At 41.9% G+C, this 1,153,433-nt stretch overlaps 5 protein-coding genes and 1 long non-coding RNA gene across 75 annotated transcripts; 2 read left to right on the forward strand and 4 right to left on the reverse strand.

The window, feature by feature from the left end:
* Positions 1-42,846: 42,846 nt before the first annotated feature.
* Positions 42,847-168,754, reverse strand: ORC5 (origin recognition complex subunit 5). 17 transcript variants are annotated; one of them, XR_011539390.1, is made up of 16 exons: positions 168,579-168,754; positions 166,258-166,350; positions 163,371-163,571; positions 154,356-154,430; positions 151,856-151,967; positions 146,541-146,671; positions 138,185-138,233; positions 138,007-138,097; positions 132,028-132,080; positions 130,243-130,355; positions 129,307-129,354; positions 122,718-122,828; positions 110,977-111,093; positions 98,550-98,662; positions 44,797-44,914; positions 42,847-43,421 (listed from the first exon to the last, which is right to left on the reverse strand). XR_011539390.1 is itself a non-coding variant. In XM_008526783.2 (15 exons), exons 1-15 carry the CDS (start codon positions 168,648-168,650, stop codon positions 43,361-43,363), a joined length of 1,440 nt encoding a protein of 479 aa, XP_008525005.1. In that variant the 5' UTR covers positions 168,651-168,754; the 3' UTR covers positions 42,847-43,360. The 17 variants fall into 17 exon arrangements, 12 of the variants coding, with proteins under 12 accessions (XP_008525005.1, XP_008525009.1, XP_008525006.2 ...); XR_011539391.1 differs by lacking the exons at positions 42,847-43,421; positions 44,797-44,914 and adding exons at positions 89,104-89,652; positions 92,414-94,794; XR_011539393.1 differs by lacking the exon at positions 110,977-111,093.
* Positions 168,755-243,408: 74,654 nt separating this feature from the next.
* Positions 243,409-252,309, reverse strand: LOC139082975 (uncharacterized). The gene is made up of 4 exons (XR_011539395.1): positions 251,528-252,309; positions 248,385-248,533; positions 248,132-248,255; positions 243,409-247,916 (listed from the first exon to the last, which is right to left on the reverse strand). It is a non-coding gene; the product is annotated as an uncharacterized lncRNA (long non-coding RNA).
* A 207-nt stretch (positions 252,310-252,516) lies between these two features.
* Positions 252,517-739,035, forward strand: LHFPL3 (LHFPL tetraspan subfamily member 3). 3 transcript variants are annotated; one of them, XM_070617070.1, is made up of 4 exons: positions 252,517-253,200; positions 589,461-589,697; positions 691,293-691,320; positions 736,724-739,035. In XM_070617070.1, exons 1-3 carry the CDS (start codon positions 252,759-252,761, stop codon positions 691,307-691,309), a joined length of 696 nt encoding a protein of 231 aa, XP_070473171.1. In that variant the 5' UTR covers positions 252,517-252,758; the 3' UTR covers positions 691,310-691,320; positions 736,724-739,035. The 3 variants fall into 3 exon arrangements, with proteins under 3 accessions (XP_070473171.1, XP_070473170.1, XP_070473169.1); XM_070617069.1 differs by having other exon boundaries at positions 252,518-253,200; positions 691,293-691,340; XM_070617068.1 differs by lacking the exon at positions 691,293-691,320 and having other exon boundaries at positions 252,523-253,200.
* Positions 739,036-796,845: 57,810 nt separating this feature from the next.
* On the reverse strand, positions 796,846-821,260 carry LOC139083041 (uncharacterized). Its single transcript, XM_070617564.1, has 3 exons — positions 821,164-821,260; positions 797,781-798,721; positions 796,846-797,609 (listed from the first exon to the last, which is right to left on the reverse strand). Exons 1-2 carry the CDS (start codon positions 821,258-821,260, stop codon positions 797,787-797,789), a joined length of 1,032 nt encoding a protein of 343 aa, XP_070473665.1. The 3' UTR covers positions 796,846-797,609; positions 797,781-797,786.
* Positions 821,261-821,978: 718 nt separating this feature from the next.
* KMT2E (lysine methyltransferase 2E (inactive)) lies at positions 821,979-918,053 on the forward strand. 5 transcript variants are annotated; one of them, XM_070617075.1, is made up of 28 exons: positions 822,550-822,687; positions 845,542-845,614; positions 848,415-848,599; positions 873,708-873,822; positions 874,826-875,055; positions 875,527-875,614; positions 877,914-877,994; positions 883,722-883,780; positions 884,718-884,890; positions 888,419-888,457; positions 891,706-891,936; positions 892,053-892,183; positions 893,205-893,322; positions 894,259-894,368; positions 895,578-895,842; positions 896,783-896,881; positions 906,176-906,340; positions 906,686-906,994; positions 909,727-909,981; positions 910,144-910,288; positions 910,797-911,047; positions 911,431-911,487; positions 911,635-912,195; positions 913,236-913,525; positions 914,364-914,452; positions 914,551-914,676; positions 914,854-914,951; positions 915,802-918,053. In XM_070617075.1, the coding sequence occupies exons 7-28, from the start codon at positions 877,936-877,938 to the stop codon at positions 917,305-917,307; spliced, it is 5,136 nt and encodes a 1,711-aa protein (XP_070473176.1). In that variant the 5' UTR covers positions 822,550-822,687; positions 845,542-845,614; positions 848,415-848,599; positions 873,708-873,822; positions 874,826-875,055; positions 875,527-875,614; positions 877,914-877,935; the 3' UTR covers positions 917,308-918,053. The 5 variants fall into 5 exon arrangements, with proteins under 5 accessions (XP_070473172.1, XP_070473174.1, XP_070473173.1 ...); XM_070617072.1 differs by lacking the exon at positions 875,527-875,614 and having other exon boundaries at positions 822,281-822,687; XM_070617074.1 differs by lacking the exon at positions 845,542-845,614 and having other exon boundaries at positions 822,549-822,687.
* A 2,452-nt stretch (positions 918,054-920,505) lies between these two features.
* On the reverse strand, positions 920,506-1,149,366 carry SRPK2 (SRSF protein kinase 2). 48 transcript variants are annotated; one of them, XM_070617079.1, is made up of 19 exons: positions 1,149,098-1,149,334; positions 1,144,491-1,144,601; positions 1,143,533-1,143,587; positions 1,053,386-1,053,449; positions 992,133-992,284; positions 965,010-965,118; positions 964,245-964,332; positions 963,693-963,780; positions 959,973-960,079; positions 948,735-948,900; positions 947,654-947,679; positions 945,981-946,227; positions 944,207-944,689; positions 937,840-937,940; positions 937,622-937,729; positions 933,085-933,154; positions 932,390-932,482; positions 931,926-932,018; positions 920,506-922,091 (listed from the first exon to the last, which is right to left on the reverse strand). In XM_070617079.1, the coding sequence occupies exons 2-19, from the start codon at positions 1,144,497-1,144,499 to the stop codon at positions 921,907-921,909; spliced, it is 2,244 nt and encodes a 747-aa protein (XP_070473180.1). In that variant the 5' UTR covers positions 1,144,500-1,144,601; positions 1,149,098-1,149,334; the 3' UTR covers positions 920,506-921,906. The 48 variants fall into 48 exon arrangements, with proteins under 48 accessions (XP_070473180.1, XP_070473191.1, XP_070473187.1 ...); XM_070617090.1 differs by lacking the exon at positions 931,926-932,018; XM_070617086.1 differs by lacking the exon at positions 1,144,491-1,144,601 and having other exon boundaries at positions 1,149,098-1,149,330.
* Between the last annotated feature and the right edge of the window lie 4,067 nt (positions 1,149,367-1,153,433).

Here is a 1,153,433-nt window from a genome sequence, read left to right on the forward strand (position 1 = left end):
TACAAAAGTATCTGTCTGTGATGGATTGCAAAGAGAGAGTTTGTGAAGCACTGTGATAGGAAACCCAGGCATAAAGCTATGACCCCCTCAAGTAGCTGGACCCTCGATGGAAAGGCGAACTAGAAAAAAAATTCCTCATTTGTTTCAATCTTGGCATAGGGTAGTGATGGCAGGGGAATTCTCTCCCCAGTGTTTGAAACCACAATCTGGCTCTCAAGAGTTTGTGGCACAAATTCATACTTCTGTTTGATTAGAAAACTCTTGAGCCAAGAATTAATTTTAAAGTGAAATTGGGTTGAAAGTACTCCCAGGCACCTGGCAGAAACAAATTCAAATCATCTCTTAGAAGGAGGAGAAAAAAAAAAAAAGCTCCTTTAAGTCAGGCTTCAAAGAATTATAACAGATAAAGGTGCATTGAACACATGTTCACAACCGAAAATCACTACCACTGTGAGAAAGCAAAACCCATGAGTCAATAGAAACAGTAGATAACCAGAATCAGACCCACCCAGACTTCAGATATTGAAATTATCAGCCACAGAATATGACATGTATATATTTAATAAATTTAGAAAAATGAAATAATTTCAAAAATATAACCAAGAATAAGGAACCAATAAGAATGACCAGGCGTTCTCAAAGCAAAAAATATAAGCAAAATTTAGAACTCTGAGGACAGAGATTCCTGCTTCTGATAGCACAGCATATTAGACGTTCTGTAAAACGACTAGATCCAGCATGAAACATAATTTTCATATGTTCCTGGGCTTATAGAAAGTAAAGGAAATCACTAAGAGACCAGGGAATTTAAAAAGGAGCCAGCCGTGAACCACCCACCGGAACCATGTACAGCGAGCACGTATGAACGTGGGTTCCCAATTACACACAAACTCAACACACAGCAGCCAGCACTGCAGATTCAAAGGGAAAAAATGGACTTTTCAATAAATGTGCTGAGGCAATTGGTTATCCATGTGGAAAATAATGAAATTGGACCTCCACCCCCAACCAGGGCCACAGGCTTTAAATACAGGGCCTTTCATTTGCCTGAGCATCTTCCAGGCCCTGAGGAGAGACTAGAAATGGGTTCATGTGGTCATATGTTTTTATAAAATTTGAAAAGGGAGGAGAAAAATAAGCTCAGGGTCTTTACAAGTCTGGGATTAGCTTGAGGTGAACGAGGCATTACTCTTTGAAATTTGCCCCTCAACAGATTCTGCCGTGTCTTACCTTCTGGAACTCTGTTCAAACATAAACTACACTTTCTCACTCACTTTTCCATATCTTTTAACCTCTCTGTTATATTTTCTGTCTGTTTCTCTGTGCTGCATTTGAGAGAATTTCTTCAAATCTGTTTTCCAGTTCATTAATTCTCTTTCACTAAGCTGCCATTAACTTATACATTGGATTTTCATTTTTATTGTGTAATATTTGATATGCATTGAAGGAAGGTGTAAGACACAGAAACAACACTATATTGTACATTCATTTAAAATTTTGCTGAGAGGGTAGATCTTATGTTAAATGTTCTTACCACAAAAATAATAGATAATGAGGGCAGGAAGAAACTTTTAGAGGTGATGGATACATTCATCGTATGGATTGTGGTGATGGTTTCATGGGTGTATACTTATCTCTAAACTCATCCAGTTGTATATATTAAACATGTACAACTTTGTGCATGTCAATTATACCTTAATAAAGTGGCTTTTTAACAAAAACTGTGAGCAGACTAATGGTAATAATAATGAATAATAATAGTAATGAATAAATGTACATATCAGAAATTTAAAATTTAAGTTGTGAGATATCTGTATCTGTGTATATAATTTAATTTAATTTGAGGCCGGTGTATTCAGAGTTAGCGTATTCAGGAGGAGCTTACTGCCTAACTTCAATCTTTATTAACAAAGTTTAGTTAAACATCACGGTCAATATGTATGGGTGTGCAGGGCTTACAGTGACGAAGAACGACGTCTTAGTGGGCAGGAGAGGAAGATGAAGTCAGCCCATGTACCACTTGCAAAACCCAAGCAAGACAATATGAGAATGGAAGATTATGGACCAATCTCAATCACTCATGTACAAAGATACACAAATTCTAAACAACCCTCCAGTAAGTGGAATCCAGCAAAAGATAAAAAAGATACTACAGGATGACTAAAAGAATAATTTAATATTAGAAAAGCTCTTCACTCTATTAACAATTAAAGAAGAAAAAGAATTACTTCAATAGATATAGGAAATTCAGCATCTTTTTATGATGAACTCATAGCAAAATGAAAATTAAAAGGAAATACCTTTATCTGATGAAGGATATTTACAAAAAAACCTACAAGAAACATTATTCTTGTTCGTGAAACATTAAAGGCATTCCCTTTAAGATCAAGAATGAGACAAACATGCCTTCCATCACCATTTTTATTTAACATTGTATTGGCTGTCCTAGTCAGTGAAATAAAAACAGGGGGGAAGAAAAAGAAATATATAAGAACTGGAAAGGAACAAACTGAATTCTTAGTTGGCAGTTAATTTCTTTCAGCATGTTGAAGATGTTGTTACACTGTCTCTTGGCATCATCACTGATACTGAGAAGTCAACTGGCATCTTAACTGCTACTTATTTGAAGATAATCTGTATCTGTGTGTGGCTCTTTTAAGAATTTTGCTTTGGTATACTTCAGTTTATGATTAAAAAAACTGCACAAAATCTCAATTAACTTTTGTAACTTACATGTTCATTCTAATAGTTTGTATATTCACAAGTGATTTGATTACCTACATGGAAAACAGGGAAGAAATATAAGACGATACTACTCAGAGAAGTACAACAACATGACAAGAACAAAATATGCCCTCTAGGAAGAAATCAAAACAAAAATGTGAAGTTATAAATGGATAAAATTATAAAATAATTTTCCCAGGTTACTTAATTCCTAGGAAGTGGCAGAACCACAAATTAAGCATAGATAGAATGTTTCTAAGCACCCAAACGCTACACACGCTATCCTGCCTTGTCACAGAAGAGGAAACACCCATATCTTATACCAGATGAAAAAATGTTGCAAAGCAAATTAAAACAAGATACCATTTCATACCTATTAGATTGCCAAAAGTTAAAAGTCTGACAATAGCAAGTATTGGTGAGGCTACGGATGGACAGGCACTCTTACACGTTGCTGCTGGAATATAAATTGTTCTATCCATCTGGAAAGCAATGTTTCAATATCTAGTAAAGCTGAAGCAATGTAGTAATTTTGCCTCTAGACATACACCATAGAGACATGCCCAGTGGGTGCAGAAAGAGACGTGCAAGAATGCTCATAGCAATATTGCTATTAATAGCAAAAACAAAAATGGAAACCACCTAAATATCATTAATAGAAGAATAAATAAATGATCTGGTCATACAAGGAAGGAAAAGTTCTTGCTTTTTAAACAGCTTCATTGAGGTTTAACTTAAACAGCATACATTTCACCCATTTTAAGTGTACAATTCAGTGGTTTCCAGTAAATCTACAGAGCTATGCAACATGACCACAATCCAATTTTAGAACATTTCCATTACCCAAAGAAAGATCCCTTATGCCCATTTGCAGTTAATCCCATTTTCCTCATCCCCAGCCCCAAGCAACCACTAATTTACTTTCTATATATAGATTTGCCTGTTCTGGATATTTCACATAAATGAAATCTTGAAATGTGTGGTCTTCCGTATCTGGCTTCTTTCACTTAGCGTGATGTTTTCAAAGTTCATCCATGTTGCTGCATGTATCAGCAGTTAGTTCTTAGTATTCTAATATGTGACTAGATCATTCACTTTTTGGCTATTATGAATAATACTGCTATGAAAATTCACATTCCAGCCTTTGCATGGATGCACATTTTCAGTGCCCTTGGACAGATACCTAGGAATGGAATTGCTTGGGAGCAAAGGTTCTTAACCTTGTTTGTGCCAAGGGCCTCTTCAGCAGTCTGATGAAACCCATGGACCCCTTCCCAGGATGATGATTAAAAAAATCGTAATGCCTTTAAATAAAATATGTAGGATTACAAAGAAATTATATGGAAATACGATTATTGTCAGCATACTAAAAAAGTTATAATATGGTAACTTTTGTGTTTTTTATTAACCCATTAAATAACTATATATAGTAGCAAGATTAGCAACTAACAATTTCAAAGTAATTAATGAGCGTAGTCCATATTTTGAGATCTCTGTATCAACCATAATGTGCTATGGAAATATCTGTGATTTCTATTGGTGATAAAGTCTTAAGTTACTATGGCTGTTGCCTACTCTATAACTGAAGGCAATGCTGCATTTCAGTTAAAGGTCAGTGAAAATTCTATTTCATTGATTTCGCCCACCCAGTGCTGGGTTCTCAACCTATTAAGAATTTGAAATATAATATAATACTGGAGTAAAAGTGAACAAAGAAGAGCTACTCATTTCAACATAAATGAAGCTCACAAACATAGTGATTAACTTAAAAAGCAAGTTGCAGAAGAAAATATAGACTATTACGCCACTTATGTACGTAAAGCTTCATTACCTACTAAATAACACTGTTGTTTAGCCATTCATACAAATGTGGTAAAATATGAAGAAATGCTTGGGAATGATAAACAACACATTCCGAATGTAATTATCTGCAGGAGGGAGAGAGAGGGATCCACTCAAGGAGAGGAGGGGGGAGCTTCCATTTCACTTTTAATGGTATAGTTCTTAGACTAATAAGTACCTAGATGTTGGTTATGTTATTTCCTATGTTATTTTGTATGTTTATATTTTATGTTCCCAATGTATTCCTATGTGTATAAATATTTCATAATAAATTTTTGAAAGAATGTGTTAACCTTTTTAAAAGCAGGAATTAAATAAAAATCATAGCCTCTACTTAAATATTATGACATTCAAAATATTAATGCCTAAAATATGACTAAAATACTATGCTATATTCAAAATTGTAAAAGTAAAAAATGGAAAGTGAGAATACAATAACTTCTTTTCTCATGCATCATTCCCAGTTAAGGACTTGTCTAATTTTTGAAACTAGCTTCAAAATGCTTTCAGAGATGTTTCATATTCACTCCCTTTATATTTTCTTTTACTTTTCTTCTACTTGAACTCTTCTGACTTTTTCCAGATAACTTTATAGTTTTATTACAGCATTATTTGTCAATTGGCATTGATAGAACCCTTTGGTTGTAAGAAATGGAGACCCCAACTCAAATTAGTTCAATCCAAAAAAGCTATTTATTGGTTGAGATAACTGAAACATTTTAAGGAAGTTCTAGCTGTGGGCATAGCTTAAATAATGCTTCCAGAACTCCATTCGCGCTCTCTCCGTCTCTTGGCTCTGCTCTTTTCTGCAGTAGTATCACTCTCAGGCAGGTTCTTCCAACATGGTAGCCCTTGGCAAGTCCAGCACACTTTATCATTACAGGGTTGAGTCTCATTGGATTGCCTGTCATGTGCCAAGCTCTGAACCAGTCACTATGATAGAAACGCTGATCACCCCAGTCTGGAACACGTCTCCTAGAGCCTAGGATTAGTAAGTATAGAGTCAGGCCCACTGAAAACACATGGATGATGAGGCAGGAAGGGGTGGATCTCCAAAAGAAAATATGCCAAAAAAAAAGAAAGTGAATGCTAAGCAGAACAAACCAATACCCACTGCATCAACTGAGGATTGAAATTTCCTTCCGTTGTCTAGCAGTGGAAGTGCATCCTGGTGTCATGTAGCTCGCTAGTAACTGCTGGATATCTGACAACATGTCTGAATACATTCTTCTGCTTATGACAAGTGCTGGTTTTCAGAAAGTAAATTGTAACTTAGTCAAGAAAGTCTGGACTATTGTAAAATAGAGGCCAGGACTTTCACATTCTATGAAACTTAATATTAATAGTGTCTCCAATTCGGGTCCTCAGTTTGCTACTTCCATGATAAAGTCCTACATGAATAATATATAATTCTGTAAATCTTTCCAGTAAATTTAAATAAAGAAGAAGGATTTGTTTAATACTGTTGAATTCAAAGCTGTGCACTGATGTAATGGGAAAATTATTCAGGAACATTTCATTCTTGAGAAAATACTGCCCACATTATCAATGCTTTGACACACCTGGGCTTATGAAAAACCACAGTCCATACTTTCTGAGCATATGAGCTTGTTGGCAACTTTTCACCACAAAAAAATTTATCTTGGAATTCAACAGCTATTAGTGGTGCCTGAAAAGTAAGTTTTCGTTAACAGACAAGGATGCAATTGTAGATGATATCTACCCACTTTCTTTTTCATAGTATTCAAGCAAATTTTCTGAGCAGCTTCTCTACTTATAAACATGGCTGCCATTGGAATAGGTAGTCGGAATTTTGCTTATCATGGATTAACTAAGGGAGATTAATAAATAATGATTTATTAAGTATTGCTCACCTACCACATGCCAAGCACCATGCTAAGCCCTGGGGATATAAGAGTGAAGACAGATGAAGCTCTCAAAGAGCTTATAGTTTAATGGAGGAAATGAACAGATGAGTAATTATAATGTAGTGTGTTAAATACTCTGATAAAATGAATGATGCGCATTGTGGCACTTAGAATTGAGAGTCAGCAAGAAAAATGATGGAATGGGATGGTGGAGGTGTTGGGAATGCTTCCATGGGGAAGAAATGTCTTAGGGGAGGCTTGGGCTAAGTCTTAAGTACAAGTAAGAACCATCCAGGTACAAGAGGAAGGGTGGCGATGAAAAGGCAATCCAAGCAGAGGACACAGAAATGAACAAACATTCTGGGTTCAGCTAAATAAAAATAGGCTTAGGTGAAGCCCGCACATAACTGAAGATGTAGGCATCCCCTAGCGAGCCTTGAGAAGGGTACCTACCGAAAAATATCCGTCAAGCACCCGTTCAGATTTTTTTTTCACGTAATTGCAACTAATTTTGTCTTAAAAGCATTTTTAATAGGTTAACATTCTAGGGGGTGGTTATGGGAGAGATATTAGTCATCCACGTCTTAGTGTCAATTAGTTTAATCAGTTTGCTGCCCTAACATTTGGTTTAGACCAGGGGTCAGCACACTTTTCATGTCAAGGGCTAGATGGTAAATATTTCTGGCTTTTTGAGCCATCATTTCTGTTGCAACTGCTCAAGTCTACAGTTGCATGATGAAAGAAGCCACAGGCAGTATGTGAGCAAATGGATGCGGCTGTGTTCCAAAAAGAACTGGATTTACAAAAACGGGCAACTTCTCCAAGGTCTCTACTAAGTAATAGAGCTGTGAATTCAACCAAGGTCCTTGGATTCCATAAATAGTGCCCCTTCCTAGCCATGCTGACCCCAAGAAAAAACCTTCCAACTTTGGATATCTGTCTGGACAGACAGCGCCTCCCCTTATCTTTCTCTTCAGTGTCCTCTCCCTAAAGGCCTTATAAGAAGCTGTTTCTCCCTTTGGAAAATGGTGCTGAGGAGAGAAGGGAAACTGTGCCCATCCCTCCTTGATCCATCCCCTGTTCTGGAGAGGCAGGAGGTAGGAATCCGCTACAGCTGAGTGGCTTCTCTTGTTCCAGGGGTAAACCTCCCTTTCAGGTTCATAGTGTAAAGCATCAGACTTCCTCCTCTGTTTGTCAGCCTGGCCTGTGCACAGCACACAGGTGAGCATGGCAGTAATTTTGGCTATGTGCATGCTATAGGGAACATTGCAATCCAATTCCGAGTTCATTTCCCTCCCTTCACACTCTGCCCCAAACACAGTACATCATACTTAGGGTTTAAGCCTTGGCATAAAAGCTTATTTAACACGCAACATAGCTGAAATATAGCACGATTCCACTGCTGAAAGTTCTGGCATGTTTAGTAAACGTGTGGGTCTTGAACCATGAGTCTGACTCTGAAAGGCATAAAAGTATTTAAAAAGTAGGAAGCCCAGGCCTTTTGGGTGGGGGAAAAAGAATAAAACTGGCTACCTTTAATAATTTATTTCTCTCATTCTTTATGCTCATTTGAATTTGAGAAAGTCTTTAAGGCTTAGAGGGGACTCGTTCATGCCAAAAAATTTATCACTATGAATTCCTTTTTTGTGCACTTCACATGTCAGAGACACACAATAATGCCACCAGTACTTGCCAGTTGCGTGAACTTTGATCTCAAATGGGTCATGGGTCAATTTCAAACAAAGCACTAAATGTGAAATGATAAGCAACTTCCATGCCTATGATATTACGAGATTTTTGTTTTTCACATAGTGGACACAATGGCATATTTTTGTCTTTATTTTTCAGTTAATGACTGTAATGTGAATATTGCTCAAAGTCAGGGACAGGTCTAACAATTTTGTTGAAGACATAAACTTCTCAGCATTACACAATCCAGTAGAATATATCTTATTTCCTAATAGTTGTAATGAACATTTCATTTTTCATCAATAGCAAAGGATTTAATAAGAGAAAGGTCATTGACAAAATTTGCCTTATAATTGAAAATCTAACACAGTAAACGTTATAAAACTGGTCAGTGTTAAGATACGGTTTCACAAAGTTGCTGCTCAAACTGAAGGTACTAATGCACAAAGCAATAATCATAATTTTAAAAGCCTCAACTTAGCCAAATTCTCTATCATTTATATAATTCATACGGAAGTGTTAAATATCAGGAGTTTCTCATTAAAATGTGAGGCAAGGTGTTTATAACAAGACCAGTGCTATAGCTTCAGATTTTGCAGAAACCCCTCCAGTGGGCAAGCTAGGGTTCTTCCAAGAATCATTCAAAGGGCTGGAGAGAGGATTTTCTTTAAGAATGGGCTGTTCACAGGCTCCAAGTGAGGTGAGGTCAGAAATGCTTCCCAGTCAGAAGGCCCAGGCACCCAGGCGCCCCACAGAGAAGACAACACGCCCCTCCGTCCTTAAGGGATCCACGCTCTCCGAGCTGGTGAACAAGCTGTTGCATACACAGGGTGACAGAGGCTGCTGAGTTATTGGGATCAAGCAGCTTTGCTTGCTGATACTAAAACCCTCAACTTTGTATGTCAAGAAGCAGCACTTTCTGGGAACCAGTAATGGGCTCCCACCACAGCCGTTCTCCCCGCCTTGGTTAATCATTGAGCTCTCTTTTTCTGAATTTGAAAATGAGTCATGGCTTTAACTCTAAGGCAGCCTGATAAAGGTCCAGCCTCAATGGGCTGCCCTGGGATTTCCAGGTCAAAGGAAAAGGAAAAAAGAGGGGAAAAAGACAACCACTGCCAGCTTAAGGGAGGCCTGTGACAAGTGTTAGTGTTGAAAAAGAATGTTGACCTCAAATTGACCTTCAGTACAACGGTGTCCCCTGATCATGGATAACTGAGCCTGGACTAAGATATAACATCTGAAAGTAGGTTGGAGCTTCTTTTACCCATATTTTGAGTTTTGCTAACACTTGGTGTAAATGGCTAATCATGACTGGACAACTGATGGGTACATAGAGCAACCGGGTCACTGAGGTTTAAAGCGTGTGACTGACCCGCTAAGAGAGAAGATCGTATGTAAACCCACAAAGATTTTGAAAGCCCTGGCTTAGTGATTGCATCACCCAATACTTACTTCTGGGCACGGTTTTGCTGCCTTATTTTGTTATAGTCATATTAGGCATCCGATTGCTAGTATTCTTTGGTAGTTTGAAGCCAAAATGATGAAGGCTTTTTCTTAGTCAAATTAGATGCAAACAAGGAAGTCTGAACTTGGAGGGGAGAAGAAAATCGCATTTCAAAGGTTCAATAATCAGAATAAGTTTCCTAATTATCCTGCCAGGTAAAATTTTAAGAGCTCAAATGAGAGCAGAACATCTTAAATTAGGTCAAGGTGTGGCTTTATGGTCAAATACATTGTTTGACCTAATTACTAAATTTAAAAAATATATACAAGATGAAGTTCAGGGACTGAGGAAGCCCTGAGGTCATCCTACCAGGTACCAGGCAAACCCTAGATGCTGCCCGAATTCCAGTGAGCGGTCCATTGCTGCTGAAATTTATTGGCCAAATTGCTTATTATTGAATAATAAACTATTACACAAGAGTCAGGGAAATAAAGACTCAGTAAGTGTTCAGTAGATGACTTAGTTGTCCAACAGTCTCATTTTTGTATAATTTCAGGCTATAAATTTTACATTTTCATAGGATTCTATACTTGAGAAAACATTTGCATGCACTAGCATTCATTTTATTTAATCTTCAAAGTAAACCCATGTGTTACTGTTCCATCCTGTAGATGCAAATAGTGAGGCTCAGTGCGTTTAAGAGCATTCAGTAGAGATCACCATCGGTTCACCAGCTATTGGTTGAGTGCCCACAACATGCCCAGCACAGCTAGTAAATAAACTCGGACTCAAATCTAGTAACTAAATCTATTGTCACAAACGTGGTTTCAGTATCTTCCTCAACATGAAGAAGCAGGCAGCAGCTTCCAATCTATTCCAGTTGCCACTTTAGTCGAAATCTCTTTGTCATCCCAGTGCTGTGCCAAGCTACCTCTGAAACCTGAAAGCTGGAAAGCAATGGCTTTATCTAACCCCTGAAGTACTAACTATGGACAAAATTATGAGACAGCGCTGAGAGCCAGCTGTCCGCTTCCCACTGCAGGGCCTTCCCCTGGGCTTGCTCTCCTCTCTGCCTGTGTCCCACCTTTTCCACTTCAATTAACTCGTATTCAAAAATCAATCTGAAAAACAGTAGGTTCTTTAAGAAAAAAAAAAAGATAAGCCTGATTAAGAAAAAAGAAGGCAAAGCATACATGTTTTAAAAAGAGAGATTTAACCACAGATATGAAAGAGATTATAGAAATTGTGGGAAAACTCTGTGTAACCCTATAGCAATAAATTGAAAACCTAGAAGGAAGAGGTAATTTTCCAGCAAACCATAAATTAGCAATATTAGCCTAGGAAAAGGATGAAAACCTAAAGAAACCAAAAGTCATAGATGATAACTGAAGATATACCTTTAGTAAAAGCTATAGGCCCAGGTGGCTTTACAGATATATTTAATCTTGAAAAACCAATGATTCATGTCATTTAATGTACTCTAGCTCATAGAAAAATGAATTAATCTTCATTTTATGCAATTAGCAATACCTTATTAACAAAACCCAATAGATAGTACAAACAAGAAACTTACAAATCAGTTTTGCTTATGAACATAGATGCAAAATTTTAAGTAAAATATTATCAATCTAATCCAGCAATAAATGTAGAGAGCAACAATTTGAGTTTATTCTAGGCATGCAAGGATAGTTCAATATTAAATAATCTTTCAAGATAATTCATTACACAACAAATTGAGTGCGAAAATGAATATTGTTATGAATATAACAATAGTATACTAAAATGGGATTTATCAAAATTCATCATGCATTCTTAATTTTAAAAGCGTCCAAATAGAAGAAAAGTAGAAGGAAAATATGCTAGAGACTATTTGCTGCAAACCAAGTGCCAGCATCAAACTAAACAGTAAAATGCTGAAGCCTTTTCTATTAAAAACAGGAGCAAGGCAGAATGTGTTTCATCAGCATTCTTATTCAACATCATTTTAGAGTTAATGCATTCTACAAGAAAATAAAGTAATTAAAAGCATCTGAGAATAGCCAAGAAGACTCTGAAAAAGAGAATTTTTGATATGAGACTTACTTTGTCAGATATTAAATGTAATATAATGCTACTATAAGAAAAATAGTAGAAATGGATAATAAAAATAGTGGGATAAAATAGAGAGTGAAGGAAAAATCACCCACTATAGATAATAAATGACAAAGGTAGCATTCTATTTTATAGGAGAAAGTAGACCTCATTTAGTGTATAGTGCAAATATAGTAGCCTAGTCATCTAGGGAAAAAACTCAAGGTTAATTCTCTATCTCACTACATATACAGAAATAAATTATATAGAGATTTAAAGTTTAAATGAGAAAAATAAAATAGGAAACTCAGGAACCATCAAGTAAACTAATAAACATAGATCCTATATAACGATTTAAAAGGCTTTTAGGGCAAAATAGACCATAAAAATAATATTAGCAAACAAAATAACATTGGCTTACTGTGAACTGGGTGCTAGTCTACGTTTTACATTTATTAATTCATTTAATCCTCATCTCATCCTATGAACTAGGTACTATTATCTTCCCCATATTTCAGATGATGGATTTATAGCCCCAGGTCACACAACCAGTAAATAATAATACCCAGAATTTGAACTCAGTCTGGCTCCAGAAAATGGGCACTAAGTTGCCCTTCACATCATTGACTAGGAATATATATTTACAAATATATTACCACCAACTATAGCACCAATATACAATGAAGTCTGCAAAATAATAGTAATAATAACAGACAAGCATCCTAATAGAAACACTGACAAAGGATATGAATGGTTAATTCACAAAAGAGTAAATTCAATTGGCTGATAATCATAAAATACATTAAACCTACTGGGCAAACACAAATGAAAACAGTAGGCAAATTACAAAGAATGATAACATCCAGTGTTGTCAAGGATGTGGGAAAACAGTCACATGTAGAGACAGGGGTTTCAGAATGAATTGCCACCCTTTTGAAATCTGGCCAAATCACTGATAACGTGATATTTTACCCACAAATTTCACTTTTGGGAATCCATCTTATTAAAGTAAAAACGTGAGAATGTAAGACTACTGTATAAGGATATTTATTATAACATTATCGTAGTGGCAATTAGTTATGGTATAGCCATTCCTAGGAATATTGTATAGCTGTTAAAAAGAAAAAAGTAAGATTTTTATCTATTACTTTTTAGTGATGTCCATGTATTGTTAAGTGAGAAAATAATTGCCAAATAACGTGCTGAGTATCGTCCCATTTTTAAAAATCAGGTATTATTTGCTTTTATCTGGGCACTGAGAAAGAGTGTTAATATTGGTTTCCCCCAGGAGTGAAATACAGGAAAAGGCTACTATCTTTTGAATATACGGATTATCCCACTTGAAAAAAATTTAATCCGAAACTAATACTTACATATGCAAAGAAAATTTCTGGAAGATACTCAAGAGAGGAGTGGAATTTGAGTAGGGGTAAGGAAAAGAAACTTTTCTCTTTATACCCTTTTGTACTGTCTGAATTTGCTTTTTGAACAAGGAAGATGTATTCATTTTTAAAGATCTGATAAACTAATTCCAGTGATTGAAAGCAGCTTAAGGTCACCCTTCAAGGAATATTTAAATTTTAATGAACGACTCTGAACTTTTCATCTAGGAAGAATGAGTCTGTTTCAAACAGATGGTGAGGGCCAACAGGAGAGGAACTCCTCAAAACACACCATACAGACCCATTAATTTGGTCTAGCTACTCACAACTCTTTTCAAATATTTCCTGTCTCAAGTATAGAACTTCAGTTCTTAAACTTAAAAGCGTTGCTGTCAGGGTTCCAAGGAAGCTGGGAGGGACGCTTTTAGCATTGGGATAATAATCCATGAAATGTGGGGGAAAGAGGTTGGTAAACACTTTGCATACATATTAACGCTATTCACATCACCCCACCACATCTTGTTTTTGGATCAGGCTAATTCACAGAACAGAAAGAAGCAGAAACCTCTAGTTGTCAAAATTATTTGTTGTGTACATGTCTCAAGGAAACCTAAAGCTGGTGACTGCATTTCACAAGGACACTGTGAAAAGCCGTTGGTAGCTATCTAACTTTATGTTACCAGCAGAAGGTAGACATTGATCACACAAAGAACAGATGGCAATACCGAGAGAATAAATACTCTGCTGTTACTCCTATAGGCAAGTCCAGCGGGCAGAAATTACACTAATTTATAAAAGAAGAAATCATCTATTTATATAAGTCATGCTATAATATCTGAACTGGTTGGATGTGGGGAAGTGTAAAAAAACACTTAAAAGTTATTTATTATTTGGAAGTCCTCAAGTTCAGGTTTTCTCTTTACAACGTCTTAATAAATCACACACCAAATAAATACTGTTGAAGGAACAAAATTAAATGAAATGAGAGTCGAACGTCAGGTGGAGTAGGGAATTTTAATTGGAGAATAATCGTCCTTATGGATATGATGATGCTTTTAAGAGAAGGTATCACTTCCTTTCCCATCTCAGTCCCCAACACAAAGTGATAATTGCTTTAAAAGCAAACTGGCTCTGGATACACTGATAGGTTTTTTTTTTTCCCAGGGACTATAAGTAGCAAATTTCAACACCTGATGAATCACGTTATTTCTCATCTCACTTAACAAATTCTAACAGGCAGCTACAAATCTCTTGCAGGGCATTCATTTATCTCAGTACAAAAGGTTTGAGGTTGAAATCTGGCCCAGAAAATGGAGCAGAAAATCAGGAAAGGGAAATTCTATAACTGTCATCACGAATAATATTCTGTTCTTCTGGGCCTGAATCGTAGCATTTTCACTATAAACACCAATATTCCCTTCTCAAGAAAAATAAAGAAATCATCAAAAATTTAGAAATCTAAACAAAACATAGACAAACATTGAACCTCCTAAATGAACTCGTTGTGAGAGAGTTAAAAAATAACACGAAAAAAATACCACATAAGGGTTTTTTACAGAAAGGGAACAAACACGTGCAACCTTCACAGAACAGACAGAAGATAATTGTGGTCAATTACATTATACTCTTACTCCTGAGAAAATATCTCACCGTCCAGGAAATGAGTTCTGAGATCCTTCCTGTATGTGGTAATATGTCCCCGTGAGCCTTATTGTCCATTAAATGTCCTACTGTCACACGGTCTAAGAGTGGATATGCACTTTATTGATTTTTATGTGTCACACTTTCTATTCCAAAGCAGACTTAAGACAGCTTAAAAAGACATATAAGGTGCAACAAGACCTCATAAATTAAAAGTATGAGTAAAGAAAAAAGGAAAATATGGATGGGAGCATAAATGGAGCCAAAAATAAGGGCAAAGACGACATATTATAATAATCTCCCTCTTGCTATTGGTGGGCCAAAGATTTGGTGCTGAGCTTTCCAGCAGTGACTGAGAAAAGGGACATTCAAACTCTAGGATATCCGTGTAAAATTAAAAAGCCCTAATGACTCCTCATGGTTGGCTTAGATTACTTCATTTGTAATAGTAGTAAATATATACTACTAGGTAGAGTTGTGCTAACTCATAGAGCGCTTGCTATAATTTCAGGTACTCTTCTGAGTACATTACACATGTTAAATCATTTAAGCCTCACAAAATCTGATGAAGTAGATACAGATCAGGAAAGTGAGGAATGAAGAGTTTATGTAACTTGCCCAAGATCGTGCCCCTAGGAAGGGATAGAGTGAGACGGTACTAAGAGAGCAGTCAGATGAACTAGCTGTAAACTCCATGTGCTTTCAGCTTTTATATATTCACCTACAAGAAACAAATTTGATGAAATATGAACAAAGCCACAAAAACAAGCCAGCTAACAACTTTAATTTTATATGCTAAATGGTGTTGTTTGAAACTAAATCCTGCTCGCAACATTAATACGGAATTGAGCGCTAAGATGAAAGTTCACTTAAGTCTGGCGTGCTGCAATTGGATATCTCACTTCCCCCTACCTTTTTCTCCAGTTAGACCACTGAGAAACCGAGTTGGTACGGCCTGTTGTTATACCAGTTGGTCTTCCCCTGGTGAGAAGACATCCTCGATGCATCAGGAACACTGGTGTTCTTTTCTCATTACCTGGCAATAACCCAAAAAGTATCACCTGGCGTCAACTCTATTAGAAGCACAAACAGGAACTCAGGCAGTGAAACTGTGGAGCAGTTTTCAACGGTAATATATAAATGATCCAAAATATGCTTATATTAATTTGTTGTCTAGAATATCATTTAAATAAAAACACAAGGTTTAGGTATTCTTGTAAATAACTCTCAAGTCCCCCTCTTTTGGGAAACACATTTTTTTTGTAAAAACATACTTGACAATGTTCTTAATTTTAAAAATAAATAAATTGCTCAGGTATTACTAATCTTCATACTAGAAACCAGTTATTTCTCATGGGAGGGAGGAAATATAGAAAGGACAGTATGCAATTAAATTAATAATGAATTTGGCACTTCTACAAAGAAAAAAAGGATCTTGAAAATATAGTGATGACATCACGCCAAGGGGCAACTCAGTAAAAATAACTATGATGATCTGGTTTGATTTGAGGGTATATTTTTAAGTAGAGGGAAGCCAAGCTTTGGGGAAAGAAGTTTGTGCAATGAACTCAGAGATGTCAAATACCTGAATTCAGCAATCGTATGTTGCTGGTTGAACATGGACTCATGGTCTTCAACATCCAGGAGCCCTTGTATAGAAAGCCAAAGAGCCCAATAAGAAGTTGGACCGGATAGACACATTCCATTTCTATCTGCAGGAGGGCTCAGAGGATATTCCTTAGAGGTGTGCCATCCAACAGTGTATATTTATATAATGTTCTTAATCTTGGAAATCAACAAGACCTTAAAGATTCATTATTATTTCATTTGTTTTCAGTAGTGTTCACAGGATGCTTTCAAACTGACTTAAGCAACAACAAAATGTACTATCTCATATAATAAAAGGTCCAACGTGGGTTGGGCTTCAGGTTTGGCTGACTTAGCAGCTCAAAGTCCAGGCCCCATGTCTTTCCACCTCACTACTTTGCCTTCCACGGTGTGGACTTCTTCCTACAAAGTTTCCCCCAGCGATCAGAGCAGGATTGCCAGGACAAATAAGGATACATGATGTATATGCATGTATATACCTCAGAGAGTGATTGAGAGTTTCTGCCTCAATTATGATATAAGATTCTTTCCTTTCAGTCTGACTCACCCAGCATAAGTCCCATTACCAACAGAATGCCATGTACTGATTCCTTAAGCCAAGTTACTTAACCAATCCAGGTAAGAGACGGAGATCACCACCGTTGCTTTAGACTCGTTAAGGCCCCAGGGACTGGTGCTGGGGTCACCTTTCCCTAAGTCATATGGGCTGCATCTTGTGGATGCCTGCATAAAATCAGAGATCCACTGTGAAGGGGGAAGTGGGGACAAGATGCTAGGTAGACAATCACCAGATCCTCTGGCAATAAAGCCTTTTCTTGAGCACGTTAAGGCAAAATATTTTGTAGTGTGCCCTGATATGTCTTGGATGGGCTGTAGGGGGCAGTAGTGGCCCGGCACTCAGTGAATTGCTGCCCTGTAGTGAAGGACACTTCTCTGGGGAGGTATTTTTCTTTAAGGGTCAAATATCACTTGCTATCAGTAAATCATAACTGGTGCTTTTCATCAATTAAAATCACAGCTGCTTGCAGTTGAACACATAGAAATAATGACTTGTTTCCTTTTATCAGTATCTCATTAGAGGGTCTTTCGGAACCTTTGACTTCACTCACAGAATGATTTGAGTTTGCAAGAACAGTTTATACACTTGATTAACATATTTTCCCTACCAACTACTCGCCTGCTATGTGCCATAGAATGGGGTGAACCGGCAAAAGATACTTGCATGTCTTTATTTCGTGTTCTAAGTATTTATTCCACACAAAGCAGCATGGTTAACACTAAACTCAGTAGAAAGATAAGCTAATAAACAGGCCAATTGCTGATTTCATCAGGGAGATTTCTTGGATGAGTTGGACTCTCAGCTGGAGAGGAATGAAAGGGCAAGCTAGAGACGGAAGTTACTCCAGATAAGCAGGCTCCAGCGGACAAAGACAGAAGGCTAAGCAGAGAGGTGATCTTCTGGAAAGATAGTAGTGGCTGGGAGGATCGAAGAAAGGACCACAGGACTAGTTCACCGATAACTCAGGCTGGATTCCGAATTCCTGGGTAATGAGAAACCTAATGAAGAAGATAGGAATAAAACTAACATTTGCTGGTTGTCTAAAGTGTAGCAGATCCTGTGTTGGAAACTTAATATATTTATTCTATTTAATCCTCACAAGAACCTAGGAAGATTAGGTTTTATCAGTATCACCCTCTTCCTATGGGCGAGAAGACTGAGGATCAAAGACGTTAAGTAAATTGTCCAAATCACACAGCTAGTAAGTCGCAGAAGATTTTTAATCCAAATGTGTTTACTCCAAATCCTGAACTTTCCTCACTGCCTGATGTTGTCTCCTGTTAGAGGAGAGAATGATGGAACAAGAATGTTGTCATTCGGAATGGACTGCGGGTTGTTGGAGGAAAACCTGAGAGGGCACTCCACTGGTGTAAGCGGGGGTGGCTAGCAGACAAGGCTGGCATGAAATGCTTGATTGTGGAGACACAGACGAGAAATTACACGGGTTACTCACAACCAATTAAATATGTGAGGCAAAGGATTCTAAAGTAACTCCAGGTTCTATGCTTAGTTAACTGCTTCCAACCAAAACACAGAAGATAAAATGTCAGGAGTCGATCATCATTGCTACCAAGACAGTTATTAGGCCAAGTAACATTTGAAAGATATTTTCAAAAGTAGCCCTGTGGGTAATATTCCACAGACCTCTCACTTAGGAATGGAGCTAAATTTCAAATTGTCTTAAAATGTCCTCAGTACCCAACCCACTTGAAATTTGTTCTAATTTGGGAAAGGACCGAGTTAAATTTCCCTTTTTCTTTTATAGATTAATGATATAAGAAAGATATTTAAAAACCTAAATTATCTTAGGGTAAAGTTGAGTCTACATAAACCAAGTATTGTTTAAGGCCAGTTGACAAAGTAGAGAGTGAATATTCACATTACAATGTAATTCATGGTGGTACTCCATGAAATAGCAAGTTCTCCTTGTCAACTTTAAATACATATTCAGCTCACGTTCTAAAGCCCTATCTTCTTTGATTGCATTTCTTACAATTGAGGTTGGTTTATGGGTCTGTTTTCCTCCATGGGGAATTTGAGGGCAGAGATCCTGTTACCTAGCTCTTAAGAAATCTTCTTTAGTGATTTAATTTAAAAGGGGTATGGAAAATGCTTGGTGAATAACAGCATGTTCATTAAACGCAAATTTAACATTTTATACAAGTCCTGGCTCCTCTGCTTTTTTGTTGCGTGACTTCAAACAAGTTCTTCAACCTCCTGAGCGTTATCAGCGATGCCTACTGTACAGGATTGCTGTGAAGACAAACACAGCATTGTATGCAAAAACACCATATAAATATTATTTATTTTAGTAAATAAATTAAGTTACGACTGTGCAAATATTTTAGACAGCATGCTGTTGAGCACCTTAGTCATGTCAATGAGGCAAACCTTGATAATTTATCCTGAGGATTTGATAGTAAGTAAAAGACCTTCTCTCCTGACATATTCTATAATCCGACTGTCTTATAAATTCAGACTGGCAACCCTCAAAAGATTTCTTCTTTCCACTGAAATGAAGTTTAATAACAATAAAAAATGAAAAAAGACCCGAGAAACAAATACATGCGTTCTAGAATATCAGAGCTGTTTTCCCCCCTTTCCTTTGTCTGTTGACATTCCCTTGAGCAAAGAAGCTGACTATTTCTTTAGACTTCTGCAGCACATCCACTTGTCCAACTCGAGTGAATGATCATGTAACTCCCAAATGACTTAAGTAAGTTTTGCACTAAAAACAAATGTCAATGTTAAGAGTATAAGATATAAAAAAGGACTCCGTTGGGGGAAGAGCCCAAGGACACAAAGAAAAAGAATGACGGGGATAGCTCATAACTATGGTTTCAGTCCCAGCTTGGAGGTTTGGAAGGTAGGGCAGAACAGAAAAAATCAGAAAGGCCATGGTTCTAGAACATCCAGCAACAGACCCTAGATCGAATTCTAAAAATATGACCCCCTCAGACATAAATGCTTCTTCAAACCTCCATTCCTTTCAGGTGCAATGCAAGAAAGTGTTTTTTTGATATTGTCTAGAAGAGCTAGTATGGTGCTGGGGAACAAAGAATAAACACAGAATTAGCTCAAAGGTCAACGTTGTATGCGTGTGGGGCTAGGCCGTACTACAAGATCTCTACTCGTGGCCTTGCCCTGAATCCAATGGACACAGCAGAAAAGAAAAAAGGGAGGAGGGAGAATCAGCGACCTTTGGCTGCCATGGCCCTGAAACTGGTATGTTTCCAATCATCCACAAAGAAAAGGCAACAAATTAAACTAGACATTAAAAAAATCCAGTTTAATGCAAGCAAGATTTTTAATAAAATCTAATGATTTTATTAAATATTAGAATAGTTCTTGCAAGACTATTATTGGCCTTTAAAGCTTTACTGAGGGACCCCCTCCCCGCTTTCCCTCCACCCCGAGGGGGGGTTATTCTGCCTCTTGGTTTCTCTGGGTAGCTGTTCAGAGCTCAAGTTCTGGAGCCATACACACGATCGTAGGATTGAACCCGATGCAACTTATGTGCCAGCTGCGTGGTTTTCAGGAAGTTACTCAACCTCTTCATGCCTCTGTTTCCTCATGTGTAAGATTAATAATAGTCCCCGCCTCATAGAATTGTTGTCAGTGTTGTTGAGTTCAGTACGTGACATGTAAAGATTTAATAAACGTGACCCATTAGTATTAAACATATCCCTTGTTAACAGAGTAGGAAATTAAGAGGGCTGCTAGTTTAGAAAAACATGTGTTGCCTTGAAAGGATGCACCAGCACATGCGGCACAAAGGGAAGGTGGAGGGGTAGCCCCCACCAGGAGTGACTGGATGGTGTGGCTCTGTTATGAGAGGTGGACGGAGGGAGTGACAGCCCCGCCATGTCCTGAGAAGGGCAGAGAGGACACCGTCTGCCCAGGGCTGCGCCTCCTTGAACGGACATTTGTGTGAGCAACCGATTAAGTTTAAAGTTTTTGCTTTGAACTTTCAAAGCTCTTCAAGGACTGCTTTCCAGTGAGCTTTCCGAACTCTGGGCTGGCCCTTGCCTTCAGGGCCTTCGGGGCGTGTGAGGGAATGCAGCTTTGGACTTTGGGCCTTAGCGAAACATTAAAAGGATTGGACATCCCTCTCCTTCTGCAGCCTCCAGGCAGGGAGGATCAGCTCTCATTTTAAAAAGCCTTCCTTTTTCAGGGCCCCTTGGCACCTCAGATTCATTTTGTGTCTGAGTTTTATAGATGTTATTTATTTATTTTTTTCGGTAGTCGACATTTATCTTTTTTATGCTTTCCTTTTGCTTTCTCTTTTTGGGTCTTGTTTTTTTGGGAAAGCACTTTGGGTTAGAACCCAGCCAATACACACTAATGACAAGAATGTCCACTGTGAGTTTTGAAATTGATGGATAATAGATCAGCAGACTACTTTTAACAGTCTTTTAAAAGACTACTTTAAGAACTATTTTCCAATGTCAAGGGGACTGCTCTGCAACATGTACTTTAGTCATTTATTTGAACACACGTAATTTAAGAAATGGCAACACGTGGGATGTTTTAAAAGCCTTTTATCTGAGGCTCTCTGGATAAGCTTTCATTGTGGTGAGCCCGGGGTTCAATTTGTTATGTCGAAAACTGAGTTTCTAAGAGGCTGGCAGAGTGACCCAAGATCAGTTAATACGTTGTAGCCAATGTGGACACGGGGTCCAGGGCTCCAGTCCATGGAGACCAGTGCAGGGTCCTGCATGTGCATCAGAATGACCAGAAGCTTTCCAGACGTGGAGGTTTTCCCACCACCACACCGTGAGAGTCCACTTCAGGAACGTGGGAAGGGGCCCAGGAACATTCATTTTTATCCATGTTATTTCTAATAATCCTGGTGGTCCATAGACCACGCTTCAAAAAACCACATCTTTAAATCCAGTTCAGAACTCTAAACAGTGATTCTCAACCTTTTTGTTTTCAGGAACCGTTTAAACTTTTCAACAACATTGAGAATCCCAAAAAGCTCTTGTTTTTGTAGGTCGTATCTAGGAATACGTATTTTACTAGAAATTTAAAATGAAATGTTTTAAAAATAGCTATGTATAAATTCATTTAAAAAATAATAAATCCATTACATGAAATAATTCATTGGTTATGAAAAATTTTAAAAAAATTCAGTGGGAAAAGTGGCATAGTTTTACATTTTTGCAAATCTCTTTAATGTCTGGCTTAACAGAAGACAGCTGGACTCTCACACCTGCTTCTACATTCCATCTGTTGCTTTGGGGTGAAGCATACGAAGAAAACCTGGCCTCACTTAAGTGTTCAGTTGGAAAAGGAAGGACTATTTTAATAATCTTTTATATAATTGTGGATATTCTTTTATACTACAGCAAAACTCAACAAGTAGAAGTTTCTCAAAGGTTGGTTAAAATGTGGAATCTGAAACCATATTAATGAACTTTTCATACTCTCATTAAAACCCATTGGTCTCACTTGTATTTTGAATGTCCCTTTTACCCATTCCTGATTTTGTCACACCAGACATTAGTCATTTGGAAAACACCGTTTCACTGAGTTATGAAGATCTTCCAAATTTTGGCATATTTCACTATACAATATTTAAAAGCAATCACTCATTAATATCACCGCCAGTATTATCAGAAAAGTCTGTAAGTATTGAGAAGTTATCAAGCTCATGGCGGCAAGTGTGAACTTTCCAAAAATCCTAATTTTCACCTGAAAGCTCGAATTTTTTCATTGACAACAAATATCTGTAGCTAGAACCAAGGCTTACTTGGTTCATTTTTGCAAAGTCCAAAAGGCATATTTTATATGTCAATTGTTCTTCCAAATGAAAATGTGTTCCATGAAAAAAGTGGCTAGTTTAGCTCATGATTCAATCAAATCCAAAAGCTCCATGGGTTTCCCTTGATACAACCGTTGGACTTTGGTACTTTATGAGCTCTTCCTATTTTGTCATACAGATGGAAAAAACATGTTCCCCAAGATTGAGATTTCATAAAATTATTAATTTTGACTGTTTCATCAGGGACATTCTTAGTTGAAGCTAGAGTCTGTTTGTTTAACTGCAAGTGCTAGCGCAGTTTGGTGCCATTGCCCTGATTTGGGTGAAGGTGCCACAACTTGCTTTTGCATTATCAAGGCAAATGTCAACTCTGCAAAAAAGACAAGCGACATCTCAGTGCTTTTACAAAACTAATTTTGACCTTGCAGACCTTCTGGAAAGGTCTTCCAGGACTCCTAGGGTCTGTGGACTACACTTTGAAAACAATTGCTCTAAAAAACCAGCTTGCTATTATTTAATATAATCCAGCCTAGAAAATAAAAACAAAAATTTAGCAGGCTGTCCTCATTTTAATTGGCTCATCTTCCTCAAAAGATGCAACACAATGAGTAAAATCAGTTAAGCCATCAGTCCCTTTAAATCATCTAAAAAAATAAGTTGTTCTTGTAGAGAAAGCTGGGAAGTATGCAAATTGAGATAAAAATTTGTTGCCATTTATAGAGTGGATGATAACCCAAGTGTCGCAAGATGGTTCCAATGTATGGAGGGTCCATATCCTATGGTTTTACTCTTGGCCCAGTGCAAAATCAGGGACTACAAAGAATTTGGGGGAAGTTCAGGTCACAGTGGCTCATGAGGCTGTTTCATCACAAAGGAAACCACATTCCTTAGGCAGGCATGCATTGTACACCATAAGCAATACAGAGAAAAGCATCACCCATGGGCATAAGTGTTCTCAGTGTTGCGGGTTGAGGGAATTGCTATTGAAAAGATAACAATGTGATGGGGGAGATAAAAGTAAATTTCTCTTTGCCCCGTAGGCGTTCATCCCTGGTACTGGATGTTACCCTTGTATGCCTTTCTCCCTTCAGGCAGAAAGACGGAAAGGTGCTTCAAACTCAGAGTAAAGATTGAATAGGCTAGACATCTGCCTTCTGGCTATGACTTTCTACAGAGCCAAACTGCTAAGAGCCTTCGAGTCCCTTCCATCTGACACAATTTACCATAACTGGGAAACTTGAGTACGTCTTTTAGAAATTGAGAGACACTTAATGACTTTGCTATTAGTTTTCAGTTGCTGCCTTCAGTCTGGGCGCCAGTGCCTTCTCATCTCCCCATTAACTAGCTGTGTGACCCCGAGCGGACCTCAGGTCTCCCAGCTTTTATGTATAATCAGGGGGCCTAGACTCTAGAATGCACAAAACCCTGGAGATGGAAGGTCTTCAGAGAATATCATCTACTTTAATCCCCCTTTGTTAGAACAAAAATAACCATTGCTAATTTACCATTTACTATAGCCAAGTGTTATCCTAAGTGTTTTGTACATATTAACTCAATCATTAGCCTTATGAAAGACACAGCTATTGGTATTATAGTCAGTTCTGCTGTAACATGATATATGCGTTCCTAAAAATCACCATTTTATGAAAAGTCATGCAATAAAACACAGGTCTTGTGGGGAAATGTGGTATGATACTCAAAAAATTTTCAGTGGATTATTTTTAAAAAGATAAAAAGTGAATAAAATGGTAGCACTGTTTTGTAGATGTGAAATAGCTAAGAAATACGTAATTACTACAATAAACACAGCACTTTCCCTTGAAAAAGACTTGAAGCTTGCTTGTAGCGGGTGGGTGCCTGCACTCCCATTGGCCTGCCCACCTGCTCCCAGCTGCCACCTCGCATACAGATAACAAACACAGGAGGCTTTTGAGTTTGACATAGTCCCATTTGTTTATTTTTTCTATTGTTTGCCTGGCATGGTCTGACATGGTATTTGAAAATATGCTGTTAAGACTGATGTCCAAGAGCGTACTGCCCATGTTTTCTTCTAGAAGTTTTATGGTTTCAGGTATTACATTTAAGTCTTTAATCCATTTTGAGTGAATTTTTGTGTATGATGTAAGATAATGTACTTTCATTCTTTTGCATGTGGCTGTCCAGTTTTCCCAACACTGTTTATTGAAGAGAATTTCCTTTCTCCAAAAACCAATGGGACTACATAAAACTAAAAAGCTTCTGTACAGCAAAGGAAACCATCAAGAAAACAAAAAGGCAATCTAATGATTGGGAGAAGATATTTTCAAAACATATATCTGGTAAGGGGTTAATATCCAAAGCATATAAAGAATTCATACATCTCGACAACGAAAAAACTAACAACCCAATTAGAAAACAGGCAAAAGATCTGAAAAGACATTTTTCCAAAGAACATATACAGATGGCCAACAGGCACATGAAAATATATCCAACATCACTTATTATTAGGGAAATTCAAATCAAAAGTACAATGAGATATCGCCTCATGCCCATCAGAATGACTATAATTAACAAGACAAGAAATAAGTGTTAGAGAGGACGTGGAGAAAAAGGAACTCTCATACACTGCTGGTGGGAGTGCAAACTGGTGCAGCCACTACGGAAGACAGTATGGAGATTCCTCAAAAAATTGAGAGAACTACCACACGATTCAGCTATTCCACTGCTGAGTATTTATCCAAAGAACATGAAAACATGAATGTGTAAAAATATATGCACCCCTATATTCATTGCAACATTATTCACAATAGCTAGGACTTGGAAACAACCTAAGTGTCTGTCAAGGAACAAGTGGATAAAGAAGATATGATATATATACAAGATGGAATACTACTCAGCCATGAAAAAGATGAAATCCTTGCCATTTGTGACAACATGGATAGACCTTGATGGTATTATGCTAAGTGAAATAAGTCAGAGAAAGTCAAATACCGTATGATCTCACTCATAAGTAGAAGATAAAAACAACAACAAACACATAGATACAGAGATTAGATTGGTAGTTACCAGAGGGAAAGGGGGCGGAGGGAGAAAGGGGGACTGGGCACACGTATATGGTGATGGACGGCAATTAGTCTTTGTGTGGTGAACTGATGTAATCTACACAGAAATCGAAATATAATGATGTACACCTGAAATTTATATAATGTTATAAACCAATGTTACTGCAGTAAAAAAAAACAAAAAAGAAGAAAGACAGACAGGAAAAGAGTGAGAGAAAAGATAAAGAGAGAAAAAGAAGAGAGAAAAATTATAAAATAGGCTGAGAAGAAAGAAGGAAAATTAAAGAGGGGAGGGTGTCAGGCTGCGAGACCAAGGGTGGCTGTTAGTGAGCTATGGTGAAGTAGTGGAAGAAGGATTATCAGAAATCGGAGGGGAACTTACAAGACCAGATGTGCATGGGTGTGGCCCTTGTCCTCGCCAGGTGTGTGCACGTGTATGTTTGGATATTCCACTGAGGCTCGGGTCAGCCATGTGCAGTTTTCTGGATTCATCTAGTGTCTTGCTACCAAACAGGGCATTGTAACAAATTCGTGTTTTCCGAAGAGGCAACATAGCAGGGCTGGCTGTATCTGCATCTTGTGTAGGAGGAATCAAAGGAATAGAAAGGCAAAGTACCTGTTCAAGATTAGGCAGCCAAACAGGTTAAAACCGGTGCTTGAACTTGGGCTACTACCTCCAAAGGCTACGCCCTCACACGCTGTGCTGCAGTGGCCTCCTAAACTCAAGGAGGACACGGCTGGACCTACAGCCAATGCAATTCGGTTCCCAGATCTGGAGATCTCAAAGCAGGAAAGGAAACAAAAAAGAAAAGAGATGGAAGCTGATCGATGGTTCAGAAAGAGAACCAAACTTTGGTCACTATTTGTCCACCAGATTGGGAGTATATTTATTCCCAATATTCTACTCAGAGATCAACCCTGGGAAGCTAAGGTCGCCATGTTTCATCTTCCCAAATGCATTTTCCAAAAGATTCTTATTCTCCCTTAGCCCCCAACTAAAAAAATCGTGTTGTGCCCCTTAAAATTTTGGAAGAACAAAGGGAGGACAAGCATTTCCTGTATTCTGATTTGTAGCATCTGCCAGTTTCATGGAGTAAATACTCCCAACATGGCCAATTTCAAGCTAACCAACTTGCGAAGTCCTGAATATTTAAAATTCAGCTCTTCCAAGCAGGTAAGGGCAGGCTCCAGCACAAGCCTGGAAGCTCCCTGACTCCCAGTGTTCATGGAAACTAGGAGCAAGGCCTGACCCCATGACAATCCAGAAGCCAACAGCTCCGGTTACAGTCACACCATAAAAACAAAAGGATCGATCCCAACTTCAATTTATAGACAGGTTATTTACAGAGAGGCCCACAGAGGTTATTTGATATCCCATGACCGCACAGTAAGATGATTAGACCTCTGAGTTTGCACTCTTATTTCATTTAATAATCTAAGGCAGTGGTTTTCAAATGTTGACGTGCATTAGAATCACCTGGAAGACTTGTCAAACCACACATCACCAATCCCCACTCCCAGAGTTTCTGATTCAGTAGATGTGTGGTGGAGCCCCAGAATTTGCATTTCTAGTCTATAGATGTGGCAGACAGAATTCTGAGATGCCCCTAAAGATTGCCACTCCCTTATGTGCACACCCCGTGTCATCTTCCTTTGAGTATGGGGGGACTATGGATATAATGGGATTTCACTCCTCTAATTAAGCTATGTTACAAGACAAAAGTGAAGGATTTTGCAGATGTAATTAAAGTCCCTAAGCAGTTGACTTTGAGTTAATAGAAAGGGATATTATTCTGAGTGGGCCTGATCTTATCAGTGTGCTCATTAAAAGAGAGAGGAATGGAAAGGAGGGCAATGCCTTTCTCTAGGAAGAACTGGGAAGGTTTCTTGGAGGAGGGATTTGACCGGTCCTTCAAGGTGAGGGAAGTCTCTAACAAGGGGCTCCAGGGCAGAGAGAATGTATTGAATGAAGGCCAGAAAATAGGAAGGTGCAGGGGAATTTGGGAAATAAAAAACAGGCAACCGAGCTGGCCTGGTGGCATAGCGGTTGGGTTTGCACACTCTGCTTCAGTGGCCCAGGGTTTGCTGCTTTGGATCCTGGGCACGGATCTAGCACCGCTTATCAAGCCATGCTGTGGCAGTCGTCCCACGTATAAAGTAGAGGAAGATGGGCAAAGATGTTAGCTCAGGGCCAGTCTTCCTCAGCAAAAATAGAAGGATTGGTGGCTGAAGTTAGCTCAGGGCTAATCTTCCTTAAAAAAAAGAAAAGAAAAGAAAAAAAGCAGGCAAGAACAATAGATTGGATGTTGTATTTTGGCATCCTAAGTTTGAGGCTTCCAGCAGTGCTAGCTTATGGAGAAAGGTGGGAGGTCAGGGAGGGAGATATGAATATCAGAGAGAGCTGTGCAGAAACCATAGTGGAAACCGTGAACACTGGTGAGATTATCAAGTAAGAGAAGAAAAAAGCCAAAGAAGAACCTTGAAGAACAACCACATTAAGGGCCCAGGTGGCCTTTTCTTAGAAGTAGATTAAAAACAGCATCAAAACAACAATCAATGAATCACAACAAAAATTGGTATAAATTCCATACTGATTTGTTGAAAGGAAAGAAAGATCTGAACATATGTCCTAGCTATGATGGGCTTTATTCACTTCTCAGTATTCAAAGTATTAAAAACTAAACTTGAGTGTTTAGAAGGTTGTACTAGAATAGCTGTCGCCGGACAAGGACCATGAGTATCACCCAGAAAGTCTTAGAAATGCAAGTTCTTGGGCCCCACTCCAGACCTAAAGTTTTCCAGCAATCTGTTTTAACAAGCCTTCCAGGAGATTTTGTGCCAGCCTAAAGTCTGAAGACCACTGGATTAGGAAAAGGATAAAAATGAGATGTAAACAAGGACAGGGGTTTTATAAAATAGAAAGAACTGAGATAGAGTCTACTATCTTTACTGAAATTATTTTCTTCAAACTGCAGATTCCTGGGCTCTTCCCTGGACCTACTGAATCAAAAACTCTGGGAGTGGGGCCCGGTCATAATACTTAGGCAGACTCTCAATACTGGCTGCAAAGAGTGAAAGAAGGATTGTCCAATCTAAGGAATGTTGGCTCTCAGGTTAGCCGAAAAAAAATCAATTTAAATGTAAGGTTGAACACAGATCATGTTGATAAAATGTTCTCAGAACTGAGACAGATTACCTGCCTGAAAATGGGTTGGTTGTTTGATAACCTACAATCAACGCTGGTGTTTATATGAACATTAGAAAGCAATGAGAGTAAAAAAAGACCAAAGGGATGATTGAAAATCATTAGGTGGTCTTTGTTTTCTAGAGTTCTATAGCCAGACAACTTCAGCTTTATTATAATATGGCAAAAGTAGACATAAACCAGACCTTATGGATCATAATATTTTCCCACCTCATCCTCCAGCACATCCAGCTGATATAGAAAGCCCAAGACATTCTAAAAACCAGCTTGCCATACATAAGCTTGGAATATGGCAACTTTAGATGGATTACAAGAACGAGGTTGTCTCCTTTATGAATACTTGGACTACATCGTTTACTCACAGAACCTCTTGAACATTTGTCATAGAGAAATATAAAACCTCATCAGTCGCCCTCATATGTTGCTGCTGATTATTATTATTGTAAATGTTTTGTTGCTAATGTCCATTAAGTAAAAGGAACTTTATATATAACTGCGCAGCATACCTAAGAAATCTAGAAGATATATTTAGGAGAAAAAGACCCGAAAGACAGTGAAGTAGCATAAATAGTTTTTATTCGTAAGACTTAACCAAGAAATGTTTCATGTTATTTCATACTATGTTCCATAATAAATTTTTGTGTAATTCTTACGAAACAGGCTGATAGAAGAGGTTTCTGCACCTGACCCAACGGCTTATTGATCACCATGCGTAAATTATTTCATCTCACTAAATTAAGGAAAATATTTTCCCAACTAGGAAAGCGCACTCAGACAAAACAAAACAAAAAAGAGATTGATTTTGCCTGCAAGTGAGAGAAAACTCCAACTTGAACGGCTTAAGCAGTAGGAAAATTTTAGTAGGAGCTCAGAGGCAGGGCAGCTCCAGGCTCAGCGCCTCAGGAGTTCAGCTCCCCCGCCCCTCCTTGAGGATTGGCTCCATCCGCTGGCTGGCAGCAAGATGGCTCCAGCTGTTCTCATTATCACATCCAGGCATGACAATGTCCAAAGGAAGAAGAGGGACCAGCTCTTTCTTGCTGTTCCTTCTGGAGCAAGAAAATCTTTCCAGAAACTCCCCAGCTGACTTCCCCTCTTGTCTTATTGCCTAGAAGTGGGTGACATGCCAGCTGTGGGTCTTGTTCACACAATTCCCACTAGCCGGCTACAGCCAATCTCTGGAGATTTATTCTGTTAGGAGGAAAGGACCTCGCCAGATTCATGGATGCCTAGCTTTCTAGATTCCCCTGGGATGTCTATCAAGTAGAGTTGGCATTTAGTCATTTTATAAAAGTATTGAATAATTCCCCTTTTCCTATTGATAAAGACACAATCAGTCACTGTAAGGGTAAGTGTGTCACCATGACTAGCTCTGACCAACCCTATGGGGTGGAATCCATGTTGGAAAGTCAACCACCATTGTCACTACAGATAATCTTCACTAACATTTCCTGTAGGTATTTTCTACAGTGCCAGGGACTGTGCCAACACTTTACATGTATTATATCACTTAAAAATAAATCCAGAAGATATGTAATTTTATGAATTTCACGTTTCACGTGAGGAAACTCAGGCTGAGATCTGTGAATCACTTCAAATCACGCACCCCGTCAATGCTGAGCCAGGACCCGGGGCTAGCGGCACGCCAAAGCTCAGCTCCAAAGACCACTCAGCCGTGTGGCAAGAACACGTGTAAAATTACTGTGTAAATTTAAATGAAGTCTTCAAATTTAGGACTATTGCATAAACCTCAGCAAAAAGGGAATGCAAAGACAGGAGAGCAGAGGAGACACCACGTAAGTCTGCACTTTGTTGCTTTAAGTGCATCCACCCTTTGAAGCGCGTAACAATTTTATCCAAAAACATGGAAAGAATCTGTGTATGTGACTTTTGTGATGTCATGGAGAAGGAAAAACGCACCAGAAAACTGGTGAAAAGCAAATGCCTGAATTTTCAAGGAGCGAGAAAGAGTAGATTGTGAACCGAATAAGAACAGCTGACGTTTATGGAGTGCTTCCTCTATGCCCGGGATTGTTCCAACAGTTTTGAGACGGAGAATTATTATTCTCTGCATGTCATAGATGAAATACTGACCTCATGGGGTTTCTAAAAGGATTAAATAAGTGGTTAAATAAGTAAAGTATTTAGAATAATTCCTGGCACATAGTTAAACCCTCCATACATGTAGCCTATTATTGTTATGGAGAAATCAAAGATTTCCTCTTTATGCCTACAGTGTGCCATCTTTATTTAATTTATTTAATTTACATTTATGTAACTTATAGCTGTCATTTGCTTTTCTAATTATTTTTCATTAGCCATATTTTATAGCAATATTGTGTATCAAAGGAGAGCACAACGTTAGCAGATTCATTTTGCAGGTAAAGAAAGAGGCAAACAGGTTAAGGATTGGTGTGAGAGTCTGTCATTTGGCAATGGAAGCAGGGTTAACAACACAGTAGGACAGGAAAAAGCTCCTCTCTGACTCGCCAGTGCCCACTGCATGGAAGTGCAGCCTCATCAGCAGTTTGGGGCCTGGGAGCAGAATTCCTCAGCCGAACTTAAATGGCTGATCTGTTATTTACTGAGCTATTCTCTTTTTCTTCCCTCTGTGCTTCTGGCCTTTGTCTGCAAGCAGTCATGAAAGTTTCATATAATGACAGGTAAGGGACTAGGAGGAGATGCAGGCGTATGAAGTCTGACACTCCAAAGATGAATCTGTCCTGCAATATCCTTCAAACAAAGCATTTTTCTGGGCATTAAAACAACACAGCGAAAGAACCCCAGGCCCTGCCAATGCTAAATTATTTTGGCAGAAGAGTCATTTTGCCTTTCCTCACAAAAACAGTTGTGTTTTGTTCTTAGATGCACTTTAATCCTTGGAATGTCTGACTAGTTCGAGAAAGAAAATTTTTGCAGATTCTGAGGAGTGAGGGCGGTGGTTTTATGTATTTATTTAATTTTTAAGTTTTTTTTGTTTAGGCAGGAATTTAGATCTCTTTCACTGTGGGTCTTACTAGCACACAATTCCCGCTAGATGGCTGCAGCAAATCTCTGGAGATTTATTAGGAGGAGTGGACCATGCCAGATTCACGGACCCCTAGCCTTCTAGGCTTCCCTGGGATGTTTACCAAGTAGAGGTGGCATTTAGTCATTTTTATAGAACTACTGAATATTTTTCCTTTTTCTATCAGTTAAGGTATTAATTCTGAATTCCTTTTTTTCCCCTGATTTGAAATCACTATCATTGTCACCCCAAATGTATTTGTTTACTAATGTCATCAGGGATTTCCTCATAAAGCAGCCTGTACAGCTGATCCCCTAATATGTGGAAACTGAGCGTGTGTGTGTGTGTGTGTAACCATGATCTGAATAATATAAAATCGAAAGAGGAAAATTTAATTTTCATCCTTGACATGAATTTACATTATTGAAACCAAGAAAGTAGGCCCTTTATCAGGGAAGAGAAAGTTGGTTGGTGCACTCGTGGCTCTCGTCACTTGCCCACCCTCAGACTGGAAACATCAAAGAGCTTGCTGGTAATTTTGGAGTGATGGTAAGTGTGACCTATCTGTTCCTTCAACCAATCAGAAACAGGCCAAAATCCCATTGAATATTATCAGTTATTAGACCAGAATTAAGTCATATAGTATTCCAACCCACTCAGGGCCACAGGGGTGGCAAAGATTTGCAACTGACTCTATTCATCTATTTGGCTCATCTCTGATTTCTACTTTTAGATGCAGGTCCTTCCTCCTAGATTCTTGCGTAGCCCGGTGACCTCAATTATCAGAGAGTATTCCCCTTGGGCATCTCTCTGTGTCATCTCTTGTCTCCCTCAAAAGTACCTCAGGCTCTAACCATTTCTCTACCCACCCTCAAGGAATCCTGTGTCCTGTTTCTGATGGTGACTGTAGTCATTCTATGTACCATCCAGTTCCTCTAACACAACGGGGGAGTAGAAGAGCTTCAAATCCTGTGACTGAATAGGAAGAAGGAAGAGGCCATCAAAGAGATCTAGCCTGAGAGTGGAAAAGTGTAGCAACCATTCCAACACTTCACATGGCCAAACTTAATTCCCTCAGGATACCCCTACATCCAGCGTGATACATTAGCATATGTCTCCTTCCCTTCACTTACATTAGAAAGAGCTCCTTTGCATTCCCTCCTATTCACTCTCCAAGCACCAGGAAGAACCAGGTTCTGTGAGGGGATGGATGGGGGAATGGAGAGTGGGAAGAGATAGTCTTTCCCACAATATTATATCACTTTAGGAATCCCTACCTTAACGTGCATCATTCACTACAAAACAGTTGGCTCTATTACAAAATTAAATGTCTGTTGTTTCATATTCCTACCCACACAAACACATGTGAGAGAGGACAAAGTTTTTACGTGGGAGTGTAAGCAGATTTCCTTCTTCCCTCAGTCCACCAAAAACATCCTGTCACTTCCAGGCTATTCCCTGCCCCTCTTCAGTCTTGTGAAGAAGAAGAGCTCTTGCTAGCTGTGGGAGATGCTAAGCTTATTTGCACAAGGAAGAACTCAGAGAGAAGTGAAGTGGTAAGAGAAAGTAAGAACAAATGTTTTTTGAAAAGTTCAAGGAAAAAGTGACAGTGGATGTAGAGAGAGGGCAATGGATAGAGAATTATATATTTGGATTTCTTTGTAAGAGGCAAGTAAGGAATGGAATTCTTTATAAAGTATTTTTGGCTGTTAAACGTGCTTCTTCATTCATAACTTTTAAAACAGCTTTATTGAAATATAATTCATGTCAGGCATTTTACCATTTGTGGTTTTTAGTATATTCACAGATTTGCGCAATATCACCATTATTTATTTTCAGAATATTTTCATCACCCAAAAAGCAATCCCGTACCCGCTAACAGTGACTCCTCATTTACTCCTCCTCCAGCATTTGCAACCATAATATACTTCTTATTTCTATGGATTTACCTATTCTGGACATTTTACATAAAGGAACCATACAATATGTGGCCTTTAATTGCTGGCTTCTTTCCATTAGCATAATGATTTCAAGTTTCATCCATGTGGTAGCATGGATCAATAATTCATTCCTTTTTATGACTGAATAATGTTTAATTGTATGGCTATATCATATTTTGTTTATCCATTCATCCACTGATGGACATTTGTCTCTACTTTGTGACTCTTATGAACACTGCTGATATGAACATTCATGTACAGGACATATGTTTCAACTCTCTTGGGTATATACTTAGGAGCAGAAATGCTGGGTCATACATTCACTCTATGCTTGATATTTTGAGAAACTGCCAAACTTCTGCACTATTTTGCAATCTCACCAGCAATATTGAGGGTTCTAATTTTACCAGATCTTTGCTAAAACTTGTTATTGTCCATATTTTAGACCACAGGCATTCTAACGGGTGTGAAGTGATGCTGCATTGTGGTTTTGATGTGCATTTCCATAATGTCTAATGATATTGAGCATCATTTCATGTGTTTGTTAGCCATTTGTGTATTTTCTTAGGGGAAATGTCTATTTATCTCTTTTGCCCATTTTTAAATTGGGTTATTTGTCTTTATATGTTCTAAATACAAGTCGAATCTCAGATACATGATTTACAAATATTTTCTCCCATTATGTGGCCTGTGGAAAGCTTTCAGTCTTTCACCATGAAGCATGATGTTAGCTGTGGGTTTTTTGTAGACACCCTTTATCAGGTTGAAGAAGTTCCCTTCTACTCCTAATGTGTGTGTGTGTGTGTGTGTGTGTGTGTACGTTTATCATGAAAAAGTGTTGGAATTTGTCAAACCACAGATCACCAATCCCCACTCCCAGAGTTTCTGATTCAGTAGATGTGTGGTGGGGCCCCAGAATTTGCATTTCTAGTCTATAGATGTGGCAGACAGAATTCTGAGATGCCCCTAAAGATTGCCACTCCCTTATGTGCACACCCCGTGTCATCTTCCTTTGAGTATGGGGGGACTATGGATATAATGGGATTTCACTCCTGTAATTAAGCTATGTTACAAGACAAAAGTGAAGGATTTTACACTATTTTAGACAAAGAGAACATTTAAGATCACAATATGAAGGTGGTTATCCTCTTGGTTACACTGTTGTTCATTTATTCATTCATTCAATAAACATTTATTGAATGCCTGCTATATGCCATATGCCATGCATACTTCCATGCTCTAGAAATAAGGGGTGAACAAAAGAGACAACATCTTGCCGTTACGGAGCATACATTCTCTCATAACAGAGGTGGACAAGAACTAAACATTAAAGCTATATAGTACATAATGCAACATCAGGAAGAGTTTTAATTATTGAGCACAGTTTAATAGATGACAGCTTATCAAACCATTGGACATTATACTCTAATCATAATAAGCTAATAAACGAACATAATATGCTGATAGGAGAACTATCAAGTTAAACAGATTCTCATAATGAATTTCCATTCATGCATATTTAAATATTTGGTTTTGGGGGAATGAGGAGAAAGAGAAGGCAAAATATATCTATCTGATTTAGTGGGTTTCAACATTGACTGCACATTAGGATCATCTGGGGAGGTTATTACAATATCCAATTCCCGGCTTTCCCCTAGAAGTTCTGATTAGGTCCAGGGTGAAGCCCAGGCAAGAGCTGGTTTAAGAGTTACTCTGTGATTGAGATGTGAAGCCAGTGCTGAGCATGAAATATCTAACATCTACGATGTCTCAAACCAAGGCAAGTTGCTTCATATATTATCTCATTTTATTCCTCCAATACCAGTGTGAATTGTATTTTATTACCATAGACGTGAGAAAAATTTAAGTTCAGTGAGATCAAGTCGTTTTCAGGAGGCTGCACTGCATCTGCTCCATCCCTGGCTCTATAAATGGAGCCAGCCTATTTGTGCAGTCCGTCAAAGGGAGCTGAAAAACACTCGAGTAAGGCTCCTCCTCCTTATTTTCCCTGATTGCCTTTTTATGCCTGCTCACGGGCATTTTTTCTTTCTCATTCTCCTCCTGTGTCTTTACCACCCTATCTTGATTCTTACTCAACACCTTGGCTTCACACTCTTTATTCGCCACCTACTTTGAGGACTTATTTGGATCCTTTTGTCGAATTTACTGACCTCAGCTTGGTCTGCTCAACTCTCGACTTTGCTTCCACCTTACTTTTAATGCGACAGCTAAGATTATGAGTGTGAGATGCTGATATAGATAATTTTACACAGTGCAGTTAAATTTTATATTTTTACCATGGTTCCCACATTATCCAAAGTGACTTGTGGCTGCTTCACCTTTTAATTCTGAAGCACTCCAAATACTAAATAATGTCCATATTGTGTGTGTATTTTATAATAAGGAAAGTTCTGTTTGCATGTCTTTTGTAACATTAACAGCCAGGCTAGTGGTCTACATCACTGGTCAATAGGAACAAAGGTCATGGGTCAGTTGGCTACTTGGTCCTTCAATAAAATGATATCATTTGAAGATAAACTCATATAATGAAGAAAAGTGCATATGTATTTTTTGTGGGTATGTGAGTAAGATTGGCCCTGAGCTAACATCTATGCCAATCTTCCTCTATTTTGCATGTGGGATGCTGCCACAGCATGGCTTGATGAGCAGTGTGTAGGTCTGCGCCTGGGATCTGAACCTGTGAACCCCGGGCCGTTGAAGCAGAGTGCATGAATTTAACTACTGTGCCACTGGGCCAGCCCCCGGAGATATGTATTTTATTTTAAAAATTTAGGCGTGTCCACAAAGATATTAATTGGTCACTTCAGATAACTCATGGAGGAAACGGATAAATCAAGTCAAAACGCTGTCTTCTTAAGTGGCTAATTGTTTTGGTGGCACTTAATCCCATCATAAAGCTTATGTTAAGCAGTTTGTCAGTGCTCTCATTTCAATTTAATCAAAATGATCCGCCCCACACAGAGAGCCTGACTGAATGGAAGGCCACCTACCTGATAGACTGTACATACTGTACAGCTGAGCAGGCCATTTGTATTGTTCGTAATGTGTCACAATGGTCTACGGTTCAGAGCTCATCTCAGGACCTTGGACAGCACCTGCTAATGCTCTCTGAAGCGCAAAAATGTTAACTTTCATCGCTAAATTATGCTAAATTCTCTATGAACACCATCTCATTATCCATCATAATGACACTGTAAGGTAGATAACATTATTTTCCTTTCTTTATAGATTAAGAAACTGAGGCTCGGAGACATAAAGTCACACAGCTAGTAGGTAGGCCGAGATGGAATTTGAACCCAGGAAATTTGATTCCAAGCAGATATGTTTTACCACTGTATTATTCTGCCTCCCTTATAAGCAACAGATTATACATGTAAAAAACTTACTTTTTCAGTTACATGTGGCTAACCTCACCTCTCTCAAGTGACACTCATTAATGAAGAAATTAGCACATGAAACTTACAAAAAAAATGAAGTTTCTGTCCACAAAGCTATTAATTGATCAATTAAGAAAGATCATTGATTGGGGAGGGAGAACAAATTAAAACAGCTGTCTTCTATCTAAACCATTTCTTCCTAAACACCCACACATCCTTTTCCTTGTACCCATCATCTGCGGCGGCATTTCATAGACTTCCTGAGAAGACATGTTATCCTAGAACTTGTGATGAACTAGAGTAATCCTGAAAGTAATGGACAAAGCTCAAACACATTAGCAATTCCTAGGCCTGCAGACAATCTATGTGAATTTAATGGTACCCTAACTCTCTTCAACTACCACAGTATGAAACCATCAGCTTTTCTCCATTAAAACATGTAATAAAAAGATTTAAAATACTGTATTTAATCATCCCAAAATAACAGAAAACAACACTCAGTACAAATCCACCTTCAGATACTACTGACAAGCAAATGAGTACAGCCTCACACATGAAAACAAATTGAACAACCTGATGTCAGGCTGCTTCTTGGGATTCCTATGCTGAGAGGCTTGCTTCTATCTTAAAGCAAATCCAACATCGTGTTTTGGTCAAGTGTATGGTGCTTCCATTGCCTGTGTAACTCAAAACTACAACAACAGGGGAACTCAGTTCTCTGGCTGCACCGTCACGAGCACATCTGATGAGCTTGCGGGAGAATGTTCGCAAGCACCATCGGTCGTTGTCTGGAGATTTATGATCCGCGTGTAAGATCAACAGTCTGGGGCGCACTGATTATTTTACTGCTGAGCCGCACCATCTGTCTCCACCCAGGAATCTTAAAGATTTCTTAGATAATGTCGCAGGATCATCTTTTTTTTTTTTTTTTTAAGATTTTTTTATTTTTCCTTTTTCTCCCCAAAGCCCCCCGGTACATAGTTGTATATTCTTCGTTGTGGGTCCTTCTAGTTGTGGCATGTGGGATGCTGCCTCAGCGTGGTCTGATGAGCAGTGCCATGTCCGTGCCCAGGATTCGAACCAATGAAACACTGGGCCGCCTGCAGCGGAGCGCACGAACTTAACCACTCGGCCACGGGGCCAGCCCCATGCAGGATCATCTTTTAAGAGGCATTATCAATGGCCCTCCAATCCCCTTTGACTAAAGCAAAATTGATACGAGGGTGCTAGCCAATGAGTCTCAGAAATTAAAGAACTTATTACAAATAAATATCCTATCTGCGAAAATAAGCTTTTACTAACAGGTTTAGCAAAGGGCAAAACAAGCGTATGCTCCATTATATCTAAAGATTAAATTAGACATGCCAATACCTACTCTACTTATAGATTTAAGGATATAAAATGTAGATTCTGAATGCAGTAGGACTGTCTTGCTAAAATAAACCACCATTGATTTGTAAGATGGTCTGCGAGCTGTGCTCAGCTACAGTGACAGACACAATGCTTATCAAAAGCCACGTACCCCCTCTATGGTAGTGCCTTTAAAACTTATGCTGGGTTTAGTGTTCTTTAGGTACTTCTCTCTAAAGAGCAGCCTACACCTTTATTATGTATTTCCCAGTCTCTCCCACAGTTAGGTTAGAGCCAAATAACTAGATTGACTAACGGGCTCTGAATGTGTCCCTTCCAGGCTGAGGCCAGTGGAACTTGTATGGCTTCTCCATCACTCTCTTCCCCAGCGAAGGCAACCTTGGAGAGCACGCACATATGTGCATAAAGTTGGAGCTCTGCCTGGCCAACATTGCGCTGTGATAAGAGTGAGAAATAAACTTTTATTGTGTTACACCCCTGAGATTTCAAGGTTGTCTGTTGCAATTAATTACTCTGAAAAACAAGGCCGCAAATATCAGATGGCATTGAGATTTCTCATCAACTAAGAACAAATCTCATTTTCACTACCAAATTGGGCATAAATCAGAAAAGAAGTTTTTCTCTTATCAGAGGAGATAGAGTTCTGTAGCTATTTGAGTTCTATGGTATTGTCTCTACAAATTGTGGTGATCATAAGGTTCTTTGGGTACTTCTTTCTAAAGATTAGCCTACACTTGAATTATGTTGGGGATATGCAAAATAAAGAGCTCTACCCAGTTATAGTTATTCCAGTCTTAAGAGTAGGTTGGAAGAACAACATCTAATTCCAGGACTCTGGGCTACTTGTCCCAGTGGCCTCCAAACTGTGGTAAGCCACTTCCCATGCAAGAGCTTTAATGTCAAATACTCCCGTTATCCATCCTTTCAGGCAAGGCACATCATATTAATTACTTGGACTCAAATGCAGTATGAATGAGGTGGCCGGGAGAAAAGGGTGGAGGAACCCAAGCTTTTAACAAGTTGTTATCATGAGCTATCTGCCCGTGAAGAATGACTTATATGGGGAAATCTCACTGTTATTCCAAAAGGCATCTGTCATATTATCTTAGCAACAATAGGTGAAGCACAATGAAGCAATTGTTTGCAAGAAGGCCTTGGCCATAAGCTACCTTTGGTGACCCAGAATTGATTACAGTACTGTAAGGGTTGTAAAAAACTGTGATGTACATAAGAATACTGCCTGTAATCCAACAAAGGAAATCATCTTCTGTAGGATGTGAGTAAGAAGGCTTGGTCAGGAATATATGTCAACTTCCTATACCTACTCTAGATGGGAAATCTCTACTTTAAAAGATATCTCAAAGTGTTTTCCCATTATTGGCGTAATTTTTGTGTGTCTACTTTTTTCCATAATGGGAGCCCTACTGCTGCATTAGGGTAGACAAAAGGGGATCCCTGTTTCTATGCACACGGAAGACACAATGAATAGGGAATCAGCAATTGTGCCAGGCTCCAGAGGGACTATGTGGGACTAAGTATTTCTCCCGCTGTAGGTTTTCGTCCTTGTGGAGGGACATCCATTGCCTTACACTCCTGGACTCTCTCAGGCCTTCTTCGTCCCCAGGAAAGGAGGAATTTCTTATCTCCTGAGTGACTTTAAGAGTAGGGCCTGTGACTAGGTTACTTCTGTGTACCTCCTGTGACTAACCACTGTTCCCCTCTTTCCTCTTTGGGATTTGTCTGGTTGCAGAGAAAACGTGCCACAAGGTAAACTGGTAAAGGCTCCGCCCTTCATGGCGAGGTCACAGTTTTCCTGTGCTACCCGTGATGGGTGGGCAGGTTGGTCAAATTTTGAGATTCAGCATCAGGAAATTCTCTCTTGTCACACACCTAAGTTACATCTTCCAATTCAACAATAATCAGTAATAAACCTGATTCTTTTATCTTCACTTGCCTGTCTCCGTTATCTTATGGTTCAAAACTTGGTATAGGGAGGAGGATGCACCAATCTAGGCCAGAAATCCACCATCCGAACTAGGGGAATTTATCTAAATGACAATTTGAAAAGTCCAAGTGGGCCATAAAGTATTCAGATTTTTTGTATTAGTCAACTGAAACCAAATCAAGCTAGAGAGAGAGAGAGAGAGAAACAGAAAATAGAGTTTCACGTGAAGCTACGGTGATGTTTCATTGAACTCGGGGCAAAAAAGCTGTTGGACCTCAGGAGGGAATCGGAACCAGGAAATGCGAGCCCAGCTGGATTCTCTCCATGTCTTACCTTAACATCCCTGTGTACTTGCTTTGTTCTTCTCTTTCTCTCAGACAGGTTTTCTCTGCTTCTCCAGACCACATGGGGTTTTATGTGTATGTGTGTTGGGGCAGGCATGTCCACACTGATCCAATCAATTGTAGTCACAAGTAGAAGAATCATATAGAACAATGTGTCTACTATATCAATAAATCAATAATGTGGGTTATCAGCTAAGTGTGACGAATGGGAAACAGCCATATGAGGTTTGGGGACTAAGAGGACAGAGTAAAATAGTTGGATGGGAGAGAGGGATTGGAACGTAAGTACAGTCGCACTGGCAGTCTGTGCTGAGGGCACCTGTGCGACCTGCAGTCCCGCTCTCAGAGAGTGGTCATCCCGGCCGCAGTGGTCTCCCCAGGCATGAACGGCTGCTGACGTGCAGACACAGCATAGCAGAGAGTTGAGTTCACCCCGCATTGCTTTATCGTCAGGTGAGTAAATCAGAGGAAGAGACGATGTTGAGAGTATTTTGTCTGAGACAAGTAAAGCTAGCCCTGCTCTCTTTCGGCTTCCACTTAAATACGTTCTTATAGGAGCCCTTGACTTACTTTCTCATTTGGGCCACTCGCTTTCCAGGCCCGTTGCAGAACCGTTCTCCTGGGATTTCTCTTTAGCGTGTACCTGTATTAGCGCCACCATTCCTAGCATGTGACAACTCCTTTTGTATTATTTTTTACATTTCGTCAGAAGAAAATTCTTTAGAAGGAATATTTTCCATTAAATTTTCTGAGACTTTGCATAAATAATGCTTTTGTGTTAAAACCTCTGTTGACTGATAATTTGACTGACTGTAGATTACTACCTGGAAAATTGTTTTCCTCAGAATTTTGAAGGTGTTGCTTCATGCCAGTCTGATTCCTACTCCTTTATATGGTGACTTCTTTTCCTTTCATGAAAGTATTTAGGATCTTTTCTCTATCCTTGAAATTCTGAAATGTCACAATGATATGTCTATCTGTAGGTCTTTTTTCATTCACTCCTCTCAGAATTTTGTGTGTAAATTCAACCTTAATTTAAAATAATCTAGTTTAGATTAACATCAACAATTTCAATAATATATAGAAACTTTTCCTCAATATGTATCCATCCCTTCCTCCTTTCTTGGACTATTATTGTCATACAAATTACATCTTTACATGTTGTAAGTCCATCAACATAGTTTTATGCAGTTTTCTTTTAAAATAGAAGAGAAGAATTATGAAAAACGTAATTTCAATCTAAAGATTCATGTCTCTTTAACTCTGAGGAATTTTCTTCTATTATTTCTTTGACAATGTCTCCTTTTTTCCCTTCTCTTTTCCTTTCACGAAGCTCATACTAGTGAGATTTGCTGTCTCTTTGCATATTTGCTCTGTTATCCCTACTTTTCTATTATTTCAGCAATAATATTTTTACTATCCAAGAGTTCCTTCTTGTTCTCTGCTTGTTCCTTTTCTATAGTACTTTGCTCTTAATTTATGGATATATTTTATTAATTTGTTAATTTAAATAGTAACACATGCTCCTGAAACAAAACTTCATAGATAAAGAAAAAATGTATAGTGTCAAGTACACTCTTTTACCCAAGTCCCAGCCCTAGAGACAATGTTGTTATTAATGTCTTAGGAATCCTTTAGAGATATTTCATGAATTTTAAAGACATACATACACTTAAAAATACATCCTTGAATCTCTTTGGAAATATAGTTTCAGTGTTGCTTTTCCTTTTCTAGTCTCTTCTCTTTCCTAAATTATCTCCTATTTATTGGGGATCAGATATTCTCTCTATCTTGAACTTTCCATTTTATGATTCTGGTTTTCTTCAGGTGTTTCTTCGTCCATTCACATGTGAAAATGGACTAGCTTACTCTTTCTGGGTAGCAGATATGGATTTTCTCCTGTTGCAAACGTTAGTATATTTTCTTGCTCCTTCTCACCCCTAAGTAGAAAAGCAGCTCCAGAGCTATGTTTATGTGTGGTAACGGCGGTAGAGCGAAGGTGGAGAGAGTCAACACAGAGGATTTATTTTAGGATATGGCGTGGAGAGTTGGTCTATACGTTGGGCAAATGAATGAGTAGAGAGGCCAGAACTCACCTACTCGTCCTATTTCTCTTCAGGCAGTTTGTTCTTTGTGTTTCCACACACTTCCAATTAATGACGTGTTTTCCAACTCCGTTCTCATTCCCACATTCCATCCCTACCAACCCCAAGTCCACAGTCCCTCTGGGTTCTGCCTCGCAGCTCAGCTCTCTCCACACCATTGTCCTTCTTTGCATTTACACGGAACTCTTTAGGACTATAACTTCCACCCATTCGTGGTAGTCATTAAGGTCTTCCACCAGATGAAATCTCTCATCTGCTAGTGGTTCCCTCCAGAGCATTGTCCTTGGAAGAAGATCTGGGCGTGGGTAAATAATCCAGTTCAAATACTCCAGACTGGCCTGTTAGGACATTTGTTTAGCAACATGACAGGACAGCCCACGGTGGAGGCGGGTACTTCTACAGAAGGATATTTTTTAATGTGAAGACATTGTCAATCTGTTTTTGTGGGTTTGGAGACATGTTTTGGGGGGACCCCTAAAAGAGAGGAGAGAGAAAAAATGTTATTTTTATTATCTTGCTCCTACATCTTCCTCTAACCCCTGTCTGGAAGAATGGTATCTTCCTGAGAGACATCTGGCAGCCCTGTCTGTTCTAGGGTTTCTCATTAGTTTAAATAACAAGGGAAATGCACTGTTGTCATTATTTCTTCATTACAAATACAGCATCTTGCAGTGGTCACAGGACTTTGGACATTATCACAGCTGCATCTCCCTGGGATAATATTTCTCATTTCCTATTTTGAGGTACATTGATCTCTTCTTCTGATAGAGGGACCTTCACTCATCTAGGCTTCTAGCAACACTATAAAATTAGAAAGAAAAATCTTCAGAAGTTGCAAAACAGATGATTAACAGTAGTGCTGTGGCCTATTAAGTTTAGGATCTCACGCTGTTTGCCCATTCACACATGCTTATTGATTTAATGTTTTGTAAATTTAGCTCTCTTCAGTCTCAGCTGATGTGTGGGTGCATATACCAACCAGACTGAAACTTATGCCATAAGTGAGAAACAACTTGATAATTTATGAGTGGTGAAACCCAAAGTCGAACAGGTTTTCCCTCAGGACAGGAAAAAAAAACATATGCTGCACATTTTAGACAACTCTCTTCTTCAGCTCTCTCATTTTAAGAAAGTACACATTTTCTGGCGGGGTGGTCGAGAAAGAATTATGCAATTCAGTCAGCCCACGTTTTCTTCTATGAAGCATCTCCAAGAGAACTATGCCTGAGTGACGGATTTTTTTCTTGCTTTTTCTCTGAATCTGTGCAGAGGCTGGGCCTATGCTAATGAGGACGTCCTGGGAGTTCAGTGGCCACATTTGGGATGTCCGGGGGTCATTACTAAGTGACTGGCCCATGGAGATGCCATGCTGAGGGAACAGCTAGTAAAACATCCTATGCAGTGTCTGACATGAGCACCTCCCTTCCTTGTACGCCCCTATGTTAGACAAAAGATCTCTCTGTTTTTTTCTTTTAAACCAGGGAAATGGATTTGGTTACAAAGAGACAAAGAAAGCTCTTCCATTGGAAAGAAGGGGACATTTCAGTTGGGTGAGGAGAGGTTAGGGGAGAGTTGCTTGAAGATACCCTTGGGATGATACCCAGACACACACATGCACATAACATATACGCATGCCTACACAAGCTTGCACAGGGATTCATGCTCAAACATGTGTATTTAATCATGAGAAGGATGTGGAATACTGAAGCAAAAAAGGAGGAGCCAGCTGGTTAGTTCTCTCTCCCACAGCCTTGCTCTCCTTTTGCTTGGAAAAGTCTGTGGCAGCCCAAGGGCACCTGAGCTGGAAAACTGACCTAAAGCACAAAAGCTAGTGTCGAAAGTTTCTTACCCTCACAGCGAGACCGTGGGTTTCAATGCAAGACATTAGCTGCTTTGGCTTAGTTTTGCCACTGGCCATCATGGAGGAGAGAGAATTGGAAGTCAGGAAGTTGATTCAAAGGTTGAAGCTGGAAAAAATTAATTTTTTGATGAAATCCCAGTACTGCCCCTTAGTTCTTGGTTCTCAGTTCAAGCTGACAGTGCTTTCACTAGGACAATTCTCTTAAATATTCAATGGGTTCTCCATGAATCATACTAAGTTTCGGTCCTTTTGAGAAAGGCACAACCTCAAATCTTTTCAAGATAAGCTCTCTTCTGCCTTGGAGTCCTTATGAAGCTGCTATGTAACAATCCTTCAAGATTCTAAGAAGTCCTATTACTTAACAGAGAGTCTGCGAGGCATGCTCTAAGATCGTTAGAAGGATTTTTGTCTATTTGAAAGAGTCTATGAGGTGCCATCTTAAATTTTTCTGAGGTTTTACAAAAGGATCTTTCAGGCTCATCCTAGATTTGATTTTTGCCTGGAAGCCATTTCTTAATTTGAGAATAGTTTGCCATTTTAAGAGATTAAGAAAAGGTATACTTTTATTTTCAAATCTAAAAAGTCCTGGCTTCTTTATATTTCTTTAAATTTTGCTTGAAAATTGAGCAATTGCTGTATTCATTTTTTTATTTCTAGGGAACAAATTATCACAAACTTAGAAGCTTAAAGCAACACAACTTTATCATCTCAGTTTCTCTGGATCAGGAGTGCAGCATATTTCAGCTGGGGTCTCTACTCAGGTCTCACAAGGCTGAAATTAAGCTGTCAGCCATCTGCGTCTTCATCCGGAGGCTCAAGTGGGGAAAGATCCAAGCTCTCTCAGTTGACGGCAGAATTCATTTCCTTGGACTGTATTACTGATGTCCCTGTTTCTTGCTGCTGTTAGCTCTTAGAGGACACTCTCAGGTCCAGGCCATGTTGCCTTCCACAGCCCTCCCACACTTGAGATCTCTTCATAGAAAGGGATCAGTCCCTTTTAAGGGCTCATCTGATTAGGTCAAGCCCACCTGGGACAATCTTCTTTTGCTTAACCCAAAGTTAACTGATTAGGGACTTGAATTACGTCTGTGAAATTTCTTCTGCCATATAATGTAATCTAATCACGGGTACAGGAGGTAGAGATCCTAGAGGCCATCTTAGAATTCTGCCTGCCACAATTCCTTTTTGGTTCACCTCTCTTCTCCCATTTTACCACAGGCAGCTACAAAAACTCAAGCAGAACCATTGGTGCTCTCCATGGAAACATCCTCAGCTAGATCATCAAGTTTATTATTACATTTTACATTTTTCACATTCTGCTACTACATGAGAAGGGCCCCCTTTCTCCAGCTTCCAATAATATTTTCCTCTCTTTCCTGTAGGCCCTTTCTGGAAGCTTCCTTGGGGGCTTTTAGACTTCTGCTAACATTCTTCTCAAAGCCCTTTAGGTTTTCACTAACATTCTCCTGGTATCCATTCCAGCTTCCGCCAACCACGTGGTGCCAAAGCCAGTGATATGTTTTGGGTTTTTCTTATGGCAGCAGTACCAAAAGCAGGCACAAGCGCCAAAATCTGCATCAGTTATCCATGGATGTATAGCAAACCACTCTAAAACTTAGTGACTGAAAACAACAACAATCCTTTTTTAATGTGCCAGGAGAATTCCAGATGTAGGTCTGCGTTTACTGAACCAATTAACACATAAGATGAGATGAGATTGCTCTGTTAGCTTAAAATTCTCTGGGCTAGGCGTTCTACCTTTTAACCATCAAAAATTAGTTGTTTGGACCAAACTCCCCACTGAGAACTAGAAAAGTTGGGACACACACACATGGACAGTTAAGATGTGTGGGGAAAATATCTTAGGGAGAGAAAAGAAGCCCAAAGACGTGAGTGTGGCATTTGGTGCCACTATTCTTTCAAGAGAAATGGCATTCTTACAAGCAGTAAATGAGAAGCTGAGCAGAACTTTTAGACACAGGTCTATGGGGCAAGGACTAAAGTTCAAAGCTTGCCAAAGAGGAGCAATCTATGTCTAGAGGTGAGTTGGGACCCCAAGGGGACATAGGCTAGGAGTACAAGTAAGCTTGAAATAGACCAGTATCTCCAGATATTGACATCCTACTTCAAATCATTTTAACTTCTGATTATAAGGTGATCTGGAGGCCACAGCTCACGGCTGACTTCCCCAAGTAAAAGAAAATTCTCTCGGAAGAAAGATGACATTATTGAGAGCTTCCATTTCTTCTCCATTTTTCATATACAGTGTCTGATACCCAATCAAAAACCTTTGGGTATTTGAGAAGATAAGACTTAACTGAAAGTCAACAAAATAAAACATATGATAGGTGTCTATTATTTTATCTGATGAAGTTATCAGATATGAACTTTAAAATAATATGTTCAAGGAGCTAAAAGAAAAATAGAGAATTTTAGTGGAGAAATGGAAACTAAAGGGAAGAACGAAATAGACATTCTAGCTGGTAAATTCTAATATTAATAATAACTGATATTAAGAACTTGATGATTAGCACTCTTGACTTCACTGTCATGTGTAGAGCAGTGCACCCAAAAACTGCAGAACCATTATCACAATTAAATATATGCTAGTTCATCAGCTGCTCTAACAAATTTCATAAGGTTAAAATTAGAGAGTATATTCTCTGACCACAGTGGAATTAATATAGATAACAATACCACCACCACCAAAAACTAGAAAATTCCCATATGTTTGGAACATAACCAATATACTTCTAAATAACCCATGTGACCCAGAAGAAACCATAATAGAAGTCAGAAAACATGTGAGCTGAATAGTAACGAAAATCAGGCGTAATAAAGTTTGCTTGCTGAAAAAAAGTAGTTCTTAAGGAAAAATATAAATGTCAACATAGATACTAGAAAAGCAAAGGGGCTTAAAGCCAGTGATTTAAGTATCTATCCCAAGAAGCTGCAAAAATAAAAGCAAATGAAACCCAAAGTAAGTAGAAGTAGGGAAGTACAAGAACATAAATTATTTTAGAAGGAAAGAAACGTAAAAGGAAGAAGACTAACAAAGCCAAAGTTGATTCTGTGAAAAGACTACGAGAAGTGATAAAACCTTGGTATGAGTGATCAACAAAAAAAAGAGAGAAGGTACAAATAACCAAAAACAGACATGAAGAAGAGATATTAACACAGGTCCTTCTGACAATAAAAAAAGACAATATGAGGATACTAGGATTATGATGAGAGATTTGAAAGTTTAGGTAAAATGAAAAAATTCCCAGAACACATTTACTACAACTGACACCGAAAGGTAGAAATTGATCAACTGATTCTAAAATTTATGCAGATATACAAAGGGCGAATAATAACTGAGACGATCTTAAAGAAAAAGAACAGAGTTGGAGGAGCCACACTGCTGAATGTCAAGATGTGTTATAAAGCTATGCAACTGAGACTGCAGTATTGGCACAAGGATAGACTAATAGAAACAAAGAACACAATAGAATCCAGCAAAAGACCCACCCACATATGGATGCTTGATTTATGTGAAAGGTGGCATAGCAGAGAAGAGAGAAAATGATCTTCCAAAAATTAGTGTTTGGTCAATTAGATATCCATATGAAAAAGAAAACTGGAAATAAAATTCAGCTATTTTTTGACTGCTCCCACCGTCAAAGTAGGAAAAAATTCTAGAAAAAAAATAGGAGAATATCTTCATGAAGTGAGGTGGCAAAGCTTTCTTAAATGGGACCCAAAAGCACTAACCACAAAAGAAATGATGAATAAATTAGAGTAAATTAAATTTAGGAACTCCTATTCCTAAATCAAAAGACACCAATAAGAGAGTGAAAGGCAAACCACAGAGTGGGAGAAGATATTGGAAAAATATATAACAGACAAAGGGCTTGTATGCAGAATATGTAAAAATAATTTTTATAAATCTGTAAGAAAAATATAAATAATCGTATAGAAGGATATTCAAATGATCAATAAACATATGAAAAGATGCTCAATATTATTACCAATCAGGAAAACACGCAAACTAAAACCACAATAAGATACCACTACACCCCCAACAAAATGGCTCAAATTAAAAAGACTGTCTATATCAAGTGTTGGTGAGACTATGGAACAACCAGAACTCTCATACACTGTTGGTGGGAGTGAAATTGGTGCAACCATTCTGGAAAAAATGTACATTACATGTAAATGTATCTTACAACCCAGCTAGTCTCCTTCTAGGTTGATGTTGAAGAAAAATGCTTACATATGTGAAGCAAAAGACATACACGAGAATATTCATAGCATCATTATTTGTAATAGTAAAAATAATAACCAATGCTGCCTCAACCATCAAATGACAAATACTGTATGGTTTAATCATAAAATAAAAGAACATTAGCAATGACAATCAAAATGCTACTGCCACACAACACGGATCAACCTCACCAACGTAACGTCAAGCCAAAAAGGCAACCCGCACAAAATACATATATAATATAACTCCATTTATATAAAGTTCAAAAACAGGCAAAAATAATCTTGAGGTGTTTTCTTTGGGGAGGATGAAGGAAGCGGAGATTGGAGGGTGGGTCTTTCCCCAGGCTCACTGAGTTTCAGCTCACGTGTGCATAGATCAGTACTTAGTCAGAAACTCAAGAACCCTCTGCTAATCTCCAGAGCTTTTTCTGTGCAAATTCCTCTTCTCTGGCACTCTGATCCACAAATTCTAGCCACCTTAGCCTCCCAGAACCCCATAGCAAGCCCTCAGGTGCTGTTTGGGTTCCCCCTTCCTGAGCTGAGGCCTGGAAACAGCCTCCAGGCAGGAAGCTGGAGCAATTGAAGGACTTACCTCATTTGTTGGCCTCCTTCCGTGGGTCGAAGTCTTGCACAGCCTGCTATCCAATGTCTAAAAACCATGCTATCATATATTCTCCCCCAGTTTTCCAACTGTTTATGGCAGGACCATGGTGTTAAAAGTGTGAGTATTTGGATCCCATTCCTGGAAATTCTCATTCACTAAGTCCAGGGTGAGGCCCAGGCACCCGCGTTTTGAAAAAATATGTGAAAATGATTCTTCAATTCAGTTCCCCAGTTGTCTATGATGAAAAAAGAGGCCATTGACACTAACTGACAGGCCTGTGGTTCCCTATTTGAAATATTGATGGTCACATTTACACACAAACACACACATACACACTATGTGTATATTTGATTAGCATATATTATCATTTCAATTAGTATGTATTCATATACACATTATTTTAACTATACTGGGCATTGTGAACCTATGAATTTGAATTCTAAAGTGAAAATATATTCACCATTTTAAAGTACAAAGTCAAGCCGGTTTGGCGTGCATGCCTAATTTTTAAAAATCATGTTGGATATTCCTGAACAAATGACATCTCTGCTCAAGGAGTTGTAAGATTTATTGATCTTTTAAGAAAATTGCTGAGCCCACTTACATCTGGATCCTGTAAGCTGTAGCAGTTTTTAGATTATATTAACACTCACACATCATAACTTGCATACACATATGTGTTTTTCAATATTATAATATCGTTAACAGCTAATATTTACTGAGCACTTATATGCCAGGCACTGAACTAAATTCTTTATATTGATTGCATCTTTTGAAACTCAAAAGCACCATAAAACATAGATCATGTCATTGTCTGCTCTTATGAGGCTGGTGTCTTGCCCAGCGTTAGGCAATGAGAAATTATAGAGTCACAAATCAGCTCAAGCACTTGTGAGTCCAAACTCTGTGCTTGTGGTAACTACGCTGCAAAATTGGAAAAAGTCCTCCCAATGTTTTGAAATAAGAAAGCGAAACAGTGAAGGAATTTGCGCCAAACTTTGTTTTCTCACATTGATGATTTTGAAATAAAACTCTTTTCTGGAAAGGAGCACGAAAGTTGCAAATGGGAATTTTTCTAGCGATAACCCTTTTCCCCCAAGTAAGTAGTAACCTTTCAAGTCAATATTTACTGTTATTGATTGAAATCTAAACATACAGTAAGTTCAATTGAAAAAGGAAGTTTTGCCATATCAAAGGACTTTGATGCAGATAAAGAAGAAAATGATTAATCTTGGGGGAATCAGAACTTTGATCCCATGTTTACGCTCGGGTGAATGGCAGCAGACACTTTACCAGAGAAGAGTTGTTACAACGAGTCTGTGACTTCCGGAATCCCTTGGATCGATATGCAGCCCTTGCCATGTTTGTAAAATCCCGTTTGGATGGGTTCTGTTGAGACATCTCACAATACCACACATTCTCCTCTCATTAAAGCTGCAAAGGCTGGAGTCAAGAGAGTTGAGCCATCAGGTAGGGTATTGTCTCATTTCCAAAATAAATGACTCTTTTATTAACTTGCGCTGAAAACACGAAGGCAGTCTGTGCATATGTGCTTCAGAGACCACCATAAAAGGAAAGAGCAGGGAATATTTTCCTATTGCTTCTGCTTTTGTTTTTTATTCTGAAGATATACCACTTTCCTCTCCTTCACCTTTCCACACCCAGAAATATTTGTCTGCTTCATAAAGCTCAGTTTAAAGAAACTTGGGTTAACGAACTCCACATGAATAGAAATGATGTCCAGGTTTCCGTGGCGAACATTTAGGGTTGCCCGTCTTCTCCACTTCATACAGCAATTGCAAAGTGAGAGTTACACCAGCCTGCAGGCCTAATGAGCACCTGCTTCATTTACTCATGATGTAACCGGAGCTGCTGCAAAATTGCTTTTGCAGAAGAGATGAGAAATGATAAACAAGCTCCTCTTCCCAGAGGCATCGTAGCTTATCCATAACTATCACTTCATAAACAGATTCAATCCAGTTCTCATATTTGGGTGTCTCAAAGGAAAACAGTACCTGCCTTGAAAACAGGGTAGGAAAACATGTGCTCTGGCTCCAACTGCTTAGATTTGGATCTCAACACAACCACCTGCTGGTTGTGTTATCCTGGACAAGTCACAACCATCCTGCGCCTTACTTCCTTATCCAGAAAGTGGGAAGATAATGGTACCCATCTCATAGGGTAGTTGTGAGGATGAGTAAGCATTTGGTGGGGGGGATAAAATTCAGCTATTATTCGACAGCTCCCATGCTCATTGCAGGGATGAACTCTCCCAAATACATATCAATCTTGTTTGAAATAAGATAGACAGTATCTGATAGACTTAAGAAATCCCTAGATCAACCATATTTGCAATATATGCTAGCTAATTTCATCCAGCCTCAAGACACTTTACAAATCCCTCCCATATACAGAATCTACCATGACTAGCCTTGAGCAAAAGGACATCATGCCTGTTCCTCCAAATTCCCAAATTACTGTAACTGCTGTCTGGCTCATCCTTGTGGTTTATCACATATTATCTTGTATTCTCAATTATATTTCTTTTTATTTATGAATTGTCTTCCTAACAAGACTGTGGGCTCCTCAAAGGTGGGAACTTTGCTTAATTGTTGCTTGAGTTCTCCCTTACATTTATCATCATCATCATCATCATCATATCTCCTCTTATCTCTTCAGCTAAGGCAATCCCTGAAAAGGGCTGACAGCTGAAGACTATCTGCCGGCAGCACTCCCAACAGCTGGGGTAAAAAATCCTTCATTCCTGAAGGGGGACCTGGATGGTACCTCAGAACGTCTACTATAATATTCAAGATAGTGGTAGGTGTAATAACCACAGAAGGTAGAGCCAGACCTTTCAGCACTTGAGCAGAGATTTGCTCTCTGTCCCTTTGTGATAGTGTTGGGTGCAGATTTTCCTGGGAGGATAGGCTGGATGACCTCTGAAGGTTGACCTTGTCTACCATTGGCCCATGAGTCAATGGCAGTTGAGGGGCTTCCTTCGGCAAAAAATTATTGCCCTAGTGAATCAGAACATCAATGCTAACAAAACATAGATGTCTGAGCAATTACAGGTTCAATTGCAGGTCCAAGAAATTCCACTGATGATTCGTTTCCCCAAGCCCAACCCAAGAGAAGCTGAAGAAGAGCTAGAGATGGCTCTGCAACTTAAAAACAAAAGAAAACAAAACAAAAACAATAAAAAACTCTTTGAGGAATAGAAGGTGGTTGGGTCTGGGGCGGGTAGGTGATGAGGCATGATCTATAGCCCCAAATGGGGATAGGCTGGCAGGGAATTTCTAGTTGTGTTCTTTTCTCTCCCCAGCATTGCCGTGAGCAGATCATTGCCATCTCTGCCACAACCACAGGGCCAGTAAGATGGTATCTTGGAAGCTCTGGAAGCTGCGGGTAAAAAATAGACAGCGTAAATGCAGATGAGCTGGCAACCTGCTCCTCCTCAAACCACGCCTCAGTTTGAGCACTTGCAACATCCTTGGATAAAAGGAGTTCCTGAGAAGAGGGACTGAGGGAAATATGCTGAATAAAACAACGACAAGATAATTTTTTTGCCCATTAGAGTGGAAAACCTTAGAAAGAGCATTAAGTGCTGGCAATGGTGTTGGGGAAGAGGAATCCTCAGCCACAGCTGATCAGATGATTCTGGAAAACAATATGGAAGTGTGGAAGCACTTATTGAGACTTAACATGTGTATAGTCTGCATCCTGGCAAGCCCACTTCCGCTATATAATCTAGAGAATTTCTTGCAAGACCCACAAGGAGCTATACATTGAGCATGTTCTTTGCATCATTGTTTGTGGTAGCAAAGAGTTTCAGGAAAACTAGGGGCTCCATCTCTTGGGAAATGGATAAGATATGGCATAGTCTATATAATGGAATTCTATCTGTCATAAGTCACAAACTAGGCTGCATATAGCATCACAGGCTGACCTCAGAAACAGAATATTGAGAGAAAAAGAAGAAACAATGAGATATAGAACATGTTATGGACTGAAATCTGTTCCCCCCTCCCCACACTCATATGTTGAAGGGCTCACCTCCAGTACTTGAGGATGTATTTGGAGATAAAGTCTTCGAAGAGGTGATTAAGTTAAAATGAAGCCAATAGGGTAAGGCCCTAAGCTAATCTCACTGTTGTCCTTGTAAGAGGAAGAGATCAAGACACACAGAGACACAAAGACATACATGCACCGAGGAAAGGCCAGGAGAGGACACAGCAAGAAGGCAGCCACGTGCAGGTTAAGGAGAGAGGCCTCAGAGAAACCCAGCCTGCTCACACCTTGAGCTTGGACTTCTGTCCTCTAGACGGTGAGAAAATAAATTTCTGTTGTTCAAGCCACTGGTCTGTGGTATTTTGTTCTGGCAGCCCGAGCAGACCCATCCAGAGCACAATTCCATTTATTGCCTTTAAGAAGCTATGCACCAAAGCTATACACAGTATACGTAGAAGTACTGTTTTTCAGTAAAGCACATGTATCTACATAAATTAAGAATGGTTTGGAAGAGCATACATATATGTACCCAGTCAGGATGTTTATAGGGAGGAATGGGTGTGAGGAAAGTGGATGAAGGCAGAAAAACGAACAGAGGGAAGAAAGCAAAAGATGGCCTTGCACAGACTGATCATGCGATGAAACTGAAGAGCACGATCCCCTCAGTTCTGTACCTCTGAGTCCATCTCCCACCCACCAGCCCACCAAAGGAGGAAAAAGTTCTATACCCAAAATAGTGAGAGGAAGGGCAAAATGAGAATGAGCTATAATGAAGCACAAAGGAGGGGGCATTGTCAGGTTGTCAATCGCTCTATTCATAATACATGGAACAGCACAGCCTTAGCCAGACAGAGTCCTCCGTGAGTTGCAGAAAGGAGATACTCCTGCGTCAGGGACGAGAGCTTCCCCAGAAGGAGACTGGGAGCACTGATTGATTCATTCACTCACCTGGGGGGACACTGGCGAACGTTAGTAAGCCAGAGGTCAGCCCTCAAGACTGCTAATAGATGTGCAGAGAACTGAAACACTGGAAGGTGGTGCTGTAAGGCTGGGACTCCAGCTGATGAGACACTGGGGTTACAAGCAAGGGTAGAGCTGGATCAGAGCAACTCTACCCTGACACCAAGGTCGTGCATATAAAGCAATATTATTTGAAAGAAATTAACGTAGGAAGTTTCCATGTTATTGTGATTAAACAACTGTTCTGAGACACGGGTTTCTTTTAAAAAGCAGTGTCTCATATAGAAACTTTCAGGAACTATTCATGACATTAGGTACTTCTAACCTATGATTTCAGTTCCCTGTCTTTAAATACTTCTATCTATTACCTGAATCCGAATTAACTTTTATAGTGGCCTCGGTTATTAACAGATGATTGATAACATTATTTTGGCTTATACAGTCACAGAACTGCATAGCGTCCATCTCTCTGTTACGCTCCCAAAGAAAGAAATGTTCATATTCTGCTGTTTTTAATATCAGGAGAGTCAGTAAGTGATCTACACAGGGCTCACACTAGAGCCATAGAGTTTGATAGAATATGATCACATCATCTGAAATGCATGAAGGGTCTGCTATTGCAGCTGTAAATCAAAAAGACAACACTTGTGCTGCCTGGTTCTCCTTGTAAGAACATCTCTAAATTCATGCTCAGCTTATAAGCTGCCTTCTCGAGATGATTAGAAAATCGGATTCTGGTGAATCCCAGTGCTTACCCAATTTATCCCCAGCAAAGGTTGGAAAATTGCACATTAAGCTTTTCCTCTCCTTCCTCTCAGCCTTTCCTGCTGCAGGAGTGTCAACTTTTTGTTAAAGGAAGCACTCAAGGGAGAGAGGCTTTTCTCTGGACTATTCCGTCCCCTGGGTCTGATTTCTTACCAAGTGCTAATGATTGGTAGAGACTTGTTAGATGGAGTTTGTGTATTGGGCATCTTTGAACAAGGGACAGGAAATGAAATTATCACTTCATTTCACATAAATATCAAGTTGTCACCAAGAAGACAACAACGAGAGCCAACTTCAGATATGAAGTGGTGACCCCCAGGGAGCACGCTGGCTTTAGATGTGAGTTAACTAGGGCGCTGAAGTAGATGGGTGAGGAGACTAAGCTGGCCAGAAAATACTTTCTCCTCTTGCAGGATTATATGTGAAATTCCATGGTTTGAGTTTCACTCCTTAGTTTAAGATTTGCTGGGTTATTGAACTGTAATTAACCTATAATCCTATAGGATCTGGGTTTCAGATCCTAGCCTGTGAGTATGTTTTAGGAATGGAAAGAAAAAGGAATAAGAACACATCCCAGGAAGGACAGATGAGAGGCGGAAGCTTAGAGCAAAGCTATTGTCATCCAAGTCCTGCTTTGTAGTGCCAGCTCTGACTGGTCATTGTCTCACTGGGTCACTTAGTCACTGAACCAAAGGGAAATCAGAGAGGCTGTCCACCCTGTGGGAGGAAGCGGAAGAATTCTTTCATAAGGAGGAAATCACAGTAGGCCTCAAGTCAAGAGAGAAGGGAAAGGAAGACCCACAACTGCGTTGTGGTTGGTGACAATCAGTTAGGTTATAAGTCAACACGTTTGATCAACCATAATGAAGGAACTGCCTTGGGCAAAGTTCTATTTGAAGGTGTTTGTGAAGGAAGAAGAACGAACTAAAACAGAAGTGGAAGAACGAGCTGCGTTCATCCTTTGACAATCCAGTGAGAAAAATCATATAGACACACAAAACAAGTAACAGCAATTCAAAGCAACGACTGTCAGCACAAATTAGCAAAACAAAGGCAGAGAATGGAAGCGGAAGTTGAATCTGAGGACTGATCAGAGAACACTTCCTGCAGAAGAGATCTGAGCCCCACCAGGAGGTGTTATCAGACACTAGTCAGCAGGGAACAGGCCATTTCCAGGGTTTTTTGGTTTTGTTTTTTAATAACTGCCAAATATGTACAAATGAGTGTAGACCTTGGTAACCCAGGCCTCTGGGTTTCAGTTAACCTACCAGAATGGAGGCAATTCTTCGGTGAAACAAGCCACCCCTACTGTCACTAAAAGTACTAATGGAAAGTCTTCCTGAGTCTACCCACCCTCTGTGATCTCAAAACACCAACACACAACCCTTTCATTGTACTTGCAATATTATAATAATCTGTTTATGGCTGTTTTTCCCAAGAGTTTGAAAGTCCCTCAAGTGCTAGATCATGTCTTATTCATCCTAGTAACCCCAATACCCAACATAGGGCATGGTACATAGTTGGCCCTCAATAATACTCATTTATTCAACCCATATTAATTGAGCAGCTACTACATGCCGGTGGCACAGAGTGGTGAACAAGATCGATGGGATTCTTGCTCTCATGGCTTACATGCACTGCCTGCCAGTGAGTGGGTAAACGGATGGAGTGAATGGAGGTATGCTTGTGCATTCGGATGCTGTAGATGTTGCCAGGACATTACTGGGTCTATAAGGCCCTTCTTACTTCTTGAAGGGTAAGATCCTTTGGTTGAAAATTTGTCTTTGTCTTACTGATAAGGGTGTGCACAGAGGTCCAAAGCTTCCCGCTATGGCAGAAAGCTTTGTGGTTGGATGGGTCAGGAGGAGGCTGTCAGGTAGATGGTCTGGCAGGGCGACAGGGTTATGCCGAACCTCAAGGGCCTGAGCACCAGGAGGGCTGCTTCATGAGCTTTAAACGAGGTTTGTCTATACGATATTTTCCCTAAGCTCTCCCTATTCTTCCTAGTTCCTGATCCCGTCAGCTCATCAATCCTATTTACAAGATATCTATATCCATGTATGTTCCTCTCAAGAAGCCCACAATGTGAGTTTCTAGGTAAGTCCAACATTTCTGTTTTTACTTTCCGAAGATGGCCCTGATACACTTTTTTTCTCCCCCAACTTGGAAAATGAAGTTAGCTATCAGAATAACCAGTGCCAACTATTCATCACCTACCCTAAGTGGTCCAGAAATTTTTTTCTAAAAAGGGTTTGAATAGAAAAGTAAAGCATGCCTTAAATTTATAAAATAAAAGGATGAGGGTAGAAAACAGTCATCATAAAATAATGGTTTTACATCTGTCACAATTCGTTGGTGATGGACACTCCAATATCTAAAAATGCAGAGTTTTAAACAGAAACCAGTAAAATCTGTGTATCATTTTACAAATTATCGCTTGAGTTTCACAACCAACCCATAAAGGAGACAAAATGGTAATTACCATGTGACAAATGATGAAACTTTAGGGGACTTCTTTTCTTTTTTCCTTTTCCCCACTTTATTTTATGAAAATTTTCAAATAAAGTTGAAAGAAAAGTACAGTGGACACTCAGGTGGGACCACTGGTAATATTTTGCTAACTTTGCTTTATTTATATATGTATAAAAATATTTCTCTTTTGCTAAGTCACTTGAAAGCAAATGCAAACATCTTAAACTTTATCCCTAAATATTTCAAAATTTGTCAATTAAAAATAATGTTCTTCTTTTATAGCCATAATATCATTTTTACCCTAAGAAAATTATAAATTATTCTGTAATATTGTCTAACATTTAGGCTATGTCCAAAGTTCCTCAATTGTCTCCTAAAAGGTCTTTGTTTTTGTTTTTATTGAGATAAAATTCACATACCACAAAATTTGTCTTTTCAAAGTGTACAATTTAGTGGTATTATTATACACCATCCTGACTATCTAATTCCAAAATATTTTCATCCTCTCAAGGAAATCCCCTACTCATCAGCAGTCACTCTTCATTCCCTCCTCCCTCCAGCCTCTGCGAACCATTAATCTACTTTCTGTCTCTGTGGATTTGCCTGATCTGGACATTTCATACAAATGGATCCTACGAGATGCGGGCTTGATGTACGGCTCCTTTCACTTAGCACAATGGTTTCAGGGTTGATTCATGTTGTAGAATGCATCAGCATTGCATCACTCTTCATAGCTGAAAAATGTTCTGTTGTATGAATATACAGCATTTTGTTTATCCATTCACCAGTTGATGGACATTTGGGTTGATTCTACTTTTTGGCTTTTATGAATAATATTGCTATGACCATCAATGTGCAAATTTTTGTGTGGACATATGTTTTCAACTCCCTTGAGTCTACACCTAGGAGTATAATTGCTGGAACATATGGTAACTCTACGTTTTATATTTTGAGGAACTTCCAAACTCTTTTCAAAGCATCTGGACCATCTTACATTCCCACCAGCAACATAGGACAGTTCCAGTTTCTCCACATCTTCACCAGCACTTGTGATTGTCCATCTTTTTGATCATAGCCACCCTAACGTGTGAAGTGGTATCTCATCGTGGTTTTGACGTGCATTTACCTAACGAAAAAAAGGTTAAAAAGGTTTTTGTGTACTTACTGACCATTTATATATCTTCTTTGGAGAACTATCTATTCAAATCCTTCGCTCATTTTAAAATTAGGCTGTCTTTTATTGTTGAGTTGTAAGCGTTCTTTACATATTCTGAATATCAAACCCTTATCAGATATATGATCTGCAAATATTTTCTCCCATTCTGTGTGTTGTATTTTCACTTTCTTGACACTATCCTTCAAAGCACAAAAGTTTTCAATTTTGATGACATTCAATCAATTTATTTTTTCTTTTGTTCTTTGTTCTTTTGGTGTCATAGCTGAGAAACGATTACCTAAATCAAGGTCACAAAGATTTCCCTCCTGTTCTAAGAATTTCATAGTTTTTGCTCTTACATTTAGGTCTTCGAGGAATTTTGTATTAATTTTTGTATATGGGGTGACACAGGGGTCCGACTTTATTTTTTTGCACAAGGCTATCCAGTTGTGCCAGCATCATTTGTTGAAAAGGCTATTCTTTACCACTGAATTCTCTTAGCACCGTTGAAAAAATCGGTTGATTATAAATGTATGGGTTTGTTTCTGGATCTCAATTCTATTCCATTGATCTATATGTCAACACACAAGCTAATACGCTAGTCTTGATTATTGTAGCTTTGCGCTAAGTTTGAAATTGTTAAGTGTGTGTCCTCCAGCTCTGCTCTTCTTTTTCAAGATTGTGTTGGCTTTTCTGTATTTCTGTATTTTCCCTGTATTTCTATATGAATTTTAATGTCAGCTTGTCAATTTCTGCAAAAAAGACAGATAGGGTTTGGATAGAGGTTGTGTTTAATATTTTTAAGACATACAAAGAGCAACTTTTAGGTGAGAGCCAATAAGCTTTTCTATGCAACAAGGTTTTTCAAGGACAATCACTTTTAAATATTTTAATTGTTTCAAAGGACTAAATGTGGGGTATTTATTCTTGGTTTTAAACAACTTCATTCATTTTGAACAAAAAATTGCATTAAATACATGCAAAACTGAATTTCAAAAGGTGTTCATGAATAAAGATGTGTGCTGCCAAGAAATCTACGGCACTCTTACCAAGAGCTAGTGCTCGTTAATCAGCAACTTTTTTTTTAAAGATAATTTTGCAAGGGAGTTTTTTTCCTTTTGAAGAAATCTGATTGCTAACTATTAAAGAGAAGACTACATAGCTCCAACACCCAAGTGAGGAACAGACTGAAAGATGAATTTTCAGCAAATACCAATTCAAAAAGCAACAACCACACTTCAATCTTTTGGTGCAAGCTCTCAAAACGCTGCTTTACAGAAGTCAGATTGCCTAGGATTGCAGCAATACTGCCGAAGAACGAGACTTAAAAATGCTTCCGCTCATGGGCTTGGGGCCAAATCCTTGCAACTGAGCTTTTTCACTGCTCTTTCTCTCTTCCTCAGTGCCTCCTCATCGCTTACCCCCATCTCCTCTTCACTGAGTGCTTTCTTTCGGGGGGAATTTCAAGTATAGATGTTTTAAAGTATCTTAAAATAAAGTTAAAATACACTAGTACTTAGATGAATGATTTCCTTACACCCAGGTCACTGCTGACCCATTCTACACCAAGCTCTTGGGTTAACTCCTCAGAAAGCGGCAGAGGCCTGGCTGGGGACTGCATGGATCAATCCAGGTGAGTGTGTGCATGAATATCAAAATATGAGGCTATCCACATCCTGCAGACTCTACAAGACAGACTCAGGCGTAAAGCTTCCCAATAATAAAAACACTTTGGTACTTCTGAGACAAATTCATCTTCAACAGGACTCAAGACTGACTAGACAAATGAAATCTTTCTTTATGGCAGATACCATGCAATAGAAGAAATAATACTCAAAGATACATGTCATAATGTGAATTTTTCCAGCTGCAAAATCTCTTGTAAATGGCTTCTTCACAGATTATACGAGGCAAATTTTAATCTCAGAGTGGCGACTTCCAATCATTCGCTTTGCTTATGAGTCACCACCTTCCTCCACCGTCAGAGAAGGAAACTCATTTTAACGCAACTAGATAGGAAATGTAAACAGTGAAGTAAATCTAGTAAGAAACCTCAAGTAGCATATTCCAAAACAAATACAAACGATATCTTTCTTATCTAGTATTTTGAATTCTCTGATCCGGTAGCCTCTCCTGTATTATCCTAAATTAGCAAAAGTTGAACGTACGTAGATTTTACGTGTCTGGGATCCAAAAGTCAACACGTGTTGAGTCAGCTACCCACCCCCACACACAGCTGCTCACCTTCACTCATTTACCGAGAGGTCCGACCTGCCAATGAGCGCAGTTTCTGAGAATGTCCCGTCTACTCTGGTTTGAAACAACTCAAGTCTGTTGCTGCAAAATTCTTGTGGAAAATTCTTATAAAGTCTACTTTTCCAAAGACCTGAGATTTTAATGCCACCATATTTTTTATCTTGTCACTTGGTATTATTAAAGAACGTTCTCTATGACAATAGCTTTGAAATTTCTTTTTGACTCTGACCCACATAAAAAATACATTTTACATTGCAAGTCAGTACACACACTCCTGCGTTTTATGAAACCTTACTTACCCTTACTACACGCAGTGCATTCTGATACTTTCTGTTCGATTTCCCTAATCTTGTAAAAATGCTGAGTAGTCCACCCAACTGATTTCACAACTCAGGAATAGTTCCCAACCTGCAGCTTGATCAACACTGTTCAGAGAAGGATGGAATTAGCACATCAGAGCAACACAAGCACGGGACCTGTTTGTCCCCTGAGAACCCCGGCTTTGACTCAGCTGCTGCTCCACTTTGAGCGAGTGAGCTTCCATCCTTTGCTGTTGTCTTTCTTCTGCAATAGTCTCAGATGCCAGGTACTGCAATCTCATAGCATCACTCACAGGCTTTTGAAAAATCCCTCATCTTAAACATAACAATCTATAAAACTGGTGATTATGGAACCAGCAATCAAGAGAAGGGCCGATACTGAAGGAGAAACAGTCCCACAAAAGCAAAACACATATAGCGCTACGTTCTGCAGTCTGCGTCTCTCCAGGCTCATTTTTATCCTCTGTCCTCCCTAATGTGAAATTTTTTGCTCAGTGGGGAGAATATGGTTCCCTTCTTTGCTCTAACGTCTGCTTTCTTTCCCAGAAAGTTGCTTTTCTCTTAGACCCATGGCAGCCTTCCATGGCAGTCTCTCGCCATCCTTCTCTAGCGCTCTCTGCATAATGGAAGCTCTTTTATTCAATCCAGGGCACTAGCTCTCACTTGACTCCTCACCCGCTAATCAATCACTCTTGCCCAAGGATTCCCAGTAAACTCTGGCTCCCCTTCCTCCTCTGCCAGAGCATCTTTTCAGCTTTCATCAGACAAAGGCACGTGGTTACACAGCCAACCTAGGTAAGAATAACAAAAAACAAAAGAGGGGTTTAAAAATTTTTTTATTTCCTTACAGACAACATCCTAGTCTATTGGGTAGATAGTAGTCACTGCATCCACCCAGGGTAAGATAAAGATTTTAGTTGACTTACCCAGGGATTAGGTGAAATTAATTGAGCCATAGGGAATTCCCTGCCCTGGGTCTGGACAAGAGGAAAACTCCCTTTAACGAGCTTGGCCTCTCTGTTTAACTGTACCCATCACCCTGCTAGTGAGGCTGTGTCACTTTTAATCTTCCATCTCATCACTTGCGGTTTTTGTTAATTACTTTTCCTTTTCCTACAACGAATCGTTCTTTGCTTGTTATTCAGGTGACCAAACTAAATATGAGCTAAATTGGTAACCTAGAGTGGAGTGGTCCAGCACCTGCCATAGCATCTTTTGGGAAGTCATATTTTATTCAATCATTTCATCTAAAAAAGAAGGGCTTGATAATATTTAATACCAGGTGACAATGCTCCATAGAGAAATAAGCTACTTGGCTCTTCTTACTTTATTGTTTTTTCCCTGATTTTCACTAATAGATATCCATATCCAATTATTTCCGATATCACATAAAGGTATAAAGATAAAGGGAAACTCAACCATCATTCTACCACCTAGAAATCACCACCAACAACACTTTGATACGTGCATCCAGAGGCATGCTGCTCATATATGTGTCACACACAAACACACTAATACAGTATTTTAGAAAAATCTCAAAGGAACTGCCTTTGGGTGGTCAGACTGGGATAATTTTATTTCTACTTCTTTACATCTTTCTCTGCTTTTCACATTTTTCATAATGTCCGTGCATTGGTTGCAAGTCAATGCAAGAAAGTCAAACTGTGAAGACTAACAAGGAGTGGTGGTAGGCACTGTGGGGTAGGCAGAGGGCGCAGCCTTGGGAAAGGGGTGCAGGTGGGGTTGGGGAAGGGTCCATAGAGGAAGAAAGTTCCAGCTCAGCACCCCTAACTCTCTGTCCCAGCTGTCAGAACTTTCACACTTGAACACCTTCGCAGTCACTTTCAAATATTTCAAATATTTTCCAGGACTTCACTCAGAGCCGATAAAATGAAAATTACCTAGCTCTTTTGCCACTGTCAAGAAGTGAGGAATAATTTATAAGTATTTCCTTAACTTCTGAGGGTTGGCTCGCTATGAACAGCCCGGCTGGTAGATAGGACGTAGCTGGCAGGAAAGATATGATGGTTATCTGTGCTCCCTCACTCAGGCCAGGAGAGCAGGCAGTGCGCACATCTTTGCAGGGCTGGGGCTGACTCCCCACGGGCCACTATTTCAGTCCAACTCTGTTAAATCACGCTCCTTCGCCAATCCCAGGAAAATCCCTCTTTCCCTAATGAAGCATTTATCACCCTCTCCACACGGAAGCTCCAGCCCGCACCTCCCTCTCCCGCACCTTCATATCTCAGCCCCATCCATCTCTCCCCTTTGTTTTACTTTAGGAGCGAGGCTTGTTATGTATTACTTGTATAATGCTTTAATCATGGATTATGGGTTGCTTTACAGCTCCCTGAATGCCTTGGCAAGGTCTCTATATAAATAAAATTATTATTATTAAAGTCAGTTAATCAGAGGCACAATTCACTTTTCAGTGTCTGACATCCTGAAAGCCTTACGGAGGCAGAAAAGTCTTTTTGTTCATCTCCAGTGTAACAGCACTTTGGCAAATCGATAATACAGAACATGGTACTATAGAGGACCTTAATTAGATTGTAATTTGTACATACATCTGGGTGCATTTCCTTTTGTTGACCTGTTAAGGATCAGTGATTGATCAGCAGTGAAATAAGATTCGCTACTGAGTAATTATGTTTAGGAAGTGCTGGTGGGGCTTGTCATATAATTTGCAAGTTACTTTAATTCAGACTCTGCAAAGAAAGAAGGGAGAAGCAGCTCCTGGTATAATCAGAACCTCTCAACCACCTCAGTTTCTTTGGATAGGTTCTCTATCCAGAGTAGCTGATTATTTGATTTTTCTTTCTTCTTTTAGTAAACTTTTTATTGAAGCACACATAACATACAAACAGAAAAGAGCACAAATCGTTAACGGTACAGCTCAATAATTCTCACAAAGGCAACACAAAAGATAGCACCCAGATCAAGTAATACAACATCACACTCCTCAGAGGCCCCCTCCTGCCACCTTCCATTTATTACTGCTACTCAAAGGTAATCCTGACTCCTGTCCCTAGATTAGTTTTGCCTGTTCTGGAAATTTCTATACATGCAGTCACATAGGATGTATTCTTCTGTGTCTGCCCAATGATGTGGCTTTTATGGTACTTGGATTTTTCATTTATTACTTATTAAGCACCTGCCATGAGGCAGCAATCATATTAAAGACCTATTAGAGATAGTCACCGCCCTTGATTGTTTTTCAGTCCGCAGGGGGACACAGACATGCACACAGATGGGGCAGGTACCTGCGAGAGGTTCTGTGAAGGAAGACAGTGGGGTTCCATGCAGACGGGGTTCAGTCCCACCAGGGCTCAGTAGAGAGGTTAAAAAGACTGCCCAGATGTCTATCTTGATTCCTACTACAAATTTTAGGGGGCCAGTGCCGTGGCCGAGTGATTAAGTTTGTGTGCTCCATTTCGGCAGCCCAGGATTTCCACCTGTTCAGATCCTGGGGTGCACCTAGCACTGCTCATCAAGCCATGCTGAGGCGGCGTCCCACATGGCACAACCAGAAGGACCTACAACTAGAATATACAATTATGTACTGGTGTGTTTTTGGGAGAAGAGGGGAAAAAAAAGAAGATTGGCAACAGGTGTTAGCTAGATGCCAATCTTTAAAAAAAATTCTTTTTTTAATTCTCCAAGGACTTGAAGAAACAGTAGGAAGGCATAATAGTGTTTTCGACTACTTCCTGTGGAGGGCCTCCTGGGTTGTTGCTACGGCCCTTCCCTTTCAGCTCATTCCTTTCCTCCTCCCTTTTCTACTTTCTCCCCCCTGTCCCCTTCTACTTTCCTTTCCTCTCAACTCTCTTTCTCCCCTGCCCTCTTCCTTGGCCTCCCTCCCATCAGAATTGGCAGGTTCTCCCCCCACATTTGCTCTGGATCCTTCTCTCCTGCCTGACCTTTCCTTCCAGGGTAAGAGGAGACAAAAGATCTGAAGTCTCTGTGTTCACAGTGCCCGCATGTTCTGCCCGCTCGCCTTCCGCCTTCCGGGTGGGCCTCCTCAGGGATAACAGGCTCACAGCGCCCCCGGTGGCGGAGGGCTGAGCAGGTGGAGAGGACGGAGGAAGGGAAGGGTGGATGCGGGTGGGGGATGAACAGAAGGGATGCGCAGAACCATTTCAGTCAATTCTTTTTGGTTTCCCACTTTGAGTCCTGTGGTCAACTGAATTGAGTTTGGCTGATTTAATATTTCTTGTGCTCCTTGTACCGTCGCCAAGCACTATTCAATTTCGGGTGTTGAGGTGGAGTGGATAGACTTTTGTTTTGTTTTGGCTCCAGCAAATCCATCCTTCTCTCCAAAAACCCAAAACGCTTTTTGTGGCCATTGCTCGTCCACTGAGGAGATGCTGCTCTTGCGTCCCGCCAGGGGGATGCTCCCTGTTCAGTGTCAATGGGAGACCATTTAAAACACCAGCAAGGGACCTGGACCTCCTGCTTCATCCTTATGCCAAGAATCCCCAGCCTGCATTTCTTTTTCATCTGATTCCGGCTGGGTGGTTTTTGTATTCTACCCACTGGCTGCTTAAATTGGAGACTTGGCTGAAAATGAACTGGCTGAAGTTCAGTCCAGACAAGATGAATGCCCAGGGTTGGTAAACTATAGAAATTGGAAGAGACACCCTCATCCCTCTTTACAGGGGACTTTCCACAAGGGGAGGCTAGAGTTTCACAGGGCAGAATGTGACCATCAATTGGCAAGCATTATGTTAAAAGGCAGAATCGTGAGATGGTGAATATCAAAGGGCTTTGGATCAAACCATTTGAGTTTGAATCCTGGCTGCATCAACCAGCTGGGTGATCTTAGGCAAGCTGCTTAAACTCGACGCCTGTTCACCAGCCCATCACTTGGGATGGTTATAGCCTCACAGTGGCGGGCTGCAGTCAGGGAGATTATGCGTGTGAAGGGTCCCGTGCGGGGTCTGGCACAGCTCCCCCATTGAGTTGCGTCTTTATCCCTTCCGGATGGCATTCTGTTTTTAAAACCAGAGGGTGCTCTGGTGCTAAATGCAGAACTTTGCTGATGTCAGGGCCCTATGATAAAGGGGAGGTTTTTGAAGGGGCCAGATTTCAGGTCCAGTTGGAGGGTTGATTTCAGAAGGGGTGTGGTTGAAACTCTACAAATGTGGCTCTTCGGTTGCACGTCTGAAGAACAGATCTGACGAAATGCCAAAGGCCTACTGGTCCCGTCACCTCTCCCACAGATAGTACACATGTGAGGAACTTCTGGTGTCAGAGAGCCATCACCAGGGTCCAGACCCTGAAGGATAGACGGTCTGCCCTAAGGAAGCATCTCCTTGTGCTTCTTTGAGCTGGAAATTCCAATAAAAATTGGAAATAATAACCAATATAGCATCTTAAACTGCTTAAACTCTCATTGGCAGGTAAAAGCCATTGACTAAGAATCAATATCATATATACACTGATACAGATATTTAACGGATGGTAAGGGAGGATGGGGTGCTGGGGTTACTTGCTGATTATTGTCTCAAAGGGTGTATGGGAGAATTGCATGCATGTATCTTGTGTGTAAATGAAAGTACAATATCCTTTTTGTGCCATAAAACATTTATTTCGAGCCTGTATTGTCCCTGGAATCACGTCTTATGCTGGAGTTAGAGATGGGAGCAGCTGCAGCCCCGTCTTGATAGAGGCCACAATCCAGTGTTTGAACACAGGGCTCCTCACGGTGGTTTTCACACATGATAGGAGAAAAGTTTCTCTGAGGAAGCACACCTCTGAAGTTATAATGGGAGCAAATAAAATTTGAGACCAAAACAATTGATTCCTTTTTTCTCTTATACGCTACATCCCCCATGTCTGGAAATCCTGTTGGCTCTGCCATAAACGTACAAGAATCTACCCACTTCTTACCGCCTCTCCTGCTGCCATCCTAGACCAGGCCATTGTCATCTCTCACTTGGAAGAGACTCCTAACTCGTTGCCCATCACACTCTATTCTAAACACGGCAGACTGAGTGGCCCTTTTAAAGCAAGCCACCCCTATACTCAAGGCCCTCTGCTCTCTGGTTTCCTGTGACACTCAGAGTAAAAGCCAAAGTCTTTACAGTGGGCCTAAGAGATCCGGGCTCCCGTCTCTTCTCTGACCTCATCTCCTATCACCTCCCCTTGACCACTCTGCTGTGGTACACTGGGCTTCTTGCTGCTCCCTCATCCATCCTCCCAGCTACCCTACCCCAGGGTCTTTGCACTAGCTCTTCCCTCAGCCTGGCCCATTCTTCCCCCATAAAGCAACATGACTAACTCCTCATGATCTTCAAACTTTTACTCAAATGTCACCTTCTCAAAGAGGCTCACCCTTACCGCAATATTTTAAATCATCACACACACACACAAACTCTGGTAACTCTGGTATACCAAACTTACATTTCTATCATAGACTTATTGTGACATACTCTACATTTGTGTAATTTTCTTGCTCATCATGCTTATGGTTTATTTTTTGTCTCCTTCCACTAGAATGTTAACTCCATTTTTGCTTTTTTATTCACTAGTGTATTCTAAGCACATGAAACATTTAACGATACGTATTTGTTAAATGAGTGAACTAAGCACATAACCAGGGTAGGAAGACACTGTAGAAGTAATCTGACCTCCAGCTGATAGGTCAGACTTTTCAGGATGCGTTTAATGTACAAGCCGGGAACAGTCTGCACGTCTCCGCTCTGCATTCAGTTCTGCTAAGAGCTCACTCCTCGGCAAAGGATTTATTTACGTAGTTCAATTTGATTTCAGCCAGTGCTTCTGAAACTATCTATGCCGAAGGACGTTTCGTATTTAAAAAAAATTCCAATCCATGGTGGACCAATACTTTTAAACCTTACAATAAAAATTAACGACTGGAAAAGTAAAATTAAAAGTAGACATATAAGAATGATAGTTAAATTAATAATAAAATATAATGTATTATTATTAGGTTCAATGGAAATATAATAACTGTCAAACTGCCATAAAAACTCTTGAACGCTTACTCTTAATGTCAACCTTATGTCATGGCGGGTGAGTGAGGACAGCCTCGGAGAAATGCCCTTTGAGGCGCGGGGTCCAGACTCCGTTTCACAGTTCAGTCTCCTCTCCGGCCCCCAGGCTCCCAGCAGGTCCACCCCCTCATGCCCTCAGGTTAACAGGGTCGGGTCGGCCTCTGTGTTTTGCTAACTCCGTCCACAACTTCTTTCCGGGGAAGGCCTGCAGAGGCCTCCTATGGAATCCTTGCAGATTCCAGTTTAACAGAAGCCTCTTAAGCTGAACTTCGGACCGCGGGGATAAAGTCTTATCTTTCCAAAGTCATTTATTCTGTTGAGGAACAGCACACCTCTGTGTTTTGGTTTACTCTGTATTTCATTATGCTCACTGTTATTAAAAACATATTTCTTAAAATGCAACATACTTAATACAGGCTGCATATGTGGTACCTGGGAACATCCAGAAATAAATCTAAAACTTTATCCATATGTATGAATGCAGAGGACAATTATTTCTCTTACTTCACAGACACAAGTCTATTGCCTAGATATGGTAATAATAAGGATTGTATCCATAAAAAAGATGTGACCATTTAAAAACTGCCGAATATGTTTTGGGGGAAGAAGTTGAAATATAATTTTAAAAAGGTAGTAAACTCATATTTCTCTAGACATTTAAAAAACATGATACATGCAACTGAGTTCGCATTTCAGTGTGCTACCATTTCTCCTTTAACTGTACCCTGATCGGGCTTTTGTCAAGTTACCAGGCATTTGTTTGCAGTTTATGTACAGGGTTTCTCCATGGAGACACGTCCATGCCATGAAGTCATCCGATATAGAAAATGACATGCGAAGCCTTTATTCTTCCAGTTTAATTAATGCTGTGACAAGCACTTGGCAGGGGCTGCGGTGGGGAGGAGGCCTCTGTGGGGAACTGCGGGTTATAAGCAGTAAGGAAACTGTCAGACTCTTCCTGGGATCCGACATAGCAAAACCCGAAGCTTTCTTTGCAGCATCACTGGAGATCAATTCCAAGGGGAACAAGCAACTTGAAAAATAGGGTCGTTTAGTCTAACAAAGAAGAAAGTTGATAATGATAGAAGCCAAAATTTCTTACACATTTCATGTTTCTAGAAAACGTTTTCCCACCTTAAAAGAAAAATTCCTAATACCCTTTAGAGCTATGTAAGTTCTCAAGGCCTGGAGTACTTTGCCTGAGGAACTCAAGTTTCTTCTATTCCTTCAAGGTGACTTACTGAGCCCCAACACGGTGCTGGGAACAGTGGTCCATCTGACAAAGTCCCTGCTGCCGTGAGTGAGCTGGGGGGACAGACAGGGAACGAGTCCTCAGATAGAGCATAGATGGGTGATGAGTGAGGTGGAGGTGCCCTTGCAGATGAGGCATGAGGGACTGAGGCCACTGGGCCACTGGGTAAAGAGCACTTCAGGCCAGGTGGAGAAAGAATGCACAGGGTGGAGGCGGGGGCCTGTCTGCTGGGCTTGAGAGCGAGCAGGCGGCCAGTGTGGTGGCAGCAAGATGGGAAGTGATCGGAGATGAAGCAAGAGTGAGCCAGGGGCCCATCACATGTCGGCCCCAGGAAGGTTCTTGAGTCCACAAAACACAAAAGCCCCTTTTACACAACGAATGTTTTCCAATGGCCCCTTCACTCTCTTATAATAAAATCTGTAGATAATATAACCTTCACTCACGATTTTAAAAAATTAATATAATGCCCTAACTCCAGGAAGAGGCAGAAGGCGTACAATAAAATAAGTATCTCGCAGGCATACCAGAAATTATAATGAATTGTAGGATCGCTTGCCCCTGTACATACAATCACTGGGAAAGTCACAGTGGACCAGTGTGATGGCCACTCAACAGCCTGATGTTGCCGTCAGGATGGGGATTTTCTGAAATGAGGACTGGCTCTTGAAGACTTCTCAACAAAATGAAGCACAAACATCCCGTGAGGGAGGCAGCAGTTACCTTCTCGGCTAACGAGGTATGTGGTAAAAACCATAACCATGAGGTTGTGTCTGTGTGCAAAATGGAGTTAGGGTGTGGGCTCAAGGCATAACGAATAGATTTCAGGACGACTTTCAAAAGTCTTGCTGGACACAGGACAATTCTGCATTGTGTGAAACTATACCAAGCCTTGTACAATGTCTGGCTTTCCTGGTCTCCACTCCCTAAATGCCAGCAGCACCTCCACCGATTTCCCACAAGCCCCCCAGCGGACAGTACCATCTCATTGGAAGCTGATGTGATGAGCTGTGACAGAGACTTCGGGTTTTATGAGAAGGTGTCGGGGTTTTGAGCATTGCCCTGGCCCAGCGCTGTCCCACGGAACTTTATGCAATGATGAAAATGTTCTATATCTTCCCTGTCCAATAACGGAGCTGCTGGCCACAGGTAACATGGACTGCTTGAAATGTGCCCAGGGCAACTGAAGAACTGAATTTCTAATTTCATTTCATTTTAATTTATTTAAATTTAAACAGGCACATGTGGCTAGTGGCTGCCATGTCAGACAGAACAGCTAGAGACTATCAATGTAGATTCCTAACAACCAGTTTTTTCTTTTGTGTTTATCCCTCCCCCGTCTTACTTTCATGATCATCTCTTTTTGATGCTACTGATTTACCCACATTTGAACAAGTAACTCCTTGGGAAAGCCGGACTTGGCACTCTGCACCATCAATTACTTAGAGCTGACCAAGTGATAAATGCAGGTATCTTCCCTGGACTCCCACGTCTGTCCACAGCTGTGGGTGAGCCCTTCTCATGCCCTGGTCCCCAGGGCCTCTCACCAGATGTCGGACCGGCAGTGAGCTGGGCCTTCCCCAGCACAGACTGTCTGAAGACAGAAGTGCGTCTCACCTGCAGGCAGCATCTCCTGAGGGACTGGAGTGTTCTAGGAACTTCAGGTTTAGAAGACAAAGTCGTAGCACAGTGAGGACTGAGAATGGGAGAGGAACTCACAGGGAAAATGAAGACAGTGAGCCAGCCGAGAGAGGGAGCAGAAGAACCCGGAGAACAGCTTCACCTGGGGCAGAGCGGGGAGCCTTGAAGGACGGGCGGGTACAGTGTGCTCAGACAGGGACAAAGTTCCCGCGCTGCAGTTGCTGTGTGCGATCCCCCTTGGGTGAGGCTCCCCTTCCTGAGCAGGACAGCCTTCCTTGTCTCCTGGCTTTGCTCACCTGGTTCCTCCTTTTAAAATCTTACCAGCACCCAGGATGCATGCCACCGCCTCCCTGGCATGCTGTCCCCACACAATGAACTGTCTCTCTTTCGTCCAGTTGGACGAATTGCCTTCCCACTGCTCTGCCCTGTGTGCCTCTATCACAGCACTTAACCCAGCCAGGTGAAAGGAGGCCTCCTCTGACCCCCCAAGTGCACGTGATCTTCCCCACTCCTGAACCCGCTCCCCGACGCCTGCACTTTCTCGATCATGACATAACATGGAGTGTGCATCCTGGTCCCAACCCCCTCACTAGATGAAGCTCCACGCAGGCAAGGATGGTGTCCCACTTGCCTGCATGTCCCCTGCACAGTGCCTGGCAAGGTGGGTGCTTGAGGAACATGTGTGTGTGGAAATCTAGATACTTTTCTCCTCAACGAAGAAGAGTCCTCATGCGGTAGGCATAATAATGCCTCCCCCTCAAAGATGTCCATATCCTTTCACCAAACCTGTGAATATGCTGCCTTACATGACAAAAGGGACTTTGCAGATATGATTGACTTAAGGATCCTGAGATGGGGAGATTATCCGGCTGGGCCCAATGTAATCACAAGTGTCCTTGTAAGGGAAAGGGAGAGGCAGGAGAGGCAAAGAAGAAGTGACAACAGAAGAGGAGGTCAGAGCTGGAGAGAGAGCAGAGGATGCGATGCTGCTGGCTCAGATGATGGGAGGTGCCAAAGCAAGGGATGCAGGCAGCTTCTAGACACTGGAAAAGGCAAAGAAACAGATTCTCCCCCCAGAGTCTCGAGAAGGAACTCAGGCCTGCCAACAGGCGACTTTAGCCCAGTGGAACCCATTTCAGACCTCTTCCCTCTAGAACTGTAAGACAATAGATTTGTGTCATCTTAAGCCTCTAGGTTTGGGGTTACTTGTCACAGCAGCGATAGGAAGCTCATACATGCCACCTGCTCCTCAGCTGTCAGAGGCCTCTCTCCGGGGCATGTGAGCCCCAGGGCAGCCTCAGGGAACACTGCTTTTAACCCCCACAGTACCCTTTAGCAACTAGTCATGCCCACTGCTTGCACAGCCTTCCAGGTCCTTTTAAATATCTGCACAGGGGGCAGAGGCCATTTCCCAGCCCCCCACCACCAAGATCAGAGCTTTGCTCAAAGGAGGAAGGCACCAGTCAAAGAAAGCTTACACCTGAGAATGAATAGTGTTTGTTGAATACATTGATAAACCTGGAAATGTTTCCACATTGTGTGCCCTGAGTCAGGGCAGAGGTGGGACCTCCCTTGCAAAGCCTGTGGAGGTGCCAGGGAGCAGGCAGCTTCCTGCAGAGGAGCTGGGACCCCCTCAGCACTGCCTGTGGGGCAAGAAGGCTCTCAAGACTCGATGTGCGCCCAGTATTCCATGACCCCCATCACAGTTTATTGGTACTGCCTGTCCAGTGGTCCCCCTTCCTGCTGGAGGGCATGCCTGTGGGCAGGGTCTGAGTCTGTCTTGTCTGCTGCTGCATCTCCAGGCCCAGAGCGGTGCCTGGCTCAGCAGGAACTGTACACCTGCGTGGAACGAATGAAGCCATCACCAGGAGTATTGGCTGGAGGGAAAGAACTATCCAGAACCAGCATTCATGAGCACCTCAGGAAGGCACACCCATGGGGTCCCTTATCTGGGATTCATTCTTCAAGTCATTGCAATCTGCCTTTACCCTTTTTCAATCTTTGTGATTTGACGGTTTATATTCTTCCCAGCTGACATTCTCTTCTTTGACATCCATGACCCAAACTTCTCTGCTGTCTACCTTGGCCTTCCTTTCTTTTTACTATTCCTCTCTGTGGAATTTCACCCGTGGTCAGGACTTCAGCTGCCACCCCTAAATGGGTGAGTCCCAAATTTATGTCTAGCTCAGAATTTTCCCAGAGATGCTCAGCATCTTAAAGATGACTGACTGTTGCAGAAACAAGCCTAACATAGGCAGAATAATTTTGAGCAGTACACAGTAGTAGATGATGAGGCCCTAAATCATTTGATAAAGTCAGATGGTTTCCGGCCTCGTCACCTAACAAGGATAGACACATCACCTTGATCTGTCAAACTAGTCCTCACTTGAAATAGGCCACTGTAATTCTATATCTCATCTAGGCTTCTGTGGATATAAACAACAATAAGTAAGTATCCTCATTTCAAAAATCCTTCATCAAACCATGAGCCGGAAATAGAGTCAACTCTTCACCTGACGTGAGAACAGGTAGAGGAAAATTCTGAAGAAATGGAATTGACTGGAATAATTACATGTCTTCCATACAAAGCCCGACACCCCTGCCCCAAGCATAACCTTCTGGGCAGCTACTGTGCCCTGTAAGATGGTAAGGTCAATTCCCTGTGCCCCATCACCTATGTTGGCATGACATTTTCCTGGGGCCTCTTGCATTTGACAAATATTCAGTAGAACTTGGTTATAAGGATCCTGTCTGTAAGTGACATCCTTGAATTCATCAAGGACATGGCTGGGTGATCCTGAAAGTGAGTGAGTCTGTCAGATGGAGAAACACTCTGTGATGGGCGCCCCCGTCTTTGCTTTTCTTTTAAATGCTCATGATGCCTGTTACTTGTTTATATCGGTTATTCCCCACCTACATACATTCTTCTCTCCTGTCCATTTATAACTTAATGTTACTGCTGCTGACACTGATTTGCAACCAGAATAATTATGAAATGTCATTAATGCACTGTTTATTCTGTAGAGCACATTTACAAAGCTGGTGCACACACAAGTCCTAACCTAAGCCCCAGCCCCCCGTGGGACTCTGCAACCCTCAGTGTGTTGCTACTCAACTGCCCTTTTATGGGTTTAATACTTTAATCAACACACTTTCAGAGGTATTAATTGACAAAAACTAGTTTGGGAAAGAAAGGCTTTTTTTCAAATACCTTTATTTTAATATAGACATTTAACAACTCTTCCTGCTCATCAAGTTTGTGAATCTACACATACAAGGCTAGGATATTTAGGGAAATATTCTCAAACCCTTGCTGTGTTCTTAATAAGTTCATCACATTGTCTCAGCATCACAAGTCATAGGTTTTTAAAGCAGCATCTTATACTCAATGCATTTTGTCCTCTCACTGCCAGCGTTTAAAACAGATTCCCATGACAACTGAACCCCCACGGGGTCCCCACTGGCTGCTCGTGACTTGCTGGAACCCTGAAAACCCCGCCGAGATTGCGGGGTCACGAGCTTCCAGCAGCCCCTCACCGTGACCCAAGAGCATCTCCAGCGGGGAGGAGACACGCCTGGCTTGAACCTGTCAGCAACGCCCGCGCCTTCTCCGTGGTCAACTTGTCCTCCCTCTCTGGGCTAACAGAGGGCAAGGTTTCAAACGAGAAACAGACCAGCTCCTCACCACAAACATTTTGGGGCCCCTCAGAATACAATGTAATGCAAATACCCTGACTCCGTATTTGGCAAAGGTAAACTAAAAGCGTGATATTGACTCTTGCGGTGTCTGCATTCCCATCGACTAGGGTTCCAAGGTTTATCTCAAGGACTTGGCCTGTGACGTCTGCAGTTTCTAGAGAACAACAGTATAGAAAATACACTGATCAACCAGCCTCACCAAACTGTAGCCATGATATAATGGGGTACCGTCTGGCTTGGGGGTGAACCTGGCCCTGCATCTTACTTAGCCGTGCCCTAGAAATATCGCTTAACCCCTCCAAAGCTAGTAATAGGAACAAAAGGAATAGCAGTATCTCCTTTGCAGGGTTGTCAAAAATGTCACAGCATTAAATGGGAAATTTAAACCTGTTTTTCTTTTCCCCTCTTTTTTTGGTAAAGATTGGCCCTGAGCTAACATCTGTTGCCAATCTTTTTATTTTCTTCTTCTTCTTCTCCCCCAAACCCCCCAGTGCATAGTTGTATATTCTACTTGCAGGTCCTTCTGGTTGTGCTATGTGGGATGCCGCCTCAGCATGGTCTGATGAGCAGTGCCATGTCTGCACCCAGGATCTGAATCAGTGAAACCCTGGCCCGCCTAAGCAGCGCATGTGAACTTAACCACTTGGCCACGGGGTGGCCCCTTTTCTCCTCTTTTTGACTTTTTCCTTTTCTTTGTTTTGTTATTATGGTTAGAGCCACTATAAACATTCAAGTACAGTTGTGGTTTTTCTTTGTTGGCTTTTGTTTTTGTGGTGGATAATGGTTTTCATTTCCCTCGAACAAAACCTTAAGAGTAGAATTGCTGGGTTGTGTGGTAAGAGTATGTTTGACTTTTTAAGAAACTGGTAAACTGTTTTCCTCAGTGGCTGCACCATTTGGCATTCCCACCAACATCAATAACATAAGAGAGTTCCGGTTGCCCTGCGTCCTTGTCAGCACTTGATATTTTGTTTGTTGTTGTTGCTTGTTCACTATCTTTAGGTAATCTGTGTGCAGTGGTATCTCCCTGTGGTTTTAATTTGCCTTTTCCTACTGATTAATGATGTTGAATATCTTTCATGTGTTTTCTGCAATCTCTCTTTTTTGATAAGGTGTCTGTTGAAATCTTTTGTCAAATTTTTAATGGGTTGTTTATTTTACTGTTATTGAGCTGTGTGAGTTCTTTATATATTCTGGATACCAGTGCTATGGGTTTTGCCAATATGATCTCCCAGTCGCCTGTCTTTTCATTTTCTTACAGTGCTTTTTGGAGAAGAAAATTTTTAATTTTGATGAAGAATGACATTTTTTTCCTTATATGGTTTTGTAATTTGTGTGTCTTAATAATCTTTGCCTAACTCAAGATCACAAGGATTTTCTCTTTATGTTTCTGTTGCGAGTTTTATAGTTTTAGGTTTTAAATTTGGATTTATAATACATTTTGAGATATTTTTTATATATAACTCAAGTTATGTGTTGGTGTTCTATGTTTTTTGCACATGGATGTCCAATTGTTCCAGCATCATTAATTGAAAAGACTCTTCTTCCTCCACTGAATTATCTTGGCACCTTTGTCAAACATCAGTTATCTATCTACCTACCTACCTATCTATGATCAATTGATGTTTGACAAAGGTGCCAAGATAATTCAGTGGAGATATACATATATGTATTTACATTTATTATATATAATTACACGTATAATTATATATAATGATAATTATATAAATACACAATATATATAATGTCTATTTTGGAGTCTCTATTATGTTTCACTGATCTACGTGTATATATTTTCAATAATACCTCATTACCTTAATCACTGTAGCTTTATGTTTAGTCTTGAAATCTCTTAGTGTAAATCCTCCAACTTTTTTCTCCTTTTTTGACAAATTGTTTTGGCTATTCTACCTTTACCCAAAAAAATCCTGCTGGGATTTTGAATGTTATTGCACTGAATTTATACATAAATTTGAGGAGAAGTCACATTTTAACAATGTTGAGTCTTTTGATTCATGAACACAGCATGTATCTCTATTTATTTAGGTCCTCTTTGATTTCTCTCATCTACATTATTTTGTAGATTTCAACACACACACCTTGTATATATTTTTTTATAGCTAAGAATGTATTTCATGCTTTTTAGTACGACTGCACTATTTTTTCATTTTAATTTCTAATTGCTCATTTCTAATATAAAGAAATACAATTGATTTTGTATATTGACCTTATATTCTGCAGTCTTGCTAAATTCACTTATGAGCTCTACAAGCTTTTTTGTAGATGCTTTAGGATTTCCTACATACTAAATTGGGTCTCTGCAAATAGCGACAGTTTTATTTCTTGTTTTCCGATCTGAATGATTTTCATTTCCTTTTCCTCTGCTATTGCTTGGGCTAGAACCTCCAGTATATTTAATTTAATATATTTGTCAGGAATATATTTGTGAGATTACATTTTATAGGAGTGGTAAGGGTAGACATCTTCACCACATTCCTGATTTAGGAGAAAGTATTAGATCTTTCAACATTAAGTGTGATGTTAGCTGTCAATTTTTCACAGATGCCTGTTATCAAGCAGAGAAAGTTCTCTTTAATTCTTCATTTGCATAGAGTTTTTTTAAAATCATGAATGGATATTGGATTTTGTCGATGATTTTCTGCATCTATTAAAGTAACATTGTGGTTTTCCTCTTCAGTCTATTGACATGGTGAATTATATTGACCGATTTTTTTTTCAAGATATCTGCTGCCAATCTTCTTTTTTCTTCTTCTTCTCCTTCTCCCCAAAGCCCCCCAGTACATAGTTGTATATTCTAGCTGCAGGTCCTTCTGGTTCTGCTATGTGGGAGGCCACCTCAGCACGGCCTGATGATGGGTGCTAGGTCCATGCCCAGGATCTGAACTGGCAAAACCCTGGGCTGCTGAAGCAGAACGTGCGAGCTTAACCACTCAGCCACGAGGCCAGCCCCTGATTGATTTTTGAGTGTTAAATCAGTCTTGCATTCCTGGGAAAATTCCACTTGGTCATGATGTATCATTATTTTTATATATTTGCTAGCTTTCATTCATTAATATTTTGCTAAGGATTTTTGTGTATATCTTAATGAGGGATATTGGTCTGAAAATTTTCTTGTTATATCTTTGGTTTTGGTATCAGGGTTATGCTGGCTCATAAAATGATTTAAGCAGTGTTCCCATCTCTTCTATTTTCTGAAAGTTTGTAGAATAGGTATTATTTCTCCCTTAAATAATCTCCCCCTTAAATAATAATGTTAGAATGCTCCAGTGAAGGGTACAGCTACTCATATTATTTATTCCCTCTTGAGCAAGTTTTGGTAGTCTGTGCTTTACAAGGAATTTCATTTAAATAATGAAATTTATGGGCATAGAACTATTCATAATATTCTCTTTTATCCTTTCAACGTCTGTGGGACCAGTGGTTATATCTTTTCTATCTTACAGTAATTTGCGTCTTCTTTTTTCTTGGTTAGCTTGACTAGAGGTTTATCAACTTTGCTGATCTTCCCCAGCAGTAGACAGATTTTTTTCTGTTCCTTTCTCCCAGCCGCAATTTGCCCCCAAAGATGATTGAATTTGCTGCTTTTCCCTCAGTGGTTTATGGCTTTCTTTCATAGGGAGATAGGAGAGAGACATGAGTGGGGCTTCGTGCCCTTCCACAGCAGCTGTTCCTCCCCTCCCCTAAGCCCAATGAAGGCCGATTTCTTCAGTCTGTGGCCCTGTCCCGAGTCTTTCTTGTGAACATGTGCAGAAGACCCTGCGAAGACATGCAGATTCTCCTTGTGTCTGCATTTCCCAGGAATTCTCTTTGTGTCTGCATCTCCCAGGAATTCTCCTTGCGTCTGCATCTCCCAGGAATTCCATATTCTCATACCAGCCCACACTCAGTCTTTAGCAGTTTGTTAAAAATTTTAGCTGAATTCTTCCTACCAGCTTGTATGACACCCAGCACCTGACCCAGTGGGGAAACGCTCATGTCCTGTTTTTCTCTGATTTCGAGTCACCCTGCTTTCCTCAGATTTCAAGCGAGTCAGCTGCTCTGCCACCTCAGCTTTCTGATGGGTTCAAGAAAAGTGATGATTTTGTAGGCTATCTTTTTCTTGTTGTAAGGTTGGTGATGCCCCTTCTGACTTTCTGCATTCTAAATAGAAGCTAGAAGTCCCAATACCCAGCTTTTGATGTAGCAAATGCATCTTATCAATACCCACCAGGAAGGAGAATCGTGTGCTTTTCTCATTCACATAGGATGGACAGCTATTTGTATTCACGGTCTTACTCCAGGGTCACACTAATTCTCCCTCTCTGTTACAACATAGCCAAAGGGACTGGAACCATCCAGATATTACATAAAACATCATACCGGGCCACTGAGTTGATGACATGGCATTAATTGGGACTACTGAGCAAGAACTTGCAAGGCATCGGGATGCCTTGGTGCGACAACACGTGCTGGGAGGCAGACAAGCCTCATGAGGACTCAGAGGCCCTCCACCTTGGTGAAGTTTGGGGGGTCTGGGATACGATGTGGCATTCCTTCCAAAATAAAGGTAAAGTTATTGCACTTGCATCTCCTATTGCTAACAAAGAAACACAAAGCTGCATAGGCTTCTTCAGGTTCCGGGGGCAACATATACTACCACTCCTACCCATTTATCAGTGACAGGAAGGGCTGCTGTTTTTGAGTGGGCAGCAGAGCAGGAAAGACGTCCACAGTGGATCTAGGCTGTAGTACAAGCAACCCTGCCTCTTGGGCCATACAACCCTGCAGAACCCACGGTAATAGAGACCTGTGGGAGAGAAGGCTGCTGGGTGGAGCCTCTGGCAAGTTCTAATAGCGGAGGTGTAGCAGTCCCCTCCAGGGCTGAAGCAAACAGCTCTTGGCATGCTACAGTGCCTTGGCAGAAGCTGAGCATCTAACCATGGGACATCAAGTGTCACATGGCCAGAATTACCCATTATGATGAACCGGGTACTCTCAGACCCACCAATTCACCAGCAGTTACCTATTTTAAAATGGAAGTGATACATCAGGGACCAATCTCAAATGGATGCAGAGAGCACAGGAAAGCTATAGAAACAGGTGACCCAGATCCACTGTTGCCCCAGTGCCTCTCCCTCAGCTCCCACCTGTGGCTTCATGGAGGGCTTTCCCCATGGTCAACTGGTGAAGGAGGAAAAAGGCTGGATTTCTTTCATGGATGGGTGAGCTCTGTATGTTGGTCCAAGTTGAAAATGGACTGTGGTTGCACTAGAGCCCTACTCCGTGGAAGTGAATGACATTGGTGAGTGGAAATCCTCCCAGTGGACAGAGTTGAGTGGTCATCCACTTTCCATGGAGAGAGAAGTAGCCCCAGGTAAGGTTACAGTCAGACTCAGGGACAGTGAAGAGCTTGGCTGGTTGATTAGAAGCCTATAAGGAACAAGCCTGGAAAATCAGGGACAAGGAGGTCTGCGGAAGGAGGCACGTGGGTAGACCCATGAGAGTGGGCACAGGCTGTGAGAATTTTCTGCATCCGCTACAGAGGATGCACTAAATCACCGAGTGGAAAGACAGACTGGGTCAGAAGATGTCAGCCAGCTTCTGTCCTCAGCTCTTCCACTGCTTGCACAATAGGCTCATGAATAGCACAGATTCTATGGGTCTAACAATATGGGCGGAGGCAGAGGAAAAGCACCCTGGAACTGAGTTTAAACTAGAAGAGGCTGAGTTAATCTTGAATTGACCGGTTAGTTTCTACCATCAACAGAAGTGGGGGCTCAAAAGCTAAATGAATTTCAGTTAGAAGAAAGAAAGCAGGTGATGCTTTTCACTCGAGTTTGTCACACCCGAGATGTGTCTGCATTCCTTGTTTGGAGGGTGTGGTTTGAATCTTACATTCTCACAGTCACTTCCAACTAGTTTCTTACTTCAGCTCACTCTGCGGTTTCCAGTTGGTATCTTGCAGGTTTTAAAAGAAATTTACTCTAGCGCCAACCCCTATGTAGGAAACAGCCTCTTTTTGATGACCTCCCCATAAACATGGCTGCTGCATGTAGCAGACCGTTATAGAAAATTTAAGGGTTCCAAAAAAAGGGTCACATCTTGAATTGTAAAGCAATAACTAAAACTTCTCTTTGGCTGTCTCACCCACACAGTGACCCAGCTTACAAGCCCCTTTTTTGTGTGTGTGCTCTAGGTCTCATCCTCAGGAGCAAAAGCAAATTCTTATTTATTAGGGTCTCATCTTCTGCCCTTTCTGCGTCTTCTTTCTCATCTTCTGCTCCTAGTTGCTCATCGAGGTATTTTCTTCCCTAAGAGGCTTCCAGGGTTAGCAGTTGAGTGAATACATTTTTTTCATCCAAACTCTACAAGCATAGCGATAATGTATGTGAATTGTCTATTACGGTGCCAGGAACATAAATGTTCAGTTGGTAGTTAACAATATTGCAATCACGTAGTTTCAACAGTGAAAAGTAACAGAGGAAAAGAAAAATCAATTTCCATCGCAAACAACACTATGTGGCCAGTAATCTCTCAAGCTTTTGTCCTCATCTTCCTTACTCAGGTAGCTCTTACTTATTGTATGGTAACAATGAAACCATTTTACAGTTTTAGTCATTACATAAATGCCCATCAGTTTCACTTTATTCTGCCTCCTACAACCGTCTTCTAATGAGTGCCATGGGTCACAAAGGAGATGAAGAGAAAATCCGTGCAAACCAACCCAACATCTGGAGCCACAGCTCCAAGCATGTCCTTGACTGAGTGTGATTCAGTGGTGGATTTATCATGATTAGGGTAAAAAATACAATGAAAGATAGACGGATATTTCCGGGGAAAAAAGGGAGTTAGGTACTACTAATCAAATATTCCATGCTTAGATCTATTTAGGAAGAATTTTTATATTTAATGGAGAAATTCAGCATATAATCTTTATTATTTCTGAAATGGAGAGAAAGTAAATGTAGAGTAGTAAGAACAGCTTTAAAACATTGGGCTTTGGGAATTTAATTGGCATATTTAATCTGCAAGCTCAGTATTTAGAGGCCGTTTTGTCTGGGCTGGGCATGGTGTACATTTATATCTCATGACCCACTCGCTCCTTTCCTGTCATTTTTCTTTCTAATACTGCAAGAACCATTTGAAATTTTAGTATTAAAATTTGGTACTTGAGATTTCAATATTTAAATTACAGAAACTGCAACTGTACCATGAATCCCATCTTCCCATAGAAAAGAGTGACTGAAGGTTCCTCAGTTAGCAGCAACGCCCAGGGAGGAGGTCACCTTCTGGAGGGGCTCTCCATGCTCCTGGGCAGGAGCTCAGCCGTGAACAGGAAGAATGCTCCGACCCAGAAGAGCTGACCATATTTCCTTTATATACACATTTCCCTTCTATATTTCCATTTAGATACTGACAAGCTCTGCATTTGTATCGCCAGCCTGGGCTTCTACCCTGAACTCCAGACCCATCTGTCTGTCTACCTCCTGGACCTCACCACTTAGACACCTACTAGAAATCTCCACTTAGCACGTCCACACCTGAACCCCCATCTTTTCTCTCCTCCACTCTTCCAGATGTTCGGGTCAAAAACCCTGGAGTCATCCTTGGCTCTTTCTTTCACAATCAATATCCAATTAATTAGCAAGTCCTGCAGACATTTCTTTCCAATTATATCCAGAATCTGACAACTTCTCACCAGCTCCACTAACACCCTTATCTGAGCCATTATTCTCTCTCACTTGGATTATTTTAATATCCTCTGCTTCCTGTTTCCACCTCCATCCCTCCTATAGCCTATTAGTGTAGCATCCAGTGATCCATTTCAAAATCTAAGCCAGATTTCGTGACTCTTCTGCTCAAAACTCTCCCCATCTCGCACAGACTAAGAACTAAGGTCCTTCAATGCCCTGCACACTTGGCCCGGCCCCCATCACCTCTCTGATCCCCTCCTACTACTGCTGCCTTTGCTTCCTGGCCTCCAACCACATTGGCCTCCTTGCAGCCAGGGCTCCTGTGCTTTGAAAGAAGGGAGGAGAGACACTTGGTGGGGCGACAATCAGCAGTGTCTGCCACACCAATTCAAATTTTGAAAAGACACAAAATATACCCCATCTGCATTCTATAATAATATTTTCAGTGTATTGTGTTCTGTGTGGTGATTTAAAGCATATTGGAAAATTCTTTGACACCCCTTCTATCAAGAGGTGGGTCTAATTCCCTTCCCTTTCACTATAAGCAGGCCTTAATCACAATGCTGCAAAGTGATGCTATGTAACTTCTGAGGTCAGACAGAAATGGCCATGCAGCATTTGCTGGTTTCTCCTGGGATGCTGTCTTTCGGAGCCTAGTCACCATCCCCTGAGGAAGAGGGGAGGGCACATGGAGAGACCAAGTGTGGATGTTCCAGGTGAGAGCCGGCCAGCACCAGCCTGCAGATGTGAGGGAGCCTGCCTTCATGCCATTCCAACTCTTGTCTCAAGTTGCCCCAGGGACATCGCAAGGAGCCAAGCCCTGCCCAAACTGCAGATTCATGAGCAAAACAAATTGTTGTTTCTAGGCCATTAAGTTTGGGGTAGGTTGTTATCCAGCAGCAGATAACTGGAACATCCTGTTTCTGTGCCGTCTTTGACTCCTATTTCCGCAGGTGAGCATCTACGTCACTGCCCTCCTCGTTCCATACTTCGCTTCAGTTTTTTTCTCTCTTCACTCACTTTAGTGTTTCTTTTGTTCTCTCATTTTATTATCATGATAAGCATTTTCAATAAGCAATTCTATTAAAAGAGACATACCGGCCACACATATTTCAGAATTGGCTTTTGATGTAATGTCTTTGAGATATTGCTTTTCATTATGTTGATTGGTTTCACATCTCCATTACTTGTATATAAATGATTTTTTAAAAAACTTATCACTGTAAGCATTTTTGGTAAAACTCCAATCTTAAGTCCTACCGATCATATTTCACAGGCTGCTACGATAGGCATTAGTCTCCACCTGACCTGTCCTTTCTTTCTCACTATAAAAGACACAATTAGACTTTCTACTTCAATTACAAGAACAGTATAGCAACTAGAGGTAAACATATCAAAACTCTCACTTACAAAGCCTCTCTCTGAATGTTGCTAACTGGTGATTTTTACTTTTTCGTGACTGCCCCCAGCTTCCACAGTAAACAGGAGGTCCTTTTATAATAAAGACAGATGCTTGAAGTATGTATGATAGCATTAGGAAGAACATGTTCTATAGTGTTTTCCCTTTGGGACGGGCGTCTTTTCATATTCTCTCCCTCTTGTTTCTTTTCAGTTTAACTCAGACCTTTTATCAGAAAAGAAATTCGGGCAGCCAGCCCCTGTTGCACGGAGCTGTGGAAGCGTCCTCTTCTGCTCACCAGTTCCAAAGTTTTATTCCTACCTAGGCTGGGGAGTCCGCTCATAGCCCTCTGATTCTCGTAATCTAAGACAATTTTTTATTGATACATGTTTTATTTCTCCCATATAACTTTGAGTTATAAGATCACAATGAAAAATTCAATTATTTAGATCTACTTATTCCTTTCTCTGTAGGTCACTTCGGCTTCCTTACTAGGTTTCCACATTCAGAGGCGCTCACAGCAGCTGCCTGTTTTATCCCTCCTTGAGCCACGGGGCTCTCTCCCAGGTCTTTTCATCCTTTCGACGACTAGGCTTCAGTTAGTCAACGTTTTCAATTAAAAAGAGAAAAACTGATGGAGAAAAAGGCAGAGGTTTCTCTCAGCATCCTTTCTCACGGATGTCCACGGGGGTGGCGTATTTCAGGTCCTCTGAGGCCCTCTTCAGTTCCAGCTGGATGGGTCCCACGAGCTGGGCTGGCTGAATGTCCCTTCCCAGAGGAAGTGAACCTGAAGAGGGCTCAGAAATTCCAGGGCACACCTGAGCCAGAGCAATGCCTCTGTTGTTATGAAAGTCAGCCAACAGTGATGAAATCATGTTTGGACCTAACATTGTCCTCAGAATTAAGAATCTAAGTGGGTTTGATTTTTCCCTCTGGGATGAGATACTGAATGGGACTTAGCCCATGTCTCTCACTGTCGCTTCATATCCGGGGGGGTATGGGGTTCATATGAATAGCGGAGAACTGTTATTTGAAAAAATTAACTTGCAGTTCTGTGGTGAGCCGAAGAGCAGAAGTTAGGACTACCTTCTACATATTTTCTTTAATTCGTTTCAAGATGGTTTCTCCCTCACCACGTCATGGACACTACTTTAAGAACTGAGAGCTCTAACTCACTAAATAACCTCCTCTACTCTGATGACTCCTACATTCATAGCTGGCAGTAACTCTGGTCTCTAACCTCGATCCAGTTACCTACTTCACATTTCCACTTGGATCGGCACCTCATCGGCAACATGTCCAGAACTGAACTCACTATCTTCTTCACCCCACAGACCCAGTCCTTTCCCAGGATTTCCTTTCTCACGGAATGGCTCTACAAACGTTGACGGCCCCTCTTGTCCAGGCCAGAAATCTGTCTCCTTTGTCCACTGCTCTATCTCCTACGCCCAACACAATACCTGGCACACAGCTGGCACTCAGTATTTGTTGAATGAATACTGAAAACTTCTATGGAAACTGCCATTAAATCACACTCTCAGCTCCTTCAAAGACCAATGGACTGGATTATGGTTTATCCAAAACCCAAGCCAATCTTTACTGCCTCTAAAATCCAGGCCTTTTCCATCATGCCAAAGCTACCACTATTTACTCCAACAGTTGAATGCCTTCTAAAATTCCCATCATTACTGTGCATCAACATGAAGTTAAATGAATGAATTGATTATAATTTTCTCTGCTCTCCAAAATTTCTGCTTCTCATACTGTGCTTCATGAATGTGTCACTGCTGGAAAATGAACACTAACTGTATTCAGGGCATTTAACAGCAAATTTGAGTGAAACGTTGATATCTTGATAGGAAAGATTTCTTTGAGCTCTACTAAGCATTTCTTAAAGCAAACTGTGTCAGCAGACTGAAATTACATGCAAAATTATCTAAACTATTCACATATGATAGGCAGTCAGACTTTGTAGCAGATGAAGCTTTCAAAATGTAGGGGATGAAGCTGAATATCAATCTCTGGTCTAATTACCTCCAATCTAAGTCTCTGCTCATGGCTAACGGCATAAAATGCGAACAATTATGGTACACGATAGTGTGCGACCTCAGGTAGCAACGGAGGACAGTATCACAGCCCTGACTGCACACATGGGACAGCTGCTGCATTTCATCTACTATTTCAGAGGCTCACTGAGAACTTAATGTGATAAGGGATGCATTATTCCTGGACTTGGCCCATTACTTTACTTTGCATGATAAAAGCAGAGGGGTGCACACTCTGGAGGGACAAAGGAGAGGCTGATTCTTATTGCCCGAGCTTTCCATGCTGCAGACCACATTAACTACATCAAACAGTTGTCGGTTAACTGACTCTACTGGAGGTATACCACTACTTCTTCAGCCATCACACCTTGAGGGAAAATAACGTAATTCTTCAGTCACCTGCTCTCTGATTTGATCATTCTCAGCTCACGCTTTTGACTATTCAACAAGATCCTGAAAAATAAGCAATGACATCTGCATGTGGATTAGAACGCAGTAGATAATCATCAACTCTAAAAATAAAAATCCAAGGTATTGTGACCATTTGGATAATTCCAAAATTCTAAATAAGAACTAATTATCCTCCATGTGCTTAGGTAAGAGTACCTCTTCTCTTTTTAGTTGGAATGTTGCCCCATTCCCTCACTTACCTCCTTTCTAGGCCACAAATAATATTTCATGAAAATAACAACAGCTAGCATTCACTGAGCACTTGCTGTGTGCCAGGTACTTTACCAAGCTCAGGGTTTCTCAGCCTTGGCAATATTGACATTTTGGACCTGATAATTGTGCTGTGTGAGTCAAGCTTTTAGGATGTTTAGCAGCATCCCAGGCCTCTGCCTTTCCCACCCCACCCCTAGTTGTGACAACCAAAATGTCTCCAGAAATTGTTAAATGTCTCCTACTGGGCAAAACTGCCCCCAGTTGAGAACTACTGACGCAGATATATCAATTTATTTAATCCTCAAAACAGTTCCATGAGGGAAGCTCTGTTCTCCACTGTACAGCTGAGAAAGCAGAGGCACAGAGAGACTCAGTGACTTGCCTAAGGTCACACACCTCATAGAGATACAGATGGTATTTGATCCAAGTTAGCCTGACTCCAGAGCCTGAGTCTTCACCGCTGACCTAGAGACTTGACCCCTTTCTGACTTTAGAGCTTAGTGAGAAGAGGCTTGTGGGATCAGAATCCCTTCCAGAGTTACTGAAAAAAACACTGCAGCAATGAAGACTGACTCAAGGATTGAAAACGACTTGAAAGTAAGAAGGAAGAGGGAGAAAGGTCTCCCCTCAAGTGTGTACACCTGGGTCATGGTCACTGAAACAAAGCATTTCTAAAATGGAGGAGTGTCCATGCTTGAAAAATCTAAAAACCCGCAGCTTGGTAACTTTCTTCTTGTACCACCTAAATCATTTTTAGATCTAGGTGGAATAGACGCTGAAGATAATTTAAGCGCCTCCTCTCTTAATGGAAGTATCTGGCCCACCAGCCAGAGCAATTCTCATCATTAGATTCCCTCCCGTAATTGGAGATTTATATCTTCCAATTAGAGGATTCATTTGCGGATGACCCTTGTTAAAATGCTAATATCCATATTAAGCTGTTAGTCTTCATTTAAATAAATTAATCAAATTAGTGAGTGAGTCATTTAGCAAGCCATTAGAAAGGGAATTACAACACAGGAAAGACCTGATGCCCAGTCAGGGGCAGGGAAAACCCGGCTACAAGGCACTCTGCAGGGGAGCCACCGTGGGGGGGAAGCTCCTTGTAGGGAGTGCAGGACAGGCGACCAGCAGTGAGGAGAGGCATGCAAAGTCACTTACAGGAAAGTCGGCCTCCTTTCCGTCCTCCCCAGAACCCGAGGACAGTCTCTTTCTCCAAGATGCAGACTGGCCCCAGCCTATCCAAGAGGGCTGCACAGCAGACCTGCCACTCACAGCCAGCTATGAGGGGCGGAACCCCCCCAAGGGGCAGTGCTCTTCCTGGCATCGGCTACCCATACCCAAACTGCTTCCTACTTTAATGGCACATGGATTTCTATGTGCGGGAAACCCAAGCCTTCACGGTGCACATGCCTTTTCCCTGGTCCTGGCTCCTCCAAACATCTTGTGGAATGCCACATTTCACCGTCTCCCGTGGGACAAGGGACTTACGGAAGGGTGCTCTATCGCTCATGGTGCATGTCATCCTCTGGGCTAGGAAGTCTTCCCTCGCTGTCCTACGTAGGGAGGCAACAAGGAACTCAGTCTTCGCCCCCTGCCCATCACCGCTAAAGGCAAGTAGACGACTACTTGTTTTCTTTGATCCACAAAGTGTCAGACAATCACTACATTGAAAGGCTTCCTATCCGGGAGTGCCTATGGTGAGCATTTTTCTTCAAAAAAGGAATCAAAGAATAAAATGCCAGTGAAATTTAAAGTAGGCTCTGTAATGAAGCACTTTCAATCCGCTCAACACCATTTTCAAGCATTCAAATGCTAACGGAAAGCTTCTTCAAAAATACGGAGAGACAAGAAAATCAGACCCAAGGTTCCTAACTGGTTTAACGGGAAAATGTTTTATCGTGCAACTCTTAAACAGCAAAGAAAACCATCACGCGGGTCAAAAAGCTAGGGTGGGTGGTTAATGGCAGGAGTGACCAGGTAAACCTCACGAAGCAGTCTCTAGTTATCAAGGAGGCTTACCTCTGATCAAATTACCTTGCCTTTTGAGAAAATTGGGTGAAAGATAAGCATATACAAATATCTTCTAAAAGATACATTTTTTAAAACTTCTATTTATTATATTTTGCAACTACGATCTTTTAAAACGGTGGCCTTAGGAAAATCTGCTCTGGCGAGCCACTGCAGAGGCTCCTGTGGGGAGGAAGTGAAGAGACGGGGCTCACATACAAGGGCTGCTGGCACATTCAAAGCGCAGGGGAGAGTTCACAGGGCAAAATGTAGTCCTAAGTAATGGGTTTCAGGCAATTTCAGTGTTAAGATAACATCATTAAGAGCAGAACAGATTGTGCTCAAACCCTGCTGTTTATAATTAACACGTTGCGTCCAAATACTCCAGGGTCCCTGGTAAATAGTCTTCTGCTCACATCCACCCAGACCAATCAGAGGATTTTCATCCGATTCCACGCTGGGCCGGCACCTGTCTGGACAAATCCAATAGAGCCAAAGACCTCCTCTCCCTGGCCAGCTAAGGAGGTGGATGAACACAGCTTGGCTTAGTCATCGTCACAGTGTCCATATGGCTTTGAAGCTTGTTTTCACAAGAAATCATACAAGTATTTTATTATGTCAAAGTTCACCGTCCTATAAACAAGAACAGACAGTATGTTAGCATCCTCCCCCCAGACTCCTCAGCTCTGCGTGTATGATTCCGGGAAGCACATGCAAAATAATTCACAGCTCATGCTCAACAGTCCAATGGTGCTACCAAAAGCACCAGGATGGGACTGACGCTGATTTTTAAAAATGTCCCTAGAAACAGAGTTTCTTTAAAAAGTTTCTTTCCCCTCCCATGCATAAAGTTTGCTTTTCTAAAAAAAGAAAACATTAGAACGATTCAACTTCCGTATTTCAATTATACAACAGAAAGTTTAGATTTCATCTGAGAGCTATTTGCTTTTTGTCTAATAACCAGAATAAAGTAATTAGGGATGCAGAAGTATTTAAATCTTCTTTGCTTTTGAACACTGTTTATCTTCCAAAACACCTGTTTTATCATTACATAACGCATAGCTCATCTGTCCTCATTTGTAGTTTTCATTCTTTTCAGTCTTTTAACACTGGCTGACCTGTATGTGTATTGCAACTAAATCTGTATGATCCAAGAATATGAGACAACAAACAGACGATGTGAATGTATATTTTTGTACTCTGATGGCAGGCAGAATAAAATAGCAGGCAGACAGAGACATATAATTATTTTCTTTTCTCCAAACTCATTCTTCACTATAAATATTCAGACTTGGAGGTTTATTATTTGAATAAATGGTCAAAATAATTAGATATAATGATCTAGCAATAAGTACAAAATTAAAGCCTTAAAATATTCAATTCCGCAAAAATAATCATCCATGTGAGAACAGCCTTTTGAAGATTCACTAATTGCACACTCTTATTTATTAAACCACCATCAATTAATGTTTTTGTCTATCACTTGGTACTACACTTTCTAAAAAAGTTCCTAAGCAAATGACTGACATATCAAATATTTTTAAAAAGTTGGAATGGGGAACTATAGATACTGCTTATGAAAACACACTTAAAAATAGCTCAAATTAGATGCTATGGCTATTGTGGTAACTAATGTTGGACTGAAGAATATTTTGTTTCATTACAATAGTGCTTCTCTGAAAAATATGAAATCTTTCCAAATGGTATAAAAACACTGCCGAAACAATCCTGTTATCATTAGCAGTAATAAAACCATGAAAAATGGTGACCAAAAATAAAAAAATCTTATCTCAGGCATAAAGACACAAAAGGTATGGTTATTATATCCTAAAGCTATTTTATTTTATGTGTTTTTCTTTCATTCAATTCTAGAACTCCCCAAATTTACTGGTAACAAGGTACCATTAACAAATCTTTTTTTTTTTTTTTAAATCATGATACTGGCTGAAAAGATCTTTTCTGGAGGATCTCAGAAGGAAACAGACATAGGAGGCTATTTCTAACCACAGGCAAAAAGGGAAATGGACTTTGTACATCTCTCAGACACATTTCCCCACAATGACTTTGGGTCTTAAGGTTATAAACCTAAAGTGACACAGTAAAGTGGACTTAATGTTAAGTTTTACTGGTATTTTTGTTTGTTTGTTTCTGGCATTGGGTGAAAAAAAGTTGAGAAGAAGCTAAGACTGAAACAATTTAAATTCCAACACTATGGGGTTGGAAGGCATTATTTGATAGAATATTACATACCCATACAAAATGATCAACATGAAGACATACCTACAACATTAAGAGGAGAAAGGAGCACAGAGAATTGCAACTGTATTGTGATGAGTAAGGAGCAGAGTACGTATAATGGACTGACACTAGATGAGAACACAAACAAACGGAAATACTATGATTTCTCAGTGGTAGGGCTCCTATTTTGTTCAGTAATCTGTTTATGGAACTATAGCAGAGCTTGTGCAATAAAATTCTTTTTACTAGAATGAATGGACTGACTTAAAAACACCAACCAATTTAAATGCATTCATTTATAAAAGCTTGACTATATTCCATTTCTCTGCTTTGCCACTGGGAAGTACTTAACTGAATCATACAGTTAAGATTTCTGGACTTTTTTAAAATACTAAATTAATCAGGAACTGAATATGTAAGATCATTCCTTTAACTTTTACTGCCCAAGATGTACGACCATCTTTCTCTCTCATCCGTCCATCCCTCAGTATAAACAGGTGACTTGCCAATGAATCCCCACGTATATTATTCTAAAACAGGGCAGAATTTGATACAATAAACACAAAGGCAACATCAAAAATTATGTCACACATTCCAAAGATAACTCTGTGCCTTCCAGGACTTGGAGACAAACAGTCCACTTTAAAGAAAGCTTTAACTTACAAAGATAGTTGTGTACTTTGCATGCACTTTCTCTGGCTTTTCACAGCTTCAGATACATATTAGATTCACATAAATACAATTTTAAGATTTTGGATAGTTTTTAAATACTACAAGAGATTGTCTCTCACAGAGAACACAAATGAATTATTTTCTGAAGTAAACATCTATAAAGAAATAGGATAAACACAAACAGTGCGGTAGCCATGTGCCTAGGAGTACTTCCTCAGTCAGAATTCAGAATGCTTTAACAGAAGTCAATCACATGGCATATATCTCAGGGTTTAATTTTGCCCTTATCCTTTTATTCCACTTTGTTGACTCTTTTACTACACTGAAGCACTTCTTTCTCACGGGATGCCATTTTATTTCCTTTTCCTTTTCTAGGCAGTTTGAGCTCTTTCTCAGTTTGCTTCTGACAACCTGCAGCTGTACTTTAAGTTGCAGTCTTAAGTCACCCTGTAGGGTCTGCCCACTGACTGCGGAAGACACAAACCTGGAAACATCCAGGAACAGCGTTCCATAAGCGTCTGGTCACCCGTCATGTGTCCTCTCCACATTCCGGCTCCCGCTCTGGAACCAGCCTCCTACTGCGTCTGTGACCAAACCTTCCACGGCTCCTTGGTCAGTCATGTGTCCTCTCCACATTCCGGCTCCCGCTCTGGAACCAGCCTCCTGCTGCGTCTGTGGCCAAACCTTCCACGGCTCCTTGGTCAGTCAAGTGTCCTCTCCGCATTCCGCTCCCGCTCTGGAACCAGCCTCCTACTGCGTGTGTGGCCAAACCTTTCCACGGCTCCTTGGTCAGTCAAGTTCTGCACATCCTCTACCTCTTCCGGGAGTGGCTTTCTCTCTTCTGGGCTGAACTGAGAGGTGGCTCTCCTTGAAGGACTCTTCAGCTCTTTCCCATGAGGTCAGAGTCCCTTCCGTACCCCAGGCAGTCCTGTCGGGGGGGTTGGTGTCCTTGCGCACACAGTTCTGCTCCTCTGAGACTCGGAACAACCCCTTCCCACCCTTATCCCTCTGTCCCCATCACTCACTCACTGAGTAACGCAGCACCCAGTCAGTCTTCCTCTCCATCTGAAGACCTGCCTCCAGCCTTTGTGACCTCACTGCACACTTGTCTTTCTCACCTCCAACGGCCTTTTCTACTCTTATGATCACACTCAGAAATGTTCTACCTCTAAAAACATAAATTCAGACATTCTTCCCTCTGATCCCCATCTCTTCCTTTAAGCTATCTGGAACACCTTCAGACAACCAGCCCACAGATCCCTTCACATTCTCCTGATCTCCAAACACATACTGAGCACTATGTGCCGGGCACTGAACTATCAGCTCTCTAATGGCTTTACTTCCTTCCTTCGCTTCCTAGCTTAGCCTCCACGGTCCGTCACTTTATGCGCTCACTTGTTAGCATCCACTGAATTCAGCTGGCAAAACCCCAATCCTATGTGATTTCAATTATATCCCTTTGCTGTCCCAGTACCTAGCATATGGAATGCTGCTGGAGAAGATCACAAGTTTCACAGATTGGTGCCACTGTAAATTCAAGGTCAGGAACCTCAAGTGGGCCCACAACACTCCCAGCAAGCTGCTTTCTTTGTCAGCACTTCCTTCCACTCCCCATGGCAGCTATTTCAAATATCCACATTCCTCTCAAACAGCTACTACCTCTGTCCTTAGTCTCAATTTTGGCTCCTCCTTCACAGGTAAAACAGAAGACATCAAATCAGAACTTCCTTAACTTCTTGCCACCAAACCTCCAAACTCAGCTCTGCCTGAATCCACCCTGTCCTCTCGTTATAATGCAAAAGGATTCCCCTTCTCTCATCCAGGGCTATTTCTTTCAACTCATGTTTCTAAATCCCATGCTTACCTACCATTTCAAGGACTTTGTGCTTTAAATTAATCTCTCTCTCTTTTGTATCATCAGCTCTCCTTCTGTATCAGTTCTTGCCATCAGCATTTAAATATGCTCAAATCTTTAAAAATAATGACCCTCTCATAACCCCACAATCCCTTTAGTAGGTAAGAATCCTCTCTTTTTCATGGCAATAAAATTCTAGAATATGGGCTCATAAGGATAGGTTACGGGTCTGTTACACTTGTTGCCACATCCCCAAAGCCTCGCACAGTGATTATAATGGACAACACAGTAAACGTTCAATGAATAAATGAATGGAAAGCATTCTGTTCGCTGCATCAACTGTCTGAACTACGACTTAGATGCACTATAATCTGACTTCTACCCCCACTACATCCCTGAAAGCTTTCCTGATAAAGTTACAAATGACTGCTTTATCCTTAGATCGGATGGACTCGGCTTGATTTCTTGGAAGCAATTGACAATTTTGACCATTACTCCCTTCCCTTAGGTTTTCCCACTTTTCTTGTATATACAACTTTATATATAACTGCTTTATCCCTTAAACTCATAACAAGAGTATTTCCCCATGCTGTTATCCTTCAAAGTATGATTTTTAATAACTATAGAGTTTTTCATAAAAATGTACAATAAATCACGGACCCATTCCCCTATTTTGGACATTTACGTGTGTCCTGTGATCTAACTGCTCATTCCCTGCCACAGGTCTGGAATTCAGCCTACCTACTTCTTCAGGGGTAACCATCCTCGGGATCTCCTCTCCCTACCAAGCCTCGATTTGGAATGAGTGTGTGTCTCCTTAGCTGCCGTTATCTTGCTGCCCCAAAAGACAAGCCCACAGTGGTTCCCTTTCAGCTGAAGTTTTACTGCTAACCACTGCAGGAAAACACACAATATTTATAAGTTCAGCATATACTAGGTTTAAGCATTGTGCTGGGTTTGAGGTAAGAGAGTGATTGTGCAGTCTGTGCTTTGCGCTTCATGGTCTTACACTGTAGAAGGAAAGATGAATTAATTAAAACTATGATACGAATCACGAGAAGACAATGCGACCTGTAACACTGTGTGTGGAGGGCTGGCGGTGGTGACGGTGTATCCGAGAAGGCTTCTTCAGGAACACACATTTAAACTGAAATCTAAAGGTGGCGCTGCAGTTAGCTGGATAAAGGAGAGGAGGAGCTGGAGAGTGCCGCACAGGCAAAGGGGGGAAGCAGGGTGGTGAATGAGAAGAACTGAAAGAAGCCAGAGCGGTAAGCGCAAACCCCAGGGAGAAGACGTGTGCCAGATGGGGCCGGGCACAGGCTCTGCCCAAGGGGGCCTCGTAGGCTATTTTCAAGATTCTGGGTTTTTACCCCAAGAGTTAGGGGAAACTACTGAAGACTTAAGTAGGAGGGTGACATGAAACTTGTAGACAATCGTTCTGGCTGTGGTGTGGACAGCAAATCCCACGGGCATGAGAGCAGAGAGAAGATCACTGAGGAGGCTGCTAGCGGAGAGACGCTGGAGCTTGGTCTGGAGGGGCAATGGCACAGACGACAGAAATGGATGAGTCCGCGACGCACAGGAGGACCTTGGTGGGGTCAACAGGACTGATGCTTGTACGCTGGGAGTGTGGGAGAGACACGTCAGGAATGACTCCCAGGCTTCAGGCCTGGGCTACACGGCGGACTGCAGTGCTGACTGCTGAGAGGGAACACTGGAGGGAAGCTGGGTCCTCCCTTCTTTGCTGGCAGACAGGAGCAGAACTTAGAACTCCTGAGTTCAGTTTTGGAAATGAATTGATGTAGCTGGGAAACATCCAATAAAGGTCAAGAAACTCAGAATAAGGGTCCAGCCTTTAAAAACTGGGGAGGGCCTGGCCCCACGGCCGAGTGGTTAAACTTCCATGTGCTCCACTTTGGCAGCCTGGGTTCACAGGTTCAGATCCTGGGTGTGGACCTACTCCACTCACTAGCCATGCTGTGGCAAGGATGCTAGCTCAGGGCTCAACTTCCTCAAGCAAAAAAAAAAAAAAAAAGGAAGAGGATTGACAATGGATGTTAGCTCAGGGCAAATATTCCTCAGCAAAAAAAAATAATAAAAAAAATTGGGGAGTCATTAATATGTAGATGGTTGTTGAAGACATGGGTACAGGTAAAATTGCCTAGGAAAAAAGTATAATATGAAAAGAGAAAAGAGCCAAGCCTCAAGGACCAGCTACATGTAAAGGTCAGGTAGAGAGGATAAGCTGGCAAACGAGCCTTAGAAAAATCAGCCAAAGAATAAAGACGAAAACCAGAAGACTGGGTTTCTGGGCTCCTCATGGGCTCTAAGGGAAGGAGTTTTAAGAAACAGAGAGCAGCCAACAGTGCTGGGTGTCACTGAGAGGACAAACAGCCTAAGGACTAAAAAAGGTTCTGGGGAAATGGAGGAGATGCAATTAAACAGGAAGAGGGATCCCACCCTACTGAAAAAGGAAAGAAAGAAGATGGGTACCATGAAGGGAGCTGAAGGAGTTCTCAACTGATGGTTTCAATCTTGTTCTGTGAAAGACCGAATGCTGAACAGAGTGAGTACAGGAGAGATGTTCCGATCTGTGGTTTCATTAAGAATCTAGGCTGAAAAGAAGCCTGTGAACCACATGCTCTATTCTTCAACGCAGGAGGTGGAATGGCTGGGAGGCTAGTAGAAGATAATCAATCATAAGGAGAATAGGGAAACAGAGTCAGATTGCAGAAGCCCCAAAGAAGCCCACATTTTTACAAGCAGCTGGGGGCAGCAGCAATCTGGAAGTGGTAACAAGAAGAGAGGATGGCACTTAAAGAGTGTTTAACTCCGAGGGATTGGGGTTTGAGAAAATAAGTAGTTACCACTAGAGACAACTCCAGGGGAAGTAGTATCCCCAAGGAAGTATCCCCAGGGAAGAATCAGGCTTCCACTAAGGAACAAGGAAGAACATTAGGAAAGAGAGAAGGAGACGGGAGGCAGGGAAAGAACGGGAGGGAAATCAGCAGAAAAGGACAAACCACCACAGGGATGAGAGCGGAATAGGGTGATGTGGGAAGAAGGAGGCAGTCATTCTCTGGACACTGTGCATGGAAAGCAAGGAGGCGTAGAGAAAAAAAAAGGAACAAAGCACATGCTGGAGTGCTCAAGTCCTATGGCAAAACCAGCTCTACAACTCCTGCCCCCTCCTGAGGCGGGAAGTGGAAGGGCATTTCTCTGGGTGTGCTTAACGACTTCACTGATGCTGCAGATTAAGTAACACCCAATTCAGTTTGGTTCACTGAATTCAACATATTAGGCACTCACAAACCTCCGTCTTGACCATGATTATGTTGGGGCACAACCCCACACATTCTGAGTAATGACAACATCCCTAAAATAAACATGCTTCACTCCAAAGGTACGCCTTTGACACAGGCTCTTAGCACAGAGTTTTTAATATTACTGTTTAGAAAAAGAAAGTTATTGCTTCATGGTCATACTGATTACATTCAAAAAAAGTTTCTGCTCAATTTCTTCTATGTAAAAGTTTGTGCAATTTTATCATAACAACACATTTCGAAACTCTCATCTCAGGTTTTAGAGTCCACACGCCATCAAAATGTCTCAAATACTTGCATCATAATATTAGAGAACTTTTAATTCAGAAGAGACTTCAAGGCAGAGGCTTTGGCCAAGCTGTGGACTTCAGAACTTCAAGAAGCTGAAACATTTATGAGAGGAGACCTGCAAATCCATGTCAAGCACTGTCTTCAGTCTGAATAACGTTTCATGCCTGTGTATTACTAATTTTGAAATATATGTAAATATCTGCATAATTAGTTTTAAAAGGCTATTAAAATGGACTCTTCATATTCAAAAAGGTTTGGGAGGCACTACCTCACGGATTATCTTGCTCCTCCGACCGGTCTACACACACTTCTTCTCCTACAAGTCCGGACAGACTGGGATCCAGCTGCCACCATGAGATGAGGTCACCTATTCACCTAAATGGCTGGAGCATTCTGGGTAACTGTCAGCACACCTCTTTGTGAGGAAAGCTGTCACATTTTTAGACAGCTCTCATTTGGACAGACACACTTTCTTCCCTAGAACTTCCAACGCTCTAGAATTGCTCAGCATTAGTTTCATCCATTTTGCGCACGATGGACCTGAAATACTTGACGCAGTTACCATCTCCTTCCCAAGGCTACTCTCTCACACCTCTTCCCTCGGTCAGGGATGTGACAGGGTTCTTCATTCTACTGCCCCCTCAGCATGTACCCCCTGGTCAATGCCCCTCTTAAAACTGCAAACACAGCACGGCACACCAGATTTGACTTGCCTATGGCAACATAGAGTAGACCTATGACACCCCTTGAAAGAGACACCAGGATTTTTAAAATCTTGTAGTCAGCCAAAATATTCAGGACTTAAGCCAGGTCTCTCCCATTTTCTTTTAGTACATATGAATTTTTTGTAGTCAACAGTCCATTAAATCCTACCTTGCTACTATGAGACCATTATTCCAGTCTGCTAAGGTCTTTGAGAATCTTGATTTTTGCCATCTAACACATTAGTTAATTCTCCCAATTTTATGTCATTTGTAAATTTGATGAGAGGGTTCATTCTACAGTGAAACTTATTCACTTGTGGCACTTAAATGATCTTTTCTTGCTGAAACGACTAATGACATTACATCAGGAAGAACATTAATCTTTATATTTAGTATGTCATCTACATAATTCAAGACATTTTAAATTGGCGATTATTCTATGCTTACCTAGCAATAGCTCTGATGAAGTCTAGGGACACTGTGCATTTGTATTTTGGTCCATCAAGCTGATCGTCATGGCCAACCAGGGTTAATAGCTGAAGGGTCACTAGAGAGGTAATCTAAAAACAAGAAAGCATTTTTATGAGAAAACGTTTTAAGGAGATTACATCATGCCCTTGTTTCTGAAAGACTTTATAGTTCCTTTGATAAAAATATATAACTGAATTCACAAGAATATCTGCAGAGAATGACTACTTTTAAATTTGAAGACACAAATGTGCATATTTGCTTGAAGTCCTAGTTAATCAAACTAACACTCGTCTTTAAGGATTCCACTAGAGACAGCTTTGTTTCATTAATGACTCACACATGACTGCTAACCATTAAAAACTACAAGTAAAGCAAATTCCTTCTCTACATAAGAATTTTATGGAGTTTCTACCTAAATACCTCCGAATATCAAAACTACATTCTCTTGAGAATCAAGCAGTTGAAACGAGAAGGCGAGTCTCTTTCAGAGTTGGGCAGCTGGTCAGACAAAGGACAAAAGATCCATCCTTCAGACCTGGGCTGCATGCTGCTTCAGAACAGACCACCAATTAGGGAGTCAGGAAAACCCCAGAAGGATTATTATTGGCAAAAGCAAAAGTGTACTGCGACAAGTCAAAATAAAATACAAAATAACTTCACGTTCATAAGGGCCAACGAAAGTATTAAGTGCTCTGAAAACCAAGAAGGCAAGCTGATCCAAGAGCTGAAATGCTTTGAGCGGCCCATCCCTCTTAGCCCAATTTCTTATTCTCATTCCTGCAGGCCAACAAGAAAAGAGGCCAGCAAGGGCAAGAAGGAAAGATTTGGAGACTTGGTGATCTGTAACTGCTCTGTGGCAAAATAAGGGCTAAGAGTTATAATATCCGTAATACCTAATCATGTCTTAGGAATTAAAGATGCTCACGTGAGACTAATACTTTGCAGATGCTCAGGAAACATTCTTTGAGTAATAAAGACAATAAGAGCAGAAGTGATTTGCTTGGTACCAAGTACTCTATACAGAGTATCTCATTTATTTCTCATGACCCTACAAGGTGGACATTCTTACATTCATTTTATAGATGAGTCTTAAAGATCTTAAGTAACTTTCCCCAGATCCCAGAACTGGTAAGTGACTTAGCAAGAATTCACGCCTGGAGTCCACACTCAGCCTATTACACTACACAGACTCCACTAGGTTTCCTTTTACAATTTGTTTTTTCAAGATTGGCACCATAGCTAACAACTGTCACCGATCTTTTTTTTCTCTTCTTCTTCTCCCCAAAGCCTCCCAGGATATAGTTGTATATTCTCGTTGTAGGTCCCTCTGGTTCTCCTACGTGGGACAACGCCTCAGCACGGCTTGATAAGCGGTGCTAGGTCTGCGCCCAGGATCTGAACCAGTGAAACTCTGGGCCACCGAAGTGGAGCGCGAACTTAACCACTTGGCCACAGGGCTGGCCCTCCTGTGACAATTTTAACAAGAGAACTGTTATGTAGTGCTCAGCCAGCTGTCACTACTTTATTAACAAATTAAAAAATGAACAGATTGTAGATACCACAGTGTGTTATACACAGAAGATTCTATATTTAGCAAATATGAAGATTTTTTTCAATTAGGAAAATGTTTTGTATTAATACATCACATAAGAAGCTCTGCATTCAAAAGGCTAAGACTTTAATTTCTAACTCAGTATCACAAATTGGGTTAGACCTTGCAACATTTTTTATAGATGTTCCGTGTATGTTGAAGAGTATGTACTTTGCACCTGTTGTACACTCTGTTCTATTGATGTCTATTAGATCAAGCTTATTTGTGTTGTTGAAATCTTATATACACCATTTTTCATCTACTAAATTTATCAAAACTGAGAGAGGTATTAAAATTGTCCCATTATGATACAGAGTTTGTCCTTTCCTTAACTGTTAGTTTTTGCTTTATATTTTTGAGGCTATGTTATTAAGTGCATACTCTTAAAATTACCATGTTTCCCTGGCAAATTAAACCTTTTCATTATTATCTACTGGTCCTTTTCTTCAGTAATGCCTTTGCCGTACAGAGTATTTTTTCTAATACTAATATAACTATATCAGTATTCCTTTAGGTGCTCATGTTTTTTCCCAGGTTACCTTTCATCCTTTTACTTCCAAGTGCTGTATTTTCCTAACTTCAGACAATTCTCAAGTAAACAACACATAGTGGGATTTTCTCTTTGTAGTCAGTCTGACAACCTTTACCTTTCACTGGACTATATACTCCACGTGCTTTTACTGTTATGAGAGTCTAAAATTTTATTTTTACCATTATGGCAAGCTTCCCATTTGTCCTTCATCTCTGTGTCTTTCTCATTCCTCTCTTGCCTTTCATTGAACTGAATTATAATATTGTTTCATTCTGTTGTTTTACCCTACTACCTTGGAAGTAGTTATACACTGTAATTTAGTACTAATTTCCATTTTGATTTCTTCTTTGGCCCCCAAGCTATTTCAGAATTCTTCTTTAATTCCCCACTCATGGAGTTTTTCTAGTATTTTTTGTTTTGTTTCCTTTGGGGGGCGGGGGGAATCACAGGATGTGGTCTGTACACTGCAATCCTTTGAAATTTGTTGAGACGGCTGGGTTCTCTGGGAGAGAAGAGGGCACAGGAACCTGAATGTCACTCTGATGAAGAGTGACACCGACCACAGTGGCCACCCTGTCTGTCCTGCCTGCTAGGGCCCTTCCCTCCTTCTCCCCTGAATGTCTCCAGCTGATGGCAACTGAGCACAAAACAAGCCCACAAAATAGCGTGACCCATGCCAGGCATACACGGTTGAGTGAGACAGTTTTCTCTCTTGCTCATACAAGTACCTGTATAATATCCTCCATTGTGCCTCTTGTCCTGCAAAGCCTAAAATATTTACTATGTGGCCCTTTGAAAAAGCTTGCCAACTCCTGCATTCAGATGATTAATTTAACCAATGTGGAAAATGAGATGTTCAGTGACTTTCCCAAAAAGATAATGGCTGGATGGTCATGACTTGACTAGGCATTAGGTCTCCTAATCTCAACTCCAAAACTTCTGAAATGCATGATTATACTGCGATCACAGCTAAGAGAGCTAATATCTAATAAGTTGTATTATACTCTTGCCTGAAAAAAGAATGTGTTAAAAGAATGGCGATGATGCGTACAAAAGAGAATGTTCAAGAGAAGAGACCCAGCAGCGTGCTTCCAGCAGCAAGACTAAGGGCTCCCTGGCCATTAACTTGGAAATCTGGTACGTGCTACAAGTATGTGCTCACCATAGACGCGGAGTTGTCCAGCTGTCACTCAAGGTATTAAGATCATCCTATTATCTCCTTCCCGCTCCCACACCGACCCCATTCTGTTTCCATGCTTAATCTTCTGATTTCAGAAGAGAGAAGGCAGTTTAGGAGAAAGAACATGCAAAGTCAGGAAGACCTACCTTCTGCCACTTACTAGCAACGGAATTCAGATTAGTCACATAAACAATCTGAGCCTCAATTTTCAAAACCAAAAATCAAAATAATAATACATCAACCATGCAGGTATGTTCTAAGTATTTATGAGATAACTAAAAATAAGCATAAGTCAAGGTCCTATTTCAATGCCTGGCAAAGGGCAACTGCTCAATAAATTATACTTATTTTGTTAGGCATAAATTTATTCCAATTTCAGAAATCAAACTTTTAATTTTGAGTTGATTGAGCTGATCAGCAAACTCAAATGTCCTATCTGCCTAATAATTTTTCAACATTTACTCTGCTTAACAATATTTATCAATAAACTGGCATTCTGGCTTAAACATTTGTCTCTTGAGATTTGACTGGTATCATTAATTCTAACCATATCCCTGAGATATTGATTACCTCCAGGAAAACCTACAAAACCAAAAACCTACAAAAAATCTTAAAAGCTAAGGGCCAGTTGCTGAACCCCAGTTGCCCACGCAAGCCACTGCTCTAGAGTCCTGCCTCTCCAGGTGTGCCAGCCACCTCTCCAGGTGTGCCAGCCACCTCTCCAGTGCTGCCCCTCGTCCCACTGAGCTGCCGCTCACTTCAACTTTCCAAACAGCAACACGAAAATTTTAAACTTGTTTTTAGTACCTGCAAACTAGAGATGTTCTAGATGTGACAATGGTGTGTTTGATTCAGTCTGAAGAACACAGACTCTGAAGGGAAATCAAGTCCTTTATTCAAATAATTATACAAAGGATTATAGGTGATAGGAAAGGTATAAAAAACAGCCAAAATTAATGAATTGGTAACACTTGCTTTGTTGTCGTTAGTGCCATGCAACCCTGTCCAGCCTTTCTGCGCCCTCCTCTCACCCTTTCGGTGCTGTATCAGACAATGCTGTGCTGCTATTCCAAAGGACGGACACTCTTTTTTGCAAGTGGGTGGTCAGGTCCTTCTTCCTACTTTGCCTAGTCTGGAAACTCTGCTGAAATCTCTCCAGCGTGGGTGACCCTGCTGGTATTTGAAATATTGGTTGAACAGCTTTCACCATCACAGCAACACACAGTGGCCACAGTATGACAACTGACAGATGAGTGGTGCGGTTCCCTGACTGGGAAATGACCCCAGGCCACAGCGGTGATAGCACAAATCTTAACCACTAGACCACCAGGGCTGGCAACGCTTGCTACCTATATGGAAATTCAGTCACTAGACATAGATTTTCTGCGGGGATAAAAATCCCTAGAAGGCAACTTTACTGTTTGTCAACAAATTTCCATTTATACCTTAGAAAGCCTTTATTAGAGTGGACATGAGAAAAGAACCAAACTTAAGGCACATTCTACGATTACTCTAAGAACGAACCATCAGACAGTCAATGAAGTGAACAGATGAAAGCTTCTTTCAATATGCAGTACAGAATTAAATGCTTCTGTATACCGCCATAAGTTTTAAAACTTTCGCTAGATTCACTGACTTCACCAATAGAAGTACTTCTGTTTTATTACTTTCTCAGTTTCTTATGCCATACTCCAGAAACAAGATTTCATTTAAGGTATCAAAGGGCCCCACTACTGTCCATATGAAGTAAGTAACATCTAGACTTTTACTAGAAACTAATCATATATCTCCTCTCAAAGCAAGCTAAAAATGAGTAGTAACTCTATTTTATGACCTACTGAATATAACATTTGTTAATTCATTAGACAACTATTTATTGCCTACCTTCTATGGATCAACCAATTTGGCATATGTAGTGGGCATCCCCCATTCCATAAAATTACAAAAGGTACGCTCCTTCCTTTCCTAGAGTTTACCCTCAAATACTATAACACTATTCACAAAAATCAAAACTGGTACATATTACAAAAAAGATGCAAAAAGAATATTTTTAATCATTGCCTTTAACTTCTATTTTTAGTTTCAGTTTTAAAACAGGTACTGGTAGATGAAAAGTGAAAGACCTTGTTTCCTTGACTAATTTTGAATTAACAGGATCAAAATGAAAAGGTCAAATAGGTGATTAAATTAAACCCATTTCAATCCCATAAGAGTTCTCCACATTTTAACTGGAAATGTGAGGAGGATAAGGAAATGATAGGAAGGGGAATCGAAGTGATATAAATAAAGTCAAAGAACCCAGAGTACCCTACACCTGGCACAGATCTTGGTATTTTCTAACTGAAATTATTTCTGTTGTATTTATCTCTCATCCAACGATGACAGAAGGAAGAGTAAAATTGACTCAAGGAGAAAATGATTTCATAAGCTAGTAAAATGCGTTTCTTACAACATTTTATAAGCACATGTGAGTAAAGTTAATGAAAACATTAAAAAAGTCAAATTATTCAACATTTTTACAAAAGTTGAGTTCCCATTTACCTAGTTTATAAGTTAAATGAAAAAAATGGTTAAAATTAAGTTAGCTGTTAAAAATGTGTGAAATAGTGATGTGCATAATAAATGAGGTCATCTGTGAAATATTCAGCACAGTGCCTAGGACATAGTATTCAGTAATGAGATATTATTTATATTATTACTACCTATTAGCACTATTTTCCAATTTCAAATTTAATGAGATTTCTAATAGCCTATTAATTTACTTAAAACTCATTATTATTATATTTGAAAACACTGTTGAATTTCCTATAGCTTTCTGAATAAAGTACCAAGCTTAATTTGTTTAGAAAATACAAAACTTAAAACTATCTGAAGACTAAAAATAACTATATGAAAAATATAACAAATTAAAAATTATATGGCAGGTTGGACCCAGATGTAGAGAAAAATTAAGGAATGCGAGGATAGTTTTGAAGAAATTATCCAGAATGAAGACTAAAGAGATAAAAAGAGGGAACATATGAAAGAGGTTAAAAACTAGAGAAGAGGAAGTGAGAAGCTCCAACATACTTCTAATCAAAGATCTAGAAGGAAAATAGAGATGAACAAAATGGAGGAGAAGCAATATCTGAAGAGATAACAGACGAAAATTCATTAGAGGAGATGAAAAATACCAACCCACAGAATTGAAGAGCCAAACAAATCCAAAGAAGGAAAAATCAAAAAATATCCACACCTACAAACATCTTAGTGAAAGTGCAGAACAATGAAGATGAAGAAAAGTTATTCACAGTAGCTGGGGGAGAAAACACAGATTACCTTCAAAGGAGTGGCAACTGGACCGACAGCTGTCTTATGATTAACAATGAAAGCCACAAAATTGTGGAAAGATAGCTTCAATATATTGAAGAAAACAACTGTTAACTCAGAACTATACACGCAGAAAAAAACAATCTTTTAAGATTGAGAATGAAACAAACACATTTCCAAATTAAGAACAACCAAAGGTTTGATCCCCAAAGATCCCCACACGCTGAAGGGAATTCCTAAAATGTTTCTCCAGGGGAAGGTAGAGGGATCGCAGTTAGGAGGTCTGAAACGCAAGGAGGAATGAGGAATGAAGAAAGTAGCAAACATGCCAGTAAATCTAAGTGAATTTTCCCATATGGATGATAACAATAATGTATTACAGGCTCAAAAATAGGATTAAAGTGCACAATACCAGTAACATATAAACCAGGAGTGGAGAAAATGAAGTTAGAATGCTCTAAGATCCTGTGATGTCTGAGAGAAAAGTAAAAGTATTCATTAAATTTCGACTCTGATAAGTATGAACATTATAATTTTTAAAGTAACAACTAAAAGAATAGAAACAAGAGTATGTACTTCTAAACTAGTAGAGAGGGAAAACTGAATTATAAAAATAGTTGATCCAAAAGAAAATAAGAAAAAGAAACAAAAACAGATAAGCTAAATAGAAGGTATAAAACAAGATATAAACAAAATAACATTAGTAATTATATTAAAAGGAAACTAAACGCTGCAAATAAAAGACAAAGATTGACTGACTGAAAAAAATAAATCCAACTTTATACTGTTTAGAAGAGATATATTTAAAACAGAAGAATATGGGAAGGTCAAAGGATAGAAGAAGATACATAAAATACTAACTAAAAAGAAAAATGAAGGTATATTAACACAGACAAAACATTTAAAAAGAGATTGAGAGAAAGGCTCACTTAATTATGACAAAATGCAGGCCCTGAGCTCAAACCTCTTACAAGACGAGCTACTCGAGACCTTTACTGTGAAGGGTTGAGACACAGAAGAGGACGGGCAGCCAAGGAACCACGGGGTCTTTGGGGAAGGGCATTGTTTAAAGTCAAGACAAACGCATTATCCTTCCCAGTTTGGAAACAGGTAGGAATCACAACGAGAAAGTAGGCCTGAAATTGTAACAAATGGGAGGATATACAGAAAAGAGTTAATATGGTCTCCTCTGGCAAAATACATTCAGTAACTTCAATCCTTTCTATTTTTCCATAAGGAATTCATTTGTGAAAGTAAGTTGATAATAGTCATTTGAAACTCGCACATTAATCTCCCTTTATTATTAAAGGCAGGTTTCTTCAGTATTTTTCTTTTAACACAGAGGAAAACATTAATCACCTTTTACTTTGCCACTAGCATTTCCTTATAATATTTCTTGTAACTTCTACTTTCCTGTGATTCAAACACTCTGAAATATTTAATTCAATTCTTTAACCCAAATTGTTCTAAATTACTCTTCTTCCATTTTCCCACAGGGAAACAAAATCTGTCTTTAATCTAGTTAAGTTAGAATTTCAAGAATATTTTCAGCTACCTTACAGTTTTATTACTTTTACTATATTAGTTATGACAAATTTCCAAAGGCAATCAGTTGGACCAGATAGTGCCTTGAAGTCGCTTTCAGCTCTACCAGGATTCCACGGACAAATTCAATCATTCAAATTGTACAAAGGATACAGTATCACTTCAAGATGCAGCAGTCCAAAGGCATCTCCAAAATACAAATAAGATGATTTGGGCAGGGTGGGGGTAGGGGTGCTGATTCAGCAAAAGCTAATACACAAAAAAAATCTAAACCAAAATGAAATAATTAAATTAGGATGTGATTTTTCACATTAAAAAACACTGATTTGAGGTCTTTCATTCCTTGATTTTACCATATGAACAGAAACAACTTACAAATACATAGTTTAGGGGAACACCACATAAAGCAGTGTACAAATGACCCAAAATTTAAAAGTACTTTACCAGTTTATCAAAATACTGATAGAGCAAAATTGAAAAGAATCAAGTACAAAGATTAATTTATAGGGCCAACATTTTGAACCTCAAATGTATTAATTTATACCTAAATGAAGACTTCCGGAAAAAATATATGAAACTTTTGGAAAATTATTTCTTACATGCATCAGTACAAGAATATCCACCTCCCCCTTCATTATCAGATCCTTAAAATGATCTAATTTTTATTTCCAACTACATATCCATAAAACTCTTGAGGACTTGCTCTAGGTACTGTTCATTCAAAGATGAACAGGATCACAGAAAATACTGACTTACTTCCTTGCCCAACTTTAAATGTTCATGACAATATGATGAAGTCGTATCTCCAGGCTGGCATTAATATCTAAAGAACTTGACATGGTCAATGGGAACATGGCAGAAGTCTCTAGACAGTGAAGGCACTCAGGACGACTCACGGTGGGATCTCAGTTTTGTGTGTTTGCATGCGCATGCATATGTAGAGGTGGGACCAGAGTCTCTCCCACCCACCGCAGCCCCGGAGTCTTCAGTGACAAATGTATCACTCAAAGAAAAGAGCCACACAAGAGTCATTCCGGTTATTAAGGCTCTAAATGCAGGAAGTGATTTAGAGTAAGGTTCTAGTTTCAGCAAAGAAGAATAAATTGAAATATTTTGCAGCCAGTAAAATTAATGTCTTAAAAGGGTTTAAACTTTGTCAGGAAAAAGCTCTCAATAATAACGATAAAATATATTCTGAAATATTTTTTAGCGCTGTCTAGTTTACAGAAGGCTTCTCATGCAATTGAGCTTTGAATGACCCTGGAACACATTTCGTAAACAAATACTAACAAAGAGCCTAGACAGAAGGGTTAGAAAGAAGAAAATATCTTTTAAAAAAATAATACTTTTGGTCCGGTCAAGATGGCATAGATTCATACTTACTGTTCTTCCATGTTAAGGACCACTATAAACCCTGGAAATAACATAAAAGACAACCAAAAAAGGACTCTGAAAGGTGCAAAGAGCAAGGTCCACTGCTTAGGGGCCCAGGACGAGAGCAACAACGCAGACGCAGGGAAGGGGTCTTCTGACTCCCCACCCAACAGCACGAGGTGACCAGGCCCAGCGTGCCCTAGTCCCCAGGCCAGAACAGAAAGCTACCCAGGTGGGCTTATTTCTCCCCTGAACGGAACAAGAGTCCTGCCCAAAAACCTGGCCATTGTGAATCCTACATCTGACAAATCTATCCTCATGAATGAAGTAGAAGTAAAGACATTCTCCAATGAGGAAAAACTAAAGAATTTGTCCTTTAAAGCACACCTTTAAAGCATGGCTGAAGAAGTTCTTCAGAGAAAAAGGAAATGATAGAAGAAGGAACCTTGAGCATCAAAAAGGGAGAAAGAACAACAGAAAGAGTGGAAAAATGAATAAAATAGACTATCTCCTCATGAGTTTTCTAAACCATATTTGATTAAAAACTAACACCATTTGATCCTCAAGACAATGGTATTCAAAAAGTGGAAGCAAGGTTACCATACTTCACTGGAAGAGTAAAACATCGACACCACTTATAAAACTAAACCTGCAATTACCACATTGCCCAGCAACTGCACCACTGGACATTCACCCCAGAGAACGGCCTGTTCACACCAAAACCTGTACATGAATCTTCGCAGTAGCTTTATCTGTAACAGCCAAAAAAGGGAAAGAGCCCAGATGTCCTTCAGTCAGTGAATGGTTAAACAAACTGTGGCACATCCATATTACGGAATACTACTCAGCAATAAAAAAGAATGAACTATTGACACATGCAACAATTTGGATGAATCTCCAAGGAATTAACTATGCTGAGTGAAAAAAGCCAATCTCAAAGTTACATACTGCATAATTCTGTTTATACAAATCCTTAGAACGCCAAAATGTTAGAGGTGGAGACTAGTGGTTGCCAGGGGCTGGGGGAGTGGGTGGGAGGGAGCTGGGTGTGGTTATAAGAGGAGGGGTCCTTGTGATAATGGAGCTGGTCTGTATCTTGACTTTGGTGGTGAATAAATAAATCTACACTAGATAAAATTTCACATAACCAAATATGCACAGACATACACAAAAATGAATACATGTGAAAGTGGGAAATTTGATTAAGATCAATGGAGTGCATCAATGTCGATCTCCTGGTTGTGATACGGTACTAGTTTTGCAACTGGAAACTGGGTAAAGGGTACACAGGAAGAAAGAGTCCTTATTACTTCTCACAACTGCACGTGAATCTATAATTACCTCAAAAAAAGGTTTAATTAAAAAATAAACAGACTGACGAAATACACAAAATATAGAGGGCTTTGAGAAAGAACTTATAAACTGCCAGAATAAATTGTCCCTCAAAATACTTAAGGACCTATAGAGCAGGTACTTAAGTCTACTCGTAGAAATGAAAATACTTTTTCTACCCTTATTACAGGGATTTTAAAGAAATTACCTGATAAAACACTGTTCAAAGTGGGTAAATTTGAGAATGTTAATTATTTCAATATTGATAGGCCACTGAAGTGAGGCTATACAGGTTTTAAAAAGTTTATAGATTGTGGATTTTCCTGCTGAAAGCCAGATAATTAGTTGTGGCTTGTGGTTCAGCTGCGAGGATTTGCAGCTGCTGATTTCACGCTGCGAGCCCATCGAGGGCTCACAAAGTTGCTCCACACCTGTGGCCAGTACAACTTATGACCCCCTCCAGCGCACAGGAGGATTACAGCAAAACTGCTATCACATAAATCCCAACCCGAGGGCTCTCCACGTTCCCAAATTCCACCTCTTACTTCTAGGTTTAAAAACAGTGAAAGTTTTGTTTTGTGTGGGGGCTATAAAAACCAACTGCACTTCCAACTTATTAAAAGCTGACATGTTTCCATGTAAAAATTACTACAAAATAAAATTCTGAGCTAGCCCACCAGGACTGGAAAACTTGGAGATCAATGCCTCACTTTACGCACGAGAAAACCCACATCATAAAGGATGACGGGCATTATCAGAGCCCCGGCAGTCACCCCACACAAACTACTACGTTGGGGCACTTTAGCAGATGTTCCCAATTATTTAATACAAAAGTCCAAACGAAAAAGAGCACAGCAAATGTACCATGCTAGAGATCGACTAGAAACATTTTAGAGTTGTAACAACAAATTTTAAATTAAAGACAATCTTAAGAATATTTAACATTTTAAAAATGTTTAGCCAAAATGATGCCTCATTTTTGGATACTGACGAATAGGAGAAGGTGGTTTGCCAAGACTATCACTGCTGCAATAAGGAGCCCAGTCGGTGCTTTTATCTCTTCTACTGCGCTTCAAAATTCCTGAGGAGGACACACATGTAACCCGGTATGCACGCCTTCCCACAGGATCTAGTAGAGCATGGGGACAAAACCTGACAGGGGAAAAAAGAGCTTTGGGATCTAGTTAACATCAGTGACCACGGGTAATTAGTGGTATAGGAACTGGAGCTTGTTATTGAGTCCAGGCTCTATAGACGAGATCTAGACATTGACAGATCTGTAACTACCACTGTACTAGGCACTTCAGTTTCTTCAGTCCTCACAACGACCCAGCCACGAGTTAGGTTCCACAAATAACCCTTATTTTCCAGATAAGGAAACAACTTCAGAGAGCTTAGGAAATCTTCAAGGTCACTGAGCTAAGAGTGGTAAGAGCAACACTGGATTTGAACCCCATCTGAATCCAAAGCCCACATTGCTTACACTACCCCAAAAGGGGGCTGCAGAATACAGAGAAGAGATCACTGGACTGAGACAGACCAAGGGAAGCTCCAAGAAGGCAGTGGGAAGGAAAGTACGACGACAACTCAGAAAGCATTCCGCACTGCAAGGGGCACCGTGAGGACGCTGGAGGTCAGAAACCCAGCAGCGGAGGCACTGCAGAAAGAACAGAGAGAAACACTTCAATGCGACTGCAGCAAAAAGAATCAAGAAGTTATCTCAACAGGCAAACGGCCTGCCCCAGGGCCACAGGGTAACAGCCTGGAGAAGGAACCGTCAAGAATCCCGCGAACAAAAGGACCAGGTGTGAGCGGTGTGACGCCACCAAAGTAAACTTAACGTGGAATTTATTAACCTAATGACATGTTAGCTTTTTATAAATCAGACTGCATATTATATTAGACATAAAATCACTATTTTTAAGGTTTTTGAAAAGATAACTTAAGGTGGGGGGAAAAGCACGATTTCTTAAAATCTGAAATTATTAGACAACATTGAAAATGGTATCTCAAAGTAAAATTTCTTACACATTTGTGGATTAAAGATCATTTACAAAAAAATTCACGACCATAAATCACACAAAATATATAATAAATTAAAAGTTAGGGTAAACAATACAATTTTAAAAAGCAAAGGTAATGAAAAGATCTTTCCTAAAATATTGAAATCATTTTCAGAAAAGAAATATTTTAAGTAAGTAAATTTAAATTTCTGTGGGGAAATTATTACTCCCCTTCTTGGTTTCTATTACTTATGAAGACATATTTTTTTGCCAATAATTTTCAGATTTTTTGGAAGTATATACTGTTTTCTACAGCTGCTTTTCTTATCTCTTGTGTCAAGTTCAAATTCAAACAAATGAAATTCAATTGAATAAAAAAGTAGTCTAGGGGACGAATTTTCTTTTTCAAAGTGAGGATTTAGATTCTGTGCTAGGAAATACACAATAAAGTTGTTTTTTTAAAAAAGCTGTACTAAAAGTCAGCCACTTTAATTTTTACTCATACGTTTCCATTGATCCTTTTCTTCAAAATAATAATTCTGGTTTTAGTCCTTGGTTTAAAAATAAACAGAACTGCTAAAAATCTAAAGCATCTTGCTATCAAAGAGAACAATATTTCCCTAGCTTTCATGTATTAGCAGCATATTGACACTAATTAAAGGATTTTATTTTACTTTAGCTTAAAATAATCAAACTACCTAATTCAAAAGCCAAAGTATATATTTTTTTCCCTCTGATTAGCTCCTGTGTCATCACTGAGGCATTCACAAAGAAAAATAAAAAATGCAAACCTACTTATACATACATAGAACCTTTTAAAATTTACCTCTTTAGTGGGGCCATACACTATTTGCTTAGTTAATCTTTGCTCTGTGTACTGTTAGGGTCTTTGTTCTCATCCACGTAGGGGATGAGCGGATCACTTATGTCCTAACAATGGGAGCTCATGTACCACAGGGAGGATTTTTTTTTCTTAATCTGAGAGGCAGTCACTAACAAGCTTCAGCTGGAAGTGCTTGATGTTAAAACAGTGTGAACCTGTTCCTAGGCTAATAAACTAGGTTCTTTCTGCCAACAAAAGGAAATCAATTTACAACTGTAATTAATTTTTAACACGCTCATTATTTTTATACTTTCATAGGTTGGTATATATGTCAATTGATTTGTGAAACACCCTATGCTGCTTGTCCTGCAAGAGCTTTACAACCTGAAACATATTAAATTATTTAAATAAAGAACTTAACGTGTGATACGTCGGTGTATGAGGGCCACACAACCCAACAAGCCCCACATTTGATCTGATTTCAGGCGACGTGATAATTCACGAGCATGTGGCACTGACCAAGAGACTTCAACCATCATTTCTACAGACACAAGGTAGTGGTGATGCACGCAGCAATGGAAGAGAGAGGCAAACGCTGTCAAAGGTGTGCATCTTAAAATCATCGCCATGAATTTATATTTCCAAAAAAAGGGCAGGTAGTGGATTGCTAGTCTTCAACTATTCTCAGATAAACAAAAAGTGGCAAGTGTTTATACACAGAGGAACTAAGCGTCTCTAATATCTCGAACTTTTTAGCAGACAAATGACTGCGCGTTTTTTGTATCCAGGAAGACCTTAACTGCACACCTGGGAGAATGGGGAGTCATTCACTCATTGGGTGAACCCCACATTCAAGGCACTGTGCAAGAGAGACAAAAACGAAGACAAGGTCTATGCCCTCAAGGTATTCAAGGCAGCGGGGGAGACAAACATATAATAAAATGATAATGGCACAACATGACTGCTATGCCAGTGGTACATATAAATGCAATTCCCTGATTTTAGAGAAGGAAATGACTAATTAGGGAGGGAGGCAAAAAGCTGGGTTTACTGAGAAATGGCATTTGAGGGCGGTGGGCCACGAGGTATAAAAGAGAGCTCAGCAGTGGTAGGGGGACAGCACAGGAAACAGTACCACAGGAAAAACCGGAGTGCTTCCAGGGAGGAAACAGCTTCTCATCAACGGGGTCCAGGGTGAACGAAGGAAGGGACAGAAAATGGAGCTGGTCTGTGAGGGGCCTTTTAAGAAATGCTACGGAATGCAATGCAGACTTGGTTCTGCAAACGATGTAACTCACTAAACAAGTGTAAGCAGGAAAATAAGACCATGTTTATTTTTTAAGATTTATGCTGACGACGGCATGGAGGGTGAACTCAGAAGTGGTAAAGGAAGGCCACTTAGGATGCTGGGCAATGGTCTAAGAAATAACAAAGCTATGGACTGACAACAGTGGCAGCAGGGGTGGGAAGAAAGGAATAAGTTCAAGAGACTCTCGTATTTAGAGAGAAAAACAGACTGGACTTGTTGACCAACTAAATGGAATAAAAACAAAAGAGAGGGTTCAGAGAATATTTCTCCATGTAACTAAAAACTAGAAACTGTCTATTATCTGTCTTTGTTTTCCTAGCACCTAACACTGCGCATGCCACGAAGTATGTGCTTAGTAAAGGATGAATGAATGAATGATGAGTTCTGAAATCCAGGTAAGGCAGAAATAGCACAGGAAAAGGTTTAGGAAATAGCTTGGTTTTGGATATATCAGTGCGTGATGGAGACGGCACATTCAGGTATGACTGATCAGCTGGCAATCTGTGCCCAGAGCTGGAGGATAAGGGCAAAAATACAGAATTCAAAAGTCATCGATGTATGCATAGCATTTGAAGCCAGGGGAGTAGATAAGACAGTTCTGGGTAAACCTGTTCCCTTTCTTATTCCTAACTCTGGACGCATGATTACTTCCTATTAAGAATTCAACTCTCTCCCACCATTCAGAGTGCCCAAGGTGAGGGGGCAGTGAGGTTCTAGAGGCAACTTGGGACTGAAGACGCTAAGTTCTCATCCAGGGGAAAGGACAGGACTTTTCTGTCACACCAGCTAATGAAATGTCTACGTACAGGCAGGTGAGGCCAATCTCCTCCAAAGGACTCCAATTAGTTGTTGGCTGATAAAGACAATCTCTCATTGGAAACCCCCTTAAGCATCAACACTTCTTCTTTTTTTTTTTTTTGGAGGAAGATTAGCCCTGAGCTAACTACTGCCAATCCTCCTCTTTTTGCTGAGGAAGACTGGCCCTGAGCTAACATCCGTGCCCATCTTCCTCTACTTTATATGTGGGACGCCTACCACAGCATGGCGTGCCAAGTGGTGCCATGTCCGCACCCGGGATCCAAATCAGTGAACCCCGGGCCACTGAAGCAGAACGTGCGAACTTAACCGCTGCGTCACGGGGCCGGCCCCTCATCAACATTGCTTTTAACCATCTTTGCATAGAGTATTTTAAAGGGTAGCACACATTTCCATACTGTAAACTTTTCCTAATCATTTACTTCCTAACCTGTTCTTCTTAAAACTCCTGTTCTCGTTAAGGCAGCCTAGTCCCACAGGTCCACCTAAGGTCTGCATTTACCACACAGTCACTCTATTAACAGCACAGATTTTCTTCACCGGGCATGTGCAAGCACAGATCCATACAAACTTTATTTGTGTGCTTTCAGCACAAAACGTGCCAAATCAAATCAAATTTATTGCTGTTGAATATATTTCCCCCAAAAATGTAAATGAAGGGTATATATTTGGTATATTTATTAGAAGCAAGGCTAGGCTCTGAGAAAGGTAGTTATAAAATATTGTCTACAAAAATAAGGCGGCAACGTATTCTTTTACTCAAAACTTGAAAGCATAATTTATGCAGTTTTTTTATCCCTTAGGCAGTATTTTACACATCATCCTTGAGCAATGGTTCCATTTTTCCAGAGTTCAGTAAAAATGCCTACTGCTGGGCTGATACGTCCACAAAGGCAAAGTGGTTACACCGAAGAAATTTAAAACCAGATGTAGGGAAGAGAGGAGAAGAGGAGGGGTGAACAACATTCTTTTACAAATGGAAACAAGGAAGACAACCTTTCACCCCTGGGCAAGAGAGTGACATATACCACGCTTTTTATTCTCCTCGGCCATGATTAGTAACAGTATTCCCTGGAACAACAGCGCAGGTGGTGAAAACCACAGATCAGCTTCACTCTTTTCAAATGTGAAGCATCCTAAAACAGTTTTTAAAAAATCTCCTGAACGAGGCACGCGCTGCAGGGCAGTCTGATGGCAGAACAGTCATACGCCTCCCCCCAGGGCAGCAGAAGAGCTGAGAACCTAATTTACGGCACCAGCGGGCACCGAGCGGCATGGCACTAAGACTCTCCCCGGAGAGGGCAGGGCCCGCCCGGGTCACACAGCACCCTGCCAACCTATTCATCAGAGAGCAGGCAGCAAGTAAGGCTCCTTTACCATCTTTGGGACGGAATGCCTCACTGTCTCAGTTGTGGTTTAAAAAAAAATTAAGGTTATTAGAAAATGTTAGCATTCAAGATGTCTTCTGTGATTTACATAATTTACCTTACCAGCACCAAGTACGCCAGTTGTATGTCACAGAGACACCGGAACGCGGGCACAAGTCAAATGAAGCAGAGAGAAGCTACAAAGGAGCTTTTCACATTTTCTAACACTCTAGTACTCAGGGAATTTGTTTTTAGGAAAACTGTCCCTTTTCGTTCACCAGCTTCAATATCTATATAAATAATCCTCATACCCGAATCACTTAATATAAATATCTTATTTTAGGAAGTTATACTTTAGGTTTAAAAGGTTCAAATTCTCCCCTAATCCATATTTGCATTGGACAGTACTCCACCAACTATGATTTCTGAGGTTGTGACTAGCATTCAATAAAATTACTGTTTTTAAGAAATATAAATCAAACAACCACAATATTATGCAATATGCAAACTAATTTTTTAAGGTAAAGAGGTTTTATAAGTCTATAAAATTATTATATTTGGTTAAAGTGCTTTGGTTAGAAATCCATAAAAGTAGTTTAAAATAGTATATATAGAAGAATGACACAATAACTTTTAATCATAAAGTATTTGAAATACAGTCATGCAACATTTTTAAGAAAAGTCACTTAGTTTACAATAGGCCACGCAGAATACACTATTTATTTGTCCACAACTTAACAAGTTCCAAGTCTTAACTGAGACTGTTCCATATCAATGTCATAACGAAATTTAATCAGGTTATTAAATTTACTAAAATGTCCATAACTAAACTAAATTTAGTCATGACATAGGTATCAAACAATCACGCTCCACAGCGCTAAGTTCAAGGCATGTCAGGAGGAAGCACCCAACAAACAGCTTTGTTATTTTGCCTGGAAGAAGACACTTAAATACCTACATTACCAAATATCAGGGACTACTGAAGTGAAAAACCCTGTTTTTACATAGTCACTTTAAGTATTAGTTTCCACATTTAAGTATATAAGTAGTAAATACTTGGTAGTGGTGCCTTCAGCATGTCTGTCCTCCCAGTAAAAACACACACATGCACCATTAACTCCACTCCAGGACCAGCTCGAATCTGGCACCCGCCCCAAGCACAGGTGACGGGCAGTGGAAGCCACAGACTGGCCATAAGGTCTGAGGGCAGCAACTGCATTTGCTCGACTTCTGCATTCTCTTTATCCGACACAGTGCCTAGAACACAGCAGGCCCCAAATAAATATCTGTTAAATGAAATTTTAAGCAAAGAAAGAAAAATTTAATTCCAATCAATACTGACTTTGAATTGGAAGCTTGAATTAGATTCAAATACTTTTATTCTTAAGCATTTGTTAATATGAATAAAATCCCTTCTTCACATTAGAAAACTGAAAATTATATAAATTTTCTATACATCTACCTCTAGTTGAAGAAAAATGCCAAAACTCTGTTGTTGGTTGAACAAAATGTTAGCTGCCCTGACAGCTGAGCAAAAATATCTTCCTGCAGCAATGATAAATTAGAGACAAAGCATCTGCTTCAAAAAACTCTCAGATAAAATAACTAAATTATTCTGCTTTCTGACCGATGATAAATTCATTTGGAAAATATACAAATGATTAGTTTAAACATATCCTGTATAGCTCATAAACCAACAACTAAATGAGTAGAAAGCTAAGGTTACCTAAACGCTACTAGTTAATGCAACTCTTGTGGAAAAAGACCAAGCTGATTCATGAGAACAAATCTAAGTCCGAATATATTCCAGTATATAGTATCATCATGTGCTCAAAAGCTGAGAAAACAGAAATGAAAATGGCTATTTTTGAAAAAATATATTTGTATGTTACTCTTTACTCCCAAATGCTCTTTATTTATACGCTTATAAATGAAAATAAATTTACAAGGACATTCTAATTTAAATTGTTTTCTTATTAAATTATGCACAACTAAATATGAAACCATTCAGAAATTAGGTATTAATTACTGAAAAAATGCAACTCGTCAATATGGCACATAGAACTATTTTTTAAAAGAACTATGCTCCTTATCTTTTAGCTCTTTCTTGATATTAATTCTGAGTACATTGTTTCTTATAATTACTAAGAAAATAACTATATTATTTTAAACCTTCTAAATTTAGAATTACAGTGAACTATCTTCAAAAATAATTTTTCAAAATGCTAACTTATAAGATCAATGATAATAGGTGATATAAATGCATATGTGTAACTGAATATTAATTTTTAAAGATAATTTTCCTTTCAAAAGTCACTTTAGAAACCTGTCCCAATAATTTTAGAAATAATCTCTTCAGCAATTTTGTCCTCTGGGAAAAGTTAAAGCAACATGGCTTAACATTTTAAAGTGGGTGACACAGCTGACAATCTTAAACAACTGGACTCCTACTGCCTTCCCACAACTAGGAGAGGATGGAGGGGACGGGCAAGGACAAGGAGAAGACAGAGAAACACCAACGACGAGATCGTTCAAGGCTCTGTAGACAGATTGGCATTTTCTTCAAGACAAAAAAAAGATGAAATGAAAAAGGATAAGCTGGTTTTAATAGACTTCTGAACAAAAGACAATTCAACAGTATTTCTTTTAAAGATAAATGGTGTTCAAAAGCATAACTGATTAAATTTTGAAGATAATATCTATGAACTTTACCATTTCTTGCATATCAATGGTTTAGTTTATTCATTCTCTCCATGCTGAGAGGAGAAGAGAATGAAAACACCAGAATTACTGCTTAGTCATTCATAAAGTTCAGGTCACATTTATTTTGTTTCAATGAAATTTTTTAAATGACCCATGATTGTGACTGCAAAGTTATACTAAAATTGGATAAGGATAAAATTATCTTAAAAATCTAAGAAAAACTTAAAAGCCATATTTCAGTTCAATAAATCTAAGCATAACCTAATGTAAAATGTTAAAGGTGTTATTATTCTTTTTAATTTTTTATGAGACTAAAAAGTTAATAAGAATTTTATCTAAAATTTAATAAAGAATAACAAAATTCAGGAGAATACCAAATACAATATATTACTATTACTCATACTATTATGAATTTATTAGTCTCAATTGGAATTTTAATAACTTTAAAGATTCCTTAAGCTACTAATTTTTTCTTTTTGCTTTTTGCTGAGGAAGATTGGCCCTAAGCTAAGCTCTGTTGCCAATCTTCTTCTTCTTTTTTTCTTTTCCTCCCCAAAGCTCCAGTACATAGTTGTATATCCTAGTTGTAGGTCATTCTAGTTCTTCTACGTGAGAAGACGCCACAGTATGGCTTGATGAGCAGCGCATGGGTCCACCAAAGCTGAGCATGCGAACTTAACCACTTGGCCATGGGGCCGGTCCCCTTAAGCTACTATTTTTACAACTTTACTATAGAACAGATTTAAATAGACTTAAATGAATGTGATGGAAATAAACTTTTGCTTCAAGAGAATTCTGAATGTATATACCACATTAGATCGATTTATATGTGAAAAATTACAGAGAATTAGGTAACTGGTAAATCAAGCTATAAAAATAACACATTACTATAAAATAAATCCTAAAACAGTTGCATGTAGACTAAATGAATAGAAAAATAATACATTATCATCTCACATGGACATATTACAACCAATAAAAAGCAATTTCGTTCCAGGTGGAAAATACTTATGCAACACAATTCCTCACCAATTTTATTTACATTTTCATGAAAGTGTACACAGGCGTGCACACTCACACACATATCATTACGTATCTTCAGGCAATTTTATTTGTATTCAAATAAACCAACGTGTTAAACTAACAAACAGCTTTCTCTAAATACCAAAGACAACACTAACAAGGAAAAGCTGTTTTCCTAGTTCATTTTAAAGCTGGAATGCAACGATACTGCCATCTAGTGTTCATATCAAATTAGCACTTTCAATACAAAGGTCATATTTTTGTTTTGCACTTAAAAAACTGAGTGTGCACAGGTTAAATACAAATTGTCATTCCTATTGGTAAGAGTATAGTTTCGATGGATGAAGAAAAGGGGAAAAATAGAAAAAGTCACTGGGAGGTAATGGGAAGAAAAAACATACAAGGCACGTGGGAGAAACATCGTTCTTTCAGGTGCGATTTCTGCCACATTTTGTTCTTAAACATTGTATATACATTACTGATTTTCTTGGATACTTTACTGACCTAGCAAACAGAAAGATCCATTCTTTAGGGCTGGATGCATCTCCCTTTGTACCCCCCATCCTTTGTATCCCAAATGGGAATCAATGATTTCACATCAAATGAACATAAATTCATTTACAGCAATGTTTTAAATATACAAAATTTATCATTTTGATTATTGCTCATGAGAAGAGATAAATAAAAAGACTGAGGTTGTTAAGGTTGACAAGAATTTAACTTCATTAAGAAATAAAGAGGGGCCAGCCCATGGTGTAGTGGTTGAGTTCATGTGCTCCACTTTGGCAGCCCAGGGTTTGTGGGTTTGGATCCTGGGCGTGGACCTCCACACTGCTCATCAAGCCATGCTGTGGCGGCATCCCACACACAAAACAGAGGAAGACTGGAACAGATGTTAGCTCAGGGACAATCTTCCTCAAGCAAAAATAGAAAGAAAGAAAGAGGAAGATTGGCAATGGAGGTTAGCTTGGGCCAATCTTCCTCACCAAAAAAAAAAAAAAGAAAGAAAAGAGGCTACATTTTGGGCCAAATTGTTTCTTAATCACATTATAGATATTGTTGAAGGCATAAAGACTGGTGTCACTGTTCGTTCATCTATCATCAGAGCAGCTGGTAGATCCCTAAATCAGCAGCCTCTCGTTGTTCTTGGTCTATTCCTATAAACCCAGACTCCCTGCTGGGGAATGCTCCACCAACGTAAGCCAGGAGACGTAGGAACCAAGAGCAAGGTGTCAGGGGTGGTGGTGGCAGTACTCCCACCACATCACAACTCCAACGACTGCCGCCACTGCACCCTAACCTCAACTTTCAACTAAGCCGGGGTGACAGTTCACAACTGTATCTTGCTTTCTCCTGGTCCCAGACCTTTGGTCATATTATCATCCCTTCCTAAATCTCTAACCTAACTAAATTCTGTCCACTGGAAATAAGATCTCAGCTAATTTGACCTATTATTTTCCCTTTTTTATTTACCCATTTTCTCACTTTTGTATAAGGGAAATGCGTGCTATGTAAATCAGAAATATTCAAAGGAAAAGACTCCCACTCTTTCTCCACAGCCCGGCCCACTTTCCACGTCCCCTGTGACGCCTCCTCTCCTCCTGCCCACCCAGAGGTCGCCTCTGCTCTACACTTCCCAGCAGCACTCTCTGGCGTTCCTTTACAGCCTCACCATATTACGTCCATGTATATGTTTTATCTCCCAGAATAAATCAGAAGCCCTCTCAAAGAAAAAAAAGACATCTATGACCCTTTGTGTTGTCGCCCACAAAAGTAACTCCGGGGCACCTGAGAAGTCCAATCACGTGTGACGCAAACGCTGTGTGCTCTGTGCAGAAGCACCGTCTGCTTCACTGCCCCAGGCTTTACTCTCCAGACTCACTCGTGTCACACGAGAAAGTCACTTAACCTCTCTGAGGCTCCTTCCTTCCAAGAGAGACCCTAACACCTGCTGTCTACTTCACAGTTACTGCCACAGCAAAAGCAAAACAGAAAGCACATGCATTATACGGAGACAGCTATTAACAAAACATATAGTTCGATTAAAAACTACTTTAATTTCAGGACAATACATTTAAAAAATATATATATGGAAAAAACACCCCCGTACTACAAATTAAAACTGAATTAGATTTTTAAAATTATCAGCATTAAGGCTACCAATCTACCTATCCATCCAGCCAGTTATTTATATAACCTAACGAGTGACTAGACCAGCTTTCTTCCAGAACACAATGAATAGGTACAATTTTCTATAAATGCTGACTTTATACAAATCATCTAACTTCAACGTTGAGAACACTGAGAGCACAGCTAGTTTGGTTCTCAAAGACTTCTTTAAATGAAGAGTTAAGTTACCACCACACATTAGATTACAAAGTCATCCATTCAGGGACCAAATTCATTTGCAGTGAATTAAAATGAAAATGCTATCACTTAAATATTTCTCAACCTAAAAACATACACATAAAACAAAACGCTCATTGCAACATCTGTGGTGACTTTGCTTTTCAAGAAATACTAGTGACATTATTTGCTTTTTCTTCTATCCCTTCATACCATGTGCTGAGTATTGTTTTTATGGACCATTTAAGAAACCTACTGTGACTACATTTTTAATAAATAGGTTTTTCTTAAAATGTCAACTAAAAAAAAGAACCTTAACTACTTTATTAAGGAAAAGTCATGTTTCCTATTTTTATGCTACTGCTGCCATCTAGTGAAAATTTTGAGAACTTAATCATTCTGGAAAATAGAGGGTATGCTTTTTAAAAAATCAAAGTATACACACCAAAGTATTTAAACCTGCAAAGTATACATACAAGGAAAAAGGATGTTATAGATTACTTTCTTACAAATAATTTAAAAAAAATTTTTTCATTAAATTATATTTCACTATTGTAATTCATCAATTCAATCATGAAGCCACTTTTTAATTTAACCTGTGAAATAACTGATTTAATTTAAAAATTCCTTTATTGAAAAACAAAAAATAATCCAGAAACATCAGGTTGTTTTTGTCATGAAATTATAGCTGTAAATATATTCAAATTCAGTGACTCTCGAAGATTCTATACCTGGAATTTCAATTCCTTACCAAGAACATTTTTATTATAATAGTTAAAATAGTAATATGTGCTGACCAAAAATCTAAACGCCTGGAACTCTAGGAACCATACTGTCTGAGGAATGCCACAAAGACAAAGGTGATATATAATCACCCAGCATTAAGTTTACCTGGGAAAAGATATTTGCTGTCGCAGCAACTCTGCTGTCCACGATACTATATAATATTGCTAATAATCTGTCCAGCGGAAATGGTTTTGGTCCAAGGAGATGATTGCTTGTCTGCAAGAAAAAAGAAGATAGATTTTCTTCTCATAGCTGAACACTCACTTCCTGTATGACAAACTCCCAATAACAATATATCTACACTGTACACAGTTCCCCAAAGATGCCAAGACATCTAACTTGCGGTCTCTACGTTAAAACTTGAACTGATATGATCACGATTTATCTTTTAACACTTTCTTCAAGATGTTCTGACCTGGCATTAACAAATATTAATTAAAGAAAAGAACTCACAAGTCACCAGCCTAGTCCTGAACACCACCCATTTCGCTGTTGTAACAGGATGACTTAGCCAAGTCATTTGCCAAGACGGTGCACAGCCCAAAGCAGGGTGCAGGTCCTAACTCCGTTACCAGAACTCACTCCTCACTGGTCACCATTCCTCTTTGTGCCCCTGCCTGGAAAATGTATTGTTCAACCTTAATCATTCTAAAAAGATCCGTTATAGCAAAAACTAGCTTAGAAAACTCGGAGAACGTTTTATCATTTGTGAATAAGCTGTCAGCCTGAAACAATACAAAATTTATTTAAAAAATTAAAAAATTGTAAAATTTCCATAGCTATATGAAGTCACACAGTACAATTACTTGCCATTAGAAAACTGCAGTGCTCCAAGTCCATTCTACTAGATAATTTTAGTAGCAAAGTACGATTTTAAGGACTCTATAATAGCAAAGGCAAATAAAATGGGAAACTATTTCTTAAAATGAGTGAATGTAAAGAAAAACACCTACTCAGAGTTACAAAATGAAGTATTTACTTCAGCTACTTATGTCTAAAAGATAGTTTAGAAATCATTTTCCAGGTCTTAAATTTTATTTGCTTTTGTCATTAAACACTTTACACATTTAGAAAAGTATAGAGTTTAATGTAATAAATATCAGTGTACCCACCACCCAATTTTATCAAGCCCAACATTATGCAGTATGTGCAGACACAAAACATTAGACCACATTACAGGTAAGTGGAGGCTCCCCGCACCCCTCTCACATTCCACTCCCCCTTTTCCTCCCTTGAGGGAACTGCCACCCAGAATTTGGTGTTTTTTCATGAAAAGGTTTTTTATTTTATTTTTTGGTGAGGAAGATTGGCCCTGAGCAAACATCTGCTGCCAGTCTTCCTCTTTTCGCTTGAGGAGGACTGTCGCTGAGCTAACATCTATGCCAATCTTCGTCCATGTTATGTGGGATGCCACTAGTAAAAACTAGCTTAGAAAAACTCAGAGGATGTTTTATAATTTGTGAATAAGCTGTGGCCTGATGAATAGTGCTGGGTCTGCACCCGGGATCCAAACCTGCAAACCCTGGGCCGCTGAAGCAGAGCAAGCAAACCCAACCACTACACCACCGGGCCAGCCCCTCATGATAGGTTTTCTACTAATACTACATATGTATCCATAAGCAATAAACAGCATTGTCTGCACGATCTAAAATCTCATACAAATAACATCATCTTGGACATATCACTCTACCAAATTGCTCTTCTCCTTCAACAGGTTTCTGAAATTCATCCAGATTGATACATGTAGCTCCCACCCATTTTTAAATACAGAACTCCATTTCATGACAAACCACTATCTGCTTTTAAAAATTCATGACCAATGATACTTTGAAGGCCAATCCCGTACACTTCTTCTCGGGCACGTGTGTGAGTTCCTCTCAGTGGGATGCGAAGCCAAAGTACAAGGCAGGGACAATGCCAAGTGTCTGCCAACACTGTTTCTTCTCGGGCGCACAGGAAGACCACATTTCTCAGTCTCCCCAGCGGGCACCTGGAGGCCATACGACCGAGTTCCAGCCGTGGACCATGGATGAAGTGATGTGAGCTACTTCCAAGCCCGACCTTTCAAACCACTGGGTTCTTTAGTCATCTTTCCCTTTAGTGGCAACTTTGGAGGCCACCATGTTTCACTCGACATCATTACAAGATGACGGAAGGCCACTCAACCCACATTCCATTGTGTCGTGAGCGATATAATAAGCCTTTGGTGTGTAAAGCCACAGAGGGTTGGGGGTTTGTTTTATGCTATAGCACAGCCCAGCGTGTCCTGACCAATCAAAGCACATACACATATGCATTGACTTCATTAGATAGCGCCAAAATGCAGAACACACAGGCTCCTACTCCTCCACATCATCACCCACAGCGAGAATCATCAGAGATTTCAGTTCTGCCAACCCGAGAACGTGAAATGATATCTCACTCACTGTTGTTTAAAGCTGCATTTCTCTCATTAGTGAACGAGGCTGATAATCATGTCACATTTGTTAGACACTGAAGCTCCTTTGCATATCATTTAGCCATTAATCTATTGGATTTTTGCCTTTTCTTACTGGTTTGTATGAGTCACTAAAAATTACAGACACTCATCATTTGTCAGTTGTACGAGTTCAAGAACAGCAATCAAGATCACGGTAGCTTTGGAGTCAGAAAGTCCTGGAAGTAGACACTGGTTCTACCATATTAACTATGCAACCTTGGGCAAGTTACTGAATTTCTCTTTAATACTCAGTTTCCTCATCTAGAAAGTGAGGATAACGATAGTCACCCACATTCATCAGGTCACTGTGAAAATTAAATAAGATGATAAACAGAACTTAACAGGGCTTGGCTTGCAGATGCCCAGCAGCTTGTACTGTCATCATCATGATACACTTGTTTATGCGTTTTTTCTTTTCTAGATAAATGCCTTGAAAACAGGAAATGTTTTATTTACCTTCTTATCCCTAGCACTTGGGATGGTTAGTTAAATAAATGAATGGATGAACAGATAGCGAATGAATGAAATGTTATTAGAGGGAAGAAAGAAAAAAAATAAAGGTAAATGTTAAGATATCTAAATGGAGTTGGTGTCCCTGTCCTCATTAACAGTGAGAAGTGACTTGACGTTAGGAAAATTACGTACATTCCTGAAGTGTTGGGAATAACGTGGGAGGCAATTCAGGTTGAGAGTCCCATTGTGAAAGTTGCTGATTCTTTTCTGATTTTCACTTTTGTTTTTATTGAAAGTGTTCTAGTGGCATGGAGGGCATACGCTATTTACCTTCTTCACTGACCTGGCCTCGTGTGCTACAGATGCAAACTGTTCTCACCTAGAAACGACGGCAAAGTCTGGGAAATCCCTCACTAGATTCACTGGAGCTCATCAGAGAGAGCGAAGGCCTGAGAGAACGGAGAAAGAATCGAAAAAGGGAGCCAAACAAAATACATTTTTGAGGAGATGAAAGAGAATCACAACTGATCTCAAGTTAAATCAAGAAAAATAGAGACAGGAACAGAAACCTAAGAGTTATGGGTATCTAGACCAGAAAAACTAAAACAAACATTTAAAAGAAGTTTCCTGTGGGAAATGGGACTATGGGTGAGGAGGAAAAAGACTGTTGCTTTCCCACATACACTAATTGGCAGGTAATCTCCAACCCCACACATGCATTAGCTTAAGTAAAAAGTAAAATCTCAAAAAATCAGTGTCGGGGCCGGCCCAGTGGGCATAGCAGTTAAGTTTGTGCACTCCCCTTCGGCAGCCCAGGGTTCACTGGTTCGGATCCCGGGCGCAGACCTACACACCGCTCATCAAGCCATGCTGTGGCAGGCGTCCCACATACAAAGTAGAGGAAGATGAGCACAGATGTTAGCTCAGGGCCAGTCTTCCTCAGCAAAAAGAGGAGGATTGGCAGCAGATGTTAGCTCAGGGCTAATCTTCCTCAAAAAAAAAACAAAAAATCAGTGTCAATTGAGGATACACAGAGAAAAAATTATACACTTGAAGACATATAACAGATTTAAAACAACTGTTATGATAATTATTTGTGGGGTCTGCTTCTCAATGTTTGATTCCCTGATCAAATTGAGAGCTTCATGAGGGCAGAGACCACAGCTATTTTGTTCTCCACTACACCCATGGCATCTAGCAGAGGGCTTGGCATAAGGTAAACATTCAGTCAAGATTTCAGGAAGAGAGGGAACAAAAACATAAAAAAACAAGTAAGTGTTCACAGGGGGCCTTCAGTTAAGCTCAGATTTTAAAACGATATGAACCGAAGAAAAAAGAGACTACTACAAAAGTCAAATCTGTGAGGACAACGTCAGAGGAACTAGAGTTCATCCAGACTTGAGACATCTTCGTGACGTCTGCTCACGCGGTTCCCTCCGTCAAGACTGCCCTTCTCCTAGACTCGGACAAACCCACTCACTCCACAAGGACCGTCTAAAGTGCCAGCTCGTTCACAGTTTCACCCATCAGCACTCACGCATCTCCCTCCTCAAAATTCTTCAATGACTTTCTCTGTCTAAAGAGTAACACCTAAAATTCTTAGCTTTATGTTCCTTCTTTAACTTTCTTCATCCATTCATTCAATGAATTCATCTGTTCAAAAAACACCCACGAAATACCACCAAGTGCTGAGGTACAGAGGTGAAAAGATGGGCTTCCTTCCCTTAAGGAACTGGTGAGTTAGACAATTTGGCCTCAAGTGACTTCTCTCTGAAACTCCCCATATACTCCAGTCAACTATATTTCATTATTTCTTTTATATACCCTACAATTCCTCACCTCTGCTTCTTAGCATACCTCATTTCCTCAACTGGGACATCCTCCTCTCCCATCTCTGCATGCCCAACCCTTACCACTCCTGAGTGCCCACTGAGATGCAAGCCCTACCACAAATCATCCCCTGACCACCCCAGCGAGGAGTACTCTCTCCCATTTATCCTTTAGGACCCAAAGCAGCCACACATATAGAAATAGGGTACACAATCGATGGCCTGCCTATGGTGGAGAGCCTAATCAGAGACGTCCCAGTGGAGGGGCATACTAAAAAACCTTCCCATGCCAAGCAAATGGACTTGGTAAGGAAAATTCCCTGCTAAACTCTGGCTCTGTGTGAAGGGAGGAAAAAGCCTTCGCTGAGAATTTTAACTAGAAGCTGGGGCTAATGCTAACGCAGGGGCATAATCCACAATATCTTAGTGGTATGGAAACCCCCAGGCTGAGAACTGAATTTCAAATGGTCCCAGGTTACTGGTGTTCCTAAGTGCCCACACAGAAGTAAACGTAAAAGCTTTCTAAAGGAACACCCTCAGGCCTCAAAAACTCCAGAGACTAAGTTCAGCCAACAATCAAAAATAACAAAATGTTCAGGAAACAAGGCATCATGTGCATGAGTCAGCAAAAACAGAAATGTGGGATTAGCCTGACAAGGACTTCTGATACTGGGATATAAGGTGCAGAATATAAAATAGGTTTTTTTATGTTAAAGAGAAATATGACTAGGAAAAATATTAAAGTGACCAGACAGACCTGAAATGAACCAGCAAAACTTCTAAAGATTACTGAAATTACAAAGTTGATACAAAGAGCAGAACAGATAAAGCTGAAGAGAAAACTGGAACACAGAACTGAAGAAATCACCAGAACACAGCACACAAAGGGAACGAAGAATGTGAAAGACTCTGAGACAGGGTGGAGAAGGTCTGTCATACGTCTGATCAGTGTCTCAGGAGGACGAACTGGAAAGGCCAACAACCGAGAATTTGCCAGACGTGAATACAGGCATCATTATTCAAATTCAGGAAGCAAAACTAATCCCAAGTAAAAGGAAACTCAATCCCAGATACACCCCAGTGATACTGTACAAACACCAAAGGGAAAGAAGAGAACCTGAAAGCAGCCACAGGAAACACAGACAGAAGAACAGACCAACGGGCAGATTTCCCAGGAGCCACAATAAAGCCAGAAGACAGTAAAGAACGTCTTCAAAGTCCTGAGAACACTCTCAATTTAGAAGTTTAGCCAGTGCAAAACCGTTTTTAGGAAGGAGAGCGAGAAACAAACCACGGCTTCTAGAGCGCAAAGTCGACGGGTCAAACGTCTCCCTCTTCTGAGAAGCAGGGCGGTTCAGACGTACAAGCGGACAGGTGATTCAACAGCCTAAACGCTCGTCTCCCCAACTTCAGCCTCGCCCACAGCCCTCCCTTCCAAGGTACTTAGAGCCTCTAACCCCTAAGCTTGTCCAGACTCCTCAGCTCACATCAGCTTGCTTCGGGGGTTAGGTTTCAGCCTTCCCTGTCTGCTTGGGCACCTGCCTAGCCACTATGCAAGTCCAAAATTTGCAGGTCTCTCATCTGCCTAGTCCTTAACAGTTTACCTTTTTAATTTCTCCAATGTCATTTTTGTGGGTGTTTCAAAGGGGAAAAGAGGAAAATCACCTGTGTTTAATTAAAAAATTCCAGGGTGATCTTTTTCATCTATTAATTCACTAAAAAAAAAACTGTGTCAACTCACTTTCATCTCTATTACCAGCTCACTGCAACTGAATTCTATCACTGCATTCAAAATAACAAATACAACCACGACATTATAATGACACCATATCAATACAAATAACTACCTATATACAAATGACTAATTATGCATTTATCCACTGCCTGTAGTATCCTAAATTCGTAAGCTTTTCCCATTAGAAAATGTAAATACCTTTTCATGTTTCTTCAGAAAGTTGGTTTTCTTGATTTTCCCATGATGCTGCAATTAAGGAAAATAATTTAAGATTAAAAAAAGATAGTATTCCACAAAAACAGAAAACATTATTTGTCTAAATATAGCACACACAATACTAACTTATTTTAGTATTATATTTTAGGCTGATTTGATTTAGATTTTGATTGTATACAAGATTACTTTTGCATGTAAAGAAAGAGGTTTTAAAATAAAATAGTGGTACTTCCTAAAAGAACTTGTTACGTGATTTATGACAGCATATTTATTTCTATGCAAACAAAATTTCCAAAAATAAATAGGTTTTTATTCATCCCTTAAGGCAGGCTGTCAATTCACAAAGAAAACACTGAGAGCATTTAGTTAAGCACTTGAGATCAGCAGTGGGGAAAAAAACCAGATGTAGTCCTTGCCCTTATGAAACTAAAGACCAGTGGGATAGGGAGGCAAAAAAAAAAAAAAGTTTATTATAAATACTTTTAAGAATAAATCAAATTTCGTATTTTTTTCCCAAAAAGAAAACAATTCTAAAATGGGATTTCTCCCGCTGACGTACATGCAAAGAGGCTCCTGAATGTTCTGGATAATAATGTATGAAGTACATGACACCACAGTGTGCGCTTTAGAACAATAAAGGCATTACCATCCTTAAATTATTTCCATCTCTCATACCTTATTTACGTATTTTTTAAACCTAGAATTGTTACTTAAGGTACACGTGAACTCTTCTGTGAAACTACCCATGTCTCCCTGTCAGGCTGCGATCTTAATTTACAGCCGTTAGAGAATGAGTCCTAAATACATATTTAGCCATCTCTTATTCTAATCTCTGCCTCTTAGAAATTTAGAGATGTTGAGAAATTTCAAAATATTCCTGGGATCTTCAAAAATGAAGCGAAAAGAAGCAATAAGTACCTTAAGGAAGAACCTCTTGTCAGTTCTTGCTGGATTGTATGAAGCGAGGTACGCAGCAATCAGAATAAACTTAGAGTAATACGGAAGCTCCACGTGAGTATATGCCGAGAGACCTATGCAACAACATGCTTTTATGAAGGCATTTAGTAGCCTACCATTAGATTTTCAGTATCTTTTATCTTTTCTCACTTGTCTTTACACTTCTATACAGTGCTCTCTAGTCAAAGTGACCTGCTCCCTGAGCTTCAAGTGTCATGATAATGATGGCAGCGGCGAACGTTATTATTAATGAGAAGCTCTGCTTGCTCTACTGTTTTTGTTTGGCTCCTCCTATCCTGAGGTCTAAATCCTACCCACCCTGCCCCTCAATGCCACACCCTCCGTTAACCCTTCCCCAGCGTGCCCCTACCAAACCAAAATAGAGAAGTCGGTCTACCATGAATTCCGACTTTGTGTATTTTACTTATGGCTCATCTAACTTAGATCTTACGTTAACAGTTAATTATACATAAATATTTCTTAGAAAGCTATAGTGTTTGCTGAAGGAGTCATATCTAATCTATTTTTTGCATCCCCACAGTACCTTGCACAAAGGAAATAATTCAATAAATGGATCAATGAAACAAGAGAGGCAGTCAAGCAGCGTGCATTCTTACCAGAAGGGGAGAAGGAACCTGGTAATTGCTGAACATCTAGTATGTGTAAGACACTGTGCTGGCCTCACTTAAGCATCTCCGAATCTTTGCAGTAACTTAAATCTAGAAATTCTCCCCATTTTAGATCAAGACTCTGAATTGGGCTCCAGGTCACACAGTTAGGGAGTAGTGCAGACCAATTATTAAAGTTTTTCTAACTCCAGCATCTACTTCTTTCCATTCTAACACGGAACTAAACATCACTTGTATAGCATCTCAAGCACTTAGAAACCAAGAGACAAAAAAAATCTCAACACCACTTCATTTCATACCACTTTCCCAACCACCAGCCACTGATCTATTTTCAAACTAAGAATATTTTAGATACTCACTTATTTTTTTAAAAAAGTAAATGTAGTTCTATTGGGGTAAATCCAAAATAATAATTTCTTTAAAGCAAACAAAAGGGGCCAGGCCAGTGGCGTAGTGGTTAAGTTCACACACTCCGATTCAGCGGCCCGGGATTTGTGGGTTCAGATCCTGGGCACGGACCTACACACCGCTCAACAAGCCATGCCAAGGTGGCATCCCACACACAAAACAGAGGAAGATTGGCACAGATTCAGGGACAATGTTCCTCAAGCAAAAAGAGGAAGACTGGCAACAGACGTTAAGTTCAGGGCCAATCTTCCTTACCAATGAAAAATAAATGAATGAATGAATGAACAAATAAAAAATAAACAGAGGCATAAAGCTTTCAAAATATAACCAATTTAAATGCATACCCCAAACTACCTTAACATAAAATTGAATTTTATTTCATAAAACTCATGAAATACACAGATAATGAGACAAAATTATGTATATAATTGATTGTTTTAACGAAAGCATTTAAAAAAACATAAACTGCTTCGTTTTCACATGACATAATCCAACATTTAGAAAATGAAAAACTGGTATTCAAACTTTATTTTCTCCCACTAAATTGGAGCTTCCCTTAAAAGAAAATCATTAAAATACCATTGTATTGTAAATTCTCTTTTATAACCCTACTGACTGACACTATCTTTAGTACTAACTTTAGTCTCCTGACTATTAGGGATCAATTAAAGAATTGTCTCTGGTAACTGTTCAATATTTCCTTTGATACCTTTCAGCTGTCCTGGATCTGTGTCATCTTTCTGTATCTTCTCCCACTGTGAACTGAAAGAAAATAGAAGAGCAAAAAAGGATTGAAAATATGATTTTCAAATTGAAATTGATATGAAATCAATATACTATACTTAAAACAGAGTCCTAGAAAAGCTAAAATTTTCTGATTTATTGACAAAATAGATTTAATTTCCCTATAAACAAGACAAGCAATATATACACAAAATATACACGTTTGTAGTCTCTACAAACTCATTTAGTGTATAACAATATAAAACTCATATATCAATACTCAGATGTTAATTTCTTAAAAAATCTCTTTTCCTCTGATGATAATTGTAAACTATCAAAAAGCACCAACAAATAAATAACATCACCTACCAGTCAATAAAATTCCCAATGCTCCAATTATCATATTAAATACAACTGTTATACACTATTTCTAAACTCCCTAACAATCTCTTAACATAACTACTTTTGGGTCAGAAACCTGGGGCCCACATACGATGCCCAAGGTCACCCAGGCAGGCGGCAGTGGAGCTAAGAGCTCACTCCTTGGAGAACGCCTGCAGAGTTCATGCTGTTCCCGCCGCCCCACTCTGGTCTTTCTTGTAATTAAAACTATTAGACAGCCCTAAATATCAATAAGATTATGAAGTGATTTTGATACGGCAAATCAAATTCATAAGAAAACACACCACAGTGTAGTGAAAAAACTACCCTAGGAGGCAGAAGTTTTGGCTATATGACCCTGAATAAATCAATGACTGATCAAAAAATAAGGCAGTTAGATACAATGATCTTTATGGACCCCCTCCAACTCTAAAACGCTCTTACATGGCTCTTAAAATACTAATTTAAAACTAAATGTCAGATCAGAACAATTAAATATCTAAAATCAAACTGTACATATTTTTTCAAATCTGCAAGCATAGCTGAATATTCTGGAATATAGCAATATGGGAAATTTTGATAGGCTACTAGTAACCTATGCGGAGAGCAGACCTAGCAGAACGAGCTGACTTTCAAAATAGCCCGCTTCCTCCACCTTATGGCTGCACAGCACTTCACAGGTTATAGTGCATTTTCACATTCATTACTCCTTATAAATGCAAATGAAAATATGTTATATCAAAGTTTTAACCCAGACTTCAAGACAGTTTAAGTGGCTAAGATTTTCTTATATTGCAATTACTCATTTAACGTGTTATTTAAACTCTCAAAGGACAACCAGGAGAAAACTAAGCGTCTTAAAGGAGAAGGGAGGAGACCAACATTTACTAATTGTCTATTATGAACTCAACTCTTAACATACCTCATATTTAATCCTCATAAATTTTTTTGAGATATATAGTATCATGTCTTTTTTTCTTTACAAATGACAAACTGAGAGAGAACTTAACTAAGTTGACTAAGGTTGCAAAGCTTCTAAGTGGTAGAACTGCATTTCAATTAAGATCTGTCTGACTAAAAAGTTCCTCCACGTTCCAAAGTAAGACATATGAACCATCAGTTTCCAGCGTTGATTCGCTGTCACAGTAGTTGGATTAACTGTGGCTGAATAGACTATAATTTCAAGATGAACCAGGGAACAAGGTTGGAGTCTTTTTCATAATTTGTCCAAATCCCTCATAAAAGCCATAAACCAACATATATTCCCAATAACACCTCAATGAGTCAGGATCTAGCCTTCTATAACCGGATTCTCCTTTTCCTTTATTCTGCTAACCCCAATTATTTAGCCTCAATTCAGAAATATGAAATGTGATGATTATTATTTTTAACTTAGTGAAAATTTTATTACACATGGCTGCAGGGGGGGGCTAGGGGGTAGAGGGGAGAATGGATAAGTCACTTCACCATGAAGGAATTTCAGTGGACCAGTAGGTATCACCAGGCTTAGAATGCTAGTTCTCTACTACACTACTGGAGAGTCCCACTGGTCCTTGATGCCGGCAGTGTGAGGAGAAAAGGGACCAAGGGCATCATATACGATGACTACAAGGTAACCAGCTGGAACAAAAATGCAAACTATCCTAAATACCAAAAGAAATTTTTCAAAAAGACAAAGAATATAACCACGTAGAGAAACTTCAGCAAATTATCATGACAAAGCTAATATAAAACATATATACTTTATTTCAACAAATATAAACAGGTGTAACTCACCAATTAAAGAAAAGGTTTTCAGAACGCCTCAGCGAGGCAGGTCAGATTAGCAATGCTTATTTCTGTGCTCTGTACTTTTTTGTGAAAGAAACATAGTACAGATTATATATTAATTGCAAGAGGAAGATGTCTTTGCATATATAAAGATATATGTGAATATTCACATATTTTTGAAAAAAGATGCAGAAGCCAAACCAGAAATTATCCATGTGGTTAGGAAAGGAGTAAAAGGGGAAAGGACAGCTGTGAGACTTCTCTGAGTACAAGAGAGTTTTAGCTCATGAATCACTCTTTGACACCCACCTCTCACCAGCACAGCAATCAATGACTTTGTTCTACTTGGACCTTTCTCTTTCTCTTCCTTCCCTAATTTTTAACTTTGTAACTGTGTTATTCCTACCCTGTCAGAACATATAATATTTACATAGGATTCTCCTACCCTTGTTCCCACTTTTAGTTTTGAGCTAAAATGAATCAAATTCAGTGCTCATCATCAGTCCTTTGGCTCAAGTTTCCCAGTCATTTCCGTTGCACCAACGTCGTCACTAGCTCTTCAGAAAGGGTTTATGAGCACAGCGTTCCCTGAGTTCTCACGTTTAAAACTGTTCTTCCATAGCCCTGATGCCTGAATGGCAGGTTGGCTGGATATCCTTTCTCCCTGAGTTTCTTGAAAATGCTGCTCCACTTACTGTCTTGCTTTATTACAGATTCGCTTTCCTTTGTAAGTGACTTATCTTTTTGTCTGGAAGCTCAGAGATGGTTTTCCTTTAATTTTTATTTCTGAAGTCTAAAAGCATTACAAGCAAGTCCTTGTAGTAGGCTGAATAATGGTCCCTGAAAGCTGTCGATGTCCAAATCGCTGGAACCTGTGAATGGGACCTTAACGTGGTGAAGGGGACTCTGCGGAGTGAGTGAGTTGAGGATCTTGATATGGGGAGGTTATTCTGGATTATCCGGGTAGGCCCGATGTAATCGCAAGGGTTCTTCTAAGAGGAAGACAGGAGGTCAGAAAGCAGAAAAATGATACGCCGCTGGCTTTGAAGATGGAGGAAGGAGCCATAAGCCAAGGGATGCAGGTAGCCTGTAGACGCTGGAAAAGCGAAAGGAACAGATTCTTCCCCAAAACCCTCAGAAGGAAGGCAGCCCTGTGCACCCATTTCAGACTTCTGACATCTGGAACTGTAAAATAACAAATGTGTATTGTTTTAAGCTACTAATTTGTGGGCATTTGTTACAGTGTAATAAACTAAGACAGTTTCAGAACTGGCCACTCTGGATCAATGCAAAGATGAACCCTTTGCCACTTCTGGCAAGTTTTCTTGGACTATAGTTTAAGATCTTAATTCTACTCCAATGCTTAGTTTTCTTTCTTCAGGGGCTCCCATTACACATATGTTGACTCTTCTTTGCCTATCACATTTATCGCACCTTCTACTTGATTATTTTTACCTATTAGTTCTGTCCTCTTGGTTGTGTCCACTCCTCTGCTCAACATCCTTTATTATATTCTCGATCTACCCCCCCTTGGATATTTTAAAATTTCATTTCCTTTCTGAGATGATTATTTTTGCTTGAATCTTGTTCCTGAGTTCGGCCAATGTTTGCTTCACATCCGCCTGTTCTTTGTCCACTTATTCTGAGCTGCTGAATTTCTAACTTAAGGTACTTTTCATATCTAAAAATGCTTGTGTAAAAGAATTAAATCAGGTTGGAGGATTGTGTTACAGTGTTCCTCTGCCTTATTTTGAGTGGGACAGGGGAAATTTTCATCAGCTAAAATGTTGTCATTCACATTTTCTGTTTCTTCTTAGAACACTTTTATATGGCTTTCTGTCTTGTCTGCTCTTCATTCTGAAATGCCTAACTAACGTTTTCTTGGATCAGCAGTAAGAGATGACCCTATGAATGCAGGGCTGAGGGCCTGTGGGGGCTTCGCAGATTTCTTCGTTCTAAAGTGGCTTCTTCTGTACGAATAATGCAGTGTGGCTTCTTTGACACAGAGGGCCATTTTGAGGCAGGGGCTGGCTTACCTTCTGATTCTGTCACTCTTTTTGTTTGATGGGGGGTAATGTCATCCGTGCCTCGCTTCTCTCTTCACTACAAGCCTCCAGACGACACCACAAAATCACATCCCTGTCTCCCCTCAGACACAGTACGGTTCCACACTGCCATGCTATTCTTGTCCTACACACTCTTAAAACACCTCCCATGATTCTCCAGTGGCCAGTGCTCTGATCCTTCGGGTCCCAGACTTGTTCTCAGTATCCTCCCTCTGGGAACTGGACTCCCTTCTGGAGGTGATTTCACCACTACTGGTCAACCCCACCCCCGCCCCCACTGTCCTCTCTTCTCTTCCCTGACGTCCTGGCTTAACTTTTCACTCGAGCATGAGCTCCAGAGCTGGCTCGGCTGCCTCCAGTTGCTTATTTCACTATTTACATACAGATTGAAGTCTGTCCACTCTACAGACTCCTAGTTAGACTGCAGGCAAGGGTTACGAGTGATTTTATTTGCTCTCCTTATTGATCTTGTGGACAGAACTGGATTTAGGTGGCCATCATTATCCTACGGGAAACTATAACTCCTTTCATCATTACGTAAGATTCATTTTAACCAGCATCCAAATTTTTATACCTTTAAAAGAGCAGATGACAAGCTTTTTTATTCTCTGACTTCCGGAAGTCCTCATCAAATGCCTTTCATTATTGAAAAGTGGAATAATAGTATCTTTGTAATGTTTCTACTTATTCAGAAACTATTAAATTTTGACCTGAATTACAGTCTAATCAGCTAACTTAATCAAAAGCAAAGTTAGTAATGAAAGGAGTTAACAGAATAAGGTTATTTATGGGAGAAAAATGATAAAACTGACAATAAAGTGACAAAAGCAGATAACGGTGATGTTTACAAATTTCCTATATTGCTTTGTAACCTAGGCTTAACCTAACGCCTAAAGGTGCTTGATATTCACAAAACATTTTCACATATAACATTTAAGTCCTCTAAAGACTGTGAGAAGAAGAAGCCAAGACCTAGAGGTTTTAGGTGATCGGCCAAGACCACAAGGCAGAAAATGCCTGAGCCAGAAATCAAAACCCTCTTCTTCCCACTACATTACGTGCCACCATCTCCCCTGAGTGGTTTCATGACTACGAAATTCTAACAATAGACAAATATTGATTTATAATGATTTATACATTTCTTTAATAATCAAATTTTCATTATACCAAATACCTAACGTAAATATAAAAAACAAAGACAAAACTGATTTTCCTGCAGCTTTCCAGATTAAAAAAAATAGTAACTGTCGGATTTTACTGCGCTTCACTTTATTGCACTTTGCAGATACTGCATTTTTTACAAGACCGCCCATCAACAAAAAGATTACGACTCACTGAGGGCTCAGATGATGGTTAGCATTTTTTAGCAAAAAAGTACTTTTTACTTAAGGTGTGTACATTGTAGGCATAATGCTATCGCACACTTAACAGACTACAGTGTAGTGTAAACATAACTTTTATACACACTGGGAAACTAAAAAAGTCCCTGTGACTCGCTTTATTGTGATATCCACTTTACTGTGGTCTGAAACTGAACCCACATTATCTCTGAGATAGGCCTGTATGCCTTGTTTCAAATTGTGTATCATATTGGTTAAAAACTGTTTACCCTTCCCAAAATAATAAGAAATGGTTCAAACCTCAAGAGCTTTTTCCCAATGTGAAGAAGGAAAATGAAAACATGGACATTTCAGTAAATACCCCAAATAAAGATACAGAAATAATACACTTACTAAAGAGAAAATTACCTTGATATTTCCCTGAGATAAACAGTCTGCATGGCTTTCTTCAAATGAGGTTCAACATTTCTCCAGAGTTTGCGAGTATCACGTTCACTGGCTACCGCAAAGGGGAGACAATTTCAGTAATTCAGATCTTGTAGAAATTTTTTCAAAAGAAATATTAATAAGTTACACCCATAGTTACCTTCTCCTTTAACCACAGGTTCACAATATTTAGGAAAATTAAGCACTGCCTGTAAATAAAGGAAGCAAAAAAAGAGAGAAAAAGCACTTATTACCATAATTAGAAATTATTTTTCAAGTAAAATTTTATTAGAATTCAATCATTTTATTTCAATACAATTGCTCAAGTAAACTGTTATTGTAGCTTATAACTACAGTAATAAAACAGCAAATATCAATGATAGTAAAACAACATGCAAACTATTCCTTAATTGGCTAACTCCTGCCTAATGTACTAGCCTCTAGATATAAAGTAATACAACAAAGCATAATTTGTAGTTTTAGGTCATAATTATGTCACAAAAACCATAAAATATACAATAAAATACTTCTAGCCCAAAGAATTAGTGTGTTATTTCCCAGGTTTGGACATTCTCACACGTCAAACAGCATCTAGTTCGGTACAACTCCAATTCCATGAGCGGCAGCCCCGCCTGCGAGTGTGGTGAATCCAGCTCCCGGCAGCGCCCGGCACCCTGGACCAGAATCCCTGAGGATGGGGTGCAGGAGCCTGGTAACCTCTCTAGGTAGCCCATGTATTCAACAGTTTGAGAAGCGCTAACTAATCAGGATCACTCAGAAGCCTTCCAGGACGCAGCGCTGGAACTACGGAAAGGCAGTTTAGGAAACTGATAAAGACATGCTGCTGCCACTCATTAACGTTAACTTGCTCGCACGTGTTTCATGCTGAAGTGATTCAATAACGAAGCCTAGAGGGAAGACGCTCATAATGTGTGATCACACAACCTCAAACTAAGAAGATAACAGACGCCTAAAAAACAAATCCCTGAGACGGTTTTTCCTATTTTATTTCATAAACCGCAACCGTTTAGGCCAGCAAAATCTTCCAAATTCTGCTAACATTAAGCGTAGTTCGAAGCCAACTTTCTTACCTTGGTTTCAGGCCAGTAACACCAAGATGTCATAATGTTACTATCGACTGGTAAACAACTTGGCTAAATAAAAATATCCTGCTTTTTTTCTTGGTTGAAACATTAAATATGTTTAATCATTTACAAATAGTGGTAAAAGGGCAGTAAAGATAATTTTAGGAGACTATTTTCCAGTTTCACTTTAATAAATTAGTATTTTCCCCACGTCATCCCACAAGAACTTACTGAGTCTATAAAACTATGAGGCTATAATGAGTACATTTAATTGTCCAAATACGATCTTTATATTTAAGTAAATCTAGAAAGCCTAGCCCTTACTAACAACTGGAAGTTTACAAAGTATCTGTTCAAATACAAAACACTTTTCACAACTTTGGCTATTAACATTCAAGTGTGCTCTCCAATATTATGCTCATTTCTTCTACATTAATCCTCAAATATAAACAAATTCTCACTTCCCTGCATTGGGATTATTTACAACAAAATCTAAATTCCAGCCCACTGGTATTTTAACCTGTCTCCCAACTACCCAGAGAATGAAAATTAAAAGGTTACTAACCTTTTAATAATTCAAAAGCCCAAGCAGAAATAATTTTTAGATGGTTTTCTGATATTATAAATTCCACTACCACTATACCTTCCCCCATATACGTCCCCATTATTCCTTGGGTATATAGTTTACTCTTAACTAGTCGCAATAATGAAAGTGGGAAGGGGACAGAGAAGAACTTTACTAAGAAATGATCATGTGCTCCGCAAACGCTCAGGATAGTAACAGAAGCATAATTACCAAGAGTTAATTATGGCCACCTGTTACCTCATTTATCCCTGACAACTGCACTTTTACTATGCCCATTTGTCAGCCAAGGGAACAGAAGCAAAGTATAACCTGCCTTCAGGCACACAGAGATTCCATTGCCTGAACTGATGATCGTGGATTTGTGAGATGTTCCAGGAATTTATTTCTAAAGCAATAAGGACGCCATGTTACCAAAGCCTGACTCAAGTGAAACAAAGAGAACATTTCCTTTATATTGCAAAGAAAAACTTGCATTTCTTTAGGAGGCAAAACAATCTATTATGAATACTGACTAGGTTGCCACAAGATAGGACAGGCAATTTACGAAGCTTTTCCAACTCTTCCTCAGCGAGATTTTCAACAAGATTTCATCATTGTATTTGAAATTATTTGTTAGAAAACAATCTGATACACGTATGTTACAGTAAGCAGAATTTTAAGATAGCCCCCAAGACTCCCAGCCCCTGCTGTACATAAACCTTCTCTCAGTTATTCAATCAAACACTGATTTAGGTACTGCTATGAAGGGATTTGGCAGATGCAATTAAAGTCCCAAAGATTATACTACTTCTGGGAGAACCAAAATAAAGAGATATAAGAGGAGTCTGACCTAATCACATGAGCCCTTTAAAAGCAGGAAGTGTTCTCCGGCTGGTCAGAGATGAAGCGTAGAGAAGGATTCACGGCGTCTTGGCTGGTTTGTAGACAGCGAGGGCCCCGTGGCAGAGAAGGCAGGTGGTCTCGAGGAGGCCTGAGAGAGACAGGCTGATAGCCTGCAGGGCAGCTTTGGACCTCATTCTCACAACCAAAAGAACTGAATTCTGTCAAGAATCTGAATGAGCTGGGAAGCGATTTTCCCCAGAGCCTCAAGATGAGAATCCAGTTCAGCCAAAACTTTAATTTTAGCCCGTGATACCTCATCACAGAAGCCGGCAACACAGTGCCTGGATTTCCAACCTACAGAACTGTGAGCTAATAAACAGGTATGGTCTTAAGCCAATAAATTTGTGGCAATTTGCTATGCAGCAATAAAAAACTAATACACATACTGAAGCATGGATGTAAAAGCATATTCCAAGGCCAAGTAGAAATAATTTCTGAACTGCTCTGCCTTTTTAAGAATACCTACATCCTATTTCTGAAACAATGGAGGAACAAAAATCAGAACTGAGAACATGGCATTAATGTTAATTTACAGTTTTCATCAAACAATGAGGCCCATGTGCCAGGTCTTACTATTCTAAGTGTTCTACATGCTTTACTCATTAAATCCTCTAAATGATCCATCAGGGAGACATTATTACTATCGCTCCCATTTTACAGAGAAGTTAAATTATGCTCTGAGTCTCTGACTTCCCCTTCTTTGATCAGCCACAGAAAACTCTCTGCTTCTAAAGGGCTGTGTGATCAGCTAAGACCCACCCTGATAATCACCCTGTCTTAGAATATCCTGAAGCCAGATGGATATGAAAAAAGGATTAAGTTGAAATTCTGATGAAGAGCAAGACCTTTACAAGGTTTCAAAGTTGCTCCCCACAAAATACATATTACAAAGTTAAAAAAAAAAAAAAAAGACCGTCTTAATCAAGTGATCAAAGTAAACATTATCAGGGGATAAAAATGAAATCCTCCAACACCGGAGAGGATTCACGGAGAGCACAGCATCATTTCTGTGACACTCCTGTCAGATACAACCTGAATCTAATCACGAGGAAACACTGGACGAATCCAAACTGAAGGAGATTCCACAAAACAGCTGGTCTGTAATCTTCAAAGGTCTCAAGGGCATGACGTTGAAGACTGAGGAATTGCTCCAGAAGCAAGTTCGAGGTACATGACAACTACACGCAACACGTGATCCTGAACTGGACTCTTCCTCTGAAGTACGTTACTGGGACAGCTGGTAAATCCTGAACAGGGTCTGAGGATTAGAGTACAGCAATGAACCCACTTTCTGATTTTGATGGTTGTACTGCAGTTATGTGGGAGCGTGTGTAGGAAATACAAACTAAAGTATTCAGGGGTGATGGGGCCTGAGGTCATAAACTTAATCCCAAACAATTTGGGGAAAAAGAGAGGAAGTTCTTTCTACTGTACTTGCAATTTTCCTGTAAATTAGAAATGCTTCCAAATTTTTAAAATAAATTTTAAAAACATCCAATATTTTTATTATCTAGTAAATACTATATCTGATTATCTAGTAAATACTACATCTGATAAAAATTATTAGAGCCAACTATTAACATGTCAGTACCACTGAATGTGGCTGTGATACAAAAAGGATTCTTAATGATTTAAGGCCATAAATAAAGGCACCCTGCAGAGGCACCACTGGGGAAGCTGGCTTACAGACCACTTCCTGTGGCCTCCACATCTAACGAAGACCACGTGGCTGCTCAGAATGTGTTATAGCTTCACCCACTATGGAGGAATATCTCAAAGTGTTGAGCAAAAGGAGACAGATAAAAAGAAGAATACATGCTGTATGCTTCCATTTACATAATGTTTGAAAACAAACAAAGCTCACGTTTCATGTTAGAAGTAAGAATAGTGATCATCTCTAGGGAGGAAAGGTGGAGATTGAAAGGAAGCATGAATGGGCTCCCGGGGTGCTGGTAATCTTCTACTTTGTGGTAATTCATTGAGATACATACTTATGGTTTCTGTGCTTTTCTATATGTATGTTATACTTTAATCAAAAAGTTAAGAAAAAAGAAAAGAAAAACAAATCCAACTAGACTATTTCTCCTAATTAAAGACTCTGCCTCTCCCTTAAGGACCCTTAACCAAAGAATCGCTCTTCCCTAAGTGGAAAAGACACCCTCATCCATAAACCAACCAGCGTGAGGATATGAAAGAGTGGTGCAGGACACCCACCCACGCAGCCAAGGGTCAGATCAGATCTGGCACTCAGCGAATGACAGCTCTTCTGCCAGACGACCCCTCAGACTCCCTATGACTTTAATATACGACACGAACCTACAGCAGGTGTTAGCAGTCTCCACACGTGGGCTCTGGGTTATGTTCCTGGAGACAGTAAGATCTCACCACATTTTCAAGCCCGTGAACTCCTGCTCAGCAGAGGAAGGAACTAAAATTAACTGACCCCCAACAGCGATCAGGCATTTTACACGTGTTCCCTCTTTTTGCTTCACAAAATTCCTTTAAGGCAGGTATTATACCTACTTAACAGAGGAGAAAACTGAAGTTCAAAAAGGTTAAGTAACCTGCCCAAGATCAAACAGCTGGTAAATTACAGAACTTGTGTTTCTTCACGTGTAAAATAAGGGTCCATGATAGCCCCTTCCTTCATGGGGCTGCTGTGAGAAGTGAGTTAGTGCCAGTGAGAGGCTTGCTGGATGCGTGCCCAGCACACAGTTAAGTTCTCAATAAAGCTGGCTACTATGTAAGAGGAAGTGCAGTACAGTGCTATGAAAACATGCTTGGAAGACAGACCCTGTGACTCTTCATCCACAAAATCTTGTAACCATATTCATCTTAGTTCTCAGGGACCATTTTTCCCTAGTATACAATCATATAGTAAACAAGCAAAAATAATACGTATAGAAACACCTTACTGTACACTGTCTTTATGAACCCACAGATAGTTAGAGGACAGGTTTGCAACCACTTTAGAATTGTGCCAATCTCTTCCTCATCAAAAAAAAAAAAATTGTTTAAAACACATGCTAAAGAATTTGAGATCTGAGCATGTCATGATACCTTCTGAAGAGAGGTGACCTTGGTGGTCAGCTGCACGTGACATAGCTGAGTTACGTGTGAGGCCGCGGAAGACGACCTGCACTTGGAGCAGCTTTTCGGGGCCACCCCCTTCACTGTCCTGCTGCCCAGCACCCCTGCTCCACTCTTCAAACATCCATGGGGCCACCCACCCAGCCCAAGCTCAAAAATAAGACCAGAACTTCTATTCCCTGGGAATAGAAGAACCAGAGAAACAGAAGGATAGAAGCTGGGTCCTGGCCACATGAAAAACAGCTATATTACTTAATTAAAATAATTCACAAAAAGACAATGATCCTCCCAGAAATTATTTGTATTTTAAAAGGAGAATATTTATTCAAATGACTTAGTGTTATCAGTAATATCACCTAACATCTTTACGGATATTTATTGTTTACAAGCACTTTAATACACAGTATTTCATTTTATGCTCATCTGAGGTATATATCCTTGGTCCCACCTTAGAAATGAGGGAACTGAAGTACGGAAAATTAAGTACCATACTCAACACAACACAGCCGGTAAGCAGCAGCGCTAAGGTATTTTAATATTAAGTTCTCTACTCATTCTACCATATATACTTTAATTATTTGGCACCCTCTTCTTAGTCATATGTCACTAGCTGCCGCCACTAGCCACAGGGCCAAACAAAACAAAACAGTAACAAAAAAAAAACAGGCATCAGAAACTCAGAAAATCAGAATTGCACTCTAAAAGATTACTAAGCTCTGGCTAAGCAATTCACCTTTTTGAGTAATTTATAAGAAAATTATGATAACTGAGGGGAAAAAAGTTTGAAATACAATAAATTTAGCCTGTGACAGATGTTTTAAAAAAGATGATGCAAAACTAAAGTTTATTTTAGAAAATGAACTATTCTGTGTTTGGCATTTATATAAGTATAAAAATAACTTCTTCAATCGACCCTTTCAAAAATTATAATTACCATTTTTTTAGGAATATCATCAGGATGGTCAGAGAAGACAAAGCTAAATGCATACTCAAAGCAGTCCTTTTCTTTCTCCCGTCTTGTGCTGTCCACAGAGCTAGGCTCCAAAAAATAGCTACAGACATAGCAATTCCTAAAGCAAATTTGAAAGCACATACACAGAAAAGAATCCTTTGCAGGTAAACTTTGAAACAAATAATCGTATCCATTTGAAGGAAAAAGGGAAAATACTTCTTTATTATCCTATGTTCTACATATGCAGAAAAATAAGACCACTATGCTATGTTTTCTGCAATGTGTAAGGATTATTTCTTACACTTACTAGTATTACTAGCAGCAGGAGAAGCTTAAACCACACTTCAAGCTTCAAGTTTATGAATATAAGGCAACAATAAAAAAAGCTATAACCTTAAAATAAAAAAAGCTATTAAAAAAGCTATTAAAATTAAAAAAGCTATATCCTTTAATAAATTCATTCCTCAGTGAAATGCAAAGGACTCTATAAAATACCATATTTAAATACAGATTTTTCTCCTTTTCCATTTTCTTTTCCAAAGTAGCTTCCCTAAATAACTCTTCCTTCTCGTACTTTATAATCTACTCTGAAATGGCTGCCAGCACTGATTCCCACAGGACGCAAGGAGACTGGTGCTAAGGAGCAGTAACTCCAAGTCATTTCCCAGGAAGGACAGTGGACGAGTATCTGCGCTGACTCTCTCCCCCTCTGTAAGCCCCTCTGCTGTCCTTCCTCCTGGACACCAGGGATCCCAGACGTTCAACTTCTGGAGAGGTTTTGGTGATGACCTTGAAGCAGAACAACCCGCCTTTTGTTTTCTGCCTATTCAGAAGATGCTTGAAATTTACATCTGTATCAGAAGAGGTCTAAAATCCAAAACTTCCCAAAACGTACTAAATGTGAACGCGATTTTAAATGGTCATCTTCTCCTAGGTTCTGTCTCAAACACACACTGTATCTGTCTAAAACTTTTCAGAGCAAAGAAAAGAATAGAGCAAAGTGAAGAAAATGTGCTAAGAAATATAGAAACTGTTGCTTTGGAAGTTACTGTTTTCCAGCCTTACATATATTACTGTTTTCTGTGACATGGAGATAAGATCTTAAGTATTAATGGAAGGTTTCTAAAAGGGAAACCAGACATTCTTGCCTCCTTGCTTTCACATCCCCATAATTAAAGTAGAGAGAGGTCAAAGAAAAATGAAAGTAAATATGATCATTTTCCAAACCGCCTGTGAAATACAAACAGCTGCTCTAAGGTTTTAAATTTTTTTAAGTAATCTTTTATATAAATATTAAAAGTAATCCTTTATATAAAGATTACTAACTCAAGGTCAGTGGCTAATGAAAGACCTGTAATTAAAGGTTCTGACCATACTCTAGTTCACCTGGATTCCAGACCACTATCACTACATATATAAAACTTGAAAGAAATTCATTACAAAAAAACTTGTTACAAAAAATTAACAAAGAAAGGTAAAATTGCTTAAGTTTTTACACCTCCTTTCTGTGACCCTTCATTGTGATTTTAACAGAGTTCTACATTTTCTACAATTAGAGAAGAGAGAAAGAAAGAAAGAAAGAAAAACACTGCTTTGCAACGTATACAAATGTCAAATCATTTTGTTGTGCACCTGAAACTAACATAATCATGTTGTAGGTCAACTACACTTCAGCTAAAAAAAGAAAAAAACACTCCTAAAGAAGAATGAAAAGACATAACTAAAGATGAATAAACGTTTTCTGACCGGGTCAAAGTTTGTACTAACCCACAGACTTCACTTTCTTGTGCTATACTAGCCTCAAAAGGTCATATCCAAAACTTGAAGAATAAATTTTCGGCTTCTAGCCTATCTCACACCATTTCTACATGAAAAAATATTAAAAGATGTACATTTTTTTTAAAGCAAAATGCTCACTCACCAGATGTCTGAGCTCTTTCAAATCTCGACAGACGGTGTAGAAAACCCCAAGAAGAATATTAATGTAGGCAGCATAGAAATCAGCCGAATACTCTGGAGGATGGTCATGGGACAGGATCTTCTGAAGGTTCCCTGTTCACAGGACACAAATGAACACAGATGATTAACACAGCACCATGGTTATACCTTCCAGCATTTTACAACAAAGATTTAAAACAATGAATACACAAGTCCAGCAATTATTAAGGAATAATAAAACGGTTACAAGATTAGAATAGAAAAGTGATACAAATTTTGAAACTAAGGTAGAAGCAGTATGAATCTAATATTCTAAAAAAATTACTAACTGTTGCTTAAGACAAATATTAAACAGTGACATCTAAAGAAAATCTCAAGAACCTCATTACAGGCAAAATCAATATCAAAGGTGAAAAATAACATGGATTCTAGTTTATTTTTCTGCCAATTAAGTAAATTAACTACAAAAAAAACAGGGGCACTGCATAAACTACCACCAAACTGGAAAACGCTCTTCATTTTTAATAAAATGAAAAGAATTCATGACTTTTTTTTTTTTGGAGTAAGATTAGCCCTGAGCTAACATCTGCTGCCAATCCTCCTCTTTTTTGCTGAGGAAGACTGGCCCTGAGCTAACATCCGTGCCCATCTTCCTCTACTTTATATGTGGGATGCCTGTCACGGCATGGCTTGACCAGCAGTGGGTAGGTCCACACCCAGGATCTGAACCGGCAAACCCCAGGCCGCCAAAGCAGAATGTGGGAACTTAACCACGGCGTCACTGGGCTGGCCCCAAGTATTCATGAATTTTTTGATGAATCATCTTTATTTTGTCATTCATCCTTCTATAAAACATGTTTTCTTCCTACAGCTCTGGTGTCTTTCTCTTCTACCTCGAACTCTTTATATAATATCACGTGGTTAGACATAGTTTATCTTGCTAGAAATATTCTATCTTAGAAGCAGAGTTATTGCTTAAGGAAAACAACTACCTATTATTAAAAATTTCCCTGTGATAGTGCATGAATCAGTTAGTCACTCATTCCTTACTGCACTTCCCTCTGACTTCTTGGTGCAATAGTCTCTTTAGACTTCTCAGTTACGAGCACTTTGAACATAACTAGTACTTTAAACTTAGTTCCACAGAGTTCAAGACTTCTGCAGTATTTACAAGTAAAATCTCTTATAGGATGTTCTGATCATGTCAATTTCCTCTTGTCTAAGGTTCCCATTAGGTGAGCCTTTTTACCAAGGATACTGTGGCATTTACCATCAGCCCTTGATTCTAGCCACTCAGATGCCTCACAATCGGATACAGGTGCAAGAGCAAACAACATACATGGACTATCAGTGGATGTTCATAAAAATTCATAAACAGAAACTTAGAAATAGCTATATTAAGAGATTTTACACAGGGCAGCTGACCAAAAAAAAAAAAAATCAAAGCCCAGGTTCATGCTTAGAATATCATCCTGAAGGGAGTCCAGCTGGGAGACCATTACCAGATCTGTATTTTTATATCATAACCAGTGAAAAAAATACTCACAGCCAAAACTTTACTTTGGAGTCTATGGATTTTTACATGCTAAAAGTGAATTTTAAATCTAATGTCACTAAGCTTTTTTAAATAACGCATGGGAAAATATTTGATACACTGAAAATTTCCAAAAGGCACCTTAAAACTTGGAGATAAAGATATTTATATACAAAAAAAATAAATAACTGGATAGACGGAAGGAGGGACAGAGAGAAACGGGGAAGGGATGGACGGTCAGAGAGACAGACAGACATAGGCAAAAAAGATAGTCTCTAAGTGCATGGACAAGGAAATCTGGCAAACAGTTAGGTCTCCAGCTCAGACTGCACTCCTGAGCTCCTCCTGAACATCTCTACCCAGCGATCCCTTCTGGGTGCCTCTCAGTCTCACACGAAAGCTGATTAGATATACTTCAGTCCTGATAAAAAAGCCTTTTAAGAATTAGAACTCTCACCGTGTTGCTGTAAAGTAAACCAGCTGCTCAGTTACAGACCACATACAAAATCGCAGAGTACAACTCTACAGTAAGGGAGCCATGCCAGCTCTAATAGTCTAGGACTATTCAAACTGAGGAAAATCTCATCTCTAACAGAAAGCTGAAGATAGCGTACTAAGAGGTAGTAAATAAAGGGAAGGAGAAACCGTCTGATTGGTCTCCTGCCCTCATAAACTTTCACTGTCAAAGTATGGTCAAACACACAAAGAACAATCACTTCTAACTCGGAGAGGGACTTCTGCTTCCAGTCATGAGGGAGTAAGACGGTCCAGAAATACCCTCCTATAACTAACAACTAAAACTGGACAAAATACAGAAAATAACTATCTTCAGACCTCAAACAAGAGGCAATAAAGGACTGTGGAACCTGAGAAAAGAGAAAGAAATGAGCGAGTCCTACCACCTGCCAGGCTTCCTAACTAGAGGTAACTTAGGAACTGTGGTACAAGGAGAGTCCCAAAAGGAGCCCACTCATCTCAACGAGTTGAGGAGACAGACATCAAAGCAGAGAGAGCCAAGGCAGCTAGAATTTGCAGGGTGCAGGCAGCTATGCAGAGAAAGAGCTCCAGAAATCTACACAGGGGTTTCCTTTCAGTCTCGCCTGAATACCAATCCGTACATGCACAGAGTAAAACCCTAAGGCCAAGCAGAAACTACTTCTGGGGAAAGATAATTATTGGAAAGCTGTAAGTCAAACAATGCCCAGAGCTCACACAGCTGTGAATCACTCACGTGACCACTAGTCAGAATGGAGAAACTGGGCTGAACACAGGGGGCACTCAGCACAGAGCCCAGGAGGGCAACGGCTTAGAAGTGGGGCTCAAATGAGCCCTGGGATATAGGCTACTCTAGATCCTCCCTCCAGAAAAGCTTAAAAAGAGCCTTAAGAGGGTCAAATCTATCTTCAAGTAATTTAAATGCTTACCAGAATAAAGTCCAACACGCAACAACAAACACCACAACATCGATCATTCAATCAAAAATTACTAAACACATAAAGACGCACAGTGAATACTCATAACAAAGAAGAATTAGTCAACAGAAACAAACCCAAAGTGAAAGAGGTAATGGAATTAGTAGACAAGGACATTAAAACAACTATTGTAAATATGCTCAAGGATATAAGAAAAATAAAGCATGATGAGATCTGTAATGAAAATTCCACTGGATAGTAGCAACTGCAGGTTAGACACGTGTAGAAAAGAAGGTCAGTGAACTTAGAGACACAGAACCAAAAACTACCCCAAATAAAACACAGGGAAAAAAAGATTTAAAATTTAAATAGATAAACAGAGATTCAGTGCGACAATATCAAGTCATCTAACATAAATACAATGTGGTCCCAGAAAAAGGGTGGTGGAGGACAGGTAAAATATTCGAAGAAATAATGGCTGAAACTTTTCCAAAGTTGATGAAACTATACACTCAAATATCCAAGAAGCTCCATATATCTCAAGCAGGATAAATAATAAAAGACACTTTCTTTCTTGCCTTTTTCTTTCTTTCAAGCCCAAATAATAATAATGTATTATGGAATTTATAATAAATGTAGAAGTAAAACGTAGGAACAACAGCACAAAGGTTGGGAGGCGGGAAACCGTAAGTCACCGAGATTCTCGGATTGTTTATTGACTGACGCAGCAACAAAACCCGAAACCCGATCAAGAGCACTACAATCCAAATGAAGAAGAAAAAAAAAAGCTTTACCAAAAGATGAGAAGGTTGCATGTGGCAGAGAGCAGAAAACAAGAACTCCAAATAGGGCCCCGGGTGATCATTGCTAAGACGAGTGTTCTAAACATCAGACGCCACGTTCCCGAAGGTGACGTGTGAGTCATAACTAGATGACATTAGCCACCAAGACCATCCCGTTGCCAGTCTGGCTCCACGCTTACTTAACTCTGACTATAATCTGCGTATCAATTAATGTTTCCTTTTTGAATGCCTTTTTGTATGATTATGACGTCTTGCTTTAAAAAAAAAAAACAATATGTAAAAGCCCCTAAAATTTAATAATCAGATTAAACTTGGTTCCATTATTATGTACTTCACAAAAATCTATTAGAACATACTCTTAAAAAGTGGCAATATCACTTTATTTAATTATATCCTCAAACTTTATCTATGCCACTTTGTATCTTTACTTTTTAAAATTTTTAATAAAATTCTACAATTCATTACACCATACTTTAATTCAACTTCAATAAGATGCAGAAAATCAGCATTTTAAAAAATTTTATTAAATTCTAAATAACTTCTCAGTGCTTAAGCCTAACACGTGCCACAAAAAAATTTAATTTCAAACAATGATGACATAGGTACAAAGGAATTTTCTTTTAATGAAATCCTTTGCTTTATTCCTTTTCTTTCTACCTTTTTCTCTTCTCCTTATTTTGTGACTTTCATGGAAGAGAAGCTATTGAAAATAAGAGCTCCCTTCATCTATTTTGGGCTCCTTTTTTCTATCTCAGTTAATTAGCTAAGGCAGGAAGTCTTATTTGACTGCTGTTCTTGAGAAAACAGGCAAAAATGTTGATCTTAACAACGAATGTTTACAGTTTGTTCACAGGGACAGCATTAATGAGGCCAAGGTCAAGAAATATTACTTTTTTACGGTTAACCACCTTATGCTTCAGTTATAAACTTTGCCTCAGAAGTATCATGTCTGCATAGCAACAGTACAATATTAACCTACAAAGCTTTTCAGCAATACAAAAAGTTACTGCGTTCTTCCAAAGACAAAAATAATTAAGATCTATGAAATGTAACATTAAATACAAACCAAAAAAGAAACACAAGGGCTAGTGGTTGGTATATAAGAGGTTACAGTAATGAGAAATGAGATTTACAAAATCAAAAGATGCATTCCACATAGTACTTACCAACTGTATGGTAAATAAAGATTTCCATACAACTTTAATGTGCTCTGCCAACCTAGTCTGCTTCTTATTTGTATGGGTGTTATAATGGAATATATACATCTTAATGTACTGACTAAAAAATGTCAAAATACACAATTAGCACAAATATCTGAGAACTGCTCATGCAAAAAATTTTAATAATTATATGAGAATAACCCCTCACACTTCCAAAATAAAACCTCTGTAAGTGTAGACATATAAGCCACATTTTATGTGAGATTGGCAGCAAACCTGAACAAATTAAGACTTCAAAGTATTCTCATCTGAACAAGCTAGCTTACTCTTTCAAACAACAAAAACTATTTTACTGAATTTCATTTGTCAAGAAAAGTTTTAAAATTTACCTATGCTATAATCAGGGAAATACAAGACAAATGGTTCAAAGCAGCCAGTATTTGGACGAAACTTTTCCCAAACAATTTCACTGAGAAGGATAACAGTCACATTTCTGTCGGTCTGTAAAAGAAAGAGAAACAAAAGCAACTGTGCATTTAAAAATTGTAGAGCAGTAATTCCCTTTGAATTTTTCTTTCAAATAAATCCAGCAAAGTTCCCACATCTAACAAATTATTTGCATGTTAATAAGCCATATTTAGAAAACCTAATCAAGGAGCTCATCCACTTGCAAATTTTCATACATAACTACTTGGAATTTCCATGAAACTCTTAAGTTACTTGACATTTCAGTTAGCCATGAACGTTAAGACAGTCACACAAGTACTTTTTTATGGAAATTAAGAAACACGTTTGCTTAAATAATTAAGATAAGACCTTTTTATGGGAATTTTCAAAGAAATCATTAGCTTTTAATCAATAAACAAAAAAAGGCAAAACTTAACATCTCTCATCATTAAAATGGCTATAGCAACCCAGAGAAAAGGAAACATGACTCGAAGAAAAACAGATATGCCACATTACATAACCACCTGATATTATTAGGAAAATTTAAGGTTTTTTTAAAGGTTATTTTCACACAAATTACTGAGTAATGTTTTACTCAGTATGATATTTATTAGTCTGAAAGGATTTTAAGTTGGTAATGTTCTCATCTGATCATCTGAAAGTACTTTCAATGTACACCATCTATCATAATTTAAGCTTCATTTTACTCAGATAAATATTTAAGATAAAAAAATGGGAAATGCTTTTGCTATATTTCCCAAATGAGACAAATTTTTAAAAATCAAGCATGTTTTTGCTGCGGTTGGCATCCCACATATAAAGTGGAGGAAGATGGACACAGATGTTAGCTCAAGGCCAGTCTTCCTCAGCAAAAAGAGGAGGATTGGCAGCAGATGTTAGCTCAGGGCTAATCTTCCTTAAAAAAAAAAAAAAAGAAAGAAAGAAAAATCAAGCATGTTTTCAGGAATGTCAAAACAACAATTCTCTTTTCTGGCAGAGTCAAGATTTCTGTGAATCTTCACATTTTCCTCAGTTTCCACAATTAAAACTAAAAGAAATGTGAACGGCCTAACTCGTGTGAAGGGATGCACCATCACCAGTACTGGGCACGAGGGGAAAAAATGAAGTAAGCTTGACTGGAAGGGCAACAGGACAGCAAGAGCGGACTCTGGATGCCAGACAGGGAGTCCTAGAGCAGAGCAACGGGAAAGAGCAGACGAAGGTACACAAAAAAACACAAACACAACACAACAACAATAATAAAAAGAAAGGGAGGAGGTGACAGCTATTCAAAGAGAATGGGTCCCTGGTCTCGGCAGTAAAATGTCAAGAGTTAATCAAACTGGGAAAGGCTGGACGGAGTGAGGAAACGCCCAGGAGAGGCCACCACAGCCACGTCACTCCCCCGTCTTCTTCACACTCCCCAGGACTGTGACTAACGTGAAAGCCAGAAGCCCGCCTCAGGCACGCGACGGTTTCAGCCGCACCTGGAAAGCCTGAGCTTCTAGCAGTTTCCCAAATTTTCAAAGGTGGAGATGCTGGAAACGCTGCCTCCTCAAATATTTACTTAATTTTTATTATAATGTTACTTAATACTTAATACAGACACAAAACTATTTATGCTCAAAGCACTTATAAAATTATGAAACCAAAAAGAATTTACAAGTTAAATACAAAGCTACCAAACCAATAAAATTTAAACGAACATTAATTGAATATAACTAACAGTACTGTTTTGCTCAAACTAAACCTCTGCTCACTTCGTGAGTATGGCATTAAGAGGAAACAGCCACAGTGCTTTTGGGTTTAGCGTTCCTCTATCAACTGGTGTTGGTGAGCACTGAATTCTCTTACCAGTTTTCCTTATTCAAACTACTGCAAAACTCTGTTTAGGCCATAATATTATTATTTGGCTTTCATCTGACACATATGCAAATTAAGTCTATCTGGGCTTTTTTCTTATAAGGTCATGACAATTAAAGCAATATTATTACTATCTGGTGCCAACACAGTTGTACACTGAAATACAAAGGTGGTTCTGACACCGAGTGGTCATGAGAGAGAACTCCCGATGATCCATCATAGACATACCATTCATTTTTTAGATTTCTGAAACGAAAGAAACTTTGAGAATCCCTGCATAAAGTTCAAAGTCTGGCCTCCCCCCATTTACTCTAGCAAATACCTAAAACTTTTTAATAGAAAGCAGTGTGAGTCGCTTCACAATTAGAACAAAAACCTAAAACAACTGAAGAATAAATGTTATCAAGTCACAAACTGCTTTAACTTTGAAAAATGCTCAACTTTACTCACTGAGAGAAATGCAAATTAAAATTATATTAAGATATCATTTCTCATCTATCAGATTGGCAAAATGAAAAAATCTGACAACACAATCTATTCATTAGGGCAAAGGGGAAAAAAGACTCATACATTACTTACCAATTCTTGTAACCTGAGAAATCCAGGCAAAAGATTTGCTTCCATATCTCTTAGATACTCTGCTTTATCTAGAACCTTACAGAAAAAAACGCAGCGTCAAAATCAATTGACAAAGCCCTTTACAAAACATTTACATAATATAATGCACAATTCAAGAACTGAACTTTCCATAAAAATTGTAACTTATGAATTGACTTTTAAATGCTATTTACATTTGCGGAAAACATTTCAAATAGGTCAAATTAGTTAAAAAACAGAGTACTTATAACATATTTTAACCCAAATTTCTAAATAGAGAATGAGGCATAGCTACATTAAAAAGGACTGTTTTACAGGTATACTATCAGAAAGACAATGACATAAGATGTTTTAAGGACATTTTCTTAGGTTTACAAGAAATACAACCTTGTGTAATTTTTATTCCATTTGGTAAAAAATATCTACCATGAACCAAAAATTACAGCTCTTTCTGATCCGAGAGAGAGAAGAAAATTCTGAATTTCATCATAAAACTCTTCTTGCCTGAACTTTGCAAATGTATGTTAAACCCCACTTAACTGGATAACAGATCATGTTAAAAAAGATTAAACTTTTGTTCAGTATTATAATAATGCTACTGGGATTATATTTTTTTAAGGTACTTATCTTTTAGAGATATACAGTATATACATATATACAGTATACAGAGAGATATACTATATATATTTATGAATGACATATGATATACATATATGGTAGATACAGTACATAGATATATATTTATGGATGACAGGATACGATGCAGGGAACAATGAATGGGGTACAGATGACACAAGTCTGGCCACCTATTAATAATTTTTGAAGTTGGGTGATGGGTTCATTGGGATACATTACACCATTCTTTTTACATGTTTAAAACTTCCATAATAAAAAATGTTAAAATTTTTTTAAAATTCTGTTTCAAGAGGTCATCGATCAGTCCATAAAAAAATCAAGGTCTTAAGAGCACTATTTAAAACATTCAGTCTAACTTTTGTCTTTACTTTTTGCTATGGAAATTTAAAAATATACACAAAAGTAGGGAGATTAGTACCATGTACTCCCATATATATTTCACCCAGCTTCAACAAAAATCAACATACAGCCAATCTTATTTCTTCTGTCCACCTCCCAACTTTTGCCCTCCACCCTCTTGCTGGATTATTTTAAAGCAAATCCTAGACATACCATTCCATCAGGGAATACGTCAGTATGAAACTATAAGAAATGAGAACTCTTTTAAAAAAAAAAAAATCACAGTATCATCATGCTTAAAAACTTAACAATATTTCTTAATATCATCTAATAACCAGTATGCAAATTTCCCTACTTGTTCCATAAATGTCCTCAGAGTTAGCTTATTTGAGTCAGGATCCAAAGAGGTCCATACATTGCATCTTATTATATTTGGTTTATTAGTCTTCTAAGCCTGTTTTAAATTATAACAGTTTCACTGAACCTTCTTTTTTCCCTCGTTATTTATTTTTTAGAGAAACCAGGTCATCTGTCATGCAGAATTTCCCATATTCTGGATTGGGTGATTGCATCTTTGTAGTGTCATTTAAGGTGTTCCTCTATGCCCTATATTTACTGTAAAATAGTCGACACATCCAGAGGGTTGATCAGATTCAGGTTCAAGTTTGGGGCAAGAATATTTCACAAGTAGTGCTCTTTTACTGAATTACATCCACAGGCATACAATATCCGGTTGTCTTTTTTTTGTGTGATAAAGACTGACTGACAGGTTCAGGTGTTGTCAGTCTGACCCATTCATGATAAAGTTCGCCAGCAGCCTTTCACCTAATGCATTCAGTATCAATTGATGATCATTGCCTATATTCATTATTTCATTAGGAACTGCAAAACTATAGTATTCTATGATTGTTTCTGCATTTACTGGAGGACATTTTCCTAGAAAGATCTTTCCCTCATCCACTATTTAGCTACCCAGAAATAAAGTTCACACAGGACAAGAATAATAAATGCCTCTTTCCCTTAATGTACCAATTTTCAGAACAATGAGTTTGTGTCTGTATTAGCTTTCTGCACTTGCTGTGACACATTACTACACATTTGGTGGCTTAAAACAAACTAAAAATTTATTCCCTCTCAGTTCTAGAAGCCCAAAGTCTGAAACCAGTTTCACTGGCCCGAAGTCAAGGTGTTGGCAGGGCCACACTCCCTCCAGCAGCTCTACGGTTGAATCCACTCCTTGCCTCTCCCAGCTTCCGGTGACTGCCTAGCATTCTTTGGCTCATGGCTGCAACACTCAAATTTTTAAGGCCAGCATCTTCAAGTTCCTCACTTACTCTGCTTGCCTCTGCTTCCATTATCTGGCCATCTCCTCTTTGTACGTGGTATAGTCAAATCTTCTCTGCCGTATGGACATTTGTGACTGCATTTCAGGCCCACCAAGATAATCCAGGTAAATCTCCCCATCTCAAGATGCTTAACTTAATCACATCTGCAAAGACTCTTTTTCCAAATGAGGTAATATTTACAAGTTTCAGAGATTAGGACCTGCTATCTTCAGGGGCCATCATTCAGCCTACTGTGGCACCCTAGTAAATTAAACTCCCACAGTAACCCATGAGATGAGGTTTTGTGTTCTTTATGTATTTGCTTAGTAACATTATGAATTCATGGATTTTATCATATATAATGTGCTTCCATCCACTGAATCATTATTCTTTTCGATGGTCAAATTGTCCCATCTTTGGCCAGTTGAAGTCCTTTCAAATTGGCTTGGGTCTTTTGTTCCCCCAGCTTTAGTGAGATATAAATGACATACAACATTGCATAAGGTTAAGGTGTATGTGTTGATGCCATACACTTATTTATTGCAAATTGATTCCTGCCAAAGCATTAGCTAACACTTCTATCACCTCACATAATTACCATTTCTTTTTTGTGGTGAGAACACTGAAGATGTACTCTACTCTCTTAGCAGCTTTCAAGTATATAATACAGTATTATTAACTAAAATCACCATGTTTACATCAGATTCCTCAGAACTTATTCATCTTATAACCGGAAGTTGTACTCTTTGACCAGCATCTCTCTATTTCTTCTACCCTTCAGCCACCAGTAACTACTACTTTAGGCTCCGTTTCTGTGAGTTTGGCTTTTTCAGATTCCACATATAAGTGAGATCACACAGTATTCTGTCTTTCTCCATTTGACTTATCTCACTTAGCAGAATGCCCTAAAGGTCTATTCATTTTGTCACAAAACACAGAACTTCCTTCTTTCTCATGACTGAATACTCCATTGTGCGTGTGTGTATACCACATCTTCTTTATCCATTCATTCAGTGACGGACATTTAGGTTGTTTCCATATCTTGGCTATTGTGAATAACGCTGTAATGAACATGGGAGTACATACAGATACCTCTTCGAGATCCTGATTTCCATTTCTTCTGGATGTATACCTATAAGTGAAATTGCAGGATCATACGGCAGTTCTATTTTTAATTTCTGAGGAACCTCCATACTGTTTTTCACAGTGACTACACCAATTTACATTCCTATCAACAGTGGACAAGGGTACCCTTTTCTACACATCCTTACCAACACCTGTTATCTCTTGCCGTTTTGATAACAGCCATTCTAATAGGTGTGAGGTAATATCTCATTGTAGTTTTGGATTGCAAGTCCCGATGATTAGTGATGTCGCGCTAATGGACTTGTTGGCCATTTCTATGTCTTCTTTGGAAAAACGTCTATTCAGGTCCTCTGCCACTTTTTAATTGCTTAGTTTTTTTGCTATTGAGTTGCATGAGTTCTTTACACATTTTAGATATTAATCTCTTATTACATATGTGATTTGCAAGTATTTTCTCCCATTCCATTGGCTGACTTTTCATTTGGTTGATTGTTTCTTTTGCTGTGCAAAAGCTTTTTAGCTTGACGTAGTCTCACTCACCAACTTTTGCTTTTGTTGCTTGTGTTTTTGGTGTCATATGCAAAAAGCTGTCACCAAGCCAATGTCAAAGAGCTTCTTCTCTGTTTTGTTCCAGGAATTTTACAGTTTCAGTTCTTATATCTAAGTCTTTCATCCATTTCAAGTTAATTTTTGTAAATGGTATAAGACAGGGGTCTAATTTTATTCTTCTGCATGTGGCTGTCCAGTTTTCCCAGCACCACTTATTGAAGAGACTATCCTTTCTCCATTGAGTATGCTTGGCCACCTTGTCAAATATTAGTTGACCATATATGCAAGAGTTTACTCCTGGGCTCTCAATTCTGTTCCATTGGTCTGTGTGTCTATTTTTATGACAGCACTATACTGTTTTGATAACTGTAGCATTATAGTACAGTTTGAAATCAGGAAATGTGCTATGTCCAGCTTTGTTCTGTCCCAGAATGGCTTTGGCTATTCGGGGTCTTTTGTGGTAACATGCACATTTTAGGACTGTTTTTCCTATTTCTGTGAAAAACATCATTGGAATTTTATCAGGGATTGCACTGAATCTACAGATGGCTTTGGACAGTAAGGACATTTTAACCATACTAATTTTTTCAATCCATAAGATTCTTTGTCTTTTTTAAATGACCCTAGCAGTAGCTGATATCTTCCTAGCTTTCTATTACGGCAAGATGGTCTAGGTTTATCTCGTACATTTTCTTCCCAGAACTGAAATCGCTCTTTCTCCAAAGAAAGCAGTTTTTTAAAAAAACATTTACATTTTATTAATAAATCTTATTGCAAATTATAATCACTTAAATTAGGAATAAAATTAAAATGCAGGGAATATTGTTTCCCTGAATAGTCCAAATTGTTTTTGTATCTGTTTTACTTATTAATAGATAGCTTGAAACAATGTATGAGAGTAACCAACTTATTTCATTCCTAATTAGACAAAATAAAGCTAAAATTATTTACTGCTAAAAAGATATAAATTAGTTTCTCTACTATGCATTCTCATTACACAATTTTCCCATCAATCTCCATTTAAATAACTCTCTAATCCAGGACACAGATTAATTCAAATAAATTGGTCCATTTTTATGCCCATTTTAATGCCTAAACACAAAGCTGTAGCAGTAAATTAACAGTTCATTCTTCCAATTTGATAGAGTTAACTCACTATAATTAATCATTTTATGGTATTCTAATAAATGATCCTTCTTCAAAAGCAATTATCAGATAACTAATATTCAGAGAAGTACAAATTTTAATTCAGATCCAAATATTTTTCTTAATAATTTACATGAAGGAGTTCTCATAGACTCAATTTGCAAGCCAGTTTACTGACAAGAAAACATTCTCAGCCATCTTTCTGTATTATTTCCCAACTATTGAGGCTTACCAACTCATATATTAGATAGCTGAACAGTCTACAGACTTCCTCTAAAAAATGTTCTACACTAAACATCTGCAAACTTTTCCACTCTTAACATTCAGTCAACTAACAAATCCTTATTGAATGTCTACTTACATCCACTGGGCCTGAAAAATGAGTAGGACTCTACTCACTCCTCATGGCTGTTTCTAGAATATGGATTCTCCCCTCTTCCTAAAGGGACTCAGCTTTGAAATTCTACTTGTTGGAGTCATCCACATATTCTGGGGTCATTCCTCCTCATTTGTTAAATATTACAGTTTCTGACTATCTCTTCTCTAATACAACTCCTATTGTTTTTAGATATTTCAAACCCACATAAATGACCCCCTTCTGACACGGCAGACTCAGTTCCTTAAATAGCTCTCCAACAATGATCTTATCTCCCACTCTACCTCAGTGAAAGACCAACTTACTTCCTAGATGACTGGTTTTTGAAGTGTGGTCTGTGGCCCCCGGGGCAGGGACTGGCAGCAGCATCCCTGATACCCTTTCAGGAGGCTGGCAAGGTCAAAACAATTTTCATAAGAATACTAAAAGAGGATTTGCCTTTTTTAACATGTTGACATTTACAGTGACGGTGCAAAAGCAATGGTGGGCTAAACTAGAGCCACCTTAGCATAAACGAAAGCAACAAAGCCAAACTGTACAAGCAGTCGCTGTATTCTTCACGACGCACTTGCATTCCAAAAAAATTAGACTGCCACTGCTGAGCAGAGGGAGCAGCTGCACCGTTTCCTATTCCTCCTGCTAAGTAAAACTAAGAATCTTAAATATCCATAAAACAAACAGGGCTCTGAAAGGTGGAGAGAAGAGAGCAGACCAATTAGGAACCTTGGGGCCAGAAGAATGGCAACTGGCCTCAGAGTGAGCTGCCTGAGTTGTCTTCTGCCTCACACATCCCAGGCGTGGAGCTGAAGAAGCCAGGCACACAGAGGCTGACAAGCACAAACCGAAAAAGTCGCAACAAAAGCCCGCTATCTCCAGCCACAGGAGGGCAGCCTCGCAAAGACTCCCAGGACACGGCACTCTCCAAGTTTTCTTCGTAAGTCATGATTCCTTCTGTCTCCTCATTTGTTCTTTCCCATCTCCTCATTCCCAAACACCAGACTGCCACAGCACTCAGTCACTGGACTCACTGCTTTTCCACCTCACTCACTCTCTTGGTGACCTAATCCAGTCTCACAGCTTTAAGTACTTACATGCTCACGCCTCCAAAATGGTATCTCCACGTTGGACCTCTCTTGACCTCAGACTCAAGTGTCCAAGTGCCAATTCAATGTCTCTAATTGGACTCAACCCAAAACCCAACTCCTAATCACTCCTTCCCCTACAGCAAGACTCCATCTGCTACAGCTCTGTCGACTCAGATAATGAGAACTCCGTTCTTTCAGGTGCAAACAAACTTTTGAGTCATCCTTGACTTCTTTCTTTCTCTCCTCCTCCACACTCAATCTATCAGAAAATTCTGTCAACCCTACCTCCAAAATGTATCCAGACCACTTCCTATCACCTCCACTGCCACTACCCTGGTCTAAACCAACATGATGTTCTGCTCAGATTATTAGGAATGTCTCATAACTAACTGCGTTAGCTTCCTAGGGCCACCTAAACAAAGCACCACAAACAGGGCGCCTTAAGCAACAAATTTACTATCTCACAGTTCTGGATGCTAGAAGTCAAGATCAAGTTGTTGGCAGGACCACGGTTCCTCTGAAGGTGTTGGAGAAAAGTCTGCTCCAGGCCTCTCTCCCAGCTTCTGGAAGTCCCCTGGCTTGTGGCAGCATATCTCCAATCTTCACACAGCTTTCTCCCTGTGCACACGTCTGTCTCCAAATTTCCTCCGTGTACAAGGACACCAGTCATACTGGATTAGGGGCCTACTAACACTAGTACGAACTCATCTTATGACCTCATCTTAATGAATTAGACCTGCAATGAACTGATCTCCAAATAAGTTCACATTCTGAAGTACTAGAGGTTGGAACGTCAATGTACGAATTGTTGAGAGAAACATTATAAGCCATAACACTAGTCTGCATGCTTCTATCATTGCACCCCTCAGCTGAGCCTCAATTACCACGCTCCTCCTCACTTACACTATTCCAGTCACAATGGCCTTCTTGGTATTCCCTGAACAGACAAGGCATGCTCCAGTCTCCTTCGCACTCTTATGGAGACGTCCTTGCTTGAATACTCTTCTTTCAGATGTCTTCATGGCTTGCACCTCACTTCCTTCAGGTTTCAGCTCATTTATCATGAACTCAGTGAGATCTTCCCTGCCTTCTCTATTGAGAAAAATAACTAGTCTCTCCCACCTGCTTGATCCTCCCTTACTCTGCTCCATTAACCTATCACATCTGACATATTGCATATTAACTTGCTTATCATCAATCTTCCTCAAGTAGACAGTAAGGTGCCAGTGGGCAGACTCTGCTTTGTTCCCTGTTCTATCTCCAGTGTCCACAATAGTGTATGGCAGACAGGAAGTGCTCAATAAATATTTGTCAAATAAATGAATGAATGAAATTAAAACATGGAAGGAACTGTTTTATCCATTTACGGAGATGCAAGAATACATAAGATTTGGTCCCTGCAGTGAGTTTTTAACTAAGGTGTTATAATAAGGCATTATATTAAAATTCAATTTCAATTCCAATTCCAGAGATGATAATTTTTTTAAAAGGTTGAAGTATTATAAAAAATTCACTAATATAAAACATATTACATATTTTCAGTTGTTTGCTAGTCATTTTCACATAGATGTAACAGCTAGACTTCAAACATAGCCCACCTAAAATCAAACAATTCATCTTTCCCCCCAAATCTACTCCATACACAAATGATTCACCTGTGCCCACAAACCTAGCCCAAACACAGCTGACAAGTTTGACCTTTGCTGCCTCTTCCTCTTAATCTTTTCTGCATCTTCTGCCCCAACTCTGGTCTAGGCCCGCATTTCCTCTAATGTAAACAGCTACAAGAGCCTCAAAACCATTCTTCTGGCCTTCAGTCTTTCACCCCCTCCAATCCAGCTACTCAAGCTGCCTTCAGAGTTATCTTCCCACAGCATGTCTGTTGTTCTAAGATCTTCACTACCTCCTCTCACTGCCTAGGAAATGAACTAGAGTGCTTTAGTATAGTTCTCAAGACAGTCCATGTCCATGACCTGCCACCGCCTACCTTTCTAGTCTTCTTTTTCTCCCTTCATACTTTACAACTCTCTACGACTAGACTATCTGGCATTCTCTGGCCTCCATTCCCATCTGCGTGCCTTTGCTTACATAATTCCCTCCATCTGAAATTCCTCTCCTTCAGCTTCTTCCTGAAACACCCTAATCATTCTTTTAAGTCTATCTCAAATGCTATCACCTCCTGAAGCTGTACCAGATGTGCCTAAGTCAGTACTTGCATCTCAAGGTTATCACTTACCACATTCTGCTTAGTCACATGCTGAGTATGTGTCACAACTCTTGTATTAAACTGAAGCTCCCTTTGGATAAGAAAGACATCTAAAACATTTTTGTATCCCAAAAGCACCTTGCACGGTGCACTGTACATAATGAGACTCAAAACAAATATATGGAAACTGAGCTAATAAACAAATCAGTCTTCAAACAAGACATGATATAATGAAATGAAATGACTTACAATATATACAGTCTGATCCTTGAGACTTTCAGCTTTGGTGACTTGTTTAAACAAGCGAACAAAGTCATTAAATGTTTCACAGGTTATGTGAGTAGGACATGCATCCTCTGAAGAACTGAGATGATTCAACTTGTTTAAAATTTGTTCCAAGAGCAGCCTCAAGGTAAAGCATTCAACGCAATTCACGAAGACATGTGGGAGCTGAAAACAAAAAACAAAGAGTGTAAAGAGAAAACACACATATATAGCAATGGCTCTGCTGGATATTCCCCCATCTGCCCTTCTAAATCTATACCCCACCGTTCCCCAACCTGCTCTGTGCCCCAGGAGGCTGACCACTACAGGCTACACTGCCCAGACTTATTTTCCGGCTCTGGTTGGATTCAGCCAATGGAAAGCACCAGCAGGAGACTGGAGGAGAGCAGAGAGAGAGAAGTTGAATATTTATTCCCTTGCCTCCCACTCCCACCCCTCAGCGGCCCACAGTTTGACAGGGGCTACGTCCTTCTACCAGAGGCCACCGCTCCAGCTGGGCAGCCCCTCATCAAAGGCTACAGCTCTTACTGAGGTGTGGTAACAACTCCTTCCTGTGGCCCGTGCAGGGCTGAGGGAGGTAAAGGCTCTTGGTGCTTCACCATCCCTTAATGGTTCCCTCAACATTTTTTCAACCTTTAAGTCCCTTCACTAAACTCACTTCAATTATTTGATCGCCACTTGTTTCCTGTAGGGATTCAAAGCAAACTTATATTCTCCCCTAAAGATTTTTACAGAGACTCCCAAGTACATGTGAATGTTAAAATTCTTAGTGAGAATTCCACACTTATAATTTTAAGATAATATTCTTAATGATGAGCACACCTAGACTGAAACAAAAATTTAAGGGTTAGAAAGCACAGTAATCCCTCTATGAGGACTGAGAACTAGCTCTCATTTACAGAACTACCAAAATGGAGGTAGTTCCAGAAGTAACAAGGAAATAAAAGACTCGTTCACAAATATAGTCTGTTCAGAAAATGCAATCACAAAAGCAGTATTACCACTCAGAAGACGATAACCCACAGCATGTGGCACAAACAATGGAACCTATAACTATTTTTAATAACAGTCTACAAATCTCACCCAATAAGGAGGCTTTTCTTTCTCTCTCAGAGAAACGGTGTAACCAAAGCTACATTATACTTACTTAGGCAGTTTCACAAGCATTCACTGACCTCCTCTATCCCCATTCCTTTATGAACCAGAGTCCACAACATCTCTGTCATGAATAAGTGTCTTGCTTACTGCTATCCGGTGCTATGCATGACCTATAAGGGCAGCATACTCCATGTGTCTCTTTCTGTACCTGTACCAGAGGCACTGATAATCATCATTTATTACAATGATTAAGTAGCAGCAAAAACTATAATGTATTAAAAAAAGGAATAGAGTCCTTAAATATGGAACTTCCTCATTCAGTTTTCATGCTTTGATTCAACATATATATATTTGTGGACACTTCATAAGGGGCTTCTCAAATGCAAATGCCCGATCCAGGATCCTGTTCACTCAGATTCTGAAGTCCGATATGAAGCCCAGGTATTTGCATTTTTAAAACATATGGGTGATCTTCGGAATCAAAGGCTAAAATCCACAAATTGATACGTGCCAAGCACTGCACTTGGTGCTGGGGATTATCTGAGGAAATTCAGATTCTCCAGCCAGGGAAACACAAACACAATCCCACAGCTGAAAGGACTACATTTTACGACAGAATTAAGCACAGCATGCCGAAGGTGCACCTCAGAGGGGCCTCTAACAACAGCCGAGGGAGTCAGGAAAGGCTTCCAGAGTGTGGGTAGAAGAAAAACTTAGCAAAGTAAGCATTTGCCAAGCAATAGGGCAGTAGAGGCCGAGCGAGTGAGTCCAACAAAGCCATTCCAAGCAGAGGGAGCAGTACGTGCTAAGGCTTGAAAGTCAGAGAGAACAGGAACTGTAAGTACTTCGGTATCCGTATAAGACACGCATGCTCTGGGCTAGAGCTTAGCACTGGGGTTAGCAAACTACGGGCTGGCCATCTGTTTTTATATATAAAGTTTTATTAGAACTCAGACATGCCCATTCAGACAGATGCTGTCCAAGGCTGCTTTCACACTAACGCAGAGTTGAGTAGTTCTGATAGAAACTGTATGGCCCACAGCTTAAAATATTTACTGTCTGGCCCTTAAGAAAAAGTTTGTCCATGCCTGGCTTAGGATATGAAGGAGGTGTGGCAATAATCATTAATAACAGCAGCTAACCTTTATGGGGAGCTTACCATATACTAAGTACTGTCATAAGCACTTTTCATGTATTAGCTCATTTAATCCTCACAACAATCCCAAATGTTGTCACTATTAGGTCTACTTTTCTGATGGGAAAAGCATTAAGTGGTGAATCCAGAAGAAGAACATGAGTCTGCCAGACTTTACAGCCCAAACTCTTCACCATTATACTAAGAAAATAAACTGAATTCAGCTCAGCACCTTCTTATATATATATCAGGCAAGGGGCAGCTGAACATTTTCCTGAACATCATTATCCATATTATAAATGTAACAATGGGAAAGAAACAGATTTTAATGTTTTTTAAAGAATTTACTATTATGTGTGTTTTTCCCCAAATATTATCAGCCAATGAAAATTAGAAATAAAAAATAACTTTCTAACATCAAGGCTCAAGGTATCTAACAATGCCTTCTGAAGCTCACAGTGTTTGAAGATATTCAAACAAAAGAAGGTCAGAAATGTTTTATGTAGAAGATACTCCTTCAGAGAAAGGTAAACTGGAATAAATAATCTCCCAGATTCCCTCCATTTTCAGGAGTCTATGAGTAAAAATCAATTAATATTGATTTGTGGTTATTCTTACCTCTAAAGTTTTCAACAAAGTTTGTGTTACATAGGTCTTTCCACTGGCAGTATGTCCATAAATGAAAATCGATGGAAAGCTGAAATGATGTCTCTACGGGAGAAAAGAGAAATATCAGTCTGCACAGACAAAAAAGAAAATAAACATTTATCAACTCGTGAGAAAGTTTTATGCGGTAAAGCAAAATATTCAATCCAAATTATTTCAACAGTGGACTCATCATGACACTTTGAACTTGCTTGAATACAGTGCATTAAGAGTCAGATGCCTAGCAAAAAGCAAAAGTTGTCAAAAGCCCCTCTATTGGTCTAGTCGATACTAGAAATATGTTTCGTTCATTCAACGATCATTTAGTATACACCTACCAAATGCTGAAAACCATGATACACTGAAGAGACGAATATCAGGTAAGGACAAATCTGCTCTGGAGGAGTTCAAAGTCTAGTGGAAAGACATATATTTTCAAAATAATTACAAGAAAATTGGATGATGCAATTTGCATGAGAAAGTGGAGTCTCTATGATCATCATCTACCACTACAACAGTGGTCACAAACATTTACTACATCCTAGCCACTAAGTTACACATTTCCTTTTGCTAGACAAATCAGGAACTCAGATTTACACAAGGCAAAGACTTTTTAAACGCCATATGCCTATGGCAAAAGCAGCCCAAATGCTAAAAATAGACTAAAAATGGATGTTTTAATACATGAATCCTTTCTTAAAGTTTCTACATAACGATCTTGTAAACTAGATTAAAAATCCTGTCCCAAGAATTAAATGCATGCTTGCTGACCATCTCTGCTACCCAAATACTATGTTTCACCTTCAAAAAGAAGCTCAAGACATCCTTCAAGAAATTGTTCCAAGCCACACTAGAACTCTCTTTTTCTGGAATCCTGCCACACTTGTCTGCACCCATTATTTGGTGCTTAATAACATCCCAGCTTATAACATCTTTTCTGTTGTTATCTAGAATGGTATTGAACTCTTGCACTGTTATTTAACCTTTCACCTTCACAAACCTCCCTAACGTAAACTGTAATAAGCCAGGATCTGGCACAGTGCCCGACGCTCATTAATATTTATCTGTTGAATAAACGAATCTTAGAAATATGAACCAGTTTTTTATAGTTCTTTGCATCTCCCACAATGCACACCACCTTGCAGAAAAGCAATTTATCAGTATTGTTAAACATGATTTGCACTCAAAACCCTTTTCGTGATCCACACCAAATCCATACTACTCATGTCTACTTGCCAATACTCTCTCTGAGGAGGAGCACTTCCGGTTGGAGTGATCTGGGTTGATCAACTCCAAGAAGGAACACAGAGCACAAACAAGAAAACGTCTCAGTGATAACATGAGTAACTCTAACCACAAGCACTCTAACTGGAATACTGAGGATGCAGTCATTGACCTCTTACTTCCCTAACTAATGTGCCTGTTTAGGACGGTGGTATTTTGTCACTAACACTTCACTGCCCACCTCAGACTACCATCCAACATTTCCAGTTGGAGAAAGTACTTAAGACAAACCAGAAGATGGGGGGAGGAAGGTGATGATGAGTATGACCCTAAACTTTCATTTACTCGCCTTACAGATAAGATCCAAGTCTGATTAATTCCAAGTCTAATGAATGAGCCCGCAGCAAAGGCTCACCAAAGGCCACCACAACATCATAAAAATTAGGTGAAGTTTTGAATGGGTGACTGCTACAGCCTGCCTATGGAAAGGACTCGCCTGGCTGCGTTCATCCAGGGAAGACAGTAACTACCCTTTTCTTTCGGGCACCATCTGAATTGCTGGCAGGAAGCCTACACTAGACTTCTTCAGGCTTTTCCAATTGTGGAAAAGCCGCTGGAGTTTTAAACCCAAAAGCACTGCTCTGGCCCTCACCGGTCTATCCAGATCTGATTGACACCAACTACCTCACTGAAACGGGCCCACTTAAGTGGACATAAAGAACCTCTGCAGACACACCTGTCGTGTAACATCCGGTTCGGCCGGGGTATGAGAATGAGTGGCTACTTCGGGCTGACAGCATCTCAAAAGCGCGCGTAGGGGAAGGAACGCGTCCCGGGCCAGCGTCCCGCCGTGCAGGCCGGTCCCTCCCGTGCACTTCTCCTTCGGGGACTAACCAGGAGTTACTCTGGGGGAAGGAGTCGGGGCGACCTACAGCATCCCCCACCCCAACGTGAAAGATGCTCTATTGCCCCTCATCCAAACCCGAAAACAGAAACCTGCAACGTGCCGCCAGCCCACGGAGATGCCTGCCTCCAGGATCTGGAAGAGACAAGATAACTGAGCACCATACCTCTCCGAACAGGGACTGTAAGGTGGACACCTGGGACTCGCGGCAAAGCACCAGGTTCTCCAAGTGAGCCATCCCGGCGGTGACCGGAGCACAGCACACCCGCCAACGCCCCGCGCCCGCGGCTCTGCGCTCCCGCCGGAAACCAGACGCGCGGGGGGGTGGGAGGGGCCGGCGTGCCGTGCGTCGGCGTGACGTCAGCGCGCGCGGAGCGTGGCCCCGCCCTAGGGGCCGGCGGCGGAGATGCGGACTTTCTCTGCTTCTCCGCGGTGGGCTCTGCGGTGCTGATGCTGGGAGGGGGTTGCCGGGGTGCGGCCTTTGTCAGCCAGAGGCCGGGAGGACGACGCGGGGGTGGGCAGACAGAGAAGGGCGGACAGGAGCCAAGCGGCGAGCTCCAGTGACCGGCGTGCCCGTGGCTTCGGTGTTCCCGCCTCGAGGACCCGGGAGTTCGGTCCCGGAGCCCCTCGGGGGCAGGCGTGGAGGGGAGCCTGGCCGGCGGGCGGGGCCAGGGCCGCCCTCAGTAGACTCAGATGACCTGTATCTTCAAAAGATGGGGCGTCTTCCCTAAGGACGGGGGAGAGGTTAGTATCGTTCGCTGGAAAGCGTGTAATGAGCTTGAGCATACAACTTGGAATCGCTAGTCTCCATGCAAGCCTGAAACCAGATACGGACGTGCCCCTCCGCCCTGAGGGAGGGAGTTCTAGTGTATGTCGGTGAGGGCGACAGGAGTCAAAATGATGCTACGGTTAGCATGAGGCCTTCACGTGTATTCGTTCATGGAACACCATTAGAACCAGACACTAGAAGATTTGGGGGAGGGGGGGGAAGATATAGAAGTAGACAGAAATGTGTGGTGAAAAGACGACTTGGAGTCCTGAAATCTCTGGATCGGTGCCACTGACTCAGCTACTTCCGGAAAGAGAGACCTTGGAAGAACGGTTGAACCATTCATTTAGAATCTCAACTTCCTTATCTATAAAAATAGGGATAATAACAGCCGGGTTATTGCTAGGAGTAAGAGATGGTCTCCTTAGAGCCGGTACACATACATCTAAATTGCGGACATCGTGATCAGATTCTTGTGTTTGTGATGGCCAAAAGTATCTTCTCGATAATCATGGTCTCCTTTATTAGCCAGTAGAAATACTTTTAGAGCAACAATTCAGATGCAGTTGCCTAAGTACTTTCAAAGAGAATTATAGAGGGTACGGTGGGACCGTCTATCAAATCTTTCAGTGTATCTTCCTAAGGGAAGCTGGGCCTTGCCACCCTCCAAAGACTGGGTTACACGTTCTGCTAACACTACATCTCTACAGCATTCAACACAAGTATAAATAATTATTTATATGTTAGTCTCCTTCTGGATGCTCTCTGAGGACAGGAAGCCCTGTCTTCCTAGCTCCATGTTCAGCATTTACCATAGTGCTTGGTCCATACATAATAAGCAGTCAATAAATAATTGTTGACCAGAGAGGAAGTGCCTGCCTGCCTGGACAGATTTAGGAATGTTTCCCAGAGGAGAAACCAAGAAACTTGGTCTAAAGAATAAGGATTCACCTGTGAGACCAACAAATTCTGAGCAACAGAACAAAAGACAAGATAAAGACAGAAAGAGGCAAATGGGCAATCCCGTGCCAGGGACTAGCAAGTCGTTTTTAAGAGTAAACCTGCTGAGTGGCAGGAAGTCAGGTTGGGGACAATTTATGTTATGGTAAGAGGATTGAACCTTATGTAGGCCACATGGAGCCAATGAAGAATTTTAGGCAGAGAAGCAAATGATAAGACTTGACTTTTGGGAAGATCCGTTTGGCTACAGCACGGAAAATGGAATCAGTTTGACCTGTTAAAAAGACTATTTCAATGTTTCAAGCAGTAAATGATAATGGCTTAAACTAAGGGAATGGAATAGAGGTAAGAAGGAATGACAATTAAAGTTCATTAAACATAATGTGGCAGGCACTGTGATAGATATATTATCTCATTTAAACTTTAACAATATTATAATAGAGATATTATTCTTGTTTTACAAATGGAAAAACAAGGCAAGGTTAAGTAATTTATCCGAAGTCTCACAATTAATATATATAGTTGAACCTAGGTCTGGCTGATTGAAAGCCCTTCATCTTTCCACTACACCATACTGGGAAGGGCTGAATCAGAGAGAAGTTTAGAAGTGCATTTCATAGACTCAGTAGCTGCTTGAATGAGATGGAGGGGTGAGTCATTGAGAATAGCATTTAGGGTTGTGACTTAGGTGATTTTAGATTTTGCCAGTAATGAAATAAAAAATAAAGAAGGAGCAGGTTTGTTGATTTAGTTTTATCTTTATGGGATAAGTTTAATTTTATCTTTATAACCGGAGTGAGTTTGTCATATTAAATTTCAAGTGTCTACAGGATAACCAGGTAAAGAATTCCGGTAAAAATAAGATCTGGAGCTACAGAGAGAGTGATATAGGGAGGGAGACACAGGAGTCATCGCCGGAGAGGTAGTTGAGCCAGAGCTGGTTTAGATTACTCACTGAGCGTATGAGTTTGTTACACATTAAGCCTGCAAATAACTCTTAAAAAAATAAAGGGGCCGACCCCATGGCATAGTGGTTAAGTTCACGTGCTCCACTTTGGCAGCCCAGGGTTCATGGGTTCAGATCCTGGGCTTGGATCTACACACCGCTCATCAAGCCATGCTGTGGTGGCCTCCCACATACAAAATAGAGGAAGATTGGCATAGATGTTAGCTCAGGGCCAGTCTTCCTCACCAATAATAATAATAAAAATAATAATAATAAATGAAATAAAATTTTAAAATGTAGTAGTAGTAGATGAAATAGTTAATTTGGTCCTCAAGTACTATAAGTTATTTTTCCACGGAAAGAAAATATTTTCAAGAAACATCCTGATAGCAGGAAGCTCACTCTCTACGTCATATTTAACAGCTGTAGTTTGGGACCTGCTGCATTAAAACTCAAATTTTAGTTGAAGGACAAATCGAGAGTACCTACAGTCACAAATAGGTTATTTCAGTAGCTTTTCTACTTATCAGAATTAGTTTTGTAAACCAAAACTGTGGTAATACATCTGACGCTGGTTTAAAGAATGTAAGAACAATAATGTGGCATGGTTTCCTGTAGAAAAAGTGAACACATCACAAGCCGTGGAGCACCGATAGTTATTATACACGAGGGATGTTTTCAAGAGTCCTGAAAATTGCCAGATCTATCAGTATGTAAACGTAAGGAGCAAATAAGTACAGTATCTATGTGTTTAAAGGGTCTTAACCACAATTTTGATCTTTTAAAGCTAAAACATTAAATAAATAATATGAAACAACAGGAAATTTTACTTTTCAAAACAAAGCTCAAATTATTTCCTTATAATAGTGTTTAAGAGCCAAGAAAAGGAAAGAAATGAAACAAATTTTACTATCTTTACTTTTAATGCTATCAACAATACCCTGTGCTCTTTTAATCTTTGATTATTTATCCTATAGTTTTTAACTTAATGATTTGTTTACTAAACAAACATAGAAGGGTTAGTCCTAAACTATTGGGTGATTCAGGCTAATTGTTTTTCAATGCCATTTTGAAAATCAGATATACGTTGTGATGTACTGGCATCCCAGGACTAATAAAATATAAATTAATTGTTTAAAAAGTAGTCAGGAGGAATGGAAATCTCAGATAATGGTTGTGGAACTTCATCCTGGCATCGGATAAACTAGAGGTAAGCCCAAATGTAGATGGAAAACTTCAAGAAGATTTTATTTGAGCAAGTTAATGATCTAATTTTAGGAAAGCAATTCCATTGTCATCCATCTGCTCAAATCCTTCTCGTTTCTCTCCACTGCCCACAGCCAGGTCCTCACAATGTACGCGGCCCTGTGGAACCTGCTTCCCACCTCACGCCGTACCTCGCTCCCCTCATCTTCTGCTTCTCTTCCTCAAGCTCAGTCCCCTCAGCCACACTAGCCTCCTTGCTTTCTCTGGAACATGCCAGGTTAGCTCCAGCTTCTTGTGACTCTGCGCTTGCTCCTCCTCCTGGAATCCTTTCCTCGGCTTTTTTCATATGGCTCACTTCTCCACTCCTTCCAATCTCTGCTCAAACGTCACTTGATTAAAGGGGTCTTCTTTGAGCAGGGTGTTTTCCTTTTATGCTTCTCCCACCTGTAGTTTCTTCGCTCCACACGTACCCTGAAGTGGGTGCTGCCCGTCTCCCAAGACTGAGTTAAGACTTTGTCTTATATAGAACAGGGTCCAGCAAGGCCTTGGTCACCTCCCACGGGACACGTGGCCACTTCCCTTCCTCCAGACCTGCTCCTCTGCAGGAGGCCGTCTCCTGCTCTGCCCTCGGACTTCCTTGTGAGCATCCACAGGAGGGCCACGGAGACGAGCCTGTGGGTGAATGTGGGCTCCCTCTGTGACTGTAGCTCTGTATCACCCACAGTCGGAATTTATCAAATTATTCAAATTGTTAGCTGAATATTTTTACCTGCTTGTATGGCGCCTGTCTTTTCCCCCACCTCCTATTTTGCCACAGGTGAGTCAGTGCTCTAATCTCTCCTTGGAAAAGGCCATCTTTCCTTAGATTTCAGGCTGCTTGGTTTTCCTGTGATCTCAGCTCTATGATGGGTTAAGGAAAAATGTTTAATTTTTTGTTGATTCAGCTTTTCTTGCTGTTAGGGTGGGAGCGATGCTCCTTCCAGATTTTTGCTTAGTGGTGGAACTCAATTGGTTATTGTTTAAATCCAAGCTTACATATGTTCTCTTGTCTCATTTCTCTTTTTACTCACTCTTTCTGCCCTTGGTTTGAACCCTCCCTCTGAAAGCACTTTCGTCATTGACTCAGGCAGTATTTTCCAGGAAACCAAACCTAAGACCTCTTAAGGTTATCTTAAGTCCAAACTCCAATGCTATGAAACTCCCTCGATTTTGTCAACAAAATCTTCCAGTGTCTCAAGTCTCGTAGGATTTATTATTTACACTTGTTATAGCACCTGAAACTCTTGACCTTGTATTATGGATATTTGTGCTTATGGTTTTTTGGGCACCAACCAGATTAAAATACTGAGATTCATTTATTAATTCCTTTGTTCATTAATCTAGCATTTATCGAGGACCTATCATGCCAGACGGCTGGGGATGCAGTGTCACTAAGAGAGACGTGGTCCCATCCTTGTGAAACTTACAATCTAGCAGGGAAGACACACAATGAAGATGTAATGAGAAGCTCACTGAGTGCTACACATGCCAACTCCCAGTAAATAATAATAATTAATATAAACACCTATAGAATGAATAAGTGAATGGTTGAGTAACTGTGTGAATAATAACCCCTTCTCCACAATTTTTCCCCCTCTCTGCTTTATATTACATTTAGCCTAAAATATAACGTTTTTTATGGTCCCTATCACATTACTTGAGAATTTCACTGTATATAGCCCCAGGAAATGTTTTTCACAAAAATTTTCTTTGATAAATGATCAAAAATTAGCCCAAGTGTCAGATTTTCATTAGAGGACCACAGCTTTCAGTGCTTCAGGCTCTCTGAGAGATGCTAACATATATTAGAAATCTTTTTTAATATTACATTGAATAGGACAAATATTTTGAAATTCACCTCAGGTCAAATTTATTTCAACGAGATGATTTTTTAAATTATACCACAAAAGAAAAAAGAAGTAATAAGGATATGTAATAAAACTATACTGAAAGTAATTTATGTAGTGAAATATAAGAAAATCCAATATCAGAGTGAAATTAAATCAATATTAAATTGAAAAAGCAATTCAGTTAAATTCTCCACTGCAACAACCACATCCATTATTATTATTATTATTATTATTATGTTTGCTGAGGAAGATTTGCCCTGAGCTAACATCCATGCCAATCTTCCTCTGTTTTGTATGTGGGTTGCCACCACAGCATGGCCACCAACGAATGGTGTAGGTCTCACCCGGGATCCAAACCCAGGCCACCAAAGTGGAGCACACCGTAGTTAACCACTGGGCCACAGGGCCAGCCCCCAGATCCATTACTTTTACATTACTTCTTTTTAAATTTTCAATATTGCATCTCTAAGGAAAATTTATTGGCCAGGCTAATTTAACACTTCTTAAAAGACATTATATTCATCTTTTACTAGTGAATATTCGTGAATACTCCTTATTCAAAAGATAAATAAGAAAGCTTATGCTCTGAGAGTTAGACTTGAATTAGAACCTTCACTCCGGTCCTTGTTAACTGTGACCCTAGGCATATTCGTTTTTCTAAGCCTTGGTTTCGTCATCTGTAAAGTGAGGGAAATAAAGATAATACCTACCTCACAAAGTCGACACCTCTGTATATCCAGGAAGAGGTTATTTCCACCCACATGGAGCTTCCTCAGCAGCCCGACTTTTCTTCATTAGAGTGCAAGAACCACAACACAAGGCAGGGATTTTGCCAGCTTTGTTCAATACTGTGTCTCCAGCTCCTAGAATAGTGACTAGCACATACAAGGTGCTCAGTTAATATTTGTTGAGTGAATGTATGTGATGTGTTTAACACAGTGCTCAGCACATGGCAAATACCCAATAAATATCATTATGATTGTCATTTTTTGTTGATTAATTAGCCTGACCGAAATCAAACTTGTAATTCTTGCCCTGCTGCTCCCAGTTGTCCCATCTCAGTAAATTGGCACTATATTTTTGCTATTGCTTAGCCAACAATTTTGAAGTCATATTTCCCTTTTTTCTTAATAACTCACGAATCCAGTATAAATTCTGGTTCTATCTTTAAAATATTGTTGTAAGACACTTCTCCATGGGTCCATCACATTTCTGCACATTTTGTGAGCAACGCACTGACTGCCCTTTTTTCAAGACTCTCTCTTCCAGGATGTGTATCTAGTAAACAGCTTTGGAAGACGGACATAGTGTCTCTGAAGTAAAGGGGCAGGCAAGCTTTCTGTCCAGCGTAAGAAAGAGACTTGTCTCCTTCAGGAGCAAAGAGCAGGCACGTTCCTGCCTGTTATGAAAGAGTCAGGTTCCCCAAGCTCAGAGTTCCCTCTCATGTAACAAAATCCACTGTACACACAGGTGTTATCCAGTCTTTGTTGTGTTGCCCTGTGGAAATGGGGCTTGGGCAACTCACACAAAAATGCTGATACTGGGACATGGAATCAAGAGCACATGTTATAGGGGCTGGCCCTATGGCCGAGTGGTTAAGTTTGCGTGCTCCGCTTTGGCGGCCCAGGGTTTTGCTGGTTCGGATCCTGGGCGCGGACATGGCATGGCTCGTCACGCCATGCTGAGGTGGCATCCCACATGCCACAACTGGAAGCACCCACAACTAAAATATACAACTGTGCACCAGGGGGCTTTGGGGGGAAAAAGGAAAAATAAAATCTCAAAAAAAAAAAAAAGCACATGTTATAGGAGACTTCTCAGAGAAAATTATGTCTGACATGAATGTTGAAATATAAGTAGGAATTAAGTGAATAAGAAGAATGTGTAAAGGTCCAGTGCTAAAAAGAGCGTGAAAACATTAGAAAAGCTGCAGATATTTCAGCAGAGCCAGAGTGCTGGGTACAAGAGAGACGGAAATGGAGGAAGAAGGCTGGGGGAGAACGTGAAAAAAATCTGGACAAGTATGAGTGTCCTGGGCATGCAAGGTCAGGTATGCCATAATGTGGAGGTTACACGTTATCTTGAAGACTACGGGGAGCCACTGAAGCATTTTAAGCATGGATATTTGCATCTGAAGGTCACGGTGGCAACAGTATCAAGAACGTTGAATCAGGCAGAATAGGAAACAGAGACCTCTGATTTAGCAAACTGGTTTAGAATTTTTCAGGAATTCAAATAGGGAATGGCCTCAGCAGGGTCAGATTTAAGACTCAAATCTGGCAAAGATTTTGATGTTTTCAAGTTTTCCCTCATGTATATTTCAAATAAAAACTACATTAAGCCATAAAAATAGTAAGAAAATTCAATAATGATCTATTTTCTTATGTTGAATATAATCTTTTTTTGACGTATTAAACTCTTTTTCCAATTTTTTCCTGGGTTTTTTTTTTTTTTTTTGATTGCTGGTATTTTAGAGAGATTGTTGGTCAAAGATCAGGGGAGAATTCTTCCTGCTTGTCAGGGTGTGAATTAATTACCTGGTTTGAAAGACTCAGAACATTAAGCGAGAAAAATCATCAGTCAAAGGGTTTTTACACAAAGTCTTTTTCATTTCTCCTTAGCATTTTTATTAAAAATCAGATTTTATCTACACATTGGTTTCTCACTTCTGTACTGGTGAGACTTCTTTCTTAGAACCACCCCGTAATTCTAATAGTGCATGCCTCTCTTGTCTCAAGGATAGCTAATAAAATGATGCCTATTTACAGTTAAACTCTGTGGATGTGATCCAGTCACTGCATCCCTGAGGGGCTGGGTACAAATTAAGTGCCTTTCTCTTTTACGTCTGAGACTGAGATGGAGTTAGCGTCAGAGACTCCGTTTCTAAATCTGCCCCCAACACACATCTTATTTCCACAGTGTGCTTTGGAGAAACGCTTAGAACTGTATGTAGGCAAACTAATCAGTTACCAGTAGAAAGAATGACTTGTTAGCAGAAAATTTAAGTCCTCTGCCCAGACTGTTCCTTCTCTCTCTGATAAGAAAATAGCTAATGTTTTCTTAGTTTCCTCAGGAACGTTGCCTTCAGCAGATCTGAAACTATGGAGAGGCGCCCAACGGTCTGCAGAAATCCGTCACCTGACACTCCTGAGCCCCCTCCCCAACCCTATCTGCCTTATATAAGTTATTAGCAAATCAGTTCCCCTTTAAGATGGTTTATTTTTTGGACAATAGTCTGCCATCGTCTGATCAGCAGGCTCATTGCTGAATAAAGTTTCCTCTCTCCACCACCTTGCCTTGTGATGGATTGGCTCTTGTCTTGTGCTGAGCAGATCAAGCCCTTGCTCGGTATCAAGATGACTGACAGTGAGAATGTCTAAGTACAACTTTTCCTTTCTTATTTGGGGCAATTAGAGGTGGGCTTCCTTTACCATTTATCAAAAATATTACAAAGTAACAAGTACACGAAAAGTCCCATGACCAACCAGGATAAGAAGATTTTGAAGAACTGATGTTTTAATGTCTTCCCCTTGTAGTAACGTATCAATTATTTCTTGGGAACAGGACAGGACAGATCTTGGTCTTCTGGTGCCCATTTATCAAGTTCATCTTACATGACAAATAGCCAAGAGTCTTGGCCAGTGAGGTAGGAGTTTCTGAGAGCCTGTTGGATCCCATATTCTGCTAGTGCTCTAATCACGTGATGAAGTTATCTATTAGATAATCCAACACCAAGAAGAGGAAATGAAGAGAAACAAACAAATTCAAGAGCTGTTCAGGTGGCAAAATTGACAGACTTGTTTGATTAAAGAGAGAAGATAAGAATGACTGCCAGGATACTGAGTGGCGCTAGTGGCCATCACTGAGATGAGCAATACTGGGTGGAGCGGATTGGGAGGAGAGGGAAGATGAGATCTGTTCCGGGCAGGCAGAGTTTGAGGAGCCTGGAAGACATCCAAATGGTAATGCCCAGTTGGCTTAATGGCTCTGGAGTTTAGGAAAAATCATGTGAGCTAAACGCTCAGATTGAAGAGTCATTATCACTGAAATGGTTGTTAAATTCATGTGATAAGTGAAGTCATTCAAGGAGAGAGGATAAAATGAGAAGATAAAAGAAGTGGAAAATGGAACTCTGAAAAACATCATCAGAAGTGGGCACCAGAATAGATGAACAGATTGAGAAGGCAGGCGGAGAGAATGCAGGAAAACTGGGAGGAAAAGGTGTCAAGAAACGAAGAAAAGTTCAAGAGAGAGCAAATGATTAGCAGTGTCAGATGCTGCAGAGGTCAAATGAAATACCTATTGGGATTATATTATATATGCTGTTCTGTAGACTGGTTTTTTTCTTACAAGATATTGCAAACATTTTTCATTTCAGTAACCATAGATCTGCATTGTTATTTTAAATAGCTATAATGTAACCACTACATAGGATTCAATTGTACGGGGGTACCGTAATTTATTTAACCAGTCACCACTGAACCTTAAAATTAGTCCCAATTTTTGCTTTTATAAAAATTTCTATGAATATCTTTGTATATAGACCTTGACATGTGTTCAAACATTTCCTTAGATTAAAATCCTAGAATTGGAATTATGTCAAAACATCTATAGATTTTGAAGACTTGATGTAGTTACCAAACTGCCTTCCAGTAATTTGCTCCAATTAGCGAAAGCTGGGACTTCTGGATTAAACCAGGGAGACTGGAAGAGGGGTGTGTGGTCACAATCCAGTCATACCACCTGATTCTGGGCAGAAGGGAATTGACGTCCTATATAGATTAAGATCTGCCAATCCAAGGGCCTGCTATTGCAAGATAAACTCCTGAACTGACCAGAGAGGAGCGGGCAGGTTGCCCTCTGCAGTCTTGAACAGAATGGGTTAAGCAGAGCAGCATTCTCGGAGCCCGAGGCTGCACCATCTGAAGACAGCACGCCGAATTAGGAAAATCCCTGAAATGAGCAGCAGGATTGTCTAGGAGAGCGATGTGTTTCTGGCTCTGGGCCTAATTCCTTGGGTTTTGCAGGCAGCTGCAGTTATAGGCTAGAGAAAGAGAAAGCCAGAGAACTGATTTAAAAAAAAAAAAAAAAACCCTGACCAGATCCACAAAAGTTGCCAGGGCTGGGTAAATGGGAAAGAGAAAAGCTAGAGCAGTTTTTAAAGAAAACCTCTTGTAAGGTCAACGAGGTGGGAAGAAAATCATGAGGAAGGCTAGGAGGCCCTGGGGGTGGGGGAATTCTTCTCCCTTTAGAGGTCAGTGCCTTTGTCCTTGCCCTCCAAACCCACAGCCTCCCAGTCCCAGAAGATGATGGTGACCCACCCACGTGTCTCCCCACCCAGGTCAGGGCCGGGCCGCAAACCTGGCCAGTCTGAAGCCAGAGGATCCTACCTTGGTTGGGTCTGTTGGGACTAGAGGAGGACAGGGGTGGGGTTTGGTCATCCATGCCATCCCACCCCGACCCCTGGGGTTGCAGATGCTCACAGCGGGAAGAACTCCACCTACCAGGCTTGGTTTTGGATCTTTTGGCTAAACCAGGGGAGCTCATCATGTCTCCTTGCTGATGGCTTTAGAATGGAAGTATAAGTGTAACCAGAATGCAGTCCAAAATGGGCAGGAGGGGGTCAGACATCAAAGGAGCAGTCTTGGCCCTCTCCTCTGGCAGGAGCACCTGTCACCGGGCAAAGAGGACCTCAGCGGATGGCTGGAAGGACCAATGGCTTCAGGTAGTTCTGCAGCTACTCTTCTCTGCCTCTAGATGTCGCCCTTGGAGTCAGAATAACAACTTCTGGGTCTCTGAGAGCGCGTCACTGGAAGAAAAGTACTGCACATCTACCTTGCCCCTTCCTTAGGGGGAATGACCGACCATAATCGGCTGAACTTAGGTGTCTACATCCGATCCCCAAACTGAAGGGCTTCAAGAGTGAGAGTGTCAGATATTCCTCTGTCGGATACGTGAGGAGACCAGAGGTTAGGGGCTGGAACTGTGGTACACAATGGAATTATCTGAAGGAGACTCCAGGAGTCTCTCTGTTGCCTGGGCAATGAACCAGTTTGGGCTGGTAGCTACCTTGTAACCCCAACAGGAGGGGCTGTAACTTCTCACTGGCCCCAGACCACCAAGGTGCTGGGCAGCTGGGGGTCCCAGAAAGCTCTTTATAAAGAGCGAACATCTGAATCAGCATTTCCTGGAAACCAGGCAATCTGCAGTTGCCCCACTGAGAGTATTCTCACGCTTGCCCACTGAAAAAGGAAAGGGGAGGAAGAGGGCATCTCTTCACTGCAACCTGCTGGTGTGGCCGACAGTGGCTTAGAGCTCTGTGGGGTGGAGGAAGAATTGGGACGCCTGGGCCTTGCTTGCTGCCCTTGGCTTGTGCGTGTCCCTCAGATCAAGCCTATTCCTTACCCATGCCATGTGACATTGCAAAACCCACCTTTATCCACCTCACCACACTGCAGAAAAGCCAAAACAAGCAGAACATCATAAAAACAGCCCAAGAGAAGAGTCAGATACCTAACAAGAGACCACAAGTCGAGTGACAGCCGACTTCCTCCTCAACGGTGAAGACCAAGAGCTGAGAGGAAAATCTCTCTCACATTGTGGGCCCAGCAAACTTCTTCCAAGAATGAGAGCAAAATGAGTAAGTTTATTTTGATAAATAGAAGCTTAGAGAGTTTGTCACCAACAGATCTACACTAAAGTTATGTGTAGAAGTTGTACTTTTGAAAAGAAGGGAAATTCTGTTAGAAGAAGGGTCTGAAATGCAAGTAGCAATGATGAGGAAAGAAAATGATAAATGTAGATAAATCTAAAACATTGTCTACAGAAAAAATGATGATGATAATAATAGTAATAATGTCTAATTTGGGGAGATTGAAAAAGGACAGAACCAAGACATGGGGCAAGAAGGTCATGCCAGGTGGCAGGGAGGAGATAGGAATCTAAGCATCCCAAAGTCCTTTTTCAGAGGGGAGTAGAGTTAAGATATTAACTTTAGACTTTGACACACATTTTTCTTTACATATATTGCTCTGTAGGCAATGTCATGTCTTGACTAAATTTCTTTCAGAAGGGAAAAATAAAATGTAAATCTGAAAGCTTCAGAAATGTATAAATGAAAATCTTTCTTTAATTCTGTCATTTTTATTCCCTAGGTGGAATTTTTTGTTTACACAAGCACGCACACACGCACAGAAGCATAGTCAATTTTTTCAAAACAAAAAGATGACTCTCCAACTTGCTTTTCCACTTAGGAATAATCATGAGTATTGTTGCAATTCAGTACATATGTATCTACTCATTCTGTATAATAGCTGCATAATATTTATTGTCTGAAGGTACTATAATTTAAAAAATTCCATTGATTTATAGTTTAGTAGTTTTGTTGTCGCTACTATTATTGCAAACAATGTTGCAGTAGATACTCTGATATCTATGACAATTTGTGTGACTATTTCTCTAGGATAGATTCTTAGAAACGGATCAAAGGCCTTAATTTTGATAGAGTCAAATTACCCTCCAAACCACAGCCCATCAATGTCTGAGGATGTCTGTTTCCCTACGCCCTCTTCAATACTGGAAATTATAAATCTTTTGGATTTTTGCAATCTGATAAACTAAAATGATTTTTTAAATTTATTGTTTTAAATTCCATTGCCTTGATTACTAATGAAGATATCTTATCATTTATTGGCTATTTACCTTCTTTTGTGCATTGGCTATACATTTCCTTTATTTGTTTTTATTGACTGTTAGTCTTGCCAAGTTGATTTTTTATGCTTTTTTTCCTGAGGCATAATAGTCACAATAAATTGTACATATTTAAAGTTATCTAAAGGGACAATTTGATAAATTTTGACATAGTATGTACTTGTGAAACCATCACCACAATCAAAATAATAAACATTTCCATCACCCCAAAAAGTTTCTTCATACTTCTTTATAATTTTGCCCTTTGGCACTTCCACCCCACTCCAGCCCCCAGCAACCATTGATCTGCTTCCTGTCACTGTAGATTTGTTTACACTTTCTAGAGTTGTATAGAAATGGAATCATGCAGTGTGAAGTCTCTTTTTTGTCTGGCTTTTTTCATTTAGCATAATTCTTTTGAGATTTATCCATGCTGGTGTTCATAGGGCTCTTTCTAAATTATAAATATTAGTCCCTTGTTATATATAATGCAAAGATGTTCTTAGAGTTCTGTCTACATATTATTGAGGATTTTGTAATCTTTTTCATTGTAAGAAATTTACACATTTGTTCTAGTAATCTCTATTAACACTCTGTTTTATGACCTGACTCTTAGGTTTGGATTCATAATTAAAAGGCCTTCCCCATTTCACAATTATAAAAACATTCTAGAATTTCCTGGTATTTTTTAAAATTGGAATTACATTAAATTTATAGATTAACTTGGGAGAGAATTGATACCTTCAAAATGTTGACTCTGCTTTTCCAGGAAGATGTTTCTCCGTTTATCCATGTCTTCCTTTACATCTTTCAATAAAGTTTGTTTTTAAATATAACCTTTGCCCATTCTTTTTTGAGCTTATTCATAAGAATTATAACTTAGGAGTAGTTATTGTGAATAATATTTTTTCCGTATTTTTCTCTTATCAGTTTTCTAATCAGATTACAATGTACATACTGATTGTTGCACTGGCCTTTCTAGGTGTAAGTAATTTTATATCAATTCAGGACAATCAGTCCTCACTTTGTGCAGTTCCAATATGCACAAATTTCAGTTACCATGATTTGGTTAAATAACACCAGTGTCTCAACAGCATGATTCCTGTCTCAGTTACCATGGCATGTTGGCTGTGAGTAACTGCATAGAGAACACACTCCACAAATCAGTGCATAAAGAACAGGTGAGCATCTTGATCAGTGACCAATCACATCACTTCTTTCAAAGTCTGCCTGTGATTGGTCATTGTGCGTTTGTTATTAAGTTCAAACACAGACAGCAAAGCATGTGGCTGTGCTGTGTCCTTGTCTCCCAGTGTTAATCCCACATGACATTTTACAAAAGTGAATACTCAAGAGGGAATTGCCACCAAAAATGAAAGTGCAGCAAAGAAGTGACAAGTGATAGCGTTGGAAGAGAAATTTGAATCACTCATGAATGGAATTAAAGAATGAATAGCTGACTGTGGGTATGTTGACATTGTCACCATTCAAGAAACTCTAGACATACAACCAGAGGAATTTTGTGAAGGTAAACTTATTGACATAATAAAAATAAATAAAGTGGTTGTAATGAAAAATATGAAGATGTCCCAGAGGGAATGACAACAGCAAAAATCTTAACCTTAAAGGAATGCTCAGAAATATTTCACAACATTGAAAGCACAAAGGGTGAAAGTCAATAACATTTTTACACATCAGTAATAAACAGTATAAAAATGGAATCAAAAAATTATTTGCCAAAACAACAATAACAATAAGTTCCTAGCAATAAGTCTAAAAATATAAGCAGGACTTGTAAGAAATCATGAGCTTATCATTCTAAAAATGTATACATGGATGAGCTCTTTGGTGCTACCCGCAGTCAGTCGGGAGCAACACCTGGAAAATCCTCAGGGCCGCTTGCCGGAGGCCCCTGGGGGATGGGGAAGCAGAATGCAAGAAGGCCTAACATGAAGCTGGACGTTTGTCCAATCAGGGGAGGCCTCTACCACATATTGTTAGTCTTTCACAATACCTCCCAGCCAGACCACTGTGGACCATTCAAGATGTAGAATAATATCTGAATAGCATACTGGTGGCTTCGTAAGGAACATACAATGACATCTTGATAAGCCCTTCTTAGTCCCTGAAGACCCTTGAGATACAATTACTGAGGTTTGTCCTTCACCCTTTTGTTCTCAAAGACATGACACTACCTGAGTGGTCAGTCGTGGGGTACTGTTGGAGTTATAGAGGACTTTGTTCAAGGCACTTTACACATACTTACACTGCGATTTGCTGTCAGCCCAGAAGCAAAGAGCACAGATCTACTAAGCGCCCAAGGCCTCCCCACCCCAACACCTAGCCCAAGCCAGAGCCTCACCCAGGAGAGGACACAGATGGGTCAAGCGTCTCAGGCAGAAACAAATGTAGTTTAACTGTTTGTTTGTTTCATGTCATATGAAGTCACACTCGGGCTCTCAAATGTCCTATTTCTACTCTTGTCCTCCTGGGTCATCCCAAAATTTTCTGAGAAGAGATTGTTCCTCATCAAGAAAAGAGGAGAATAAAATGGAGGGGTAAGGAAGAAATGTGAAGAAGCGAAAACATGTAAAATATTAAGAATAAAAAATGCAAATCAAACTGTAGCTACCAGAAATAGGATGGCAATATATTTTAAAAAGCAGCCAAGAGATAAGAAAGGTCAGAGAGAAAGAAGGATGTTGGAAAATTGGTGACAGCAAATAGGAATCCACTCACTCAGATGTACCTCGTTTTATTTTTTTAAATCTGATTTAATATGACTTTGGTCCTAATTCCTGTGACGAGGTTGACAGAAAGTTCAATCTCAATCATATGGGAACCCGTTGCCTGCCACCCCAATCCTTTGAAGAACTCCAGGGAACTTAAAAAATGTTATGGGTGGCACCTCCCAGTTCGGCCCACCCTGGTTACTGTTAATATTCCCGTTGTCCTTGCTGGACCTTTGAAGGGCTCCTACTTCTTTGGACATGTGAATTTTTCAATGCTACATGACTGTCTTAGCTCGGGCTGCTGTAAGAAAATACCATGAACTTGGTGGCTTAAAGAACAGAAATTTATTTCTTACAGTTCTAGAGGCTGGAAAGCCCAAGGTCAAGCTTGGAAGATTTGGTTCCTGGTGAGAACCCTCCTCGTGTCTTGCAGATAGCTACCTTCTTGCTGTGTCCTCACATGGCAGAGAGAGAGAGCGCTCTGGTTTCTCTTCTTCTTCTTAGAAAGACATTAATCTCATCATGAGGCCTCACTCTTATGGTCGCATCTAAACCTGATTACCTCCCAAAGGCTCTACCTCCGAAAACTATCACATTGAGGATGAGGGCGTCAACATATGAGATTACAGGGGGGACACAAATGTTCAATCCATGACAGTGACCATGCAGCCAGCCTCCCGCCCAATTCTGGCGCCTTTCCCAATCCAGCCGCAGGTCCCCACTTCCTGTGGGGACTGCTATCTTCCAAACTATTCCAAGTCTTTAAAAAATCCACTGTCTCTCCTTCTGTCTCTCACTCCTCAAAATTATCCACTTCTCTCCATTTCTTCCTAATAGAATTCCTTCGAGAATTTCAGGCTTTTGGGAAATGAATGCCAGGGAAAGAGATTGCCTATCCAGAGGGAAAGGAACATAGAGGACCTGGATACCCTCTTGGAACTGGGGGGTTGGGAAAAATACTGAGAAAAAACATAAATCAATATCTCAACAAATTAACTGTTCATGTTACAGTTTTAAAAAACCTTGTAGAAACTCAGCCAGGGTCAGCACTTTGATTAGGCAACAAACCAATCACACGGGAATGGGTCCTTGCACTTCCCAGACTCAAGAACAGAGCAGTTATGAGTGTAGACCTCTGATCAAAGACCCCTGATCCACAGTGCTAGCGTGCAACAACCTCGGCAGGTCACCAGACAATTCTGGATGAAGAACCAAGCACTGCAATCGGCACCCAATCCAGCATTAGCTATCGTCTGTAATACGTGTCTAAAGGCTAGAAAGCCTTGAAAACTTAAAATTTTTGCTAATTGTTTCAAAGTAATATCAGCCTGATCTGACTCGAAACTATTCATAGTCTTTATTTCATGTGAGTTGTCACATGTTTTGCTGGAGAGATATTAATGTGTTTGATAATACGGTTTTGCCTCAGACTTTCGAGGGAGTCATTAAATAATATATGACCCATGCACCATATTTTCTTCATAAAATTGGAAAAATTCTGAATTCCAAAAGGTTAAACCACAAGGGTTTTAGAAAAATAATTGTGGAACTTGTGTACTTTGATCTTACTGGCTCGTGCACAGAATGGTTCCAAAATAGATTCCTCAAGTCACTCATGTCCAACCACAGGAAATATAACATCAGAGCAGATGTGCAGGGTGCTCACACCTTAGGTTGGTTAACCTGAAGGCCTGATCTCTCCTGAGGGCAGACAAGGAGCAGTGAACGGGGAGGAGAGGCAGCATGTGGCCAGGGCTCCCTGGCTCTCTGTGTGGTGTGTAAGTCTGCTGGCCAAGGAAGCGATAAATCCAGGATAGCAGTGACTCCCTCCCATTTGGCTGGGCTTTATTCACACGCTGGGAACCAAAGGGGAAGCCACAGCTGTATTCTATGTCCTTGAGATGGAGGTGAAGGACAGGAGGAGAGGGGAGTGGGCAGTCACTGTAATGACACCTGAAGCTTGTTCACAGAAAGGGGTCTTTTGGGGAAAAACCAATCCAGGTCTTGCAACTTACCAAGAGATTTTGCCAGGAAGAGACTACATGCTTATTAGATCTCAGTTTTAGATGAAAAAGAAAATGTCGTTGGGGGAAAAAAACAGTAAAGAAAATGAAGTCACTTTAGGCACTTTAGGAAGACACTTTAACAGTAAATGGTTTATTTCTTTACTTGAGAAGACCAGAGCTAATAGACAAAGAGGACATTCTCTAAGAGGTGAAGATGCAGGCAGGGATCCGAAAAACTCAACAGGAAAGGTACTGACATTTGTGTGCCTCCTTGCAGCTAGTTCTCAGTGTGAAAAGACATCTGGGGGTTATTTTCACAGCTGGAGGAAGCATCCACAATGTGAAGGCTTTATTGTATAAGAAAACATAAATATGAGTTGGTTCAAGTACTTTGATGAGCAAAAGAGGTGTGAATAAGTAAATAAACAAGTATAATTTAAAGTTATCTGCTACAACGTATAGGGAACATACTTATCTTGGAGATGTTCAGTGTGTTTCTTAAATAATACCATTACTCTGAACTTTCAGGAGCTCACCACAGGATTTGACTGGCTTAGAATCTTTCATTACCATTTGATAATTGGCAATCTATCTGTCCCTTAGAGATCCTTGTTAACCATAAGTATTAGTGTTTATTCCATAATGCACATTCTCATGAAGAGGCTGAGGAGGGGGTGTCATACTCACAGGCTGATTTATTCAACAGATGAGGGTAAGATTTAGGCAAGGTCCTCATTTTCCTATCCAGGTTGTGGATGTGGCAGGGAGGTCTTCCACCTTCCGTCTCACTGGGGGACCACTGGCAGGTTTCCAGCACAAGCTGTAGAAAGGGCCTTTGACCTACTTTCCCATGCTGTTGGTTCTCATCTGACATTACCTCCAGCATCTTGCTAATTGTCTTTACTCTCAGCTTCTGACCATTTTCTCACTTATTCTTGGCTGCCTCCTGGGATTACCTTCTGTTCACTCTTGGTGTGTGTTTTACTTCCTGGCTTTGGAATGTCATCCATCTTGCTTGCCTGGTTCTCATCCAATATCATCTCTGGGTAGAGAGGTGCAGTATATCCCATCCCCTCAGCCCTCTTCTGAGAGGTGCTGTATTATTTCTCTCTCCGACTGGCCTCCTACTTCAATGCCACACTTTGACCCAGCCTCTCCTTGATTATTTACACATTTAGAGACCACAGACTGCCTTTTATGCATTTAAATTCTGCATAATGCCTATAGATATTGCTGGGCGTTGTTAATTGCTCATTGAATATTTGTTGAATTGAATATCAGTCAAACCAGTTTTCAGACTACTCATGATCAACTGTGGTCATGAAAACACTTTGGTGTGTCACAACAAAGATTTTTAAACAATGAAACAGAACATGATAGAATGGAAAATATCAGAATGCATTGGCAAAACAGAGCATTGTTTTGTGAAAACTGTGTTTCACAAAAGTTGAGAATCTTAGGATCAAGTTACTTTTCATACTGTAGGTCATGGTTAAAAAGCTTTGAAAGTCGTAAATTAAGATTGTGGAGTGGGCTAGATAGATGAACTAGACTTCTATAGTTTTTGTCTAGCACCTTCTCCAGCCATATTTCTGGCACTAGAACCACTTCTGTTCAAGACCCATCATGCATCTTGGACAGAGCATTGTCATTAGAGAGCTGCATCCCACAGTCACAGAGACTGGCTGAAGAGGAAGCAGGTGGCACAAGCCAGTCCAATCAGTGTGCTCCCTGGGATTTTGTGTGTGTGCGCATTGTGTGTGTGTGTGTGTGTGTGTGCGTGTGCTAGAGCTCTCAGGAAGGACTCTTTCTTTCCACTGGAATTGCCATGCCAAATTGGTAGAATATGATTTTCAGGCTACCAGTGGACATATTGGAGAGACTTAGAGAAAGAGAGACACTGCCCCTGGTCCTGGTGTCACCCCTGGACTTTTCCATGACATTAGCCAATGCACTTTCTTTTTGGCTTAAGGTAGTTTAAAACGGATTTTTGCCCTTTTCAGTTAAAAGAATCGTGAACCAATATAAAAGAGCACTAAGAGTGGAGAAAGCTGGATTTAGCCCTAACAGTGTCACATCCTAGATATATGACTCTTGGAAAATCTCAAAAGCTGTATAGGTCTCAGTTTTATCTTCCTTTGAAATAAGTAGATCAGGTGGTAGCTCACAATTCTTATTGGTCGTCCGAGTTCCCTGTGGAGCTTTAAAAAATACAGCGGCCTGAGGTCCATCCTAGGTTTTCTGAATCAAAATCTACAAGAGTGTGGCCCAGGCAAGCATTTGTGGTTTTAAAACGACCTTAGGTGATTCTGATGCATGGCCAACAAGGGCAGTGCTAGACTGAGTCATCTCTAAGGTGTTTTCTGCACTAATACTCAGTGCTCCGTGGTTCCTCTGAGATCACACAGTCTGATTGAGTTTTCAGCAGCTGACAGAGTGACAAATGCAGAATCTGGATTCACACTATTTTTGTTGACTGGCCTAAGATGAATGATGCAATGTAAATGGTAATAATGACTAATAAAGATGAGCCATCACTATTCCTAATTAGTCTTAGAGAGAAGTAACTCTCACCAGTGCATCAATCAAATTTTCTTAGTGCAGACATTCACAGTACGGTCTGCCGTCATAATAAATTCAATTTTTCCTGAGAAGTAGAGGCAACAGGGGAGGAGTGTGGAAGGAAAAAAAAATACTAAGTGCAAGAAAAATGATTAGATTTACTTTGCGTCATTACAAATATTTCAATATCCAGAAGTGTCACATTTCCATTCTTTCCTGTGTCAGAGCATAAATGTAAATTAGAGGCGTTAGACAAGTGGTAATACAATGGCCTCAGTGGTCTTTCTTAAGTAATTTTTCTTGCCCAAAGATTTCTTTCTGTACAGAAAAGGTATATTTCTCTCATTAATAAAAAACCCACTGAGATAAGACTCATTACCACCACAGATTTGTGTCTATTTTCCTCCTCAGTATGCTTCAAGATAATTCATTAGTGCGCTCACTGTTTTTCACGGAAACGCTAACAAGACTAGCAGACTTGAAATCCTTTGTCTCAGAGACTGATGTCTCGGTAAATTTTCATTGTGTTCCTCTCACTCCCACCTTTTAGGGGGAAATGTAGTGAGTTATAGGCTAGCTGCAGAGATGTACGCAAGGCCCTCCTTTAAATGCCTGTGCTCAATTCTGTGTTCTAGGGGCTCTGAGGCAGTGGCCACAGAGGGGAGAAATATGTGTAGCATCTGTCTTTAAATGAGTGATGAATACCTTTAGAGATGGAAGGAGAGGATGCCTGAGGACAACCAAGTAGGCAGAATGGGGGAGGCAACTGGGAGACAATTTTGCTCCCCAGGAAATAACTATTTTCGAAATGTTGGAGTAGCCTGTCAGCCTTGACAATTTCTTTTTTTTTTTTTTTTTTTTCAGATTTGGAGGAAACCGAGGTGAGTAGTTACGGCAGTGACTGTCATTGTCAAGATGGTGCTGTAATTAGAGAAACACAAAATATGTCTCATTTAGAGGCACCTCAGATAGAGCCACAGGGGCAGCCGTAGTTAGAAAAGGTTAATAAAGTCAGAACGGTCACACGATTGTGCTGAAGCTGAAGCTATAGCGATGTCCGCCACAGCAGAGGATGTTCTGTCATCCTTAAAGTGCAGAGTCTGCTTTAAAGCAAATCTAGATGGAGCAGTCTGGAAGGAGAAACGGGTCCTAGAATCTGCAGTAAAACTGAAGGGAGGGTGCAGAGGAAAAGCCAACTAAATTTCTGTGCAGTAACTAGTCAGATTTTTAAAATCCTGTTTGCTCTCTTAAATTAATGGAGTAAAACATACTTTGGGGGAGGAGCGACATTCTTCCTTTAGACTCCTAATACAGTTGGAATTCATTTTTGCTCATGTGTAAATCTCATAAAATGGTTTAAGCAAGACAGCTACTGTCAAAGGAGTGTTTTAACAAGCATCAAGCTGAAATCTTAACTACCTCACGATCTGGAAAAATGAGAAAACTTCATTCTTGAAAGCATGTAGGAAGCAAATATGTATGAATTAAGGGGCTAGTCAGAGGGACATAATTTTGATCACTTATTTCACAAACAGGAGAAGCAGTTGGATGTAGCTGCCTTCAGGCATCTGGTCCAGATTTATGGTACCCGGATAGACATCCTGAATTCTAATAAAGGCACATGATCAGAATAACTGATTGCATGGACAATCTCGTTATATGTAGGTTTTGTTTCATTTTGTTTTTAATTCAGAAATGCTTCTCTTATTATTATCACATGAATAAAAGGAGCTTAAGAAAAAAATCATATCTTTAGCTTTTTATGTAATCATATGTTTAAGATGATTTTCAGAATATAAGAAAAGTCCAGGGAGCTTTGTTCCATATAGAGCCGGTAACATGGTCTACCTTCCTCCTTCTCCTCTCCCTTTTCTCCTCTCCTTTCCTTTGCATTTCATATGTAGGAAATGAAATCTCTCTAAGCAAAATGTGAGAACTATGTGAAAATTAGGCTAAGATGGAAAGCTTTATTTATTTTGTTTAGGGAAGCTTTATTCATCAGCCACAAATAGATGTGATATTTAAATATGAACACCATTTCTTAGTCTGGATGTAAGAGTGATTTTAAAAGTCATGTTTAAAAAGGAAAATCAAAGTATTAAGATTTCAATCAACGACATTAGAGTGAAGGTATTTGCCCACATATGTAACTTTTTTATTCTCATTTAATTGCTTGAGCCAATAATATCATAACCAGTACTCAAATCTACCCAAGGAGAGTGTTACGTGCTGGTAGGTCCCGGAGAAGCCAGTTGACCATTACTGATGGTAAAACGATGGCTATGGTTGTGGTTTTAAAAAAGAAGTCACTAGAGTTTAAACTGTTGTGGCCTTATGAGTTGATTAAAAAACTAACATTTCTGGTTCAGATGACACTGTTAATTACTTGTAAAGAAGAGAAGTGAAAAATGGTGTTCTTTATCATTTCAATCTTAAATCTCAGAGTCTCACGCCAGAGAGCACCTTGAAGTCATTTCGTTTCTGTTGAATTGACTTCCCATCCAGAAGCTGCAACATTTATAGATAGTTCGATATAATTGCAAGACTCCTCCACTCGCAAACATGTTGGAACTATTTTTTCATTCCTCAAGTATCCATTAAGACACGAGGGTAGAGGTGCTGAGGAAATGAAGGTAGAGACACAGTCTCTACCATCAAGAAACCCAAAATTTAGCCTAGAAAAAAGACATTTACAAAAATGTGTGTTAAGCTCAGACATGGAAATATGTCCAAATGCCAAGAGAGTCTAACTCTGCCAGGAAAAGTCAAGAGAAAGCTTCAGAAAGTATTTGATGTTTGAATTGAGGCATGAGGGGTGATTACTAGTCTAAAAGGCAGATAAGAGTGTTCCAGAAAAAGTGAAGCGCCTATGCAAGGCATGGAGTATACGTGACTGTTTGAGAGCACCAATTACTTTAGTTTGGCTAAAACAGAGACTGAAAAATTGGAGGCTAACTGAAGATAAGAAGACAAGAAAAATAGACGCAGGTCAGATGGACTTTACATTTTATCCAACTGGCCAGCCATTCTTAGCCCCAGGAAATACACATACACCATGCTGCAAAAACACATGATTCATAGACTTCTTTCCTCCACTTCTCACCCTCTACTGAAGCCTGGTGGTCTGGTGGTTAAGATTTGGCACGATCACCACCACAGCCCAGGTTTGTTTCCCGGTCAGGAACCCACACCACTCAGCTGCTGGTTGTCATACTGTGGTGGGTGCATGTTGCTGTGAAGCTGAAGGGTATGCCGTCAGTATTTCAAATACCAGCAGGGTCACCCACAGTGGTCAGGTTTCAATGGAGCTTCCAGACTAAGGAAGAAGGACCTGGCCACCCACTTCCCAAAAAACTGGCCATGAAAACCCTGTGAATAGCAGCGGAGCATGTCTGATATAGTTCTAGAAGATGAGAGGATGGCGCGAAAAGACCCGGCAGGGTTCCGCTCTGCTGTACACAGGGTCTCTAGGAGTTGGAATTGACTCAGCAGCACTAACAATGAACCAAAGCCTTCAGGTTAAGACTCCTGCTGAAGGCAGTAGGGACCATTGAAGTATTTTAAGTCAGAGAACGATACAACAAAATTCATGGTTTAGGAAAACTACTCTTAGGGCAGTGGGGAGAATGTTACTTGATCACCTCTCATGTACCAGGTTTGAAGAGGGACAGACAAGGGACCAAGAGATCTGTTAGCATCTCACTCGGCTCAGTTTCTTTAAAATCTGGCTCTCACTCCCATAGGTGGTGAAAACAACTGGAGAGGAACATCTCAGGATACAAGTGGTAAATGTGTATCTCTGGTTTCCAGTCTAGCTTCTCTTACCTTTCACAGCAGTTAACTCTCTTCCTGACTCATGCTTTGATCCACTGCCTGGATTCTGACTAAGATCTCTCGTTTTGCAGGAAATCTCGCAGAGTCATAATTGGTTACAAAGCTCCTTTTGGCACAGCCCCAAGACCTCCCACATCGATATAAGTTTCGCACAGACTGCTCATACCAGATTTTCTCTAGTCCCATGAGGTGGCCCCAGAGAGTAAGGAGCCCAATGTCACCTCCAGGAGAGAGGTGACACAAGACTAAACAAAGATAGGGGCCTTTCGAATAAAGTTGTGTCACAAGAAGAATTAATGGGATTTAGCCGCCAATTGGATGTGGAGGATGGGGATGAGGGCGAGACATTGACGACTTTCAGGTTTCCAGCTTAAGAAAATGGGATGCTTGGCAAAAAGATATAAGAGGAAGAGGAAAAGAGACATGAGGGGTTTTTTTGGACCTGCTGATTTTGGACCTGCCTTTTTCAATTCATCAAGGTTCATAGGGCGAATTCTGCCGGTTTATCAAATGTTGATGAATCTTAGGGTTTGATTCTTACTTGCCTGGTCTTATCCCTGCACATAGATTCTGCATGATCTCATCCATTCTCATGGCTTCAACCACCACCTGCCTGAACACTGTTCTCTCTGCTCCCAATCTCTCCCCTTCCTAATTGGGTAATAGGAACTCAGTGAATAGTCATTGAATAAATGAATGTATGGTTGAGTGAACCCATCTTTCACAATGCCTCGAGTTCTCTTTCTAAAATGTAAATATGAGCCTGGAGTTAGGGATCATGGTCAGTCTGGAGCCGAGACCCATTAGCATAGAATTGATTAATGAAGGCTTGGCAATGGGTGAATTCACTCAGGGATAATATGTGACTAGAGAAGTAAAGATAATAGGGGACAAAACTTTGAGTGTTAACAATATTTAAGAGTTAAGCAGAGGAAAATGAATTGAGGGAAGTTACTGAGAAGGAATGAACAGGGAGGTAAGAGAAAAATCAGGAGATCCTTGTATCTTAGAAGTCAAGCAAGAAAATGTTCTGAACAGGAGAGCCCACGAGTGAAGTCACCATGGTGTCAGGGAGGGAGGATATGAATGGGCTCAGCAGCATGGACTCCCACTTACCAAGACTGATCTAACTGCTGCCACGGCTGAATAGCCAACCAGCTATCAACAGAAACCAATACTAAGTTCCCTTTATGTTATTATTTCTTGAAGAGTCCACCTGCTGCTTGGTGGCAAGTTGACTACATTGAACCTCTTCCACTCTGGAAAAGCCAGTAATTTATGCTGACAGAAACAGACACATATTCTAGCATGGGCTTTCCTCTCCTCCCTGCAAGGCTTCAGCCGGTACCACTATCCAAGGGTTTAGAGAATGCTTGATCCACAGACACAGGATCCCACATAACATCATTTCAGATTAGAGGACTCACTTTATTGAAGAGGATGGGTGGGAGTAAGCCTTTGTCTATGGGATCCACTGTTCCTATCATACTGCGTCATCCAGAGGCCTGAAAGAGCATTGGAACATCCTGTTAAAGGCAAAGCTGACAAGTACGCTTGGAGACCATACTTTACAAGAACAGAAGGATGCAATACACACTCTGAATCAAAGAACTCAGTAAGGAGCTGCGGCCTCAGTAGGAAGAATAGATGGGTCCAGGAACCAAGGAGTGAAAGTGGGAGTGGCCCTGCTTGCCATCACTCCCAAGTAACTCCCATTGCTTTCCCTGTGAGGCATTGGTGCTTCTCATCCCTGCACCTCTTACCTCTGCAGGTTTGGAGGGTCCTGATTCCAAAAGGGGGGAAGGCTTCCACCAGGGAACACAGCAAAAATCCCATTGAATTATAAAGTATGACTGCTGTGGCACTTCAGGGTCTTTGAGCCAAGGGACCAGCAGCTAAGAAGGGTAAGAAGGGGAGCCATCGTCCCGGCAGTGGTAATTGACCCTGGGCACTGAGAAGAGGCAGAGCTGTATAGCGGAAGCAGGGAGGAACATGTATGACACTTAGGTGCCCCATTGGTGCATCACTTGGTACTTCCATGCCCAATTTTTACGGTGGATGGAAAAGTGCAGCAGCCTTGTCCTGAGAAATTCATGGCGGCCAGGGTCTCACCTCTCAGGATGTGTCACACCACAGAGCATAACAATGAGACCCGCAGAGGTGCTGGCTGAGGGTGAAGAGAATCTTGAATGGACAATGGGGGAGGGAGATGATGAGAACCAGCTGTAGCCTTAAGACCAGCTGGAGTGGCAGGGGCATAATTCACCCCACTAATCTTCTCTACTACGCTCCTGCAGGCAGAGCGGTCACCTAGAATCCTGGAAGAGCTGCTTCCAGAATATATATAAAGAAGTGGATCCAAGTGGCACAAGTCATCCACTGTGGTAGATGCTGTTATGCACTGCCCAGACCCCTCTTCAATGAAGGATCGGTTGCCCCAGTTGCTGGGAGTGCTTCAGACAGGCTTCAGCTGTCAGCCCTTTCAGAGATTGCCTAAGCTGCAGAGAGTGCCTTCGCCCAAGGTCATGCCCCTTCCCAGGGCAGCCCACATTTGATAACTGATTAATGTGGGAGTATAAAAGCCTGGCCATCTTGGCCCAACTTGGGCTAACCCTGAAGGTCCATTCTAGCTCCAGGGTTCTCCGTGTAGTCTGCCAAGGCTGTCATCGGGCTGCATCGCAGCTCCACTGCTCCCTCGCTCCAATCCTGCTTCCTCCGCTCTCTTCCACAGGTATGGATCTCCAGGACTCTTCTTACTAACATCTGCATGCTGAACTCACATTCTGCTCCCCAGGGGGCCCAACATATGACACTTCCCTAACAACAAATCTTATCGTTACTCCTGGATGAGAATTCTCTTCACATCACTGTTCATTTCATCTGACCTGAGATCAGTCTTCCTTAGGGATCCCACACCCTTGATTTTAGCTCATGGGGTCCTTCAGTCATGGGGTCTTCTCCTGGGTGAAGGTCAATCTGGCCTGGCATCTTTTCTCAGCCAAGTTCAATCATCCACATTTCCCCTGGCAGGACAGCTCTTCAGATGTGGAGTCTTGAGACACCCCACTATTCTGGTCAGGGTTTGTTCCTCTTTCCACAGAGGTGTAGGAGGTATGAGGTATAGTACGAGTTCATAGAGGTATGTGTTCACTTCATAAAAACTAAGGCCCTAAACCAATGATCTCAGTCACATAGCCCAGAGATGTGTTTGATTTTGATAAAACAGTGTTTTTAATGATTTTAAATTTGGGTGCCATCAGATGAATGACAATCCCCAATAGGTTTAACACCTGGTAGGCTTCATTAATTTATGTAAACTGCCTGACCCTGAAAGCTTTTGAGCTTGTAATTCAGCTTATGCAAATGTAACGTATTACTATTTTCAATGCTTCAAAAGAAATTCCTACTATTACACTAGTGCATGCATCAAAAATGCCTAGTAAATTATAGATAAATTCCTTTCTATATCAACTGTAAATGCATCCCATTTGACTGTGACCTCACTGAGGAGAAATGCAGTACCTTATTCATTATTAGATCTCCAAAGCCTAAGATAGTGTCTTGGTATTGCAAATGCTCAATAAATACTTGTAGGGCCTAACTGAACCGGATGGTGGGGGAAATCGGTCATTATAATAGGATAGATGCTGAGGAGGAGCAGAACATGGGAATGCAAAAAAAAAAAAAAAACTTCTACAAGTATAAAAAACGTGTAAGTGGTCAAGTAGAAATTGGGCTCACCCCATCAAAGAGAAAAGAAAAATAATAAGACAACAAATATCGAGCACCAGGTGGACACAGGGACACATCCAGAACAATTTAGACTCCAGAGGATGAGGTTCAGGGAAGGGGAAACGGAGTATGTCTTTGTTTTTTGTTTTTGAGGAAGATTAGCCCTGAGCTAACATCTGCCACCAATCCTCCTCTTTTTGCTGAGGAAGATTGGCCCTGAGCTAACACCTGTGCCCATCTTCCTCCCTTTTATATGTGGGATGCCTGCCACACCATGGCTTGATGAGCGGTGCGTAGGTCCACCCCTGGGATCTGAACTGGCCAACCCCAAGCAGTCAACGGGGAGCATGCTAACTTAACGACCACGCCACTGGCTGGCCCCAGAATAGGTCTTTTTAAAGACAAAAAACTGAGGACTGTGTCTGTCCTATGTTAGGAAAGCAAAGCAACATCTGGACTTGTGGGCAGATGCCTACTGGGCTGGCTGCAGGCGGTCTGCTGCACACGTGCGGGTGCCTGATTTAGGTTATGACATCAGCTGCCTCTGCTGCTTACATAGATGCCCGTCTAAAGATTAAGGTGTTCAGCTCACCTCTGCTCCATATGCAAAGTGCCAAAGTTGGGATTATGCCACCCGGTCCTGTCTGCACAGGTGGCCAGGTCATGGTTTATCAGCCTCCAATCTTTCTCCTTCAACTTCACATCCACGATTCACCAAAGTCTTTGATCCCCCGGTAGTAAGCCACAGCCTGGATGGAGAGGAGACTTTAAGTACTCCATCCACAGCCTGGACTATTGGTCTAGACATCTTTTGACTTCCAGACTCCAACATCTTCCTGCCTCAACTCATTACATTGGGTTTGTCTCTCCCCGGCATGGCCCCCACTTGTTTTTCAGACGGAATTAAAATCCCAACTGCAAGGATTCATCCTTATCTTCCTGTGGAAACCTCCTCCTGCCTCATTCATCATGCCAGTGCACGCCTTTTCCTCCGTCAGGCTGTTCCTTGTACCCTCATTCTCTCCCTCTCCTCAGCCCGGACCTGTTCTATTTCCCATTTGCAGTGGTCTCCCTACTTTTCTTCACTAATCCTTTGTCATTTTAACTTTAATTTAATATCTTAATTCTGAATTGTGGGCTTTTGTGTGGTTTTATGGAAGTTCTGGCATAGGAATGCATTGACTCAAAAAGTCATTCTCCGACCATGACCTATGTGGGTAGATAGATGGTTTTGCCACTCTGGGAAGGACGCACATCCTGCGGTGAGCAAGGAAGGAGATTCCTGTGTATACCGCCACGCTGACCCTCCACAGGAGGGTAGAGATAGCAAAATGGCTTTTCCCTGAAGCAGGGCTCATCAAACTAGGGCCCATTGGTCAAAAACAGCCTGCTGCCTGTTTTCGTAAATGAGGCTTTCTTTGAACACAACCACACTCAGTTGTTTACATATTGTTTATGGCTGCTTTTATGCTACCATGGCTGAGTGGAGTAGTTGCAACAGAGACCATATGGGCTGGAAACCCAAAATTAAAATTCAGTATCTAGCCTTTTACAGAATGTTGGCCAACACCTGACCTAGAGTTTTCTTCTTTATTTTAGCCTGTGGTCTCCTCCCTTAGACTATAGGCTGCTTAAGAACGTGTCTGTATTTCCCCACTGCCGCTTGTAACACACGCCATACGATGAAGAAGCTGAATTTCTGATTGAATGACAGGCATTCGTCCAAGAATCATTTTTAAGTGCACCAGAAGAGCAGGAAAATCTAGAGATGGTTTATATTTTATGTAGTGAAAAGGCTGTTTCCATGTCTTTCCTTCTCAATATGTTGGCTTTTTTAAGTTTTCCTCCACAGAGGCACCATAATGCAAACAGCTCACACTTCACTGAAGAGGTTTTCAGGAGACAGAGTCTCCAGGAGGGAAGGGATTCTGGCTCACTGTGGCAGCCCCGTCCTCCAGCAGGGCTTGGCACAGAGACGCTCGACAGATACCAGTCGAACGAATGAGGAATAAATGAGCTCCCTCTTCCGTTGCAAATAACTTTATTTAAAATAGGTTGTTTGAAAACATATGTAAACTTGAGTTTCACAATGTTCATAGCTCCACAGTTAATTAAATAACACCCAGGCATATGTTTGTTTGGAGAATGCCAACATATTTGCAGGGATATTGTCTAAAAGGCAAGCATTGATAGAACTGAGTGCAGCAGACCAGTTCTGTATGTTCTGGAGAACCCCACCCCAGCCCAGAAGAAACAACAGCATTATGATCAAAGTGAACAGAGGCAGTCTCTGCTGAAAAAACATTGTGCTTCTTTTTTCTTTCTTTCTTTTGCTCCTTTGGGGCCATTTGCTTTTGTGAAAGGCGAAGAGATATTTGCGTGTGACGGTCTGATGAAGTAAGATGGACACGAAGGGGTAATAAATAAATAAAATAAAAAGCAGATTGCATTTCAGAATTTCATTTCTCAGTCAGGACTTTGACCTACATTTCCTCCTAGAAACAATCTTATAAGGAATGGCTGGATTCGAGTCGGAAGAAACCATTGTGGCAGGGCCTTGATGGGAGGCAAACGCATTTGGGTTCAGTCACTCTTGCTGTGTCACTAATCCGCTGACTTGGGCAAGTTACTCTCTATTACCGAGCTTCCTTTTTTATCTGTAAAATGGGGGGAAATAACGCAAGGATTGTTTGGAGAGTTAAATGTGATAATATACATCAATTGACTTTCACAATTCCTGGCACATATTAAATAATAAAAAAATTAGTTTCCCTTTTCCTAGGCAGTGGGGAAGTTTGTATTTGATCCCCTCCTCCCTTTCTGCACCCCTCTTTCACCTCTAGTCCTCCCCACCTGCCAGAGCTCGGTGATCTAAATCCTTCTCCAGGTCTATGCCATTTCCCAAAGTACTCCAAACTCCAGAATAATTAAAATGCGCCTTCCTGTAATGCATCTGATCTTGCCTAGGTGTTAGAAAGCAAGCAATCTGATTGAATTTACTTATACTAAAGTGTTAGTGGCTCACCATCCCTTTAATTTACTTTTCACCCTAGGGGTGATGCGGTCCTGTCTGCTGGGTTGGTTCTTCTAAGCCTGGGCTTCTGTGGGTAAAGAGGTCTGGAACTTGTAATTGTACGTGAGTAAACAGAGGTGCATTTTTCTGGGGGCAGGACCTTCAGCTTTCTTCAGATCCTAAAAGTGATGCCTCAGGACTCTAGGATGGTTAAGAACTCTGCTCTATGCTGTACCTGATTTCACAGCTTCTTTCCTGCCGGGGCTTCTGAATCCTTAGATACTCTAAGAGCTCAGGTTCCGACTGTCTTCACTACAGGCGCCTGCGTACTCTAGGACTGCGAGAGGGGAAGGCAGACAGAGTAGGAAGAGCGCTGGCTATTTACTCTATGAGAATTTTTAAAAACATAATTTCTCCCTATAAAAGTGAGTTCTTACTAAAGATGGTGTAGAAACTAATGAAAACTAGAAAGAAAAAAACAGGAAGAAAGCACTCATATTCTGAGCATCTGTGCCAACTTTTAGCTTCACGATCATTGTTCCTTAGTTTCTTCACTTTTTATTTTTTAATTTTTACTTCCTGTTTTTCAGAACTCATAAAGCATTTATTTATTGAACTCAGAAGCACAGCATATTAGCAAAATAGGGAGTCGTGGAACTTTCACATCCTACTCAAAGTGTATTTTTTTCCTAGCCTTATTGAGGTATAATTGACAAGTAAAAATCGTCTATATTTAAGGTGTACAACATGATGATTTGATACATGTATACATTGTGAAAAGATTACCATAATCAAGCTAATTAACTCATCTATCACCTCACATAATACCTACATCATATGGTTGTTACTTACAGATAAAATGCAGTTGCTGGCATATAGTTGGCAAGCAATAAATATTAGCTATTTTGTTATTCTCTTGCCCGGTTTTCTTTGTCTATAAAATCAGATTAATGATAACTACATTTCAGCTACTGTGGGAGCTAAAGATACACTTGTAAGACACCTGACAGATAGCTATTATTGCTGTGGTTACTAGTATCATTATTATAACTTCATAAATGTAACTTTGACTGCGGCAGAATATCCCATTGATATGAAGGTACCATCTTTCACTTAACCATTCCCCCATAGCGAGCATTTAAGTCTGGAAACACACTTTTGTCCTTTCTGGGGGAGGTGGGGAGCAGCTATATATAGTTTTGTATTTAGGCATATTTCCTTAGCATATAGTCGCAGAAGTGAAAAGTAGTGGTCAAAGTTAAAGTACTTTACAATATACTTTTAGGTTAAAGTATATTCATCTTTTAATGTTTTGATATATATTTGCCAAATTAGTTTTTAAAATTGTTGCAGCAATTTGCCCCTTTCAGCAAGGTGTAAAAGCTCTACTTCACAACACCTTGCCAGCGGCAATACTGCTATTAAAAATAATTTCTGTTAATTTGGGTGGAAAGATGATATCTTGTGGTCATTTTAATTTGTAATTGCCACTTGTTGTTGGTAAGAGAGAATTGTTTTCTATATGTCTGTGGACTACCTTTAGTTATTCTTTTGTAAATTGTTTAAATGCTTTGTTCACATATTTAATATAGTCTTAATGTTTTTCTTATCAACCTCAACATCAATTTCCATTTTTTTAGACATTCATCATTTTAATAGATTAACCAAGGGAAATAATAATATAATCACACCTCAGTAGATGCAGAAAAAGCATTTACTAGTAGTTAGTACCCAGTCACAGTTGGTTTTTTTCTTAATACCATGTTTACATAGTAAGAATTAGTCCTTTGGGTTTTTTTGTTTTGACTTTTAATATTGTGGTTATGATAATATATATATATATATATATATATATAAATGATTTTTTAAAAATCTGTCTACATCAAAAGTCACTCCTTATGTTGTAGAATTCTATGGGTTTTGAAAAATGCATAATGTCATGTATTCACCATTATGGTAGCATACAGAATAGTTTCACTACCCTAAAAATCCCCTCTGCTTCACCTATTCATTCCTCTGCTCCCCCCGAAACTCTGGTAACCACTGACCTTTTTGGTTGTCTATAATTTTACCTTTTCCAGAATATTATGTAATTGGAATGTAATTCCAGAATATCATATAAGTGGCATCATACAATCTTTTCAGAGTGGCTTCTTTCACTTAGCAACATGCATTTGAGTTTCCTCGGTATCTTTCCGGTAGCTTGATAGCCCTTTTCTTTTTACTGCTGAATAATATTGCATCATGGATGTACCACAGTTTGTTTATTCATCACCTGTTGAGGACATCTTGATTGCTTCCAGGTTTTGGCAATTATGAATAAAGCTGCTAAAAACACTCCTGCGCAGGTTGCTGTGTGGGCATACATTTTCAACGCAACTGGGGAAACACCTAGGAGCACAATTGCTGAATCATATGCTAAGACTATGTTTAGCTTTGGAAGAAACTATCAAATTGTCTTCCAAAATTGCTATACCATTCCGCATTCCTACCCACAGTGAATGAGTGTTCCTGTGGCTTCACGTCTTTGCCGGTCTAGTGATTTCTAGGAAGGTCAGTTTCTTTGGATGTTAGCCATTCTAATAGATGGGTAGTGGTATTTCATCATTTTAACTTGCAATTCCCTAATGACAAACGATGTTGAGCATCTTTTCATATATCTCTGGACCATTTGTATATATTCTTAGGTGAAGTGTTTGTTCATGTCTTTTGCCCAATTTTTTTATTGAGTTGTTGGTTTTCTTATTGTTGAGTTTTAAGGATTCTTAGAATATTTTTTGATAAAAGTTTTTAACAGAAAGAGTATAGTCATAGCTGGGACATATTCTTTTTATATACAATAATACTGTAGAGACTTCTCACTAAATATTGTTGACTAGGTCTTATTCAAACAGAGCATACAAAACTATTAATTTTAAACACAATTTTATTCTGAAAGTTACTTAATTATCCAGACTTTTCTGATTCATTTCTTTTGTGTGTTAACTGTTTTATGCGCTAAAGTTGTCTTTTTAAAAATCTTTCTTCCTTTAGAACAGCTAGAAAATAATATATTCTATGTGCATGGATAAAGACTGGCTGAAATTGTATGAGTAATAGAAGGGCAAAATCAGACCTCCAACTCCAAAATAATCTACTTTTACAATATTCATTCATTAAAAATAGCAAGATAGAATTAGAGTAATCCAAAAGATTCAAGACAAGCATTTTTAAAAATTGCTTTGCACAGATAATAAGTAGATTTCACTACAGAGCTTTCACTGTGAAGCCAAAAGAATAGAGCATAAATGATGGAAGTCCGGGAACTGTTGATAATGGCAATTAATATTCATAACAGTCATCATATAGCTATAAAATATTACTGATTGTTATAGCTAGTATATAAAATCCAATTGACTTCCTCAGGATTAGTACTGTAATGTCATTATAGTCTGAAATCATGTTATAAAACTGTAATCATGCTGGCCTAAATAAAATGAGAATTCGCACTGGAAAAAAACTAATCCATTTACTCACATTTTGTATTTGACTTAACTCAAATGCCTCCTATCTGAATTGTACATCACATAGTCTATCAGAATTGTACAAACTTAGTCGAAAATGGAAGCACCAACTAAGGCACCAACTACAGGGTACCGTAGAAAATGCAAAGGTCATCGACGGGCATAGCTATTTAACAAGAAACAAACCTAAAGGCTACTTCCTGGAATGCTACGTGATTTTATAATTTTTTATGCACCAAATCAAATGAAAAAAATTATTTGCAAAAAGTTCTTTCTGTATGTTTGAATTGTCCAGAGGGCATTTTGATGAATTAAAGGGTCTCAAAAGAAGGCGTTGAGAGATCTGGGTTCAAGTCCAACCACCACTCACTAGTCGTGTAATCTTGGATTATAATGTTTAAAAGTGTGGGCTCTGGAGGCTAGCTCCTAAATTTGAATTTTGTCTGTTTCACTCTCCCCCAGTTCTTCTCTCTTCCCTCAGGATCCCCTATCCTCCTTCTAGTTTCTTCCCCATCAATGTGTCCCTTAACTTCTTTCTTCTCCCCCCTGCTTCTCTCTCTTCCATCTCTGCCCTCTGTTTTTCTCCTTTTCTTTCCCTTAGTCATTGTTCTCCTCTGTCTTTCTCCTTCTATTTCTGAAAGATATGCACAAAACTTGCTCTTTTTAACTGTTCACCAAATGTTAATGAAATAGCTAAGCATAGGCAGTTTCACGTCTTTCATAAACATTATTCTATTTTCATTATTGTGATGGACACATGCCATGCTTTCTGGCTGCCCAACATATTTTTTTACCACCTTTGCTATAGTTGTGGAATTTGCAGCTTATGAATTCAGTGCCTCCCCACAGCCTTCTTTGCAGCCAAAGCACAGGCATATGACTTAGTTAGATTCCACCAATGCGGCCCACCCATGCGAGACTTCAGATCTGGGAGAAAGTAACTTGCAGCAGGAGACTCTGCATGCTGGCAAGGCAAGGTGACAGAGGTGTGGTGACCATGAGAAGGCATGCCAGACCTCCAAGAACGGGGGGCAAAGTTGACCACAGGCCCAACTGCTGTCTTCTGAGAGCCATCACTGCATTTGTACTGAAGCCACACTTTCCGCACAGTTGCTCAATGAGTGATGCAGGAATACTCAGGCAGGCCCACTCCTATCCTCTGATGATCAACTTTAGCTGGAGGACTCCCTGAAGAACTTTCCAGAAGCTTCCTGAGACTGTAGCAGTCTGGCACACCTCAACTCACCTCCCCTCTCATTTCCCTTCACTCAGGGTCAGACTTGGTTGGAGGTCTGATGTCTCTCCTCCTATTCCAGCACCCTCCATTTTCTCCCACACAGGTGTTGCCCCTAATAAAATCCTTGCATGCTTGATTCCGTCTTGGTGTCTGCTTCTAGGAGGACCCAGAGTGACACAGAGGCATTCAGCTTTGAGGGAGGCACTGGCTGCAAGGTTGGGTCCCTGGCATTGAAGTCACAAAGGTTCCAGAAAAGTCAAGGTCTTGGTGTCAGTGCTTCATGAGGGCTGTGGTGGATGTTCCTTGTCAGGGCAGCACTAAAGTACGTTTTGGGGAATTTTCCCTAGAAGCTTAGTCTCAAACTTCTTTCTCTAGCTATCTCTACAATTCCATGAGCTTCTTAATATCCTAATATAAAGGATAGTTTATGCTTAATCAGCCAAAATAACTTTTTCTTCCTTACAAGTTAGAACTTTAGATACAGAAATCGGTTATGGAAGTGGTTACAGGCAACAGAACCTCAGGGAAATGGAGAAAACCTGGAATGGGTTGTCTGAACTATTTGGGGCGGGTGGCTCCTAAAATCTAGCTGATACTAAGCGGGAGATTCTGGCATCACACAGCACACAGCGGCAAAAAAGCTAAGTAAGTTAGGTAACACAGTTAACACCTACAGCCACGTGGAATAAAGTGTCCATTGAAGGCAAGACTCCGTATGACCAAGTGGCTGTTACCGTAGAAAAGATATGCAGGTTGTGAGGAATTTAAGGGCTATAGGATAAGCCGGTTGCTCCTAATTGCACTGCATAGCTCAAAGAAAGAGAATAAAAGCTTCAACCTATTAAATTCTCAGCTCACGGAAAGCCATGGAATGTCTATGATTATCATATAGAATCTCTTATCAAAAGTATTTGTAGGATAACATACCGGAAAATCAGACTCAAAATTTGATTCTCTGGATGGTTCGTTATATCAGTTGAATTCACAGCCATGCCTGTTCTCTTATAAGAAAGTTAAGGGAAAGAATGGGACCCCAGGAATCAGGGTTGGAACTTACGGGGAGGTTTGAGTGGCTCAGTACTCCAAATGCGCAGACTCCCCTGGGCCTCATTCCTCTGTCTGTCCTCTGACAGAGGACAGTGTCTGTCCTCACTCTTCCTGCCTTGTGTAAAGACTGTGAATATCTCACCTCAGCTGCCCTGCAACGGGAAGGCAGTTCTCCTCCTGTCATTTGTACCATCTCCCATCATCTCCAGCCCTTCACCTGGAATCGGATCCCCGCAAGGCCAAAGCAGGCAAATATAAAGTCAAACCCAAGAATCAAAGACTTGCGCTCCAAAAGTATCAAAAGACTGCTGATTTGCATGATAAAAGGAAAGAAGGAGAGAAAGAAGAAAGAATATGTATAGTAGTATGTTCTAAAAGAGATAGAACAAAGAAAGATGAATAAATACTTTGAGATTGGGATTAATTTGTCAATATGAGTGCACTCCCCAGAGTTACTGCATTACTGTTTGAGAGAATGACATGGGTATTGTTTGTTTGGTGGGTTGACTGAAACCTACACTCAGCAATGCCTGCTGTGAATGCTTACCAAATGCCCCTCTGCAGGCCCCCGGGATCAGCAGGCAGAGGCTGTCAGACAACCTCTTTCCTCTGCCAGTCCAAGGCTTACTCAATGCGTTCAAGGAAAAGATAACTAACTCAGCCGGAGTCACATTCTGCTGCTTGAAACTGAAGACTCTATTACAACACGTATCTTTAATTTTGAAAATGAAACACAAGGTGTATTACTCAGGGTTCTCCAGGAAAACAGAGCCATTAGAATATGTATATACATAGAAAGACGTTTATTTTAAGGAATTGGCTCATGCTATTACGTACGATGGCAAGTCCCAAATCTGCAGAGAGATCCAAGAGGCTGGAGACCCAGGAAAAGCCAACGTTACAGTTCAAGTCCGAAAACCCTCTGCTGAAGAATTTCCTCTCGCTCGGGGGAGGTCAGCCTTTTGTTCCAGTCAGGCCTTCAACTGACTGGACAAGGCCCATCCAATGGAGGCCAATCTGCATTACTCAAAATTCTTCGATTTAAATGTTAATCTCATCCAAAATATGGTTACAGAAACATGCAGAATAACGTCTAACCAAATATCTGGGCACCGTGGCCCAGCCAAATTGACACATGCAATTAACCGTCACACCAGATCAATAAAGCTCTTTATCAGAATACTGAGACTCGGGCATCATAAAGGAAGAATTATTTCTATAGATTACTGTGTTTAGTCTTTTTGTAAGTAACCCCAAAGCTGAATGACTTGGAGAAGGGAACTCGAGTCCAGTTTACAATGCTGAATTTAAATTCTATGGAATTCCCTACTATACTCTGTTTTAGATTGCTTGTTCTAATGATTAATGGTGAGAATAGGAGGGCACCAGTCAATCATGCTTACTCTCCGTTCTTTTTTCTCAATCATTGTGCTCTATTCAGAGATTCCAAGCAGGTAAACTTGGTATTCATGGCACATACCTGAACCGAAGCCTGTGACAGATAATGGGTAAACATTAAGGCTCCGAATTTCGGATCCATAAGGTCATCAGGCTATTGATCTCGCTTGTTTATATTTGTCTTGCCAATGGAAATCCTAAGATATGTCACCTTAATGTGTATGACTAGACAATAACTACGGAATCACAGAATAGATCACACACTTCAGTGAGAGGCAAACAGATAAAAACGGTGGAGATCTAAAGAGCATTTTTTCCCTAGACAAATGGAGACTACAATGAAAGTATATTCTTTTTATTTAATTCAGTCAAGGTTACTTTCTCTTGATGTTAGGGTGATAGAGGCCTCACAGATAATATTCTCATAAAAATTCTCTGCCAAATATATACACTCAAATGAGATATAAAAAGAATCAGTGAATTATTCTGTTGAAAGCAACTTTTTTATGATAAAAATCTGCAGAAAGAGACTAATTAACTTTACACATTATGATATAATTATTTGACCTCCCTTGAACTGAGAATTTCAAGGACTCTAAGAGCCAGACAAAAAGCTTTTTAGTTTGACTAAAGCCTTTATAAGTCTCCCCTTTAAACCAAGCTTGGATTCAATGTTCAAGTTAATTGTTACTTGGTGGCTCACAGCAGGGGGTTCTTGGTCACTACCAGAAGTGGTATACTAAATACACTAGTTGCACACCAGGCTTCTCATGTCAGAACCCACAAGCACTCCCCAATCCTGCCTTTGAACAAGTTGGACTATTCTAGAAAGTGGCATAGAAGTGCTTATATAAATTTACCTTTCATAGTATAACAAGAAGAACAAAAATGGTTATTATTTCAAATAACCTTCAACCGTTTAGTGATAGAGCTGGGGATGGCATAACAAACATTTTCTCTCGTGTCTACTTTCAGTTCATAAAATGCCTAAGCAATTTGTGGTTATTGCAGTAGATGGCAGTGTTTAAAAACTTCCTCCATCTGCAAATCAGGACGACTGGATGATTATCTTTAATCAGGCTGTTATATTATATAGAGATGAGTCTGTACAAAACAGTTATGCTTTCATTCTCACGTTATTACTTCCTGGGCAAATGCTAAAAGGCAATGGAGCTTGAATTAACAAATTTTATCTGTGTGCATAAGAAGCGCCAGGTGTTACTTGGGAAGTATGTGGAATTTCCTGAGCCTGGGAGCAGGAAAAATCAGGATTAAATTGTGTTAATAATGGTCACCAGCAGAGAGTAATGGAGCCCAGATAACATTAAATGTGTTTTTAAAAGAACCCAAAACTGAAATAGGGGTTTGCAACTTATATGTCAGGCATTTAGCAATCCCAGGAGACGTGAAATTATTCTCTTCATTGAAAAATATTTCTGACACTCAGATATGCATTGGAAATCTTCAGAAAATGCTTTTCACTGTGTTTTGTGCAGCATCGGTAATATGTTATTTATTTTCATTGACTATTATAGACATATATGTCCCTGGCTTAAAAACTTCACCTAGAAGCAATTTAAGCTTTTCTTTTTTGTTCTTTTGGGTCGCAGTGTCTTTTTACCATATAGCTACAATGAAAATAAAAATTTTTCCCTTATCCCTGAAAATAGGTAGAAGTTCCTACACTGGGAGGGAAATACTTTTTGGAGGGTTAGTAGTGAACCAATATGGCTCCCGAGAAACTGAGCGTTTTGTACAATCCACTCTTCTCCAACCTGGCACTTCATTCTCTTCTAGAATTCTCTAGAATCATGAGTAGCGATTCTAGAAACACTGCTTCATACACACCCTGTATGTGTTTTTCCTATTTTAGATCAATCTCTGTGTCATGCTCTCGGCCTCACTTCCCATTGCTTTCCTGGGAGCATTACTCCAATTGCTATCCATTTTATCTTCTGCCTCCTCAACCCTCCTTCTTCAATGACTCCACCCCTCAGCCTAGAAACATGCTTAATCCCGCCCATCCTAAAAAAGGTAAAATTGAAAGCCTTTCCCTTGATCCAGAGCATCGTTTTAGTTATTGCCTGTATTTTTCAGCTCAAGTTGCTATAACAAAATATCATAGACTGGGCAGCTTAAACAACAGAAATGTATTTTCTCACCGTTCTGGAGGCTGGCAGTCCGAGACCAGGGTGCCAGCATGGTCAGGTTCTGGTGAGGGCGCTCTTCCGTGTGGCTTGCAGATGGCTGCCTTCTTGCTGTGTCCTCACAGGGCAGAGAGAGAGGGATCTCTCGCTCTTCCTCTTCTTATAAGGTCATTAATCCTATCACAAGGGCCCTACTTTCACGGCGTCATCTAAGGCTAATCACCTCCCAAGGGCCCCGTCTCCAAATACCGTCGCATTGCGGGGTGGGTCTTCAACACATGCATTTTTGGGGGGACACAGCATTCAGTCCCTAACATTGCTCCATTTTCCTTCTTCTGGAACTTTTCAGGTAACATTTTGGAAAGAATATTTGCACTCTCTGCTCCTTTTTCTCACCTCTTTGTTTTTCCCACAACTCTACCATTTGGCTTCTGTCCTCATAACGTGCTGAAATCACTAAGATCACCAGTGATCTTATGTTTGCCAAGTCCAAAGACTGCTTTTCAGTTCTTAGCTTACTTGCTCTCTCTTGAGTGTCCAATGCTGCTGACCATTTTATTTCTTCTTGGCTCCCTCCTCTGGTTTCTAAGAGATGATGCTGTTTTCTGTCTGTTTCTAACTCTAGAATTTCTGCTTCTCACTCTCCTTTGGACTGTCCTCGTCCGGGACCCCAATGTCGGAGTTCCATCCTCAGTTCTCTTCTCTTTATCCTCTATATCTACACCTACTTGCCCCCGCGTCTTAATCACTGCCTCTGAGCTGTGGTAGATGTCCTGTGGACCTCTCTGTCCAGGATGCAGAGGGAGCTCCCTGCCCTGCCAGGCCACCCCTGTATCACTGTCCTCGTTATTTAAGTAAGTATTTTCTCATATGGAATTGAAATCTGCCTCTTTACTGATCCTGTTTTTTTCCTTTGTGGCAATGTAAAACAAATTTATTCTCTCACTTCTCTAGGAAAACTCAAGTATATATTTTTAAATCTCTGTAATGGAGTTTCTTAGCTTTCTCTTATCAATGTTAAGAAGCACGCTACCTTCTATTGCTTGTCAGTAGGTATGGTTTCCAGGCTGCTCAAATCACCTCTGGATGCTTCACTATGTGTCAGTGTCTTTCTTAAAATGTGCCACTAAAAAAAATCAAATATAACACTTGAGGAGTAAAGGAACTATTAGTCTTATGATCTGGACACTATTCTTTTTAAGATAGAATGATGTTCCATGAGATGTTTTCATAAAAGCAAACTGTTTACAAACCACACTTCCGAAGCACATTTGGAGTATTTTTTAAACGACAAAATACATGAACTATCATTTATTTCTATTAAATTTCACTCTACAGATTTTTAATCCAGTATTCCAGCTCATAGAAATAATGAATGGTATTACGCAATCTATTGTGTAGTTTCTTTCTATTCAGTAAATCATCATTCCTAAGCTTACCTTCTAAAATTTGGATAATCCTGCTTTCTGGGACTTTATACCGGTCACTGATATTGTCGAACAGGATGAAGACAAGGAAATCCTCTAACACTTTATTGAATGCGCTGCCGCACTGATAGCGCTGTGTGCTTTCCTTAGGACTTGCTCGGAAGTGGGCTGACCCACATGATGTCGTTCATAAGCACCAACTGTGTTTGTGCAAGCTGCCATAACTCCCCAACGATGCTGTCATGTCACCAACCCATCCATGAGGCTGCTGTGGAAACCTTCACCAAATATTTGTTAAAAATCAAGATATGTTGAACGTCTATGATGTTTCTGTGTCCTATGAAGCTATGTCTTATCCAAAAAGGAAAAGATTAGTTTAATATGATTGTTCTTGCTGAACTCACTTTTGTAGCCAATGAGAACTACAATTTCCATTAATTACTCTGTTTTATCACATGTCCAAAACTTTTCACTTTATCTTGATTTTTATTTCAATTTTCAGACAAATTTTAATTTGCTTTTCTCTTTCCTTTGTCATTTGTATACCTGCCTGGAGTGGTTAGGCCAGGTCACTGGCCAGAGACAACTCCTTTGTGAGGCACTGCTTCATTGTTCTGGATATTTTGCTGACACATTTTTGCAGCATGGTTCATTACAGGGATGAGAAACTGTCTATAATCTGAAGCATATGGATTCTTCCTCTGCAGTAAGTCATACAAGAGCTCCCCAAAAATATAAAAACTATGCTTTTATACTGTCCTTTGCATGTCATGTTCACAGACACAAAGTGCAATTTTCCTTCAGTATTTTAATCCCAGACACAGGAACCTCAACATCTTTCAGGAAACCCTGATTAGCTCTACCATGGGTTTGTTTAAAACTCTGTTACAAGCAACCCAAATACTTTGATTGGAGTATAAATGCTTAGCCCCTAGATTCTTCCACGTTCCAAAATATTGCCTCAAAATTGATGGTTGAGGATTCGTTCCTCCCAATTTTTACAGCTTTCCAGACACATGTTAGCCAAGCAAAAACACATGTATAAATGCCACCACCTTTCAGTTTTGCCTCCTCTTGACTTCCCCTGATTATTTGTAATTAGAGCCTCACCCAATACTCAAAACCACTCTGGCCGCTCTCTCAGCCTCTGACCACCCACTACCAGGCTGCATTTGCCCTGGAACCTTTCTTCTACTGTCTTGCCCATCACTGACAGCCTCCCATCCTCACTGTTGCTGGTCCATCTTTTCTCTTCCCAAGCCTAAGGCACCAACCCCCAGAGGCAGCATTTGCAGTTAGATTGAATCTCACCTACACTGAGGTTTAAATTTTCCAGGTGTTTGCCCTTGATTTCTAGCTGTGAAATGAGACACTTTGATTCCTGTGAAAAGAATTTTAAGCCATAGTCAGCAGGTAGAAAAAAGTTTTGCTTTCGGTGGGGGGGTTATTTTCTTCTTGCTCCTGTGTCAGATTATGTCTAAGACTCGCCCTGAAAGTAAAGCTCCTTTAGCCATTTATGTAGGTGCCTGAGGTAAAGGGGAGCTTGGTCAGAATGGGCGGGGGGGGGGGGGGCGGTCTGGGCCAGTCCTCTAAGATGACTATTTCATGAATGATAGAGAACAGAAGTTTGGGGAAGAAAAATATACACACCATCGCCCCTCCCAAAATTTGGTCACATGTAGCAATTAGTTTGACCAATTATGTAATTCTTAGATTGATAGTTATCTTAATCTACAGAGATGTCCAACACAAGGAGTCATAACAGATCTCTAGGGAAGAGTGAAAACTGAAGTTACCATTCAACCTCTAGAATAGCCAGAAGGGAATCAAACAACAGAGGCTTCCTGCATAATTTTCAGGACTGCGGTTAAGTCCCTTAAGAACTCAAGAACCGTATTGAACTGTCTTTCTGTTTCACAAACCTCCTGGGTTATAATGAATAGCATGGGTTATTGAATGGCATGGTGAGCAGCACTTGGCTAAACTTGATTCTATACACCTGGTGCAAGAAAAAGCCCCACAACGTCAATTGTAATTTCTGAAAAAAAAGATTAAATCATGCCTCTTTGTGAGACATGAAAATATTGGTTGCTCTGACAAATAGCTGCAATGAAGATTAAAAGATGATCCTTCCAACCAAAAATTACTGTTCTACTGTAGCAGTCTACATAATGACAAATCATTGGTGATCCCCCATACAAAGCCAATCTTATTTAGGAAAGAGGAAGCCCAGGAAGTATGAAAGTAATCTTTCTTTTGTAAAAGATTAGTTTACCCCTCAAATTGACTCAAGTCATGAAAAATTCAGTATTTCATCTGGAAAAATCAAATTTGAACTTTCAACATTCGACATGTTATATTAGCAAGGCTGACATTAGTGGAAACAGAATTAGTTTGTTTCTCAGATGTAAAGCCAAAGGAGAGAACATCATACAAAGTAGTAGTATAGATCTTCACAGGCACAGTGAGGAGCCATGTTATTACTTAAAATGTATGAGGAAGGCTAGAGACTTGAAGAACGCCACACTCTTATGATACAGGGATAACTGCGGACTTGATATCTGTTTGGTTGATTCATTTTTGGAAAATGAAATAAAACCTAGGTTGCTGGGATTTCATTGGCTCTCATGAAATTTTTCTGCTTAGACATTTTGAGAAAATATCTTTTGAAATAGCTTTCCCTAGAATGGTAGGAAGGAGCTGCATACATGGATGCATTTATCTTCCTTCATTTATATTGGTGTATTTTCAAGAAAACTGAAACTGGAAAAAGATATGAAATCCATTATATAAATACACAAGTCCAGTTTTCAGCGACATTGGTATTCTGTCAGAAGGTAGGAAATTGTCTAGTGACCAAACGTGAACGAATGAATGACTTGCTGACAAATCTAATTCCACTTAATAAAACAGATGGCCTTCTCAGCTCCTTCACTATCCCTCGGTCATCTTCCTCCTCCCCAACTAGGATTAACATCCGTAGATTGAGAAAGATGGCGGCCTTTCTAAACTGTTTCTGTTGCTATGGTATTAGCTTTTGCGCTTTTTCTGTCTTTTTAATGGAGCTCATAGCAGCCGGTCAGAAATCAGTCTTCAGGAATGGGTTACCTACTCCCATTTAGGGTCAAGAGTTTTAGCTGAATGGAGAGTCCCAAGTGTCTTATGTGACATTAGCGAACTCTGTACCAGCAAAGCACGTGATCCAGCAATTGGAATCTGGAAGTTCTTTAGTCTTAAACTTCACGGGAACTTCTGGGTAAGTCGATTCAGGTTGGGCATCATCTCCAACACAGCATCAGGATCAGACACCTCTGATCTTGCTTAAGAATTTGCATTGCCTTCACCCCGAAGCTGTGGCTTACTGGAAAACAGCAGGGGCAGGGACCATAAATTGAGTGGCAATTAGAAGACTGCTGAGAGTTTTTAGTAAAGGCAGACCATGAGGCAAGGAGCATGTATTTTAGACGATTTGAGCTCTACGAACAGCAGCCTTCCCCAGGGCGTACCTCTGTTCCGTGGGGCAAGCAGAGCTGATCACGCGTGGACATTTCAGCCTCAGATGGCCTCATGCACCAGGAAGGAGAACACCAGCAGGAGGAATGTGATCATGTGGATGTGTATGCTGGTGCCCACGTGGTATGGTCCTTAAACCCACTGAAGAGACACAGCTCAAGTTGTATGTCAAGTTATACGTTTAAGAAAGTGGTATTACAAGAGTATTTTACCTTTCAATAATCTGGGTTCTCCTCTGATTTAAAAACAATGTAGTGTTCTTACTAAAGACCTGTATTTGCATGGGAAAAAGCTAAATTTGTATTGGGAAAGTGGTCAGATATGAAATAGTGTGGCAGGTGATGAGTAGAAGAATTGACTGGGTTGATCCATAACTCCCACAGGTGTGGAAATCAACATTTTTACCTCTTGAAAGGATAAAAGGAAAAGGTAAAAATATATTCAGCAATGTCCTGGCATTTGCCCTTAATTGTAACTTAACCCAGTTGCATATTGAAGAGCAGTTATAGTCCTTCAAGATTTATGTAACACTTAGAGCAGTATAATTTATTTACAAAGAGCTCCTTTGATGTGCTCTTTGAAACAGCCCAGTAAAGTCATATCTTTTCCATCCAAATAATGTTTGATTTGAATTCCAAATTCAGTCCTGGAAAGGAATGCAGGCAGTCAAGTGCATTTGCTTTGGACATGAGCCATGTGAGGATCCTGGGCCTCTCAGAACGGATGTCAGTGGCTCTGTCCTCTCCAGTCCAGTAGGGTCCCCTGAGGCTGCCTTCTTTATCAGCATGGTACCCTGAAGGCAGCGGGGGTGGACACTGTGATTTTTCCCTGTCCAGCATCTGAACCTTATTCTGTCATTTGTGTCCCAGTTTTGCTCTGGAGAATTATCCATCCCTCCTTCACTGGATACAGACTTGATGGGTGTAACAATCAAGATGTCCTGCCACCCTCTGGTCAGGGGGTAGGACTGTGGCCCAAGTTAGGTCATTAGACGCTTTCGTCTGGGAACTTACTCTTGAAGTGAAGCTGATACAAAGAGCTGGCCCATTCCAATGATGGCACTTTGCAGAGATTGTCCATTGGTTCTTGCTGTTGAGGTCCCCAGACTGCTCTGGACCCTGTCCTGACTGCATACTTGCTGATTTGAATTTACAAGTCACCCCAACAACATTCTTTGTTTTCTTTTCTTTTTTTGCTTAGCATTCTTTTCTCTCTCTTGCTTGCAAACAAAGAACCCTAACCATTGAGCAATGCCTCAGCTTGTAAAATCTCTTTCTGGAATACTCGTCCCCAAGGCCAGTCTTTTCCATTTACTTCACTCTCCTCACGATCTCTAATTGATGCTTGGTGAGTGTCCTGAGGACTGCTAAGTGGAGATTCTTCAGAAGAATATAGTAAGGACAGGAAAAAGAAACAAGTTGGAATTTTAGTAACAAATATTTTGTATTTTAGATGTCAGATCCCTTTTTTCTAAGATTGAAGGTACTTCCTTACATATCTGAACCCCTGATATACCAAAATTGGATGCTACTTCATCAGCAATTCAAATGAAGATGTTCATCATCGACCATCAGCAATTCAGATAAGCGCCTGGCACATGGCCAGAGAACTCTGCACGTCCTGCTGTGCCCAGGAATGGTTCCTGCTTATGATTTTTCTCTCTAGCAAATTGTGTATGAGGCCAGCTTAGGGGGAGATCTCCCTTCAGGGATTTCCTGGAAACCACTTTGGTGAGAGCCAACTGTGCCCCCAGAGCTTTCTCTTTTCCCACCTTTTCTCCTATACCTTCTTGTCCTTCAAAGGTTTCCAGCTCCAATTCCATACCCACTTCTCCTTTAACACCCAGACTTCTGCTTTGGAGGGCTGGTATGAGGCTCTTTATCCAGAGATATGTTTTTCATTAGTTTCCAAGTTTACTTTTTCTTCTTTGTCCTCCTCATCAGCCTCTTTTGACATTCCAATATGTTTTCCCTTGTTATCGGAACACAATAAAACTTCTCCGTCATATTGAAAATAAAATATGTATAAGTCCTCACTACAAATCCCAAAACAATGTTCTTCAAACTGTGGCTCAAAATCTATTTGTAGAGTGTCGTATCGATTTAGTAGGTTGTGTCCCAGGATTTTTAAAAAGTAAAATTGTATAGAATAGAGTAGAACTGAATAGAAAATATCAGAGTACCTCACTCAACATACATTGTTTTTAAACAAAAGTTTTGTCTCTGCAACGTGTAATTCACAGTCTGGTCCCTTTGGATTAGATCAGGTGAGATGCCTGATTGACATGATCTCCTCTCTTCTTCCACACTTAGAAAAGCACAGCATCTCTGCCACATTTTCCACCTTGCCTTCCAGCCTGTTGGAGGATGCAATATGCGATACCACTCACAAAATGGTATAACACTATGGGCTTTGTCTTCCAAGCTCAGTAGTAAATTTGCCAATGTGGGGAATGAGGGAATTTAGGAAATCTTCTTTCAAGACAAAAATCTGGTTAGCAAAGCTATTGTCTTGTTGCCTAATCCTATTTCTCATGTCGGAAGCTGAGTCCCACAATGTTACCACGTTCTTATACTGCATTCCTTTCAAATTTCTAATTTCTCCGACCTACTCTTTCACCCACATTTGGATAACGAGGCTCAATGGAGAGAAGGTTAAGTACTCAGGAAGGGACAACAGAAAATACCTTAATGTAAGAACTGTTATTAGGTTGCACATAGCAATGCTTCCTGCAGCACCAAGCTCACAGTAAGTCTTACCGTGCTTCTCTGAGTGTGTTTTGACTTGATCGCCTGTAAGTTCCTGTTCAACTCAAGATCGTAGCAATTCAAAGTACGTCTGCACCATTTCCTCTTTGAACTCCCCACGTAATCACCCTCTCCACCTTCCCAAGGGCCAACTGCCCTTTTGGGGTTTCTATCGGGGTTTCTTTCTTTGGCCAGCGTCCCATCTATCTACTCCTCTTTTTGGACTTTTCCTCCTCCCTAAGAAAATTGTTCTAAGTCACTTTCCCTCTGAGCATTGAGCTCTGCCTTCAAAGACCCCACTAGCTAAATGGGATAAACTAATCTATGCTAAACTCACTGTAGTTTTCTGGTTTTATGGATCCCTCTTAGCTATTTTTCACTCTCCTTACCTAACCCTACCCAACCCTCAATCTCCCTAAATTCATCAGACAACCTTTCCTCCTACCTCACCAAGGCCCCTCTCTTCCACCTCAAAACAATGCAATAGCCAAGGAGCTTCTTGCTACTTCTGCCCCTCTTTGTCCTCAAGGCTCAAAGCCTCCTGCCTCCCCTCTCCACTGTGTGTTCACTCTCTCCCTTTCTAGTCATTTCTTTCACTCTGTCTGCAGACATACTAATAACGACTCTTCCAGAAAACTGTCCTCTAACTACCCTCCCTTTTCTCCACTTCCAAATTTCTTGGTATTCTATATCATATGCTTTCTTCTCCATCAATTCCTTCTCTATTTATTTCAAAAACATTTAAGTAAAAGTTGTATGTATTTAAGGTGTACATGGGACCGGCCTGGTGGCACAGCAGTTAAGTTTGCACATTCTGCTTCTCGGCAGCCTGGGGTTTGCCAGTTCGGATGCCAGGTGCGGACATGGCACCGCTTGGCACGCCATGCTGTGGTAGGCATCCCACATATAAAGTAGAGGAAGATGGGCACAGATGTTAGCTCAGGGCCAGGCTTCCTCAGCAAAAAGAGGAGGATTGGCAGTAGTTAGCTCAGAGCTAATCTTCCTCAAAAAAAAAAAAAAAGGTGTACAACGTGATGATTTGATACACATATACATAGTGAAATGATTGCTATAGTCAAGCTAACTAATATATCATTTCCTCATGTAGTTACCATGTTTTTAAAACGAGAACACTGAAAATCTACTCTTGCAACAAATTTCTGGTATTCAATACAGTATTATTAATTATAGTCATGCCGTACATTACATCTCTAGACTTACTCATCCTACGTAACTGCAACTTTGTACCCTTTGACCAATATCTCCCTGTTTCCCCCACCACCAGCCCTGGAAACCACTGCTCTACTCCTTGCTTCTATATTTTCAACTGTTTTAGATTCCACGTATAAGTGAGACCATGTAGCTATTTTCTTCCTTTGTTTGGTTTATTTCACTTAGCATAATGTCCTCCAGTTCATCCATTTTGTTGCAAATGGCAACATCTCCTTTTTTAAGGCTGAATAATATTCCATTATGTGTATATACCACACTTTCCTTATCCATTCATCTGTTGATGGACAGTTAGGCCGTTTGCATATTGTGAGTCGTGGCTATTGTGAATAGTGCTACGATGAACATGAGGGTACAGCTATCTCTTTGAGGTATACTGATCTCGTTTCCTTTGGGTGTGTAACCAGAAGAGGAGTTGCTGGATCATGCACTCATATGGTAGTTCTATTTTTAATTTTTTGAGGAACTTCCATACTGTTTTCCACTTAGAATATAACCCAGTGAAATATGAACACCACATACTGAAAAGTCTCCAATGACCTTTCAATTGCTGATCTTTCCAGTTCTCATTCTACCTGATCTCTTTACAGCATTTGATGCTATTGACCACTCTTTCTTGAAACTCCCTTCTTTCCCATCATGTTAATTACCATGTATTCATTCAGTGAATTTATTGACCACCTACTATGTGCCAGGCACCGTTTCAAAACCTGGGATAAATATCAGTGAAACACAGCAGCAACAAAAATCTTTGCCCTCGTGGAACTTCTTCTCAGGGGTAGGAGAAACTTTTGTGTTCTCTTGGCCTCCTGGCTTGTGTAATCTCCTCTAAGCTCTCTGATAGTTCTTCAGACTTTTTTTCAGCTTCACAGTCTCTGTCCCGTCTTTAAACGTTTATGCTTTCCCATGGTTCTTCCCAAGGACCTTGTCTCTTAGTGCTTCCTCTGCTCTCCTAGGGTGATTTTGCCCAATCTCATGACTTCACCTTCCACTTACACAACATTAACTTTCATGTTAACATCTCTATGCTGAGCATCAGGTCAAACTTCTATCTACTTATTGGAAATGTCTACTAGTATGTCCCACAAGCTCCCTAAATTCTATTATATAAAATAAGATTAATGGTCCTTCTTCCCAAACATTTTTACTCCCCTGAACTAATTAGTAGCAGCCCCACTTATATAGACCCATTAATTAAAATCTCAAGTCACCATTAATTCATATCAGTCAAAAATTTCCATCAATTTCATTTACTGAGTGTCCCCTTTCCATCTCTACTTTCACTGTGTAGGTTTTGAGTTTCAAAACTTGTCAACTGTCCGTTGCAACAGCCTCCTAACTTCTCTTCTTGTCCCTCTAATACCCATTTTTCACATTGACACCAGAGTTATTTTGGAACAGAAATCTAATCATGGTGTTCTTCTGCTTAAAAAATGGCTAATGGCTCCTGACTTCCTATAGGGTAAAATCCAAACTCCTTACAGAACCCCTAAAGCCTTTTAGAATCTGTGTAAAACCTTGTCTCCCGCCAAGATGCCCCACCCTCCCTCTCCTGGAGCCAAACCAAATTTCTGGCTGTCACATCGGTCGAACTTTCCACGTGTTACTCTCCCTGCCTGAGAAAGAAGGTGATCAGTCATCACTGAATGTCCACTGATGTGTTGGGCATGGTGCCATCCATTTCCTCCCCCAATACTCCTAGAAATTAGTTGTTTTTCTCATCTTTAAAATGAGAAAAATCATGCTTAGAAAACTTTACAAATCTTGCTCAAATTCGTAGAATGGTTAAGGGCTAGAACAAGGATTCAAACTCCAGTCTTTTTGATTCTAAAGCCCAATCACTTTTCACTTAATCAGGCTGTGCTCTGAAACTCATCCTCTCTTTGTCCTTCAAGACCCAGTCTAGAATGCTGCCTCGTCAGTGAAACTCTTTCTGACCCCCCAAGGCAGAGTTAGCCAGCCCCTCCTCCGAGCTCGGGCACCACAGTGTACTCCTCTCCATGATAGTTCTTATCCTATTGCATTGTAGTTATAGATGTGTCTGCTTCCCCTTAGCCTGTGGATGGGACAAGGCCACAGCTAACTCATCAGCAAGGTGCCAGCTGGGGAGGTGGAAACAGCGACAACTTGCCAAGAGTCGAATCCCATTTCTGGTATTTAGGAAGCATGCAACCTGGTCAGTACACTGAGCCTCGCAGAATTTCTTCACCTGCCCAATAGTGATGATAATCCTGAAGGCAACGTTTCTGGCATGGAGAAGGCTCTCAGTAAATGTCGAAAGAAAAACTTGTAAGAATATTCCACAGTTTTGTAGTCCTTTCAAGATGTAATTCACATTTCAAGGGATCTTGCACGGAATTTCAATAGTGGGATTTTGGGTGTTTGTGGGAGACTGGAGGGAGAGGTGGTTTGGGGCAGGCAGAGGGTCTGGTATTCCCCCCATGCCCCGGATTTTGGTATCCCCCAATGCTGGCCTTAGTGGGCTAGGCCTGACCTCTAGTGGAAACAACTTTTTAGATCTGTTCATCACCTCTTCACTCAAGCCAGAGCCCAGCCCTGGGTAAGCAGGGGTCGAACACACCTACTGATGGACTGATTTGCTAATTGAAAATTCTTTGCTTTGTACACAATAAATAATGTGGATTTTCTTGTACATCCGTGAAAAGCACTCAGTAATAGACTTTGTTTTGCAAAATATCTTTTAAGAAAAATGTACCCCCCAAATATCTTTCATAAAACTATTGTTTTAATATTTATGTGAATCTTTTTCTCTAAATCGACTCCAAAGCATTTTGCAAACAGATTTATTACCTATACAGTGTGTACGGGTCAAATTAGAGCAAAATTCAATTAAAACGCAACCACCTCCAAAGTAGGGCACAGCAGATGTTTACCAGCTCACAGCGACACCTCACAGCCCTGCGACTTAAGCAGCAGTTGACAAACGAAAAGGAAGAATTCTATTTTCTATTTAAGCCGCAGGAGCCAAAGAGAGAAGCAGAATGTAATTATCCAAATTAGAAATTTTCTGTGACACTGAGGTCACCATCTTCGCTATTCACAGAAGCGCTAAGGGATATTTATTGATCACATGCCGCTAAGAATACCGCCCTCTCTCCCTCTGCTGGTAGACAGCCCCCTCAGGCACGCGGCCTCCCAAATACTCCAGCGATGAAAATTCGCCACAAGGCTGGGGATGCTTTTCAGGACTTCAGAGGGCAATCCCTCACTCCTTCTTCTCCTACCTCGGGGATCAAAACAGGGCTTGACCAACAGAGTGCCTAGGGAGTGACACAAGTAGGATCTGATGTAAACGAGGCAGCTGTGGTGTATCTCTTCACCCCGTGCAGTAGGGATATTACTGGTATTCAACTGGATCCTGAGCCTGGATGCAGTGGAAAACATTATGATCACTTGATTCTGTGATTTTCATGTTCACTGCTGCTGAAGACTAAGGGATACCGAGGCGGGTCAGGGTTTCATCCACGCGTAGAGACATGATTTGAAGAGAGTAACCACACGCTATGAAAGCAGCCGTACAAAGAGTAAACGATCAATCACTGTACTGAAAAGTGCCTGGATGGAGACCTGAATGTGTCTCCCTTTCTTCTGAATGTGAGTGTGTCCTGCATCCTCAAGCTAGTTTGGTCATCCTATATGTACCAACCATATGCCTATTGTACTGCATTTAATTTAAACGCTACGTATAGGAATGAAAAAGAACAGCCTCTTGTCTTCAGTTTCTGTTGAACTGAATGATCATTTGACTCAGTTTTGCCTTAATCTGATAGAATACTATAATTAGAAACAAGCAGAAATGTGTTAATGGGTTTGTCTCTGGGACAAATTTCTACACAACTAGCCACTGTAATGCTATTATTTAATTCCTTCATTTTGGCAATGGCCCCTTGCAAACGACTTACTGATACATACAGAATGAACAATTATTCTGTCCTGCATGCTGGGGAAAGACATCGCCACGGTCTGAAGGAGAGGGGAGCCAGCAGCTTCTGGCAGAGGCACTGTTTACCTAAGTCACAGTCTGTTTAGATGCTGTTCTAACAATTTTGCCTATGAGAAATATAACAAAGGCTTCTTGGATATTGTTGTATGACCTCATCTCTAGCTTATGGATTACAGGCATTAAATGCTGAGATAGATATTTTCCTTTTGCATAAGAAAAATGAAAGTCTTCCTCAAGAGGTTTATATGGACCTGATTTTCTCAAGTTTGAGAGGATGCAAATCAACACATTTATTACACACCCACTGTATGCACAAAACTGTGCTGAGTGCTAGGCAGATATAAAGATGAACACAATGATCTCTTCAATCCTTACAATATCTCAGGGGTCTAAGGAGATAAGAAGGAGCAAAAACTAAGAAACAGGGGTCACACAGAACATTCATAGTTGAGCCAGAAACCATATTAGAACTTATTTTTGAAGTCTGGTGTTGCCCCTCAGAAGCAGAGGTTTGAATTAGGCCTTAGAGATCTGAAGTTGTGTTCAAGAGCATACATAAAGAGTACTGGTACCACGTAGGTCACCTTCAAGGCAGGAGAGAAGAATTGCTCCCGGTCACAGAGAGGGGAGACTAAATTTGGAGACCGAGCTGGAGGCTGTCATCTCTCTCCAGATGGAGATTTCTTCTGTCACCAGATGAACTTTAGTCCATCAATAACCTGCCCTCCTCTATCTGCCAAGCCTCCCCCTCATCACCGAGCCCTTCTCAGCATGGAATTTGATCAACTCCCTTGTGTCTAAACTAATCATATAAACAAGCAAAGTCTTACCTGACCTCTGAGCGCCCTCCACGTATCTCAGTCTTTCTCCTTCCCTTCACAGCCAAACTCAGAGATGGAGTTGTGTGCACTTATTGCCCCTGCTTATTTATCTAAGTCTTGCCTCACCAGCAGCGGCACACGCTATTGAGATTGCTCTCCTGAGATGGCTAAAAACCACTTTTCTCTCGCTCATCTCAGCGCCGCGATGACCCTGTTGATAGTTTCCTCCATCCTGAGTCTCCCTTACCACTGCCTCGATGACACCACCCCTTCTAATCTTCTCCTCCCTCTCAGACCACTCATTCAGGGCCACTTCACAGACTCCTCTTCCTCCACTCATCGCTTCATTTCCTGGCGCTCTCACTTTGTCAATCACCCAGAGCACCATGGAGAGTGGAAATAACATGAGCTTCTGAGACAGATACGTTGGTTGGAACATTGATTCCTCCACTTACAGCTATGTGATCTCGAGCAAGTTACTCGACCTCTCTGAACCTCAGTCTCCTTGTCCTGAGTAAGCTGGGGTTAATGATACGTAACTTGCCAAGTCCTCATGGGAAATAAATGTGAAACCGTAAGTAAAGAGATGATATCAGGTCTGCCCCAAGGTATGTGCTTATTAAATGTTCATTCTCCTTCACCTACTACCTCTGTGTGGATAATGCCTTGGTTTATTTCTCTAGCTCAGATTTTACCTGCTGTCAATGAAGACATACATCCAAGCAGGGCCTACAAGTCACCTTAGACCCTATCCTCTACCTCACTCCCACGTGGAGTCCCATTGCCCTTAAAGCTCTTGAATCAATTATCCTCTCATTGTTCCGCTATGACTCAAGTCTTACTCTGGGTACCTCCGTCCTTCATCTGGATTATTGCAGTAGTCTTCCAATTGGGTTTCTCTCTAGTCATTCCCACTACCACCCCTTACTCCATCTCCCTCCATAGCTATCATCTAATGCATCTTCTCTACTGGAAAGCCTTCACTGGCTCCTTATTGCCTAGAGAACAAAGCTCACATCCTTTGCATGGCATACAAAGCCTCTCAGAGCGTTCTTCTTATTATAACTTTCCACCTTTATCTGCAGCTGCTTTCTGTAGACATCCTGCCCTCCATTCTTACCAGTCCTAGTGTTTCCTGACTCACATGTCCTTACATTTTCTCTGCCTTTTACATGCTGATTCCTCTGTTGGGTGTACTCTCTCCCTTCTTGTTCACCCTTCAAACCTCAGCTCAGTAATCACTTTCTCTCTAGAGCCTTCCTCAATATTTCCCCTACTTCCACCTTTTATGCATTTTTCCCCAATTCAAATTCAATGAATATGTATCAGACACACTAGAATTAGTTATCTATCACTTCATAACAAATTACTCCTAAATTTAGTGACCTAAACAACAACAACTATTAAACAACACTTCCTGTGGGTCAGGAATTCGGGCGCAGCCTAGCTGAGTTCTCTGGCTCAGTCAGGTGTCAATGTCCAAATCCTGGAACCTGCGCATTGATCACCTTACATGGTAAAACGGGCTTTGCAGGTGTGATAGTTAAGGATTTTGAGCTGGGAAGATTGTCCTGGAATATAGGGGGGCGGTGTCCAGTGGAAAAACAAGGGTCGTCATAAATGAAAGAAGGGAGCAGGAGAGGCAGAGGCAGAGAAGGAGATGTGAAGACAGAAACAGAGATCGGAGTGACGTGATTACTAGCTTTGAAGATGGAAGGGGCCAAGGAAGGTGGGCGGCCACCGGAAGCTGGAAAAGACAAGGACACAGACATCCCCTGGAGACTCCAAGGAGGGATGCAGCCAACACTGTGACTTTAACCCAGCGAGACTCATTTTGGGTTTACGACCTTCAGAATTGTAAGGTCAGAAGTTTGTGTCGTTTTAAGGCACTGTGTTTGTGGTAGTTTGTTACAGCAGCAATAGGAAACTAATACAGGACAGAAGGGTAGAGCTTCAGCTCTGCTCCTTTCTCTCCTCCACTTGCATCCTGGGCTCATCTTCAGCACAGCACTATCACATCCACTGTCACCACACACTATCTTATCCACTGTCGCATCCACCATCACATCCACTGTCACATCCACTGTCACATCCCTCTCACTGGACCACAAAGTCTCTGAGGGCGAGAAAGGCCTTAACTCTTTTTCTATCCTCAGGGCCTAATGCGTTTCGTGACACATAGTAGCAGACACTTAATTAAATGTTTTCAAACAAATAAATGGGTGAATTACTAAAGAAGTCTCTCACCAAGTAACATACCAGTAAGGAGTACAATAAAGTAAGTTAAAATTAATTTCTAAACTCAGTCGGTGAAAATAACTGGATCCACAGCAATACGAAATACATAGGTCAGGATTTCAGGAAGCTAAAAAGGGAACTGTGAGGTGTCCCAACACTATCTGGTGTGGTGTGTGTGTTTTATGTGTAAACTCCTAACACTTTGCTCCCTATGGTGGGAGAAAATAGCCCGAGAATGGCAAGTGAGAGAGACGACACCAAAAGCCAAGTGGGAAGGGGAAGATGGATTCTTAGGATCTTGAACAATGCTTTATTCAGTGAATAAATTAATAAATAAATTATGATTGTTAAATTTTATTTTATTAAATTTAAAAATAAATAAATAATAAAATAAATTTTTATTTTATTAAAATTTAATAAATTTAATAAATAAATTATAAATTTCGTCAGTAAAATTAAATTTTATTAATAAATTAAATAAATTAATAAAATGCATTTTTAATAAAAGGCATTTCTAGTCCAGATCTGTTAGATAACTTTCTCCAAACTGACCCCACATGTAAGAATTTAGCTACTGAATATGTTAGGAATATTGCTGCTAGGTTAAAATATAGGTGGATTTTATGAATTGGTATCTTAGTATATTAATGACTCCCAATTTGGGGGACCATTTCTTCTCTGAAAATCACAAAATGGAAAGTTTATTCACTTCAACCACCAGGCTGCCTAGAAACTACTGGTATTCTTAAACTCTTATTAATAGTAATTTTAGACAAGAACTGCAACACTTTCGGCTACCAGACCTGGAATCTCAAAGTGACTTCCCATCCGTTGGATATTTAATTCACTTCCTTAGCTCAAGTCACTTCCAATTCAGTCAAAAATCAAAAATAATTACTCTTAGTTAAAGGAAAAAAACACTTCTAATTATTTACAAAGGACGTGATCATAGACCTACGTCGCTTCTGACACTTTTCTTTCTCTAATTTTATTACTCCAAAAGAGGAAGCATTTGGTCAACCAATTTAAATTTGGTGGTGGTGGGATTGGGGAAAGATTTTCTGAAAGCTAGAAACCTTTACTATTTATGACAAAACACAGTTGATCTCTGAGCACAGACATGGAAGGAGATCGGCTTGGGGAATTTCCTGCATTCCATTGGAGTGCGTCCCAACTTTGGGTACAGATGACAGGTTTGTCACCCCTGGTCATGAAGGAAGATCCCTTCTCATTTCACCTTGGAAATGCTTCCTGTAGACACAAGATTTCTGAATAATGGGAAGGAGAGCAGTCAGTATATTTACATGCCGAGCTGTAATGGCTGGGCCCTGGAAGCTGACCGCCTGGATGCAAATCCAGTTTGCTGCTTACTAACTGATTCTCCTCGCTGTGTCTCAGTTTCATTCTCTGTAAAGCGGGGGTAATGACGATAATAGTAGAACGTGTGTCATAGGGTCATTGTGGAGTTTAAACTCATTGATTAATATAGGGTGCGTACAGCAGATCCTAATCTGCAGTAGACTTGTAATAAATGCTAGTAGCCCTTATGATAATCTTTGGCTCTTCTGAATGACCTAGTGACTACATACAGAAGTTCTACATGATTTATTCCATCAAGTCATGGAATGCTTGTGGCAGAAAAAGTCTTAAAAATCACCGTGTCCGATCCCTTCAAGTCCTCTCTCCAATCCGTTTTTTCCACACAGTAGTCAGAGTGATCTTTCTAAGATGCAGGTGTGACCAACGACTCACGAAGCCCGAGGTAAAGACCAAACCGTTTTAACTGGTTTAACACTCCAGCTGCTCCCCTCCCCTCATTGCGCATCGACAATTCGGGTCTGCTTTGTTGAGAGTCTCCTCTACCTTGGGCCTTCTCAGGAGCTGTTGCTTCGGCCTCAGACACCTTTCTAGTCATCTCACTATTCTAACTCCCACTTACCTTGAGGCAGGACCCCTCCTATGCGCTCGCTCGGGGAGCTCCTGCACTTTCTCCACGAGCACTTACCACGCTCCACTGTAGTTGCCACTTGGTCCGTGCCTGGCTCCTTACCCTCATTTCTTTGAGGGGTAGGATGGCCTCCGTCGTCTCCAGAGCTTTATCTTCAAGACCAAATTCAGCGCCTGCCACGTAGTAGGTGAAAGACGATATTTTGTTTTGTGAATGAATCAGCAAATCAATGACTTTTCCCAGGTTACTCAGGGCAAAGATGGGCTTAGAATGAAGGTCTTTCCTCCACCGGCATTTGATCAGTTCTGTGGACAAGATGGAAGGCTTTGCTCAACAGTCACTGCAGTTGTCAGAAGAAATATTTTTCCAAATGCCAAACATAACTTTTTATAAACATGAACATATTTTCGTTTCTTGATGATTTTATTCTTTCCACTTGGCAGATAATCTTTTTATTTCCTTGTATGTGTGTGTTTAATGGAGCTGAGATTAACATGGATATTTTGCTTGACAACTTCAATTTCTGAAGCTTCTTCTTATAACCAAACATCTTTAATTTGATGCTATATCAGCGATTAGGAAGGGAAAATTATCCTCAAGCAATTCTGTGTATTTTCCTTTTAAGTTTTGTCCCACTCCTTCCCTTCCCATCAGTTCTCTGAAACTCATGTTCCACAGTCAGAAAATCTCCTCGATATTCTCTGAATATTTCCATCACCTTCTTGCCCTCACTAAAAGGTGGCAGTCTCCTCAGGACTCTGCTTCTGCTTTGGCCCTCTCCAGTGAAGGCCATTTTCTCTCTCACACTCTGAACAACTGGGATTTGCTTCTCATTGCCTCTCGTAGACTGTAGGCCATTCTTCCTTTTGCCTCCCTCCCGCAAATACCAGTTTAGAACTTTGAGTCATCAGCATCTGCAACCCACTCTCTCTCTGGTTGATATCACCTACTGACTCCCCCTCATTATTTGAAGACTTTACCATCAGCTTTATCTTAGATTTGGGCTCCCCATGAAACAGACGGGGATATTTGCATGCAGGTGGTTAACTGGGGAGTGTACTATGAAACAACACTTGTAAGGTAGTGAAGGAAGTAGAATTAGACTGAGGAGAAATTGATCTATGAAGTAGCTGCAAGAGAGACCTCAGCTCACTCCCTGGGGAGCGCTGGAGTTGGGATGTTCCTTCAGCATCGTCTCCAATTGATAGCAGGGGGCCAGGACTTTGTACTTCACCATCAAACTCTTACTCTCTGGAGTAAGGTCTCCAATATACTTACCATTTCTTATCGTTCTTGCTCTTTTCACCATTCTTCTTACCATTTCTTGCTCAACCAGTCTGATTAACATGATCTCATTGATACAGTAGAACAAAGTGATATTCTGAAGAATGTCTAGATATCCTAGGTCCTTCAGACTGTGACAGAGGATAAGAGAGTTAGTATAACCCTGGATGAAGACATAAATGTGGGGACTGGCCTGGTGGCCCAGTGGTTAAGTTCATGCTTTAGCGACCCAGGGTTTCACAGGTTCAGATCCTGGGTGTGGACCTAGCATGGCTCATCAAGCCATGCTGAGGCAGCGTCCAACACAGCACAGCCAGGGGGACTACAACTAGAACATACAACTATGTACTGGGGGGCTTTAGGGAGAAGAAGAAGAAGAAGAAGAAAAAGATTGGCAACAGATGTTAGCTCAGGGCTGGTATTTTAAAAAAATAAAAGACGCAAATGTGTACTGTTGTCTATGCCTTATTAATACAAACTACTCTGATTCTTCTTCCTGATAGTGATGACAAAGAATGCACTTCCCAGATCAGTGGTTGCATACCACATACCCTGCATTAATCTGCCCTGGCAAAGATAGCACATGTGACACTGCAGTTCCTACTTGGTTGAATTTGCAGTAGTCTACTTTCATCCGTCACGATATATTTGATTTTGTAGGAGCCAAACTACTGAATGACATGAGAATATGATGGGAACCACCATCCCTGCATTCTTTACGTCTTTAATGGTGGGAGTGGGAATTTTTGCCATTCCCTCTGGGAGGAGACAGAATTTTTTATTTACTCTCTTGTCTTGGGTAGAGGAAATCCTAACAGCTAAGTCCTGCTGTGATTGGTCAATAAACTTGCCCCCAGAAAACCTGCCTCTGGTCTCTGTGTGGAGGACTGACTGACAAACCTGTCTCCAGAGAGGCAGGCAACCTGGTGTAGTGGCAGGAGTTGCAGTCCCAGCTCCATGACAGACTCCAGAAATGGCCGTGCTGGGTGTTAGTGATGATTAGGCCACAGCCTGACTGGGTTAGCAGATTTATGGATATAGAGAGGGTAGGTAGATGAAAGAGACAACTTCCACAGGACTTGAAGGCAACAGAGAGGAGTGTGGAAATGATTTAACTCACGGTGGGGAAACTCTTGAAATTTCTTAAGAAGAACAATGAGTTGGTAAAAGCAGGGCTTAATGACATCAAGATCCTGGCCACAGAATGGACGGAAAATGTCAAGCAACTGGGCTAAGTATGATGGAAAATATCACAGTAACACAGGCATGAGGTGATAGGGTCATGAATTAAGGTGGTAGCTGTGGGAATTGGAAGAATGAAGCAGAAATAAAGTACATTTTTAAAAAATTCAAAAGATCTTGATAACGTAATAGAATCAGGGGATGGACGATGATAGTCATGAAAAGTGATTCTACCTTTTCACCCTTGAATGATGGAGGATTGCTCTTCTCTTGAAGGTAATTCAGAAATGAAGACGAGGGTGGAGAAGAAAAAGGAGACATGTAAGCTGGAAGATGATGCATTGCTTTAGAATGTGGAGTGTGAGTTGATGTCAGAACATCCTATTGGAATTGTCCCTTAACAATTGTAAATGTGAAATTACAGACTCTGATGAGCATTCCACAAAACTATAAATATTTAAACCTATAAGGGAACTCTTTTAAACAGACCAATTAGAACTCATTCAGGTGCTTGAGTGGAGGAGGACAGTGATGGTTTTTAAGAAGTTGTAGGATGTTTGCGAAGTTTATGCCTGGATAATATTTGGAGACATTAATTCATATTCTCCCCTCCCTGCCCAGAATTTTCCTGTTCATTTTCTTCCATTAATTCAGTAGTAGACTCTGTGCTTCATCAGCTAAGGGAAAGTAAGGGGTAGGCAGAAAGTCTAAAAGTAGTCTAGAGGTCCTAGCATCTTTAAAAGCATAAGTCCTTTGCAAGAGGTTTAAGCAAGAAACAGTGGACCGATGAAGCAGAATGGAGGGAGAGGCTGGCTCCTTCAGATTACAAGAAGACACTCTTGAGATGAGGCAGAACTGAGAGGTCTCCAGTTTCCTGGAACAGTGAGAACTTATTCTTTATTTCCTAATAACACACAAGGACTGCTGGACCCCAGAGAGAAATAGCTACATGGATGGTCCAAGGCAGTGGCTCTCAACCATGGCTGTGCATCAGACCATCTGGAGAGAATTTTTTGCTTTTTATTTTTTATACCAACATCCAAATCCACCTCCAAAGATTCTGATTTAAATGGTCTGGTTTAGGCCCAGAAATAGTTGTTTTTCAAAAGCTTTCCTAGTCATTTTTTACGGGCAGTCAGATTCACTGGTCTAGGGCAGAGTTTCTCAGTCTCAGCACCATTAGTATTTTGGATGGATAATTTTTTGGTGGCAGCGGAAGGGGTGCTGTCCTTGCATTGTAGGATGTTCAGCAGCATCCCTGGCCTTTACTCACTGGATTCCAGTAGCACCCATCCACACCAAGCTGTAACAATCAAAGATGTTTCTAGATATTGTCAAATGTTCCTGGGGGACAAAATTGTCCCAGGTGAGAACCACTGGTCTAGAAAAACTATAAGATTTGAGGTTCCTGGCCTCACCCATGGGTGACATGAAAGCCGCCGAGAGCTTGTGGACCTGGAGGAAGCAGCGGACGACTCCGAGGAGATAGCAGAAGACCGTGACCTCTGTAATGACTGTGATGACTGACGATCGGAGTATCCTCCCCCCCACTTCTCAAATCTAGTGCTGTTCACTGTGGAAGCTTCTGAGCTATTGGAACAACTTGGGGATGGGAGTGAAGGATGGGACACTGGGACGAGAGCTCCAAAGTAGCTATAGTGCAATTTCCTGCTCCCCTGGTGATATGAGGGCTCAGAGTCAAAAATAAAAATTAAAAGGGAGAGAAGGAAGAGTGATTATTTCTTAAATATCTGAGTTTGTGGCCTGATTTTCATGCATTATTCAAGTTCATGTCATATTGCCCTGCTAGTTATCAGAAATATATCACACAAAGCTCTACTACGTATGCATGTCCCTGATGATACTACAGTAGACTGAAAGGCCAAGACAGATTGACTAAAATGGAAGTGATGTTGCTACAATGACTGGCTAAAAAGTCCACAGGAGGCATTTAAGCTTATCCGGGAGATAAATGAAATGGGATTGCAAAATAAGTGCTGGAAAACAAAGACGTTTGGGGGTCACTTCAGCAGCTAGAGCAACCATCATGTCCTGCTGGGGCCTTCCAAACTCTCCTGCTACCTGGAAGCTCAGGGATCTCTGGCGGACAGCTTGGACCTCAGGTAGACAACTGAACGAAGCATCCTCTCACCTAAGGAGGGAGGACAACTATGCCCCAGGGAGCTCATGGCTCTAGACTGAAATACCCACTCTAAACGGCAACTATCCATCTACTCATCTCTTGCATTGATAAATGGATTTGTGATCCCAACTGCATTGAGAACCAAGACTTTCTTTAATACCATCCAGTTGAATCCCGTCGTTTAAGAAATAAGAAACCTGAAGTCCAGAATGATTAAATGTCACTCACCCAAGGATCTGCACCCAGTAACTAGAATGCAGGTCCTATGACAACCAGACTGGTAACTTTTTCACTCATGAAGTTGTCTCAAAATATGGATTCTCAAAATGTTTGTCTATTTACACTAGAGATTAACAGAAAAGAAAAGGTAATATAATGTACGTGCTCAGAGATTCTCAGTTGTGAGGTTGTTTCAGGCAGCAGCCCAGATTCCAATAAGTCCGGAGCAATGGAGACAAGGAGACTGCCCATATATTTCAGCAAGATGGCAACTCCTAGAAGTTTTGTCATGGGCAGCCCTGCCTTGCGATGGATTGTGAAGATGGATAGTTTGTCTTTGCTCCCGGCATAGCCAAGGTCCATGTGCAAAAGAGTTGGCTCTTAGGTTTATATATATTCCCCACAAAAAAGTTACTTTTACCGTCTTGTATCCCTTTTTGCCTCTATTGCCATTTTCCTTTAAGACTCACGGGAAGGACCTCCAGAAAGGGCTTGAGACGAATGGTCAGGTTCCTCAATTTTAGAGTCAAAAAACCCTCAAAAAGAAGTGGTGATGGGGCTACAAGGAAACTTTTAAGGGAGGAGGGGGCCCCAAGAATGCAGGAAATTCATCTGACCCAGACAGCCTCTGCCCTCCTTTGAAGTACAGAGTGGTTGCTGGGGTGGTCTTCTATACCCTTGGCACTGTGTGATGACTCTTCAAGTTGTGTCACCTGAATCCCTTCAAGGACTTACTTCTTTTGAGGTGAAATCTCTTAGGTTCAAGGACTTACTTCTATTGACGTGAAATCTCTTGGGCTCAAAGGCTGAGTGGCCTCATGATTTCCAGGGACAATGAACTGTGACACCTTAGAGACTGAAGGTGTGGAAGAGATGAGAACAGAGCTGGTTGCTGGTGCTGGGACCAAAGCAGAAGGGGGATCAGCAGACGGCATCAGAGACCAGAGTTATGTCGGAGTCGGAACTGAAGTGGAGATGCAAGTGGGTCACGGACAGCAGCAATGCCTCCTACTTCTTCCAGTGTAAGTTGGAGTTGGTGTGGCATGGGAGGTAAGAGTCACTGGTATGGCGTGGGAAGTAAGAGTCTGTCTTCCTTACTAGGGCCACAGCATTATAGCTGTCACCTTTGTCCCTACCTAGCTCAGTTCTGGAACATACCAGGAACACAATGAACTCAAGTAAATTGGTCAGGTGTTCAAATAGTTTACCCTCCTAGGCATATTTGCATTTTATAATTCCATTTATATGAAATTAAACATTTATCCAGACCTCCCTTTCTCAGACTTGAAAACAAGTAAAATTGCAGACATGAAAACAAACAAAAAACAAAATAAAAATACACTTTTAAATGTTGAAGTGTTGACAAAATAGTGGGGAACTGTCAGACAAAGTCTGAGAGAAAGCCTGATGTGAGAGAGGTAAGGAAAGTCACTGAGCACCGATGCTGCTCTGAGGGCATTTGTGAATACTAGGAAAGGTACCAGGAAACTGAGCTTTGATTCAGCGGCCTCAGGGATGGGGGCACAGAAATCAAGTCCTTCAGCAGAAAATTCTACCAAACATTCAGTAATGAAATACTTCAATGATGAAATCAATCTGGCACAAACTCTTCCAAACAATGGAAAGAGGGAACATATCCCAGCTTTTTTTGTGTGGTTAGCATATCCTGGATTCTACAACTCAATAAGGATAGTATGCAAAGGGAAAAATAGAGGCCAATCTCTAATTTGAAAATAGTTGCAAAACCCAAGAATGTGAAATTGGGTTAACACTAAAATCAATCAACGTAATTCATCACAACAAGAGATTGAAGTAGAAAAATCCAATGATCAACTCAAAAGATAAAGAAAAAACAGCCCAAATGTCCATCCCCAGTAGAGACCAATGGAATACTATCCATTAATTGTAGTGAGTTAACCACAGCTAAATGCCACAACATAAACAAATTTTACATATAATGTTAGTAAAAGAAGCAAGACAGTAAAGAATATCTATAGTATGATTCCATGGAGTTTTTTAAAAACATGCAAAATGTGATTATATTGTTTAGGAATGCATACATAGTTGGGAAAACTATAAAGAAAAGAAAAGAAAATTGTTACTGTAAATGCAAGAACCCTGTTACCTCTGGGAAAGAGGGAAGGGGCTGTGAATTGGATGGGGTGAATGGAGGTTTTGGGGAGTGCTGTCAATGTTTTATTTATTTAAGTGATGTTTGCTCAGGTGTTTACTTAATTACTGTAATTGCTAAACTTTATGGTTTATGCACTTCTACGTATGTGTCTTATATGTCACACCAAAAAACATTTTTTTTTTAAAGAAAATCTTTCAAGACTCACAGAAATAAAGCTCTAATGGTGGTCTTTCAGGGATCATATTTGACAAGTAGCAGGAAATATTTTTGGTTAAGGTGGGCAGACCCATAGTCCGTTCAGCCGCATTACATACCCAGCTCTTTGCTACTCACATGGGCAACCTTGCCCTCACAATCCAGCTCCCTAGACTGGAAAGCCTGGTCCTGGTCATTTACACAGTGGTCTATTGATTTTACCATAATCTTTCAGAATCAACCAAACCAACATTATGACGGTTCAAATGTAATATATCTTAAATCTAAATTGAAAGATATTTTCACATCTTTTTAAAAATTTGAATTACACAAACCAATGGACGTGATCCCAAAGTAACTAAGATGATTATTCATGCCTTGTAGTTTGTCTGGTCATGGATCATAAGAGATAAAGAAATAAAACACTGAAAAAGCCAATGATAAAAAATAAAAATGCAAAACTTAGTATTTTTTTTTTTTGAATGATAGCAACAGCTCATCAGAGAAGAGCCTGGGAGTCGTCATGGCAACAGTAATACAGGGAAGTGAGCCTCTAGCCTCCAAGTCTCCTTTTTTATTCCTAGTTCTGGCACTAAATAGCTAAGAATGGTCCCAGATGATGTGTAAAACCCATAATATTTATAAATTAGTCTCGGTTAACACATACAACAACCTTGAGTTTTTAAACAAATAACACGCTGATGAATGTTAAGAGAGTAGAGACATCTTGATGAATGTACAATGTATCCAGGTCCCATAAAATAAAATAATACAGCATATGGTTGGGTTTGCTGATGGTCTCTCTGTATCAGACCTAATTAGCATCGTGTGTAGTTTCAATTTCTGAATTTTGCTCCATTTTTACGACACTTCACTGTAATACATCTCATTTCAGCCCCCATACATGGACTCATCCCTTGCCTCCACGATCTACTATGAAACAAATGGGTAGTAGAGTATACTGATTAAGCTAGTGGAGATTAGGACCAGATGGATCCAAGTTCCAATTCCAACACCGCCTCTCATTTGCTAGGCAATCTCGGGTGAGTTCCTTAATATTTCCAGATTTCAAACTCCTCATCTGTAAAATGGAGATAACTATAAAGAGAATACCTCTTCCAGGGTAGTTGTGAGGATAAAACGAGACCACGTGTATAAAAGCACTTAGCACAGCACCTGGCACATATTAAATACTCTAAATTTAATTTATTGTTATTGTACTATGACCATGGCCTATGGTCATAGGTATTTCAAGCAATTGGTAAAGTCACAGAAAAATTAGAATTCTTAGGGTTGTAATTCTCAGCCACTTTAATCTATTTCTGTTTCCGTTCCTGATGTGTTTTATTTGATGTGTTTTATTTCTCAGTTAATACTTGGAAGCACTATTCAAAGACCACTCTGCCAGCTTCCCTGTAGCTCTCAGTTTTATTATGCTTCTGCTTGGGTCCCAATCTCAATCACAATTAAGAGTGACAAGTTCTGAGAGACAAGGCTCAGTTTAATTCCTATTTGAGTTATAGTTTGGAAAGTGAGATAAATAAAGAGTATAAATATGTCATGTCTATGAGTACCAAAAAAAAGGGAGAATGGGCAACTGGCAAAAAGCTCAAACCAACAGCGATAATGTGGGATGACAATCCCACAGCAGGAAAGAGTAAAAAATGTACAGAAAAGGTTTGGTAAGGTCTAATGAATAGAAGTAGGATTATGGTAAGATTTATTATGTTCACTCACTCTAGAAGGCAGAGAAAGGTCATAACCAGCTAACTGAATCCCATTTGTTTGATCCCAGGACTTCTGGGAGTACAACAGAGAAAGATTTGGAGAACAAAGATTTAGTTTCTTGACCCTAAAATAAAAACCTTCACCATCAGCTAAGACTATGCATCAGGAGAATAGACTTCAGCCAGGCCGCTTGCCTTTTTTTGAAGTGGAAGTATAACATACACACAGAAGCACAAATATTTTGTGCACAGCTTGACGAATTTCCATAAAGTCAACACAGCCATGTGCCCGCTACGCAGATAAAGAAAGAACATTATCAGCACGACAGAAACCTTCCTTGGGCCCCTTCCCAGTCATTACTCCCTTCAAGAGGAACCACTTTCCTATCACTGTCAATTAGTTCTGTCTATCTTTTAAGTCTGTAAGTAGAATCATACAATATATACTCCTGTGTTTGGTTTCATTTCAATCCATAATATTCTTGTGGGACACTGTGATTTATAATAAAATATATATATTTGATCTTCAACCCCATTTCTAGTGCTAAACTCCTAAAATCCTTGAAATTTCCTAAGTGATGAGAGCGATAAAGGTGTCTTTTGTTACGTAAATGAGGTGACTTTTGAAAAGCCCTTAGGTAACCTAAGGATGAGGGCTGGTTGCCAGGGGAAACAACCGCGTGATTAGAAGGTTAGAATTCTCAGTCCCAGCCCATCAACCTCAGGGGAGGAGAGAGGGGCTGGAGGTTGAATCAATAGCCAATGTCCAATTATTTAATCAATCAGGACTATGTAATGAAGTCTCCATAAAACCCCAAAAGGTTAGGGTTTGGAGAGCTTCCAGGTTGGTGAACAGGTGGAGGTATTAGGAGAGTGACTCACCTGGAGAACGCATGGAAGCTCCTCACTCTTTCCCCATACCTTGTCCTATGCCTCTCTTCCATCTGGCTGTTCCTGAGGTATATCGGTTTGTAATAAACTGATGATCTATTAAGCAAAATGTTTCTCGGAGTTCTGTGAACAGTTTTAGTGAATTAATTGAAGGGGGTCATTGGAACTTCCAATCTGTAGCCGGTGGGTCAGAAACACAGGTGACAACCTGAACTTGCAACTGGCATCTGAAGTGGCACATGTGCATGGGAGTGGGAGTGGGTGGGAGGCAGTCTTGTAGGACTGAGCCCTTAACTTGTGGGATCTGACACTATCTCTGGGTAGATAGTGTCAGAACTGAGTTAAATTGTAGGATACCTAGCTGGTTGGAGAATTGCTTGTTGGTCTAGGGAAATATCCCTCCAACACACACACGCATCTTGGAATTTAGAGACTCACCCATGTTGTGCAGTCATGATTTGTTTATTTTCATTGCTATATAGTATTCCATTGTGTGAATACACTACAATTGTTTTTAATCCATTTACTATTGATGGACTTTTGGGTTGTTTCCATTTAGGGAGTTTTACAAATGGTGGCTCAGTAAACATTCTTGTACCTGTCTGCTGGTATACATTCATACAGAATCCCCTACATTTCTGTTAGGGTATACACCTAAGAGTGAAAATGCTGGATTATAGAGTATGCAAACATTTGGCTTTAGTAGATACTGACAGACCAGTATTCCCGCTTCACCAAAGTGGTTTCGCCAAATTGCACTCTCACCAGCAGTATAGGATGCTGCTTCCGGATGCTTCTCATCCTCACTAACACTTGGCATGCCTGTCTTTTTAATTCCAGCCTATTGGCGGGTGTGCAGTGGTATCTCACTACGGTCTTGATGATAAGGTTGAGCACATTTTCATATGTTTACTGGCCATTTGCTTATCCCCTTTCATGAATTGCCAGGCCAAACCTTTTGCACATTTTCCTACTGTATTGTTTGTCTTTTTCTTATCGATTGGTAAGAATTTTTACATATAAATTATTCTGGATAGGATTCCTCTGTCAGATATAGACATTGCAAACATCTTCTCTCAAACATTGTTTTTTCTTTTTACCTTTTTTTTTTTTTCAAGATTGGCACCTGAGCTAACATCTGTTGCCAATCTTCTTTTTTCTCTTTTTCCTTCTTCTCCCGAAAGCCCCTCAGTGCACAGTTGTATATTCTAGTTGTAGGTCCTTCTGGTTGTGCTACATGGGATGCTGCCTCAGCATGGCTTGATGAGTGGTGCCATGTGCGCGCCCAGGATGTGGACCAGAGAAACCCCGAGCCACCGAAGTGGAGCATGCGAACTTAACCACTTGGCCACAGGGCCAGCCCACTCTACTTTTTTAACAGTGCCTTTTGAAGAGCGGAAGTTAGTTTTACCATAGTCCGACCTATCAACAGCACAGTGGTTTAGAAAGTAGACTCTAAAGTTGGATGGCTATACGTCAAAATCCCAGTTCTGACTCTTATTAACCCTGTGTGACTCAGACAAATTGTTTTTCCTCTCTAAGCTTGAGTTTCCTCATCTGTAAAATGGGAATAGTGACCTCATCTCCCACGTGGTCCTGCTGTGAAGATTAAATAGGACCATTTGTGTGAAGCACTTAGAAGGCGACTCGGTGCTCAGACTGTTACTATTCTACTCCGCATCACTACCCATGTATACTCTTTACTTTATTCCCATGTTAAAATAGACATGTAATGAAACCACAGTGTTAATAGGTTCACCTCATGGGGTAAACATAATCTGTTCATACTAACTGTAATATAGAAACACAATTTCCTGACACTGTTTGATGTTGTATTGCAGGCCTGGATCAGGCAGTAGAGTTGAAGGGAATTTCCTCATTGTCTAGAATCTATGTGATTGGAAAGTGCTTGACTTGCCAGCACAGTTGATTTGGAATCTTCAGTTGTCTCACTACATTTTTATCCGTTCTGCCTTAACATAGTGAAATTCCACTGTACAATGTAGATAAAGCCTTTGAAAAAGGGACATACTGCATTATTCTCCCTTTTTTTTCAACTTTAATTTTTTTATTTTTGTACCATGGTTTAACGAACAATTCTGCTATTAGTGGCATTTAGCTGATTTCCAAGTTTTTCTTTTTTTTTTTGCATTATTCTCCCTTTAACCTCACTGGGAAAACATGATTATGTTTAAACACGTGTTCATCTAGATTTATCTGAAATTTTATTAAACAATTCCCTGGAGGTAAGGTAGGCATTTCTAGGAATTTGTTGAAAACGCTATGGTATCATTTGGTATACTGTGGTCTTAATTTTCTAAATGATATTCTGGTTCTCAAAGTTACTAGAGTAAACTGAGAGTTAGGATTTTTCTTTGCCTGGTGAACTTATAAAACTGCAACAAACATGAAGATGACAGAAGTGGGAAGGGGACAAGTTGATATGGTGAGAGGCAGTCTTAAGAATTGTAGGGGCCAGCCCTGTGGCATAGTGGTTAAGTTCTGCATGTTCAGCTTCGGTGACCTGGGTTCATGAGTTTTGGGTCCCAGGTATGGACCTACACACCGCTCATCAAGCCATGCTGTGGCGACATCACACATGTGAAATAGAGGAAGATCGGCACATTTGTTAGCTCGGGAACAATCTTCCTCAAGCAAAAGAAGAGGAAGATTGGCAGTAGATGTTAGCTCAGGGCTAATCTTCAGCAAAAAAAAATTATAAAGTCATTCATTTCTTTCAAGATTATTTTACACACACCATCTCTCTATAAAGGTCATGCAGCGATTGGACATCTAGAATGAAACTGGAAGCAATGAGTCATGACGGAAACAACGTAAGAGTTAGTATTCATTGAGCGCTTTCTGCGGCTAGGCACCTCTTACGTGCTTCACGTGGATTATCTTTTTTAACCTTCCCAATGATCCTCTAGATGGGTACCATTTTGTACCCATTGTACAGCTAAAGAAAGTAAGTCTTGCAAAGAATAAGTAATTTGGCCACAGTGACTCAATTAATAAATGATAAGCCAGGATCCAAACCCAGGTAGCCAGACTCAACACCTGGCACTCTTTATTCACAATATGCTACACTCTATTTGCGTCCGGTCAGTAGAACTTAACTTTTTAGGGTAGACCGGAGCAGCGCTTCTCAAGGTGTACTCCAGAGAGAGGTTAGTTTATAGCCATCCCCAATTGTGATAACCTTACCAGCTTAACCAGCAGCCATGTTGCAGTGAATTCATAAAGTCTCTCAATTTGTACGTATTCAGTAAGACACATGCCACAAAGCATGCAAAAGTAAAATGGAGAACCCAAACATTCTAGACACTTTTGTGCAGCAGATGTGTCACTGAAAATTCCTTTGATTAGGTATTTCTATTATCCTTGTAATAGTCTTTTAAGCTGCTTCTCTACCAATCACGAAATTATCACCAGCTTGGACTCATTCTGTATCACAAAGATTAGAACAAGGCAATTTAGAAGATTTAAATAGCATAAGAATGGGAAATGAAGATAGGAAAGGAGAGGCTAAAAAAGAATAATGGAGTGGACAGAAATAAAGCACAGAGTTGGGATCTGGACGGAGTGAAAAGGCAGAAATCCTTTATAGTAATATTTCCTCACGACCCTTTGATGTGCTGCTTTGATGGTCGCTTCTCCTCTATTCAATTATTAAAATGGTTGATTGAAAAGCGCTTTGTGAGTGACCAAATATTCAATCCAATTGAATGCTCTTGACAGCCTAATGTGGATATTTTGTCAGTTAAGTATGAATCTCTTTTACTATATATTCCAGTACCTCTTACTGTGTAACAAACCACCTCAAAACTTCACAGCTTAAAACAGCAGCAACCATTCATCGTGGCAGGGCTTTGCAGAGGTCACTGATCACTGCTCCCCACAGTGCTAGCTGTGGTGGCTCACCCGGGGACTGGAGGATCCATTTTCAAGATGGCTCACACACGTTGCTGTAAGATGGTGCTGGTCGTCAGGTGGGAGCTGAGCCAGGGCTGTGGAATGCGGTGTGTCCGTTCCCCACCTTATGGGCTTCTCCACAGGCTGTGTGGACTTCCTCGGAGGAGCGTTAAAGCCCCACATTCAGAAGAACATGTGGGATGGTAGATATGGTTGTGGCCACTTTGGGGAAGTGCAACCTGCCACACCATATGTGTTCATTCATTCAATGAATGTTGACCAAGCACTGAATTAGGAGTTAAGTTTTCAGTGGTGAGGAAAAATACTCACTCACTGTCTGGTGAGGGAAATAGGCATTATTCAAACAGTCACATAAATAGGTATATTATTATAACAGTGATAAATGGTTCAAATGTGAGATCATGAGGGAGTATGTGGAAGTCTAAGAGGTCAGCAAAGGCTTCTTTCTGGAAAAAAAAATAAGAGGTAAATTGAGATCTGAAGGATGATGAAAGATAAATTTCTCCAAGAGTATTCCATGCACAGGGAACAGCATGTGAAAAGGCCGTATGGATGAAGGAAGGAAGCTGGTGAGAAGAGGACGTAAGGAAGGCCTGTGTGACTGGAGAAGCAAGTGGGAAGCAGAATAAGTTGAGGCTGGACAGCCTCGTAGAAGTGTCCATACGAGCAGGGGCATGCTAAGGCATTTTGCCTTGAGTCTCAGAGTAGTGAGAAGCCACTGAAGCATTTTGAGAAGAAGCAGTGGGATAACCAGATCTGCATTTCAAAAAGGACACTGTCCTCATTGTGAAGGATAAATAAGAGGGGGTGAAAGCAAGGAGGACGATACTGTGGCTATTGTAGTAGTTCAGGCGGGAGGTGATTAATAACTTAGACTAGCCTTGGGGTAGAGATGGGGAGACCTGAACAGATTCAAGAAACACATGGGAGGTCCTGCATTTTTTCGGGTCTCTCCTGAACCACCGGCCTTCAGTTCTCTAGAGTAATAGGGTTCAACTCTTAATAATCTTTGAATCCACACCACTTAGCCAAGCATCAGGAATTTGAGACTATTAATGAGTGTTGGTTGGATGGATGGATGGATGGACGGATGGATAGACAGATGGATGGATGGAAGGGAGAATGAATAAGAAAATAGACGCACCTATCCTCCTCAATTCCAAGTTCCCTGGTTCTCTCCTGCCTTACTTCCTCTACTCGTATTGCTCTCTCTTTGTGCAACATCCTCCCCGATTGTTCTCACTTCTCTCCATCCCCTCATCAGCCCAACCTTCAGCAAGGGAGCTTTCTTGGTTCTCAGGCTGGCTAGATGTTTCCCCCCATGTGCCTTCAGAGGGCACCTCTATCAGAGGTCAGAGCTTAGCCCGTTACATTTCTCTCTCTCTTACTTGACTGTGTGAGCTCCCGTCAGGCAGGGACTGTCTTGTTCACATCTGTAATCCAGCAACTAGCACAGTGTACAACCTACGGTAGGCACTGGTTAGTATTTGTTTATATCAATGAACGAAGGGAATGAATTCTGTGTGTAAGACCCCAAATACAAAGGTGTCAGAGCTGAGATTCTTGGGGAGAAAATTAGGAGTGCAGCTAGTCTTCATTCCCGAAGGGTCGCCATTGCCTCTGTCTGGGAGTGGGCAGGAAGCTTCCTGGTGAGTGGTCTTCACTCCCCTCGCTCCTTCCCCACGGTGCAGCCACCCCTCCATCCCCGGCCAATAATTTGAAGAATTCAGCATTTGAAGAAATTCTCAGGTGAGAGATTTTGGAATTCTCCATCATAAAATACAGTAGGAATGAATTGGGTCTGAAAAATATGTAAAAGCAGGTGTTTTCAATAAAGACTTTAATAAGTAGAATACCCGTCTCAACAGAATAATGAGTTGAAGCCCTACTTCATGCTCTTAGTGAGGACGCTAATGAAATATAAATACTCGTGAAACAGAAACAGCACCAGGTGAAATGCAGAATGATTTAGGCCACTGCTTCTCAACCTGAGATACGCATGACACACTCTTCAGCATTGGAGAGTTCTCTGGGAGAACTTTTAATTTCAGTTTTTATTAGGTGCTAATTTAAAAATTAATATAAGCATTTCAAATAATCTGATACGCTTACTGTCTGGTGTGGAAACAGGCTGACAAACAGTTTTAGAACAGAGGAGGCTCCGTATTTGTGATGGCATCGATGCTGAGTGATCCGCCAAGGAGTTTAGTTTTAAACGCGTTGGTAAGCACGTCCAGCTGCACTACATCCTGATGTCAAGATGGGAACCCTCATCCCACAACTACTGTTACACAACTCCTAGTAGTTTCAAAGAGAAACAACAAAAAACCTTTTTTTGCGTGATAATTTACAATTAAAAATCATTTTTATAGGGGTAGGCGTGGTGGCATTGTGGTTAAGTTCAGGCACTCTGCTTCAGCTGCCTGGGGTTCATGGGTTCAGATCCCAGGTGTGGACCTGCACACTGCTCATCAGGCCAGGCTGTGGTGACATCCCATATACAAAAAATAGAGGAAGATTGGCACTAATGTTAGCTCAGGAACAATCTTCCTCAGGCAAAATTAGGAAGATTGGCAACAGATGTTAGCTCAGAGCCAATCTTCTTCACCCAAAAAAAAAAATCGTTTTTATAGAATAAGATGTTAATTTCTTATTTAGTGACTATGATACTATCATTTGAAAATGAGATAGTGCATCAGAGTAATGTTGTGAAGTAATACGTAGTAGAAGTGGTCTTTATGTGTAAATTCATTCATTCATTCTTTTGATAGCTGCAATATGCCATGCCCTGTCTTATGCTTTGGGGACACAGCAGTGAATCAGAAAAGTCCCTGGTCCTGTGGAGCCTACATTCTCATGAATGCCGTCTAGGCACCAAGCAAAGCCAAATCACATTATGGTCCAACTGTGCGAAGGAAAGTTGTGCAGTAGTTTGGAGGGAGACATGTGGTGAGAATTGAGTTGCCACAGGGCACACTGCAGTCTAGACATTGCAGCCTCTACAAAACCTGTGCCAGATCAACCACAGCCAAATTCAAGTGAGAGAGGACTTTTTCAGTTGATCTTGACTTTATGTGCATCAACTTGTGGCGTTAGTATAAGTGAATAAATGATACTTAAGAAAAAGATTTTTATTAGGTGGTATCTTTAAATTTCTCAGTTATAATCTGGAAAAGTTAATTTGAGTTTTATTAGTATGGTGGTTTGTCTCATACTTAATTTGTAAATGACTCTGGTTGATAATCACATGAGTAGGTTTTAAAAGAAGTATAAGCACTGGGAGTTTATATTTAATTTCGTAAACAGTTTCATTGAAGTATAATTTACAAGCTATAAAGTTCAACCATTGTAAGTGTGCAGTTCAACGATTTTTTAGTAAATTTCCACAGTTGTGCAACCATCACTGTAACCCAGTTTTAGAACATTTTAATTTCCCCCAAAAGTTCTCCTGTGCGCATTTGAAGTCAGTCTTTGCTCCCACCTCCAACTCCAGGCAGTTACTAATCGATTGTCTCTAGATATTTTCCTTTTCTGGAACTTTCTTAAAAGTGGCATCTTTTGCATCTGGCGTACTTTATTTAGCATAATGCTTTTGAGGTCCATCCATCTTCTAGCATGTATTGGTAGTTTTTTCATGTCTGTGCCTGAATAAATTCTGTTGTATAGATAAAACACATTTCATTTATCCATTACCAGTTCATGGACATTTGGATAGTTTTCTAGCTAGTCTGACAATCTCTGCCTTTTGATTGGAGTGTTTGGTCCATTCATTGTTTTTTAAGTTTTAAATATGTATATGTTTACTTTTACATGTAATTTTTAAAATTAAACTTTTTATTTTAAGATAATTGTAGATTCACATGCAGTTATAAGAAATAATACAGAGAGATTCTTGTGTACCATTTACCCAGTTTCCCCCAGTTGGTAACATTTTACAAAACTATAGTACTATAACACAATTAGGATATTAACATTGATACAGTCAAGATACAGAACATTTCCATCAATACAAGGATGCCCCACCCCAACAGCTGCCTTTTTATAGCTACATCTTCTTCCCTCTGATACCCACTCCTTCCTTAACCCCTAGCAGCTGTTAATCTGTTCTCCATTTCCACAATTTTGTTATCACAACAATGTTATATAAATAGAATTATTTCACTCAGCTTTTTAAACTCAGCATAATTCACTGGAGATTCACCCAGATTATAATATGTATCAATAGTTTTTTCCATTTAAAAAATTACTGAGTGATATTGTTTTGAAGGACACTTTTCCTGGATATAGAATTCTTGGTTTACGGTTTTTTTCCTTTCAGCATTTTGAGTCTGTCATCCTAATGCCACTGGCCTCCACTGTTTTTGATGAGAAGTTAACCATAAATTGTATTGTTGCTCCAGTGTTCCTGTGAATTGGTTTTCTCTTGCTGTTTTCAAGATTTCCTCCTTATCTTCAGCTTCAGCAGCTTCACTACTACATGTCTAGATACAGGTCTCTGTGCTTATCCTCCTTGGGATTGTTGACCTCCTCGGATCTGTAAGGTTTTCCATCAAATATGGAAAGTTTTCAGTCATTATTTCTTCAGATAAACTTTCTGCCCCTTTCTGGGCCTCTCATTACACATTCTTTGGTACACTTGATCTTGTCCCACAGATGTCTGAAGCCTTTTCTTTCTTTAATCTTTTTTTCTCTGTTCTTTAGATTGCATAATTTCTCTTGATTTATCTTCAAGATCACTGATGCTTTCTTGTATCATATCAAATCTGCAGATACTATTGAATCTATCCAGTGAATTTTCATTTCAGTTATTGTACTATTCAACTCTTTGCTTCTTTTTTGTAGTTTCTATTTCTCCATTGAGATTCTCTATTTGTTGAGTAGTAATTATACTTTTAAGTCTTTAAACGTGGCTTCCTTTCATTTTTAAAACATATTTTAAATAGCTGCTTTGACGCTTTCATCTGCTAAAACCAACATCTGGGTCCACTCAAAGTCAGTTCCTACTGACTAATTTTTCTCTAAGAGTTAGACTGTCCTATTTCTTTGCATGTCTCAATTTTTTGTTGTTGTTGAAAACTAAACATTTTGGATAATAAATTATAGCAACTCTAGATTCTGATTTTTCCCTTCTGAGGGATTTTTTTCAGCAACTTGCCTGGACTTATCTTACAGAGTCTGTCTCCCTCATTGTGTGTGGCTGCTGCTATCTCTGCTCAGGTTTTTTAAAAAAAATATTATTCTCACATCTATCTTTTAGGCTCGTTCCCCAGAAGTTTCTCCTGAGTCTGCACAGCCTAATGGTCAGGCAATGATTTGGGCAGAGGTTGTGCTCACACACATCAAACTGGTAAAGCTTCCATCCTCCGGCAATGGATTCAGGCATTTCTCAAGTCTTCCTCAGCTTCTACTTTCCACCAAATTCTTTTTTGTCTCCCCTGAATGTTCATATCATTCCTCAGTTGGCCAGGGATGTGTGGAGGGTTCATCTAGCTTTTCTATGGCTCTCTCATCTCCAAGCTATCTCCAGTAAATTCCTCACTAGTCCACTGCTTGCCCCAAGCGGGACCTCAGGCTAGCAGAGCCACGGGTTTTCCACACTCATTTCCTACTGAGCTCGCTAATTTCAGTGGCAATGCTGTTTGACATAGACTTTTGTCCTCCACTCCAAATGAAGTCTTCCTCTTCTGGCAGAAGCTGGTGGTGTCCACTGCCAGCCCTGCCCTGCGGAAGCAGCGTGCTGACTGAGCTGGGGGAGAGTAGGAAGGGAGCCACACCAGGCAAGAAGACCACAGACTCCCACTTCTCTTATCCAAATTCCAGCAGTGCTTCCCGAGTAAACACCTCTCAACTTGTTGTTTGCCTTTCGTCAAACTTCAGAGCCTTAAAATGGTTGTTTTGACAATTTCACTCAGTTTTATAATTGTTTTGGGGGGAGAGGATGCACTGACTTCTTCATGCTGCCATGGCTGAAAGTCTGCTAAATTAAGCTTGATGCTTTTAATATTCACTCTGTACATTTAAGTATCATTACAATCATAAACTTATAAGTCATTACTGTGGGTACACTAGCGTTTTTTTGTTTTTTAAAAGGATTCATACTCAAGTTTGGAAAAGACAGTAGGCTTGTGGGAATTCACATGGCAACACATATTTTCTCCATTTTGAAACTAAATGCCATTTTAGATCAAACACACTTTAACAGGCAGAATCATATATCATGCCTTAACATTGTAAAGTGAATAAATTCATTATGAATTTAGCTTCTCATGGGACCTCTTTTCAGTTATTAATTTTTCCATTAAAAAAAGTAGAGGCAGATTCTTCAATAAAAGAAAGAGTGGTATGAAGTATTTATCCAAAATGAAATAGTTCTATAGCCTTTAAGCAAAATCATATATGTGTATATTCTTTCCAGGAAACATGTGAAAAGTAAGTTGGCGTCAAAGTTTTGTCAGAGGATAGAGGTGGTAGATTAGATTAAAATTCTTGATTTTTCCACTCATCTGTTTCCTGTAACAGGATTTTATATCCTTGGCACACTGACTTTTGACTTCTTCACAGGATGTGTTTTGGCCAAGGGAATATGAGATGATATGCTGCATGCTATATTTGAGCAGAAATTTTGGATACAGTTTTATAACTTGCCTCAGCCTCCTGTACTCCTGTCCTTATGCCAACATCACGTCCCAGAGAAGGGCAGCTCCTTCAACTTGGACCTCCAAATGAGAACACAAGCAGACCTGCAGTCAGGTCCACTGTCTGGAGCAGGACCTTACCCAACCAGCAACCACCATGTGGCGTGGGTTAGAAGTAAACGGTGGTGGTTATAAGCCACTGAAAGTTTGTGTTGCTTCTGTAGCAAAAGCTGACTAAAACAGGCATGAAAATGTGTCTCTTCAACAAAAGCACTGAATTATCCAGATTGCTATTTTGTGTCACTATAGCAGTCAAAGAAAGCATCTGGATGGGTTTCCTTCACATTTAGAGGGCTGTTTGGGCTTATAAGCCTTAAAATATGTGCTCTGTGTCTTGGGGAGATTCTCAAAAAGGCTCAACCTGAGGTCTGAGAAACTCAGGTGATTGTCAAGTAGGAGAGAGAAGCTTTGTGGATAAAGATGTCTTTAGCAGATAATCCAAGCAGTGGTTTCAAATATGGGACCCAAACTGAAGGTTCAAGGACAGATGTTCCAAATGAAGATGCTGATTTTCAATTCAGGTGCACTTTGAATGGGAAACTCCATAAAGCATGTTCAGAATGAAAAACAGACAGTATTAATTTTTTTAAAGATCAGGAAGACCATCTAGTATTAGCCTGAAAGAGAATAGAACCTATACACTGAATTTAAAACTTTAATATAATATCATTCACTCCACTACACTTTAAAATAATCATACCTCAAGTGACGGTCAAGTTTCTACAGTATTTTATTCAACAGAGGTCATTCCTTACCTTCAGACAGAATTGTTCTGAAATCATCAAGGGCTTAAAAAGGTTAACAGAGAGAGAGTTCTCCTAGCACAGGCTGTGGAGGTGCTCTGCCTTCCAAGAAAACAACTTGTGCTCTTAGCTGGGTCTGGAAAAGTGAAAAGAACTTATAAAAGGGGTGACTTACACAGAATCCATTTCAAAATAGAAGGGAAAGGGAAAGAAGGAGAATGACTGATATTCCTATTTCCCATTTCTCTCTCTCTGTGGAACTCACCTCTCATCGCAAAGTAGCATAGACCAGGGTGCAACACGATGGGAGCCTTGGGACCAATGTGATCTTGATTGGCAGGGGGCATCGAAGCACTCAATCCATCTGATTACCATTGCCAACCTAGTGACCGATTAAGAGGTGTCTCCCGATTTCTGAAAAGCCCCAAAAGAAAACTAAGGGAGTGGAAACCTTTGGTGAGTGAAAAGAGCTTCATTATTAGAATCTTTATATCCTGGAGCGGCACCTGATACTGACCTTGGTAATAGCCCTAGAAATTGAGTGAGTAACAGATTTTAGAAATCTCTTTCTCCATTTTCCAAGGTCATAGCAATGACTCACCTGAAAACACTAAGTACCCATTGCCTGAAAAATTCTAACAATTGGATTTCAGAAGAGATTTTCAATTTTAAATAAAATGTCTGCATCGCCAGAGTCTGATATTTCTTGTTAGCTCTCGCCTCTTTTTTTCCCCCCCAACTACTGGGTTTTGCCTTTTTTTGCAAATTCATCTTGGATTGGTCTTTGCAGAACAGAACAGAATTTTACTGCACAAAGTCACCTGAGAATTCACCTGACAGCCCATCTCCCTCAACGTAATTCTAGAAATCAGAAAACGGAGCCCCTAGAGCCTCAGGCTCTCACAGTTAGGCAGAGATGGTGCTGCGTCTGGATCCCAAGTCTCCTGCCCTCCGAGGCTTTCAGTGTCCCAAGCCATCACAGATTAGTTTGAGACCAAAATATTTAGTCCTTTAACTCACCCAGATCTTTTTAATAGCGTTACACAGTCCAACTATTCTTCTGTTGTTTTCTCTTTTATAGTCCTACCATTTAGCAAGACACAGTTTGGGAAAAGAGTGGGTCTCACTACTGACCCTTTGTGGCAGTAAGAGAAAAACATTTTTAACAGCAAAGTTTGAGATTTGAATGTTCAGTGTTTCTAAATCCATGCTGTCAATGACACTGACTTCTACTAGTTATTTAGCACATATGAATCACGTTATAGTTTCAAAATACTTTTCTATCAATAGTAACTTCTTCGCACGAATCAGGCTAGTGTTATTATTTTCTCCTCCCTAGAACAGCTTTCCTGGTCCCATCATATTTGATGAATGTAACGAGTTGCCCAGATGTTAACTGTCTGAACTCCTAAAGTCTGCGTGGTGTCAGGCAAAAGCTTTAGATTAACGGTAGGGACAGTCTTACTTCTGGGGTTTACGGTTGCAAAGGGCGAGGTTGGGGATGAGCAACAGAGGGATCTGGGAAGATGCAGAAGGACAATCTGCATTCATTGATAGCAGCTGAAGAGGTGGCAGGTGTTCCAGTTCACCCCTAGTTCCAAGAGTCTTGGGAGACCCTGCTTCATGGGAAATCTGCTGCCATGCCGGGCAGGATAAAGCGGAGGAGTGGGGCCATTGGCAGGGTTCCGTTCATCTCTAACTGACCCCTCACCTCAAGGAGCAACGACTTGAAGTCTCAGGGGGAATCCATAGGAGCACTTTACATGAGCAATATACCACCACGGGTCTGTTCATAGCTGCTGTTGACCGCGAACACCTTGAGTGTGCCCCCAGGCATAGTGATTCTGAGCACGAACCCAGAGGCAATTCCAAACCTGGAATAAGAATAAGGCTTTCCTCGGGCATGACTCAAATAGAAAAGCTCTTTGAATCACAACATTTGAATCTGAGTCACTCGCCAGTCTTGTCTTCGTCCCGTAAAGGCAATTTAAGCACTGAGGTTTAAACTAGGCTTTTTGATTCTCAGCCTTTCTCCTCTCAGCAACCTTCCATCTCCACCACCCCACGGGAACAGTCAGATCTCTTTTAGGCATTGATTTTAAAGAAGGACTGCTTCATACAAGCAGGTTTGGGGGTATTTGAGGGCTGGGGAGAGTCACTAGAAATTGCTGCCAGTTCTGGCTGTAAAGCTATCTCTGCCCCTGGGACACATGGCCTGCCAGATGGCCCCATAAATCCGATTACCTTCCCCTTTCCTCTCCCTCCTTCCATGTTAAAAACTCTTCTGATTTTCTGATTTGCCAGCAACTTCAGGGGCGTGAAGACAAACGCAGCCTAGCAGAAGCTCTGACCCTCCATTGCCACCAAAGCACTGATGACACATCATCACGAATTTTATTTTTAGAGACTTGCAAGTGTTATACTGGGCTAGCTCATATTTAGGTCATCTTCCCCACCTCTCCCAAATCCTGATTTTTTTTAAAAGACCTTCTGAGTGTCTACGACCATACTGGCAAGAGATTCTTAGTCACCTAAACTTACATGTCTCACACTACTGTTTAATTCTGTCTCTTGCTTTCCAAAGACCTGCCTAATGGACCTCGAACTGTAATGCCTGAATTCCATGCCCTATAGGAAAGGCTGAATGTAAGATTCCAACACTCTCCCGTTTAAATTCTTCCCCAGTTTCAGCAACCGCTCCTTCATTATCTTTGTGTGTCCTACATCCCTATTTCCACTCTCTCCCCATACAATCTCAAAACTTCAGGTCATCAGATGAGGGGCATGGTTGGTCTCCATCACTTAGAGTATGACCTCTCTCCCATGTAACAGGTGTTTATGTAGCCGAATACCTTTTGGAGCTGTCCTTCCTTCTCTCCCCATGCTCCCAACAGAACCATTCTCAGCTTCCTGAACCATTCCTGGTAGTTTCATATTCCACCTGGGATCTCAGGTTTTACTGCTCTATAAGAAGGCAGGCAGACTGGGCATAATGGCAAGACGGTGTCAAGGAGCTTACGCAAGTTCTTCCATTAGAATAAAGCATGCAATTAAGTGTAGACTTAGGGTTTGAATTCTAACAGAATTCTCTTCTTTCTGCTCAGACTTTGGCAGTCATATGGTTCAAAATGATTTGTTACCAAAATCTGTTGCTGCTGTTGAGGATCCGGGTTTCATTGCTTTGAGTGGGGGTTACATGTTTCTTTCTATCAGAATCAGAAGGACCCGAAAAAGGAACCAATAGAAATAGAGAAATGGAGTTTGAAAGGCAGGGACTATTAAAACAGCAATAGAAAGACTGGAAAGGGAAAGCAGGAAGCTAAGGAAAGAGCATACAGTGCGGGGGCAAAACAGCACTGCCACATGAAATTGTGAGGAAGTATGTGTAGGTAATTAAGAGGAAATTACCCTGAAAACAACTCTGGTCAGCTGAAGCTGTGGGTTGTGGGGGAGGGGAAACACCTGGACGATGAAAGCAGTCCTCTGCTGTGGTCTCCGCTGTCTCCATTGGCACCCAGCACAGTGCCTGAACACAGAGCAGCTGCCAGTGAAAATCTCTGTAAGAAGTGTAACACTAGCCAAACTATCCCCTGTCTTCAGACGAACTATACGTTTCTGTGATACAGTCACTTGCACGCCCCCCAGGACCCATCTATGGCAGGATTTGTGGGGAAAATGCTCTGACTTTAAGAAAAGCATAGGGCAATGACTGGCTACAGTTCATCTGGCTGCATAAATGGGCAAACGGGAAGAGGCGACAAGCTCAGTGAGCAGATGAGAGACCACCCTTAACGTGTGTCTTCTACGTTACTGTCGGCCGAGCTCCTGCCCAACTTCTCCCGCCCCCACCTCACGGACACGAGGCACCCCAACAGCTCGCCAGGGGCAGTTTTGCGGCGGTAATAGGGAAGTCTCCGGGGGGGCACCACGTCTCCTCTCCCTTGGCGTCTCCTGCCTGCACCTGCCGCGCTGCCCTTCGCGCCACTGCAAAGATGCAGAGGTCGAAGCACGTTGCTGTGCGGCGCTGAGATGCTCGCAGGCTCACCCTCCCGCACCCGGCCCCCAACGCCAACCAGGATCCCGGGATCGCCTCTAGGATCCCTGGGGGTGCTCCTGCCCCCTCCTTAGATTCCCCCTCCCCAGCTCCAGGCCCGCTGCTCCGTCCGGCCCACGCCCACCACTGGCGCCGAGTCCAGGGTCGCCGCGGTTCTCGGCGCCCCGGGGCAGCTGGGGGGCGGGGCGGGGGGGCAGGGGCCGGAAGGCGGGAAGCGCAGCGGGGGGCGCCCGAGCTCGCGCGCCACGCTGCCCCGCGCGGGCTTTGGCGCCTTCAGCTGCAGCAGCTGCAGCGGCGGCGGCGGCGGGAAGAGGGGTGGAGGGTGTTGAGGAGGGTTGGAGCCCGGGCCAGGAGGGAGGGGGGCCAGGAGGCTGTGCCAGGCGAGCCGGAGGGGTGCTCGGCGCTCCCCCGCCCTCCTTCCGGGAGCGAGGATGCAGACTCCGAAACTGGCGCTGCTGGGCTGAGGCGGAGGCAAGGGAGTTGCAGCGCGCGCGGCTCGGTGAGTGTGTCTCCTGAGCGCGGAGAGGCGGGGGGAGGCGGAGGACCAGGAGGAGGAGGAGGAGGAGGAGGAGGAGGAGGGGGAGAATGCCCGGAGCCGCCGCTGCTGCCGCCGCCGCCGCCGCGATGCTCCCGGCTCAGGAGGCTGCCAAGCTGTACCACACCAACTATGTGCGGAACTCGCGGGCCATCGGCGTGCTCTGGGCCATCTTCACCATCTGCTTTGCCATCGTCAACGTGGTGTGCTTCATCCAGCCCTACTGGATCGGCGACGGCGTGGACACCCCGCAAGCCGGCTATTTCGGGCTCTTCCACTACTGCATCGGCAACGGCTTCTCCCGGGAGCTGACCTGCAGGGGCAGCTTCACGGACTTCTCCACGCTGCCCTCGGGCGCCTTCAAAGCCGCTTCCTTCTTCATCGGCCTCTCCATGATGCTCATCATCGCCTGCATCGTTTGCTTTACCCTCTTCTTCTTCTGCAACACCGCTACCGTGTACAAGATCTGTGCCTGGATGCAGCTCACCTCCGGTGAGTGCGCGCTCACCTCCGCGGGGGCGAGGGCACCCCGGGGCGCCGGAGCCCGGGCTGGGCGGGAGTGGGAGGGACGGGGGCTGTGCGCGCCGCCGGCTGCCGAGCAACTTAATCCGCTCGGACGTAGCGGGGTGGGGTGCGGGAGCCCAGGGAGGCCGGAACCCCCGGGGTTCCCCAGAGCCGGCACGAGCGCCTTGTCCTGGCCTTTCGAGACCCCACCAAGTGCGGGGGGCGCCACCCAAAGGGGACGCGCCGGAGGCAGGGCGGTTGCTGGGCCGAGTCCGCTCAGAACTAAAGATGGGGCGAAGAAGCGGCCGCTTAGGGCGCGTGCTGAGGGACTGACACAGCGAGGCGAAAAGCGGATTTGAGAGGTTGTAGTGGAAGGAGAGTCAGCCTGCTCTGTCCCTCTCTGGGACTGTTTCTGTCGTTGCTTCGTGAGGGTGGTTGGGGGGTGGGCGCACCTGGCGCGAAATTGTTTCTCTGTGTCCCAGGCAGTTATAAAAATTTTATCATCTATCTGGAAATGAAAAAAAATCCTAATTCTGTTTTAAGTTTCACCCTTTAGAGAAAAATAGAGCTTAGAATGTTCCTTAGCAATTCCCCAATGTCAAGTCTTCAGTTTGCCTCCTTGTCAGAACAAAGATGCTTCCATTCCATCTTTAAACAGAGAGAGGTCTTGAGGGAATCAGGATTTCTCAAGATCTAATTTTGGGGAAGTGGCTTTAGGGAGATGGGCAGAGAGGAAAACCTGTTTCACTGGCATCTCTGATCTCTCCTTGCCTGTGGATGATAGATTGTTGCTAGCTGGAGAATATGAAAGTACTTTTTCTGAGCATCAAAGTTACTTTCAACCCAGAAGGGATGGGGGTGCATTTCGCCGTGGTTTTGCCGAGTCCTGAAACAAAGCTGACTCCCTTCTCCACCTCCCTTGATGCTGGTTCCCTCTCTGCCAGCCACCTCGATGTCCTGCCTTCTAAAGGCAGACTCCATCCTCGGACACTTGACACCCTCCTGCGCCAACATTGTTGGGCCCCTTTTGATTTTATGGATGATCTGGTTGTGGAGGAATATAGGCAGCCAAATTTTCTCATTTGCATTTTGTTTTATTTTATTGTTCTTGTTCTTTAAAGATGTTACTGTCCAGATTTTGTAGCTGTTTCTATGCCTGGGGAGGTTTTCTGGGGAGCAAGGATTTGATCCCAGAGTTTACCAGTGTTGTAGGATGATTAAGTCACTCAAAGTGCTTAAAAGCATTAAAGTTCATGATCCTATACTGCTGGTTTGGTAGAAGAGAAGCTTGTGGGACGCTAAGCTTGTATGAAAGTATTCACTTTGTATTCAGTGTGTCTTGGCTGATTTTGATCTGTCATGTACTGTGAACAAGAAACGCGCATCCTAGAGACCCATACTCGCTCACACATACCATTATTCTCCTGAAATGTGTTTTCTATTTTTCCTTCTGTCCTTTCACCTCCAATTTCTTGAAGCCCACCGCCCTCTGACTCTATATTTTTATGTATAATGTTAAGTTTTATGGCTATTTCAAGAGCAGACTAACTGAGGTTTTAAATGTTTGTGTATTGTTCTTGATGCTTAGCTATGGTTTGACTTGGAAGACTACAGCACATGGAGGATGCAGAGGTTTTAGAAAAAGAATTGACCTTGCACAGCTAATTTTAATTTTTCTGAGTTAAATGACCTATTTAGACTGGTGATTCAAATTAGATTGTTTTGTAAAGGTCTGAAAGTAATTTGTAGGTGATTTCTCAGCAATGTATTCCTAAATATTTTATTTTTATGAGGTTTCGGGCTCCAAATGCAAGTTTTTGTTTGTTTGTTTGACTTCTAAAGGAAGGAAAGAAAACTACCTTTGGGGGAAAATTACCAGCTTTGAAGTTAATGCAAACTGCAATTATTACAATGTCTTTTTCTTTCCTCCTCCTGGAATAGAGCACACAAAAATCATTTATTCTGGTGAAATATGTTGTCATGTTTTCATAAGTTTGACATAAATATGCTATTCTGTTTCCCATATGTCAGTGTAAAATGTGATGATAGCCTTAATATAAGGACATTCACTTTATTTTTGGAGAAGCCAAGATCCTTAAGTTCTAGGCATACTTTTTAAAACCTTTATTTGCAATTTATCTGGTATTTCATTTGTAGGTGGACCAGAGAAGGATATAATTTTATTTATTACTGAAGTATATTAATTAAATAAGGTGGATTATGACAACAGGGCAGTTAAGAATCAAAGTCAATTCACAGATTTTTAAGGAATGGGACATAGAAGATATTTTTGAGGAATGTCACATGTATTGTGGTTTTCAGGGGTTTTGTTTTCAAAGTCTCATGACACTAGCAAAAAATTTAACATAATGTATTGTAAGTTACTTTCAAAGTTTGGTTTCTAACCTTTAGACTGTTCCTCTTTAATGTTAAGGAAGGTTCTCGTAATTTAACTGTGCCTAGGCTAATCTTGAGTGGAATTTGCTGACTATGAAAGAAGAGACTTAATGTACTATTTGCTTATTAGAGGCTGTTTAACTCTCATTGGTTGTCAAATGAGTATCTTGTGTGTTTAGTTATCTAAACATTTAAATATAGTAACGTCATAAAGTAGAGCTAGGTAGGATACAAAATTCCTTATGAAACGATACAATAAGATGATGAAGCAGCGGACTTTCTTGTGGCGATACAACATCATGAATTATTCTTTTTATGATTCTGAACAATGAACTAGAAAAAGTGCTTAATTTATTAGACCTGAAAATGACGTTGCTCTTCTATCTAGATGTGTGAAGCGCATATAGTTAATGGGGCTGTTAGGAACACCTTACCCTCGCCCTCTCGCTCTCCCCTCTGAATCCTTGTTAACCTCAGTAGTGAGACTACAGAATTAGGAGCTAATGTCACACTGCTTCTGGATATAATCCTATACTTGTTTACCATGCTAAACTAAAGACTGAAGACATAAAAATAATGTGTAAAATAAATAATAACAATCAGACATGCAAAATTTCCCAAATCTACAGAGAGACAACTTCTTGAGAAGAAAAGAGAGACTTTTCTTCTTTCTGAATGATTTCTCTAACATTAAAAAGAAACAGGTAGATCTGTAATTGGTCAAGCAGAGTAATAAAGTCCAGATTTTTTTTTTAATCAGGATGGAAAGAGAATTTTGTTGCTGTGGGAAGCTGATTCTCTGCTTTCATCTTCTTGTTCTGTAAATCAGTATTTCAGTCAGTTTCCAAGTCTGTTAATAACCAAGTCTCATAAAGGTGTGTGTTTGTTTGTTTTACTGACTGTAAGCTGTATCTTGAATTGTTTTCGGAAACCCAAGTGTTAACCATCATAGGCCAAAGAAATCTTTTCTTTTTTTTAATAAGCTAAAGCATTACGGCAGAATTTAAGATTTTTTAGACTTCCCCACCATGGACTTCTTGGTCAGAGGCAGCGGATGAGGAGGTATTCACTTTCATGTGTGAAGATGGGGCACCAGATCCAGGTTGAATTTCGTTATTTAGAAGGCGTAAAGAATAGGAGAAGGGACTTGTATTCAGATCCCTTGTCTCTGGTCATTCTGAGTGTACCAACAAGAAGGGCCACCAGGATGGCAGGACTCTATGGCAAGGGTTAAGGGCTGAATTGCTTAGTCACTTTCCCCAGCTTCCCAGCCTTGGCTTTCCCCAGCTCTTTTTAGCCAACCCACTTTCATAAATTTTCTAACTTTGTCATTTAAGTGAGATGAGAATCGTCAGAGGTCATCACTGCGCTCTTAGCCTGCAAGAAGTGCCTTCGCCGTGTTATACCATCCCGTCTCGTGGCGCCTTGCTCTTTTCTTACGTATCTTATTGGCATTTGAGATTACAAATGTGTTTGTTTAATGTCTGTCTTCTCCAGTACTTTGAAAGTTCCATCAAGTCACATCTGTTTTTCTTCATATAGTATAGAGGTCAAGATCATGGACACTGGAGTAAAAAGATGCGGGTTTGAACCCTGGCTCTGACACATACTCATTCCATGACCTGGAGCATTAATCTCTCTGTACTTCAGTTGCTTATCTGCAAAGTGGGCGTATCATTGTGTGTACCTTAGGAGATTGGTACAAGGATTAAATGAGCTAATGTATAGACTGAGAACAGTGCCTGGGGCATAGTAAGCAAGCACTATATGAGTATTAGTTATGGTCACTGTTCTCATGTTATTATTATTGCTGTTTTCTGGCACGTAGTAGCATGTATATGTCTGGCACATAGTAGGTATTCAATAAATTTTTGTTGAGTTAATGAATAAAAATATGAATGATTAAGGAAGTAAAGAATGAAAGGAGAAAGAAGTGATTTAAAATTTCCCACCTGCCGTGTTGAGAAGTCAATACCATATAGTTTGAAAGCCATGGTGCTCATGTTTCTCGTTGGTTTGTGGCATCAGCAGGAATCACACTAAAGGCACTTTCCCAGAATTCTTTGACGGTGGTGGTTGTGACTTGACAGCCTGATTCGTGATGAGCTTATTCCCAAATGGAGGCTTTTTCTGATGCCGAAGTAGTGATTTTTATTACAACACTGGGATATAATCAATTACATCTTAGGATTCAGCAGATTTTCCCTTACTGCTTAGTTTTTCATGAAAAAGCATCACATTATTCAAAATTTTACATAAGACTCAAAAGATCAGGCTTGCTTTCAGAAGAGCAGGGACCACGTTCTGGGGTGGATTCCTCACAGGCCTTCTGGAGCAATCTGGACGAAGGGGATGTGTCTTCCAGGCTTGCCTGTCATCTTTCTGGGCATCAGTGCCCATGAGCTCTTCTTGGACCCTCCAGGCCTGTTCAGATAGGTGGCCCTGCGTGTGCACAGCTCCGAAGAGAGGACAGGGCTGGGGTTTACTCAGGTGCAGACTCAGTGTTCAAGACACCACCAGTTCTCACCATTTGGCTGATGCCGAGCACATGGGAAAGTGAGATCTTGCTCCAAGAGCTGCTAATCCATCTTGAGCTCACAGTTTTGGAATGACCCTAAGGAGGGGTTTTTCCCCTGCCAGAGCATTTCAAACACTTCCCCAGATGCAGAGGGACGAATGTGTACCCCCAAAGAGGGCAGTTTGCAGTTTCTAACAACATATTCTACTTGAAGAATTTTCTTTTTACCAAGCCAAACTTACAAGAAAGTGATTTGGAATGAGAATTTAGAAACATTTTTTTTTTTTTGCTTTTATGTAGTGTGACAAGGAATATGACAATTGAAGAGATGTTGGAAAATATATTAATATGAATGTCAAAACAATTTTTATAACAGTGAGATTTTAAGTGAACATCTGTGAAAAATAACAGGCCTCGTATAACCCGTACGGTATATCGTTAGGTGGTTTTTGTTTTCCTGATGCAAGGAAGAACATTTAACAGCTTTTTTCTATTGTAAAAATATTATCAAGGTGCTTACATACTTCTATAAATAATAAACAAACAAATAAATACCTAACCAGAATGTGGCATCAGATGCTTAACATGAAAACAATTATTTAGTGATTGGTGCTTATGTTTGATATGATGCTATGATCCAGTAAAGACAGTCCAGATGGGCAGGCCAGTATATTAAATTTTATGTGCATACCTAGGAAATCTTTCAAAGTTAGCAAAATTGAAAAAATTGAAAAGAAACAGCAGAGCATATAGCTCTAGTTGTGGTATGGCTCAGTGCACTTCTGTGTGTGGTGGGAGCAGATAAACTGAGGGGACAGGAGGAGAGAGAATTTCCGATCACACTGGCATGAAGCAAAAGGAGAATTCCAATTTGGGAGCTTAATAGTGTGATAACTGGAAGGGTTTTAAAGTGTAATTTCCGTAACATATTTGAACTTTGGGGGTCAGCACGAGCTTTAATTAATGTGATTTTTCCTTATAATGAGTCAACTGGAATTTTTATTTGATAGGAGGAAAGACCAAGGAGCTGACCTTTATTCTTAATAATAACAAGAATAATAACAAGAAAATGTTAATAATGACAGAAAGCAAGAGGCTGGTTCATATAGCAAATAATAGGTAAGTTATTTGATGTCTTAAACAGTAAGCTGTTATGAAAAGTCTTTGGGGCATTTCAAAAATCAAGAAATAAACAGGGGGCCGGCTCCATGGCCGAGTGGTTAAGTTCCCGCTCTCCGCTGCAGCGGCCCAGGGTTCGGATCCTGAGCGCGGACATGGCACCGTTTGTCAGGCCACGTTGAGGCGGCATCCCACATCCCACAACTAGAAGGATGTGCAACTAAGATATACAACTGTGTACAGGGGGAGTTTGGGGAGATAAAAGCAGAAAAAAGAAAAAAAGAAAGATTGGCAACAGTTGTTAGCCCAGGTGCCAATCTTTGAAAAAAAAAAAAAAAGAAAGAAACAAATACAACCTCTCCCCAAATCCTAAATGTTCACATAATTAATATCATGCAGCTCTCAAATTATGACTACGATTCTATAATGCTCCTACTGCACAGGGTCATGGTACCATTCATAGTTTAAATTGTCCTAACGGTAATCTTGAGCACATTTCTCATCTCTTCTGCTAAAATAAAACAGAAAAATGAGTGGCTTGCAGGAGGAAGATAAATAACTTTTTGACCAATATAGACATGAACCAGGTCTAGCTACTATTGTGCGGAATGAAAGAAGAAAGCAAACCTTTCTAGAGTGGCTGAAATGGAATTGCCAAAATGGGTCTGGCATACCCAGAGTCTGACGGCTTTACAAGACTAATGGAACCAGGTCTGCAGTGGGGTGGGGACAGTCTGTGTGTGCCTAATAAGAGAAAAGGTCCTAAAGGATAGGTGAGTGAAGTCAGTCTAATTGCATGAAATTTGGGATTATGACTTATCAATGAAAGGCCTAGTGGAAGAGTAGTGAAAGGTAGTGAAACGAGTGACAAATAGTTGTAAATCAGAAAAGAGACCTTAGCTCAGAAGCAGACATGCAGAACTTAACTAATTAAGAGAGTTCTACACATTCTTTGCCCTATTGGAAAACAGCGGCAGACAGGAGTTTGGAGGGAACTCAATTTTAGCTTTAGTACAGAATGCATCATAGGCCCATTTACTTATGTGTCTGGAGAACTCCTTGAGGAAATAGTCTGGGGGCCGGGGGGCTCCTCACAGGCCCTTTTTGGTTTCAGTGAAGATCAAGACTGAGGTTGCAAAAATCAAAATGGGAAACGTGTATCACCATTGACGGAAGGCTCAGTATTTGAAAAACAGGCAAATAGATCCAGCTGTGAAGAATGATAGGGACATAGGAGAGTGACACCAAAATTAAATGAAGTATGAATGGAAAAGACATGAAGAAATTCAAGGTTGAAAAGCCTGTGGAATTTGAGAACAACAAAAGCGTGTTGAATTTGATGTCGTCAGCGGCTTAAAAATGCGTTGGCATGGGACAAGCAGAGAGCTGGGATATGTATTAGAGTGCAAGGTCGTGTGCAAATCCCAATTACCAAGAAAGAAAAATTATGGCTCTGCCCCCCACCCCCCATCCCACAGGGAGTCATAATAGATTCTAAGATCAAGCTATTCAAAGAGAGAGAGAATCGAACTTCTTGTATGGTAGATGGAAATATGGAGAAGAATTAAAATAAGCCAACCTAAGAAAGAAAAGGTCATTGTAAAATTTGGTAAATAGCATTCCTATAGTTTCTCTTTGAATCTAGTTACAGGTTGTGAAGCTAAGCTGATTCCTATAATGCTTTTAATGGGGAAAGGAAGCTCACAGTGAGCATTTAGGGTAAATATATTTACAGAGCATTTTAAGGAGACGTATAGTTAGAAGCTAGATTAATTGAATTTATGTAAGATTCAGATGATCAATAACCAGCAATATTGTGGGTCTGTGTAATGCCAAACGTTAGTTAACTGTATATCCGCACTTTAACCAGTTTACTGGACCAGGTATAGTACTGACTAGTTGGCATTTTCTAAAAACTTTCATAGAGAATGGAATACAGCACTGCTGTGTTTTACAAATTATGGTTGGTGACCATGATAGGCCATGATATCAATTTATTAGAGAATGATCAGCATTAAAACTTGGATTAAAACATTAGAAAATATGAATGCAATGCAGATAGTAAGGGTTTTATGAAACTTTGATTTCCTAAAATATTATATATGTATGTGTGGACTAGATTGCAATGTATAATGTATTACTTACTGTGGGCTATAGTTCAAAATATTTGAAAGACACCATTCCAGAGAAAAGATGATGTAATAGGAATTTAGAAAAATAATGGTCTCTTCTTTGGAAAATTGTGAAAGGTTTGCACCAATGCATGGGTAATTTTGTATTAGAGGGTAGATTAGGTAAAATATACTTAACCTGAGCAATTTGAGACATTTTTCTTTGCTTTTCTTCTCTCCCTTCCATTAGTGACTTTTATTGCTAATATACCCCAGTTAGATTGTGGGTTGGTTGAAAATATGAATTATTTTTCCAGGTGTGATTAAATTGGCCATCCATGCTACAAAAAATGACATTGTCCACTTCTGAGCAACAGTCTGTCTAGGCAAACCCTTAAACAAGTGTGCTTAACCCAGTGCCAAATGGATATAAGCTCACAGGCTTTTAGAAGTTGGAGGGATATTAAAAAATATTCAGCATCTCCTCATTTTCTAGATAAAGAAATAACGATGGTGAATACTAACTAATGAGCAACTACTATTTGCAAAAACCTTTAGTTTAGTATATTTAACCTGCACAACAATCCCACGAGGTTAGCATTATTATACCCATTTTTCAGTTGAAGAAACTGGGGCTTAAAAAATTATTCATGGTCATAGAGCCAGTAAGCGGTTTGAGCCAAAGTCAGACTCTGCTCCTGCCCTACAGAATATTGCCTCTGAGTCTGAGACAAATTGAGAGTCTTGCCCCAATTACCGCTTGGTGGGGTTGAGACTAACACGTCTGATTCTCAGCGCAACGCTAGTTCTACCCCTTTTTTTGCCTCCCAACTCAATGTGCGTTTGTTTAGTATAAGTCTTCAGTGTGTGTTTTCACGATTCTGTATCAACACGAAGGGAAGGAGCTGGTATTTACAGGGAAAATAGTTATCTACGTGTTTTCCAGACTTCCCTCTTCAAGCATGCGTAGGTGTGACTCCTCATCCCATCCTTTTCATGTCCCTAACCTGGAGCCTGGCTGGTTCTTTGCCCATGATGTCCTCTTGATCTCATTGCTATTATTCTTAGACTGTGAATTCCAAAAGGACAAGGGTAGATGTTAGCATTACTGACTCTGTGCCATCCGCTCCGGCAATGCATCAAATGCAGAAGCGTTCTTCATAGATTTGCTCACTGATGGTGGTGAAGGTGGTGGTGGTGGACAGGATCGCCAAGTCACAGACAAGTTCCCGAGAGGGTAATAATAGACTTGAGCATCTTCTGGAGGCATCAGAATGAGGAAGGAGAACTTTGTGGATGTTGGAAGATTTGCATCTGGGCCACTTATTGGCTGGATGACTTTGGTCAAGTCATCTAACTACTGTTGACTTTTCATTTTCTTGATGTTATTTTTCTAAGGTTTATATAATTGTATTCCAGATACATAAAAAGAGATGGCAAGTTATGGACGTTGAAAATATGTCGTCTGCTCACTAAGTGTTGCTCTGCGTTTTCCAGCAAAGAAAATGTTAGGCAAACCAGGGCGAAATTAAAGAAGAAAGCAAATAGGGAAGAATCCTAGACAGATAGGCATCCAGAGTTAGATTTCCTCAATCTAGTGAGACTAAATAAAAATACTTCTCTACTGTGGTTTTAGGATTATGAAATAAATGCGTTTAAAACACTTAAAACTGGACCTAACAGACGGTAAGCACTCAATAAATGTTAGCTATAATTACTGTGTTGTTGAGAGCAGGACTGGAGGAGGGGTTCAGAAAATTTCGTAGACAGAAAAATTAAACTCACAATATACAACTTAAAGGAGGATAATTTTGTTTCACAACCTGTACATACCAGACCCACCTGTTCTGGGGATCAGGAACGATACTGGCCGTGAAAGCCTTTGTAGTGTTATATAAATGCCGTTGTGGTTCCTATGTTGGATTTTGTACATTATGTACTAATGAAACACCATATTCAATTAAGAGTTTAATTTTCTGTTAATAGAGTCTAGCTCTTCTGTTTTATTTGTCTAGAGTAATGACTCAAAGTTGCAAAAATGTATTTTGGAGATAATTTTGAACTGTTTAATAACTTCAACTGAGCGAACTTGAAGAAAGAAGCCATGTTTTGAAGGCAGTGTGGGCCAGACAATCTTTTGATTATGTCAAGACCTAAGCACTTAGACATACTTATTAAGTTCCCTCCAAATGATAGAGAAATATTATCAAGTGTTACCCGAGTTATTTCCTCTTCACAGTTATCAAAAGCAAAGTAGAGTATTCTCAGTCTCTAATAACATCATGAAACAGGAACAAATCAGAAGTAGCTTTTGTTTTCTGTGCTATTTTAAATGTAGCTGTGATATATTGAAAATTAGGTTTCTCAGTATTATATTTGTGAACCTTTCTTTTTCTTCCTAAGCAAAGAAAGTAGTGATTTAAGATTGTCAGATATATGCTGAAATGAAGATTATGTTGTGCTGTTTTTCCTTAACATGTTAATTCCCTGTATTTCTTTAGCTTTTCTAAAGAAGGTTTAAAGAAAACCCCAACATTATTTCTTATTAATATTTTCATTTCAGGTTTAAAGTCATCAGCTTATTGTAAAATGAGAATATCCATTTGTTATGTCTACGTCTATGACCATGACCCAAACCATAGGATTGAATAATGAGCAAATGAGCATTCTTAGCTCCTTAACGATCCCTTCGTGGTGAATATCCAGAGTTGATGTTGACAAGAGAACTTCTTGAGGAAGCATGCTCAATCAGACTCTCTGCTTCTAGAGATGCTGGTGAACACTGCTGGGCCGTCTCCCCACTGCGTCCTCCCATCTGGTCCTGGTGAGGGCCTCTGCTGTCCCAGACCTCTCAGCTAGTGGGAAGGCTCTCCAGCAAGAGGAGCTGGCGTGGAGAAATGGGCCGGGATCTACCCAGCCCTGGTTCCCTTTCCTGAAGACCCCTCCATGGACTGCAGGATGGGCTCTAGAGGGAGCTCCAGCCCTGTCATCTTGTGCTTCTGAGAACTTTCTCTTTTATAGGGTCAGGTCCAGAGTCATTTTCCCTGTGACACTATTTATAACATTTTAGGGGATGGGGAGTGAAGGATAAAATATGAAGGTTGAGAAAGAATAAGAAAAGGGATTCATCCAGTGTATGTGCAGTAGAGGGAGAGCTCCCTTAGCTACAAGGAAAAAGCCAGCTCCTCCTGGCCTTTTCTGCAGCCTCTTGCCTGGGTATAAATTCTTTGGAATTACTCTGTATAACTTATCTGACCTTTTAAGAAGTGTTGTGGCTTTCCACTGGCCTACCTTTTTAGAGGACTCATTGGGCTGGTCCTCTTCCAACAGAATATTTTGGCTGTTGTTTCTTAGCCTGGAGGTGGACGCTGCCATAACTTGAACATCATTGGAGAATTAGCGTGTCAGTCAATTAGGAGACCTGCTCATAGCACGTTACTGGAGGATTCAAAAGGAGTTGAGGAATTCAGAACTGCAGGATTTTAAAGAGCCGTTTGATCTTGGTGCTCAAGAACTGTGTGTTATGGTTGTGTCTCTGCAGCAGCCTGAGCACCGTTTGAAAATGAAAAAAGTAGAACTGGAAATCCCATTTCTTGGGAAACTTTAGGGGCTTTCGAGAATTTAAAAATTATGTTTACAAAAACTTAGAACATTGATCCAGGCTGTAGGCAAATAATGCTTTGCATGATCAGAATGAAAAACTGGGAGGCCAGCCCCGTGGCAGAGTGGTTAAGTTCATGTGCTCTGCTTTGGTGGCCCAGGGTTCGCTGGCTTACATCCTGGGCATGGACCTACATACTGCTCATCAAGCCATGCTGTGGTGGCATCCCACATAGAAGAACTAGAATGACCTACAACTAGGTTATACAACTATGTACTTGGGCTTTGGGGAGAAAAAAAAAAGAGGAAGATTGGCAACGTGTTAGCTTAGGGCCAGTCTTCCTCACCAAAGGAAAAAAAAAAAAGAATGAAAAACTTGGCGCCAATTTCGTTACTAGCTCCTACCTACATATTCTAGTCTCCATTTCCTTAAACAGAACAAAATAAAAAGGGAAGGACTGAGTACCTGCTATATTGACACATAGCTTTCTCCATTGGAAGCCACTCAAAGAACACATAAATTCCTTTTTTAAAGTGGGACTTGAACTCAATCTGGTTTCTGTTTTATGTCTTTGGGAACCTGAAGTACAGAAGGTTCTTTAGAGGAAAACTTTCAAAAAGCACATGTCCCTGCTCTACATGAAGCCTTTGTTTCTGTCTCATACTCAAAAAACCTTCTTTTCTAATTCTCCCCAGGATTCCCCCTCATTAGCCCCAATGCCCCACTCTGGCCCCAGTGCCCGCGAACGCGTCTGTGCCTCAGCAGGCCAAGCAGGAAATCTGAAACGGTGCTGATGCTGCTGTTCAGCGCAGCGCACCAGCATTGCTGTGGGGCCTCTTGGAGTTTGGGGGCTGAATTTAGTGTGCATAGGACAAAGGGGAAAAGTTCTGCAATCAATGTGAGTTCATTTGACAAGGGCCCTTCCCTTCCTTTGTGTGCTCTTAAGAATTGATTTTTTTGCAAAAGCTTTCTAAAACACCAACCTCATGATTGTGAGAAGTGGTCCCTAAACACTAAAGTTTTAATTGTGATAGATTTATTCAGGAAATAGAATGAGTCTCACATATAATTCTTCCTCTCTGATTCTCATGGTGACATGAGCAGTTCATTTGAAATTTATTCCCGAATGTGTTAAAGTATTATCTCAGTTTAGAGTAGAAATACGACTTCGATGAAGGCAAGCTTAAACTTGGACAATGAAAGAGAAGGTGATTTAAATTTCTCTTGTAGTTACAATGTTATTTAGCCTAGCCATCATTCTGGTTTTGTTTAACATTTGCAGAATGAATCATTGTTTCAGTTCATCTGCAAACACCTTATGAATAATATACTTTACATTTGTGTGTATGTGCCTGTGTGTGTGCGCATGTGTACAGTTTAAAAAATAATAATAAAGTGACTATATATCTGCTACCCACTCTCATGATTATATCCATCCAGAGGCAGCCACTTTCCTGAGTTTTGTGTTATTACCCTACATTCCTTATAGTTTTATCACTAATGCACATATTCCTAACACATTGATTTCTGTCTGTTTCTGTTTTTAAAGGAAGTGTTTTTAATATTTCACTATATATATGACATATGCTGTAGAGTTTTTTGAAAATATTATTTATTAGGTTAAGGAAGTTCTCTTATATTCCTACATTGATAAGAAGTTTTGTTTTGTTTTTGTTTTTTTTTTTTTTGCAAGGAAAGATTTGTTGCCAATCTTCCTCTTTTTTTTTTTTCTTTTCCTCAAAGCCCCAGTACACAGTTGTATATTCTAGTTGTAAGTTCTTCTAGTTCTGCTATGTGAGCCGTTGCCACAGCCATGGCTACTGACAGACGGGTTGTGTGGTTCTGCAACTGGGAGCTGAACCCAGGCTGCCAAAGCCGTGAGAGCACCAAACTTTAACCACTAGGCCTTCAGGGCTGGCTCCGTAAGAAGTTTTTAGATTGTGAATATTTGTTGAATTTTATTGAATGCATTTTCTGCATCTATTGAGATGATCAAATGACTTTTCTGAATTAATATATATTGATGAGATGAATTATACTGGGTTTTCTGATGTTAAAATAATGCATTTTAAAAACAAAGCCAAACTTTTACATACATCATGAGACTCAATCTTTAATATTTTATTTATTTTTTTTTAAAGGATTTTCATGAGTTAGCTTGGTCTCTTTTTTGCTTTGTCATCCTGTCTTTATCTAGTTTAGGTATCAGGGTTATGTAAGATTCATAAAAGTAGTTGAAAAGTCTCTCTCTTTCTCTGTTCTTTGAAAGAAGTTGTGTACAATTGGGATTATCTGTTCCTTGAATGTTTAATAGCGTTATCTTGTAAAAGTGTCTGGGCCTGGTATTTCTTTATAGGAAGATTCTAAAGTACTGATTACATTTCTTTACTTTTGTAGAATCATTCGGGTTTTTAAATTTCACCTCTGTGAAGATAGATTTTTCTAAGAATTTGTCCATTTCATCTACATTGTCAAATTTATTGGTATAAACCTGTTCATACTATACTTTATCATCATATAAGAGTTATTTGTTGGTGTTTTCTCTGTTTATTTTGGATCAATTTTGCCAAAAGTTTGGCAGATTTATTCATCTTTTTAAAAGAACCAACTTTATTTTTGCTGTTTTTCTCCATTATATTCCTCTGTTCTCTAGCATTAATTTTTGCTTTTATTTCTTTTCTTCTCTTTTCTTTGGGTTTATCCTCTTCTAACTTCTTAATCTATTACCAAGCCCATTAATTTTTTTTTTTATTAATGTTATGATAGATTACAACCTTGTGAGATTTCAGTTGTACATTTTTGTTAGTCATGTTGTGGGTACACCAATTCCCCCTTTGTGCCCTCCCCCCACCCCCCCTTTTCCCTGGTAACCACCGATCAGACCTCCTTATCAATATACTAACTTCCACCTATGAGTGGAGTCATATAGAGTTCGTCTTTCTCTGACTGGCTTATTTCGCTTAACATAATACCCTCGAGGTCCATCCACGTTGCTGTGAATGGGCGAATTTTGTCTTTTTTCATGGCTGAGTAGTATTCCATTGTGTATATATACTGCATCTTCTTTATCCAATCATCAGTTTCTGGGCATGTAGGTTGGTTCCATGTCTTGGCTATTGTAAATAATGCTGCAATGAACATAGGGGTGCAACGGACTCTTGAGATTTCTGATTTCAGGTTCTTAGGATAGATACCCAGTAATGGGATGGCTAGGTCATAGGGTATTTCTATATTTAACTTTTTGAGAAATCTCCATACTGTTTTCCATAGTGGCTGTACCAGTTTGCATTCCCACCAACAGTGTATGAGGGTTCCTTTTTCTCCACAACCTCTCCAACATTTGTTGCTCTTGCTTTGGGATGTTTTTGCCAATCTAACGGGTGTAAGGTGATATCTTAGTGTAGTTTTGATTTGCATTTCCCTGATGATTAGCAATGATGAACATCTTTTCATGTGTCTATTCCAAGCCCATTAATTTTTAGCTGCTATAAACTTATGGAAAAAAAGGCTTGTCTATAGTGAGACCTTTTTTTTTTTAAAGATTGGCACCTGAGCTAACAACTGTTGCCAATCTTCCCCCCCGCCCCCAATCCCCCCAGTACATAGTTGTATATTTTTAGTTGTGGGTCCTTCTAGTTGTGGCATGTGGGACGCCGCCTCAGCATGGCCTGATGAATGGTGCCATGTCCGCACCCAGGATCCGAACTGGCAAAACCCCAGGCTGCCGAAGCAGAGTGCACGAACTTAACCACTTGCCACGGGGCCAGCCCTATAGTGAGACTTTTGAAGGGATCATCATTAAAAGTTTTCATCAGGAAAAATTTCATGCAACCATCTCAGATATGACATAAAATGAAAAAAATATATGTTCATGAAAGAACTCAAGTTACTTGTTAGAATATTTACAAATATTCTAACGGCATGGTTTATACAAATTCAATATATTTAATATTGAATATGTATTGAATGTATTTATTATTTAATTCTTTTTATTCTGTTTTTCTTATAGGAAGTAAATATAATGAATGTTTTTGCAAAGTTACGTATAGATGCTCCCAAATACCCTCCCATTTGTTCTAGCAGTTGCTATAACAATAACATTATTTTCTCTGCATATCATAATATGAAAAAGATGAGAAAAAAACTCTGCACCACCAACAATCAGCTGATGCACCAAAATCAGTGTCAGCTTTAATGCTCAATTGCTTCTCTGGATTTTTGCTTTGTCTTTTTTCTTACATCTAAGGATTTCTCTTATTTTACTATTGCTCAGCTACGCATGTCAAAAAATTTTTTTGATTTTTTTAATCCAGCATTTTTGGGTATTCTATTTGGGAAAGTTTTTTTCTTATCTAATCTTCCATATTGCCCCCAAAATGTAAATACCATGGGAAATATTCAGTTAACTTTTTTAGGTCTGTGGTCAATGGACCCTAAACTTCAAAGTGCTGAGTCACCAATTTATGCCGTTGCTAAAAGGGGGACAGGATTGGAGAAATGTGGATTGATGCATGCAAACTAATTTCTGAATCTGCTCCTCAAAACTCATGAATCTCCCATCGTGAGTTAGCATTAGCTTTTTCTAACATGAACTATATATTAAGAGCAAAGGACTGAAGGTCTTCACTTCTGAGGACATATGCATTTAATGTGATTTCTCCTAGTTTTAGTATAGCAATACCACATTAAATCACAGAAATACTGTAATTGGGTTCTCAGTCCTTCTTTTATTCTTTCATTCATTCATTTACCCTTCCCCATTGAGTGCCTATTATGTGTATTAGAAAAGAAATGAAGACTAGAACACTTTTTAATATTAAGGATATCTTCGTGATTGGTTTTCTTCTCAGGATTGGAAAGAATTTTGCATGACTAAGAAGAAAAATGTGGAGGCAGCTCTACCACACTAGATGAGTGCATAAGCTCTGAAACCAGAACATCTAGGTTTGTGTGGTGGCTGCTTCATGTACAAGGTCATTGTATGACCAGTTTCCTCATGTCTGGAACACAGAAGACACTCATAAGTGTTAGATATTAGTATCACCATTGTCATCGTTATTGTCGTCGTCATCATCACGTCAGAAAAGCAGTCGCAGAAGGAACAAAAAGAAGTGGAAAGGACGTAGTAGGTTGCTGTTCTATAAAACCCCATATGACCTCAATATTTTATTTCTCTTTTAATCTAGAAGAGGAATCTTGTACATTTTGAAGCTGTCGGTTCATTGCTCCTTCAGTTTTTGTTGGGTGAGGTCAGCCTTTTCCATCCTAGGTCTTTGTGGAGACTTTATGATAGTAAGAGGAGGACAGAGGAAGCTGTGGAGCCGCCTGAAGAGGGTGCCCTTTGGAGGTTGAGGAGCCGGGGAATGATGTCATTAGGGCTCACACAGGACGTGTAGTAGTTAGCAATTCAGCTCCTTGTACCCTTTTTACCGGCAGCTTCCTGAGGACAGAGATCATGACTGGTTTTATTCACCGTTGTGCATTTAGTGCCTTGGATGCTTCTTGTTGTAAGTTTGTCTCATCTTTCAGTGCATTAAACTGACGTCACAACTCAAAGCCCTATTCTAGGAAATGATATAAAGACAATTTCTCAACTCTCTTTAGAGAACAAGTTAACATAGTGATTTTCTCACAGTCATTGCCAGTGGAGATCTTACCATGTCCACATGATTCAAGCTTCACTTAAGAAAACAGGTCCCATTTTTATTTCAAGTTTCAAAATGGTGAACTGTGAGCCAAACTTGATTATGCTTTACTGTCTGTGTGTGTGAATATGGAATGGCACGTATTCTGAACGGCTCACCTTGACCACGGCAATTTGGCATTGAAAAATAGATGTTTTGTTAAAATCAGGTACGGTTTATAACTTTTGACCCTAACACAAAGAATAAAAACATTCTAGAACCAAGTAAACACTAACATATTTGAGTATAAACCTTGTTTTTAAATATTATTTTCCAAAAGAAATTCTTTCAGTATTCAGCCTTCAGGGTGACAACCAGAAAAATCTGAGAGTCGAGCGAGGTGGGAAGATCCAGAGGACAGAAGACAGAAAGACACAGGGGACAGGATAGTTCAAGGAGCTGAACAGATGGGACTGGCATGTGACAGAAGCAGTGGTAATCTTGTGCAGTTTCTTCTACTCCCCCGGCTCCGTCTATGGACCTTTATATAACAGTTGCAAGAGGAGAACGGATCAGGTGGAGTGTAATCAGAGAGCCAAATGAACTCTCTATACCTCCTCCCCCTTCTCCTTCTCTGCTTTTTCTTCTTATTCGCAAATTTGGCTTGATGTTCAAATTCTCTGGGAAGGAAAAAAACCCGTAACATTTATAAAGGAGAAAACCTCTATAGGTACAGAAAGAACATTTTATTTGGAGGCCCACAAAAACACAGTACAAAATAAAAAGTTAATTCGAGCCTCCTTCAGAACACGATAACATCAGTTTTCTGCTTCTCGGGGCAGTAATAAAGTGGTGTCACAAGATATACTTCATCGTCATTTTTTCTTGTAAAATAATTGTTTTACCTTTTTCACTGTTGTGAGTTTTTAAAAAAAACACATAAATAAACCCTGAGAAATAAGAAAAATGTGTGGAATCTTAGGTGCAGTTGTAAAGTAGATACTGAAGGCTGGAGAAAAGTGTTGGGAAATCAATTATTCTCTATGATAAATCCCAGACATAGAAGGGAGCCCTCTCATGATATTGCTCAGTTACGTTGTTCACAAGGATTCTTTAAGAAGGTGCTTGTTGTCTTTGATTTTGAAATGACTTTGTGATGTCTGGCTGCCATGGTAACTGCTGTTTTATTAAAGAGTAACTTTTATGGTCAACCAAAATTGTCAACTTATTGGCATGCTATTCTAGATTTTCCTTATATTCACCCTATTTTCTGACTTATCCTATATTTGATATAATCTTACTTATTGGAAATGCCTATATTTCCCGATGCTTATTTATATGTTGGGTTACTATTGTTGTTACGTCTGAGTGGAAATTCAGTGTTATTGAAAAGCCAGCTCTTTTGGCCCACAATGGTACCGTTTATTGAGAGCTCACCACGTACCCAGTCCTGTTCTAGTCCTGATTTTACCTGATTTAATCCTCACAAAATCCTATGGGGTGCTCTTGTTGTTACTCTTATTGTTGTTATTATTATTATTACCATTTCAATAATGAGGAAACAGAGGCACAGAAAGATCTAGAAATGTTGCCCAGGATCATACAGCTAGAACTGTGCCGTTCAATAGAGTAACCTCTAGCCACATGTGGCTACCTAAATTTAAATTTAAGGTAAATTAAAAAGTCAGTTCCTCAGTCACTCTAGCACGTTTCAAGGTCTATATGGCTAGTGGTTACTGTGTTGACCAGTGTAGAACAGAACATTTCTATCATTGTTGAAAGTTCTATTGGACAGTGCTGTCGAGGAAGCAGGGAAACCAGGCTTGAACCCTGGCGGTGTGGTTCCAGGTCCATACTTGTAACTACTACACTGAACTGTCTTATTTTCCCTCTTCCATTAACGGTAAAGGGACTGGTACTGAGAGTCTATGAATTGATGTTAACATGAAGGATAAAGGGCAAGACTAATGCCTAAAGACTGAGTGGAAGAATCATTAATTCAGTCCACAAATATTTATAGAGCCCCTGCGGAGTGATAGATACTGTTCTAGATGCTGTTGATACAACAGTGAGCCAAACAGATGGATCCTCTGACCCCACAGAGCTTACATTCTGCTTGAGGCAGCCAGACACAAACAAATACGTAACGTATCGGTGGTGATAAGTGCTGTGGAGAAAGCAAAGCGGGCTAAGGATGATGAGAGGCAGTGCTGATGAAAAGTCTCCCTGAGAAGATACCATTTAAGAAGAGACCTGCGAGAAGGAAGACATGCAGAGCAGTGAGAGTGGAGCATGCCGGGCAGTGGGAACAGTGGTACAGAGGCCCTGCAGCAAAGATCAGGGAGTTCAGTTCACGTGTTGTGTGCCCCACGAAATGGCAAGCATCTGCAGAAATCCCTTCTCTTCCCAATTCTCATACCTCGTCTGCTCAGCCTTCCTCACCCTTGGTGTGAAGTCACCTTTCTTCCCAGTTCCTGTGCATCTGCTTTTGAGCCATTAGAGACCATTGCGTTTCTCTGACAAATATTATTGATCTTGTAATTGGCAGACTTTGGAACACAAAGCAGATCTTAGCACCCTTCTGTGATTAACCAAGGGTTATCCAAGGGATTACAGGATCATTGTTTGAAAAGCCTTTCTGCTAGCCTACTGGATCAGATGTTACTCTGTATACAGCCAAGCTGATAAAATTATTAAGAAAACTAAGATGAAAATGAACTAAATCTTGTTATAAAATTTTACTTCTAGACTCAAGAAACAGTCTTATGAATTTAATTGATAATTGTTCTTAGTTTGACCAAACATAGAAAATGAATCTCAAGTCTTTGAATAAATTTAAATTTTTCAAGATGGCAACTACATTGACAGCCCATAAGGATACATTCAGCCTCTCATTTGCCAAGTATTAGGAAAGCTTTGATTCATGGGAATTTCCATGCACCCTCCCTTCCTGACCATGGCTGTTCCGCCCTTGGTGTCTACATCCTATAGGTCCAAGTCTGTGCTCTCCTTTGCTCTGTTAAGATCTAAAACAGCTAGATCGCTACTTCCTTCTCTTAATTGTGAGAACAAAATGAAGTAAAGTACTACTTTTATATTTATATTCCAAGCATTTTACATAGAAAGTATTTTTACATGTAAACTTCTTAGAATAGTACCAAGTACACGGTAAGAACTCCATAAATGTTAGCTATTATCATTATTATTCCCAGTACTCTTGTCCCTTTTCTGCTTTATTTAAGCAGGTCTTGCTTCAAAGCATCTACCCTTCCTTAGTGCAGCCCACCTGTGTCTTCCAGTCCCACTCCTGTGTCCTGGACAGTGCCTGTCTCCTTTGGTGAGCACTGTTTCTCCTCCTAAGCCTCCTGGTCTGTCCTGCAAATGAGAGTGTCTAGACGTTGGACACCCTGGAATCCTCCTGTACTAGGCACTGTTGAGATGTCACCTGTTCAGCACAAGCATTTTACAATCTAAAGGGTGGGCCTCAAGGCAGAAGACAATAAGTCTGTTTCTCCAGGGGCAGAGCTTTCTCCATCCTTTTCCTCAGGGTAGGGTGGATCATGTGGGCGCACCACCAAGTCTCCAGCGGGAAGTCCGGGTCCCATGGTTGTGGGCGGGATCCAGGTAGAACCAGCCACAGGCTCCAGGTTAATCTTCTGGTAACAGTTGGGGCTCCCCAAGCCCATTTAAAAATAGTCTAGAAAAGCTCAAAAGCTGGCAGCTGAGAGAGAGTGCATCTCCAGGCACTGAGGAGGTGCCCGATTTCAGTGGGGAGCCTATGAGGGCTACACGGAAGGGCTATTTCCCCCTGCAGTTCTGCCTGTCTCAGAGGCTCTGAAGGGCTTGAAATTTACTGATCTCTGTTTGCACTGTGTTTGTGAGGAAGCATTAAAAGCTTGGACATGTCATGATACCAGGCATTTTGTCCATTTTATATTGTAAAAAATATATATATATATATATGGCACACTGTGGGCCACTCTGTGAGGAAGTGTAAGATATTTAGCAGTAGCCAATGGTGGAGGAATTCATGTGTTAAAACTACCTGGACTTGTAGGCAACTGCGCTGAAGAAGAGAAAATTAGGGTGCGCTGTGCTGTTCTAATGTGATGTTAAAGGAGACTAAATGAGGAACGCCACATATGGGAGGGAGCACCATTTTCTCACAACTTCTTAATATCCTGTCGCTGAATCACTGTAGTCCTTTCTATTTGTTTCCTCAGGCCTTCATTTGGGTCTGTGTTCCTGATAGATGCAGTGATAAATTATTCACTTGTATGGAAATAAAGTTAACAGATTCTGGATGAAAGGAGTATTTGCAGAGGTAGAGTAATTCCTATAGATAAAGGATAATCCTTTATAACTCCCTAAAATCTGAATGATGGCACCTGATTTTCTTCACTCATGCCGGGTTAGCCTGGAGTTAAATAAACCATGAGCATCACTGCCTCATAGAGCAGGGAGACTGCGCTTCGGAGGCTGAGCAGAACCTGCATAAGCTCAAATGATAATAGTGGCTCCATGTAGGGAGCCCTGGGGTAGACCCGTGCTGTGCCGCCTGCCTCATCCACGGCACTGTTACTTTTCTTAACGCTCCTTCGAGGTGGATTTTGTACTTTGCTGATGATGTAACTGAAGCTCAGGGAGCTTATGTGACTCATCCAGAACCCCCATGGTCAGTGGAAAAGCAAGGCTCAAGACTGTGTTTCTCTTTTCTTTCAAATGTTTTTTCTAGTTAGTCCCTTTTTGCCTCATTTCCCACTCCCATTGCCTTCCTCACCCACTGAGAAACCATTTTAATGAGTCTGATGTGTATCCTTTTGTTTGTACTGATTCTTGTAAAAAAAATCTTTCTCTTTTGTGTTCCTGTATTTTTAATTCCAGTAAATGGCATCCTGTGATAGATTTCTATCTCTTTTTGTTATCCATTTATTTATGTAAAACATGTTTTCATGCAGCACTATGCATGAACATCCATCCATGTGGCTGCTGTCCTACTGGTCCATTGCTGCTGACAGCTGCACAGTACTCCAGGGTAGCATCCACCACAGTTCATCGGTGACAGGCATCCAGGTGGCCTCTGGATCTCCACCTCACTGAATCGCCCTGCAGGGCACATCTTGCTCACCTCCTTTGATGAACCTGTGTGGGATTGTGTGGGAGTTTCTGGACCACGGGACACACAGATGGTCGCTTTGACCATCCTGGCTCAGTTTGCTGTCCAGGCTGGCTGCTCCAGCCCACCTGTCCACCAGCAGTGCAGGTGCGCCCCTGGAGCCTCCCATCCCCACTGGCACTTTCAGTTTTCTCATTTTTCTGATTTTCTAATTTTGGTCAGTTTGTATGGATAAAGTGATAGCTGATTGTTTTAGTCGGCATTTCTCTAAATTTTTAACGTTTTTAAAAAATCATGTCTTCATATGCTTGCTAGCTGAACTTTTTCTCCTGCTACCCTGTGTTCCAGTTCAGGGGATGAAGGTCATGGTCAGCACCCTGCCCTTCTCTGTAGACAAGCACTGTCCACTCGAAATATAACGCATGCCCACATATGTAATTTCAAATTTCCTAGTAGCCACATTACAAAAGGTAAAAAGAGACAGGTGAAATTGACTTCAATAACATATCTTATTTAACTCAATAGATATAAGTGATCATTTCCGTATGTAATTGATAAAACAATTATTGAGATGTTTTATATTCTTTCTTCTACACTAAGTCTTTAAAATCCCATGTGTATTTAACATTGAAAGCACATCTCAATTTGGATGCTAAACTTCCAATGATTGAGGTAAAATGTAGTCACTTTATACAAGTAAAATTTTGTCTAACAGAAAAACACATTGTTTATAAAATTGTAGATAAGCCTCATTATTAGAAGGCCCTTCTTATATTGAGCCCAAATCTGCTTCTCTTTAGTTTCTACTCATTTATCGTAATATTGCTTTCCATTGTCAGACATAAAATGTGCGATCTGTCTTTGAGAAGACATCCAGATAAGCCTTGGAGTATAGATCATGAGTTTCTCTTTTCTCGGTCCTATTCTTGGTCCTCAACATCCCCGTTTCCCCCAGTTGTATCTCACATGACATAGTTCCTTCACTTACCACACTGGGCCCTTGGGTTGATTGCATTCCAGATTGCCCGTATCTTTCCTAAGATGGGGCACTAGAAGCAGCCTGGTTATTTAGATGTAGTCTATGGATGGGGCAGAGTCCAGACACATTCTAGCTTCCTCTGACCCAGACACTGCCACCACCAGAGTAACTTGAAACTAAATTAGCTCTTACAGTCACATTTGGGCTTGGTTAACAATTGCTCGTTGTCTGGTAATTCATCTGTTGAGCCCCACTGTGTGTTTAAGATGTAAAAGTATAAATGAGATGCAACCTCCTGCTGGCAACAATTTCTAAGCAAAGGGAGTCAAGCTTATAAAAATAAAATTTGTCTAAATAAAATAGTCAGGTTCCCTCCACTGTAACTGCCCCCCAGAAAGCCTTCCAAAGACCCCTCCTCAGGAGTAACTGTAGCCTGTCTTAAGTGACTGGAGAAATTTCTTGAATCTGAAATTAGTGGAGAGCCTTTTCCTCCACTGGCATCTATACTGAATGAAGAAGTAGGACAGTCTTTGATTCTGTTGTTAACCTGACATAAGGATTTGTTAGTTTATTTTACTGCAAAGGCAAAGCCAGAACATAATCTCATTTTAATAAGAAAATATAATATAGAAAGATAAATTTTCATCTTGATCTTATTGATATAGTTCATTACACAGATGTACAAAATTCAGAGATAATAATATGCAATATCGTAGGCATCATAACAAAGAAAGTGTGAAAGATTGTAGGACAAATGTCGTATCAGTAAAATGATCGTATTAGGATCTAACTGTTGTGACAGAAGGAAACATGCTGTATCAAAAGAAGGGAAAACGTGGTTGCTTGCAACTTATGGTCACATATTCCAACTTGGTCACTGCTCAGCCCAGGGGGTTGGTGAAGAAAAAGGGACGGAATCCAGACCCAACGCAAGAATATAGCAGGTAAAAGAATTTTCTTTCTTGTTTTCTCTATTCCTTAGTGTTGACCACAGACCTCCCCTGACCTTATATGCAGAGAAAGGGGTGACAACTTTAACCCTTAAATTGGGTGAGGACCAGTTTGAGAAACACATGATGGAAAGAAATAGTCAAGGGAATGCGAAGACACGTGGGCCCTTACCTGACCCTTCTGAATCCCCCCACTTTTTATTGTTTCCAGGAAGAGTTTCATTTGGACCACGGCAGCTACGGAGTTTAAATATTTTCCTTTAGCTTTGGTAAGGAGAGTGAGGTGGGGTTGGGGAGGAGACAAAGAATGAAGAAAAGAAAAACCCAGTTCTGACCCAAAAGGATTAAAGATGGACTCTCTGGCTTCCATTTCTCCCCAGACTCCTAGGACTTCATTCACTTCAGCAAACAGTCTCCTTAAAGACACTGTGCAAGTCTTTAGAGGATCCCAAAGATGAATGGTACATCACTCCCACAATCTGATGCAGAGGAGATGGCACCAACACACAGACAATGAAAAGCAAGGGCAGACAGGAGAGACAGAGGTGTTGTAGGAGCTCAAACGGAAGCCTTCGCATTTTTTAATTTGGGGACTTGAGTACATAGTCTTTGAGGTGAACTTAAAAAGGTGAGTAGGATTTCCACACTCACAGATGAGCTGGAAAAAGCTCCCTAGGCTGTTCCTTCCGAGGGAATTCCCAAGTAGTAGTATGCAGGCAGAATTCCTTGCCTACTGTCCTTGGAGTAAAGGGCTCAGTCTTAAAGGCGTCTGTGTCCAGGCTCCACAGGTCTTATAGCGTTGTGAGCATCACCCAGAGCAGTCTCAGAGCTGTGAGACAAGTGGCTCCTTGCTTCTTTGCTAAGTAGTGTGGAGTACTGGCCATTCACCTGGTCACCAAGTATGAGTGTGAACCCAGGATACAGACAGAGCCAGGCCTTTTTCCTCCTTTTAGTGGCAGTTATTAGTTATTGACTGGGGCATCTGGGCAAATGACTATCTAAAACAACCCTTTAAGATAAGGCATCTTTAAAGCTTTGCAAGCACTCACTTTTAGGTAGCCAACTTCAGTGGACTAGGAAAATCAGAATGCTATGTATTTGAGCCTCTCTTTTTCCTCTTGTATCAATCAGGTTCAACCAGAGAAACAGAACCAATAGGAGATACACATCAAGAGATTTATTCCAAGGAATTGGCTTCCACGATTGTGGGGACTGGCTGGGCAAATCTGAAATCTTTTGGGGCAGCTGAACTCTTGGAAGGGAGCTTAATCTGCTGTCCATAGGTGGAATTTCTTCTTCTTTGTCTCAGGGAAGCCTCAGTTCTGCTCTTAAGGCCTTCCAACTGATTATGGCCTTTAATCACATCTACAAAATACCTACATGGCAACGCTAGATTAACATTCGACTGCATAACTGGGGCCTACATCTTAGCCAAACTGACATGAACAATGGACCACCACACCTCCCATAGAGCAGCCCTGATGTTACGGTGAGGGCAGGTGATATTAACAATGGGATCAGGCAACTTACGGCACTGGCAGGAGAATCAATCAATGATACAAAACGCCACATGTTATATAAATATATTTATAAGAATATCCAGAATAGACAAACCCACAGAGACAGAAAGCAGATTTGTGGTTGCCATGGGCTGAGACTGTGGAGAATGACGGGACAGTGTTTAATGAATACGGGGTTTCCATTTGGGGTGATGTAAAAGTTCTGGGACTGGATAGTGGTGTTCATGGCACGACATTGTGAATGGAGTTAATTCCATTGAATTGTATACTTTAAAATGATAAATTTTGTGTTATGTGTGTTCCTACCCTAATAAAAAATAATCAAATGTAATATAAAACAGTGCTCTGCACAGCTGACTGTAGTGGACGCAGAATTGGAACACACCTCTCCTGTGGTTGGGTAGGGTATAATTTAAAGATGCCAATCTAGTGGGCCAGTGCATTGGTGTAGTGATTCAGTTCATGTGCTCCATTTTGGTGGCCTGGGGTTCGCAGGTTCAGATCCTGGGCGTGGACATAGCACTGCTCATCAAGCCATGCTGTGGAGGCATCCCACATGAAATAGACGAAGATTGTTACAGATGTTAGCTCAGCGACTCTCTTCCTCACAAGAAAATAGGTGCCAATTTAGTGTATTTACTTCTGCTTTAGCAAAGGATCCAGGTCCTTGACAAGTGGCAACCTCAGCTCCCTTGCACACTTGAGATGGACATTGTTCAAACCTGTTGTTCTGAATCCCCAGCTTATAACGGGAGGGCACAGGCCAGCTTTGCTTGGACAACTTGCAAGTGTATTGAGTAATAAAGATAATACAGGATTAGGTGGCTCTCACAGAGCTAGTGATGGAGATCTTCAGATACGAGGAGCTTTTGTTTAGAGTATGCCGACTGGGAAGACAGTCATGAATCTCTGGCTTGGCAGAAAGAAAACCAGGATGTAGCTTGGCTGTTGAACTTGGGTTCCTGGGAATACTTGACTGCCCTGGCTCTTTTCTTCTCCATAAATGCTTTCCAGACTTGCTCTTTATTGGGAACTGTGATGTGTGGGTCCTTTCCTCTGTGTATAGCACGAGCTCTCGCTTGGTGTGCGGTGGATGTCAGTGTAATGATCCTTTTGCAGTGGTGACAGTTCAGAGAAATGTTTTTCAAATTTGTTGCTACTGACAGACATAGATGAATTCCCAACAAGAGTTCTGGATCACCAAGAAAATGGGCTCTGACAGTGCCCTGGAGCCTGGGAGTGAAGTGGGCCTTCCCTGGGAGAGGCTGCGTGGGGCAGTTGTTCAGAGCTGCTGTGCTGAGCTGCAGAGAGGGCCCACTCGGAATGTCCTTCTGCTTATGTTTCTGCTTCTTCCTTCTCAGCTGAAAACAGCACATTGCATGTGTAATGCCCTCGACACAGAAATTTCTTCTTGGAAATATTTTCAGCTCTTTGAGAAGCAACATTAAGTATTTGAAGTTGCTAAGGAAGAATTTATTTACTGGCATAAGCAGGACTTCAGACAACTGAAAGAATCTTTGGGAGGTCCTATAGGGTTTCGTTTATGTCATTTTTACAAGTTTAAAATGAAATTTAAAAGTTGCTATTAACCATCATATATGTTGATTTCATATAGAGCTGATTTCAGCCTTAGAAACAGATTTTGGACAAAAGTTTTCGAGGTGTGAATGTTTCTATCCTTATTACTCAATAAATATATGAAAAAGCTAAGTGCAATTTGATGTGGTCCTTTTGACAAAACTGAATGAGCCAACTTACATATTCTCAGGCGTTCTTTGACTTATTCAGGCCCCTGAGTCCTGCACATGGGGACCTATGAGCAGCTTTATATTTATGGGAGGAAGAATTCTGCCCAACTGTAGCCACCTTTGGCCTAGCACAGTGTTCACATGGCTACGGTTAGGGTTCACATTTCAGGTTGGCCTATCTTTACAGGACACTTATTGCAAGAGAATTATTTATGAGAGTTAGATGTATAAGAGTGCCAGGCACTCCATACATGTGATTTTATTTTTTCTAACAGTTTTGTGCAGTATGTGTCATATCATAAAACTGACACTCAGAAAGGTGACTGACTTGCCCAAAGTCACATGGATAGTAAGTGACAGAGTTGACTTCAAACCCAGGAGAGTGTGATTCTCAAACCCTGTCATTTTCCGTTGCACCATGCCCACAAAGATCTTTAGGGTTTTTAGCCACAGAGCTAATGTCTGAGTCTGTTTGGGCTGCTATTACAAAATCCCACAGGCGAGGTGCCTTAGAAACAACAGAAATTTGTTGCTCACGGTTCTGGAGGCTGGAAGTCCTAGAGGACGGTGCCCCTGGTTGGGTGAGAGCTGTCTTTGGAGTCGCAGGCTTCTCCTTGTGTCCTCATGTCGCAGAGGGGCAAGCAAGCTCTCTGGCGCCTCTTTAGTAAGGGCACTAATCCCATTCCTGAGGGCTCCAGCTCATGACTTAAGCACCTTCCAAAGGCCCCACCTCCTAACACCATCACCATTGGCACTTGGGATCCCAGCATGTGATTTTTAGGGAGATGCAGACATTCAGGCCACAGCGGCTAGTCGCCAGAAAATGGGGCGTAGGGCACCTACAGTTTTGAAGGAGACAGGGATCCGGGGAAGTTTCCTGATAAGAAGACCTGTGCCATGGCAGGTAATCCACTTGAAGAGCTTCTGTACTCTTAGAAAACATGGCCTATCTATATCCTCCTCTTTGGAGGCTTGCAGACTCACGTATCATGTTCCACGGTTACCCTCTGTGCTCGCTGTATACCCACCGGTGTGTCTGTAGTCACCCTTGTCATCCTTTATTGTGCCTGGCACAGAGCCTGGCGTAAAGTGAGACCTTAATGAGTGCTTACTGAATCAATCAGCTAAAGCATCCAGGTACATCTTGGAGAAGGGGAGACCAGAGGGAGGCTGGACGGGTGAAGTAGGAGACCAAGGACCAGCGACCTGGACCTGAAGACGAGCCGCCTGTTTCTGTGTTTGCCTGAGGAGCGCTCAGCCAGCACCTCAAATACAAATGGAGTGACAGACTTGACGGTGAAATTCAGGCTTTCTGTTCATTGTCTTTTCAGCTTTAGGGAGGTTATTTCCATAGTGGATTTTTTTTTTTCAGGTAAGTGCTTTCTTGTGTGTGTGTATGTGTTTACACATTTACATGCATTTTTGCCCAAGATGGAAACAAAGAAAGAATTTGGAGAAAGATTTCAAGGAGATCATCTGCCCTGACTCAAAAATCGCCATTCTAGCCTCCAAGCTACGGACTGGACAGCTATAGCCTGTGGGCCAAATCCTTCTTGCCGTCTGTTTTTGTATAGTCCTATCAAAAACCGAGCTAAGAATGATTTTTACATTTTTTAGCGGTTGAAAAAATAAAAAGAAGAAGAAGACTTCATGACATGAAAATGATATGAAATTTAAATGTCAATGTCCATGAATAAAGTTTTACTGGAACCCAGCCGTGCCCCTTCATTTGTGTGTTATTTGTGGCTGCTTTTGTGCAACAAGAGTAGTGTCGAGTAGTTGCAACAGTGACCACATAGCCCACATGGCCTAGAATATTTAATACCTGGTTCTTTGCAGAAAAAGTTTGCCAACCTCTCTCTGAGCCATAGTAGTGCCAGCCCCTTTTAAGGCTGGTGGGAAAACAGAGTAATATTGTTTCCATTGTTTCAGGAGCCTTCAAGCAGAGCGTATTGATTTTATTTATAGATTCCTATTGATTTTTGGTGTTACTTTAATCTGTGTTGGCGTGAAGGGCCTGGAATAATTGTTGTGCTTGGTGAAGGTACATTCTAAATAGCATCTGGAAAATCTCTTATGATTGATTTTGGTAAAGAAGCTTTAATTTTTAAATTGCTTTTGAACTTTTCCATCTGAGAGTGGGCACTGAAGGGAAAAGGTGGGATGGGCGATGGCAGCCGCTGGCCCCCGTGCTACCTTGCGGGCTGCCGTGAGGATTAATGAGATAGTGTTTAGACAGTATTTTGTGCTCCTCGAGGAAAGGCGCTACGTAAGTATAAGACAGTATTATTAATAGCACACAGAGGATCTCCAGGTAATGATCTTCAACTCTGACTCACAAAATAATGGGTTTCTGCTAAAACAATTTAGATTTGATGATTAAACGCATGTTTGTAATGCTGCCAAAGTAGCAAGGAAATCTTGGCACAATGAGAGAGACCACTGTGGTTTCAAGATATGTAAATCTGCCTTGACTTTTTAAAAGACAATTTTGGGGAGATGCTCTTGAGAAATAGAAGCGAGGGTGCAGGGAGAGTGGGAGAAGGAGGAGGAAAAGCCAGTAGAGGGCGTATCCCCTGGATGGTTGTAGACAACTGGGCGCCATCTGCTGGGGGCCCTCTGAGGCGCTGTGTGGAATAAGCATCACATGGTCCCTCCTCAGGAGGTTGAACTTAGTAAACTCCTTGCATAATAAAAACGACCGTTGCCAGATATTGAGGTCATTCCTTATGCCAGGAGCCTCCCACTGATATTTTGGGTTGTTTCTGATTTGTGATGTTAGGAGCACAGGTGTATGTTGGGAGGTTATGCTGCAGTAACAAATAACACCCCCCCCCCCCCCCCCCGTCACCAAGTCTCAGTGATTTAGCCACAAGATAATTCTCTCACTACATGTCCATGTGGGTGGCAGCATGGCTTCACGTGGATCTCATCCTCACTTGGGGATCTGGCGGATGGGGCACCACGGTCTGGTGGTGCTGGCTCTGGGGTAATGTAAGGGAGGCACCTCTGGGCCTCACTCTCAGGGTCACGCAAGTGCCAGCCCTGCCTTTGCACAGCCCTGAGAGTGAGTGCCTCCCAAATTTTGTACCATAGGCACCTCGCTTCCTTTACCCTAGTCCAGTCTAGTGGAAGAGGGAAGAGGGCAGAGGGTAGCCTCTTAAAGCTTTTGCCCAGGGCAACAGGCTGTATCTGTTCACGTTTCACTGGAAAGGGAAGGACACTGGATATTGGTGAACAATAAGAGATTCTCCCAGAGTGGGTTTGATTTAATTCCTTTTTACAGGCCTCCTCCTTTTCTTGTTAATAGGTTATAAGCAGATCCTCATGGTTTGGAATATATTTAATTCGGATTGACTTTCCCATGTGATCTCATGAAAATTCAGAGTTTAGCTGAAAGTTCTTATTTTTGAGCATTAGAAGTAGAGTAGCAAGATGGGTGTTCTGTAAGAGTTCCTACCCCCAAATCAGCAATCCAAAGCTCGTCTTGGGATTTAGCTGTTTCCTAGATGGCCTGGGAGACAGAGGAGACAGACAGGCAATTATTACCTGAAGATTTCACCTTGAACCTGTGATAAGAGCCTTTGGCAATAGGCATAGACATTGGATACTATTACAGCCTGATGATGGGAAGGGCTTGTTTATGAACAGTTGTCCTTTTCAGCATGTGGTCCTGCAACTTCTTTTGTTGTAGGCTGCATTTTCTCTGTGAGCTGGAAACAAGCAAACAGAGTAAATGTAAAAGGAACATTAACCACACACACACACATTTCAAAGAGGTATTGCAGGAAAAATGGCTTTGAACAAATAATAGCAAAGCTGGTAGTAGATATTAGATTTTTATGTCTGCTTAGTCATGTTCAGAAATGCAGGGAACCCGGATCTACCAAAATTCCACTCTTGTCTTGGGGGCAAGTTCCAGGGGTGGAAAGTGGGGTGGTACAGTCAGGATTGGAATTTAGGTGTTGGGGAGAGGGCAGGCTGTTAGGAGGAAAGGGAATCATATCACAGTGAAAAACTGTGGCATCCTTGCGTTTTTGCCCACTCTAGCGTGCACAAATTGTGTGACCATTTACCTTTGCTTTTTTCGCTTGTAAGATGAAACTGGAGAAGATTGTAGCTCTGAATTTGGCAATGAAAATAAAGGAAGAGATTGTCAGTTCAGAGGGCTAGCAGGACTGAGAAATTTCTGTTTTAGGCTAGAAGACACTGAGAGAAGGAGTTAGTTGAGAGAGTTACTGAAGGTGCGGGAGAAAGAAACCGTCTGCCGTAGCAAGGTTGCGAAGGAGGTGGGAGAGAGTGACATCAGGAGACCAGCGCGGAGGACTCAGTCCTGAAAGGTGGGGATGCTCCTCTGTCTAAGATAAGCTGGAGGGAGGACACGGTGGGTGGAGACAGAGGTAGTGAGGAGGATGAGTTAGCGACAAGAAGATAAAAAGGCTTGTGCTAGCCTGGTCGTCTGCCTAGAATGTGTGGGCAGGGAGGGGAGATGGACATATTAAGGAGTAGAGAGAAAGTTTGGAATAATTGTATGGAGACTGACCAAGAGAGTTACCAAGAAGGAAATAGAAATATTTTGGAGCACAGCAAGGACTCAAATGAAGTTGAACAACAGGAATACAGGAATTGTGTGGACCCAGTTGCCATATTTTTGATAATTTGACACACCAGGACAAGGGGTGAGGGAGTCTAAATGTAAGACGGGGCCACCCTTGGAATGACTGCCCTTGGTTTGAGGTTTCCTCTGGTCTCTATGAGGGAGAAGGTTCAGTAGGCACAAGATGGAAGGAAAGAAGTTTTGGACACGTGGGGAACACTGGAGGCAAAACAGTACTCAGCAAAGATGTGCTAAAACCTGTTAAAGGTTGAAATGGAGTGGGCATTACATCCTCTTTTTGAGAAGGTTGAAGCAGACAGGGGCAGAGTGCTGGACTGCGAGCCCAATAAGGCCAGGCAGGCCCAAAGCTCACCTTTACTTTGGTACCCTAGCCCTTAGCATGTTGTTGGCGCATAGTGGATGCTCAGTCAGTCTTTATAGAAGGAAATTAAACTGAATGTTCTCCAGAATGATGGCAAACGATGGAGTCAGGGAGAAATTCTGCAATGACCAGGCTTTGGACAAGGTTGGCATGTGCAGGTCTCGTCTCATTCGGAGGAGGTGACCTAGTCTCTTGCCAGGTACCCCCTTGAGGGCTTTCCTTTCCTCTCTTTACAAGGCTGGCTCCCCCGATGAGGGTTAATTTCCCCAACTATACCAGCTGTGCCTCCCACTTCTATAGGAAGGGTTTCTGTTGTCATCCTAATACAAAATTGCATCCTCCAGCTTGCCCGATGAATATATTTTATGGCCATGGCTTTGATTACATTCTTGATAAAGAGTCATTCCTAGAGATTCAGTAAATATAATACAGAGAAAATGAAACAGAAATGAGAACCCAGCTCATTTGTATGAGAGACGAGTGAGTCCATTTGTGGATTGCCGACTTCTGAAAAATAGCCAGGAAAGAGAAAACAAATAAATCAAACAGCTAGCACGGCCGAATGTAGGTTTTTTTTTTTTTTTCATTTATGTTGCTAAATGTGGATGGTTGTTAATTACATATTTATGATAATACTTCATAGCTTAGTTGTGAATGTCGTGAAGCATGTTTTCTAAGCGTAAAGATGTCTGGACTGCATGGGGCCCTCTTGCTCCATATTCTGCTATTAAATTTTATCTGAGAAGTGGTGTAAGTTTGTTATGGAGTTTGTGGATTAATTTTACTGGGGTGGATTTAGCTGAGTTCCGATGATCAAAGTAAAATACCAGAGAGACATTCTTAATTTTTGAGAGACTCTATAAAGTTTCTACCTTTACTGCATGCAAATAATGCATTTGATCATCAGAGAGAACGATTTCAAGTTCTGAGGGCCATTTGAGCTGTAAATGTCAGGGCAACCCTTTTATTTCCAGTGTGGGAATCAGATGCCGTGTGTTTAACTCGTAACCTGAGTGAACACCTTTCTTCTTCTGTTTCCAAATTAGTGAACTGGTGTGTTGTTACACTCAAGCTTCTGTGTCGTAAGATGGAGTTCAACTCTAACTGCTACCTGGTGTTAATGTTGGGTCAGATAAAAGGGCTGTTTATGGCTTTGGGATATAGATGATCGATCGGATTCAAGCAGGCGGAAGAGGAAGACTACTGTCTTATTGATGACCACAGCTAAAAATAGTGGGTTTGGAAACATCAGCGTAATGGATGTGTGTTTTCCAACTTGGAACTTCTAGAGCTATTCACATGGTATTAGGGAAACATGTGTGTGTATTTTGGTTTATTTGTTTGCTTTTGTTTTGGGCTGCCCGGGCAAATAAAATCGAGTTGTCATGACTTGCAGGTGAAAGTGGCTGTTGCTGAAGGATTTCTGGGGCTTAAGGAAGGGGAGTATCCTGCAGGAAAATTTCTTTTTATTATTTCATCTAGAGATACAGGGAAAAAATTGCCTCTCTGTACTGGTCCATTACTAGAAGAAACTGTATCCCCCTGGCTTGCTTTCCCCTTGTACTTCTGAACGTTAAGCTTTTAGCCCCAAAGCACGTAGAAATTTGTCATTGTAATTCTTTGGCTATCATTTCTTGCCTGTGAACCCCGCTTTCCTCTCATTGGGCTTCCTGCCCTCTTGCTGGGTTGTTTCCCCATAGAGAGCAGTGCTGAGTGAAGCTGTCAGCTCATCAGCAGAGGGGGCGTGTGATGTAGGTGTCCCTCCTGGTATTCAGGAGGCCTGGCCGGGCAGCCTTTGCTGTGGGTCCTGTACTTGATTTTCCCCAGCAGGACAATGGGTTTGAACAACGTTTTCCTTGTGCTCGAGACCTCTGTCCAGCCTTTTTGGAAAGGAGGTGTGAGGGAGAAAGGAAGGAAAGGACCTGAATGGTTCAGTTTGGGACTTTTAAGACTCTGGTTTTAGCTTAGCAAGAAGCTGTAGGACCTTGACCAAGGCAAGATGCTTGTAGACACCCAACCTCCTGAATGGGGTGGGGCGGTGGGGACCCACTTCTCTGGCTTGCCATCTGTTCCTTGATGCTCACCAGCAGTTCCTGCCTTTCGTTTATTTCTCTGTTCCTGCCTCTGCCTGGCTCTTTCTTCTTCTTTTCTGCCCCTGACTCTCAGCCCCAGCATCTTTGTCCTGCTTCCGAACATGATGTGCATGTGTGTGTGTGTGTGTACATGTGTTGTTTTGCTTTGTTCTGTTTTTCTTTGCATAGCATTCCCACAGACCAACAGTTCTATGGTTTTTATGTGGATACCTCCTTTTGGATACCTCCATACTGGCCTCTTAGAAGGGCGTCGCCAGCTGATTCTGCACTGGTACTACTATTTATTAAGTACCTACTGCATGCCAATCATGGTACCAAGTGCTACACGCATATAATGTTTAATTTGTGGGAGGACAAAGTAATAATAATGTAAGAGTTAGCACTTGCATAGCACTTACTGTGGGCCAGGCCCTTTTCTACACACCTTCTATGTAGTGACTTGTTTTATCTTCATAGCAATCCTATGAGGATTGCATCAGTGAGGGTCTCTTCAGGAGACAGAAATCACGCCAGTTTTTAAGTAGTTTTATTAGATGTAATTTATATGCCACAAAATTTATCCATTGTAAGTGTACAGTTTAATAATTTTTAGTAAATTTATGGAGTTGTGTAGTCATCACTGTAATCCAGGTTGAGAGCCTTTCCATCAGCCTGTTTGCAGTCAATCTCTGCTCCATTCCTAGCCTCATGCAACCACTGGTCTGCTTTATATCTCTAGAGATTTACCTTTTCTGGACATTTCATATAAATGGAATCATACAATACATGGTATTTTGTGTCTGGTGTCTTTCACTTGTGTAATGCATTTGAACGTCGTATGTATTGTTGCATGTATCAGAAGTTTGTTCCTTTTCATTGCTGGATAGGATTTTATTGTACGGATACACCACATTTCATTTATGAATTCTGCAGTTGATAGACATTTACGTTTTTTCCAGTTTTGACTATAACGGATAATATCTGGGCATATATTTTCATTTATTTGGATAGATTCCTAGGACTGGAATTCCTTGGTTGTGTGGTAGGTTTATATATAACTTTTTAAGAAATTGCCAAACTATTTTCCAGAGTGGATGGACCATTTTGCATTCCCATGAGCAATGTATGAGAGTTCCAATTTCTCCACTTCCCTGTCCACACTTGGTGTTGGCTGTCCTTTTGATTATAGCCATAGCAGTAGGGTTGTAGTAGTATCTTGTGGTTTTAATTCGTATTTCTCAAATGAATAATGATTTTGAGCACTTTTTCATGTGTTAGTCATTCATATGTCTTATTTGGTAAAGTCTATTCAAGTTTTTTGCTTATTGCTTGCCTTCTTATTTTTGAATTGTAAGACTTCTTTATATACTCTGGATACAAGATTTTTGTCAGATATATAATTTGCAAATGTCTTCTACCAACCTGTAGCTGGTCTTTTCACACATCAATTCTTTAAATAGAGAGAATTTAATATGAAGAATTATGAACCATGTTAACATACAGGTCAACCATGTAGTGAAGAATTGTAAAGGAAAAAATGAACATAAGTTTCATGGAGGCAACCACGGCAAGAAGCAGCTGACACCTCTAAGGATGGAGAAACGAAGCAAGAGGTTGCAATTATAGGACTTAGAAGCTTGGAAAAGGAGCTCAAACTTAGTCCCTTGAGGAGAGGATGCTGCCCATTTGTTGCGGATATCACTGAGGGGGTACAATGAGCTGGTTCTTGGAGTGTTGAAAAACCTGCAAACTGCAACCAGCTACTGCTACTGGACCTAACCACCACTGATGGGAAGAGGAGGGGCTGCGGCAGTAGACAGGAGGACCAAGAAGCCCTTTCTCCCTCCTCCGGCCTTCCAGGCTCCCTCTAGCACCCCCCGTCAGCAGAACCCAAAAAGGAAAGGGACAGGGCGGCAAAAGCAGAAGTGTGGCTCACAGAGTCCCAGCCCCAGCATCAAAGAATAGACTACAGAGGGTGAGTTCGAAGCTGATAGACAACAGCTTAATAACCAGCATGGGTAGGTGCTGCCATTATTTCCATTTTACAGAAGAGGAAACTGAGGAATGAAGAAGTTACATAACTCTCCCAAGATATTCAAGCTGACAGCAACAGAGCTGTCGTCTGAAGTCGAATGTCTGGCTCCAGAGCCCATTTTCTTAACTGCTACTTTGTCTGCCTCTCTGATCCAACCATTTGTTGTAATAAAACCTGTGGTTTTCAAACAACGTTTCTTCTTGTTGTGAGCTCTTGCATCTTCTGTGGTCCTCTTAGTTGAGAAAAAAGCTACCATAGTTACTCTGAGTTCTTGAGAGTGTAAGAGAATTATAGCATTCTAGACTCTACTTAGAGAGACCCCAGAGAGTTAGCTTTGGTTCCAGTGTTCAAAAGGAACTAATCTACCCGGTTTATTCCATTTTTTTCATAACTCTGTCTCCCACTCTCAACTCTCTGCTTCCTACAACATTAAAATGGTTACCAATAAGGGCACTTGGTATTTTCTCCCCCAGTGTTACCCACGGGAGTTGGGAGTAATTGGCATTAGAGGAGAATCATTTGGATATCATTCTCTCTTAGGACAAGAGTCTAATTCACTGGATTCCATGTTTTCCGGTTGCTTATGTCTTTCTCTCCTATTTTTTGGTTGCTTTCTAGTTCTCTGAGTTTCAGAAGGTAGTTCACTGTTTTCACTTTGGACTTGAACTTGATGCTTTCATTAAAACTTGAAAATTCTGGAGTAATGATATTACCATGATTTTCCCCAACTGAGAAATTAGGCAGATTTTCTTTTTTTACAGATGAGTCACAATACGGATGTGACATGTGCGTAATTGGTTCAGTAGGCTGTGTGATAGTCTTATGCTTAGAATTTGGAAGTGACATTTTAGAACTCTTAAGAGCATAGGTACATAATTTTGCATAGACAAATAGTGTTGCAACAAAATAAATGAAGCTGTCTGGGATATGCACATAGCATATGAGAGTTCCCCCATTCTGTGAATATACATGTAGGAGATATATATTTTCCCTGACAGATCTGTCCAGACCAGGAGTCTGGACCAGAATTACCTCACTGCACTTTCAGAACATCAGAGAAGATAAAATTTTTTGGTGAGTGGATTGTTAATGGCCAGTTAATTCGTTTTTCTTTTCGGTAAAAGTTACAGTCCATTTAAGAATAACCTAGCTCTTTCAGACCATTGCCTCTTTGATGATAATTTGTTCTTGTTCCAAACAGCCATTAAAAATACTATGAATTCAGCCAGAGTGGTCAGGACTAAACATGGTTTTAGTCTTTTAGCTGGAGGTACTCACGTATCTACCCACAACATGAAAATCCATCCTGTAACTGCCTTGGTGGTGGTGAGGAAGCCACTTTCTCACGTCTACTTTGACTTTTAGGCTCTTGTTCTTTTCTGGTCAGGGAGCCTATGAAATGGAAATTCAAGGTTGCAGTTCTGAATACATCATGCTGCTGTGGGACCAGCAGGAGCAGTAAATCTGATACTTGCATCTAGGTATTAGCGTAGTTCTTGATTCATCTGTGACTTCCATGTTTCCAGGATGCTGTTCACATCCTATTACTTTTAGGATCAGGTGGTTATGATTTTGTTATATATTATCCAGTAAATGGTTAAATAATGAATTAATCCAAATAAAACTCTCTGTGCCTGTCACTGTCCATATTTCTGAGTAAAGGAGAAAGGCTATGGCTTAAACATGCATTTCCCAAAGTTGTCCTGAGGCTTACTTTGTAAAAAGACAGTTCTATAGGCAAAGAAGTTGGTGAATGCTTCGTGCTCTAGTCCTGTACTAGAGATGCGTAAAGCAGATTAACATGTTAAAGGTTCTGGGAAGTCCCCCTATAAATAATGCTGGCGAGCTTTGTTAATCCAACACGTTCTGCTTATTTGACTATTAGACCTTTCCCTCATGTAACAACTAATGGAATAGTGTATCCATTTGGTATATTTTGCTTTAAGCAAATTTTCCAAGACAACAAGGTGCTTGAATTTTACTCGGAAATAGAATCGAAGAAAAAAGTCTTTCTTTACTTACTTGCACAGTGGCACTCACATATCAGGAAAAACCGTGAAATAATTGAAATGAGTTTTTAGTTGGTTGAACCTAGGAAATGCGTGGTTCAAAAGTATTATGTATGTTTTTAATATTTCTGAAGTTATTTTTGCTTTCCATTTATTGATAGTGTGTTATAACCTGCCATCCCTTCAACTCCCAAGATGGGAATAAACATGTCTTGAGTATTTGTTGATTTGGAGGATAATTCTGTTATCTATGAGTGGATTTTAAGTTTCTTTATAGACTCGGGATGTGGGAGTGGGAGACACACATAAAAAGTGGAAATTAAGACGGAGCACGAGAAGTACCGTGTGGGGGTTGCTGGGGTGTTATAAACACGCAGAGCCCTCCCTTGGTCTAATGGGAAAGTTTTGGTCTTAAACTCCCCATGAATGTCATTGAAGAGACCCAGGCTATTGAAAATAATTTTGGAGCCCGCCAGAAGTGTGAGTTCCTCCAGCAGACTGTGAGCTCCTTAGGATGGACCTGATGTATTTTTGTATCCTTACATCCTAGCACAGTACCAGCCTTGTGGTAAACATGAAATTGTTTTCTTAAATGTTGAACAAACTAGAAGAATTAGAAGCAGAATATTTTGATCCCACCTGTCACTCAGGTCATATTTCTTTGCCTTACATTAATGCTATTTGCTTCCAGCAATAAATACATGATATTAGTTTATTTTTAATTCAATTCATAATGAATTTCATCTGTAGAAATAATGATACAAAGTAAAAATGAAAATGATAAACGCTGCATATGGCAAAATTTGGTACGTTTGGCAAACTAGTTGTAAAATCAAATCTGTTTGGTAAAATAGAAATCTGTGAAAATTGACCTGGGAAAAATTGGACTTGACGAAAGTATTTGAAGTAATATGAAACTAGCAAGGCTCAAAATTACACATGGTAAAGTTTCTTATTGGCCAAGAGTTCACAGAAGAATGAAATCTTGACAACATTTAGATTTGCCCAGAAAAATAAATAAATTTGGTAGAAACAATGGGTGCACAGGAAACTTCACAGGCGCTATCCTGGATCACCCACTTACACAATGAGTTCTGGAGGCAAACCTGCACAAGCTAGTATTTGCCTCACTATATTTTCCAGAGAATGCATTATTACAGTTCTCTAGCATCCTGCATTGTTTTGCTATTATTATAACTTCCTCCCTTCATCTTTTATATTAAAATGTTTAACTTCATCTTTTCTCTAGCTCGCTGTTTCTCAAAGTGTTTCAGCATCATCTAGGATACTTGCTAAAAATCCAGATTCTTGGGTGCTACCCCCAGACTACTGAATCTGAATCTAGAGTGTTTGGCCTAGGAATCTGCACCTTTATAGTGTACCAGGTGATCCTTACGCAGATGACAGTTTGGGAACAACTGGTTAACATGTAGGGTTCATGCCTTTTTTATATGGTTTACTGATGTTGGATGTGAGAAGGGACATGAGCAATGCCATTGGTGGCAGGATGTCAGGACAGCACAGAGTTATCCACTTCCTATTTTATACACTCAGTCAACACACAGTTTGCGGACACTTCTATGTGTCAGGCTCTGTCATAGGTGCTGGAGGTGGGGGTGGTTATGGGAGGTAATCAACAAGTTCAAGACCCTACCTTCCTTGAGTTTACGTTTTAGTGTGAAAGACTCTACACAAGTACAAAGCAAATATTTTCAGGTAGTGATAATTGCAATGAATAAAGCGTAAGGAAGTTTTCGTATAGAACTTTTCAGTGTGTCATGAAATGCCAAGAGCCCCTAGGAGAGGAGATGCTGCATGAGATGGTCTCTGAAGTCAGTCCTCTCTCCAGCAGGGGCAAGGGTAACATTGAAAATTTTCCAATTTCTATTCTCCCAATAATATTCCCGCTACTTTTCATGGAATGTAGGTTGTCACGGTGATAAGATGAGGCTGAAGTGGCAGGAGGTTGGGAAAAGTTGCATAGTGAGGAGGAACTTTTGCTTGATGAAAACTTTTGTCAAAATATATTCCTTGGGTGGACATCAAGAAGCCAATAAAGTCAGTGAAGTGTCTGCAGGCCAGTCTCTATCACTCTGGACTGGCAGGAAGCTGAGGCTACCCTCTTCCTCATCATTGCTAGACTATATTGTGAATTACGTTATTTTAGTCATTTTACCAATAATATTTGTACATCTGCAATTCAGATTATATAGTTCTTTCCTGGAAAATTCTAGGAGTCCTGCAAAGCAAGTTAGCATTGTTGTTGGCATGTGGTATACCTGGGTTATGACTTTGAAATTTTGAAATATGATGTAGTACAAAGCTTAATTTTCTTGTTGGATAATTTCCTTGGTAGGAACAAAAAGGAAACATCCCATATTGGCTACATTTTCCAAATATCTGGACAGTTTCCAGTTTCTAACTAACTCCATTAGGACTGCAGGAAAGTCAAAAATATCCCCATTGTTGTGGGTAGCAGGGGACCGGATGCATTGTGACATCTTGTAAAGTTCCATGCCTTGCTTAATCACAGGACAGAAGGCAAGAATTTGCTGACTCACCTGCTATCCTTGCAGGTGCCTGATTAGGAAAGGTGACTGAGAGAGAGGCATCATGGGGTGCCAGAAAAACGCTGAATACCTCTTGCAAAACACAATTGTTAAAATGTCTTTTTATTTCCCTGCTTATTTGTTAAAGGAGCTATAGGTTCATTCTTTACAGGAAAAGGACAGAAATCAGGTTTCAATGTGTCACAAAGGCACACATAAGTAGAAGGAAAAGGAAGAGTTTAAGGAAAAAGGAACATTTCAAACTGAATGCTTGGAAAAGCATTTCTTTATCATAATATTCTTTCATTCTTTGGAATAAATTTTTTAAAAGATGACAGAAGCCTTGTTGCTTGGAATCCTTAAAACCATCTATTGGCTTTCCTGAAGAATTGACTTGCACCTGTGAGGAACTGGGTCAATTAACATAAGTTGACTCTGTCACCATTTTCTGAGTCAGTTGGCAAAACGGTGCCTGTTCCACGTTCCACCCCACCCCAACCCCAGAGTGTCGCCTCATCTCCTCAGCATTACATAACCCTGGGAAGGACAGACTGCATATTAAAAAATCTAATAATCCTTCTTAAATTTCCCTGTGTTGTCTCAATAATAATAGCTAAGTTTTTATTGCCTTTAACTTAGAAACCTAGAGTTTACTTGCCTGTGGCTTCTTCAATTCTTGTAAAAATTCCACCTTGTGGAAATAAAATAGATGGAGCACTGCACTGGAATTCTGAACTCTCCCAAATGAAATTTACTCTTGGCTTGTTCTTTTTTAAAAAATCAACTCTTTTGAGGTGTAATTTACATACAATAAAGTGCATTCATTTCAAGTGTGCAGTTCAGAGTTTTGACCAACTATCCACCTACCTAACACCATCACGATCAAGAGAGAGAATATTTCTACCACCCTCCAAACTCTCCCCCTGCCCCTTTGCAGCCATTCCCCTCACCCTTGACTCCAGGCAACCAGTAATCTGCTTTCTGTCATTATAGAGTAGCTTACTTTTCTAGAATTTCAGAGAAATAGAATATGCAGTGTGTAGTCTTAATGCTTCTTTTGTAGAGCATGCTTTTCAGATTCATCAAAATTATTGTGTTTATCAGTGGTTCATTATTTTCATTGCCAAACAGTATTCCATTGTATGGATGGCCCACATTTGTTCACCCGTTGATGAGCATTTGTGTTGCTTCCAGGTTTTAGCTGTTATGAATAAAGCTGCTATGAGCATTCGTATACAAGTCTTTGTGTTGACACATGTTTTCACTCTTCTTGGGTAATACCTAGGAGTGGAATTTCTTGGACATTGGGTAAGTGCATGTTTAACTTTTAAGAAATTGCTGAACTGTTTTCCAAAGTGGCTGCACCATTTTAAATTCCTACCAGCAACGTATGAGAGTTCCACTTTCTCCATGTCTTTGTTCACGCTTTTTATTGTCTGCCCTTTGTTTACAGCCATCAATGAATGTGCAGTGGCATCTCATTTTAATTTGCATTTCTCTGTTGACTAGTGATGATGTTAAGCTTCTTTTCATGTGCTTATTGCCCACTCATATATCTTTTTCAGTGAAGTGTCTTTTCAAGTCTTTTGCAAGAGTTTGGTGTGAGAGTTCTTCATAGATCCTTGATACCAGTCTTTTGATATATGTGTAGATCTTGATCATTTTCTCCCAGTCTAAGATTTGCCTTTTTGTTTTTCTTAATGGAGTCTTTCAAAGAGTTCAGTTAATGCTTTTATTTTATGCTTTGGGTTCAATTTATTCGTAAGTCCCCCAACACATCATTCTATGTATGGGTCCTAAATTCTGAAATCAGGAACCAATAATATCAGATGAGAGTGCTAACTTTTATTTCATAAACTTAGCACAAAACTTTGGAAGTTTTGAAAGAAATAGTGCTAGCTGGCTTGGAGATCCAGACCTTGCTATTTCCTGCCAACTTCAGTCCAACCAGGTCCACTTCTAGGGCAAGCTTGGAAGTCTAGATTGATTAGCAGATCCCTGGTACCCCTCCAGGACAGGGCCAGGTCTCCAAATTGGTCTCTTAGGGAATTTGAGGTAATTTGGGAGAACAGTCCACACTCCCTGGGCCTCCCTCAGTGCAGACCAGCCTGAACTAGAGCAAACTAACTGCCAACATCAGGGAATTTCTCTTGGGAATTTGTAAGTGTGTCTGTCTGGTTTTGATGCTTTCTTGAACGTGACAGTGCAGGCCTTCCTTCCCTCATTCCAAGAGGCTAGTAAGGGGGTTTCTCAAGGATCATGATGCATCCCAGAGAAGTACCATCTTTGAAATAATCAAGTGCTTCTTTTCTTTTAAATCTTGGACAAGTCAACTATTTTAATTGCCCGAGCTGGCAGGAAGGAAGTAGGAAGTCAGAGGAGGAGGGCAGTCTGATGGACACATTGGCTAATGGACTCTGCTGTAGGTGTGCTAGTTCATGCTTCTAGGACAAGATCTAATAGCGCAGAAAGCCACCAAACTATCTGGGAGGAAGTCACAAAGTTTCATGTGAATGTGCAGATCCAACTTGAAATTATGAGGGGAAATAGAGATGGACTTCTCAGCACAGTCGCAGCTCTGCTCTGTACAGGAAGGGATGGATGTGGGTGGAGCCACACTCTGGGACCCTCAGTCACAGTGCTATCCTAGGTTTTAACAAATCTCACTTATCACAATGGCAACTGCCACATTTGAGTATTTATCGAGCTGGTAATATGAAAATCTTCTGACTAAAGGAGAAACACTGAATTCTGCCCATGGCATAGATTTAGTGAGAAAAATATTCTTTCTGTTTGTTGATATTATAAAGTCTTATCTGTTTCCTTATGATATGTATCATATTCTTATTAGCAAGCATAGTGGTTAAGAGCACAGGATCTAATATCAGACTGATTGTCTTCCGGACATAACTCCATCACTTACCGGCTGTGCAACCTTGAACATGTAATTGTATCTTCTTTGAGCCTCAAGTTTCTCAACTGCAAAATGGAGATATAAAAGAACTCATCTCATAGAGTTTTCTTATGACGATTCATTCAGATAATCCATGTACCCAGCACATGGTGAGTCCTTAATAAATATGAACTATTATTTTATTTAAAATAACATACCTTGTTCAATGTACCAATGTATAGATATATAGATGTAGATATATTGAGAGATGAAAATAAAGAGGTGTTATGTAGGAAATGGGAAACAATAATCCAGCACATTATTAGCATTTCTGCAGAAGGCTCAAGAACAAATGGAGCGTAAGCAGTATTCATAGATATAACTAAAAGAAAACATTCCAGGGCTCGAGAAAGACCTGAATCTTTAGATTGAAAGGGTTTACCATGTTTCAGGAAAAACTAATGAAAATAGCTGTCACCTAAACATATCTGTGTGATATTTTTGAATTTTAAAAGTAAAGAAAAATTCAGCGAGCATTCGGTAAGGGAAAAATATTTCCTGCAAAGGAATAAAAAAATCAAGACAGTCTTAGACATCCCCATAAGATGAAGACCATGTGTCAACAGAATTTTAAGGAGGAACGTTTGTGACTGAGAAATTCTAAGCCATATACGCCTGAAGGAATCAGAAAGACATTCTCAGATTTGGAAGGGCTTAGAAAACATGTCCTTTGTATGCAATCCTGGAAAATTTCCTGACAGGCATTCTCTAGCCAAGAAAGAAATGAATAAAAACAAAACAGCAAGAAAGGGAATTCAAGTCACGAGAATAATTGTCGTGAACATTGAAATCAATTGTGTAGATTTAATTCTTAACTGTCAAAAATTTGTTTACCGAGTAGAATGTAATTGTAATAAATAAATCTTAAGAGAGAAGATAAATACTAGTTTAGTATTTATCAACTTGGTAGAAAATCCTGAATTATTTTTAGAAATAGCACGTTGTGAGGAGTAGTAAGGCAAAAAATAGTAAATAGCTTAATATTTTAACTCAAGGGGGAGTTAATAAGTCCTGTTTCACTCTCCTGCTGGTAATTAGTGTCATAGGCTCAGTGTGTATGTTAAAGCTGAAAGGTACTTACAAGTGGAATTAGAAATAGAGCTATACCTTCCAAAAAGCATAGAAACTGCAAATCGGCATGTACAATGGGTGAGTTTTAAGGCGTATAAATTATACCTCAGTAAAGCTGTTTTTAAAAAGTATAAAAAGTGGGGGCTGGCCCTGTGGCTGAGTGGTTAAATTTGCGCGCTCCGCTGCAGGCAGCCCAGGGTTTCATCAGTTCGAATCCTGGGTGCGGACATGGCACTGCTCATCGAGCCACGCTGTTGTGGCATCCCATATACCACAACTAGAAGGACCCACAACTAAGAATACACAACCATGTACCTGGGGGCTTTGGGGAGAAAAAGGAAAAAAGTAAAACCTTTTAAAAAAAAAAGTATAGAAACTAGAATTTAATCCATATTGCAAAAGATAGACTGCAAAGGAATGATTAAGGTGTTATACAAAATAAAAATCATAAAGCATAATGATGAGATTAAAATCCAAGGATCACTTATGATTAAATTTAGGTTATGACTCTGAGTTAAAGTGGGTGTTACTCCTCTGTGTACTGCCCAAGATTTACGGATCAAGTCTATTAGCAAGAGAGTTCAACAGGATGCTGTTCGTAAGAGCAGACATTAAACAGGGTGACTCAAAAAGGTCTACTACAATTGAGCTCCTAGCATTTCCACCTTATATACTTCAAAGTTCTTCTTTTCCATATTTCCACGTTATGCTGTTCAATACATAAAGATCCATGACTGTTATCTCTTTATTGTGGACTGTACACTTTATCAACAGAAATAATCCCCTTTGCCCCTTTTATCGTTTTTGCCTTGCGTTTGGTTCTGAAGGATTCCTCCCTCCCTCCCTTTGTTCAACATTCAGTTGTTGACTATTTTCTCTATATCGGGCTCTGCACTTGTTCTGGATATAAAGTTGTAAATAAAACAGATACGATCCCTGCTGTCATGGAACTTAAAATCTAATAACAATTTAAGATTGTAATTCCTGTTTTCATTATTTGCCTGATAAATCTTTGCTCATCTATGTACTATAACACATTTTTTTTTTGTGGAAGATTAACCCTGTGCTAACTACTGCCAGTCCTCTTTTTGCTGAGGAAGACTGGCCCTGAGCTAACATCTGTGCCCATCTTCCTCTACTTTATATGTGGGATGCCTACCACAGCATGGCTTTTTGCCAAGTGGTGCCATGTTCACACCTGGGATCCGAACCAGCGGACCCCAGGACGCTGAAGCAGAACGTGAGCACTTAACCAGTGTGCCACCGGGCCGGCCCCCATATTTACTATAAAACATTTTTGTAGATGAATAACGGTAAGTTGATTGTGACTCTAAATAGTCCAGCCTCTTTCACTGAAAGCTTGATGTCGGATGAAATATCACTGCTTCTACTGGAACAGATGCACTGGAATGATGAGAGACACTAATTTGATGAAAATTGCCAAAGATTAGCATAAAAATGTAAACCCTTGTTCATCATTCGAATTAGCCTTAGGAAAGAAATTGTGAAGTGGCAGAAGTGTGTTTTGTTCCCCACTCCCTCTGTGTGTCCCTGGACCCCATTCTGGGATACTGAGCTCCCCTTACCCCTCCCTACTGCATTTTGACTCCTCGTCTCATCCGGGCGCATAGATGCAGAATTCTTGATTGCCTAGGGCAATGGTTCTCAAAGTGTTTTCCTTGGACCAGCAGCATCAGCATCACCAGGGAAGTTTGTCAGAAATGCAAATTCCTGGGCCCTGTGCCATCTCTACTAAATCAGAAACTCTGGGGATGGGGCCTAGGAGTTTGTTGAACAAGGTCTCCAGGCGATTCTGGTCCAGCGGTCCTCAAGCTTACTGCACATTGGAATCCCCTGGGGAGCTATAGGGACTATTGATTCCTGGGTCCTAGCCCCAAAGTTGCTGCATTTAATTGTTCTTGCATGTGGACTGAGAATCAGGAGCTTTGAACTTGTGCAGCCAAGTTTTAGCGCCACTTGCCTAGGTCTTTACAGACTCCCATTCTCTTTATACCCCATTTGTGATCACCTTTTACATATCCCGTGTCCCATTTGCGCAAAGAAATCTGAAAAACCAAACAGCCAGCTCCATTAACTATCTTGTTGTGGTGAGATGGTATGAAAAGTGCGTGGCTGGGCTTCGAGACAGATGGCCCTGCTTACTGTTCAGGGCTCTGGCACGTACCTGCTGTGTGATTGTCAGCAGGTTACCTCACTTCCTTATGGCTCAGTCTTTTCCTATGAAAATAATAATCAAAATACCTGTTACATACTTATCAAGTGCTAGCCACTGTTCAAGGCAGCTAATATGCAGTAATCAATCTATTGTTCACAGCAGACCTATGAGATAAGTCCATTATTAGCCCCCTTTCACAGATGGGAAAACTGAGGCACAGTCCATGAGAACCCAGGCTTTCAGTCCAGGAAGTCACCTTCTATGCTCCTGACCTCGTCACAGTGATCCTAATGTTGGACCTGGTGAGATTTTTGTGAGGATCATATATAGTAACAAATGTGGAAACCTCTAGTCCTGCTTTAAAATCTGTGCCTTTCCGCCTGTGACTTGTGCATGTTTTAATGTCGCTTCTTATGGAGGCTCCCATCTAACACGGTGACTCTGATGTGGAGGTGCCAAGGCAAACTATGGGAGGGATCTTGGGCCACAGGACAAATAAGTGGCTTCCCAATCTGCTTAGACAGAGGCTGGCCTTGTCAGTCATCCTTAAAGTTAATTTTTTTTAATGTACTTGCTAATTGGCCCCTGTGAGTGCACTTCCTTTAACTGGATGTTCAGATGAACCACCATTTCAAAATCTTCGGCTTAACGGTTTTTGCCCTGAGATCTTAGCATTTCATTAGCATTTGCTGATTGAATACACAGCACCTGGCTTCTCTTTCAAAGAGTTGTTATGAAGGAAATGGTCTTTTCTCCTAAGGAGCAGCATTTTAAATTCCTTTGATTTCCGGATGGAAAAGTGTGGCTCTCTGTAAGCCTGAACTGTGTTAGGAGTTTGCTGCTCTTTTTGACGGTATTTAAAGTCTGAAGGTAAGATTGCAGGAATTGCTTGTCCTGTTTTTTTTAAAAAAGCTATAAATAAGCAAGCAAGCAGTGGCACTTTGTTAAAGGTTCGTATTAAATCTTGAACGTCAGCAGAGCTCATGTCTGTGTGCCTTGCGGAATTATTTTTAAGCATGCCGTCAGTTGCCTGACTCTAGCAATGGCCTTCTTACAGCAATCAAGTGGGCATCTTGGGAATCCTGGAAGCTTGGCCAACAGGAATATTACTCACCTGGCTTTTCCTTTTCCACCTACAACCTTTATGGGTGAGAGAAACGGAAATGAGAGAAATTTCAAATAATTAGAGTGGAGACTGCGGGGAGAATAAGTTAAATAGTGGCCAATAATGATGACAAAGGAAACGAAATAAAACCAACCATGTTGAGAATGGGAGAAGTGGAAGAGCATGTGAATAAGCCTGTCAGAAAATGTTATTAACTCCAGAAATTGAGGGAGATTAAGTAAAAGATTTAAGAATAAAGGGGAGATAGAAGACTAGACAGAGGGGAAAGAGAAGGATCAGGATTCTTTTTAGACAGTTATTTGGACCCCCAATACCACAGTAACCTTTTCGACGCAGACACGGTAAATGCAAAACTGGGTGGCAGAGTCAAGAGGTGGCAGGAAAACCGAGATGCCTCGCAGAACATAGGTGGGTGCAGCTCTCTGGAAGGTCTGTTTGAAGGGCTTGAGTGAAGCCAAAGTAAGACTAAAGAATGAACATATCAAAGGCAGGGTTGTTCCAAAATGGAACGTTACAAGGGGAGTGAGCGGGGAGCATCTTGGCAGGAACCGTTCAGGCTTTGCCCAGGAGAGGGAAGTCTTTGGCACTGGAAGGGCAAGGGGCAGCTGGGAAATTAAGTCTTAGTTGTGTTTTGCAATGAGGAATTCTCCAGGTTACCTAGTCTAGAGAAGTTGGGCCTCTGGTTTTCAGTGTGCCTTCACTCTTGTAGCTAGCACGGTCCATTTGCAAACCTGGGACTTCTGAGCACACAGGTACTGAACGCCCAGCTTCCTGACGGGGGCACTGGTGGCCTCTGCCACTTGTGGAAGCACTTTTGCAAACCCTGTCTCCTTCTCCAGCTCAGGGAAACCAAGTACTCTCCACGTCAAATCGCTTCCTCTTCTTGTTTAAGCGTCAGCTTCCCTCTCCATCCTGGCTGGGACCTTGCCAGCTAACTCCCTGCTGAGCTCAACCTTCCAAACAAAGGCTGGGGGGGGCCCAAGAAAGCACAAAGAGGGTGCTTAGTCCCTTCCCGTCCTCTCCCTCCTCCTCAACCCACTCCTCTGGTAAGAGTCTTAGGTCTTACATGGTAAGATTACCTTTTCATTATTTTTAGTCTCCTAAGGCGGTAGGTACAAGGCAGGAGTTAAGATTTTAATAGATTCTCAAGCCTCAGCAGCCTAATGTCATTAAACATTTAAATTTTATAATGATTTTTTGTTGTCCTGTTCCTGTGTTCGCCTGGCAAACTTCTTGAAAGGATTTGTCTTCCCATGTAGCTCTACCTACAGGGAGAGAATGCACTAGACCGGCTGATGTAATTATCGTGGTCCTCGTGGCATTTATAGTTCTTATTATAAATTAATAAGTTGGCATTCCGTTCTTTCTGAGCTGGGTTAATGAGAAGCTGTTTGAGAGATGTGGCCCCACTTATGTGCTGACAGACTGGCTTTAAGCTGAGTCTACAAAGCTGAAGGCCAGACTTGGCACCAGGGTAAAATCACCAAAATGATGATTGCCTCTCTAGAAGGCATTTTGGTAGGCAGCCAGTCTGCCGCTCCTGGTAACACTTGAGCTCCCTGGGAGGATGGATTTTCATGATTTATGCATGCATGCATTCACTCACTCATTCGTTCAGCCACTTATGTGCCAGTTCATTCATTCATTCTTTCAAGGAATAGAGTGAGGTTTACTTTAGTGCTAGGATAAGCTAAGGTAACTACATTTTCTTACCAGCATTGTAATACGGTGAGCTATAAGTGGTTCTAAACTGAAGATTAATGCATCAAATGTCACATTCTGTTCTTTTAGTATAGACATAAGTTTTCAAATACTTATTTTTAAAAGTTTGAAAAGAGGAAGCACTTCCACAATGGGCCTCCAAGAGTTTCACCTCCATAAAAGTAATGAGAACACTGGCAAAAGTGATCAACATCAACTTTTTCAGAGCTCTGGAAATTAACCAAAGGCTTACAAAAATCTGAGAAGCATCTATTCAAGAAAAACAGCTAAATCTTGGTAAGAACAGTGAGGTTTATGGCACTTTTACTTGTTCTATACCCATCCCCCTCTCCCCAGCTCTGTGGTGGCCTTGAGTAGTAGCAGCCTCACAACCATGGTAGTTGTGAAAACTAGCAGCCTAGCAGCCACTGGAGTAGGCATAACTTGTTTTGACTCTTCAAGGAGTCCCATCTGCATAGCACTGTGATCGTTTGACCTGTCTCACAATTCCCTGGAAAAGCTCTATTCACATTCACAAGGCACTGTCATTATTTGACCTGCTTCGTAGCTCACTCTGCAGGAAAACCACTATCCTTGAGGAGTGTGTAAAAAATAATCATTGGCAATTGTTTAATATCACAGCTGCCTGAGGCTGCAATGCCAGCTGAGGCAAACAAGAGGTTGGCCAAAAACTTGAAGATGTGAGAAGCAAGATATCCATAGGGGTTTTTGAGAAACTCTGCTGTTGTCCTGGGGATCTAGAAGGTCACATACGATATGCAAGAATGTAATTATATTGGGAGTGACCAGAAAATGTCCTAATTTCTCACGCCTGGCTAACCTTGAGGCTCTGTACAGGCAGGAAGTGAAGGCACTAAGGCAGAGTTGTGAACTCCCAGAGCATTGCAGATGTTCCCAGTGCACACATGGAGCCCCTCAGCAAAGGCTGGGAGACTGTTGGTTCAAGGCAGTTAAGAAAATTCTGTCTAGTCATTAGCTGACCATTAAGCCAACTGAGCAGACACTATCATGGCTACACCTAACCTAGAATAGAGTTTGCAGAATTAGTTCAGGAAAATCATTAAACAAACAAACAACAACAACAGAAACGAAAAAGAGCAACAAGAAACCCTGGATGGGCGGGAGGGTCTGATTTCCAAATTGGCACATTATGTTACTTAAACACTTTTCAACAAAAAATTATAAGACACACGAAGAAACAGGTAGGTATGGCCCATAGACAAGAAAAAAAGCAGTGAATGGAAACTATGCCTGAGGATTCCAAGATGTTGGACTTACGAGACAAATACTTTAAGTGTATAAATATATTCCAAGAACCAAAAGAAACCATGTGTAAAGAATTAAAGGAAAATATAAAATAATGTCTCACCAAATAAGGAATATCAATAAGAGCTAGATTATAAAGAACTGAATAGAAATTGTGGAGATGAAAAGTACAATAACTGAAATGAAAAATTCACTAGAGAGCTCAAAAGCAGATTTGAGCTGGCAAAAAGAAGAACCAGTAAAACCCAAGCAAGCTCAACAGAGATTATCCAGTCTATGAACAGAAAGAAAAAGAATGAAAAATTATCAGAGTCTCAGAGACTTTGGACATTATCAAGCATATCAATATACACGTAACAGGAGTCCCAGAAGGAGAGGCATAAGAGAAGAGAGAGAAAGAGACAGAAAGAATATTTGAAGAAATATTGGCAAACTTCCCCCCAGATTGATGAAAAACATCAATCTAAATATCCAAGAAGCTCAGCAAATTCCAAGTAGTATAAATTCAAAAATCCACACCTAGACATGTTATAGTCAAACCATTGAAAGACAAGGACAAATTGAAGACCCTGAAAGTACCAAGAGAAAAACAATTACTCATGTGCAAGGGATCCTCAATAAGATACACGGCTGGCTTTTCACTGAAACTGTTAACCAGAAGGCAGTGCTATGACATATTCAAAGTGTTCAAAGAGAGGAATGTCACACCAACTCTTCACAAATTTTTATTAAAAAAAAAAGCAGCAGATATTTCCCAACTCACAACTCAATCTATGAGAGCACTATTACTTTGATACCAAAATCAGACAAAGACATCACAAGAAAAGAAAACTACAGAACAATATTCTTTACAAATATAGACACAAAAATCCTCAACAGAAATACTAGCAAACTGAATTCAGTCACATATAAAATGGATTATATACCATGAACAAGTGGGGTTTATCCCAGGAATGTAAGATTTGCTTGAAATCAGAAAAATCAGTGTAATAGATCTTATTAATAGAATAAAGGACAAAACCCACATGATCATTTCAATAGACACAAGAAAAGTACTTGACAAAATATAACATCCTTTCAAGATAAAAACACTCAATCAACTAAGAATAGAAGGGAATTTCTTTAACCTGATAAAGAAAATCTGAAAAGCCAACAGCTAACATCATACTTAAGAGACTATTAAAAGCACTAAAAGACTGAATGCTTTCCCCTTAAAATCAGGAAGAAGACAAGAATGTCCAGTCTCATAACTGCTATTTAACATTATACTGGAGGTTCTAGGCAGGGCAATTAGGCACAAAAAAGAAATAAAAGCATTGGGATTGGAAAGAAAGAAATAAAACTATCTCTATTTGCAGATGACTTGATCTTGTATGTAGAAAATCCTACAAAAAAAAGATTAAGGCTAATAAATGAGTTTAACAAGATTGCAGGATAAAAAAATTAATATACAACAATCAATTGTATTTCTGTATACTAGCAATGAACAGTGTGAAAGTAAAATCAAGAAAATTTCATTTACAGTAGCATCAAGAAGAAAAAATACTTAGGAATAAATGTAACAAAAGAAATATAAGACTTGTATGCTGGAAACTACAAAACATTGTTGAAAGAAATTAAAGGATTAAATAAATGAAAAGACATCCCATATTCATGGACCAGAAGACATAATATTGTTAAGATGGCAGTACTCCCCAAATTAACAGACTCAATGCAACCCCTATCAAAATTTCAGCTTGCTTCTTTGCAGAAAGTGACACATTGATCCTAAAATTCCTCTGGAAGTGTAAGGGACTCAAAATAGCCCAAAAATCTTGAAAAAGAAGAGCAGAGTTGGAGGACTTACATTTCCCAATTTCAAAACCTATTATGAAGCTACATAATTCAAGACAATGTGGTACCACAATAAGAACTGATATGCAGATTAGGAAATAAGATTAAGATTCCAGAAATAAACCTATACATCTGTAGTCAACTGAGTTTTTAATAAGGATCCTAAGACCATTCACTGGGGAAAGAATAGTCTTTTCAACAAATGGCAGTGGAACAATTGGATATCTACATGCAAAAGAATGAAGTTGGGTCTCCTATGAAAGGAGGATCCATAAAGAACTCTTGTAACTCAGCAATAAAAAGACAAGCCAATTTAAAAATGGGCAGAGGATCTGAACAGACATTTCTCCAAGAAAGATATACAGATGGCCAGTGAAAACATGAAAAGATACTCAATATCATTAGTCATCAGTGAAATGCAAATCAAAACCGCAATGAGATACTACTTCACACCTATTAGGATGGCTAGAATCAAAAAGTCAGGTAATAACAAGTGTTGTCGAGGATGTGGAGAAATCAAAATTCTCATACACTGCTGGGGGGAAAGTAAGATGGTGGAGCCACTTTGGAAAATAGTCTGGCAGGACCTCAAACCATTAAACAAACAGTCACCATATGACCCAACAATTCCACTCCTGGGTATGTACCAAAGAGAAATGAACATATATGTCCACTCAAAAACTTGTACATCAATGTTCATAATAGCCAACAAGTGAAGGAAAAAAAAAACCCCAACAATGTTCATCAACTGATGAATGGATAAACGAATGTCATATATCCTTTCCATGGAATAGTATTAGCAATAAAAAGAAATGAAGTATTGACATCAGCTACAACATGATGAATATTGAGAACATTATGCTGAGTGAAAGAAGCCAGGCACAAGAGACCACGTAGTGTATGATTCCATTTATATGAAGTTTCCCAAATAGGCAAATCTTTAGAGATAGAAAATAGATTAATGATTGCTTGGTGCTTGGGGGTAAGAGGAGTGGGGAGTGATTGCTAATGGATATGGGTTTTTTCGGAGGGGGAAGCTGATGACAATGTTCTAAAATCAGAGAGTAGCAATGGCTTTACAGCTCTCTGAATATACTGAAGACCTTTGTATACTTCAAAAGAGTGAATTGTTTAGTATATGGATTATATCTCAATAAAACTATTATAAAAAATGTTGGTTCAACATTTTGGCAAAGCCAACTAAAAGTCTACCTAGTATAGCAGTTCTCAACTTTAGCATGCATCAGAGAGTCTGTGTACACCTGGAGAATCTTATCAAAATGCATGTTCTGATTCAGCAGGTCTGGGGTGGGGCCTGCGATGCAGCATTTCTGATGAGCTCCCGGGTAATGTTGATGCTTCTGGTTCTCAAACCAATAGACTTGCAAAAAAAAAAAAAAGTCTGGAAAGATAACTTCAGGAATATTATCAATTAATGAGCCTGGCGATGTAATTTAGGTCATTTAAATTTTCTTTTTTGTACTCTTCTAAGTTTTCTGATTCTTTGGAAGTTCTTCCTTTTTTTTTTTTAATAATCAGAAAGAAGTAAATAACCATTTATAAAAAAGGAAAAGAAATCCTCTGCAAGCATGTTATATTTATTTTAGGCTAATGTTAGTTTTCTATCCTACATTTCTGTCAGGAGAATTAATTTTGTAAAAAAATTATGGATGAAAATCTAAATATATGCATTCATCTTAGTATTGATTTTTTATTTCCTATTTAAACATTCTGGTTAGCATCAATAAGGCAACTGTGATTAGGTATAATTACTAGCCGTCATTTTCTAAGGACAACACTAAGCCATATGCTGTGACTGGTTCTTACCCAAAGAGCTAATTTTCGTATCACAATTACCCAACATCTAATATATGCCTCATTGCCATGAAATACACCAAGGAGGAAGGGATTCCAAAGATGTGATTTATAAGAAGCTTATAGTTATTTTATTACGTACTGGATAGCTTACTTAATATCAAGGCTCATTTTAACATGATTAATGAATGTGAAGATTTTAAAATTAAATCTAATTTTTACTAAATACATGAATCCATAGTCCGTTAAAAAGCTGACCTGTGGTTTGTCACTTCAGAGCAGTTTAGTTGTCGTTGCAATAGCTGGGTTCCCGTGTCTGCTCACATGCTTTCCACGTTCTTCCAGCACATTCGTTGACTTACCTGTGTTCTCCAGCCAGTCTGCCACTTAGTGTCACTTGTATCGTTACAGGCAATAATTTTTTCTGAAACCGACAGCCAGTTTCTTTGCCACCTACGCTCAGGCTTTCTCCTCCACTCCTACCACAGGGGCACTCTCCATAGTTTTTATCTACTTAGTTATCAGAAGGACTCACTGACTGATAGGAGAAGCAGTGGCTAAGGGCGGTGGGAGGAATTGTGCAACAGATGGAAGAAATAAATTGCCTTCCACTGAGATACTGAGTTTCTTCTGCTTTTTTCTGTCTCAGTGTCTGCTCTGTCCCAAACATCCTTTATGAGAATAAATTTGCTCAGCTTGGATTTTTCTAGAGCACCAGATGATTTTACATATTGGATTAAATCATAATGGCGTTTTTTCTTTATTTCCTAACGTTTATGGTATTCAGCTAGCTTTAGATTTTATGACTCCCTCAAAAATAAAGCTTTGCATTTTATGAATGTGTGTTTGTTAGTAAAGTCTCTTTCTTGCTAACAGTGATAGAAATAGGCAAGTAAACCTCAACTCGAAAGGGCAAATCCAGGTTGTCTCACTGGCTTCAAGAACAAGAAGGCAGGTGAGCCTGAAGGAAGGACATATTGGAAGACCACCAAGACTCTTCTTCATTCTTCTCTCTCTGCGGAGCACATTTTCCTGCCCTTGAGTCCACATGGTAGAAAACATGGCCACTCCATCACCTCCGAATTCATGTGTTCATGAGCCTGCAGGTTCAGCCACGCTGAGAGGGACCAGCTCTCCCTTGGACCTATTCCAGATTCCTGGCAAAGGGAATTGGCCCCATTTTTTTCAGCTGCCCACCTTATGTTAGGGTCACATTGTACAAAACTACAAGATGGCTTCCAAAGACCCACGGCTACAGGAGAACATGGAGGAGGTGAAATGCAGGGAAATGGAGATGGCACAAAATGGCACCAAATAGCATTGACATAAGAAATAATGGCCCAGAAATGAAGGTCTCCAGAGCAGTGGCTATAGTAAGGTAGCAGAGAAAGTTGATAATGGATGGACCCACCAACTGAAAGCAGAGGGTGCGGCCAGCAAGGATGGAGTCATGATGCCATAGCTTTGAGTTCCTCAAGGGAAGGGATGACAGAGCTATGATATTAGAGGTTCATCAGAGCTCAATCAGGATGTCAGAGGCATCCTCTCTTCTCCAACCTGCGCTCTCCATTAGATCCCCTGTGTTTTTACCATGAAATGTGGTACAAAAGCACAATAATGAAGCGTTAGGAAAAGAAAAAGAAAGATGAAAACTGTGCAGAGATTTTCTTCTGTTTTTAGTTGTAGTATTTTGTTTGGTTGGGTTAAAAGATGTAAGATTAATATTTCCGAGGAGTCCCAATAAAAGAGAAGACTGAAAATAAAATCAAATGTGAAAATATATGTTAGAGCATAATGAACATTCTTATGGAGCTTGGGACACAATTTAAAGTAATTAGCAACAAGTGAATTTTCCAATAAAATTGTACAAATTCCATTAAAGTAAAAATTATAGGCTATAATTTTATATTGTGTAACATTCTCATCTTAAGAAATACTCTCTAGCTGTAACACCAAGAGTAGAGAGTCTTATTATTGTTTTTTTGGGTTTCATTACCCAGTGAACCATTTCACCATATTCCTCTAAACTTCCATAGTTATTTATTAAAAAAATTTATATGGGGCCGGCCCTGTGGCCGAGTAGTTAAGTTTGCGTGCTCTGCTTCAGCGGCCCAGAGTTTCGCCGGTTCGGCCATGCCTAGGCAGCGTCCCACATAGCACAACCAGAGGCACTCATGGGTAGAATACACAACTAGGTACTGGGAGGCTTTGGGGAGAAAAAGAAGATTGGTGACAATTGTTAGCTCAGGTGTCAGTCTTTAGGGAAAAAAAAAATTTATATGAATTGAGATTAAGTTGTACTTTATTTTTTTTCTTCTGAGGAAGATTAGCCCTGAGCTAACATCTGCTGTCAATCCTCCTCTTTTTGCTGAGGAAGACTGGCCCTGAGCTAACATCTGTGCCCATCTTCCTCTACTTTATATGTGGGACGCCTGCCACGGCATGGCTTGAGCAGCAGTGCCTAGGTCCATGCCTGGGATCCAAACTGGTGAACCCCAGGCCGCTGAAGCACAGGGCGCGAACTTAACTACTGCGCCACCGGGCCAGCCCCCAAATTGTACTTAATTTTTCACCTTCCCACCACACTACCTAAGAAAACCTGAGACCCTTGAGACGTTCCTGGGAATTCCTGGCCATGGTTGCCGTGGCAGCAGGGGAAGAAAAATGGAACTGTTGGTCAGGAAGTCTTCAGCCTCTTCATCATATTACCGCCTAGTTTTTCCCAAGTGACAGCCCTTTCTTTTCCTCCTTCTCTAGGAGCAGCCTTTCCTTCTCCCACTGCACACACTTCATGATATCAGAAAAAGGGGCATTTCTTACTCTCCAATAACTCATTTATTCAGCAGACGCTTATTGAGCATCTGCTACTTGAAAGACAGAAGGAGGAGCTGTGAACAACCAGAGAAGAGGCAGTGTGCAATGGCAGTAAACCAAGGAGTGTTTAGTTCAAAAAGGAGGTGACGATAGACGTGGGCCTTGAAGGGAGCGTGGGAATTTGACAGCAAACAGGGAATGGGCGTCCATGTTAAGCAAATAGCACAAGTAAAGGCTCCAGTGGGTAAAACGTTGTCTTGAGTTCCATGCAGGTAGCAAAAAACAGAACCACTTCAATGTGTAGTCTCTCATGATAGATAGACAGGGTGAGCCCTTATTTTAAGTTTCTCTCTTTCCCAGGATGAGAAACCAACCCTTTTTAATTTTTAATGTGGTTATTATTTTCTATTCATTTAACTGTTTCTGGGGGTTTTTTGCTAAGTCTCTTTAGCTTTTCCTCAACTTTCTTTCTGTGTTTTTTTTGGTGAGGAAGATTAGCCCTGAGCTAACATCTGTGCCAGTCTTCCTCTATTTTATATGTGGGTTTCCACCACAGCATGGCTGACGAGTGGTATAGGTCCATGCTTGTCCAGGATCTGAACCTGTGAACCTGGGCCACCAAAGCAGAACATGTCGAACTTAACCACTATGCCACAGGGCCAGCCCCACCTTGGCTGTCCTTTAACATAATTATCACAACTATAAAAATTCTCCTTTGAAGGTTTTACCAGTCGTGGAGTCTAGGGTGAACCACAGAAGTAAGTGAGACATCGTCAGTTTGTAAAAAGTTCACAGGGCTCTTTCCACCTGTTCAGAGTTAGGGCCCTTCCCGTGGGAAGCAACTCTGTATTGTATCTTCCATGTGAAAAGCCTGAGGAAGGACAGAGCTCTGGGGCTCGATCCCTGTTTTCAAATATCTTTTCTTGAATAGAGGGATGCAGACATAATCAGGGTCCAAGTTAGTAATCTACTGCTCTTCCATCTGGATCATCTTCTTCGTGTTATTTGTGGATTTCCTTTTCTCACTTTGTGGTGCAACTAGGACAAAGTGAGGAGGCAGGTGAGAAACTGTCCCAGTAAAAGCAGTAACTGACATTTTTAATGCCTTACAGCTTACAAAGCGTTTCTGCGTGTATTGCCTCATTTAATTCTCACATCCGTCCTCTGTTTATTAGCCCATTTTACAGAAGAGGAAAGTGAGACACAGAGAGAGAAGGGAACTTCTCAGTATCATCCAGCCGTTAGCAAGGAGTTCAAGCGCAAGTCTTCTGCCTTTCACACCGTAGGACAGTCTGGCAATTCTGAGCTGCCTGGGCAGCTACCGTACCCCACTCCTCTCTTGCTTTCTGTTCTTCACTGGCCAACTTCTATTTTCCCTCCTCAGGAAACCTTCCCTGACAAGCCCCCTGTCCCCTGGGTCCTCTCACAGAAGCTACATGTCCCTATATCGCAGCTCCTAACACTGTTTTCCTGTTGTTTGCCTGGCTTTCTCCCTTGCTGGGCTTAGCCTCTTGAGAGTGTAGATGAAGTCTTCTTTGTTTTGATATCCCAGTGCCTACCATAGGGCCTGACGTAGAGTAGGTGCTTAAAAATGGTCAATTCCCTTTCTATTGACTGGGGGTATAGTCATGGCTGGAGTAAAAACACCGGTTTCCAGCAGCTTCTGTGTGCTGCTGAAAGGTGGCAAGGTATCGGGGGGCAGTGGTCGCTTCTGGCGGAGTTTGCTGAGAGAGAGAGAGTTTCTGTGAAGCTGCCACCCCTGATGTCCTCTCACTTCCCTTGCATCCTGGGTGTCTCAGGTGGGCAGGCCCTGGTGCAGCTCTAGGATGCTAGAGTAAGCATCTAGGTACTAAACTGTCTGAAATCACCATGAATGTTGCTGTTTTATGCAAGTTTAATTTCACTGGGTAATTTAAGATTTTTCATCATTTATTATTGCTCTGATGATTTTTTTCGCATCTGTTCTGGGACTGGGCGAGATCAGAGCAAATTGTTGAAGGATTCCATTGGGTTGTTCTGTTCTTAAGGCAATTATGTTACCCTAAGTGGCTCCCCAAGATGCCCGAGGGGTTGTATTGAGGGCTATATAAAGACTCTACGAGAGAATTGAGATTTGACTGACTGTGTGTCTTTACAGATTAAACTCTTTGAGCAATTGTCCAGGGTTGAGTTACTTGTGGGATTTCAAAGCGGAAGATGTGTGTTCTTAGCTGTGGTGATGGACACCAGAAGTGTCTGAACTTGCCCATTAACTACAGAAAGAGCGCTTGCGCATAAACTGTCCTGCAACCAAAGTTGTATTTGGCAGATTTTGTCCAAAATTTAATGAGAGAATATAATTAACCCTATCTGGTAGGGCAATTCCTTCAGCTTCCGAGGGGCATATTCATAATGATAAGCCATTTAGTTGGCATTTTGTTAAAGAAAATCAAATATTCTACATAGCCCATACTGAGGATCTTTAGTTTATGAGTAATGCTTGCCCAACAATTCCAGTTTTCTATTACCTGTCATCTGATTTTTACCAGATTGAATAAGTGGTAAATGAGAAAATCTAGAAATTTGACCCCAAAGGCAGTACCCTTCCACTCAGCCAAAATTAACAAACTCAGATACCTTTAACACTATCTAAATTGGCCCAGCCTCTATAATTTCTGTGAAAACCAGACATTTCAAAACTTCTCTCAATTTTTTCACCTCAAAATTTTCAACCTCTTCCTTCTCCAAATCTTCCCTAAGAACTGTTTATGATTTTTCCATTATACATCCTTCAGAATTATTTTTGTAAATATTCCTCATTGGTGAGGCCAGCTGCCATCTCTAAAGGTTTACAGAACTCTCAGGGTGCCTCATTACATTGTTGTAAGTAATTTAGAGCTGTGAATTTTGTATTGACATCTACTGGAGTCCTATAGAAGGAACAGAATGTATATAATTCTCTTGTTTGTTAAATAGAGAGGAAGTCCTAGGACCAGTTCTGGTCTGGGGCTGGGCTCTGGTCCTGGGCTTGTCTGTTGGGTCCCTTCTCCTGTCCCCCGCTGATGGCTCTCATTCTCCACATGGTGATCAGAAGTAGCATTAGTAATGAATTACTTGTGGAGAAAATCAAGATTCTCAGCCACAAACTCTAAATACGGTAGAACATGGCTCTTCTAGGCCTGTTCCTGGCATTAATCCCAAATTAGTTTATAAAGATCCTTGAGATTCTTGGAGGAAAAGAAAATCTGAGAGAAAATATCATTTTTGTGCATTTTTTTTCCAAGGCTGTAAGATGGAATTTTTAAAAATGTATTTGGCATAACATTTAAGCTAACATTTTCACTAAATAAAGCCATCCAAATCAATTTCAGCAGTATTCAGAAGACCAGAAAATAATTCGTGTTTACCAAACAGGAGAGGACAGAGACCAATGGAGAAGAAAAAAAAAAAATGAGTGTAGCCTTTTGGATGACTTGGAATTTGAGAAACAAAAGCAGAAATCCTAAACTCAAATAAATTTTATTTAAGGAAAAAGAAGATGCCTAGTGCCAGACATTTTTCAGAAATTCACTTTGGGAAAGAGAATATTTAGAAAACGTAAGTCAAGACAAACTAGATTTATACTAGAAACAGCCATAAATAAACTTATACATTCTCCATTTTTCGCTACTGGTATTTGAGTGGCTTAGCTGTGGATGTTTCATTAAGAGAAAGATTCAGAAAATTAAAGAAAGAATCCAGTGAAGAGAAAACAAATAATATAAATTATTAAGGGAACAATGGAATTAATTTACGAGGAAAGATTAAAGTACCAAAGAATGTCTAGCTTTGCTTAGAAGTGACTCAGGGGGGTGATAATAACAGTCTACAAACATTTAAAAAGTGTAAAACACTGAGAAGAAAGAGCAATTATTTAGCCTGACGCCATGTGGGTATAATAAAAAATAACAGGATAAACTCAAAAAGGTTATCCAAAAAAAGCTTCCAACCGGTGAATACTTTTGGATGGCTGAGTGTTTACTCCCACTGAAAGTGCCATAGGATTAAACATTGAGCTCTCTGAGCAAATAAAACATAAAAGGTCCTCTTTGTTATCACTTATTATTCATCTCACTTAATGCGCTAACATCCTGAGACCCAAATTCTAGGGGGGTGGGGGAGATCCCGCAACCTAATTAAAGTAAATTTATACGAAAGTTTAAATTAGGAAATTGTGTCTGGATTTCTTGGCCAAAGGCTTTTGCTTATGCTGTTCTAGTCCACCTTATCTGGCCAACTCTACTCTTTCTTTAAAACTCAGCTCAAATATCGTACCAGAGAAACCTTTGCCACACAGGTGAGGGATGGCGTTTGACCTGGGTCCCCCTAAGCGGGATGTGGAAGCCTTACCCTCGCACAGCATGGTGTGGTGGAACCCAGGTTTACGTGTCTACCTCCCCTGCTAGACCCTGGGCTTCTTCAGGGCAACGACTGTGTCTTATTCATCTCTTAATCCCCACACTTCTCGAGGCACTGTGCACTGAGTAGGCGCCCTGTAAAATTCTGTAACATGAATGAATGAATGCATGAGTGAGAAAAAGATGCAGTTAATGAAGGAGCTATTCAACTTTTCTCCTTTTGGATGCGTTACTTTGGTCTTTGGATAAGTTTTTAATTCTCAGGTTCTTTATACATTTTTTAGAGTGTAGTTAAAAATATCTTTGGAGGGAAAGGAGAGAGAAAGACTATAAAGTGAACCTCCAGGATCTTGCTAGAATGAGTTGTGGTTTTGGTGGCCCTGGAGATCAAAGCATGTTCTCAGTGAGCGTAGGCTCTCTCTCTCTCCCTCCCTCTCCCTCTCTCTCTCTCTCTCTCTCTCTTTCTCTCTCTCTGTCTCTCTCTCTCTCTCTCTTCCTCTTTTTACGAGATGAGATGAGGGTCAGCAGACTACAGCTACCTGGCCAAATCTGGCGTGCCACCTGGTTTTGTATGGCTCATTGTCTAAGAATGATGTTTGCCTTTTAAATGGTTGAGAAAAATCAAAAGAAGAACAATACTTTGTGATATGTGAAATTATGTGAAATTCTAATTTCAGTGTATTTAATTAAGTTTTATTGGAACACAACCATGCTCATTTGTTTACATATTGTCTATGGCTACTTTCGTGTGACAACAAGATAATTTGAGGAGTTGAGAGAGATCATATGGCCTGTAAGCCTAAAATATCTATGTGGTCCTTTAAAGAAAAAGTTGTTGACCCTTGCTCTAGAGAGATAATAGTTGAACGATATCTTGTATCTTGGTCAATAAGCTAAATCTTTAAACAGTTATTTTAATGAGATGACTGTGACAGTTAATTATTTTCTGATTTTCCTACTTTCTGTAATATGTATTGGTGAAATAACCATTATTTAAATACTTGAAACTAAAAATTTTTTCATTTTCAAAATAGAATTATATTTAATTAAATGTCTTTGGAGTCAGACTCTTAGCCAGACGAAGCAAATATTTTTTAAAAAATGCTTATATGGTTCATGAGAGATCAGTAATGATTTGGTTATAGCTCCATTTTTACTGAAGTAAAATTGTTTGAGAAATGCATGCTATATTTTAGAGAGAGTACTTTGAGAGGTAAAGTCTGGCTTTGAGAATCAAGATTCCTGACTTTGGTTAGTAGCAGTAAACCACAGCAGTCACCTCTCCAGTCATAGAAGGAATGAGAACAGAGCCATAAAAGTGTAAGACGCACTGCACTGGTTCAAACCACTAGCTCTGTGTCCTTGGTTTTCTGCCTCTGCCTGTGTCAGGCGAGAGCCTTTCTGGAGGCAGAGTAGCTGAGCTCCGGGATTCTGACCTGACGCGCCCAGGTGAGCGGGTGGTACCATTCTTGCCCGTAGTCAGCTGCCTACGAACCTAGCTAGATATTTATTGAACCATTTTGTATTTTCATCCCATGCTACCTTATAGGGATTATAAGTGCCTTGATTTCATAGCTTATTATCTGGGTAGTTTAAACAAGGATAAAATTCTGTAGAATTACCTCTATAAAGGGGGTGTAAATTAGATTGTTCTCAAATTTGCTGTTTCACCCTGGTCTCTTGTTGATATTTGACAGTTGTTCATCAGGTCCATACAAACTATTACAACACGTTATTACATCTAGTTACATCTTTAGTTACTTAGGTTTTTAAGGGACGGTGTGTGGGTGAGTGTGTGTCTATGTGTGTGTATATGTGTGTGATTTATTTGCTCCTAAAAAATTCATGTAGACAGTTTTTCAAAATAGTATTGATTCTGTTTGTGAGATATTACTTTTTACTTAAGGTAAAATCATGATGGGATTTGTCTGTTTTTCTAGTTAGATTTTTCAGCCTAGCAAAACAGTTTTTGTACTACAGAATTATGGAATGAAGTAAGAAATGACACTTGAGATATTATTTTCTCCTAATTAATATTTTATCAGATAAAAACTGTTTTATCTCTTTCCTGCACTTTTATTTATTAATAATGTAGAATTGACTGGAAGTAAAATGTTTTTCATTGCTGACTTCAGTAATACATTTAACACTTAGCTTATCAGATGACCAGCAAAATAAAAATAAAATCCTGATGTTCCCAAATAATGATAGCGAGCATTTATTAGGGAATTATTACACACTTGGCATTCTCCTAAGTGCTTTACATAAAATTTCTCTTTTCATCCTGTCAACAGTCTAATGAAGTAGGTACTAAGATTATTCTCATTTTATAACCTGAGCAAAGAGAGAGTAAGTAAGTTGTCTAAAGTCACACAGTAACAGTGGATTCAGGATTCAAATTCAGACTGTTTAGATCAAAAGTCCAGGATTTTAATCTCTATACTATACTTCCTCCCAATCACTACCTTCCTGGAAAACTTTTTAATTATAAATCTTGTTTTTAAAACTTTGGGGCAAAACAGAACATTTAAAGCATGGATATGTTTGAGATTTGGATTCAGCCTGTATTAATTGAGTGTTAATTATATGTTAAGACCTTTCCTGTGCCATTCACTTCCTATAATGCCCTTTAATCCTCACAAGAGTCTTGGGATGTAGAATTCATTATAAAATAGGAACCGGAAGCATAAAGAGGTTAGCAAGTTTCCCTGGGTTAAACAGTTAAAATGATAGCAATTGCTTCTTGACCACTTAGGGTTATTTGATCTTGGACACCTTCAGGAACCCCTCTGAGCCACAGTGGCTCTGTCTGTAAAATGGGCTTTTACAGGACTTACCTCATGGGTGGAAGGGAGGATCAATGGCATCACAGGTAACCACATCTGACCTTCTGCTGGATACAAGAATGACGACTCCTTCCTCTGGGTTATTCCCACCTAGATGCTAATTCTCAAAGATCAGATCACTCTGCTGGGTTCTGTGGTTGCTAGAAAATTAGAAAACATAATTCCTTTCCTTAATATTTTAAAGTGTTGAGGGGATAGTCAAGAACAAAAATAGTTTTAATAGTAGATGGCCTAAGTTCTATGAGAAAAGCACAAAAACTGCTGAGTGGACCTTATGAAGCAAAAGAATTTGAGAATGGAGACACTCTTTGTGTCACTGCAGTGTGACCTAGGACTTGAGAGATGGTTAAGATCTCAACATATGAGGTTGTGGGAACATAATCAGTAGACACCAACTAAGTCCTTTGTGCCTCATTTCCCATCTGGGGTGAAATAATTTTATTTAAATTATTACACTGTCTTTCGTGGCGATCATTTAGAAAGTTCAAGTAAAAGTTGGACAATTCTAACTCCCATTTCCCTCTCCCCCTAGCCTCTCACAACTACCATTCCGCTATTTGATTTCATGAATTTGACAAGTTTAGATATCTTGAATAAGTGGACTCATGCAATATCTATCTTTCTGTGACTGGCTTCTTTTACTTACCGTAATGTCCTTGAGGTTCATTCACATTATCACATACTGCCGAAGTTCCTCCTTTTTAAGGCTAAATAATATTCTGCTGTGTTTATAGACCACATTTTCTTTATTCATTCATCTGTTGATGAAGCTTTAGGTTGTTTCCACACCTAGGCTATTGTGAATAATGCTGCAGTAAATGTAGGAGTGCAAATAGCTCTTTGAGATCTGATTTTAGTTGTTTTAATAAATACCCAGAAGGGGGATTGCTGGATCATATGGTAGTTTTATTTTTAATATTTTGAGGAGCCTCTTGCATATGTTTCCTGTAATGGCGGCACCATTTTGCATTCCCACCAATAGTACACAAGGGTTTCAATTTCTCTACATCCTCCACAGCACTTTTTGTTTTTTGATAGTAGCCATCCTGACAGGTGTGAGGTGAGATCTCATTGTAGTTTTGATTTGCATTTCCCTGGTGATTGGGGATGTTGAACACCTTTTCTATACTTGTTGGCCATCTGTGTGACTTCTTTGGGGTTACTGATCAAAGGGCAGAAAGCTTCCGTTAAGCAAGGTGAAGAAGCTGCAGAGACCTGCTGTACAACATTGTGCCTGTCACCAACAATAATGTATCGTACCCTTAAAAATTCACTAAGAGGGTAGGTCTCATGTTAAGTGTTCTTACCACAATAAAATAAATTTTTTAAAAAAGAGAAAATTAAGTGACTTAAATGGAGAAAAAAGAGAAAGGGGCAACAGATTAAAGGGCAAGCGGGTTAAAACAAATGTAGAACGTGCAGAAGCTTGAGAAGTGATTAAAGAAAAAAAAGAAAAAGAAAACAGAACTTGGAGAGAGAGTAATGTTAATAAAGTCAAGGGAAAACAGACTTTGCAAAAAGAAGACACAAAATAGAAGGTGACCAATTAGTGTCATGAGCGCCGATGTCTGTGGTGAGAGAGTCAGTGGGAAACGAAGAGCATCTAACACTGTTATGGATGGCAAGAGGAAGGGGCAAAACAGGACTGCTGCTTTGTTCCAGAAAATAGAATTATGGCTGCCTTAGAGTTTTCACCCTTTCAAACTGAGGATTATGGGCTGATCATTCAAGAAATTTAATGTATGTTTTCAGATACATTGAAAGATCTGTGAGTATTAAAGTAAAATTTAATTTAAAATTTGGGACAATTTTCCATTATCCAAGTCTAAACTAATCTTAGAATAAAACTTAGCTTTGATGTAGGTAAAGCTTAAAAGAAGTATGATTTAATTTATTTTCTCTTTGCTAAATGAAGTAAGGCAGCCTGAACAGTGACTATAAACTAATAAAAAGGTAAATTAACCCACAGAAGGAGCTATGGGATAGTCTGATTCTCCTCAATTCTTGGCTACGTTATATATTCGAAATAAATCTAGAGTAACTATTTCTGTTTTCCTCATTAAAAACAGAATCTTTAATCTCTCCATTATAAGCTTTGAATTGTACCCTCTAAGTATTGATGTACAGATTTAATTTCTGAGATTTACAAAGCTAAGTGCTGTAGTCTGGACTTGAACCCATATGTTATTATGATTCTAAATCCAATGATGTTTGCTTCAACATACTGGTACTTATCACATTTCACTCTCTTTGCATATAGGATGATAATCAGGTTGCCTCTGGCTCATTCTTCTTTGGAGTCCTCTTCTCAAATTGGATGGACCAGGAAACCTGAAAATTACCTGTTTCACACGCATGGACTATCATGCTTGGGCCAACTAACCCAGAGACACATGAGTGGGTCTTTTCTCACCCGATTTTATTATCCAGCACAGTTTTCAATGACTAAGGCCATTATTTTGATCTTTGAACCGTCTTTTCTGGCTTGTTTTCACAGTATTTCTAATCTATAGAAGAGTGGTACTTTTGAAATAGATTTTTTTCTCATTTTTGTTATTTCCGACCCCTTTGTAATTCAATTTCAGCCAATAGCAAGGGTTAATTTTTGAGCTACCTGGTTCTTCTGGGAACAATTTTGTTCTTGTGGGATTTAACTTTCACACGTGAGTTTGTAGTGTTTTTATATACCTGCTCACCAGATCTTCAGATATCTAGAATAAATTTGATAGTCTTCTGCATCACCCAAATATTGATCAGTATTGGACAATATGATACCAGTCTGGTGTTCTGCCATGGTGTCATATAAATTGAGCAGACTGTCTCTATGGGTCCCATCTTTGGAGATAAGCCCTTGAGCCAAACAGGTAGCTATCTGGCCAAATTAATTTCATCACTGCAACTTAATAATGTTGATCAATAGAGTCTATCTCAGAAATAGCAAATAGGTTACGTTCCACATGTCAGTTATGAGCAACTGGGTAAGGGCCGTCCAGATACTCGAGGCAGAAGTCTGAGACGTGTTGCATTCATTGGAGTGAGTGCTGTGATAGACTAGCTGTGTCTGCCTTTTGTGCTGGGGGCCGGGGAGGGACAGAGGAGTAGCAGACTAGCGGAGTAATTGTCTAACCCTATGGAGAGGGAGGAAAATGGCTCTCAATCCCTGCTCCTTGTCTGAAAATCAGGACCGTGACCTTGCTACATCTTGATTTGATAAAATCTATCGTAAAGTTTAAAATTTATGTGTGTGTGTGTGTGTGTGTGTGTGTGTGTGTCTGAAAGTTATCAAGTCTTATAAATATGAAAGAATCTTGGGTGAACCTTTGGTGTTACTCTGATTCTTAGAAAACTCATTTCTGTTGAAGAATAGACTTTTTAAAAAGTGGAAAATGCTGAAAAACTAAAAATATCCCATAATCTCACTACCCCGGGATAAGCACTCTTAGCAGATGTTACCTGTGAGCAAATCATAAACATTTCCCTTTGTTCAATAGTCTTGAAAATAAAATGAGTATGTACCATTTCATTGCATTTAAATGATTGACATTTGACTATTCTCCTCTTTTTGGATATCTATGTTATTTTCAATTATTTACTATTACAAATAATGTGACAAATGTCTTTGAACATACATCTTTGCTTGTATGTCTGATGATTTCTCTTGACTCCTGGAAGTGGAATTAGTGGGATATTATAAATGAGCAGGCTCTTGTTATAGATCAACAGATTTCTTGTAAGAGAGGTTGTATCAATTTACTCTCCTGCCAGCTCCATTAGGACTTACACCTCTCAGAAAGCAATGCACTGCTAGTATACTTTCTTTTCTCATGCTCATCCTCCCAGTGTTTCCTGGTTCTCATAGTTTTCTGGGTGTAAGAATTTCAGAATGAATATAGAGGAGGTACCCAAGAAAGAGGGTAGAACCAACACTTAGTGACCATAGACAGCAAATACATGGCAGAGAGCTGGTGCAGAGGTTTTAGATTGGTTCAGGTGCTGAATTATTGAGGCCCGAAACCAGGGATAGTGGGGCAGGAGGTCTGTGGGTAGAGAGAACATCTCTCTGTCTTCTCAGATTTGTAGGTGTTGCTTCAATGGGAAGTGTATGGCAGGCTCCAGTTCAGATTCTCACTTCAGTTCCACTGGCCCTGTAGTTTCATCCAAATTCCATGGTAGTTCCCCAAGTATTTTTTTGTCCTGTATTTCAAAGATTTAGCCATTTGTGTGTGTGTGTGTGTAGGTGTCTTAGAGAAACACCTGAAAGAGGCTCAGTTAGGGATTAATAACCAGATGCTATTTCAAACAAAATTTTGGTATATGTCTCCCTCCTTCTCTTCCTTCCCTTTTTATGGTGTTGAGGGGAACGCTTATTCCCTACCACAAGTTTTCCCATGTGGAGGGACCTCCTTTTTTTCCCCAGTATCCTTTTCTTTAGTGAGTATTCGTTAAGTTTGATCTCACCTCTTAGCTTTATTGAGATATAATTGACAAATAACATTGTGTAAGTTTAAGGTGTACACCATGATAATTTGATACATGTATATTTATGGTGAACTGATTACCACAATATGGTTAGTTAACACTTCCATCACCTTGCAAAATTACCTTTTTTTTGTGTGTGGTAAGAACATTTAAGATCTACTCTCTTAGCAAATTCCAAGAATGTAATATGTTAACCATCGTCACCATGCTGTATAATAGATCCCCAGAACTTGTTCATTTTATAACTGGAAGTTCGTACCCTTTGGCCAGCCCCTCTCTCTTTCCCCAACACCCCAGCCCCTGGCAATCATCATTCTACTCTCTGTTTCTATGAGTTCTGCTTTTTTAGATTTCACATATAAGTGAGATCATGCTGTATTTGTCTCTCTCTCTGATTTATTTCACTTAGCATAATGCCCTCAGATTTCATCCATGTTATCATAAAAGGCAAGATTTCCTTCTTTTTTCTGACTGAATAATATTCCATTGTGTATACATATATATGTATATGTATACACACATACCACAACTTCTTTACCCACTCCTCCATCAATGGACCCTTAGGTTGTTTCCATGTCTTGGCTATTGCGGATAATGTGATGAGTGTGAAGGTGCAGATATCTTTTTGAGATACCCAGAAGTGGAATGGCTGGATCATACGGTAGTTCCGCTTTTAATTTTTGGGGGAACCTCCATACTGTTTTCCATAGTGGTTGTACCAATTTACATTTCAACCAACAGTGTTCCTTTTTCTCAACTTCCTTGCCAGCACTTATTCTCTCTTGTCTTTTTGATAATAGCCATTCTAATGTGTGTGAGGTGAGATCTCTTGATTTTGGGAAGAGCACTTGAACCAAAGCCAGGAGACCTGGTCCAGGATCCTTCACTGACCGGCTGCATGACTTAAACAAGTTATTTAACTTCTCTGTGTGTCTGTTTTGTACATTAGAGAACTTATCTTACCTGTCCACAGGGTTACTATGAGAATCACTGTATAACAAAATAATGAATGTGAAAACAAATTGAAAGTGAACATTAATATAGGTCTGTTAGTGACTAAGAAGAGTAATAACCCACAAATAGAAATATTTACCATTAGACTGACCCACTAAGTCATTCGTGAGTTACAACACATCTTATTAAAGATTCAAATAAGGCCATGCAAAGGACATAAACAGTGCATTATTTTTCAGCAGTTAGGAAAATATGTGTAATAACGTACTTAACATGGTGTTGATTAATATGGATCATATAAAGTTAATTACCAAATGATCTTAATAGCTCAGCAAGGAAGCAGCTAAGAAGGATATTAGTAAACATGTAAATTGAAACATTTGAAAGATGCATTGGCAAAGAAAAATGTCTAATGCTGATGTGTCTTGAGTGTCTCAATATGATTCTGAGTGATTTTCAGAAATGTGATTTATTTCCTCAATCATGCAGGAAGAATAGGACCCGATTACTATTATTTTAATGGAAAACACCTCTGCCTGTGATTTAAACACTGCAGAATAGAGAAGGATATTGACTCATAAAGGTAGATTCTTTCTAACTGGATTAATTTCAATGAGGATATTTTAATTAAAAGGTAATATCGGCTTAGTTGTGTGGAACATGTTATAACTCTGTTCTCATGCTTGTGGGCCATCAGTTGGTTTTGAATGTGTTAACCTCTTGATTTATGGCTTACAAGTTCAGTTCTATGTTCCAGTAGGTTTTTGTTATTGACAATAATGTTGATTACTTATCTTTATATGTGAAAGGATTATCAAGATGATAGATAGCTCCGTGCCATTGACTGTATTATGAATATTGAGGTCATTCCTCAGAAATGGCAGGTTAATTTGGCTAGATGTGTTTTTCGCAGTAGAACAACCAGAAAGGCTTATTGGTATAACTTTTTGACTAAAGATGGTAGGAGAGGAAAGATAATTTATACCGTTTTTTTTATATTTTTGGAATTCGATTGTCTTAATTCTTTGAAACATACAGGTAAAATGCATGTACTTCACAGATCCTCCCCGCTTTCCTGCTGAAATCACCCATCGTAGATCTAATTGAGGCTTAGAATAACAGCTTCTGAACAGTGGAAATAGGCTATCTAGGAGAAATCCTCAGAAAACAAAATTTGCTCTTTCCAACTCCTTTAAAGGTTGTAAGTGTGTTCTAATTTCATTTGAGGCTATCGCAATATCAGCACGACGTCTAGCACACACATGAAAAGAAGTTTGACAAGGGCGGTATTGAAAATAAACCAAAGAAGTATTTTTCCTTTTAGCAGTCATATTGCAATACTGCAATTCAGCTGTTAAAAAGTAAGTAAAAAACCCATTTATTTGAATGGGTGGCAATCTGTAAGGCCTGGATTTGCTAAGTCTAGAAAACACAGACAAAGCAAGAAGCATTATTTTCAATTGTTTTTAAAAAATTGATTGCGGAAGATGTGGCTGAAGTTCTATGTGCAAATCTCCTTCTGATTGTTCAGACCAGAATAAAGAGAACATTGGCATAAAATTAAGGTGAAAGGAACAAGATCTTTTTCATTTTACTATCTCTCTTCTCTCTTTTAACTTCAGCAAAAGACACTGATCTAACGTTCAGTAACATCTCCTCTTAATTTCAATAAGAGCTATGATTTAGTGAGTGTTTACTGTGGTTGTAAGCGCTGTGTTTAGCCCCTTACATCTACTATCTAGTTCATTTAATCTTCAGAGAAATCCCTGAGGCGGCCAGGCTCTCTCCATTTGACCGATGAGGAGGCGGAAGTGAAGACAGATTAAGTAACTTGCCCACAGGATTGCAAACAGTGAGTGTGGAGTCGCTCCCAGAGCCCCCGTCCTTTCCCAATCCACTCCGCTCCACTGCCTCCCTGTGTGGGGCCGCTGTGTGAAGACTGTCACAGAGAGGCAGCAAATGAAACTAGCATTGTTCATCAGTTATTCAGAATAAGCCTAGATAACACAAAGTACCAGATAATGAACTCCTGCTCACACATTATAAGGATCTTATCCAGTATCAAGCTTCACTAATAATTTCAAGGGTGCAGATAATTGCAGGTCACCAGCAAAGCAGGGAGTGGTCTAGGACCTCCAGGGCAGCACCCCGGGTCCTTTATTGCTGTGCCAGGATGTACTCTGGGCCAAGATTAACACAGGAGGTGTGTAAGTGGTGTGTGCAGTTCGTATCACTGGCACAGTAGGACTATCTCTCTTTCGTACTAAGAGTTCCATAGCTTATGTGACATTTTCTATTTTATGTCCCATAAATCTCTAGAATGCAGGTATGTTTATCGTAAGCAGTTCTCGATAGACCAGATACTTCCTACTGAAAGCGTTCCAGAGATAAGGACTCTTCTGCTAGTAAGTACTGTGAGTTTGTTTGCCAGAAAGTCTGTCATTAGCATTTTTACAAGGCGATTTGAACCTATCACTTGCCTTCTCTCTTTCCGAAGTTCTTTATCCCCTCCCAGGCCACCCTACTCCTCATATTCAACAAAGGGAGAGAATGGATTGCAAACCTGCTCTTGACCAATTTACTTCCTGCAAACTTAGAAATGGTAGCTGCTGGTCTCTTTTCAAATCAGCTACTGGCTCAGGCAAAGGGAAGGAAAGAAATAGGCTCTGGCTTATGGTCACCTGCAGATTCCTTCCCCAGCAGACCAGTCATGTTGGTGGCCAGCATCAGCCAGCAGAGTGAGACCCCAGGTGGTGCTGACCTGCTTTTTCCCTCAAATGCATTTGATGTTAAACCAATATTGACATAAACGTTCTGATGCAGGGCCCTCTTCCCCACCTGGTTGGTCTGCCCAGGATGTGCCTGTCCCCACAGTGGGCCCTCATTCTTTGGTCCTGCTTCTGCAAACCCTCACCACCCATGAACGATTATACTGGCTAAGACTTGGAAAGCAGTTATTGGTCGGGTACTCTTCCAAAGTCATTTTGTACGAGCTCGTTTAATCCTCAGAAGAATCCTGTTATACTTATTTTGTAGGTGAGGGAAACTGAGGCACAGAGCAGTAAGATAACTCTCTTAAGGTCACGTAGTTTGTCAGAAGTTGAGTGGGAATTGGAAACTGGTGATTTGGCTCCAAAGTCCACACTCTTGACCACTATGCTCCTCCCTTCTCTAAGAGAACTCAGCTCCGTGTCCCTCACCCACCATAGTCAGACACCAGGCCAAGCTTCTGATATAGGCGATCACTTGGTTTTTTTTTGCAGGAACCTTGTTATTACTCTCCATTTGACCCATTGGCCAGATTAATTCCTTTTGTGCAGAAAAAGTGATTTAACGTATAATGATCTCCCATTCATTACAAAAGACAGACTTTTAAAAAGTATAATATTACCATAGAGATGGAATATTTAAATGAACCCCTTCATTTCTTCAAAATCTGGCACTATATTTCTCCATTATTTCAGTGAAAGAAGTGTGTCACACAAAAGTTTATTTTTTCTTTGAAACCTGTTTGTTGGCATTTAGTATGAATAGCAGATGGAGAATGAAAGTTATACTGAAAATCGTTAACCGTCCGTCACAGCAGCTTTCATACTTTATCCATGTAAAACATATGCTCTTAATTAGAATTCCCCTTTTGCTTTTTAAGAAATGTACAGAGCTTCAGGAATAAGAAGAGGAAATTGCAGCTGATGAGTTTTTCAGGATCCCTAGCAGAGGAATTTCTGTGTGGATTTTTTAAAGCATCTTGCAGAAGGAGCACATTGTTAGGCATTTCATAGAATTTCTTAGGAGCCTGTATATTCTGAGCAACACGTGACTGTGCCCAGATCTGAGGACAGGGAGCTCTGAGATGAGGCACAGCTGTCCTGATATTTTTAAGAAAATTGTAAGGGAGACACTGTGCAATCAATTAAATTGTTCCTTTTCCTCCTTTCAGAAGACAGAAACAATTTGTAAAGGCAGAGTTGCTGTTGAGAATGTAAATTAGCTAGAGTGTCTGTTTACGCTGTTAGATTGATGCATAAACTGTAGATGGCACAAACAAGGTCTTATTGACCTTAGCAGCTCAGGAGTGATCCCAAACAGGCTCATTGCATTCAATTTCATGCTGCCAGCCAGCAGTCTTAACATTTCAGTTTTGAGGGTTGACTTCTCTTGCTGATTTAAAAAGAACTTTGACAAATTCAGATAATGTTGGCATCTGAAAACTTTACCCATCATTCCAGATGAATGTATTTCCAATGTGTAATCATGGCATTGCTTAGGTTGTGTTTGAATTTAATGATAGTTAGCATTTATTCACAGGTCAGCCTGAGAAGAAAACAAATTGCCCTATATAGTTATACTACCAGCAAATGTTGACTCCGATTAGCATATAATTGAGATCATGCTGAAAAGCAGTGAGTACAGAAATTGATTTAAGAGCATAACTATTTTTTTATCATCAGCTGGTGTTGGTTTGATCAGAGGCAAGAAATTGGAAACAGAAACAGAATAATGGGAGAATAAATGATTAATTCTACATCAAGGACACTTGCATACTCATGCAATTATTAACAGTTTAACCGTTCAACAACAAATATTTATTGAGTATGTTCTGTTTGGGATGCCTGTGCTAGGTGCTAACAACAAAATAGTTAAGATACAGTTTCTGATTGAGAGCTTGGTTGAATGGCTGTCACTCAACTATTCTATGAATGATGCTTGATATTTTTTTCTTAATACCAAAGTGTTAGATGGATTCCCTACCCCCAAACACTATTTTGAAATTCCTACTAAGAAAATAGTAAGTTATAGTATCAGATTCGAGGCAGACTTTGGGTTATTGTTTTTTTCCTTCCTACCTCTTTCAGAATTTTTGAAAATTAAGAAAATTATATAACAATATTAAAGGCAATTGTGAAAAGTTAATAAACCACAGCTGTCCCTTCACCTCAACTCCAATGCAGTATTTTCCTAATGTTAGTTTTCAGTTCTTGGCTACCTAAGTACATATTTTCACATGCCTACAATCATAAAACACATTCCATTTTCTAGTCTGCTCTTTTCATTTAATGTGATACATAAATATATTTTTTAATAAATAGATTTTTAAAAACAGTTCTGAAAAAGCTACATACTGTATGAATCCACCTATATGACATTCTGGAAAAGGCAAAACTATGGAGACAGTAAAAAAAAAATCAGTGGTTGCCAGGGGTTAGGGAGGAGGTAGAGATGACTAGGTGGAGCATAGGGATTTTTAAGGCAGTGAAACTATTCTGTGTGATGTGGTAAGTGTGGATACTTGTCATTATATATTTGTCAAAACCCACAGATATGTAAATTTTTTTTTTTTATGGTGAGGAAGATAGGCCCTGAGCTAACATCTGTTGCCAATCTTCCTCTTTTTGCTTGAGGAAGATTGTTACTGAGCTAATGTCTGTGTCAGTCTTCCTCTACTCTTTGTATGTGGGATGCCACCACAGCATGGCTTGATGAGCAGTGTGTAGGTCCGTGCCTGGGATCCAAACTGACAAACCCAGGGCCACTGAAGTGGAGTGTGCAAACTTAACCACTACACCACCAGGGCAGCCCCCATAAATGTTTTTATGCTTCTAAATAGTTGTATAGAATTCTTGGTTGAAAGCAACAGAAATATAGCCAATTTAAGTAGAAAACGAATTATTAAAGGACACTAGATAGCTTCTAGTATTTCCAAGGGGGCTATAGTTGACTAGAGACCCCCAAACAAGGTCCCAGTCAGGTCATGAGCATGAGAAGTAAGGATGCCCCATGACTGCCACCAAACACTAGACATTGCAGCTTGGACTGGAGACACACTGGCCCAGGTCAGTAGATATCACCTGTTGTGGGTTGCATTGTGTCCCCACAAAAAGATACATTGAAGTCCTAACCCCCAGTACACAGAATATGACCTCATTTGGAAATAATTGCAGATGTCATTAGTTGAGATGAGGTCATACTGGAGTTGGGGGTGCATAATCCAATGTGATCGGTGTCCTTATAAGAAGAGAGAGCCACACAGAGGAGAATGCCATGTGATGACAAAGGCAGAGAGTGGAGTGAGGCAGCTACAAGCCAAGGAGTGCCAAGGATTGCCAGCGAACATGAGAAGCTAGGAGAGGCAAGGCGTGAATGTCCTCCACAGGTGTCAGAGGGAGCATGGCCCTGCCAACACTTTGGTTTTGGACTTCTAGCCTCCAGAACCATGAGACTATGGATTTCTGTTGTTTTAAACCACTAGTTTGTGGTACTTTGTTACAGCAACCCTGGGAAACGAATACACCACTCACCACCACATCACCTACTCACCGTCTCCTCCTCGCTATCTCCAGAGAGAAGCCTTCCCTGGCTCCTCTTTGTGGACCACTAGCTCCCCCTGAAAGCCTGGCAGGAGCGTCTGAGCGGTGACTCCTAGGGCACACGCCCATGCCCTCGCCACGGGGAGGGCTGGGAAAATGAGGAGCTGGCATTTTCTGCTTCTGCAGCCTCTCTCTGAAACTCGTAAGGCATAAATTCCCCCAACAAAGGAAGGGGCTCAGATGCCAGGCAACCAAAAACGGTGACAATTGTCCAATATAATCAACTTTGTAATTATGCATTTTAAGGGCTGCATGATATTGCATTATGTTGATGCCATTATGAAGAAGCTTCTTCTGTTTTTATTGAGCAGTTAGAGTAACTTCCAGATTGCTACTATTTAACGTGGTGACCTGTGTGTGCCTGTGTTTTAGCTTCTGTTGAGCCACGTCTTGAGTGGCCATTATTAGTCTTCATAACTCCAACTACATATTCATAGATTTTTTTTTTCAAAAGCATTTTCTCAGTTTACAACTTTATAAATAGTATACACTTGGTCCTGTTTTGTCATAATCTAAGTATTGAGTGATTTTTAAAGTTTCTTTGTATTTAATTGGTAAAATAGGTATAAAATGGTAACTTAAGGTTGATTTGATTTGCATTTACTTGATCCTTAGAAAGAATAAATATTTTTCCACGTGTAGTTTACCCCTTGCGTTTCTGCATAACAGACCATGTTAACTATCTCTGCATTGCATGTACACCATCTGTTTAAATCCTTAGAGCAAGCCTATGAGACAAATACCATTATTGTTTGCATTTTATTGATGAAAAAACTATAGCTCAGAGAGGTTTTGTAGTTTACCCGAGGTTACACAGCTACAAATAATAGAGTTCATAGCTTGAATCCTTGTTTGTCTGACTTGAAAGCCCAAGCTTTTTACCATATTTGGGAAAATTGTCTCACACAATAAAACTAGCGGATCCAACTTGGTTGCAGTTTAGAATGTCAGTCAGATATTGATGAAAGATAAACCAGAAGACTATGGAGGGTACTTGAATGTCGGGTGAAGAGGTTTGAACTTCATTTAGTAGGGACTAGAGTGCCACTGATGTTCTGAGCAGCAGAGTGATAAGTTCAAAGTGTGGCTTTGGAAGGGCTATCCGGTGACATTGTATAGGATTTATGGGAAGGAGATGTTGGAGTTAAGGAGATCAGCTAAAGAGATAAATTGCCCCTGGCAAGATAGCAAGAGCTTGAAATGTAGTCGAGAGATTGATGTAGAACCACTGCTATGAATCTGAAAGACATTTCTAAGATGAGTGAACAGAATTTAGTGACCCATGGAATACGGGGAAAAGGAAGAAGTCAAAGATATATCCGTGTTTCAGGTCTGGGTGACCAGAGGAGCATGATGCCACTAAAAACACATGGACATTAGAAGGAGAGTGGATTTTAGGGGGAAGATTATAAACTTGACTTTAGACATGTTGATTTTGAGGTGGAGATCTTCATCAAAAAGTTTAAGAATTCAGAACAAGAACTTGGAAGAAGGATGAAACGAAAGCTACAGATTTGGGGGTCCTCTGAGTAGAGATAGTGGGAGGCAGTGGCCATATGCATTGGTTGAAGCGAAGGCAGAAGAGGATGAGATGGAGACTGGAAGCTCAGGAATGTCACACCAAAGAGGAAAGAGGACGAAAAAGGGCAGCAAGGGACACAAAGAAGTAATAGTTTTCTCTGTGTTACGGTGGGGTGCGAATGTGGTCGAACTGGACGAGGGCATGCAGAAATATGTCAGTCATACCCTTGACAAGTTTAGTCTCATCCTCAGACTCCAAATGAAAAAAAAGCTCAGGGAAGGCAGAGGAAGGCAGAGGAGCTCTTCCTTATAGAGAGCTTAGGCTCCAACGCTAGGAAGAATTCCAGGGGCCCAGACTCAGCCATGCGGAGGGCCCTATCTGTCGAGGCTGGATGAGCCTTAGGAGCCCAGAAGCAGAATGGAAAGTACTTTTCTGGGCCTTCCTCCAGGAGTTACAGCCAGGCCTTCTTATTGCTTTTGCTACACAGAAGGGAGAGAACCAGAGGGCCACGCTAGTGGGGCTCGACCCACTGGCACAGTGGTCAACAAAGTGTGCATGGCAGCCTTCCCTCCCCTTGTTGGTGGAGCGGGAGAACCAGGACATAGAACAACTATGATGATGCTCAGCCTTATGTTTAAGAAAGAGACAAGACAGGCAGACAGGTAGGTAACAAAGAGGCTTGTCAAAGAAGAAAGGAGGAGCTGAGAGAGAGAAGTGTGATGTGTTAAATTCCATACAAGGACGGAGGAAGGTGAAAATTGAAAAAGGTTGCATTTAAGTTTTAGATGATTACTGGTAGCCTTCCAAAGGGTGGATTTAGAAGAATAGTAGATTTAAAACAAATTGGCAGGATTGAAGAATAAGCAGGTGGGAAGCATGGAAAGAATTAATGTGGACTACGCTTTGGGGTAATTTGAGTTGAAAGGAATGAGAGAGATGGTCCAACAACTCAAGCGCCTAGCCAGACGGAGCCGTTTGCAGTTGTTATATATGGTTTCAAAGATAAGGGAGACTGGCAGAGAGAGGAAACGGCAAATGTAGTAAGGTTATGCAAAAGAGAAATACATACTTAATGAAGTGAGATCCTGGAGGACATGAGAAAGGATCGATTAGAAAAGGGCTTATTGGAATTTTCCAAAAAAGGCAAATGCTCTGAGTTTTAAATGCTCTGCAGTCTGTAGACTGGTGAGCAAGGATAGCTTTGCTCCTATAGATTTGAGGAAGAAAGATAAGATGTAGGCAGATTCTAATGATGGTAGCGAAGAGAAAAGGTGGAAGTGAGTCTTGACCAGCTGCAAGGCATTGTGGCAGGAGAACGCTCGACATGTTCCAGCTGGCACCTGATTTTTATGGAATGACATCATAGAGCTGGGGTCAGAAAGAAAAGATCCAAAGGAGCACAGTGGGGAGAAGGAAATGGGCTGAAAATGTGAGAGGAGGTAGACAAACATCACATGTAACAGGAGAAAGTCACTTAAAAGTCTTCTTGGAAAGAGGCCATGAAGATGATTTTTTTCCTGCAGCATCTTGAACTAGAGGAAATGAAGTCTTCACTGAGCTTTGGAGAGGCTCGGCCAGGAAAGCCAGAGAGAAGATGATGACTGTCGACACTAGAGATTACTTAAAGCACTGGAAGAGAAAAACCTCTGTGGAGAAATAAAAGGGGGAAGAATAAGATAAGTTGCCAAGGCATGGAGGAGGAAGAGATAGGTTTGGAAATTGTTCAGATGTAGAAAGCCAAGATTGCCACACTCCTAATGATGGTCTCTCTAATTTCCTCCTCCCCCAAAATAAATTAGGTTGGGCTACGTGGCTTATGGAGATTCCCTTATCTTCAACTAACTTTTTTTGCAAAATGGTTAAGCAAGAGTTCTAGAGTTAAACCACCTGTGCTTGAATCCTAACTCTGTAGCATACTATGTGTGTCATTTGGGCGATTACTTTATCTCTCTGAGCCTCAGTTTCCTCATCTCTACAAAGGGAATAATGATATAATACCTAACTCATGGTGAATATTTAATACGGTATTGCACCAAAAAAGGGTCACAGAACTGACAATACTCATTAGTATTCCCTATTACCGTGATGATGGTGTTGTAAAATACATTGAAAATTCAGAGATAAATAAGATAGAGTCCCTGTCCTCAAGGACTCAGAGGGTATTGGGAAATATATTAATACCTTTGAGTGAATCAACAATCATAATAAAATTAATTGATTCATTGATCAAATAGTTCTTGAGCCCCTTACAGTGTTCCAGGAGCTGGTGATACGTTGGTGAATGAAATATACCAAGATTCCCTGCCCTCATGGAATTCCCATTCTAATGAGGAGAGAGAAAAAAAATAAATGATAAAGTAAATAAGTACAGTCCTTTAGGAGGCCATATGTGTTATGAGAGGAAAGGGGAATAAGCTAGTGGCGATGGAGATCAGGGTGGGAGAGGTGGTGGGGATGCCAGTTAAAGTAGAGTGGTAATGTCGGCCTCGTTGAGCAAGATGCTTGGGGGTTGTAATGGACATTTCTAATGAAGTCATCAAATAGGCTGCTGCTTATGGAAGTTCAGAGGTGGGCCATCCAACTTGGCAGGGCTGTGAGAGAGAGAGGAAAGGCTGCTCTGTCTAGGGGCTGTTTGAACTAAAAAGGGCCAGTGACAATCAGAAGGGCTGCCAGAACTATGGAAAACAGTATGGCGTTTCCTCAAAAAATTAAAAATAGAACTGCCTTATGATCTAGCAATTCCACTTTTGGCTATATCCCAAAGGAAATGAAATTGCTCTCTCAAAGAGACGTCTACACCCCCATATTCATTGAAGCATTATTTATAGTAGCCAAGACATGGAAGCAACTTAAGTGTCTATCAATGGATGAGTGAACAAATAGAATGTAATATATATACATGTGTGATGGAATTTTATTCAGCCATAAAAAAGAAGGAAATTCTGTCTCATTTGCAACTTCATGAATAAACCTTGAGGACATTATGGCAAGTGAAATAAGTCAGACAGAAAAGGACAAATACTGTATGATCTCACTTATATGTGGAATCCAAAAAACCAAGCTCATAGAAACAGAGAACAGGTTGGTGGTTGCCAGATGGGGAGAGGTTGGTCAAAGGGTACAAACGTCCAGTTATAAGATGGATAAGTTCTGGGGACGTAATGTACAACACGGTGACTATAGTCAACCACACTGTATTTTATATTTGAAAGTTGCTAGGAGAGTAGATTTTAAAAGTTCTCACCACACACACTCATAAATTGTAACTCTGTGAGGTGGTGGATGTGTTAACTAACCTTATTGTGATAATCATTTTGCAATATACACATAGGTAAAATCACTGTATTGTAAAGCTTAAACTTACCCAAGTTACATATCGATTATATCTCAATGAAACTAGGGGGAGAAAAGAAAGAAAAGCTGGCAGAGAATTGGCCTGTGGAGAAGGAATGGCCTGGGCTTTTAGCTTTGTTGTTAACGGTGGCAGTTTGATTTCCCCTAATGTGCTCTCCTAAAGCAGAACACATTTTTTTTCTATTTTATTTTTTATTGAGGTTATGATAGTTTCCACCTTGTGTAATTTCAGCTGAACATTATTATTTGTCAGTCATATTATAGGTGCCCCACTTCACCCTTTGTGCCCACCGCTCAGCCCCCCTTTCACCTGGTAACCACTAATCTGTTCTCTTTGTCCATGTGTTTATCTTTCACATATGAATGGAGTCATACAGAGATTGTATTTCTGTAACTGGCTTATTTCACTTAACTTAATACCCTCAAGGACCATCTATGTTGTTGTGAATGGGACGATTTTATCCTTTTTTATGGCTGAGTAGTATTCCGTTGTGTATATGTACCACATCTTCTTTATCCAATCATCAGTCGATGGGCACTTGGGTTGCTTCCATATCTTGGCTATTGTGAATAATGCTGCAATGAACATAGGGTTGCATGGGACTTTTGGAATTGCTGATTTCAAGTTCTTTGGATAGATATGCAATAGTGGGATGGCTGGGTCATATGGTATTTCTATTTTTAATTTTTTGAGAAATCTCCATACTGTTTTCCATGGTGGCCGGCACCAGTTTGCATTCCCACCAGCAGTGTATGAGGGTTCCTTTTTCTCCATAACCTTTCCAACGTTTGTTACTTTTTGTTTTGGTAATCTTTGCCATTCTGATGGGTGTAAGGTGATATCTTAGTGTGGTTTTGATTTGCATTTCCCTGATGATCAGTCATGACGAGCATCTTTTCATGTGCCTATTGGCCATCTGTATATCTTCTTTGGAGAAATGTCTGTTCATATCCCCTGCCCATTTTTTGATCAGGTTGTTTGATTTTTTTGCTGTTGAGTTGTGTGAGTTCTTTATATATTATGGAGATTAACCCTTTGTCGGATATATGATTTGCAAATATTTTTAAAACAGAACATATTTTTTTAAAAAAGTCACTCAACTAGTGCTTTAGAAGAGAAATTATCCTATAAATGCTTCTTTACTTTAAAAAAAAAAGGGACCGTGGTTTATAGTGTTTTTCATATTAAGTTTCTTAAAACTATGGCTACTTTACCAGGTGTGTGACTTACTGGTATTATTATAGAGAAATTGGTTTTCAGATTTAGCTGTCTCCTGATAGGCGTTTGCTCTGTGAGAGGCGGCAGAGCCCTACTTGGCTCGAGGTACTTTTGCTGGGGAATCAGAGAACTGTCTGTTGTAATTCACAGAAGTGCTGTTGAATGAAGGTACAGAAAGAAGAAAGGCCTTCCACTGAGGCACAGAGGAGCTCTTATGGGATCCACACCGGAACTAGACAGCCTTTCAGTTCATTTCAAAATGCTCACAGTTTTCCCTTACAGAGGAGGTTACATAAGACCAAAGAAAGCTCGATAATAAAAGTATAGACTAACTGAATAAACACATTGTGGCTCCCCCAAACAGTAAATCCAAATATTTCTTAATCTGAAAGGTCAACAAGCCAGGTCTGGAGACGTTTTTGGTTGTCACAGCTGGTTGGGGAGAAGCTACAGATGTCTGGTGGGTAGAGGCCAGGGATGCTGCTGAACTGCCTGCAACGCGCAGGACAGCTCCCCACTGCAAAGAACTGGCCGGTGCAGAATGTCAGGAGTGCCGAGGTTGAGAAACTGTATGATAGAACATGGAATTTAAGCTGGGAAGGGGGGATGAAGACATGAGGTAGGCACGGGGCAGCGAAAAGTGGTACGGTCTCCAGATCGTAGGGTCCAGTAAAGGGAAAGGCGTGTTGGAGTCAGGGCAGTGGAAAGGATGAGATAGAAGGTAGATGGGGGCTTGGAGAGTGGGGATGCTTGGAATGGGGATTTTGGAGGGTGGTGTTCCAGTTATTGATATTGACAGAGGATGTTTATGTGTCGCGTACACACACATGTGAACTTGAGTCTTTATTCCAACATGTGGTAGCTTTGTCATCTTTGTTAACTTCCCTGAGCCTGTTTTCTTATCTGCAAATAATGGACGTTTTCCTCATTTGCCTATTAAAAATATTGGATGAGATAGTGTCTGTGAGCTCTTAATATAGCGCTGCCTGGCACATATTAGATGTTCAATAAATGCTAGGTCTTATCACTATGATGGTGATGGTTAGAAAGACAACTGTGGTTCTTTGCTATATTGTCACTTGAGGGGGAAAGGAGGGACAAGGAATGGAGGAAAAAGAAAAAGAAGTTAGCTGAAATGCTTTTATTGAAGGTTTGGCTTTCCTCTTAGCTCTGAGATCACATCTGTAGGTGATTAATTACTTGACTAATTTCTATTTTTAGTGATGAAATTGTATTGATATTTTCACAGTTGGAAATGCCTGAGGAATTCTCTTCACTCTGGGAGGAGATGACTTGGTGAAATTCTTTCCTAGAGGGTTTTTCTCAAGCTTTTTTATGTAGAGGACTAAATGAAGTGTTTCATCTTCTCATTTTTAGCCTTTTACTTGCAAAATAGTTAGTTCTTATCCTTTCCCAGCTCTCCCTTATATTGGGCTGAATAGAATACTCTTAAAATAAAGTGTTATACATGGAAGATAAGTTTCAGGGAAGCTTCTGTGTCATTTGAACTGTTGTTCCATCCACATTATTGCTTCTGTTCACAATGGCAAAATTGTAGCTTAACACCCATAGAGTAGGGTAAATGTTACCTTCCCGCACTGATGCAGTGTGGCATCAAGATAGCTCCCATTTTTTGGCACAGCATTTTCAACACTATCCGTTTAAGCGTTTTATTCTAGTGAGTGGTGGGATTTTAATTTTAATTTTTCTTGCTTGTTAAGGATTGAAATTTCTTAGGTTGACTTATATGTGATATTTTTATTCCTGTGCTCTCCTATGTTCCAAAACATAGTGATGCTCTTAAAAAAATGAAGTCAGTGTTTATGAAAGGGACCAAGTTAAGAGCAGAGCACGGAATTTAAAAATAGATGTGCCAGGGGTAACTTTGTCCTGAGGTTCTCTACTGTATATACATTTTGCCCAACATGTACTTTGTTCTTTGGATCAGCCGCATGCTTTCATTTACATTAGTGGGTTAAAAAGCACTTTTTTTTTTTAAAAAAATATTTTATTTTTTCCTTTTTCTCCCCAAAGCCCCCCCCGCCCCCCCGTACATGGTTGTATATTCTTCGTTGTGGGTCCTTCTAGTTGTGGCATGTGGGACGCTGCCTCAGCGTGGTTTGATGAGCAGTGCCATGTCCGCGCCCAGGATTCGAACCAACGAAACACTGGGCCGCCTGCAGCGGAGCGCATGAACCCAACCACTCGGCCACGGGGCCAGCCCCAAAAAAGTACTTTTTGATGATTGTCTTAGCATTGAACTTCGCTACTTTAAAATTATTTGCTGTGGTCTTTCTCCTTTACTCGATGTCCTTCCTGGAAAGAGGAGGAATTATGTATTATTCATTACTCTCACTGCCACCCCAGCCAACCCCCCACCCAATGTGCGACACATAAGAAACATTCAAAAAATGTTCATTGAATAAAATTGAGTTAATGCATAATTAGTAAACATTTATAGAATACCTACTGTGTTCTAGATACTGTGCTAAGTTCTAGGAATTCAAAGACATTGCATCTTAAGGTGTTCCGAGCTTATCTAGTCAAATCCAGCAGAAACTTGTCCATGGTCAACACTCAGTGATGTTCATGGAGGGGTGGAAGGCAAGGTGGAAGAAGGGAGGATGGAAGAGAAAAAACATACAGTGTCCTTGAATATTCTGCTTGAATATCTTCAGGGAAACCAGTCTAGTTCTCAAATGAAACCTCTGTGAAGTTGAAAAGCTGGGTTTGTGGATGGGTGAAATATCATTGTTCCTAAATCTCCTCCAGCCTACACTAAACTATCTAAGTAGGAGGGTCTGCTAAGAAATGAACAGGTGAAGCAATCATAGAGCTTCTTGTTAATCTATCAATTGCTCATAAATAATAAAAATGAATAACGTTAGTGTCAGATTATTCTTTAAAGCAGGCCTGGCAGGGTCTTGGCTTGAAAATATTTTGTCAACATGTAGTTTGAGTTACTGTGTAAATTTGAAAGAAGCAGACCACATGTCCTAAAAAAGAGTCTACCATCAGGCTGTGTACGATACAGCCTGGCTTGTTCCATCGCTGACTTGGTCCACATTAGGACTTTTCTTTGTTGTAAGTTGAAATCATTTGTGGTCTCTCCATCTGGGGTTTTAAGCAGCCCAGTGGTTTATGTGGAACAAGAAGTTCTGAACTCTATTTCAAATTCAAATAGTCTAGTTCTTTAAGGACTTGACATTTTTACACATGGGGTCAGGAATAGAGCAGCTTGGATTGTTCAGTTCAAGCAATCGCAGCTCAAAACGCCTCATGCATCAGTTTTTCCTGAGATGAGCACAGGAATGAGCAGAAGTCCCAGCTGATTCTTCAGAATATGAAAGCTGAGGTTACAGAGCATCCGCCAGGATAGAACTTGTCTAATTAAAATGGATGGAAAGTGCTATCCCAATAAAGCATATCATACCTCAGTGTCACAATGCATCAGGTAAGTAACGGTCACAGTTCACCTTGCTCACTTAGTTTTTAAATGGTCATTCAGTCACTTAGATCTGCAGTCATATTATGTCACCTTTCCTTGCAGCATCCTAAATGATGGCCCTTTTGTAGATGTCTGTCCGCCATTATGTTAAAATCTGTATATATAACCCAGTAGTATGGTCCCACAATGTCATGGTTTCCTCACTTAGGAAGAGACTATAGAACAAATCATATATGAAAACAAGATCCTAAGATAATCATTAATTAAATTATTTCACCACATCCGAGAATGCACGCTATTGTCGAAGTAAATTTTCTTGCAGTTAATATCTTTTTTTCGGAGATGAGAACAATTGAATCTTCTTGATGACTTAGGAGGAAACAAAAGTAGGCATTTTCTCTTCAGGTTTGACAATTTAGCCCATTCTCTCTCCAATATCTGCCTATGTGTAGTTGACACATTAATAATTGCTGTCCTGATTATGGTCTGATTAATGACGAATCTAGAATTTACACTTAATCAGATCTTCACAGAGTACTGAAATGTCTACTTTGAGCACAAGTCGTGGCTTCTGGCTTGTCAGTTCTGACCTGTCTTTGTGGAACTATTAGAATTAGCCATTTAGGATTTGTAAAATAGCTTTGCAACTCTAGAAACTTTTATTTTGTAATTGTTTTCATAGTTCTGCTTTTAATTCTTTAGAAATGAATGACAGTGATGTTTCTCCATCCAAAAGCCTAGTTTTAATATGATATCAATATGGAGTACGGTTCTCGCTGGCAGATTAATAGATTACTATTTTAAATAACTCAATTGATAGGAAGGTACCTTTGGAAGTTTCCTTTGTATACGCATACTAGCCCCCAGGAATTAAACCTTGGTGCCAGGGCTAGGTTCAGAATTATCAAAAATAAACAAACAGAACCATCGTAACTTCTAAGAACCATCGTGACTTTGAAACATCTGCTCAAAAAGAAAATTCCCTCTAGGAAACTGAAAAACATCATAAAATCAGTGACTACTGGTGATGTTATCTGGTGTTCTTCTTGGTCGTAAGTATTTCTTGTTTTATTCAGAGATGTATGTTTTTGTTGATGAAGTTGCTGGTGTGCAAGTGTTTAAAAATTAACTCCCAAACAAGGTAACTGGAGTCACATCTGTCCCATTTAAAAACAGCAGCCTAGATTTTCCTTTTTTTACAGAAGGACTCTGTATTAAAATACTTCGTTTTATCTTACGCGAGAGCGTGACAAGGTTTCACTCTTTCCTATGTAAATAGTTGTCAGCGCCTCTTAATGTGCCCCCAGAGTCTTCCCTCAATTTTCTGAAGCAAAGAAGTCCCCTCTGAAATGGCCAACAGGATGGGCATTTTCCCTTCACATCCTTGCTGGGCACTTAGAAATAGATTTGTCTCCCAGCTAGGAGTTGCTATGTTAACCATCCCTGATGTTGCTTGAACCAAAAAAAAAAAAAAAAAAAAGAAACAAACAAACAAGATAGAAGATACGAGAGCAGAGCAACAGCCATCTAAAGACCCAGGGAGACGCAGGTAGAGGGGTCTGTGTCGTTCCTTAATTATTTCTTACAAAAAGATTGGGCTATAAGCAGTGCAACTCGGGCAGGTTCCTCAGATTTGTTTTTCCTTATCTATAAAGGGAGAGTAATATATAACAGAGCTGGTTTTTAGCTTAACTGAAATTGTACATGTATATGAATTTGAGACATACTGGGGCAAATCAGTAGACTTTGAAGTTCGACCTGGGAAAGAAAGAAAAAGCGTGACAGAGATGGACCTGTGGTTTCTGAGAAGCAACATGCCTGTGGCTGTTTGAACATTCTTTTTTTTTTTTTTTTTTTTCATTAATGTTATGATAGATTACAATCTTGTGAGATTTCAGTTGTACATTTTTGTTAGTCATGTTGTGGGTACACCACTTCCCCCTTTGTGCCCTTCCCCCAACCCCCCTTTTCCCTGGTAACCACCGATCAGATCTCCTTGTCAATATATTAACTTCCACCTATGAGTGGAGTCATATAGAGTTCGTCTTTCTCTGACTGGCTTATTTCGCTTAACATAATACCCTCGAGGTCCATCCACGTTGTTGTGAATGGGCCAATTTTGTCTTTTTTTATGGCTGAGTAGTATTCCATTGTGTATATATACCACATCTTCTTTATCCAATCATCAGTTTCTGGGCATGCAGGTTGGTTCCACGTCTTGGCTATTGTAAATAATGCTGTGATGAACATAGGGGTGCATGGGACTCTTGGGATTTCTGATTTCAGGTTCTTAGGATAGATACCCAGTAGTGGGATGGCTGGGTCATAGGGTATTTCTATTTTTAACTTTTTGAGAAATCTCCATACTGTTTTCCATAGTGGCTGCACCAGTTTGCATTCCCACCAACAGTGTATGAGGGTTCCTTTTTCTCCACAACCTCTCCAACATTTGTCGCTCTTGGTTTTGGATGTTTTTGCCAATCTAACGGGTGTAAGGTGATATCTTAGCGTAGTTTTGATTTGCATTTCCCTGATGATTAGCGATGATGAACATCTTTTCATGTGTCTATTGGCCATATTTATATCTTCTTTTGAGAAATGTCTGTTCACGTCCTCTGCCCATTTTTTGATCGGGTTGTTTGTTTTTTTGTTGTTAAGCCGTGTGAGTTCTTTGTATATTATGGAGATTAACCCTTTGTCGGATAAGTGTCTTGTAAATAATTTTTTCCCAATTAGTGAGCTGTTTTTTTGTTTCAATCCTGTTTTCCCTTGCCTTGAAGAAGCTCTCTAGTCTGATGAAGTCCCATTTGTTTATTCTTTCTATTGTTTCCCTCATCTGAGGAGTTATAGTGTCCGAAAAGATTCTTTTGAAACTGACGTCAAAGAGCGTACTGCCTATATTCTCTTCTAGAAGACTTATTGTTTCAGGCCTAATCTTTAGGTCTTTGATCCATTTTGAGTTTATTTTGGTGTGTGGTGAAAAAGAATGGTCAATTTTCAGTCTTTTGCATGTGGCTGTCCAGTTTTCCCAGCACCATGTGTTGAAGAGACTTTCTTTTCTCCATTGTAGGCCCTCTGCTCCTTTGTCGAAGATTAGCTGTCCATAGATGTGTGGTTTTATCTCTGGGCTTTCAATTCTGTTCCATTGATCTGTGGACCTGTTTTTCTACCAGTACCATGCTGCTTTGATCACTGTAGCTTTGCAGTATGTTTTGAAATCGGGGATTGTGATTCCGCCGGCTTTGTTTTTCTTGTTTGAACATTCTTTAAAGACAAGTCTCTTGTTCTCCTTGAGACGCAGAAGGACAAAACCAAGGAGAAATGGCTCCATGGCTCCTCGGACTGCTCTGCTGGACTTCAGTATCAACTGAACGTGGCACTGACAGTCACGTAGAAAACATGAAGAAATAAAAGAGACAATGGGAAAAAAAACTAAAGGCACTCTTTTAAAAATGTGTTTTGCAGAAAGCATCCTTTCAGCCTTTGTCCTGTCTGCTTTCAGGTTGGATCCCGTATCTCTCTGGAAGATAATGAGGACGTTAGAGTAGAAAAATGATGGACCAAGGCAAGGACTTAGCCAGCTCTTCTAGAGCCTGTTGCAGCATCCTGTGTGAATGCAGATTGATGTCCTGATTACCATTCATGTTGATGTCGGTTTATTTTTAATCAAAGTGTTCTCTGGCTTTGAATTGGCTACTAGGACTCTCTCTGCCCCATCTTTGCAAGTGTATAAGGTATGCATTTTGTACACCTGATGATTTTATTTTCCCTACCTTCACTTCCTCTTTACCCTAATTTGCTCATCTGGTTTGGCTTGTATTTCAAAACCACCTCAGATCTATTTTGTGATGATAAATAAAATAAATAAAAATGCTCAGTTCCTTCTCATCTGAGAAGTCCTCCCACAACCCCAATATTTCACCTATCTGTGCTTTTCTGTCTCTTTTCCTTTAAAGACAGTTTTTAAAGAGTTTTCTGTACTTGAGGATTGTGTTTATCTCTCTCTCACTCCCAAAGCCACTGAGGACTGACTTTAGTCCACACTGCCCTTCTTAAAGTGATTCCCTGACAGTCAAGACTGACCTCCTTCAGCAGACCCTTCTCAAGCTTTCTCTTTGCCTTTCTGCCATAATTGTGCCATTCTTATCTTATTCATTGTTATCAAATTCTTAATTTAGCCTCAGCTACATGTTTCCCCAACAAAACTCCCTCATCCTTTTAGCCTCTGCACCCCACACCATCTTGGCATCTCCTGGTATTTAGAACTGAATTCTTTGGGGCTGCATTTTTGCTGTTTATCTTCTTTGGTCCTTGCTTTTTTTGTTGTTTTTTAAAGATTTTATTTTTTTCCTTTTTCTCCCCAAAGCCCCACCAGTACATAGTTGTATATTCTTCATTGTGGGTCCTTCTAGTTGTGGCATGTGGGACGCTGCCTCAGCATGGCTTGATGAGCAGTGCCATGTCCGCACCCAGGATTCGAACCAACAAAACACTGGGCCGCCTGCAGCGGAGTGCGAGAACTTAACCACTCGGCCACAGGGCCATGGTCCTTGCTTTTTTAGAAGATAGTATATTTTTCTAATTTATCTGATCATTTTTATTTCCTGTATCTTTTGCAGGATTCTCCGAAATTTATTTCTTGTCTTTTTTTAAGCATCCCTGTAAGAATATTTCCAAAGTGGGCCTTTGTGTGGCAAACTTTCTGAGACTTTATCAGCCTGACAGTACATATATTTCACCATCACATGTACATAATAATTTGTTGGACATAAAATTTTGGGTTCAAAGTTTATTCCTTCAGTACTTTAACATAGTACCCTATGATCTGTTTGCATCCATTTTTCTGTTGAGAGAGAGGATTTCATTCAAATTTTTATTTTATCCCTTTGGAGGTGATAAACTCTTTCTTTTTGCAAGGCTTTAGCGTTTCCTCTTGTCTGAATTTCTCTATCACGTCCGTCTCCTTAGTTTGTGGTCTTCTAGCCCTGGAGGTTTGAAGGGCCGAGGAGGTGGAGGAGGATGGACCAGGGGTCTGTCAGCCTCATTGGTATACTCCAGCTCCCCGCCCCACTGGGCTTTGGGCTGCCCTATGTTGTACCACGGGACAGTCTCCTGCGGCTGGTTTCTGTCGTCTTCCAGCGTAGTGCTGGGTGGAGACTAGACCAGAATTTAAAAGCTCTTCCTCAGCCTGTTCTCCCATTGCACCAGGCTGCACTTGACCTTGCACTTGAAAGCCTTTGGCTTTCCCACGAGTTTCTCGGTTTCTCTGTTACTGATACTTTCTGTCTGTGCATCCCCTAGCTTTTGTGGTTTCTCCAGGGTTGATTTTGGGGAAGGAAGTCAGCAGCCAGGTCTAGTTTGCCATCTCGTAGGGAACTAGAGGTCTCACTCTCAGCCGTGTTTTACACGATTGATTCCTGCCTTCTTCCTAACACTCTCCCCTTACCTTCCCGATAGTGCATGTGTGGGGTGCTTCTTTTTCTTCTCCTTCCAAGACTCCTCCTCTTCTGCCCACTCCTGTTCTCTTCCAGGTCCTGCTCTCTTCTCATCGTCTACATTCTCTGGAGATGAGCTCATCTCCTTTAAAGACCTCAGTTACGACCTACCTTCTGAGGGTGTCTAGCTGTCTATTTCCAGCTCTAAACTCTGCTGTCCTCTAGACTCATATAGTCAACTCATCATTGGACATGCCCAAGTAGAGGCAAAACACATCCACAGCCAAACACATCCTACTCCTGACAGCTCCTCCTGGGCTGCCTCTCTCTGTGAGGCCTCCACTTAACTTTCAGAGCCAGAATCTGAGTGTCCTTTCTGACAGCTCCCTCGTACCCCACATCTAATTAATTACCAAATTCTGTTGATTCTACCTTCTCCACATATCTTAGACTCATCCTCTTTTCTCTATTCCTACTTTAAGCCTTAAGCCAGGCCATCATCACTCACCTGTGAGGCAAATGACCTTCCCAGCTGTTCCAACATTGCCCTCTCCCTCCCTCCTGTTCCATTCAGTGCCGTTGGAGTGAAACCTTTAATTCAGTGGTTCTCAAACTTTCTGGTCTCAGGCAACCTTTGCATTCTTGAAATTTCTTGAAGGCCCCAAAGAGCTTCATTTATGTGATATAGATATATCTACTTACTTGATTTGAAATTAAAACCAAGAAATATTTAAAACACAAGAACAACGCAAGCACGTATTCTAGGAGCCATCAGATCAATGATGTCATCACTGGTTATGTAGTCTCTGGAAAACTCCACTGTACCCTCTTAAAAGAATTACAGTGAAAAAGGTAAACAATATCTTATTATGAAAATATTTTTGACCTCGCTGACCCCCTGAAGATCTTGGGAACCCCCAAGAGATTTCTGGACCACACTTTGGGAACCACTGCTTAATTCATCCATCTGATCCCTCTGCTTCCCAGTTTTAATCACTTTAATGCCTTACCATGGTCTCTCAGGATGCAGTCCAAAAACTCCAGCAAGATGCACAAGACCCTTCATGATCTGGCTCTGCCCATCTCTCTAGACTCGCCTCCCTTGATGTCCCCACTCTGAACTCTGCGTCAGCCATGCTGAAAGCCTTGCAGCCTCTGCACTTGCCTTTCCCTCTCTCTTCTCCAGGCCGTTGCTACTGCTTTTCTCTTGGACTGGAAAGCCTGTACCTCTTCTCATCCTTCTGGATGAGCTTCATCTTCAACTTTGCTTAAAACTTTCCCTGAAAACCAGGCCTCTCCTCTGGTTTCCTTGAACTTAGCCCCATTTTAGCATTTGTCCTCCTCTTTTGTAACTGTTGTTGACTTGTGCCTCCCTCACTGGACTGTAAGATCTTTGGGGTCTTCATCATGGGTTCCTAGCACAGTGCCAGGCACGTGGTAGATGTTCAATAGCATTGTTGAATCAATGGGTGAAAAAATATATACCTAGTAATGTAAGGCATTATAACTGACTTGGATATTTTTCCTTTAAATGGTTAGTAAATTGGGGTTATGGTTTTCTAGAAAGTGTATTAATTTACCTCTTTCGTTATAAAATTCCAATTTAAAAACACTAGTAAGATGTTAGTTGTGGATGCTACTGGGTATATGCCATGGACCCATTTATTTGATAGTTACAGAGGACCAGCTGCCCCTGAGAGGGTCCATCTTCACCCTACCAAGCAGGAAATCGGTATGGTGGGGCTGGGGCATGAAAAGGGGAAGCAGTTCCAAGTGTGTGACTACTTTCTTGGCCACCTAGAACTGTTGAATATTTGCCTGTGGGGTATCTTTCTATGCCGGCACTAGATTAACCTAGGGTCGGAGGACCGGAGGAGACAGTGCGGAAATTGCATGCAAAAGATTTTGCATATGTGGATGTTCCTGGGGAAGGAAATACATAGCTTTTACCTTTGAAAGGGATCAAGGATTCTGGAAAGTATAAGAACCACTTTATGGTTAATGAATTGGTTTCAGTGTGTAATGGGCTATTTTATTTTCTGTGAAAAAGTGTGAAGTTAGGTGCAAGATCAGTCAGTGTCCCAGGTTCATTTTATGACGGCATGTTTATACTTCCTATGTCTTTGTGAGAATTCTTTGCAGAATTTGTAGAGTGCTGTACCGTGTGCCATGTAAACGGAGGATGTCAATATTTGTCAGTCAGACAGCTACTGTGCAAATAGATTTGGAAGGTGATTAGAGGCAAATTGAGACCTAAATTTTCAGGCTAATGCTAATAAATTACATTCAAGATAGCCTTATGCTCAGAAAGCTATTTTGTAAGATCAGATTTCAGTTGCTGATCAATTCTGTAGACAAATAATTTTAAAAACCCATCAATATTTTTATATAGATACTCATTAATAGGGTTCATTTTAGTAGGTGTTTACTTAACTATTAATGAATTTATTAATATATTATCAATTATTTATTAAGTATATTAAGTGTTTTGTTTGCATCTGGGATATATCTTTTTTGTGAAAGATATGACTCCTTTATTTGGTGGTGCGAGAACAAAGTAAAAGTAAACATTTAAAAATGAAAATGAATGAAAGAAATGAGATTAAATGCTTTCCAGAATATTCCTTTTAATATTCATTTATTAAACACATTAGACTGATATTTTTCCTTCCAAATTAGATTTCTTTTCTTATTTTTTATCACCCCTTCCCACCAATATATACACCCCGGTACTCTCTGTAGTAGGACATATTCTGGATTTAGTAGAGCATAAAAGTGTCTTCAATCAGTGGCCACTTGCTTGATTGTTGAATATCTTTTTTTTTTTCTCTGTTTTGAAAGTTCACCTCCAGAAAGTCTGTTTCTTATTGAATTCCTGTCTAAATGTACATTTCCTCCTGCATTCATCTGATGTTTTGGGTAACTATGAAATGACTGATTATTTACAGACTGGCCCCATGGCCTGTGAGTCAGTGTGTTAAGGTCAACAGGTTCCTTATCATTTATAAACAACAAAAATAAGGTGATTTCCAAGATTCTAGAAGAGAAATGGCAAAGATAATCCTTTTATATTTGATCTAGCAATATGAATTTACTTTTGAATATGAGGATGGCTGGTATTTTGAAAATTATAGTAGTAATAATAATAAAAATATTTCAAATAATAGCTGTTATACATTTTCATTATATTCTAGACCAGTACTAGCCAATATGGTAGCCCCCAGCCATAAGTAGCTACTGATCACTTGCAATGTGATCAGTGCCTCATGTTGAAAGGATAGTATTTTGGAGACATAAGCTTACATAAAGTATATTATTAAAATTAGTTTTGTTTCTTTTTACTTTTTTAATGAGGCTACCAGAATATTTTAAAGTTACATAAATGGCTTGCGTTATATTATTTATTATATAAAGTTGTATACTATTAATTGTTATAATAACTATTATAACATTGTTATAATAATTGTTAATGTAATATAACGCAATATTATTGCATAGTATTATTGTATTATATAAGGTTACATAAGTGGCCAGCACTCATTTAGGTACTTCATATGCATTTTAGTTTTATTTAATCCTTACAACAGCCCTAGGAAGCATGTATCTTTAATATTCTCGTTTTTCATAGAAAGAAACTGATAATCAGAGAAATTAAATAGCTATCTCAGGGTTTTACACGGTAGAGCCAGTATTCAAACCCAATTCGTGCTCTTAACCAGTAGTCTCTAGCCTTTTTAATAGCATACTCCATCAGTTCTTTTTGCCACCAGTGACAGCAATGTGATTGAATATGCTTCTCCATCTTTTAAAATCTTGGTTTCTTACTTTACGTTATAGCAATTCAAAGGTCTCATTCATTTATTAAATGCACACATTCAATGGATCTGATGGCTGAAATGTATACCTCACAACAATGTGTACGTCATATGAGAGAGGGCATCGTTGACTGCACTTATAAATCATGATGCTCAAGTTTTTTACCCACTTATTAATTATGCGAAGGCTTTTATTGAAACTCAGCTGGTAGATTTCTCTCTCCTCGTGTCATTAAGTTGTTCTTGCAAACTAATTGGATGATGTTGCATTTTTATATTATCAAGTGGTTCCTGCTAAAATTCTTTGTTAGAAAGATTTTTAAACAGGTTTAAAATGATGTGACACGTTTTAGAGGTGACACACATAATTTTTATGAAGAAAAAGATGGAGACGTTTCCATATGTTTTCTTTAAAATTCCACGTGTTTAAATATTTCCATATGTTTATCTTTTAAATCTTTCTGCTCTCATTGCTAAAAATGACACATTTACATTGAAGGGACAGATTAAGTGTGATCGTATCTTTTCTAAAATATCAGCAATGTAGCATACTATTGCTAACTGCTTGTCAGCACAGAGGAGTTCAGAAAATTTATAACACTTGTCCTTTGTCAAAAAAGGTACACCTTTATATTTGACAACTTTCTCGAGTTCTGTACTTGATCACAAGATACCAGAGATAAAACAAGTTTTATAGTTAGCAATAATCTTATATAAAAGTATTGTAAAGATTCTACTTTTTAAAAAACGTTAGTACAAAATGAGCTACATTGATGACACTCTCTTACACTGTACACTTCTGGCTTCCTTTGTTTGTGGCAACAGCTTGACTGTGCAGTGAATGAATTTTATGTGTGGTGCTTTCTCTGTAACTTTACCTTAGAAATACTTAAAAACAATTCTAATTTAGAAAGTTACTCCACCACTGGTTACAGTAGCACCGGTTTTCCATAAAACATTGTTCTCGTCAAATAATTCGTGTACTGTGAGCATAAAAGTTCTCTGGTATATCTTTTCTTTAGAGGCTTATGAAAATAATTCCTCATGATTTTGTTATTGAGGTATAATATGTGTATAAGGGGAATTAGAGAATATTTTAAACTGAATGATAATGAAAATACAACATATCAAAATTTGAGGATGCAGTTAAAGCAGCACTCAAGGGAAATTTATAGCTTCAAATGTTTATATTAGAAATAAGGAAAGGCTTAAAAATCAATGATTTAATTTTCCATGTTAAGAATGTAGAAAAAGGTGAGCAAATTAACCCCAAGGTAAGCAGAAGAAAGGAAATCATAAACCAAGGGCAGAAATCAATGACATGGAATGCAAACAACATAGAAAATTTAAACAGCCAAAAATTAGTTTTTAAAAACAAAAATGAAATTATTAAATTTCCAGTAAGGCTGTTCCAGAAAAAAGAGAGAAAATGCACATTACCAGTATCAGGAGGGAAAGAGGATATTACTATAAATTCTACAAACTAAAGAGAACAATAAAGAAATAATATGAACAAGTCTATGCCAATAAACCCAACAACTTAGATGAAATGGACAGTTTCTTGAAAAATACAATTTTATCAAAATTGACAGAAGATGAAGTAGAAAATATGAATAGGCTTCTATCTATAAACAGTATTAAGGTTTATTAAGAAAAATCCCCTCACAAAGCAAACTTCAGATCTGGGTAGTTTCAGTGGGGAATTCTATCAAAAAATTATGGAAGAAATATTAATCTTATACAAACTCTTAGAAAACAGAGGAAGAAGAAATACTTCCTGACTAATGTTATGAGGCCAGAATAACCCTGGATACCAAAGCCAGGCAAAGACATTATGGAAAACTATAAATGAATATCCCTCGTAAACATAGATGTAAAATCATTTTAACATTAGCAAAGCAAATCCAGCGATACACATAAAAATATTCTATATATGTATCTCACCAACCGGGGTTTATCCCAGGAATGAAAAGTTGATTTAACATTCAAAAATCAAACAATGTAACTTATCATAGTAACAGAATAAAAAATTAAATATCATATGATTATCTCAACTGATGTAGTAAGAGCATTTGACAAAATTCAATGTCCATTCATGATTCAAAAAAAATAAAACAACTATCAGTAAATGAGGAATAGAAGTAAATTTCCTCAGTCTGGTGAAGGGCATTTACTAAAAACTTGCAGCTAAGATAATAATGGTAAAAGATTGAATGCTTTCTCCCGCGGATCAGGAACAAGGCAAGGATATCCATGGTCACCATTTTTATCCAACATAGAAGTAGAGATCGTAGCCAATGAACAAGGCGAGAAAAACAAGGAAAACAAAAATCGGTAAGAAAGAAGAAAAACTCTCCCTATTTGTAAGCAACGTGATTGCATAGAAAATTCTAAGGAAGCAGCCACCACAAGAAAACATACTAGAATAAATGTGTTTCAGAACACAAGGTCAGTATACAATATGAAGCCGTAAACCTGTCCACCCATAGAGTATGGTTTTAAATGAACTGAAGTATTAGTTTGGCCATATGAAATTCTGACCTACTCAAATAGCAGTTATATCAAACAGCCTAACAATAAGGAGAAGGAAAATTTGAGTAATTTAAATTCCCATATAGCTATTACATACCCATGTGCATACATGCATATATATATAGACAAGTGATAACCTAAAGTTTATACATCCTCTCTTTGGACGCTCATCAGATTGAAGAGAACAATTGGCTTGTTTCCTCTCTGTCCCAGCCTTTCTCCAAGTAGCACTAGTTAGCACAGAAATGGGTGGAGGAGAAGAGGAGCAAGAAAAAAGGAAGAGAGGGGCTGGCCTGGTGGCCCAGCGGTTAAGTGTGCATGTTCCGCTTCGGCGGCCCAGGGTTTGCCGGTTCAGATCCTGGGTGTGGACCTCACGCTGCTTGGCATGCCATGCTGTGGCAGGCATCCGACATATAAAGTAGGGGAAGATGTGTACGGATGTTAGCTCAGGGCCAGCCTTCCTCAGCAAAAAAAAAAAAAAAGAGGAGGATTGGCAGCAGGTTAGCTCAGGGTTAATCTTCCTCAAGAAAAAAGAAAAAAAGAAGAGAAGGTAAGCCTTTTTAGTTGTATAAACTGTGACTGCATGTTGACTAAATTAGAATGCTAAGAACAGAGCTCAGGAGAGACCATCACAGAGACTTTCTGGCTGGTTTAAGACATATGGCCTATGGGACTTTATTTCTAAGGAATTGTGTGATTACATAGATTAACCATCAATCCTGAGGTAAATTGGGTATCTACTTATAGGATATTTATATACACTAATATCTGATTAAGTCATGTGAGCGGTTCATTTCAATGCTTTTTTTGTAGGTTTTTAAGCAGCTTCATTGAGGTATTAATGCATACAATTTGACAAGTTTAGACATATGTATACATCTGTAAAAAACTATCACAATGAAGATTGTAAACATATTCATCGCTTCCAAAAGTTGCCTTGTACCTCTTATTTTTGTGGTAAGAACATTTAGGATGAGAGCTACCTTCTTAACAAATGTTTTAAGTGCACAACACAGTCTTGTTAACTCTAAGCACTATGGTGCACAGCAGATCTGTGCAAGTTATTCATGTTGTATAACCGAAACTTTATACGCATCAAACAGCGCCTTTTCCTTTCCCCCTCCCCCAGCCCCTGACAACCACCGTTCCACTCTTTGATTCTGTGAATTTGGCTGTTTTAGATACCTCATATGAGTGGAATTATGCACTATTTGTCCCTCTGTGACTGGCTTATTTCGCTCGGCATAGTGTCCTCCAGATTCACCCACGTTGTCACCTATGGCAGGGTTTCCTCCTTTTTAAGGCCGAATAATATCCCATTGTATATATATACCACATTTTCTTTATCCATTCATCTCTCAAAGAATTTTTCAGTTGATTTCATATCTTGGTTAGTGTGAATAATGCTGCGATGAACATGGGAGATGATTCCAGTTCTTTTGGACATATACCCAGAAGTAGGATTGCTGGATCATATGGGAATTCTATTTTTAATTTTTTGAGGAACTTCCATACTGTTTTCTATAGTGGCTACGTTTTGCCTTCCCACCAACAAGGGTTCCAGTTTCTCCATATCCTCACCAACACTTATCTTTTGTTTTTTTGATAATAGTCATTCTAGCAGGTGTAAGATGATATCTCACTGTGGTTTTGATTTGCATTTTCCTGATAATTAGTGGTACCTACCACCTTTTCATATACCTTTCAGCCATTTGTATACCTTCTTTGGAGAAATGTCTATTCAAGTCTTTAACCCATTTTTTTAAATCCAGTTATTTGCATTTTTTGCTATTGAGTTGTAGGAGTTCCTTGTATGTTTTGGATATTTACCCCTTATCTGCTTTAATTCTTTCAAGAAAATCCTGGCCTCACTGTAATTCTTCTCCATTTCGGCCTCCGAATATAGATGTCGACCTGAAGCTTTGATACAAGGGTTCTTGCTTTTTAGAAGATGAAAGGAATGACACATCTGTTGAAGTGAACTGAATGAGAAATCTATGGAGGCTGAGGAAAATAGTATACAAAATCTAAAAGAAAATATCTAAAAGAGTGGATTGCTAAGGTTTTGTGAAGCATTATCTTTTCATGAAGCGATTTATATTTGGGAACCTAGATTTGTGGCCTACTGGGTAGAATCTGGGTTTTTAGGTTGATGATTCTCTGAATATTCGTCAGCCAGATGGTTCTGCAGGCTGGGTGCCATCTGACCAGGCAATGTTTAGTTAGATTATTTAATTGCGTGTTTGTTAAAGCTTGCTCTTTCTGGCAACATATTGTACGTTTTTAAAGTGTCTCCTTGGCAAATTGCTGAGTTTGGGTCAGTGATTGTTTTTTTAAGTATATCACCAGGGCTGCCCGAGATCACGACTTCCTCCCCTATGCTCTAGAATGCCAAAGAATAGGGCTTCCTTACCTCCGGACCTCACTGTACTCCTACCATAGCTGCTCTGGATTCTTAACCCTGATCCTTAATTTTTGTAATATTTGGAGTTGTCCTTTGGAGTGATTGTCATAGTTGTTCTAGTAATTGGTGATTGAACTCTGAATCCCCTTGTTGACTTGGGTTATCTTGGAGAGTTCGGATAGTTTATACCTGGCAGTTGGTAACCACTTCAGAACCCCGCTTTCAGAAAGAGAGGTTAGGGTGACAAGAAGACAAAGATCGATGTGGCTGGTAGAAACCTGGAAGATTTGGGGTCCTGTGTAGCCGCTGAAGGGGATGGGAGACTGGCATGATAGAGCCCTAAGCCTGTCCCCAGACTGAACGGCACAGCATCACACAATACCAGCCTCCCCCAGTCTGACTCAAATACCAGGGTAACACCCACCCTGGATAGCACAGGCTAGGGTGAATGAATTACCAGAGGAAACAGGAGGAATCCACGACCATTGTTTCCAATGCATGGATGTCTGGCCTCCAGGATCTGTGTTCCGAGCTCTGATCATTTTGTGACTGCCCATTAGCACTGCAGGCTGTAACCACTATTAGACATCTTGGCACGACCCACTCTACCTACCAGGTCCCCCACTCACAGACCAGGCAAATGGCTCAGAAATGTCTAGAGTTTAAAAAGTCCCTCCATATCAGCCAGGAAAAAATTCGGAAGCATTCAAGATAAAAACAATGGAGGCTGGCCCCAGGTGCTTCTGTTTAACCAACAAGGACATGTAATTGTAAAATTCCTTAATCCCAGAGCAGCTCTGATTCTTGACCCCTGGTAAGCGGTCTAAGTGAGGAGTCTGGAACCCTACCCCATTTCAGACTAAGGTCGCCCTAATGATGTTCTGCAGATGCTGGTGGCTTGCGCTTCTGCAGGTTGTTTGTTCATGAAAGTGATCACAGAGATGGTGGTTAGTGGTCAGAAAAAGCAGAATGGGTGTATTTCTTTTGGGAACTGAAAGAGAGTAGTAGAGGAGCATACGGAGTGCACAAAAGAAATTATAGTGATAAAAAGATGATTTATCAAAATCTAGCATTTTGCTGGAGTTATTGAGCTGAAATGTAAATTAATGCATTATTCATCCCCCAAAAGCTGGCTGATCATGCCACGTAATATGGGTTCTTTGCAAATTGATACTACCTTTGGGCATTTCATAGAGGGTAGGAAAACTACTATTCCACATGCAGTTAAATATTTACTCTGAAATTGGACTCCTTTGATGAGTTTCCCTTCTTAAGTATGGTTCAGTACAGGAGTAGAGAGATGGATACCAGCCAGGGACCACTTGTAACCAGCAGAGCAGCTGTTTAACATGCCTGCCGAGGGACCTCACCATTCATTAAAGGAAATCCGTGCATGGTGACTCTGGCCAGGTGCACATCCCTGTAGAAAGCAGGAGCATTTGTGTTGTCAGGACAATATTATGTGTGTCACTAAGCATGTGCCAGGTTGTGATTGCTCTGAAATCCCTTGAACTGAGTGTTGGTTTACTTGACACCTACTTTGTGCATGTGTTAGAAACCACTCTTCAGCATTTTTAGAGATTTGTTGTAGGTGGATTGTTTAAAGGAACTTTAAATTTTAATTTTATCTGGGCACTTCCACTGTGTTGGTTGTAAAACACCTTCTGTCAACCTAACATTGTTTTTTCCCAATAATTCTTAGCTATGATTTCTCAGTTGCAGTCACCATGTTTATTGAATCATAAATATGGACTGGAAGGATCTAACTGCAAGAAACCTGATTTGGGTGGCTTGGTAATTTTTTTAAAGAATATCATCGTTGTGGGGACCTTTCTGATATTTGTTAATTTGGCGGTGCTCTGTAGTTGATCTGAAGTTTGTGTTGCCTAGGCAGTTTTTGGTTTGTTTGTTTATGGTAGCTGTTGTTTTGTTTTTAACAGTCCATTGGTCATCTGGCCAATATGTGGTGGTCTTGTTTATCTATTTATTCTTAGCAAAACTTAAGTGTCTTATGTTATTAAAACACAAGCTGGGGGCCAGCCCCGTGTCGTGGTGGCTAAGTTCAGTGCACTCTGCTTTGGCAGCCCAGGTTCGTGGGTTTGGATCCCGGGCATGGTCCTACACCACTCCTCAGCCATGCTGTGAGGGCGTCCCACATAAAAAGTGGAGAAAGACTGGGACAGATGTTAGCTCAGGGATACTCTTCCTCAGCAAGGAAACCCAACCAAACAAAAAAACACAAGTTGGTGTTTTATAGAACTGAAAAAGCAATTTCACAAGCTTCAGTGTATAGGGAAATAGTGTAACATAATGGATAAGAGCGTTGGTTCTGGAATCAGAGTTCCCGAGTCCAACTCCAGCTTCCTTTCTCACTAGGTGTGTCCTTGGGCAAGCTACTTAATCTTTCTAATGTTTGAGTTTTTCATTGTTAAATGGGGATAGTAAGAGTATTTACCTGCTAGGCTTATTGTGAGGATTAAATGAAGTAATCCACTTAATACAAGGCCTGGCACACAGTAAATGTTCAATAAACTTTTATCATCTCATCTATTAATGTTCTCACAGGCTTGAGAAATGGCGCCTGCCCCTGGAGTTAATTCTTCCTTGTCTGGTTGCTGAATTTATTTTAAGGAAGTGACACAAAACTGCCAGACTTCTAGTCTAGTACCTCCTTTTTTTATGTAGATATTTACTGTTTTCATTTATACCGACCAAATTTGTATCTAGGCAAAGTTGAAGGTGTAAGACTTAGAGACAGTGAATTTCATTCTTTCATATGTCTTTTAAAAAGAAGTTTTGCACCTTGTAATACCCCACCATCTTTCGAATCCCACTTGTCTTAATATCTCCCCTGCAGGTTAATAGCAGCAAAGCGAGGAGAGAACCAAGAGCATTTTTCCGTCCTCTGATTTAAGCTGAGATTCTTGACCCTCATCCATAAAGCAGGATATTTCATCCTCTACAGGAGCTGCTGGTGAAAGTCAAGTGTTATATTGTTCTGATCACCAAGAAGCTTTATTAGTCAGTGTCTCCTCGGAGGGACACAGGGTAATTGGACAAAGCTGGATATTTATTTGATAAAAGGCCTTGTAGGTCAGTTTCTATGAGTTTTTCCTCAAGAGGCCTGGGAATTACCCCAAAAATGAAAAAAAAGATATTCTTTGGACTTGAGTAATTTTCAGAGGAAATTGACTTAAGGGAAATCAGTTCTGTTTGTGTCTTCTGCTTTGATGGTTTGGAACGGCTTCTTCTGTTAAAGGCAAAGATTAAACACAGTCACTGAAGATGTGGCCATCAGAAGACCATGCAGAGCTGTCTCTGTTCTTTCTGTATCTATAAACCCTTTGGGTAGGAAGATTCTTCGTCAGAGGTCTTTTAAGATGACAGCTTTATTTGGCACTCACATCACATCTAGGTCTTTGCACATTGAGTCTTAAAAATGTTTTTTTGGTTCAGATTTTATCACTTTTTTTTTAACTATCAGTTACAAAATAACATGCTTGCTCTGATTAACTCCTACTAATAGATAAGTAAATTCTTAAATTTAGGAGAATTTTAATTTTCAGAAACACAAGAACACTATGTCACATTAAGGGCAGTATTGAAATCTGTAGTTGTTATTTTGCGTTTGGGCTTTGACTGCAACTTTCTAATACATTTTGTCCTTTTTCTACAACTCTTTTTCTAGCATATTATGTAACTGAATCTCAAATTGCAGCCTCGGATGATAATTTACTTGGATCTGCAGCAAAAGAAAGGTTGTAAATTTCCCTCCTCCCTGGTTTTCGGGACTCACTTTCTAAATACTGAATTTAAAAAGATAATTCTTTCTCCAGTTGGTCAATTAAAACACTTATAGATGCAAACGATTGCACTAGATGAATGATTCAAAGAATTACAAGTTTCTTACCTTCAGGAAGTTTTTCACCTAATTGTTGATACAAGTCACAAGGCCAGTCAGGTTCTTTATAAATCAAGGCCACCCGTGGTCTAAATCTTTAAGTCCAACGTATTTTCTTAGAATTGTTTTCCTTAGCTCTCGGAGTATTTAGCACCAGTACCTGCCCCTCTTTCTGGAAACCCTATCTGGTACTCCTCTTACCTTTTTGACTTCTGTGTTCCCTACATAGAGACTTCATCAAGGTTCATATCTTAGGCATTTTCTATTCTCTCTGAAACATTTATTTTCAAAAAAATGCTTTAAAAATGTTATTTTCTACTTTTTACATCTTTCCATCAGTCAGTTTAAATAAATGAAAATATCTACTTATCTGAAAGCAAATATTCAGGACACAGGTATGATATTAAGTTGGACATATGAATTACTACTTTTGTAGGAGAAAAGTGATCAAATATTGGCAATTTCCTCTTTTTCTCTTTTATTTGCTTTCTCTACTACTATGTAGGAAATCCATCTTCTGCTATATAAATTGTGATATGATTTACCTTTAGACTTTCCAATACTTTTTAATGAAATAAATTCTCATTTTCAGCTAATTTGATTTATTTTGATGTTATATTTTCCTCCTCAAGTCATGTGGGTAACTTCCATTATCATTAATACGGCACAAAGATTGCAAAGGAAGATGGCGTCCTTGAGTTCGTTTTCGGTAAGATAATTTATAGGAATTGCCAATTTAACTGGTAGACTTTCTGTCTTCTCCCGAGGAGTATTGAGTAGTGAAAAAAACAGGAAAGTTCTTTCCCTTCTTTTGCCTTTCTTCCACATATAGTTTATTCATTCCTCTCTTAGAAATAACTGTAGCCAAATTTCAAGGTCTCACCCTGTGGCAGGTTCATCTCGTTCCTTGGCAGGCACACAGAGTGCTTCATATGATGATTCCGTAATTACCCAGTTTTGGTAAACACACATTATTTAGCCAATACAGCAAAATGGCTCCTTCAGAGCCATTACATTGCAGTTCGCCAAGTAAACAGTGATTTAGCCATTTTCATGAAAAATGTGTGTTATTTCGTTGATCGCCTGTCAGTCCACAACATTCAGCTAATTCCCTATCACCCTTTATGAATATTTTGGAACCTCTTTGTGAAAACCATTACTGTACAATATGAAAACTGTGCAATGCTCTGTTTCACTGTGAAAAATCATTTAGTGTGACTGTTTTTACAGATATGTCTGTTATGAACAGTCTCTCAGTGTTAGAGACACCGGGACACCGCGCCCAGACTATTAATGTGAATTGCTTTGATAGAAAAGAAAACGGCTTGATTGCCTTTAAAGAATGGAAAGAAATGATTTTATAATGTTTAGGCCCTGGCAAAATTTTTACTTAATCAGTTAAATCTGGAATAGTTTAATGACAGAATTATAAAACCTATTTAAGAAGATGTGCTGGAGTGCCAATGGCTGCTGTGTGAAAGGACGTGTGTACTGTGAGACTGAGCTTCAATACTAATAGGGGTAGTTACACAGACAAAGATGCCTTTCAGATTAAAATTAAGATGACGTCTAAACTCATCTTTCAAAAGGATTCCTTTCCTGCGGATTAACACTGTGGCGGGACGGTTTTGGTCTATCTCCTTAGGGGTAAGCACTAAGAAGCAGACTTTCGAGCTGGAAGATAGAATTCCTTGGAGACACTGGTGAGGAATCTGTGCTCGTTTGTTTTGGTAGCGCTGCGTCATGCGAGGATTTGGAACAAAGCAATGCATTAGGATGTAGATGGAGCTCCTACCCACTGTGATGATTTTTTTTCCTGACAGACAAAAATAGCTGCCTTGCCACACTGTGCTGCTAGGCCCTGATGGAAAATGTCACGCTATTTCTTGCTTCTTCTCCTGATGGCATGATACATATATTGAGCACAGGTGTGACAATCTAAGTATATTTAGCAAATCTCTGCAGGGCACAGAAGTGGGAGATTAGAATGGAATCACGTAAGGACTTCGAAATGGGATCCCACAAACCACGTCAGGCCTGGCTGCATTTAGTAGCTCTATGAGAACAGGGCGAAGAGTAAAATCTTGATTGCTCCTCACACAGGAATTAACTGTGCTTCATATCTCAGGCTGTCTTTTTAGGCCATAGTGCGAGGGTTTACCTTAATCTGCTTCCGTTCCCAAGAAAATTCCTTCAGTGTATCTTGCTAATCCGTGTGTGACTTAATCAGGGCAGAAAATTGAGTTGTAGGATGAAGGGCGTTTCTCCATGGTTTCTCCATGGTGCTTTCCTGTCATCCCTTGTGGCGATATGGCTTCAAACTCTGCCTTCTCTCTCGAGCTAGTGACTCTAGGCTATCTTCCCTAAGAATGACAGGAACTTTTTCTATCTTCCATGACCACTTGTTTGATAATCAGAGGTGTCTGCCTGGATTCTCTTGGCTGGTGACACAAGAGGACAGTTTCTTAAGCTGCTTCCTTCAGCTTATACTAATTTATAGTTTTGTTTTTACATTTTCATCCCTCGTTTGAAATGGAGATGGGAAGGAAAAGGAAAAGGAAAGGAAGAGTGCTGCGAGAAAACCCTCTCATCATGGGTACTATAGGGCAACTTGTTTTCTGTGCTTTTTCCCCTCAAAAACATCCGTGGCCTTGTGAGTTTTCCTGAGGACTCTTAGGAAAAAGAATTTCCTGCACCTATCAGAGAAATCTGGAGAGTAGAGAGAGGCAGAGAAAAAAAGGAAAGAAAACAGTTGATTTGCTTATGCAGCTTTGCATCAAAAGCGCCATCCTTAGCATTAAAAGATCCTTCCTGACTTAAGAATTTTAAGTAGTGCCTTTTAAAAAAGAGTTGTAGGAAATAAAGTTACCCTTCTAGATAGAAACAAGAAGAAAAACAATGGCAGTCTGCATTCTATTTGTGCTTGTGACTTCCCTATGAACATCCTTGCCCCATTCGGCAGTGAGCTCCTCTGTCACTCTCTCTCTCTGAACAGCCTTCGCTAAAGAGACAAAGCAGAGTGGAAAAGAAGGGATAAGCCTCCTATAAACCTTCCTATCCCTCCACCGCCTCCCTTCACCCTTGCATCAGGGCGGGTCTTCAGAGGTGTGAGGCTCTGAGGCTCTGAGCAAGGAGCCCATAGCTCCTCCTAAAAATCTGGTAAGACTAGGGTGACCAGGGAGAACTGAAAATAGAATTGGAATTACAGGTCTAGAGTTTGATTTTCCAGAGGTCATACACGCGGAATGGCGAATTCGTTTTTTCAGGGAGGGGGTTGACAGAAAAGAGGGACTCCAGCCATACAGATGACTCCTTTTAAAATGTCTTCCTGGTGATCAGCTGGCCAGGCTGGAAGGTGAACTTGGCTGCCATGTTCAAAGTTAAGACAACTGGAGGAATTGGAATCAGTAAGGCAAGCCAATCAATTATAAATTGATTAAGCATATCTAATCTGTAAAGTACTGGGGTATTAGGAAAGGAGGAATGCCTTGATGCTGGTGTTGAAGAGGTGGGTTTTTTTTTTTCCTGTTTTTCTAGTGCAATAGCTTTTTCTGATTTAAAAAAAAAATATGCAAAACAACCAAATAATACAGAAAAAGTATGAAGAAAGTAAAAATTGGTAATCATCTTAGTACACGTAGATATCAACTGGCAACATTTTGGTAAAAACATCTTTTCTCTATGCCTAAATATATATGATAAAATTGGTTTTAGAGTCTATATTCTATGGTTAAACTACGTTTATCGTTTCGATAAAAGTGACACATGTCATTGTTTAACATTTCCAAGTAATAAAATCAAGGACAAAAAAAAAAAGAAAGTAAAAACTTCCTCCAAACTATCACCCAGCAGTAGCCACTGCTAACATTTTGGTGCTCTTTTCTTGGAGTCATCTCTGTGCGTGCATAGGTAGCGATCGATTTGTGTGACTTTTTACGTGAATGGGATCTGCTTATTTAGTCAAAACATGGCATGGATGCTTCTCACATCAGACATCGGTTTTAGTGGCTGCACTGTATCTCGATCTGTGGGCGAATTCGTTTCACCATTGCTCTGTTGATGGGCATTTGAGTTGCTCACAGTGTTCACACAGTGCTGCGGTGAGCTTCCTGTGCCTCCAATCTTGGTTCACTTATTCAAATTCTTTCCTTAGGATACACTCCTTAAAGGGCAGTTTCTGGGTCAAAGGACATGCATATTTTAAAGGCATTTTATAGCTAATGACAAACTGATGTTGCGTAGTTTTAGTTTATATTTCTGTGTTTACTAGATGGACTTAACCTTTTAATATGTTAATTAGCCATTTGTATCTTTTTATCTTATTGATATTTCTTTTGTCCTTTTGTTTGTATCTTTTTTGTGAATTGCCTGTTTTGTACTTTTTCTTTTTGATTTGTAAAAGTTCTTTGTATAGTAGCTATTAGCCCTGTGTCTGTCGTATGTATTTCAAATACTTCTCCTGTCTGTAATTTAAAACTTACTTAGTAGTGCCTTTACAGTTGGCTGGTTCTTGATCTCAGACTTGTGTAAAGTCCTGGAGGCCTTGTGGGATGGGGGAGGGTAGTCACTGTGATTTGGGTGCTCTGTGTTTGCTAACTGGTATTTATTGAAGCTAGACTCCTACCCTCCCACAGAGACTGGGAGATTGGGGTGGTATCTTTCTTGATGATGACGTTTCAAAGAGATGGCTTCCAGGTCCTTGAGAAAGACATTCCTGGATATGGAAAACTTACATCTCAAAGGGGCGGAGAAAGAGTTTACAACTGCAAGTTTTCTAAAGTAGATGCTCTACAGTCAGGAAGAAACCTGTCTAATGTTACGACTGTCCTGCTCACTTGGGGAATGGGACTATCCTTCTCCAGAACAGGGAAGGTAATCAAAGAAAGAGATGGGGAGCGATGAATAACTCTGACTTTTCCATATACTGGTTGAAGTACCTCTTGGGCAGAAGCTAGGACTGGAGTTCATGACGTCTATATACAAATAGTTGTCAAACTGACCGGAACATGGCGGGAGGGACATCAGTCAGACCATAGGGAGAGCCATTGCTTGTCTCCCTGAAACCCTCCGCCAAGGTCAAGTTTTGGGAAATAAAGTGGGCAGTCCGAATACATGTTGTAAGATTGGTCCTCACCTGTGAGAAATGAGAAGTATTGCTGTCATTGGGCGTTCAGAACTGGGACTCTGCTGCTTCCTACTTGAGTTACTGCGTCGTCACCTGCCCAAGCTGTACCTTTCATGGGTGTCTAGAGAAAATATCCGTAACATAAGGAAGAGCAAGAGCCTTGGGACATGCCGGCTGGGTTCTAATCGCAGCTCTATTATTTCTTAGTACCCTGTAGACAAGTAACTTAGCCTCTGTGAGGCTCAGTGTCCTTACCTGTAAAGTAGGGGTAAGAACTCTATTCAGGATTGTTGGGATAATTCAGTGAGTTTATGGATGCAAAGTGCCTGGCTGGGTTCTAATCGCAGCTCTATTATTTTTTATCCTTTGGTTTCCTGGTCTAGTCTATAGTGTATGAATGCTAAATGGAAAGGAACCGAGGTATGTAACCTGCTTCTTCCATCTTGTCTTATTAGCTGTGGTCAATTAGCCAGCCTTCTCATTATTCCTCCGTCATTTTGCCTCAGAGCCTTCTCAATGTTTTTCCTTTATAGTTTCATTTAATCCTGATGCACAAACTAGGTGTGGATTGCAGCTTTTCACTTCATCACCAATATCAACGTTGACTTACAGGCAGCCCTGTTCACCAAAAATGGATCTTGTGATTTAAAAATGCACATTAATTAGCATTTTGCTTTTAATGAGTTATTGGCGATGAGGCAAATTAATTGAGTCACAAAATGTTTATCTCAATTAGTTGATTCATAACAAGTTGAAAAGTTTCCAATTTTGAAATTTGGCCCATGTGTGGCGAGCACTTCAAAAAACAGAATCTAGGGGCTGGCCCCCTGGCCGAGTGGTTAAGTTCACGCACTCCGCGCAGGCGGCCCAGTGTTTCGTTGGTTCGAATCCTGGGCGCGGACATGACACTGCTCATCAAGCCACACTGAGGCAGCGTCCCACATGCCACAACTAGAAGGACCCACAACGAAGAATATACAACTATGTACCGGGGGGCTTTGGGGAGAAAAAGGAAAAAATAAAATCTTTCAAAAAAAAAAAAAACAGAATCTAAAACCAGACTCATAAAAAAAGGGCAGCTTAGACTTTGAATTCTATATATTTAATAGTTATTTCTCTCAAACTGCTAAGAATTAGCCACTCAAGACAATGACAACTTGATTCTTCATAGGATTGTACCAATATTTAGATTATTTGTAAGAAAAAATGCTCAAAAAGTCAGAGCCATCTCTATTTTCATAAATCATTGCATGTAATGACTCAGTGGTAATTATTTTATATTTTAAGTGTTCACAATGGGGATTTAGTTAGTAGGTATGAAGTTTTTTGTTTTTGTTTTTTTCTATTGCCCAAAACAGCATGGAGCACGTCAGTGCCAAGAATACTCTCGTTTCTGTATTTGTTCGTGTGATTATGGGGCCAAGTTTCAGTGAGTTGATGTCACCGTTCTGCATATATAAATGTGAAGTGTCTTTTGCAATTTTATATACTGTATGAATAAAGAAAGAATAATCTAAAAATGCATATACATTTAATTTATAAAGTTGTATTTGTACGGTGTGATCCTTTATGTTTTTGTAAGCTCAAGAATTATGATGAAATAGTTATCTCAAGGTAGAGTATTAAGAAGCTCTCAGAAGAACTTTAGGTTTACCTGTAGGATGGAAGGGTGGAAGGAAGTAATGCATAGATAGAGGACTAACAGTATACGCCTTTAAAAAAAATGATATTTAAGGGGCCAGCCAGGTGGCACAGCAGTTAGGTTTGCCCATTCCACTTCTGTGGCCCAGGGTTCACCAGTTCGGATCCCAGGTGCGGACATGGCACCGCTTGTCAAGCCATGCTGTGGTAGGTGTCCCACGTATAAAGTAGAGGATGATGGGCACGGATGTTAGCTCAGGGCCAGTCTTCCTCAGCAAACAGAGGAAGATTGGTGGCAGATGTTAGCTCAGGGCTAATCTTCCTCAAAAAAAAAAAAGATATTTAAGAAATTGAGACAATAAAGAGATCTATTACATAAGCATGTCCAGACTGTGATTTCCAACAAAATCCCAACATGTAAAAACTAAGTAAGTTTGGGGATGCTGCCAAAGATCTAGTAAGAAGTGTATAGTGGCTTTACATTTTAGCTTTCAACTTTAAGATTGTTTTTGGCTTTTATGCCCAACTCATTGTCAAAGGGTCTCTCTTTCTTCTCCTATTTTTTTTAAACCACGTGTGCTGTGATTGGCCTGTTTGCCCTCAGTCTCCTGTGCTCTGCTAGGGCCCAGCCCTCTCAGACTGTATTTCTCACATTCTGATGTCAGCAGGCTTTCCACTACCTTCTGCTAATGAAAGGCACTGTTAGGGGGTTGGGAGGTAAGGAGATGAGAGGTGTCCAGTTTCTGGAGGATTTCCTATAGTGCAACAGAGGTAGCAGCGTTGTCAGCCTTGGCCATGGAGGGTCGGGGAGCTGGGGTCTGGGCAGCAGAGCCGCAGCCTCTGAGGGTTCCTGCTCCTCCAGCCCAGGAAGCAGTGTTTTCCTGTGGTTACTAATCTTTGAGTAGCTTTACTGTGTCTGCTATGGCTTCTTAAGTGCTTCCAACACCTGTGTAACCAATTCTATTAAAGTTCTTCTTTTTGAACTATCTAGAGCAGTTCCTGTTTTCCAGTCAGTTCTTACTGCACTGTATTCAACCCCACGTTTAAGCACCACTTGTTGCCTGTTAATGGGTCCAAATCCTAGTACGTTAGTGTACTCTGCGAATTTTACCTGAAGTAACAAGTTTAAACCTGAAATGAAATTATGGCCTTGGGCATTAGGCTTCATTCTGCATCTTCTTCAAAGAAGCCGATATAACAAGATGGATGGGCAGAAATATTGGTCTGAGGAGATTAAAATTCATGGCGCCACCTGCCACCATTGATCATCCGAAGCATACTTTATTTGATGGTTTGCTCTAGAGGAAGCGGGAATTTATAAGGACCTGAGTACTTTTATGGCCGGCTGTCCCCATCTTGTTCCTAGCTGCGTCACACGTCCCCTAAGCTGTAGCCTTGAAACTGGCAGAAGGAGAAGGTCTCACCAGTGACTGGTACTGGAGATGAAATAAGTAGCTAGAGGCCTATATACTTGACGTTTTGTTTTGGGATTAATAATGGGCTATAACACTTGAGCAAGATATCCTCCTTTTTGCATATGATTTTCCAGGGAAATATTGACCTTAATTTTTAGGAAGAACCCATGTTTGTTGCTCGTACAGATTTACAAAACAATTGCGTCAATAACACCTTTACCCAGTAACAATCTACATCTCTGAAAATTTATGTCTCTATTGCTGTTGACAGCGTGCAAAAAACAAACGAAAACCCAATATTATTGAAACCTGTGGGTATGTTTCTGATGTCAGTCTTCTAGAACTGCGGCTTTTGGAGACCTTTTAGAGGCTATGGATACCTTTGAATTGAAGGGGTGAACTGAAGTGTGTCATGTAAATATGTTTTTAGACAATGCTTAGATCTGTGCCCTTTCCCAGGAGAGCGGGAAATGTCATGATTGGAAATGAGAGAAACATGTAGCCTGTGTTAGATGCTCCAGACGACTGTGTATCTGTCTCACTTTGTCCGGGCTGCTGTAACAAAATGCCACAGACTGAGTAGCTTATAAACAACAGAAATTTCTCTCTCACAGTTCTGGTGGCTGGGAAGTCCAAGATCAAGCCGCCAGCAGATTCCATGTCTGGTGAGGGCTGGCTTCCTGATTCATAGGCTGCCGTCTTCTCGCTGTGTCCTCACATGGTCATAGTGGTGAGGGAGCTCTCTGGGCTCTGCCCTCATAACCCAATCACCTCCCAAAGGTCCTTACCTCCCTAATGCCATCACATTGGGGTTAGGATTTCCACATGTGAATTTTGGTGGGACACGAACATTCATTCTATAGCATTATAGTAATGCTACTAGTAAAAATATCTAGGTAATTTGGGCACAATCTCCTCTTCCACTGCTAAAAAGTGACCATTGTTTTTTCCAATTCTACCACATCTAGTTAAGTCCCGATGTTGTTGTCAGTCCTTGTTCAGCCACGCCTCTGCCAGTATTTCTGTCGGTTCTACCCTGTTGAAGCATACTGGCTTTTATGTCATTTTTTTGTTGTACCAAGACTTCATGGATAATTGGAACTGGGTGTTTGACCTAGCTATAATCCCTGCCTATAGATTCAAAGGGATTTTAGGTAGAATTGGAATCTTCTGATGAGAATCAAATGAAACCATGTTGTAGGACTCTGCGTCTTCCGACAACATAGCATTTGCCCAGAATCATCGTCTGAGTTTTGGTTCCTATTTCCATTTTTTCTTTCTCAAGAATCATATTTCTGACCCTTTCCTTTAATTCTACCTCCCTCCAAAGTGGTCATCACTGCTAGGGATTAACCCATCCCAATGGTTCTCCAGCGGTCGACTCCATCATTAATGTCAGTTTCCTCTTTAGCTTCACATTGGTGCCCCTCTTTCCCAACATCCTATCTAGAACCAAATGTTTTGTATTTTTTCACTTGCATCTATGAAGTCCAATGGTGTCTAAAGTTAGTTGTAAGGCAGAGCAAGGGCCACGACTGTGAGTTTATTGTTCTTTGGAGGTGTCAATAAGGTTTGTAAAAATGAGAAGAGAGGCATTCCTTGTCCTATCTGTCTCACATGGTTGATGTGACAGTCAGACAAGAGTAGATAGGAGGCAGTAAGGGGTAACAGAAAGGACCTAGGATTGGGAGATGGGCAGAAAACTTTAGCTTATCTCACACCTCTGCTATTCAATGGCATGGAATCTCCTTGAGTGGTAGTTTCTTCTACTGGTAAACAGGAGTAATAATAATTCCTACCTGTCCATTTCACAAAAGTGTATTAGGAGCAAATGAGACGCGGTATGTGAATATACCTTGTACATTGTAAAGTGCTATCATATGTAGGTTATATAGGCTTACCTCTGATCAGGAAATAAGTGGCCAATTGACTATGAGGGATTAATCCATTTCATTATCCTTGGATTGGATTGTGGTGCATGACAAATAGGCTATCTTCTGTCATTTGGCAAACTGCATATGGATGCATATCCAATTTAATAACATTTCTTGGGTTGGTTTCTCCTCACCCAATCAAGAAATTAGATGCATTTGGATAGGACCATATTTGAGAATAGACAGACTGAAAACATAGATTGGCAATAACTGGGAATTTGCATTGAGCAAATTATGACCTTGGACATCAAGTCATTTGGTTTCTTTTACTCTCTCTCTCCTCCTCCCTCTCTTCCTGTTCTTCCTCCTCCTCTTCCGGTCTTTCTTTCTCTCTCTCCTTCTGTATTGTTTTTCATGTCTTTCAGCTGTAGGCTAACCCATGAATTTCCTTACTATGCAGTGTTTTTGGCTTCCTACACTATTAGCAGTAAGGGGTAAGTCTTTACTCAACTCTCACCGAGGAAAGATGGATCTGTTCAGTGTTCAGTGCACTCAAGATATTTTAAACAGAAAGATTTAATACAGGGAATTAGGTGTTTACAAAATCACTGAAAGGATTGGAAGAGCAGAAATCATCTGGACTTTTGATTTCAGGGTTAAACTTCCAAAGCTTCAACTCAGAGGTCAGGAAGCTGCTATTGCCCTCCCGTCCTGCCTTCCTCCGTTGGCTTGCACTCTTGAAGCTGGTGCCTGGACCCTGGGATATGGAATCGAGTTCCTGAGGTCACAACTACCTATCAGCCAAAACCCACGTGAGAACATCTCATTGGCAGAAGGTAGATTGCTGCCAGAACCCTACTGCTAAGGAGGCTAGGAATGCAGTGTTTAACTTCCCATCCTCTGCAAGAATAGTGTGAGATTGGAAGCTAGTGCCAATTGCTTCAGCTTGATGGGCTGGCTGGCTTATACTGCCAGATCATCCTAAAGTTTTCAGAAACAAAGAGAGAAAATAGCGACTTTGAGTTCTAGAGAACCAGTAAAATGGATCCATCAGTTAAACTCTTTCAAATGAGAGCAAAGACTTGAAGATCTACTCTCAGACTGAGAGTTGTGTAGGCATGTTTCAGCATGGAGCAGTTTCCACGGAGAATGACAAATTCCCCAAAGTAGGAAGGACTTGTGAACACGTTTTCTGCCTTTCCCCATTGAGGTGCTTCCCAGGGAAGACAGCTTTGACTCACTCAGCTCTTATGTCATCCATTCCGTGGGAGACTCCAATTTAACAAGCTCACGGTAAACCTTTGCCCTGTGGACATACGGATGGTTTGATCCAGCCCCTGGACACTGGAGTAAATAAAGTGAGTGCCTGACAGCTTCAGAGCCGATGGCTTTATTTCTGAAATGGCGTCTGCCGAGAATTACAAGTGCCGTCTAGAAACGAAGGCAGCATTGTCACACAGCGGGGCTGAAGGCAGACCTTTGTTCTGTTCCCAGCTCATCAGTGATGTGTTTTGTATAGAAGAAAAAGGACAGAGTAGCCCCTGCTACTTTTGTGGCCTGATCCACGAAATCAGCATATCTGATGGTGTAGCTTTAAAGCACTGTGCACACGTGGTACTCATTTTGTGACTACTTCCTGGTACGCATTAATTGGGAGTGGTGCCAAACTGGATTTTGTTTGTATCTGTTTTTTCTCTTAGTGAAAGTTTCCTTCCCAAATAAATAGACTATTGACTATGTTTATTTATAATATTATTTACCAGGTTTAGCTAACTCATAAAACTTGGTATAAGTCTTCCTACAGAGTGGCCACCTGCCTGAGGTGCTGCTGAGCGTCTGCACTTCCCATCGGTTCTCCTGGTAACCCCCACTTCAATTTAGCTCTTGAAGATCTCCAGGATTCGTGAGGGTTCCCCCTTCTAAATTACCTTTAACAGTGGTAGAACTCTGTGCCCTAATAGCAAGCATTAAATTTTGTTTCTGGTTCTCTGGAAGTCCATGAAAAATGGTTATCAGAGAAACTTAAATCAACTTGAATCATGGTAGCATTTTTTGTTGGTTAGGCAAAGGTGACGCTGCTTACCTTCCAGAGCGTGAGTGAAGTAGTTATCACCCTAAATGTGAGACAAGTTATATATTGATATCTATCCCTAATCTAACTTTCCATCTGAGCACAATTATGGCACAATTTTGGAAAAATGTAAAGAAGTAGGCGGCTGCATTTAAAATGCTGTGCTCTGAGCATGCTCAAATCCCAGGTGAGCGTTCTTGTTGTGTGGGGTTCACGTGTTGTCTTGTGCTTCGTCCTGAAAGGGAAGAACAAAATTAGTGATGTGAGCTTGAAGAATGAAACAGCTGGGAGATAAGGAGAGAAGAAGAAAATGGATATTGTTAGGGTTTTCCCTCTGTCTGTTCTTAATATCTGGCCCTGTATTTCCAAAAGGAAGAAAAGGAAAAATGATCAATGAGAGTGGCCTTTGCCAGAACTGGCTTTTTGTTGATAATCCCTTTCCACTTCTCTCTTGGGGGATAATTCTGAATTTGAAGAGATGAACTATTTCACAAACAGGGATTAATCCTTGTTCATTCTCTTGCTTTTGATAACTACTCATTCTTTGTGAGTCTCTGTTTGCCACATAGTCCCATTCATGTAATGTATTGTGGGTAAGACAGGATTTCAAAGTATTTGTAATATCTCAACTCAAATTCAACTTGGCTAAGGCATTGTGGCTCATCTTTGTGACCGTCTCCATGCCTGGCCCGGGGCAGTGCCAGCGTGCTGTATTTATCCAGCACTTAACAGTGCTCACCCTGTGCAATCAGAAACAGGTCTACAAGTATTAAGGCACTGAACTCTGATAACGACCCTGTTGTTCCCTGTTGTGCAGATGAGGCAACTGAGGGACAAGGAGCGTAGGGGACTTGACCAGGGTCACACAGCTAGTGAATCCCAAAGTGAAATCTAAACCCAGGCACGCTGCCCCTGGAGTCCAGGTCCTTCACTGCCTGTCTCTCAACCCAACCACATGCACAAACACTCGCAACAGTCTTTTCATCGATGCTTTCTCTTCTCAGTAATTCCTCAGGCTTTTCCACCTCTTCCCTTTCATTCCACTCTCATTTCCATAATCTAGATTCTAGTGGGGCCTTTTCTGTGCACTCTATATGGCACATTCAGGACTCTGCCCTCCCACCAGTTCCCAGCCCAGCTCACTCAGTGTTATTTCCACCCTTTGTCTTGTTGAAGTTTTCTCAGTTTCCAGTGAGTCCAAGAAATCTCAGCCTTTCTGCAAAGACAGCCCTAACCACTAAGAAGACAATTTCTCTTTATAGACATGGAATTCCCATGACTTTCTCATTCATGATATTCCTGATACATGCTCATTGTGCTATACACAATAACACGTTTAAATATTTCTTTCTACAGGGTGTTCTCATTTACGTACTTTTGGCATATTTTCTATATGTTTGTGTTAATAGTCTCTTAGACACTAGAAGGCAGGGACAGTACTTGTAATTCAATTCAAAGCATCCCATGGAATATTCTTAATAAATATCTTTGATGGCAATGATGATAGTTATTGACAACGAAAATACTCAGTTGCAGGATGAAAATGTGATGTTTTGCTGTTGCCGTTGAAACAAAGCGAGATGGCCTCCTCGTTGTTGCCGTCTTTTCCGCCCCCTCCTCCGTCATCGTGACCATGTGCTTCTAGTGCAACAGCCACAGTTCTCATGTACATTGTTTCATTTAAGCCTCATCACCAATGTGAGGTGGATATCATTACTCTAATGTTATACGTGAGGAAACAGATGTTTAGGTAACTTGCCCTAGTTCGTATATGGCAATGCCAGGCCTTAAAACCTGACTGGTCTAAAACAATGACTTCAAAATATGTGGTCTTGACAATTACCGTATATGGCTTATAGAAACCTTGAGGAACCTCAGATACGAGGTTCTGTATTGTGTGACCTTGGGCAAGTTACATAACTACTCTGTGCCTCATTTTTCCTGGCTACATTTTATTTTAATTAATAGAATCAGAAAGCTGCATAATACAGCTTCGCATTTAACACTTTCCATTTGGATTCAGACCTTGACATTGAATTATATCAACAAATGTGTACAAATACTATGAGAAATCTTACACTGAAGTGGGATCACTAATGGTTTGATCAAATATTTGACAGTGTAAGATTTTCATGGCTCAAGGTGAGTGAACATATACTATTTTGGTCAGTAAGATTGAGCAAAACAAGATGGATCAGCCTCGTGCCACTGATGAATTTTATATGCTTTATTTATTTATTTTGAGGAAGATTAGCCCTGAGCTAACATCTGCCACCAATCCTCCTCTTTTTGCTATGGAAGACTGGCCCTGAGCTAACATCCGTGCCCATCTCCCTCTACTTTATATGTGGGACGCCTGCCACAGCATGGCTTGCCAAGCAGTGTGTAGGTCCATACCTGGGATCAGAACTGGCAAACCCCGGGGCTGCTGAAGTGGAACGTTTGGACTTAACTGCTGTGCCACTGGGCTGGGCCCAACTTTATATGCTTTTAAGAAAGAAGGATGAGAGGTACAAAGAAGCTACATTTTTTGGAATCTAGCCTCACTCTCCAGCAAATGGGTAATATGAAGTACTGTCCTTGAAAGCTACTTCATTCTATTTTTAATAATCTTTAAATACTACATGTGCTTTGTAGAATATTAGAAAATATAGACAAGCGAAAATTAAAAAATAAAATAAAACCTCACATTCCTACCACTTGGAGATCATCACTGTAGCATTCCCCTGTGTATTTTTCCAGGTCCCTTTGTGTACATATATGTGTATGAGGTTTGCAAATATTCATTTTTAATCAAAATGTTGTTCTATTATACTCACTGTTATGTAATCTGTTTTTTTCAACCAATGATTTCCTTTCCATTTAGGTAAAGTTTCATCTCATCTAAATCAAGTCCATATTTCTATTTCCCCAATTGACCCAGTATTTTTCTGTACATTTGGTTTGTTCAAAACAGTGTCATTGTATTTGGTTATTATCCCCTAAGTCTCTTTTCATTTAACACAGTCCTTTTTTTTTTTAATGACATTGGCTTGTTAAAAAATGCAATTTCGTTGTAAAATGTCATACAATCCTTGACTGAGGATTTCAAACCTGATCAGAATGAAATGTGGTGTGGTGTTACGGGAACTTCCTTCCTTAGAGCCCCCAGGAGAAGAGATAACAAATATTACCGATACTAATAAAAGACATTCCTCATTTCAAATAGTCATGATTTTAATGAAATTAAGATTTTATTCCTTGTGGAAGTAGAGGCAGTGAAATGGAGAGCCGTTTTCAAACAAATGGCTCACAATTATACTGACATATTCTATGAACTGTAAATCCTACAACATATTGTCAATCGTGAGAACAAATACCAGAACCCCGTGGGGAATGGATGCTTCTTTCAAATGTAAGTTTTACAACCTGTTAAAAGGTTTTCCTGTGCAATTTATGGTTGGCTTTTTCTGAAGTTTTCTCTTAATGACAATAAAGATTTTCCTTATGCAGAGTCTTCCCAGCTGGATTTCTCAGTGGAACACCTATATATCCTACAATTGTTTACTTGTATCTACTACAGAATGAATAACAAATGGCAGACAAGTCAACTAACATCTTAAAAGCTTTAAGAAAGTTATGCTTGGTTCTTATAATCTTCCTATCTCATCAATTGCTTCCACTCTTTGCCAAGAAAACAGATCATTATTCAATGCGTGCTTTGTGCCCATCTGTCCATGCCATGTAGACGAGAACTTGGTCTCTGGAGTCAGAACAGCCTGGTTTTAAATCCCTTCTCTACTGTGCGACCTTGGGCAAATTACGTAACTACGCTGTTGTAAATTTAGAATGAAACAGTCTCTATCTCATGGGGTTGTTGTGGAGATTAGAGGAGATACCCGTGTCAAGCATTTAGGACAGTGCCTGGCACATAGTAAGCACTAAATAAATCTTAGAGTAAAGTTGTTTTAAAAATTGAGTTTGACAAATGGCATCTGAAGGCCCTGGTCTGACAAATGGCCCTTGATGTTCACCGTTCACTAAGAGAAACAAGAAAAGCAAAAAGTAAAACATTTATCTGGGGAAAAGTATTTATAAAGCTGCGTGACACATGTATCCTTCTCCCACCTAGACACACACACACACACACGAATAGTGTGTACTCTTTGCCCACAAGCTCACCACTCTGCTCACACCTGCCACTAGCAGGGAGCAGGAAAACATCCCAAGCTGGGAGGCCCATGTGGTCTGCTCAGCAGAGAGTCATGCAAAATAAATCCTAAGAGCCCTCGCTTCTACCCCGGTTCCCTGGGGTACAAGAAAACCATTCCAGCAGGGTTTAGCTCGTCCCCTGCCTTCTGGGAGGTACAAATATAAGTCATCCCTGAATAATTAGAATTCGATTTGCTTCTAAAGACCTTCACAGAAGGTCTATTTGGGGATTCAGTTCAATTCAGTTAGACGAGAATTCGAGTGTTTTTGATGAAAAGGCGCTATGCCAGGGCTAAGGTGAACAAAAAGGTTAAGAAGGTATCCTTGACCTCAAACAACCTGTGACTCCAGAATAGGGAATGTCCTAGCAGAAAGAAATATATGCTGAAAAGATCTAAGCAGGGTGTCATGGGGAGGCTTTATTTTCTGACGCAGAGAGAGAAGGTGGTTCTTCTCAGTGGAGAACCTGTAAGAAGCTCACGCCCAGATAAACACACACGGGTCTGAGAAAGGCACGTGTGTGCTAGGGAATAGCGGGTTGTCAAAAGCACTGGGTAGTGAGAAAAAAGACTAGAAATAGGAACTGGGACCAGATGACCAAGGGCACAGAATCCTTGCAAGGAAGCTTGAACGAGAGCCACCGCAGGTTGTGAAGACGAGAGGAGACGTGATATGATCAGTTTAGTGGTATTCTTCTCTGGGAATTCTTCCATATCTATGAAACACCCCTTGTAAGCTATCAACGTGCTCTCATTAAGTTCTTAGAACAGATGATAAAACCAATGCTTCTAATAAGATCTCAACATTATTCCCCAGTTTTTATTCTCTGACTGTCATGGGAGTAATGATAATCAGCAGGCACTCGTGGGGGTAATGGGGGGACAGATGAGGACTGTCCTGGTGGTTTTAATCTTTTAACTAAACCAGAATTCTTTGCCATATTACTTGAAAACTCTTTTTCTTTGATATAGTATAAATAATGTCTTCCAAAATACAAAGTCGGTGGCCAGGGGCTGGAGGGAGTAGAAACGGGGAGTTGTTCAATGGGTATAGAGTTTCAGTTTTATGAAATGAGAAAGTTCTGGAGATCCGTTGCACAACAATGTGAATATACTTAACACTACTGGACCGTACACTTTAAAATGTTTAAGATGGTAAATTTTATGTTCTGTGGTTTTTTCTTCTTTTGTGTGTGTGTGAGGATGAATTGGCCCCAAGCTAACATCTGTTGCCAGTCTTCCTGCTTTTGCTTGAGGAAGGTTGTCCCTGAGCTAACATCTGTGCCAGTCTCCCTCTGTTTTCCATGTGGGATGCCACCACAGCATGGCTTGATGAGTGGAGTGGTGTGTAGGTCTACACCCAGGTTCTGAACTTGCAAACCCCGGGCTGCCAAAGTGGAGCATGTGAACTTAACCACTATGCCATCGGGCAGGTCCCATGTGTTTTTAACCACATTAAAAATTTTAAAATTGAAAGAGAAATCTCGTCTTACAGAAAGGGCTCCATGGTCAAGTATGTTTGTGAAACATGCGTGCTTATAATTCCATTTGGTGACAAATGGTAACAGTTCGCAAAGGCTCTGAGAAGGCTTACAGTAAAGGAGCCCATTTAAATTTGTTTAGAGCTAAATTTCCAAACATAGTAATACACACTAGTTTTTCTCAAAACAATTTTAGCAAATGGTTGTCTAGACCCTATGACTAGAAAATGGTGAGTGATTTGTTTTCTATTGTTTTTTAAATGGCATAACGTGAAATTCATCAAACTGATTTATTATCAGTGGCTATCGATTTTTTATCCTCTTAATTTTAAGGAAAACTCTTAACAGATATTGTCACTGACACTAGTCTATTTCAGAAGTAATTTTTCTTCCTGTCTGAGTGCAGCATGTCTTGAATCTGTGCTGACTGAGCTTAGAGAAATTGGAGTGGTAGCATTTGTTTATTATTGAAAACACTTATTAGATGTTCTCCCAAGCATTTTTCATTGACAGATGACGAGCTACTGCCATCTAAAATGGGCATGCCCAAAGGAAGCTCTTTGTCAATGATTATTCTAGAAAAATATAATAGAAAAATAAAATAGAAAAAATCAAACACAAAATCCCATCAGAGATTCTCTGAGTTGGAGATGCCACACAAGAGATGTAAAATAGCAAAATAGTATGACAGAATTGTCCTGGTGAAACGACTGGGAACCTGGATTTCAGATGATGTTGACTGTTCTACTGTTCCCTGATTTTGTCTCTTAAGTATTATAAGATCGAAATGTTGGAGAACATGGGAGTATCTAGATGACTTCTACTGAAAGCCTGAAATGACTCCTTGGCCTCTCTCTTCTTTTTATTGCTAAATTGAAAAAAGAAAAAGAAAGGAAATGTTTTAGGGGAATTATTTTCACTAAAATTTCTGTATTAGATAAGTTAGAAACAAATGTACTCCAAAGGAACACACACCTGGAGCAGTATTACCTACTAGAAGGCAGGAAAGGGACCGTTTGATAAATGACTGTTGATCTGGTTGAACATTTCATTGTGATCCTGGTCTCTCTGGAACGTAATTCCCTATGGGTAGTTCCATTCATTTATTCACTCATTCAGTAAATGTTTATCCAGGGTTTGCTCCGTGCCAAGCAGTGGGCTAGGCAATAAGCGTGAAGAGGTGAGCAAATCCAGTGTGCCCTCTGCTGCTCATAATTAACCAAATTATCTCATGAGTGAGTGGATGACTATGAACATAGTGATGTCTTGTAAAGAAAGGAGCAATGTCCTACACAAGCATTCACAAGGGAACCTCTTCGTCAAGGAGGGCTTCACGGAAGAAGTGACACTTCACTGAGATCTGAAGGATGACCAGGAATTAGCCAGATGAAGACGGAGAGGGAAAAGCATTCGAGACATATGAACAGCTTATGAAAAGGACTTCGGGTGGGTCCATGTTGAACCCCATCCTATGGGGGAGAATTACTGAAATCTCAAAAGCTCTCTCTGTATTTGCATGGAGGAAAGATTGGAAGAATGAGCATAAAAATGTTAAATGTGAATGCTTTTATATATTTTTTTGCCTTTCTGTTTTTTTCTTTTTTTCTTTTTACAATGAAGATAATATTCTTAAAGTTAAAAGTTATAAAAATCCCCATGAATCAAGAAGGATGTTTTACTAGATTGATAGTTTTATAAGAACCCTTTTATGAGACCCCTTTATCTTAATCGAAGTCCTGAGTAGTTGAGAAATTATTTCAGCTTCCAGAAAATTCCCTGGCATGGGAAGATGTGTGGACTGCTGGTTTCTGGGACTTCAGTCACCAAGCACTCCTGGAAGTTGTAGCTCCTGAGTGAACAAGAGCCAAGGTCATGGCCTTGAGGGCTCTTGGGGCAGTTTTTGGGCTTCACTTCTTCACTCCTTACTCTACTCTCCACTGCTCCACTCACCTGGAAATAGAAGTCTGGCTGAAATGGGAGACTTCCAGAGGGAAAATGGCAGTAGAGTGGGGATGGTGGACAATCAAGGCGCTTCAGCTCATCCTGATCCATCGCTGGCTAATGGTTTACTCTTTTACTTGTCCTTGCATCACCCGTGTCCCTGGGGTGAGGATCCTGTGGAGCAGGAATTTGGCGTCCTCTGAGCGCTACTTACAAGTGTACCCCGTGCATTCTGTCCCTACATTGTAAATCTCTCTCATAGGGAACCTCAGATAAATACTTAAAGCCCACTAATAAAGGAGCCTGACCAAGTTTCAGGCACTCCTTGGTGTGTCGCTGCACAGTTAGCTGCACTGTTAGTCTTAACTCCAATGTGCAAATGAAGCGCCCCCTGGGTGTAGCAAGAACGTCCTGTGGAGGTAGTGCGCACTGACTGAGGGTGGAGTGGTAACAGGACAAGATTGCCCCAGAACCAAATCAGGGGACAGTAATCTGGTTAAAATAGTTCTTTGAGAGCTGTGCAGAGTGGCTGGTGAAACCCTCGCTTGTGCTGCAGTGGGAGATTTCCCTCTGCTGTTGAGTAGAACCATTCCCAAGAAAACCTCCTTTGATGGGAGTCTGCGGTATGATGGGATTGGCTGTCAGCCCGGGTCCTTGTGGTGGGAAAGTACTTCATGCTGGAAGAAATTTTAAGAGCCCATTTGGTCCTTATCTGAAAGGAGAGAAAATGGTGGGTTTAGTTTACCTAAATCTAGTCGCCGTGTGTCCTTCACAGTAAACGCTAACATCTAAGCACTAACAACTGCCTTTAAGGAGTTACCGTTTTTCCTAAGGTACTTAACTCATGGCCACACTGAGGGATTCCATAGGGGTTCTTAGGTCTGCTAGTTCTATACCACCCCTGGACTACCAGGAGATGCTGAGTGGACGTACAAGGGCACTTCTTCCACTTCTGCTAACGTTAAACAGCCCCAAGGGGGAAATGTGTTCTGTTCCCAGATTCCCTGTGTCTGACAAACCTGCAAGGTTTTTGAACCCTCACTGCCCCAGCATCTGTTTGCTACCCCCAAATCCTACAGTTTGGCCTACTGTATACATATAGTAATATTTCCTGTTTGTGTTGCAGTTTATCATTTTCTAGAACTTTCCTGTTGGTCATCTCATTTGTTCCCCACAATTAATCTGTAAGGTTAGGAAAATAGGTTTCATTATCTTCACATGCAGGACAGAAAACAGAAACTTTAGGATGAAGGTTGTCTTTCAATGGTATTTATTCGTCACAGTTTTACACCAAACAACATTTTAAAGCATTCCATCATGGATACAAGTATGGAGAGAAGAGAGCATTGCATAGAAGGTAAATCAAGAACCTTGGAGGAAGACAGGCCCCAACGTGAATCCTGGTGCTGTGGGAGCTTGATTAATCATTTAACCTCTCTGAGCCCCTCTCCTTAACTGTAATATAGGAATAATGATTCAACCTCACGGAATTGTTGCAAAGATTAAATGAGATGACATATACAAGTCATCTAGTTCAGTGCCTGATGCGCAGCAGCTGCTCAACAAATGACCCCTGATTTCCAAAAGGCTTTGAGTGGAATGATACTCAAATGAACACCTAACTGTGAGTAGGCAGTTGCAGACAGCCCCGCCCAACTGAGATGAAAAATCACAGAGAAAGCGTCCTTTCATGAAATAGAAAATGTATTTGGAATAGACAGGAAAATAAACAGCAACTTTCCTTGGGCAACTGGAGTGGACTATTTTCAGAACATTTCAAGGCCATGTGATTGTGAGGCTTGAACGTTAGTTCTTGACGCCCGATTGCCAAGGTGAGCGTTGCCTCTTTGTACAGCTTTCCATTGTAAGCTGCTTTGAGTCACTTCATTAGAAAGTTGTGTCTGAACAAAAAATTGTGGCACACATTTTGTGATTGCTCTGCACATAGAGTGTCCCAGAGCTGAAATTACGGCCAGAAAAGGGCCAAGCATGGAACAGGTATTCGATATGCAACTAGGCTAACAGTAATGAAAACTTGAATAACCTGTGGGCAAAATCAGGAATTTATCTCAGTAGATATGCGTGGCGGGCATTTAAACTAGGGTGGCTGAAGGTGGGTTGGTTGGAATTCTGATTTCCTTAGGAAACTGTGAGACACACCCATTCATGAAACAAAGCACTAGGCCCGGCCTTTGAAGGAACCACTCGTGGGAGAACACTGGGATGCAGCAAGGAGACCAGCATTCGAGTGTCATTTCTGCTACTAGTCAGGCGCGTCACTTGGCCTTGCTGGGCAACATGTTTCTCATCTGTTAGATGCTGGTCTCTTGTAACACAGACATTCTACACATCTATGGATAAAGCCCTTGAATAAGGACATACAAGGTGCTCCATGGTTAGGCTCTCTACTTGTTACTCCTGCCTCATCTCTCATTTCCCTCACCCTAGGCTCCAGCCACACAAAATTACTTATAGGTCTCCAGCACACCTGGACATGCATAAATGGCGATCCAGAACCCGGAGACCAAACTCAATTAATTTTGTGGCGATCACCGGTCCAGAAAGGAGACTCCTTGTTCTCTGAGGGAAAAGTTCTGGGTTCTAGTCGCTTGTGCTTCCTCCTATAAAGCACAGATGCCATCAGTGAAGAGCAGAGAGGAAAGGGCATGGGTACAGAAGGAGGTGGAAAAGGAAATGTGGTTGGAGATTGGGAATCAGAAGAGAAGATGAGGGCGTGGGAGCTGGTAAGGGATCCAGTGTGTTCATGAAAATATTTTGAAAGATATTGTTGCTGTGCACAAAGGGAAGTTGAAATTTTAAATGTCTCCTTAATACTAGATATGTGGCACCCCACTTCAAGCATTTTTGAGTGTGATAGGAGCCATCGCTTATGAAGAGAGCTCTTTTAGAGAGGATACAGGCTCAAGCACTAAGTGGTTGACCTTGCAGGCTAGGGTACACCAGTGTGGTAGCAGCTGTTGGTGCTCTGCCCACATCTGTCATGACACACCCACCCATCCCTCCCACTCCACCCCTGTTGGCTGCTATGGGCTCACTTGCTCCTTCGGCTGGAGAATTGCCCTTCTTGGAAGGTAATTGCCCTGCTAGAGTGGTTACACACTTCCCTCCTCTCAGGGGTGGCTTGCAACTGACAACTGATAAATATGGGAGTACAAAAGCCCAGGTCCTTCTCCTCGAGGTGAAAGAATTCTGTAGTGCCTGTGTCATCTCCCTCTTCCCTCACCTCCTTACAAGTCTGTCTCTTGAGAACACGCCCTCAGTAAATCACATGCAGAATTATTTGGCTCGGGCTCTGCTTCGAGGGACCCAATCTCAGCCACCCTGGTTGTCTGGAAGCCCTTTCATGGAGCCAGACCTTCCTGCTTAAGGGGTTCCAGAGGGTTGCTGTCAATCGTGTATTTGCCGAGAGGGAGCCTCGTTCAAGCCATTCTCCTCACCCTAAATAGATGTCCTGTCAGTGGGGTGGTCAGCGAAGCTCTTCTCTCAGTTGAGTCTGTCCTTTTAGACTCTTAGGTTTTTACCCTCCTGTGACTCTCTCCCTGCCTCCATGTGCGTAGTAGGCAGGGTGACTCAGCCGTTTGTCACAAACGGGGCTAAAAGAAGAGACTGCCTTTCTGAGGTTTGCTTTTCTTCCCTGCCACCTCCTCGAACCCTAAAACAGCAATTGCTTGCGTCTCATGAACATGGAACAGATTTAGAACCCAAAAGGCAGCTGGCGAGTTGCCCGGGGTGCCGTATGCCACCGTTTCCCATTTCAGGTGTTCTCCCCCTTGACTGGCAGCTCACAGCTCACGTTCTGGCTGCGGTCCAGTCTGAGGAAAACGGAAGACCTGGGAAGACACGCTCAGCGTAATTCTTCATGACGCCAAGTCTCCATCTGGATTTTAGTTTGTTCGACAGTGTTGATTGTCTCCCCAGATGGAAATGCACACAGGATTGCAGGAAATATGTTGGATACACTTCATGCCATGATGATGTGGACACATGGAACCACATGGAGATCTCCCATCCTTGGTTTTGCAGAGAGTTTGAAATGATCACAGAATTGAGGTATTGATTCCAAAATAGATGGAAGTCCTTAAATTCTGCGAAAATATGCTCAAGGCAATAAAAACAAAAGTTTGGGGACTACATCGCCAACTGACCAAAGGACAGGAACCAGTCATTTGGTCTCACTCTTAGTCCTGACTTGTTTTGCAAGATTGATTCTGTTCCCTTCAACGCCCTTCTTGTCGTAAAGTAGGATGGACAACAATCTCCAGCAAGTGGTGGCCCTTGCACAGTAGTTGATAAACTGTTTTTGAGTCCTGAGATTGAAAAGGAAGAGTATATATCACTGTGACTGCCATTCTAATTCACCCTTTTATAAATTTTATGTTCAGTTGTCATTTTCTTTCTTAACCAAAGAGCCAGATTTTTAAATTGATGATCCACAGACTTTTAAAACTACAGGTATTTTTACTGTTTTTCTCAAGGAAAAAAAAAAAGGTATATCATGTAAAGGAGATGTAAAAGTAAATATGTGGGCAAGATACTCTTGGCAAATTTTGAAATATTTGTAACTCTTCCAAGTAACTTAGTAAAAATTCTAAAACTTGTATTTTGGACATGTTGTCATTTTATGTAAGAGATTGATTCAAGTAAATGAGCAGAGTTGGCTTGTTTGGCAACTTTATTGATATGTCTTTATACAGTATCCTTGAGATTTTCAAGTCTTATTAATCATAATAGACCTGAAGATTCGAATTTTTAATTTCCTTCCCCTTCTTCTCTTTCAGTGATTTTGGGCTCTTTATTTCAAGTTTATGTGTCTTTTCTCTGTTAAAAAAAACCTTGTCCAGCTGTGCTGTGACTGCATCCGCTTCTTCCTCCATTAGATTTTCAATGGTGCTGCTGGCTCTGAAAGATCGAGGGAAACAGGACTGATCAGAAAGGTACTAGTGACATCCCCAACCCTTTGGGGGGGTCTCAAGGCGCATTCCATGCCTTACTGACCCCACCCTCACATAGAGACACCTTCCATCCTCTTCCCTCCTTCACTCCATCTCTCAGAGCATGGACATTCCTGGGCCAAGGTGCTGAGACTAGAGCATGATGAGAAGGGGAGCAAGGGAGAATGTCAAAAGCTCTGGGGTCCACAGGGAGTATACTCCTGTGGATCTCTGGCTTCTTGATCCCTTTTGGACTTACCCTCTGGAAGTCTCTCTTCTCTCCCCAGACAGGTGAGGCAAAGGATTTAAGGCACATCACACAGAATAGGAGGGGTTCTCCACAGGTGAAAATGGGGTGACGGGCAGGGGAATGAAGGCCTGCTGAGAAGATCTTTTCTTTTTTAACATATTATTCACACAGCTTTTAATAGATCATTCATTCATGTGATTTAACATCATGAAGTGTATAAAAATATACGGTGAAAACTCTGTCTCCTGTATTTTATTCCCATCGTCTTGGTTCCTAGGCATGATGTTGACTTTTGCACTAAGAGAAATATATTTTATCGTGTGAAGGCAGGATCCCTTAATTCCCATTTTATGGAGTGTTCTTTTTAAAATATACCAAAGATGGTGATGATCATGGTTATTTTCTTGGAACTACTGGTATGGTGAATTATATTAATGTAATTCTAAATATTGGACCATTCTTTGATCACTATTCCTTAATGTACTATTGGATTCCATTTACTGGTATAGCCATCCCTCGGTATCTGTGGGGCATTGGTTCCAGGAACCCTGTGAATACCAAAATCTGGGCTGCTCAAATCCTTTAGCCAGCTCTCCATATCCAAGGATTCTGCACGGATTCAAGAAACCATGGGTCGTAAACATAGTACTACAAGGTCTGCGGCTGGTTGAATCCACAGATGCAGAACCTGTGAATACGGAGGGCCAACTATATTTTATTTACTATTTTTACACTGACATCTGTAAGTGATATTGAGCTGTAGTTTTGGAAATATTTTTTGTGTGCTCTTTATCACCTTTTGGTGTTAATATTATGCTTACTACATAAAAATAATTTGGAAATGTTCCTTTTATTGTTTAAATTACATTGTAATTATATCCCTTGTAAAAGATTAGTAGAACGTTCCTGTGGAAGCATCTGGCCTGGTGCTTTTTAGGGATGGGAGAGGTCCTTTTGATAGCTTTGTCTATGGAAATTAGACACTAGATGTTCTATCACTTTTTATTTTTGATCGAAAGCAGGAAGAGGCAAGGGTAATCCTGCATGCTAACTGGAATTCACAAACTTGAGGCTTTCTTCTTGGTTACCACCAAGACAGGCTGCTTCCTGAAAATATGGCTTGTCTCCATGATTTGTCATGTAGTCCATTCTGCTTCGCTTCTCTGAACAAAATCAAGACAGCTCACTCCCAATTCCACCTCTACTGTTGGAGACAAGGTGCGCTTGGAATGGGCCTCTTAGCTTCAGAGAGTGCATTTTTGTCATTGCTTTCTGAGACCTCCCACAGCCAAGTCCTTGCCATAGAAATCTCTGCTAGGCTCCTCTCCACTTTCTTCCATGGAGCTCCTGAGTGAACTTGATTGCTTTTGGCAACCCCTGCAACTATTTTTTAGAGTTCCCTCTCCTAGTTCTGCCAAAAATTGAGTGTGCTTTTGGACGATTTTCAAGAGGAGAAAGGGAAAAATGCTGAGTAGTTACATAATCACGGGCGTTCCAAAATTCCATATTAAATTTTGAATTCGTTATGGAGCAATGCTCTTTTCATTGCTCATTTTTCCTTGGAGAGCGGTAAGATCTTTGGTATACAAGGGCCAAGAAGGCCATCACACTGCTTTTCATCTGGTCCACTTGGGTTTGGGATCTTGGGACTTTTTTTTTCACCCTGGGGGGATGACTGCACTCTCTCTCTCTCTCTCTCTCTGTCAGCTCCAGAGCTTGACTAAAAATTTGGAAGGGTCAGAAGCTGAATTATACCTACCCTTTCACCCCCCAATGACCATGTCAGATGGTCAAGGGGTGAGAGAAAGTCCAGCGGACCATGAGAAAGGGCAGCATAGGGCATCTAGATATATGGCAACGGAGTGCAGGGGTCGTTGGCGTAGGAATGTGGTGTCGGGGAGCCCAGCTGCAGTGACGCAGCATGTTGAGAGCCCAGAGCCTGAACAAACTTCCAGGCAGGCAGCACAGTCTGCCAGCACTTCGTAGGATCGAGACTCTGCCCCTGAGAATGAGTGGAAGGTGCTAAAAGGCAGGCTCTGAGCTCTCAGGAGACTGGGCTTTAGGCAAAGAGAACAAGGTTGTGCAAGCATGGCTGGTGTCATGGGCGTGTGACCTGGGCAGTCACAGTGTCCTGTGCTCTGAAGGGGACCCCACTTGATTCACTCTCCACTCTCTTGAAGTTCTTAATACTTTCTAACGAGGGGCCCTGAGTTTCCATTTGTGCTGAGCCCTGCGAATTCTCTAGCAGGTGTTGTGTGCAGCTCAGAATAGAGCCCAGGGAATTCCTAGTCATCTTTTACATTTCAGTTCAAACTCTTAAATGTATCCTCTCTTACCTTTGTGTCCTCTTCACCTAGTGTGCCTCAGTAAATATTTATTTAAAAACTTAGTGTAGAGTCTGGCGCAGTGGCATAGTGTTTACATTTGTGTACTCTGCTTCAGGGGCCCAGGTTTCATGGGTTCGGATCCTGGGCGCAGACCTATATACCACTCATCAAGCCATGGCTGTGGCGGCATCCCACATACAAAATAGAGGAAGATTGGCACAGGTGTTAGCTCAGGGCCAATCTTCCTTACCAAAAAAAAAAAAAAAAATTAGTGTAATGATCACCAGAGTAGGGGCACAAGGTCCAAATGACTGACCTTGAGGTCTTTCAGTTCCCCCTTGTCAGGAATAAGATGGAATTCAGAACCTGAGGTGGGAGTAAAACCTCAGGTAACTCAACTTGAGGCATTGAGAAGTGTAATGACAGGGAGCATGGAGGTATAAAGTAAACAAAAGTAGAGAATTCTAATCCTTTGACATTTAAAAGTGATTTCTACTGTAGTCTGCGTTTGTATCATCCAAATTAAACATTGGTAATATATCCAAAATGATGAAAAAACAGTTTTCCCATCCAAATTAAAACACAGAACACAAAATACAAATTTTCCAATGAGAATTTCTCTTATACTTACTAACTTACAATCCTCAATTTTATTCCCATCACATTTTTAACACAAGTATTCTTCAGAAGTCATACAAAAATTAGGTCTATGTTCTAAGGTAATGTGTGTGTGTACCAGTGTTGGAATGTTTGTGTGGAAAAGGCTAATTGGGTTTCTTTCCTTTGGTGTGTGCTCATTCACCAGGAGTTAATTTATTTTAAAATTATTACAGATTTTTTTTCAGTTCTAGGATAAATTCTCAACCAATAGTTAAGAACTACGAGATCATTTGAATAACAATGCTATTATGAATTGGATTTTATTTTAAAATGTTGGTTTTTGCATTTGATGTTTCCTTAAATGATTGTCTCCCTTTCCTTATTTACAAGTAGTTAACAGGAAACAAAACTCCTGTAATAGAAACAGGATAGTAACGCGCTCGAAGCACTGGACCTTCAGGGCCGAGAGGAGACTGACTTGCCGTAAATTGCTTACTGACTCATTTTAGGGAGAATGTTTGACTTTCGAACTGGTTGCCTCTGCGATGGATCCATTCAGAGTGTGCCTGAACCTAGGGTGAGACCCTAGACCAAACTGAATTCACCAACGAAATGGTACCTTGCAAAGTGTTTGGGGCAACAGCTCTCTCTTTAGGCTTTGCCTGGCCATACTGTTTTGTTGGCTGTGTTTTCCATTTGGAACCTTGTACCGTTAGCACAGAAGAGTTTAATAAATATTGTATGTTAATAAATATTCAAGACATATGGTTCTGGTTCTTATGTAAATTCTGTGAAAGTTTCTTCTGCTTTCACATTCATTTATGTCTACCATGTCCACTAATTTAAAGACTTATGAGAGCCATCAAATTCCTTGCTTCCCAATTTGAACAAGTGTATTTTAACCCACGCTCTCTCTTTTCCTTTCTGTCTTAGAGGAGGATGTGGGTCTTCGCCTTGCTCCCTCGGTTTGCGTCTTTGATCCATTCACTCCTGCCTCTTTGAGGGCCTTCTCCCATGCGTTGTCCCTCCCTACTTTCATCCCATCCTTCTCTTGAGTCTGTAAACAGGAACAAGTCTCACTGATCCTAAAAGACAAAGCATCAGAAACTTCACCTTCTGCTTCAAGCAATTCTCCTTTATTTCTTACTTATTTATTCCTCAGATTTATTAAAGAAGTAATATACATGCACCGTTCCACTTCATTTTCCACATGCTCTTTAACCCTGTGTCATTAGCTCTGCGCCCTGGATCTCGAAGGTCCTCAGTGACCTCTCTAAAACCCCTCTCCAGGTGCTCAGCCTCCTCACCCTCTCTGGGGAATCTGACCCCTCCTTTCTTGAAATGCGCTCCGCCTTGGACACAGGGCTTTCCCGCGTCTTCTTTGATTGGTTACCCCTTCTCCCTTGCTTCTCCCTCCCCAACCCCATCTCCAAGTGTAGGTGGGATTTTGACCTTTGGCTCCTGTCTCCTTCCCCTGAAGCTCCCTCCCTCTGAAATGTCATGCAGGATCAGAGTTTCAGTGTCTCCTCCGTGTGATGGCCTCCTGATCCGTGAGCACCCATCCGCTCTCTGGAGCTCTTGGATCTCGAGAGTCTGCTGGCCTTCTTCACCTGAATGTCTCCAGACGCCTTCAAAGCAGAACCACCAATGAACCCATCTCCCAAGGCTGCCTCTCCTGTGTGTTCCTAGCCCAGCTGACGCCCCGCCCTCTTGGAGCAACTAGGATCAGCCTTGACTCCTCCCGGTCCCTCAATCCCATTGTCAAGTTAAGTTTCAGATGTGGTTGCTTTTACTTCTGCAATAATCTTGCAACTGTGTTTTTTCCTTTGTTCTCACCACCTCTATCCAAATTCAGGCCCTCATTACTTCTCTTGTGGGCTCTTACAGTCACCTCCTGGCTATTCTACTCTCCTGGTCTCTTACTTCTCTGCACCCTCCTGGAGACCTGTGCTCTCCAATAAGGAGCAACTGGTCACAAGTGGCTATTGAGCACTTGAAATGTGGCTAGTCCCAATTGAGATACGCAGTAAGTGTCAAATGCATGCCTAATACTGAGTACCTAATACTAAAAGAACAAGGTAGAATATCTTATTAGTAATTTTTATATTGATTACATGTTGCAATGATAATGTATCATGATATATATTAAAATTAATTTCATCTTTTTTTTGTGGTGACTAGAAAATTTTAAATTACATATGTGGCTTTAAATATATCTCTATTAGGTAGCACCCCCTATAGTGCAGAATGAGGCTTATGTTATTTTTCTCCTGGACAACTTTAACCGCTTCTCATGTCCCATGCAATGATATCGACAATAGAAGCAATAATTAACATATACTATCTTACAAAATGCTTTCACAGAAGCACCTCCTTTAGTGTAAAATCTTTTAGTTCCACATTGCATGACCTGATTCATCTGGTCCCCACCTGTATTTCCCGTTCGTTCCTTCACTTCGTCCATACAGACGTGCATTATCCCCCTCTACTGTTTGTTTCTACCCTCCCTGCCTCAAAATCTCATCTGCTACACGTTCTCTATTCACAGCCTTGTGTTCCCACCCCATACGCATTATAAACCCTTGTTTGTAATGTTCCCTCTGCATAGAACTCTCTTCTCCTTTACACCTGTCCAAACCCTCCCACCCTTCACTATCTTTAATAAAATCTTTCCTGCTTCTTCCATGCCAGAAAAGTACCCCCTGGCCCCCAGCTTCTTTAACACTCTGTGCAGTGTGTGCAAATTGCTCCGTGATCCTCAGAAAGACCATACTGGCTTGATCCTCATCCTCTTTCAAAATCCATAGCACCAGGCAGAAGCCATGATTGCAGTTGATTCTCCAATATGTCGCCCTGTTTCCTCTGTACTTCTGTCTCTCCCACAGCGTTTCTGTGATTCCAACATCTGCTTCTCAGGGAAGGCTCAGCCCCTTCCCGTCCGCTTCCACCAGCCAGAAAGTCACCCCCTTCTTTGGATTTTCACAGCACCTTTATTTGAGCAATGTTTCGCTTCATTTTGTTCTCACTACACACCAGACACTCTGTGTACATTATCTCATTTAATCCTCGCTTATTACTTCACTTTGAGACGATAAGCTACTTGTCTGGAATTGCACAGCTGGTAAATAAAGGAACCGGGGTTTTAAACAAAGTCTTGCTGGTTCCAAAGTCTGTGCTTGGCCTTTAACCGGTACAACTTGAGCTTAACTGTAATTGAAGACATGCTCCTGAATGTGAATCTCATTGTCACTGCGAGATGCTAAACCCACTGAGGGCGGGAGCAGACCTCACCCTCTGTGCCCAGCATGGAGCAGTACCTGTGATAGGATGTGAATGTGTACAAAGCATTCCTGGGAACCTAGAAAAATTTTAGCCTGAGTTCTTATAAACTTTCCAGTTCTTATGAACTTTCCTCAATTATGTTTCAGATGTCATTTCTGCCTCTTTATGATATAAAATTAAAGCCTAAGTGAAGAGCAAGGTCCCTTTTCCTGCCATAACCGTCTCCCAGTCTCCCTAGAACCAGGAGAAATCCTCCCACGGCCTATTTTGTGGTTAGGGACCCTGGTTGTTGTAGGTGATTTGCTGGGTAGCTGAGGTGCTGTGGGGGTGAGAATGGGAGATGACATTATCTGATCACCGTTATCATGGTCACCAAGTACGACTGACAAAGCGAAAAACAGAAGCATTCTTCCCAGAGCCTGTGCTATGCATTTACAGGGTTTACTTAGGTGTCAGAACAAAGCATCGCTGATTCACTTGATAAAGAAGAGTCTTAGGTTTCAATCCCAAAAAGTAAAATTTCATTTTGAACACTATTAATTAAAAAAAAAATACATGCATAAAAAGCATTGCTAATTTACCTGATAAAGAAGATTCTTAGATTTCAACCTCGAAAACTAAAATTTCTTGTTGAAAATTATTCATAAAAAATACACACACACACACACACACACACATAATGTGAGGTCATTACATAGAACAACAGTGAAGCCACTGGAAGCCACATCAGAAGCCTTTGTCTTCATCTGTGAGAGCTGGCAGATCTGCCACTTTGAGTAAACAGCCTATGATATGCATTTTGGGGGTGAAATCTCATTTTTCTTATTCTGCTGTTACTATGGTTACCATCCTACAGAATCCCCACACGCACCAATGGAAAAAATGGAAGAAAGGAGAGCACAAACATAAATTTCAATATTAACATCCTTCCCTGAGTGTATCCTTCCCGGATACAGGATACCCCGGGGTGTGGAAAGTGCCAGCCATTCCTTCCTCCAGGGGGCCCCCCGCTGCTGGCAACCTGCCTGGAGCCTGCTCAGAAACCCCTTGGCGCTGATGTCCCAGGGTTGTCCAATTAATCCCACCTCCAATGCCGCCTGGAAGGCAGCTGACGCCCGGAGGCGTGGAGAGGCAGGGCCAGACCCTGTGTGGTTCATGTTGATAACAGAGTCTGGACAACTGAGTCCCAGAGTCCTAACCTGTCACAGCCTGACATGATGACACGTGGGAAGTCAGGACCCAAACGCCTGGGTTTTAGGGAAGTCCGAAAAACTAGGCATAAGGCTGGTGCAGGCATAGGTGCCCAAGGCCTGAATAATTTTTGCCAAATTTCCTTTTTAAGGTAGATTTATCTTTGATCTTCGGTTTCCTAATCTCTAACAGGAGGACAAAAAAATGATAGCTGCCTCACAGAGATACAGTGAAGATTAAATAAAACAATCACTGGGATGTGTTTTGTGAACTCACAGTACTATAAAAGGCAATTTTTAATCGTTGTGGTTCTGGTTATTACTATGACAACAGAATCAACCGTGACTACCATGAATGGAAAAAAAACCCTGTATTCTTTCAAATCGCTGGGCCCTGAGACCTTCTTGTCGCTCACTCCTGCCCCTTGTTCTAGACATCTTGTCTTGAGGCTAGAAGATGATTGGGCCAAGAACTTTTCATCTGAAATAAATTTTAATCTTCAATTGTTTCATTCACTTATGCTTCACTCTCTGCACGTGGAAACAATTTTTAATACAATTTTCTTTTCCCTTGGCAATAAGAATGCTTAGGAATGCCAGCTGTTGGGATGAAAATGGGTCCACAATCAATTCTAAGCTAAAAATAGAACTTTGAAATAAATTTTTAAGTAGAAAGATATATTCATCTATTTCTCCTTTGAGGAGAAATTCCAAAAATGTTCAGTGAATTTCCTTCCATGATGACAGTGGGTCTAAGTTTGGGGCATGGACATTTCCAGGTACAATAACTCATGGAAGCACAAATTACCGAAGCCTGACTGAAAGTGTTTACTCCAGTGGCCATGGCGCGGAACACGGCTAGTAAGGTTGTTTATTGCCTTCATCTTGTTCCTGAGGGAAGTAACGTCATCTCAACGACTTTATGAGGAAAAGAAGAATAGAGAGCTGAGAGTCAGGAGACAGGGAGTCTGGTCCCCACTTTGCCATCTGCTTGAGGAGCGATCTTAGGAAACCACTTAACCCTTAGTTATCTCTTTCCTCGTTTGCAGAATGAAGCACGCCTTCCCTCCTGGTCTTAGCAGAGTTCTTGCTATAAAACAAAGTCATCGATGTCAATGTGCTTTGAAAAAAAATTTTTTTAATGCTTTCCCAAACCTGCATTGTTTACGTTTTTGTTAGTATTTGCTAGTAAGGGAAGAAAGCCATTAAGTTTCCAGTGAAGCGTGACCCAGCTCTTAGCTTTTAAGTAACTACCTTAGTATCGCCCTGGGCAGACCCTGTTGGAAAGCTCTGCCACCAGCCAGTCTCACAGCTCTCAGGCCTTTGGAGAAAGGCCTGCAAGGGAATGAAGGAATTCTCTGTGTTTATCTTAGCTTTGAGGGCACCAATGTTGTACCATTAATTACAGAATGTTTTCCCTCCCTGAAGAGGCCTGGTGACTAGAAATAAGATGAATTAGCTCAATCTGTTACGTTAATTTCTTTTTATTGGGAGGTTTAAATCATTAAACTAATGATCTCATCCATATTTTCAAGCAAGATAATAAAACGCATGCAGTTATAATCACATTTAACCTAAAACCTATACAGAGCTTGGTAAATTGCTTTAGAAGATTCCATTCTGTTTTAATAGTGCTGTCTTAATAGTAAAAGAAAATACTGCTGGAAATAAAGAAAGTAATGAAATGAACCAACAGAGTAGAAAGATGTTTTGCAACTTTTATTCTTTCAAATGCAGTAAATGTTAAAGAATTCTTTAACGGAGTGATACATTTAAAGGGATTGTTAATATATCCCCTTTAACAGAGTATTGAATTATAAAGATGAGCACAGTACATGGGGTGGAGGTGGGGAAGAAATGTTTGTGTTGACTATGCATCATCCCTGATTGGATGGCAGTTTCCAGCACTGATTCAGTCCAGGAAGAAATGGGAATGTGGGCCAAGATTGGCGGCGCCTCAGAGGTTCCACAGGTGATCATAAGCCTTTTGTTTTAATGGTGACATGGTTCTTCTGAGGTTTGTTCTTCTCCGAGACAGTTGAGGGGATCAGACAGGTTCTGGAAATCTGTTTCGGCAACCTGCTGATTTTATCAATATCTTTGTGATCTCTTCTAATCAACTGGAGATCGATACTTGCTATTTTGAAAAACAAAATAGAAAGAATTTGCTATAGCCTAGTTTGTGACTCTACAAAGTATTGCTTACTAAATTTTGCTCTATAAAGCTGAAAATATGTTACCATTTCACCTTTATGAAGGTAACAAAAAGATAATTAGTGAAATCATATATACGCATAAAACCACAGCTTCTCATAGCTGAGCATTCGTGTGTTGATGGATGAAGTCCCTGTGGTTTTTGTGCTCTTGAATCCACCCACCTTCTCTCTTTCCTGATAATTTCTGGGCTGCTTCAGGCTGTCATCCTCTCTCCCCTGGACTGTTCTAATTCGCCCCCTTTGGTCCTCTCACCTCACATCTTTCACTCTTCCACACCTTTCTGTCCTCCCGGAAGACTGAGTGAATCAGATCGTTCACCTGCCTGAAATTCTTGAGCCGATCCCTGCCCATGGAATAAACCCACTCTTCTGATCCTACATGACCGTATGCAGTTCTCTGAACGCCCCGTGCTCCTTCATGTCTCCCAGCCTCCTCTCCCAGGATTATCCCTACTGACCTTTCAAATGCCTTGTCATCCTTCAAGTGTCACATGTTCCTGTGATGCCCTCTCACACCTGCCCCATCTCCCCTTATACTTGCAGGCAGCTTTACCCTCTAGATTACCTGGCATATAGTTATCTTGGTGTGTACACTTGTCATTTTATATTGCAACTTGGTATTTGCCTCTTGCCTCCTCATCTTTATCATTAATATACCTTCCGGGTTTATCACAGTGTCTGGAAAAAATGCTCAATAAGTGTTTATTGACTGAAGAAATGAAAGAATAAAGGAACAAACTATTTGGTTCAGTGTATCCTTTTGGATTTCAAATATTATTTCTTGGTTAATCATAAGGATATTTTCACGGACTCTACAATATCATATGCCAATACCATACACCACTTAGTGCGGCCTTTCTTTCAACAACATTCATTCTGCTAATTTAAAAGCTGTTAAGTAAGATGAAGCCTTCAACACCAGTCAACTGAATCACTCCCATCACTGGGGAGCAGTTAGTGCTCTATACAATTGCTGATATGATTTAAACTGAAGGCAAGCGTTTTTAGATTTGAAGTTAAGAGCAACTAAGATGTTGGTGAAATTTGGAGCTCCATCTAAATAGAATTTTTTGTATGTGGTTTTATCATTGTGAACTGTCGAACTGGAGATATACGCCATCCCCTAAACGTAATGGCAAGTCATGCCGACAAGCCACTCGCCCCTCTCTTTGGGGGCCTTGTGGGCTGTATTTCCCAGGCCCTGCTCTTCTCTGGATGGCCACGGGTCAAATACGCTGAGTTCAGAGGTTCTGGCCAGTTGACCTGACACAGCCTGGGGCTCAGGTCTGTTAAGAGGGATGAAAGTGAGTTCTAGAAATGATAGGTTCCCATTTGAAAAAGGGAGGAAAGGAGTGGTTATAACTCAAGGAAAATCTCAGGGAAAACCAAAAATATTCTGCAGCAGTGTCTAGACTCTGCTGCTGAATTAGCTGGAGCATAGTTGATTTGATGGTGGTGGTTCTTTTTCTTTTCTTTTTCTGGCTGTAATAACTGGATTTCTGAACAATACGTTAGATCAATTGTACTGTGCTGGGAATCAAATTAAGGGAAGGGAATTCCAAAATAATCAGATTGTGGTCTGCTTATTGTAAATGCATTTGTGAAAGGGGTGGAAATTAGATTGCTAGTGATACCTATAAGGAAAATGATTCAGTGAAAATAGACATGAATCATCTAACTTCCGCATATCGTTATTGAGATTTTATGGATATTGAAACAATTGATTCAGAATTGTTCATGTCCATGAGAACAGAGGATCGGTATCCCACCTGTACAGCATAGCATATTGCTTTCTGTGTTAGATTCGAAATCTAATGTGCAAAACACAGTTTATTTGCTAACACCTGAACTAGTTAAAATTTGTTGTCTTTGTCCCATGGTTTGGAGTTTGGAAATGAATTCCCCTTTTACCTAAAGAGAAGGCAAGAAGTCAGTGTTTCATGCCTGTGTTCTTCAAAGATATAGTGCTATGACCAAATTAAGAAAAAAAAAAACAGGTTTATACTCTTCTTATTTGAAGTCAAAAAGGTGTGCAAGAAAAAGACCACAGAAACTGTATCCACCTGTTGACTAAGCCAGGTGGCCAGTGGTCCTTACAGAGCTCCTGACTCTGACCGCATGAATTATTACTGCTGAACATTAAGATTACAGAAGATTACTGTCTGGGGTGGATCCAGGCTGCTGTGTTTCCCCCGCCCCCATCACACACGTCACCTCCTGAGGTATTTGGGTATGCTTTTTGCAAGGAAGGTGAAATGTGTGGTTTAACTTGCCTAAAGTGCTTTTCCAACCCTTATAACTCAAAGAGTTTCTAATAACATTTGTTTTTCCATTGTCAGTATTGTTAGGGCATAAATAACATTTCTTATTATTTATTCTACTCTATTCCATATTAACTGGTTTATAGGACGGTTCTGGTAGGTCTAGTTCTCAGAGGATTATGTTTTAAAATGATAGTACTCAGTTATATCTGAGCCCTTAGGAAAGGGCATTCTTTCACACTGTTGGTGATAGTATAAATCATTACATATTTTCTGGAAGATAATTAAGAAATAACCACTAATAGCCTTAGAATTCTGCAAACCCGTGATCCAGCAATTTGCTTCTAGAAATTTATACTAAAAATGTAATTTTATGTATTTGCAAATATTTAATTATAAAAATGTTCATTACATGTTTGTAAAAAGACAAAGTAGAATAATTTTAAAATCCCATATAAGGGATTGGTTAAATAAATTAAGCATTATAGGATCTGGACAGTAGAATACCTTGACGCTATGAAGAGATATTCACATATAATTTTAAGTGGAAAGATCAGGTTAAAAAATAGAATGAACAGGGGCCGGCCCCTTGGCCTAGTGGTTAAGTTTGGCGCACTCCACTTCCATGGCCCAGGTTTGGTTCCTGAGGGCAGACCTATACCACTTGTCAGCAGCCATGCTGTGGCGGCGACCCACATACAAAAGAGAGGAAGATTGGCACAGAGGTTAGCTCAGGGCAAATCTTCCTCAGCAAAATAAACCCAAACAAACAAAAAAAACACCCATGTATGTGCACACACACACACACGTGAAGAAAAGACTGGAAGGATTTAGCTCTCTCTGGCTTGTGGAATTATAGGTGCTTTTTGTATTTGTCTCTTTGCTCACCTATTTTTTCCAGATTTTTTTACAATGAATGTTTGTTTATTTTATAAGGAAAAACATTTTTATGTCTCAAGGTAATGACTTCCAAAATGTTCTCAAGTATTCAGTTTCATAGTTTGATCACTTCCCTATTTAAGAAATGTTTTCCTTAAATCCGACCAACATTTCTTGAGCATTCACGTAAGCCCGCTTCTTTTCCTTAGGTGCTTGTTTTGCGTGTCTTGTTTTGTTTTTATTTGATTGATGATGGACAGTAACTGTTCAGCATCCTTGCCTGATCCATCCTGTACTGGAAGATGCTAATCAAGTCACCTCTTACTCATTCTTCTCTCCAGGCCTAAAATGACCACATTCTTTTCATCTTTCTTCATGAACCGATCTCCTATTCCTTTTATCTTTATTTGTTGTTTATCTCTGAACCTTCTCTACTTTCCTCACGTAGAATTTAAAATGCAGTGACCAAACTGGGGACAATCAGAAAAAATTGTAACTAAGACTATAGTGGAAGGAATTGTCCTTAACCTGAGCTGTTCAAGAACATGAGATGTTTTCTTTTCATAGTCATAGTTAATTGTGTATTCACTTTACATTTATAAGCAGTGAATATTTTGCAGTTTTCTTTTTCTTTTTTTGGCTACATTTTTATCTGACTGCACTTTATTCCAATTTTTAACGTCTGCTGTGAAATATTTATCCTAGATATTTTCTCATTTACATGCTCGTCCTTATAGCATTAAGTTGCATTCTTTTGACATTGAAATATCTCAAAAATGTCAAGGTCATTTTGAATGCAGTCAGTGGTGTTAAGAGCAGTAACAACCCTTCTGCTTGAGAATTCTCCACAGATCTGGTAAATGCATTCCTGATTCTGGGTCATGAACGTTGAATACAAATACGGTGGCCTTGGGGCTGATTCTAATACAAACCACATCACCTCTTCCTCCAGGTTGCATCCGTAATTCAGTTATCTTCCCACATTACAATAGGGCAGTGAACATCTTACTTCCCGCTTTGTGGATGTGTAATTACACATGGTTCATAATGGTTTTAAAATTTTTACCATATTTCAAGGTAAATTACTTGAGTCACTATGGCTTTGTTTTTGCTGTGTGCAGTATCATAAGAAGAGATAGAATTGATTCAGCATGCTTTGTTCTTCATAGAGTTACTGGGGCAGTGTTTTGATAGCTGGTCATCAGCAATGGAGCAGTTGGCATGAAGAAATTTTCCTACTCTTCAGAGATTGCAAAGTCACGCTGCCTGTATGTAGGAGGTAGTGCATCAAAGCAAAACTCTTCGACATTTACAGTTGTGTCAGTGTGGCACTGGCCTGCAAATCAATATTCAGAAAGATGAGCATTAAAGAAAATATATATTACTTTTCTGCCCTATAGGACGTAAATCATACCACCAGTGGAATTTTTGCCTTCTAACTCCATGATTGCATTGAATCATGAACAGGAGAAAACATTTTACCTGGGCTGCGTTTATTTTTAAAGCCATCGCATTGTAATGAGATATGGAAATGAAAAGCTTTCACATTGCTGATGTTGAGTGGCAAATTAGAAGCAAATGATGATAATTACAAAGCACAACCTTGTGTTCTCCGGTAGATGCCTAAAGGTAACGAGAAAGCAGAGGGTAAAAAGTTGGAGCTGGTAAAGATGGAGAATGGTGAGCTATCAGTGAGTTCCAGATGAAAAAAGCAGAACCACATCGATAATACTGGACGTCATGGGGAAAACCATCTGAGCACGGATGACTGAGTTGTTTTGTGTGAGAGGAAAAAAATTTAAACTCTTTGGGGATATTGCAGTTGGTTAATTATCATATATATATAATGTATTTATATATCCAAAAAAGATAAGCACAAGGTGATGAGTGAATGACTGTGGTAGAAGAACTCAAACAAGTATTTGAACATGAATAAATGCAATTAATGGAATTAGTCACCGTTACAGTTACCAGAGCATGTCATTGTAATATAAAAGCTAATCTCTCCCAAGTAGATTAATGAAAAGTCTTTAAAAGTTACTCTTCTCTGTTTTCAAAGATCATAGTTATAGACCAGAAGTTATATGGTGAAAATACATCTTGGACATGTGTCTTCCTCCAAAGCCGAAAATGGACTTGATTACACATAATGTGCACACATTTCTTTGAAAGTGAACGTCACTTTCAATTTACTGAAATAGCGTGAAAACTGACTTTATAAGGAAAATATTTTTTTCTCCCAATACTTCAGAGTGCGCAGAGCACATTCTGTTCGTTATCCCATTGCTGAACTCCTGCTCATACCTCGGGACTCAGCTTAGATGTACCTCCGCTGGAAAGCCTTACCAGAGCCCTCAATGCCCCTACGTGTTTCCATGACAATGGGCATGCATATCATATTCCCTCCCCTTACCCCTTGACCTGTTCACTTACCTATCTCTGCCACTAGACTGAGTGGAGTTCCTGAGGCTGTATTATACTCACTGTTGGATAGCCAGGGCCTACCATGGTCTCTAACACTAACCGGTGTTCATTAAATACATATACTATCACTTGGGCCTCAATTTGACCTAAAAGGTATGGGTCAGGATTATAATCCCCATTTCATAATGAAGAAAATGAGGCTCTAAGAGCTTCTGTGATTTGCAGAGTCATACAGACAGTTAGTGAAAGAGCTGTGATTCAAACATTTGGTCATAGAAACTGAGGAAGATACGATTTTAACAGGAGTAACCAAACAATTCTAAATGCAGCAGACATTTGGGTTTAATTTAAAGAAAAGGGTATGGGAGTAACTGTAATCTTTGAGAGCAGGCTCAGCAGAAGACTGAGGAACAGAAGTACAGATCCAGGAAGCTTAGAGAAAATTCTAGCAAAAGAGAAGTAACAGAAATAGCTGACTAATTCACAAAGTTTCCCACTGGAAGCCGCAAAAACCTAGAAGGTCACTAAGAAGATGGGTTAAAAAATTCTTTTTCTGAGAGAGAGACCTGGTGCGTATTTGAAGCACAGAGCCAAGTTCTGCCCCCTGGAAGGTGGTGTAGACGTATTTTCCTCTATTCCTCCTGCTAAGTACAGCTAAAAGCTTTGGACATTAGGTACAAAACAAACATAAGGAGACTCTGAACGGTGGAGAGAAGAAGGCTGGGGACCTTCAGGCCTCGGAGAACAACATGAAAGTGAGTTCCCTGGGTTTTCCCAGACTTGGAGCTGAAGAAGCCAGGAACACGGAAATGTCAACAGGCAGAGAGGGAAAAAAGTCCCAACAAAGCCTGCTCCCTCCAGCCAAAGCTCCAGGAAAGCACTAAAGCACCCTAGGAAGATGAAAAATGTTTAGATTATAACCAGTGTGCTCCAGCCAAACATTGCAGATGAAACTGAGGCCCCAGCTCCCCCCATGCCAGCAGCAGCCAAGTGGACGCTTAGACTTCCACTCTCGTCCACTCGCTCCATGCATAACGAGTTCCTCCTCCTGCCTGTTTTGCTGTTGGTGGAGACCACATGGGAAGCCTGGACTTCCCCCTCCATCAGCAGTAACCAGGCACTCCTCCCCCTCCCCACTGGACTAGTGTCAGAGGAGATCTAGTGTGGGGTCAGGACTGCCACCGTCACCCAGCAGTAGTAAGGCCACCCCACTACAGTGTCAGTAGAGGCCACACAGGGATAAGAACTCCCCCATCCCCCACCCAGGGGTGACAAAGAGTCCACACCCTTGGATGTCAACAGATCCCAAGTAGGGAACCTGGAATTCCACCTGCGCCTAGAAGTAACAGCACAGTGCACTTCTCCCTTCCTCTGTCACACTGATGTCAGAGAAAACAGGTAAAACAGGGGGCTTAAATAAGATCCAGAGTCTCATAGCATAACTTGAAAATGTCCAGATTTCAGTCAAACATCACTTGTCATACCAAGAAGCAGGAAGATCTCAAACCAAAGGAAAAAAGACAATCAATAGATGCCAACAGCAAGATGGCAGAGATGTTAGAATTATCTGACAAGGTTTTCAAAGCAACTATGATAAAATACTTCAATGAGTAAGTACAAATAAGCTTGAAACAAATGAGAAAATAGAAAGCTTCAGGAAAGAAGTAGAAAGACCTAGCAAATAAATAGAGAATATAAAGAAAAATCAACTGGAAATTTTGGAAGTGAAAAAGCACGATAACTGAAATGAAAAGCTCAGTGGATGGGATCAACAGCAGAATGTAGGGGTCAGAGGAAGCAGTGGACTGGAAAACAGAAAAATAGAAATGACCTAATCTAAGAAATGTGAAAGAAGAGACAGAAAAAAAAATGAATAGAACCTCAGGAACCTGTGAGATTGTAACAAAAGATCTAATACACCGATCGTCAGAGTCTCAGAAGAAGAGAAGAAATAGAATGGGGCTGAAAAAGTACTTGAGGAAACATTGGCTGAAAACTTCCCAAATTTGGCAAGAGACATATACCTACTGATTGGGGAAAGAAGGAGTTGGAATACTATTTTTTTTTTTTTAAAGATTTTATTTTTTTTTTCTTTTTCTCCCCAAAGCCCTCCGGTACATAGTTGTGTATTCTTCGTTGTGGGTTCTTCTAGTTGTGGCATGTGGGACGCTGCCTCAGCGTGGTCTGATGAGCAGTGCCATGTCCGCGCCCAGGATTCGAACCAACGAAACACTGGGCCGCCTGCAGCGGAGCGCGCGAACTTAACCACTCGGCCACGGGGCCAGCCCCTGGAATACTATTTTTAAAGTGCTGAAATGAAAGATCTGTCAACCGAAAAGCATATACCCTACAAAAATATCCTTCAGGAATGGAAGGGAAATCAAGATAATCACAGATAATGGAAAACTAAGGAATTTGTCACCAGTAGACCTATCCTTAAAACATGGCAAAAGGAAATCCTCAGAGTGGAAAGAAAGTAATAAGAAAGGTACTTTAGAACATTAAGAAGGAAGAAAGAACATGAAAAGCAAAAATATGGGTAAATACAATAGGCTTTCTTTCTCCTCTTCAGTTTTCTAGATTATGTTTGGCAGTTGAAGCAAAAGTTATAACACTGATGTGGTTCTAAATGAATGTAGAGGAATATTTAAGATAATTTTATAAATAAAGAAGAGGAAAGGAATACAGAAGGAGGTAAAGTTTCCATACTTCAATCAAACTGGTGAAATGATGACAGTGGAAGACTGATACAAGTCACGTATAAATAATGGAATATCTCGGGCAACCACTGAAAAATCTGTACTAAGAGATACGCTCAAAAACGCTATAGATAGATCAAAATGGAATTCTAAAAAGATGTTCAAGGAATCACAGGATGGCAGGAAAAAGAAAATAGAGAACAAAAACTACAGAAAATAATCAAAACAAAAAATTAAAATTACTTAAGCCCTAACAGATCAATAAATACAGTAAATGTAAATGGTCTAAACATAGCAAATGAAAGGCAGATTGCCAGTGTGGTATTGGCAGAGGGATAGATGCATAGATCAATGGAACAAAGTTAAGAACCCCAAGTGAACAAAGGTGTAAAAACATTTCAATGAAGGAAAGATGGCATTTTCAACAAATCGTGCGGGAGCAATTCCATGTCCATAGCTATAAAAATGAATCTTGACCTAAATCTCACACCTTATACAAGAATTATTTCAAAATGGATTATGGATTTAAATGTAAAATTACAGATTTAGGAAAAAATCATAGAAGAAGAGCTTTGCAATCTAGGGTCTAGCAATGAGTTCTTAGACTTGACATCAAAAATGCAGTCCATAAAAGAAAAAATTGACAAATTGGATTTCATTCAAAATGTAAAGCTCTTGCTCTGTGGAAGACCTTGTTAAGAGAATGAAAATACAAGCTACAGAGTGGGAAAATGTATTTTGCAAACCACATATTTGACGAAAGACTAGTATCTAAGAACATATAAAAAACTCTCAAAACTCAACAGTAAAAATACAAACAATCCAATTAGAAAACGGACAGAAGACATGAAAAGACATTTCACTGAAGATGATATACAAATAGCAAATAAACACAAGAGGATATTCTATGCCATTAGCCATTAATGATATACAAGTTAAAACCACAATGAGACATCACTAGACACATTTATCAGAATGGCTAAAACAAAAAAATGGTGACGCCACCAAATTCTGGCAAGGGTGTGGAGAAACTGGGTCACTCACGCATTGCTGTTGGCGATGTAAACTGGTACAGACACTCTAGAAAACAGTTTGGCAATTTCTTAAAAAAATGAACATTTGGGGCCGGCCCGGTGGCACAGCGGTTAAGTGTGCACATTCCGCTTCAGCGGCCCGGGGTTCACTGGTTCAGATCCCACGTGTGGACATGGCACTGCATGGCAAGCCATGCTGTGATTGGCATCCCATGTATAAGGTAGAGGAAGATGGGCACGGATGTTAGCTCAGGGCCAGTCTTCCTCAGCAGAAAGAGGACGATTGGCAGCAGATGTTAGCTCAGGGCTAATCTTCCTCAAAAAAAACCTGAACATTTAACTACCATAAGACCCAGTACTTGCGCTCCTGGACTTTTAGCCCCGAGAAATGAAGACATATGTTCTCAGAAAAGTCTGTACACGAGTATTCATAACAGCTTCATTCGTAACAGCCAGTAATTGGAAACAACTCAGATGTCTTTTAACAGGTGAACGGTTAAAACAAACAGTAGAGTGTTCATACCGGGGAATACTGCTCAGCAGTTAAAAGGAACAAACTATTGATGCAACAACCTGGATGAATCTCCAGAGAATTTTGCTGAGTGAAAAATGCCAATCCCAGGAGGCTGTGCACTGTAAGATTTTATTTACGTAACATCCTCTAAGTGATAAAATTGTAGAAATAGAGAACAGATTAGTGCTTGCCAGGGCTAAAGGAGTCGGTTAGGGTGGAGGGGAGGGGCTGTGGCTGCAAGGAGGACCTGAGGGATCCTTGTGGCGATGGAAATGTTCTGTGTCTTGAATGTATCAATGTCAGCATCCTGGTTGTAACACTGTACTATAGTTTTGCAAGACGTTACCTTTGGGGGAAATTGAGTGAAAGGTTTAGGGGGTCTCTGCTTCATTTCTTACAACGGTGTATGAATCTATCATGACTTCAAAATAGAAAGTTTTATTTTTTAAATCAAAACGCACAGAGCGAGTAGAAAGGGAAAGATTGAAAATGAGAAGAGAGAGTATGAGGGAGAAATAGGAAGAGGGAGTTTTACTTTTCGTTTAGGAGCTCCCGTAGTTTTAATTCCAATCCAGCTGTTTATTAAGCAGTTATAACACAGAGGAGATCTCCATTACGTGGTGAGTCCTAATGCTTCAAGTGGAGGCAAGAATTAAAGATGGAGAGTGGCAAATACAAACAGTTTATCTCTTCCCTCCTCGTATTCTTCCTGATCAAATCCTCAGCCTAGAACAGTGGTTCTCAATCTTGGCTGCAAATTTGGATCATCAAGGGAGCTTTAAAAAGATACCATCGCCTGGATTGCCCCCACTCCCACCCCAGCGAAAATTCTAATTAAATTGATCTAAGGTCTCTCTTCACTATTAGCGTTTTTAAAGGTCTTAAAGTGATTGCAAAGTGTAACCAAGGTTGAGACCCGCTGGCCAAGTGGAGGTCCACAGCCTGTTTGAATCTTATTTGTGGGTACACGTCATGTGTTTGTTTCAGAATGAAAGTGAGGGGACAAGGTTGTGGTGTGTGTAAATCATTTCACTGTGCCTGTGATGATGAGGTTAAGTACATGTTTTAAGCTAGAGTTTATATTTGTATGTGAAATTGATTAGCATAGTTGGTTGTCAGCTCTCCCAAGATGCCATGCCTACCTCGCTGGCCTTCTTTCAGCTCCTGGAACATTCCATGTTTTCCTTTGCCACAGAGCTTTCTAACATGTGCCATTCTCCTACACAGATCAAGAAGTCTCTCTCTCTCTCACTTTCTTTACCCCCAGCCACCAGTCCAGTGCCTGACATATTGCAGGTGCTCTGTAAATAACTTTTTGCTTGGATGAACCAATCAGTTTCTATTTGGAAACTTGGGGAGTGTTCACCAGAGACAGAGGATGTCATAAAAGCCATTGCCTTGGAATGGTTAGCTGAAAACTAGTTAACCTGATCTTGGGCAGGTCACTACGTCTCCCTGGGGCTCTGTGTAGACATCTGTGAGATAGGAATCATTCTCAAACTTGATTGCACGTTAGAGCTACTAAGGAGACTTTTAAAAGACCATGTCTGAGACTCAACGCACATGTGCTCATTTAACTGGTTTGAGGAGGAACCCAGGTCGTAGACATTTTTAAATGCCCCAGGGTGATTGAAAATGCCAAGTTGACAACCACTGGACTAGGCTTCATGATGGCTAAAATCTGGCACAATTCTAAAATTTTAGGATCGTATAAAGCCATTCACCTCCTTTTGAAACGACCCTCCTTTTCTGGTAGGACAATCTATGCTCAAAGAAAACGAAGCCTGTGGTAACTCAGGGACAGACACAGAAGGACAGACATTTGTAGCCTACCACACTAATTTCTTCCTGCTCCTTTTACTGTCAGTGCTGGTGGTGTTTGCTCTGCCATCTCTCCATAGACTTGGCCTGCTGGCACCCTGTGAAGTGGGATTATGCAATGGTGCCCTGTGAGGTACAGGTAAATTGGGAATTAATTACTGACATAAAAATTAAAATTTACTCCTTTGATTGTTAACTCTCTGATTTTCAAAATAGCAGTTTAAAAACATATCTTTCCATCCAGGTGCCCAGAGGGATTAATCTGCATTGACTATTAATTCCCCGAGATGTTTCACTCTTTAATAGACTCCTGGTTTGGTTTTTAATATTTGGCACTGAAAATAAAGCGTGATGCCAAATTTCATTGGTGGTTCCTTTTTGGCTGTAATTGACTGCAAGATCTAAAAGAACTCACTGGGTTCCGTGACTTTCATCCGTAACAGAGCAGTGCCCCTATTCAAAGAACTGGGATCACAAAATGCAAATGGGGAGAGAGCTTGTTGCCCAGGCTTCTGAGAGGCTGCTCCAGAAGTCAAGAGCTGGACTACGTCCTCCAGCTTCCTCCAAGTTGAACTATTTTTTTGCTGCTGTTTACAGGGGTTGTGACATAAAACTTAGCTGATTAGTAGAATGACTAGAATTATAAAGAAATCATACTTTGAATTCATATGATTTCATTCTAATTAGAAAAGTTCCTTGGAATAAGAAAAAGCAACGATATGAGGAGGAAGAATTTTTTACGTCTCTTTGCAGCCCCTGAGATGACATGCCTTCTGTGGCCGTCCATTCACGGGGTGTGTGAGAGCTGTGTGTGGAAAACACCAGGACAATTTAAGTCATTGGGGGGCAGGAGGAAGAATTGTCCTCTTCATCCTTGAGCAATATAGACAAATACGCCATCTTGTCTGCCTGAGTCACTCTGATACTCAGATGACTGCGTGAGAAGGCTGTTTATTTCTTGAAGCTAGAAGGGTGCTATTTGAGCCTATTCTTTAGTGGTTCAGTTACTTATATGGTACCTCTCTGAGTGCTTGACTTACTACTAAAGGATAGAGGCCTGAATGTGCTCAAAGCACGTTAGGCATAGAGAAACCTTTTATCTGGGGAGTCAGAGGAGGCAGGCAAATGGCTGACTTTCTATTCTTCTTTATTGGGGGAGAGTAAAAGAGGGAAACTCCCCTTTCTTCGCTGCCACCCTCAAACAAAACAGCTCTGGTGTAATCCACCAATAACTCCTCTTTTAGAATGGAGACAACTTCAGAGAGAATTAAGCCTTTTGACCATTCACACTTTAGTATGAATTATGTAAATTAGAAGATCAGATCATTTTTCCTCCTCAGGGTGGTAAAGAGACACTGAGAGTCTGGATTGGGAGGGAGATGAGGAGCGAGGTTAACTTCAGAGAAGGAAAGAAGGTTTGAAAGCAGGCCCAGGTTGGGGGATTTCAAATGGTTAGAAGCAATCTAACAGCTCCTGGTGCCTGGGCATGGGGTGAGGTCCAGGAGTCAGGGGTGTTATAGACCGGGCAGACCAGAGGTCATTTAAAATAAGATATGCCTACTTTGTGCATTTGCTTGAATTTAGCTGTTGAACTATGCGGCAGCAAAAAATATACTTCTTGCTACATTGGGTGTGTACATAAGAGATTTTGTTCTATTAACCCCAAAATTAGGAAATATGACTTCCTTAGGAAAAGTTATGTAGTTGGCCAGAGTGTAGCCAACTGCTCTCGCTCTCCCTCTGTCTGGAGACTTGAACACTGATTGTCGCACTGCCTTCCATCCTCCCCTTGGTTCTCTAAGGCCAGAGAACTCCACACCCGGTCCACGTGCTCCCGGGACTCAGAGAACGCGCCTGCAGTAGGCACACACAGATAGCATAAGGGAACCAACTTGCAGATGCTCGGTGCCCATTTGTACTCTTTCCTAAGACTGAGCTACCGGACAGGCGACTTGCAGTCAATGTGTCAAGGTGTTACGCAGAGTTTCTTCTACCTCCCCAACCATAGTCACTCTTTTCCTGCTTTACAAAAGAAAGTCTCTCTCACCCTTCCGAAAACTCACTATGGTCACCTCCACAATATCAAACAAGGGGACAGCTGGAAATCTTGAAGTTGGCCAAACAGTTTGGCCTCGTGTTTCAGTTCTAATAAATGTGTTAATACGCATCTTTGTGACAGCCACCTCACTTCAGATTTTGAATTCTCAGATAGCAAGGTAGACAGGGCAGGGAGCTCTGCCAAGAGTTTGTTGCAAGGATGAGATCAATGCTACCATCTTCAATATTTCTTTTTATGCTTTGTTTGCTTTGCTCTCAAAGAACTCTCCCTCAGGAGCAACATGTTCTGTGATAATAGCTGGGGGATGAAAAAATTGAGGTCACTGAAGGAAAATTGCCATCAGCATGGGATTCAGAACATCTCAACAAGGACCAGCATACTTGCTTTCTAACACCATCCTTCATGGCCTGTAACAGACATGTTTCTAAGACAGGAAGGCACAGGCCTTGCCTAAATGCTTTGATTAAGGACTGCTTTGCCAATTACGTTATATCAAAGACATCTTCCATAAATTGAATGAGCTAGACTTGCATCTCCAAAGTTTTGACAAAAATGTGTCACGTTACAAAAAAACTTGTATTGGCAAATGAGTATTGAAATTAGCAATACTTTTATTTCTCCAACCATTTCTGAGTATACTGAGTTAAATAAGATGCCTATAAGTGAAAGAGAAATAGGTATAACGAATAGTTATTTGAAAAATCTTGGTAAAATCTTTTTGGTATACTTCCCAGAACTGAAAAAGTTAATGATTCGAATGAATGAGTATCAGATGCTTTTGCAAGACAGGTTTCTGTTTTCCGAAATGGATTAAAAGTTGCCACAGGTGAGGAGAGGGCGGTGAGCAAAATGGGGGAAGGTGGTGAAAAGGCACAAACTCCTGGTAATAAAATAAATACATCCTGGGGATGTAAGGTACAGGATGGTGACTATAGTTAATAATACTGTATTGCATAATTGAAAGTTGCTAAGAGAGTAGATCTTAAAAGTTCTTATCACAAGAAAAACAATTTTGTAACTTTGTATGGATATTAACGAGACATTGTGGTGATCATTTCGCAATATATACAAATATTGAATCATGGTGTTGCATGCCTGAAACTAATATAAATATTATATGTTAATTATACCTCAATTTAAAAAATAAATTAAGAGGCCACCCCATGGCCGAGTGGTTAAGTTTGTGCGCTCTGCTTCGGCAGCCTAGGGTTTTGCTAGTTCAGATCCTGGGCTCAGACCTAGGACTGCTCATCAAGCCATGCTGAGGAGGCGTCCCACACAGCACAACCAAAGCAACCTACAACTAGAATATACAACTATGTACTGGGGGGCTTTGGGGAGAAGAAGAAGAAGAAAAAAAGGAAGAAGATTGGCAACAGATGTTAGCACAGGTGCCAATCTTAAAAAAATTAAAAGGTCTAAGCATTAAAGTTAATTTTAATAATTACTCATATTAAAGTGAATTAACTAACTAAATTTGTTGGACAAAATAATTTTTTGTCTTTTTTTAAATTGAGGTCATAATAGTTTATAGCATAGTGAAATTACAGATGTACGTTATTATTTATCAGTCACTAAATATATGTGCCCCTTTACCCCTTTTGCCCACCCCCAAACCCCTTTCCTTCTGGTAACCACTAGTCTGATCTCTTTGTCCATGTGTTTATTTATCTTCCATATATAAATGAAATCATACAGTGTTTGTCTTTCTCTGTCTGGCTTATTTCACTTAACATAACACCCTCAGGTTCCATCCGTGTTGTTGCAAATGGGACCATCTTGTCTTTTTTTATGGCTGAGTAGTATTCCATTGTATATATGTACTACATCTTCTTTATCCATTCATCAGTGATGGGAAATTGGGTTGCTTTCACATCTTGGCTATTGTGAATAATGCTGCCATGAACATAGGGGTGCATAAGTCTCTTTGAATTGTTGATTTCAAGTTCTTTTGATAAATACCCAGTAGTGCAATAGCAGGGTTGTATGTTACTTCGATTTTTAATTTTTTGAGAAATCTCCATACTGTTTTCCATAGTGGCTGCACCAGTTTGCATTCCTACCAGTAGTGTATGAGGGTTCCCTTTTCTCCATATCCTCTCCAACATTTGTTATTTTTTGTCTTGATGATTATAGACATTTTTATGGGTATAAGATGATATCTTAGTGTAGTTTTGATTTGCATTTCCCTGATGATTAGTGATGTTGAACATCTTTTCATGTGCCTATTGGCCATCTGTAAATCTTCCTTGGGAAAATGTCTGTTCGTATCCTCTGCCCATTTTTTGATTGAGTTGTTTGTTTTGTTGTTGTTGAGTTGTGTGAATTCTTTATATACTTTGGAGATTAACCCTTTGTCAGATATATGATTTGCAAATATTTTCTCCCAGTTGGTGGGTTGTCTTTTCATTTTGTTCCTGGTTTCCTTTTCCTTCCAGAAACTCTTTAGTCTGATGAAGTCCCATTTGTTTACTTTTTCTTTTGTTTTCCTTGCCTGAGTAGACATGGTATTCGAAAAGATCCTTCTAAGACAACTGTCAAAGAGTGCACTGCTTATATTTTCTTCTAGGAGTTTTATGGTTTCATGTCTTACCTTCAAGTCTTTAATTCATTTTGAGTTCATTTTTATATATGGTGAAAGATAATGGTCTACTTTCATTCTTTTGCATGTGGCTGTCCAGTTTTCCCAACACCACTTATTCAAGAGACTTTCCTTTCTCCATTGTATGTTCTTGGCTCCTTTGTCAAAGACCAGCTGTCCACAGATGTGTGGTTTTATTTATGGGCTTTGAAAAAATAATTTTAAATGAAATTGAATTTTATTAAATTATTAACTAATTTTAATAATAAAGAAACCTGAAATTTTTGGCATATAACAGCATCTGTTCAAGCAATTAGTTGGTGTTATTATAACAGAATCCCATCTACTCATTTATGTGAGCAACATTTCACAATGTATATCTATAAAAATGAAAAATAGGAATCAAATTGATGATGAAGCCTGTTTTAATCTAGGAATATATGAGCTAGATCCATGATAAGAGTAACAACAAACCATTAAGAGCTGCATTTCCAGGTGACATCAGCATCATGTCGGAGTGAGTTTTTCCCTTTGTCTCTCCCCTGTAAGTTGCAAATAAATGGACATCCATTAACCAACAGAGGATTCCCTCTGTACCACAGGATGCCTGAGAGATCCATGCAGCTATACATCTGAAGGTGGGTGGACTGGATCCCCAGGACACAGTGGAACTAGAGGAGCAGCCCTGCCCCCTCCCCCTCCCCGATGGCAGTGATCCAGGTCGTAGATCCTCACACAGGAGCTGGTGTGACTGTAAGTGGAGGCAGGGGCACCCCAGCCTGCACGTGGACACTTGCAGAGGGGTGTTAGCCTGGCCTGAAGGAGTGTCCACCATGCCGTGGTGGCCTCACCCATGAAAACGCTCTCTGCCAAGTGGTGGTGGTTCCTCTGCTCAAAGGCGCCCCACTGAGTGACTGACTGGCACAACTACAGGCAGATGGGGTGGGAACAGAAAAACAAGACCCTGTCCACCTCCCCATGGTGGCAGGTGGAGTCTGTGACCAGAAGAAATAGGAACCACAGACCTAGCCCCCAGTGGCGGCAACCCTGACACCAGCTCCACCAGCAGGGGTGTTGTATACAAGTCCCTGGGTCCCCAGGCTCCTGCGAGCCATAGTGAGACCTGTGAACCCAGCATCCCCTGGCAGCAGTGCAGCCAGCACCCCAAGACAACCTGGTAGCAGCAGCACAGGGGGTACACGGGACAGCAGCATCGGAGCCCACAGAGAGCCAGTGGAGGAACATGAGACCCAGGTGACCAGCACCAAAGTAACCAAAACTGTATCCAAATGAGAAAAGGTGATTAGTACCACAAATGCTCCAGCAGAGGATGTATTCATCAAACACCATGAAGAATGACTGTAACACTGTGTAACAGAAGGAAAATGACAACTCTCCAGAAACCAAACCTGAAGTCACAGAAGACTACAATCTAACTGACAGAGAACTCAAAGAAACTCAACAAGCTATGAGAAAACTCAGAATGACACTTCAATGAGCTCAGGAATAAAATTAATGAACAGAAGGAATACTTCACCAAAGAGATTGAAGCTCTAAAAAAACCCAAACAGAAATTCTGGATATGAAGAACACAATGAGATAAAAAATAATATAGAATGCATAAAAAATAGAGTAGACTTTATGGAAGAAAGAATTAGTGACCTTGAAGATAGAAACCTAGAAATGCCTCAGGCGGAGGAGGAAAGAGAACTAAGATTCAAAAAAGATGAAGCAATTCTTCAAGAAATATCCAGCTCAATTAGGAAAAGTTATATAAGGATTAAAGGTATCCCAGAGGGAGAAGAGCGGGAGAAAGAAGCAGAGAGCTTGTCAAAGAGATAATAGCTGAGAATTTCCCAAACCTGGAAGCTGGGACATGCAAGTCCATGAAGCTAATAGAACTCCTAATTATGTCAATGCAAAAAGGCCTTCTCCAAGGCATATAATATTAAAACTGTCAAAAGTCAATGGCAAAGAGAAAATATTAAGGGCAGCAAGGCAGAAGAAAATAACCTACAAAGGAACCCCCATCATGCTTTCAGCAGATTTCTCAACAGAAGCCTTACAGGCTAGGAGAAAATAGAACGATATATTCACAATACTGAAAGACAAAAACAATCAGCCAAGAATACTCTATCCAATGAAATTATTCTTCACATATCATGGAGAAATAAAATCTTTCCCAGATAAAGAGCTGCATTTCCAGTAATATTTTACTTCAATAATTTATCAAAATGGATAATCTACATATGTTGTTTTGATCACTTGTATACTACTAACAATATATATTACTACTAATAATTATAATTTCTTCATTCAGAAGAAACATTTTAAACTTTTTGCAGCCTAATGGTAACAGGACATTTAAAAAAATTTTAATTTATATACTTTGTTTGTTTCAGAGTACTATGATAGGGTCATCAATAAAAGATATTCAAGGATGAAAATATATCATGTTTGAATAATAATTAGTGGAGGAAGTGGAAGGCAAATACAAGTTAAAGAAGCAAAGAAATGCTTTAAAAGTTCTGACTAAGAAGAGCTTGGGCCTGGTTTTTATAAATGAATGGTAATGGGTATCCAATCTCTGTGGTATTTAAATTCCATTGGGTACATTTAAAAGAGTGAAGTGAGAGTTCTATGTTAGAGTATTGATATAGTTCCTTTACAACTATTTTTATTTTAAAATAAAGAATTTTAGATGTTAACTTGACAAATGTGCAAAGGGTACATAGTTTTTTAAATTTGGGAGGCTGAAGTATATGTTTTGGAGACGCTCGTCTTAGAGCTTTTCTTTCTCTTCCAACAAAACTCTCCTCCTGTTGCTTCTGGACCCTCCCTGCTCCCTCCCAACCTGACATGCTAATACACACTTTGGTGTGGGTGGCTATTAATCAGTTACTCTTCTGGAAAGGCATTTGTGTTGTACAAGGGTTTCCTGGAAATACTAACGTAACCTAAAAGAATGCTGTGAGACTGAGAATTTTCAACTAGGGCCAAGTCATTTGAGAGAAGAGGAAAAGTTCCCTGAACTTGCATGGGTGTTTGAGATTTACTGGGCTTTCTCTGATTGCAAGTGGACTCAGGCCTGTCAGGGGAGCCTGCCAGAGAGAGAGGAGGCCTTGGCAACTTCATGAGTCAAATAGAATTTTGCTTAAACTCATGACTGAGAAAGTTAAACTCACTGGATACATGTTGCTTTGTATATTTTAATGATATTTTTGACATCGCCCACTCCAGTATTTTGATAGATGTGTGTATACACACACAAAAGAAGATGGAAAGTAGTTTAAGAGTAGAAGAGGGAAACCAACACCTTTGGAAAGAAGCTGATCATTTGTGTTCTTGGTTGTTTATTTTTTTTACATCCATTGACTCAGTCCTTGCCTGACAGAGCTCTGTGTCAAGAAAACACCTTTGCCTTTTTTTTGGTTTCCATTACAAAAAATCCGCTAAGCAGGCCAAGGTCATGGCTTTGATGACTGTGATGACTATTAGTTTTATGTTGCCTGGGAGCCACCGACACTAATTGATGCAAGAGAGACAAGCCAGCTGTGCACAGATGCCTCCATGCGCTTCTGAGAAAACAACTGTAGATGTGGTACTGAAAGATGGTCAGGAGCATCATTTTTACAAATGAAGAATTATAAATTATAAATGGGGTTGTCCTTGGCACTGGTGGAATTCATCCTGCCTGTTTCCCTGGACTTCTGCAATTGTCAAGGTCTTGCTGAATGTTAAGGAAAAATAATAGTGAGTGCCTAATATGTGCCAAGTGTAAAGAATTTTATGTGATGTAAGATATGGTTCCTAGTCTCAAAAAAACCTAAAATCCAACTGAATAGACAGGATTTGTTCTTAAAGAAATGAAAGGCAATACAAACAAGTCTTTATCATCATTTGTCCTGTGGTATAGTTCAAGTGAAGAGAAGTTCATTTGGAGCTAGGCCCACACAGAAGGCTCATGGCATAGTACAGGACTTGACTGGGGCCTTGAAACGAGGGTAAGACTTTGAAAAGTGGAGAGAAGTCAATAGGACTTTCCAGGCTACCAGAGAAATGCTCACAGAGTGTTTGAGGAATAAGTAATAGACAGGCGGCTTAGAGCACGAGTTTGAGGGGAGGCGGGCAGGACAGGCTCTTCTGCAATAGATATATTGCACATATAATGTATATTAGATCTCTCCCTCTCTCTATATATATATACAGCACATACATAATCCATATATGTGTATGTCTACGTATATAGAGAGAGCTTACTTCTAATTGTTCACTCACAACTTCATATAAAATATGCTTCTCAAATTGATCCTGGTCAATAGCACCTTCCTGAGTAGTAATTATCCACCATTCCTGAGCCCCTACCATGTGCCAGGCACTGCTATAGATCCTTTAAATAAATGCATTTTACCCAACTCTAATGATTTCATGTTAGCAAATTTGTCTCTGGACTATATAAAACGCACATACACTGGAGAATCTAAAAAGAGTGTTTTCCCAACTTAAGTGTCCCTTGCTGGATGAATGGATAAAGAAGTTGGGGTATATATATGTATATATATATATACACACACAATGGAATACTACTCAGTCATAAAAAAACAAGGAAATCCTACCATTTGGGACAACATGGATGGACCTCAAAGGCATTGAGCTGCGTGAAATAAGTCAGAGAAAGACAAATACTGTATGATCTCACTTATATGTGGAATCTAATAATAAAAAATAATTACCAAACTCGTAGAAAAAGAGATCAGATTTGTGGTTTCCAGAGGCAGGGGCTGGGAGGAGGCGGAATTGGAGAAAGGTGGTCAAAAAGTACAAACTTCCAGTTAAACGGTAAGTAAGTACTAAGGATGTGATATACAGCATGGTGGCTATAGTTAACACTGCTCTACGATATATAGGAAAGTTAAGATAGTAGATCCGATGAGTTCTTATCACAAGGAGAAATTTTTTCTTTTCTTTTCATTGTATCTATATGAGATGATAGATGTTAACTAAACCTATGGTGATATCATTTCACAATATATGTAAATCAAACCATCATGCCGTATACCTTAGACTTATACAGTGATATGCGCCAATTATTTCTCAATAAAACTAGAACAAAAATAAAAAGAATATTTTCCAACCCTTCGTATAATGAAATAAGACATTTTCTGGAACTAAAGAGAAAAAGTTCGTTATAATAAAAGTTGTTTTTTCCCGTAACATCTATATGATACATGTTAAAGGTGTCAAATGTGTGAAGTGAAATACGACTTACCTCGTGACCCGTTAACCAAAGCTGGTCAGGAGACACCTAGATGTTGCCACTCATTCCTTCCCCTTTCCATCCTCTAGTCTGCAGTCCCAGCATCTTTTCTATCTTCCCCATAAAACTCCTTTATAAAGAACGTTTCATATGCACACAGTCACTAAGGTATGTGATGCCTGCACATGTTCACCAGCCACGCTGGTGTACCCTCCAACGTGGAAATAGATGATCACTCTTCAGTGAAGAACTCCAACAACCACCGAGTCCAAGGAGACCCAGGACCTTGCTGTCTTCATTCTGGTTTGTAATAGAGTGACAGAGCCTCTGAAATGGTAATCCTTCAACCTGGCTACACTGCTGGGGAGAGTTTAAAACATTCAGATTCGTGGTGCTCATCCCAAACGTATTAAGGAAGAGTCTCTCCCAGATCCATCCCAGGAATCAATAACTTAAAATTTTTCTTCAAATGATCCTGATGCAGTCAGTCTGTCCACAAATAGGTGTTCAGGAACCATTGCTGTCACTGCACGTATGGACTGAACAAGACTGCTTCTCTCTTTTGCCCTGCGCTCCAGCAGTATCATATTTCTGAGTTAAATAACAGTTATAGATATGTAGTTATAGAATCTAGTCACAGAATATAGCACGGAGGTAGATGATAGGATGAGGATAGGAGTTGGACGAGGCAAGTAGGATGGTGGCCAAGAAGCAGGATTTATGGCGAAGAAAGGGGCAGGGAGATGTACCAAACACAGACAGCCCTTGGAGCTCGGGCATCACCCATATGGACACAAGGAGTCAAGTTCACAGGAAGACAGTTAAGGAAGGCCAGGCAAAGACCCAAAGTTAAGATCTTGATCTCAGGAAGCTGAGGCTTATAGCCTGTACCTCTTAGGAAGCCACTTTGCTTACAGATTTTGTGGGGAGCCAGCAAGTGGCCCTTCTGGTCCTAACATCAATGAAATGATCTGCTTATGGACCTGTGCCTTCCACCCACTTGGAGCATCTCGAGGGCAAACCTGGTGTCCACCCCTCCCTGTGTCCTCAGGCTTAGCCCCCTGCTTGTCAGTGTTTGCTGAACTGAATTAGACTGAGTCAAAAACTCCTGATAGACTCAAGAGTCTTAGACATCTTGTCCCAAGAAAAAAGTATCTTTTAATTTTGGAACAGTAATTATAATGCTACTTTGAATAAAGACTGAGAATAACGGAATCACTTTAATGCCCAGTCGTATTTGGCCCGCAATCCTTCGGATTTCTTCCAAAATTTATACGTTCTATGCCTCGACTATTCTTTTAGCCCTGTCATCTCAATCTATTTGTTCTTTTTTACTCTCAGTGGTTTGCTTAAAAAAAAAAGTTTTTCTTCATTTTCCTGGTCTGGTTTCTGCAGTGCCTCCAACCACTGACAAATCACATACACCTGGTTTTTCTGCTGTAACATTAGCTTCCTGGAGAAGCAGAGTGTGCTGTGGCCATATGCACCGTGGTGGAAATAGGAGAAGGTGCTGCTGGTTTCACAGCTCCTGCAGCTTGTGTTGGAGGAGCTGCTCCTCTTAAAGTGGTGGTGGGTGTGTTTGTTTCCCACTCAAGAGTTGAGCTCTTCAATGTGTATCACACATCTTAAATCTCAATATGCTGCTCACTGTTTTAGCTCCAAAAACCACCAAATTCAAATCGTCCCTAGAGAAGCAATTCCTCTCCTTTTTAAACCGCTCATGTCACCACTTGTATGTGTCGTCATTCCACTCATAATGGAACATACCAACATCAGGCATCGGAAGTCCGAAGACTAACAGCATCAGTATAAACATACATAATGAATATTCAAGGAGCCTTCTAGAGCCTCCTGAACTTATGATTTTCATGGTCATTATTTTACTCTAGAGTAGTGAGGATACTTTGGAAAGTGACGGAAACCCAAGTCAATGAATTTAAGCAAAAGGAGAAAGTGTTGACTCAGGTAGAAAAGAAGGCTACTGAGATAATTCACAGGATTGAAAGAAGAGCTTAAAGGATCAGGTCTCAGGGACTAATTCAGAGGAATTGCCTCCAAATCTCTGTCTTCATCTTCTCCTGACTCTGCTTTCTCTCTTTGGCTTTATCCTTGCAGGTGGGGAGGCTCTCCCCATATGTGAAGAGGGCCTGCTCTAAGGCTGAGATTTGTACCTTCCCAGCTTGGCAACCACAGTAGAAAAAGAGCATCTTTCTCTCAGAGTCCACGTATCAAGAAAAAAGTTTGGGTCAGTCCCACCTGAGCCCTACTCCTACCCTTTTGATCAGAGTTTCTCAACTTTACTATGCATAAGAATTACTTCAGGTGCTTTTAAAAATTCAGATTCTCAGGTACCACCAGCAGAAATTTGGATTCAGTAGTTAGGAAAACCACGTGAAATGAGGAAGAGTTGGTTTTCCAAAACAAAGGGACATTAGCCAAACAAACAAACAAAAAAACACCCATAAAAGAGCTTGAGTTAGGATTTGTGATTCCATGAAAACATCCACAAGCCTCTGTGTGGCACGACAGTGATGCCATAAATACACAGAGGTGGACAAAAAAGATGGAACCTTATATATGCAAATATCACAGCAGTCCCCAGCTCTCTGGTTGTAAGTGGCAAATTCATTAGCTGCTTAAGTGCCTTATGCCCTGTCTATATAAGTAAATAAAGGCCATTAACAACTGAAAATGTGACATACCTCTAAATGCCGTTAGTTAAGCATCTTTTTAAAATTCTGATTGCTATATTCTGATTATTTGTGTCCTCCCAAAATTCATGTGTTGAAATCCTAATGCCTAATTTGATGGTATTAGGAGGTGGTACCCTTGAGAGGTGCTTAGGTCATGAATGGGGAGTCCTCATGAATGGGATTAGTGCCCTTATAAAAGAGACCCCCCCAGACCTCCCTTGTCCTTTCTACCATGCGAGGACACAGCAAAGTCATTGGCTATGAACCAGAAAGAGGGCCCTCACCTGACCATGCTAGTGTCTTGATCTGGACTTCCCAGCCTCTAGAATTGTGAGAAATAAATTTCTGTTGTTTATAAACTACCCAATCTAAGACGCTGATGAACAATCCTATTGACCCACTTGAGAAATATTATCCAGACTTTTGTTGACATTGCCATTCAGACTTTTTGGTGCACTAACAGCTGAGGCCAGGGAGGAATTTTAAGATCCCAGAAATTAGTTCTGATTCTTTGGACCCAGTATTAATAACATGGAATTCTTATCAGCAAAGAAAGAGAAGCACTCATTCAACAGTTGTACTGAGTACCTGTTAAGGGAGAGGCACTATTCCAGTGATGAGGAAGATTCTCGAAAGTCCCTACCCTTAGGGAGCTTATAGCCTAGTGGGGAGACAGACACTGATATAATAAAATGCCAAATAATGATAAGTGCAATGAAGAAAAATAAAGCTGAGTGAAAAGAGTAACATGGGGTGCTACTTTGTCTGAAGATCAGATCAGAGATGACACTGCAACAAAGTGAGAGCACCAGCCATGTGCAGATCTGGGGGAAGAGCAGAAAGGCAAAGGACTTGGGGTGAGAACAAGCTTGGTGCATTCACATCAGTGTGGCTACAGCAGCAAGTGGTGGGTGATGAGGTTGGAAGGGTGGGCGGGGGCAGATACTGTAGGGCCGCGTAGTCCATGCCAAGGAGTTGGGGTTGTATCCTAAATGTGGTGGGAGCCACTGGAGGAGCCATTGGCGGTGGCAGCAGTGATATCAATTTTAAAGTTTTATAAGATCTCTGGTTTCTGTGTGGAACATAGACAGAATGGCGAACTAGAAGCTGAATGATTGGGTAGGCGTTCACGAAAGCTTGTCCTCTGGTGGTAGCGGTGGAGGTGGTGTGAGCCATGGACGGATTTGGGATATATTTTGAAGGGTAATGCACTGGATTGGAGACCAAGGGGAAGAGAGTTTCAATAAAAGGGTAGGAACTAATAGTAAGAATCCTCAGAAATAGGGAGAGTGAAGACTGAGAAAAAGGCCTGGAATTGGACAATAAGTCAGCTGCTATTCTTACATAGAAATAAGAATATCAAGAGTGAGCTTTGTGAGAAGTGCAGGTAGAGTGTTGGGGAGGAAGCTGGACAGCAGAGAAGTGAGGGAGGGAGTGTGTGGTGAGGAAGGTCAGGCGACAGACCCAAGCTGGCCCCTTTCAAAGTCCTGGCCTCACTGTGGCCATGCGGCTCGCTCTGTCATCAGCTATAGGTCTGAATACAGAGGGAGATTCACTTTTCATCTTCTAAACTCTTTAAGGAACATCCATTTACTTCTGTCTCCCTACCCGATAGGGAATAGCCTGAGACTCAAAACGTTATAACAAGGGCAGAAACTGTACTTTTAATATTCAGAGAGGATGACCTTATTTATTTAAATGTAAATCACAAATCAAAGTTTATGCATGATTATCTTTGGGGACATTGGTCTCTATCATTCCCCATCTCTTGGAAATGGCTGTTCCAAATTAATTAAACTCTCAAGGGAGCAGAGGATTCATGTAGAAGGCTGATAATTGAATTAATAGCTCCCTAGACCTTGTGATACATTTTTCACAAAGGAAACCAAAATAAGTTACGTCAGCAATTCTGTTGGTTTGATCATTTCAAAGGGATTGGTGTTTTCCTTTTGGGTTCACCTGCCACCAGGGGATTTGTCAACATGTTTCAAAGCAATTGAGTGAGTTGCCGTGATTGGTAAAAACATATACAGGAGCTGCAGGACTTGGCACTTACGTAAATAGAGTCATTTAGCTTCCTCTTGGAGAATAAGCAAGGTCGTAATAAGGGGATTGAAGGTAAATTTGGTGAGAAGCGTTCACAGATTTCAATAAAAGGATTTTGCCTTCCTTTTCTCATCCTTTTTACTCTGTGCAGATAAGCAATTAGAAAACACTACTGTATGCTCAGGACCGTGTGGTGCTTACAGAATCATAGTCCCTGGGATCAGCAAGGGAAGAGCTGGTTGGGTGAACAAGATGAGCACATAAGAATCAATGATAAACAGTCTAAGGTCGTATATAAGGAAGGGCTAAACCATGTGCAACAGAATATGTTAAAGAATGTTCCGATCGCATGGAATTGTTTATCGTTCCCTGAGAATACTAGGCCTTTTTCAGGTTTATGGAAGGTCAATTAAATATTTTATAATTAAGAGAGCCATAATTATATAGATTCCATGCCCTCACACCTCATCTTTTTATTTTCCAGAAAATTAAGTCCAAACACCTTAGCTTGGCATCCAAATAATGGCTGAAGACTTTTTTGGGGTGTAAAGGCTAGGAAAGACAACTCAAACTGACTTTGGCAGAAAAGGAAATTCATCAGTCATCTAACCAGTCCGGTGGCAGGGTGGGGCGTCTACTTTCATGCATGACTTCATCTAGGAGCTCAGTTTCTCCCCCAGCTCTCAGTGAAGCCTTCTCCTGCATTGCCTTCAGGCTCAGACTCTACATGTTAGCTCCTGGCAACCCCAGGCTCACATTCCCAACAGACAAAGAGCATGAGGTTCTTCCCTCAGAGGCCCAGCAGAAGGTTCATTGCATCTCTTGGTTCTGATTGGATCAAATGTCTGTCTCTGAACCAATGACTATAGTCAACAGGAGGCGATGCTCTGATTCGCCAGACCTTATTAACATGGCTTCCCGTGGATATTCTTTCACTGTCTTTAGGACAGCAAACCAGCACACTTTAAGCAGAAGATTCCTCAGTTAGGCCTTGTATCTCCAGCTTCGTCTCTTGCTATTCCGTGTTCAGCCCCCAGTGTTCCAATCCCAAGGAATTAATTCCTGTCCCCTAAGAACCCCAGGTCGTTTTCAGGATTATGATCTCGTGTCTATGCAGTTCCCACTGCCTGTGATGTCATTTCCTCTCTTCAGAAAAACTCAGTCTCATTGTTCAAGATCCAGCTCCTGCCTGACCTGAGCTGATGAAGGGTCCTCCAAGAAGTGTGATAAAGAACATACATCAGATGTTGGGTATAAACCCTCTTCAGTGAGAGTAGTCATCAGGTGGTTCCTATCTCCTGTCTGTGGGTGACCAGTCCTCTTTCTCTACAGAAGGCAGAAAATCATTTTGAAATATTTGGTCCACAGTTTGAGGGCCAGACCAATGGGGGAGGTGTCAGGAGAGGAGCCAGGCTGGTTCTTCAGCTAGTTTGGAGAGTGGCATGGGGAGTCAGAACAAGGGTGGGCAGCATCTGTGTAGAGCCGTTCCAGAAGAGACTGAGTCAGCACAGAGGATGGAGATACAGGGTGGGAGCCTGGCGTCGAATAAGTCAGGCTGAGGTGGACTAACAAGGGCAAATCTGAGACTGAGACTCAGGTGGAATGAACCAGGCTGTGAAGGAAGTGCAGACATGACGAGAAGAGCGAGGACGTGCAGGTACCAAGGCCCAGACAAAGCTGGGCTATGAGAGACCTGCTTCAGCTTCTCTTCCTCCAAGAATGAGCCTGTGCTGTGTTTCCATCCTCCTGGTCCAAACAGTCCGTACCGCTCCTGTTGGAATGTTAAAAGTAGTGTAACATCTGAAGGGGGCTCTGAGAGCTTTAGAAAGAAAAGATGATACGATTAAATAATCATCATTATGATTGCAACTCAGCATTTGAGACTTGGGCTCTTAGTTCTAGAAATAAGCCATTTTGCATCCCACAGAAATGAAAAACCAGTTAATTCCCACAGACTTGCAGAAGATGAGATACGGGTTCTATTTTCCAGACTTAAATAGAGCCAAAATTGCTTTGCGCTGGAGGCCATGTGGCTCTTTATGGCCACAAACAGCAAGCATATGGCCCGGAGAGTGGTTTCCCACCAGCGGTGGTATTTCCAGGACACCTGGGGCCCGGCGCAGCCACAGCTGTAATTGGCAGACAGCTCATACGACTGGTTGTTTGCTCGTCCTTGTAAAATTGAGCGTGACAAGCCAATGAGGGGTGGAGCTGTGCCTGTTGTAAACACATTTAGAATTCAAGAAAAGCAAAGTGTAGTTTTGAGAATCTGATTTGCGGGGCTCATAACTATTCATTCATTTCTTAACCATAGTTCGTTAAATTTAACAGTTGTGTGACTCCAAATTCACAGATGACAACTGCAACATATTTTGGGCAATGAATTACTAGCTGCCTTAAGAAACGAGGCTGATTTAACAGCGTATTGTGGAGTAGTAATAGAAGCGCTAAAATCTGTCTTTCTACCTCCAAGGGGTTTGTTGTAAAGGTTTAGATTGCAACAATAAATGTTCTTTTAATCCTTCGCCATGCAAGCAAGTCCACTTTCTGAGGCAGTCATTTACTCGTCTTGTAATAAAAAGTAATTTATGATACGCAGTATCGATTTTCATTTATACTTTCTCTCCATGGCAGGGGCATAATGCTCTTTGGTTGTTCTAGTGGAAAGTGCTTTACAATTATCTAACATTGCCTGTATTTAAAAAATAAATAAACGTTCTGAAAGTTGAAGCAGGGCCTGGAATGGGTCTGAGTTACAAAGCCCAGGTCAGCACCGAGGATGCCCACATAACATTTGCCTCTTGCGCTTAATACTACCAATGTACGTTTTCATGACAGTTACTGCCTCTCTTCTCATTTGATTTTCTTTCTCTGGGTATTGAGGATTCTTTTCTTTCCCTCTACAGCTCCGTCCTCACCCCAGAGGTGTCCAGACAGATCAGCTCACTTTGTCAGCTCAGAACTTCAGGGAGCTATAGGACCCCAGTGAAGATATGAAGTTATCACAAGCTAACAACTGTAACATCTGTTAACACGAGATAAAATAAGAGTTGGCAAGGGCCGCTGATTATTTTGCTAGTGGGAGGGTTAAACTTCTGCTGATTAACGCACTGGGGGTCCTGTGTGGCACGGTGTTTACATAATTATGTCATTGGTCTTGAAATGAGCATCTTACTTTCAGAGATGCTTCAAAGGCAATTGTTTTACTTTGTCCTGGAACCTGAGACCCTCACAAAGACAGCTGGGCCCACCTGTTGTCAGCAAACGTGTCTTTTAGGAATTCCCCAAGTATCACATCCAGATGTATAACAAAGGGCTCTACGTGGGAAATCATTTATGCTGTGGGTGTGAGTAGAGGGTCACAAACTCAAGAGTACGGGAGAGATCATATTTATTTATTTCTCCGTTAACAATTTAATTCTGACTTTGCGATACATCACGTTTTGCTGGGCTGTAACCTCAGCTATCTGTGGGGCTCCCTTCACTGTGGTTTTGCTAAGGTTCTAGGAGTCAGGATGGCCCCCCTGGCGTCAAACATCTGTCCCTATATTATCCCAGCCCATGCCATCAATACACTGATTGGTGTCTTTGGTTTGACACTGGGCACACGAGAAATTGTGTCAAGGCTGGGAGACCTGGGGCCTTGATTTCTCCAAGGTTCTGCCACATCTTCTTGGTACCGCCCGGGACTAACTCTTAGATTCCAGGAACGACACAGCCCTCTCCTCCTTCCAGCCTATTTGTGTTTACCCTTGGAATATCTTTCCCTTTCTCCCTCTTTCCATCAGAAGCATGCACCTAGACTCCTCCTTCTTCTGACCCTGGAGAACCTATTTTTATCTTGGGAAATCCTTCTCTTTTCTCATTTCTTCCTTACAAGTACCTCCATCTCCTTATACCCGTTACTCTCAATGGGCTTTTACTTCTGCAAACAAAAGCCAAGAAGGAAAGTTTCCATAGGCGATCTTTGTTTCTTTCCCTGAAGGGGAAGAGAAAATAGAATATGTGGGGTGAAAATTATAAATTGCTATCACAAAAAAATTATCCTAGCATAGACACGTGTATATTCTCAAAGGCAGGTGCCTGATTAATTCGTTTTTGCACTGAGCAGAAAAACAAAACACTAGACAAAAGAACCTGCAAATCTTATGCAGTGAGTGATTTATGAACTTATCAGTGTCCAAGGTAAAAGAGAAACTATGTTTAATGTGTCAATGGGGAAAGAGCAAAGAGAGGACCAGCTTCCCAGAAATCTTTCAAGGAACCTATAATTGTTATGCTTCCACTTCCAAATTGTACGATTTTACCCATATGATCGTATATATGAAATTTAGTGATTTCTGTAGTCATCATCTCTATTAGCACTGGCCAAATCATCTACGTTATAGTGGTTTTCATAGAGGTCCGTATTTATAAACACAAACAACAGAACTAATAGCCCTTCTTGAGACCTCTGCATTGGACATGAGTGACCACTCTTTTTTGAAACTCTCTTCTCCCTTGGATTCCTTAGAAGCACTGTTTCATGCTTTCTTCCTGCCTTTCTGATCTTCCCTCCTTGAAATCCTTCATGAGGGTTTTTCCTTTATTCACATCTGAGTAGTTACCGGTGTGCAATTCCAGGCTTCCACTCTTGGTCCTCTGTTCCTCTCTCAAGATGATCTCACTCACTCTCCAGTTTTAACTGCCAGTCTGCTAATGACTCATCCCTGCCCCACTGAGCTTTGGACCCTTACATCCAAATGCATGCTGAACACCCCCATTTGAATGTCCCATTGCACCTCAAACTCAACATTTCCAAAGCGGAATGCCTCAACTTCTATCCCACTAACTTGTACCCCTCTTCATGGTTCCTTTTATCATTCACAGTTGCAATTCCCACCCCGGCTCCTTAATCTTGACCAGTCCACCCAGGCACACAAAATGGATACCTATTCTCAGTAGTTGCAACAGCTTCTCCAGATTTACTTCTCATCTCCTTGTCATTACTCTCATCTAACTGGCTCTGGGACTCCAGGTTCGATTGCGCTCTTTGCTTCTGACTCTGCCAGTTTGGTAATCTTTGGTCTTCCCTTTTGCTTCTTGGACTTCAACTTCCCTTTTAATACTTGACTCTGTTCTGTCTCTCTAATTATATTGTCCATGCAATCTTGGAAGAAAACTCCCTCAACCGGTCAGGCTAACTTTCTAGGCTGCCTTCCACTGGTGAAGGATGAGCCAGACTCCTGACTTCCAGACTTTCCTTGACGTCCTCACATGGGGTTAACCACTAAGCCATCACTGAACCTGTTCTGGACTCTCCTTTACATCCCTCTGACATTGCCTTGGCTTAAGCCCTCATCCAGTCTTCCCTGGATTCTTCAAACAGCTTCCACGTGTTCTCCAGTCTCCTATTTTGTTCCCCACATGGCAGCCAGAATGATTGTTTGAAAATGCACTGCTGATCATTCCTTTGCTTAAAACTCATCAGCAAATATTTGCAACCCTGATATCTCATCAGAAAAAAAAAATCCATGAAACGTTTTAAATATATTGATTTTGGCTTCCACTCCAGAGACGCTAATTCAGTGGATCTGAGATAGAGCTTTGGCATCAGTGTGCTGCAAGAGCTCCCCAGGAGGTTCTAATGTGCGGCTTCCTTAGCTTGGCCCCCAAGTCCACCATGGCCTACCTCCACCCACAGTTCCATCTCACCTCCTGCTCCAGGAGAGCTGGAGGGTATCTCTTACCTTTCTCTATCCTGGGGTCTGTTACAGTCTTGATGTTCATTGACCTTAACTGGACAACTGCAGGATGACAGCAAGTATTATCAAACAGCCAGAGCTGGTTTGAGGTCATTAAGTACCCTGGAGTTGCAGTTTAAAGAATTCCTTTGTAATTATTCACACTATACTTCAGTGTATTCCTCTTCTTAATTCCATGTTCAGGGCTGTTTCTGTAAAGTACTAGACAAACAATTCCTCACCCTGCTTCGTATTTGCACCTTTAAAGTATTTAGAGACTGCTTTTATATCCTCACTTAGTCGTCACTTAACCAAGCAGTATGCATTTTGCTTCCACACTATTAATTTTGAAATTCATTCCTCTATAAGGTGATAACTTTTCATGCAACATTCCATTCTTTTATGTAGTTCTTAAATTGTGGTTTTTCTGCTTCAAAGAACTAGATTGTAAGCCAATTGAAAATAGCAATTATGACTTAACAATTATGACTTCAGATTCATCGTTACCCCTCCCATGCTTGACACAGAACTGGGCGTAAAATTTAGGGAGGGGAAGGAAGTATGGATTTGCCAAGACTACACAGGGACCACAGATTCTGACTCCCCTTTCTGTTGTTCTTTTGTCCTGTTAACCTGTGTTTAAGATGCTCATAACTCCTACCACCAGGTGTTTTAGGTATCAGTATTTCTCTGATTGAACCGTAAATAAGCTTATTCAAGATGCATTATTCTTTGGTAAGAAAGAAAACCTAGGAGAAAATGGAATATTTTGTATTCTTTTACATCTCTGGAAAAAGAGTGATCATATCATATAACTTGATGAGAATTTACTGAAAATCCAAATGATGCTTCTATCAAGCAGTGTAAATTGTCATTCTGGATCTGTATTACAAGAAGCTGTATTTGGCTGCAATCCAATGAAATGTACCAAAATGCAATTTCCAAAGCATTCAGAACTGTACCCTTCATTTGATTCTGTGCATGCCCATGTAGTTGCTAGAAAATATTCATTAATTTCTATTACTGAGTGAAATAATTCAGAACCCACTTCAATAAGTCCTTGATGATTCATAGACAGCCTCCCCACTGACAGCTTCCTCAAGTGTCCAGTTCTGTTCTAAACACAGGTTTAAGTGGAAATGGTCTTTCCCAGAGAGAGTAGCCCTTGAGCCCGGCAACAGTGAAAGCCACAAAACACCTAAATTTCAGACAGAGAAGACTGTGATTAGTTATTAGGCATATTATAAAGAAAAAGCCCTGTGTCAGTGGAGGAATGCGTCAAGACCAGGCTAGCCATTGAAAGCTGAGGATCATGGGAGGATCATGGGAGAATCCTGGATATCCAAAGAGACAAGAAAGAAGAGAGTGGTGAATATTAAAAGCAGCAGGGATAACAAGCCGTGGAAATCATAAATTTGTTATAGATGTTGGGATGGAAGCCATGGAAAGACAGAAAAGAGAATAGTTATGTCATCGGAAAGTGAGAATCAAGTGGCACCAACACACCTTAGCGACCCCTGGAGCCAGCTACGTGTGCTCATTAGCACAGTTAGTGTAGCTCTGCCACCTAGAGAGACCATCACTCTACCTGCAGGACCATTGACGAGCTGCATCATCTTCCTGTGGCCCACACCATCCATACCTTCGTCTGTAGCCTTAGCTCCATGGAGGGCATAGTAAACAGTTCATAATCATAAAGATGACCCAAAGGCAAATCAAGATAAAAATGGCATTTACTTTTCTCTGTTTCAGAAGCCGCAGATGCATATAGTACATTTTTGAAGATTTCTAATTCTTAAAACATTTAGTATAGACCCTCAAAGAAAACGAAACACAAATGTACGAAGTTTCTAATGAAACTGGGCGACACCTGTAACCCCAAGGTACAAAATAATGAAAATGGAAAGCAGATGGATGTGAGAGGACAGTAATATCAAATTTTGACTAATTCACGTATCTTTCAATGGTTGATGCAGACCATGTGCCTAGGAATACCTGTGATTTCATCTCCAGGCCAACTTGAAATTTTTTTCCCAAGTACAATTTTCCAGACCATTACATTGAGTCTTCTCCTAAAGTAGGAATAAATAATTGGCTCTTTCTCAATATCAATTAAAGCTATTCTGTCAGGGGAAGCTATTGATCCAATCTTCTGTGATCTGATCTTGCTCAAGAAACAGGAAACATAACTTTTAACCTCTGGCTTCTCACATGTTTCCCCCCAGTGCCAGCCTCAAGTTTTTTATTTAATTTAATACTTTTACACGGAAGATAAGATGCCCCTATCGTTTACTTCCCCTATACAGCCTGTCCTGTTTTTTTTTCAGAATGGTGATAAATTAAGCTTGCATTCACACAAAAACTCTTTCACTAATTCCTTTCAAGTCAATTCATTTATAATATAACACACCAAAAAGTACTCAAAGAATGTCAATACTGGGCAATAGCATTAAGCTTAAATGACCATTAATTTCATCCTTTTTCTCCTATCTTTTTTCCTTGATATCAATATCATGAACTGTTTAATCCCCCAACTCTGCTTAACCTTTTTATACGTTGCGGAAGATGCTTCTGTCACTCAGGATGTGAGGCTAAAAAGGAATTCTAACGGTTGAACCCTTGCAGCTTCTTTAATGAGCCTGGCTGATCTTTAACCCAAGAAATTGGTGGTCCATCTGTTCGAGAGGAGCTTGACTCCTGCAATCGTTTGGCTCACATCACAGAAGGCGTTTCAACACACATCCTCCATCTGGTCAGTGCTGCTTGCTCATCTGAAAAGAGACTTGGGGATGTGGGGGAGAGCGATGTTTCCAGTTAACAGTAATTATTTCTAAAAGCTCTCAGCTTCCTTCCACGTTTCGTCCTCCTTCTGACACTTGCATTTCCTGAGGAGGACATTCAGAAAATGAGCTTATCAGTAGAATCTTTAGACTGTTTATAAGAAAGATGTTTCCTCAGTTAGGCAACCTTGGTTTTGCTTTTTGGTTTTCTGTTTGTCACTTCTTCTACTCAATTGTTGTGGGTTCCAACCCCAATCATTTGATTTTCCTAGGTACATTGCCCATATCTGAAGTATGTGTGATGAAATGGTGATCTCACTAAGCCCGCATCTGAACTAACCCAACCTCTCTAACTGTTTTATCTGTCTTGATGATCGATAAAGGTTGTGCACGTCAATCCATGATACATCTGTCTGTTAATCAAAGACAGATTTAATTAACAAATCTTATTTTTTTATTAATGTGGATAAAATTGTTAGATTCCCTGCTTCATGGATGTGATCATTTTGAAGCTCAGATAATCATATACAGATAAAGGATTATCATCAAGGATACTCCTTTTGCTAACTTAAATTAAGATGGCACTCTCAAAATGTGGTATGTGTTTACAATGGAATATTATCCAGCTTTAACAAAGGACATCCTACCATTTGCAAAAACATGGATGAACCTGAAAGACGTTGTGCTAAGTGAAATAAACTGGACACAGAAAGACAAATACTGCGTGATCTCATTTATAGGTGAAATCTAAAATAGATTCATGGAAGCAGGGAACAGAATGGTGGTTGCCAGGGTTGAGAGGTGGGAGAAATAGAGAGATATTAGTCAAAGAATAATATAAAGCTGCATTTATGCAAGAAGAATAAGTTCTGGAGATCTAATGTACAACATGGTGACTATAGTTAACGATACCATATTATATATTTGAAATTTGCTAAGAGGGTAGGTTGTAAGTGTTCTCACCACAAAAAAAAGAAAGAGAAGGAAAGAAAATGATAGCTATGTGCAGTGATGGATAGTGAATTAGTTTGTGCTGATTATTTCACAATGTGTGTGTGTGTGTATATATATATATATCAAAACATCAAGATGTACACCTTAAATATACACAATTTCCATATGTGAATTATACCTTAACAAAGCTGGGGAAAAAGAGAGAGCATTCTTTCCCTACTGGTCTCTGATGCAAATGGATGAGGGAAGTTGAACACTTGTCTAGGATAACTTACGTGCAGTCCTGCCTGTAAGCAGATGATGCCTTCAGCTTCGTTGCCGCCGAGGTCCTCCTCGGGTAGGTAAAGGCTGTTCTGAAGCCGGGGCAGTTTTAGGCATTATGTGACCCCCTCAACAGACTGTGGGTCATAGTGAACAGAAGTCAAGGGGGAAAGATTTCTTCTGCGAGAAACAGCCTCTCCTGAGCCCTGCTAAAGAAAATAAAACTCTGAACTCCAGGTTTCAGTTCAGTGGTAATTAGTGAGGACTTCTGCCACAAAGACCTTACTTACCATGCACCATTATATTAATCAAGCCTTGAAGTGCCCAAGCCATGAATCACCACTGCATAATCAATGCTAAGTTTTTTAACAAAAATAGCCCTTTCTACACTACACAGGCTTCGCAGATCTGAACACAGTGACAACTAAAGGGGAGCTTGTGAGAAATGTGTTCTCAGATCAAAGCTCAGGAAGCCTAATAGTGTAACGTTCCAAGATGCTAAAAATATACTGCCACCTAGGGATGAGTGTCACCTGACCTCACAGCTGAGATACAAAAGCTGGAGCCCAGTTTAGAAGATTGTTTTTCAGATGTCTTGTCTGGCCATGCTCATTGGTCTTTGAACACAGAACCATATATATACACTGGCTGTTGGGAGGAAGCATCAATGCGTTTTCAATGCCATCTAAAAGGTGTCTCAGAATAAAATGTTTTCACTGCCTCATCGTCAGCTCCATGTGGTGGCGGTCCACTGTGCAGGGCAGATGTTCTGCCACGGCTTTCTTTATCACAAAGGTGTCGGAAGGAGCTTTGTGTCTGCATAGACCTGGGTTCAAATCCTGATTCTATCATTTATTATGTTAGGGACCTTGAGCAAGTTTCAGATCATGAATAAAGAGTGAGGAATGTGGATTGATAAAGAACAGTGAGGGTGAGTGTAGGAGGCAGAATAATGGCCCCCAAAGATGCCCACAGCCTAATTCTCAGAACTTGTGAATATGTTACTTTACATGGTAAAAGTAATTTTCCCGGTGTGATTAAATTAAGGAGCTTGAGATGGAGAAGTTAGCCTAGATTAGGATGGATTCTTAGAATCAGAGAACGTGTTCTGATTCAGGTCAAAGTCAGAGAGATGCGACTATGGAATAATGGTCAGAGAGACGCAATATTGCTGGCTTTGAAGATGGAAGAAATGGGCTATGAGCCAAGAGATTCAGGCGGCCTCTACAACCTGGAAATAAGGAAGCAGAATCTCCCTTAGGGCTTCCAAAAAAGGGACACAGCCCTGCCAGCACCTTGATTTGAGCCCAGGGAGACCTGTGGCAGACTTCTGACCCACAGAACTATAAAATTATCAATTTGTGCTGTTTCAAACCACCACGTTTGCTGTAATTTGTTATGGTAGCAATAGAAAACTAATAGAGTAGGTTTTCCCAGTGGAGAGAATGGAATAGCCAAAACCAGAGTCAATTCGACCATTTAATGCAGCGCGCATTTATTGGAGGCCCACTGCTGACTTGCCAGGCCCTCTTCTATGAAGGTGAGGAGATGCTGCTGGTTGTGGCCTGTATAAAAAACACGCCAATAGGAGGACTATGGGAAGTACCCCAAGAAGTACCTACGTGAGGAGAAAGACTGCCTCTGGTTTGGGCACAACTTAATTCTTCCAAGCCGACTTTGAAGAAGGCAGTGATGGGTGGGAAGAGTGTGTTGGGGTGGGGACATATAGAAGCCCGTGGGACAAGAGGTTCAGGTCAAGGAAGAAAATAACCTGGTCAGGTCTAGTTGGCTTGGACACGTCATCAGTGGTTCCCAAATGCTGGTCCATGATGAAATCTGCACCAGTGTTTTCTCAGAAATGAGGAAAACAAGAACAATGTAGTGAGTCCTTTCATAAAACTAAATTCATTCCATTTAAATTCCTTACTTTTATCCTGAGATTATTTTGGTATTTCTATTTTTTTTGGTATTAAAATTCCCTTTAACAAAATGATGGTGGGGTGCTTGTTGCCATTATTTTTGTTGTTGAAACCTTCTTACCTGGAAGAATAAAAAGCTGGTAGACCTATGTTGGTTTTCTCTGTGTGGGTGCTAGGGTGGAGAGGGGGCCCCTGATCCACGAAATGTAGAAGTCTGGAAGGCAGAGTGTTATGGCAAAAGATGAATTGGGGGGAATAATAGGAGATAATGAGATCCAGCTGGATAGATTCATGCAACGTTATTGCTGTAGTAGGAGTTTGGGCTTTAATCTCTTGAGAATAGAGAGCTGATGGATGTATCATTCAGTGACATTCGATGCTGTGTTCTAGGCATTGTGTAAGGTGTAGGGAAATCATGTGGTGTGAGATGAGAATGAGATTATAACACACCTTACCTGGCTAGAGTGGTGGTCCATGGAGGATAATAATCAAAAGACTGTATTTTTGAGGATGGGAGGTGGTATTGAAAGTGTGATTGGCAGACAGACAGAAAATTCTAGACAATGGTTCTAAACCACAGCTGATTCTCCCCCCAGGTCACAGGGACATTTGGCAATGTCTGGAGACCATTTTGATTGTCATCACTGGGGTTGGGGGACTACTGGCATTTAGTGGGTACAAGCCATCCCACAAGCACAAGACGTCCCCTCACAACTGAGAATTATCAGGCCCCAAATGTCAATAATGCCAAGGCTGAGAAACACTGCTCTACAGGAAGTTGGTTTCAATACAATAAAATAACAGGAACTACTATGCATTCTGGGATGTGGCATTACAAGATCAATACAATGTTTGAGGAAGGAAGGAAAGGAAAATTTATTGACAACTTTCTATATGTCAGGTACTCTCATATGCAGTAAATCCTCTTTTACCATCGCAATAACCCTGGCTGGGTGTTAGTGTTTTCTCCCTCTTACAAATGAGGAAACTGAGCGAAGGTTGTGATTGACTTGCAGTCAGTTAATGATCGAGATCAGATTTGAACCTAGCCCTGTTCCATTTAATCACTCACCAAGGCCAGTTATTGATTATTCCACTTCTGTCCATCCCCACTGCCACTATCTTAGTTCAAAGCCGCCGTTATCTGTTGCCTGGGTTACAGAACGCAACAACCTCCTGCCGGCTTTCCTCTCATCTCTTCTTCTGACTGTAGTCAGAGGAAGCTGTCTAAAGAGTGCTTCTGACCTCATTGCTTTCCTGCTTAAAACCCTGTGGTGAGGAGGCACTGGCAGTTTCTCTACTGCACTATGCTGGTGCTTGTTTTCTTCATGTCCACATCCTCCCCACAACTCACCCTCCCCCCAACACACACACACACCCCTGGTAACTCTTGCTCCAGTTCCTTCAGAAGTCACTTGCAGAGGAAGAGCTCCTCTGATCCTCAAGGCTGAGGTATGCCCTTTGCGTGTGCTCCCGTGGCCCCTGTGCATGTCCCATCATTGTCTTTATCACCCTTTGCGTCAGTGTCTCTCTTCTAGTAAAATGTAAGCAACTTGGGAGCAAGGACAGTATGATTCCAATGTGTCTCCTCAGCACTAGGCATATAGGAGGTGCCAAAGGATACATGTTGAGTGAATGACCGCCACCATCACTCTGTATGAACACTGAGTTGGGGTCAGTATTCTCCAGACACAGGAAGGCCACATAAAAAGGCTTTCTCCCCCTAGGCACAAGGCGATGAGGATCTTGAATAAGGTTTTGACCATGAGGAAGGAAAGGAAAGATGTGAAATACACAAAAGAAACAAATCTGTAAGGCTTGTTGACAGATGGCAGTGTGGGAGGATGGAGGGAGATTACTGATAAGGATTCGTAAGTGAACAAGTATGTAGGAGCAGGATGCTCAGGTTGTCATGAATGATAATATAGAAGCGTGCTTCTGTCCTGCAAATTCTCAGTACATGTTGAATGAATAAACTTGGATGTTTTTCTTTAAGTTTGAGAGCCATCTAAATAGAGCATAGATGGTATATTTAAAACCATAGGAATAAATGAGATCCCCTAGGGAGAATGCCTAATAATGAAAAGGAATGAGGCTAGGACCAAGCCCAGGGAACACAAACAATTATAGGTCATTAATGGAGGAGACTGGGAATGGCACAAAAACCAGCTGATGCCGAAAGGTAAGAGAAAACCAGCAGAGTGAGAGCATGCTGTGGAAGCCAGGAGAGGAGAGTGTAGAAGAAAGAAGTGGTCAACTCAGGGCAGTGCTGCTGAGAGGCTGAGTAAGCTAAGGGCGAGAAGTGACTGTTTCACAAAGCTTTCCTTCCTGGCGAGTGGAAGAAGCAGGAGTGTAGCAGACCCTGAGAGGAGCAGAGACGAATGCTAAAGGGGAAGACATCTTGGTTTTTTGAGGCCCCATTTCCAGGACCTGGTCCTGAAGACCTGGCCCTCCTAGTGTTTTCACTCCTTATAGCACTTTGACTTTGTCTCCCTAAGCAAGATAAGGCAATTCAGCTAATGAAGAATAAAACCCTCCACTTGTCTGAGCGGTCCTACAGAGCCAGTGAATGGCTTATTCAGTAGCTTTAATGGATGAGCCAATGAGGAGTGGTCCCATCTTCTGATGAACAGAAGCAGCTGTGGGGATTGCCATAAAAAACCTGAGACCTGATCTCAGATCCAGGCTGCTCTTTGAGACTCCTAAATTAGTCCCATACAGAACTTGCTCTGATACCCAACCCAATTGCTGCATCCTCCCAAAAATGGCATCTTGGCTAAGAGACCCTGTCCAGACAAGTCATGGTCCTCAATAAGCCATTACCCTTGCTTCTTCTCCAGACACACCCTTCCCATGTGGGAGGCTGCTGGAACCACCCAGTGCATGAAGGAGTGAGGAGACAATTGATGATGTCTCCTTTTTCATCTACTTTGCTCAGTGCAAGAGCCCTTTAAAAAATACCTGCTATTAGGGCTTTTCAAGTCATTCAACCGACAAAAGGAAGTGAAGAACAGAATTGTCTGATTTTAATTCTCCCAGCTGACCTAGGTGCCATTCAGAGCAAATGGAAGTAGTGTGTTATAATTCAAATGCTGATGGTCATAAAACATCACTAATGACTAGAATTCAGTCCCTTTCCAATGAATTTTAAGACCCCATTTTTGGTGAATGAAAGTAACTCAAATATTAAACTCCCATTTATAGGTTTTGGGGAAATTTTGTATGGCTCCAAGGTCGTCTCGGAATATAAGCTAACCATGTACACACGTCACTTTGTGTAAGAAGTGGTGATTAGGCAAGCAACCACGAGATTATAAGTTGCCTTCACAAAGACAGAAATTTGGAATGTTATAGGGTCAGATGCATTTTGATGGGACATCTGTTGTTCTCTCCCTCAGAAATATAACATTTTATTTTTCCATTAACCCCAAGCCCTGAAGTCATTTCTCTCTCAGTTTTTTCTAGGACAACCAGGAGTTTTAGCCGAGAAATGATGGATGAGAGCAGTTCGGCATCAGTGATGGGGGCTCTTGACAAAGACAAAAACAGCCTCCCCACTCAGTTCCCCTCCACTCCATCCTTCATACTGCATCTCTATCTCAAAGACGATTTCTGAGGGAAAGAGGTGTTTTTATGTGGGAAGTGGAAAATGATTTGTGGAGTAGGAGCATGCAATTGCGGAATTCTTTAAAATGACAGGTCCTCTTCCTGCACCCTCACCAGAAAGGGAGCTGTTGTTATAAAGCAGACTCTGAAGAAATGGAGTATCTTTTAGCCTTTTGAAAAGACGTCTGTCTTAATTGAGGACAACATCATTTAAGCCTCAAATTTACGATTTCTGAATTAGGTGCATTAGATAAAACCTGACAATCCATTGGGATCTATACCAATATGGACACTGCCTCATCTTATCTTGAATTCAAGCATCTGTCTCCTTTTCCCCCCAGTAAGCTCTCAAATCATTTTTATCTTTGAAAGTTGTCCGATTCCTTCTTTTGTTTGATTAGGGCCAAATAAATAATATGCAAATCATTCCCACTTACACCATTTCTGTAAACATACATTCTCCACAATCATTACCTTGTCACCCTCGTCTTGCTCTGACTTTATTTGTCACTGAAGAGCAAGATAAGATACCGAATAAGTTTCACCAAGTGGTGTCAGCCCAGCTCAGCTCTGAGCTTTTCCCCTCAATGACCTGCTCTGGCCCTCCTCTCTAATGCTTGCCCCTGCCACTTCCCATCTCATGGACTCACTCCCTGGATGCTTGCACGAATTTAGTACTGGCCTCCAGGGAATTACCCACATCTTGTTACCAGTCAGCTGGTTTGCAGCTTTGCCTGCTTGCTCTGAATAGGGCGTGAAGAGGGGTTCTAATCTTCCCAGGGCTGTCCTCCAGGTGAATTTGATCTGCTTGGCTCCAGTAGAGTACGGCGTAAGCCACCTGCCCTCTGGTGGTTGTGGACAGCTCCCAGAGATGCTCCTGTGCCAGGGGACTTAGTTTAGCCATTGCATCCTTCCAACTAGCAGCTCCTTCCTACCACCCTCCGAAGGGCCCCATAACTGGAGCTCGCTGCTTCAGCAAATCCGTTTGAGGAGTCTAAGAGCAAGAAAACGACTCTGTCAGTCTTCCTGGGTCAGCCCCCTGCCTCCACCAGGCCTGCTTCCAATGGGCATTGCAAACTGAAAAGTGCCCAACAGCCAAGCACTTCTCTTTGACATTGAAAAGACAAGCGTTTTCCTTTCTTTCTCAGCATGTGTGAAAATCTTCAGACGCCAAACTTGGAAGGGTTGTTGGTTACTTATGAGCCCGCTGTGAGCTAAAAATCTTACCAAGGATAGTTCACGCACACACACACAAAATTACAAAGGAGGGCAACTTTGGCAAACTACGTTTTTGTTTCAGAGGCTGGTTCTGAGCTATCGAGCATGTTTTGTTCTGACATAAATGCTTTAACTTTCTGAACCAGAATGTACTTAATGGGTCTTTAGTGGGTACGCGCTGTTTGCAGCCTGACTTTGAAAGACATATCCCAGGGAAAGAACCACGGAATTTAATTTAACACCCCATTTGTAGTTTGTATTTAATTGTATATTTTTAGTAGAAATAATGAGTCCATAACAAAATATTTAATCTAGCACCTTCGAATCAGTTAACTAATTTCTCTTTGAAATTCCCTTGATATGTAGCCAAGACTCATTGCCAGCTACTTATTAACCACACATTGTATAGTGAAGGTTCGTAAGGCACTGGATGACAAATGTAACTTTGTGGAGGGAAAAAAACAAAAGGCATTCAAAAGAAAGTCAAATAATGAAACTAGTAATTGACGTGAAGACTGCTCTCTTAATGAATGGGTCCCTCACTGTAACGTAAGTGACAGTGTAGATTTCTTTCATTGCAGTACAAATTGTTACTATGCTAATGTTTTAATAACATGTTGAATTAAAGATTCACTGTAGCTACAGAAGATCGTACAGAGAGCTCACCACCTACAATAATTGTTGGGTCCTCCAGAGGCTGCACGACTGAGTTATGAAAGTTCTTTCTTTGGAATTAGAGGCCTGGGTTCAGATCCTGGCTCCATGGTCTGCTCTCTGAAAGCTACATAGCCTTGGTCATTACTCTGAGGCTCAGGTTTCTCTTCTGTAAAATGAGGGTACTAATCTGTACCTACGTCACAGAGTTGTTGAGAGGATTAAATGAGAAAACGTAAGGTTTCTGGCACATATGTTAACAAGAACTCAACAAATGCTGGCTTTAAATAAATATAATCTATGCCAGTTAACTGCCCTGCTTCCGAGTGGAACTAATTATTCACCTGTCAGTGAAGATGGTTGCAGGGTTTACTTTGAAATACTCAAGGGATATTGTGCAGTTCTTTCCCAATAGTGTATTCAGATTGTTGGAGTCTGGCTTGGGAGTGTGAGCATGATCCCAGGTCTGAATAATCAATAGTGATGTGGTTCCAGGGTGATCCTTCAATGTTGCCTCTTGACTATAAAAGCAGGTTGTGTGCATATGTATCCTGTCTAAATAAATCATGATTTCTGATCATGGTGAGAGTTCAGAGTTCTCCAGCTGTCCAGAGGGCTATGCTTCTGCATCCTATTCCAGGCGTAGAAAATTTCCAGCCAGCACATTCACCTGCCAGTCACTGGCCTTTCTCATAGCATAGGACACAAAGAGAAGGAGGAGGATGAAATAGAGATTGATACCCCTCCAACTTCCAAGGACCAGAAAGCTTGTAGAGGAATATATGGGCCATGCTCTTCAATTTTCATTGATATTGAATGCATCTAATGATAAGTAATATGACAACCAGTGAGAGTTTCAAAATTTTATTAAAAAACTTTTCATTTATTCTTACAGTAAATATCAGCAAATACAAGTTAAATTCCAGTTATCCCAAGTCTGGAAAAAATGGTATCGCATGATTTTTCAGAAATATAAAATGCATCTAGGGAGCTGTGACAACATACATAATTAATTATTACTTGAAGATTAAAAACTCACTACATTTTTTTAGAGTGTTATTTTATCCTGGGTAGTATTTTCATTCTATGTTTAAACTAAATAAGAACCAAAATGTTTGAAACCAATATTCTTTTAACCATAAAATTCTCTTTCCAATAATTAATGCAGTTTTTCTCTCACTCAGTCTTAATTTCTTGTTTTATTTTGAACATTTGTTCTCCAGTTGCATGTGTATGTATGAACACATAAATAATTCTGTGTTAAATAAAATTAAAGTAAAAGAGGAAAAAGAGCAAATGGAGAATTCAAGTAAATATAAATATGTATAATCTGCAGACATCCCCAAACTGTTTTTTTTAAAATGGTAATTTTTTTAATTAAGCGTTCTATTTGTAGCTGTTTGCTGGAGAAAAGTCCCTTCTTGAAGTTCTCTAATAGCGATCTTTGCCAAGGGAAGCTATAGCTTGGCCCCGCTTGTACTAGTTAGCCAGCCCAGGTGAGTGGTAGGAAGAAAGAAACCCGCACCTTTTCTGTGTGTTCCTGAAAGAGAGACTCAAAATGTGGTTCAGTTAGCACACAAGTACTACCAGCAGACCATGAACCAGCCCTGGGAGGAAGTGAGGCAGCCACCATTGTTCTTGTCTTCTAGGACCCTGCAGTCTGGCTGCCTACACAAAACAGCTAGACAATAGTTCAGAACATTTATTTTAAATGTTTGATAGAGTTGTCCTTAAGGGATCCTTAGAGGAGAATTTTAGAGTCAGGAAATATTTTGGGGAAGTGGACTTCAACTTTGAAGAATCCAGGAGTTGGACTAACGGAGAGGAGAGACCTCTATAGGTTGAGATGGGAGGTAATAAGATCGATAGAGGAAGTACTGGGGGAGCCTGGTGCATGAGTGGAAAAGGAGCAAATAGCAAACGTAATTTTAAAAGTAATGTGAAAGTCCACATGATGCAATAATCAAGGTGGGCTGCTGAAGATTCTGGGTCAGGAGTGGTACTTTTTAGTCTTTACTGTATTTCTATATTGCAGACATTGTTCTAGGAGATATATATATAATTTAACCCTCACTACAACCCTATGAAGTGGATGTGATTAATCCCCATTTTACCAATGGGGTTGCAAAGCTAACCTGTGATGGAGTTAGGATTTGAACCCGGGCAGTTCGTTCCAGGGACTACTTTCAACCTCCTACCTTATAGGGCTCTTGAAGGAAAGTGCTGGGAGAAACATTATGTGATTTTCTGTCATGGAGCTCAGCTTAGTTTAAGGGAATGAATAGGAAATTGGTCTAGGTGACTTGAGGAGTCTTGATAAAAGTAATTTTGTGCAAGTGAGTTCTGTCTCCTGCCACATAAAATGGTGTAAAATGAAGGTAGAACAGTTTTTAACGTTCTTCAATGCTAGGCACGTGGTAACTATTATTGTTTGGCACAAATAATCAAAATTGATTAAAATAGGGCTAGAGGAGTCACTAGCCTTGTATTTTTTCAGGGTACACTCTTTTCAGCACCCTCCTTCTCGCACACACACATGCTTACATATATAGTACACATTCGGTACGCATTTTCTGTACCCAAATATGTGTTGGGGTGGTGGGAACCCACAAGGAACATTGCTGTCAGGGTTTTGCTTTTATAATTGGCAGGTGATGAGGAGGAAGAGAGGAGACTAGAAAAGAAAAATTGTAACAGTTTTGAATAATCTGAGATGTCTTAAAACAATGGGGAAATTTTGCTTAACTTTTGTATTTCTGTATCTATCTGGAAACCTTGGTTATCTGTAATTCCACTGGTTATGTACCAGGCACCGTGCTGGGTGGGCACTGCCCTCCTGGAATTTACAACCGAGGGGAGGACAGAGATGTTAACCAATAAATATGATAAACATGCTGGGTGTTATATCATAAGCCTGTAAAATGTGCTATGGAGGCCAATGGAAGAGGCAGTCATTTTCGTCCTGGCAAGAGGCATAGAGGGAGGGAAAGGGCTGTCAGGTGGTGGTGTGACTGGGGAAATAACAATTCAAGGGTGAGGAAGAGTCTGCAGACAACGTGGGAAAGGACATCTGTCCAAAGCCACACAGTTACATCACCGGTCATTTGAAGGACCACAGAATGAGTTGGGAGGAAAACAGTATAAAAGAAAGCTGGGAAATAATCATTGGCCAGAAAACCAAATCCTTGATTGCGTGGCAAAGGGTTTTTGGGCTTTCTCCCATGGGCCATGAGGAGTCATTGGGTTTTTAAGCAGCAAAGTATCTTGGTCAGCTGTGTCTTAGGAAGGTCACACTGACCTCTGTTCTCACAAAAGCAGAAAGATTACCAGCTCTATTTAAACCTGTGAAAATGATTTAAGTTTCTTAGAGAAAAGATAGAAGAGAGGAACATAGCATTATTTTTAAGATTTTTTTTTTTTAAAGATTTTATTTTTTCCTTTTTCTCCCCAACGCCCCCCGGTACATAGTTGTGTATTCTTCGTTGTGGGTTCTTCTAGTTGTGGCATGTGGGACGCTGCCTCAGCGTGGTGAGCAGTGCCATGTCCGCGCCCAGGATTCGAACCAACGAAACACTGGGCCGCCTGCAGCGGAGCGCGCGAACTTGACCACTCGGCCACGGGGCCAGCCCCATTTTTAAGATTTTTTTAAACAGTGAGAAATTATTCTACATTTCTCTTTAAAGCTATTTGTATAAGAAGTCATAGTTGTCCTTGATAGCTTTTTTTCAATCACGCGCTTCATAAAAAAGAATGAAATCCCTTCAAAAAATGTTCTTATCTTCCAAACAGTATGAAAGCCTCTCAAAATTTTCCAGAGCTCTCCTACCTCTTTCTCATCAGGTTATATTTAGCTCAGCTGTAGACATTGACCTTTTCAATAGACTGCACAACACGATGCACTAATCGAAACATTTCTTAATAGACTTGAATGAGGTTAGTGGCCCCCACCCCAGCCTCATCCACCTGTGTACACACACACACACACACACATGCACACACACTCATTCATGTTTTGCAGTATTTTGGAAAACGGCTATTCAGTTGGTCCTGGGGAATATAGATGCTTTGTAATTTTGCTAACAATATAGGTTTTTAAATAGGCTTTATTACTTTGAGCTTAGGGAAAGCAGAGATTGCATTTCTTCCTTTCTTAGGAAATTTTTCTTTCTGTTTGAAAACTGTTGGCATGTTTTCAGTTGCTGTAAATCTTACCTTCAATAGCTCTCCCTTGGGTTCTAGTTCTCAGATATGGTTTGGTTCGCAGGCAGGATCTGTGTGCAAAGATTGACCTGCACGGATGTAGTGTTATTCCTAGGAATAGGAACCCTCCCCGCCTGTCTGTACCCACCCACTTTGCTGCCCCTGCTTCTGAGGATTGACTTGCTCAGGGAGATCTCTACCATGTTGTCAAGGTACTTTTAATGCATGGTCAAGTTTTTTCACAAATGCCTCCACTGTATTATTTAGTATTGAGTATTAATATTAATACTAGTTACGGTGCTGATGACAAAGTGGAAAATCAAACCTGCGCTCCTGGCCCTTAGCAACACAGCTACTCAAAAATTAACCTAAACTTGGCAATCCTCTTTAAAATAAAGGTATTGGTGATTCTCAGAAATAAAAATAAAGGAAAACTGAATAACTCAAGGAAATGCTGCATAGTTCTCCAGGGAGGAGTGTGAGAATGGGAAGAAAGACTTCTTTTGAAGCACACCAGTCTCGAAGGGGAGGTTCTTTCTTTATAGCAACTTGGTCGGCTGGCCATTTGCTCATTTCCTGGTGTTCTCTGCTCATCAGCCACCTTCTCCTCTCCGGAACCCTCAGTTTCACGACCTGATGCCTTCTGCGTGTGTCTATGGAGTTCTGCCTTAAACCTTGTTGACCGTTATTTAGGGCGGTGGTTATATGTGGAGGTAAAAGACAAGGTCTCTGCCGCTGGCCTGGCTGGGCTTGAATTCCAGCCTCACTGCTTACTAGCTATAAGCCCTGGGCAAGTTACTTTAACCTCCTTGTGCCTCAATTTTCTAAACTGTAGAACTCTGCCTAGATAGGCCGTAGGGCTTAAAGTAGTCCACAGCAACATGAGGGAGGTGTCAGGCAGTAACCAGATGAGCAAGACATGAACCAAGCAATCCAGAGGCCGGGGAATAAACACTGGCAAGACCAGGGCCCAGGTGCAGGTTCAGACGGAGATCAGCACCATGGACAGCTCCACGAGAACCTGGCGATGGCCTTTCCGAAAGGGAACTGTTAGCTCTCTGACTTCCTACTATAGCAATTTCCTCCTAATTGATTAGGGCTCACTGGAATTTAAAGCTGACCAGAGTGTCACCCTGTCCATGGTTGGGCTGTTTGAGATCTTCTAACCTGACTGAGATATTGCTGGGGGTCCTGTGAGGAGGATTTAGGTTTCCTTGGGGTAGGACCAGGAAGGCATCTCTTGCTCCCCTCAGAAAAATTCTTTGAGACTCGCCATCGCTTTTGAGTTAAGCAATAGAGGTCTGATTCAGGGTTGGAGCCTTAAAAGGAACAAATTCAGTTCTTGGCCATTTCTAAGAAAATGCACATGTTACCTGTAATTAATCTGTTATGAAATGTATATATATATATGTAGATTTTATAAATGAAATATTTTTAGGTGTAACAGGTTTCTGAGCTGGCTGATTGTAATCTAATGAATCCAATGAAGAAAATTACTCTCTCCTAATTCTCCTTTTTTTAACACAGATTTTTATAATCTAGGAATATAAAGTAGGAATTAAGCTTATGGGTTCAGTTGCTGGTTCTGCCTTTTTTGGTTTTGTGTGGCCTGGGCATGCTACTTAACTTCTCTATGTTTCGATTTTCCCTCTTTAAATGAGGATATGAGTGGTATATATTTTATGTGTTATTTTGAAGATTACATGGGTTAATATCCACAAAGCACTTAGACTTCTGCCTCATCCAATGTTAATCTGTATTATGATTATGATTATTCATATATTAGATTTCTTTGTTGTGAGGTACCTCTCCACACCTCCAGCTCAGTGTGCAGCTTTCTACCATGTTATTTCAGTCCTGAATCTAAAATAAGAATCCTGGTCTCATTTTATAGATGTTTTGCAATATCCTTGCCCAAGAGAAACAGTATTTCACATTCTTAGAGTTCACACCTTTTGAATTGAAGCCAGAGTTTGGCCTTCAGATTAATAACTCAGGGCAGAAGTCGGCACACAGAAACTGTGCTGTAAGACACAAAAATATGCTCTCCTCTACTTCGTTGCCACCTTTCTGTTTATTTTTATAATGTTATAATGGACCCAATACCCTCCACCTGGATGGAATTAGCTCCTTTTTTTATTGCCTAAAATGGAGGGAAGGAATGACTTGAGACCACTTACTACCTCCCTAATCTCTGAGCACCTTCCCGAAAATGTTTAACCCCAACTCTCCTGGTTGGATATGAAACTGCCTGTAGTCTCAGTAAATTTAGGAATATGACTCTAAAATGCAAGTGGTTTAAAGTCACCTTGTTCCCATTTCTCTTTTCAGTTTGACTTTTCTTTGGCTGCACCTTACTGGTCTACATCATACTCATCATGAGCCTTAAGGTGATTTGCAAATTAAAACGACAGAATATTAAGATCATTTCACACCCTACAAATAAGCAAGACCCCTCTGTTGCCATACTCCTATCCCAGCTGTAGTTGACATTTCATTCTGAGACGTGAACACTGGAATTTAATTAGTCCAGGCCTGGAGGAATCTGCGTTTCCCAATAACTGGTGTCTGGCCCGACTGCGGGCTCAGGTGTTAACTGTGTGAATGATTGTGGACTGTGGATTCGTTCTGATGTATTCTGTCTCCCAGTATTCACTCGTGATGTCTCAGTCCCAAAGTCCTTTCCATATAATTCCACAGATTCCTCATGATGTCAGTATTTCTGCCTGATGACAATTTATCAGTAAAGAACCTCTGATCTTTTGCACCATGCTTTTTATTGTCCATCAATCTTATAAGGGGTCATCCTTGTCTCTTTCATTTTGATAAACAGCTCAATATCTTTGGTGGCAGGGCTGGTTTTTGTTTTTATTTTTGGAATGCCCTTATCAATCTCAGTTGATTTGACATTCTTGCCTTAATCTAGGAAAGGAATTATAATAATGTTATAATTACTTTCATTAATATTTATTTTTCTTATAATGCATTCTGGATGACTTACAAAGCCATCAAATTCCACATCTTGCCAGGCAACTAACCAAATTGCAAGCCAACAATCTGATTGGAAGATCCTTGGGATATGTTTTATCCCCTTCAAATGTGGCATCCTATATACAAAACTCAAATCATCTAGATAAGCATAAATATTAAAATTGGCATTCAATCAAGGAGTGAATGATTATTAGACAAATGGAGTTGCAATAACTGATCCTCCTGCCATAGAAAATTTCCAATAGCTGTAACTACCATTTATTATGTGCTTATTACGTGGCTGGCATTATACTAACCACTTCACCTACAATAACTCATTTGATCCTCTCAACAAGCTTCCAGTGTGGCTTCTTTTGTTTCATACAAGAGAGAATAGAGAGATTAAATAACCTGGCCAAAGTGACACACCTGATAGAATCAAGATTTATACCTACATCCGTCTCACCTAAAACCTGTGCCCATAACTCCTATGTTATGGGCTCTGTTGCCTCTTCTTCTACTGACTGATGTTCAGAGGCCTCAGTTAGGGTCACAGCTGTGCTTGTCTTATCCGAGACTCAGTCATTCTTGATGTAGTGGTGTCAGTTTTAGAAGACCCTTCCCTGCATTATAAAATATGCCATTAAGATAGCTAAAACAGCCAGCAGTAGGAACCGATGACATTCAGTTCTGTTTCATTCAATTCAGCAAATGTTTGTTGAAGGCCTGTGATGTGTAAGATACAAAACTAGTTATTGCAAAGGATACAAAGATATTTGAATAATATAACGAACTCATCTAGAGACCTCACAGAATCTGATCACCTGTACAAAAATTGTTTTTATGTGAGAAGGAAACAAAATAGACAAAGTTAAACATAGAGAAATGTGTTCTCCTGAATGTTCTTCTTTAGGCTTTCTTGTTGGTAATGCCTTATGACTGAGGCCATCACTTGTGAGTGTCTACCCAGTCCACTTCAGAAAGTAGCAGTAAGGAGCTGAGGATGGGAGGGTTGGTCTTGAAATAACAGACTATTGCTGGACTTTCCAGTTCCAAAGCCTAGGAGGGCCACTCTGTGACACCTACCTTGTCTCCGTGTAGGAGAAACTGTGCCTCAATTTCCATGGGGTGGAGAAGACTGGGGAGGAGAGTGCTGTGTTCCTTTCAGTGCTGGAGTACAGGCTTGGATGTTGGCTGTGTAACTGTGAATTACCCTTGCTCATTGCTGCCGTTAGCAATGACTCTCCATTAGTGATGATGAAATACAGTCATGCATCACTTAATGACAGGGATACTTTCTGAGAAATGCGTTGTTAGGTGATTTCATCATTGTGTGAACATCATAGTGTGCTTACACAAATCTAGATGGTATAGCCTACTACACACCCAGGCTATATGGTATATCCTATTGCTCTTAGGCTACAAACTTGTACAGCATGTTACTGTACTGAATACTGTAGGCAATTGTCTGTTGGTAAGTATTTGTGTATCTAAACATAGAAAAGCTACAGTAAAAATATGGTATAAAAGATAAAAAGTGGTACACCTGTATAAGACACTAACCATGAATGGAGCCTGCAGGACTGGACGTTGCTCTGGGTGAGTCAGTGAGTGAGTGGAGAGTGAATATGAAGGCTAGGACATCACTGTCCACTGTTGTAGACTTTACAAACACTGCACACTTAGGCTACACTAAGTTTATAAAAAATGTTTTTCTTTCTCCAATAATAAATTAACCTTAGCTACTGTAACTTTTTTACTTTATAAATTTTTTAACTTTTTGACTGTTTTGTAATAACACAGCTTAAACACAAACACATTGTACTGCTGTACGAAAATATTCTCTTTCTTTGTATTCTTCTTGTAAAAGCTATTTTGTATTTTAACTTTTTTTTTTTTTTTGCTTTTTAAACTTTTTTCTTAAAAACTAAGACACAAACACACATTAGCCTAGGCCTACACAGGGTCAGGGACATCGATATCACTGTCTTCCACTCCACATCTTGTCCCCCTAGAAGGCCTGTAGGGGCAATAACATGCATGGAGCTGTCATCTCCTGTGATGACAGTGCCTCTTCTGGAACCCCTCCCGAAGGGCCTGCCTGAGGAGGTGGCACTCTTTTCAGAAATATGTCCATGGTGGTTTGCTTGGTTTGTTTCTTTTTTTATCATAGATTTGCTTGTAAGCAGAAAATGCACCATAAACATTCCTGTCTATTAATGAAAACCTTTTGGTGTTGAAGTCCATGTTTTCAAACTTTTGAAGGAGCCTTTTGAGGTCTCTGCTAAATCTTCTGCCAAACCCTTCACTGTGAATCCTCCTGGAGTTTCGTCTTCTTTTTCTTCTCCTGCAGTTTTCTTTTCTGTTGCCTCTTCTTCAGCTGTGTTCCTGTTCCAGTTCCAACTACTTCTCATTAGTCAGTTCCTCAGCCACCACCTCTAGGAGCTCCTCCGTGTCATCCTCATCCACACCCAGGCTGAAGTTGTTTTCTATCTCAACCACAGCCTTGTTGATTTTTGTGAACTCTTCATCCTTGGCAAACCCTTTGAAGTGACAAATGAACCTTTTGAGTGTCTTCTTCCAGATGCCATTCATACACTCCTTGGTGACATCACCCCAAGCCCAAGCAAGGTTCTTAATGAAGTTGTAGATGTGGTAATCCTTCCAGACTCACATCAGTGTCTTCTCAGTGTCTTCCTCAGTTGTAGCAACAGGCTGGGCAAAGGTCCTCCTCGGGTCATAGGCCTTAAAAGTGGCTCTTACTCCTTGATCCATTGGTTGGATCAACGAGGTGGTGTTTGGAGGGAGAAACACACCTTTGATATTGGGATGAAGATCACCAATAACAGGAAGATGTCTGGGAGCATTATCAACAATAAGCAAAATCTTGAAAGGCATGTTATTCTCCAAAGAGTACTTCTCCATTTCTCTGGCATAGCAATTCAGGAGGGCATCTTGGAAGAGGAGCTGGGTCATCCGTAACTTCCTATTGCCCTTGTAGTACACTGGCAATGTGTGCTTATTGATATGCTTGAAGGCCCTGGGGTTCTCACTGTGCCAGGTTGCAAAGGATTTCAATTTGTAGCCTGCAACACTGCTACCAAGCATGACTATTATCCTGTCTTTAAAAGCCTTGAAACCTGGCAGTGACTTGGCCTCCTTATGGATGAAAGTCCTTTCAGGCATCTGTTTCCAGAATAGAGAGGTTACATCCATATTGACTATTTGCTCTGGCAAGAAATTTTCCTCCACAATCAGCTTATCTAGAGTTTCCAAAAATCCTTCAGCTGCCTTCACATCAGCACTCGCAGACTCACCACCCACTTTCACATTATGTAATGAATAATGATTCTTGAATCCTTTAAAGCAGCCAGAGCTGGCAGTAAATTCAACATCATAGTTGGGTCCAGCCTTTTCTTTCAACATCACAAACACACTCTTTTGCCCTGATTGTCATGGTGCTGAGAGGGATATGCTTCTGCCTGGTCTTCAATCCAGGTCATTAGAAGTTTCTCCATGTCTGATATTGACCCTTCTCTAATTTTTGTCAGTCTCATTGCCTTCAGTGAAACAGATCCTTTGACAGTTTCCATCACTTTCTTCTTGTTCTTCAAGGTCACAGCTGTAGTAGAATGGGACATGCCTGACTGGTGAGCAATAACCATCACTGATCTTCCACCTTTGTAGCCCTTAATCACTTTTAATTTCATTTCCAGGTTAGTCACTTGATGTGGCCTCTTACTGGCAACATTAGCAGTGGATTGTGTGTGCTGAGGGGTCATGATGAACAAAACAGCATGAGATTAAATCAAGTACAAGAGAAAATAATGCAATCAAGAGACACAGCAGGGGTTGGCCCCATTGTGTAGTGGTTCAAGTTCCATGTCTTCCACTTCAGCAGCCCGGGTTCGTGGGTTTGGATCCCAGGCATGATCCTATACCACTAATCAGCCATGCTGTGGTGGCGACCCACATATAAACTGGAAGAAGATTGGCACAGATGTTAGCTCAGGGCTAATCTTCCTCAGGGAAAAAAAAGAGAGAGAGAGACAGTAAACACAGACGTATGAGGCTGCTCCTGGCATAACATAGCATACTGTTTTGCAGTAAACAATTTTTTGTAAGCAGAAAGAGTACACTCTAAAATAAGGATAAAAACTATAGTATAGTAAATACGTAAACCAGTAACATAGTCGTTTATCATTATCAAGCAGTATGTACTGTACATAATTGTATGTGCTATACTTCTATATGACTGGCAGTGCAGTGGGTTTGTTTACATCAGCCTTACCACGAACACGTGAGTAATGCATCGTGCTACAATATTATGATGACTAAGATGTCACTAGGCCATAGGAACTTTTCAGCTCCATGGTAATCTTACGGGACCACCATCGAATAGGCAGTTTGTCATTGACCGAAATGTTGTTCTGCGATGCGTGACTGTATAAGCTAAAGGAAGTCAGTGATGGAATCTCGTGAACCTGGAAAATGAAATAACAGTGTGTGGTCGCATGGATCAGGAAAGTCATTTTGCAAATAGCTTAATTTATCATCAGCAGAAAACACTATTAATGAGTTCAAATTATAGCTGACCAGTAGACTTTGGAAAAGTAACAATAAGTCTTTGAAATCACCTAAGCATTCAAACATATGGGACAGATTTATTGAAAAACATTGAGTCCTGGGGGGACAACCTTCTTCAGTGCCGTGGCTTATTGATCTTTTGAAAGAAACTAAAACCCCTGGAAAATCATAAATTTGAGTCGCCTTCCTGTTGAGAAAGCTCTGTGCTTTAAATAATACATTTAAGAGACTAATGCATAAGACGAAATGCTGCTATTTACCTGAGCACTCTTTAAAACGCTGTATTTAAGAATCAGGACTAAACTGGCCTATTAGTTAAATTGGTCCAACCTGCCCAAAACAGGTTTGTTCAGTAGATATGAGGGGAAATTGAGTTAAGAGAGGAGAGAAGAGAAAAGGAATTGACAGGAAATGGAGGAGGAGAGATGAAGGCTGTCTGAATGTTTAAATCCTGGGAAAATACTAATTTAAAATACAGATTACTTATTGCTTGGCTCTTGACTGAAAGCCATTCGGTAAATTCAGGCACTTGGTCTGGCTGGATAAAAGTTATCCTCCTTATATTTCTTGTTTCCCTATGCTCGAGTAAGTGGCACCATGTTTTATCTGCCTGACTACCTATATATAATTCCCAACAATCTCGCCATATGACCTGTCACTCCAAAGCATCAGTTCTGGGCTAAGTGTAGTCAGGAGTATGTCTCATGTTGCATCTCGAGTCATCAGAAAATATAACAAGTGGCTTTTATACAAAAACTGGGTCTGTACATGTGTAGATGAGTTTTTTTTTAATCTTCCCTTCTAGTTGTCTTTATATAATCAGTCAGCAAATACTCTAGGCTCCCATTCTGAGGCAACTACTGATGAGTGATGACTATTTGTGACCGTATGTGACAGGGCCCATAAGCATGGTGCACTATTAAGGCCCACAGCCATCCATTCACTGGAGGGAAAAGGCGTTTCAACTAGAAGAGCCGAACAGCGGTGGGACTTGGAAGGTAAGCTCCAGTCAGTTTTGTACCCCAGAACCACTCTCTCCCTACGCTTATCACCTACCCTCAGCTTCTGCATCTGGAAGTAAAAATACCCTGACTTCTCACACGTCGTTTGATTCATGCTTAGAAATTGAGTTGTGAATGTTAAATATTGACACAAGGGCTTTCAGGGTTTCTTTTCAAAATTAAGGAGGAAAAATGGTGGGGTTTCGAGTAAGATCCAAAAATTGCTCATATTATTAAAACTGAGAGGTGTGGAGAGGGCCACGACCTGGGCCTAAAGCCCTGTTCTGATCTCTTTCCCACTCGTTAATTGGTGGCCCCAGAAGTCTTGTCTTTCTTCCCCAGTGCTGACACTAGGGCAGCTGTGCACCCTATTTAACAAGAATTCATAAGCGTTTTTTAAGGCGAAAAGTCTTGAGGAAATGCTACATGTGATTGAACCAAGTCCCCTGTGCCCTTTATTTCTTCGTTTATTCAAGCACCGAGGGAAAACGTTATTTATCTCCTAAGTGCAATTCTCCATTTCATAACTATGTCGCATGAGGTACTTCATAAGGAGAAAATGTTATAACCTTTCAAGGGAAACTAAAATTTCTCCTTGACCTTCTGTCAGCATTTCTCATCTCCAAATAATAGGCTTGTGGCTCATCCCTCACACTCTTTTGTACCAGATGTACTCTCTTCCCCAACAGCTATTGTATTTTTGACAAACTTGGTTTTATTTGTATATCTTCCTCCCAGACAGCTATATATATTCTATATTTGGTATAGAAATAGAGTCAACTTTATATCAAACTAAGCTTTTGGGTGGTACAGTCTGTCATTTAACTTTCATGAAAGCAGACTTTCCAAAGTGATTTCTAGCGATTGTGAGAGCATGCCTGTTTTGGAAGACTCTATTTCCTTTACCAATGAGTTCAATGACTTCTTCTCAGTAATTATATCCAAAGGAACAATGTGCAACAGAGCAGTGTTTAATCATAGTGATGTTTTAGGCCCTCTAAATAAATCAGTCATTCTCAGGAGATGCCACTGACATGATGAGCCTTCTTCGGGAGATGCCAATGCCGCTTTCATTCGCCCTGGTTATGCCCACACTGTGTCAGGAGATGTGGGCATTTTTATATTCTTCTATTTGAATGTACTGACATTCCCAAAGCTGATGTGTCGGCCCATCTGTGGCATCAAATGAGGACCTGGACAAGCTTAGGGTCAAAACCAACAGACAACTAGGACGAAAGCTTTCCTCTAGTCACAAAGCTGTATTTGTCCATTCCTCTTTGGGGCAGATTCTAGAATCCTCTTAGTATAAGAAAGCTGTTCTGTCAGAGACCAGCCCACAGTGGAGAAAGTAACTGGGGCTGGTGATGGGGGGGGGGCGCTTCTTTCCTTTTAGTTTGGGCCGTGAAGATGTCCCCAAGGGCCCAGTGTGGCCTTCCACATGCTCCTAAGGATCCCTGCTTCGTTCTGCTGGGGGCATACCTTCAGTACAGACAGATGAGCCCCGCTCTTGAGCTAATGGCCATGCCAGCTGCTTTGTGCCACATCTGCCAGACCTGAGATACTTTCTTCCCGTGTCTCTGAGGCCTGGACCCTGAGGCGTGTCTGCTGCCCTCCCAGTCTGGTCTTGGGATACCAATGACAAATTCCCCAGGAGCTGTGCTTTGCCATTCTGTAGATTCAAAAATGTCAGAGATGGAAGGGGCCTGAGTCTAAGACCCTTGGTTTAAATTACTCTCTTCTTCAGGCCCCATAAACCTCGTATGGGCCCTCAAGGAACCTCAGAGACAAAGAGCTTCGAATAGGATCCTTAACAGATATGTACCTGAGATTCACCGGGAGAGAATTTTCAAATTCAGGCTCCCTAGAGAGCAGCTGACTTGGTCGATACGAGGTGAAACCCCAAGGTGATTCTGATGTTCGGTCCTGGTTAAGCATCTAATACCACGTGGTGCTCTTCTCCTTGTGCTGTAGGTACTTGTGTTTTGTTCCTCTCTGTCACCAAACTGTGAGCCCCTGGAAGGCGGGGACCATGTTGTATCCTTTGAATCTTATCACTGATAGGGTACATACTCAGTATTTGTAGATGAAGTGGGAAGTTCTTCAGCAGAGAAAGCTGAGGCTGGTGAATGTTAATGACTTAGCCAAGGTCAAGTAATGGATTTGTTGCACAGTTAGCACTAGGGCTCTGATCGCCTCACTCCCAGCCCACAGTTCTTCCTACTACTCCAGGACTCACATCTGAAGTTTGCCCTCTAAACTTGTAGTATCTACATGGCCTCTCTGGTGGGACCTAACCCCTGATTGCAGCCTATGTGACATGCTAAAAGTCACACTGCCCGTCTGGCACCTCTCCTGTTCACTTCTGGTGGCCTCTGCCTGCTTGTCACCCAGGACATGGTGCAGATTCTTGTCTCCCAAAAAAAAAAAACACCCGTGGTGCCCTCCTGGAGGCCAGAGAAACCAGAATTCATCTCCTAACGTATTTTTCACCTATAGCTGAACTTTTCAATCAGTTCCTCACATTGCTGTTAAATTTCCCATGACTCTGTTCCTTGGGAGGTAGAACAACATTTCTAAAAATCTAGCAAGCTCTTTTTGAGTTATGTGAATTAATGGAGAAAAAAAGCTTTGTATTGACTGAATATTGAAACATATATTGAACATTTGTGAAAGTGACAGATTAACATAAATATATTTTAACAAAAAAAAAAGATCCCCCTAAGAGGTAATAGATTAATGACTTGTCTTCATGAGAGGAGTCAAAGTCTCTCATGCTGTATTTTTATTAAATTATATTTTTCAACTCATGTTTCATGTTGTGGCCCTGGATAGATGGCCAACTATAGACAATGTAGTGATGGAAGTACAGAGAATCAGAGGTTGAAGTCTCCCTATGTCTTACCTTCCTTCCTTGGGCCATGATATTTTCTCTTATATTTATCTCTAGAGTTGCACCCATGACGTTGGTCTACAAGTATTTGTTTTAATGACTGTGTCCTCTACAGGACAGACTCCAGGCAATATAAGGGCAGAGAAATGTCTTATCTTTGTATCACCAGCATCTAGATGATACTGAATAAACACATTGAAATGAATGAATGACATTTGACCTGCAAACTGAAGGTAAATATTTTTACTTTCATGGCAAAGGTAGAAAGAATTGCCCGTGACTGCACTTTCTCATTCAATGATCTCTTAATAGCAACAATTACAAATACAGTATTCATAATGATGATTGACATTTATTGAGGGTTTAGTATGTGCCAGGCACAATTCTTTTGTGTGTGTGTGTGTGAGTAAGATTCTACCTGAGCTAACATCCATTGCCAATCCTCCTATTTTATTTTTATTTTTTAACTTAAGGAAGATTAGCCCTGAGCTAACATCTGTGCGAGTCTTCCTCTACCTTATATGTGGGATGCCTCCACAGCATGGCTGATGAGTGGAGTAGGTCCACGCCTGGGATGCAAACCTGTGAACCCAGGCTGCGGAAGCAGAACATGCAGAACTTTAACCACTCGGCCATGGGGCCGGCCCCCCAAGGCACACTTCTTAGTTTTGGGTATTATGTCATTTAATTCTGACAGCAAGTCCTAGATAGGAGATGCTATTGTTTTCCTTGTGTACGTGATACAAAGCAGACTTAGTGAAGTTGAGTAACCTGCCCCAGGTCTCATAGCCTGAAATAATGGAAACAAGATTCAAACTCAACTCTGCTTGACACTCAAGTCTACCTTGTCAACCGCTGTGCTGTGTCGCCCTCCCTCCGCTGCCACCGTCCTATTTTCCTGATTATCTCCAAGGATAATCTTAAGATAAACTCATGAAAATCATAAGTTTTTGTTGTAACAGAGACATGACTCATTGTGTCTTAGAGCACCAGAGTCTTATAGCAAATGCTAATTTCCTCAAAATATGTTTGCTCTTAAATGTTTAAAGTGCTGGATTAAATTAAATTAGACCGTTCCTGTGTTATGAAAGCTATACTTTCTACCAGCCATTGGAAAATTGTGGAATGGGTGAAATTTATCATTACAGAGTAAATACCTAATCAATTTTGATTGATTAATTGATTGCTTGAAGCCTTCCCCTTTCCACCCTTTGCCTGCTCTTGTCAGTTCTGCCACATGCTCAGCAGTCATCAGCATTGCTTACACCCCTCATGATGGCACCACACTTTAACTAAAGACTGTTCATGTATCAGCTTTTCTCTGGGTAATTTATGTATACGAGAACACTTCACTCAAAAGAATGACTTTCTATGGTGGAATTTCAGGAGCTCGACTGGCTATGTCCTCAGTGACACCACTGTCTACTCAGCTGATATGTTAGGTAGACCAGGATTCAAATCAGAACTTGATGGTATGATTTGCGTTTTTTACTATGTCACAAGCCAAAAAATGGAGCAATTTTCTTGAACTTCAGCCTCCTTGATAAACGGACAGGTGCTCTATCTGAAGGAAATTTATTTCCAGTACTTTTCCTGTTTATCTTAGAATGGATGCCTAGCAGCCGCATTGTCTCTATTATCATCAGTTTCCACCAATAGACATATTCCTAATAAACTCTATGCTGCTTTCTTATGAACTCACATATGTAAATATACACCCTACCAAATAATCCTGCTTTGCCTTTCAGTAATCATTCTAGAATATTGGCTGTTCTTATCTTACGAAGAATCAGACATTTGCACATTACTCAGACCTCCTGCCCTTAGTGTTCACCTGGTAAAAAGAGCTCTTTTCAAGAACCCAGTGAATGTGAATAAGCATCTGAATTAAAATGTTAACTTAATTATATTTCACTCTCTGCTTAAATTCATCTTGCCTCAGTGTTAAAAACTTCCAGGGTACTCTTTCAGCAACTTCGCCCTAAATGGTTTATGATGTCAGTAATTCATACGTCTTATTTTTACCTGATGCCCTGAAGTGTCTACTTTGGACTGTACAATAAAAATTAGTTGAAAAAGCTACGGATTTGTCATTTCATCTAGTCGAGAGGCCGTAAATGATTCCTCCATTAAACCAAACTCTTTTCTGTTTTTTCAGTCTTTAGTCAATGGCAAAAGATGAGATGTGGAATGAAGTTCTGGGTTTCAGCACAAATCCGAGACTCTTCCCTTTGGAAGGAGCCTTGAGGCTCCTCTATTCTTCATCCTTTACTGCCTTACATACAGTCACCTTGGCTCTGAAGCTCCTGGCAGTGGTTCTCAAGCCTTTTCTTGAGCACATTTAGTGAAAAGGAGCTCACGCCTTTGAAGGAAAGCAAATTCACCGATGGGTGGCTCGGATTATAACAAAAATGCTCCTTGAATAGAGACAAAAATCTGCTTTCCTGTTATTTCCACCAATTAACCTGAATTCTGCCTTCGGAAGAAACACCACTTATATTTCCTTCTTTTTTCCCTCTGGCAACCCTGTAGGTATTTGCAGACAGCCAAGACTTCTCAAGGCTAAACATTCACACAGTCTCATGACTCCCTGAGAGGAATGGTGCTCAGGATATTTACCACCTGAGGATTGTCTGGATGTATTCTATTTTGACAAAAATCCTTTTTTTATTGTACTTTTCCTTATCTTAAAAAATCGAGCAATATTCAATATGTAAAGTAGAATATAAAAACCTTCTAAACTCTTAACCTCCTCCTTCAAGAGATAACCAGTCTGAGCCATTTGGTGGGTATTCTTCTGGCTGTCAGCCTGTCTTAGTGCACAGATTTTAGCTGAGTCATTCCGTTCCCTTTAAGAGATGTACCACCTGAGTTTTGGAAAAAACGAACTTATCAGATCAAAAAGTATGGTGGTATTTTCAAGTATTTTCCTCACAGAATCGAATCTATATTTTGTTATAAAAAACAAAACAAAACTTTAAAAATTACATACAACTATAATTTTAGGCTCATCTATGGTCTACCTTTTGGAGATGTGGCTTTGGAAACGAAAGAAATGCGGGTTTGGGTTTGGCAAATGAGCAAGTCTATGTTACTTCAAAAGAATTAAAGTTCTACTTGAGAATAGGAAGAATTTTATAGCTTTATGGGCTTTAATTGGGTTAGCCAAAAGGCTAAAACAAGGCTTTTGGAGAGATTTCCTTTTCTTCAAACACTAGGAACGTTCATAGGAAAGTTTTCCAACCGTTTTTACATAATTCAATGTCATAGAACCACATTTTCTGTCTCTCTTTGAAAATGTGATAAACTGTGTTGTATTTCTGCTGGATAATTTTGCACAAGAGCAAAAAACCTTCTTATTCCTCTACTAATTAGCTACCTCATCATAGCACCTATGTGCTAATAGTGCTCTGCTTTTAAGGGTTAATCTTGTCTGGGGATGAAAGTAGATGGGTGAATTCCTAAGTCTGGAACTTCACCACTGGTATTCCAACAGATGATTTTAGAGTTAGGGACCACAATGAATAACACGGATTCATAAACGAGAAAGGTATTTCTTCTTCAGTTATCTGTCAAGTCTCTTAATTGAAAGAAGAACAAAGTCTCACGTTGGTCACCAGTTTCCTTTTAAATAGAAAGAGCAGGTCTTTTCAGGCACAGCTTTTGGCTGACCACAAGATTTAGCTAGAATTAAATAGAATCGTCTTATTTTTGTTGTGTTTACATTAACAATTTACCTTATATTTATGGTAATTGACATTTGTTTTCCCTTAAAGGTAGTATAGGAAGTTTCCTTTAAATCAATTTATTTAAGGAATAAAAATGGGTTGATTTAAAGAAAACTGTTAAATAAGTAATGCACAGGTTGTGTTTGGCTATTAAATGGTATATGGATGAATCTAGGAAACAGAGATGCGAATGAAATACCAGCTAGTATGAGATCATTTTCCCATTTCAGTGTTTGCTCCATTTGGAAGCTTTTCTTCTCTCCTGTTCTCAGCTACAGTCATACTTACATCAGTCACTGAATGGCCTCTCCTCCAAACAAGAAGAATTCTGGGTGCAGGCTGGGAGAAGCCTGTTACTGTTTTGGTCTTCTTTCAATAAGCTCTTCTCAGTGGCCCTTCCCGATGAAAAGGCGGTTAGTGAGTAACATTTCCCTTCTCTCTCAGTACTGTCATTTGTTCTGGCCACAGTCCTCTGCGCTGCACCAGTGCATACGACATGTTCCTCTGCCCTTTAAGAGTTCCTCCATCTAAGCTTTCTCCTTTATCTTTGTGGCAAAGAAATAGTATTCTATTTGAATTTTGGTGTCAGTGAAGATGACATCCATCCACGAAAGAGCATGAATTGGAAGAGGCAGAGCAAGGGCTGATTGACGTTTGGAATAAAAGATTGTTGTATCACAGCTTGACAATATTTCCTGCTAATTCAGATCTCTTGATTGTGTCCAAAGCAATACACGTGGGCTTGAAAAATAGGTAACTACGAAGAACGCCAGCAAAATTAAGAAAGTGTAGAAGTTCCCAATCATCTAAGTGTCATATCAAGTGCGTTTTCCAACTATATTCACCACTCATGATTTCTAACCAAAGAAAGTCCACTAAGAGCGATGGTTTAATTGTCTACTCAGAACACCATTGCTTCGGCTGAAAGGAAACAAGCCACGTTAGTCCATTAGCATGCGTCCTCATGCACAGAGTTCCGTTAAGGGGCAGGGACAGCGAAGGGAACAAGCTGTGCTGGAGAAGGAACATAAAAGTCCTACAATATCATTAGTGGATTATTAATTTTTAGAGAGTTGGAATAGAGTAAAATATACTTAACGTAAAATTATACTGAAAATATAACTGTCATTTTTTTATTCAGAAAATCCCTTAAAGGACTTTACATTTTTTAAATAAGAGTTTTGGCAAGTGCTAAATTAATGAAAGACTGCTCAAAGCAAATAGCAGTTTCAGAGTTCCCCACCCTATTGGAGTCTTTTTTTTTTAAGAGGGCGGGGAAAGGAATAGTGATGTGCAAAAAATGCTATAAGAATTTGAGGGTGGTCAACATAGATGTTGTCAAAAATCCTCCTATATTATAAGTTTCTTTGATAAATAGAAACCTAGTTACTTACTCTGAAGTGCTATGTGAAAAGGGATCTTTATTGACTTTGTAAAGCTTACTTCATTTGAGAATTCATTTGTTTATTTAGGATTTTTTTGCAAGTCTTACATGCCCTTAGGTTTTTCACTAGTAATGTGTATATGTTACTCTCCTAGAGAAGGAGGAGGCAGTATTGGAGTTCAAGAAGGGTAGCAATAGCATGCCAGGTGGAAAATATGACACTCTGTGCATGGGGTCCTGGGGAAAGGATGAGAAAGGACATGCTGGACACTTTAACCCCAATATCGTCTATGGGAGTTCCACTAGAAAATAGTCACAGCTTTTGATGAATAAATATTAACTCTTTAATCACTATAAAAGTTGAATGGAAGTAATAAATTACTTATACCTTCATTTCTGAGAGAATGGAAATGGAACATATACAAGAGAAGACTTCTTTTAGAAAGAGGCTAAGAATATTTTGCATATTACTAATTCTTTAAATTTGAGAGTTGGAAGCAGCCTTAGAGGGAATCAAGTTTCCTCAGTTTTGCAAATCAGAAAACTGAAGCCCAGAGAAATTGTGCCTGATTCAATTCACCACTGAACCCAAACTAGATATCAAGACCCCCTGCCTCTCAAACCACTCTTCTTTCCATTGCACCATTCTCCTTCTCCCTTGCTTTTAAAAATTCTCTTTAAGGGTTTGCAGGAAGTCTGGGATATGCTCCTAATTACTTTGAAAAGAATCAACCTTGAAAAGAAATTTGGAGGTTAGTTTATTTAAAGAATATAATAATAGAAATTGAGTATGATTAGCTGACTAAAATTCGCTGGAAGTGTTATGTGCAATTTTTTATGTATTATTGACAAATAAGTCTATTTTTAACATGTGGAAAGTGGGTGATAAAATAGCAGACAGTGCCTCCAGAGCCTTAAAAACAGAAGCGAGCCGGGGGATGGCCCCGTAGCTGAGTGGTTAAGTTCGCGCGCTCCGCTGCAGGCGGCCCAGTGTTTCGTCAGTTCGAATCCTGGGCGCGGACACGGCACTCCTCATCTAAACCACGCTGAGGCGGCACCCCACATGCCCCAACTAAAAGGACCCACAACGAAGAATATACAACTATGTACCGGGGGGCTTTGGGGAGAAAAAGGAAAAAATAAAATCTTTAAAAAAAAAAAAAACAGATGCAAGCCACCTGCACAGAAAGTCCTCACTTTACCCTTTAAAGTCCCTTCACTTTACCCTTTAAAAATGAAGAGGGAACCAGCTTCCCTCCACCCCCAACTGATGTTCTTGAGAGCAGTGTCTCCAGAACTTCCATGTTCTTAAGAGGCTTGGGGGAAGCAATCTTTCTGGAAAGAGTGGTTAAGGAATTTGTCTTGTAGCCGAGATTACAAACACGCTATTTAAGTTTAGACACTCATTTTGAGTAGTTTGCGGAAGAGAACTGATGGAGATTATAGATGGGCTCAAGTGCTCCCAATACCCCTCCAATGCTAGGCATTGCTATGAGTTCTTAAACTTCCACACTGCCTTCCTGTCTAAACAAAGGAAGCATTTGCCTACCCCGCTACCATAGTGAACACAGGTCTTCTCCCAGGGCAGACCTACTGATCCTCTGTCCTGTTGGAGAGAGTTGCTGTCTTTTTTGCCATACCTTACACTGTTTCATGGACCATTTATCCCCCAGTGCCCTTCAGTCATCAATCTTATACCCTGACCTCCAGGGCCTCTGAGAAACAAATTATGGCTATGACCACATCATGGCTTAGGCTTAAACAGGAGAGTGGTTAGTGCCAAATTTCCAAAAGCCATCAGTCTTGTCTGCCATCACTTCCTGAGGACCTTTACTCTATGTTTTAATTTTTCTGATAGTCTTTCCTTGGGTCCTTGTCCACAATGAATCTGTCCCCAAAACTTCTCTTCTTACCTTCCTTCGGCCCTGGGCTCTAGCTCAGTCCTCTGTTTAATTGGTTATCTTCTGATGACTCTTACCCTTATGAAACACTCCAAAATCGACAGAATCCATATAACCTCAGCTTTCCTGTATTCCATGAAAAGGATCCAGCATTCCATTGATTTGTTTGTTCAATATACATCTACTGAACATCAACCATGAATCAGCAACTGCAATTCTAAGGATATAGACACTCAGTTCTTGCCCTCGGGAGAGGGACATATTATAGAGATGGGAGGGCTAGACATATCAAATAGCTAATCAAAGACAGTGTGCTCTCAGAGAGGCTATGGAGTGTGTAGAGAGGCAAGTGGAAGCACGAGGAAGTCAGGGAGAGCTTCCTGGAGGAAGTCACTTCTTAAAGAATAAATAGGCACGAAATAATGCTTAGAGAGAGAAAGGTATTCAGGCAGAAAGAACAGAATAAACACAGGCCTGGATGTAGGAATCAGCACAGAGTGTATGGAGAATTTTAAATAATTCAGCATTTGGCAGCATAAAGTGTTAAGAGGAAGTGAGTGGCTAGGTAGTTGCTGGAGAGTTTTAAGCATTGGAATAATGTCAAACTTATAGTCTAGAAAGAACACTCTCACTGAAGAACAGAGAATGGGTTGAGTTGTGCAAAGCTGGACATAGGGAGCTAAGAGAGGAGGCTTTGGCTATTATCAAAGCAAAAATTACAAGGCCCTGAACTAAACCAGTGAGAAGACAAATGTGAGTGGTGTATAGGAATCAAAATAAGCAAGACTTTGTGATTAATTGGCCTTGGGGTATATGAGAAGGAAGCAGTGTTCAAATTAGGACCCGGCTTCTAGCTTTAGCTGTGGGTGGATGGTGACATCCCTATCTGGGGCAGACAATAAAGGAAGAAATCTGGTTTAAGGAGGGATAACGAGTTGGTTTTGACTGTGTGGGATGGAGGAGACCGTCAGACATTCAAGTATGGAAGTGCAGATCCCAATTAGAAATACGAGAAAATTAAGTGCTACTTAAAACCATTTGAGTGGATGAGATCACCTGGAGAGCTTTTATGAAATGATAAGAAGAGTAAGATGACAGTGAAGCTGTGGGGAAAACTCTCACTTGAAAAACAAGCAGAGGAAGAAGATCCAGGAAAAAGATATGGAAAAAGAATGCTTAGAAAGGAGTGAGAACCAGGAGCCCATGGCATCAGGAAAGCCACGAAAGTAGAGAGTTTCAGGAAGGAAACCATCATCACCAGTTCGAAGTTCAACAGGGAGGGTCAGTAGTCTAAGGACTGAAGGGCGCCCATTAGATTTTGCAAGCCAGTGCAGGAGAGCTTTTAGTAGGGTCAGGAGGGGGTGATTAAAGCCAGATTGCACTGGGCATATATGTGAATGGGTGGGAAGAGAAGTGAGGGTCTTTGTGAGAGTTTGGATGAAAAGGGAAGAGAAAGTTGAATCGTAACCAGAGGGAAACAACTGAGAGGGGAAGAATTGGAAGAGCAGTAACAATTGAAGATCTGGGGAAGGGATAGGGAATGGCAGATAAAATGTGGTTCTTGAGTTTACTGGAGAAGGTGTGATCAAGGGCACAGATAGAATATTGGACTTGACCCGCTCTGTCTGCTGAAACTTGAGTAGGCATGCGAAGATGGGTTGGATATAGGTTGATTTGGGGACATTGCGGGGAGCCTGAGACAGGAAGTTGCATGAGATCATGTCCAGTGGCTCCTTGTGAGGTGAGTCTGAGATTCCAGCTGCGGAGAGGAGGAAGGAGCTGACTAAAGACAGGTAAAGAGATTAATGGGAGATACTTCTCTGGGCATTTCCGGGCATGTGGGAGGCAGGGGCATTGAGGCTGTGCCCAATAGCAAATAAAGGGCCCAAGTGGTTGTCCTAATGTCAAACCCATCCCAGTGGGTAGTGGTAACAGAGAAGCTGTGATGGGATGGGGGCGGGTGCTGGGATGAAGAAGGAAAGAGAGAATCACTCTCCCTCACCCCTGAAAGTGCTAATACCCCGGCAGAGGAAAACTTAGTTGAAGCTGGCAGTGGGCAAACTTCACCTATTTTTCAGAGACCTGCCCTCAGTGGTCAGTGGTTTGTGCATGTGTGTGTGTGTCTGTATTAACAGAGACAGCGGTTCAGTTAAATAATCTAGCCTTCTGGTTCTCCTTTCTTGATTCTGACGCCTTCTGCTTTCCCTGGCTTCTCCTGAGTTTCCCTCTCCTGGCTCTAAATTTGTTCTGTGATTCTTCATTGCCAGCAATGTGAAAATAAGAGCTCAAACCTTTTTTGTTCTAATGCCAACTGTGTTTTAACTGACGTCAAAGAAAAGTGTTTGATGTCAAAGAAAGTGTTTGAACTCTAACAGTGAAAATTCTGGCTTCAGTCTTCAGATGGCTGCTGACTTGGAGCAGAGCACAGGACTTTTGCCTCATCTGTGGACTGGCCTGTCCTTGCTTGTGGAATATCTAGTATATCAGAGACACGTTTTACTTAGTGGGTTGGATCCCGTCACAGAAGGGACAAGTGAGACTTCTGGCTTGAACACTTCTCCCTTCTGAGAATCTTTGAAAAATCTGGGATCACCAATCCTGTTGATTTTGTGGTTTGCACGTCAGTCAGGATCCAGGATAACCATCACCGTAGAGAAGGTTTCTTCCAATCAGAGTTAAAATGTTTTATCTGTCATCTTGGCTCATATTAAAAACCTGTGGAAATAAGAGAAAAGAATGGGAGGTCCACCAAAGTCCTTGGGAGAGCATGTCACCTTCAGAACTCATGATCTGGAATCTTTTCACACCACAGACTATATTTTCTTTAGTTAACTCCTTGAAACACTCTCTTTGAAAAAATCTTTTGGTTCTATCATTCAAGACACATTTATTAACACCTAGCATGTGCCAGACTGTGTGCTGGGTGCAAGGGATACGGAGGTGAGCTAGACATGAAACGTGCTTTCAAGGAGACAGAGGTGGTCCCCCATCATTGTCATTCTCTGGTGACAGCAGGATGCTTTGGGGCACCTAAGTCAGACTGGGCCAGTAAGGGAAGACGATGACAGTGCCACCATCAGATTTGGAACGGGAATTTAATGGTCCAGAGCCAAGACTCATAAGCACTTGGCTAATGTCATCCAGGAATAATTAGTATGGTCTCCAGTCCAGAAACAAAGCAATGAGGAAAAATTCAAGATTCTGAGATCCCCTCATGGTTCAGTGAGAGAACTGCTTATCCGGACTGGACTGTCTCTGATTATCTCAGCTGATTCAACACCCACAGAACCAGAAATTAATCTGGAGCTGAATCTTTATCTGAAGCTCTCAGATCAATCGTGTGATCCTCCTGCCTGTGCCTCAGTTTCTCTATCATGTAAACATGAAGCAGCAATGGAACTATTGCTCTCAGGTCACAGATACAATCCTCTCCCTGCCTGTCTCCTCCGTGGCGCTGGGTTACACGCAGCCAGCCTCCAGATGAGAAATTCCCTTAGTCTCATCTCACAATTCAGTCGCCTTGTGTTAATCGTTTGCTGCTGCCGTTCTTTGAATTCATGCCAAGTTTTTACCTCCTTTGACATTGAAAGCTCGGTGTTGTACTTAGAGTTATCTTGATGTCTGTGAGGAAAATAATCATCTCCTTCGACGGTGTACTTTCACCTTTGTGTTTACAGGGTCTTAACCTTTCAGCCGCTGCCTTTCGTTATAGGACCACATGTGATCTATTTTCTGTCAATGCTCTCAAATATTTTAACCTTTTCTAAGGATTTTCTTTCTGTTCAGTGCCTGTAAATCTAATTATGTAGTCTCTCCTGCCTTATAAGCCGGTACTTCCTGAGCATCATTAAGATCTTATTGGATGGTAAACTCAAAACTTAAAATTAATGGGTTTTATTCACTTTTGGCTCTGTCCGAGAAATTTATTTCTGCATTCCTAAACTATATTATTTTCTTAGTGAAAATCTACTCTCAACTCTTAATAGATTGTGACTTGTGATCGTCAATTAAGGCATTTTCCACGTGAATGTATCCTTATGAAATGCTTAAAAGAGTGGAAAAATAGGCTGTTGTATCAGAGAAACAATAGACTTCCTTAGCGACAAATTGCTCATGGGCCCAGTTAGGGAGATACTCGGTGGTCGGAGGTGTGGTTATGTAACACCACCAGTTAGACTACATTGTTCCAGCTTAAACTCAGCCCTAGTTATTTGCTAAATAGCATTCAGTCACCTGAAATCATTCCTGTTGACTCTTTATTTGATAGATCTATCTTCAAGGAAACTATGATTGTTATCAAAGGCAGTGTACCTAATAAGAAGCTTTCCCGTGAATGTTAATGAGAAAAGGGGTCCTTGGAGGATGTGAACGGCTGTCCTTGGCGTTTCATCTGAGGGTAGAGGGGTCAGGTTTGCTCGGCAACTCAGTGATGGATCTCCTCATGACTTCATTTATTTAGTTTTAAAGAATCAATGTTATGAGCTGGAAGGGGCCTAGGAGCTCACTTAGTTCAGTTCCTTCCTTTTATGGATGAGGAGCCTGAGTGGCAACTCTCAACCTGGTCACACGGCTGGCTGGCTTTCAGCCCGGGGGGAGAACCTGGTTCTGCATTTCACACGGTGTTGATTAGTCTTACAAAACATCATCCACATAGCGCTGTGATACTCTGTGGGGGTGGAAGCATCAAGACCATAGAATCATCTAACTGAGAGGTGTTTTGTCTATTTCAGCCATACCACTTGACATTTCAAATTTCCATTTCATGGTAACTTTAGAAATATCTCATTAATTTTGCTTACTTCTTCAGCAAATGGTCACCTGCTCTGCATCAGGCATTGTGTTTGGTGCTTAGTACTCTCATTAAGTAAAATCAAAACATACCTTAAATTTAATCGATGGTTTAACTTGGCATCTTATAAAAAAGTAGGCTATAAAAGTTTACCTAAAGCCTTTCTTCTGTAGCTTTATCCTTTAAATTACTTGGAAATTAATTCCACAAATTTTTATTGCACGTATATCATTTGCAAGGTCTGTAATTGCTGTGGGATTTAAAGATAGAAAAGTCTGAAGAGAAAGCTTTTCCTGTGTACATCTCATAGAATCTCTAGTCTGTGAGGGTGTCCCCTGTGTGACCAGGACACCAACATGCCTACTCTTTTGTCAGTAGCTCATGCAAGCAAAGTGGGAAGCTTGGTACAGTATGGAGGCTCATTCACTCATTTATTACAAACATTCCACCTGCTGCAAAGAGGATTGAGGAGCAAACAGTACAAGACAGTTGCTATATTTTATCAATTCTAAGAATGTACATTTTTTCTCATTTTTCTCTCTCTGAAATCAGTGTATGTCTTAAAATCAACAGATCAAAGCATTGTTTCGTAGGTTAATTGGTAGTGATTTTTCTTTTCTTAGTGGTTCATAGAAAAATGTTTTATAATCTTAGACTGGATATAATAAAGTACATTAGGATAATTATAATAAGGATTTTTTTAAAAACAGGTGCAAAATAATTAAAAGTGAAAAAATCCTAGGCTAAGGCTGCTGCAGTGGAACTACAAACTTAACTCTAGATTTTCTAAAAACACAGATAGGATACCAGTTAAACATGGCAGTCCCTCCTGAAACCCCAACAAAATGACAGTGCGGGAGTAAAATAGTACAACTACCACCTACCCACTTCCCCCCTGAAACTAGGAAGACTGCGTCAGTAGATGACAGATTTCAAGGTATTTTCACAACCTAGAAAGCAGAGCTGATATAGGAGTGATACTGACGTGGTAGAGCCAAGGTAGCAATAATCTAAATGCCTATAGAAGGGATACTAATGATCACGATATTAAGCTGTAACTCTGCGAAGCTTTTTCTCAGGGTAACCAAAATTTTATAGCCTAGGTAGATGGGGTTTTCCTAAGTACTTAGGAGGTCTTTTAACCATCCCTTGGGAAAAATTCTCCAATCTGGGGGTAGAAGTGGTAGGGTCAGTAGGACCCAGGCAGAATAGCTGAGTGTGTCCTCTTGGGCACACAAATAGGCTTCAATCCCGTGTAAATCTGATTTTTGCTATCTTACCTTTAATATAGCTTTTACAACTTGTTCAAGATTTTATTTAAGTTGGAATAGTTTTTAAAATCTACATCAATTATACTTTCTGTTTTAAAACATGCAACATTCCACTCTTGGGAGGATGGGCTAAGTGGATTAAATTCCAGCAATATAGAAATATAAATATAAATGTGAATATATATGGTTTGTGTATTTATAAATGCATATATATGTATATGTGTGTTTATTTCCCTTGAGCGAAATGAAACCTTATTTCATACCAAGGTTCTTAAACCTACAGATGGTTTCTCCTTCTGTCCCTCTGATGTTCACTGTTTTGCTGGAAATTCTCTGGTTTCATAAACCACACCTTCTATAAATGCTAACGGCTGAGCAGGAGATGGAGTTTATTCTCCATAATGTGAAGCATATTGAGCTATGGTTTCTGTGCATAGTCGCTCTCATTATCACCTGAATTTTCTAGAAAACCATCCCTGCGCACTTTCTCCCCCAAGGCTGCTAATGCATTCTGATGTCTTTAATAAATGCTTAAAGCATTGCCACAGTAACACAGACTCTCTTTTTCCCCTCAACCATGGGGAAGTGAGAAAAATACGTTTGGGTCTGTTTCTCTGTGGAAGAACAAGAAGAAATGCTGGAAGGACATTCTGTCGGTTTCTCATGTTTTACTGCGGCGTATGTAGAATGTCAGGGAGAATGTTACCTCAGATAAAAAAGGCAGTAGGGGACAATTATTTAAGGCATTTTTCCAAGTCGCTTAACACTGGTGTTTGTCTCAGGTGTCAAGAAAAAGTTATAGGCAGTTAGCTTTTCCGGGAAAGAGGTTTCAGAAGGAGTCACTGTGATTTATGTTTGAGATTTACAGCGTTATAGATTTGTTCTGAAAAGGCTTCCTCAAGCCTGGGTAGCTCCCAGCGAGCCCCTGCCGAGAAGCCTCGTCGAGCTGCCCCGTGATGAGTCTGCTTCAGTTACAGTTCCTGTCACTTTCCATCCCACTTCCCGAGACATTGGAGCACTGGGATTGCCCATTCCTAAGAGACAGATTCTGCATTTGGTGCCACATCCACTCTCCCCCTCTCCAGCCAGGGCTACCCCCTGCCTGCACCTGTGGGTTCGAGGCCTCAAGGCAGCCAGGCCAGAATGTTCTGAGGATCAAATAGAACACCTGAAAATGTTTGAAAGCCTTAAAAGTTTGACATTATGTTGTATCAGTTATATGGTATCATACCATGTCATACTAAATCATATTATATTATAATCTCCTATTTTGCGCTACTCACCTGTCTTCCGCTTTCCTAGTGTCCAGTCCTTAGCGGATATCCCTGGACCCTGTGCACCTGTCCCCCTACCCTAGGCATGATGGATGCTTCCTGACAGTACTCACCCACTAGGAGGGACCGCTGTATACCTTATCCTTCTTGCTCTACATTTCGTTGTAGTCCTGAAAAGAGAATTGACAGAGGGATGGATCAGCAGAAAGTCAAAGTCAACTGAGATACCACCAAGAGTGGTCAGTCGGAGACTATGCTTGGCTACTTCTGAACTTGAGGTAGAATTATGATTAAGTCTCCTAATTTAATTTTAGGGCACTGCCCACCGGTTTCCTGGAGCATCCTCATTATTTGACTGTTTGAGGATGTTTGTAATGCATTTTGGAAGCTTTGGAGAGGTCCAGTGGGCTGAACTCCATGCCTGATCTTAGCTATGCTTTTCTCTTCCCCCTTTTCTACAGGCCCAGACAAATCAGCCAGTGAGTCAACACTGGCTGTTGTTATTTTCATTAGTATTAAGCACTTACTTTGTATTTTATAGATATCTAAATTACTCCCTTTAGAAGTAAGCTACACAAACCAGATTAGAACTACTCTAGTGAGAAAACTGAGCCCAAGCCATACTACTGCCCTGCCATTCAATGCCATAAATACCTCCGGAGCATCCACCATGTGCAGGGAGCTATGCTAGCACCGGGGACACGGTAGTGATTTAAGAGAGTTTCCACGCTCCTGGAGCTGACTACGTAGCTAGCCTTAGAGCTAAAGCTTGCTTACAGGGCGTGTTATGGCTCTTGGAGGTTGAGAGTTAAGGCTCTTCGCTAATTGATTGCAAGATTTACAACTCAAAACTCAGCTCTTTGTAATGAGGTACTTACTTAAATTGTTGGCCATTGGTGGTACATTCTGTGCCATAAATATAAGACCTTTCCATGTTCAGTCCTAAGTTGAAAGGTGACATACCCAGCAATGTACTGACAGAGAGACCCTCAGGAGATTTCTAGAAATTCAAACCCTCACTCATCTTTAGTCAAAATAAGTTCTGAGAATGTCTTCATGCTTAATAAACTCCTTTCCGCTGACCAGGCAGCTTTCCCCTAAAGTGTTGATATATGCAAATTATTGCTATTTGTGAAGGCCCAGGTGTACAGTAGCAGGGGTTTTTCTATGTTGTGGATATAAGTTCTTTGTCATATATATGTTTTGTAAATATTTTCTCTCATTGTGTGGCTCACCTCTTCATTTTCTTAACAGTGTCTTTTGATGAATAGAAGTTTTAAATTTTGACTAATTTATCAGTTTTTAATTTTATGCATATTTGCTGTGACGTGTCTAAGAAAACTTTCCTCTCCTCAGTTTGTGAAAATATTCTCCTGTCTCCTTCTAGAAGCTTTATAGTTTTAGCTTTTATGTTTGGGTCTATGATCCATCTCAAATTAATTTTTGTGTGTGATGAAGTTGACTTTTTCCATATAGATGTCCAGTTGTTCCATCACCATTTGTTTAAAAGACTTTTTTTTCCCATTGAATGATCATGGCCTATCAAAACACAAATAACCATATAAATGTGGGTCTGTATCTGGCCTCTCTGTTCTGTTCCATTGATCTATTTGTCTATTCTTGTGCCAGTACCACACTGTCTTGATTAAGGTACCTTGATAGTAGGTTTTAAAGTATTGAAGTCCTTTAACTTTGTTCCTCCTTTTCAGATCGCTTTGGATGTTCTAGATACTTTTCATTTCCATATAAAATTTTAAATCAGCTAGTTCATTTTTGTCAAAGCAAGCCTCGATGGGATTATCATCAGAATTGCATTGATCTATGACCAATTTCAGGAAAACTGATATCTTGACTACACTGAGTCTTCCACTCCGAGCACATGGCATATCTCCCCATTTATTTAGTCTTCTTTAATTTCTCTCACCAATACATTGCAGTTTTCAGTGGAGAGATTTGTATGTCTTTTAAAATTTTATTCTTCTTTTTAAATCCCTTTTTAAAATTTATTTTGTGGTTTTTTGATACTATTATTAATGGAAATGTTATTTTTCATTGCTAATACATAGAAGTGTTATTGATTTTTGAATGTTGACCTTGTATCCTGCCAACTTACTAAATTATTAGTTCTAATAATTATTTTTTAATTACTTAATATTTTCTACTTAATTATGCCATTTGTAGACAGAAGCAGTTTTTTTTCCTTTTCTTTTCAATCTGTATGCCTTTATTCATTTTTCTTGTCTTATTGCCCAGACTAGGCTCTCCAGAACAATATTAAATATAAGTGGTGAGAATAGACATCCTTGCTTTGTTTCTGATCATAGGGGAGATATTTCTCATTTCATTATTGAATATGATGTTGGCTGTAGGTTTTTCATAGATATTCTTTACTAGATTGAGGACGTTCCCTTCTATTCCTGTTTTGCTAGTATTTGTGAATGGGTGTTGAATTTTGTCAAATGCTTTTTCTGTATCTATTGAGATTATCATATATTTCTTTTTTACTCTGTTAATGTGATGAATTACATTGATTGATTTTTTTTAATGTTAGGCCAATGTTGCATTCCTTATACTGCACATAACCCAGTGTGGTCATAATATATCATCTTTTTTATGTATTGTTTGTATCAATTTAGTAATATTCTGCTAAGGATTTTTGCAATTAGTGGGTGTTATTTTTTAATAAGACCAGATTTAAAAATCGAAATTGGGGCTGGCCCCATCGCCCAGTGGTTAAGCTTGTGTGCTCTGCTTCGGCGGCCCAGGGTTTTGCTGGTTTGGATCCTGGGCATGGACCTAGCGCCGCTCATCAAGCCATGCTGTGGCAGCGTCTCATGTAGCACAACCAGAGGCACTCACAACTAGAATATACGACTATGTACTGGGGGGCTTTGGGGAGAAGAAGAAGAAGAAGAAAAAAAGAAGAAGATTGGCAACAGATGTTAACTCAGGGCCAATCTTTAGGAAAAAAAAAAAAAAGCGAATTATTGAGTAGCTGATCAGGCACTTCTGGAGCCCTTCCACCGAGAATCTGGATAGGCGAGGTTTTAAACTATTGCCAAAATAGGGTTGTTTAAAGCAAAATTGCGAACATCCATTTTCCGCCTTCAATCAAACAGCTAAATAGAGAACAGAAATCATTTACTTCCTTTTATTAGTGAACTTTTGACATGATTTCATTCCATTCCTTACCAGTTAACTAAAATATCTAAGTGTAAACCAACTGGTAAGCCATTATCCAGGAGCAGAGTTGCATTATGTATCACATTGGAAGAGTAGCCAAGGTGAGAAAGCCTCACTGAGTTCTTAGTGTAGACTCTTGAAGAGTTAGAAAGAATGCATTTCCTTAGGGAAATATGCTCATATTATCACTTCAAAGAAATAGTAAAACCCAGAAGTCACCAAAATAAGAAAGAGTCTCTAGATAGTAGTCCTTAAGAGAAAAACTCACTGGTCTCAGTGGTCCACAGAATAAATAGAAGTCAGCACAGTGGTCAGTGAGCTCCACTAACCTAAGTACACTCAGAAGTGCTGAGTAGGTTTAGGAACATAAGCAGCATCTATGGGATTTCTTTGGTTCTGTGTTTACATATGTTTTATGTTTATGCTAAAGCCTCAGGCCCATACATGAAGGGTGGCCATTCTGTCACACTCCCGTCCCTCAGTGGCACTCGAGCCTCACAGTTCTGTGTCATGATTGGCACTTTTTCCTCTCTCGCATCCTCTCTCCCTCCTACTCTGAACACTCTTGTTCAGTCTTGTACCTGCCCTCCCTTTTCTCCTTTCAATCCCTGCCCTCTGTCTCCCCTGTGCCATGAGCCTGTCACCACTTCCTGTGACACCTAGTGACTCCCATAGCAGCTACTTTGCCTGGGGAGATGCCTAAGACTAAAAGGATTCTACCCAAGATAACCTTTTAACCCATTCTTTGTTCCTCTAAAGGAAAATGTGGACATTTACCATGAGCATGTATTACTTTTGTCAAGATGTGCGTGGGACCCTTCAGCATCCCCCATCCCGCTCTCATCGTTTTCATCCACCACCATTTTATTTGAATATGATGCAGCTATGGTGGAAGTGGAATAAGGCACTGAGGAAAACACATACACACACAGTAACGTGGCTTTGCCCCTGGTAAATGTTGAAGAGAGCAGAAGTCTGCACAGCGAGAGTTTTGGCAGGCTACCTTGTTCTGCAATTTATCAGTTGATAACTTTGCTGCCTCCAAGTCATTGTGTTTTCCCACGTGAAGAACCTTTGCCTGCACCCTGGAAACACACATGCGCCTCAGAAATGAAAAATTATTAAACCAAAACTGCAGGGGAATGCAGAAGAAGCCTCTGTATGCAATTCTGGGGGAAACAATTTAGAACACACGTTTTAAAGCTTAACGAAATTACTTAAAATCTTTCAGGGAAACAACCAGCCTTCTTTTTAATCTGGTCCCCCAGGATTTCATTTATCTTTTCGATCTAGCTGCTGCAAAACACTGATAATGTACAAATTCCGTGAGGTGTCAAGTCTGCATCTATCAGTGGCTTGCGGAATTAATCAAATTACTAAAAGTTAATGCAGTCGGTGAGAAGAGTTTAATGATATTCAAAACTTTCATGGTAATAATTACAGATGAAGAGGGGCAGTCAGTTGAGAATTGTATGAAAAGTGAATAGAATGAAAATCTGAATTAGGATATCAGAACGTGCATAAATTATGGGCAAGGTGAACCATGAAAATAAAATTTGTGTTCATCCAGGAGAAGGAAATAAAAGAAGATGTGTTGGAATTTGAACGTAGGGAAATTTTAGAGATTGGACATTTCTAATGGAGAAAAAGAAAAAGGAGTTAAGGATGGTTGGGAAAGCAAGTTGGAGAAGATGGAACATGATTTCTTCTTACACCTACTTCTTCTATATTTTAGGTGCTGAAAACAGCTATTATAATTCACCCACCACTTCCACCCACAGGTCTTCTCCTGGGTGTCATCTGTACACACACCTTTTATTTCTCTTCTGTATTTTCAAAAGAGGAGATAACAAGGCATATAAATTATCCTTCCTGCTCAAAAAAATAATTGTACAAAACATTACAAAGTAGAAAGTTGAGATGACTTGAGGTAAAATACATTTTCTTCTGATTCATCTCAGCTTACCCAGATCTCATTTCTTAAAAGTTGGAAAGGCGTGGGTTTTTTTGGGGTTTTTTTAAGAATTTACTTTAAATATTCTTTTAAGAGTTTCAATGGGTGAAAACATCTTACATATTTTAGAATTAGCATTGTCTACCTACTACATTTTTATGGAAGGCAGTCACAACAGATGGTGTAGTAACTTTATAAAAAAAGGATTGGCTCAGTAAACATGTGGATCTCCTTTGTGATGCATCAAGCAAGTTTTATAAAAACTCTTTCTAGCAGAGCACATTAACCCAATCTGTAGGCTCCTAATGAGCCAACTGGAGAAATACTAGAAGTCAGTAGACATTTCTGGGTACATGAGAAATGTTGAAAAGGTCCTTCTTCCAAAAATATCCTGTTGAAAGATTATATGCCATGATCTTCTCCAGTTCAGAGACATAAAATTGGGAGGTTAGTATGTACAAGTGTGAAACAAAGAAACAGAGAGAGATTGTCCCTGTTGTGACACCAAAAATAATAAGGGGGGAAATGCTCATTGAGTTTTTCATTCATTCCTTTAGTCTGTTTTTATTGAGCATTTACCATGTTATGGGCACTGTGATATGTGCTTGAGATACAGAAATGAATATTAAGGTGTGGTCGCTGCCATCAGGGAAGCCCCTGTCTGAAATGCAGAGGTACCCGTGTAAACCAACAGTGCAACAATGGATTATGGGTGCTACTGAAGGATTTATAAGGGCGTAAGGAAAGATGAGGTCAGAGATACTTTTCAGTTGGTCTTACAAGATGAGTAGATGTTTGTCCGCTTGGCAAAGGGAAGGAGGCAAAGGAGACAGGTATGAAAGAAGCCTAGGGCACCATGACATGCCCCAATGGTGGAAGTTACAAGGAGCTAAGTTTAACCAGAGAATCGGGTCACTAGGGAGATGACAAGTTGGAGAAATAGGTAGGTTCTGGCTCATGGAAGCCCTCTGAAACTCTGAAGAGTGTGGACTTTATCTAGTAGGCATTTGGGAATCCTGAAGGTCTTAAGTAAAGGAGTAATAAAGTCAGATTTGATAGTTATGAAGATTACTCTTACAGTAGGAAGCAGGACTTGAGTATAAGGGGAAATGTTTTAAGATATTTTATTTTTACCAGAAATTAAACATTCTGATAAAGAAGAAAATTATCATCATGAAAGTCATCTGGGTGATATGCGGGGTGGGTCATAACAGCAACACAGACTGCAGAAGCGCTTCTTCCTGCTGGTCCCATCCCCTCCCCCTGGGAGCTCACAGTCTGCCTCAGCTCCTGTTGCTTCTCCACCATCCTGTTCAACAAATATTCATTGATTCAGTGAGTGCTTATGTACCAAGCCTTGTGATGGGTCCTAGAGATAAAGAGACAAAAGTAACTCGTGGTCCCTGCGCTCAAGGTGTTCACGGGGGCCATCCCCAAATTTCTCTGTGGACCCAGACGTGACCCTTGAAGAATAGTTATCCCAATCCTTCTCATGCAGCCACATCTGACCTTTCCCTCCCTCTTCCCGAAGTCACACTCATATTTGTTGCACTTATCATCTCCATGTGCCAACTGAAAGGGGAGAAGATGTCCTAAGAAGAGCAACAATGGCCGGTTCCATTCTGAGAACTGCCATGAAGGGAACAGAGGAAGAGTTGAGTGGGAGGAGCCTCACACACCAATTCAAATAGTTAAAAAGGTGACTCTGCGTTCACAAAGTTGTTATACATGAATTAACAAGAAGTGCTATGTATTACTCTGTCACTCAAGGAATTAAAGACTTCAGATACCCATGATAGACTTGTAGGTTAACATATTACTTATTGTTTTGATAGCAAGAAAAACTACCCCCTCAAAAAAATCTCAGGGCATGGGTTTTATTATAAAGCCACTGTCTTACCTAGTATTCAGGAAAAATGAAACTCTTAAAATGTAGTGTGAAGATAAGAGGAATCATTTAACTCAAAGAAATATTATTTTATAATGTTTTTCTATTTCGAGCCTTGTTACATACAGTATAACAAGCTGGTACAGAAAGCCCACTTGAGTAGGAGTGTGTCTTTGATTTCCTACAAATCTTTCATAATTGGTTTGGTAAATTAAACTAGAAATAAAGATGCGTTATACATAGAGGGGAAGGGGTTTCATGTCTTGGGCTACATTGGACGTGGATCACTTGCCAGCATTTTAGACTGTTGTTGGACCTGTTATCTGTACCACGTGTGACTAAATTCACCCTCGGTGGTGCAGCTCCCCTTGGCATGCTCTCAGTTTCTGGAGAACCCCTTCATAAATGTCTTGCTAACTTCCTGGGGTTGAGTTGTTCTAGGGGCATGAATGTCTTGGAAACTCATTCTTAGTGGTGTGAAACACTTCCCGAAAGGTCTCGTGCTGGCACTCACCATGTGTGGAAACTTCTCTTCTAAGATGCTGTGGAACTCCCAGCGTGGCTTCCCACAACGGAAACCTTGTAATCATGGCCTTGTAGGCTTCATGGCAACCGTGTCAACTTTGGCACAGGGCTAAAGAGCAGCTGCTGTTCCATCATTAATTAAACAAATGTTTATCAGAGCCTCCTGTGTGACAGGCACTGTTGCACGTGCTGTTTTCTGTGACTGGACACCCGCCCTCAACCTCGCTCCCACCTACTCATTCTTCAGGTCTCCACCTACACATCAAGGAGACTTCCGTCAAACCCTTCAACCAGGCTAGGATCCCTGAAAGATGCTCTCATAACCATCTGCACCTCTCCTTAAAAGCTTTTAGCACAATTATATTTTTGTAGTCTTTTCCATAATTTGAATGAGAAAAAAGCCCATCTTCCCCACCAGATTATAAACCTTGTGTTGACAAGAATCATTTGTTTTTTTACAGTTACTAGCACAGGAACTGGTTGGATATAAGCAGGAATAACGAAGTGTAAAGAGTGAAAACAAAAACATTTTTGTAATTAACACGTATTTATAATATTATAATTACAATATTCCAATTAGTAACATTGTAATAAGTAGCAGACACTCCTGAGGCATATCATATGGCTATCATGTAAATAATCAAGATTGTTGAATGCCGAGTAATATGAACTGCTTCGATAGAACCTGGCATTTTCTACTGGTTTTTGAATGGAGTATGGTTTGTGAATCCCTCCAAAAGCCCCTTTCTCTTGCAGAATCTGCTTCAAACATTCTTTGCAAGCACACATGAAGATAGCATCACACCACGGGGGTGGTTGTTTGTCTGATGGTTCCGCAGATGGTCTGGAGCAATGTTCCTGTTCCTGCATGCAAGGGCTCTCTATCCGGCTGCTGTGGCAATTCCATGCTTCACGTCATTCCTTTAATTTTCATCACATGAGATGCAGTCTCCCTGCCTAGGACCTTCTCTGGGCTCATAGAGTTGTGTTTACTCAAGAGGAGCTTCATTGTGAACTCCAGTTCCAAGGTTAGCCCATGAAACATTTAAATATGTCGAACTGATTTGTTGAGACATACGCAAATCCTGCTCAGAAGCAGCAGCATCTTCATGAAGAAGTTTCCTCCATTTATGACTTAAATCTCAATATGATTGATACATGGCTACCAGTCTAAGTGAGCTCTTTTCAGCTCTCTTTGTCCAGCTCGTCATATGAATAACAATAATAATCCCTCATCTTTTTGGATCTTATCAAAGGTTAGGAAATTAAAATCACTCTGTTCAGATGTGTTTGTTTCCAGATAGATTGAAGACACATGAATAACAAAGTGTAACTAGGGACAGAAATCTCTGTGTGCTTCAGACCTGCCTCAGTAATCATAGGATCTACTGTTGTAGGGTGGAGGTTCCATTCAAATACTTAATAATATAACTTAAGATTTACACTCCTAGGTTTGGCCAGCATTCCTCCTAATAGCATCCCATGTTTATTGCTAGAAGATACATGGCGAGGCCTTTGCACTCATTATTGGAATGACTAATGAGCTCTAAAGCATTATCTTTTTGCACGTCTGTCCTCCCCAAGTGACCGTGAGCTCATTGAGGGAATAAGTGACCCTATCGTGTTCATCTGTTTTCTCCCCAGCATCAGTCGCAACATCTGACCCATATCTGAGTGCTGAATCAATGTTTGTTGAACTTCAAGAACCCACACTCTCTCTTCTGTTCTTTCCCATTGAAAACATCTGTAATCGTCTACCCTTCAGATAAATTTATCTGTTTCTAAGTCACACAGCTATAACGTGATAAATGGATGGATAAGATATAACAACAATAATCTTTGCCTGATGAGAACATTCTTTCTTAATTTGTATATATGGCATGTTAAGGCATTTCTTTCCATTTAAAGTGCTTTTTGGATAATTCTTTTTATTTTTTTTTTTTTGTCTTTTGCACGTTACTTAATTCATTTCAGCCATTCTTTTTATGAATATTCATTGAAGCTGCCTTTAGAGTTAACTACAGAATAAAGTTTCCTTTTCCACTCTTTACATTTCAAGCTTCGATACAACTGAAATCATTAAACACTTTAGTTAAGACTCGCCGATGCATCTTTAAATTGATCCCCCTTGATTAAAGCTAGTTTGCAGGCATCTGATAATAGTCATACCAGAAGGAATTAAATGCTTATTATTCTCATTAGATTATTTGAGTCTACTCTACTCCATTACATAAATAGACAAGTAGAGCCTGCCTCTACTGAGATATGTGGTAGAGGAAAAAAAAAGTGGTTACTTGCATTAATTCAGAGGAAATAGAATCTTAGTTAATTGAAGTCTGAAATAAACTGTGTTTTGAAGGAACTAGAATTATCTTTGCCAAAATTCTGACTAGAACTACTATCCTCTTTCAATCAATATATAAAATTGCTTTGTATATTGACAATACTGATTTCTGCTGGCATTGTTAATTACTCCTTTGCTTGTATATGAATGCTTCTAAAGGGCTTGAAATCTGTGCTTTTCTTAAATAGGTAAATATTTCCCCAACTGTGTCCACTTATTATTGTTGCAAATAATAGAAGAGAAAACTTTACTCTGGCTCCCATCTGAATGATCACAACTTGAGAACTAGTGACCCAATAAATGAAAGTTACTCCTGTAGATTTCTACTAGTTTATGTGATTTTTAAACCCAAACATATAGAATAACTATTATCACCATAAATAGTCTGTTTCTATCACAGAAGCCTTTTGTACTTACTTTCTTTTCATTTTCATTGGAATTAAACTTGGCTTTCAAGTTCCATTTTGGAAATGAATTTTGTTTGTAAGTGTAACTGAGGCTCTTGGACTGGCTGTAATGGAGGGAGAGGTAAGAGGACAGAGTAATGTTGTTAGATGGTCCTTGATTGGTCAATGACTCCTGTGTCCTCCCTTTAAAGGTGGAGTAGCATTGGGCTTTGAGAGTAAAAGAACCCATCATACGTTTTATCTATTCTCTTCCTTCATTCAACCAGCATTTGCTGAGCCCCTTTTCTCTGCCAGGGACTGTGTACAATACTGAACTCTAAGGATGAGACAAGCAGACATCACTGTCTAAAGGAGGAGACCTTGGAGATTTAAGGCTTAAATACAATGAGGAAGGTCCATGATACAGATGTGCACCTGGTGTTAAGGAAACATCACAGAGGGACCTAAACCAGGCTTCTCTTCAGGGCAGCAGTGGTGAGGAGGTGGCCAGAGAGCTCTCTTATTTTCCCATCCAATCAACCAAAGTGCCTCTACCAGCCAAACATCAGCAATGGCTAATGTGAGGCCATTTGAAAACTAAGGTCTGGCTGGGCAGGCAGTCCTGAGCTGCACTAACTTAAAAATTTGTGAAAGCCTTAGACCTCTTAAACTCAGACACCACCTGACCTCCCTGGCCCTACAACGGCAGGCCCCAGGAGCACTGTGGCATTGGCCCTACGCCTCCAGCCCTCACCAGACTTGCAGACTCCCTCCTACGGCAGGAGCCTCAGATAAGACTTATGCCTCTTGCCCTTGGCCTGACATCTGTGTATGGTAACGCACCTGGCCTTCCTGGTCACTCTTTTATTTTGTGTTTAACCCTTGTAACTGTAACCTGGGGCCCTCCTGGCCCAGTGACTCACGGGTAATGTTGGGGATTGAGAGACAGGGAAGGGATGTGAACTGATAGTAGAAGAATTGTTAAGTAGACCTTGTCACCACAACATTACTTCACTATTGAGTACTTTCTGAGCTGGCTATTTTTTGAGAATTAATCCCTCATTCTTTCCATTCACAAATATTTATTGAGACACTGAGCTCTGTTCTGTGAAGAATACAAACCCTCAGGAGCGTAAGGAACTGGCATTAATTCTATGTATTTTCCATCCACCAAGCTGATCTATGACTGAAAGATTATTGTCACGCAGGTTCTAATAGGACCTGTACTGTTCAACTCAGCTGTCACCAGAACCATTGGAGCCATAATTTTGATGTTGATGATGGTGATGACCAAAAGCTTGTGTTTCATAGTGCTTTTCACTTTTACGAAACATTTCCCAAACTATTATCTCACTTTACCCTCAGAGTGAAGAAGTAAATAATGCAGGTAAAATCTTCTTTTTGCTACTAAAGATTTAGAGGCACCAAAGACTGAGTTTGGCACTTAGCTCACGATGCAGACGGAATAGAGGGCCTTGCGCATGAATGGAATGGTGCAGCTCATAAGGGGCTGTACTATGTTCTCACATATGGTCTTCAGTGTCCCTGTGGGTAGGAGTCAGCACTATTCTACAGATAAGCAAACTGAGGGGCATAGAGGTGATGTGGCTACCCAAGGTCATGCATATTCATATCCAGCTAAGAGGTATTAAGCAGCTGCTTTGGACCAGGCACTGTGCTGAGTGCATTCATATGTAATGCCTTATCTAATCTGTCTGTGAGGTGGGTACTGTTACCAATATTTGGGGGAAGAGCAAATCAGCTGTTTACCCAAAGTTTCCATTTACCAGCAGCGGAGGCAGTTCTTAACGCCTTTCTCACGTTCTTTTCATTAAGCCAGAGGTTCTCCGCCATTTTCCCACCTCCAATCTGTTTATAAGCAGAGCACATGCTCCTGATAATGTCTCTTCTTACACCACAGAGACTTTTCATCAAGCGTTTGTTTCCCTAGGTGATATATCAGAATCTGCTGGGAGAGGAAAGGGAGGTGGGGCGGGGGCATTCAGGACAGAGGGTTGTTTGAATTAGTGTTCTTCCCCTCCCCTCTTGGTGATTAAACTATCGCTTAACTCTTATAATAGTCTTTTTTTAAAGATCCAACTTTATCTCTATTTTATCCTTTCAATAAAAATGTATTGAGTACCTACATGTGCCAAGTATGTTCTAGGTACTGAAGATACAGCAGTGAGCAAAATGTATGAGGTCCCTACACTCACGCAGCATATACTCCCAGCAGTGACCAGTTCTCTGAATGAAGTTAAACAGGACAATGAGCTGGATGTAGGGCAGAGTGACTGCTGAATAGGGTGGTCAGAGAAGTCCTCTCTGAGGAGCGGCATTCAGGCCAAGGGCTGAGTGGCAAAAGCAGCCGGCCATGCAAAAGGTGGAGTCAGGTGTTGGACGTATTCTTGCCCACAGCTGGCACGGGCACTGCTCCCCTCATCCCACAAAGGCATCAGGCATGAACAAAATCTAGTCAACTCCCAGCTCGGGCCAGAATGCCAAAAGCACCCGCCAGGGCTTGGTCCTCACGAGCTTTTCTCTCTGCCAAAGCCTGGAGCTGGCTCTGGTCCCCATGACCTGGGATCACACACAGCCCTGCCCTTTTTCCCAAAGCTCCCTAAATCCATAGAAGTACTCATTCCATCTTCAGCATGGGTGGGGACCTACAGAGAGAAAGCCCCTGAGTCACGTGACAGTTGATATTCAAAATTTCAGTTCTTTCAAAACTGAAAAACATTTACAACAGCAGTTTATTTTTCCATAAGCAGTTTGTCTTTCTTAAGGATCCAGATTCTTGTCTTTCTCTGACCTCTGAATGGAACTTAACGTTCAAGCAGGAGACAAGGCAACTAGTGGAGAGTGGGAACTAGAAGATTCTGGAAAGCAGCTTGGCTCATGATTCCTTGTTTGACATGTCTTTGCCCCACATCCTGTAACTTTTACATATGAAGTGACAGGCAACTAGGTTTCTATTCAATATAGATTCCAGAGGAAGGCTAAGTGTGAAGTTCCCCATAATTAAACCTCAAGGACACAGAATCAATGGTGTCTTCATTATTATATCAGTAGAAGGGTTTCATACAAACCAATCACTGAAAAAGATCAATCTAGGACTTATAGTGAATGGGAACCTAGTTTATGTTTGTATTAAAGTGAAAAATAATCTTTAAACCCTAACCTAAAACATCAGTGATGGGAGTAAAGGAGGCATATGACCCCTGAGGAGATCTTTGAAATTACCATTCCTTTGTCTCCTTGTAAAAGACTATGATACATACCTTGCGGATATGACCCTTTCGACAATAGTCATTGTACTCAGCTTGGCTACTCATGGTCTGTGTTGGAGCAGAAAGAAAATTCTGGAACCTTCTGGAAGAGAGTTTTTTACAAAGCCAACCTTTAAATAAATTGTAACTTGTAAAAGCTATCAGGCAGGGATCAGGATTTGCACAGCCTTCGCTGACGATCCCAAGTTGGATTTAACACACTCCTACCCTTCCACAACACTTGGTGTGTCAGTAATGGCACCTCTGTATTGTATTGCACTTACCTGTAATTTGTCTTTCTCCCTCATCTCAATATGTCATCTCAATGTAAAGACAAACAGATGTCATTCATCTTCATAGCCCCACAGTGCCTTGTACATAGATGCTGAAGATTTGTTGAATAACATTTGTTGTATTCAGACCCTTAGACATTTCCTAATTTTTTACATTGATGCATTTGGACAAAACCCTGAACTTCTATGATAAGCTTCTCAAATAGGGCTTGGACCATAAATCAGTTTATTCATTCCTTCAGCAGGTATTCATTATCATGTATGTGTTGATCAGCCTACCTCTCGTAGATTTTTAAATACTTAAAAATAACAATTACTACTTCTGAAATCTGTATAAGTCCCAATGCTTTAATTTTGAGGTTTCTGTAACTTTAAAGTGCTCAAATATCTGATTTGAATCTACCTAAGTTGGCAGAAACTCCGAAATGAGCTCCTCCAGGATAACAGAATGAACTATGTCTGTCACTATGATATGATTTTTTTTTTTTAACTTTTAGGGAAAGCAAATAGCAGGAAGATCAAATTCCTCCAATAATGGATTTTTCCACTCAATTATTCAGCTGTCGAAGCTGCTGGGCCATGCAGAACTGATTTCAAGACTGCTCCACTGCCAGATGAAGCTATCAGGATTGTCAGTCTCCAGGGAGCCGAGGGATGGTTTCAAAATGGTCACAAAGGACCATCAGAATTAAATGTACCTTAGTGGAGATAAATAATTATTTTCCTACTGGAATTTACCAGCCATGTCCTTCATCCTTCAGGGTTCTGAAACGTCTCTCAATAAACACAAGTCTGCTGTATTCAGCTGTCTTTTCAAGATATCGGTAACTAAATATTCAAATAACCTAGGTTTTGGCAATGTGAACACACAACTATCTTTTTTTTAATCCATAAGAAAAATTCTACACTATCAAATAAGGTTCTTAAACCTTTTACTGACAGTTCTCAACCAAATAATGGCTTTCCCTTTGTTTCATAAGGACAATCCCTAACCTCCCTGTCTTTTCTAATAATCTGACTTTCCAGAGAATTACCTTCTTACTAATGGAATAAAAGAAATGAAAAGTTTTCTCCTATCAAAGCAAGTGAGAAAAATAGTCATTTCCTCTAATTTCCAGTAACAGCCATAGGCCTGTATATTAGTTTTCTTAATGGCTATTTTAGCTTTCTTTGGTTAAGTCCTTCAAAATCATGCTCACTCATATTATGGCTGCTGAGTTGTACAAACTTATTACTTAAGGATGCTGACCACAGAGTGATGAGTGAAACATATTTTATCTTACAAATCACACACACACATGAACACACACTCACATACACATAAAAGTTCCAAGATGTTCTCTGACTTGATAAAGCCAACCGTGAAATTATAAACTCACAAACATCAGTAAGTGATGTCTCTTATAAAAGCAATCTTCCCTTTAAGAGCCCCAAATCACGTTTTTGGTGTTTCAGTTTACAGATAGCTTTCAAGAACATCCCTTTTGCATAAAGCAATGTTTACCACTGTTGGTACAAATACAGAAAAATCACCAGACTTACTCCCATATTGAGAGGGCAGGGAATACAAGTCCTTTTTGAAGCTGGTCAGAATCTAAATGGCAGTTTCTAAGAAAAGGAACATCTTTAAAAATATTGAAAAGCTGCTGCAGATTTTAGTAGGCTCTTATTTTTTGATATAGAGGTATCAGTTGGAGTCAACCAAGAAGATGCGTTCAGACAGCAAACTTGAGCTGATGGAACTGGAAACTTGCAATGTCGACCACACCCCTGTCATCGTTACCCCCTTTATTGATTGGGTCACTTCAGGATGCTTGGCTCTTGGCCAGACAGTCGTGAGTGAGGATGGGAGGTAGAAAAACAAACAGGGATATCGGAAGGCACTATTGCTTTTATCATCTTTTTTGCAAATTCGTCATTTGGCCATGTCTACAGACAACCAACTTTGTTGTTTTGAACAGCCTGACAGGTGTCCGGGGCTGACTTGCTTTGACTTGGTATTTGAAATGCTCTATCTTTTGTGAGCATTTCTCACTTGTCCTTTTTGAACCTCAGGTTTCTGTAAAAATGTAAAAAGTGGAGATCATGATAATACCGCTCCTGCCTGCCTCAAAGGGTTGGAGGAAGGTCAAGTGAGATGCTATACGATGAGGAGCTTTGAAAACCACAAAGTGCTGCACAGACGTACGGTTTTGTTCTGATGGTCTCAGAGGAGTTTTCTGCCTGAAATGTATCAAGCTTTCTGGAAACCTTAACTACATGCGGAACCGTGTGTTCAGATCAGAGTCGCTTGTATGTCTGGCAAAGGCTTTGCAAAACTCCCTGTGTGGTATTCTCTCTATACCGTCACCATGGCCATGGTTAGGTCCCACAAGACCGAAGATTCAGGGCTCATTGCAGAGGATCAGCCCACAGGGTGCTACACCCAAGACCAAAGGCACCACAGCTGGCATTTAGGAGACCACCCATGCTTCCTTGAAATGAGAACAAGGAGTCAAAGATACTGGCGCTGTTTGGGCCATTGTGTCAGTCCCAGGGACAGAGTTGGGACAACTCTGGCAGAAATCTAACCTTTGAAGCAAATGCATTCAAATCTAGGAGGGTGAGTAAGTCAGTACAGCACAGAGTTTTAAAAGTGATTCTGCTCGATCCACCTAACTATATGGGCAAGGTACATCACCTCTCTGTGTCTTGTCATGTGTAAAATGGAGACGGTAATAATATCTAGTAGGGTTGTTAGAAGGATAAAATGAGATGATAAAGCACTTAGGATAGTGCCTGCAACATAGCAAGCTCCCAATAAATGTTACGTACAATTAGTTTTATTTTTTATTATCTTAATTGGGATTTAACCTCCTATACCTCTATTTGCCCACCTATAATATAAGCAACTACTTATCTCCTGGATGTAGAGAATTTTTTCTCAGTAACTGAGATATGTCTTGAGATACATAAGTAGATATTTTTTAGTTTAAAGTAAATAATGTTCAAAAAGAACATTCTCTTTGTTTTAAAAGTTTGGACACAATAAGGAGTCTCAGCTGAAATGAGCAGGCAGAGGCACAGAATCACCAGTAATGAAAATGGCGCAGAGACTATAAAAACCCAGGAGAGCAGTAAAGTACATTTAAAATGACAATATTGGTATTACACAGTGCCCATAAAACAGTTAAACATGCCAAGCTGGTTTGCCGTCGCTTCCTAAATTTGGCTGGTAAGCAAGGAAGACATCTGGAAAAATAGTTAAAACAAAACAGGGTCTAATTAGTTTTAAAATATTTTAGTTAAAAAGTACAGTAATTAAATAACACAATTCTGAGGGTATAAAAGGACGCAGCTATTTTAAGAAGACACAGTATTGTGTTCTCAGACATTGCCAGTGGAGACATTTGGGGTGTGTGAGGGAAGCATAATTATTTCTTCTTTAATTTTCCTTATGAAACTATGTAAACTAACAAAAGTACCAAAAAGAATATAAGATACCTTTTCACCACCAATAGGATTAAATAGACATCAATGTTTTGCCTTAGTTCCTTCACAGAGTTATTCCTATAACCAAGATTATATCCAATTCTTGTGCTAGTTGCTCCCCATTCTAGGGCTGATTCCCGTTGACTGTATAACTATTTTCTGTGACTAGAGATCCCATACAGTAAATTAAAACTTGGGAGTAAATGTTGGATTCTGAGTTGTAAATAAACAATCTTCCCTACATCCTGAATCTTCTGAGAGACTCAGTAAATGTCTGGCATCTCTGATTGAATGTCAGGCTTTTTTTTTTATTACAGCCAAGTCAACCCTCTACATTAGATGGATGATTTAAAGCATGGAGAGGTCCTACTTCCTCAAAAATGTTTTCCCCATCAACTTGCCAATTCTGCTATTGGTCAATTGGATTCTAATCACAACTCACTCTTACAGGGTCTGTATTAGTGTGGATTTTCCAGATCAGAATCGGTAGGATATATATACACACACATACCTAGGAAGAGATTTACTATAAGGAATTCAGCACTGGCCTTCAGGGGTGTCCTCGAAAGGGGCTGTAGTGCTGCAGCTGTTCACTCTCAGATGATGCCTGTATATCATGCAGAGCCCTCTCTAAGTCAAGGCCCAGGTCTTCTTTTCCTCTGTCAACTGCTCATAGGGAACTCCTCATGAGGCCATAGGTGCAGGCCGAGAGAGAGAAAGGAATGTAGCAGCTACAGGGACCACGGGCATTTGGGCCACTTCTTCGTGTAACTCACTTGTGCTTTTGGGGCCTGCTCAAGTGCAGTCGCCCATATACCACTTGCTTTTGATGATGGAGTGCTGCTGTGCATGCCCAGCTTGATGGCTTAGTGGGTCAGATAACACCCGGTTCACGATGGGCAGATCATGGTAATTTGGTGTCTCATGGTTCAGCCTCTACTAAGGTCCAGTAGCCAGCTGAGAGCTGTTCCTCAAAAGGAGAGTAGTTATCTGCAGAGAATGGCAGGAAAGTTGATCTGCATCTGAGGTGGGACAGTGAAGGGGTATTGCCAACCTTGCCAGCTGAAAGCAAACTGCTTTTGGTGATCTTTACTACCAGATATCAAGAAAAAAAGCATTTTCCAGATCAACAGCTGCATACCAGGTCCCAGGGGATGTGTTAATTTACTCAAGCAATGAAACCACATCTGGTACAGCAGCTGCAGTTAGTGTCACCACCTGGTTAAGCTTACGGTAATCCCATGTCATTCTCTAAGATCCGTCTGTCTTCTGCACAGGCCAAATAGGTGAGTTGAAGGCGGGTGTGGTGGGAATCACGACCCCTGAATCTTTCAAATCCTTGATGGTGGCACTAATGTCTGCAGTCCCTCCAGGCATGCTGGAGTACTTTGGGTTTACTATTTTTGTAGGTAGATGCAGTACTAGTGGCTTCCACTTGACCTTTTCGACCGTAATATCTCTCATTCCACAGGTTAGGAAATCGGTGTCAGGATTCTGCCAGCTGCTGAGTATATCTATTCCAATTATGCATTCTGGAATTGGGAAATAACCACAGGATGGATTTGGGGACCCACTAGGTTCACTGTGAGACAAATCTGAGCTAAAACTCCATTGATAGCTTGACCTCTCAGGCCCCTACTCTGACTGGTGGGCCACAGTGACACCTTGGATCTCCTGGACTCAGTGTTAGTTCAGAACCAGTGTCCAGTAGTCCCCCCAAAATCTTATTATTTCCTTTTCCCTAAAGCACAGTTACCCTGATAAAAGGCCGTAGGTCCCTTTGGGGAAGGCTGGAAGAAAGACTAATAGTACAAGTTTTTGGCAGGATACCAGGGTCCTTCCTTAAGGGATCCCAGCTTCTCCTTCATTCAAGGGATTCTGAGTCTGTAAACTGGCTCAAACATGGCAATTGATTGAGGTGCCATGATTCTGTTTTTATGATTCAGGTTGGGCTTTTGTTCACTTGACCTAGAACTTTTCTGCTTGCACAGATGAAGAATTTAGTAGACATCCTATCTATTTCACGTCTATGAACACCGTGATCAACTAGCCAACACCATAGGTCTTTGGGGGTCAGATCACTCTGAGTGCTCCTTTGACTCTGTTGTCTGTTGTGGTGATCACACCCACTTTGCCTTTGACAGTTGAATGCTTCTACTTGGCCTGGGATCTAATTACTCCCATTACATTTAGGTTACCAAAATCAGTGACTGCGATCCCCCACTCTAAGGTCTGGCCCACATAGAAGAGCAATCACAGAACACTTCCAGGATACTGGGGCTCCCCTCACAAATTTATTTCTCACAGTAGTGGTGAAAGATATATCTTCTGGACCTTCCCAGGATGAGTGAGTAGATCTTAAATGACAAAGCTACTCTAGCATTCCAATCTCCTTAAGCTTATAATCTCTTCCTCCACATTAAACTAAGGCATGCCCAGCATTTCCAGTTCACTCACTGTGGGCCAGCTTTTGGTCCATGTTTCACCCAACAAACCAACCAACCAAACTGTTACAGCCCCTTCTCACTACTCAAGCTGCAACATTAAATGCAGAATCTCTGCTTAGTGAGCACATATCAATAAATTCTGCCTGAGCCAAACTTACGTTCCTTCCACCACTGGGGGAGGCTTTTCTCTTGGGGTAAAGAGGCCTCTTCCACTGACAAAGAAGACAGATCAGAATTCAGGGACTCAATGTCCCCAGCTTCATCAAGGTCTTCCCACATGTCCCCATTCCAATGTACAGGATCCCTCTCTTTCTCCACCAATTCCCTCACTTTAACAGTAGGCTGGGAGTTCAACTTGCATTGCAATGCAGCCAATTGCAGAATGAGATTCTGCATTTGATTTTCAGCAACCTCAGCCCTGGGGCTACAGGAGATAAGGGTCTCCTTCAGGGTACACATAGAAACTTTCAGTCATTTATGTGGCACTTGAGCTGGGAATTTGAGCTCATCCTTTTTATTCACCACTTTGTTAAGAGACATTAGGAACAACTAGCCAACCTCATACTCATTAGATTTCCAAAAATGTTTGGAAGTATCATATACAGAGTCACTTAGCTTCTTACTTCTTGTAAGTGGTTTGATTGGGGTACCCAATGGAGATATTTTGCATCCCTCTGTTGTCAGATCACACCAAGAACTATCAGTACTCTCTTTACTACTGGAAATAGTCATTAGCATCTTTAAATCTAACCAGATTAGAGAGCCAATCCTAGAAACACCAGAATGAATTCAGAAAACTCATCCTTAAAATTCTGTAACTCTAGAACCACTCTCATTACCAAAATCTATATTGATCTGGGCTATTCAGAGAAACAGAACCAAAATAGTCTATGTATATATATGATTTGTTATAAGGAGTTAGCTCTCACAACTAAGGAGGCTAAGTACAACATCTCCAGTTGACAAGCTAGAGACCCAGAAGAGTAGATTATATAGTTCCTGTCTTGTCTGAGGCCAAGAGCCTGAGAACCAGGAAAGCCAATGATGTAAGTTCCAACTGAGTCTGAGTTCCAAGGCAGGAGAAGGCCAATGTCACAGCTCGAAGACAGACTGAGGGAGAGTTCTTTCTTACTCTGCCTTTTATTTTACACAGACTTTCAACAGATTGGATGAAACCCATGCATATTGGTTTCTTCTGCTTTATTCAGTCTGCCAATTCAAATATTAATCCTATCCAGAAACACCCTCACAGGGATGCCCCAAAATAATGTTTAACCAAATATCTGGGCACCAGTCAAGTTGACACATAAAATTAACCATCACAGGGTGGATGAGAAAAAGTAGAATGGCTCTCTCAAACACATACTCAGTTTAAATACCCAGCTTCTGGAACAACCTTCTAATCATGTTTTCATTTGCCAGTAGCATGAATCAGTTGAGTTCTGTGAAGCAATGAGATGCTGGGCTGGTCATTTTAAAATGCAGTGAGACAGGAAGGGGAGAAAATAAGCAGCTCTGAGATGTGTGGACCAGGAAAGGCAGATAGGGGCTGATAAGGGAGTTGGGGTGAACCCTAGGATAGTGATGACAATTGCTGGGTGGTGGTGGTGATAGCAGATAAAATTTATTAGCTGATTATAATGAGTTAGGCAGGTACCACGAGAACACTAACATTATTTAGTCATCAGAGCAGCCATATGAGGCATAGACCCTTATTATCTCCAGTTTACAGATAAGAAAACTGAGACTTCTGGAGGTTATATCCAAAGTCACAAGTATTGGTCAGTTACAGCTGGAATTCTAACCCACTATATGATACCTCTGGAAGGGGATATCCATACCAAGCAATACAGGCTGCCTGGGGGGAGGGATCCAGGCATCCAATACACCACGGCACACTTGCACTGCACAGTTTTGCCTTAGCTAATTAGAGGACAGATGTGTTTGTTAAAACACTTGAAAGTGTCTGAGTCAAAGAGCAAACGAGGGGGACTAGTCTGATGTTTAGCTCAACTCAGAGAAGTTGACAGTAAGGATAGTTGATGCAGCCAATGAAGAAACAGGAAAGAGTAAAAGAGAGGTAAAACATCTTTGTTCAATCTTCCCATTCCCAAGGTTGAAATTAATTATAGAGGAGAAAAAAGAAACATGGGGCCAAATATAAGACAGTTGATGAAAAGCCAGAAAATATTAACAGAAAAGAAATTCAGGTGGGTTTCTACGTAAGGATAACAATAGAGTAAGAGTACTTGCAAGTATATGAATCAAATCCCAATTTAGGTCATTTGAAAGAAAGAAGATAACGCAGAGGTTCTGTGCTTTGTGTAATGGATAATGCAATCCTGGGCAGCCTCGTGCACTTCAGGCTGGATGTAGGCTTTTTAGGAGCATGCCATCCAGTTCTGACACACAGCAATTTGCCTACAGTAAGTGCTCAATAAAATATCGTCATTCTCCAACATTGAGTTGGATGATTATCACGACAACTATTTTTCCATTATTAGGCAACAGTCTAATTTTTTTTTCTTCTTTTGGAGTTACATAGCGTGCAAAATGTTACAGGACTTAATGACTTAAATATGTTTGGAAATTCAAGACCGGAGATTAAAAATAGAGACTCTGTAGTCAAACCAGGTTTTGAGTCCCAGCTCTTCCACCTCTTGGTGGAAGACTTTAAATATGTCGTTCAATCTCTCTGAGCCTCAGTTTCCACATTTATAAATTGTGCTGATAGTTTCTAACCACCTCCCAGGTTGTTGGGGATTGATTAAAATGTGTCAAGTATTATCCTGATGCCTCCATAAATAGTGAATAATGGATGAATGGATGGATGGATGATGGATGGACAGCCAAGAAGCAAAACAAAACAAAATAGTGAATGCCTCAAAAAGAAATGAGTGGACTAACCAACACTCAAAGTTTGGAATAAAGAGAAGTCTCATGAATTTTTAAAGGGTACCACCACCACTCTAACAGCTGCTCATAGTTTTAAAAGTATTTGAATGGCCACGTGATTTGTTTGGGCTTCTAAAATTTGACTATGAATTAAAAGCTTAAAAAGAGCTCTCGAGGAAAGCTCCACAGGCACGTCTGCTGAGATCTAAACCTTCACACCTCTCAGCTGATTAATCGTGTAATCATGGGCCAATACAGGGAGGCAGAATGCTGCGCAGGATGATGGCAGTGCTTTGCTTAGAGAGATTGACATTTCATTTTCCTAACTGCCTTGCCAAATGAGTCTCTTCCTCCTCCTCCACAGAGTATCTTCGAGAATCCAAATGTGGTGAATTAACCTGTGGCATTAATCACAGCTTTCTTGTTCCAGAATTTTTCATATCAGTGTTTTGCCATGCCCCACTCAGCTCTCTTGTTTATGATTGAGAGGTGGAATTGGAGTAATTCATTCGGAAACAAATATGCAAAGAACTGTATTTAACAATCACAGCACTTGTAATGAAAGTTCCTCACTTATATGTGGAATCTAAAAAAGTCAAACTTGTAACAGAGTAGAATGGTGGTTACCAGGGGCTGGGGAGTGGGCGAAATGGGGAGATGTTGGTCAAAGGGTGCAAACTTTTATTTATAAGATAAGTAAGTTCTGGAGACCTAATGCACAGCATGGTGACTACAGTTAATAATAATGTATTATATAGTTATAATTTGCTCAGGGAGTAGATCTCAAGTGTTCTCACCATATGCGCACAGAAAAGTAACTATGTGAGGTGGTAGATAGGTTAACTCTTGTGATTGTGGTAATTATTTCACAACATGTATGAATATCAAAACATAATGCTATAGATCTTATATATATATATATATATCTCCAATTTTTCTTTATCAGTCATACTTCAATAAAGCTGGGGGGTGGGAAAGTCGGTACTAAATGATGCCAGAGCCCCAGAACTTTTTTAAAGCTCAATGCCCAGATGGAAACTCCACCGATCAGCTTAGGGAAGATCTGGTTTTAAAGCAACTTAAGCTATTTAAGAATTTTAAGTACAAGAACTCTGTCACCTTGAGTCCTAGTATTCCTTTCCTGTGTAATTACAAATGGTCCTCAATGCTTTTTAGTTGCTGCTGTCAAAGAAAGAGATCCAGGGCTTAGAAAATAATCATGCTTTTGAAATGACCTCTTCAGAACCAGTGGGAAAGCTAAAAGTGGCCAATGGGTGATGAAAGGTAGTCATAAGAATAGTTTATCCCTTCTTGCCTTGCATACACACCATATAATCAACACCAACCCACCCACCCTCCCCTCATTCCCAATGAGTGTTTGCCTAGATAACTCCAACTTTCAGATCTTGGCTTAATCATCACTTCCTCTCTGAAGTGTCCCCAATCACTCTGCCACTCAAACTAGATTAGGGTTGGCAAAGGAAAATTGTACCAGACAAGTTAAACAGGCAAGGAAGAGTTTATTCAAGACTATGGCAATAGGGGAGAAAGATTGAACTCAACTCTGTTGAGAGAAAGAAGAGAGTTTTTAAGCACTGGACTGAGCAAGTGGGAAAGTGCTGGAGGACATTAGAAGGGCGATTGTTCAAGGTGATTAGGCCATCTGTGTTTGCTCATTGGCATGGAAGTTAGGCTCCTACACACACACACACACACACACACACACACACACACAGATACACACACGGACTGGGAGATACAGATAGCTGATGATTACATTTCAAAGGGATGGCTCCCAGGTCCTTGAGAAAAACATTCCTGAGTTGTAAAACTGGCAAGAGGCTGGGAGAAGAGATTCGTCTCAAAGAGGCAGAGAAAGAATTTACAGTTACAAGTTTTCTAAAGCAAATGCTCTAAGAAAAGGGAGGACAGAGGCCTGTACTCAGGAAACAGCCTGTCTAAAGTTGAGGGGAACACGACGGCCATCTAGGTCAGGGTCCCCCTGCCTGCTACATGCTTTCATGACACTTTCATAATAGTTGTTCCAGTGATAATTATTTGTTTAGGCTTCTACAAGTTTGACTTTGAATTTACAAGCTTAAGACGAGCTCTTGATGAGAGCCCTAACGTACCAGTATTGAGTAGAACTGACTTATTTAATATCTGTCCATTTGGGGAGGTACAGAGTATCCACAGAGTACCTGGCACATGGTAGACACTCGTTAAATATTCGTGGAATAGAGCAAAGTTCTCAAAGAACCAAGTGTCTTCAGAATTCCTCTGTGCTCTTTCTCTGGGATCACAGAGTTAAAGATTCGTTTGGGGGCCAACCCGATGGCACAGCGGTTAAGTGCGCACTTTCCGCTTCTCAGCGGCCCGGGGTTCACCAGTTCATATCCCAGGTGCGGACATGGCACCGCTTGGCACGCCATGCTGTGGTAGGCATCCCACATATAAAGTAGAGGAAGATGGGCACAGATGTTAGCTCAGGGCCAGTCTTCCTCAGCAAAAACAGGAGGACTGGCAGCAGATAGCTCAGGGCTAATCTTCCTCAAAAAAAAAAAAAAAAAGATTCGTTTGGATATTGGGCAAATGGAGAAAGACATCATTCATTAATTTACAAATATTTAGTACCATGACCACAGTACTGTCCTGTCCAAGTAGATGTCTTTTACCTGATTTTTCTTTGTAAGTCAGGTAAACACAACATACCAAATGTCTACACGTAGGAAGCACAAAACATTTTTTCATGTATACGAGCTGGCTCAAACTAATAGATTAGCTCTAATAAGTGTGAAAAAATTTGCATGCTCTCTTCAAATTTACAAAGATGCTTTAAAGAAGATAAATGGCAAGTATCTCTTTAAAAAGTTTCTTGGAAACATTTGTACTAATATCACTTTTCTTCTCTCAAAAATATTTCCCCATAGCAGATAAAAGCGTTTACAGTCACTCCATTAATCATTCTTTTTCAGAAATAATCATTGTAGTTTTATAAATGTTTGAAGTCATCACTCATGTCCGGCCTTGGACTAGAAGACTAAGTTCTCAGAGAAGAATTAAAGTATTTGCAGAACCTGGAGCACAAGTTCCTCAATAAGGATAATTCCCCTAAATTCAAGGATTCCACTGCCTTTTAAATAGGATAAAAGATGATTGTTAATTGAATGTGAGGTCCCATGAAACAGATTTTATTAACAATGAATCTAGAAATTTTCAAACTTTTTCTAGCCACCAAGAATCCCTCAGGGTCTTTCATACATGATCTGGAGCAGCATTCTTAACACAAAACGCTCATAACGCAAAATGAAGGGTTTCATTTCTGCCGGGACAGCCTGTGGTTGAACTGTAAGGACATCAAAAGCTAATTTCTCTTTTCCATATTTAATTGGTCCTTCCAAAGTTTCAGAGTTGGGAGAGTTTTAGTAATGGCATCTTATATTCTTTTGTTTTTCCTAGGTATGATTCATGTTTACATAGTGCTGAAACATCTGGATACAAAGAGAAAAACCTAATTAGTAGCCTTCTGGGTTTTTTCTAGATGATGTCTAATATCCAGATATTTCCAGATGCCTGGGTCACAGGGCCACATGATTGTCAACAAATGATTAGATGAATGGTTTGCCTTTCATCCAAATGTTCCGACTTTACGTGGTCCCGAAGCTCACTACTGTGTGGTTTCAGTAATGGCTTCGAGCTGAGACTTTAGAGTTTTAGGATTCTCTTTAACATATTCATGACGGTAGTAATTCCATAGTTTGTTGAAGACGAAATCTGAGCCAGTGTCTGTGCATCTAGAGGAAATTTGCAATCTGTACATGCTGTATCAATTATAACGCGTGCAGCTGCCAAGCAACAGAAAACAAACTCGAAATACCTTGGGCCTCACGCTTCAACCAGAAGGAATCGGATTCTCTCACTGAATGAGAACTCATTGGTGAGGCAGTTCCAGACTCATGGAACCTGCAGCTTAACAGTATCATCACTGTCCCTTGTTTCTCTTCTGCAGCCTTCCAGGCGTCTTCCTTGTCCTCAGAACTGAAAAGTAACTGCCCCAGCTCTGGATATTGTCTGTGAGAGGTGTGAAGAGAAGGGACACCTTTTCCTATATGTCTTTTTTTATCAGCCAAGGAAACTTTTTCCTCCGTAATCTTTGACATTGCATCATATTATTCAATCATACGAGCAGGCTTAAACCAGTCACTTACAAAAAAAGTGAGGCCGTCATGAAAGACAGAATAATCAGGATTTCCCCTAATTGGATGCCCAAATGAAGCCAGGTTCTGCCAGCAAGGAAGGAGGGAATGGCTTTCGGTAGGTAAGCAGTGGGGTATTCTGAAATCCCTAGGACTCATTCAGTCATTTATTCATATGCAACTATTTTCTGAGTGCTAACTTTAGACTGTGGGGACAGAGCAGTGAACAAAGTCGATGAAGACCTGCCCACACTAAGCTTCTGATCTCGAGGCGGGAGATATATAAAAACAGAAACAGAAACAAAAGCAGCAAACAAATGGACAAGGAGCTAAGTGCTGTGGAGAGGAAAAAGGAAGGTAAAGTGGATAGGGACTTTCCGGTTTTGAGTGTGAATATGTGTGTGGTGAGAGTGGGGGGTAGGGGATGTTGCCATATATAGGGGGCATTTGGGGAAGACCTCACTGATAAGGTGTCATCTGAGCAGAGACTTGGGATGTAATTCTGAATGAAATGAGAAGACATTGAAGGGTTTGAGCAGAGGAGTGATATAACCTGACTTCCATTTTTAGAAAATAGACTAATGGGCAAGGACTGACATAGGAACACCATGGAGAAACCATTGGCTTATTCCAGGTGAGAGGTGATGGAGGCCTGACCCAAGGTGTTGGTGGAGGAGGTGAGAAATGGTGGCACTCTGGATATGTTTTTTTGTTTTAGTTTTGGGGGCTTTTTTGGTGAGAGATTGTTGCTAAACTAACATCTGTGCCAATGTTCCTCTATTTGGTATGTGGGATGCTGCCACAGCATGGCGCGATGAGTGGCGCATAGGGCTGCCCCCAGGGTCTAGACCTGCGAACCCTGGGCCACCAAAGCAGAGCATGCAAACTTAACCACTATGCCACTGGGCTGGCCCCTGGATATATTTTTAAGATAGAGCAAACAGGATTTGCTGATGGAGGACTGGACGTGGTGTGGGAGAAATAAAGAGGAGACAAGAATGACTCCAGAGATGTTGGGCCGAGCAACCAGGACAGAGGCACCATGAACTGAGATGAGGAAGACTGTTTGGGGTCCGGCCTCAGGGGAACAGGGGTGGGTTTGGATACTGACCACTGGATTTAGCAACATGGAAATCATGGGTGACTTTGACAAGGAGAAGAGTCTTTCTTGGTGGAAAGGTGGAGATGGACATCTAATGGGAGCACCTGCCTACTCTTAAGGAGTGGGGCTCTGAGAATGGCAACTTGCATGTTATGAAAACGTAAGTAGTGAAAAGACAAGCCGCTCAGTAAACACTATGCCCAGAAGTCCGTGTAGATAAAAATTGTGTGTGTCCTGCCAAAATACTTGATGTATATAGAAACAAACAGCACATTCCGAGACTGACGTAATAAGCAGGCTTGCACTGTTGTTCCATGGTTTCGTAGTGTTGGTAGTTGTTGTTTTAACAGGGGTTCCATTTTCCAACACCTTTCCCCCAACATCATGAACGATTCCAAAACTCGGTCTTTCTTATGTCTTACCCGTTCCACCATTGTATCTCAGCACCCAGAGGAATACCTAGCACAAAGTAGCATTCCAATACACATATTTGTTGATTGAATACATGATTCTTTCACAACAGGACCTCCCGGTATGACTGAGAAAAAGGATTATGTTCATTCCTTGGTTGTTGAGTTTTTCCCGTAATCTCTTTCCACACTAGCGCCATAAAACAGCTCTTCCTCTTTTTTTTTTTTTTTTTTTTAACAGCCAGAGACATTTTCCTCCCTGGCTGCTTACTGCGTTCTACAGTACCCATACTGTATTTTGATAAAGAGTGGGTTTTATAACCATGAAAAAAGGTGAATAAAGAAATTCTATAATGAAGAAAATAGTACCATCAGTGCTTCAATGAATGTACGCTTGGTTACCGTATACATGCTTACTGTAGGCTTTATGACACCTACTCATATAATCCCCATCACAAGTATGTGGAAAGTATTAACGCCCCCATTTTACAGTTGGGGAGACTGAGGCTTAAAGAGGGCTTAAGTGTCTTGCCCTAAGTTTCACTGCTAGTAAGTGCCAGAACCCGGATTCGAACCCAGGTCGTCTGGCTTTGGAGTCCACCTTCTTGAACACCAGGCTCTGCTGCCTCTGGTTGCCTCATTTTTAAGGGCCTGCCTCTTTCATTTCATTGTACATTGTTTGATCATCTTAGCTTTACATGTCTTCCCATTTCTTAGTGGAAAACTTACTTGGGCTATGTCATAGACCTAAATAGCCTAAGGAAACATTAGTTCTTTAAAAGTAGTTCTTGTTTTCAGGAGAGAAGCTCTATCCTGGGATTCTGGAAGAGAAGGGTAATGTAAAAATCACTAGATTCTGATTATTTGGTCCAAATGGGAAACTCTACGATCCAGAAGGTCACATGATTTAGGGAAAGTCCCACAGCCCTTTAGCAGTAGAGCTGGGACTAGTAGACATGTATCTTGCCAACTACGGAGCTGAGTTTGGGGATAGTACCTTAATCAAGTTCAAAATGACGTGAAATACAGTTTGCCCTAACAGAGTGGATCGCTAGAATTCAGGACAGCTGAAATAACAGGCCCCTTAGTAACTTCTCAGTTCATCCCCACCTCATAATTTTTGACTCAGTGATCAAATAAAAACCATTCGTTGTGATTGTCTCAGGAGCATTGCTCAGACTGAATGCCTCCCCTTTGGACTCCATGAGAAATGAGGCGCATGCTGCATGTGCTGTGGAGAGTGGAAAGCAGAAAGGCTCTTTGTGACTATACAAACTGATTTTTTTAGATATAAATGACTGTAGTAAGAATAATATACAATTTCTCATATCTGCATAGTATATATAGTCACAACTTATGTTCTCCTTTATTTGTCACTAATAATGTTTATTTCTGATACTACTCTTAGAGCACAGTGTGAAAACTATCCTGTCGTTAATTCCATTGCTTTTCTTTATTTCTTTTGTGCACTAGTGTTATTTTCACATATTCCTTTTACCGTGATGTGTTTTGAGATTTTTGATATAATACCACTTGGGTGTCAATGTTACGTAGCAGCTCGTAATTATAGTCCCTTTTTCTTGTTTCAGAACTTTCTCTGCCAATGCTCATCATCATGTTTCTTTTATATAATTCAATGAAGGTTTTTATTAATTCAGAATGATTTGAGTGAGAGATATTCTGGTTAATAGAATAACACATATTTATTCTAGTTAGTAGAATACTACATATTAAATCGAATGCCAAGATATCAATTTTCAACTAACTCAGATTAAATATACTTCACCACTTAATGTTCATTAATTTATTCCTTTAATCAGGCAATATTTATTACCTGGATCAAGCAGTGTTCTAGATACTGGGAAAATAACAGTGTCATAATTTTGGTCCTCAAGGAGTTGGTGGTCCACTTGGGGAGCTAGACAAGTATCGTACAATACGCCAAGTGTCCTACGATGAGGGTAAGAACACAGCACTCAGGGGACCTTTAGACAAGCCTGTGACCCAGCCTTGGAAAATCAGAGAAGCAGGCAAATCTTGTTAGATATAATTAAATCTTGGATGACTCAGAGGATACTTTGGGGTCTAATAGCACTTTAGATCTGTTATTAGAAACAGTTATCACTCTCCTACAGATTTATAAAGGTGTTCGTTAAGAGTTTTAGATGGAATAATGATGAATAAACCCTTTTGTCCGTATAAATTAGGTTCCATATTTTTGGCTTCTACCTCACCTTTTGCTTCATTGTCAAATTGAACAACTGTTCCCTCCATTTTGACCATTTATCACTGTGTGACGGTTTCTGCTTTTTCCCTTCAAGTCTGTGATTCTTTGAATGCTTCATAAATCAACATCCATTTCATTTCTACAAGTTCTCCTTATCAGTTTTAGCTCCTTGTCTAAGCCTTCAGCTTGGTCTTGGTTACACACAGCAGCTTTAGGCAAATAGGAATACTTTTTATCTTTGCCGTAGCTCTTTTTTCCCCCCAGTGATTTTCCATTTCTGGGTACATCATGGCCTGGAGTTCTCTAACTCATCACTGAGGATCTTGAAAGGGCAATAATTCCTGTGTGTAGGAGCCCAGTTTGGGGTTTATGATTAACGAGAGGGCTAAATAAAGTACCCGGCTACCTTTTTGGTAGCCAGAGTGCTACTGCAGATAAAGATGTCAGGAGGCGATGACCGAGGCTGGCCTTCAATGCCTTCAGGCTGGGGAACCTGTCTCATTTCCTTCCTCACAGAGAAAGCCCTTCCCTCAACCCTTCACAGTATAAATCTCTACTCCCTTTAGGAAAACCGCCATCCCCTGCTCACAAAAGTGGGCTCTGTCCAGGCCTTTGTCCTATACATCTCCTCTTACACAGGCAAGTCATGGGGCAGAGTGAAGGCTTGGATTTTCAAGTTTCTTCACCTTCCGCATCTGTGGATCCATCCCCAGATCTCCCAGTTTTGTCTCCAACCCCACCTATAATCCCATGACACCTCTGCTGCCCATCCAACAGTCGAGTGAGATCTGCTCCTGGAAGTTAATTTTGTGGCTCTTGAGGTTTACTTGAATTGGGTTTTTTCCCTCTTGATGGATTAGTAGAAAAACCCTACTATTCTATGAGAGAGGTTGCGCTGAAAGAGTTTGCCACTCCAGAAACAAGCATGCTCATGTTTTTTTGTGTGTGGACTTTCCTAAAAGCACAATGCTAACATGGGATTTCCCAGAGTTAACGCATTTGCAAACTGAATTACTGCCCGCTCCAGCAGACTCATAGTGAAAGAAGCAGCCGCTGTTGGAATGAATGACAAAGACCAGTGAAGAGTGAGCTGGGCGAGAGGAGGGCCCGGAACTTCCAAATGGAGGTGTTGACATTGACACCTTTCCCTCCCTGGAGCTGGCAGATCACTTCATCTTATTGCCTTCTGTGAAGACAGTGACTTACTGGGGAATTGGTCTGTCTCTCCCAAGGGGATTGTAACTGGCTTTTTAGTTGTATCTACATACACAACAACTTCAGTCCTCTCATTTTGTCATAGCATTGCTAACAGGAAGGAGGGCAGGAAGAGAGGGTCCCTCCACTGATAAATAGGGTGACAAAACTTTGACGTTTTAGCAACTTTGAGCTCTAGGTCCCCAAAGAATTTTCAAAATAGGCCTCTCATGCCCAGTCTTCGGGTCTTTTACTAACCCATACTGACACAAAAATAACATCATCTTCCCTCCACCAAGAAATGCTCTTCCTACCCCAGAAGATAGAGCATATGTGTTTACGATTAGTTAAATTCCCTTGACTTTTACTCATCGTGGCGTAAACAATGAATCTCTCTGGCTGAGGTAGATTGTGTTTCCAAGGATGGCTGCAATAATACCCCCCATCCCACCAACAAGTTCACTGAGATAGAATCATATACCACAAAATCCACCGATTTGAAGTGTACAGTTCGATGGTTTTTAGTATGTTCACAAGTTGTACAACCATCGCCACAATTTATTTTAGAACATTTCTATTACCCCCCACAAAAAACCTCATACCCCTTAGCAGTCATTCTCCCTTCCCCCTCCACCCCTTCCACCCCACAGCCCTACGCAACCACCAGTCTAATTTCTGTCTCTGTAGATTTCCCTATTCTGAACATTTCATATAAATAGAATCATACCATATACATTCTTTAGTGACTGGCTTCTTTCACTTAACAATGTTTTAAAGGGTCATCCATGCTGTGGCATGCATCAGTATTTCATTCCTTTTTATTGCCAAATAATATTCCATTGTGTGGATAGACCACATTTTATTTATCTCTTCATCAGTTAATAACATTTGGGTTGTTTCCACTTTTTTTCCTCTTATGAATAATACTACTCTAAACATGCATGTGCAAGTTTTTGTGTGGACATATGTTTTCATTTCTCTTCAGTATATACCTAGGAGTGAAATTGTTGGAATATATGATAACTCTTATGTGTAACCTTTGGAGGAACCATTATTTTCCGAAGTAGCTGTACCATTTTATATTCCCACAAGCAGTGCATGAAAATTCCTTTTTCGCCACATCCTCACCAATACTTGTTAGTATCTTTTTGATTATAGCCATTCTGGTGGGTGTGAGTTCTCTCATTGTGGTCTTTATTTGCATTTCCTTGATAGCTAATGACACTGAGCATCTTTTCATGCAGTTATTGGACATTTATATATCTTCTTTGGAGAAATGCCTATTCACGCCTTCTGCCAATTTTTAAATTGGGTTATTTGGTTTTATTATTGAATTGTAAGAGTTCTTTATAGATTCTAGATACAAGTCAGATGTATGTTTAGCAAACATTTTCTCCTCCCACATGCGCTTTTGCAATGTGATTTTGACATTCCTCTTTCAACCTGGGCTGACTCCTTGGCTCATTTGACCAAGAAAATGTGGCAGAAGTGACTCTGAGTAACTTCTGAGTCTCTATCTTAAGAGAGCTACAGATTATGCCTTCAAATTTTGAAAGACTTCTTGGAACCTAGCTGCCATGCTGTGAGAAAGCCCAAAAGCCATGTAGAGAGGTCCACATGAGGGAGAACTGAGGCCGCTGGCCAGCAGCTCTAACTGAGCTCCCACCAAAGCCAGCGGGAGCTGCCAGCCATGTGAGTGCAGCCATTTTGGACCTCTCGGGTTTTCCAGCACCCGAGTCAATGTCATGTGAAGCAGAAGAACCACATAGATGAGCTCTGCTCGAGTATCTGACTCAGAATCATGAGAAAATAAAATGGTATTCTGTTTTGAGGTAGTTTGTTTTACAAAGGTTGATAACTGAAACTCTGGGAAAGTGACTGTGTCTACTTCAGAAAGGAAAGGTTATATTTACTGAAGGAACTTACTATAGAAGAGGTGATGTTCTTTGATGTTATTGTTGGGATCCTACGTCTTGAACCCTGCGGCTGTTAGAAGGGTTTTCAGGCATTTAGGCAGTAGTGACCTTCCAACTGCCACATCACTTCAAATTTAAACTAGATACCCTGAGACTTTTATACACATCTAAAAATGGAACACACACCTCCAAAACAATTCAGGGCGCAGTGTGTAGAGCTGCTGCTCTGTTCAGCCACCCAGCTGCTAGCTAAGTGGGCAATATGGAGAATCAGAGGCTTCCTCTAATTAACTCCTGAGGTTTGTAGACAAAGAAGAATCTGCTGGAAATCAGGAATTCCTGTGGAATTTCAACTGTTCTAATACTTAATCGCCCAGAGACAAGTCACTTCATCTCCTTGGAAGTCATCTTCCTACTGAGCTCCACAGAGTCCCATGGAGTGTGTGGAGGTGCTTCAGCTATGCTCCCAGCGGGGAAGAAAGGGTGAGAAAGGAGGACAAGGCCAGTGGGTGGGCCTCCTCATCACCATCCCTTTAGCCAAGGCAGCTCTGCTTTTTTTCTGACTTAAATACTGGAATAAAGAAAGGAGTCATTATTTTGAATTATTATTATTATTATTTTGAAGAAAGAGAGAGAGGGATGGCTAGATTGATGAATGGATGGATGGATGGATGGATGGATGGATGGATGGATGATGGAGAGAAAGAAGAAGAAGAATATTCTGGGGGGCCATTTAGTGGTGTCCCTTCAACTCAAAAAAATTGAAACATTACAAAAAGTAGCAGGTTGAGATTTATGAAGCCTGTGTTTTTATTCTTTCCTTCCCTAGTGGAAAAAAGGTGGATGTGTCTTTGGTTTATTATATATGAGAGATATTTATTTCCAGAGAATTAATTAAAGAGCAAAAGGAGGATAAATCTGGGTTCAGGCATAAAAAGAACTTTCTGATCATGTGGGATGTTAATCATTTAGATGGTTTATAGATAATAAGCATTGTGTTTTCACCTTCTTCTTCTTCTTTTTTTTTTTTTGAGGAAGATTAGCCCTGAGCTAACTACTGCCAGTCCTCCTCTTTTTGCTGAGGAAGCCTAGCCCTGAGCTAACATCCATGCCCATCTTCCTCTACTTTATGTGTGGGACGCCTACCACAGCACGGTGTGCCAAGCGGTGCCACATCCACACTCAGGATCTGAACTGGTGAACCCCAGGCCGCCAAGAAGCAGAATGTGCAAACTTAACCGCTGCACCACCGGGCCGGCCCCTTCACCTTCTTAAAGATAATGAAGAATTAAATAGTCATCTTCCCACAATGGTTTAGGTGATACCTGCCTGTAGGTTATATGTAGAGGGGCCTTTCTGCTTCTAATTTATTAAAACAAATCTGCAAATCATACAGTAGTCAGATCACTAAGGTGGTCCTTGCATTAAATCTCCACCTGGAGAGTTTTAAGTATCATGCAGTTACTTAAAAGATACTAATTACGTCGAATATGTTGTCCTCCTTCACCAAGCAAAATGTGTGAAAGGAAGGTGACCATGCTGAATTAATTAAGACATTTATTTGAAAACAACGACTGTAATTACATTTGGCATTTGGGGGCCTATCACAGAAAACAGTCAGCTTAAACAACCAACTGACAATTTTGCCTTTTTGTTCTATGAGCAAAATGCTGCCCGTCTCAATTCCACAGTACCGGAGGCCACAGCCCTCCCCTTCATGAGCAAAAGCTCAGCAGCAGTCATAAGCGTGGCACTCCAGCAGAGAGAGAAGGAACACTTGGCATTTTCTGTCTTCAAAGTGTCTGCCATACCTCCCTTAATTCTGTACCTCTATATTTTATCCATGAAGGAGGGGAGACCATATTATCCTTTTTATCACTGGTCTTTCTGTTGACCAATCATGTGTGATGTGAACACCAGCTTCCCTTGCTCATTGGCTGTCCTCCACCTCCAAATTACAAACAATTTTCAGTCACTAAGTGGTCAAAGGCCCACCTAAACTTGAAACTTCAAGAGGAAATTCTTAGTAATTTGTGAACCCTCCCCTGGAGTCTTTCATGCACTGGATGTGACTTTGCCAACCAAATACAATCAAGGTTGCCCACACCAAGATGGCAAGGTTTAAAATCATCACATGGTACTAGCATCATGAAACTTCTTTAAAGTCTCCAAAGTAACAGCCCAGCCAGCCAGCTGTCATCTTCCCACCCATGGCCGTGCCAGAGCCAATTTGCCTGACAGGCCTTAGTAAGCTGTACTTTCACACTTGGCGTATACCCAGTAAAAAATGAACAGCACAATGTACTGTAGCCATTCCTTTCATATAAATAAGACAGTAATATTATGGGGGAAACATCCTCCAGGCCCATGTAATTTTTTCACTTTCTTAAAATATGCACTAGCTCCAGGGCCTAACATTTTAGACATGAGTGCCTGCTCCTTACAAGATCGCTTTCAAAGAGAGGGTGGTGTGTGTGACTCTTCATCAACCCCGTAGACATTTAGGGCTCTGAGCATCAGGGCTCCTGCCTCTAGAATGCAGCTGTTCACGTCGCAAGTGTTAATATCAGAGCAAAGGCTTCAAACTTACACTCTATGTTTTCAGTTTCCCAAATAGGATCTACAATAAGCTAAATTGCTCTGGTTTGCATAATATCCTTTCTTTGTTATGTCATTTAAGCACTTTAAAATACTTACCTCCCCTCCATCCTTCACTTTTCTGGCCCTCTTTGTAGTGACCTGGGGTCCCCAATTTAGTATACAAACCTATGTAATTTAGGATTTTTGACATATGGATGTAGGACATTGTGAGGATACAAATGAATTTTAGAGATTATGAAGGATTGGAATGCCTTGGTTGGGAATATCCGGAAACTAAATTATTTAATTCATGGAACGCTCTTTCTACTGCTTTTGTGACCAAATTATGGAGTGTGGATTGTTAAGGTGATGGAAGAGACATCTTCTGGAGGAACTAGAAGAAGATATTGTAATATTAGACAGATTTGGGCTAAGCAGGCTTATCCACAAAATTAGGTCTCCTCTTGGGCTGTTCTTCCAATACAAAGACCATCGTAATTTTGCTAGGCCTTCCTGAAGATACTGTGCCTTTCATTGTTTGTACCGAATAACAAACTAGGAAGGGTTCAGGACCTAGGACAGTTCCTTGCATGCTGTAGCCACTTTGGGTTGAACATCTGAAATTAGGACTCTGAATTTCTAAAATATGACCTGTGATCAAACTGCCAGGCCATACCGCCTCCAAGGCAGAATCCAAAGAAAGCAGTTTTGCCTCATTATGTGGTGTTGCAGGGAGAGAATTATTGCAAAAATCGAACATTCTCGCTCTGCAGTTAACTGCTGCTCTTGCAATAAAGGAAATCAGGAAATAATCGTAACCATGAGTTATCCAAACCGGATGTCTATCATCCATTAATGGTAGTAAGTCTATGACCCTTTTCATCCTGAATCATCAGGGTGGGCAGGGTTTCTACCATTCCTCTAGGGTCAGGAAAGCTCTGCCCACAGGTAAATCTTGAGTGCCTTGGATGGAAGGGCTTGGAGAGCAGACAAAGGGCAGCACGGGTCTGAGGTGTATGACAGTGATAGCTTTTCTCTTGTCCATTGAAAACCAGATACACATGGCTCCCTCCTGTTCCACATCAATGCTAATAAATGTGTGCGGTGTAGAATCTCATTGGAGGTAATGTTGCATTAGGTGCCTTATCAAGCAAGCCTTAAATAGAACAGCCCTGTATTGCTGCAGCTCCTCTCCAGACTAAGCCTTCCTAAATCATTGCCATAGTTAGCTAAGATAAAGCACCACAAATCAAAACACAGCCCTGGCCTGGCATACATAATCCTCAGATACTGGCAAACCCAGCTGTAGAATTTGACAAACAGCAAAAGTCAAACGCTCAGTGATTCTTTTAATCTGATGATGTACCAAGGATCCTTTTATATTTACAAAATATCCCTTGGGGGAGATATCAGTGATGGTGCAAATAACATTTGCTTTGAGCCTGTTTTGTTGGAATACTAAATTTGGTCAATAAATTTTCCCTTGTGGTCCCATCAAGTGAAAATTGTCAAGGACCTCACTGCATGTGCAGAATTGCTAAATTATTACAACCAGTAGCAGTGTTTTCTGATCAGTGGAAATAAATGACTCTGTGTGTGTGTGTGTGTGTGTGTGTGTGTGTGTGGAGAGTGAGAGAGAGAGAGAGAAAAGGAACGGGAGAGGGAGATTCATATGACTAAGATTCCCTAGAGCTAAATTTAGGCTTTTCTAGTTAAAATTAAATGTACTATTTTTATAGGATTTTCCTACGTAATTTTAACTAAAGGTTAGTTCTTTTTGAAGAAATTAAGAACTGACCCAATTCTAGTCTCATTGATTAATAATGGTGCCTTTGGACATTTAGGCCATAATTGGGGAGGATACACCTTAAGTAGGAATGTTTCTTTTTCTTTTTTCTTTTTTTTTTTGGTGAGGAAGATTGGCCCTGAGCTAACATCTGTTGCCAATCCTCCTCTTTTTGCCTGAGGAAGATTGTCCCTGAGCTAACATCTGTGGCGATCTTCCTCTATTTTGTATGTGGGATGCCACCACAGCATGGCTTGGTGAGTAGTGTGTAGGTCTGCACTGGGAGACAAACCTGCAAATCCTGGGCTGCCAAAGTGGAGCATGTGAGCTTAACCACTATGCCACCAGGCCAGCCCCCACAATGTTTCTTGATATTGGATATGCAGCAGGCCCCTCAAATTCCAGGGGAGCCATGACTGTCCTTGGCACCAGTCATATCAACATTAACTTAAGATATCTTGGAAATATTCTTTGCCTAAGTGTCTGGGAATATTGCTAAAAAAAATACCATTTTGCCTTCATTTTTTAAAAAATTTTTTGAGGAAGATTGGCCCTGAGCTAACATCTGTTACCAATCTTCTTTTTTTCTTTTCTCCCCAAAGTCCCAGTACATAGTTGTATATTCTAGTTGTAGGTCCTTCTGGTTGTGCTATGTGGGACACCACCCCAGCATGGCTTGATGAGTGGTGTAGGTCCATGCCCAGGATCCAAACCAGTGAGCCCCAGGCCGCCAAAGTGGAGTGCATGAACTTAACCGCTTGGCCACAGGGCCAGCTTCCCATTTTGCCTTATGTCAAATAAATTTTGTTTGGGTTTTATTCCTTTTGTACAATTGTAATACTGCCATTTAAGCAACCAAAAATATATGTGTTACCAGCCGATGACCTGAAAAGTCCTTCTCTCCTTTACAGTGTCAGTAAAGGACATGTCAGGCCTGTCTCACTCCCTGCCCTTTGTATTCATAGAAGGGTGCTGCTGCTATCACTGATGCTCATGAGCTTTCAGATGGCGATAAAGACTGAAGAGGGGTTAGCAGCTCCCTACTTGTTGCATCTCTGCACATCTTCTGGAAAGTTAGTTACCTGTTGACTTGGTCACTGTTCACAGTTCTGTTTCTTTACTCTCCAGAATTTGTGGTCCCACAGTTCAAAATGGTTACTTTGTCTCTAAGGGCCACAAGCCGCGTTGCTTAGCTTGCTGTTTCTGTGGTATTTACAGTGCGGTTAGCAGCACCTTAGCCCTTCCTCAAGCAGTCTTCACTGCGTTTCTTTTGCCCCACAAGGAGGCTGGTCAGCAGGCCTTCAGTTATCTGTCATTTGTACTTTTGCAACCCTGCAGAGCTAATGCTACTCCAAGCCTGGCTTCAGTGCCGATGGAGCGGCTGTGTTCCAGCTCACTGCTCGTGACTCAGACTTGCCAATTGATGCATAAAAGGTGTCAAGAAAACTATTTAAGAAGCTCCTTGTGGTAGCTGTAGCCAGTCTTTATCCCAGCCATATTGGCCCTTAAACATGGCCCCTACTCTGTAACCTTAGCTGACTCTTCAGCTTGACACAGTGTTGATGCCACATTGGATGCATTCATTTCTGAGCACTATCCTTAAGCAGGAAATGTATAAGCTGGACCATGTGTGTGTTTTAATGTCACGTATGCCTCAAGGGTATGGTTTCCTCTTCGTGCATTTTTCTTCTCCGGCAGCAGTTGTCAGTACATCATTTCTCAAAGAAGTGAAGGTTCCAGCTGTCCCTAGTTATTTAGTTACCTTCGAGTAAGTAAGAAGGCTCCAATAAGCATAGGACCAGACCCCTCAAGGAAGACATAGAGGAGAAATAAAAGACAAAGTCCCGGAGAGAGCCAAGATGGCGCCGTGAGTAGTCCTCTTTGTCTCTCGCCCTTCGAGTCTACAATTATTTGGACACTTATCGCTTGACAAAGGATATCCAGACAGCATCTCAGGACGTCTGAGACACCCACGCGACTATACATCGGAAGGCGGACGGACTTTCCTCCGGGAGGATGTGGAAATAGGTGAAAACTCTCTGACCCCGACGGGCAGCCTAGTACCCGCAAGCGGCTTTCTTCCAACGGGCGACCCGAGAGGATCCACACACATCTAGGGCAGGAGCGAGAACACAACAGAGGAGCGACGGTGGAAACAGGTGACCAGAACCCTACCTAAACCCCCCGCAATTACTCCTAAACGCAGAGGGAAACTTTGGAGTTGCACACCTGAGCCCGCGGGGAGAGTCTCTCCCCGCCATTGGCGGGGAGACCCAGCCTGGTGCTCGGGGCGCCCGGAGGGTCCCAGAGAGAAACACGGAGGGCACGGAGGTCTCCCAGCTGCCGTTGCCCGCCCCGTGGGACTAGGGATTGCCGGAGATCTCGGAGAGGACCGGGGCTGGGGGAACTTTCAAAGGCCGGTTCGGCGACCCGGAGGGGAAGCACTGGAGCTCCGCCCGGGCAGCAGACAAAACTCTCTGTGTGCCGTTAGCAGAGGGGCCACGCTGAGCAGTCACGGCTCCGGGAGAGGCCCGGAGAGAATCCCAGAGGGCGGGGCGACCCCCAGCTGCCGTTGCCCGCCCCGTGGGGCTAGGGATTGCCAGAGATCTCGGAGAGGACCGGGGCGGGGGAACTTTCAAAGGCCGGTTCGGCGACCCGGAGGGGAAGCGCCGGAGCTCCGCCAGGCAGCAGACAAAACTCTCTGTCTGCCGTTAGCAGAGGGGCCACGCCCAGCATTCAGGGCTCCCGGCAGAGGCCCGGACAGAAGCCCAGAGGGCGGGGCGACCCCCAGCTGCCGTTGCCCGCCCCGTAGGACTAGGGATTGCCGGAGATCTCGGAGAGGACCGGGGCTGGGGGAACTTTCAAAGGCCGGTTCGGCGACCCGGAGGGGAAGCGCTGGAGCTCCGCCCGGGCAGCAGACAAAACTCTCTGTGTGCCGTTAGCAGAGGGGCCACGCTGAGCAGTCACGGCTCCGGGAGAGGCCCGGAGAGAATCCCAGAGGGCGGGGCGACCCCCAGCTGCCGTTGCCCACCCCGTGAGGCTAGGGATTGCCGGAGATCTCGGAGAGGGCTGGGGCTGGAGAGAGTTCCAGAGACCCAGCTTAGTAGCCTAGGGGGAAACCCTACAGGCTCACAGCAGCCTTAGAGAAAGCCTCTGCACAGCACCAGTAGAAGGCACCCAGCCGCCAGCCACAAGGCTAGAAGACCCCAGGGCAAAAGCAGCATAGCTAGGTGTACTAACCACAGACTGTAGAAGATGCCAATAGCTCTCCTGCGACCCATAGAGGACAAGTGAGATTTGGTGGGTGCCGACAGCAACGGAGCGACAAATATAAGTGATCCCACCCTTGGCCGCTGGAAAAGCCCATAACACCGTTGCAGACCCCAAGGAGAGAGCGCATCTAGGTGGGCAACAACAGTAGGCACCTGCAGCCTGAAGCCCCCCTGTGACGGCCCCCACGACAGAGGAGGGAATCCAAAGGGCCACTGTGGCTACAAAGAGGGGCCCAGGCCCAGTTAGCAACTACGGACAGGGTTCCTGGTTGGTGAAGTATAAACAGCTGTTCCCCCCACCGCAGCAGCTGAAACAAGTGAAAGGAGCAACTAAACTCTATCTCCATGCGGAGGCACAAATCAACATCATCAAGCAATATGAAAAAATACATTAAATCTCCAGAACAGAAAGAAAGTAACAAATACACAGAAAACAATCACAAAGAAAATGAGATATATAACCTAAATGATGATGACTTCAAAACAGCCATCATTAGGATTCTCAATGAGTTAAGAGAGAATTCTGACCGACAACTCAACGAGTTCAGGAGCTATGTCACAAAAGAGTTTGATACGATAAAGAAGAACCAAACAGAAATATTGGAAATGAAGAACACAATAGAGGAGATTAAGAAAAATCTAGATGCTCTGAGCAGTAGGGCCGATAATATGGAGGAAAGAATTAGCAATTTGGAAGATGGCAATATAGAATTGTTGCAGGCAGAGGAGGAGAGAGAAGCAAGACTTAAAAGAAATGAAGAAACTCTCCGAGAATTATCAGACACAATTAGGAGATGCAACGTAAGGATTATAGGTATACCAGAGGGAGAAGAGAAGGAGAAAGGGGCAGAAAACCTATTCAAAGAAATAATGGCTGAGAACTTCCCAAATCTGGTGAGGGAGATGGATCTTCAGGTGACAGAAGCCAATAGATCTCCAAACTTTATCAATGCAAGAAGACCAACTCCACGGCATATAGTAGTGAAGCTAGCAAAAGTCAACGACAAGGAGAAAATATTAAGGACAGCCAGGCAAAAGAAACTAACCTACAAAGGAACCCCCATCAGGCTATCAGCAGATTTCTCAGCAGAAACTTTACAGGCTAGAAGAGAGTGGAATGATATATTCAAAAATCTGAAGGACAAAAATCTACAGCCGAGAATTCTCTACCCAGCGAAAATATCCTTCAAATACGATGGAGAAATAAAAACTTTCCCAGATAAACAAAAATTAAGGGAGTTCATTGCCACAAAACCTCCTCTTCAGGAAATCCTCAGGAAAACCCTCATTCCTGAAAAATCCAAAAAAGGAAAGGGGCTACAAAACCAAGAGCAGAGGAGATAAGTAGAAGGACAACAACAGAGAGTAGCAGCTCTACATCAGAACAGATTAAACCATGGGATGAGAAACAAAGGAAACTGAAGAAAACCGGAAAACAAGACACAAAATGGTAGTGGTAGGCCCCCACGTCTCAATAATCACTCTAAATGTAAATGGATTGAACTCCCCAATCAAAAGACACAGAGTGGCAGGATGGATCAAAGAACAAGATCCAACAATATGCTGCCTCCAGGAAACACACCTCAGCCCCAAAGACAAACACAGACTCAGAGTGAAGGGATGGAGAACAATACTCCAAGCTAATAATGAACAAAAGAAAGCAGGTGTCGCTATACTAATATCAGACAAGGTAGATTTCAAAACAAAACAGATAAAGAAAGATAAAGAGGGACAGTATATAATGATAAAAGGGACTCTCCACCAAGAAGACATAACACTTATAAATATATACGCACCCAACACAGGAGCACCAAAATTTGGAAAGCAACTCTTAATAGAACTAAAAGAAGACATCAACAACAATACAATAATAGTAGGGGACCTCAACACACCATTAACACCAATGGACAGAACATCCAGACAGAAAATCAACAAGGAAATAATAGAATTAAATGAAAAATTAGACCAGATGGACTTAATAGATATATATAGAACACTTCATCCAAAAACAGCAGGTTACACATTCTTCTCAAGTGCACATGCAACATTCTCAAGGATTGACCATATTTTGGGAACCAAAGCAAACATCAATAAATACAAGAGAGTTGAAATAATATCAAGCATCTTTTCTGATCATAACGCTATTAAACTAGAAATCAACTACAAGAAAAAAGCAGAGAAAGGTGCAAAAATGTGGAGACTAAACAACATGCTTCTCAACAAACAATGGATCATTGAGGAAATTAAAGAAGAAATCAAATATTATCTGGAGACAAATGAAAATGAGAACACGACATACCAAATCATTTGGGATGCAGCAAAAGCAGTCCTAAGAGGGAAATTCATCGCAATACAGGCTCACCTCACTAAACAAGAAAAAGCTCACGTAAGCAACCTCAAACGACACCTAACAGAACTAGAAAAAGAAGAACAAACAAAGCCCAGAGTCAGTAGAAGGAGGGAAATAATAAAAATAAGAGCAGAAATAAACGATATTGAAACAAAAAAGACAATAGAAAGGATCAACGAAACAAAGAGTTGGTTCTTCGAAAGAATTAAGACAAAGTCCCTGCTTTGGAGGAATTCGTGATTTTCTGTCAGAGTCTCAGCAGACTTATAAAAGAGATTTCAAACATTTAAAATGCACGTTTTATATTACGCATGTACACTAAGGCCACAAAAGGGACAAGGGCGGATGAAAGACACATGAACAAATAGTCTGTGATAAGGTTCATCTAGAAAGGTTTTTTAGAGACATCAAATGGCAAGCCAGGTTTATAAGGAGAGAGGCCTGGTTCAGAGGAGGGAAACAAGCAGTGGAGAAGGAGGTAATCAGACAGAAAAGGCATGGATGGTTGTGAAAATGTAGGTCACCTTGTGGAGGGCAGCATGCCGGTTTGGCTGGAGTAAAGAATGCCGGAAGGAGAAAGACGAAAACTGAGACTTCTACGGTGGGAAAGCAAGATGGAGACCATCAGTGGGAGGCTGGGATGCCATGCACAGGACTTGAATCTAATGACTCAGCACCACGTGGTTCAAGGCAGAGGACAGCTCCACTGTTTGACTTTGCATTTGCCAGGTGTTGTGGAGATATTTACCTCCCTGATCTTTACAAGCTGGACCCAACTCTTTCTCATGGCCCTTTGTCTAACAGTCAAGGTCCAATTAGGAGGAAACAACCACACAGCAACTTGAACAAGGAAAGTCAAATATAAAGAATTATTATCTATAAGAGGGGATTGGAGCAATCAGAGATTGGCTAGTAAAAAAATAAATAAATAAAGAGCTCTAAAGATAAGGAAATCAGATATTAAGGTGTAGCGAGTATCCTTAGACCTTAGACAGAGTGTCCCAGAAACAGCCTCAGGATTGAGACCCGGACCATGTTGGCCTTTGTTGGAGAGGGAAGAGCTGTGGCTCCCTGAATGGCAGGAAAGGCATCATGGTGCCACAATGGTGGAGCTTCCTGGAAATCTGCCCTCAGGTGCCAGGAAAAGCTGTTCACAGGAGGTGTCCCGTTTCCTGCAATATCTCTGCAACACCCTTTATTGGAAAGGCTAACATGCCACCTGACAAAAGAAAAGCGTTTAAAAGGCCCATCTCAACTTTTGCTGAGCAAGTGGTGAAGTATGACTTTGCAGCTGAGGTCATAAATTGATAACTGGAACACCTCAACTTCTCATTTACTTAGAGTTTACCAGTGTCCTCTTTCATTTTTCAAATATAAAATCATATTGAATATACTTTTTAACCAATCAGCTTTGTCCCACCCACCCACCCAACCACCTCCAGAGATCCTGATTGGTCCTTGGAGGCAGCATGACCCATGATTGAGGATCAGTGGTCTAAACTGACATGCTTATATTCAATAGGACTATTGATCAGCTCTACATGCGAAGGATGGAGGAAGAATGGGTTTGCCAGTTTTTGTGAAAAAGATCTGGGGTGGGGAAGTTTGCTGTAAGTACACCAGGGGCCAATAATTTGATACGATCTCTAAAAAATCCAAATGCAATCTTAGGATGCATTAATGGAGTTCAGAGCAAAAGATACATTGGCCTAGTTTTTATCCATAGAGCTTTTGCTATGGCATAAATATTGCATGCAATTCTAGGCACCTCCTCTTAAAGAAAGACAGTGAAGAACCATAGCACTTCCAAAAGAGTATGATGAAGAGGCTGAGGAAGGTGAAAGGACCTGGGGATATTAGCCATAGCGGAACAGAAGTTTATATTGGAAGATAATTTTAATTTGTTCTTTATCATCCCGGAGGACAGAAGAAGAACCTTCAAGAATAAGTTACGGGAAGGAACCTAAGATCCAATCTAAGGACTTTCTCAATCTTAGCAGTGCTGAGAAAGGTCAGGGACCACTCTAGAAGGTATTGAGTCACCTCTCTTTGGGTAGAGGTAGGACAAATTTCTTTGGGTTTGAAGAGACCACTAAAATCGGCTTTTCATATATAGGTAGCAATAAGACCGGCAATCATCTCAGTCCTTGAGACCCAAATGATTACATTCCTGCACATAATTACATTGAACAGGACCATTACTAATATCACTGTTTGAATGTGCTCTTCAGGGTGTAGACATTATTATTATAATAAAAGGAAAGGATTTTTTGGTTCATTTTAAACATTTATGTGAATTTTTAGCCTAGGGATTATTACAGTCCCATAATGGGAAGCAATTTCTGATATATAACTATTATGAAATAACCTGATTACATTTTAAAAGGTGCACAATGGTTATTTCATAAGTGTTTCTTAGGAAACTTGATTCAGTCCCTCTAGTTTTCCATACAGATAACTTTTTTAAATTAAATCAGAGTTACATGCAATTCAGGTCGCCAGGTCAGATGTTAAGTGATAAGGGTATACATATGGAAACTATGAATATTATGCAAGTAATTGCATAGTCTCAATAATGCTTTGAGCACCTCAGAATACATGTTTTTTCAGTAAGTACGAAGGATGATAATGGATGATGACAATGATGATGTTGAAGTCCAGAGACGATTTTTAGTGTCGTGAGAGACTTCTAAAACTTTCCCAACCCTGGCTAAGGCTTCTATTTTGGTCATCTGCAAGTTATTCAATTTCTCAATGTCAGATACTCTCTGGAAAACATCAGTCAATCCTGGGTGCAAGTTAAACATTTGGAAGTATAATTTAATGATTTGTCTTCCATTCTGAGTTCCTAGATTTTGTTCAATAAATTTGACTTTCTAGGGAAAGAACATTCACTCCAGTCCACAACTGAGAACTGAGCACCTGCCTTGTGACAGGCATTTTGTCTGTCTCTACTCAACTGGCTGGAAAAACCACTAGTAAATGACACACAACCAGACCTTAGGACTAAACAAGTCTACTCATGCCCTTCCATGATGACTGTAAATGACCTTTATCCCCATCAGTTTGGCCGAATGTCACAGCCACAGTGAACCAGAAATAATTTTGTTTCTCTGAGGATAGAAACGACCTAAGATCATCGTCTTTTAGAGCTTCCTTCCTAAAACTTGATATAGATCAAATGGCTACCTGTTCATTGTAGTATGGCAATGAGGGATCATTTTTCAACATGTGCAATTTGATGTTATGTTACATAATTGCATTATGAGAGGCTATTTAATTTATCTTTTTAATCCATCCTAGATGTAAAAGTTCTCACTTGCAAAGAATTTGCCCTCTGCACATTTTCATCTTTATTAAAGTATCTGCTAAATTTGCCACCATTAAGCCGATTTATTTCAATATAGGGTGTCCATTTTTTTCTCCCTACCCATCCTCCATGTCATTTCTCTGGCACCAGCCTTGTGGGTGCAGCCCATTTGGGACACCCAGCAGCTGGTGTTGGATATCAAGATTACTTTGGTAGTGTCAGCCACCCCTCTCTATTCGCCTACATGGTTCAGTGATTCTAATACAGCACTGGTTAAGCACCACCATTATCCTAAACTTTTATAAGAATCTCTAACAAATATCTTTGTTTCCTCACTGATGTCTTCTGCATTTTATGCAGGAGATATGTAAAGTCCAATGGCTAATAAACATTTTTTCATAAAATATATGGTCACTATGTAATTAGTCAGCTCCAGCTGCCGTAACAAATACCATAGACTGGGTGGCTTAAACAGCAGGAATTTATTTTCTCAGTCCTGGAGGCTGGAAGTCTGAGATCAGGGTGTCAGCCTGGTTGGTTTTGGCTCCTGGTGAGAGTTCTCTCCCTGGCTTGTAGATAGCCCCATCTCGTTGTGTCCTCACATGGTAGAGGTAAAGAGCTCTGATGTCTTTTCCTCTCCTTATAGGAGCACCAGTCCTATTGGATTGGGAACCCACCCTTATGACCTCATTTAACTTTTATCACCTCCTCACAGGCTCTATCTCCAAATACAGTCACCTCGGGGTCTAGGGCTGTAACATATGAATTTGGGGGGACACAATTCAGTCCATACCACTATGTCTTCAGGATTCCCAAACTATTGGCTGAAAAGTACCATGAGTTATTATTATTATGAAGAGTATTATGCTAGAAACTTTACATATATTCACTTCATCCTTACTATAACTCTGAATTCAGTAATAATATAGAGACTTCAAGGTCAAAGAGGTTAAGCAATTTGTCTGAGATGAGAAAGCCAGGAAAACTCCACTCAGATTCAAGCCCAGATCCTCCGACCCCAGAGCTTGTGCCCCTTCCACTTCTACCACACTGCCTTGAAAGACACTCTGTCAGTCCAAAGATATGAGCAAACAACTTGTTAGAATGACATTTTATTCAATAAGTTGAACAGCTGTTTTGACACATGGATACAGACTATTTGAGGATGCTCTTGTCTTTTTATCCTGTAACTTATGACCCTTCTCTCAACACGCACACACACACACACACACACACACACATTAAGACAACAGAGAGAGCAAAACCAGAAACTCCATCTTGAATTAAACAAAGAAATACATCCCATCTTGAATCACAGTATATGAAAAGATACAGCAAAAAGAAGAATGGTAAATGGCTTATCCAAGGAGACTAAAGTTGATCCTATGTACCACAGGCAAGAGGAGGGAGGGAGATGACAAGTAAGCCAACATCCTCTTCTGTGGGAGTTTTAAAAAGTCTTAGAAATTGGAGACATTGAGCGCCACAGCAGGAGGAAGGCAGTTGGCTGAAAAGAGGAAAGGGTATTTGAAAGTCTATATACAGAGTAGATAGAACTCTTCAGAATTTTATCCCCACCCTATGTGATAAAGAGACAGATTTTCCACCACCTCCATAGAAAATAGAAGTTTATATTCTGAGAAAAGTGAATCAGGTAAATTCTGGACCCAAGGACACCAGGCACCAAGGAGGAAAGAGTGTTAGACCTGAAATGGAGAGATTAGGTCAAAGTCTGCAAGTGAACAGTGAAACTCTCACAGTCTTCTTCCCTCCCCACTCTACTTTGCTAGCACCAGAATCATGTCTCCTAAGTATAAGATTATAGGATCTTTCTCTGAAGAAACTGAACCTCACCAAAGAACTACAGATACTGAAATTTGGATATTCCTCCCAAAATGCCCACGGGCCATCCAGTTGCCCCTAGAGTAAAGCCCTTTGGCATACCAGTCCTGCCCATACACAGAGAACTTCCATTCATATAAATGGACAGAAAAGGATCATGTGACATTTGAAGAAAGTCTCAAACATGAAATACAGAAACTAAAACAAAGAAACAGAAAAATAAAGCCCAGGGGAAACAGAAATAATACAGAACAGAACAGGATCAAAGAATACTTTAATTAAAATACTCAGAAAGCTAAGAGAAGAAACACAAAACAAGAATAAGATGCTATGTTAAAAAAAAAAAAAAAGGAACAATTGAAGACTGAGGAAGAACACTTAGAAATTTAAATGGTGTAGCCAAATAATTTTTCTCAATAGAAAGATCTCCCAGAATGTAGAACAAAAAAGAGACAGACAGTATGGCGGGGGGGAGTAAGAAAATGGAATATAAATCCAGAAGGTCCAACATCCAATTAATAGGAGTTATAGAAAGAGAGAACTTAAAAGACATTTTTGAAGAAATGAAACAATTTCCTAAGACAGGATGATATTAATTTGTAATTTGAAAAGGCTACCAAGTATTCAGACAAAGAATGAAGAAAAGTGTACTCCCTGGTACATCAGAATGAATTTCAGAATATTAGGGAGAAAAAGAGGATGTTAAAATGCTTCTGATCAAGTTCAAGAACAACTGGACAAAATGTGAAGGAACAAGAATAAGAGGATGGGACTTCTCGACGGAAACGTTGGAAGCTGGAAGACAATAGAGCAATGCCTTCAAGATATTGAAAGAAAATGACCTTTAACTGAGAATCCTATATCCAGCCAGACTATCATGGAAACAGGAAGGTAGAAAAAAGACATTTTCAGACATGCAAGCACACAAAAAATTTCTCTCTCTGCACCATTACTCAAGAAGTTGCTGAAGAAGGTGTTCCACAAAACCAAAGGGAATGAACCAAGAAAGAGGAAGACCAGTGGAGATCTGACACAGGAAAGAGATGAAGGAAACCTTCAGTATGAGAGTAAAACGAAGTCCCTTCATGACAGCTCTGCTCCAGGCCAGAGGGCAGCCAGTCAGAACTGGAGCAGAAAACTAGAAGACTCTAGGATGTATGTCTCCAGGGGAGAAATGGACCAATAAATTAAATGACGAATTTGGCCATGTAGAAAATCATACTGAAAGGCATTTTATAGAGCTGTTGGAGGTTGTGGGAAAGACTTCATCAGATGTTCCCCCCAAAAATGAGTAAACAGAAAAGGCAATTATTGACTCTAGGAACAATAAAATGTAATTCAAGAAAGGAAATGGAATCATATTAACTTTGTGGTTGAGCAGTGAACAATTCTTACATAGTCGTTATCATGAACACACTGATTATGTATACACCTAGCCAAAGCTGAAATATAATTACATTGGGAGGAGAGGAAGAATATTTACCTATCATAAAGGAAATTAAGCTTTTTTCAGTAGTCAGTATCTAAAGAATATGCATTAAGACGTAGGAGTATATTATATTACTTAGAGAAATGGAAGTTAATGCCAGAAGAAACAGCTCAAAAGAGCGGAAAGGGGTTACCTCTCAAGGATGGGCAAAAGATAAGGCAGGACACAGGAGACTGCTATTTTTTTATTTTAAGACTTGTATCGTTGTTTGATTTTTTAAACTATTTCTATGTGTGATATTTTTGTTAAAATTATATCTGATATTTTGGAAAAGTGGATAAAAATCCTCATTGCGTATACACGGCAGTATTTTGGGGGTGGGAGGGAGTGTTGTAAAAGCAAGGCAGCGGAAACTATTGTTTGACTCTCGGAAGGAAACCAAAAGCCACACACATCAGTGATTAATATTTACTTAACTGTATGCCAGATTCATGTGGGTTGGTAATTTGAATTAACATATATAAAACCACTGACATCAAATAATTACTTGAAACTCTACATGTGGAAATGTAGTTGAATTTTCCATATGTCAGAACTCCTTAATTATTCATCATCTTTCAGCAGTTTTAAGGTGTTGGAGAAAATATTTTAGATTATAAACAGACTGATGGCCAAATGAGCCTCATTCAGAGTATCTAGTACCAGTATGTGTTATGCACAGTCTCTCCACTCTCCTCTCCAGCATAGCTGGAGAACCCGCCGTTCTTAAATGACACAGGGCTTTCTCTAGAGCCAGAGTTCTTGAGAATTGTGCATTTTTAGGAGCAGTATGCATGAATTCCAAAGAAAAATGTGTCCCTCTGTAAATAAGGAAAATTTGAGTAGTTATCTTAGGCACTGAATAGTTAACTCTTGATTAATTCTGCTAATGGAGGGAATTGCATAGATAATCTAAAACACTGAATGAAAAATATTTGTTTGGGTTTGGACCATATTACATGATTTTAGAAGCGTGTTGCCGTTACACGATGCTTCCTTAGGTTGACTCATAGTAAAGACAGGTTTTTTTTTTCCCAAGTGAGCACATCCTGTCGGGGGAGGAGAAAGAAAATGGCAAGCCAGGCGGAAAGTAGGACAGGGAATAATAAGTAAGTGTGTGTTGACTGTGTTTTGGCAGCACCTTAATTCCTAGACAGTCTATCTTATTTCCAAGTGGGATGCCCAAGAGCTTGAGAAGAATCAAAAGTAATAAAAGTTTGAGTGTCAAAATAAACCAGTTATGACTTTGGGTCACCAGCGATGCGCAGGATAGAGAAAGCTGACAATATCAGACTTTAGATCAGCCACCAGTGAGTTAAATGAGAATCACGCGCAGCTTCACTTGAGCAGAACCATGTTACTCCCTCCCTAATGCGTCATGGAGAACATAATATGCTCAGTAAATTATGTAGCAAGGATCCATGAATGAGCTAATTTTGTTATGAAAGCGGATCCAGTCGATCACGTATGGAATAATTCTTTCCCAGTAAGTAGCCTTCCTTTGTTCCATTCTCATTGGAGGTAAACTTGAGAATCAGAATTAGTTTCTTCTGGAGAAAAGATAGTGTCCAAGCAGATGCTTCTCTTTCTTGGCATTTTCCTTTAAGTAAAATATGAGAGGGTTTCTCTGGAAGCTAATCACTCTTTTTTTGCTGATGTGTTCTGGCCTGTGGTTTCAGTGACAAATTCCTTCTTAAACTGAGTGGGGAAAGCCTTATATGAAAATAGAAATAAATGGGAGAGAGTATAAAATCCCATGCTGAAATGTTTACAAGACTCCTCACTCACATCCTCAGAAGCTATCAGACCTTTCCTTTATTATTTACAGACAGAGAAAAAAAGACTTCTCCACGAAACTGATGAGTATCTGTTCTCTGAATCTCATTATGTTAGCCACTGTTTTTGAAGTAATACATAAATGATGAAAAACAACTCAAGTTTTATAACCAGATATAACAAAATAGACACTAAGAATAATCCATCTTTTGGTTGTTGCTCTTAGAGCTTGGTCGGGAGCGATATTTAAATTGCTTCACACTGAGATTTTCTACTGGCCCGTAACTTCCAAGTCTCGCAAATTGGTTTATTTTTTATTCCTCCCCTAGAGTGATCTGGTCGTTCTGGAATAAATACGGGAGAGAACAAACATAAGTAAGAATGTTTCCAACTGAAAATTTTTGTTTGACTCTCCCTTTCCATTTTCAGAGCCCAGGACGTCTCATGTTTACATAATGAAGCCTCTCATTCGTGAAGTTTCTCTTCTTTCTCCTTCTCGTTAGTCATAGGTAGAGGGGTTCTTTCCCTCTCCATGTGGAAATAACAAGGCACTTTTTACCGGCCTCCCACGTTCTCTCCCATAACCTGGGCGCCTGCTCTCTCAGGCAGGGCGTGACGGGCGAGGCTTGGAGGACATCATGCTTGTCTGCTGCCAGACCTGACTGTAAGACATCTGGTGGAAATCTCAACTCAGAAGGGCCCCCCTTTGCCAGCAGGCATTCTGAATGCCAAAAGATTATCGAACTATAAGCCAGCACCTGCCTCGTGAGCTGTCGTTGTTTTTAGAATCTTGTAATACACAGTGATTTCTCTCCTTAGTTTTCTCCAGGTTTAACGAAGTTAAAAGCTTAGCCCGTTTTTTAGTCTAACTTCAGTGATATTTAGCCAAGGGTTGTTTGAGTTTATTTACTTTTTAGCTCTTTTGGTATAGATATTTTTCGCATAAACTCAGCTTGGTCTTTTTTCTGCAGAGCGGGGCATGAATGCCTGCAAGAATCTGAAGTCCAAACTTTGGATAAAATTGACGCATGAGAAACGCATTGACCCACCAAAGCTTGCCAAGTCCTTCCTGTTGGTGGAGCCTTGGTTTCTTCATCTGGACCTGTCCTCAGGAGGGCAGCGGCTCTGGCCTCATTTCCTTCTGACCCTTCCTATACCAAGTTCCTGTGCAAGAAATAAAAAAGGAACATAGTAAACAAGAACTTCTCTGAGCCTTCCTGCAGACTCCTGCAGCCTCCATAAGCCTCAGTTCTCTTATTTTTAAAATCGAGGTAATGATAGCACCTACCTCACATGGCTTTTCTTATGATTGAGATCATCCATCATGCTAGTTATTGTTACTCTTAACTACTTTTACTACTACTACAGGGTCTGTTAAGTGTAGGATCGTATACGTTCTGTATATATCACCTACATTATGGTTCTTTTGTATAGATTTTCTTAAAAGCTTCCTGGAAATTTTTACATTTATCTTGCCATCCCCAGGGGAAAGCTGGAGCAGCAGGAGAAATTGACCGGCCCATGGAGAGCTCTGGGTCAGTAGCGTGCAACCCTGGTTGCACATTGGAATCACCTGGAGAGCTTTACAAACGATTGATGTCTGGACCCCACCCCCAGAGGTATTAAATTATTTGGTCTAGGACACAGCTGGGCCTTGAAAAGCTCCCTAGGTGATTCTAATGGGCAAGCAAGGCTGAAAACTGTTTTGGTTTAAATTTAGGTTAAAGCCACCTGAGCAAAATCCAGTGCGAGGCTCTCTCTTCAACGGACAGCTTCTAAAAACACCAGCGCACAGCCCATTCACAAAGGAACTCTCCACCCTTTGTGGTAAGAATTGCAGGATTTTCCTGGGTGGCTATTGAATCATGATCTTATCCACCAGAAACCCTGAGAAACCTATTAATGAGCTCTTCTAAGCTAACGTTGTTCAAACCCAAGCGTCATTAATGGATGTCAACTACTAGGTTTTTGCTGAGTGTTACCTGTACTCAGAGACTGTAGCCACTGATGAAACATTTCCCATTTTTGAGTTGACAGTAGTCAAAATAACTTGTCACTGATTTCACAGATTAGTCAAAATACTAATTATCACGTTTCTCCTTCATCACCAGGCACATACTTCACTGACGCAGTCGTAAAGCACAATTACAGTTTCTGAGTGTTTCTAATAGTCTCGGAGACCTGTGTCTGTGGAAGGATCAATCCCGTGGCTGTAGGTGCAAATTTCACGTGCCCTCCACCTTCTCCTACCCAGAACTCTTGTTTAAACACTAACCCAGGGGCCAGTCCCGTGGCCGAGTGGTTAAGTTCGTGTGCTCCGCTTTGGCGGCCCAGGGTTTCACTGGTTCTAATCCTGGGCACTGACATGGCACCATTCATCAGGCCATGCTGAGGCAGTGTCCCACATGCCACAACTAGAAGGACCCACAGCTAGAATATACAACTATGGACTGGGGGGATTTGGGGAGAAAAAGCAGGAAAAAAAAAAAAAGATTGGCAACAGTTGTTAGCTCAGGTGCCAATCTTTAATAAAAATAAAAAACACTAACTCAAGCTCAACCAGCCAATGCTATGAGAGTTTTTCACTAGCTTTCTTTACCCCAAGAGTTCCCAAGAAACCTCTTTTTCACACACTGCCTGTAACACAGCCACATAAATAGTATTGGGTGATTATAAGAAAGCTGACCTATTAAAAACATGTGGATGAATTGGCAGCATCCGTGGCTACTCCAGGGAAAGCAACATCTAGAACTGGTCGTAATAAAACTGGTTAGTAGCATTTTTTTCACATGCCAAGCTGAGCACTTTATCCTGGCCAAGACAGAATCTTCTTAGTAGAAAGACTGCTTGATATTAGGCAGTGTGCATGACATCCAGCAGGAGTAAAGACTTTATCCTCAGCTGTTGGAGCCCTGCTCAGAGCTGTGAGGGAGGGCTGGGGGCAGACTCTCCCCACCGTTTGTGCCTGCTGCTTCCCCTAGAAACACTCCTTCTCCCACTTCTGTGCCTCCCACGTGTCTATCATCCATCCTAGTGGTTTCCCAGCCCTGGCTGGACATGAAATCACCTAGAGGAACTTTTAAATTATAGGAGGCCCAAGCTTCACACTAGAGCAATAAAGACTAACAAAAAATCCCAAAAAACTCCAGGTACCAGTGCTTTTTACAAGCTCCCACCTGGTTTTTAATATATAATGAATACTGGGTACCACTGACCCAGGTCTCTCGTCCATCACCCCACCCCTCCGCACCCCTTCCCACCCCACCACCCCTCCACTGTTCCCAGACCTTGTCTCTGCTTGAATCACTCTATAAAAATGTTGCCACCGTAACAAAGAGGCAACCACCCAGGTTTTTCAGTTGAATCTGGATTACGTAGATTCTCCCTATTGCTTTTCCCATGTGGACACAGCCTATGCTTTGCTGCTTCCACGCCTGCAGATCAACCCTGGCCACTCTTCACCTAATGAGGCTGGTGAAGAGCTCCTAATGAGGCTGGCAACAGAAGCAGTTCTCCATCATGATGCCTTTGTCCAACTCTTTTTTTAAACCAGGCTTTAATTTGATTTGCGAAGATTAATTTTGCCCAGCAATCAAGCTCTTGGTTCGCTTGCTGTTCCTCCTGTTTATTGTTCTTTTCAAAAAGGAAAGCAGGACGCAAAAATGAATTATGAGCAAAACTGGGTCGAGGGTGGATGGTGTGCATAGAATCCAGACCGAAGTGAATGGAATTAGCATTGGAAATAAAAGCGGTGACACAGAAACATCCCCTGACCTGCAGGTGCTCAGCAGAAGGAAAGTATCAGAGAGCTCAATGGCTGATAAGTTCCAAAGGGACGGCAAAGCCTTCTTTTCCAAAAAGAACATATTTTTAACATGTTTTGTGAATTAACTCCATTTTATTTCAAGGTAAATGTTGTGTACACAACTGAAAAATGGAATAATTTACTTGGATGGAGAATAGACCCCAAAAAGCTATCCTAATAATATTAAACACTTATGCCCATGGCATATTTTCTGTATTTAGTTAAAGTTCAATAGTTTGAAATCAGGGCTGGCCCAGTGGCGCAGCGGTTAAGTTCACACGTTCTGCTTTGGCAGCCTGGGGTTAGCCGGTTTGGATCCCGGGTACGGACATGGTACCGCTTGTCAGGTCATGCTGTGGCAGGCGTCCCACATATAAAGTAGAGGAAGATGGGCACGGATGTTAGCTCAGGGCCAGTCTTCCTCAGCAAAAAGAGGAGGATTGACAGCATATGTTAGCTCAGGGCTAATCTTCCCAAAAAAAGAGGAAAAAAATAGTTTGAAATCATTTTCATATGGCTCCATTGCTCAAGACTTGAGCCAATCCTAATAAGCAGGTCTCCAGTGGACTGTGGTACTGGCCCAGGTTCAGAGCACATCTCCAATCTGGGGCCTTCTCGTCTAGCCATCTCTTACACCTGCTGCATCTTCTGGAACCACATTTTCCTTCTACTCAGGCCACCTCTTCTGCCTCCAGCCCTCCATCAGAGAGCAGAGGCAGGGCAGAGGACTGCGCGGGTGGGCGTGGCAGCCCAGTCGAGGAAAGCTTGGGCCAGCTTTGAGAGTGAGTTGGCTTATCTTTCCCACTGCTTTTTGTGAGACAAAGTCAGTGTTCGAGGCAGTGTCGCTCATCCGGGGATATCTCAGGCTCTGCGTTGAAATCTCGACTTTCTCAAAACTGAGAGCAGGCAATTCACTTAACACACCTGTGCCTTGGCATCCACAATGTGCCTCCATCCACGATGGCCTGAGAGGGTATGTCAAGTGCTGAAATTCAATACTTGGTGAGCATACAAGAAATATTCATATTGCTATCCTTAGGTATTTAAGAGCATTTTTAAATTCGGAAGATTTTTTTTTTTAAAGTTTTTTTCCATATCGTTATGGAATTAATATAGATCACTTCACATGGAAGCATGGACTGGCGTATTAATTTACTTTTGGTTGCGACAAACAAAAATCAAGTTCCGGTCCCTGAGCAGCTTGAATTATTACAAGGATACAAAGGTGTTTCATCGCATTCAAGGAGAGGAAGGCAGCCTGGGAGGAACTGGAGCCAAGGGTGGCTCTGTGCTCCTCCTCTTTGCTCTCGTCTCGTTCTCCGTGCACCTGCTTCCTTCTTCTCTTGCTAGACACCTTCCTCTCCTCCTCAGTCTAATAGCAGAACTTGGCTGCCAACTGGGACAGGTAACAGGCCCAGCTGCCAAAAGAAATGAAATTGTTCTCTCTCGATCCCAACTCTAAATTTCTCGATCCAGGTCTCAGACTTCCTCACGTCCAATTGCTGGGGCCAGGGCAAAGCAAAGATCTTTTATAGCATGGCCGCTGAGAGCCTACCAGAGTATATGAGGCTAAGGGAAGTCAAAGGCCACAAAGAAAGAGTTGAGAAGGGCCATTAAGCAACTTGGCGGATACAGCCAATCTGCAGCTTAAATGATCATGGTTCGTGTTTATGAACCAACTATACTGTGAGAAGAAAATATTTTCCGTCTTAAACAAATACAACCCCTTAGAACTTGAACTTCTCCAACAGAGGTTTGCATACCTTCAGGGATGATTCAGAAATGTGACTGGTAGGAATCTCCCTGGAAGCACAATTTGGCTATATGATTAGCTTGGGGAATAATTTTATGTCGTATTAAAATAGACATAGTTATTTGTAGCAATGATCAGACATACCATGCTGTAGATGGGAACACTGAAACAGTGTTTGATGTCAACTCTCCCTAAGTCAATTTGTAAATTTAACCCGATCATAATAAATAAAGGCGTTAAGAGTGTCTGCACTCTCTCTCTATCCCTGTCTCCCTTTTTTGATCTAGACAAGGTGACTAGTTTGAAATAGAAAAACAGATAAGCAGGAATGGTCAGGGAAACTCTGGGGGTGAACAATGATGGGGAACTAGCCCCCTTAGATTTTATAACATTATAAAACCTTAACAGGTAGAATGGTGTGGCACTGGTGCATGAATAATCAGACTAAGGTGATTGAGTAAAAGTTCAGAAATAGACCTCGATGTAGATGGGATTTTTGTATACGATCAAGGTAGTATTGCAAATCGGTGGGGATGGAATTGTCAACAACTGATGTTAGAACAAGCAGGTGCAATTGGGAAACAAAAACAGAATTTGACTCACACGTCACACCATCCATGTCAATAGGTTATAAGTCAAGAAGAATGAAGCCATCAAAATACAAGAAAATACCAAAGGAATTTTTATATGTCAAAAAGGCCTTTCCAACTGTGACTTAAATTCAAAGAGCAATAAAACAAAAAAACTGATATCTTCAAATATATAAAACTCAAAAAACTTCTAAGTGGCAGAAAAAAAAAAAAACCACCTTAAGCAAAATAAGAAATCGAACAACAAGCTGAGGAAAATATTTCTAACTCACAAAGGGCTAAACTTATCAATTATATAAAGAGCTCCTAGAAATCGATAAAGGAAAAAATGAAGCAAAAGGAAAACGGGCAAAGGATATGAAAAAATAAATGGGTCACAAAATGGCTTAAACAAAATTGGCTTAAATGAAAAGATGTTCAACCTCACTCATATGAGAGAAATGAAGATTCAAATGGCACTGAAATACCATTTTTCACCTATCAAATTAGCAAAACTTCAAAAAATTGATCACCCATTGTCTTGGTGAGGTGTGTGGAAATAGACTCTCGTACGTAGCTGAGGATGAGTAAATTGGCTCGGTTGCAGTGAATGAGATGGGGCAGTACTGTCAGACTAAATGCACACATCCTTTGAGCCAGCAACTGACGTTCTAGGAACTGATCTTACAGGTATGCTTGGAAGTGTATACAATGTATGTAAAAGGTTATTCATTGCAGCAAAAAATTAGAAACTAAATGTCCATCAAATGAGGACCAGTTAAATAAATTATGGGGTACATATATACAATAGAATACAAAGGAATTGTGGAGGGAGAAAAAGCAAAGTTCAGAATAAAGTGCATTGTCTGCTAAAATATATTTTAAAGGGGAGTTATAGAATACGTGTATGTGTGTGTGTGTGTGTGTGTGTGTGTGTGCACGCATGCACTTGCATTTACTTGGTTATGCTCTAAACATCACTGAAAGGATGGACAAGTGACAAAACCTTGCTGGGACCTCTTTAGCAAGAGGAGAGCACGTGGAGAGAGGAGGAGAGTGGTGGGGCACAGGGATCCACGTTGACCTCTTTAGACTTTTTATTTCCAAGTCATGTGAATGTATTATCATCTAGCCAAAACTTGCGACAAATACGTCTTTCTTTAAAAATAAATAAATAAACCTGTTGGCCTAAAATACAAAATTTGCCTAAGTTTTAAAAATAAAACAGGAGTTCTTTTCTTTTTTGTTAAACTTAGTAGATGTCTCGACCCTTTTGGACAGTGTAAAACCTCCTTAACCTCACCCTCTGTCCTGGCCTCTTTCCACATGGGCTCATCCTTCTTGATGATATTTAGAAATCAGAAATGAGACTGGTTGGCTTCTAACCTTATCACATGAAATATGATCTCCCAGTGAAAAGAATTTCTTAAAACTTCCTTGGTGAATACTATGTTCCCTCAGAATCTCTCTCAATAATTGTGTTCCTGACAAAAAGAGAAGGTGAAGGAGTCGGCCCTGAGGCCCAGTGGTTAAGTGTGGTGTGCTCCACTTCAGCTGCCTGGGTTCACAGGTTTGGATCCCGGGCGCGGACCTATACCACTTGTCAGCTATGCTGCGGCAGTGACCCACATATAAAATAGAAGAAGATTAGCACAGATGTTAGCTCAGGGCTAATCTTCCTCAGCAAAAAAAAAAAAAGAGAGAGAGAGAGAGAAAGTGAAGTAATTCTGAGAAAGAAATCATTCATAAATACAGCAAAACGTTTGCAGAGGAACTATGTCTAATGCCTCTTGTGATGTGAAGGACGTGTCTCCTGACATTTCTGCTCTAGGGGGGTAGGTTTTTCATACTGCTGCTCTTCAAGATTGGGATTTCAATCTCAGAAGCAGAGTGCTGCCTTGTGGAGAGGCTCCTCCACAGCCCTCAGGCACTGAGACCTGAGGGGTGAGGCTCTACCCTCAGACAGACCTGGGTTTGACTCCAGGCACTACCTCTTACTAACCAGGTCACCAAAATAAGGTACTAAATCTCCCTGTACCTCATTTTCCCTGGTTGCATAAGAGAGGAATCACAATGCTGTTGGGGAGTAAAAACTTTTCCTTTACCCTCTTAGGCTCAATGAAGGGGGCCTGCGAATTTAACCAACAAAAGACAGATGAACAGGAGAAAAGGAATAGAAATGTATTAATATGTGTACGTGCATGGGAGTTCACAGAAAAGAAGTAAAACTTGAAGCAATTAGACTCGGCAACTTATATATCTTTCTTAACAAAGGAAAGAGGGTTTGGGCTTCAAGAGATGATAAATTGTGGAGAAGTGACTAGGAAACTTGGAGGAATTAATGGAAGATATGAGTTATTCTGGTAAGATTTGTTTATGCAGACTCATCTCAGTGCTGGCTGTCCATCTCCAGTGACAAGGGTCGCTCTCCTTATCCTGGTACAGGAGAGGGGGCAATTTATGCCCTGCTTTTAGGCAGATAAGGGGAGGGCAGAGAACTCTTCCTGTATCTGTCGATTCTTAACTGCCTTCAGCTCAAAATAATCCTTATGCCAAAGGGCATATTTTGGGGTGGCACACCCTGGCCCACTTCGGTGCCAATATGAGTCTTAAGTAAATTATGTGCAGCAACAAACCAATGCCAGGTATATTGTAAGTGGTCAGTAAATTAGTTGTTCACTTTATAAATGTGTATTTTAAAGAATTCGTTCACTTCCACTTGGGTTGCTAGTTGCTCACCGAGGCCTCTAAGTTTTATTTTCTGTAGCACACTCTGTGTGCTGTTAACATTCTTTAAACGGTCGTCAGCATCATTGCAAGTGGAGGAAAATAGTGCTATATGTGCGTACAGCAAGGAACTATGATTCAGTCTTATTTCTGTGAAATAGAATATAAAAATTGGCAAACAGAGAAAAAAAGAGATCTGAAACCTTTTTGGCTGTGTTATCTGGTTTCCATTTGGAAAATAGGTTCTAAAACTCAATAAGAAAATTGTTTTCACTGGGAAGACTCTCCACGTTTACTTCTAACATATATTGTACTAAAACAAATTAAATGGGCAGGCACAGACTGTAGTTGTCCTAATGGAACATAAACATAATTATAGGGGACTGTGCTGTTGAATGGAAATGTGACCTAAATCGTTAGTCACTAAGTTGATTTTCCACAAGCATAATACACTTAGAGTAGAGCAATGAGATTTGAACCACCAACTCACGATTAATAGAAAGCGTTTCATTTATTCAGTATTTAGAAAACTTCTATTGAGTACCAGATTCTGTGCTACGTGCTGGAGTATAAAGATGGATAAGGGCGGAACCTGGCCCGGTCCCCACCCCAGGAGGCTCCGGGAGCTGTGAACAGGAGGATCTTGATTCAGTCTCCCGGGTACTGTGGCAGCCATTGTAAACAGGCACTGATTGTCCCAGATTCATGGATCCCATCCTGTGCTCAGTGAAGGGCATCATCCTGGGATACCCCAGGACCCTCCAGAAGTCTCAGGGGAGTCTTAATTATTTATTCTTTTCATTCATCCTAATGAAGGTACAAGTCTCCCTGTTTTTTACTATTTGGAATATACCTGCTGAAGAGTATGAGTTTTGAACCCAGGTTTTCAAGAAGAGGGAATTCCTCCATCTGGACCAACTCCAAGAAGCTTCCTCCTTAGTTGGTACAGGCTCCTGTCACCCAGCCCCCAAGCAAAACCTTGGAACTCAGTCAGGCTGACGTATTTCCAACGCAGGGCAGCTCTGCACCTCTGGCAGCTGAGCTTGGCTTGCGCCATGATTCCTGCCAGGGATGGTACTCATCCAGCCTCCAAGGAAATATAATGAATCGGAACTGGAATTGTGAATTTGAGTTCTACAGACGTCCAGAGTCTTGAGTAACTCGTCAGGGTGTCTTCCTGTTATTGCATTGGTTCTTAGAACACATTTGCAGGGTTTCGCCACATCAAACACTCATTTAAAAAGTGCCATACTGGGGGCTGGCCCCGTGGCCGAGTGGTTAAGTTCGCGCGCTCCGCTGTAGGCGGCCCAGTGTTTCGTTGGTTCGAATCCTGGGCGCAGACATGGCACTGCTCATCAAACCACGCTGAGGCAGCGTCCCATATGCCACAACTAGAAGGACCCACAATGAAGAATATACAACTATGTACTGGGGGGCTTTGGGGAGAAAAAGGAAAAAATAAAATCTTTAAAAAAAAAAAAAAGAAAAAGTGCCATACTGGAGGGGCTGGCCCCGTGGCTAAGTGGTTAAGTTCGCGCGCTCCGCTGCAGGCGGCCCAGTGTTTCGTTGGTTCGGATCCTGGGCGCGGACATGGCACTGCTCATCAAACCACGCTGAAGCAGCGTCCCACATGCCACAACTAGAAGGACCCTCAGCGAAGAATATACAACTATGTACTGGGGGGCTTTGGGGAGAAAAAGGGAAAAAAATAAAATCTTTTAAAAAAAAAAAGTGCCATACTGGGGCCAGCCTGGTGGTGTAGTGGTTAAGTTCATGTGCTCTGCTTTGGTGGCCCGGGGTTTGCTGGTTAGGATCCTGGGTGCAGACCTACGCACCGCTTATCAAGCCATGCTGTGGCAGGCGTCGCACATATAAATTAGTAGAGGAAGATGGTCAGGCCAGTGCAGAAATCTCCATGATTCTCTTATCGTGTTCCTCACCAGCAGTGAATGGCTGCTGCAGTTCCTACCATCTTTTTTGTGTTCCTTTAGGAAGAAGGAGGAAGAGGAAGGGGCAGCATCTGTATCAGGAAAGCAGAAGTTTCCCAGGAAGCCTACAGCAGGCCTCTGCTGGCAATTCACTGGGCCAGGAAGGGAAAAGGAGTTGGGACTCTGGTGGTCTGTGCAAACCCCTCTCATGGACACAGTGGATGATACTGAAATAAATGGATAATTGGCCTCACGTGTTTACTAATTAAAGTAAATTGACTCTTATGAGCAATGGTGTCTGAATTCTGAAGAAGGCTCCTAATGAACTGATTGCAGAGTGAAACATCTACTATTCCTATTAGATATTTAGATGTGTGTTCTCCACTTTCTTTACGGGGTAGGCTGGGCCATTTCCACCTGACGGATCAAAGCATCAATATAATTATCCCTGAAGGACCTCTCCTGTGTAGGAAACCAGTGGCAGAGACACAAGTCCTGAAGGATGTGCTCTTCTGATTTGTGGGCTGCTTCTGTTTGTCGCAGTGATACTCACAGCTCTGTGCGCTGAGCGCTTACCCTCTGCCAAGCACTGCCCCAGGGGACGGCTTACCAGGGTGGTCTCTCTGAGCCCTCCAGGCAGCCATAGTTCCTCAATTCTAAGATAAAGTCCTCAGGGGATGTCTACCATGAACAGTTTCTTTTTTCACACCCCTACCAAAGGGAAAGATTTCACCGAATCAATGAAGTGTCTTTCCACTGATGACATCCCAGAATCATGGAACTATGCTGTTATTCCCATTGGAGGACACAAAAGCTCGTAAAGGTGAGGTCAGGTTTGGTGACTCACAGTGTCACCCAGCAGGACACCAGGCTCGTGGGATCCTGGTCCCACAGCACGTTGTTATACTCTCCCTTAGATTCGTGTGTTCTCTGCATTACGGTAACTACCACGTACAGAGTGTTCCTTTTGCGCCAGCACTGAGCTGAGTGCTGGTCACGGGTAAGCCCATTTCGTCCTCCCCACAGCTGCCCGGTGACCACTAGGACCAGTGAGCACTAGTCCTGTGAAGAAAACAGACTCTAAAAGTGAAGTCGCTGGCTCGGATGAAACCCAGGTTGTCTGATCCCAGACGCCATGCTCTTCAGCACAATGCAGGAGTGGCGCTCAGAGTGAACATTTAATTCTTCTGTATCCCACGTGACTTGTCCACTCTCCAGCCCGAACCCGAGGGAGCCCTGTGGACACGTCCTGGCCCTCAGTGCTTCTCAGTGCCTGCCCCCTCCCCTTTGTCTTCACTCCTTGTACTCCAGCGTAGGGGGTCAGCGGACTGCATCGCCTGGATGCTGCATACCGAAACTCATGATCTGGAAGCTGAGAGAGGGTGTGACTGTTCTGAAGAGCAAATCGGTTAGCTGGCAGAATTCGCTTTATAGCATTGATGTGAAGAGCAGGGGAAGGCTCTGGGGTCAATGCTAGGAGTGACAAGACACTTCCCAGGCCCCTAGGACCTCATCATCTGGAGGGGCCATTTGGGGCATAGAGACAGGCAAATGAACAAAATAAAACAGATCTGTCCTGGAAGCTGTGGGGACACAGAAAAGGGTGTGAGCACTCCTGCCTGGGGGAATCCAGGAGTGCTTCCCAGAGGAGGTGGCATGGGCTCCTCACCACTCGACAGCAGAGGAGGGGAGAAGGGACTCCTGGGAAAGGGGCAGTGCGTGCAAGATCCCTGAGGCATGAAAGAGCATGGAGACTTTGTAGAGTCCAAGGGGGGGGGGGGCGGCGGGGGGCCTGGTCCACAGCAACCTCTCAACCAGTGTTAGTTACCAGGAAAGTGATTAGAGGCAGGGAGAGGAGACCAGCCCAGAAGGATAGACTGGGGCCAAATCATGATATTTGCTGGATTGGGGATTTTGCAAACTGAATGTAAGCGCTTGTTGAGAGGGCACAAGACTGCCAAAGCTGCTGAAGTCCAGGGAGAAGGCTGGGTTTGCGTGCGATTAGCACAGAGGCATGAAGTGATGGGGCTGCAGGAGCAAGGAAGGGGCCTGAACATCCCAAATTGGAGCATGGGAGCCCCTTAAGAGGCTGCCACAGAATCATCGAATCTAGCATCTTGTACTCAAAAGTGTGGTCGGTGGTTCACGTTGACACTTCCTAGGGCTTGTTAGAAATGGGGCATCTCAAGCCCCACCTAAGATCTGCTGACTCAGTCTGCATCGCCACTAAGATCCTCCGATGACTCACACGCCTGTTGCAGTAGGAGAAGCACGACTCTAGCACGCAGGGGCAGGAGACAGAACTTCATCGAGGGATCAGTTTTAAATCCCATGCTGGTGGTGAGTCCCGCTAGAAGGGCTTTATGACGGAAGGTGGCAGCTAAGAGTAAACAGCTGCCATTGCTCAAGTTGGAGCGAAAGGCAGTCTAAAATGCTGCATTCGGATGCCACGTGCTCTGGCGCAGGGACCTGGACAAGTTGTGTGTCCTAAGAGGCCGACATGAATCCACCATAGCATGAAGATGTGGCTTCTGCAGAGACTGACGAAGCCTTTGTCTGGGGTGGATGCACACATCCCCAGCAGCCTCAGAAGATGCTGGGGAACCCAGGAGGTGGAGCAGGGAGAGGCGCTTCAGCGGACAATCCCAGATGATGCGGTAGAAATCGTTGGCCTCAGTGTTTCTTCCTCCTTAGCAAACAGTCCCTTCCAGTGAGGGTTAGCTAGCTAAACGCCGCCAAGACTTAACGAATCTGGAGCATTAGAGAAACATTTCGTACATGAGCAAATTAAAGTATTCCGTGCAGATTCCAGGCTGACAGCGTTGTTTTCAGAAAGCTTTTGCAGCCTGAAGAGAATGAGTGCCTTCCCGCTAGAAGCTGCTGGTTGCCCTCTCTCATGTCAACATGAACACATTTTGGGGGTAGAAAATCCAGTGTGGAGGGAGCGCCACCCTTGACACGGTAGAGAGATGCGGAAGAAGTCAATGGCAGGGAAAAGGGATGAGATTGTAAAGGCAAAGTGGACAATCACGTAAGGTGATTCAAAATTTCCATGGGGCATCACAGTGAAACTGCTGAAGTGAATGATTCACGTTGTCAAAGAGAGTCTGGTAAAAAAAAAAAAATCAGACTCAACCGTGTCTTGCTTCAACAGGAGTCTGTCTTCATCTCAAAGGACTTTTAAGAATCTAAGTGGCTGTCTTCTGTGACAGGGTCACCTCAGAGTGTAGCAGTGGGGTAAGGAAGCAGCCACAATAAGAAGAAGTCAGACTGCGTAGCACAGCATGGGGTCCAGAATAAGGGTGAGTTTGAACCAAGCCTCCGAGGGAAGTCGTCAGATCTTTGACTCCCTGGGAACAGGCTACAGTTTAACAGGCCACACTGAGAAACGCTTTCCTTGGCGGTGTGATTTCCCTTCCATGAGCTAAAAATCCAAACGTGCTCAAGCTCTAAAACTGGTAGAAATCTGAACAAAGGCTTGATGGGCTGGGCTCCTTATTGCCAGTATTTTGAAATAAAGCTTTTAAACCGTAGGCTGGCTGGCTGGAATGCACTGTGAGCTGTGTGGACCCAAGGTGCTAGAAGGATGAAGGATCTCGGGGCAAACACATCTGTCTGTGTGCAGCTCTGAGCCCCGGGGCCTTGGCACCTGCTGCGTGGAGCCCCTGCACCTGGCAGTGGATCAGATGCTCGCCCTGGCACATGCCCTCAGCAGCCCGGTTTGTGAAGAGAAGGGAACCAGGGAGCCTGGCTGTTTTTCATGCAGGCAGGACTGAGTTGAATACAAGAGATCCAGCATCATGATTTTCTCAGAGACATGTGCAAAAGAAATAAAAGTGACTCGAGCCCGGTGTTCCTCCTCTGTGTCCAAGCGTGTGTACAATGATACATTTCTGGTTTCAGCCTCTTTGCCTCCAGCATCCGCCACCGCTTTGATCTTGCCCGTGAAGCACTTCAGAGCATACGCTCTGGAATCCTGCCGCCTCTCGCCAGCAGTGAGACCTGGGGAGAGGGAGCAATCTCTTTGAACCTCGATTTCCTGGTTTGCGAGTGGTGATAGTAATTCCAGACTCACAGGTGATCGTGTGGGTTAAGTGACATCGCATATCTGGGGTGTCTAGTGTGGTTTTCTGACCAGCAAGAGATGCTCAGTAAAAGTTCATTATCGATGTCTGCCATGTGATGCAGAGGTTTTGTGATAAGATGTGGGAAAGGAGCAAGAGAGGTGTCTGACTTGCTAAGCTTGGCATCTAGGTGGATGGAGTTGCTTTTAACTGAGGAAGGGAGTGAGGCCAAGGAGGAAGGGTGGGGACCAGGTGTTTGGTTCGGCACACGCTGAGTTTGAGAGGAGGAGTGTGCAGAGATGCTTGAAAAGATGCATTGATATCCTGGTGACAACGATGGTGTCGGTGAAGCCATCAACAACAGTGTGTAGAGTGTGGTAACAGGGCCAAGGAAAAGCCCCAGGGAACACCAACGTTGACGGGTAGATTGGAGAAAAGAGAGCCAGATTAGGCAGAGAAGCAGGAGTAGAACCAGCTGATGGCAGTGCCTGGGGCTGTTGGGAAGTTTCAGGAAGAATGCTGTAGTCCGGGATGGGATGCTGCAAAGGCCGGAGGATAAGGATGAAAGGAGGCCACTAGGAGGTCGGGGCTTTTATGGAGACTGCGCCCTGATTGTGGGGATTGGGGAGTGGTGCCGGGTAAGAGCCCAGAGGTGGTGCATGAGAGCCGCGCTGACGAGGGACCAAAGTTGTGGGAGGTGTCAAAGAGAGACGAAGCCAGACACTCCTTAAAGGCAGTAAAAACTGGTTTTACTCAATAACTGCTACAGTAGCAAAGAGAGTCCAGTGTAAACTGAGCTCAGTTTTGATCCGAGCCCAGGTGACTGGGTGTTTCAAAGGGAGAATGAGGGAGGAGGCAGGTGGAAATTCCATCCGGGGCTCCAGCAACGTCAGGGAAGTGGAAAACTACAAAATGCACGGCAGAGGGCTGGCCAGCGTAATCGGGCCATCTGGGCTTGCTAAGAGGCGCTCATGTAAGTTGGGCTCCTGCCCTCCCACAGAGACTGGGAGATAGGGGTCCCATCTTCAGGTGTTGGCTGGAACAAACAGTGAATTCTTCTGGCAGCCTTGAGCTTTCCCAGACGTGAACTTAAGGGGCGGGGTGGGGGCGGGGCGAGTCGACCCAGGGACGTGGCCCTGAGCTGTTAGAAACCATGCTCCTGTTCGCTCAAGTCTCTTAGTGGAGTCGGGAGTCGACAAAATGGTTTGTGCTGAGAGTCTGCAGTCCTCGTGGGCCAAGGTTCAGGCCTAGTCCAGAAGAGGGCTCGCAGGAGCCTAGCTTGGCCGAGGAGAGTCTGCCAGAGGAGGCAGGGTCACTGAGGGGGAGGACCCCAGAGAGAAGATTGAACAGAAATTGAGGATGGGGTAAAAAGCACCAGTGGTCACATACCAGCAGTGGAGCTAGGAGGCGTGGAGGGGCCCTAAAGACCCACAGTGGCAATGTTCAAACCGGGGGTCAGCCAATTTTCTCTGTAAAAGGCCAGATAGTAAATATTTTAGGCTTTGCAGGCCATATATGGTTTCAGTGGAATATTCTTCTTCTTCCTTTTTTAACGCTTTAAAAATGCAAAAATCATTCTGGCCATACCCAAACAGGCTGCAAGCCGGACTTAACCAGCCGTTGCTTGCCAGCCCCTGCTCTGAGCGCTGCTTTGAGCCATGTATGTGTGGAGGTCGCTCTTTGTAACCCCTCAGAAGGTTTTGACATTCCACCTGCCCATGGGGACTTTGTCAGAACATTCATTTGCAAAATTTCATCCCTTCCTCCCGGCCAAGAAAAAGAAATTACAACCCTGTGTACTAGAGGCAGAGCTAATTTGTTGGTTGGCATGCCCCCAAATCCTCAGGCCCAGTTCATTCCGTCCAGCTGCGTGCCAGCAGCCTCCACGCAGAGCCAGGTGATGTTGCCTCGGTAGAGACAGCACTTTTTTGCCCACTAGTCAAGCTTAATTGGGAGCAACTTCCTGCATGACAGCGCTCACATTAAAAATATCTTAGGATGGCACCTAAGGTCTGCCCATTCACTCCGTGCCAAGAAGCTCCTAATTTGCTTCCAAAGAGAAACCACAAGTAGGCAGTTCCAGGTGCCCTTGGATTGTGACTGCACGTGCAATGTAATTAATAGGTTTCTTAGTTGCCTTGTCTAAGAACAGAAACAGGAAAGCCGATGTGGTGTCTGTCCACGGCCTCATGCTGGGACATCTGCCCTGTGTCATTGGCAGGAAATCCCAGGGCTGACCAAGGGGCATTTGCTCCTTTCAGCTTATGAGAATGTCTAAGAAGTTTGTTTGTTTGTTTTAAATATTCAGACATGTTTCCAGGACCAGAGGATTTAGGTGGGCTGCCATGGGTCAGTGATTTCCTGAATCTCGTACTCTCTGAGAAAAGCCGCCTGTTACACTGGGAATGTTCCGATCTGGGACTCCGACTTGGATCTGAAACCCAGATTCAAATATCTGTGTGACCTTGAGCAAGTTACCTAACTTCTCTGAACCACAGACTTATCTGCAAAATGAAGATAATTATTCATCCCTTGCAGGATCATCATGAGGATTAGACATAATGCCTGTAACCTTCCTAGTGAGGCACCAGCAAGCACTCAGTACGTGGTTGTAATAATAATATCTGTGATGTTGGAGTCTCATTTCAGAAAATACTAAAAGAAACTAGCTGCCATACATGCCCAGCGGTTTGGTTATTCATCTCCTTGAAGATGAACGGCTGAGCAGCGTGATGTTTTCTTCAAAGACTCTTTCAGTTCTAATTCCATAAATTCCAGATTCCTCGTCATGTGCTTCTTTACCCCATCAGCCCCTTCTCATCCTGCAGATCATACTCCATGCACAAGCTAAGCAAACCTTCTTACACACACAGGCGCGTGCAGTCTCTCCCTTAAGCACAGTACAGATTGTTCTCACCTACCTCCAAGCATCCACACCTGACCCATTCCCCACCTCGGGGGCTTCCCGTGACTCTACCCGCTCCAGCTCATCCTGGAATCCAGGCCTGAGTGATGACAACCCTTGTGCCGCTCACTCCGTCTCTCCCACACGTACACACAGGGCTGTGTAGCTAGCTTTGGCAGAGTGCAGTTCCTATGTTTTCTCTTGCTATTTTTCCAGTTGGATGTCTTATTTTTTCACTCCATATGTTTGTTCTGTCTCTTAGGTTGTCTAGTCTTTGGCCCAGGGTTCTACATCTTGTTTCTTCTTCTCCTCCGGGCCTGGCTGGCATCCTGTGAATGTGTTTGACTAGTGATTAAAAATGGAGAAGGATGGGGCTGGTCTGGTGGTGTAGTGATTAAGTTCACTCACTCCACTTTGGTGGCCTGGGGCTCACGGGTTTGGATCCTGGGTGCAGACCTACACACTGCTCATCAAGCCACACTGTGGCAGCGTCCCACATACAAAATACAGGAAGACTGGCACAGGAGTCAGCTCGGCAACAATCTTCCTCAAGTAAAAAGAGGAAGATTGGCAACAGATGTTCACTCAGGGCCAATCTTCCTCACCAAAAAAAAGGGGGGGCTGGCAGGCAGAAAGATAATTGTGCCGGCAGCTATCTAGATGGGCATCACGAATAGATGGCATTGACAATGTTATATTCCATGAATGATAACTTGGCAATCACAACAGCAAATAAATATTTTGGCAGGAAGTAGTGTTTGGTGTGCACTTTGGGGTGACAGCCCTTGAGGGCAAAATTGGGGATACCTAAAGGGCCACAGGCAAAAGGAAACATTAAATAGATTTTCTTATAAAACACAGCTTTTCTGTGGACTAAGGCCAAAAATAGGTATTTCTGATACTGAAGTGTTTGTAGCAGGGAATTTTGTCACAAGGAGTCAGCGAAGGCAAATGGAGATGGTATTTACAGGCTGCTTGGCATGGGGCATCTTTTCTTGCAGTGGGATTTTACCTATGCTGCATTATCTTTCTCCTGCCCTTCTTATCTCCCTTTGAAAGAGTTCCAGCGACACACAACCATTCATTGTTAGTTTCCTTGGTTACCAGTGACTTTCAGTTTTTCACTTGTGGGTTTCTGGTGTTAAATTTCGCTCTGCTCTGGTGCTGCATTGACAAAGGTTAGAACTAGTGATTGTGCTATTGTCTCCAGAAAAGCATTGCATTTTGTTTTTTCAATAAAATTACTACAATAACAAAAGGAAAAAAATGACTCGTAGAGGTTTTCTTCGCTGGAGAGGTTTTATTTTTCTCGTCACAGATTTCAGAATTCTGACGTTTGATTTAAAACTCTATATAATCAATCTGGCTCTAGAAAAAATAATTTGAGTTTCTTCACCTAAGTAAAATAAACAAGATTACTGCTGCTCGTTTTTCTCTTATTTGATTCCTTCCCACATACCGGAATCGGCTAAACGTGTTTCTTATGATTCGCGGGGACGTAGGTGAGATGGGAATTAGGGTGTGCAGGTGAAAAGACTCTTCCGAAAAATGGAAGTGTTATTTGCATGATTACTAACTGCCCTATCTACACAACAGCGAGTTCAAATGAGCTTAACCCAAGTGAATCCATTAGCCTGGTGAGAGCTGGTGTAGACCATAGAGGAGGTAACCATAGAGCCGGAGTGGGTCTTACTGGGAAATAACTGTCTGTAAGCAAACCTGGGGGCTGTGTTCAGGGGCATGACTCCCTGCTCACAGCCCTGCATCTTGGTTTCCCTCTTTGCTGCCTGGAAGCTAGGGACCAGATCTCCCTGCAGAGGCTGCTATGCAATCCCAAGTTGGGAGTGACACACATGGGCATCCTCCCCTTCATGCTTCCTGAAGAGGGCAGCCCTTTGGACATCTCTCAGCCTGAGAAGGGCCTGCCCAGAGGAAAACCACAGCCCGTGCACCACAAACTTACTCCGATCATCATCCTCCCAGCATTCTCCCCACTTCTCCAGGACTTCCTGAATCGAGGGGCCGTAGACCCATCTGGCCAAATATCTACTGACTGTGAGACCATTTGCAATCACCTTTTATTTTCCTTTTAAGACATCACACGGATATTCTAATTCCCAGTGTGAGCACCTTCACATTCTGCTGCCCTTTTAAAGAAAGGTCGTGGATGTCTACCACTTCCCTATGGAGCCCATGTTACTTATGTTTTCTGAACTTGTGGTTGTCCACCAGTCCACCCCTGAGCAAAACATGCCTGGCCAGAAACAAAGCCCCGGGCTCCCATTTACCTTTCTGTAAAGGGTATGACCAGGAGCTTGCCTGATTTTGATGACTCAAATTCTCCACATGCCCATTTTCATTTTTTTCAATCATGCATAATCTAACAGAAGATAATACATGCCATCAGGCATATGAAAAGATGCTCAACATCATTAGCTATCAGGGAAATGCAAATCAAAACTACAATGAGGTATCACCTCACTCCGGTCAGAATGGCTATAATTAACAAGACAGGAAACAACAAATGTTGGCGAGGATGTGGAGAGAAGGGAACCCTTGTACACTGCTGATGGCAGTGCAAACTGGTGCAGCCACTATGGAAAGCAGTATGGAGTTTCCTCAGAAAATTAAGAATACAACTACCATTCGATCCAGCTATCCCACTGCTGGGTATTTATCCAAAGAACTTGAAAACACAAAGGCATAAAGATACCTGCACCCCTATGTTCATTGCAGCATTATACACAATAGCCAAGACTTGGAAGCAACCTAGGTGCCCATCAAGGGACGAATAGATAAAGAAGATATGGTATTTATACACAATGGAACACTACTCAGCCATAACAAATGATGAAATCCGGCCATTTGTGACAACATGGATGGACCCTGAGGGTGTTATGCTGAGCGAAATAAGTCAGAGGGAGAAAGTCAAATACGATATGGTCTCACTCATAAGTAGAAGGTAACAACAACGACAAAAAAAAAAAAAAAAAAACAACGACAAACAAACACATAGCAATGGAGATTGGATTGGATTGGTGGTTACCATGGGAGAAGGGGGGGTAGGGCAAAAGGGGTGATTAGGCTTACATGTGAGGGGATGGACTATGTTAGTTTTTGGGTGGTGAACATGATGTAATCTACACAGAATTCAAAATATATTATGATGTACATCCAAAAGCTATATAATGTTATAACCCAATGTTATTGCAATTAAAAATAAATAAATAAATAAAATTGAAAAAAAAAGAAGATGATACCCACTGAGCAATGTTATGTGCATGCTGATGGATGTGATGAATCTCTCTCCAAGTGGTTCTGAAGCATCTAAATATTCCAGCACCAACATGTGTTTCAACGTTGCATATTTAAAACCAGTAGCTGTTTGTACAACCTCATCTTGGAAGACCTCAGACTAAATGAGATGCTGCCAAAAGGACCCCTACTTCCCGAGGGTGTGCTCTGGGTAGCCTGCCTGTCAATAGTCTCACTGCTCCAGGCCGTGCGTAGCTAATGACATTGGGAAGGCAGAGTTTACGTGTGATTCTTCAGGCAGCAAGTCATTGGTTGAAACTCATTCTGAGGATTAAAAATAGAATCTATGGATTTTTTTTGAAAGTTTCTGTTGGATACGCCAGTGTGTAGTTTTAATAGTTATCACTTAATGTCCAGTATCTGCAAAGACTGAATCCTTACAGCAGCCCTGCAACATAGACAATAATATTCCCACTTTACTGAAGAAATTGAGGATCATATAGCTAGTTACTTTGCCAAACACATGAAGGAACCTGGATGTGAATACAGGTCTGGTTCCAAATCGCACACCCTTTCCAGCACAATTTGCTCTCTCTCTGGGCACTTGGTTCCCACCCACCCTTCCGTCCTGCCATCTTCCTTCTCTGGAGAGTCCTGCCTGGCCTTCTAGAGACTTCCCCTTCCCCAACTCCGAGGCCATGGCTTTAAACTCTCTCTTTTCTGCTGTATTGAAAGTTTCCACAATCATATTTAATTTAAACTACTCTGATAATGGTAAATCCTGAGTCTTGACAGTTGAGTAATGACCCATTTTATTTGGCTACTAACTTGCCAGTTAAACGCAATTACAGTGATGTGTGGGCCCACTTGATCAAGTATTTTTCCACAGATACTAGTACAATTATTTTCAGTGCTAAGCCTTTGGCAGAACAAAAAAAATAGGGCTATAATATTAAATCATAAAGTGCTCATTGGAAGAAAATAATACATGATTTTAAGTAAAATTATGGAGAGCTTTCAAATTTTTTGCTGCCTTGCAGTTAGAATTGCTTAGTATTTAATGCTGACTTGGTCAAATAATGTGCGCGTAGCACTTTACGCACCATTAAATATACGTGTATATGTATTCTTGCAAGTTCTCAGTTCTGACTTCTTTTAAATATCAAGTGCATTTCTAGATAGATCAGAAGAAAGACTCAAGGGAAATACCTTTTCCCAATATACGTCTACATACATCTTTCCATATTTTTTTTTCATTCCAGTCCAACTTTGAAAACATGCTAACCTAGTCTTTTAGCTACACAGCAAGCCTGTGAAGTCAGTTTAGTTCATCTCTGCGTTGCTCAGAATCCCTATAGACGACATCAGTGGTTGTCCATCTTTAGTACCTGGGGTACTTATTAAAAAGTCATCTCCTTGGGCTGCACCCCTGATTCAAATTCAGGATGTCTGGGTTGAGGCCCAGGAATCTGGATTTTTGACAAGTACTGCAGATGATTCTGACGCAGGTAATCCCCAAACCCTACTTTGGGAAGAGCTCGAAGAGAAAAAGGAATTAGCCTAGCAAACACTACCTTGCTGGATTCTCAGACAGGCCTGTGAGGGAGAAATTTATCAGTGGAAAAATCTGAGGTTCAGTGAGATCACACCACCTGCACCCATCTGGCTCCCCGAGCGCACCCTGGGCCTTTGCACATGATCTTCCCGTATCTTTACTTCCCCTCCGCCTGATGAAACCCCCCTCATCCTTCAGCTCTGGGTAGGTAGAGCATGTCATCCTCTCCTTGCTCACAGAGCCCTTGGCTTGCTCTAATGGTTTGATATCCACCACGTTGAAGATGGCTGGCTCCACACCTGTCTGTGCCCCGACAGACTGTCAGCTCCTCTATGGCAGGCTTCATCTCAGACCAGTGGCTCCCCTAGTGCCTGGAACTTGGGAGGTGTCTCCTGAATTTGACACCCAGGTTGTAGAGCCAGGATTCAGTCCACCATCCTCTGTCAGCCATTCAGGGCTCCTTCCTGCTCACCAGGAAATTCCAGACCGCTCCTGCAGGTCGTGAACTTTTAGATGCCTTCCAGGAATGCTCCATAATACACAGTATAGCCACATGCTTCTTCTGGGTGCTTCTGGTGACCCAAATCCACAATGGGGCTGGTTAGCAGAGATAGGGGAATGATTTGCGGCCCAAAACAGACCAAAGAGACTACTTTTCAATGCAAAAATGGAAACCATTGACCTGGGTACCTTAGTGCAGTGTTCCAGATAAGCAACTGAACTGAACAGTAGAAGACTGTCACATTTGCAGCCTCTTAAAACTTCAGACAATGAAATCAGGGAAGAAGCTAGGCTGCTAGCCTAGAAAGCTGTCTTGCTTTGGTCTGGCTTAGCCACAGACCCTATTTCTAAGCCAACTAGCACTAACGTTAGAGGGAAATGGTTAGTTAGAAGTCCCCTGGTGTGTCCTGCTGGCCCACGCCCCCCCAGAGATGAACCTCATTGTCACTTTCTTCCTCATCATTATGAGATGTTTCAAATCGATTCGTTCCTGGCCCTCAGGTTTCCCACCGTGCCCCTTTGTTTAATTGAACCTGATATATTGCAAGTGATCCATTTACCATCTGCTTTGTCAGCACAACCAGCCCAGCTCTGCCCGTCGCCAGTTCCAGGCTGAGATCTCTTTCTGATCAATTGTGGCTTGGACAAAAAATGGATTTTTTTCCTCAGACAGTGCGGGGCAGAATGTTAGTCATATCGTGCTACCTGTTTGTGCTATGCCAGCTTGTCTGTTTCTATCAACTTGATGCAAATTTAGCAGAAGGTACATGATTTGCATGTCAGAGTGGGTTAGAAAGTTGCTATATAAACAACCCAATGTGAACTTCCTAGTCACCTTCTGTTGTATGTGGAGGCGGAAGGAAATAGATTACTTTCTAGTCAATGTCAATTAAATCATCCTTGAAGGCTTTCATCTTTGCCTCAAAGGCTATATTAATAGCCACATTTGCATAGCTCTTTCTCTTTTTGAAAACTTCTACATTTGGCCTCACAACAGCCCTTGGAGCATCAATATTAATCTCATCTTGCATAACACACAGAAGTCAAGTGGCTTTCCCAAGGTCATACACTCCGTTGTACTCCATTCTATCTTGTCTCCTTTTCATTATGCTAGAGCACTTCCCTAAAATTAAATGCCACGCGTCTTCGTGTTATACCTGCAGATGTAAACTCGGATGGGCTTAAATCTTAAAACTGGTGCTGCTGCTGGCTGGCAACATGGTCACGGAGACATCGCATTTCTATTAGTAGTACAACAACTTTCTTAATGATATGGATGCCTCCATTTGGAGTTCATGTAAGCGGTGATATCAGACAGGCTTAAGGATGGCGCAGTGAGGGTCCATGAGGTTGCTGGACCCCAGAGCACGGTGAGCTTCATTAAGATGGTGTCAAAAGACATTCAGGTTCCCATGAGGTGGTGATGGCCGCTGAATATATAGATGTAAATGACACACAGAAATCTCGTTGGCCTCCAGAAGTGTCACTGCTGGCTGAGGAGTGGGAAAGTGGCTGTCCTACCCATTCCACCCATGCACCCTCTTCCCCGGAGTCATTTCCCTGAATAGTTATAACATCCATGGCGATATTACTAACCAGCTGAGCTGACTCATTTTAGACCACCATTTGAGAAAGCAGGTCACCTGAACTGCCCTTTTCTGACCTACAGGAGTTAAATCAGGAAGTGAAAATGCTTATGTTCTGATACTTCTGCCTTAGTTTACCCGGTTGAGAGGAAAAAATATATTTTTATGTCATCTTGGGATGGGGACAAGGAAAAGTATTTGATAGAGCCAATTTATGTTTCCCTCACAATGTAGAGACACTAATGACTTTGACAGCAGGACACAGCCCGTGATATTTTATGGTTCAGTTTGGGTGATATGTTTGAGCTGAACCATCTCACAGATAATTATCATAGCAAAAGTGTATTAGTACTCACTATTTGCCTTCACTGCTCCAGGCATTTTCTGTATATTATCTCGTTTAATCCTCCCAAAGACCCGATGATATAGGTACTATAATTAATTTGCATTTTACAAGACACTGAGCACAACAACCTTTAATAACTTACCCAAGGTTACACAGCTAATAAATGGAAGTGCCTAGAGTCTAATTCAGGCAGCTCGGCTCCGTAGCCAACTCTCTCTGTAACTGTTTGCCCCCTGGGCTATGGTAAGAGATACTCAGCTCCCAGAGCAATGAGGATGCTTTACAGGCACTTAATGAATGTTTGTTGAATGAATGATACAAACAAATGAATGAGCAAACAAACGAATGAATATTCAACTAGCTTGCACAGAAGAAAAAGGAGTGTTTGGGGTAGTTACTGTTGACGGAACCCACCTTCCCAATTATTGGATCAAAATAATTTAATAAAAGCAAAAGCTCTGTATGATTACCATTAGATTGTCAGTTTTTAAAGTTTTAAATCAAAATGTATGATTTTCCAGAAACATCTTTAGACATTTTGGACTGATTCTCTCACAGTTATATCAAGTAAGTCATGTCCATCTGTGTTTAAAAATACTTTCCCTTCACCACAATTTAAGTTCCAATTCTTCATGTAGCCTTTCTTCTCAAATCCAACCATGCTTGGCACTTTAAAAAAATGTTTACTTGAATGCCTATTCTGCCAATGTTAACTTCAGCGTATAAAGTAAAATAATAACCTTGATCACAGACTCAAGAACTTGAAGATTTTCTAGTTCATCTCCTTGAGTTTGTAGTCAAACTTGTTTACAGTACATGTGAATTTGAATCTGAAATGCTTTCTGGGTTTTTAAAACAAATTATTTTAACTCCACGATGCTGGAAGACCAACTCATTCATCGAGAAAGAAAACACAGCAGAAGTAACAGATAGTCAACACGTAAAGAGAATCTGTGTGGATTTCTCCTTTTTCCTCAACGTCTTTGGGCAGCCGATGTTAGCATTCCAATCCAGGAAGAGTTGAAGTTTTAGCTGGAGGGATTTAGCTAAAGCAAACCATGCATCAATTCTGGCTGGAACTTCCCGTCTGTGAAAGGAGCCAAGGCTCACTCATCCTTCGTTGAGCATAGATCCAGGCTGCTGGTGACAAACAAAACATGGCTACAGCATCTGGGTGGAGAATTCCTATACAACATGCAAAGTTGTATAGAGTCGTGTGTCCTGCTAGCGGCCTTACTGTCATGGGCAAACCAAGGAGAGTTAGAGTATATGCCAAAATTTTCCAGATTACCGTGTGGGAGAGCAAGCTTGGGAAACTACATATTTTATGTTGAAAGAGAACAACCAGCAAACTAGAAGAGCGGGGACTTTATGATGTATTACACAGACAGATTTGTACTTACCATCACAGAACCCCATGCTTCTAGAATTGGATCCACGTGAACGAGAGATCTTTGGAGTTGGTTGCTCAACTGTTCAGTCGCTCAGACCACATTTATCCACCTTGCTTATAAGATCATCAAAATTTTGAAAGAGGCAAAAGATACAACTTCATGTTTTTCAGTGTAAGGTGACATACCAGCTAGCAGATCTGCCTGGGAATTACCTGATGTTCTAGGGGCACGTTTCTTTGTTTCACTTGCTATTTGTGGTGGATTAGTAGATAGATAATGACTTCTAGAAAACTGATAGTGATGGAAATGATTCTTGTCTGAAAGCAATCCAGTGAATTTTGTCTAGTGGAGATAGAAATAATTTGTCCCAAGTTCTGTCCCATAGAAAAGAGAACTCAAACGTTACATTTTTATTGCCCTGGGACATTAGTCAGTTTTGTACCAAATTAGCAATTTTAGTCAAGCATTCTTTCTTTCAGCCATATAAAAACTTTGGCCCTCCAATTCTCTTTGAGTACATGCTAAAACAATACAATTTTTTAAAAAGATGGCTCAAATACAGAAGTTTATTTCTTTCCCAATCCTTCAGATCCAAAATGGGTGTTCCTCATCAGGCACTTTTCTCATCATGATGATTCAAGAACCCAGCCTCCTTCCATACTCTGTTTCCAATATCCCCTATGGCAAGAGTTGGAAACTTTTTTTTAAGGGTCAGATAATAAATATTTTAGGCTTTGCAGGTCACATGGCCCCTTACAATTCCTCAACTCTGTAGTTGTAGTGCAGAAAGCACCCATAACAACTAAGCATGGCTGTATTCCAATAAAACTTTATTTACAAAAATAGGTGGCAGGCTAGATTTGGCCCACAGGCTATATTTTGCTGACCCCTGCCGTTGGGTCTCAGAATCTTCTCAGAAAAGTAGAGAACACACACTCTTCACTGAGTCAGCTTGTACTGAATGTGTCGCACATCACTTCCATGGGTGAGAATTAGTCTCGTGGTATCACCTACATGCAAGGGTGCCTGGGAAATGTAGTCCTTGGCTGGGAAGCCACTTCCAGGCAATGCCTCTACATCATGGAAGAAAACTATGAGTCCTTGATGGACATTTAGCCATCTCAGCCATAGGCATCAAGCACACATAGCAGCTATTCTGTTGGTCCCATAAAAGGAATGCTTGTTGAATTTCAGATTTCTTAAAAGCAATAATATTCGTGGAAATGAATTTTAGCACTTAATCACTAATTTAGTGGTTACAAATTTCTTGGCTCAGACTGCTATTATAAAACTAGATTTCAGAAGAGGTAATATATTGGAAATAATACATCATGTTTTTATTGAAACGTTGTTATCTACAAATGTAGCATCTAATGGAAAGTGGCGGTTTGTGTACCTATAATTGCTTGTGGGCTTTTCTGTATAGTTTTCATCAGAATACTCAGCAGTTGGGTCCATGTATGAAGACTGGACCTTGAATTATTTCCATAGTTCAAGTGCAATCTTCAGAAAATGAGGAAAATATGATTCAGACATCAAGAAGCCAGGTTCTAATTATAATAATCCATTCAATTACAAAATACAACCAGATTGAGATTTTTTAAGTGTAAGAAAAATTCCAGGAATTTCTAGGCTGTATTTTCCACAGTAACTTTGTCTCTTCTATGTGCATAAAGCATTTATATCCAAGTTGTGTCCAAGACAGCAGGAGCTGTGATCATAGACATCCTACTTCTCATGTATTCCTTTTTTCATAACTTGTCTGAAAGAAAATGTGATTTTTCAGTGAAGCTTTACATATGTTTGATCTCTGCTCAAAGGTGAGTTATTTCGGATGCATGAGGAAAGAATGACCATCTCTAATAGACTTGTCAAGGAGGGAAGAATTGATCTTCTGCTTTGTTTTTGACTTTTTCCAGTGCCTCGCTTGACAGGTGTCTTCATAATCTCTTAACCCTCAGAGAAGGCTGCCTGACTCAGACACTGTGAGGTGGGGGGTTCTCTTCCTGCTCATCTCTTCTGTCTCCCACTTGGAGTTCTCCCTCTGGCCAGAAAACCACAAACTCCAAAGGCATTGCAGCTGTCCCTTGCCTTACCTTTTCATATCCTATTTAAAATGTTCCATTAGGGATTCTAGATGAGTGTTTGGTGAAACCTTTTTAAGGGTGCACATTCCCAATGCAAATAGCCACTGTTAGAAGTATCCTCCATTTTTTGAGGGAAAGAAGTCCTTAATTGGCTTGCATGGCACCTGGTACACATGAGCATATAAAGGTGTTTTATGGTGGCTCTGCCACATTCATATAGTCACAAATCACTTTCATGGTCCCTGCCTGTATTAGACATCACATGCTATGGACCATTGCTGTCACTTTATAGATATGACTTTTCAAGGCTCACAACCCAGCGGCTGCTGCTGTCTGCCTGGGTGCTTATGCCTCTAATTTAACTTACCTGCCCCAGCAGGATCGATGTCATCTGGGTGATGAACTTGTGGCCGGATTAGCCAGTCTTCCTGTAAAGCTTTGTAACTGGATCAAATATCAGCATAACTAATATTAGTTATCCATTTAGTGTACAACATTGAACTTGTCAAACAGCTAGGGGCTGGCCCGGTGACCGAGTGGTGAAGTTCACGCAACACTCCACTTCAGCGACCCAGGCTTTCGCCAGTTTGGATCCTGGGCACAGACCTAACACCGCTCATCAGGCCATGCTGAGGAGGCGTCCCACGTAGCAGAGCCAGAAGGACCTCCAACTAGAATATACAACTATGTACTGGGGAACTTTGGGGAAAAGAAGAAAATAAGTAAATAAATAAATAAATGATGCTTTCTTAAAAAAAAAAAAAGCTAAAGGTAACTAAGGTTAACACACCATTATACTTGCAACTTACACCTTAGAGAAGTAAAGAAATACAAGGAAACATTATGGACTTTTCCATTGTATGGTCATATAGTGACAGCAAATTCTAGCTTTAACAGTAACTAGTTGTGTGCACTTGAACACATTGCTTAACCTCTTTCAGCCTCAGTTTCCTCATCTATAAAAGAGACATTGATAGTCCCCATTTACGCAGAATCTTCTAGGTGCTAAGCACTGACATAGCTCTTCTATATCCATTATTTAATTTATTCCTAATAACAACCCAGCAAGGTGTCATTATACCCATTTTATAATTTAGTTGGCAAATTGGTGTTTGAGTTTCTTTTTCTCTACTAATATCAACATCCCTATTTCTTTTGAAATAATTATTCTTTCCTGTCGTTAGTTTTATAGATTATGATAGGCAGCACTAACGAGCTGTTGATACAAGCCAGCAGGAGAGTCCTTAATTTTTCTTCTGATATCTTTTCCCTTCTTAGAAAATTCACTTTAATTTCCAAGTGCATCTTTTGTTGTTGCTGCTGCTGCTGTCGAACTGCCTACATGGTGGGATATATACCGGGCTGGCATTCAGCCAGGAGGCACAGGCGGGGCCGAACTGGTGGGTCCGTGGGTTGGTTTCTCATGGCTGCATCCCTTCTGACACTCCAGTACCACGTTAACAGCATGTTAAATATTTTGAATATCGTCCCGGAATAGATGATCTGAGCTCACAGAGCCCCCCTCTCCTAGTTGCACTAACCATCTTGCCCTATAATCTGTCCGCTAGGTGTGTGTTTCCCCCTTCTAGACTGAGGACTTCTGGGGCCAGAATCCCTATCCTAATTCATTGTCACGTTCTCAGTTCCAGGCACAGTGGTTGGCATGGTGAATGTGACCAATAAATGTTTGGATGAATGAATAAGTGACTAAAGAGTGAGTGACATGAAACTGATGCTCAAGAAATGAGTCATCTCTTCAAGGTCAACGCTGGAAAGTGGCAACACCAGCTCTGACTCTTCTCCCCATGTCTTATCAAGCTTGGTGAGGGAACGAGCATCATGAGATCCTGGGTGTGCCTGGCACTTAGTGGGAACTCAGATGCTTGTTTCTTCCCCTTCTCTACCAAAGTATTGTTAAGTGTCTCAGTCCTGAACCTTTATTTTCAAATCACAACTTAATGTAGCCTTGGCTTTCGTGGACTCAAGAGAAGCACGTTTCTTCCGTTCATCCGGAGCCCTCACGGAGCTCCTGGGGTTTTCCTTCACCTTTCTTCCTCCCCCATCATTTTGGTTGATCCCAGGGATGGCTTCATATTCTGCCCTCCTCTCTAGAGCAAATGAGCCCTCGGGATTCCGGCATCTTTTTCTCTACCCGATCAGTAAAGGAAAAAGTATGGTCATTTCTCTGCATGACCCTTCCAAGACTGTTCTTCATTTCTAATCTGAATGAAGTAATGCCTCTCCCCTGTCACTTAACCATAGATGTTTATCCTTTGCAACTATCACTGGCTTTCTGGTTAATTTACGTTTGTGTACCAATCCATTATGACATCCAGCAAACCCCCTCCAAGTTCACAGCCTGCCCTCTATGTAGGCTCCATGTCTTCAAAAGGCTGGGAATGACTTGGAATCCAAACTAAATCAGAATTTAATATTTTTAAACACGAGCAAAATATAAAAGGGTTTATACACAGATCCAAGGTAACTCAGCTACACATAGTATGAAATTCTTGGGAAACACTAAATTAGCATTATTTTGTTGGTTGCCTTAAGAAGTTCCAAAATAGAATGTTAAGTATAAAATTATTTTCTTTTGGGACCGGCTCAGTGGCGTGGTGGTTAAGTTCACATGCTCTGCTCTGCAGCCCGAGGTTTATGGGTTCAGATCCCAGGCACAGACCTATACACTGCTTGCTCTTCAAGCCACACTGTGGCAGCATACCACGTACAAAATAGAGGAAGACTGCTGCAGGTGTTAGCTCAGGGCCAATCTTCTTCAAGCAAAAAGAGGAAGATTGGCAACAGATGTTGGCTCAGGGCCAATCTTCCTCACCCCCCCCCCACCCCCCAAAAAAAATTATTTGCTTTTGTCTACGATGTGTGTTCTCGCCTAACACTTTTTGGAGGGTAACTGATTTTGTGTAATCTTATGATTAAAATGGCTGATGCATGATGAGTGATCTCTGTAATCAAAGGCGACACACAGGGAACCTTCTGGCTGGTAGTTACTACCCGTCTTTGCACCTTTGCCACGTGCACTGCATGAAATCTTAGCTCAAGGCGAGCCAGATGTGATGCCTTCTGATGTTTTCCAAAAGCAGTATACATGAGATTGAAAAAAAAAAGAAAAGCCTTTGTTTCTCTTTGGGGAAAGAAGCCATGCAGGTATGGAACAATGAGACAACAGTGCAGAAGAGAGAACGCGACGGGAAGCCAAAACTGCCTGCTGGAGACTGTTGCCCATAGTAAGCTGTGGATCTGACGGGCTGGAGCCGGGGCATCCTCAGTTAGTGGCGAGAGTTCAGAAGTGAAGGAGAACAATGAAGACGGATAGTTCTTTGTTTGGAAGGGAGAGCCTCAATTAGACCTGGGAGTGAAACGAAAGCGCGGCACCTTTAACCGCTCTGTGTTAGAACCGTATCTGCGTGATTCTTGTTGCCCTTCTGTGTATTCCATCAAACAGTGTTGCTCAACCCATTTAAGAAGGGAAGAGACTGAGCTGCTGAAAAGGACTTCTGCAGGGCTGTTCAGATCCCTGGTGAGAAGAGACCAGGGGCCATGCTCAGGTCTTCAACAGGGCCTTCCTGGCCACACGGAGGCTTTTCCAGGACCAGCTGGGTGGGGGGAGGGGGTGGGATCCCATAGCAGAGACTAGGGTATCTTCTGCTTTGTCCATGATTAGGGAAAGCTAAGAATACATGCTTTTTTGTAATTGCAAAACCAATCATGTGTTCTAGAAGCTCTGATTTCTTCATCCTGTTCCGGTCAGTTCTCACATACCTCAGCCTTACAGTCAATCACACCACACAGCAAAGGAGATCCCAGATAGATAGAAAAGTTCAAAGTTTTAAAAATACTCTACAAGAGGGCTGGCCCAGTGGCACAGTGGTTAAGTTCGCACATTCAGCTTCTTGGTGTCCCGGGGTTCGCCAGTTCAGATCCCGGGTGCGGACATGGCACCATTTGGCAAAACCCATGCTGTGGTAGGTGTCCCACATATAAAGTAGAGGAAGATGGGCATGGGTGTGAGCTGAGGGCCAGTCTTCCTCAGCAAAAAGAGGAGGATTGGCAGTAGTTAGCTCAGTGCTAATCTTCCTCAAAAGAAAAAAAATATTCTACAAGAAAGTATGGCTGATTATTTTGTTAAATTTGAAATGGGAAAAGGACTTTGTAAGGCATAAAAGCAATGGAGTAAACTATGCGGAGAAAAAATGGACACATATGACATAAAATTTTAATATTTCTAGACTTCAGAGGACATCATAAATAAAATTTTAATGCAAAATCAAAATTAGAAGAAAATGTTTCCAACAAAGGTTAAATGTAGCCCAAATAGAAATTGGTCTTGTAAACCAAGAAGAGAAACACTAAAAACTTGAAAGAAAAGGAATCAAAGATCAGAGCAAATCACAGGAGAAAAAATACAAATGTATTCATTAAGTAAACACCAACTGTTTTGCAAGGTACTGTTCTAGGTGGTAGAATGTAAGGAAAAGACTGAGTTGCCACCTTCATGGAAAAAACATTTTGATGTGGAAAGACATGCGATAAGCAAATTTTAAAAGTAAGTAAATATATAATATGTCAGATGGCAATAAGTATTTTGGAGAAAAATAAAGCAGAGTAGAGCAATAAGGAATCCCAGGGGTTAGGAGGCTATGTACCTCTCTAAGAAGTTGACATTTGAGCAGACGGAAGAGAGGCACTTGCCAATTAGATATGTAAGAGAGGAGCTTTCTAGGAGGGGGAATAGCAGGTACAAATGCCCTGAGGCAGAGAATACTTAGTGTCTTCTAAATTTGGCTGAGCAGAGTGGGCAGAAACAATAGCAAAGGGCAATCAGGTCAGAAACCAGTAGATAGGAGCAGGTCATGCAGGGTCTTCCCTGCTACGCCCTGCCTTTGCTCTGAGTAAGATGTGAAACCCTTGGAAGTTGTGACCAGAAGAGTGACATACTGTGGCTTAAAGTTTAAAAGAATCATCATTCTGGTTGTTATGCAGAAAAAGGGTGGAGAGGACAAAGATGAAGCAGAGAAAACAGTTAAGGGCAATTGCAGCAATCCAGCCTGGGACCAGGGTGATAACAGAGGAGGTGATGAGAAATAATCAAATTGGGGGCAAATTTTGAAGGCAGAGTCAACTTCAGGTACTGCCGAAGAATCCACTGTGGAGTGTGAGAGAGAAGAGTCTCAAATGGCACCTGGGTCTTTTGACCTGAGCAGCTAGAAGGATGCACCGATGATTTGCAGTAGGAAGCAGACTGTGGGGACCACTGCTTTGGGAGGAAAACTCAGGCATTCCCTTTCAGACAGGGTATGTTTGAGGTGTCCCTCCATAGCTGTTGGAAATGTGAGTCTGGAATTCAGAGAAAGGATGGGACTAGGGATAGACAGCGGGAGTGCTCAGCAAAGCCTGGAACCAGGGGAGATGATCTTTGGCCAGGTGCTGAAGAGATAGAGAGAAGAAAAGTTGTCTGGGCCTGACCCGGGGTTACCCTGATATTTAGAGCCCAGTTGATGAGGAGGAGCCAGCAAAGACTGAGAAGGAAAGAAAAGTAAAATTTCTGTGTAGTCAGATATGTCAGATTTCACTCCATGATTTACTCCATCGTTTTTCTGCTCACCTAGTCATTTTATGGTCATCATGTGCTCTCTCCTCCTGAGGACATTGCACATTAATCTGAAGGCAAAAACCAAGCTCAGGGGAAACTTTTGAACAAAGAGTTAACATCCGTGGCATATAAAAAATTCAAAAATCTATAAGAGAAACACTGACGCTTCAGTGGAGAAAAGGATTACACATATGAACAAGTGTGAAGTAAGGAAGTCATCACCGTTATGTTTGTCATCTTTTTCCTTTAAAAAGACTCCATCTTTGGCTTCCAAAGGAGTGAAAAGCATAGTATTTTAGCTATACAATCTAATGTAAAAGCAAAGATGTAATAAAAACTCTCATCAGGACCTTCCTATATCATGTATTAATGATACATGTATTCTTTTCTGGTAGACAGTATTTTATCAAACACATCTGGTGTTTTTCAAAATCATCTGACAACCACGTTGGGTGAAGCAAACCATCTTAGGAATACCATTGGAAAGACTTGGTGTTGTGCAGCCTCATTAATAAAGAAATACGTATGAATGAAATAGAATTTTTCCCTTACCGAAGTGGCAGAGAATACAAAATACAAAAAAGTTTCCAGAGTTGGCTAGGAGATAGAGAAATGGTCTTTCTGAAACAATACTGGAGGGTTTGTACATTGGTTTACATTTTCTGGAGGACAGTGTGTCAATTTGTGTCAAAAGCCTGAAAACTCGGCATATTCTTTGACTTCGCAGTCCCAGCCTTAGAAGTCCAAATTCTAAAAATGTATCTAAAGGAAATGATAATTGATGAGGGCAAAGATTTGACTACAAGAATGTCCACAGCATCCATATTTGATGTGTTGAAAGGTTAAAAACGACATGAACAATACGGAATTGGTTAAACTATAGCACGTCTATATGATAAAATACTAGGCAGCAATTTAAAATGATGTCATAGAAGTAATGCCATAGAAAAATGTTTTAATATACTGAAGCTGTGTGACCTATTTCTGTTTACATATGCCTAGAAAGTAGAAACACAGTCATGCACAGCATAATGACATTTCGGTCAACAACGAACCAGATATACGATGGTGGTCCCGTAAGATTAGTACCATATAGCCTAGATGCGTAGCAGGCTGTACCATCTAGGTTTGTGTAAGTACACTCTGTGATGTTCGCACAATGACTAAATCACCTAGTGACACATTTCTCGGAACATATCCCCAGTGTTAAGCAACGTATGACTATAAACCAAAATATTGTGTTCATCTCTGAGTGGTATGAGATAAATGATTTTAATTTTATTAGACTTGCCTGTTTCAAATTTTCTACCATCTATTTATTACATTGGCACATGGAGCAATCACCAAAGAAAAGGCTAGGAATTTTTCACAAAAATAACACAGAAGCAACGTTCTAGGGCAGCTCTTCCATTCAGATGTTCTCCAATGGTGGAAATGCTCTATATCTGTGCTGTCTAATGCAACAGCCACGTGTCACTAGTGAGCACTTGAAATGTGGCTAGTTCAACTGAGAAACTGACTTTTCATTTTAACTAAGTTAAATTTGCAGAACCACACGCAGATAATGGCCACAGTATTGGACGGTGGAGTTCTATGGCAGAGTGGCATGGGGCAGAGAGGAAAGGATCGGCCGACCGTGTTCACTGGGTTAGGAGCTCCAGATTAGACAAGATCTGAGACCATCAGCCCCATTGGAGTTAGGATCCCCATCAGTTTCCTAGGAGAAACTGGAGGTTTATTTCCAACTTCAGCATGTAGAATTTATAGATGCATGTAGTTTAGGTGTAAATTAACTGTAAGGTAAACCATATAGAGTTCCCATTCCATAATGTAGGTTTTTCTTAATTTATATATTTGGTTGTTGTCAAAAAACTTATAATTAGAAAACTCTTCTGGGGGCTGGCCCCGTGGCCGAGTGGTTGGGTTCGCGCGCTCCGCTGCAGACGGCCCAGTGTTTCGCTGGTTCGAATCCTGGGCGCGGACATGGCACTGCTCATCAAGCCACGCTGAGGCAGCGTCCCACATGTCACAACTAGAAGGACCCACAATGAAGAATATACAACTATGTACCGGGGGGCTTTGGGGAGAAAAAGGAAAAAAAATAAAAAAATTAAAAAAAAAAACTCTTCTGGATCCTGGTGAAGACAGAATTCTGGACAGGGTAAATGCCATCCTGATATTATAGAGAAGATTCAGGTATCCAGAGGAGGTAAACAACACCCCTTGTCAAATGCTGCTTTTTAAATAGGCTGATTTCTGTTGCATGTGTAAGAGTTACATGGGAAGAACTACCCTGTAATGACTTCCTAAAAGGAGGGAATAGCCAAAAGAATCTTAAAAGGGACAAACCTGGAGGAATCATTCTCCTGATTGCAGACCATACTACAAAGCTATGGTAATCTAATCTGTATGGTACTGGCACAAAAACAGACACATAGATCGATGGAACAGAATAGAGAGCCCAGAAACAAACCCATGCTTATGTGGCCAATTCATCTACAACAAAGGAGGCAAGAATACACAACGGAGAAAAGACAGTCTCTTCAACAAGCAGTGTTGGGAAAACGGGACAGCTACATGCAAAAGAATGAAACTGGACCTGTTTCTTAGACCATATACCAAAACAAACTCAAAATAGGTTAAAGACTTGAATGTAAGACCTGAAACCATAAAACTCCTAGAAGAAAACATAGGCAGTCAGCTCTTTAACATGGGTCTAGTGGTATTTTTTAGATCTGTCCCCTCAGGTGAGGGCAACAGAAGCAAAAATAAATAAATGGAACTACACCAAACTAAAAAGCTCTTGCACAGCAAAGGAAACCGTCAACAAAATGAAAAGACAGTCTACTGAATGGAACAAGATATTTGCAAATGATATATCAGATAAGGGGTTAATATCCAAAATATATAAAGAACTCATACACCTCAATAGCAAAAAACAATCAATCTGATTAAAAAATGGACAGAGGACCTAAAAAGACATTTTTCCAAAGAAGACATACAGATGGACAATATGAAAAGATATTCAACATCACTAATCATCAGAGAAATGCAAATCAAAACCACAAGGAGCTATCACCTCACACCTGTCAGAATGGCTGTTATCAAAAAGACAAAAAATAACAAGCATTGGTGAGGGTGTGGAGAAAAGGGAACCCTGGTGCACTGTTGGTGGGAGTGTCAATTGATGCAGCCAGTATGGAAAACAGTATTGAGGTTCCACAAAACATTAAAAATAGAACTACCATATGACCCAGCAATTCCACTTCTAGGTATGCATGCAAAGAACATGAAAACACTAATTTGAAAAGATATGTGCCCACCAATGTTCTTTGCAGCATTATTTACAGTAGCCAAGATATGGAAACAACCTAAGTGTCCATCAATAGCTGAATGGATAAAGAAGGTGAGGTTTATATATACAATGGAATACTACTCAGCCATAAAAAAGAGTGAAATCTTGCCATTTGCAACAACATGGATGGGCCTTTAGGATATTATGCTAAGTGAAGTAAGTCAGACGGAGAAAGTCAAAGAGTGTATGATTTCACTCATGTGTGGAATCTAAAAGAACAAAACAAAAGAACAAACAAAATAAAACAAAACTCATAGATACAGAGAACAGATCAATGGTAACCAAAGAGGAAGCGGGTTAGGGGGTGCACAAAATGGGTGAAGGGGTCAACTGTATGGTGATGCATGGTACCTGGATTTATGGCGGTGGGCACTTTGCAGTGTATGCAGATGTTGAATTATAAAGCTGTACATCTGAAACTTATAAAGTTGAAAACAAAAAGGAAAAAACACCACCCTTTTCTGGTATTTTGTTTTGTGGCTGATGTTTTAAGAGCTATTTTCTTCTGGTTAATGTGTTCAAAAGCTTCCCAAAAACCTACTATCTGTCTTTAACTGGAAAAAAAAGGTGCAATTCTTGATTCTTCTTAATCAGGATTATTAAATTTTATAGCACTTAAGATAATGTAACTATTTATACTCTGATGGGAGAATAATGTTTTAAAAATAATGAAATTATGGCAGGAGCATTTACATATAATTATATAGCCGTAATAAGAATTTCAATTAGGCTTTCATTACATTGCAATTAACTCTGCTTTTGAACTAACATTAGTGCAGCCATAGGTTTCACTTGTTTCTTGCGTTTTAAAAATAACATGAAATTTCCTTTTTACATTAGTCTGAGAAGACTCCTGGAAATTTAAAGTCTAAATAAATTTTCTAGAAAGTAAAAGAAAATATACTTCAAGTTATTATAATTCATAACTGTATATTGTATTAGTTATCTATTGCTGTGTGACAAATTAACCCAAAACTTTGCAACCTGAAACGTATATTAGTCACATCGTTTCTGAAAGTAAGGAATCCTAGAGAAGCTTGGCTGAGTGGTTCTGGCTCAAGGTCTCTCATGAGATTTCAGCCAAGCTGTCCACCAGGGCTGCAGTCAAGTCTTAACCTGAGCCTCCAAGTGGAGGATCCTCTTCCAATATGGCGGGCAAGAAGCCTCAGTTCCCTACTGGGAGTTGGCAGAAAGAGAGGCCTTAATACATGGATCTCTCCACAAGGCGGTCTGAGTGTCGTTGCTCCGTGGCAGTTGACTTCCCGCAGAGTTAGTAAACCAAGAAAACAATCAGAAACCTCGGTGTCTTCTATGGCCCAATCTTGAAGTCATCAGCCATACTTCTGCCTTAGAAGAGAGTCCATAAGTCCAGCCTGTATTCAAGAGGTAAGGAATGAGATTTCACCTCTTGAAGGCTACAAGGTGGTATCAAGGAATGTGTCTACTTACTTTAAACCAAAACACACATAGAGTGCTTTAGGCTGTTAACCAGCTTGATTGGTCTATGTTTATTTTATTATACTACAGTCGAATAGGAGAAGGCAAAGCCGTACTTAGAACCTGAATGGAACTTACATGCTGAGGCTTGTAGCCAAATGTCAGATTTGCAGTATATTTTTTCTCCCCATGTTTCTTGGAGTTCTGTTAGACAGTCATTGTAATTTTGTGCCTGACACATTTTTCCCACTAAGATTGTACCTTTGTGAGATCAAAAGCCAAAAAATGTGTGCTACCCTTTGTTCTCCAAGATTTCTGCTGGGCTCGTTGTGAAAGAAGAGCTCAAAAGAAAACTCAGGTGGTCTCTCAACTCAGAAGGAAGAGGGCAGAGAAGTACCATGATGGGTGCTCTGCAGCTTTGCTTTAGCAGATGGAGACATCTTTTCAGAAATAACTCTTTGCCCTCTGCTATTCCCTATCTCGTTCCTTCCCTGGGTGATCTCATGCAATTCAACATGGAGGATTTTCATCTCCAGCCCAGACCACTCCCTGATCTTCAGACTTGTATATCCAGCTCCCTACTCAACATCTCCACCGCAATGACCAATTGGTTTCTTGAACCTACCATGTCCAAGACAGAATGTTTCCTTGAGAGTCACAGGGAAGAAGAAAAGCATCGGGACAAGCGTGCAGAACGCTGAGCGCTAGTTGCTCCCTCTGAAAATGGGCTGTTTCTACCCACATGGTGAAGTGGCTGCTCAGTCCGCCTGCGTCTGCCGTCAGCTGTGCTGGTCCTTATGCTGAGGGACGGGAGGAGTTGTGTTGCACTCCTTTGGCAGCAGGAGTAATTTCCCAATTGGGCTCCAAGCTGAAAACAGATTTTCCCTATTTGGGTGTCATGGCACTTTCCTATGTGACAATGTTCATCATCCCTCATGGCTGCAGAAATAGTTGCCAGCTCAGGGGATTGCTCATCAATCATTCGTGCCCAGGATTGTGTGGGCGACATGAGCAAGTACTCTGATGGTGTGGTTTGAGAGCCCCTGAAGTCCTTTCTACCCCCAAAATACCTCCCAATTAAGCCCTGCCATTTTTTGGTTCTCACCACATCAGTCATGCCTCCAGGGCCTTAAAAGTAACTCCCCTTGCAGGGCCTGACACTTCTCAAGTCTTTCCAGAGAAGTCTGGCCCAAAGGCCATTTGTAGGTTTCATTCCACGGTTGTATAGGGAAGAGTATGTACGTTGCAGCGTTACACATCAGCAGGGACAATGAGTCTGAGACGCTGACAGTCATCTCTAAGAGGACATTGCTTGGAAGAACCAGGACGAAAAACAGATAAACTTGATGGAGATGAAAGAAGAAAAGAGGAGAAGCTTGGGAGTTGCCCAAACAGAGTGAATTCTACTTGAGGGTCAAAACACAAGAAGGGAAACATCTGGAGGAGGGAAAATTAGCCTGATTCTAAACGTTTATTGAATGAATGAATTACTGGCTGAGTGCACAGCACTGTCCAGTATCCATCAAACCTAAACCAAGGTTAAGTTTCTAAGATATTACCATTTCACATAGGAAAGTAACATATTTGAACAGATTATTTTATATGAGACATAGCCTCTTTCCCAGTGTATTAATAACATTTTAGTTTATTAAGCAGTTATTAAGTGAAAGGCATTGTTTTTCATCCTTAACATACCTTACTGGTTTTGGTTTCGGTTTTTCTTTGTTTCCTTTTCTTTTCTTTGGTAAGCCCTGTTTGCTGTCTGTCTCCCCCAGTAGAATGTAAGGCCCATGAGGATGAGAACAGGGACTTTTGTCTTATTTCCCGCTGTAACCCTAGCCAGCATCGAGAATAGTTCTTGGTGCAAAGTATATGTCCAGAAATTATTGGGGTGGCCCAGTGGCACAGTGGTTAAGTTCGCAGGCTCTGCTTCAGTGGCCCGGGGTTCGGGGGTTCAGATCCCGGCTGCGGACCTGCATACCACTCATCAAGCCACGCTGTGGCAGAGTCCCACATACAAAATGGAGGAAGATCGGCACAGATGTTAGCTCAGGAACAATCTTCCTCACCAAAAAAAATAAATAAATAGTTTATTGAAAGAAGAAGGAAGGAGGTCAAAGGGTACAAACTTCCAGTTGTAAGATACCTAAGTTTGGGGGATCCCATGTACGGCACGGTGACTATAGTTAACAATACTGTGTTATATTCTTAAAAGTTGCTAGGAGAGTAGACCTTAAATGTTCTCACCACCACAATGGTAAAAAAATGGGGATTATATGAGGTGAAGGATGTGTTAACCAATCTTACTGTGGTGGTCACTTCTTAGTATCTACGTCTATCAAATCATCCTGTTGTACACCTTAAACTTGCAAAATGTTATATGTCAATTATATCTCAGTAAATAAGGAAAAAAAGATGATGGAAGGAAAGGAGAGAGGAAGGAAGGCTGGATGGATGGAAGGACACATTATCATGTTTAATCCCCACAGAGTCTTGTTTTCCCCATTTTACAGGTAAGGATATTGAGACCTGGAGAGGTTAAGTAACTTGCCTAAACCACACAGCTGATGAAGGACTTGATTCCCGCATGTATTTATTTAAATATCATTCTCCTAATCTTAAAAGGACGACACTAGGACACATACAGGCTAGATCCCACACCCATGGTCCTGGTTTAGATTCTCATACATGGCTATGTGACTTGTGCATGATACTTTAATACCTTCAGTCTGGATTCTGCTCTCAGCCTACTGTGTACAATTAACTGGGTTACAATGCACAGATGATAATAGTTACTTCTCTTCGAGATAAATTGGGAGATTAGCAAATTAACAGTTACAAGAAAGCCTTGAAAATATAATGAACTATATAATTGGCAAGCATTGTTATTAGCAACCTAACTCGTTATGGAAAATAATTCACGTAGGCATCCTGGAAAAGCTAATCTTTTACATGTCTCTTTTCCAAACTCATTTCACTTTATTTAAAAACAGTCAGCAAAGTAGAAAGCTCCTCCCATGCCCGTTTTTTACCAGCTGTGTGACTTTGGACCAGAGACCTCTCTCTGTAAACTCTCGCTCCTCAGTGTCATCTGAGGACCGAGGCACAACCTTCACCTGGGAGCTTCTTAGAAAAACAGAAACTCAGGCCCCACCCCAGACCCACTGAATCATCAGAACCTGCATTTTAAGATCCCCGGGTGACTCATAGACACATTGAATTTTGAGAAGCTCTAAGTCTCAATGACCTCATCTGATAAAATGTGTGAATTAAAGTGCCCAATATTGTACCTGACGACACTCAATAGAATTTTGTTCCTTATGCCCCAACTCCCTATAATAGCAATAACCTTGAAACCTTTGGGAGGACCAAAGTGTTCTGGCTTAATTTCAATATGCAACAATTTGAATTCAAGCTCGTATTTAGTTCAGATGGAATTTTTTTCTTCTCACGGTTCTTATTTATATCTGACTGTTAAAAGCAATACATGGCTTATTGCAGACAAGATAGGAAATACGAACCACTGCTGTGAACATGTGTGTATTTCTTACCAGTCTTATTTCAAGCACAAATGGGATTATACTGGTGAATTTTGTGACTTGATTTTTTTTTAACTTGTCCTGAATGCTTTCCCGCATGATGTAATTTGAAGATAACTAGATGGATCTCTATTATTCTATTTTGTGACTATAGGAAAATTTAACCACTCCTAATTGAAAAGATATATAGTTTCTCATTTTGTTTACTATTTAAGTCATGTTATTATGAGCATTCTTCTTGGTAAATCTTTGTCCATGATTGACGACTTCTTAGTATTGGTTCCCCCCAAAATTTACTGAATCAAAGGGTGTTTGATAGCTTTACTTTGAGATGTAATGTCAGCTTTCCAGAAGGACTGTGCCAGTTTATGCTCCCGAAATCAGTGTAAGTGCTGATCCAAACACAAAATCAACTAACTCTGGGGTTAGTGTATGTTTTTAAGTTCTACTAATTGGAGGCAATATAATGATATTATATTGATTCGCATTCTCTCTTTCTTAGTAAGTTTCAATATTATCGCCATGTTACAAAACAGCAATCAAAATTTCACATCCCTTTAGTTCAAACTGGGAAGAATTGACATTTATACAATATTTAGTCTTTTTAGCGAGGAACTTGATTTTCCTCTCCATTTATTTGAGTTAAATGCTTGATCAAAATTTTTTTGGTTGGCTTTAGTATATGCTGCTCTGATTGATAGAGAACCAATTCTCTCTCTACTGTTTGTGAAAAAGCGTATCTACATTTAGCGGTAGAATTTAACTCTCTTTGTCCTATAATAAAGAAAATGCCAAGATTACTTTTAAAACTGTAGTTTCTAGAACATAGGTTAGTGCCAAGCTTGTTAATTCACAACTCTGGATTTAAGTTTTGCTTTCTATCGATTTCCTTTCATTTCCCTTTGTGTTGTAGTATTAAAGTTAATTCGTGTTAAGGAATTCTTTCCTACTCAAATGAGATTCAAACTGAATCGCCAAATCCTCGTATAAATAATGAAGTTATCTTAGTTCGCGGATTTTCAAAATCGGGTCCCTAAAATCCCCTCTCCTAAGGGACCTTCTCGGGTAAAGATGAGGAGGAGGTAGGATTCTGGGTACCCCTTCCCCTGCCCAACCTCCAATCTCCCCGTCAGCCAGCTCAGCTCAGCTTTTTTTTTTTTTTTTTTTTTTAAAGATTTTATTTTTTCCTTTTTCTCCCCAAAGCCCCCCGGTACATAGTTGTATATTCTTCGATGTGGGTCCTTCTAGTTGTGGCATGTGGGACGCTGCCTCAGCGTGGTCTGATGAGCAGTGTCATGTCCGCGCCCAGGATTCGAACCAACGAAACACTGGGCTGCCTGCAGCAGAGCGCACGAACCTAACCGCTGGGCCACGGGGCCAGCCCCTCAGCTCAGCTTTTTATCTGTTTTTCATACCGTGCTTCTGCTTCCGATTTCTTTTGAACAAAAGGCTTTGTGGCTAAAATAAATGAATAGAATGAGATGGAGTGGAACAGACAGAATGGAGTAGAATGGAATAGGATAGAATGCCACTTGTCCTTTGCTGTACGAGAATCTGATTCTCGCTCTTTGGAACATCTTTAATACTCCTCTGAGGGGTGGGTTTGATAGAGAGATTGTCAACGGAACTTTTTAATCTATCTTATGGCCAAATACTAGCATATCTTTCACCTTACAATTAGACTGTATAACATGGGTGGATCATTTTTTGTTTTTAGAACTTGCAGCTTGACTAGTTGGTTGAGATTATATAAGGTTCCACCTCACCCAGAGATGGCATTTGAAAACAAGACGACTAATAAACAAGGCACTTTAAGTCAAGTTCCCGGTTCAATCAAACTTCTTATGTAAGCTTGAACCCCAACTGGTGGGAAATTTCTCCTCAATCATTATGGGGCTCCGCTCACCAGAGATAAATGAAAGTCCCAAAGGTTCCTACAAGATCCAGAACTTTCTCCAAGGGCTCTCTAGTCAAGAGGTCAGCTTTTTCTGTAAAGGGCCAGACAGTAAATATCTTAGACTTTGCAAGCTATACCGGTCACCATTGCAACTTCTCAATTCTGACATTATGGAAACCAGCTGTAGACAATCCATACATAAACAAATGAATGTAGTTGTGTTCCAATAGTACTTCAATTATGGACATTGAAACTTGAACTTCATATAATTGTCATGTGTCATTGTGTAAGAAAGACCTCAGTCCTCCTGCTGGGTTTGTCCTTTCCTCCCACACTACTACCACACTCACAATACTTCTGATACCAGATGTATGGGGATTTGTCCCCACACCAAGCAATTCTGTGCACCAGCTTGGCATCCTACAGTTTAACTTAATTCTGACACCATCTACCTGGAGATAGCATCAGATTCCACAGATTAAGGGCTCAGTTCCACAAGACTGCCCCCCTATTCAGATGCCAATTGCAAGTCCAGGTTGTCACCTGTGCTTCTGACTGACTGGCTACAGATCAGAGGTGCCCATCCACGACCCCCTCCCCAGGTTCAGTTAATTTGCTAGAGTGGCTCACAGAACTCAGGAAGCCAGTTTACTTACTGTTTACCGGTTTATTATAAAGGGATGTGATAAATGATACAGATGAACATCCAGATGGGAGTGATGCATAGGGCAAGGTATATGGGACGGGGCGCAAAGTTTCCACACCCTCTCCTTTTGTGTCGCTCTCCCAGCACCTGCATGTGTCCACCAACCTGGGAGCTCTCAGGACCCCAGACTTTTGGGATTTTAATGGAGGCTTCATCACATCGGAATGATGGATCATTAACACCTTTTCCAGCCCCTCTCTTCTCTCTGGAGGATGTGGGGTGAGGCTGAAAATTCCAAGCTTCTAATCATGGCTTGGTCTTTCTGGTGACCAGCCCCCATACAGGAGCTCACCCAGAGTCGCCCCCTTAGAACAAAAGACACTCCTATCACCCAGGAAATTCCAAGGGATTTAGGAGCCTTGTGTCAGGAATCAGGGTCGAAGAGCAAATATAGAACAAAAGATGTGCCTAGTGTTCTTACCACTTAGGAAATTAAAAGGGTTTTAGGAACCCCTTGTCAGGAACCCTGGGGCAGAGACCAATATATATATTTTCTATTATCTCATAGTCACAAATATCATTATTCTTTTGGTTTCTTTTCAACCATTTAAAAATGCAAAATCTGTTCTTTGCTCCTGGGCTGTATAAAAACAGGTGGCAGACCATATGGTTTTCTGACTCCCACTCTGGTCTGTCCACACTGGATGCCACTGATGTGCTCAGGGTAAAACCAGGAGTTAAGGATACTCCTAATATCACACTCAGGGCCCTATTTGCCCTCTTTTTGGTGAGAGGGAAAATCATATTCATTCTGTTCCTTTGACAGCAGTAAAAACAAGATATAAATTGATCATCTCAAATTATCCGCCTCTGTGGGCACTTTGAGAAAAGAAATAGGTTGTCCTTCTCAAAGAGAAACTCATTTACTTATTCCTGTGACCACTGAGTAAAGAATTAGATATAGGATTTTAGCACTGTGCAGCTCTAGTTTAGCTGTTCCCTTTTTCCAATGAAGTCCAGCCCAGAAAGATTCAGTGACTCATAACAAACACTCAGGGCCAGAAATGTGACCCAAACCCAGGCGCCCTGCCCACTTCCACGCCTTCTCTTCCATAACGCGTTTCCCTTGCCCTACTCAGCTAACGAGATTTTTAAAAGTCAGAGTTTAAGAGCATCCAGGAGGTGTCCCTACAGCGTTCATCCTGGGAAGCCTCCAGAAAGGGTAACCAGGTACCTGTAGCCATAAGAGAACAACCGGGCATGAGAACTCTAAGACCGTCTGCCTCTAAGATTCTGTTCATTCAATAAGAGACATTGCACAGCGCAGAGACCACAGATCCATGACACACACGTTGCGCACGGTCACTCAGACCTGCCCAGTGAAGCTGCAGGTGTTCCCCCTGTGAAGATCAGCCGCTCCTTGAGGCTAGTTGTTTAAATGTCTCTGAAGACTTAGATGAGAAGGAATTGAGAAAATGGGTAGCAAGTCCGAGCAAGACCGGAGGCGACACTGCAGCCAGATGATCCCATTTTAGCTTGATAAATAGCAATACTGTTTATTATTCATTTTCATTATTTTATTATTTATTATTATTATTATGGCAACCATGGTGTTGCAAAGGCAAATGGAGACCTGGAGCGTGCCGTCTAGCCAGAGGGGAAAGGAAGAGGAAGAGAGTAGATGCTGATCACGTCTTTATTTAAAATCAGATGGGTGCTTTCTGGAATTTCTGGTTAAGAGAATAAATTTCTACTTGAACGCCTTGCACTGTATGCTCCTTAGTGCCTTGTCCCTCTCAGAGAAGAGCTGGAAAAGCCCCAAGTCCCAAACACTCAGCAGAATGTACGAGAAGTTCTGTTTAATCTTCAAGGCCAACCTCAGAATCAATTTCTCCGCGTGACTGGGACGGCCAGAATTAACCATCCTCCAGCTGTGAATGGCTGTCGTTATGCTCTTAGCCTCAGTCTTCAGACTCCAGGCTCCTCGATTGCTCGACCCACAAAAAGTCTGTTTCTTCCCGGGTAGCCTTCTCCAAATATTTCTGAGAATGACCAGGTGCCCATGGGACCAAGTTGGTCCTTCACCACCATCTTGGGCCCCAGCCTGAGGTTAGGCCTCTGCTTCCAAGGCCTAGATTCTAAGTATAAGTTAAAAGTCCAAATAACACAGCAGGTTCTCAGAAAGAAGGAAGAAAGGATTCTCAGGTGGCTTATGCATTTAAGATGTAAATAGGCACACCTTACTCGATCTGCTGAGTAGTTACCTTTGGTTGTCAAATGGGTGGGGCATGCCTTGCCCTGTTGAAGTAGAGTTTTACTGATGGAAATGTGTGAAGCATGGAAACAGTACAGACAAAAACGTTAAGAACTAGTCCTTTAGACAGAAGCACATGAGAAATAAGTGCCCAGGGATGGGTGAGGTCCTGTTTCAGAACGCTAATTTATGTTTTCACCTCTAGTATTTTCTATTACCCCGGCTCTTTCCGTATATGGGACAGCTAAGCAGAATTCTGCCTTCACTCCCCCAGACAGAGGATAATTCAGCAGGACACAGATAACAGTGTGTTTTGTTTGACTTTCAAAAGCCTAAGCCCCGGCGTAAGACAAAAGATTTGGAAGAACTGTAAGGAGTGAAAGCAGACGCGCTCAGGCTGTGAGGGGGGCAAGAGGGGGCAAGGCGGCCCCTGAAGAGAAGTCCTGTTCTCCAGCGCCCCCGGGGCCACATCAGGGCAGAGGTGTGCTTGAACCCTCGAAGTGCACAGAGATGGCAAGAGCCCAGCCCCACAAGCAGCGTAAGATACAGCTGGGTATCTAGGGGGACAGGCCCAGACATTCTCCAGGGTTCCCTGAACGCTGGGTGGTGTGGGTGAGCCCTGCCTCCTGACAGGAGGAGAGGAGCAGAGCTCAGGGCAGCACTGGGGTGCGGGAGCAGCTGCGTGTTCCCGTGAACCAAGAGTGGGACAGCCGAGGACAGAGAGCTGGCCAACCTGGAGGCCGTAGTGGTTGGATCCAGAGAGAATCTAACAGCCCCACCTGGACCAGCGGCCGGAAGCCAGGGCATCTGAACAGACACCAACCTTGGTAGGAAACTCAGGACCAGAGCTCTGTAAACCTGCCTGGAGTTTAAACAAAACCCCAGAGAAAAGAGGAGTGAGAACCTTGAATTGCCCGGCATTAAATTTCTGCCATTCAGCAGAATGGAAGAAAGAAACTGAAATTAAATTCCCTTAAGAGAACAATACAGAAAGCTGGGTTTCTTGTCCACCTGAATTTTTGGTCTGAGCTTCCTAATAGCCACACAAATAGTTAGGAATTTGTTCTGTTCTGCATAAACTAGGATAAACTAGCCAGGTAGGGTCTTGAAATGGAAGGAGAAAAGGCAAAGAGTGTTTTCCTCTCCTTTCCTTCAGGAACAGCCAGGACCATAAAAAGTGTTCTAGAATGTTTTAACATCTAACTGAAGTGTCAGAATTTACCCTGGTGGTCTATGCATGCATTCTTGATGGAGCAATATCAGTTTACAACGGTTTGTGACCTCTTCCCAAAGGCTACAGTACATAAACACACAATGCATTTTGGTATCAAAGTTTCTTAGCAGGGCACTTAGGAAAAAATGTCCTAAAATGCTCCTTACAGGGGAATAAAGAAAAGCAAGGTTGAGAAATACTGGTCTGTTGCCATATGGAAGCCTTGGGAACCAGATTTAATAGTCTTAACCTAAGTACACCCAAAAAGAACAATTTATTAAAGGTGCTATGGCAATTATATTGAATTATAGTTAATTCATTTATTCAATTAAAAACCTGAAAACCTGTTTTTTTTTTCTTTTTCTGGAAGTGGAAGTGGTGGTGAAAGAAATCTATACAAAGGTTTGTGGACATGATGTCAAAATAGAGCGAAAAATTCAGAGTTCTGTGGATGCCTACCCCCGCCACCCCTCCCAAAAAAAAGAAAAAGGAAGTCGTTTGTCAGGTTTTTAATCAATCAAGCGAATTAATTAACTATGTTGATTCGGTGTAATTGCCATAGATGAGCCATCCCTATTTAACCAGAACTAAGAGTGTCACAATAAAAGATGCAAAGCAACAAAGGAACAAGAGGACTGATGAGACCCTTATCAAAAAGGTATAACCTTATCTGTTGGGTCTCCTAGATTTTTGAATCCTCAGTGTTGTGATAAGAACAATCAGCTGGCGAGATGCGCCGGATGAACAAGAGCGAACATCCTGATTTGTAAACAAGGCCACTGAAGCTGCTGAGACCAGGAAATTCATGGGCTTTGCAACTGGGTGTTTCAGATCTGGAAGACTGGCACGTTGCTTCTGCTGGGTGAGGTCCATGCCGCTGAATGGAAGGTGACAGGAGGAATGGAAAGTGTCCAGAGGAAGCGTACCACCTATCCAAGGGACCTAGAAGCAATAGCAATAAATTTACTAGATCTGACATGGATGGACAAGGGCAATAAGCAATGAGCAGAAGGCTGGAAATCGTGCAGAACGCCAGGTACGAAAGCAGTGGCTGTAGCAGGAAGAGAAGACAGATTTGGGCTCACGTCCTTGCTCCCCTGCTTTCTAAATGTGCGTGCCCTTTGCCAGATGATTTCAATTCTGAGCTTCAAACCTCTCATTTGTAAAGCAGGATTAATGCCTACTTGCAAGCTTGTTTTGAGGATTAAATGATAATATGTGAGCTGCAAACCACCAGTGTCTAATAAGTGTGCTCAGAGATGGCATTAAATAAAGAGATACAAAGTTTAGAGGGATGAAACGGAAAAAGACAAAGTATCACTAAGCGCGCGCATGTGTGTGTGTGTGTGTTTTCTTTGTAAAATTTATTAAAGTTCACCTTATAAAGGGTACTGAGACTATGGGCTAACTTAGCTAAGGGGGTGGGGAGGAAAAGTCTTAGCAAGAGGGGAAGATACAGACAAGTGTAAGCCCCCGCCTCACTGTCACTGAAGAGGACTAATTCCAGGGAGAGCTGAACAATTCAAGGTCACGCCACAAAGGATGCAAGAAATTGATGGCTCTGAGGGTTTTGTAGCAGCTGGTAAAATGGTTGTCCCTGCAGAGTTCTAAACCAGAAATTTGTTTTAGGAGTTGTCATTTGAGCTGCTTTCTAAAAAATAAATGCATAGCATTGGGGTACAAGGGCAGCAGACAGACTCATTGAGAAGGGGTTTCACGGCGCAGGAGTGAACTTGCAAAAATGCCACTCATCGGGAAAAGGTGACTGGGAACCATAAGAAAAGATAAATGTGGTCGAAGCCGAATCAGACGGTGAAGTTGAAATGAAATGACCCATTATTTTATCCCTTTGTTAGAAACTCTTTCCGTCAACAAGCCATGAGAGAGAAGGGAATCAAGTCACTCTGTTCCACATCAAGGAGACTTTCCTACAGCAAGGAAATAGTCGTAGGGTCCAGAAGAAATGGACAATGACACTACAGGAAAATACTGTCTCCAAAAATAAAGACAATCATTAACAACTAATAAGAGATGAGCTCTGAGCAAAGACTTATCAAACAGTTCGAGTTCTTTGAGAATCTGTGTGAAAACCTGCAACTTATTTCAAATTGGCAGATATATGAGGAGGGTCACACAATTTCTGTGTCACAAGAATCCGTAAACAAAGATTGAGCAAATATACTGCCTGAGAGTATTAATAACATATGATTTAAAAATAAAATATAGAGCGATGTTTCCTGCCAAAAGAGGCTCTTAGCCTTCTTAGAAGCACGGATAGAAGTCAGATTTGCTGTATATTAGGACAGAGAATATATATATGTATAATAAGTCATTTGGCTTTTCAAAAATAAGTAGTGTCCTTTGCAAATTGGAGTAGTTTCTCCATATGCCATTTCAGAAGTACAATAAAACTAGAAAGCAAAGCTTTTATTTTGAGCTTTTCATCGAACATGTCTTTATAATTGGGTTTTACCCTAGTGCTGATGCATAAATATTTATGTCCTTAAAGATGAAGGGGAAAAAGCCGGTTTGTCAGTTGTTTAACTTGTGCTCATGAAACATCAGCACAGAGAGAACACCCAGTTAATTTATTCATGTTCTAGCAAGCTGGTGGGAGGGCCGTTGACGCAACAGCACATTGATTCCTTCTGAAATTCTGTTTTGCCTTTTATGACTTTCAATTTAATTTCCCATCTTTACTATGGTTGTATTATGGGTTTCTTATTCCCTGGGTGATGGTTTTCAAGTTCTTGAGAAGGAAAAACAAAATAACCTAAATAAGTTCCAAATCCTCAGCCAATATCACAGGGCCTTGGTGAATAACTCTCGAAATGCCAAGCGACGTGCTCCTGGCCAGGCCTCGTTCCGGCACGTTCTTGGCATGGAACAGTATTCTGTGACCATTTTCATGGGGCTTTTGTTACATTTTGCTTCTGAATTTTCAGCCATCCTTTTGAGGAAGCGCCAAAAACGTATACACAAAAATTCAGACATGCAAGAACAACAAAAAATAACTTTCATTTTCTATAACCGATTATGTCTTGCATTAGAGCTCCTCTTCCCACTTAGTAGCAAAAAATAAAAACAAAAAAGTCATAAACTTCCCAATTAAAGTTAGCCACGTCTCTTTCAGTTTACTAAGCTCTGGAGGGGTTGACAGACTGTTTTGGGTCTCAGTCAATTCAAAGTTTAAAACCCTATAAGGACCAAAAGTACAAGCAACGAAAGAAAAAATAGGTAAGTTGAACTTCATCAAAATTAAAGACTTTTGTGCATTAAAAGACACTATCAACAGAGTGAAAAGGCAAACCATGAAATGGGAGGAAATATTTGCAAATCATATATCTGATAAGGAATCAGTGCCCAGAATATATAGAGAACTCCTACAACTCAACAAAAAAACAAACTGCCCAATTTAAAAATGAGCAAAGGACTTAAATAGACGTTTCTCCACAGAAGATACATAAATGACCAATAAGTACGTGAAAATATACTCAACGTCCCTAGTCATCAGGGAAATGCAAATCAAGACCACAGTATCCCCTCACACCCACTGGGATGTCTACTGTCAGAAAAAAAATGGAAAATATCAAGTGTTGGTGAGGATGGGGAGAAATTGGAACCCTTGTGCATGGCTGGTTGGAATGTAAATGATGCAGCTGCTGTGGAAAATGGTATCATTTTCTACAAAAAAATTAAACATAGAATTACCATCTGATCCAGCAGTTCCACTTCTGGGTGTACAAAAAAAAAAAAAAAAAAACATGAAAGCAGGGACTTGAACTGATATTGGTAGACCCATGTTCATAGCAGCATTATTCACAATACCCAAAAGGTGAAATCAACCGAAATGTCCCCTGACAGATGACTGGATAAACAAAATGTGGTGTGTACATACAGTGGAATATTATTCAGCCCTAAAAAAGAAGGAAATCTTGACACATGCTCCCATGTGGATGAAGCTTGAAGGCATTATGCTAAGTGAAATAAACCAGGCACGGAAGAAAAAATACTGTACAATTCCTTCTATATGAGATTCCTAGAGTCGTCAAATTCTTAGAGATAGAAAGTAGAATGGTCATTGCCCTGGGCTGGGGGATTGGGGAATGGGAGAGGATGTTTACTGGGCACAGAATTGCATTTGGAGGAGATGAAAAAGTGCTGGAGGTGGCTGGTGGTGATGGTTGCACCACACTGTGAATGTTTCTTGTGGGCTTATATCTTTTTTCCTATATCACCAATTTAGTTAGAGTCTCAGAACAATGAAGTAAACATTTGTCATCCATCTGCTACCTTGAAAGGAAAAACTTTGTCCTATAGGTTTTGATATAAAGACTTCTTTCCATTTTTTCCAGATTATTATTATTGTTGTTGTTGTTGTTTCATAAGGAAGATTGTCACTGAGCCAACACCTGTGCCAGTCTTCCTCCATCCTGTATGTGGGACGCTGCCACGGCATGGTTTGATGAGCAATGCATAGGTCCACACCCGGGAGCCAAATCCACAAACCCCAGGCCAGTGAAGCAGGAGCACACGAACTTAACTTTAACACTGTGCCACTGGGCCAGCCCCCCAGATTTTTTTTTTTTTTTTAACTTTTAGTATCTAATTTCCAAGCAAATTTTCTGGTCATCTTTTTATTGTTGATTTCTGGTCTTTTCAAGTCAAGATGTAGCTTTTTAAAAATCACAACTTTGATGAATTTACATAGGCCCTTTATCACCATATTGGTGTTCGTCAGTATTCTATGAACTCAAGTGATCTTTCCTGTTTGTAGGGTAAAAATTCTATAGATGTCAATTAACTTGACCTTGTTGATTATGTTATTCAAATCCTTTAGTTTGTTTATTTTTAACTATTTTTATCTGTCAGATTCTGAAAGAAGTTTATTAAATTCTTCCACTGTGATTTTATCATCTCTTCCTCAAATTTTTAGTGAAGTTTGCCTTACGTGTTGGTCTGCAGTGTTTGTACATGGCCTGGTGCATTCCGGTTTGTGGCTTATTTTTCTCATGGATATCGTCTTTAGTGTATATAAACTTCTCTGTCCCGTTAAATGCTTTCGACTTTGCATTCTGCTACCCTGCTTCATTTGTTTGCATTGACTAGGTTTATCTTTGTCCATACCCTTATTTCAGGCTTTCTTTGTCATTTTATTTTAACTGAGTCTTGTTAACACAGAGTTGGATTTTGTCTAACTGAATACGATAACGTGTTTTGATAGGGAAGTTCAGACTTACCACATTTATGGTGATAACTGACATTCTTTGTGTTTTTCCTTCCATTTGTCTTAGGGTTAGCGTTTAACATTGTGTTTTCTTTTCCCCTCTACTTCCTTTTCTTCACAAGTGCTTCTCAGTCCCCATCGTGCCATCCCGTGCCCCAGGATGGCTAGAGGGGGTTGGAATTGGGTAATTCCCTTCCCCCAGGTTGATTAGGCTCGGGTAAAGCTTCCCTTGAGGGCAGGCTTTGCTAAGGACAGAATGCTCTAGAATATTTCGAAATAGTTTCTTTTCCCTGCCCACTGCTGGAAGCTTGAGGGGATTTTTCTCCTCTTTTCACTGCAAGCTCCAGGAGGTAAAACTCCCAGAAGTGTGGAGGCCGCCCTATGACTGGGTCCTGTGAGTTTCTACCTCCCGGACTTGTCCCCACTGAGCCTCCAGCAATTCACCCATTACAGTTCGTCTGTTCCTGCCCAGCACTGCTTCCCGAGGACGGTTCTGCTCCAGTAAATTGTGATTCTCCGTGTCTGCCTGTCTGTGTCTTCAATTTGGGGGCAGCGGCTTGCCCTGCGACCTCAACTCCCTGACAGATCTAAGAAGAATTGTCGACTTTTTTAGTTTGTCCAGCCTCTTACTTATAGTTAGGGGTAGAATGGTGACTTCCCAGCTCCTTACATGACGGACAGGCAACGGGAATACCCTCTCTTTATTTCTCTGGCTTCATCAGTTCTCTCTTCATTGCATTTTTGCCCTTTACATTTTGCCCATTAATTTGGAAGTGCTAATTAATTGTTTTCCATTCTTCCGAGCATTACCATCTCACTCCAGTTGTTGTAGTCACACCTGTATCTCTCTATTAACATATCAAAGTTAAGTATCCTCCCACCAAGGTACTTTCTGTGCCTAGTCATCCAGCACTGCACAAAGGTTAAATTTCTAAGCTGTGATAACTTCTGCTGAGTACCCTTCTCAACAGTGGTGCCCCGGAGCTGGTTCATACTGACCTTCTTCCTTCCCAACTCTGTGCTCTGAGACATCACCCTGATAGCTTGAAATTGGCCACGAAGGGAATATTTACACCATGGAAGCTGACAAGCACTACCACACAGGGCGTTGGGTTTTGTTTATCGTTTTTCCGTAGTCAGTTGTTAATCATTTACCAGTACACCACTGCATTTCTACTTCTGCTAAAATTTGTGGGTTTTGTCGGACTGCTTCAAAATTTTAGTTCAGGGTTGTTATTTTCCCTTTGGGTATATGTTACGTTTCAAAACTCTATAACACAGAGGAACTATTGTTCTAACTAATCTGTTTTGTTGTTGTTGTTGTTATCATTTTCTATGTGGGAATTTATAAGATTTTTACTAATCTGAGGAATTGATAAACCTCACCAAGATATAGCTAGGTGCCTAATTTTTTTCATTTATCTCATCTAAGTCTTGGTAACCGTTCTTAATCTGAAAACTTATCTTTGTCCAGAGAAATTTTCCTCGTCTTTAAAAATTTATTTCTCCATATAGTCCCTTTTCTCTTCCTGGAGCTCGTTGTTTACATTGCAAGTCTGTAACCTCCAAATTTCTAGTCTTCTCCCTCGTATCCTTGGGATTTTGTTCTTTTGTGCCATTTGTTTCTATTGGGTCTTCCAAACCATTCTTTCATTTCTCAGCAACAGCCATCTCCTTTGGTTATTTTCTTTTTCAGATTGAGAGGGTCTTGTGTATTCCAACTGCGTCTCCGCAAGGAGCCTCAATGCTTTGTTCGAGTTCTTTCCCACCTCTGTTTTCAGTTTATGGCAGTAGGAGCCCCCAGGTCCAGTTCAGCTTTGCCTTCCTCCATTAGTTCCCTGATTTCCCTTAAAGGGATTGTCATTTCTTTCCCTCCTCGTGTTTTATTGACCTTCAGCGCCCATCCAGTCAGGACTTTGAGGTTCCCCAGGCCATGATGTTGGGATGAAAACTTCTGCTATATCAAGTGATAAGCAACTGAACTGGCAGTGCCTACACTGAGGAGAGAAGGAGGTCTGTCTGGGAACAAGAGGCCATCCTCTCCCTCTACAGGAACTGGGAGCAGCTCAGCCTAACACAGTGTCTCTCGTCCGGGTCGTGAGGTCTGGCAGCTCCTCCCAGGAGCATATGCAGCCCATGCAAATAGGCCTCTGCTTGTCCAGGCCCCTCAAGGAGCAAGAAATTTGGGGCCTTCACCCCACAGTCCTCTCCACTCTTCCTCAGCACCGCAGGAAGCAAAGACCTTAACTGTGGGATTAGCACGCGCCCTCCAGGCTCTGCCAGCAGCCTCATTTTGTTCATTGTGTTTTCAAAGGAGGAACTTGGAGGAATGAGTCAGGGATATGTTCTCAGGCCTCTGTCTTCCCATACATTTCTTTTGGTGGCAAAGCAATTGTGTATGTTATAGGCCTACCGTATGACCCTATTTCACGGCTATGGTAGCCACTCAACATCATCAGATCAAAGCAACGACAGGCATGGTCCCTGTCATTTCCTAAAAAATTCCAGGGCATCAACTGCTGCCAGCTAGTGGTACTACTGGCAGGTGAACCAGACAGGGGTATCACTCCCAGACAGGCCTCGACAAGGACACTGCTACATAGTATCTAGCGCTGGCCTACGACTCGGCATCCTGAGAGACCACAGGCTAGGAGGGTCACCAGCAGGTCCACGCATTGTTGGAGCCAGACAGATGGGCAGTATTCTCAATTTCCTGACCATCAAAGTCTCACATGCAAGACAGTCGGCATCCACGATGTAGCTCTTACTCCGAGTTGAGGCAGAGCCAGACTTTAAGTTCAGTAAAGATTGCATCCCAGAACCATATTGTTGAGGATGTAGGAACTTACCGTGTTAGGGTGGTAGAAACAGTAGGTGTTAACTATTCCTTGAAAGTCAGTTTTCAGGTTACAAAATATCCCACGATGGCTTCCTTTTTTATTAATCTTCAAATGGGAGAAAAGTCGTCATTGGTCAATTGTATGGGTGATGTTTGTCTCGGTGATGAAATTTCAATGGTCAGCATTGATGTTAATCTCATTCCAGATTCGGTGGCCCAGCCACAATCTCTTTCTTGGCAACATCTTTAAAAACAGAATGACAAACTGGTCAACACAAGTAGCTGCAATTGAGACTCTGGGGGAGGGGGGGGCGATATCTACAAGATCACATGCCCAGCTAGACTAGTATCTGATGCTGACCAGTATCCTTGTCCCTCAGTGCACCGTGATGAGAAGACAAGAAGAAGCCTTGGATCTTCATTCTAAATTTGACACCAAACATTCACCATCATGGGTGTGCAGAGGAGCAGTTGTATGACCACTCAGCCACATCTAAAGCACCACCTCAGTCAAATCCAGTACCTGAATGTGCCTGACGACAGATGGATGGAGACCTAAGTTCATGCTCCATTAGGCTTAATTCACTCCAGAGCTCACCATTTCCCAGGATGCCTAATGTTCAGTCAGGGAAGAGCCAGCAGCTTAGGGTTTCTAACCAGCCAATTCACTGTAAAATATATTCTGTCAAATTTTGGATTGTATCAGCCTGAGATAAATAAAATAAACACTCTCCCTCCCAGGTGTGTAAACTTCCCGGTCAAGTTGACCTGCAAATTTGGGACCCTGTAGGAACCAAAGAATGCACTGGCCACCAACGAGATGAGAATAATCTGAATATTGCAGCTCTTGATATCCTGGGAAGACCAGTGGGCAGTAGCCACGTGTCAATTGGAACTTTAAGGAACCTCGGTTACCTTAAGGATTTAACCATTCCTGACAGAGGTCCTGCTGGGACCCCAAGGAGGATGTTCCCTCTCTCCCTCTGACACATGAGGAGTCTTAGGTACAGAGCTGGGCCTTTTCCATTCTCTCTAGCACTTTTTTTAGATTTTTCTCTATACTGGCTCCATTCTGGCTTATAAAGGCCATGCTGAGTTCTCCACTAACTTCATGTGCATGACTGAAAAATACTTCCTACAGAATTGAAGGAACCACTGTGATCCCCTCCCCAACGCAGGAAGGAGCATGCATAAAGGAGAAGAGGCGACGTTTTAGGGGGCATATTCAGCCATGATACTATCAGCCAAGCCAAGCCAAGGCAGATAAGAGGAATCTAAAACCATGAAATGGTGCTTAATTCCAAAAAATGCTAAGAGGGAAGTCCAGAGGGGCATCAGAGAGGCCAAAGACCTAGCATAAGTCAAAAATAAAGAATAGGCGAAGGGAGAGCAGAAGTCTGAGTGCCTAGAACTCTTTTCCCCTGCTTTCAAGGACCAGCTCTGAGGGCTAGTAGAAACAACCAAACATACCCATCACCACATGGAAAGGCCCAAGAGCAAGGCTCTTGTCAGCTCTTACAGTCCACAGATCACTGCAGGTCTCTGGGCAAAAATGATATGAGGTGTCCTCAGCCAAATTAGGGAATGGCAAATCATTTTTCCTGTTATTTAGACTCTTTCAAGAAAACATAACTTTCGTTCTGGAAGCATCCAGTCCTAATATTTACTATCCTTCCAGTGGAAGAGACGAATAACGTACCACACTATTGATGATACAGGGAGCTCGAGTTTGAGTCTTATTGCAATATAACAGAGACATCCCCGACCTCCTCAGCTTGAGACTGTAAACCAAGTTCATATTTCTTTTGCTAGAATTATTAGCTTTTTAAAAATTCCTTTTGTCCTCCCCGGTAATTGTAAGTTCTACTACATATTTCTATTTGGATACTGGTTGCCCGCCTATTCTTAACAGTTATATTTATACCTATATTTCATTTTATGTACTGTGATTAAATAACCATGCCCCCACAGACGCACACACTGTTTCGCTTCCCTCCTCCAACTGTGAGTGCTCTCTGTGCCAGGCTTCTTCCGTCTCTTGGATCTGGTTGAAAGAATGATGGTCTGGGACCAAAAAGCTTAAGTTTTCCCTTTCAGTAAATTTTGAGATTCCACAGCACAGTTTGGAGGTTTAAGGTGACGTGCTCAGTTACACTCCGTAACTTCTGTCTCCCTCTTTTTTTTCAACTTGGTTACTCATCGCAGCAGTTAAACTGGGTACCTTTTAGATTCCCAGTCCCTCGAGAGAAGGAATTAGATTTGTTAATCACCACCATCCCCAGACCTGAGGCATAAATAATAGTTGCCTGACTAAAGAGGCTATTTGCTAGAGATATGGAAAATTGCTTTATGTCTGGCCATACAAAAAATGGCACCACTTAAGACTCTCATCAGATGCTGACAGAACTCCCCTGGCTGGGAATACACTGTTCTAAAGTTCAACAACAACAACAAAAATCGATGAAGTTCCTGCACTTTAGTTTACTGAGATCTTGCTGCCAGTTATTTCTAGAGATGTCATTTTGACAACTCGGAATGCCGATACTTTGAGATAAGTTAGTCCATTTCTTAAAGTGCATGGGAACTCTGGTATTGTTCCGCCACAAGACCATTTCTCGGTAATGGCCTCCTGGCCGTGCGCTGCAGTACAAATATTTGTCAGGGAGTCTGATTTTTGCATTTTTTCTAGTCTGCTTTGACCTTAAACCTTGAGTGTGTTTAATTAAGTCGCAGACCAGTCTTTTGTCAGATTATCTACATCAGTCTCACGAGTTGTTAGATGAATGTACTTTTTTGGTACGCTAATTTTACCATCTGAGGAAAGCACTGTGATTTTCTGAAATAGTAAAAATTAAACTCAGTAATTATGTAACGGTTAAGAGATAGAACAGCAGTCAGATTACCAAAGGTGTCAATCCTGGCACCTCGCTTTCTACCTGTGACATTTTCCAAGTTACTTCAGCTTTCTATTCTTGCTTCATCTTCTATAAAATGGGGCAATGATAGTCCCTAATTTACAGGGTTGTAACGAGGTTTAGCTGAGTTGATTCATATAGGAGAGTAGCTGGCACAAGCACTCGATAATGTTAGCTATTATTTTTACATCATCGAAATATTTTAGGAAAATGAAGGCACTCCTAGTTTTTGCTCCAATTTCCCTGACAAATTGTTTATTTTCTTCAACATTTGTTCAAACTACTAATCTTTCTGGGGATTCTGGATTCTCAGGTACCTAAATGATGACTCTGGCTTTATATAAGAATAATACTACTATTAGTGTCCAGGGATCAGAACTGATAACATGGGAATAATAGGTAAGAATTGAGGTATTGAGTGCATCCTACACGCTAGACCCATAACTGACTCCGTGCAACTGTGTCTGGACCTCCCAATATGCTGCCTGTCCTCATGAAGATAGATTTAGAGATGTGAAGGTTGAGCCCACAGGTTGAGTGCTTGAGTACCTAGAGGTAAGCGGACAGGACCCATATGCCTGTTGTTCAAAATTCTAAATGCATCAAATGGCAGAAGTTTCAGGAAGCTTTTATTTAGCACTGTCACTCTGCAGACATCAGCAGTATTCATGTTGATCGCCCACATTTTAAGAGAACAGAGACAGTATAGTCTTTGGTGACAGCCTCCACAGGACTGGAGCTGTTGAAATGGCCTTGTTTGCTGGAATTTAGATGAGTTTAACCAAATAGCATGCCGTAACCCTAATACAGAGCTAATGCTGAAAGGCAGAAAGTTGGAACTAGCAAGACTGGGCTTTCACAGAGTCACTAATGGGAATAGCAAGTAGCCCAAAGGATTCCAAAGTTAGGCTTGATTCAAACTGGAGACAATATCCAATGCAGAGAGGTGGCCAAGAAGTGGACTGAATCCTGCCACAAGAGAGCCCAAGTCATGGCATTTCTGGTCAGCACTTGCTTTGGTCAAGGTGACCCATCCTCTTGGAACATGACTCAGGCTTGCCTTTAAGAGTTTAAGAAAAAGAATTTACACAGCCAGAGCCAAGCAAAATATCAGGACTGCAGACAAGCAGGCTCAAAATAAAGTCAAATATTGGCCCCCATAAAGCTAATCAGGAAAACAAGACAGAACCATGTCACAAGCTGAGAAAACGCAGCAGAGGTCAAACTTGGGAGGCACAGGTGCTCAGGGTTTATCGCACACAATACTTCTACAACTGACTTTACGCCTCTTGGTCTAGACCACAATAAGTACAAATCAGAAGACAGAAACAGAATTATAACAACACATTACTGTGTGTAACATTATGTGCTGGCAGAATAATGGCCTCCCCAAAGATGTCCACATCCTAACACCTGGAACCCATCAATATGTTAAGTTACAGGGCAAAGAAGAATTAAATTCGCAGATGCAATTAAGTTTGCTAATCTGGTGAATTTGCTATGGGGAGATTACCCTGGATTATCCGGGTGGGCCCAATCTAATCACATGAATCTTTAAAAGTGGGGGAAGAAGAGGCAAAAGAGAGGGTCAGAGAGATGATTGGTGAAAAGGACTCAACTGGACATTTCTGGCTTTGAAGATGGAAAGGGACCATGAGCCAAGGAATGTGGGCAGCCTTTCGAAGCTGGAAAAGGCAAGGAAATGAATTGTGCCCTAGAGCCTCCAGGAAGGAAGGTGGCTCTGCCAACACTTGCCTTTAACCCAGTGAGACTCAAATCAGAATTCTGATCTCCAGAACTATGAGATAATAAATTTGTGTTGTTTTAAGCCACTAAATTGGTGGTGATTTATTATCGTAGCAATACAAAACTAATACACATTACAAATAAGGAAATGTTTAATCTAGGCTGTGTTTGACTCTAGAATCAACAAAACCATAATTTGTCCCAAATGATATTTCTTTTATATTTAAAAATTGACTTTGAAGAATACAAACAATACCTTGAAGAGGGGGAGCAGGCAGTGTTGTGGGTGGAGAATCTTTTTATGCCCCAGAGCTGGGCTCATGTAAACAGGGACCAGGACCCAAGCACAGATTATGGCTGCTCTAGACTGCTCTCGATTTCCATTCCGAAATTTGAATCTCTGCTCATGGTGATAAATTGGTCTCTAACAAGAATTAATATCCCCTACTCTGCGCAAGAAGGTGACTGGTGTTCTAGATTCAGACAGTGGTCAAGAAATGAAAGAAAAACAAACAAATTCTTCAGTGAAACATATTAGAACAAATACACCATCCTAACATTTAGTAAATATTTCTAACTAGCAGAGTTCATCAGTAGTTCAGATGACCGTCATCCCAGAATTTAAAATGATTCAGATGTCACAGCTCTATAATTCCACCAGCATACCCCCACCTCAGCTGTAAGAGGGGCAAATGAAACACAATAGATGTTTTTTTAATGCCAAGAAGGAACCTGGGGCCTATGGTTAAAGGGCCCCGAGGGGAGAAGAGATCTCCAAGGACAGAGAGCAAAAGCCTCAGCTTTCTGCTCAGTTTCCGGAACTTTCCCCTCAGCCTTGCCTGGGGCCACTCTAGCACCCTGTTCAAAGCAGAACCACCTTCTGGGCATTTCATTGGCAGGTTAAAACTGGATGAAATTTCATTTTAGTCAAAGGAAGGCATTGTTCCGACTCAGGCATTGTTCTTCAAATGTCATAGTGGTCAAGGTTTTATCTATAAAGTTTAGGCTACCGCTTTCAGAACTTAAAGTTGAAAGATGTACGGAAATCTTTTGACAGAACATTTAACACAATGACTGCTTTCACCCTCTCCTGACCTGGTTTTTGTCCTACAGCTTTTTTTGATGCCTATTGCCGATTCCAATTCAGTCTCTATGGGGATAGTTTCTTGTTCTAAAGCAGCAGCATTCTCAATAAATATGTAAGTTACCGGAAGATCTTACTGTAGTTTGATCAAAGCATAACACGTCTCAAATTATTTATTTTCCGAAGTCTCAATAAGCTGTTTCGAAGGACCAGCAAAGAGAATGAAAGCCTAAAAAAAAAATCATTTTAAGGAAAATCTGATGGGGAAAGGGATCAAGAATAAACAAAAAAAAACCTCAAACAATTTGCCACAGTCGTCTCTTCAGCAGTTTTTTGTTTTGGATGTAATAAATCAGTCCCTGAAAGTCCACGTAAACTTCATCTTACGTATCCAAGGGGCAAGGGAACTGGAGGGAGGAAGTGACACTAAAGAGGAGCAGAATAGACAGAAAGAACAGTCAGCCTGAAGAGATTTGGTCGTCCGGTGCTCCATGGTGCCATTCTGCCCTTTCCAGTCTGGTGAAAAAATAATTCAGTGCCTCGTCTAGATCATGTCTGTCCAGAATGATATTACAAGCCATCTCTGCGAAGAGATTGACGGCACTCCATAGCTGATGCAACTGTTTTTACAGTGAACAAGGACCAGGACTGGGCAGAGGGATAGAGAGATAAAGATGACAGACAGGTAGGTAGGTAGGTAGATGGAGGGATGGAGGGATGGATGGATGGATGGATGGATGGATAGATGGATGGATGGATGGATGGATGGATGGTTGGATAGATGGATGGATGCATGGATGGATGGATGCATGGATGGATGCATGGATGGATGGATGGATAATCAGCTAAACTGTGAAAAAGCGTAACCTAGGAGTCTGTTAAAAATGTGTAAATGAATGCATCTGGTGCCCCTTGAAAATAAGACCTTTCCTCATGAAGGATGATTGGAGAAGCACTCATCTTTCTCGCACTTGGTTCCACTCCAACATTTTTAGCATACAATATTTTTTCCACGTTTTCTTTGACGAATTAATTTTTCACCACTTTGAGTTTCTAAAGCATTAAAAAGTTACTTCAAGGGAATAAAATAAAAAGTAAGCAAGCTGTGTGAAAGAGAGGCTTTTGCTGCCATCAAGCTGGATTGGTGCCAAATTCTGTTTCCGGAAGGTGTCTAGAAATGGGCAGTCTGTTTCCAGGCGGCCCAGCAGGTTTGGGAGCGCTCACCCTCCCTGAGAAGGAATTCAGTTGTTCCTGAGGTTACCCCTTGTACTGAGGAGTGAAATGCTGGTAGCCAGACTGCCATGATTCCTGACTTTGTCTGATCCCAGCCAATAGCAACTTCCCTGAGTCCCACGGCGGGTCAGGGTGCAGAGCGAGGGTGCCACCCTCTCTCCGCCTGCTGTGCGAGACAGCGAGTCAGCTCAAGAATTAGTTCTACAATCACAATTATTTCCCGTAAAAGGTATATGTATGGAGCATCAAGTGAATACAGATTTACTCCTAAATATGAATAATATAAGGTAAATGGGAGGTAAACCATTCAACAATCTAGACCTGAGCTCCCTGTTTTACAAATAAAAGAGCCGTGGCACAAAAACCCACATGGAAAACTGCTGGCAGGATAGTCATTGCTCCAGTTGCCTTGCTGGCACGTTATCCTGGCTAAAGCAGAATTTTCTGGGCGAATGGTGATGGGTGTTCTAAACAGGGTCCTGTTCATATGGCCATGGAGAAAGATGATCCCTTCTTCTCTTCAGACTCTGTGTCTGAAATATGATACAGATTTTAGCACGTGACAATGTGGCCTGAGTCAAGGGCTCACCTGCAAAAAAAAACAGTTTCAGACATATGTGTGACCTGCCAGCCCATTCAGTTATATTTTTATTGAAATGTTCATTAAAACAATGTGTCTATAGAAAGTCAAAGAAGTTACTTAAAAGGAGTAAAACTTCAGAAAAACTTAAATATAACCTAATTGATTTACGTCTTTATTTTTAATCAAAGCAGAAATTATTCTACATACAAGTAACCATGTATAAATTAATAAGATATATATATATATTCACAGGAATATATACCTTTTAAGAACCTATAAAAATGTTTGCCTAACACATAGCCAACTTAAAATATCAAGCCCAAAAGTAAAGATGGATTTTCTTGTGAAATGTGTATAAAACCAAATATACATATATTTATGCAATAAAACTCCATTAATTCCCATTTCAGGGATTTAGAATTTGTAATTACTCTAATGTTCTTGGCACTACAGAGAAGAGGAAATTGTGATGAGGTGAAATACTAGTGTAAACGAAAGAAATATTTATACACGTAAAAGCAAACAGTTTCTCAGCATCATTTTGGTAGAAGTTCTTGTGCTCAAAGAATAAATGTCTAATTATAAACAACATGTTAAGCACTGCCAAGATTCTGTCAGTGTTCTTGGTGCTAAAACCAATATTCTAAAGGGATTTCACATGCATCGTTATTGTTGCGAAGTGAAGGATAATAGTCTAGATGGTGGTAAAAGCATACATTCCACAGCTAGACTGCCTGAATTCAAATCCTAGTTCAACCACTTGAGGGCTTTGCATGACCCTGAGCAAGGTGTTTGAAATGTCTGTGCCCCAGCTTCCTAGTCTGTAAAAAAGAAAATACAGTTGGCGGAGAAGCAGTGAATGACAAACCCTCCGTTCCCCCTCTCAACGGACTGAATGTTATGTCCCCCCAAATTCATGTGTCGAAACCCTCATCCCAGTGTGATGGTATTAGGAGGCGGGGCCTTTGGAAGATAATTAGGTGATGAGCGTGGACCAGCTCTCCTTCCACCATGTGAGGAGACAGCGAGAAGTCAGTCATTGCCACCCAGAAGACTGTGCTCCCCAGAACCAGACCGTGCTGGTCCTCTGATCTCAGACTTCCAGTCTCCAGAACTGTGAGATGCTCTCAAGCTCTGAACCCACTGAGAGATGAAGAAGAGCCAGCAGGTGGAGACCAAAATATCCCCTTTATTGTGAGACAGCTCAAGTTGAAGAATGTCGCTCTCTGGGTCTCTTAGCCAAAAAGACTTCCTCTGCACCCCCAGAATTAGGCATATGTATCGTCCTGCTCCTAGGCAGCGTTGGAAAATCAAGCTGCCCTCTGTATAGTCCACAGCCCAGGGGAGGGGAGCATAGGCTTCATGTGGGCACACGGCTCCTAAGGGCACACGCACCCAGGCTGGCGTGACCATCCTCGCCTCCAGATACTCCTCAGGGAACCCCCTCCGCCTCCCAGCAAGGAAAAAGGAGTGGGATAAGGCACCAAGGGTATTTCAGGAAAAATCCCTCTTTGTGAAACTAGAGGGGCCGGGAAGAAGTGCTCTCCTGCTTCTCTCAGCTTTGTTTGAGAATTAAATGAGATGACGCGTGCACACCTGCCCCGCTCATGGCGAGTGCTCAATACATATTAACTATTACTATGATGTGTGTTGTTGACTATGTCGTTATCAAGATTTCAAGGAATTTGATTGGACCCAAGATATAGATCAAAAGCCATCTGGTAGCATTCTAGAGACCAGAGCTGCATTTTTAAGTTCTAAACTCTGATTTGTATTCTATCTGGCTATTAACCCTCAAAAGTTGGACAAATTAGCAAGTTATGTTGTACAGTTAAATGTTTTTCAGGTGTGGTCAGGGTTTCACAGCTGATTCAGCACAAGTTACAGATGGGTATCGGGCTGAGTGTCTGGACCGAATGAGAAAGCTTTTCTCATCATCACAAACAACTTTCTAACTCTTCTCCTTTGAGAGCCCAGGGTTTGTTTACACTTTATTTTCCCCTCCGTTTCTAAGAAATGTTGTATCTTTTGTGTTATGACCCCAAGTTAAATGCCCATAAATTATACTGGGTTTAAAACCAAAATTTATCAGGAGACAATTTGTTTTCTCTACCAGACTCTCAACCACAGTATTTCATGTCTTGGATTGTCTAGCAACTCAGTTTTCTGAGGTATAAATATAATACCTTTTCCAGACACAGAGGTACCATAGCCTGAGTTTGTCAGCCACGTGCAAATGAACAATCTGTAGGAATGCTTCGTGTCGCTCCTATACCAGGTGTTTAGAGCAACAATCCTCGTGCGAATGCCTCCCCTCCAGAACCTGGTGGCTCTCCTGGCATCAGTTTCTTCAATTACTGTATGCCTCAATAATTGATAGAGTTAAGTGAATGCAGGTCCTTTTTTTTCACCAAATTCCCCTTGAGTGCTTCAGCAACGTGAGGCAGTTTATCATGCTTTTTGTGCAACAGCACACAGACTCTTTAAAGAATGAATTTAGTCTTTCTCTTCCCATCCAAAAAATAAGCACTTCTCAGGTTTGCAATGATAAAAGGCTTGGTTTAGAATCGTCAGACCATCAATACCAGCAGGCGCCAAGCGGCCCAAATCATAGGCCCCCTATTGCTTTTTTTCATCTGGCTTCATTTTCCTTTGGAGAAAGACCCAATTAAAAACATTTGTGGGTTTTTCTAAGGATATTTCCTTCACAGAAGTTACGTTCAGCTCTTTGGCAAGAAAAATGCTGGAGCAATTAGTGGCTCTAAGGAACCACTAGCTAGCTGTTTGTGTACTATTTCAGAAGAACCCATTGTGGGCAGCAGTAGCTTCTACACAGAGGTTCCTTTTAGAATGTGGATGCTTCCTAACCATTTGGAGTACGCCTAAAATTGAAATCAACAGTCATGCCCTCCCGAGGACGCCTTTATTGTATATTCTAGATGAGAAGATGTCATGACGGTGTACAGTAAGGACGTGGGTTTCTTTTCATCCTTCTTCTCTGCTCACCTCCAGCTTGTGAGCTCTCATTTCTCTTTAACATTCAAGAATGTTGTCTGATACACTTCCAGAAAACCTGCTGGCCAAATGAAGGAATATATAGTTGCGAGTAAGTCAGTCATTTCCTAGGTGACAGTCTAATAAGAAACCCATTTTGGGATAATAGCCTGATTGAAACTAATTCTCCACTCTCCCTCATGGTCAGGAGATAGCATGTCGAAATTAATCAAATGTTCTGGGGCCTCGCACATGTTAATGTTGAGTGTAGGGATGGTGCCGCGTCTTACAGGATGATCAATTTGAAAAGAATTAGAAATAATTATAAAGCCAAGAGGAATATTATGTAATCTTTCGTTGATTGAGCCTAGGATCTTGCAGGTACTTCTTAGTCAGGATTAGGAACAGCTGTTAATTTCCAGCGGCTATACAAATCGTTCAGGTTAACAAGGTTCTGATTAATAGAATGCCAGAAAGCAGAGTTTATTGTAGCACTCAGGCATTAGTGCCAAACATAATAATCATACCTTTCCCAAGAAACCAACAGAGCCTAAACTATTTTAATGGCTTAAATTAATCTTAAATACACTGTATCTTTTGGGGGACCTTCGCCTTTCAAAAATAAAACAAAACAACTAAGAAGGCGAAGGTTGGATATGGGGAGAAGAAAATGTATATTTTGATAATACATTGTCAAAAAATAAAATTTTTGTGACGCAGTGGTCATCCAGAAGCACAGTTTTCAGAAGGATAGGATTTTTTTATTTAAAAATTGACTTTTAATCACAGATTTCACTTACAAGGTTTTGAAAGCTTTTAAATGCAATTTAGTTTCGTTTTTTATTATCCTACTATACAACCATTCAGATTTTCAAAACAGATACATCAGAAGTAGATCAGATCTTTCACTTTAAGAAAAGGCCAACACGAAGAGGGTGGTACTTATTCCAGTGCCTTGTAGACTGAAGGTCACTTGGAGTACACTTGTTTGGGGGGGACCTAAACATTTTCCCCAGGAGGCCAAAACCTGCCCTTGTTGGCCCAGGTTTTATCTTAGGATTTCTCTGAATAGCCAATTTCCTTAGACTATTGAAAATAAGAATTGCCTTTCAAAAATTCTATTTTTGTAACTTTGAGCCAAATACCCATTGCATAAAATGAAGCACAATTATATATTATATCATCTATTTCTGAGATCTTCACTTAAAATTTGATTAAGGAAATTATGTACTTTGATGATAGGAAACAATGAGTTGCCATTCATATTCTCCTGAGGTTTTAGTGTGAGTGTTAATTCTGCCTCTGCTCTTTTTATCCCAACCTGTAATTCAGCATTTCCAGAAATGGGAATGTTTGTTAGTCATTCTACCCTCAATGCAGAAAGACCTTGAGAAAAGATGTCTTTGTTGATGTTACCATTCCACAAACATTCTGTTCCAGCAAAGCTGTCCTGTAATGTCCAATAACCTGCCCAAACTTGTGTCACTTGGTGATTTCTATTAAGTTTAGCTAAAACTATAAATTATCATTCTCCGAGTGATTCCCATTCATAAAGGAAAAATATTTAATTTTCCTTTTTCTTCATAAGAAACTAATTTTCTCATAGATAAAAATAGTTTAATGTGTGAAAAGCGTTTAGAATATTTTAAAAATATTCCAAGTAATATAGCATCCTTAGAGGTGATTTTTCTGAACTGTGGATTGGATTCAAAGATCTGTGTCTTCCCAAATAAAATAAAGTTTTGCTCATGGAAACCACATGTTTCTAAAAGACACAGATCATCATCGCTAGAAATGCTTTTGAGAGCATATTGGTACCGAGGACTTGGATGGGAATTTGAAATATTTTCAAATCATCAGCTTCACTTTTTTCTATTTAATCTCCCAAGTACTTGTAATGTGTTGTCTCGTCGTAACAAAATTGTCTCTCTTAAATGTCACCTATTAAAAGTGAATCCAACTTTAACTAGATTCGTGATCTTGAGTAGTTGTAGTATTGACTTCTATAAACTATATTTTAGAGTCTGCTGTCTAGGTGTTTCAATTCATTTATTCATTCATTCACTTTCCCATTCAAAAGTATTTTAGTGCCAGATATCTACAAGGCACTGTTTTAGGTGCTATGAATATGATGACTGACCAAAGATCCTTTCCTCAGAAAGTTTATAGTCTGTTAATTGAGGTAATACCTCTAAATAAATATAATGAATCTAAAAAGCCACAAGGACTCTAAGATAGGTATAGTCAACAGCTGTAGGAGTTCAGAGAAGGGCAATATTGTAGGGCAAGAATTTGAGATGGCTTGCTTTGTGGAGGAGGTCGCACTTGACTTGAATGGTGAAAGATACTTAAGAGCGGAACACTTAGGGAAAATAGTGTCAAATATTCCAGACAGAAGAGAAAAGAGGGGGATCCAAACACTTGGTGTGTGGACAGGGATTCATGTGCAGTTCAACCCAAGTGAAGTGGAGAGTGTAAGGGGGACGGAGGCTGGAGAAATAAGTGGAGACTGGATCATGGAGCCTTGAGTACCTGACTGACAGGTCTGAGTGCTCTTCCGTAGCAGTGCGGAGCCAGCAAAAGGTTTTGAGTGTGATGGTCCGAGCAGTAGTAGGTGATATAGGATAACATGGGGGCGAACTGAAGGCAGGGACAAGTGAGCATTCCTTTGAGGCATGGCAAAGGCTTAAAGTAGGGAAGTGTCAGTGATGCCTACCTGTTCAGAGATACAGGTGAGAAAAGCATAGCAACATTTGGGACGTGGAGCAAAGAGAGGAATCAAGCATGATGCAAAGTTTTGAAGTATCATTCTGTAAAATGGCAAGAAACCCTAAATCCGAGTTCTCCCGGGCACTCTTCCTACTCGTCAGCCCTCTTGTCTCTGTTTCCTCCAGACCCGCCTTGTAGAGCCACGTTCCTGTTAAACAATAGGACAGTAGGGGTCCACTCTGGCTTGTTCAGTAAGGAGCAGTGAGGCAAGAGTTACACAGCAACCCTTCTTGCCAGTGTCAGGCGTTGTTTGGCCCTGAGAGTCACAGAACTCACTTGGTTGTGCCATCGGAGTCTTCTTCAGTTACGTGCCCTGGAAACAATAACCTTCCTTGGTGCATAGCCCCTGCCTCCTTTGCGACCTCAAAGTGATCGCTTTCTCCATCCCAGGCACTGATCTCCTTGTAGCTCCTCAAACACACCGAGTATCTTTCCAACCCTAGGGCCTTTGCATGTGCTGTTGCCTGGAACACCTTTCCCATCAATTTCGCATGTCCAATGCCTTGTCTATTTTTAGCTTTAGCTTCAGCTGTCATCCTCCCAAGTGGCCTTACCTAACCACTTCCTCTAAAGAAAGGTCCCACCCTTTATTCTCTATCTCAGCCTTTTGTTTCTCTCCTACCTAGTACCTATCACAACTAACAACTATTTTATTTGTATGCTCACTTATTCTTTTTGGCTCTTTTCCTGATAAAACGTAAGCTCCATGATAACATAAACCATGTCTCTTTTCTTGCTGTATCCCCAGCACTGAGAGCTGTGCCTGGCACTCCATAGGAGATACTCAATAAATAGTTTTTGAATTAATGAGTGAATGAATTAATGAATGAACAGACCTGTTCAGAAAGCTCTGTATGACCTAAAACTACCATCATTTGCCCCTAAATAATTCAATTAAATAGAGAAAGGGGCAACAACAGCTACTTATCTTCTTTAATCTTCAAAGTAACATATTCTTATTAAAAGTATTCATAGGATTCACACAGTGATATTTGGGAAATAGAAGAGATGTATTCTCCTTAAATTCCTGAATTTCCATTCAAGCTCTGTGATACCACACTGTGTGGCGCTGTTTTTCAGCCTTTTTAGAAATGAAATAGAACAGAGAACAGCACAGAAAATGTCAGAGAGCAATGCATGTGGTAAGTAGTTCTAAGAAACTTTTCAGTGTGCGCGTGTGTGTGTAGGGGTCGCAATATGAAATTATTTTTTACCATGACTCAAGTCAATATACATTCTGGCATTTTCCATGTCACCCTAGTCCCTTATCTGGCTGCCGTCATAGCTCTTCAAAGCCACCACTGGATAGTCATTCTGCAGTGTTCTGATTGCTTATTTGCAATGGAAGCCTTCCCACAACTGTGCACCGAAATTCGATTTATTTTTAGTATTTTCTTAGAAATCAACACTCCTTCACTTCTCTCAGAGTGCTCAGGCTCGTGGTACAAAGAGCATTCCCAGAGTTCCTTTCATTGGGGAGCCGGGCTGCTGTTAAGTTAGCCAGGAAATAAAAAAACAGGGTAGAAGAGTGGTGGGATTTGCTGTTTTTTAAATCAAGAGTTCAAAACAGTGATTTGATGCACTGTAGCAATTTTTGCTAAAATAAAACTTATGTTCACTCCATTTTTTTTGTCTTTTTTCTTTTCTCTCTCTCTCAGCTGCCTGCCTTGTGCTTGGCTGTATGATTTTCCCTGATGGCTGGGATTCAGACGAAGTTAAACGGATGTGTGGAGAAAAGACAGACAAGTACACGCTCGGGGCTTGTTCAGTCCGCTGGGCGTACATCCTGGCTATTATTGGCATTTTGGATGCCCTGATCCTCTCGTTTCTGGCGTTTGTGCTTGGTAACCGACAAGACAGCTTGATGGCAGAGGAACTGAAGGCAGAAAACAAAGGTAAGATTGCTTCAGGGGATCCTTACCCGGATGCTCCAAGCACAGAAAATGATGCTCTCTCTTCTTTCCCATCGAGGACCAGTGCTTCCCCTGTGGATCTAATTTGCTGCATCTTTTAATGCTGTCTAGTTCATTGACTTCCCCTAGACTCGACTCAAAGAGTTTACACAGTTAAAATATAGTGTTTTCACACTTACCTTTCTGAGGCTGAGTCTATTATTATTATTTAAATACATTTCTTCCAGTTTCTTTTGCCCTCCCCCTGTAGGTTAATGGCGATGATACTTTTTTTTTTTTTTGTCTACCTCGTTAAATGGAGAGTGTATCTTCTCCATGTACTATTCAGCTATTTTCCAGGTTGAAACAAATGCCTGGGTAATCTCATAAAATCATCTACACAAGTCTTTATTAAACCGTTCACAATATTTGAATCCAGACTCATCCTCTCAGAGAAAAGTAGCAATATTGTCCCTAAATAGTTACAGCTAGAGATTGCAACGGTTACCTAATTAGCCGAACTTTAAATGTGTTATCTGGGTAATCAAAAGTCCTCACATTTCTTTTCAGAAAGAAACGCCTTCTGAAACAGAGAAGCTAGGATAGAAAATAGGACATTGGCCAGTGAATGATACATAAATATTGTAGTGTGCCGACCGCAGGTAGCAAGTTGTTATTCAAGATGAATATTTTGATTTTCTTTCCAGATTTCTAAACCAATTTCTTGGGATGGAATCTTACTGTCTCTCTTTTGTTATAGACTTAGATTCACTTAATGGCTTTATCCTTATGTTATCTTTCATACTTTGGACTTCATACCAATACCTTCAACTGAGTGGCTGCTTCTTCTGGCTTTTATTCCTAATTGGGAACTAGATGCATCCTTGAATTATGAAATTTAGCTTGTTATTTCAAGTAGTTGCTAAATTCCAAAACTCTTCACTGCTTCAACAGGCCTCAAAATAAGTATATATTATATCTACGTGAATGTCACGTGTAATGATAGTGTAGCAAGCTTGGTTTAGACCATCACTGTTCATGCTTGTAAACCAGGAGCCATAAAGAGAGAAGATCGAGATGTCCAGGAGAGCAGCAGTGGTCCACGAACATTTTATCTCCCCGAATTATAGCTAGAACACATATTGGTTTACTTGGTTCTGTCAAAAATATTCTAAACACAAAAGTAGTGCTTTCACAGGGGAGTAGTGCAGACATGTCCTAAAAACACAATTACTTCCCTCTCACAATTGTCCTTTCTAGGTAAAAAGGATGATATGTAGATAATAATTACACTTTATCAAGCATGTTATGGATTTAAAGTGCTTTCACATGCACTCATTAATTTGGAGCCCTTGTCTGTTGTCCTTGTGACCTGTAGGATGTACACAGGTCTCTGGCCAGTTAACTTCACTTCGAAATTAATAATGATGCTTAATGTTAGGATAAGTGACCTTTCTCTAAAGAAAGAAAGAAAACATCATTTTGTTCTACAGATGATTGATTTCCACCACTACCCGCTGATGGGCCAGAGTGCTCTCTATTCACTGTACAATTCAAAGTTATAGTGAGAGCCTTGAACTTTCCAGACATCCTTTGACCACAAATAAGGAGACGAAAATTCAGAAAAAGAGAAAATGGCAAAACCAGGAAGATTTTTACATGGCAATTGAGAATTCTAACTCCTATCCACATATATGAATGATAACAGTTCTGGATTCATGCTTCAAAAATGAACGGCTAAGATTGTAGAATAACGCTCAACAGTTTTCAAAATGGGTCTTTTCTTCTGGTTAGCTCAGTTAAATGTTGATGTCTGACCTCTTCCATCTAGGTTTTCATTCAAGAAAGCATCATTTTCCACTCAGTAATATATTGGGAACACCTTGGTAAAATGTCACTGGGAAAGAAAGTTAAAAGAGGTCAATATAAGGTGTAGGGACTGTCTGTGTGTGATTTTTGTGTTCATTATCTCCATTTGCATGTATCACATTTGCGTGTATCCTTCCATCTGATTCTGAAGGACTAAAATTAATAGCAGTCATCTGTATCAAATCAGATGCAATAAAGTAGCAAAGAGCATCAGGCCTTATTGATGGAACATTTCAATTGCACCACATTTTTATTTCACAGTTGCAATTGCTTTATCTGGAACTCAGAGAAGATCTCAACAGTTCTACTATGTAAGGATTTCATATCCTCATACAATAGGGTCTGAATAAGATCAGACCAGGATTTCTAAGCTTTGTAAAAACCGTAATCAAACCTGCACAATTCTAAGAAAGGGTCCAAGATTTATAGTTGCTGTACAAAGTAGCTTTTCTTGTTTCGCATTATTTAAACACTTCTTCCAAAGTTAGATTGTTTCAGGGAAGACCAATCAGTGGTTTTGTATGTTTTTTTATGAACATAGTTTCATTGAACCGTGGTTTAATGGCTTTCAAGGACATCAATAACCAAAGTAAATACTGTCAATGTTACCTTCTGTAGATCCTACGGGAAGAGAGATCTGCTAAGATAATTATTTGTAAATATGAAATTGGTTATATATCAATGGGTGCTTTTACAGTTTGCATAGATACATTAACTTTTCACTCATTAAAACATTTTTTTCACTATTAATTCTTTTTCTGATAAAACTACCAAGATGTCCCTTGGGAGCCAAGGCCTCCTTTGGGTTCCAAGGCAACACAATGAGACAGGGGCCAATCTAGCTCATGGAATTTTAGAAAAATTTATTAACTCCATGATGCTTTCTGGTATCATGGAAGCAGACAATACCATATCGCAAGCATTGGCTCAAAAGAGGAAAACATTCATCCATTCTGATTTACATTATATCACTGTACACACTGTAATGTCTTTTACCATCTTCTAGTTTTACAGTCTGTCAGTCATCCTAACAACCTACGTCCTATAATAAGTTATCAGGAGCGTCATAGAGAGAATAGACCTGTGAATGTATCATGTGCCCCAATTTGAGGAAATTTGTCCTGAGCAGTCTCATGTCTCCATCATACCTTCTTTTTCTAGCTTTTGTAATTAATCTAGTAACACATTTCCCCGTTTATCTGGAAAAGCCACCAAATGGGTTCAAGTTTTCTGTGTATCATTACAGTAAGGATATTGCTTAGATCCATGAGTTCTTCCCAACAACCACCTCAGTGAAGGAAACAAGAAACACTGCTATGTGAATTCTAGAATATATCAAAGAAGGAAAGGGAGCTCAGTTGTAATTGTTGAACTATACTTCACTCACAGAGTCTTTAGATGAAAGGGAATGGAGGATGCTACTGAGTCATAAATTAACCATCACAAAGGTGCTACTCAGAGGGAAAACAAAGGAATGTACTCTACCGCTCCACAAACCACTGCCTTTTAAGATAAATTTCCAGTGAAATTACCCTAATCCCATTTCAGTGTCCCCCTTCAACACTGCCCACAACGTTTCTTAAGCCCCTCCTTTTCCAAGAGTGCAAAGATAATTTGAAAGAGATCTAAGCTGGAATTTATCATAAATTGTGAAATGGCAAACTTGAGAAAAAGGACTTTTAACATCGTTTCAACAAACAGGAAGCAACACCATTGAAGATGCAAGTGTTGTCTCATAGGGAACTTCTGTAAGAGAGAAAGTTAATCATTTGTGGGGCTCCATCAAAGTCCCAGAATATTTTGTCATGATAAAAAACCAAAAAAAGCCCCACTGAAAAAGAGAAGTGAAACTTTTCAAATTTCCAACTAACTTTATACAGGAGTTGGCACATGCAAGACAACTGAACGGTCTACTCTGAGTTTGGGGAGCCAGCCCTGCAGGCTGCCTGCCGTCCTTGGCTCTGGAGATAATGGTGGCCGGGCAGATGTTCATTCCTGTTTGGGAGTTCAGCAGCTTGCTGTCTAAATGAGCCAACAACAGTAGGCATTTAACCCTGATAGGCTGCTTAATTGCATATTTTAACACACTGAACTGCGAAGTCAATTTAATTATGTAAAATTAAAGTTTCCTCCAGATAAAAAGAATTTTAAATGAAAGCTTCATTGCAATTTCTTTCATTAATTGTGAGAGGATAAATAATTATGTTTTTCAAAGGTCCTGTGCCACAAAATCTCTCTTTCCTTATCAGACACTGTTCATAAAGAGGTCTGTTTCTTCATTTGTTTGGAATTGCTTATCAGATAATTGGGGCCTCTCATGAGCAGTTTTAAAGTCACTTTGTCCTCCAGCCCTTAAATTTCCAATGAGAAAACATGATCATCCATCAAGAGGTGACTCCAGCCACCATTTATTAAGTAGTTTAAGCTCTTTTTAATGCTCTAATGGGGGGAGTTAGAATAAACCCACTTTACTGAAAGAACTAATTGAGAAACTCTCCGGGAATTTGATTTAAGGTACCGTGCGGTGGCACGGCCACACGGCGAGCGGCAGCATAGGGTAGCAGAAAGAGCATGCACTGCCCAGAGCTAGTGCGCTATGAGCCAAGGAGCCTCGCTCCCATATCTTAATAGTTCCAGGATCAAGCTTCCTCATCTATAAATTACAGCCCTGGCTAAATAGCATCTGAGGTTTCTTCCAGCTCTAATATACTCCAATTTGGGGGACCCCTTCAGAGGTGTCCTTGCAAGATGCCCTGAGGGCAGTAAGAGCTCCTGTTAGTCATAGCAGTGAACACATTTAAGGCTCTTTTAGGGCCTTGTTAGCAATGCAGGGGGGACTAGGCGAAGGGAAAGGGAAAGGTCAAGGGGCAGGAACTCTGGGACGCTGAGGATGTTTCTCCCTCTGCCATATGTCCACCCACTGAACCGCACTGTCACAGCCCCGCTCCTTCACCACCAAGAGCAGAATGAGTGGGATTTAGAAACTCTGGCCCAGGCAGAGGAGCCTCCTTGCCTGGCTGGACTCCCAGACCATGTGGTGTCCGTGTGGACACCTTGACAGTGGACAGAGCCCCAGATCAGAGGAAAAACTTTGTTTCTGGTCTCAACTCTGGCACGTATTAGTCACGCGACTTTGGGCAAGTCCCTTAACATCTCAGAGCGTCAGCTTCACCTTCTTTAAAATGGAAATAACAATAACACCCAGTCCTGCCTCCTCCAGAGGGTTGGGAGAGTCCAAAAAAAGCATGTGCATGGAAGCAATTTATAATCGATAATATACACTTAATATCTATGTAGGCTTCACTATTACTAAACATTTCTCCCATATAACATTTTATCTGATCTTTGCAATAATCCTGTGAGATAGTTACCATCATCCTAGTTTTACACATCAGACACCGAGGCTCATAAAAGTTAAATATTTTGTCTAAATTTTCACAACTGGGAATGAATGGATCCAGGACTCAAACCCAAATCATTTTACAAGAAATTGCAAGTTCTTTCTATGACACAACATGATGTAATCAGTTCTTAACAGAGGCTGATTCTGTTGCTTTCAACTTGACAGGTCAGTCCTGTACAAGGTTTAAATAAGTTTAGCCTTATTTCCATTTGGTAGCTTTTAGGTAATGTTATTTAATCAAAAATTTAATACATTTGAGAATGGGGAATAGCCTTTGTTTAAAACCGATCCTCTTACTTGACTACGTAACTTTAGAAAAACCTGGTGAGGTAAGATCAGAAAGCCCAGGAAAAAATTATCTGCAAGTGCTTTGAATTAGAAATTTAGTAAGGCCATAGTGAATTGTCAGTTTCCCAAAGGGATTTGTGTTGAACAAAGTCCTCATGGTCATCAAAGCGTCTCAGAATGTATCCCTAAAAAACTGCATATATCCTGGCGCTTTTTCAGAAGGGCTGAAATTAATCTGAGAGTTGGAGCAGACCCCGGATCCTCAGAGTAGTTTTATGTACTTGCAGCTTCTAATTCCTCTCCTCCCATTCTTTCCTAGACTCACTCCAGTCAGGTTTTCACCCCCAGCATTTGACAGATACCGTCTTACGAAGTCACCCCCAAACTCCTAACTGCTAAGTTTCAATTCTTATATTGACCTGTCAGCAGCTTTCTCAAGTTGACCACTGGCCCCATCTTGAAACTCTTTAGCTGACTCCCAGTAGCTGACTTTGCCTAGATTTCCTTTTGCCTCTGTGGGGCTCTTTCTTCTCAGTCTCCTTTGCTGATTGCTCCCTCTCTCTCCTCTCTTTCTATCTACACTCGCTTCCTAGGTTATCTCAACTGGCACCATGGCTTTAAATAACATCTAAACCCTAATGACTGCCAAGTTTAATCTGCCTCCTCCTGTCCAGTGAACTCTGGTCTCATATAGCCAACTGTCTCCTTTTTGAAGATCACATTAGCATCTCAAACTTAACATTTCCAAAACTGAGCTCCCAGCGTTTTCCACACAGCCTTCTTCCCCACCTCCCCTCCCCCTAATCTTCCCCAACTCCGTTAATGACAACTTTATCCTTCCAACTGATGAGATCACAACTTGCACTGATCAGATCATTCTGCACTCTTCTCTTTCTCTCACAACTCACATCTAACCCATCCAAAAATCTTGTCAGCTCTACCTTCAATATATATCAAGAATTCTCTCAGTTCTCACCCCCCAACACTGCTGCCATCCTGGTCCAGGCCATCACTGCAAGTCACTCCTACATGGTTTCGCTGGTTCCACCTTTGCACCCTTTCAGTCTAATCTCAACGGAGCAGCCAGCATGATCCTGTTAAAGGGTAGATTAGATCATGCCATTCCTCAACTCAAGACTCTTCAATGACTGGATGATCTCACTCAGAGTGAAAGCCAAAGTCCTTTACCCTGGTCTACAAAACCATGGGGAGCTGCCTCCATCTTTGCCACTCTGACCTCCTCGCAGTGTTTCCCCCTTGTTTCCTCTGCTCGAGACACAGTGACTTCTTTGTTTCTCAAACACTCCAGAGACAGTCCCATCTCAGGGCATTTGCATCTGCTGTTCCCTCTGCCTAAAATGGTCTTCCTCAAAATCTCAGAGCTCGCTCCCTCACCTCTTAGATTTTACCCAAATGTCTCCTTCTCAAAGAGGTGTTCCCCAGCCAACCTCTCTAAAATTTCACATCACACATATCTCATCTAACCCACTATATATTTTATCTCTTTTTCTTGTTAATTTTCTGTCTCCTTCCAGGAAAGCTCCACAAGGGCAGGGATTTTTGTTCCTTTTGTTCACTGCTGTATCCCCAGTGCCTGGAATAATGCCTGGCATATGTAGACACTCAGTAGTTATGTGTTGAATGAGTGAATTATTGAATGAACGTATGAGTCTATTCTAATTTGTATCTCATGGGTAGGTCAGTCCATTGTTGCACGGATCTTAACCTTAGAAAGTTGCTGTTTCCGTTAAGTTGAAACATACCTCCTTGTAATGTCCACCCACTGCTTCTCCCTGTTCTACTTTAAACTATTGACTTATTTAGAAACACTTATCATGTCTGTAATGGTTAAAGTTACGTATTCACCAGGTGGTATAGTTTCCCATGTCTTGCTGGGCATCTAGAGACATGTATGTTCTCAGTGCTGTCTGCTACCCAGCCAAGGTACCAGGGCAGAGTGCCACTCCCGGTGGGGAGGAGGAGGAGAGAGAGGACATCCAAAAGTGTGGTGGGAGGAAGAGAACTTTACAGGAGTCACTTGGGGATGTGTGGCTAGAAATTGTCTCCTTCAGTTTACCCTCCGTGCCTAGAGGTAACTTGGAGACCACCTGAACTCTAGTCCATTCAACAAATACACGTTGAGGTCGTGAACGTACCCTGGTGTGCTCGAAGAGGGAGCTCTCTCTTTGACTGGTACCCAAGCTCAAATGATACCCTCAAAGTCTGTATCTTCCTCTCAGCCTTCCCCAATTAGTGGATATCAGTCAGAAGTGGTCTTGGAATCTGAGGGCAGAGGGAGTGCTGACTTCGAATAGCTGTCACACACTCCATCATTATCCACTTTACTCCAATAGCCAAAATAATTTTGACATTTCAATGATCTTTTCAGTGTCTCAGATAAGGACTCATCTTTTCAGTCCCTGAGAAAGGATGTCTGGATAAATATCAAACCAGCTAGAAGAAAGGAAGGAGGAGAGAATAAAAAATTAAAAAGAAACCTTATCCAACAAAGGCGTGATGATCACGATTTAGCCCTATCAGGAAATTTTCCATCAACGTTCCAGCATAACTTTAAATGATGTCTTCTAGTTAGGTTAAAATTTACCAGCTTCACCCCCTGCCTCTTACCTCTTCTCCCTTTAAATAGTATCATCATGAGAGCTGAAAATAGGGAGCATAATGACCTTCATGGACACTGCCCGGGTTTATGGATTACATTTCTTATTTCCAGGTTACTGATCTGCTGCCAAATCTTTTTCCTTTTATAAGACCAAGTCTAATTTCAGATCTGTGTACACTTGACAGCTTTGATAGGCACCTCAATGTTTGAAGTTAATTAGTTATCTTTTTCTAAATTTGCTGTTTTTATTTTAACCTGTAACACAGACTTGCTCATTCAAGTAAACCATTTTTATTTCAGGGCAAATCTATTATTTCTAGTCTTTTCAGCTACACATTGAAACTTGTAGACCACAAACAGACCTCTGACAATTTTTCTCCCCCATAAACATACTAGTTTACTTTCTTCCTGTTTATCCACTTAGTTTCCCAACAATGAACTTCTCTAGCTTCTCTCTTACTCATCCCAGAGTCTCTGGTTCTTTGCCATGTGCTCTATCAAAAGAACAGACAGTAAGTGAAATGTTAGTGTTCTTGACTTTAATGCTAGTTAAATCTCCTTGGGCCTCAGCTTTCCCACTCAAATTTGTTTTTTAATGCACATGAAACTTTGGTGGCAGAGTCAATGTTTATGTTCTTGCTACGTGTTCAGTGATTCCATTGTGAGGTCAAAGAACACAATGAAAATGTAACCTGTCACTTTACTTGCCCTTAGAAAGGAGAAACAAAGTTGTTTTTGACAGCTGGTAGGGTGGGTAAGAACGCAGTACCGCGGGGTTGGCCCCGTAGCACATCAGTTAAGGGCGCACTTTTGGCTTCTTGGTGGCCCGAGGTTCACCGGTTCAGATCCCCGGTGCAGACATGGCAGCACTTGGCAAAAGCCATGCTGTGGTAGGCGTCCCACATATATAGTAGAGGAAGGTAGGCATGGACGTTAGCTCAGGGCCAGTCTTCCTCAGCAAAAAGAGGAGGATTGGCAGTAGTTAGCTCAGGGCTAATCTTCCTCAAAAAAAAAAAAGAACACAGTGCCAATCAAATACTAAGATAAATAAATGTTAGATTACTTGCAGAAATATGTGTTGTCTCTGTTAGTGCTTCACAAAATATGACTCTCCAAAAACCTGCAAATTTCATTTTTCACTCTAAGTTTCTTGAGAACAGAACTACATCTTGTTTATCTGTTACCTCCAGCAGTATAGTTCCTGGGACATGGTAATGCTTAATAAATTTGAGCACTTATTATTATTGTTTTTATTGAATCAGTTTCATGAAAAAAATTGTGTAAATATTTAATTAATGTCCCCACTTACCATGTCTTCTGTACATCAAACAGTTTGTCCCTTACTTCACTGATTGCAGAGGAAATAAATTTGCTTGCACATTACACATAGATAGATATTTTAAAAGAGTCAAGGAGTGGTATGTTAGAACGCTACACTGGAACTCTGCCACTTGAGGCCAATCCCTACACTTCCTTAGGCCTTATTTCAACAGCCACAAAGATGTGCTGGGCACTGAGTGTGTGCCAAGCAATGGGGACAATTACAGCATTCAACTCACCAAACATTTCTTGCATGCATCGTGCAGGTCAAACCTAGTGATAGACACTGGGAGTTTGAAAATGAGTGGGACAGGGTTTGCCCTAAGTCTCTTTGAGTAGGACACTTAGTGTTATAGGTACAAGGTGATATTTCTGAGGTCGGATCCCATTCTGATATTCGTGGCTTCCCAAGGGCACTTTGTTGGTGCCACCTCTGTATAAAACATGTCAATGCCACTCTCTGACAGCTGACTTACTCCAGCACCCATGAAAGATGATGCTATAATAAGCAGAGACTGCTTCCCAAGGACAATTTGACGTACAAGCTTTCAGCTGTTGAGAGGTTTTTAAAAAATCAGCTTGTGGAAAAACATCAGAGAGTCTATTAATATTAAATAAACAAAGGAGAACACAACTACGAAGAAATGAAAAATACGGTCGACGTGCTGTGGAGCAGAGACATGTAAGAATGATGGGAGAGGTGGGGAGTCTTCTCTTCTTGCTAAGGCATTCATTTTAGAGCCGTCTATTTAAAATCTAAACTTTAGGAAGAAGTCGCTTGTCACTGCCCACATCATCGCTCTTCAACAGTCACTGGGCCAGCTGATACTCAGCAAGTGCTACATTTGTGCATTTCTTTGGCTTTTTCTTCCTGCTTTACTGCACACATAACCTGGGCCTCGAATTTGGTGGGGGAGAAAAATCAGTTTGGCCTGAATGGATATCATCTCTCTAACTCAACCACGCCACCTTCGGTGAAGTACCTGGAATAATCAGGAGGGGAGATATGAATTCTGGCAACTACCATGCAATGCTGTCTGCAAGTCGATGTGCTGTCAGAGCCCACAAGAGCAAGAGTGACGCCATTGTCAAGAGATCTGAAGGGCAGACTTCAACCTGGGAGAAGAACGGCTGTGGCGTTAGTGTCGGCCACCCCAACGTATGTTCTGACAGAGCCATGAGACAGGCTGGTCGCTGGAGAGAAGCCCAGGCTGGGGGAGCTGGATACAGCCCATCACAGCGGCAGGTGAGGCTGCAGCCCTCACTAAAGGACAGCTCTGAACCAGAGCCCTCACGGAGGGCACCTTCTCCAAAGAAATTCTGAAACAACTGTCCCCAGTCCCAGAGAAGGTGACAAGCCCAAAAAGGAGTCACGAGAGCAAACTCCATCTGCTGGCCTCATAGTTCCTCACCAGAGACTGGCCTTTTGGTGCCAGTGCCAAGGTACAAAATGAACCAGACTGTCCAGATAGGAGAAAGGCGGTTGTCTGGTCTCCAGAAGCTTTGTTTCCAGTTCCCCCGTTTAAAAAAAGAAAAAAAAAAGAATCTTTCCTGGCCTTAGAAGTGGGGCCCAAAGATGCTGTGTAGATTGGTACATGGTGGCAGATGACACTGTCCTGAAGTCCCTTTTTCAGGAAAATCTTCTAAAAGCATCAGTGAGTGTTCTGTTTTTGTTTTGTTTTGTTTTGTGTCGGTGAACCTGAGGAGCAGTCTTAGCGGTGGGCTTGATAACTGTTCAGATGTGGGGCAATAATGACCAACTCTCTCCTCTCATCTGGATTGAGAATCAAGCTAAAGGAATGTTGAAATATAATCTCAGAGTGAGGACATTTAGAGCCAGAAGTCGCTTGGTTCTTTACAATCACCTGGGGAGCTTCAACAAATAGTCCAGTGCTTGGGCCCCGCTGCAGAGGTGCTAACGCAGTCGGCACAAGGTAGACCCAGGTATGAAAACTCCCCACAAGGTTCTCAAGTGCAGCCAGAGGTGGGGATCAATGAGTCCACCCAACGCCCTCATTTTACAGATGAGGAAGCTATGGCACAGAAAGGGGAAATAAAGAACATCTCATTAGTTTGAGATATTATAATTAGAAATAGGCAGGTAACCCATGAAGATAGCCAAGGTTCATCCTATAATGGGCTAAATAATCACCTCTCTGATACAGTTCCATTGCTGCCTTTTTTGGAAACATCTCTCTGGCAGCCCTGGGAAGTAGATTTGTGCCACCTGCTAGCTGGTGAACTCGGGCAAACCTCTCTAAGCCTCAGCGTCCTCATCTGTGAGGACATTAATAGAACCTGCCTCCCAGAGATTTTGTGAAAATAAGATAATGCATATAAACTATCTGTCACAAAGTCTGACCCACATCAACTGTTGTTATTTTTAGAGCTTTGGTTTTTTTGACAAACAGTATATAGTGCTATCAGACGCCATGACTCACGCGGTGCAGAGCTGGTGCCCTAAGCGCTCGCCCCACCCCACTGTCTCCCTTTGTTCCTAGCAACCCCGCATCGTGATGGAGGCCTCGTCGAGATCTAGAGATTGCTTCCTCCGCATGCGTAAATGTGATTTTTTCATCTGGTCGCTTTCTGGGTGTTTTTAATAAGACCGGTGAGGGTTAGTTTGTTGATTGGTTGAGGGTTTTGTTTTGTTTTATTGTAATCTTCCTGCATACGCCCAGGTCTCAAGACAAGTAGAGGCAGCTTATCCCTTTGCATTTCCCATCCAGAGAACTCCCCCCTATAGCTGGCTCTTCACATTCAGTCACCAAGGGGAGCCATGATTCCCTGATGGAAACGAGACTCACGCCTTACAATGTTACCCATTTTCAGCATGGCTAAGAATTCATCACTGCATTGCTGGACAGATGAGGCGCAAACCCAAGGCCTTAACAGTGCGTGCGGGAGATGTCCTTCAGAAGTGATAGGGAAGGAATTCCACCCAGGCAGAAGGAGCAATAAAGATAAGAATCCCCCGAATGTAGGAGAATACGATCATCTTAGTTCTCCCATAGGGTGATAAAAATTTAATGCCGCTAAGCTAGTAGGTCCCTGTGTTTTGGTCAGGGTACATCTTTATTTTCCTCACCATAAACATAGCAAATAAAATCCACAAGTCCAACAAACGTAAGTAACAAAAATTTTATTAGAAGTTAAATCATGGGGGACTCTTTCTCCACTACCCAAAAGCCTATTTCTCTCTGGCTGTCTTTCCTGATGTACTCTGAAGTGATCCATTCCACCCCGCCCCCCCCCCGCCCCCGGCTATTCCTACCCACTAGGTAACACTTACAGCAAGCCTTGTCATTGTTATTATTATTATTCAAATAATATCAATTTTCAGGTACTGGCTATCAACCTTCTATGAGCATAATATTTACCTGGGATGTGTATGTTAAATGAAATGAAGTTACCTGGGATGCTTATTTTAAATGAAATGAAATTCTGGCTTCAGTAGTTCTTAGGAACAGCTCTGGATTCTTTTTGTTTTTTAATTAATAAACTTTATTTTTTATAGCAGTTTTAGGTTTATAGCAAAATTGAGCAGAAACTATAGAGAATTCCCACATACCTTTTCCCCATACACAAGGCCTCCTCTTACCATCAACATCCCACTTCAGTGTGGTCCATTTGTTAAAATCAATGAACCAACACTGACAAATCATTATCCACCAAAGTCATAGTTTACATTAGTTTACATCACTCTGTGTTATCCATTCTCTGGGCTTTGACAAATGGAGTCTTTATTTTTAATAAGCACATTCAAGTAAATGTGTTGTATTGATTTGAAGACTCCACTTCAAGCAACGCTGCTCCAGGTCATTTATAATCAGAATGACACTACAATTCTAATGTAACGATACAGAGGCCAATACCATAGCCAGACCAGTATTATTAGAGTTCCTTTTCGTAAATATCCTGGCAACCTTCAGTGCTTAAATGGGCTCGTGATTTTCATGGAAATAATTGACGTGCACAGCAATCAAATTCTTGGACCCACCTTCCAAAGCTTATTTCACTCATAGTGTTATAAGAATAAGATTGTTTTATCAATCACATTTTTAAAAGAAGCAATAAAAATGTGAACCCGTAAAGTTAATAAACAAAAATATAAAATAAAAATCTTTGAGAATTGGAGGTGTGGTCGAATTTTTAAACAAAACCTCAAAGGCAAAAACGATAAGGCATAAAAGTATATTAGTTGAATTACATCAAAATAAGACTTCTCTTCAGGAAGGACAACAAGGACAAAGACTTGGTGACATATTGGGAGAAGTTACTTCGAATGTTTCAAACCTAACAAGTATCTCAAACAAGCAAGGAATTCCTCCAAATTAATAAGAAAAAAATCAAACTCAGTTATAAAATGAGCAAAGATTCTGAAAAGGCAGTTTGTAGAAGGGAAAACTCAAAACAGAACCAGCATATGAAAAAATGTCCCAAATCATTGGAAATTAGAGAAGTGTAAATTAAAACAGCAATGAGTTATCAATTTGCACCTTTTAGGCTGGCGGAATTTTATGGGATCACAGGCATTGGCCTCCATGCACTGCTAGCCGGAGTGTGGACTGAACCAACCATTCTGGAGAGTGACCTGGTCCAACTGTTAAACATACCCTAGGACCGAACGGTGATGCTGGATTTGTATCCAGGAATTTCTCACTAGGACCATAAGGGGTTGTGTATGAAGATGCTCCCTGAAGCGTTAGTTGTGTGAAGAGTTGGAGAAAGTCTGATATTCACTATGGAGGAGTGGATAAGTAATTTGGGTGAGTGGTGACCATAGACTATTATGTAGCGGGTCAGAGAAAACAAATTAAATGAACACATAGCAACATGGAGGGAACTTAAAAATGGATTTTAGTGAAAAGAAGGAAACAATAAAATAGGTAATAAAATATCATTGACGTGAATTAAAAATAATGTATACCAAACAACCATCCATGTTGTGCAAAAATATATTCAAATAAAAATATATACATTAATGGTTGCCTATGGAGGGGCAAGAAGAATGACAGTAGGAAATGGGGATAAGGAGATGCAACAAAGAGAGGCAGTGTGGTGCCGAGGGCGACACCAGCACGGCTCTGACCTCAGACTGCCGGCATTAGCACCTCAGCTCTTACTTACTAGCTGTGGATCTTGGGCAAATCATTTGATGTCTCTCAAGCTTCTTCATGTGTAAAATGTAGATCGCATTATCTATCTTAAAGCATCAAAGTGAGGTTTAAAAGATATAATCCAAGGAAAGTACTTAGCCCAGGGCTTAATATCTAGTTAATATTCAAAAAAATCAGCAATTATTATAATAGAACCCCAGCCTCACTGTGAAGATTGATTGTGGGAACATAAAGAATTAAGGGTAGGAAATAAGGGCTGGGGGAGGGAAGAGGTGGGAGAATTTAGGCAGAATCAGGCTGAGCATGGGGAAAATTAAGATTTCTGTCTTTCCCATGAGAATCTCACAGTTGACGTCTGTCTTCTCTGCTTTGTCTTTATTTCCCCCTTTTACTTCCTCTTCCACTTCCCTGGTGCCACAGAAGGTCCCAATTTTTGCCACCAGGAGCTAGGACAGAGTGAGGTTAAGTGGGAAAGAAGCCTGAGAAGCAGAGAAGGGGAGATCTGGGGTCCGTGGAGATGACAGAGTAGAGAGTATGCAAGTTATTGTTGAGTACAAACCATCCCAGCCCTCAGTGGCTTAGGAAGACAATCATTTATTATTTCTTACAAGTCTGTGGGTCACCTGGAGCTTGGAGCATCTGGGCTACATTTGTCTGAGGGTGTTTCTGCTCCATGTGTTTCTCATCCTCTTCCTGGAACTAACAGGCTAGGATGTCCTTCCTGTGGTGATGGCAGGGACACAGAAAAATCAAGATCAAGGATGTGTGAATCCTCTGCTGTGACGCATCTGCTAACATCTCATTGGTCCAAGTCAGTTATATGGCCATGCCTACAGGTGGGGAATCAGACCCACCCACAGGAGGAGGGCACAGCAAAATTATGAGACAAAGGACAGGGAAGGATGAAGAATTGGGGCCATTCATGCAGTCAACATAGGGAACCACATACTTCTTATGAGTGACAAGAGAGAGGGAACACAGCCCAGCTTGGAAAGCAGGAGAGCTGTTTGAGCACCAGATGATGCAAAAAGTGGACACAAGCAGGTCTCTCTCACACAGGGAAATGCCCAAACACCTGATGGCAGGAGCCCCAGCGACTAGTGTGGTATCAGCTCTAATACAGTCAGTTAGTAACTAAGGATAGATCACGCCTACTGTGGGGTCCAGGGTGGGAGGTGCAGGGGTGGAGAGATAGCCCTAAAGAAATAGACAACTCAATAGATAGTGCTGTTTAGAGATATTTAAAAGGAAGAAGAAAACTTTCTTGAATCCAGAGCAAATATGGAGACATTAACTAAGGACTGAGATGAAATTAAGAGTTTTTATAAAGTTTATTCCTAACCTTTAAGAAACAACACATAGCCTTGAACCTTTAATAGACTTACTGTCATAGCCTAATGTTGTACCAACAGCTGCAGTCTGGCATATATAAAATTTAAACACAAAACTGTCAGTTTCTAATGAAATGGAGGAGTATTCACAAGTCTCTTTCAAAAAAATAATAAATCCCTTGTCCGAGGGTAAGAGAAGACTGGCTTAAACAGCCTGAAATGTGTATTCACATTACATTATAAATACGACAGTTTTTCTTTTCAAAGAAGCATCCATTCATTCAAAAAGGCATTCTTGGTTTGAATACCGAAAACAGATTCTAGAGACTTTTCACTACTGTGTGTAAAATATCCCTTTCTCAGCTGCTAAAATTAAATTTAAATATGCCTTTTATATTTTAAAAATGTGGCATTGTTGTCCCAAGGGCCTGGTACCTGAAATGGTGCCCTGCAAGCAAGAAAAAAAAGAAAGTGATGAGCCTATACACGGAATCAATAAAACAGCAATCAGGGCTATGTGGGGGAGGTTGTCATTTATTTCTATCTTAGTCCAAGCTGAAACTAGGACTGTGTCTCTTCCAGTGCCTGGCTCGGTGCCTGGCATCAGCAGGTGCTCAATATTTATTTGAACTTAACTAACTGGGAACTTTCTGCACCCAACCAAAACAACAACCTGAAATGAAAGAGCGATTGGATATTATATATATTACACGTGCAATTTTACAGGCATAGTCATCTGTCTTTACTGCCTGGCCCATTCCGCACGTCCTCAGTTGCTTTTCACAGGGAAACATCTCCCAAAAGAGCTCGAAGACGGATGCGTGTAACCCACCCTAGGTACTCACACCGAGGGCTTCCTTCTGTTATTAGAATGTTCTCTGAGTCTCCTGTAAGCGTTGGGTTCTTCAAATAAAACTAAATATTTAAAACACAGAGTGCCAAGTTTCCTTAATCCTAAAATCTTCTTAAAGATTAGAGCAGGCTTGTGTTGTCTTGAATAATTTAAGGGGTACAAATACAAAATTGTCGTTTGAAACATCTCAACTCAGATAATTCCATTAATGTTTCTCTCGGTAATATACTTTACTGGCAGTTGATTTCCTGAGCTGATTTTTAAGTCCAACCAACGACAAATACACATCTGAGGGAACTGCCTTTCACTATCTTTTGTTAAGCAAAAGAAGATGGAGTGGGCAGATGCCTAAAGAGGTCTCATTTCCTGAAAGCTGACTTTTAAAAACACCTGAAGGGTTAACCAAGACTCTTGATTTTGCCTCTAAGAAAACATGATGGGATGGGGGAGGGGTGGACATTATTAACAAGCCCAGGTTACTCTGAGTTAGCTCTGCATTTTCATTTTCTCCCACCCTAGCCTCTGCTTTGCCGTTCTTGTCATCCTCTGCAACCTCATTTCACCACCGTGTGAGGGTGTGTGTCTGTGGAGGCCTCCACTGGCCTTTGGATGGTGAAGACCACTTCAATGAGTCTCTCGAGGTAGCAGTGACCTGCCTCACAGACGGTGTTGTGAGAAATAACCCCTGAAAAGATTGCGGAATCCTTTGCAGCTACAAAACGCTGCAAAGATGATAATGAGGAATGATTCCACAGGGATTCTAAGTTTTGTAGCCAAGAAGCTAAGAAGCAATTTTTCTCAGAAGGCTCTTCCCTTGTCTCCCGGGTCTGGGATGAGGGACAATGCAGTGACCCTGGGGGTGCTTAGACCAACGCTCTCCAACGGAAATGTCATGTGAACGACATACGTACTTTTACATTTCCTTGCAGCCACATTTTTAAAAGTTAGAAAGGTAAAATTAATTTTAAGAACATATTTAACCCAATATATCCAAAATTTCATTTCAACATGTAATCAATATATAAAAATTATAAATTAAATATTTTACTTTTTTTTCATGCTAAGTCTTAAAAATTTGGTGTGTATTTTATTCCAGTAGCTCATCTCAATTCAGATGAGCCACATTTCAAGTGCTCAGTGGCCACACATGGCCAGTGACTCCCACATTGGATAGCACAGGCCTAACACAGACAGCCTGCTTAATAGAGGAGTCCAACCTTCACTGAGTAATGTCCATGAGTATGTGAAAATGCTCTTAATTTCCCACAAATATTGATGAATCTTACATGCTGGATTTCCCATTAGGAACTCAGCTTCAGGGAAGGGAAGAGAAAAAGCACCAATGTTTTCTGAGTACCTCCTATATAAACAAGGACTTAGGTCATCTCATTTGCCCCGCAACAGATCTATAAGGAGAAGAGATGATCCTCATTTTGCAGAGGAGAAAATCAAGATTCAGGGCGGCCAAGGACTTGCCAAGGTCACACAGCTGCTGTTGGCAAAGTTGGGAAGGAACTCAGGCTTGGCTCCAGGGCCCTGGTCCTTTCCACTGTGTCCTGTTCACTGTGTAGCAGCAGTTCTCAAACGCGTGAGCATCCAACTCACCTGGAGGTCTTGTTAAAATGCTGGTTCCTGGGCCCCAGCCCCCAAAGTGTCTGATTCAGCAGGTCAGGATGGGGCCCGAGAATTTACGTTTCTAACAAGTTCCCGGGAGATGCCGATGCTGCTGGTCAAGGGACCACACCGAGAAGCTCTGCTGTACAGACTGGATTTGATGGGAGTCTGTCTGTCTGAAGCTAATAATGATGTTTCCCTAAGGGGCCAGAAATGGAACTTTGGTTCATAAATTTGTCCGTGGTTGTTCCCTTAGTCAGCTAAAGCTGGCTACCTCATTGTATGGACTGGGATGGGTCCACTCATTATGAAACTTTTTATTCATTTATAATTAACCATTGAACATAGTACTTTATTGCAAGTAGAGAAGCATTTGCTTCTTCACTCAGTTCCTACAGGGAAGAGGAAATGATACATGTGGATGTCTTGGATCATGTAAACATTGGGTAGTATTTTCCAAAGCACACATACTTCTAAGTTATTGCTACTTCCTTTTGAAAAATTCACGCAGTATCTTTTATTTAAGATGCAGCCACATCATCAAACATCTACCTGGTAGCATTTTTTAAAGGCGAATGATAGTCCTGTGCATTCACTACAACTTAGAAAAATCCTATCTGAGTCTGAAATTTAACTTACTGTGTTTTAACCACCACTGCTGCGCTCAAGAAGCAAGAAATGAGTTACCTTTGCGCCTAACTGCAAATTCCACCACCTCTTGATTTATTCAGCAGCTTGGGGGCATTTTCAATCTTTCTAGCCATTGACCTCTATCCCTTTCCATTTCTGCAAGGGAGGGCTCTCTCCATCCCTCTCATTTATTTTTAATGCCTTTAAGCCCTGTCTTCTACCCTAACTCCCAAACTGTGTCTCATCTGAAGAAAAACAACAGATTATTTTATGCATGTCATGGAACCCATCATTTTCACAAGATGACAGCAGACCCAGGTGTGCTGATGGGATAGGACCAGGTCAAACTGATATGGGCGCCGAAAATGGAAGAGTCATCTTCATTAGATGCTTCATCAGAAATGTAAGTAACGTCTGCATGTTCAAAACAGAGAAGAGTTAGGCTGTGTTTTTTTCTCAGTCATTTAATGGCAATATACATGAAAAAGTGAGGTGGCATGGGGTAGTTAGGCACCCACAGCCTACACCTTTCCTAACAGATGCATCAAGCCTATTTCTTTATCTGAATATGGATTGATTGATTTGGTTTTTATTTTTATCTATTTTAATTTTAGAATAGTTCATCGTTGTAGCACTTAGAACTTATAAGAAGGGAGAGAGTGGGGTTTGGTGTATCTGAGTAAATGAACAAGAACACAAATTTAATACCCCAGTATCAAAAAGACTTGTTTTGAATAAAAACATTAGGAGAAAAGGCCACGAATTCGGTGATGTCACCAAAAATACCTGCCATTTCTCAAAGTTTCCCCCACCACCTCCCCCAAGACCACTGGGTCTGCTGGTTCTGGAGCAACTGAAGAAAGGAAGGCTTGGGGAGGCTGGAGTAGGAAGAGGGAAAAACGATAAGATAAAAAACGGACTTCACGAGTCCTTTTTCTTTATGGTACAGCTCATAACTCAGAATCCCTTCATTCGATTTGATTCAAAAGCAAGTAGAACTGCCTCAGAGTGATTTCTGCAAATATATAACCTCCCAGAATTTTCATTTCACTGCATCTTGACACAAGCCTGGACTTCATCCTTCGAACACAAAGCCCGTGCCCTGGATGAAAAGACACAGAATACCATATTGCAGTCCTTTTGATGAAAGTGGCAGCAAGCCACATTAGGAAACAGCAGTTTGTCTCCAGAATATCACAAGGAGGCAGGTTAATAGATGTTGCCAGACACCACCTAAGGATTTTCTAACCTAGCCACGTGTCCTCGCTATAGCACAGTGCTTCTCAAACTTTCATGTGCCTATGAATCACCTAGGATCTTGTTAAAATGCAGATTCTGATTCAGAAGAAGCTTCAGGTGAGGCCATTATATCACACTTTGAGCAGCAAGGACCTAGAGGACTCTGGTTCATACCTGAAAGCTCTATGTGGCATGAGAGGGTTCATATCCAGGACCTGAGAGTAGATTTAGACCCTGGAGCAGGAGAGGAAGAGGGAGGGATGTCAGCAGCAAGGAGGAAAAATAAGGACCCAACTACAAGTGGCAAGAGAAAGGCAGGTGGAACTTGGCATCCAGAAAGTAATGTGACAAATAGCAGGTGGCAGCTCAGGCAAGCAGTAGCAATCTAAGATGTGATCATTGAAAGGGTGGGGTATCAAATATCAGATATCTGTGCAGGCAGGCAGCTGTAGCAGATATCTAGCCATAGAACTAAATACAGATGAAGGGACAAGGTGGAGGGGGAGGAGGGAACAGAAGATATGGGTCCTAGCAAGAACAAGAGGATTGTGGGACCTAAGACATGGACTCCAACCAAGGACAACAAGACTGGGCTGCCTTTACCAAGAGTGAAGCTTCAGAAACATGGCTGAGCCCACAGTTACAGAAACTCAGCCCTAAAGGAGCTAATGTTTCATCTGCATGGTCTGTGTGCCAGGCTCTGTAGCAAAGGGCTTCGTATTTAGGATCTCATACAATTCTCACAAATATCTGTGGCAGGCATTGTTATTCCACTTTGAAGAAATATCTGAGGTTCAGAGGGATTCCATACCTTGTCTAAGGTCCTTTGCCAATAAGTGGGAAAGCAAACAACTCACAATCTATCCTCTTTCCATGACCCCAGGCAGGCCTAGCAGCACATCGGTGGGTTTACTGGATGCTAACCCAGGGCTCCCGCTATCTGCTTCTAGATCCAAGGAAGATGAGCCTTGTGGGGCATGTGGCCTGAACTAAAAACGGAAGAGAGAGGGAAGGGTGGAGAGCCAGGCGTTGCATGACATAGTAAAGACCTGCTGTATACTAAGGCTACAGTTCAGAATGATGATTATGCCCCAAAAAATCCAGTCTCTGTTAATTCCTCTACAGTTATTCTCATTTCACATAGGAAGTACCCATATCTTAAGCTCTGGGCTCACTAACAGGTAATTGAGCGCAAAAAGTGTTGACAGAGTACAGGAGAGACTTATAAAGGTCGCGGCACCCCAGACCTTGTCCTTGTTTTTCCGTGTTGGTCCCTGAGATGGCCATTGCTGAACATTTCATTGCGAGAAATCTATTGGCTCCATTGCAGCATACTCAAAAGCCTGTCAGTCACTCGGGTGTGTTGATGAGACTCTTCAGCTGAAATGAACAGAAATTGACTGGACCTAGTTTGAAGGGAAACAAGACAAGGTCGATCCGGGCGGGGGGGATGTGCAGGTTAGCTCACTGAACCCCATTGTACCCCATACCCGGCTTATGGCACATTGCGGACTGAAACCATAGAGACCACATGGCTCAGACTCTGTAGGGTGCAGTTCCACCAAGCAGAGGTTTACCTCAAGAGCTGGAGGCTGCTCCTCACGGTGGGTGAGGACACGTGTGTGGGTGGAGGGTAAGAGCAGGAGCAGATAGCTGCATGTCCAGTTCTTAGCTTCACAGGTATCCAGAACCTTCCCGGTGTGCATCCTGACAAAAACAATGTGGTTCTAAAGCTATGGCTGTGAGGGCAGCTTCTTGCTTACCCCGCTTTCTAGAAGGGCAGGAACTCCCTCGGTGGCCACTTTCCTGGGGTTGTTTGGGAGTTGTCTTGAAAGCTTGGCCTGGAGCCTGCTCCTCTCCCTCCCAACTTTGTGAGTACCTAATTCCTGTATTACGTCTCTTTCTGCTTAAACTAGCTAGAATGGCTTCTCTTATCTGCACCTGAACCTTGGCTAATCCAGAAGGAATTTACAATAAGGATATTTGGAGATGTCACCTGGAAACGGAACAGTAAAGAAATCATGGAGTCCTCTCTCACTCTTGTTCTCTGTGTGTGTGTGTGAATGTCTGTCTCTCTCACCTGCTTCATTCTTCCTTCTCAGTAAACCTGTTTTCCCTACTAATCAGGATGGAAGGCGCTTTGAGTTCTCCTCTCTCTGCCATCCTTGCTCAGTTATGAAGGACAGTCTTTTAGTCCTAATCCCAAATTCCCATGGAAGAGAAACCGATTGGCATAGTTTAGGCGAGATGTCTACGCCCTGTTCAATTGGCTACTATTTCAATTTCCAAACCCTGTGAAGTTTTCTGGTATTTTAATAATTCACATTTACAATTAAGGAAACTAGGTCTTAGACAGTTTACATGACTTGCCCCAAATCACAGAACTGTTAAACAGAAGGTTCAGGGTGTACACCCATGTCTTCTGACCTCAAATTCGATGCTCATTCCACTACACCATCACTGCCTCTTTAATATTTATAATTGTACCTGTGCAGAGCTTTACAATTTACAGTGTGTTTTTATACTATCCTCTATTTCATTCGATCCTTCCAACAGTCCCGTTGTTATTGTTATCCCCATGTTATAGACAAGAAAATTGATGCTCACAGAAGTTAGACGACTTGTCCAACGTCATGCATTTCATAAGAAATGGTGCCAAGGTTCAAAACTCCATCTTCGTCTTTGAGGAGTTAATATCGGGGTGGGGGTGGGGGGAGACAGAATGTAAATGGAGCTCAGTTTCCTAGGATATCAGATCTGATACTTCAAAGCCATTTCTTATCACGGGTTCTAAGAGAAGCAACCAGAAGATGACACTTTGTCTTTTGTTTTGTTTTCAATGAAGTAGTTGGAGAAAATTCTGTTGGACCCTAAAATTCTGATGAATCTAAATAAATGGCGATTTTAAGGGAAAGAACTCCAGCCTAGCCATAAGAAAGAGTCTCTTCCAGTCCCTCCTCGGCACAGTAGGAAAGGTTATGACACTACCAAGGAGCTGATAAACCACATCTGAAATATGAATTCGATGATTTTCTTCAGAGTTTAATGATCAGCATGGATGGCAGAATGTTGTTAAGCTCAGTATTTGGCCAAAGACCTTGCTAGAGTGTCTTTCTCTACCTCAAAGAGATACCTAGATGACGTTCCAATATTCATGCACCTTGGAAATTATTTCTATTGGGGAGGGACAGCATTAGCATGAAGGATGCATCCTTGCTTCTTGTCATCACTTTTAGAAGTAGTTATACTTTCCTTTCAACCTAATTTTTGGAAAGAAGGCCATTTCTCATGAGAAATTACAAAAACATTTTCTGCACCATCTTTAACTGATAGTTATTGAGCTGCTGTCATGTACAAAGCACAAGTCAGGGCATGCAAAGGACCAAATGCTTCTAGGTTTTTGCAAGCTGCTCCATTATTTCTCCCACGATGACCTTGTGGCAGCAGGGCAGAGCCCCATGATGGAAGGCTCAATTATTGTAATTCTCTCTCAGCAGAGCTTTCAGCGGGCGTTTCCACTCCTCCTGCAGAAATCTCACCCTTCTCCCAGAAAAGTTCTGGCAGCTCCTTCATGGTCAACACCAGGCTCAATCCAGCAGCCAACTCACTGCTCTTCTGACCACTACTTGGGCACTATTTTTAAACTTCAGCATGTTCTTCCCTATTTTATAGTCAGCTCTTGTAATTTTCAAAACCCCACTCTGTGGCTTCTTCCAATATCTTTTCGGCTATGTCATCATTGTATAACAAAATTCTTTGTTCCTGAGTTGGCACAGAAATCCATATTGATTATCTGGAATGACCCTAAAATAACTTCTGTGAATGGTAAAGCTGGGCTTTGTTGTTATCTTGGCTTTCTGGAGAACAAAAGAAACTTAGGAGATATGGGAGACAATCTGAAGAGTGAGAGGTGGGATGACCCAAAGCCAGACTGTTTTCTTGGCAGTCTGAACGCCGCAGGACCAAGGCTTTGGCAGAGGCCAATGTGAGAAGCAGCCTCTGAGCTTAGAAAGTCCAGCCTTGAGGGGCATGAACCAATTACAAATGTTAGCCCTGAGCTAACACCTACTGCCAATCCTCCTCTCTTTTTTTTTTCTTGAGGAGGATTAGCTCTGATGGTCTTAATTTTAAAACTAAAATGTTAAATGGGTTAAATTTCACCTGGAAAACTATATTTGGCTCTCTGTTTAGGATTCCATTTTGCTGTAAAGTCCATGAAAGGTCTGGAAAAAAGGGTACAGAGCTTTTCTCTCCCTCTGCATCTATGAGCCAGTCCCGCAAAAAGAACCCCTGGGGTTCCCTGGCAGAGAGTTTGAAAACCACTGCCGTACTTCTAACCTGTGCAGGATCCTCCAATTCTGGGCCCCTCAGATGAGTGGCAGAAGTTTGATATCAGAGAATGAGGAATAAGATAAACATTCCTTTCTTCTTTCATTCTTCTCCCCACCTCCCACTCCATTTTTTTTCTCTTCTAACTTCCTTCTCTCCTCTATTTTTTCCCTTTACTCCCCTACCAATCTATGGCAAAGTTCAAACTGTGAGTTTGGAGAACCATACTGGATGTCACAGACAAGTCATACTCAAAACACATAAAATGATGTTTGGGGAAGGAAAACCCACTTCAAGGATTTTTAGTCATTATCTCTGATTGGCACCAAATCCGAAGTAGCTTAGTCTTGGTTTGCATACCAAGTTCGTACATTTTATTTCCATTATGATTTGCATTTAGCAGAGCCTATAATCATGGGAAGCATTGTAATTGTTTGTCTTTATCTTAGGAAACTTGGATTTTCTTTTCGAAAATTACTGAACATCTCCAAATTTTGAATGTTGAAGTTCTAATCCCAACCAATAAGTACACGTTAAAGTTGTGATCAGGTGACAGAGGCTGGGACTTTCCGAAGATGATGGTTGTCAAGGTAACTGTCACGTACAGCTCTGCAGCCTTCTAGTTAGTACCCTCAGTGAGGAGGTTCGTAGTGATCAAATAGAAACTGTCAGGACTAGAGCAGCTGGGAGTTCGATGGAGCTGAGAGAGGTCGTTTGGCCCCGCAGTCAGGGAGTGAGCTCTGGAAGATGAAGTGTGAATACTAGGGGATCTGTAAACCCAGAAGTGCCGCTGGCAGATTGCTGCCATCTTGGACAGGACCCAGAGAGAGGGTTTGAAAATTCAGGTAACACTCCAGAGGGACAGGGTAATAGAATCACCCCGTCTCTGATATTCTGAGGCCCATGGAAGCTGCTATGATTCTCTCCAACTGGTACTTATGTAGTCTCTGGGTCAAGTTCACATTTCAGCTCCTCCAAAATGAATTTTAGGTACTCTGTGAGTATTTTTCATCCCTGTTGTAATGTGTCTTCAGCTTACTTTGTTACACTACCGTGTATTTCTAAGCACCTTTCGGTGAGCCTCTCAACGTACAAACCCTAATTAAACAACCTTGCAACTTCCACACGAGGCAGGGAGCAATTTTGTTGAAAAAATCATGGAGGTCAAATGGATTGACCAAAGTATATTACCAAATCCATGGGTTCGCTTGAGAATAAAAACCTAGAGTTCAGTGGCTTCTGACTCCCTCTCCTAACAATCACACCACCACTTTTGGTTTTGTCCTCCACTCATAAGATAATTTTTTACAGGTAACTTCATGTGACATGACTTTAAGGAGATGGTAGAGCAAAGGAGAGAAATGACATGTTGATTTCATCTTTGCCTAAAAGCAAATATTCCCAGATCCTGTTTTTTATCCTCTCATCTCTACCATGTGGCATCCCCAGTTTTCTAAGACTTAAATCTCTGAGATAATGACTCTTTCAGCAAAGAAAAAGAAGCTGCTGACTTCTTCCACATGAGCCTCCAAGGAAAGTACTCATGAAAGACAGAAGCAGACATCCAAATACGCTTGTGATTCTTCTGATGAAAAGAACAGTGGGAACATTGCCTCTTCCTTCCTTCCTCTTACTGGAAATATCACCGATCTCTAGTTTTGATCTTCATGTTCTATATTGTTTTTAAGTATAATGACCTGGCCAATTGGCTGAAGGAATCAGAATTTGCTGAGAACCCCTTTCTTGGCTCTGTGAGAAAAAGTTGACACCAGAGGGCAACATCTCACTGGCCTTTTGTGAACTGATTTCACACTCCTATCTTTGAGGAGTGAAAACTACTCTCCGTGTTTCCATTTTTCTTAGTGAAGTCAGCAGAGGTGGGCTTGAGCTTGCTACTTCACCCACGTAGCTAGAGGTACTGTGTGACTGAACGGTATGAGGTAACAATGCCGGGAATTAAGATCTCTTAGTGTCCCTTTCTCATCTATGGATGCTCCCCTTCCCAGCAGCAGAATCCCTGCTAATTAACCAACTGGTTGCATTATTTCTGTGACTGACAGTTTTCAGACATTGAGAAATAGGTCCAGCAAGCAAAGCTCCTGGCACAAAAAGATTAATTTGACTTTTATTTCCAGGAATAGAATGGTACTCCCAGCATCCCCCTTTTAGAAGATGGGTTTCTTGCTGCCTTCTATCAAACTGAAACAGCCCTCTCTCCAACTAGCCTATTCTGTTGCACTCTTTAGTTTCACTGCAATCCATCATACAAATGTCAATCAAAACACTCAGGTGCTTCCACACTTGCATGCACACACAGCCTTTGGATTGCACGAGTGAAATAAAAAGGGATGCCCGGACAAAACTTCTCTGAACCCCAGCCTAGTCTTCCTTCAAGGTTCATCAGCTATTAAATACAGATGTGTGCAACAGTTAATCCAGAAACCAGATAGTCCTCAGTCATTTGGGAAACAAATAGAGGTGTGGATATCATTTCAAACATCCCAGGGGACTCTCATTAAATGCTTTCTTTTTCCATCCAACCAGGGACTACTGAAGGGGACAAGCTGCCTTCTGGCTTTACGTCATCCATAAAAGCTGAGTTGAAGAGTATCTAACTCTTCCACTTTGGGAAGCAAGGACGTCGAGCGGCTTTTCTTACTGTCGTTAAGGAGGGAAGCAGAAGAATGGGCTTTGAAGGCAGAAAGACATGTTTTGACAAAATATTAACGTTCATTTCTCTTTTGCCTTTCTAAGTACAAGACATTCTCCCTAAACAGCCTAAAGCCCAGATCCTCAAGATTAGGATTGTTTTTAAAAAAAAAAAAAGGTATACAAATATTAGGTTGAACCACAGGAAATTGCTGGCAGTCAACTTTTTTTACCTAAAATATAGCAATTTCCTGTAGTTCAATCTAATAGAAAAAAATTAACAATTTCCTTTTGACATGCAAAATAAATTTTGCACTAAGACAATGGCTTAAAAGCAGTATAATCTCAACAGAGGAAGGATTTTCTAAATTTATTTATTTGACATATCAAAGGCTTCCTTCGATCTATCTTTAAGGCCCAGCCAGAAAGCTGGAGTCGCCCTAGTATGAGATATTCTGGAACCTCAATACACTGCAAGAGATATGAGGCAAAGAAGATGAGTCAACAAGGAGGCCTGTATAGTTTCCTCGGGAGACTTACAGGAAAGAGCTAGATTGCTCTCTTTCTAAATTGCTGTGAAGGGGACAAATTAGATAACTCCAAATAGAAGACAAGAATAGCAAATAAGCAACTAAAAATTCTGAGAATCTGAGAGGCTGAAACTCACTTTGAGTTGGGGTCCAGGGAGCCAAAGAAGTGGAACCACAACCAGAAACAGGTTCTTTGAAACATAGCTGAGTTACATGACAGTGTGCGGTCTCAGTGTACGGGAGATAAAAGATTGAAGAAGCAGACCAGTAACGCTTCGATTTATGTAGGAGAGCCTTTCTCTGAGAATATCCAAATAATTCTTCATGTACAAGCAAGTGCTGGACTTAATAATGCTTGCTTATTGAGCTTCATAACATTCTCAGGAAACTGGAAGAGCACAGACCATAACGGCACAGGTATAAGCTAGCCACGTGGGCCCTCTCTGGGACTGGCAAATATCTGGCACACATGCTCCAGTTTTCCCTTCCCACACTCATTGCAGGCATCATTAATCAATCCTGGCACCCTTCCATTTGAGCCAGAAGGAAGTCTCAGAATGCTCCTCAACACAGATTCCAGGCAGCTACTATCAAGTAATCTGAAGTAAAACCAGAAATGAAGCTTATTTGCCAGAGCCCCCGTGAGTTCCCTTTCTGTGTCTTTGTTAACACTGCTGTCTTCTCCTAGATGATCTCTGCTCACCCTTACGACTTGCATCTTCTGCCTCACCTGGCCCCCACCTTCCCCCATTAGACTATAAATTCCTTAAGTGTAGGGATCTTTTTCTGTTCATTGATGAACTCCTAAGGCCATAGATCAAGGTTGGCATGGGGTGGAGCCCAACAAATATTGATGGAATGAATGTATGAATGAATGAATCTTTGCTCGTTCAGACTTTTGAGAGGTGGCTCACATATCACCTCGGTAATGAACCCTTCTCAGCCCTTCCAGCCAGAAGCCACCTCTTTCTCCTCTTGCTTCACAGAGCCACACAGTATGAGTAACTTCTTCACCCCACTTACTGCACTTGGCCTACAGACTTCAATCAATGTTTGTTGAATTGGATTATAATAAGAACAGAGACCTGACCAAATAATTAAAATAGTGGTACCTCGCAGGTGGATGGCAGTTTGACTTTTTCAGATATGTATTTCATCTCGTTTCATTCAACCCTGTGAGTTGACTAGGACAGGAATTATCATTTCCATTTTCGAGGTGTGGGAACAAAGGCACAGAGGTGGTTTTCTCATGATTTGTTCCTGTCAGAGGTAGCATCCGTCTGCTCCGTGCTCTCTCCGCTAGTTCTTGCTGCCATTTGATAGATCATTTATGTCAGTCGAGAATATAGCCTTCTCCAATTCTACAGATTTGGGAAATATATACTACTAGTTATATAGCTGTAGTTATGTTATATTTTGAGTATTTCTCTAGATTTTTTAAAAGAAAACTAATTTTTTAGCCCAATGCATTTGATATTTTGGCTCTATTTTGTAGTAACTCATTAATACATCCTCATCCATGAGTGCTTTGCTTACTCTCCGAAGAAAATAAAAGACTTTGGAATTTTTTCCCTGAGCCCGAACTTTACCCTTAGTTTTTTTACTTATGTTATTTTTTTTGTATAGAGGTATAATTGACATTTAGCATGACATTAGTTTCAGGTGTACAACGTAATGATTCGATATCTGTATATATTGAAAAATGGTCACCACAATAAGTCTAGTTAACATCGGTCACCATACATAGTTACAAAATTTTTTCCTTGTGATGAGGACTGGTAAGAGCTACTCTCTTAGCAACTTTCAAATGTGCAATATAGTATTATTAACTGTAGTCACCGTGCTGTACGCTACATCCACATGACATTTATTTTATAACTGAAAACTTGTACCTTTTGACCCCTTTCCCTTATTTCTCCCACCCTCCACCCCCTGCCTCTGCCAACCACCCGTTCATCCATCAATGGATACTTAAGTTGTTTCCATGTCTTGGCTGTTGTAGATAATGCTGCACTGAACATAGGGGGGCATATATCTTTTTGAATTAGTGTTTTCATTTTCTTCCGATGAATACTGGAAGTGGAATTGCTGGACCATATCGTAGTTCTAGTTTTAGTTTTTTGAGGAACCTCCATACTGTTTTCCATAGTGGCTGCACCAATTTACTTTCCCACCAACAATGTATGAGGGTTCCCTTTTCTCCACATCCCACCAATACTTGTTATTTCTTGTCTTTTTGATAACAGTCATTCTGAATGGGTGTAAGGTGATATCTCATTGTGGTTTGGGTTTGCATTTCCCTGGTGATTAGTGATGTTGAATATCTTTTCATGTACCTGAGGGCCATCTGTATATCTTCTTTGGGAAAATATCTGTTCAGGACCTCTGCCCATTTTTTAATCAGATTGTTTGTGGTTTTGATATTGATTTGTATGGGTTCTTTATATATTTTGGATATTAACCCCTTATCAAATGTGATTCACAAATATTTTCTCCCATTCAGTAGGTTGTATTTTCATTTTGTTGATGGTTTCCTTTGCTGGGCAGAAGCTTTTTAGTTTGATATAGTCCCACTTGTTTATTTTTACTTTTGTTGCCTTTGCTTTTGGTGTCAAATTCAAAAACTCATCACGAAGACCTATGTCAATGATCTTATTGCCTATTCTTTCTTTCAGAAGTTTTATGGTTTCAGGTCTTACATCCAAATCTTTAATCCATTTTGAGTTAATTTTTGTGTATGGTGTAAGATAGTGGTCCAGTTTCATTTGTTTGCATTCACTGTCCAATTTCCCAACACCATTTATTGAAGTGACTATTTTTTCCCCAGTGTATATTCTTGACTCCTTTGTTGTAAATTAATTGGCCATATATGTGTGGGTTTATTTCTAGGCTCTATTCTGTTCCATTGATCTATGTGTCTGTTTCTATGCAAATACTGTTTTGATTACTATAGCTCTGTAATATAGTTTGAAATCAGAGAGCATGATACCTCCAGCTTTGTCCTTCTGTCTCAAGATTGCTTTGGCTGTTTGGGGTCTTTTGTGGTTTCATACAAATTTTAGGATTGTTTGTTCTATTTCTATGAAAAATGCCACTGGAATTTTGATAGAGATTGCATTGAACCTGTAGATTGCTTTAGGTAGTATGGACATTTTGATATGAATTCTTCCAGTCCGTGAGCATGGAATATCTTTCCACTTATTTGTGTCTTCAATTTCTTTCATTATTGTCTTATAGTTTTCGGTATACAAGGATTTTATCTCCTTGGTTAAATTTATTCCTAGGTATTTTATTCCAATTGTAAATGGGATTGTTTTCTCAATTTCTCTTTCTGATAGTTTGTTATCAGCATATAGAAACACAACAGATTTTTGGATACAGATGGTCCCCAACTCACAATGGTTCAACTTATAATTTTTCGACTTTATGATGATGCAAAAGTGATAAGCATTCAGTACAAACTATACTTCAAATTTTGAATTTTGATCTTTTCCCAGGCTATTGATAGGTGGTATTATAGTCTCTCCTGATGCTGGGCAGCAACAGTGAGCCACAGCCCCCAGTCAGCCACGTGATCACAATGGTAAAGAACCAATACACATAGAACCATTCTGTTTTTCACTTTCAGTACAGTATTTAATAAATTACATGAGCTATCCAACACTTTATGACAAAATAGGCTTTGTGTTAATTTTTCCCAACTGTAGGCTAATGTAAGTGTTCTGAGCACATTTAAGGAGGCTCAGCTAAACTATGATGTTTGGTAGGTTGGGTATATTAAATGCATTTTCAACTTACGATGGGTTTATGGGGATGTAACCCTATCGTAAGTTGAGGAAGATCTATTTGGTTTTGTTCTGCAACTTTACTGAGTTTGTTTATTCTAATGATTTTGTGGTGGAGTTTTTAGGGTTTTCTATATTTAATACTGTATCATCTGCTAATAGTGATGATTTTATTTATTCCTTTACAATTTGGATCCGTTTTATTTCTTTTTCTTGCCTAATTGCCCTGGCTAGGACTTTCAATACTATGTTGAATAAAAGTAGCAAGAGTGGACATCATCGTCTTCTTCTTGATCTTAGAGGAAAAGCTTTCAGATTACACCATTGAGTATGATGTTAGCTATGGGTTTGTCATATATGGCTTTTATTATGTTCAGGTACATTCTCTCTATACCCACTTTATTGAGAGTTTTTATTATAAGTGGATGTTGAAGTTTGTCAGATGCTTTTTCTGCATCTATTGTGATGATCATGTGATTTTTATCCTTCATTTTGTTAAGGTATGTATCACCTTTATAGATTTGCAAGTGTTCAACCATCCTTGCATCCCTGGAATAAATCCCACTTCATCATGGTATATGATCATTTTATGTATTGTTGAACTGAGTTTGCTAATATTTTGCTGCGGATTTTTGCATCTATGTTCATCATGGATATTGGCCTGTAATTTTCTTTTCTCGTGGGAACCTTGCCTGGCTTTCGTATTAGGGTAATGTTGGCCTCGTAAAAAAAGTTTGGAAGCATTCCTTCCTCTTCTATTTTTTGGAAGAGTTTAAGAAAGATTAGTATTAATTCTTCTTTGGATGTTTGATAGAATTCACCAGTGAAGCCATCTGGTCCTAGACTTTTGTTTCTTGGGAGATTCCTTAGTTTTATTTTTTATTTTTATTAGTTTTTCTTTTGTCCTTTTTTTTTAATATCCTAAAATGACAACTTCCTTGCTGGTCAAGCATTTAAGGCTAATAATAACTACTTAAATTCATGGTACTTCCATGTCTATTATTCTTTTTATTCTCTCACCCCCGAGGATAGAGTGAATTTTGTGTGTGTGTGTTTGTGTGAGAAAGACAGGCCCTGAGCTAACATCTGTTGTCAATCTTCCTATTTTTGCTTGAGGAAGATTGTCCCTGAGCTAACGTCTGCACCAATCTTCCTCTATTTTGTATGCGGGACACCACCACAGCATGGCTTGATGAGCAGTGTGTCGGTCTGCGCCCAGGATCCGAACCCACAAACCCAGGACCACTGAAGCCGAGCATGCAAACTTAGCTACGACATCACCGAGCTGGCCCCTAGAGTGAATTTTTTACCTCCATTTGACAGATGAGAAAAATGAAGTGTAAAGGAGGGAACCGACTTGCCAAAATCATTCAGTTAGGTAGTGACACAGTGACTATTAGAACCCCATTCTTTTGACCCCAGGTCCTGCCCTCTTCTGTCCCAACCTAATGGCCTTGGTGTGAGCTGTCTTGCAGCCATGCAGTCCCAGGGTGTGCAGGCAGCAGAGCTTAAACAGCAGCTCAGACCACCTCCTCGCACCAACACTACAAGGACACTGGGACTCACGCAGCGGTGCCCTTTCCCATTCTGCTGCCACCTCAGCTCACTGTTCACCGGGAAACGGCAGGTGCGCTAAACTGCACGGCTGCCCTGCAAAGCGAAGGGAAGCATCACGCAGAGATCAAGTAGAAAGCAGAAATCTCATTCCCTTGCTGCCTCAGGCAAAGAAAAACCATCCTCAGGCTCCTCCTTCCAAGAGTGGCTTCACCTTCAGAATGTAAATGGCAGCCTCCCTCCCGTGATGTTTCCTGCTCTCGAGGCCGGCAAACCACACATTCAACGGGTGAGACACACGACTCAGGCTGCAATCCTGCCATGAGATACATTTTTAATTCAAGTTCTGTGCAATCTGGCTAACATTAACTTTATTGGGTAATTATCTTCTTCTGAGTGCTTTAACAGCGCAGTCGACAAGAATGTCAGCTTGCTATGAGGGATGTGCTTGCTGACAGCAACACACACAAAGAGAAGCTGAGGCAGGTTTTTCTTTTAACCTATTTATTAAAATGTTATGACTAAGTCATTTTCTCCCTTGTGGGCTTTCCCTTCTGGTTGGTATGGGGATCACAGCCACTTGAATGTAAATGCAGCTGCCCAGCCTCCATGTCACACACACCAGCTGCCTCTGAGCCAGACAGGCCCCCTGGGGGGGGTCCTCGCCCACCCATGAACTAACAGGACAGTGAGGGGCTGCTAGCCCGGCTTTACCCATCAGCCTGGGGAGCTAACCAAGGACAAGCAGGATGCCACTTGGGGGAGCCAAGGCGGGCTCTCCCTTGAAATGGAGGGAGGATTTCTTGTGCCTGGTTGCACTCAGCCCTGGTTGTGCATATTCATGATGGAAGTAACAGGCCCATCAGCATTGCCCAAAAGGCCTTCCTGCTTAGCGTGAGGCTGTCCTAATTCTCCACAGCAGAACACAAGTGCTCTCCAGTTAGAGAAGTTTGAGAAATGCCCCGCATACTTTATGCCCCTCTTGGAGAACGGCAGAGCACGGCAATATTCAGAAGCCTCTGAGAACTGTCCCCTCATGTTATAGGTTGAATTGTGTCATGTCCCTACCCCACCCCACCCCCACCCCCACCACCAAGTTTATATGTTGAAGTCCTATCCCCCAGTACTTCAAAATGTGAACTTTTCTGCAAATAGAGTTGTTGCAGATATAATTAGTTAAGATGAGGTCACACTGGAGTAGGGTGGGCCCCTAATCCAGTCCTTATAAAAAGGGAAAATTTGGACACAGACACCCACACAGGGAGGACACTGTGTGAACATGAAGGCAGAGGGCAGAATAATGCTTCTACAAGCCAAGGAACACCAAAGATTGCCAGAAAACCTCAAGAAGCTTGGCAAGAGGCCTAGAACTGATTCTTCCTCACAGCGCTCAGAAGGAACCAGTCCTGCCAACACCTTGATTCAGACCTCTAGCCCCCAGAACCCCGAGACAATAAATTTCTATTGATTTAAGTCATTCAGGCTGCGGTACTCTGTTACAGCAGCCCTAGCAAACCAACACAGAAGGGGAGAGAACGTCTCTGCAGCCACCCAGCTGGCCGACGGTAAAGCCGCAAAGAGAATTCAGGTCTCCCAGCCTCAGGTCTCCCAGCTTCACCATGTGACAGCAAACATACTCAGTGTTCTGTCCTCAGCTTCAGATCCCTTTTGGAATAAGGCAAAGAAATAGAAAGGGGAAGAAAGAAGGGTGGCAGAAGGACGGGAAAAGGAGAAAAGGTGGGAAGAAAGTGGTAGGTCCTCTCCTTTTCTCTTCCTCTTCATACAGGACCCTCATTAATAAAAGTTACAATGAGAATGGTAATAATAGCAAAATTTGTTGAGCACCTGCAACGTGCCAGGCCTGGCTCTAAGCCTTTCGTGTATATTACCAAACCCTAATTAGCAGTCAGATGCTGGTATTATATTATAATGGGGATAATGGGTATTATCCCCATTGCACAGATGAAGAAACTAAAGCAAAAGACTTTCAGGTAACTCATCCAATGTCCCTCAGCTGATAAGCGACAGAGCCCGGATTTGGTTTCAGGCAGCCAGTTTCCAGAACCCAATTCTAACCACTCTGCTGTATGCTTCTGTACTTTCACTCAGATAATGTAGAGAGAAAGGGTCTTTGCAACATGAGGTCAAACGCAACCTTTCGCTTTTCCAGAGCTTAAACCCCAGTAAAACCTCTAAACAAATGCTTACCACTCTGTCCCGGTGTTTTTCCAGAAGCTGGCCTTTGTAGAAAAAGAGCGCTTTGATTACTTACATTCTGAACATCAAGATATGGTCCGTTTCATTCAAGTACTTTTGTATATTCAGTGCTTTCTGATCATGTTCCTTTTATGGAGTTTTGCTCTCAGGATCTCTGTTTGCAGTACAGAGCATGCTGGATTAAAGGCCCCATTCAGGAGGCAAAATGTATGAGCCTTAGCATCTTATACGTTAGAGCAGAACCACACTGTCAAATTTCCTCTCACCCTGCCTCTTTGATGCAAGGCAAGTGCTGAGCCGTCAGCGCAGGTGTCACAGTTACAGGGCATCAGCGGCTGTTCTGGGGCAGGTTTGATGTCAGGGGTCCTGCCCCATTGTCAATGCACACATTAAGGGTTGAATTACACCAAGGCTCATAAACAGGATAACCATAATATGATGACTTTCAGGCAATTAAATGCAGCTACTGATTTTTTTATAGGTACTAACCAAATGGTATTCCCAAGGAAGGCTCATCTGTCTTAATATTATCCATTTGTGCCCAAATACTAAGTTTTTTTTATACAAAACAAATTTTTTTTCATTTTCCTGCCAGGTGTGTGAGAATTGAGGACCAGGTGGAGAAAAGTTACAGAGACTAAAGAAATACTTTGCAAGAATTTAAAATACCCTCTCCTGCCAGACTATAGAATCTGATTTAAAATTTCAAAGGTTTTGTGTTGCCCCGAAGCAAGCAGCCACTGTGATAATGTAACTGGAAGTTTTATTATTTTAGTCATTAACTTTAAAAATGCAAATCTTCTGAATATAGCCAGCAACTAACAATCTTTCTTCTTGTCTAAAAGGCTTATTCTTCAGGGTTTCTTCTTTTGGATTCTCTGAACTTTCTTTTCTATCTTTTTTTCTCAGCTTATCAGAACATAAAAAAAATGCATGTTCTCTCTCTTCTTAAATCTTGATTTTTCCATATATTTGCTAAGATGCATCCGATTTGTATCAGAATCTTGGAATGCATTGTTTAGCAAAAAAAAGGAGAATGCAATTCCAAAAATAGCCTCTGCCCGTATTTTCTAGTTTGAGTTTAGGGTGTGAACTGGCTGATACCAGACCAAAGCCACAGAGGGGTGTGGATCCAGTGGGTGTAAATCTACACCTAGCCCTAAGAACATCGAAGCTTCATTGTGGTGAACATCACAGATGCAAAGGACTAGCAAGTAAGTCACCTCTGTGTGTCCCACGTCATCCAGGCTACAACTGAAACTACGCGCCCACACGGATAAGAAAAATGTGTTTGGAAATGTGACACTTGAGCCTATTGCCATGATTATAATGCCAAGTAGAGTGATTTTTTAAAAAAATCACACCCTAAATCCAGATGCTACCAAGGTACCTGTGGGTCTCCCCATCGCAATACAGGCCTCCTCCTGAGGCCTTCCTTGCAGGCTCAGGGGAAGACATCCTGTATCTGAAACATGCTGAAATCCTAGCCCAGGCACGGGAGCTCCTGACTGCTCCCCTTTTACTCAGGTCAGTGTAAACCAGTGTTCTCACCAGCCATGTACATCAGTGTCACCTTCCTAGCCTCCACCTCTGCTGGGCCCCTCCCCCAGAGTTTCTGATTCTGAAGATTTGGAATGGGTCCCAGGAACATGCATTTCTAACAAGCTGCCAGATGATGGGAATCTGCCAGCCCCGGGACCACACTTGGACAATCTCTGGTCCTAGACTAACAAGAAAGTGCCGCTTTAACGTCCCAAATATTTACACTCACATTTAGATGTTTTATTGTCATTGCCTATTTGTCCTGTGTTTGGTTCCCGATTTTACAGCATGTGGGACTGTGCAGGTCAGATTGGATGGCTGGGCTGCTAGGCTGAAGGATAACCAAGCCCACGTTGTAAAAAACCATGACAGGCTTTTACAACAACAGGAACAAACATACCTACTTACGTCTGAACACCCCTCGCCCCTGATGCAGCTGCAAAAAGCCTTACTTTAAAAATAAAATGACGCTCAAGTTAGTGAACTCTGTCCTGAGACCGTCTCACTGGAAAGGCACTTTGTGTTCCAGCATCATCCAGAGGACACAGTGCTGTCCGTTTCTGAGCATTGTGACCTCTACGCGTCTCGAGTTGTCTGGGCCACAGGAAAAGGATGCAGGGAGCTAAATGGCAGCCCCTTGGATTATGGTGTGACCTTAGGAGAAAGAAGCTCCTGTCTTATCTTCATTTTCTGTCTTGAAAGTACAGTGTTCCATGTATGGTCTTAATGGGTCCCTGCAGGGTCTTTGATGTTTGGAGATGAGCACTCAAGCTTAAGCACTTGGTATTTTCCTCCCTGGGACTCCTAGAAAACAGAGCTCAAGAGGTGAGCCGGGAGTGGCACTCTAATAAGCTCTGAAGCCCTTGGGCAGACGCCCCTCCGTGGCCCATCGGTCCTGGTCCTCTTGCTGCAAGCACCATGTTGGGGAAGGCCGCGGGTCCAGGGTCTGATGGGAATGAGGAGCCACCTGGCTTTTCCTGGTTGCTGTATCTGCAGTTTCTCATTTCCCTCTGCAGCTAATCATTCCCTTGGCCTGATCCAAACCCCCAAAGGCAACCTTCCCAGAAATCCCCAGCGCCTGATTGCCAGCACGTCCAGGAAAATCGCTTGTCTTAATTACTCTGCAGAAAACTGGGGAGGCCGTTTCCCTGTCCTCTCTGGCTGGCGGATACTTGGCTCAGGTGCCATAGCTGAGCCGCTCGTATTCTCTCCTTCCCTATCCTCTGCTCTGGAGGCAGAGTTAGAATGGAAACACAGCCGACATCACGTTCTTTCAAGAAATTCCTCCAAGTGAAAGGAAAGGGGAAGGAGAGCATTCCTTGTGATTTAAGTAAATCCTTTCAGCAGCTTTACTTTACCAGCTGCCTGCCGGCCTGTGCAGGATTTGATGCCAGGAGCGAATCTGGGATGTATTTAGTTTGCTCTCCTTCCTCAAACAGTGCTTCCCCAAGCTCCTCCCGAGACATGCTGGGCTCAGCTCCCTGGAACTAGAGCCCTGCCGTGGAGGGAGGATAAGGACTGAGAAGGAAGCAGCTCAGGTCCTACTGGGGCGGTGGCGCCATAGGTGCTGCGGCTGTGGAGATCCTGAGCCCTCATGATATCCTTCACGTGCTTTGGAACCAGAAGACTGAGCCAGGTTTAGATTTGTTGTTGACCCCTCTGAAGCCTGAGCTTACTGTGAATCGGCTCATTCTCCCACAACCTTGTGTGGAGGTGGCGCCCCCGCCCGCCTTGGGCTGCGTGCCTTGATGAGCTGTCACCTCATGAAGCCAGACTTGGTTGACGGTCCGAGTGGCTGAGCTGCTGGAGTTTGGGACGTGTGCCTGGTGTGGGGAGGGGGCAGGCAGGAGCACACCCACCACAGACTTGACCACTCCACAGATTTACCCAGGAGGCCCTCTGAGCTCCACATACTCACGTGGAAGGAACAATATCCTGATTCCCAAGAGGAATTAAAATCCCTCACAATGTGTTTGTCCAGTTTTCCAGCAATGGTGCGCTCCCTACAGGAACTCCCTGAGCCCGCTAACTTCCACTGCCTTTGCCACACGACCTCCTCCTGCCTTGGCCTACACACTCCCCTCAGCCCTGAGGCCCCCATTCCCCTCCCACCATCACCCGCCCTTTCTCCCGCTGGAGCTCCTGGGCTGAGGCACCTACAGGGCAGTGATGGGGTGCCCGGCTCTGGCACCAGACTGCCTTGGTTAAAATCCAGGCTCCCACACATGCTCGTGACATTCAGCTAGTGCTAAACCGTTCTGTGTTTCAGTATCCTCTTCTCTAAAAGGCGGAGGAGGACAACTGAGCCCACTGCAAAGGGATGTCAGGAGGGTTCGGTTCAACACAATTATTGTACGTCGAGTACCCGCCATAATGCCTGGCTAACTCAGTGTGAGCTATTGTTAGTCTTCAGGACAGGGTTCGAAGGCGACACATGTCCTCTAGGAACCGGCCTTCCCTTTCACTCCCTGTCCTCAGCCTTCCACAGCTATTTCCCCATGTGTTGTAATTACAGGCAGCTGCCTGTTGTGGAGCGTGTTCAAGGCCTGGCTCTGCCACTTCATAGGTGTGTGAACCCCATGCCTCGGTTTCTTCTTCTGTAGCGTGGGGATAATAAGAGGACGCACTTCAGGGGGTGCTTGTGAGGATCAAGCAGGTCATACGTGTAAAGCCCTTCAGCGGCGTCTAGCACACAGTAAGCACCGCGTGAGTGTCGCCTTCTGTCAGTGTGTGTTCACTTCTCTCAACTTGGAGCTCCTCGAGGGCAGAGAGGTACCTTATTTATTTTTTGCGCCTTTCACATCTGAAACATAGTTTGGCAGACCATACTCCAGCATTCTCGATCTTGAGTTTTCGTTTCCTTCCTTCCTCCCTGAACGTGGATTCAGAGCTGATATGTGTTGGCCACGGACAATCTCCATAGACACGTGCAGCAGGTCCCACTTGACGACTGTCTGTAGGCCTCCTATGATAGCTGTGGTCCGTCCCTAAGAATCCATCCCCGGAGCACAGCTTCATGGCTAAAACCCCTACATGGAACGCCTACAAATAGTATAAATTTCTGTTTTTTTAAAGTAATCTCATGGCTTATAATCATGCCTGTGAGTGAAGGAAGGAAGGGTAAATTTCACAGTTTTACAGGGCCCGGGAGCCTACCTCTTGTGCACATCTGTCCAGGTGTGGCTCCATCTTTGGGCAGAGAGATCCCACATCCACAAGGATAGTACCCCACTCCACACTGGTGGCCACTTCCGACTCTTGGTGCGTGCTGGTGCGGGCCCCCTCTTTCCTTCCAGGAACCAAGAATCCCGGGAAGGGAGGGAGCCACAGCAGGGACCCAGGCAAGGCTCCCACTGTCGGCAATCCCTGGCACCCCCGTTCTACAGTTAAGAAAAAACTCCCTCTGGGGCCAGCCCAATGGCATAGTGGTTAAATTCGCGCACTCCGCTTCTGCAGCCTGGGGTTCACAGGTTTGGATCCCGGGCGCAGACCTAGCACTCCTCGTCAAGCTGTGCTGTGGCAGCATCTCAGATAAAATAGAGGAAGATTGGCACAGATGTTAGCTCAGCAACAATCATCCTCGAGCTAAAAGAGGAAGATTGGCAACAGATGTTAGCTCAGGGCCAATCTTCCTCGCCAAAAAAATTTTTAAAACTCCCTCAACCTCCTCCCTGAATTTTCCCTCCTCCTCACCTCCTCACCTCAACCAAAACCCAGCCTTGCCCTGAGGACCCCACTTCTGCAGCCCTGAGCAGAGAAATGGCTCATTGTCCCACAGCTTTTTAAGCTGGTGGTGACAGTGTCCTCGTTGATTTCCAGTGCTCCTTCCAGGGTATATCGTGGCAGGCTCAGGTTAAAAACAAATGTACAAGAAAAAAAAAAGGTTCCTTGAGATTCCTGCGCCCAGCCTGCCTCTCTCCCAGCCTCTCCTCACACCGGGATTCACCACCTCCCCACCTGCACACTGAACACTTCGGCAACTGCCCCCAAGTCGCCCTTCACCCTCAAGCCCTGCCACCTTCGCAGAGACCTCCTCGGTGACCAGCCACATAAATGTAATCTCTCAGTTCTTTGATTTCCTCTACTTCAGTGCTCTTCCCTCCTTTCCACGTCAGCCTCCTACTATAGATCCTAGATTCTGCCATTACCTGGAACCTCCAAAAATCCAAACCCAGCTGTCCATTCTCTGTCCTTCAAGCTGATCAAGACCTTGATCCCGCAACTTGACTTTCTTTCTCTGTCATCACTTGCTTTCTGACCAGTACACCCTCATTTCAATCCTTTCTTTGCCAACATCCTCAAATTCATTGCCATGTGTCCTTATATGAGTCCACCAAGACTCCAACTCTGGATTAATCCAACTGTCTGCCTTCTTTGATTCTGCACCTGAACTGTTAAGTTGTATCAAAGGAAGAAGAAAATCACACAACCACTGAAATAGGTACCATCACCAAGGATGCAGTCCTTCTGTGTTTCTCTGCTTGGTCCCCTGCTATCCGCCACAGTGGCTATTTCAAGTTTCTTTATTCTCCTAAAAGTCTTATCTCACCAAACCCCCACCAATCTGAACTCACAACCTTGCTTCTTTTTCACAGGAGAAATAGGTATCATCAGATAAATTACCTCGCCTTACAGCTGCTACACGTCTACACATGTATCTTCCTCTGTGTCATCATTTTCCCATTTTCTCCCTTCACAGTGGAAAAGGGGTCCACTCTTGCATCCCGAGCAAATCCCTCTGCTTGTACCATGGAGCACCTCCCCTCCGGCTTCTGCAGAACCTTACAGTAGCCATTTGCCCCCAGTCCGTCTCTTCACCTTTTACCTGCATTTTATATTCTTCCCATCAGCACTGAAATACGCTCAAGTCTGATAACTTAAAAATAAGAACCTTTTCTGAACCCTACATACCCCCAGATCTACCCTCTTTCTTCATCGTGAAGCTTCTTGACAGCGTTACCTTCTGCCTCCTCACCCACTCCCTCACTGCAGACTGTCTTTTAGACTGAGCAGAGTTTCACCAATGCCACCAGTGACCTCTGGGCCACTAAATCTGAGGGACACTGTTCGGTTCTTAACTTTTTCTACTTCTCTGCAGCGTTTGACACTGATAGCCACTCCTTTCTGCCTGACACACTCTCTTCTTTTGGCTTCCATGACACCACACTCTTCTTATTTTCCTCCCTCCTTCCAATTTATTCTGCTTTGAGGGTCCCTCTTCCTCTGTCTGCCGTTTAAATATTGAAGTTCTTTGTGATTCGATTAGTGAAAGTGTTCCAGTTATCTATTATTGCAGAAAAAACTATCCCAAAACTTAAAGGCTTAAAGCAACAACCATTCTGTTAGTTTCATGGTATTGTGGGTCAGAAATTCAGGCGGAGCTCTGCGGGATAATTCTCCTCCTCCTCATGGCATCGGCTGGGGCCACTCGATGAGATTCAGCTAGCAGCTGGGCTGGGCTAGAATTTCCAAAATGTCTTCACTCACATTCCTGGCATGTTGGCAAGGATAACCAGAAAGCTGGGACCCTCTTCCTCTCTATGTGATCTCGAAACTTCTCCACATGGTCTCTCCAGCAAGGTCATCAGTCATCTCACAAGGCAGGTCAGGGATCCAAGAACAAGTGCTCCAAGAGATAGGACAAGAAAGCTGCCAGTTTCTTAGAGCCCGAGCCTGGCATCTGGCAGAGCATCGCTTCTGCTTTCTTCTGTTGATCAACTAGTCCTAAGCCCACCCGGATTCGAAGGGAGGAGACATAGACCCCATCTCTCAATGGGAAGAGGAATCCAAGAATTTGCGGCCATCTTCAACCCACCGCAGCCTCCTCCTCAACAGAAAACAGTCTCTGCACAGCCATCATCATCTTTCTCCTGGATTACCGTAATGCCTTCCTGTCTGGCTGACTGGGCTCCCTGCTCCCATGTTGCCCCTTCCATCCCATTGTCCACCGTGAAGCCAGAGCAGCCTTTCTATAACGCGCATCACCTCACATCACTCTCCTGACTAAAACACTCAAGCAGCTTCCCATCGCCATGACGAAACTCCTCAGCATGGCCAGCCAGGTCCTCTGTGATTTGTCACTGCTGACACCACCATCTTCACCTCTCAATCTACACTCTACAATATCGATGTCGTGCCTTCTTTTATCTCCACGCCGTTGTGCATTCTACCCACTTTGGAATGCTCTTCTACCCAGCACTCCCCATGCCCCGCCTTCCATGAGCACAAATACGTGTACACAAACGTGCACGCACGTGCACACACACCTACATTTTCCACTTTCACCCTCTTCCAGATCTTGGCTGAGTCAAGTGATTCTCAAAATGTGGTCCCAGAGCCGGCCCATCAGCATCAACTGGGAACTTGTTAGAAACGCAAATTCTCAGGCCCCACCCCAGACCTACTGAAACAGAAATTCTAGCGATGGGGCCGAGAAATCTCTATTTTAACAATCCCCCCAGCTGATTCTGGTGCACGCTAAAGTCTGAGAAACACTGGTTGAGACAGCACTTCCTCCAGGCAGCTTTCCCTGGCCTAGCCCTCCACTCAGCTACTGGGAGGGGGATCTCTCCTGTGTGTGTCCACAGTGCCCGTCCTTCCCCTGAGCAGAGCCCCATCACAGTGTAGTATAATTGCCTGCTTACTTGTTTAACCCTGTAGGCTCTCTCTGAGCTCCCCTAGGCATGGACTGTATCTTGTTTATTGCTGCGTAGCATCCCAGCATCTACGTAATGTCTATCACAGTAGTAGCTCAAGAAGAAGTGGTGCAGCCACGATTCAAACCCAAGTGTGCATCCCAATCTTCCAGAAAAGTAGACGACAGACATCAAAAACAAGAGATGTAATGCACTTAGGACATTGGTGATTAGCAGCTGAGACCAGGCTTCCAGCAAATGCTTTGATCCTTGCAGAATAGAAAGGAGACACTGAGGAGATACAGTGCCTACAAAAGTTTTTAATAAAACCCCAGAGGGGAAACGTACGCACTGCTGAATCTCCCTAAAACCTGAAAATGGACCACTTGACTCTGGCTCCGAAGTCGGATAAGCCAAGCTCCTCATCTTCCCATTTCTGCATGGCCAGTTCCTCCATTGCTTGCATTTTAATACCGTCTAATATGTTTAGTAGAGTTTCTAAAATGCCACTGATTCTTTGGTAAGTTGGCAGAAAAGGAGAATCTGGGTCATGCAACTGTGAAATCTGAATAAGATATAATTAACATGTCCATCAACTTTCACAGAAGTGATGCTAGTTTGCAAACTATTCATTAATTCTGCACAATAACAGCAAGTGGGTACAAGGCCGACACCAGGCTGAAGAGGAGAGGCTCAGGGTGGTACTAACCTGGACTGCCGTGGGTGAGCCGTGGCAATCAACTGCCTCTGTTTCTGCATAGAAAGATACGAGTGTTGAAGAACTGGGGGCCAGACTTATCAAAGAGTGGCAGTATAATTACCAACTCTCAGTCCTTCTGAATGTAACCTTGTGGTTCACAAAATACTCTCCAAATTATGAAAAACATTTCATAAATCGCTTCGGAGCTTGGGGAAATGAGCCCTTCTCATTAGAAATAAAACGTCAAAATGGCTACGTGTGAAAATGAGGAGAGACCTGAATTCAAGTCCCAAATCCTAACCAGCTCTGTGGCCTACTCAGGATTCTGTACCTCACCTACAGCCTGTGGGAGTAATACCTCTTCAGGACATTGTTTTGAGGATTAAATAAGATAATGTACATATTCTGCTCCTAAACTGCTGGTATACAAAATAGCTAGCATTTCTATTCTTCCCAGTCAGAATTAGACAGTAATATCAAAAACCAAGAGAACTATAGAAAAGAATATGGTTGTTCCTCAAAAAATTAAAAACAGAGCTACCGTATGATCCAGCACCCCTACTTCTGCATACATCTCCAGAAGAACTGAAAGCAGCGTCTTGAAGAGTTATTTACGCACCCGTGTCATAGCGGCACTATTCGCAATTGCCAAGAGATGGAAGCAACCCAAAGGTCCATCGACAGATGAATGGATAAACAGAATATGGTATATACACACAATGGAAAATGATTCAGCCTTCGTACATGTTACTCAGCCTTAAAAGGGAAGGGAATCTTGTCACACGCTACGATATGGATGCGCCTGGAGGACAGTATGCTAGGAAAATAAGCCAGTCACAGAAAGAGAAATCCTGTACAATTGCACTTAGGTGAAGCATCGAAAGAAGTGAAACTCATAGAAGCAGAGAGTAGAATGTTGGCTGCCGGGGGCTGGGGAGGGAGAAATGGGAGTTGTCGTTTAATGGGTGTAGAGTTTCAGTTTTACAAGATAAAAAAGTTCTGGGGATTTGTTGTACGACAATGTAAATACACTCAACACTGAGTTGAACAGTACACTTAAAAATGGCTAAGACAGTAAATTTTAGGTTATATGTTTCTACATTAAAAGTATTTTTAATTAAAAAAAAAAAGTGGACCCGATGCCCTCCCTTTCTTCCCTCTAATACCGTGTCTCCCACCCTTCACTCCATCTCAGCCCCCTTCGCTCCCTCCTCCGCCTCTCCCTCTGCCCTTTGGGTGTCAAGGTCCCTCAGGGTGCTGTCCTTGGCCATCCTCTGTTGGTCTCACACTCCCAAAGTTGTCAGCCACTCCTCCGGCTTTGCCAGCCACTTACATGTTGATGACTGTCACTGCTCTATGCCAAGTCTTCAAACTGGAGCCTGGAGTTTAGGAGGCACTCAACAAACATCTGCTAAGTAATGAGCATCTTGATCTCTAGCCCCTACCCAGCTCGAAGCTCCAGAACCTGATTCCATCCACTCTCTGAACACCTGCTGACTGTCCCGTAGACCTCTCAGATTCAACATATCCAAAATCTAATGTATTTAACCTCTCCCGGGGGAAATAAAAAAGCTTCTCCTCATGGTCTTGGCTAATATTATCCTTGATTCTCCCGACCTGCTTTCACTGAATATCCAACCCTGCTGACCCTAAACTAGAAATGTCTTGAGAATCTGGCCACTTGTCTCCTTCCCTAGGGCCTCATCTTCTCTCAAATGGATTCCTGCCATGACTTTCTTCCTATCTCCGTTTGCTCCTCCGATAAGTTCATTGTCCACACTCGTGCTAGCGCTTTCTTTCTAAAGGGCAAATTTCATTATGTAGCAACCCCACTCATACCTCCATGGGTTCCCATCTCCTACAGAGTTAATTCCACAAGCATTGGTTGGACCAACAATGTCCCTGTGTTCTGGTCCCCACCTGTTCGGGCAGTCCTTCCTCCCAGACCCCAAATCCCCCTCATCGCAGACACCCTTCTCCTCATGCACTGGCCCTTCTCTAGCTCCATTCTGTGTCCATGCCAGATGCTGTGTGTGGTCAGACTCTCCACCGCACCCAACCTTCTCTTCTGGCAACAACTCATGCTTCATGGGTGTGAAGTAAACACTCAGCAAAGAGCAATATAGCTGTGATGCACACAATTTCACCCAAAACATTTTCCCACCTCAGCACAGCTGTCCAACCACTTAGCTACTGGTTACACAATGAAACGTTTGTGCCAAATTCAGCTGTCCACAGGAAAGATATAAGGGCAGTGGGTGGGGGCTTTGACTGGCAGTATTTAGAATTAAAATAATCAATTTTATCAAAGTCAAAGTAGTGCAATGGTTAGGAGCCGAACTTTGGAATTATCTGTAGCTGGGTCACTATTTCCTCAGACTCCTCATCTGTCAAACAAGGATAAGAATAACAGCTACCTCACAGAGTGGTCAAATTTTGGATGAGATGATATATAAAGTGATTAACCCAATACCTGGCATAATGTGATGCTTAATAAATGGCAGCTATTATTATTATCATGCAATCAAGTTTCTCTATCTGCTTCTTAGGCATGCATTCTCACTAACAGACCTCATTAACATCTCTAGTGCTGCTGTGTAATTCCTCGTAGGGAGAGGAGTAAGAGGGATTCAAATAATAGGTGCTGTCCGGAACGACACAACAAGATGAAGGTTCATGGTCCTGTTGGGTAATACTACTGTGCGTGTGTGTCTCATATAAAAATTGAAGAAAAGATTTATATACCTAATAATGTTGTTACACATGGCTAGTGCAATCTAATTCTGCTCATTTGTTCTAATTACATAGTTAAGTTTAATTACCCGGATCACACGAATGCATTTGTATTATTAGAAAAATAACTTTTAAAGACACAATGTGATATATTTACTAAAAGCCCAACATTGTTCAGAACCAACAAGACAGTTCTAGAAAATTCTCTCATTGTGCCCTGTGAATGACGAGGCCTACTTGCGATGTGTAGTTATCATGCTCCCTCTTTGCTATTGCAAGTCACTTACTTTACGCTTTGCTTTGTTTTGTTGTCTTTTAATGTTTTCGTCACTGGACATTGTGGCAGATCTTCCCCCCTTCTTAAAGGGCCTTGTTCTCACAGTCTCACTGAGAACCACTCAGAAACACTCTGAGCTTCGTCACTGAAGCCTCATGCTGTTCAGCTTATGCTCTCTGCCCTTCAAGAAAAGGAAAGTCTTGCAATTGCTTTAAGTATAATTTGGGTGACTTGATGAAACACAGCAGCGGTGAGGGCAAAAATTAACGTTAGCTTATTCCCAGTATAGTCACATATCCTAAAACAATAGAGAGCATGAGAACAATAGATCTGAGATGGTTCTCTTCCTTGCATTCTTTCCCACTGAATTTTTAAACCCTGTGCAATGCAACCTATCCCCAGTGATCCCTTCTTAAATTGTGTGTAGTACCATAGGAAGAGCAGAAACCATTTCTTTCTGTTCGCGTGTGGGAGAAAATGTAATCCTTTATGGAAAGCATTCTCAGCAGCCTTCCTGGTTCTGTTCTTGTAATCTCTGGCACATGATGTAGGTCAACTGATTTATAGTCTAAAAAGCAGAACAGAATCACCCACAGCCTAACTGTTAGGGAGCTCAGCGTATGTGTATCAAGGGATGTGAATGGGCCCTTCAAGACCGTGTTCTCCAGAAGGCATCAGCCGGGTTCCATCTCGAATCCGGTCAGCTGTCGCTGCGCAGACTCCCCCATTAACTTGGCTCGTTCTGTTCACACACCATTTCACACTTTATCTTTTCAATCTAGTTTCGTAGAGCTTCATCCAATGGGACTATGAAAATCTTCTTCTGTTACTTTTGTTCCTGCACCGTTGAGACAGCACATAGTGCTCTATATTGTGCTTAAATTACGCATGTGAGAATATAAACTGAGTCTGGAGTTCAAAGTCAAATGCTTTCCCACTGACTGAGGCCAGTCAGGACCCTGACATCCTTGTCTTTTTAATGAGGATACCATGGTCTTCTCCCTGCCTTCCTCATGTGAAAGCTGAAGACTGAGAGCAAGGTGCGGCCTCAACAGTTGGAGCATGTGACCATTCATGGGCAAGGACACACTTTCCTAAGGTGTTGGTGACAGGGTCATCCAGTTCAGACTGGCCACTTCCTCAGTCTTTCCCTTCACCTGCATTCATTCCCCCTCTCACTCGCAATAAGACTGCATTTACACCGGAGTTGTGGCTTAAAGTCAGTGGCAGGGCAAAAATTATGTATAGCCAGAATTACCCTTGAAAATCCCTTTAGTGGGGCTGGCCCCATGGCCAAGTGGTTAAGTCCGTGCGCTCCAGTTTGGCAGCCCAGGCTTTCAGCAACTCAGATCCTGGGTACAGACCTAGCACCACTCATCGGGCCATGCTGAGGTGATGTCCCACATAGCACAACCAGAAGGACCCACAGCTAAAATACACAGCTATGTACTGGGGAGTTTTGGGGAGATGAAGAAGAAGATAAAAGGAAAGATTGGCAACAGATGTTAGCTCAGGTGCCAATCTTTAAAAAAACAGTCTCTTCCTTTAAAAAAAAAAAGAAAAAGAAAATCCCTTTAGGAAAGTGCTACCATTTCTCTAAGTCCAACACGTCCAGCTTTTCCTTCCGCCGTGTGAGAAGCACTTGCTGCTGCTTGGTTGACCACCATTCTTGCATTTATGGACTAGGCTTTTTTTAAAAAACTAAACATCTTTAAACTCCAAAACACAACACAGCAAGATGCTCATGGTATGGAAAGCACAGGGGGACTGAGAAGGACTGAGTGAAGAAAGGAATTCATGGCCCCCGTCCCCTGCTCACTGACAGCTTGCCTTCCATAACTGCAATGGGAGGCCAGCAACCAACCTGCACTGTCTACGCTCTCTTTCTCTCTCTCTCCCTCCCTCTTCACTCTCCATCTCTCTCTCTCTCACACACACACACACACTCATACTATAGCTGATAAGTGCATGGTGTTCTTGATGACTATATGGAGAGAAACTAACTCAGTCCTGGGGACAGAGGTCAGGGAATAAGTGAGTTTTAAGGACTGTGAGGCCAACAGACTCCTGCGGTTGAGAGAAATGCAAACGGGCCGTCTTTAACGGGGTTGGGTTTCTGGGGTTTTCCATGTTCCAACCAACCCTCAACTATCTGCATAGGAAGCCACCATGGAGGAAACAAAATTAACATAAAAACATAGATTCCGACTTCCTGTCCCAGTACCCAGCCTACCTGGAGTAAGAAACTTTGGCTCCTGTTTTCGGGCATCAATCACTCCTTCCCCACCATTTTCTTCTAAATCCATATGCACCCTAAAATGGGTTTGGATGGCTTAAAGAGTAGTAGAAAAACAGAAAAAATTACCTAACCTAGTCATCCATTCATAAACTGTGATTTTCCTCCCGTTATTAGTCTTCAACTCTGATTATTACCAGCCCGGGTTAGTGGCTGACTTAGGTGTTCTTTGAGAGAATTCCTCTCCATACACGTCTCATGGAGGAGTGAAGACTTTAACAAGACTCTGTCAATATTCAGATTGATTGCAATCCTTATCAGACCGATTATAGTCCTTAACTTTTTTTTTTTTTAAAGATTTTTATTTTTTCCTTTTTCTCCCCAAAGCCCCCGGTACATAGTTGTACATTCTTCGTTGTGGGTCCTTCTAGTTGCAGCATGTGGGACGCTGCCTCAGCGTGGTTTGATGAGCAGTGCCATGTCCGCGCCCAGGATTCGAACCAACGAAACACTGGGCCGCCTGCAGCGGAGCGCGCGAACTTAACCGCTCGGCCACGGGGCCAGCCCCGATAGTCCTTAACTTTTTCTAGAAGTTTTTCCTTCTCTGCTATGTAATAAAGGCACTAAATTAACATTATATATTGTAGAATTTGCCAGCCACGCAGGTCTGTCTCTGGGTTCTGAATTTCCTGATTTATCCTGCTAGGTTTTTGTATTCAAGACTGTCTTGTAAGACAAGAAGAAAGCTGGTGCCAGAGCTTTGCTGAGGAGAGTGAACCAGCTGGTAAAGCAATAGCGTAAACCTTTGTGTTGTGCGCTCCAGCCTGGCTGTCCAGTGGCTTCCAAATGCGGTCCCAAGGCTTGAAATTTACTCTGAAGTTTTCAATGCTTTGGGTCCTCATAACCCGACTTATTCACAACCCAACGCAAGTCTCCCTACAAATTCCAAAATCTCCCTATACATAACTAAAATCAAGATGCTTCCTGAGCTGCCTTTTTGCTCCCCGGCTCAGATTCACACACCCCCCCCTGCTCTCCCCATGGGCAGAGCGTGCTTCTCTACAGCCCTCGTTCATCTAGATCCTGCCTCCTCTCGGATTGGAACCCCCGCCCCCCAGCATTGCCTGGCCATATTTACATCTCCTTTTTGGAATTTGCTTGCACTTCTTTTTTTTGGGGGGGGGGGTACTATCCAATTTTGCAGTTGTCTTGTTTATTCCTTATTTCAGGGCCACTCTCCCCAACCAGACTGTGAACCACCTGTGAGCAGCATCACATCCTGTTTTGTTTTTGAAGCCCGTGGTGCCTAGAATAGGCTGTAGGAATCTTAGTAATGATTTGATTTATGTCAAGATGCCAAGCCCATCCTCTGGAATCCACCATGCTGAAATATGTTGAACAGGACATGCTAGCGCATCGAAATTCACAGCTGGCTCGTTGCTAGACAGACGGATTCCTAGTCGTTGGAGACTTTGAACAAGTCACAAAACCTTTTTGAGCTTCATTTTCCTTGTATACAAAATGAATATATTATATACCTTTCTACTTCTCAGGTTCAAATAATCATCAAATATGGCAGGATGAGCAAAAGCAATTCACAGCTGTAAAATACTCTTCAAATGCATGATTTTATTATTAAGTCATTTGGTCTTTCATCGTTGACATAAATGAAAAGCATGGATAGAACATCTTGAACTTTCTGGAAGATCTTCCACAAATTTTAGACTTTATCGTTGTTTTTCTGAGATTGGTATTCCATTATTATTTCCGTAACCTGCCGCCTTTTGCTTCGAGCTTCTTCTTGGTGTAATTGGAACTTTCTGAGCCGATTCCTCTCCAGTAACCCAGCTATCACCGTGGTGATCTGATCTGAGGAGGGGAGGCTGTCATTGGCTTGGACTCCCTTGGCTTCAGGGAAACTTTCTGATTGCTCACAAAACAAACGCAAAAGTACAAAGGACATTTCAAAAGGCTGGGAACCGAGCCTGTGGGCAACATTTCTATTGACAGGGCTAATCCTGGCATAATTAAAAAGAGTTTAATTAATCATGGAGTTAAGTATAGAGAAAGGGTTTCTGGCAGCCTTACATCACACATTCCTGGATATTTTTAGCTTCCACTCACGTGATCTCTACAGTTCAGGGGTCTCCCCACCTGCCTGCCTCTTTGGAGGCGTGGCTGAAACTGCGGGTTGCCTTGCCATCCTTGGGAATCTCAGCTTCTTTGGGCTACTGCCACCTCTGCCAATCGAAGAAAATGGAGAGAGATTCTGATTTTCAGGGATCCTAAGGAATATATTTCCCGCCTGACTGTAAATAATATTCTCCCAGGAGGTCAGGGTCTCGGTATTCTTAGATTCCTGTGTCTTGATTCACCTGGCCTATCAAATTAGGACAACCTTAGCTGACAGCCAGTCTTTGAGAGCTCTTTCGTGGTGGCTGCAGGATGATTTCAGGTTTTTCTTTCTGGAGATACTATACTCTCAGGAACCTGAGAGCTTGTCCACTCCCAGTCTCTCTAAGGGTCGTGGAGAGATACTTATCTTTAAGAAATTCGAAATCATGAAGTTTCAGTACTAGAGACCGACGGGAAGCACCGCATTGCCACTCCAAGTCAAAGGTAGAGCGTTTTCCCATCACTGTCATCCCTGTCCTTGTTCCCACTGTCTTTGTGCGCTTCCTCTCACCCCACAAAAGCAGGATCTTGCTGCCTAAAACCATCCAGTGGATAGAAAGATAGTCAGGTAGATGTGTTGGGAAGGAGAATGGATGGAAGTACGTGCCTCCAGACTCCTCATTAGCTAGAATGCTGGCAGCCTGTAAAGTAGTTTTTTAAATCTGAGAGAAGACCTCTTTACGGCCAGCTTCTTCCCTGGAAGCCACAACACGTCTCTCTCCCATTTGATCCAAAAACTGCTAGAATTCTCTACGAGTCCAAACTCTATTACCTCCGTCACAGCTATTTATTTCAGTTCACTTTGACATGGTACTATCCATGACTAAATAGCTTTTCACTATTGTCTCTTACAGTTCTTCAGGACTCAAACATCAAAAGAATCCTGCTGCCTCTGGGGAAGAAGGCACGGGGCTGTATCAAATGCCCTCTGGAGAGCAAACCCTAGCCCTTTGTTCCTGTATCTCTGTTTTACTACTGTAACTTTACCCCTTCATTTACTAGACAAGGAGAATCCATTCTGTTTTTTCCAAATTCAGTAACTTATAAAGCAAAAAAATAAGATGATCCACAGATGTCCTGAAAGAGTTTGGACAGCTGGTAGACCCCATTCTGCAGCCACCTACATTTCAGTACATAAAAAACTGCTTTGGAAAGTATTTGTACAAAGAGGGATGTGTGACCGAAAGATGTGAACCTGACAGATATCTTGTGAGCTGCCCACTAGTCTGGATCAGATCCTGCTATTTGCTGACTTTACAACATATAGTCAGCTGCTCAACTGGATGGTAAATGAAGCATGTAGATTTACGGCATCCCCTGGAGAAAAGGGAGAAAACAGAGGAGAGATGGGAAAGGTCTGTCATAGACACCAGGTGTTTAAATCAAAATGGAAACAAACAAACAGAAAGACCAGCATTGCACTATAGGAAATGAGATGTAGAAAGTTGGTTATTCATTATGAAGAAATTACTCCATTGATGTATCTGTCTCTGGATCTACTAAGATGTCAGTGATGAAAATGCAAAATTGTGAAAGATAGCAATCTGTCAGGGTGAAAATCAATAGCAGCCACAAAAGGTAATAAATTTTTCTGAGGAATAGTTGAAACTCACCCTTACGGAATTACAACTGTCATCAGAGTGACCAAGAAGCAACTAGGTGGCCCTGATGACACAGCTGACCAGACAGGAGCTGGGTTTGTCTTGTTTTGGTTTTTTTGCAACTTGGCTCCAATGAGGTGACCTTGTCCCTTGAATCTGGTGGAAATCTGACTTCCAAATATAATTTGATTCTCCTTCCAGTCTCATTTTTGAAACTGCTGAACTCTTTTGCGTTATTGCCTTTCGGAGAACATGGCGTCCAAAGAAAGTGGTAGTGGAAGGAGCACCGATTTAAAGGCTTTTGGATCCATTAATACAAAGTCTGGATGCAGGCAAAATTAGTCTAAGGCATTAGAGGTCGGGGCATGGTACGGGGGAAGAGAGCATAAAGGTACTGATTCTGTTTCTTGAGCTGGGTGCTGTCTAAACACGGGTTCCCACTCTGTGAGTTCGCCGAGCTTGCACATATGATATGCATACTCTTCTGTATACACTGCAGAAGCATAATAATCATTATACTTCAGAAAAAATTTACATTAAATAGCCTTTGCATTCTCTTGCCAAATCTCTAAACAGCCAACAGATTTGGGAGAGGTCACTTGAGCCCGAGTTTCTGCTCCAGAAATGAGAAGGTAGAGCAGATGATCTCAGCCCTGAAGCTTCTCGGTGCCATCATCATTGGCGCGTGATGAATGCATAGCATTGATATTCCTGCTACTAGTGACTTGAATAATAATCATACGTGGACAGGGTTGCCACAGGCCTTCCCAGGAAAGGCAGTGAACTGAAGGCTGTGTAAATTTGCCACGTGGCGTGGGGAATGATAGTTGACTCCAGGGCTCATGTTGATAGCAAAGAAGTAGAATTAGGGTGGCTGTCAGAGTGGGCCCCTACTTTAAAAGCAGATGTTCATCACACAGCTAGTGACGTGTGTGATCCCATTAAATTCAAGAGCCAATGTTTCTCTAATAGTTTCTTCTCAAAAGCAGCTGTGGGAAATTATGATGATTCTATTAAAATATACTATAGGAACTTCCAACCAATCCTGCAGTTCAGTGTTTCAAGCACTTCCTTTCCTTTGTTGTTTAATATAAAGTGAATTTAAAGGTGACCTGTACAGTGACTGATTGGCAGCTGGGGAGACTCAGCATCTCTCTCATCACTGGGAAGTTGTCAATCACTTCTCACAATGGATGGGAGAAGTCCAGGGCCTGGGCTCCAGGGCATTTGCTGGACTGATGGGAGAAACTGCTGCGACCTCTATTTGATAAGAAAATGAGCAACACCTTACTCCCTGTGGGCTTTTCCCACAACTGGAGTCTCTTGGAAGGCAAAATATATTTAGTAGAATGCGGAAGGGAAAAGTAAATGATTTTGAGAATCCACTGCATAATAAACTAGGTAGTCAGCACCTGGAGAGTAGATCCACAGGGAAATTCTTAAAATCTTATGATGCTTTCTAAAGTCTCTAAAGTCCCCTAGAGACGGGTCACCTGATTCTACTAAGCCACCTGCCTTCGTCCCCCTGAAAACCATTCTGGAAAACCAGGCCAGACATGCTCTCTGATGGCCGCCCCTCTTCTGAATCCCAAGAATAAACCCTTTGCTTCAAACACAGACGTGTATTATTTAGTCTTCCAGCAAACATGAAGGGAAACAGTGAAATGAAGGAAATGCAAATCATGAGCTGCCGCATAAGGTCCTAATTACCATAATTTGACCCACCCTCCTTCCCACTGCCGGAAAGTCAGCCTTCTGGATGAGAGAGAGCCAAACCGCTAGATAACAGCCTTCTGTTCTCTCTCCCCATCCTTTGCCTCCTTTCTTTCTTCCTCTGTTCCTTAAATGATGTTCATTAAGACAGCAATTCTTCTAACAGTTTGTAAGCCTCAATTGTATTAGTGAAAGCTTTCCATGACTTGATAAAAAGAGCTAAAGAAAACGAATAGAAGGGGGAAAAAAAAGGAGACACATGCTGTCTCTTTATTCCCCAAAGCAAGTGTCAGTCTCAGAACACTCTCCTAGAACCTGCCAGAAATCTCTCTGGAATCATCCCTTTTAGATACAAAGGCAGTAAATCTAAAAGGTCCAGGTCTTCCATGGTATGGTTTTAGAAAGTATTAATAATTCAGAAAAGGCTCGATTCAGACTCCACGTGTCCAGTCACATCAATCACACCAGGCCCTCCGCCCACACACAGCTCCTGGAATCTTCTCTTTTTGACATTACACACAACTTCACCTTGTCCCTGACTTGTCCCAAAATACCTGAGGTAAGTTAAGGTGCCAGAGCTTCTTATGTTTATGGTGGTATATGAGCCAGGCTGGGAGACATGCAAAGTTTGTTAACTTCATGCCTATTGGAATTCACCTAAAATACGCTCATTAAAATCTGGATCTAAAAAGCATGCCCCTGCTCACATTAGTGCTGGGGCTTCTGCCTTTGGCTGTGACAAGTGCCGTAGAAATGGGCTCTACTGTCACCCTTCAGTTCATGTATGGCTTGTGATGGGATGTTTCAATGGCAGCTTTAAATCAGCCCGCTGAGGCTTCGATTGTACAGCCTCAATTTGGGACTGAGGGAAGAGAGTCATGAAATCACAAAGCTCCCAACTCTCTGATGGTGTGCAGCTGACAGCATGGAGGGATGGCTCCACTGACCTTTTGTCTTTTACGGCATTTGACCATGTGGGCTGCTTTCGTTTCAACCAGTGTAGGGGCAAAATACAATTTAACAATGCAAGGACGGGTTTTCAAGAAGCTAAGATGTCTTTGAGAAGCGGGTCTCTTTCTGAGAGCTGGGGTGGGAGCTACTAAGCGAGGCAGGCCAGGAATGGTCCATGTAGTTGGAGGCAGAGTAGAAGACCAGCAGGCCATGTGTGAAGGTCACGAAGTCAGTAAGCAAAGGGAGGAATTCATAGGATCCTGGGAGCATAAGGCAAATTTATATTCTATATCCAAGTGATATTCACACCAGGAGGGTGTGAATAAGGAGGCCAAATTGGAGTCAGGAGCTACAAAGAAGGCAGGAAGGACGTGACAGAAAACCCAGTTAAGCAAATATATCAGTTAGGATGCTTTTGGTTGCAAGTAACAGAAAACCCAACGCAAAGTGCCTTAAACAGTAAGGATACTTTTTGGCAAGGATAACTGGAAGTCCAAAGGCAGGATAGGCTTTAGGTGTGGCTAATCCAGCAGCCAATCATTTCATCAGGGACCCAGGTTTTTTCTATCTCTCTGCTCTACCATCCATGGTGTCAGCTCCGTCCTGAGACTGGGTCTCCTCTAGGTCGCAGAATGGCTGCGAGCAGCAATTGGGTTTCCATGCTTTCTCCATCACATCCAGGGAAAGCAAGGGAGTTGCTCCCAGAAGGTGTCCTCAAAGAATGAGAAGAAGCATTCCCCAAAGCCCTGCACACCCCTCGTAGCATCTCATCTGCCTGAATTATGCCTGCTGTTCCTTTCTGAACCAATTACAGCCAGGTTAAGATTACTTTGATTGACTTAAATGCATTAAGGTCCGTTCCTGGAAAGGGAAATAGAGCCACCTTTACCCAAATTAATGGGCAGCGTGGGAGAGAAAGAGTTAACTACTCAAAGTCAGCGTTCTCCTAGAATACAGACAGGGGACATGTACACTGTGTGGGCGACTATAATAATCATTAATGCTGTTTACCAAGTATTTCTGGCTTCCCACCTTCCTGGCACATGATGAGATTGTACTTCCTGGCTCCTAGTGGTTGAGTGAGGCTGTGAGATTTGTTGCAGTCAATGAATAGTGAGCAGCAGTGACACATGTCACTGCCAGGCCAGAAACTTTAATGGCCACTGTGAGGCCTCCAGAACTGCCTTTACTTCTGCTTGGGAGACAAGTGAATGCTCAAGATGGTGGCTGCTGCCTCAGTATACATCCTGGAACAAGGAGACCTGGCGCAGAGCCCCAGCCAACCCATGATGGAGATGAGCGAGAAATACCCTTTGTTGTTTAAACCCGCTAAGATCTTTTTTTCACTCCAACATATCTTGGTCTGTTCTTTATACCGCTTGAGCAACATCCATGGCAGCAGCTGAAGTTAGCTCTTGGCCCCCTGTTCTAGGTGGGAAGACCACGTGATGTGGACACCAGTGTCACATACTAGTTATGTATGGGCAGGTCAGGGTGAGCAAGTATGTACAAGAGCCAGGAAAAAGCAAAGTTTTCCTAAGAATTTTCTCCCGTAGTCAGAGCTGCCACTTTTGGTTCTTGCTTCTCAAGAGAAACAAAATTTGTCCTAATTTGTCTCTTTTAAATAATCCAGTGATCTTAAGGACATAGAAACATACCTGGCATATAAGGAATAAAAAGAAATCTACTTTCTATTGAATTTTTTTTTTTTTTGAGGAAGATTAGCCCTGAGCTAACATCTGCTGCCAATCCTCCTCTTTTTGCTAAGGAAGACTGGCCGTGAGCTAACATCCGTGCCCATCTTCCTCTGCTTTATATGTGGGACGCCTGCCACGTCATGGCTTGATAAGCACTGCGTGGGTCCACACTCGACATCCAAACTGATGAACCCCAGGTCACTGAAGCAGAATGTGTGAACTTAACCAATGTGCCGCCAGGCTGGCCCCTCTATTGAATTTTTTTTAATTAAGGAAATTATTCAAGAAATTTGGAAAAGCGCAATCCCCAGATCAAGAAAATGTGAATTCGTGTAAATAATTATTTAAGATCAGAAATGTACTCATGGGAAAAAATAACCTGCAAAGTAGAAAACAAAAATTTTAAGTCTCACATTTGTTAAAATCAATTCTAGTTTTTGAAATGCATTTGAAATATGAAGGTTATCACTAATTGGTATGTATTTATAGCTACACATGTGCAAAGTTTATTGCTCTGATGTATGGTCTACCAAAAAAATTATAATTTGGTTCCATTTCATCTTATAATTAGCTTTTTTAGTGAGATATAATTGACACAACATTGTGTAAATTTAAGGTGTACAACGTTGTAATTTGCATATGTGTAAATACTGTCTATTAATTTTTTTTGATTAAAGAAATTACTCAAGAAATTTGGAGAAAAGCGTTACCCAGATCAAGAAAATATTTCAGTATGATTGCCACTGTAGTGTTAGGTAATATCTCAATCACATGACACAATTTTCATTTCTTTTTTGGGATGGGAACGATTAAGATCTAGTCTCTTAGCAGCTTTGAAGTTTATCATACGGTGTTGTTGTCTGTAGTCACTATGCTGTGCCTTACATCTCCAGGGCTTATTATCTACATGTTGCAAGTTCGTACCCTTCAAATCTCCCCGATTCCCCCAACCCCTGGCAACCACCATTCTACCCTTACTTGCCTTTTCTTCTGAAATGACAGTACCTTTTAAGGTATAAACAAACATATAATATAGACTATCCTAGTATTAAGGAAGAAAAGTGCTGTAAAGTCTCTGGAAATTTTCTGATTTCTGAAAGCCTGGTTCTCAAATAAAAATAAAATAGAAAAGTCTCAAATTTTTTAGTGTTTAGTAGCTAAAGTAAAATACCTCTTTCGTAAATTCATCCATATTTTCCTCCTTAAAACAATCTTTAAAAACCCATTCCTGCCTTTGCTGCTGTTTTTTTGGGATTGACGCTGACCCATGTATATTGCAAAATTTTTCTAAGCACCTCAACAAAAGTTGAACTGTGTGGAATTCCTTCCTATAATCCAAGAACGATTTGGAGGAGTCTTTCCCCCCTTGAAGTAATGTTTGAGATTAAGCAGGTTTTTTCTCCAATAGATAATTTTTATTTCTGCATTTGGTTGTCGAGAGCTCCCACAACAGAATCTCTGGATGACTTTGATGAGGTCATAATCTTCAAAACATGTTATGGTCACACAGGGACAGGATGCTCATTTTTTAGATTCTTTTTTTCCCTGTTCTAAAATGCAGTCATAATTACCAACTTGAGAGCTTTTGTTTACTCTCCTCCTTCCAGAGATAAAAATACAAAGGCACAGAAATTGTTGTTAGGTTGTCCGCTGGCTTGAGAAAAGGCACTGGCCTAGGAGCCAGAAGACCTGGACCCTGGGCTCTGGCCCGGCCGGCTCATGCTCAGTCCGGCAGAGTCTGGACGGGAATGGAGTCCCAGACGTTTGCTGATGGGAAAAGTGTGCATCACGTTTACATCCAGGTGGCTGCACCCGTCTCACCTCGCGAAGAGATTCCCTTCCCCTTGGCAAAGGACCCTGAGAGTCTGTCTGGTCACCACGGACCCATGAAGCACCAGCATTGCCCATTCCCCACCTGGGCCTCTCTTAGCAGTCAATCCAGGAGGAAAAAGTATCCAGGAGCCCTCAGACTCTGGCCTCCCTCTGTGTCCTGACCCAGTCGGGGAGGGGCAGACGCTTCCAGGATCACCCTTGGGCATTGACAGTCCTGGCGTCCGTCCTCTGTGCACTCGCCTTAGGAGCTGGAAGCAGACGCTGCTGACAAAAGGTCCTGCTGGGCGAGGGAGTCTGGGCACGTTTCCTAATGATTTCCATCACGCTGTTGCTTCCCATGCATTGTGCCCTGAAGCACCTCGTTTTCCTTTCGCTTTTACCTTGATTAATGCCCTTCGTAAGTTGCCTTCCTGAGACTCACTGCGTAGCCACTGCCCAGGCATAAACTCAGCTGCCGTGGTCTCAAGGCGTCGATTTCCATCTTCTTTCCTGGCAATTGTGTCTGCAGCTTTCTTCCTCCTGACCCAAGGCCAGTTGGTGCTGGAGTTTCTTGTTCTGCTTTTCCAGGTGACCTTCCTTTTTGCAAGTGCCAGATGCCAGGTCTAGGCTTTGTCCTCTGTTGCCGTTATGTAAGTGAGCTGGAATTTTAAATAGTTACAAAGGCAGGTCAGGAAGGTGCTGCTGGCTCTAACCCAGCGATGTCCTTAAACCAGAGGCTGACGTTGCCTTTGAAAATCTGCCTCATCGATAATCGAGTTTACATCTCGGCTTGCCTAATATATTTATCTCTTATTTGAAAAGCAAAGTGAACTTTAAGTGTTGCGGTTTAAGTGAGTTTTTGTGAGCTTTCCAGGAGGCCTCAAGCTCTCTGTGATCTGTATGTGACAGGCTCAGGCTTCATTCCCAAGAGGGAGCGAGAACTTTCCTCCTGTTTCTCCAACCACGCCTCCCCAGGTTCCTTCCAGCTCCTCTTCCTCGAGCCTCTCCTCCCCTCTCTCCTCCAACCTGTGCCCTCCTTAAACTCACCCATTCCCATGGCTTTAGCCACCCCTAACCAGCACCTCTGGCCCCACCATTCTGGATCTTCAAACTCTGTTTCCAACTGCCAAAAGGAGGATGTCTTTGGAATACCTTAGACGGCTCAAATTCAACCTGTCTAAACTGAACTAGTTGTCCCTTTATTGCCCCACCCAAATCTTTGCCCCCCACTGTCATCAAGCCACCTATGCAAACACCTCTTTGAGCATTCCTCAGTGATCAGTGATCTAGTTCCTTTCCTTGCTAGCCAGAGAGATGGTGTGGGAATGAGGAGCTGGAGAAAAGGGTAGGAGTTGAGATGCTAGAGTTTCTACACATATCCCCAACTCTGGGACCAGAACCAGGGAGGGAACAGGAGGCCGAGTACAAGAGAAGCTCCAGATACGTTCTGGAGACCCCAGAGCAGATGCAAACTTGGCCTAACTTCCCTTTAGGAGATGACCAGCCTCATACAGAAATCCACATCGTCTGCCACCTGAGCCACAGATCAGAACTAGCTGAAGGAGGTGACCAGGCAGATGCGCCTACGAATATGTTCCCAGTTTCCCAAGGGCTGCTGGAGGCGTGAAGGGGTCTCAGAAGTTCCTGCTTGTCCCAGCGGGGACCAGGGAGGTCCTGAGAACCCCACTGGTTTAGCAGAGCCTTGGGATCTGGACAAGGGGGCCACAGAGTGCGAGGACTTTGAACTGGAAAGATATGGCTGAAATGATGAAGAAGCAGCAGGTGACCCCAAGGACCAAACGTGACTGGGCACGCTGCAAGGACACCAGTGCATAGCACCAGGCTCTGGGACCAGCCCAGCCCAGCTAGGGCCCTCACAACAGCGACCAGCCGAGACCCAGAAAGGCCACTCCCCATCACGGTGAGGACAGATAAGCTTTCTTCTACACCCACAGAAGGGGAGGTCTGAGGGCAGGGTAAAGAGGGAAGACCCTGAAAGTCTGAGTGTAACCAGAAGAGGTGGGCTCAACCTGAAAGCAACCATTTTAATGTGGGAGAGTGAGATTTCTTCGGTTGGCACTAAAGTTTTTCTTTAGTTTATGTTTTTTCTCCCTTACCATAGCGTTGAGAGCTATCAAAGATAATTAACTAAATAGTAGACAATAATAAAGCTATGATTTTTGTTTCACAGTGTGAGTTGTAGCAGTAAATTTTTGACCCTGCTAAACAAAAATCATCACCGTTAACTCCTCCTCCGACCCCTTCTCTCCGCCTCCCTCTGAGAGCGGACTAGAGACGGTAGCCTGTATCTCCGAACTAGTGCACATAGATGTTCCATCCTTTCCACCCCCAATGCCGATGCCAAGATTCACCCTGGTCATCTCTTACCTGGATGGTGTGACCCTGAGGGTTACACTGTTCTCCGACTCCCCTTTCTAACCCATCCTCATCCACACTGTGCATCTGCCTAAAATACGTTGCTCCCCAACTTTGAAATCTGGGATGATTCCTGTGACTAAAGGGTGATGTTCAAACTCCATGGCTTGTCCTAGAAGCCCCTTCTGAATCTAGTCCCACGCTGACCTCAGTCCTACTGCTACTCGCCCTCTCTCACACATTGCAGGTGCAAGCAGGGCAGCTACCTAGCTTTCCTAGAGTAGACCAGTGCCTTCAGTCCACTACTCTTTGCACTGCTATTTCCCCTGCTTGGGGTGCCCTTTCTTCTCCTCTTGCCAACGTCCAGCTCATCCTTGAGGATCCAGATCAAATATACTGCTCCTTTAACATCTTCTCTAACTCTCTTCATTCCCCAAGTTAAGCTCATCACCTTTTCCTTTGTTCCACTTACACCGTCTATAAGCCTGTGGCAAACATAAAGCCACAAGTACCAGTTTCAAATATTCCCTCCCCTTCACAAATTAGAAGGAAAAATGTTTGTGGACCACGTTCCTCGAGTATGGTTCCAAGGCCATGGCCATGTGTTCTAACATCATTATTAGCCTTTCCTACAGTGATCATGATCTTCAGTTTGCATATATAACCCTACACTTGAATTAAACTCCTAAGGGGAAGGCATCATATGTGTATTCATCTCTATAGCCACAACTTTCTATCATGCTCACTCCTTTCCACCCTACTCAGCTTAACAGAGGGACAGCTGGCCTATGAGCAAATTAGAACTCCTCCTCCCTTGATGGATCCACTTCCACACCAGGGCAAAGGGTTGGCAAATAGAAGGAAGACTTGGTTTCAGTTCCCACTTATCCCCTTGGCTAGGTGCCTTTGTGCAGTGCGCAAACTGCCCAGCTGTATGCAACAGCTCTGGGATCTAAGATGTCTTAAGAGCAAAATAAATCTTTGTTGATGAATGAATTTGTCTAGGAAACATTCCCCATCTTTGTCCCTTTTATGTTACATGAACTGTATACTTGTCATTTACCCACCGAATCTTACTGTACTATGATATTTACGGCAACATTGAACAATTAATTATTTACCAACATTTTGTAAAGTACTCAGCAGTCCTCAATATATACTTATTAAGTAAAACTTACATTAATATTTGAAATTGTATTGCAATTCCTTTAATAGTTGCAATATAACCATTATCCTCATCATGTCTCTGAAAATAAGTGAACTGTATTCAGACATTAGATTTTTGGTACCAATTTACCATATCATAAAAATAACAGCAAGCTTCACACTGGTGGAATATTGGTGGTTTATTAAACCACAGGTCTGTTTGTTTCTTGCTAATGGCTCTACCACCCGATCAGTTGGTGTGTGCCCCCTCGTCCCACGCAGCCCATTCACACACTCAGCCTTCAAGCTAACTTAGAGTTCAGGCAAAGCCAACAAAAGACTCTGGTGCAAGTGGAGATAAACTGAAACATTAACATAGACCCCTTCATTTCTGGAGTGAGCGTAGAAAAGGGAGTAAGAGAATTTTAGAATCTACGAAGAACACCATGTGTGTCAGTAAAGGCACTGTGCTGTAGCTTACCTTGATTTAAAAAAACATGAAGTATATTAGCCCTAAATAGGCTCTAGAAGGAGGTATAAATCCCTGTGCAGGCTATATATATGTATCTTGGGACCCTTATCTTTCTCTAGGCTGCTAAAATACAGCAAAGTCAAAGATGGGAGGAAGAGCGACACCACCCACTTTATCTCAAACCTTATGTACCTCATGTTAGGACAATCACTATGGGCTAAATATTTTAGGTAAAATATGTAACACAGGTAAAATAATTTGTCAACTCTAAATGAAACCGTGGAGTATTCCAAAGTTGCCTTCGGATGAGATACGGGATGTTCATGACCCTAAAATGTGTCAAATAAACGTTAACTTCTTCCTCTGAGTCAGCTAGGACCCTCTCAATTGCAGATTACAGAAAACTGGATTGAGCACGTTAGAATTAATTCACTTAGGGCGCAGCTGGACTCAAGGCTTGTTCAGCAACAGCATCAGGAGTCGGCATCTCTCCTTCTGCTGTGTACCTTCAGCCTTGGGCTTCACGTCACAGCAGATGGAGGCAGCCGCTGCAGGCCCTGCATCTTCTCTAGTTTCTAGTCGGTCTGCAAAGTGGGGCATATCTTTTCAGAATTCTCAAGGAAGTTTTACTGTTTCTCACTGGCTCTGGTTGGGTCAGGTGTTCAACTCTAAGCCAGTCGCTATCACCAGGCATGTCCTATTCTGACTGGCCAGGCTTGAGTCGCATGTCCACCTCTGAAGCTGACACTGCCAGAGTCACTTTGGGAGTGATGGAGAGGGCTGTCCCTCGAAGGAAATTCTAGGTATAATTACCAGAAGAAAGATGAATGGATAGAAAGCAAAAAAAAAATAGAAAGATGTCTTCCTCCCTCTTTCTTCCCCGTGGTAGGCAGCCTCTAAGTGGCCCCCACTGATCCCCAACTTCTGATATTATGCCCTTTTGTAATACCCTCTTTTTGAGTGTGAGTGGGACCTGTGACTTGTTTCTAACGAGTAGCATATGGCAATGGTTATAGAATGTCACTTCCATGATGAGGTCCCTAAGATTGTGACTTCCATCTTGCTAGCAGACTCTCTGTAGCCTTCTTGGCTTGTGTGCTCTGATGAAGCAAGCTGCCATGTTAGAGAGGCCTACATGGCAAGGATCTGAAGGTAGCCTCTGGGTAGGACCTGAGGACCTGAATTTTTCTGATAACTACATGAGCTCGAAGAGTATCCTTTCCTCATCGAGCTCTCAGATGAGACTTTGGCTCTAGCCAACACCCTGATTGCAGCTATGTGAGAGATACTGAGACAGAGCTCACAGAAAAACCAGACAACAAATGTGTGCTTTGCTTTTTTTTTTTTGCTGAGGAAGATTATCCCTGAGCTAACATCTGTTGCCAGTCCTCCTCTATTTTATATGTTGGTCACCACCATAGCATGACTGATAAGTGGTGTCGGTCATGCCAGGGATCTGAATCCACAAACCTGGGCTGCCAAAGCAAAGCACGCTGAACTTAACCACTAGACCACAGGGCTGGCCCCAAATGTGTGCTGTTTTAAGCCACTAGGTTTGTGGTAATATAGTTAGGCAGTAATAGATAACCAATGCACTTCCTTTTCCCTCCCACATCCCTTTCAGAATCTCTCCCAGTTCTGCTCTGGTCCCCTACCCACCACCCAGTGCCAAGCTGGAGCAGCCAGAAAGCTTATATACCTTAGGAAAGGCCTAGCACTCCCTGGTCCCCATGCATTTCCATACTCATCTGTGCACTGACCTCAGTTTACTGTTCAGAGAAAGCATCTAACTGAGCCAATTGTCACAGATTCCTCAGGTCTTAACCCAAAGGAAAGGACATTCCATGACATTTTTCATTGATAATGTCTGGTGCCCTTCTGGCATCTCTTAAGTTGAGCTACAGAAGTCAGCTCCACACAGAATGTGCGGGTGCAGAGCTGAAGGGTATGCAAGCAATTTGGACCCCAAAATAACTGTCCTTGAAAGAGAAATGACTCAAATGAAAATTAATCCTTGTTAATGGCAGGTCATGACTGCTGGTGATGATGTAGACAGTTGTCACCTGCCACTGATTTGGAAGTCTGCTCCATCTTTGCCAATTCACCTGCCTTACCATTCTGCGAAGGGCTTCAGCCTGGCCTGGAACCCCTGCCAGCATCTCTGTACTGGTTTGACAAGGCGTGGTTGGCTTATGAAAATGTATTCTGGACACTTGGCTCACATCTCTGTGAGTATCTTCCTTTTCCTAATCAAAACCCAGAGAAGCGTTTCAGTGGCTCGGATGCTGAGCCGCAGCACTGACACTTTAATCTGGAGCCGTGGCGCGTTATTAGCACCCCGCTCACCCGTCCATGCATTTGCTTCTCTTGTGGAAGAAGCTGCCTGTACAATTTTTTCACTGAGAATGATAAATGGGCTCAGCGTTTCCCACTCTCGTTTTTTGCATGGCCTGCGAATGCACTTGCATTTTCCAATTTTCAGATACGACGTGTCCAGATGTGTATGAGTGAGAAGGTGCAAACATCTTGGGGAGCCCAGTTTCCCTGGAGAGAATTCTGCAATAACATAAATATGGAGACCAAACTGTTAAACACACAAGGAAATAGCACAGAGACAGAGCTTTGTCTCTCATTAAAGAAAAAAAGTTACAATCAGCTCATTTTGTGCATTGCTTTGATCCTGGCTGTTCTTCCATCAGGGGCCTGGTGACAGTGGGGACCGTTGTGGCAGCTGAAGCTTCCTTATAGCCATGTTTGTTGCTTCGTAATTTTTTAAACCAATTGGTCCTTGACGAACTGTCTGCATGCCTTCAAAAATACAGGCTGCAGTGGTGGATTTGTAAAGATGGCATGGGATCCCTCTCAAAGTTTGCAAATGTCAGTGAGCTCTGATATAAAATGACTGGAATTCTGAATGGTCATGATTACGTTTGAGCAGAGGGCTTCCCTGGGAATAGCGTTTCAAGTGATTAATTTGGCTGCTGAGACTTGGGTATTAGTGCTGAAGGATGTACACTTCATATTACGGGAGTAATACAACAACTGGGTTTTTTTGGCAGAAGAAGCAAAAAGGCACAGGCTTCCCACCGCAAAAATTTTTCTGCCGGGATAGCAAGAAATCATTCAGAAGCAAGGGTCAGAGTGTTTTTGTGTAAGTAGTCAAGAGAGCAGTTTTTTTCCAAATTCAAATGGACAACAGGAGCGTATTCTTTTGGAGACAGATAAAGGGCAGCGGCAGAGGTCTGCATAAAACTGAACAGTGGTGAGCCGTGGTAGATTCCTAGAGGCGATATGTCGATTGTGATGGCTGTCAATAGGGACTGTCTGTTTTGGAATTATTATTAGAAGTGCAAGCACATTCCCTATCATTCATGTGATTTACTGCTTTCTTAGCAGGATCAAGATGAAAATTTTTCAGTTGCATTTACAGGGCTCAAATTAAGCCGATGTTAAATCCCGTTAGTAATGCCGGGAATGGTCTGGGGCTTTGCCTAACGCATGTAAAATAGACATTATGAATACTGACAGGGCCTGTGATATATTTTCTCTTAAGGTTCTACACAGCTATGAATTGTACAGGCAGTTTCTTCTATGTAGGAGATACATGATGGGAGAAGAGAATCTTGATGTCGCTGATAGCATTGCCAGAGATTAAAAAAGAGGAAGAAGCCTAAAGATGAGCATTTAAAGATTAAATCTCAAAGATCTTGAGTGTGCATACAAACTGCTCCCTTTTTTTTCTTTAGCATTTGAGTGAGAGAGAGAGAGAGAGGAGGAAGGATTTGCTAGAGCAAGTCAACAAATTCTGAAACCCAACCCACGTACATAACCACGTTACAGGAAAACTGAAACATCATCTTTGATTTTCTGGATTTCCTCCAGTTTCCCCTTTCGGAGTACTTTTGAACATCTGAAATTTAGACTATTGATTATTTTACTTATAAGCTTGAGTCCATAATGATATTCTCACGTAGGGTCAAGTACAAAAGAATCTCGGTGGAGTAAAGCATAAAACTGAGACTGCAATGACTGGCATTTAAAAAATCAAAAAAATAGATATTTAAAGAAGTATATATATATATGTATATATTGGGCTTCCCAGGTCAGCTGCCTGAAGCAGGCAAGGAATTCCACAAACAAGGTTAGACTTTAGAGAGAACTTCCTGCCTGTGTGGATTGTGACAGACTCAATAGATTACCAAGAGGATGGTGAAGAGACTCTCCTTGAAATCATTAGAAAATGAAACAGAACAGGAAAATGACCCGCCATATTCCTCAGAGGAATTCAGGCACACTCATTCCTAAGAGCTCTGAAATGAACTAGATGACCCTCCTTCCTTCTCCTCTTAGCTCATTACTTCTCTTGCTTACTCGAAGTCAGGACTGCCCAATAGAACTTTCTGTGATGGTGGAAATGTTCTGTATCTGTGCTGTCCAATATGGTAGCCACCAGCCACGCACGGCTATTGATCATTTGAAATGCAGCTACTGTGACGGAGGAAATAAATGGTATTTAATTTTAATTAATTTAAATTTAAATAGCCAGCACAGGTCTAAGCACTGGGTATTGGAATCACGTTTCAACTGAAGACTTTGCGATGAGTCAGCAATGGGAGGATTTCAAAGGACGGTTGACGACGTGGTGTGAGGGAGGCGTGTTCGGAGCAGGTGGGTGTAATGGTGTGGCTAAGGGGGTTCACATGGGATTAGAATGAGACATATGGTACTGTCTGCGGGAGAAGGCTTCTGTGAATCTACACCTAAAACTGTCAATCAGCAAATCAAGAAAGGCCTCTGAGTTCCTACAGGATGTGAAGCTCTTGGGGCTGTGCAGTAAAGCACAGGCATAGTTTCTGTCCTCAGGACGCTCCCAGTCTAATGGAGAGAGACGAACAAGAGTAAAGAGTATACTACTGACCTAAACACAAGCACAGAAGTATTGCACGAGACTGGGAAAGGGATGGATTCCAGAGATTGAGTTGGAAAGTAAGGTTGTTAAAAAGGCGGCGTTTACATGAGAAAATTTCCTGCAACAAGAAAGTCCTGGTCTTTTCTGATTTGGGCTTGGGCTGGGTCAAGGCAGTGGTTAGAGAAGGTGAATGAGGTGAAGATGAAGAGCGGGGGGGCCCCTATGGGCGGAATGAAGATTAGGGGGCGAGGTTGAAAACATCCGAGCCTTTGCTCAACACGTCAATATTGAACACCCAGCGCGGTGTAGGCATCATTTGTTCACACAAAGTATCGGACAGGGTTCCACCCTCGGGGAAACTGTAGTGAAGAGTGGCAAACCAGCTCTACCCAAGCAGAGATAAATAGCAACACAAAGCCATGCTCCAATGAAGTACCTCGAGAGGCGGAGACGGAAGCTTCCAGCTTCAGAGGAGGGAGAGACCCTTGTGGGTTGGGGTAGCTGGGTGCAGTGGGGCTTGGGCCTGGCCCGGAAGAGTTTGACTGGGTGGAAAGCAGAGAAGGGAGAAAGGGAAAGAAGTTGGAGGTGAGCTACAGAATGACTGGAGGAGCTGGATGCTGGGAAGTTAAGGTGGTCACGGTCAAAAGTGTGTAGTTGACCCAGGGGACCGTGGAAAGCCAGAAGACAGAGGGTTAATGAGGCAGGCTTGCAAAGTGCATTTTCTTGACAAAAGCAGTAGTGTTAAAACAGCCTGGAGGCCCTCGGGGAGGCAGGAGGTGGAACTGGAGCAAGATGAAATGCCACACCCAGGCAAAGGATGCTTACGCCTGAGCGCTCTGCCACGTTGAGTGGCCTGAAAATGAAACTGCTCAGCTCTGACAACCACTGTCTGCCTTGAAAAGCAGGGTCTGAAGTTCATTTTATAAGTGAGTTGCCACCCAGTTCAGTGCAGAAATTTCAGATGGGGCTTAAGAGATTAAACCCAACTTCTCCTTTATGTAACTGCTCAGAGTAATTGAAAGAAGGATTCTGAAACCATGGTTACCACCGAGGACTAAAATTAAGATCAAAGGTGATGATTTCAAATCCGAGGAAATAGAACAGGTTCAAGCTAGAGCTCACATTTGTGCTTTGAATAGACTATCTGATTATCTTTGGTGAATGCATCCTTTTATGAAGCAATTTCAGGAGAAGCGTAGTGGTTCACACAGCACTGAAGCTCACTGCAGACCCCCAAATCCTGGGGAGCAGGGTGGAATCCTGCTAGGCTAAAAGGAAAGCAGGTTTGTAACAGGCATGAGAGTTTTAGACAGGATTCTCACCCACACTGCTGATTCCTGGTGCCCCTATTGGGCCTGGTTGGGGAAGAGCTTGGCATCTATTGGCAAAGGTGGTCACCGTAAAGCACGTGTTCCCAGGAGACTTAGGAATAAAGATTTTCCTGTAAAGCTCAGTTCTTCAAGTTGTACTTTCGGGCAGGGATCTCCATGTCATACTCATAACGAGAGTCAAGACTGTTGTAGAATGTCCTAGAACAGGTGACAGGAAGCACAGCATGGGGCTAACTCTCCTCATTGTGAAAGGGAGTGCTGGCCTGTACGGAACGTTGTGGTCAACTACGAGGAGAGCAGAAGTTTGGCCCCTCCCTTCCAAATGAGCGAAGCAGCTCTATGCATAAACCCCTCCTTCTTCAAAGGGGGGGAACGTTGCAAACAGCGTAAATTGGGGGGTGGGGGGAATCCATTCTCACCACTGAGCCTCCTTCCCCCAGTACTGCTATGAGGCAGGGTGGCAGCTATCCAACGTCTCCCAACAGCCAGGCCTGCAGCCTCTCCTCGGGTCAGAAACCAAGGGAGGGACTCGGGCATGAGACTGTACTGTGGGTGGCGCAGGGGGCAGGGGCGAGTGGAGTAGAATTAGAAGAAAGAGCCATCTGAGAGGGAGGCGGCATTGGGGAAGAGCTCGGAACCGAAGGAGGAACAGGTCGAACTGGAAGAATTCTTTGTCCCTTTTGGATAAATCATTGTCCTTAGATTTTTAAATGTATAGATTTAGGTTTCTTCTTATCACTACTCAAGTAATCTCTTTATCTTAAAAAATTTTTGTGTGTGTGAAGTTGAGGACATTCAGAAAAGTGCATAAAATACAAATGCACAGACTAACAAATAGTCATAAAGTGAACATTGGTGAGACCACCAGTCAGGTCCAGAAATAGGCCACTGCCAGCATCCTGGGAACCCCGTGGACTCCTCCCCAGTCACATGCCCTTCTCTTCCCCCTGGGGGCAAACGCTCTCCTGACTTTCATGACAATCACTTCCTTGCTTTTCTTTATGGGGTTATCAGCTGTGTGCACATGGTAACAGTATTCCAAGTTCAGTTTTTGACCCTGGAATAATACTGTATGTATTCTTTTATAGTTTCCTCCTTTTGCTCAACATTGTGCATTGTAAGGTTCATCCGTCTTGATGTGGGTAGGTGTGGTTCTTTTATTTCCATTGTTGTATAGTATTCCATTGCATGAATAGACCAATTTATTCATCCATTCTACTAGGGATGGCCATTTGGGTCATTTTCCTTTCCTTTTTGAGATCATTGCTTTCTCAGCAGCTGCTGGCTCTCTGTGAGCAGTGGTCATGCCAAAAAAATAATTAATTGAAGTTCAGATGGAGACTTTCTACACTGTAATGACGACCAGTCACTGAGAAAGTGTTATCGATCGCTTTCCGAGTAAGACAGCATATGCAACAAACAGAAGGGCTCATGGTGGCTTGGACACTGACAGAAGCCTGGTTCTTCACACTGGCAACTCGCGAATTTTCCCTTGCTGCAATTTTGTCAGCATTAGAGAAATAATTCTCTGTATGATTGCATTCAGGTTAACATATTATCAAATAATAACGTAAACCTTTCATGTTTGTGTGACGTATTAATTCTGCAGACATTCTGTACAAGTCCTTCGCTGTTGTGTGCATTCTCTAAAATAGGCTTTTTCTTATGATAATGTAATCAGCTATTAGGTGACAGCAATAAATGTCTTCATGTTATTTCAGGTTTAGCCTTCAAAATGAGAAAGAACTAAAAGTGGAAAGAACTTTAATATATGTATTCATTTATGCTAGCGTTGACAAAGACTGATGCTCAGCATCAGTGTGGCATCTGTCATAATAATAATGATAATTGCTAATGATTATAACAGCCACAGCAACAACATGCTGTCATCCGGATATAAAATGATGCCACTCTTCCAGAGCCAGTAGACTATGTTTTGGAGCTTTTCTTTCCTCCAGGGTTGGGGATACAGTGTACTCGTCCATCTTTGCTCTCTTAACTGACCCCTATTGACAGTCTGACCTTAAGCAAGTTGCCCTTGATTGCCTTTCATCGTGACTCTTACCTCAAGCTGGAGACCGTTCTCCTGGGCACACCTGGATTACCTGATACGAGATACACTTTAAGGGAAGGACAGAGCAACAGTTTATTTCAGCATCTATGGTGTCAACAGTCATAAAACATGTCTTAATTAAACACCATAATGCAATTGGAAAGAAATAACATCCTTGTTTTCCTGGTGGGAAACTCTTTGGTCAAGAATTTCACCTCAAGGGGCTGGCCTGGTGGCGCAGCAGTTAAGTTTGCACGTTCCGCTTCTCGGAGGCCCAGGGTTCCCTGGTTCGGATCCTGGGTGCGGACATGGCACTGTTGGGCAAGCCATGCTGTGATGAGCGTCCCACATATAAATTAGAGGAAGATGAGCACAGATGTTAGCTCAGGGCCAGTCTTCCTCAGCAAAAAGAGGAGGATTGGCAGTAGTTAGCTCAGGGCTAATCTTCCTCAAAAAAAAAAAAAAAAAGAATTTCACCTCTCAAGCTCAGACACGCTACTGCTGCCTACCTTACATCTTTATTTGAATATCTTATTGGTAGCTCCAACCTCAATATGTCCTCAAACGAGAATGACCATGTGTCTGGCTTGCCAGGTACAGGCTCAGTTTAGGTTTTGTCCCAATAACACCAACAGTGCTTCTTTTTATTTTCAAATGTGTCCCAGTCTGGACAATAAATGATCTATTTCCCTATCCAAAGGGACTCCTGCTCTTCCTCCTCCGATTTCCCTCCACGTCCCCAACTTACCACCCCCCTGATGTTCCCTTTCTCAGTTACTGGCACCATCACGCTCCCTGAGCACTTCTCTCTGCGTCCCTGTGCCGTGGCCTTCGTACACCATCACCTTCTGCCTGTGCTATTCCGGGTGGCCCCCTCACTGGTCCCCCTGTCCCTAGTCTTACTCCTCTGCAACTTGATTTCCACCCTTAGAACCACAAGTGTGATCATGTCACCCCTGCTCAGACCCCTGCAGTGGCTTCTCACTGCCCTTGGATGAAGTCCATGGCTCACAGGGCCATCTCGGCCAGCCCTCTGGCTGCTCCTTTGGGCACTCTTCACATAATCCTTCAACCTTCAGGTAGTCAGGACCGCAGGTGTTGGGAAGCACCACGTCCACTCCAAGTCACTGCACACACACTTCTCCTCGTCTGCACACTCCTCCCTTTCACCTGGCTTGCTGCTTCAGAGTTCAGCTTAGTTGTCACTTCCTCCAAGAAGCCCTCTCTGACCCTTCTAGACAAGATTCAGCATCCCTGTCAGGTATAGCCTGCACTTAGCGAATTTATTCTAACTGCTTTCGTAAAGACTATGTGCTCTGAGCGCCTCGGAGCTAGGTTCATCTTGCTCCTCACTGCATCCCCAGCACCTGGCATAGCCCATCATTGGTGCTCAGCAAAGAGTCGCCAATGAGGTGATGAACATTCAAGTCCAGGGCGTCTGAGCCACAGTGAAATGAGCTTCCTCCGTGCTGTTTGGGTCAGACTTCCCTTGCCTTAAACAAGCTCTTTAAGCTATTCATTTGGCACCATATATATTATAAGACTCACATGTTAGATAAGATTATATATAGGAAATACTTTTTACCAGTAATTCAAAATTAAAAGTTTTGTTATTGTGAGATCACTGGTAATATATTTCAGGAAAGAAAATGTATCAAGAACTAGTAAACACAGCTGACCTTGGACCAAGGGCTTTGGGATTTTTCCCAAGAGAAAACCTGTCTTTGTGTCCAGCCCCTCAAAGGCAGGCGTGGACAGTCCCTCTAGTACCCGTGGCAGCTTCACTAATCTGCTCTCCCAAGGAGAACCTGGCAAGAGCTCTTCACAGTTCGTTCACTCTCTTCAGCACACGTACTAAGAAAAGCATCTGAAGGCATATGTATTCTTCTGCCTGTCTCAGGAATCTGACATTTAGGAAACAAGATGTTAAATGATTTATAAACTTCTGGAGAGCTTCAGGCAGAAAGACTTGTACTTTATTTTTTAAAATCTGTTTTTCCAGCTTTGTTGAGATATAATTGACATATAACACTGTGTAAGTTTCAGGTGTACAACATGTTGATCTGGTACACTTATATATTGCAAAATGATTACCACCATAGTGTTGGCTAACGCCTCCATTACACTACAGAATTACCGTTTGTTTTGCATGGTGATAACACTTAAGATCTACTCTCTTAGCAACTTTTAAGTATATAATACGGTATTATTAACTATAACCAGCCTGCTGTATACTGGATGCCTAGCACTTACTCATCTTACCACTTTGACCAACGTCTCCCCATCTGCCCCACCCCCCAGCCCCTGGCAGCCACCCTTGTGTCCTCTGCTTCTGAGTTTGGCTTTTGTAGATCCTACATATAGGTGAGATCACACAATACCTGTCTTTCTGTAAGACCTGCACTTTAGGCTCATTCCTAAACTTCTGGCAAGACGATCGCAGATCCACAGGGTTTGTGAGAGGACAGAGAATGACCAAACAGTGATTAATGAAATAAGGTTTTTGTGAGGGATTATCCCCAAATCCAGAGATATTCCTAATGATAACAATCTTTTTTTGTTGCTGTCATCTACCTGTTTTTAAGACTCACTAGTCTTAAGGAGTCTAATAAATATTGTCGTGCAGTGTGTGTAGGTCCTGCAAGTTGGGGGAATCAGCCATTGGTAGAACAGAAAGAATAAATGCTTCCCTTTCAGTATCCAGACCCCGGTCGCCCAGAGCTTTGGCCTCGAGTTTCTATCTTCTTCACCTCTTCTCTTCCAATTCTAGAGTATTCCCATCATGTTGTGGAAAGAGTACAGGCTTTGGAGTCATTTGGGCCACAAAATACCTTTTGAGCACCTATTATGCACTGGGTACCATTCCAGTGACTGATCCTAAGCAGACCAGTCACAGAGGCATACGTTCAAATCCCAGCTCTGCAACCTCCTGGCTGGATGATCTTGGGCAACTAGCCACCTGTGAGATGGGCGGTGATTTTTGAAATGGGAGAATAATAATTCTTCCATGCTGGAAGTGGGGGTTGGCGGATCAATTGGAATAATAAATACGAAGTAAGTGTCTGACAGTGTTTTGAATATCTAGGAGGTAGCTGATAAATGGTTCCGTTTAAAATAATCTGGGCACTGTGGTTCCTGTAGGAGGTGCGCATGGTTTGCTGTGTGACGCTCCCTCATCTTTCTCAGAGGAAGGGTGTGGTTGAAGGGGAGGAAGGGTAGGTTGAGAGACCACAGTTACTTAAATCACAGGCAGAGCCCTGGTGCGAACATATCACACCACATTTTCCTCTTCTACTTGGATGGAGTAGAGCGCTGGCTAATGAGGCAGAGTTCCAGACCGCCTGAACACAAATAAACACTTCTGCTGATTGCACAAAGGGGCCAGGAACTATGATTTCCTCTCAAGGGTGTGTATTTGTGGTTAAATACCAGTGTCCGCCAATGTATTCAGTAAGAACAAACATTCGGAAGATTCAGTAATGAGTCTGCTTTATACTCTTTGGGTGGATGGGTGGGGAAAATACAAAGATGGAAAAGATATATACCTTGCTGAGAATGTTTACATCTTTTGCATTTCACAGAGGGGAGTCAGGCTCAGTTAATTCATTCTCTTCATCGTCCTCTTCTTCTTTTGCTTCTCTTGCTGCTACTGCTTCTCCTCCCCGTTTTGCCACTTCATCAGCATCATAATCATCATCAGCAGCAGCAGCAGCAGTAGCAGTAGCTGCACCATTAACTTTTGTTGAGAACTTGTTGAGGTCTAGGCATTGGGCTAAATGAGCCTGTTACACGACTTTGAGAAACCTGCATATCCCTTGTCAATCAGCAGTTTAGAAGAGGGGTTTGAGCTGAAAGTAATTTGGGAATTGGGATCTGGATTAGTTTTCTAGGGCTGCCAAAACGAAGTATCATAGATTGAGTGGCTTCAGTAACAGAAATTTATTGTCTCACTGTCCTGGAGGCTACAAGTCTAGGATCAAAGTGTTGGCAGGCTTGATTCCCTCTGCGGGCTGCGAGGAAGTGTTTCTTCCCGGCCTCTCCCCCAGCTTCTGGTGGTTTGCTGGTGCTCTTCGGCATTCCCTTGCTTGTAGAAGGATCACTCCAACCTCTGCCTTCATCTTCACATGGTGTTCCTCCTGTGTTTGCGTCTGTTGGTGTTTCCAAATTTCCCCTTTAAAGATTTTTATTTTTTTCCTTTTTCTCCCCAAAGCCCCCCGGTACATAGTTGTACATTCTTCGTTGTGGGTCCTTCTAGTTGTGGCATGTGGGACGCTGCCTCAGCGTGGTTTGATGAGCAGTGCCATGTCCGCGCCCAGGATTCGAAGCAACGAAACACTGGGCCACCTGCAGTGGAGCACGCAAAGTTAACCACTTGGCCACGGGGCCAGCCCCCAAATTTCCCCTTTTATAAGGACACCTGTCACATTGGATTGGGGCCCACCCTATGACTGCAACTTAATTTTATTGCCTCTGTAAAGAGCCTGTTTCCAAATAAGGTCACATTCTAAGTTACCTGGGGTTAGGACTCCAACACCTCTTTTTTGGGGCGACATAACTCAACCTACAACAGAGTCATAGGAATAAGTGAAATTATTAAGAAGAACATGTAGAAAGAGGAGAGGACAGGAAAAAGAAGAGAATTTCCAAAAGTACTATTTCCTGCCAGAGAGGCATTACAAGTAAACTGAGGCCCTTGGCTCTTGTAGCTGGGAGGGGGAAGGCAGCTGCCTGATGGCAGGCGTGGCCCCAGCAGGACTTTGTGTGTGCCCTTTTGTCACTCCAGGGCCCAGTCCTATTGGTGCTTTAGAAATATTCTGTTCACAACTAAAAGAAAGCAAAAGGACCTCCTTGCACTAACAAATAATCTTCTTCATTCTAGAAGTGTCGATGAAATTTAACCCATTTGATTTTTTTTCACGTTGAAAACATTCAGATGATGTTCAGATCAAAAAACATAACGGACAAACATCCTCAAAAGATGAGAAGTCCTCTTCATTTCAGTAGACACTCAAGAGAAAACGTTCACAGTCACCAGGAGAACATGTATTATTACTGGAAAGAGAATTCTGATACTTTGGTTCCCAGAATCCAGAACTTGTATTTGTATCGAAAAAAACCACTTGGAGGTCAATGTAATCCCTTTAATGGTTGATCTGCAGAGACCAAGAACCATTAGAGGATTCGTGGGATAAACTGACGTAGAAAATTTCCCGCTAACAGAATAAGTTTTATCTTGAATTAATAATTCAAAAAGTGTAATGCATCTCTAAATAGTCTATGAATAACTCAGTCCTGAAACTTGAGTGTGAGTGAATCATTATGCTTTGTAGCATATAGCGTCAGAACTCTGAAAAGCCAAGACAAACCCCAAAGCAAAACAAATACCCGGAACCTCCAAGAACCAAATGACCTAAACCTCAATTAGAAAATAGCGAGCTTTTTCTCCCTAATCCTGTTCTTTGTCTGAAAGCTCGCAAGCAGCAACAGCCACATGACGGGCAGAGCCGTTTCTTCACCAAAGATCGCTGTAACTCCTGCACCATCGATCTTATACACTATAACACAGCCTGCGGCAGGCTTTGATTACCCCAAATGCACCACCTGTCGCCCTTTTAGTGCTTAATCATGGAACATACCATGGTTTACTGTGTGATGTGAATGAAATACGACCCTGAATTGCAGAATGACAGAATCTACAGAAGAATAAAGCCCAGGTTTCAGATAGAGCAACGTGGCTAAGAGAAAATCTGGTAAATCCTGTTCTCCGAGGGGTGAGGGATCCAGTCTAACAACTGTGGATCAGGCTGAGAGGAGATGGGTGTGAGCAGAAAGGGGGTTTGGAGGTGAGCAGAAAAAGCCCCATGGGAAAGAGGAAATGTGACTCTCCATGTAGGATTATGGTTCTCCTAAGAGCTGGGAGAGCCTGGAGCCCGACTGAAGGAATGGCTTTGTGCCTTGGTGGCTGGTGGCTTTCGTACAGCCTGTGAATCTTCCTCCGGGGCACCTGCAGCCTGAGCTCTAGGGGGCTGCAGCTGTGTGTCCCTGGGAAAAGTCAAAGAGGAGGGGAAGAGGAAGGAACTGAAGACAGAAGGAAGGCTGCCGTGGGACCACACAGGTCAACTCTGGCCATTCATGGTGACTTTGCAGAGGCTTGCAAGCAGCCCAGCCTTCTTTGTTTACAAGCAGGTCACAGAGGCCACCCTGTGTGGAGCCTGTAACACCAGAGCCCTCCCAATGTCTTGTAGGAGCCATTTCTCCCTCCAGTCAGGCAGCTCACCTCTCTCTCAGTCAGTCTGACTATCTCAGTGAGCACCGACCTAGGGAGACACCTTAACTGCCCCCTAGGCAGAGAAGTCAGAGACCTCCAGCTCTAAGGTCCTCGCCACGCACCCTCCAGAGGAGGAGGAAATGCCTCCCATCCCTTTGTAATGAGCCCACTGCCAGGAAAGCACACACAGTTAACTGAGCAACCAGTTTGTCCTGACATTGGTTCGAAGCATCTTCAAGATCTGATCCCAGACAGGAGCCTAGAGAGACCCCCCAGGGTTTCCCCGCTTAAGCCCAGACTGCATTTCCCCTTCCCCCGGAAGTTCAAACATCTCTCAGAAGCCATCTTCCCAGCATTAGCCCTTATACTGATCATTTACAAAATGGAAGGTTCAAAGTATCACCACAGTTAGATTAATTTTTTCCCCCAGGCTGCATTGAGACAGATAACATTGCATAAATTTAAGGTGGAAAAGGTGATGATTTGATACATGTATCTTTGTGAAATGATTGCCAAAATAGGCTTAGTTAACAACTCCATCATCTCACATACTTATTTTTTTTTGTTCTAGGGAGAACTTTTAAGATCTAATACTCTCAGAAACTTTCAACTCTATAATACGGCATTCTTAACTATAGTCACCATGCTGTACCTACCTCCCCAGAGCTCATTCATCTTAACACTGGAAGTTTGTACCCTTTGACCAACACTTCCCCCACCCACTGCCCCTGGCAAGCACCCTCTACTCTCTGTTGCTTTGAGTTCAGCTTTTTGGGATTCCACAAGCAAGTGAAATCTTGCTGTATTTTTCTTTCTCTGTTTGACTTTTTTCTCTTGGTATGATGCCCTCAAGGTCCATCCATGTTGTTACAAATGGCAGGATTTTCTTCTTTCTCATAGTCGAATAATATTCAGATAATCTCACATCTTCTTTATCCACTTATCTGTTGATGGACATTGAGGATGTTTCCATATCTTGGCTATTGTGAATAATGCTCCAATGAGCATGGGGGTACAGATATCTCTCTGAGATTCTGATTTCATTTCCTTTGGTTATATACTCAGAAGTGGGATTGCTAGATCATACGGTAGTTCTATTTTTAATTATGGGGGGAATTTCCATACTGTTTTCCATAGCTACTGTAAAAGTTGACATTCCCACTAACAGTTCACAAAACTTCCCTTTTCTCTACAACCTCACTAACAATTGTTATCTCTCGTCTTGTGATAAAGCAATTCTAACAGGTATGAGGTGATATCTCATTGTAGTTTTGCTTTGCATTTCCCTGATGATTAGTGATGTTGAGCATCTTTTCCTGTTCCTGTTGACGATTTGGATGTCTTCTTTGGAAAAATGTCTGTTTGGGTCCTCTGCCCATTTTTTAATCAGATTGTTGGGTTTTTTGCTATTGAGTTTTATGAGTTCCTTAAATATTTTGGATCTCAACCTCTTATCAGACAGATGGTTTGCAAATATTTCTCCCATTTCGTAGGTTGCCTTTTCATTTTGTTGATGGTTTCCTTTGCTGTGCAGAAGCTTTTTAGTTTGTTGTAGTCCCACTTATTCATTTTTGCTTTCATTATTTGTGCTTTTGGTGTCATATCCAAAAAATCAGTGCTAAGACCAATGTCAAGGAGCTTTTTCCCTGTGTTTTCTTCTAGGAGATTTATGGTTTCATGTTCTATCTTTAAGCCTTTAATCCATTTTGAGTTAATTTTTGTGAATGGTGTAAAATCGGGGTCAAACTTCATTCTTCTGCATGTGGTTATCCAGGTTTCCTTAGCACCATCTATTGAAGAGACTATTCTTTCCCCATTGAGTATTCTCTTTTTTTTATCATTGTTCAGGGATAATTGACAGACAACATTAGTTTCAGATGTACAACATAATGTTCAATATTTGTATGTATTGCAAAATGATCACCACAATGTCTAGTTAACATCCATCATCATACCTAGTTACAGAATTTCTTTTCTTGTGATGAAAACTTTTTTTTTTTTTTGAGATTTTATTTTTCCTTTTTCTCCTTAAAGCCCCCGGGTACATAATTGTGTATTTTCAGTTCTGAGTCCTTCTAGTTGTGGCATGTGGATGCCACCTCAGCATGGCTTGATGAGCGGTGCCACGTCTGCACCCAGGATCCGAACCAGTGAAACCCTGGGCTGCCAAAGCAGAGCACGTCAACCCAACCACTCTGCCACGGGGCTGGCCCCCGGGATGAAAACTTTTGAGATCTATTCTCTGAGAAATTTTCAAATATACAATACAGTACTGTTAACTATAGTCACCATGCTTTCATTACTTCCCCAGGACTTATTTATTTTATAACTAGAAACTTGTACCTTTTGACTCCCTTCACTCATTTCGCCCACCCCCGACCCCCTGCCTCTGGCGACCATTGATCTGTTCTCTGTATCTATGAGCTTGGTTTGTTTTTTGTGTTTTTTTTTTTTATATTCCACACATAAGTGAGATCATAGGGTGTTTGTCTTTATCCGTCTGACTTACTTCACGTAGCATAATGCCCTCAAAGTCCATCCATGTTGTTGCAAATGGCAAGATTTCATTCTTTTTTATAGCTGAATAATATTTCATTGTGTATATATACCACATCTTCTTTATTCATTCATCCGTCGATGGACGCTTAGGTTGTTTCCATATCTTGGCTGTTGTAAATAATGCTGCAGTGAACATGGGGGTGCATATATCTTTTCAAGTTAGTGATTTCATTTTCTTAAGATAAATACCCAGAAGTGGAATTGCTGGATCATATGGTAGTTCTATTTTTAATTTTTTGAGGAACATCCATACTGTTTTCCATATTGGCTGCACCAATTTACATTCCCACCAACAGAGCACAAGGGTTCCCTTTTCTCCACATGCTCGCCAACATTTATTTCTTGTCTTTTTGATAATAGCCATTCTAACAGATATGAGGTGATATCTCATTGTGGTTTTAATTTATATTTCCCTGATGACTACTGAAGTTGAGCATCTTTTAATGTATGTGTTGGCTATCTATATGTCTTCTTTGGAAAAATGTCTATTCAGGTCCTCTGCCCACTTTTTAATCAGATTGTTTGTTTTTTGCTATTGAGTTGTATGAGTTGTTTATTTATTTTGGATGTTAACCCCTTATCAGATACATGATTTGCAAATATTTTCTCCCATTTCATCCCATTGAATAGTCTTGGCTCCCTTGTCAAATATTAGTTGACCACATATGTGAGGGTTTATTTCTGGGCTCTCTATTCTGTTCCATTGGTCTATGTGTCTATTTTATTCTTATGCCAGTAATATACTGTTTTGATTAGTATAGCTTTGTAATATCGCTTGATATCAGGAAGTGCAATGCCTCCAGCTTTGTCCTTCTTTCTCAGAATTCTTTGATATTCAGGGTCTTTTTGTGATTCTGTACAAATTTTAGGACTTTGTTTTCTATTTCTGTGAAAACTGCCATTGGAATTTTAATAAGAAGTGCATTGAATCTATAGATGCTTTTGGGTCATATGGACATTTTAACAATATTAATTCTTTCAATCCATATACAAGGGATATCTTTCCATTTGTTTGTGTCATCTTCAATATCTTTCATCAAAGTCTTATGGTTTTCAATGTACAGATCTTTCACCTCCTTGGTTCAGTTTATTCCTAAATATTTGGTTGTTTTTGCTGGTTTTGTAAATGGGATTAGTTTGTTTCTTTTTCAGATAGTTTGTTATTAGGGTATAGAAACTCAACTGATTTCTGTATGTTGATTTTGTATACTTCAACTTAACTGAATTTGTCAGTTCTCACAGTTTTTTGGTGGAGTCTAGATTTTTCTGTATATGAGATCATATCATCTGCAAACAAAGACACTTTTACTTCTTCCTTTCCAATTGGCTGCCTTTTATTTATTTTCCTCGCCTGATTGCTCTGACTAGGACTTTCAGTACTATGTTGAATAAAAGTGGCAAGAGTGGGCATCTTTGGCTTGTTCCTGATATACAGGAAAAGCTTTCAACCCTTCACCATCGAGTATGTCTGCTGAGAGTTTCATACATGGCCTCTACTATGTTGAGGTACCTTCTTTCTATACCCAGTTTGTTGATAGTTTTTGTCATGAAAGGAAGTTGTACTTTGTCAAATGCTTTTTCTACATTTATTGAGATGATCATATGACTTTTATCTTTTGTTCTATTCCTGTGATGTTATCACATTTTGGCTTTTTGTATGTTGAACTATCCTTGCATCTCGAGATAAATCCCAGTTGGTCATGATGTCGATCCTTTTAATGTGCTGTTGAATTCAGTTTGCTAATATGTTTTTGAGAATTTTTGCATCCATATCTATATTGGAGATATTGGCCGGTAGTTTTCTCTTCTTGTACAGATAGTCCCCAATTTACAATGGTTTGACTTGATGAGTTTTTGACTTTGTGATGGTGCGAGAGCAATACACATTTAATCGGAACCATACTTCGAATTTTGAGTTTTTATCTTTTCCTGGACTAGCATATGTGGTACAATACTCTCTTGTGATGCTAGACAGCATCAGCAAGCCACAGCTCCCAGTCAGCCACACAATCATGAGGATAAACAACCGATATACTTATAGCCATTCAGTACCCCCATACAACCATTCTGCTTTGCACTTTCAGTACGGTATTCCAATAAATTACATTATATATTCAATACTTTATTATAAAATAGCTTTGTGTTAGATGATTTTGCCCAACTGTTGGCTAATGTAAGTGTTCTGAGCACATTTAAGATAGGCTAGGCTAAACTATGATGTTCAGTAGCTTACGTGTATTAAATGCATTTTCAACTTACAATATTTTTAACTTACAATGGGCTTATCAGGATGTAACTCCATTGGAAGTCAAAGAAGATCTGTTGTGTCCCTATCTGGCTTTGGTATCAAGGTAATGCTGTCCTCATAAAATGAGTTTGGGAGTGCTCCTTCTTCTTCAATTTTTTTGGAGGAGTTTGAAAAGGATTGGCATTAATTCCTTTTTAAATGTATGTAGAATTTGCCAGGAAGTCATCTGGTCCTGGACTTTTCTTTGTTGGGAGTTTTTTTATTACTGATTCAATCTCCTTACTCATTATTGATATGTTCAGATTTTCTATTTCTTTATGATTCAATCTTGGTAGATTGTATGTTTCTAGGAGTGAATCCTTTTCTTCTAGATTACCTAATTTGCTGGTGTGTATTTGTTCATAGCAGTCTCTTATGAGCCTTTGTATTTCTGTGGTATCACTTGTAATGTCTCCTCTTTCATTTCTGATTTTATTTGTCTTCTCTCTTTTCTCCTTCACTAGTCTAGCTAAAGGTTTGTCAATTTTGTTTATCTTGTCAAAAAGCCAGCTCTTAGTTTTGTAGTTCTTTATATTGTCTTTTTAGTCTCTATTTCATTTATTCCCACTCTGATCTTTATTTCCTTCCTTCTGCTAACTTTGGGCTTAGTTTGTTCCACTTTTTGTAATTATTGAGGTGTAAAGTTGGGTTGTTTATTCGAGATCTTTCTTTTTCCTTAGTGTAGGTGCTTGTTTGGGAAGATTTTCTCTCTCCTTTAATTTTGAAGGACAGTTTTGCCAGATAGAGAATTCTTGGTTGGCAGCTTTGTTTTTTGTGGTTTTTTGGGGGGGTTTGGTTTTTTTTTTTAAAGATTGGCACCTGAGCGAAGATCTGTTGCCAATCTTCTTTTTTCTTCTCCTTCTCCCCAAAGCCCCCGGTACATAGTTGTATATTTTTAGTTGTGGGTCCTTCTAGTTGTGGCATGTGGGATGCCACCTCAGCATGGCTCGATGAGCAGTGCCATGTCCACACCCAGGATCCAAACCAGTGAAACCCTGGGCTGCCAAAGCGGAGTGCACAAACTTAACCACTCAGCCACGGGGCTGGCCCTGGTTGGCAGTTTTTAAATTTCAGTTCTTTGACTATATCATCCCACCCTCTCCTGGTCTGTAAGGTTTCTGCTGAGAAAACCAGTGTTAGTCTCATGAGGGTTCTCTTGTAAGTTCCAAGCTTCTTGTCTCTTGCTCCTTTCAGGATTTTCTCTTTGTCTGATTTTTGACAGTTTTATTATAGTGTGTCTTGGAGAAGATTTCTTTAAGTTAAGTTTATTTGAGGACCCATAAGCTTTGTGAACTTGAATGTCTAAATCTCTCTTCAGATTTGGGAAGTTCTCAACCATCATTTCTTTAAATAAGCTTTCTGCTATCTTCTCACTTTCTTCTCCTTCCAAAACTCCAATAATTTGCAAACTGTTTCTTTTGATGGTATCCCACAGATCACATAGGCTTTCTTCACTCTCTCTCATTCTTTTCTCTTTGTTCTCCTGTGATGTGATAATTTCAAAATCCCTGTCTTCTGATTCACAGATTCTTCCTTCTGCTGGACCCATTCTGATGTTGATGCTCTGTGTTGCATTTTTTATTTCATTCATTGTATTCCTCAACTCCAGAATTTATATTTGCCTTTTTTTAATGACTTCTATCTCTTTATTAAACTTCTCACTTTTTCTTGTATAGTTTTGCCTGATTTTGTTGATTTATCTTTCTGTGGTTTCTTATAGCTCATTGAGCTTCCTTAACACAGCTATTTTGATTTTTTTTTTTTCCTGAGGAAGATTTATCCTGAGCTAACATCCATTGCCAATCCTCTTTTTTTTTTTTTTTTTTTTTTGGCTTGAGGAAGATTAGCCCTGAACTAACATCTGCACCAATCTTCCTCTACTTTGCATCTGGGATGCCTCCACTGCATGCTTGGCTGATGAGTGGAGTAGGTCCGCACCTAGGATCCAAACCTGCAAACTGGGCCGCCTAAGCAGATTGTGCAGAACTTTAACCACTTGGCCATGGGACCAGCCCCACTATTTTGAATTCTTTATTGAGTGAATCACAAATCTCCATTTCTTTGGGATCGGTTACAGGAAAATTATTGTGTTCCTTTGGTGGTGTAATGTGTCCTTGATTTTTCATTTTCCTTGAAGTCTCGCATTGCTCTCTTAGTGTTTGAAGTAGGAGTCGCCTCCTCCAGTCCTTACTGGCTGACTTCAGAAGAGAGAAATACCTTCTGTTAGCCCTGCTGGGGATCTGAGGCCTTCTCAGGTCTTCTATGGATACACCTGATCTATATATCTTTCTCCCTCTTGTGGCAGAATTCTTAAGCTTGTATGCCTTCTCTCAATCCTGCAGAGCTGGGCCACGTGCTGACAACATCCCTTTTGCTTTCCCAAGGACAGTACTAGATGTTCAATTTGTGGTCTCTCCCAGGCCCATAGATTCAGGCCCACTAGTCATCTGCAAAAGCTCACTCTTGCTGTCATCAGGAACATGCACAGGGAGTCAGGCATGAGGTATTGAGGTGTGCGAGTGAGGAGTGCAGAGCACTGGAGGTGCTTCTGGGCCAGCTGGGGAGATCCACGGGCAAAGCATCCCCAGTGCTCATGGGCAGGCCTCCCCATGGGATCCCTGATGCTGTTACTAGGATCTACATCCCCTTGATACATTCTGGCCTCCCCATCTGTGCAGCTCACAACTCAAGAGAGAGAAGCAGGCCTCTTTGGCAGCATCTCACACAGCTGGGAAAGCTGAGTTTTCGTTCACATACCCTCCGTTTTCCCCACGGGAAAAATAATGGGCCAAGAAGGGCTCTCTTACCACTGAGCTACACCACAATGTGGAAAGGGTGACACAGGTAAAATCAAACTGTTCCTCTCACCTTCTCCAATACGTCCAGTCTTGCATCATTTTTGCTCCATTGGCATGCTGGAATTTCTCCTCTGGAAACCTGGACTTCCACAAAGGCGCTTTCATCCATGAGTGATTGTCTAAGCCAGAGTTCACCAGGAGCTCCAGAACCACAGCCAAGAGTGGCTGGAGCTGGTTCACAAGGCACTTCAGTGTCCACAGCCAGGACCAAGGTCTAGTATGCCTGTTAGTCAACAAACGGGTTGGCGAGACTCCTCCAAGATTCCTTGGCCTACCATCCTCGTAGAACCAGAGACAAATGGGCTTATAACCAAGTCCTCTGGGGTACACAGTGGTTTCCTGGTCTATAGTCAGGACCGCGGTCTGTGAGCCAGCTGCTGGGCTCGAGCCTGTCTCCTAAAACAGCTCTCCTCCTTCTTGGACTGCCCCGGGGTTTCACAGTCTTCTACCTGGGTCCCATGGCTCCCACAAAGGTACTTTTGTCCATGGACGGTTTCCAAATTATTGTTGTTGAGAAGGGAATACGCGCAACCGACGTCTTATTCAGCTATCTTCCGGACATCACTCCTTCTAAATTCCCAGATTAATCTTTATTGCAAGTTTTCTGCCTTTAAAGAAATACCATTATGTGATGTGGAATTTTTTAATAAATGTGCCAGGAAATGCCTACCAGAGAAAACCCATTCCATGGGTTTTAGCAAGTGTCCGTAGCGGTGAGGACATCAGGGGAGTGAGGCTGGGTGGCTGCCCGCGTCCTCCTCCTCCGGTGCTCTGTGGAACACTCCGGAGCAGCACAGGCCCCCTGCTAGAAGCATTTCCCGCATGGGGTGGCAGGCCTGCCTCTGCACGAGGACAAGAGTCAGGGAAGTGAAGAGTTCCAATTCTGAAGCACTTGCACCTGTGGGCAAGAGGCGGTTTCATGCAGATTCACTCTGCAGTGAGGGCTGGGGTGGGGAATATTCTCTCGGTTCTGAAATGAAATCCTCAATTGTCCCCTAAGTACATTTAGCTGTCCCTGCTCTTCAGAGAGAGCCAAATCTTCAAACTCCAGGAGATATAACCGTGTGAGCCCAAAGATTCTGGAAGACAAAGACTAGACTCTTTGTGTGTGTGTGTCAGGAAGATCAGCTCTGAGCTAACATCTATGCTAATCTTCCTCTACTTTTTGTATGTGGGATGCTGCCACAGCATGGCTTGATGAGCAGCACGTAGGTCCACGCCTGGATCTGAACCCACGAACCCCAGGCCACGGTAGCGGAGTGCATGAACCCAACCACTATGCCGCCGAGCCGGCCCCAATGACTGGACTCTTTTAAAGGCATTACATGTGGTGTGAATGAGGTGGGACACTAAGTTTGGGGAACCTGATTTAACCTTCAGTGTGACCACCTCACTGCACTACTTTATAACCTTTTCTTGCCATCTTTAAAGGCCTAATGTAGCCCAGCCAGAGCTTCTAGAGTTGCCAAAGCAGGAGTTCACAGAGAAATGAATAAAATAGCGGGTCCTCCCAGCTCCAAGTGAAACCTCATTTAGGTACAATAAACTGCACAAATAATACAGGTGAAGCACTTTGCAAACACAGATTAAGTACTGTAATCAAAGGTTGGTAAATTTACCAAGAGTTTTAGAGAGCGACTCAGCTCCCCGGAATTGTGGAGTAAGATGATAACAGCCCGCATATATTAGGAAGGCCTCAACGCCAGGGAGGGGAAGGGCCTATTGAGTGAAGCTGGAGGGGCTATAACTTAGAGCTCCATCACCTGGAGGAGGAAGAGGGGAGGGTATTTCAGTGATTCACGCCCAACAGCTGTAAATGGAGCTGTATCGCTTTAAGGAGATTTTTTTCCATCAGACCAAGTGATTTGAGGCTTCAGGAGCCCAGGGCAAACACTGGATTCCAGACGTGATCTTTGTCTGAAGGGTCTTTCGCAAAGGTGGAAAACATAGAAGCTAGATACAACTCTACTGTAGTCATGATGTTTCTAAATTCGGATGTCTACGAGTAGTGGGTCTTGGTCCAAGCAGATATTTGATGCAGGAAGTGCTGAATTCTTAATATCACATGTCTATCAGGTAAAAAAACCAAGTCTCCAAAATTTCATCCTAGTCTAATTCTGGAAGTTTTCCTTCTGCTGCAGGGTTTCTCAGTCTCACCACTATTGACGTTTTGGACCAGCTCATTCTTTATGGGGCTGGGGGCGTCTCTGTGCATTGTAGGATGTTTAGCAGCATCCCTGGCCTCTGCCCACTCTACCCAGTAGCATCCCTCAGTTGTAATGAACCAAAATGTCTCCAGTCATTGCCAAATATCCCCTAGGATCCAAAATTTCCCCTGGTTAAGAACCAGCCTAGAGAAAGGAGCGACTTTTGCTAATTCACACAAAGGCACCCTGTGGGCTGGTGGCAGCCTGTTAGCAAACCCGTCTGTGCTCATCTCTAAGACCGAGTAAGCCATACCAGCTTGGGGGATCCTAGATGGAACAGAGGTTCAAAATAGCTGTGATCTCCAGCAAAGGGCTAAGAGAGAGAGCCAGGAAATGGGTGGGACAGTGAACGTAAAGATAGCATTTTAAAAGACAGTGGGCTGATGCCCAAAGATTGCTTTGTTTTCATTGTTCATTCTACCGAGTAGTGCTCGTTGAGTTTCTGCTGCGTGGCTAGCTTGGGGCCATCCCTGCAAGGGATATGAAGCCAAAGTAACACAGAGTCCCAGGCCTGCCGAACTTTACGTGTGCATGAGGAGATGAGCATAGTCATGTCCAACAGGAGGATTAGACCATAGCAATATGCGATGCATGAAAATAGTGATACATGATAGCATATGCTGTAGGACACAGGGAAGATCCTGAGGCACAGTATATGGAGAATGTTGTCAACAGCTCCCCACATTAATAAACAAATTCAGAGAAAGCAGATGAGTTCATTCCAAAATGTTTCTATTGCAAAAGATTTTAATTGTATAAGTATCTTTCACCTGTGTAAAGAGTTTGGAAGGCCCAGACTCTAGGCTTGGTCCTGTCCTAACCAGCTGTGTGACCCATGACAGCCATTTAACTGCCCTAGCCCTCAATTTTCCCATCTCTAGAATGAGAGGGCTGGACTGGCTATCTCTCGGGTGCTTCCCACTACGACATTCCGTGACTCTGAGCTCTTTTGGTTAATTGTCTCCAGGTGATTGCATTCACTAAGCAGCATTGCCTTTCTTCATTCTGAGCTTAATTTCTCATCCTGTGATGTATTTCATCCCAGAATATTCTATATAAAAAATTCTATCTCCACGTCTGCAATAGCTTCAGCTTGAAATATGTGTTATGCCATAAAGATCACTATAGATTTGTAAAGCAAAACTCAGAAACATTAAATAGCCCATAAGTGCTTTAAAATTAATTTGATCTTGAATGTGTCTGTGAATGAATGGGCTTGACATAAGCCTTTCAATTTTCGCTCCACTTCAGAGAGCGCACAAAGTACGAACTGTAAATCACCCTCCACCTTTGCTGATGTGGCCACTAAGCTGGAAAAAGAAAAAGAAAAAGAGATATGGCTAATAAACCATTCCAACAAGATTTAGAAGCTTGGAAAGCACGAGGCCCCAGCTTGTGACTCGCCTTCTCTGAGTTACTCATGCTCGTGTGACCAGGGGTGTCCTGTTGCACCCAGAGTGGACGTGGGAAGCAGTGGGTCCAGTAACCAAGACGGAGCCGCACTTAGCCCCAATTATCCATTCCAGGCAGACACGGATGAGTGAGAGACAGAGAGGGCATGCTTTAAGGTGGGAGGGGGATAGAAAGAATTGGGACTGAGGTAGGAAGGATACAAGTGCTTGCTTCCCTCCCCCACTCAGGTTGGCATGGGTCAAGCATAGCAACAGTGAGCCTCATGGACTAGAGCATAGTCAGAGAGCAAGAGGCATCCATGCGATGGAGGGGTACAGAATTTGCCGTCACACGCTAACTACTCTGTGAAAAGAGAAACAGCTTGGAAAGGTGATGAACTTGGGGTCAGATTGACCCAGCATTGAATTGTAGCTCTACTGTGTTCTGGTTGTGTGACCTTGAGAGAGTTATTTAACCTCTGGGAGCCTCCATTTCCCTATGTATAAAATGGATATAAGAAGACCCATCATCCGGAATTATTGTGAGGGTTAAAGGAAATCCTGTGTGTTTCAGGGTTAAGTCAGCTGCATATAACAGAAAACCCAAATAACAGTGCCTTGAGCCTGGTAGAGGTTGATTTTCCTTCATATTCTATGAATTCTAGTGGTAGCAGTTCAGGACTGGCAAGGGGGCACCGTAACATCAAGAATGTCCCAGTTTCCTTCTTTATTTTGCTGAATTATCTTTAGCTTGTGGCTTCTAGCCTCCAGATGACCTCATGATCATAAGATGGTTGCTACAGCCCCAGCCATCACGTTTGCATTTCAGACAGGAAGAAGGAAGAAGAGGGAAGGACAAAAAGAAGCCTGCCTCCCAGCTGAGTCTTTAAAGAGTTTCTCTAAATGCTCCACCCAACAACTTCTATTTATAGCCCATCGTCCATACCTACTTCAAGGGAGACTGAGAAATTTAGGATTTTAGTGTGACACATTGCCACCCCCAAGAATATAGGGAATTAAGGCAAAAGGGGAGAGTAAACAGTGAGTACCTAATTAGCAGTCTCTCTTATGGAATATAAAGCACCTAGCAAATGGAGAATGTTCAATGAATAATAGCTATTGTTATTTCCTTTATTCTCAAAGCTATTTTGGAAATGCTTGGCCCAGCACACTGTGCCGACCCCTCAGAAGGCCTCTCCCATCTTTGGGTCATGGTCCATCTCTCAGAGGCCTCCCTACCCTTTGGGGACCTCACAGAGGGGGTGAACCCCTTCCAGACCACAGCCGTTTGTATGTTTGAAGGACACTGTCCTGTGCTTATCAGGCCGTCTCAGGCCCAGACCGAGCACCCAGGGCCTTCAAGTCAGACAGCATTGTCAGAAGTCCTGAACATTCCTCTGAACTAGACCTCTCTTTAGCTATGGCTCCCACAGCAGAACGTAGCAACCTAGCGGGGGCAACCCAAGGGGAAACAGAAAGCCGTCAGTTCCCTACTTTTAGACACTCTTGCAGCTCCGTCCTCTCCACCTGGCTTGTACGTCAGCCCTGGGGACCCTTCCAGCAGGGGCTCTGAGACAGCCCCAGGCCGCCTCCTATGGGATGGCCTCAGACACGCAAGCGACCTTCCTGGGCTCTGGTGCCCTCAGAGCAGAGAGGCAGGGCCCCTGAGTCTCTGTCCCCACCACCTTAAACTCCCCAGGGTGCTGCTGGCTCACCGAATTAGCAGGCAAAAAGGTCAAGGGGACAGCGTTATACCATGGGGAGGGGAGAGCCCTTGCCCCAGCAAGCAGAGAACTCAGTGACTCAAATCTAGCCCCCTCTTCTGCCCTCTTGTGAAACCAAGAGACCGGGATGCTCAGACACCCTTCCAGCAAAGGAGTAGCGTCCTGGGCTCCAGGACCTGCGCCCAGGGCATACTGGCCTGACAGCCCTTCCCAAGGGTGAGGTCACCAGGGCTCAGGAGACCACAGCCAGCCTGCCCTCCTGTTCTCCAACCACAGAGCTGTTGAGCGGGGGCTCTCCAGGCCAGAGCAGCTGAAGGGGTCAGTCAGATGGATGGCGTAAGTAGGAAGGAGTGAAGCGTCTCCAAAACACACTGACTCCCAAAGCCCATGCTTGTGGGGCCCAGGCTGCTCGTCCCAGGACTGAGTCCCAGCCCTCGTTCCTGGAGGACAGAGCACCTCCACCCAGAGCCTCCAAGGAGTGCCACCCTCACTGACCAAGGTCCTTGGCCAGGCTTGCCCACCCTCGGAGGTCAGCAGGAATGAAGAAAAAGTGAAGGAAGAGAGTAACAAAAAATAAAAAGCCCCACTTCTGCAGTAGGGAATGTTCAAGGTCATGTGCCCTTTAAGTCATGGATTGCTGGGCTGTTCGTGGAATATACAGAAGGAAAAGCGGCCCCCTTTGGATGGGATGAGCGTCCATCCTGGTTTAACGGGACAGGCCAGGTTTACACCTACTGGCCTGACATAATTATTCATAGCGCCCACTTTCACTCTCATGAGTGACCTGACTGGGCAAAAAGGACATGGCAACTACCTTGGAAAGGGACTAGAAAGAACAAGAGAGTATTCTTTTGGTAACTTTTCTCCTATAACTCATAACATATTCATAGCTAGAAAGTAACCATTTCACCGTGCTGCCATGCTCACCTTCACAAATTAAAAATTATATCCTTATCTACACTGAGTTATCTTAATCAAAGTAGTATGTCATCAAGCTTTACTTTTATTCCTAATAAACAACACACATTATCCATCCATAATGACAATACTGAAATTAACCAAAAAGGGTTCGGATGAAAGTGCAGTCTATGTGGTTTTTCGTTCCCCTGACTGCTAGAAAATTCAGTTCTGGCAGTTCCAACTTATGGGAAGAGAGCTTCGGAGAGAAAGCAGTCATGCTCTCAAAACTTCCCTGTACTTGAAAGCATTTTTCCTTAAGAAAAACTGAGTTGGTTTCTTTTGAAGGAAAAACAAAAAATTTTAGAAGACCAAGCAAGGAGCAACATTCGGAGCCTGGAGCTATATATATCAACCTGGGCATAACCACATCCCGTATCAGAGAGAAAATAGAGGGTGGTACGCTGTCAGGGTGGGAGAGTGACCTGCAGCCCCGCTCCTCCAGCGTGTCCTCCCCATGTCCCTTTGTCACTTGCAGTCCCCACGTGTACCCTACTCACGCCAAACCACCAGACACCACAATAAGGCTTCCAGATTCTCCGAGACGCTCTGGAGGCACAGTTTTCTCATTTGAAAGATAAAGTGGCAGCAGGGACTTTCCTGCCTCATAGAAAGATCGTGACGATTAGAGGTAATGTCTCAGAGAACATCTTAATACATCAGAAAAAGATGCTTCCAATGCAGTAGGACACACGCGGGATGGGGATAGAGTGTAGTCTTCAAAGCAGCTGGACCTGAATTTGACTCCCCACTTCACCCACACTACTGCTCCCTCATCAGTGACTTTGGGTAAGAGACTAAGGTCTTTTAGACTCACTGCCCTCATCTATAAAAGGAGGATTAATCAGACTGCCTTCAAAGACGTTGTGGAAATGGACCAGACAACGTAAGGAAATGCCTGTCCTACAGTAGACACTCAGTCCCTCACCCCAAGTGGCCCTTCAGTTACGTGGGGACTAACGATGTGTACTATATGAATTTTTCCAGCCGCCTTGCTTCTCCTCTTTTCCATTTCACTGTATATTGGTGAAAGTCAAGCTGGAACAGTGAGAACCCTTTGAAATGGAATGTAACTTACAGAAATCAGTGTCGTTCTTTGTTACTTTCCGCTCCAGTGAAAGAGCTTGGCACAGAAGATAGACATGACCATTTGGAGGTTTAGATGTAATTGTCATTGGCCCTTTATGGTAGAAAAGCTAAAGTTGGTTTGTCCATCATTCCGTTGGGCAATATTAATACCCATAGCATTACATCCTCCACTGAACATAAAGAAAACTGGTAACTAAGGAGGACCAAATTTTGCTCCTGGCTACACATTCAGTGTCTTTAATTCACAGGGCTTGAGTGCATACATCGGAGGAGAGAATTTTCTTCATAACCAATGCTCATTCTGTCCGAACGTGTCACAGAGTAATACTCCTGTAAAACATATTTAACCCAGCAAATGGAGTCCTAAAGCATTTCTTTTACTCTGTTATTTCTCATTTGGAATACTTTTCATCCACCTCAGAAAGCTCTTTTCCTGTCATGGCTCACTACCTTGTCTTAGGATCTTTCTGTTTAGTAATTCCACTTGATGCAAAGGTCAGACCAGATGGTTAGAATAACTAAATCCTCAGGAGGACTTTCCTGTCTCTGATCCCATCAGAGCCCAGCCTCAAGCTCCTTCTGAATCCTGACCTCTCTCTCTTCTGTACCTCCTGGATGCCCTTGGACATCATCAGTGCTTTTGCCTGCTGACCTTAAATATTCTGTATCTCATTTGCCTCCTGAAATCACCCATTTAGACATCAGTGGGGTCTGGCTGGGCAACAGGGACCAAGATGGCAAATCCAGATGGCAGATAAGGTGTGGTAGGTGCCATTGTCCAGTAGGGACAAACACTTGCACAAATGGGAGGTGGACAGAAGGAAGACTTAGGGCCAAAAGCCAGCTGACAGGCTTCCAACGTCCCATCGAACATGAAGATTGGGTCCTACCTTCCGGCCTCCTGGCTTCCTTGAGTTTACTGTGCTCTCCTAGTCATTGCAATATTCGAGAAAGAATTGACGATTACCCTTGCTGAGCAGTCATAAGCTATGTTAGCTTTTGGGATGTACGACAGACTAGACCCCAAGGACGCTCAGGTATTATAGATTGTGAGTTGGCAGAGTTTCCCTTCTAGGAACTGTGTCTCCTGGGATGTCATTTACCTCTGCAGACAAATGAAAATTGTACCCAGCGTGGTGTCTGGGTTCTGGAGCTAATGTAAATGTATTTGGAAATAATCCCACAGTCTAATGATAGTAAGATAAGCATCTTTCCTAATATTTCACGGTGATGAAGATTTCCATTCCATTAGAAACTACCAGCATGTAAACAACCAACACTGGGCAAGAAATCAGGGCCCCCAGGTTCTGACCTCAGCTCTGCCACCAGTGGGTTGTGTTTAAAGTGTGGAAAGTACTCTGACTCTGAACTTTGGTCTCTTCATCCCTGGAGAACAGAAGTTGGCCTGACTCCATCTTGAGTCATTCTCAGCTCTCACATTTGACTGTCCGTATACCATCATCCTGACTTCCTAGTGGCCCACGTTTCTGAGATGGCAGCTAAAGGCAGGAGCGTCCGATCTAGCCCGCAGCTGATGGGGCCACATGGGGATTAAACCTCTAGCTTTGACTTCTTTGGCACCATTTCGTTATCAGTTGGACTAGCCGTCTCTGCAGTGAGGGGAGCACAGCTTGAGTGAGCTGACCTTCCTCACTAAACTATATCCTCTTGTATAATAACTGTGGTCACTAAATTTCACTGAATGTTTGCTCTGCACCTTATATCATTCAATCCTCACAATGACCCCGGGAAGTAAGTGCTCGCATTGTCCCCAATTCAATGCAGGAACCTTAACCTTGGAGGAGTTATGTAATTTGCCGAGGACGCAGCTAGAGCGTACCAGATTTAACCCAGGCTGACTCCAGAGCCCCTCAGGAATTCAGCTGCCACACTCCGGTGCCGTCACTTACTTACTTTACCACGTTCCGCAATGCATTTCAAGGTGTTTGACAGACACTGTTAGAGGCTCAGTCCGTGATTCTTGATGAGTAAATGTCTAATGCTCTGCTAACTTGTCTTCAGTGTTTGGAGAAGCAACCTAGCCTTGCTAACCAGAAGGCTTACCCCCTCGACTCAGACCTCGTGCAGAATTGTCCACGAGGCCAGCCTCAGAAATGAGAACTTTACCTATGTGATGGTTAATGTTATGAATCAACTTGACCGAGCTAAGAGATGCCCAGAGAGCTGGTAAAACAGTATTTCTGGGTGTGTCTGTGAGGGTGTTTTTGGACTAGACTAGCATTTGAATCCGTAGACTGAGTAAAGAAGATGCCCTTACCAATGCAAGTGGGCATCACCCTTTCCGTGAGGGCCTGAATGTAATAAAAAGGTGGAGGAAGGGTGAGTTCGCCCTCTTGCTTGAGCTGGGACATCCAGCTCCTCCTGCCCTTGGCCATCAGCACTCCTGGTCCTCGGGCCTTAGGGCTCAGACTGGGACTTACCCCATCAGCTCCCCTGGTTCTTAGACCTTTGCTCTTGGACTGAATTACACCACAGGCTTTCCTGGGTGTGGAGCTTGCAGACAGCAGATCATGGGATTTCTCAGCTTCCATAATTGTGTGAACTAATATGTATCTCCTATATATAGCTCTCTCTCTAAATATATATATCTCCTATTTATATATATCTCTCTTATATATATCTTCTATATGTATATATATATCTCCTATATATATGTCTCCCATATATGTATATATACCTTCTATAACATATGTCTCCTATGTATATATATCTTCTATGATATGTATCTCCCACCTATATAGATCTTATATCTCTCTCTCTCCTATTGGCTCTGCTTCTCTAGAGAACCCTGACTGATATAAGTGCCTATATAAGCATTTATGCACTTAACCGACTAAGAGGTCCTTGCCATTCTGCAATTAGGCACATCTCCCCAACCAGTTTAGCCATTTTTTGGAGCAGTGGTTCCCAACTAGAGGGATAGGGGTGGAGAAGACTCATGAGGACCACCTGAGGAGCTTTTTCGCACGACAGAAGTTCCACCTGCAGCACCTCCGCTGTGCCAGCGAACCCTAATGCTCTGGGGGGAGGGGAGGGCATGTCGAGTTTGAGACACGTCCATAGGAGTTTCTGATGTGTTTCCACCACCCCTGCCCCACATGCACAGTTCCACCAAGAAGAACCACCGCTTTAGTGAAAGTCAGTTCTATCTTTTCATTTAAATGAAGTCTGATCTTACAGTCTCAATTAAATGATGAGGCTTCATGTGGCCAACTTGAACATAAAGACACCCAGACTTCCAACTGTACTGTTTGTTAAATAATTATCCTCAGCACTTTCCAGATGGGTGTTGACTGAAGATGGCTTACACATTTATGTTTTGTTGTGTCTTTCTCAGAATCTGACTTCTAGAGCGTAGTACGCTGCTTACATTCAAATTTTCTTAAAGCACAGTAAATGTTATAGCGCAGCGCCATCCCGCAGAACAATGATGGAGATGTCTACACTTGCCCTGTCCAATACAGCGCCCCACACTCGTGTCTTCTGAGCACTTGAAATATGGCCAGTGAGACTGAGGAACTACATTTTTATTGTATTTCATTTTTATTAATTTAAATTTAAGTAGCCCCATGTGGCTAGTGGCTACCATATTGGAACGGGCAAGTATGGAGAAACATCCTTCCATTTTTTTAACTAATGTAGAACTAGGACCAAGTACATTTTTTTTAAAAATCACTTTCCATAAAATTCAAAGCAACAAGAGCGACACTCGAAGAGCCAAGAAGAAATTCTAGCATGCTTACATTTCCATTGGGGCAAGAATTCTTAACAAAAAAGAGGATTCTGACCCAGAAGTAGATGAAAGCAGATGGGCAGGAAAGAGACATTCCCAAGGGGAGCTCCCTGGCAAATCCCTCATCATCTGTGAGACACGGAGCGGAGAGAGAGTGTCAAGGAAAGAGACATTCCCCCTCAGAGGAAATTCTAAATGTGTTTTTAGCCACCTGTCACCCCAGAGGGAGGACAGGATGTCAATGTTAAATTGGTAAGATTGTAAAACAGGGACCTTAGCTACCGTACAAGGCCAGCTGAGGTGTTGAAAGTGCATTTTAACTGGTGGAACTCCATTCCTGAAATCCAGACAGTGGCCAATGCCGCTTCGATGGCAAATCGGAAACCTCTATGTCTTCCATTTTAGAAAACTAGCATTTTCACTAATAATACCGTTCCACAAAGGCAGCATTATGCTGAATTTTTCTCTAAAGCAAATATTAGGGAAATCACAAAGTGACCAGTATTCAGAGAGAGACAGGGTGACAAGGTAACAGGAATACAGGACACACAGGCTCCATTGCAAGAAAGTGAACTTAAAAAATCCATTCTGTACAAAAGAAGTAGCTACTGAAGAAGTGGAGGTGGTCGTGGGGCTGGCCCTGTGGCCGAGTGGTTAAGTTCGCGCGCTCCACTGCAGGCAGCCCAGTGTTTCGTTGGTTCGAATCCTGGGCGCGGACATGACACTGCTCATCGAGTCAGGCTGAGGCGGCGTCCCACATGCCACAACTAGAAGGACTCACAACGAAAAATATACAACTATGTACTGGGGGGCTTTGGGGAGAAAAAGGAAAAAAAAATAAAATCTTTAAAAAAAAAAAAGAAGTGGAGGTGGAATCTGAAGGGGAAGTTCGTTAACTGGCCCAGAGAAGACAGCAGAGGCGAATTCTGAGCTAGGACAATGTCTCTTAAATTGGATTTCAAGGACGTATTCTTGTGGGGGATGGGGATCTTCGGGTTTAATAAGGACATTTAAGTTTTGTGCTTTCGTTTTACTAATCATAAAGACAAACTTGTCTTTTTTGAGTGAGAATTCTCAATTGAAAGTCATGTTCAAAGAATGAGATTTTAGCTTTGCTAAGTAAATGTTTCTCAAAGGCTGGTTAAGAAAACCCATCATAGGTCTTAGCCAATTATGTTCCTTTAAAGGGGTCCATAGTTTATTCAGATTTGGGGATCAGTGACCTGGAGGCAGACCACAGACACCACTTGATTCTTATGGGAGGAGTTACAGCGGTTTCCTAAATTTGCCCTTGGCTCGATGAAACTTTTCTAGACTCAGAGCACAGACAGGGCGTGTTACTCATGTTATATTCCCTGATGGATGTCATGGCTTGAAAACTTCACTCTTCAGTTGAAAACGGGAAGCAGCGTGGTGTGGTCATCCTGGATCATGAGTCAGGAGGTCCACACTGACCCTGACTGTCCCCAGCAGACTGTGTCTCTTGTCCTCTCGGAGCCTCCATTTCCTCACCTGTCAAATGAAGCAGTGGACTAGATGGCTAACTACCAAGGTCACGTCCAGCCTAGATGTCTTTGATTCTAACAATAAATTACAGCGCCGTCTTGTATTTCTTCTCTGAAAGGCTTCTCAACTAAAATTCATTTTCCCTAGGCCTCTATTTCATTTCCATTCTTTTCATCGCTTCCTTGTGCCAGTGAGCACCGAAGGCCCAGGAGGTGATGCATTGAAGGAAAAAATCAGTCAACACTCAGCGTTCCATCTATTATCAGCTACCACCCAGGAAGTGGGAAATTAAACTATCAAACCTAAACTCCCCGGGCGTAGTGACAATTATCCAGATATAAAAGAAATACTTACTCAGAGGGACGTTTTGGGTGGTTTCCATAAAGTTCCAAATGAATGAGACAGTTGTTCACTCGAGTGTGAGTAAATCAGATGGAAACAGAAGAGCTATGTCTGACTTTATGTTTTGAGTATTATGGATAAAATTATTTAATGAGTGGAATCTTGGCCTGTTACTTGACCTACTACCATAAGAGTGACTCGTGTATTTAGTGAGCCCCTGAACAGTCAAAGGGGCCCAATGCAAGCAGTGACGGCACAGGGCCTGTCGTGTCTGTAGCACAGAGAGAAGCATGCTGCACACACTTGTGCACAGAACCGCCAAGCCACAGCTTCCTTTTGGGAGGGGTGATGTTATTCATTTTCTCTAAGGAATCATCTCCCGCTCTATGGAAAGATACACATAAGGTATGTCCCATTGCCTCAGCCTTGACTGGAATATGATATCTATGGTCTGTGGGTTAATTCTCAGGGGTCAGAGGGATCCGGAAGAGGTTTGCCTTGAGACCTGACTAGGTAGCTAAGACAGAGCACAGAACATCCAAATACTCCAAAGATTTCTCAGGCATCAGCCCCTCGTTTAGTGATGGAACCCATTCTTTCCGCCTTTTTCCTCCATGGGCTACTCACTGAAATTTACGCTGACAACTTACACCTGGGAATATCTGTACTAGCGAGGGATTGGACCCTGGGACCCAGAGCAGAACTTAGAAGGTGCTGCCACTGAACTCTTTACTAAAACGCTGTCCAGGATGATGATGCCATGGCTGTCTTCGCTGCCTCAAGGGCTCCAGCCCCCCATATGTGGTCCTGTGGCCTGATAGGCTCATTGACCCTCCAGGCGACATGGCATTGCTTATCTCATCAACAAAAAAAATGTGACTGCCTCTATCTCTTCTGTTAAAATAACACCCTTCTGGACAGTGTGGAACGAAAGCCCTCCGAAGGAGGAGAATGACTTAATTTGAAATGATTCCCTTTGAAACCGTCTCATATTTCCTATCCCGCTTATAATTTGGCTAATTGCTTAATAGTTCTGTTTAAATGTCTCCGTTTCTGCAAACGTCAATTCCTTAGAATAGACCTACTTTTTCTGGTTGGAAATCCTCAGTGTCCTCTGGCCCTTTCTCCCGTTTGCACTTTCGCCTGAGCAACCTTCCGATGACATAAATAGCAGCCCTTCAGAAAGGTGTCGAGCAGATCAAGGTGACTGCGTTCCAGAGCCCAAGCACTGTAATCTACGTCCTTGAAACAGTACCTGTGATCGGGAAAGATCTAAGACTGTGTCTTTTAGAAGCCAGCTTCCCGGCCAGACAGATGAAGCTGTGACCACCGGCAGCCCTAACTCGCTCCTGCAGTGGGGGGCATGCTGGACTCGACATAGGGAGAGGCTGCCCGAGAAAGAAAAGCCCATGCTCAGCCTTTGGGAGCTTGCAGCCCGACTGGCAGCTGGAGAATTCACCTCTAGGGTACATTTGCACACAAGAATATTATCCAGGTTAAAGCTGCTCAAAGCACAGGCCTTCTCAGAGTATCAAGATACACACACACAAACATGTATGCTGCTTGGTTTGGTGATAGAGTGCGCCCAGCTGGAAGCTGACCGCCATTGTGGTGTCTGTGTTTCAGGAGGGGAGCAGCCTATGACTTATGCTTTCTGGCAAAGGTCCGTTAGGCTAGGCTACTAAACGCACACTGATGTGTTCCTTGTCATTCTTTCCTTCTATAGTCTACCAGCTGAAGACTTCCAATTTGCTTTTAATTTTTCACTTGAAATGATGCTTTTACCACCCAACGTTAATAATCAAATTGCTTGTTCCAATGCTCATGTCCCAAAGAGGGCCAACACAATCCTCCACGCCTTTGAGACAGTGAGAAAGAGCAGAGCAGACTGAGGATGACAGAGCAGAGGCCGAGAGCTTCCACCTTGGAAACTGGCTCAGGCAGTGATGAGTAAGAAGCGACGCAGGCAGGTAACAACCAAAAGAGAGAAGTAAAAAGAGGGCCAAAGTCTCCTTCTTTCCTGCTTGACCACAATCTCCTGCCAAGTGAGTCAAAGCTGATGGAATGGTTCTGGGAAGAATGGAGGAGAGAAGTGGGTCCTCCTGCATGACTTGGTAAACTGCTTGGTACTCATGACCCAGCCCCATTCTCACACTGGCACTGTTACGCAATTCTCTGGGAGAGGCACTGGATGGAAGTGGGTTAGAAAATGTAAGATGCCTTCAATCCAAAGGGTGTTACCTGGGGAAGTGTGCATAGCCTTGAGTTGTCCAGCATGCACCAGGCCTCAGGGTTCCATCTGTGTGTGTGCAGTTGATTTCTGTTTATCTTTCTTTAAAAGCTGCTCTGAATTTGAAATGATGCCCTCAAAGATTTATAGCAACACGTGAAACTACTACTCGACCTGTGCATTTCTAACTTCGTCTTTTCCTCCTGAATGTTTTCTATTATTTTTCTTATGGAGCATCTGAAATTCTTTTCGAGTCCTTGGCTTTCTGTAAACTTTTGATCATCTAGTCCGGGTGGTATTGCCCAAGGAAGCCAAAGATAAATATATCAACAACGATGATATCTAAGACTGGCATCATGCTTAGTATTGAACGGCACTGTTCTGAGTATTTCACATTATTAATTCATTCCGACCTCACCGCAGTCTTATGAGATAGTGCTACTGTTAGATCCATTTTACAGATGAGGAAACTGAGGCACCAAAACCTAAGACACTTGCCCAGGGTCACACCTAGCAGGTGGCAGAACCAAGAAGTGAAACCAGAGTCTGGCTCTCAGACTCTGCTTCTCGTCGCCGTGAGTCCCCACACCTGTCTCTGCGCATTGTGAATGGAAATACCAGAAATGACGTTGTTACTATTAACCTTTAAAAATAAAGTGCGAGCTCTTAATTTATTTTACCTTTAACCATTCTGTTTTTCCCTCCCAAACTCTCAGATGATGGAAATGCTTAAAGCAAACTAAGGTAGTGTGAGACCACACCATGTAAGTGTGAGCATGGCGCCCGTGGCCCCAGCTGTGTCTTGTGCGCTTCCGCCTACCGTCCCCGCATGTTTTCTCCGCTGCTCTCACTCCCGCTTCCGCCGCTTGGCGCTTGGGCCGCATGAACTGCCACTTTTAAGCCGTAGATCGGATGTCTTTGTTCCTGATTTTGTATTTGTGCTTCTCTCGCCCGCAATCCCTGGCACGTGGGGAAGAGCCAGTGCACCTGCAGCTGTCAGCCTGGTGCGTCCCCCGGGAGGAGCTGGGGACTCCTGGAGAATGCGTTTGGTTATAGTTCTCTGACAATGAGCCCTTAGAGTGTCAGCTTTTAAAATTCTAGGCATGTGTCCACGTTCTCACAGCAACATACTACGCCACACGTGCGGGCCTCTCCATGCAGGCTGTGGTCACCGAGAGCACGCCTTTGCTGTGTGGTGTTCTTCTGCGGCCACCAGCCTAGCCTGATGATTGCTCTGTGAGTCTTTGTAGGAGTGGATGCTGTGTGAAAATAAATACCGTTGTGCCGTATAACGAGGCTAAAATAAGCCGTGGAGAGAAACGCTAATCTTCTCGTTTATTTATTATTTTCTCTGTACATAATATATGTGATGGACACACATTCATATATTGAACAAACCCGTGATAATGAAGGAGGAAGGATCATGGATTTTAAGCCAAATATGGGCTATATCGGCCCTTCATTGTACACACGTACACACATACACACACAATCCCTTTTGGTGTTCCTTGAATCTACATAAATTGTATTTCCACTTTGAGTGAATTCAGTACATGATCAACCAGATTTACAGAGTAAACCAATTGGGGAGGATGAATTTGTGCCTCATGAAGAGTATCCCAGGGACATTTAAAATAGGAGCCTGTCTTACAGGACAGCCTTGCCCACCTGGCCGTGGTTTTAGGGTTGGAACTGCAATGTCACTGAAGATTCCAGTGTGTGTTGAGTGGGAATTAGGAGGAAACTTTCCAAGTTACTTGTCAGAGATGCCAAGAATTCAAAATTGAAGGGGCTCCCATGAGATGGGGCTGAACACCACTCCACCCCGTGCGGTGTAGAGACCCCCCAACCCCATCGTTTAGACGGGCGCAGAATTCTGGAGCTGAAGAAGAGCTCAGTTTGCACACTCACCTCAGGCTGTTTTCATGCAGCTTCCTCCCAGCAGGATTCCTTTCCCACTACAGGATTAAGGAAAAAGTTAGAGTTGGGCTGCGCAAATGGGCCAGCCTACAGGAGCGAGAGCCCTGTGAGACGGAAAGACCCTTCACTCCTAACCCCTGAATTCATAGAGGATGACTGAGGCCTCGGGAGGGAAAGCCACTTGTCCAAGATGGGGCAGAGCCTGGATTAAAACTCAGTCCTCCTCTTTCCATCATAGCATCTCCCCCAGAGAGAAATGGGAGACAACCCCGTACACGGCCAGGAAAGCTTTTGAAAAGTGCTTGAAAGTGAAGGAGCCTACATCCTAGGAAACGGGGCTGGGTCCCAGTCCTGGCTCTGCCACTAAATAGCTGGGTGAGCTTGGGAAAGTTACTGAGCCTCTCTGGGCTTCGGGGTCCTCATCTGTAAAATGAGTTTGAGAACAGCTGGTTTCAAAAAGTAAGTGATGCTCAGTTTGCACACTCACCTCAGGCTGTTTTCATGCAGCTTCCTCCCAGCAGGATTCCTTTCCCACTACAGGATTAAGGAAAAAGTTAGAGTTGGGCTGCGCAAATGGGCCAGCCTACAGGAGCGAGAGCCCTGTGAGACTATGTTATTAACTGAAGAAGGACACGGGCAGGGGGAGAAGGTGCAGATGAGAAGCCAGTGGCCTGCTCCCCTTACACAGACCTATGAGCTGAGCTGGATGTGGCAAACTCCAGAGGTGGTCATCACAGATATGCCGATTTCTGCAATTTGGGGTCATCCAGCTGGTGTCTATCTACTTCCCTCCTTTCCAAGATGCCACTGATTAGAGCTCTGGAACTTAAAGAGACTCACGGGGTGAACAGGTTACATTCTCTCCTTTCGGTGTATTGCTCACTGAGTTCACGGCGCCAGGGACGTCTCTGAGGCCGTCCGAGAATAATTTGAAAGCCAACAAGGCAAGAGTAGAGACCCACACGTGCCAGCTTCCAGCGAAGTTTTGAGATGCACCCCTTGTTTACATAAAATTGTAGAAATACAGAAATATAGAAGCATTCAATGTCATTTTAACAGAGCTTGCTTTCTCTATGGTAAATCCATGGCATTTTTATGATTAGTCTTTTTTATAAAGCGAAAAATCCTCACTTGATTTAACAGTTTGGCCCATTTTGGTTTCCATATATCCAGCTTGGCTTAACATGCAACTTTTTTTTTTTTTTTTTTTTTTTATTTTTATTTTTTTTTTATTTATTTATTTTTTTTTTTTAAAGATTTTATTTTTTCCTTTTTCTCCCCAAAGCCCCCCGGTACATAGTTGTATATTCTTCATTGTGGGTCCTTCTAGTTGTGGCATGTGGGACGCTGCCTCAGCGTGGTTTGATGAGCAGTGCCATGTCCGCGCCCAGGATTCGAACCAACGAAACACTGGGCCGCCTGCAGCGGAGCGCACGAACTTAACCACTCGGCCACGGGGCCAGCCCCAACATGCAACTTTTTCCAAAATAGCCCATCTGGTCTGCAGCCGTCTTCCCTGGACCTGCCGCTGACTCGAAGTTGGGTGGGAAAGACAGAACAGATACGGCGGGGTGGGGAGAGACACAGCAGTGGGTAATTTCCTGTGCATATCTGAGATTCTAAGGCTGCTGGACAAGGCGTAGCCCCACAAAGAGCCTCAGAAAGTCTCGTTAAGAACTTCAGCGTCAGAATTTTAGTGGAGAGGGGAGTTAGAGGCAACAAATCTGGCTGGAAGGGTTGTGCTGGAGGACTTCTGGAGCTGCATCTGCCTGGCACGTCACATAAGATTGAAAAATGCCAATCAACCATGTCATTTGAGGGAGCAGCTGTTGGAAATTATGGTGGGGGCCTGCAGGTCCCTTCTTGGCAACCATCATGGCCCTGTTGTTAACATTCCTTCTCCTGACAAGTGTAGCACCATCTGAGGAGGAAAACGGCATTCTTGGGCAGCCCCACAGGACCAGGCATCACACTGAGTCATCACGTTGAGCATGCTGGACAGGCAGGCAGAGGTCATGAGCTCCTCAGCTTCGTTTTCCCTTTGCGGGACAGCCCCCGAAGCAACAAGTCAACCAGTGGGAGTTGGTGACCACTTTTCAGGCTTCTTCCGGGTCCTTCCTGTCCCTTCCTGGGATAATCATTGTCCTGCTGAGACCTCTCGTGGCCATGTGGGTAACTGCATGTGTCTGAAGAAGGAGGGGAGGAGCTGAGACAGAGACACCGGGAGGTCTTTGTAGGCTGCCCCGGCACACCAGCCAAGCATGTCCAGGGTGGTCTGTGGAGGCCTTGGCCAGAAATCCTTTCAAGATGGAAGAAAGGGCGCATCTGTGTCCTGAGACCCCCGAAAGATCAGCCTGGAGGCCGGTGGCCTTCGCCATGTGAACATGCCCAGCGGGCTGTTGCCTATGGTGATGAGAGCTCCGCCTTTTTTCGTGCTTCCAGTATTCCAGCTTAGTTTCGGGATCCACTGGAAGTACTAGATTTGGCCAGTCCCTCACGGCTTGCCCTAGAACAGACCTATAACCCCATTTTTACCTGAAACCAAACTGAGCTCCTGAGTCTGAAGAGCCAGACACCAGATGCCCGGTTATCTGACAGACGCACACACCATCTGCTCCCTGAGGTCCCTGCAGTGACCAGCCTGGCCCTGCACTGCTTCCCCAGACATTCACCTCCCAGAGGGACAGACGGCAAGGCCTCCAGCACTCTGCTCCTCAGGGCTTCCTGAGAACAGTAGGCAGGTCACGCCTGACCAGCACAAGGCCAAATATGTTAATTGTTCTAACCCAGTGGCTCTCAAAGTGTGGTCCTGGGACCAGCAGCATCAGCCATCACCCAGGAACTTGTTAGAAATGCAGATTCTCAGGCCCCACCCCAGACCTCCTGGATCAGACACTCTGAAAGTGGGGCCCAGCCGTCTGTGTTTTATCAGCCTTCCAGCTGATTCTGAGGCTCAATTGAGTTGGAGAACCACTGCTCCAAACATGGCTTCTCAAATGTCAGTACTGTGTACAGGATTGCAAAGTCTTGGCTTATTTAAAATGCAGGTACTGCCCTCTCACCACAGAGATTCCATAGTTCTGCAGAAATCTGAATTTTAAACCATCATTCCATGTAATTCTGATGTGAGGGATCCACAGGCCACCATTTTGAGAAATTCTGCTCTGGAAAGAACAGGACCATCTTCGCTCGTGCAGTTTAGTTTTCTCTCTTGAATTAGGGATAAATAGTGTTCTCATATCTCAGCAGCCATGAAAGAGATCTCAATAAGTCTATCAGAGGACTCCAGGTTAGTTTTGCTGCCACTGTGAGGGAAATCTCAGTAGCGTCAGAAAGTGAAATCTTCCTCTGGAAAGAGATGTTAATTACTGAGAGAAACAGGAAGCCTGTGACTTCTTGAGAGGCTGGATCTCTGAGGCAGTGGCCAGGCTCAACCAAGAAGCTCCACATCATCTCTAGGCTGAGGCCATCAGATAGCAAGGTACCCTTTCTTCTTCCTTCTCAAACAATGAGAGAGTCAGTGGTGCTTTCCCAATGGGACCCAAGAGGCTAGTTGGTTATAATCTAGGAAGAAAGGGTTTTTAGAACTTGAGGTAATGCGTATACTTGGCTCCTGCGGCCTCTGCGCCAATCATTCTTGAAAAATAGAGTTTGTGTTTGTGAAGAGTCTTGTGAATGAAAAGACCCAGCTCTCCTCAACCAACTCTGGGCCCTGCTGGAAGCTCCAGAGGGATTTGCCATTGTTCTTCTGTCCCATTTCACCCCCTCCAGTTCTCTCCAGAGCACCCACACCTTCACGGGGCGCTTCACGGGGGTGTGCTCTGAGAAGACGAATACGCAGGCACAGTTTTCAAGAATCTGACAGGAGCAGAGAAGAAACTTGGTGCTGACAATCCTTGTCACCACCTAAGACTCTCGATCCTTGTCTAGGCTCCAGTACTGCACATACTGTGTGCTTGGGGGCGGTAGCCTTGTCGGGTCAAGTCTCTGTTCTTTCCAGATCAGGACGGTAGAGCAGGCTAAAGCTGGCTCCCTTCCCCCCCCTCACTCCTTCCTTCCCTCCTTTCTTCTCTCCCTCCCTCCTTCCCTCCCTCCCTCCTTCTCTCCCTCCCTCCTTCCCTCCCTCCCTCCTTCTCTCCCCTCCCTCCTTGCCTCCCTCCCTCCTTCCCTCCCCTCCCTCCTTCCCTCCCTCCTTCCCTCCCCCTCCTTCCCTCCCCCCTCCTTCCCTCCCCCCTCCTTCTCTCCCCCCTCCTTCTCTCCCCTCCCTCCTTCCCTCCCTCCCTCCTTCCCTCCCTCCCTCCTTCCCTCCCTCCCTCCTTCCCTCCCCCCTCCTTCCCTCCCCTCCCTCCTTCCCTCCCTCCCTCCTTCCCTCCCTCCCTCCTTCCCTCCCCCCCTCCTTCTCTCCCCTCCCTCCTTCCCTCCCCTCCCTCCTTCCCTCCCCCCCTCCGTGCCTCCCTCCCTTCTTCCTTCCCTCCCTCCCTCCCTCCTTCCCTCCCTCCCTCCCTCCTTCCCTCCCCCCCTCCTTGCCTCCCTCCCTTCTTCCTTCCCTCCCTCCCTCCCTCCCTCCTTCCCTCCCTCCCTCCTTGCCTCCCTTCCTCCTTCCTTTCCTTCCTCCTTCCTTCTCTCCCTCCTTCACTCTTCTTCCCCTTATCCATTTCCTCATGTCTCCTTTCCCATGTTTTCTGTTTCTGTGACTTTCTCCAGCTTTTCTCCCTCTCTCTCCTGTCTTCTTGTTGGGCCTCCCAGAGTCCTGAAAAGCCGGTCCCCCCGCCCCGCCCCCCAGGAGCTCAGAGCCTCACCAGCATTAACTGCTGATGCCACACGCATTCTGCCAGGCAGGAACTGCCACCTTAATTTACTGTAAAGCGTAATCAAAAGACGGATCTCCCATCTCCCCTCCCTCAGACAGCGGGAGAGAGAAGGGAAGCAAGAAAGGGAAGAGCAGCAAAATGACGATCCATAGAGAAGCCACAAACGCTGTCGAGTTTAGAGTTTTAAACTTAACTCTGAGTCTGGGTGGAGCGCAGCCTGCTGCCCCCAGCAGTGGGGTCAGGTCAAAGCACTGTGCTTAAAATCCAGAGTCGGAGGAAAGGGGGGAGGGGAAGAAAAAAGGGCGATGCTGAAAGGAGGGTGATGGTAAAGAGGGGAGAACAAGCCTACTCTTCACACAGAGGTGTTCCCAGATGGGAAGGGCCCTGGCTGGGAGTGGGGTTGGGCAGGGCTGGCCCTGCTGACCGAAGCACTGGCTTTCCTCTTGCCTACCTGTCCTCTGCTCCTGCACCCAGGGCCAGCTCCATGAGCGCAGGACCAGTGCAGTCCTGCAGGGTCCCAGCTCAGAAGGGCCTCGCACTTGGGGAGTAATGCTCTGCAGTTCCAGTCTTGCAGCTGCGTTTTGTGAGTGAAGTCTGACGGGACCATGGTGCATTGGAGCATGCAGCGGGTGGGGAGGCTTGGGGACAGCTCAGGGGGCCTACTTCCCGCTGCCTCCTTCTCCCTCCTCCGTCTCCCCGCCCTCAGCCCATGTGCCCAACTCCCTGGGGCTGGGTTCTCGGCCCACTCTCCTGTCCCCTGCAACCTGAGCCCTGCCAGGCCCCCCTCCCCTCCCCAGTGGCCGCTGCCACCCTCTGCCCCAGGCAAGGCCCTGGGCGCAGGTGCGGAGGGTCGAGGTTGGGTGCACCTATCCTGCAGCCCCCTGGGGCAGGGCCTAGCAGTGGCCACGCCACCCAGGACTGGCAGTGCTGCAACGTGTCTGTTGGACATCAAGCAGCAGACTACAACTGGATAAAGAGTGAACCTACTGCCCGCTCCTGATCCAGTTACCTGGTATGAAAGCTGCAATACCCCGGGGCTCACCTGTCTGCAGTGGCTTGGGGATACCATTGGTGAGAAAGGGAGATTCCCCAGGGCCTGGCGCAAGCCAGGGAACAATGCATCAGTCCAGCAACTGGAATCCCAGCAGCCATCAGGCCTGAGTGGGCACACAGGGTGGGTGGCTCCTGGGTACCTTGAGGGTCCTGACGCATCCCCTGCCAGACGGAGTGCTCCCAGCCTGTTCCCTCAAGCCCACTGTGCCTGGGGGCACTCTCTCCCTCCCTCCCACCTTCCTGGGTCTGTGTTTGTCTTTTCTGGCCAGTTCGAGGCATCCTCCAGGGACAAAATGTGAACTGTGTGATCCCAGTGATTGCACAAATGAGTTAAACGCTCTGACGTCTGCATTTAAAACTGTCGTTGCACAATGTCAAATTGAACTGCAGAATTCATGCTACTAATTTAAATTTTTCACTTTTATTTACTTAGAATGACATTAAATAGCCAATAAAAACACCACCCAGTGATGGTCGTGCAACAAAGGGAACGTGTTTAATGCCACTGAACTGCACATTTGAAAATGTACCAGATGTGCGTGTACTGTGTAAATGTGAAAACGGTTAAGACGGCAAATTTTGTTATGTGCAATTTAGCACAATAAGAAAAAAGGAAAAAAGGAGTAAAAACAAACCAACACCATAACAAGGCGAGAGAGAGACCAGAGGAAAAAAGGGAAAAGCTCTGTATTTTAATACCTTTAATGGCACTTTTTCCTGCTTGTGAACGATTTCCATCCAGCGCTGGGCCTGCAAATGATGCAGCCCATGCCGCCCGGCCTCCCCTGACTTGGAGATGATCACATTAGTTATCTCCAGTGTTAGAGGGGAAAGTCTGCTCCTGGGGGGGCACGTTCCAGTCTGTGACTGAAGGTCATTTCCATCTTACCACCCATTCATCCACAGGAGAGAAAAAGGAAGCAACCTAAAAGTAATAAAACAGAGGTTCCTCCGTTTCGATGAGCACCCGTCACCTTTCTAGGTGGCCTCGTGTGTGCACAGGGCAGTGAGGTCAAGCCATTAATTATGAGAGACCATCTTCAAGAACGTAGCTTCTTACACTCAGCACAGGTAGCCTATACTTCCAGCATATTGCAAATGATTTAGGTCATTTATCATCCTCCTGTCTGACGTCTGGCACCTCAAAAGATAATTTAAGGTTGTGGCTTCCCATAGCTTTAGTATGAAAAGGAGAATAAAGCAGATTTAAGTGCAGAAAATATTTTGTAGCACCATTTGTCTAAGTAAAATTGGTGGGGCTACATTTTAAATGAGATTTTTGAAGGAGAGTATAGCATATTGGCCCTTCCTTCCAGGTGAAGAAAACTTTCTCTACGCTGAGGCTGCTGTGGTTTATAAATTTCTCGTAGTCACTCTCCCATTGACGGATATTGCACCCACCCAAACACCCTTTCCCTGCACTGTCCTGAACCTCCTAAGCTCTTTAGGCAGGCGTGGGAGGCTTAATGTATTTCCTGTAAAATCGCACCATTCTCCTCGATCAGCTTATCCCAGCTTTGCAAATTGAAAAAATTTCATTCCTGGCATCAACAGCCTGTTAAATTGGTTCTGATTAATAATTGAATCTTAAGACCCTTTCAAGGCAACATTTACGACAACAGATTAGTGGCGGAGGGAGAGCGATGCCAGGTAGCACCATGTCGGGATGGAACAGACCGATGACCTCAGCTGGAGGTCACTGTAGGGTCCAGATTCTGGGGGAGCGTCGTTCCTTAGGAAAATCATAGAAATACACAGAAAATTCTCCCCTGCAGGCTGATGGACCTGGCATTTATTTCCCAGCAATGTACTTTTAATGCTGGTCTAGACGTATTCTTCTTGGACTGAGTGTGCCTGCAGGTCATGTTCTTGTGGTTCACTTTAAGCCTTCTTGGATTTTGAATTATTTATAACGGCGTTGCAGAATATTTCTTTCTTTAATCCTGAAGGAGAAAATACAGTTCTCCTGAAACATCAGACTGAGAAACAGATAGGCTCCTAGCTTAACAAACCAAAAGAATAGTCCTTCTGGATGATTTTCAGGCATGTAGTGTGTCCGAATAACTTTTGATCTGTACAGCAAATCTTTTAAGCGTGTCCAGGCTTGTGCAACACCAGAACTTGCATGGGCCCAGATTTTCCCAGCCCAACCTACGACTGAAGCTGCAGTAATTCCAATCCTGTGCTTCTTTCACCCACTGGAGGAAAAAGAGGGAAACCTAAAAGTAAAAGAACAGAGAGATTCTTGCATTGAGCTGCGTGCGCATCACATTTTTTAAGGATCCCCTAGTGTTTGCCAGCAGACTTTAGGCCACCCTAAAGGGAGCACCAGAACCCCCTTGGGGATTGGTTTAAAATGCTGACACCCACAGTCTTTCCAGATCTGCAATTCTGACTCTGGGAATTTTTGAGTTAGCCAGGAGACTCTTGCGTAGTAAAATCAGAGAGTGACAGACCCCCAGACACTTTCACTAATTTTGGTGAATTATTGTATTTTCAAAATCTAAAGATCCAACAATTCTATTGCACACGTGATGATCTTTAACTCACTTGCTTAGGAAGACTAATCTGTATGTTTCGTAATTTGCAGAGGTTGAGAGCAAATTTCTCCCAACATTCATTCTTTCAGTGAGCATGTATTGAGGACGTACTGGGACCTGGGTGCTGCTGTGCTGGGGTCTGTGAATTAACTGCTCTTCACAGCTTCTCTATGAGCGGTGACACCCTGCAGATTTGATAAACTTAGGAAAGGCTCAGCCTGCAAGAGGGAGCTGAAAGCGAACCTTTGAGAGAATGAGGAAAAAGGTAATAATAACAGCTAAGAGACTCCCGACTCCCTTGCATTATTGTGATTTCGCTGTATTCCAGGGGCTTTGCCTGTATTATCTCATTTCATCCCCACAATAATCTATGAAGTAGGTAGTGGAATATTGTCCCCATTTCACAGATGAGGACACTACAGCTCAGTGAAGCTATTCGACTAGTAAGCGGTGGAGCAGGGTTCACTCCCGGCTCTCTGCTTCTGGAACGCAGGCTCTTCTTCAACAGTATTCCAACCACTATGATAGTTTTCCTTTCCCAAATAAGGCAGAAACCAGGAGGCGATGCTATCAAATGTGGACATTTTATACTACCATGTGGCCACCTAATTTCCATTCCAGTGGGGGTTCATCCTGTGTTACATCCATGGAGCACACGTACCTGCCAGGATCTCAGGGTACAAGATGAATAAATGTGCCCCAAGAAGCTCCCAGTTACTGAGACATCCAGTCACAGAGGAAGTCCAGAATTAGAACTCAGAACCCTCAAGTCCTTGAGCAATCTTGAGGCCGTTTAGCTGCCTGGCCTCCCTTTCTGAAGCTCTCCCAGAAGTAGTTCCAGCACCTTTGCATTATTGTGATGTCAGGATAACTGTGCCAGTTTGGCTGTTATTCAAGCAACACCACTCCTGGGCGCGGTAAATTTGGCGCTGAATCCTCTTTGTCATGCAATGCAGAGAATTATAAATTTTTAACACCCTTCAGCGTGTTAAATTCAGTCTTTTCCTTCTTCCCGAACGCTGGTAAAATTTACAGGGCTCCAGAAACTGGCCCCCTCAATGTACTCTCGAGTAATAAAGACCAAAGCTATTCACAAGAGCAGAGGGAGTTTTCTGGGCATGTGCTTTGCAATCTTTGCAACATAGCCGCTTCTGTGGCAAAGTCTAGTTAAAATAAGTGGGTAAATTCTAGCTGTGTCCCAGGCTACTTCCTGCTATGAGGGCTGAATACAAACCAGAATATCTCACTGTCAATATGAAAACTGTGTAAAAACGTCCTGAAGATCCTTTAGACTTGCCCTGAGAGCTAGCACTGCAGATTTCTTTCACCCCAAACCAATCAATCTGTAAGAACTTTCCTCAGCCCCCTTTACATTGCAGGTGTTCCACACTGATGGATGCTTCCTGGGGGGCTCACAATTTGGTCCCCAAAAGCAGAGCCACCTCCAGAGACCCCCTCCCAGGCATAAATAAAGTCAGAAAGAGCTTCTTGCCCTGCCCTGCTCCTGCTTTGTCAGCACCCTAGGTGTCTTCCCCCTACGCTGAGAACCCTCAGACCAGCATCACCACCAACACCCTGTCTGCTTTCTCCCTCTCTGTTCTTAGGTAGCTGAGCACAGCTGGAGAAAGACCCAAACATGGTGGTGCATCTGCTACGCCCTCATAGGACTAACCTCTGCCGAGCCCTCCTTGCCACTGGGCGCCTCCTTCATTCATTCCTTCTTTGTTCCTCACATGTCCATTCCAGAAATGGCTCCAAACCCCCTCCTCTTTGCACAAGCCTGCACACACCCCGACCCTCGGTGGACCCCACTAGCCCCTCTGCTGAGATGAAGCTCGTCCAGCGACAACTGCAAATTCCTTCTTGTCCACCTCAAATCTTTCCTTTGTTTTCATTCTTTTTCATTCCCTCATCTCTGTCTCTTCTTTTTCTGTCCCAGAGACTACTCTTCCTCCTGAGTTCTTTTTCTTTTAAATGACTCCCCATTCCTGTGATCCTGCCAGCTCCCCAGCCCCTGGCAACATCATTCTACCTTCTGTTTCTGTGAATTTGACTACTCTAAGTATCTCATGGAAGTGGAATCAGACAGCATTTGTCTTCTTGTAACTGGCTTCTTTCACTTAGCATAATGCCCTCAAGGTTCATCCACATTGGAGCATGTGTCAGAATCGCCTTCTTTTTTAAGGCTGAATAATATTCCATTGCGTGTATGTACTGCGTTTTGCTTATCCATTCATCCATCATTGGAGACTAGAGTTGCTTCCACGTTTTAGCTTTTGTGCCTCCTGAGTTCTTAATCTCCTCTCCTTTGGCCCCTCCAGAGTTTAGAGTCCATCAGTTCCTTTCTTTTGCCCCCACATTGAAGCTCTTTCTCTCCATCGGCATCTTCCCCTCTTGCTATAAATATACTCAGGACCAGGACCTCCACGCTCTACATCATGAGCTTTTACTCCTTCTCTTGCCTTATAACCACCATAATTTCATTTTAAAAATAATCTATTCCCCACACTCTACTTCCATACCACCTATTCACTCTTTTCAGGAAAAAAAAATTATTATGAATATTTCCTGCATTCAAAAAAGTATAAATAGGGCCTGGCCTGATGGCATAGTGGTTAAGTTCACATGCTCTGCTTTGGCGGCCCGGGGTTTGCAGGTTCAGATCCTGGGCATGGACCTACACACTGCTCATCAAGCCATGCTGAGGCGGCATCCCACATAGAAGAACTAGAAGGACTTACAACTAGGATAGACAACTATGTACTGGGGCTTTGGGGAGGAAAAAAAAGAGACGAAGATTGGCAGCAGATGTTAGCTCAGGGCCAATCTTCAATAAAAGAAAAAGTACCCATAAAAAAAGTATAAATAATGATGTGATAAACACCTATTTACTCACCACGTGGCTTAAGGAAAAAAGCAAGGCCAATACCCCCATTCAGAGTTGCACGGGGATTTAATCTTGCTTCTACTCCTTCTGCCTCCTCTGCAACCTTACTTGACCTTCTCCTTGGCGCCATCTCCTCTCTTGGCTGCCATGACCCTGGACTCCCCTGGTTCCTACCCTATGTCTTTGATTCCCCCATCTCTGCCTTCTCTGGCTCCTCTTCCCCTTCCAGGTTTCTGACCTTTGTCTTCTCTTCTCTTACTGTCTCTCTTCTCTGCACTATTCACTTTCATTGTTTTGCCTCTCACTGACTCCCAAGTCCCAATGACTCGCAAGTCTCAATCTTCAGTCTATGTTTTCGGCCCAAGCTCCATTTCCAAACTTCTCTTTGCGTGACAGACATGAGTAGGCTGTCCTACTAGGCTTCCAACTGGCAAACTCAGGGCTTTATCCTCAACCCCGTCCTGTTTGACATTCTCAGCAATGACTCAGATGGAGATATGAGCTTATCAAACTTGAGAAGGACACAAAGCTTTATGGGATATCGTTAGCAGGATAACAGTATGAGTCCCAAAGACTTTGACAGGTTGACTCTAACAGGATAACACTTAACAAAGGTCAATGTAAGGATCTGACCATGTTTCTAAGCACCCAATCACACAATCAGAAAGGTCGTAAGCCAGGAGCTACATAGAAGAAAGGCTCAGGGATTTAGTTACACAGCAAGGTCACTGGGCACCAGTACTGTGAAAAAGCTAATGGAATCTTAGGCTGTAAAAGATGAAGCATCTAGAGCAAGGAAGGAAATGTCCTCCTCAATTTAACAGTATTTGATTCAGGCCCACAATGCCGGTGTCAGCTCTGGACATCACATGCAAACCAAGACTGTAGGAAGCTTGGTAGGCATTCAGAGAGGAACAATTAGGACAGTGAAAGTACCTAAAACCGGTCCTATGGCCATGTCCTAAGGACTATCCAGAAGAGAGATTAGAGGCTCTCTGTACTCTACATTATGCAGCACCAGTGGGGGGCGCTACAGGCTACTGATTCAACCCAGGCCATGAGGAGCTCTCCAACTCTCTGAGCTGCAGAACATGGAAAGGTCTTTTGGGGGAGGTAGTGGGTGACCAGGGGAGATTTCCAAGTTCGGTGGATACAGAGATGGAAATTCCAGCTTCCTCTCTTTGAATCTCTTCCACCACTGGAGGTCCTTTATATGTGCCTGCCTGCAACTGAACTCACCATATAACATATCAAAGTTGAAAAGCCAACATTCATTCTCATAGCCATAGAAAAAAGCATTCCGTGATTAAATAAAATCATAAAATTCAGAAAATTTGGAACACAGGAGAACTTCCTTGACCCATTATAGAATATCCACTGAAAACAACGGCAAACATCCTCCTTCATTGTGAAACGTTGGAAGTCCTCCCTTTAAAGTCAGGAACAAGAGAAGATGCCTCCACCACCACTGCCGTTAAGCCTTATGCTGGAGGTTACCCACCTGGGAGAACATAAGACAGATAGAAAGGGCATAAGACAGATCTATGTTTGATACCTAGCTCTATCACTTACAATTTATATGACCTTGGGAAATATATTCAACCATATCTTTCTCTCATCTATAAAGTGAGCAATCATTACTACCTCAAGGCGGTTTTGTGAGGGTTGTGCCTCTGGAGGTGGGGGACACGACCACATCCCAACAGGAAACAGATGGTGCCCTCAATCAGGGTACTTTAGGAGAATTTAGTGAAGCAACTATTTGCAAAGGTGTGGGCATGACTCAGGAGAACCAAGGGGGCTGATGAGGCCTTCCTGGGGCAGCTAGAAGCTGGCGAGAAGCCTGCTTGCAGCTCTCTAACTGGCTGTGGGAGAGGCCTCCTCAGAGGAACTGTGGCCTTGAATAGAGAGGAATACCGCCACTCAACCTGTGGCCTGTTAGGAGGGGAAATACCCCAACTTCTCTGTTTGCATCCTCCAACCTCCTGCCAGTGCTTCCTGTTGGCTGAAGCCAGAGGGCAAAGGAGCCCAGTGGGTGCAGTCTAAAGGGATCAGGCTCGTCGAGCATAGAGCTGGGTGGAGAAGGGCGGAGAGTGGGTCTGGAGGAGCACTCAGAAAACATCAAGCAAAGTGCTTAATAAATTGTAGTCCTTTTCTTCACTCTTCCCAGTAGCATTCTCCTCATCAGGCAATGGTGATCTTTAAATTGGTAATTTTTTAGCCACTCATACCTTTTCAAAAAGCCTCAATTCAAAGGGCATTCGGTATTTTATTTTATCCCCATAGCACTTTATTAAGTAAATGGGCAAGTGGTATTATACTGAGGCTGGGGATGAAATAACTTTTCATAGAGGCTCCAAGGCTATAAACCAGATTCATTAGATTTGTGAGATTTCCCAGAGAGACAGATGCTGAAAAAGGGTATTTGAAGATTTGAAGGTTATTTGAGTAAGCTAATGGATCTTAAACATTATCATCATCCAGCCACTTCCATCAGGCAAAACGTTGCATCTCCAAAAAATGATTCGACTCCACTTAAAGTCCATATGTGTATGTATAGTATATATGCATATGTATCTATGTCTATATTATTTACAGTAAAAGATACATACACAACAAAATATACATATATTATTAATAAAAGAGAAAATCAGGACTAAAGAATGGAGCACAATTCAAATACACCAATCCTAAAAGTTACTCCAGTTGCTGTGGGTAAGCATCAAACATGATTCTGAGCTTCTCGGCACCAGTAAGTTACACAGTTTTCCCATTGTCAGAAAAGAAGCAACATACTGTCTTCTCAAGGGAAAAAACAAGGAATGTTCCTAGAAAAAAAACTCTATAATAAATTTCTTAGGGAGGGAACTTCCATTTATGTGAGACACTGAGTGACATAGAGGACAGTGTCCTTAACAGCAGTTTCGTAACAGGATAATAAAAAGGAGTGTTTTCCATGGCTATTCCTTGAAATCAGGGCATAACATTAAAGTACATCTCAGGGAAGGTGATTCTGGGAGAAGCTAAGGTGATGGTCCAGGCTTCCTGGTTCCAGCGTGGTCACTGGAGGACCCAGAGAACCCACGGGAGGAGGAGAGACAGTCCTTCCCTTTGAGGCGATCTTCCCCAGCAGTGTTGCTGTCAGGCAGCCTTTTGATTGGTGCAGATTTCTGGGGGTTACATTATCCATCAAGGTCTGCGATGAGTGCTGGGCTCCACAGCGGCTGCCTGAGGGAACAGCGGAACAGATCAGCAGGGGGCAGAGCTGGGCTGATGGTCTGCCAGCACAGCGTTGTGACCTCGTTGTGACCTCTTTCGTGGAGACATCGGCTCCTGGCAGGAGCAGGTTAGAACTCACCTGGGCAGGAGACACGGCCGTGGCTGTCTCCCGCCATCTCCCAGCAACTGGTTTTCAACTCTCAAGGAGTAAAAGGACACAAACTGACCGGAGGATAGAAAATACTCTTCAAATTTCACCTGCTTTGAATTAAAACCTCAAATGCGTCTTCCTGAAAATGCCGTGCAGCCTGCCAGCCAGAGGAATCAGCCCCTCACCCTTTGCTGGGAGTTACAGACCAGGGCTAGTTAGAAGCCTCTATTCCCTGAATTTCAAGACAGGTGAAATGAGGTGAAAATGAACGTCACGGGTGGACTTGAAAGGAACTAATGTAGGAGCTACCACATACTGCCACCTCCAGGCGCCAGGTGCTTTAAAACATTACCTCTAGACCTCACTACTTACCTTTCAGGTAGGAGTTTACCTCCATTTTATTTTTCAGATTGAAAAATGAGGTTCTGAGATGATAAGCAATTGCCCAGGTCACGCGTTGACCCCGGCCTTCACTGCCCTCAAGCAGGGGCTCACTGTTGCCACTCTCCTCAAGGCAGAGGAAGTCTTGATGCTGTGACCTCTGTGACTTGGAGAAGGGCAGGTCTGGGCTCCCTGGCTGCCTGTGTATGAGCTGCTGGTCCTGCCTGCATCTCAGGTCCCTGACTGGGTACTGGCTCCAGCTGCCCCTCGTTCCTGCAAAGCTCAAAGCTGGATGCGGATCTGGACCTGCCACCCCCTGAGGCCAGCTGTTCAAGGAGCTTTATCCACACCTCCCACTGGCCCTCAAAGCAACCTGGGAAGTAGGCAGAGCTAGTACATAACACGCATTACAGGAGAGTCAAAGAGGTAAAACCATACACACACACACACACACACACACACACGCCGCCAGCTGCCCACATCAGAGCTAGAGAAGAGCTCAGCTGCTGGCCTGCCCAGCCCCAGGAGAGCGTGTGTGGGAAGATGCATTGTAGCTGAGAAACTGAGTGTCTGTAAGCAAGCTTGTGCCACCTCAGATGTGGCAGCACAGTCTGGCTACACAGAGCTCGAGCGATGCTCGTTAATTGCCCTTCGTCCTTGGCTTAGTGGGTCTTTTCTAACTGAAGTCCCCAACCCCCCTGAAAAAAAAGTAAGAGTAGAAATGCTTTGTGTTATTGATTCCATATCATATTTTCTGTTGACTTCCTTGACCTCCACTTGACTTCTCTCTCTTCATCTCAAAATCCTACAAAGTGAACAGTACAAAAATGATGGGTAGGGTGTGGAACTTCTGGAGACATTGATCTTCTTGGAGACATTTCGATTTATTCCTCTGGGCATGTTGGATTTCATTCCGGCCAAACGAAATTGCCTCTCCCTGCCCGATGTTGAAAGAGCATCTGCCAACACCTGTGGTCACTGACCACTGGCAAATGAAGCAGCGCAGTTGAAACCTCTGTGTTTGTTTCCACAACGTTGAAGCCTAACCAAAATACAAGTGCTATGCTTTTAGCGTCCCGTCTCTAACCCTGGCTCCTCTGAATTTGGGATCTGCACAGCAAAAACCCTGAGCTGCCTCTGGGCAGCCCATGGTCATTGCCCCAGGGCCCAGCTGAAGAGGCAACTGGCATCCACTGACCAGCTACTGCAGGCCAGGCACTTTACGTCCGTTGTCACCACTTAGCTCTCGCATAACCTACGAGGTAGGACTTATTGTCCTCGCTGTGGAGGCGAGAGCACAGACTCAGAAACATCAGGTACCTGGCTCAGGCTCGCACAGTGAGCCGCTGGCTGGCTCAGGATTTGAACCCCATTCTCTCTGATTCCAAAGCCCATTTTCTCTTCCTTCTGCCCTGCTCCTCACTCTGTTTCACCTCTGGGAGAATCAGGCATTGAACTCCGTAAAATCGGGATCAGCCACTCACGACAGGCAAGCAGCCCGGGAGAAGCGTCTCTCACGCTTTCTGAGCAGGTCTCATCCTGATGCAGACAGGTGGATTTCTCTAGGGGGAGAAGAGCTCCATTTTTTAACGTGATGTTATGCTCGGTTTTAGCCCTACTATTCTTTTTCCCATAATCCCATCTTCATGTTTCCTCCCAGCCTTTATTGTTCTCCCTCACATCTCCAAAATAGCTTCTCAACTTCCCTTTTTCCCTTAGCTGATTTCTTGCACAGTCAAGAAATGGGTGGACGGGGTTGCGTTTAGCTAATTATTCACTCAACATGCATTGCATCGCCTGGTACATGCCAAGGAGAGACAGAAAAACCAACCGTGGAGCACCCCTTGCTTCCGGAGCACAGCGGGAGAAGGAGCCAAGCAGGGCTCCCGGGTCAGGAGAGCTTCCAATGGTGGTTTCTTCATCCAGGGGAACCACCCTACACCACAGAGTCTTCTACAAACAGAGCACGTGTCCCCGCCACTCTTCAGAGCATTCAAGAGAGGTGGGGCCTGTGTGGTTCTGGAGCCACCAACCACCTACGGTCAAACCCCAGGTCCGCTGCCTGCTGGCTGCAGGACCTTGGGTGGCTTACACAGCCTCTCCATGCCTCTCCTTCTCCATCTGTGAAAGGCGATGATGACACGGGCTGCCCCTTGGAATCGTTGTGATGTGTGTGTTTGTAAAGTGCCTGGGTCATTGCTGGCACAAAGTTAGCGCAACATAACTGTTAGCTGTTCTTCTTCTCTCAGTCAACCAACGTGTGGAGCCCCTCCGTGTGAAAGTTCTGTGCAGGAGACAGCGCGGAATACCAAGGAGCATCACACGCCGACAGCTCACAGCATGGGGTTTGGTATCGCACAGATCTGGTGCCGATCCCACCTCTGCCGCTTCCAGCCCTGTGACCACGGGCTGGCCGCTTACCCTCTCGCAACTTCCGTAAAGTGGGAAGAGTGATATCTGTCTCACGGGGCAAGGGTTACAGTGAAAACATATGAAGGCTCTTAGCACAGAGCCTGCTTACTCATCCAAGGGCAAAATGAACGGCAACTGCTAGTGTCATCATGGGCGCTGTCCCAGGTCCGAGACACTGACTTCATGGCGCCTTCAGCCGGATGGGAAGCCAAAGTGGAAAACTCTACCAGCCCTACAGCAGGGGCTGTGACAGCAGGAACTTCACTGGGCCCAAAGGCCCAGTTTATGTATCGAGGAAGGAAGCTCCAGGAGGTTTTCTTAAGGACTCTGACTTCCTCCGAGATGGTCACCCCAAGGCAGATCCAGCCAGAGTGAACTGTCACCTCTAGGGGTCTGGAGGACTCAGCCAACCCCAAATCTATCTGTGTGAAAGCTGTACAGCATGCTCAAGAAAACATTCTACAAGGGTTGGCTCCATGACCTAAGGGTTAAGTTCCATGTACTCTGCCTCAGTGGCCCAGGTTCCGATCCCAGGCACAGATCCACTTCACTCAGTGGCAGCCATGCTGTGGTAGTGACCCACAAACAAAATAGAGGAGGATTGGCATAGATGTTAGCTCAGGGCACATCTTCCTCAGCAAAAAAAAAAAAAAAAAAAAAGCACATTCTAAAGAGAAGAAAGGATCCCAACTGTGGCATCTATTCCTCACCAAAGTGAGAGAGGGGACCCAGTCTACAGAGAACATGGATGTACTCAGTCCTGAGAAGTCCCAGGTCTCTAGTTCAATGTGGGGCTGGAGCAAATAACAATACTTGACTGAGGGCCTCGTTGCCCTTAGCCATCCAAATCCTTGAGAAGGGAGTTTTAATCCTTTTAATAGCCGGTGCAGGTTGAAGCATTGGGCTGCTAAAACTTTTGAAAAGAAGACAAAGTAGTGTGTATGTCCATGTGAATATATGTGTCAGGTTTATTTGGTCTTCAATTCATCTTCCTAAAAGGAATATGTGTCAAGTAAGTATGTTGTTAGTAAGATTATTTTAAAAGAAAAACAGTGGCAGATGATTCTATTAAGAAAAACAAAGAAACCGAAACCAGTATGTTAATTTTTTTAATTCTGATTTTTAACAATACGCTGTGTATGAATGTGCTCATACACTCCCACACACCCCTTTTGTTTATTTTTCCGTACATTTCCAAAGGAATTTCAGGTACTAACAGCAAACGGCACACTGTTTGCTCTCACAGAGTGGGAGATCTCCGAATGCGAGGCCAGGCCCTGGCAAGGCTTTGAGTTGCACCCGTTTTACACAGCTAGCCTCAGTTGTCCTCAGGATGGTGTAGGAAGGTCCGACAGTGGTTTGTGGGGGAAATGGCGGGGAGGAGAATGGGATGCCTCATGAAAACTGGCCCGTGGGGCTTCCCTCACGGACGTGAACACTGATGTTGGGATGAGCAGAAGGGGAGCCCAGAAATGTGACAGGACTCCCAAGAAATGCCGTCCGTACATAGCTGGGAGCTGCTCCAATCTCATATCTCTAATTCTCTTTATTATTAAAATGTTCAAAATATTAACCTCACCCTGGATATTCATTCATTTGGACAAATCACAATTGATGCCAATTAACTGTTCTGAAGAGCATTTCCTCTTAATACAAAGATTCACAATTGCACATAATTGCCACCTAAATTATTAGCTTTAATTAATATTTAACTTACATAAAAAGAGATGGGAGAGGTTTTTCACGAGTGTCTTTCTGCTGACAGTGTTTTAGTGCCTGAAAGGAAGCCTTTTATGCTTAGGTAATTCTTTCTTATGTTCAAATGAGTTGGGTTTCAAGGGTTCTCAGAGTCACAATACATACGTGTTATTTCAGGCGCATTCATTGCCCTAATCGCACGACATTAAAACCCTGTAGTTGGATGGTTCTTGCAGAGAATAATTTTGCACGAATTATCATCTCTGTTCACAAGGTGAAATGCTCATTCCCCGTAAATAGGGCAGGCCCCGGGCACAATTGTGCAGTCAAAATTTGTCTTTGATGCTCTTCCTGTTCCTTTCTTTGGCCCCACCTTGTCAGTGCCTCCCTGAGCCCACCCCCAGCTCCTCACACCTCCTACCACCCTCTCCCCAGTCCACCGGATCTAAGCCAGCTCTTTACTCCTTGGTCTGAGTCCTTCAAACTGTACTAGTCCTGAGTCCAGCAGGTCATTAAAACCCATCTGGGTGAATTGATTTATAGTCAAATGCCACGTGACTGACGACAGCTCTTTATATTCCTCACAGATGATACAGCTCCATTTCAACAAGACCTTCAGAGCCTCAGGCGTGTTTAATGCTGGTGGAAACATTAGTTCTTAGCAGCAGAGAGTGGAGATTTTTCAGACTTCACTTGCCTTTTAGAATTCTTTAAATTATGTGATAAACAAAAAAAATCACGACTCCACACCCACAATAAAGAGAAGCAGGAGGATCCCCAGTTTAGTTAGCTACAGATTCAATCTTTATTTCGAATATTTATCAGTCACAATTTTGTGTCCCACGCTGCACCAAATGCTGGAGATAGATGAAGACACTCTATATTTACAAAACGTCTCCCTCCCCACTCTCCCTAAAATGATTTGCTTGCATGCTTGTCTCTCTCCATCCCCCCCGCAAGACTGTCAGCTCCTCCTGGCGGCTCCTTTCATCCTGGGAACCCCGATGCCTGGCACACAGTGTAAACTCCATATCGAATAGATGGTTAGAATGAAGAATTCCAGGGTCAAACAGCATTTGGGGAACACTGGGTTAAAAACAGGTTTCTTAGACAACCCGCAGAATGGGGAAAAAATATTTGCAAATTATGTACCTGATCAGGGAGTTGTATCCAGAATATATGAAGAACTCTTAAAACTCAATAGTAAAAAGACAAGTAACCCAATTAAAAATTGGGCAAAGAATTTCAGTAGACATTTCTCCAAATGAGACACAAGATATACAGATGGCCCATAAACACATGAAAGGATTCTCAGCATCATTAGTCATTACGGTAATACCGATCATAACCACTTCCCACCCACTAGGAGGGCTGTGATCAAAAACATAGACCATTACCAGAGTTGGTGAAGATGTGGAGAAACTGAAACCCTCATATATTGCTGACGGCAATGTCAAATGGTGCAGACACTTTGGACAACAGTTTGAAAATTCCTCAAAAAGTGAAACACTAACCATATAGCCAGCAATTCTGCTCCTAGGTATACACCCAAGAGAAATAAAAACTACGTCCATGCAAAAACTTTTGCAAGAGTGTTTAGAGCATCTATTCATAGTAGCCAAAAGATGGAAACAATGCAAATAACTATCAACTGAAGAATGAATAATCGAAATATGGCGTATCCATATAATGGAGTACATTTGGCAGTTAAAAATGGAGCACCGATTCATGCTACAGCACAGATGAACCTTGAAAACATTATGCTAACTAAAAGAAGCCAGTCACAAAGGACACATATGGCATGATTTCATTTATATGAAATGTCCTGAATAGGCAAATCCATAGAGACAGAAAGTAGGTTAGTGTTTCCCGGTCCTGGAGGGAGGTGTCAATGGGAAGGTATGGGGGTTTTGTGGTGACGAAAACATTCTGCAGTTAGTTGGTAGTGCTGGTTGCACAGCTCTATGAATATACTAAAAATCAATGAATTGCACTAAGAGGTATGTGAATTATATCTCAACAAAACTGTTATTAAAAAAGTTTCTCTCCCTTAGGCCTTCTCAGTGGGTAGTAAATCCTCAAGATGGGGGTGTGTGGTTTATGTTGTGTTTAGAGTAACTGCCCTCATTAGTCTGGGACTGAGAGTGCTCCCAAACACAAGCTTCAGTGGTAAAACTGGGAAAGTCCTACGCAAGCCATGCAATATTTGGGGTATACTTAGACTAAAAAACCACTCAATGTTTATCTGAAATTTAACTAGGAATCCTATATTTTTATTAGCTAAATCTGGCAATCCTAGTTTTTTTTTTTATTAATGTTATGATAGATTACAACCTTGTGAGATTTCAGTTGTACATTTTTGTTAGTCATGTTGTGGGTACACCACTTCCCCCTTTGTGCCCTCCCCCCACCCCCCCTTTCCCCTGGTAACCACCGATCAGATCTCCTTGTCAATATACTAACTTCCACCTATGAGTGGAGTCATATAGAGTTCATCTTTCTCTGACTGGCTTATTTCGCTTAACATAATACTCTCGAGGTCCATCCACGTTGCTGTGAATGGGCCAATTTTGTCTTTTTTTATGGCTGAGTAGTATCCCATTGTGTATATATACCACATCTTCTTTATCCAATCATCAGTTTCTGGGCATGTAGGTTGGTTCCACGTCTTGGCTATTGTAAATAATGGCAACCCTAGTTTTACAAGATGATCCAGTTCACCTGGATCAAGTTGAAGCACAGATCTAGAATTAAAATTAAAAAGCAAAGAGGTCGGGGGCCGGCCCGGTGGTGCAGCGGTTAAGTGTGCACGTTCCGCTTTGGCAGCCCCCAGGGTTCGCCAGTTCGGATCCCGGGTGCAGACATGGCGCTGCTTGGCAAGCCATGCTGTGGTAGGCGTCCCACATATAAAGTGGAGGAAGACGGGCACAGATGTTAGCTCAGGGCCAGTCTTCCTCAGCAAAAAGAGGAGGACTGGTGGCAGATGTTAGATCAGGGCTAATCTTCCTCAAAACAAAAAAGCAAAGAGGTTGATGGTGAACACGATATGGTCTATACAGAAACTGGTATATAATAATGCACACCTGAAACTTACACAATGTTATAAGCCAATATGACCTCAATAAAACAACTTAAAAAAAAAAAAAGCAAAGAGGGACCAAAGGAATTTGAAGTTAAGGAAAAGAGCTCCCAAAGCATTTTATAATCTTGGCCCTAAGAGTATGACTAAATAGTTTTGCAGAAACCTCTTTTCACAAGCTTCTGACTAAAGTTCTGTCACTTCCAACATCTATAGCAAATGGTCCATATCAGAGAACTATTAAAAAATGATATTAATAAATAGTGACATGAAATAATGTGTTTCTTAAAGGTATTTCACCTTGGGTGAAGCTTAAATTAAGCTTCCTCCTGGCGGCTGAGTACATGATGACTTGTATTATAAGTCAGTCTATTTTTGGCCCAGCTTGTGCTTTGGCAGACAGGCTGTTAAAAATAGAAGCAGGCCTAGGACAGGACAGAAGCCGGGCAGCTTCTCCGTACTGATGAATGGAAACGAAGCGGGTCCCTCTGAGCCTCCGTGGTTGGAGGGAAGCTGTGCGCAGCTGTGATCAGGTTAAAAGGCTGTGGCTTGCAATTTGGAGTGTCATGTGTCCCCGAGGCAAAAGATGAGGGACATCGCTCTAATGCAAGTTCCCTGGAAATGCTCAGGTACTGGGAGTAAAGGGCTTGCGTGCTCCATCAGGTGAGAGGCGCGGCATTTTCAGAATCATTTATATTCCCTCCTCCCCAGCTGTGGCTCTTAATTATTGATTGTTCTCCCTGTGACTTCTCTGTGTACCGCAGCCAGCACGGGGCGTCAAAGCAGCCCATCCCAGAGGGACCGGTGCTCGTCACTGAGTCACTGATGCTCACTCCTGAGCACCTGGTGATCTTCACAGCCTCCTCTCTGAGCTTCCATGCCCCCCTGGCATTTCAGCAGTGCAACACGGGGGACGAGAGCCTGGATTTGGAGTCACCCAGACCAGGGTTGCAGATCTGGCTCTCCCACTGAAAACCTTTGCCGCCTCTTTAATCCATGAACAAGGATTATAGAGTAGCTCCCTCAGAGGCAGGTGGTGAGAATTAAATGAGATGGTGCCTGGAAAGTAATAACAAATCCCAAGCCTGGTGCGTGATAAACGCTCTGTCTGCCCTGGAAGTGTAGAACCAGGAACCCACGACACCTGGGTTCAGGTGCTAACAACATCACGGAGAAGCCGTCAGCTTCCTTCCACTCCCTTCTATTCTGGGATCTCCTCCCCATACCTCACCTCCTTCATCATGGACACCCTGAGACCTACTGCGTTCGCGGTCAGGTCAAAAGTCTTCATTCTGGCAGCTTGCCAAGCATGTTCACAGAAATACCCAGTGAGCCCCAAAGTTCTGTTCAATCTTCTGTACCCCAATATTTCCCAGTGTGGTTCTCCAGCCGCCTGCATCGGAATCATCTGGACCCACAAAGATGAGATTTCTGGGATGGAACCTAGGAGTCTTCATTTTAATGCAGTTCCTAAGTGAGTCTTAAGCTTTAGCATGCATAAGAATCTGCTGTGTTCTTAGCGAGATACTTCCTAAATAGAGAATGTAGTACAGATTGATCTCAACCAGCTGTTAGGAGGGAAATTAGCTGATTATCTGATTAAAGTAATTCACGCTAAAACTGTGAAGAACAGATAAACTCCCCTTTCAGGAGAATTTGTGTTCTGACATTTTGCAAACCTTAATGAACTTCCAATTAGTGAACAGTGTGGGATGGATGTTTAAAGAAAAATGACCTTGCCTGTGACCCATGCCTCAGGGGAGGCTTTATCTGCGCACTGAAAGGAAGGATGTGTGATTTATGATGCCCATTCCTCCTGTCCCAGAGCCACGTGAAATTCAGCCCCAGGTTTGGGGACCGGCGGAGAGGAGGGAACAGAAGAGGAGGAGCCGTGGAAGCATAGGAGGAAGAAAGGGAAACTGAGGAAAGGTTAAGAGAGGAATAGGGCAGGGGGGAGGGGAGAGGGAAAGAAGGAGAGCCCTCTCAAATATACCGACTCCACAGCATTCAGGGCTCCAAGCTTGTCCACGTGCAGAACAAACCGATGGTAAAAGGACCCTGCTGCTTTCCACCCTCCCAGAGATGACCACAATGAGACTATTCAGTTCAATCACTTACAATGCAGCTGCCCAGTTGCCCAGCCTAAGATGAAGCTGGCAGGAGAATTAACCTCTTGCTGCTCTTTGCTGCTCCTAGACCATTTCTCCCCTATCTGAAGGTGAGGATGGCAGGGGCCCCAGTCCTTGGGCTTCCCCTCTTCTCTTTGAAAGCCCCTAAGTGAATTCTTCCCATCTCATGGTTTTAAACATCGTCTGTACAACCGATGACTCCCAAATATGTATCTGAGGTCTAACTGTCAGATCCTTGTGTCTAACTGCCTACTCCATACCTCCACTTAGAAGTCTAATAGTCAGCTCAAACCTCAACACGTACGAAACTAAACTTCTGATTTTCCTCCAAAATAATGTTTCTCCCCCAGTGTTCCTCATCCCAGTAAATAGCACCTTACTCACCCAAATGGATCAAATGGATCTCGTCACCTCCTTCCCTGTTTCCCCATTCTCCAGTGACTTCCTGTCACATTAAAGATAACATCAAACACCTTCCCACGGTCCAGCGGTCCCCCAGGACCCGCCCCATCCCCGTGTTGACCCATGTCCTGTCTCCAGCTCCCCCAGCCTCCCTGAAGTTCCTCCTGCCTTTGCCTCTGCTGATGCCTCCACCGGGAAGCTGGAGATCCCCCAGCTGTCTTGTTCCCTCGCTTCGTGCAGAGAAACCTTCCCTGACCACCTGCCCCAAAATAGCAGCTCTCCTCTTACCCCGATTTCTTCATCATAGCACTTAAGACCACCTGATATATTACAGTGTGTGTTTATCTGTTTATTGTCTGCCTCCCTGTTTGAATGTAAGCTCTGTGAGAGCTGGGACTTACTCTCTTTTGTCCACCACTGTACCCATAGTGCCTAGAAGAGTGCCTGGTACATCATATATGCTTAATTAGTACTTGTTGGATGAATGAAGCAAAACCAAGCAAACGTATGAACATAAGTAAGGATGGCTACTGACAGGTGGTTTCAAGGTTATTTTGAAGGTCTTGGAGGAAAGAATGGAGTAACTGGTTCTTCTCTTTTTCCCTCCCTTGTGTTCTTTTATGGGGGCTACCCAAAGATAAGATATGTCCCTATTTCATTGCCTATTTCAGTAAATGGTCATTTCTGAAGTTCTGGACTTCCTCTTTGCATAAGTAGAAAATCTCTTCTTTATCCACATTCAAAGTGCTTGAAAATTATGTATTCACAATTACCAAATCACAAACTCAGCTTTTACCCACTTACTGTACATAAAACAGAGCTAATGCGATTAAGCAACAGGAAGCTTTTCTATTGCAAAATTTTATTAATGGAATTCTCCCAGGGGCTAAGCTGATCCCTCCCTGAAAGTTAAGCATATTCCAGAAATCACATTAAAACTCTTTCAGGCCTTCCTGAGTCTCAGGGGTCAAGGGAAGGGGAGCCTGATGTAACTCCACAAAGCCACTTACTACTGTCAACATTTAACTACGGATGGGAGAATGTGCTTTGTGACTTTCTTCCTACATCTTAAAGTAAAGAAATCCATAGTATATTCTCTTTTCATGCCAAAGCTTGTTATGCTGACGCCATTCTTCCATAAATGGTACCCACAAAGATGGGCATCGACTCCCACTGGTGGCACATAAGCATCAGCTCCACAGAGCATAGCAGAAAGCAAAAACGATTCCTTTGTAGGAAATAGCTAAAGCAAAAGGAAGGTAACCATCGAACATATTCTATAAGAATATTAGCTTAGCTTAGGCTCCCCCATAGGCAGACCCTGAAACAAGGGTCTGAAACAAGTGTTTGTTTGTTTGTCGAGGAAGAGATCCCAGGAAACACTGGTAGGCACTGAGAAGGTGAGACAGGAAAAGGAGAGCAGCCAATAAAGGATGTGTTATCAAGCAAGTCACTACTTGGGTAACTGGACCTCAATCCACCAGAGAACTCTGGGAGTCCAGGGCCAAGGGAGGTGATGCATACGCATCAATTCTCATCCGCCATCGACTGAGGGCTGCTGGGATAGGGGACACTAATTCCCGAGCACTTCCAGTCCACCCTCTGGGTAAGCAGAGGGCTCTTGTGTCCAGAGAAAGTCTTCTGGTAAAAAGATGCAGGGGCTAAAATGGCAAAGCCCAGGAGGACAGTGACAGAGAACTGACAGCCTCTGCAATGAGTATTGACTTTTCCAGAAAGCATTTCCTAAAAAGGACTGTTCTCCCGTAAAGTCATCTCGTGTAGAAATAAAAGGTTAACAGGAGAGCTCTGGAGAGCTTTCGATGAGAAATCAGATCTTGGAGATATGTTTGGATGCAGGTCATTTTGCTTCAGGTTAAGGGGACCGGATCTGTTGGTGGGGCTGTCTGGGTTGGGTTTGGGTCTTGTTTGTGACAACCCTCAACAGCCTGTTACAAAGAAAAGCAGATCTGACTGGAGAACGCAGCCCTGCCTTTCCTTCTGGAAGCCAGCACTTCCTCTGGGGTTGCCATCAGAAGGGCAGCCCCAGCCTGACCACTCTTTCCAAGACCAAGAACCTCACATACATATATGCCTACATACATGCTCACTCAGGGAAGCAGAATATTAGAGACACAGCATCAACTAATTTTTTTCATATTCAGGCATGCTTTAAGACCCCTCACCCCTTCAAACAGTAAACAGTGTAATTATATAAAAATATGTAATGGAGAAGTACATACATGCCACAGCAAAGAGACACTGAGGGCCTACTGTGCACCAGGCATTCTGCTGGGTCATGAGGATACAGAAATGAAATGCCCCATTCTTGTCATCAAGCCTCACACGACACCAGGAGGGCAGATACCCTTGTGAACAGATACGCGACACTCAGCACAGTCACCGTCATAGGTGTGAACAACGCAGGAACAACCATGTGGAGGCATGTGGAAGGTAGAGGCCTCCAGCTCCCCCTTGATAATGTTTGGAAAGCATTCTCCAAGTCTATGCGGATATTTGGGATGAGACTAGGTTTACCAGGAGAAGGAAGAGAGGAGTGTCCTCTCTAAATTGTTCTCTTTGATTTATCTGCTTAAAATCTCCCTGTTGACTTTTGAAAAGTCAACCTTACATTAAACAGTCAGAGGTAAAAAGGTGGTAGGAGAAGGCACAGTCACATGAGAGCGTCTCCTGAAACAGAGATAAGTTGAGTCTGACTGAAGTCAGAAAGGGAACAAGAACAAGAGGCAAAAGTATACATGTTAGTTAAATGCAGCAAGCCAACAACTCAAAATTGGGAGAGAAAGCAGGTGAGGAGGAACGGAGACAAACTCTCACTTTTCTAGAGCAGACAATACATATTGTCTAAAATTGATACATTAATAAATAGGGCAATATTAGCATATTATTTTGGCCATTGAAGTAGCTACTGTAATAAAACTGGAAATTCTTAAAGGAGATTGTCTCGGGGGAGTAAGACTGGGTATGAGAAGGGATGAAGAGTGGGTTGGCTCTTTTCATCCCAACATCACCCATGTGGTTTGATTTCTTTGAACAATATGCACATATTGCCTTGATAAAATAGAAATTAAAACATTCAGGCTGCTACAATCCACCTGGTATTTTGTTCCCATCTCAAAAATTATGTCGGTTCCATCAGTTTTTGCTACTAAGGAGCAATTCTAATTATATTTCCCAGAGGTGTTCTTTTCTTCTGTCTTCTCTCCTCGTTCAGTCTTTGGGGTCAGGAAACTTCCAAGAGAAATCTGTACAGCCCAGCAGTGTAATGCTGAAGCTTTCCTCCGCTCCCCCCCACCGAGCAGATGGAGATCCTGAGCAAGGCTCTGAGTAGTCACCAGGCCATTAGGCCTGCTCATATTCCCAATGAGTGCTCCGTCCCCTTCTTCCCCTGCATTACAACTCCCCATAGAGCTCAGGAAAAGAATGTCCAGTCCCTGCCTCAAACAGGAGCCTTGCCCCATGTCCTCATGGAGGGGCTGAAACTAAGCAGCTAAATTGGCTGTGTGTTCACCCCCTCAGCAGGTCCTGAACGCTCACCTGGTGGAAACCTCAGCGCCCAGAGCTGAGATAAACTGCTAGCAGGAAGGAAAGGATTTCAGGCCAGAGGCCACAGAAGGAAATAGCAGGGAAGCCGGGCTCTGCCAAAACTGCCTTCAGCAGCCAAAGGTGCACAGCAGGACACCTTCACACTTTCTTTTTTCCTTTGTTGGTTTACCTGAAACAGAGATTGGACGTGGCTCCCAGGAAGGCCTGTGGGGGTGCTACTGTGCTCCCCTGCCTAGGCTGATGAGAACTGCAGGGGAGGAAGACATTTCCTCTTCCCACTCTAGGTCCTTCTGGCTGGGCTACGAATTAAATTCACATGACACAGAATAACAGGAGAAAATCAAACAAAGCTTTATAACGTGTATACATGGGAGAGACTCAGGAAAACAGCAACTTGTCAAAATGGCAGAGGTTCTCATCTTAAATACCATCTTCAGCTACAAAGGAGGATTTTGGGGGTGGGGGGACTCAGTTATGGGAGATTACCAGAAAAGCACAGTAAACAAGAGTAAGGTTATTATGCACATTTAAGTCCTTGCCTTCCATGTTGATAAGAGTTTCTAGAGATAAGTTCATCTCCCCTTCTTCCTGGTACAGAGAGGGAGACACCTTTACAGATGGAGATTTCCATGACAAATGTAAATGTCTCTCGCAAAGGGTAACTTCTACTTTACAGAGTTCCTCTCTTGTCTGCAATTTTTAAAAGTAACCAGCTCAAAATAATCCTCATGCCAAAGAGACATATCTTGGGGTGGCCAAATCCCCCACAGCACAGACAGGACGGGGCACCAGGAAGCTCACCATCAATGCCCCTGCTCGCCTTACACCCTACCTGCCCTGGACCAGAGTAGGCGGTCATTGGATGTTTGCTTAATTTTTTTTACTGTCCCACAGCAGATAATTTCTGTTTCTACCATGGCTACTGAATGCAGCTGTCAGGACAAATCTGTTGAGCCTTTCTGCTGATCTGGGTGTCACCTGCTTGCTCCCCAACTTTCCTCTCATGTCAGAGACATCCATTTGCCGAATTAAGAGTCTGTTTTGCATGGTCCCTGAATTGGCATTCTCTTGTGCTGGCCAAGAGCCATTCCCCTGAATCACAAGTAAAATCATCAAAGCCTGGTTGGAAGTTGGAAAGCCTTTCTAAGAACCAGAAATCTGTTCCCTATCTATGGAAGCAGAACGTCCTATTACAGTGAACAAGCAATGGACAAAGGAGAAATGGCATGTGCTGTGGGGAGCATTATTCAGCCCTCCTATCTCTGACGTCCACAAAAGGCAACAATAATGAAGAAAAGAGACAGGATGGAGACAGGTTGATGGGAAACATCTGTCGGGGGCAATTCTTACAGTGACTTAAACAACTCCCACTGTACTCCGCCTTGATTCTAAGGTCTACTGGACTCATTGAATCGCTTTGATCACAAGTTAATCCTGCTACCAGGAATCTAAGAAAAAGAAATTGAAAGTTATTCTTTTCCACTGTTACGATGACTTCCCGTCCTTGTGAGAGTGTTCTGCTTTTGCAATATTTTGCATATCGATCACAGGTTTTCTTTTCAGTGCTCAGTCACTGAACAAGAATGTATCGAGTGATAGATTGAGGAGTCTATTCAGTATAGGCGGAGATGGCAAAAGAGGGGCTTAGAAATACGCACATGGCTGTCCTGTCTTCAGACCACCCTCTTAGAGAAACAAACGCCAATCCACGAGGACATTGAAGATGGTAGAATGTGTAATTTCCTTTTCTTTCCAAGGCATTTAATTTTCAAAATGATTATAGCACTTTTTTCTAATTATAAAAGTCATGCATGCTCAGCTCACTGTAAAAAAGAAAAGAAAAGAAAAGAAAAATCAGACAATACAGAAAGTAGAAAACATCCTAAGTCTATCATTCAGAGCTGAAGTAGAGTATTATGGGGTAGATCCTTCTGTGTTTTTTTTTCTATGTTTATACAAACATATTTCATTTTCAAAAATGATTACACTATACCTGCTATTTAATAACCTGATATTTTTATTTAATATGTCATGAATGTCACTCCTTTAATATATATCTACACTCATTTTAAATGGCTGGATGAAAGTACCACAATTTACTTATCCAGTCTCTTAATTGGGGCATTAATGTTACTTTCGATTTTTTGCTGTGATAAACCATCTAATGTGCACAACTGTGTTCTATTGTTATCATGGTATGTTCAGAGCATTTTTTGACAAAAATTTATTAAATGCCATTCATTGGACTTCAAGCTCACAACCCAGTATTAGTTGAGACCTCAGTCCCATCTGTGCGGAGCAGAGAAAGGAAGACAGTGACAGGCAAGACTATCTCAAGACCCAGGCTTGTCTGGGGGAGGAAGATCAAAGTAGAATGCTCCAGAAAACAGCAGAGCCAGACCTTGTCTGCCTTGGCTCTCTGTTGTCCTTACACATACCGCTCAGAGTCATGCTCGCGGAATTAGTTTTCTCATTGGCAGAATGGAGCTGATGCTATTACCTGTCACTTAGGGCTGTTTGTGGGGATTGAACAGCATAATGTATGTAAGGTACGCAGCACAATGCCTGGCACACAGTTAGTGCTCAGGACAGGCAGCTATTTTCATCGTAGAGGAAGCCTAAATCCCAGCCAATAGTCTCACAGGGAACAAGAATCATAGCTGATTTCTGAGCTTTTCGGGGGATTTCCTGACTGGGGACAGGATCTGACTCAGAATATGGCCACATCTGTAATACAGCAAACCATCCTCCACTGGACTCAAGCCTGTTGGCGCCTTTCCTCCGCCTTCCAGCCAAAGGCTTACCCCAAATGGAGCTGTATCTCCAGGATTTGGATGTCGTCCTCGGTGCCTATAAAAGCTTCAGGAGTTATTTTAAAGTGCTTCACTCCAAATAAGCACTGAGAAACTATATGGATTTCTTATTTTATTATTTGTCAAGATAGGAAAAACTTCACAGGGAGGTCTTAGAAATGGCTTTGCTCAATTCTACTCTATTTCGTCTTCTCTCTGACTCCCCCCAGGGGGATGAGTGTTAAATGTTGACCTTGATTCCTCAAAACAACACTGTAAAATAGTTATGATGTCCATTTTACAGATGAGAAAGCCAAAGCTATGGCAAGTACAATAACTTGGCCAGATCGAGGAGTTGACCAACTCAGGACTCAAACTCTCCTTTGGCTCGTTCCAAAGCCCAGGTGCTAATAATCTCAAACTTGAGTGAACATTTGGGGAGCTTGATGCTGACCCAGTAGCTCCAGCTGGGATCCTGGAATCTGCACATTCACAAACACCAGGTGATTGAGATCCAGGACCGTCCAGGGGTCACAACTGGAGAAGCACTGTCCTTGTCCAGTCAGCATTTACAAAGCCCAGTTTCTGAGACAGGGATCCCTAAGCCCATAAAATTTTCTGCTCCTGGTCACCACCAAAGTAGCTTTGCTGAAATTTCAATACAGAGCCATGTGTACATTTTGGATATTCCCTGACTTACCACATGGGCCCCAGACCAGGGTTGAGACACATCTGGTTTCTGGATGATTCTGCTGTATCTGTTGAAAGTCGTCTTTATCATCTCCCCAGAATAGAGTCAGATCAACTTCAGTGACATTTCCTTCTCTGAAATCCTAATCATCTATGCTCTTATCTTATCCTCTGCTGACCCGTAGTTTACGTCAGTGTGAGAGAAGGTGGTAAATTGGGAAGGTCTGTGATATTGTAAGGAGGAGGCAGCAGTGGTTTTCGAACTGGGTTCCATGAGTCCTTGGAGAGCTGCAGAGGTGCGGTGTGGAGAAGGGATGGGGAAGAGAGGAAGGCCTGGGCAGGGTGGGGTTCTGAGCTTGACTGGGGCAGCTGCACTCAATTCGGTTTCATATATAAAACTGGAATTCCTAAAAGATTCACTTAAAAAACGTTTTACACTGGAAAAAAAAAAAAGGAAACTGCAAAACTAGTGGAGAAAGAACACCAGTCTACGTCAGAAGAACTCTAATCCAATTCTTCAGTTTACCAGCTGGATGACGTTGGAGAAATTCCACCTGTCTGGGCCTCAGGGTGCTTACCTGCAAAAGAAAAAAAATTGGCGTAGTCGATACCTGTCCTGATCTGCCAGGGCCGCCACAACCAAATGCCGCAGCTTGGCGGCTTAAAAAACAGAAATAGATTTTCCCAGCGTTCTGGAGACTGGAAGTCCAAGATCAAGATGCGGGCAGGTTTGATTTCTCCGGAAGCCTCTCTCCTGGGCTTGCAGATGACCACCTTCTGGCTGTGTCCTCACCTGGCCTTTTTTCCATGCATGCATGCCCCTGGTGTCACTTCCTCTTCTTATAAACATGCCACCCCTATCGGATTAAGCCCCACCCTTATGACCTCCATAAAGGCCCTATCTCCAACCTAAAGTCACATTTGGAGGTTAAGCCTCCAATATATGAATTTTGGGGACACTATTCAGTCTGTAACAATGCCTAAGGCTCCTTTCAAGAAACACCAGAGGTTTGTTAAGCATCTACTGTGTGGAGGGCCCTGCCCCAGGTGCCTGGAGCACAGAGGCCTACTTATCAGCAGTGGCCTCTGCACTCGAAGAGTTCAGAGGACCAGGCAGGCTCTGATAAGGGATGATTGGGGCACAGTGGGGACCCAAAAGAGAGAAGGGAGCGTTCAGGTGGTGCCTCCCAGGGAAGTCTTGAGATGAGATCTGAAATACAAGAGGGTGTCCAGCAGCTAGAAAACTGGAGGAAGGGCGTTTCCTGCGGAAGGGACAAAGACCTGGAGGGCTCATTCCGACATCTGCAGGTCACATTTGGGAGGCTGGAGCACAGCCTGAAATGGGGAATCCCGGAGGAGAGGCTGGAGTAGGGAGGTGAGAAGGCCACGAAGGCCCCGTGGCTATGCTGAGCCACTGGACTTATTCGATAGCACAGAGCTGCCTCTAAAAAGTCTTAAGCTGAACAATCTATTCACGTCTGCATTTTAGAGAGCCCTAAAATCCTGTCATTCGGCTGGTCTCTGGCTCCCCCTTACCTCTCTATCATTTGTGGCTAACCGATGTCAGCCAGTCAGTGATGGATTACACATTTACTAAATGCATTCGTTCTTGGTTACTTTTCTAACAGGGCCTGTGGAGTGTGTGTGTGCGTGTATGTGTTGATTAGACCTTGATTATAAATTGCCTTCTGGACTCTGTGGTCCGCTTCCCTTTGGTCTAGAGAGGAAGCATGCATCATACTTGAATGTCTTATTTCATTACAGGAAGCGCCCCTATGGACAGTTAGGACCAGGACCATTACGTTTGCGGTAACAGAGGCATGTAAAGCTGGGGATCTTGAACCCTCTGCCTACTGAAGACTTAGGTTTACATCGTAAGAAACGAAACCCTCACCACTTCCTGAGGGAGAGAATGAGTTTACCGTTTTACGGCGCTCCGCCTTACTGGAATTTCACAGAAGCTCGTCAAGTAGTTAGGAAGAAGCAAGGGGAGCATCAGTTGGGTTCTTATACATAGTTTTAAGTAATCTGCTTATTAACCAGATTCTAGTGCTTTCTGAGAAATTTTCGAAAGATAGTCCCTTCCCTATTGTAAGCTGTGTGCTAAAAGAGGGCAGGCATTACATAACGGCAATTAGATGCACAAATACAGATACATCCATATACATTGTCCAGGTAATATCATTAAAAACAAAATCTTACCCCAACGCAGAAAACCTCTCCATGGTAGTAGAAAAAGCAAAGAGTTTTATGATTGAATGAGCATTAAACCAGAATGTGATGCCCATCACAGGCCATCTGCTAAGAGATTGCAAAGACGGAAAGAAATCTCACTCTTATATGGCCAAGCAGAGGTGACCCAACGCATCCATGTTGTCAGGGTGAGTGGTAACTGGGCCTCGAGAAGACCTGACAGCACCGTTTGTCACAGACGGTTCACCCTAGATTTACCTGGTTCCTCGAGGGTGACCATCTGTTCGTTAATTGATTTTGTACAAAGGAAAAATAAACTCCTATCTTTATGACCGAAGTGGTTTTGCAACTTGGAGCAAGTTGCCCCCTGATGTTAGGCTCCCCCAGAAACTGGGAGATAGGGTGCTATCGCCCTTGATGTTTACATTTCAAACAGACAGCTCCCAGGCCCTTGAAAAAGGCATTCCTGGGCCATAAAGCTGTCAAGAGCCTTATTTAGTTTCTGAAAAGATTTACCCACATTTCAAAGAAACAGAGAAAATTTACAATTACAAGATTTCTAAATGCTCTAAGAAAAGGGTTGGAGAAGGGAAGAACGCTCTTCTCTTATTTTCAACAGGGAGAATTAAGCCTCTTATTTTCACTTTTTGCTTGTCCCTACAACATCAAGGTAAAAATCCGACTTCAAACAATAATAATCAATAGTTAACATATTATAGTACTTGCTGCATGTTAGCTTATTTAACGCTCACGGCAGATGCATGAGCAAGGCCAATCTAATCCCCATTTTACACATGAGGACACTAGGCCAGGTAACGTGCCCAAGAGAACAGAAATAAGGGGCAAAATTGTAGCTCATACCCAGACTGACTCCGGTGTCCCCAGTCTGGACCATCGGCCATCCCGTCTCAGGGAAAAGTAAATGCTTCCATGATTTACTCTTGGTTAGTGTATATATGTGGTATTTCTGGAATGACATAGTGCTACTTATACTATTCCACATTTAAAACAAAACAAACCTGTGAACATTTATTGAGCTCTTCCTATTTGTCGGGTTTACTCATTATGTCCTAATCACCTTATAAACATCATCTCCATCAGTCTCCGCGACAGCCTTGGGCAGGGGGTACCTCCATTTTTCAAATGAAACACAGAGATGTTAAAAAACGCTTCTCTAGAGTTACCCAGCCTGTAAGTGGTGGAATTAGGAATCAAAGCCAGAGAAAATAGCTCCAGAACATGTACATTTAATCAGTAAACTAGATGCCTCCAAGAAAAGCAGGAAACTTATATTATCAAGGAAGTCCAGTTAACTCCCAAGATAGCATTTGGAGAAGAGAAACCCTGTGAAGCAGATCTTGTAGAGAGAGAGAGAGAGAAAAGCACCCTTCCCGCAAGATAAGTGTGGACAGAAGCAAGGAACACGGAAAGGATACAAATTATCACTGGTAGTCTTTCCCCTACAGGAAGGAGAAGCAGCTTAGAGCAAGATGCGGGAGGTAGAATAGTCAATGTCAGCACACAGAGATGAATCTATCATTTTGAGAGGCCAACATGTATTTGGGTTCCATAATTTGCAACTTCACGTGTGGTAATGCTCAATTTGTTTTTGCTTTTATTTATATTTTTAAAGGAAGGTCATGACCACATAGTGAAGTGTTAGTCATGAGCTAGTTCATGAAATGAGAAGGCAAAACAATTATGAAGAATTTCAGGAGAGTGCGTAGAAGTCACTGAAGCGGGGAAGGCACATTAAGACTGACTCCCCCTGTATTAGTTCTTGTGAAATGTGCTAAGAATTGAGAGCGCTACGGTCTCACTCTGCCGTGGATGTGTTTTGGGGGCTTCACTAACAAAAGCCTTTCAACCTGTGTAAAATATGGAACGGCTTCATGTTAAAAGCGGACAGTCAATATCGGTAGGATTAATAAATCAGCACCAAAATTCTCTTCTCAACGTGCCTGAGGAAAGCCTAGCAAGTAACTGTGCCTGTTTTCTTGCTTTGAATAGATTTGACAGTATTCCTTAATGGGGACGAGAGGAGGAAGAAGAGAAGAGAGATGTTCATGAATGGACGATCAAAATGTCTTCTCGTGAATTACTTACTGTCTAGAAAAGCTCACTTGAGAAAGCGTTGTGCCCAATGTCCGAGTCTAATTGTCCGTTGCATACAGGAATAGCGCAAAATTATCGGGACCCGATTCTTAGGCCATTTTCTGCCCCCTCTCAGCCAAGTAGATCTACGTCCGTGGCCAGATGAGCAGTTGTAGCGATTTCCTCCAGCTCTCCTGGTTTGAAATCAGCACGTCAGATGGAAAAGGAGGTGGGGAGGAGAGAGAGAGAAAAAGAGAGACAGCAAGAAAAGCAGAGAATACAAAGGATTTTTTTTTAAGAAGAACCTAGGGGAAGAAAGGAGGAAAGAAGATGTACTGGGATGGTCTCAGGTAGTACGTTTTTTTATTTCCCAGCTACCTCTCCACATATTTGTACTAAAAAAAAAAATTATTGTTACAACCAAGAGATAAAATCTCTATCTGTGGGCTCAGGATGAAAGAGCCCGAGCCCACCCGGCCTCTTCATCCCCTGCCCAGCTCCTTGATTGAGGTGGAAGCAATCGAAAGCCCCCAGAAGTCCACATTGAGGTGGCAGGTCACTGAGTCCTCCGCCAGTCTCTTAAGATTTGATTTGCCAGGTTTTTCATAGATTCCTGTGCCTGGTTTGGTTTCATTTATTTACTAAACAAACAACTTTTGAGCACCGATTACGTCAAGGATCTCATTAAGATGGGAATAGAAAGATGAAGAGAACACAGTATCTGCCTCGAGGAGCTCAGTCCAGTGCCTTGCTTCTCGGGGTGTGGTACCCGCCACAGCAGCAGCACTTGGAACATTGTTAGAAATGCAAGTTCCAGGCTTAACTCTCAATCTACTGAATCAAAATCTGCATTTTCAACAAGATAGGCAAATCTTAGCATATTGAGGTTTGAGAAGCACTGACCAAATGGGTTACTGGTAGGGAGAGGGAGAGCCTCTTCTATTTCTTAATTCTTCCATTTGTTCAGCAAGTAATTAATGACCTCCTACCATAGATCAGGCTCTGACCCGGGAGCTGGGGGGGCGCTGGTGAGCAAGACAGAGGAGGTGCTGATGGCCTGGGGCTCACATTCTGATGGGGGAGAAAACAGCAAACTACACGAGATAGTTACAGATCATGAGTAGTGCTAAGAAGCAAACAAACTGTAATATGATGGAAAGAAACCAAAATGAAGTATGACAGATCGGGTGATGGACGTCTTCAGGAGTAAGTTATTTCTATTTTATATCTTGTTCTCTGTTCTCCAAATGTAAACACAGTCACTAGTCCCACCTGAAAAAGCCAAAGATCATAATACTTTGTTGTCTTTTCCCTTCTCCCCACTGCCTGTCCCTCTGCCTCAGCGCTAAGCAGGCGCAGTCACACGCATTAGGTCAGGCCAGTTGAAAAGTCTGCGCTGTGAGCAACTAAGAATCTGGATGCAAACTAAATTATAAACCCCAGAAAGAAGTACTGGTGCTGCCCTTCTGGTTAGGGTAAGAAGACATTAGAGAATACAGAAAGGCTGGTAACTGCGGCGCAGCTTCCTCTCCAGCTGTCTTCTTGCATCACTGCAGTCAGGGGCCAGAGAGTGTGCTGACGGGGACTCAGTGGGAGGGTGGCATGTAAGTGCAGATTAACAGTGGGCATATACCCCAGTTTTCATCAACCTCCTGGCCAACTACACAGCAAACAACCACAACAAATTCAGACTTTCTAATCACCTATGAAGTTGGTGTTAACCAATCTGCAACCAAAATCAGTGTTAGACCTTAATTCACTCCAAAAGTATGTTGTGAGCATGCGTTTATCTTCAGCACAGATCCAAACCCCCTACAGTTAGACCACTTGAGGGACCAGCCAATGATGGTCCAAAGAGAGACTATGGGTAGACCAGTAAGTGGAGGTTGGGGTTTCAGGTATTGCTTCTCTAGAAATATGTGTCTGGAAGGAAAATACCACGCAAAGATGGCGGCACTCTTTATGACCTGTGAGCACTGTGCCAGCTGTCCAGCCACACAGGTCATTTATAGTATATTTAATACAGCAAATCTAAACCACAGTCAGAGAAAGGGCATTTGCCCACTGTTCCAGTTATCTACTGCTGTGTAATAAACTGTCCCAAAACTTAGTGGCTTAAAACTTTGTCAAGTTTGGTGAAAAAACTCACACCCATTAGGATGGCTCCTAACAACTATGTTATTACATCTCACAATTGTGTGGATCAGGAATTTGGGAAGGGGTTAGATGGGCAATTCTTCTGCTCCATGTAGCATCAACTAGGGTCACTTGGAGGGATTCAGCAGGTGGCTGAGTGGTCTTGTTGATGCAAATAATCCATGATCAATCTATAAATCAAAATTGGGGTGAGTTTATTATGGGCCAATCTGAGGACCATATAGCCCAGGAGAGTCCTTTCACAAAGGAACGGAGCACTCCAAAGAAGTGGGCGTGCACAGAGTGGTTATATACCATCAAAGAGCATTGGATTGTCACAGTGGTCAGCAATCAATCCCTAGCCTAAGGAGAGATGCATATCCTTAAGGAAATGCTGAGGTGGGGGAAGTTGCATCTTTATCTTAAAGATATCTTGTGTTTGGGACATAGTAAATACTTAAAGCATATACACAAGCCATACTCACTGGCCACATCAGGCCCTTTTGGAAAAAACAAGGTGAGGCCAAACTAGTTTTACATCAAATGGCTTCCTTATATACACTTATCCTATTGCTTGCCATTTAGTTATCAGTCTGGAGGGTCCAAGATGGCTTCACTCACATGTGGGCCCCTTGGCAGGGATGGCTAGAAAGCTGGGCTCCTCTGGGCCCTTCCTGCTCTCCAGGTACTACCAAGTACTACCAAGACCTCTCCCTGTGGCCACCCCAGCAAGGGAATCAGATACTGTCCATACTCAAAAGATGCTCAACATCACTAATCATGAGAGAAATGCAAATCAAAACCACAGTGAGATATCACCTTACACCCATTAGGATGGCTACTATCAAAAAAAAACAGAAAATAACTAACAGTAGAGAGATGTGAAGAAATTGGAACCCTTTGCACTGTTGGTGGGATTGTAAAATGGTGCAATGGAAAACACTATGGCAGTTCCTCAAAAAATTAAAAATAGAATTACCATATGATCCAGAAATCCCACTTCTGGGTATATTGCCAAAAGAACTGAAAGCAGGGTCTCAAAGAGATATTTTTATACCCATGTTCATAGCAGCATTATTCACAGTAGCCAAGAGATGGAAGCCACCCAGATGTCCACTGATGGATGAATGGATAAATAAAATGTGGTGTATCTATACAATGGAATATTCTTCAGCTGTAAAAAGGAAGGAAATCCTGTCACATGCTACAACATGAATGAACCTTGAGGATGCTATCCTAAGTGAAAAGTGCCAGTCACAAAAAGACACATACTGTCTGATTCCACTTATAGGAGCTATCTCAAATCATCAAGTTCTTAGAAACAGAAAGCAGAATGAGGTTACTCAGGGATGGGGGAGAAGGGAAAAGAGAAGTGTTGTTGGGTAGCTATAGAGTTTCAAATTTGCAAGACGGAGAAAGTTCTGGAGATCTGTTTCACAACAATGTGAATGTACTTGACACTGCTGAACTGTACATTTTAAAATGGTTAAGATGGTAAATCTTATTTTATGTATTTTTTTTACCACAATACAAAATGAGCTGCCTATACTCTGAAAGCCCAGTTTGAAGGGGAGGGGGACAGAGACCTCACCTCTCAATGGGAGGGATGGCACAGAATCTGCAGCCACACCCACTGGGGCACATCACGTCTAGAGCATCTCAGGACATAGACGGTGAGATATTATTTCCAGGGGACCGTATTCAACCTCCCAGAGATGAAGGGTGTCAGAAGACCCCGTTAGAGGTAGGCGCAGTTTGAAACAATGGAATGGGAGAAAATGGCAAAGCTTGCATAGCCAGTGAGAAAAAATGGCCTGGAATTCCTCCCTTACTCATTTTCACAACAAAGATTCAGCAAGCCACTCCGCTAAAAGCCTGACCACTCCCACCAAGCATTCTTCTCGCTCAGACGCTCAGACGGTGCCTGCCCCCCAGCCATCCTGATAGTGGGGGCTCTAGGCCCTAATTGAATAGGTCAGATAGGAACAAGCAGCAGAAGCAGACCACAGGAGACCTTTCAAAGTCCACAAACACATGGAAAATTCAACAACGCAGCATTTAGACAGCCTGGACAATGTGGCCATTATAAACGCTGCTCTCCTGAGCGGCGATTCAAATGACAGCTTCGAAAAGCACTTGTAAAGAGCCCTTTGGAAATAGAACATGGGCGACTCAGAGTCCATGACGTGTTACAAGGACAAACCCGACCGAACAAAGATCCAAAGCAGCATTGAATGACTTATTTATTCAGTCCTGCCCTGTACAAACCTGGGAGAATGTGACATCTTTTAAATTGCCTCCCTTGCACTATGCAACATCTGTGGGGCATGGGAAACATTAGCAAAATTTTCGAAAAAAGCAGAATGTTTTGTTACCGCACAAAGGGCGTGATCTGGTGGCCATGAGACAAAAGCCAAGAGGCAAGATGGTGGCAGACAAAGGGCATTTTATTACAGCTTGCTAGCAAGGGGGAAGATGGCCGACTAATGTCCAAAAGAACCATCTTAAGGGGGCATAGAATCTTGAAGCAGTTATATAGGCCAGTGGGTTACAGGGGAGGAGGTTAGGAATGTTGACCCTCTGGTGTTACAGACTGGGAGTTGCCACACCGGATTGACTGTCTAGGGGTCATCACATTCCTAAGGAACTCAAAAGAACAAAGTTATCGTCTTATTGTAGCTGAGTGGTACCTGCGCAAGCAGAGGTCATAAGATCTACAAAGCAGTTAGATCTCCTGCAGGGTGCACATCCAGCTGGGTTCGTTACTCAGAGGTCATTCAAAGTTACAGCACGATTTCTCTTCTACAATATGGCTTCCCTTACGTCAATCTTGTGTTGAGCCGGTATCAGCTTTACAAAGCGAAGATCACAGTGTAACCACACTAATGCTTCCACCGGCTTCTGCACACTGCCCTGGTGTTTCACAGTCAGTAAACTGAAGGAGTGATGGCAACATCTGGAGAGGAAAACCCTGTCTTTTAGCCTCTTCCACGTACTGGCTTCACCAATGTGTTTGGAGGGCTAACCCTTTGCAAGCCTTCAGGTGGAAATTCTTCATCATGCACGTGTAATCGTAGTAGCATTCTAATTTTACTCCCCCAGCAAAGAGTTTTCCGGATACTGTGTGGGGAGTGTTTACGTTCTGATCACCACTGGAATAGATATGCTGGTTCTTTTTAGCCTTAGTACAGTCTGCCGAATTCTCCCACGCCCTAGGGTTCCTGCTGCGTGGTGATGTCATGCACTAGGAGGAAAAAATACACAGTGGTGGCAGTGTCTAAGTAACTCAGACTCAAGCACACTCCTAGGAGGCCTCCTGAGGAGCAGCCTGTGCTCACGGGCAGGGCCAGGACTAGGGTGAAGCAAAGCAGGCCTGTAATGTGCAAAATTTCAGGAGCCACTCACTCTGCATTTGCACGACCCTGAGAGTGAGTGCCTCCTTATATCTTGTGCCGTAGGAGCCTCCCTCGCCTTACTCTAGTCCAGGCCAGGCTCACTGGCTTCACTCTTTCATTTTCCCATTCACTCCTGCACGGGAAGAGGGAGAATTCCTCCCCGCTTTTCCATAAGGTTCTTATGGCTGGTCAAATAATTTAAAATGCGGTTAGCAGGAGAAAATCAAACAAAGTTTAATAGCACGTATACATGGGAGAAACCCAGGAAAAACTGAGTAACTCGGCCATCTGGCCAAAGCTGCCAGCTTAAATATCTTCAGCTAAAGACAAGGAGGATGTTGGTAGCGGTTTGGGATTTCAAAGGGGAGGAAGGCAATTCACATGGAGATGGAAGGGTTGAGTCATCAATGATGAGACTACAGTGAGGGATACAATGAGGGATTTGGCCACATGGAGGCTACAGGTGACCCAAGACCAGAGCAGATCCAAGAAGGGTTGTTGATGAGCCACCTGTCCTGGTCATCCCCTGGGCTGCAGACCCAGATGGTAGGGTGTAAACAGGAACCCTTGTGAGACTGGCCACAGATGTTCCCTTCCTACAAGAGCGCTCAGGATCTTCCCAGGGAGATGCCTAAGCTGCAGAAGCTCTCTCCTCCCCCCCAGGCTTGGGTGTTCGTGCTCCGGTGGCTGGGCGAAAGCCCTCCCACCCCGTTTGCCCTCTTCCCAGCCCACAGTGATGTGCTAAAGCCAAATCAGGCAGATGAGAGCCTGGGAAAGAAAGTGGGAGTCTCTGGTTCTTGGATGCCAACAAATGGTTTACACTGAAGCAGGCTTTTCTTGCATGAGGTCAGGGGTGTATTTATTTCAATCTTCAAGAAAACGGAACTGCCCTCTTGCCTCCCTCTTACCCTGCATCACACACGTAGAACCCCAGGCACTTCTATGTGCTAGCTTCTCTCCCGCCTGCATAGCCACTTTCCACCCCCATTTCCCTGTTCTCCTTCATATGGTTACAACTCCCACCCCAGCGAACACCTTTCAGGATGTCATTGGAAAACCCAGACACTTAAATTGAAAACTATTCAGGGTGAAGAATGCCAAAGCAGTGGAATCATGGACCCACAAACTCCACTTTGGACTCCATCTAGCAAGAGCGCCTCTGTGGCACTCGGGGTTCCGAAGCGCCAAGAGTACTGGGTAAAACCCATGGATTGCTGATGTTGCTTTAAATAATATCTGCAGAAAGCCTTCCCTTCCACAGGGCCTCTGCCAGCAGGATTCAATCTCAGAGAATCATTGCAGACTAATCATCATTATGACGTGATCATATTTCAATTATCCCCTGTGTAGTCTGGGTACATTAAAGTAACTGAGTTCTCTTGCTGAGAGAAGTTCATTAAAATCATAATGTGCACAGGAATTTTTAAAGTGTGTTGGAAAACACCAAGGGGATAAATACTGGAAACTGTAACAGCATCTTGCAGAGTTTCCCTAGCACTCATTCAGAAACCATAATCTTATCTTGTGATGTGGAACAAGGACTATAACTGAATAACGGGCCAATTGTTTTATTGTAATTTGTGTTTCTAAGTGCTCGGCGATATAAAATCCAACATGCTGCTTTCTTTCAGCTCAAATCTGGCCAGCTAGGTGCATGTACCCATCTTTACGACATATAAGGTACCCTGAAGGCCTGGTTAACAGTGCCAAAGTCTGTGAAAATCATCCAAAGAATGGAATCGATCATCCTATTTGTGGTTTTGTTGTAGCAATACAGGCATGGTCCCTAATATGTTAGAGAAAAGGAAAAGCAGCCATCCCCTGAGAATCCGTCCTAAAGAAAGAATTTAACAGAACAAATAGAGCTTTATATGCACATATGCATTATTGATAATAACAAAAAAACCAGAAACCTACCTATATATCTGACAGTAGTGAAATAGTTAAGGATGGAATGTTGACCATGGGTGGAAAGGGGTGAGGCAGGAATGGAATATTACGCAGCCGTTAGAAATTGATGCTGATAATGCAGAGAGTGGAAATGTAGAAAGTTGTTTTAAATACAATGTTTAAAATGTCATCTATACTGTGATTCCAACTATATAGAACAAGTGCGCATTTAGCTAAGGAGTGGAAAGAAACATAGGAAGAAAACAACTGGTGTCTCGAGATGATTAGATTGTGGCTGATTCATCTTTATAATCTTTTCTTTTGTAGCTGTTGGAATGTTGATTATATAATAAATAAATAGAACTTGGAAGGAAAAGGAAAACCCTCAAGTGAGACACTTTCTATGCCAGGCAGAAAAACCACTCATGCTTGGCATCCTTCTGCATTCTTGCTGGCTCCTTGAAAGCAGCCTGTAATCTTCACCCAGGCATAGGGAATGGCATGTCTGGGTTGTAGAGGGCCCTCTTACAGGGAAGGGCTGTTTGTTAAATGGAACAGAAACCTCAAACTTTTCAGTCTACCTTTGAAAACAAATCTAAAGGGTATTTGAACCATTTGTTGCTGTGGTTTTTCTGTGACAAATATGAAAAAATCTCTCTGATGCATTTTTTCCTCTCTTTTCTCTTTCTCTTCTTCCCCTTCCCCCTGCAGTTCTGCTAAGCCAATATTCTCTAGAATGAGCACAAAACAAATCAAATAACAGCTAAACAAATCGAATAACAGCTTTCGTACATCAACATCAAGGAGGAAGACGCTTGGGAGACATGAGAGTACAGAGATGGAAATGGACGAGCCTGAACATCCGCTTGTCAAAGCAACTTCCAAACTGAGATTGGCAGAGATGGGAGCCATGTTCTGGAAGGAGATGGCACCATGGATTAAACACCAGCTCATTGGAAACTACCACTGAATAAGATCAGATAACATTCATGAGAAACCACATTCAGGAAATATTTGAAGGAAGAGGAATATAAATGTGCTAGAATTAACATGTAAAATATATGTACTGAGGTTTGTAAGCTGTCCTTTTTTAATCAAACTGAAAACAAAAAGCTTTAATCTTTCAACATTATTTTAAAAAAGGCAGTCAATCCTAAATTATTCCTAACTCAATAGCCAAGAGGCTGATCGAGCATCATTTACTGAGGAAGCGTCTTAGAAATGCCTCTGAATATTTTCATAGGAGCCATGACCTTTGATTCGCCATCTCTGCCGTTCATTTATTTCACTGTGTAATTAGTTACAACCACTCAGTTAAGAGATGTAACGATTCAAACTTTTTACCGAGTCTGTGTTCAGTTTCATCTGTCTGTACAAGTTGTTACTGAGAAAGTGTTTCTGACATATACTAATCCTCCATCAAGCTGTATATTACAGGAAGTACATCTGACCATCACGGGTTCCCCAGCAACATAGATTTCCTTGTCTTTCAGGAAACAGCATCAAGGAACCATGAATAATATAGAAAGCTCATCTTCACTTGGATGCTCACATGTAATATATAGGCTGCTATCAAATAAACACTTTTTCTAACTCCCCCTAGTATATATATAGGAATTTAAAATACTTTATAAATAGGCATCCAAAATATCTCCCTTTTTTTTCTATTTCTTTGCCATACATGTCATCAGAAATCGATACCCTTTCTTTTCCTTACTGACAGGCACTCATTTTTGTTTAAAAAAAAAATTATTCCATTAAACTTATTTCTAAATTATAGTAAGTGGTACTAACAAAATAAATAAGAATAGCCTTAGAAATAAATGAATATATACTTATACAGGTCAAAGAAACTTGGTAGGAGTAAGTTGCCTTTTTGTTTACTAACGTTTGTTCCAAAAATACTCAAATTTTTTTAGTTGTTGGCATTTGGAAGTAGTTATACCTGATCAGTTATCCTCAACGGTCTTTTGCTCCCAGGCTTCCCCACCATCAGCCTCCACATATATCCTGCCGATATGCAACAACAGAAAAATATTTCATGTTGAAGTAGCCAATGGCTTGAGAATGAAGACAAGTTAAAGTGTACGGCAGGGTAATCAGTGTAAGCCACACCATGTTCTATACCTGAGCAGAAGACATGGACGTGTCAAATGCCTTCATTTTTAGACTCAAAATTAAGATCAAGTTAGCGTACATCACTGGAACGCCAGATGGAGGATAACGGAAGTAGTACAGATCCTGGTCGATTTCTCTTCCCCTCGCTCCGTTAGGACCACACGCCTATTTTTGCCAGTGTTTCTAGTACGAGCCCTCTTCACCATAAATGAGCTTGTTTCAAATGGCTAAAAGTCTGTTACAGGTATGCTCAAATGAATTAAACCCAATTCACAAAGATATAGATATTCTAAAGAACCAAATTAAGGGAATACTTATTCTCTCTAAAGTATTAGCCATTTTGGGAGTTATTCATTGCTTTAAATATTAGCTCTCCCACTGCATTTAAAACATGCTACTTACTAAATTTAATTACACACAACTTTTCAAGAATTCATCTTTTATTTAAAGGGAGGTACCCTTCTATTTTATCTACAATAAAAATAGAAAGGATTGGCTTTCTCTAATCCATGTAAATTGTAGATTCCACTGGGAGTCCTACATCACTAATAGTGGTGTTTGCAAAAATGAAATAGTGCTTCCTATACACATGCAAATGTTTTTTAAAGTTTTTTCCGTAAAACTTAAATGTAATTTAGCATATCACAGTGCTCTGAAGATGGGTCATTGATGACGTACCATTTGTACATAGTAATACACATGTAAATCACTAAATGTTAAGTATAAGACGTATGTTTTTATCTTTTTTTAAAGAACACAAGTGACTCCCTTTCTCATTCTGTTCTGTTGTATTGTGTCCAAAAGTTGTGTGTAATTTTTTTAAGGTCCAGGAAATGTAAAGAAATTTGTTGGAATATCTGAATTTCTGTAAAAAATAAAAATAAAAATAAGATTTTTGTTTAAAAGATTGCTTGGTGGTGTGGCACACGTTCGGTGCATTCAGTGTCTGTCTTTGTCAGATGATCCAGTGACAGGTGATAATTGACTGAATAACTATCTTCAGAAAATCTCCTTGCTGTCAGATTCCATAATATTTGCCAACAGCAGACACTTATCAGATATGCAGGACCCTCATGTAGAAGGCATGATTACCCTCCCCAAAGCCTTTTCTAGCCAAATACAGACGTACCTCAAGTTGAGTCTTATAGACTCAGTGGAATGAAATTGATAAGTAAATAGCCAGACCATTCAAGTAAAACTTGGCCTGAATGCCAGTTAATTGCTCAATCTCCACTTTGCAAATTGGAAACAGGCACCTGTTTCTCAGAAATGAGCCACCCGTTTGCGATAGTTCATACTGAGTACGTGTTGTCCAGGTGGGTTCGAATGACAGATCCTTCATTTACTATATGACTCTGAACTACTCTAAGCCCCAGTGTCCTCATCTGTAGAATGGACACAAATAATAACACCTGGCCCCATAGTGTTGTTATGAAGCTATAAATTAAATTACGTGTGTTGTGCTCAACAGGAAGGAGATATTCAATGAATGTTAATTTCTTCCCCTCCTACTAACTATATGCAGGACATTGAAGGAAGAAAAGAAACATAAAACACAGCCCCTGCTCTCAACATGCTGAAGATAATTAGAGTAACATTATGAGCAGGGATTGAAAACTCAAATGCCTACAGGGGCCAGGTACATAAGTAAATAAACAAAGCAAAGCAAGCTGGGTTGGGGAGATAATAGGAAGTAGTCAGTCCTGTGGAGCACTGGCGAGCCTGCGTCCTGTCTACAGAGATTCTAGTCATTCCATAAATGTGTATTGACTCCCTACTGTGTGCCAGGAACTCTTCTGAAGATAGTGGTAAACCAGACAAACAAGGTCTTTGCTCCTCTAGGTCTTATGTTCTGGTAGGAAAAGAGACAATAAACGAGAAAATGTCAGCTAATAATAGGTGCCCTAGAGAGAATTGAAAGATGGTGATTTGATGGAGAAATGCGGGAGCTAATTAAGGAAAGTTGCTATGAAAAGGGGGCATTTAAAGTGAGAACAGGATGATAAGAATGAGCCAGACATGTGAAGAAAGGGGGAAAAACATGCCACACAGGAAGAGCCACTAATCTGCGGGCTCTAAGGCAGGAATAAGGTCGCAAGACTGGAGCAACATCAAAGTGGCACAGGGAGATGATGTGAGCTGAGCCGGGAGAAGCTCTGGACTTCCTAGGCCAGGATGGTTGGGGCATTTTTTAAGTGTGAGAAAAAGCCACTTGAGGGTCTTAAGAAGAGAGTGATGCCAACTATTTTACACTTTTAAAAAAGAGTACTCTTGGCTTCTGTTTCTAGGAATATGAGCCATATACTCTAAAAAGCCTTCCTGATACAGTACTACCAAATCTTGGATAAATTGCAATGAGCTTATTTTTAATACACAGCTTAGCTTGCAAGAAAGTAAGAGAAATCCCAAAGGCATAAAAAAGAAAAAGAAGAAGAAGAGACTGGAAACTGAGCATAAACTATAAGCAAATGCAAAAACTGGGATTGCCCAGGGACAAACCCATGTAGCAGAGCAGGGAGTGGGAGACTATGCTTTGGGCCAGTGGAAGTGGATGAGCTAAATTTGAGAATCCCACCCTAAACCAGGACGTTGAAGATGGCAACCTTAGACAAGGGTAGCCCAGGAAATATTCATGCTAGCAAATAAAAGAAGTCCACCAAGAAATCTGTCTCCACATTGGCTCTAGATGGGGGGAGGGCGGGTAGAAAAAGAGAAAAAGTCACCCCCCTCAAAATTTTAACCCATGGACCTGGCCCCCTTAAGTCTGGAATTCAAACTTATGCTCTTCATATGGTCAAAAAAACTCCAAACCAAAAAATATGAGCTTGCTAGGGCCGTGGTAGCTGGAAGATACAAGCACACATCTTGTCTAGAGGAAAGCATTTTTAACATAGATCTCACCAACTAAGCGTAACAAAGTGTGCACTCACAGTTTAAAAATTACTACACATGCTAATAAACAAACCATGAGAGAGAATCAGAATATTCACAACAGATTTATTGCCCCACAGATTTTAGATATTGGAATTACAAGATACAGAATATAAAATAATTATGCTTTATATGTAAAAGAGATAAAGACGATATCTAGAAAATGAACAATATAAAGAGTTCATTACATATAACTACATGGATTTGAAAGAAAGAGTTCTTAGAATTGAAAAATACAATCACTGAAACTTAAAATATGATGTGTAAACTAAATATAAATTAGGTATAACTGAAGAGAGAAGTTGTGAACTAGAATACAGAGCTAAAGAAATCACCCAGAATGAAATACAGATAGCCAAGGAGTTAGCAAAGGATGAAGAAGTTAAGCAACAAAGAAGATATAGACGTCTACTCAGAGCTCCAGTAGAGAAACAGAATAAGGGAAGGGCAATATTCAGGTAGAAAATGGCTGAAAATTTTCCATAGATGATGAAAGATATGAATCCACACATATAGGAAGCACAAGAGATATCAAGCAAGATAAATAAAATGTGAATCCAAGCATGACAGTGTAAGTGTAGACCAAAGACAGAACTACAATAAACATAAGAGAGAAATGGTGTACCACCTACAAAGGAACAATTTCTAGGCTGATCCTAAATATCAGAGACGTTGGCATGAAACATTCATAATTCTGAAGTCAAATAACTTGTGTTTCAGCAAAACTCTTTTTTAAGACCAAAGTTGAAATACATTTTCGGATAAACAAAACCTAAGGAGATTTACCAGCAATAGACCAACACAGAAGGAATTTCTAAAAATGAGCCAGGAAGTAAGGTTTGAGAAGCAAAAAGGAATAGAGAGCAAAGACTCTAGTAGGTATGTAAGTCTAAACAAACGTTGTACAATATAATAATAAAACATCTAATTTGTGGGGTTAAAAAAAAGACACTGAGGGGCCAGCCCCGGGGCCGAGTGGTTAAGTTCACATGCTCTGCTTCAGCAGCCAGGGGTTTTGCCGGTTCAAATCCTGGGTGTGGACGTGGCACTCATTGGGCCATGCTGAGGCAGCATCCCACATAGCACAACCAGAAGGACCCACAACTAAAATATACAATTATGTACCGGGGGCTTTGGGAGAGAAAGGAAAAATAAAATCTTAAAAAAAAAAAAAAGACACCTAAAATACTGGATATCAATAGCATGAAAATTAGGATGAGATGATGAGAGTTTAAAGAATTTGTGTTAATTGTTAAGAGAGTTAAAATGTAGATTAATAATAATAATAGCTAGCAATTAATTGTTCATAGTGTGCCAGGCATATGTAATAACTCATTTAACTCTCCTAACAACATTATGAGATACTATTGTTATCCCCAGTTTACAGATGAAGAAACTGTGGCACAGAGGGTTTAAATAATTTACCCAAGGTCACACAGCTTCTAAGAGCTGGTTTCAAACCCAAGGAATATGACTCTAAATTCAATGCACTTTGCTACCCTCTATGCTGCTTTTAGAAAGCTAAATATAAATAACAAAATTTTAAAGATTTTATTTTTCCTTTTTCTCCCCAAAGCCCCCTGGTACACAGTTGTATATTTTTAGTTATGTGTTCTTCTAGTTGTGGCATGTGGGATGCCGCCTCAGCGTGGCCTCATGAGCAATGCCATGTCCGCACCCAGGATTCAAACCAGTGAAACCCTGGGCTGCCGAAGCTAAGGGAGCAAACTTAACCACCCGGCCACGGGGCCGGCCCCTAAATGATAAAATTTTAAAGTAAACAATAGTAGTTACAGTTTCAAAACAATGAAGGGAGGTGGAATAAGAACACAAAGGAAAAAGACACTAAGTCAATACGAAAGGAGGTCCAAAAAAAGCAAGGAAAAAAAGACACATAGAAACAGCAGAACAGGGGCTGGCCGGGTGGCGCAGCGGTTAAGTGCACACGTTCCGCTTCTCGGGGGCCTGGGGTTCCCCGGTTCAGATCCCGGGTGCGGACACGGCACCACTTGCCACGCCATGCTGTGGTAGGCGTCCCACATATAAAGTAGAGGAAGATGGGGACGATGTTAGGTCAGGGCCAGTCTTCCTCAGCAAAAAGAGGAGGATTGGCAGATGTTAGCTCAGGACTAATCTTCCTCAAAAAAAACCAAAAAGGAAAAGCAGAACAAATAAAGAGCACAATGCAAGATAGAAGTAATAAGATGAAATTAGATAACATAATACATAGAAGTAGATTAAATACATAGAAGTAGATTAAATTTGTCAGTTCAAAGAGAGATTGTGAGGGGCCTGCCCAGTGGTGTAGTGGTTAAGTTTGTGCACTCTGCTTCAGCAGCCCAGGGTTCGCCGGTTCGGATCCCGGGTGCAGACCTGCACACCACTCATCAAACCATGCTGTGGCAGGCGTCCTACCTAGAACTAGAAGGACCTACAGCTAGGATATATGATTATGTACTGGGGCTTTGGGAGGAAAAAAAAAGAGAGAGAGAGGAAGATTGGCAACAGATGTTAGCTCAGTGCCAGTCTTCCAGTAAAAAAAAAAAAAAAATTGTTAAAGACATTGTGAGATTGGATTTTTAAAACCCATCAATATGCTGTTTAAAAGAGACATATCAAACATAAGGACACAGAAAATTTGAAAAGAGTAGGAAAATATATAGTAGATAGATACTAACCAAAGGAAAGCTCTATTAATATTATTAAAAGCTAGGGCTGGCGCAGCGGTTAAGTTCTCACGTTCCACTTCAGCAGGCTGGGGTTCACCGGTTCACATCCCGGGTGCGGACATGGCACCACTTGGCAAGCCATGCTGTGGTAGACGTCCACATATAAAGTGGAGGAAGATGGGCACAGATGTGAGCTCAGGGCCAGTCTTCCTCAGCAAAAAGAGGAGGATTGGCAGCAGATGTTAGCTCAGGGCTAATCTTCCTGAAAAAGCTTAATTTAATGGCATGTAAAAATGCCACACTTGTACCTGAAAAATAATAAAACTGTTACATATCAAATCTTGTTTTAATATTGCTTCTATTCTATTAAAATCTGTGTACTTTATATGCATTACACCTCAATGTCTATAAATATTAATCTCCCACAAAGAAAACAACTATCGAACTTTCAGTGAGCTGGTAATTTAAATCTAGTACAAAATTATCCAAAGAATAGAAAGAAACAAGGCTGTCACAACTCCTTTTGAGGACAGTTTGAAAAAGATCTGTGTGCTAATAGAAACAGCATTTCAAAATATATTTGTGTAAGTCACCACACGAAGAGGCTAAAAGATAAAAAACATATGATTGCCTGATAAATGCAAAAAAATCATTTGATGAAACTTAAAACCCATCTATGACAAGAATTTTACAAAACTAGGAATAAGGATAATTTTCCTTTACCTAAGAAACAATTTCTACCAAACAATATACTTTTATGTGTAATTGTGATATGTTAAAAGTCCCTTCAAAATAAAGAAGACAAATAAGCCCACCACCAGCACCTTTGTCAACAGTGTATTATCTTAGCCAGCACAGTAAGACAAGAAAAAGAAGTGAAAGGTATAAGAATTTGGAAAGAAAAATGAACTGTCATCATTTTATGACCATCATTGGCCTCATTAAAAAGCAACAAACCAAAACTACAGGGAAAAATTATTAGAATCTGTAAGAAATTAATAAGATGGCTAGTTTTAAGATGAACATATAAAAGTTGCATTTCTCTATCACAGCAGCAAGCAATTAGAAAATATAATTTCAAAAAATAACATTAACGGTAGTAACAAAAATTATGATACCCAAGAATACATCTATCAAAGTATGTATAGGACCTTTATGGAGAAAATTATGAAACTTTACTGAAAGAAAATCTTTTAAAATGTAGAGATATACTATATTCACTGAAGGAAAACTCAGTATCATGAAGATCTGAATCTCCCCAAATTGATCTATACAATCAATGAAATGTCCACCAAAACTCTATCAGAGTTTTCTGAGGAACCTGACTAGCTGATTCTAAAATTTTTATGGCTGCGCAAGGTGCCGAGAATAGCCATGACACTCCTAAAAAAGAACAAGGTGGAAAGACTTTCTCACCCAGATACCGATTTATTATAAAACTATAGTAATTAAAATAGACAAACTGAAGAAGAAAAATAGAAAGCCTAGAAGGATATGAAAGCATTTTTTTAAATTGATAGAAAAAGAAACAGCATGAGAGATCAATTGGAAAAGAAATGTACCAGTCAGCAAATGGTGCTGGAACATTTGGTTTCTGTTGGGAGACAATTCTGCCTGAGCCTCCTGTGTTTCTGCACATCTTAAGAGCAGAGAAACTGACTGCCTTTCTTCCAGGCTATCTTTTTAAGACTCCATGTAGCAAACAGCCCGGGAAGACAGAAACAGGGTCTGCCTCCAGAGTAAAGAGTAGGTTTGTTTATTGTTCTGTAATAAAGATAACGTCTCCTTCTGGGGCAAAGTTCAGGCTGACTCACTGCCCATTATAAAACATTCAGGTTCCCCAAGCTCAGTGTTCCTCTCCTGTAATACAACCCACTGCAGTGCACGAATCAGCGAGCCCCCTTCTCATAGCCCCCTGGGAATGCAGCAAAGTGAACCGACATCGACATGCTGCTTGCTGTGCCGTGAGGAATAACGTCCCTTGTCTCTGACCCAGGAGACTCATGTGTTCTGCCAGCATCCATCAGACTTTGGCAGGCTAGCTCCTTAGTCTGCAAGTGAGATAAAATCTCAGACCTTCACGGTTCTTCACAGTTCTCCACTTGGAAAAAAAGGAAATTAAATATCTGACTCACATTGTACAAAAAAATCTACTCCAGATTAATTAAATATCTGACTCACATTGTACAAAAAAATCTACTCCAGATTAATTAAAGACTTGACTGTGACAGGCAAAATTTAACTTTTAGAAGAATATCAGAAAAGGGAAGGACTTATTGAACAAAGCAGAAAAAAATCATAAAGGAAACTATTGATAACTTCAACTACATTAAAATAAAAGACTTCTGTTCATCAAAATACTCCATAAAGAAAATTAAAAGCCACAAATTCGGAGAAGATATTTGTTAAATACATTACTGGTAAAGGATAACAATTCAGACTATACAAACAACTCTTCAAAATCTACTTTCTAAAAGCCAAAAAAAAAGGAAAAGAGAGCAAAAGATGTGTATAGGAATTTAACAGAAAAGGAAACACAAATGGCAAACATAAAAAATACTCAATCTCATTAGTAATCAAAAAATGCAAATTAGTTGCACAATAATAATATCCATTTTATCAGCATAAATTAAAAGTCTGATGATACTAAGTATTTGTATGGTTGTGCAGCAATGAGGTTTCTTATGCTGTCGGTGAGCATAAAATTTGGTATAATCACTTTGAAAAGAAATTTGGCATTATCTTGTAAAATTGAACATTTGCATACACTAAATTCATCAATTCTATTCCCAGGTGTATATATGCCAAAGAAATTCTTGCACATAAGCACCAAAAAACACGTTCAAAAATGGAAAACACAAATATTCATCAACAGAGAATAGAGACATAAATTGTGGATTATTCACAATTTATTCTTCCATCAATTATTTAATCCTACTATCAGCATGGAAGTGAATAAACCTAAGTTACAAACATCGCCGTACATGTTTACATTATATTAGATACATAAGGTTGAGTGGGCAAAAAAGAAGTTGCAGCAGATACACTAAGGCCCCATTTTTATAAATCTCAAAAACAAGCAAAACTAAGCTATATATTGTTTAGTGATAAACACCTATATGGTAGAACTAGAAAGATAGAAGCACAGGAATGATAAAAACAAATCTCAAGATTGTGGTTACTTCTGGAGAGTAGGGAGGGATTGTAATCAAGGAAAGGCGCACAAGCGACTTCAACAGATCCAGAACTTAATTGAGTGGAGGGTTCATAGGTTTGTTTGTTTCCTGCTTCCGAAATCATATATATGTCACATATTTGTATTCAATATTATCTAATGAAATAAGATAAAATTAATTGAATATTTTAAAAGCTTGCTGACAGTTGTGAGGAAAAGGGGTGGGAGGGGTCAGGAGCACAGGGAGATGGGAGCAAGGCTAATGCAGCAAGCAAGGTGAGAGAAAGCGGTGAGTCAGAGCAGAGAAGGAAAGAGATGCATACGTTGGAGACAACTTTGCAGATTGGGTTTCCCGGGAAGCTGACTCTGAGAAAGAACAGGGTGCAACATTTATTATGCAGGGCTCTCCAGATCAACACCCGTGAAAGGGAAGTGAAAGAAAAGGCAGGAAGCAGGGTGGGCAGTAGGAGAAGTGGGGCTGCGATGCAGTCTCACGAAGGCCTCTGCTGACCCCACAGGGAGCACGAAAGCTGGGACAGCTTTTCAGAGTTGTCCTACATTACTCGAGGGGGTCGGGTCTCAAGCATCAGTCACCGTTTGGGGGTTGCTTGCCCTCAGGAAGGGGTGTGCCCTTGCATGTGGTGGCTCTCCTCAGATGAAGGCAATTTCCAGAGAGGGCAGAGGACTGTGAGGTGGCAGCAGACCCAGCGTCTGTGGGAAAAAGTCCTCTAGTCCTGATGAGGGCTCTGGGGGGAGGGGGTGCACCTCACAGCATCTACTACAGATACGCGTTTTTGGAATATGAGACTTGTGGATGGATTGAATGTGGAAGATGAGGAAAGAGAGCTAGTAATTTCTGCTCTGACAGTGGGTGGTGGTGCCATCTATTGAGATAGGAAGAGGAGGTGGAGGAGGAGGTTTGGGAGAGAGAAAGCTAAAAATCATTTTCTGTGAAGTTTAAATTCAAAATCCTTACTAGAAACTCAAGTGGAGGTGTCAAGTTCGAGAGGCAGTTGGATGTAGACGTGTGGCGTTCTAGGCAGAAGTCCAGGCTAGAAACTTAGTAGACATGGTAAGTAGAGTGGCTTTTAAAGCTCTGACACTGGATGTGATCACTTAGGAAGAATAAACGCATGGAGAAGAGGACCCCAGACCAAAATGAGACCACCCTGACTTTAGAAGTAGAGCCCAGGACAGGAGCCAGCAAAGGGGATGAAAGGAATCCACAAAAGGGTGTGTTATGCAAGCCAAGAGGGGAAAAAGTATTTCAAGAAGTAGAGAGTGAGTAAGTGTCAAGTGCTGCTGAAACAGCAAGTAAGACAAAAGCAGAGAAGAGACCACGGGATGGGGCAATTATGGCGGTTACTGGTGACACTGACAAGAACAGTCTTTGCGAAATAGGAGAAACACAAGCGATGGATTGGGAAAAAGAGTTGAAATTGAGGAGGTGGCACGTTGTTAAACACAGCGCAGACCAACATTGTGAGGGTCAAAAACACATCTAGGAGTCAGGTTCAGCCAGCGAGTCATGAGTTTCTGACTCTCCTAAAGTAAACTGAATAAATGTCATGGCAGATGGTGATCATGATGATGGCAGGACAGGTGAGGGAGTGCAGGAATCCTTGGGGAGGCTGGAATGGGGACAGTTTGGTAAAATCCACTTAAAGTGACCACAGGGAGGAAGCAAGCCTCAGAGGGACTTTCTCACTGTCGAGACTGAAGGAAGGAATGGGAAGCAGAAATTATCCGCAATACGTTATCCTCCAGTCTAGCACTTACCAGCAGCAACTCTGATATTTTGATTTCTGTGTGGCCCTCTCCTTGACGTTATTTAGGTAGGAGGTTCAGACTGTTTGTGGCTTTTAATTCCAGCTGCTGTGAAGTGTGGACTTTCTTCTGCAGGCAATGGGAAACCATTGAAAATGTTTGAATAGGGAAGGATACAATCAATGTGATTTTAACAGGATTATTTCTTCAACCGTGAGCAGGATGGAGCTGAGCCCGGCTAGGTTAGAAGGCAAAAGTCCATTTAGGAGAGTCTTCTGGGTGTGGAAATGGAGAAAGAAGTGAAAACTGACTGGGTGCGTGGGGTGAGAGAGAGAACAAAGGCGACGCTCAGGTTTCCAGCCTAGGTTATCAGAAGGTTTTGTTGTGGGGTAGGAGGACGGGTAGAGGCGACAACGGAGTTGGGTGGGCTGACATGATAATGGCAGTGACAGCCAGTATTTGGAATAGTACCACATAGCTTACAAGTGCTTTCCATCCATTATCTCATTTGCCCTCACAATACCCCTGTGAGGTATTATTACACGCATTTAACAAATTAAGATTCTGAGGCTCAGAGAGGCTGAGTGACTCACCCACAAGGTCACAGAGGATGGACTTGACCACAGGTGTCCTCATTCATGCTTTGACAACGGCTTTCAGATATACTTTAGCTCTTGGTGGTCTGTAGGCAAGAGTCAGCCTGAGTTTGGCTTTCAAAAGTCATGTCCTGGGGCCGGCCCAGTGGCCGAGTGGTTAAGTTCCCTCGCTCTGCTTTGGTGGCCCAGGGTTTCACCAGTTCAAATCCTAGGCGCAGACCTAGCACTGCTCCTTGAGCTGAAACGAGGTCCCACATAGCAGAGCTGGAAGGACCTACAACTAGAATATATAACTAGGGGAGCTGGCCCAGTGGTGCAGCAGTTAACTTCGCACCTTCCGCTTCAGTGGCCCGGGGTTCGCCGGTTCAGATCCTGGGTGCGGACATGGCACATGCTGTGGTAGGCGTCCCACATATAAAGTAGAGGAAGATGGGCACGGATGTGAGCTCAGGGCCAGTCTTCCTCAGCAAAAAGAGGAGGATTGGCAGCAGATGTTAGCTCAGGGCTAATCTTCCTCAAAAAAAAAAAGAATATACAACTAGGTACTGGGGGACTTTGGGAAGAAGAACAAGAAGGAGAAAAAAAAGAACACTGGCAACAGATGTTAGCTCAGGTGCCAATAAAAAAAACAAAGTCATGTCCTGAAACTTCAGTTTCTCGGAGAGATTAGCTGGATTCTATTTCTTTGATGCTGGTTCCCAGCGATCCTTCTAGAAGAGACTAATAATTTGCATATAATAGCTAGAGAGAAAAAAAGAAGGAATCCATTTCTAAGTCAGTTTCCCATTTTGAGAACACTTACCATCCAGGTACAAATGTACCACCTTCTCTGAAATAAAACATTAATTCTCTCTGCTACGCAGGATACCAGTCAGATCATTAAAATTCGTCCTATGAGGGCCAAACCTTGGTGAACCGAGACGAGTAATGCATTTACCTCACTTTTCACCATGGTCGCCCATGCTCTCAGAGAAAAAGCTGGGAATTCCCTTTTAATGAGTGAGATCTATTTCATTATCACAACCACAAGTGATAAGCCCAGGGGCTCGGATGTCGAGCCAACCTGTGGGTCAGCCCTAGCATCCCGCATTACTGAAATATTGGCTTTTTCTCTGGTATTAGCTGAAAGGAGTGTCCCCAAGGACTAACTTGGCAGTTCTATCTGCAATTAGGGACTAAAGGTTGATTCTTAGCCAACCCAAGATGGTGAACCGAAAGGATCCTGGAAGTATGTAGAACTGAGCTTATCTTGCTGGTGCAGTTTCCCAAGTCAAAACATTTACTTACAACTTTGGCTTCCTCCAAAGCAGGAATTTCTAAAATTTTAGAAGCAGCTTTCCTTCCAAAAGCCTTTACACTTTTCAGGTCTTTTGATTTTAAAAAGCTTGTGGATTCTCTTCTAGGTAATTAAAACGCATTTTGAATTAAATACACTTGCCCTAATCATGTCAAAAATGATGAAAGTGCTTTCCAGGAGCTTAATTTACTACACAGATTTAGAAAGCGGTTCGATTATTAAAGCTTGATTTGTACTGCCACCTAGTGGTACATTTCATTGCAGATCTCAAGACCCTACAGCTCATTTCTGTGTGTCCCCTGAGTTACTCTTAAAACCAATGTAGAAAGGAGAATTTACTCTTGCAAATATAGAGAGAACCAGCTCCTCTCTGATTTTTACCATAATTATCCCACATAAGCTGTTTATTTCTACTAGGTAAATAAAGACAATCCCAGCTGACTAATTTAATGGCCACTCTGTCCGGAAAAGCAGAATTGTGTAAAGGTTAACACACGGGAGCTAACAGGATGCTGTCCGGGTTCATCCTAGCTTAGAACTTGCCACCAGTGTGTCCTTAGACTAGTTATGAAAGACCTCCATGCCTCAGTTTCCTAGTCTGTAAAACAGGGGTGATACCCATCTGCCTCATAGAGCAGTGTAAGAGACACTATGCTGAGCACAGAAACTGGCACAAAGTAAACGCTCGATGGAAACTCAAGGTGCCATTGTACTGGGGGATCACAGGGAGCCTAGATTGCATGGCCCCTCGGGATGCTGAAGAGCAGAACATCCCCCGTCCTGTTCCTCTAGCAAATGGATCCTCAGCCACAATGAGGACTGGGTCTCTGGACACTAGAATTACCATGTGATCCAGCAATTCTAGGTAAACACCTAAAAGAATTGAAAACAGAGACTCAAACAGATATTTACACACCAGTGTTCATGGCAGTGTTGTTCACAATAGCTAAAATGTGGAAACAACCCAAGCGTCCCTTGGTGGATGAATGGATAAACAAAATGAGATACATACCCACAATGGAATATTACTCAGCCTTAAAAACAAACGAAATTCTGATACAGGCTACCACGTGGATGAACCTTGGAAACATTATGCTAAGTGAAAAAAAGTCAGACACAAAAGGTTAAACATTGATTCCTCAACATAGGAGGTACTAGAATAGTCCCCTTCACAGAGGCAGAAGGCAGAACAGTGGTTTCCAGGGGCTGGGGGAGGGGGATGGGGAGTATTGTTTACTCGATACAGAGTTTCCGTTTGGGATGGTGAAAAAGCTCTGCATATGAAATAGTGGTGATGGCTGCACGACAATGTGAATGTACTTAATGCCACTGAATTGTACACTTAAAAATGGTTACAATGGCAAATTCTGTGTTATACATATTTTGCCGCAATAAACAAAATATGCACACATTCCTTTTCACCAGCTCTGCCCTCATTACATACAAATGCTGGCCGAGCAGCCCTGGGCACCACCAGGGGACGGGGATCCCGGCCAGGGCGCACCTGGACCTCAAAAGAAGTCCGCCAGCCTTCTGACGCCACCACCCCCACCCACACACACACACACAGTCAGGACCCTTTTTGTTTTACCTTCTGACACTTGGAGGGAAGACAAACGGCCACACCCTGGAATCCTGAAAAGCTGCCAGGGCTTCTGTGACGATCTTAACTCCAACCTGGGCCCCGCTCCCCTGGGGCCGTCTGGGCCTGGTAAATCAAGGTTGTGCTCTCCAAAGAAGTGAAATGTCAGGAAAGTGCATGTGATTCTAGTTTTCGTTTGCGGGGAGAGCAAGGAGTCAATGTGGACAGCCTCGAGGCCTGTTGAATAACAATGAGAACCAGCTCTAAGTGAACCAGTGAGCCAAAAGATAAGCCCGGGCTGGCCAGCCGAGGGGTTAAAATTCCTCGCGCTCCACATGGGTGGCCCAGGTTCGCGGGTTCAGATCCCAGGCATGGACCTACACCACTTGTCAGCCATGCCGTGCCAGCATCCCACATACAAAATAGAGGAAGACTGGCAGAGATGTTAGCTCAGGGACAGTCTTCATCACCAAAAAAAAAAAAAAAAAAAAAAGGATAAGCCAGATCCACAAACAGCTATGGCTTAACCCCTAGCAATGGACTGGAAATCCATGAGACACCTCAGCAGATAGAGAACTAAAAACCTGCTCTCCAATGCTTTACACTCAGAGGAAGTAATCTGATGTGTAAAAGGAGCCAGAGAGAAACAAAATAAAAAAGTCCCTTCTCCAAAACTCTATCAGGAAACAGTTGTTTTGGCTTGGGGCCGGCCCGGTGGTGTAGTGGTTAAGTTCCCAGCACTCCACTTCAGGAGCCCAGGGTTCACAGGTTCAGATCCTGGGCATGGACCAAGCATCACTTGTCAAGCACAGACCTAGCACTGCTCATCAAGCCACACTGAGGCGGCATCCCACATAAAATAGAGAAGATTGGCATAGATGTTAGCTCAGTGACAATCTTCCTCAAGCAAAAAACAGAGAAAAAACAGAATTTCGGCCCAGCTTGGGGGGGTTTTTTCTTTTCTTTTTTTTTGAGGAAGATTGGCCCTGAACTAAGATCTGTTACCAATCTTCCTCTTTTTTTCCTCCCCAAAGTCCCCCAGTACATAGTTGTATATCTTAGTTGTGGGTTCCTCTGGTTGTGCTGTGTGGGACACTGCCACAGCGTGGCCTAATGAGTGGTGCTAGGTCCACACCCAGGATCCGAACCGGCAATCGCTGGGCCATGGGAGCAGATCATGTGAACTTAACCACTCAGCCACGGGGCTGGTCCCTCAGTTTTTTGAAAGTGTCTTAGAATGAGGCACACATTTTTTTAAAAATGTATAGCCCAGAATTTGTTGATCACCTGTTTTCAGATCCTGTATTGGGAGGGTTCTTGTGGATATTGTCTATTGCTGTATAACAAGTTACCCCAAAACTCTGTGGCTTAGAACAACAATAATCATGTATTATATGTCGTGTTTTCTTTGGGCCAGGAATTCAAAGAGGGCAGAGGAGGGATGGCTTATCTCTGTTCCAGGATGCCGGGGACCTCAGCTGGAACCCTGGAACTTGGAGGCTAGAACCGTTTGAAGGCTTGGTCATCCACACATCTAATGGTTGAGACTGGCTGATGACAAAGGGCCAGCTGGAACACCCCAAGGGGCCTCCCTGTGTGACCCGGGCTTCCTCGCAGCATGGGAGCTAGGATCAAAGGGCAAGCTTCCCCAGACAGAGAACCAGTGAAAACCTCATTGCCTGTTATGCCCTGGCCATAAACCAGACAGCCTCACTTCGGCCACATTCTGTTGGTTGGTGCAGTTACAAAGATCTGCCTGAATTCCTCCCAAGAGGAGGGAACACGGACCCCACCTTTCCTGGCACGGTGTAAGAGGAGCATTTGAGATGTGATATGTATCCGTACACACTGGTGTCGCCAGCTTTGGAAGATACAATTAGCCACATTGTGCTTCGTCTCAGTTAACCCTCACCACCACCCCCCCCCCCAAAAATCTATGAGGGCGATGTTATTAGACCTATTTTACGGTACAGGAAACTAAGGCTCGGAGAAATAACTTTACCGTGTCAGACACCTAGTAAGTGACGGCAGAGGGACTCTGACCCAGTGTCCAAGCCCTTAACCATCAAACTGCTCTTCCTGCCAGAGGCTATATTGCTTTATCTATGATATATGCTGGAGTTCACGTTTTAGGTCTCTTTATGAATATGCCCAGCTTCCTAGAGAAAAGGTAATTTCTTATTACAGGAGCATTGGGTTCTCTGCTCCTTCTATACTCAGGGCTGAAGCTTCAGGAGCAGGCTGTGTAGAAATATGGTGTCAGGCTGGGCAGTACAAAGTATACATGCAGCCCAGTGTAGACATCCAGAGCTTTGTGCGCCCCCAAAGAATAAGCCCAAGAGTCCCCACAAAATGGCCAGTGCACTTGGCACAGGAAATGGCCACCGCTTGGACCTTGTCCAGCTGACCATCAGCCCAAGTATTTTTATTTATTTATTTATTTATTTTGCTGAGGAAGATTCGCCCTGAGCTAACATCCATTGCCAATCTTCCTCTCTGTGTTTGTGAGCTGCAGCCACAGCATGGCCACTAACAGACAAGTGGTATAAATCTGTACCCGGGAACCGAACCCAGGCTGCCCAAGAGGAGCATGTGGAACTTAACCACTAGGCCAAGTATTATGGGTAGCCCACCTGCAAGATGGCCCCCAGTGATCCCCACCTCCTCATAGTCACGCCCTTGTGGAATCTCCTCCCACACTCTACCAGGGTTGGTCTATGTGACCAGTGGCGTTCAGCAGATGGGATGAGACGTCACTTCTAAGATTTGGTTTTAAAATACTGTGGCTTCTGTCTTGAGCTCACTCTCTCTCCTCACTCACAGACGAAGCCAGCTGCCATTTGTGAGGACACACAGGCAGGCTATGGAACACCTACACAGCAAGGAGCCAAGCCCTCTGGCCAACAGCGAGGGAGGACCCAAAGCCTGCCGACACCCGTGTGAGGGGGCTCCGAAGCGACTTCTGGAGCCGCAGGTGAGCCTCGAGATGACTGCAGCCTCAGTGAACAGCTCCGCTGCAGCCTCAGCTGAGCTGCCCCTGGATTCCTGACACTGGGAACCACTTAAGATAACAAATGCTTACTGCTTTAAACTGTTCCTGTAGGGGTTATTTGTTATGCGGTAATAGTATCTGTGTAGTAGGAGAGCTGGGGCCCTGGAGACGGGCACACTGCATTTAAATCCTGGCTTCACCACTCCCGGGGTAAATAGCATGACCTCTCTGAGCCTCAGGTCCCTCGTGAGCAAAAATGGGGATAACACTTATTCTAAAGGCTAAGGATCAAAGGGAAAAGGTTAGAACAGGGAATATTCCTCTTCTTCCTTCTCTCTCTCTCTCTCTCTTTTTTTTTTTTTTTTGAGGAAGATTAGCCCTGAGCTAACATCTGTGCCCATCTTCCTCTACTTTATATGTGGGACACCTGCCACCGCACGGCTTGACGAGTGGTGTGTAGGTCCACACCCAGGATCCAAACCTTCAAACCCCAGGCCACCGAAGCAGAGTGCGCAAACTTAACCACTACGCTACAGGGCCGGCCCCCTCTCCTTCCTTCTCAACATTTTAAAGCTGGAGTCAAGAATTCCCTTGGAACAAGTTGCTCTGTGATAATAATAATAGGTGATAATTGCACAACCAGCATTGTGATAATAATAATCATTCCCTGTTTCACACCAGGCAATGTGCCAAGCGCTTAAATTTCAGGTATGAGCCTCTGGTACTGTTATTTCCGGCTATGTTTTTATTCTTTCTTTAGATTCATTAGAAAGATTGTAGCATTAATAGTAGCATATTATGTATGTTTGAATTTTGTTTTACAGAAATGATACTTTAAAAAACCCTATCTACTTATAGTATAAGAAAGCAGTTAAATTATGGAACAGAACATGACCGTCTTTCAGCTGCTTCCCGTATACATACGATCATTCAATAATCCACAGATGAGTATTTAGAAGGTACTCGTTATACCCAAGATATTGTCCTCGGTACCACGAGGTATGAAAAATAGTCTAAGGAATCGTCTCTGTCCTCAAGGAATTTACAGACTTCTTAAGACAAAATAACATGAAAACCTAACTACTGTAAGATATCCTGTAAGTGAAACCGCAAGGAAGTAAATGACTAACGCAGCCAGTTAGATTGGCTTTGAAGGTGTGTGTATCTGGATCGGAGTAATAGAACAAATGATAGTAACAGCTGACCCTAGGTAGTGCTAAAGATCTTGTGTGCGTCAGCTAGCTTAATCCTCACAACGCTAGGAGGTAGTACTGTGGGTATCAACGGCTTCTGGAGAGGAGAAACTCAAGCTCAGAGAGCTTCAATAACTTGTCCAAGGTCATGGAGTTAGTGAACAGCAAAGCTGGGCCTGAGCCCCAGCAGTCCTGCTCCACACCCTGGGCTCTGAACTGCTGTACGAAGCTTCCACGGCCTCATCGATGATGCATTTTTCACTCTACTTAACATTTTCCCACCACCCAGCCAAATCCCAAGACGACAGAACAGAAATCTCTTAGGAAATGCAAAATCACTTTAAATTAACTCAAGTTAATATCAAATCAACAAAACTTGATCTGAATTAGTCCCCAAGTTATGATTCTTAACCTTTAGGGGTCAGGGCCCCCTCTGAAAATCTGACAATTAAGGCCCCTCTTCCCAGAAAGATGTATGTATATATATATATACACACACACACAAATATAAAGTGTGCAGAATCTCAAGGATTCCCTGAACCCCGGGGAGGAACACTAAGTTAACACCTCCTGATCTCACAATTTCCAGAGCAAGATAAGGCCCCTCCAGATACAACAGGTCTGCAGAGAGGGGGTGAGGTGAGGGGGGAAGAGGGGTCACACCCGGGTCCCAAGGTCCTCCCATTAGCACAGATGATCCAGGGGGCTGGGGCAGAAAGCTGCTCTGCCTACACGCATATTCAAATCACAAACTTTCTCTTCAACCATATACAATTTGTTGAATAAGCATTGGAGTTCCTGGCAAGCTTTGTGGTCTGGGAATGGTGATGCTCTCCTTCTGCCAGCGTGGCGGGGAGCAGACTGTGGGTGGGGCCTCCTAGTCGAAAGCTGTGCCACCAGATGGTGTTGCTGCTGCCCCACGAACTCTCAGGTGTCACTGGCAGGTGGGGTGGTGAGAAGCCACTTCCAGCCTCGGGGCCAAGAATAAAACAGAATTAACCTAACTCAGGTCTCCTCTTGGAACTGTGCTGTCCCGTGTGTACTGGGGAGTCAAAAGCATAAGAGATAGTCTTCTTTCCCCTCATTCTGAGTTTAGCAGCAGTGTTTCTCTCCTCTCTAATTTTCTTCTGTGCAAGGAACAAGACACAGACAACATGGTGTATTGTAATAGTAAAGAATGAGTTTAGGAGGCAGATGTGGTTTCATATCCTAGCTTCACCACTCACTCGGGCAAGTTACTTAGCATCTCTGAACCTCTGATTTCTACTCGAGAAAACGTGAGAGCTGACGTTTGTATTGCAGAATTGTTATGAGGATTAAATATGACAATACACGTAAGTTCCTGGCCCATAATAAGTGCTTAACAAGCAGTCACTAAAACCAAACCTCAAAGGGTTTCTGGCTATCAAATCTGCATGGAGATTAACAGCCCTCTTAGATGGGTGTGTTTAAGTCCTTGATTGTCAAGAGGTATTGTGATCTCAAGGAAATACAAAAGACCCATAAATCCTAAACCCTCTAGGTCAGAAGCCATGACTGCCTCCTTAGATTCCCCACCATTCCTGGCTCGGTGCTTGGTGAACAATGGAATGTTGGCAGATACATGTGGGCCAGAGGTGCTCTGGGACAGCCAGGATCGCCTGAAGAAATTAACACTGTAGGGCGGACTTCCTGTTCACCGTCATAAGAGAGGGTCAAAGTTAGTCCATGACTACCTCCAAGAGCACTGTAGGGGAGAGGCTGGTCTTTGGGAGTTTTCTGCAATCCTTTCTTCCCTGAAAGCAGTCAGCTCTAAAGCACCTTTGGATGGGCTCTTCATCTCTTTGCTTGGAGGCAAGGGTGAGCCTTGGGGAAATCAGTTGGATTTATTTATTTCCTGCATCTTTTTTTTTTTTAAAGATTGGCATCTGAGCTAACATCTGTTGCCAATCTTTTTTCTTCTTCTTCTTCTCCCCAAGGCCCCCAGTACATAGTTGCATATTCTAGTTGTGCGTGCCTTCGGTTGTGGCATGTGGGACTCCGCCACAGCATGGCCGGACAAGCGGTGCCACATCCACGCCCAGGATCCAAGCCGGGGAAACCCTGGGCCGCCAAAGCCGAGTGCGCGAACTTAACCATAGGCCGGCCCTATATCCTGCATCTTTAAAGCAAAGAAACAAAAAAGAGTTTGAAGAGGACTTATAATAAAAGACATGTAATAATCTTAACAAAATAGAACCCAGGATTGAGAGAAAAAGGAGAAGCAGATATGATAACCCTAAAACGTACCACAGTTGTAAATTTCACTCTATGTTTCTTGAATAAAAAGAGTTAGTTTCACAGCTCTCGTCAGAAAAAATAAAATGCCAATTTGTAGGGGGAGACACAACTTTTTCCTGGTACTAAATCCTGGTGAAAATTTCTTTTTTTTTAAATTGAGGTTACATTGGTTTATACCATTACATAAATTTCAGGTGTACATCATTAGATTTCGACTTCTGTATAGACTGCATCGTTTTCACCACCAAAAGTCTGGTTTCCATCTGTGACTGTACGCATGTGCCCCTTTTCCCCTTCCGCCCTCCTCACCTTTCCCTTCCCCTCTGGTAACCACCAATCTGTTCTCTGTATCTACATGTTTGTCTATTTTCCACGTATGAGTGAAGTCCTGGGTAATTGTGTTTCTTCACTTGACTTATTTCCCTTAGCATAATACCTTCAAGGTCCATCCATGTTGTTGCAAATGGCAACATTTCATCTTTTTTATGGCTGAGTAGTATTCCGTTGTATATATACCACATCTTCTTTATCCATTCATCCCTTGATGGAAGCAACTTAGGTTGCTTCCAAGTCTTGGCTATTGTGAATAATACTGCAATGAACATAGCAGTGCATATATCTTTTCAAATTAGGATTTTCATGTTCTTTGGCTAAATATCCAGAAGTGGAATAGCTCGATCATATGGTATTTCTATTTTTATTTTATTTATTTATTTTTTGGTGAGGAAGATTGTCCCTGAGCTAACATCTGTGCCAACCTTCCTCTGTTTTGTATGTGGGATGCTGCCACAGCATGGCTTGATGAGCAGTGTGTAGGTCTGCATCTGGGATCCAAACTCTTGAACCCCAGGCCACTGAAGCAGAGCATGCAAACTTAACCACTACGCCACTAGGCCAGCCCCTATTTTTAATTTTTTGAGAAATTTCCATACTGTTTTCCATCGCGGCTGCATCAATTTACAATCTGATGAAAATCTCTTATATGGACTGTACGTAGGGAACTGGTGTCGTGCCAGATCCTGTCCTCAACAACTGTTTCACAGGAAACAGATGGTTTTCGTGTGGCTATTTATTATAATGACCTGAAATAAAACACCACCTCAAGGGAGATGATCAGACAACCCCAGAATGGGGGACATTCTAACGTGGCTTAGTGTCTTTCAAAAGTCAATATCATGAAAATAAAAGCTGGGGAGAAAGTGTTCAAGATTCAAGGATACAAGATGCTGGAGAGACAACCATTCTGAGTGCATGAATCTTGATTGGTAAAGAAAACCATTGTAAGACATTTCGGTGATAGTCTAAGAAATGTGAATATGGACTGATTATTTATTAGACGATATAGGGAATTACTGTTAGGTATGATAATGGTATGGTGGCTGGATAAAAGAATGTCTTTTTATTTATTTATTTATTTTTGGAGATGTATCCTGAGGTATTTCAAGGTAACTTTGAAATGATTCCAAAATTAGACATTTAAATATATACACAAATGAATGATATTTGACAGAATGTTAACCAGTCTGGAATTTAGGTGAGCGATACATGAGAGATATTCTACTATGTGGTTGAGTCTTTTCACAATAAGAAGTGAGAAAAAGAAGACACAGGGGAGAATCTCAGAGGAGCACGTACCCTACAGTGCCAGAGGGAAAAGCCCACAGACCACCCTGGGCTCACCAGGCTGGGAGGCATGAACTTGTCACAGGCTGAGTTATGTCTCCACGAGAATTCATCTGTTGAAGTCTTAACCCCCAGGACCTCAGAAGGTAACGGTATTTGGAGACAGGATCTAAAATGAAGCCGTTAGGATGGGCTCTAATCCGTGTGACTGGTATCCTTAGAGGAGGAGGAGATTTCAACACAGATGCACACAGGAATGATGACGTGAAGACACACGAATAAGACAGCCATCCTCAAACAAGGAGCGAGGCCCAGAACACAGCCTTCTCCCTGGCCCTCGGAAGGAACCACCCCTGCTGACGCCTTGATCGCGAACTTCCGGCCTCTGGAACCATGAGAAGATAAATTTCTGTTGTTTAAGCCTGCTGGCTGAGGTACTTTGTTAAGGCAGCCTTGGCAAGCTAATATGGGATTCCTTAATTTGCCACCAAAGCCCAGGGGTCTGTTCCCGCATCCCCACCCCGGCCCTGTCCCTTGACACTGCAGCCTGGTAACTGCAGAGTCCACGCTGGGCAGGCCACGACAGCGAGGCCCAGGCGCCCCAGAAAACAGAGCTTTAGCTCCTGGGGGAACAGTGGCCCCAAACAGGCTGCTGGCACCCACAGCTCCCAAATCGCAGAGCTTGGCGCATCGGAACAGCTGCCATCTGAGTCTGACACATGTTGGTCCTTTACTTTTCCTAAGTGCTTCCTGGTTTTTCTGCCTTAAAAATTAACAAGCCGTGTGTGTGTGTGTGTGCATGTGTGTGTGCGTGTTGGGGGAGAGAGAATCTAGCTACAAAGCCCTACAGCTAACATTTATGTATGCTAATTAATGATTAATATTTAACACAGATTTAGAATTGAGATTCAGGTGGCATGCTGCCATACTCAGTTGTGAAATATTTAAGTAACTCCACACTTGTTGATAAACAACATTGCCCTCCTCAGCACCCCAGCCCCTCTGCAAACTCCCACAATCCAGCAACTAATGGGTTAACGAGTGGCACCGAAAGCCCCTCCACAACTGTTTCCAGCACCGTCTTACCCTCCATTCTGGTAAGAAGGAGGAGGTAAGAAGGATGCGGTCTCTGCCCTTACTAGTTGTTACATGCTTTCAAAGTTATGGACTTAGTATGCTCCCAGCACTGTCCGCTGAGTTCTTTATGATACATTATTTCACAACTCCAAAGCATATACTGCTATTATTTCCTTTTGCGTATGAAAAAACTGAGGCTAGGAGAAATTAAGTAATTAGACCAAGTTCACAGGCAGAGTTCGGAACCACTGCTCCGTATTTTCTGGCTGTATCCCCTGGAACTGATGTGTCAGAATTCTTTTATCCTCAGAAGAGGGCAGAGCAGAGCAGCCAAAAAGAGTTCAGAGGCTGCAGCCCCAGGTCCCGGGGAGTCTGGGTGTTCTAGGGGCTCCCCTTTTCTCCAGGCAAGATCTCCCCATATGAAACCACTGATAGAGGTGCCACGTCATGGTAAAAACTCACAAAGGACAAGGAGTCCTGCAGCCAATCAGCTTTCTGAAGCTGCGCCGTGGTTCCGGGCTCCCCTCGCTGTGGGAACTCAAGAGTACCCTCACCTGCATTTTCTGTACCTCTTGGAGGGCGAGAAGGGGCTGGGCAGGTGGCTATGACCCACTTTGACCTCCCAAAGTGGTAGCAAAGGTTTGCCCAGCTGTCTGAGGAACACCTGGACACCTTCTTGTCCCTGAGAGTTTTGCTGGAGGAGCCTGGCCCTCAAGTCCCTGACAAGGCCTGGTCGCTCACTGGACACTCGTTCAGGCCGTACAGTACAGGGGGTCGCCTCCTTTCCCCCTTGCCCCTACCTCCTGATTTCCTGGGGACCTTCTAACTTTGCTTTTGCCTTTCCCATGACCCTCCACCCCTGTGTGACCTGAAGACTCTATAACCCTAAAAACGAGTCCTGCTAACCAGCTGGCAGGGGTGCAACAGCACTTGGAAAGCAAAGTCAGGGGAGTGAAACCAGAAGAAAACCTATTCATGAGACGAGCAGCTGGCAGCTGGAAACCAGAAGGAGAGAAAAAGGAAGGCCAATTCCTACCTCCTACAGGACCCGATTAACTGGGCACTCAGAGCAAGAGGCACTCGACCTGCCCCAGACCCCTCCCTCCCCTGATGAGGGTGGTGAAGCCAAGCACAGCTGCCGCATGCTCCCCAGCAGGGCTCAGAGGAGCTGTGAGAGGGAAAGCAGTGCACAGGAGGGGTGGGGAGGACCAGCCTGGCTTCAGCAGTCAGGAGATGCTCTTCATCTAATTCCGTTTCCAATTAAACACCAAAGAAATATTTCTGAGGGCATACGTTATTGTTGAATAATTTTATCCATTTTAAAATTTCACAAGTATAGTATATTTTCATTGAAGAAAAAACCAGAAAAATAAAAAGAAGAGAGAAGATCACCCATAATCCAACAATGATATAACCGCTTTCAACATTTAGCATCCACGTGCTTTTCCCATAAAAAACTAGATGCTCCTGTACGTATCCTCAGTGAAAGATCGTGAGCACCTTTCCACGTCCGTACAGCCACGCCTACCACTCCCTTTTAATGGCTGCAGTGTGTTTCAGTATACAGATAAAAGATAATCGTTTGAGCCAATCCCCTACTGTAGTGCATTTGGGTCATTTCTGATGGAATTTAAATTCTCTCTTTCATGAAGGGGCAGACACTGAGTCTAGAGGGGGTGATATCCTAGCTTTTTATAGTTCTCAGCTCCGTCCTCCCCCTCACTCACCATCTCACTCCTATCTGACTGCTCTGCATTCATCCATTGTGTTCCCTTACCCCCGACCTCAGGATGTGTCCAGGTGTTTTTCTGCATGAGCCGTGTCCAGAAATGGAGCCATGTCTGGACTTTGTTGTCCGGGCCACAGCGTCCTCTCTTACTTGGCCTTCCCCCTCTTAGCCCTCAGAGATAATGGAAGACGGCAGAGGCTAAAAGGGCGGCTTCAGCTAGGCTTTGTTTCCAGCATCTTGTATTTCATTAGTGGAAGCTGACTTACCAGTGACACTGTTGGAATCACCCTGCCTGAGTTAGAGTTTCTGCCTGGTTAGACACCGGGCCCTGGGACTTCCTAGCGGGGCAGGGGGTGAGGGGGTTTGGAGGGTAGGCGTGTGAAAACACTCCTGCAATGCAAGAGGGCTGAGAGGGGCAGGGAGGAAGCGATGTCAAGGAGGGAGCACACATGCACATGTGCGAGTGCGCGCGCGTGCACACACACACACACACAGCCACACTCCAGAGCTTTGCACATAGGAGATAAGAAGCGTTCACAAGGAGACAGAAGTTGTGTCTTATTCATTTTGGAGGGAGAGAAGCCAGGACCTAGGGACTAAATACAAGTATCTATTTTGCCCCAATAGAAAGAATGCCAGTGTCACCAGTATCCTGCGGGTGCTGAGCCAGCTTTGGGCTGAGCTGCGTTGTCAGATATATATTTTACACCATTGCAACCTCTTCCTTTTTCCTGGTCTCCACGATGTTGCTTTAAGGCCTCTCCCTTTTCTCATTTCCTCACTGGGACATCAAGAACACTCTTAAGACAACAATGTACCTTTAAATGATTAAGATACAACTTCTGAGGGAAAAAGAAATGAGGTAGGGGTCAGGGGAGGCCACTCCTGCTTTGGGCAATTAAAGGGAGGCAGGAGAAGGGGAGGACCTGCCCCTCCCCTCTGGCAGGGAGTGCCCCAATAAAACAGGACAGCCAGGCCCCTGACTTCCCTGTTCCCTTCTCTTAATGGTACCCACCCTCTCCAGATAACCCAGACTTGGAAACCTGAAGCCGTCTTTGTCTCTTCTCACACCTAAGCACATGCTCCATTGTCAAGTTCCGTGAGCTGTTTCTTCCCAAACACTTCCCCACTCCCATCCCTTCCTTCGCATCTCCATGGCAACTGCCCTGACTCAGGCCTTCCCGGTTGGACAACAAGCCCAGCCTCCTATTCATCCTCCCACTCCATCTTCTTAACTCCTCCCAGCCCAGTCTCACTGACCAGATTCATGTCCCTAATAGCTGATTTGCATTATGTTGACCTCCTGCTAGAAAACTCTCAGTGGGTCCCCAGGGCCCAGCAGGACAAGCCCCTCACATTAGGGTTTGTCCTGCTCTCTCCCACCCTTTTCTCGCCCTAGCTGATTCCATCCACTTTATGAACATGCCAAAGGATCCAGTTGTGCCTGGAATTCCACCTCTGGACCACCCAGCCTTTCTCACCTTTACCTTTGGGATCAGAATGACCGTTCAAAGCGAGCCTCCATGAATCTTTCCCTTATCTCGTAACCACAAGGGAGCACTCCCTCTTCTATGGCTTTATTCTTTGTACCTGTCACTGCCCTCTGCTTTATTATCTGGTTAACGTCTTATCTGGCCTGTTGGATTACATTTCCTGAAGGGCGAGGCTGGCTGAGTTATGTTGGTCATTGTATTGTTTGCAGCCCTAGGAAATTCTGAAGCTCTGTGAACTGGCCTGGAAATTACCGAAATGACCCTGGCAGTGGACACTCTACTGCTGAAGTCACGGTCGGGCGGTGGGCGCTGGCCCTGGAAGGCTCAGAGGCTTGCCCACCCCATGGATTCCCAGGCACGAGAGCAGACACCTGCACTTGCCAAAGGAGATGAGGCTGGTGTTATGGGTTGCCTTGTGCCCGCCCCCCCCCCCAAATTCACATGTTGCATGTTGAAGTCCTAACCCCCATCACCTTAGAGTGTGACCTTATTTGGAGACGGAGTCTTTACCAAGGTAATCGGGTTAAATGAGGTCATTTGGGTGGATCCTAATACAATTCGATTGGGGTCCTTATAAAAAGAGGGAAAATGATGTGAAGAACATCATCCACAAGCCAAGGAATCCCGGCGGCTTCCAGAAGCTAGGAGAGAGGCCTGGCACAGATCTCTCCCTCACAGCGCTTAGAAAGAGCCCACCCTGCTGGCATCGTGATTTCTGACATCTGGCCTCCAGGCTGTGAGACAGGACATTTCCGTTGTTGTAAGCCAAGCAGTCCGTGCGGCTTTGTCAGGGCAGCCCCAGCTAACTGATGCAGCTGGCTTCCCGGGAAACGTGAGGGGCAAAGCCAAGCCTTTGAGAGCAGGAAAGCAGTTCAGCCCTGGCAGCAGCGAACCCGTGGCAGCAGCTGAGCAGCGTGGCTGGTCCGCCCCCGGAGGGCAAGGGCCTGCCGTTGGCCAGCCTGACACAGCTCTTTGAAGGACAGTGTTTTGCTTCTGCATTTGGGCAGGGGAGTGTGGCCTTAGAGAAGGGGCCGGGAACCCCCATGTAGGGCAGACCCTCCTTCTAGGCTCCGAATGCTTCCAGCCACACTCTTTTAAAGTGAAAGCAGTGGAAGGAGAGATATGGAGCTCAGCCCTGGAAACCCCTCCCTAATCACCACCTTCCAGTGGGCTCCTGGTGCCTCCCTCCTCAGCGGGGGCCCACACGTATGGAAATGCCTCTCCTCCTGACTCAAAGGGGGGTTTCCTGAACCCCCCTTTCCCAAAATATGTCCTCCCACCCCCGGGGAGCCCCAACAGACATGCGGATTAATTAGGATTGATTCCATATAATTAGATTGGCTGCATGGAAGGGCTCCCCATTACACAAAGGCAGAGGGGCCTCACATTAAGACTGGCTGCTGGCAGGAAACAGAAGCCAGAGCTTCTGCCCCCCTGGAGTCAGTCCCATAACCTTCTGTAGGGAAGGCAGTAGGCCGGGGCGGGGGAAGAAGCCGGAACAAAAGCATGAGGGTGTGAAAGAGCCACAAGCTCGGGAGGAACCACCTGCCTGGGGCCCAGGGCCACAGAACAGCAACCACCATCACAGCCGACACTCATGCACCAGGCCCTTGCTACACACACTCGAAACCCACACTGCCCTGTGCAGCAGCCCCTGGCCCATGTGGTTATTGGACACTTGAAATGTTCTAGTCTGAAATGAGATGGGTAGTCAGTGTAAACTGCACACCAGACTTTGAATACTTAGCACAAAAAAAGAAATATAAAGGATCTCATTAATATTCTATTTTTTTTAAAGATTTTATTTTTCCTTTTTTCTACCCAAGTCCCCCCGGTACAGAGCTGTGTATTTTCAGTTGTGGGTCCTTCTAGTTGTGGCATGTGGGATGCTGTCTCAGCGTGGCCTGATGACGGTGCCACATCCACGCCCAGCATCCAAACCGGAGAAATCCTGGGCCACCAAAGTGGAGCGCATGAACTTAACCACCCGGCCAGGGGGCTGTCCCCTAATATTCTTCAAATATTGATTACATGTTAGATGGGTACTATTTTTGTATGCTGTGTTAAATAGATGATATTGCTAAAACTAATTTCACTTCTTTCTTTCTGTCTTTTGTAATACGGTGACCAGAAAAGTTTAAATTGTGTCTTTTTTTTTTTTTGAGGAAGACTGGCCCTGAGCTGACATCCGTGCCCACCTTCCTCTGCTTTATATGTGGGACGCCTGCCACAGCATGGCTTGATGAGCAGTGCGTAAATCCGCACCCGAGATCCGGGCCAGCAAACCCCAGTCACTGAAGCGGAGCGTGCAAACTTAACCGCTGTGCCACCAGGCTGGCTCCTAACTTACACGTGTCTTGCATTTACATTTCTCTTGGAAGGCACTGCTCTAGGAACAGCATGTGCCTAATGATTAGTACAACCCAGTGGGGTGGTGCTAGTCTCATTTCCGTTTTACAGAGATAGCACTCAGGCCCTGAGATGTTAAGAAACTTGCCCCAGGACACACAGCAAGGAAGAAAAGAAAAAAAATCCAAGGGAGTGCAAGAGTGGCAGCAGAGAGATCTGTAAGGAGGTGAGCAATAAGGATGGCTTAACCAAGGATGGCAGCAACGAGATGGAGAAAAATGAGCAGATTTGAGATGTATTCTTAGGTAGAAATCTTCCCCATGGGTTGTACATGAGGAGCAGTGAGGAGGAGGAGGAAAGGCTGACTCCAGGTGTCTGGCCTGAGGCCACAGGGCCTGAGTGACGCAGGGAAGGAAGCACCGGATACAAGGTTCAAGTCCTAACTTTTCCGTTTCCTGACTGTGTTATCAGGAAGCTATGCCACCTCTCAGGACTCAATTTCCTCAGCTGGAAAACGGGACTAACAGAACCTCTCATAATAGAGTTGTCACTGTAGGGGATCAAAGTTGGCCGCCCCAAAGTGTGTCTCTTTGCCTTGATAAAATGAAAGACTGAAAGAAACTTAGAACTTCCCACCTAACTGCCTAGAGGAATCAGGCCATCACCATAGATAACTCTGGGCATCCACAGACTGGGAGGATCCTTGCTAAGCCCGCTCTTATCTAAGTTCTGTCTACCAAACATTTGCTTTTCCATCTCCATGTTAATTGCCTTCCTCCCCTTGGAAACCCTAAACTGCTACCCCCAACATCCTCCTTTGTCTTTAGCTGAAGATGGTATTTAAGGTGGCAGCTTGGCCATTTTGGCAAGTTACTCCGTTTTCCTGGGTCTCTCCCATGTATACGTGTTATAAAGCTTTGTTTGATTTTCTCCTGTTACTCTGTCTCATGTGAATTTAATTCATAGCCCAGCCAGAAGGACCCAGAGGGTAGAGGATTTGTCTTCCTTCCCTGCATCATGAAAAAGAAATAGATGATGTATATAAAAGCGCTTCATAAATGTTTGCTTGTTAATTGTTTAAAAAGAGAGAGAGTGAGCTTTCAGGATCCAGAAACATTCCTGTCCTCCTTTCTCTTGTCATTTCCCTACTGCTAACTCAATGATTAGCTCTCAGGCCACCTCCCCTGGGAAGCGCAGCAAAGAGAGCACAAGTGGAATGGCTTCTCTCTCCCAGGCAAGCTGCCTCACTGGGCTCCGGCCACTTCCTCACCAGAGGAGCTGGGCCAGGGCCACAAAGCCGTGTGAACTCCCACAGTGTCAGGCAAGCCCTGGGCAGAAATCTAAGAGGTGGGGTCCATCTGGGCTCCTCTTCCCACCCCATAAGGGTCTGAATCCCTTGTGCACAGGTCCCCAGATGCACAGCCACGTAGCTTCAGGGTCAAATTCACCTCCCTCTCGGAGATTGTCTTGGCTGTGCCAGGACAGAACTCTACCACCCCTGTCCAATGCCACAGAGTTGTACATTGTATTCTATGAGGATGGCACCCCCTGCAGGTGTGCGACAAGACCTCCGTGAAGCAAAGCCCATTGCTGGCTGCCTCCTCCAGCCCTTCACAGCCCAGCAAGCCTGAGGAACAGCTGAGGGGTGTTCTGAGAGCTCTCTCCATCCCTTTCTGCACCTCTTTCTGGTGTTCCCAGGCAGGGGCCTGCCTGGAGCCCTGCTCTTCTTCAGTTGCAGTTCCAGTTGGAAGGAGATCTGAATTGAATGAGGGTCCTTCTGCCCTCCTGCCCCGGTCTCTATCCTGCCCTTAGCCCACCAGGTTGATGTTCCTAGTGATAAATAAATGGCAAGCAATAGGATTTATTGGAATATATGAGGAAGCCATTTGGTGTCAAACTAATTCACCTGCCCTTGTTTTTCCAAAAGGGACTGACGTGGCTGTTGAGCATGCATCGTACATCTGCTTTAAGTATTTACTATGTCCCAAAGACAAGGACAATGTCCTTTAAGATAAAAATGTAACTTCCCCCACATCGGCATTTCCTTAAGGATGAGCATCTCTCCCTAGGCTAGGGATTGACTGCTCACCTGCCGTGACCACCCAGCTCGAGACCACAGACCTGCTACCTGCTGTGCTCACCAATTGCTGTGTGAATCGCTGTGCTGGCTAGGCGATCTCGTGACTCTGTAAAAGGGACATTCCAATTATATGCGATATATGCTCTTTGATGGTATATAACCACTCTGTACACCACTACCTCCTTGGGTCCTCCATGCCTTTGTGAAAGGACTCTCCCAGGCTATGTGGTTCTCAGACCTGGCTCATAATAAACTCACCCCAATTTTGATTTATAGACTGATTGTGGATTATCTGTGTCGACACTATCTGTCACTCCCCTTAGACTGGGCAGGGCAGACCCTACTCCTGTCTGGTATGTGGTTTGTTGAGTGAATGAATAAGTACAACTGTGCTAAGGTTGTGCTGATAATGGTTTCCCACAGAGACAGTTGTATTTTAATGGAAGGTTCTTTAAAACCAAGATGACTTCAAGAGCCAAAGGATTGGCTACCGATGGCACATCTGGCTCTGGGCCTTAGGAAAGGAGCCTTTCCAATCTTTGTCAGATGGTACCAAGCAGGCAACAGCATACTGCTGCTTCTCGCCCCAGGCCCCCTGGGCAGATCCAGGTGGGCTGGACTGGGGCTCCTGAAGGCGGCTTTCCAGCCACATTCCCTGGCAGAATTGTTAGGTATCTGGAACCTGTGACGAGGCTGACTTTTGTCACATTTCTGCCCAAATTTCAACATCCAGGCCTTAAGAAACGTGGCCTGGGTAATCCGGGCTGTACTTTCTCCACCTTCTGGAGGACCCTCCCTCCTGAGCAATCATCGTGGGCCTTTTCCATGTCTCCAATTTTGAGTGTTTGTGAACAACACCATTTCTCAGGACTAGGGTGAGGCAAGTAAGGCACTCAACTCTGGTGCAGAATCTAGGGGGGCACCAAGAACTGCGCAATCAAGATAAACGATATCTTGACGTAATCATTTTAAAACTCAAAATTAATGCAAAATCAAAAAGTCAAAAATTTTAAAGATTGCATTAAAATATCATATATCTGGATTACAGAGTTTTGGGCGCCCCCTTAACTTTTGTGGGGGAGTACCTCACTCATTCTAGTCTCAGGCTCCCAAGAGTGGAGTGAAGTAATCTCAGGTCCACATCGCTAACTGGTGCTGGCGATAGCACCAGTGACAGCACTGGCTTTAACTTGTGAGAACCAGTGTGGAGGTCGATAGGATGGTGAGTGATCCAGAGCATAGCTCATTGGTGGCCCATTGACCTCCTGCAGAAAGCCATGCAAACAGACAGGCGGGGGCCAAGTCTATTGTTCCAAAGTTTCCGCAGGCCTTGGAAGGCCCTTGGGCTCTGCGGTCTGGTGGTCAGAAGTGTAAAGGTTTCTGAACAATCTGAGGCCTTCCATATGGTTGCCAACACCCATATTTTCCATTCTGGGAACAATGCCACAGAGGGCCACAGCTACCCTCCCCCACCTAAGAGAGGAAGTGTCTGCCCAACGCAGGCAGGCAGAAGGTCCTGTGAGGGCAAGGGTCAACAGGATGTAGAAGTCTTTCTCGTCCTGGCTGCCTGCCTTTTCCCCTCTGGTACGCACTGACACCTCCACCCTTTTACACTTTCAAACCCTGTGCTTGTCTGATCTCTTTTGTGCCCCTCTGCCAAAGCAAACACACGTCTCTGTTCCTCCCTCCAGAGGAGCTGTCCCAGCACGTATGTGTAAAGATTTCCCTCGCACTGGTTCAGACCTGGAGGCTGGTCTGTCCTTGTTTCCCGTCCCCCTGCAGCTTCTTTCTTCAGAAAATGCAACAGAGAGTGAGCTCGCTTGTTATGGGGGCAGGCTGACACAACCTCGAGTTCCTCTAACGATGCCTTTAGGACTGTCTTCTGAAAAACTGGGGCATCAAATTCATCAACAAAGTCCTTTCAGGGGATGCACCATCTGGGGATAGCCCCCAGAAGGGTAGGTATCCGGCTAATTTGACTGCTGTTTTGGAGGAATGCAGGTGAACAGAAGGTAGTTTCCACTAGGCAAAATGTTTTTTCCACTTCCTGTTCTTTGCTATTTTGCGTTGTTCCGGTGCTAAACCACCGAGTTTCGGAATCAGATGAAACGTATCAGACTGCAGGCCTGCCGTAAGGTCTCCATCAACCCCATAACTTGGTGACTAAACTAGATTTCACGAGGCCAATCAGAGGACAGGCTTTTGCAACAGCAGAACTCGTTGGTCTGAATCAGGCTCTTCATATTGAGCCTGGATCTTGAGATTTCTTTCTGCCTTCTGCTGACCTGCTGGAGATGTGCATCTTTTTCTGAGAAACTGCATGATTTCACTTCTGCCACCACACCTCCCTAGGAATGACTAGGGGGTTTCTCTCCCCCGTCATCTGGCCTTTCTGCGAAAGCGAGGAAAGGCTGCAGAGCTGCTGGGCCTGGGAGAGCCCCGGCAACAAGGGAGTGACAGCAGGTCAGCGTGCATCACGCTCTCGGAAACGGAAGTGTGGGCCTGTGTTGTGTTGCTGCGGCAACCACAAGCAACCGGGCAGTGAACCTCAGAGGCCAGAGCCCGTTAAACAAGGCGGAGTGCAAGCCCTTGTGTCCCCCAGGGACTGGGCCTAGCTCAACCAGGGGAAAGTCCTCAATGACGCAGAGGAAGCCAGGGGAACAGTCAATGGCGAGTCATCATTGATCCACAGTCACAGAACGTTAAAGCAGGAGCGAGCTGCACACAGCAGCCAGTGGGACCCCTGTCTTTACTGATAAACGAACAGGAAGTTGGAAAGCACTTATCAGGATCCTGCTGCCGGGGAGCTTCAAAACCAGAACCACCGCCCTTCTGCTCTTGGGTTTATGTCGCTTTCCCAGTTTGCAGACACTCTCTTGTCCTTTAGTTTCATTGGATCCTGAATCCAGAGCGAATGTTTATCCTCTCCCATGGGGACTTCTCCAATGGAATTCTTGTTGGGATTAAATGAGTTCATTGTTTTGGGATTCAAGAGGCTGTAACGGAGGGCACCCCTCGTCCCTTACAAAGTTCTCAGGAGTGACGGGATGGGCAAGAAGAAATCAAACAAATGGGATCAAAATGTCAACTTGCTCACTGATAAATTTTATATTGGAGTCAGTGGTTTATATTTGTGGGTAAGAAAACCCCAGAATTAGACAGGGTACCCACACAGGCTGGGGCAGGCCTCCCAGTTGGGAACTGTCCCTGTAAACCATGCATGGTAGGAGAACAGAGCTGATGGCATGCTCTGGAGGGACTGCCAAGAGGAAGAGAGGGGCTTCCTCTGAGCTGTGCATTCCGTGTCCCCACCCCCACCCCCACCCCTGAGAAGTTGCTCCTTCTTCCCTTTCCAGCTTCTTATCCTTCCCCATTCCGAGGGAGGAGTGAGTCAAGGAGCAGAGAGAGGTCAGGGATCTCGTGCCTGAACATCGGGAGCAGGAAGGATTTTTTCCCACCCTAATAAATACGTGTGGAGCACGGAGTACCTGGAACGATAGTGAGTACTCAATAAAAGTTAGCGGTTACAGTTATTTTTCTGGTGATAGCCTATTAATTATACCAGAGACTTCTTTACCTCCCTGGTGTGACTCCGATAATTGTGTCTGCCCCTATTAGATGTGTGATCTTGGGCTTGTTCCCTAACCTCCCCAAGCCTCAGTGTCCTGCTCTGTGATGAGAATAGCACCTACCCTATAATTGAGAGGACGACATGATTTACATGTCAAGGACTTGGCACACCTGGAACACGGTAAATACTCCAGGAATGATGACTATTGCTGTTATACAAAGAACTTGGGAGTGCAGAGCAAAGTAAATGCAAAATGAAGACTGAGACGTGACTGACGTAGAAGAGGCACGTAAAGGAAAGGCTGGCTACCATCCGTTAGAACTGGAGCAAGTGCTTGCATTGGATCCACAATCTAGACACCTGGAAGCGAAGTGCTGGGAGCACTGCCAAACACTTTGGGGCTTTCTCCTTCGTTTTCCATAAAATGAGGAGGAACTTGGTCTGGTGTTCACCTTGGGACGATGATGACATCCTCGAGGCTGTGAGCTCCTCGAGGCTGGGAAAGGATAACCAAGTGCTGTTTTATATGTGGACCAGAATGGCGTGAGCCTGTCCCAGAATCTAAGAGCCACTGTCTGAGCTCCAGGAGGGTAGATACTGACGTGGTCTTCCTCACTGCTCCGTCTGTAGCACCCAGCATGGCGTCTGGCAGGTGGCACACATTTATTAAATATTTGCTGAATAAGAAGTGAATGGAGCAGGTTGCTGTCCACACCAACAATGGGGAGGTGGTGCCTAAGGGGATGTGGTCTGACTCCTTTTCTAGAGCTAAGGAATGTGGAACCAGAAGCATTTGTATAATCCCTAACTTCGGTCTTGCTTAGGGGGGGAGGGAGGGAGGAAGGGGGAGGGTTGGAGGAACAGGTTGCTGAATAGTAAGCAACCTGCAGAACTGTAGATTGCTCCGTCTTTTTCTTTAAAAGCCCAAGGAGTATTGTTTTGAATATAGGAGCTTGAGTTATTCCTGCTAAAGATTTCCTACACAAAGTGAGATAAGAAGGAGTGAAAGACGTAATATCTTAGCAATCAGGGTAAACTATAGAAAGAGCTCGCTTTGAGATGGATGGATGTAGGATGCTGGATCATTTAATCAGATGTCATCCTAAAGTCTCAGATGCCCAAAGAAGCTTCAAGTATGCTTTCTGTTGCAAAGCAAAAGACTGGAAACAACACAAATGTCCCTCTATAGGGTACACAATGGAGTGTTGTGCCGCTGTGAAAAAGGAAGAGAAGTAGCTCTGCGTATAATATGACCTCTGTTGTATATTGTCAAGTGAAAAAAGCAAGGCACCGAAGAGTGTGTAGAGTATGCGATTATTACCTAAGAAAGGGAAATACAGCTATTTGCCTTTTTTTTTAAGATTGGCACCTGAGCTAACACCATTGCCAATCTTTTTTTTTTCTGCTTTTCCTCCCCAAATCCCCCCAGTACATAGTGGTATATTTTATTTAGTTGTAGGTCCTTCTAGTTGTGGCATGTGGGATGCTGCCTCAGCATGGCCTGAAGAGTGGTGCCACGTCTGCGCCCAGGATCCAAACTGGCGAAAACCTGGGCTGCCAAAGTGGAGCGCACGAACTTAACCACTCAGCCATGTGGCCAGCCTCTATTTGCCTTTTTTTAATAGAAAAATAAACGGAACGCTAGTAAAAATGGTTATCTAGGGAGATGAGGGGATAGAGTGAAGGGGAGAGAAACAGAAGCTAGACTTGATTTCCCTCAATGTACTTTATTTTGTAGATTTGACTTTGGGACCAGGTATGTGTCTTAAATAATTATAAAACAAGATTTAATAAAGATGGGTTAAAAAAAGAAATTCCTAAAAATTGAAGGCAAATGAATTTAATTATGTATTGAATTAGTGACAAACTATACAGAGAGGAATTATTTCTAATAGCTTTAAAATATAGTAAACGGACTAGACCCCTACTACGATATATCCTCAAGATAAAATGGAAACTGTGTGGGGCCGGCCTGGTAGCACAGCGGTTAAGCGTGCACGTTCTGCTTCGTCGGCCCAGGGTTCGCCAGTTCAGATCCTGGGTGTGGACATGGCACCGCTTGGCATGCCATGCTGTGGTAGGCGTCCCACATATAAAGTAGAGGAAGATGGGCACGGATGTTAGGTCAGGGCCAGTCTTCCTCAGCAAAAAGAGGAGGATTGGCAGCAGATGTTAGCTCAGGGCTAATGTTCCTCAAAAAAAAAAAAAAAAAAGGAAACTGTGTGTTAGTCAGCTTGGGCTGTTGTCACAAAGCACCAGAGACTGGGCGGCTTACACAACAGAAATTTATTTCCTCACAGTTCTGGAAGCTGGAAGTCTAAGATCAAAGAATCGGCAGGGTTGGTTTCTCCCGAGGCCTCTCTCCCCGGCCTGTGGATAGCTGTCTTCTCGTGTGTCCTCACACGGTCTTCCCTCGGTGCATGTCTCTGTCTTAATCTCCTCTTCTCCTAATGACCCGAGTCCTATAGGCTTAGGGCCCACCTCATTTCACCTTAATGACCTCATTTAACCTTAATTACCTCTTTGAAGACCATAACTCCAAATACAGTCGCATTCTGAGGTCCTCCAACATGTTAATTTGGGGGGACACATAACAAACTGTCCAGGAATATAAAACCATCTTCTGTGTTGTAATGTTGGTATTGGGGGATGTGTGTGTGTATAGTTTGAGTTTTAGCCTCAGCTAAGGCCCCAGACACCATGGAGCAGAGATCAACCATATCTGGTTCCCTTCCCAAATTCCTGACCCATAAAATCATGAGCAAAATTAAAAAGTTGTTTAAGCTGCTGAGTTTGAGGATAATTTGTTATGCAACAATAGTAACCAGAACAGAAGCATTTTGTCCCCCCAAATTAATATAAGGCGCAAAAAAGGAGGCCTGAATCCAATCAAGCCTTTAGATATGATTCTCCCTACCGGTTGGCAGGATGAAGGAACATGTTAGGGGAACACGACAGCACAGAAATACAATCAGAAAAGTCCAAATGTGGAAATCTCTGCAGAACAAGTGGTCTGGCTTTTTCAATTTAAGAAGTTGCAAGAAAAGGAAAAAAAGAAGAGGAATTCGTAGGTTAATGGACTTGAGAGATGGATCAACTAAGCAAATTCGACCTGCGGGCTTTGTTTGGATCCTGATTCAGACAATCAAAACAAAATACGATTTATGAAACAACTGGGAGAATTTGGATACTAACTGGACATTTGATGGTATTAAAATTATGGTTAATCTTTGTAGGATTGATAACGTTATTGTGGTTATGTATTGCTTTCTTTTAAGGGTCTTTATCTTAAAGAGATCGATTCTGAAGGATCTGGATGAAATGACGTGATATCTGGGTTTTTTGGTCAAAATAATCACGTGCATTGTGAGAATGGGGAGGGAGGGAGGTGAGGAATGTAGAGGAAGCATGACTGATCGTACGTTGATATTGAAGCAGAGTGATCAGGGTTTCAGAGCTCATTTTACTGTTTGCTTTAATTTTGTGTGTTTGAAAATGCTCATAGTAAAAAAGGTTTGGGGGTTTTCTTTGAGCAGCAAACTTTATCCTTCAAAAAATTTGAAGGTATAATTCACTGAACAAGCAATTCATTCAACATTTATTGAGCACTTACTGTGTGCCAGGCACTAAGCTAACCTCTGAGGCTACAGAAATGGATCAATCACGGTAATGCCTCCCTGAAGCTCACAGTCTGGCGGCAAAGCAAGCATGCACACAAATCAAGTCTAAGGAGAAAAAAAAAAAGCCGCAAAAAGGAGTAGGCTGTCTGTCCAGGGCAAAGTTTCAACGTAGAGTGTGTCTTTGCAGAGTCCATTCCCCTCCAAGGATGACTTAGATGCTTTACTCAGCACCCACCTCCAAGCCTCCCAGAGCCTAGCATGACATAGGTTTGAACGTGTAGAAAACACGACCTCAAACTATTCGAAAAACTCTATGTGTTATGATGGCTGCAGCTTTCCCAACATTAGAGCGGGGTCGACTTCACTAATTCTTGCTTGTCATGGTCAGTTTGAGCGGCTGTAACAAAACACCACGGGCTGGGTGCTGGAACAACATTTATTTCTCACAGTTCTGGAGGCTGGGGAGTTCAAGATCAAGGTGCCAGTCAGTTCCGTTCCTGATGACAGCCCTCTGCCTTGCTTGAAGATGGCAGCCTCTTGGCTGCGTCCTCACGTGGGGAGAGAGTGTGCTGTGGCGTCTCTTTAGTTCCTTCGTAATTTTGCCTAAACCTAATTGTCTCCTAAGGCCCTGTCTCCAAGTATGATCACATTGAGGGGTTATGGCTTCAACATATGAACACTGGGGACATGCAATCAGTCCATAACAATGGTGTATTTAAGGATGGTCCACCCACCCAACTGGATCAGAATCTCCTGTTGAGCTTTTTAAAAATACTCAGTGTCAGAAACCTTGCCCCAGATTCAGCAGGTCAGAGCTGGGCTCTGGTATCTGACTTTTTTTTGTTGTTGTTGCTGAAGTATATTAGCTCTGAGCTAACATCTGCTGCCAGTCTTCCTCTTTTTGCTTGAGGAAGACTGTTGCTGAGCTAACATCTATGCCAATCTTCCTCTGTTTTATATGGGACACCACCACAGTGTGGCTTGACGAGCAGTGCTAGGTCCGTGCCCAGGATCTGAACCTCGAACCCTAGGCTGCCGAAGCAGAGCATGCGAACTTAACCACTATGCCACCGGGCCAGCCCCCTCAGGTATCTGACTTTTTTAATAGCTTCCTGGTCATTCTCTTGAGCATCCTGGATGAGAAGCACTAACTGAGAAATGGCCGGTCCGTTAGGGGTGGCCACACCTGGGGGTAGGAGCAATTTCAACATGAAATTTCATGAGGTCAATATTTCCATCCCTCAGTTTCTACTTCTAATTTTGATTTCAGATTTATCTTCCATTTCTTTTGCTTTTGTAGTTCGAGCACTGATTGCCGACAAACCTCGTCACTCTGGGTTCCAGCACCCCACCTCTGTCCGGGGCAGATACTAATTCTCCCACTTACCGTAATCTCTCACATCTGAACATATTTGCTGTTGGGTACTCATCTGAGTTAATCCAGTTTATACCTGCATTATTTTCTTTGGCTGAGGCTCTTCAGAAAGCAGCATCTAGTTCTGGTTTTTTTTCTTCTCAGAATGAGGAAATTCTTCTTCAACACAGGGCTTTAGTATTTGGTCTTTCACCCTCATTTAACACTTTTGCATCCACTACAAGAAAAGGAAAATTTCCTAGACTGTTTCAAGGAGTTACACGTGGTTTGTTAGAAGATGAATTCCTTGTAAAACTGTGACTTTGCTTTAGTTCACTAAAGTGTGCAACGCATTTCATGGGATTTATTTCTGAAACACTTCTGGGTCTTGGAACCCTTGGAATGGGTTTCAAGGTGTTACAATTAACTATTGATTAGTTGCAAGCTGATTCTTAAATTGCTGAAAATTTTGCTTCTTCCCCTTTGTCTCGCCGGTTGGCTGCCTGTGTGTGGCTTCCCCGCTTCAAACCACCAGTCTAAAATGACTGTCCTTGTCTCCTCCGTGCCAGGCACAGTGAATGACAGCACAGAAGGGAAATACGCCTTCTCTACCTTCAAGACTAAGCGCAGATGGGAAAGGAAGAAATCACAGAGATTAGCAAACAGTACGAGGCGGTATGCACCGTAATGACCATGTTCCAAGTTTTTCCTCTGTTAGGATCTCTATCAGACTGCCAGATTAACTGACGAGATAAACTGAGTCTCCTTTTCTTCATTCTCTTTGAGGAAGCTTTGGCCCTCGGGGAAGGCAATCTGGCATTTTCCCAGGAGCCTATGAAATAACCTGAGCTTTGCACAGATTTGCAAGAAAGGGAAGGAGCAGCCGTGGTCTTCTGATGCTGAAACTTCCCCACAAAGCTGAGGCATCACTGGAGTGCTCTACCGAGAGAGGCCGTGACTTCCGAGCAGCGTGTGCAACAGGCCGCTGTCTGGGGCAGTCTGCACCCTCCTCTCTGCTCTCTCACTTGGTCCTTGCTGTTAGGAAGCTCCATCACTCTTTCCCCAGTCTCCAGTTTGCTCATCTGGGCCAGCCCTCTGTAATCTCTACCCTGTAAAGTCTACGGTGAGCTTTGTCGCACATGCCAGGTCCTTGGCTCCCCTCGTATACCAGTCAAAGGATCCTTAAACTCAAGCGCATTTCTTTTGAGGCAACATTTTATAATTCTCAGACTGAGAAAGCAAAACCATACCCCAGGGTCCAGAGAGAGGCAATTTGAGAGCTGGCTCATTCTTTTTTCTTTGTTTAGGAAAGCTAGCTTGTCTGGCTGACTTTCCGTCTCAGCACTTTCTTTCTCATAATCTGCCAAGTGCAGGACATTGTAGGATTGCAGGCTCTGGATCCTCGGTCCTGGGCTCGCGCTTGGATGCTGTGACCCCCCAAACTGCACGTTCGATTTTACATCCTCTGCACTCTTCTGTTATTCAGTCATGACACAAAAGGAAAATTAAATGCCTGTTTCATACTTACTGAGTTGGGTAAGGCAGTCAATCTCTCCTCAGAAACACCCCTTAAAGCGTACAGCTAGACTCTAGGAAATTTGCCACCTGGCTGCCAGACAGAACTGTTCACCGGGCTCTTCATGTGATCCTAAGTGCCTTGTCCACTAAATGCCCCTTGGGACCTCCTTTGATGGTACATAAAATATACATGGAATTCATTTACATGGAATCTGCCTGGTGCTGCTAGAAACCCAGGATGTCTGACTTCCTTACTGCTTAGATGCTTTTTTGCCTGTCTCACTGAGATGAGCAATGTGACCCATTACCTCTGGGAGGGTAATGCTTGGTCTGGTTATCTTGTTACAAGATCTAAGTTTATTTTACCTTTATAAAAACTAGAACCACATATTGTATGATTCCATTGATAAGAAATGTCCAGAATAGGTAAACTCATTGAGTCAGAAGGTAGATTAGTGGTTGCCTAGGGTCTGGGGAGTTTGGGGGGAAAATTGGAGTGGCTGTTTGTGGGTATGGGGTTTCTTTTAGGGGTGATGAAATGTTCTGAAGTTGTTTGTGGTGATGGTTGCATGACTGTGAATATACTAAAAACCATTGAGTCATACACTTTAACTGGGTGAATTGTATGGAATGTAAATTATATCTCAATAAAGCTGCTATTTGAAAAAACAAAAGTCAGGGAAAGCACAGGCAACAATGAGGAGGGCGTGTACGTGAATTTGTTCCAGGAAAGGAGCCCAACCACCTCCTATCCCTGAAGGAGAAGAGTCTGGTCTCTTAGCCCAGCTACTCTTACTGTATACACAGTTTCTATTTTGGGCCTTTTTATAGTTTTGTTATAGTTTGTGAGCAACAGTTAAGTCAAAAACCACAGTGAGGCCTTGGTTACAGTTTATCCTTGTTTTCGGTCAACAATAAACATGACTAATGTCACCAGGGCTGAAGTCAACCACACACGTGGATTCAGGAAGTTTGGGACATGTGCTGGGCACTAGTGGAGCCGGCCAGCGGAGATTTGGCTCCTTGGAGAGACAGTGGTTGGCTAAACTTGGGCTCCAGGGCCAAGACGTTGGTGAAAATCCTGAGGGAAAAGAGAATTCTCTGGCTTGGCCTGGATATACAGGCTGGAAATTTGTGAGAAGAGCAGATTTTGAGCCCAACTTTTCTCCAGTTAACTTCCAGCCCAGCACTCCTCTTCCACGTCACCACCCCCATCCCTGACCTCTGAGGGAAACCATGCCAGGTCAGCTCCCCAGGGAGGACCTGTAACGAAGCCACTGTCTTGGAGGCAGGATGAAGCAAGAGCCCAAGAATATGAGTCACTTCTCCCCTGCCATTTAGTAACAAGACCCTGTGATGGTTAATCTTATGTATCAACTTGGCTAAGACACAGTGCCCAGATATTTGGCCAAGTATTATTCTGAATGTTTCCGTGAGGGTGTTTTTGGATGGGATTTCCATTAAAGTGGTGGACTTTGCATAAAGCAGATTGCCCTCCATAGTGTGGGTGGGTCTCATCTCATCAGCTGAAGGCCTGAATAGGACAAAAGGCTGACCTCCCCAGAGCAAGAGGGAATTCTGCCAGCAGCCTGCCTTTGGACTTCGCCTGCAACATTGGCTCTTCCGGGCTTGCTAGCAGAAGCTTTGGACTCTGCCCCCTTCCCTGGGTCTCCAGCCTGCTGGCCTCTGCCTTCAGAGTTTGGACTTGCCAAGCCTCCACGATAGCTTGAGCCCATTCCTTGATATAAATCTTTCTCTATATGTACACATCCTATGAGTTCTGCTCCTCTGGAGAACCCTGACTAATATGGCCTGCATTCTCCCTCTTCTGCAGTGACACTTGGAGCAGAGCAGAAGTACAGCTCTGACCTCACCAAAAGGAGACTAGAAGACAGCAAACCAGGGACAGGGCCTTCTCGAGTAGGAGCAGAGGCCTCAGTGCAGAGACTTAGTGGGTCCCACTTTGCCCCAAGGCATAGCCTAAGCTGGGATGGTGGGTGCTCTCACTGCCGAGCCTCTGAGACACGCACCATCCACATGCTCCTCTGGCACATGGCATGGTTTTCTGGAATCATAAGCATTTCTGTACAACGGTCCTGGCTCTCCTGTTAAATTTAAAGGCAGACTTTTTTTTTTTTGGAATAGTGTATGAACCAGACTAGGTTTTAAGCACAAAAGGAATTAATGTAGGGAAGTCAGTGCTTATGAAATGGTCAGGAGTATTGAAGGAACAGGCGTGTCAGCTGGGGCCTTCTGGGATGATTATCTGAAAACCATAGGACTGGTCCTCACTGAGCCAAGGAGCTACAACCTCTGCCCCAGTGAGGACCAGAGGGATATCACGGGAACTGTTGAGCTCACGAACACACCGCAGTTGCTGTCCTTGAGAAATGCGGAAGTGGGGAGCAGGAACCACCACTGCTGCCATCGACAAAGCTTGACCAAGCAAGCCAAGAAAAGATGGCTGATGGCCCTGCCCTACTTCCGCCTTCTGAAACTCGCACAATCCAGGAGTTGCATATCGACGACTATGAGGTAGTCTGGGAGATGTAGTTTTTGTGTTGGTTTGGTCTTTTTGCTGAGGAAGATTCACCCTGAGCGAACTTCTGCCAATCTCCCTCTATTTTGTATGTGGGTCATGGCCACAGCATGGCTGCCGATGAGTGGGGTAGGTCCGCACCTGGGAACCAAACCCAGGCTGTTGAAGCAGAGTGCACTGAAGGTAACCACTAGGCCATGGGACTGGCCCCTGGGAGATGTAGTTTTAATCTTTCCAGCCTCTAAAACACAAAAAGCACCCCAGGAAGAGGTGGGAACGGATACTCAATGCCAATCGATTTCCAACACAATTAGTGATTATGACTGGGGTGTTATCCTTGCTCTGGCTCAGGGGTAATCTTGTGCTGGTTCTGTTCATTCCCACCTGAGATCAAGTGCAAGGCTTACTCTCCCTTCCTTACCTCTCAAGCCACCAGGGGTCCAGGGCCCCACCTTCCTTCTCAAAGGCTGATGAGCATTCCATGATGTTGTAAGGAGGGATTGTCCGTATGGAATAGGGAGGACAGAGACCCAACAACTTCTCATGCTTGTCAGGCAATGAAGAAAGCCTGGTTACTGTCAAGTGTAAGTCCTCACCAGACTCCCGCCAGAGGCAACTAGCACAGCCTCTTGGTATGGGTAAAGGATAGGGCTTGTGCACGTGCAGGCTGACACTCAAATCCATCCTCTCCTCCTGGCCCCACACGTCTCTTATCACTTCCTCTCTAGCTGCCCTCATCCCTCAGCCTGGGGAATACTTTCCTAATCTGGGTGAGCTCTGCTTTTACTCGTGATGTTTTCTCCTACATCTGTTGCCTATCATTCCTCTGCAGTCCACTAAGGGCCCAGACCAATTGTTTTCAAACGGTGGCTGCATCCGAATCACCTGGAGGGCTTAAGACACAGGCTGCTGGGCCTCATCCTCAGAGCTGCTGATTCAGTAGGCCTGGGGTGGGGCCCAAGAATCTGCCTTACTAACGAGTAACCCGGGGGATACCCAGTGATACCCAGGTGGTAATCGGGTGATGCCCTGGTGATGCTGATGCTGCCTGTCTGGGGATCGCATTTTGAGAACCACTGGCTGGGGCTTTTGAAACTCCAAAATCCTGAGCTTTGTGCTCTCATGTCCCACCCATTAGGTATGAACAAAGAATGGCTTATCTGTTCAAAGGGGGAGAGGAGGCAAGGGGAATAAAAAATGCAGGAGGAAAAAAACCCACAATGTTTCAAAAATATCCCCAAATTCTACCACTCAATGATAATACTGTAACCCCTTTGCTATGCTTTTAATGTTTGGAAGAATGGTGCTTAAGTAGTCAAAAAACCTTGCTACTGGATGGTGCAAAATAATTTTTCCTTTTCCCCTTGAATCTTCTCTCTGTCCCAACAAGTACATCTTGGAGGACAAAACTGAGTGAGTCCTTCCTCCTTGCTCTCCTCTCTTCTCTTCCTCTCCCTATGGACCTTCAAGTCCCTCTGCTCTTCCCTCTGCCTTGGCTGTCAGTCATTTGGCCAGATCCAGTCTTCTCCCCAGTGGAAGGGCTGAAGCTACTACTTCCAGAACACTGTGCCGAGCAATGTGCACACGATAGTGCATTTAACCCTCACGACGATCCAGCAGGATGGTATTCTAGTTCTCACTTCACAGATGAGAGGAAGGCTCAGAGAGGTCACACCGCTAGGAGATGGTGAACCCAGGATTTGAGCCCAGCGCTGTCTGGCTCCCAGGCCCTTCCGACATCTTCATGATCTTGTCATTGTGCATCCCCAGCCCTTAGGACAGAGAGTGGCAGGAGGAGACTGGCAGTCACTGGGTACGCTGAAGACTCCGCAGTGGATGCCAGTCTCGGGCCAAGGCTTTACGGGATGCATTGCTCACAGTAGAGGCCACAGGACCGCTGTCTTCACCCATGGGGCTCCTTCTCTGTATGTGTGTTCATTTCTGGGACATTCTTTTTGAAAATGAACTTATGGGAACTTCTGGTTTCATTCTAAAAAATCCCACAAAATTCCCAGAAAACCCAAATTGTGTAGGTTGTAGGGAGAAAGCACGTTATTTTTGGCAGAAATAGTTTTAGACTGGCAGGAAACTTCTAAAAACATAATAAAAGTGCTTTTTAACATCCTCTTTTTCCTCCTCCTGTTGACTTTTTAGCATTTTTTCCCAAGCGAGGAGTTATGCAACAAGATTTGACAGTTGCCAAACTTTTATTTTATTGTTAGTTTTATTTGGTTCCTTTTCTATGTTTCTCTGCACCTTTTCTGCTTTGAACCTTAATCTAGGAATTGAAATGACTATGAAGTGCTCTGGGAGTGGCCCAGGAACCACGTGGGGCTGTATAACAGTTTCCTAGAGCAAAGTGGAAAGCTCTGACAAGCTGATTGCAGGCTACTGAGGTCACCCACAGGCCCTGTCGGTGGGGAGGTGAGCCCGGAACCTAGGAATATGAGTGTCTGTGACAAGCGGTACTTGCTCTCCTTCCTGAACAAAAAAAAATGTCAGATCCCTGTCTTTCTGAGTATCTTCAAAAAGTGCCATTCCCCAATTCTCATGAAAGCCAGTCTGGTGCAGGGGGTTAGGAGTGTGGACACTAGAAGTAGACAGCTTCATCCAGATCCTGGTTCTGCCTCTTCCTAGCTGTGTGATCTTGGACAAGTGACTTGACTTCTCTATGGCTCAGTTTCCATAGCCATAAAATGAGGATGATAAAGCACCTACTTTATAGGGTTGCTGTGTGGATTGGATAAGTTAATAAAGTGCTTACTTAGAACAGTCTCTGGTGGTTAATAAATGCTCAGTTAAAGCCGCTACTCGTCATGAAATTGCTTCTCTTTTGTGGTGGAAGTTAGAGCACGATATGTGAATACATCAGTGAACGCCTTTCTGGCTTCTTGACTGGAAATGGACTCAGAGTTTTTGCTGATGATGAGCAAGCGAGCAATTCCTCCGGAACAATTTTCTCTTTATAAGCAACATTTGTCATCCTTTCAGTCAGGCCTCCTTTGCTACTCCATCTCACAGATTAAAACACAGAGGCAAAAGTCACAGGTTCAAGCAATCTAGCTTGCCATCAAAAGTCCTGCTGCCACACATGGCCTTCCTTGTTTCCAGCCTACTCACGGTGGCCTGGGAGCCACGAAACCTCAGTCCTGGCCCTACCACTAACAAGCTGCGTGACATGGAACAAGTTAATTCACTTCTCTGAGCTTCAGTTCTAAATACAATCATAAGCCCCATAACGACGTTTCAGTGAATGATGGACCGCCTATCTGATGGTGGTCCCATGAGATGAGTACCATGTAGCCTAGGTGTGTAGTAGGCCATACCACCTAGGTTTGTGTAAGTACACTCTACGATGTTCCCACGATGAAATCACCTAACGACACATTTCTCAGAACGTATCCCTTTCATCAAGCAACGCATGACAGTAGAAAAATTAAAGGCTTGGGCCAGAACTCTAAGATTTGCGGCTTCCTAGATGCCAGGCGAACCTGCACAGGCCTCAGGGAGCTGATGGATGACTGCACTCAGGTGTAAGGTTTGAGCGTGGCCAACAAGCCATGTCTACCGGCAGTGAAGCCAGCTGAAGCAGTGGAAGCACAAATACGAGAGACAGTTTCCTAACGGCTGGTCCAAGGCCTCCTGGGAGTCAGCAGAGCTGAGATGCCGCACAGTGTCAGATGGGTGCGCCCACAACGAATGTACACTACGTGGGAATGATGGAGACGCAAAGCGAATGCTAAGAACCCTTGGCCTGGGGTTAAGAGTTTCTACCTGGTGTGATACCGTGATTTATAATAAGAAATATATATTTGGTCTTTGTCCCCATTCTTGGCACAGCACTCCAAAAAAAGCCCTTGGAATTTCCTAAATTGATGAGATGGTAAAAGTGTCCTTTGTTATGTTAATGAGGTGACTTTTGGACCTCACCTAAGGATGGGGATTGGTTGCCAGAACCAACCATGCAATTAGAGCGTTGGAACTTTCAGTCTCATCGAGGGGCTGGAGATCAAGTTCAATCACCCATGGCCAATCATTTAATCAATCATGCTTAAGTAATGCAGCCTCCATACAAACCCAAAAAAGACAGGTTCGGGGAACGTCTGGGTTGGCGAACAGGTGGAGATTTGAGGAAAGTGGCAAGCTTGGACAGGGTATGGGAGTGCCATATCCTTTCCCCATACCTTGCCCTATGCATCTCTTCCATCTAGGTGTTCCCGAGTTACACAATAAACTAGTAATCTGATAAGCAAAATGTTGCTCTGAGTTCTGTGAGCTGCTCTAGCAAATGAATGGAACCCAAGGCAGGGGTTGTTGGTACCTGCCTCCAATCTATGACCAGTTGGTCAGAAGCACAGGTGATAACCTGTACTTGCTTGTGAGCCCTTAACCTGTGGATCTAATTCTATCTCCAGGTAGATGGTGTCAGAATTGAGTTGTAGGACACCAGTTGGTGTCTAACAATTGCTTGGTGTGGGGAAAAAACCCACACACTGGAATTGGGAGCAGAAAGACACTTGGTATCAGAAAGATCTAGGTTCAAATTCTACCTGTGCCATTTACTTTTTGGGTGACCTTGAGCAAGTCACTTAACCTCTCTCAGTGTTGGTTTCTCCAAGTGTTGTAGTCATTATCAAATAAATTCAAGTATATTAAGCACCTAAGACAGTTTCTGAGATAGACTAGGCTCTTAATGATCATTAATTACCTATCATCAACTAGGCCGACTCAGGAAAATGTGTCCAGGTGGGCTCACTAGGTAAGGCAAGAGGATCTGGTCCAGGCAATTATCAGCATCTTCAGGGAGCAAAGTACACAGGGGAATGACTGTGTCTAGATAGCAGACAAAAATCATGAAGGAATCATGGCTCTCGAGCAACTGACATTCCCAGCAGAGTCCCAGCTAGTGGGGGCTGTGGAAGGGTGGATAGGAAGGCGTATAGCTGGCAAAGAGCAAGACAGGGTAATTGGACCTCAGCTGAGGGGCAGGCCTAATGAGGGAAACTGAGGCACAAGGGAAGCGTAATGGGCTGGGTCACTGCAGGGCGGATGTGGAAAGAGGAAGGAAAGGGAGGAAAAGCTGTGACGCAGGAGACCTCGCGGGCTCTCAGAGCTCTGCTGTACAGGACGACTGGTCAGGGCCACGAGTTACTCTGGCACTCACAGCCCAGCTCCTGCAAGGTGATCATCTGGCGTCTGGGGAGGCAAGTGGGCAGTACACGGCAATCTGAAGAACATTTTTCACTAGTGACGAGGGCCTCAGCTTGGAAGAAAACTTCACTGCCTAGGACGCACACGTAGTTTGTTCTTAGAAAAGAGCATTCCTGGGTCTCTCCCAGCTGTCTACCGCTGCTTTAACAACTGCTGGAGCAAAACGAAATGGAAAGGTTGGAGTGTAAGAATAAACAAAATTACTTGGCCTGCAGATTTGGTGGAATTTCCCCAAATAGTTTACCAGATGTGAAATGTTTGAGGCTCAAATTGGGCTTTTTTTGTTTCTTTCTTTTTCAGTTATAAGAAACTCTGAATACTTGAACCCTGTTATATACTGTGTTACTGGAAGTCTGAATGTTTTTACTTCAAATTTCCCGTCATTTTCTTTCTACTCATTTATTTGAAGTCATGCATATGAGAAAAAAAAAATCAATATCTGGGATAGATGGCAGTTTTTCTAAACTTCCTAGTTCCTTTTACCTGCTCACAAGGTTTTTATTTAACATCTCTTTATGATTTAGTTCAAAATGTCTATTGCTCTTCCACAAATCACTGCATGGTTTTGGCTCCAGCTTGTTTGAGCTTTCCCGTCTGTGCTCCCTGAGTCAAGTGTTTATATAAGGCCCACTCAGCTTTGGTGGAGTACCACAGGATTTCATCCACACAACTCTGAAACAAGACCTCTAAAGAAATTAGCCCAATTTCCTTGCTAATGAAATTATTAACAGTTGCAACAACCATTTCTTTTTATCTTTTCTAAGAGGAAATGCTTCAGAGACGTCTCTGGTTTGGAAAACAGGAGAAGCTGGCTTAATCTTTCCAGATTAAAATCATTTCAGTGCAGATTACAGACTTGGTTTTTTTAGCCAGGTTTATGGTCATCATCTAATGATTTTTTAAAAAAATTAATCATACATCTTAATAGTATAACTATATCTGAAACATCTTTCAACTCCCTTCTGGCACAAAAATTTCAACTTAGGTAGAAGATCTGAGATGGTTTGGGGACAAATGGGTAACAATTATTTGTGGATTTCATCAAATCCTGTTTTAAAAATATTGTGCTATTGAGCTGTTCTTTTTAGAGGGCTAGTTATGTGGACCTAAAGTTTTATATAAATAAGTAATCTGAATTTATATTTTTATTCAGCAGTACATAGATTTAATTTTACTACCTATTAATGGAATACAGAGTGGTCTCAGTAGTTATTCGGCTTCAATTTACTTCTCTATCTTCACGATCTTTATTAGATTTAACTGGCCTAAAACCAGCTGGAAAAGACTCCATTATAGCTCTAATTCATTGGTCTCACACTCGCTGTATCAGAAGCTTCTATAAAGGCCTCTTCTATTGGTAAATCATGTCTGTGTCTCAACATTTTTGTTAGTCCTCCCTTTAGACTTTGTCGTTGTAAGGAGATTCCCTTTTGGTTTTGTTAGAAATAAATTTTGGGGGGCTGGCCTGGTGGTGTAGTGATTGAGTTCACGTGATCTGCTTTGGTGGCCTGGGGTTTGCAGGTTCAGATGCCGGGTGTGGACCTAGCACCACGCTGTGGTGGCGTCCCACATAAAATAGAGGAAGATGGGCACAGATGTGAGCTCAGCAACAATCTTCCTTAAGCAAAAACGAGGAAGTTTGGGAACAGGTGTTAGCTCAGGGCCAGTCTTCTTCACTTTCACACAAAAGAAATAAATTTTGGTTAGGAAGTAAATAATGGGAGACTTATTCTTGGTTATCGAGTTTTATTTGCAGATGATTAAAAAGTGAATGAGAAAGAAATGCTTTAAAAAAAAAAACGGGGGGCCAGCCCCGTGGCCAAGTGGTTAAGTTCATGCGCTCTGCTTTGGTGGCCCAGGGTTTCACCAGTTCGAATCCTGGGTGTGGACATGGCGCCGCTCATCAGACCATGCTGAGGCAGCGTCCAAAATGCCACAACTAGAAGGACCTACAACTGAAAATACACAACTATGCACCAGGGGTCTTTGGGGAGAAAAAGGAAAAATTAAAAAATCTAAAAAAAAAAAAAAAAAATTGAACAGAGTAAATGTAAATTGTTTCCTTGAGTCGTCATACAAACCTGTTAGAACAGCATTTCCACGCCAATGATGAGAGTCGTGTCACAAACCAGGGACACTGACTGATTTTATACTGTGCTCCTGAGGTCTATTTTTAAAATAGCACGTACGCATATTGTAAAGGAGAGCATCCTCAGTTGTGTGTGTACAGTGCGTGTACTTGCATGTGTAAACAGCAGTCATGAAGTAATATTTTGGGCACCACGAATCTGGGAAATTAATGATGCCAAAGAGGAGAGAGAGAGAAAAAAGTGAATGGAAAAAAACCTGATAGTATTATTTCTTCCTGTTCAGCGTTGGTAAAATGGTAAAAGGAGGTTTTTATTACATACAACTAAAAGGGACCAATTAAAGTGTGGAAAAAGTGTTCCTTTGCATAGTCAAATGCTAGGCAGGGAAATATAACGTCACCAGAAATTACTATAGCAAGTTCCAGCAAACGATCGCAGAACAATAAGGCCTTGTTAATCCCATACTGGTTTATTCAAGGAGTGTGTAATTCAAAGCAATTGCTGCTCCCCAGGCAGGAATTTACAATTGCCACATTTGAAGGGAGGATAACGTGTCATTCCAAGGGGAAATCGGGTCTGGAAAGGGCCTTGTGGTCGGAGAACTTCATGTGTCCCAAAGCAGCCCCAAAGCAGGCCAACTAAAACAAAACGACTGAGAACCACCCTGTGAAGTCAGCCTGTCTCCAACTGAGCTGTTTCCCCTGCTTCTCTCCTGCCCTTTTGGTGGAGGGCAAAATGTCCCCAAAGCAAGGGAGCAAGGGGGGAAGGCAGAGGAACTCGAGTCCCGGGTATGCTGTCACTTAGAAAGTGACCCTCTCGACCCTGGCAAGGGCACACAAGTTCATTCAAGAGAACTCCGTCATCCGTGTATGGCTGCATGTATATGTAACTGACGGTGATGGTGACCAGACAGAGCATCCTCCCTTGGCGTGAAAGCACTGGACGAGAGTCAGACGTGAGTCAGCTGCAAGAGGAGGCTTGAATCATATTTTGAAGAGTTTTGGTCAATACTCCTTCAGGGAACAATTCTCCAGTTTTACGGTGTCATTTTTGTGGAATTAAATATGAACAGCTGAAAATTCCATGATTTTTTAAAAACTCAGCTTTGATCCCAATGATTGATTGTTCCAGGCCTCCAGGGACACCAGGCTATGTCAGTCCCCCAACATCTTGTGGGGGGATGCTGAGCGGCTAGTTCCTGTGAACCAGCTAATTAGGCGAATAAATAAATAGGCCGGGGGAGGGGATAGTGGTAAAACCCTTATGTAGAACCCACCTTAAATGGGGCCAATTTTGACCTGACAGCTGCCTGTTAAGACACTCAGGAAATCGGTAAGACAGACCCTTAGAGATGTCAGGTTTGGATTCAAACCATCTTTTGACGGTCTGGATTCTGAGCTGCTGTTGCAGGCTGTAGCACGCATTCAGTTAGCGCTAAGGTGCTGTTACGGCAGAGGCATTTATTGCTCACCAAACATCTATACGCTTCCCCACCAATCCCAGCCCCTCTGTAGTTTGTTCTGTGCAACCACTGAGACAGAAGGGACACGTGTCACCTGTAGGCTGGGGCACAGACGAACAGGAATGAGATCTCCATGCATTCTCCCTCTCTGCTGCCAGGATGCTGGAGGTCTAAGACTCAGGGATACAGCTCCAAACGTCGGAGCCTCTATCAACCAGGGGTCTTGGAGCAGAATTCCCTTGTCTCCACCTCCAACTTCACCAACACCCTGCCTCGGTCACATAACAAAAGGAAGAATAAACTTTCATTGCGTTAAGACAAAAATCTGGGCTTAAGTTGTTACTGCAGCACAGTCTAGGCTAATGCCACTGCTTTTCTAGATCTTTTTGTAAAAGAGGAAACTCCATCAGGAGAAAGGATGAGCCATCTGAGTTACACAGTCCTTGAAGGGGCTACTGAGGCTTTGCCAGGTCGCCTTTGCATCGTGTGCCCCAAAGTTATTCCACCCCATCCCTTGTCACTGTTGAGGGAGTGATGAAGGAGGAAGCAGGGAGCAGCCCTGGTCAGCTGGGGGTTGACAGATGACAGTTCCCTCTGACGGTTTCTCTTCTCGTTCACCAGCCTCCTCTTGGGATTTCGGCTTGCTAAACATACGGTACAAATCAGCAAAATGATTCATTGTGGTTTTCATTTGAGTGAGCTAGTTTCCGCTCCTAAGAAGGGTCTTAACAAAACAGGAAGTTTTTCTTGGATCTAGAAATGGAACTCTGCCTTCTGACATTAGTTTTTACCAACTTCTGCAAATCTCTAATTTCCTACTTCCCTGTCAGAGGGTGGGGCAAGTAGAAAAGACTAGATGAAACCAGAAAACGCTGATTTTAGGAGTAGACTTAAGGCCGATTTGGAGGGGAGGGGCAGGTAAAATGGCAGCCCGACCAAGCTAAACCACATCCTTCCATCTAACCACTTTATCTCCTAGCTCTTCCCCAACTCGGGCCTTGGTGAAGAGGAATCAAGGCCAAAGAACACTGCGGTATTTGGTAGCCACTCCTTGATAGTAACCCTTGACATAATCTCAGCTCATATTCCTCAAAACGTTTTGGTAGGCATCACGGGGCGGGGAACATGTCTGTCTGGTTCTCAATACCTGCCACGCAGAGAGCACCCAAGAGAATTTGAAGGGCTGCAGGAAGGAACCCTTGATTGTCAGAACTACCTTATAATGGGGATTGAGAAGATCAAGTATAATTAATTTCCATTTGATGGATGAAGAAATGGAAACATTAAGAATTGGTTACCGGCCCGGGGTTCGCCAGTTCGGATCCTGGGTGCAGACATGGCACTGCTTGGCAAGCCATGCTGTGGTAGGCGTCCCACATATAAAGTAACGGAAGATGGGCACAGATGTGAGCTCAGGACCAGTCTTCCTCAGCAAAAAGAGGAGGATTGGTGGCAGATATTAGCTCAGGGCTAATCTTCCTCAAAAAACAACAACAACAAAAAGAATTGGTTACTTACCCAGGGTCACACAGGGGTCAAGTAAGAGGTGGAACTAAAAGCCAAGTCCCCCAATTTCTGTTTTCTTTCAACCATATGAAAGGTTAGATTTAAAGAGCTCTCCCTTGCCACCCCACAAGAATATAGGCCACTTACCACCACCATCATGTAATGTCAATTACTACCCCAAGATTTTCTGTTATGTCTCCAGTTGCGTTAGGCAAGTCTATCAGGGAAGATATCAAAATCCTAGCATCATCACTGGGGCATGGAGTCTCAGGATGCTTGTTCTTCAGTTCTTACCATTGTGTATTTTCTATTTTTTCCCCTAAGAATAAACATGTATTACCCATGCTGTCCAAAAACAGAGGGGGTAAAACTGCCTCTAGTTTTCAATGTTTTCTGTACACAGGGAATTCCAGGAGCTTCTAGCTCAGCACTTTGAATTCTTCAGTAGGTTTGGAGTGGAAAACCACAGAAGGGAACCATGGCAGAAACTGCAGTTGTCCTCCAGTCTGTACTTCTTTTCTTATATAACAGAACTTCCGGCAAGACACGTGGTCACCAAGTTTCCCTGCCTTCCTTGCAGGTAGATGTGGCCTAAGTTGGGAGTAGAAGTTGATGTATGTAACATCCAGATTGTTGTCCTTAAAGAAGAATGTCTTCACTTTCTCCTTTCCTGCTAGAATGAAGATGTGAGAGTTGGAGCTGGAGCAGCTGAGGAGTCACGCACTCAGGATTGCAAACGGAAGCCAAGTATTGACAAGGGTGGCAGCACAACAAGGAAAACACACTGGGCCCCTGACACTGCTGAACAACCACTGTATTCTGGCATCTCTTTGTCAGTTGTTGAACCTCTATCCTAAGTAATACCAGATCTAAACATTTAGTACAACAGACTTCCTGATCCTGAAACCGAGTGTGCCCTTTGTAAAGAATGTACAATCGAGTTAGTCAAGCTTTCTTTTGCTTATGGGTGCAAGGACCCAATTCTACCTCAGTGATCAAGAGTGACTCCTTATTTCAGAACATGTTATATAATTGGGATGGTGAAGACACTGCAGAAACTCATCTGGTATTTTCAGCTGATCACGTATGCTTGGGTTCTTAGTTTCCGTCTTTCTGCCTGATACTGACCAACCCCTCTTTTGTCCCCCCACACTCCAATTCAAAATTTGTGCAAGTGGTGCCAAGGGTTTTGTGTAGGAGGGCTGCCCAAATGAGCTTTTCTTGCCATCTAGCCTCTCAGGCAATGTGGTGAATTCAAGGCCACACCTGCCACTTAGTAAGAATGCAAACAAATTATTGAGAACTATAATTATTCATGTATTAACACACAGGATAAGTTAAGATGACTAAGGATAAGCCACGGAGCAACCACTTAATAGAAATCCTGAATTTTTGGGATGGCTCTTAGGAACACTAAGTATGCTTTCCTTCTGAGCTGGTTGCTCATTGGCGAAGATTCCAGCAAGAGACTTAACTCTAGCCTGTGACCTTCTTGGGTCCTGCTGAGTCCCTTTTTAATCTATACTCAGAGTGTCATAAAGAGAGGCTGCTGAAGCTCCCCCCAACCCAAGCCGGTTAGCAGCTCTGGTCTACTCATGGAAGTCTTTAATCCATCCAGATTAAAATAACACCCAGTTGACTGCTGGATACACTTCATCGTTGTGTCTGAGAACTCCCTCTCAACTTCCGAGGTTATTCTCTGATACCATGCTTGAGGTACTCGATAGTATTTCATTTTCCCAATTTTTCAAGTAAGGAAGCTGAAAAGTCACACAGCAGCATCGGGGTTTAAACCTTCCATGGTCTGAGGCCAAAGCCCATTTTGTTTCCAGCTCTCACTGAGCAGAGTTGAGGCTGGAAGACCATCTGACAGCCTTCCAGCCCCGTCAGCATCTTTACTGAGTAGCTTTGTTATTTGATGTAAACAGTCGTAAATTCCCAGAACCGGAGACACACCCATATAAAAATGTTAATTACTAAAATGCCTCATAAAACCAAACGAAAATGAACAGTGAATTCAAGTCCCACTAGAATTCTCTGTCTCTGGATCCCCTCCACTAGGACAAACAACTGAGAACTGACAAGATTTAATTTTTCTTAAGTTCTATCCAGTCAGATCTCTCAAATCTGACCCCTCCAGCCATTCTGTGAAACTTATTAATTACGGAGAAAACGATGACTGACGCTATGCTTTAAGCTGCTCTTCAAATGGAAACATATGAGAAACTGAGGCTTGTTTAAGTAACAGACCTTCTCCAGGCCCCCAAGTTTTGCTGAAACTGTCAGAGGACACACACATGGACGACTGTGCTAGTGCTTACTCTTTCTGAAAGTTCCAGAAACCACAGCTTCTGGTGAAGCGCCCTGCCGGAACAGCAGGCTTTAGAAAACAACAACAAAAATCCCTCTGGGATGAAAGAGGCTCATTTGTTTTCAAGTTGTGGCCCTTCCACCCTCCGGGGGCCCCTCCCTCATGCCTGCGTCTAAGGCTTTGATTTATAATCTTCCACCCACGCAAGCCTTGGCATCCGCTGGGATCCTACAATGAGGTTGAGGTGTAAACCTGGAGGAAACTTGTAAGGACAAGAGCAAGTTGGGGGTAGAGGGAAAGAGGGAGAGTGAGAGAGAGGAAAAGAAATTAGGAGACCACACGCTTGGCACAATTGAATGAGCACATGTGTTGGGAAGGCCCAGCTGACTAAGGAGTGCTGACTGTGGGTTTGGTGGCCAATACCATGCCTTTGGTTCTGCGGCACAGCTTCCAGCAGGAGAGCTCATTGCCCAGTGCACTGTGACCAGGATGGCTGGCATGTGAACACTCCTCCTCTTTTGTCAGGATTTCTTTTATAGGCTTGCACAGCCAGATCTGTGTTCCCAGCTGTAAGGCTGGGGATTCAGTGTATCCCCTGGGGGGTAAATAGTAGCAGCTGCAATCTTCTGCCAGAAAAGAACTTGCTGCCCCAGCTTGGAGGTTCAGCGGATGATGAGCCCAAGTTGTTCTGGAACACAAAATATGATTCCCCATGGGCCAACCTTTGCAAACTGCAAGATGGCAAGCAAATATGGACCCTCGTGGTTCTAATAGGTATCACTATGGCAGGGCTAGATCGATGGGCTTTCTTGAAAAGGAGGGAGCCTCAGAACTGATGGATTAGTGCCTGAAGGGAGTTGCAAGATTCTCCTTGCACTTCTGAAGTCTGCGTAACTCAAAATTCTCCCTTTGGCAAGTGTTTCTGAGGCAGCGTTGAAGCCATGGGTTCTAGAGACTGACTCAGGTTAGAAGTCTGGCTCTGACACTTACCATCCGGGTGACCTAGCGCAATTTTCTCCCCTAGAAAACGGGGATAATACCCTCTACCTTACTGGATTGTGGTTGTGTTAGAAATAATGTACGTAAAGTGCTTAGCATAGTGTCCGAGCATATAATAGAGGCTCAATAAACACTTAGCCAGAGCTGTTGATGAGAAAATTAATCTGGTTTAGCACTGAAGTAGTGGAAGAGAAGGAGAAACGGTAGTGACATGTCTAATACAACACACTTAGGAAAAACAAGCATGGGGACATTTATTATATATAGGACCAAGTAAACGCTCCAGAGGGACTCGGGGAGCCCAGGAGGTACAGATGTTAAGCACCAAAGTCCATGTCTGTCACTGCAGGAAAAGAACCATAGATGGTTTCTCAGGATATCTGGAGAGGGCAGGTAATTCTTGGACTGTGTCAGAGGAAATAAATTTTAGCTGCATAGCCTAGGCAATGCTATAATTAGGTGACAATGGATGAGAATTGTGGAACTTACTACTTTCATTGATTTGTAAATTCTGATTTACATGGGTTCCATAGAGTCAATCATGCTGCATTCACACTGGTACAATGATAACACAAATACTGTCCACAGCCCGTTCAGAAAGCACACTAACCCAAAAAATGGCATTTGGAGCCTCTGGTTTAGAAATCAGAAGTTTGAATCCAAATCTTCAATTTTTTGGACTAATTATTTTTTCTGTCATTCTGCATCTTCTATATTTTCCAAGATCTACCATATAATCACTTACCTTGAACATTAAAACAAGACAAATATTTCTTAAGGGCATGCAATGATAGGCACTGTGAAGGATCCAAAGGAATTGAACGTGCTTCCAGACTCCACAATTGGCAGGAACTGACCAGAGATTAGAATCATATCCAGGCTTGTATTCTTTATTTTCTTAGCCACTCTTTAACATTCTTCGCATTCCCCAACTGGCTGATTACAACACCTGAGTCAAGATTGATTGCTGTCTTCAAGCATGTTTAGTATTGACTGGATCTATTTATACGTAAAAAACAGCTAGCAATTATTGAGCTCCTACTATGCGCAGGGCATCCACATTACACGTATTCGTTCCTCTAGTCCTGAGAGGAACCGTATGTGGTTCTTACAATTATCAACTTCATTTTATAAATGAGGAAATTGAAGCCTCGAGATTAAGGAACCAGAGCAAGGTAACAGCCTAGGGAGTGTCATCGCTAGGAATTAATGTGTAGGTGCAGAGAGGGGTAAGTCTCTTTGGATGCCAGGGAAAGAAATGAGATGAATCACACTGGGAAGGGGGACTGAAATTTACATTTTACCATCTTCCAGACAACAGCTCAGTAAGGAAAGCTGCTTTTGTCACTTACAAATAATGCTGTAGAGGGCGCCAAATATACAAGCCGCGACGTTAAGGCTGTTTGGATAATAACACAGTTCCCACAGTGCTACCAGATATATAATCAGTAATGGATTCAAGCCAAAAGGCCCTCCCAAAAAGAGTATGACGCAGTTTATGATAATTAAGAAGCTGTATTTCTATCCCCTCAATTAAAAAAAAGAAAGAATCTCATGCTTTATATTGAGCAATTCATAATTTGTTTCTACTTGATCCTGATTGTTATTCAAAGTACCTTTCAGCCGGGTGTTTAATTTCTCTTTGCTCAGCCTGCTGAGTGGAGAAGGGAAAGGACAGAGCAACCTGGATGGAAATACATTTCTAACAACTGCACTGAGATGTAGTTTTAGCTTTTAAATTTTACTTAACACAGTAAAACGTGCATACATTTAAGAAAAAGAAAAAAATCCATATACAACAGCTTAAGTGAAAAGGAACAAGGCTCCAACCTCGAGTCAACATCTTTTAGTGATAACTCCACATTTCCAAACAAATCAAGATATAGAAATATAGACATATCAAACTATTTACTTTCCTCTGTGAAAGTTGAGTTAGCTAACAGAATATACATCTCTCATAAATCACAAAGTTTACAAAATAATCTTTATTGTTTCCCACTATTACAAGAGCAACACATCATCACTGCAGAACATTTTAAAAATAGAAAGAGGAAATCATTAACATTTTGATGTATATCCTTACGGGCACTTTTTTTTTTACGAAAATGCGATTACCGTGTGCATGTGATTTCATTAAACTACACATGATGCTCATCTCTCCGTGTCAGTAGACGGTCTTCCATTTCACTTTGGGTTTGTCTTATTGCAGCGTGATTTACATGGAGGTTAAGTGTTCTGAGGCGTAAGGAAGCTCCAGCTCCTCGGCCGTCGGGGTGTTGAGGGCACCGTCCAGGCTGTGTCGGGGGCCAGGACTGAGAGTCCTGCCGGGAGTGCAGAATCGGACCCCGCCCGGCAGGGAAACGTTCTAACTCCTCAACACCGCAGGCCTCGGAGCACCGGGAGTCACTCACGAGCGGGGAGTTCGCCCATTGTTCGGTGGAAGATAACCTCTCGTCTAATTCTTTGCAATTCCCGTGTAAACTGCCCTAAGCACAGACAACGAGCAGAGTCATCAGTGAACCAGAGAGAGAAGGCAGGCTGGCCTCTCTCCCGCGCCCGCCCTCTGCGCCCCATCCCAACCGTCGGGCCAGCGTCGGAGAGCGCAGAGGCCGCCAGGCAGCGGCCTAAAACGTGTGGGGGTCGGGGCAGTTAGTCACCTCCTGCTACGCCTCCACTCCCTCGGCTCCCTGTGAGGTGGACCCCGCCGCCGTCACCAGCAACCCAGCCCGAGGCCGGCATCCATTTCCTCCCGGCGCCAGCGCAGCGGGCGCGCGGGCGGCGACCTGAGGCCAGAAGATGGCGGCCGCGCCAGGCTCCGAGGCCGACGGAGCGCGGCGGGCGCAGAGCTGGCAGCGGCGCTGAGCAGGCTCTCCGGAGGGAGGGCGGCGCAGCGGGGTTAAGGGGAGCGGGCGACCAAGAGGGCACCGGGCACCGGAAGAGCCCCCGCCGCGCAACGGCCGCAGACGGCGCGGGCGGAAGCGGCCTGGCTGGGCGTCCGGCGCCGCCCGCCGCGGGGGAGCACGCTTCCTCTCTCCTCCGAGGCCGTGGCCCAGCTCCCCCGGCCCGCGGGCCTCCCGGCGGTCTCCGGCCTGAGAGGGCTGCGGCGCGCCCCGTCGCCCCGTGACGCAGGAAGCAGCGCGGCCGACGCCCTTCCCCGCGCGGGCCGGCCGCCAACGCCCGAGGCCGCGCCCGCCGCTCGCGCTCCGGACGGGCCGCGCGGGCGCCCACCCGCGAGAAAGGGGCGAGCCCTCACGAAGGCCGCCTCCCCCGGCGGGCGCGGCCGGGTGTCCGCAGACGACACTCGCAGCGCCGCTTCCACGGAAGGTCAGCGCCGGGTTCCGGAGCCTCCCCCTGTGGACCGGCCAGGCTCCGCGCGGGGCCGGCGTTCTCTCCAAACAGCTCCCCGGCCTGTCCTCGGCCCCTCTCGGCCAGCGGGCTTCCGCGAGGCCGCGGGGAGAGCACGCGCCGCGGCGTCCCCGCCCGGAGCCCGAGACAGTCCGAGCTGGGCGCCGCGAAGCACACTTGACCGGGCTGAGGAGGGATTCGGAGGCCTCGCGGCACGACACTCGGGAAGGAAGGAACTGTTCAGGCCATTTAGCTTATTTCCCTGGAGCTGGCTCCTGGCCAGCAAAGAGCGTCCCGGGAAAAGGTACACTGCTATCCGCAGCAGGCCTACTTCACGACACTCCAGATCAGGCCCACACGCTGCCTTTCCCTATTATGTCTTCCATTTGGGAATCAGATGTTGGTTCTTCATGGCAAATAACTTGGTTCCATGAAACCATCCGAAAAGGAAGGAGTGTGATCCATCACTATCCTAATCCATACTTTGGGGGCGTTTTAAAGCTGTATTCCTTCTGTACAAAGAGTCTGGGTTTTGTCGCTGGATTCCCCTTGACTATTTCCCAGTTAGGCCGGGTTTACAGGATACTAATGTAACTTGTTAAAAAAAAAATTAAGAAAGCCTCTCAGCGAACAGTCACGTGCGTAGCATTATCAGTTTAGGTTGAACATGCTAGGCAGGTAGGTAACTTCCTTTTAGATAGAAATTGATGTTAATCCCTTTGTTATTGGCCAGGTGAACCTCCTCCCCCCACAACTAATTTTTGAAAGTGGTATTTTCTTATTATTCTCTGACCTCCTACAGTTAAATATCTTTTTTTATATCAAGTTACCTTTTATCATGTAGTTTTCCTGTTCAACAGGAATAGACAGAGGAGAGGAGTATCAATCTGAGACGTGATGCAGTTCTTCTGCGTGCAGCTCAAAATAGCAGTTTTCTCCCCCTCCTTTCCCTATAGGATTGCATTGTAAATTCACAGCTCCCTAAAAAAATCCATGACCGCCCAGATACACCGCTCTTTACAGTTGTTCATGCTATGCCCTATAATATCTGCATTCCTAAAAGCATGTTAAAATATTATCTGGGTTTCATAACACATCCCATAAATAAGGAGTCTAACATTATGGTATTTCTCATAATCCTATTTAAAAATGGGACAATCTCTTCACTGCAGTTTCAAAATCTCAAAAAAGGAACATTCCTTTGGATTAGTTACCTTTCTAATATATGGGACTGATGTGATTTTGACTCGGAAGGTTTGTCAGTAGTCTGTACCCTAAACAGGCAGGTAATTCTAATGCAGGTTGACCCAGGATCCACATTTTAGGAGCCAGTGCCTTAGAGGCAAATACATCACCCTTGCGTAGAATCCTTTCTTTGGTTGTCCGAGTTTATCCTGGCAACTTGTAGATTTTATAGAATCAGATGGAAAATAGCAATGGAGGCATGACAGCTGCCAAACTGAGTAACTGGCGCAAAAGTGCAAATTTGCTTTCGAATTCTTCAAGTTTTATTGTATTATAAAGAAGGAACACTGCCAAAGGAAATGTGCTGGATGGAAACTGCGGCCGTTCTATAGAAAAATCTGTTTCACAAATGCTTTATGTTATTTATCCAAGATGTTCAGGTTCAGAGATAATATATCCCAAATTTATCAAACCAGTTTTTCTCCACCACGTATTTATGATTAAAATATACAATTCTTTATTGCTTTGGTTAATGCTAAGGGCCTAGGTTGAGGGAAATGGAGTTAGCAAATCAAGACTTTGCAGACCCAAGAGCTGAATCAAGATGTAAAAAAAAAAGACCTCGTACTGCAGTTACACCTTGCCGAATACCTGGTAAAATTAGTTGGCCAATCAAGTGAGATGTTCCCCAAAGATGTTAGACAGCTGCTATGTTTCATGTACAGCTTTGCCCCTCTGTTGACAGGCAGCTACAGGGTTCTTATTACTATCAGTCCTATGTGCAGTGGGACCCTGCATCAAGGATCAGTGCCACATGACAGAAGAACACAGAAACTGATCATATTTGCTACTTCCTCAGCAAGTGTAAGAATATACTTACTGCGGTTGTATATTGCCTACAACTGCATAAGAAAGAAGATTTAAAAGGAGGAAATTTTTAGAAGGACTGGGCAGCTGGAAGTGAGAATCAAAAGCTCAGGGAAAACAATACTGTACTGTACACTTTAGAATTTGTTCAAAGGGTAGATTCACATTCTATGTTTCTTTTGACCACAATTTAAAAAAACCACAAGAGATAACTGCATGGGATTTTGTGAACAAAACAGGGTATTTTTACAAATCCTGTGAAATTGTTAGTAAAACATACATTACTTATTTATGTCTCATGAAGTAGGTTCTCTTTCTGGGGAATGTTATTAAGGACACAGCGCTGTTTTAAATTTTGGCATGAGTCAAAGGCTGTCCAAGGAGGGCAGCTATGTATGGGATGTACCATGCATTGATGACCAATTTTTAAGTCCACTACAGCTTTGATAATTGCTTTATAAAATGCTCACACCTCACTGAAGGGGCTCTGATCTTAATAGAAAATCTTGACAATGTTTATTATGTCTGATTAACTTTATTAGTCTGTCAAGTAATAAAAAGTATTCAAGTGGTTCCATTGCATTAAAACTTTAACTTAGTGGTGTCAGCTTTGAAGGTTAAGTTTTCCCAGAGAGGAGACAAATTCTCTCTTTCCACTTATTCATGTCACTTATCCCATTCCTTTTTTTGGGGTGGGGTGGGGTAAGGAAGATTGGCCCTGAGCTAATATCCATGCCAATCTTCCTCTGTTTTACATGTAGGAAGCCACCACAGCATGGCCTGATGAGCAGTGTGTAGGTCCACGCCTGGGATCCGAACCTGTCAACCCTGAGCTGCTGAAGAGGAGCAAGCAAACCCAACCACTACACCACTGGGCTGGCGCCCCATCACTCTTTTTTGACTAGTGAGCAAGATATAGGCCTTGGCTCACAACTTACTTAACCTATTAGTTTCCGTTTCTCTTTAAGATAAGGGTATTGCCAAAATGATACTTCAGAGCATGTTGTTGTACAATCAACTACTACAGTCATGCATCACATAACGAAGTTTCAGTCAATGATGGACCACGTATACGACAGTGGTCCCCTAAGATTAGTACCACATAGTTTATGTGTGTAGTAGGCTATACCATCTAGGTTTGTGTAAGTACACTCTCCTGTCATACAACGATGAAATCGCCTAACGAACAACACATTTCTCAGAACACATCCCTGTTGTAAAGCTACGCATGACTCAACCTAGCACTCAGTAGGTTAAGAGTGAGATTAAGTCAAACTCCTACTAGAGAAGTATGCACTAAATCAAAGTTAACATGTCTATATTTGCTAGTTGCTGTATTTTCTTTAATTACATTTTCTTCCTGTATGTCACTAAGATATGGGTTATAAAGTCCTATACTAATGGCTTAAATATATCAAGAACATTTTTTACATGTTAGTATAAATTCATTTTAACGAAGGCGTATGAACCCTATCTACTGGGTGTGGCATGGTATATGTATATAATTCTTTGCCTGTTCATTAGCCAATTCTTACTATTTGTATCCTGACCTCCTGGCTAAGCTGGGTTCCGTCTTTTCTATGAACTGACTGATCCCTTGATGACCAGCAGGCTCTCTGGGTTACTAGTTGCATTTGAGCATTATTTGTTTTTAGAAGTCTTATGTTCAAAATATTTCCTTTAATTGCTCTAGTCCAGGAATCCACAAATTTTTTCCTGTCTAGGGTCATAGGAAATATTTTAGGCTTTTCAGGCCATGTAAGTCTCAGTCACATAGGGCCCCCCACCACACCCCAACAATCCTTTAAACATGGAAAAAACGTTCTTAACTTCCAGGTTCTAAAAACAGAGGCTGTGCTTGCTGTAGCTTGCCCATTCCCATTCTGGTCCTTAACAGGAAAAGGGTAAAGAAAGCTCAACTTCATGCATGCATGTATGATCACAGAAACTTAAAAGTGCTGGCTGGATATTTAATTCAACTTGGTCTTGACCATAATGCTTTTTGGCAAATCAGATTATTGCTGAGTGCTTCTGTTTGGTCAATTAATACAGCAAGTATTAAAATATACTCACACTACAGCCTGGGGGAAGAGAAACAATGATTATAAACTAAGAAATAAATGAAACTGAGATTTAAGTTTATTGCAACACAGGTACAACAATCATATACTTATGCATATAATTTTATAGTTTTACATGTAACAAATAGCTCCTAAAACTTGCCACTGTCATTCTAGCAGCTAACATAATGGAAATTACTGTTCTTTTATGAAAGTATTCCCATAGGTTTAAAAATAACACCTGGAAAAAGAACCTTTAAGTTTCTCCAACAGCTTCTTGTTTACTTGGTTAGTCTACTTATGGAGTGAGCTACGCATCCAAACAAGTTATGCCGTTTCCACCTACCCAAGTCCTCACTGTACTCATGTTTTGTGACACAGAATCAATTTAGGATATTGTATTCAGTTCTAGGGGTCCTCAGGAAAAAAGAGCTGTCTAAAAACACAATAAACTGCCCCAGTATCACTGTGGCTATTCAAACAGAGGTCAATCACTCATTGGGCAAACTAATACATGCATAAAAAGGGAGAGGAATTAGCTAACACTGGGTACCTTAGAGGGTTTTAGGCAAATCCTAAATTCTGTCAGTCTCCACTATTATTTGTTAAGCTTATGCTGAACGGAGCAAGACTGACCACTGTGACAGCCCACAGATACACCTGCTCTTTTAAGATCTACAAGGTTTGCGAGGAATTTTAATGGGGTATTCTTGTTCGTGTTTTTGGCCCTTGAATAACTCTGGTTCTAAGAATAGTGATACTTTAGATGAGTCTCTAGGGGCAATAGAAACCATCAAATGATTAACAACAAAAAATGAAGGCCAACTTCTTCTCTTTAACACCTTTAACTCCATCCTCATCTCCACCCTTGGGTGCATATACAGCATAGTTATAACTGCAGCCACTCATAAATTATTCTTCACTGCCTCTTGAGCAGTAAGAATGATTAACACAACGGAATGCTAGAAGGACTAAATTTCATATTCCAATAAATTTATTAGGCAAGAGGAGTTAAAATATAGTCACCTTAAAAAAATTTCTTCCCTTCTCACCCCACAATTCTTTATCTTATCCATAATTAAATGCAATTATGCTGTCTTCTGCCTTTCAGGTTAAAGAACCCCATAGCTAATGATGTGGACTACTTTATTTTCCAATTTAGGGCAACTCTAACTTGAAAAAATACCAAAGTCCCCAAAACTAATAAGTGATTTCTGCCCAGTGCTCTGAATGTCATAGTGAAGAAATTCAATGAAGTGAGGGTAACACAGGGAGTAACTATGACTCTCAAGGTAGCCAAATGCCTCATCATCTAAATAATGATGCTTATGAATGGATGAACAAGATTCCCAAGGTCCCTACCTAGTAACTAGTGAAACACAGCCAAGACAACTAGCTTTGCAGAATCAGCAGGGAAAGACCTGGTTGAGCTTAACTTGGATCCAAAGGAAACTAAATGGTACACTTTCTGTTTCTGGTTCATCTTCTGGGTAATATACCAGCCATAGTGGGAGATACTCAAGATTGAAAGACATGTCAGTATACTCAGAAACAATCACACACACACAAATCAATGTTTATTACCAGCCTGATGAAAGAACGAATTTTTTTAGTTTACTCTATTTTTTTTATATGTATCTCCATATGCTTTGGCATTTGGCATAATTGACTTACTGAAGTAATTTGTTCTTATATTTAGCTTTTATAAATGAAAAAAAAATCAAAAGAAGCTTATTTACCAATCTAAAGTGGGGACTTTAAACATACGGGATCAAGACAGCTGACTTTGTTGATAAGCAAGTCAATGTCTCTCAGGCTGAAGGCACAGTAATCAGTGAAGAGACAGGTGAGTGTGTGTGGTTAAAAAAAAAATCATCTGATTTATCAAATTATGAAGCAAAGACACATATTTCTTTGGCCAGTGTATTACCTCCAAGGAGGTAAACTATGGAAGAAATCTAATTATAGTCATAAAGTTGCCTGGTGAACATGATACCAAAACATGTGGAAATATATGATGAGGAAATTTACTGACATTAGGCCTGAATTTTTTATGTTGAAATGGATCCTTAAAGTCCTAGCTCATGACATCTAAATTTCTTAAGATCTACTGCTCTTAAGTTACTAATACTAAATAAAGTGATGCTTCTTTCTAGTCAGATTTGCACTTCTGGGATTAAAAATGACTGGCTTGACATTTAGGGGAAAATAGTAACCTTAATTAAAAGATCACATTGTCTAAACATCTTAGAATAATTAGTTGTAAAAGTAGTAGGGTGAAATGTCACTATGTTTAAAATAAGTTAACCCCTCCCCTTTTAAGATACTCATATATATTAAAAGTGCGGAGGAGTTTAGAAATAAGGCTTTTTTCCCCCCACAATGAACCTAAACACTCCTAAAAGACGAGAAACTGGTTCCCAGACTAACAAGACTTGACACTTATCTACTAGAGGAAAAACTTCAGTCCATCAGAATATTCTAAATTTCTTATAAAACAACTTATGTTGCTGTTCTGATGAAATCTTCAAGAAATGCAAGAAAAGGTTCACAGCAATAGTACCCCAAGCTTCTCAGGTCAGAGGTCTAACACTACAGTAACGCTCCTCAAAAAAGAAATGAAGAAATACTGTCTTTGCACTGTAGCTTTATATAGACTTTAGTGAAATGCTTCATTCCACCTATCTGTATTTATCAAAGTGGCATTTACATGTAAAGTACTTGAGGATGAGAGGTTTGTCAAAAATGCATATTCCAGTGTCACACTAAGTAGTCTGGCATATGGTTCTTCAGGAATTGCTACATTCTGAGAAAATGATGAATGATGATACCTAACATTTTGTTTTGAGAACTCTGGGTGTGGAGCCCAGGAATGTATAGTTTAATAAGCTTCCCAGATAATTATGGTGTTCAAACTGGCTTGGGAACCACTAACTTGCAGCATTTTAACATGCCTATAGAAGGGAAACATTTTAAAAAGTGGATTCTTTTTAAAGGTTGGTAGCCATGACCTATAATCCTGGGCATAAGAATTTGCCTTCAATGAAAACTGATTAAGTTGTTAGAAAGGGGCGACCAACTAAGTTCTGCCTTGAGAATTAAATGCGTCACGATATTTCTACTAGTTTTTTATGTAGTACCTTCAAGTGACACATGGGAAAAGAAATCTGTTGCTATCTGTGTAACAGAATGTATCAACTTATTTAATGTTAGAAATCTTAGAAGTGATTTTTAATTTAGTGCCAAACCTTCCCAAAGAATATAAAATTCCTTGTGTGGGAGGGATTGATTAGCACATTAATGGATTCAACTTTATAGAAATGGGTATTAACATAATCTACTGTTGATTGTAAACCATTCAAAATTGCAGCTAAATAACTTTCCAGGCAGAGATAAACATGTATGTTTCCCAATGCCATTTGTCCCCAGGATTGTTGCTGCACATCGGTAAGCATTTATGGATTTCGAAACATATTTGTAGGACCACAGCTATACTTTTGAAATTAGATGCTAGAATCTAGCTCTGAGCTTCCATCCTGTTAACAGGGTTGCTGAACTGTTTAGAAGAGCTAGCCATGGGAAAGTTCTCTTCTCTAATTAAAGTACCTCTACAGTTACTTTTTATTTCTATTACGCATTGGAAAGGCAGGTTATCCTGAAAACATTTATAACTGAACACCAGAGGATGTATCAGAACTTTCAATTTGCCCAACACAATGTAACGCTTTGTTGAGAGGCTGCGTTCACCAGCATCAGACCCAAGAGCACCAGCAAACGTTTCACCTGGACTTGCTAGTCTTTCAGGATAACTGTGCCTGATGAAACCTAAGAGGAAAAGATGGCCAGTTATTTTCTTGATATTCTTTTTTTCTGGAATAAGGATGGCTTTGCTCTTGAACACAAATCATTAACAATTTTAGGTTTCCTAACTTTTAACTACAAAAATACATCTCTAACCCTCTTTCCTTCTTTTCACAATCAAAATTTAGGAGCTATTTTGCAGATTTATTCTTATACCCAAAGAGAGACCTAATTAATTCAAACGTTTACCTGAGCACTTACTGTGTCCTAAGTATTAACGCCAAGTGCTACGCATTTTATCTGAAGGAGACAACGCAACTTCAACACTGCCCTTCAGGGGCTCACATTCTAGCAGGGCGTGGACATTCTAAATCATCGTAACAAACTGCAATAAGCACTATAATAGAGCTGGGTAAAAGGTACATGGAATTATAAACAACGGACTTCCTGGAAGAACACCAGAGAAAGCTCAGAGAGGAGAAACACTTGAACTGAAGGATGCATTCCCAAGGGGGAGGAAGTGGGTGTTCCATGGAGAGAAGATAGTATGTATATACAAAAGAAAGGAGGTCTGAGAGAACAATGTTTATGTTTGGGGAACTGAAGGCAGAAATAATATGGGTGGAAGCAAAAGAAGGAGCAACTGGATCCTTGGAACAAAGGCTGGAGACAGATCACAGAAAGTGCCTTGTATGCTACCCTAAGGAGCATTAAAGGATTTCGCGTAAGATCAGACTCACATTTTAGTAAAATCACTTTAAAGAACGACAGATAGATTATAAGGGGCAAGACTAAAGCCAGGGTACGCTAGGGGGTCACCACCTAGTTACATATAAAACTCATTTAATTTGGCAAATATTCACAGTGACTGACTAGTCTATGGCAGGCCAGAACTAAAGTGGTGGCAATGGTGATGAAAATGAGGGGAAGCAGACCAAGAAATAAAGTTTGAATGGACATTACTTAGGGACATAATAGACATGGAGTATTAAAGGAGTGAGGATGGTGTCCGGGTTTCTGACAAGCTGAGACCATACTGTTTTTAGTTTGTATCCCAATTTTTTAGTTAATATACAATTATTTTCCCATATCACCACAAACTAGAACATCTTTGAAAAAAGTGCTCTCTGGTAATACACACCTTTTGTAGAAAATCCATCTGTAAGCCTACAACCTAGAGACAACCAATGAAACCACTCCACTTTATTTCCTTTACCCATTTCTGTGAAAACATATACAACGTACAAAAGCCCTACAAAACTGTGATCCTATTTTCCTATTTTTGTTATCGTTTCCGTGTAGTACGTTTCAAAGAAGCACTTCAAAGCTTCTTTGAAAACAATCCTAACTGCTGTATTTATGGACCTATCCTAATTTAAACAGATTCTGTTGGAAACATAAACCTTTTACATGTTTGTCTACTTCTAAGACTGACTTGTCACAAAATGAGAACTGAGATACATGAATGATTCCCAGATAATAATCCAAAAGGAATTCTGGATAATTTTTTATTTTCCTATAGCAAAATTAGATCAAGAACAACATGCAAGTTTTTCAAAGACAATTTTTTAAATTATGAGACTGTGTGCTTATTTGCTGTTAATAGCCATTTTAAAACTAAGTGCTGGATACAGTGTTGCTATTTAGAGAACTAAAACTGGCAACTATATCGGTTTCCATATTTCTTTTTTTTTTTTTGAGAAAAATTAGCCCTGAGCTAACTACTGCCAATCCTCCTCTTGTTGCTGAGGAAGACTGGCCCTGACCCAACATCCATGTCCATGTTCTTCTACCTTATATGTGGGACGCCTACCACAGCATGGCTTTTGGCAAAGGGTGCCATGTCCGCATCTGGGATCCAAACCAGCGAACCCCGGGCCACAGAGAAACAGAATGTGCAAACTTAACCACTGCGCCACCAGGCCGGCCCCTCCATATTTCTTATCATTTGATTCATTCAAGAAATCCCAGGGGGCCAGCCCTGGTGGCCTAGTGTTTCTACTTGGCACACTCTGCTTCGGTGACCCAGGTTCAGTTCTGGGGTGCAGACCTACACCAATCGTCAGTGGCCATGCTGTGGCAGTGACCCACATACAAAATAGAGGAGACCGCCACAGATGTTAACTCCGGACGAATATTCCTCAGAAACAAACAAAAAAAGAGAAATCCCAAAGTCTGGGAACCAATGGAATTTGATTACCTCTAAAGCCCCGCCAACTGTTTTTCAGTTGGCCTCTCATATATACTGGATTGCGACATTCTACCAAAAAACCCACAAGAGTCTCACAATTGTTTTGCTTTATTAATTCATATCCTACAGATTTAAACGGACACACCCAGTTTGCTTTGTCCTAAATCCTTAAGTTATCCTATCTTCAGCAGTGGCTCTGTATTCCAGGGATACAGAATGTGAGCCTTTCTCATCTTAACCATTCGGTTTCCTGTCAGATACAGACCTAGATTATGAAGCAGAAGTCCTTGCTATAAAAGGAACAAATCTAACCTGCTTGTTGGGAAGCGATCTAGTCACTGACTGCTGCTAATATATGAGGAAGGGGCTGGCCCCATGGCTGAGTGGCTAAGTTCACGTGCTGAACTTTGAGGGCCCAGGGTTTTGCCAGTTGTGATCCTGGGTGCAGACATAGCATCGCTCATCAAGCCATGCTGAGGCCACATCCACATAGCAGAACTAGAAGGACCTACAACTAGAATATACAACTATGTACTGGGGGGCTTTGGAGAGAAGGAGGAAAAAGACTGGCAACACGTTAGCTCAAGGCCAATCTTAAAAAAAAAACAAAAAAAACGAGGGACGTATCCATGCACCTTGACAAAGACTGTTTATTATGATTAATAATCACCCTGTTCTTATATGTACCTTTCTTGCAAGTAGCTCACAGCCCTCTGGTACACAATGCCTCCTTGATGCATTGTGGTACCAACAGAAGCAAGCAAGGAAATAAGTTCTGCCAGTGAGAGGGAGAGGCCAAAGGGGGCGAATAATCAAATTCTAAATAATGAAACTACTTTCAAATTCATAGCTTTAAATCCAAATAGCCCGTGACATCAAAACTCTTCTTACTTCCTCAGTCTAAAGACGGTCAATACCCTACATTTACCTTCACCTGAACATTCTAGAGTCCCAAGTTTTAAAAAGTTTGCCGGTCTGGCTGTAATTACTGAATTCTAAAATTACTGAATTTTATGACCCTTACGAAGACATCCTCTTTACTGAGAATTCTTTTCCAAAGAACTAAAACTCCATATATGAATGTTTAGCCTCTTCCAATCTCCCCAAGCCTTACCCCACGACTTGATTTTATAATCTGGATCCTTCATTTTACTCCGCTAATTCATATTTTAGAATAGTATTTTAATTTTCACACAAATTACATTTAATTCATAAAAATACACAGCAAGGGAAAAATGGTTCCAGTTTATTTACAAATGTAAAATTTATTCTAGGCAACATATGACTTGTTTCACAGTTTTAGAAATGAAAGACATAACCTAAGGTTTGGTTTTATTCATTTTGGGACGCATGATGGCAAGGGCTGGTAGGCTGAGACGTCTATGCAGAGAAAACCAGGCAGCTGCTTCTCTTCCACAAATAACTGATTTACTGAGCACTTGTACAGACAACTTAGCCATACATTTAAAGAGTTTAATCTTAAAAAAAAAAAAAAACTGACTACACTTTGATCTAGGCCTCCAATTAAACTGAGTTTAGTCCTTATCCTTAAACATAATTTGATAATGTCCATTTAGCTGATAGAAAAAAGGCAGAGATACACAGAAATAGCGGTATGTAATAGCTATTAAGGTCTCATGATCATTTTGATTTTCCTGACATAAACCTACTACTTTCAATGTTTTCCGTTTTGTTTTTAATTTCAGAAAAGGCTATTTAGGCCTAAAGCTATGAATCAGGAAGTAATGTACTACTTAAGTGCAACTTAAGGTCAGTTTACTCTGTAGCTTGAAGAAAGTTTAACGAAGTCTTAATTTCCTTCTCAGTTTAACTATGCTAATCCCTGGTCATCTTTAAAGCGGCTGAGGGCTTCTATAATACCAAAGTTTGATAAATAAAACTCATTCTTGTCCCCAGAAGTTAAGGATAACAAATTTAGAACACTTTGATACACATGTATTTGTAGCAGGGTATACACTGTTACGTTAACCACAGAAAGTGCAAAGTTGTTGATCAAGAGGGAAGTGTATAGAGTACAGGGGTGGAAAAAACGGGGAGGGCAGTAAGAATGGGAACCAAAAATTAGGTGCCTACTCTGTGTTAATGATCACCCAGGAGAGAGACAGGATACACGAAGTATTGAAAACAAAAACTAACAACTTTTAAAGCAAGCATTGATTAAGTGGCTGGATTCATATGAAAATGAAGGGAAAAAGATGGGGCTCAGTGGTTAAGTTCTCGCACTCCGCCAGGGTTTCGCTGGTTCGGATCCTGGGCGTGGACATAGCACGGCTCATCAGGCTGCGCTGAGGCGGCGTCCCACATGCCACAACGAAAATATACAACTATGTACTGGGGGGATTTGGGGAGGAAAAAGCAGGGGGGGAAAAAAAAGATTGGCAACAGCTGTTAGCTCAGGTGCCAATCAAAAAAAAGAAAAGAAAAAAATGAAGGGAAAAAGAAAATATCAAATTTCATCACATCTGGGAAAATAAAGTACTTAAATTTGAGTTATCTTGATGGATATCAATTTCCTCATTTGTAAAAATAGGACTAAATTAAAAGTCTCTTTTATCACTAAAAACTAATTTTTGTAAGATACACCAGAAAGGTAAAGATAATTTAAGTCCAACTGACACATTAAGTATAAACTGTATTCATTCTTAGCTGGTTCTGACTTTTAGCTGTCCTACACATTTGAGAATTATGAACTTAGTATCTAAAATGTTACATTCCCTAAAAAAAAAACAGTTTAAGTACAACATACAAATACAAAGCATACACAAACCAGACACTTGATACAAAAGCACTATAAGCCAAGCTTTGTTTTTCAAAATGTTTAACTGCTGGAGCCTGGGAAGCTTTTTAAACGTGGCACAAGAACAACCTTCAGAAAAAAAGAAATAAGCTATAAGACGACCAATATTTAGCCCACCTAGCATATTTGGTGACATCTTACATACTGAAACAAGGGCTTAGATATCTTTTTAGTAAAAAAAAGTCTTAGAGAAACTCACTGTGAAACTTGTGTTTTAGTTTCAAACAGGTGTTATATTTCAGACAGCCTTCTTTTGTAAAGTAGAAAAACTGCCATGTTAAGTACCAATAAGGCTGTTAAAACAGTAAGTGGGAGATGGAGATAAGAGATTTTGTAATTTAAAGCACTAAATAAAACATTTATTTTTATTGTATCTTATGGTTGACGGAAGTGGTCAAAATGTGTAATACGGAAATTTGCCCAGGCGAGAAATATTAATTCCAAAAAAACCCAGCCACATACAGAATTACATATATGTATAAAAACAATGACAGCATACTGTTTTCCTCTTCAAATTTAATGTCACAACTTGAATGTTATTATATAATAAGTTTCCTCTGCTTTCTAATGGGTGTGCTCCTAGATCAATAAATGGATGAGATATGAATAACCAGATGAGCTCTTCTGAAATACACGCTATAAAATTATGAGAACATGAAAGTCACCTGGAAATTATAATCAGGACTGTCTATATATGACTATTTTCAAGTCACAATCACTACAACTTTCTCACGGCAATTTTTTTATGGCCAGATAGCATTCAGTTTAACACTAACGTCCTGGTCATATAAAGGTAGCATATACATACTACAATTTGATTGTTATGATTTCTGCTGATTGCCAAATGTGCATATGTTGTCCTAAAGCCATCAAAAAATGCATTTTGCATGGGCATAATGAATTTTAATGAATTTAAGATGTACAGGCATGAACAAACATGTTAACCTGAAATCTGAAGCATTTACTAAGTTTTTTTGGGCCTAGAATTTTAATAAGGAAATCAGGTGTCAAGATATATTTCCTGATGCAGAAGCAAACTTACAAGTTCTGGCTTTTGCCATAGAGGTATAGACATAGACTGCCTGTGCGACAAGGATTCTCAGCATAACTTAAAACACCAGAACTCTCTTAAATCCATGTTTACTAACAGCAATGGCTATATCGATTGTTCATCTAACGCTGACTAACACTAAGCCACACATTTGCAGATTATTTAATAATTTACAGATGAAACAGATGAACTACGTCTATCAAGATCACGTAGGTTTTCCGAGGTGAGTGATAGATGGGAAAGGAAATGTCTGACACTAAAGCTCACGCTTGCTCTCTCATTCCTTCTCTTATTATGCACAACTAAGAAATCAACTACTTTTTCCAATCCTAATCCCACCTAAGGCTGAGATAAGGAAGATTATGAATGAGATCTATAACCTAGTACAAGACAGACTCTCTTTATTAACTGTCAAGTTTTCAATTTCGAGTTAGCAATATCTGGGTTCCAGGCCTACTGTGAGACTTAAGCCAGTCATTTCCCTCTTTGAGACTATTTCCTCAAAATAAAACAGGAAAAAAAGAAAGAATAAGGAATGGCTTGAGCTCCACTGGCAAAAAGACTCTAAATTTAAAAAAATAATGAAATCATCTGGTCCCAATCTACTGTTTTTCCCAGCCTCAGCTCTCAAAGTACTTCAGGTAAGCCTAGTCAAATGGGTTTCTTACACATTTTCTCTATTCCTTTCTCTGCCTTTGCACATAAAGCCATGCTAACTGCAAATACACTGTGTGTCGCTGCCCCCAATCCTTCACTATCAAAACCACAAACATTTTGCCTCCTAGTTCAAAACTGTGAAACACATCACTGGTGAAGTGGGGTTCCTGGCCAAATGCTTACAGTATTTACCTACATGGCTCAATCCCACACTAGATTATAAACTAACAGAGAAGGGCCCAGTACCAGCCAGCACAATGACAGGTAAAAATATTTGACTAAACAGGAACACAATAGACAGAAACCAGATTTGAGGGTTAACGGTACTGGCAAAGTATGTGTTAAAAAAAAGCAGGGGGAAAATAATCAACTCCAAAGTTTTGTAACATGATGGTATAGAGTCAACCAGAGCATTCTGCATCTGATTATATAGTCAACTTACTTCCTTTTATTATCTATCATAAACACATGATATGGCAAAATATTCAGGCACTTGGCTTCAATGCAGATTCTCTGTTATTTGTGCAACAAAACTGCCTATTAAATGCCAGCAACTCTGTACTTTAGCTACAAAGATGAATGAGACACTGTCTTTCGACATCTCATGGACTAACAGAAAAGAGGAACATGAATCTAATAGTGTGATAAGTACAGAAGAAAGAAAAGAGAATGTCTCACCTTCTGCAGATAAAAATAACTCAGAGTTTATCACAAATCAATAACTGCTCCTGGAGCTTTTATTTCTCATTTAATCTCTAATACCACTACAATGAAGTAGTAAATACTTAACCTATTGTGTGGATTATGAAACTGAGGCCCAGAAAGCAAACTACCTAAGGTCTCAGTGAAAGTGGAGGAGCAGACACACAAACTCGGGTCATTGCAACTTCAGTGGTGTCCATGAGGCTCATCAGCAGGGCCAGGTGAAGAACCCTGCATGTCAGAGGGTGTTTGGACTCGAACCTCAAACGTGGTGAACTGAATGTTTAAAAAAAAAAAAAAAAAGATTGTTTTGGAAAGATGTTTGATGATATGAATTAAGCTAGAAGGGTAGAACTATTAACCAAAATAGGAAACAAAAGAAAAAAAGTTCAGTTTTGAATGTTAGTTTAAAGCACCTATGGGACCCGAGATATTTAGTAGTTCCATTTGAGTTCAGAGATTATAAATTCCAGAGTCATAAATAGGTAAAAGTGTGGGAATTGACTAATCCAATTGCTGAAAAGGCGGCTGGGGACATACTGGAAAATGTCAATAATTAAGGAGAAGAAAGCAACTAATGAAAAGAGGAAGGACAGAAGTAGTAACCAGCAAAGGGTACTAGTGTACAAACCAAGCAGTTTTAGGAAGGTATATTCTAAGGAACCAAATGTTATAGGTAATATAAGACCACCCACATCTGGAGCACATAATACAGAACTTTCACAAAATGTTATAAATGCAAATAACTGCATATACTTTTTTCTTATTCCTCAGGAATAAGAAAACTTACCTAGTGGCTGAGTTTGTGAAGAAAGGGAACTAGTTAACTTTTAGACACTTAAAAAAAAAAAATCCAAACTTGGCACAAGTGAACCCTTGACTTCTGATGTTATTGGTATCTATTCTCTCAGTTATTTAATTTTTTAAAGGATTCTTCAATCATTCATCTGATGTGTCCTCTTATCCATTTTACTCCCATTTGACCTTTTAACTGGCCATCAAGTGAGAGCATGGGAATAAAGAGAGAGTAGCCACGGAATATTTTGCACAGATTTGGTCAGATAAACTGTGTTTAGGATAGAGAGATGCCTAGACCACCACACATTGTTATCTTATAAAGCTGAGGATAGCGATTATTTTTGCTGGTTTTTCAGGTTTCAACTACAGAATGAGAAAAAATAATCGGGCATTTCTTGCTTATCCAAAATAAGTTTCTTCAGGAATGAGCTGTCACCTTAGTACAGCCTTCCATCATGAAACATTTAAATACTAGGGATAAAGATTAGATGGGAAGAATAAGCTCTCCCTTTACCTAACAACATTAAAGCTTATTAGAAAGACAACAGGCATGAGGCATTGGGCATGATGTGTAAGTATGTGACAAAGAGGTGCAAAAAGGCTGCAGAGAGATTTCATTTTCCTATGTAAAAAGGAGAGGTTTATAAAGTCCTACCAAGAGTTTAGTTGGTAAGTTCTCATCTAGCTATAACAACAATTCAAGTGTTTAACAAATCAGAGGCAATTTCCCCAAATTTAGAGTTTGACATATCGCTAAACCATTTCATGTGCTCACCAAGCATTTGTGTCACTTTGCCCCTTAAGAATCAAGTCACTGGTGGCAGGAGCAGCCTTGTTTGAGAGAGTTAAGTAGTGCACGCTTTTCACAATTTTCAGAATTGATTTATTTTATTTTACTTTCTAAGGAAGGAGGAAACCTGAAGTAAGTGAAGAATAACTGAAAACCTCGTTTAAAAACAAATTAAAATCCTAAAATAAAACAAAATTTGGTTCAAAAAAATTTCCACTCATCAGAGAATTGTTCAGATTTTTTTTTTTAAAAAGTACTTTAAAATGCCAACCTTTTTGTGCACTATAGGATAATCTAACAGTAAAAGGTATTCCTTAGGATAGTCATGAATAAACTAGTTATATTTTATTATTCTTATAATGGCTAACCAGTCCCAGGTAAGTAAGTACTGGCATATAATTTAGCTATTTAAAAAAACAAATGGAATCAGTTCTGTCTCCTAGGTCTAAAATGTGAACATGTCAGCTTTCCTGCTAGATCTGTCTCCTACTAAGATCGAATCTACTCAGCTTTGACTTTCATCTTTGAGGACTACTGAATGTCAAAACAATTATTTTTCTTGAAAGTCAGTTCTTTGCTCTCTCCACACCCAGGCAACAAGAACGGGTGCTTCTGTAATGTTTTATGTACGTCCTCTATGCTATTACTCCCACCGTCATTTAGGCTCTTCTCCAGCCAGCTCCGTTAAGGGCTGTAAGAGTCAGTCCCTTCCCCTGGGTTAAAGGCAGGTAAGATAGAAAACAAGTCCTACTACACACTTCGCTGTCCTGTGTCTCAGCTCAAAATCCAGTCTTCATTCAGACAGTGTAACGAGGGCAAGGAATGCGGAGGTTGGTGAGGTCAGAGACAGGTGCTGAAATCACGGCTCTGCCACTTTGGATAAGATGATCCCTCAACCGAGATAAAACACGCACAATGGCAGCAAACACGTTTCTGGCTTTTTGGGGGGTGAGGGGAGTCACCTGCAGTTAAAGATTTCTACTGTCTGAAATCAAAACTTCCCAATTATTCCCTTTCACTCTCACTAAACTAGTAACAACGACCTGGCGCGGCTAATTTTTTTTTTTTAAACCCTTGTTTTTCCTAAGTCCTTAATTCCAACTGTTATACCCTCACTTATTAACCAGTAATCTTTCCTTTCTTTGATATTAACGGTTAGCAACACACCAAGGGAAACAGAAAGAAATGAAAGTGGCATTAAAATTGAACTAAGTTTAAAAAGGCTGAATAAAGGCTGGGAAAAATTAGCAAATAAATATTTAGATAGATATAAATGCTTCAAAAGTTCTAATTACTGAGTAGTTTATCTTACCAACTTAACTGAAAATGTAAAGGGCTAGGAATTATGTTTTGTGTGTCTTAAAAGAGGGTAGGAATGCAAATTATTTCACTGAAATCAGAGCTGGAGCTCCCATCTGCCCCAGGAACAAAACTACTGGCAGGGGAACCAGAATATAGTTTTAAATTTGAGACACAGACATCTATGCTAGGAGGGGCACTTTAAATACTTTTGAGAATAAGAAATATTGAAGTGATATAATCTCTAGGAAAGATTTCTATGTAATTTAATTTGATTTAAGCTAAAGTTGTATGAAATACCACTTACCCTAGGTCAATAACCAATTTATTAGGACCAGTACCATATAAAAGATAGTTGTTCATTGAAGGTACATCCTGTACCTCAAAGAGACAACGCTGACCATGCCACTTTCTGTTTTGTGGTCAGCTTACAACAAAGGAGCAAACAAACAAAACCCCAAATCCCAACTTTCTTTTATAAGAAATACAAATATAAGATAAACTCTACATGCTTCAATGCTTACAGAAAACATAAGCCTTGAAGGAAAAATGCCATAAAATACTTCTCTTTAAAAAACAAAGAACACATTACCAGCTCCAAATAGAACATGCAGTCAATAAATTAGCACACTCGGACGTTTTGTTCTGTGTAAACTACCACTCACTTCTCCAAGCAAATAAAGGACCGCCAATAGCTTTTACAGCGCTTCTTCACTGGCTCCATTTTTACATTCAATACACTTTACACTGGAGATTAAGGAGCCCTTTTTACTACATCTAATTTTAAACCACTCCTTTGAACAGTGTGCTCTGTAAGCTTTTGCTACCTTCCTATTTGCTTCCTTTAGATGGAAAGATAACACTCTTTCTAGTTTCCAGAGAAAATTCCATACTTAAAGATGTTTCAAACTGATGAACAGTCAACAGGGAGGACACCATAGGCCTGATCTTGTTGGAGAGCAGAGGATAGGTAACTTTCAAAATGTTTTTTGGATACTTAGGCATAAACTTACTACCTCTCCTTAAGAAAAAGAATCAAGTTGATTCAAAGTATCCACAACGCTTGAAAGTTTTTTTGACCACTGTTTGCAAATATGGATTTCAGGTTTGATGTTAACATAAATAACACCTTGCACAGGAAGACAGCATTTAATTCATTTTTCAGGAAGCTAAACTAACCAGGCTGTGTATGTTGTTTAATTATAGCATTTTAACGTATATTTAATAGTCTGAGTTCAAACAATTCTCAGATATAAATCATTTCATTCCACACTTTGAGGACACTAAAGTCAGGGGTGGTGACGGGGCAGAGGAAAATTTCATATAACAAAATGCAGGGAAAGTCACATGTAATTCACAGTATTTTCTTACTTTGAACTTGAGTTTCAGCAAATATGTCAAAATATAAAGTAACAGACAATAACTATGCAAAATATCCCAAAAAGCTTTAAGAGCACACAAAAGGGTCATGAATGTTTATGCTGTAAAACTCAAATTTGATCTACAACAGTCTTACTGCAGAGTTTCATTTTACAGACAATTTTAACAAGCCCTGTTATTGGAATGCCAGCCTCATGATACATAAAATACATGTAGCTACTAGAGGCTGGCATGCTGACACTTATGACAGCAAGAAAAGTGCCAAAAACTAATGAAACTCAAGGGCACAACAAATTGGGTCCTCTAGTACCAGAGCAAGCAGCACTATACACCTCGATAAACGCCAAATCAAAGAATTATAAACTCAATCACTAGTGTTTACATACTGCTGAAGTTTGCAGGTTAAAATGTCCTCTAGAGTTGAGAAATACGGATGTTGAAAGATACTAAGGCCAGTTTTTCTTCTCATTTTTTTGGGGGCAGAACTCTGTCCCATAAGCTGTCCCCAGCCCCGACTCCCATCTTCTAAGTGAAAGGGGAGAACACCTTGCCCCTGAGCCTTCCTAACCCTCCATCTCTTCTCCAAATCTGGTGGTCAAAAAAGTTTTTCTGAAATAGGCTGAAAGCCAGTATTTTACAGTTTGGACCGTACGGTCTATTAGCAGTTTGTTATTAATCTTTAGAAACATGCACGCCCGAACGTCAAGCATTGGGCTGGGTCATCAATGTCAAGAATGGCTCATTTTACTTGGGAACAGGGATTTGGAAGAGTTTCAGAGACAAAGACTCAAGTCATGTCATGCAAGGGTGGGAATAGGCACTTCTAGCAGTGTGGACAAAGGCACAAAGGTGTGCAACAGCACAGCACTCGAGATGGTATGCATTTTAGCCCCTCGGGGGATGTCTGCTATGTGAACCCAGTTAGAAGATTACTGCAATTGTCCAAGAGATGACGAATTGAAAAGGGAAAGCAAGCTGGGGGACAATTTACTCAAATAATGAAATGTAGGATGAGAAGCAAAAGAAATTTGAGGGAACGGGTTAAAAGTTCTTAGGAATCAAGTAGCAAGCTTAGTAGCTTTATAGGAGCTACTAAGTTACAAGTAGCTGAACACTGCACCTACAGCTCCGAGATGAAAGTCTGGGTGTGACTGGAGAACACAACTGCAATTGGCCAGAGAGAACATACAACGCAAGAAGGAAGTCAAAGAAAAGAAGTAACCTCAAGTGATATTTAAAATGCTACAGGAACGTAAAGAAAAATTAGAGCTCAAGAGGTTCATGGATTTGGCAGTTAGGAACAATGAGGACACACGCCAGTGAAAAGTACACAACAAGGATCTGTTTCCATTAGCTTGAAAAACGGTCTCTTTTCCTTATTAAGGCACAGTGAGGCTAGGAACATTCTGAAAATTATCTTCAAATCTACTGACTTCATATTTAGTCCCCCTTTTCTAAACTGGAATAAAAGTTGTTAGGAGGGTAAGGAAGCCCTTACTTAACTCACACAGAACAGAGAGACCCTTGAAGTTATCCGAGAGTTCTTACAGGCAAAATGCCCATTTTATACTCAGAGTGGACAAAAACAAAAAAAGCTTTGAACTTTAAAACCTTTGCACTACTTAATAAACAGTTTAATTATGGGCTTTTCAGCTAATTCCCAGTCACTTCTCTGAAAAAGACAGCCACAAAACTAGCAGGGATTCAAGCATACACAAGTGAATTAAAAACTCAGTCTTGTTTTCAAACTACCAAGTCTACATAAGAGACTAAAGTGAACAGCACAACCCTGAGCCCAGGTTAAGCCCATCTTTTTCAGGTGCGGCAAACATCTCCCAGCAGCAGAGAGGTGTTCTGTCAAAAACGCCAGCCGGGCTCAGACGCAAATGTCTTTGTTGGCTCAGTGCCTGCGCTCCAGCTGCCCGCGGGCAGAGGCCTTTCAAAGCTTCCCTAGTCAGGGGACAGCTACTATGTATACGGGTGTGGCCAAAAGAGGGTACTTGAACATAAAATTAGTCCTTCTTACTGGATCTGCCAATATAGACTCTACGGACTTCTGAATTGGTGGAGAGCTTCACCCACCAAGGTTTCAAAACTAAAACTGAAGTTCACACTTCCATAGAAATGACTTAAAGAGGTAGGCTTTAATATTGCCTAATGATTCAGAAATCTTAATGAACAACATTTACCAAAAGAGCTTATAATGTCATCTTTTATTTTTAAAAACCATAGTAAGAGGGCGACAGAAAGACAACGTTTTTAAGACTAGAAGTATCAAAAAGAGCCTTACAACTTCATACGGATTACAACACTGGCGGCTTTTATTCCGTATTACTAATCACGCCTCCACTTAAAGACAACAGCAAACCCGCCGGTACGATTACACATTCTTGCAGGACGTACAGACGGGGAGGACCGGGGGCGAGGGAAAGCACAGACGGGGGGGGGGCAGACACGGGAACAGGGCCCTCGGCACCGCGACGGCGTCTTCCTTGGGCCAACTTTTGGGAAATGAAGTGTTCCCGGGTGTTATTTACACCTTGCACTCTGGCTTCCCAACTTAGGAAGTATTTTTCCGTTCGGGTCTGGGAAACCCCGTTTTCTCGGAAAGCAGCCGCTCCTCGACGTCGTGGCCCAGGAGCCAGTCCCTCCGCTTCCCCCGGGCACCCACGGGGCAGCCCGCTTCTCCTCTAGCACCCGCCGCCCCACCTAAGGGGGCTGCAGGGACGCGGGCAGATGGGGCCCGCGGCCGCCACCCGGGCGGGCGCGTCCCTCGGGCTTCCCCGCGGCCGCGCTGGGGCGGGGGAGGGGACGCGCCCGCACAGTCATCTCTTCCTCTTCGGCCGCCGGCGCCGACCGCGCCAGGCTCGTCCGCCCGGCCCCGCCCCGCCCCCGCCCGGGCCTGCGCCCAGCCCCGAGGAATGCAGCCCGGTCACATGCGCTGCGGCGGCGGAGGACGTGCCTCTCCCCCCGCGCCCCGAGGAGACCCAGCGCCATCTTGCCCTGACGCAGTTACAAAAGTCACGGGACAAAAGCGTGTCTCCTCGTCCGCGCCAGCGCCCCAGCATTTCGCAGAGGCCGAGCCGGGGCCCTCACCTCGCGCAGGGACAGGAGGAAACGGTCGGGGCAGAGCCTTGAGAGTCCCTTCGCCGCCGCCGGGGTTCCATAGCGCCGCGGCAGCCGCGATCGCCATCGTCACTTCGCCCTCTCTGCCTGTGCCACAGCCTCCCCCGACAGCGCCGGCCCCGCCCGCTGCTGCAGCATGAGGTCATCGCCAGCCAATCCCGACGCGCCCGACAGCGCACGGCAGACACTGATTGGCTGGTCGGGCTGCCTCTGCCTCCCCACCGCCCCGGGTCGCCCTGGGGCGAGGAGGAGACGGAAACCGCCATTTCGGGGAAAGACCCCGAAAACAAGGACCGGAATCACCGTGTCATTTTCAGTGGGGAAACCCTTGTTTTATTCTTTGGCCTCCCCCGTTTTGCTTCCAGATAAGCGTCCCTCTGTCCCTCCCTCGTTTAATCCCCGCCACATAAAGGAACGCCCGCTCCCCTCCGTCCCCGCACGCTGTCCCGCCGGCGGGGAAATCCTTCCCCGGGGCCGAGAGGAGGAGGCGGCGGCGACGGCCACTGCACCGACGGCGACGGCAGCTTTTTACCCCGATACACGGTGGCAAGGAGGCGGCGCGGGCGCTGGCGGCGTTTTTCCTGCGGCGGCTCCCCCCAGTCTCTTCCGTTTCTCGCTCCTCCATCGAGACGCCGCCGACTCGCTAGCTCCGCTTTTATCCGGCGCCCGGAGCCTGCGCACTGGAGCCGCCCCAGCCCCCAGTGGGCGTCGAGCGACGCCCCCGCCGGCTCCCCTGCGCCGGAGGCCGGCCGGGGGGAGGGGCACGGGCGGGGGGCGTCCCAGGCCCACCGTCCCGATGCTTGTCCCGAGCAGTGGCGTGCCCAGGCTCCCCGACTTCCAGACTTGAGGGCTCCTCGGGGCGGAGGGGGCGACCCCGATCCCACCCAGTACCGAGGCTTCCCCAAACCTTCGGCGAACGGTCGAACGCCTCTGTTGTGAAAAAGACGGAGATGCTGTCCGCCCCGCTGCCTCCAGTTGGCCGTCTCGGAGCCTCCGTGGAGAGGCCACGGCGGGCGGCAGCCCACAAGCAAGATGGCGGCGGGCGGCTTCGTCCCCTCCCCCTCTGCCCCTGCGGAGCGGGGCGGGCGGGCCCCGTGCACTTGCCGCCGCCGCCGCCGCCGCCGCCGCCGCCGCGGCCGCCGCCGCCGCCGCCGCCATTTTCCCAGAGCGAGAGGCAGTGACACTGAGCGGGCGCAGGGGGCCGAGTCGGAGAGCGAGGCTGAGTCGGGGAGCGGCCGCACAGGGGGCGCAGACACTCGGAGCAGCGTCGCCGTGGCCTCCGCGTTCCTGCCGGCTGACTGGGCGCCCCCGCCCCTGCTCCTCGGCCGCCGGCGAAGAGGCTGCGCGCTGCTGTTTGGGGAGGGGTGTGTGGAGCCGGGGCCGGCGTCCGCAGTGGCTTCTGTCCGGGGGTCGTCGGGTCGCGGACGTGTGGAGAGACGTCGCGGGGGCCGAGCCGATAACGGGGTCCGGGCGTCTGGTGTGTGAACATCCCAGGTCAGTGGCTGTCGTCTCCGGGGGCGTCCGGGGGGTGCAGGGACGCGTGTTTCCAGGGGGAGGGGGCTCTCGCATCCTCATCCTGCGGCGGGGGAGGCGACGCTGACGCTCAGGTGTCCGGGCCGGGGCGGCGCGGGGCTCGTTTGGGTCCTGTTCGTCCCTTGGCTGCCCTGTCCCTAGGAAGGGAGCATTATGGCGGGTTTTGGGGCTGGGGAAGGGGAACTGGCAGTTAACCCCCTGAGAGTGGGAGTTAGGGAGGGGGCGCCCCCCTGCTGGGCGGGGGTTAGGGCCGCGGGTGGGGAGGGCGGCCGGGGGTCGGGTGGAAGCGGCCCCGGGCGCTGCCCGCTCCGCCTTTCCGCCTGCATCTGGCTCAGGTGCGGGCGAGCCGTCTAGGCCCCATTTTCTCCCCGTCCTGCCGTCTCCTGACGGGCGGCCGCGGCTGTGGTGTCCCCGTAACTGCGGAGGGGCTCGGAGAGCGCGCCGGGCATCTCCCTTTGTGGGGGGCCGAGCCCGGCCCTCGGCGGCCCCGGGAGGGGGCGAGCCCGCCGCGGACGTGGGCTCCCGCGCCCCCCGCCGCCGCCGCCTCCCCCGCTGCCCTCGCGTTGTCGCCGGCCGGTGCTGGCCCGAGGCCGCGGACCCACAATATGGCACATCGCAGAGCAGCGTCTTTGGACCGCGGGCTTGGCACCGGCGCCGCGGCAGCGGACACGGGAGGGGAACAAACGGTCCACTGTGCCGCACGGGGGAGGGGAGGGGAGGCGACCCGAGCGCTGTCCCGCGGCCCGGCCCGGAGCCCCGCGGCCGGCCCTGCGCGGGCGGCGGTACAGTTTCCAGTCAGAAGTCGCTCCGGTGCGCCCGGGAGGAAGCCCCGTTGGGCCTGTTTGCCCCTGGAAGGGCTGTGCACAATGTGAGGCGCGGGGAGTTCTGGAGACCTCGGGGAGAATGGAGCGAGGTGCATCAACTCCGGGCTGCAGACAGCAGTCCCTGATGGGAAAGGAGGCCCGTTTTCCCCTTTAATTTCCGAGATGGGGAGTAAAAAGTGAATTTCCCTCTTTTGTCCTTTACAGATTCTAAAAATGGCGGCCCCAGGCTGATGTTGTGGTAATCTAATCAGCTCGGGTCCTCCACACCCCATGCAGTGCGTTTGTCTGCAGCATATTACAGGCTTATTATGTTTACATGAAAAGACTGGGCTTTTTTTCCTTCCCCAAACCGTTTACAAAAATGTGTTGATTTTACTGCAAATTACAATGTTACGTTGTAGCCGATGAATTTTATTGGTTTTACCCTGAGAGGCAAATAAAATGACTCCACTTGTGGAAAAAATAAAAACACTCAGGTAGCCTTAGAAATTTCGGTAGTGAGGCTAGGTACTCTTAAATATATATATATATTTTAAAAAGACTTATTTGGGGTCAAATAGTTTTTGTTCGGTTTGATCCAAGCATCTTTATTCAGTTTGCCAAAGTAAATTAAAATGTTTAGTAAGTGTATAAGGGCACCCTATGTTATGTGACTAGTTTGTATGACTTGTTTGCCATCCAACTCTTGACAAATTTTGTGAATTTTGATTTTTGTAGTCTTTCAGATTAATTTTTAGGGAGCTGTTCAAACAAGCCTAAACCTGTTACTTCACTGGGTGTGGAGATGCTTGTTCTTTTTACTATATTTTGCATCCAGTTGTCCCAAATATTTAAGCATTCCTTAAGAATTTTCTCAGTTGATGGTGTATTTGGTAAAGTGAAGCTGCATGCCTTGCTGCCTTTTGAAATTGTCTTATAGCATACTATCGAAATTACGTAAGTGAGGAAGTAAGGCTTTATTTGTTGATTCCCCCCTCTTCCCCAAACATGCCTGTTTACCTGCTTTGGGGTGTGGAATTTAGTTTGTTTCAATAGACTTTAAATAAAAGCCATACCATGATAGGGTCTTGAATCCATTTTATGCTAATTTCAGAATCTTATAGATCGAGGCAGAAAATTAAATGGTGTAATTTAACTGTGTTTTTAAAAGTGTGAATGATTAGAATTCATCTCTGGAGTGGGAGGTCCATCCTTTTGGCCTGAACTAATCGGTGAGATATGAGTGGGCCATTAATGGCATTTAATGACAATTCTGATTGCGGAGCAACTGAAAGATGAGTGCCTTTCAATCCAGTAGTACTTAAAAAGGTTGGGGAGTACACACCCTTTCATGATTCTCTTATTTCATTGTAAATTCTGCTCTAAAATCTTTACAATGGAATAAGAGAATCACGAAGTTCATATATGAGCTAGATTCATGTTTCTGTTTTACAAAATAATTGTAGAAATAACTGACTTAGGGAGTTTCATCATGGAAGACTGAGCACACAACCTTACTTAGAATCTTCTGCAGTGTTTTATTATAATATGTGAGCTGTGGGAGAGTTTCTGTAGGCATTCTGGGTCAATACTCATGTGTACTATGCTCTGAGTGATCGTCTAACTCCAGAGCCTTAACTGCTGTGGAAAGACTGTACGTTTATTTTATAGATGAGTGGTTAAGGTCTGTGATTCAGAAGATTGGTACTTTAAACTTACTATCTAGTGTAGGAAATCAGTATACTCTTAGGGAAATTTGGTTTGTGTAGCCATAGGAGGGAGCACTGTCTGTATCCATGTCTGTCTTGATGGTGACCTTGGTCAGGTCTAGACATATAAAAAACATTTGGACTTAGTGGGCTTCAAACAAACAGTATCACGTTAGAAATTATAAGAAAAGCTGCCTTCACTCGACTAGCTTTTTCACATTGGCCTGCTTCGTTGCTTTGGGTTTTCTTTCTTCTTGTTTTGATATGTTTTGGTTCCTATAAAATGAGACTGACTTTTAAAAATATATTGCATTTTATTCTAAGTGGTTACTTTATAAATAACATAGCTATAAATGTTTGGTTTTTATTAATGTATACTTCAATCAGCTGTCTGTTTTAAGTTAGGATTGTCAAGGTAAATTTATTAAAATGTTAGGCATGATTTTTGTTCCCAGAGAGTTTTGAAACATTTAGTCCCTTGGGGGAAAACTAGTCAAATAGTCTTTGTTCTTAGGATAGCTGAGTTTGAGGGATTAGTTGTTTATCTGGTTAAGTGGATTTGTAGAAAATCATAATGTAATAGGAGAGCAAATTTTATTTTTAGAGACTACATTTTGATCATACTTCTCTTTTGTTGTCAGTGTAAGTTACAGGATTCCTTTGATCTCAGTGTAAGTTAGAGACCTTACAGGGCTTCTCCATGTCCCTTCAACTCTTTAGGTTTCTGATAACTCTCAACAATTGTGGCTTGTCTGTCTTCCTCACAGCTTCCAGCCGGAGAATTTTTACCATATATACCACAGGAAGCTCTAGGACTTCTTGGATCTAAAAACGAGGAAGTGAGGAGAAAAGCCAATTAATAAGTTAGGAGAAATTCTACCCTTCAAAACATACCTTAGTGGTCTTAGCGAAATTATAACTTCTTAAATTTGTTTCTTATTTCTAAGAATAATGTATCCATTTTCATGCATCAAATTCTTAAAGAAACCTATGGTTTTATTTTTAAAAGTGTATTGTGTAAATCTTGACAGTTTTGCTTTTCTGGAAGTTACTGCTGGGACTTAAAGGTGTACTACCATTGTGTGTTTAAAATGTTTAAACCAACAGGACTTGAGGAGCTATCAAAAACTGCTTAAGAAATATTAATATGGAGTTTTCTTAAAAGATGCTGTTTATTTTTAAAAAGTATTTTAATAGTGTATAATAGCTTTTGTCTCCAAAGGATTTATTCTTAGCAGATGGTAGGTGCTCAATTATTTGTTGAATTTAAAGCTTTTGTATAAGTGAACACATTTACATCTCAAATATTCAGGGTGATCAGGGACTGTTACTTGTCATGTGTTAGAATAAATGTGAAATACTTGTATTTAGTGAGACTTACTTTTTATTGTTGAAATAGAGTTATTTTTACAGTAAAATTAATTTTTGTGTTGACTGGCAAGATAACAAGAAGGTTACTATTTGAGATATTGTGGTATAAATGTTAGCTAGCTTTTAGGCTGGGTTTAAAATTGAGTTGGCTCACTGTCTCTTTTTTACTGTCTCTTTTGTAATGTGCAAATGGTGGGAGGAGCCTCATTTTTTTCTCTTAATATTGAAAGGATAGTATTTTTGTGTTACCTAAAAATTTATTTAATATAGAAGAGCAGTATTTGTGTTTGAAAATTGTTTTTAATGCACTAAATTTCAAGTAGACAGTCTTTAACTGTAAAAATCTTGCTATTGAAATTAAATGAGTATTTTAGAAAGAGGTAGGTATTAACCAAAAGAAATTGTCTTTTGTTATTGTGAACACTTATGCTAAGTGCTATATTAAAAATCAAATGGTGGTCACTTGGGCTAAGTTAATTAGATCTTATTTGTATCTTCAAGAATAGAAGAAGTTTTTATTAACCATTAGTAACTAGGATGCTTTTTACCTACATCAGAGTCGAGAAAACGTTGGTCTTATATTTCACTTGATATATATTTTCACTTAATAGAAAATCTTTTTTCCCCCTCGTGGATAGCTCATAAAATCAAATTTTATTTTTAGATAGTGCAGGAAACCCTTTTTTTTCTTTTTTTTTTTACTGTTAGGTGAATTTTACAGCTGTATTGAAAATCTGTTTTGGTTATTTACCAAAACTATTTAAGGTGTTGAGATGTTGGACATTTTCAGTGCACCTGGTCAGTCACAGAATTCTTTTTTTAATGTGTTGCATTAAAATTGTGCTATCAAAACAGAGATTATATTGTTAATGAGTAAATAATTATAATATAATTAATGATTAAATAATTACTTGTCCAGTTTTAATTAAAATACTTATTTTTGCATTTTAAAACTGTACATGTGAAATCTGGGTTTGAGAAGGGACCTATATACAGGCCACCATGAGAAACAAAATGATTTGTGCAGTTTTCTTTTTTTGGTGAGGAAAACTGGCCCCGAGCTAACATCTGTTGCCCAATCTTCCTCTTTTTGCTTGAGGAAGGTTGTCACTGAGTTAACATCCGTGTTAATCTTCCTCTATTTTTTGTATGTGGGACACTGCCACAGCGTGGCTTGGTGAGCTGTGTATAGGTCTTAGGCACGATTCAAGCACTTGAGCTCTGGGCCACTGAAGCTGAGCACGCAAACTTAATCACTGTGCCATCCGGCCAGGCCCTGTGCAGTTTTCTTTATTCTAGTCTTACAATTGGAGAAGAGAGAGAATTTCCTACCAGCTCTTAGAAGATTGCTCAATTTAGAGTTAATCTGAGGGAATAAACATTCTTGGTCCTGAAGTTTATTATTGAGAAAGATAATATTGAGTAATCACACCTGTGTTATAGCCAACATAGTTGCAGCATTTAAGGCCTGAGTCTGTGGCAGAAAGCTAAGTAATATAACAGTGGGATTGAGTTAGTTTTACTTTGTGGTATTTGTAAGACAATTTTAAAGTTCAAGTTCCCATAATTACATTATCTAATATTTTATCTGAGACCAGAAAAAAATTTTAATTTTTTAATCTATGTTGACTTTTGTTTTCAACGGGTATTTAAAACATAATTTCTGTTTAAAGACTTAAACAGAATTTACCCTGATAAATTATTTTAAACTTATTTAATCTTTAAATTTATTTAACTCAAATATGTTTTCGTATTTTTCTCACTGTTTGGCCTAAGAATAAGGTAAAGCCTGGCATCAGCGGCCTTTAGCAAAAAGTGAGGAATGTGGTGAAAACAGTCAACTGTTACCACTTAGGATATTGTCAGGAAAACATAGTTTTGTTTTTTCAAAAGTTCACCCATCAGGAGACTATGAGAAAGATACACTCTTCTAATATGTTTCTTTTCATTTCACAAAGTAATAATGAAATATAATAGTTTCTATTTTTGAGTGTTTACAGACAGACCTCTTGAATTTCTCTTATCCTGCTCTATATGTTGTTTAAAGAAAGACAAGTTTCGGGAGTTTGAAAACCCATTTCCTGTTTAATGATGGAGCAAAAGATGGGAAGATTCTTGATGTGGCTGATTTGCGTGGTTAGGACTGTGCTTTTAGTAGCCATGAATTCATGGCTCTGAGGTTGGTCTGATACATAGTAACTTCTGGAGAAAATAAGATTGTTCCTTTTGGAATTACTGGCTTTTCTTCTTCTCTTTAAATGAAGCTGCATAATTGGTTGAATTGACACAGCCTTATTACATCTTATCATTAAGCAACCACCAAAACAATATTTTTCAGCCACAGACGAAAGATTAATTTGAGTAGCTACTATTTCCTTTGCACCATTTATTTCTGATTCTCAAAAGCCTGCTGTTTTAGGGTTTGTTTGGATGCAAGGAGCAAAAATCATCTCCAACTAGCTTAAGTAAGAGATTTGTTATAAGGCTATAGGGAAATCTCACAGAATTTATTTGAAGAAAGTAAGGTACAGTTGGGCCTCACAGGAATTGGCAAGGTGTCAGAGAGCCACTATTCTCCATCTTGATGCCTCTAATTAGCTGTGACTGGTTAAGGAGATGGTGGTGGGATAGGATTTATGGTGTGTGTGTGGGAATTTCCTTGGATGGAGAGCAAAAGAAAGACACCTCTAATGCATCGGATAACACTTGCCTTTTTCCAGGGATGCTCAAATGTACTTGGGAGGGCTCTAAAACTAAATAATTAATATCAAGCTGATGATTCCATTTTTTAACTAAAAAATGCAAATGTTATGTATATAAATACATGTATGTATGTTGATAAATCCTAAAAAAAAAAAAGGGTTTTTATTTTAATTTTTTATTTTGAAATAACTTCAAACTTACAGAAAAGTTACATCAATAGTACAAAGCTTCCCTTATACCCTTTACCCAGGGCCCCTGAGTTTAGACATTTCATTACATTTGTTTTATTCCCTCTATACATGTAGAAAAAAATTTCTGAGCCATTTGAGAGTCGATTGCATACATCATGCTCTCTTAACAGCCCTTGATGCTTAAGTATGCATTTCCCAAGAACAAGTGTCTTAGGTAACCAGAGTGGTTAAATTCAGGAAATTTAGCATTGATGTAATAACTTTTATCTAGTCTATTGTCCATATTCCATTTTCATCAATTGTACCAATTAAGCACTTTATTAGCATTTTTTCCTGGTACGTTAGCCAGTCCAGGATCACAGGTTACATTTAATTCTCAAGTCTCTTTAGTCTCCTTTAGTCTAGAAGAGTTCCCCAGTCTTTCTTTGTCTTTCATGATATTAGCAGGCTAGTTATTTATACAGTGCCCCTCAATTTGGGTTTTTTTAAGGTTTCTTCATGATTAGTTTCAGATTTTGCATTTTTGGCTGGGATACTAGCTAAGTAATAGGTATTTTTCTATCATCTGGAGGGATTTGATGTTTGTTTGCCCCTTACCAGTATGTTCATTTTGATTGCTTAAGGTGTTGAGTAGTTGCTCTGTTCTATGGTTACGGTTTCTCATTTGCCATTATTAAGTAATTTGTGGGGAGATATTTTGAGATTGTGGAAATATTCTGTTCCTTGTTAGACCTTCCTCTCCTAGACTTCGAGTCTATTGGTAATTCTTGCCTGAATAAGTTTTACTATGGTGGCTGCAAATGCACCAAGGTTTCTAGCAACGGTTCATTTCTGGGTAACTGGGATTGTGGGAATTTTCTTTTCTTTTCTCTTCTGGTGTTTCTGTAATGCATATGGGTCACTTTTGTAATCACAACAAATAAAAGAAATTTTAAGGAAGAAAAGTGTAGATAATTTAGATAGCACCAGGTAGTATTCCTGCACAGTTTTCTACACAAATGGCATTTAAAATAGTTTCTTGAATGCTGGTCTAATTTGAAATCCAGAACATAGAAGTTAAAATTAAGTACTTAGATTGTTATTTTTTTTTAATGATGTAGTTCCAATTCCTCAGTTAGCTTTTAGAATTATTGTTAAATGAGCCTTGAGTTATGATTGTTTAGGTTTATGGTTTGCTACTAATGCTAGCAGTTTGATTTCTAAGATGAGGCTGAAACTATGCATTTTAATTATGGTGCTATTCCCCTTCCTCCACTAAAAAAAATCCTTCAAGTAATTTTTTTGAAGTAAAGTATTTTTTTCTGAAATCATTGAGACAAGTTGTTTTTTACATATATGCAAGTCAGTACTTTTAAAAAGGGTTGTGAGAGGGTACGTTTAATACAGCAAAGCATCAGACATCTGTAAGTCTTAGAACAAAGCAGTGTATGATGTCTGGAACCTTGTAATAAAAGAAATACGCAGTCATTGTAGAACAGTTCGGAAGGACAGGAAAGGGACAAGAGACAGGGAAAACACTGTTCTCTTGAGAAGCCCGGCCCATTTGGCATATTTCCTTTCAGTGATAGCAAATATTGATAGTGAATTTGGATGATAATTTGAATGTTTTACTCATTCAGGCCCTGGGTAACATATTGAATGAAAATTATTAATTTAATTTCTTTGGAAATTTTCTGAGACACTTGGAGAAGAAAATTTTGAGACTTGTGAATATTTCTAAAGTGGAGATTATAGTCTCTAAGACTTAGAATTTTCTTATAATTTTTTATTAAGATTATGATAGTTAACAGCCTTGCGAAATTACAGTTGTACGTCATTATTAGTCATGTTGTAGGTACACCACTTCACCCCTAGTGCCCTACCCCCAGCCTCCCCTTTCCACTGGTAACCACCGATCAGTTCTCTTTGTCTATATGTTAACTTCCACCTATGAGTGGAGTCATACAGAGTTCGTCTTTCTCTGTCTGGCTTATTTCATTCAACATAGTACCCTCAAGGTCTGTCCACGCTGTTGTGAATGGGACAACTTTGTCCTTTTTTATGGCTGAGTAGTATTCCATTGTATATATATACCATATCTTCTTTATCCAATCATCAGTTGCTGGGCACTTAGGTTGGTTCCATGACTTGGCTATTGTGAATAATGCTGCGATGAACATAGGGGTGCATGGGACTTTTGGAATTGCTGATTTCAGGTTCTTAGGATAGATACCCAGTAGTGGGATGGCTGGGTCATAAGGTATTTCTATTTTTAGCTTTTTGAGAAATCTCCATACTGTTTTCCATAGTGGCTGCACCAGTTTGCATTCCCACCAACAGTGTATGAGGGTTCCTTTTTCTCCACAGCCTCTCCAACATTTGTCACTCTTGGTTTTGGATATTTTTGCCATTCTAACAGGTGTAAGGTGATATCTTAGTGTAGTTTTGATTTGCATTTCCCTAATGATTAGTGATAATGAGCATCTTTTCATGTGTCTATTGGCCATCCGTATATTTTCTTTGGAGAAATGTCTGTTCGTTTCCCCTGCCCGTTTTTTGATCAGGTTGTTGATTTTTTGTTGTTGAGCTGTGTGAGTTCTTTATATATTATGGAGATTAACCTTTTGTCAGATAAATAACTTGTAAATATTTTTTCCCAATTAGTGGGCTGTTTTTTTGTTTCAATCCTGTTTTCCCTTGCCTTGAAGAAGCTCTTTAGTCTGATGAAGTCCCATTTGTTTATTCTTTCTATCGTTTCCCTCGTCTGAGGGGTTATGGTGTCCGAAAAGATTCTTTTGAAGCTGATGTCAAAGAGTGTACTGCCTATATTCTCTTCTAGAAGACTTATTGTTTCAGGCCTCATCTTTAGGTCTTTGATGCATTTTGAGTTTATTTTAGTGAATGGTGAAAAAGAATGGTCGATTTTCATTCTTTTACATGTGGCTGTCCAGTTTTCCCAGCACCACTTGTTGAAGAGACTTTCTTTTCTACATTATAGGCCCTCAACTCCTTTGTCAAAGAGAAAAACTTAGAATTTTCTTTTGAGAAAATTAAGATAATCATGTTTCAGAATAGTAAGGATTAATGAGATGCTACAGTGGATTCTTAGCATTTTGTAGGTGCTTCATTGATTTAAAACTCATTTAAATCAACAGTATCTGTGTCTTAAGAGAATGAAACTTCAGTTTGTAGTGCTACCAAATCTTACCCTATTGTTTTAAAAAAGTATAGGGTGAAAGGTGCAAAAATAAGTCCCATGATGAACTAGAGCATTTTCTTTTGTACTAGAACCCCCATCTTGAACACCTTGACTAGTACCCTATTGACTAAAGTTAAGATACTAGAGTTAACATCTGTTGCCAATCTTATTTTTTCTTCTTCTCCCCAAAGTCCCCAGTACATAGTTGGATATTCTAGTCATAGATCCTTCTAGTATGTGGGATGCCACCTCAGCATGGCTTGATGAGCAGTGCTAGGTCCGTGTCCAGGATCTGAATTGGCGAAACCCTGGGTCCACTGAAGTGGAGCGTGTGAACTTAACCACTTGGCTACGGGGTCGGCCCCTCTAGTGGGGTCTTGACTTTGCATTTTAGTACTAGTCTCAACTGATTTTTACACTGTTCTAGCTCTGCCCTTTTGTTTTACAAGTAGACTAAGTCCCAAGGAAGTTAAATCATTTTCCCAAGGTCATATAGTTAGATAGTGGTTGTTCAAGGATTAAAATTTAGGTCTTGATGCTTGGTGCTTTATATTTTTCCAAGAAACCATGCTGACTCTCTTGAGAAACTAGGCCACTATTTTTGGATTCTCTGAATGAGGGAATACTGGCTTTGTCTAGTGTCATGTGACAGACTCTCTATGTTTAGTGCTTCTGTACATCCCAGTTCGAGATGATCTGTTGGTTTCCAGAACCCATGTGTGATGTGGAGAAGAGTCTTGGATTGGAATTATAGCAGTACAAATTGAGATCAGGTTGTGGTGAGCCTTGAATGCCAGGGTAAAAGAATATAGACTTTATGGGAGAGCTACTGAAAATTTGCTTTGGGGAGTGACATACTGTGTGACATGCTTATTTACCCCATCCAGTTCTTAAGATTATGAAAGTAATATTTGCTTATTAAAAGAACTCAAGTAGTACTTCTTTAGAGGCAGTATTGCATGGGGTTTAAGAGTAGAAACTCTAGAACCACACTACTTTGGTTTGCCCTCAAACCAGGTTGTACTGCTGTGTGACCTTGAGCAAGTTGCTTACCTTTTTGTGCCTTAGTTTCTTGACCTGCAAAATGGAGGTAATAATAGAGCCTATTTTATAGAGTAGTTTTGAGAATTCAGTGAGCTAATATGTGTAAAATTCTTAGTAAGCTTTATAGCTGTTTCTGCTGTAGTTCTAGAAAAAAATGAGTCTCTGACTGCCATCCCTAGCGTCTCTCATGTGCTGAGGTGACAACTATTTATAGTTTATGCATTTTTCCTGAAGTGTTTTATGTAGGTCCTGTAGACATTTCTTTAACCATCATTTAACCAACCTGCAGGATTAATATTTCTTTCTTAAAAAATACTAATGCCCATTGCATGTTGAATGATGTAAAACTCTCTGTTTTGCTTCCACTAGTGGAGTTGAATGCTCATGAGAGTCATATGTTTGTTCCCAAATTGGCTAATCCCACCGTACTTGTATTGTGTTTATATTATTTAATTGGATTTTACGTAAACCAGTGATAAATAGGTGTAAAGAGAGAATTGTTGTTTAAATGAAAACTAAGTTAAATGCTTTGGAATACTTGATAAAGGCAAATTAATTGCTAAAGAAAATTGTTGTCTAGTTAGGTATGGGTAAGATAACTAAAAGATTATGGGGAAAAATAATAAAAATCTAGAAGAAAGTCTGCATTCACATTGCTCCACAAGTGTTTTGCTGGTTTCTTACCTTGCAATAATCTAAAACAAAACCCTGTAGAGAATGCCTGATAGATATGGTTTATACAGGAATGAGAGCACAGAATTCCAATTAGGGAAGCCATATTCAAAGAGAACATTTTGGCTTGACACCAAAATACTGATGAATGATAGTTTAAATGAAAAATACAGTGTTTAAGGTATATTTTTTTATATATAGTTTTTTTTTTTTATAATTCTCCACGTTAACTGACTTTGATGAACTCACAAACTTCTAGTCCCTATTTTGTGTATATAAATTCAGGTTTCTTTTTTTAATCCTAAAGGGGATGGATCCTACCATATTCTGTAACTTTCTTTTTTCCTTTAGAATCTTGGAAATCTAAAAATGCTCTTTGAGAATCTGACTCTGGTTTGTCCAGTGGGGTTTATAGGACTCTGCCTAGATAAAATGACAGATTTCAAATGTCTCTGGAATTTGTCAGACATGTTGAGGTGTCAGGATCCAACAACCTTTGTTATCTTGTGAGATTTAAATTGTACTCTTCTTTAGGACCTTTCTAACTCTGATAATACTATAAACTAGATTCATTTCGTGGCAAATAGTTGAATGCTGTCTATGTGAAAGCATCAGGGTAGGTACGAATTTCTGGCTTGCTGATCTTGCACATATTTCCTAAGGAAAGTAACTGATGATTGTGTTGGCTAATATCCCTGGGATCAGTTTGTGTATATTAGCTTGTAATTGTTTGGTCTATTGTAACCTAGTTGTTGTATGGTTACTAGTAACCTATTAGTTATATATTAATGTAACAACTGCTTGATTTTTGAATTCCAAGTTAAAACTGGCAGATCTTATGGAAATGGTGTGATTGTGCCAAAAGACGCAGTTCTTTTAATGTAATTACTTTGAGAATATCTGAGAAACTGTGATATTTATCATTTAAATTTAATCTAGAGTGATGGTGGAGATTTAAAAGAGATTCTGCTGGTATAGGCTAAAGTATCACTTATAGGCAGTTTAAAGTTTCTGTCTCTTACCTCCTAAAGTAAATGATTCATTAAGGATTTTTGGAAAAGCATTTCTAGTTCAGTCCACAACTTCACACAGCAACTTCCTTCTCCGTGTTCTGATGACTTATAAGAGTAACTGATTAGCTCAGTACGTACGGATTATTTTTAATTTGTATATGATCTCTTTACAGAAAGGTCTTTACAGTGAAATTTAAAAGTGAAAGTGGGTATAGCCTCTCTTATAGTAAGATATACTGGTTACTTATAGCACTTATTGTATCCAACAACTTCGTTCTTGACATTTTACTTTTCCCTTTGTTGTAAAGTTTCTCAGTGGTTATATGCCTTGTTCAAGACAGGCTTTTAGAGTAGCCTACTCTAAAAGAAGACACATGATAAGTTAATAAAGCTTGTGTATCTGAGTATTTTTCCTAATAGAGCCCTAGATCTCTTAATTCCATAGGTCGTTTTTGAGGATAAGATGCACACACACTTTTTTTCCAAGCATCAGCTCTCTGGTTGCAATACACTAGCCCTTCCATTCCCAGGTTATTGTTTTTGTTTTTCTGTTTATATAATGTATGAAGAGGAAGAAGTTTTTGAATACTGTAAGTCTTAGAATTAAAGGACTAGGAAAAATGCCATAGAAATAAACGGTTTAAACATGAAAAGTATTTTTTCTTTTTTATTCATTTTAGTCTCTTGCTTGATTTTGTGGGTTGTTAAATACTTAGAAATTAAAGTACTCTTGTTTTAGGCTTAATATTTTTATAAATATTTTAAATGTATGCGGAATATTAAGATAACTTTTCAGATACTTACAGTAATAGAGCTGCTGTTCTTTAACCAATTGAGTGGCTCAGTGGTCAACAGTATTGTAACTGGAATTGATTAAATTACCATTGGATTGAATAGTATAAACGTCATGCCTTTAATTTTAAGAGGCAAGACACTAACATTCCTCAATGACTATCTACAGTGTATTTACATATCTTATTTACTCTACACAGCGACTCTGCAAGGTAGATATTTTACCCATTTTTCATGAGAGGCCTAGAGGGACTGATCAAGAATTTCAGTTCAAGTGATTTGAAAATTATCATAGCTTTCTATTGATCCTTATGAAGGACTGATTCTTGGCAAGGTAATGAGAATACACAAATCATTAATCAAAGGCAGTTACTTAAGAAAACTACTCTAAGATACCCTTAATCATATGAGATTGTCCTAGCTCATTTCAAGTGCCTTAAGAGCAACTTAATTTTGTTGACTGCTCCTTCCCCACTACCTAGAGCAGTATCCAGAACATAGTATATGCCCAATACATATGCTAAATGAATGAATTTGAATTTATTCTATTTTGAAATAATAGAATAGTTGCCATAATCTGAGGGGAAAATGCTTAAATAACACAAAAGATTTATTCCGTTGTTTGGAGACAAGGTACTCAGAACTTGATGGTAACAAGCTGGAAGAATTGTTGATTGTTGGAAATTATTCAGATGATGACTGTGATGGTGGGGGTCTGGGAAACTGAGGAAGAAAGAATCTGAAACACTGAGGAGGCGCAGAAGACTGGGTGACCAAATATTAATAGGAGACTAGAGAAAAGAAAGATTAAAAAGAGAGCTCGGGGGCCAGCCCCGTGGCCAAATGGTTAAGTTCACACCCTCCATCTCGGCGGCCAGGGGTTTTGCCAGTTTGGATCCCAGGCACTGACATAGCACTGCTCAGGCCATGCTGAGGTGATGTCCCACATAGCAGAGCCAGAAGGACCTATATCTACAATATACAACTCTGTATTTGGGGGTTTTGGGGAGAAGAAGAAGAAGAAAAGATCAGCAACAGATGTTAGCTCAGGTGTCAATCTTTAAAAAAAAAAGAAAAAAAAAAAAGCTTGGAGGGGCGGCCGGTGATGTAGCAGTTAAGTTTGCACACTCTGCTTCAGCGGCCCAGGGTTTGCCAGTTCCGATCCCTGGCACGGATCTATGCACCACTTATCAAGCCATACCATGGCAGGTGTCCCACATATAAAGTAGAGGAAGATGGGCACAGATGTTAGCTCAGAGCCAAACTTCCTCAGCAAAAAGAGGAGGATTCGCAGTGGATGTTAGCTCAGGGCTAATTTTCCTCAAACAAAAGCTTGGAGAATGGGGTACCAATAAGGAGTGGAAGAAGCTGTGGAAAAGATTCAGTTGCAAGGTTTATTTGAGTTTTGCAGTGATGACAGATATTTGAATAGATAAATATCCTATAGACAGCTGGGAATAGGAAATGAAACAGGGATGAAAAGTTAAATCCAAGATTGAGGGAGACTAATAACCTTGAGGGAGGACTACATTTTAGAGTAATAAAGGAAAGGGAAACAATTAGAAAAAAACAAACAAAAAAGGTTCCAGAAGGAAATCAGTCACTAACATTCTTCAATGGCAGCTTTTTTGTTTTGTGTTTAAGATATGTTTCATGTTCATCTAAAAGGGGAGGAGGGCACTGAATGTGTTAGAGAGACGGAAAGTATGGTTTAATCAAGAGAACTTAGGTGATATATTAGCCACCACATTCTGGGCTTTGAGAGCTAGTATATTAATATCTCAGATTTTGCTGTAGGGTGAAGTAGATGATCTAACTGTGGAAGCTGTATATCTAACAGCTCTTTCAAAATAAATGTGTCAAAATATAAACCAGGGGTTAAAAATTATAAGTAATATATTCTTTGGGAGGTTAAGAAGGGAAGAGATTAGTGTGGAACAGGTTTTATAGCTGAAACAGTTTTTTGAGTTAACCTAGTCAAATTTTTGTTTACAGATGAGGCAACAGTTCTCAGGAGGTTGACCTACTAGAGACGTCAAAGCTAGTTTTGTAGGAAAGTTGAGAAGGCTTCAAGGAAGCATTGGTACTTAAATGATCCTTAAAGGTTTAATAAGATTTCTATTGGGTGGGATAGATAGAAGTAAGGGAAAATGATTTTAGAAAATTTGATGGGGAATGAGCAAGAATATGCCAACAATAGCAAAAAGACTGCCATAATCAGAGGATTTATATATTGGAATGTTTATATATTGGAATTCTAATATATATCACAAAGGGATAATATATTGGAATATTAGTATGGAACAAGGTAACCTGATAATGTCAAGATTAGGAACTTGACTGAAATTACTGTGAGCTATATACTATGCATTTTTGAAGAGTGTAAAGTTAAGAAACTAAGCTGTGAAGTATGTACTGTTCAGTGTTTCAATAGTTGTTCTAAACTGGAGCACTGGAGCGAATGCACTTTTTTTTTTTTTCCCCTGATAAGGCATCTAGGCTGTATCCCAAACCTACTAAATCAGAATATCTGGAGTTAGGCCTAGGAATATGTTGTTTTCACCTCTCAATCCCAGGTATGTGAAAAGTAGCAGCTTGTGGATCTGTGTTTGAAAACCACTGGTTTAGGTCAGGTTAGAATAGGGAGAGAAACCACTTGGAAAATTATTCTGGTAGCCCTGGCCTGGGCTAATGAAATACAGATAGTAGAGTCAGAAACATTTGTTTAAATCCTATTAATTACATTTGATGCACATTGTTTTTACTTTTTATTTTATTGAGTTCATAATGGTTTATAACATTGTATAATTTTAGGTGTATGTTATTATTCATCAGTTTTGTATAGACTGCATCGTGCTCACCACCAATAGACTAGTTTTTTTTCCATCTCCATCTATATGTGCCCCTTTACCGCTTTCGCCCACCCAACCCTCTTCCCCTCTGGGAACCACAAATCTGTTCTCTTTGTCCATGTGTTTTTTAATCTTCCACATATGAGAGAAATCATGCAGTTTTTGTCTTCCTCCATCTGGCTTATTTCACTTAACATAGTACCCTCAAAGTCCATCCATGTTGTTGCAAATGGGATGATTTTGTCTTTTTATGGCTGAGTAGTATTCCATTTGTGTGTGTGTGTGTGTGTGTGTGTGTGTACACACATATACACCACATCTGCTTTATCCGTTTATCAGTTGGTGGGTACTTGGGTTGCTTCCATTTCTTGGCTCTTGTGAGTAATGCTGTAATGAACATAGGGTGCATAAGTCTCTTTGAATTGTTGATTTCAAGTTCTTTGGATAAATACCCAGTAGTGAGATAGCTGGATTGTATGGTATTTCTATTTTTAATTTTCTGAGAAGTCTCCCTACTCTTTCCCATAGTGGCAGCTCCATTTTGCATTCCCACCAGCAGTGTATGAGGGTTCTCTTTTTCTCCACAACCTTTCCAATATTTGTTATTTTTTGTCTTGGTAATTATAGCCATTCTGACAGGTGTAAGTTGATATCTCATTGTAGTTTTGATTTGCATTTCCCTAATAATTAGTAATCTTGAACATCTTTTCATGTTCCTGTTGGCCATCTGTATATCTTCTTTGGAAAAATGTCTGTTTATATCCTCTGATGCGTGTTCTTTTTAGATAGCGAAAGGAGAGTGGATTCAAGTTCTGTAGTCTGAAAGAAACGATTCAAAATGTGATAGAAAGAATACTTAGTTAATCTTGGAGAGTGTGGACGTTGTCTTACCTGAGACTAGAATAAAGAATGAGAAAATAAAATTATTGCCAATTTTGATTGTTTCAGTCAAAAAGTATGCCCTTCCTGGGCCAGCCCTGGTGGCCTAGTGGTTAAGTTCAGTGTGCTCTGCTTCAGCAGCCTGGGTTTGGTTCCCAGGCATGGACCTACACTGTGCCGTTAGCGGCCATGTTGTGCTAGTGGCTCATATACTGAAAAATAGAGGAAGATTTGCTTGGAAGTTAGCTCGGGGTGAATCTTCCTCAGCAAAAAAACCCCCAACTATGTCCTTACCTGGTGGCGTGCTTAATTTGAAGGCTAAAAAAGCAAGAATGAACCAGCCTGATAGTCCGTATAGGTTGAGTGACTAAAAGATAAATGCAGGTCTTTTGTGGTTATTTTTGGTTGATTTTTTAATTACAGCAGACTTTAACACTGCTTTTTGAAGAGTACTTTTTCTTTTCTGCTTTTGGACAAGTAGAGTTTACCACTGAAATAAGTTTTTCATGTCACATGCTGAGTCAGTCAGTATTTTCTTTTAGCCATTGATTTTCAAACTGTTCTCCAGGAAGGCTTAGGCTTTTCATGGAACTTGACTAGTAGGTGGGAGGATATGCAGACAGGAATGTTCCTCTGCCACCCTTTTTAACCACAGACATAGCAAATATGAGATAGAAATGCCTGCCGTGCCCATTAGCAGACATCACTAATCCTTGTGGCCTTCTCCCATTCTATCTGGCTTTGGCCTCTTTAATATAACACTTCAGGTTGACGCTAGCGATCATTGGGAAAAGCATAGGAGATTAAAACTATTTTTCATCCTTCAATCAAAATGGATACTTAGATTTCTAAGATTTCATTTGTAGGAAGGTTTCTATCAATACTCAAAAACGGTTTGAAGGCCACAATTTTAAGGCCTTTTTTTAAATTAAATTTTTAATTTTGAGGTAATTGTAGATTCATATGCAGTTCTAAGAAATAATACAGAGAAATTCTGTATATCTTTTGCCCAGTTTCCCTTAATGGGAACATCTTGCAAAATTGTAGTGCAATATCACAACCAGCATATTGACACTGATACAATCTTGTAGCCATCCGTTTTTTTTCAGATTTCTCAGTTTTACTTGTACTCGTGTGTGCATGTGTGTCTATTTAGTTCTCTGCATTTTTGTCCCATAGGTTCCTATATCCTCCACCACAGTTAAGATACAGAACAGTTCGGTTGCCATAAGAATCCCTGGTGTTGCCCTCTTATAACCACACTGATCTGTTTTCTGTTTCTATAATTTGTCATTCAAAAATGTTATATAAATGGAATTATACAGTATGTGACCTTTTTGGGATTCTTTTTTTCCCCCACTCAGCGTGATTTCCTTGAGATTCATCCAAGTTGTTACATGTATCAATAGTTCCTTCCTTTGTATTACTTGGTGTTCCATTTAATGTTATTTTCCCATTTCGTGCTACCACATAGAACATGCAGCTTCAGATTTTTCCTTTTAAATCTACAGAATGTGTTGTCTCTCATTTTCTTTTGTTAACTTCCCCCACTGTTTTCTCCTACTGTCTCAATCCCCAACTCCATTAGGACTACTGAGAGCACAGTTTAAAAATTACTCATGTCGATAATTTTTTTTTTTTAACTGAAGCAAGTTTTAGAACCCATTGAAGTATGTGGTGTAATTCTTTATGGTGCTCATTACTTTTGTACCTAAAAGCAGTATTTTAAAGACCTTGGGAAGATATGATTATTCTTAAGTTTGAAGATTCTTTTTCTTCTGCATTCATATATGGAGTAATACATTTTAAGGTATGTAGTCATGGGCCATATGGCAAGTAAAAAGTGGGAATAGATAACTATTTTCGAAGGAAATCACTTTTGGTCAGGTACATTCTCAGGTATGAACAAAGACAAAAATTCTAAGAACAGTTTCGTGTGTGTAGGAACAGAAATTGTACATTTATACCCGGAGATGTTAATCTAACTAGATGTTAGTCGCTGAATTGCTACTTTCATAAAAGGCCACATTTTACTAGATTTTACATTATAGTTTAATGATCTCCAGTACTTTGGGGGATGGCAAATACTATTAAAAAATAATAACGTGGTACATTAAAAAGTTGGATAGTATTGAAATTACTTATTTTAATTTAGGAGGATTTTGGGGTGGTGGTGGAGGAATGTACTAGCACTTTAGCTAGTTGCAGAATTGATGTTTAGAATAGCTTCCGAAAAACCCTGGTAGAAAGAATGGTACCCCATTATATAATGCCAAATAAATATTTCACTATGTCATATTCATACGTGTATTTTTTAATTAATGGACCTTATTTTTTAGAGCAATTTTAGGTTTACCTCAGAATTCAGCAGAAAATACCAAGTTCCCGCATGCCTCCTCCCCACTCACTACACACAACCTTCCCCATCATCAGTGTTCTTCATCATTATGGCACATTTGTTACATCGATGAACCACCATTGACACTTTGTTATCAACCGGTGTATAGTTTGCATTATGGTTCACTCTGCATTTGTGTATATTTTTTTAAAAGGTTGTTCTTGATACTTTACTTTCATTCTAATATCAAATCTCTAGTGAGCTAAAGATCAGGTATGCTGGGTTGCAAGGTAAACCAGTATGGATTGTAAAAATTACTGACTGATTTTGGAAAGTGCCTCATTCTTGACTGTATGCTGTGTAGGGGTGGTTTGGTGCCATTGGGTAACATCATGAGAGTTGCCACTGGTTTATTCTTTAAAGAGTTGAATCTCATCAGAACCAATCTCGTTTTGACAGTTTGAGATTTCAGAATTCAGGTGACCTATTTATTTTAACCATTAGTCTGTACACAAATTTTTGTTTAAGGAAATAATTGAAACTGTGTTTTGAGTTTGTAATAAAGAAGTGTTTGGCTGTTGACTTTTTGAGTGAAACTACTTAAATCGTGTTCTCTAAATTTGCAGTTCAAATTTACAATACAGAAGCATCCTTTTTCCTTTACTGACAAGAATGCTCTCTGGAATAGATCAGAAATTCTTAATAGTTTACTTGACTTTTACAAATATAATAGCTGAGAATTGTTCTCCAATATATCTTAAGAACTTTTCCTAAATATTTAATGAACTGAGTGCCACACAGTCCTTGAAACAATTCAGAAATATATTCTATGATTATTCCTATTTACAGATGAAGAACTAAGGCTTCAAGAGAATAAGCAAGCGTTACTAATAAGTAACCATTATTAATAAGAGAGTGAAAGCTAAAGCATTGCTACTTTGATACTGAATTTAGTAGTAGTGGTTGGAATTGTAGTAAATATTAAATATGATACAGTGAAACTCTGAAACTCTCTAGTATAACCAGAAAATGTGCTTTTTGAACATTGAATTTTATATATAGGTTTCTATTTTTCAAGTAGGTCCACCAACATTAACTGACTACAAGAAGACAGATTTTTCTAAATAAAGATTTTATTTGCTATAAAAGTATTATAGTGTAAGTTGAATTATTAAAATTCTTTGTCTCTAGAAAACAAATGGGAGACTCAAGTTAAAATTTAACTGATTAGATAGGTGGTCTTTGCTTAATAAATAGTTCTGTATAAGGAATTGAATATCCTTATGCATCTATTAGTAATCTCAAATTTGAAGCACAGTTCCCTTCACTTCTAGGTTGTTTTCAATTTACTAGTGAGGCATGGGTTTGTTCCTGAAAATAATAGAGAATTTGAGTATCTTTATCCTTTGATTATGTGCTTTGCACCATCCCCGAAATATTTTAAATACAGATTTTAGATTTTGAGCCCATGCTTCTCCTTTCGTAGTGTTTCAGTGCATTGTTGTGGAGTGGATGTAAGTTTATTGAGGAGATCAGATTTGGGGGAGGAGCAGCTGGGTTTTGTTACTGTTCTTTCATTTAGTGTGCCAGGATAAATGCAGTCCAGGTGTTCTGAAGCGAGACACTTATGTATGTATTTAACTTCTCGTCTTTTTGAGAGAGGCAGTTGTCAGTATTTTCCCCTTAACTGTAAAGTCTAGATGATTTATTATACCAATCATCTGGCAAATTTTAATTTCAAGCAAACGAATGTGTCAGTTCTAGAATCAGACTGCTAGGGTTCAAATCTGATTCTGCTATTCATTAGCTATGGAACTTTGGACAAGTTTAACCTCTCTACCTTATCTGTAAAATGAGGATAATAAATGGACCTACACCATAGACTCATTGTGAGGATTAAACATTGTAAGCACTCAGTATTTGTTATTACTATTGTTATAACCTCTGGTTGGGGAGATTTGAGTATCAGTCAGGTAAGTGCTCATGGAGCGCTGTCTGATACTAATATTAACCCAATGGGAGAAATATATAATTCATTCTGTTGTCAGATTTATTTTTGGTAGCTTTTTAGAATCTGATATTTATTCTGTTGTTTTGATTATCAGGAATAATCTGTTAATGTACTTGTGACTTAGATCGTCAACCTAAGCGACTTCCGTTTATAGTTGAAGCCCAGAATAGTGAAATGACTTGCCCAAAGTTTCATAGGTAGTAACTTGGTAATAGATCTTGATCAACCAGTATTCTTTTTATTTACCTTAGTCAACTGCTGTAAATAAAAAATCTTAAATGAGTAGTGAAGGCAGTTTAATTTCTGATTTATAAGGAAATCTCAGGTGTGTGGTCTGTTACAGTTTCTTTTAAGTTTCTTTATTTCATTTCCATTAGTAATTCAGCCAAAAATTAACCCTCTTATTCTTAGTCATACATGTCCAAAATATAAACATTGATTTAATTTTAAATATTTATGGATCTCTGTGTTAAGGTACTTATAAAGGACAGAAAGATAATAATAAATGACCCTTTCCTCAAAGAGATTATGTTAGATTGGGCACTTTTATTTGTAATTTTGGAAAAAAATTTTCCTCCTCCCTGCCTTTTGGGTATTGTATTCATCTTTTCAGTGGTATTTTTGTTTTCTGAACTTTTTGATGTGGTCTGTTTTTTTTTTTTAATTAAACATTTTATTTTTTTTCCTTTTTTCTCCCCAGAGCCCCCAGTACATAGTTGTATATTTGTTGTGGGTCCTTCTAGTTGTGGCATGTGGGACGCTGTCTCAGTGTGGTTTGATGAGCAGTGCTATGTCTGTGCCCAGGATTCGAACCAACCAAACACTGGGCTGCCTTCAGCAGAGTGCGCAAACTTAACCACTCGGCCACAGGGCCAGCCCTGATGTGGTCTTAAAAGCAGCCTCAGTCTTCCAGTTTTTCTGATAGACTATTTTCTAATTTAATTTGCTTTTCCTTGCATTTCGTCTTGTTTTTCCCACTTTTGGGTTTTGTTTGTTTTGGTATCATTGCCTTTTCTTTGCTAAATCTTTTTGTTAATATCGTATTTTCCTAGTTTCTTTTCAGTTTGATTTGATAGTTTGATGCCTTTACTTGTGTTTACATTCATTTGTATAAAAAAGTGAAGAATAAATTTATTTTTTAAAGAATTAGCTGCTGTGTTTGAGTCCCTTTGGTTTTAGGTGCCATGTTAGGCAGAAGTACCTGTAATTTTATGCCATTTAAAAATAGCTCAATACTCCTATGTTCACTTGGTTTCTAGGTCTATTCTGGATAGCAGGTTTTGTGAAGACATTTATTCTTTCTTGGACCTCACATTTACCAGACATCTCATGGTATTTCATTTTATATTATTTCTTAATGGCTTCCATTTATTCTCATTGTATTTTGTGTGTATTTTACTTGCCAGTTGGATAACCAGTTTTTTGATTCCCATATAAGATGTGAAAGCTTTGTGGTAATTGTTTGGATTGTGTTGAATTGTTTTTCCTCTAGTTAAGCCCGTGTTATAAGCTCACATCTTTTCAACTTACTCCATTGGCTTTCCCTTTCTTTTCTTCTTAAAGACAATGATTTGACCCTTATGAATTTATGATTTTATTAAATATCAACTGGATTTTTAAACAGTGTGAGTTTTCTGGCTATGAAGTTCTTAATATTAATGAATATAGTGAAATATTTGCCATTTTATGGTCTCAGTAGATAAGACTGCTTGTCTTCTGACCTCTTGTGAGTAAGTTACTGAGATCTTTTTTCCTATTGAATCAAACTCAGTCTGTGGTTCTGTTTCAGAAGTGATGTGTTTTTATCCTGGGGATGAGCTTGTGTGTTTTTAGAGAGACTCATTTCTGGAAAAGGTGTCATGTAGTTGTTTTTATAGCTTCTAGTTGTATAGGTTGACAACTCATTTGGTTAATGAGGCCAGAGCTGCAGTTTCATCCCTGGTGCTGTAATTCGTTCACCAGTCCTTGTAACAGGCACTGTGTGGGGTTTGAGAGACAGGCAGTAATCACACAAATGTAAGCCATTGTTTGAAATAGGCTTATGGCAAGCTCTTCACTGCTATTTAAAAACAGCTCAAATGTAGTGTTTATTGAGGAATGTATATTTATGTAGAAAAGAGGCACACTATTAAATGCATACTCAAATAGATTCTTTTAGGCTGGAAATATTAGTCAGTTACCTAAAAGAATGCATAGTAATTTGATTTTTGCTTTCCAGTTTCTGCTTCTGGTAAAAAAAAAAAAAAAAGGCACAACTAAATATTTAATAAGCTATACCTAACATATAAGATTTCCTATGAGTTTAATGTAAAGATAATCTGAGCTAAAGGAAACTTCTACCAACTAGATGCTACCATCAAGGAAGAACATTTTTTTAAAAAAATTGTAGTTGTTACCTGTTACTAGGTCCAATTCTTCAGCATTTTAAAGAAATACAAAATAATGTAGCATTTAAATAGAACAAACTTATAGTTTTGTATATTGCTTGCATTTTGTTATTTAGAAATTTTATAATTTTGTAGCTGTGTGTGGGTTAAATAAATATGGCTTTTATGAAGTACCTAATATGGTCACAGGTGCAGAAAAGAAGGTAGGGCAAGCTTTCCTTTTTCTCACTCTGCTTTGTTTTTAGAGCACAGTTTTAATTTGATGGAGCAAACTGTAAAAACATCACAAGTAGAGAACCATAGTTATTTTCAAAAACTCTTGGAAGATTCTCTTTACATGAGAGCTGGAGAGTGTTTCTATCTACACTTTTCTTGATGAAATAAGAGCAGCTCGTCTTCTGTGGCTACCACTTACTGCTTGCCCAGTTCACGTAAGGCAGTGTCAAGGAACCTGGTGGTTCCGGAGGCTGAGTAACACCTGGCTCCCGCATCTAGTGGGTGTCAGAGACAGATGCCAATGCTTATTGTGGTTTTAACTTCCAAGTGCAATTGCCTATTATTGTATATTTTTATTATAATAATTTGTAATCTAGTAGCTCTCCCCCACTTAAACATGATTTAAAAGTAAAGACTAGTTTTCTTGGAGAATTCAAAGCTCTATTACCACCTTATTTCCCTGTTTCGGTATTTTCCCCCATAAGATAGGAGCTCACAACCTGCATCATCTGTGACACATGAATTAACCTGACATAGGTATTCTCAAGCTTCCTTGTAAAAATTAAAGATAAATAAAAGAATTACTATTCAAAGAAACACTGCTTTTCAGCATTTCAGGTATAGCATGGTAGGGGCAGTTTTGACTGTTGTTCTTTTCCTGTTGCCATATCTCTGTTTTGTTTCCGAGTTGTACTATGTCATTGTTGAAAAGATTTTGAGTAGCTATTTCACACACAGTACGTATAGCAAGTGTTATACAGTGAATTTAGATTAGAAAAATTGATGTTGAAGCTAAATATATTTCTGTTACTATGGTAAATTTCTTTAAAAAACACTTGAGGACCCCCTTAATATGCGTGTATTTATGTAGTATGGAAAATGACAACCACTGTAAAACGGTTGATTTTATTATAAATAAAATAGCTTTCCTTTTATACATATATAAACAATAGAGTGGAATTGGTTCAAATCCTGGTTTTATCTCTGAAGCTGAGCAACCTTGGTTAAGTTACTTAACCTTTCTTGCTTTTGTGTTCCTCGGTGGTAAAGTGGAGATCCTTACCTCAGAGTTGTGAGGTTTAAATAGATCATCCGTGCAAAAGCTTAGTATGGTGCTTCGTCCATGGTGAGGACTCAGTAGTCGTTAGTTTCTTGTTAGATCACTCACTGAATCGAGAAGACTTGTTTTGGATACTAGTGCTATAAGAAATTCCATTTTATCTTTCAAAAATGAGTAATATTTGTTGGTTCTTCTCTAAGTAATTTACGTTAGTAATCCTTCTCTTGGCATCCTAAATTCATTCTCTGAGGAAGATTATGATTCACAGACTTTTCTTTTGATCAAAGTCACATAACTTAATTCCAGAAAAATAAACAAAATAGAGACTTCCTGAACAAATTCCAGTTTATATTGACATTTTAATAAAGAATGCTTTCTTCATGTATTTTACTTACTGTTGTTATAGTGTGACTGTTGCTAGGAATGTGAAGACGATTCTTGACTTTTTGTTCCCGTTTCTTTTAAACAGGGTTTGTGGATGCACTTAGATGTTTGCAATGAGCACTGTGGCTGGCATGCCCCAGTGTTTTGGATACCAATGCATAGGACTCCATAGTAATCGAATTTACCAGAGGCGAACGTCATGAGCATAGTGATCCCGTTGGGGGTTGATACAGCAGAAACGTCATACTTGGAAATGGCTGCAGGCTCAGAGTAAGTATTTAAATTAAAGGTATTTTGGATAGGGAAAGGCAAAATATTTCATAGAATTATTTTAGCACAACCGAGCAGTGCTTGATTTGCATTTATTTTTTTTTTCTCATTTTAGGCTTGGCTAAAATAAAATATCAGACGTTTGAAGGCAAGAATTTGTTTAACTGAAATTACTCTTTAAATAACTTTTGAGCCAAAATGCTTAATTTTTTTCTAATTCTTTGTCTTTTCCATTTGCTGATTGTTGACATCAAGAATCAAGATAATAGTTACTGTTGTTTTAAATTGTAAGATTTGTCATATTTATATTAGAAAGGTAATTTAGTTTTAGATTTGATCTTTTCTTAAAGTATAATATCCACTTAAACATGGGATTTGCTTTGTTTTTTAAAAAGTTGAGTTGAAAAAACAAAATTCAAGCCATTTTTAAAGAAGAGGAAGGAAGTATTTCCTGCTGGGTGATTATTTTGACAGATTTTACTTTTATGGGACCCATTTTTGATGGATCCAGTGAGAGGTTCTTACCTTGCTTCTAGGCTATTTGGTCTAGGCAATTAATTGTCTGGCTAGATTTCGTTAGATTTTGTTTTTGAATGACCAGCCACTTAAACACTGAGTTATTGCTATGAAGATTGATTGATTATTTGCTTCTGGAAATTGCAAGGGATTCAAGTGACGATGTTGGAAGCTGAAGGATGGAAAGATGCATGTTTGTTCTGTGATTCAGTATATACTTGTATTGTGCCTTATGGTACTCTTACTGACCAGAAAGGTGAACTAAGTGGAATTTAAATTTAAGGAAAAGGAAATTTATTTTAGGGTTCTTGAGACTGGTGTATGGAAAGGCAAAAATGCTGTTATTGTTCTTCTTTTGTTGGTATTTCAAGTGGTCTTGAAGTGTTTTCACCACTCCTGCTTCTTCCGTTGGGAAAGACCCACAGATGCTCTCTAATATTCGTGTAACAGTTCTTTTAACTGTATGATTATTGTAATATAGTTTTTTACAGTGATTATGTTCTTTGCACTATGTATAAGTTATTTTGTTGTAAAATAATAGATTGCCAAATAGGGTACTCTTGGGACAATAGATTGCCACTCATTCTGCCCAAATAGGACACTACTAAGGAAGAAAAGAACCTGGATAGCTTGAGAGGCAAGGGGCTCCAAGTCTAGAGTACTGGTCTTTCTCAGTGTAAAGCATCTGACAGATGCAAATGTATATCTGGTAATAGTTATAGGCATTTATTGGTAATAATCAAAGATTTGTTGCTTCTTAAAAATATTCACCTCGACAGTCTTTTTTTTCTTTAGTCTTCTATGCAGTTAATACAAGATGTAATTTATGAAATGTTGTTTATATACTAGATAAGAATTTGTCTAGTATACGGTGTGAGATACATCTGTGCCTTGTTTGCATGTCTAGTATGTATACTATAAGGCAATTCATAAACAGAATGAAAGAATATTCAGAATGAATAGTATGTTGAAAGAGGGCAGTGTAGGGGAAAGCTTTCTGCCTATTTTCTGTATTAAAAGCATTTATAGAGTATTTATAGAATAAGTATAGTTTATATTATGAAGCCAAATCTTTTCTGATACAAATATGGCCATTTTTATTATGGGAAAATGATCAATTTGTAGGCACTTACAGAATGACTATCTTTTAATAACCATTTATGTTTTAGAAAATGATTTTTTTTCTATTCCACATACCTGTGTATGTCCCTTGGGCATAGTTCCCCCCACTCAGTGGACATAGAAGGTATAACTATTGCCAATTTTTAATATGGAACAACCATCAGAATTTTTGTGGTTTAATTTTCAAGCTTTTAAATTGTGTTTTTTTAATATATAAAATCTAGAAGCTTAAAAAGACTCTTAAATCACATTATTTCTCCTTCTCCCAGAAATATAAAGCTTTTGGAGCTGTTTTCATAAGAAATTTTGATATAATTAACGTCTTGCTTCCTTTTTCTTTCACATACATAATCAAAACATACTATAGTTGTATTAAGATGCAGGATGCTGGGGACAGGGTGCATTGGACTTCCCTATGCCTTTCTTTGTTAACCTCCTGTGAAGCTACATAATTATTTCAAAATAAGATGTTTTTAACAAAGAGAGAGAAGTACATTTTATTGCACTCGTGGCTGTGTAATGTTATTAATTATATATTAGTTACTTTTTAAGAAATGATGGTCCTGCTAAAATAGAGTGTTATCATTAAAAATTAAACTAATTTAAAATTTAGGAGATACTTAGTGATTGTTTATTGAATGAATTAGTGTAGTCGACCAAATTTATACTCACTTCTAAGATTATAAAAGAGAATTTATTGGATCATTTAGAGTTTATCTAGTCTATCTGTAGCATTTTTTTTTTTTTTAAAGATTAAATTTTTTCCTTTTTCTCCCCAAACCCCCCCGGTACATAGTTGTATATTCTTCGTTGTGGGTCCTTCTAGTTGTGGCATGTGGGATGCTGCCTGAGTGTGGTTTGATGAGTAGCGCCATGTCCGCGCCCAGGATTCGAACCAATGAAACACTGGGCCGTCTGCAGCGGAGCGCGTGAACTTAACCACTCAGCCACGGGGCCAGCCCCTATCTGTAGCATTTTAAAGAAAGGAAATTGAAGGTCTAGTTCAGGATCTATGAAAAATGGGTTTGCTAAACTCTAGTCCAGTATTTCTATACTCAGTAACATTTGCTTTTGGATTATTTGTGTCTCTAAAATAAAATTCATTTCCACCAAGTCCAGCTGCTGCTTTGTTACGTATTTGTTTTCCTCTCATTACTAAGTGTTGAAAAGTCTTGGGCTTGTTTTCCCTTGCCTTCAGAGTTAGGGATCTTATATTTTACTTCTTTCTGTTCCCCATTACTTTGCCAAGAGGTGGCTCTGCCTAAATGTTTGAACTAAAAAGAATGGTTTTTAAATACTTTAGGAATAACTGATTATTGAAGGTTGGTAGACTGTGATTTAAGGTTATCTTTCTGTGTGGTTTTGCTTTTTTTAAAAGATTTTATTTTTCCTTTTTCTCCCCAAAGCGCCCCCAGGACATAGTTGTATATTTTTAGTTATGAGTCCTTCTAGTTGTGGCATGTAGGATGCCACCTCAGCGTGGCCTGACGGGCGGTGCCATATCCGCGCCCAGGATCTGAACCGGCGGAACCCTGGGCCGCCGAAGCGGAGCGTGCGAACTTAACCACTCAGCCACAGGGCCGGCCCCAAGGATATCTGTTTTAATAAGAAGAATAAAATTTTGTTTCATTAGCCTAAGATTTTCTTTAAGCAGTTGTGAATATTTCGCAGGCTTAACTACAAGGATGTTTTATTTAAAAATAACTTTTTACTGTACATAGCATTAACAAAAACCAATACCTAGACCTTGGTGAATAGAAGCGGAGACTCTTAGATACTCCAAGAAATCGCCTGTTAGCCATCTTAGATCTTAGCAGTAAGCTTTTACCTGCACTCTGTTTGTCCTTAGATTTGAAAAATACCAATCACAACATACAAGTTAACGTAGTAACTGACTGATTTTTCTCACTAGTGCTTGGCATAATCCTTGGTACAACTGAAAATGTAGAAAGGTAGTAATATATTTAAAGGGAAAGTTGAGCTAAGTGTAAATATAATTTTTTCTTAACTTGATTAGCAAAGTGACCATAAATGGAATAATCGGGGACTACCTTTCTTATCAGGAAGCTGTATCTGTAAAGTTTTTAAATTAACTGCGTGTGATAAATGTAGGCTAATACTAGACGTGGATTTCCTGCTTCTAGCATAATTTCACAGGATAGGACTTAACAATTCAAGAGAAAGCACATTTTGGATCATCATTTATAAGCATTAGCTGTGTGGAGAGTATTTTACTAGAGGCTCGGGTTACAAAGGCAAAGTGTAAAGTTTTCTCTCTCCCCTTAAGGAAATTATATCACTGGAGAAGTCACAACTCCAGATCAGAGCTGTTCAATAGAAATATTATGTGAGTTATATGTATACTTTTAAATTTTCTAGTAGCCATATTAAAGAGGTTTAAAAAGAGAAATTAATTGTTATATATTTTAAGTGACTATATCCAGAGTATTATCATCTTCACACCTAATCAGTATAAAAAATATTAGTAAGGTATGTCATTGTTTTTTTCCCACACTAATAAATGGTATGTATTTTATACTTCTGGCACTTCTCAGTTCAAACCAGCCTTGTTTCAGGTGCTCAGTAGTGCATATGTCCAGTGGTTACTGTATTGGATAGAGAAGTCCTAAACTAGATAATAAAGTGGTAGAATCTCAGAGGAGAAAAGAACAGTGAAGCCTACGCTAGTTATGGAAGTTGTAATAGTGAGGTCATAACAATCTGTCTCTTTCTGAGAAAGATCAAGATATAGCTATGAGATAGAGATTGTTATTCTCAATTTATGAGTGAGGAGACTTTAGTTTCCTAGAGCAGGTAAGTGGCAGAGGCAGAACTCAATGTGTTGATTTTAGGCCTTTTCTTTCACAGCTCTTTTACTAATATTATTACAAAGAATGATTTGTGTAACATAACTAGTTTTTGTTACTTTGTTTCTCATGTAAGTAGTAGGTTCAGTTCTAGCAGTAGTAACTTCAGTATGATAAATGACTGCATGTGTAAAGGTATTCTCAGGTCTTTGCTCAAGGATGAGGAATATAAGAGAAAACCCTAGACTCCATTGTCACTAGACACACAGGAAAGGTGAACCCCAGAGTTCAGCGTGTATTAGAATTGTATATTTTTTATCTTAATAGATAGAACTTACCTCTTTTATTCCTTTTTACATCTTCTACCTCTGGTATTACAACGATCTGAATTCCTAAAGTGGTTAAATAAGCAAAAAAAGAAAAGAGAGATGACAGACCCTTCTGGAACTGGATAGTGGGTAGAGGTATAAATGGGGAGTGTTAGATTCCTTCTTTCCTAGCCTTTTAAAAAAAGAAAAGCTAAATTACTTTTCCCTCTCAGAGACTGGGAACATGATTGCCAGCTTTGTATTCCTTGTAATATTATTGTTACTACCAAATATTCCTTGGTACCATTAGAAATCATTATAATTAGCTTTTATAGAATTATGTGTATTTTTGGATGAGGTGGACAAATTCATAAATGTAACGTGTGAGTTAGAGGTGAATTATTTTGGAGGAGAGCTCCTCGTACTATGCCTGGCAATATAGTAAATGCTCATTTGTTGACTCAAGAGTACTAAAGAGAGAGATCTGGGTTTTCAGTTTTGTTCTGCCACTAACATACATGTAAGCCCGTAAACAAGCCACCTAATGGACTTTGGTGTCTTCATTTAAAAAGAGGACTTGGATTGAAGTATTAATGTGACTCCTTTTGACTCCAGTTGCTGAGGTTCAGTACATTTTTACTACCTATATTTTGCTATAAAATTTGATACTAAGTTATTTCGTTGTCACTAGAGCCACCTGCTGACAGAATTCATTAATTTGTTGAGGTGTTTGCCTTTAGTCTGAATTTATGTCATTGAAGATACCAAAATGTTTTGTGTATAATGAAATGTTTTCAGTAGCTTTTTACTTGTTCATTTTTCACTAGTGCTTAACATTTTTGCTTATGATTTGTTTATACTTAATCCACTATCAAGAAACTAATACTTTCTACTGCTCTTAAAGTGAGTATTGATTTGCTTGTCCGAATTTGGAAGTGGTTTCATTTAAATGTGGTTTTGTTTTAATATTCAAAGCCTATTTTAAGATTTTTTCTTTCCTTCTTCTTTCCAAAGCCCCCGGTACATAGTTGTATATTTTTAGTTGTGGGTCCTTCTGCTTGTGGCATGTGGGATGCCACCTCAGTGTGGCTTGATGAGGGGTGCTAGGCCACACCCAGGATCTGAACCGATGAAACCCTGGGCTGCCGAAGCAGAATGTGTGAACTTAACCACTCAGCCACGGGGCCGGCCCCTCAAAAGCCTATTTTAAAGTACTGTCCTAGCATTGTTTAGAATTCTTAGAATGATGCTGCATTTCTCATTTGTTTCAAACTTAATCATAAATCATTTTTTCTGTTAATTTTTTTCACTTGTGATACCGAATACAGAGCTCACTATTTCCATACGACTGTGTCTAACATAGTGTATAATATCTCTTAATCATCCCAGCGAAAAGTCAGGCAGGTGTTATTTCCATTTTACGAAAGAAATGCAGCTCAAGGAGATGAACAAACTTACCTAAGGCCACACATTTAGTAAAAAAGAGAGTTAAGTTTGAACCCAGGGTTGTTTGGCCCCAGATCCATGCTACCACATAGGTCAGAAGACCTAGGGTTTGTTAATGCATGACTCAAATGAAGTAAAATGCCATGTGTGATAAACTGAGGATGTCACACAAACCTTCTCTCCATTTTAAAAAATTTCTTGTATGCTATTGTAATTATTTTTAAGTTAATGTGATATCTTTAAAAAATAAGAGCAGGCTATAACAAGGATGAAAGAAATGGACAAGTTTAAAAAAAATTTTTTTTTTGAGGAAGATTAGCCCTGAACTAACATCCGCCACCAATCCTCCTCTTTTTGCTGAAGGAGATTGGCCCTGAGCTAACATCTGTGCCCATCTTCCTCTATTTTATATGTGGGACGCCTGCCACAGCATGGCTTGATAAGTGGTGCGTAGGTCCAAGCCTGGGATCCAAACCAGCGAACCGTGGGCTGCTGAAGCAGAGTGCACAAACTTAACCGCTGTGCACCAGGCCAGCCCCAGAAATGGACAAGTTTTGATCACAAATCTGAAGGAGTATGTTGAGAACTCATGGAGATCTTTTACACCTATTACCATAACAATTAGGTAGCCAGTCTATCCATGTGCCATTACTGATACCCAAGTGTGTGTTATTGACCGTTTTAATGATAAAAGGAAAGCAGAGGTTTCACTTAAAAGACTGAACTTCTCATTAAAATCCAACTATATTTTGAAGATTTATACAGGAAAGAAATTAAATTTTTGATGAGGAAGAAGGAAATCATAAGAGTCCAATTTCTGAGCAATCGACTGACTTATTCAATCATTCTAACTTATTGTTTTCCTCTAAATGCCTCTCTTAATTTAATAATCGGCACTTTTCTCTTTTTAGATTTCCAGCTCGGTTCACCTAACTTACTTAAATGTCTGCACTAGGAACGTGTGATGTGGCTTAGAGGATAATGTGGTGACTTTTTAAAGAATAAGAATATTTTGGTATAAACAAATAAGATTTTAAATTTGTAAAGTGGTTCCAGAAAAAATGTGACAACATCGGGTAGATTACTGCAAACAAAATGGTAGTTCTGTCTTGTAAGTTTTCGGCAATAATTTAGTACAACACGTTTGAAAATAGCCTATTTGCATTTTTGAGAATGGAAATATTACATAAAGAAATAATTTTAATTTTAGTGACTAGACTATTCTCTGTATTTGTAAACTTTGTGAAGTAATGAAATTAAGGTGGCATAGATTCAGGATTACCAGGACTCAGGCTTTGTGTAACTCTAATAAAGTGACACATGGTACCATTTTGTAATACAAAAATGAGGTAAAGCTGTTTATGTCAAGTCACTGATCCACAGGCATAAATAGCACTCTGGTAAATTTCATAGGCATAGTGGGAACATTGAAGTTTGATGGGAAACATCGCTAGACCAATTTAAGAGATCGTGCCTTTAGTATTTTCTTTGCCATCGTAACAGCACGTGACTTAGAATTAAGAGTTCATTTTACAAATGTGGAAACTGAGACCCAGAGTGGTTAGGTGGCATATCCCAAAGATACACAGTGACTTAGTGGTAGAATTAGGGGTTGAATCTAGAGCTTGTGACACTTAGATCAGTCATCTCCTGGTCTGTAAAGCTGGAGGTTGGATGATGTGATCTTTAAAATACCTTCTAGGATAGTGCTTGAACATCACTTTGGAGCAGCAGAGACTCTATTTTCTTGAACGCTTTCTGTCCTCCTGCACTCTGTCTCACATCAAGCAGGACCCACCTACTGCTCCTCCACCCCTAGCTTTCTGACAGCATTGTCTGGGGGTCTAGGAACCGCCCTCCACACTATGTCTATGTAGACTAAGCAGGAGCAGATCTACTACCACCAGTTCTAGGCCAAAACAAATCCGCTTTAAGTCTGAGGTGAAGGAAGCCATCCCTTGACACTCCCTTGGGACCAGATGCAAACCAGCTCCACCACGTCTTTTCTACCTGTTCTACTTACCAAGTTAGCAACAGCATTTCACCTTCTGCAGGTCCCCAGCATCACCTCAAGCGGTCCGAGGTAGGGCCTGGGAGTAGCTAATTTGGATTAAATCTTGATCCTCTGTCAGTATGATCTGTACCTCTCATTTCTGTAATTCCATGGGAAGTGTCTAAATTGTAGGCCTATTCAAATGCTTGAATCCTTGCATTGTTCTCCCTTTTATTAATCTTCCACCTGCTGCCCGCAGTTTGGCTTTTACTTTGACGTGCTGCTATCACATGGAAGATAATGCATAGTTTGCAGGCCTTATGTTGCTTGCTCTCTTGTTAGGATTTAATGCTATTGACTGTACCTTTGGCTTTAGTGAAACGATCCTTCTGTGGTTTTCTTTCCTTTTTTTAATTGTAGTAAAATATACATAACATAATATTTACCATTTTAACCATTTTTAAATGTAAAATTCGCTGGCATTAAGTACATTCGTGGTGTTGCGCCGCCATCACCACTATCTGCTTCCAACCTTTTTCATCATCCCAGACAGAAGCTTTGCACTCATTAAACAACCTCTTACCCCCTGCAGGCCCCAGCGCCTGGTAACCTCAACTTTTCTGTCTGTCTCTATTTGCCTAGTCTAAATACCTTATATAAATGGACTCATAAAATATTCTTTTGTGTCTGGCTTATTTTAGTTAGCGTAATTTTTTCAAGGTTCCTCCGTGTTGTAGCATGTGTTAGAATTCTATTCCTTTTTATGGCTGAATAATATTCCATTGTATGGATTTGTTTATCTATTCGTCTGTTGATGGACACTTGGGATGCTTCCACCTTTTGGCTCTTGTAAGTAATACTGCTATGAATAGTGATATACAAGTAGCTTTTTGAGTCCTTGATTTCAGTTCTTTTGAAAATATACTTAGAAGTGGAATTGCTGGGTCATAAGGTAATTCTTTGTTTAACATTTTGAGAAACTACCAAACTGTTTACCATCTGGCTTTCTTTTTATGCCTTAATCTCATTTGTAAAGGTTTCTTCTCCCATTTCTTAAATATTTATGTTTTCTGGGAGTCTTTACTTATCTTTGTAAAGTATCCTGGAGGTTTCATCCACTTCTGTAGATGTGCTCATGACTCCTAAATCACCCTTAACTTAATTCTGTCTCATGAGCCCACCCATTACTAGACCTCTTAACTTAGATGTCTCATGACTATAAAATACGTGTTTGTTGTAGAAAATCATTTTTCACTTCCCAGATTATTTTGGAATTTAAAATTAAATTACATTTAGATCTAGGGTCAGGAAACTTTTTCTGTAAAGGGCCAGAGAGTAAATATTTGACTTGGAACAATATGGTTTCTGTTGCAACTACTCATCTCTCTTGTAGCTGGAAAGCCAGATAATATGCGTAAATGAATGGGCATGACTATATTCCAGTAAAACTTTATTTACAGAATCAGGCAGCAGGCTGGGTTTGGCTCAAGGATCCTGGTTTGCTGACCTCTTGTTTAGAAAAAGTGAATCTTGAGAAACGTACTGTTTCTAATAAAGAATATCGTTTTTCTCTGATTTCATTGGCTTAAGCAAGTACTGCCAGTTCAGTGGTATGACTTTCTTTAAAAATTAACAAGTATTTATTGAGGGCTTATTATATGCCAGCTACTCTTTTAGGTGCCGGGGATACCACTGCATATCTAAAATCTTATGTTTCTATTCAAATATTATTATATATTATTATTATTATATAATAATAATATATTATTATTATTAAAATTTGGGTTTTCCTCTTGTAAAATGGAAAGCATCACTTTCTTATTAGAATCTTGTTCTTCCATTTGCCCTCTGGCTCTCATCCCCTCTCACCTTTTCAAGATCTTTACACTTCACTTTTGCCTGCAGTATTCCATATCTCCTGCACCTTCAGTTTCTCTCTGTATTAGATCATTCCTATCTCATAGAAATATCTTAAAACTCCTGCCCCCTTTTATTTATTATTCCATTTCTCTGTTCTTTATAGCAAACTCCTTGAAAGAGTTGTTTGCACTCAACATCAGGCTGCACAGCACCACTATAGCTACCTATGTTGTCAAACTAGTGCGTAGTCTTTTATAATTTATATAGATTTCTCAGCATTTGATGTAAATAACCATTCCCGCCTACTAGAAAGATTTAACTCTGTTGGCTTTCTAGTTACCAAACTTAACTGGCAACTCTGTCTCATTTTTTGCTTCATCTTCTGCCCTCAAATCTGTTTTTTTTCCCCAGGCTCATTTTTTTCTTTAAATAATTCCATCTCTATCCAGTTGCTTAAGACAAAACTTGAAGGTGTCTCTTTTCTTTTCTTTTTTTTGAGGAAGATTAGCCCTGAATTAACATCCACCACCAATCGTCCTCTCTTTGCTGAGGAAGATTGGCCCTGAGCTAACATCCATGCCCATCTTCCTCTCTTTTATATGTGGGACACCTGTCACAGCATGGCTTGATAAGCTGTGTATAGGTCCGCAGCCAGGATCTGAACCAGTGAACCCCAGCCACTGAAGCAGAGCACGTGAAACTTAACCACTACACCACCAGGCTGGCCCCCTAAGGTGTCTTTCTTGATTGCTCCTGTTCGCTTACCCTCCACATCTAATTCATTGGTTATTCCTGTGTCTCCCTGCAAAGTACATTTGGAATCAGTGTACTGCTCTCCAGAATTTCTGTCATTGTCCTAGTCTAAGCCCTTCTCAGCTCTTGCCTGGATATTGCAGTAGTCTCCATGTGTCTCTTTGCAGAAGTTAATGTGATTCTTTTGAAGCATTAGCCAAATCATGTATTTTTCCTACTTAAATCTTCCAATGATTTCTTGTTTCACTTAAAATAAAATCCTAACTTCCTTTGGCCTCAAAGGCCCCACCCACATCTCTAATTTCTACTTGATATTCTCCCCTTAGCCTACTGTTACTCCCATGTTGATGTTATTTTCCTTGTGTTGAACATTCTAAATTTCTGCTTCCCTCCGGGCCCTTGTTCTTGCTGTTCGCTCTGCCTGGATCATCCTTCTTTTGTTCCTAGCATAGTCTTAGTTGAGCTCAAATATAACTTTCCAGTAAGGGTTTCCCTCTCCACACTATCTGAAATTGTGTCTGAAAAACCTCTCTAAAATCATTATTTCATTATTTCTTCTTGTTTTATTTCATTATTTCTTCTTTATCTTTGTACTGAAATACAAGCTTCATTAGTACAAACACTGTATCTGTTTTATTTTATATCACTGTATCTGTAGCACCTACCGTAGGGCCTGGCATATAGTAAGTATGCTTGAAGGTCTCTTGGTTAACCCTGAGGCTTATTATGTAGGAATGATTGTTGAATGTGCGTATCTTAGTTAATTCTGTTTCAGTTGAGAGACAGAACTAAAGCTAGAAATATTTTACAGCCTCTCCATTGTAGACAGATGTAAGGGGCTATATAGAATTGAACAAAATGTCCCTTGTATGTAAAAAGTCTTATGCAATTAGTGTGATTTCAAGGAATTGAATGCTATACTTCTTTTAACGTAGCAATTCTGGTTGGTATCTATTTCAGGAAGCTAGGAAATACTGAAATTAAATAGCAGAATTAAAATAGCAACTAGTGCGAGATTGAAATTTACTTCATATACTGTCTGATTGACTACACACTTACTCAGATACTGACCTTGATAGAAAACCTTAGGACAGAATGTAGAAGCAGGAGGAATATAAAATTCTCTAGTGTAGGAATTTTAACAAGTGATGGTGCTTTTTTAAGTCATAGTATTTTGACTAGGAAATTTTAAATCACGTTCTTTTTGACTGATGAAGGATTAAATGATGAAATTTCCCAGATTGTACAGTAAAAAGTAGGAGTTACAATATAATTTTGTTTTCTCAACTCTAGAGTCTAGGTAAAGATCCACTTTTGGAAGCTGTATAGTGATGTGCTAGAGAGAAGAAATAGGCACTTGACACTGATTCAAGCTTTGTGTGGCTGAACAGCCAAATAAAAGATGCTGTTTTAAGTAAAATGACCAAATAAAATGTTTCTTTCAGAGTTCAGAACAGTCTATTAGGGGTAAAAGTAGACTCAAAGAAGTTTGGCATGTCATGTAATAACTAGAAATTAAGTGGATGAAAAGATAATTTGAAGCATATTCAGCGAATGACACCAAGTTTGGTAAGGTTTAAAAAACACATTATAAGAAGGAAGGCTGCAAGAAAATTAATGGGAACTTCTTGTTGGTCGTGTAATTGATAGATAGAGAGATTACCAAGAGTTAAGTCTTTTTTTGGTAATAAAATATTTGAAAGTCTTTTATTTTGATGTTGTCACTGAAAGCAACTAAATGTCAGATAAATCTAACTGTGGTTAAAGCGCCCTGTGTTCTATACCAATAAAAAATGTGGGTAAATCACCAAGGTGGGTTGGTTCCGTACTTGAGAATTGAAAGAACTCAAGGGTAAAATTGCAGAATCGTTAGTTGTAATAGCAGTTTGCACATTTTAATATCCCTTTCTTAAATTAAAACGTGGCCAGTTTGGATTTTGGGCACCATACACTCACGAGGATCTTTTTGAAACTAGACAGAGTACTAAGTATTTTTTAGTGAAGCAAAGTACTGAGCAAAGGTAACTTATTTGTAAGTGGGAACGGGAGAAGGAATCTCGGAGAGGTAGCACTTTTTACATGCTTTGATCAGGTTTAGGGCTTCTCCTGAACCTACTGAGTCTGGGAGAATTATTTACAGATTACTCAGCCTCACATTTGAAGTCTTCAGCTTTACCTTGCCATGCTGCTACTCTGAGAACATCATTACTTTGCTTGGGGGGAGAAACAAACCATTAGTGGCTCTGTGTAGTTTTTCAGGGTAAAGATCGTATTCCTTAGCTGGATACCCAGGTACTTCTTGAACTGATCCTTGCCTGACTTATCTGCTCTTATCTCTGGCCCCTTCTCCATGCCTTTAACTCTTATCTGCTCTAAATTTTAGCAGTTCTTTTTAATCTGTGCTTCCTAAACTGCAGTGAACATAAGATTGAAGGTGCTTATGAAAATATAGATTTCTGAGCCTGACCTTTAAAAATTTTGATTCATTCAATTAAGTAGAGCTGTAAAAAACTATAACATGCACTACAGGTGATTGTGATGCTTGTGGTCTGTTGATCATGCTTAGAGAAACGTGCTTAAACGTGTCTTGCTGTTGATATCTCTGACTGTGTATGTGCCTTTTGTCTGGAATACCTTCTCCATCTCTTGCACCTCTCTATTTCTTGGGCTTGTTAACTTGTCATTCTTTCAAACTTCCTTAAGTATGATTATTATGAACAGCTTCTATGCATACCTCTGATGGCACTACTGTAATAATTGATATATTTATTTTCCTCATGCATCAGTTTCTTGAGAAGAAAGACCACTTTTTTGCCTTTTTTTTATGTTTTAATTTCCAGCATCTCAGTATCCTCTACTTACTGTGTCCTCTACTTACTGTGTCCTCAGACTGTATTATTGTAAGTTTTTGAAGGCAGAGGCAGTATCTTATCTTTATCTCTCTCATAGTTTCTGGAAAACATGAGGCCCTCAATATTTGTTTAATTAGTGCTAGTCAAACTGAGGTCTATGGATGTAGTCTCCAGGGGATCTGTGAGTTCTATGAAGTGTTAAAATTTTACTATTTTGATTTTGAGCTAGGAAAAAAATTAATTATGTTTAGAATCATCTTGGATGACTACCACTTTATATTGACTACTGCCATGAAATTTCAATGCAAGTGCTTGACCTTGTGTTCAGTGGTGTTGGTATGCAGATCACCTAAAGACCTAGTTTAACTTAGTGTTTCTCGAAATCCACCTAAAGACATAGTTTAACTTAGTGTTGCTGTAAAGCCAAATCTACAAAGAAAATCTCCCGCGCTCTGTGTTGGGGGTTTGTCTATTCCTTAATTGTGAGAAACAACTAAATAAGCTGACCTCTCTATACTCCTTGAAGATTCCCATGCTATTTTTTCCCTCTTTTTGCATATGCCTGGGATATTGTATTTCTCCATCATTACTGCTTTTTTTAGATTAACTTTTTTTCAATATAAGATATACCTGGTATAAAATTCAAACATTCAGAGTCCTGCATATCTTTCAGAAGCATTGTCACCTTTAATGAAACCTTATCGTGTTATTCCTTATCCTTCCTGTTACTCAAGTAGATGTGTCCTTCTCTTGAATCCCCTAGAGCCTAGAACTTTGACCTTTGACAACTCCTACAAGGAGGTCTTTTTAGGTTCAACTAAACATTCAGACTTACAAGGCTATCATAGGCTCTGCTTGGCACTAGTCTACGTGGTATATAGGACAGGAGCCACAGCTTGTCAGAGGTTAGCATCAGGTGTTCCTCTCTGTGTGAGACCACGTAGGAGTATAGTCAGCTGTCCAGGAGCTGTTTTCTTTGCTTCTTAAGTGACTGGTCAAGTACAAGGGGATAAGATCCCTGTTGAGTGGATGCAAGGGTCTCCCTGATTTAGAAGGCTCATGCTCCTCAGAAGCATAGGCAGAGCTTCCAGGTTCCCTGCAAAGGACATGCCAGGTACAGGAGTCACTGCATCTCGGTTAGTTCACTAGTTAGAGTCACTGCATCTCGGTTATCTGTGGCATCCTCATTAAGTATTTATAGTTTTCCCAGTCCAGATACAATTAATTTCCCAGTCAAGGGTCATTTTTATTAATGTGCCTAACAATATAGCAAATTACTTTATCAGGTTTTTAGGGGAACAGAGGTAGAAAGTTAACTAAAGATCAAAGTCTCATACAGAAGAGGAAGGAGTTTTGTTACACATTTACCCATACCTTTCTTGTGGCGTTACCCTATTTTTGCCTTGTATGATGTTTCTGTCTCTTTTTGCTAATCCTGCTGTTCCTCCCAAGATGAGAAACTCTGAGGGATGTGAATATGTCAGGTTTTTTTCTTTTTGGTGAGGAAGATTCGCCTTGAACCAACATCTCTTGCCAATCCTCCTCTTTTTTTGCTTGAGAAAGATGAACCCTGAGCCAACATCTGTGCCGGTCTTCCTCTGTTTTTTGTATGTGTGGTACCTCTGCAGCATGGCTGATGAGTGGAGTAGGTCTGTGTCCAGCATCCAAACCACGGATCCCAGGCCGCTAACATGGAGCGTGTGGAACTTTAACCACTTAGCCATGGGGCCGGCCCCCATGAATGTGTTTTATACATCTTTTTATTCTGTCTAGGTTCTAATGAAGTGCCTTAAACATATAGTGAACACCATCATAGAACTATTTGTTGAATTCTAGTTTGTATGCTGCTTTGACTGTAAGGTAAATCCACCAAAAAACTTAGAAAAAATTCTGTGAGTGGCATTTTTTTTTTTTAAGATTTTATTTTTTTCGTTTTTCTCTCCAAAGCCCCCCGGTACATAGATGTATTATATTCTTCGTTGTGGGTCCTTCTAGTTGTGGCGTGTGGTTTGATGAGCAGTGCCATGTCCGCGCCCAGGATTCGAACCAACAAAACACTGGGCCGCCTGCAGCGGAGCGCGCGAACTTAACCACTCGGCCACGGGGCCAGCCCCTGTGAGTGGGATTTTTCATAGATGGAAACAAAACCTAGAAATAAACTTCCTGGACAAAGTGGTGTAACAGTGGTGTCCTCCTCCAGTATTATTAGGGTTGCTCTCATTTTAACGCCTGTATGACTTCTTTGGAATGGGGACTGCATAATGACATCTCCAGATTCATTCTCTCGTGTACTGAAAGCATATGTTAATGGTGCTAAGATATGGATTTGAAAAGACTGAATCAGCAGAAATTGGCGAATGTTTCCCTAGGGCAGGGACAGAAATAGTAAGATAAGATCATTTCTTGACTTAGTATAGTATAGTAAGCTGCTATGTTGAGAGAATCCAGCAAAATGATCATCATGAGATCATCATAGCTTTGTACAGAGTATATTATACTCGTGGCCGCAGCACCCTGCCTTTCTGTCTGCCACATTTTGTTACAGAAGTCAGTGGATCTGAAGAAAGATAAATGATCATGAGCGCTTAAGGGGCGGTGTTATAAATATGGTAAATAAGATTGTGACCCACGTTATCAGGAAACGTCATAATTCAGTGGAGATACGAGTGAACCCATCTATATGGACAGTTCTTAGTCACTTAACATTAAAACTAGGGAGCACCGTTAAAGTTTTAAAGAGAGGAATAAAAGACAATAAAGTATTCCTTTATAAAGGTTTTAAATTAAAAAAAAAGTCACTACTCTCCAGGAAGTTCATATATTGTTTCTTGGTTCAACATATTGGATATTAGGTTGCATGAACAATGAATCTAATGTGTTGTGTCAGATTTTGTTAATCTGCATATGTATAGTAAGTATTCCACAAAATCCTGTTGATTTTTCGTTGACATACTTAAGACTTAACCATACCTGTGTATAGTCCTTTCAAGAACCTTTGAAACCAGAAACTTTAGAATTATTAATTTAAAAACAGTTTACACATTAAGAATCTCTGCTGCCAATGATAGTGATTCCTTGCTTACTTAGCTTTTGTGTTGAAATTATGAATGGTTTAAGCAAGTGATTGGAACTAAAACAAAACTTTAATCCCCTTCTGTTGTTATACCATTTTCCATCTATTTCCGATTTTGTTTGTGATAAATAACCTTTGCTACAGTAATAGGTCTATGCCTCCTCGAACTTATAAGGTCATTAAAGAGACATGGAAAGTAAGTATAGAAAAGTGATTTATGTATGCGTATTGCTTTGTTTTCCCGTTAGATTAATGATACATATATATGTATATACATACACACACACAGTGTTGCATAAAACTTATTTTATTTCACTAATTAACTTAATGTTCTGAATCACCGACCTAGAATTTTAGAACTTTATTATATCAACATCATTACAGGTCCGTGATTGCGGTTTACATTTCTTTTTTTTTTTTTAAAAGATTGGCACCTGAGCTAACAACTGTTGCCAATCTTCTGTTTTAGGGATTTTTTTCCTGCTTTTTCTCCCCAAGACCCTCCAGTACATAGTTGTATATTTTAGTTGTGGGTCATTCTAGTTGTGGCATGTGGGACGCCACCTCAGCATGGCCTGATGAGCGATGTCATGTCCGTGCCCAGGATCTGAACCAGCCAGACCCTGGGCCACGGAAGTGGAGCATACGAACTTAACCACTTGGCCATGGGGCCAGCCCCTCAGATTACATTTCTTGATGTAGAGTTTGGTCTTTACTATGTGAAGAATTCATATATATATGAACTCAATTTTTTTTTTTGCTAAGGAAGATTCACCCTGAGCTAACATCCGTTCCAATATTCTTCTGTTTTTTTTGTACATGAGTCACTGTCATAGTTGGCCACTGATGAGTGGTGTAGGTCCATGCCCAGGAACTGAACCCACGTTGCCAGAGTGGAACATGCTGAACTTAACCACTAGGCCACAGGGCAGCTCCTATGAACTCAAGTTTAAGAAAATATATTTTAAAAGTCTGCTTTAAAAAAGGATTACAATGGAACCATTTTATTTCAAGGCATTTATTTCAATATAATTTTGAGAGTTATGGGAGTACACTTTAACAAGAGTAAACTTTATAAGGACTTTAGCAGATATTTAGTGCCCAATAAATATTTATTAAATGATTTAAATATCAACAGTGTTTTGACACATTGCAAATTGAGTGATGTATTTAAAACAGGTCTAGCTAGACATGTACTTAGAACCACTTAATTGGAAATTTGAATAATTATGGAGTTAAGGTTTTAAAATAATTTAAAAGCAACTTCAGACTGAATATTCTTAATTATATTAGGAGGCATGTCTGAACAAATAATTAGCGTTATGCATCTGTATAATGGATTATAGTTGAGAAAATGCATTTTCAGGTTCCTTGTATCATTTGAGCTGTATCCATATTGCTGGGAAGAAAGTGAAGCAGGTATATTTATCCCCACTTGACAAATAAAGAACTCAAGTTCAGAAAGGGGAATACTCATCTTTACCCATTGAATGGCCAGCCTTAGACATGTAAATCCCAATTCTGTGTTCCTTCTACTGGAGAAAACTTGTTAATTTTTTCTTTTTAAATTGAGTTCATAATAGTTAACATCAATGTGAGATTTCAGTTGTACGTTATTTCTTGATTGTCACCACATAAGTGCTCCCCTTCAACCCCTGTGCCCCCCCACACCCCATTCCCCTTGTAACCACTGAACTGTTTTCTTTGTTCAAGTACTTGTTTATATTCCACATATGAGTGAAATCATCTGGTATTTGTCTTTCTCAGTCTGGCTTATTTCGCTTAGCATAATTTCCTCTACATCCTTCCATGTTATTGCAAATGGGATGAATTTGTCTTTTTTTCTGGCTGAGTAGTGTTCCATTGTATATATATACCACATCTTCTTTATCCAGTCATCGGTCCGTGGGCACTTGGGTTGCTTCCATGTCTTGGCTATTGTGAATAGTGCTGCAATGAACATAGGGGTGCTTATGTTACTTTGGATTGTTGATTTCAGATTGTTTGGGTAAATACCCAGTAGTGGGATAGCTGGGTCATATGGTAGTTCTATTTGTAGTTTTTTGAGAAATCTCCATACTGTTTTCCATAGTGGTTGCACCAGTTTGCATTCCCACCAGCAGTGTGTGAGGGTTCCCTTCTCTCCACACCCTCTCCAACATTTGTTATTTTTAGTCTTAGTGATAATAGCCATTTTAACAGGTGTGAGGTGGTATCTTAGTGTAGTTTTGGTTTGCATTTCCCTGATGATTAGTGATGTTGAACATCTTTTCATGTGTTTTTTGGCCATCTATATGTCTTTTTTTGGAAAAATGTTCATCTCCTCTGCCCACTTTTTGATCGGGTTCTTTGCTTTCTTATTGTTCATTTGTCTGAGTTCCTTACATATTATGGAGATTAACCCCTTGCCAGATATATGATTTGCAAATATTTTCTCCCAACTGGTGGGTTGTCTCTTTGTTTTGATCCTTGTTTCTTTTGCATTACAGAAGCTCTTTAGTCTGATCAATTCCCACTTGTTTATTTTTTCTTTTGTTTCCCTTGTCTGAGAGGACATGGTGTTTGAAAAGATCCTTTTTAGTTCGATATCAAAGAGTGTACTACCAATATTATCTTCCAGGAGTTTTATAGTTTAGGACATATCTTCAAGTCTTTGATCCACTTTGGAACTCCTTGTTAATTTTGATGGAGTTTGGGAGAGAAAATAATAGATGCATGTGAAAAGATGGTTGACAGCATAAAAAATATTACATAAAAAGTAATAAATTAACAATACAGTAAATAAGTGCTATAGGAATCCATAGGATTTATAAAATTATGATGAGTTGAAGTAATTAAGAAAGTGCTCCTTAAGGAGCAGTTCAAGTAAGCCTTGAGAAGTGTGTTGAAATTAAGAAGCAAGGATTAAGAGAGATTTCACAGATAGAGGCTTAGAAAAAGAGATACCCAGGACATCTTCCTGAATTGGGAGGAAAGAAGATAGCATAGCATTCCTACAGGTACTCATTCTGTAAAGGATATTAAATGTAAGATGAAAAGCTTGGGGAACTTTTTAGTAGGGAAATACAAAAATATACACAGCAGTAGCGAGAACAGTATAGTAACTCCAGGTATTCATTACTCAGCCTTCAGCACTGTTCAAAGTTTTGTCAGTCTTGTTTCGTCTATCCCACAGTTTTATGTAAAGTATTTTAAAGCAAATCCCCACATCATTTTACCTATGTATTCTTCAGTATATATCACTAAACAGATAAGGAATTTTTTTTGTCTTTAAACCACAATACAGTCGTGCGCTGCATAAGGACACTTGGGTTGACGATGGACCACATATACAACAACAGTCCCAAGAGATTAATGCCGTATAGCCTAGATGTCTTGTAGGCTACCATGTAGGTTTGTGTAAGTCACTCTATGATGTCTACACAATGATGAAATCGCCTAACAACGCATTTCTCAGAATGTATCCCTGTTAAGTGATGCATGACTGTACTATTATCTCACATAACAAAATCAGCATTACTTCCTTAATATAAAATGCACAGTTCATCTTCTGATTTTTCTCATTTGTCTCAAAAAATGTCTTTTTGTAATTGGTCTGTTCAAATTGGGATCCAAACAAGATCCACACATTGTATTTGATTGAAATGTCTCTTGAATATCTTTTCATGTACAACAACCTTTTAAAATTTGTGTTCCCTCATACCATATACCTGTTGAAGAAACTAGGTGATTTGGCCTATGGAAGTTTCAGCATTCTGGATTCGGCTGATTGCTTCCTTTTGGTGTCATGTAATAGTGTACTTAACCAATATATCTGATAAATTGATATTTAGATCTAGAGATGTGGTTAGCTTCAGATTCATTTTTTCGTTTTTCTCTCTTTTTCCTTTTTTTTTTGAGCATGACACTTTGTGAGACTTTGTATTTTCTATTGCATAACATTAGGAGAGGCACATAAAATTTGCTTGTCTAACTTCCAATGATTATAAGAATAATAACAGATTCAGGTGTTGTCAGCCTTATGTTTTTATCAAGTTTCAGCCTTTCAAGGTTTTGGCATCCATGGTTATCTCTTGCCTAGATCCTTTCTCTCTTGAGGGATTTGGATTTGATCATTCCTTCTGTGTTTATTAGTTGTTAGGGAACTTCCAAAAGAAGCAGTCAGTACCTAGGTATTAGCTTAGTTAACAAGAGAGCATACGAGCATACTTCTTATCTCAATTTTAGACCAAGTTGCGTTATTAGAATCTCTTTTTATGCATTTCAGTTCTTTTACTTATGGGAAACAGAATTCAAAGTTCTGAAAAAGTGAGTTCATCTACAAATTCTGGTGGTTTTGACAATTTGACCATACCGATTGCGTATATATTGGTACTGTTTTGATTACCTATTATTTTTGGACATTTTGAATTCCCAGACTAGGGAATTATTTTTTGAGAAGTTTCTCATGGACAAAGAGTGATCTTTTTGACAGTGATCGCTATTTCAGTGATTTAAGAACACATACAAAGCAGTATATGAATGAGTACAAATAAGTATCACACTCTCTTTGAAAAGTGACATATCAAAATTATGTAAGTGAAATCTCATTTGTCTGTAGGATGAACACAGCACCATGGTTTGTGTTTTGATACATAATTATTTATAGAAATACTATGCTAATGTAGTTTGTTACTTGATGTTAAGTTGGTATTTATGTGAATAGATATAAATTGGCTAAACAAACCACTGTAGCAACTATTTACACAGAAATTCATCATTGTATATTATCTCTTTAGCCTTGCCATTAAAATTTTATTAAAGCTTTACGATAATGTTCCAAGAGATTTTGAGGAAAACTCCTGTGACCCTAATAAAGTGATTTTTGTTACTATGAGTTCCTGCCAAGCTGTTGTCCCTATGTAAATATGATAGGTTTGCTCGGATTTAAATAATCATTTTCTATTGATTGGACGTTTAAATGATTTCTGCTCTTATGTCTAGTTTTACGAGTAGTATTCCAATGAACATCTCAATTCCATGGGTCTTTATTTAGTGGGAATTACTTTCTTAGGATAAATTCCCCAAAATGGGGTTACTGGATCAAAGAATGTTTGACTTTTGTTATTTGTTAGAAAGTTGTTTTCACATCTCCTGTCTTTTGGAAATGCAGAGGTTTGAGGATATTTAGCACTGTGGGACCTTTTAAGAAAATTTCTAAGGCTATCTGTTGTGCTGCTACTTTTTTTTTTAATTGCTGTCTTATAGTTTGAGAAAACCCTTAAAGTATGTCAACCAAGGGGCCGGCCTGGTGGTGCAGTGGTTAAGTTCGCATGTTCCACTTCAGCAGCCCAGGGTTCACCAGTTCCGATCCCAGGTGCAGACCTCTGCACTGCTTGTCAAGCCATGCTGTGGCAGGCGTTCCCACATGTAAAGTAGAGGAAGATGGGCACGCATGTTAGCTCAGGGCCAGTCTTCCTCAGCAAAAAGAGGAGGATTGGCAGCAGATGTTAGCTCAGGGCTAATCTTCCTCAAAAAAAAAAAAAAAGGTCAACTGAATTTTTTTTTAACAATTGTTACCTTCCTTTTAAAAATTACTTTTAATAGTTGCAGCATTAGAAACAAGGATCTTGATAAGTTATTTCTGCTTTCTTGCAGTGCCTACTTGTCAGTGCTGCAGCTTTAATTTGAATCGTGAGGTTATGAAAGCATTTGTGACATATTTATATGCTTAAGCTTACCTCCATTTGCACTGAAAGTTTTATTTTTTTATTCCTAACCATTAGCCTGTTCCAAAATGTCAAGCTTTTTGCCACAATCTTTACTAATATATTCAGAGTTTGATCTGAGTCCTTCAGAGTGAATCGTTTATTTTGGCCACAGTCCCTGCATGCTACTTTAATAATAGTATTGTAGATCAGGAATTGCTAAAACTCTATTCTTCTTTCTATGTAATTTTTAAAGAATTTTAAAGGAATCAATATTGTAAAGTAATCAAAAGCAGTTTGGCAGTATCTATCCATTTTATGTGCATTTACCCTGTTGTTCTACATTGCTAACTCTGGGAATCCATGTTGTAGAAATCCTATCTACCAGGTACGCAGAAAAGATTTATATAAGGGTGTACAATTGCAGTGATACCTTCAACAGTGACAGAGAGAAACAATTTAAATACCCACCAATTGGAAATTGTTGAATAAGCTATGGTACATTCAGAAAATGAAATAAGCAATTACTACCAAAAATAAAATAGGTAGGTGTTGACATTAAAAGATGGAAAAAGCAAATTGTGCGTACATATTGTATATTCTCATTTTTTAAAAAACAACTGTTAGATGTATTTATGGATAGAAAAATTTAAAGGGGGATACACTGCATCTTAATGTGGGTGTAGCTAGGGTTTGGATGAAGACTTGGTCTTTCATTTTCTTATGTACTAATGTATTTATATTTTATACAATGAGCATGTATTAATTTTGAAATTAAGAAACATTTCTCTTTTAAAATAGTGATAAGTGAATTTTTAACGTAACAGCAGAGACATTAGGTGAGTATTGGGTGTCAAAGTTTTCAGAACATTTTGGAGACTTCCTTTATAATCTCCCTCAGAACCATTTAACAACCTCAGTTTGTGCCCCCTCTCTCTACTGATCTAGTACACTGGATCCTGCAGCAGCCACTTAGAGTTAAATTGAGAGTTTGTGCAGCCACTTAGAGCTAAATTGAGATGAGTGAAGGGGGACAGTATATCAAGAAGCAGTTGACTAGAAATATGACCAATGACAGTGCAACTGCACTGTGAAGTCTTAAACCATGAAGACTGCAAACAGTACTAAGTTCTTAGGGAAAGTTTTGAGTAAGAGGTAGGATAAGGATTATCATGAAAAAATCATCTCAACTGGTGGCTGTAGTAAGAATAAAAGCACAGAAACGAGTCATATTGTGTGTGCACAAGGGAAAAATTAATTTCAGTGTGAACTGGCCTCAGAAGTAGGTTCACTGCCACATTGATCGATGGGAATTACTGGAATAGGGCTCAGGAGGATTGATATGAGTAAAAAGTTGGGAAAGTTATACCTGTAGGATGCTAGGCCAAGGAGCTTACAAGTTAACCATAATGGGTGAATTGTTATGCGCAGTTGGTCTGGTTATCATCACTTAACCATTTCCAGGCCAGAACTGCCCTTCCTACTCTACCACATGCTGTTGCTTATGTTTTTTCGTATGTAAACCTCGGTTCATTATGAGGATTCCTATTCCTTAACTTTAATGATATTTCCAAGTCTTTGTTATATCTTGGCACACTAACACATATGTTTTGAACATTGAAATATACTTCACATTCAAATTGAGGCCCATATAGTTTCAGTATGTCCTTAGTCCTGTTTAAATTATTTTTACTACTTTTCTCCACTTGTGCATAGTGTCCCCAGTGCCACTGAGTATATTAAAAAATGTTTAGGGGCCGGCCCGGTGGCGTAGCAGTTAAGTTCACATGTTCTGCTTCTCGGCGGCCTGGGGTTCGCTGGTTCGGATCCAGGGTGTGGACATGGCACTGCTTGGCAAATGCCATGCTGTGGTAGGCGTCCCACGTATAAAGTAGAGGAAGATGGGCATGGATGTTAGCTTGGGGCCAGTCGTCTTCAGCAAAAAGAAGAGGACTGGCAGTAGTTAGCTCAGGGCTAATCTTCCTCAAAAAAAAAAAACAAAAAACGTTAATCTGTAGTAACTTTTTTTAATGATAGAGAGGGAAACTATATTTGAACTTGGAGGTGGGACATTTACTTAAACAAAAGTTTTGTTATGGCACGGAATCTAGATAGGATTAGGATATGCCTCATCCACAAGGTAGCTTTTGTTGTAACGTGCCCTTCAGTCGATTCTGACTCCTAGCGAGCCTATGTACAGAAGAGTGGAAGAGTGAAACCCTGCCTGGTCTTTCTTTCTGTTCCATCCTCTCAACTTCCAGTGCTGTATCAGACAACACTTCGCACTATTCATAGGGTTTCCTTGGCCATTTTTTCACAAGTGGGTGGCCAGGTCCTTCTTCCTAGTCTGTCTTAGTCTGGAAGCCCCACTGAAACCTGTCTACCATGGTGACCCCGCTGGTATTTGAAGTATCAGTGGCATAGCTTTCAGCTTCCCAGCAACATCCTGCTGCCACAGTAAGACAACCGACAGACAGGTGGTGTGGTTCCCTGAGCGGCAAATGAATCCAGTCTGTGGTGGTGAGAGTGCCAAATCTTAACCGCTAGACCACCAGGGCTGGCAGGGTGTCTGCCTACTATAAAAAGACATTGTATCTGTATAGCCAATAAATTAAGTGCTTTTAATTTTAAATTGATTAGAAGAAAAAAAAATGAATGGAATTCTCTCTGATGCAACTTGTTTCCCTCCAGACCAGAATCCGTAGAAGCTAGCCCTGTGGTAGTTGAGAAATCCAACAGTTATCCCCACCAGTTATATACCAGCAGCTCGCATCATTCACACAGTTACATTGGTTTGCCCTATGCGGTAAGTGTCAAACATTTCTCTGGAAGGGTATTTTTTATATGTAGAGGTTGATAGAGGTGTGTGGTATTGTGCCTAAAACTGAATATTTAAAAAACATACTTATTTTATACCCCCTAAATAATTAGGGATATAATTTATAGTTTAATTTTTCATTGATCTAAGTATATTTATTCAAGGGATTAAAATTCTTTAAGAGGAAGTCCCTAGAAGTTTAATTATTATTATTTTGCATTTTATGCTATTAATAGTTTGGTGTTATAATTCTTTACCTTCTCTATGAAACGATTGTAGGTAGAATTGTATTTTACTATCTACTGTTAATTGTAAATTATATAGTAATTTACATAGTAAATTATATAATTACCATTTATTAAGCACTTAGGTGCCAGGCTCTGTGGTAAGCATTTTCACCTATATTATCTCATTTAATCTTCAAAAACAGCCTCATGAGATAGATGTAATTTTTATCCCCATTTCATAGCTGAGAAAATGAAAGCTTATCTAAGTTACCTTATTCAATGTTGCATAGATAGTAAGAGGCAGAGCTTAGATGAAACAGTTACAGAACTGGACACCAAAATAAGAAATGCAAATTTTAAAAATCCATGTTATGTACCATAAAGTGATAATGTGTCTGCTATAGTTGTTTTTGTTATTCTTTAGCCTCCACATACCTGATGGGTTTTTTTTGACCTCTGTGCTCACATCTTGCACCTTCTTTTATCTTGAAGTTGGAGTTATATGACTACAGGACTGTGAAGATGTCTTCTGATTTGGGGGGTAGGAGGGTGGAGTTTGAGGGAGATTGTTGTAGACAAACATTTTCACTTACTGCGATGGTTTAATATTGAGCTTCACCAAGTCATTATTTTAAAGATATTAAAGAAGAAATGGGCCAATTTCTTATCTCGTGAATATTCAAATTACAGGTTGAATTTTATTTAAGTTGCTTGGTTCTCGTTGTTGACGTTATATTGTGCTCTATTTTTGTTTAATTATCCAGGACCATAATTATGGTGCTCGTCCTCCTCCAACACCTCCGGCTTCCCCTCCTCCATCAGTTCTTATTAGCAAAAATGAAGTAGGCATATTTACCACTCCTAATTTTGATGAAACTTCCAGTGCTACTACAATCAGCACATCTGAGGACGGAAGTTACGGTACTGATGTAACCAGGTGCATATGTGGTTTTACACATGATGATGGATACATGATCTGTTGTGACAAATGCAGGTAAAAATATTTTACACCATTAGTTTACTTTTCTTGAATACTGCTAATCTTTGATTGTTGATGTTGGAAAAGATAATTAAAGTCACTTTTGAAGGTATTAATGAATGTGATTTTTAATTGAGACTTCTGCTACTGTCAGTGCAGTCTGTTTTGCTCCTAGTGAAAGCCCTTATGGGAAAAAAGCTATCTTAGAGTTTATTAGAGATCCTCATTGTTAATTGAGTAATAAGCAGTCAGTTCTGAACTGTTCATATGGGATCACATCTCTCTTTTCACTCATTCAATAGTGATACAACTATGTATAGTAGTAGACAAGATAGAAATGAGAGGAGAATTGAGTCCTGTGTATTTCCTTTGGAATTATTTGTGCTGTATAGTCAACTGTGATTTTCCAGTGTGGGGGAATTATACATTTTAATTGATGTTTGTTTGACCTGACTCTCTCACCTCCTTTTGACTTGAACCTTGCAGCACTTGGAGTCTCCTTGAACCAGAACCACAGTCTCCCCTCCCCCAACCCTGGTTCAACCACCAAGAAAGGCCTCCTCCCCTAGAGAAGGTGTGATTGGGACAGAAAGCGGGGTTTTGTTTTCATTTTTGTTTTGTTTTGTTTTGTTTTTTTTGGTGGGAGGGAGTTGGGGAGGATGGAGAGGGAACAGTAGGATTTCAGCCTAAAAGTTACCAAGTTCATCCCCTGCATAGAGTGGGAAGCAGAGAGTATTTAAGCAGTACACTGTAGTGGGTAAAAAAGTTTGGTAGCTTTGCAGAATTTCCTGGGTTTGGTGCTTATGGCATAGCTTCATTATTTGATTTGAAACAGTATAGCTAATACCCATATTTGAATGTGAGTATAAAAATGCATCCTAGAGACAAATATAAATTACTTTGAATTATTTGTAGTATTGTTCCCATCTACTAGTTTAGGTGATTAGAAGTTGGATGTTATTGACGTAAACATGAATTAGGGTTATATTTCAAAGTTGATTTACCTTTGCCAAAAAGGGAGAAAATTAGTCTTAAGTGGAATGTGAAATTTGACATTATTTTTATGGAAAGTTGTAATATTAACACTTAGATTTAATTTTAATAAAAATATATTGTGGTACCTTTTCAAATTTAAAAACAAATTCTCATTACCTGTTACATATATCATTACCATGAGCAGTCAACTTAGTAAATTTATTCAGAAGGTAAATTTAAAAACTAAAACAATGATTTCTGTGATAACTTGATTTCCTCATTTTTTAATTAGCTACTTATTAGAAAATCTCAATTCCTGTTTTAACCAATCATATTTTAAAATAGCTTTCTCTTCGCTGATCTTTTTTAATGTGATAAATTACGTATCATTTGGCAATGTTTTTTATTTTAATGCATAATCTAAACATTGTTTTTCTTTTGATTAATTACAATGATCTATATGTAATATAGAATTGTCTTTATTAGAAAATAGTGAAATAGTCCTTAGGATTTATACCTATCTACAAATTCTTGAAGGACCAGTTCACAGTTTTTGGATTATTCAAGGTATTTGCTTCTCAGCAGCTGCTCTCTTTGTTATGAATCTATTTTTTCTTCTCATTCTATTTTTCTACTGCTTAACTTTAGTATACTACAAGGCTTATTCTTTTTTCTCCTATTCTTGTTTTACATTGCCTCTGTGTATCTTCCTGTACCTACTGCCCATACTTATCTCTTTCAAGTCTGACATGTAGAGCACTGAGCATTTATTCATTTTCTAGTTTTGTTTGTTGTCTGCATGACATCATTACTTACCCCGCAAATTTAACTTGTTATTCTAACCCTCCTTGTCAGGTGCTCTGATTTTCTTTCTCACTTTTCCCCCCACGTCTTTGATATATATTCCATTACCTTCCAGAGTCTACCAGTTCTTGTCCCAGTGTTCTCAGTTAAGTGAAGAGCAATACAGTAGCAGTTAACTTAGTGTATTAGAAGAGTAATTACGATGTGAAGAATAGTTAAGACTATTTTTAGAAACAGGCATATGTATTGACTTTAGACCAAAGTCTTGGCAATAAAATAGAGTAATAGTAACAAATTGAGAAGTTTGCCTCAGGCTGGCGTATGTATTCTGTGAAAGATAGTAGAGGACAGAATGGATTTAATCTCTATCCTCATGGAATGTCTCTTGGATTCTTTAACTTTGTCTTCTCTGCCATCACTCTAGTTCTTTCCTTCTTTAACTCAAGTCTGGAATGTTGGAAAAGCCTCTTAGTTGGTTTTTCTGCTTCCAGTTTCTTAACTCTCTAGAATTAACACTCTCAAAGTGCTTCAGGTTGTTTCCTGTTGCCAGTTAGAGGACATCTACATTCTGACATTCCATGTCCTATATAATCTGACTACATTTTGCTAATCTAATTTTACCCACCTCTGTTTCTCAAAATGAACATTCCTCTTCATATATATTAACTGCCTTCTGGCTGTTGCTCCTCATATCTGTCTACTTGAGAAAACGTTGCTATAATGACATCTTTTCTTCCTAATTTTTCAAACAAGTGTCTGTTCAACTCCGTTATTCTCTGGGGTGCTTGTCCCATTAACTCCCAAGTGGTGTGGATATCTCCACTTTGTTTTTTTCCAATAATATTTGTAATGTGTACCTTTTACGTTTTAAAATTATATTTGCTTTAGAAATTTATATATAATATCCTATATTTGTCCTCTTGTTTTTGCATCTCAAAGTTTTATCTCCCCAAGGACATATTTCTATGAATTTCTCACAGCACCTTTTATAGTGGTAAACTCCAAGCAGGCACTTATTAAGTAATAGTTAAATGAAATATGAAATTAAGGATGATTTTAATAATATTTTGTATGTTCTTTTTTTTTTCCTTAAGTGTTTGGCAACATATTGACTGCATGGGCATTGACAGGCAGCATATTCCTGATACATATCTATGTGAACGTTGTCAGCCTAGGTAAGTCATGCATACTGGTAAGCCTGCCAGTAATTTTTCTGAGGTAATCTTTAGTTACTACAAGTTTTATGTATGAATTCTAGATTAAACAATTGATTGATTACTGTATTTCATCAATTCTAAGATACACTTTTCATTTTTATGTTTACTATTTCTTTTGTATTCCAGGATCTCTAAAATCGGGAAGACTCTTCCATTGATAATGTGTCGTGGTTTACTTTTTAGGTTTTTTACTTTATTAATGATCCATAAAATAATAGTGCGTCTTCTAAGTGATGGCATCTTTTTTCACTGGAATGCACTATTAAAGAATTACTAGAAGGACATTCCCTTGGTTACAGAATTTTGTAGGTCTCTACTGTCATTCCACCTGTTTGCAGTAATATGTTTTTTCCCCATTTATTTGTGTGTGTGTGTGTGTTTTAATCTTTTTATTATGGACATTTCAAACCTATGCAAAAGTAATATAGTATAATGAACCTACATGTTTCCACTACCCTGCTTCAACAATTATTAACAATCTTTTTTCATTTATCCTGCCATATATTTCTTTTTTTCTTTCTTTCTTTTTTTGCCGAGGAAGATTCACCCTGAGCTAACATCCATGCCAATCTTCCTCTATTTTTTAGTATGTGGGCCACTACCACAACATGGCTACTAATAGAGCAGTGCAGGTTCACACTCGGGAACCGAACTGGGGTTGCCAAAGCAGAGCACGCTAAACTTAATCACTAGGCCACTGGGGCTGGCCCCATGTATTTCTTTTAATGCAGATCCCAGATATATTATTTTCCTTATATGTATCCTTATGTATTTCAGCATATATTTATTTATGTATATATGTATTTCAGTATATATATCTATAAAAGAATTGTTTAAAAAGAAAACCATAACCACAAAACCATTATTTTTTGTTGTTGTTTTTTATTGATTTTATTTATTTATTTATTTAATTGAGTTATTGATAGGTTACAATCTTGTGAAATTTCAATTGTACATTAATGTTTGTCAGTCATGTTGTAGGTGCACCACTTCACCCTTTGTGCCCACCCCCCACCCCACCTTTCCCCTGGTATCCACTAAACTGTTCTTAGTCCATAATTTTAAATTCCTCATATGAGTGGAGTCATACACACATTTTCTTTCTCTCGCTGGCTTATTTCACTTAACATAATTCTCTCAAGGTCCATCCATGTTATTGCAAATGGAATGATTTTGTTCTGTTTTGCAGCTGAGTAGTATTCCATTGTATATATGTACCACATCTTCTTTATCCATTCGTCTGTTGCTGGACACTTAGGTTGCTTCCACTTCTTGGCTATTGTAAACAGTGCTGCAATAAACATTGGGGTGCATAGGACTTTTGGGATTGCTGACTTCAAGCTCTTTGGATAAATACCCAGTAGTGGGATGGCTGGATCGTATGGTAGTTCTATTTTTAGTTTTTTGAGGAATCTCCATACTGTTTTCCATAGTGGCTGCACCAGTTTGCATTCCCACCAGCAGTGTATGAGGGTTCCTTTTTCTCCCCAACCTCTCCAATTGTTGCTATTAGTTTTAGATATTTTTGTCATTCTAACGGGTGTAAGGTGATATCTTAGTGTAGTTTTGATTTGCATTTCCCTGATGATCAGCGATGATGAGCATCTTTTCATGTGCCTATTGGCCATCAGTATATCTTCTTTGGAGAAATGTCTGTTCATGTCTCCAGCCCATTTTTTGATTGGGTTGTTTGATGTTTTGTTGTTGAGTTGCGAGAGTTCTTTATATATTATGGATATTAAGCCTTTGTCAGATATATGACTTGCAAATATTTTTTCCCAGTTAGTGGGTTGTTTTTTTGTTTCAATCCTGTTTTCATTTGCCTTGAAGAAGCTCTTTAATCTGATGAAGTCCCATTTGTTTATTCTTTCTATCGTTTCCCTCGTCTGAGGGGTTATGGTGTCCGAAAAGATCCTTTTAATACTGACGTCAAAGAGTGTACTGCCTACGTTTTCTTCCAGAAGCCTTATGGTTTCAGGTCTCACCACAAAACCATTATTGTACGTGCAACAAAATTTGTCATCATGCAGTCACTAAGAAAATATTGATTGCTTGGTAAACCTACTTCCCTTACCCCACCAACCCCAATCTCCCTTGTACTGTGTTTCTTTAAGGAACTGAATTATTTGTCCTGATGAATTTGCTGAGTGTGTTCTTATGATTTAACAGGTTTCTTCGTCCTCTATATTTCTGTAAATAGGTGTGTGATCAAATTTGGGTTCAATTTTTCTTTTTGTAAGACTACTTCATAGACTTGTGTTCTATCAGGTGACACGTAATATCTGGTTGTCTCTATGATAGGACTCATTGCTAGTCATTCTTTACATCCATTACTTTATTAGGGGTTGTAAATTAGGGACATGTTATAATTCTCTTACTCATTACTTATTAGCTGGAATATTTCTATAGAAACAAACTTCCCCTATTAACTGTCCAGTTCTCCTAAGGTATATTTCAATGAATACAGTAGTTGCTTATTGATTCTTAGCTTTTATTTACAAGTTTTCAGAATAATGAAAAAATTTTTAAGTGTCATTATGAACTCAGGGATTTAATTGTATTGGATACCAGTGTGTTGCATTTATTCTTATTGATACTCAATTTTTGACCCCTTTTTGGTCAATGGGAACCTCTTCAAGTTGGCTCTTGAGTCCTTTTGACATCTGGTATGACAAGATATCTCGAACTTATATTTCTGTGCCCCAAAGTCAGAATTGCTTTTCAAGACCACAATCTGAGAGCTAGTCATGCTCCTTCCTTCTGGATTGGTCATTGTTGCTAAGTCTTTTTGGTAGACAAAGCTAGGAAATACATTTTGTCTGTTTATTTTTAAGATAAAATACATGAGTTTATACTGATAATTGCAATTTAAATTTAGGAATACAAGGTTTTCATTTAACCATTTCTATAGTCCATCTGTATCTCCTTTTATCCTAGTTCTCAACAACACAGACAATAAGATCATTAAAATGTCACATAATTACTCAATTGCTTAATCCCATAGAAGAATACAACAGTCTCAGAGTAACAGTACCAACACTAGCACAACAATATGATATGTTAAAACAGTTTAGAACTTTTTTCTCTTAAGATATTTCCCACAAGGGGTGTCTTGTTAATTTATTGTGTTTGAAGTTCTTTGAAAGAATTTCACTGTGTAGTTATAACACCAACTGGATATACCCTTATGTTGATTAGGTTATTAGTTTTACTTTTAATTTTTTTAAATTAAACTTTTAATTTTGAGTTAATTGTAGATTCACATGCAGTTGTAAATATTACAGAGATCCTCTGTGTCCTTTACCCAGTTTCCCCCAGTAGTAACATCTTGCAAAAGTGTTAATACAATATCACAACCAGGATATTGACATTGATAGAGTCAGGGTACAAAACATTTCCATCACAAGGATCCCTCATGTTGCCTTTTATAGCCATACCCACCTCCTCCTCTTGCCCCTTCCATCCCTGACCTTTGGCAACCACTAATCTATACTCCATTTCTATAATTTTGTCATTTCAAGAATGTTACATAATTGGAATCATACAGTATGTGACATTTTGAGATTGGCTTTTTAAAATTAGCATAATTCCCTGGAGAGTCAGCCAAGTTGTTGCATATATCAGTAATTCATTCTTTTTTTATTGCTGAGTAGTGTTCTATGGTATATATGTACCACAATTTGTTTAACTGTTCACCTATTGAAGGACATTTGGGTCAGTTTCACTTTTTGGCTATTACAAATAAAGTTGCTATGAACATTTGTGTGCAGGTTTTGGTGTGAGCCTAAATTTTGTTTTCTCTGGGATAAATGTTCAAGAGTGCAATTGCTTGGCCATATGGTAGTTACATGTTTAGTTTTAGAAGAAACTGTCAAACTATTTTGCAGATTAATTGTACCATTTTACATTCCTACAGAAATGTATGAGTAATCCAGTTATTTTTTTAAAGATTGCTTTTTGTAGTTTATTTTTGTAATTATATATTTGTATAATTATGTAAGTAGTCCCATTATTCTAAAGTCAAATATTTAAAACCAAGTATATTCAAATAAGTCTAACTTCTATCCCTGTTCCTTCCACCCTAGAAGTAACAATTGTTTAAAAATTGGTTATTCCTTTCAGTGTTTGCTTTCTTATTAGAAACAGCTATGTACATACATATTTGTATTCCCCTCCTTACTTATGTAAGCAGTAATATATTATATAGAATTTTTGCCACATTTCTCTTTTTTCTCTTAAAAATATATGCTGAGGATCACTTCATAGTAGTGTATAGAGATTGACTCATTTCTTCCAATAACGTCAAGGTGCTCCATCTTTTTCATGTACTGTAGTTTATTCAACCAGTCCCCTTTACGCGGATGTTTGAGTTGTTTCCAGTCTTTTGTAATTGTAAACAGAAGTGGGATCATTTCGTAAAAGGGTAAATGTATACGGAAAGTTTTGACAGATATCACCAAATTCCCCTCCAGTAGGAGCTGGACAATTTTGAGTTCCCCCCAGTAATGGATAAGCATACCTATTTTCCCAAGCCTTACAATAGAGTGTTTGATAGATTTGGATTTTTGCCAGTTTAACTAGGTGAGAAATGGTAATCTCAGAGTTACACTTTGCATTTCTTTATTATGAGTGAGGTTTTACTATGTGATTTTGTTTCACTTGATGATAGTTACTAGCTTTTTGCCAGATAGGGTTCTTTTTGCTGAGTAAGATTTGCTCTGAGCTAACATCTGTGCCAGTCTTCCTCTATTTTTTTGGTATGTGGGACACCTCCACAGCATGGCTGGTGAGTGGAGTAGGTCTGTGCCTGGGATCTGAACCTGCGAACCCAGGCCGCTCAAGAGAAGCATGTGGAACTTTAACCACTCGGCCATGGGGCTGGCCCCTTTGCCAGATAGTTTTTGATGTGGTAAATATCTGTTCATGAATTCAATAAGAGTTGATTAAAAACTGACTATTAGGGAGAGCAGTCGGTTGAGTGATACCTGCTTATCATTCTGTGATAACTAGGATAGTCATCAGTGATGCCCAGATACATGTTCTAGTAGACATTAAGGCAGGTCTCTTACTGAGTTGTGGGCATTTCGGTCTAGAGGCCTTATTTTCCCATCTAAGAATAATATCTAGTGTTATTTGACCTCTAGATTAATAAGTTTGGACAGTGAAAATTGGAGGGGGGGGAGTAAAACAATGACTATGGATGATGTAGTTCATGAGTGGAGGCTGGAGGAGGTTAATGAAGTATTTTACTTAATTGTTAAATGTTTATTATTTCAAAAGTGGAAATAATTTTAGGCAAATGGTAATAATGCAAATAGATTCTAATTCAGTGTCATACATTTATTTTAAGAAATTTAATTTGCGATTTTAATTACATTGTTAATATTATTTTTTTTCTGGACTTTTTGCTTTAAATACTCAATTTGAAAAAAAAATGTACTAGTTTCCTAAGTAACAAATTATTTTCTTAACAGAGTACAATATAGTCACTTAACTGGCTCTACTGTTAATTATGCTAGATCAAATCTAACCCATTAAGGCAAGGGATAGTACATATGTTTTACACTGTTGGTTTTTCAGTAAGAACATTAGAGAAATTGTAAAGTCTATCATACTTAAAACAGATCTGCTTTATATCTAAATTTATGAAAGGTTGATAAATAATCATCTAATATTCTAATGTAGGAGTTTGGATAAAGAGAGAGCAGTGCTACTACAACGCCGAAAAAGGGAAAATATGTCAGGTGGGTGAAAAGGATCTACATTAATTTAAGATTAGTGTGACTGAGACAGTAAGTGCCCTGCATATTTTTAGTTGGATGTAAACACTTTACTGATGAATGTTGATTGTATATATAATTTACAATCTCGGGTGTAGATTTTAAATATTCTTTTTTACCGGTTATAGAATAAGAATGTACTATTTTAGGAAATATGGAAATGAGGAAAATAAAAACTTTAAAATAAAAATTTTCCTACATATACGTAACCTCTTGGTTTAAAGAAGAACTAAAATATGTTTGCTCTTCAGAAATTTGATGAGCCATAGTTTATCATGTGGAATGGTATTTCTTTCATTTTTAGGAACAGAATTTAGAAGTATAACATGCTATAACTTTTGTTTTGGCTTAAAATATGTTGATACCAGTACATCTGGTTTTGAATAATAGTTCATTGAACCATTCCTGTTTGATGGGCATTTGGGTTTCCAGTATTTTTTGTTTTGTTTTATTTTTGTTATTACAAATAGTACCTTCAATGAAACCCTCTTGGATGCCTTTTCTTACTTTTGCCATTTTATCTTTGGACAGATTGCTAGAAATGGGATTGTTAAATGAAAGGGTTAAGTGCATATGTAATTTTGCTAGATATGGCTAAATTCCACCTCGTAGGTAATTTTGAATTCGCACTGGCAATGTATACAAATGCCTATTTCTCACAGTCATACCACCTGAATGTGTTGTTAGACTTTTGTATCTTTTCTAGTTTAATGTATGAGAAATGATATTTGTAGTTTTCATTTAAATGTATCTAATTATGAGTGAGATGAGGAAGTGAAAAAATGTGCTTATTCTTTAGAAAGATGGAGATATAAGAGTTTGTCATGTGGAATGCTGTCTTATTTTATTGTTTGAAATAGAAGTAGCACATGTGCAATAATTTTTTATTTTGCCTTTGAAGATGGTGATACTAGCGCAACCGAGAGTGGTGATGAGGTTCCTGTGGAATTATATACTGCGTTTCAGCATACCCCAACATCGATTACTTTAACTGCTTCAAGAGTTTCCAAGGTTAATGATAAAAGAAGGAAAAAAAGTGGCGAGAAAGAACAAAACATTGCAAAATGTAAAAAAGTAAGTTTTTCCTTTTTTTTAGATGAGTACATAGGAGATGGTGGGAACTGAGTTTTACAGGAAAGGCAGGAGAGTAATGGATAGTTGCTAGAAAAGGTGGCAGGATCTAAGCTTAATTAAACTCATTTAAATTTTTAATGTGTTAAAAAAATGTTTGCAGACTGCTTTGAAATCATCACTTTAATGAGACTAGTCATAGAAAAGCAAAAGCTAGAATAAAATAGAAAAGATTGCTGTTGTAGAAAACAGAAATAACAATCCTAAATTTTTAATAGCTTCTGAACAGGTAAAGGAGCGTATAATGATTTGAATGATTGTTTACAGCTGTTGTTCTCTGAATCATATTTAATCATTTTAATAAGGCTCCGTATTTCTTGAATTTCTTACCATGTAGATATTTTCACTTAAATTTTATGTGATAAATTATCTCTAGGATATGATGGCAGAAAACAATACGTAAGCCACTTTTTCATTACATTTCTTACAACTGCTAATGAAGATTTTTGTCATACAAGATAAAAAATACTTTTCACAATGACTATATTGCTATTATAGAGAAATTATACCCAGATATAAAATCAGAGTTTCCCAGAAAAGCCTTTTTTTTTCCTTGAGTAATTCTTTGTGATATTATTTGATTATTTAATAGGCAGCCTGTGCTTTTAAATACAGTTTTCATCTTCTAATTTAACCTCCCGTGTTTAAAATAACCCTTGACTCTGGCAGTGTTCACATACCTGTCTCTGTCCAGTTCTGTTACTCTTGCACCTGTATTTTACCCATTTTGGACAAGTTTCTGTTACCAAATTCCACCTGTGCTTTCTGGATATGTTATCTTTGTTTAAGCTGTTCCCTCCACCGTTTAGAATATTCTCGTCTCCATCTTTGTCTTTTAAACTCCTACTCTACTTTGAGGCCTATCTCAAGCACTGCTTCCTTCATGAAATTTGCTTTTCTCCTACCAAATATTACCATCTTTCTTTCCATCTCGTCATGACACTTGAACCTTTTATTATAGCACTTAACCACATTTTGCCTTGTTTCATTGTTATTTTCCTCATCTCAGATTGTAGATGACAAAGACAGAGATTGTTTGTTAAGTGTCTTTTATAATTTAGGAACTCATGTTCAGGTATTGACTCACCTTTTTGATCTACTGCTTTCAAATTATGCTTTCCTCTTTGTTTTTGTTTTTACGATTAGCACCTGAGCTAACATCCGTTGCCAGTCTTTTTTTTCTTTTTTCTTCTCCTGAAAGCTCCCCAGTACATAGTTGTATATGCTAGTTGTAGGTCCTTCTAGTTGTACTATATGGGACGCCACCTCAGCATGGCCTGATGAGCGGTGCTGGGTCCACACCCAGGATCTGAACTGGCGAAACCCTGGGCTGCTGAAGCAGTGTGTGTGCACTCAACCACTCAGCCACGGGGCTGGCCCCTCCTCTTTATTTACTGCATAAAAGTTACTTGGAAATTTTAGCCCTGTGCATTTCTGTTTTTAGGTCATTTGGTTTAACAAATTATTTTTTGAATAAAGCATAGATTTTGCATTTTCTCTGGCTGGGATGACTTTTGGCTATTTAAAATGAATCGGTCCTGGCTCTTGGATCATGTCATTTATTTTCAGAATATTGTTCTGAAATTTAAAAAGACATTTTTCTCTTGTGTTAAGTTAGTAATACTTGACAAGGATTAGGAGGAAAAATCCAGGAACTGGGCATATAACATCTAATTTGCTCTAGGTTAAGTTTTTTCTATTATTTGGGGGCAATATGTAATTAAAAATATATATCAAAAGGATATATGTACCTTTACTTTTTTTATTCAGCTTGTTGTTATGCCTAATTGTTAAAAATGTGAATGGAGTTAACAGTAGACATTCTGGACAGGTGACAGTTTTAAAGTATTCATAAAACCCTATTAAAGTATTGTTGTTTTAGCGGTTCAGGACTTTGACATGAAGTATTAACACTTAATAATGCAGAATAAAGCATTAAAAGACATGGATTGTGTATTGTGACACATATTAGGATTTTTAAAAGTAATATTTTCTAATATTATCGTGAAAAGAATTTTAAACTTGATTTTAATTTTTTAGTTCATAAAACCATTGTCAGCACATATTAAGAATGTTCTGTTAGCATTTTTCTTTGTGTTTCCTCTCTAAATCAAACTCCTATCTTCTTTGACCATCCTTCAGATTCTTTTTTTGTGTCAGCAGCACAGCCAATATCCAGACTCAAAAGGCTTTTAAATCATTTTTAGTCTTTGACATTCAGATTTATTCTCAAAAGCACTATTGATTTTCTTTTGGAATGTCACTTCAAAATGTTATTTTTCTCCCTTTTGCTGCTACAAACCCAGTCTAAGCCCTCATTACCTTATAGTAGTGCAATAATATCTTCTTATCTTTAATTTAATTAAACTTTATCCTCTGTGCTTCAATCCGTTCTGCATTGGGTTATGATATTTCCTGTGAGTATTGTTCTCATATTCCTTCTCTGCTCAGAAGTATTTCGTGGATTCCTCCATCATAGTGAAGAACATACAGTATTGAAGTCAGAATCATAAAATGTAACTTTTAAAATAAGGCTTCCATGACCCAATTGTAAGTTTTTTAGCCAGTCTTATGTCATACTATTTTCAGTAAGTACAAGCGTGGTATATTAGTTTTTCCTCGAGTGTAACATATCACTTCCTATTTCATGCCTTCTTTCATATTCCTGTAAGTACCAGGATTGTATTCCTTTCAGGTGTTCGTCTGTCTGAATATATCCATTCTCTACAGTTCACTTAGTTCTTCTTCCATGTTTTACATGAAACTTCTTCGCCTTTTTTAAAAAGTAAATCTTGTTCACTTCTGAAAGATAGTCTACATATAAATTTGGCACTTAAATATATTTGGATCTGTATTGCTTACTCTAGGTTTATGTTTGTTAGTCTCTCTAAATAAAGTTTACATTTTTGGGGGTGGGTAGTGAAGAGGATAGGAATTAAATCTTAAATAACACTTCAGGACCTGGCAGATTAGTGAGCTTTCACTAAATATTTATTGAATAAATACAACTTTGTTGACCACAACGCTGATTACTTAAGCCCCACTAAATGTTCAAATATTACTTGCTAGTTGACTTAGAGAATTAAAGTAATAACATTATCACCCCCAAAACTTGTCTCATGACTTGAAAAAAATTACTGTAATATTTTTAATACCCTTCCAATTTTTATCAAATTATTTTTCCATGGTTGTAATATTGAGCACTCAGAAAATCTGGAATTTTTGTTAGCATTGTGTCATATACATATTTTCATGTTCTGTAGTTTGCATTCTATTTTTAATAGTAGAGTAGTATTCTAGTACATGACTTTATTTACTTAAACATTCTCCTAGGTCTGGCTTTGTTGCTTATTACTAAACTTTCTGTTATTATGAGACTTTAGTAAAAAGCTTCAGTGAACTGAAGGATTCTTAAATATTAATTATATCCAGTTAAAAAAAAAACTAACTCAGAATTTCATGTTATTTCAGGCCTTTCGTGAAGGTTCTAGGAAATCATCAAGAGTTAAGGTAAGTACATTAAATTTAAGCCCTTATTATCAACTGTCAGTTATACAGGAGCTAAGTGGTTGCTTGTCCATAATCTTTACTTTATGCTCTCTTCATTGTTTGTCATTATGTTGCTTATTATATTTACCAGAAGTGGGACCATAGAGAATTATAATTGGATTCATATACCACTCTTGGAGTTTATCAATACTGTTAAAATATTAACCAAAAGGAGGAGGGCTATATAACTAATTTCTAATATTAAAATTTGGGCTAATTTGAACTTCAGTTATCGTTGCATTCCATGTCTCCAGTATCACTTTGTATTAGTATATTAGACATATGAATGCAAAATCACATTTGAAATTTGAAAATTTACTCTTTTGCATAGTTGGGATTCTAGTGATTTAGTTAAGTCAGTTGTTATAAAATACTATAAAATCATCATAAATCCACCAAATAAGTACAAACTAACCACTTGTACCTTGAATTAATTAGAATACATCCTCAATTTTATAGATGCCAAGATTGCTGAGAAAAGCAAGGCTCCCCAGCTCTGCCCCTCCTTAAAAGATAGATTTGTGTTAGATTACAGAGGTCAGCTCTAGAGTGTTAATATAGCTTTCTAGGTTAGGTCCTCAAGGGTAATGGGTTTGTCAAGTTGTCAGATGTTAAAATAGGTTGTGGGAGTATGTTACGGTATATCTGTTGTCCCTGTAGTAGGAAACGTAATAATTATTCCTTATTCCACATTCCTGGAAAACAAATCATTAAACAACTGTTTAATGATTATTCTTGCGTAGTTTTGTAATTCTTTCTCAAGAATGTTAACACATGGTGTCATTCAATATACTGCAAGTCCAAAGCCTCATAAAATGTTCCTTATATGTTAAAGTTGGTGATTTTATACTTTTATTATATTCAACTTGGATTTATGGGGTTTTCTCTGACACAGATTAAAGAGATCTGAAAAGTTCTTGGATTCAGCTGTTGAAACTATTGATACTCCAGCAGTTGTCCTTTGCTTCCTACTTTATCTAATTATCTCAACAGCAGGCTTAATGAGGAAGGAGCATCGTTTACTTAACTGAAATATTTTCATTTTATTATGTGAAGAAGTGACTAAGGAAATAAAATTTTTAAAATGCTTTGTGCATCTTTAAAAATATATTTTCATTAGCTTGAAGATATTTCTTTAAGATCACTACAATTCCAATAAGTAATTCTGTAGTGTTTATAAGGTTCAAGAGATAGAGAAGAGCTGTATTAAATATATACCAGGTCAGTAGAGGGTTTCTTTTGGGCAGGCTAAAAAGAAAAATTTAAAAACTGAATAGATTGCTGAGGAAAGCCTTGATATATAATGTATCATATTTGTATAAAAAACCGTTCTTTCTCAAGGGATCATCACCTAGAATAGGTAAGAACATAAAATATCAATTGGTGAAATAAGCATACCCCTATCAAATAGTTGAGCAACTTAACTGTAGTTTGTTTCATTGTAGAAAAGAATGTTACTTTTTGTAATAAAGATTAGTTGCTTATATGGAAGGAGAACTGATGTTAAATTTTAGTAAGTATAACTGTACACATGTATATGTCTAACAGGATATATAAGGATCTTTATGAAATCTTAATGTGATTTTAAAATTTCACAGTTCTGTTAGGTTGTGCATATTACAGAAATAGTCTTTTTTCTTGTCAAAGTGTTCAATATTGTAGAAAGAAATTGAGGAAGAGCATTTACAAATAAACTGAAATTCCATGTGTTTAATCCATTATAAATTTGAATCATGCTAATGGTAAGATAAAATATATGTTTCATCCTGGGGCCAGCCCAGTGGTGTAGTGGTTAAGTTCACACATTCTGCTTCAGCAGCCTGGGGTTCACTGGTTCAGATCCTGGGTGTGGACCAATGCACCACTCGTCAAGCCATGCTGTGGCAGGTGTCCCACATATAAAGTAGAGGAAGACGGGCAGAGATGTTAGCTCAGGGCCAGGCTTCCTCAGCAAAAAAGGAGAGGGTTGGTGGTGGATGTGAGCTCAGGGCTAATCTTCCTCAAAAAGAAAAAAAAAAGTATATATATATATATATATATATATATATATATATATGTCTGTGTGTGTGTTTCATCCTAAGATTGCAAATAAGAATGAATTGTGGGAATCTGGGTTTTAATAAATTTTAAAAATGTATGGTAATTGTGCCTTTCTGTAAGTTGCATTCCAGTGAGAAAAGGGTTCCTTTTTTGTTTTGTAACATATTAAGAAGAGAGGTTGTAATTTTCTTTTTTTTTTTTGAGGAAGGTTAGCCCTGAGCTAACATCTGCTGCCAATCCTCCTCTTTTTGTGAGGAAGACTGGCCCTGAGCTAACATCCATGCCCATCTTCCTATACTTTATATGTGGGACGCCTACCACAGCATGGCTTGTCAAGCGGTGCCATGTCCACACCTGGGATCCGAACCGGTGAACCCCGGGCCGCTGAAGTGGAACATGCGCACTTAACCGCTGTGCCATTGGGCCGGCCCTTGTAATTTTTTACTACTTGGCATTTAGCATTCTTATCATACAGATTTTAATAAGGAATCTAGAGGAGGAGCAAGCACTTAAGCTTGAAGGTCCTTGCCCTTATTATGAACCATGAATTTAGTCTATGGACCACTTTGGGTCATTTCACATTCTATGAGACATTTTAATTCTCATGTCAAATTTATCATGTGGACAATTGATTATAGTTCTTGGAATTACACTAAATTATGTGTTTTTGTTATAAAATGTTAAAATTGTATATTAGAAAGTAAGTTTATACTTAATGAGCAGTATATGTAGTTTATATAATAATTGCTAATTTATTCTGGTTAACTAGAACTGTGAGTGCAGAGTAGATAGTGGCAGTCTTTGAGATAAAAAATTTTATGTGCTATCTATTTTTAACTGTTAGTTGACAATGGCTCCAAAGTTTTGGGTATTTACACTTTTATTGATAGCCTCCATTTGGCTACAATAGTGATGGTGAAGCTTGAATTTCTGCTGTTCCAACTTAACTCAGCTTCCTTCCATTTTCCAACTCATGTTTGTCTGGCATGCGGTATGAAAATGTAGTAGGCTGCTCATTTATTATCTTCTTTTCACTAGGACCAGCTTAGAAAGCCTAGCATTATTTCTAGTTTATATTATGTTCTTTTATATAGATTGTGATTTATTTTTTGTGTATGTGTGTATGAATACTTTGTCTAGATATTAATTTTAGTTTGCTGTAATTTCAGGGTTCAGCTCCAGAGATTGATCCTTCATCTGATGGTGCAAATTTTGGATGGGAGACAAAAATCAAAGCATGGATGGATCGATATGAAGAAGCAAATAATAACCAATACAGTGAGGGTGTTCAAAGGGAGGCACAAAGACTAGCTCTGAGATTAGGCAATGGAAATGACAAAAAAGAGATAAATAAATCAGATTTGAATACCAACAATTTGCTCTTCAAACCTCCTGTAGAGGTAAGTATATCATTTGCCAAAAAATTATAAAACAAAACCTTTTTCTACTGTATATCTTAAGTAGTTAGACTAAAAGCAGTCAGGTTTAATTAATCTCAACATTTCTTTGATTTTAGAGCTATATACAAAAAAATAAGAAAATCCTGAAATCTGCAAAAGATCTGCCTCCTGATGCACTTATCATTGAATACAGAGGGAAGTTTATGCTCAGAGAACAGTTTGAAGCAAATGGGTATTTCTTTAAGAGGTATATTCATTTATTTTCCCTCATTAGTTTTTGTAGTTAAGTATTGAATTTTTGGCTGTTGTACCAGGATGCTGTATTTATATGTATTTTGTTTTCTTAAGTGATCATTTTAATATTTAAAATGGTAGTGTGGTTGAACAGTGACTAATGATAACTTTTGAACTATAATAACGTGAAAAAATGCAGATATAGTCCTCGGTCTCTTATCCATCACGTATCTTGCTGACATGCCTAAAACAATCTACTTCAAAGATAAACTGCAGCAATATAGGTGCACTTTAATTAAAGACTCTGCTTACCTGAGATTATGAGGTACCGTTTCCATCCACGACCCTTCCTATTTCCTTGTAACAAAATTGCTAGAACCGGAAAGGACCATTGGTGACCACAGGCACACCCTTCCTCTTTGTGAGAGGACGTTGATCTGGGCTTAACAGTGTTGCCACCACTTTCAGCTCCCGCTTCCTTGGTCATGCAGGCTTTGGAGGTTCTTCTGTGGTTTGTGGCTTTTTGGAGGAATTGATGTGATCCTTTGATAGCCACTGCTTCCCTGAGGTCTAGAAGTATGTTTATGTCTCGAGGGAGATAACATTCTCAGTCCATGTTAATTAAAAAATATTTGTTTATAACTTGAGATTTTACTTAAGATATGAAAGATACAGAAGAATCTTTCCCTTTTGAAAGTATAGCAGATTTGATCTGAAACAGTGCTGTAAATCAAACACTTAAAGGCACCAGGAGATAGGGACTATAAACGTATCCAATTATGAATCCTTTTGTAAAGGCAGTAGTAGTCATTCCTTTTGTAAATGTGAATTTCCACCTTCAATTAATTACCTTTAAGCAAGGTTATAGGAGCAGGTAAAAATCTTATTAGCATGAACTAGCATAATGGTTAAGAATGGATTCTGGTATCAGACTGCCTGTGTTCAAATCTTGTCTTCACTCCTTATTGTGAGTATTTTTGAAGTTTCTTAAACTCAAAATTTTAATAGTTTATAATGCATTTCTTTCTTTTTAGACCATACCCTTTTGTTTTATTCTATTCTAAATTTCATGGGCTAGAAATGTGTGTTGATGCAAGGACTTTTGGGAATGAGGCTCGGTTCATCAGACGTTCTTGTACACCCAATGCAGAGGTAAGCTTATAGAAATCCTTTGGGGAGCCTGGGGTTCAGGGTGTGGAATCTGTATTAAGCACAAAAGTCTGGTAGCCTAAAATACTTAACTGTTAATGCAGTTTATACTGCCCAGCATCTTTCCATTATGAAAATTTAGGTGATATTGGCTGTAAGGACTTAAAATATTACTTGGCACATTGAAGAAACTGTGAAGTTCCTTGTAAGAGGAAATATTGGACTTAACATTTATCCTGAAAGCTCTGTTTATGGATCAAATATATGCTCTGATTTGATCAAAGTAGATGACAAAGCTGAAAGCTAAAGAAGATTTTCTATGTGCTACTACAAAATTTTTCATAAAATTGTGTTTTAGTGTGGAGTATGGAATATTTCTGGTTTTGTTTCTTTACATGCTAAAATAAATGTTTTTAATTTTATAATTATATGTTACAGTTACGAGTATAAGTTTTGAAGGCAGACTACATTCACGTCTTCTCTTGGACTTACTAACTTTGTAACTTTGTGCTTCAGTTTTATCTGTAAAAGTGTTATGAGGACTAAAGGAGTTTAGTACCTAGAACAGTGTCTGTCACAGAAAGTGTAGTGTTAACTGGACCATTACTGCATTTCCTCAAATCAAAGATGCCATCACTTGTAAAACTCCCAATTTCAGAGATGCTAAAAGGTAAAAAAATATGCATCATAGAATTGATGAAATACAGTATTTTCTGTTTAATGCTACCTGGTGGGCTGTAGAGCGTGCATCAAGCTTGCACTGACGTACCTCCTTCACAGTTGATAACCACTGACTTATGGTTTACAAGTCTTATAATCAATGGCATGTTTTCCATGTCGTATTTGTGAATTACTTTGAATAGTTTTCCTAATGGTTGGATGAGATGCTTCTAAAGGCAGAAAGTAATTTATAGAAATATAAAATTATTCTTTTAACAGGTGAGGCATGAAATTGAAGATGGAACCATACATCTTTACATTTATTCTATACAAAGTATTCCAAAGGGAACTGAAATTACTATTGCCTTTGATTTTGACTATGGGAATTGGTAAGTTCAAGTCTCTAGTTTCTTATTTTTTTTTTATTTATCATGAGGCAATTCAAAGTACTTGAAAACAAGCATTTTGGTATCAGCTTCCATTACAGCATTGTTGCTTATTAGTACTTTTCCAAACTTCCCCTAATTATTATTGTAATGTAAATGCTCATAGTAATTATAATTAGTAATCATAATTCAGCCATAAAACACTGAGTTTAAATGAGAATTTTTTCCTTCTTCTATTTTATAGGGTAAAATTTTAGTCATACAGTTAGTTTGGTTAATCAGTAGGAATGGATAATTTTACTTTTTGCCCCTCAAAACAAAAGAAATTGTGCCAAATTTTCTTCGCACTATAAATTGAGTTTATTGGAGATCCTGTGAGGAAACTCTGAGCATTATTGTTCTGAAACACTAGGGGGAAAAAAGTTAATTCTGAGTATAGAAACTTCAATTTAAATTTTTAAAAGTTTAATATAAAAAACATAAATAATAATAACACAAAAGTCCATGTGCTTCCTTCCCAAATTAAGAAATAAAACATTGTCCATTGAAGCCCCTCATGTTTAGCAGCCAGATTGCATCTCCCTTTCCTCTTTTGCAGAGATAACTGCCATCTTTGATTTGGTGCATTTAGCATTTTTATTATATCTGCATATGTCCCTAAATGGTATCTAGTATTTTGTATATTTTAAAATTTATGTAAATTATCTACTGTATTATGCTACATTCATCTTTTCTTATTCGTTACTGTTGTGAGCTTCAGTTCTATTGTTACGTGTAGCTCTAGCTCATTTATTTTTACTGCTCATGCCATTTATCTAGTCCCCTATTGCTAGAACTTTAGATTTCCAAAAAATGCTCCTGTGGCTTTTTGAACATATTTAGGTTTTTGCCTTAATGTAAGCCACAGTACCATATTGCTTAAAAAGACTCAGTTGTAATTTACTGGAGTTTTCTCCTCCTAGAAACCGTTACTTACTAGTTATCCTTGTGATTGAAGGTCTAATCTCTGGTCAGAAATCAATTTCTAATTATTACATTGTTTTTATGAGAAAGTACGATCTTTTGTGATAGTTACCAGAAATGCAAATCAGTGAAAGGTAAGTATTGCTTATAATTAGTAACAGCCTACAATTTTGTGGAGTTGTAGCTTAAAATGGATTAGAAAATTTTACAGTTTGTCTTGAATAAATATTAAACTGGTTATCTTTCCAGTAAGTACAAGGTGGATTGTGCATGCCTCAAAGAAAACCCAGAGTGCCCTGTACTAAAACGTAGTTCTGAATCCACGGAAAACATCAATAGTGGTTATGAGACCAGAAGGAAAAAAGGAAAAAAAGAAAAAGATATTTCAAAGGAAAAAGACCCACAAAATCAGAATATTACTTTAGATTGTGAGGGAACAACCAACAAAATGAAGAGCCCAGAAACTAAACAGATAAAGCCGTCTCCACTGCGACTGTCAGTGTCAAATAATCAGGTATGGAACTATGCTGACTCTTACGGACAGGAGTTAACAGCGGAAAATAATGTCGTGTTTGAACCTCTCTTTTGTTTTATGTAAAATGGTTTAAAATTTTTAAGTCCATTCTGTTATGTAATGAAGTACTTATAAGCGTAAAATACAGGTTCTGCTAGAATTTGTACAATATTTGTTAAACTGTTAAGAGACAACTCAGCCAGCAAATCCTTGGAGCATTCAATATGAGATGTTTCTAAGACAGGGTAATTTAAAAGATTCTCCCAGATGGCACTGTTCTATGTTCATAATGTTCTTATTTAAAGTCTGAAGTCCTAAAATTTCCTTTTCTTTAATATTTTGGACATAAATCAATTCTATAAGGGTGACAGATAAGACTTTAGAGGGAAAATTCTAAGTATCCATTAAGATAATTTGGGGGAAGGGGTTTGGCCTATACTTTTTGCCCCAGGAGGAAATATATTATTATATGTCCTCTAAACAAATGGAAGTTAGAAGGCACTATTGAAATGTGAAAATTAAGTAAGGTTTTACTCACCTCCAGTACCCTATCTTCTAGAAATAATTTCCGTAAAGTTTTAAATTGAACAAACATTTATTGAGCACTTGGTATTTCGAAGCAGTGGGTTTTGTGAAATACTTGTATGTTTATGTTTTGGGAAGAATATAAACATAAGGCCCTGCTACCATGTTTGACCTTGTGGGCTCTATTGATAAGAACATTATTGACTAGAACTTTAAAAAGCAATTATTTGATTCCATGATTTTGAAAAGTTTCTTCAATTAGGAATCAGTTTTAAATTTCTGAAATGGATTTAAGTAGGCTTGCGCTTTTTATATGTTGAATTAGTTGTGGTTGAAAGACGTTTAAATTAGGTCGATGTCCCTAGTTTGTAGATGGAGTAGTAGTTTTTATAAAGCAGTCATTTCCGTCTTTCAGGAACCAGATTTTATTGATGATATTGAAGAAAAAACTCCCATTAGCAATGAAGTTGAAATGGAATCAGAGGAGCAGATTGCAGAAAGGAAAAGGAAGATGGTAAGTTGGGAAGCCAGTAGCTGCTTTCTGCTGTCACTTGGGCTTAGTGACAGCTGCTCTTCCCATAATAATCTTTGCTGCCTTTACAAGGACATTTACACTCTTCCCTGTTTGACGGTAGCAAATATGATGTGCCACTCAGCATTTCTACTTGGCTTTGTCATTACCATTCAAGTAACTTCCACTAATCTGATGTATTTTTACTGTGTGTTCATTAGACATTTTAGAAATAATTTTTTAACACTTTTGAAGCTGAGAACTATTAATAAATTTTAATGCCAGAATTATTGTTCAAAATGTCTTTCATTAGCTAAATGTATCTTTCTCTTCATAATTTAATGTAAAACAAAAATGGAATTTTAAAGCTTATAATAGCACCAAATAAATGGCTATGCAAAAAAAACCCCGTTTGGTAGCTACTGTTTCTGTATCTCATACTGCTATCATAAAATAAGGTTTTCCTTAAAGTAAGTTTAGTATTTATATTCTTTGTATTAATTATTTGCAAATATCTGTATTAAAACTAGAACAAGATATTGTCTCACAAATCTATGGTAATTTAGCAATTGATACAATGTTTAGGCCAGTTAAGAAAGTGTTATGATATAGTTTGCCCTAAGATTTGAAAATGACTTTACTCACCAACTAATGATCTTAGTATCAGTTTTCCCCACTCTCCTTTATTTTATATGCTCTCTTATTTCCTATTTCAGTGATTTTCATGCTGTATTCCCTGGAGTGTCAGGTGTAGGGGTAGGATTTTTGGAATTTGGTCATTGTAGGCTTACTTAGTGTAAATCTGTTTTATTGCCTTGATGGTCATTCCTCTGAGCTATTGTTGATGTTCAAAATTGTGAAAGCAGTGCAGAACTGTTTCACAGCATCAGGATTTCAGAAACACTGCTCTGATGGGACAGGATAGTGTTAGAGATAGGAGAGAAGGAAAACAAATATAGAAGAAAATATCGGGGGAGGTTGCTTATAAAGAAGAAAAGGAGTTCTTCTACCTAAAGGAATTATCTTGAACCTTTTTCAGGATTCAGTTACATCTAAATTACCTTACCTACGCAAATTACCTGTGGCCCTTTCTTGACTAGACTTTCAGTATTGGCCTGTTTGTGCCGTAATAGCCACAGCCTTGTCTTTACACTAATCCTGGAGGAAGTTTTAGAAAATCAATTCAGAGTATCACTGGTTTCCCCATGAGGCATGCGTCTGCTAGGAGGAACCTCTTTTACAAGTGGCTTTAAGGGCTTTAACGATCGCTTTGAAGAAAAGAGGAAACTGAAAAAAAAAAACCCAGAGGTTTGTCCTATGCCCGTTAATCTTACTCAGATTGCATTCTGTTTTAAATTTTATATAACTATGGGTCTACTTTTAAAATATATCCTTCTATCAATGCTGAGAAACTTTGAACATCCTCATTTTCAGATCCCAGAAGAAAAGAGGGATACCCTTTTGCTGATGTTGAACATGGTAGAACTTCGGATAGAGAGACAAAAAGGCTTACTTGGAAATCTATTTTTGTTCCTGATTTTGCCTATTAGTATGCTTATATTAATATAGATGAATACTTCAAGTTTTTATGTCCATTTTAGCATATTCATTTTAACATCTTCCACTAAGGTGGCTGTGGAGCTGGGTATTTTTCATAGGAATAAAATGTGGAAAACTTAAAAAGTGTAAATATTTAAAATTTATCTGGTATTTTGAAGGGATATGAAATAAATATTTAAAAATCTTTGGCTCCTTGACCTGTAGCCCTCAGCCATTGCAATGTTATTTCTAATTGGTACATTTACTTTGATGTTTCAATTATAGAATTTGTGGATATACTCAAGCAGAAGGCAAAAGCATGCATCCTAGGATTCTTTTTTTTTCCTGCTTTTTCCCTCCCCAAATCCCCCCAGTACACAGTTGTATATTTTAGTTGTGGGTCCTTCTAGCTGTGGCATGTGGGACGCTGCCTCAGCATGGCCTAATGAGCGGCGCCATGTCCGTGCCCAGGATCCGAACCAGTGAAACCCTGGGCCGCTGAAGTGGAGTGTGCAAACTTAACCACTTGGCCACGGGGCTGGCACCCATCCTAGGATTCTTAAGCAACTGGTATGGTTTCCCCCTGCCCCTGTGAAAGTATTAGTATTTGTGAGGACCAAAATATTTGGTTTTGAAAAGTTTAAATACTAATCGGCCTTTATGTTTCTAGTGTTTGCCTTTTATATTGGTTGGGTTAACATGAGTAGTTGGAAGGATAAGGTCAACTCCTGAGAAACTTATGTTAAACTGGTTTAAATTTCCTCCTGTGACAGGACAGACTTTAAATCATTATGGATATAATAGGAAATAGTAGTTCTCATGTATATTTACAAGACTGGGATCTAAAAGGAATCAGTCATACTCTCCTCCCAGATAAATACCACATAATGTCCAAACTCAAATATACTTCAGCCCATCCTTTTGTAGCATAACTTAAACCATATGAAATTGTTGATTTGGCAGTTTTACTTACACAAATGGCAGTTTCATACACAACCTAATATTTACCATTTTTCTCAGTCTCCAAAAATTGCACCAGTCTATTTATGTATTTTGGTTGCTGGCTTGTTATTTTGGTGAGAAGGGAAGGTAATGTCTCTGCCTTCAGAGGCATTTACAGAAATAATTACATTGCAGCAATAAATGTGATAAAGGAGATAGAAATATGATAACTTATAGCTGGGGGGATCAGAGACCATTTCATGAGCTAGATAGTATTTACAGTGGACCTTATGAGTAGGGTTTAAACAAGTACAGATTAGCTTGTGGTTAAACTGTATGGAATTGAATGGATGGTTATTTCCCTAAGGGAAATAGCCTGGAGGTAGTAATAAATGTGATAAATCATATTTGGTTGGGATTATAGGCTGGTTTTTTGGAGGGTGGAGAGTATAGGGAGAGAAGGTTGGTTGGTTGGTTGTAGATCACATGAAATGTTGAATGATGAAGATTTCATGAAAGAATATTTATTCAAATTACTATGTGGCCAGGGTAGAAAGCCATTCTTTTATTAACATTTTCCTTTTCCCTCCATTATATGCCTCCCCCCCCCCCAACCCCCTTAAGTAGTTGTTACCTGCTTACAAAAGCAAATGTGGCTAAATGGTATGGAACTGAATAGATGGTTATTGGGCATTTCCTCTTCAGCTAGTAAGAGATGCTTCTTTGGCAGTGGGTTGGAATTGACTTGGAAGAATCTTGCAGTCAGCTCAGTTAAGCTATGGCAGTTGAAATACAATAGGCTATTTATACTCACCTGATTCCAAAACCGGGGCGCTACTGAGTGGACTCCCCCAAGTACACAGTAGTTGAGGTGAGGTTAATTTTATTTTACAAAATAAAACCTTTGAAAGATTTAAATTAAAAAAGAGGCCTGCCCTCCCCCGCCCCCCCCCATTTATAATGGCATGAAAAGAACTTCCTTTTAGTATCTTTTCATATTTTCAAAATAATTTTCCATAAACTTATGGCAAGATTGTACCTTGGGAATACAGTTTTGGTAATACTTGATGGCCTATTATAGTCAGATTGCTCAAACTGAAGACCGTGGAAGGTGGTTCAAGAGGTCTTCAAATAGAAATCTGAGAAACAACAAAAAGGATGTGAAGGATATGAAAAAGGGTAGTCACCTAGGTATGAGATTCTTGAATTTGTCAGGCAGTTAGGATAATCTAGAATTAGTTGTATATCACTAGAGTACATAAGAGCAAGAATTTGCAGTTTTACTCATTGTCATAGCCCCAGCTCCTAGGGAAAAAAAATGTGCCTGGCTTTTATAAAAGTAGATGGTCCATAAATGAGCCTACCAAATATTAATGGCAGCCATTTGAGGAAAGCTATTGACAGGCTTGTGAGTGTGAACTAAATGAAGCTTCCCTATAGCCCAGGTACTGCCCTGGAGGCCTTGCTAGGAGGCAGGATTCCCCACAGGTTTCTCAGCCCCCATCCTTCACATCAAAAATTATTCCACAGAACTCTAATGTATGATGTCTTGTGAAAGAGAGCTCTGTGGCCAGTTGAGTTTAGTAAACAGCATACCATGTCCCCAGTTTTGAGATTCCCAGTATATATGGTATGTTTAAAAACTTGAGAAATTCTGTTTATGTCAGCATTTCCTAATAAACTTGTACACCCTTGCAACTTGCTTTTTGTGCTAACACCTTTGAAGTCACATAGATTTTTATTCCATGGAACAAACATACTCTGGGAAAACACTACTAAACAACAGAGTCCACCCTGTTACCAATGCCTACAGGAAGTGATTTGATTTAGAAGATGCAAAAGAAATTTTAATAATAATCAAATATAATTAGGGAGGGTAAAATTTGTTGCCAGAAAAAGGCATCTGATGATGTGATATAGATACATATATAACCCATCTCACTTTTCTCTCCTTATAGCATAAATAAGTTGATGCAGATTGCTAATTTTAATTTTCTGAGGTTCTATTTTCTTTCATCAGAGTTTAGGAATTATATTTCTAAAGATAATTAATGACACTGCAATATTGAATAGCAAAAGAAACAATTATTTTTATAGGTATTCTGTTCAAACAAAATGAGAATATTCTCAGCTTTAGCTTCCTCCTAATAAATTCAGGATTTCCAAAATCTTATTTAAGTCAAGTTACATGCCTTTCAAATAACATGCTTTACATAGTGTATACACAATTCTTACTCATTCAACAAAAATGTGAGTGTGTGCTATATGCTGAGCACCATTTAAGGTACTGGGTGAACAAAGAAGGCAAGGTCCCTGTTCTGGAAAAGCCTTCATAGAGGCTGGGGTGCAGGGAATAACAAACGAGTGTCAAATAGGAAACGGTACTATGAGGATAAACTAAATTGTCATGTGGTGGAGAAGAAATGGAGATACCAACACACGCCATATTTACTATTTTGGAAGATTTTATTGGTAACCAGTAATCTTATCCATTTTTTAAAAGATTAATAAATTAATCTCCAATTCCTATTCAAAAAGGGTAACGGACGTTATCTGAGTAAGGAATTTTTAAGTTTCTCTATTTCAAGGCTATAAGGGAGAGTAATTTGGCAGGTTGGCCCTGCTCTTTCTTGTTCCTTTAAAAGGCAAGTTTTTTGTTTTTGTTTTTTTAAGAAGAACCACTTTCTACCTGGTAGCAAGGTAAAAAAGTAAATCGCGAGTCCCTAGGTGTTTTCATTTTCTGTTTCCTTCTCAATTCTTATATCCTACTACTAGCGCATTTCCCTCTAAAGCTGCTGTGGGGCATCCACAGTTCGTAAACTTATTCTTTCTAAGTTTCAAATTACCAGATACCTCTAATTGGGATGAATTATAACAATTTGCTCAGTGAAGTTTTTCAGTTGCAATATTGTATAAAACTTTAATTTGTGGTTTTGTTGTTGTTGTTTTTTCGGTGAGGAAGATTGTCACTGAGCTAACATCTGTGCCAGTCCCCCTCTATTTTATATGTGGGATGCCTGCCACAGCATGGCTTGATGAGCGGTGTGTAGGTCCACGCCCAGGATCCGAACCAGTGAACTCTGGGCTGCCAAAGCGGAGTATGTGAACTTAACCACTATGCCACTGGGCTGGCCCCAATTCCTATTGTTTATTATGTAACCCTTTCACTACATGGACCTTAGGTTTTCCCCACTTGTTGAATAGTAGGAGGCTTGGACTAGAAGATCTCCAGAGTCTCTTCCAAGTGTAAAGTTACATGAGTTCAAATTAAATTTGTGCTCGTGTGTTTATACATTGAAGCACAAAGTTGGAATAAAAATTCTCAAAACACCTACTCCTCAAATAATGAAATCCTGTAAAGGGATATCAAGCAGACTTTCTTTTGCTTATAGGAAATTACAATAGATTTGCTGTTGTAAAACCAACTAAGATATATGGCATAAAAGCAATCTGTAGGTCGATCTCATCAGAAATCCCTCCTAGTTCAGTTGAGCACCCAACACTCGAGCATTAACAGTGTGTCAAAAGCTAACGTAGTATTCCTGAAAGGAACCCTATCTGATTCTGATTCTGCCCTGGGGTCTGTCACTTGTCCAGCTCGCAGATGGTAAGATGACTCTGAGGTCTGGACAGAGTCATTGGCTTGGAATGAGTCATGGTTATAGAATACACAGGTCTTAAGAGCGGCCTTATGTGACAAGTGTAATCTCAACTACATGAAGCACAGATGTTAGGGGCCTTGAACAGTCAGCTGGGGTTAATCAGGACTCCTAATTTCTCGAATCCCCACTCAATCCGCTGTAATTACTTCAAGCTAGATATAAAACTTATTTTCCAGTTAGAGCTATCAAATGGTGGTAAATTTTCAGTCATTAAATAGATACTGTATATCTGGTTATGGGTCAAAGAATGTATTAGATGCGGGGCCGGCCCCATGGCCGAGTGGTTAAGTTCGCACACTCCGCTGCGGCGGCCCAGGGTTCAGATCCTGGGCTCGGACATGGCACTGCTCGTCAGGCCACGTTGAGGCGGCGTCCCACATGCCACAACTAGAAGGACCCACAACTAAGATAGACAACTATGTACAGGGGGCAGTTTGGGGAGATAAAGCAGGAAAAAAAAAAAGATTGGCAACAGTTGTTAGCTCAGGTGCCAATCTAAAAAAAAAAAAGAATGTATTAGATGCAGTGGTGAATATAAAAGCTGAAGGACGTATGAACCTTAAGGAATTTAAAATAAAAGTAGATCAGTGTGCTAATGATTTTTTCATGTAGAAAATCAAAGGGATGCTTACATTTCCAACATTTGTGTGTTTTAAGAGGAAGCTGGGTTAAAACTATTAGGGTTGGGGCTGGCCCCGTGGCCGAGTGGTTAAGTTCGCGCGCTCCGCTGCAGGCGGCCCAGTGTTTCGTTAGTTCGAATCCTGGGCGTGGACATGGCACTGCTCATCAGACCACGCTGAGGCGGCGTCCCACATACCACAACTAGAAGGATCCACAACAAAGAGTATACAACTATGTACCAGGGGGCTTTGGGGAGAAAAAGGAAAAAATCAAATCAAAAAAAAAAAAATCTATTAAAAAAACTTTTAGGGTATCTGTTGAGTGCTTTCAGTTAACAATTGTAATAAATGTAGGAAGAGTTAGGCTTTATTTTCCTTCATGTAGTGTGTCAGTCGTTGTTCACTGGAAAGAAGAGTAAATTAGGAGCTAGGAAACTTGGATAATAATTATGGCTCTACCTTTGAGTGAGTCTCTTCTAACACACATGGGCTTTGGTTTCTTCAGCAGTGTATGACTAGATGACTTCTTGAGATCCTGACTAGCTCAAAAGGACTGAGTCATCTCTAAATAAAAGATTTTGCTTTACCAATTAGTTGTATTGTTTACAAGGGAGTTCAAGTTTTAACTGAATGAGTTTGGTCTTTACATCAAATAATTTTATCTGTGACCCTCATTTTCACTGTCCAAAACAAGTGAATAATGGACTATGGCAAGGAAACCTCTTTTGGCATAAATTCATACTCGTTTTAGAAATTTATGGATAATCATGATATAGAAATATCTTCCTTGGGTGCCTGGCTTGTGGGTAATTTTTTTTTATACACATAAAATGATTCTTGCTAAGACAAGTTTCTTTCTTTTAGAAAAATATACTTTTCCCAGATTTTTTTTTTAAGAGAGCCACAGTAATTAACACACCACTCTCCTCCCCCTGTTCAACAGCTGAAGCAATTATGAAAATCATTTTTACTTACTCCAGATTTCTAAATTCAGAATTCTAGAAAAGCCCTGATATATGGAGACAGGGTTTTTATAGAGAGCCATAAGATAAAAGGAGGTCAAGTCAAGTGGTTTTGAAAGAGTAGACACACAGATTCTCTAAGGAAAGAATTCAGCTGTAACACTTCCAGCTCTACTGGACCACCTTTTGCCTATGCTATTTATTTTAATGTCTGGTTACCCATCCCAGACCAGGAGAGCTAAGATGCAGGTAAGTATCCATTAACAAGTAATCTTACCTCTTTGGACCTCAGTTTCCTTCCCTGTAAAATAAAGAGAGTGAGGATAACACATTTTGCAAGAGTGACACATTTGCAGTATGGCGACTCTTTGTAACTAATTAGAAACTTGGAAGTATTCTCAGAGGAGTTTTGTTGACGTACTACTTTGTTCCCTTACTGAATATAATAAAGAAAAAAAAATACAAGAAAGAGTAAGCAGAAGTTTCCAGAGTGTAGATGTCTTAATGCTTCAGTCTCTGCTGATAATTACTGGAACTAAAGTCCAACGTTGAGAAGACCATGCAGCCAGACCTTGAGTTTCTGATCTTTCTTTCTTCCCTACATCGATGACAATAAAGGAGGAAAGACAAATGGATCTGAGCTGGTTCTTTTCTTTTGGAGAACTGGACAGTTGATGGACAGGCTTGCTCTTTCTGGTTGAAAGCTGAAGCATTTGCCAGGCCCACTGGTCAAGGCTCTGGGTCTTGCTTTTAATGGTCTCTCTCCAAAGAGAACTGATGTTCAAAGGAACTCTTGCTGTTCCTCAGTCTGTGCCTTGAAGTGTCAGTGTTAGACGGGAAGAGCAGAAGGTAGAAGAATGCCTTATAAGAATTCTAACAGAGGGCAAGAGACCTAAAGTAGAAATAATAATTAACATTTATGGAATGCCTACCATTTTCCAAGTACTGTTGGAAAACTTCAGCTACTTTCTATTTGAACTCACTAACAATTCAGTGAAGTGTAAGTATTATTACATTTCATAAGAGGCTCAAAAAAGTTAACTAGGGTTGTTAAGTTGCCTAGGGTCATAAAGATAGTAAATGAGACCGGTAGAGGCATGATTTGAACCCAGGACTTCACTCCACTATATCCTGCTACCACATGTCAATAATATATTCACTCCTTAAGTTTATATGAATTTAACCTTTTCAACATATCATTACCTTAGGGACTTTGAATCTTAGAAAAAAGGCTCACCTCTGTATTATTGGGAAAAAAGATTTTCAGTTTGGTAAGGTAAGCAAGGTAATTTTTGAGGCTTTTTTGGTTTTGCTTTACCCTTATCATTGACAATCATCCAAGTGTTCCTTTCCTGGAATATATTTGTAATGACAGAGCTTACCGAGATGTTTGGGATTTGGAAGATCTTGAATGAATATAAATGTTTTTCTTCCATATCTACCACCACTAGAAGTGTTTTGCTAACAACATCATAGAAATTAGTTTTTAAATTGACCATGAACATTTGGACTTCTAACTTTTACTACAGAGCAATGATACTTATTATGCCACCTAAAATTTAAATTTTGTAGACAAGAGAAGAAAGAAAAATGGAAGCAATTCTGCAAGCTTTTGCCAGACTTGAAAAAAGAGAGAAAAGAAGAGAACAAGCTTTGGAAAGGATCAGCACAGCCAAAACTGAAGTTAAAACGGAATGTAAAGATGCCCAGATTGTCAGTGATGCTGAAGTTCTTCAGGTAGTAGCATCATTCAGGTCTAGCTGTGTCTTCACACATCAGTACTTTCCCATAAAGTTTCCACACGTGATTTCGTTACAGCTATAAAGAATTTTTAATGTCTGATACTCGCCTTTCAGTAGCATTTTTTAAATCCCATGAGAATTTAGACTTGAGGTATAACACTCTACTTGTTTTGTTTTTGAGAGTAAGAAAATTTTTAATTATGTCAATTCACTGTATATCTGAATTCATAAAGAAATTTGGGGAAGTTAGCTTCTGAAGTAGATTAATGCTATTAGATCTCAACTTCTCACTTATATACATGTGCTATTGAAAGTCCCATTCTGTTGTATTTTGAATTAGGAACAAGCAAAAGAAGAAACTGCTAGCAAGCCAACTCCTGCCAAAGTGAATAGAACAAAACAGAGGAAAAGCTTTTCTCGGAGTAGGACTCACATTGGACAGCAGCGTCGGCGCCACAGAACTGTGAGCATGTGTTCGGACATCCAGCCATCTTCTCCTGACATAGAAGTTACTTCACAACAAAATGATGCTGAAAGTACTGTGCTTGCACTAGAACCAGAAACTGAAGCTGCACTAACAGCAATAATTACTGAGACGGAAGTCCCAGCACTTAATAAATGTCCTACAAAGTACCCCAAAACAAAGAAGGTATGATTCTTAATGAGTGTAAGAACTGTTTTCTAACAACAGTGCCTTATGATATTAAACATATTCATGTTTTTAAAATTCAATCTACAACATATCATAAGGAACAGAGTAAGAGGTGTAGTTTTTATTTTTTTTGAGGAAGATTAGCCCTGAGCTAACTGCTGCCAATCCTCTTCTTTTTGCTGAGGAAGACTGGCCCTGAGCTAACATCAGTGCCCATCTTCCTCCACTTTATATGTGGGACGCCTACCACAGCATGGCTTGCCAAGCGGTGCCATGTCCGCACCCAGGATCGGAACCTGAGCCGCCAAAGCGGAACGGGCGCTCTTAACTGCTGCGCCACCCGGCCGGCCCCCAGAGGTGTAGTTTTTATACTTGCAAAGTTTTTTAACAAAGAATGAGAATTGCAAACTGCAAAATCAGTTAATATAAACCTTTGCATTATTGTTACGAAGGCATTTATAATATTCAGTATATCAATACTTCCTTCTGGTATTACAATTTGTGTACCCTATGTATTAAATTCACACTTCTCAGAAACAACTGGTTTTAGATGTGTTATCCTTTCTTTATTCTTTGTATTTTTAAAATAAATTCCATGGTATAGGTAGATTATAAGAATTAAATGTGAAGAAATCGTTCCTTTCCATAAAATATACTAAGAATGTAAAAATTTATAAGGAAGGATAGTTTTAGATCAACTTATTAATAAAAATCTTTGAAAAACGTGAAATTTAATGAAGCAATTATGGGAAACTATTCACTGAGATAAACCAACCTATTTAGAGCTCGGAAATAACTAACATTCTTATGAAGGTCCTGTTTTTCTCTCACTGAGTAGAGTACAGCAGATTGGAGCAGAGATACCAACGTGGTAATCTTTAGGCACTGTGGAGAGGGGCTAGATGGGAAATGGACCTTTCTCACACACTCCTATAACAAAATAGTTTGAAACTCCATTTATCTTGTCTTTGTTCTTACCAAATTCAATAGAGTTTGTATGTGCTGCGAAACCATGAGAAGTTTATTTAGTAAACGTCTGGGATGAACCAGGGAGAATACTGTAATGGCAAGTCAGAGGGTTAGTTAGAGAGAAGATCCAGACAGAGTTCTGTCTCACCCTAAGTCTGTACTCTCCTTGCTGCACCACAGATCTTGAGCGAGTAAGCCAATGCTTGCCTTTAACAATGAGTGGTTATTTTTGCCTGCTTTGGAAGTATGAAAATGCAGCTTTTCTTTGTAATTTGGATTAGTGAAAAGAAAAACTCATGTTTAAAAGAGAAGCCACTTTCTTGATTACAAATATGACAAATCCCTGCCCTTTAATTATTAAATGACGAAAGTATTGTGGTGCTATAGATTTACTAAATCCCTGGTCTGTGATGTAAGTTCCTATATCCTGATTCTCTAAAAAAGCCTCTTTTGTCACAAGTTTTGCTTATGGTGTTCTGTTACTTTAAACTACAGAGTAGTTTACAGAGTTGACAGAGTACCAAATTATCCTGATTTCCCTGAAGTAAAGGCCTCATTCAATTTATTGCACACTTATTCTATGCTAGATGCTGTTTGAAGAGCTCTTTGAATCCTCACAGTAACCCTACACGTAGAGCTAGTTTCTATTATGGCCCTTCTTTCACAGGTAAGGATTGAGCTGTGGAAGAGTTACATAACTTGCTTAGGTCATGGTGTGAGTGGCAATGCCAGATTCACGCGCTGCAGTCTGGACGCAGGCTCCGTGTGCTTTAGCAATACAGTCGACTGCTTGCCCTAGAAAGAGCTCTATCTCAACTGAAAAGAGAGGGAAAGAAAAGATGCCAAAATGTTTATAGTGATTCTCTCTGGAAGATGGGATGTAGGGAGATTATTTTAATTTTTAATGTGTGTGTTTCTATATGTGTGAGAATGTATGTGCAAATATATACACCCTTTTTCTGCAAATTACATTTATAATAAAAATATCATTTGATAACTAGATAGAAAAGATATGAATGCCCAAATAGCAAAGAAAATGTGCTTGTGCTGACAAATATAGTACTTATTTCCATGCCCATTACAATGAACTTTCTAAATAAATAACCAGTTCATTAAAAAAAAAAAGGTGAGTAATCATTATACTTGAGGGTGAGGTATATTCATATAGCCAGAATTGTACATTGTAGTACAACTGTAGTTCACTGTAGATCAAAAACTCAACAGAATTACTTAATAAAAGAATTATGTGAACTTGCAAAGCACAGAACTTAGAGGAACTTTCAAACCCCTTAAATCAATAGTGATGGTCAATACTGACATTTTTTTCTTTTTTTTTAAATGTATTTGCACTGCCTGGAAATTCTGATGGGCAGCCAGGGTAGAAAAGCATTGCCTAAAACCAGATTTTTCTGACAAACTGAACATTTTATACCTACAATAGAAGCAGTAACAAACCTAAATTTAGTGTTTGTATTTATAAGATGGCACCGAAGTCTCCTAGATTTTACTGTTGTACAAAAGCTACCACGTGTTTTGTTCCTACAAAGTATAATTGTGTAGAAAATTTTAGGACTAAAAGTAGATACCCAAGGAAATGCAGAGTTACTTATACTGATTTTTTGGACTTCATATATGAATGATTTAAATTACTCAGTATATCAGTTTAGATAATAGATCCATTTCAAACTTGGTATTAGAATATTCTATAGGAGAAGCTGTGCAATTACATGTATAGTGATCCAGATTTTTCTTTTCTCTAGCACTTGGTCAATGAATGGTTAAGTGAGAAGAATGAGAAGACAGGAAAACCTTCAGACAGCCTTTCAGAAAGGCCTCTGCGCATAACTACAGATCCAGAAGTGTTAGCCACACAGCTCAACTCTTTACCAGGTCTCACTTATAGTCCCCATGTGTACTCTACTCCAAAGCACTATATTAGATTTACTTCACCATTCCTTTCAGAAAAAAGGAGAAGAAAAGAACCTACCGAAAATACTTCTGGCTCATGCAAGAAGGTAAACTTTGTTTTTGGATATAAAAATCTAAGATGAGCCAAATGTCAATCTCATTCCTTACTACCATTCCTGGTAGTGAAATGCTTTTAGAATCGGCTCTACATTTATCAGCTATATAAACGGCTACAAACTGACTTTTGTTCACTTACTGTTTTATTTTAGCGATGGCTGAAACAAGCTTTAGAAGAAGAAAACTCAGCAATTTTACATAGATTTAATTCACCCTGTCAAGAAAGATCCAGAAGTCCTACAGTCAATGGTGAAAATAAAAGTCCACTACTATTAAATGATAGCTGTTCCCTTCCAGGTAGGATTTCTTTTCGGTGTTTTCGTGTGAAGCTTGTGGCAAGATACATATAGCTTTACACAGTCCCATTATTACATACGTTACAAAAGAAGCACCTTGTTATATATATTTCCTCTTTTCTGTCCTCCAACCTTTTGGATGCAGACAGACATGAAAACATTAGTAGAACCATGTATGTTGGGGCTTATGGTTGAATTTTTGGCCTAGTTTTGTTTTTTGGGCTTGGTGCTTTTCAAACAGATTCAAAAGGACTCTTAGAATCAGTTACAAGTACTTCTGTACTTGTAAGATTTCTCAGAGACCCCTAAGTCTCTAAGAAATGGTGAAATTAACTAATTTGGGGGAGTGAGGAGAGATTGCTTCAGGTTGTTAAAACCGTGAAATTTAGTTTTGGGGTGAAAGTCATCATAATTACTATTGTTGATGTTTCAATCTTTTCAGAATATATTATAGATCATAGAAAATACCAGCAGTATAATTTTTTTATAAATTATTATTTTACCAACAGATTTAACTACACCACTAAAAAAACGAAGACTTTATCAGTTGCTAGATTCTGCTTACTCAGAAACCTCTACACCTACTCCTTCACCATATGCTACACCAACTCACACCGACATTACTCCAATGGACCCGTCATTTGCTACTCCTCCACGAATAAAATCAGATGATGAAGCTTGCAGAAATAGTTATAAGCCCATATATTCACCAGTTACCCCAGTAACTCCTGGCACACCAGGAAATAGCATGCACTTTGAGGTGAGAAATTTAAATGAAAAAAAAATTCTTTTTAACCCATGAGGATGGGGTTTCTTTAATAGCTTCCCCCACCAGCTTTAACAACTAGTGTACTGAGTAGAAAGTTTTTTAAAAGAAAAAATATGGAACTTGCATTTATGTGAATTTGAACTTGTTTTGATTAAAATGGGTAACTTTCATCTCATTGATGTAGAGAGTCAGACTGAATGACAGCGTATCACCCTGACCTTAAAGCAGATGTCTTCTATGGGGAGGGGGACAAGACAAAAGGAAGTTTAAATCAACGTCTATGTAGCAGTCTCTCATTTCAAGTTTATGTCTAGAAATATCATGGGTTTAGTTATACATTTTAACTTTCAATTCTAATTATTTCTTTTATACAGAATATTTCTTCCCCAGAAAGTTCTCCAGAAATTAAGAGACGCACTTATAGTCAAGAGGTAAGGAGTTATTCACAAAAGTTATCTAAATCGGTGACTCTTTCCTAGCAGCATCATTTTGCTTAAATTATTGGTACATTTTAAAATAAGTAGTCTCAACATGTGGTTATTTGTGTAATTAATTTTTTTTTTTAATTCCGTAACCAGGGATATGACAGATCTTCAACCATGTTATCATTGGGGCCTTTTAGAAATTCTAATTTAACTGAACTGAGTCTGCAGGAAATCAAGACGATTGGTTATAGCAGCCCTAGGAGCAGGACTGAAGTCAACAGGCAGTGCCCTGGGGAGAAGGAGTCTGCAGACCTCCAACTGGGACTCGAGGCCGTTGAGCAGACTGCCTTACATAAAACCACGGAGACACCTGCGCATGACAGGACTGATTCCAACAGCCAGCTGGAATCGGCTCACTCCGGACGGGGCACAGTGTATTCTTCCTGGGTGAAGAGTCCTGACAGGACAGGAGTTAACTTCTCCGTAAACTCTAACCTGAGGGACCTGACACCCTCACACCAGTTAGAGGTGGGAGGAGGCTTCCGAGTGAGTGAGTCAAAGTGCCTGACACAGGACGACCCTAGAGGCATCTTTATGGAGACCCCTGTGTTCTGTGCTTCAGAAGATGGGCTCGTATCTGGTTTCGGACGGACTGTCAATGACAACTTGATTGACGGAAGCTGCACACCCCAAAATCCACCACAAAAGAAAAAGGTTACAAATTTAAAGATTTATAGTCCTTTTTTAATACTGTTTTTTTTATACTACTACTGAGCATAATTAGTTATAATAAGTATTATGTAAGGCATTCAAGTTAAATCTTTGATATGTACACCTTTTTGAACCTTTTGTAAATGTTTAATTAGAAAATGTTTACAGAGAAGTATAACATTGTAGTGATATGGAAAAGTCTTAGGAGCATGGTTTCAGAGATCAAAACCTCAAGGTGATTTATTTCACCAAAAGAGTAACTTTTAAAAATGATAGCCACTTCCCAACCAAATAAACAGTTGAATAATATTTGTGTTCTTACCACTCTTATTTTACATAGAACAGGCAGCCTTGTATAGAAGAAATGCCTCTTTCCTCATCCATAATATCCACAGTATTTAGACCATGGATATGAGTCTTTTGAAAAGCATTATACTAATAGATAAGTATTATGTAAGTAATAAATAAGTTCCCTGATTTGCCACCATTATTTGGTTGGCAGTCATATTGAGACAAAAGAATGCCTTATTTCAGAGGAATGGGAGAAACTACAACACTTATTTTATTTGTTAATAGGCTTATTGCTTTGCAAGTCAAAGAATTTTAGTGATGTGTGCTTTTAATTTTTATAACAGAGTCCAGTTGGCAACTTTGTGGGAAGCAATGTAGTATAGTGGAAAGAGCACGGGCTTTCAAGTAAGACCTAGGTTCGAATCCCGGCTCCAACACTCACCAGCTGTGTGACCTTGAGTGAGTGAGTTACTCAATTTCCTCATCTGTAAAATGGGGATGATAATATAACCTATTTCATAATAGGGTTGTTGTGAGGATTAAGTAATGTATGTAAATCATCTAAATGCAATGCCTGGCATATAGTAGGCATTTGGTAATTGTTTATAATTATTATTTGTTCAGAATCAAATTATTTTATATAATTTTCCTAATGTAAACATAGTAATTCTCTTTAGAAAAAAAGAATAGATTGACTCTGCCTTATAAAACAAGAATAAAGGATTTGCTTTTCCTTATCTTTCTTGCTTAAGGTGTCTCTGTTAGAATACCGTAAAAGACAACGTGAAGCTAGGAAAAGTGGCTCTAAGGCAGAACACTTCCCATTGGTTAGCGTATCGCCTCACGCAAGCGGAAGCTTGAGCAGCAGCAATGGTGATGGGTGTGGCAGCAGGACCGAAAATGGGGAGCAGGTAGAGAGCTCAGCCAGCCTACCTCTACCAACACCAGCTGCTGCTTCTAACGCTACTTCGGAGGAACCCAGCAGTAACTGTCCCGTTAAGGAAAGTTCTGCCAGTGAGAAGAGTGAACCGGAAGTTCAATGGTAAGCCTGTTAAACCCCACCTGGTAACCTTAGAACTCCCGGTAGGCCGCCTGACAGTTAGAGTCGTCTTCATCACTTTATCGCCCAGTCAGGAGCTTAGCTATGTACACAGCTGATTTTGAATGGAGCAACAGCTACAAAGATTTGAAGCATGCTATTCTGAAATAATGAACTGTCCCTCCTGTTTGTTGTTGTTCTCCCAAGGCTACGCCGATGGAGCTTTGTGGTCAGAATTTTGAAAGGTCCTCTTTGCTGACAGGGTTTTAAACCAGCTATATATTTGCTTGTGTTGTTAAAGGTCCCCGGTGCTTACTCGGTGATAATTTTCACACAAATATTTATCTCCAAAGAATCTCTATCATAGTCAGCATCCTGCAGTTTCTTTACAACCCATACCTTGAAAGAACAACCAAGTTTAGTGTTTCTTCAGTAGGAATAGAAGAAGCTGGATGTAGGATGGGTCTTGGCAAAGGGCAGGAGGCCATTCACTTTGCTCCTTGGTCCCCTTAACTCCCAAGAGCTTCCAGCTAGCCTTACAATCTGGACACAAGGTAATTTGTAGGGGTATGTTTGCTACTTTTGGTAACCTGAAGCGACATTCTGAATGGTCATACACTACCCTTCAATCCCCTCCTCCTTTTCACCAAGAAAATGCTTAAGACAGAGGAATGGAGTTCTTCAAATAGGTGAGGATAAAAATCTCAATTTTGAGAGCTGTTAGCAAAACAAACAAAAAGCAAAAGCCTTGGTATAAGAGAACATGTTGACCATCAAGGGACAAAGAATAATCGAGGTGGTAGTAGTGTCTTTGAATTGATGATATGATTTTATTTTAAAGGACTGCCTCAACTTCCGTGGAGCAAGTGAGAGAGAGGAGTTACCAGAGAGCTCTACTTCTCAGTGACCACCGCAAAGACAAAGACGGTGGTAAGTGAACTCGTCCCTTTGCCGGAAAGTGGAGTCAGCTAACCTCCTTCTCTGCAGCTCTAATGTTCTCTCTGGGTCTGCTTCTGCTTCATCTCTAGGGGGAGAGTCACCCTGTGTCCCATGTTCACCGAGTCATGTTCCGTCTTCACCTTCATCTCATTCAAATCACATTCCCCAGTTGCAACCCAAGGGCCCAGTCCCTTCTTTCAGTGAACTCACGGAAGGTCAGTAAGCAGATGACCTCTCATGGTTATTGTTTTCAGTGTCTTTTTAAATCCGAAAGGAGAGAGCCTTGATAAAAAGTCGGTTTGAACAGTAAAATGTACTTTGCTTGGTGTTAGCAAAAAAGGCAATATTTATCATGTAATTTCACTTTTAGTAAAGTTTCTTCTGCTTTACAGATCCTGATTCTGAAAATCCAGAACCCACGACTACAAATGAATGTCCATCCCCAGAGATTTCTCAGAATACTTGTAAAAGCCCTTCAAAAATGAGCAAGGTAATAATATTGACCTTTGAACGTGGCCATTCAGAAAAGTGGATGGTAATATGCACATGGAGATTTTTCTGCTGTACCAAGTATCAATCTGTGATTTCTGGACACTTTTCCTGTCAGACTTGGAGCAAACATTCTAAAGTGCCAAACACACTTTCTCCAAGAGTTCCACCCCTATTCTTTTGGTGTCTAGGAAATACACAGTCTTTTTCATGAAACATTTGACCACACAATTCTCTAAAAGCAAAGGTCAGGTGACATTCATTTGAAAGAAGTGCTTTCTCCATTTTGGGTCATGAAGATGTGATCATCTCATGTGGCTGTATGTTTGGACACTAAAGATGAGAAGCCTGAGACTGAATCACATAGATTTAAGTAGCCTTGTACTTAGATTATTTATTTGAACAATGTAAAAGGTGTTACAAAGCAAAACGGTTTGGGGGAGCAAGTTTATTTACCCAAACCAATTTATGATTAGGTTGGGTGTAGAAATTTCAGTTATGGAATTCAAACTTGCTGTTTAAGATATTAGAGTTCTTTTAGAGTAAGGCTCCAAAACAGGGGGAAAAAGGGAGATTAAATTTATAGACGATTATTTCCTTGACTTGTCTTCAATAAAAATTAATTCAGAGAATTCAGTTTTTACCAGAACTTGCTGAACTACTGGAAAACTGGCTTTTGAATATCCCAAGCCTCTGTAATTGACTTCTCAAACCTATCTTATTCCCAACTCCTTTTTAAAATTAATATGTAAATAACATTAAATACCAGTAATAACTAACTTCAGTGTACATAAAAATGTTTAAGTTTATATAAATACATAAAGTTGATATGATCTGTTTTCTTTTCGTAGCCTGGTTCGCCAGGACCTGTCATTCCTGTTCAACCACATGGGAAAATACTCACAAAACCAGATTCCCATTGGGAGGCAACAGGTATTGTGTCAGAAGCTGAGAATGGTGTTCACCTGAAAACAGAACTCCCACAGAAACAGCTATTAAATAACAGCCAGGCACTTTCCAAGAATCACCCCCCGCAGCCGCTCACGCGCAGTTCGTCTGAGCAACTTTCCCAAAAGCTGCCTTCTGTGCCGGGGAAGCTGCCCTGCCCTCCATCACCTCACACAGAAAACCCGCCCAAGTCGTCGACGCCGCACACCCCCGTCCAGCATGGCTATCTCTCACCAAAGCCCCCGGCACAGCCCTTAGGATCGCCCTACAGGCCGCACCATTCACAGTCACCTCAAGTCGGAGCCCCTCAGCGAGAGCCACAGAGAAATTTTTATTCAGCGGCACAGAACCTTCAAACCAGTACTCAGCAGGCAACATCTGGAGCATTATTTCCACAGGCACCCTCAGGACAATCTGCAGCAACATTCAGTCAGTTTACCCAACAGAGTCTGAACAGCTCGGCCCCACCCCCGCCTCCGCCGCCACCTCCGTCGTCGTCATATTACCAAAACCAGCAGCCCTCTGCAAACTTTCAGAGTTACAATCAGCTCAAAGGGAGTCTTGCCCAGCACACTGTGTTTACATCAGGACCAAATCAAGCACTTCCTGGCACCAGCAGCCAGCAGCCAGTTCCAGGCCACCACGTGACTCCCGGGCACTTTCTGCCTTCTCAGAGTCCTACTATTCACCATCCTGCTGCCGCCGCGGTCCCACCCCCACCCCCGCCACCGCCCGCGCCAGGGCCCCACCTCGTCCCGCAGCCCAGTTCCCATCAGCAACACTCTGGAGCACACGTAGTGGGGCCTGTCCATGCCGTCACCCCTGGGTCGCACATGCATTCGCAAACTGCTGGACACCACTTGCCACCACCCCCTCCACCTCCTGGTCCTGCCCCTCACCACCATCCACCGCCCCACCCTTCCACAGGACTCCAGGGTCTACAAGCACAACACCAGCATGTTGTAAACCCAGCCCCGCCGCCGCCGCCGCCGCCGCCTCCTTCCACTGTTCTGGCTTCCGGGCATCACGCCACATCAGCTCAAGCCTTACACCACCCACCTCATCAAGGACCTCCACTTTTCCCTTCGAGTGCTCATCCAGCTGTACCACCATATCCCTCACAAGCTACACATCACACCACTTTGGGACCGGGACCCCAACACCAGCCTTCTGGAACAGGGCCACATTGTCCATTACCAGTCGCAGGTCCCCATCTCCAGCCCCAAGGACCAAACAGTATTCCAACACCTACTGCTTCAGGGTTCTGTCCTCATCCTGGCTCTGTGGCCCTGCCACATGGGGTCCAAGGACCTCAGCAGGCATCTCCAGTGCCTGGACAGATTCCAATTCACAGAGCACAGGTGCCACCAACATTTCAGAACAATTACCATGGTTCAGGGTGGCATTAAAATGGACTCCAAAAACATTTTTTAAAATGTTCTGTAAGATAACTGTATATTTCGTATGTACCTGTTAAGGTACTTTTTAAAGCTTGTACATGAAACTTTGTATAAAAAAAAAACACCAGTGCTCTTTCATTGTATTTTTCCCATTTTTGCTTTTTAAAATTCCTTTAAAAATGTGCTGTTAAGCCAGTATTAGATATCTTTATTTTGTAAGTGAACATTCCAGCTGTTCTTCTGGCAGTAGATTTGATGCTACATGACCTTTACATTTTATTGTTGCAGTTAAATTCATTTAGTGAACGTTTCTATATTATTTTATACGTATGCATTAAGTACACAGCTAAGTAATGGCACGATGAGGAGTCTCCTTTTTTTTCTGTCAGCAGTCCTGTGAGTGCATCTTAGGTATAAAACAATGCAATACAGATTTTTATAGTTTGGTGTGGACATGGCTCATTTTGTTTTATCGGTTATTGGCAAGCAAAATGTAATTTAATGTATAGATGATTTTTAATGTCTCCTGACAAACTGTAAATACTGCATTTCTTTTGCGTATATAATTGCTTACAGCTTTTCTCATTTGATATATAGCATTGTACATATGACAAGTCTGCAAAACTGTGTGATCTTTGTGAAAGTAGTACAGTATATGGCCTTTAATTTCTTTTTTATTTTAAATATACTGTCACATTGAAGCACTGGTTGGGCATTTTAATTCATGTTAATAAATCACAATTATGTCAGTTTTACCAAATTGTCCTGTACAACCTTCTGACACAGGGGTCTTTTTACAAAAGTTGCATTTTTCAATACAGTTTGTAAGGAGCCTTCCCTTTGCTTTAGCGACTCCCACCTCCGCTGGACCGCGGCAAGCATCAGGAGGCCGTGAGTTGTTCCTGCTTGTCACTTTTGCAGGAACGCGAGCCCTAGGAAGCTGCGGTGCTCTGTGGTGCCCGCGCCCACGCAAGCACTGTGAAGGGCAGGGGCGCGCCGTGCGTCCCCACAGTCGTGTGGGGACGGGGAGCAGCTCAGCCACAACAGGGAGGCCCAACTAACTGTTACAGTTTAGAACATGACTGAAATGTCCTAGTGACTAATCAAACTATCTGAAAACCTGACCATTTACTGTCCAGCTACAGTATTAGAGAGAAAGTAGTAGGAAGTTTTTACAATTCGTTTTGGTGTGTAAAACTAAAGGAAAAAGGCATTATTCTTAGATCTCTCAAGTGACATGATGGCCTCTTAGGTGAGCAATTTATTGCTGAAATAGAAAACGCTAATTATTTTGAAAAAATTTTCTTATTGTCTTCTCTCAGGAGGATTAATTAGTACAACCGATAGTAATGACACTATTTGTCAACGCATTTTTCATCATCCAATTACATCACATAATTTGGCACAGTATGCAAATTCTGTGCATTAGGAGAAAAAAGTAAACAGACTAAAATTAACTGAATAAGATTTGGCAGTAATCTAAGTCATGTTTCACACTTTTTTTAAAGTCCAGTTCCTTTTGAAAGTTAGCTAATGATGGTACAGTAACAGCTGCATTTAGGGCTTGGTCCTAATCGAATCAGCTTCAAGTGTGAAAAGAACTCAGATCAACTTTGCCACCCTTGCCTTTAGGCAGACAAAGTTCTGCTTATGGTATTCACTAAGGAAACACCTGTCCTTTCATCGTCCATCCATCCCCTGACGGTCTCAAATACCGAACAGAGTTAACCAGACAGTGAAAGAGTCAGCATTCACTCCTCTGTAACAGGACTGTCCTTCAGGGCCGCCCCGGGCCTGGTGGTTAAGGTCGGCACCTTCCGCTCCGGCGGCCCAGGCCTGGTTCCGGGCACGGGCCTACACCACTCGCTGTCCGCGGCCACGCCGTCACGGCAGCTCACAGGCAAAACCGAGATCGGCAACTGACATGAGCTCAGCCAAAACAAAGGGCCTGTCCGCCTCAGGATTTTTAATCCCTCCTAGCTTTAAACTTGTCTTCTTCACAAGTACCATATATTCACGGGCTGTTCTGTAAACTGCAGAATCTTAGAATTCTTTGATGCCACACAATCTCCAATACCGTCCTCTACCAAAATTTCATTGAAGTTATAAAGAATTAAATAGAGAAAAAAGTGGAATTTAAGCAATAATTTGACTTGTAGATACAAACGGAAGTTCTCCACCCAAGTAGAAACAGTAGTTTACTCTGTTGACTAGTTACGTACGATCCAGGTAGCAGAAGAAGCAAGTAAATCAGTTTTCACCTAAAAAGTCTGTGCTTTTTTGAAGCTCCTAAACCTACTTTTTCTGCCTTTGCGCAGTTCTAATTTCTCGCCAGCCAGTTTCTGGATCTGCGAAAATCCCGTGTGGGATCCGCTGCGGGGCATCTTCCAGGACGACTTCACACGGAGGGGAGAAGGGCCGAGACGGGACGTCAGCTCAGGCCGCCGAGCTGCCTCCAGGGTGGCACGGCCAGCGGTTCTCACTGAGCTCACGCGCACTCCTCACCGTCAGGCCACCAAGGATCCGCTAAAGCCACACTGTCCCTAAGAGAACCGCACAGTCCTTCACAACAACTGTCTTCACACTGGGAACCAGGGAGGCCATTTATCACAAGGGACAGCACCTTACAAAATTCCTTAATTATCTAGTTTATTTTGTAGCCTGAGCCAATGCCCCATGGCTCTTGTAAGAATGGTTCGTTCCTCTGGAAATCGTGAGCACCACTGGTCTGCAGCCACCATCCGTCACAGAACCTATATGGTACCCTACGGCCCCATGGGAAAAACAGCACGCACAGGTCACGGATGGGGGCATGCTGCCCCGCACGGCAGCACGTGAGGTAAGGCCAACTCCCAGGAGGACTGTGTGTCCTGTTCCCCCCCAGTGAATACCGTTAAAAAAGCAAAAGGAAACCTGCAATGCTCAAACAAAATATAGTTAGGATGTTTCTGACGAAACGTGAATGAAAAAGGATCACTGAAATTCTAGCTAACAGATCTACGCTACAGATCTCCTCTGAATCCATATTCTCCCCTTAGAGAACGAGGAAGGACCTCCCTGGAACAAGCCTTCACGCATGTCGTACAGCTACCTTTCCTGCAACGGGGACGCTGATATTTCCTTTCCTTTGGGTTACACTACACTGAAAGGACAGCAAATGTTTGTTGATTCTATCGCTTCAAACATAGGCCAATGACTGAGGCAATGTCTGGAAAAAAAACCAAAACACTTTAATTTTTAAGACAACTGCAAGCACCTCAAACAATGGATTATTGTTACAACACTTGTTATCTTTTCACAATCTAGTTATTGCAAAGGCATATGGATAAATGTTAATGGACAAAGTCAAGAAAAACGAGGCACCTTAATGAATGGAAAGTTTAAAAAAAACCTGACATTCAGTCCACTGACTTCTAAAAGAGGCGTTTATACCTCTATATATTACATTCTAAAATTGTATTGCCTACTATGGTTTGTGTCCTGAATTCTACAATTTTAAGGAAATGCATAAACAAAATTGTGTGCAACCTGCAAAGGGAAAATCACTTTCTCAACGTCAATGCATGGAAGGACAACGAAACGGCTAGAATTTGTTGTGGCCGCGCGCGAACCTGCCTCTGACTGAATGCGCCCGCCGCTGCGCCAGGAGGGGCACGTGTGCCAGACCTGGGTTTACACAGACACGAGCAAGCTTTTCCGAAAATAGATAATTTTTTCATTCCACACACTGAACGTGTCCCTCTTGTCAATTTAATCTGTGCAGAGTTGAGCTTACAGCACTTGAAGGTGGGCTTCACAATTTCAAAGGGAAATTGCTCTTTTTCCTTAAAAGTACTTTTAAAAATATGCAAAAATATGAATGGGAGTGCTAAACTGTAACACGTATTTTCGAATGAGAAGCGTGTCGTTTCTTTCTCTAAAGTGCCATATAGGGAATGACATAACCCAGAGCCACTTGCTTTGAAATCCCATGGGAAAGGGCTGTTATGGAATGAAAAGTTCGCACGACTCCTTGGAGAGTACAAGTCCGCTACATGCAACTTAGGCTACAAAGCACTCCAGGCCGGGCAGCTTTTCTGAGATCGGAGTCCCCATCCCATATTTAATGGAATTAACATTTACAGGGTGCATTTACATACACTATAATACAGGAATGATGTCCCTTTGCCAGAAGATAAAATTGTACATTTCCTCGCTATTCCTTGGTTCCAACTTGATAATTTCTTAAGATTGTAAATTATATAGTACTCAGCTAAAATATTTCTTCATAAATAGTTACAAAACCTGCCAAAACACAAGGGGGAAAGTATTTTTTGTTCAAAAAAATTGACATTTGAATGTCACACAACACAAGAAACAATGTTAGAGACGTTATTGTTTCCAGAAGAAAGTGGGTCAGTAAACTACTAAGCTGAAGACGACAGACTACCCTCCCCAGGATCACAGTGCACAAAAAGCAAAACGTCAGACAACAGTACCTCGAAGCAAAATAAAGGTCTGAGGATGAAGCCAGCTCACTGGTAATCCTGTTAAAGAATGAGAGGCCCGGTTCAGGGCCAACGTACTGGGAACATTTGCTAGCTCAGACCGCCGCGTCTGCAGAAGCCGCTAAGAATTCAACCACGGGTGCCGAAGGCATTCGCAGGCCGACGCTCGCTTCTCGGGAACCATTTCTAACATCGGGATCAGGAAATCTGTAAACTGGGCCGCATCTTCGTGGGGCCAGCCGTACTTCTCCACGAGGACGTCGAACAGGCTCCAGGGCTTCAGCTTGGTGATGTGCCGCAGTTCTCCTGCAGGGAAAACAGCGGGTCAGGAAGGCGCCAAACCTGCATCTCCCGTTGTTGGTCCAGCCAGGTTCTTTTCAGGAGAGAGAGAACGACCTACCTGCTCGACGCTACGCGACACCAAAGCGCGCCAGCGTCCCCCCAAGCCATGAGCATCTGGTGTGTATATGACCGCGTCCTAGTTCAAGTCAGCTTGGCAACGGTCAAGAGGGGTTCAGGTAAGGGGGGCAGTCCCTGCGCCTCGGCTCTGCATCTCTGTGCGGCAGCACACCTGCAGGGTCCTGGCTCGCGGACTGTGGGTGGAGGCGCTCTTACGCCCACTCGGGGTCTTTTGCAGTCAACAAACTTGCTTAGAACAAGTTTTAAGACATACGCTATTTAAGCTCCTCGGACCACTGTTTCTGCATGTTACCGTGAAAAGAAGAGGGAGCCTTGTCCTCCAGGACAGCACATTTCAAGAGAACTTCCTTTATCTGTACTGTCCAAGATGGTAGCTGCCAGGATACATGGCTACTGAGCACCTGAAATGTGGCTAGTGTGACCACAGAACTGAAGCGTTCATTTTACTCTGTTTCAACTTAAATAGCCATAAGTAGCTAGTGGCTACTATAGTGGACAGCAAAGCTCTAGAGGCCAACCCAAATCAAATACCATCCATGTCTACACAGTTGTAAGATCTAAGATACCAGGATCAATTCATAAACCTTGAAGTGACACTTTTCAAAAGTGTAAAGTGTGGGTTACAAGCAGCCCTGACTGACAGAACAGAATGACCAAGAAGCTAGCGAACGGTCTGTGAGCTGCAACAGCCTTTCTCATAAAAGGAAAAAAAGTGATTTTCAAGTCAGACTGTCCAAAGGTCAGGGGAACTTTCAATAGGAGTAACTTGATTCGCCTGTTGGAAGCCCTCACGGGACAGCCCAGCCCCACCCACACAGGCCTCCCTGGGTGCCCCTCAGGGTCTGCCCAGCAGCTCCACAGACAGGGCGGCGCTGCCCTGCGCCCCCACCCTCCGGGCGCAGAGCGAACCCGAGGCCTCCAGACCCCGACGGGCGCCGGTGCGGGCCCCGTTCTCTCCCCTTCCAGCGGCCGTGACCCAACCAACAAGGCGATCCTTCCTCGACACGCGTTAACAGGGACGCAGCGCCGTGCTGACGAAGATCTTCCCACGAGGCCTGGTCTGTCTCACCCATTCGTTCAACTCAGTTACAAACACGCCCTCTTTCTTCAATCGTAAAGAAAATAAGAGAATATTACAGAAAACTACAAAAACAAAAGGAGAAACGACCTGCAATCCTACCCCACAGTGACTTTTCCTTTTGGCCTGCCTGCGCTCTTTCCATGTGCGCTCTTACGAACTCGCATGTCCGCGGAGTTGGAATCACGACGTGCACAGAATTCCAAATCTCTTGTTAAAGGGGCTGCTGTATAAAAGCAGCTCTGGCTCCATGTGAGGACTGGGGAGAGTGACGCACGGCTTCCAGACTGCGGGTCAGGTCTGCCAGTGCGGGAGGGGCACCTGCCATCTCGGAGGAGCGTCTTCCCCGCCGTGGAAGGGCAGCCCCATGAGCACGAAGGCTGGGCAATCACTGGACGCCCACCCCTTTAAGCCGGACGTTTCAGGTCTCGGGACCCAGCCTCAGGAGATAAACCCGGGCCGCCCCCGACCCCAAGATGTGCTCACGGCAAAATTACAAATGCTCAGTAACAGGAGAATGACGGTTAAAAAACGGCCACCACAGCACAGCCGCTGGATGCGTGTTACTTAACAACAAGGGGGAAACGATACGGTTCAGTGTCGCTAGTGAAAGAAGAGAAGACTGCGTTCTACACAGGGTCACAAGAGGGGTTTTCAAAGCGCCCAGAAGATGGACAGCAGGTGCCCCAAAGAGCAGCTCTGGCACAGGTTGTCCCCTCTCTCTCTGCCTTTTCTAGAATGCAGTCTACTGATTTTATATAGTGACGGCTGACCTCACCACAGCAAGGTGAAAGCAACTCAGAAAGCGCCCACCTCACAGGCTAAGGCAAGTCCCGGGGGCGGGGGCAGGGGGGGGCCTGAGCTTGCCTGCTCTGACACAGAGCGCACACTCCCTGGGTCTGTGAACGAAGCCACTGCTCCTGACACCAAGAAATCCATTTCTGAGGGCACCAGTTTTTAAACTAACTAAAATGAATCAACAGGCATCAAATTTAGACTCTTCCATGAAAAAGAGAAAAGCTTTATCATGATAGATGCCTTAAAATCTGCATAATATAGTGATGAAAACGATACAGTGCTGGAAGGCTATGAAAAACTAGTTATTCATACCTAACTAGCAGCGCTACACATCGACAGAAACATTGCTAAAGAACAGCCTAAAATATCTACCAAACTTTGACCAGGTCATCTCACACAAAAACTGTGTGCAAAGATGCTCTCTGTAGTAGGAAAATATGCAACCCATAAAATAATCCTAAGTATCAAGAGGACGGAATATGTAATAATATTGCAATATAGCAGAGTACCGAATTGCCTCTAAAAAGAACCAATATGTGCATTATGTAGACAGGTGGAAAAACTTTGTAACGCCAGGAAGAAACAGGAAATCAACTCGCCTAGGCCCTATGATTATATGTACAAATCCTTATGTTCGATTCAAGGATGAGGAAAGACGCTGTCTTAGGAAGCCCAAGATCACTTACAAACCAACCCTCACCTCCCCAACTGGCGCAGCGACTGCGAGGAGACACCAAGAACAGGGTCACGGGAGCGAGCGCCTCCCGGCCGCGCGCCAGCTCCAGCCCGCGGCTGTCACACAAGGGACAGAGCCGCCTCCACCACCGCTGCTTACAGGAAAACACAAAAGGGGAAGGGCAGAAAACACTGAAAAACAACTTTTTACTATTTGTTCCTGTTGTAAAAGTAGCTCCCTGACAAGGTAAAGAGTTTTCACCATGACTGTTGTTTCTCTTAGGAAAACTTTCCAGGATACATTTCGCTGAAACCAATTTGGCAAATAACCAGACACTTAATTGTGGCATCTTTACTGTTCAAGCCGTTCCCACCCTCTCCTTCTCAAAGAAGTCTGAGGATCGCTTCACCTCTCCTCAGGGCCAGCTCTCACACACGTGCACGCGAACCAGGGGCCAGCCCGGCCGAGGGACACCCCGCATCACTGCCACCCTCGGCAGCCCATGGGGCTTCCTCCTCTCTGGGGACAGAACCACCTGGACAAAGCCAGGGACCACTGGCAGGAAACAGGCCCTGGGGGAGGGCTCCTCCTCTGGGATCACCAGGCTGTTTGCCCGTCCCAGATTACCAGAGAACTTTCTAAGGAAAAAGGTAAGTACTTCCATTATACTTCTCTGGAATATTATTTTAAGTGATTTGTGAGGCAAAATACATTATTTTGTCCATGAAATTATAATATTCCACAATTAAACATAACAAGCATAGAAGGTTTTACACCACACATGGGAGTCTATGGGGGCAAGTTCTGGTACGGTATTCCAGGGGATACTGTATCCAGAAAAGGAACCACAACATAAAAGAGATTAGGACCAATTTCAATAGCACACACCTAAGAAAGGAAAGCTATCAATTGATACTGGTAGAAAACAAGACAGAAAACACAAGAAATTTGAACATATTCCTACGAAGTATACGTCGGTATATATTTGAGTTCAAAATCTGGATAAACCCGACCTCCCACACATAAAAAAATTAACTAAAAATGGGCCATACGCCTAAGTGTAAGAGCTTTTAAACTATAAATTCTAAGAAGAAAACAGAATAAGTCTTCATGACTTTGAGGTAGGCACTGGTTTCTTAGATGTGACATCGAAGTAATTAAAAAAAGTAGAAAATGAGACTTCCTCAAAATTAAAAACTTCACTACTTCAACCATCACACACGTGCGTTCAAGAGACATGAGAACCTACATCCACACAACTTGTGCACAAATGTTCACAGCAGCGCGGTCCACAAGAGCCACGAAGTGGAATCCACCCACCTGTCCATCGACTGATGGACGGAGGAACCAAATGTGCTCCATCCGCGCAGAAAAAGAAGGGAACACGGACTCGCTGCCACACAGAGGAACCGGGGACACATCGCAGTAAGTCAAAGGAGCCATCACCAAAGTCGCCATCTTGTCTGATGCCATTTACACGAAACACCCGGAAGAGGCAAATCCACGGGGACAGAAAGCAGATGCGTGGCTGTCAGGGGCTGAGGGTGAGGACGGTGGAGAGGGGGGCTAGTGGCCACGCGGTTTCTGTCTGACATAATAGAAATGCTCTAAAATCCCACAGTGGTGACGGCTGCATAACTGAATATACTAAACACGACAGAACTGCATCCTTCAAAACCGTGAACTGTATGGCATGCAGATTGTATCTCGGTAAAGCTGTTTAGAACACACTGGTACAGAGCATCCAACAAATAACTTTAAAAGAATTCCAATGTTGTGTTAATGCACGTGGAGAAAGAAACACTTCACTAATGAGTAGCTCATAATAAACGAGAGGAATAAATGGGATGAACTATAATAGAATTTACTTGAACCTGTTACAGCAATAATTTCATTGCTTTGTTTGCATCCTATGCTCAAATCCAAAATTAAACGATTAAGAGAGTAATTCAAACCTACGATCAACCACGTGTGGCCCGTGGCTTACTTCCAGCGTCTCCGCTGTCTTGTGGGCACCTCGCCCGCCCCCGGGCGCAGCATCGCCCTCTCGGCCCGTATCCCCAGGCTCTGGCGGGAGGCAGGGACCTCAGCGAGGGGCCGGGGCATCACAGGGCAGACGAGGACGGTCCCAGGCAAGGAGGACATACTGCCACCCGCCCGCAGCTCACAAAAGCTTCCGTCCAAAACCAAGGCTGGGCCCAGGTCAGCGTTTCCAAATGTAAGAACTCGGTATCACCGAAGCCCCGGCACCAGGCCCCTGCCTAGGCCGGGTCCCGTGGTGAGGACCAGGCCAGCCTGCCCGCCCAGCTCTGCTTCTCCTGCTCGGACTCGGAAGCGATGCTCATGGTCAAACCAGGGTTAAAGCGGCTCCTGGTTCGAAGCTGCAAGACTGCCAGCACCGGGCCACTTTCTAGTTATTTCTGGAGTCAAGACGTCACCGAGAAGACCCTGCGCCGACCTCCCCGCCCACAGCGCCGCCGGGCACCTCATTGGAGGCCCAGGCCCCGTTCCCAGCCAGGGGACCCCGGCTCCTGGCGCCACGGGCGCCCACCTGCATCCGCTCGCATCCCCCCGCGCAGGTGGGGACCGCCTGGACCACACGCTTCCGAACCGGAGCCAGGCCGACCGCAGAGGGCGGCGGCCAGCAAAGGGCTCTGCTCTGCACTGAAATAAGGGAACCTGCTGATTTTCAGTGATTCTGGAGGTAAGTGAAAATCGTTCTAACAAGTTTCCTCTCAAATGCTGAAAACTGAGAATAGGAAACAGCCTCTCGTGTACCAGCCCAGCTCCCGCCGTCCTGCCGCCGGGCCCGGGAACATGAATTCATGCTGCAGACACAGCCCTTGGGCTGCCTGGAAGTTTCTCACGTGCTTTAGAATTCTGCATTGTAAATTTCAGAAGGTCTTTGGTCTGACAAACAAAAGCACTCACACATATCCCAACACACTGACTTTAAAAAGCCCTCAGTTTTTAGAAAAGCAAGCTGTCTCCTCGGACACTTCCATTCTCCACACAGCCGTTGGCACTGAAACCACGGCTACCGCCGGCCGAGAGGGCGTGTGTCCAGCTGCGCACAAGGGGTGCTCCAGGCTGCACTGCTTCCCGCCACCACCTGAGAGCTGGCACCCTTCCGAGGACTGCCCCCTCCATGGGGACATGTCTAGGCAGTTTGGGCCGCTGTCACAAAATACAGCCCCCTTGGCGGCTTATAAATAACACGTTTACTTCTCCAGTTCTGGAGGCTGGAAGGCCGAGGAGCTCGGGGCGCAGACTCCTCCAGGGGTCCTCACGGGGCGGAAGGGGCTGGGAGCGCTCTGGGGCCCCTTTTCTGAGAGCCAACATCCCATTCAGGAGGGCCCACCTCCCAACGCCAGCACCTTTAGGGTTTAGGATTTCAACGTACAAATTTCGGGGGGGGGGGGACAAAACATTCAGATCTCAGCAGGACAGGACAGGGACAAAACCCACAGAGGTGTTTATTTCTAGTGGGCCGCATCCTGACACACTGACCAACATGGTCGTCGTCCTTAATGCTCTTTGGTGGCTAATGTCCACATTCAAGGGGCTAACTAACAAATCAAACCTCAAACAGGCGAGAACAGAAATTACATGCCCTGCCCAAAAAATCCAGCTCAATTTTAAAATCCCTGGCACACAAAGGATTCAAACTAGGACCAATCATTTTACGCCGAATTGTAAGGAAGAAGATATCGCTGAGGTGCGGGCAACAATTAACTTTAACACACAGGCCCCACCTCCTTCCCGGGCCTCGGGTCGGGGTAAATTTGCTTCCCACCCAAGAGGACAAAGAACAGGAAAGCCTCCTGTCCGCTACCTCCCGATCTCAACTACTTTCCAATGAGACGGGAGCAAACTATCAGCAGTTTCCATTTTACAGTTCTGCCACAATGTATTTTAGAAAAAAAGTTAAATGGTGGGGCCAGCCCTGTGGCCTAGTGGATAAGTTCATTGCGCTTTGCTTTGGCAGCCCAGGTTCGCAGGTTCGGATGCTGGTGTAAACCTCTATCACTGTCAGCCATACTGTGGTGGTGACCCAAATACAAAATAGAGGAAGACTGGCACACACGTTAGCTCAGGGTCAATCTTCCTCAGCAAAAATTTAAATTAAATTAAATTAAATGGATACATTTAAGACCCCATTATTTCTAAAATGTATATTCACACATATTACGTAGGGAGGCATGCCAAAACACATCTTTTATGCAACAAATCATTCCCCTCATGCTAAGGGACATGGAGAAATCTATTTTCATCATCATATCATTCCTGGGACTTCAGTAAAAACCCAAAATCCCTTCCAACCCCCACAGTTACTATATACAAACATAAGCAGGAAGGAACCGTGGTCCCAATTCCTAGGCATCTTAGGGGACTTCTTGACTCATCATAAATTCTCCCCTACATCCAAAGGAAGGGAAGGGGAGACGCTGCCAAAGTAACACCACGTCAGATGTCTCTGGTCTATCTCCGCCAAGGATGCCCAACACAGTTCAACTCGGAAGGCCAGCCCCCTTCAAACAAGCGCCTCAGAAGAACCACGCACACAAGGCCCAATCAGTGTGCAAGACGACGCGACGGGAGGACAGCAAGGCCCTGCGCAGCACCTTCTATTGCCACCTGGGCATGGGCCGTCCCGGGAGCAAGGGTGCTGACGGGAAGACCAATGTGAGGGCCGCAGGACAGGGAGCTCTGAGCTGGAACCAGCCAGCAGCTGACACCAGCTCAGCACGCATCCCTCTGAAGAGCCCCACCAGACAGGCGAGGAGAGGGCTCAGGCATTCAGGGGGGCTGGCCCTGGTGGCCTGCAGCTCAGGCCAGAGGCAAAGCCTAACAGGCAGGAGAGAGCCTCGAGTGACTGCCCCCACGAGCAAACTGAGCTGCAGGCTGCCTGGAGAGGCACCCTCAAAGAACTCGCCTGACTTCACTTTCTCACCATTCAAGGCCCCTCCTCTGATCTCGCCTTCCTCTTCGGCCCTGCTGTGCACAGTATGTGGTTCCCAACCCACAGAGAGTGGACAGGGAGAAACGCAGAGCCCCGTTACTCCAGGAGGCTCCTTACTGCAGAGGAAAGGGAAGCAGGAGCACAATTCAAGGAAAGTCCCTGTGTGCCATCAATGGCCGCTGGTCCCCACCACGCCCTATGCCCGCGGTGGGAAATGAGGTTCCCACAGCATGGGGCCGGAACCCGCTCCTCAGCCTACAGCAGGCTCTCTACTTGCCTAGAGGAGCAGGTGCCTGGCCGGGTGCTCTCTCGGGTCTTCCCGTCCCCTCTGGAGCACTGGCAAGTCAACGGTGTTCTCTGTTCCCATGACAGACTAGGCTGGGAGCTCTTGGCCACCCTCCCCACTGAGCCCCGTGTGACGATGTGAGGCCACCGCCGGGTGTTCGCTGCCTGTCGTCCAGCAGCCGCGTCCTTCTGGGGCCAGGCCAGTTCTCACAGGCTCCGAAAACACTCCGAAACGTGGAAGAAGGGATCTGCCTGCATTAAAATAAACCCAATTCCCCAAGCCACACTGAACCCCAACCTATAATAATCCATAATCCATAACTCTTCCTTGCTTCAAGTGTTTTCAAATAACATTTTCTGGAAGTCTCCGAGGGAAACTCAGTCCCCTCTCTCAGTGATACCGCTGTCTGGTGGTTCATAACGTTTATGGTGTTTTCCTGTTTGTCACTCTGCCCCGGCAATAACACCAGCTCCTACTGTGCTATGTGCCACCCAGCACTCTCTCATACCTTCTCATGACAATGAGGCACCCTGAAGTGTCCCCGTGGACAGACGAGGAAACAAAGGTTCAGAGAGGACACGAAGCGCTCAGTCCTACACACGCTCAAACCCCAGCTCTGTCACTGAACACAGCTCAGTGGCAAAGCCACGTCACCGCCCTTAATGTATGTGAGCCTGTGCGAGAGTGTGTGTGTGGAGAGAGAACTCTGTACCTCGTTCAGGGGACCCAGACTTGAAGACCAGATTCTCAGAACCAAAATTAACCCAAGGTGTCTGAAGAACAGTTTTCCCTGACATTTTTTTTTTTCCTATGAAAAGCCTTCAAAAGGTAGTAAGAACACAACCACGTCTAGTGACACATGTCACAGGCTGGCCCTGGGCGGTCCCAGAACAGCCGAGTCATGGCCGTGTGCTCAGAGTGAGTGGAGCGGGAAACCACCATGTCGGCACCGCTCCTCCTCGACTTGCAGGCACCGACCAGGGAAACGCGATTTAAAGATAAAACAAGAACTGGCCAGCTTAACATCACTGAAGTGTATGGCAAAGGATCATCACTCTAAGGAATTCCTGATCTCATAGGAAAATAGAAACTAAAATTGGTTCTCCAAATTTGGCTAAAGCAAGGGACACAGAGTATCCGGGACTCTGAGAAATTTCTAGAAACACCATGTCCTGCTCACACCAACTTTAAAAGCTCTTTATTAAAGAGTGCTGCAACCCCAAAATAATCTAAGCTGGGAAAACATGAATTAAGAGGGCCAACTATACTCACACAAAAGAATACGGCACTGGGGAGGGGTCTTTAAAAGCAAGCGCTCTGGAGCGCTTTTAAGAAGTGATCACTGGCTATGAGTAGACAGGGCAAAGACACAGTTGCTGAGGGTCATGCCCAGGGAAGGTCAACAAGAGCTGCGGTACTAAACACATCACCCACAATACCCTGTGCGCTAACGCAGTGGGAGACCACGTGATTGATAAGCGCATGAGGCACGCAGACGTCACAGGCCCACACCCACTACATCCAGTCTCAGACAGATTGCGGGGGACGTGGACAGACGTGCATGGAGTCCGAGCTGCAGGCCGCCGGCGCTCTGCTGCAGAGACACTGCAGCTCCGTGAATAAAAGGAAAATACATAAGTCTAGCTGGTTTCTAAAACTCACTCAAACTCCTTTTTATAAATCCTTGAATATCCAGATTGGCGCTTGGAGCAGGAAAGGATTTTAGGAAGGCTGTTCTCTTACAAAATTCTTATTCCACAGATATCAGACGGTTCAAGTTTACTTCTTGAGAGCTTTCTTCAGCAGAATTCCCCAGTTGTAAAAGTCCAGATCTTTCTCCACTGCCCACACGTGAATGTACAATTTCTCCTTTTGGGAGAAGATTATGCTGAAAATTAGTGTTGCATAAATACCGTTACCTTTTCTGGTGAAAAACTCCTTGGAATATTTCCCCAACATAGCGTATTTTCGAGGGACTTTCCCCAGCAGTTCAATGATCAATGCTATGTGATCTGCATTGGGAAACATTGCCAGCAAAACAGAAACACACGACAGTTTAATCAGTACACTGCATGCAGACACTGTCACCGCCCGCGCAGACAGAAACAGAGCGCGACCTAATGATCGAAAGCACAGGCTTGGCGCGGACGGCCGGATTCTGGGTCCCCAGTGCTGAGGGCACCCAGGAGGAGCTGGCGCACAGGTGACCGCGGCACAGGGCCAAATGCGGTCTTCCCGCTCAGCTTTTAAACCAGCACAGGGGTCCTGCTGGGCGCTTTCTGAATTTAGGAGCAATGCCCTTGTCACCACTAGTGCGACAATCGGCAGCTGCTCTTCCATTTCTGTCTGCATCGTGGCGCTTTTCAAAAAGGAGAGGTACTACCTCTGCGATTGAAGAATTCCCGCGAATATTTTCCAGACAGAGCAAAGTGCCTTGGGATACTGCCTAGCAGCTCTATGATGTGGGCTATGTGGTCTATGGAGGAGAGAACAAGGATCCGGGAATGGGAGGGGTGCGGGGAAGGGCGGGGTAAAAGAAGAGGGAAAAATTGAAATTAGTAAAAAATCAGAAATAGATCCAAATCAACAATGTCTGCAGCACATCCAGGAGAGCTTCTGGGCTGGCAGGCCTCAGGCACCGTCGGGGCGCGAGCAGTGACTGAGGTGGCAGCCCAGGGCAGCCCAGCATCGAAAGCAAATAAGCATGGAGATGGTGAGCCTACAGAGGGAACTCAAGCCAGAATTCCCGGGTTTTCAACTCGGCTCGCAAGCAGGACAGAGAAATGGGCAGCGCTCGGTGGACAAAGGACCACGGATGGGCCTCGGGGTCGGCACAGTTGTCCTCGCCCGGCTGGCTGGGGGTGGGCGCAGGCCCAGGGTCTCTCCCAGTGCCGCCCGAGCCGGGGGCTCTGCCCATTCCCTGTGCCTGAGGGGCTTCAAGCTCAAAGGAAAAGCGTCTGAGTTGGGTGTTTGAAAACCAAACCCAGCTTTAGGTCGGTGTGAAAACCCCGTGCTCTCCGCAAGGCCAGGACTTCCCGGAGCCCCAGGCTGAGGTGCTCAGCAGGCAGCTGTACTCACCTTCGTCCCTGGAATAGTCTTCTCCAGAATGTGGCTCAAACAAATAATCGCCGGTGGCCAGCTCAAATGCCTAGGACACAACAGACGACACGCTGAGCACGTCGCAGAGCCCGGCCCCCCAGTCAGCGTGCTCCCTCCTCACTCAGGAGACCCATGTTTTATGGGGATCTGAAGCCAAGCAGAGAGCCTCCAAGAAGGGCTGCACACCGAACTCTTCCTCCCTTCCACCCAGTTTAAAGAGGCTGCAGAGACATCCCTGCAGCTCTTCTACTGCAAGATGGGAGGGCTGCGTCCACTCCGCTTTGCGGGAAGCCAAACGGCTACACCGGCACGTGGGCCAGCAGCCTGCCAGGCCCGGGCCGAGCGCTGTGCTCCCTCCACGTGGCACGACGGGGACGGCCCAGGACCAGGGCTGCCTGCCCCCGGGGCCCGTCCACACCACAGGCCGGCCTGGCCCTGACCACGGGCGGGTCGCTCTCTTGAAGCAAAGAGCTCCCTGTCTTAGTCCCGGAGGGCTATTTTCAGCATCTAAGCATCATTTCACTCATTTCTGACTCAACCAAGCAAAACCTGCAGCCAGAGGAGCGGCCCCTGCTCAGCCCCCCGGGGCCAGGAGGGAGGGACCACCGTGCAGGTCCAGGAGGGCAGGGGGCGCGGCTCCGGGCTGCCACCGTCCCCACCCCCCCAACCCTGCATGGTGCCTGTGGGGAGCCATCTGTTTCCACTCTGCCAGATGGTCTACTTCCCTTGCTCACAAAATCTCGGGGCCGTGAGTTTAATTTGGTAACAACATATAAGGATGGCAACTGCCGTTGCTCTGATCTAATACCATGTTTTAAATTTTTTAAAAAAAGGATAAGCTAAATCCCATTTTTGGTTTTTCCCATATTAACTTTTCTTCTGTATTAGATCCTGCTGTTCTGCAAGGCGCCCAGTGCCCCTTCCTTGACGCCTGTGGGCCACCCCACCCTCTCGAGGCCCTGCCCCCCATCCTGCCCCTGATGAGCCGTCGCTGCAGCGACCCACCTTCTCGGTCCGCCAACGCCCATGGGGTGCAGGGTTGCCTTAAGGGAACGTTGGTCTGCTGGGGGTGGGGCACCTGTCCTGTACTGTCCTTCCAAACCAAGAGAGGGCGCACTCGCCCGGGGCCACGGCTCTTCCCTTTTTTTTCTTTGGAGAAAGGAGGAAAGTGGGCTGACGAGACTGTTGCCACCAGCCCCTGCGATGAGCACGGACTCGTGGACTCAGGATCCCTGCCCTGAACCGACCTGGGTCTGAGCAGGACCTGGACATGCTGAGTCTCACACAGGCGAGGGTGGTCACCCGAGTGGCGCCGGGCCCGGACGGTCCTCGCTTGCGGCCGCTCCTCTCCATCCAGTGAACAGGGAGATGGGGCCAGCGCCGGGTCAGGACAGAAAACCTCAAACTCGGCCACAGACGCAAGGGAACGTCAGGATCACACAGAGAATGGCCAGAAGAGGCCTCCTCACCTGGGACACAATCAATTCAATACCTCACACGCCGAGAGAAAAAGGCGAAACCCTAATGGAGGGAGAAGCCGCGAGAAGCCACGCCATGGACGTCCACGGAGAGCCCCAGCGGCTCTGACCCGTCCTCGGGTCCTCGCTCACGCTTCCAGACAACTTGCAAAAACATTTCCACCTGGTTGTATATATTTCCTACAGCCTAAGGTGTCCTCTGGATGATGACCATTCTGATTAGCACCCAGGTATCCCCAACGAAACGTGTGAGTGGAAGAAGGCTGTCGAAATGGCTTAAAGGAAAAAAGGCAGAGGCAAGATGGAGGCCCCTTGCCATGGTATCCGGCCCTGGTTCTCTGGAGAAGGATGAGATTTTCTTCACAAACAGGACCTGCACCACAGGGCGATGCACATCCCATGACAAGGGCAGCCTCTGTGCCCTACAACCTGCTCTAAGGCTGGCGGCCACGACCCCACCAAGACGACCACCTTCAACTCAGCAAGTGACTCCCAATACAGCTTTCTGCTCCGATCACTGTTTATTTTTAGTATTCGGGAACTGTGGATTCCTCCCTCTGCAGCTGGCCCGATCCCCTCGCAGGGCTGCCTCGTGCTGGGGAGATTGGGTGCCTCCTTCCTGCAATGCCCTCCTGTTCTGAACAAACAAGGTCACCGGCTCGTTCTGTGCGTGACCCAGGCTGCAGAAGGCCGGTGAACCATGTCAGTGGGCCCTTCCTGTCTCCATGGCACTGGCTGGGGCTCACCACAGAGTCCGCAAGAAGATGCCTGCTCAGGACTCGGGGACACAGGTGCGCAGGAACCGACGCCTCAGCCTGCACGGAAGTTTTAGATCATACGCACATCGGAGGGGCCCCAAAGCTCAAGAAAAGGAAGAGAGATTCAACGCCTGACACATCCCAGCGACTCGGCCTCACTGTGTCGTCCTCCTCCAGCTGTGCAAGCTCCTCCCAGACACAGCAAAGGCACTTCTCAGTGAGCGCGGCCACCAGCCGCCGGCAGGCGCTCCCCTCCACTGGGGGGGTGCCATGAGACGGGGGCCGTTCATGACACTCTGAGGACTGTGGGCTCGGCCGCCAAGAACACTCTGGCGCTTTATCACAGCTGGTCTATTTTTAACTGCGACCACCGGGTAGAGGCGGGGAAACTGCCTCACCTTCCCCGGGCTCCCCACGATGAACCAAAGGGTCCTCTCGGCCACGAGCTCCAGGAACGGGGCAAGGGAGGAATGAAGCACTGCCCCTTCCAGAAAAATCACCTTGTAACACCCCATTAAAAAACCCTCGTAAGCAGCCCTGCAAGCACCATGGGAGCTCATGCTTAGTTTCCTGGGGGAGGTGAAAGGCGTGACCACTTCTCCTGAGTGGTCTGTCACTGGGGCTCATGGCACGGTTCACAGCACCAGCAGAAGCCGGCGGACAGGAGACGTGTGGAGGGACCAGGCCTTACCCAACGGAAGGCCTGAGAGACAACTGGGTATAAAACTGTGCCTACAGCTCCACCATTATTCCACTCCATGTGCGATCTCGTCCTATTTTTCTGGTTATATCACCAAAATTTAACACCCCAAATTAGAAGCACCGGATCTCAGAGTTGAAAGAGTTCTCAGAGGCGAATTCAGGGCAGCCCCAATATGGGCCTGCTGTGTTGCTGGGGACAGCGAGGCCTGACCTCACCACGTCCTGAAACAGAACATCCTCCCCGCAGCGCTCGCTTCCTGCCCACCTCACTCCGCCCGCCGCCCCGGCCCGCAGTCAGAGCGAGCCTGAGCCCCCACACAGCAGTCTCGAAACTCAAAGCGACAGCCCACGTCCAGCAGTTCTTTAAACTCTTCTCTTCTATGCCTAGCACGGCAAGGACTCAGTTCTGACACTTCCTGAAAAACTTAATTTTTAAAATTATCTGGTATTATCCGTCAGAGCAACGTGGGCCTAGAAAGCACAGCATTTCTGATCTATTTGGCCATAACTGTCGCCTCAGATTGTGCTGACTTGGAAGACACAAAACATCTCCATTTTTTCATATCCTTTTAGCGCTCTGTTAACATTGCTTCTCCTTTAGCTTCAGAAGACACAACACAGCACACTCAAAAGAACTGGGACATTGATCCTTGATTAACAGACAATTATATTTAACCTGCATTGCTTTTTTCAGTGAGAAGACAAGTGCCAAGCTTTACACACGTGCCCTTTCATTTAAATACCAGAGGAGAATTTGGAAAAAATAAATAAGAAATAAGAAAACCATGAAATATCACCCTAAGCAACATACACACACCTCCGCTTTTCCAACACGGAGCGACGAAGAACAGCCCAGTAAGAGGAAGGCACTGAACTAGCCAGGAAACAGGGCTGGGAAAGAGGACCGCAAGGGGCCAGCGGATGAGGGGCCACGCTCCGCGATTCACAGCTAAGGATGGAGTGAGACAAAGACCTGGCGGCAGCCAGGGGAGAGCTCAAACTTGCGATGCACAAAACTGGCAGCAAAACCAGCTCTGACACGTGGGTGAAGGAGGAGGCGCCCTGCGGCCAAACATGGCAGTTCCTACAGGGCCAGCCTCCGGCAAGGGGTGCCGCAGCTGTGCAGTCCCAGAGGTGATGCACAGCCTCGAGCAGAAGCAGGAACACCCTCTGGATTCTGCTTCACCAAGGAGGGAGCGGGAACACTGGAGACGGGAAAGCCGTTCCTCCCCAGGATGGGGCTGAGGTCCGCCAGGGGCACGGCGAAGGCTGCCCCTCCGCCCCCGACCTCCCCGGGACAAGGGCAGCTGCACTCCCCCAGCGAGCTGGCGGGCTAGCAGGGACCCCGCGTCGGCCGTCAGCTGGCCAGGGGTCTGGGGCTCGGGGCTGTGGGGGGCTTTCAAAAAGAGCATCTCGCACAGGAGCAACCCCACCCCAGCACGTGCCCAGGAAGACTTCCTGCCATTCTAAGACGCCACGGCAGCCACCTCGCCCTCGGCCCGCGGCGGCCACACTGGGGGACAGCCTGGCACCCTAATGGGCAGGCACTCCCACGGATGCCCCACCAGTCCCTCTTACCATACAGGCCGTGCTCCAGATGTCGGCGGGGGTGCTGTAACCGGCTCCGATCAGAACCTCGATGGACCGGTACTGACGAGTCTGGATGTCTTCCGTGAAGTGCTTATGCTGGAAGAGAACACACTGCATTACCCCGGGGGGCACGGACACCACAAAACACAGAGGTCTTCTAAGACGTGGTCAGGACCCACACGTCGGAGGAAGCGAAGTCCACTTACCACCCAGCAAGCATTCCCCAGGTCGGCAATTTTCACTCTGATCTTATCTGCGTTCCGCGGATCCAGGGGATTCACCAGCAGGTCGGCAGCCCGGGTCTTGGCTGGCATGGCAAACAGCAGGCAGTTAGTGTGGGCAGAGCTCTGCGTGCCACGTCTGCAGGCACAGAGCCCCCTGCTCTACACGGCGACCAGCCACCGATCAGCCCTGGAATCCTGTAAGTTGAACTCAACAGAATTTAAAATCCTTGGTCTCCACCTCCAGGAAGTACTTCACAGAAGAGAGCAAACTTGGGCTGCCCGAGACCCTGCAGGCCCTGCCCCGTCCCCTCCTTTCGCTCCTGATTCCGTCACCTCGAGGTCAGCCCAGCTCTGCTCCCCTCGGCATCTTTCCAGCGGCTCCTTGTCCTATCAGAGCCCATTCCCTGACAGACCACATCGAGCTTGCTGGTGCATCACTGCCCGGAACACGAGGGCAGAGGGAATGCTGCCCTGGGTGACCAAGCCCTTCCTAAGGGACACACAGTTCCCCTGGCACCCACAGCTCTCCCCCTCTGCCTCTGCTTGCGCTGAGCACAGAGACCTCAAAAGTTAGATGACGGCTGATCAAGAAATACAGATTAAAGGTGGGGACCGATCCTTCTGGTGGAGCTTTGGACAAGGAATCCTCAGGACAGGGGTCTCCTGAGATGGCCTGGGTCCTAAGGGCAAACCTCTGCGGTCCCTCACAAACTCATCAAGTACTCAGGCCACTCTGCCCCCAGGGTGACCCTCGGGTCTCTCAACAGCAGGCACAGGGCTAGGCTCCACAGGGCTCCCAGCCAGTGGAGGCACCAAGATGCGTGAGACCACGCCTGCAGCGAGCACAGCCAACCAGGGGCCAGCGATGAAGAAAAGAAACTTGGTGAGACGCAGAGAGACGGTGCTGAAGAGAGTCAGCATCTTGATCGGACCTCAAACTGACCTACAAGCTCGAATTTCGGGAAAGGATGAGCTGTCACCATGGCTTCTATTTATTTTAGAAGTAATTCTGAAATGGTATTTACAGACTAAGCAGAAAAGCCTGCTCAAGGCTGAACAGTCAACGCCCTTTTGCTCACTCACAGCTGGGCTCTGCTAACAGACCACACCTCCCCTTGGGACAGCGTGCCGTGGAGCCTCGGTGCTTGGGGAGGCTCCCATGCCCAGCACCCCCAAAGGCAGCAGGGCAGTGAGCAGGGAAGGCACCCAAGAGCGAGGGCACCCACAGACTCCCCAGGAGGGGCCACAGGACACAGAGAGAACTCTGGCCAATGATTTATCCCTCAAGGGCCATCTGTCGGGCTTGTGGATCAACCTGCATGGCCAGGTTCCTTTCTTGCATCTGTCCTATGCCACCTCTCTCTTCATAAGGATGCTGATCCACCAGGGGCCTCAGCAAAGGCCAGGGGTGAGCTGAGGAGAAGGAACACAGGCACTCAGAGAAAGCAGAGACCCACCTGAGGAGGCAAAATGGATGTACTGAACAGGGAATGGGCTGAGAGCAGAGTTCCAGGAGAAACACAGCAGTGTGACCAACGGAGGGACGGGCAGCGCCAGAAAGGGCTCGATGAATCCCTCGGCATTTAACTCAAGAGAGTCAGCAGGCCAGAAAAGGGAATCTGCGGTTTGCAGAACTGGATCCAAAGCTAAGTTTCAATACTGACAAATTTGAAGACTCTGGCAAATGATTTAAAGTCTTTGAGGCTCAGTTCTCAGGCAACGAGGAAGCGAAGAAGAAGGCGACCCTCCCCACCCACCCACGAGAAAGAAGACCAAAGGCAGGAGAGCCGCTGCAGCGTCTGCCTGGCCAGACCCAGGGCCTCCGCTCTGCCCGCAGCCAGCCGGACCACCCTCCGAGGCCGAGGCTCCTAACGGCACAGAGCAGGGGAAGCCGCCCGCTGGGGCCCTCGGCTCCGGACAACTCAGACCAAAGGTCTGACGGAGAAGATAGGGAGCTCCGGGCTCCGACACCTGAGGGCACTCAAGGGGAAGGGGGCTCCGTAATCGCCACCACTCCCACCTGCTGTTGTAAAGACATTTCACAGAGGCTGCGTAAGCCAATCGGGCTGGAGGAAACACTCTGAAAGACACACTGCCACACATCTTCAATATCCCTCATTTATGGTCAATGAATGAAGCCTCTTCAGTGACACGCTGTTGTCCTCCTGGTTCAGGGCTGTAACAGTCCCCAGCTCATGATGCATCCTAGATGACACCGGGGAGTGAGTCTCGAAAAGCTAACTGTACACGAACAGGAGGCAAGTGGAAGAGGAGCTGCCTGGACGTGTGCGCATCGCCTGCCACCCTCAGGAGCTGACAAACACAGGCGGCTCAGCCTCGCTGTGGGCAGGCATCAGGTCGCGCCCCCGGGTGTCGTGCGCGTGGGGACCTACCACAGTTCTTCCTTGCTCTGCTTCTACCGAGGAGGGAACGAAAAGTGGGGAGAGAGGAGGAAGCCTTCACTTCGAGAGCGGCTGGGCCCTTCAGTGACTTCCGATGAGCCGGACTCTGGGTGACAGTGGATTCCTTCCCCGTGAAGCCAGCCTGGAGCCTCGTGAGGCGGCAGCCAGCAGCCTCCAGCGCTGGAACAGCACCTCCACTCAGCGCAGGCATTGGCTGGCCCCAGACCGACTCCTCCGAGGAGAAAAGAGCCTGCCGAGGAGGGACGGATCCTCGCTACATGCGGGAGGCTGAGCACCAGGCCCACGGACACAGCAGAACCAGGAGACTTAACGCCCAAACCTGACCCGTTTCTTCACCAAGTGTTCACTGTGGCCCTTCCACGCGCCAGACGCCGCCTTGGCACTGCGGACAGCGTGAACGGGGCAGACAAGGCTCCCCCAACCACACCCCAAATTAGGAAACGCTCGCGCCGGTCGGGAACGTGGGCGATAAAGTCCATAAGATGAGCGTTCACACACCACGTCAGGTGCTCTATGTGCCATAAAGGAAAACAAAGCACAGAAAGGGGACGGTGGCAGGGGGCGTGTCCAGGGAGCAGCGCTGACCCAGGAGAGGCCTGAGTGGGGGGTGGAGGAGACAGCGTGCGGAGCACAGCAGGCAGGAGCAAGCTCGCTTTCTGGAAAAAGCTCAGAAGCAGCCAGCGTGGCAGGCGCAGGTGAGCAAGGGGAACTGAGGCACGGAGAGGACTGCAGAGAGGGCTGCTGACTGGGCTGGGCACAGCCTGAGAGCTGCGGAGCGCGGCTTCTGAGCAGAGCCACGCTGGAGACCAGGGTGACTGGGCGCCCTCTAAAGAGCCCTCTGGACCGCCCTCCAGAGAGGGGACTAGTGGAGGTGAGACGAGCATGGAGCCTGTACTGCAGCAGCCGAGGCAAGGACCAACAGTGGCCTGGGCCACTACGAGGTGACAGGAAAGGGACCCCAATGCACCCTGGCACAGGGCTCGTCCTTCAGGTGTGACAAGCCGGGACACGCGATGGCTCTAGCAGCTCATAACCCAAGCGGCCTCCTGCCTCCTCGTCTCCACCTTCAAGGGCCCCCACACCAGCGCGGGGAAAAGCTCACGGCCTCAAGCCCAGCGTGCAAGCTCCGCAGTCTTCTCATCGTGGCCGACCTCTCCTCCGGTCGCCTAGTGTGGGCGCTCTGCTCTAACGAGGAGGGTGTGCACGAACTCTGAACAGAGCTTGTTTCTCTTGCCTCATGCTCACCAATACCAGGTGGCCAATGACCAGCCTGCAGGCCATCCCTGCCATGCAGGAAACCAAACCCCTTCCGTGGAGGTGCCCACGGTGACCAAAAGACCAAGCTGGAAACCAAAACTGAGTGCCTCTAAAAAATGCCTGGATGAGAGGACCCTGTCCCTGCCATGTCCCCAGAATTCAAGGACACTGAAAAGGCCTGCTTGGCAGCAGACTGAGAGCAATGAGAAAAACAGACCTCCCACTGCTTCTTCCTGACTCAACATTCACGCAACAGACAGGGTGCTGGGGACGGGAGTGTGCTGGACAGAACTGGGACTGTGAGTGGACAAAGGGAGGAGGAGAGCACTACAAACGGAGACCACTGGCTTGTTTGCCCGTTATCCTGAGTCGGGTGCTGAGGACACACTGCACTCTCAAAGGGCTTACATCCCAGTGAGAAGAAAGACAATGGAAACGGACAACGAGCAGATGGATAAGAAAAAGACGACAAGTAGGAAAAGACGGGCAAGAGGCCTGAGACCTGCTGAGGACACAGGAGGATCTACATTTGAGCTGTCACCTGACAAAAGAACAGAAGTTTGCCAAAAGGATGGACCATGCAAAAACAGGAGGAAACATCCCATGCAGGAGGAAAAGCACAGAGGTACAGAAGCATGAGCGACCAGGTCATGATCACACAGACGCCCTCTAGCATGTCTCGAAAATAAGCTGGGAACAGGTTCTGCCACACTTGGGATTGCTAAGCTTTTTGACTGTTTACTCCATCAATAAAAATGTTTGGGGGACCGACCCAGTGGCGCAGGAATTAAGTTCGCATGTTCTGCTTCGCTGGCCCGGGGTTCGCCAGTTTGGATCCCGGATGTGGACATGGCACCGCTTGGCAAGCCACGCTGTGGTAGGCGTCCCACATATAAAGTGGAGGAAGATGGGCACAGATGTTAGCTCAGGGCCAGTCTTCCTCCCCAAAAAAGAGGAGGATTGGTGGCAGATGTTAACTCAGGGCTAATCTTCCTCAAAAAAAAAAAAAAAGTTTGAACACTCACCCCAATATATGCGTATTTATAAATTTTACATACTACTGGCTCCTATTTTTATGTCCATCAAAAAACATTAAAAAATTAGTAACCAAAACTGTTTGGAGATATGGCCCACTCCAGCCCGGGACACATGCTTCTAGAAGGCAAGGAAGCAGCTGAGGAAGGAGAGGACTATGTCAGACTTGAGAGCCACCCCCAAGAGGCTCACATGGGCCAGATTTGGGACAGTTCTGATATCAAAGGAAAAAAAGCTATAAATGATTATAACACATAATTCAATGTGTTTTAAAAGAAAAAAGAATCCATGAGTCCATGACAGGAAGGAATGTGTGAGAGACAGCAGGGAGGGTGGCGAGCCAGAAGGAGTGGGGTACCCCGCCCCCGCCCCATCGTGGGCCCTGTGTGTCTCCCCCAGCTGGCTGCTCCTGAGTTACCCCCTTTTATAATAAACCAGTGACCCAGCAAGGAAACTGTCTCCTCGAGTTCTCTGAGCTGCTCTAACAAAATAATTGAACCCGAGGAGTGGGTCACGGGAACCTCCAACCTGTGGCTGCGGGTCAGAAATACAGGTGGTTGGCATATGAGCGGGGGACAGTCTTGGGCGACCGACCCCTGAACCTGGGTGATCTGACGCTATCTCCAAGTATCAGAACTGAGTTAAACGGAGTCAGTTAAATGGTCATTTGGTGACCACAAGCGTCAGAGTAGCATAAGCATCAAGGAGACCCAGAGAGGTGAGTGCTCCCTTAGGTGAGCCTACATTCCACATGAACGCATTTCATAAGTGCCTCCCAACAGACCCCGGTCAGCGCGAAGGGGAGCAGGCGGGGAGTCCGTCCACCACATCCTGTGCACGGTGAGCCACAGCCCACGAGTCACAAGGACGGCTCTGTGCGGCTCCACCCGCTGGAGGGAAAGGGGCTGCAGAATTTCTTAGGCTATTTGCAGGCTGGCTCATCATGACTGGCCATGTATTAAACGCTCTTGTCAGCAGAGGGAGCAGAGGAGGTGTCTGAGCTTTCCCACTGTGGGCCGGAAGGGAAGCCAGCCGTGGTGCCCAGTGTCTGCTTACTCAAGTCCCGAGCATGTCACAGGCAGGGACACGTCATGCGGCATTCACTCTCAAAAGGAGGGGGTGTAAGTCATCAGCACATTTACATCCATGCCGCTTCCTTTAAAATCTCAGTAGCAGAGCCTTATAATCAGGAACAACTATCAAAATAAAAGATGACAAAGGGCAGGTACATGTTTCCTTGAATAGAAACAAAACAGAACAAAAACCAAAACTAAATATAATACTATCAGATGGAAGGACAAATTATAAATTAAACTACACGTTCTAGAAAGCTACAGGTGTAAGCTGCCAGACTTGGAAGATTTCTGCCAATGTAGATGTCACTGAACAAATATAGAAAGAATGAGAAAAGCTCAGAAATGGGATCAGATATGCAGAGAGCAAGAGAAAGCCCAGCAGCACAGAATATCTTTTGAATTCTATTACTTATTCACGAGTACCAAAGTGTAAAATGAAAACAGTGAATGCATGCACCCGTGGCTTTACCACCTCCAGCCAATTCCCTTCACAGCGTTTGTCAAGCGTGTGACACTTGGGCCACCGAAAGCAGACACTTGATTGGGACGGACACTTACTTTTTGGCAAATCGCCAGTGCTGGAGGCGGAGACCGTCCTGCTTCTGTCACGGGATGGACTGCTCTCCTCGTGCTCGGTCAGTGGGGATCCCTCGGAAAGTGCAGAGCCACAAGCCACAGGTTCTAAGGACCCAGAGAACAACGATGCGGAAAACTCCGGAAACTGTGACTCGGGAATTTTATGTCGTCCATTTGGCAATTCACCATTGAATTGTTCATAGGAGCTGCTATATGTATAATCACTTTCTGCGTTTGGCTCATCAAGGTTATACTCCTCGGGATTCGGGCAATCTTCTTCATCATCGTCTTCATCATCCAACTGCTGTTCCAGTAGGAACGGGCCATTCTCAATATGGCCATTGGTTTTGGGTGATTCTATCCACGTAGGATCTATGTTCGCAAGTTCCTGTTCAACATCATCATCATCTTTCTCGATGTTTTCTTTCTCAGCATCTTCTTTCTCTTCCTGGTCCTCAGCTTCACCTTAAAAAGTTGATGGATTAAGAATTAGAACTCACTACTTTCCTTAGCACAGCGTCACTAGCTACTTACTTCCTCCAACAAGAGACGTTTTCGAATGTGCTTAATTCATGTACCACACAGCAAACACCTCTTGGCTCTCAGGGTAAAATCTTCAGGTTTTCTAAATCTTATCCTTCATTTATTAAATAATTGGCATACTCTTACTAGAAAGTTACTCTAGACAACTTTTGGAGAAAAATGACTATGGGAGGCCCTCCTCATCCATGGGGGGACACATTCCAAGGCCCCCCTAGTGGACGCCTGAAAACGTGGACAGCACCAAACCCTATATATGCTATGTTTTTCTCCCTGTATATTCATAACTATGATAGAGTTTAATTTATAAATTAGGCATAGCAAGAGATTAATAACAATATTAATCTTTGTTATTGTAATAACAATACTAAAATAGAACAATTATAACAATATACTGTAATAAAAGTTACTGTAGATTTTAGCAACTTCAGTATACAATTTTCTCCTTAAGTCAAGAACTTTCACCTTTTCACATCAAGGAAGCACTTTATGGCTTCTCTTCGGCATATGTGAATTGCCAGCATCACTGTTCTTGTGTTCTGGAGCCAATATTAAGAAACTAAGGGTGACTTGAACACAAGCACTTCGACACCTAGACACTCGATCTGATAACCGAGTTGGCTACTGAGCGACTAACAGGCAGGGCGCGTACACAGCCGGGATACGCTGGAAAAGGGACGATTCACGTCCCAGGCAGGATGGCGCAAGACTTCATAGTGCTACTCAAAATGGCCCGCAAGTTAAAACTTATGAATTGCTTATTTCTGGAATTTTCCATCTAATATTTTTGGACCATGGTTAACTGTGGGTAACTGAAACCAGAGAAAGTGACCCAGCGGATAAGGGGGCTACTGTATTCATTGCGAGCTGCCATTCCGTCTCTCCCCTCTGCTCTACAATCTTTAGAAAAGGTCTGCGGATGCATCACTGTTAGGCAAAAGGTTAATTCCAAAACAGAGGACAATTATTAGCATGAGAGAGACATGGTGTTTCTCAGACATTTTCCACTTTTTAAAAAATTATTTTGAAATATTAACATATTTCTGGCGCACACTTTACAAATGAACTGCCAGACTATTCCTCCCGAAAAAGGAGGTGCAGGGAATCACCCTCACGTCTGAGGCAGCAGCAAGTCACGCTCTGTGACGACTTGGCGGGAGCCCACTAACGTCGCTCCCAGGACCCCCAGGCAGCCCGGCCTCCAGGTGTCACTGACCATTGTCGTTCGTAGCCTCTGCCTCGGCGGCCTCCTCCAGCTCTGCTGTTTTCAGTTTCATCTCTGGGCGGTCTTCATCGTCTTGCTCATTGGAAGGTACAGCTGATGTGACGTTTTCTTCTATTATTTTCCTTTCGGCTTCTCGCTCCAATTCCTCTATTTCCTGCAGACGCTTTTCCAGTAACTCGGCCTGCCTTTTCTGCTTCTTTTTCAGTTTTTTCTTTTTGTTTTTAGATATTTTTCCTATCTACACGTTAAGAAAATACAGGTCAGTTTGCTTCTTTTTAAAGCACTAAGCAACAGTATCAGTGCTGGCAGCAGGACAAACACCAACAAGTCCTGCCTTTTCAGGTCACATTCGATTAAGATTACCCGCCCAGACATGAGCTCCACCTCATGGTTAGGGCTACAGTAAAGCCAGCAAAAAGACAGCATTGCTAAAATCCAGGAATGGGAGTCCAACTAGGTCCCGCCCTCAGAGGGATACACTAAACCCACTGAGTCTTTTTCATTTAAACTCTCAGAAGAACTAAAGAGGCTGAGATGCTCTTGCCTTTGAACAAGAGGCACCGCTGGCAAGTTTCATCTGCTGCTGCCTGTATCAACATCCTCTCCTCACTGTCTCACCCAACTGTCTGCCGAAAACGAACAGTCTACCAAACCAGGTCTATTTCCTCCCTTGTTGGTCGACAGCTCTGTTTGGGTGTGGGTCTCACACAGTGAGCTGTTATCAACAGCCAAGGCTGCGTGAACTGTAAAAACATGAGCATATGAAGTTAATGAAAAAAGGAAAAGCCAGGTTTCAGTCTGCCTCCAGTCTTGGCCATGTGACTCGGAAAGTCCTGGCAGTGAGGCCTCCAGGCTCTCAGAGAATCGATAATCCAAACAAGCCGCTCCGGCCCCACAGAGCTGTGGGAACGATGGGCACCTCGGCAGGCCAGGTGGCGTCGTCATCACGACGGCCTCTCGTTCCAGGACTTCCACTCAAACTGAGGCTGGTGGCAGCACTTGGACCTTCTGCACATTTCTTTTCAAAGGCTTTTGGTTCACAAAGCTCTCTCAAAATCTGCAGGTGACCCATGGCTCCGTCCTCTCCTGGGAGCGAGCCAGGCTGAGGACGCCGGGGCGGGAGCTAATTCTGAGCAGCTGGTTTCACTGGGTCAGACTTAGGGTTTTGGCAGGACCACAAAATAAATAATACTACTGGCTGGGAAAAAATCAGAACAGCAGCTTCCGAAAAACATGTAACTTGGAGGCCAATGAGGAAGAATGTAAAGTGTTTCTGGAATAACCACACCTCAAACTCTCTCTCACTTCACGTCTCTTCAGGTTCGGCCAACAGCCAGGAAACGAAGGACATGAGGAAACGAAGCTCCAACTTGCAGTGGCCCCAATTACCCCACCTCTAAAATCACTTCAACTGATCAAACAGGAGGTCTTATAGTCAAGGATCCACGGCATTGATCAACATGCCCGTCTTGTCCTCCACATTAATACACATCAGAACATCAGTGACTGAGAAGAAAACAAAAAACGTACAACCAATTCCCCCCAAAAACCGTTAAATGACAAACTGTTGCAGAAAGAAACAGAAACTAACGTTACAGTTTGAAAAGCTCACTAATGAACAGTCACTTTTGACATGAAGGTGAAGTAGACGTGTAAGTACTTACAGGTTTTTGCTGTGGAGCCGTACTCACTAAAACAAAACGAAACAAAATGACGGTTTAGAGGAAAATTGACACACATCTTTATGTAGGTAATTTGAATTGTAAAATGAAATAATTATTGCCCTTTAACGGCTATCCAACTTCAACAAGTGTTAAATATCAGAGCTTCTTAATCATAGAGATCTAAAGAAAGTTGATCCAACTCAAATGATTGGCTCTTAAAAGGCACAGCAGTAACTGTTCAATATGGAGCCATTTCTCTTATTTGTCTAAAATTGTCCATTCATTTCAAACACAGTCAATCCCAAAGCCCTGACTGATAAGAAAATGAAGAGGAATTCACAAATGCCAAACTAAATTTGTTTTACAGACAATGAAATGAACGGTTCAGATTGGAAGATGTACATCTATGTTTGAAAACTATTTGGCCAGTTTTGCAACCAAAGTAAATCAAATAATGCAGCAACTGTTCTAGAAATCAAATGACCAGAACCTGCCGGCAGCAAACGCTTGACCGACTAAGGTCCCACGATATAAAACACCACCACCCTGACGGGAGAAAACCAGGTCGGGGCGGGGAATGAAACCAGAAATAACTACACACGAGGCTGATACTCGGGTCCCTTGGTCTTCTTGCCCCGCCCTTGGGTCTTTTGTGACTCATTCCAAATCGTCAGTCAGACTCAGACTGATGTAGCTACGCTCACTGGGAACTAGGCGGCCCTCCAGTAAGCCTGAAACTGGAAAAAAATTCTGATGCCTGCAGGTCGCCCATGAAACCTACTGCTACATGACCTTGTGCAGAGAAGTGGCAACAAAACAAAATGTCCCACTGTAGATGCAGCAGCAGCTAAGAATCTAAATGACCTTTCAAGGGAGGACAAAGGTAAGTAATTCAAACAGCAAGGTATAATTTAACTGGCGCATCTTCCTTCTCAAGAGAAAAATCTAGTTCTTTCTAGGAATCAGGTTCTTACAGAAGTTCCTAATATGGACACGTCTGACTCAACCGCCTTCGATGTGCCACTGTGCAGGCTCTCAATGTCCCCGAACAGACCGAGACGAAGCTGGCTCAGCTCCTCACCTGCAGACCCCGAGGGAGGGGGAGCGCCCGCCTTCTGCCACTCGGTGGCCTCAGCTGCCATTCTTCTCACATATGCGCCATCCACGCACATCAAGATGTTCTCCGGCTTTATGTCAGTGTGAATGATCTTGCACTTACTGTGCAGGTAATCTAAGCCCTGAAGGACCTGGGCACAGAAAATCAAGAGAGTTATTAATACCTTTATTATTCAACATTTATTTGGAAAACAGGTAATATTATCACAAGGTGCAACACTCAAAAGACACAAAAGGGTATTTAGTAAAAATCGACCTCTCGCCCTGGCCCCCAAGGGAACACAGCTCTTTCCCATAGGCAGCAGATGTGTATCATTCTGGTGGCAATTTATGCTGGTGGAAGCAAGTGCACCATATATATATATATATATACTTTTTAATAACAGCTTTATTGAGATCTAATTTACAGACCGTACAATTCACTCTTTTAAGTGTGGAACTCAATGGTATTTAGATGTGCAACCATCGCCACCATCTAATTTAGAACACTTCGTCACTCACAAAAGAAACATTAACAGTCGCTCTCCATCTCCTCGCAACTCCTCCAGCCCTAAGAAACCACTAATCTAACTTTCTCTATAGATTTGCCGATTCTGGACATTTTATATAAATGCAATCATACCCAGCGGTCTTCTGTAACTGGCATAATGTCTTCAAGGTTCATTCATGTGTAGCATGTGTCAATACTTCATTTCTTTTAACTGCCAAATAATGTTCCGTGGGATATACACGTTTTATTTGGCCATTCCCTTGATGAACATTTGGGTTTTTTCCACTTTGGGACTATTATAAATAATATTTCCATGAACATTCATGCACAAGTTTTTGTGTGGACATATGTTTTTACTTTTCTTGAGTATATACCCGGGAGTGCCATTGTTGGGTCATACGGTTTATGTTTAGCTTTTTGATGAATTGCTAAACCATTTAAGATGAGTGGCAGCACTGTTTCACCCTCCCACTAGCGATGGATGAGGGTTCCAATTTCTTCATCATGGCCAACACTTGATGTTATCTGTCTGTTTTATTTTAGTCACCCTAGCGGGTATGAAGCGTGTATGTCATTGCTCTGCATTTCCACGATGGCTAATGATGTGCACACATTTTTCATACCGCAGGAGATGAGGGCTAAACAGCCCTGGTACCCAGCTAACACCACAGCACTGAGCTACAAGGACACTGCTGAAGCAAACAGTCACATAATCACCGCAGGTATCAGGAAAAACGGAGAACACCCCGGAACAGACAGAGTGCTGGGATCTAAATAAAAGGCCAATTAGAGAGGAAAGCTTTCAATTCTTTCCATAAACAGAAATTATTTTTAAAATACAGATGTTCCCATACATTAGAAATTCCACATGCTTAATAAATATTAGCATTTAAACATTTTAAGTCATTTATGGGTCTTGCCCACAATAGACAAAGAAGTGGGAGAAAGACAAGCAGAAGATACATAACATCACCCAGCTCTGGAAAGTTCTCAGTAAACCGGATGCACCTGTCCACCTTGAGTATCTGGCGAAACCACCTCAGCAAATGACACAGCGTCAGCAAGTGAGGGGACAGAGGTTCCAGAGGGAAATGAAAACAGGAAGACCTGTCTCTTACACAGGATGGAAATCCCTACACTCATCTAAAATAACTTTCCTAGGAAGGCTTTTTACACGACTTCACTGAGCACACATCAGCTGACCCCAGGTGTGTGATATGCAGCATATAATGAAGTCCCCCGTCCGCACGGGGCTTATATCGTCCTCACGTCCTCATTTACTGTCTCAAGCCAAGGGAGGTAAAGAATTGCCCAAAAAGAAACCAAGCCAAACCATGGGCACAGCAAACACGATTTAAAATGCTGACAGTTCCTAGTAAGTACCAGTAAAATGGACAGATATAGAATAAGACAAGGAAAAACTTTTGACTTTTTACCTTAGAATATTTAATGTTTTAGATAATACTGGAATAAGAATATGTTTAAATTATGTTTAAAATACCAAAGGACCAATGGTAAGAAAGATATCATTATATATTTCCATAAAGAATAAGATTATAATCCTGAAGGGAACACAGTCCAATGGCCTGTAGGTTATACACTGACATCCATGCATTTTCTTTGTGCAAACTGAAATAACATGTTGAGTTTTTATATCTGAGTAACAAGAAAGAGCCTGAGAAGTACAAGAAACTAAAAGGCACACTGATGATTTCCAGCCTATAAAGGTCAAAGAAACAAGATCTGAGAAACTTTGAAGAGTTTCAAATTTATTCCAATAAAATTTCAATTATCAAATATTAACTCAAAGTAAATGTCAAGCATCTTTCCTAAAAGATCTTTTCAACACCATCTCATGCCCAAGTCACCCCCATTGTCCCACCTGAGCTCCTTCGTAGTTCTGAGGCTGTTTCACTGCGTGCGGGCCTACACAGGTAAGAGTTAACCAGCTTCAGCATCCAAAGGTGTACCGAGTGCCCAAAGGCAACGAGGCACTCGACACCATCAACGTGCTCTCAGCAAGAACTGAAGGTCCCAGATTTTTAAAATATTAGCTATTGCACTCAACTGGGTTAACTTTCCTTATGAAGCGCAGCTTATAACGTCTGAGAATGAACACAAGGAACAGACTTCACCACTGGGACAAATTAAGTAAGTTAATTAAGATGATGCAAATCATTAAAGGAAAGTAAACAGTTACGAGACGCAGCACGGCGCGCTGTTAAATTACGACCTTGGGAGTCACAGGCTCCTAAACTGCCGCTCCATCATCCACTTGCTGGCGAGGCACCGACGCTGCCTGAGCCTCCACCTTCTCATCTGAAAACGAGGGGAAGTATCTCTATTCGAAATTCGGGAAGGATCAGAGACTCAAAATAAGTGGTAGAATCAGAAGACATGTACTGATCCTGACGAAATGACTGTACCTTTGCCAAGTCACTCATCAAACTTCTCGGGGTCCCATTTCTCCCGCTCTAATAGGAATGGGCTCTACCCGCTAACTTCTGCAGTACATTCCAGCAACAAAACTCTGATTCCATAATTTCTTTTAATTCCAGACTACTATTCTTTAAAAAAATCTTTAGCTGTAAGATAAGAAGAATGGTTTTATTTTCAAAAATATCATTCCTGCTCTCAGCCAGTGAAGCTGAAAGCAATAAAGCACCGCAGAATCCAGACTCAAACAAGAATGCTGAGCAATCTTTCAACCATTTACGGAGAATAACTATGACGCTGCAAAAAAATAAAAATCAACAAATCAAGTTTCATGTCCAAGGAGAGCTCTCCTCTTGCAAATTCTGAAAAACAGAGTCCAAAGGAGCCTTCGCTAATCTCCCCTCTGCGGCCTTCATTGCTCAAACGAGCACGTCTCTCTCGCCTAAGACGCACCCGCCTCATCGGCAGGAGGCAGCAGAGGCCCTCACCGCCGCCTGCTCCCATCCACAGCTGCCATGGAAGCGGCGCTCAGCCCACCTGGGTGGGCCAGGGCCGGCCTGCACCCCCCGATGGGCCGCGTGCACCTGCTGGAGCGGGCCACTTCCCTCCCAGGGTGGCAGAAGGCAGAGCCCAGGGCGGGGGCGGGAAGCCCTGCATCTGGTCAGGAACTCACAGCCACAGCTCCGAGCAAGTCCCTCCCCTTCCCTGACCTCAGCTCAGCCGTCCAATGCGGGGCTGGGTGCAGGTGGTCTCTGAGGGTCTTCCCACGCACTACGGACCGCACCAGAGACCGTCAGTCACTTGTGTTTGCGCACAAGCCAGCTCCCCTCCACAGCGCCTCGCTAAAATAGGTCCTGTTATCCTGCAGACAGAAGAGGAGGAATCCTTGCAGATACAGAAGTTAAGAGCAATGCAGAGACTTCTCTAGAAGGCATGCCCAGCCCTGCTCACGCTTCCCCCAAATTCTAAACTGCAAAGAGAGACAGAAAGAGAGCAACTTTCCAAAGCATTTTCTGACCCTGGGCACAACGTGGGGCCTTTCTTCCCACCCCGACCAGGCTGAGGACACGAGGCCAGGAGACCTGGCCTGCCTCTCACTCCACAGTAAGGTGTTGCTAATGCTGCACCAGGAGAGGCCCCAGTGGCAGCCGGATGGACAAGTGGGCCAGGGGCCCCAAGCAGGAGCCCTTCCCCGGATGCCAACTCCTCATGGGTGTGCAGGAAACACCAGTGGGGCTCTCCTGAAGCCGAGAAATGGTTCCCCAGGGAAGCTCCAGCTCCCCCTGGATTTTTCTGCCTCCCTGAGACAGACATGAGGCAAGTCCTACCAACTGCTTCTTTTTTTTTTTAATTTGTTTTTTTTCTACCAACTGCTTCTGACACGCGTGATGTCAACCTGCATGGAGAGGGCTGGAGACGCCTGCCACGATGGAAGAGGACAACAACGAGACGCCCTGGACAGGGGACCCAGCAGACGCAGGCCTGATCCACTTCCTCAAATACCCGACTACTGTCCTATCAACATGGACGAGCGAGAATCAACGAGGAAACCTGGCAGCTGGGCTGCTGAACGAGGGCAGGACGCAGACAAGGCCACACGCCCAGCACAAGAGCGCACAGGAGCAAGGAGGCGGAGAGAGAGCCTCACTCACTCCCCTGAAAGGGGCGAGTCCCCCATCTTTCTGAGCTGAGGACCAACATTCTGAGGGATCCCAGGTTAGCACAGAATCAGACATACTACTACACGGAACAAATCCAAAAGATAAACACGTTCACCAACTTAAAATCAATCTCCTGGTCCAAAAGTGAACAATACTGGCTCGATCCTAATCAACGAGGAGCAGTGAAGTAATTAAAACGGTAAATAAATACTAAGTATAGACAAAATCAGTCAGTGATAACAGGCGAGCCAGCCTGCCCAGCAGGGCCACGCCTCCCAGGCCCACGGGGGCCATGGCCCCAAAGAAGGTGGGTTTGGAAAAGCACTGCATTCTGAGTCCCCTTAGCTTACACATTGCAGCACGTATTACCAATGACAAATGACCTCTTAAATAAAATCTACTGGCTGTACTTTTAAACAATCTAACTGCCAGCTCTACCATTAAGGCAAAATAAAACGAGTTACCACAAACAGAGACACGATGCACACGTCTCATACAGACAGGCCACAACCTAACATGCTCCCAAATCCTCCTGCGGACACTTCACCCCACCCCACAATGAGAGCAGGGATCCTGGAGTCGCGTCACCTGGATTCAAATACTGCTTTCCCCACAGTAGCTGAGGGGCCTGCAGAAGATTCTCGCCCTCTCTGCGCGACGCCTTCTGCAGAGATGGCATCTCTGGCCTCCTAAGGTTGTGGTGAAGACCAGGTGGCATGATACAAATAAGGCACCTAAAACCATGAACACCTGTAAAACGTGCGCCCCAGCGAGGGCCTGAGAGAGCAGAACGAGTGTTAGTGACAATCGCAATGACAGGAAAGAGTAACAATAACTTAAAAATCCAGGGCTACAGGCTCCAACTGCCACTTTCTCCAGTCCTGTAGCAGAGTCACCCAGATCGGGGCCTTGCCCTTTCCAAGCTCCACGTGATGGAAGCAGCCACTTCTCTGCAAGGTTTCTGGAAAGGGCAATAAATTAAACCACAAAGTTTCGAGAAGCAAAATGTCAGCTACCCTTTCAATGGCCTAAGAAAGTCAAAGCCACGTTTAAAGAACGCCGCGGTGTGGAAACACCCATCACCTGTGGGCTATCTTTAACGCACCGCGAACAAGCAGTGCCAACACGGGTGCCCTCTCTCCTCTCAGATTTAGAAATAAGAGCTAGACATAAAACAGACCTCAGGAAAGCTGCTTCAAAGAGAAAAGAGAAAGGAAAGCTGAGGGCCGAACAGACAACCACAGACGCCACCCGTGAGGCCAGAGCAGCAGCCCGAGAGGAGGCTGCCCACGCCGTCCTCCCACCACCGTCAGAGGCCACCAGGAGGGCCCCCTGACCCCACACGAGGACACCACGGCCAAATGAGGACAGCCAAGAACCGCCCAGAGGACCGACACTCGGGGAGTGGAAACGCTGAGCAAGCCATTGAGTCAGTTGTGTCATTACTTTTAGGGAATAAGCAAGTGGCAACGTTCATCTATGAGCTTGTCAAATCACAGACAGGTCAGCCCTTTTGTACAGAACAAGAGGAACACACGTCTGCTCTTTCATTTCAGAAAAGACACCTATTGAAAACGTTTCTTGGGGCCGGCCTGGTGGCGCAGCGGTTAAGTTCGCATGTTCCGCTTCTCAGCGGCCCGGGGCTCACCGGTTCAGATGCAGGGTGCGGACATGGCACCACTTGGCCAGCCATGCAGAGGTGGCGTCCCACATATAAACTAGAGGAAGATGGGCACAGATGTTAGCTCAGGGCCAGTCGTCCTCAGCAAAAAGAGGAAGATTGGTGACAGATGTTAGCTCAGGGCTAATCTTCCTCAAAAAAAAAAAAAAAGTTTCTTGACCACATATGACATGAAGCAAGCTACATAGAGATGTGGAACTCCCAACACATGGTCCGTAACTCTGAGGTGCTCACAACGCAGCTGGGGAGAGACCACGACTACTTCGTGCTGGTCACTATGCGGGACTCTTTACCAGGAGTCTCTCAGTATTAATCTCTAAAATAAAGCCACAAATTACATATTACCATCCCCATTTCACAAATGCGGGAATAGATTCACAGCAGTTAAGTAATTCGATCGGGGTCACAAAATACTAAGTGCCAAAGTTAGAATTTGAAACTAAGCCTACCACCAAGGCACATACCCGCTGGACTTTCCCCTGTTCCAGGGGTTCTCACTGAGAAGGAATTTCGCCTCCTTGGGGACATGTGACAAGTTCAGAGACGTTTTTAATTGTCCTATGGGGGGGCGGTGACTGATACAGGCCACCTAGTGGGAAGAGGCCAGGGATGCTGCTAAACATCCTACAATGCACAGCACAGGCCCCTACAGTGAAGAGGAACCAGCCTCAAAGGCCACCAGTTCAGGGTTGAGAAGCTTCGGCCCCCACTGTGTGACCCTGCAGTCTTCAGGAAGGACCAGATGCAGGCTGCGGGCACCAAGGAGGGAAGGAAAACCACTCTGAACGGGGAAGCACCGGAAGCCTCTGCCACACAGGTGGGATTTTGGCTGAATCTTTAAAAGCACGGGTAGAAAAGAAAGGATGGTATTTTCAGCATCTAGGACAAAAGAAATGATCAGACGTGAAGCTAAAAATGGCAAGGCATGGATTTTCTCTAAAATACCTACAAAATGAAACTAGTAAAGGGGCTGGCCCCCGTGGCCTAGTGGTTAAGTTTGGCACGCTCTGCTTTGGTGGCCTAGGTTTGGTTCCCAGGCACAGACCTACACCATTCATTGGCAGCCATGCTGTGGCAGCGTCCCACATACAAAATAGAGGAAGACTGGCACAGATGTCAGCTCAGGGCGAATCTTCCCCAAGCAAAAAATTAAAAACTAAAAACGAAACTAGTAAAAATTTATGAATAAAAATTTTGGTAAATCAGCATGTATTTATAAATGCTTGGGACGTTAGTGAATATTCATAAGAAAATGGTTGATTCCAGGAGGGAAACTGGGTACGAGAAGGACACACATTTTAGAATATTTAGGCATATTACCTATTTAAAAGATTAATTAATGGGGAAAATTTACCTGCCAGGTAACAGGAGCTGACTGAGGGTTCATAAGGGGAAATGTGCACTGACCTCAGATGGCAGAGGACCCTCACCAGGGTCACAGGAGGACGAGCGGTCCAGCTTTACTGGACAGGCCGAGTGCAATTTCAAAGGCAGGACGGGCTGCTTGGCAAAATGGTAAAGGTGTGAGCTCCGAAGCCTGATGATCTGGGTTTGAATTCCTGCTCCACCACTTACTAATTTTTAAGTTACTTCCTGATGAGGGGCAAGTTACTGAAGCTCTTTGTGCCTCAGCTCCTCTTCCATAAAATTGGGAGAGTAAAAATACCCATTTTCAGAGAGTTATTGTGAGGATTCAGAGAACTAAAATTTGCAAAGTACTCAGAACTGTGCCTGGTGCATAGTAGACAGTGAATGAATATTTATAATTATTAAGAGTAGGATCCCTTGGGCCAGCCCGGTGGCACAGCAGTTAAGTTCGCATGTTCCACTTGGGTGGCCCGGAGTTCGCTGGTTCGGATCCCGGGTGCAGACCTTACACTGCTTGTCAAGCCATGCTGTGGCAGGTGCCCCACATATTAAGTAGAGGAAGATGGGCAGAGGTGTTTGCTCAGGGCCGGTCTTCCTCAGCAAAAAGAGGAGGATTGGCGGCAGATGTTACCTCAGGGCTAATCTTCCTCAAAATAAAAAAAAAAAGAGGAGGATCCCTTTACATCTTAACAAAAGGAAGGTACATCATTCTCCTTTTTTTCATGATGAAATTATGGCTTAAGAAGGCTAAGTAACTTGGCCAAAGTCCTTAGCTGGAGTAGGGTATATTTGACACCAAAACCCAAGCCCTTTACTCCATATATTGCTTCATGGAAGCCAACGATAAGCCTTAGACAACAGGCAATGGAAATCCACTACAAGTTTCTAAATGGGGAATATGAATGATTAAAGGAAGTTTTACTTAGGAAGGCAACTGCCACCGGAAAGGAGAGTAACCTGGAATAGGGAAGTGGAATAAGATGAGCCGGACCCCCGGAGAGCAGAGAGAAGCCTGTGAAAGGGTGGAGGAGGCAGGGCCTGAACTGAGGATGGTGGTGCCGGAAATGGAAAGGACATCAAGAGTAAAAGGCACAGCACAGGAGGGATAGACGGTGAGGTGACCAGCGAGCAGAGCAAGTGACACAGCAACAGGGACGACTGAAAGGCCTCGAGCTCCCTGACTTGGAAGGCGGAGGCCACACGGTGAGAGTGTCCGAAGGCCGCCTGCCTCGTCTGCTCTGGGACGTGATGTGACCCTGCAGCTACATCAGTAACGGATCTTTCCAGTGCGCCCTGGGAGTCTGAACACGGAACCCGTGGCTGAAGCAAAGGCAAGGAAGGGAAATTCAGGGAAGCAGATTATTTACTGGGATATACAACAATTTACTACTTTGAAAGTTACAAGTTTAGGCGAAAAAATCCAGATTCCAGGATAATATTTTTCTTAAATAAAACTAAAGATGCGTTCACACGAAAGCAAAACAAAACTTCTAACACTGCCTACAAGAACTAAGTGTAAACCACATAAAAACCAACTTTCATCTTGAAATTTTTCTAGACCAACGAAACAGTACAAGGGCTCTCAGTCTCCAGAGCACAGGGCACCTGAGCTGCAGTGAGCAGGACACATCCATTAAATCGCTTGTTCACGCAGCACGCATGCGTTCAAGCTCCATGAAGCTGCAAGAACTTCGTCCTTAGAGGGACAGGCTCTTCCACTTGCTAAGAAAGGCTAGATTTTGTTTTTCCATTGTGGCATTCACAGTAAACGTCGACGGTTCAACTGCCAATTCACCTTCCTACACGGCCAAGCCCGAGTGTGGAGACATGACAGTCCCCTATGGCAACAGCAGACGTCTTGGAAGACGCCGGGCCCAAGGGAATGACAGAACCTGGGTGAAATACATGCAGGCTGATATTTCTGAAATTATTTACTTTTTGTTAGAATATATAAATCTTTCAATATTTTCAGGATTTATCAGAGATAACTAAGAAATTTTTTTAGCCTTTTAACAAGATGAGTTTTTTTAGAGTTTCAAGTTGCCGCTAACAGTTGTAAATACCAATGTGTCATTTGGGGATCAAATAACTTCAATTAACTTATGCAGTAATTTTCCCCCTCACTTAGCACATATCTTCTTCTACATCAAAGAAAAATTATCGTTTTTCACTTGAGATATTAGTCATGTTAAAGTAATGGATTAAAATGCTACTATCCAAAGTCTCGAAGGGAACAGATGTATTATTAGACAAACGCCAGCCACAAATCTACAGTGGGCAGGTATGTGGGTCTAACGTTCCAGCATGTGTAAGGAGAGTGTCCACCGCGCAGGCCATGCAGAGAGCCGGCCTGTCCAGCCCTCTCCTCAAACACCACCTACAGCTTTAGAAACCAGGCTGCCGAGCTACAGCACAGAAAGACAAACATACACCAAGAGATGTACGCGGGCCGACCAAACAGAGCTACCTAGACACAATTTCAGAAGCAAAACCCACGATGCTTTTACTAAACAAATGTAAGCTTCAAAATTTTTATAAAAAGGGTTTAAAATCTACTTATACGCATGTATGCAAATCTTTTTATGCACCCACCTCCTGAATTCACAAGTCTTCAATTGTGCATCGTTCCCTGATTCTTTTCCTACTTAAGAATTCTGGACCAAAGACTGTATTTCAGGCCTGGAGCCCTGGGCAGGCCCAGCTCAAGCTCCTGGAGGCAAGGGAGGGGCTCCAGACACCTAGTTGTCTTCTCAAGCAAATACTTACTCTGCAGAATTATGCCCAGTAATTATCCAGTGTATCAGAGAGGGAATCCAGCATAAGTCACATCTGCAACTTTGCTAATTGAGGCGGTTGGGGCAATGGGGATCCAGACGGATACATTCCACCCAGAAAACTGCATCTGGTGACATTTCTAAGTAGGAGGAGATCTTCCATATGTGTACACTCTCATTCTATAAATATTTGCTGGAGCAGCATCACCAAATCAGACCCTAGCTATAGGTTTTCTTTTGTCAAGCTAACTAAACAAAGTACAAATCTAACACAGTTTCAAAACACAATACTCCCTGAATAACTTAAACATTTCTTCAGTTCTCTCTCATTTACACTCCATCCAAAGATACTCAGAAATAGCAAATAGACACAATAAATTATCTATGTCTTATGAATCATTTTCTAACGAATTCATTATTTTCTAAGGAACTAAGTGGGACATTTTCTGGTAATGATATTGGATAAAATAATTTCTCATCATACCATATCACTTACCTTAGAAAAGATCAAGACACCAAAAGAAATGTATGCCTCACGTTTACACATCACTCCCTTTACACAACAGAAAGGCACATCACCAAATAAATATAAAGTTGATTTAACAAGTTCAAAATGCCAGCCACTATATGTATATATTTTTAAAACAGGAATTACATATACATTAAAATATATATACGTGTATAGGTTTGTGAGTATATAAATAAATCTATTTTTGAATGTAAAAAAAGGAGTATGCGTTGAAGGGCTCGCCAGTTAGGTACTGGGCTGGGGGGCTGCCCTCGCCAGCCTCACCTGTCGAATGATGCTCTTCACGCAGCGCACGGGGAGGCCTTGGTAGTTGGACTTGATGATCCACTTGAGGAGATGGTGGCCCAGCACTTCGAAGACCATGCAGACATCTGGGATGAGGCTAAGGATCATTTGCGGCTGTTTCCTGGAGCGATGCAGCCACTAACAGCGGCATCACTGTGGCACATGGCAAAACATTTCTTTCTTTATAAAATGCAACATCAATCCTAACAATAATACCAAAAGTGGTCATTTGTGGTTTCTCACCTAAATAAAACAATCTAACATTCAGTAGGTACTCATTATGTGCCATATATCACTTAATGTGCACTCGTAACCACCTCAGGAAATCACGTTCTTATCCCCACACAGAGAGGAGGAGGGGAAACCTCAGAATTCAGAGCTCCCTGCGCCACGCGGTCCAGGCCCACGCGCGCCCGCGCTCATGCCCCTCAGCGCACTCCGCCCTGGGAACCAGTCTCAGTGAAAACCAGCGAGACTGAGACCTCCGAGAGACTGGGGAGGAAAACAGCGAAGAAGCCCGTCCTAAGCGTCCTGTCTGCCCACCTAAATCTCCAACCACACATCAGATAAAACACCTTCTGAAGCAGAGATTTACCAGACGCCGTGAAGACACTTAATCTTGCCTTTGGATAATATCTTTCACCTCGTAACTAGACAGTGTTAACACCACAGGCAGGTCTCAGGAATGTAGGATCACAAGATGAGACACGGCATTAAGACCAACCTATAGGAATGAAATCTCAGGAATATGGTGTTTGTTTAAAAGGAACAATCAGACATTCTAGTCAATCACCGACCCTCCAGGACTGCGACCCACCGCAGTCCATCACAAATATATTCACGTCATTCACACGGGAAGATTTTAAATGGCGCTGAAACGCCTCAAGAATATTCTGTTCATCCCGGAGGCCTCCACATAGGTAGTTAAAGAAGGTCAGTGGATTTAATATTTTTAAAAACCGGCATCTACCACATCACAATAACTAGTGCTTCAAAGATTTTTAACAAAAACGAGAAAAGTATTTCTACAATATCGGAGAACAGACGCACTATAGATTTATGCATAGATCATCTAAAGCTGGAAGTTTCTTACTATTTTCCAGGCTCATTACAAAAAATGGCAAACTATGGACTAAAGTTAGTAAAGACAGAGCTGAAGCCCGAGATTTCTAAATTATGATCTGTCTTCTTGAAACAATGACAAATCTAGACTGTGGTGGTTTCTGAGCACTTTATTTAACAGTAAAAAATAGCCACTAGAATGTATACACCAAAAAAACCTCCATTTACCTACATATTAGATGGTTTCTCCAAAGAAACCTTCTCCCTGTCAGCTGTCTCAGGAACTGCCCGGCAGATCTGATCCGAGAGGAGGGCCTGCCCGGCCTGCCCACGAGCCAGAGGCTCACGCAGACAGAAGGAGCGGCTCTACTCTCTATCCAGCAGGAGCGACAAATGCGCTCAGCAGTCAGCAGAAACGACTGTAAGGCAAAGGGCAAGGTGACATGAGCAGTCGTCGGTATGTGCTAGTAACCCTGAGCCCAATCTCTAGAATACAAAGACTTCCTCCAATCCACAGGGCATGAGGGGAGCGCTTCCCTGAGGGATCAAGCCTCAGCAGATGGAGAAACAGGACGTCACTCTGGGGGCGAAGCTGGGAGAAGGCTTTGTCCTCAGGCTTCTGGAGCTCGAGCGGGTCGAACATCAAAATGCCAGATCTGTTCCAAACATGACATACAGGAAAGAGCAAAACCTCAGGATGGAGGGAGGAGACCCCGGCTCCTGACATACCTCTGGCCCCCATCAGTCACAGGGTTCCGAGTAAGTGGGTCAATCTTCCTGAACCTTGGGAGATGAAGGCAGTGCCTGCGTCAGCCACCCGAACGGCTATCTCAGAGGATGGAGAGTGAAACCGTGGCACGGGTATCCTGGATACTCACGGCATTACCTCCTCTCCACGTGCGCTGAGCCTCGAGCTACGGTCTTGGGTGACCAGAATCCCCGCTCACCTCCTCCTGAGCCCCATACAAACCGACGAGAATGCAAACAACCCACCAGGAGCCCAGGCAAAACTGACATTTTCCAAAGGGAAAGGGAAGTCCTGAGAGGCCCTGGCTGTCTTCTCGCTAGACACACTTCTCTTCCAAGAGGACCCAGAATCAGGACGTGGGCTTCCCTATGCAAGAAGCAAAAGGAACAACTAACCTTATAGCTAACTAGGAGACTTTCACCTTTCAAGGCTCAGTTTCCATCAGGACAACTTCTTTTTGAGAAAGCAAATACTCTGTCTGACATTCTAATAAAAAAGAAAAAAAAAGTAAATCGAACAATTTGATCTTTAAACAACTAAAGTAAGTTGATACAGACTTAAGGGGAAGAGGCAAGACTTAGGAGAAAATAACCTTGATTGAAGAATGTGATTCACACGAGCATTTAAAAAGTCATTTTTGCATTATCAAGTAAATTTGAATAAGGACTATGATGTGATATGTGATACCAAGAAGTTATTCTTATTTTATTTAATGAGTTTTACGATTTTCTTCAGTCCATATTTTTTCAAAGATGCACACTGACATTTGTAGAGCAAAAGAACATGACTTCTAGGACTCGTTTTGAAATGATTCAGCAAGAGAAGAGAAAAAGGATAAACGAAGCAACTGTGACCAGACCTCGATAATTACTGAACCTGGGTGACAGGTTTATAGAGATTCACTGCGCTGCGCTCTCTAATTTTATGTGTGTTGGAAAATTTACGTTATAAATGTTTCTAAGGGAAAACAAGGGAGGTCTCTTCCATCAAGCACTGGCTTATGTCAGATTTACCAAACAGTACAGAAAACGCATCTCTGTACTTTTATCAGGTTTTCCAAAGCAGACAAACTAGGAGCAAAATAAATGAAACCAAACACTTCCACGCCCCGCTGGTGGAAAGACGGCCCTCGGCAGGAGCCAGTGCAACCGCACAGGATGACGTCAGCAGGGCGCTTTCCCTCTTCCTGCCTCACCCGCACGGGATTCTGTGCAGCTCCTGGGGGATACCCAGCACCTGCGTACTGATGTCCGAAAGTTTAAAGCAAAGGGAAGTGCTAGCATACACTTCCATCCACCACCATAAAATAAACTCCACTAGAATTAATTAAAAAGAGTAGGAACTAATTCTACGCCAAAATCAAGTCAAGTTGTTGTAAAAACAATTTTACAAAATGCTACTCCACCATGGGGCTGGCCTGGTGGCCCAGTGGTTAAGTTCGTGTGCTCCACTTCAGTGGCCCAGGGTTTACCAGAGTGGGTCCTGGGTGTGGATCTATACACTGCTCTCAAGCTGTGCTGAGGCGGCATCCCACACAGAGGAACTAGAATGACCCACAACTAGGATATACAGCTATGTACTGGGGCTTCGGGGAGAAAATTTTTAAAAAGTGGGGGAAGATTGGCAACAGATGTTAGTTCAGAACCAACCTTCCTAACACTAAAAAAAAAAAAAGACACTACTACATCAAAAGCCCCAAAAGGTCCTCGCAGAGCACTCCAGACATACCATCTACTAACAGTGTGCGGCGACACTAGAGGCTGTATTGGAGTGACACAGCAGAAAACACAAGTTTACAAGCCTGAAAGATTTCCCTTTTCTTAAAAGTCAAAAGAAAAACTGCAATATAATCCAGCCATTAGGAAGCAACAGAAGTGTCAGAAGGATACGTATTCCGTTCATGCCTGAAATCTTGAAGTCATCGATCAGCTGAACTACCATGTCTTTATTTGGGTCACTGGGATCACTTTCTCGAACCTATGGGGAAAAAGTGAATTCAAGAACAGCAGCATAAGAATGAAAGTCATTTCCGTTATATTGTTTTAATAAAAGCGATGCTTTTAAAAATAAGATTCAGGGGCCGGCCCGGTGGTGTAGTGGTTAAGTTCACGCACTCCGCTTTGGCGGCCTGGGGTTCACCAGTTTGGATCCCGGGTGCGGACATGGCACCGCTTGTCAAACCATGCTGTGGCAGGCGTCCCACACATAAAGTAGAGAAAGATGGGCACGGATGTTAGCTCAGGGCCAGTCTTCCTCAGCAAAAAGAGGACGATTGGCGGCAGATGTTAGCTCAGGGCTAATCTTTCTCAAAAACTAAGATTCAGTATTTGAACTTATAAAAAATAAATGCAATTTTAATTTAGTAAAACCCAGAAAAACCCCTCTGTGAAATTTTAAGTCATTAATTTTTCCTGTATCATTCACATTTTTACAGTACTTACACATTTGAGCAATTTTATTTCATCCAATGCTGTCTCTGTATAATGCTGGGCACTTTTTACAACTTTCATTGCAACAAATCTTTTCCCCCTTTAAAAAAAAAATGCATATTTTTAATATTATCAGAAGCAATCATTATAATGAGCTCTATCCAATAAATGGAAACTTTTAATAAGCTTTCCTTTAAAATAGTACTTTTCAAGTTGTGGAACCAAAATTAAGCAGTGGGCTCATGGATCAATACAATCTCTTTTTTGCTTTGCGTTTCCATCTTTTCCTAATAAAAATAAGATAGACTAGAAAAATGTCAGAGTTCATCACATATAGTAAGGTTTAGCTCTTGTAAGACTTTTGTTTCAGTCCACACACACACACACACACGCAGACCCCATGTATATGCGTACTGGGTAGCAATGCACTTCCATACTGTAGGTCATGGCTTTAAAAAAAAGAGCCAGAAACCACTACACTGAGAGGCCTATACATTATGATTTTATATTTGAATGTGTTTCTGGTATAGATGAGTTAGTAAGAAAAGTAATATGACGCCAATGAAACGTAATTTCAATGAAGAAGCTTTAGATACAAAGGCAGAAGAAAGTTACTATTTTAAGATAACAGGCAAATAAACTTCAAAGAGAGGGGGAAAAGTCTGGCCGGGAGGAGCAGGCTGGTGTTGAGCACTCCCCACGCCACGACGGAGGCAGGTGTGCCCCTCAGCCACGCCCTGTCATCAAACCGAGCCGACAGAGCCGACAAGCACTTACTGCATATCCCAGCACAGCCAGACCGTGGAGAAGTGGCCCCATCCCAGCTTCCTGATCACATGGTACCGGCCGTTGAAGAGGTCTCCAATCTTCACCGGATGGTAGCCACCTTTTGTTTAAAAAAATAATAAATTAACTAAATTCCAGAAAAACAGTAATGGAATCGCATCTCTTCCTCTGTCAGTTCTTGATCATTAAAAGAAAGCTCTAAATCATAAAATGAGAATAAAACATGTTTAATAACATCTTTTCAAGAATATCTTTCATTAAGAGACAAATGTCCCGTGCCTTTCTATTAGGCTTTTTGTTGGTTTTAATTTCACGCGGAAAGGCAACGAACCATCCAGCACTCCATAACGATAATTCAGGGTTAAGACTAGGTGTACACAGCATGCACACACCAGCTCCTGACACTTCCAGACAAGCTGTGCATCTTCTAAGCGATGAGTTAAACACAATCTTTTTGAGTCACTACAACATAACTCACGAAAATAAAAGATGTGTACTCTGCCTAATTCTGCACACACAGGCAGTTTACAGATGACCAACACGGACGTGCATAACAGATGGCAGTTCTCCCTCCACCGGAGCTGGCTCCTCCCACCACTCTTCCTCCCACCTACGCTCCTCGCTCCTCGGGAGGGACAGGGGGCCCCGTGTTAAAGGAGACTCTGGGGGAGGAAGGGGCTTCCCGGCATGAAAAAGGCCTTCCCTTTGCTCTGTAAGTGCACTAAGTGGGCTCCGAGGTAGCCTGGATAATACAATGCCACTTTTGTGAAACACACGAGAAAAAGTCTAGGAGGATAAAACGCTAGCAACAAACATCTCTGGATATAAAATTACTCTCTTTATCTATATTTTATTCTTTTTATCTACCTTTTTCAATTTTTTTCAAAAACTAACATAGTACTTTTCTACTTTTTATTCTTTTAACATCTACTGCTTTTTTATTGCAAAGATGTTCTCTCTCATGTTTTAAATCTGCAGAATTCTTACAAATCACTCAAGACACACATGGATGGTTCATGCCTAGCGTCAAGGGGCTCAGAGCAGGTGCAGCAAGTGTCTAAAACGCACCCTCCAATACATCTGTGTAACTCTCAGAGGCCTAGAGCAACACTTGGAGAAATATCACGAATGTTTATGAATATTTAAATTGTGCTGAATTAGAGAAGCAGAAATTTTACCAGAAGCTCAAAGATTCTTACTCTCATACCACTACACTTGCTTTTCCCAGATTTTAATATCAAACCCTATGACAACATTTTGGGTAAAAGACATGAACTAAAAGAAATTAAATCAGGAAGAAAATATAGCAAATTATTAAATGGATGGATGGGTGTTAACTAAACTTACTGGGGCAATCATTTCGCAATACACACAGTGTGTCAAGTCACTGTGCTGTACGCAAATTTACATGGTGTTGTATGTCCATTATGTCTCAAAAAAATTAGAAGAAAAAAATGTTAATTTTTTTCAAAAGTGTTAATTTCCAACACAGTTTTAAACCATTAAAATTAATACCGAAAAGGAGGAAAAGGAAAATATCATTTTTCAAGTACAAATTAGGGGCACTGTGCTAGGCACTTTATTTTCAAAATCATGTTCCATAGATGAAGGTAACTAAAAGGCTGCAGGGATCCCACGGGGTGGGGGGCGGGGTGCAGCGGGGGTGGAGGAGGACGGGAGGAGCAGCTGTCTGGGAAAGGGGAAGTTCAACGAAGCAAAGTAGGTTTCTTGACCAACGGGGTTCCCAGAGCCCAGAGTCTTCACACATGGTGGGAACCCGCAAGAGCAAAAGGGCAGGCTGCGACTCCACACGTCTGCTCACGGAAGCACCTCTTCAAGGACCCAGCCACATCTCACAGCACGAAGCAGCTAGGAAACACCGATGCCTATGTCATTTCTCACAGCCACGCCGCAGAGCGGACGGTGTTATCTCTACACCGCTGAAGTGGGCACAAGCCTCAGAGATGTGGGTAGCAGCTTCAGGGCTGGAAACGGGGTCTGACCTGCAAGTCCTCGCTCTGTCCACCGTGAGGACTGCGCTCCATTTCAACACCCGAAGGACTGCTCCCTGGTCTCAGCACACAGGGAACACTCGACAGCTTAATTAAAAGCTATTCACTACTTAATTGCATCTTACTGCCAACATTAAAGTCTCTAAATTTAAAAATAATTTAATTATGCATAAAGAGAAGAAACTCGTATCCCTATTGTGTTTCAAATTTGAATTCTCAAATAGCCAGAGCGTGTACATGACAGAAAAATAGAAGGACTATTTTTGGTGTAATCTCAGCATAAGCGCAGCCGTTCCTTTTCTCAATGGAACTCTGAAAGTTGAACAAGAAATTACTAGTTTAGTCCAGTTATCTCAGGAGCCCACAGGCTAGCTGAGAATTTTGCCCCTAAAAAAAAGGCCAACTAAGCAAAAGAGACGTAAAAGCAATTTTTAAATACAAATATAAAAACAATTGAAAGCTCTAAGCACTTATCCTAACTTTTATTCTGAAAAGTTGACGAACACATTTTTGACTCCATATTCTATACATTCTCATATCTGTCTCATATCCTAACTGCCAGATTTCTACAGAAAATGATGCTTTTCCGACCACTGTTCAACCTCGTCTCACAAAATGGTAACTAATGTTCATGCTGCCCAAAGGGTGGCGCCACGTCCCATCGCAGACCACACCCACTTCCCCGACACTCAGGGAGTCAGAGAAGATGGACACTCCAGTGACTCTGCGGGAAACTCCCCAACGCCCTGAGGTTGACCAACAGGGTGGGCCACCGTGGCCATGAGCAGTGGACGCCTCCATTGGCCTATAACACCGTGTGGCACACAGGAATCCTGAGAACAGCCACAGAGCAGGACCCTCCCCTGCCGCCGCCTTACCAACAGACGGTACAGGAAGACAGACAACAGCGCTGCCTGGGGACCCCGCGCACGGCATTGGGCAGAAAGGGTCGAGCCCTGAGGACTACCACCACTTAGGGGTTTGTTATACATTTGTACTTCACAATTTGTACGGTTTAATATAAAAACCACGCATTTAACATTTAGAAGTTTTCCTTTTCTTCTTAAGAGATAAATCTTCGATTGGATACAAACACAAGAGAACAAGAGTGGACTGTTAAGTGTCATGAAGTTCCCTGCCCTGGTTTCTCCTCTGACTCCACCCCTCCAGCACACCAGGAGAACGAGAACTAAAGCTCTACCTGTACTGTGAATAAGGCTCCAAAGACGGCAGTCCTACAACTGTCTTCTCACTTGTTTAGGGGGAGCTGTGGGCTGAAGATAAAGACAACTCCCTTTGCCTTGCCAAGCAAAAAATAGGTTCAATTTCTAAGAGTTAATCCAAAGTTCAGAACTCTGTCACAGACAATAGTCTGGAAGGATTATCAGCAAAGTCTCTATTTTCTACTAAAGAGAATATTAAGTATTCATTTTTTCTCAGCCCTCTGATGGTGAGGTTTATCTCCACAACCAATGGAGGCTTTCAAAGCTCTAAGGAAGGATTTGAGAATCACCTCCCACACACAGTCTTAAAAAAGGAAGGGGTGGTAAAAAGAAATTCGCTCACAGAAGGATAGCACAGACACATTTTGGGTTACTCAACATTTCAATATTCCCATCCTGAAAAATTAATAGAACCAGTAGACAGAAATCAGTAAGGATATGGAAGATCTGAATACACCATCAACCAACTGGACATAATGGACATTTATAGAACGCTCTACTCAACAGAAAATACTCTTTGCAAGTACACGGAACATTCATCAACACAGACCACATACTGGGCCATAAAACAAGTCTCAACAGAAACTAAAAGATCCAGTCACATAAAGCACATTCTCAGACTACAACGGAATTAAATTAGAAACCAAAAAGAGAAAATACCCCCAAATTGAGAAACCAAGATACTTCAAAATAACCCACGGGATAAAGAAGAAATCAAACGGAAACTATAAAGTATTTTACACTAAATGAAAATGAAAACAAAACATATCAGGGTCTGCGAAATGCTGCTAAAGCAGAACCTAGAGGAAAATTCAGAGCACTAAATGCCTATGAGAAAAGAAGATCTCAAGTCAATGACCTCAGTTTCCACCTTAAGAAACTAGAAAAAGATAAGTAAATGTAACTCAGAGTAAGCACAAGAAAGAAAATAACATAGATATGAGCTGTAATCAGTGAAATGAAAAGCATAAAAACAGACAAAACCAGTCAAACCAGAAGCTGGTTCTTTGAGAAAATAAAAATAATTAATAAACTTTGGCCAGGCTGACCAGGGAAAAAAAAGAAAGAAAACATAAATTACCCAGACAAGGAATGAGTTAGGTGACATCGCTACATATTTTACAAATAGTAATAGGATAATAAGAGAATATTACAATTTTATACCTATAAATATGAAAACAAGATGAAATGGACAAATACCATGAAAGACACAAAATACCCAAGTCCCAATCAAGAAGAAATACATACCTAAATAACTCTATATTTACTTTACAAAATAAATTTGCAATTAAAAACCTTCCCATAAAAAATGAATTGGTGAATCTCCCAAACATTTATGGGAAAAATACTAACAATTCTACACACTCTTCCTGAAAAGTGAAAAGGAGGAAATACTCCCAGTCTCATTCTACGAAGCCAGCACTACTTGATTCCAAAGCCTCATAAAGACATAAGAAAGCTACAGACCAGTTTTCCTCATGCTGTAGATACAAAAACTCTAGACAAAACTTCATCAAGTCTTATTAAACAACAAATAAAAAGAATAATACTTAATGACCAGGTCGGGTCTACTCCAGGGATGAAAATTTGCTTTAATATTCAAAAATCAATGCATTTAATTCACCATAATTAATACAGTAAAGAAGAAAAACCATATGATCAGCTCAAGAAACACAGAAAAAACCTTTCACGCTATCCAACATGCACTGCTGACCAAAATCCTCAACAGAGCAGGAACAGAAGAACATCAATGAAAAACCTACAGATAACATCCCACTTAAAGGTGAAAGACTGAAGGCCTTCCCCCTGTGAACAGGAACAAGACAAGGATGTCTGCTGTCACCACTTCTATTCAACTGGAAAGGAAGGAGTAAAACTATCTTTATTCACAGACAACACGACTGTCTATATGGAAAAGCTGAAGGAACCCGCAAAACTGCTAAGACTACTGAGCGAGTGAAGACAGGTAGCAGAACATTAGCTCAAGACAGAAAAATGAACCCTATTTCTATACCAGGAATCAACAATGAGAAACCGAAATCTTCAAAACATATCAATTACAGTAGCATACAAAATATGAAATACCTAGAGATAAATCTGACAAAAGATGGGAACAATCTACGCAGTGAAAACTACAAAACACTGCTGAAAAAAAAGAAAACCTAAATAAAACGGAGAGGGGCACTGTGTGCACGAGTTCCAGGTCTCAGCGTTGTTAAGATGTCAACTCTCCCCAAACTGACCTACGGATTCAATGCAATCCTAGTCAAAACCACAAGAGGCTTTGCTGCGCAAAGCGACAACTGATTCTAAAGCTCACGTGGAGACATAAAGTGCCGATCTGGGGCAAAGCTGCAAAGGCAGCTCAGCGGAGAAAGGCCAGGCCTCTCAACGCATGGCGCCGAAACAACTGCACATCCCTATGTCAAAACAAAAAAGTTCAAAGAAAGCCTTCTGTACCTCGCATCACCTGCCATTCACTCACAACGGATCAAAGATCCAATCGTGAAACCTAAAACTGGAGAACTTCTAGAAGAAAGAACGGGAGAAAACCTTTGTGACCTCACGTTAAGCAAAGATTTCTCAGGATGCCAAAAGCAAAATCCATGAAAGAATCAAGTGATAACTTGGACTTTTATAACAATTAAAAACGTTTGCTTTTTAAAAGACACTTAAAAGAAGGAAAAGGAAAGCCACAGACTGGAAGGAAATATCCGCACCGCATATAATTGATACGGGCTTATAACCCCAGTTTTATTTTGCATTAATTACTAATGAGGCTGAGGGTCATTTTTTATGTTTATTGTGGCTACTCATGTTTTCTTTTGTGTAAAATACGTCTTCAATGATTTTGACCATTTTTCTTGTGGGCTGTTTATTTCATCATCATTTGTAGGTATTCCTTCTATATTCTAAATGCTAATTCCTTCCCGGTTATACATGCTGCCACCCAGCTAATATTAACCACTTCTGTGACTTGCTATTACGTATGTACTAACCACCACCTCTCTTTATTAAAAAACATCATCTAGGACACATACAACCAATCTGTTTATTTTTATGAAATGAGAACTCAACAGATTATTAAGCTCGGGAAATATCTGGAGGTCACAAAGAAGTGCCAAGAAATTTTAACCCTTACCAAATGGGTCTGTCATGAATATTACGAAAATTCTGAAATATCCCATATATACTGCAAGATAAAGCAAAGAGGAAATATAGAAATGTTATTACGGAACCAGGATTTTCAATATAGAAGAGTTAAAAGTATAGAAGTTAAAAGAAAAAAAACCTAGACAGTTAAATAAAGACTGCAAATATCATTATGAACTCTTTTAAAATAGTTATTTCCAGGGCCGGCCTGGGGGCAGTGCAGTTAAGCGCACACGTTCCGCTTCGGCGGCCCGGGGTTCGCAAGCCATGCTGTGGCAGGTGTCCCACATATAAAGTAGAGGAAGATGGGCACAGATGTTAGGGTCAGTCTTCCTCAGCAAAAAGAGGAAGATTGGCAGCAGATGTTAGCTCAGTGCTAATCTTCCTCAAAAAAGGAGTTATTTCCTTGCATAGCCTTGTGAAAGGGCCTACAAATGACGTTTCTGTAATGAGAAAACTACTTACTGTATATACACGTATATACATTTCTATATACGTATGTGTTCACGTGCATGCACACGAGCACACACAGACACTCCCTAATCAGAGGAACCAGCCTCATCAGGAAAACTGCTGGTTCCAGGTCTGAGCTGGGCAAGTTTCAGGTGAGCCTGTACCAGAAAGCAGGAGCGTACTCAGAGAAATGCGGTCGGTCACGCCACAAGGAGAGAGGGCGAAGGACAATCTGAGCATTGAAAGGAATAACTGAAAAGGATTATAACACACCAAATAAATCAAAACCCACAAGTCCATGCTCATACTAAAAATAGGGGGGTTGGGAGGCGCACAGAAGAATGCTAGCTAATAAAGGAAGCAAATGATAGAATTAGAAAAATCACCATTTCTTATAACTCACAACATAATTGCCAAGGATCACCCATGGATGATAAAACTTTTAGGTCAAATTCTTATGAGGGAACAGATAGTTTGTATGGAGGCAAAGCAACAGCCCCATAGAATAGTTACTAATGGCAAACTAGAAAACAGACCTTCCAATGGAGGCATCTGGCAGGCACCGCTTTAGCTAAGTGACTAACAGTGACAATCTGTGATGTAATATGAAACGCAGCATTATCTATAAAATATTATGGCCAGAAATGTTTAACTTGAATTTAATCAAGCCTCTAGACATAAATTAAAGTTTACAGCAAGTAAAGATAGAGGAAACAGATGACACCACGAAGAATCCTACAAATCAAGAGGGAACGTCTAAACAAAAAGACAACTGGTCCACACATGGAATTGGCAGAAAGAGGGAGCTGGTTCCGAGATCAAAAGGATTAAAGAAATGTAACGATCAATCTAAGGCATAAAACTCTAATTGGACCCTAGATTTAAAAGGAAAAAAAAAAAGGTGTAAAAGAAATTTGAGACAATTAGGTAAATTTAAATAAGAAATAGATTTTGATAACATTGCAGAATTATTAACTTTCTTAGGTGAAACAATGACATTATGGCTATATAATAGGAGAACGCCCTTTTTCTTAGATGTTTGCTGAGGATTTCTGAAGTGAAGTGTCATGATGTTTGTAATTTCCTTTCAAGTAATTCAGCAAGAGAAAAATACATATGTATCACACATGTTAAAAATACAGCAGTAAGATAAAATGTTAGCAATTCTTCAACAATGCTAAAATGTTAGCATCCTCCTCAACAGAGGAAATGCAGGAATTCCCAAAACTATTCCTTCAACACTTCCGTGTTTGAGAATTTCCATAATAAAAAGAATGTCCTTTTTTTTTTTTCTTTTTGCTGAGGAAGATTTGCCCTGAGCTAACATCTGTGCCAATCTTCCTTTATTTTGTATGTGGCTCACTGCCACAGCATCGCCACCATGGAGTAGCGTAGGTCCACACCCGGGAACCAAACCCGGGCCGCCAAAGTGGAGTGCGCAGAACTTAACCACTAGGCCTAGGGACCAGCCCCAAACAATGTCGTTTTTAACCAGTCTCATTCCAAGAGAGTGCAGGTGGGAAGAGCAATCTACAGGATTAGGCAATCACTAAAGGGCAGAGTCGGGGAGACCAGTCCCAACCAGCAGGCAGCACGGAGGAGAGAGGCTCTGCAACATGACCAGAAGGAGCCTGCAGGTGGGACCCCACTTTTTCTAAAACAAACTCTAAGACACAGGTTAAGAGGAAAAAGAAAATGAAAAGCCTGCTCAAGGCCCACCCCAGATCCTTTCCATTTGGGATGTCCTTTACAGCGTGCAATACTGGGATCATCAGCGTTCCTACTGAGGAAGGCAGGAAAGAGGCCTGCAAGGTTACGCGCTAGTCCCGTCCCCTAGGAAGGAGCTCTGGGGTCAGGATAAGAACCGAGATCGGCCAGATTCTAAAAACTGCGCTCTTTCTGCTACGTCATGTTGTACTATTCACCCGTCAGCTAAAACATGGACCCCTTTCCATTACGACTAGGATTCTAATGTGAATTAAGTGGATGGTGGTGTGAAGCAACAGAAAAAAAGTCTGAAATAAAAACTGTCATTTTACAAGACATCTATCCTCTCAACCTGAGATAGCAAAAATACTGCCTGAGACGGAAGTGCTTTGTCTGCCAATGATTCACAAGGATCTGTTGTAATTGGCCTCTGTGAACAAAATTTAACAACCATTCTTTAAAAACCATAATTTAGCTATAAAACAAAAATGAAAATAAATTATTGCTTTAAAATTTTTTACATATACTTCCTAAAATTTGACAGCCACATCTGAGTTGTGGAAAACGTTTGCAGGTGACATCAAATAAAAATGTTGAAATGTAAGAAAACACTATTTTCTTCATTAGTAATTTAAAGTACAATTTAAATCCCTTGCACCCACTAGAAACATTAGCAACAATACCAACTGTAAAAATGCAGCAGAAATAAGGTTATAAAAAATTATGCTAGTACCCACCAAAAAAAAAAGGAATAAGGCAGCCTCTGACACAACTGCCAAGCCCCTGCAGACCAGGGGAATCGGAGCCGTCAATCAGAGAAATCACTGCTATTTAAAAACCCTTGAATGTAAGCTAATCTCTGTTATTACATCAAACGTCCCCTATAACACTAATGAATGAAGGAGAGCTCTAGAGGGAAAACCAGTGCCAAGGAAAACGCTCCAGAAGACGAGGATTCCTACCGACCCGCGACCTACAGAGGCAACTACAGAAACCCCTGAGCCTAAGTGGATACGACGGATGCAGAAACCATTTCTGCAGCAGGGCTACGGAGATTTAAGCAGAGCCCACAGACTGAGAGACCCTGAATATCTGAAATGTTAATATAAACGCCAACAAAAACGTCAAGCCCTTGCCTCCTGCCAATTCCTTACGCAGATCCGTGTTTAAATTAGGGACGCTGGTTTGAATCGCAGCATTGGCGTTTACCAGCTATGTGACACTGAGCAAATTCCTTCATTTCTCTGGGTACTTGCTGCTACCTCACTCACTCAGAACCGTACTTGGGCACATATTAGGTGCCACATAAGTGTTTACTGCTGTTCTGTCATAACCCAAACTCACTGTGACTAATGACACAGATTACTGAGTCAGCAGGCCGGGGTTCAGAACATTGTCTGCAGCTACTTAAGAGGGTAGAACTAACTGGCCCAAAGTGTAATCTAATAATTCACGAGCATGGCCCAATTAGCAAAGGGTTCTGATCCTCCAGATACGACGATGAGTTACAGCTGTCAAGTGTCCAAAAAAAAAAGAAATTAACTTTTTTATTAGTAGTTTATCTGGACATTGAAATATTCTTATAAAGGAATCAAGACTGTCGACGTTCAAGTTTAATGTCACTTCCCAAGCCACAGTCTCCTATTTGGGCTCGCTCTCTCTCTGCTAAGCTGGCTGTCTTGTTGTGAGCAGGCCTGTGGAGAGGCCCACGTGGCAAAGAGCTGAAGCCTCTAGAGAACGGCAGCGAGGAACCGAGGGGCGCCAGTAGGCACCTGAGTGAGCAGGGAAGCAGACCCCTCGGGGGAGCAGAGGCTTCAGACGACGGCAGCCCCAGCTGACAGCTGGACTGTGACCTCACGAGAGACCCTCCCTCTGGAGAAGAGGGCAGGCTGGTTTGCGGCCTGGTGTAATAAATGTCTCCCTCAGGAACAAAGGCTGGCAGGTTTGGCTGCAGGCCTTCAGAGAAGACTGGGGTGTGCAGGCATCCACTGGGCCTGCCTCCACATGGCTCTTGTGGGAGTGGGGGGCAATGGGAACCAGTATGAAGAGGAAGCCCCTGCTGCTTGTGGTGCCGTGAGTAACAAATTCTTTAGTCTCTGACCCAGGTGTCTCATGTCTTCTGCAAGCACCCATCAAACTGTGGATGGCTGACCGTTAGCTTTCAAAATAGCTAAAATCTCAGGAATGTCTTGGTTTGTGATAAGTTTATCTCTGGCTTCAAGAAAAAAACCTCTTATTTAGAGTGACTGGTTTGTTTTCATCTTATGAAAATTCAGTCTCAGAACCACTGCATTTCCTTCCTTGCTTTGGTGACCAAGAAACCCAAAGGCAAATTTCCAACACTCTCAAACTGTACATATCTCTATTAATAAATCTTTATGTATTAACCTTAATCTGACTTTATTTCATTATTTCCATTCTATAATTTCCTCACCTATTTGTCTTTTGTATTCTATGTATTTATTTGTAAAATGCCTCAAGCATTAAGGTGAAGGATACAAATTACAGCTGCTTATCCTTCAGGATAAGCTCAAGCAAGGCTTCCTCCTAGGAGGCATCTCCTGATCTTCCCGGCTGAGGAAGAGCCTGTCCTGTGCTTCTCTTACACACCTCACTATGTTCTGTTACACTTCTCTTACAAGACACAATAGAATGTATTTTAATTATTCATTTTTTCATCTGTCTTTCCCAGGAGATTATAAATACTATGAGACAGGGACAGTATCCCCAGCACATGGTACCTGGATCACAACAGGCACTCAGTAAAGACAGGAGAGAGACAGCAAGAGAACACGGGACGAGAGAGACACAGGCGGATGGGAGGGAGGTTTCTTCTGTTCCCGGGTACGATGTGAGGGAGAAGTGGGAAAGGCTTTACCAGTTTAAGATGTGGGCTAAAATTAAGCTCTGAGTTAGTATTATACTCTAACAGAAAAACAGAGGAAGGCCCAGAAGGAAGAAAAGAGAGCATGAAGAAAATTACAACAGCAAGAAGGCACGTTTATGGTAAAATAAATAGTTCTGTTTGACGCTAGGAAAGAAAACAAGCAAAGTACATTGGGATCAGACGGTGAAGGGCCTTGAGAGTGCAAGTTTAGACTTTCTTGGTTAACTGTGAAAAAAATTTAACAACACAGTATATCCTTAGAAGATTTCCCTATTTCTCTTACGCTCAGATGGGAAAAAAGTGAACTAATAATCTAAATGTAACCCAAGTAATATCATATAGAAACACTGCTAAGAGAAATGTATAGTGAGAAAATCCTATTTTTGTTACACTGCAAAATGAAAATGTTTAGTACTAAAGGCAGACCGGTAGGAAGGCTATCGAGCTGAGATCATATTTATAAGATCCTAAAGGCAGGAATCACGGAATCCACATACATTTAAGAGGTTAAACTACACTAATAGCTCCATAGGTTCACAAAGTTGCAATCCGATTCTGGACAAAAATCAAATACAAATAACGATTTCTTTTGCTTTTATGATCAATAATCTAAATTTCTTGTTATTTTAGTGCTATAATTTTGTAGCTACAGCAAAACTCTTCTAAAATATACTGATGGTGACACTTCCACTTTTATGGCAGAGCCCACAGTGGACATGCAAGTCACACCCTGGGGCAAGCGCGACTTCGAAACTCTCATCTCCACGTTCTACAGTCTAGAACACTCCTGGGTCGTTTCTCAGTCCAGTGAGAATACGTCAGAACACAGCATTTTAAAAGCACCTTGGGGGGTCGGTAGGAGTCCTTAAAATGCATAAAAGTTAACATCAGATCATAAACGGCTAATGGCTGTTTCCAAGAGACCCAGTTTAGAGATTTACTGTAATTTGGGTCACAAGCTTTCTTTCCCACACATACACATACAACTCAGTGTTCAATTTCACTGAAAGTATTTTGACCATACAAATGCCCTACAAAGCTCAGTATTCACAACTAAAGAGTTAACGAACACATTTTGGATCTATTACCAACACTCTCTATTGTTTCTTAAATACATAGTGCCAGACACAGCCATTTGTCTCTTCTGAGTGTCTTTTTTTTTTTTTTTTAAAGATTGGCACCTGAGCTAACAACTGTTGCCAATCTTCTTTTTCTGCTTTTTCTCCCCAAATCCCCCTGGTACATAGTTGTATATATTTTAGTTGTGGGTCCTTCTAGTTGTGGCATGTGGGACGCCACCTCAGCATGGCCTGATGAGAGGTGCCATGTCTGTGCCCAGGATCCAAACCAGCAAAACCCTGGGCCACTGAAGTGGAGCATGCGAACTTAACCACTCGGCCACGGGGCCGGCCCCTCTTCTGTGTATCTTTGATAGATGCATCTAAGGGCTGGCCTCAATTCTGTTTATCTTTTTAAAGAATCAGCTTTAGCAGCCGGTCCCGTGGGTTCTAAGAGGGGGTTCTCTGCATGGTAAACACGGGCTTTGGTGCAGCAACTTGGCCATCGTTAACGTGTACTCAGAGACTTGGGGCTCAGTCCTCAGTTCTTAATTATGTTCTGGATAACTAAAGGTACAATATACTGAATTACAAACTGGGGAAACAACTGATCTTGGAATGAGAAAGTCTTGGTTGGGTAAAAGCAGAGTTGAGAAATCAGAAGACTCGAGAAATATTGAGATTTCTTTGACAACTAAAAAAACACTCTTTTAGTAACTAAAAAACTTTTAAAACAAACTCTGAAAGCAGTTTCCTGGCTATTTAAGACCAAAGGCCATAATTATACACAGTGAGACATCAAAATATAACTGAAAGATTAAGATCCATTGTTATTTTTGGCTCCGACCGATCATGAGGCTGTTTGGCTGCATCCCGGCAGAGCGAGGTCTGACTCAACCACACCACCACGGGCGGGCTCCCAGGTGTACATCACACCTTGTGTAAAAAATGAGGAACAAAACACGGTGAGTGATCCAAATTCTCAATGACTCTAAAGAAACTCAACAAAATGGGAAAAGAACATAGGCGTTAGAGACAAGAGACTACAAACGCAGTAAGCGAAACATCTTTAATATACACCTAGGGAAACAGAACTGACTTTTGAGCCTCATTCTAAGGCCCCACCCAGGTGTACAATTCAAGAGTAATGAATGCTTTCCAGTTTAATCACCATCAGAAAGTCTAACTCATGCACTGACTCGTGCACCCTCCTCTGTTTGGTACCCAACACAGCAATTTACACACAGTCAGTGGACTTTAGGACTGAGGCTGATAATCCAAGCCAGACGAAAAGAGCACCAGATGAATTTATATCTTAGGAAAAGCGGCTAAATGATTATACCAAAAAATAAATATAACTAAACATACTTGGGAGTCTGCAACGTCCTTTTATTAATTGCTTGCCACATTATTCTGACAGACTGTGTTCTCTAAAGAAGGCTGCAACAGCAGCTCCCACAACACCTGCTCTTCTAGAATCCTCCAGTTCTACCATCAAGAATGGACTCTACCTCTCCTTGGGGATCTGACGGGCTTCTGATGTGTTTCTAACCAACGGAATGTAGCGGAAGTGACTGTGTCGTCTCTGAGGAGAGGCGGTAAAAGGCAACGCAGCTTCCATTTTGTAAAGCGGACATTCGATTCTGGAACTCTGAGTCAACTCTGAGTCATCAGGCAAGAAGTCTGAGTACTCTGAGGCCGCCATGCTGTGAGGAAGCCAAGCCACATGGAAGCACTCCAGCTGGCAGGCCTCGTCTGCCAACCCTTCCAGCCCAGGAGCAGACACGCGAGCAAGTGAGCTTTCAGAGAACTCTAGTCCACAGCCGTGAAGTCACTATACGCCTGAGAGGTGTCTCAACTGAGGCCCCAGATATCATGAAGCAAAGGCAAACCACCCCAACTTTGCCCTCTCTAAATTCCTGATCCACAAAATCATAAGCAAAATAAAAGGCTGCCTTAAGGCTGCTAAGTTTGGAGATAATTCATTATGCAACAGTAACAACCAGAACAGTCCTTACTCTGCTCGCCACAACAGCCATGCAAAACCTTCACTGTCCCGCAAGAAAGACGTGCCCTCAGTCTTTCCAAGACTAGCCTACTATCTCCAGAAATCGCTCATTCACTCCTTTCCCGCTGTCCTTCAACCTCTCCTCAGATTCTTCTCTTCTGCCTGGAAATATGCTCAGGCCACCCTGTCATAAAATTGACTTTCCTTGTCCATATCTGACCCCACTCCCCACAAGCTGCAAGCTTCTCTCATGTCACTAAAGAACCTCTCACGCTCTCTCCAGGACACTCTGACATCTGCATGTCCCATGCTGGCCCTGGTTGATGGGTCACTGGGGACCCTCCCCACGCACTGGCCCTTCCTTAGCTTTCATCCTTCTCAAACTCTGGCTTAACTGAATACTGCTTTTATCAAACCTTCCTTCCTGAAAACTCTCCTTTTATGCCTCAGACCAAATAATCTTGGAGAGAACAGCAGCATCTCCGTGTGTTACTAACATAGGAAAATTATGAGTTCCTAGGGAAGAGTTTTGGTCTGGGAGTCTGACAAGATATTCAGGTTTTAAAGGCTCACAGTGAATACAGGTGGTCTGGAAAACAGAGCTGAGTAGGCTACTATCAGGATCAGTAAAAGGTAAAGGTAAGTAAAATGATTTTAATTAGCATATAAAGGACAAAGGGGAATAAAGTATAACCAAGATATGATGAAGAAATTAGCACAGAAACAAAACTTTTTTAAAAAAATCAAATACAACATCATATGACACAAAAAGAATAAAAGTAAGTTTTAAAAACCCAGTGGTCAGGCCCAGCCCTGTGGCGAAGTGGCTAAAATTCCACACACTCCACTTCGGTAGCCTGGGTTCACAGGTTCAGATCCTGGGGATGGACCTACACCACTCATTGGGGGCCACACTGTGGTGGTGACCTACATACAAAATAGAGGAAGACCGGCACAGATGTTAGTTCAGGGCTAATCTTCCTCAAGCAAAAAAAGAGGAAGATTGGCAACAGATGTTAGCCCTGGGCCAATCTTCCTCAGCAAAAATTTAAAAAACAACCCAGTGGTTAAAAAAAAATGAAGAACACAATTCATTTTAAAAAACCAAACAGGGGCTGGCCCCATGGCCGAGTGGTTAAGTTCGCGTGCTCCGCTGCAGGTGGCCCAGTGTTTCGTTGGTTCGAATCCTGGGCGCGGACATGGACATGGCACAGACACTGCTCATCAAACCATGCTGAGGCAGCGTCCCACATACCACAACTAAAAGGACCCACAACAAAGAATATACAACTATGTACTGGGGGGCTTTGGGGAGAAAAAGGAAAAAAATAAAATCTTAAAAAAAAAAACCAAAAAACAAACAAACAGCTAGTTGTACTAATAACCAAATGAGTAAAATTAAAACAAAGAGATTACTGGTGATACCACGTGAAGACATGGTAAGCAGGACTACATGGCGCCACACTCATGTATGTCTGGTAAGTGTCTAAATCAGTATAATCTTTCTTGAGGGCAATTGGCAACGTGTTTTAAAATGCACATGTGCAGTGCTTCAAACTAACTAATCCAACCTTCACATTACGCTCAGGACAAACTGTACGATGAACATACAAGGAGCTCCCAGTAACATTGCTCCTAAGAGTGAAAACTGAGAACCCAAACCTGTCTAATCAATACAAAGCTAATTAAAGTAAACACATGGAATAGAATATTACACAGAAAACAAAGATGCAGAACTGTATTTAGGTTCATGGAAATATATCCATAAATATTACTGAAAGAAAAGAGCATAATATGGAAGAGCTCACACAGGTCGATCACATTTAGGGCATTGCGCACATACGGATGTGCATATAGCTGGGTGGCTATCTATGACACTTTTAACCCCTTTAATTCACCTCGGGAAAGAGGACTGTGGAATAGTGTGTCAGAAGTAAAAAGTGAGAATTTCAATTTTTTGTTCTCTCTTCTGTTTGTTTTTAACATTACCTTATATCATTTTTATCATAACTTTTTAAACTAGCAAATAAGAAGTAAACATATATTCTGCAATATAAGTTTAAATAAAGAGCTACAGGAATACATCTGTAAGGTCACTTACAAGCGAGGGTGTGAACCTCAATTCACACAGCACCTCCTAACATCAAAATCCAGCAAGAAACTGGGGGCACCGCCACAGTCGCTGAGTTGAAAGGCTCCTCACAGCTTAGGAGAGGGCAGAAGCGCAGCTTTCCCAGGTACTGAGAGTGGAGGAAAGTCTCAGGGGTCCCCATAAACAGAAGGACACCTGTTACCGTGGACCACAACCTCAGCAATAAGGGCATGTGTGTGTGCACGAGCGCACACACGCACACATCACTCCAAGGAAGATATGTAAATACCAATAAGCATGTGAAAAGTACTCAACAGTCATTTGGGAAATTAAAGCCACAATGAGAGACCACTTCAAACCCACTGGGATGATCAAAATAAAAAAGAGAGTAAGTGTTGGCAAGGATGTGGAAAAATCGTAATCCTCATATATTGCTGGTGGGAATATAAAGTGATGTAGCTGCTTTGGAAAAACATTCTGGCAATTCCCCATGTTAAACATGGAGTTACAATACAACCTAATAATTCCATTCCTAGGTATATACCCGAGAAAAATGAAAACATATGCCCACTCAAAAACCCACATACAGGGGCTGGCCCGGTAGCGCAGTAGTTAAGTTTGTGCACTCTGCTTCAGTGGCCTGGTGTTCACAGGTTGGTATCCCGGGTACGGACCTGGCACTGCTCATCAAGCCATGCTGTGGCAGTGTCCCACATAAAAAATAGAAGAAGATGGCACAGATGTTAGCTCAGCGACAATCTTCCTCAAGCAAAAAGAGGAAGATCGGCAACAGATGTTAGCTCAGGGCCAATCTTCCTCACAAAACAAACAACCCCCCCGCCCCGAAACTCAAATACAAATGTTGATAGCCGCATATAATAGCCAAAAAGTGGAAACAACCCAAATGCACATCAACTGATGACTGGCTAAACAAAATGTGATAGATCTCGGACAGAGAATACCACTCAGCATAAAAGGTAAAAGTACTGAGGAATGCTACAACATGGACAAAACCGAAAAATATGCCAAGTAAAAGAAGCCAGCCACAAAAGGCTACATATGGTACGGTTCTATTTATATGAAACGTCCAGAATAAGCAAATGCATAGAGACAGAAAGGAGATTTGCAGTTGCCAGGGACAGGGAGGAGCAGGGATAGGGACCGACTGCTAATGAACATGTGCTTCTTTCTCGGGGTGATGAAAATGCTCTGGAATTAGACAGCGGGAATAGTTGCACAATTCTGTGAAGATACTGAAAACCACTGAATTGTACCCTTTAAATGGGTGAATTTTATGTTATCAATTAAAAAACTGTATGAGGAAAAAAATAGCAAGTTTCCAATTACTCCTTCATAGTCAACATAAAATAGAAACCAAAAAACCTCCAATAAAATCGGAAACTTATTTCATTCCAATCTTTTCAATTTCAGGATGAAACAGGATCCAATATAGAGAGATACAAAATTCATCATGATTCTACCCAGTCCAGAATATCAGGGATATGAAGGAGAGAAATCTAGATAGGGACCTCTAAGAACACAGTCTTTTTTTTTGGGGTTTTTTTTTTTTTTTTTTTTTTATTAATGTTATGATAGATTACAACCTTGTGAGATTTCAGTTGTACATTCTTGTTAGTCATGTTGTGGGTACACCACTTCCCCCTCCGTACCCTCCCCCCACCCCCCCTTTTCCCTGGTAACCACCGATCAGATCTCCTTCTCAATCTACTAATTTCCACCTATAGAACACAGTCTTTTTTAACACTAGCCTCAAGCGGGAAGCAAAAGAGAAAATACAGACAACACTGTACTGTAAACTCCAAAGTTGCTTACCTGTTCCCAGCACAAAGAAGAGATGACAACTACGTGACATGATGGAGATGTCAGCTGAGGCTCAGGGGTAACCATACCACGACGCGTAAATGTATCAAATCAGCACCCTAACTTACACAACGTACACCTTAAATTTACACAACGTCACATGTCAATCATAGCTCAGTAAAGAGAAACTTTAAAAAAAGAGAAAATAAAGTACTCCAAAACTTGTCCCATTACCAAGTTCTGTTTGTGAATGCTTTTCGAATCCTACCTTAGATCCCAAATCAGAATCAAACTCACCTGGGCCTGCCAAGGGAGCTGGTGGACGGTCCCAAGGAGCCAGCGTGCAAGAAATAGTTTGCAAGAATGTTTCAGTTTGGGGCAGAGAGAAGGAAGGGAAGGAATTTCACGCTGCAGTGAGCCTATAAAGGGGGATGAGGAGAGGATGGGACAGAGGAGTGAAAGCAAGCCATCACGTGGACTGTGGACTCTAAAACCAGACTCCAGGGACCAACGGTGCAGGCCGTGGAGAGAAGGGCTGTGGGATGGGTGGAGGACCGTTTCCGTGAAGGGCGCACTGCTCAGTGCAATGGTGCAGGCAGTGCTGCGCAGACGCCAGGGGACAAAGTGGAGACCCAGGAGGCATTTGGGCTGCTGTCTCTCACTACTCCTATGCCACAATCCTGCTCTGGCACTGACAACAGGACAGCCCCAGCGGCCTGGACAAGAGCATTCTCTCTGTGGGCACTGGCAGCACCCACAGGAGTGAGGGGCTGGACGGAAGATCATGACAGACATCACATGGCGATTCTGGCCCAGATCCTGCGGCGCCCTCCTCTGAGGACGTCCAGATCCAAAAGGGCAGACTATGCAGGAGGCCGACAGGTGAGGACAGCACCAGTGACATTTAGGATGATTGTAAGACAGACCCCACCCACATCCAACAAATGGAAAATTTAGGCTACACAATGGAATATGTTAAGGAATCTTTCATTCGGAATCACAGAGCTGCCGTCTTCTCAGTTCCTCAGTCTGCTCCCCGGCAAGTTGAACACGCATCTTCGGTGCTCTCCTACCTCCCAGACTGCCGCATCCGCTTCTCTCAACTTGTTCTCTCGCCTCTTGTATTCCATTCAATTTCTCAAACACTTGTTCCTGAACAGCCTCTCTGCATCTTTTTTATTCACTTAACAGCCCTTATGTGATGTTTTCCTATCAAATACTTGTGTAAGGTTTGGGAACAGTCCACAAGACCCCCACCCCTGACCCCCCAGCCCTGATGGAACTGCAGAGTTGAGGGGGCCCAAAGATCACCCTCGCTGCTGACACCAACTGCAAGTTTGGAGGTTCCGAACACCATGCCCAGTTTCAAGAATTAACAATTTTGGAGGAGAACTCACAGAACTCACTGAAGGCTGCTGCACTCACGGTTACAGTTCATTACAACGTCAGGGCTACAGGTTAAAATCAGTCAAGGGGAGAGACGCATGGGGCAGAATCCAGGAAGGTCTCCAATACAGAGCATCCAGCTGTCCTCTCCCAGAGGAGTTAGGGACAGTGTCACTCTCTCTGGGTAATGACACGTGACAATGCACAGAGACTACTGCCAACCAGAGAAGCTCCCCCGAGCCTTAGAGTCTAGAGTTTTTATTAGGGCTCCATTATGTAAACATGGTTGACAGGCAACATGGCTGACCTCCGTCTCCACATCCTCCAAAAGTCCCTACCACAAATCACACTCTTAAACTATCTCGTGTGGCCCAAGGTCCCCAGGTAAACAAAGACACTTATCCGGCAGGACATTCCAAGGGCTTAGAAATGACCACCCCGGAGCTCAGGGCAAAGGCCAGAACTCTCTTTGGAAACGTTAAATTCTGTACTACACCATTTGCTTGCCCTCTCTTCTGAGCCCCAGATTCATATTTCTGGCTGCCTTTTTAATATCTTCACCCGTTTCTTTAAACTCAAATGAGTGAAGTCAAGCATCAAAATTTCCCCAGACCAACTGTGATTTCACTGTTCCTGTCGATAGTGTCAAAGCCACTTCTTTCCAACGAGGAATCGATGCAATTTATAAAACCACAATACAAGATGTAAAATTAGAAGGAAATTGGGGCAAAGAAAAAATAGCCCAGAAAAAATAAAACAGAATAATGTCATGGTGAAGTCAGGACACAGAATGCCACACATAAATTCTGTTCACTTGTTAGAGGCAGGCTGCACATGTGGCTTTGAGCTTTAACAGTCAAACAGTATCTAAAACAAAGAAGAAATGACAAGCAGTTTCAAAGTCCAGAGTCCCCTATAAAAAAAGCACTACTCTTCTTCCAGTTACCCCAGGGTTCAGGACTTGGAATTTTTTATCATTGCCCAGTCATCTGTCCAATGATAAAGATGCTACCTCCGAGATGCCTCCAATGGTTCAAGATTCACAAACTAATCTTTCTCAGATACAGCACTTCCTTGTTCAAAATCTACAATGGCTCCTCACTGCTGAGTTTTTCCCTTAAACATTTCTTTTTTTCTATTTACAAAAAAATATATGTCCTATATAGAAAACAAAGAAAAACAAGACTGAGAGGTAAGGGAAAAAAACCCCCCACAAAAACAGAAATTCTACAATCCAGATATAACTGCAACATTTTTTAAATGGAGGCAAAATTTATGTACAATGAAGCCAAACATCTATGTACACAATTCCCTGAAATTTGAGAAACGTACACGCCTGAATCAATACAAAACACTTCTCCAAAACCTCACAAAGTTTCCTGATGTTCTCACTCAGCTTTATGTACTGCAAATATTTTCTCCTAGTCTGAAGCTAGTCTTTTCATTTTTAAAACCGTCTTTTAATCAGCACAGGTTTTTAATTTTGACAAAATCCAATTTATTAATTTTATTTTATAGTTAACACTTCTTGTATACTCTAAAAAGTCTTTCCCTACTCCAAGGTTGTGAAAACATTCTCCTACTTTTTTCTTTTTGTAAGTTTTATACTTTTCGTTTACATTTAAATCTATGATCCATCAAGAGATATCTTAAAAAAAATCCACACATTTACTGTAAGATCAGAAACAAGACAAGGATGTGCACTCTTACCATTTCTATTCAATCTCGTGCACGGAGCAATGAAGCAAGAAAAATGAAATGCATAAAGAATGTTAAGGAAAAAGAAAATTATCTGCAGTTAAATGATAAATAATTGTGTATGCAGAAAATCCAAAGAAATCTACACACACACACAAATTATGCTGTTTTCCTTCAAGTTCACTTTTTTTGACATATACTACTAAGTGATGTTTTAACTTACTTCATGTACAAATTTCTCATTCTCACATTTGTCATCTACAATGATGCTCCCAAGCTATCCTTCAACCCACTCTTCCACCGACGGCTTGCAGCTCGCCCATTTGTCAGGAACACAACGGCACCTAGAGGGCTTTTCAGAGACCCCTTCCAGCCTCCAGGCCTGAGCAGAAAAGCGCCACCCTCAGCAACAAAGTCCAGCCCCTTGTAGCTGTCCAGGCCTCCTGTACATTCTCATACAATCTCACTGCTTTTTTTTTTTTTAAAGATTTTTTAAATTTTTTTCCTTTTTCTCCCCAAAGCCCCCCGGTACATAGCTGCATATTCTTTGCTGTGGGTCCCTCCAGTTGTGGCATGTGGGGCGCCACCTCAGCACGGCCCAATGAGCAGTGCCATGTCCACGCCCAGGATTCGAACCAACGAAACAGTGGGCCGCCTGCAGCGAAGCGCACGAACCTAACCACTCGGCCACGGGGCCAGCCCCACAATCTCACTCCTTTTAAGCCCTCACAAATCTTCCTTTTTCCCCTCTTACAGTTAACCACACAATAAAGGTGAAAAACGTCTTTGAGTAGTTTCTTAATCTAGTCTCTTCATTCAGCCAACATTCAGCAGGCCACAGACTGCCCTGCCTGGGTGCTGGGATGGAGCGAGGAAGGAAGACAGGCCAAGGCTCCAGCACTGGGACCGACGTGGCCACGTCAGGAGGCCGGGAATGCCGAGAGAGGGGGCTGTTTCTCGCTGACTTTCATATTCCCTGTGTACAACAACACTACACAGAGCAAAGCCTCAAAGAATTCAATTGTCACGCTAACTAGAGCTGAGTGATCAATACCCTCGTCAGCAGCAATTCTCAGCTCCAACAGGTCCATCAGGTGCTAGAACCTCCTCAGCCTCCATGGAAGAAATGTGATAAATTCAAGAGCACCTATTACCGTGTCCACACAGATAAGCAGTCTCTTGTTCAGGCTTCAAGTAAGCCAATTAAAACAACTAATTTTCAAAACACACGCAACCGTGGTGAATTAAGTACGTGTCCAGCATTAGTGGATCTAAGGAAAAGAATTGTGAACGAATAAAGGTCATCTCTTTCATATCAAAAAGAACAAAAACTAAAACTTACATTTCTATAAAACATTTGAGCTGCATGACACCGTTTCTAAGGCAACCTTGTGTAAGACGTATTGCTTTCTTTCTTTTAAAAACACTGAAGCTATGAAATACTCATAAGTCAGACTGTGGAGAGAGACAAGGCCAGGGAGACCTTATCACCACGACCATTAAATTCTGAAACTTATTAAAATTCAGCCAGTCCAAACTTCTCATAGATGGAAAGGCAATCTGTGTATAAGAAGGTCATCTGACATTTTTCTAGCGTGTGAATATTTATACTGCTTACCCTATGTTTTGAAGAAGATATCCCCAAGTTTCTAAAGAAACAAACTGTATGCCCCTCAAACATGCTTAATACATAGGAACTCTGGAGAATAATGAACAATTTTAAGAAGATTTAAGGCAGAAACAAAGGACCTGTATTCTGATTTGTGTGTCCTTCATGGAATGTCAACCTCCTCACCCCGACAAGCCCTCTCAGACACACAGGTGACATCGGCGCTGTCTATCCCTTAGCTGTAGCTTAACGCTGGGGGCAACTCCTTCATCCAACCAAAAACACCCATCGCACTGCAGCGCGGGCAGTGCAAACGCAGCGGGGTTATTAACAGAATGCACAGCCCTGGACCACAGGGACTCTCAGGCTGGGAGGAGGAGGGCACGAACGAGCACAAGCACAAATGTGTAATTACACACCATGACGAGTGCGAGGGTGCGGGGGCTGCGCTGGACACTATTGTAAGGCAACAGAGGGAGGGGCCTAAGTAAGACACGATTAGGGGTTCAAAGAAGGCCTTTTTGAGGAAACAACACACTCTTTCATACCAAGTTAAGACCACAACTGTGTTGAAATCGATGTTTCCAGAAATAACACAAGTGATGAAACTGTACAAGGCGCCAACTTATCTAAGAACGATTTCAGAGAGCCACAAAACTGGGTCTATGGGGAGTCAGTCAGTGCAGGCGGCACGACGTGACAAAGCAATGTTCCTCCTGCCACCGTTTACTGGTCCTTGCAGTTAACACACACTGAGGGTTCTGGAAAAATCCTGGAACCTACAGCTCTTCAAAGCAGTAATTCCCTCACACAGCGAACAGTGGCACAGCGTGAAGTGAAGAGAAGGGTCGCCTCCCTGGTCACAGCTTTGAAGTTTAGGGGGATGACGCACGCCTTGGACGAGCAACTTCAGCTTCCACGTGCAGAAACATCACCTGGTGAACTTGTTAGATATTCTGAGTCCCGGTCTGCTTCCAGGGCTTCCAGCTCAGGATGGATGGTGCAGCCCAGGAATGTTTGCCAGGCACCCCTGGCGACTCTGACACAGGTGGTACAAAGGTCACACCCCACAAACCCACAGCACACTGAAGTCTCCCCCAGGAGGCCTCGGGCTCGAGCTCCCGCGCGAGCACACATTGCACAAGAGCCTCCCGGCAGTGTTTGTCTACGGCTGCCCCGTGCCTGACCCTGTTATCCCCTGGGCTTGGATGCAGGAGTCTCTATAAACTGCACGGCCAGTTGCCACAGTTCCTGCCCCAGACAAGCGACCAGACGTGACATCGAGATAAGACAGGAAGAGAAGGATGCAACACTGACTGCTCTCTCCAGAGGCCAGGGAAAACAAGCCCCCCGGTGAGGCGGTCGGACCACTAGGAGGACCAGCAAGCACAGGTGCAGCATAGAGCACAGAGGGAAACACCTGGGAGAAGGCTGGAACACAGACAGAAGGAAACAAAATTCCTATTTCTTAAGAATCTTCTATGTTTCGGGGACCACACCGCACACTTCATCCATTTGTCTCATTTTATCCCTCACAAAACTGTAGGTGTCAGATGTTATTATATATCATACTATAGAGAGAGACGAGGAAAGCAAAGCCTAGAGGCAAAGAACGTCGTCCAGGGATCCAGAGCTGGGAGGCCAGGGTTTGAACCAGGTCTCTGAGACCCCAAAGTCCACAATCTCCCTGGGTTTGGTGGGAGAGCGAAAAGCAAGATGGGCAGGAAGAAGCCGGCTGTGAGGAGGGAGACCCCACTCCCCAGAGATCGCCGAGGTGGGGAGGAACTGTCAACAGCGCCCTTCCTGCTCACACGGCCGAGGCTGCACAGGCTGTCAACGGGGAGAGACTTGTAAAGGATGAGGAGTTAGGACGCGATTTGGTCGGTCACGAACATTAACTTCCTGATCTTGATGGCTGTACTGTGGTTACACAGGAGAATGTACTGGATCGTAGGCACAACATGCTGAAGTACTCAGAGTGATAAAACATCCCATTGGGGGCCGGCCCGGTGGTGCAGCGGTTAAGTTCACACATTCCCTTCGGCTGCCCGGGGTTCGCCAGTTCGGATCCCGGGTGTGGACACGGCACCACTTGGCATGCCATGCTGTGGTAGGTGTCCCACATATAAAGTAGAGGAAGATGGGCACGGATGTTGGCTCAGGGCCAGTCTTCCTCAGCAAAAAGAGGAGGACTGGCAGAAGTTAGCTCAGGGCTAATCTTCCTCAAAAAAAAATGGGGAAAAAAAAAAAACAACACATCCTGTTGGTACTTAAACACAACCAGTTCCAGGGGAAAGAGTAATCTACTACATCCACAGAGAGGAAAAAAGGGAAGGCACAGTTCTTATCCTAGACATTCCCAGTCGATTCCATGCACTCCTGGAATGCATTCATGTCAGTTATCTTAAACAAACTGTTATAGTCTATACTACAAAATTCAGAGTAAGGCATCTGTCACATGTCATACTGACTAGAGGCATAAGTCACTTACCAAAGTTAGGGATGAGAGGGAGAGAGACCGAGGGAGAGAAGAGAACTTCACCATCTCCAAAATGCCTTAGTGAGGCTGACTTTAATGCTCTAAGATGTTTTGAGGTCAGTGAACGCTATCTAGAATCAGCCCTGACTGTGGAATCCTTCTCTCGTGGCCCATGTTTCGGTCTGGGGTGTCCACTGTGCTGACGTGCAGAGCTGGTAAAGGGAGGAGAGCACTGGTCCCACCTCCTGACCCACAGGCTGGAGAGCCAGTGAGGCAAATGGGTTCTCAGTGCAGCAGGCGGAGGCCATGTGCTCAGGAGAACACTTCCCACAGACCAACCAAACACCTTGGCCTAAGCAGCAAAACAAGACAACTGTCCACATCTCTTCTTCAAACAACTTAACTTCCGAACCAAGAAATGCAGATTAAGAGGGAGGATGAAAAACATCTTCTTTTCACCTTTCCAAACTTTTCCTTGTCCATATGAGATGGCACAGACCTTTGGGGTCCTGAACACTACTCATACAAATGCTAAAGAGCTACACTCCTCCTCCTAAGGAAAACACTGATTCTATAGGTGGAAACCCACACCTATGGAACAATCCGGTTAGAGTGGAAGATTAGTTCTCAAACTCTCATAGCAGAACAAATAAATGTCTCATCAACTGTTCAGAAGCTCAGAATTGCAGGCTGTGATAACTTCCTGTTAGAGGGATTAAAGTCCAAATGAGGAAGTTAAGTACCAGAGAGGCAGCCAAACGGGCAGAGCAACCTCCCTTCCTCCTGGATTCTCAGACTCCAGTCTACACAGAGTACGGAGCTGGACCAACATTCATCACACAACATGCTGGCTTCCTAGGAATTTAACTCTATGCTCTTGGTCTTTACGAGGCATCAAGACAAGAACACTCCACTTGAATAACTTCTGTCTTCTGTGAAATCATAGCTGAAACATAATCCACTATGCCACACAATGGCAGAACCCACAGAAGGTCTTTTTCGTTGAGTACAATGCCAGGAAAAAGTCTGTCTCTGTAAACAAACGGGCAGGCTTTCTTTCCACAGACAATGAATACTATGTAATTCACTGCTATTCAGAGAAAGGAGCGGCTCCTTGCTAGTTCTTGGCAGCCGGAAAACTTAGTCAAATGCAGCGAACAACAGCTAAATTGGTTCCCCTCAAGAGCCTGGCATCCTCTACTCCCTATGTTCTTCTGAGATGGCTTATCATGTTTTCATCTTTAATGTCCTGCTTTATACTATCTTTACCTCGACAAGCAGATTTAAATCCTCTTAAAAGTACGGAGAATATGTGTATACATATGCATATATTTTTCTCTCTCTTACAGTTCTCCTTCTGAAATGGCTTACATTTTCTGGTATCACTCCATGTCATACTTTAAGCATGTGAAATGATACTGACCCCAGGAGGGTAATTTAGTAAAGACCAAGCAGTTTGCATCCTTAACTCCCATCACCCATCCCCCAGCCAACCACGGGCCGCCTGTGGGGCAGGCAAGCGCGTCACCTTTGCAGTAGTCGGCGGGGTCCTCCTGCTCCTCATCGTCGGAGCCCAGGATCTCCTCCTCCGGCTCGGGGGGTGCAGGGTCTGGCAGAGGCGGGGGTGGTGGTGGAGGCGGTGGCGGAGGAACCAAGGGAGCTTTCTGCTGAGGCTCCGGCCTGGAACAGCAGAAGAAAATACCCTTTTACTTAGGAGTACATCTTGCATATGGACACACCTGAGAGTTTCCTAATATGGGAAAAAATAAAACTCAGCACACACTAGGAAGAAACGCTGACTAATGTCACTTCATCCATTTTAGCTGAATTCAAGTGCAGTTTTAACATACGGGCCAGGAGGAAAAACCTACCCTAGTTAGCCAAGGAATATTTTTGCAGGCACATTTTTGCTCAGAGCTTCAATATTTCGTTAAGCCCTGACAATATTATGAAATGGAAGTGAAACAAACGAGTACCCCCAAGATGTACAGCCTTCTAAGTCAGAACACATCCCACAGAGATTATGAAAAGATGGTGAAAGTAACCTTGAACTTATAAAGGGGCTTATTTTAAAACCAGAATTCCTTTTCCCATAAAAATAGTAGCAATGTGGTGAGGTTTCCTGGATAACTCATAAATGCTGACTATATTCTAGGTGAAGCACGGCCATTCCATTGAGGAATTCAGTTATCTATCAACCTTATCAAAAACACTACCCCAAACTGAAAATTAAACAAAGAAAACACCCATTGTCAGTCCAATATAAATACAGCCCATACATCAATGCAAGGTCTGTGATGGTCATTTCTTTCTTTTTTCTTTTTTTTTTTTTTTGAGGAAGATTAGCCATGAGCTAACTGCTGCCAATCCTCCTCTTTTTGCTGAGAAAGATTGGCTCTGAGCTCACATCTGCGCCCATCTTCCTCTATGTTATATGTGGGATGCCTGCCACAGCATGGCTTGACAAGCGGTGCTATGTCCGCACCCAGGATCCTGAACTGGCGGGCGAACCCTGGGCTGCCAAAGTAGAACTTGTGCACTTAACTGCTGCGCCACCGGGCCAGGCCCCTGCAATGGTCATTTCTAATTGTCACAAAAAGGCTAAATGATGTTTAGTATATACTCTTTCACAAACGATAGGACAATCAGTCATACCAAAAAAACACTTGAGAGTGCACAGACGTAAGCTTCTTTCAGACATCCAGAATAACGCAAGGATATATTACAATTACAGACACTTGCTGGGAGGCACAGCACTCATAACGCCCTTCTACAGGATCCAGCTTTCATCTGCTGTAAACGAACTGCGGATTCTAAGCATGTCCCATGGGGCCATGAACCTATGGTCTCGACCCGGATCCACCTGCACATCTCTCCCGTAGCGGGAAGCCGCCTGATAAGGCGCCACACCCGTGCGGGCTGAGCCCGCAGAGCTGTGGGTAAAAGCGGGGAGGGAACAGACACGGCGGGACAGGGGCGGGCAGCCGGATGTGTCCCCAGAGGCAGCTTCAGTAGGGCGAGCCGGGGGTCACTAGCCTGGGAGCGAGGGGCACCCCGCAGGCACTGATGTGGTGGACACCTGCCACTTGTTTGGCCTGCTCAGCAGCCACACTCCCGTTCTAAAAGCACCTTTTAAGACACTGCTCCTCCTTGCACAATGGTCCAGCCTAGGACACAGAGCCGAAGCTCGCTCTCCAGCCCTGGAACCCTGAGAAGGTCAGCCGGCATGGGGTGCAACCTCGCCCGCAGCTGCAAGCAGGAGGCAGGGCCAGAGGAGCTGTGCTGACCACCGCCCCTTTCCAAGCTGGACCTCTAAATTCCTGCCAAATCTAACAGCCCTAAATAGCCTTCACTCCACAGCCTTCAGGCCTAAGGCAGCCACTGCTCATCTATGTGGTTTGCCACCAGAAACACAGACTGCCGCAAGCAATGAAGTGGGGAGAGGCGGAAGGCAGCAGAAACCCCAGGCGACGTGAGGAAGCGTGGGGGACACACCCACGGGTAACCTCAGAGGCAAACACCGGCGAGGAGCCCCACCTCGGGCAGGAAACAAAGAACACTGACACGCTGAAACGCCTGCTATGGATTTCTACTTGCTAGAGTTTCTGAAGACTCAAAGTTACAGCTCCCTGGTGACAGACATTAGGAACACAGTGGTGACAACGTGAGTTAGCCACTCCTCGTGACGGAGCCCTGAAGGGGACAGTCATGGCCCAGCACCCACCGGGCTGCCAGAACACACCCCAACCCAAGACCGTCTGGAAGTGCAGTCATCCTCCTGGCAGCCTTGCCACTGCTTTCTAACAGACCTGCTCTCACTGAAGGCGAGCTGCCCAGCAGGAGACGCCTGGAGAAGGGGCGCAGGAGAGGAGGGCAACGGCTCCCCACTGCCCGGGCAGGGAGGGCGGCCAGACCCGCCCTCTGACAAACTGCTCCATCAGGAAGACCTGGAAAGCGGCTGCTTCCTCCTCAGAAATTTCACATGAGAAAACAAGGAGATTCTCTGAATTTAAAAGAAAACACATTCTATTCCCTGGAGAAACTATGTAACCATTAACGAAAAGAGAAGCACTGGAGGATCCTGTTCTCCTCGCCCAGGACCCGACTGTGCTCTGCGCGCCTGGCACTTGGGCCAGAGAACGCACTGCTGTGGGGCTGTCTGCACGCCGCAGGATGCTGCCAGCATTCCGGGCCTCCAGCCACCACCCATCAGTAACAGCCCTCACTCCCAGGCGCAACCGTCAAAAACGTGTCCAGACACTGAGGGATCTCCGGGGGACAAAACCATGCCGACTGGCGCACCACTGCACCAGCGGTCTTTTCCACACAAGGAGCTGACTGCATCTGTGATAAGCGAGAAGAGAGGCTAATTGTCACAGGCCCGTCGTCTCTCATTTGAGAGGCTCAGGTACCGTCATCATAGTATTTGTCTCTCAATCATTCTTCACGCATTCGGTGAGCTGCCCACGTCGCTTCACAGAATCCTTAGACCCTCTGGTCTCAGTGAGCAGCCCCCTCCCACCCCTCCAGCGAGGGCCACAGAGGACAGCAGGCAGAAGCTCCCCAAAGCCAGCTCCAGCAAGTTAAAGGCTGAGTCAGGGCACCCTAGAGCACACAGGAAGTGGAGTAACTTCAAATGGCCATCACGTCAAAACATCTACAAGTGCGCTGACCAGTACCGTAGCCGCTGGCCGCGTGTGGGTAGTGAGCACTTGAAATGTGTCTAGTCCAAACTGAGATGTGCTCTAAGTGTAAAATATGTACGGATTTCCAAGATTTAGTACAAAGAATGTAAAATATTTTATTAATAATTTTATATTTATTACATGTTAAAATAATAATGTTTTGGATATAACAAAATATATTAAAGTCACCTGATTCTTTTGACTTTGTAAAATGTGGCTACTTCAACACTTTAAATCACAAATGGGGCTCCCTTCTCTCTACTGCACAGCACTACTCTAGACCCTGCCGAGTCACTGATACCAGAGGAGCAGCCTGGCCTCAAAATCAGAGATGCCTGGCCACACCAGGGATTATTGCTTTCTTCTAAGGCTGTTCCTAGTAACCTTCTTCACACCAATTATCACTGACTCTCAAATCACTCAATTCAACACCGTAAGACCCAGTGCAATGTAACTGCCAAATGCTGTGCTCCAAATCAGTGATCCTTTTCCACCGCGTCCACCCTTGCACCACCCACCAGAGGAGAAACACAGCGACTCTGTCTTGGGGCGGATGCATGGAAAGAGAAGGATGCCACATTGTCCTTCCGGCTGGCTTCTTCAGAGTGGTGCCTGGTGGCTTCCACAGTACTTCAAAGCCTGGTGAAGTCTTAAATTGTTTAAAAGATCAAGACGCGACAGGTTATCTCACCAAGTACATACTCCTGAAATATATCAACAGATCAAAAGAAAATACCTTTATCAATCCTAACGAAAACCATCAAGAAGTTGTTTCGTTTAAGAATTACTAGAAGCACTTAAGAAGCCATGGGGGGAACCCATAAATATTTTCCACAAGAGTGCAACACAATTAAAAGGTGAAAGAAGTCTTTTCAACAAGTGGTACTGGGACAAATGGGTATCTGTGAGCAAAAAAAATGAAGTTGTAATTCTATATCACACGCACATTACATAAATATTCAAAATGGACCAAAGACCTAAATGAAGGAGCTAAAACTATAAAACTTACACGTAAATACAAGTAAATCTTCATTACCTTAGGTTAGGGAATGTTTCTTAGATATGACACTAGACGCATAAGCAATAAAAGAAAAAAAAGATAAACTGGACTCGATCAAAATTAAGACCTTTTGTGCTCCAAAAGGCACCATCAAGAAAGTAAAGATAGCCCACAGAAAGAAAGAAAATATTTGCAAATCATACAACTGATAAGGGACTTGTACCTAGAAAATAAAAAGAACTCTTATAACTCAACAACAAAAAGACAAACCAATTTAAAAATAGGAAAAAGACTAAAACAGATATTTCTCCAAAGAAGATATACAAATGACCAATAAGCACATGAAAAGATGCTCACCAACATTAGTAATTTGGGAAATGGAAAGCAAAACCACGATGAGACACCACTTCACACCCAAGAGGATGGCAATAATAAGAAGAAAGATAATAATGAGTATTGTTGAGAATGAAAAACTTGGAAACCTCATATATTGTAGTTGAAGTCTAACATGGCACAGCTCTTCTGGAATTTCTGGCAGTTCCTAAAAAGGCTGAATTTAGAGTTACCACATAACCCAACAATTCCACTCCTAAGGATATACCCAAGAGAAATGAAAACATATGTCCCCACGGAATCTTGTGCAAAAATGTTCACAGCAGCGTTATTCATACTAGACAGAAAGCAGAAACAACCCAAATGTGCATCAACTGATAAACGGATAAATAAAACGAGCTGTATCCTTACAGTGTAATATTATTCAGCAACAAAAACAAATGGAGTACTGACACATGCTACAACATGGATGAATCTTGAAAACATTTTGCTGAGTAAAAAATGTCAGTCACAAAAGACCACACGTTGTATGATTCCATTTTATATCAAAATGTCCAGAATAGGCACCTTCATAGAGACAGAGTAAATCAGTGGTCGCTTAGGGCTGGGGGCCGGGGACAAAGAGGAGGGAAATGGGGATTGATTGTTAGAGGTACGGGGTTTCTGTAGGCGGGACGAAAATATTTACTGTGGTGCTGGTCACACAACCCTGTGAACAGAGCAAAACACAATGAGCTGAACTTTACATGTGTAAGTTGTATGGTATACGAATTACACCTTAGAAAGCTGCTTTTTAAAAAGTAAAAGCCTGGGGGCTGGCCCCATGGTCAAGTGGTTAAGTTCGCGCACTCCGCTGCAGGCGGCCCAGTGTTTCGTCAGTTCGAATCCTGGGCACGGACATGGCACAGCTCATCAAACCACGCTGAGGCGGCATCCCACATGCCACAACTAGAAGGACCCACAACAAAGAATATACAACTATGTACCGGGGGGCTTTGGGGAGAAAAAGGAAAAAAATAAAATCTTTAAAAAAAAATAAAATAAATTAAAAAAATAAAAATAAAAATAAAAAGCAAAAGCCTGTACAACTGTGTAATATCTTTTAATGTCCACTTTATACCTTTACAAAGTATATGCTTCCAAGAAAAATGAGAAACACCTACATTTAGATTTGAATGATCTATACACCTGGTCTCTCTTTTTTTTTTTTTGAGGAAGATTAGCCCTGATCTAAAATCTGCTGCCAATCCTCCTCTTTTTTTTTTTTTTTTTTTTTTTGCTGAGGAAGACTGGCCCTGAGCTAACATCCATGCCCATCTTCCTCTACTTTATACATGGGACTCCTACCATAGCATGGCTTGCCAAGCAGTGTCACGTCCACACCTGGGATCCAAACTGGTGAACCCCGGGCCGCCGAAGCAGAACGTATGAACTTAACCACTGCACCACTGGGCTGGCCCTACACATGGTCTCTTTTACAACTGCCCCAGCCACATTCCACAGTGAGAAGTAACACGCAGCTCTGCAAAAAGTAGACTGAGAGTCTAAGTGTCCGAAGTTTACACAAGGCACTAACTTAAGAACATGTTCTCATACAACATAAGAAATGCATCACCTCAGTCACTGGAACAAAATATTTAGAAAGCAAAATTCCAACTAGTCTATACATTTTCACAAAAAACTATTGCCCTACATAAAACACAACTTAAATATTCTAATCATAACTACAAATAAGGATATAATAAAAATGCACATTTCAAAAATACCCACGAAATATTTTCCTTTAACTATTATAGTACTAAGATTACTTTATTACACTGATCCACTTCATCTTGTATTTATCAGAAAAGGGAGCGAAAACTGAACAGCCCTCGCCAAATGCACGCATCACCTGCTCTAAATTGCCACGGCAACCGACGGGAGCGCTGATTTCCTTCCAGCTGCTATTCCTTTTGAGCAGAGAAAAGGACAAGTAAACTTCACATTTGGCAGAAAAAGGAGTCCCTTCTTTTGTTATCAGCCTAAACGACAACTGACACAATGTAGGACACTAATTCATTCAATTAATCTTTAACCAAAATACAAAGGAAAGGAGTGCCAAATGAGTTTCTTCAGGCAGTACGCTGGGACACTGACATAAACTCACATGCGTTTTCTTTCCGATGTCCACCCCCTGATCTATAACTCGCTCTCGGGCTCCCTCCCTCCTCCTCACTCTTCCTTCTCCCGTGGTAATTGGTGGCCGAGAAATATGTAATCTGGCATTTCTACTTACGGACAGAATCAATCAATATTTACTTTCTAACAAAACAGCCTATCTAAAAAGGCTGGCTATCACACTGGGGAAAGCCACACAGCTAGGGAGGGAAAAAGCCACGATTTCACATATTCCTCTCTAAGGAAAAGAGAACGCCTCAACTTTGCGTAAATGAAACTTACATGGGAAGTGTCTGCTGTGGGAGGGAGGATTCTGAAATGAGCTGCACCGGCCCTCCCCCTTGAGCGAGGGAGTGTGGGCAGACCCCATGGACGGGGTAAGACATCACTCTCATAACTGTATTATGTTATATGGCGAAACGGCAGCTACACTCAGCACGCTCCCCCTAATCACGTGAGACTTTTAAAGTAGAGTGTTTCCTCTGCTGGTCACAGCAGGCAAAGAGACATGCTGCAGCTGGCCTGAGGAAAAGCAAACATGCAGGCTGTGAACTGCTCACTCGGGCCACATGGCAAGAGCTGCGTGCGCACGGCCTCCAGGAGAGAGAGAGCAGCTCCCAGACAACAGCTGGAAACATAACAAGGACATCAAGGCACGGAAATGAGTTCTGCCAGTGATGCTGGGAGAGGGCTCTGAGCCCCAAATGCAAGCTGCAGCCTCGGCCGGCAGGTTGAGCTCAGCCCAGTGAGAATCCAGCCACGCTGTGCAGCCCTAACCTCTGTGAGTGAATAAATGAGCATTGTTTCAAGCTGCTAAGTGTGCGGTAATTTGTCATGCAGCAATAGAAAACGGGTACAGTTGCCAAGTTCTCAGTAAGTATTAAGAGGCATGTGCTGCGTAATGACGTTTCGGTCAACGACAGACCTCATGTATGACAGTGGTCCCATAAGACTATAATGGAGCTGAAAAATTCCTATTGTCTAGTGACATCATACAGCCATACAAGAGAAAACGCAACTGCAGAAGAAAAAGATGAACCCCTAAGAAAACACACAGTGAAGACTTCGCAGAAGCTTTTGCTCAACAAGCTCCTTAAAAGTTTGAAAACACGGACCTCTACACCAAAAGGTTTTCATTAATAGAGAGGAATGTTTGTGGTGCATTATTATCTGCTTGCAAGCAAATCTATGATGAAAAGAAGAAACAAATTAAGAAAATCACCACGCATGTATTTCTGAAGAGTGACACCTCCTCAGGAAGAGCCTCAGGCAGGTCCTGCGGGAGGTGTTCCAGCAGAGGCATCGTTATCATAGGAGATGACAGATCCACACGTGTGTTATTGCCCCTGAAGACCAACCAGCGGACAAGAGGCGGAGGGGGAAGACAGTGATGCTGATGATCCTGACCCTGTGGAGGCCTAGGCTAATGTGTGTGCTTGTGTCTTAGTTTTTAACCAAAAAATCTAAAAAGTAAAAACAAATTAAAAATTTTTTAAATAGAAAAAAGCTTACAGAATAAGGATATAAAGAAAGAAAATATTTTTGTACAGCTGTACAATGTTTGTGTTTTAAAGTGTCATTACAAAAGAGTCAAAAAGTTAAAAGAAATTTAAAAGTGTGTAAAGAAGTTACAGTAAGCTAAATTTAATTTATTATTGAAGAAAGAAAAAAATTTTTTTATAACTTTGGTGTAGCCTAAGCGTGCAGTGTTGATAAAGTCTACAGTGATGTACTTTTTAAATCTTTTATACCATTATTTTTCCTGCACTTTTTCTATCTTTAGATATGTTTAGATACACAAGTACTTACCATCGTGTTGCAGTCGCCTACAGTATGCAGTACAGCGACATGCTGTCCAGGTTTGCAGCCCAGGAGCAACAGGCTAGACCATGCAGCCGAGGTGTGTGGTAGGCTGGACCATCCAGGTTTGTGTAAGTACACTCTGCGATGTTCGCACAACGACAAAATGACCTAACGACAGACTTCTCACAACATATCCCCATCACTAAGCAACGAATGACGGTAATTCATGTTAAATTATCAGATTTTGGCCTCAAGAGTGACATTTGGGTTTTTAAAAATAATTTAAATGGCCAGAGGAATTAAGAAGCTGGGTAATCAGGAATGGGGGCCAATTCTCTTTTGAGCACAGGCAGGTGAAAAAAATCTTATTCCCCAAGTTCTAACAGAAACAGTCAAAATTCCAAGCCAGACGCTATAGATTTCTTATTTTCTAAGACTGGTGTCTCTAGAAGGTGGAGCAGAGCCAATTAAAAGTTAGCGAAGATGGAAGTAAATCAGACCTGCTTCCCGAGTAATCCACCTCCCAGACCACAAAGGAGCTGACTGCTTGGTCCCCTAACAACACACGTGACAGGGTGACACACTTATTACGCCACCAATACTATTATCATCTCATAAAACACGTGTGGGACCTGTCAGAAAACATTATTACTACTGAAGTAGAGAAAAAAAGACTGACAGAGAAGTTTAAACCGAAGAGTTCAAAGGCAGGTAAAATGCCATCAGAACAGTGTCTTCCAGGCACCAGGAAGTGTACGGGGCACAAAGGGCCCGGGGCAGGGGGCTGTGTGGTCTAACCGCGAGGGGAGAAGTGCAGGCCAACATGAAGGTCATCAACTGCTCTGGGCATTGTCACAGAGGGGTGGGCGGCAGAGGGCTGAGCCAGAAACAGCCACCTGCTGAGCATGATCTTAGAGACTGACCAAAATGAGGTGCAGGGCGGTGGGCACGTCCAGGCCCAAGGCCTAAAGGAGCCGGTGTGGCTGGAGACAGGCAGCAGTCGGCTCACCGAGGGACGATCCACAGCTCTAAGGCGTCCGGGCTCTATCCTCAAGGCAAGTAGGAGCCACTGAAATGCAATTTTAGGACCAGAGATTTGCTTTCTGCAGAGAACATATGGAACTGGTGTGTAGAATGGGTAGAAAGGATAAAAGACAGAAGAAAGGAAACTAGTGAGGAGTCCCGGGAAGAGATAACAGAACCTGAACTCAGAACTTGGTCGTTCGTTTGCTGGAGGTGGATGTTTGTCTCCCAGGTTTCCGGTACTAAGACACCATCACTCCGGACAGAGAACAGAGCGGGAGGAGGAGGACGAAGGGGCTGCAGAGAAAATTTACTTATCGTAGCTCATCTGACTCTGAGGGGCATGCGGGATGCCCCGCAGTGTAGAAATACAGTGGAATGCTTGGTAGATAGAATCTACAGCTAAAAAATAAAGTTTTGGGCTGCAAACAGAAGCAGAGGTCATGACCAAGCAGCTGGTGGCTGAAGCCTTTCCAAGCATGTCAGCGCCATGGAGAGACGAGGAAAGAAATGGCCAGGGGAAGGGCCCAGGCCAGGGCCCAAGGACAAGGTTATTCAAGCCACCAACAAAATTTCACATGCAGATTTTAGAGAACACACATGTGACAGAAACCTCACGTAAGCCTACCTTTTACAGTGGGGTGGGCTATACACATAACAACAACAAGCAAACCAAGGACCCATATGTGTTTCTATCTAGAAGTTTGGTATGCAGGCAATCTGAAGCCGGCTGGGTGCAGGGCAAACTGCTACAAAACAAGAGATGTTTACTGAGACCTACGTGTTGACGAAACTTACTATGACCACTAACAATTGCCTTATGCTACACAGGAAATAATGCAACATATACCACCGTGGGCAAGGCTTCTGCAAATCTCCACGAGCTTTAAATCCAAACGCAGCTATAATCATACGACACAACAGCCACTGGCCAAATCAATTAAAACTCAATATAATCTAAAATCCGGTTCTTCAGTCACTAGCCTCGTTTCAAGTGCTCGATGGCCCCACACGGCTGGCGGCTACGTCTTTGAGCGGTGCAGACACAGAACACTTCCGTCATCACGGACAGTGCTGCTCTAGGCAATACTTCAACAGTGTGACCCTCTTCCAGCATCTACTATTTTTAATAAGTAAATAAGATTAACTGTAAAGAGTCTAGGACATTTTTCTATACAGCCCTACTGGAAGGTTTTTTTGGGGGAAGTTTTGAAATAAGCTGTAAAACGATAAACAGGGAAGGTTCCTCTTCCTGTTTTAAATTTTAAAATTTTAAAGATTTTATTTTTTTTTCCTTTTTCTCCCCAAAGCCCCCCAGTACATAGTTGTATACTCTTTGTTGTGGATCCTTCTAGTTGTGGCATGTGGGACGCCACCTGAGCGTGGTTTGATGAGCAGTGCCATGTCCGCGCCCAGGATTCGAACCAACGAAACACTGGGCCGCCTGCAGCGGAGCACAGGAACTTAACCACTCAGCCACGGGGCCAGCCCCAGTTCCTCCATTTTAAACGTGACAGATGATTCCAGTGTCTTGTCTGAGGACCCACTGGCTGAGCACACCTCCTTACTGGAATTCACAACGTCTGCAAACAGCAATGTATCGGGACCTAAATGTCCATCCACAGGGGACTTGTTAATAACATTATGACAGATGACGGCACACGCATACCACACAACTCTGCTAAAAAGAATGAAGTAAATACAATTAAAATTCCATTCGCAATAGCATCAAAAAGAATAAAATACTTCAAATTACTTTAACAAAAGAAGTTCAAAACTCAGACTATGGAAACTAAAAAATATATTGAAAGAAATAAAAGACGACCTAAATAAATAGAAAGCCACCTCATGTCCATGAACTGGAGACTGAATACTGTTAAGATGACAATGTGCCCCCAAATGATCTAGATTCCACTCAACCCCTAGCAAAATATCAGTTGGTTTCTTTGTGGAAATTGACAAGCCATTCTTAAAATTCCTTAGGAAATACAAGGGCCCAGAACAGCCAAAACAATCTTGAAAAAGAACAAAATTGGAAGACACACACTCCCTGATTCCAAAACTTACTAAAAAGATACAATAATCAAGACAGTGTGGTACCACACAACGATGCACATATGGATCAATGGGAACTGAGGGTCCAGAAATAAACTCTCACATTACAGGCAACTGATTTTGCAACAAGGGAGCCGAGACCACTCAACGGGAAAGAACAGTCTTTTCAACAAATGGTGATGGACAGCTGAATATCCACACGCAAAAGAATAAAGTTGGACTAGTAACTCACAGCATACACAAAAATCAACTGGTAACAGATCAGAGACCTACACATTAAGAGCGAAAACTACAGTCACACACTGCGTAACCACTCGGCCACGGGGCCAGCCCCGGTTCCTCCATTTTAAACGTGACAGATGATTCCAGGGGATACGCTCTGAGAAATGCGTTTAGGCGATTCTGTCATTGTGTGAACACTGTAGAGTGTACTTACACAAAGCTGGAGGGTGTAGCTACTACACACCTAGGCTACAGGGCACTAACCCTATGGAACCACAGTCATTTACGTGATCCATCACTGACCGAAACATTGTTAGACAGCACATGACTCTATTTAAAACTCCTAGAAAAGATGTCCATCATTAGTTATCAGAAAAATGAAAATCAAAGCTACCCTGAGACACCACATCACACCTATTAAGGTGGCAATAATCAAAAAGACAAGTAATAACAAGCAATGGCAAGGATGTGCAAGAATTAGAACTCTCAATACTCTGCTTACGAGAAAGGAAAATGGGGCAGCGGTTCAGAGAAAGATTTGAAAACCGGAGGCGACTTCTCCAAGTATTAAAGAGTCACTGTATCACCCAGCAATTCCACTCCTAGATGGATTCCCAAGAGAAATGGAAACATACATAAAGACAAAAACTTGTACATAAATGTTCACAGCATCACTCATAACAGCCAAAAGTAGAAACAATTCAAATGTCATGAACTGGCGAAAGGATAAATCAGAAGGTGGCACATGCAGACAATGGAATAGGACTCAACATCAAAAAGGGATGAAGGACTAACAGATGCCGCAACCTGGAAGATCCCTGAAAACACTGCGGCAAATCACAGAAGCCAGTCACTAAAGGTCACGCCGTGTGACTCCACTTAGATGCAATTTCCAGAATAGACGGAAAGTAGACTAGAAGCTGCTTATGGCTAAGGGGGTGGGAGGAAACGGAGGTGATTACTCCAGGATACAGAATTTCTTTTTGGGGTGGTCAAAATGTTCTGAAATTATGGAGCTGGTGATGGCTGCACAACCCTGTAAGTATACTGAAAAACCTTTGAATTGTACTTTTTAAATGGGTAAATTTTATGGTATGTGAGTTATCTTCCAATAAAGTTGTTATGGGAAAATAATGAAACAGTTTGTCTAAGCACTAATATGGAGGGTATACCGCTGACGAACACAAAGGTGGAGAGCATGTGTGTACGGCTGCGTCACTTGTTTTACAGACACACCAAGCACGCACCTCGCGTTAATAGATTATCTCCGGATGGAGCGAGAAGAAACTGACAATAACGGCTCTCTCCAGGAAAAGAAACTCAGCGACTGGTGATCAGGGAGAGGAATTAACTTCTCAAAAATCCCCTATACGTATTCTTTCAGACTTCTTCACTTTGTGTATGCCTACTGAAATAAATGATTAATTTATGAAGACAGGAAAGGAAAACAAGCAAAGAGAAAGTAGATGCTGGGAAAGCGGCTCATATCTACGGCCACCCCACTCCCGGCACCTAGGGAGAATTCACGAAATAACCAAGTGTCGGTCTAGGGCCTGGGCCAGTCCTATCTAATTCTATGTGAGGGCTGGAGAGTTAGGATAAAAGTCAAAGTCCAAGCGACATGCAGCTTTCTGGTACAGAGGTCTGGGGGAGGTTTGAACACCAGTTCCAGCAACTAAAATCCATGAGAACTCAAGCCTCTGACAACTTCTCTGGGCCTCTAATGAAAGTCAGAGTCTTGTGATAATTAAAAGAGATGATACATAAATTTCCTGGTATGGTCACTGTGCCCCCGACAGGCAGCCTCACCTCCCCACGCTTCCGTGTGTGGCTGCCATGGACCCGCTTCCTCAGGGCTCCAGCTGGGCCGAATAAGCACACCCTGACACATCACACACAACATTCCCACCAGACCTCTGGCCCTCGGGGCAAAGGCCAGCATCAGTCCCACCCCCAACCCCTCTGCTTTTAAACCCATGTGTTTTATAACCATGATTAGTTAAGAGATTCAAGAAAAGTTTCACAAGGATCTCTACTGTTAACTGTTGTATATTTCTGCAAGGCAACATGACAAAATGGAGTGTATTGCTATTAAATCATCTTTGAAGAAAAAGAAGCCTAAAACTGATTTTTAAAATTTAATGAGTAAGCAAACCGCTTAATATACATTCTCCAATAGCACATGACTTGCTCTAACTGGATTTTTTTGACAAGTACAAAGTTAAGCCCAGTACTTAGAGACCTTCTTGTGAACTAGGGTTCCACAGGACAAAAAAACTATTCCCATCTTAAAAAACGTTTCCCTTAGAGAGAGAAAAAATTTACAATTGCTGGCCCAGAATTTTGGTCACCTGAAGATTTATTAGTCCTCTTCAACACATTCTGCCTCTCTGAAACCTTACAATTTCATTCATCCATACTCTTAAATTTTAGATAAACAGCTCTATTTTTGAAGACTTGTTTCAACTGACACTAACGCCAGCCTTACTAGAGGAATTGTGTACATAGCTCTTCAAAGACGCTGAAGCCCATTAATAGGACTCCTGCAGGAGCGGCCATTTCCAGAGACTGCTGGATACCTGAAGAAGCCACCAGAAAAACATCTTCCAAGGAAACCAGATTTTTGGAAGCACAAAATCCAATCCCAAGGGGAGAGACCCAAGAATACGGCGCGAGTAGGTTAGGATTCCAACTACGTGAGCTGGCATCCAAGGACAGGCTCTAGGAAGAGATGGGACTGCAGGAAGGAAAGCCAGACACCAGGGTCAGCCCATGAGACGAACCTGGGACGCCGCACACGTGCTTCTCAGGATGGCAGAGGACCTCCCCCAAGAATCTGTCACCTCAAGCTCCCCCGCCCCGTGCAGAGTTAGCATTTCAATTGACTATTATACCTACCCAGTCTTGGAAACCCCCAAAGCAAGAAATCAATCCAGAGTGCTTCTGGGTCAACGCCATCCCAGCGCATCTGCAAGAAGCAAAAACAAGTTCTCCTGGGAGAAATGCGCCCTCAGTCAGGGCTCCTTGGAATCCTAAATGATAAAGATTGGGCAAATATGATTTAACAACTTATGCAAATCACCAAATAAGCAAGGAAACAAAACCCTATGAGCAAGCCCAAAGAAATAATAAACAGCAAAAATAGATTTCAGATATACTATTATGAAATATAAACTATAAAATAAGTATGCTCATGATGTTGATAGAAATAAAGGAAGGAAATTAAATCATGAGCAGGAAAAAAAAAAGGTCTAAAATTTGCTGAATTGATGAGACAACAAACAAGAGACCAGAAGATGGACCTGAAGAAATCGCCTAGGATGCATCACAGAAAGATAAAGAGATTGAAAATACGAAATCAAGGTTGAGAAACGGAGAGGAGAATGACAAGGTCTAACTGTCTGCCACCTGGGGTTCTCGAAAAAGGGAGAAAGAGAGAGACGCCATTAGAAGCAATAACTACTGAGAAGTGTGCGGAAGTGATAGAAACATAGCTTCTCAGATTCGGAAGGCACAACGTGTGCCAGAGAGAAGGACATCCCCAGTTCAGTAAAACTGAAGAACTCCAAGGCAAAGAGAAAAAACACAGGGGAAACAGTCAAATGTCCTGCACAGGAACGACAATTACACTGTCCCCAGACCTCTCAAAGGACAGAAGGGAAGTCGAACAGCAGCAGTGTAAGATCACCAAGAAGCTAAGAGCCAGTACCTGTCCTTGTCGGTTGGACACCTGGCTAAAGAAAAAATATAAATACAAAGCAAATAAAGATACTTTCAAATCAACAAAAACTGAGTTTACCATTCACAGGCCCTATTCTAAAGAAACTTCGAAAGAATGTATTTCAGGAAGAGAGGAAACCATCAGGAAGGAAGGGCTGAATTACAAGAAAAAATGGTGATTCGTAACAAACTGGTGAAGACGTGAGTAAACCAAAGCAAACACGGATGGTCTGTCTCCAGACTGGCGATAAACACGTGGTTTAAAATCACAGTATTTCAAAAAGCAAACTCTTAAGTAACAGTACTATTCTGAGCACTTTACTCCTAATTAACTCACTCAATCCTCAAGCAACTCTATGCCATGAGTACAATTATTCACCCCACTTTCACAGATGAGGACAACGCGGCACAAGGGGTACATCACTCGCTCAAGGTCACATAACTCCCGAGTGGAGAGCCTGGAACGAAGCGGGCCCCACCAGACAGCAACGGGCAACACTGAGATCTTCCCACACCCAGCTTTCTAGGGGGACGAAGCCTCTGCTGGGCCGGCAGCCGCTGTGGAGGGAGGGGAGGCGGCAGACGGCTGACGCGGGAGACAGGTTTGAACCCGAAGCATTTAGGACGCACGCACACAGGGAGGAGATGGGTCCTCTGCAGCACGGACATCCACGTACAGCACTCACCTCTCCAGCCACGAGGGGTGACTCACCAAGGCCGAGGGGAGCCCGGGAGTCTGCACGCCTGCTAAGCACCCCAGGAGACCCTGATGCAGGTGGGTCAGGGCCACGCCTGAACATTAGCCCACGCACGTGTGACCACTGCAACCATTACATACAAGTCCTTTAGTCTAATTTCCTATTTGACTTTAAAGAGCTTTTAAACTAGTTGGCACATTAGATGCCAAGCAGACCCTTAGACAAATAATGTGCCAGTTTCAAGCTCTCCAAAAGATGCTGGTAGAAAGGATAAAGTGTGGCTAAACAATGGAATAACTACTCAGCAGTAATAAGACAATGAGCAATAAACAGAGACATGAATGAACTCAGAGCACTGTGCTGAGAGGAAGAAGGCAAACACAAACGACCACACAGTACGTGACTCCATCTTAAGAAGGCAAAACTACAGTGACGAGAGCAGATCAATGGCTGCCAGGGGCTAAGGAGGGGGTGGGATACCAACCACGAAAGGGCTCCAGGGGACTGCTGGTGCTGATGAAATGTCACCTCATGATGTGGTTGTGGTTACACCGTGTGTGTACACTGGTCACAACCCATTGACTCGTACCCCTAAAATCGGTGAATTTTCACTTTAAGTAAATTATACCTTAATAAAGCTGATTCAAAAAAAAAACCATCAGAGGGGCCAGCCCTGCGGCCTAGCGGTTGAGTTCGGCAGGCTCAGCTTCGGTGGCCCAGGTTCGGTTCCCAGGCGCAGACCTAGACCACTCATAGGTCAGCAGCCATGCTGTGGCAGCGACCCATCAGAAAACAGAGGGAGACTGGCAAACATGCCAGCTCAGGGGCAATCTTCCTCAGCAAAAAAGACCATCACAGCCACCAGTGGGTTCTCCCCTGTGAGCGGCTCCCACACACTCCAAGTGGATCACTTTTCACCACCAAATCTGACATCCTGAGGAGCCTCAGTCACGGACACTGGCGCACAGGAAACCCAGTCCCACCCTCGCCGCCTAGTTTTAAACCACTCGCAACCTTGCAAGGCAGCACTGAACAGGCGGGAAAAACAGCTTCCAAGCCGAGCATCAGAGGTGCCTCACCTCAGGTGGAACAGAAACCCGAGCCCTAAGGCGGTGCTCAGAGCAGCACCCATGAGCCTCACGGCTTTCTCTCACAGCCCCAGACGACACGGCCCCGCTTCAGCGCCAGCTCCTCCGACCGCGGAAGGCCGTCCTGGAACACACGAGGCCCGTCTCCCTGCCGGGGCCGGGCCTGCAGCCCTCCCTGTGCGAGCATCCCTCCAACTCAGAGCAAGAGAACTCCGGGCTGCAGTGTTCCCCCCTTGCTTTGTGTCACACGCTTTGTGATTCCGCCCCACATTCCAAATTCTACTTGAGGACCCAAGTACAGAGGAGACAGCCCGCCTACCTGTTCAAGACATATTTACTGAACTCTATTTTATCGCCAAAATGAGTAAAATATGTATCTTCATTCACGGATTCAGGAGTCTAACAGATTAGATCAGAGAGGTACACAAATAATATAAAACAAGGCAGACACTGGGTTGAAAACATTACTTCCTGAATTAACTCAAAACACACTCAAGCCACACAGTTTCGGGGACTGTTATAAAGTCCAGGAGATACAACGACAAGCACAAAATACACAGAAAGGCAGACAGGTTCTGTCTGGCTAGTCGAGTCCCAAGGAATGCTTAGAGAAGAGTGACAACTGAGGCTGAGCTGTGAGGAAGAAAGAGTCATAGCCAGGGAAAGGGCTTTGGAGGCAAGAGGGCCTTCCTGAACGAGAGCAGACACGGCAGCAGGAAAGGCTTGTGCAGTTCTGCAGACATACGAGGGACCCACAGACAAACATGGCAGAAATGTTAGAAAGAACGCTTGGGACCAGATTTTGACACCCTTGAATGAAGAATTTGGGTTTATTTCTGATATGATATAAAATGCCGTGCAAATTTAATCTATTTTTAATTTAGAAGCCATAATACAATAGTTCTTAAAGAGAACTATACTCCACAATTATGTGGCAGCTTTTTCAAAAACCAGAAACCTAGCATGAGGACGTTGACTGAGCAGGGCGAGCACGTGGTGCAGGCACAAGTCACTCGCTGAGACACACCCATGGTTAAGACTCATGCTGCAGGAGTCACTCACGACCCTGTGGGACATTTTTAGGAAGTAAAAATCAAGGAACAAAAACTTCAACAGTATGGAGCCAGCCTGGTGGTTGAGACTCAGCGCGCTTACCACCGCGGCCCAGGGTCATTTCCTGGTCGTGGAACCAGGCGGCTCACAGAGAGAACTAAAGTAACAACTAGGATACACAATCACGCAGTGAAGCTTAAAAAAAAAACCAAAACACTATTTTTTAGAAAACAAAGTGAATGGAGGAGATACCAGCTAGGAAGGACACAAGCAGCTACAAGCAACAGTCAGCGCAGACAGAGACATGGACAGGAGCCAGCCCGCCAGCTCCAGGGGAGCCTCAGCACCACGGCCGCAGCTGGGGGATGCTGCTGAGCCCGGCTCCCTTTCCGCAGTCCCCACCCCCAGGGCAGCCTGACTCGAAGACTGGACCTTTTGGAGACACTAGGCCCAGAGGGTAGGATCAGATATTGGGATGAGAAACCGTTTTAATGACGAATAGTGAGAATCTCTGACTCCTTACTCCACTCTGCTCCCAAAACATATGCCCAGCTCCTCTCTTTCTCCCCTGGACAGGAATACGGAAAATTCTTCACTGGAGAAACTCGACAGTCTCACTCAGACCAGGCCCATATGTCATTACAACAGAATTCTCTTTTTGCATCCTTCTCTTAAAAACTAGCAATCGGTAACAGCATTTTCATACCAACCCCCCCCCACCCCCCCCCCCGCCCCCGCCCCGCCCCACTGCGTTCTCCCCACGCCCTGAGGCAGGTCCAGCAGCTCCTATGCCCAGGTTCCTCCCAGGCTTTGCAGCACCAGGTGCCCCTCCCCCTTCACTAGGGATGCTGCTGAATAGATGACTGAGGACAGGAGCTGTGCCTCAGTGCCTGTACCTAGCACAGGTCCTTACTAAGACAGACATTAAACAAAATACGCTGAACGAAAAATCAGAACTGAAAAGGCACGTGCCTGCTACTTTCTAAACCATTAAGCCTATATAATCTAACACTTCGATTTCATTGTCTTACATCGATTCTGAACTTCAAAGGAGTCACAAAAGTTTTCTGTATTAAAGAAAGTATTTCCTACTCCTTTCCCCCCAAATATGCAGTAAATAACGAGGTGCCATGTGCAAGTATAAGAAATTCTGTTGAACAGAGATACTATTTCTACATATCAGGACTTCATGAGTAAAGAAGCTTACTAATGACTCAGTCACAAACTGCTGGCAAGAACAGGCAAAAATTCCTAACCAGCATACACTTGACCTGGAGGCTCACGAGTTAAACAGGCAATTCATCAGTACTTGTTATGGAGAATTTTAGGAACTCAAATATTACTACTTAAATCCTGAAAAGTGAAATATGGCTTCATTTAAACCATTAATGTTTTAAAATCAGCAGACAAAAAAACTAAATTCAGCCTCCCCTAAAAAAAGTGGAGTTTGAATGTGACAATAAAATTAATATTTTACATACTGAATGCTCTAAGTGACTTTGTTTCTCCTAATTCTTGGATCCACTTACACGTTTGACAGTCTAACTTGTGAGACACAGCTAAAATAAAAACACCTTGAAATAGTCTGTTACTATATGATACAAACCACCAAAAAAACCCAAAACTAGCTTACCATTTTAGTAGAATTTTAATACATTATTTTCATTACAGTTAACCACTTTCCTTCATCAAGACCCTCCGATTCCCAGCCCTGACTCCCAGGACGTATCTAATTGGTTCCGAAGGGGCTCCTGAATCGTTTAAAACGTTTATGGGATCACCAGAGGAGGAGAAACAACAACACGTGCCGAACAATCAGCTTTTGGTATTGCGGGGAAACAAGGGTAGAAACTGATAAAATGAACTACACGTCATTAATTTAAACATATTAGCAGTATTTATTTGGTAGAGTCAGAAAACGAATTTCATGTGAGTGAACTGGTCCACTCACCATTTTTGTGACAAAAATCTCTAAAACATATCATATTGCTGCCTTTATACACTTGTCTTTACAAAGTAAGCAATATCTTAATTCGTTCATTAACATTGGAAAAGTACAGGGCCCGCCCCGTGACGTAGTGATTACATTCACGTGCTCCACCGCGGTGGCCCAGGGTGCCCGGGCTCGGATCCTGGGCGTGGACATATGCATGGCTCACCAAGCCATGCTGAGATGGCGCCCCCCAGACAAAATAGAGGAAGACTGGCATAGATGTTAGCTCAGCGACCATCTTCCTCAAGCAAAAAAACACAAAAGAGCAAGAATGGCAACAGATGTTAGCTTAGGGCCAATCTTCCTCACACACACACACACACACAAAATTCGGAAAAGTACATAGTAGTGGTTTAAAAGCATGATCACGAAAGTTCACAGGCCTGGTTTAAGTTCCAGCTCCATCAGCTGTGAGTCCTGTGGCCTTGAGCAAGCTACCACAGCTCTCTGGGACACGCTTCTTCCAGGATTCCTCATTCCCCTAGCTACAACAGCCCTCACGTCCTTCTTGGGATTCAGACAAGCATCTCACCTGCCTGCTGAACTGGTGTACGGAAAATCTAGACACTTCTTCTGGGACCTCAAATCAATGTCACATCAAACGCTGCTTTCGCCCCAACCATACCTGTGTGCCAAGGTCGACACCCCAGCGCATTCTCTGCCTGCTCTGGCTATCCATCCTTGAATCCTGACGCTGCTCCTCCTGGGCGTCTCCCTTATCCATCTCCTTGCCTCACACGCCACCCTGCATCGCCCGTCTCTGACGCCATGACCCCCTCCCCATTCAACCCATCTTCCTTTACCAGAGCCAACTTGCCAAAACAAAGATATGACCTGTGGTTTTTCTGCCTGGAAAGTACTATTTATCTCTCTTAGGATTACAACTATAATGCTTGTTCATTATTAAAAACATGTAAATGACAGAACTATCAAGAAACACTGTCTACAATCTTGGTTGTCCAGAGATAAACCATACCATCTCCATATACTTCCTTCCCAATTTTCACCCAGGTATCTTTTACATAATTTGAGATCACTATTTTCAGGGGCATTTTCTCGTGTCATTAAAAACTCTCTAAGTATCATTTTAATAGGCAAAAACAACGTCATTATACAAATCTACCAAAATTCCTTAAGCATTCATTTCCAGTCTTGGGAGATTGTATATAACACCGTGCAAAACATCTTTAGTTACACATCTCTGCCTATATTTTGCAAATTATATTCTTGGGACACGGTCTCAGGAGTAAATTATCAGGTCAAAGATTCCACACATTTAGAAGCCAAACATACTGCCGAAGCGCTCTACAGAACTCTGGAGTTACCCCCTCATCATCAGGGAGCGTCCTTTTTTTTCCCTCTTCTTTTTTTTGAGGAAGATTAGCCCTGAGCTAACTGCTGCCAATCCTCCTCTTTTTGCTGAGGAAGACTGGCCCTGAGCTAACATCCGTGCCCATCTTCCTCTACTTTATATGTGGGACACCTGCCACGGCATGGCTTGACAAGCGGTGCCATGTCCACACCCGGGATCCAAACAGATGAACCCCGGGCCACTGAAGTGGAACGTGCGCACCTAACCGCTGTGCCACCAGGCGGGCCCAGGGAGCACCCTTCTCCACAGTTTAACTGCTCAGAAGGGACTCCTGCACACATTCACTAGAAACATCCCAGCAACAAAAGGAAGACTGTTTCCAGTTTCCTTACACTCGTCTGTCATTTTACTAATAAGTAACATTCCTTGCTATAAAAATAATGAAGGCACTATAATCAATACAGTTTGAAGCTTAAAATCTAACAATTTGATCAATTCTGACCAAGTGAAGACAAGATTCTAACAACTTAAGCATTTTAAGCAGAAAATTAGCTTTTAACTGTAAAATCATTGCTAAGTTCTAAAACTTCTATTTTCTCACTTGGATCAGTATCTATTCTGAGTACTGTAACTCTTTAAACACTGTTATCCCACAGCATTCCTTCTAAGTTTTCATTAGTCACATTTTTGAGAAGGAGCATTCTGGTATAAATACAGAAATTAAACTGACAACATGAATTTTAAAACATAAGTCCAACACACTTGCACTTAAGCGGAACTATCACCCCACTGGCCATTTCTGTGTTTGTTTCGTCACGAACGAGACTGACAAGGCGCCTGACCTCACGGAGTATTTGTTGGAGCTACACTGGAATTAGGACAGGGACATTTATACTCGTAATTTTACTGGCGGAAAAAGCCAACTAAAGTCTAGTTCCTGTTTTGAGCCAGACCTTATCTAAATATTTCACATTTATTCAAAGATATCTTCTTAAAAACTAATTTTTTTAAAATTACAACTGGCACAAAATAAAATTTCACTATTGATGTAATTACTCTTTGTGCAAATGATCCAGAGTAAGACGACATGGTTGAGCCCACCACGGACGGCACACAGACACCCCAGGGGGTCTGCTTCAGGCCACCACCTCTCAATCCAGAAAAGGCGTGTTGAGAGCATGTGACATCACCAGCTTAACTCCACCTGCCCAGAATGGGCTTGCAGGCAATAATTCCAAAAAAAGATTTATGCATCATCTCTTCAGGTAAAAAGAAAAATCAACTGCAACAACTCTCCTTTACCATCGCCTTCCAGAGCCTTTCCCTGACGTCAGCAGAACTGGAAAGCCTCTTCTGGAGAGGTTCCTCACGTGCTGACCAGTCATGGCTCTCCTTCCACATCTTCACGGTCCAGGCGGAACGTGGCACTGAAGGCCACTCCTGCACAGCCTGCCCCCGCCACTCCGTCCTCCCTGCTCTGGCTCCCACCTCGGCTCGACCTCGTCTCTTCCGCCCTATAAACGCCATTCTTGCTCACTCTCATCTCACCAAATTATGCTCTTCCTTCACAATCAAGTCCAATTTGATCAACCCCCTGCGAAACGTCTGTGTCCTCCACAGACCTCGACCACAGCGCTTCCTGCCATTGCCCTGCACCGTCAGTAACTGCATACACATCTTCCTCCCCCAGCTGCAGGTTGACCCCTCCTCCACGCCCCCCACTCGACACACTGCAAAATTCACAACTCGGCCCTCCTACTCTCACTGTGTTTTAGATAACTCAGGTGAAGAACGAAAGAATCCTGGATAACAGAGTTCTTGAGACACAGGTATTTAATCTGTTAGGTCAAGAAGCTAGCACATGTTCAAACATTTGACTATTTTCTTTAATTCAAAAACATGAAATTACTTCCTTATTTTAGAAAATACCTCCTAAATCCTTTTCTCCTCTTAATTTTTAAAAATAAATGTCAAACACAATAACATTATTTACCTTAGCATTCTGGATAACATATATGTGAATTTAAACAAACAAAAAAGCTTTACCTGGAAATCTTCATCAGGACTTTATAAAACTGCCTGACCAGTGAAGACTTCCACACAAATAGGGCTCATGCCATCATAAACCACATTAGAGGAGCATTCCAAACCACCTAAATAAATCCGCTCACTGAGAACCATGCTTTCGTATGCTAAGTAAAAATATGATACCACGAGTGATGTTCCATCTTCACAAAGTAGTAAGTGAACTTCAACAGACACTAACAACTGTAAAAGGTTCAAATACTCAATATGTTGGTCCCGTACTTTCATTCAACAAGTATTTACTAAAGATCCGCTGTGTGCCGTGCATTGTGCCAGGCACTGTACGGATTTACTGTAATCCCCAAGAATGAGACACACAACAGCCATGCCTGTTTGCATGAATGACTCCTAACATGTCACCTCTTTGAAGCTTTCTAAGCAACAGCTCCAACATATAGAGACAGATGTACACAAGCCAAGCAGGTTTCCGTTCCACAAGCAGGTGCATCTCCAGCACGTTCCTACAAAAAGACAGGTTTCTATTTATGGCGTCAGGTGAAACTGTCAAGTTTGGGTTTTATCAAATTTCTTTCATGTGGAAAGGAAGACAGTAAAGTAATAAAAGAATAAATGCAAAGCTGGCTTCCTGAAACCAGCTGCAAACGAAACAGAAATTAGAATTCTAAGACCTAGGAAACAGTGGCATTACTTTAAAAATTTTTACAATGTTTGAGAAAGCTAACTCCTGAAAGATGAGAAGAAAAAAACCCAACAGATTATTCCAATACCTAATGGTACACCAGAAGTTCAGTAAATATATGTATAAACTGTATCATGAGGCAAAACCGATTCTCTGTTGAAATCTCTCTGGAGATTTCAAATATCTCCGTTACTATTCAAACAAGGACTTCGTTAGACCTTTCTTTGTTTCATTTTTAAACAGAAAATCACATTCTTAATCAAAACCAAACTAAAAAAAAAAAAAATACCCTTCTGTGAACAACACATAATTACAACATTTTATTTTTAGTTCTTTAAAGAATCAAGCTGCAAATGACTAGCATAATCATCTTCCTAGAGAAAACGATGACCCGTCCTGTGGTTCTCTGCATTTACCACCTTTGACCGAGTCCAGCTCTGCCATCCCCCTTCCCGGGAAGAGGACCACCACTGAGAACTTCAGCGGTGCACACGGGAGCTGGGGGCTATCCTCAGCCTCTGCCCCCACAGAACGGGCCCACCTCCCTGATGTCTACAGAGCCTCCCCTTCCACCCTCTCACTGTCCTGCTGCGTGCAGACCACAAACCCCCTCGACTGAATTATCACCATGTGCTTCCCTCAGGCTCTGCTCACCCAATTTATGGCCCACACTGTAGTGAAAGTGATCCTTCAAAACACTAATCTGGGCCAGTCCTCCTGGTGGCCTAGTGGTCAAGCTTGGCATGCTCCACTTTGGTGGCCTGGTTCGGTTCCCAGGCACAGACCTACACCACCTGTGTACCAGTGGCCATGCTGTGGCAGCAGCTCACAAACAAAACAGAGGAAGATTGGCAAGAGACATTAGCTCAGGGCGAATCTTCCTCCGCAAAAACAAAACAAAAACAGAGACACCACAAATCTGATCTTATCATTGCTTTCTCAAATCCTTCTGCTCTCAAGATAAAGCAAAATCTTTGTAACATGATAAACAGAACTCTGATGATCCTGGCCTGGCTCACTGCTCTAGCCTCATCTCAACCCCTTTGCTCTTTTCTCCCCTCTTGTTTATTATATTATATCCCCTTATTGACAAGACACAAAACAGGTATACCCAGCTGCAACATTAACAAATCTTAACATTTAGTCACATTTCCTTCAAATCTCTTCAAATTAAGGACTGCTTATATTACAGACAGAGCTGAAGGCCCCAGTTTGTTCCGGCTCCTTCCACAGGTAACAGCTCTGCCGCAGTGACGCTTCATCCGTCCTATGCATGTTTCATTCTTTAACCATATAGCGGGTAACAACAAATGTTACCCTGTAGCACACTGTATGTGTCATCCTAGAATTTGTTTTCACTCAGTTTATCCATGTTGGTAGAGGTAACTCCAGTTCTCATTTTAGCTGTCATATAGTATTTCACTGGCTGAGCATTGGTCAGAAGATTGAGCCCTTTTCTCAATTAATGTGTCACTTTACATTATTACAAACCATCTAAATTTTCACACTCATCTCCTTGTACATGTGTACAAAAATTTCTCAAAGGCAGTCTTCATCAAGCTACACTCGGAAACTCATGAAATCAATGTACTGGGTCACAGACAGTAAATTTTTTCAAATGGAATAAAGTAGAAAACACCTAAGTGAGTTTCATGTAGTAAGAGTATGCTTTAAACAAATTTCAGCTATACATGGATAGATCTTTGTATGCAGTGGGTCACAAAAGAATAAAATATGGAATCCATCGCTCGAAAGTGTCTATCTAGAAGTAAAAACTCTAACGAGCAGGCTATCACATCTTTGACTCTGATATGTTGATAATCTAGATAATTATCCACCTGCAATTCTTCTTTGAAGTACGAGGTAGAGCCTAGTATTAGCTTAGCCCATCTGGACAACCAACTGTCCCAGTAACTATTTAGATCAGATGATCAAGTTACACACGTGCACTGAATGTCAGACTATTTCAGAAGTGACTTCCACACAGTGGAAGTGGATCATCCCATCCCGTTTATTTTATATTCAAGAGCGCTTTTATGTCCTCAGGAATATTCTGTCATTTTCTCCACGAAGAGCCTGCATAGGTTTTGTTAGAGTTATTTCTAGGAATTCAGAACCTCTATCCTTTCCTTAGAAAAGATCTTCACACACTCTAACCAGGCAGCGAGCACACCCTTCACTTATCATTTGGCTAATGCTGGCTCAGGTGTCAGCTTGCCACCATCCTCCATTCTGGAACATTCAGTATTCTAAATCCAACTGCGAGCTGTCAGTTAAAACACATCTTGCCATCATTCCTATTTAATTTCACGAATTTGGTATGTTGAGCTACTATTTAAAGTGACCTAAATGTCCTTCTTGGCCTGAAAAAGTTTCCAGTGTTTATCTGCTAAATACAAGTTAAACTTTCCACGAGAAAAAGCCCAAATCTCGAGACACACATGAGCTTTAATAAAAAGTATGTTAAAATATCACACCAACTGACTCCCTTTTCTTTCGGGAGCTTTCGCGATCATGTTAATAAAAGTTCAATGTACCTAGAACATCGCCACCTTCCACAAACTATCAATGAAGTCTGGCTGGCTCCTGGGCCTGTAAGGACAGTGGGTGACGGGTGTTACTTAAGACCAGCGCCCAGCCCTCTCCAAGTGCCCTGGAGAATCAGTGCTGCCCCTCACCCTGGAGCAGGCTGCGGAGGGCTGCCCACCAGCCATTAGGGTCATCTGCCCCAGTAACTTTCTATTTAAGACTCATACTTGGACCCACAGGATGCTCCCATCTGTGTCATGTCCTGAGCGAAGTGTGGCAGGGCTTCCCCACCATCCGCCAGCCTCTCTCACAGAGGACGGTCACCACACTCCCCCAAAGCCACTCTGACGTATGACACACAGCTATATTTTCACTCGGAACATCTCAAACCTTCTAAATTTGGAGAAAATCTTCTGAGCCATTTTTTTACGTTGTAATTACAGACACAGAAGCAGAAATTTAATTTTATTTATAAAATTTAATAGGCTGCGTCTAGAAAACAAGCATTCTTAAGACTGTGGAGAAAAGAGGAAAGAAATTCAGTAAAAATACTTACCAAAACTATATTGCACTTATTTCTTATAAGATATTCTCACAACTAAACTCATACTTTAAAAAAGTAACAGTAGATTGGTGAGGTTCTACACCTGTGCTGTCTGGAACCTGTGGAAGGGAGCTGCCAGCCACTTGTGGCTACTTAAATTTAAATTTTAACTAAAAATAACGCAATCTAAAAACTCAGCAGTCAGTCTTCTCAGCCACGTTTCAAGCACTCAGCAGCCGCAGGTGGGGGCAGGTGACCACAGGGACAGAACACTTTCCTCATCACAGACAGTCCTACTGAACAACGCTGCTGTGGATTTCAAAGTTGTCAACTGTGCTACTAAAATTTTCTTCAAAACACAGGTTTTTACGACCAAGTACAAACTTCTGTTGAGTCTCAGAATCTGAATATCTCCAAAATACATTAATAATTATGTGAAAATATTAAATCTACTTTCAATACAATCAATATAAAGTCATATTTGTCTGTGAAGCATTTAGGGAACTACCATATTTAAATATTTCCCAGTAAACAAAATAGGAGAAATATGTTTTGCTTGATTTTTAAAAAAATCATTGAATATGTGTTCAAGGAAGATACAAAATTCACGCATTAAAAAGAGATCCAGGGGCCGGCCCTGTGGCCAAGTGGTTAAGTTCGTGCGCTCTGCTTCGGTGGCCCAAGGTTTCGCTGGTTCGGATCCTGAGCGCGGACATGGTGCAGCGCGCATCAGTCCATTTTGAGGCAGCGTCCCACATGCCACAACTAGAAGGACCCACAACTAAGAATAAACAACTATGTACCAGGGGGCTTTGGGGAGAAAAAGGAAAAATAAAATATTTAAAAAAAAAAAAAGAATACCCATGTCACCAGCAGCAAAGACCTCCCCCTTAAAAAGAAAGCCTTTTTATTTTTTCAAGTTCTGGGCTAAATAAAAAAAATATGGTGATTGGGATAGAAGGGTAAGAGAGCTGTGACTTCTTTCCTCCACGCTCAGGAGTAAATCATTTCTCGCCTCTGGCTTCCTCTGCCCTTCCTCTGTGTTACATTACTGGAAACACCTTAGTACTGAGAAGTGGGACTGTTCATGCTGCCTGGTCCTTTCCCCCAGAATCAGAGGCATCTAACTCCCAAACCCAATAACTGAAAGCAAATAAAGAATTCTTACCACTCAGTAATAAAAAAGATAAATGACTCCATTTAAAATTGAGCAAAGGATCTTAGACATTTCTCTAAAGACGATACACAAATGGCCAACAAGCACATGACGGTAAGTAACGATTCTCAACATCACTAGCCATCAGCAACAGAAAAACAAAAGCCACAGTGAGATACCACTTCACACCCAAGAGGATGGCTATAATAAAAAAAGATAATAATAAGCGGTGGCAAGGATGTGGAGAAACTGGAAATCTCTTACATTGCATGTGGAATGTAAAAGGGCACGGCAGCTTCAGAAAATACTCTGGCCGTGTCTATAAAAGGTTAAACACAACAATTACTATATGACCCAGCAAACTCACTTTTAAACATATACCCAACAGAAATGGAAACATATGTTCACTCAAACATCTGCACATGAATATTCATAGAGCAGCATTGTTTGAAATAGCCAAAAAGTAGAAACCACCCAAATGCCCATCAGTTCATGAACCGATAAACAAAATGTAGCGTATGTATACAATGGAGTATTATTTAGCAGTAAAGAAGAATCAAGTACTGATAGATGCTACAATCTGGATGCACCTTGAAAACATTATGGTAAATCAAAGAAGCCCGTGATCAGACAACATATTGTAGGGTTCCATTTATACAAAATGTCCAAAAATAGGCAAATTCAGAGAAAAAGCAGATTAGTGCTTGCCTAGGGCTGGGAGACTGATGAGAAATGGGGACTGACTGCTAAAGGGTACAGGACGTCTTTCTAGGGTAATGAAAATGTTCTAACACTGATTGTAGTGCTGGTTACACACCTCTGTGAACATACACCAAACCAGTGACTTGTACTCTAAATGGGTGAACTATATGCTATGTGAATTATATCTCAAAATGTTATGTATACATATTTTTAAGTAAAATTAAAACGCATAGCTTATCAATTTCCTATTCAGCTTGCATTGTTCCCTTTAGGCTTAATAAGGGGAGAAACGGGGCTACCAGCCAAACCATGCGAGTCACACAATGAGCCAGGATGCCCTGACAAAAACCAAGGAGGATCTGAGCCCAGGATTTCACCGGGCATCATCTCAAGGCTTGACTGCCGGGGACAAGAGGCCTCTGCCTCCCAGCATCCACGTCCCCAAGAGTGAAGATGGCCCCCAGAGGAAAGCATCCTGTTAGTTTACAGCCCGTCCACGGACAGTTCAAGGGGCAAAGACACCACGTCTGGGGAGAACAAAGCAGTGACAGGCCATCAACGATGACGACATGAGACTGAGGAGTTCCCCCACCTGAGTGAACGCTAGAGATGCACAGCCCCTCCTTTGCTCTTCTTCTGCCCTTGGGCTCCAAGTTCATACTTCGGCTTCAAAGAGAAAAGAAACTTTTTCAGAAACACTTGATCATGAATTTGGAAGAATTCTGACTCTGTCTCAGATTCCTCGACACCCCCAAAGATCCTGAGGTCCCCTCGCAATGTTTAAAAGTTCCCATCTCTTTCAACAATGCCACTATTCCTATTCTTACAACTTCAAAAGCCAAATTTACTGTGCCTCAAAATCCAGAATTCTTTTCACAACTCAGCCCCATGACACATCACAGCTCTTCCTCACCTCCCGTTCAGATCTACTTACTGCACCCTCAGGGGTCCTCAAGAACTTTATCTATTTCTTACTAAATTCACAAACGTCTGCAAGGAAAAAACAACATGTTCACCTATTTCTCCACTTCCTGTTCCAGGCAGCTACCAGAAAGCACATGAACTCCGGAGGCCAAACCACCAGTACAAAAAAAATAACACAAGTTATTTTTATAGGGTGGTCTCCTCAACAAATGGTCTTGGGAAAACTGGATCTCCACGTGCAAAAGAATGCAACTGGACCCTTACATTACATCGTACACAAAAATCAACCCAAAATGGATGAAAGAATTAAATGTAAGATGTGAAACTACAAACCTCCTAGAAAAAAACATAAGGGAAAATGTTCATAACACTGGTCTCGGCAATGGTTTCATGGATATGACACCCAAAGCTCAGGTAATAAAAACAAAAATAGACAAGTGGGATTATACCAAACTAAAAAGCTTCTGTATAGGAAAGAAAACAATCAATTTTTCTAAAAAGTATTAAGTGGAATAATAACAACTGAGACTAAACAAACGTGAGGTGTTGTCCTAAGCCTTTACATATTTCACTCGCTAAACCCTCCTTACAGCTCTATGATGGACATTATCATCATCTAGTTTACCCAACAGAAAACTGAGGCCTACCTGATCGAGGCCTGGTCACTGGGGGAGCCAGAGCCACTTCAAAGACGAGTCCAGCAAGAGTGTTCAACCAGCCTCGAGCCCCAATCAACTATACCAAGCCCATCCTCCCACCCACCTTTCCTCTGAAGTCACTCTTATACCCCATTTGCTGCCAAAACAGACAGACAGACAAACAGCGTATCCCACAGACCAGAGGAACTCCCTTTGCTGGTTAAAGGGAAATTTGTATCTAGAACTTTATTGCCACTAATTGAACCAGTAACTCGAAACAGTAGTTTTTAAGCACAGAATATATTAAGGGAAAACATGTTAGATTTTAATGTATTTATTCTGCCACAGTTCTTCTGTAAAGGAGGTAAAATATACTAAGGGCATTAAAAATACAGTAATGTAATTTCCTCTTCCATGCTGTGCATTCCGTGGGGGAAAGAGGTAAGAATTAAGTGAGCAAATATGGTGTACTTTACTGTGCTCAATTATACAGAAAATGCAATGCCTTGTACTAACACAAAATAGCCTGACAGACCAAAGAAATACTTTTGCTTTTTCATTTTTAAAAATATCATTGAAAAAAAAAAAAAGCAGAGCAAACATCTCACAACCTACCTTGACCCCAGAGGAACAGGGAGTAACTGACAAGGGTGAATGTCCATGTCCACAAACTATTTTTAACCTACTGTTTTTAAGAAGGTTTTAATAACAAAAACGAAAGGGAGCCAAGACCAATATCCAAAGTGGATGTGGGAGAAGTGATTCAAAGAAATGGGTGCAGCTCACCATACGTGGCAAGTTAACCAGCTGTTACTAGAAAAGTTTAGTGCGTGGATTTAGACCTTTTGAAACACATTTAGAAAATTTCCATCGAGGCTGCAAAGCACATTAACTTTCTGAAAATATCTCTCTTCAAAAATGTTTTGAACAGAAATTTCTGACATTCCAGTATCTGGATACTAGAGGGAATAAGAAAGATGCAGTAAAGTTCTTTAGACATATAACAATGAGCCCAAAGTAAAGATGTAGAAATGATGCCAAAGCATCCTTTTATATGTTTACTTTGAGTTAAGCTAATATATACAGTCATATGTCACTTTCATGTAGAAACATTGTAGTTTACAGAAAAACATTTTAGTTTCTGCTGTATTAACGGTAACTACTGCTCACAAAAGTAGCAGTCTCTTTATTGCCTTTTCACTGTGGAACTGAAGCTGGAATGACACCAGCCCACCAACAGTTGTTTAAAAAGCTGGTACCCAAGAGAACAAGAAAATTGTGGCGAGTTCAGCACAAGAAAGCTAGCATATAAAAACACCCCCAAATTTGAAGGAACACTGCTGCTTTAAAGGACCACCCTTTTTGTGCTAACATACAAAAATCTAGGCATCTAGATATTCCATTGTTATGTCAAACATATAGCCTTAATCTTTGCTACCGCGGAGAAATTTCTCTCCTTCTCATGCCACACTACCCCCTACAGATGGAGAGGGAGCACAGGGAGAAAATTCTCGAGTCAGGTTCCATGATCACAGAACAGGAAAAAGTCCTGGTCCGATCCAACTACAGCACTTGGGCTAAGTGCAGGGGGATGTCGAGCAACCACATACAGAGCAAAAAGACTGGAATACACTGTCAAGTAAGAGTGCTAACAGAAGAGCAAAGCAAAGGCACTGTCCCAGGGATCTAGGCCATGAACCACGGCGAAAACTGCACAAGCTTTCCACTGAAGAACTAAGTGGTTCTGATGAAAAGGAGGAGGACCTAGTGACCAGGAAGGTGCTGAGGGCTTATGGGATTGAACTGGGTCCTGATGGACAGGCAGAATCCAGGCGGAAGTGGGGAGGGCATTCTGTAAAGGAGACTCAGTCCCCCTTCTAGCCTTAAGACACTGAAGCAGTAATGAACACGGTCTGCTGGCGGACGCTGTGGGACTCAATCTGAGGATGAGAGTGACCAAACCACGGAATCCTTTAATGAAAGACAAAGACACTTGAAGACAAAGATGAGCCTTGAAGGATGTGTGAGACTGACAGAGATGGAGGCTGGAGCACTCCGAGCAAAGGCAGCAGTAACTCGAGCAAAGGCAAACAGCAGCGCTCCAGCTGGGGACAGCACAGCATCCATGGGACAGAACAAACCCAGCTACCAAGATGGCGGACATGGATGCTGAAGACCATCGCCGTCAGGCCCTGAAATCGGCAGAGAAGCGAGTAAGCAGCAAATGGGGACTCAGGAAATGACAGACCCACGAGTGCTTTAGGAGTCATCTGGCACACTGAAGCAAGATGGGCGGAGCAACACAGGATGCTAAAAAGACTTACCCAGAGAGCGGATTTATTTTCCTATGAAAGGCATACAGACCAATGAGAAGCCCTTGATATACCGTTCACGTTTGTTTCAGTTTATAAAAACCACCATACATATAAAGGTGTAGTGAAATAGGCCCTCATACACTGCTGATGAATGTAAACTGCTCAAATGACTGGGCAATGTATGTATCAACACTCTTTAAAATTGCCCTCTCTTGTGATCTTCCCTTAGGAACTCATCCATGGAAAACATCCAAATATCGTTCAGCTAAAAAAAAGGATGCGATGATGATCGAGAATCATTGTTTATAGCAGCAAACATATTATGGGACCCTATGAATCTAATATTCCTGAATTCATTAAAAAATAAAATTTATTTTTAAAGCGAAGTTTACAAAAAGTCTGTAGTACAACATTAAAGCAAAAATGGCAATGTAAAAAACTGTATTTAGGGGCTGGCTTTGTGGTGTAATGGTTGGGTTCAGGGCACTCTGCTTCAGTGGCCCAAGTTCACAGGTTTGGATCCAGGCTCAGACCTACACCACTTGTCAGCCATGCTGTGGTGGTGACCCACATACAAAATAGAGGAAGACTAGCACAGATGTTAGCTCAGGGCTAATCTTCCTCAAGCAAAAGAAGAAGAAGATGATTGGCAATAGATGTTATTAGCTTAGGGCTAATCTTCCTCAGGGGAAAAAAAAAAAAATTGCCTTTAAAAGACTGTTATTCAAACACTTGTACTCTAAGTCTCTGAAGTGATGAAGTTGCAAAAGGAAGTAAATAACACAAAAGCATTCACAAATGAACTGACCAGTCATGAAATTAGATCCTATTCAAGTATCTCTCTACTTAAAAAAAAAAAGACATAAATCTGTTTGATGGAGGCACAGATCAATTATCAGTCACTCTTTCACTGAAACGAAGCATTTGACAATGGAATGCAGACACAATTCAATAAAACTTAACATAGGCAACATTTCATGGTGACAAAACAGATGTTGACTTTAGTAACAGACCAAGATACTGACAAATGAGAACCTGGACTAGCGACTAACAACTACAGAAGATCAACAAAGACACCACAGTAACAGGTTCCTCAAAAGAGAGCACCCTGCATATGAAAGAACCAGGGGAGATGAGAGGAAAAGGAGATGAAGCTCTCAACCACTTCCGCAAGATAAAGCCCTCTTAACAACTCCTGTAAAATTCAAATATGAAGTCAAAAATAGACTTTGTCGGGGGGGGGGGAATATTACACCACAAACAACGTTTGAATCATTCTTTGTTCATTCTAGGAACCGGCTTACAGATGCAACAATGACAAACATTGTTAAGTAAAAGATAAAACTAACTTACTTTTAATAATTTATAGCTATTCTTATACCAAGATGAGGCCCCAGTTAAACCTTTTTCACTGTTTATGTGAAATTTAGATCCCTATTTAAAAGATTCACACTAAGAAAACTTTTCCAATTCCAGTTATAGTCAGGTAAATGAGACTGCATTTTAGTAAATTCAGTTACGTAAGAATTAAAAAATAGACAAGAAGACGGCAAAGATATATACCAGTAGTCGCCATTGGAATGCGAGATTGTAGGTAGTTTTTTTTTAACGGGATAGAATGAACCAAATACTGTTTGAAACAATGCAAATATATTAGTTAGTAAATAAGATTTTGAAACATATGCTAATATTTCCTCTATGGATTACTATTACTTTTTGATCTATCCATAGTAAAAGGGTCTAAATGAGAGAAAATCCCTTTACCTCATTTTAGAAATATATCCTGGGTCCCTAAGATGTGCTGAGGACAAAACTGAATAACAAGCATTTACTGACGCTTCCTATGTGCCAGGAAAACAAGAGCCCCACGAGGAGGGGGAGGCAGACCGCTCCAGGCAGAGGGGATAATGGAGTTTCTGGGAAACTACAAAAATTCTTTGGCAACTGCTGCCCCCAAATTTTTGGTGAATTTTTAGGTATAGAAATGAAACAGTAAAATGCTTACTTATAATATTTAAATTTTTAACTTAAGTGTATATATTTAAATTCACATGTTATAGAATATTATTTTCAAAGATTGTTTTTCACACTCTCAGGAAGCACATTTACTCAAATGCTTCACATGCCTCTTTGTCATCACTGGACTCATCGGCAAAGCCACTTCTTCAGTCTCCAGTCAGTATTCCAAAGACAGCCCCCTCATTTCTTTGTTGTCTGAGATGCGCTGTCGCTGCTGCTGTCTTTACTTAAGGATACATGATACCACCGCTGTGACTGCTCCCCACGTCAGAGACACCAGGCCCTCGGGCCAGCTGGCTTCTCCATCTGATTTTACACACTCCCTCACACTCCCACGATTTCCACATCACAATCGCTTACTGTTTGCTTTCTCATGTGCTCTTTAAAAGGCCTTGAGGGGCCAGCCTGGTGGCACAACGGCTAAGTTTGCACATTCTGCTTTGGTGGCCCGGGGTTCGCTGGTTTGGATCCCGGGTGCGGACCTACACACCACTCGTCAAGCCATGCTGTGGCAGCATCCCGCATATAACGTAGAGGAAGATGGGCACAGATGTTAGCTCAGGGCCAGTCTTCCTCAGCAAAAAGAGGATTGGCAGCAGATGTTAGCTCAGGGCAAACCTTCCTCAAAAAAATGAAAAATAAAAAAAATAAAATAAAAGGCCTTAGAAAGGCAGTCAACAGTTGTAACTGTGAGGGATAATTAGAAAATCAGTGTTAAAATGCCTCTGCCTTCTTCACGACTTCCACTAGTCAATCTTCAAAGTAGCTGAAACCACGCACTGACTGAAATCATTTCAACGTGTAATATGTCAGCACAAAGAATTCTCTGCGATCCAAAGTGAAGGCACTGAAACAGTTCCCGGACCACGAGAGGCGCTGTGCGATGCTCTGCTCTTTCTGCGGGGGCCGAGGGTGCGCCCCTCACAGTCTAGCAGTCACCGTCCTTCTGTATTAACCTCACGCACAGTAGAGGACGGAACCAAACAACTTAAAACAGGTTTGCCCTCCATCCCTGGTTCCTCGACTGAGGCATACGGCAGCATCTCCTGAAGAGCTTGTTAGAACACAGATTGCTGGGATCTACCCCTAAGTTCCTGATTCCGCAGGAAGGGGGTAGAGTCTGAGAAGTCGCAGTTCCCAGGAGGCGTGGATGCTGCAGGAGCAGACACCGCACCTGCATCAAGACTGCACTACACCTCGTCCGTCAGGGCTCAGGGTTTCGCTCTTATCCTCAGGCCACGGAGAGCCACTGAGCAACTTCAACAAGGAAGTGATATTACGAGACCGGTGGTTTCCAGACCATCACTCTGACAGAATATGGAGAGTGGAGCTTTCACATAAACACATTCCATTGATCTGAGATGTAGATTCTTCACATTTATCATTTCTGAGAGTAAGATGCATTTTGCAATCAAGGTTCTATCTTAGTTTAACAGGCAGTGAATTTTCTTTCTTAGTGGTACATAAAATAAAGGTATGTTAATTTACAGGTGGCTGATTCACTGAAAAACAATGTGATTTCTCCTGATACAGGGGTGCTGTAAGAGAGAAAACAGGGCCAGAACACGCAGCTAATAAACTACAGGTCCAAGATTAAAAAAGCCAAAATTTTTGACACATAAACCAAACATCTTCCCCTAATATAATACTGCTTACAATAATGATGCATAGTTTGCTTGCCAGAGAGAGGGAAAGGAGATGAGGGCAAGCCAATGCACCATAACAGATCAGCAACAGGAGCCAAGAAAAGACTTTACGGGCACCAGGTGTGATATACCAAATTTAAGCAATTAAGATGAGTCGCTTCAAGATTTTTATTAAGAAGCTATAAATAAATAGCTGAAAAGAGCCAAATGAACGACCTCCACAAATGCAGAGGGAGAATCAGAAAGCAGTTTGGGAACTCTGTTTCCCAGATGCAGAAGACGCAGAATCTGACATAACGTCTCTGCAGAGACGGACGCTGGTTTGAGGATTCTCCTTAAATTACAGTAGGTGATACCACGCGTTCAGGTTGGTGCCAAGACAGGCCCTGGGCCCGGAGAGCTGCCAGAACACCAGGCACCACCAGCTTTCTGAGAAACTACCAGAAACCCAAGACATTTCAGCACCAAACAGAAACAACTCTCAAAAAACCACAAACTTTATGTTTTTGATCAAATTTGCTTTGAAAAGGTGTGTGACTTTCTGAAATACCATCCTGTGGGCTGCCAAAATGGTTTTTTAATTCTAAGACTTAAAGGAAAAAATTAGAATAGAAAACCTAACAAATATTATTTGTCATAACATCCTACATATTCCCACGCCCAACTGCAAGTCTACTAATAAAAGATCCACTAAATTATGCAATCTACTCGGCACACTCTGAAAAGCACACACGCGTTTACTCAGATCAATTAAAGGTTCTAATTCTTAGGAGGAGAATTTGCGAATATTCTTGTTCATCAAACAGATCTTCCTTACTAAAACAACTGAAAGTTCAGAGGAGCGAATTGTCTAAGCTGACGATTCTTCTGGAGCCCAGGAAGTCTTCATCTCAGAAGGAACTCTAAATACCTCTTAAATCTCACATTCAACTTCTGACTAGAAAAATGCAAAACAGACTTAAAAGAGGCCACAGAGCTTTTGCTGTAACCATCATACACGATTAAGGACTTGAATCCCCAGACTCTGATAAGCCAGGAGCTGTCACACAGATGGCGTCTACCCCCAGACAGGAGACACTTGGGTGCTCTATTAAAGCCACAGGCCAAATGTAAAGAACCAAAGGAAGCACGTCCAGAGCAATTAACACATGATATTTCTATTTCTGCTGCTTGGTTTTAGGTTCATTATAAACATGTAAGTCTGGGACTGATTTAGGGGAAAGCATTTAAATATTTATGAACAGCCAATAACTGCAGCGGCACATTCTGACAATTAAAGCACTCAGATAGCTTACAGCATTATTACGTTGGACACAACTCATGGGCAAAACAACCCAGAGTTAAAGGCAAGGCATGGATCTAAATCAACCTCTCTATCAAAGTAACTATTCTGTTCTCCGCCAGCCAGACAAATGACGAGAGCTTCTAAGTAAGGGCTGAATCACACAGGGGACACAGCAGCAACATTACTTGGGACTCCAACCAGAGGCGATCAACAATCATTCTGAAGCCAAGGCAGATTCCCTTTCAAGACAGTGCTATTACTGCTGCTACTACTACTATTATTATCATTATTATTATTTATTATTATTATGCTCGTCCCTTGGGCGTGGACAGATGTAAGAGAAGTTCAGACAGGAGACAGCATAAAGCACTGCCGCCCACGCCTGGAGCAGGAGATGTGGTCTGTCCCTGCTCCCTGGAGGCCCAGGCCCAGGCCCCCGCTGCCTGTGGAACACTCCCACTCGGAAGGAGTCGCTCAAGGCCACAGCAGCACCACCACGGTGGGAGGGGTCCAGCTGGAGTGGCAGGGCGTGTCCAGGAGCCATGATGTCCCAAGACTGATGCAGAGGCCTGATGGTGGCGGCTGCCTCTCGGGCTGTCCCCCAGGTTTCTGTGCCCATCACCCACTTCAATCATTCCAATAACTGCATTTCTAGTAAACACAGCCACAGTCAGGCTGCACTGCTTGGAACGCAGAAGCCTCACTGACAGGCTTCACCATTACACAGTCCCTATCTTATTTTTGTTAAAATTAACTTTTGAAAATTTGCTTAGTTGTTTTAATAACAAAATGATTTCCTTTAGCAGAAAGTTAGAAAGTAGAAGTAAAATGAAGAAAGTAACATCATTTCTAATTCCACCACCTAGACAGAAATAACCACAACCATTCTGGAGCACGTCTTTCCAAGCTTTTTGCCAAAAGAGACATTGTGACCCCAGAGAAGAAAGCATGGACGCAGGAGCCACACTGGAGAGCTACTAAATCATTAAGCCACGTGACCACGTAACTCATCACCCAACACGCTTCCCAGAGTAAACGGGCTTCCTTCCCTCCCTCCCCTATCAGTAAGTGAAGAAAACGTCCATCAGTTGGGGCGATCCCTGGCAGACCAAGCGTAGAAATGCCCGACACCCCTGCACAGTTCAGCCTACTGACAGGATTCCCTACTTTGGAAACAGTCCCACTGATCAGAAGAGGCTATGAATTATAAATCCTTCTTACCTAGCATGATTTATCTTCATCAGTAGCAAAAAGAGGAACAAGAAGATAAACATTTCTAAGTCCTAACCAATCCAAAATTTTAAGGAAAACTTCTTAAACAAAAAGCTACAATATAATTAGCATCGAAAAGTACAAAATATAGACATCACTCCTTCCTTCTTAGTCAGAAAAAAAATTGATACAATTTGTCTTTGCACAGGAAGTCACTCTACAAAAAACATATCGAGAACAAAGGACTTTTTCCCTGAATTATAAGGCACCAGTGAAGCACTACATCCAGTGCTTCACACCCAAAATAATACATCTTTTTGGGTTTTTCCCCCCTGTAAGTGGGTCAGAGCCCGTAAGAAGTCTGAAGGGGGAAAATAGCCGAACATCAAAATATGTTGTTTCAAACATACTCCTGAGTGAGAACTGACCAGATGTGAGGGATGACAGTGAAAAATAAAGGCAGAATTCATAACATCTAGTTCGACAGACCGGGTGCAGGAAGAGTACCGGACGGTACAAAGCAACAAGGGAAAAACCAGAGGTATGGAAAATCAGAGCACGAACAGATTAAAGCAACGATACGTGGCTGACAAACACAAGCAAGCCAGAGCCCCCGAGCTTAATTTTCTCTCCCCCTTAAACTAGGATGTCGCTTTGTCACGCCTTCACTCTTGGCTTTCCGCCCTCGTCAGCGGTGGTCCTCCCTACAGGCTAGCCCACCCCCTGCCTCTTCTCTCAAGGGGGAGCAGGAACCCGCCCATCGCCCGTCCCCACTCCACTACAGTGCGATAAAATCAATCTCTAGATTAAGTACATGGGGCACAGCCCAAAAGGTCAAAAGTAAACTTTCTGTAAGCTCATTTTTATCCTTTTTTGGAGCGATAGTGAAATACTCACATTTTATCCGGAAGCAGTAGGGTATGAACATACTTTAAAACATTTCTTTAAGCTGAGTTCCAAGAACACAGACGACGTACAAAGATCAGTGCGGCCCTACGTTACGTGGGGTTCATAAAGCGCTCTACACGTAAATCCTGGGCGGAAACTACAAACAGGCAGGGACGGAGGGAGAGAGAAAGGGAAGCAAGAAGGAAAAAAATTTTTTAACTTTAAAAGCCTAAAAATAGACCATAGTTTCAGAAAGTACAGGGTGAACTAACAGCTGACCTTTGAACCGCACTTGTCTCTAAAAATGGAAAGATTTCTGGGTGATGAGAAAGAATAGTGCTTTAAAACGGCAATTTTTAAAATACATTTTTTTCACATACGTTGTACTTCAAATATGCTCTTGATTCATTGTAGGCCTTTAATCACCACAATGAAAGTATTTACCTGGTATTTACCAAAATGTTTATTTACTATTTTTTTACCAGTTATGTTTATTTACCGAATATTTACCTAAGCGTTGAAGATACTTAATTAAAGTACCCTTTGGCAGTACTATTCCAGTTCACAGCCTGCAGTGCTTTACCATCATTCTGTGTGTTTGCCTTAAAGAATATTCAAGAACCATTTTGCCAAATTGGAGGGAAGGGTGTAAAGGCAACGAGACGCAAGAACTCTACGTGAAAGCACGGAAATGGTGTCAGTTACAAAATAAATTAACTTTTTCAAAAGAGATTATATGGTAAGGAAGGGATATAAACTTCTTTCTTGTAATTTTGCTTCTGAAGAACTCTAATTCTGATACCAAAATTAGATGGTGACAAATTGAGGTACAGAACAGGACGTGGGGCTAAATTTAGACATTCCTTCTCCGCAGCATCTATCAGCTCCGAGACCGTCTACTGAACGGTTATCTTGTCCTGGATCCTTTATGTACCTTGTCTCAGTTAAATTCCACGATTACCCAGCTGGTACACGTTACTATATCTGCTCTATACAGATACAGAAACTGGGGCCCAGGGACGGTCACCCACTGGCCCGAGGTAAAGCAAGCAATTCAGTGATGAGCTCCTTCGAAGACCTGGCCTGACTCCAGAGGATGTGGTTATTTCTCTGCGCCAAGGTCCCCTCATAAACAAGACCACCCACCAACTCTCAAGCATCCATTTTATGTACACTATCTCCTTCCATCCTGACAAGTCCATGTGAGGTGGGCATGGCCATCTTTATTTTAAAGATGAGGAAAACTAAGACAGAAGTTAGGTAGCTTTCCAGGATTTAGCTTCTGGTCCACGGATCCAAAGCCCATTTACTCTTTCCAAAATATCACGCTGCTTTCAGTTCCAAAATTCTGTACATCTTTCATCACAAGATGATCCCGTCCTTTACAGGAAACAGGGCTTCCGTGCAGGATGAAGACCAAGTCAGAGGTGATCTTTTGTTACCACTGCAACTCTCCGCTTCCTCCTTCACACGCCCCAGCAGCATCTCGCCCAGCAAAACGACCAGACGACTCAAGGATAATGGAAAATCAGTCACTCCTTCTACCACCTCTCTCACACAGAGCACTGCAAAAGCTGAAAGACGCCACAAGGAAAACTTCCCCCAAGCAAAGGTCACCAGGGCCACTGTCAACAGTAAGCCATACCCTGCAATGGTAACCTGACTCCAAACCCGGGGACCAAATCAAGTTTGATTTATTTTTTAATAAAAAATTAAATACTGCCCACTGTCACGTCCATCTTGTGCCATTATCATCTGGTTGATGACCGGCAACATTTCTGGGTCTGCTACTTCACCTATGAAATGAACATCATGGTCTCAGACGACCCCTCCATCTCTGAGCTCTAAGTTATCTGACGTACATCCCCCTCTTCTCTGCCTGCTTGTGAGGTGGCGGCTGGAACTTTACAGGGGGAGGACGAGTTGTAGATAAAACCACATAGTAAGTAAAGCAAAGTAGCCATTATTAGGGTCTATCATAGACACAAAGATCTACTCAGAGGCACACACACAAAGTGCAATCTGAAACAAGTAACAAAAAACAATCCCAAGCTTGTGCTTTGCCAACCCAAAATGAATCATCTATTTTTAGCTCTAATCCACTCAAGAGAGCCTAGGCTGGTCTGCAGCAGCCAAATGAACAGCCACCCGGGCTCACCAACGAATCTTAAGGCCAGCAGAGTCTCCAAGCCTTAAGAGAAACCTTTGGCTTGACGACAGCTATAAATTGAACCTAGGAACAGAAAGCTATGAAGGCTCAAAGCTTGCCAAGGACGTTGCATTTCAAACGTGTAATTCTACTTTAGGACTCTACTTAGTCTGGTAGAAGGTGCGGCCAAGGCTTCAAAGGCCTGGACCTCTCTACAGCCTAATCTTAATTCTCCAAGTCTAGATGAGTCATTTTGGAGTTGAGCAACCGGATATGGGAGCACAGGTGGCAAGATTAACATTAAAATCCTAAAGGCACTTGCAAAACAACCTTAAACAATAAATGGTACATTTAGGGCTGTGAACAAAACTGAAAATTTCAATAAACTCTAAATTTGAGGAAAGTTGCAAAATTTTCAATTTAAGTTATAAAGAGCATCTCTAAATTATAGCACATTAATAAATACCAGCTGTTAAGCAGATCACCTAAATTTAAATATGAGAACCGGCATAAACAAAATATTCTCAGCCCAATCCAGGGGGCTCTGCCTAGTATCCTGGCCGCTGGCATCAGCCAGATGCAGGGGAAAGAGCCCTGGACTAACAGGGAGCCGAGGCGCGTCTCGATTCTGCCATTCATTAACTGGGTGTGCCTCCAAGCTCACGGCTCATAGGCAGTTCACACATCAGGGAGGAGCTTCTAGAAGGAAAGAGTATCAGCAGAAAGAAGCTGCTGGAGACCCCACTGAAAGCAGTGGGTCCCTTACGGTTTCTGAGCACAGGCAGACAGGGTCAAACAGCTACAGAAAGAACATTTAGAGCTTTTCAGAAGACAGTAAAACAAGAAGATGCTTTCCAATATTGTCTAATAAAAAAGACAAAAATAATTTTTTCTTAGAGAAAATTTCCACACCACCTGGGAAAAAAATAAAAAAATTTTATTCAGATAAACATCTGTGTGTCCTCTATGGGCCAGAAGACGTGCTAGGAGCAGGAACACGAAGACAGAACGCCCGCCGCCTCTCCCGGTGCAGGGGGCGACGGCCGGCTCCCGGCACAGGCGTGGGAGGGCATCCCCACAGGGGCAGCGCTGGGGGCAGGCGCGTCCGGGCAGCAGGGTCCACGCCCAGGGAAGAGGCTGCGGGGAGGATGAGAGAGTGAAAAGACAGAGGACGGCAGGAGCAGCAGACTGCGAAAGAGCTTCTCAAGCTCCATCCAAGAAGGAGTCTCTAGGAATCCAACCCCGGAGGTGGGCCCAGGCGGAGGGGAGGCTGGCGGCACGCAGGGGAGAGCGAGCAGCGCAGGTCCGGGCGGGATGGGCCCAGCCACAGCAGCGCAGCAGGGCGGGAGCGGAGCAGCAGGACTTGGGCAGCACTTCTGCAAAGGAAGCAACTGAGTCAGCGGCCAAGCAGAAGAGGACTGAGAGGAAAGACGAGGAGAGAAGGCGATGCTGAGGCTTCTGGGTCCAGGGAAAGGCATGAACTTGCACTTATTTAAGGTAAAAGGAGCAGAGCGACAGAAGACAGAAGGGCTGTTCCCAGCCATAGGGGGCCCCGCCATTGCAGAGCCTGGCGGTCGAGAAGTAACATGAGCAAGAAGTCCGTCAGAGATACGGTGGCTCCAGCAGCCGCTGCAAAGAAACGCTTGAAGGGAACAGATACACACAGGCAAGCATCCTGTCTGCTGGGCTGAGACGACGGAACGTCCGCGATCCCGGTACAGACCTCACAAAGTTTCCTGTCGCCTTCTCCTTTCTTTCAAAGATCCGTAGGAAGCTCATTTAAACCCTCAGAGGCAGGTCATACACAGCATGATTTCTGTCATTGACCCAGAACCCCTAAAGGCAGCCATAAACCAAAAAGCTTGTTTATTCTCTCTTCCTCCCCCTACAACTGCATTTGACAAGACAAAGAAGTGAAACCCAGACCGGCCATATAACCTGTCAGCACAAGCAGGAGGGGTAAACGAGACAGTGAGCTTGGTTCAGGGCTGGCAAACGTTGAGGTTTCAACAGACATTCAGGTAGCACCGTGAAGGGGGCAGCAGATACAATGTCCGTAGCTCGGAATGGAGAGCTGGAGGTGTCAACCTGGGGTCATCACACACAGATGGTCCTCAGCAGCACCGCAACAAATGCGACCATCTTCAGAGAGCACGCAGGCGAGAAGAGCAACAGAGCCGACTCAGGGAGCCTGAGGGAGGGCCAGCGCTGGGCCGAGGGAGAGACCAACACAGAAACCGAGATGGACCACTTTTAGTTCTTAAGCATCCATCCCAACTTCTTCACCGGGCAGAGAGAGACACCTTTCCTAGCAAGCACATCTATGTATTTCAGAGCCAGACACTCAACACTGAAGACAACTGTAAACTTCACCGATTTCGAGAGGCGGCTGGTTAGGGACAGCAATCTTTCACCTGCCGAGAACTGTCAGGAAAGGGGACCGCACGAGACCGAAACCTGCTCACGAGCGACGTCTCCAGACAAAGGGAGCTTCTCCCTTTTCACGTGAGCTCGTGGCTCAAACACCTCCACGAATCGGGTAGGTGACCACACGGCACTAAAACACACAGGGTAAACATGGTCTTGGTCCTCCTGGGGTGGGCCTGCGCCTCCCCACTGGGCATTCAAATTCAGCATTTTGCAGAGAAAAATGGAGGGCTCCGCTACTTGCAGCACCCCGGGAACAGGGAATCAAACCTATGTCTCCACGGGCTGCTAGTCACAGCAGAAGGCTGGGTGTTCACAGGCTGTTCTTTCCTTCACTATCACTGAAGTCCTCCTTCCTGCCGTTAGCGACCTTTCTCCACAGATGAAGAGCAAATGCATTCTGTTGTAAAAACAGGCACTTTTCTTTTCTTTTCTTTTTTTGGTGAGGAAGACTGGCCCTGAGCTAACATCTGTTGCCAATCTTCCTCCTTTTGCTTGCAAAAGATTGTCACTGAGCGAACATCTGTGGCAATCTTCCTCTATTTTGTATGTGGGACACTGCCACAACATGGCTTTACAAGCAGTGTAGGTCCACACCTGGGATCCAAACCCGCAAGCCCAGGCCAACGAAGCAGAGCGCACCAAACTTAACCACTATGCCACTGGGCTGGCCCCAAGGAGGCACTTGTTTTTCCTATTTTATTTTTTATTAAGATTATGATAGTTACAACCTTGTGAAGTTTCAGTTGTACATTATTGTTTGTCAGTCACATTGTAGGTGCACCACTTCACCCTTTGTGTCCACCCCCCACCCCACCCCCGTTCCTGTGGTAACCACTAATCTGTTCTCTTTGTCTACATGTTTGTTTATCTTCCACCTATGAGTGGAGTCATACAGAGATCATCTTTCTCTGTCTGGCTTATTTTGCTTAACATAACACCCTCAAGGTCCATCCATGTTGTTGTGAGTGGACCATTTTACCCTTTTTATGGCTGAGTAGTATTCCATTATATATATATATACACCACATCTTCTTTATCCAGTCATCAGTCAACGGGCACTTGGGTTGCTTCCACACCTTGGCTATTGTGAATAATGCTGCAATGAACACAGAGGTGCATGAGTCTCTTTGAATCGCTGATTTCAAGTTCTTTGGATAGACACCCAGGAGTGGGGTGGCTGGGTCATATGGTATTTCTATTTTTAATTTTCTGAGGAATCTCCATAGTGTTTTCCATAGTGGCTGCACCGCTTTGCATTCCCAGCAGCAGTGGATGAGGGCTCCTTTTTCTATACAATCTCTCCAACATTTGTTATTTTTTGTCTTAGTTATTTTAGCCATTCTAATGGGTGTAAGATGATAGTGTGGTTTTGATTTGCATTTCCCTGATGATCAGGGATGATGAGCATCTTTTCTTGTGCCTATTGGCCATCTGTCTATCTTCTTTGGAGAAATATCTATTCATATCCCCTGCCCATTTTTTGACCGGGTTGTTTGATTTTTCATTGTTGAGCTGTGTGAGTTCTTTATATAGTATGGAGATTAACCCTTTGTTGAATATATGACTTGCAAATATTTTTTGCCAGTTGGTGGGTTGTGTTTTTCTTTCAATCCTGTTTTCCCCAAGGAGGCACTTTTTAAACTGATAAGCTCTGTGACTTTGGGTAAGTTATCTCCAATCTATCAGTAAAACAGAGATTATATTGCTATGAGGACCAACTGAAAGAGTGCCTGAAAATCGGTCCAGACTCAGGGAACGTCGGACATCAAAGAAAGATGCAGAAGAGGACGAAGAGACATAGTAAATGATGATGACCCTTCTTAAGTACGTCACTGATCATCAAGGTGCCAATAACGCTCACACAGCTCTAAGAATCATCTAAGTGCCACACATATGAAACAAAAAAAAGCTAAACTTTCCACTGGCTTCTCCTTATATTGTTCAAAGTTTTTAACTATTAACTGAACAAAATACGACAACTTAACAGTGCCTAACAAAATACATTAAACAGCAACTAAAATGGAGAAGTTTCATTCTTGGTATCTGCATCGACTGCACTGACGACATTTCTCACCATCTCCTGAAAAGGCTGCTAGTACCTGAAGGAAGCCAGTCCGTGATCCCAGAGGGTCAGAGTCACATTTACATTTAAACACTGCGCCTCTGCCTAAGGGATTGCATAATTCTCTTCAGATAGAAAACATCCGGGGTTAAAACCCATATGTCAGACCAGGATGGGCAAGAAAAGGGTAGAAGATGGCAAAAGCATGAATTTGCCCACGTAGGCCAGTTTGTTTGCTCTGATTTATGGGCAAGGCTGGCCTTCTAATCTCTCTGCCTTCTTGATGCTTACGCACTGATGGGACCCGAGAAAGTCGTGAAGGGCACACGCTCTTATTAACCGCACGCGCCCTGACTCAGGACGCCTCGTTACTCAGGCAACGTGCTCTGAGGCTCAGGGCTCAGAGCTGCAAACGGTGGCTTGGGGAGCACCTCGACCACTAACTGGTAAGTGACTTTGTTAAATCATAAACATACTGGTTTTCTTACCCATAAAGTGGAACTGGAACCATCTACACTATACTTCTACGAGGATTTTTTACAGAATTAAACTAATAGTGAGCAGGAGAATGCACTGTAAAGCGCAAGGCATTTAAGTCATTTCTCCCATGCTCGGGCTGGGGCAGAGATAAAGAACAGTTATGGTATCATTTAAAATAACCATTCTTGGTTTTCTTAAAGAGGAGAAAGGAAACTGGCCAAACCAATTCCCTTGTGCAATGTTCCAAAACTCTCAATTTCTTCACTTTAAATACTGAAAGTTATTGGTTTACAAGACTCCTCTCTGGAACCTTAGACGAATCACGTCACCATCCAGGGCATCGGTTTTCCTCACGTACAAAACAAGGGTGGAGCACAGGCTGCGCCTCCAGGTTCCCTTCCTGCCGTGACATTTTTATCAGTCCGTTCTTCTGTATACGCCTGGTCAAAAGAACGAGTTAAATGCTTATGATCAGTCAATAAAAATGAATCATGACAACTGAGTCCCATCATTCATAAATGCTCTTTTACCTTCCACTATCTCAAGGAAAATAATTTTGATAATGTGGTGATTCCTCCCGACATTCTTTTCAATGAGTGCATGACTTGGAGTGACAAGAGACACGACGTGTACCTCTTCAGTTTCTTCATATGGGCTCTTGTTGCCCGTGTGCCTCTCAAAGCAGGACCATATCCTTGAGCTAAATGTCCTTCTAGTCTTTAAAATACATTATTTTGCACCACAGGCCCTTCAATGCAAACAACGCAAGAAAAGAAACGCTCATGTTCATTCCCGGAGGAGAGGCGGGCCGCGCTGGACCTCCTGGGATACGGCGTCAGGCACCGCGTAATTCCACATCTGGAGACACACAGGTGTACCGTACACACCTGCAGGGCTGATGCCACTGAACCCTAAGGGGAATCTAACTTCAAGACTACAAAAAGTACCACATCACATCAGGTACCTAGACAGAGCCTCATCTTCAGGAAAAGGTTAACTTCAGCAGACTCACTTTTAAAACATTACATTTTAAGAAATTTCTTGGAAAATGCTTGATTTGCATTTATCTAAAAGTATTTCTACGAAACACATCCATCGTAACATCTAGTCCCAAGAATCAGAAGGCCTTTAATGTTCTCCATAAAACCTGTGATTCCATTAAACACTCAGGTGGGTGAACAGCAGGTAAGTTTTACTACTATGATAATCAGTTCCATTTTTGTCACTAGCCATTAAATATTTTATAGCAACTCTGAGAGAAGCAGGGGCTAATAAATGTATTTTTCTTCAGCAGCCAGGGGACCTGCCAGGCAGGCCTCAGCTGCCAGTAGGAACGACTGACCTCGGGGCAGCGGCAGCAGCAGCAGCAGCAGGAGCTATGCAGGTGCACGGCGCTGGAGCAACGGCAAGGGAGGGTGAGCTGGACACCGCACACCTCACGACACCCAAACACAATGTCTCAGTTCACTCTGAAATAAACGCGTTTACATTGAAAGGGAAGGATACCAAGATACCACCGTAACAATAAATCCATCAGTACACACTCTCTTGCTTCAACCACAAAAGCCCAGAAAAAACTGACAGTCCTAAACGGAGGAGAAAATCACAGAGAACACACCAAGGGGTCTATTATGTCATGGCAGCCAAGGGTTTCTGTAGAGAAGTCTTTCATTTATTCAAACACAGACTGTCAAATTATAACTGATAAATATCCAGTAAGAAAGAAGGCAATTCTTTCATCTCTTAAGAAAATGAAAAAGATTGAGCTGAACAACAAAAAAACCTTTTCTTGGACAGTTCTATGTTTCATCCCATCAGCCTCCCTTTTCAGTAAACAGATGCAGCAACAGTGAGCACGACTGACTGCCTTCCTCAGCCTCCGCCGGACAGGCTCCTCCTGCAGGCCAAGGGTTTTCCTGGCCCCAAGAACAGGACGGCCCTTTCCACTCTGGGTACAAAAAGCACTATAATCATCATTAGTAAACTCTGTCAAGAAAAAGAAGGCTGATGAAGGGGACAAGAACTAATTTTCAAGTCAGAATTTTGGACCTTTTTTTAAGCTCTGGCTAAAATTGAATGGCAAGAACAACAAACCAAGAATAATCTGTGTGTGCACACGCGTGTGCGTGTGCATGAATACCATAAACTCTAATTCATCTACTTATTTTTATCTCTTTTACCAGACATAACACAGACTTGGATATTCATCTGTATCATTTTATCTTTCCCTTTAAAACCAAACATTTAGGAAACTAAATTTCATTTATAAGTTAGTACATTGTCAAAAAGAGGACTTAAAATTCAGGTAAGTGGTGTGATAGCAGATAACTGAGCGATATTTTTCTCCCTTAAAAGAGGAGAGGACCACAACTAGAAGGACCCACAACTAAAATACACAACTATGTACTGGGAGGGGTTTGGGGAGAAAGAGCAGAAGAAAAAAAAAAGAGAGAAGACTGGCAACAATTGTTAGCTCAGGTGCCAATCTTTAAAAAAAAAAAAAAGAGGAAGGGAGATTAAGAATTTCCTAAGAAAACAACTCAAAATAACTTTATCAAAGGACAAATAGCTAGCAAATGCAATTTCCTTTGAATTATCAATTTGAGTTAAAATAAAGAAAATGAACTGTTTTACCTATACAGTATGGTACCGTCAGGATAGAAAAAGCAAAATAATCAGGAAATGGAATGGGGTGGAGCTTCAGAAAGAGAAAGAACAATGAAGAAACCAATACTCTTTTCTAAATGAAAAAAGAAAGGTTAAAATTACATTTCATTGGCATTCTCACCTGAAAATAAAGTTCAGTGGTTTTTAAATGAAAATTACATTTTAAAATTTAGTTCTTCGATCAGGTAGCCGTATTTCAAATGTTCCATGAGCCATGCCTGCGCTACAGAGCTTTCCATCAGTGCACAAAGGCTACTGTGCAGCACTGGCCTACAGTGTTTTCAACAATTTACAGAAGCAATTCTTTATATATCTCTACCAAGAAGACATCTGTCACAAACTGTCGATAGAAAATTTGGAGACAGATATTTCAAATTATTAACTATAACTGAGGAATCCTATATGATTAACCATATACAACACAGAAAAACACACAAGGTTCAGCAGGCCAACCACCTGTCTTTAGAAAGGGGAATCTCAGCTGGCCCAGCGGCCCGGTGGTGAGTTTGGTGCCTTCTGCTGCTGCGGCCTGGGCTTGGTTCTGGGGCGCAGACCTACACCACTTGTCTGTCAGCAGCCACGCTGTCATGGGGGCTCACATACAAAGAGGAAGATTGGCAACAGATGTTAGCTCAGGCGAATCTTCCTCACCCAGAAAAAAAAAAAAAAAGGAAATAAAGAAAGGAGCATCTCTACCCATCCAAACAAATAAGGGACCAGCCTCTTTTTAAAGCCTTGGAGAAAAATATGCTTCAGAGCCTCTCTTGGCAATCCATTTCAATGTTTAATACTCCCAACGTCAGGAATTCATCCTCCCTCTGCCATTCAAATGGTAAACACTGCCATAATTTTTGCACGCATTTCCAGAGCAAATGAATAACATTTTGCCATTGATTCCACAGCGTATCTTGCAACCTTCATTCTAAAGGAAAAAAGGGTGACTGCGTTAGACTTTCTCAGAAGACCTTACTGTATGCCCACAGGAGCCTGTGCACATTCAAAACATGGCGGAACACCTCCCTCGCTGAAACCTTTCAACGGCTCTTGGCAAACTTCAGCATAAAATCCAAAAACCTTAGCACGGCACAGAAGAGTCTGCCACTGGCACACAGCATCGCTCTCCCCTCATTCCCCATCCTTTCCTCCACTCTCCCCCAGCCTTACGGCACTATTTAGAGCTCCCAGATGGTACCACGGTGTCTCGTTTCACCCTGATTCCTTGCACGCTGTGGCCTCCGCCTGCAATGCTCACCTGAGGATCTGGAGGGTAGAGCGCAGGCCCCGGCCGTACAAAGCACACCCCGCTGGCCCCAAACAGGTTCAAACTCCAGCAAGAAAAACACATTTTGCAAAAGGAAGATCTTGACTAAAAAGGTGATTAAAATTTGCAATAAAGTCAGTGAATATTTATTGAACATCCACCAGACCCTGGTTTAACAAGGAAGGTTGGAGAATCTTAATTCCTACACATCTTTGAAAAATTAAAAAAGGAAAACGAACCATCTGTGTTGAATGTTTCGTCATTTGCCTGGAGTGAGAAGCTTAGATCATATAACTTCTTGAAATCCCTTACAAAATTAGTGTTCATTAGCACAAACACTAAGTACACCTTAGGCGTTTCATAAATGCACAACTGAACACACAAGCTACTGTGTCCTTCATCGTGTTAAAGTCGATTGTACTGACTTCACCCGACGAAACACTGAAGGCACCACAGTAGCATCTGACTCGATTAGAGAGAAGAGCTAAGGAGCTGAGGGATGCTAAGTCAACACTGTCTAGCATATTGTTCAACGTCATCTATACAACACTCAGGAAGAGACTAGTCTGAGAATCCCAAATGAGGGAGTAGACAAAAAGGTCCTTTATATACTGCCAGTGAGAGGGTAGCTTAGCTTTCTGGAAGCAATTTAACATTCCTTATCAAGAACCTTATAAGTCGGCTTTGCAAGTGATTCCATTTCTAAGACCAAGACTCAATACAGAAAATCATGGTCCATCCGTCCATAGCATGGACTCAGTCCCATGCAGCCTTTAAAAATGGTACCATAAGAAAACAATACTACAGAAGATTATTTAATAACACAAGAAAAATTGCATATGTTAAGTGTAAAAATTCAATTCCAAAATAATTTACCAGAATGGGTTTTCTTGTTGGTGACGCTGTCATCGTTAAAGTATGTCTGCCTGATTTTTATAGTCTACTTCCACTAAAAAACAAAAAATTAATAATGGTGACGGACCTTTAATGATAAAAGTATAGTGCTTCTGGTGTTCTTTTTATCTGAATTTTCTAAAATGAATAAATCTTCTGAGATATGTGAAAAAGGTTAGGATAAATAATCACCATCATAATTACGTCAGAGGAAAGGTTTGATTCTCCTGAGGAAACTAGTATACTTTCTCCTTATCGATAGTAAGAGCAATGTTACTCTTCTTCTTTATTTGGGTGTCAGGAAACTTCAAGCCAAATTTGTCGGTCACCGCTAGTAGGTGCACAGCAAACGCCACCCGCCTGGGTGTGCCTCCGACCATCCTCCATAGTAACCACCCTCCACCTGACCTGCATTTTCTCTCACCCTCTTTCCATTGAATTGTAGATATTCTTCTAACTAGCCTCAAAATCTTTTTCTTGGGGAGAGGTGTGGGTGAAGAGGGGAAAGAAATAAGGAAAACGGAAAGGAGAAAAAGGACAAGATGGCATTGAGCGCGAGAACACTGTTCTCCCTCTGTAATTTTCAGACTATTTATTAAGGTTTACGTTCCACCATAGTGGGTACTTAATAAATATTTGTAGAATAAATGATTGAACGTAACAACTTTGCAGTGTGAGAAACGCACATCTTTCAGGGGCCCTTCCCACTCCAAATAGGTGACATCTTACTGAATTTTGAATCCCCGTACGTGGCAGTTAGAGCAGTGACCCCCAGGGTTTCTGCATATTTAAAACATCAGAAAAACCCAGACATACACCCCTTTGCATGACAACAGTTTGACTTGTGTGCCTTCAACCTACAGATAACGCCTAGTACTCAGAGGATTTGAAAACCCTCTACAAGAAGCCTGCACAGGTCTGCGGTCACAAATTGTGAATCAAAGTGCTACCGCACGGAAGAAAAACACTTACCAGGAGCTGAATTTAGACGGAAGATACATTTTTCTAAGGCTGGTACAAGTTTCTGTTTTGTTTTTTAATTTGTGCCATCATTTAAAATAAGAAAGATCTGACATAAAAACCAAATTTTCAACTTCTCACAAGAGCCGGCAAACCCTGGCCTGCATTTCAACACGGCAGCAAGCGCCGGTCAGCAGCCGCCTCTTCTGATAGGGTTGTGCCCTCCGGTTTCCTAGAGTGCCCACCTGGCCCTCATCACTCATTTACAGTGGCCTTTGGTAGGCAATTGTGTTTGTAATCCCATCACTGCCACTCTAGTCTTAATGTAAGGTCCCCAAAAATGCAGTTATTGGTTATTTTTTGTAATTCTTTCAAAGAGTGCCAAGGGCCTCCCAGCGCAGAGTGGCCCACGACATAGTGCTCAGCACTGCATGCCTAAGAAACTGACCAACTCAGGTCGGGGTCAGCCACCCACCACAGCTGCTTCTGTAAAGATCCTATGCTGCCTTTGTAGCACCCTGATTTCCAAATCACCATGTGGCTAGGGGATCGCAGCTGCTGATAAATGTGAGACGGATGGACAAATGATGGATGGATAACAGACGTAACCTATACTAAAATCCGTCCTCATTTCTTCCAGCCACTGGTACAGAAAGTATTCTGCTACAAAGGGAATCTGCAACATGATTGTTAAAAATAGAGTTATTTTTTATTGTTGCCATTGTTATTCTTGTAATAGCTGCTCACATTTGTTCAAAACTTCCCTGATCTACCATTGGGTGGGAGGGGGGTTCCCAAAGAGAAGAGGAAGTGCCACTGCTCATACACAACAAAATGGCCTTAGGTGACACTGGGGACTTGGACGGAATTACAGTGAGTCCCATACTGAGCAAGTTACTCCTTCCCAAACTTCTTTCAATCTATCTGAGGACAGCACAGAGCAAGTCTCACTCTGGTGCTAAACATATTTAAGTCGCTTTACGACACTGGCCAATTTAATTCCCCTGGTAAACAGAGGGAGCATATGGCTCAGGCCTGAAGCCTTTATCAGACAACAGAATCTAGATGGAGTTTAATAATCATTGTTTTTAAAGGCAAATGATACCGGTTCTCCAGTTCTGGTAGGGCTACAAAGATTTCTTTTTAAAAAAACTAACATTTAAAAAGCATTACAAATTTTTATGTGTATTTGACCACAGTTAAAAATTAAAAAAGCATAATATTCAGTAAAAAGCAGAAGATGGAGTGCAACTACGACAAAAAGCACCAAAGTGACATAAAATATCAACATTTGAGAAATAAATGGCTAGGATTTGATGTTCCTGGTTTGGCAGAGATGGAAAGTTGTTCAGATTTACTTTCATTTCCATTTTACATTAAAACAAATATATGTAAAATAAAAGACATATGTAATAATAAACTGTGCACTTTTATGATGATGGGAAAACCTAAGATTCGTAACCTTGACACTTTATAAGAGTTAAATTAGCTTCTGGCTATAATTGACTATATATAAGTGATGATGTATGACTTTATATGGCTATAATTTATTAATCTGGGCCAACACCATGGAAATAGATGGCTCCCTATACTAAAGAAGTTTCCCACAAAGTTCACCATGTGCAAGTTGCAAATGATGCTACGGACTAAAAATGTGTTGCGATGAAAGCACGCCTATGTTTAAGCTCTTAAGTTGGGGTAACAGTAAGTTAACCAGTAAGTAGAACAAATGTCACTGATACTCTCCACCGTCAAACAGCAGCTGTGACAAATGCTACAAAGGAGAGGTACATGGTTCTGTGCGGGCTATAACAGGCGTAATTTGACCCAGGCAGGGCGTCCTCAGGATGGCAGGGACGGGAGCAGCAGAACAGCGAGGCGGGAGGAGCGTGACGAAGTCAAAGGAGCCTGAGACCGGGCTGGAGAGCGTGGGTGCTCACTGGCCCAGATACAGGGCTGACCCTCATGCCAACAACAGAAGACGAGGTTGAGTCTTCAAGCGCAGTGGCCGACCTGAGCAGACCCGTGTTCTGAAACGTTTGCTCTGCTGGAACGTGGCGGCCCCATGAAGAGGAGTCAGCAGACAGAATCAGAGCTTAAACTAATAGCAAACAAAATAACTTAGCAGTTAACTGCATCCAGACCAAATAAACGATGACCAACAGGCAGGAAGCTCAGAAAATTAACTGTCCAGGCTTTTTGTTTTAAACAAATTAAAAGATAACACTACACTTATATTTATACGGTATAAAAATTTTAGAGTCTATGAACAATATAAAATTTCACACTTGGAACATATCAGAAATGTCCTGATTTCCTGCTCAGACCTCAGGTGGCCTACCCAGCTCCAGGGTTTTGAAGGAGAGGGCAGTGGAGCCCTGGAGGGCTCTCAGGGGCAGACGGCTCAGGAGCACGGAGAACTGAGGCCCTGGCGACCCCCGGGTCCAGCCAGGGCTTCTCTCTACAAGTTTTACAGGACGGGCCTCTGCTAAGGTTTGACCGGGGGAATGCTGTTGCTGCTGAAACCAAGTCTAAACTGTGACTGTGGCTTCCAGGACCTAGCCAGCTGAGAATCCGTCAGCAGAGAGCAGTGCCTGCGAGGACAACAACCTATGGTTCCCGTTTGGTCTAAACTTCTAATTCTGCTCTCCTTCCTGAAAGTCCGCACTGAGAGGCCCCTATCCGCTTCTAATGCTCCTCCAACAGGTTCAAACCCTGGGTCACATGGCACACCCACCAGCACGCTGAGAGAGAGAGGAGGAGGGAAAGGAAAGAAATGGGAAGGGAAGGACGGGAGAGAGAATATACAGAACCAAGCTGGCAAGGACCTGGAGCACAGCTGGTGGGAGTGCAGACTGGCACATTCACTTCGGAAAATTGGCAACCTCCACCACAGCCCAGCAGTTGCATCAGAATACACAGCAGAAACACGTGCACAGGTTCATTCACCAAGACACGTAGACAAATGCTGACGGCAGCACGATTCCTAACAGCCACCAACTGCCCACATCCCACACGCTCATCAATAGCAGAACGGAGAAGTCAAGTGAGGTGTATTCATAAAGTGACGACCGTACAACAATGAGACCGAATCAACTACAACTGCACACGGAAACATGGGTGCGTCGCACGCGGGAAAGGTTGGGAGAAGACAGACCAAGGGAGGAGGGTTTCTATTCACAGAGAATGTTCAAAATCAGACGCAAGAACCAACAGTCACACGTGGAAATAATCTCAATCTTTACACCTTAACGCTAAAACCCAAATGAATCCCAGTCTTAAATATTTGAATGAGGCAAAAACTCCCATAAGCAAACCTAGCAGAAAATCTTAGTGACTCTGGGCTTGGCAAGGATTTCTTAGATACAACACACAAAACATAAACTATAAAAGAAAAGAACTCTACAAACTGGATTTCATAGTAATCTATGATCTATGTACTTTCTCATATAGATCTTCAATAAAAATATTACTAAAAATTAAGTAAAAACAAAAGAAAGCAGAAGGATTGAGCAGAGGGGATCACAACACAATCAGCCACTGTCATGGCATCTCGCCACTCAGGGAAAAGACATCTCAAGCACACCTATCCATCCGGCAATTACAGAGACAGGCCCGAGGGCGGCAGACTGACGGGTGGAAAAGGGAAAACCAGGTACCAGTAACTGTCTGCCCTGCCCTCTGAGCTGGAAGGGGAGGGGGAGGAGGGGGTACACTGAGAGAACCCTGTATAACACGTGGCTCTCTTCCCATGACTACTCCTAGCTCACCACAGAGACACGGGCAAAAATATACTCAACCAAAGAGAAAATCAAACACACCCTGGTCCTGGATCCTTTCCCACCGAATATCCTTTACCGCCTTCTCTCTTCACCTGGGCCCACCCTTATTTTTTTATTTTCTCCCTTCCATTCTCCTTATTCTTCCAGGCTTCTCCTTTTGCTTTCTGCAACCACGCATCATTATCATATGCCCTTTTTCCTCTTCATTTAAGAGGTTCCAAAATAAGAAAAGGAATTAAAATACACACAAAAATAGTACAGGTTCTTCATGTGTTTCAAATGCCCTCAGACAGAAGGACACACAATCTCTACCACTTCTCACCAGTCCTGCTGACACAGCATTGGTGGCACATAGGCCACAACATAAATATTTTTATGATACTTTCTCCTTCTCTTTCTTCTGCAAAAGGTAGCTTGCAATGTGTGAATTCAAGTATGTGCTAACTATGTGGGATGCGAATGACCTAGGCTAGTGCTTCTTAGCTATTCCAGCATCAGGACCCCTTTTTCACACCAAAACATGTCAAACACACACATACACAACAGGAAGTGATCCTTTTAGTATGTGTTCCCTGAGAAAACTGCAAACCTAATAGGTAGTGCTATTTAGTAAACTTTCACTGACTGCAGTCTTATTCATTACAACACCCACTTACATTTAACAGCAAGCAGCAGATGTGGGCAACGCTTAGCATGAATGCAGATGCTCAGGCCCTCACCTTGCAAACTCCTCAGCCCTCCCTGGAGTCAGCCCGGACAGACTGGGAACCACAACTCTGAGCACTCTGGGCCCAGCTCCTCCTTACTGATCAAGAACTGTCCAATTCTGTTCACGAGTTCACTGAAGAAGGAGCAACACGGTCTGACAAACATTCCAGTAGAGCCAAGTGGCTCTGCTCACTCGGGATCTTCCTGGGCCGGCCTGTCGAGGAGTCCGCCCACAGCCACTCCTGGTGTCTGTGCACACACAGACTCTCCTCACTCAGAACTGGCATCGGAACGTTTAATAAATTACTGCCTTTTTTCCAGCTATTATTGATATTATTACTCCTCTTCCCCACCCACTCTACCTCATAAATTTCCAAATCTCAGGGTGTTCTAGCTAGGAAATGGCAAGAAAAAAACCAAAACCTGGAAACCCAGTTCTTGCATCAAATAAACAATCACTGATTTATTTATTTATTTTTTGCATTAAAGGGGGTAGATGAGGAAGTAAACTGTGCCTGGCCCTCTCCCTACCACGTTTAAGAGGAACACATTCATCCATTCCACAGGCATTCAACTGAAAAGAAAACACCTGTAGTAGGATTTACTCCTAAAATCTGCAGAAGGGCACTCTCTTGCAAGGGACATGTCTTCCTTTTAAAAGGCAATAATAACATACAAATCAGGCATCGTTAATTTTTTTATTCATTCAATAATGTTCTCTGCCTTTAATTTAAAAATTAAGCAAGTTGACATTTTTCCCTCTCTCCCAAAACATAAAACCAAAAAATTAACTGTAACTTTCTGTCAGCCCGTTGGTTTTTGTCACATGAGTCAGCCATTCTGAACTGAAGTGTTCCACGCCTCCCCCATAAGATGGCATTCTGCTGTTAAAGGTAAAAAATACCTTACATTTCAAGGTGGTATTGAGACTTGTTAAGAAAATACATTTTCTAATTTAGGCCTCAAAACAACCTTCAAAATTCCATTATAATATGACTTCAAATCATGTGTGTATTTTTCAATGAAGGATCCTTAGGAGCCTACAAAAATAAGTTAATTTTTGGTTTCGTTTTTCCCATTATATAAAGTTGTCTGAACAAAAATTAATTCAACTAATACTAGCTGTCACTAAACTAGCAATTCCCATTAAGACAGTTAAAAATACGAGATGGAACAATGATTAGGGACATCACCTCACTGTTTAGCTACCCTATCTTATTCTCAGAAGAGCAGCTTCTCCACTCGTGTCTTGAAATAGCAAAAGATCATTCTATACTGCAGACAGTGAACAAAATTAATTATGGCAAATGATAACTTCTGGTTTCTTACAAACAAGTAGCTTCTCCCCTCTTTAAAGAAAGAAGACAGGGTTTCTTCATCCTTTCCACCAATAAACACAGGGGAATTCTGACCATAGGCAAATTCCAAATATCTTTAAGACTCGAGCCATGCCTCAAACAACTAACTTGAATTAAAAAACAGTCAAAGGCTTTTAAAATTTAAGTGACAGGTGAACAAGGAATTGAAGAATATGACAGTAACACTACATGACACTATAGGCTATTAAATTTCTGGGCAGGATGTAGTGTTGCTAGGCCATGAATTTTTTTTTAACTTCAGATTCCTGTTTTTCAAGTTCTCCCAAACATATTGAAAAGACAAATGATTTGACTATTCATCACTGTATGCCTTTAAAATAGAGGAGAAAAAAAGTACAACTTCTATTTTTAATATATTTTAATTAATGAAACAACTTCTATGTTTGCAAAGTGTTGGCTGACCCATAAGCTGCATTTATGACCCATTAAGTCAACATATCACAACTGCCATACATCTAAGCACCCCCGAAAGAATAACAAAGCAAGCAGGCTCTGGGAAACCCGTGTGTGTGAAGTTGTCATAAGCATTGGGGCTGATTTCTAAACTTCAAAATCACGAGCACATGCATCCTTCCTTTCCATCAAATTTAACAACAGGAGCTCAGGCAAAATAATAATAATTAGCAGTAGCAGTAGTAGCGTTACTAAATGTAATCACCGAAATATTTTAGAATCTTTCCTTACAAGATTGTACATTTAAGCAGAAAAACCTCACCCATTCTTGTTTCTCAATAAATTCATCCATTCTGTTCAACCCTCAATTTATCAATAGAGAATACATGCTATTCAAAAAAGCTCACACAATTATCGCTGTCATCCCATTAAGAATGCTCTTCCTCGTAACAAAACTCTAACGTTACAGTCGGCACCGGACCGTTCCCTGTTTACACTGCCACCCTCTCCCCTTCCCATTACCACCATTTTACCGGCAGAACATTCACAAGGAGGAAGATTGTTTTTCATCTCAGCAAACAGACTGTTTAAAATCGGATGGCTAGCCACAAACCAGAAGTTAGAAGCTACATAGAAATAAACACGAATGTGAATAAATTGTTCTGTTTTCAATCCCTAACGAAAGCAGTAACATCTTCCTTATTTGTAATGCCTTAAATTACAGCCAGGAGCCTTTCCCCTAATTATACTAATCGATGGATTTAATGTCACCATTCTGCCGTCAGATCGCGTCCTCCACACACCGGTGGACTTCAATTAAATCCATTTCACCACACCAGGTTCTTCACCTCATATTTTTTTCCCATGTTTTTCCTGTATCATTCCTTAACTCCAAAATTATTTCTCCATAATATTTTCCTAAACATTAAATCTATGAAGAAAAAAGATAACCCTGAAAACTAACCATGGAAAAGATAAATCAACACATCTTAAACACAAAATATCAGCATTAAGTATAAACTATTAGATAACCAAGAGAAAGGTAAGCATCAACTGTATGCCCCAAACCTCAATTTAAAACATTATGTAGTATATACAATTTTGGTAAACACAAGTGAACTCAATATTTACATATCAAAATAGGCAACTACAGCCTTATTTATGACTTGAGATAGAAATACCTTAATTCCACTTATTAAGTAAAATAGCCATTTTAAGGAAATATCTCCTTACAGGTATAATCATTTGATTGACAGATAAAATAATTGCTTTAAAAATACTTCTGAGTCATTTTGTCCTTACCTGCAGGCATGAACCATTACTGCATGCAGTGACTGTTCCATTTCCTAGCACAGACTTGAAGAGGCATCATCTCTTTCAGAATGTGACTAATCTGTGGGTTTGCAATTCTTAAGCTATTTACAAATGGCACTCCCTTTCCACATAAGAAAAATATGTATTAGAACCAAAAGCCAAGTATTTTTAACCTAGACCTTACAAATAATGTTGGTAATTTCTTGTAGCAAAAACCTCAAAATGCAGCAAGAAAATCTAATATTAGTATTTCTGTAAAGAAAGCAAGATTTTTGTTTGCTTTTTAGCTAAGTAAATTATTTTTTAAAGCCTTCAACAGCTGTCACACATGAACCAGCAGTCTGCTGTGTTATGGTGTGCATGCTGCAGCTGATTAAGCTTCACTATTTTTTAAAAAATCAATTACCCTTTGCAAAAGCAGAACAGTTTGCCCAAATATACATCTTCAATACAGCACAATGACCGGCATGCAGTACAATACGTTATACAGCAAACTTGACAAGGAAACAAATATGTCCTGGTTTGTTTCTTAGCAATGCTACACCATTAATTGTTCATGCAAGAGATGGAGCTGTACCTTTCTGAAGAGGACGACTTCTCAGAGTTAACTGACATCAGCAGCTCAATCTTCTGCTTGATTTCTGGAAAAATCAGAAAATATTCACAACCGAGATTGCCTGCCCTTGCTTTCAAGCCTTATATCAAGAGATTTTTCTTCTCTAATCCCTTTTGTTCAAAACGAGGCCACAAGATTCGCAGCACTTCTGTCAGGACTGGGATTCAATGGTGCTATAAAGGGGAAAGCTCCAGAGGCACCAGGCCTTGCTAAACTATGCACATGACTGTTTATGAAAGCAGGAAGTACCATCGCCTCTAAGTGAGGGGTGTTTTCTTTCTTAAGGTAGAGCTGGCACGGCTCTACGGGCAGATTGCAAATACAGGAGATTAAAATATAAACTACAGATGCTAACAACTGGATTCAATATACTAGAGAATTTGAGAAGCCCGGGTAATAAAGTTACAGGCTGTAATGAACCAGACATGCAACCCTTGGCTACTTCTATTTCACCAGCCCTGAAAAATATGGCTCAGTGAATCATTTTTGTCATTTAAGAATGAAATATTAAACCAGAAGCCCAATTTATAGATTAAAAATTTCTTAACCTTTATTATAATTTCTTGACTGTCTTTAATTAAAGATATATTTAAAATCTACTTCCTAACTCCTTTAGAAAAAGACTTCCATTTTACACCTTAATTTTCCCCTCCTCCTTCGCAGTACAGCACAAGTGAACAGCAACACCCAGTTACCGAGCAGATAATATACTTGTCCTTTTAGGATAGGACTGGCAAGGCCATCTACAACAGAAATCTAAGCGCCAATCCAATCTAATTAAAAGATTAACTGCTGATACTGATTCGGAAAAAATGGTAATAGACTAAAAGAGAGGGAGAGGTAAAAATAAGAGGGAGAGGGAAAAGAAAAAAATTAACATATTGCCTTTAAAATACTGATGACTAACCCAACGTATATAATTTTACATGAATAAAACTGACGTGGTCCTATCACCTGGACTATTTCACATGTAAAGCTGTTTTCCTAGTCATAATAAAAAGTCCACATACTAAAATAAAAAACAGTGATGCTATAGGCAGTCTCAGGATTTCAAAGTAGACCTCAATAGCTGCTTTTTTTAAGGGTAAAACAAATTTAATTTTTAAGAATTCTGATTATAGAAATTACAGGAATATGAGAAGACGCAAAGAAAAAAGGAATAAAAATTAGTTGTGTAAAAATACAATGGACCCAGAGAAGAATAGTCTTCCAAATTGCTTAAGCTTACAGCTTCATCCGATGGGCATTATAAAACCGGCATGGCTATCTGAGGAGGGGATAAAACCTACCAGAGTCTGTAGCCAAACTCTAACCACTGGGGAGGGCACACAGCACAGGGGTTCACTGAGACGGTGACAATGACACTTACCTTGAGGATTCTCAAGTGGGTAACAGAGCCCGGCCCTGGCGCCATGGCCAACGCTCAGCAAGGCCCTCCCGCCGTTCCAATGGAGCAGGGTGTTTAAGAGCCCACGCTCTGCCCCAAGCAGTCCCGCACTGAAAGCAGGCTCCCCCATCATCTGAACAGCCATGTGACCTTGGGGAAATTACTCCAACTCCCTAAGCCTCCGTCTCTTCTCCTACAAGATGGCGATAATAATTCCTAGGCAAAGGGCTGCTGTGAGGATTTAATTAAATATCCACGAAAGTCACGTGGTGTGGTGCCTGGCACACAGTAGGCCCTCTCTGCCTACAAGGTGAGAATTTGCTAGGTGGTGCCCAGCAAAAGATAGCAATCCGAAATAAATGTTTGTTGAATGAGTCAGTGAGGCACACTAGGTCTACCCTATTTTCCATGGCTTCTCCATGGTTCTAACCCATCTTCTCCCTCTTACTACCAACCCCAACATCCACCTTGTCAGGACCATAGTTTTATTATACGTGGGAATTTAACTTTAATCTCTATCTCAGTCTCCCTATTTAGAGAATTATTCTCAGTTTCTCAGCTACTCATTTCAGAAACAAGGTTACACTTGAATTCTTCTTCATTGCGGCAATTTTTCATTCCAAAAGGATGAAAGTTCACACCCAATGTATCTATATAAAATCTGTCTTAAACTGAAAAACCCAAGATTCAGCTACACGGCTCTAATGGAATTGATGGCCATCTTACAAACATCAGAAAGACAAGTTAAAGACTAAACTATTTTCTGGCTGGTGACTTTGGGTGCTCCAAATCAAAAAGGTTTCACACAGGGGGCTGGCCCCGTGGCCGAGTGGTTAAGTTCGCGCACTCCGCTGCAGGCGGCCCAGTGTTTCGTTGGTTCGAATCCTGGGCGCGGACATGGCACCGCTCATCAAACCACGCTGAGGCAGCGTCCCACATGCCACAACTAGAAGGACCCACAACTAAGAATATACAACTATGTACTGGCGGGCTTTGGGGAGAAAAAGGAAATAAAGAAAGAAAGAAAGAAAATCTTTAAATTAAAAAAATAAAAAGGTTTCACACAATACATGAAAAGGCTTCCAAACATCATTTTCTTCAAACCTTCAGATTTGTTTATAGCTGCAAAAGGAGTAAAAGGTTCCACAGTGTTCACAAATGCCATGTTAATATTGTATCCTCTGAAACCCACGTACTCCATCCATGCTACTCTCTACTCCTCCTTGTCAAACCATCCATGGGGCTGATTATTCCCCACACGCATTAAGAACTCCAGAAGCCCTGTCACTGCGTTTCATTCCACCGCAATACCTGCCATAACCTGGGGGATGTGACGTTCATCTTGACACGACTTCGAAAACCGTTGGCTAAGCACCTTGGTCTCCTCAACAGTCTCATCGTCATCTCTTGAACCTCTGGTCACCTGAGTCACCTCCTACTAGGACCACACTTAGGACACTCTCACACACTGCAAATATTTCCCCCAAATTAGTTGGCTGTTTTTCTATTTTATTCACACTATCTGGGATCCTGCACTTTATTTTTCTGAAACCAAGCCCACCAATCTTTTCCTTTATGAATCATGGTCTTCCTGTTAAACTCCAACTTCCCCCACACTAAAATTTTTTAAATCAACATCCTATTTTCTTCCAAGATGCTTTATAATTTTATTTTACAAGTAAATCTTGGACTCTTCTAGAATTTACGCTGGTCTATGAATTGAGGAAGAGATCCAGTCTATTTTTATAGGTCCCATTTTAAAACCTTTACACCCCATCCCATTCCCAGAATTCTAAATTGCTCTCTTCTCCACCACTCTGTGGTTCTTCCAAAGCAGCAGTCTTACAACTGTATAAATACGTATGTACACAACCATCCACCGCCTCCACTTATACGGTCAGGCCACTTCCTTATTTCACAAAGAACATGAGTGAGCGGTACCTGTGCAGTTTGAATAAGCATATCTAAAACTATGGTTAATTTGATTTTTTTTTAGTCATAATTCTGTCTTAACTTCTGTAAATAACATGACAGAATGACATACTTCTTTGTTTTTCATGTTTTGTGTTTCTGTGACTCTCCTCCCGGCTCTGAGTTTCTTGCTGGACCCTCTTCTTTAACCCAGGCCTTAAACACTGGTCGCACTCACATGACCCTCTCTTCACTCAGTGACTCTGCTACCGACCCCCTGACATCCACAACCATAAGGGCAATGATGATGACGAAATCTGAACGTCTAGCCCAATACTCTGTCCTGCAACCCAGAACAATCTATCCTTCAGCCCCTACTAGGCATTTTCAGCTAGATGACCCCAGACACCTTGAACGCAATGTCTACAGCATGCTCATCGACGTCTCAATCTAACGTCTTCTGGGAGAGTCTTTACCTCAGTGAACAGCAACACCCCCTCCGAGAAGAAAGTTTTGAGGGACCCCAGACTAGTACTCCTGTCTCATTCGGGATATTACCACCATTCTCCTTTTTTATATATTTCGTGCTCCAGAAACACGGAGCTCTACTCAGTGAGTCCCCAAACACACCACACTTTCTCACACCGAGTCTTTTCTTACACAGAATGTGCCCGCAACGCCACTGTACAGCCAGTTTCCCTGCACACCCACCTCACTTTTCTAATCTCAGCCCAATCATTACCTCCTCCCTAACGTCTTTCCAGACAGAATACAGGCCTCCTCCGCTGCCCCTCTGATCAATCACATACATTTGCATTACAGAATTACTAAAATACGTACACTACTTGTCTGACTCCCTCTGAGACCATACCTCCCTTAAGGACAGGGACCTGAATTTTCCCTTCAATTCACATTTACTTGTTGATACTTTCACGGTTTTCTTGTTCTAGTTTTTTCGTGGCCTGTTCTAGTCTAGTTAGTGTTAAAGTTACAATCTACCTAAGTTAGTTTCCTTATTCTTAAATACCCATTTCCAGATACAGTTACTCAGTCGGGATTCAAACAACCGCAGAGCTAGAAGGATCCTCAGAGATCACTACCTAGCTGAACCACATGAATTTATAAAGAAGCAAGTCGACGGGAAAAAATGATAAACACCTGGTGGCAACAACATTCTTCACCTTCTCCAGAAGATTATTGTCTCTTAGATCTATCACTAAATTTCCAAGGACCTCGCAACCCAAGCAGAACATTCCGGCCTTCTTCTAAACCAGCTTCTTAAATGCTATTTTCTCCTATCTCCAATCAATTAAAATCATCACTAATAGTCGGCTTTCTTGATTAAAACAAGTGATTGGTCTATGACATACTCTTCTTAGTCATCACCTTAGACACCAAAAAAGAAAAACTAATTCGCTGAGATTTCCCCGCTCATTCTCTTCCATCCAACCTACCAGATCTTCTTCATGACGCCTTTTTATCCTCACTATACTCACACTTTAAAAGATACTCAAATTGGAGTAAAATGGAAAGACGACGAGTGTAACTCCTCAGTTAGTGGCCTACTATCTCCAGCACTTCACTTTTCCAGGACTTGTGGCACCCTTAGGGCCATGAGTCCAGAGCTGAGTCAATCTCTAAGAACCCTGAGCAGGAAGAGCAGCGACGGACAACTGCTCTCAACGCGAAGTCCCCTAACGGAGGGGTTCAAAGACTCAGCCGGCCTAAGAGGGACACTGGGCAGCCCTGCTTCCACCCAGGATCCCAGGGCAACAGCAGCGTAAGATTAACACAGGGACGCCCTGGAGATGATACGCTCCCGCGTCCTTTCGATCACTCAACATCAGCATGAGCTCAGACAGGACCCTTACTTTTATGACGTGGAAATTAAGTAAGACATAATAATCAGGCAGGTGGTTCTACCTAAATTCTTAGGCCTCTGCCGTTTTTCTATGGGTGTTATTCTGACAGATTTACTAAAGTTCCTTTCACTTGACAAATTCTTTACGTGATCATGCACAAATCTGATTTTATTTTGGGTACACATGAGGAGGGTTTTTTTAAATTACTGCCTTACATACATTTGGAGCCATTTCAGGCTACAAAAAACAGGTGTGTGGTCACCTTACCTCCGATGACAGGATAATGCTGCAAGAAAACATCAGAAGTTAAGAACAGGAAAATGCCTCAATAAGCCTCAGAACCAGAGTCTTCTTCAGAAGGCAGGGCAGCTCCTGAAACTCAGTTTACGCTACCAGTGTTCAGAGGGATTGCTCTCCACCTTAACGCTTCACCATTCTGGCAGATCAACGCCTCTCTGACCCTAATTCCATTTCTCCCGTCACTACCAATTAACTGCTTCTCCTCTCTATTTCACACGTTCACAGATTCTACCGACTCAGGATACAGGCTTATGGCCTTCTCTCTCGGTGTCTCAAACTTAAGCCTAAGAGTATTTTTAAGGAGCTCCCTTTTAACGCCAAAGAGGGCCTGCAGACACTTTTCTGGCTCAAATGTCAATCCCTGATGGTACCATCTGGGACCAAGCACTGAGGTCGTGACCAAGTTCAAGAGACTGACACATGAGAGAGCCTTCACAAAGGGGCAGGAGTACGGTAAGCTCTGGGACATCCAGGAAGGCTGAGGACCAACTGACCAACACCCTGAAGGTCAGTCAGCCTAAGAAGAGTCTGTGTCATCCCAGCACGCGCTCTTCAAGTCTCCTCTGTCAGGACAACGTACACAAAAGCAAAAATTGTGCAGACAAAAAAATCACTAATGAACTGACCATTCAAACAACCGTCCCTTATCATCAGTAGCCTCCACCCCTACTCATCAAACCCCTTCTTGGTCAGTCTCTCACTATGGTCACACGGTCCAACAATTCAAGTAAAACAAATCCAGAACAAAGGGCAAACTGAAAATCAGCTACAAGAGACGACACACTTGACAAAGTTGATAAAAGATACTAAAGAAATGTTAGGATCCCAGGCAAATTCGCCGACAAGTAAGGATACTAAAGGAGGTAGGAAGGTTGGTCAGTGATGAGAAAAATCAACACGGACAATAACACACTAAGTGTCTCAAGAACAACAATTATTTGATTATCAGAGACTAACGGGGAAAATAATGAAACTCTTAAACAGTCTGCAAAAATGTCCATCATTATAACTGTGCTATAATTTAAAACACATCCAATCATGTCATGATATAAATCTCAGTCTGAAAACGTATGCCACAAACAACCAACACGATACATTCTGTGTTCATTCTAAAACTCACTACTACTTTTCAATTACAACTTGAATTTTGTTAAATAAAATAAGTGCACTTTCAGAATCTGATTTTCTTTTTCAAGATAAAGTCTCAATTCTACCCCCTTCCTTAAAAGTAGTCCTTTTCCAGTATCACATTTCCCCCTGCTACAACTCCACAACAGAACGACTTGTGCTCCTGAATATGGTACAATGCGCTCGCTCGGACCTCTCCATCTGGGCGGGGTGGGAGGAGGGGCACTGGAGGAGGACAAGGAGGTGGTCTCGGGCTCATCAGGTTTCTGATTTAGAACTTAGCAGAAACTTCATTTACTAAAGGAAATGTTTTTCCTTCTGTCACTTTTTAAATTATTATTCTGAGTGCAATTTATAACCCAAAAGAAATACTAGTTTAAAAGGAAACGTTTGTTACTGATTTCCAAATTCCAGCAAGAAAAGTGGGTGAATCCCCTCAAATTAGGATTCCCATCCTCACCCAGCCCCTTCTTGAAGCCAGCAAGCAAGAAAGCAGAGAGAAGAGACCGCTGCTGGGGCTGCGTCTGCACCAACCCCAGACCCCAGATCACCCATCCTAACACCGCAGGGAGCAGTCATAACTTCGCAGTTCCGTACAGTATTTGTTAGCATTGTCTGGTTATGTTGATGTTGAGGAATTTCAGGAACAAGTAAATACAAAAATGAATCAAAGTGTGAAAATACAAATGTTTAAATAAATGCCTAATTTTATTAGCCTCACCATCACTGCCTTCTACCAGCCATGAAACATAATGAAACTAATCCCTGAAAACGGTCTGCAGGTTTCTCACCACAGCAGAGCATGGTTAATAGTTAATCCAGCCGCTAAACAGAACAAAGGTGCTCTTACCCTGAGTCTGCGGGGAGAAGAAACACAAGTTCTTAGATGACCGAGCTGTTACCCTCAGGGTGACATCCAACGCTCTGCTCACCACGAGGCCAAGTTTTAAAGCTCTCTCATCTTACACTTACTAAGTAAGTATCATTTGTATATTTTTCTAATACAATATTTGAATTTTAGAAATTACATCATAGAATAACACTTAGAAAAAGGAAGTATTTTTATAATCCTAAAAATAGTTTTTCATACTAGATATTAATATACAACTGAAACTACTTGGTTCTGTAATATTGTGACTTACAATGTCCTAAATTAAGACAGTTTAATTTCATGTACAATTTTGGCATATAAGGGACTGTGAGTTCACCAAGGAAATGAAAGCCTGCTTTCCAACTCCTTTAGGAAGCCAAGGCCCACTCAACCATCTTAAAAAGAAACTTCACTATGTTAAGAGGTGGCAAAATTACTGTATAAGGCTTATTTGCATGTATAAGAAAAGAAGCCGTATCAAAATGGAATAAGGAGGAATTAGTGTCCCTAACTCCAAATCCACATTAACTTTCAAACTCAGGAACTGAAATGGATGTGATATAGTCCAGTTTCTCCAGCCTTCTACAGTCCCTCAGTGCCGAGAGGTACTGAGCCAGGTGCTACCTGAGCAGAGGGAGGAAGAAGGTGTCACAAAAATACATAAAGCAAAATTCCCTCCCTCAGAGAGGTCACAGTCTAATACCCAACATTTAGCTTGACCATCAGGCTTATTTAAACCCTTGACATGAACGAATTCATTTAATCCTCACAATGGATAAGGTAGGTACTTAATATAATCACCATTTTACATGCGTGGAAACTGAAGCTTTGAAAGTCTAAGAATTTTGCTCAAGATTCCAGAGCTAAAAATTTCCATTTTACAATAGCATCAAGAAGAATAAAATACTTAGAAATAAATTAGCCAAGGAAGTAAAAGACTTGTACACAGAAAACTATAAAACATTGTTGAAAGAAATTAAAGACGCAAATAAACAGAAAGACATCTTGTGTTTATGGACTGGAAGACTTCTTATCGTTCAGATGGCAATACCCTCGAAACTGATCTACAGATTCCTACAATCTCTATCAAAATTCCAACTGCCTTTTTTGCAGAAACAGACAAGCTGACCCTAAAATTCATATGGAAATACACGGGACCCCGAAGAGCCAAAACAATCTTGAAAAAAGAAGAACAAAGTTGGAGAACTCACACATCTCAATTTCAAAACTTACTACAAAGCTACAATAATCAAAACAGTGCAAAACTGGCATAAGGATAGACATACAGATCAACACAATAGAACCAGAATCCAGAAATCAACTCTCAGATTACAGACAACTGATTTTCGGCAACAGTGCCAAGGCCATTAGATGAGAAAATAACAGTCTCTTCAAAGGATGATGCTAGACAATTGGATATCCATGTGCAAAGGAATAAAGTCGGATTCCTACCTCATACCAAATACAAAAATTAACTCAAAATGGATCAAAGACCTAAATATAAAGGCTAAAACTATAAAACACTTAAAAAGAAACGTGTATAAATCTTCAGGATTTTGGATTAGGCCAAAGTTTCTTACATATGACACCAAAAGCACAAGGAATAAAAGAATAAACTGATAAATTGAACATCATAAGAATTAAAAACTTTTGTGCATCAAAGGACACATACTATCAAGAAAACAAAAAGATAATCCAGAAAATGGAAGTAAATTTTTGCAAATCATATATCTGATAAGGGACTAGCATTCAGAATATATAAAGAACTTTCACAACTCAACAATTTTAAAAAACCAACAACCCAGTTAAAAAATGGGCAAAGGATTTAAATAGACATTTCTCCAAAGAAGAAATACAAATGGTCAATAAGCACATGCAAAGATGCTCACCATCATTCGTCACTAAGGAAATGCAAATCAAAACAATAATTAAATACTCCTTTATATCCACCAGGATGGCTATAATCAAAAAGACAGTAACAAGTGTTGACAAGGATATGGAGAATTTGGAACCTTCATGCATTGTTGGTGGGAATGTAAAATGGTACAGCTTCTTTGGAAAACAATCTGGCAGTTATTCAGAAAGTTAAGCAAAGAGTTACCAAATGACCCAACAATTCCACTCCTCAGTATACACCCAAGAGAAATGCAAACATTTGCTCATACTGTTCACACAAAAACTTCTACGCAAATGTTCACAATAATGTTGTGCATAATAACCAAAAAGTGGAAACAACCCATATGTCTATCAGCTGATGAATGAATAAACAAAATATGGTATAGCCATACATAGAGGAATGCCACCACACGGATGAAGCTTGAAAACATTATGGAGAGTACAATAAGCCAGACACGAAACACACAGCGTATGATTCCACTTAGATGAAATGTCCAGAACCGGGAAATCTATAGACACAGAAAGCAGATCTAGGGGCTGAAGGAAGGGAGAGTGTCTGCTAAGACACACCAGTTTCTTTTTAGGGCGATGAAAATGTTCTGGAATTAGATAAAGGTAACGTCTTTACAACATTATAAAAATGTGCTAAAAGCCACTGAGTTGTACACTTTAAAATGGTTAAAAAGGGGATTTATGTGAATTTTATCTCCATTTTATTTTCTTTGTTTTTCATTTTTTGTGGGGTTTTTTTTTGAGGAAGATTATCCCTGAGCTAACATCTGCTGCCAATCCTCCTCTTTTTGCTGAGGAAGACTGGCCCTGAGCTAACATCCGTGCCCATCTCCCTCCACTTTTTACGTGGGACGCCTACCACAGCATGGCTTTTGCCAAGTGGTGGGATGTCCGCACCCGGGATCCAAACCAGCGAACCCCGGGCCGCTGAGAAGCAGAACGTGTGAACTTAACCGCTGTGCCACCAGGATGGCCCCAATCTCCATTTTAAAAAAAGATTCCAGAGCTAGTGTGTGGCTGGGCCAGGATGAGCATCCAGGCGGCTAGCTCTACAGCTGTGCTGCACAGCCCGCACCCAAGGAGGCCGTCTGGGGAAAAAGAACGGTCAGAGAAGGCGTTTGGGCTTGGGCACTAAGGTTAGGAGGACTCTGCCAGGTGAAGAAAAGCCCGCTCCGAACAGGAACACGGCACAAGCAAAGAACTTGTAGGCCATCCGAGTTGTTCTGGTGACCGGCAGGAGTGAAACAGGCACCGGTGGAAACGAGGTCAGAAACAGCGGCAGGGGCCTGTTCCTAGGGCATCCTATAGGTCATACAAAGAAGTCCTGGGTTTACATAGGGTAGAAATATAACCAACTACCTGGCCAAAACTAAAACGAGAGATTCAACAGGTGAACAAGACTTAGAAACAAGTTTGTAAAATCTTTACCGTGCTGGGGAGGCAATATTAAAGTGCACGGAGCTATTTCTAAGGCTTGTCGATTCTCCACGATTCATTTCTGCCCACACAGTACCCCCTTAGGAACCTTGCCAATTATCACTTCTCTCATTTGTAAATCCTAAAAGTCTCACCTCAAGCATCAGCCAACCTTTATTTCTATAAAAATCTTCAACAGCAGCAAGCAATAGTAAAGTCTACTTCCGAGCCTCTGCTGCTTTACAAGACGTTACAAAGGACCACAGACACTTCAGCACAACAGACGGAGGCTACTGTACGCTTGTCTTGCTGTCTGAGAGATTTCCCACCAATTACACGGACACGAAATCTGAGCTAGTTCACACGCAAGACTCAACAAACAGGGCCTTAAAACACAAAAAAACCTCAGCTTTGTTATATCAAAGTCACCTTAAATCAATATTCCAGAGTACACGTGCTTCATCCTTCTCATCTTTAGCTATGTCTTGGGTTGCTAGTTTCTGGTCTCTTAGAATAATATTTTAAGCACAAACTAATGCCTGACGTTTAAGACATTAAGATTAATAATAGCTGGATGTATAAGAAATTGCAACAACAGCAGCAGCTAACATTTCATACCAGTCACAATGCGTCAGGCATTCTTCTATTACTTTACATATAATAACTCTCTTAGTACTCCCATATCCCTCTAAGATAAATATTATCATCTCCATTTTACAGATAGGGAAACTGAGACACAGAAAGGCTAGGAAACTTGCCACAATTCACAGAGGCAGCATGGTAGAAGGAAGATCTGAAACACACATGGACTATGCATAGTCCCAACCACTATGCTCTCTGCATGTCTGATTTAGAATGTCCTCAAATTTTTCCATAATTAAAAAGCTGAAAGTCATATATATTAACAATATGTATGAAAGCTATAACATAATCCTACAAATTCAGTCCTATTCAGACGTAATGTTTATAATCTTGCTGTTCCCTCCTAAAAATAATCTACTTCTTCCTGTCAACCTTAAAACAATCATTTACTATACCCATCCACTGTACTAAGTGCTTGGGGGGACAAAAAGTAATTACTTTACATCAAGAGTCTAAAGAAAACCAGAAGCTTCTGCTGTATTTGACTGCATCTCACGGGGTAAGTTAGGTACTGAACTGGCACCGGGTAATGTGGGCATTCTAAGAAAGTCTCAGGATGTGTCTCTTGTATTTAACTTTGCTCTTCATGGCAAGGGCCGCACGTCCTGATTCGCAGACCTACTACGTCACTCTCTTGGGGCGATGAGGCCTAAAAAGCCCTAGCGGTAACTCTGCAGCCAGGGCCGAGAATCACTGGCTTCCCCTCGGCCGCGTCCTCCCTACCGACTAAAACGACAATATTACAAATACACAATTCTTCTCACCATTAATCAATCAGCCAATCGTGCCCAACGATATCCTACTTACTGACTTCAGTATAGGGAATGCTTGATAGTTATAATCCGGCAGTCCCACTTCTTCCAAACCTAAGCTGAGAAAACATTCACACGTGTCCTGGGAGAATCACAGAAAGATGCCCGTTGCAATGCCGTGTGCAACAGCAAAGAAGGGATAACAACCCCACTGTCCGATGAACCACGGCACGTTCATAACACACAGCATTTGAAAAGAAGGAGGTAGATATACACGCCCTGACCCATCTCCAAAATTAAGAGAAAACTGCAGCTCGCAGAATACACACACTGTGATACTTTCGTTATAGATATATATTTTCACAGGAGCATATATACATGTACATAAATGAAAAAGGTGGGAGAGAAGACACTCTAAAATAATTAGAGAAAGGTCTTCCTTACTTCTGGAGATGGGACGTGGAACGAGGAATGGTGGCTGGGGGCTTCTGCCTTCATCTGCTCTGGAATTTTTTTTACAGGTATTCATAATTTTCTACGGCCGGCCCTGTGGCCGAGAGGTTAAGTTTCTGCATTCTGCTTTGGCGGCCCAGGGTTTCGTCAGTTCAGATCCCGGGTGCACACGTGGCACCGCTCATTAAGCCACACTGAGGCAGCATCCCACATAGCACAACTAGAAGGACCTACAACTAGAATATACAACTATGTACTGGGGGGCTGCGGGGAGAAGAAGAAGAAGAAAAAAGACCGGAAACAGAAGTTAGCTCTGGTGCCAATCTAAAAAGAAAAAAACTTTAATTAAAAATAATAATCATTTTCTCGGGGTCAGCCCCATGGCCAAGTGGTTGATTTCAGCACGCTCCACTTCGGTGGCCCGGGTTCGGTTCCTGGCAGACCTACACCACTCATCGTCAGCCAAGCTGAGATGGTGACCTACATACAAAAAACAGAGGAAGACTGGCACAGATGTGAGCTCAGGGCAAATCTTCTTCACCAAAAAATTAATAATAATAATTTTCTTAAATAATGTTAAGTGTTGCTAAAGGATATCCCATTTAAAAGAAATCCCTTTGTGGTTACATGGCTTTCAAAAGAACTCTGCAAAAAAGACTGCCATCACACCATTATAAATAGCCTCCAAAATGCCAATTTTCACTTTCAAATAAAATTCACAGTTTAATCAAGGTCAAAGCAAAGTTCTGTTGGAATTTTGAGAGTGTTATACTGAAGAAGAAAAAAAAAGAACATCTCAATTCTTCTGACACTGTTACATCAGAAGAAAGGGAGTCTCATGCAGGTTGTACAACTGGCATTTAGAGCTAGCTTTAAAAACTAAAATCAGTTTGTCCCTTCTAATTCCATCATGAGCATATTCTTAAAACAAAATAAAATTGCTGGAATAAATTGGTGAACTGAAAAAATACCTATCCCAAAATAGAGGTATTAATTTAGAAGCCCCAAAAATGATCAAGTCTCAACTAAGGGATGGAGTGTGCTTATGTACCATCCGCTGCTGCTGTAGAAGCAGAGATCCCACAGATGAGAGCTGAAGAGAAGACTGAAGTCTGTAAGTAGAACCATCGGAAGATTAGGGTCCTTTTGTAAGACCGTGTAGAGGAGGAAGGCACGTGCCAGAGAAGCTAGAGCCCAACGCCAGGGAATATTGCACAGCAAGAACACCTTTCACAAAAGAACCAGCAATAAAGAAGTAAGGGCAAAGAGCAGAGCTTCAAGAAATTCTAGTCTAATGCTTTAAAAAAAAAAAAAAAAAAAAAAAAAACAACTTCCTTCCAGTCCTATCTCTATCTATTTTAATAACAAAATGGTTCCTCAGTTTATACTGAAATATACTAGCCAGTGTATTTCAACTCATCTGAAGTACCCAACTTTCTCTTTTCTTCTAAAGCCTAAGTGTCTGAAATTTGGACTGAGACTACCAGGGGGCGGGGCTATCACCTGGACTGACCGCAGCCTAGTTCTTGAGTTAAGGAGTGGGTATTAGGTGCCTATTTTCTTATTCTTTAAACTTCCATTCATATTTCAAGTATGATATGCTTGAAAGACTTCATAACTTCAAAATAAGTTTTAACCAGAAGAATCACGGAAACATGTGCCCGCAAGGCTGGAACCCTGTTTCTCCTAAAATGACGGCCTGGTTTCCCCGCTGCTTTCGAGCGCGCTCTCTCCCCTATTTCCTCCTCTGAAGTACAGGCAAACCTCAGCTCCCGGGGGCTTCGAGGAACGAGCGATGCTGGACAGCCACGTGCTCACGGAAGTTCAAAGATGACCTCTTACTCAAGCCATTCTGGATTGAAACAGTCACGTTTGATTAAAAAGTAAACTAAGCATAACAAAGTTCCTTGGCTGCCGCAAAGCCTGTCATTACTGGCACCACCCTGACATTCTCAGGTCCTCGGAAGGTAGCTGACGGTCTGCGTCAGCACCAGGGCTCCAGGGCTTTCCGCTTGCAACTGCTTCTCTGTCTTGTCCCTTACAGTCAGCCATATGTCACTACATGTGTGCACTTCTAATTAGCTCATTCTAACCTGGTGAGAAAACTATAAATAGGTAGTTTTCCACACTGTACATAACGTTTTCCTTAAACTATCTAGAACACTGGAACCTTTGAGTCCTACGTCAAGGCTCACATAAAGAGTCCTGCTCCTGCTCTCTTCGAGCGTCTGCAATGGTCATTCTTTCCCCAGTGACCAGCTCTATACCGCAGCCCGCACACAGATACAGAAGCATGTCAGCTTCCTCTAGATTACAGTGTATTTGTATTATGATGACAACGGTAACTCCTGGATTTGGCAAGGATTCCATATCTTTATCTTCAAAAAAACACTATGAGGCAGATACAAACATCATCTCTATTTTATACAAAGAGGAAAGCCTGAAAGGTTTGGTAACATGTTTAAAATCACCCAGCTATTTAAGTGGCAGACACAGAACCTGGCCCCAGGTCGGCCGAACTCTTAAAGTGAGTGCTATTATTATCCACAGTGACATACTGGCCCTGCCGAACTGAGCTAATCTCTCATTTTCAGAAAACCTGAGGCAGAGAATGCACTATTCCAGTTCATCTTTTCTAGCCAGGCCACACCATCCAGCAGATGAGGGACCCCGGCGGACTGCCTGCACTGGAGACAGGGGGCACACCCAAAAGGCCGCCAGTGGTCATCTCCAGTCCACACCATCCGTGTGCTCACAGCTCCTGACAGCCCCAGGAGTCAGGGGAGTGTGTAACACACATCAGGCATGAGCGCCCAAGTTCAAGGAATGGAAAGGAAACTTCCGCAGCTGGGCCACGGTTCCATCAAGCCCCACAGCACCCATCGCAAGTTTCTGCTCCAGTTCCACTCATTACTCAAAGTTTTCTACTCAAAATGTTAATTACCTACTGTTTACCAGCACTGTACTTAGGACGGTGTGAATCAAGTAAAAATCCTGTCGAGAGTTCCTCAGGTCTCGCCAGAGGTTCTGAGGAAAAGAAACTCACACTGAAATACTTCTTCCTCTGAAGGCTCCTGTCCCTTTGAAGTTACCAACACAGACAAGGCTATGCCTGGATCTTTGTCACTTCGTAAATCCTTTTTCTCTATGGCCGATGACTGCAACCTTCTCTAATATTGGCTTTCCAGCAATCAGTATTTTTCTTTAAAAAACTTTTTAAAGTTTTGCTGCTTAATAATCTTAAGTAACCTTTCCCTTACTCTAGACCTAAGCTGTCCAAAAGTGTAGTCTACCAGCCACTTTAGCTACTGGGAACCTGAAATGGGGCTACTCCAAACAGAGATGTGCTTAGCACAAAAACAGAATGAAAAGCATCTCATTAACATCTTTACACAGATTACACCTTGCTATGATACTATTTTGGATACACTGGATTAAACATATTATTAAATTATATTATTGGATTTATAGAATATTATTCAGCTATAAAAAAGAAAGAAATTCTGACAGACCACAACATGGATTAATCTGGAAAACATGCTAAGTGAAATAAGCCAGACACGAAAGGACTAGTGTTGGCTAATTCCACTTACGTAAAGTACCCAGAATAAGCAAATTAAGAGACAGAAAATACAACAGAAGTTACTAGGGGCTGAGAAGGGGATGGTTCAGGCTCCACAGTGCAGGAGCCTTACTCAGGTGGTAAGAGAGGCTGCCAAAGATACCGCAAACTATCAGTACAGAGGACATGAACACTGCCAGCAAATCAGTTCATGGTTTTTTACATATCTCTAATGAAGCCCATAAGGAGAAAAGTCTAGCAAATCAGTTTGCTACCATCCACTTAAAAGATAAATCTTATTTTTCCCTACGAAAGAATGGATCTGAAGAGAACAAGAATACTCTGTGAAATCTCCTAGTCATTTCCACAAACCATTCCACAAGTGCTTTTTAACAGGCATCTTCAAAATGCTCTGACAAACACAATCAGCTTTGTGCTGAGGGCACTTCTCTGTATAAAAGACACAACTTTACAAAAGTAACACAATACACAGAGAGGAAACAAGATGACGTTCTTTTGATTTATAGCACCCAGTCCTCTCCACTCAACATGATTTCCAAATCTCAATTTATAACCACCTTGCCTGGCTTCTAACCAAAGAGACACACTGAGTTTTGTCTCACATTTCTTAAGGCAATGAAATAGTTTTGCACCTCTGAACATAGACGAGGGTATGTTGTAACAAATTATTCCCAATTAGTTTAGTTATATAAAGACATGTCTTTAGAAAACAGATTCCAAATGTACCAAGCAAATTTACTAAAACTCAAAAATGCAATGAAGTGTGAGAGAGAAAAATTACAGGGAAACAAGAAAGAAAATATAGTATAAATCCACTGGCTTTACAAGAACTAAAGAAATCCAGTCTCAGGAAGCCAGAGGAGAAAGAGCATCGCAGCCATCCTCATCCTTAAGGCAGGCTCACAAAGCTGTTCACAGACAATAGTAACGGTAACACCACCACTAGCAGCGAACACACGTCCAGCTCACTGCGTGTTATTACCTGTTGTGGGGGCTTTCCGCCTCTCAGCTCATTTAACCCACACAAACCTTCCCCGGAGTCAGTATTATGATTACCACCCCTCGTTTACTATGAGGAAAACAGAGGCACAGTGAAGTTCAACAATTTTGCCTGAGGTCACACAGCTAGCAAATGGCAGAGCTGGGAGACAGACCCAGGCGAGCTGGCTCCAGAAGCCACTACTGCACACTGCTGCTCATAATATTGATAGTGGGTTCACAACAACATTTATGGTGGGGTTCAAGTGTCAAAAGCCAATAAAAAAAAGTGAAGACTAAGAATACTTAGTGAGCACCCCCTTCATCCACCCACTGGGCATGAAGATAGGGAATCTTCAGTAACAACAACTCACAGGTGCGATAAAATTGTCAAAATGAAATCAATTTTACTTTAGAAATAAAAAATAAAAACAAATGGACTGTTAGAAATAGCAAACGAATGGCCAATCGCAGATCTTTGGTTCTACATGGAGTTCAATAACATATCGAGAGAACAAAATGCCGTAGACCTAGGCTCCACAAACCACACAGAGGGGTCCGACCGCTGGAAATGCAAGGTAGGAGGCAGCGGGTCCGTTACATCCTGCACACTTTCCTTTACCATGAACTGTACACTTAATGCTGTCTTAGTCAATGTCTGCCAAGTTTTCAACACACACTGGCTTCCCCTGATACAGGGACCATCACCTCCATCAGATGGGCCAACATCCGGCAGCCTCCCCCCTTGTTTGTGCACTTCTACAGAAGACTAGGCAGACAGAGGTCCACACCAGTCACCTGAAGGCCTTCAGAGAGGATCACATGCTGGCAAACTGGTGTCCCCAAACCTGCAAAGTTTTATCAAGCTTTAACCAAGTTAACAAAACCTGTGCTAAATCACCTGCATCAATTACTTCCGTTTTGTTGAGTTTTAACTAGGGTATAACCTACAGACTGAAAAATTCACCCTTTCTGCAAGTGTTCTGTGCGAACAACACAGGCGGTTGTTTAACCACTCCCACAGAGAGACACAGAAGAGCTCCATCCCCCAGGACACTCTACAGCCAACCCTGCCCACCCCAGCTCCTGGCAACCACCCATCTGTTTCCTGCCCCTATAATCTTGCCTTTTCCTGCACAAATGCACTTGTACCGTCTGTCTGCTTCTGAGTCTAGCTTCTTTCACTCAGCATAATATACTTTAGATTCATCCATTTGTTGCAATGGTATGAAATACTTCATTTATTTTTATCGCTGAGCAGTATTCCACTGTATGGATGTATCACAGTTGGTTTATCCATTCACCAGTTGAGAGAAATCTGAATGGCTTCCATTTTGGCAATTGTGAAAAAGAAAAAAGAAAAAGCTGATATAAAATTTGTGTACAGGTTTCCATATGAAGCTGAGTTTTTATTTCACTTGGGTGAAACCCAGAAGTGGGTCACAGGGTATGAAGTGTGAGGGGTCCTGTGGCTCCATGTCCTCACCAGCACTCGGTGTGGGTCAGTTTCCTATTTTAAAATGTTTGCAGAAGTATCTCATGGTTTAACTCACATTCCCCTAATGACTGATAAAATGGACGATCTTTTCATATGCTTCTTTGCCTTCTGTCTATCTTCTTTAGTGAAATGTCAGATTCTTTGCCCATTTTTTTTTAATTGGTGTCTTGTCTCATTTCTGATTTTCTGAGTTTGCAAAGTTCTTTATATATTCTAGAGAAAACTCCTTTATGTGATTTGCAAATACTTCTACCAGCTTGTGGCTTCTCTTTCTGTTATCTTAAAAGTGTCTTTCAAAGAACAGAAGACTCTGATGGAAGTCTATTCATCTTTTTTTTTTCCTTAATGAATCATGCTTTTAGTATCATACCTAAGAAATCTTTGCCTAACTCAAGTCGTAAAGATTTCCTCCTAATGTTTTCTTCTAGTAGTTTGTAGACATTTAAGTCTATAATCTATTTTGAGTTAATTTTTTGTATATTGTGCAAGGTATCAATTATTTTATTTTTACTGCCCTTATCACAGTATTTAATTGACAAATGTTTTCTGAGCACCTATATTTGGCCTAGGGATGTAAAAGACAAGAAGAGGGGATAGACTAATACAGGAAACAGCAACATAATCAACTCACTAAAAGACGAGGTGAGCAGTGTAAAAACATAAGTGCAAGTACAATGGCAGGAGGAGGGACCAAGCAGCTAACAGCCGGGAGGGGTGGTATTGACGCTGAGCAACAGTTCACCAGGCAGAGAATAACATTCTAGGAAGAGGAAATACCACAAGCAATAAACAAAGATGTGAAAGAATAAGGCTTGTTCAGGAAACAGCGAGAGCGGAGGGAAATTCTTCTCGACTACTTTGTATTCACGGCAGACACTTCTGCATGCTAGCATTTTTGGCAGGACGTTTTAGGGGACTAAAAAGCTAAAACCCCACTAAACAAGGAAGCAACAAAATTCAATCCAATCACTACTACAATATAATAATCTTTCTGTGTCAAAATTATCAAATAAAAGGCCCCTCAGGATAGCATGGGTCAGAATAAACTGGCAACCGGCAGCCTAGAAGAGGTCGCCCCAGCCCCTCCCCCAGCTCACTCCACTCCAGCCCAGCAGGGGAGAGCGAAGGCTGGGGCCCGCCCCACAGAGCCTGCCGCCGGGGCCTCCATCACTGATCTCCCTGCCACCAAGACAACCAGCACTGGCACTCCTTCAGCCTGAACTGTGCATCCACCTTCCCAGACCCTGTCCAGCTCAGGCAGCCAGGGCTATCCACATCACCAGCACCACTGATCTGCCCTAATTTCCCAGCTCCCTCCCCTGACCCTCTGGGACTACCCCCTCCAAAGCCCACTGGAATTTAAGAATCATCAGCGAGTCCTTACCTCCTCTGGCCCTAACTGGACTGGCGCCCTAAAAGCCCACTGGAATTTAAGAATCATCAGCGAGTCCTTACCTCCTCTGCCCCTAACTGGACTCACGCCCTAGGAGGTGACTCCTGCAGCCTGGGAATGGAGGCCCCTGGACCGCAGGGCCTGGGTGGAGGTGGGGCTGCCCCCCACTGCCCCACAGTCTCACTTGCCCATTCTTCAGACTGGTAAGTGGGTTCAGATGGGAGAGCCAGAGCCTTCCAAGTGAAGTTCGAGTTTCCCGTAACCCTTTCAACTAAAGGCTTCATCCCATTTCAACGTTTTGAATGGCATTTTTTTATCTATATAATTTTTAAAAATATTTTCCATAGAGTCCAGCGAGAGGATGAAGGATAATACTTCGCTTTTCAGAATTTCACATTTTATTATCTTTTTTGAAAAAGATACTGGCAAGCTAACTTCTCAGAAATTAAGAATAAAGGAGAATAGTCAATCTTGTAAAGATAAAGTCAATTGCTGTCTGGATAAAACTGTATCTAGATCCTTAACAGCAAAGCTTTACCTTTGTTATCTGCAGAACAAATAACACTTCCGTTAACTGAAACACTAACCCTTTCTTCTAGCACATCCGTGGCCTTGAAGAAAACCCCGCTCATCCCACAGGCCCCACAGCTCGAGCCCCGGAGCAGCCTGCGGACTGGCAGCTTGCCAAGCAGCCCAGGTTCTCAGGGAACTCGGACGTCATCTGATTGAGTCCATCACTTCTTATGCTTGCAAGTCTTTATGCCACTTTCTGCTATCACCCTTTATCTTCTCATTTTAAGAATATAGGGGAAAAAACTGGAACCTAAAAGAACACTACATCCAACATATCTGTTTCTAGTTAAGGAAAATTAGTACATTCTGATTACTGTAAAGAGGAACTTCTGAAACTTCTAAAGAGGAACTTTAAAAAATTAGAAATATTAACCTTTTCCTATGTTGTACCGTGGGCACAGGAGAGACATAACGGTCCCTTCATCCTACAAGAAGCATAACCCTTTTTGATACAATGCCTTCTAGAAATATGGGTCACCAAAATGGCTTAGCTTAATGTAATCGTAACATTTAGACTACAACAGAACGGACAGGCTGCGTGTCCATCACGCGATCCTTCACTAAGTATTTCCTTCCACTGAGCTTTTGAGGGTTTGCGTGTGGCAGAGTTTATGACGTTTCTGATAAGAACTTGGAGTGCCCTTATTAAACCCTTGCCTACTGACAGGTAGGGATGGGCCACAGGAAAACTCCTGGTGTAGACCCAGCATCCTTTCCCACAAAACCTAACAGTTCCTGGAGCTCTCCTCAGAGCACAGTTTACATTGACTCCACCTATAAGAGGAAGACCTGGCCCAGAACAAGGGGGACCTTTTTAAAACATCCCCCCGTGCAGACTAAGGGCGCGTGCCGGGCGAGTCCCGCGGGTGTGAAGAGCTGCTGGGGTGAGATGTGAACTGAGTGTCTCCGTGGCCTGCATGGTCACATGGTCACTAGAGGAAAAACAAGGAGGCAAAGCACGCCACCCCTACGTGGAGACGACCCGGGAACGGACTCGCAGTGACCGCGTGCTGGTTCTGGCACACGGTCTCACTCAATCTCCTCGCCTGTAACCACCGTATTCTGATTTGTATTTGGGGACCCACTCCTCTCCAACACTCACACTTCCCATGAAGCTGCCACCAACACGGTATCTAAGTGAATGCCCACATCACGTTCCCCAGAGAATGAAGCAGCGGCCTCCGCTCCTGCAAGCCGCACAGCTCTTAGAACGCAGCACGACACTTACGCGGGTCCACAGCACTTCCAGAATAACAACGGTCGTTCTCCAAGTCACAGTGCAGGAGGACACCATCATATATGAAATATAATGTTTAATAAACTCTTTATGCTTCACCCTAATTTAAATGTGCAAATAATTTAAAAGACAAAATATCAGAACAGAAACTAAATACTTTCAGGTAATAAACTTCCAAGTGTGGCTTTTATAGCTACATATCTTTCATCATGACTAGGACAAACTAATGTTTCAACACAAACACTAATGTGACTATAAAATAGAACTGATTTTCTGGCATGATTTATGAAAACAAAGGAACAGGCACAGGAGGAATGTGTGGTAACTCTGCCATGTGCAAAAACTATTTTCAAAGCAAAGCACAACTGGTTTCAGTGCCACCTTAAATTCTTTTTGGAACAAGGCAGAATAAGCACGTATGCACGCTACAGTAAATAGAAACGTCTGGTCCAACAATTTCAGTTGGTTGAATGCATGTGTAGGCTCCATGTCAATATAAAACAAAAACCTTTATTGAGAAAAAAATTCACATTTCATTTTTGGTGGCATTAAATCCACAAATTAAATATATGGAAATAAAAGGGGAAAGCTCTAAATTTTCACATTACTATAAGAAAACTGAAGAAAGTATGACTGATTTCATCATGGCAGCATGATGTACCGAAAAAATCCTCAAAATTAGAGTCAGAAAATTGGGACTTGAATTTTGACTCCTTAGTATCTGATTCCTTAAATTAAGTCTCAGCTTCCATAAGACTGTTTTCTCATCTATAAAATGCTGTCAAAGTAATACATTGATTCACTCGAACTAAGAAAATCTGGCAGGGGGCAAAGAGGGTGGGAGTGAGGGGAATGGAATAAATACATGGAAACTTGGTGAAGAGCGTTCCAAACCTTTTCACCAAGTGATAAAGAGCAGTTAGAACTTGTCTCTTTTGGATCTTTCATGAATAGTTAAAAAAAGAACACTTTGAGAAAATTAGTAGAGCTAATGCTAAAAGTTTTCATAATGACCCGAAAACATGAAATTTGCAATGGAAAACTTTGCCACAGTCCAAACCCAGGAAAACATCCATATCACAATCACAAGTGAGGACAACGTTAACTTGTTTATTTGATCTTGATGGCGTTGCTAAGGCAGGAGCAGCCCACAAAGACCAAGAGTCAACTGGGCCCATTGTTCAAGTCTGCGGGATGCCACAAGGAGTTAACTGTGGCCCAGAAACTGGTTTCATCATCCTGAAAATGTTCTGGCTCATAGTCCGTGAGGCAAAAACAATAAACCAAAAGCTCTAACGACCCAGGCTGCCTATCCAGGTTATTCACCAAACTTGGCACTCAATGACTTTTGGCCAACACCAAAAATTGATTCTAATATCAAAGGATAAAGATTTATGACCAGGGAACATATTCAAACGCTAAAGGTGCAATGAGCCCTTGAGGTACAATGGCAGCATTGTTGGAGTAAGCACACACCATTTTAGAAGCCAGATTCACTTCAACTTGAGACTGGTCAGTGCATTTATAAGGAAGTCTTACTCACAGACCATAAAAACTGCAGAGAAGTGCCACCTTAAATTCTTTCTGGGACAAGGCAGCATATGCACGTATGCACGCTACAGTAAATAGAAATGTCTGGTCCAAAGACTTGAGACTGAGTTTGGCTTAACCCTTCATTCCCCATTAGGTAATATCCTAAGCCTGAGTTAGATAACTAATGGTAAGAAAAACAAACTGAAAAGCCAAAATATTTGGTCTCTTTTCATCTTAGCATAGCGACTACAGGAACCGAGACTAATGATATATAGAGCAATCCACTGTGGGCACCTCAGGACTGCCCTGGTCCCAGCTCGCTATTCCTATTGCTACGCGGTGCCTACAGATCCCCTGACGAGGGACGCCTCCTTGCTCAAAGAAAAACTAAGAGCCTTCCTAGACTAGATATAAATTAGAAAGTGTATGGTTTTTAAAACCAAACTACCACATCACTAAAGAAGATCTCTGATCTAAGTGAAAAATATAAACTATCACTCCAGTCTAGACTCCAGAAGCATCGAGACTGTGGCAATAACTAACTATTGCTCAAAACGCTTTAGGTCAAGTACCTATTTTAACGGATTTCTAAGTTCTCTTGGATTCTAAAGCCTTGCATGAAGAGAAAAGAGGAGGTATATTTAACAAAAATCCTGCTGCCCGTTACTTTATCACAGCAGTAGACAAAAGACCATGAAAAAGAATTAATATTTAGTTTATTCTAGAGAAATAACTTTAAAAAGCAGAACACTTCTTCCAGATAAACTAAACTCTCTCCCTCATTCTTGTGTCACTTTAATTGTCTTTTGTATAATTTAGGGAGAGTGAGTGCTGAATTACCCAAAGGAACAAGAATCAGCACATCACAGAAGAGAAAAGAACTACCCTACTCTCTTAGGTTCAGCAACTGGAGCCTGCAAATCAAAGTGATAAATGACAGATTAACAGGAGGAAAAACCCAGTTTATTTACACATACAACATGCACACATGCAGGAAAATTCAGTGATGAGTAACCCAAAGGGATGGGTAGAAAGGGAAGCTTACATGCTATCTTAACAAAAGGTAATAAAGTATGGAGAAGAAGCTAAACAAAGGAAAAGGGGTTTGGGGCTTCTGAGGGGCGGGGGGCACTTGTGAGAAGGTGACTAGAACATGGTGGTAAATAAGGGTTGCTGCAAGGGCTGATTTGCAGGTAAGAGTCACCCTCCTCTTCCTGATATGGGAGACACTTCTACAATGGAAACCTATGTCCCGCTTTGAGACAGAAAGTAGGATAAACGCCTTCAGCTCAAAACATCCTTTCACCAATGTGGCAGATTTGGGGGTGGCATAATCTATTCCCTTTCGACATGCTTAGGGAACCAACAAAAGAAGAGTACCAAAAGATGAGAAGAATGCTTTTTGCTCTAAGATTGATATTTTGTGTACTTGTTAAAGCCATGGGTGACGACGAGAACTCTGCTAGTCTTCTCTACTTCCGTTTGCATTTCAGGACTCCCACTTTTCATTGTGCGGGACAGAAAGGACGGACAGCACTTCAGGCTTTTAAAGGACCTAATCAGGCCTGGAGGGTCACACACCTCTGTACTCTCACTTCATGCCTTTAAACACATGTACTGCAACACCATAAATAGTTTCAGAACATTAATAACTGAAAGTCATAATAACCATAAATCATCACTACCGCTAGACCCAAACTGTTTAAGCAGAAATTTTTAAAATTAAGGAACTACAGCCCAGTCGTCATCTGGTCAACTCTTTTAAGCCAGACAAACAATACTCTTCTAAAATCGCATGAAGGAAAGAGGAGGGGAGCTGTCTACCCTTGAGGCAGCAGGACGCGGCTCTTCCTGAGCACAGAAGAGTCCCGAGGACAGACACGCGGCCACCCGCCCGCTGGCAGGACTCCACCCTCAGGTGGGAAAGCACGGAACAACAACACTCACAAATAGGTTTATCTGCAAACCATTTTAATGCTGCACACATCTCTAACTTAAGTACAGAGTAACTTATAAGAAGAATATGAGGAACAAATGTCATAAGTTTCTCAGAATTAGAACTAAAACATCAACATAGGAGCATTCACGTAACAGAAAATAATACCAAGAAGGGGGAGATATGGCTACAACAGTGAGAAAGAAATGCGTGAACGCAGACGAACAGCTCACAGGCACGCTCCGAGTCACATCACCAGCCACCCTGGTTCTGAAAAGGGAATTCACTCTTCCCCGTCTGCTTTCACAACCCCGCTGAGCAGAGAAAGACCGAGCAGCAGGCAGGTGCCACTCAGACCGGCCTGGACCCACGAACGCCTCCGCTCAAAAGTCTCAGTTTAAGGGTCAGATTTCATAACGTAGAAGAAATAACAAACGACCCTGGAGGGGGACCTAACCATGACATCCCCAACAGGGACAGAAAGGGGGAAGGGGAGGTAATCAGCTGAAGTAATTAATTTTAGTGCCATTTTAGTAGAATCTCACTACTGAAAAATTCAGAAGTGCAAACGCCATTCCATCTGCCGTGGTGCATACAAAGAGGCTTTTCTTCATGTAAGAAAGCCTTTTTGTTAAAAAAGAATTCAAGGATCTTTTACAAATGACAAACAAATGATAAACCAAAAAAGGGCATATAGAATCGAACAATTCCCAATGTATAACCAGTGGTTTTGACTTGGGGACGCAGGACTCTGACAAGCAGCGTCGCGGACAGGCAGGCGAGAAAGCCTCTGGCCCTCACGGCCTGCGCTCACTGGCAGTGCCACAGTCTGTCTGCCAATCGACATGCACTGAATTTCCACTCTCTCTTGTTGTTTCAAAGCATTATTTAAATCCTACGTTTTATATTATGCTTTCACACAGAAAAAGACTCCTTGAAATAAAGTACCAAAGCTATAACTCTACAAACGCCCCAACACAATACCCTGCAGAAGTCTTTATTAAAAACAAATATGATGTAATAAAGAATCGAGATGAATTTACACTGAAAGCGGTTGTATTAGCGGTAAGACGATAGGTAGGTTTTTTTCCTTCTTTCTACATTTCTAAATTTCCAAAACTTGACAATAAATATACATTTTGTAATCAAAAATATACATTTTTGTAAATATACAATTTGTAATATTTTATTTTTTTATCATCATAATAACAAGTTCACATTGAATTAGGATATACAATCGTTCAGAACAGAAGAAGAGATAAAGAGTTTTCCAGACAAGCAAAAACTAAAGGAGTTTATCACCAATAAATGAGCCTTACAAGAAATGCCAAAGAGACTTATTTAAGTGGAAAAGGCCACAAATAAGAAGAAAATAATAAAATAATAATAATAAAATCACTGGTAAAGGCAAATATACAGTAAAGGTAGCAGATCAACCACCTGTGAAGTTAATACGAAAGTGAAAAGACAAAAGTACTAAAACAACCTATTTCCATGATAAGAGGGTAATGGTTACACATGCACAAAAAAAGAAGTTAGATATGATATCAAAAACATAAAATGTGGGAGGAGGGGAGCAAAAGAGTAGAGCTTTTAGCAAGAGGTCAAACCTAAAAGCCAATCAACTTAATATAGATTGCTACATACGTAGGTGATTATATATGAACCCCATGGTAATCACAAACCAGAAACCTGTAATAAATACACAAAAAAACTTAAGAGAAAGGAACCAAAACATAATACTAAAGAAAGCCATCAAACCACAAGGGAAGAGAAGAACAAAGGAACAGAGAAGAACCACTAAAACAACCAGAAAAAAAGTAACAAAATGGCAATAAGTACATTCTTATCAACAGCTACTTTAAAGATCAACGGACTAAAAGCTCCAATAAAAAGTCATAGGGTGGCCAATGGATTAAAGAAAAAAAAACTAGACCCATATATACGCTGCATACAAGAGAGACACTTCAGACTAAAGACACTCAAAAGTGAAGGGATGGGAAAAGATACTCCGTGCAAATGGCAAAGAAAAGAAAGCAGGGGTAGCAATACTTATATCAGACAAAACAGACTTTAAAACAAAAACTGTAACAAGAAACAAAGAAGGGCACTACATAATGACAAAGAGAACAATCCAACAAGAAGATATAACTCTTGTAAATATCTATGCATCCAACATAGGAGCACCTAAATATACAAAGCAATTAGTAACAGACATGAAAGGAGAAACAGACAGTCACGCAATAACAGTAGGGGACTTTAACACTCCGCTTACACCAATGAATAGATCATCCAAATAGAAGATCAATAAGGAAACACTGGCCTTAAATGACAAATTTGACCAGATGGACTTAGTGGATATATACAGAACATTCCATCCAAAAACCACAGCATACACATTCTTTTCAAATGCACATGGAACATTCTCCAGGTTTGATCACACATTAGGCCACAAAACAAGTCTCAATAAATTTAAGAAGGCTGAAATAATACCAAGCATCTTTTCTCACCACAAAGGTATGAAACTAGAAGTCAACTACAGGAAGAAAACCAGAAAAGCCATAAAAATGTGGAGATTAAACAAAATGCTACTGAACAACGATTGAGTCAATGAAGAAATCAAAGGAGAAATCAAAAAATTCCTGGAGACAAATGAGAATGAAAATAGGACATGCCGAAATTTATGGGCTACAGCAAAAGCAATTCTAAGAGGGAAGTTTATAGCAATTCATGCCTACCTCAACAAACAAGACAAATCTCAAATAAACAATCTGACAGTGCACCTAAAGGAACTGCAAAAAGAAGAACAAAGCCCAAAGTCAGCAGAAGGAAGGAAATAATAAAAATCAGAGCAGAAATAAATGAAATTGAGATTTAAAAAACAACAGAAAAGAATCAATGAAACTAAGGGTTGGTTCTTTGAGAAAATAAAATTGACAAACCTTTAGCTAAACTCACCAAGAAATAAAAAGAGAGAAGGCTCAAATAAAATCAGAAATGAAAGAGCAGAAATTAGGACAGACATCTCAGAAATACAAAAGATTATAAGAGAATACTAAGAAAAGCTATGCAGCAACAAACTGGATAATCTAGAAGAAATGGATAAATTCTTAGAAACATACAACCTCCCAAAACTGAATCAAGAAGAAATAGAGAATTTGAATAGACCAAACACTAATAAGGAGATCAAAACAGTAATCAAAAACCTCCCAAGAAAGAAAAGTCCACGACCAGACAGCTTGCCTGGTGAATTCTACCAAACATTCAAAGACTTATCCTTCTCAAACTCTTCCAAAAAACTGAAGAGGAGGGGAAGCTTCCTTATTCATTCTATGAGACCAACATTACCCTTATACCAAAACCATACAAGAACACAAAAAAAGAAAATGACAGGCTAATATCACTGATGAACATCGATGCAAAAATCCTCAACAAAATACTAGCAAATCGAATACAACAATACATTAAAAAGATCATACATCATGATCAAGTGGATTTATTCCAGGGATGCAGGGATGGTTCAACATCCACAAATCAATCAATGTGATACACCACATAAACAAAATGAAGAATAAAAATCACATGATCATCTCAATAAATGCAGAGAAACCATTTGACAAGATAGAGCATTTATGATAAAAACTCTGAGTAAAATGGGAACAGACGGAAAGTACCTCAACACAATAAAGGTCATATACGACAAACCCAGAGCCAATATCATACTCAACAGAGAAAAACTGAAAGCTAGCCCTCTAAGAACAAGAACCAGACAAGGATGCCCACTCTTGCCACTCATATTTAACATAGTATTGGAAGTCCTAGTGAGAGCAATCAGGCAAGAAAAAGAAATAAAAGAGATTCAAATTGGAAAAGAAGAAGTGAAACTGTCACTATTTGCAGATGACATGATTTTATACATAGAAAACCCTAAAGAATCCACCAAAAAACTTTTAGAAACAGTAACTTAATACGGTAAGGTTTCAGGATACAAAATCAACATACAAAAATCAGTTGCATTTCTATACACTAACAACGAAGTAGCAGAAAAAGAAATTAAGAATACAATCCCTTTTACAATTGCAATGAAAAGAATAAAATACTTAGGAATAAATTTAACCAGAGAGGTGAAAGATCTGTACACTGAAAAATATAAAACATTGCTGAAAGAAACTGAAGACAACACAAAGAAATGAAAAGATATTCTATGCTCTTGGATTGGAAGAATTAACATATGTTGTTAAAATATCCATACTTCCAAAGCAATCTACAGATTCAATGCAATCCCTATCAAAGTTCTGACAACATTTTTCACAGCAACAGAACAAAGAATCCTAAAATTTATATGGAACAACAAAAGACTCCAAATCCTTAGAAAAAAGAACAAAGCTGGAGGTATCACACTCCCTAATTTCAAAATATACTACAAAGCTATGGTAATCAAAACAGCATGGTACTGGCACAAAAACAGACACACAGATCAATGGAACACAAGAGCCCAGAAACAAACCCACACATCTATGGACAGCTAATTTTTGACAAGGGAGCCAAGAACATACAATGGAGAAAGGACAGTCTCTTCAATAAATGGTGTGGGAAAACTGGATAGCCACATGCAAAAGAATGAAAGTAGGCCATTATCTTAAACTATACACAAAAATTAACTCAAAATGGATTAAAGACTTGAATCTAAGACCTGAAACCATAAAACTTCTAGAAGAAAACATAGGCAGTACGCTCTTTGACATCGGTCTTAGCAGCATATTTTCAAGTATCATGTCTGACCAGGCAAGGGAAATAATAGAAAAAATGAACAAATGGGACTACATCAAACTAAAAAGCTTCTGCAAACCAAAGGAAACCAACAACAAAAGGAAAAAACAGCCTAAGAACTGGGAGAAGATATTTGCAAACCATATATCAGATAAGGGGTTAATATCCAAAATATACAAAGAACTCATCCATCTCAACAACAAAAAAACAAACAACCCAATTAAAAAATGGGCAAAATCTAAACAGACATTTTTCCAAAGAAGATATACAGATGGCCAACAGGCATATGAAAAGATGTTCAACATCATTAATTATTAGGGAAATGCAAATCAAAACTATAATGAGATATTACCTCATGCCCGTCAGAATGGCTATAATTAACAAGACAGGAAACCACAAGTGTTGGAGAGGACGTGGAGAGAAGGGAACCTTTGTACACTGCTGGTGGGAGTGCAAACTGGTGCAGCCAATATGGAAAGCAGTACAGAGATTCCTCAAAAAAATTAAGAGTAGAACTACCATATGATCCAGCTATTCCACTGGTGGGTATTTATCCAAAGAACATGAAAACACGAGTGCATAAAGATACATGTAACCCTGTGTTCACTGCGGCATTATTCAAAATAGCCAACATTTGGAAGCAACCTAGACGCCCATCAAGGAGCGAATGGATAAAGAAAATCTGGTATACATACACAATGGACTACGACTCAGCCATAAAAAAAAGACGAAATCTTGCCATGTTCAACAACATGGATGGACCTTGAGGATATTATGCTAAGTGAAATAAGTCAGAAGGAGAAAGTCAAATACCATATGATCTCACTCACAAATAGAAGATAAAAACAAGGACAAACAAACATATAGAGACAGAGATTGGACTGGTGGTTACCAGAAGGGAAGGGGGGAGGGAGGAGGGCGAAAGGGGTGATTAGGCACATGTGTGTGGTGATGGATGGAAAATTAGTCTTTGGGCGGTGAACATGATATAATCTACACAGAAATCAAAATATAATAATGTACACCTGAAATTTATATAATGTTATAAACCAACATTACCTCAATAAAAGTAAGTAAATAAAAATTAAAAGTACATAGTATTACATTAAAAAAAAAAGAACTGGCTATACAGTGGTGATCAAGAGTATGGGCTCTGGTCGACTCTCTCGACTTGAATGACAGCTCCTAAAATTCAAATTACTTACTATCCCTAACCACCAACTACAAAAACAGAATATAACAAGAACACCTACCTCATACGGCTGTTGTCAGGATGACACAAGATAGTAAGCAAACGTGTTTGGCAAAGTCCTGGGCAAAGTGGAAGGCCTTAATAAATGTTAGCTAACAGCTTTACTTGTACAGTTGTGGGCTCATCATGGGAATACGTCCCCGAGTGAGACGTCTGGGGTTAGAGTCTTTGCTGCTCCACCTGGAGGTCACGGCGGTTTATGACATTGTTTTCATAGAAAATTAGTTCTGCGTCAAGGAGAATAAAAATAATACACTGGAAGCACAGCCTCGCCCCGTTTCGCAGCACGCAGCTGCGCAGTGGACTGAGGGGTGCCTGAACACTTCTTTCGCTCGCCCTTCGCCCAATTCACCTCCCAGGCGTTCACAGGACCACGTTCTCGGAGAGCTCCAGAAAACCCACGCCGCGCGTGCTCACTGTCGTACGTGCAAAAATGCTCACAGTTTATACGCAAAGTACCGCATACTACAACTTCTATTTAGGGCAACCAACAGGGGCAGGGGGTTCTCTTAAGGAACGGGGGACAGGTGCTGGCTTCCCTTTAGTTGTATGGACTTTAATCTTCATTCTCATGACCACCCTAAAAAGCTGTAATGCAACATTCTTATTGTGATCTGAAGTTAAACAGTATTCTTCTGCTTTTGAAGCTTTCTACTCTAATATCTCTACTTACAATAATTACACATAATGTAATGGAAATTTCACGCAGAACAACTCTTACTTGTGGATCCCTCGATTAATAAAAAGCGATAGCAGTCGTAGAGGCAACGTGCACTAACTACTCCTTGAACAACCCTCTGAGGTAAACGCCTTGAGGACTCCCCGGGACAGCTGGGGAAACTGACGCAGAGACAGAGGTGGTGAATCTCATCACTGAAACCCAGACAACACCTCTCGCTTCTGACCGCCAGGCTGGTCTCAGCTCCGCGGCTGGCGGAGCCCCTACCCCTGCTGGCAGGACCGCTTCCTCTGTGCTGCCTGGGGCATGTGACACCCATATCCGGGACCTATCAGCGGGCAGAAAGGGGCAATCGTGAGTTGCTGCTACTCAACTAAAAGATTCCACAGAGAGCCCGAGACATCGCAGCCTTTCCTCCACTCAAACCACACAGGGACTTACCAAGAGGACACTGTCGGCCACAGCTTTCCCAGAATTCACTCATTTCTATCTGAAAAGAATGCCATAACTAACCTCAGTCCTTAGATGACTTAGAACTTCACCGCAAACACAGGCGGAATCGCTCCTCCCCAGTCCTTCACTCTAACTGGAGCCTTACCACTTCCGCCCCTGGGGTCTCGCACTTCGCTAACCCTCAACCTACCACTGCAGGGGCAAGTTTCAAAAACAAAACTGACCCCAGCACAGCCCTGCGTAAAATCCTTCAGCTGCTAAAATCCTGCAGCTGCCCCCTGCCCATGGCGACAGCACTTCGCTTTTGGGCCTCCAATCAGTTCTCTATGAAAATACAGGGGGAGTTAGGGACCACGGCCCAAAGGCAGTGCACACAAGTTTTGCACACCGCCAGGCCGAGAAGACACTTAATGCCTTAAAATTCCAAACATAAGTAACAAAACTTCATCTTTCATTTCATAAAGGATTTCTCTAGGCAAGTCCATGAGTACTTGCTGAAGGTAAGAAAAGTTTACTTTAACCAAAAACCACACATCAACATACACGTTACAAGTCGAAAATTTTAAAAAGGAATTTAGGAACTTCAGAATGATAAACTTTCTCGTAACTGAAGATTTCATTTTATTTGAGCCTGCGTCTCTGGGACAGTCATCTGCTAACGTCCTTGGAAATTCAACTCATCAGCACTGTGTGCACGTTTCAGTTGTGCAGGTACATACGGAAGCTTAAGATTCTACCCTAATTCAGCCTCATGGAAAGACAGGACTGCAGCAACACCCAGAAACCAAAACCTCCAACCGTCTGCTGCCCTCCTTTTACCAAAAGACCAACTGAGTCAGGTTTAGACAGATCTGGTCGCAGGGCACGCAGTCCATCCTCCGTCTAGATCGGGGATCCAACCCCAAGCGTCTCAGGGGGACAGCAGGTAACGTGAGTAAAGCAGGCCTCCTGTAAGATGAGCGGCATGGGACTATGGAAACCCTCTGAAGGGGGAGCAACCACAACACTGCCTAGCCAACAGCCATCATGGAAGAACGCTGTCGCAGGGTGGCCAGACAGTCTCATTTCCTCAGAATATGGAAATAGGGATTTTTTATGTGAAACACCCCAAGGTTCCGCATGAGTCCAGGCCTTGCTGCCGCAATCATCTCTGCCATGAGCAAAGCGCCCGATGTTTGCAATGTACGCCTAATCTGAGCCTCACGAGCATCCCAGGCAGAAGAGAGCACCGTCATCTTCCATCTGCAGAGGGAGGGCCTCAGGACTCCACGGTCTCTCCACTACACAATGCTGTGTGTGCCTCCTCCGACTGATGCCAAGGGGACACACAGTAGGTCCACACACTGTGAACAAACAAAAAACTGGAGGCGAAGGCAGGAGAAATGAGAACTAAGCATGGAGAACATGAACAAACATTATTCTCTAAAAAATAGGTAATACCTGCTAGATACAAAAGAATATGTATAGGATGTATCTTGCAAGTTAAACAGCACAATTACAAAGCAAACAACAGTGGACCCATCCCCCACTGCAAGGATTAAAACCCTATAACACTGTAAGATATCCTTCCAATGATCCTCGCCCAAACAAGAAAGGCAGGGAAACTAGCAACCACAGGGTAAGGCAGCAAGGAAAGAAGATTCTAGGGCTTTGTTTTCCATTTAAATGGGGCAAGAAACGAACAGGAAAGAAGCCAGTGAAAAGGCGAAGACTAAAGCTGTGAGCTTCAACAGGCTCTCTGGCAAGGTTCCAGTAATTTCAGTGAAGTATTTACTGAGCCCTGTCCATTCATTCAGGTGCTGTCCCAGACACTGAGGACGATCTTGGCACGTCTCCCCAACCTCGACAGTGGACAGCCCGTCAGGAGAAGCAGGGACCCCAGCTCCACACCACGAACACTGCTACAGATTTTTAAAAGCTTTGAGTGATGCTTCCACCAAAATGCTATCACGTCCAGATGTGGAGAAGAACTCTCTTTCTTTCCCAGAAGGAGGTGGCATGGCGCTCCTCTCCCACCCCCAGTGAAGGCTGATGGCCATCACCTCAGGGGACAAAGCCAAAGCTCTTCCAGGACCACAAACCCCGAGACTGCAGCCCGGAAGCCTCCCGCTGCGGGCTTCACTGCAGGACAGGCCACCACGCTAACCACAGCACTACCTCATCACATGGATGAGAGGAACCACAAGCACGCGGTCTCCCAAGTCTCGATAACCTCAATTCCGTCTGAAAGCATGTGCTGCACAGACGTTCCGGAGCTCATTTTCAACTCCTCTTTCAGGCTCCTTCGCTTCCCACACACTCAGGTAACTCAGCCCCACTCGATGCCTCCACGGCTTGTTTTTGGTCCATGAAAGGCAAGATTTTTATTTTACAGACTCCAGGTGCATACAATTAACAACCACTCTGTTCACTGAGGCCTAAATTAGTGCATCCACTCACTCTCATCTCACCCTGCTTTATTTTCTCCAGAGCTTCCATCTGAAATTGTGTATTCATGGTCACTACTGTCTCCCTAGCACACCGAAGGAACGCTTCAAGGATTTGTCGTGCTGATCAATAACAAACCCATTACCACTACTCCCCCGAAAGCATCCGCGAGCCTCCCCCCTCTTCTAGGTGTCTCAGAACAGTGGCTCAATTCCACAGGCACGCGGGGACTGAGAGGAGCTGGGGTCAGAAAGGCGGGCTCAGCCCCGTCACTTACAGCCGCGCTCAAGGAGCTCCTGCCGGCCACAGATGGAACAATTATGCATCAATAGGTATAATAATACACGAACACTTTAAATCCATACTTAGTCATTGTGGAAGAAGCTAGTAAATCAACTATTTTGAATTTGCTAAATAAAAAGAAAGAACCAAGCACGTATACTGACTTTCCTATACAAACTGCACCGGACACATCCAGTTGATACGGGGAAACTCCTCTTTACAAAACATACCAGGAAATGAATAAAGAGAAGAAGGAGGGCTGGCCCCGTGGCCGAGTGGTTAAGTTCACGTGCTCCACTTCAGCGGCCCAGGGTTTCGCCAGTTCGAATCCTGGGCACGGAGATGGCACTGCTCATCAGGCCATGCTGAGGCGGCATCCCACATGCCACCACCAGAAGGGGGACTTTGGGGAGAAAAATGGGAAAAAAAATCGGCAACAGATATTAGCTCAGATGCCAATCTTAAAAAAAAAGGAAGGAGGGGGTTGAAAGGTGATTGTGGGAGTCCTGAGACAGATGACAGTGTCTTGGACTTGTTAAGGAGTCATGAAAATGTAGAGAAATGGACAGATTTGAGATAGGTTAAAAAAAAGAAAGAGGAATGAAAAAATTATAATATCAACATTTTGGTTTTTGTGTGTGTACGTGTCTGTGTGTGTGTGACAGAGGAAGATTGTTGCTGAGCTAACAACTGTGCTAATCCATCTCTATTTTATGTAGGATGCCACCACAGCATGGCCTGAGGAGCAGTGCTAGGTCCATGCCCAGGATTCAAACCTGCAAACCACAGGCCACTGAAGCGGAGCATGTGAACTTAACCATTATGCCACTGGGCCGGCCCCACAATATCAACATTTTGGAACACCTAATGAATTAATAAAAGTAGGCAACGGTCATCAGTAGCTGATAACATCACAAAAGAATAGATAATCAGAATTCTATGCGTTGAAAGATAAAAAAGTTAAAACCTTTTTTTTTTTCTTCTCCCCAAAGCCCCCTAGTACACAGTTGTATATTCTAGTTGTGAGTGCTTCTAGCTGTGGCATGTGGGACGGCACCTCAGCGTGGTCTGACAAGCGGTGCCATGTCCTTGCCCGGGATCTGAACCAGGGAAACCCCAGGCAGCAGAAGCGGAGTGCATGAACTTAACCAATTGGCCACAGGGCTGGCCCCTAAAACTTCTTTCTGCCAAAAATTAATGTTCTTTTTTTCAACCTGAGTAAAACATGGCAACAGATAGGACAAACTGGCGGTGGGAGGAGGGGCTGGTGGAGAGTCACGTGGATGTGTGTTTCTTGAACTCTCATTTTTTAAAAAGAGAAAAAACATCCAAACAGAAAAACAGGCAAAGTAAAGAAACTGGAAATTTACAAACGAAAAAATAGAAACAGCTAATAAATACAAAGGGGGAAAGCTTGACGTCATTTATAACAAACACAGATTTAAATAATGACTTATCTGTTTCGACTGCATTTGCCCAGAACGCCCAAGAGCTTAAGAACCTGACGTGTAGAAGCATAAAGTGGCAACACCCTCCGCAGATCCATTTGGAAATAGGTTTCAAAATATGTTTTTCAAACACCTGTTGATGCAGTAATTTGAAATCTGGAAGTTAATGTTCCAGAAACTGTATGCCCATGAAATGTTTATTACAGTTCATTCGTTACACTGTTAAACAGCAAAAAGAAAAAAACACCTGTAAAAATCATAAATGTACAATGAGAAACACTAAATAAACTGTTCAAAATTTAGTAAAATTTCATTAAATCATTCTCGCAAAGAAAATTCAGGACAAAGGGAATAAATAGGCTGTAGAATGTATTAACCATAAGACTCATAATCGATTTTCTAATAAAGACCACCAAAATATTATCAATCCCTAATCAGTGAGGTTCAGTATTTTTTCCCTTTTATACTCTTTCGTAAATTCAAAAGTTTTTGCAACAAATAAGTATTACTTTCATATTTAGAAAAATAACACACCACACACACAAACCATCAGCTAAACTGATGACAGGATTCCAGTAACACTAACTACTCTACAGTTTCAGACCCTAGGCAGCTCATTTAAGCTGTGTGGGTCTGTTCCTTCAGAGATAAAATTCAGAAGCTGCACTAGACGAGTGGCTTCCAAACTGTGAAATCGTGCGTTTCCACTGTTCCAGTACCCAGCCCAGAAGGAACGCCCACATGTTAACGCTGTTCCCGACTGTCGACCAAGGGCTCACGGCAGCGCCCCCAGAACCTGCCACGCGAGCACGAGGATTCAGACCCCCGACTCTCATCTCAACCTTCTACCTTTGATGCTTTAGATACTGCACTCCCGAACACGATTTCAATTAAAGAAAAGGTTCCACTGTTTCAAAGTTCTAGAAGCACCTGACCAGGAAATCCCAAAGTCCCCAGCAGTCTGACGCAGTTCTACACACTACACGCCCGCATTCTCAACCCTCTGGCAAGCCTAGAACTGCGCTCGGTGAACACAAATAACAAACACCCAGGTTAACTGTATTCGGCACGAGTCTAATACACTGCTTACCAAGTTTCTGTTAATTCTGAGATTCTATGATCATTTTCCTCCTAACCTGTGCTCACTCATAGATATTAGTCACTAAAAATTTTCTGTAATTACTTCTTAGTTGGTGTCCTGAAACTCCCAGCCTTTTCACACAAAGTAAAATGGTATACTAAATGAAAGGACAGCTTTCAGGGTAATCCCAAAAGCGTGCCTTCTAACTTGAAGGGAGAGAGCTCTCGAAGTGGTGGAAACCTCTCAGATTACGTTCCGAGGACGGGCCAGCAGCAGGCACTTGTGTGGGCTGTCTGCCCTCAGTCAGGACACCCTCGAGCGCAGCTCTCCCCCAACGTGAAGAAGCACTTCCACAGCGAACTAGCACAAATAACTCTAAAACCACCGAGCCCGCCAGACAAACGACCTTCCTGACTTCTAGCCTGGGCAATATTTGATTCCTTGACCTTATTCCAGTCTTACAAGTGAGAGCAAAGATCAAGTAAATACCAGTTGTTTCCATGAGCATCTTTCTAATCAAGATTCCTATTATTTTTAATAGCAAAAGGTTAATGACAAGATAAGGAAGAGAGTGACGCAAGGACACAGGTGATACAAGGACAGGGCAACATTCCCCTAAGCTCTGCATCAGACTCTCCTTCCACGACCCATGACGCCACCTGAGGCAAGCGTGGCTTCGGGAAGAGCACATGGCTCTGATTTCACCCCGAGTTTGGCTGCAGCCCACTGGCCGCTCCCCACTAGCTCAACGACCTCAGGAAGCTGTGAAACCTCCTTGGATCTGCTTCCCTCACCTGCAAAGAAGGGTCAATAATATCTCTATTTACAGGATATTCAAGAGGCTTAAATGAGAACGAATGACAGGAAAGTCACAAATATTTGTCCTCGCTCCTTCTCCACGATACCTGAAATTAGACTCTGGTTTGATTCTCTTTTTTTCTGGGGGGGGGGGGGGAAGAGCTGCCACAGCAATTCCACAGCGGGAGTGTCCACCTCAGCAATTCTCAAAGTACGGTTCACAAATTCCAAGAGATCAAAACTATTTCCACAATGATACCAAGACACTACAGTCATGTGTCGCTTAAGGAGGGGATGTGTTCCGAGAAATGCGTCCTCAGGCGATTTCATCAATAGCACGTACTCGCACAAACCTAGATGGCACGGCCCACTACACACCTAAGCCATATGGTGCTCATCTTACGGGACCACCGTCGTATATGCGGTCCCTCACTGACTGCCTTGTCTTCATGCGGCCCACGACCGTATCTGCCTTCCTCGCTGTGCTGACCTTTGCACTGACAATGTAAGGGCAGTAGCGGGTGAAGTGCTGCCCCTTGGCAGCAGTCAAGGCAGTGGCCCCAAACAGCATGCGCAGTCACTGTGTTCTTCATCGACAAGGACCTGCGGTTCAGGTGACACCAGCTTCACTTAAAAGGGTTCTTGAGAAGGAGTGAGACGCTAATTTCATTAAATCTCAGCTCGGAGCACTAACATTCCACCTGATGAGATAAGAAGCGCTTCTGCTGCACACGCTGTGTCTCGAGGACAAACACCTGTGCGGCTGTTTGAGTTGCCAGCAGAGCCATCCCTTCTTCCAGGGGACGCCCTCCCACCTGACTGACAGACAAGCCACGGTTACTCCAACCTGGATATCCGGCAGACAGAGTCCCAAAAATGAACGAAAGCAGGCTGCTGCTTTAAAGAAAACAGCTGATGCAAAGACACTGGATGAGTTTAAGGATTTTTTTCTTATATTTCAGCCAAAATAACACATTGCAAAAGACTGAAGGCAGAAGCCTATATAACAATCTAGCTTCTATTAAGCCAGACATTAAAGAGATTTACAGAAATATAAAAAATGTCATTCTTCTAATTTTCACTTTGAAAAGTATAGCTAATCTTTCATTTAAAAATATGCTGTTTAGAGAGAGAGGCCCGACTCGGTGCGCGTCCTGCTGAGGACCTGAGCAGCGGTGCGCACACCGATTATGCAGTGAGCAAGGCAGGAAAAAGCACTGGAAACGTCCAACATGGCAAAGAGAAGTATATTTTAGGGTGGTAAGAAGGAGACCCCATGGCCAGGCAAGCTTTCAGATGGTTATCCTGTTTTCAATGTCAGAGTCCTCAGCATGAAAACAAAAACAAACAGTCCAATCAACGGAAAACAAACTATAAAAATCTAACAATAGACACGGACGAAGCTTGAAGACATTATGCTAAGTGAAATAAACCAGTCACGAAAGGACAGACACTAAATCCACGTCTGTGAGGTGTCGAGAGTAGTCAAATCCAGAGGCACAGGAGGCGAGTGGCGGCTGCTGGGGACTGGGGCGGGGGTGTTAACGGGGACAGCGCTTCAGCTGGGAAGATGAAAAAGTTTTGGAGCTAGATGGTGACGATGGCAGCCCAGCAATGCGAATGTACTTAATGCCACGGAACTGTACACTTACAAACGAGTAAAATGGGAAATTGTATGTTATGTATCTTTTACCACAACTAAAAAAATAGTTAGGGGCTGGCCCCGTGGCCCAGTGGGGGAAAAAAAAAATGCTGTTTATTTTAACATGCATTGGCTTTACTATTCTTCTTTTAAATGAATTGATTAACATTTTTTAAGTTTCTCAGTTTTAATTTCTACTACAATAAGTATCAATAGATATAAACCATGTGAAAAAGTTCTTTGGTCTCCTCAATAATTTTTAAGAGTCTAAAAGAGTCCTGAGAGCAACACGTTTAGGAGTCCCTGTCTGTACCATCCCCAAGCTCCCTAATTCAGGCTATCTGAATAGTCAGAAATATCACTCAGCACTTGAGCCTTTTATGTTCTTTCTGTACAGCCTTAACAGCAAAGAACATGACTAAGCTTACTTTTAGTTCACCCTTCAGGTGACAATACAATAGCTTAATCAACCTTTTTTAATTACTTTACTTTTTCTTGAGACAAGCTTCCCCACCTCCTTGGAAAATGTGAATAAAGCCCTAACTCTCGAAATCAGAACTCAGGCACCACCGAATGCACGCAATTTCTGGGTTCAAGGACAATGTCCTTGAGTCTCGGCCACAGATCCCAGCACAACACCCTAAAACTGAAGAGAAGCCAGGTGTCAGTATGTCACATGTCCAGTTCTTAACTACCGCATTCCAAAGACAGTTGCAAATCGAATGACTACAAGCCAACTTATAAAACATGAATTTACGTACATGAGTAAAATTCATGTTTTAAAACACAACGCAGGCAGTCTTTTCAAGTAAACCAAGGAGTCACGTCTCAACCGAAATAAACACAACCCCAAAAGAGTGAAAATGAAATGTCACATATAAAAAACCGCTTAATTTACTCAGTATTTCAAAACTGACGAAGTCAAAGAAAAACATATGTTCACAACATCACCCTTCACATATCTCTCATTTCTATGAAAATGTAACTAATACACTATTTTAAAATTCTAAATGTGCTAACCAAAGACTCTCAATTTTTCATCATTCAAGAGTCCTTTTCAATACAGCAAAGAGTTACAATCAAAATAGAATTATCTACTATTAAACACTGGTCACTCAGAACACAGGGGTGTAAGGACAACAGCCTCCAGGTGTTTACGGTTTCATGAACTTTTTTAACATTCATTAGCAACACTTAAGGCTTAAAATTACCTTCCTCTCTGTCTCTTTCTACATTCTTGAAAATTTAGTTAAGAAACATATTAACGATTAACTTGAACAAGCTTTTGTTTTTATTTTCAACATCCTCTCTTAAGTTTAATCCAGGAGGGGGAAAAATAATATAAGCTGCTGCTTAAGTTTTTTTCCACTTTCTTTTCCAAATAATCAAGTGTTCTTTTTCTAAAACTCCAGTTCATCAAATCTTTAAACAGTTATAATCCTTTCTAGCTGCAGTACTGTCTGCAGGTTGGTTTTATTCTATGTTTAAGACAAGTAAATTTCCAAGAGTAAAGCAACATCTATGCTTCAAAAACACATGCACACACACATTCTTTCTCTCACAATCAGAGACACCACAGCCCTAACAAGGCTGGAGAACAGACCTTGGAAGCTAACGGTCAAATCTCACTCAGCACCTCTCACCTTAATTCCCCTAACACAAAAATTTTGTCAATTTAATCATTTGGACGAGGCAAAAAGAGGAGCTGCGTATGCAAAATATTTATGTTAAACAAAACATAAAGCAAATTTACCAATATTATTTCTTTGGTATTTCTCATTTAAAAAAAAACATTAATAATCACCTTGAGAATAAATTAGAGAACAAACCATAAATTTTCAGAAAAGGCAACCAGTAAGCCTACTTCCACAGTATTGAACTGCAACAGGCAAACTAAATAGATATTATAAGAAGTCTCAAAGGCCAAAATAAAAACAGTACTAATTTAAGCATTTAATTTAAATAGTTACATTTATAAAGCAAATTTTGCATTCAAGTGACAAATCCCTATTTACCACCAAAAGCCAGACTGTGGCCCCAAGATACCTTTTCACATACAGCTCCCCCTGAGAAGTGAATTCTAGACCACCCCATCCACATACACACAGAAATAAAAGTTTGCACACCAAGACCCCTCAATGGGGAAAGCACAATCTCTTCAATAAATGGTGCTGGGGCAACTGGACATCCACATTCCAAAACACTGAAGTTCGACTCCTACCTCACACGATATACAAGAATGAACTCAAAATAGATCAACAACCTAAATATAAGAGCTAAAACCATGAAACTCTTACAAGAAAGCAAAAGGGTAAAAGACCTAGGACCATGACTCTGACAACAAATTCTTCAATTACATAAACAAAAGCAGGTGCAACAGAAAAAAATAAATCAACTGGACTTAATCACAATTAAAAATTTTCTGCATCAGGGGCTGGCCCCGTGGCCGAGTGGTTAAGTTCACACGCTCCGCTGCAGGCGGCCCAGTGTTTCGTCAGTTCGAATCCTGGGTGCGGACATGGCACCACTCATCAAACCACGCTGAGGCAGCATCCCACATGCCACAACTAGAAGGACCCACAACGAAGAATATACAACTATGTACCGGGGGGCTTTGGGGAGAAAAAGGAAAAAAAATAAAATCTTTAAAAAAAAAAATTTTCTGCATCAAAGGACACTATCAAGAAAGTGAAAGATAATCTGCAGAAGAGAAAATATTAACAAATCCCATATCTGGTAAGGGTCTAGTACCTAGAATATATAACACCACAACTCAACAACAAAAAGACAATCCGATTAAAAACTGGGCAAAGGACTGAAATACACACTTCCCCAAAGATATCAAATGACCAACAAGCATGTGAAAAGATGTTCAACACCAGTAATCAATAGGAGGATGCAAATAAAAACTATAATAAAGTATCACTTCACACCCACAAGGATGGCTATAATTCAAAAAAAGGAAAGAAAAAGGAGACTAACAGGTGTTGGCAAAGACATGGAGAAACCCTCACACATTGCTGGAGGGAGTATCAAATGGTGTGGCCTCTGGGGAAATCAGTTCAGGGGTTCCTCAAAAAAAGTTACACACAGAATTACAATACAATCCAGCTGCTCCTCTCTGAGGTCCACAGCTAAGAGAAGTGAAAACTGACACACAAACTAACACATTCACACACCTTCAAAGCCAAAAGGTGAAAACAGCCCAAACATCCACCAACGGATGAATGGATAAACAAATTGTGGCATATACATATAACGGAATATTATTCAGCCATAAAAAGGAATAAAGTACTGATTCACGCTACAAGTAATGAACCTTAGAAACACGTGAAATGAAAGCAGCCATACACAAAAGGTCACATATTGTTTGATTCGACTAAATAAAATGTCCAGAATAGGTAAATCCATAGAGAAAAATGCAGACTGGCGGCAGCCAGGGTTTGGGGGGAGGGGCGATGGGGCGCAAGTGCTTAGTGGGTATGGGATTTCTTTTTGGGGTGATGAAACATTGTGGAACTAGACAGAACTGGTGACTACACAACACTGTGAATGTACCAATTGCCAACGGACTGTTCACTTTAAAATTGTTAGTTTTTTGGGGCCAGCCCGGTGATGCAGCGGTTGAGTGCAAACGTTCCAATTTGGTGGCCCGGGGTTCACCGGTTCGGGTCCCGGGTGCAGCCATGGCACCGCTTGGCACGCCATGCTGTGGCAAGCATCCCACATATAAAGTAGAGGAAGATGGGCATGGATGTTAGCTCAGGGCCAGTCTTCCTCAGCAAAAGAGAGGATTGGCAGCAGACGTGAGCTCAGGGCTAATCTTCCTCAAAAAAAAAAATTGTTAGTTTTATGTTGTGTCAATTTCAGCTAAATTTTTTTTTTAAGTTGGCACAGACGTCTCATTTGCTGGTCTATCCCTCTCCACCTCAGCCAGAAAGGCTCTCCCCAGCGCAGTGGTCCCTCAGGTCCCCGCGGCTCACAGCCTGGCTGCAGCTGACGAGAAACACTGGGTAAAATGATCTATGAAAAGAAACACTAAGAATGTACATTTACATAAAGACTGAAATTTTATGCTACGGAAAATGCCTCCTTAACAAATGTAAAAACAAACGCAGGCAAAGCCTTCAGGGAAGACGGCAAGTCTGCATTACCACCACCGATATTAGAAAATGTCAGCCAGCAAACGACTTCCTCTGGGTTCCAAACTTTCAAACCACAAAGGCAGAGCTGCACGGAAACGTCTCAACAACACCTACCTATATTTCATACTTGAGACATTGCAGGCAGTGCATTGCTTTTTCAAGGGCTGATTCTCAATGCAAATAAAGTTATAATACTGGCAGTGTTCAGAACGTTAAGAACAGTAAATTCTTTCTTCTCGGTTACTTACTATGTAACTGACTCAGCACCCAAGTGTACAAGATGCTACATAATAACACAGAACACAGGGAACAGTGTTTCTTGCCTTTCAGTGAATATTTTAAGGACAAAATGGAAACAGTACATTAATTTCCAAGAAGTAGAAATATATCTACATTATGTATAACACTACATAAATACATCCACATCATGAACACTACAGTGATGATCTGAGGACAGACCACTCACCTTTCCCTTAGTGGAGACCAGCGAACTGGCTGGAAACAGACACCTAAGGAAGCTTTCTTCAAGATAAGAAATACCAACTCAAGCATGCACAATAGAAACAAGTTTTGGGGAGGATTCAAACTGTCTTCCCTTAAAAGCACTGTGACCAAACAACTCATAACTGGAAAGCTAAAGACTGCGCAGTATGAACAGGCAAGGTTGGTACCCCTTTGACTTGGGAGGAATTCCCGACACTTACTGGGTGTGTCCATCAGGCGCCATGTGGAGTTTTCGCATCCACCACTGAATAGTCAATAAACCTATTCTTCCCGTTGTAAAGTCCAACCATGTATACTAAAGGAGGTACATTGCGAATTAACTGCAGCCACTCATCAGTAACAACCACTTAGAGGTGGTTTCATTCAAGCAAGACTTCTATGAGTCCCAACTGTATCCTCCCAAAAGGGGGCTCTTAACATCCCTACATATATAATTTGATAATCAAGTGATCTATGCCTTCATCCAAGTCAATGAGAAAAACGTTTAACAAAACGGGACCAAAGACAAAGTATTTCACCTCGCCACTAACAAGCTCTTTGGAAGTTAGTGACTTATTCATTAATACTTTTGGAGAATAGGTGTTAAACTATCTAGGTATACAATTACATAAACCACACTTCTCAGCTCTTCAACAAAGTGTCGCAAGACTATCCACGCCTGTTGAAATCAAGACCCAGCATGGGTAAAGGAGCCTGCTGGCCCCGCTGTAAAGATTCTACACCGTGCTGCCCACGCGAAGCAACCAAGAGCCAGAAACGTCAAGACACAAGCTCAGTTCACACACCATCTCAGTGGGTAAACTAAGACTAGACACCAGGTCTCGTGACAAACTCTGTTTTTTAAAAAATGAATGCATGGTATTATCTAACAGCACCATCTTTCCTTAGTTCCTCAGGCCTTAAGAAACTCAGAAGCAGTTCTTGACTCTTCTCTTCTCTCACACCCGATCAGTAAATCCAGTCAGCTCCAGCTTCAAAGTCAGTCCTCGATCTGACCATTCCCACCCCTCCACTGAACCTGCCCAAGCCACTGTCACCAACCCCCCCCCCAGCAGGCAGACTGCGGCAGCCCCTCCCTGGTCTCCACGTGCCCCTTCCTGCCACTCTACAATCCATGCCCCATACAGTGGCCAGAGTGACACTGTTTGTTTTTTTTTTTTTTTCAGTTTTGAAACAATGAAATTGCAGGAAAGCACACTTCAAAGGACTTCTCTCCCCAAACCACCTGAGAGTTAGTTGCCAACCTGATGCCTAATCACCTTAGGATGCTAAAAACAAGGATGGTCTGGATAACTGCAATAAAGTCACCAAGATGACACAATTTAAGACCGATGGTTATGGTAATTTAATCCTCACACCTCGCGGCAGGCCACCTTATATGGTGGGGACAGCCCCGGCCCTGCCTCCCGTGCAGTCTGCTCTGCCCTGTCCTTCGGCTCCCCCACACCACGCCACCGTCAGAAAGATCCTGTGTCACCCTGCATGGGCGGACTCCTGCGACAGCTCCCCTCCCACTTGGGCCAGATGCCGCTCTGGGCCACAACAACTCCCACACCCTCTCCTCACACTGTCCCACCTAACGGCTTTAGGACTGACTCGTTCAGGAAGAAGGGTAAAGGGGAGTGACCACTTTTAAACGTACACAGATTATTTCACTCCTTTGCTCAAAATCCTCCAGTAGCTTGTTAATCTTTCTCTAAATAGAATCCAAATTCTCTTCCATGGTCCCCTAGGTGCTACAGAGCCGCCCCCTGCCTTTCTGCATCACTTGATCTAACCCACGCTTGCTGGTCTTTATTCTGATTTCAAACACAGTAAACTCTTCCTCACCCCGGGGCCTTTACATTTCGTGTTCCATCACCTCGAAAGCTCCCCACACCCCCAAATCCAGCAGGTCTCTGTTCTGGCATCATTTCCTTAGAGGCGTTCCGCAGTCCCTTCCCCATCCACCACCCCACCCCGACCCCTCCCCTTGCCTTCATTTTCGTTACAGCACTGATGACTACCAGGTATTATATCATAATACATATGTATGCATCACCCACAGGACAGAACAATTTCTTGTTTACTGCTCTATCCCCAAACCAGAACAGCACCCAGCAGCTAGCAGACACTGAATGTCTGCATGACGGCTGAATTCTCCAAGAACCCGTCTAATCAATCATAACGCCATCTTACACCTATATGACATAGTAAAGATGTGAGAAACGGCTGCATAATTTAAGATACTGATGCTGACACTGTATATGGTGCTTTACAGTATACTATTACTTGCAACAGTTCTGAGCAGTGTGTTGTTTACTTTCTCTTCTTCACAAACAGACAAGGCTCAGAAAAGTGCAACAATATGCCCAACGTTATGCCCAACGTTACACAGCCAGTAACTGACGAGATCACGACTGGAACGCGGGCCTTCTACGCACGCGAGCTCCTCTGCACGTGTGCCACCAGTCAGTCACCCTCAGAATCCCCAACATCCTCTCCTTTCATCTTCCAAAATTACCGGAATGTTCCAAAATTACTAGAGGTGCAGAAATACTGTAATTTTGAAGCCTACCTATAAATCTGTGTCTTACTGAAAGCATAATGCATGACCGACGACAGCTCCATCATACAAAGGCTCTGTTTTTAAAGAATTCAAGCAAATGACCCTCGATAACGGGCATTTTAGCACCATATTCCAGGAGTCAGCACACTACAGCCCACCACCTGTTTCTATTAAAACAAGGTGAGCTAAAAACAGTTTCTACATCTTTAAATAGTTGGGAGAAAAATCAAAAGAATACTATTTCATGAGACCTGAGAATGATTAGTAGTTCAAAGTTCAGTGTCCAGAAACACAGTCTGACTGAAACACCATCATGCTCACCGTTCAGATATTGTCCACTGCTGCTCTTGCACTGCAATGGTCAAGTAGCTGCGAGAGAGATGTGGCCTGAAAAGTTGAAAGTACCGTCTGGTCCTTTACAGAAAAAGCTGGTCAACCACCACCATAATCTCCTGACTCTGTGCCTCTCTCCCACCCTCTGACCTCCAAGGGGCGTTCCTGGACCTTCTCCCTGCCACCGCACCCAATCTCGGCCCCTCCCTCTGCCTCCATCTGAGACGTGTACCTGTCTGCTACACATCTGATTCCCACCTGGGTTACAAGATGCTGGGGGGAGGCCACTTCTGCGTGTTCACACCGTATTCCTGGAGCCTGGCAGTGCCCAGTGATACTTGCTGGATGAATGAAAGAACACAAGGTACCAAATGCAGACGAGCTGATCTAAACAATCTCAAACTTACGAGAGTTTCTTCTAGAAGATACCCAAAAGAGATTGCCAGACTTCCAACAGAGTCACACGAATGACTCTGTCCCTCAACTCATTCCAGTCACAAACCCCAACATCAGACAAAACAGATCAGGGCAGGAAACTGCGAAGTGGGCTGTAAATCAACCTGCAGCCCAGCAGTAAAAGGTTTTAACATCATCAACAACAACAACACACAGGAGAAACGAAGGGTCCGGGCTCAGATGTGAGTCTGCACAATACCAATCTATAGGATGGGCCACAGACCCCCGGTTTTAATCACCCCCCCTCCAAGAATTTTTTTCCCCCACAACGCCTGAATCTTTACATATTTCACCAAGTCACAACGCCTGTTAGTCACCTAATTTTTTCACTCACCTTACAAGAAATCGCTTTTTAAAATACAAAGGGATCTGAAAAGCTAAGAAAATAACAAAATCTCACGCATTAATGTGGACTAAAGCAGTTTTGATAGTGAGACAGAGAGAAAACAGAGAGCAGGAGTTTGAGGGAGATGGAGCCTGAGGCCCGCGGCAGACTCAGGTAAGGCTCTGAAGCAGGGGGCTCAGGGCAAACCAAGAGTGCCAGGAAACGGGCGAAAGGGCAGCAAGAGCGGAAAAGGTGCAGAAGGGAAGCGGGCGCCTTCCGATACTGACACCGTTCACCTCCCCCAGGCAGACAGGCAGCCTGCAGAAACAGGGGGTACGGGCTAGTCTCTGCTCTGCGGCTTAAGAACTCTGTTAGAGCGCGGAAAGCTCTTCGCTTCAAAAGAACGACGAGGAACCAATGTAAAAGGATAACAGAACTAGACAATTACCATTTGCAACCTACAGTTGCAAAAGATAGATTCAGGCAAGAAACATCAAGAGACGTTAAAACCACTGCGTAAATATAAGAATAGATATTCACACAGTCTCAAACTATCTTATTAATTCCAAAAGCAGAAAGAAACCTCTACAATCAAAAAACCGAGAAGACAGCATTTTAACCAAGTGATTATTACCATCAGCAATAATGATGCATCTGTGCATCTGTGATGCATGAGAAGGGTACAACATCACCCATGTTGCATTCCTGTCAAAAGTATTTAACCCGGGCTGGTCCCGTGGCCAAGTTCGCGCACTCTGCTTCAGTGGCCCAGGGTTTCACCAATTCGAATCCTGGGCACGGATATGGCACCGCTCATAAAGCCATGCTGAGGCAGCATCCCACATGCCACAACTAGAAGGAACCACAACTAAAATATACAGAACTATGTACCAGGGGCCTTTGGGAGAAAAAGAAAAAATAAAATCTTTAAAAAAAAAAAGTATTTAACCTGATTTTTTTTTCTTCTTCTTTTGGTGAGGAAGATTGGACCTGAGCTAACACCTATTGCTAATCTTCCTCTTTTTGCTTGAGGAAGAGTGGCCTCGAGCTAACATCTTGTGGCCATCTTCCTCTGTTTTGTATCTGGGATGCCACCACAGCATGGCTTGATGAGTGGTGTATGTCCATGCCCGGGATCCAAACCTGCAAACCCCAGGCCGCCAAAGTGGAGAGCGCTGAAATGAACCACTACACCACAGGGCCAGCCCCAACCTGATTTTAATCATGACAAAACAATCAGGCAAATTGAAACTGAGAGACACATCTATAAAACAGCTGGGCTGGACTTATTAAAACTCTCATGACCACAAAAAAAAAAATTAGGGGGCCGGCCCCATGCCCGAGTGGTTAAGTTCGCGCGCTCTGACGCCCGGGGTTTCGCTGGCTCGGATCCTGGGCGCGAACACGGCACCACTCATCAGGCCTGATGAGGTGGCATCCCACATGCCACAACTAGAAGGACCCACAACTAAAAAATACATACATACAACTATGTACTGGGGGGGACTCAGGGAGAAAAAAGCAGGAAAAAAAAAAGAGAAGATTGGCAACAGTTGTTAGCCCAGGTGCCAATCTTAAAAAAAATAGAAAAAAAAATGAGGGAACTGTTCTAGACCAGTGCTGCTTAATTCACAGTCACCAACAGTCCTCCAAATGTTACTGATCCATGACCACAAATCACAGAGTTCAGAAATTTTAACAGCAACTCAATAGTATAATTTAATTTTCAAAATGAGCCATATTTTTATGTCTTTATTTCTTCCATTTTGTTTTTCTAGTAATTTATTTTTATTATATTTTACCAATTACTGGTCCACAGCACAACGGAAATAAAAGAAAAGGCTGGTCGTTCACCAGAGAGAGTTTCAGAAGTAGGTACTATTCTATATTAGGGAGAACTGAGAGACGCGACAACTAAACGCAGTGTGTGATCCTGGATTTAAATTATATACGTACACAGAGATGTGCGTAATATACATATCTATGTATGTCTACCTCACTAGTGGGAAATTTAAACACGGACTACACATAGATGACACTCTTGTATCAATGTTAAATTTCCTGAGAGTTTTATCGCAGAAGAACTTCTCTGTTCCTAGGAGACAGGCTGAATTCCTCAGGGGTGAAGTTAACACGTCTGCAACACACTTTCAAACGGCTTAGCAAACAGTAAAGTCGTAGGATGGACAGGTGGGCCAGGGGGCGCAGGGGGATGGATCGAGAGAGAAAACGCAAACTGAGCGCCATTTAACTTAGAAATGCGAAACCTATCCAAGCACAAAAACGACAACACTAGGAATTTAGAAATTAAATGGAATACCAAGCAGAAACCACACAGAATATTTTCTATAACTCACATGTGTGTGACAAAAATGAAATAATTTAAATGGTAGTTATTATATATTCATGCTGCCAGGTTTTCAGAATATATTAGTTTAAAACTAGATTTTTCTAGTTTAAACAAAGACATTAATCAAGGCACTAAAACAGTATTTCCACAGACAGATATAAATTTTAAATCCTTAGTAACTCCAAATAACAGTAAGAAACAACTCAATACACAATAAACGTAGTTTAAAATAAATGGGTATTACACAATTACTTTGGATCATACCTCGTACTATATTCTATAACAAATTTCAGATGTGTCAGAGTTTACATAAACAATAACCCATAAAAACAAAATCTTGATCCTAAAAGTATACCCTTGTTTTGGAGAAGAGGAAAATTCATTCCTAAAGAAAGAAGAGACAAGAGGGATGAACAGAAAAAAGTAAAATGAGCTCTGACACGTAAACCTTAAGTCTTCAAAGTTCACTCATTCAATGATTTACTAACTGCATACAACATTCGAGCGCTCTGGTAGGCCCTGCATTTTCAGAGGCTTGAAGAGCACACACAGCCCCGGGCCTCGGGGAGCTGAAGTCTGGAAGGGAACCGAGCAGAGGGCACAAAAAGCAACGGAAAGTTCTGGTAAGACCACAGACTGGGAGGCACTGTAGAGGGGACGTCATGAAGGATTCTCTACGGCACAACATCGAAGCTGATGCCAGAATGAAGAGCAAGAAACCAAAGGAAAATAGCAGCTCACAGGCCAGAGGCAGACAACAGTCCACGGCCACAGAGAGCACGCAAGGGAAACAAGGCTGTTATTCTGAAGGAACGAGAAAAACGAGTTCCTGCACAATACACCTCGACACGGGAAAACAGACAGCCAGGTGCATTTATCCGCCTAACGAAACCAGATAAATACGAAGGCAGCAGTTGGCGGGGAGGAGGAAAGAGGCGCAAACACAGGCTCAACAGAACTGTACGCTGGTTTGCTCTAAAGACAGTCTATAAACAAGAGGAACCACAACACCGCTCATACCGCGAGACTCAACACAGACTTCTAGTCCCAAAAATTTACTCTTCCTCCCCCAAAACCAACCGTACAAGAGATACCCACATTTTTATTTTATAAATATAAAATATATTTTATAAATATAAAACAAAACAGATATTTATAAAATAAAAAATAAGAAACCACCAAAAGCCCAAAATTGTGAACTACATAAATTGTGATAATGTATTAAATTTACATTAGAGGGGCTGGCCCCATGGCCGAGTGGTTAAGTCTGCGCTCTGGTTCAGCGGCCCAGGGTTTCACCGGTTCAGATCCTGGGCGCAGACATGGCACTGCTCGTCAGGCCATGCTGAGGCGGCGTCCCACATGCCACAACTAGAAGGACCCACAACTAAAATATGCAACTATGTACTGGGGGTCTTTGGGGAGAAGAAGAAAAAATAAGATCTTTAAAAAAAAACCATTAAAAAAAAACTTACATTAGAAATACTACTTGAGTGTAGAAGACACACAAAAATGTTTACTATGTCAAGTATTAAATAGTGACATCTAATTTGTACATATGAACAAATCCAAAATGTATATAGGCCTTTGAAATTTTCAAATTTGAAGTGACAATTAACACTGTGTAATCAGTGACCGCTCTGCTCAGGATTATTTATGTTCCATTTTGTCTTTTTTTAATTCAAAACATACAGAAAAGAACAAAATATTATAACAAACGCTCTTATTCTCACTCTTCCAAATTAACAACTACTAATACTGCAAAAAAGCAGCTAAATTAACGCTGAAAACAAACTCTGAGTCCTCATCTCTCCTGCTGCGCAGGGGCAGCACTTTCTGGAGTAACCCGACAGCGCATTTTCACAGAGTTTCACGAGACAGAGCAAGAGAGGGAAGAGAACACACACACACAACCATCAACAACATGTGGGGCTGGAAAACTTCTACAAACGATACTACACTTTTGTATCATTTATCAAACTTTCTGATGCAATACTGTATAGTTGATATAAATACCAATGGATCAAACGCATTTATAAGAGTACAACATATGAATATACCCCCACTGTGATAAACAGTGATTGTTCCCAATTTTTTCTATGACACACTGCTACAAAGTTTCTGGGTTTTTTTTTTTAACTGTAATCTTATTTTTATTAAGTTAAATAACACTACCTATTAATCAGATGATTATTGAACTTCTAATAAACCAAGGCAAAAATTAATTCCCCAAATCATGATTATTTGTACCCACCAGGCAATAAACCAAATAACTGTTATCACTCAGTTTTTAAATACAACTACAAATTAACCATCTATCTATCAAAAGTCAATCACAGCTTTAACATGAACTATGCATTATCATATAAAAATAAAATCTATTCCAAATTTTCAAATTAAAAAAGACATAAACTAAGGATACAAGCACAAAATGTTTACTTATGGGGAAAAAAATCAAATATACCTTGTTTATGACTTACACTATTTTCCCTGAAATTTTCTTTAAAATAAATTCAGATATTGATTTGTTGCCACCTACTGGTTAAATTCATATTTGAATAATGTCATTTCACATCAAATATTCACCACAGTTAATGTAAAATACAGTCAAAAATATCAGTAATTCTCTTCATGAAATTTTACTAAACTACTCTGATGGATTCAGCCTTGGAGAAGTTTTAAAGCTATATCATGAGTTAATAATATCTTGACTTTTAACAATATCCTCACATAAAATTTTCATTAGCGAGTTGGGACTGTTTTAAAACTAAAATACCACTATAATTTGTGAGAAGTATAAAATCTTTATGTAATTAAAATACTTTCAGAATGTTATTCTTTTTTTCTTCACAACTCTAAAGTTGATATGCACCGGTTTTCCAGAAAACTAGAGTCACAGAACTTAAGATATTGCCATCTTTTTACACTTTTGTTAGAATCAGCACCAAAAAAAAGGTCCACATATTACATTTGTTTATTTTGCATTTTAAATATCTTTTACTCTAAAGCAGTCCCTCCTCTCTCCCTTTTTTTCTTTTTTTTTTAGCCCTGAGCTAACATCCGCCAATTTTCCTCTTTTTGCTGAGGAAGACTGGCCCTGAGCTAACATCCGTGCCCATCTCCCTCTAGTTTATATGTGGGACGCCTGCCACAGCATGGCTTGATAAGCGTTGTGTAGGTCCACACCTGGGATCCAAACCAGTGAACCCTGGGCCTCTGAAGGAGAACGTGCAAACTTAACCACTGCGCCACCGGGCCAGCCCCTCCCCCTCCTTCTTTGTTTTTTTACATGACCATTGGTTGAAGAAAATTAGTCAGCTGTCTGGCTGCACTGCTTTTAAAAACCATTCTTTCAGTTACCCAGGTTTAAAAAGCATAACAAACAAACATAACACATGGACTTATTTTTGGGTCCCAGTTCTCACAAATCAACTGCAAAAAGTAATCATGAGGGGCCAGCCCGGTGGCGCAGTGGTTAAGTGCACACGTTCCGCTTCGGCTGACCAGGGTTTGCCAGATCAGATCCCAGGTGCGGACATGGCATGGCTTGTCAAGCCACGCTGTGGCAGGTGTCCCACATATAAAGCAGAGGAACATGGGCATGGATGTTAGCTCAGGGCCAGTCTTCCTCAGCAAAAAGAGGAGGATTGGCAGTAGTTAGCTCAGGGCTAACCTTCCTCAAAAGAAAAAAGTAGTCGTGAAAACGTGAATACAGACTTTAGAATTTTGTCAGTTTTATTAGATATGATAATACATTGTGATTATGTAAGAAAATGTCCAAATCTTTTAGTGATTGCTGTGGACTGAACTGTGTCCCCCCAAATTCATATATTGAAGCCCAGACCCCAGTGTGACGGTGACTGGAGATGGGGCTTTGAAAGACAATTAGATCTAGCTGAGGTCAGGAGGGTAGGGCCCTCACAATGGGATTAGCGCCCTCACAAGAAGAGAGGTCAGAAGACTAATCTCTCATTCTCCAGGAAAGACTCAGCAGGAAGGAGGCCACCCAGCCTGCAAGCCAGGAGGAGGCTCCCCCTGACAGGCTGACCATGCTGGCACCCTGCTCTCAGACTGCTAGCCTTCAGCACTGGGAGAAAACAAACTTCTGTCCTTTAAGCCGCTCACTCTATGGCATTTTGTGATGGCAGCCTGAGCTAAGACAGCGGTGCACCCAGAAGTATGCAGGGGTGAAATGCCACGTATCTGCTTTAAAAAAATAGATACAGGGCCTGCCCCATAGTCTGGTGGTCAAGTTCGGCACACTCTGCTTCGGCAGCCTGGGTTCAGTTCCCAGGCACAGACCTACACCACTTGTTAGCAGCCATGCTGTGGCTGCAACTCACAGACAAAATAGAGGAAGATGGCACAGATGTTAGCTCATGGCAAATCTTCCTTTGCAAAAAAAAAAAAAAAGATACAAGGAATGGAGGAAAATTTTTAATAATTATTATAGTTAAGTGACAGATCTCTGAGATTTAATATGCTATTACTTCAATTTCTAAGTTTCAAATTTCTCAATTAAAAAAACTTTAAAACAGAATTTAAGAAAATACTTTTTGGGTCCGGCTCCGTGACCGAGTGGTTAAGTTCGCACGCTATGCTGCGGCGGCCCAGGGTTTGGATCCTGGGCGCGGACATGGCACCGCTAGTCAGGCCACGCTGAGGCAGCGTCCCACATCCCACAACTAGAAGGATGCGCAACTAAGATATACAACTGTGTACAGGGGGTATTTGGGGAGATAAAGCAGAAAAAAAACCGACTGGCAACAGTTGTTAGCCCAGGGGCCAGTCTTTGAAAGAAAAAAAAAGGAAGATTGGCAACAGTTGTTAGCCCAAGTGCCAATCTTAGGGGAAAAAAAAAAAAGAAAATACTTTTCAAGGTAATTCCTATAATCAAAACCTGAAAATAAAATGTTTTATTTTAAGATAAACAAAGCACTAATCTGAAATTATTACGAGGCCAAAACAAAAGGTTACTTGAAACTTCATTTTTGAAATAAACTTGGTAAAAACTGTTACAAGATTTATTAAATAATCTGTCTCACTTAAGAGTCTCAAGCTAAAAGCAGTAACCTTAAAGACTCATATTCTAATTAAGTAACTTGCCCAAATTATTTATCTGCTTAAATGTCCTCAATTACAAAAGAGAAATTATCTTGGATCCTATTTAAATAGGGTGTTTTTTATTATTATATATCCAATAGGTTACTGCTGAAATATTTTTCAATTATTGATTCTTTTCTGTTTGAAACAGTTCACTTTCTTTAACTCTTCTTTATAATAATTTTCAAGAGTCCTGGATTTTGCAAGTAGAGTATATCATCTGAAAATAAAAAGCTTTGCCTCTTTCTATTGTGCGTGTTTTGTTTTTTTTAGGTCCAAGGGCACTGACACTTCTAGAACAACACTAAGCTTATCATGGCAACAGCGTAAGTTGTGAGCTGAACTAGCCACTTTTTTCACAGAATACCATTTTTACTTGAAAGAACAGATACACAAACCATGCTTATTCAGACTTGGTTATATAGCAGACGTTTTCTATAAAATGAATGAAGCAAGCCTACCAATTAAAGAAAAAGAGATCAAAGTCTGTGTTGCCAATGATGAAATCCAAGCTTTCAAGGAGTATTAGAATTTTGTGCAGCTTCTATCTGCCACCATAAGCACAGCAGGTCTTAATACCTGGAGATGACTTTTTTTCCTTCTTCTCCCCAAAGCCCCCCAGTACATAGTTGTATATTCTAGTTGTGGGTCCTTCTAGTTGTGCTATGTGGGATGCTGCCTCAGCGTGGCCTGATGAGCAGTGCCATGTCGGCACCCAGGATCCGGACCTGTGAACCAAAGTGGAGCTCACGACCTTAACCACTCGGCCACAGGGCTGGCCCTGGAGACTTTTCCGATGAGACATTAGTGAGTGTTATTTTGAGTACTGTATAATGACGTGCCAACATTTGGAAGACCTGCATAACTCAGTAAGCCATTATTTTCCAAATGACCAATGCACGATGTTACAAAATGATGTATGGGGGAAAAAGTCATTCAGAATTCAAGAAAATCAATAGATTTTAATGTAACAGAGTACGAAAAGTTCCATCAAGATGGGTCCAGAGTCCACAATACAACCTTTCTTCTAACAATTTTCCTTCTAACACTTGCCAAGTTTTAGTGTAGTAATAAAGAATATCTATAATTCTCTGAAAATGCTCTTTTCTAACCACATATCTGATTAAGGCTACATTTTCTTGATATACTTCAACTCAAACAATATATCACAATGGGGTGAATAAAGAAGTAAATATGAGAACCCAACTGTCTTCTGTTAAGTCAGACACCAGAGAGATTTGCAAAAAGGTAAAATAATGCCACTTTTCTCTTCTGTTTTGGAAAAGTTATTTTCCATTAAAAAAAAATAGGCTACTTATGGGACCATTTTTAAATAATAATAAACTTACTTATAAATAATTTTTAACTGAAGTTTAATTTCTAACACAGTAAGTACTGACAGGTATAACCCACATAAACAAAAGCTCTTTGGGAGCCCTCCATAATTTTTAAGTGTAAAGGGGTCCTGAGACCAAAGTGTTTGAGAATTGCGGTTACACAAGGTGAAAAGGGAGTAAGAAGATTTCAAACACAGGCGACAACGTATAGAGAGCACTTTTATCATAACTTCACTGAAAACGGTCCACGTACCCCCAGCAACCCCAACCCACCCGACGACATTCTTCCACAACCTGATTCGTGGCTACGAATCCGCTATAAACTATGAAGGAAACGGCCACGAAGGTGCTGATTAAACATCGGCGGCTTCCTGTGATTAAAGGACATGCCTTTTTCATCACAACTTTCAGCAGCTCAGGGGTTTTCACTGAGATCACCAGGTGATCTTTGGCTTTCCAGACAGCCGTGACCAACCAAAGAGCAAAGCACAACCATCCCCTCTGAGAAACGTACGACAGATGGTATTTTCAGACATCGTGTTACACTCTCGATGCTAATTTCCTCATCACAAAACAAATCAAAAGACAAACCAAACTAAAAAAATTAAAGCTTGGTGTTAATTAAAGAATTTCTGGGGGATGTTAAAAAATACTAATAAACATTTACACTGTGAACAGAAACAATGTGTAAAGGAAGTTACACCTAAAAGAACAAAGTTAAAACTGTGCGATATATTGAGGTCAGCCCCGTGGCCTAGTGGCTGAGTTCAGGGTGCTCCACTTTGGCAGCCTGGGTTCAGCTCCCAGGTGTGGACCTACGCCACTCATCAGCGGCCATACTGTGGCTGTGACCCATGTACAAAATAGAGGAAGACTGGCACAGATGTTAGCTCAGGGCGAATCTCCCTTAAGAAAAAAAAGACAACAACTGTACTATATAATCTTAACAGACTAAATACTAACACTTTATTTATTTATTTTGGTGAGGAAGATTGGCCCCAAGCTAACATCTCTTGTGAATCTTCCTCTTTTTGTTGAGGAAGATTGTTCCTGAGCTAACATCTGTGCCAGGCTTCCTATATTTCGCACGTGGGACGCCACCAGGGCATGGCTTGATGAGCGGTATATAGGTCCCTGCCCAGGATCTGAACCTGCAAACCCCAGGCCACCGAAGTGGAGCATGCAAACTTAACCACTGCACCACTGGGCCGGCCATAAATGTTAACACTTTAAATACCTGTTTCCTAATAATGACAGAGCTCCTTCCTAAAATGGAAGCTTTAAATCTACCTTTTTCAGCAAGATCCTTTAAGCACAGTAATTTACTTCTAATCTAAATAAAGTAGTCAATGAAGCCTGACAAATGGCTTCTGCTTTAATTTCCTGAGAAACGTTAAATGCCACTGAAAAGGATGCCCTGGAAGCTGGCACTGGCCATCTGCCTATTTTAATTAACAGGCGGAGTCTTTGATTGAGCTACCAGCTTCTTCCTAACTTCACCCACTTTCCAAGAGTGCAAGTCCTCAACCATCGCTCGTCCTAAAACTCATCAGGCAATCACAACAAGACTAGCCAGGTCCTAATGAATCTTCTTCTAAACATGCAGAAAGGCTACCTGCAGCCGAGACGAGAGAAAAACGACCCAGTCAAATGTCAACAACAAACGTCAGTCTTCATCAGCACCTCTCAGGGGAACCACGGGCTTCTGTGACGTCCACACAGTATTCAGGCTGAAGACAGAAATGCTACCCTACAACTAAACGGACCAAAACTCTTCTAGCCCAAGAGCGAATAACCGTTTTTTAAAAACGGGAAATGTGAGGTTTTGCAGAATGTGAACCATTTCCCACTCTCTGGCTTATTAGTGTTAGAATTACTTCAGTGTGTCAGAGAAGCCCACAGCATCCAATACACACACATGAAGACCCCCTCAAAAGGGACGGCCGCTGTCAAGTGCGATTGTTTGTATACCAGATTTATACTCACATTAGCCCTCCACTGGAAAGAAAAAGACATGATCAGAATATAAGGTTAAAACCAGACAAAATAATTCATATGAAAAGTACGTACTTACATACCAGTTTTCAAAACAATTCTGGGCCCTTGGCACATTTGGAAGAATGGTTAAACATCAGTTTGTTACACCCGACTCCACTCAGAACAAAAGAGAAGGGGAGTCGATAGAAACTGACGGGGAGGGGCGGCCCCGTGGTGCAGCAGTTAAGTTTGCACATTCCACTTTGGTGGCCCGGGGTTCACTGGTTTGGATCCCGGGTGCGGACATGGCAGCGCTTGGCAAGCCATGCTGTGGTAGGCGTCCCACATATAAAGTAGAGGAAGATGGGCATGGATGTTAGCTCAGGGCCAGTCTTCCTCAGCAAAAAGAGGAGGATTGGCAGCAGATGTTAGCTCAGGGCTAATCTTCCTCAAAAAAAAAAAAGAGAGAAACAAAGTGATGGTGAGCTCACAGGTCAAAGGCAAGGCTACCGATGCACGGGCAGAAAGGTTAGGAGGCAGGCACCCGGGTAACTTCAGCGGCCTCATCTGGACCTGTTCCTGGAGGACAGACCTCCAGTTATCAGGCACAGGATTCAGATTCCAGGCAGGAAACCCCAGGTTTAAACTAATCAGGTGCCTGCCTCTCAGCGAGGGGAGGACAGGGGACACTCTCCAGCCCACCAGCATTTCCACCACCACTCCCAAACAGGACTGCAGGATTCCGCAAAATGAAATCAGGACGCTCCTTTCAAAAGATGACAAAGTCAATGATTAACAGGAAAGAAATACACATGCCTACCAGGCAAGGCGAAGCTACTGTGTTGTTGAAACACATTTAATTTTTGTAACCAATACTCTGGAAATCCACCACCTTTGACAGTAAAACCACGCTAGGAGGAAGTGACACAAAAAAAGTGGCCGACAGTGCAGTTCCTTAAGAGCACTCTAGCTCTTCATGTCTTGCTGGTTGCCACGCAGGGGTGTAATCAGATACACTTTCTCAAACGAGGGTAAAGACAGTGCAACCACATCCAATTATTCTTTATCAGACTTTCCCGGGACTCTAATAAGACATAATGATGTGATGTCCTTCCACAGGCTACCCTTCCTGAGCTCATGCTCAGAGTAAACAGTATAACTTAAGGTGCCAAAACAACGTGCAGAACGGACGACACGGCACGGCTCGAGTCCAGCGTGCCACGGACAAGTGCTCTCAGCTCTGTCCACACACGTCGAGTTAACCCTCACAGCCATCTGCTGACGCACCAGCAATGGTTCTCACTCAGGGCTGATCCTGACACCCCTCTCCCCGATGCCCACGGACATCTGGCAACATCTGGAGACACTTTTCACTGTCAGGCTGAGCAGCTGCGACAGACATCCACAGCCCAGGTCGAGAAATTCCGTCCACGTTCTCCACTTTACCAACAACAGGAGTTCAGGGAGACTGAGTGATTTTTACCCAACCCACACCACACAAGAAGTGGCAAAGCTGCGATTTAAACCCGGGTCTAATTCCAGAATCCACAATCGTGAGCATCACCTACGTAAGCTACAATTATAATAAAGTAAAGAACGGAAACTAAAAAATTTATACCACTAATACTAGCATCAAAAATATTAAAAACTTAGGGATAAATCTGACAAAAGATGTCCAAGACCTATAGATTCAATGCAATCCCAATCAAAATAAGCACTTTTTGGTAGAAACTGACAAGCTGACGCTAAAATTCAGAGAAATATGAAGGAACTAGAATAACAAAAAGATAACTTTGAAAAATAACAAATTTGCAGGACTTATACCACCTGACTTCAAGAGTTATTATTAAAGCTACAGTAGTAAGACAGTGTGGCATCAGGACAAAGAGATCAACAGAATAGAGTCGAGTCCAGAAATAGAACATAGATATATGGTCAATTAATTTTCAACAAAGGTGCAAAAGCAATTCAGTGGAAAAAGAATGCTGTTTTCTATGAAAAGTGCTGGAAAAATTGGATACCCATTTGTAAGAAAAAAAAGAACTCTGATCCACAAAGTTCATTTATATGTTTCAAGCACAAAAAATTAGCTCAAAATGGAAGAAGAGCTAAAACTACAAAACATCTAGAAGAAAACATAAGAAGACTATCTTTGTGAGACTGGATTAGGCAAAGATTGCTTAGAATCAATACCAAACGCAGGCGCATAAAAGAAAATTTTGGTAAACTAGACTTCATCAAAATTAAGAACCTCTGTTCTTCAAAAGATTAAGAAAATGAAAAGACAAGCTGTACACACGTGTATGGTGACAGATAAAAACCAGACTATTGGTGGTGAGCACAATGCAGTCTATACAGAAACCGAAACATAATAATGTACACCTGAAATTTACACAATGTTAAAAGCCAACATGATCTCAATAAAAATTTTAAAAAGACAAGCCACAGAATGGAACAAACAAAATCTGTACATCACGTAACTGATAAAGGACTTGTACCCAGAATATATAAAAGAACTCTCAGAGAAAGTCAAGTACCAAATTACCTCAGTCATTAGTAGAAGATAAAAACAACAACAAATACACACAGAGACAGAGATTGGACTGGTGGTTACCAGAGGGGAAGGGGAGGCAGGAGGCGAAAGGCATGAGTAGGCACGTGTGTGTGGGGATGGATGGTAATTCGTCTTTGGTTGATGAACATGATGTAATCTAGACAGGAATCAAAACATAATGATGCATACCTGAAATTTATACAATGTTATAAACCAACGTTACCACAATGAAAAAAAAGAATTAAAAAAAATAACTCAAAGCTCAACAATAAATAACCCAATTTTTTTTTTTAATTGTTAAAAAGATTTAAACAGACACTTCACCAAAGAAAATCTAGGGACAGGAAATAAGCACATGGAAAGATGCTCAACGTCATCAGTCACCAGAAAATACACATTAAAACCAGGAGATACCACCACACACCTATGATAATGTCAAAATATTAAAAAGGACCGGCCATGCCAAGTGTGGGCAGGGACGTGGAAGAAATGGAACTCTTAAACACAGCTGGTAGGAAGAAAAGACGGCAGAGCCGCTCTGGGAAACATCTGGCATTTCTTACAGTCAAAGATACACCATCTTCAGTGTATCTCTGCCGTGGATAAAGACATGATCCAGTCATCCCACGTCTGTTTACCCAAGAGAAAAGAAAGCCTAAGTCCATACGAAGACCCACCCACAAACATTCACACAGCTTCTTTACAAAAGCCAAAACTAGAAATAAATGTCCATCAGCAACAAATATAAACCAACTGTGACATACCCATACCCAGCAATAAAAAGGAATGGAATACTGATACACTCAACAAGACGGATAAATCTCAAAACAATTATGCTGAGTGAAAAGAAGCCAGACACAACAAAGTATGAGCTGTACAGCTCCATTTATCTAAGTTTTAGAAAAGACAAACATCCACACGATAGAAGACGTGGTTGTCTCATAGCCTGGGAAGGGGACGGGGAGGGACAGGACAGAAGAGTTACAAAGTGGCAGAAAAAAACTTTTGGGGGTAATGGATACGTCTATGATCAACATTGTGGTGATGGTTTCACAGGTATATTCATACACCAAAAACCCATCAAATGTGTGCAGTTAGTTTACTGCACGTCAATTATACCTCATAAAGTTGGTAAAAATCCAAAACCAAACAATGTATGCAAATGGTCTAGAAGGAAACAGACAAAAATGGAAATAGTACTAGGAAAGCGGGTTCATTTTCAACAACTTCATTTCTTTTTTTTTTTTCAAATACCAACTAAAGAAAATGTGTATCATTTATTTTATATCTCATGCAATTCCAACAGGGTTTGCAGTAGCATACAATAAAAGTAGAATAATAAAACCATTAAACAAGACAGGGAAACTGTAACCAATGAGAACTTGAGAACAAGATTTTAGGAGATAATTGCAAAAATTAAAAGAAAGTAACCTGTAAAATTCACTCCTTTCCTGAAGTAAAGCTAATTTTAATTTTGTTCATCAAAATATCAGGTAATATCACTTTGCATTTTCTAAAACTTAACATGACTTACTTTGTATTCCCTCATTTTTCATCCCCTTTATCCCATGTGTCAGGAGTTTTATTTCCATTTTCAAATTCTTTCTTTTCCTTCCGCTACTGTCCCAAGTGTGAAGTCTCAATTCAAGCCGTTTGTGGAACGAGGCTGAATAAATGCGCATTAATTGCTCTAAGCCCCATAGCTCCCCTCAACACCTCCAATTTCTCCCCACTCCCATGCATTCTGAACAATTCTTTTGGAAGTGGCTTTCCCGGGGTCACTCTCCTGAGAAAGAACCTTAAAATAGTGCTCTTCTAACAAAAGCTGAAGCTCAGACAGACATCCAGACCTTCCACAGCGTGCCGTCGCCCCAGCCACGCTGGTACCCACCTACCGTCAGCCGCCAGCACCCCGTGCATCTGGACTCAGGATGCCCAGGGCTGCAGCCGAGGCAGTTTCAGCCCGGATGAATCGTACACACGCTGAGACCTGAAAACCGGCTGGTCTAGGAAAGGGCCTCTGACAGCACCCACTCGGCCCAGCTCCCTGGGCTCCTCTCCCAAGACCTTCCCACAGACATGAAATGTGAGACACATCAACTTGGGAACCATCGTGTCCTCTCCTGACTCCACGCCTCTCTACACGTCCACCCTTCTCTCCCTGGAACATCAGACACCCGCCTAGGCCTGTCGTTCTCCTCCAACACCGCCCCCACAGCCCCCAGCTATCGATTTGACCCGGACGTGGACAAGCGATAAGCTTCAAATAAACAAGGATGGGGGAGGGATAAGGAAACGGAAGGCACGGAAGCACAGAACGGGAAAAGAGAAGAGAAGAGACATGCCAAGAAGAGGCAAGGGAATAAATCGCTGGGCCGGGGCCCAAGCACAAACGACAGTTCAAAAATGTGTAACCAGTCAGCCCAGCTAAGGGGCCCGCAAACAGCTTCTCCAAGCCCAAACCTGCTCTCCGGGCCCTGAGGGCTCACAGCAAAAGGCTGCGTGACGCAGGAAGAGAGCGAGGCCGGCGGGCAGGGGCCGCCAGAGGCCCGGGAGGCCAGCGGTGTCGCAGAGCAGCGCGTGCCAAACCGCAAACGTGCGCACATTCAGAAGGTTAGGATGAACGTGATTATTTTAGCAGTACCTGAGTCTTAAAAATGGGAGAAAGTGAAGGCCAGAAAACCTGGGAAAATTTCTGCGCTGAGTTGTCAAGTTCTCTGGCAGAACTTAGGTTCTTTGAGGAAAGAAGCTTAATCATCTTTCATTTCATACGCACATGTGTTGACTCACCGTAACGAGCGCATTTCCATTTTATCGCTTCATGTTTCAATACCCTACTTAATTAGGTTATCAAGCCTGGGTTATGAGTCTCCTGTTATTCTGAGCTTACAATGTCACATCCTCCTATTTTTCAGTAACATTCTCACCAGACGTTGGCAAACTTTTTCTGCAAAGAGCCAGATAGTAAATATTTTCGGCTTTGTAAGCAATATGGTCTCTGTTGCAGCACAAAAATGCACAGACAATATGTAAACAAATGAATGCGACTCTGCTTCAATAAATATTTATGGCTGCTCAAATCTGAATTTCATATAACTTTCACATGTCACAAAATATTCTTTTGCATTTTTTTCAGTCATTTAAAAATGTAAAGCTCATCTTCCCTCGCAGGCCATACGAACACAGGTGGCCGGCTGTACTGGCCAGCCAGCCATACTGTGCAGACCCCCGCTCCACCCCCGAACTTACAGGTCCAACTGCACAGCCCTTCCATCATCCCATATTTCCACAGCACCACAATTAACTTTATTTGCAAGTCTTTCTTGCTTGGCCCCAACTGCGTGATGGCCTCTGGGTAATGAACAATTAAGCTTTCTTTTGACTTAAACCCATTCAGTTTCACCCACATTCACAGCTTTAAAAAGAAAAAACAAAAAAACTTGCTTATCTAGTTTCTGATTTAAAACACTGAAGGAAGGAAAAGGGGATTTTAAGTAATTGTGTAAACGGAACAAAGAACAATGACAACTCTTATATTAAGGTCAAGTGTTAAAAGAGTCCATTATGATGAATCTCAACTCTTTGTCCTAATTTCTCTCCCACAGACTCAAACACTGAAAGCTAAACCTTAGCTTTGGAGTTTGCTAATGAGATAGTCTAAACTCATTCTCACGTTTTAAAGAAATGCATAACATCAGACTAAAGAAATGAATAATATGACCAAGTATATTCCAAGAAATGACAAATTATTATAAAGGAGGCACATTTTATTACGTAGCAACTAGAAGTTACAATAGAGAACAAGGTAAAAGCTGAAACACTGTATCTTTTGAAAGATGAAAACTTTTCTCAAATTCATTCCTAAATTTTCATTTTATGCATGAAGAAATCAATGTGTTTAGAATACAAAATTGGGCAAGAAACAAGTGTCCGAAACAGACTTGGAGTGTGACCACACAGCCTAGGTTCCACTGATATTGACTGGATATCTGCTCTGTCTAATATCACAGCCACTAAGCCACATGCGACTACTTAAATTTAAATTAACTAACATTAAATCAAATTAAAATTTCAGATCCTCAGTCGCACTGGTCACACGTCAAGTGCTCAAAGGTTGGCCCGTGGCTACCACACTGGAGAGCACAGACACCGAACATGTCCATCATCACACTGTGCGCTGTGCGACAGCACTGGGTCAGACATGTTATGTATTTCCCTGTCTCTGCTCACTGAGCAAACAATGAAACTTAACTTCTTCCTTTCTTCAAAAGGAGAATGTAAAATATTTACCATATGCTTCCAGGGGAGCGCAATGTAACAGTCTCTCTATAAAAGTATTTACTGTATTAAAAGCTGAAAGAAACTTCTTTCTAGCTTGACTCAAGACAGCAAAATCATCACCTTGAATGCTTTTAACAGGGTTTTAAAATTTTCACAACATTCAGGAAATGAATATTTCATCATCAATAACTATTTCTACCTTCTGATTAGCTTTACTGTGCTCCTTTAACATTCTCCACTGCGACCTTCCATTGTCCCGGAGAGTGTTCTGAATTCTGACCTCACCGACCCTCCTTCAAGTGGAAACCAGCTCCCACTTGTCGCCTCTGCCCTGTGCCTGGCCCATAGAAGGCACTCAAACAGCAGGTGCATGAAAAAGGTGAGCGATCTCTAAGTCTCTCTAGGACTGTCACAAAGAACGGCAGAGCCAGAGTCCCAGTCACAACGACAGGCGTTAACAGAGCTTCAAGTCTCAGCAGCTCCTTATTTTTTATGGTAAGTTGTTGACTGCAGGAATTAAAATGCACCACACATTTGTGCTTACAAGTTTTCTGGTTCCCTAAAAATCAAGGACATATTAAAAAGTGAGAAGTCTACGGGGAAAAAAAGTACTGCACACGGCCTCAGAATTATAAAATTAATGTGCAATTTTCTGTCACTTAGTTTCATAAGTCACTTAGTTTCATGGCTTTTAAATAAATATGTATAAATATAATGGACGATTATTCAGACTTACAAAAGAAGATAATCCTGTCACACGCTACAAAATGGATGACTCCTGAGGACACTATGCTAAGCGAAATAAGCCTGTCACAAAAAGACAGTGCTGCACGAGCCCATTTATACAAGGGATCCAAAGCCGTCCAACTCGGACACACAGGCACAGGTGGCGGGCAGAGCAAGGGGCGACGGGAGCCGCTGTTTCACGGGTACAGAGTTTTGGTTTTGTGAGATGAAAAGCTTCTGGCCTTGAGTTACACAACGACGTGCACACAGCTAACGTCACTGTCCTGTACACTGAAAACAGTTAAGATGGTAAATTTAGCTGTTTCTTACTACAATTAAAACAAGAATATGTATAAATTATTTCTTATAGATGACAGGCTCTAAAACAAACCTGACATAAATTTTTCTAAAGAGAACTTAAAACTGGCGTGTGCTAAATTATTTACAATGATCTCCAAAGAAGTATCTGTAATATTTTGCTGCTACTGAAACTTTCTCTTAAATATTATATGAAATAAGTTATCCGGGAACCTTTATAAAAATATTTTACTACAAATATATTTTAATAATACTCCATGTGGGTAGTGTCAATTTCTATTTTTCTAGCGTAGCAGTGCAATAAATCTTGTCTCAGTCATTTAAAAAAATGTTTTTAATCAAATGGTTTTCAAAATAGTACCTAGTGAAAAAAATGTTTAATAAGACTCGTTTCCAATGGGCACACAGTTTCAGTCTGAGATGATGGAAAATTCTGGAGGTGGTTGGTGGTGATGAGTGTCCAACAATGAGAATCCACTTCATGCCACTGAACTCTACGTACACTGAAAAGTGGTTCAAAGGGTAAGTTTTATGTTACGTATATACCATGGGGGGGCAGGGCAAAAGGGGCAATGAGGCTCACACGTGAGGGGATGCTGAACGTGATGTAATCTACACAGAATTCGAAATATATTACGATGTACATCTCAAAGCTATATAATGTTATAATCCAATGTTACCGCACTTAAAAAAAGAAAAAAATAAAGAAAAACAAAGAATTAAGAGGAGGTTTTAGGTATGGCATTTGCAACAGTTAGTGAACTACTATTAAGAAAAGTCATGTGTATTAATGTGCACAATTAATTCTAAACTACCACTAACGAAGACATCTTAAGGGCTCAATTATTCATAAAAGGCGCAATTACATCACAAATGGCAAGTTTCCTTGAAAACAGAAGTTTAGAAAAACCAAAACATTTTCCAATTGGTCCACACAAATGACAGAGACCACATCAATATTAACGAGACTGTAACTGCTCGGCAAATTTGTAAGTCACTACTGGGTACAGAATAGTTTGAAATATTTTCCAGCCAAACTAGTTCTGTACAATCAGGTGATATATTTTTTAAAATAAAGAGTTTTATTTAAAGAAATATATGTGAGCTTGCCAAAGACACATGAAGTTAACGGGGGTCGGGTGGGGGGGGAGTGTAGTGTAATAAATAGTAGCATTCAACTCCAACCACCCCTTAATATCCCACACACTCAGGGATTCTTCGTAAAAACCCACGTGAGGGGCCAGCCTGGTGGCGCAGCGGGTAAGTGGTTAAGTTCACATGTTCTGCTTTAGTGGCCTGGGGTTCACCGGTTCGGATCCCAGGTGTGGACATACAAACCACTTATAAAGCCATGCCATGGCAGGCATCCCACATATAAAATAAAGGAAGATGGGCACGGATGTGAGCTCAGGGCCAATCTTCCTCAGCAAAAGGAGGAGGATTGGCGGCAGACGATAGCTCAGGGCTAATCTTTCTCAAAAGAAAAAAAAAAAGACAGAAGAAAACCCATGTGAAAGGCCTAGGGCCAAGTACTGGCTAAAGCCCAAGAAAGAGGTAACAGAATGGACACGAGCAAAAAGAAAAGAGTCTTAAGGTTACCATTTATTAAGTAACGCCTGAACTAATACATGCAGGTATTATGAAAAATATACTACCTGAATTCTTACATAATCTTCACAATAACCCCACGAGATAGATACTTTAATCTCGCTGTACAAATGAGGAAACTGAGGCACGGGTGGGTTTAACAACATGCTCAAGATTACCCAGCTACGGAGTGGCAGGGCAGAGATAACAAGCCATGCCTCCCACCGAAGCCCACGGCACCCTCCAGGGCACAGGGCCATCACAGGCGTTATGTGTCTGCCATCTCCTTTACGGCGCTCAAAGGCGACAGCAGTCTTACGTCCCCAACTTCCCAGAGGGAACAGAGGCTCGGGGAGGACAAACCTCGCCCGTGGTCTCAGGGAGCCAGCAGCAGAGCTGGGTCTGGCACGCAGGTCTCCGCCTCCTCACCCACTGCCTTCCCTCCTCCACCTGTGGTGCTCTTAAAAACACGATCGCAAACCACTGACCACGCCTGTCCCCTCGGGAGCACACTTCCAACAACACAACATGGCGGAAGGGACAGGTGGGGGGCCTCCAGAGCAGGTCCTCAAAAGTGGCTTCTCCTTGCTCTCTCGGACCATCACCCTGGAGGAAGCCAGCTGACATGTGAGGACACTCCAGGAGCGGGCACACGGCGAGGACGGAAGGCGCCCGCCAGCGGCCACGTGAGTGAACCAGCTTGGAAGCGGCCTCCAGCCCCGGCCAGGCCTTCAGATGACGGCCACCCCGATCCAGAACCACCAGGACGCTTCTGCCAGACTCCCAACCCCCAGAAACGGGGCAACAACAAATGTTTGTTCTCTCAGGCCACCACGGGGTTTTCCAGCTTTAGTGAGGTGTAAGTGACAAACAAATCGTAAGACATTTAAAGTGTACATTCTAGGGATTAAGCCACTATGTTCTCAGGTAATTTGTTACAGGGCATTTAATAACCAATACAACCTGGAAGGAAAGTTCACACACACACGTCCCTCATGTGACCAGCATCCTGCCGTGGAAATTCACAGTCCAGAAGACTGCAGCTCTGCAGGCCACCTCTTAAGAGAAGCCGCGCGACCGGACTAAGGGGCGACTTCTCAGGCTCGGTTTTGCCATCTGTAATCTGACAGACCATCACTTCATTTTACACACCCTCCCCATTTCACAGCATCTTTCCCTCGTGCTCACCTCTCAGAGTCACTGTGAGGATGAGACGGAGGAACGAGCCTGGCTCTCAGATGGTCTGACGTGCAGCAAAAGTCCAGAAGTGCCCGCTGTTACTGACCCTGATTCTCTGTCTGCCCGTCACAAGCAGCCTCCCCCAGGCTCATAACCACGCTGTAAACATCCCCACTCCTCAGCAGGGGGCAGCTCCACCCCCGCACAGCCCCTGTGCTGGTCTTCATTTACTCCCCTGCTGCCTCGACGCTCATCTCAAACCGCCCGCTCCGGTGGCTTCCAGAGGATGCACTAAGGGCATGGCTCTCTCGTGGCCTCTGTACGCCTCCTCCTCCGCCCCTTCAAAACGCAGGTCCTCCTCAAACCTCCGTCCTTGGTCCTCTTGATTCTGAGACGGCCTCAATAACGACCTCTTAGCAGATGGCTTTCTGACCCCGGAATGTACTGCAGCCTCTGCCTCTCATCTGAGTCACGGATCTCAGCGCCGCCAACTCAACAGCCCCACACAAACGTCTCACGGCACCTCGAACTCAACCAAGTCTGAATTTTTGCCCTCCCCTCACCCCGCTTACTCCTTACCTTTTTCCCTTCTTCTCCACGCCCAATCCTGCTTCTCTTCCTGGGTTCACTAACAGACCAAAATCTTCAGAGTCAGAGGCAGAAATATCCAAAGTCACATCAAAATTCTCCCCTTGCTGCTTTCAACAAAGCCATGAGGCACCCAGCTGGGTGCCAGGGATGCAGGCAAGCGGGAGGCGACTGCCCCAGAAACTCACAGTCCGGCACGCCTCCGCCCACCTGCCAGGTCCTGAGGACCCCACTCGCGCAGACTCCACGTCCAGCCCCGCCTTCCCATTCCTGCCCCAGGTGCTCAGCCTCCCGCAGCTGGACCCCAGACATCACGCTCAAACTTCTCTCCGAAGCCTCCATCTCTGACCCTCCCCCCAATCCACCCTGAACATATTTGCCCGTTATCCTTCTCAAGCAGGTGATCATGCTACTCCACTCAAAGTCTGCTCAAAGACAGCCCTAGAGCTTCCAGAGTCAGAATTCCCGAGCACTAGCTCCACAGCACATCAGGACTTTCCACTCAACCCCTCTTCTGCATCCTGCTGTACACTCCACGAGTACAGGCACCCAGGACACCTCCCAGTGCCCCAGCACTGAGCCCGCTTACCAGCTACTCCCGCAGACTATGGCGGCCTCTACAAAAAGTCCCCTGGTGAGTCATCAGAATTAACTGGTCCTTCCCCGTTACACGGCACAACGCCTGAACCTCTAACTGCCATCAGTCCCTTCCACTTTCCATCACTCTGTGAGCAGGTCATAAACCCCTGGCTGCCACTAACGGACTTGGCAGTCTTGAGTAAGTCACTGGACTATCTGAGGTTCACTTTTCTCATCAGTAAATGAAGGGGTTAGATTAAGGAAGCGCTAAGGAACTCCCAACTCCCAAGTTCCGTGAGGATGAGTCTTATTTATCTTTCAAAAGGGCAGCAGGGCACAGCTATAAGCTTGGCCTTGGCAGTCTGACGGGTGGTCCTGAACCCCAGCCCTACAACCCACCAGCTCTCAACAACGGGCCTGCTGCTCACCCTTTCTGCGCCTCAGTCCCTCATCTGAAAATGAGAACAACAGTGTGACCTGTTAGAATTCTTCCAGGTGTTTATTTGCTTTAATAACAGTCTTAGATATATATAATTCACAGATCATACAAGCCACCACTTAAAGTGTAACTCAATGACTTTCAGTATATTCACAGAGTTGTGCAACCATCACCACAATCAATCTCAGACATTTTCATCCCCAAAAAATCTCATATCCATCAACAATCATTCCCCTTTTCCCCCTGCCCCCAGCCCTAGGCAACTGCCACTCTGCTTTCCATCTCTATGCATGTGCCTGTTCTAGACACTTCATATCAATGGAATAATGTACTATGTGGTCACTTATGACTGGCTCTTTCATTTAGCATTATGTTTCCACAGTACACCTATGTCATAGTGTGTAACAGGACTCCATTCTTTTTATTGCTGAATAATATTCCATTGTGTGGATATACAACATTTCATTTATCCATTCATCAGCTGATGGACATCTGGGTTGTTGCCACCTGGCCACTATGAATAATGCTGCCCTTTCAGTTTTTTGTGTTTTTTTTCCCAAAGATTGGCCCCTGGGCTAACAACTGTTGCCAATCTTCCTTTTTTTTTTAAAGATTGGCACCTGGGCTAACAACTGCTGCCAATCTTTTTTTTTTTTTTCCTGCTTTATCTCCCCCAAACACCCCTGTACATAGTTGTATATCTTAGTTGCAGGTCCTTCTAGTTGTGGGATGTGGGATGCGGCCTCAACGTGGCCTGAGGAGCGGTGCCATGTCCCCGCCCAGGATCCGAACCCTGGGCCCCCGCAGCCGAGCACGCGAACTTAACCACTCGGCCACGGAGCTGGCCCCAAGCTCTTTCAGTTTTAAGAGAGCGCCCAGCTCAACCTGGCTGGAACAAATAACTGGAAGTCCAGCGGGCAGCGCCTGCTTCAGACACAGGGTTCCAACACCGTCCTCAGGACCGAGTTTCTCTCCACCCTTGGCTCGGCTCTGTTCTCTGCTCATTTTCAGGATCTGCCTGGCGACAACACGGCTTCAGTAACTCCACTGCACATCCTCTCACAGCCAAGCCCACAGGAGAAAGCAGAAGCCCTGGGGTCACCTCTGGGTGGGCTGTCCCCCTGCGGCCCACCGGCACAGAGCACTAACTCCAACAGGCCCCACTCTGTCCCCACGGCAACAGGGCCGGCAGGGAAGAGACCCAAACGATGTGACCCAGAACAGGTGAGGGTGATCCCCGTACCAAGCCTGAGGCCTCTTCCCTGTGGGATGAATGGACTCTGGACAGCTGAAACTTTAAAGAGCCCAATTCAAGGTTGCCGTGAGAATGAAACATGGTAAATGCACATTGAACGTTTAGTCGAATGCCCAACACACAGTCAGTGCTTAATGAGTGTTAGCTGCTATATTAGTTATTATTTGTATTAGATGAACCACATGAAATTTGATGGAATTTGACAATTAAGGTGAAAAAAGCCAATTTCATATAGCTCAATGTCATATACACTCAGCTTAAAATTAAGGCATATTCAACCCAGATTTGCTTTTTCTTAGTGAGATCTAAGACTGCATCTGTATCAAAAAGGAACGAGGCTTGTTTCCAAAGTTTTTTCAACTTCAGGTTATAGAGGCAAGGATCTTTAAGAGAGATTTCTCCAGTCTTGTGGCAAATACGAGAGGCAGAGCTCGGGAAAGGCAGGTCTCTGAGACTATCAGCGCTGCAAATCACTTCCTGCCCCAACAGCAATGCCATGAACCAGGCTCACATCCACCTCAGTCCTTCAGTAGCCAAAGTTCTCAACTCGGCCTATTAAGAAATCTTTTCAAGGGAAAATACTGCTTCCATTTCTTAACAGAAGCTAACAGGAAACTAGAATTCCCTTTACAAAAAGTGATTTTTCAATCTTGCCCAAAATATATTTATTTCATACAGCAAGGGAGACCAAATGTTTATTTCCTCTTGGACTCTGCCTAAATATGATTAAAAAATAAAAAAATAAATTTAAAAAATTACTGGGATCACTCATTCCTTTGATCACATCTTCATCTCCTCCCCGCCTTCTTATTCTAGTTTCAAATTACAGATCTAGGCAGAGACCGCCTGCTACGAAGGATACGCACCTCCTTCCCGATTCCTAGATCTGACTGTAACTCTACCCTAAGTCACTTCAAGGACCCACGCTTAGGTGACCTAGCTCCTGTAAATAACCCATAGACTGACCGCTGAGAAAAGTAAAGATTTAAGCTGGCCAAAATAAACAAAGGCCTGCGCACGGTTAGGTGCTCGAGAAAATTTCATCATAATTCCAGAGCTTCCTTTTTACCCATTATAAAAACTCCTAAAAGGAGACCACTATCTTACATCATCCACAAAAGCTAACTCAAAATGGATTAAAGACTCACATGTAAGACATGAAACCACAAAACTCCTAGAAGAAAATATAGGCAGCGCACTCTTTGACATCAGTCTTAGCAGCATCTTTTCAAATACCATGTCTACTCTGGCAAGGGAAACAAAAGAAACACTAAACAAGTGGGACTACAGACTAGAAAGCTTCTACAAGGCAAAGAAAACCATGAACAAAATGAAAAGACAACCCACCAACTGGGAGAAAATATGTGCAAATCATATATCTGACAAGGGGCTAATTTCCAAAATATATAAAGAACTCATACAACTCAAGAACAAAAAGACAAACAACCTGATCAAAAAATGGGCAGACGATATGAAGAGACATTTTTTCCAAAGAAGATATAGAGATGGCCAACAGGCACATGAAAAGATGTTCAACATCACTAATTATTAGGGAAATGCAAATCTAAACTACAATCGCCTCATGCCCGTCATAATGGCTATAATTAACAAGACAAGAAAGAAAAAGTTGGAGAGGATGTGGAGAAAAAAGAACTCTCATACACTGCCGGTGGGAGTGCAAACTGGTGCAGCCAGTATGGAAAACAGTATTGAGATTTCTCAGAAAATTAAAGTAGAAATACCATATGGTCCAGCTATCTCATTACTTGGTATTTATCCAAAGAACATGAAACCAACAATTCAAAGAGATTTATGTACCCCTATGTTCACAGCAGCATTATTCACTATAGCCAGGATATGGAAGCAATCCAAGTGTTCATCGACTGAAGAATGGATAAAAAAGATGTGTGTGCACGCGTGCGTTATATATATATATATATATGTGTGATATATATACGTGCACGCACACACAATGAAATACTACTCAGCCATAAAAAAGACAAAATCTTCCCATTTGCAACAACATGGATGGACCTTGAGGGTATTATGTTAAGCGAAATAAGCCAGACAGAGAAAGACAAACACCATATGATTTCACGTCTATGTGCAAGATAAACTAACACAGACAAAGAGAACAGATTAGTGGCTACAGAGGGGAAGGGGGCAGGGCAAAAAGGGACAAAGGGGCACATAGTATGGTGACAGATATAAACTAGACTAGCAGGGGTGAGCACAATGCAGTCTATACAGAAACTGAAATATAATAATGTACACCTGAAATTACACAGTTATAAACCAATATGACTTCAATAAAATAAGTAAATTTAAAAAATTTCCAAAATTCAATTGAAATACTATAAAATAACCAACAGCTTTCACTTACTGAGCATTCACGTGAACACAGAGGTAAGTATCATCTCATTCACTCCTCACATTTATTTTCTGAGAGGTAAGCATTATTAGCTGTATTTTAGGATGATGAAATTGAGCCTCAGAAAAACTAAACGACTTATCTAACACCACTGAGAAAGTGATGCCTTCAACTCTTGAAACCTGCTAAGCTGCCTCTGGAGGCAGAATCAGGCTCAGCAAAGAACATTCAAAGACAAAGCAGACTTTGGGAAAACGGGAAACTCTCACATCTTCTCTGGAAGTTGAGGAAATGAGACAGCCTTTGCCTACACAATGTAACGGGATTCAAACTTCAAGACAGTCAAGTTGCAAAGCCTAGGACCCTCTAGAAGGCAGACTTGTCCTCGAGCGTCCCTGAGCGTCCCTCGATCTCAAAGACGCTGCAGGTGGGCAGCATCAGGGGAGCGAAGGAGGAGGGGCAGAGGAGCACGCTCTGCCGCTGCTGTTACACCTACAGGTGCTGGGGACTACACGAGGGACCCGCAGGCCCCAGCCTTGAAGCTGCTAGACAACCAAACGGAAAAAACAAGTTCTCAAAGCTAAGACAGAAGACAGTCGCACCGTTCTTTTAACTGCCTTCCCATACACTAAAATCTTCTACATAAAGCGACTTCTACCCCACTCCTGCCATCTACACACAGGACAAAAGTCCCAGCCCGCATGACATGCTAGGAGTGGTTTCCATTCAGAGAAAGAGAATCTGTTTTCACTTTTTTTCTGACAGCAAAGGGAAGAATAAGAAATAAGCCTCTTGCAACAGTCTCTCTCTGGGGCCTAGAAACTCTCTGTTCTGCATCAGTCCCCGACGGAAGGTCTCTCTGCAGGTCCAACGGGGGTTTCAATGACTAGTGGGTCAGAACCCAGGACTCTAAGCCAGCGCTGCAGACGCTCAGGCACTAAACAGGGGCGTGAGCTTAGCCGAGCACCTTCGCTTCCTCGGGCCCTCATCTCTCCTGCACTCAACCTTCTCCCCTGAAGGAGAAAGGACACAGGAACAAGGCCTGAAGAACTTAAGCTGTGCTCCGAGAAGCTGCAGTGCGGAGCACTCCACACGGCGGGTGAGGGGCGGGTCAGGTCGCACCAAGGCCCCCCTCCACCACTCCTCCGGTGCCCCTTTCCCGCAGGACACAGAACAGAGTCCTACATAACACTCTATTTGAAAAGCGTTCTGCTACGACAAAGTGAGGGTGAGAACTCTCGTCCAGACACTGAGTCCCTGCCACGGCACCGCGTTCCCAGGCCCACAGCCTCACGCCCCGCCGTTCATCTGGGAAAGATGCACCGATTTCACATCAGTGCTGCAACTAACATTTAAGTACATCCTATTTTAGGATAAAACACATCATGCCCCTCCCCCTCCCAAAAAACTTTCAATGGGATATTCTAGAAATAAAAATAATCAATAGGATAAGAGTCCCTACTCAAGAGGCTGTAACACCTAAGCTGGCAGCAGAAACAGTGGCGGTGACCTTTGCTCCCAGATGCCAGGAGCACCGCCGGCACCAGGGGACCAAAGGGAGCACCCAGGCATAGGTTCCCAAGAGCCAGGAATCTCTTCTAACTAGATCCTGCCTTTTCTCTTCTCCATGTCAAGCAAACTTCTGCTTCCTGGGGTCATCAAGGTGCCCCCGGGTTGAAGTCTGTCTTTACTCCTCCTCCCGCCCCCGCCTGGCAAACCAGCAGTTCACACCCTCCGTCCAGGCACAGCTACCAGACCGTGGCAGCACAGGGGGTGGGGGCAGCCACGCCCTGCTCCGCAAGGCGAGGAGCAGTCTGGGTGCCGCGACACATCCAAGCTGACAGCGTTCAAGCTTCTCATCCGGATGCTCCCTCTCGTCCCGAGCCCTTTAGGCCTCACATTCCAAGACCCTGACTCAAGAATTAGAACGCCTAAAAATACTTACATTAATAATTTGTCCAAGAGATAGCTGAAATAAATGCACTCTGGAATTGATAAACCAATTATTAATTTTAAACTTATTAGCAAAGTAGTTTGACTACAAAGATATTCAATGTGGAACTGAAGTCAAATATCGGGGGCAAAACATTATATATACACTTTATAGGAGTTGTCTACAAGCTAAGAACACAGCATAAAGTATCATATATGCCCAAACATAACCGATGGTCTTTTCCCAAAAATTATCCCTCAAAAAAGAGGTAGTTTCCTTATACTCTAGCCCTCACAAAGGCTTTATTATGACAGACTGCTCTTTTGATTATCTTATTTTTAACACAATAAAGCAAAAACAATCTTCCAGACACGAGGAAATGAACAATCAGGACTTCAGGAACACCAAGCTCGATGGCAGAGGGTAAGAAACCATGCCCTGTGTACCATGGCAGAGAAAGGTCATTCCCAGAGGCGCACGGCTCAGGAGTCCTCGTCAGACCGAGAAGAGGGGAGACGGGGTGACACGCTCTTCCCCGACTGAGACCCGTTTGGGGGACTGTCTGAAATCACTTAATCAATACCGAGTCGGGAGGCTTAGAGACATCAACCCAGTAACATCAATCTAAAAGGAGGTGAATAAGTCCAACACATTTTTGGAATTATTCCTTGGGTGAATTTTGGAATTAAGCCCATTAATGCTACACACAAGCCTTTTTAAAAACATTGCCTTAGCAGCGCGGGCCCGGTGGCGCAGCAGTTAAGTTTGTGCGCTCCACTTCGGTGGCCCAGGGTTCGCGGGTCTGGATCCCAGGTGCGGACATAGGCGCCACATCAAGCCATGCTGTGGCAGGTGTCCCACATACAAAGTAGAGGAAGATGGGCACCGATGTTAGCTCAGGGCCAGTCTTCCTCAGCAAAAAGGAGGAGGACTGGCAGCAGATGTTAGCTCACGGCTAATCTTCCTCAAAAAAAAAAATTGCTTTAAAAAGCAAGTAAATCATCAAATTGTGGTAACAAATGTAATTCCATAGAACGAATGAGGAAAAAAAGGTCCCAGAGTTTTGCAAATGGTTAGTTCTGGCTTGGATAACATCCCAGCGTCGGGATCATATACAGACTCAAGAATGATGCTTCTCCGTTCGGGCTGAAGTAAGTGTGCTCTCTCTCTACCATCTTCACGGCTTTCCCAGGAATTTCCAATTGCTCTAAAATATAGTTTATAAAGACATCAGATTTGCGGTTCCTAGAGGGGGTGGCGGGGGATCGGAGGAAGGCGGTCAAAAGGTACAAGCTCCCAGTTACAAGCCTTAGGATGCGATGCCCAACGTGACAGGAGCTACCACTGCCGTGTGCTATGCCGCAAAGTGGAGAGAGGAGATCCTATAAGGCCTCACCACAAGGAGAAATTTTCTCTTCCTTTTTATTGCATCCACGTGAGATGATGGCAGTTAGCTGCACCTTCCGCGACAATCATTCCACACACGTGAATCAAACCATCGCACTGTGCCTCTACGCCCTAAACTTACACGTCATGTACGGCAATTATTTCTCAATAGAGCTGGAAGGAAGTTTTTAAGAAGAGATATCATGTGCTGTGGAAAGCTATTAACTGATTCATAAAGCATTCGATAACATGTTTGAAAACCTTCTTTATTTTTAGGAAGAGACAACAGAGAGAAGCTAATGGTGAGTCCCCATGAGCGATTACTCAGGTTCTGCAATTGTGATAACTTTTTTCCCCAGCTTTATTGGGGTATAACTGACACACAAAACTGCATCTATGTAAAGTGTACAACATGGTGATGTGACATACATATCTTTGTGAAATGATGGTCACAGGGGCCGGCCCCGTGGCCTACTGGTTAGGTTCGTGCGCTCCGATTCAGTGGCCCAGGGTTTCGCCGGTTCAGATCCTGGGCGCGGACACGGCACCTCTCGTCAGGCCGTCCTGAAGCAGCTCCCACACAGCACAGCCAAAGGCACTCACAACTAGAACAGACAACTACGTCCTGGGGGTTTGGGGGAGAAAAAGACGGGGGGGGGGGAAAAAAGAAGATGGCAACAGTTGTTAGCTCAGGTGTCAATCTTTAAAAAAAAAAAAGGAAAGAAAGAAAGAAAAATGAGGACCACAACCAGGTTAACTGACACATCCACCCCTCACACAGTTACAACTCTGTGTGTGTGGTGAGTGAGAAAGCGTTTCTAAAGAGAACAATCACTGATGTTGCAGTTGTGAAATGTCTGGATAAAGATGTATCACGAAAAGACCAGAAAAGAGTATTTCTAAATTAATGTATTAATTTATTTGTGGATTTAAACGTATTTTAATTAACTGAAAAAATTAAACATCAGAGGTAAACATCTGACGTTCCACCTGTATCTCTAAAATGTACATATTCGAGCTGTATAAATTTTCTTCGTCTCACTGGGGAACAAGGGGACTTACAACCCAGGCTGTCTTACATTCAGGTGCATAAGGTATCCGACAACACAAACTCCATCTGAAACACAACCTTGGAGACACACACAAAATGAGGCTCCCCACCAAACAGCAGAGAGAGACGAGTCTCTGGTTAATAACTGTCCACACCAACTTCTCTAACGCCACCAGGGGTCTCAAGGACCCTGTGCCGCCTGCCACCTTGGCTGGCGATGCCCCTGGAGTCAAGGCAGGCTACAAGCTTAAAAACCTGGTGACCGCAGGTACGAAAAGAACACAAGATCTGATGCCAAAAATCTGGGGGCCCTATTAGACCTCTAATACAAACAGAGCAAGACCAAAGTCCCTTTAATCCTCAGTCAGCAACAAATAATACAATCGGCCTATATCAAATGATGCGACAGCGACAGGCAAATTCTTCATAAACTGTCACGATTTAAAAAAAAGAAAGCAAAAAGGAAACATACTAACCCCTGAAATATGAAGGCCATCAGTGATGAACTAAATTAACAAATCTAAAGACCTCTTCTCAAACCCCGTGCTCCTGAGACTTCTCTGCCCCATTCATCTATCCTCTTCAATCCGATCTTCTTCAGCTTCCTGTCCTGTGTTATGCCCCAGCAGGCATTTTCCAGGTTTCGGGCCCCAGCCCTCTTCTCTCTGCCTTCTTCCCGCAGTGAGCCGCACTCGCTGTCTGAACCGTCCTCACTGTGTGCTCTCAGCCTCCCCCGGGGGCACCGAGTGCCTCCGCCATGCCTCCCGGACATGCGCCCCTTCACAGGGCGCCCAAGACAGCTCTCAGTCCCTTCTCCAAACAACTTCTCCTTACGCTTCATCAAGCAGAACATTTTCAGTCAAACGAATTCTGTCATTTTCTACTGCTTTTCCTCTTCATGTCCCACAATAAGCTAGTTCCAGCCTTGTTGACTCTTCTTTAAAAAGAGCTTTCCAAACTTTGGGAGCCTTAAAAAAGCTTCACCGTCTTTGACTTAATATTTCCATTTCTGAGACTCCACAAAGTCTAAGAAAATCTGAAATGCAGACAAAGACAGTCACTGAAATATTATAATGCCTGAAAACAGGAAACATTTGTCTAGCAATAGAGAAACATTTAAGCAAATTAAATAGTTAAGTAAATTAGAATGTTTCACAGTCATCAATAATTGGTTATGAAAAGTTTTTAAGGACATTAAAAGTGTTTATGACAAAATGTTAAAATAAAGAAAGGAGGATACAAAATTATATAGGAGATGATTAAGCAAATAAAAAACACGAGGATGAAAAAAAGACTGGAAGGAACTGTATCAAAATATTAACAATGTCCTATCCGTGCCTGTCTTGCTGGACGGTGACAATATGAGTCGTTTTGTTTTCTTCTTTATATTCTCCTATAGTTTCCAGATACGGTACAAAATATCTTAAAAATAATTTTTTAAACGTGTTTCCAATTCAAGACTTGTTAGGTCTCCCTACATTAATCTACAAATTCGATATTATCTCAAACCAAATGGCAAAAACAAACTAGGGCAGGGACTTGGAAATAGGACTTAACGAATAAATTTGCAAGAAGAGCCAGAAAAATTCCGAAAACAAGAGTACCAGAGTGTGTATGCGGGACGTGGGAGAGCCCTCACCCAACCAAACTAAAATGTACTCAAAACTACAGCAATGAAAACAACGCGGAGCTAAAGAGGAACAGAGCGGTCAACACACTCGATTCTCAAGCATACGGGGAAATGCAAGAGTCAGGACAACCGGATAAATCATTTAGGAAAACGTAAGGCAGCAACAGCAAAAGCCTACTAACCACAGCCAACCTGTGCTGCACAATGACCACAGGTCCACATCCTTGAGGCCAGATGTTTCCCCATTAGAGTGTTCTGGATTTTCCAAAGATAACATGATGTCTATATCATGTATTATGTAACATTCCAGCAAGGTCTGGGAGGATGTTTTGTTTTAGGTTTTTTTTTTTTTCTTCGCTGAGGAAGACTGTCCCTGAGCTAATATCTGTGCCAATCCTCCTCTATTTTGTATGTGGGTCACCTCCACAGCATGGCTGACGAGTGACTGATCCCCAATTTACATCTCCTAACCAGAGTTCTTCCCAGTGCCCCAGCTGCGCTGACCAATGTCTCTAACTTGAAGGCACTGAGACACCTCGAACAGAAAACCTAAGCCATCGTGAGCTCTTCCCAGGCTGCCCTGCAATCCCTCCCTCGACGAATGGCTACACCACTCACAAATTTAGCTAACTCAGAAACCGGAGGGTCATCCTAGACCCTTCCCACTCTCCTCCCACATTAAACTGGACACTGAGCCCAGCATATTCTACTCCTTTAATACCTGTGCCAGCCTCCTGCGACAGCCTCCTAATGGATCTCCTGGCCCCTAAGCCATCCTCCACACAGTAGCTAAAGGAATCTTTCTAAAAATCTCAGTCTGCGCCTTTCATCAGCTCCCCAGCCCCTTGTCAACCTCCTCAAAGCAGTAAGGCCCACTCATCGCTCACCACGCCCTGCACCCCAGCCTTCCCGACCTGCTTGACATTCCAGGAACACGGCACGCCATCTGACACCTGCACATGTCTACACCCACCGCAACGTGCTTCCGCCTGGAGGGCCCTCACTCCCTCCTCTTATTTACTTGGCAAATTAGCACTGGCTCTTTGAGATCCAGTTTAACACAACTCTGTGACTCTACTAAAAACTACTGAATTGTACTTTTTTCTTTAAGACTGGCCCTGAGCTAACATCTGTTGCCAATCTGTTTCTTTCTTTCTTTCTTCTTCTTCTCCCCAAAACCCCCCAGTACACAGTTGTATCTTCTAGTTGCAGCTCCTTCTAGCTGTGGCATGTGGGACGCTGCCTCAGCATGGCCTGATGAGTGGTGCCATGTCCACGCCCAGGATTTGAACCAGCGAAACTGGGGGCACCGAAGCAGAGCACACAAACTTAACCACTCAGCCACGGGGCTGGCCCCTGAATTGTACACTTTAAGTAGATGAACTGTATGGTACATAAATTATATCTCAATAAAACTGTCGAAATTTTCTGTAAGAAAAAAGACTTATAACCCAATTTTGCTTTTAAATTGGCCAAAGACCAAATAGGCACTTCACAAAATAGAAAATTCAAACGACCAATAAACATATGAAAAGATGTTCAGGGCCGCCCCATGGCCGAGTGCTTAAGTTCGTGCACTCCACTTTGGCAGCCCAGGGTTTCGCCGGTTCGGATCCTGGGCGTGGACATGACACTGCTCGTCAGGCCACGCTGAGGCAGCATCCCACATGCCACAACTAGAAGGACCCACAACGAAGAATATACAACTATGTACTGGGGGCTTTGGGGAGAAAAAGGAAAAAAATGAAATCTAAAAAAAAAAAAACACTACAATGAGGTATCAGTACATACTCAGAATGGCTAAAATTAAAAAGAATGACACTATCGAGTGTGTATGGCAAAGATGTGGAGCCACTGAAACTGTCACAGGCTGCTGGTGAGAATGGAAAGTAGTTCAATCAAAATTATCTCACAATAAAGCTAGGAAAAAAATACCTTTGCAATTAATACTAACACTAAGCATACCCCTATCCCATAACCTAGCAATTCCACTGCCAGGGCACGTCCCCAAGAGAAACGAGCGCAAGTCTACAAGAGGATGTGTCCCAGGATGTACACAGCTGCTTTATTCATAATGACTGAAAACTGAAGGAAAAAAGAGCCCTCGACAGAAGGAAAAGGAAGCCGTGGTGCATCCACTCAGTGGAGGACTACAAGGCAGTAACAACGAACGAACGGTGCTATCGCCACCTGCAACACGGACAAACCGCAGACAGCACGCTGGGTCACAGAAGCCAGACAAGGAGTAGATTCTACAGGGTTTCATCCACATGAAGTTCAAGAACAGACAAAACTAACCAACAACGACAGCTGTCAGCAAAGCGGTTACCCCTGGGTGGCAGGGTGCAGACTGGGAGAGGTCTGAGGAACCCTGCAGGCACTGGAAGGATGTATATCTTGATCCGGGTGGTGGGTTTACGGGTATGTAAAAATCATCAAGCTGTACACTTAAGATTAGTGCACGTTACTACTTTATTATACGCACATGCGTATATATATATATATATGCTATAACTCAAGTTTTTAAAAACAAAAATATGCACAAGTAGACTATAGTTAACGTCACTGTATTACAAACCTGGAAGTTAAAAGATTAGAGCTTAAATGTTATCACCACCAAAAAAAAATGGTAATTATGTGAAAGGATGGAGGTGTTAACTAACCTTATTGTGGTAATCATTTCACAATATATACATATACCAAATCATGATGTTATAGACCTCAAACTTACATATGTGGCAATAATATCTCAATAAAGCTCAGGAGAAAAAAGCACAAGTAAAAGGATAATATGCCTAATACACATACATATACTATAATTCAATTTTTTCTTTTGAGGAAGATTAGCCCTGAGCTAACATCTGCTGCCAGTCCTCCTCTTTTTGCTGAGGAAGACTGGCCCTGAGCTAACAGCCATGCCCATCTTCCTCTACTTTATATGTGGGGCGCCTACCACAGCATGGCTTGCCAAGCAGTGCCATGTCCGCACCTGGGATCCGAACCAGTGAACCCTGGGCCGCTGAAGCGGAACGTGTGCACTTAACCGCTGTGCCACTGGGCTGGCCCCAGTATAATTCAATTTTTTAAAAACAAAAATATGCACAAGTAAAAGGATAATATGCCAAAATAATTGGCAGAACTACAACTAACGTTTAGTTCTTTAAACTGTTCTGTACTGTTTGATTTTTCTTACCATGACCACATTACTTAATCATTAAAAAAAAATAAAGCTATTTCATTAAAATAACACAATCATGCACCATATAATGATGTTTCGGTCAACAACAAACTGCGTGTATGATGGTGGTCCCCCAAGATTAGTCCCAGAGAGCCCAGGCACACAGCAGGCCGTGCTGCCCAGGTCTGTGTAAGTGCACTCTACCATGTTCCCACGATGATGAAATAGCCCCAGGACGCGTTCCTCAGAACACCCCCCCCGCCCCCCCCGTCACAGAACGGCATAGACTGTAATGCTACAAACAAGGTCTCTCCCTGAACCCTCCCAGAGCCACCAAAGCACCGCCACACCTAAACCTGACAGTGCTCACCACACTGCCCTGCAGTGGTCCACGCCCAGGCCATCTCTCCTACCCTCCTGTCAGTGGTGGGCTCACCCCACCGAACCTTTCCAGCCCCCAACACAGACCCCAGCACCAGGTATCTGCTTCCTGTGTCTTCATCGTCTTCAATTATATGGCTCGTAAGCAAAAGTGCTTTGTTGAATAAAGAAATGTGTAACAAAACAGGTCAAAAATAAGAGACTACCAGGGCTGGCCTTATGGCCTAGTGGTTAAGTTTGGCGTCCTCTGCTTCAGCGGCCTGATTTGGTTCCCAGGCGTGGACCTACACTACTCGTCAGCAGCCATGCTGTGGTGGTGTCCCACATACAAAATAGAGGAGGTATGGCACAGATCTTAACTCAAGGCCAATCTTCCTCAAGCAAAAAGAGGCAGATTGGTAACAGACGTTAGCTCAGGGCCAATCTTCCTCACACACACACACAAAAAAAACGTGATTACTTTCCATGGCAGTATTCCAAAGTCATGGGCTTGTGCACTTGAGTGTGTACTACAGGGAAGGGTTATGGCTTACCTAATAAAGATACAAACCTGTAAGACAGCATTCCTAAATTGTCTCATCTGTGACTTACTGAGCCAGTGCCACTAACCCCATGCTTTACATTTTCTGCAGCAGTCAAAACAGATAAGCAACAACCCACAGGACCCACCTACCAACAGAAAGTCAAGAGCCCAAAGGATACAGTGCAGAACCCATGAGCAGCAGCACACAGATCACAGACACCGTGCAGAGGAAAAGAGAGAGGGGAACAGCAGACACCAAGAGGCCCACTTGCTAACTTGCTATAAAGTCAAAATACACAGAGAAGTCCTCCGGCAATCATATTCTTGAGTATTTCTGCTACGGAAATGGAAACATCTTCACATAAAAACCTGTACACAAATGACCGGCGGCTTTATTTGGAAGAATCAAAAACCAGAAGCTATCCAACGTCATTCGGCAGGTGAGTGGATAAACCGTGGGACAGTCACACTGCGAATGCTGGTCAGCAACAAAAGGATGAGCACGCATACACCCAAAAACATGCATGAGTCTCAAGGGCACTATGCTGAGTGAAAAAAGTGCATCTGAAAAGGTTACACACCGTATAATTCCACTTACATAACATTCTCACAGCGGCAAAATCACAGTGACGGAGCACAGACCAGCGCTCGCCAGGCGTGAGGGCTGAGAGGAGGGTACAATTATTACAGTAACGAGACGGAGTTTCTCTGTGCTGATGAAACAGTCCTGCATCCTCATCATGATGATGATTACACTAATCTACACACGCAGTAACACTTGACAGAACTACACAAACACACACAGAGCATGTAAAAACTGGTGAAATCTTACTTGAGTTAACAGTACTGTGCCAACGTCAGTTTCCTGGTTTTGACAATGTCCTATGGTGATGGAAGATATCACCACTGGGGGAGGCTGGATGAAGAGTACACAGGGAACTCTATACTATTTTTGCAATTTCTTGTGAGTCCTATTATTTACATTTTTTAATAAAAAGTTTTAATTAAAAAAAAAAGAGTTAAAAAGTAATTTATAGCCAAAAAGTGAAAAGAACCCAAATGTCCATCAATGGATGAATGGATACAGAAAATGTGGTGTGTCAACACAATGAAACATTACTTGGCCATATAAAGGTACCAAGTACCAACACATTCTACAACGTGGATGAACCTTGAAAACATTATGCTAAGTGAAAGAAATAAGACACAAGACCATATATTGTATGATTGCACTTATATGAAATATCCAGAACAGGTAAGTTCATAGAGACAGAAAATAAATTAGTGGTTGCTGAGGGCAACAGAGAATGGGGATTGACTGCTAAACAAGTACAGGGTTTCTCTTTTGGGGTGATTAAAATGTTCTAGAATTAGATAACAATGATGGCTGTACAGCTTTGAGAATATACTAAAAACCAATGGATTATACACTTTAAAAGATGAACTTTACGGTACGTGAATGATGTCTCATTAAGAAAAAGTTACATGTGGGGAAAAAAACGAATAAATAAAAAAGATCTTTAAAAAACTTTGCACATATACACATGCGCCTAAGCAAAAGTCTAACCCAAGCCACGTGATTTAGCTAATTCTTAAGATCCATGATTAAATGACACCGTAGCCCTTTCCTGCTGCCTGTCACTCACAAAGCAGCACAACTAATAATTAGCACACTAAACTTGCAGGAGCAATCTGATGAGATTAAAATTTTGACTCAGCTAAGAAGAGAAACCTTCATCTCATTCCTGACAACTACAAATTTCTGTACACTAAAAACGTAGCCTAAAGGAATTGGCTCAGTTCACAGACGCTCAGAGAACTGAACTGAACTAAAATGAATGAAGAGCCAGCTTGCATACACAAGCACATAATGACAAAAGCAGATCCTACTACATCAAGCCAGGCCCACAGAGTCACATAACTCAAGTCTGCCAATCATTACATTAATACAGTTTCAAATCAGACATATTACTCCTTTTCCTCCTCTGGAGAATTAATCAAAAAGCAAAAACCCTGGGCATCAGGAGACCTGAATTCTGGTCCAAACTAAGTGTGACCTTAACCTCTGTCAGTGCCATCCGTAAAAGGAGGAACACCTCCGAGACCACCAGGCCCCTGAAGTCCCTCCTACTACCACTTCTCCCCAGCGCCACCCCCTGCACCCTGAACCCAGCCACGAAGGTTTCCCACGTACCACAGACGGCCAGCTCCCCTGCCACCCACAAGCCACTCTCCACAGTGACAGCCAGTGCTCTTTCCAAAACAGGACTCAGACCCTGTCACTCCATCCGTAAGCCTCCCAATGGCCCACAGGGCGAGGCCTACCCACTCGGACTCCTCCCCCTTCCCCATCCTCCACAGTAGCCCCCCAGCCACCCTGACCTCTGGTTCCTCCAACATTCCTAGCACGGCATGCCTCCCCAGGGCCTCCGCCACACTTCCGTCTCCTCCCCCTCATTCTAGCTTCTGTTCAAACGTCACCTCCTCAGAGAGTTGAGTGTGGAATCTGGTCCCAGGCTGCCCAGGTGCAACTGAACAGGCGGGCATGTTACTCACACATGCTGTGGCCCCGTTTTCTCATCTGTAAAATGGTGTCAACAGCATCGTCCTCACAGGGCTGTCACAAGGGGTAAAGGCACGTAAAGCGGTCAGCACAGTGCCTGGCACAGTGTTCCAATGTCATCTGTCACCCTCATAAGGCGCCCCATCTTCTCCCTCTCCCTTAGCACTATCTGAAGTTGTCATCTTGTCACCCTCTTTGGGGTGCTCCCCATGCCCCCAGAGAGTGTAAGCTTCATCAGGAGCTGTGCTTGTCCTGTTCAGAGCTCTGTCACCGTCTCCTAGGAAAGGCATGCAAAAGCTTGTTGAATACATGAACAAATAAACCATATCTGGCATCCCTTTAAAACAAAGTCTTGATACAAGAATTAAGTGAAAAATGACATTGTGTCAATCAAACAGTTACATAATTGGGCTGGTCCCCCCGTGCTAATTACCCTGCTGACCTACCAGTTCATTTAGTCATCGGCTGGGGGCTTCCCTTCAAATCTTATCACATAAATACAAGAGACAACGAAGAAACTGATAGATAAATCAGAAAAGTAAAAGCTGATATAGATATACGCTAATTCTTTATAAGCACACCATATAAATCCAAACTGACGCACATCAAAAAAGGCTCTTGGCCACTAGGGAAGTCCTACCCTGAAACATGAAAATACGGAACATATGCTGACCTACTTAACTAAAACTGTTTTTCTAAATGTACACGTGTATATAACATACATACACATATAGATTATATATATACATATATATACACACACACAGCCATCTCCGAAACTGGGGGCATGCTTTTTTCAACTCCTTTTTATGTTTCTGAACATCATGGGCTATGGGGACATGCGCTTTGAATTGAAAGTTGTAACTAAAACCCAATACTCAGCATCATAAACACTACAGTTCTCCTTACTTATAAGCTAAACCTGTGTCGTTCACCAAACGAAATCCCAAATTTAAGGTTCTGATTGACGTGAAGGCTGGCACTCATTTCTTAAAGCATCTAAAACTACCAAATATCCAATCTACTTTAACGCCTTAAGAATCCAATATCCAATTTTCACCCACCAGTTCCTCGAGTCCTTAATAAGTACTCTTCTCTCCCTCTAGCAGTTTTTAACAAGGCCATTATGATGTCCATATCCACATTTTGTGAAATCCTAAAAATATTTTCAAGCTGTATTCCGTTTCGAATAAACACAAATCCTGTCATGATATACCCCCACATTAGCAATGACTTAGGTCGTTTTCATAGATGCCATCAAGGTATGAAATTCGCTAGGCAGAGATCAAGGCGAGCAGGAAGGGAAAACGCCTAGGAACGCTACAGGGGAATCCCCTAAAGGAAACAAATGCCTCGAGATTTCTGATGATGGACTACCATTCCCCAAAGTACCCAAATACCTTGCTTGCACTCCTTGCTCCAAAGGAAGAGCGAAGCCACCCATCCAGAGGAAGGAGCAAAGACGCTGAATGCTGGGTTTGGGGTTTTTTTAATTCGGAAGGAAACGAGGAAGGAGGGAGCGGCGGCGGCGCTCTGCGGTCTCGGCGCGGCTCTCCAGGAACGGCTTCCCGGGCGCCGGTCCGCAGCCAGGCTGGCGGAGGCCGGCGGCTGGCACGTCGGAGACATCCCCAGCCCATCCATCAGGTCGCCGGCAGCGCGCGGGCGGGGGAGGCGCCGGGCCGCCCGCGCACACGCCCCCCGGCCCGCCGGCCCGCACCCCGCGCGCAGCCAAGTCACGCTCGGCCCGGGCAGAAAGTTTGCAAGAAAAAGCCGAGCGCCGCAACGCGCGCCTCCCGGGGCCGACCGCGCGCCAGGAACACGCCCGCGGCGGGCCGCCCGACAACCGGCTCGGGCTTTCGGCAGAAAGGCCGAGGGGCGGGGGCCGGGGAGGAAGAGGAGGCGACACGCTCACGCTCACACTCACACTCACACTCGCGCGCGCGTCCGCGGCTCCTCTTCCTCCGGGGCCCGCGCGCCCAGGTGGGAGCCACGCAACAGCCGCCCGCCCGCCCGCACCCGGCGCGCCCCCTGGGGCTCGGCGCGCAGCCCGGGGGCGCACGCCCGGCGCCTCCCCACCCCCGACGGCCGCGGCGGCCACCCAGGCCCGGGTCCCGGCCGCTCCGGGGCCGCCGCGGGCTCGCGCGCCCCTCCCCCGCCACCCCTCCCCCGGGCCGCCCGCGGGCGCGCAGCAGGCGAGCGCGGCGTCCCCGGGCCCGGCAGCCGGCAACTTTCCCGGCGGGCGGCGGCGGCGGCGGCGGCGGCGGCGGCCCCGAGCGGGCGGGGCCGGGCCCGGAGGCGGGCAAGCGTGGACTCACTTTTTCGGCTGTTTCTCTCTTTTCGGCCTCCGCTTTCGGGCCTGAATGGCCAGCACTGGGGAAAGAGAAGACACACATTAACGGTCGGGCCGCCGGCCCGCGGGCCCGCGTGCGCGCAGCAGGGAACGCCGCGGCCGCTCACCTTTCCGGGAGCTCATCCCGACGCGGCGGGACGCGGGCGGGGGGCTTCGCGGCGGCGACGCGGGCGCCGAGCCGAGCCGGGCTGCAGCCTCCACTCGCTCCGCCGGCCGCGAGGAGGCGGGGACCGCGCCTGCGCCGCCGCCGCCGCCGCCGCCGCCGCTCCCGCGGGGGGCCCGGCAGGACCCGCCCCCGCCGGCCCCGCCCCCGCTGCCCGCCCGCCCGCCGGGGGGGCGGGACCCCCGCGCCGGGCCCCTCCCGCGCCCCGCGCCCCCCGCCCCCGCGGGGCCCGCCCGTGCAGCCGCGGCCCCCGCGCCCCCCGCCCACGGCCTCCGCCTCCCGCGCCCCCGCGGCGGCCCGGGCCTCCAGCCTCGCCCGGCCCCCGGCCCGCGCCACCCTGCCCGCGGCCCGGCCTGGCCCCTACGCACTCCGGCCGCCGGCGCCGCCCGCCTCGCCGTGCGCCCTGCCGTGGGCCGCGCCCCCGCGGGTCTCCCAGCACCTCTCCTCGCGCGGCCTCTTCTCCCCCTGGGCGCCTCTGCATCCCTGCGTCCCCATGAGCGCCGCCGCCTCCTCCCCGGCGGGCGTGGAAAGGGCTCCGGACCGGGAACCGGCAACCTGGGTCCCCCACCAGCTGTGTGACCTTGGAGGAGTCATCTCCTCGCTCACCTTTACCTGCCCCACGCGACTGCTTGAGCTTAATGAAGGAAAGGATGCAAATAGCGGGCAAAGTAGGATGGAGCTTTTCCACCTGAATTACAGCCCAGTTCAATAAATGCCGCGTGTAGGGCAATTTAACCCAACAATCCCGCAAAGTAGTTACCTTCTCCATCTTACAATGAGGAAGCTGAGTCTTAAAGAGGGTAGGCAGTTTACCCAGCGATGATTCGAATTTAGGCCCCGCTCGCTCCAAACTCGCCTCATATCATGCTTCCTAATAAAGATGTGAATCGAGTTGACAGTGGGACGAGATGATAACCGCCGTATTCCTTTGTTTATTTAAATAGTCATGGTATTTTGGAAAGACGTTCATCCTGACCCTTCCCTCTCTTTGGTCCTACAACTGGATTCTTAGCTGAGCAAAGCAGCTAGTCTTATTCTGAAGATACTATACCCAACGGAACACAAGGCGCTGCTTGAACTTAGACTTTTACTTTCTCAACTTATTTTCAAAAATATCAAACCTACGGAGAAGTTATGGGAAAAACATAATGAACACCCATATTAACCCATATTCACCAGTTTTTAACGTTTCACTTCATTTGCTTGCCGTGTGTGTGTGTGTGTGTTTTTTGTTGTGTGTGCGGGGCGGTATTTGTCTTATTTTTGTTAAATCATTTGAGTTTTTTGCAGACAGTTACCCTTTCCCCCCAATATTTCAGTAAGCATCTCCTAAGACAAAGATATTCTTCTACATAATCAGATTCCATTATCATGCCAAGGAAATTTAATATTAATATAATACTATTATCTGTAACGTACAGAAGCCATATTCAAATTTTCAAAATATCCCTTTTAGCTGACTTTTTCTCCAACCCGGGATACAATCAAGGATCACTCATTGCATTTAGTTGTCATGTCTTTTTAAGCTCCTTTAGTATAGAATAATCCCAAAATAATTTTTTCTTTTTATGACATTGACTTTTTTGAAGAATCCAATTCTGTTTTGCAGAATGTTCCTCATTTTGTATTCATCTGTTCCCTCTTAAATTCAAGTTACATAACTTTGTCAGGTACACTGGACAGACGATGTTGTGTCCGTCTTAGTAAGTTGCATCAGGAGGGCTATGATGTCGCTTTGTTCCATTATTGGTGAGGTTACATTTAATCATTTCTCCATGGTAAAAGTACCTTTTTTCCTTTGTATTTAAAAAGTAATCTGTGTAAAAAATGGGCAAAGAACTCGAATAGACATTTCTCCAAAGAAGATAAACAAGTGGCCAATAAGTACATGAAAAGATGCTCAGCATCATTAGAGAAATGCAAAGCAACACCACAAGGCGATACCACTTCACACCTACTAGGATGACTATAATTTTTTTTAACGGAAAATAAGTGATGTCAAGGATGTAGAGACATTGGAATCCTTGTCCGTTGCTCGTGGCAATATCAAAGGGTGCAATCCCTGTGGGAAACAGTTCCGCGGCTCTGCAAAAAGCTAAACAGAGAATTATCAGCAATTCCACTCCTAGGTATACATCCAGGCACTCGAACAAATTCCTGTACACAAATATTCATAGCAGCACTGATCACAGTAGCCAAAAGGTTGGAAACAACTCAAATCTCCACCAGCACAGGAATGGATAAACAAATTGCAGTATAGACATACGATGAAATATTTTTCAGCCATAAAAAGGAATGAAGAACTGATACATGCTTCAATGTGGATGAATCTTAAAAGCATGCTGCCAGGTGACAGAAGACTGACACAAAAGGTCATGTAGTGTACCATTCCGTTTCTATGAAACATCAGGAGTAAGCAAATCCACAGAAAGTGGATTGGCGGTAGCCAGTGGCTGGGGGGAGGGGAAAGGAGGAGCAACTGCTTAATGGGTCCAGGGTTTTCATTGATACTGATGACAATGTCTTGGAGCTCAGATAAATGTGATGGTGCCACAACATTGTAACTATACTAAATGCCGCTAAATTGTTCACTCTAAATGATTAACTTCAAGTCATGTGAATTTCACTTCAATTTTTTAAAAAAGTTCAGCGAGGTAATACTTAGAGACTGCGTGAGTATTCTGCCCCTCTATGGTTAGCACCCATCGATGATGCTCGCCTGAATCAATTACTGCTATGGTGGTTGTAGAATAATGATATTAAAATTCTCATGTTCCATCCCTTCCATCTGTGTTAGTTGGGTGACATTCTCACGTAAAGAAGAGCTTTCTTCTGTCACCGCTTTGTTTACCGTTTGTGTACGCCTTGTTTCTTGTTTTTGTTTTTGGTATCAATATTGACAGTAATTAGTGTCACTTTGATTTTTGATTCTTCAATTGTCCCACATTTGCCCAGGGAAGACACTTTCAACCTGCAGCGTCCTTCGGGCACGTCCCAATCAGGTTTTGAACACCTCTTTACTTTCTGGCACTAGATGTTCCAGGAAACTTTGTTCTTTTCCTAACTGGGTCTCTGAACCAGCCATTACTCCCATCTAGGCTCCTCCTAGAAGGTGATTAAAAGCTTTGAAGCCAAAGAAATCTGAGTTTGAAACCAGTTGCTTTTATTCTTTGTAAGAGCTTTATTGAGATACAATTCACATACCACACAATTCACCCACTTAAAGTTCAGACTGCAGTGTGTTTAGGGTGGTTGTGCAACCACCACAATTGAATTTTAAAACATTTTTGTCCCCTTAAAAGAACCTCCATACCCATGAGCAGTCAGTCTTCATTTCCCCCAACCTCCCCTTGCCCAAGGCCAGGCAACCGCTAATCTCCTCTCTGTCTCTATAGCCTTGCCTATTCTGGAGAGACCGTATAAATGCAGTTGCACAATATGCGACCTTCGGTCACCGGCTTCTTTCACTTAGCTTAATGTTGAAACCCACTTCTGCTACCTAATTTCTGCATAACCTTGGGCAAGTTCCTTAACTACAGCATCTGGAAAATGGTAATTATATTAATTCCACTCGTCCTAGATCAATGTGATAATCAAATAAGGTAAGTAACTATTCGACGAATAGTGATTATCATTAAGATTAGTTGGGAGACCATACCCCATCTATTTGCGCCCATTTGTTCAACAAATACTTCTCCAACACCTGCTATGTAGCCAACATTGTTCTAGGTATTGAGTTTACAGCAGAGAATAAAGCACGAAAAAAATCTCCCTGCCCTCGTGGAGCTTACGTTCTACCGCCGGAAGACAGAAAGCACACAAAGGAAATATGTGAAATATATGCAATGTTTACTAGATGGCCACAGCACCTAGACAAGAAAAAACAAACAGCAACTTGTTGGGAAGATGTTTAGAAAAGGCCTCACTGAAAAGGTCGCACTTAAAGACCTCCAGGCGGTCTTGCCAGTCTTTTCACTTCTGTATATTAGGAGAGAACTATATTTGCTACCTAGAATATTTGTGAATCGCTTTGAATTTATTAAGTTAAAATACACCAACTTGATTATCAGTAAACAGCTTTACACATACTATATAGATGCTTAAAGAAAGAATGACAAACTGTAGACCCAGTCTCTGCTGATTGGGAAATTAAAAATTTCTTTCACATGCATCACAGTTTAGAATGACATTTTATAGGAAACACAAAAAAAAGAAGAAATAAAGTGATAGAGTAGGCGTTTAGTTTTTTTAGTTCTACCATCCTTTATTGCTACATAAGTCAAATCACTAATTATATGAATATTATAATTAAGAAGGGGAAATAGTAGAACTGGATATATTTTTGTCTCTTAGCAGCCCAAAAGAAGTGAAAAGGGCGGTATATATGCATTTTTGTCCCTTACCTAGCACAACGGAATTCAAGACAAACACATCATATTAATTTTTATCAAATATCTGAAAAAAATTAAAGAATGCTGCAAATCCAATTGCACTCAGGTATTTCCAAGTAAAGCTACTAAATCGTGTTGTGGCTTAGAAGGTATAATCAGTACATCATAAAACTGGAAGCAGACTTGAGAGATCACATAACCCACCTTGGGCCTTTAGTGGACGAGAACCCAGCCTCCTTCTAAGGACTCTCCAATGCTTTAAAGTTTTATGAAAGTTACTTTATATCCAATCTCCACTTTCTATTATGAAGCTTCAGCCTGCCTCTTGTTGTTTCATTAGAGCGTATTCTCAGTGGTGTTGGCACGATTACAACAGAGTATAGCACGGAAGTTAGCGTACGGAGCAGTAAAGGCAGACTGCCAGAGTTCAAACCATAGTTCTGCCATTAGCTAGCTGGGTAACCCTGGGCAAGTTACTCAGTTTCTCTGTGCCTCGGTTTCCTTTTTTTTTTTTTTTTTTTGAGGAAGATTAGCCCTGAGCTAACTGCTGCCAATCCTCCTCTTTTTGCTGAGGAAGACTGGCCCTGAGTTAACATCCGTGCCCATCTTCCTCTTTATATGTGGAACGCCTACCACAGCATGGCTTGCCATGTGGTGCCATGTCGGCACCCGGGATCCAAATCAGTGAACCCTGGGCCACTGAAGCGGAACATGCGAACTTAACCGCAGCGCCACCAGGCTGGCCCCCACGTGCCTCGGTTCCCTGATCTGCGAAATGCAGGTAGTAATATTACCCATCTTATACATTTGTTCTGAGGATTATATGAGTTATTTCACATAAAGTGCTTAGAGAAGGATCTACGTGTTCAATAAATATTAGCTATTCTTGTATATATGATGTATTACTTATCTATTGTTTCCTAACAAATTTCTCCCAAATTTAGCAACTTAAAACAACAAGCATTCATTATCTCACGATTTCTGTGGTCCAGGAATTTGGGAGCAGTTTGGCTGGAGGGTCAAGATGTCACCTGGGGCTGCAGCCATCTGAAAGCTTGAGTAAGGCTGGGAGATGTGTTACCAGGATGGCTCCCTCATTCGGCTGATAGAGGGAGGCCTCAGGTTGCTGCCGGCTGTTTCACAGAGGCCTCACTTCCTCCGCCTGGATCTTTCCATAGGGCTGCTTGACGGTCCGGCTCCCCCCAGAGTGAATGGTCCAAGAGAGAGCAAGGGAGAAACTGCAATGGCTTTTATGACCTACCCTCAGAAGTCACAATCCGTCACTGCCACCACATTCTATTCATTAGAAGCAAGTATAGCCCATCTCAAAGGAGAGGAATGAAACAGCTTCTAGAAAGGAGAATTATCAGAGAACGTGTGCACTTATTTTTAAACCACCACAAGGGGTCATTCCTTCTTTCCTTTAGTGCCTCTGATTTGCGAGCGAGAGGCCTTAGAGACCTCTCATTTGGCTGCTGTCTCAGCAGCAGAAATGAAAAAGAATTTCCAGTTCAACATTCAGACTAAAGAAAAGGGAATGTAGACTAGTTAGATCATCTAGAGGAAATCATCAATAGAAATACGTTTGTTATACATAAAACGCCTACCATATATACGACTCCTACATAAGCCAGCTAAGAAATGACTCCTGAAGATTTGCCCAGGGCTGTGTTAGGATGGATTTAGAATATTGACTAATACGCCAGGACACAGCTAAATAGATTAAATGGTCTGGCCATAATAAACTATGCTGAACTTTCCCACCCTGGCCTCCATTTCTTTCAAGCATTTAGACATGAATATAGCCATGATAGAATACTCATTTCTCGAAATATTTGAACTCTCCCAGTATAAGAATTTGGCTTTCTGGGCCAGCCCCGGTGGCCTAGTGGTTAAGTTCAGCATGCTCTGCTTCAGCAGCCCAGGTTTAGTTCCTGGGTGCAAACCTATACCATTCATCTGTCAGTGGCCATGCTGTGGCAGTGGGCTCACATACAAAAAGAGGAAGATTGGCAGCAGATGTTAGCTCATGGCAAATCTTCCTCAGCAAAAAAAAAAAAAAGAAAGAAAGAAAAAAGAAAGAATTGGGCTTTCCATATTATGATAACTGATTTAAAAATCCAATATAAGATACAACCGAAAGAGTGAGGCCAGCCCCATGGCCAAGTGGTTAAACTTCTACGTGCTCCACTTCAGTGGCCCAGGTTCACGGGTTTGAATCCCAGGTGCAGACCTACTTTACTCATCAGCCATGCTATGGAGGCGTCCCACGTACAAAGTGGAGGAAGATTGGTACGGTTGTTAGCTCAAGGCTAATCTTCCTCACACACACACACACACGATATATATAACATTAAAAGAAACAATATGATTTTGCTCATAGTGAAACATGTATTCTATTCTAACATAATTCATAACCAATTCTTCAGAAATGTGTATTTATAACTTTCAGGTACGTATGGACATTGTCTATGGAGATAAAGTATACTTTACCATTAAAAAGCAGCTTTATGGGGCCGGCCCAGTGGCGCAGCGGTTAAGTTTGCATGTTCTGCTTCGGTGGCCTGGGGTTTGCCAGTTTGGATCCTGAGTGTGGACCTACGCACTGCTTGTCGAGCCATGCTGTGGCAGGCGTCCCACATATAAAGTAGAGGAAGACTGGCATGGATGTTAGCTCAGGGCCAGTCTTCCTCAGCAAAAAGAGGAGGATTGGCAGCAGATGTTAGTGCAGGGCCAATCTTCCTCAAAAAAAAAAAGAAAAAAGAAGGAAAATCAGGGGCTGGCCCCATGGCCGAGTGCTTAAGTACAGCGTGCTCCACTTCAGCGGCCTGGGTTTGGCTCCTGGGTCCAGTTCCTGGGCACAGACCTACACTACTCATCGGCAGCCATGCTGTGGCAGCAGCTCACATACAAAATAGAGGAAGATTGGCACAGATGTTAGCTCAAGGCAGATCTTCCTCAGCAAAAGGAAAAAAAGTAGGACAATCAACTCCAGGAGGTACCCCATCTGCAAACATCTGAGTCCCAGCTCCCCCCTCTAAGCTTCTGAGGTCTAATAACCCATCTCCCCACTTTGGTCCCAGGCCCAGAGGTGGGCGCTGCTTCCTGCGTTATTACCGCGTTACCTCAGTGGCCCCTTCCCTCTTCATCGTTCTGTAGAGCTCCAACACCTGGTCAACCAAACAATGCCGTCTATGAATTTAACTGCAATCTAACTGCAATTAAAAATGTAAATATTTTCTGGCTTCTTTCTGGACTCTACTGGGTACATAATTCTACCAGTGATGGGTCATTGGCTTGTCTCCAGTTTGGGCCGTTATGAATAGTGCTGCAGGAATGTCCTTGTACATGTCTTTTGGTGAATGTGTTTATAGACCTAGAAATGGAACTGCCAGGTCACAGGGTAAATGTGTTCACTTTTAGCAGATACTGTCCCAAATTTCCCAAAGTGGCCATACCAATAATTACATTGATTTTAAGGCATTCTCAGGATCTCACACCTGATTCCCAGAACCTTTAAAATTTAGAATAAAAGTCAATAAACTCCACACCATTATAATTTAATCTCTACTTCAGAATATTTATGTTGTGATGCTAAAGAAAACTAGCCTCTGTTGATTGAAGACAGACTTTGTGTCCTTAATTCCTCTATCAGTACCTGGCACATAGTAGGTGATGTTGAATAAATACATGAGAATACAAGGAGGCTTCAATCTATTCTTTTGTACACTTCAACCAACGTGAAACCGTAATGTAAGTTGAGGTCAGTCCTGTCCGGGGGATAGTCACTGACCCCAGCATGCTCCACTGGGCAGCTGTAGGTGAACGGGCCTGTTTCCACAGGTTGCTTGTACTGCCCTACAAGACCCATTCTCTCCTCACAGTCCACTTCAACGACTTGACACAGGAGCAGACCCAACGGAACAGTGGCAGGGAGTCCACTGGCAGACTGGGGCAGCCTTGTGTTGGCACATCAACCTTGTTGTTCAAACGCTCTCCCAAGAATCTTTAATGGGGATCCCAAACTGAATTGAATCCCCTTGAGATTTATTCTTAAAGGGACTTGGACTTCAGGGTGCTTCCCTCAAACCTTGTGATGTCTTAAGAATCACCTATGGAAGCCGCAAGGCAAACAGCCCGCATCTGCACACCTCACCTGAAACCTTCACAAGCTGAACTCTCAAGAACCAATGGGTTTCTAGCACCTGCTGGGGACTCAGGATTGCTGACTGAGCTGACCACGGAGAAACAGGAGCAGCTTGCTGGAAGATGTCGATACACGCAGGCTGACCAGCATCGAGCACACTTACATCCATTCAACAGAAATCAGGGCTGGGGAAGGAGGAGGAGGAATGAAGGCAACATATATACCTGTTTATAAAATAATCATTCTGCTTTCTAGAACCACAGTTTTCAATCGCATAAACCTATTTTTATACCATACAGGATGGTTAAGGTGACATTCTTCTGATTTGACAAGTTAGGTAACATTATTGAGGTTCTATTAACAGAATGGTCACAATAATCCATAAAGCAGGGACTTTTTCATTGACAAAATGGTGAGTAGGCAGATGCACCCAGTTATGAATTACAGACAATTGTATTTTTGACTCTCTGGGTATGTAAGACATGCTTTTGTGACTTGTCACAGGCAGTGACTTAAAGCAAATGGATGTCTCTTCTCAGGCACTATTTGTCACCAGAGAGGAGGCCAATGTGTTCCCATGTCATCATGCAAGGTGACACAAATACCTATTTCTGACTCCCCAGACATTTCTTTAGTTCTCATTGTTTCCCTCTCCTTTCCCCTTCCTGTCTAACGCTAGAGTCATAGTCACCCAATACCTCGCCCTACGCGTCTCTTCTATTTCGCTGTTTCTGCGTTGTATCCCTTATAATGAACTGATGGAATGCCTTCTGGGTTTTGTGAGCAGTTCTAGCAAATTATCAAACCTGAGGAGGGGGTTGTGGGAACCTCTGACTTGTAGCCAGTCACTCAGAAGCAACTGGTGTCTGAAGGTGGAAGGAGGCGCAGCTTGTGAAACTGAGTCCTTAGGCTGTGGGGTCTGTGCTAACTCGGGGCAGTGTCGGAATTGAATTGAATTGTTCAACACCAAGCTGGTGTCCTGAGAATCAGAGAATAGGTTATTGGTGTCGGAAAACACTCCAGAGTCCCCATTTTGCCGTAGGTAGGAGAGCTGGGACAAACACAACCTTTTGACTCAATGTCAACTTCTTTTCCCACATTGATTCCTCCTCTTAAAAAAAAATTCATGACTCATAAAACATTGCCCATGCCCTCTTTTGCATAA

This window comes from Equus przewalskii, chromosome 4, assembly GCF_037783145.1.
Source record: "Equus przewalskii isolate Varuska chromosome 4, EquPr2, whole genome shotgun sequence".
NCBI lineage: Eukaryota > Metazoa > Chordata > Mammalia > Perissodactyla > Equidae > Equus > Equus przewalskii.

Excerpts from the sequence above, each read along its gene's own strand:
- ORC5 (XM_070617062.1), bottom strand. The coding sequence starts at position 168,650 with ATGGCTCACTTGGAGAACCTGGTGCTTTGCCGCGAGTCCCAGGTGTCC. Across the intron at positions 166,351-168,578 it reads TACAGTCCCTGTTCGGAGAG|AGACATCATTTCAGCTTTCC; the intron begins GTATGGTGCTCA and ends TTTCTCCCGTAG. Across the intron at positions 138,234-146,540 it reads TGAAAGAGCTCAGACATCTG|GCAGTGCTTAATTTTCCTAA; the intron begins GTGAGTGAGCAT and ends CTTTATTTACAG.
- LHFPL3 (XM_070617068.1), top strand. The coding sequence starts at position 252,759 with ATGCCCGGAGCCGCCGCTGCTGCCGCCGCCGCCGCCGCGATGCTCCCG. Across the intron at positions 253,201-589,460 it reads CTGGATGCAGCTCACCTCCG|CTGCCTGCCTTGTGCTTGGC; the intron begins GTGAGTGCGCGC and ends TCTCTCTCTCAG. Across the intron at positions 589,698-736,723 it reads ACTGAAGGCAGAAAACAAAG|TTCTGCTAAGCCAATATTCT; the intron begins GTAAGATTGCTT and ends TTCCCCCTGCAG.
- LOC139083041 (XM_070617564.1), bottom strand. The coding sequence starts at position 821,260 with ATGGCGATCGCGGCTGCCGCGGCGCTATGGAACCCCGGCGGCGGCGAA. Across the intron at positions 798,722-821,163 it reads TCCTCCTGTCCCTGCGCGAG|CTAAATGGCCTGAACAGTTC; the intron begins GTGAGGGCCCCG and ends CAGGGAAATAAG.
- KMT2E (XM_070617071.1), top strand. The coding sequence starts at position 848,529 with ATGAGCATAGTGATCCCGTTGGGGGTTGATACAGCAGAAACGTCATAC. Across the intron at positions 906,341-906,685 it reads GTGATGCTGAAGTTCTTCAG|GAACAAGCAAAAGAAGAAAC; the intron begins GTAGTAGCATCA and ends ATTTTGAATTAG. Across the intron at positions 910,289-910,796 it reads TGATAGCTGTTCCCTTCCAG|ATTTAACTACACCACTAAAA; the intron begins GTAGGATTTCTT and ends TTTTACCAACAG.
- SRPK2 (XM_070617076.1), bottom strand. The coding sequence starts at position 1,144,225 with ATGGGGACGCAGGGATGCAGAGGCGCCCAGGGGGAGAAGAGGCCGCGC. Across the intron at positions 960,080-963,692 it reads TTCAGGCATGAACGGAATAC|ATGTCTGCATGGTCTTCGAA; the intron begins GTATCCTTCTGA and ends GCCTCATCCCAG. Across the intron at positions 932,019-932,389 it reads GGAATTCTTCAATCGCAGAG|ATCACATAGCATTGATCATT; the intron begins GTAGTACCTCTC and ends TTCCCAATGCAG.